Source organism: Heterodontus francisci, chromosome 33 (genome assembly GCF_036365525.1).
Source record: "Heterodontus francisci isolate sHetFra1 chromosome 33, sHetFra1.hap1, whole genome shotgun sequence".
Classification (NCBI taxonomy): Eukaryota; Metazoa; Chordata; class Chondrichthyes; order Heterodontiformes; family Heterodontidae; genus Heterodontus; species Heterodontus francisci.
Window position 1 is genome coordinate 12,470,199 of NC_090403.1, and position 1,153,433 is coordinate 13,623,631.

At 49.2% G+C, this 1,153,433-nt stretch overlaps 2 protein-coding genes and 1 long non-coding RNA gene across 7 annotated transcripts; 2 read left to right on the forward strand and 1 right to left on the reverse strand.

Annotated features, from left to right (window-relative positions):
* Window positions 1-4,887: 4,887 nt before the first annotated feature.
* Window positions 4,888-198,410, forward strand: kansl1b (KAT8 regulatory NSL complex subunit 1b). 2 transcript variants are annotated; one of them, XM_068013093.1, is made up of 15 exons: window positions 4,888-5,222; window positions 28,320-29,706; window positions 105,992-106,133; window positions 123,089-123,265; window positions 131,467-131,579; window positions 135,085-135,280; window positions 143,464-143,629; window positions 161,995-162,177; window positions 167,795-167,938; window positions 172,651-172,802; window positions 181,180-181,298; window positions 182,220-182,286; window positions 182,385-182,503; window positions 189,273-189,525; window positions 193,631-198,410. In XM_068013093.1, exons 2-15 carry the CDS (start codon window positions 28,394-28,396, stop codon window positions 193,850-193,852), a joined length of 3,366 nt encoding a protein of 1,121 aa, XP_067869194.1. In that variant the 5' UTR covers window positions 4,888-5,222; window positions 28,320-28,393; the 3' UTR covers window positions 193,853-198,410. The 2 variants fall into 2 exon arrangements, with proteins under 2 accessions (XP_067869194.1, XP_067869193.1); XM_068013092.1 differs by having other exon boundaries at window positions 4,889-5,222; window positions 181,177-181,298.
* A 4,127-nt stretch (window positions 198,411-202,537) lies between these two features.
* On the forward strand, window positions 202,538-244,687 carry LOC137348023 (uncharacterized). 2 transcript variants are annotated; one of them, XR_010969048.1, is made up of 3 exons: window positions 202,538-203,870; window positions 243,942-244,132; window positions 244,544-244,687. It is a non-coding gene; the product is annotated as an uncharacterized lncRNA (long non-coding RNA). The 2 variants fall into 2 exon arrangements; XR_010969049.1 differs by lacking the exon at window positions 202,538-203,870 and adding an exon at window positions 216,227-216,574.
* On the reverse strand, window positions 237,591-792,438 carry maptb (microtubule-associated protein tau b). 3 transcript variants are annotated; one of them, XM_068013094.1, is made up of 14 exons: window positions 792,322-792,438; window positions 760,055-760,312; window positions 748,743-748,811; window positions 725,524-725,583; window positions 703,615-704,370; window positions 682,710-682,777; window positions 682,359-682,535; window positions 678,527-678,668; window positions 452,790-453,064; window positions 424,924-425,016; window positions 244,572-244,653; window positions 243,991-244,103; window positions 238,261-238,405; window positions 237,591-237,678 (listed from the first exon to the last, which is right to left on the reverse strand). In XM_068013094.1, the coding sequence occupies exons 2-14, from the start codon at window positions 760,200-760,202 to the stop codon at window positions 237,674-237,676; spliced, it is 2,133 nt and encodes a 710-aa protein (XP_067869195.1). In that variant the 5' UTR covers window positions 760,203-760,312; window positions 792,322-792,438; the 3' UTR covers window positions 237,591-237,673. The 3 variants fall into 3 exon arrangements, with proteins under 3 accessions (XP_067869195.1, XP_067869196.1, XP_067869198.1); XM_068013095.1 differs by lacking the exon at window positions 725,524-725,583; XM_068013097.1 differs by lacking the exon at window positions 424,924-425,016.
* Between the last annotated feature and the right edge of the window lie 360,995 nt (window positions 792,439-1,153,433).

Consider the following 1,153,433-nt stretch of genomic DNA (forward strand, 5'->3'; position numbering starts at 1 on the left):
GGGGGGGGGGGGGGGACCTGGGAGAACAGAGTGCAACAAGTTCGGAGGGAGACAGGTTGGAGTGAGTGAGGGAAGCGGAGAAATTGAGATGGTCGATGTCTCATCGACAGTTCTCAATTAAAACATCAAGAGCGGGTAAGAGGCCAGAGGGAGGGGTCCAGGTGGAGGGAGAATGCTGGAGGCGGGTGATTGGGTCTGCTGGTCGGGGAAAGTCTCCTGGTCAAAGAAGTGAGCCCAGAGGCGAAGGCGATGGAAGAAGAGCTCAACGTCATGCTGAGCACGACGTTGAGCGTCAGAGGAGAAGGTCAGAGGGTATAGTGAATAAACGGCAAGGGGTCAGATCAGAAGGGATGGGGTCAGAGGGAAGAGAAGGGGAAGAAGGATCTGAAGGAGCATTAGTCCCCATCAGCTGCTGGAGCTTGCATCCCTTGTCACCTGAAAGGAAGAAAGATATTTTTTGTTAATGTGTCAGATAAGACGAAGGATGAAATGAAACTGTGGCGTGGAACAGCTTCAAGATAAGGTGAGGTGGTGCTTCTGGAGAGAGAGGTCGACTGTGTACATGTGGCAGTGCATGGCACGGAGTGTGGATCTCAGGATGCGGCGAGAGCAGCAGTCCGAGGAACATTGTATTTCTCGGAGATAGCTGTAATCCTGGGTGGATTCAAAACATGAAGGATGGAACTTCAGTTGGAATCCGCGTGGAATAAGTCGGAGCTGGAGACAGTCGCTGAGGAAGAAGATGTGGCTGTGAAACGAGTTTTGGTTGACACTTTATCAAACACCAGGAGGGAAATAGAAAGCGATGAAGGTGAACAAGGTAAAAGAGACAAACTAAAATCTTGTCAGAGAGAACAGCAAAATTTCTTTAAGGTAGGCATTCCTGGAAGAGAAGTGGCAGTGAATTAAACACTAAAATAAAAGCAAAATAATGCGAATGCTGGAAATCTGAAATAAAAACCAAGTGCAGGAAATAGCAGGTCCAGCAGCATCTATGGAGAGAACTAAATAGATAAATAAAGAAGCAGAGTTAACGTTTCAGGTTAGTGACCTTTCATCAGGTCAGACCAGACCTGCTGAGTATTTCCAGCACTTTCTGTTTTTATTTCAGATTTCCAGCATCTGCAGTATTTTGCTTTTATTTTCATGTCTGACAAACTTGATTTGAATTTTTTGAGGAGGTGACAGGTCGGGTTGATAAGGGCAGTGCAGCAGATATGGTCTATATGGATTTCAGCAAGGCTTTTGACAAGGTTCCAAATGGTAGGCAGGTCAAAAAAGTAAAAGCCCTTGGAATCCAAGGGAGAGTGCCAGTTCGATTCATTCCACATGATATCAAGAAACAACTGATGGCATTGGATACTGCAAAGGCTATGGGCCCTGACAACATGCTAGCAATAGCACTGAAGACCTGTGCTCCAGAACCTGTCGCGCCGCTAGCCAAGCTGTTCTAGTACAGCTACAACACTGCCATCTACCCGGCAATTTGGAAAATTGCCCAGGTATGTCCTGTACACACAAAGCAGGACAAATCCAACGCAGCCAATTACCGCCCCATCAGTCTACTCTCAATCATCGGTAAAGTGATGGAAGGTGTAGTCGATCGTGCCACCAAGCGGCACTTGCTTAGCAATAACCTGCTCATTGACACTCAGTTTGGGTCCACCAGGGGCACTCAGCTCCAGACCTCATTACAGCCTTGGTCAAAACATGGGCAAAAGAGCTGAACTAAAGAGGTGAGGTGAGGTGAGAGTGACTGCCGTTGACATCACGGCAGCATTTGAGTGAGTATGACATTAAGGAGCCCTGGCAAGACTGGAGTCAATGGGAATCAGGGGGAAAACACTCTGCTGGTTGGAGTCATACAAAGTAAGATGGTTGTGCTTGTTGCAGGTCATAGAGTCATAGAATTATACAGTACAGAAACAGTCCCTTCGGCCCATCGTGTCTGTGCCGGCCATCAAGCAGCTAACTATTCTAATCCCATTTTCCAGCACTTGGCCCGTAGCCTTGTATGCTATGGTGTTTCAAGTGCTCATCTAAATACTTCTTAAATGTTGTGAGGGTTCCTGCCTCTAACACCCCTTCAGGCAGTGTGTTCCAGATTCCAACCACCCTCTGGGTGAAAATTTTTTTTCCTCAAATTCCCTCTAAACCTCCTTCCTCTTACCTTAAATCTATGCCCCCTGGTTATTGACCCCTCAGCTAAGGGAAAAAGTCTCTTTCTATCGAACCTATCAGTGCCCCTCATAATTTTGTATACCTCAATCATGTCCCCACTCAGCCTTCTCTGTTCTAAGGAAAACAACCCTAGCCTTTTCAGTCTCTCTTCATAGCTGAAATGCTCCAGCCCAGGCAACATCCTGGTGAATCTCCTCTGCACCCTCTCCAGGGCAATCATGTCCTTCCTATAGTGTGGTACCCAGAACTGTACACAGTACTCCAGCTGTGGCCTAACTAGTGTTTTATACAGCTCCATCATAACCTTCCTGCTCTTATATTCTATGCCTCGGCTAATAAAGGCAAGTATCCCATATGCCTTCCTAACCACCTTATCTACCTGTGCTGTTGCCTTCAGTGATCTATGGACAAGTACACCAAGGTCCCTCTGTACTTCCTAGGGTCCTACCATCCATTGTATATTCTCTTGCCTTGTTAGTCCTCCCAAAATGCATCACCTCACACTTCTCAGGATTAAATTCCATTTGCCACAGCTCCGCCCATCTTACCAGCCCATCTATATCGTCCTGTAGTCTAAGGCTTTCCTTCTCACTATTTACGACACCACCAATTTTCGTGTCATCTGCGAACCTACTTATCATACCTCCTATATTCACTTCTAATTCATTAATGTACAGTACAAACAGCAAGGGTCCCAGCACCGATCCCTGTGGTACACCACTGGTCACAGGCTTTCACTCACAAAAACAACCCTTGACCATTACCCTCTGCCTCCTGTCACTAAGCCAATTTTGGATCCACTTTGCCAAATTGCCCTGGGTCCAATGGGCTCTTACCTTCTTAACCAGTCTCCCATGCGGGATCTTATCAAAAGCCTTACTGAAGTCCGTGTAGACTACATTAACTGCTTTACCCTCATCTACACATCTAGTCACCTGCTCGAAAAATTCAATCAAGTTAGTTAGACACGATCTCCCCCTGACAAAGCCGTGCTGACTACCCCTAATTAATTCCTGCCTCTCCAAGTGGAGATTAATCCTGTCCCTCAGAATTTTTTCCAATAGTTTCCCTACCACTGATGTTAGACTCACCGGCCTGCTCCAGGAAACTGAACTGGAGTAGCCATATAAATACTGTGGCTACAAGAGCAGATCAGAGACTGGGAATCCTGCGGCGAGTATCTCACCTCCTAATTCCCCAAAGCCTGACCACCATCTACAAGGCACAAGTCAGGAGTGTGATGGAATACTCTCCACTTGCCTGAATGGGTGCAGCTCCAACAACACTCAAGAAGCTCGACAAACCAGCCCGCTTGATTGACACCCCATCTACAAACATTCACTCCCTCCACCACTGACGCACAGTGGCAGCAGTGTGTACCATCTACAAGATGCACAGCAGCAACGCACTTCGGCTCCTTCGATAGTACCACCTTGAAGGACAAGGGCAGCAAGATGCATGGAACACTACCACCTGCAAATTTGCCTCCAAGCCCCACACTGCCCTGACGTGGAACTATATCGCTCTTCTTTCACTGTCGCTGGATCAAAATCCTGGCACTCCCATGTGGACTCAGGGCAATAAATGCTGGCTTAGCCAGTGATACCCTCATCACATGAATAAATAAAAAAAATGATTTGTAGAACTACACACCATGTACAGGAAGGTTTCACTCCCTCACTTGTGCCTTGTAGATGGTGGACAGGCTTTGGGGAATTGCTGCAGGATTCCCAGTCTCTGATCTGCTCTTGTAGCCACAGTATTTATATGGCTACTCCAGTTCAGTTTCTGGTCAATGGTATCCCCCAGGCTGTTGATAGTGGTGGATTCAGTCATCATAATGCTATTGAATATCAATGGAAAGTTAAATTCTCCCTTGTTGGAGATGGTCATTACCTGACACTTGTGTGGAACGAATGTTACTTGCCATTTATCAGGCCAAGCCTGTATATTGTCCAGGTCTTGTTGCATTTCTACACGGACTGCTTCAGTATCTGAGGAGTCACCAATGGTGCTGAACATTGCGCAATCATCAGTAAACATCCACACTTTTGACCTCACGATTGACGGAAGGTCCTTGATAAAGCAGCTGAATATGGTTGGGCCCAGGATACTATTCTGAGGAACTCCTGCAGTGATTTCCTGGAGCTGAGATGATTCAAGAATTAGACTTTGTTGATGGGCTGAAGGGCTTCCTTCTGTGTTGTAAATTTTCTATGATTAGCATGAAAAGCGATTGCGGTTACTTATCAACGAAATGGACTTTAGGTTCAAGATGAACTAATTCGAATAGAAACTTTATACAATGCACAACTCGCGTATACAATAACAGGCTCGGGGAGTGTGTTTGAAATGCTGGCGTTGTCATATGAGATGCATTTCCGTGTTCTGAACTGTTGCAATTTTGTTTCCTGCAAAGCGTGTCTAACCTGAATGGCGCCATTCGGCTGCTCAGCCAATGGTTGTACTGCGTCTCAGTGGGGGAGTGGGTGCGTTTGGGTAGGCGGAGCAGCACAGAGCCGGCTGGGAATTGTCGTCTTGAGGTGGGCCTGGAATGGAGTTGCGGCTGCGCAGTGCGGGTTGATGGCTGGCGAACTACAATCCCCAGCGTGCTCGGCGGTGAAGCAAGCTGCGCGCTGTGCCTGTGCGCCGGGCGCTGTGCTGCCCCGCTGCGGCCGGGCGGTGTCGGTGCAGCGCCGCCGCGGTTTTCGCTGCATTGTTATCGGGGGAAAGGCTGCACCCTGTCAGCCAGCAGCGCCAGGCCCAGCCGCCATCTTACTGCGCTGTTGTTGCACGGAAAAAGAAACGCCCCACCGAGCGGCGGGTGAAGGCCTCCAGCTGCCTTCTCTTCTCAACCTCTTGCTGACAGTCAAGTGGAGCACAGGGCGGAGCGGCCGCTGGAGAGCCGAGTCTGGGTTCCTGGAGAAAGATTTCTAGGGAGCGCCGCTCCGCCTTTCTCAGTGGGCCGGCGGGCGGGCGGTGTGTGAAGCGGTGGCTGCTTTAACTGAGGCCCGGCACTGGCTCGGGCTCCCTCACGTGCGGTGAGTGCTTTGTTTAATGCGCGGGCGGTCCGGGGCCGAGCTTCACGTGGCGGCCGCTTTGTGCGCGGGGATGGCGTGCCGGGACCTGTTCCCCTCCCCCCGCCCGCGGCCGGCCTCCCTCCCTCCCGCCCGCCATGGCGCAGTTGGTATAGATGCGACCGGGACCTGGCTGCAGCCCCGGGTGGCGGGCTCTGAAGCTTCTAGAAGCCGAGCCCCAGCCCGCGGCCGGCCGCTCATTGTTGCTGCAGCCAGTTACATCATGCAGCGGCCCGGGCACGTGATGGCCGCAGTACCCCCTGCCCTGTGCCCAACCCCGGCTCACAAGGTGCCATGTGCGAGCTGAGTCAGTGCTTGGGCTATTGGTGGTGGATAGGTGGGCATTGGGCCAGTGTAGTACGTGCCAGCTAGGTAGGAAGTGGGTGCCAGGGGGGTGGCTCCCGTCTAGGTGGAAGCAAACTTAGCTGTGTGCCAACTATGTGACTAAGGGCTGGTGGGTGCCGTTTACTGTCTGTGTATTTACTAATCTTCAGCGGTTACTCGTAAGCTGCACGGATCTGAAGGCCGTTTTTTTTAAAGTACTTTCTTAACATTGTTTTTGTTTTGTGGTTTCCTTCATTACTGTTTGCTGTTAACCCCAGGTGTGGGTTACTGCTGCCTGCATATCAATATGAGTTGCTACCCACAAGAGGAATTCCCCAGTACTGTGCGCCCACAGAATGTTTTGACCCCTTTTCCTGGTCAATAGATACTTTTACTAGAATGCAAACTGTATAAGACAACAAAGTTCAATGCTATACCAGCGTAGGATTTAAATGTAAACTACAACTTTAGCTAGGAAGCCCAGTACTGTGAACATATCAATTAGGAGCAGAAGTAGCCCATTCGGCCCCTTGAGCCTGCTCCACCATTCAATAAAATCATGGCTGATCTGTTTATGTCTAGAATTCCACACTTCCATCTACCCCCGATAACCATTGATTCCCTTGCCTAACGAGAATCTATCTACCTCCGCCTTAAAAATATTCAATGACCCCATCTCCACCACCTTCTAAGGCAGAGAGTTCCAAAGTCGCACAACCCTCCGAGAAAAAATTTGTCCTCATCTCTGTCCTAAAAGGGTGACCCCTAGTTCTGGACTCACCCACAAGAGGAAACATCCTTTCTACATCTACCTTGTCAAGACCGTTCAGGATCTTCTGAGCTTCAATCAAGTTTCCCCTCACTCTTATGAACTCCAGTGAAAACAAGTCCAGTCTGTCCAACCTTTCCTCAAAACTCATTCCAGGTATCAATCTCGTAAAATAAAAGCAAGATGCTGGAAGTCTGGAATAAAAACAGGAAATGCTGGAAATACTCAGCAGGTCTGGCAGCATCTGTGGAGAGAGAAGCAGAGTTAACGTTTCAGGTCAGTGACCCTTCATCAGTTCAGAACTGATGAAGGGTCACTGACCTGAACCATTAACTCCGCTATCTCCACAGATGCTGCCAGACCTGCTGAGTGAGTATTTCCAGCATTTCCTGTTTTTATATCAATCTAGTTAACCACCTCTGAACCGTCTCCAATGCATTTACATCCCTTCTTAAATAAGGAGACCAAAACTGCACACGCTATTCGAGAGATGGTCTCACCAATGCCATGTATAACTGAAGCATAACATCCTTACTTTTATTTTCAATTCCTCTGGTAATAAAGGATAACATTCCATTAGCCTTCTTTATTACTTGCTGTACCTGCGTACTAACTTGTTCCCTGAGCTCGGTAATTGTGACTGCTTGCAAAGCTACATCTCGTATTTTTGTTTTGGTGCTGTTCATGGGTGACTTCAGCTGACTATTGGTTGGGCGGGCCAAGTAGTTGACTTTATTTCATTATGTAGCATATTATCAGGTTGAAATGTCTTAGTTGTTTTTTGAAGTGCTGTATTGGTAGCTTACGTTCCTTGGATTGACTTATTTGTGTCATAGAAACTTGTTCATGATGTTCATCTCACCTGGTCGTAACCTTGTTCATCCAGCCTGCAGTTGTATTCTCTCTAAATGGACCTTTCAATGTAAAACATCACTTTATGCAGCCACTCAGCTTTTCTGATGTAGGTGGGGAGGAGCACGATCCTAATTCAAATTTGTTTCCTGATCACTAGTTGGTATAGTTTAGATTACCAGGGTTTCAAGGACATCTGCCAAGCCAGGTGATTATATGATAGTTTTACACAGAAGCCAAACAGGACTGTTTTTGTTGCCATCCAATTCGGTTTCTTCATATGTTTGCTGGTTAATACAGCCTAATGAACAAACAGTGTAGGTTAAGCAGTGGGGCTTTTTTAGTATTGTGTCTATATGCTTTTGGAAAAATTGTACAAGGCAGTAGACTTCATTGTCACATGGTATACTTGTTGCATTCAAATCATTCCTATTGCTAGTGACGAAAGCTCTTAACCAGTACCACTTCACCCTAGCGTTATGTAGTTTGAGTTATGACCTGGAATTCGCTGCCCACAAGGGTGGTGGAAGCGGAGATAATCAATAACTTCAAAAGAAAATTGGATGGCCACTTGAAGGAAATAAACTTGCAGGGCTACGGGTATCGACTGGGAAAGTGGGACTGACTGAATAAGTTTGTGGAGAGCCAGCATGGACTCAGTGGGCCAAATGGCCTCCTTCTGTGCCGTTAATGCCTCTGACTCTATGTAATACTTTTTTCTAGTTGAAAATTATGAAATCTCTTATTGTGATGTTACGACCAGGTGGAAAGAGATCTAGGGTTCCCTTTCAGCCTTCACCTGGTCTTAGCGTAATAGGGTTTAATTTTAAACAGTGTTTTTAGCCTCTTGGTGAATCTTTGTTCACCGCTTTCCAATTATAAGGCAAAGAGACAGGCTTTCATAGGTTTAAAGAAGAAAAGTTTGAAATTTATGAAACTTAAACTCTAATTCGGTTCACGCTTAGGGCGGCGCAGTGGTTAGCACTGCAGCCTCACAGCTCCAGTGACCCGGGTTCAATTCTGGGTACTGCCTGTGTGGAGTTTGCAACTTCTCCCTGTGTCTGCGTGGGTTTCCTCCGGGTGCTCCGGTTTCCTCCCACATAGCAAAGACTTGCAGGTTTTTAGGTAAATTGACCATTATAAATTGCCCCTAGTATAGGTAGGTGGTAGGGAAATATAGGGACAGGTGGGGATGTGGTAGGAATATGGAATTAGTGTAGGATTAGTATATGGGTGGTTGATGGTTTGCACAGACTCGGTGGGCCGAAGGGCCTGTTTCAGTGCTGTATCTCTAAATAAATAATAAAAAAATATAAATAATACATGACATGCCCATGCTAGCATGCACACGCGATACACACATGCAGATAGGGACAAAACAGAGCAGAAGAAGTAAAGTGGAAACGTTTGAGGCAATATCTGAAGAGTTTTTGTTACGTTCTTCGAGCTCACTGTCGAGTCCTTGATTGTAGGTAGATATTGCTTTTTGTTGGGCCCAGTATTCTAAAACCTTGTTCGCTGTAGGAGACTTTTCTCTCCTGGGGTTCATGTATCTTCAGTGGATTCAGAGGCTTGTGAGAGGGAGAGATCTTCTCAGTCCAGAAGCAAACAGTATTTCTGAGTTCAAACTGTTGGTACAATTCAGGTTGTCAAGCAGGTTAGGCATGTAACTAATTGGTCTGACCACATCTTGGATTGTATCACCTTAGCAGTCTCTGGAATAGAAAAAAAAGGAGCAGGAGTAGGCCATTTGGCCCTTTGAGCCTGCACCGCCATTCAATACGATCATGGCTGATCATCCAAACTCAGTACCCTGTTCCTGTTTTCTCCCCGTGCCCCTTGATCCCTTTAGCCCCAAGAACTATATCTAACTCTTCCTTGAATATATTTAATGATTTGGCCTCAACTGCTTTCTGTGGTAGAGAATTCCATAGGTGTTCCTCTTATACACAATACCTGGTGATCAAGGTCCAATTGTGGGTTGAATGTATCAGGGAATGGTCCTTTTGTCCTTCCAATCACTGTCTGTTAATATGCAAATCTATTTTCCAGCCATGGCTGATCTGTTTAACAAGTCCTTTCTTCATCCCAGTAACAGTTAAAAATCAATGTTCATGACAAAATTGATGTGCCTCATTCTTGGCAGGTGTTTTATGTCATACGAATGGTCCATACATTTCACAGTCCCACCATTGTACTTACTGAAACACTGATCAAGACACTTTGTAGTAAAAGATGTGAGAATGCTGGCATAGCAGCCTGGGACCAGGAACTTTTTGTTTCCCGTAATATTGGCAAATGTCTGCTCAACTATTATTTAGTGTTCTCATGTTTTAAATTTTTAAATGTTTATTCTTCCCATTTATTCCTTTTCAATATGAAGTTTGAATCAGTGTGATCAGGAGTCTTCACACTTGTTCTAGTGTCTTTGTGACGGGTTGAGCAAATGAGTTATTTATGGGTGACTTTTGTCTATTGAAAGCCTTTGACTGTTTTTCTTCTGACAACAATTGTAACGGTCTTGAAACTTGGAGTTTGCTTTGTGGTATGGTATAACTTTCATTGCTTGTCTGTAACGTCAAGTGGTTGCAGTCAGGCCATAGGTGTTATTCCTTTTGACCGCAATGTCTTCTGGACGGACAAGGAGAATATCAACCACAGTTGCTGCTATTGATTGCTATCCAGGGATTCTTGCTCCAAATCTTTGTATACTTTGATGCCCTTCATGCTTAAATAATTTGCTGACGCTTGCCATCAATGCTGTTAGAAGAAAAATGATTACTAGACTAAGGTTTTGATGGGATTTTGATGCTCGGGGAAAACCAGTACAAGGTATCTTCTTCAGGAGGGACAGCATTTGGCATGTCGTTCCTGGGCAGCAATTTGCTGCAGAAACTTGAAAGCTGCTTTGTAGATTCGACTGGGTGGATTGGATGAAGGGCAAATGAAGATTGAACTAGGGTCACCATCACAGCAGTTAAAAGTTCTGTTCCTTTGTTGGTTTTCTGCCAATAATGTCAGCAATGCATTCCTGAGTGCTGTAAGCAGTAGGTGCAGTCTGTGGGAACAGCATCTGCTAAGTGTCAATAGCCATCATTCGGTGGTTCTGATACCTGTCTTTCCCCAGCCTCTCCAGGCTTCAATGTGTCAAAGAGAAGTCATTGTTATTCACTTGTGTTGGCCTGTTGGCTGCTTCCAGGCAGGAACTGTGGTATTTGGTGAGCTATTGAAAGCACTTGGCAAGTGTAAGTTGCTCTATTCTGTATTGTTCCACCAGAGCTGATGATGTACTTCACCCCAGTAGCCAGTCTTGGTGTTAGAGTCTAGGCACTGAGTGTTGGCAGACTATTTGACTCTGGAGTTTATCACAGCCGAGTCTGGTCCCCTTTTCAATTATTCTGCACACTCTGGCAGAATGCACTCGGTAACTGCAGAGCAGGAACTCGGGGCTGAGCTTCATCTCTCCCTAGCACCGATCGGCAAACAAGCATGAACCCTGTGATCTAAATGGTTTAGTTCCACATTGAAATTCTGAGCCAGTTTGGAAGGATGACAGTCCGGGTTTTCACTTTGACTGCTTATCCATGCATGTACTGTCTATGGGTTATTGGACCAGGAATGCCCTGAATGATCAGAGAAAATATTTCATTAGTGAATTCTAGAAACAATCTTATTATTTTAGCATCCAGATGTTTGAGGTCGGTGGGGTGGTAGCGGTGGAGGAGGAGAATCGTATAAAGCAGAAGCCTGTTCGTGGTGTTACTAACAATGTTGTGATGGTGCTGTGGGACATTTACTGCAGCTCTTGCTTTGTGCACTTTACAGGACACCAGTGCACATTGATGACCTATGAGTATGTGGCATGCTGCTGTAAAGTAAAATGGTTTGGTGATGGTTATTTCAAATGAGAAGGTGCTTGAACTTAGAGATGCTGCAACAAGATAGTGGCCATTTATACTATACTCAACTGGTGACTTGGCTGCACTCTTGTTTAAATTTTAATATCGTTCTGTTGCATAACCAAGATGCTTTTGATCTATGCTTGCCAGTTGCACTGACCAGCCCAGCTAAGATCAGGAGTTCTCTCAGGGAGACTTTCAGCAGGGAGCTTGTTTCCCACCAGTAGCTGGGCTGCTGCTCAGCAACATAATTGTTCTACCTACCTCCCTGTGCCCATTCGACTGGAAAGCTCCCTGGAGCAGTATGGTTGAAAATGAGAAATTTGTGTGGAGCTGTTTTTCTAATCCTCACATACAAGTTTATAAGCATTTTGTTATGTTTACAGTGGGATTTGGGTACCAGAGAGAAATGGTAAGAAACCATTTGAAGTATTTTAAGTAAGTTTTGCTGGAATTATGTATTTTGGAGTTGTGTTTTTGATGCTGTCACAATGGGTTGTTGTGGGAGTCAGCTTTCTAAGCTTCAAAAACCTGAAATACAACATTGGAAAATTAGTACATCCTGTTTAGCATTAACATTGTGCTAGTAATCTGCAAAGTTTCCCTTTGTTAATTCAGAACTAGCTGGTGGTTCGGCAGGGAGTGAAAGCCTATAGCTGCGTGTTTTAGCATTTCAGCAATCTACAGTTGGCTGAGACTGGAGACTGAATTCACTGTAACATCATGTCCCAGGTTCATATCCACTGTTAGCTAACCTTACTGTCATTCGTCGATGTTCCTGGATTAAGGAGGGCAAAATGAAAGTGTTCCCACTGCTGAAGTCTATCCAGTGACCCCGGTTATGCAGTGCATCTGTGGACGTCAGGTGAGGATAAATTGGGATCAGCTGTGATGTCCCTTCCATGGCCAAATGGCGTGATGAATCTTGAGGTCTAAGCTTGCCCATGCAGAATGGCCATTTGGGAGATGCATTAGAGGGTAGCTGCTGCCAATGGAGTAAGATTCAGCGTCTTCAGGAAAGTTGGTAAAGTTTTGGGGAAATGTGAAATGAGTGCAGCTCATTCATGAAGGGGAACACAGTCTGTTAGTGGTGTCTCAAGCTGTATTTGGCACATTCCCCAGTATCGTCTTTCAGTATGGGAGGTGTCCCAGTCGACCCTGTGCCCACTCCTGGAGCATGGGAGGTGTCCCAGTCGACCCTGTGCCCACTCCTGGAGCATGGGAGGTGTCCCAGTCGACCCTGTGCCCACTCCTGGAGCATGGGAGGTGTCCCAGTCGACCCTGTGCCCACTCCTGGAGCATGGGAGGTGTCCCAGTCGACCCTGTGCCCACTCCTGGAGCATGGGAGGTGTCCCAGTCGACCCTGTGCCCACTCCTGGAGCATGGGAGGTGTCCCAGTCGACCCTGTGCCCAGTCCTGGAGCATGGGAGGTGTCCCAGTCGACCCTGTGCCCAGTCCTGGAGCATGGGAGGTGTCCCAGTCGACCCTGTGCCCAGTCCTGGAGCATGGGAGGTGTCCCAGTCGACCCTGTGCCCAGTCCTGGAGCATGGGAGGTGTCCCAGTCGACCCTGTGCCCAGTCCTGGAGCATGGGAGGTGTCCCAGTCGACCCTGTGCCCAGTCCTGGAGCATGGGAGGTGTCCCAGTCGACCCTGTGCCCAGTCCTGGAGCATGGGAGGTGTCCCAGCCGACCCTGTGCCCAGTCCTGGAGCATGGGAGGTGTCCCAGCCGACCCTGTGCCCAGTCCTGGAGCATGGGAGGTGTCCCAGCCGACCCTGTGCCCAGTCCTGGAGCATGGGAGGTGTCCCAGCCGACCCTGTGCCCAGTCCTGGAGCATGGGAGGTGTCCCAGCCGACCCTGTGCCCAGTCCTGGAGCATGGGAGGTGTCCCAGTCGACCCTGTGCCCAGTCCTGGAGCATGGGAGGTGTCCCAGTCGACCCTGTGCCCAGTCCTGGAGCATGGGAGGTGTCCCAGTCGACCCTGTGCCCAGTCCTGGAGCATGGGAGGTGTCCCAGTCGACCCTGTGCCCACCCACAAAGCATGGGAGGTGTCCCAGTCGACCCTGTGCCCACCCACAAAGCATGGGAGGTGTCCCAGTCGACCCTGTGCCCACCAACAAAGCATGGGAGGTGTCCCAGTCGACCCTGTGCCCACCCACAAAGCATGGGAGGTGTCCCAGTCGACCCTGTGCCCACCCACAAAGCATGGGAGGTGTCCCAGTCGACCCTGTGCCCACCCACAAAGCATGGGAGGTGTCCCAGTCGACCCTGTGCCCACCCACAAAGCATGGGAGGTGTCCCAGTCGACCCTGTGCCCACCCACAAAGCATGGGAGGTGTCCCAGTCGACCCTGTGCCCACCCACAGAGCATGGGAGGTGTCCCAGTCGACCCTGTGCCCACCCACAGAGCATGGGAGGTGTCCCAGTCGACCCTGTGCCCACCCACAGAGCATGGGAGGTGTCCCAGTCGACCCTGTGCCCACCCACAGAGCATGGGAGGTGTCCCAGTCGACCCTGTGCCCACCCACAAAGCATGGGAGGTGTCCCAGTCGACCCTGTGCCCACCCACAAAGCATGGGAGGTGTCCCAGTCGACCCTGTCCCCACCCACGGAGCATGGGAGGTGTCCCAGTCGAGCCCATCCCCATCCCTGGAGCATGACATCTCGCTGCCATTCTGGATGATATCGCTTATCACAAATCAGGAAATTACACTGAGCCTCTTCTGTTCTGATTGGTGCAGTCAATCAGCTGACCCATTTACCAGCAGTTCAACATCTTTTTCTATTCATTTGAAATTTTAAAAGAAAATAAATGAACCAGTTTAAAATGAGTGTTCATTACGGTTTTAGTGAAGGCAGAGTACACTTAGCCACCAGTTTACTCATTCTAAATGCAGTAAAAAAAGTCAGCCATAAACTATAATAAATATATAACGCCTGTAATGTAAAAAAAAAAATTGCAAGTTGTCTCACAGCGTTATAAGACAAAAGTTGACACCTGGGCAAAACTAAACTGCTTTTGTAATTTTATCTTTGTCAAACATTTGTGGCTTTGGAGTTGTGATTTTTATTGCCATTGACCGTTGAACTTTTCTATTGATAGCATAATAGTGGCGTTCTCTTCCAGCCAGCAGAATATCTTTAAAGTTCAGATGATATAGCACATTAAACCCCATAGTTTAGATTGAAAGTTTATTAAAATATTCTGCATGTGGGTGGTAGGATAATCCAACATTAGCACTCTTTAAAAATAGTTTTTACATAAGGAAGTTGCGACAGCTAGGTTTAAATTAAGCCACGCTATTAAAACTACTGTCTCTGGGAGCTGAACTTGGGTGTGTGTCTGGTGTACATGGCCTGAGAGCACAGCATGTTGTTGCATTAACATGTTTTTTGTCAGTGGCAAGATGTGCTAAATTCCTTGTATAATCTGAGAAAACCACTCATGGGAGGGCAAATATGAGCAGCAGCCACTATACTGTCAGCAAGATTCATGCACAACAGCTTGCATTTATGTAGCGCCTTTAATGTAGAGAAGAGTCTTGAGGTGCTTTGTAGAGCATAAGCTAAAAAGAGAAGCCAAAGGAGGAGATATTAGTAGAGATTGACCAATGAGGTAGGTTTTTCAGGAGTGTTTTAAGGAAGCTGAAGGGTGGTGGAGGCAGGAACCCTCCCAACATTTAATAAGTATCTAGATGAGCACTTCAAACGCCATAGCATACAAGGCTGTGGGCCAAGTGCTGGAAAATGGGATTAGAATAGATAAGTGCTTGATGGCTGGCATGGGCACGATGGGCCGAAGGGCCTGTTTCTGTGCTATATGACTTCATGATGCAAGGAGATTATGAAGTGTGTGTGGCTGAGGCGGCTGAAGACCAGTTCATCGGTGGTTGGATGAATGGAGGGATGTGTAAAAGGCAAGAGTCTAAGGAATGGAGAGTTCAGAGCTTTTTATTCATTTGTCGGATGTGAACGTTGCTGGTAAGGCCAGAATTTATTGCCCATCCCTAATTGCCCTTGAGAAGGTGGAAGTTCCAGGATTTTGACCCAGCGACCCTCATGGAACAGCGATTATAGTGCCAAGTCAGGATGGTGTGTGACTTGGGGAACTCTCAGTTGTATGTGTTCGCTGAGTTGTAGGACAGGAGAGATTACGGAATGCTGAAATCGGGAGGGTATGTGGCAAGGCCATGAAAAGATATAAAAACGAGGATGAGAATTTTAAATTTAAGGCTTTTGAGGACTGGAAGCCAATGCAGGTCAGCAATGGCAGCAATGAGGAATGAGCTGGACTTTGTGCACGATAGGCGATGGTAGCAAAGTTTTGAATTCGCTGATGTTTAGAGAGGGTGGAGGTTGGGGGCTGGCCAGGAGAGCATTGAAATGGACATGTCTGGATGCAGCAAAGGGAATGGTTGAGGGTTTCAGTAGAAGATGGATTAAGGCTAGGCTATGTTATGGAGATGAAAATTGGTGGTCTTGGTGAAGGCGAGTATATGGGGTCAGAAGATTAGCTGAGGGTCCAATCTCTTTGGCCTCCTTGTCTCGAGAGACAATGGGTAAGCGCCTGGAGGTGGTCAGTGGTTTGTGAAGCAGTGCCTGGAGTGGCTATAAAGGTCAATTCTAGAGTGACGGACTCTTCCACAGGTGCTGCAGATAAAATTGGTTGTCGGGGCTGTTACACAGTTGGCTCTCTCCTTGCGCTTCTGTCTTTTTTCCTGCCAACTGCTAAGTCTCTTCGACTCGCCACACTTTAGCCCCGCCTTTATGGTTGCCGGCCAGCTCTGGCGATCGCTGGCAACTGACTCCCATGACTTCTGATCAATGTCACAGGACTTCATGTCGTGTTTGCAGAAGTCTTTAAAGCAGAGACAAGGGCGGCCGGTGGGTCTGATACCAGTGACGAGCTCGCTGTACAATGTGTCCTTGGGAATCCTGCCATCTTCCTTGCGGCTCACATGGACAAGCCATCTCAGATGCCGCTGGCTCAGTAGGGTGTATATGCTGGGGATGTTGGCCGCCTCGAGGACTTCTGTGTTGGAGATACGGTCCTGCCACCTGATGCCAAGGATTCTCCGGAGGCAGCGAAGATGGAATGAATTGAGACGTCGCTCTTGGCTGATGTGCGTTGTCCAGGCCTCGCTGCCGTAGAGCAAGGTACTGAGGACACAGGCTTGATACACTTTTACTTTTGTGTTCTGTGACAGTACGCCATTTTCCCACACTCTCTTGGCCAGTCTGGGTGCGCTTGTTGAATTCTGCATTGAGAGACAGGTTACTGGTGATAGTTGAGCCTAGGTAGGTGAACTCTTGAACCACTTCCAGAGCATGGTCGCTGATATTTATGGATGGGGCATTTCTGACGTCCTGTCCCATGATCGTTTTCTTGAGGCTGATGGTTAGGCCAAATTTGGTGCAGGCAGCCGCAAACCTGTCGATGTGACTCTGCAGGCACTCTTCAGTGTGAGATGTTAATGCAGCATCGTCAGCAAAGAGGAGTTCCCTGATGAGGACTTTCCATACTTTGGCCTTTGCTCTTAGACGGGCAAGGTTGAACAACCTGCCACCTGATCTTGTGTGGAGGAAAATTCCTTCTTCTGAAGGCTTGAACGCATGTGAGAGCAGCAGGGAGAAGAAGATCCCGAACAGTGTAGGTGCGAGAACACAGCCCTGTTTCACGCCACTCAGGATAGGAAAGGGGTCTGATGAGGCGCCGCTATGCTGAATTGTGCCTTTCATATTGTCGTGGAATGAGGTGATGATACTTAGTAGCTTTGGTGGGCATCCAATCTTTTCTAGTAGTCTGAAGAGACCACGTCTGCTGGCGAGGTCAAAGGCTTTGGTGAAATCAATGAAAGCAACCTAGAGGGGCATCTGTTGTTCACGGCATTTCTCCTGTAGCTGGCGAAGGGAGAACAGCATGTCAATGGTGGATCTCTGCTCGAAAGCCACACTGTGCCTCAGGGTCCAATAAGGTGGTGAGATCTTGAAAGGTGTGGTTCAGCCTGAGAGGGTGCCTGGGGAAGGGGATAGAATCATTGGTGAGGATAAGGTGTTTGAGGTGGGGATGAAGACGATGGCTTATGTCTTGGCTTGATTTGTCCTGAGGAAATTGTGGTGCTCACAGTAAATTATAGAGAGTGAGAATAGCCACTTGAACTGTGAAAATAATCCAGCTGGATGCTAAATTTTGAACTGCACTCTTGAGTTGTGAAGAAAGCATTGTGAGCTGTATAACACTAGGCTGAATGCTAGTGGTTACAAGTCTGCCACTGGTGCTGGTAGAGTAATATCAAGTGGTCAATGAGTGCTACAAGGGTACTGATGCAGAAAAGTTTACTCTTTTCCTCCCACTGGTCTTTAAAGGTGCTGACAGAGTAAATAAGCATTGTCTCAACTTAGATGTGCTTTGTTCTAATCTGCGGACTTAGCCATGTCAGGAGCAGTGTAAGTAGATATCTTGATGATAGAGGATCTCCGTGGTCACTAGGAGTGCTAAATTGGGTTCGGTCAGTTGCTGCAGTACAGACTGTAAAAGAAAAACTTCAGATTATGAAGATTGTCGAAATTTAACTGTCCAGGAAATTTCTTACAATTGACAATTGCATGATTTATCAGTTTGCAATTTTCAGCTGCTCTTTTTTACTTAAGAACAAACTGTTTGCATTTTTGATTGGAATGGTGATCGCACAATTAAAATTAAACACCTCTCATATTTCTCACTCAACCATCCCCTTGTATACTTCTTCCTCTCCATCTTTAGACTTTGTCCAGTCCATCAGGCTGTGCCCCAAGTTTGTCACCTGGTTGAAAGTTGGACCACAAGTGGTTCGATGTTTTGAACTATTAGGCTCTGGCTCCCAGTACCAGCCATGTGTACACATCTGGGACAGGAAACAGAATAGGCATAAATGGGTCATTTTCTGGTTGGCAAGTTGTAACAAGTGGTGTGCTACAGGGATCAGTGCAGGGGCCTCAACCTGTTACAATTTATTTAAATGACTTCGATGAAGAGACCGAAGGTATGGTTGTGAAATTTGCTGATGACACAAAGACAGGTAGGAAAGTAACTTGTGAAGAGGACATAAGGAGGTTACAAAGGGATGTAGATAGGTTAAGTGAGTGGGCAAAGACTTGGCAGATGGAGTATAATGTGGGAAAATGTGAAATTGTTCACTTTGGCAGGAAGAATAGAAAAGAAGCATATTATCTAAATGGTGAGAAGATTGCAGAGCTCAGATGCAGAGGGATCTGGGTGTCCTAGTGTATGAATCGCAAAAGGTTAGTATGCAGGTACAGTATGTAATTAGGAAAGCTAATAGAATGTTATCGTTGATTGTGAGGGGAATTGAATACAAAATTAGTGAGGTTATGCTTCAGCACTAAAGGGCATTGGCAAGACCACATCTGGAGTACTGTGTACAGAACTGGTCTCCTTATTTAAGGAAGCATGTAAATGTGTTGGCGGCAGTACAGAGAAGGTTTGCTACACTTATACCTGGAATGGGTGGCCTGTCTTAGGAGGAAAGATTGGACAGGCTAGGCTTGTATCTGCTGGAATTTAGAAGAGTCGGAGGCGACTTGATTGAACATACAAGATCCTGAGGAGTCTTGACAGGGTGGATGTGGAAAGGATATTTCCCCTTGTGGGAGAATCTAGAACTAGGGGTCACTGTTTAAAAATAAAGGGTCGCCCATTTAAGACCGATGAGGAGAAATTTTTTCTCTGAGGGACTTGAGTCTTTGGAATTCTCTTCCTCAAAAGGCAGTGGAAGCAGAGACTTTGAACAATTTTAAGGCAGAGTTAGATAGATTCTTGATAAGCAAGTGGGTGGAACGTCACCGGGGGTAGGTGGAAATGTGGAGTAATCAGTTCAGCCATGAACTTACTGAATGGCTGAGCAGGCTCGAGGGGTCGAGTGGCCTTCTCCTGCTAATTTGTATGTTGGTATGTTCGTATTTTTGTCTGCTCCTTTTCTCTTTCTAGCCCCCGCCCCTTAAACAGGAAATGGACCTTCTGAAAAGAGCACTGAGCTGAAATAACTGCTGTCACTTCTCGATTTGGAAGGGGTGTGGACATTAGTCCGCATTTCCACTCCATCGCTCAGTTGTCATACTCCATGGTCAGACAGGTTGTCAGCACTCCTGTCAAGGTTTACAAGGGGAATAGTGGACATGTGGGTAAAATATTAGAAATATTACATAGGAAAGCAGCTCAGTGAAAGACACCAAGTTTACACATGCTTTTATTTTTTGGGACAGGGTGTTCTGGAGGCTATAAACAGGATGATTCTAAATAAAGACTGAATTTAGTGATTGTAAAATGCACTCCCTCCTTCAGAAGGTTGCCAACTCATGCCAAGGCATAGGTTCTTGGATGACTTTTGAATCATTGCCATATTTCAGGTATGACTTGAGACACTGTTGACAAGAAACATGATGCTGAGACCTCGCAGCTGAGTGCATTTCGATCCTCAGTCTGCATGCGTGTTCCAGTAGAGGTTGCTGTGTAGTGATTGAGCGTGCTAATCGTTTCTGATTCTCCCCTTCCCACTCGGACCTGGAGTCCTGTTTGATATCTATTAAGGGAAATGGATCGTAAAACACTAATGCTGTTGAGTGCCTGTGTATTGGGCTCTGCCACAGAGTAGAAGCACACTGGTTTGTGTCCTTAGTGATGCATGCGACAAATTCCTGGACTTGGAGCAAATGAAAATGCAATAGTTCCTCTACAGTGGTTTATAGGAACAGGAGTAGGACATTCATCCTTTCGAGCCTACTCAGTCATTCCATTACATCATGGCTAATTTGTACCTCAACTCTATTTAACCTTATTAGCTCTATGTCCCTTGATAAATTTGCCTGATAAGCGATAAAATATTTATCTTAGTCTTAAACCTCAAATTTCTTAGCTGCCACAATCTTTTTAGGTACAGAAATCCAGATTTCTGTTACCCTCTGTGTGGGGAAAAAAAAGTGCTTCCTGATTTCCCTCCCAAATGGCCTAGCTCTAATTTTGTGTCACCTCATTCTTGATTTCCCCCATCAGAGGAAATGGTTTCTTTGTATAAACCCTGTCCAATCCTTTTAATATTTTCAAGTTCTCGATCAGATCACCCCTCAATCATCTATAGTCAAGGGACCATAAGCCAAGTTTATGGAACCTGTTATAATTTAATCCTCTTAGCCCCTGTAATTCAGGTGAAACTGGGCTCAGCCTTCCATTATGCTCTCCTTTTGGTGTGATACCCGAAACTGAATGCACTACTCCCAGATGGGGTCTGACCAAGGCTCGATACAACTGACGCACAATTTCCTTCCCTTTGTATTCTAGCCCTCTTGAGGTAAAGGCCAGTTGATTGCTTTTTGTACCTGTTTACTATGTACTTGGACTCCCAAATCTCTTTGCTGCTCTGCAGTTCCTAGTCCATTTAGAAATACTCTGAATTGACTTGCTTGGCTCCAAAGTGAATGACCTTGCAGTTGCCCTCATTACTACTTTAAAGTCAGTGTGCTGTAGTTTTGCCCATTCACTTAGTCTTGCCCAGGCAAAGGAAACATTCCCATACCGGGAATCAAACCTGGAACACCTGGTTGAAAACCAGGAATCTGAACTGCTACACCATATGGGAACATTATTATTTGAGCAACATCATATGACTTGGGACACGAGGGAACAGTGATGGATTAAACAAACAAAAATCATTTTTCCCTCCGAGTCCAAATCTTCTTCTGAGCTTACCTTGGACTTGTTAATTTTATTTTTTTATTTAGAGATACAGCACTGAAACAGGCCCTTCGGCCCACCGAGTCTGTGCCGACCAAGAACCACCCATTTATACTAACCCTACAGTAATCCCATATTCCCTACCACCTACCTACACTAGGGGCAATTTGCAATGGCCAATTTACCTATCACCTGCAAGTCTTTGGCGGTGGGAGGAAACCAGAGCACCCGGCGAAAACCCACGCGGTCACAGGGAGAACTTGCAAACTCCGCACAGGCAGTACCCAGAATTGAACCCGGGTCCCTGGAGCTGTGAGGCTGCGGTGCTAACCACTGCGCCACTGTTAAGGGGAGAATTTAATAGATTTGTTCCAATTATGAAGGGTTTTGATGGAATAGACAGGACAAAACTGTTTGATCTGGCAGGAGAGTTGGAACTGAAGGACATTGCTTGAAGATAATTGACAAAAAAAATCCAGGGAGAGATGAGGAATGAGTTATGATAATCTGGAATGCTTTGCCTGATAGGGTGGTGGAAGCAGGTTGAGTTGGAACTTTCAAAAAGGAATGGGATATATACTTGAAAAGGAGTTATGTGTATGACCTTGGGGAAAGAACAAAGCTAGCTCTTTCAAAAGAGCTGGCATAGACAGTGGGTGAGTGGTGGCCTCCTGTGTTGTATGATTCTATGATGCAATTGTGTAAATAACTCTCAATCTCTTGCTTTCTTCGTTCCTCAGTCCGAATGGAATGAAACTAAATGCTGTGATTTCGAGTAACCAAGGCCCAAATCTTTAAATACCCTGTGCATCATTTTTCGAAGTCAGCTATTAAATTGGATTCAGCATATTTAATGTGCATGCTAATCAGTTCCCAACAGCACCATGTAATGGTACCAACCTGATTGGTGTTGATTGGAGAATCACGATGACAAATCAGAACAAAGATCTAGTTTCCATGTCTTGCAGTGTAATGAGTTGTGATTTGTCCTGCAGCTTCCTGACTGCTTAAGGGATAAGTATGCCCCTTGATATGGCACTGAGCCAATATATATCATAGGATCCCAAATTTGATCTCTCCTGAGCTCAATGAGATGTTCCTATTCAGTGTTAGTGGGAACACTGCAATGGGTTACTGTGTCTCTGGCTAGGGAGGCAGCAAAATTCAGACAGAGATCCTTCTGATAGCAGCCCTTTGATTCTTGGCCGAGAGTGAACACTGGATGAGTACAAGATTAGATTAGATTAGATTAGAGATACAGCACTGAAACAGGCCCTTCGGCCCACCGAGTCTGTGCCGAACATCAACCACCCATTTTATACTAATCCTACACTAATCCCATATTCCCAACAAACATCCCCACCTGTCCCTATATTTCCCTACCACCTACCTATACTAGTGACAATTTATAATGGCCAATTTACCTATCAACCTGCAAGTCTTTTGGCTTGTGGGAGGAAACCGGAGCACCCGGAGAAAACCCACGCAGACACAGGGAGAACTTGCAAACTCCACACAGGCAGTACCAGGAATCTGGGTTTATCTCTTGTTCCCTCTGCAGTTCAATAGCTTACTTGCTGTGTGGCCTTGTTTGCGAAGGGTATGCCAATATCTGTTGATGCTCTCAGGAGAGGGGACAATTGAGGGGTGTCTTGTAGTTTAGACATGTGGTTCGACACGTGGCATCATCGTTTGATCTGACTGTGTTAATAACGTGTACATGTTTTATGAAATCCTTTATTTTCCATGGCACCTTTTTATAGTTTTAAATGTGTAACTACAGTAATTTCTAATTGATTTTTGAAATAGAGGAAAAGAAAAATGATTGGTCTTGAGTATGTGGAATTTATTTTAGGCTGAGTGTGCTGACAACGCTACCACTTAGTGGTGCTGCAGTGGCACCCGCACAAATGCAGCCAGTGCCACTAAAATTTCATAGTCTGCGACGTCAGAGCTGCCAGGACTAAAGATGGCGCTGCTCAAATAATCACACGAAGGCAACCTAAACACATGGCAGGACACAATGGCTAGGGGGGAGAGAGCAAGCAGGCGGGGAGGGAGGGAGAGAGCGAGTGGGTGGGCCGGAGGGAGGGAGAGAGCGAGTGGGCGGGCAGGCTGGAGGGGGAGGGAGAGAGTGAGCGGGCGGGCTGGAACGTTGAGAGATAGCAGGCAGGCGGGCGGGCCCAGGGGTGAGAGCGAGCGGGCGGGCTGGGGGAGTAGGTGGAGGATGACGAGAGCGCACGCCCCTGCCACCACCAAGGTCTTCGGCTGCACTCTCCCCGCTTCCCCCACCCTCGCCCGCTTCCCCCTCCCCCGCTTCCCCCTCCCCGCGCTTTCACCCACCCCCGCTCTCTTCTCCCCCCCCCCCCATCCTTCCCCCGCGCTCTCCTTCCCCCGCTGCCCCCGCGCTCTCCTTCCCCCGCTGCCCCCGCGCTCTCCTTCCCCCGCTGCCCCCGCGCTCTCCTTCCCCCGCTGCCCCCGCGCTCTCCTTCCCCCGCTGCCCCCGCCCTCTCCTTCCCCCGCCGCCCCGCCCTCTCCTTCCCCCGCCGCCCCCGCCCTCTCCTTCCCCCGCCGCCCTCTCCTTCCCCCGCCGCCCTCTCCTTCCCCCGCCGCCCTCTCCTTCCCCTTCCCAAATGGGCGATTCCCTGCTCCAATTTAACCTACAATGGACCTTCGATCCCCAGGTATTGTGTGGCGAGGAGACATTCCAAGGTCTGCTAGGACAAGACAATCCACAAGGGCCAGGACTGATTAGGCCAGTTGGTCACATGACTAACTAGCTGTTGCAAGTTTTCTTTGAATTCACCATAAAGAGTTTGAACTCAGAAAGCTGGCGCCTGGACTGGCCTGATCTCATTCTCTCGGAGCTCCAAAACCCACTGAAGATACATGAACCCCAAGAGAGAAAAGTCTACATTTGACAAGGTCTATGAAGAATACTGGGCCCCAACGAAAAGCAAGGCTACCTACAATCAAGGACTGTACAGTGAGCTCGAAGCACAGTAACAAACCCCCTTCAGAGATTGCCTTAAACGTTTTCACTTTATTTTTCTCTTTTCTGGCCCTATTTGCATGCGTGTATCACGTGTGCATGCTAGTGTGGCCGCGTCGTGTATCTGTGGACGTGAACCAAATTAGAGTTTAAGTTTAATAAAATTTCACTGTTCTTCTTTAAACCTGAGAAAACCTGGTTTCTTTGCCTTATAATTGGAAAGCGGTGAACAAGGATTCACCAAGGAGGAGCTTAAATGTGATTTGGGCAAGTTGGGTGAGTGGGCAAATGCAGTATAATGTGCATAAATGTGAGGTTATTCATTTTGGTTGAAAAAACAGAAAGGCAGATTATTATCTGAATGGTGATAGGTTGGGAAAGGGGAAGGTGCAACAAGACCTGGGTGTCCTTGTACACCAATCACTGAAAGCAAGCATTCAGGTGCAGCAAGCAGTTAGGAAGGCGAATGGTATGTTGGCCTTCATTGCAAGAGGATTTGAATACAGGAGCAAGGATGTCTTACTGCAGTTATACAGCATCTTGGTGAGACCACATCTGGCGTATTATTGTGCACTTTTGGTCTCCTTATCTGAGGAAGGATGTTCTTGCCATGGAGGGAGTGCAAACAAGATATACTAGGCTGATTCCTGGGATGGCAGGATTAACATATGAGGAGAGATTGCGTCGACTAGTCCTATATTCACGAGAGTTTAGAAGAATGAGAGGGGATCTCATAGAAACCTATAAAATTCTAACAGGACTAGACAGGCTAGATGCGGGGTGGATGTTCCCGATGGCTGGGGAGTCGAGAACTAGGGGTCGCAGTCTCAGGATGCAGGGTATGCCATTTAGAACCGAGATGAGGAGAAATTTCTTCACTGAGAGGGTGGTGAACCTGTGGAATTCTCGACCGCAGAAGGCAGTGGAGACCAAGTCATTAAATATATTCAAAAAGGAGTTAGGTATATTTCTTAGTGCCGAAGGGATCAAGGGATATGGAGAGAAAGCGGGAACAGGATACTGAATTAGATGATCAGCCATGATCTTTTTTGAATGGCGGAGTGGGCTTGACAGGCCGAATGGCCTACTCCTGCTCCTATTTTCTATGTTTCTAAGTTTCTATTGGAATAAAGCAGAGCATTTAAAAATGGACTGCTGGAAACTCAAGGCAAAGCAGCAGAACAAGCTGTGGCTTTAACTGCAGTAAGAGTGCAACCCAGGAGGCTTACTACGGCAAGGCTAATAGGATTCCTGAAGCCACAGCTTGTTCTGCTGTGCTTTCTGTCAGGGTCTGTTTTTTTCCTGAGTGGGTGTACCCTGATCAACCTTACCAGTTTTCCCTTTAGTTTCTAGCTGTCTGCTTTTAAATGCCCTGCTTTATTACAACAGAAACAAAGAAAATAGGAGCAGGAGTAGGCCTTTGGACCTGCTCCGCCATTCAAAAAGGGTCATGGCTGATCATCTAATTCATTACCCTGTTCCCGTTTTCTCCCCATATCCCTTGATCCCTTTGGCATTAAGAAATATATCAGGGTTTTGTGTTCGAAGGGAAAGTAATCCCATACCCCTCGAGTGGGGCAAGCAAGCCCATAGTAATTCTCAGGGACACAGGGGCTACTAGATCCCTTTTACTGGAAAAAGGCCTGACCTTTCCCCCAGAGAGTGCAGTGCACGCCTGCACCTGTGCACCGGGTGCACCTGGAGTGCGACCTAGTTTCGGGACCAGTGACAGTAGGGATTGACCCCAGTTTCCCTGTGAACGTGGTTGACGACCTAGGTAATGATCTGGCAGGGGTGAAGGTGGTAGCCTCACCGCCCCCCCCACCAGTAGTGAAAGAAACACCGCAGGAGGTCAGAAAGACAGGGCTGTGGCAAGAGACAGACCCATGCAGTTGCCCTGAATGTGTAGTGGATCAGACCATCATCAAATCAGCTCCCCCAGAGGAGACTGCATTGGCACTGCAGGCAGGTGACCAGGTCTGTCTGTCTGAGACTTTCTTTGGAAAGCTAGGAGACCTAGGGAATGAATTAAATGGATTTTCCCTAGCTGAGGCTCAGCAGGCTGACACAGTATTGCAAGAGTTAGCATAGGCTACCCAGTCTGAAAGTGAAGCAGAGGGAGTCCCTGATTGCCACTATTTAAAGAATGGGGTACTAATGAGGAAACTGAGTTCTCCGCGCAGACCTGAGAGCAAGGAGTGGACAGTAGTTCACCAGCTCGTGGTGCTGCAGAGGTTCCGGAGAGAAATATTAAGAAGGGCCCATGAGACTGCAGTGCCTGTACATGCCGATATTCGAAAGAAGAAAGGCTGTATAAGACAGCAGTTTGACTGGCCAAAACTCCACAAAGATGTGATGGAGTACTGCAGGAGTTGGCACATGTGCCAGGTTGAGTGGAAACCCCAACCTACAGTGAAACCTACACTCCGAAGTCCTGTACTGGTGTTAAGAGGACCCTCCAGCAAGGGACTGGTGAACTGTAGGGGTCTCCTGCCGAGAACAAAAGGGGACAGGCAGACACGAGGCTGGCAAAAGGTTAGAGAGGGAATGGGAAAAAGTGATCGAGGGCAGGTTAAACGAAGTCTGGGAGGAATCACAGATGAAAACCTCTACTGTCTGGTCAGCCAACCCCGAAAAATGTGAAAAGTTAGATCCCACATCCTCCTACGTAAATGCAGACACAGAAGCACCCCACCAGAGATGCTAACAGCATTTACAGGAACCTGCAGAGACAAAGAAAGACTTCCTGGGGGGTGCGGGGGGGAGACACAGAAAAAGTGAGGATGATGCCTCACCTAGTCAATGTGTCACAGGGGAAAGCAGTAGAGTCTACACAAATACCTGTAGGCAGGAGTGTCCCAGAGAACAAAGGGGAGATTAATGAAGAATCCGCTCCCACAGACAGAAAAAAAAGAAAACCGAACCATCTCAAAGAACCTGTGCAGCCATGGAAATGGACAAACTGAAGAAAAACTTGTCCAAAGAACCACATGTTTATTCCGATGCCAAAAAAGGAGCAATTTTAATAAGTTGCAGTATTTATGAATGAATGAGAGAAATGCATGTTTTTTCTTTGTGTCTTATAATTTCTTCTCAAATTGCATTTCATTCCCCTGGGTGTGGAGGTGTCATGCAGTCCCCATCTGCCAAGAATGAGGTACATTAATTTCACCACATGGACAGTAAATTTCAATTTGTTGCTGGGAAGAGGAGAAGGCCTATTGCAAGGGCTGCCAGACTGGCTGCAAAGACGTTTTTGCATATTGACAGGCGGTACTTGAAAGGACAAAGGGGCTATTCCCTGCTCCAATTTAACCCACAATGGTCCTTTGATCACCAAGTCTTGTGTGTAGAGGAGACATTCCAAGGTCTGCTAGGCCAAGACAATCCACAAGGGCCAGGACTGATTAGGCCATTTGGTCAGGTTTTTTTGAACTCGTCACAGAGAATTTGAACTTGGAAAGCTGTTGGTGCCTGGGCTCTTCTGCCTGCTCCCATCTCATTCTCACGGAACTCCAAAGCCCACTAAAGACACATGAACCCCAAGAGAGAAAAGTCTCCTACATTGAACAAGGTTTAAGAAGAATACTGAGCCCAAACGAAAAGCAAGACTACTACAATCAACGACTGTACAGCGAGCTCGAAGCACAGTAACAAACCCCCTTCAGAGATTGCCTCAAACTTTTTCACTTTATTTTTCTGACTCTATTTGCATGTGTATATCGCGTGTGCATGCTCGTTTGGGCGCGCCATGTATCTGTAGGTGTTAACCGAATTAGAGTTTAATAAAATGTCACTGTTCTTTAAACCTGAGAAAACCTGGTGTACTGGTTTCTTTGCCTTATAATTGGAAAGCGGTGAACAAGGATTCACCAAAGAGGAGTTAAAAACACGGTGTGTTTAAAATTAAACCCTGTTACAGTAAGACCAGGTGAAAGCTGAAAGGGAACTCCTAGACCTCTCTCTCACCTGATTGTAATAGTGAAGGAATGGCGATTATAGTTCCAAGTCAGGATGGTGTATGGCTTGGAAGGGAAATTGCAAGGTGTTAGTGTTCCCATGTATCTGTTGCCCTTGTCCTTCTAGGTGGTAGGGGTTGTGGGTTTGGAAGGTGTTGTCGAAGAAACCTTGGTGCTTTGCTGCAGTGCATCTTGTAGATAGTACACACTGTGTGTCGATGATGAAGAAAGTGAATGTTGAAGATGGTGGATGGGGTCCCAATCAAACTGGCTGCTTTGTCCTGGAAGCCGTTGAGTTTCTTTTGTTATTGCAGCCGCACCCATCCAGGAAAGTGGAGAGTATTCCATCACATTCCTGACTTGTGCCTTATAGATGGTGGACAGGCATTGGGGAAACATTGAGTTACTCGCTGACCTGCTCTTGTTGTATTTATGTGGCTGGTTCAGTTTCTGGTCAATGGTAACCCCTAGGATGTTTGTGGGGGATTCAGTGATGTTAATTAATTGAGTGAGTTGTAAATTCTGCTTTGTTTTTATTTCAGGCTAGCAGCAGGAGGAGGGAGTGGAGCTGGCCTCTGTGGTTGGAGAGGCCAGTGTGTCTGCGTCTCAGCGCTGCATGGCTGCGATGGCGCCCGCTCTCACAGAAGCGGCAACTGAAGCTCACCATAGGTTCAAACTGGCAACGCCATCCTCCTCCCTCTGTCCATCAGGCACAACAGACACTGACAACAGCAACTCCCTTAACAACAATACCAAACGGAAAGCTTTTGCAGACAACCACGGTCTGGATTTTCGGAAGAGCTCCAGGAACGAAGATCGCTGCAAGTTGTTGTCACCGTACTGCTGCCTTGATGCAGCATCTCGTCAACCTCCTCCCCCAGAATCATTGAAACTACAGGGATCTTTCAGCAAGCACGCAGTTATTAAGTCTCATACCATCCTGTCCCATTCTTTATTGGATACTGGTGTGATTAGGGCAGAGCTGGTTGGTGGGCAGCCAGCCTTGGAATTTTCTCCAAGCCTTTTGAAAACGATGAGTACAAGTAGCAGCCAACCTTCACTGCCATCTCCCCCACAACCACCGGTCAATGGCTTGGCCAAGAAATCTGTCAATATACGCTCAGATTCTGATTTGAACAGTGCAGAGGCTGGGGGAAAGCCCACTTTCCCTGGGCTGCCTGGCGTTGGGTCCAATCAAGTAGAAGAATCTAGTAAATTGGTAACCAATAGTAATTTAACAAAAAGGGAAGTGACAGGAGTTGAAAGTAACCTGGAAGAACTGAGCACTATTGAAGATTTATCCAAATCAGAGGTCGCCAGGCACGCAGAGTTTGGAGAAAATGGTATTGTTAAAACTGCAGCTATGTCCTTAACCGAGGGCTCGGCTAGTGAAGTTTATGGTAGTACTGATGGGAGGAAGTCTACTGCCTTAAAAACGAACACCATTTGCATTCTGGATACTGAGGTCCACAGTAGGACACTGCTGGCTCAGACCAGGCAAAGTGAAATTGAAAGAAGGGCTTGCAGGCTTCGGAAACGATTAGAGGTTGTTCAGGCAAAGCAGGTGGAACGTCATGTCCAGCAGCAACTAGGAGGGTTTGTGGAGAAAACTACACACAGACTTCCACATTTGGATTGTCTGAAACGTCAGGATGGAACCCTGCAAAATCAGCAGTTGGTTTACACCTGCAAATCTGATTCTGCCTCACGGAAAGGGGGCGAAAGTGCTTCAGAAACATTGACAAATTTCTTCAAGAGCAGTTCAGTGTCTAAGGGGCTTGAAAAGTTTATTTCAAGCTCAGACTCAAAGCTACGATTCAGTGAGAATGCCTTTGATTCGGATGTGACAGAGAGCAGTTCTGGTGGGGACTCTGACATTGAAGAGGGAGCATTGACCAACACGGAACAGGAACGGTATCGTCTGCCAGTGTGAGTACAGCATTTTGACACGTGTCAGATCTTTGCAGGAGCCATGATGAAATTGCTTTTGAAATCTTGGTTTCCACTTGTCAGAATATTGGTGTCCTGTTCAACCACAAACTTTATCTTTGGTTACAGTTGTATAACTGGTGTAGTTCATAATGGTTTAATTTATAGTTGGGCGACAGTGATTAGCTTTACCTTCAGGAAAAACTAAAACAGTAGGGAAAAATGGGCAGCGTGGGGATATAAAGGATGGGAGCCAGTATAATCACTTAGAAACATAGAAAAAAGGAGCAAGATTAGGCCATTCGGCCCTTCGAGCCTGCTCCACCATGCATTATGATCATGGCTGATCATCCAACTCAGTAACCTGTTCTGGCTTTCCTCTCATATCCTTTGATCCCTTTCGCCCCAAGAGCTATATCTAACTCCTTGAAAACGTACAATGTTTTGGCCTCAACTGCTTTCTGTGGTAGCAAATTCCACAGGTTCACCACTCTCTGGATGAAGAAATTTCTCCTCGTCTCAGTCCTGAAAGGTTTACTTCATATTCTTAGACTATGACCCCTGGTTCTGGACTCCCCCACTATCTGGAACATCCTTCCTGCATCTACCCTGTCAAGTCCTGTTCGAATTGTATAGGTTTCTTTGAGATATCCCTCACTCTTCTGAACTCCAGCGAATATAATCCTAACCGACTCAATCTCTCCTCATACAAATAGTGGGGTTACATCAGCTGCCCTCCAATCTGTAGGAACTGTTCAAGAGTCTATAGAATCTTGGAAGATGACCATCAATGCATCCACTATCTCTAGGGCCACTTCCTTAAGTACTCTGGGAAGTAGATTATCAGGCTCTGGGGATTTATCGTCCTTCAATCCCATCAATTTCCCCAACACCACTTCTCAACGCATACTGATTTCCTTCAGTTCCTCTCTCTCACTAAACCCTGAGTTCCCCAACATTTCTGGTATGTTATTTGTGCCCTCCTTTGGGAAGACATAACCAAAGTATGCATTTAGTTGGTCGGCCATTTCTTTGTTCCCCATAATAAATTCCCCTGTTTCTGACAGGGACCTACATTTGTATTCACCAATCTTTCTCTTCACATACCTATAGAAACTTTTACAGTCAGTTTTTATGTTCCCCGCAAGCTTGCTCTCGTACTCTATTTTCCCCTTCTTAATCAATCCCTTGGTCCTCCTTTGCTGAATTCTAAACTGCTCCCAATCGTCAGGTCTGTTGTTTTTTCTGGCGAATTTATATGCCTCTTCCTTGGATCTAATGCTATCTCTAATTTTCCTTGTAAGCCATGGTTTGGCTACCTTTCCAGTTTTACTTTTGCAGGTTGGGTAACCTGGTTTAACACAAAATAATTGACATTGCATAAATTCCCAACGAGAAACATGCATAGTTTGATATCTAAAGATTTTCGGATTATATCGTAAAATGAGAGGATCTCCTCCACATGTGCCAGCTAACAAGCTGCTGGTTAGCCTGTAATGTACAAAAGCAACAAAAATGTTTATTTTTATAGCACCTTTAACATAATGAGTCATCAAGGCACTTCACAGAAGAGATAGAAATCAAAATTAGACATAAGATGATATAAGGACAGATGGCTAAAAGCTTGGTCGAAGAGGTATGTTTTAAGGAGTACCTTAAAAGAACAATGGCGTGGTTTTGGTAGGGAGTTCAGAGCTTGGGGCCCAGGTAGCTGAAGGCACAGCCGCTGATGATGGAGCGATTAAAATTAGGGATGCTGAAGAGGCCAGAAATAGATGAGCGCACAGATCTCGGAAGGTTGTGGGGCTGGAGGAGATTGCAGAGAGGGAGGAAAGGGGCCTTGGATTTGAAAACAACATAAAATGCTTCATGGTGTACTTTTATTGACTATGGGAGAGCAAAGGTGCAGGAATAAAGTGCCAAGAAATCCACCAACGAGAATTGTCTCAATCTTTGCATTCAGTCTCAGCATCAACAATTTGCTCTTGGTTGCACGGCAGATATGTTAACAAAATGTATGATGTATAATCTGAGGCAATTCAGAAATGTTGCTGTCTGAATAGGATTCCTCACTTGTCAGTTATTGTAAAAGTCATCCATAAAGTTATGAATGAAGATTATATTGGGTGGTGGAGGTGGGAAGAGAGGAAGGATAATTTTGCAAGTAGAAATTCAGTATTATAGAAATTGAGCAAAACATATATGCTTATATTAAAAAAAAGACTGGTTCTGCACGTTTTAAATACTTGCCAGTTCTTTCCATGAATGTGTTTGCTGTTCTTGCATAATTTGCAGAAGAGACAGAAATGGCACATCACAAGCAGTTTCCAGAATTAAACATCGCAAGGTTTTGGCTAATCATATGGGCTGGCAAATGGCTTAAATTCTGAAATCAAGAACCTTGTGTAAGAGTGCTGCACATTGGGAGAGCAAAGCATACTGACATGTCCAATATTTGTTAGTTGGTGTTCATTTGGATGTGTTTACATTTCCTGGAGCATTGAGGTGCCAAGACCCTGTTCAAATTTCAGTTTTTCTGGGAGGGTATGATAGGCACCCTGAATAATGGGTTAGTACTGTACCCACTTCCTGACAGCTGTGTTAGAAATCTTGTGTAGCTTGAAGAAAGGGTGGGGGGTACCCAATGTTTCCTTTGTAACTATATCAGGTGTTGCATTAAAATGTGGATTGTGTTGGGCAGTGCTGTGGCATTGAGCTAGCTGACCTCCTGTTGTGTTTCATATTGTAATGAGCCAAATGAGCAAAACCTGTAAAGCAACCATAATATATTGGATGCTGTTCATAATTTAATAATTGACCTAACTTTAATCCCAAGGAGGAAAAAAAAGGACTAGAGAAGTAAATCAGTTTGTTTTTAAAATGATGCTTGGCTAAATTGACCATTGTTGCAGTAAATGTCGAATTTAGCTCAGCTTGGGAATCGGCTGAGTATCTACCTCGGGTATTCTTTGTGCGACTTACTGCACTGCCAGCATTGGCTGTTTGTGTGAGTAGACCATTGGTGCTGCACCATTGTATTTATTCAGTCGGTCAATACATTTTTCCAGTGAATGATTCCCCGTGGTTAGAGGTAAAGTCTCTGTGAGGCGTTGACCAGGAATGTTCCAAGTTTGATCTTTAGCCTGTGGTGTTTTTGCTGCTGTCAGGATTAGACAAAAATAAATAAGTTGTGTTTAAATTGTGTTTTGGTGCATTTCCAAGTCCTTTATAATCATCGGAAGAGATAATCAAGCAGGGTTGCTGCTGTGAGTATTCCCCTATTGCAAGTGTTTCTAGGAGAATGCTGGATCAGCCTGCGACCTTCACGGTCAGCCTCTCGACACTCGCCATTGAGGCTTGTATGCCAATAATGTCCATTTTGGATGAAGCACTGCAAAGCTCCCAGTTCTCAACGATACTAAACAATGTCTTAAGAAGAATAGAGAAAAAAGTGGGAGAGAGGGAGGCAGATTTCGTTTTAGTGATTAGTTTGCATTTTGACAAGTAAGTAATCCGGGCCTCTAAAATATTTACAAGTGAAACTTCGTTTCATTTCCTTTTTGTAAAGGAGGCATGTCCCTGATAGCTTGAAATAATGTGTGCCAATGTTTTCTGCCCTGTCGTTATATTGTGCAGCAGTCCTGCTAATGACATAAAGTAAATAGAGTTCAGCCACCATGTGACAAGAGCCGTGATCCTGGGCAGCATTCAGCCATGAGGAAGGAAACAGATACATGTGAAATGTGATACATGAATAGGATGGGAATAAAGGGATATGGACCCGGAAGTGCAGAAGTTTTTAGTTTAGACAGGCATCAAGATCGGCGCAGGCTTGGAGGGCCGAATGGCCTGTTCCTGTGCTGTACTGTTCTTTGTTCTTTGAAATAATCTTATGACTCATTTTGATTGTCAAAATAGACCTGAAAAGGTGGGTATAGATTTTGTTAGAAAACAAGAGGAAAAAAACTAATGACTCATCTAATGCTACCCCTAGTGCAATGCTGAACAAACGATTGTGGGGGCTTGAAAATGGACAATACAAGACTGTGGGGACTACAAAATGGCTCTGCTCCATAGCATTAGTTGGGTGTAGTCATTTCAATTCTGTCACTTGACTAAACAACTTGTGCCTCAGTTATAGCTGATATTGACTCCAAATTGTTTTCGCATCCATTTGAGACTCTGTCCCAGAGGTTTGGTATAACCTTCATGATTTATGTTACGACCGAGGCCGGACGAGTGCACTGTTTATTCTAGTTTCACTTTTCCACGGGTCACAACAAATATTTAATTTTTTTTCCCACTTACTGATGCAGTCAATTGTAGACTCTATTTTTATTCGAGAATAAAACACACAAACCAGGTTTTTTTAAATAAACAACAAAATTATCAGTTTATTATAAAACAAGTCTTAACCAGTAATGAATCATAAATACACAGTTTGAAATATAAAAGTTCCCTTTTTACCTTAGCCCCTCATGCTCGTTCGCACACACACACGGACACACAAATACCCTGGTTAACCAGAAAAAGGAAGGGATTTTTGTTTTCAGGGCTCTATTACAGACAGAAAAAACACTTGGGCTGAATATTTGCTTGTTCCAAAACTGGCATACAGTCTGGCCTCCGAGTACACATAGACAGGTTACTGGGATCTTTTAGTACAGCTCTTTTCAGGCGGCGTTGATAATTAATTTTGCAGGTTTTTCAAAGACAGTGATGAGATGAATTGACACCGTGGACTTCTCAGGGTCTTTCAGAGAGGTGCTGGAAAGCTGAGCTGGGTTGTGGTCTTCTCTCCTTCCTTGGGAATTCTCTTCTCCCCTTGGAAGTTCTCTCCCTTTTTATACAGTTCAACCCCAACTCAAAACAATTCAAAATTGAAACTGACAACAGGGGGTCAACCTTTTGATCTCCCATCAATCTTGATCTGTCACTTCTTTGTAAGCAACTTCTCCAGGTGTCCAAAATTCTTTCTTATTTATTGAGCTGGAAGTCAGGTGGTTTTCCAGCAAGACTTGTTTTCCTCACAAGACCTCTCAGTGCCCTTTGTGAAAAAAAAACATTTCCAGGAACTGTTTTTCAAAGTCAAGTGGCCTTTGCATGACCCCCTTTGAAAACTCCAAAGTTGAACATTTCTTCAATCTTCCAAAAATAAATCCTCAAAAAATATACTTAACATAACACAGAGGCACTTAAGTAACATTTGTAGGTATCACAGAAAGGACCCCAAATAGTGTGAGCAGCAGTTTATTATTCTCCATTAGTTAAGGCACTTTGAAATGGCATGGTTGTTCAAGAGTAACTGTTGGGTGACACCAGCCGAACTTCAAAACCGATTAAAGCTGAAAGCCTGGATCTCTCTGGCTTTGTGTGACGTGACATAGTGATGTGCTGAACCGTGTAGATAGGAATGCGCCAGGGTTGATTGTTGATGTCTGCTGAGTTAGCCTGTTTGAGCCAAGGTAGTACATTTGGCTTGTCTTCCTTGGTTAGAGAGGTGAAAACTTGGCAGGGTTCCCCACACTAATAGTTATTCAGCATTTACTGACAGTATGCTGTTGGGGATATTAAAGGAGGACGGGATAAATCTCAGCTTATAAGCCTTCTTAAACAGTAACCTGTTAATACTCTTAGCCCAGGCTCAGTGGTGAAAATTGCCAACATGTTTACATTGCTAGAAAGCTGCTGCTGTCTGTCACCCAGGGAACCATATGCTTGAGCGATTGGTCACTGTTATCAGGAGAGATACAACAGGTGGTAAAATCTGAAAACAATGTCGATTTATCATCACTGGGTCAAAAACATGGAACTCCTGACCAAACAGCATTGTGGGAACACCTTCAACACATGGACTGCAGTGATTCCAGAAGGCCTACCACCTTCTCGAGAGCAGCTATGGATAGGCAATAAATGTTGGCCTTGCCAGTGACGCCCGCAACCCAAAAATGATTTTTTTCAAATTCACACTGCCTCTTGTGTGTCACTGCCGCTACTTAGAGTTTGTTGCACAGACATCTGTTTGTTCCATAGAGGTATGAATAGTGGCCAAATGGATGGAGTGGCAATAGGCACTATGGGCAGACCTTTTATGGCAATATGCGAGGTTTGCATTGTAATATGTTGTGCAGTGTGGGCTGATAAAGATATGTTTTGAAATTTTCGTCTGTGATCAGGTGAGGGTATTATTCCTTTTACAAAAGTGCCAAGTCCAAGCATGGGATTAGACTACCAGGCATAGTCGATGCAAAAGGATTAGGCTGAAGCATTGACAACTATCTTCTGCCAGAAGTGCTGAGTGGGTGATCATCTCGGCCTCCTCCTGAGGTCCCTGGCATTACAGATGCCAGTCTGCAGCTAATTTGATTCACTCCACGTGATATCAAGAAATGGCTGAAGGCACTAGATATAGCAAAGTCTATGGGTGCTGACAACATCCCAGCTGTAGTACTGAAGACTTGTGCACCTGAACTAGCTTCGCCCCTAACTGAGGTGTTCCAGTACAGTTAAAACACTGGCATCCACTTGATGATGTGGAAAATTGCCCATGTATGTTTTGTCCACAAAAGGCAGGAGAAAGCCAATCTGGCCAATCACTTTCCCATCAGTCTATTCTCACTCTGGAAGGTGTTGTTGACAATGCTATCAAGCGACACTTACACAGCAAACCACCTAATTTCTCAGTTTGGTTTCTGCCAGGTTTCCTGACCTCATTTCAGGCTTGGTCCAAAAATGCACAGAAGAGCTGAATTCAAGAGGTGAGGTGAGAGTGACTGCCTTTGACATTAAGACAGCATTTGTCTGAGTATGGCATCAAGGAGCCCTGGCAAAAGTCATTTGGAGTTGGGGGGGAAACTCTCCACTGGTTGGAGTCATACTGAGCACTAAGGAAGGTGGTTGTGGTTGTTGGAGGTCAAACATCTCAGCCCTGGGGCATCGCTGCAAGAGTTCCTCAGGATAGTGTCCTAGGCCCAACCATCTTAACCTGCTTCATCAATAACCTTCCCTCCATCATAAGGTCAGAAGTGGGGATATTTGTTGTTGATTGCACAGTGCTCAGTACCATTCGCGACTTCTCATCCTGAAGTCCTGGACAGCATCCAAGCTTGGGCGGATAAGTGGCAAATAACAATCGCAGAACACAAATGCCAGTTAATGACCATCTCCAACAGGGGAGAATCTACCATATCCCCATGACGTTCAATGGAATTACCATCGCTCAATCCCCCACTGACTCGGGAAGTGATCACTGTATATATGAGAGAAATAACATTCCTGTGATTTCAAACTCGCACTATGAATTGGTGGGATGTTAGTACATCCTGGGGGTTACCATTGACCAGAAGCTTTACTGGACCAGCCATAAAAATATTGTTGCTACATGAGCAGTTCAGAGGCTGGAAATTCTGTGGCAAGTAACTCACCTGACTCCCCAAGGCTTGTCCAGTATCTACAAGTCAGGAGTGTGATGGAATGCTCTTTACTTGCCTGGATGAGTGCAGCTCGCTCGACACCATCCAGGACTAAGCAACCTGCTTGATCGGCTTCCCATCCACCACCTTAATCATTCGCTCCCTCCACCACCAGCGCACAGTGGCAGCAGTGTGTACCATATACAAGAGGTATTGCAGCAATTCGTCAAGCCTCTTTAAACAGCACCTTCCAAACCTGCAACCTCCACCACCTAGGAGGACAAGGGCAGCAGATGCATGGAAACACCATCACCTGCATATTTCCCTCCAAGCCACGCACCATCCTGACTTGGAACTATATCGTTGTTCCTTTACTTGTCTCTGGGTCAAAATCCTGGAACTGCCTCCCTGACAGCACTGTGGGTATACCAGATGGACAGCAGCGGTTCAAGAAGTTGGATCACCACCACCTTCTTGAGATCAATTAGGGATGGCCGAAAAATGCTGGCTTTGCCAGCGACGCTCATGTCCTTTGAAAGAAAAAAAAAATCCCATTGAGACATCAACTAAGTGCTTCTTGTGGGTGTCTTCAGCTTTTTTGAAAGCTAGACTTTTTAAACTGCCAGAATGTTTAGGAGTTTAGAATGTAAAATCAGGGACTTAGGAAGTGATCACTGTGTATATATAGGAAAGATATTCTTGTGTTTTCATTCTGAATTGGTGGGATGTTGGTACGCAATCTTAATGTTGACCAGTCAGGTGAAGAATTGTGATTGAGTATGGCAAATGACAGCTTGGTAGTTCTCAGTACACTTAGAGCTGTATGCTGATTGCCTGTCTGAGGGATAATATTCAGTTCGCCATTTTTGTTCAGAGATGAGGTAAAGCCCCTGGGTTCAGATTAACATTGCATTCCGAATGCGAAACTGGGTGGTCAGTCTCGTGTTTGCTAGGAGGAGAAAGCAAGAACAGATTGAATCAAGTAATGACCTCTGGGTTTGGAGGATTCCATTCCTTTCCACACCATCGAATTACAATACTTAGGAACATAGGGCCCTTCGAGCCAGTTCTGCCATTCAGTGAAATCATCTGTGACCTAACTCCACATACTCATCTTTGCCTCTTATTCCTTGGGATAACAGAAATGTATCAAACTAAGACTTAAAATTTACCATTGATATAGCACCAATTGCTATTTGCGGATGAGAGTTTCAGACTTTGACCACTTGTCTCCTGAAAGGTCTGAATGTAATTTTTAGAATATGCCCCCGTAATCCCGGACTCACTCATCAGCGGAAATATTTCTTTCCCTCTGCCCTATCTGTTTCCCTTAATATCCTGTCAGGCACACCGGAAGTGCGATGATACAACAAATCACGGACTAGCTCTGAAGAGTTATGAAAAATGGACTTTGTCTTTAAAAAATGAATCTTTATTTTCAAAAGTGAACAATAGTCCATGATGGCCACCAAAGAAATAGGGGATTGGCCTTTTGTGTATTTAAGAAGTCTGACAAAGGACAAATCTTCTAAGCCAAAAGCTGTTAATGAAACCTATCCTAAAATTACTCTAGAATTTAATGTCATCTTCTGAAACAAAGGAAGTGTGAAGTAGCCACGTCCTGGGTCATTGTGCAATCACCATGGGGAAGAGAGGAGAATGTCTCCTACCAGGAGTTGAGTGGTGACATAGTTTTCGTTTTATTTTTAGAGATACAGCACTGAAACAGGCCCTTCGGCCCACCGAGTCTGTGCCGACCATCAACCACCCATTTATACTAATCCCATATTCCTACCACATCCCCACCTGTCCCTATATTTCCCTACCACCTACCTGTACTATGGGCAATTTATAATGGCCAATTTACCTATCAACCTGCAAGTCTTTGGCATGTGGGAGGAAACCGGAGCACCCGGAGGAAACCCACGCAGACACAGGGAGAACTTGCAAACTCAACACAGGCAGTACCCAGAATTGAACCTGGGTCGCTGGAGCTGTGAGGCTGCGGTGCTAACCACTGCGCCACTGTGCCGCCCTAGTTTTACTTCCTATTAAATAAGACAGCCGAGAGAGAGACTGACCCAGAAGGGAGGGAGAGAGAAAAGAGGGAATTACAGGCCTGTTAGCCTTCCATCAGTTGTTGGGGAAAAGCTAGGATCTATTCTAGAGCATGTGATAAATGGACACTCGGTGAATAATCTGATTGGGCAAAGTGAACGTAGATTTATGAATGGGAAATCAACGTTGACGAACCTGTTGGAGTTTTTTTTTAGGATGTTACTAACAATTGATAAAGGGGAGTCGGTGGACGTGGTATACTTGGATTTTCAGAAGGCTTTTGATGTCCCCCACAGGAGGTTGGTTAGCAAAATTAAAGCATATGGGATAGGAGTTAATATACTGGCACGGATTAAGGATTGGTTAACAGGCAGAAATCAGAGAGTAGGAATAAACGGGTCATTCTCACATTGGCAGATTGTGACTCGTGGGGTACCACAGGGATCAGTGCTTGGGCCCCAGCTGTTTTCAATATATGTCAATGATTTGGATGTGGGGACTAAATGCAGTATTTCCAAGTTCACAGATGAGACAAAACTAGGTAGGAATATATGTTGTCAGGAAGGTGCAAAGCGGCTTCAAGAGGATTTGGACAGACTTAGTGAGTGGGCAAGAACATGGCAGATGGAATATAATGTGGAAAAATGTGAGATTATCCACTTTGATAGGAAGAACAGATGTGCAGAGTATTAAATGGCTAGAGATTAGAAAGTGTAGATGTATAAAGGGACCTGGGTGTCCTTGTCAATAAGTCACTAAAAGCTAACTTGCAGGTGCAGCAAGCAATTAGGAATGCTAATAGTATGTTAGTCTTTATTGCAAGAGGATTTGAGTAGAGGAGTAGTGAAGTCTTGCTTCAATTGTATAGAACCTTGGTTAGATCACCCCTGGAGTACTGTGTGCAGTTTTGGTCCCCTTACCTTAGGAAGGATGTTATTGCCATAGAGGGAGTACAACGAAGGTTTACCAGACTTGTTCCTGGGATGGTGGGATTGTCCAATGAAGACAGATTGGGGAAACTGAGCCTGTATTCAGCAGAGTTTTGAAGAATTAGAGGTGATCTCATTGAAGCCTCCAAAATACCTAAAGGGATAGACAGGGTAGATGCAGCTAAGATGTTTCCCCTGGTTGGGGAATCTAGAACCAGGGTACACTATTTCAAAATAAGGGGCAAGCCACTTAAGACACAGATGAGGAGAAATTTCTTTACTCAGAGGGTTGTGAATCTTTGTAATTCTCCCCCAGAGGGCTGTGGAAGCTGAGTCATTGAGTATGTTTAAAGTAGAGATTGACAGATTTCCAAATACAAATGACATAAGGGGATATGAGGATAGTGTGGGAAAAAGGCATTGAAGTGGATGATCAGCCATGATCATATTAAATGGTGGGACAGGCTCAATGGGCTGAATGGCCTACTACTGGGGATTTTTTCACCCAGAGAGTGGCGAACCTGTGGAATTCTCTACCACAGAAAGCAGTTGAGGCCAAATCATTAAATATATTCAAGGAGGAGTTAGATATTGCTCTTGGGGCTAAAGGAATCAAGGGATACTGGGAGAAAGCGGGAACAGGGTACTGAGTTTGGACGATCAGCCATGATCATATTGAATGGCGGTGCAGGCTCGAAGGGCTGAATAGCCTACTCCTGCTCCTATTTTCTATGTTTCTATGCTCCTGTGTTCCTAGAAGGTGAAACTACTTGTACAAGCTTGAGTTTCAACCAAGCCAGGAAGCACAGTACCCTGCTGAAAAAATCTGACTTGTTCAGTATACAGCAGTGAGAGCTGGAAGTAACCCACCATCTTCAACAGAACCTTAAAGCAAGAGAGAAATCTGCAGTCATCTCAGGCCTGCATCCATCCAGAACTTGATTCTCAAGAGAAATCAACAGGTTTATCGTCTCGACTAAAAACCACCTTCCTCTTTCCCTGCTCTGTTGTTTCTTGTGTGTGTTTGAGGGAATGCATGAGTGGATATGATTGTGACAATTTCAGGATAAGGCATATTGATCAATAAACAACTGACTTTCTGTTTTTAAAACCTACAAGAAAACTTGTCACTGGCTGGTCATTTGAAAAATAAAACACCAAAGGGCTAAACTTTAATACACTTGCTGTGGTCAGGTGGGAGTTGAACAGTGGGAACCACCCACGTCACACCACGTGTCCGTAACAATCCTACACTTTGATCAAATCACTCCTAAACCTTCTAAATTCCATCGAGTTGTTTGAGGAAGTGACGAAGATGATTGATGAAGGAAGGGCAGTGGATGTTGTCTACATAGACTTCAGTAAAGCCTTTGACAAGATCCCTCATGGCAGACTGGTACAAAAGGTAAAGTCACACGGGATCAGAGGTGAGCTGGCAAGATGGATACGGAGACAGAGGGTGGCAGTGGAAGGGTGCTTTACTTAATGGAGGGATGTGAGTAATGGTGGTCTGCAGGAATCAGTGCTGGATTCTTTGCTGTTTGTAGTCTGTATAAATGATTTGGAAGAAAATGTAGCTGGTCTGATTAGTAAGTTTGCGGACAACACAAAGGTTGGTGGAGTTGTGGACAGTGATGAAGATTGTCCGAGGATACAGCAGGATATAGATCGGTTGGAGACTTGGGTGGAGAAATGGCAGATGGAGGGTAGAGAGTCTAGAGGGTATTAGCTGTGAGGAGAGGTTGGATAAAGTCGGATTGTTTTCACTGGAACGACGGAGGTGGAGGGGCGACATGATAGAGGTTTACAAAGTTCTGAGTGGCATGGACAGAGTGGATAGTCAGAAGCTTTTTCCCAGGGTGGAAGAGTCAATTACTAGGGGACATAGGTTTAAGGTGAAAGGGGCAAAGTTTAGAGGGGATGTGCGAGGCAAGTTTTTTACACAGAGGATGGTGAGTGCCTGGAACTTGCTGCCGGGGGAGGTGGTGGAAGCAGGTACGATAGCGACGTTTAAGAGGCATCTTGACAAATGCATGAATAGGATGGGAATAGAGGGATACGGACCCTGGAGGTGCAGAAGGTTTTAGTTTAGACATGGATTAAGATCGGTGCAGTCTTGGAGGGCCGAATGGCCTGTTCCTGTGCTGTACTGTTCTTTGTTCTGTGAGCAGTGTGGATGGAAGCAAAAAATTAGAAAAACATATTCAATTCAGTGAATGGGCAAAACTGGTTAATAGATTTCATTTTCGGCAAACAAGAAATGCTATGACCGAGCCAGTTCCGTATCCATCTTGCCAGCTCACCTCTGATCCCGTGTGACTTCACCTTTTGTACCAGTCTGCCATGAGGGATCTTGTCAAAGGCTTTACTGAAGTCCATGTAGACAGCATCCACTGCCCTCCTTCATCAATCATCTTCGTAACTTTCTCAAAAAACTAGATCAAGTTAGTGAGACACGACATCCCCTTCACAAAACCATGCTGCCTTTCGCTAATAAGTCCATTTGTTTCCAAATGGGAGTAAATCCTGTCCTGAAGAATTCTCTCCAATAATTTCCCTACCACTGACATAAGGCTCACCATACTATAATTTCCTGGATTATCCTTGCTACCCTTCTTAAACAAAGGAACAACATTGGCTATTCTCCAGTCCTCCGGGACCTCACCTCTAGCTAATGAGGATACAAAGATTTCTGTCAAGGCCCCAGCAATTTCCTCCCTTGCCTCCCTCAGTATTCTGAGGTCGATCCCATCAGGCCCTGGGGACTTATCTACCTTAATGTTTTTCAAGATGCCCAACACCACCTTGTTGATATCGACATGACCCAGACTATCTACACATTCTTCTCAAGACTCATCATCCACCAAGACCTTCTCTTTGGTGAAAACTGATATATAGTACTTCCTCTCTTTGTGTCACTGGCAAAATCGGATATGCAGCTTTCTATCCCATCGTCTAAGTCATTAATAAATGTGGTGAATAGTTGAGGCTCCAACACAGATCTTTGTGGAACACCAAGTCGTACCCTGCCATTTAGAGTACTTGCCCATTATCCTTACTTTCTGTCTCCTGCCACTCAACCAATATCCTAACCAGCTCAGTAATTTGCCTTCAATGCTATGGGCCTCAACTTTCGCTCACGGTCTCCTATGCGCGACTTTATCAGATGCCTTTTGGATGTCCATATAAATAACATCCATGGACCTTCCCTGTCCAATAGTTGTTCACCTCAAAAAAAAATGTACTCAGGTCATCAGGGTTGATGAGCCCTTTAGAAATGCATGCTGGCGCTCTCTGATCAGCTGAAAATGTTTCCGACAACAGATGGTATGTTAACTGGTCTTTAATTCCTTGGTTTTCCCCTCAGCTTTCTTAAGTAGAGTGACGTGCCCAGTTTCCCAGTTTAAAGGGACAGTTCCTGAATTGACAGAACTTTTATCTGATTAGATTATAATAAGGGCATCTGTAATGTTCTCATCTGCTTCCATTAAAGCCTTGGGTATTGTCACTCTTTAGTGCCATTATTTCCTTCATTACTGTTAATTTGCTTATGTTAATTTTGTAGAGTCTCTGTCCCTGATTCAGTAGTAATTTCCTTGGGATTTTTGGCATGTTGACTTACTTCTCTAGTGTAAATTCTAATGCCAAGTAATTTTTTAGTATATCTGCCATTTCCTTATTTTCATTCACATCACCACCATTATCAGTTTTCAAGGGGCCCACGTTGCTCCACACCTCCTTTTCACAATATAATTGTAAAAAGAGTTTGCATTGATTTTGATATCTGTACAAATTTCTTTTCATACTCCACTTTTGTCACTCTTCGTATCTGTTGCGTCACCCTTTGCTGTTCTTTGTGTCTCTCCCATGCGACAGGTTCTTTTTTTTTTGCGTTTTGTATGCTTTCTGTTTTAACTTTCTGTCCTCTCTTAACTCTTCAGTTGTCTGTGGCTGTTTTTTTTTGGCATGTGGAACTCTTGCTCCTTCGGGGTATAAACTGGTTCTGTATCAGTTTACTCAGGGCAGTCTCTTGTCTCATTGCATTGAAATCACCCTTACTGAAATCTGGAATCTTAGTAGCTGTTTTGCAGTTTTCCCTTTCAGACACCATTTTTGAACTTGATCTTATTCTGATTGCTATTAGATAAATGTTCACACACTTATGCTATTAACTAAATCTGGCTCAATGCTCAAAACTAGGGTTGCACTCCCTGGAACATAGAAGGGTTGAAGTTTAAGGGGTGACTTTATCAAAGTTTTCAAGATAGTAAGAGGAAAATGTAGGGTACATAGTGAGAAACTCTTTCTGCTGTTTGTTAAGTCTAGGACTAGGGGCATAGTCTGAAAATGAGAGCCAGACCTTTCAGTATTGAAATTAGGAAACATTTCTACAAACATAGGGTGGTAGAAGTTTGGAACACACTGCCGCAAATAATGTTTGATGCTAGATCAATGAATTTTAAATCTGAAATTCATAAGATTTTTGTTATCCAAAGGTATTAAGAGATATGGCACAAAGGTGCATGTATGGAGTTAGGATGCAGGTCAGCCATGATCTCATTGAATGGCAGAACAGCTTCCAGGCAAAATGGGCAATTTCTGTTACTGTGTTTCTCATCACTAAATCTCATGGGCCCTGCGCCCTCCTTGGTTCTAGGACATATTATTGCAGAAAAGTATCCCATACACACTCAGGAATTTCATTCCCTTTCTGATCTGAGCTAGTCTGCTTATCCCAATCAATATAAAAGTTTAAGAACCCCCATTAAACCACTCTGCCTTTGCTACATGCTTGCCTAATCTCTGCATTTATGCAATCTACCACTTGACAGCTGCTACCAGGAGGCCTATGCAGAACACCCACTACAGTCCTAAATCCCTTTCATTTGCTTAATTATACCCAGATGTGGCTCAGTTGGTAGACTCGGGCCTCTGTATCAGAAGCTTATGGGTTCAAGTTCCACTCCAGGTCTTGAGCAGAAAAGTTTGGGCTGGGACTCCAGTGCCAAACTAAGGGAGTACTGCAATGTTGGAGGTGCCATCTTTCAGGTGAGACGTTAAACCGAGGCCCTGTCTGCATGCTAAGGTGGACTTAAAAGATCCCTTGGCACGCTTTCAAGGAAGAGCCAGGGGATTTATCCTCGGTGTCCTGGCCAATATTTACATCATAGAGTCATAGACAGATACAGCACCGAGACAGGCCCTTCAGCACACCCAGTCTGCGCCAACCATCAACCACCCGTTTATACTAATCCTACGTTAATCCCATTATTCCCTCTCACATCCCCACCTTCCCTCAATTCTCCTACCTACACTAGGGGCAATTTTTACAATGGCCAATTTACCTATCAACTTGCAAGTCTTTGGCATGTGGGAGGAAACCCACGTGGTCACAGGGAGAACTTGCAAACTCCGCATAGGCAGTACCCAGAACCGAACCCGGGTCGCTGGAGCTGTGAGGCTGCGGTGCTAACCACTGCACCACTATGCCGCCCAAATATCCTTCAATCAACAGCACAAAAACACATTATTTGGTCATTATCACATTGCTGCTTGTGGGAGCTTGCTTGGTGCTGCATTTCCTACATTACAGCAATGGCAACAGTTCAAAAGTACTTGATTGGCTGTGATGTTCTTTGGGAATGCCCTGAGTTTGTGAAAGGCACTATATAGATGCAAATTTTTTTTTCATTAAAGTCTTCTCTGCCTGCTTACCTCTCGTTCTATCCTCTCATCATTGAAGTGATTTCATGTTTTAATCGCAAGGCTACTCTTCTCCCTTGACCATTTTCCCTATCTTGCCTGTCAAGCTTGTAACCTGGTATATTTAGTTCCCAATTGTGACCGTCTTGTAGCCGTGTCTCTAACAGCTCCCATGTCATACCCTCTCAGTTGAATTTGCACTTGCAATTCATTCAATTTGTTGCATGCATTTATACGGGTACTTTGCATCTGTCTTTACCAAGAAAGATGCTGCTGCTGAAGTCTTGGTGAAAGAGGAGGTTGCTGAGACACTAGATGTGCTAAAAATTGATAAACAGCAGTATTAGAAAGGCTGGTTGTACTCAAAGTTGATAAGTCACCAGGACCAGATGAGATGCATCCAAGGATATTGAGGGAAGTAACAGTGGGAATTGCGGAGGCACTGGCCATAATTTTTCAATCCTTGGAAACTGGTGCCAGACGACTGGAGAATTGCAAAAATGTTGCACCCTTTTCTGAACAAGGGTGTAAGGACAAGCCCAGCAATTACAGGCCTGTCTGTTTAACCTCTGGTGGGAAACCTTTTAAACAAGATAATTTGGGACAAAATTAATAGTCACCTGACAAGTGCAGATTAATTAAGGAAAGCCAGCACGGATTTGGAACGAGAAAATCGTATTTACCTTGCTTGACTTTGTTTGATGAGGTAACAGAGGGTTGATTAAGGTAATGCGGTTGATGTAGTGTACATGCCACATAACAGGCTTGTCAGCAAAGTCAGAGTTCATGGAGTAAACAGGATAGTAGCAGCTTGGATATGAAATTGGCTTAGTTGCTGTGAATGGTTGTTCAGACTGGAGGAAGGTATATCGTGGGATTTCCCAGGGGTTGGTGTTGGGACCCCTGGTTTTTTGCATATTAATGACCTAGACTTGGGTGTATAGGGCACAATGTCAAAATTTGCAGATTACACAAAACCTGGAAGTATTGTGAACTGGAGCATGGCTACCCGACCCGAACCCGATGGGACGCGATGACATGTGTCGGGGTCGGGTCGCTCTTCTGCGTGCAACATTCGGGCTCGGGTCGAGCACAGTGGCAGTGCTGCTTTTTGGTCAGGGAGGGAAAGGGAAGTAAGAGTAAGTGTCATTAATTTCCAGTAGTTGGGTCGGGTCGGGCCGGGCGTGGGGAAGAAACCAAGAGACTTTGGCCCGGTTTGGGCTAGATGTGGCCGGATTGGGTTTAAATTGTATACCCGAGCAGGCCTTTATTATGAACTGTGAGGAGTGTGATAAACTTCAAGAGGACATAGACTGGCTGGTGGAAAAGTGGCAGGTGAAATTTACTGCACAGAAGAGTGAAGTGATTCATTTTGGGAGGAAGAATGAGGGCACACAACATAAATTGAAGGGTACAATTCTAAAGAGAGTATAGGAACAAAGGGCCTTGGGAGTATATGTGCACAAATCATTGAAGGTTGCAGGACAGGTTGAGAAAGCGGTTAATGAAGCATATGTGATCCTGGGCTTTCAAAATAAGGGCATAGAGTCCTAACGCAAGGAAGTTAGGATAAACCTATATAAAACACTGCTTTGGCTTCAAGTGGAGTATTGTGTCCAGTTCTGGGCAGTATACTTGAGAAAGGATTTGAGACGGTGCAGAAAAGATTCATGAGAATTAAGCTCTTCGTCCCTGGAACCAGATACCTGGATAGATTGGACAAGCTGGCTGTGTTCTCCTTGGAGAAGAGAAGGTTGAGAGGAGATTTGATAGAGGTATTCAAAATCATCAAGAGTCTGGACAGAGTAGATAGGGAGAAACTGTTGCTATTGGCAGAAGGATCGAGAACCAGAGGACACCAATTTATGATTGGCAAAAGAAGCAGCAGTGACACGAGGCAAAACTTTTTATACGTAGCGAGTGGCTAGGATCTGGAATGCACTCCGATTGTCCTGGAGGCATGTTCAATTGAGGCCTTCAAAAGAGAGCGGGATGGGGGTGTTGGGAGTGAGCGGCCGAAGGGAGTAGGGGAGAGCAGTGGCGAGGTCTGGAGCTTGTTGCCAAGGGGGAAGAGTGGCTTGTGAGGCGAGAGCGAGTAGCTGCCTTGGGGAGAGCGAGTGGCGGGGATCATTTTCCCGCGCATGCGCCAATTGGTCCTGTCGAGGGCCGGGGCGGTAGACTGTGCGTGCGCAGCATCTCAGGAGACCATTTGCGCAGCTTGCAACGCTCTGATGACGTCGGCAGACTGCTGCGTTGTTAGGAGTCACTTTTTGGATGATGCAATGGGTTGGAGCTTAGCAGGGTTCAGGTTCAACTTAAGACCTTAAATATGTGTAGCAGTCCTACAGAGGACAAACAACATACATTTTCAGCATTTTAAATGGGGCATCTGAATTGCTCAGCAGTAATGGAGGTGTTTAGATCGACACTTCCGAAGTCATTGTGCTGAATCCCTGTTTTTGTTTGAGTTAGAAACTCTGGGTGTCGTCTTTGCTGTACTATGCTATAATATCCTGGTTACCTCCATGACCAGTGAATCACTACAGTTCTGTATGATGTCGCCAGGACAATGTGACATTCTAAGGTGCCCTCCGCAACTACGCAGAATTTCTTCTGATGTTGCTCAAAATGCTATATAATATTTTTGCACTCTCTTCCCTTCCCCCACCCACCATAACAATTGTGTGTCAGACGTGATCCTGTTTGAATTCAAATTCAGTTTAAGGCTGCGAGGAGCTTGGAGAATAGTGGCCAAAGTGCTTTGAGTAAATATTTGTTGCTAGCTGAGAGTTTTAAATAGCTACACCGGTCGGTCTTCACTGCGTTTTGTTTGTTGTCTTGCAAACGGAAGTTGTTTCTGTTAAGTACCCACATCCCTTTTTCCTGTTGTCTTTTTCTTGCCTACCAACCCAGTTTTATCTTTCCTTTGCAGCCTCACATTCTGCTGTAAATGCGCTGCTTGCATAAGGAATAAGTTGAATTGCAATTTAGATTTCTGCCTCCTTGATCTGTTGAGGTTGTGGTTTGGCGTAAATGAGAAAAATTAAATCACTTTTTGCCATTTTTAAGTAACACATCACGTGCTGTAAAATGGGATTAGAATAGTTTGGTGCTTGATGGCTGGCACAGACATAATGGGCTGAAGGGCCTGTTTCTGCGCTGTATAACTCTGACTCTATGAAGTGATTTCTGATTGATTTTGGCAAGTTGTGTGAATTCAAGCTGGTTTCAGTTAATGTGTTTCTTCATTTTCCAATAACGTACTGTCAAATTGGTTAAATTCTTTTTAATGTGGAATTTTTTTCTTTAACTTTATCAAGACTAAAATGGCAGTTCTAGAGATTTATGCTTATTTGGACATGGATTGTTACGCCAGTGTGTTTTGTTGAATGATAATTTTCTTTAATCCACTGACTGGAGATCTGTATTTATACTTTTTTCTAAAGACATTTTTAAAAGATGTTTAAAACAGTGTGACTGCTCGCAGCTTAAGATGATCAGCTAGTCTGCTACACTGTATCCTACATTACAAAGGCTTATGAGGAGAGAGACAAAATGTCTGCTCTGTCCCCAGCAAGAATAAAGACCCAGGAAGTTCAAAGGAACTACCTGTTCTCTTAGCAAGCAGAGAAATACTGCTGCTATGTTTGAATGACTGAGTGACTGTCATGACAAGCCCCTCCCCATCTGTGGTTTTAAGCTGGTGTTTTCCCTGCAGCAGAGGAGAAGCAACTGGACCCTGACACGTGCAGACCTGAATGTGTGTCGGACTCTCTCTCGCTCTCTTTTCTCTCTTTCTCCCCCCCCCCTCCCCAACGAACACATTATGCAATTGTGGACCCTCCAAGATTGCTACAGAGACCAGGGGAAGAGAGCCACCTAAAAGTCTGCTCCCAAGACAACCCTGAGCCAAGCGGGCCAGCCACAAAGTGCACTTCGACCAGGCAAGGACTTCAAGAATACAACTCCAGCTGAAGGACCACCGAATCATCCAACCTCAGACTGTGTATTTAACTTTTATTTATTCTGGACTATCAGTTTTACATGAAGTATAATAAACTTACCTCTTGTTTAAATTCCAGAAAACCTTCCTGATTAGTTCTTTGACGATCACATTAAAGTTAAAAGGTAAAACATTCACTAAGGTAGAAGTACAATCACTGTTTAAAAAGGAGTAAACCCTGTTTTGGTCAAATAAGAGGAAGAGCAAGAGGGGCGACAGTGACCCTGCCCCCCCCCCCTCACCTGGCCGTAACACACTTCAAACTGATGTATCACTTGACTGAAGCGCAGCTGGTGGAGTTTAAAACTAGTTTTGCAATTGCTGGTAGCAGCAGATGGACAGTTTGTAAAACCTTGGAACACTTGAAACTGGAATCTTATCAATTAAATGAATCTGCAATATTTTTAATTTGTTTCTGTTGTTGCCCCAGTCTTTCAAAATGTGATGGAATCTGATGGAATCAATGTGGCATTCTGCAGGTCAAAGATGGAGTAGCAATTAAAGCTTTATTCCAGCTTTTTCTTTCTATTTCTTCTGTTGAATTTTCTTCACTGCCCTCCTCAAAGTATTCATTTGTTACTGGGACACAGTTCCATGGACAAGGTTCAACCATTGATACCTGTCCACATAGCTAAAGTGTGCTGATCTGTGACCCTCATGCAGGTTACCATTGGCTTGTGCCACTCTTGGTCTCATCTTCCTCCAACTACTGTGCTTGACTACACTCTTATTTTCCAAGTTTGCTTCCCTGTTCGTTGTTTCTTTCACTGCAGGTGACAGGCTGTTTTTATGCGACACCACCACCATGTCTGATATCATTCCACATATTCCTGCAGGGTCACTCTACAGTGAATGGCCTTGGGATATCTAATTTATGCTCCCTCTTTTTTTTTTAATAAAGAAAAGAGTTCCTTTTGGTAAGGTCAGTGGCCGTATCCCTTGTTTTCCTTTCTCTTTTTGCCACCCACCCCCGTTGATCCGCTAATGTTACTGGGATTGAACCTGGGGCCTTTTTCATTAAGGCTTCATTGCATGTTACTTACTGATTTATCCATTGAACCCTCAAGAATGCCTCAACACTCGGCTGTAAATTGTTTCTGTATTGAATGGAATCATTCAACAATGGGTACTTATTTAACTTGCCTGATTTTTGAATCCAGGTTCATTTTATTTGGTGAGCGTGTGGAATAAACACTGAGCTGCTCAGTGTCATGGGCGAATGGCAGCTGCCTTTTCTCCATCACAGTGTAAGTGCTTTTGTGTGAAAACTCAAGTTGTTACAAGTAAATAGAAAATTTCTGCTGATAGGTTTAGATCTATTCACTGGGAATGTTCTTTTGGAGCTAATTTCTGCTACTAAGCTCCCTGTTTTTAATATGAGCTTGCTGCTGCAAATATCCAAGGCATTTTTATTTGACCTTTTCAGAAGCCATTTCCCTCTTATTACTGTTCTGGATATGAATCAGAAAAGGAGGGCAATCTAAAACTGATGTATATTGAACAGCTTTTAATTTTTGCACTTGGCACAAAGGGGAAGCAAAAGTGTTAATTTCTCCTCAGTTTCATATACAACTTTGTAACTCAGTAGTGAAAAGATCAATGTGGTGGGACACTTCCATAATTTCTCACCTTTTTCTAAGCACTTTTGAACTGAAAGCTGGGGCCCTCCTGATCCATGTAGTACAATTTTACATCATGATGTGCATTTTCTCTCCAGTTATTCAAGAGTGACTGTGGAGATTCAGAAAAGTACTTGCAACAGTGAACAGTATTTCTGACCAGTGTTGAGATGAAGTGTGATGGGTACATAAACTCAGTGGAGAAGGCTACTTCTGTAATTTGTTGTGTTCAAGCTTATAAGATAAACCCAGTGCGTAGTTACTAAAGTGTATTACTATGTATTAATGAGCATTTCACAAAATTAAGTCACTTCTACATCCTAGTAGCAGTCAAGGGTGTAGTGGACTGATGATTACTCATTTTGATTGGCTCGTAACCAACTATCCGTTGTCTATTTTGGGTGAGCCATACCTTGGTTAAGACTTGTTTTGATTTTCCTGTTGCAGGTGGCCTCCATGAGGAAGCTGGCTAAGGATGGATGATGTATTGATGTTGGAGTTTTTGTTCAGCTTTGAGATGTTGTTTACTAATGCAGTTTTCAAGCTGTGGATGACATTCATCAGCTGCACTTCAGATCATGGATTAATTTATTTCCCTTGGTTAGAATGGGCTCTGTTTTGTGATTTGAAATAAATGGAAGTATGTGCAAATGTTGAACTTAATCATTTTATTTCATATTTTAAAAGCTCATGGTGCATGTTTAATATAAGGTACTGGTTTCATTTTTAATTTTCTGCATTGGTTCTTTATTTTGGGTTCCTCATGTAATTTCTTGACTTCACAGTGTGCAGATTTTCTGACTTCCTCCACATGTGTAAATGCTTGGGATTTTTACTTTTTTCTGTGGTCAAGCAGTTGACCTTTGCCTCCTTTTGTTGCTGGCAGTAATAGATTTGATTTGAGGATTGATTTACACTTAAAATATGTGGGGGTGTATTAAAATTTGTGAACATAGAATCTAAGAATCTGTTGGAATGGAAAAACCATGAAAATATTACCTGGCAAATCCCAGTGTTGTATTCCATGACACTTGTACACACCTTATCAAATTTTTCTCCAAGTACTTAGATAACTCAACTTTGGTGACATCATCAGGCATCACTGTCTCCCCTACCAATCCATCCCACCCTCATGTAAAGCTGTTTAATCTGAAATGTCATTTCATCCTCACTCTTCTAACTTGGAGATTGTGTAGCTGTTTCATGGTCGTACTGAGCTTCAGTATCATTCATGTGAAAAGAACAAAGAACAGTACAGCACAGGAACAGGCCATTCGGCCCTCCAAGCCTGCGCCGATCTTGATGCCTGCCGAAACTAACACCTTCTGCACATCCAGGGCCCATATCCCTCTATTCCCTTCCTATTCGTATGTTTGTCAAGATGTCTTTTAAACGTCGCTATCGTATCTGCTTCCACCACCTCCCCTGGCAGCAAGTTCCAGGCACTCACCACCCTCTGTGTAAAAAAAACTTGGCTCGCGCATCCCCTCTAAACTTTGCCCCTCGCACCTTAAACCTATGTCCCCTAGTAACTGATTCTTACACCCTGGGAAAAAGCTTCTGACTATCCACTCTGTCCATGCCACTCAGAACTTTGTAAACCTCTATCATGTCGCCCCTCCACCTCCGTCGTTCCAGTGAAAACAATCTGAGTTTATCCAACCTATCCTCATAGCTAATGCCCTCCAGACCAGGCAACATCCTGGTAAACCTCCTCTGTACCCTCTCCAAAGCCTCCACGTCCTTCTGGTAGTGTGGCGACCAGAATTGCATGCAGTATTGTAAGTGTGGCCGAACTAAGGTTCTATACAGCTGCAACATGACTTGCCAATTTTTATACTCTATGCCCCGACCGATGAAGGCAAGCATGCCGTATGCCTTCTTGACTACCTTATCCACCTGCGTTGCCACTTTCAGTGACCTGTGGACCTATACACCCAGATTTGGGGCGGCACAGTGGCGCAGTGGTTAGCACCGCAGCCTCACAGCTCCAGCGACCCGGGTTCAATTCTGGGTACTGCCTGTGTGGAGTTTGCAAGTTCTCCCTGTGTCTGCGTGGGTTTCCTCCGGGTGCTCCGGTTTCCTCCCACATGCCAAAGACTTGCAGGTTGATAGGTTAATTGGCCATTATAAATTGCCCCTAGTATAGGTAGGTGGTAGGGAAATATAGGGACAGGTGGGGATGTGGTAGGAATATGGGATTAGTGTAGGATTAGTATAAATGGGTGGTTGATGGTCGGCACAGACTCGGTGGGCCGAAGGGCCTGTTTCAATGCTGTATCTCTAAACTAAACTAAATCTCTTTGCCTGTCAATACTCCTAAGGGTTCTGCCATTTACTGTATACCTCCCACCTGTATTAGACCTTCCAAAATGCATTACCTCACATTTGTCCGGATTAAACTCCATCTGCCATTTCTCCGCCCAAGTCTCCAACCGATCTATATCCTGCTGTATCCTCGGACAATCCTCATCATTATCCGCAATTCCACCAACCTTTGTGTCGTCCGCAAACTTACTAATCAGACCAGCTACATTTTCCTCCAAATCATTTATATATACTACAAACAGCAAAGGTCCCAGCACTGATCCCTGCGGAACACCACTGGTCACATCCCTCCATTCAGAAAAACACCCATCCACTGATACCCTCTGTCTTCTATGACCAAGCCAGTTCTGTATCCATCTTGCCAGCTCACCTCTGATCCCGTGTGACTTCACCTTTTGTACCAGTCTGCCATGCGGGACCTTGTCAAAGGCTTTACTAAAGTCCATACAGACAGCATCCACCGCCCTTCCCTCATCAATCATCTTCGTCACTTACTCAAAAAACTCAATCAAATTAGTAAGACACGACCTCCCCTTCACAAAACCATGCTTTCTCTCGCTAATAAGTTCGTTTGTTTCCAAATGGAAGTAAATCCTGTCCCGAAGAATCCTCTCTAATAGTTTCCCTACACTGACGTAAGGCTCACCGGCCTATAACTTCCTGGATTATCCTTACCACCCTTCTTAAACAAAGGAACAACATTGGCTATTCTCCAGTCCTCTCGGACCTCACCTGTAGCCAATGAGGATGCAAAGATTTCTGTCAAGGCCCCAGCAATTTCTTCCCTTGCCTCTCTCAGTATTCTCGGGTAGATCCCATCAGGCCCTGGGGACTTCTCTACCTTAATGCTTTGCAAGACACCCAACAAAAGATTTGTGAGGCCCATTCCATTTAATATGGTGTAACCATATGCATTATTGATCTAAGCCCCTAATCATGCCAACATTTTATTTAAGCTTTTATAGTCAATTTTTCCAGCTGTTATACTATTTAAATTTTCTGCTTGATGTCTTCTTGGCACCCAGCAATTTTTATAATGAGTAAATAAACACCTTGTTTTGGCTGGTATTCAGGATCTCTTCAGTTTTATAGCTTTTTGGGCACTGATACTGAGAGTTCTTTATTGCTGCAAGTAGTACCTTATTTAACCTGTATCTGTATACCTCAGTATGATAGCTAAACTGGATGTAGTAGAGCATAGATTCTAAAATTGAAGTATAATGGCTGAACCAGTTACATAATATTGATACTACTGTGTATCTTTTGATTGGCCTTTTTGACATGTCACTGGTTCATGTGACTTTTCTTCCACCTGCTCTTGTCTACCTATCCCCTCTCTACACCTTTTGCATGTCACTCTGACTCTTCTCCCACCCATGTATGTTGATAGTTGTTCAGCAACCTTGTGAATTTAGACACATTTTCAGTCTCATCTTAGAGCCTAGCTCAAACTAACTGACGGAAACAGAGAGGTTCAGAGTTTTGTTAGAATTATCAGAACAAACCAAAGGAAGCTTTTGCAGGCCAGCCAGATGACAGCTTTAAGTCTGAGCAGGCTACAGTGATGTGTTCCTGCCTGTCTGGAAGTTGATTGCATTTCCCAAGCAGTGTGCAATATGGTGGGAAATGCAGTGAATCACCATTACTGGTGTCACTGCAGCAGAACTGGAGGAGGGGGGGCTGGCTGTGCTAATTTTTATTTTGTTAACAAGTACATTTTAAAATGTTGGCATCCTGCAAAGTGATATGGATACTCAAATAAGCAAGACACTATTAACTGATCTTTTGATAACTACTGTGAAAGGGGAGTCATTGACATTCTGGGCATAGTACAGTGATATAGGGCTATGTCTCAATGTCGTTTTGGAAAGGTTTTCTTAGATTTTCCTGAAATCCCAGCTTTAATCAGTGTGGCTATTGTTTCCATTGAAGCCCATGGGATAAAGGGGGCAGTAGCAGCATGGATACAAAATTGGCTCAGAGATTGTCAAGGGTTGTGGTGGCTGGGATATAGCGTTTTTTCCCCAAGGTTCAGTACTAGAATCACTGCTGTGTCTGACATAGATTAATGACTTGGACTTGGGGTACAAGGCACAATTTCAAAATTTGCATTTGACACAAAACTTGGAAGAGAACTGTGATAGTAAAAGATTTCAAGAGGCCATAGATAGGCTGGTGAAATGGGCAGACACATGGCAGATGAAATTCAATGCAGAAAAGTGTGAGCTGATTTATTTTGGTAGGAAGAATGAGACAATGCATGTTAATTGTAAATGGGTAGCAAGCAGAGAGATACCTGGGCGTGTTTGTATACAATCTTTGAAGATGGCAGGACTGGTTAACAAAAGCAGTTCATTAAGCATACATGGTCCTCAGCTTTATAAGTAGAGGCATTGAGTACAGAAGCCAGGAAGCGATGCTGAAGCTATATAATACACTAGTTCAGCCACAGTTGGAGTATTGTGTCCAGTTCCGGGCACCACATTTTAGGAAGGGTGTGAAGGCTTTGGAGAGGGTACCGAAAAGATTGACTAGAACGGTTCCAGGGATGAGGGATTAATGTTACGTGGATAGACTGGAGAAGCTGGAGTTGTTTTCCTCAGACCAGAAGAGCCTGAGATGAGGTTTGATAGTTTAAAATTATGAAGGGTTTAGGTAGAGTAAATGAAGACACACTGTTGCCAGTGGCTGAAGGATCATTAACCAGAGAACACAGATTTAAGGTGAATGGCAAAAGAACGAGGAAGAGCTTTTTTATGCATGAGTGGTTAGGATCTGAAATCAGCTTCCTCATAGGGTGGTGGATACAGATTCAGCAGCTTTCATAAGGGAATTGGGTAAATATTTGAAAGAGAAAAAATTGCAGGGATATGGGCCAAGAGCAAGAGGAGCAGGACAAACTGGATTGCTCTTTGAGAAAGCCAGCACAGAAGCAATGGGCCAAATGTCTGCCTTTTGTGCTGAACTATTTTATGATCTTTGTTCTGTTCCTATGCAAAAGTAAAGTACCAAAGAGGCAAGATGTCAGTCACCAATATAGAGATTTAACTAGCTATAAAATAGAACCAAGATCACAATTCCTACCAGCCTGCTTGTCCAGGGCAGGCAAAAACAAATAGGAGGGGGTAGCATAAACATCTATTGGTGTCCAACTATGTGCGAGGCTGCATAGTTCATGAACATTATATAACTCAACATGTGATCCAGACTCTTGCGGAGGTTGGTTTAATTGTATCGAGATAACTAGCCCTGTTACATTATTCTGTGGATCATTTGAGATCATTTTAATCTGGTTCTCTTTGATAGTACTTTTTGTTTTCCTGGAACTTTATTCCCCTTTCTGCAATTATGCTTTTTAGTATTGCTGTGATAGGAGAGGTTAAAGCAGTAACATAAATGATGCAAGTTGCAGGATACAGTATAAGATGGTGTTGGCATTCATAAACTGACTAGACATTAACATTGATCCCAGTAGATTTATCCACAAACCAGTGGCTGTATATGATTGGAGAAGTGAATGCATAGCTACGGGAGGTGGGGTGGTGTCGGTGGATTCTCACAGATCTGCTGTGATGCAGGAGTTTTACAGACATGCCTCCAGTACACAACTCTATGTGGGTAGAATTATGTTTTGCTGTTTCATGATTTTGCTGCCTTACAGTTTCGACATTATTTCAGATTATATTGGAGTCTATTTTGTCTATCAAGTCAGTTGGTTACTTGAGTATTTGTTTCTATTTTTTTCTTGTTTGTTCATGGAAAGGTCGTGTTGGCAAGGCCAGTATTTATTGCCCATTCCTAATTGCCCTTGAGAAGATGGCAATGAGCTGCTTTCTTGAACTGCAGCTGTCCATGTGGTGTAACTACACCTACATGCTGTCAGGGGAGGAAGTTTTAGGATTTTTGCCCAGCAACAGTGAAGGAACGGTGATAATAGTTCCAAGTTAGCATGGTGTGTGACTTGGAAGGGAATTTGCAAGTGGTAGTGGTGTGCCCATGCATATGCTGCCGTTGTCCTAGGTGTTGGTGGTCACTGGTTTGGAGTGTGCTGTTGAAGGAGGCTTGGTGAGTTGCTGCAGAGCATCTTGTATATGGTACACACAACTACCACTGTGTGCTGGGGGTGGGGGGAGCGAATGGCAACCCATCCACCACCTTAAACGATCAGAAGGCGGCTTTGTCTTGGATGGTGTCGAGCTTCTTGAGTGTTGTTGGAGCAGCACTCATCTAGGCAAGTGAAGAATACATCACACTCCTGGCCAGTACCTTGTTCAGATTTGGTCATAATGGCTCAGCCTCTTGGGTAAAACTAGGCAGGTTACACTTGGTTAATGCCCCACTTTATGCAAAAATGTTACATGTCTCTTTCACTTTGCTAACAGACCACTTCATAAGCTGTCAAGTTTTGGGATTCTTTAATCATTTTTTCCATAGAAACAATTTGGAAAAATGTTTTTTGTAAGATAGTATAGCAAGTTTTAAAAAAAGGCTGGGATGATGTGTAGTTCAGATACTGGTAGCTAGATTTGATTTCCCAGTTGGTGGTGACTAAAAATTTGTTTGTCTGTCTGTCTTTCCAGTTATGTAATGAGGTATACCCATTGTATTAGAAAAGCTTTGGTCCCTTAATTTGGCTGTGCACAGGAAGATGCAAGATAAAACACAGGCTGGCAGAAGTTTTATGAAACTGAGTACTACATTGGCAGTCAGGTTTGTGAAAGAGAAATGATGGAGAGATAGATTGTCAAGTAAAAGGAAAGACGGACTTGCATTTCTGTAGCACCTTTCAGGACTTCCCAAAGCGCTTTACAGCCAATGAAATACTTTTTGAAGTATAGTCATTATTGTAATAAAGGAAATGTGGCAGCCAAATAGCAATGTGATCATGACCAGATAATATGTGAGTGAAGGATAAATTTTGGTCAGGACACTGGAAATCTTCCCATGCTCCTCCTCTTCATAAGAGTGCTGTGGGATCTTTGACGGCCACGTGAGAGCGCAGACGGAGCTCGGTTCATCTGAAAGACAGCACCTCTGACAGTGCAGCATTCCCTCATGTCACTTTGGTTTTTGTGCTCAAGTCTCTGGAGCGGGACTTGAACCCACAACTTTCTGACTCAGGCGAGAGTGCTCCCACTGAACTACAGCTGCCACTATAAGATGATGTTTTGATGCGGAGTAACATGGTATGTTCATCTTCTTAGTATTGTGTAAACACAAGTTGTACAGATTGGATTTGCTAATTTAATTGTAACTTCTTTATTTTCACTTGCTGTGAAACAGTTGGTAATGGTCTAAGTTAAAGAGTTTGATGCAGGATATCTGCTAAAAGTGTAAATATCTGGTTCAGGTTTGCAGTGGGGTACCATGGTTAGACCTCAGAGTTACACTAGCATACAAGTAGATATCGGCCAGTACGAGTCCATTCCCACCAAGATAAGAGACCTAGACTGCTTAAGTGAGCACCTGATGCCACTAAACTCTAGGGTATTTACAGAAGGTATAAACTTGTAACATAAGGATTACACCTAAAATATTAGCGCATCTTTGCACGTTACTGGCTGACTTGCTGTGTATTTCCAGCTGTGACAATTTTTGTCCAATTTTAGTTGATGCTATTCCTGTATAGTGCCAATTTAGTTTAGAGATACAGCACTGAAACAGGCCCTTCAGCCCACCGAGTCTGTGCCGACCATCAACTGCCCATTTATACTAATCCTACACTAATTCCATATTCCTACCACATCCCCACCCTGTCCCTATATTTCCTTACCACCTACCTATACTAGGGGCAATTTATAATGGCCAATTAACCTATCAACCTGCAAGTCTTTTGGCTGTGGGAGGAAACCGGAGCACCTGGAGGAAACCCACGCAGACACAGGGAGAACTTGCAAACTCCACACAGGCAGTACCCAGAATTGAACCCGGGTCGCTGGAGCTGTGAGGCTGCGGTGCTAACCACTGCGCCACTGTGCCGCCCTTTAAGATCTAGCTGCAGTTAAGTTCCGTGCACCAAGCTTACTTTGATAACCCAGTGATTTTTTTTACTTCATTTATGGGATGTGGCATGGCTGGCAAGGCCAGCACTTACTGCCGATCCCAAGTGTAGCTTGATAGGCCATTTCAGAGGGTGGTAAGAGTCAACCACATTGCTTTGGGGCTGGAGCCACATATAGGCCAGACAGGTTAAGGATAGCAGGTTTCCTTTGTTGTTGGCCAGTTGGCTTTTTACGACAGTATGGTAGTGGCATGATCACGATTACTGATACTCACTTTTTATTCTAAATTTATTTAATAACTGTTTATAAATTCCCAGCTGCCATGAAGGGAATTGAACTCATGTCTCTGGATCATTACTCCAAGCCTCTGGATTACTATTCCAATAACATAACCACGATATTACTATATCCACATTGTGTCAGAGGGGGCGTAATTGAATAAAATGGCAACTAAATAAATAAATTTGGAAATCCATTTGTGGATACCAAAGCAACAACTGTGAATTAATAAATAAAAGCTTTAAAGGTAGGGGAAAATGAAAAGGAGATTAAGTAGGAGAAAATTTTAACTTAAAATATGGAGTGGGACAGATTTCCCCAGGGACCTACACTGGAGCTTCAATTTTCCACCACATAGATTGATGATTTGAGTAAAGGAGTAGAGAGTTGTATATCCAAATTTGCAGATGAGATAAAGTTGGGAGGCATAGTAAATTGTATAGATGGGAGCAGAAAGTTCGAAAGGGATATAGATAGACAAAGTCATTAGACAAAACTTAACAGATGGAGTTCAATGTGGGAAATGTAAAATCGTTCACTTTGAATCTTGGGAAAGATATATTGGTCATGGAAGGGGTACAGTGCTGATTTTGGGGCTGGAGGAGGCTATAGAGATAAGATGAGGCGAGGCCATGAAGGACTTTGAACACAAGGATGAAAATGTTAAAAACGAGGTTCAAGGAGTTGAATGGTCTACTCCTGTTCCTATTTTGTAAGAATAGGCCACTAGGCCTCTAGCTGAGTTGGTGGAAATAAGCAGAACAGCAATTGAAATTTCTCTGAAGGCACATTGGAAGAGGTGACATGACAATTTGCGAGTGTAGGTTAGAATCATGCCTGGGATGAAACACGGAGCAAGGTAATGCCAATATGATGAATACCCTTCTAGCCATGGAGAGGATAAGAGCCACAAAATGGGGATGGCGGGAGCAGAGTCGGGAGTTGACATCCTGGCTTTTGAAGCAAATGCAGTGGTTAGCAGTGTGATAGGATTGTTCGCAAAGAGGAAAATGGTACAGACTCAGGGCAAGGTTGGGTGGGAAGGGTCAGCAGAGGTGTTGGTTGACTTCTCAGGCCCGGGACATAATCTTGTTCAGGTGGGAATTGCTTTGAGAACAACAATTGATAATGAGGTTTGTTTTTCAATATTTAATCGTAAATGTTGACATGTTGACATAAAACTTACAGGTAGCAAAAATTGTGGACAGGAAGTACAGGTATATAGTGATGTTGGAAAGTCGGTCAAATGCAAACTAACCTGATGGGCAGTGACCAAGTTTCCAGAACAAATAGAGAGAGAGATTTATTTACTTCAATGCATGGCCACCATTACTTTTTAATCTGACTGTCCGTTCTGAAAAATTCAAGCGTGCCACAGTAACTGACGGAGTATTTAAGTGACTGGATTTATTTCCTCCTTTTATCTACTTGAGTTAGATGGTAGGCGTTTTTTTATTTGTGTATATTTTGTGTGCCTGTTGTCAGGCTAGGCCCCCACCTGCCAAGAATGAGGCACATTAATTTTGTCATGAACAATGATTTTAAACTGTTCCTGGAGTTAAGAAAGGACTTGTTAAACAGACCAGCCTTGGCTGGAAAATACATTTGCAGTGTTTGAAAGGACAAAGCAGCCATTCCCTGACACATTCAACCCACAATGGACTTTTGATTACTGGACGTTGAAGGTGGGGGAGCTTGCATTGCAGGTTGACTGCTAAGCTGGCCGAATACACAAACCGACATGGTCAAACCTGCTAGTCACATGACTAACCTACTGGGCAACCTGAGTTTTTTGAATTTGTACAAAGAGTTTGGGCAGAAAGCTGTTTGCTGCTAGACTGAGAAGATCCATGATCTTACTCATGGAACTCCAAAACTCTCTGAAGACACATGTACCCCAAGAGAGAAAAGTCTCCTACAGCGAACAAGGTTTAAGAAGAATACTGGGCCCCAACGAAAAGCAAGATCTACCGACAATCAACGACTCTACTGTGAGTTTGAAGAACCGTAACAAAAATTCTTCAGATAATGCCTCAAACCTTTCCACTTTATTTTTCTCTTTTCTGTCTCTACTTGTATGTGTGTACCGTGTATGCTTGCTAGCGTGGGCCACGGTGTGTATCTGTAGGCGTTAACCGAATTAGAGTTTAAGTTTAATAAATTTCAACTTTTTTTCTTTAAACCTGAGAAAGCCAGTTTGTGCTAGTTTCTTCGCCTTATTATTGGAAAGCGGTGAACAAGGATTCCCCCAAGGGGGAGCTTAAAAAAAAATATGGTGTGTTTAAAATTAAACCCTATTGCAGGAAGACCAGGTGAAGGCTGAAAGGGACCCCTAGACCTCTTTCTCACCTGATCGTAAAACCTGTTAAAATTAAAATAGGCTATTTGATGGTGAAATGATTTTACATTGTACTGAGGAAACAGCCGTTTCTGCCAGTTATACTGTAATTAGTCATCTGATTCCTTTGGAAGCCTGGATAGTGTATGCCAGCAGATTATTCAACAATCAAAGCATCACCACCGAGGCTGACACTTTATAACCAACATCAAAACTTCCCACTGTTAGGGACAGGTGGGAAATGGTCTGGGTGACTTCCACTCTTCACCTCTGAACTGACGGCAGATTATTTTTTTAAAAAACAAAAAAGTGTTTTACTTGCTGAGTGTTTTAAAGGTCAAATAAACTGACAAAGGACAGGTTTGCTTGTAAGTTTAAGAAAGAAGGATAACTAATTAAAACAAGACTTGAAAATGTTAGCCACATCACTCACTCACTCAGGCACACACACAAGAAAAAGATTAGAGGGTAGCATGCATTTAAGTCCAACTGTTGTAGAAGGAGTTCACTTTGAAACCTTGGTTTTCCAGGCAGAATTTTTAACAGCGTTACAGGCCTGGTATTCTTAGTCTTGGTTCACTGAAGTATTGCACATTCCTTTGTTTAAGACTCCGTCAAAGTCAGTGGACAATTTTGTTAAAATTCCTCAGATGGGGAGTTTTCAAGGTAACCTTTGGAGTCTCTGTCTCTGGTTTAAAGGTATTACAGGCAGGGAATGCTGAGCAGGTCTGGCAGCATCTGTGGAGAGAGAAGCAGAGTTAGCGTTTCAGGTCAGTAACCCTTCGTTAGAAGGCTGCCAGACCTGCTCAGCATTTCTTGTTTTTGTTTCAGATTTTCAGCATCTGCAGTATTTTGTTTTTATCTAATCAGACTGCCGTCTGAAAATTTCTGTCGAGTCTGCATACTCAAATGTCTACACACCAATTGCCTGGTCTGGAGGGTATTAGCTATGAGGAGAGGTTGGATAAACTTGATTGTTTTCATTGGAACGACGGAGGTGGAGGGGCGACATGATAGAGGTTTACAAAGTTATGAGCGGCATGGACAGAGTGGATAGTCAGAAGCTTTTTCCCAGGGTGGAAGAGTCAGTTACTAGGGGACATAGGTTTAAGGTGCGAGGGGTAAAGTTTAGAGGGGATGTGCGAGGCAAGTTCTTTACACAGAGGGTGGTGAGTGCCTGGAACTTGCTGCCGGGGGAGGTGGTGGAAGCAGGTACGATAGCGATGTTTAAGAGGCATCTTGACAAATACATGAATAGGATGGGAATAGAGGGATACGGACCCCGGAATTGCAGAAGGTTTTAGTTTAGACAGGCATCAAGATCGGCGCAGGCTTGGAGGGCCGAATGGCCTGTTCCTGTGCTGTACTGTTCTTTGTTCAATTACTGTTTGTTGCTCATCAGTACTCCTTTTCAGCTCAGTGGGTAAAAAAAGCATCAGTTGGCGTGGCAAATAAGGGCAATCACATTTATTTATTCTGATGAAGGGTCACTGACCTGAAACGTTAAGTCTTAAAGTCTTATGTATGTTTCTCTTCTAAATTCAACTAAAAGCATAGAGCCACGTGCATGAATTGGGGCAGTGATGTACACTATCTCCATTTATGCCATACTCAAAAGGCTGGCTGATGTTAGGAAAGCAAAACTTGGCTGATCTCAGCAAAGCATCCTGACTTGTTATTGAATTCAGCAAATTTAAACAATGATATCGGAATTGAGTGGTTGCAAGTGGATGTTTGCATGTGCTGGCTGACGTATACAATGTGGGTGGGCAGAGGAATTATGATTACTGTTAAAATGATTACTGCTTTCTTCACTTGCTGTCCTGCTCACTCATTTTCTCTCTTCCATTCTCTTCCACCCACACCTCTGGGCATTATCATGTCTTACCACTTTATCTGATCAGGTGTGCACTAATTAAACTATGGACTGAGGAACTATTATGGAACTGTGATAAGTTGTATGTTTTTTTTGAAAGTTTTCATTAACGGATAGAAGGGATAACACTCGTTATAAAAGGCATTAATCATTTTGTAGAGTGAGTCAGTCGTGCCTCTGTCTAAAAGCGAAATGTCAGTAGGTGTGTCTCATCCAATTGATGTGGTTTGTTTCTAATTTACATTCAGCAGCCCCTCATTGTACCACAACCACTGGTAAAAAGTACATTTACAGCTGCGTCACGAATAAAAACAGCTATAATGCACAATGTAGTGCTTAGTGTGGTCCTTGGATGCTCGGAAGAGTGGGTCTAAAGTTTGGTAGTTTGAAGAAATGTGGGGTTTGAGTATTAAATGGTTTGAAATCCCCAGGAAAAAATTTTCATGTAAAAAATGAGAAAAATACCACAAAGTAAATGTAATGAATTTGTAAAAGATAACTTGCAATTACATAACACTTTTAACTAAACACTCCTGTGTAGTGCCTTGGGGCATTTATCAAATAAAAGTTCATACCGATCCGAGTGAGATGGGGGCAGGTAACTGAAAGCCTGGTCAGAGGCAGATTTTAAGAAGCATGTCAGGAGGAGAGAGAGTTTGGAGAGGCGGAGTGTTTAGGAAAGGAATTTCATAGCCTGGGGCCCAGGCAGCTGAAGGCACAGCCATCAGTGATGAAGTGATTAAAATTGAGAATGTTCAAGAGGCCAGAATTATATGAACGCAGTTACCATGAAGTAATGTAGAGATGGTGGTGGTTACAAAGATGGGGAAGGATGAGACCATGGAACTATTTGAAAATATGGATGAGAATTTTATATAATAACTAACAACAGAAACTGCTGGAAATACTCAGCAGGTCTGGCAGCAACTGTGGAGAGAGTTCTGATGAAAGGTCACAGACCTGAGACATTAACTCTGTTCCTCTCTCCACAGATGCTGCCTGACCTGCTGAGTATTTCTAGCACTTTCTGTTTTGATTTCAGATCTCCAGTATCTGCAGTATTTTGCTTATATTATGAGAATTTTATAATCTGGGCATTGCTAGACTGGAAGCCAATGTAGGTGTAAAGCCAATGTGCTTTGTTAAAAATGTTCTTTGGTCCACTGACTGGAGATCCGAATTTGTATTCCGACATTTAAAAAAAAAAGAATGACTGCTAGCAGCTTAGGATGGTCACCTAATTTGCAGCACTGTATCCGACATGCAAGGACTGTGAGGAGGGAGACTAAATGTCTGCTGATTGCCCAGCAAGAATCAAGACCCAGGAAGTTTAAAAGAACTGTTCTTTTAACAAGAAGAAAAAATACTGCTAACTGCTATGTTTGAATCATTGAGTGACTGCCATGTGACAAGCCCCTCCCCATCTGTGGTTTTAAGCTGGTGTTTTCTCTGCAGCAGAGAAGTCTGACACGTGCAGACCTGTGTGGGGGTATCTCTCTCTCTCTCTATTCCAGCTTGAAAGCTTGACTGACCATCTCTGCATGCTCCAGCTACAATCAAAAACCCCATTGGAGGAAATCATTTGCATCACCATCTCCAAGAGACCAACTGAACCAGTCTCTACCTCTTTCAAACTTAAAACCTCAGGACCACCGAATTCAGCTAGAAGCCAGATCCCACAGACTGTATACCTTTTAATGGATTCTAACTCAACCAATCTACCTTTCCCCATTCTGTAATATGTGTGTGTGTGATTGAAAGTTGGTGGGTTGTTATTTTTATTAGTTCGGTTTAGGTAAAATAAAGTTAACTTCTTTGTTAACTCAAGAAAACCTGTTCGATTACTTACTTGCTATGGTCATAACAAGAACCAATCAAACACCTACTGAATTGGCCAGTACATCCACTTTCAGAAAGAACTAAACCTGTTGTGGTCAAACAAGGAGAGGGAAACCCTTCGACCCCTCCTCATTTGACCGTAACAGTAGGTCCGTGAGATAAAATCAAAATACTGCAGATGCTGGAAATCTGAAGCAAAAACAAGAAATGCTGAAAAGTAGGTCAGTGAGCCATGGTTGGACGGGATTTAATGCAAATCAGAATACGGACAGCAGAGTTTGGGTGAGCTCAAATTTTCAGAGGCTTGTACCAATTTATTTTTAAAAAATTTTTTATTTAGAGGTACAGCACTGAAACAGGCCCTTCAGCCCACCGAGTCTGTGCCGACCATCAACCACCCATTTATACTATTCCTACACTAATCCCATTACCCTCTCACATCCCCACCTTCCCTCAATTCCCCTACCACCTACCTATACTAGGGGCAATTTATAATGGCCAATTTACCTATCAACCTGCAAGTCTTTGGCTGTGGGAGGAAACCGGAGCACCCGGCGAAAACCCGCGCGGTCACAGGGAGAACCTGCAAACTCCGCACAGGCAGTACCCAGTATCGAACCCGGGTCGCTGGAGCTGTGAGGCTGCGGTGCTAACCACTGCGCCACCCTCCAGAGACATGAGGCTGGCCAGGAGCGAATTGAAACAGTCGAGTCTCGAGGAAATAAAGGCATGAATGGGGGTTTTAGCAGCAGATGAGCTGAGGCCAAGAAGTAGACCTATGATATCTAAGTGGGAATATGTGGTCTTGGTGATGGAGTGCATATAAAATGAGTGAAAAAACAAAGGTAAAAGTCAGTCAGTCCGTCAGGTTTTTGAAGCAGAGCATTGTCAGGCAAGTCAGCTGGGAAACTGGCTGAGATATTCAAATAGAGGAGGGATTCGCTTTGAGGTTATTACGTTTAAGTCCAGTGAGGTAACGCATTGATCTGCGTTCATTATTTTATATTATTATGCAAAAACAAGTACAGATTGGACAAGTGGAATCCAGTTGTGACGAGCGGGATCCAGTTATAACTGTTGTACATGTTCATGTGCAGTGAAATAAAAGTTTATTGCACTCTGAAAGGGTGGTGGAGGCAGGTTCAATGTTAACCTTCAAAACTGAATTGGATATATACTTGAAAAGGTGAACTTTGCAGGGCTGTAAGCAAAGAGCAGAGAGTGGAACTAATTGAATAACTCTTTCCAAGTGCTGAAACGGGTACAGTGGGCTGAATGGCTTCCTTTTGTGCTGTAAGATTCCATGGCTGTTTGACTCATATCTATTGTCTCAGTAGGGGTTTATCCATTCTGACTTTGGAGAGCTAGAAGAAACAACATATGAATGATATGCAGGATCAGATCACAGATCACCTTTGTTATGCTACTGTGTATTCAGACTTCTGATGAAAGGTCATCAACCTGAAACGTTAACTCTGTTTCTCTCTCCACAGATGCTGCCAGACCTGCTATTTCCAGCATTTTCTGTTATTGTATATTCAGGTATTGGGCAAAATGGGCGCACCCCTTGACACAAGACAGCCAAGCTGCCTGTGTGAGCTACCTGCTGTGCTTTACTTGAGAGAATATCTAAGGTCAACACGCTACACTTTTGCAAAAGTAAAATACTACAGATGCTGGAAATCTGAAATAAAAACAGAAAATGCTGGAAATACTCCTCAGGTCTGGCGGCATCAGCGGAGAGAAACAGAGTTAATGTTTTAGGTTGATGACCTTTCATCAGAACTGAGAAAAGTTAGAATTGTAATAGGTTTTAAACCCTAAACTACTTGTAGAGTTGATTTAATGAACAGATGTGAGACTGCTTTAAAGGTGTTACTATATTGTTGGCTTATTTATATTGAATTGTGGGAGGTTAGCATCTCTGCCAGATTCCTGTGTTTACATTGCTAAATCTGACGCCCTTAAACTGATGGAAAATTGTACTATTTTGAGGTCTCCCATAATCCGAATGAAACCAGAATGAATATCAATGCACTGGCGCACTGTTCACGCCTCTTAAAAAAAAACTAATGTGGCCAATAGCTTGCATTTAGCCCTGCTGTTCCAAGTGGCACATGAATGTTTTCTCAATGACTAACCAGAGCTCCAAAGGCTTGTTTATGCTTCCTAAAGCAAAGCCTGCAAAAAATTACTTGGAAATATGGACAGTAAAGCTTTTGTAAAAAGGGATAACAGTTGGTATTGACATGCTAATATCCAAATGGCAGCTTTATAATTGCCTGGAACTGTGCTCTGTTTGAGTTCCTTTTATTTTATTATTGGTATATATTCTCCCAAACTAGCTTCAGTTGAGAATAAAACACCTGTCCTTTATTTTTGATATGGTTACCAAGAGCCACAACTAATGTTCCTTTGGTGCATCCAATCCATGTTCCATTAAAGTAAGGATGATCATGGGAGGAGGTGCACTAGCTTAGAAAGAAAATCACAAATTACATGTGAAGTATGTGTGAATTAAACCACTCGTCATCTATGGTTAACTTGGTGCTATAATAAAAAGAAGAAATGCTGAAATACTCAGCAGGTCTGGCAGCATCTGTGGAGAGAGAAGCAGAGTTGTCGTTGCTGGTCAGTGATCCTTCATCAGAACTGATCTGTTTCACAGATGCTGCCAGACCTGCTGAGTATTTCCAGCATTTCTTTTTATTTCAGATTTCCAGCATTTGCAGTATTTTGCTTTTATGTTAACTTGGTGCTGCAGCATTAATTTATCTGTATTACCCTTGTTGCACAGTTGGGCCCTTAAAGGCCAGTATCCTGACTTGTTCTTCACTCATTTTAAACAGAAATATTGTGGGGAAAGAAACTTGAAATTGGCAGAACAAGCCCAAAGAATGCTGGAGAGTACTGCTTGTTTGTAATTAATTTTTAAAAGGGGCTGCAGATGTGAGACTCAATTCCAGTAAGTCACCTTGCATCAAGTAGTGAGAATTTTCGTTTTGGAAAAAGATCTTGTTTGCTTTCTTTGTTACAATAAATTAGCTAAAATGTCACATTTACAAAATGTGTGCAGTTTTGGTCTCCTTATCTGAGGAAGGATGTTCTTGCTATCGAGGGAGTGCAGCGAAGGTTTACCAGACTGATGCTGGGATGGTGGGACTAACTGACATATGAGAGATTGAGTCAGTTAGGATTATATTCGCTGGAGTTCAGAAGAGTGAGGGGGATCTCATTGAAGCCTATAAAATTCTAACAGGACTTGACAGGGTAGGTGCAGGAAGGATGTTCCTGATGGTGGGGGAGTCCAGAACCAGGGGTCATAGTCTAAGGATACGGGGTAAACCTTTCAGGACTGAGACGAGGAGAAATGTCTTCACCCAGAGAGTGGTGCGCCTGTGGAATTCGCTACCGCAGAAAGCAGTTGAGGCCAAAACATTGTATGTTTTCAAGAAGGAGTTAGATATAACTCTTAGGGCGAAAGGGATAAAAGGGTATGGGGGGAAAGCGGGAACAGGTTACTGAGTTGGATGATTAGCCATGATCATAATGAATGGCGGAGCAGGCTCGAAGGGCCGAATGGCCTACTCCTAATTTCGATGTTTCTGTGAGTGTACAGGAAACTGAATACCAGGACCTGGCTCACAGATTCCAAGTGTAAAGATTATAAAACAGCCACAGAAATGTGAACTTGGTGTGAAACTAAATTGTTGTCTAATCCATTTGATTCAATAATATTGTAGAGCTTCACTTTTATATAAGTTTCTGATAGTTGCAACACAATCATTAACATTGTAATTGCTGAGCTATTGCAATATTTACTACCTGTACTGTGTGGTTTTGTCATCTACAGATTTAGTAACCTGAAAAAAGAGCCCTTACTAAAGAATAAGATGGAAAAAATTTGTAGAATTATGCATTGCCATAGTATACAGAAAAGTGTGTGAAGGAGGGAGGTACAAAGAATAGGTAGGGTTAAAAGAAATATGCCAAGATTGTTAAAGACTTCAGTGGCACAGGAAGAGAAAATGCCTAAGGTTAGCAGTGACTGTTCATGGACCCTGATATAAGTTTGAAATGGATCAAGATGGTTGTAAGTTTTGGGGAAATGGTTAGTGTTGTGTTTTGTTGGTGCTGTACTTATATTTAAATACAGTAAGAATTGTATGTTTACAGGAAGCTATGTTTTCTGACATTGACAATGGGATCATCCTGCACCTGGTTTTCACGCTTTCTGGCCCAAAGAACAAACAAAGAACAGTACAGCACAGGAACAGGCCATTCGGCCCTCCAAGCCTGCGCCGATCTTGATGCATGCGTACACTAACACCTTCTGCACTTCCGGGGCCCATATCCCTCTATTCCCTTCCTATTCATGTATTTGTCAAGATGTCTCTTAAACGTCGCTATCGTATATGCTTCCACCACCTCCCCTGGCAGCAAGTTCCAGGCACTCACCACCCTCTGTGTAAAAAAAAAACTTTCCTCGCACATCCCCTCTAAATTTTGCCCCTCGCACCTTAAACTTATGTCCCCTAGTAACTGATTCTTACACCCTGGGAAAAAGCTTCTGACTATCCACTCTGTCCATGCCACTCAGAACTTTGTAAACCTCTATCATGTCGCCCCTCCACCTCCGTCGTTCCAGTGAAAACAATCCGAGTTTATCCAACCTATCCTCATAGCTAATGCCCTCCAGACCAGGCAACATCCTGGTAAACCTCCTCTGTACCCTCTCCAAAGCCTCCACGTCCTTCTGGTAGTGTGGCGACCAGAATTGCACGCAGTATTGTAAGTGTGGCCTAACTAAGGTTCTGTACAGCTGCAACATGACTTGCCAATTTTTATACTCTATGCCCCGACCGATGAAGGCAAGCATGCCGTATGCCTTCTTGACTACCTTATCCAGCTGCGTTGCCACTTCCTGTGGACCTGTACGCCCAGATCTCTCTGCCTGTCAATACTCCTAAGGGTTCTGCCATTTACTGTATACCTCCCACCTGCATTAGACCTTCCAAAATGCATTACCTCACATTTGTCCGGATTAAACTCCATCTGCCATTTCTCCGCCCAAGTCTCCAACCGATCTATATCCTGCTGTATCCTCTGACAATCCTCATCATTATCCGCAAACTTACTAATCAGACCAGCTACATTTTCCTCCAAATCATTAATATATACTACAAACAGCAACGGTCCCAGCACTGATCCCTGCGGAACACCACTAGTCACATCCCTCCATTCAGGAAAAACACCCATCCACTGATACCCTCTGTCTTCTATGTCCGAGCCAGTTCTGTATCCATCTTGCCAGCTCACCCCTGATCCCGTGTGACTTCACCTTTTGTACCAGTCTGCTATGCGGGACCTTGTCAAAGGCTTTACTAAAGTCCATATAGATAACATCCATTGCCCTTCCTTCATCAATCATCTTTGTCACTTCCTCAAAAAACTCAATCAAATTAGTAAGACACGACCTCCCCTTCACAAAACCATGCTGTCTCTCGCTAATAAGTTTGTTTGTTTCCAATTGGGAGTAAATCCTGTTCCGAATAATCCTCTCTAATAGTTTCCCTACCACTGACGTAAGGCTCACCGGCCTATAATTTCCTGGATTATCCTTGCCACCCTTCTTAAACAAAGGCACAACATTGGCTATTCTCCAGTCCTCTGGGACCTCACCTGTCGCCAATGAGGATGCAAAGATTTCTGTCAAGGCCCCAGCAATTTCTTCCCTTGCCTCCCTCAGTATTCTAGGGTAGATCCCATCAGGCCCTGGGGACTTATCTACCTTAATGCTTTGCAAGACACCCAACACCACCTCCTTTTTGATACTGAGATGACTGAGACTATCTGCACTCCCTACCCTAGGCTCATCATCCACCAAGTCCTTCTGTTTGGTGAATACTGATGCAAAGTACTCATTTAGCACCTCGCCCATTTCCTCTGGCTCCACACTTAAATTCCCATCTCTGTCCCTGAGTGGGCCAACCCTTTCCCTGGTTACCCTCTTGCTCTTTATATATGTATAAAAAGCCTTGGGATTTTTCTTAATCCTGTTTGCCAATGACTTTTCATGACCCCTTTTAGCCCTCCTAACTCCTTGCTTAAGTTCTTTCCTACAGTCTTTATATTCCTCAAGTGCTTCTTCTATTCCTAGCCTTCCAGCCCTTACAAATGCTTCCTTTTTCTTTTTGACTAGGCTGTTATTTTTATTTTTCATATACTGGTGTTGTCCAAAATATTAAACACTAGCCATTTCTTGCTCATTGGGGATGCAGATGTGGCCAATTGTATTTCTAATGACTAAATAAAATGAGGCACCGTTGGGAATGTGATCTCAATACATATATTCGCACAGCAGCTGCTTGTGTATGTTGGTAGGGCTAGATAGTATTTGCTGTTGGACATGCTTGCCAGACGCTGAAACCTGTAACACGGTTGTGAGGTGGGGCCTTGTATTTCCTGCTGGGTGTCCCTGTGGCTGGCAAAGTAGCTGGTTGGTTGGGCACAGCTTTCACTTATCTATTACCACAGATTGGTGAGCTAGTCATGCTGCAGCTGGTTGTCACATCATTTTAAGTACCTGTCTTTTTTTTAATCTGGCTCATTGATTCAAAGCAAAAAAGGTCTGATTCAGTAACAATGTACTTGGGAAAAGGAAATTAAAACTGAAAACAGCTTGATACATTGCGGGTCTATCAGGGTGGATGCTGCTCATAAATCTGTCTTTTCAATTTCTGACCCACTAGTATTTTTTAATTCATTCATGGGATGTAGGTGTCGCTGGCTCGGCCAGCACTTATTGACCATCCCTAATTGGTGGTGAGCTGCAATCCATGTGGGGTAGGCACACCCACAGTCCTGTTAAGGAGTTCCAGGATTCTGACCTAGCGATGGTGAAGTAACGGAGATATAGTTCCATGTCAGGATGGTGTGTGGCTTGGAGGGGAACTTGCAGATGGTGGTGTTCCCCTGCATTTGCTGCCCTTGTCCTTCAACGTGGTTGAGGTCGCGGGTTTGGAAGGTGCTGTCTAAGCATCATCTTTACCAGTACTGCATTTTGTTCGAAATTTGGCGATTCATTGTGAAGTGTGGTGACTGTGTTGAGCTTTAATGCAGATCTGCAGGTGCAACTTTGTGGGCTTATACAATGTATGTATTGGAATATAAAATTTATAAACTTGGGTGGAAGTAACTGGAGGTAACCATGCCAGCAGTTGTTTGACAACCCTATTGCATCATGTTCTGTAATGCTTTAGGCACAGATTTCTTTGTGTTTTCTTAATTCAGATTTTAGATGGGGTGGGGTGGCAGCCTGTGTGTGGTATGTTGTAACCAACAGACAGTGACGTATTACCAGTGGAACCTGTATAAAATGCCCAGCACTCAGATGGTTGTTTTCTTCTTGTCGGTTGAGATTAAATGACTTCAGTATTGGGTTATTTATGTTTGGTTGTTGTCATTGGGCTTGTCTCATTTGTGTTGCAGAAATATGTATAGAGAGATTGTGTTGAATAACCTGCCTGCATGTTTGTTGAATTTCAAAATGGACTGCGATGGCTTTATTAAAATTTTAAGTCATTGACGTGAAAATCCTGTTTATATGTAAAAGAGAGACTTGGGCTTGAATTTTGCGTTGGGCTGGAGGCTCCGCCCACCCGCCCAAAAAGTCAAGGGCGAGCCCACCTCTGCTGGGCCTGGAAGCCACACTACGATTTTACTTGGCCCAGGCCCTTAATTGGCTTTGGGTGGGACTTCAGCTCCCTGAGGCAAGAAGCCCTGCCTCCAAGGTGGGCCAACAGCTCTTCAGTCTCAGCAGCGCCACTGGAAACAGTGGCCACTGCTGGGACTGCACCCTAGAAGAGCAAGGGGGATGAAGCTAGTGTGTGGGGCCTCGCCGGGGGCAATTGGTTGGGCCCCAGCAAGGCAAGGGGTCGGTTGGGGGAAGGGTGGAAATATTATGCAGTGGGGGGGCTTGGGTGTGTCAGAGCCCTCCGTAGGGCACAGGCTCTGAAGTGTGGTGGAACCCTGATAATGGAGTTTTCTCAGCCATACTGTGGATGTTGTGTTAGCCCTATCTTTGACAGCTGCTGTAAAGCCGCACCTGCAAAGCAGCAACTGACCAGAACATGGACAAAAGCAGAACAAAAGTTGCACTTTTTTACTTTTTTTGTGTTCATTTTTGGATTGATGTGACTTGGATACAGGTATGCTTGAATATGTATACTGTGTAAAAATATTTATAAGTTATTTGACAGGGCTCTCCATTGTGCATCTCTCTTCCCTTGCCCAGCCAGATGACCATTGAACCCTTAGCTGTAAATGTGCATCGTTCATTAGCTGGACAAGGGGTTCAAGTGGATGGATCGGAAACACACATTATCTCTAATTACTTTAATTCATACACGTTCTTTGTCTCACTTCCTCCATATGTGTGTGTGTGTGTCTCTCTCTCTCTCTCTGTCTCTCTCTCTCTCTCTCTCTCTCTCCACCTGCTCTTCCCCCCCCCCCCCCCCCCCCCCCCCCCCCCCCCAATCTCTGCCCTTTATCTTGGAATGCATTCAGTCTCCTCTGTCGCAGTTGCACTTTGGTGAAAATGAGTCCATCTCTGACTCGTAAGAAACAATTCAAGAATCAGCATCTGCTCACATTATATAGACCCATCCAAAAATTTGATTTCATTTGGCTATGGTTTTACAAGAGGTCAAATTCATTAACTGGCGATATTGCTTTTGTTGCTTTTTGGGTCGTCTTGTTGAAATCCCCTGACTTTCAGCTTTTTGTAGTTCATTACTGTCTGTCTCTCTCTGGTGCCAGGAATGAGTTATCATCTGTTAGATGATTTTGGAGCAAATTATTAATTACTGTGCTTGTGGCTTTTTAATTGCTGCTTTGGTTCCGCCGTGTTAAGATTGGACATGAATTACTTGACTCCTCTTGATGATTCCTGTCTGGCCAATGAGGTCGCCCTTCCTTTCAGTATTGATTGCTGGTTCTGGTCCCAGGGTTCCAGCCATACAGCTTGGTATGTAGTTAGGGTCAAAAATGAAAATGCTGGACCTAAACAATGGGTCAATCAATATCTAGAAGGAAAAAAGACAAGTCAATGTTTGGGCCAGTTTAGATAGAGGTTTACATCTGAACATTGTTTTACAGATGCTCAATTGCGACTGGAGTCAGTGTTGTGCATCTGCAAGGCAGAGGACTATGTGGATAGCATGTTTAGGGAGGTGGTTAGGAGCATGCAGGCAGACAGGGAATTGGTGACCGCCAGGCAGTCTAAGCGAACCAAGCAGGTACTGCAGGAGTCAGCTGATATGATCTCACTCGCTAATCGGTTTTCATATTAACATATGAATTAGGAGCAGGAGTAGGCCACTCGGCCCTTCCAGCCTGCTCCGCCATTCAATAAGTTCATGGCTGAACTGATTACTCCACATTTTTACCCACCCCCGATAACCTTCCACCCCCTTGCTTATCAAGAATCTATCTACCTCTGCCTTAAAAATATTCAAAGACTCTGCTTCCATCGCCTTTTGAGGATGAGAATTCCAAAGACTCACGACCCTCTGAGAAAAAATTTCTCATCTCTGTCTTAAATGGGCGACCATTATTTTTAAACAGTGACTCCTAGTTCTAGATTCTCCCACAAGGGGCAACATCCACATCCATCTTGTCAAGACCCCTCAAGATCTTTTATGTTTCAATCAAGTTACCTCTTACTCTTGTAAATTCCAGAGGATGCAAGTTCAACCTGTCCAATCTTTCCATGTAAGACAGCCCACCCATTCCAGGTATTAGTCTAGTAAACCTTCTCTGTACTGCCTCCAATGCATTTAAGTCCTTCCTTCAATAAGGAGACCAGACTGTACACAGTACTCCAAATGTGGTCTCACCAATATAATAAAAGCAAAATACTGCAGCTGCTGGAAATCTGAAACACAAACAAGAAATGCTGGCAATATTCAGCAGGTCTGGCAGCATCTTTGGAGAGGGAAGCAGAATTAACGTTTCAGGTCTCGCCAATACCCTGCATAGCTGAAGCATAACCTCCCTTCTTTTGCATTCATTTCCCCTCGCGATAAACGATAACATTCGATTAGCTTTCCTAATAACGTGCTGTACCTGCATACTAACCTTTTGCAATTCATACACTAGGACACCCAGGTCCCTCTGCATCTGAGCTCTGCAATCTTTCGCCATTTAGATAATATGCTTTTTTATTCTTGCTGCCAAAGAGGACCATTTCACATTTTCCCACATTATACTCCATTTGCCAGGTCTTTGCCCACTCACTTAACTTATCTAAGTCCCTTTGTAGTCCCCTTATGTCCTCTTCACAAGTTATTTTCCTACCTATCTTTGTGTCATCAGCAAATTTAGCAACCATAACTTATCTAAGTCATTTATATAAATTGTAAAAAGTTGAGGCCCCAGTGCAGATTCCTGTGGCACACCACTCATTACATCTTGCCAACTGGAAAATGACCCATTTATGCCTACTCTCTGTTCCCTGTTAGTTGGCCAATCTTCTATCCATGCTAATATGTTACTCACTACACCATGAACTTTTATTTTCTGCAGTAAGCTTTGATGTGGCGCCTTACCGATGCCTTCTGGAAATCTAAGTACAATACATCTCCCAGTTCCCCTTTTACTCACAGCACATGTGATTCCTTCAAAGAACTCCAATCAGTTGGTTAAACATGATTTCCCTTTCACAAAACCATGTTGACTCTGCCTGATTACCTTGAATTTTTCTAAATGCCCTGATATATCCATTTTGGATACTGGGGACGGTGATGGTTCCTCAGAGGAGTGCAGTCAGAGGCAAGTTTGTGGCACCACAGGTGGCTCAGCTGCACAGGAGGGGAGGAAGAAGAGTGGAAGAGCAGTAGTGATAGGGAATTTGTTCGTTAGGGGAACAGACGGGCATTTCTGCAGATTTTGGAGAGTTAAGAAGGAAATTAAAAAGCAGGATCTCAAAAGCAGTAATTTCAGGATTACTCCCAGTACCAAGTGCAAGTGAGCATAGGAGTAGGAGAACTGAGCGATTGAATAAGTGGCTGGAGAACTGGTGTAGGAGGGAGGGCATCAGATTTCTGAGGCATTGGGGCCAGTTTTGGGGTAGGTGGGACCTGTAAAAGATGGACGGCTTGTATCTTAGCAGGACTGGGACGAATATCCTTGCAGGGAGATTTGCTATCGTTCTTGCAGAGGGTTTAAACTAAATTGTCAGGGATGGAAACCGAAGAGGGAGCTCAGATTGGAGGGAAGCCAAACTGGTAACTTGTCTGGGGTGTGGGAGCCAGGAGCAAGTATCAGAGGAATACCAAGGTTCACACTGGGGGAGATAGTTAGCACTAGAGTCGCGAATGCTAAGTTATTAGGTGGGGTCAGATTAAGGGAGAAAGAGATGAAGTCTAAATCAGGGTTAATGTGCATGGATGTGAATGCACGGAGTGTGGTTAATAAGATTGGTGAGGTACAGGTGCAGATTGCCATGTGGAAATATGATGTGGCTGGAACAGAGACTTGGCTCAAAGAAAGGCAGGACTGGATGTTAAATATTCCTGGATGCAAGGTGTTCAGGGACAAAAGGAGCAGGGTTGGCAGTATTGATTAAGAAAAACATTGCTGGAGAAAAAGGATGTCCCAGAGGGGTCAATGACAGAATCAATTTGGCTAAAGCTAAGGAACAAAAATGGTGCGGTTACATTGTTTGATGTTGTCTATAGGCCACCAGCTAGGCGCAAGGATGTGGAACGACAAATTTGCAAGGAAATTGCAGAGAGGTGTAAAAATTATAGGGGAGCTATATTGGGGGACTTTAATTATCCAAACACAGAGTGGGGTAATAGTGCAAAGGGCAGTGAGGGGCAAGAGTTCCTAGAATGTGTTCAGGAAAATTTTCTACAACAGTATGTTGCTAGTCCAACGAGAAAGGAGGCACTGTTGGACCTGGTTCTTGGGAATGAGGTGGGCCAAGTGGATCAAGTGTCAGGAGGAGAGCATTTAGGGGATAGTGATTATTGTATCATCAGGTTTAGGCTGACTATGGAAAAGGACAAAGAGCAATCCAGGGTAAGAATAATTAACTGGGGGAAGGCCAACTTCAATGAGCTAAGAATAGAGCTGGAGCGACTAAATTGGAGTCAAAAGCTGGCAGGAAAACTGGTAGATGAACACCTTCAAAGAAGCGATAGTTCAGGCACAGTCAAGGTATGTTCGCTCGCAGGGAAAAGTAGAGCCATCAAATCCAGAGCTCCCTGGATGACAAAAGAGGTAGAGTTTAAGATAAAGAAGAAAAAGTGTGCTAATGACAGATGCCAGGTGGGAAATAATATTGAGAACCAGGCTGAATTTCGAAGGTACAGAGGGGAAGTGAAAAAGCAAATAGAAGCAAAGACAGAGCATTAAAAGAGACAGGCAGCTAACATTAAAGGAAATCCCAAAGTTTTCAATAGACATATCAGTCGTAAAAAGTTGGTAAAAGGAGGAGTGGGGACCGATTATGGACCTTTACACATGGAGGCAGAGGGCATAACGGAGGTATTAAACCAGTACTTTGCATCTGTCTTTACCAAGGTAGAAGATGCAACCCAGGCAATGTTGAAAGAGGAGGTACGTCAGACACTAGAAGTGTTTAAAATTGATGAAGAGGATGTATTAGATAGGCTGTCTGTACTGAAAGTGGGTAGAGCACCAGGACCAGATGAGATGCATCCAAGGATACTGAGGGAAGTAAGGGTGGAAATCGCAGAGGCACTGGCCATAATTTTCCAGTCTTCCTTAGACTTAGGGGTGGTGCCAGAGGACTAGAGAACTGCAAATGTTACACTCTTGTTCAAAAAAGCGTGTAAAGATAAGCCCAGCAACTACAGGCCCATCAGTTTAACTTCGGCGGTGAGAAAACTTCTAGAAGAAATAATTCAGGACAAAATCAATATTCACGTGGACAAATGTGAGTTAATTAAGGAAATCCAGTAAGGGAAAGTCATGTTTAACTAACTTGCTGGAATTTTTTGAGGAGGTCAGAGAGGTTTGATGAGGGCAATGCTGCTGATGTGGTGTACATAGACTTTCAAAAGGCATTTGATACAGTGCCACACAACAGACGTGAGCAAACTTGTAGCTCATGGAACAAAAGGAATGGTAGCAACACGGATGCGAAATTGTCTGAGTGACAGGAAACAGTAGTGGTTAATGGATGTTTTTCGGGCTGGAGGAAGGTTTGTAGTGGAGTTCCCCAGGGGTCAGTGTTGGGACCCTTGCTTTTCCTGATGTATATTAATTATGGACAGGGCACAGTTTCAAAGTTTGCAGATGATCCGAAACTTGGAAGCATTGTGAACTGAGGAGGATAGTGTAGAATCGCAGAAGGACAAGGGCAAGTTGGTGGAATGGGCAGACAGGTGGCAGATAAAGTTCAATGCAGAGAAATGTGAAGTGATTCATTTTGGGTGGAAGAACATGGAGAGACAAGATGGAATAAAGGGTATAATTCTCAAGGGGGTGCAGGAGCAGAGGGACCTCGGTGTATATGTGCATAAGTCATTGAAGGTGGCAGGACAGGTTGAGAGAGCGGTTAATAAAGCATACAGTATCCTGGGCTTTACTAATAGGGGCATAGAGTACAAGAGCAAGGAAGTTATGTTGAACTTATGTAAGACACTAGTTCAACCTCAGCTGGAGTATTGCATCCAATTCTGGGCGCCGAACTTCTGGAAAGATGTGAGGGCATTGGAGAGAGTACAAAAAAGATTCACGAGAATGGTTCCAGGGATGAGGAATTTCAATTATGAAGATAGTTTGGAGAAGCTGGGACAGTTTTCCTTGGAGAAGAAAAGGCTGAGAGGTGATTTGATAGAGATATTCAAAGTCATGAGCGGTCGTGACAGAGTAGATAGAGAGAAACTGTTCCCACTCATGAAAGGATCGAGAAAGAGAGGGCACAGATTTAAAGTATTTGGTAAGAGAAGCAAAAGTGACATGAGGAAAAATTTTGCACACAGCAAATCGATAAGGTCTGGAATGCGCTGCCTGATTGTAGTGGAGGTCGGTTCGATTGAAGCGTTCAAAAGGTAATTAGACAGTTGTATGACCAGGAAGAATGTGCATGGTTACAGGGAAAATGGAACTGAAGGAATTGCTCTTTCAGAGCCAATGCAGACACGATGGGCCAAATGGCCGCCTTCTGCACTGTAACAATTCTGTGATTCTGCTTCTCGGTTCGACTTACTTGCCAATACTATTCTGCTAGACAGAATATTTCAAGCATGGTTGGATGTTAGAATTCGGGATGATTTTCAGCAGTGGGCTCGAGATGCTGTAGTATTTGGTTGTCTACAGTGGTTAATAATTCAGTCACACTAGACTTGCCTCAGTGATTTCAACCTTGTAGCTTTGAAGCCACATCCTGTTCTTTTCCTGTCTGTTTACTGTCTGCGTATTTTCATGTTGCGTCGATGCTAATGCCTGTATTATTTTTGAGAAGAGGTGGTAATGATTTGTTTTATATTCTTTCATGAGATGTGTATGTCACTGTCAAGGCCAGCATTTGTTGGCCATCTTTAATTGCCCTGAACTGAGTGGCTTGCCAGGCCATTTCAGAGGACAGTTAAGAGTCAACCACATGACTGTGGGTCTGAACTCACATGTAGATCAGACTAGGTAAGGACGACAGATTTCCTTCCGTAAAGGGCATGAGTGAACCAGATGGGTTTTTACGACAATCAATGATAGTTTCATGGCAGTATTACTGAGATTAGCTTTTGATTTCAGCTTTTTATTAATTAATTGAATATTTTTATTAATTAATTGAATTTAAATTCCACCAGCTGCTATGGTGGGATTTGAGCCTGTGTCTCCGGGGCATCAGCCTGAGCCTCTGAGTAACATTACCACTACACCAACACCTCCCCTAAACTGTAGCTCTTGTTCGAGTGCAGGTTTAAGCCTTGACACCATCATCCCAAAGCTAGGCGGTCAGCTTTCGCAACTACACTGCTGACATCCAGCTCTCCTTCTACCTCTTCACTTCTCTTGGCTCCTCCTCTGCCTCTCTGCTGTCAGACAACTTGTTTCATATCCAGTCTTGGATGAGTAATAATGGAGCTAAACATTGGCTAGACGGAAATGATCATTGACCACTGCTGCAAACTCCCTACCTTCGGCACCAACTTTGTCCTCTTTCCTAGCCGCTGTTTTGGGCTAAACCAGGTTATTTGCGACTTTGACATATTATTCGACCCCTTACAGAGCAGATATAGGGTTGGAAACTCAATCACGAAAACCGCATACAGTTGCCTCTAATATTGTCGACCTCAACCAGAGCTCGTCTGCTGCTGAAACCCTCGTTTCTGCTTCAGACTTTTATCTCGATGCTCTGTTGGCTGGCCTTCCATCCTTCACCATCCATAAACCTCACATTGAACCCGTATCTTATCATACCATGTCGTGATCACAATCAGGCCTGGTCTTCCATGACTACATTAATTTCCAGGCTCCCATACCTCAAATTTAAAATTTTTATTCATGTGTTTGAATCATAGACTTACATTTCTGAAACCTCATCCAGCCCTACTGTCAGTGCCCCACACCCATCCCACCACCCCAAGCTCTCCATCTGGGACTTCAGTTGCTCTTGCATCGCTCGACCCTATGACCCACTGTTGATGGTCATGATTTCAACTGCTGAGGTTACAGTCTGAATTTTCTACCTGAGTTCCTCCATTTCTCTATCTCAAGATTTAAAAATTATGAAGGGCTTTGAATGAATATGTAGGGACTGTTTCCACCTGTAGGAAGGTTTATAATCAGTCACCGCAGATTAAAATTAATCTGCTTTAAAAAAAAAAGGGGGAGCTGAGAACTTTATTTTTAACCAAGAACAAGAAGCAGGGTCGATACTAACTTCCAAACGAGAATTGGATAAATACTTGAAAATAAAAAAATTGTAGGACAATGGGGGGCAAGAGCAAGAGGAGTGGGGCTAACTGGGTAGCTTTTTCAAAGAGCCAGCATAGGAATGATGGGCCAAATGGTGCCTCTTCTGCATGATTCTACAAACCTCCTGAAAACTACTTCTCCCTTCTCAGTATCTTCTCCCCACTTGTATCTGTGAAGCCTTGTCTCATTTTGCTCCATTAAATGCACACTATATTTTCCCCTCTACCACCTCTCTTTCCACAACTCCCACCTTCACTGTCGCTTCCCACCTGCACCCTCACCCCCTCTCTTTTCCTCCCTTGTCCCCCCTCCCCCGTTTCCTTTTACCTCGTGAAAATTGAGGAAACCCGGAACTATGTACTTGGAGAATTGAACCATTACCACTCTATGTTTGTGAAGGTTGTTGGAGGCTCCCTCTCTAACCTCATGGTTAAACTTCAAGTTGCTAAGAGCTTGCTGATTTTGTTCATACTATAATCAGGATATAGATGCTCTGATGGGTAGGAGTAGTTGTGTTTTTATATGAATAAATGTAATCAGATTCTTCAGTCTGTTCCATTTTTGCCGCTGTTTCATTGATCCAAAAGGCTTGGTGCTGCTCCCGTGTGTGACCAGCTAAACTGAGTATCCATTTCTCTTAAGAGTTTGGGAAAGCAGACCTAAACTGAACACTACACAGTATTGCTGGTAATATTATTGTCTTGGGCAAAAAAGTTTTAAAAAATGGAGTTGAAGGAATCCTTGACCAAAATTCTGTGCAAATTGCAGCGTGTGGTAAAATGCTGTCTCCCCCTCACTAAGTAATGCAGTAATTTTTCAAGTTTTTCTTATAAATACAGAAAGATGCATGAGAAACATCAAAAATAGGAGCAGGAGTAGGCCATTTGACCCTTCAAGCCTGCTCCGCCATTCATAATGATCATGGCTGATCATCCAACTCAGTAACCTGTTCCCGCTTTCTCTCCATATCCTTTGATCCCTTTCGCCCCAAAAGCTATATCTAACTCCTCCTTGAAAACATAGTGTTTTGGCCTCAACTGCTTTCTGTGGTAGCGAATTCCACAGGCTCACCACTCTCTGGGTGAAGAAATTTCACTTCATCTCAGTCCTGAAAGGTTTACTCCGTTTCCTTAAACTATGGCCCCTGGTTCTGGACTCCCCCACCATCGGGAACATCCTTCCTGCATCTACCCTGTCAAGTCCTGTTCGAATTGTATAGGTTTCTATGAGATCCCCCCCTCATTCTTCTGAACTCCAGCGAATATAATCCTAACCGACCCGATCTCTCCTCATACGTCAGTCCCGCCATATCAGGAATCAGTCCGATAAACCTTTGCTGCACTCCCTCTACAGCAAGAACATCCTTCCTCAGATAAGGAAACCAAAACTGCACACAATATTCCAGGTGTGGCCTCACCAAAGCCCTGTATAATTGCAGCAAGTCATCCCTGCTCCTGTACTCTAATCCTCATGCTATGAAGGCCAACATGACATTTGTCCTTTTTACCGCCTGTTGTACCTGCATGCTTACCTTCAGCAATTGGTCTCGTTGCATATTCCCCTCTCTCAGTTTATAGTCGTTCAGATAATCTGCCTTCCTGTTTTTGCTACCAAAGTGGATAACTTCACATTTATCCACATTATACTGCATCTGCCATGCATTAGCCCACTCTCTCAACTTGTCCAAATCACCCTGAAGCCTCTATGCATCCTCCTCACAACTCACCCTCCCACCCAGTTCTGTGTCATCTGCAAATTTGGAGATATTACATTTAGTTCCCTCATCTTTTCTTTTGGGCCTCCTTATCTCGAGAGACAATGGATACGCGCCTGGAGGTGGTCAGTGGTTTGTGAAGCAGCGCCTGGAGTGGCTATAAAGGCCAATTCTGGAGTGACAGGCTCTTCCACAGGTGCTGCAGAGAAATTTGTTTGTTGGGGCTGTTGCACAGTTGGCTCTCCCCTTGCGCCTCTGTCTTTTTTCCTGCCAACTACTAAGTCTCTTCGACTCGCCACAATTTAGCCCTGTCTTTATGGCTGCCCGCCAGCTCTGGCGAATGCTGGCAACTGACTCCCACGACTTGTGATCAATGTCACACGATTTCATGTCGCGTTTGCAGACGTCTTTATAACGGAGACATGGACGGCCGGTGGGTCTGATACCAGTGGCGAGCTCGCTGTACAATGTGTCTTTGGGGATCCTGCCATCTTCCATGCGTCTCACATGGCCAAGCCATCTCAAGCGCCGCTGACTCAGTAGTGTGTATAAGCTGGGGATGTTGGCCGCTTCAAGGACTTCTGTGTTGGAGATATAGTCCTGCCACCTGATGCCAAGTATTCTCCGAAGGCAGCGAAGATGGAATGAATTGAGACGTCGCTCTTGGCTGGCATACGTTGTCCAGGCCTCGCTGCCGTAGAGCAAGGTACTGAGGACACAGGCCTGATACACTCGGACTTTTGTGTTCCGTGTCAGTGCGCCATTTTCCCACACTCTCTTGGCCAGTCTGAACATAGCAGTGGAAGCCTTACCCATGCGCTTGTTGATTTCTGCATCTAGAGACAGGTTACTGGTGATAGTTGAGCCTAGGTAGGTGAACTCTTGAACCACTTCCAGAGCGTGGTCGCCAATATTGATGGATGGAGCATTTCTGACATCCTGCCCCATGATGTTCGTTTTCTTGAGGCTGATGGTTAGGCCAAATTCATTGCAGGCAGACGCAAACCTGTCGATGAGACTCTGCAGGCATTCTTCAGTGTGAGATGTTAAAGCAGCATCGTCAGCAAAGAGGAGTTCTCTGATGAGGACTTTCCGTACTTTGGACTTCGCTCTTAGACGGGCAAGGTTGAACAACCTGCCCCCTGATCTTGTGTGGAGGAAAATTCCTTCTTCAGAGGATTTGAACGCATGTGAAAGCAGCAGGGAGAAGAAAATCCCAAAAAGTGTGGGTGCGAGAACACAGCCCTGTTTCACACCACTCAGGATAGGAAAGGGCTCTCATCTACATCATTAATATATATTGTGAATAGCTGTGGTCCTAGCACCAATCCCTGCGGTACCCCACTAATCACTGTGTACCATTTGGAAAAAGTCCTGTTCATTCCTACTCTTTGTTTCCTGTCTGCCAACCAATTTTCTATCCATCGCAATACACTACCCCCAATCCCATGTGCTTTAATTTTACACACTAATCTCTAATGTGGGACTTTATCGAAAGCCTTCTGAAAGTCCAAATAAACCACATCCACTGGCTCCCCCTCATCAACTCTACTGGTTACATCCTCGAAGAATTCTAGTAGATTTGTCAAGCATGATTTCCCTTTCAAAGATCCATGCTGACTCTGTCCGATTCTACCACTGTTCTCCAAGTGCTCTGCTATAAAATCTTTGATGATGGACTCTAGAATTTTCCCCACTACCGACATCAGGCTGACTGGTCTATAATTCCGATGAAGGGTCACTGACCCGAAACGTTAACTCTGCTTCTCTTTCCACAGATGCTGCCAGACCTGCTGAGTGGTTCCAGCATTTCTTGTTTTTATTTCAGATTTCCAGCATCCGCAGTATTTTGCTTTTATTTATGGTCTATAATTCCTGTTTTCTCTGTACCTCCCTTTTTAAATACTGGGGTTACATTAGCTACCGTCCAATCTGTAGGAACTGTTCCAGAGTCTATAGAATCTTGGAAGATGATCCCCCGCCCCCCACAATCAATGCATCCACTATTTCTCGGGCCACTTCCCTAAGTACTCTGGGATGTAGATTATCAGGCCCTGGGGATTTATCGGCCTTCAATCCCATCAATTTCCCCAACACCATTTCTCTGCTGATACAGATTTCCTTCAGTTCCTCCCTCTCACTAAACCCTGTGTTCCCCAACATTTCTGGTCGGTTATTTGTGCCCTCTGTGAAGACAGAACCAAAGTTTGCATTTAGTTGGTCAGCTATTTCTTTGTTCCCCATAATAAATTCCCCATTGAGGGAGCATTGATGAGATGGAGTGCAGTAAGTTTTGCTGTATGTGTTGATTTCTACCCAATGTCTAGGTGAGTTTTGAAAACTCCTTTCTGCGACATGTGTAACATTGCATTCAGATAACAACCTGTAGTACTGAAAGCATACCTGTCTTGCAGTTGCCAGCCTACACTTGAGTTCAAGGATAAATTCAGTGAACTCGATCACTTTCAGTCGAAAAACACCTTCAATCCAACCTCTGCCGTGGATAACTATCAGGTGGCAGAGATTGCTGTCTCATTAGATTATTTATGGTAATGCCAAATCGTAAAAATTATCATGTTTGCAAAATACATTTGCTGATATCAGGTCTAAATTTAGAATTTAGTGCCACCACCACTCCTCCCCACCACCACCACCCGCCCCCCACACCCCATCTCCCCCCCCCACACCCCATCCCCCCCCCCAACCTCTTCCAGCAGCATAGGGAGCTGTAGTGTACAGTTGAACAACTGATTTATCATTCAACATGCCAGCACAAAGCTTCCACACATATTTACTTATGATTGTAGCTGTCGGACCTACCACAGAATTTGAAGCATTGGATAAAAATGTTGATGGCAGATGGCAATGGGTCCTCTAGTTACGAAGATGACTGTTAAAGGAAGCATGTGTTTGCGTCCAGCAGTCCATGGCAGTCTCAGGTGAGGTCAGTGCGATGGAGCTGCTGTCGGTTTGCTCCTTCATGGGATGCGAGTGTTACTAGCAAGGTCACATTTCTTGCCCATCCTTATTTGCCCTTCAGAAGGTGGCAGTGAGCTGCCTTCTTGAACTGCTGCAGTCCATGCCACGTAGGGAGGGAGTTTTCAGCATTTTGACCCAGCGATAATGAAAGAACAGAAATATATTTCCAAGTCCGGTTGCTGTGTGACTTAGAGGGGAACTTGCAGGTGGTGGTGTTCCTATCTTCCTGTTGAGGTGCCTGTTCTAGATGGTAGCGGTCGCGGGTTTGGAAGGTGCTGTCAAAGGAGGCTTGGCTGCAGTGCATCTTGTAGATGGTGCATTCTGTTGCCACTGTGTACGTGTGGTGGACGGAGTGAATGTTTAAGGTGGTGGATGGAATATGAATCAAGCAGTTGCTTTGACTTGGATGGTGGTGATCATTTTGAGTGTTGGAGCTGCACTCATCCATGCAAGTGGAGAGTAACGCTCCTCATTTCAGCTTGCAGATGGTGGGCTGGCTTTGGCGAGTCAGGAGGTGAATTACTCTGTGCAGAATTCCCAGTCTCTGACCTGCCCTTGTAGCCATTGTATTTATAAGGCTGGTCCTCTTGAGTTTCTGGTCAGTGGTAACCCTCAGGATGTTGATAGGAATTTAGAGATAGTAATGCCATTGAATGCCATGGGGAGATGGTTAGATTCTTTCTTTTTGGAGATGGTCATTGCTTGCCAGTCGTGTGGCATGAATGTTACTTGCCACCTATCAGTCCAAGCCTGAATGTTGTCCAGGTGTTGCTGCACGCAGGCACAGACTGCTTCAGTATCTGAGGAGCTGAATGCTATAATCATCAGCAAACATCCCCATTTCTGATATGATGAAGTGTTACAGTCAAGTGAGGGGTTGAAGGGCTTCCCTCTTTTCCCTCTCCTTGTTAGAATTAAACCTGTTGTGATCTTTCTTGAAGTGTATGTACTGATCAATTCAGTAGGTGTTTGATTACTTACTATGATCATAACGAGAACCAATCGGACAGGTTTTCTTGAGTTTAACAAAGAAAGAGGTTAACTTCATTGTACTTAAACCACAACTAATAAAATAATAAACAATGTGCCAACTTCCACTCACACACGCACACTAGAGGTTTACACACGCACACTAGAGGTTTACACACGCACACTAGAGGTTTACACACGCACACTAGAGGTTTACACACGCACACTAGAGGTTTACACACGCACACTAGAGGTTTACACACAAATAGGTTACAGAGTGGGAAAGGTAGATTGGTTGAGTTAGAGTCTATAAAAAAAGGTATACAGTCTGTGGAGTTTGGTGATTCGGCTGACTTCTAACTGAATTCAGTGGTCCTGAGGCTTTTAGTTTGAAGAGGTAGATGACTGGTTTGGTGAGTCTCTTGGAGATGACAATGCGGATGATTTCCTCTAATGGAGTTTCTGATTGTAGCGGGAGTATGCAAAGGTGGTCAGTCAACAGGCAGGATTTGAAAACATTCAAGTTGGAATGGAGAGAGAGGGGGAGGGACCCCCTCTTAGGGTCTGCTCATGTCAGAGTCCAGTTGCTTCTCTGCTGCAAAGAAAAAAACACCAGCTTAAAACCACAGATGGGGAGGGGCTTGTTGCATGACAGTGACTCAAACATCGCAGTTCGCAGTATTTCTCTGCTTGCTGAAAATAACAGGTAGTTCCTTTAAACTTCTTGGGTCTTGGTTCTTGCTGGGAAATTAGTATTGCACTGTCGGATACAGTGTTGCAAATTAGGCAGCCAACAAAATCATCCTTTTAGCTGGTCTTTTAAAAATGTCTTCTTTAAAAAATATATATAAATTCAGATCTCCAATCAGTGGATTAAAGAAAATTATCATTCAACAAAGCACATTGGCGTAACATGGAGGAAAGGTCATTGATAAAGCAGCTGAAGATGCTTGGGCCTAGAATACAATTCTAAGGAACTCATACAGCGATGTCCTGGGGCTGAGATGATTGGCCTCTAACAACCCTAAACATCTTCCTTTGTGCTAGGTATGACTCCAGACAATGGAGAGTTTTCCATTATTCCTATTGACTTCAATTTTACTTGGGCTTGTTGATGTCACACTCAGTCAAATGCTGTCTTGATGTCAAGGGCAGTCGTCACTCATCTTACTTTTTGAAATTCAGCTTTAAAGCCAATAATATAAAGCCTTGCCTGCCTGTGGGGCTGAGCAGAACATGTGTTATGTGTAGGGTCTACCAAATTTACGGTCAAATTTTACAAATTTCACCGTTCTGACATTTTAACAATTGTGAATGTCCCAATTGCACATATTTAAATAGTAAATTTCAGAGTGCCGCAACAAACCACGTAAATGATCTATTTAAAACAAAAAAAAGATAAATGAGGTTTCTGGTTTCAACTATGGTATATTCAACTATTGTAAAAAGCTGACTATAAACAAGTCACATTCTTTACTCACTGAAGTCAGTGGTTGAATGTGAGCATGGACCAACCTGCAACTGTCTCTTCCTTCGTTCCATGTTTAGACACCGCTCTCTCTGCGTCCACAGAGTTTGTGGGATTTATGAATGGGAAATTATGTTTGACAAACCTGTTGGAGTTTTTTGAGGATGTTACTAACAGAATTGATAAAGGGGAGTAAGTGGACGTGATATCTTTTGGATTTTCAGAAGGCTTTTGATAAAGTCCCCCGCAGGAGGTTGGTTAGCAAAATTAAAGCACATGGGATAGAAGGTAATATGCTGACATGGATTAAGGATTGGTTAACAGGCAGAAAGCAGAGAGTAGGAATAAACGGGCCATTCTCGTGTTGGCAGGCTGTGACTAGTGGGGTACCACAGGGATCAGTGCTTGGGCCCCAGCTGTCCACAATATATATCAATAATTTGGATGTGGGTACCAAATGTAGTATTTCCAAGTTCGCGGATGACACAAGACTAGGTAGGAATGTGTGTTGTGATGAAGGTGTAAAACGGCTTCAAGGGGATTTGGACAGACTTAGTGAGTGGGAAAGAACGTGGCAAATGGAATATAATGTGGAAAAATGTGAGGTTGTCCACTTTGGTAGGTGGAACAGATGTGCAGAGTATTTCTTAAATGGTAAGAGATTAGAAAGTTGTGGCGGCACAGTGGCGCAGTGGTTAGCACCGCAGCCTCACAGCTCCAGGGACCCGGGTTCGGTTCCTGGTACTGCCAGTGTGGAGTTTGCAAGTTCTCCCTGTGTCTGCGTGGGTTTTCTCCGGGTGCTCCGGTTTCCTCCTACAAGCCAAAAGACTTGCAGGTTGATAGGTAAATTGGCCATTATAAATTGTCACTAGTATAGGTAGGTGGTAGGGAAATACAGGAACAGGTGGGGATGTGGTAGGAATATGGAATTAGTGTAGGATTAGTATAAATGGGTGGTTGATGGTCGGCACAGACTCGGTGGGCCGAAGGGCCTGTTTCAGTGCTGTATCTCTGAAAAAAAAGTGTAGATGTACAAAGGGACCTGGGTATCCTTGTCAATAAGTCACAACGCTAACATCCAGGTGCAGCAAGCATTTAGGAAGGCTAATAGTATTTTGGCCTTTATCACAAGAGGATTTGCGTACACGAATAGTGAAGTCTTGCTTCAATTGTATAGAAGCTTGGTTAGACTGCACTTGGAGTACTGTGTGCAGTTTTGGTTCTTACCTTAGGAGGGATATTATTGCTATAGAGGGAGTGCAATGAAGATCCACCAGATCTGTTCCCGTGATGGCGGGACTGTCCTATGAAGAGAGATTGGGGAAACTGGGCCTGTTTTCTCTACAGTTTCGAAGAATGTGAGGTGAGCTCATTGAAACGTACAAAATACTTAAAGGGATAGACAGGGTCGATGTAGCTAAGACGTTACCCCTGATTGGAGAGTCTAGAACCAGGACGCACAATTACAAAACAAAGGGGTAACAACTTAGGGCGGAGATGAGAAATTTCTTTACTTGGGTTGTGAATCTTTGGAATTCTCCACTCCAGAGGGCTGAGGAAGTTTAGTCATTGAGTATGTTTAAAGCAGAGATTGACAGATTTCTAAATACAAATGACATCAGGAGATATGAGGATAGTGTGGGAATAAGGCATTGAAGTGAATGATCAGCCGTGATCATAGCAAATGGCGGGCCAGGCTCGATGGGTTGAGTGGCCTACTCCTGCTCCTATGTTCTTGATGTGTAGCAAAATCTTCACTACGTAGTCTTATCGTAGTTTATTTTCACTTGGCAAACAACCACTATTTTGCACGTTAGGTTAAATAAATACCCGCAGCTTTGAGTGATCAGATTTTCCCAACGGTATATTGGCAGCTGCAAAAGTATCCACCAGTTCCTTTGTAACCAGCTGACGATTTTCTGAGCTCTCTGTCGACTTGTTAAAAAGAGATGAAATTGTTTTTTTTTTTGCGTGTTCATTTTCCAGCAGTGTGGTGTCGAGTGCTCTCTTTCTGCTGCGATGGCTTGCGGGGTCTAAGTGGCGCTGAACCGTTGCCCCCCCCCATCTGTTTTCCAACAAAACATTGCAGCTTGTACAAAACAGTATACCACCATTGGCACGATGTATGTGCTGCAGTAATGGTAATGGCCATTTATGATTTGCTCATTCTGGCATTCTCACTTGTCTGCTGACACTTGAGACTGCTACTTGCAAACTGCACCAGAGGTCCTCCCTCATCTACCATTCAGTGAATTGAGCCTTGTGTCAATCAGTAAAACATGCAATATTCGTAAGATGGCCAGCAATCAGCAAGTTATAGAGTCATAGAGTTATACAGCACAGAAACAGGCCCTTCGGCCCACCGTGTCCACGCTGACCATCAAGCCTATATATTCTAATCCCATTTGCCAACTCTTGGCCCGTAGCCTTGAATGCTATGGCGTTTCAAGTGTTCATCTAAATACATCTTAAATGTTGTGAGGGTTCCTGCCTCTACCACCCCTTCAGGCAGTGTGTTCCAGATTCCAGCCACCCTCTGGGTGAAAAAAGTTTTCCTCTAAATCCCCTCTAAACCTCCTGCCTCACCTTAAATTTATGCCCCCTGGTTATTGACACCTCCGCTAAGGGAAAAAGTCTCTTCCTATCTACGTCCCTCATAATTTAGCATACCTCAATTAGGTCCCCCTTCAGCCTTCTCTGCTCTAAGGAAAACAACCCTAGCCTATCCAGTCTCTTCAAAGCTGAAATTCATTTTGTCAATCAGTAAAACGCACCACGTTTGCAAAATGACTGATTCATGGAGGACCTGAGATTTCACAGTCCGTGACACGTTTTCCATAGCCGTGAATTTGGTAGGCCACTAGCTACGTGAGAGACAGCTGGTATAGTACCTATATTGTGTTTCAGTCACCTTCAGCATTCTTCATTGGCATCAAGTTGGATTCAGCTGGCAAGCTCTAGCGGCTAAAAGGCTGCAGAGACTCCCATCGGGATTGTTGTAGGTGAGCGCACATTGTCTTTGTTCCTGAGCTATGGGTGTTACAATGGTTAGCACCAGCAGAGCAGATTCAGCTATCTCTTTGCTCTTTGGTAGGTGAGTGGGACAGTGACTGATATTGCTGACAGGAAGAGATCAGCTGAATTGTGAAGAAAAATGAATGCTGACAAGTTTGACACCTGTGCATTTCCCAATTCAGTGCGAGTATTTGTGGACAAAGGCAGTGCAGGTAGTTGAAATTCCGCTGTCAGTATGCTTCTGTATGGAATCAGAAGTGCATGTCTGTTATGGATGCTGTTTTGGGACTAAGGTCCTGCTAACCGTTTTAACTGAATTTCTGGTCCACCTGTTAGTGAAATTGATGGTCTAAAATTAGTCCAAATTGGACAAGGTGTCTCTTTAGTAACAATAACAGCTTATACTTATACAGCACCTTTAATGTAATAAACAACAAATGTAATAAAAGGTGCTTCACAGGAGCATTATAAAATAAAATGAGACAGGAGTCTCATGAAATATTAGGCCAAATGACCAGAAGCTTCGTCAAACAGCTGGGTATTAAGGAATGTCTTAAAGGAAGAAAGCAAGGTGGAGAGGTTTGTGGAGAGAAAATTGAAGGCATGGCCATCAATGGTGGAGTGATTAAAATCAGTGATCAAGAAGCCAGAATTAGAGAGGAGGATTGTGGGGCTGGAGGAGATTAGAGATAGGGAGGGACGAGGCCATGAAGGGATTTGAAAACAAGACATTGCTTTGCCGATGTCGGTCAGCGAACACGGGTATTGGGTGAACGGGTTTTGGTGCGAGTTTGGTCATGGGCCGCAGAGTTTTGGATGACTAAGTTTACGGAAGGTAGAATGTGAGACACCAGCCAGGAGTGCATTAAAATAGTCAAATATTTAGGTAACAAAGGCATGAATGAGCATTTCAGCAGAAAAAGAGCTGAGACAAGGGTGAAGTTACGTAGGTGGAAATAAGCAGTGATGCGAATATGAGGTTGGAAGTTCATCTTTGGGTCAAATATGACACCAAGGTTGCAAACAATCTGGTTTAGTCTCTGTGTGTTGTCAGGGAGAGGGGATGGTGTTGGTTGCTAGGGGACGGTGTTTGGAGTGGGGACCGGAAACAATGGTTTCAGTCTTCCCCATATTTAATTGGAGGAAATTTTTGCTCATCCAGTACTGGATGTTGGATAAGTAGTCTGATAATTTAGCAACAGTGGAGGAGTCAAGCGAAGTTGTGGTGAAGTAGAGCTGGGTGTCGTCAGGGTACATTTGAAACTAATGCTGCTTTTGGATGATACTGCTGAGGGGCAGCATATAGATGAGAAATAGGAGGGGGGATTGGCAAGGATAGATCTTTGAGGGACACCTGAGGTAACGGTGTGGGAACAGGAAGAGAAGCCTTGCAAGTTATAATTTTTGGCCACAATTCGATAGATGAGAATAGAACCAGGCGAGAGCAGTCCTACCCATCTGGGCGACAGTGGCGAGGCATTGCAGGATGATGTAGTCAACTGTATTAAGTAAAGGTAATCTCTGAATAGGTGCAATGATCCTGAGCTTTAATATCTGCTTTTTGAAGAAAGGGACCATTTTGGCTCGGGTCTCATCAACATGCACAGCTCAAGCTCGTGGGGATGCGGGTTGGTAGTGGGGATAATAACTGGATTGTGCCTCAGTTTTTCCCTGTTTGGTCTGTGGCTTATTCCTCCGAATTGAAGTTTTTAAATGATAAAAGGATTTAAGAGGGTAGATAAAAAATAAACTGTTTGCTCTCGTGAGGGCATCCAGAACAAGGGCACAATTTTGAAGTTAAATCTAGATGATTCAGGTGTGAAATCAGGAAGTATTTTTCCCTCAGGGTAGTGGAAATGTGGGGCACTCTCTCCCAAAAAGCCTGTGGATTGTGAGGGTCAAATGAAATTTAAGAGTACAATTGATAGATTTTTGTTACGTTAGTGTATCGGGGAACATAGAGCAAAAGCAAGATGCATACAGTTGTGGTGCAGTTCAGTCATGATTGAATGCATGACATGAGGCTGAAATGTCCTCTGTTCTTGTGGTCCTAAATAAGCAAAAGGATGTTGGCCGAGTTTGTCCCATCCCCATTTCAGATGGTGCAGTTCTTGTGGGCACTTGGCATGATCTGATATCTCACCCAGCTTGCCATTCTTAATATAAATTAGGGTAGCCTATATGTTACTAGGCATATTACAACAGAGCCCAGTTGATCCCTCACCTCCTGTCAGATAATTGCAGCAGAAATCACTCGATAGTCAAGTTTTGAGAAGCAGGCATTCTTGCTGATTTCCCTTTTCCCACCCACACCCTTCCCCATCAAAGCCCAAAGTTATTCAGCCCAATTCTAGCATCTGTAGCTGCCTCTAATCGCATGTTAACTCATTAAAGGCTGGGGATCAGACTTGATTTATGTAACTTAATGCTGCATCGGGCTGTATATTTCCCCCATAGGCATGAAGAAGTGGAGTTGATTTTGTGTGAGAACAGACCTTCATTTATTTTTGAAGGTGTAGTGATGTTGAGCTTAACAGTTTGATATCATGGAGTGCGTTGTAGAACGTGCCAACCAAACAACCGCAGTCAAGATAGAGGCCAGGCATTTGAGAAAGAAGGAAGCATTACAAGGTGAGCAGAAATATTGGCTTTGGCTCGAGTTGTATGGCTAAATGAGCAGAGTCTACTAAACCTGCACAAAATGGCAAGTTTTGTCACCATAAAAGTTTTATACTTCAGTTTTTGAATGCTGAGGGAGCTGGATGTTCCCTACTAATCTGCAGTTTGGGGGCAGGGAGAAGCAAAAGATGAAGCTGTGATGTTCAGGAGACTTTTGGAATGCATTTGAAAATAATTGTGCCCGAGGGAATCATTAATTTATTAAGGGCCTCTAGTGGTAGAAAGCACTACAGCAATATTTATAATCTGCAAGCTCTGAAATACACCCCTCTCTGGTTCAGTTTGAACACTATACTTAAGCATGTTTCGTTGACTAATGTGACAAAATTTGCCATTTGTCTTCCCAATTGCATAGCCAGTCTAAATCTTTTCGGTTTTCATTTGCTTCAGTCGCTGTTCCTCCCACTTTCCCTATTTAAGCCATAAAATTTGACAAGTTTACAGATTCATATAGATTAGAGGCATGGTTCTCAGCATTGAACCCTGATGTTTCTGCTCATCACCTGTCAATTGTCTAATGTTAGATCTGTTACAACTGTCTGTTCCCGACTTCTTGCCCTACATCTACCTTGGATTTCTGTGACCTTGAGTTTCTGACCAGTGAACACGCAAAGAACATTTATGCCTTTTTATATTGAATTTGTATGTGCATAGAATGCCTTTTGGTGCTTTTGAAGATGTTCACTGGTGGCAGCCAGAGTGCTTTTTGCTTTTTTCCCCCCAGTAAATTTTGATTTTGTAACTAATACATGACCGTTGCCATGTTAGTAGGCATCATTGGGGAGCAGAATAATCGATTTGATGGTCATTGAGGATGGTCTTTTGTTTCATTCACGGTGTAGAGCTTAGAGTGTAGCAGTATTGGGCATCCAAGCCTCAGCCTCACTACCTACCTCAGTAGCTTTTCTTCAAGCATTACAGCAAAGGTTCACCAAATGCAGCCACTGAAAACTGATAGTATTTTGAATGCCACCTTGGTTCAGTGATAGTGCACTCTTTTGAGGCCGAAGCCCCACTCCAAGACTTGAGTACAATAATCAAGGCTGACATTTCAGTGCCATAGTATCAGAGGTTCTGCCTTGCTGATGAGATACTAAATCAAGGGCAAGTCTGCCTTTTCAGGTGGATGTAAAAGATTCCATGGCATTCTTGGTGTCCTGCCAGACATTTATCTAGTAATAAGCATCATCTGTGTATGGAAAAGCAGAACATTGTGGATGCTGGAAATCTGAAACAAAAACAGAAAATTCTGGAAATATTCAGGTCAGGCAGCATCTGTGGAGAGAAGAAACCAAGCTAATGTTTCAGATTATGGCCGAATGGCCTCCTCCTTGCCTATGCCATAATGACTCTGATTATTGGTCATGTCCTTTCATCTGAACTTTGACTTTGGGATTGAAGTTTATTTTCAAAGCAAAATGGAGGGAGCTTTCTTTGGTATCTGACCAGAGAATGTTTCAGTGGACGTGTAGAAGGAGCTTTATTCTGTATCTATCCCATGCTGTACCTGGCTTGGAGTGTTTAATGGATCAGCTGCTGATCTTGTCTTTGGTCTATGGGAATAGAAGTGTTTTTACATTGTCCTGATGTCACTGGCTTCCCAAAGCACAGACGTCATGCCCCTAAGATCAGCAACCTAAAAATCCCATTAAAAACTGATCCTGCTGGACAATGTCTTATTTCCAACTACTTTACTTGGGGTTTGCAGCCGGCATTAAGACTTCTACCCTGGCAGCACCAGCAAGGATCTTGTATAGTGTAAAAATGGTGTGGGTATGCTTGAGATATGAGGTCTGAGGAAAGCCTTGCATTGCAAAATGCCATAAATGTTCACTGCTGAGATCATGATGCTCGTGCTTCATGATTTCAGGCTGTTTGACTCTTAGTAGCAGATCTGAGTTCGCTTGTGCTTGCCCAGAAGCGGTTTGAGATGAGAAATGATAAAGGCAAGAAGTCACTTGTGGAAGTGGCGTACAGGCTCCCTAACAGTAACCCCACAGGATGGGGTATAAAGGAACAAATAATGGGTGATTGTCAGAAAGGTATGACGATAATCATGGGGGATTTTAATCTGCATTTAAATTGGAAAAATCAGATGAGCAAAGGTAGCCTAGATGTGCTCATGGAATGTTTTTGGGATATTTTCTCAGAACAGCACGTTCTGGAGCCAAGCAGAGATCAGGCTATACTAGACCTGGTATTGTTCAGTGAGATGGGATGAATTAATGACCTCATAGTGAAGGCGCCCCTAGGCAGCGGTGATCATATGATTGAATTTTACATTCAGTTTGAGGACAAGAAGAGTGAGTCTAAGACTTGTATTTAATTTAAATAAGGGCAATTATGAGGGCCTGAAAGCAGAGCTAGCAAAAGTGAACTGGCAAAGTAGGTTAAGGAATAGGTCAATAGAGATGAAGTGGCAAACATTTAAGGGGATATTTCAGAATACATCGAATAGGTAGGTTCCAACCAGAAAGAAAAATTCCAACAGGAGGACCCACCAGCCGTGGTTAACCAAAAAAGTTAGAGAGTATCAAACATAAAGGAAAAGCATATAATTGCACAATGATGGGTGGCAGGTCAGAAGATTGGACAGAATATAAAAAGCAGCAAACAATGACTGAAAGATTAATAAGGGAAAAATTAAGTTATGAGAGAAAGCTGGCTAGAAATAAAGAAACAGATCGTAAGAGTTCCTATAGATATTTAAAAAAAGAAAAGTTAACCAAGTGAGCATTGGTCCTATAGAAAGTGAGCCTGGGGAATTAATGAGGGAAAATAAGGAGATGGCAGATGAATTGAACAGGCATTTTGCATCGGTCTTCGCCATAGAGGATACAAGTAACATCCCAGAAATAGCTGTAAATCAGGAAATGGAAGAGAGGGAGGAATTCAAGAAAATTACCATCACCAGGAAGTGGTACTGAACAAATTGTTGGAGCTGCAGGCTGCCAAGTGCCCGGGTCCTGATGGACTTCATCCTAGGATCTTAAAAGAAGTGGCTAGTGAGATAGTTGATGTGTTGGTTTTAATTTTCCAAAATTCCCTAGATTCGGGGAAGGTTCCATTCGATTGGAAAATAGTCAGTGTAACTCCTTTATTCAAAAAGGGAGGGAGACAGAAAGCAGGAAACTACAGGCCAGTTAGCTTAACATTTGTCATAGGGAAAATGTTCGAAGCTATTATTAAAGACATTATAGCAGGGCATTTAGAAAAATTCAAGGTAATCAGGCCGAATCAACATGGTTTTATTTATTTAGAGATACAGCTCTGAAGCAGGCCCTTCGGCCCACCGAGTCTGTGCTGACCATCAACCACCCATTTATACTAATCCTACATTAATCCCATTACCCTCTCACATCCCCACCTTCCCTCAATTCCCCTACCACCTACCTATACTAGGGAAAGGGAAATCATGTTTAACCAATTTATTGGAAAGGGAAATTTTGTGAAAGGGAAATCATGTTTAACCAATTTATAGGAGTTCTTTGAAGAAATAACGTGCTGTGGATAAAGGGGAGCCAGTGCATGTACCGCATTTAGATTTCCAGAAGGCATTTAATGAAGTGCCACATCAAAGACTATTGCGGAAAATAAAAGCTCATAGTGTAGGGGGTCAAATTTTGGCATGGATAGAAGATTGGCTAGCTAACAGGAAACCAAGAGTCGGCATAAATGGGCATTTTCTGGTTGGCAAGATGTAACAAGTGGTGTGCCACAGGGATCAGTGCTGGGGCCTCAATTTTTTACAATTTGTATAAATGACTTGGATGAAGGGACCGAAGGTGTGGTTGCTAAATTTGCTGATGACAGAAAGGTAGATAAGAAGAGTAAGTTGTGAAGAGGACATGAGGCTACAAAGGGATATAGATAGGTTAAGTGAGTGGGCAAAGATCTGGCAAATGGAGTATAATGTGGGAAAATGTGAAATTGTCTATTTTGGTAGGAAGAATAAAAAAGCATATCATCTAAATGGTGAGAGATTGCAGAGCTCTGAGATGCAGAGGGATCTGGGTGTCCTAGTTCATGAATCGCAAATGGTTAATATGCAGGTACAGCAAGTAATTAGGAAAGTTAATAGAATGTTATCGTTTATTGGGAAGGGAATTGAATACAAAAGTATTGAGGTTATGCTTCAACTGTACAGGGCATCGGTGAGACCACTTCTGGAGTACTGTGTACAGTATTGGTCTCCTTATTTAAGGAAGGATGTAAATGTGTTGGAAGCAGTTCAGAGAAGGTTTACTAGACTGATAACTGGAATTGGTGTGTTGTCATTAATTAATCCTGTGTTTTTTAACAGTACCAGTTAGAGTCATAGAGAGATACAGCACTGAAACAGGCCCTTCGGCCCACCTAGTCTGTGCAGACTAACAACCACCTGTTTATACTAACCCTACATTAATTCCATATTCCCTACCACATCCCACCATTCTCTTACCACCTACCTAACACTAGGAGAAGTTTACAATGGCCAATTTACCTATCAACCTGCAAGTCTTTGGCTGTGGGAGGAAACCGGAGCACCTGGTGGAAATCCACGCGGTCACGGAGAACTTGCAAACTCCGCAGAGGCAGTACCCAGAACCGAACCCGGGTCGCTGCGGTGCTAACCACTGCGCCACTGTGCCGCCCACTAGATCTAGTACAGCCTTCTCTCTGGCTCTAGAACGCGCTGCTCCAAGAAACTGTCCCAAAAACACTCTATAAGCTCATGGTCCAATCTATATGTAGATTAAAATTACCCATGATTATTGTAGTTTTCTCAAGCCCGCATTATTGCATCCTGTATACCCCATCCTACAGCGTGATTACTGTTAGAGGGCCTATAACCCATTCAAACAAGTGACTTTCATCTCTGCCCAAACTGGTTTTACATCTTGATCTCCAGAACTAAGAACATCTCTCTCGTGTACCAATGCCATCCTTAATTAACAGAGCTGCCTTTCCACCTTTTCCTAGCTTCCTGTCCTTCCTAAATGTCATGTCCCCTGAATATTCGGGTCCAAGTCTTTGTAATTTAAAAAAAAATATTCATTCATGGGATGTGGGCGTCGCTGGCTCGGCCAGCATTTATTGCCCATCCTTAATTGCCCTCGAGAAGGTGGTGGTGAGCTGCCTTCTTGAATCGCTGCAGTCCATGCGGAGTAGGTACACCCACACTGCTGTTCGGAAGGGAGTTCCAGGATTTTGACCCAGTGACAGTGAAGGAACGGCGATACAGTTCCAGGTCAGGATGGTGTGTGACTTGGAGGGGAACTTGCAGGTGGTGGTGCTCGCATGCATTTGCTGCCCTTGTCCTTCTAGTTGGTAGAGGTCGCGGGTTTGGAAGGTGCTGTCTAAGGAGCCTTGGTGCATTGCTGCAGTGCATCTTGTAGGTTGTATACACTGCTGCCACTGTGCGTCGGTGGTGGAGGGAGTGAATGGCACCCTATCCACAAACAATCAAGTGGGTTGCTTTGTCCTGGATGGTATCGAGCTTCTTGAGTATTGTTGGAGCTGCACCCATCCAGGCAAGTGGAGAATATTCCATCACACTCCTGACTTGTGCCATGATCTTGCAGCCGTGTCTCTGTAATGGCTATCAGATCATATATATTTATTACAATTTGCGCTGTCAGTTCATCTACTTTGTTACGAATGCTACATGCAATCAGATACAGAGCCTTTAGTTCTGTGTTTTTACTATTTTTGTAACTTCTGGTCCTATCTGCTGGTGCCCTCAGGGTTGTATACTCTGTCTCCTTTTTTGCTACCTTGCTCTCTTGCCTTGCCTTCTCTAGTTAATTTATCACATCATCTCAATGCTGATCCTCTGCCCTCACTATTTAGTTTTAAGCCCTCTCTACTGCCCTAATTATACGACTTGTCGGAACACTGGTCCCAGCATGGATCAGGTGAAGACTGTCCCAACGGAACAGCTCCCACTTTACCCAGTACTGGTGCCAGTGTCCCACGAATCGAAACCCATTTTTCCCATGCCAATCCTTGAGCCATGCATTTTAACTCCAATCTTCTTAACTTGTGCCAATTTTTTTGTGGCTCAGGTTGATCTGCTTTTTTTTATTTAGGCCCTAGCTGCTCATACTCCCTCAGCAGAACCTCTTTCCAAGTTCTAACTTTGCCTGTGGCACCTATGTGGACAATGACCACTGGATCCTCCCTCTCCTCTCCAGCCCGAAGCAGATGTCCCGAACCCTGGCACCGGGCAGGCAACACAGCTGCCTGGATTCTTGCTCTCGGCTGCAGAGAGCTGTGTTTATCCCCTGATTATGCCATTCTCTACTATCACTACATTCCTATTAACTTCCCCCATGTCAGTGGCTTCCTGTACCATGGTGCTACGGTCAGTTCATTCATCCACCCTGCAGCCCCCGCTTTCATCTACACAGGCTGCAAGAACCTCGAACCTGTTAGACAATTGCAAAGGCTGAGGCTCCTCCACTTCTACATTCTGGGTTCCCATATCTGCCTCACTCGCAGCCACACCCTCCTGTTCCTGACCATGGACCAGATCAAAAGAGCCCTATCCTAAGGGGGTGACTACCTCCTGGTACAAAGTGTCCAGGTAACCTTCCCCCTTCCTGATGTGTCGCAGTGTGTACAGTTTGGCCTCCAGCTCAAACTCTGAACCGACGTTCCTGCAGCAGTAGACACTTACTGCAGACATGTTTGCTCTGGATCACGCAGTGGCAACACATCACCTGCCCTGTTGTGCTTACTGTGTAATTTATTTTTTTTACTTAATTAACTTATAATTAATAAATCCTCTTATAATTAATAAAGCCTCTTGCACCATAAATACACCAAAAATTCATGGTGATGTTCACATCTACTTCATTAACCATGCAAGCTCATTGAAATAGTCAGCATTGTGTTTGTGTGAGCTAACTTGTCAGAGCAAGAATTGAACGGTACTTTATCGTACCGTGTATTTACACTTAGCTGAACCACTTAGAAAATGACTCTATCTGGAAAAGACGTTTAGTTCACAGAGACTGATACCAAGAGGGACCTTATTGAATTCAGAGAGTGAGCAATGCAGTGGTTCTTACACTGAGGGGTGCATGGCTTGACTGCATGGAAAATGGGAGACTCCCAACTCCTGATCTTCCAGATGTGGCAGCACAAATGCTGGAAAAATGAGCATGAGGGGAAAAGGGAGAGAAAGATGAAGGAACTGGAAGTGGGAGGAACAGGAATGGAGAGGTGGAGCAAGAGTACAGAGCATTGGAGGGGTTCTGGAGAAGAGGAGGCAGGGAGGGCCTAGGAGGGTGCTGGAAATGGGCTCGGGAAGGGATCTGGAAAGGTGGAGGGAGAGGGCCTGGGGTGGAGCAGGGAGAGGGATGCTGTACAGGAGCAGAGAGAATGACCGTGTAAGGTCTGCGTTCTGTATGATTTGGGTACAAAGACATTTTCTTGCAAGCTTGACGAGAGAATTTGACAAAGTGTAATGGTAGTTGGGAATGCTGTCATTAATGGATTCAGCGGACCTCATATACCAAAATGTTCAGTTCCTGCTTTCTTGGGATGGTAACGAATGATATCATAGATACCAGTACTTTATCTATCTATTTATCTGATTCTGTGCCATTAGCCCCAGGTTTATTAATTTATCTTTCTCACCCTAGCACACTCTTAATATATAATATTGAAATACAGTGAGCTGCTCTTGTGTTCAGGCTAGTTTTTATTTCACTTGTACAGGTTGGTCACACCTGATGATGGAATAGGCTTACTTCCTGTCCCTGTGCCATGTGATTAGGCTGCAAATGCTATTGGTATTTTTCTCATTGGCTGATTGTCACAGCTTGTTTATATAATCATAGAAATTGCTTGTATAGAAGTTGCCATTGCTAGCTCATCACCTGGAGTTGTGGACTCTTGATCCCTTTTCCGTGTGTATTTTACTATTCTTCCTATTCAAAAATGTAGCAAATTTCCTTGAAATTATAATATAGTTCCTGTTTCATCCAGGGTAAAACATTCCATGTTCTAATAACCCTCTGTGAAACTATTTTTCTACCCTTCTCTCTTTGTTACAAAATGAAGAAAAAGCAGCTTGTGTAGATTATGGCATAACTAGTAAGAAAGTTACTGATCCTGTGTAGTTGTATTTCAAGACAAAGGTGGCTAGAACTATGTCCTTTTGCCTTTAATCGCACCTACTTGACCCACTTCAAAAGTCAACTCCACATTGTGCCACATCTACCTGTTTGCGGAGTAGCTCCACTGTGCATAGTGCGCATGTTACAAGGTTGCATTTGCAACTTTGTAATTCTGATGGAGATTTATCACAGCAGCCTTTCTGGGGATGAGAATCGCAACAGTGTCATGGGTTTGAAAGCTTAACCTGTCTATGACCAGAACAAAATACTAGACAATTGGAAGCATTGTTGGTGTCATTGGTTTACTGTTGTCATCTGGGGGCAGGGATTGGAACTTTCTTGCAAGGGGCTCTGCTCTAGCACGAGAGCTGCATCACTATCTCATTTTCTATGTGTTGCTTTTGGAGACACAACTAGAATACTAAAGTGGTATAATAAGACTGAGGGGACTGAGCTGTTGAGCCGTCAACCTCTTGTAGAATTATCCAATAGTGAGAACTTACAGCCTTTGCAGATAGATACATGGTGTGGATTGGAAAGGATAGGTGAGTAGGTGTAAGTGGATGAAACTGAGTAATAGACTACATCTATCCAGAGTGTTTCCACTAATATTGCTGAGCTTGGAGAGATCAGACTTCATATATTCTTTTTTTGCAGTTAATGGTGGCAGACTGTCACTGTGACAGGAGCGTGTGGTTCACAATTGCAATTTAAGCTCCTGATTTATTGCAATATCTTTAGACCAGGGACACACACTAGGCTGACTCCTTCACTGATCTATTTGCCTACCTTAATTTCACAAATTTCAGCAATTTCAGAACTCGCTGCCTTTCTGAACACTTGCACGCAGTCGTGTCATTACCGGATTTGAGTGTCTCCATCTACCTCAGTCAGAAGGCTTTGAGCTGCACTTTGGACAAGATCCCTCCATGGGCTTGTCCTGACCAGAATTTCTCTTTTGAATGCAGCTTCTAAACAGTTGTCGTTTTCATGGATTTCCTGAGTTTGCTCCCTCAACCATTCTATTGGAGTAGTGGTGAGCAGAGGTCTGTTCCTTTCTTGGAGAAAGGACATATCTGAGAACAATTTGTCCAGGCTGCTGTCATGTCATATTCGCAAAGGCCTGGAAACTGATCACCTGCTTGTCTGCTGCTTTTTGCAAGTCAGTGACAAATGCTGAGGAAAGAGTGCTATCATTTAAAAATAATTTCCCTCTGTCAACTTATGTTTGTGTACAAGATGTGATATTTGGTTTGAAATTTTTTTACTGTTCTGACTGGTAAAGGGGACTGTTTTATGGTATTGTTAACCATTTTTGTTAAAGTTAGCAGTACATTACAAGGGAATCTCAATCAGCTACATAAATCTTCTGTTTGCATTTTGTTGTCCTGCCCTAGAGTTAATAGTATATTGTATATAATTCAGACTCTGACAGCTGATGGCCCCTTTATTTCAAAATCATTGATGATCAAACTGAAATTCCCAGTCTATAAGCTACCTCTCTTGCAATTGAGGGTTTTTGCAATAATCTGTGGAACAGACTGCTGTTCAGTGCAAGTGGATCATCTTCTGATAAAGAAGGAAATGGGGAGGGGATGAAGGGCCCAGGGTGCTAGATTTGAGAGTGCAACGAACAGAATGGGCTTCATTACTTTTCTGTGGAGTTGTTTTTCTATTTGCACCTTACAGTTTAGAGGTGCATGATAGTGTTCCAGGGTATAAGGTCTTACAAATGCAAGCTTTTGACATTCTTCTATCTGTGGAAACTTTTCAGCTTATCACATTGGTGTGGCTGAGATCCAAGAACTTGCTTTGTGAGGAATTGTCATAAATCAGTGCCACCCTCTCGGGGATGGGGAATAGTTGCTGGCCTTGCCAGCAACATTCATATCCCACGAATGAATTTTCAAAAAAGAATTGGGCTGAGTTTAAAATGTTTTACAGCGAAGAAGGAGAGGATCCTTTTTGTAGCTCTCTGAAAGAGCAGCCAACGTAATCCTATTCCCTTGTCCCTTCCCCAAACCCTTTTAAAATGTTGCCTTTTCCAATATTTGTCCATGTCCTATTTAAATGCTGTTAAGGATTCTGCTTTCACTACAGCTTCTAGTAAGACGTTGCACCTGCAAATAACTTTATCTGTAATCATATCTTGTGTGAGCCCCTCTCCCTTTGTTCTTGTGGTGAAATCTTAAATTGATGCTTTCCAATTGTCAATTCACCAACCAGTGGAAATAGCTTTTTTCCTACTTATCTTATCGTTACCCCTCATAGTTTTGAACAAATCTAATGATTCCCTCTTAACCTTAGCTGGTGTAATGAAAAGAGCCTCACTTTCTCTAGACTCTTCTCATAACTAAATCCTCTTGTCATTGGTGTGTCTCAATGCCATCAACAACCTTTTAAAGTCAGGACATAAAACTGGGCAGAATATTCGAACTGTGGCTTTTCCAGTGATTTGTCTAGCATAATACTCCATGCTCTGAACTTGGGTCCAAAATGCTATTCTTTTGCAGCTTCATCAGTTTGTTCTGTCACTCTTAAAGATTTATGTCTCTGCTCTTCTAGTCCTTTTAAAGTTATTCTGTTTAGTGTGCATGTCTCCTTTCCCTCCCAAAGTGTCTCTTCCACATTGAATTTCATCTGACCCCTGTTATCCAATCTATTAATTGTTCTGTCTTCCTGAAGTCACTTACTCTTTTTAGCCATGTTCCCTATTTTTGCCATCCACAAATTTTGATTATTTCCCCCATACCTCAGTCCAGATCATTTATAAATATATTGATAATCCAAGGAATCTCTAGTCACACTGTTGGTGGAACATTCCATTCAGGACAAGAGGGTGAACATAATTTGACAAAATTGGGTGTGTGTTTCCTGGATTGCGAATATTTGAAATTCAGTAAGGGTCGTGTTACTCTCTACTTAGCTGTGGGGTTTTTCCTGAATTCTTTATGTCTGCCTGATTTATACTTTGATGCATGAACATGACCGTTTGCTTGTTTTTCACTTGTAGGCGGAAGCGCTCGGAATGGCGGTGGGCAGTTGAACGGGCTGCTATTGTGAGTCGCTGGAACTGGCTGCAGGCTCATGTATCGGATTTAGAGTACCGCATCCGCCAACAGACAGACATTTACAGGCAAATCCGTGCCAATAAGGTCAGTGCAGCAGCAAGGAACTGCAAAGAGCTGATTACTTGTGTGTATGCAGAGCCTTTCATACCACATTCTTTTTGATAGTCTACAAATGTGTACAGATTGGAGTATCGAGAATTTTACATGTATATTTATAACATCCGTATACAGGAGAAATTTCTTGTTCAGTATGTTTCCAGGCCATCAACATCGGTAATACCTAGTGTTGAGGATGATTTTTCCATGTGGATGGGTGGAAGTGAGACGTCAGTGTTGGCTGTGGGTTCACAGATGGCTTATGAGCCCTAACTTAGCCTTGCAGGCCCTCCTGCAGTGAGTACATGTGTTATCAGCCAGTAGAGGCGGTGGCAGCTTGTTGGCTCAAGCAGCTGCCCTCTCTTTCCATCTCTCTTGCTGTTCTCTCTCAGTGCCTGCTCTTGTTGATTGCAAGGTCTTGACACCATTTTTGATGATGGGTCACCATTTTGGTTGTGATTGGTTCCCATATGTTTTTAATAGATCAGACTTTAATGGAGGCTTTGAGATTATCTTTGAAACGTTTGCTTTGGCCCCCATGTGAAGACGTTCCCTGGCATAGCTCTGAGTAGAGCACCTGTTTGGGCAGTCCTGAGTCGGGCATACCAACGACATGTCCCATCCATCTCGGCTGATGTGAGATTATCATGGCCTCTATACTTGGCATGTCTGTGTCTTGGAGGACGCTCATGTTTATTCTTTTGTCCTCTCACTTGATTCACAAGATCCTTCTAGGACAGCGTTGATGACGTTGCTCTAGGGCCTTGATGTGACTTCAGTGCCATAGAGAATCGTGGGGAGAACCACTGCCCAGTTGACTGAGTTTAGTGATTCGTCTGATATCACGATTCTCAAAACCTGGAGTACATAATTTACCGGTGGTATACCTCTTCATCAATGTCAGCTTGTTGGCTCAAGCAGCTGCCCTCTCTTTCCATCTCTCTTGCTGTTCTCTCAATGCCAACTGTGCAACAGCCCCAACAAACAAATTTCTCTGCAGCACCTGTGGAAGAGCATGTCACTCCAGAATTGGCCTTTATAGCCACTCCAGGCGCTGCTTCACAAACCACTGACCACCTCCAGGCGCGTATCCATTGTCTCTCGAGATAAGGAGGCCCAAAAGAAGAATGTCAGCTTCTAAGATATGGAAAGTGAGGGAAATTTTCCAACACTTCACCATGAATCTCAGTTGAAGCCATTGGATTTGATAAGTTTGGTGTCAGTTGGTAAAAAACTTTGCGAACTTTTCGCTTCCTGCTCGTAGCCTTTGGTGAATACGTCAACTATCCATTGTAGTTCTTCTTTAGAATGAGCACTAACTAGTGTCGTCAGCATAGTGTAGTTCTATTTCAGAAGCAGTTGTTGTCTTGGGTTTTGCCTTCAGCCTGTTGATCAAGTTTACCATTAGTGTGATAAGTTATTACCACATTTAGGGGAAGCCTGTCAGTAATAAGATTGTCTTTGAAATGTTTGCTTTGGCATTTGCGTTGCTGAAAGAAAGATTGAGAATAGTGTTGGTGCAATGCCACACCCCTGTTTGATGTCTCTTTTGCCAGGGAAGGGGTCTGTGGTGGAGCCATTGCATAGTACTGTTATTTGCATATTGTCATGTAGGAGAGGATAATATTTGAGAGCATACTGGGCATCCAAATCACTCAACACTTTACAAAGGGAAGTTCAATTCACTGAGTCAATGGCTTTTGTGAGATCGAAGGAAGCCATATACAAAAAGATGTTCTGCTTTCTGCACTTTTATTGAAATTGGAGTGCTGTGAAGATCATGTCAGTTGTTTCTCTGGCAGACTGGAACCGTACTGGGACTCTGGAAGGGCCTCTTCTGCAAATAGCGAGAGGTGAGTGAAAAGTAACCTAGCTAGGACTTGGCCAACAGTTGAGAGCAATGCAGTGCCCCTGTTGTTGCTGCAGTTTGACTTGTCTCCTTTCTTTAAGATTGTGATCATCATGGCATCTCTAAGGTCACTTGGAATTTCTTCATTCTGCCAGAGCTTCACAAATGGAGCATGTATTCGAGAGATTAGTATGCCTCCTTCATGTTTCAGTACTTCAGGGATATTGACAGGGCCAGAAGCTTTTTCTGTTTTTCATCTGTTAATCTGTTAATTGTGTATCAATTGTTTGATTATATGCAAGTGGAGGGTGTTAATTGGGGTCTCACTTGATCAGACACTTAATAAGACTGATGGAGGGTTTTGAGCGAGGAGCTACCTGTTTGTAATCCTTTTGCTCTCTCTGTACAATAAATGTGAAACTGAGTAAAGATAGGCTTCAGCATTATCCTTCCAGAACATGCTTTCTGGAGTTTAACATAGTAGCAGAGGACGGTTGCCAAAAGCTGAAGGTTGGAAACTAGGAATATTTTTTTTACGTGGAAAACTAAAATTTTGGAAAATATGGCAGAAAGCAAGTGTAACTTTTCAGGATATGATTACCCTCTGATGTTCTGAGTCTGAACCATATGACCAATGGAAGACTGAAGTGGATATGTGGACGAGGGTTACATCTCTACCAAAGAGGAAACAAGGTATGGCCTTGCTGTTGGCACTTCCAACCAAACGTAAAATGAGAAGTAAGGTGTTTTATGAACTGGATGTTCATCAGTTGGATACTGATGAAGGGTTTGATCTTCCGTTAGAATTCTTGGATGAAATTTACTAGAAAGATGACCTGTTGAATGTGTATGAGGCATGGTCAGACTTCGATAGATTTCAGAAAACAGATGGTTATTCAATGGAAGAATATATCATGGACTTGAACAGAATGAAAAGAAGTTTGGAGATCCCTGGTTCGGTGCTAGCTTTTAAATTGCTAGATTGTGCTAGGGTGTCACATATGGACAGGCTCCTGGTTTGAACTGGGGTTCGGTTCTTGTACAAAGACTCCCTGTTGGATTAAATGACTGCTGCCATAAAGAAATTCCTCGTGAAACAGTCATTTCCGGCAGCCCTGGTAGAAGAAACAGGGCATTCTGTGGTGACGCAAAGAATGGAGGACTCAATGTTTAATAGATTTCGAAATGGTCCAGATACTGGTAACAGGCATAAGTACAATGGAAGAGTTAAAGACAGGAGGAGTGATACTTTTCAGCGAGAAGTGTTTCTGAAACCTCCCAAAGAGGCAGTAAATGCAGAAGGAAAACTATGGAAACTGAACAAATGCATCTAAGGCCTTAATGATGTTTCCAGGGTGTTGTATTTCTCTCAGAGATCTGTTTTGTTGAAAATTGGTTGCGTTCAACTAAAAGTAGATCCTGCAATGTTTTATTGGTATCAGAAAGGGAAACTTTAAGACATCTTTATGATGCACGTTGATGATTATGGGGTGAGATTTATTAAGATTAGGGCAGAATTGAAGATTGGGAGTCAGGCTTGTGGGCCTTCAAATATATTGGTTTAGATATTAAGCAGACTAAGCCTGAAATAACTTTAAATCAGCAATTCTATTTAGAGAGCGTCATTCCCAGCCTGGTTAATTGTGTTAGGTCATCACAGAAAGATGATGTATCTAAAGCAGAGACTGAGTGTCATGCTAGGGCCACAAGTGCCAAGAATGAGGCACATTAATTTTGTCATGAATATTGATTTTAAACTGTTAGTGGAGTGAAGAAAGGACTTGTTAAACATTTCAGCTGTGGCTGGAAAATATATTTGCATATTAACAGACGGTGTTTGGCAGGACAAAGCAGCCATTCCCTGACATTCAACCCACAATGGACTTTTGATCACCAGATGTTGAAGGTGGGAGAGCTCGCATTCCAGGTTGACTGCTAAGATGGCCGAATACACAAATGGACGTGATGAAACCAGCTAGTCACATGACTAACCTGCTGGTCAACCTGAGTTTTTTGAATTTGTACTAAGTTTGGGCAGAAAGTCTATTTGCTCCTGAACTGAGATCATCTCTCCTGTTTGCTCCCATCTCTTTCTCACAAACCTCTGAATCCACTGAAGACGCACGAACCCCAAGAGAGAAAAGTCTCCTACAGCGAACAAGGTTTAACAAGAATGTTGGGCCCAAACAAAAAGCAAGATCTATCTGCAATCAAGGACTCTACAGTGAGTTTGAAGAACCTTAACAAAAACTCTTCAGATATTGCCTCAAACTTTTCCACTTTATTTTTCTTCTGTTCTTTTCTGTCTCTATTTGCATGTATGCATGCTAGCGTGGGTGCGTCGTGGATCCGTAGTCGTCAACCAAATTAGAGTTTAAGTTTAATAAATTTCAACTTTTCTTCTTTAAACCTGAGAAAGCCTGTATGTGCTGGTTTCTTTGCCTCATAATTGGAAAGCGGTGAACAAGGATTCACCAAGGGGGAGGTAAAAGCATGGTGTGTTTAAAATTAAACAATGTTAAGGAAAGACCAGGTGAAGGCTGAGAGACCTTTCTCACCTGGTTGTAACACTGAGTAATTGCAAAGCTTGATTACTCGTTTAAACTGGTTGTACACTCAGACTAGGCCTGATGCTAGTTTTGATGTGCTGGAGTTAAGCACAATGATGAATTATCTGAAAGTTGAGAATGTTTTAAGGGCAAATAAAACATTAAACATTTAAATCTGGAGAAATCTACTGAACTTCCCATCCTTAGGTGATCCAAAGAACATGAAGCTAATAAATTTTAGTCATGCTTTACATGCCAGTCTTGCTGATGGGTATTCGAGTGCAGCTGGTTTCAGAATGTTTGATAGGTGAAAATGGGAAATATTGTCTTTTAGCTTGGGAAGCGAAGAAAATAAAATGGTCATTAAAAGCACTTTAGCTGCGGAAACACTGGCTCTTGTGGAGGCAGTGAAATTCTGAACACGGGACATACTGAAGATAGGATACCCAAAGAATGTTAAGTGGATAGTCGTTCTTTGTGGGACAATGTACACTCTGCAAAAAGTGTGAGTGAGAAAAGACTACGTATTGACCTTGCTGGATTGAAACAAATACTGGAGAAAAAGAAATCGCCAAACTTAAATGGATAGAAGCACGTCATTAGCTATCCGATTATTTCACAAAAAGAAATACTAGTCCAAAGAGGTTGTTAGGGGTGCTAGAGGAGGGGCGTCTCACAATGTAATACTTTGTACCCAATGTGGAATTTATTTTGAAATGTTCTTTTGAGCATGTTATTAATTTGTACATAATATGAAATGTATTTTGAAATGTATGAGCATATTAATCCACATTGTATTATTAAAAGGGAATTTGTTAATTGTTTATCAGTTTGATTATATGCTGGTGGAGGGTGTTGCATGGGGTCGGTCTTGAGCATTTATAAGCAGACACTTACTGAGACTGGGTAAGAGTTTTGAGTGAGGAGCTACATGTTTGCAATGCTTTTACTCTGTACAATAAATGTGAAACTGAGTAAAGTTAGGTTCCAGCATTATCCTTCCATAACCAGTTTTCTGGAGTTGAACATCTGGTTGATGGCAGTTATCACTTTGTCAAGTGTTCATTGATTTTCTAGCTCACTTCTGATTGTATCTTGTGGGAGGTCATCCAGCAGGTGCGTGTCCGCTGTGGAGTTCTGATTGAGTAATTCTACATAGTTCTCTTTCCAGCGGGTGGTGTTACTGTCCGTGGCATCCTCAGAGTCTTGGTATCTTTGGATCTTACGGGTGTTGGTCTGTGTGTTGAGAGTCCATCGATCTCTCGGATCACCTTGAAAAAGGCTCGCATGTCATACATGTCAACAAGGAGTTGAATTTCCTTAGCCTTCTCTGCCCACCATTTGTTCTTCAATTTGCAGGTTCTTTGAATTCAGCTTTAGCAGTCTGGACGAACTTCTTTTGTGTGGAGTTTGGATCCGGTTGCCAGGTTTGGCATGGTATCTGCTGACAATTGATGAGTTTGTGTACTTTTCTGTTTTGCTCTCAGCAAACCAGTCTTAGTGTCTTTTAGTGGTGTGGCTGAGGGTTTCTTGGCATGTATGAGTGATGATGGATTTCAATGATTACCAGTCATCTTGAACATTGCTTGATGGGGTGACCATCCGTTCCTCTAGTTTTGGATTGAATTGTCTTGAAATCCCTTGAGCTTGATGTTTGACATGCCAGAAACATCGGACTTTCTCCGTACCTGTCATGCCTGTCTGTTCCTTTTGGAGGCCGCCTTCTTCTTTGGGCCTCCTTATCTCGAGAGACAATGGATACGCGCCTGGAGGTGGTCAGTGGTTTGTGAAGCAGCGCCTGGAGTGGCTATAAAGGCCAATTCTAGAGTGACAGGCTTTTCCACAGGTGCTGCAGAGAAATTTGTTTGTCGGGGCTGTTGCACAGTTGGCTCTCCCCTTTCGCCTCTGTCTTTTTTCCTGCCAACTACTTAGTCTCTTCGACTCACCACATTTTAGCCCCGTCTTTATGGCTGCCCGCCAGCTCTGGCGAACGCTGGCAACTGACTCCCACGACTTGTGATCAATGTCACAGGATTTCATGTCGCGTTTGCAGACGTCTTTATAGCGGAGACATGGACGGCCGGTGGGTCTGATAAAAGTGGCGAGCTCGCTGTACAATGTGTCTTTGGGGATCCTGCCATCTTCCATGCGGCTCACATGGCCAAGCCATCTCAAGCGCCGCTGACTCAGTAGTGTGTACAAGCTGGGGATGTTGGCCGCCTCGAGGACTTCTGTGTTGGAGATACGGTCCTGCCACCTGATGCCAAGTATTCTCCGGAGGCAGCGAAGATGGAATGAATTGAGACGTCGCTCTTGGCTGACATACGTTGTCCAGGCCTCGCTGCCATAGAGCAAGGTACTGAGGACACAGGCCTGATACACTCGGACTTTTGTGTTCCGTGTCAGTGCGCCATTTTCCCACACTCTCTTGGCCAGTCTGGACATAGCAATGGAAGCCTTTCCCATGCACTTGTTGATTTCTGCATCTAGAGACAGGTTACTAGTGATAGTTGAGCCTAGGTAGGTGAACTCTTGAACCACTTCCAGAGCGTGGTCGCCAATATTGATGGATGGAGCATTTCTGACATCCTGCCCCATGATGTTCGTTTTCTTGAGGCTGATGGTTAGGCCAAATTCATTGCAGGCAGCCGCAAACCTGTCGATGAGACTCTGCAGGCACTCTTCAGTGTGAGATGTTAAAGCAGCATCGTCAGCAAAGAGGAGTTCTCTGATGAGGACTTTCCGTACTTTGGACTTCGCTCTTAGACGGGCAAGGTTGAACAACCTGCCCCCTGATCTTGTGTGGAGGAAAATTCCTTCTTCAGCACCAATATTGAGCATGAGTCACTGGCCTGTCCAGCATTTGTTGGCTGTAACCATATCGTGTGTAATATACTTATCTTTTTGGTTCCCTGGTCCTGACTATCACATAGTCTGCTAAGTGCCAGTGCTTCGATCTTGGGATGTTGCCAGGGTGTCTTGAAACAGATTTTTTGGCGGAAAATATTATTAGTGACGACAAGATCATGTTCAGTGCACAGAGTATGGAGGCTTACACAGTTGGGATTGGGACCTTCCAACTCCAGGCTTTCCAGTCGTGTTGGGCCAAAGGGTGTGGTTGTCCCCCGCCCTGACATTGAAAATCACCAAGAAGTGTGATCTTTGACTGTGATGATACAGTTGCCAGAGTTGCATCTAGGTTTCAATAGAAGGTTTACTCCACTGCCAGCATTGGCTGTTTGTGCGAGTAGACCATTGATGCTGCACCATTGTATTTATTCAGTTGGTCAATAAATTTTTCCAGTGAATGATCCCCTGTGGTTAGAGGTAATGTCTCTGTGAGGCGTTGGCCAGGAATGTTCCAAGTTTGATCTTTGGTCTATGGTGTTTTTGCTGCTTTCAGGATTAAACAAAAATAAATAAGTTGTGTTTAAATTGTGTTTTGGTGCATTTCCAAGTCCTTTATAATCATCGGAAGAGATAATCAAGCAGGGTTGCTGCTGTGAGTATTCCCCTATTGCAAGTGTTTCTCGGAGAATGCTGGATCAGCCTGCGACCTTCACGGTCAGCCTCTAGACACTCGCGATTGAGGCTTGTATGCCAATAATGTCCATTTTGGATGAAGCACTGCAAAGCTCCCAGTTCTCAACGATACTAAACAATGTCTTAAGAATAGAGGAAATAGTGGGAGAGAGGGAGGCAGATCTCGTTTTAGTGATTACTTATTTGTCAAAATGCAAACTAATCAGTGCCTCTAAAATATTTACAAGTGAAACTTCGTTTCATTTCCTTTTTGTAAAGGAGGCATGTCCCTGATAGCTTGAAATAATGTGTGCCAATGTTTTCTGCCCTGTCGTTATATTGTGCAGCAGTCCTGCTAATGACATAAAGTAAATAGAGTTCAGCCACCATGTGACAAGAGCCGTGATCCTGGGCAGCATTCAGCCATGAGGAAGGAAACAGATACATGTGAAATGTGATACATGAATAGGATGGGAATAGAGGGATATGGACCCCGGAAGTGCAGAAGTTTTTAGTTTAGACAGGCATCAAGATCGGCGCAGGCTTGGAGGGCCGAATGGCCTGTTCCTGTGCTGTACTGTTCTTTGTTCTTTTGTTTCTTTCACTTCGTTCTCAAGAGTCCAAGCTGGGTGGATGAACACTGATAAGAGGGGCAGATTGATTGCTTTTGAGTTTAAGATTGAGTGTTATCAGATGCTCATCCCAACAGGAGGTTCGTGGAGTCTCTTCATGAGTTTGTTTTGATGGCATGAATTCTGCATTCTTCTCGTGATTTCCCTTTCCAGAAGAAACTATAGCCACTGCCATGTTCTTTGGTTTGTCCCTCATCTGCTCTACTGTCTTCCTAAGGGATACTATGTCAATGTCTAGGCATCTGAGGTCGCAGGCTACGATTGCTGTTCGTGTCTCAGGCCGTTCTGAGCTATCCGTGAATGCCTCAAGTATCAGGTCTCATCTTCACTCTGTCGTGCTTTTCTCTTACTTTCTTATTGACGTCTGGCTTAAGCTAACTAAACCTTGTCCTAGGAGCGTGTATATGAACAAACCTGTAAGGTGAACAACCTGTTGTAGATTGGGGATATTCTGTAAGATAGCAGAAAATTGTTTAGTAATAAATACTGCAGATGCTGGCAATCTGAAATAAAAACAAGGAATACTCCGGTCTGGCAGCATCTGTGGAGAGAGAAGCAGAGTTAATGTTTCAGGTCATTAACCTGTCATCAGAACTAATTATTATCGAAAATTGTTTAGCCTGTGTTGAAGAGAAACACTGAAATTCCTGCCTAGATTGTCACCGAGCAAAGACCTCTTCACAATTTGTATACTTCTTTCTGTCGCACCATTCAGGGATTATGGGGGGCAGACAGGAAAGTGGAGTTGAGACCACAACCAGGTCAGCCATGATCTTATTGAATGGCAGAGCAAGCTCAAAAGGCAGAATGCCTACTTCCAGTCCTAAGTCCTGTGTTCCTATGAGAGACCTGATATTCCAAGATCCTGTCTAGGAAACTTTTATTAGCCCCTTCCCTGACTGAGGTGAGCAGAGCTAATCCTGAAAAGGGGTGCTCAGACACAGCTGCAAACACCAAACCACCCTTCTGCCTCGATTAATAGTGGGTCGGTACATTGGTAACTGCCGCCTTTGTGTCAAGTTGTGACTAGAAGCTCCCAGATATCAAGATCCTGCCCGCTTCACCACTAGCTGATGGCCAAAGGGTTTGAAGAAATTTGCCATCTGTAGAAAGGCCCGTGCATGGTGTCTTTTAGGGTGGGAGGCCTGTTGCACAGCAGATCCCACACGGTCTTGACATGGCACTGTCTTGTTTCAGTGATCAGGCCAGCCTGTATAATTGAGGATGAGGTCCTGCTGCAACCTTTTGTCCGCCTTCACAGCCATCAGCTGATCCACTTGAAGGATTTTATGGTGGTGGAACTTATTGAATGGTTGCTCTCACTTGCAATGTCACAGAGTGCTGTAAAGTAGTTTTGTGCGGGTTTTGAATGATGTAAAGGCACCATCCTCTACTTCAACCTACCCTAAACAGTCTGCCACTGTGTTGCATGACTGCTTATTCATCAGGAGAGGTCCCACTTATTTTGCAGCTAGCCTCCATATTTGGAGGTTGTTCTGGCCATCCGCCACCCACCAATGTGGTTAGTAGCTACAGCTCACCCCAACTCCAGGTCAACAAGGAAGCAGTACTCAAACTAGTTCTGGGGAATTGAGTGGGCCAAGTAGAGCATGTTTCAGTGGGGGAGTATTTTGGGGGGGACTTTGATTATAAGATGATTAGTTTCAGAGTAATCATGGAAAAAGATAATGAACATTCAGGTATAAAGCTACTTAACTGGAGGAGGCTAATTCAGAGAGCTAAAATGGCATCTCTGCCAGGTGAATTGGAATCAAAGATTGGTATACAAAATGGTATTTGAACAATGGGAGTCCTTCAAAATGGAGATGGTTTGGGTACAGAGTAGACACATTATCACAAGGGAGAAAGGAAGGGCATCCAAATCTAGAGTTCCCTGGGTAACGAAAGATATAGAGATTAAAATGAAACAGTTAAAGGAGGCGAATGATAAATGGCAGGTTCATAAGTTCGGTAGAGAACCAAGTGAAATGCAAGGAGATTTTTTTTAATAAAAAAAGGAATAAACGGGGCAAAGAGAAATTGCGAATTGATTACTACTTAACTGAAAAAGAAACCCAAAAGACTTTATTCATGAACATATAAATAGAGGAATGTTCGCCGGAGGAAGGGTGGAGCCAATTATGGACCAAAAAAGAGATCGTCTTGAGGCAAAGGGCATGGCTGACCTGCTAAATGAATATTTTGCATCTTTCTTCACTGAAGAAGATACTAATGTCACAGTCAAGAAGGAGGTAGTAGAGATAGTTGATAGGTGAGACTTAAATGGTTGGCAGTCCTCAAAGTAGAAAGGCCACCGGGTCCAGATGAGGTGCATCATAGGTTTCTGAGGAAAGTAAGGTTGGAATTGCAGAGGCTCTGGCCCAGTCTCCCAATTATCAATAGATAGGAGGTGGTGCCAGAGGAGTGGAGGATTGCAAATGTTACACTCTGTTGAAAAAAGGGGAGAGGGATAAATCTGGCATCTGAAAGCCAGTCAGCCTAATGTCAGTGATGGGAAGCTTCTGGAGAAAATAATTGGGACAAAATTAAATGGCACTGGAAAAAGTATGGGTTAATCAGTGAAAGCCAGCACGAATTTGTTCAAGGGGAATTGTATTTGTTTAACTTGATTTGAGCTCTTTGAAGTAATGGAGAGGATTGATGAGGGTTGTGCAATTGATGTACATGCATATGGACTTTGAAGATGCGTTTATGATAAAGTACCATAATAATAGATTTGTTAGCAAAATTCAAGCCTATTGGATTAAAGGGACAGTGGCAATCTGGCTACAAAATTAGCTAACGGCCAGAAAGCAGAGAGTAGTGGTGAATAGTTATTTTTCAGAATGCAGGGAGGTGTACGGTGGTGTTCCCCACTGATCAGTGTTAAGACCACTGCTGTTTTTGATATTTTCATGACCTGGACTTGGGTATATGGGGCATAATTTCAAAGTTTCCAGATGCTGTGAAATTTGGAAACGTAGTAAATAATGAGGATAGTAACAGACTTGAGGACAAAGACAGATTAGTGCAAGGGGCATACACACGGCAGATGAATTTTAGTGCAGAGAACTATGAAATAATACATTTTGGTACAAAGAATGGGGAGAGGCAATATAAACTAAATGGTACAATTTTAAAGGGGTGCAGGAAAGAGACCTGGGGGAGAATGTACACAAATCTTTGAAAGTGGCAGAGCAAGTTGAGAAGGCTGTATTTTTTCAAAAATGTATACTGTACAGTTTCCTTGGTATTATAAATAGAGGCATAAGCACAAAAGCAAGAAAGTTTTGATAAAACTTTAGAAAACACTGATTTGTCCCCAACTGGAGTATCATGTCCAATTCTGGGCAGCACACTTTAAAAAGGCTGTCACGGCTTAAGAGAGGTTGCAGAAGAGATTTACCAGAATATTTCCAGGGATGAGGGACTTCAGTTATGTGGAAAACTGCAGAAGCTAGGTTTGTTCTCAGAGCAGAGAAGGTTGAGAGGATATTTAATAGATATACTCAAAATCATGAGTGGTTTTGATGGAGTAAATAAAGAGAACATATTTCCAGTGGCAGAAGGATCAGTAACCACAGGATACAGATTTAATGTAGTTGACTAAAGAACCAGAGGCAAAATTAGGGGGAAAACTGCACAGAGCAAGTTGCTGTGATCTGCAATGCACTGCCTGCAAGAGTGATGGGAGCAGCTTCAATTGCAAGGTTCAAAAGAGAATTGGCTAAATACTTGAAAGGAAAAATTGTGCTGAGCTGTGGGGAAAGAGCAGGGGTGTGAGATTAATTGGATTGCTCTTCTGTGCTGTATCATTCTATGATTCTATTTAACTGGCAGTATTACAGTGCTTTTTTTTTCCATTAGGATTTTAGAATATTGCAGTGGGCAGGTGAAGTAGTCCTGGTTACAGGCCTCACTGAGAGCACCTCAAATTGCTCCTCCAACTATGTTCAGAGTGTAGCACAAGAATGTATTATGCAAAATTACAGCATGCTACGCCAAGTCTTGCTGATCATATATACTTTAAACCTATTGACATAATTGACATTGTGTCCTTTGAAGGGACCAGTAATTTTCAACCTGCATACTAACAGCTGTTATCCAAGAACTGGTTCACTTATTTGGAAACTTTGTAGTGGAGTGACAAATGTTGATCCTGCAGTTTGGACTTCATTGTGCATCAGTAACCAGCATTAACAGCTGACAATCAAAAATTCTAATCCACATTGAATGAAATGATCTCTTTGAAGTGCACGGTACACGTTAAAAAGAATTCTTGAGTGATTTCAGGATAGAGAGTTCAACAACCTCTGATGATCTTATAAAAGTGAAGTGCAAACCTGGTGAAGTTAGAACATTGGACTACATGCATGCTGAGCAGTGGACGCAGCATGTGATGGACTGTGCTAAGCAATCTCACAACAAACGATCAGATCAAAGCTCTGCAGTCCTGTCACATCCAGTCGTGAATGGTGGACAATTAAACAACTAACCAGAGGAGGAGGACTCCACAAACGTCCCCATCATCAATGACGGTGGAGTCCAACACATCAGTACAAAAGTCAAGGATGAAGCATTTGCATCATCTTCAGCCAGAAGTGCCAAGTGCATGATCCATCTCGGCCTCCTCCTGAGGTCCCTAGCGTCACAGATGCCAGTCTTCAGCCAATTCAGTTCACTCCGTGTAATATCAAGAACTGAAGCTACAGATACAGCAAAGGCTATGCGCTCTTAACATCTGGATGCAGTACTGAAGACTTGTACTCCAGAACTAGTTGTGCTTCTCGCCAAGCTGTTCCAGTACAGCTACAGCACTGGTATCTACCTGACGATGTGGAAAAGTGCCCAGGTCTGTCCTAACCGCAAAGAGCAGGACCAATGGGAATTGCTGCAGGAGTTCCTCAGAGTAGTATCCTAGACCATCTTCAGCTGCTTCATCAATGATTTTCCCTCCAACATAAGGTCAGAAGTGGAGATGTTTGCTGTTGATTACACAGTATTCAGCACCATTCGCTACTCCTCTGATACTGAAGCAGTCTGTGCCTGCATGCAACAAGACGTGTAAAACCTTCAGGCTGGTAAGTAACATTCATGCCCCACAAGTGCCAGGCAATGACCAACTCCAAGAAGAGAGAATCCAACTATCTCTGTTTGACGCTCAACGGTTTTACCATTGCTGAATCACCCACCATCAACATCTTGATGTTTACGATTGACCAGAAACATAATTGGACTAGCCATATAAATACTGTATCTAGAAGAGCAGGTCGGAGACTAGGATTTATTCGGTGAATTACTTACTTCATAACTCCCCAAAGCTTGTCGACCATCTACAAGGCACAAGTCAGGAGTGCCTGGATGAGTGCAGCTTCGTCAACACTCAAGAAGCTTGACACCATCCAGGACAAAGCAGCCCGCTTGAGTGGCACCCCATCTACAACCTTAAACATCCACTCTCCACCACCGACGCACAGTGGCACCAGTGTGTACCATCTACAAGATGCATTGTAGTAACTCACCAGGGCTCCTTCGACAGCACTTTCCAAACCCACCTAGAAGGACAAGGGATGGGATGCATGGGAACACCACCACCTGCAAGTTCATCTCCAAGCCACACACCATCCTGACTTGAAATGATGTCAGCATTCCTTCACTGTTGCTGGGTCAAACACTGGGAACTCCTTCCCTAACAGCACTGTGGGTGTACCTGCGCCACAAGGACTGCAGTGGTTCTACAATGCAACTCATCACCTTCTGAAGGGCAGTTAAGGATGGGCAACAAATGCTGGCTTTGCCAGCGACTTTCAGATCCCATGAATAAAGTTTTAAAAAAGATAAGAATGGAGCCAGACGAGGGCCGTGCTACAGAGCTGGATGATGGCAGAGAGGATTTGGAGGAGGGAGGTGTGATGAACTGTCAAAGGCTGCAGACAGGTCAAGAAAGAAGAGGAAGGACAGATCACGTTTGTCACATTCACATAGGATGTCATTTGTGACTTTGATAAGAGCTGTTTTGCTAATGTGGCAAGGGCAGAAACCTGATTGGAGGGATTCAAACATGGAGATCCAAGAGAGATGGATAGGAGTTTGAGAGGCGGCAGAATGTTCAGAGTCTTTGGAGATTTATTTTATTTAGAGATACAGCACTGAAACAGACCCTTTGGCCCACCGAGTCCGTGCTGACCAACAACCACCCATTTATACTAATCCTACATTAATCCCATATTCCCTACCACATCCCCTCAATTCCCCTACCACCTACCTACACTAGGGGCGATTTACAATGACCAATTTACCTATCAACCTGCAAGTCTTTGGCTGTGGGAGGAAACCGGAGCACCCGACAGAAACCCACGCGGTCACAGGGAGAACTTGCAAACTCCGCACAGGCAGTACCCAGAATCGAACCTGGGTCGCTGGAGCTGTGAGGCTGCGGTGCTAACTACTTGTGCCACTGTGCCGCCCCAAAAGGGACATTGGCGATGGGCAGTAGTTTTCAAAGAATGATGGGTCAAGGAGTGCTTTTTTGAGGAGAGGGACGAGGACAGCAGATTTGAAGGAGAGAGGGAGAGAACCTGAGGCAAGTGAACCATTAACAAATCCCCTAGTATGGGAGCTAGGAAAGGAACTTGGGTGGCCAGCATTTTAGTGTGAATAGGGTCGAGGGAACAGGCAGTGGGTTTCCTGGACATAAGTTCGGAGAGAGCATGAGGGGAGATCGGAAAGAAACTAGAGAAAGATGCGAGTTCACTGCTTTGGTTGGGGGCGTGTGGGTGGTGCAAGGGATGGGGCACCTTCAAGAAAGTTAGGCCCAGTGGACTAGAGGAAGGGAGGGTTGCAGCAGATCAGAGGGTCTCAATTTTGGTGACCAAGAAATCCATGAGTTCCTCACACTTGACATTGGACGTGGCGGTGGCGAACACAGGAGAGCGGTATTTATGAAGATGGATTGCAGTAGTAGAGAAGAGACACCAGTGATTATATTTGCATTCCAGGCTGATTCTGGAATAGTGAGCAGTTTTGGCAAACGCGAGCAGGACCCAATAGTATTTTATGTGGTCCAGCCAGATCTGATGGTGAATGGCTAAAACATTTTTATGCCATGTCCATTCAAGTCTGCCTCCCTTAGACGTCAGGGAGCGAAGATGAGGGCCATACTTGGGGAATGAGCAGGTGACAGAGTCGTGGTTTTGTTTGGGACAAGGACATCAAAGATGGAGGTGAGGGCGTTGTTAAGCAAAACAGTAACTGCTGTAATATTGTTGTGAATGGAGAGCCAAAAGCTGGATACTTAAAACTGCAGTTGTAAGTGAATTGGGAGAGTGCTTTTTCCAGGGGCAGACAGTAGGAAGTGGAATTGGGGTGGTGAAACAGGATGTGGATAGAGAGCGATAAAAGGAAGTGAGATGGCATTATCTGTGGTTGATAATGTAGGCGGAGTGCGACTATGTGGGATGCCAAGGTCAGTGGGTTGGCTGTGTATATGGGTTGGGGGAATTAATGTGGAGAGTGTGATTAAGAGATCACAGGTGGGCAGTGAATTCAGGAGAATGAACATGATGAATCAAGATGAGAATTAAAGTCCCCCAGGGTGAAAAGTCACTCTGCCATGGCTGTAGTGTAGTGTAGCTCAGTGAGAAAATTCATACGGCACTTGGGTGGGCGTAGAGAGCCAGGATTTTATATGACAGGTGTGAGGGTGGAACAAGGTGAGTTGCTAAAAGGATTATGAATTTGTCATTAAACACTGGCTTGGAGATGCAAAAAGGGATCAAAAAGGCTAATGGATCTCTGGTTTCCTTGTAAAATGTGGCACAGTGGTATTTATGGACCATTGCTTATTCAGACGATTTCAAGTATCCTTTGCTTCTGTTGTGTTGATGGATCGTAATGTTGTATTATGTATGCCAAAATTAAAACATTCACAGAAAATGTGTATGTTTGGTTCTACACTGAGCAGTGAAATATCACTGGCACAAAGGTAATAAAACTTATGAATGTCCAACTTAACTGCTTTTTTTCTCTGGCTATTGTTCGAGCTTTTCCTTTGATATATGTGTGTACTTGAACCAATTGCTGAGATGTTGCTCGTCTATCATTTTTCTCTTTATCCTACTCCCCACCCTACTGTTGTTCAAATGTAGTTTCATGAAAATGGTAAATTAATGTCACAAGATGCATATTTGGCACAACGAAGTATATTTGCTTCTATGCAATTTTTCCTGTGAAGTATCGGTACCAGTATGTCATACAAACTTCGTGACAACACTGCTGTGCATGGAAAATGTTTTGAATGGTAAATGGATAACTTTAAATTTTAATAATTGGACTTGACATTGCACATCATCTTGAACAAATGCTTTACTGAATCTAAATACTTCTCCGTAGGGTTCAGTTGTGCTTGGAGATTCTCCGCTCCCAGAAGACTTGAACCGACTGCTAGTAAGCTCTCCAGATGGGACTGATTCTCCGTCTCTGACTGAACTGAAAGCGAATGGTGCTGGTGGCAAGCTTGAGATGTCAGTCTGCAGTCATCCTTCACTGCCCAAAATTGTGGGTAAACAGGTAGGATTTGAACACACTAATCCTAATTTTAAAATCTTCTGACAAGGCCATTGTGATGGTTCCTGTTCTCTGGATAATGCTGAGATCTCGAGCATGCATTGCTTTTGGACAGCCCAACTTGCTGTTGAATCTGTTAACAGTCTTTTGAATAGCTATTGCATTGGTGAGAAATAGAATATTGAAAGTGCCCCACCATGCCTGTGACTTATATGTTGCTATTCACTCCGTATAAAAAAGTGGGTTTTTTTGTTCAGCTCGGACTTTTGAATTTGATGCTTTTTTCCACTTTTTCAGCCAATATCTAGATTTTTATTTTGTAAAATACAAATTTGTGTGTTCCATTTTTGATGAACTTGAATGCAATCGCATTCTGAACTATTGCTCAACTTCCTCCCCCCCCTCCCCCCCCCACTTCAATATTTTGATCCTTTTAGATGTTCCATAACACTGCAAGCTTTCAGGATAATTGGGCAGCGCAGTGGTTAGCACCGCAGCCTCACCGCTCCAGCGACCCGGGTTCAGTTCTGGGTCCTGCCTGTGTGAAGTTTGAAAGTTCTCCCTGGGTTTCCGCCGAGTGCTCCGGTTTCCTCCCTCAGCCAAAAGACTTGGAGGTTGATAGGTAAATTGGCCATTGTAAATTGCCCCTAGTGTAGGTAGGTGGTAGGAGAATGGTGGGGATGTGGTAGGGAATATGGGGTTAATGTAGGATTAGTATAAAATGGGTGGTTGTTGGTCGGCACAGACTCGGTGGGCCGAAGGGCCTGTTTCAGTGCTGTATCTCTAAATAAAAAAAAAAGAAAAAATCTCAGTGCCTTAAATGGAAGCACCATCTTGGATATATGAAATGGCACACCTGTGTTGAAACCAAATGAAAATTCAAGACTTCTTCACTTCTTGTGACCAGGCAGAAATTTGTCTCTGATATGAATGTGTGTGCTGTGACCACCTCTTCAGAAACCTCATCACTGAAAGCTTTTGCAAGAGTTCACACATTCAAAATGTTAACTTGACAGAAAGACTTGCATTTATATAGCGCCTTTTACAACCACCAGCTATCTCAAAGCACTTTACAGCCAATGAAGTACTGTTTGAAATGTAGTCATTGTTGTAATGCAGAAATTTGTCATCTTTTGCAATTTTTATGCTAATTATTTTCTTTGGATTACATCATTGGTCTTCCCATAAGTAGCCCTCATGCCCCATATAATCTGCGCAAAATCTAGGTAATTGTTAGAGGCTCGGTGTTTGGAACAGAGAGCATGGAATATGTCACTCTCTGCATGCTTTACACTCTACAAGATCTAAACTAATGTGATTTTATTTAAATGTGAAGGAAATGAACAGTATAACTGTGACACAGGCATGGTAGTTAGCCTGAATACATAAAATACCAATCATTCACAGGATTTTTATTACAGTTTGGTACTTGAGGTGGAGATACCCCCTGCAAACATGCTCTTGTGAACTATTCATCTGCTTTCTTCCAGGCCACTGGAGCGCTGGCTTTGCGAGCGTTTCCGGAGCGCTGGCTTTGCGAGCGTTTCCGGAGCGCTGGCTTTGCGAGCGTTTCCGGAGCGCTGGCTTTGCGAGCGTTTCCGGAGCGCTGGCTTTGCGAGCGTTTCCGGAGCGCTGGCTTTGCGAGCGTTTCCGGAGCGCTGGCTTTGCGAGCGTTTCCGGAGCGCTGGCTTTGCGAGCGTTTCCGGAGCGCTGGCTTTGCGAGCGTTTCCGGAGCGCTGGCTTTGCGAGCGTTTCCGGAGCGCTGGCTTTGCGAGCGTTTCCGGAGCGCTGGCTTTGCGAGCGTTTCCGGAGCGCTGGCTTTGCGAGCGTTTCCGGAGCGCTGGCTTTGCGAGCGTTTCCGGAGCGCTGGCTTTGCGAGCGTTTCCGGAGCGCTGGCTTTGCGAGCGTTTCCGGAGCGCTGGCTTTGCGAGCGTTTCCGGAGCGCTGGCTTTGCGAGCGTTTCCGGAGCGCTGGCTTTGCGAGCGTTTCCGGAGCGCTGGCTTTGCGAGCGTTTCCGGAGCGCTGGCTTTGCGAGCGTTTCCGGAGCGCTGGCTTTGCGAGCGTTTCCGGAGCGCTGGCTTTGCGAGCGTTTCCGGAGCGCTGGCTTTGCGAGCGTTTCCGGAGCGCTGGCTTTGCGAGCGTTTCCGGAGCGCTGGCTTTGCGAGCGTTTCCGGAGCGCTGGCTTTGCGAGCGTTTCCGGAGCGCTGGCTTTGCGAGCGTTTCCGGAGCGCTGGCTTTGCGAGCGTTTCCGGAGCGCTGGCTTTGCGAGCGTTTCCGGAGCGCTGGCTTTGCGAGCGTTTCCGGAGCGCTGGCTTTGCGAGCGTTTCCGGAGCGCTGGCTTTGCGAGCGTTTCCGGAGCGCTGGCTTTGCGAGCGTTTCCGGAGCGCTGGCTTTGCGAGCGTTTCCGGAGCGCTGGCTTTGCGAGCGTTTCCGGAGCGCTGGCTTTGCGAGCGTATCCGGAGCGCTGGCTTTGCGAGCGTTTCCGGAGCGCTGGCTTTGCGAGCGTTTCCGGAGCGCTGGCTTTGCGAGCGTTTCCGGAGCGCTGGCTTTGCGAGCGTTTCATTTTTCATGGCATTCACCTGCCTATACTTTGTTTTTTCAGCTTTGCACACAGTCTGTCTCGTATGTATTTTATTTCTGTGATTTCCCCTCGTATGCCTTTTATTGTTTGATATCGCTTCTGACATTTGACCATCTCCTGCTTTCCACTTAAGAATTTTATTCATTTTCCTGTATGTGATTTCCACAACCGCCCCCCCCCCCACACCCCCGCACTTCCTCGTTCTCTTCCTTTTAAGTGCTATTCATCTGTAATATGTTTCAGCTTTGACTGAGTTTGCACAGTCGAAACACTAACTTGTTTGTTCTGTGCCTGACCTGCTCAGTATTTCAGATTGTTGGTCAATCTTAACTCATTACTTTTTGCTGTTGACTGAAAAACTGACTGGATGAAATTTCTCTTTGGAGGCTGGCCACTGATCTGTCAGTTGAAGGGGGCAACAGACAATCGAGGATCCTATCTGTTGTTCTGGTAGTTAGTGAAACCCATTAACTTTGGGTAGGCCTGATTATTTGAGCTGTGCTAAAATGGCTTGGGACTACAACAGATTGTACTTATATACTGCCTTTAATATAATAAAGCACCCCAAGGTGCTTCACAGGAGAGTTGTAAAACAAAATTGGGCACCAAACCCCATAAAAATATTGCTGCAGATAACCAAAAGATTGATCAAGAGCTAGGTTTTAAGGAGCCTCTTAAAGAGGAGAGGGGTTTGGGAGGGAATTCCAGAGCTTAGGACCTGAGCAATTGAAAGCACGGCCACCAATGAAGTCATTAAAAGCCAGGATGCTCAAGGCTAGAATTAGAGAGGCGCGGAGATCTCGGAAAGTTGTGCTGGAGAACGTTGCAGAGATAGGGATGGGTGAGTGCCTGGAGGGAATTGAAAATGAGGATGAACATTTTGAAATGGAGGCCTTGCTTAACCTGGAGCCATTGTAGGTCAGTGAGCACAGGGGTGATGGGTGGATGGGACTTGGTGTGAGTTGGGACAGGAACAGCAGGGTTTTGGATGACCAAGCTTACGGAGGGTAGAACATGGAAGACTGGCCAGAAGTGTGTTGGAATAGTCAAGTCTAGAAATAATGAAGGTCTGGATGAGGGTTTCAAAAGCAGATGAGCTGAGGCAGGGGCAGAGTTGGCGATGTTATGGAAGTGGGAACAGGTGGTAATAGTGATTGCGCAGATATGTGGTTGGAAGCTCATCTCTGGTTCAGATATGACACCAAGGCTGGAAACTGGTTCGTCTTCAGATAGTTGCCGGGGAGGCAGATGGAGTCAGTGGCTAGGGAACGGAGTTTGTGGAGGAGACCAAAGTCTTAGCAATATTTAGATGGAGGACAAAAGCAAAATACTCCTGAATGCTGAAAATCTGAAATAAAAACTGAAAATGCTGGAAATACTCAGGTCTGGCAGCATCTGTGCAGAGAGGAACAGAGTTAACATTTCAGGTCTGTGTCCTTTCTCCAGAGCCTGAAACATTAACTCTGTTTGTGACTCCACAGATGCTGCCAGACCTGCTGAGTCAGAGTCAATTACAGCAGGATGCCATTTGGCCCATCGAGTCCATGCCGGCTCTCCATGGAGCTATGCAGTCAGTCCCGTTTCCCTGGCTCGATCCCTGTAGCAACAAGTCTCCTCCACTCAGGTAGCCATCCAACTTCCTCTTGAAGTCATTGATAGTCTCTGCTTCCACTACCCTTGTGCACAACGAATTCAAGATCATTACCATCTGCTGCGTTAAAAAAAAAATGCTTCCTCAAATCCCCCCTGCATCTCTTGACCAGACATTTCAATCTATGTCCCCTAGTCCTTGTACCATCTGTAAATGGGAACAGCTTTTCCTTGTCTAACTTATCTAAGCCTGTCAATCTTGTACACTTAGATTAAATCTCCCCTCAATCTCCTTTTTCCTAAGGAGAACAAATCCAGCTTTTACAACTTAACTTTGCAACTAAAATCCTCCATCCCTGGAACCATTCTGGTAAATCTCCTTTGCACTCTCTCAAGGACACTAACACCCTCCTTCCTGAAGTGTGGTGACCAGAAGTCGACGCAGTACTCCAGTTGGGGCCTAACCAGAGCTTTATAGAGGTTCAGCATAACTTCCTTGCTTTTGTACTCAATGCCTCTATGAAGCCCAAGATCCCATATGCTTCACTAACCACTCTCTCAATATGTCCTGTCACCTTTGGTCTGTGCACATGCACCCCCAGGTCCCTCTGTTCCCGCACATTCTTTAGAATGGCCCCATTAAGTGTGTATTGCCTTTCCCTAGTCTTGCTGCCAAAATGTATCATCTCACACTTGTCAATATTAAATTCCATCTGTCACCTCTCTGCCCATTCTGCTAGCCTATCTGTGTCCTGTTGTAGGTGGTTCATATCATCCTCACTGTTTGCCGCACCTCCAAGTTTGGTGTCAGAAAATTTTGAGATTCTACTCCCATCCTCCAGTCTAAAAAGCAACCAGTTACTATGACTTGCTGTTTTCTGTCTTTAAGCCAATTTTTTTTTATCCAATTGGATACTGACCCTTCTATTCCATGAGCTTCAATTTTCTTAACCAGCCTTTTATGTGGTACCTTAAATGCTTTCTTAAAATCCACATAAACAACATCCACCACATTTCCTTCATCAACCTTCTCTGTTGCTTCATCAAAAAATTCAGTCCGATTAGTCAAGCATGATTTGCCTTTACAAATCCATGCTGATTATCCTTAATTAACTCAAGCCTCTCTGTGTCCATGGATATTTTTCCTGATAGTTTCTAAAATCCACCACTGAGTATTTCTAGTTTTCTGTTTAGATGAAGGAAATTTCTGCTTGTCCGGTATTGAATGTTGTAGTAGTCTGAAAATTTAGAGACATTGGAGGGGTCGAGAGAAATGGTGATGAGTTAGAGCTGGGTGGTGTTTGTGTACCTGTGAAAATGAATGCTGTGTTTTCGGATGATGTCGCCAAGAAGCAGCGTGTAAAGGAGCAAATAGGGGCCAAGGATAGATTCTTGGGGGGGGACCAGAGGTAATGGTGTAGAAACGGGAAGAGAATCCATTGCAGGTGTTACTCTGCCTATGATTCGATAAAAATGGAACGAGGCGACTGCAGTCCCACCCAGTTTGGCGACGGTGCAGAGGCATTGTAGGAGGATGGTATGTCCACCTTGTCAAAGGCTGAAGATAGGCTGAGATGGATGAGGAGGGTTTGTCATAGTCACCTAGGATGTCATTTGTTACGTTGCTAAGAGCCATTTTGGTACTGTAGTCGGGTGGAAACCTGATGGGAGGGATCTAAGCATAGTCTTTTGAGAAAGATGGCATGGATTTAGCAACACATTCAAGGACTTTGGAGAGGAAAGGAAGGTTGGAGATGGGGTGGTAGTTTGCAAGGATGGAAGGATCAAAAGTTCTTTCTTTTGAGGAGGGGGGTGATGACGCAGGGAAACGGTACTTGAGAGAACCGTGGCAGTATCAGCTAACGTGAGCAAGGAAGGAACTTGGGTGGTCAGTAGTTTAGTGGGAGCAGGAGATGGGCCTCTTGGACAAGATGAGTTTGCAAAGGGCATGAGGGGAGGTAGGAAAGAAACTAGAGAAAGAATGAAGTTCAGGTTTAGGGCAGGGCAGGAAGTCCTGCCAAGAGCTGCCAGCCATTCAGTGGGCCAGCAGCACCAAAAGAAGCAGTGGCCACTGCTGGGACTGCACCCAGCTTGAGGAACAACAATGGAGGAGGCCCCGGAATAGAGATAAGCGTGAGGGGCCTCGCCGGGTACAATCAGCTGGGCCCCATCGGGGTGGGGGGATGGCATGTGTTGCAGCTAGTCCCTCCGTGGGGCATGGTGCCTGATCAGGACGGACCCCCCAACCCGCAAGGAGCCCGCTAGGTTTTACTGGGATGCTTTCCGAGGTGCTGAGCTGCCTTACCAGCAACAGCAGAAGGAGGCCCTTAAGGGACAATTAATTGGCCGCTTAAGGGGAATTAATTGGCTTGGGGTGGGTGAGCCGTTGGTCACTGCCATTGCCGATCATAAAATTGCAGGGGTGCAGTAAGGCAATGAGAACGGCAGCCCCTGACTCCCATTCAATTTTACTCCCCAGTCTCCAGCCCGCTCCAGCCAGAGGCTTGAAATTCCAACCTTGGAGTTTGGCCTAAAGGCTGAAATCACTGAGTATGAGAAGTCACTCTGTGTAGGGAGGAAAGCAATAAAGATATCTCAGTGGGAAAATTGGCATGGCAGTACCTTTGCACACATGTCCAAATAAAAGAAGAAAAAAGCAAACTACAGCGGATGTTGAAAATCTGAAATAAAAATAGAAAATCCGGGAAATGTTCAAGTCAGGCAGCATCTGTGGAGAGATAGTTAGTGTTCCAGATCTATGACTAAATATAAGATCCTGAAACAAAGGCCTACGATTTTCTCAGGTACATTAAATGGATAGCTCATCTTTGAGATCAACAAGGAAGTTTGTCGTTAAAAGTGATGGCTGCAGTCATTTAACACCTTAGACTTCTTGTTCCTTTCCCCAACACTTGACATCATGTGAAGCTTATTGCAGCCAACCTGTCTGGTATCCGAGCTTGTGACTTTTTCTTTCAGAAATATCCTGTGCAACTGTGGACCTTTCATGCATTTTATCTCGTAATAGAGAATACAGGTTAAAAATTCAACAGCGACAAAACTCTTCTTTTCGTCACAGTTCTGTTTCCATCTCAAGCATGTAAACGACATGCAAATGTTCTATTTATTCAGCAAAGGAAATATATGCTTCTCAAATTCTCCTCTCTAAATATTTAGTAACAAAGGTGTAGAAAAATCTCTGCACTAGTGTTACTATTTCTCTGCAGGTGTGTGGTGGAGTCTTTTTGCTTTAATACTTTTCAGTTAGCTTGCTTAGGGATGATGTGGACTCCCTCCCATAATTTTCAGCTCTTCATCTTCAGAAAAATGGCTCCAGCACCTAGGCGAAGACTGAAATGTTTGGTGTCAATGTTTGTGGATGGATGCCCTTTGGAGTCCACAGGGAAGGTGGTGAAGAAAACCCATAAAATATCCTGATCCCACATCCCCCTCAAAATGGAAGTCTTGACAGCAGCTGTTCTGAAAATTTATTTTTAATAAATACTTTCCATTTAACCGCACAGAATAGAGAATACATCTGGCCGCTGCTACTCCATGCCAACCTGAAAAAAGATCATAGATGGGTAATATCATTTATTATCAGCAGAGGGGGAAGCAATGAACAGTGTTCAATGGAGAAGTACTCTAAACTAGACAAGCAGAAATACAATATGTTCCATGTTGGACAAAATAGTGTATGATATAAATGCACAATGAATAGTATGGAATTAGCACAGAGTCTTAGAAGGCAGTCTGGGAATAATAGTGGGATTGTTTCTGGCAAATTCTAGGTAATGGTGAGGAAATTAAAAAAGCTAACAAAATGCAGGTAATGCTGAGGTCCATCAAAACATGGTCAGCACTGTGAGATACTGTAAAAAGGCTATCCCAAGCATTGGAGAACAAAGTTCTTCATGCAAAAGGTGATCATTTTGATCTAAGATTTTACTGAATGAGTTAGAATTGTCAAGGGCACTGTGTACTTTTCTTCTTGTCTGCTGCACTATTTCTGATGTATATGCTTGTTTTCCAGGTTATTCCCCCTATTAACCCCATAGAAAATGTGACATCGTGTTCTGCATCAACAGAATCTATACTGACAAAGCCCTGCAGTCACCTTAGGCCTGTCAATGGCGTGGTCAACAGGTAATATATTGCTTTAGTGTTGAAACGTGGACTGTTCCAGGATGCATTTACGACTGTTACAGGCATAGACTTTGAACTTCTCATTAATTAAAGTGTATGATACATGACTCTAAAATGATGAAGGGAATCGTTACGGTTGATGTGAATGAATTATTTATCCTAAATTGTGATTGCAGGATGAGGGGACTTGCCAAACCTGAAGCAGTAATAAAAATGAGGCGAGAGTGTAGCGCATATGTGCAATCCACAAAAGGCCAGTAGCATTTTGGCTTTTATAAGTAGGAGCATAGAGTGCAAGAGTAAAGAAGTGATAAAAGTTTGAACAAAACATTGGTTAGGCCATGGTTAGAATACTATGTACAGTTTTAGCCACCCACTTGAAACAAATTGTCTCGGAGGCATCAATGGGCAATGACCAGGAATGGATATCCTGGCTCTGGATATCCTGCTTCACCTGTTGCATTACCAGTTGCATTTGGAGCTGTCATTTCAAAACACCACGGGAGGAGCCACTTGCTCAAAAGTGAAAGGTTAGCTTAGGGGTGTATGTTTTGTTCAAAGTACTCATTTATAGATGGGAAACAATGGGTGACACAACTTCAATACAGCCCTAGAGCTATCCAACATAGGCAAACCTGCCAAAAGGTGGAAGATTTGTTTCCCAGCAGTAGACATTTCTGAAATTGGTTTCAAACCATGCCCCAATCCATTTTCATCGGGTGGTTTCCCACTGGCCATGCAACTAGACCAGTGCAATAGCACAAGAGACCACACTTGATGGTTTCCATGCTGGTAACAAACTTTAATGGAGTCTCATTAGGTTACATAGAATATACATCACAGAAACAGGCCTTTCAGCCCAACAGGTCCATGCTGGTGATTATGCACCACAGGAGCCTCCTGCCACCCCTCTTCATTTAACCCTATCAGCATACACTTCTATTCCCTTCTCATATTTATGTAACTTCCCCTTCAATTCATAGAAGTGGGGTTTGCAGAATTCAGGAATGAAAATGTTAGCAATATTTCTGATCCTAGTTGTAGCTAACAAGCCTCTGAACACCTGCAAAGTCTTGCAATTTTTGCCCTTTGTTTTTGTTCAGTCAAGATAGAATTCTGCTTTATAGCATGGTGGAATTAGTCCATTGAACAAAATGTACTCCTGTTAGACTTTCATTCCTCTTTGTCACCTCATTTAAATCATTCATCCTAAGCTTCCCAAAGTAGCCTCAGTTCTGTGAAACCTGTAGTGGTAGTGATTAATGTGCATGGGTTGCTACAGCTTCAATGCACAAGTCTGAAGTGGGTGGAATGTTATTTGAGACGTGTTTTTTGACGAAAGACAAGCTGGATAAATGTTGTGCTGCTGTCCATTGGGTTGTGCACCACATCACTTCCCTGCTTATGAAAGGGAGAAACTGATCGTACAAACCTGAGCAAGATGTCGTCACAGAATCAAACAACTGAGAAGTGATGCCAGATCTGTGGTGTGCCTTTGTTTGTCTTTGACGAATGGCTGTGCAACTTGGCACATCAGTACAATGTATATGGAGATGCTAAGTTTAATGCAATAAGGCAAGAAAATATTGAAATTCTGCCCATCTCACCCATTTGGAAGAAAGTGATCTGGCTAGTTTCATGCTCCTACAGCAACCGAGTCAGCTGGATAAAATGGCATGTTTATTCTGTTGTTCGTTTTAATTTTAATTGTACTTTTTGCCAATGCACCATATCTTGGCCAAGTGAGTGTGATGACATGATCTAGGTCAATGCCGCTGTCACCTGCCGACAGGAGTGTTCAAGGGCACCATGTCCACACGTCACCTTGCATTGGAGAAGCAGCTGGCTGCCACCTGGACCCTCCCCTTAGGGTACCACTGAGACTGAGTACACACAGTGCAGGGGATTGTGGACATGAGTGCATGCTCCAGCACTTGGAACACTAGCATGGTGCACTGCCAGCATTATATCCAAGGTAATCCTGTTTGCTTAATGAGTTGGTCATTTTGGATTCCAACAAGGCTGTCAAACCAGTTACTTAACATGGCAGTTCTGATGATGGGTCACTGACCTGAAAGATTAACTCTGCTTCTCTCTCCACAGATGCTGCCAGACCTGCTGAGTATTTCCAGCATTTCTTGTTTTTACTTAACATATCCGTTGTGTTCTTCCTGTGTGAGTTTTCTGGCACGGACGGCTCAGATACCTGTATTTAACTGTGGTGTAGCTTTTGTGCTGAAGGAAACTTTCCTAATATGCAGCAGTCACTTTTTTGTCAAAGGTTAATAAACCATACGCTGCAGTATGTACTAAATGGAAATTACACCTGGAGTCACCACTTTACCGTAATCCATAGCTCTATCCCTGCTGTGTGATGTGATACCCAACAACAGGGCCCCACTGCAAATGGGTTATTGAAGGGACATCACATCTGAGCCCATTGGATGCTTCTGCAGTGCATTCTGGATGTTGTAGCCCATCCTGCCAAGATAGCCGATAATTAAACCCTAATTTATCGAAGTCTCAGTGTGCTGTACAGTCCTGCTTTTTGTCTGATGATACCATCCAGTGTTGTTAACACTGAAGTTAACTTTCCCGGGAGGCAGCTGGCTGCTATTTGGAGTCTCATTTTGAAAGCACCGCTGAGATTAGGCAGTGACTATGGAGGGACTTGCAGATGTGACTCTATTCCATTCCATGATGAAACCTGTTGGTAATCAGTATGGTGCACTGCTAGACTTACCATCCCAGAACGTAGCAACTGGGTCCCAGAATTGTACTTGGTTTTTCTCCTCGCAATCATTTTTATACATCTTTTGCCAGAAAAACCAGATTGAAACCTTGAGTTGTGCTGAAGTTCATTGATCTACAGGTAACTGTGTTGTCATCTTTTCCCTGATGATGTAGTTTTCTTCTAATGGAACAAGCTAAAAGAATAGCACTGTAACCAATGGGTCCGTCGCTCACGATTCTTTACAAATTATCACCCTTAATCATTCTCTGTGACTCGGGGCACTTGTGAAGGAAAAACTGGGAATGAAACTGATTTTTCTTAGAGAAAATACAATGGAGAGCTGACTGAATGCAGGTTTTAAAACATTGAGGGGGTGGATAATGTAGATGTAAGCAGACTGTTAACTGAGCTTGGATTTAAAACCGGCTCAGTTAGATCTGTAGTGCACTGGTGTGTACGTGGTCTGTGAAAGAAGAGAATTGGAAGCTCATCTGGTTCTTTTAACCTTGTGTAGTTTAAAAACTTTCCCTGTGGAAATAACCCTCACCCAACAGAGTCCTTTGTGCTCTTAATCTGCGTTGTGTTGTTGAGGAGGAAGATTTTTGTGGATTTCATGTGTGAATATGTTGTATATTTCTGATCAAGTTTCCCTCCGTTCATGACATGGGACATTTCTTAGGTGATGGCTGTCTATGTGTAAATTCAGCAGTTGAGCAAACTCTGCATTTTTAAAAACTGTTCATGCTCTCTGCACTCTGTTCCTTCTCGCAGTGTTCACAGTTTACTCCCTGACAACAGTTCCACCGACAGCTCAGATGCTGAGGAGCTACTAAATAAAAAACAAAGGTTGAATGTGCTGCCTGTACCTCCTGATAACACCTGTATCGCAGCTCGAGTTCGTCCAGTGTTGACCTGTAAAAAACGGAGACTCGTCAGACCCAACGCCATTCAGCCACTGAACCGGAAGGTGAGTGCAAAATATACTGTCATGAGTGAAAATATAACTTTTTAATGCAAGAAGTGTCAGGAATAAGGGTGATGAACTTAGAGCATGGATCAGTACTTGGAGCTACGATGTTGTGGCCATTACGGAGACTTGGATATCACAGGGGCAGGAATGGATGTTGGATGTTCCGGGGTTTAGATGTTTCAAAAGGAATAGGGAGGGAGGTAAAAGAGGTGGGGGAGTGGCATTGCTAATCAGGGATAGTATCACAGCTGCAGAAAGGGAGGTCGTCGAGGAGGGTTTGTCTACTGAGTCATTATGGGTGGAAGTCAGAAACAGGAAAGGAGCAGTCACTTTATTGGGAGTTTTCTATAGACCCCCCAATAGCAACAGAGACACGGAGGAACAGATTGGGAGGCAGATTTTGGAAAGGTGCAGAAGTAACAGGGTTGTTGTCATGAGGGACTTCAACTTGCCTAATATTGATTGGAACCTCCTTAGTGCAAATAGTTTGGATGGAGCAGTTTTTGTCAGCTGTGTCCAGTATGACTCAGTATGTAGATAGGCCGACTAAAGGGGAGGCTATGTTGGATTTGGTGCTTGGCAACGAACCAGGCCAGGTGGCAGATCTCTCGGTGGGAGAGCATTTCGGTGATAGTGATCACAACTCCCTGACCTTTACTATAGTCATGGAGAGGGACAGGAGCAGACGGGATGGGAAAATATTTAATTGGGGGAGGGGAAATTACAGTGCTATTAGGCAGGAACTGAGGAGCATAAATTGGGAACAGATGTTCTCAGGGAAATGCACGACAGAAATGTGGAGGTTGTTTAGGGAGCACTTGCTGCGACTGCTGGATAGGTTTGTCCCGATGAGGCAGGGAAGGGATGGTAGGGTGAAGGAACCTTGGATGACAAGAGATGTGGAACAGCTAGTCAAGAGGAAGAAGGAAGCTTACTTAAGGTTGAGGAAGCAAGGATCAGACAGGGCTCTCGAGGGTTACAAGGTAGCCAGGAAGGAACTGAAGAATGGACTTAGGAGCGCTAGAAGGGGACATGAAAAAGTCTTGGCGGGTAGGATTAAGGAAAATCCCAAGGCTTTCTACACTTATGTGAGGAACAAGAGGATGGCCAGAGTGAGGGTAGGGCCGATCAGGGATAGTGGAGGGAACTTATGCCTGGAATCGGAGGAGGTAGGGGAGGTCCTAAATGAGTACTTTGCTTCAGTATTCACTAGTGAGAGGGACCTGGTCGTTTGTGAGGACAGCGTGAAACAGGTTGATAAGAGGGAGGATGTGCTGGAAATTTTGAAAGACATGAGGACAGATAAGTCCCCGGGGCCAGACGGGATATACCCAAGGATATTACGGGAAGCGAGGGAAGAGATTGCCGCGCCTTTGGCGATGATCTTTGCGTCCTCACTGTCCACTGGAGTAGTACCAGATGATTGGAGGGTGGCAAATGTTATTCCCTTGTTCAAGAAAGGGAATAGGGATAACCCTGGGAATTATAGACCAGTTAGTCTTAAGTCGGTAGTGGGCAAATTATTGGAGAGGATTCTGAGAGACAGGATTTATGATTATTTGGAAAAGCATAGTTTGATTAGAGACAGTCAGCATGGCTTTGTGAGGGGCAGGTCATGCCTCACAAGCCTTATTGAATTCTTTGAAGATGTGACAAAACACGTTGATGAAGGAAGAGCAGTGGATGTGGTATATATGGATTTTAGCAAGGCGTTTGATAAGGTTCCCCATAGTAGGCTCATTCAGAAAGTAAGGAGGCATGGGATACAGGGAAAGTTGGCTGTCTGGATACAGAATTGGCTGGCCCATAGAAGACAGAGGGTGATAGTAGATGGAAAGTATTCAGCCTGGAGCTCGGTAACCAGTGGTGTTTCGCAGGGATCTGTTCTGGGACCTCTGCTCTTCGTGATTTTTATAAATGACTTGGATGAGGAAGTGGAAGGCAGGGTTAGCAAGTTTGCCGATGACACGAAGGTTGCTGGAGTTGTGGATAGTGTGGAAGGCTGTTGTAGGTGGCAACGGGACATTGACAGGATGCAGAGCTGGGCTGAGAAGTGGCAGATGGAGTTCAACCTGGAAAAGTGTGAAGTGATTCGTTTTGGAAGGTCGAATTTGAATGCAGAATACAGGCTTAAAGACAGGATTCTTGGTAGTGGGGAGGAACAGAGGGATCTTGGGGTCCATGTCCATAGATCCCTCAAAGTTGCCACCCAAGTTGATAGGGTTGTTAAGAAGGTGTATGGGGTGTTGGCTTTCATTAACAGGGGGATTGAGTTTAAGAGCCGCGAGGTTATGCTGCAGCTCTATAAAGCCCTGGTTAGACCACACTTGGAATATTGTGTTCAGTTCTGGTCGCCTCATTATCGGAAGGATGTGGAAGCTTTAGAGAGGGTGCAGAGGAGATTTACCAGGATGCTGCCTGGACTGGAGGGCATGTCTTATGAAGAAAGGTTGAGGGAGCTAGGGCTATTCTCATTGGAGCGAAGAAGGATGAGAGGTGACTTGATTGAGGGGTATAAGATGATGAGAGGCATAGATAGAGTGGATAGCCAGAGACTTTTTCCCAGGGTGGAAAGGGCTATCACCAGGGGGCATAATTTTAAGGTGATTGGAGGAAAGTTTCGGGGAGATGTCAGAGGTAGGTTCTTTACACAGAGAGTGGTGGGTGCGTGGAATGCACTGCCAGCGGTGGTAGTAGAAGCAGATACATTAGGGACATTTAAGCGACTCTTGGATAGGCACATGGATGATAGTAGAATGAAGGGTAGGTAGGTAGTTTGATCCTCGAGTAGGTTAAAGGTTCGGCACAACATCGTGGGCCGAAGGGCCTGTACTGTGCTGTACTGTTCTATGTTCATAACTCCATAATATTTCAGACTACAGGGTCTGATGAGAGAGTTGGAGCATAAATGTTTTGCCACTAGAAATAGTTGATGTGGAGAACTTTGAGGCAAACTGGATGAAGTAGAGCCAGATACAGGGCATTGAAATGAGTGCAAAGCAGTATAATTAGTTTTGGATTGCTGTAGAAAAGCATCAGTACAGACATAAGTGAACCATAAAGCCTCGTTCTAAGGTGAAAATCTCAAAAGCATAACTCAGGAGCATTGCGTGTTTTTTGAGGGCTTTTGCATGGGTTATTGGATTAAATTCTTAGACAAATAAGAAACTTAATGGTGTGCTTGATTAGTGATGCATGTCTGTGGGATTCTATACATCACAGCACTTTTTGTTCATATTAATCCACTCTGTGCCCTGGATTCTTGACAAATCAGTACCTGATCCAGGCATAGAAATCTGGGAACATTCCCATTGATTTTCCAATCATGAAGCAGCAAGAATCTTGCTTTATTTTGGAGTAATTTTGCACCCTCCTCTTTTCAAGGTACCTTTGGTACCTCATCACGGTGTAAGTTAAGAAAGCAGGTACTGGCTGGCACTTTAATCCTGGGGGCTTCAATTCGCCACTGCTGAGAATAATTGCACACTTTCCAGTAAACATGATTGGGTGGAAAACATTGGATGAATTTTTCACCCATGCCCCAGTTGGTGCAAGTTTCTCACCTTGTACTGAAATATGTCTGGAGTGGCTCTTGAGCTGGTCTGAACTCACAGCTCCTACTTTTTGCAATGGGACATCCAGGGCATTAACATAGCTTAGCTGGGAATGTGTTCCAATAGTCTCCCGTTAGTTCAAATTTGGTGTTCTTTAAAGTCTAAGATTTGAAGATAGCATTTTTGATACCTTCCTTCACCTGTAGGTACTTGGCTTCATAAAGTCATAGAAAGTTTAAGGCACAGAAAGAGGCCATTTGACCCATCGTCTCTGTGTTGGACGAAAAACGATCCACCTATTCTAATCCCACCTTCCAGTATTTGGTCCGTAGCCCTGCAGATTATGGCACTTGAGGTGCATATCCAGACTCCTCCTGATTGAGTTGAGGGTCTCTGCCTCAACTACCCTTTCAGGCAGTGAGTTCCAGACCCACACCACCCTCTGGGTGAAAAAGCTTTCCTTATCTCCCATTTAGTTTTTCTACCAATCACTTTAAATCTATGCCCCCTTGTCACTGACCCCTCTGCAAAGGTGAATAGACCCTTCACCTCCACTCTATCCAGGTCCCTCAAAATTTTGTACCTTTCAATCACATCTCCCCTCAGCCTTTTCTGTTCCAAGGAGAACAACCCCAGCCTATCCTTTCTTTCGTCATAGCTGCATTTTTCCAGTCCTGGCAACATCCTCGTAAGTCTCCTCTGTGCCCTGTAGTACAATTCCTTTCTGTAATGAGATGACCAGAACTGCACACAATACTCAAGTTGTGGCCTAACCAATGAGTTATACAGTTCCAACATAACCTCCCTGCTCTTATATTCTATACCTCAGTTACTAAAGGAAAGGATTCCATATGCCACCTTATTGACCTGTCCTGCTGCCTTCAGGAATCTGTGGACATTCACCCCAAGGTCCCTTATTTCCTCTACATTTCTCAGTATTTTCCCATTTATTGTGTATTCCTTTGCCTTGTTTGACCTCCCAAATACATCACGTCACACGTCTCTGGGTTGAATTCCATTTGCCACTTTTCTGCCCATCTGACCAGACCATCAACATCTTCCTGCAGCTTGCAGCTATCCTCCTCACAGTCTACCACACGACCAATCTTTGTGTCATCTGCAAACTTCTTGAACATTCCCTCTACATTTACACTCAAATCGTTAATATGTACCACAAAAAGCAGTGGACCCAGTACTGAGTCCTGCAGAACGCCACTGGAAACAGCCCTCCAGTCACTAAAATAGCCGTCAACAATTAACCTTTGTTTCCTGCTAGTGAGCCAATTTTGTTCACCTTGCTGCATTTCCCTGGATCCCATGGGTTTTCATTATTTTAACCAGTCTGCCATTTGGGAACTTGCCAAAAGCCGTGCTAAAATCCATGTAGACCACATCAACTGCACTACCCTCATCTATCTTCCTTGTTACTTCTTCAAAAAATTCGATCAAGTTGGTCAAACAAGATCTTCCCTTAACAAATCCATGCTGACTATCCTTGATTAACCTCTGCCTTTCTAAGTGACAATTTATCCTGTCTCTCAGAATAGATTCCAATAATTTGCCCACTACTGAAGTTAGACTGTCTGGCCTGTAATTATTCAGTCTATCCTTTGCTCCCTTTTTAAACATAGGTACAACGTTAGCAGTTCTCCAATCTTCCGACACCAGCCCTGTATCCAGTGAGGGCTGGAAAATGATCGTCAGACCCTCTGCTATTTCCTGTCTTGCTGCTTTTAACAGCCTAGGGTATATTTCATCTGGCCCTGGTGATTTATCAACTTTCAAGAATGCTAATCCCATTAATACTCTCACTATGTTTATCACATGCAATACTTCACACTCCTCCTCCTTAATCTCAATATCTGCACCGTCACCCTTTTCTGTGAAGACAGATGCAAAGTATTCATTCAGAACCATACCAACATCTTCCACCCCTACACATCGGTTACTTTTTTTGGTCTTTTATGGACCCTACTCTTTCCTTAGTTTATCCTCTTACTCTTAATGTATTGATAAAACATCTTTGGGTTCACCTTGATTTGGCTTGCCAATATTCTTTCATGTCCTCTCTTTGCTTTCCTAATTTCCTTTTTGATTTTGCCCCTCCACTTTCTATATTCCTCTCAGCTTTCTGTAGTATTGAGTTCTCGGTGTCGGACATATGCTTTCCTTTTCTGCCTTATCTTACCCAGTAAGCTCCTTGACATCCATGGGGCTCTAGATTTGGCCATCTCACCCTTCATGTATTTGAAAAAGAGATGATTTTGAGGTGACTTAGTTGAAGTTTTCAAGATTGAAGGTAATTAACAAACCCGAACTGAGGAAATTATTCTCCGGTGAAGGGTTCAAATTTCAATGAGCACAAGTTAAAAAGGAGGAAACTAGAACTAAGAGGGGAATTCATTGTGATCATTTCTTAGCCAAAGGACAGTTGAGTTGTGGCGCAAGTTGAAGTAAACAGTATAAATAGGGTCACGAGCCAGTTAAATGTATTTGTGGGGTCATTTCTGAAGTAAGAAGCGATTCAGGGGTTAGTTTGGGTTGGGGAATATAGTGAGCAGGTTGGGAGATGTAAGAAGCTGGTTGACTTGGGGGATATGGGATGGTAAGATGATGAATATTGGAGCGATTAGTTGGGGTTTGGAAAATAAGTTTTTTTTAAATTCATTCTCTGGATACGGGTACCACTGACCAGGCTGGCATTTATTGATTATTCTTAGTTGCACTTCAGAAGATGTGAGTAGGCTGTGTTCCTAAATCACCACAGTCCATGTGGTGAAGATGCTCCCATAATGCACTAAGGTAGAGAATTCCGTGGTTTTGATCCAGTGTCAATGAAAGAATGATACATGTTCAAGTCATTGGGTGGCTAGTAGGGATTGGAGGATACTGGGGTGGTTGGTTGAAGTTGGGAGGCATGAAGATTATTCGGTGGGATTGGGGATATTGTGGTGGATCGTGGAATTAGGAGACATCGGGTGCTAATTTGGGGTTAGGAGACAAAGAAGTAGAGCATGGCTACCGGACCCAAACCCAACGGGACCCGACGACATGTGTCAGGTTCAGGTTGGGTCGCATTTCTGGGTCAGGCATTCAGGGTCGGGTCGGACATGCTTTCTGTAAGTGGCTTCAATGTTAATGTACTTTTTGGACTTGAAAGGTTGTTTAGTTACAGTTTTTTAAAGCTTGTGCAGATAAGCAATAAAGTGAAAAACGGAAGCTAGGTTAACTGATGGTCGGGTCGTGCGCGAGAATAAATGAAAGGACTCAGGCCCGGTCGGGCTCGGGGTCGGATGTGGTTCTGTCGGGTTTCATTTGCAGACTCGAGCCGGCCTTTACAAAGAAGCGATTGGTTGGGGTCCAGAGTATGGGATCATCAGTTGGATATTCTAGAATGGTACCTGGGATGAGAGACTTCAGATATGTGCAGAGATTAAAGAAGCTGGGATTGTTTTCTTGAGCAGAGGTGGTTTCAGGGAGATTTAATGGAGTTCAAAATAGAGATTTTGATAAAATAAATAAGGAGAAACTGTTTCCAGCGGCAGTAGAGTTGGTAACCAGAGAACACAGATTTAAGATAATTGGTAAAAGAGCTGGGGGAGGTGAGACTTTTAGTACAATCAGTTGTGATGATTTAGAATGCATTATCTGAAAGAGCAGAATAAATGGTAAATACTTGAAATCAAGAACTTGGCAGGGTCATGGAAAAAGGACAGGATTGGAATTAATTGGATAGCTCTTTCAAAGATGCATGATAAGCTGAATGACCACCACCTCCTATGCTGTATGATTCTAGTATGTTCTGTAAGTTAGTTCCTGGATGTGAGCATGTCAGATATTCAGTTGGAGCAACAGATGATTTTAGATTTGGATGTTCAGATGTGTATTCTCTTCCTAACTGCTGTTGTGCATTTAGATTTGTTACTAAATCATTTTTGCATATTGTCCACAATCCTCTTCTACCTACATTCTTCTCTGCTTAATCCTTGCCATGGCCTCTGCTGTCTGGCCATTACTGTTAAAGGCTGCCCGGTAGGGACCTATTGACCTCCCTTCCCACCTCATCCTGCAAAGAGGCAATGAGTGAATAGCCAGGGTATGCACTGTGTGACTGCTTGATTCCCATCTGGCCAATTTGGACTTGACCTGGTTTTTAGAGTGGCTGCCCAAAACTGGTCTGGCACCAAAGTCTGGTTTTGTAGTATTGGTGAAGATCACCACTGATGCTGAAATGGGGTTAATTGGGATTTTTAATGAAATTTCAGTGCTAGCAAAATAAACAAAACTGAACTATGATTCCCCACTGTGCCCTGATCCATTAGGTTTTGGACATTTGATCAATATCAGGAACTTGACATGGTGAAAGCGAAGTGCTTTGCATCTGCACTGAAACCAGACCTCAAAGGTCACAGTTACATCTTCATTAGCAGCCAGGGAGATGTGGCTAGCTTCACCATTGAGGATTTTTTGTATTGCCCATAATAATTTGATATTGAATGCAAAAGCTGGGTTGCAGCCTTTGACCTATTAACTGCGCAAACAGTGTTTTGTATTCTTTTGTATGCTTTACATTGTACAGCATTTACTGCCGATCATTGATTTTTTTTTTCCTGTGCCTTTTTGCAGACCCAGCGTCCTCTTACAGTGCGATGTAACTGTGACGTCATAACTTCTTGTATAATGTGTGGCTCCAAGAATTCTGAGTCACTTGAGAATCGCTATGACATGCCCGTGTCAGAACGGCTAGCACTGTTAGATCCCTGTCTACACCCAGTCCTCTCATTCTCTGATGGTAAGTGTTCTCAAGGCTGCGACTCCACCTTTGTGATGGATGTACTGAAAGATTGAGGTACATTGCTGAAATAATGAGCTGGTCTGAGAATGATGTGATTTTACTGGCTTTCATGCATGAATTTTTTGGCTTAAAGAAAATTTGTATTGCACTTTGTATTTTTGTGAACGCGTGATGTGTTCCAGTTTATGATCTCCATTGCATAGTGTCTGTTCAAGATTGTGATTTAGTTACACAGTGTGTTCCTGTTTGTATTCTACTTCTACATCACGTTTCAGTTTCTATTCTAATTGCATGTCAGTTCCTGTTGATATTTGAGTTACATGGTGTGCACTCCAGGTTGTTAGCTAATACACTGTTTGTGTGTCAGTTACATGCTATGTGTCTCTGTGTATTCTATTTGCACGCCATGGGTTCCACTTTATGTTTTAGTTGCACTTTTCTATCAGTTACCTAACGCACATGTTCACTCGTGAGCTGTGGGTGTCACTAGCAAGGCTGGCATTTATTGCCCATCCCTAATTGTTCTTGAGGTGTGGTGGTGAGCTGCCTTCTTGAACCGCTGCAGTCCCTACGATGAAGGTATTCACACAGTACTGTTAGGGACGGAATTCCAGGATTTTGACACAGCAGTGATGAAGAAATGGCGATATATTTCCAGTGGTGCACAGTGGTGTTCCCCAAGCTTAAGTGCTGGGACCACTGCTTTTTTTGTGATACATAAATGACTTGAATCTTGGAATAGAGTAGAATCTCAAAATTTGCTAACCACACAAACTTGAAGGTGTGGCAAACAGTGAGGATGACATGAACAGCCTGCAAGAGGACATAGATCGGCTGGCAGAATGGGTAGACAGACGGCAGATGAAATTTAATACTGACAAGTGTGAGGTGATGCATTTGGCAGAAGGAATAGGGAGAGGCAGCATATACTTAATTGTAAACAATTCTGAAGTGTATGCATCGATCTTTGAAGGTGGCAGGACATATTGAGAGAGTGGTTCGTAAAGCATATGGGATCTTGGGCTTCATAAAAAGAGGCATTGAGTAAAAAAGCAGGGAAGTTATGCTGAACCTTTATAAAGCCCTGGTTAGGCCCCAACTAGTGTATTGCATCCAGTTCTGGTCACCACACTTCAGGAAGGAGGCCCTTGAGATGGTGGAGAGGAAATTTACCAGAATGGTTGCAGGGATGAGAGATTTTAGCTACAAGGTTAGGTTGGAAAAATTGGGGTGGTTTTCCGTAGAACAAAGGAGATTGAAGAGAGATTTAATAGAAGTGTACAGCATTATGTCAAGCTTAGATAAATTAGACATGGAAAACTGTTTCCATTAATCAGTGATATAAGGACTAGGAGACAGATTTAAGGCTTTGGGCAAGAGATGCAGGGAGAAATATGAGGAAGAACTTTTCTATGCAGCGGGTGGTAATGACCTGGAACTCGCTGCTCTCAACGGTGGTGGATGCGGAGAAAATCAATGACTTCAAAAGGAAATAGACTCACAGGGCTGCGGGGGAGAGGGACGGAATGGATAGCTCCGTGGAGAGCTGGCATGGAATCGATGGGCTGAATGGCCTCCTTCCGTGCCATATATTACTCTAAACCAGGATGATGTGTGACATGAAGGGGAACTTGGAGGTGGTGTTGTCCCCATGTGATTGCTGCCCTTGTTCTTCTAGATGATGGTGGTTTCTGGTTTGGGAGGTGCTGCCAGAGAAGCCGTGGCAATTTGCAGTAGTACATCTTGTAGAGGTACACACTGCAGCCATGGTGCGCCAGTGGTGGAGGGCATTAAGCTTCAGATGGTAGTGGATGGCCAATGAAGTGGGCTTCCTTCTCATAGAGGTTTTTGGGTTTTATTGGAGCTACACTCATCCAGGCAAATACAAAGAACTCCATCACACCCCTGACTTGTGCTTGACAGATGGTGAAAGGCTTTGGGGAGTCAAGAAGTGAATCACTTACCACAGAATACCCAGTCTCTGACCTGCTCTTGTAGCCACAGTATTTATGTGGCTGATCAAGTTAAGTTTGTGGTCATTTGTGACCCCAGGATGTTGATGGTGGGGAATTTGGTAATGGTAATGCTGTTAAATGTCATGGGGCAGTAGTTAGATTCTCTCTTGTTGGAAATGGTCTTTGCCTGGCACTTGGGTGGTGTGTATATTACTTGTCAAGCCTGAATGTTGTCCAGATCTTGTTGCATGTGGGCACGGACTGCATCATTATCTGAGGAGTTGGGAATGGAACTGTATACTGCAATCATCAGTGAGCAGCCCAAGTCCTGATTTTTTTTTATTAACTGAAAGGGGGGCCATTAATGGTCGTTGAGCTAAGGACACTGTCCTAATGAACTGCAGCAATGTCCTGTAACTAAGATAATTTGTGTCCAACAACCACAGCCATCTTCCTCAGTGCTAGGTATGGCTGCAGCCATTGTGAAGAGTTTCTCCTCTGATTCCCATTGACTTCAGTTTTGTTCGAGTACTTAATGCCACAGTCAATGAAATGCTGCCTTGATGTCAAGGGCAGTCACTCTCACCTCACCTCTGGAGTTCAGCTCTTTTGTCCATGTTTTGATCCGGAGGGGATAGATGTGGTGGAACCCAAACTGAGCTTTGTGTAAGTGCCGCTTGAAAGCACTGTCGAAAGCATGTTCCAACATTTTGCTGATGATTGAGAGTAGACTGATGGGGCAGTAATGGGTCAAGATTGGATTTGTCCTGCTTTTCTCTGGCTAGGGAATCTGGAACGCAGCGTCCAACACAGTCTCAAAATAAGGGCAGTACTGTATATTGTAGTTGTGGCCTAACCAGAGCTTTATAAAGGTTCAGCATAACCCCCCTGCTTTTGTACTCAGTTTCTCTAAGAAGCCCAAAATTCCATTTGCTTTATTAATTACTCTCAATTTGTCCTACCATCTTCAAAGATCTGTGCACATGAACTCCCAGGTCCCTCTGTCCCTATACACTCTTTAGAACTGTGTCCTTTAGTCTATATTGCTTCTTCCCATCCCTTTTCCTAAAATGCATCACCTCACACTTCTCTATAAATTCCATCTGCCATTTGTCTACCCATTCTACTCGCCTATGTATGCCACACATCCAAGTTTGGCATCATCAACAAAGTGTTGTGAGCAGTTCAGGGCAGCACATCGTAGGAAGGATATATTGTCCTTGGCGGGAGTGTAGTGTAGGTTTACCAGATTATACTTGGACTCCAAGGATTAGGAACATAGTGTTAATATTCCAGAAAGCCAGTTGGTGAAGGGGGGAACTGGAGCTCATCTTTACACACTTTAAGCATTTATTTATAAAATTGCACATTACAAGCATGCATCTCCTAACTCAACAACCACAATTTCAGTCTGTCTCTTTATACCCCTTTTGAACAAATTGGGAGGTTGTCAATAAAGAGGAACTAAGTGACTTTCTGAAAGGGGCACCACTAATACACTTTAACATGTGTATTTATAGGGGCACAAGTGAATCTCCAGTTAATGTCCACCACCTGCATACAATTAACACAGCACCAGGTGTAGGCCATTTAGCCCCTTGAGCCTGTTCCATCATTCAATGAGATCATGGCTGATCTGTGACCAAACTCCATATCTCTTCAATACCATTGGTTAACAAAAAACTATCAATCTGAGGTTTACTTTAACAATTGATCTTGCATCAGTTGCCATTTTTAAAAGAGTTCCAAACTTCTACCACACTGTGTAGAAGTGTTTGTAATTACACACCTGCAAGGTCCGGCTCTAATGTTTATTTTATCCCCCAGTCCTAGATTCCCCTACCAGCAGAAATATTTTTTCTCTACACTACTTGTTCTCCTTTAATAGCTTGAAAATTTTGATCAATCCCCCAAACCTGGCTGTTCTGAAGAAGGGTCACTGACCTGAAACGTTAACTCTGCTTCTCTCTCCATAGATGTTGCCTGACCTGCTGAGTATTTCCAGCATTTCTTGTTATTATATCCCCCAAACCTTCTAAATCAGTGTTGACCAACAAATTATTTACCAGCTACGATGACTAATGGGAATCCAGATGTGGCTAATTGAATTTCTGATTATTAAATAAACAGATCAGTAATAGACTATATGGTTGGGGATGTGATCTCTTATATTCGCATGGCGTATTTATGAGAGCTGTAATCTCTTGTACGTTTGGTAAAATGAAAGACCATGGAATTATTAATGATTGTAAATGCTTTGCTTGCTTGATTGCTGAATTGGTAGATATTTATTTCATAACTATATACAAGAAGTGCATTTATCAGTGTTGTGCACGTGTGTGTAAGGCCCTTTCTACTAAGCTTGGGGCTTGTGGATGAAACAGTGTTGCTGAAGCACTGGAACACTTCCTCTTCCTCAAAAGGCAGTGGAAGCAGAGTCTTTGAATATTTTTAAGGCAGAGGTACATAGATTCTTGATAAGCAAGGGGGTGAAAGGTTATTGGGGGTAGGCGGGAATGTGGGTTTGAGGTTACAATCAGATCAGCCATTATCTTCTTGAATGGCGGAGCAGGCTCGAGGGGCTTACTTCTGCTCCTAATTCGTATGAAGCCACACCTGTAGCTAGTCAGCAATTTGGACAAGACTGTCCAAATGCCAGGCAATAAAGCCCCAGTTTGAATAAATTCCGAATCTGGGACTAGGTGGCATAGTCTTAAAAGAAAAATAGAACCAGACCTTTCAGGAGTGAAATTGGGCAACACTTTTGCACACACAGTGGTAGAAGTTTGGAGCTCTCTTCTGCAATTGGCAATTGATGCTAGATCTGTTCATTTTAAATCTGTGATTGATAGACTTTTGTTATCCAGAGGGATGTGAGGCAAAGGAGTTCGGTGGCAGATCAGCCATAATCTCATTGAATGTCAGTACAGGCAAAAGAGGCAAATGGCCTATTCCTGTTCCTATGACAATCCAGCATCAGTCCAGGCACTGGACACAATAAAAGCACACTCAGCCCAGTTGACCCTGAAAAGCCCTGCTCACTAACATTTGAGGACTTGTGCCAAAATTGGAAGAGCTGTCACACAGACTGGTCAAGCAGCACCCTGATGTTGTCATACTCTCAGCATTATACCTTTCAGCCAAGGTTCCAGACTCCTCCAACACCATCCCGGGGTATATCCTGTCCCACCTGCCGTACGGACCCAACAGAGGTAGCATCACAGTGGTATATAGTCAGGAGGGTGGCCTTGGAAGTCGCCAAATTTGACTCTTGACCCCATGAGGTCTCATGGAATCAGGTCAAACACGGGCAAGGAAACCTCCAGATTACCACCTACCACCCTTCCTCAACTGATGAATCTGCACTCCTCCGTGTTGAACATGACTTGGAAGATGCACTGAGAGTAGCAAAGGCGCAGAATGTATTCTGGATGGGTGACTTCAACATATATCACCAACAGTGGCTTGGTAGCACCACTACTGACAAAGCTGGCCAAGTCCTAAAGAACGTAGCTGCCAGGCTGGGCCTGTGGCAGGTGGCGAGAACACCAACATGAGGGAAAACCTAATTGACCTCATCCTCACCAAACTGCCTGTTGGAGATGCATCTGTGCATGACAGTATTAGTAGAAATGACCACTGCACAGTCCTTGTGGAGATCAAGACCTGTTGTCATACCAAGGACACCTACCAACATATTGTCGCACTACCACCATGCTAAATGGAACAGATTTAGCAGCTCAAAACTGGGCATTCACGAGGTGCTGTGGGCCATCGGGAGCAGCAGAATTGTATTCTACCACCAACTAATTTGGCTGGGGATGGGCACCAGTATACAGAAGTAGAAAAGAGGACTAAGGTGTATAAAGGAGTGTGTGTGTTGGATAGTATTAGAGAAGGAAGTAGTACTACATTAAATCAGAGCAGACTAAGAAGGGCTATGAGGAATACTGAACTAGTAATCCAGAGGCCCAGACCATTCCCATGGGGACAAGGGTTCAGATTCCACCATTGGCAACTGATGGAATTTAAATTCAATTAATAAGTTCAATTAATTAATTTTAAAAATCTGGAATTGAAAGCTAGTCTCAGTAATGGTGCCATGAAACTATCATTGATTGTCATAAAAACCCATCTGGCTCACTAATGTCCTTTGGGGAAGGAAATCTGCCGTCCTTACCTGGTAGGCCACACCATGTGACTCCAGACCCACAGCAGTGTGGTTGACTCTTAACTGCCCTCTGAAATGGTCAAGCAAGCCACCCAGTTGTCAGCGGCAATTAGGGATGGACAACAAATGCTGGCCTTGCCAGCGACATCCACATCCCATGAAAGAATTAAAAAAAAAGTTAGACCACACCTGGAGTACTCAGTTCTGGGCACCACAAAGACAGGTTTAGAATGCATGTATGGGTGTGGTGAAGGCTGGTAAGCTGCAAGAGCAAATATCTGTGTGGGAATGTGATGCAGTGGCAATAATGGAACGTGGCTTAAACATGGTGAGGATTGGGTGCTTAATATGCAAGGATACAAAGTGTTCAGAAAAGATAGGGAAGGAAGAAAGGGAGGTGGGGTGATGGGACTGATTAGGGAATACATTATAGTGTTGGAAAAAGGGCCTTGGACAGAATCCATTTGATTAGAGCTGAGAAGCAAAAAGGGTATGATCACACTACTGGAGGTATTCTACAGGTCTCCAAATAGTGTGAGAGAGGGGAGCAAGTCTGCAGGGAAATCACAGAGATAGGCAAGAACTGTAACTGGTGATGTTGGGGGACTTCAAATACCCAAATATTGATTGGGATAACGTTAGAGTAAAGAGAAAGGTAGGGGAGGAATTTCTGAAATGTGTTTGGGAGCATTTCCTTAACCAGTATGTTCTCGGTCCAACTAGGAAGGAGGCATTGCTGGATCTGGTGCTGGGGAATGAGGTGGACCAAGTGTCATTGGGGAAACACTTAGGTAAGGGTGATGATTATTGTATCATAATGTTTAAATTAGTAATGGAGAAGGGCAAGGAACATTCGAAAGTAGAACTTGTAAATTGGATGAAGGCTAACTTCTGTGGGATAAGAGGGGATCTAGCCAGGGTAAAATTAAACCTAAGACTGACAGGAAAAACTGTAATGGAGCAATGGGTGATCTTTAAGGAGGAGATGTTTCGGGCATCGGCTAGGTACATTCCGACAATGATGAAAGGTAGGGGAACCAAAGCCAGGGCTCCTTGGATGACAAGGGAGATCAAGAATATGATGAAACCAAGAGGGTGTATGATGCATGATAGGTGAGTTCTTCAGGTGAGAACCAGGCCAAATACAGTAAGTGGAGTCTGGAAGTGAAGAGGAAAATATGACTGGCAGAGAGAGAATATGAAAATAGAATGGCAGTTAACATAAAAGGGAACCCAGAAATCTTCTATCACCATGTAAATAGTTAGTGGGTAGCAAGAGGCAGAGTGCAGCCTCTTCGGGACAAAGAGGGTGATATATACTTAAAGGCACAGGGCAAGGCTAGAATACTTGAGTACTTTGTTTTGGTGTTTACTAAGGAAGAGTATGCTGACACTGGTAGTAGTAATCGATGGGGGCGAAAATTGATAGGCAGGTTGTACTGGAAAGGCTGGCTATGTTTAGAGTGGATAAGTCACCTGTTCCGGATGGCTTGCATCCCAGTTAGCTAAGGGAATTGCGGGTGCAGATTATGGCTTGCCATAATCTTCCAATCTTCCCTAGATATGGGGGAGGTGCCAGAGGATTGGAGAGTGGCAAATATATCACACTGTTATTCAAGAAAAGATGTAAGGGCATGCCTTGCAACTTCAGGCTGGTCAGTTTAACATCAGTGTTGGATAAGGTTTTAGAACCAATAATCAGGGAAAAAATCAACAGGCACTTGGAGAGGTTTGAGTTAATTAAGGAGAACCTGCATGGATTTGCAAAAGGCAGGTCGTGCTTGACTAATCTAATTGAATTTTTGGATGAAATGACAGAAGGTTGATGAAGGGAATGCGGTGGATGTTGTTTATATAGATTTTAAGAAAGCATTTGATAAGGTACCACATAAAAGGCTGGTTAAGAAAATTGAAACTTATGGAATAGGAGGGTCAGTGTTCAGTTGGATAAAAAATTAGCTGAAGAACAGAGAACAGCAAGTCGTAGTAAATGGTTGTTTTTCAGTCTGGAGGATGGTAGACAGTGGTGTTCCCCAAGGGTCAGTACGCAGACCACTGCTTTTTTTGATATATCTATGATTTGGATATTGGCATACAGAGTAAAATTTGCCGATGATACCCAACTTGGCGGTGTGGCAAGCTGTGAGGATGATATTAAATGACTGCAACAGGACATAGATAGGCGAGCAGAATGGTAAGACAAGTGACAGATGGGATTTAATACTGAGAAGTGTGAGGTGATGGATTTTGGCAGAAGGGTTAGAGAGAGAGGCAATATAGCTTTAATGTACAGTTCTAAAAAAGTGTGCAGGGACAGAGGAACCTGGGAGTTCCTATGCGTAGAGCTTTGTCACAGAGAGAGGAGCAGCTGGGGTAGTGAAGGTTCAAAAAAAAAGCGTGCTAAGCCAGAGTCCGAGTCACAGAGAGAGAGGAGCAGAGGTTCACAGCAGGAGCGTAGCCGGGAAAATCGAAAAGTGACATCAGAGTGACGTCACATTCAACAGTGCGAGCCACCGGGATGAGTATACAGGTAAGCTTTTAAATTTGAAATCAAATATAGAGTAAGACTTGATCGATTTATTAGTATATAAACTAAAAACTAAAGCAGAATAAAAAACTAAAGACCAGTCGGAATTTTAAAAACAAATTAAAATCTAATTAAATAAAATAGAGATGCAGGGCCAGGCGATGTGTTGTACCTGCATGGTGTGGGAGCTGGTGGGTCACAGCGTCACAGCGTCCGAAGCTCAGACTCCAGCTCATCAACTCTGAGCCGGAATTCCTCGAGCAGCCAACACTTGCTACAGATGTGGTCACTCGGAATTTCAAATTCAGTTTGAGGGCGAGAAACTGGAGTCCCACACTAGCGTTCTGGAGTTAAACAAAGGTAATTACATAGGCATGAGGACAGATTTGGCCCTAGTAGACTGGGTAGGAAGACTAAAATGTAGGACAGTTGATGAGCAGTGGCAGATGTTTAAGGAGATATTCAATTCTTCCCAACTAAAATATATTCTAGAGAGGAAGAAAGATTCTAAGAGGGGGTAAAAACATCCATGGCTAAGCAAGGAAGTTAAGGATAACATAAAGACAAAAACTAAGGCATACCATATTGCAAAGGCCAGTGGCAGGCTGGAAGATTGGGAAACTTTTAAAGATCAACAAAGGGTAACTAAAAATGTGATAAAAAGAGCAAAGGTAAATTATGAAAGAATACTAGCACAAAATATAAAAACAGATAGCAAAAGCTTCTATCGGTACATAAAAGGTAAGAGAGTAGCTCAAGTGAATGTTGGTCCTTTGGAGGATGAGACTGGCGAGTTAATGGAGGGGAACACAGAAATGGCGGAGACACTAAATCAGTATTTTGCCTCAGTTTTCACGATGGAGGACATGAGTACCATCCCAATAGTAACAGGAAATGCAGAGGTTATAGAAAGGGAGGAACTTAGAAAAATCATCACTAGGGAAAAAGTACTGAGCAAACTATTGGGATTGAAGGCAGACAAGTTCCCAGTGCCTGATGGCCTACATCCTAGGGTCTTAAAGGAAGTGGCAGCGGTGGATCCATTAGTTATAATATTCCAAAATTCCCTGGATGCGGGAAAGGTTCCAGTGGATTGGGAAAAAAACTAATATAACGTCCTTATTCAAAAAGGGAGGGAGGCAGAAAGTAGGAAACTGCAGACCAGTTAGTTTAACATCTGTCGTTGGGAAGTTGTTAGAATCCATTATTAAGGAAGTAATAACAGGACATTTAGAAAGTCAAAATGCAATCCATCAGAGTCAGTATGGTTTTATGAAGGGTAAATCGTGTTTGACTAATTTGCTAGAGTTCTTCGAAGCTGTAACAAGCAAAGTGGATAATGGGGATCCTGTAGATGTAGTATATATGGACTTCCAGAAGGCATTTGATAAGGTGCCGCACAAAAGGTTAATACACAAGGTAAGATCACATGGGGTTGGGGCAATTTATTAACTTGGATGGAGGATTGGCTAACCAACAGAAAACAGAGAGTAGGGATAAATGGATCTTTTTCTCGTTGGCAAGATGTAACTAGTGGGGTGCCACAGGGTTCACTCCTTGGGCCCCAACTATTTACAATCTGTATTAATGACTTGGGTGCAGGGATAGAAGGTACTATAGCCAAATTTGCAGATGACACTAAAATAGGTGGGATAGTAAGTTGCAACAAAGAAAGAAGAAATTTACAAATTGATATGGATTATGATATGGTTAGGAATATGGGCCAAAATTTGGAAGATGGAGTTTAACGTGGATAAGTGTGAGGTTATCCATTTTGGTCGGAAGCATAGAAAGGCAAATTATTATCTAACTGGAGAGAAACTTCAGAATGCTTCAGTGCAGAGGGATCTGGGTGTCCTCGTACATGAATCGCAGGAAGCTAGAATGCAGGTACAGCAGGTAATAAGGAAGGCAAATGGAATTTTGGCATTTATTGCTAAAGGAATAGAGTATAAAAGTAGAGAAGTGTTGCTGCAACTGTACAAGGCATTAGTGAGACCGCACCTGGAGTATTGCGTACAGTTTTGGTCCGCTTACTTGAGGAGGGATGTAGTTGCATTGGAGGCAGTTCAGAGGATTGATTGATTCCAGGGATGAGGGGTTTGTCTTATGAAGAGCGATTGAGCAGTTTAGGCGTTTAATCCCTAGAGTTTAGAAGAATGAGAGGAGATCTAATTGAAGTATAAGATGATTAAGGGGATTGACAAAGTAGACGTAGAGAGGATGTTTCCTCATGTGGGGCAATCTGGAACGAGAGGTCATAGTTTTAGGATAAGGGGTAACAGATTAAAAACAGAGATGAGTAGAAATTACTTCTCTCAAAGGGTCGTGAGTCTGTGGAATTTACTACCCCAGAGTGCGGTGGATGCCACGACATTGAGTAAATTTGAGGAGGAGATGGACAGATTTTTAATTAGTAAATTTAATTACTTCCTTAATAATGGATTCTAACAATTTCCCAATGACAGATGTTAAACTAACTGGTCTGTAGTTTCCTACTTTCTACCTCCCTCCCTTTTTGAAGGGTTATGGAGAACGGGCAGGAAAATGGAGTTGAGGCTGAGATGAGATCAGCCGTGATCGTATTGAATGGCGGAGCAGGCTCGACGGGGGCTGAATTGCCTACTCCTGGTCCTAGTTCTTATGACCTTGAAAGTGGCAGGACATATTGAGAGAGCAGTTAGCAAAGCCTATGGAATCTTGGGCTATGCAATATAAAAGCAGGGAAGTTATGCTGGACCTTTATAAAGCTCTGGTTAGACCACAGCTAGTGTACTGTGTCCTGTTCTGGTTACCACACTTTAGGAAGGATGTGAGGGTCCATGAGAAGGTACAGAGGAGATTTACCAGAATGGTTCCAGGGATGAGGGATTTTATCTGCAAGATTAGGTTGGAGAGGTTGGGGTTGTTCTCCTTGGAGCAAATGAGTTTGAGGGGAGATGTGCTAGGTGTACAAGTTTATGACAGGTTTAGATAAGGTGGATAAAGAAAAGCTTTTCCCATTAGCTGATGGTACAAGGACTAAGGGACACAGATCGAAGGTTTTGGGAAAGAGTTGCAGCGGGGATGGGAGGAAGAACTTTTTTACGTAGCCTGTGGTAATGACCAGGAAATGGCTGCCTACGTGGGTGGTTGAAGGAAAAATGATCAATGATTTCAAAAGGAAACTGGATGGGCACTTGAAGGAAATAAACTTGCAGGGCTGTGATAATAGAGCAGGGGAAAGGGACTGGCTGGGTTGCTCTACAGAGAGCTGGCATGGACCTGATGGGCTGAATGGCTTCCTCCTGTGCCATAATGACTCTTGTGATTATGACTGTGACCATCATTGAATCCCCCACCATCAACATATCGGGGTCACCATTGAGAAGAAACCTAACTGGCCCAGCCATATAGATACAGTGGCTATAAGAGCAGCTCAGAGACTGGGTATTCTCTGAAAAGTTAGTCACCTCCTGACTCCCCAAAGTCTGTCCACCATCTGCAAGGCACAAGTCAGTGTGATGACATATTCCCCACTTGCCAGGATGAGTGCAGCTCCAACAACATTTAAACTTCACACCATCCAGGGCCAAGCACCATGCTTGATTAGCACCCCATCAACCATCTTAAACATTCATTCCCTCCACTGTGGCTGCAGTGCGTACCACCTACAAGCTGCACTGCAGCAACTCGCCAGGCCTCCTTCAAGAGTACCTTCCAAACACGCGACCTTTACCACCTAGGAGAAGGGCAGCAAGCTCATGGGAACAACACCACCTCCAAGTTACACACCATCTTAACTTCGAAATATGTTGTTGTTCCTTCATCGTCATTGGAACTCCCTGCCTGACAGCATTCTGGAAGGTGGCTCACCACCACTTTCTCAAGGGCAGTAATTGCTGTCATTGATAGCGACACTCACATCCCATGAATGAATCAGCTTCAGTGCATCTTTAACAGGCTTACTCTTGTGGTGATATGCCAATGATGGGTAAGTGCAAATTTTCCTTTTGCTGGTGAGGGCTTATTGAGATGCATGCTGTGGTCATTAAAATATGGTATGACATACCTTAAAGTAAGGTTTTGCTCCTTTTCAGAATTTCAGCTCCATAAGCAATTAGGATTTGTTGCAATGCACTGAGGTGGGTGGGTCAACTGATTTTCCCTCTTTGCACATGACTCCTGAGCCTTGCAAATCCAGGAACTGAGTTCTAATTGTGGTTTTTTGTTTATCCCTTTGTTTTATAAGAACGCTGGGATCATTGTCACAGATAAACCTTGTAATGAAGATTAATCAAAGGCCACCAAATAAATACTGCCCCATATTTGCAGAAGTACTAGATGCTTTAAATTGGCTTGTATCAACTGAAGCTTGCTCTTTTTACCTCCTGTTTGATCTGACTGACTGACTGTCTTTTTTTATCACTGTGTTCAGAACCAGAAGAGAGGAGACACTATTCCAATGGCTGTTGTTCTATCATGCACTTCCAAAACTACTGCCCATATCCTAACTTGGATTAAGTCCCTATCACCCATCACCACTGTGCTTGCTGACCTACACTCGATCTCCATCTAGCAACACCTCACATTTATTCTGATCCTTGTGTTCAGATCCATCCATGGCCTCACTCCTCCCCATCTCCAACATCCTACAGCCTTACAACCCTCTGAAAATTCCACTTTCCTCCAATTCTGTGTGTCCCTAATTTCCTTTGTCCCACCACTGGCGGCCATGCCTTAAGCTGTCTCAGCCCTTTGCTTCACAGTCTCTAGGCCTCTGTCTGTCCTCCTTTAAGACGTTCTTTAATACCTATCTCAAGATTTTTGTCATCTATTCTAATATTTTCTTATGTGACTCAGTATCGCATTTTGTCTGATAATGTTCCTGTGAAGTGTCTTCAGATGTTTTACTGTATTAAAGGTGCTATATAAATGCAATTTGTTGAGACATCCGAGCACAGTGGATGTGAGATATTTGACTGCCAGGTTAATAATTGCGTATGATTTGCATTCTACTGGAAAACAACATCTGAGCTTGACTCATGAATATTTTACCCATTTAGTGCCTTGGTGCCTTTTTTAAACTTGTTTGAATATGCTTTGCTTTAAACACCCAACTTTTGAAATTAACTTTAATTTCCAAATACTTTCTGTGGGAAAATGCTTTTTAGATATTTAAAAAAAACCTGAAGCAATGGCAACTCATGAGTTACGCACTTTCCTTTCCAACTGAATAATCAGGAGAATACTTGATCAATTGTTAGCATTATCTTGTTGAGAGTTCTGGTTTGTTTTGGAGCAGTGTTAGTTTCCATGGTTACAGCTGGTAGCCATAAAGTTCTGAAGTTTTGGGCAGGTAATTTGTAATTAATTCTGCATGGCATGATGTTATCACAGTGCAACTAACGGCATGTGTTATACATTGGTAGCTATCTGTATGGTGTTCACATAGTTTGTTTCATTAGTAGGCAAGTTACTGAGTTATGGTCAGCAGTATGAATGAAATCTGCAGTAAGGCTGTGTCAGATATACCTACTCCAAGTCACGTAAGCAATCAAAATGGTAGGCAGAGTTAAATTGAATGGATATTGAAATGATTGTAAAATGCTTCTAGTGGTTTTGCAACTAAACAATTCTGCTGCCATCAGCTGTGGATTGTCATATCTGTGAAGTATCAGAAATGTTCCAGTGTGATGTCATCACTCATTTGTCTTTAAAAATAGGATTTACATACCCAGTATAAGGGAGATAAGAGATCATTACTGCAAGGTGAGAATGTAGTTCTTTTGTTCCTCGGGTAATGAAAGCAGAACGAGAAATCAAAACCTGTGTTTGTAAAAAGGAAAGGCAGACGTGGTTCTCCTTTCAAAACATTAACCTGTCTTTCTCCATGCAGAACCTGCAGAACCTGGTGCATTCATTTATCTAGAACCCAATTACATTTCTGTAAAATGTTAATCAGATGGGTTGCATAATGAGTTAATTGCTACAGCTGGTCACAAGCATCTCAAACTGGTGAATATTATCCAAACCAGTGGGATTACATAAACAGGAACTGCTCTATTCAGCCTCTGTGGCAGTGTTGTGATGTCGTCTCTCACATTAGTGCTCTGCCTTCTGGCTGGAAAAGGATCTGTAGTTCTAAGGCTATATCAGAAACAAGCAGGGTGGACTGCTCTCCCTGACAGTCTTCAAATAATCATGTTCTGGTTTGAGTTTGTCATACGTCAATATGGCGCAGAAGGAGGCCATTTGGCCTATTCAGTCCATTGCTCTGTAGAGCAATCCAGTCAGTCCCGTTTCCCTGCACTATCCCCATAGCCCTGCAGGTTTATTTCCCTCAAATGCCCATCCAATTTCCTTTTGAAATCATTGGTAGTCTCTACTTCCACCGTCTTCATTGGCAGCGAGTTCCAGGCCATTAACACTCGCTACCTAAGAAAAGTTTAAAAGGAACAGTTGCTGCTGTTTACTTGCCTGCCCTATGAAAGCTGTGGCCAGAGGTTTCTGGAATGCCCATCCCAAAAACAGCAATGCACTGCAACCAACATTTCTGCAATAGTTTGAATGTGGACCTTTTTTGTATCACTCAGGCACACCACCTGGTGGCTGCACCATGCAACTGCAATGAGAGATCTGCATGCATTCTCCACTGGGAACAGGATAAGAGTATAAGAAATAGGAGCTGGAGTAGGCCGTTTGAGCCAACTGCACCATTCAACAAGATCGTAGTTGACCTACCTCAACTCCACCAAATGAGATAAGGGGATATGAGGATAGTGTGGGAAAAAGGCATTGAAGTGGATGATCAGCCATGATCATATTGAATGCGGGGCAGGCTCAATGGGCTGAATGGCTCACTGTTCGTATGTTCATCCCACGCTATTCTCAAATCCCTTAATTCCCAAAAGTCTTAACAATTTCTGTTTTGAGTATTTTCAACCATTGAGTATCGGCACTGCCTGAGGTACAGAATTCCAAAGATCCACAATTTTGAAATCTCAGTCCTAAATAGCAGACAATTATTCTGAGACTGTGGCCCTGAGTTCGAGATTTCCGAGCCAGGGGAAACATTTTCTCTGCATCTATCCTGTCAAGCCCCTTAAAAATATTGTATCTTCCAATGTAGGACAGTATTGCAAGGGAACAAATAGTTGGCTGTCTGGTTGGGATTTAAATACAATTCTGAAAGGTTTCTGAAATTCTTGCTCTAGTTTTGGATTGAGAACTTTGGGTAAGAGGCTTTCACTTGGCTGCTATCAGATATGCAAAAATATAGTGGGAAAATTTAATTACGCCTGCGTACTGTGTTTCATGTTTTTGTCCTAATGCTACCCATTAAATAACAGGACCAGGAGTAGGCCTTTAGGCACTGGAGCCTGTTCCACCATTCAAAAAAAATCATGGTTGATCTTCGACATCAACTCCACTTTATCGCCATTTCTCAATATCCCTCAGAGTCCAAAAATCTATCAAATCTCAGTCTTGAATCTTCTCACTGCATCCACAGCTCTGTGTTTCAGAATTCCAAAGCTTCACAAATCTGAGTGAAGAAATTTCTTATCGTCTTAGTCCTAAATGTCCTTAGCCTTATCCTGTGACTATAACCCCCTTGTTCTAGACTCGACAGGCAGGGAAAACAGCCTCTCAGCATCTACCCCTCTGTTAAGGCCTTTATGAATCTTATGTTTCAATGACATCACCTCTCGTACTACTAAACTCTGGAGAGATAGGCACATTGCTCTTAATCTCCCCTCATAGGACAGTCCTCTCATCCCAGCAATCAATCTAGTGAATCTTAATTGCACTGTCTGTAAAGCAAGTGTATCCTTCCTGAAGTACACTGTATTGTAGGTGTGGTCTCACCAAAGTTCTGTACAATTGCAGCAACGCTTCCTTACTCTTGTACTCCAATCCCCTTACAATAAAGGTGAACATATCATTTGCTCTTCCAATTACTCGTTGTGCCTGTGCGTTAATTTCTTGTGTTTCGTGTACAAGGACATCCAAATCCCACTGAACACCAGCATTTAATAGTTCCTCATTATTTAAAAAGTGTTATGTTTTCCTGTTTTTTTCGTACCAAAGTGAATATATGAACATCTCTCCACGTTATATTCCATCTGCCACCTTATTGCCCACTCAATTAAGTGTCAGGTGTGGCTCAGTTATTAGCACTCTCGCCTCGGGATCAAAGCTGACGTTCCAGTGCAGTACTGAGGGAGCGCTGCACTGTCAGAGGTGTCATCTTTCAGATGAAACGTTAAGCTGAGGCCCTGTCTGTCCTCTTAGGTCGATGTAAAAGATTCCATGGCACTTGGAGAAACTTGCAACCCTGTTTGTGAAGAAGACACTGAGACTGGGATGCTTTGGTGGAGACGGTTTATTGCTTGCCACGGAGCTTACTTCTTCACTCCGAACAACATCCAGCCAGTCCTGGCTGTTTATATATACATCTGAGTACAATTAACTAATAGTCACCCAACACCTGTTCATTCTATTACCTTCAACTACTAGATATTTAATATCCATTAACAGAACTTATTAGACACTAAGACACTATTTCAAAGAGGAGCAGGGGACTTTTTCTTGCTGACTTGGCCAATATTTATCTCTCAGTCAGCACACAAATAAAACGTTATTTGGTTGTCACATTACTGTTTGTGGGAACTTGCATTGTGCAAATTAGCTGCTGTGTTTCCTACATTACAACAGTGACTACACTTTAAAAGTACTTATATTGGTTGTAAACTGCTTTGAGATGTCCGGTGGTCATGAATACAAATCTTTTTTACTTAACCTATGTCCCTTTGCAGCCTCTTTGTGTCCTCTTCACAGCTTACATTTCCATCTGTCTTTGCATAATCAGAAAACTTGGATGCACATCATTGGGTCCTTTCATCTAAGTCATTAATATAGATTATAACTAGTTGAGCCCCAGCACTGATCTTTGAAGCGCAGTCTGCCAACTTGAAAATGACCCATTTATTTCTGCTTTGTTTTCAGTCCTTTAGCCAATCCTCTATCCATGCTAATATATATTATCCCCAACCCATGAAGATTTTATGTAACAGCCTTTCATGTGGTACCTTATTGAATGCCTTTTGAAAATCCAAATATATTACATCCACTGGTTCCCTTTTATTTATTGTGCTAGTTAGATGCTTGAAATGTTCCAATAGATTTGTCAAACCTGATTTCCCTTTTCATCAAACCATGCTGACTCTGCCTAATCATATTATGATTTTCTAAGTGCCCGGTTAGCAGTTTCTTAATAGATTCCAGCATTTTCCTGATAGCTGCTAACTGGCCTGTAGTTTCCTGTTTTCTCTTCTCCCTCCATTCAGCCTCTTAACCTACATAAAGACACCACAGCATCCAGTGAATCAGTCCCACTAATGTGTTTCTATCCTGGTTGTTAACAATAACCATTATTGTAAGCTATCACAGCTTGCTCTATTCTCTAGTAAGTTTAAAGGTGACGTACAGTTTAGACCCCCTCATGGGGCAGATAATGCATACATAAAAAATGCATTTTCCAATTGTGTGTTTGAAATTCTAGCCCTGACTACTTAGCTTTAGAGAGACAAACAGTCATTAGCAGGTTCTTCGCTCTGTTGGTAAGACAGCGTCACAAAAACTAGGGAGGTGATGGGTATTTCCAGTAAACTGTTGATACTGAGTATTGGAAGGATGTGTATGTATTTTTTTGTATCTCTTCCCTCAGACATTCCTCTGAACATGCACTTCCAGCCTGCACTGAAAGGTCATTGGCAAAATAAATCACTGGACAAGAATAAAGCCTCCAAAAAGGTCTCGTTAAAACATAAAGGCTTGTTAACGGCCAGCCTGTCAGATCCAACCCACAGAGCACGGCAGAAACTGGCCAACTCCATACTCAGCTCAGCCAGTAAGTATCGGGTTCGGTGTCGTGTGTGATTGCTTGAGGCATTTTTTCGTTCAGGGATATGAGCCTCGCTGGCAAGGCTAGTGTTTATTGCCCATCCCTATACAACTGAATTCTTGCTTGGCCGTTTTAGAGGGCAATTAGTGTCAACCACATTGCTATGGCTCTGGTGTCCTGTACAGGCTAGACTAGGTAAAGATAGAGGATTTCCTTCCCTAAATCACTTTAGTTAACCAGATGGGTTTTTATGACAATCTGCTGGTTTTAGTGGTCACCATAACTGATGCTAGCTTTTTTAAATTCCAGATTTATTTCACTGAATTTAATTCTATGGTGGGATTTGAACTCGTGTCGCTGGCTCATTGGTTCAGGCTTCTGGATTACCAGTCCAGTAACAAAACCACCATGCTACCGTAACCCCTATTTGTTGCTTCTTTCAGAAATGCAGCAAAGGTGCATTGGAGTAACAGACCAAACACTGATCTAAATATGAAGTACCAAGAGTTTCCTTGCAGCTCTAATACATGGAAGCAAAGGCTTTGCAACTGATCCCATCCCGTTGACCACTTTGCTATTGGAGAGGGTTTAAACTAACTTGGCAGGGGGATGGGAACCAGGAGGTAAGATTAGAGAGGAAAAATCAGGTGCACAACGAATTGGGAGCGACAAATAACACTGGAGTAAGCAACAATAAGGTCAGAGTAAGAGGGAATCAAATAAGTTCCTAAATTAGTTTTACGGTGTATTTATGTGAACACACGGAGTGTGGCACACAAAGTTGGTGAGCTGCAGGTGCATGGTGCCATGGTGATCATGGTTCAGAAGGGCAGGACTGGGTACTGAATATTCCTGGATATAAGAAAAGATAGCGAAGGAAAGAAAGAAGGGATGGCGGTATTGATTAAGGTGAATATTACAGTGCTGAAGAGAGAGAGAGAATATCCTGCAGGGGCCAAAGACAAAATGGGCCAGATCTAGTGCTCTTCCGGAAGGTGGGTTTCGTGGTGGTGGGGTACGGAGAATTGGAGCGGAACTGCCCGCCATGGAACCTGATGCTGGGATTCCTGGTTCCGGTCTTTCCGGGGGCGGGATAGGTGACAACGACCCCCTGCCCAGAGGCCAGTTGAGACCCTTAAGTGGCCTATTAAGGGCCTCTTCCCACCACCACTGGGATCTTGCCTGTGGCAGTGGGGGAGGGACCTCCACCATGCAGGGAGGACACCTTGTAAAACAGGGCATCCTCCCAGCGGGCTTGTTTTGGGTGGGGGGGGGGGCTCCTAATTTATGTAATTAGGACACCCCCCCCCCCCCCAAACTGCTTCACCTACCTGTGTTCCAGGATTCCACTGCTGGGCTTGGGTCCGAGGTCTCTGCAGTACTGGCAGTGTCCACCGTTCCTGGTGGTGCTGCTGATACTGCTGAGCTGCCAGTCCTGTGATTGGCTGGCAGCTCTTGGAGGCAGGATCCCCGTCCCTATAAGGTCTATAGGTCCCAACGTGGGAAAGATACAGAGGGACAAATTGGCAAGGGAATTAGAGAGTTGCAGAAACTATAGAGTGGTTATAATGAGGAACTTTAACTATCCTGATATAGACTGGAATAGTAATAGTGTAAAGGGCAGAGAGGGGATGGAGTTTCCGAAGTGTGTTCAGGAGAATTTTCTTGGTCAGTATATTTCCAACACAGTGAGGAGGCATTGCTGGCTCTGGTTCTGGGGACAGTGATCAGAGTATCATAGGGTTTAGGTTAACTATGGAAAAAGGCATAGGCAATCCAGAGTAAAAATAACTAATTGGGGGAGGGTCAATTTCAATGGGGTGAGAACAAATCTTGCCCAGGTAAATGGGAATTGAAGAATGGCAGGAAAAACTAACGGAACAATGAACTGCTGGGAGACAGTTAGGTACAGTTGAGGTACACTCTTATCAGGGGGAAGGATAGGACAAACAAAACCAGAGCTCCCTGGATGAAGACAGTGATAGAGAGTAAAATGAAACAAAAAAATCGGTGCCTATGACAAATGTCAGATTTCAAGTACAAGTAAGAAGCAGGCTGAACATAGAACGTTCAGAGGGGAAGTGGAAAAAGAAATGAGAAGCAACAAAAGAGTATGAGAAGAGACTGGCAGCTAACAGAAAAGGGAATCCAAAAGTCTTCTGTCAGCATATAAATAGTAAAAGAGTGGTAAAAAGGAATGGGGGGCCAATTACAGATCAAAAAGGCAGAGTGCATGGCTGAGGTACGAAATGAGTACGTTGCAACTGTCTTTACTCAGGAAGAAGATGCTGCCAAAGTCATAGTGAAGGAGAAGGTAGTTGTGACACTGAACTAAAAATTGATAAATGTTCGTATTAGAAAAGCTGGATGTACTTAAAGTCACTTGGGCTAGGTCAGATGCATTCGAGGATGCTGAGGGAAGTAAAGGTGGAAATTGCGAAGGCACTGGCCATAAATTTCCAATCCTGCTTCGATACGGGGTGGTCCCAGGTGACTGGAGAATTGCAAATATTATTAAATGTGATAAAATTATGGACCAAACAAATAGTTTGAGCCTGGAGTTAATGAGAAATGGCTGCTTCAGTTCCTGTTTCTTGTTTTTAACAAGTGATTTAACAAAAAGAGTCAGGAGGTGGATGTAAGTTTTGGGGGGATAGGAATCTTTGCAAGGAGTCAGAGGAGGGGGGAATCAAAGACAAGAACAAAAGACAGTAAGGGGAATAGGAAAAGTGATAGAGAGAAGTCAAGGGCCAGAATAAAACAAGGCCACAGTGAAAAATAGTGGCAAGGGGCCAAGTAATGTTAAAAAGACAAGCCTTAAGGCTTTGTGCCTTAACGCGCGGAGCATTTGCAATAAAGTGGATGAATTAATCACGCAAATAGATGTAAACGGGTATGATATAGTCGGGATTATGGAGACATGGCTGCAGGGTGACCAGGGATGGGAAATGAACATTCAGGAGTATTCAGTATTTAGGGAGGACAGACAAAAAGTAAAAGGCGGTGGAGTTACATTGCTGGTTAAAGAGTAAATTAACGCAATGGTGAGGAAAGATATTAGCTCTGACGATGTGGAATCTGTGTGGGTAGAGCTGAGAAACACAAAGGGACAAAAAACGTTAGTGGGGGTTGTATATAGACCCCCAAACTGTAGTGTTGGGAATGGCATTAAACAGGAAATTAGAGACGCATGTGTTAAAGGAACATCTGTAATTATGAGTGACTTTAATCTGCATATAGGTTGGGCCAATCAAATTAGTCACAATACCATAGAGGAGGAATTCATGGAGTGTATATGGGATGGTGTTCTGGACCAATATGTTGAGGAACCAACTAGAGAACAGGCCATCCGAGACTGGGTATTGTGTAATGAAAGAGGAATAATTGACCATCTAGTTGTGCGAGACCCCTTGAGGATGAGCGACCATAATATGATAGAATTCTTCATCAAGATGGGGAGTGACATAGTTGATTCTGAGACTAGGGTCTTGAATCTTAATAAAGGAAACTATGAAGGTATGAGGCGCGAGTTGGCTATGATGTATTGTGAAATGTTACTTAAAGGGATGACGGTGGATAGGCAATGGCAAACATTTAAAGAGTGCATGGATGAACTGCACCAATTGTTTATCCCTGTCTAGCGCAAAAGTAAACTGGGAAAGGTAGCCAAACCATGGCTTACAAGGGAAATTAGAGATAGCATTAGATCCAAGGAAGAGGCATATAAATTCGCTGGAAAGAACAACAGACCTGAGGATTGGGAGCAGTTTAGAATTCAGCAAAGGAGGACCAAGGGATTGATTAAGAAGGGGAAAATAGAATACGAGAGTAAGCTTGCAGGGAATATAAAAACTGACTGTAAAAGATTCTATAGGTATGTGAAGAGAAAAAGATTCGAAAAGTATGTGAAGAGAAAAAGATTAGTGAAGACAAATGTAGGTCCCTTAGGAAATCAGTATTAGTAGAGAAATGGTGTTGGGGAATTTGATGGGATTGAAGGCCGATAATTCCCCAGGGCCTGATGGTATGCATCCCAGAGTACTTCAGGAAGTGGCCCTAGAAATAGTGGATGCATTGGCGGTCATCTTCCAAGATTCTGTAGACTCTGGAACAGTTCCTACACACTGGAGGGTAGCTAATGTAACCCCACTATTTAAAAAGGGAGGTAGAGAGAAAACAAGGAAGTATAGGCCAGTCAGCCTGGTGTCAGTAGTGGGGAAAATTCCAGAGTCCATTATCAAAGATTTTATAGCAGAGCACTTGGAGAACAGTGGTAGAATCGGACAGAGTCAGCATGAATTTGCCAAAGGGAAATCATGCTTGACAAATCTACTAGAATTCTTCGAGGATGTAACTAGTAGAGTTGATGAGGGGGAGCCAGTGGATGTGGATTATTTGGACTTTCAGAAGGCTTTCGATGAAGTCCCACATAAGAGATTAGCGTGTAAAATTAAAGCGCATGGGATTGGGGGTAGTGTATTGCGATGGATAGAAAATTGGTTGGCGGACAGGAAACGACGATTAGGGATAAATGGGTCTTTTTCCGAATGGCAGGCAGTGACTAGTGGGGTACCGCAGGGATTGGTGTTAGGACCGCAGCTATTCACAATATATATTAATGATTTGGATAAGAGAACTAAATGTAATATCTCCAAATTTGCAGATGAGACAGAACTGGGTGGGAGGGTGAGTTGTGAGGAGGATGCAGAGAGGCTTCAGGGTGATTTAGACAAGTTGAGTGAGTGGGCAAATGCATGGCAGATGCCGTATAATGTGGATAAATGTGAGGTTATCCACTTTGGTAGCAAAAACAGGAAGGCAGATTATCTGAGTGGCTATAAACTGAGAGGGAGAAATATGCAACGAAACCTGGGTGTTCTCGTACACAGTCGCTGAAGGTAAGCATGCAGGTGCAACAGGCGATAAAGGCAAATGGTATGTTGGCCTTCATAGCGAGAGGATTTGAGTACGAGCAGGGATGTCTTGCTGCAATTATACAGGGCCTTGGTGAGGCCAAACCTGGAATATTGTGTGCAGTTTTGGTCTCCTTATCTGAGGAAGGATGCTCTTGCTATAGAGGGAGAGCAGCAAAGGTTTATCGGACTGATTCCTGGGATGGTGGGACTGACGTCTGAGGAGAGGTTGAGTCAGTTAGGATTATATTCGCTGGAGTTCAGAAGAGTGAGGGGGGATCTCATAGAAACCTGTATTATTCTAACAGGACTTGACAGGGTAGATGCAGGAAGGATGTTCCCGATTGTGGGGGAGTCCAGAACCAGGGGTCATATTCTAAGGATACGGGGTAAACCATTCAGGACTGAGATTAAGAGAAATGTCTTCACCCAGAGAGTGGTGAACCTGTGGAATTCACTACCACAGAAAGCAGTTGAGGCCAAAACATTGTATGTTTTCAAGAAAGAGTTAGATATAGCTCTTGGGTTTAAAGGGATCAAAGGATATGGGGCGAAAACGGGAACAGGTTACTGAGTTGGATGATCAGCCATGATCATAATGAATGGCGGAGCAGGCTTGAAGGGACGAATGGCCTACTCCTGCTCCTATTTTTTCTGAAACTGGTGCAAGTATTTGCATATTGAGTCAAAGTGCTTGTGCTTCATTGCAGAGTATACTCACAGTACGAATCGTACAGAAAAGCCATTTAAACAGCACTTTGATGATTTACTGTCTGTATCGAAGCTGGAGAGTACTCCTGTACAGGAAAAATTTCTGAACAAAAAGAGACAGCGAGAAGCAGAATTGACAGAAGGTAGGTCCTGGGTCTGCATCAATTGTAAATCGTTTAGAGGGGAGGGGAAACACGGGAGGTGCAAAGAGAGAAGTTAGTTTATGTGCGCAGTGTTTGTGATTTTAGCCACTGTTTCCTTTTGTGGAAATGGAGTCACTGAGGACCTGCACAGGACCACAACATCTAACACAGTTGTATCCTTACAAGAGTAAGTAACACTCAATCACTCACTGTAGCAGGGACTCTGCCATTTCCAGCTACAACCTGCTGTTTCCACTCAACTGGATGTTGGATTGTTTGATTGGTTACTTGCCAATCACATGACCCTGTTAATGTTCATACTAGACAGGTGTGTGCCCAGCACACTGCAAAACACCCACTGAATTTGTAGATTGGGACCTGTCGGGTATGTTCTGATGAGTTCCTCATGCTGGCATCAACTTACTAAAAGGCCCTGGTAACAACATTGCTTTTTAGCATATTTCTTTGCACGGCAGCGGTTCAATGAAGGCGGCTCACCACCACCTCGAGGGCAATTCGGGAGGGGCAGCAAATGCTGACCTTGCTGGTGAAACACATTCCACAAAAGAATAAAAATCTACACATTCTCAGCACTGTACTCATTTATTAGTGTTCTGAATCAAAGCTAAGGAATCATTGTGTGCCATGATTTCTTGGAAACTTTGTGCAAAACTGATTGAAGATTCATGTTTACATCCTGTAACTGCTGCTAATTTTCACAATTCACAGCTGAAGTCACACAGTTTCTAACTGAGACTGCAGACCTGGTGGTGTGTCTGTGTTCACTTAATGGGAGTAAATCAGCTTATATTCAGGGAGGAATGAGAGTCAGTCAGGTTTTGTGTTTCCTATCCGCTTTGCCGAAGAACATTGATCGCAAGCTCTGTAGGTTTGTAGAATTAGTGGAATGTGCTGACATACTTGGCTATTTTTCAGTGCATTTTCAAGGGCGAGGTTTGGCAGGACGATGTGCAAAGTTGTTTTTCCGTGTGTTCAATATAAAGTCCATTGGTATATTTGGGTCTCCAACCAAATTACTGAGGGATATGTGGCGATTCTGGTCAGTTGATGAGAAGTGCACACTCTGTTGGGGTATAGTTTACTGACCGATTTCGAGTACATTAGGTGCATACTGAAAAAGGCTGAAATTTAGGGACACCCAAGTGTCTGCAAGAATGCTGCTGGACTTTAGCCACCTAAAACCAATCATTCTATCAGCATCCAGCACTGATGTACTTAGTAGCGCTTGTCCAGCCAGTAAACTCTGAAGGCAGATGTACTTCAGCTCTTTTTGGTTGTGGCATCAAAAGTGCATGCTGTTGAGCCTCAGGCCCACATGTAAAGCTTAACTCTATTCCCATTAAATAGCTAATGCTGATTCACACCTTAGTGCTGTAGTTTAGGATTTATCCACCAATGAGGACAAGGTACATTCAAGCATAAAAGTACTTATCTGGAGGAAGGCTAACTTCAGCATAGTTGGAGTCAAAAATTGGCACACTAAACAGTAATTGAACAATGGGAGGCCTTCAAAGAGATGATGATTCACATAGAGATTAGACACATTCCCATGGCGGGGAAGGAAGGACATCCAAATCCTTGCGTGACTCACGATACAGCAGTCAAAATGAGACAAAAAAGGAGGCTTTTGACAATTATAATGTTCATAATACAGTAGAGACCCGGGATGAAAATAGAAAGTAGCGGAGATCTAAAAAGGGGAGTAAGATGGACTGGGAGAGAGCAGAAGAATAGATTAGCAGCTAACATAAAAGGGGACTTAAGTCTTTTACAGACACATGTAGTCAAAGGAGAGGTGAGTCTGAATAGAGACCAAAAAGGAGATATTGTTGAGGTCAAAGGAAGGCTCAAATAAAATAACTGAGTCCTTTGGATCTGTATTGACTAGAGACGAGGATGCTGTTAATGTAGCAGTTAAGGAGGAGGCAGTAGCGATATGAGGATTAAAAAAAAGATGTGTTAAAGTTTGGCAGACCTCCAAGTAAAAAGGTCACCTGGTCTGGATTTGATATATCTGAGGCTACTGAAGAAAGTAAGGGTGGAATTTGAGGTGGTTCTGGCACTGTCGTCCAGTCCTCTTTAGCAATAGGTGTAGTTTCAGAGAATTGAAGGATTGAAAATGTTACACCTTTGTTTAAAAAAAGAGTGAGGGAGAAACCTGGCAACTATGGGCAAACTTTGGGACAATAATGCGCCACAAAATTAATTGGCACTTGGAAAAGTATGGGCTAATAAATTAAAGCTAGTATGGATTTGTTAATGAAACGAGAGGGTTGTTGAGGTTAGTGTGCTGAATGTGTATCTGGACTTTCAAAAGGCGTTTGTAAGGTGCCACACAATAGACCTGCTAACAAAGGTAAAGCAATGGGATTAAAGGGACAGTGACACTGTGGATGCAATATTGGCTGAAGGACAGCAAGCAAAGAGTAGTGGTGAACGGTTGTTTTTCAGACTGGAGGGAAGTATTTAGTGGTGTTCCCCAGGGGTCAGGATTGGGACATTTGCCCTTTTTGTATATATTCTTGACTGGATATACAGGCCTTAATTTCAAAGTTTGAAGATGAGTAACAACTGTCATGCACACCCCCACCTGTCAAGAATGAGGCATATTGATTTTGTCATATGAACATTGATTTTAAACTGTTGCTGGAGTGAAGAAAGGACTTGTTTTAAAAAAAAATCACCAGACACTTGGCTGGATGGACATTTGCATGGTAACAGTGCTTGTGGAGACAAAGGACTATTTCCTGGTCCACTTAACCCACAATGGACTTTGATTACCAGACATTGAAGGTGTAAGGAAGCGTATTCCAGGCCCTGCTAAGATGATGCAATCCAGAGCCAGGATTGGTTAAACCAGCTGGTCACATGACTAACTTGCTGGTCCAGGTTTTTTTGAACTAGCCACAGGACAGTTTGAAACTGAAGCTGAAACAAGCAAGTCTCTCGCCTGGCTGTCTGTTTGTCTCTCGCTTTCTCTCAAGCCACCGGACCCATGGGAGATACGTAAACCTCAAAAAAGAAAAGACTCCAACCTCGAAACAAGTTGAAGCGTGCACAGGGCCCAAACGAATTGCAAGTCTGACCAGCAACCAAAGAATTCACAGCAAACTCAAAGGACAGTAAAATAGAAACCGATCGCCTCAAACTTTTCCCCTTTATTCTTTTCTACTTCTCTGTCTCTATCTGCGTGTGTGTTTATCGCGTATGCATGCTAGCGTGGTCTCGTCGCATATTTGTAGTCAGTAACCGGATTAGAGTTTAAGATGAATTAACTTCTACCTTTCTTGTTTAAAATCTAAGAAAACCTGTCTGAATTTATTTCTTTGCCTTACAATTGGAAAGCGATGAACAAGGATTCACTAAGAGGGAGCTAAAACACGGTGTTTTTAAAAATTAAACCCTGTTACGGTTAAACCAGGCAAAGGCTGACAGGAAACCCCTAGACCTTCTCACCTGGTCATAACACAACCCAGACACGTAAACTGTGAGGCAGATGGTAACAGACTGCAGTCAAACATGGGCGGACGCATGGCAGATTAAATTTAATGCAGAGAAGTGTGAAGTGATACATGCTAGTAGGAAGACTGAGAAGAGGCAATATAAACTAAACGGTGCAATTGTGAAGGGGTGCAGGAACAGAGACACAGGGTGCGTATATATACGTAAACCTTTGAAGATGGCAGGACATGTTGAGAAGGCTGTTTAAAAAATGTGTATGGGCTGCTTGACTTTATTAATTGAGAATAGAGTACAAAAGCAAAGAAGTTATACTAAAACTTTATAAAATCCAGGTTGGGCTCCAGATTGAGTATAGTGTGCAAATCTGGGCACCACGTTTTAGGAAGGAATGTCGAGGCCTTGGAGTGGATGCAGAAGAGGTTTACTGAAATGATACCAGGGATGCTGAACTTCAATTATATGGAAAGACTGGAGAAGCTGGGGTTGTTCTCTTCGAGCAGAGAAGGTTAAAAGGAGATTTTGATCAAGTAAACAAGGAGAAAACCTGTCTTGTGGCAGCAGGGTCAGTAATCAGCAGACACAGACTTAAGGTCATTGCAAAAGACCCAGAGGTGACATGAGGAAACATTTTTTTTTACATAGTGAGTTGTGACATGGAATGTACCATCTGACAGGGTGTTGGAAGCAGATTCAGCAATGACTTTCAAAGGAGAATTGGATAAGTACTTGAAAGGAAAAGATTTTCAGGACTTTTGGGAAAGCGCAGGGGATTGGGGTTAATTGGATAGCTGTACCAAAGAGCCAGCACAAAATGGACCAAATGACAGCCTTCTGTGCGAAATCATTCTATGAGGCAATAGTACTAAAAACTGCCCTTTCCAAACCTCCAGGCCACAAAATTCAAATGGAGAAAACCAGCAAGTAGGACATAGAGCAAATGGGACTGAGTTGGCAGGTCGTCATGGACTGGATTACCAGAGCTGTGGGTTGAGGGGGGAGTGGAGAGGACACAGTTTGACTATTACACTGGGTGAGAGTAATTTGGCCCCAGTGATGGGTCCTATTATTAATCCCGTACTAGATTGCTGTGTTTGAGGTGATACTGCCCACGAATCTGTTAATGCTATGGTGTCAGTGAATTGTTTCATGTATTAATCCCAGATTTGAAATAACCGGCATTTGCATTTAATCATGCCAGTTGTTCAAAACTTTTGTTCTTTATTTTGCAGCAAGACAGGCCCTGACAGACATGGGGAGTCCATACGGTTCTACGAGTAGCTCTCACACCTTAGTCCACAGCCCGCTGCTGCGGCAACTGTCCACATCATCAGAGAGCTCTGCACCAAGCACAACCAACACACAGAGTGTGGTGTCCACTCTGGTAAGGAGGGAATTTTATACAGAATAAATGGGAAACTGCAAGGCAATCAATTGCACAGTGCAGTTAGAAAGTGTGTCAGCAATTAGTTCATATTATATCAGGGAGTAAATTAGAAGACCAGGTATCTTTTTGGTGAAGTTTTGTGCTGAAGATGTGGGATGTCGGTGCTGGGAGCAAAACACTTGCCACTTCAATAATGGATGTGTTTTGGCGATCGTTTTATCTTTCAAACGCTGCAATCTCACAGGGTCTTGCTGGAATTGAATACAGGTGTAGGGACATTGTGCTAACCCAAGTTTCACTAATTTCCAGTTAAAATGCCTACTTTTTTTTTAAACTTGTTAGTATCTCACATCTTAACAATTTAATCTCCTGCACTTGTTCAGCTGCCTGATTACCAAACCCAGAGCCAACTGAGAGGTAGTACTTGCAACCCAAAGGTTCCCTTGTCTGGATTTGCTCCTCCTTGAAGGTGCTGACTCTTGCTGGGATATATTGTCATGATCCCCAGCAGCTTGTTCACTGTATCTTCTGTGTTTGATCTCAGTGATGGCCGACAAGCTATTCATCCACGGGCTGTGCTCAGTCCTGTGTCTCAGCATCCCCACGCACACAGATGCACTGTCCAGCAGAAATCACGGGATAGATATCAAGAAGACATTGAGTTTTGTTTTTCCTTCTCTTTCCGAGTCCAGGGTGCTGAGATCAACTTAGCTGGCACAGCTACTGACTAGCTAACTTAACAGAACAGGTATAGAATATGAGGGTTTCTGGGCTGCATAGATTATGTGAGTGCTGTCTTAACCCACTTGGGGAGGAGCCCCTACCTTTAATAATCTGCCACATGGGGCGTGTATTACAAAGCTATAAATGTAATCTTGGTGTTTAAAAAGATGGTTGTGGTTGTTGGAGGGCAATTATCTCAGCCCCACGGCATTGCTATATGAGTTCTTCAGAGCAGTGTCTCAGGCCCAACTATCTTCAGCTGCTTCATCAATGGCCTTCCCTCCAGTATAAGGTATTTGGAACTGTTTGCCCATGATTGTACAGTGTTTAGTTCCATTTGCAATTCCTTTTTTAAAAATTCATTCATGGGATGTGGGCGTAGAGAAGGTGAGCTGCCTTTTAAACCACTGCAGTCCTTGGGTGTAGGTGCACCCACAGTGGTGTTAGGGAGGGAGTTCCAGGATTTTGACCCAGCGATAGTGAAGGAATGGCAACATAATTTTAAGTCAGGATGGTGTGTGGCTTGGAGGGGCACTTGCAGGTGGTGGTGTTCTCATACATTTGCTGCCCTTGTCCTTCTAGGTTGTCGAGGTCGCATGTTTGGAAGGTGCTATTGAAGGGGTTTTGTTGAGTTGCTGCAGTGCATCTTGCAGATGGTACATACTGCTGCCACTGTGTGTCTGTGGTGAAGGGAGTGAATGTTAAAGGTGGTGGCTGGGGTGCCAATCAAGCGAGTTGCTTTGTCCTGGATGGTGTCGAGCTTCTTGAGTGTTATTGGCACTGCACACATCCAGGCAAGTGGAGAGTATTCCATCACACTCCTGACTTGTGCCTTGTAGCTGGTGGACAGGCATTGGGGGGGCGGGGGGTTCTGGAACTGAGTTATTCACTGCAGAATTCCCAGACTCTGACCTGTTCTTGTAGCCACAGTATTTAGGTGGCTGGTCCAGTTCAGTTTCTGGTCAATGGTAACGCCCAGGATGTTGATAGTGGGGGATTCAACAATGGTAATGCCATTGAACATCAAGGGGAGATGGTTAGATTCTCTCTTGTTGGAGACGGTCATTGCCTGGCAATTGTCCGGCGCGAATGTTACTTGCCACTTATCAGCCCAAGCCTGGATATTGTGATGGTCTTGCGGCATCCGAACATGGGCTGCTTGAGTATCTGAGGTGTTGAACATTGTGCAGTTATCAGCAAACATCCCCACTTCTGATCTTATGATGGAGGGAAGGTCATTGATGAAGCAGCTCAAGATGGTTGGACTGAGGGCATTACTCTGAGGAACCCCTGCAGTGATGTCCTGGGACTGAGATGATTGATCTCCAACAACCACAACCATCTTCCTTTGAGCTAGGTATGACTCCAACCAACAGAGAGTTTTCCCCCTGATTCCCATTGACTCCAGTTTTGTTCGGGTTCCTTGATGCCATACTCGGTCACATGGTGTCTTGATGTCGTGCTCAGTCAAATGGTGCCTCGATGTCAAGGGCAGTCGCTCTCACCTCAGCTCTGTTTGGACAAAGGCTGTAATGAGGTCAGGAGCTGAGTGGCCTTGGCAGACCCCAAACTGAGCATCATTGAGCAGGTTATTGCTGAGAAGTGATAGCACTGTTGACGACCCTTTCCATTCACTTTGCTGATGATCGAGAGTAGACTGATAGGGCGGTAATTGGGCGGTTGCATTTGTCTTGCTTTTTGTGTACAGAACATGTACAATTTTCCACATTGTTGATTAGATGCCAGTGTTGTAGCTGTACTGGAACAGCTTGGCTAGGGGCACAGCTAGTTCTGGAGCACAAGTCTAACAACATTGCCAGAATGTTGTTGGAGCCTGTCGCCTCTTCAGTGACCTCAGCCATTTCTTGATACCACGTGGAGTGAATCGGATTCGATATCCTCAGATAATGAAGCAGTCTCTGCCCACATGTAGCAAGACATGGACAAGATCTAGGCTTGGGCTAAGTGTCAAGTAATGTTAACACCTCTCAAATGCTAAGTAATGACATCTGCAACGAGAGTCTAACCACCTCCCTTGCTATTCAGTGGCATTACATTATCGAATTGCCCCACGATCAACATACTGCAGATCACCATTGACCAGCCATAGAAATACTGTGTCTACAAGAGCAGATCAGAGGCTGGATATATTATGGCGAGTATCTCACCTCCTGACTCCCCAAAGCCTTTTCATCATCTAAAAGGCACAAGTCAGGAGTGTGATGGAATACGCTTCACTGTGTTGGGTAACAGTGATCATCGTATCAAGGTTTAGGCTAGTAATGCAGAAAAGCAAGGAACGAAATAAGGTAGAACATCTAGATTGGAAGTGGGCTAATTTCAAAGTGATGAGGAGGGATCTAGCCAGGGTCAAATAGAACCAAAGGCTGACAGGAAAAGCTGTATTGGAACAATTATCTTGAAGGAAGAGATGCTTCAGGCACAGGCTAGGTACATTCCAACAAGGGCAAAAGATAAGGGAAACAGTGATCCTTGGATGATGAGGGAGATTATGATGAAACAAAAAAAAAGAGGGTATATGATGCATGTCAGGTGAATTCTTCAATTGAGAACCAGGCTATATACAATAAGTTGAGAGGGGAGGTGAAGAGGGAAATCAGACTGGCAAAGAGAGAACATGAGAATAGAATGGCAGTCGACATAAAAGGGAACCCAAAAATCTGCTACTGGCATGTAAATAATAAAGGGATAGTAAGAGGTGGAGTGGGGCCTCTTAAGGACAAAGAGGTTATTATATGCTTAGAGGCGCAGAGCAATGCTAATATACTTGATGAGTACTTTGTATCAGTGTTCACTAAGGAAGAGGAATCTGACAAAATATTGGCAGAAGTGGAGAGAATAGAGGCAATGGATAGGGTAAAAATTGAGAGGGGGAGGGACTAAAAAGGCTGGCTATGTTTAGGGTACATATGTCACCTGGTCCGGATGGCTTACATCCCAGGTTGCTGAAGAAAGTGGGGTGGAGATAGCGGAAGGGCTTGCTATAATCTTCCAATCTTTCCTGGATACCGGGGAAGGTGCCAGAGGATTGGAGAATGGCCAATGTGACATCCTTATTCAAGAAAGGGTGTAAGGACAGACCTAGCAACTACAGGGCAGTCCATTTAACATGAGTGATGGGTAAGGTTTTAGGAACAATAATCGGAAAAAAAATCAACAGACACTTGGAGAGGTTTGAGTTGAGGAGAGCGAGGATGGATTTGTAAAAGGGAGGTCATGCTTGACTAATCTGATTACATTTTTTTGATGAAGTAACAAGGTTGAAGAAGAGAATGCAGTGGATGTTGTTTATATGGATTTTAAGAAAGGTACCACATAAAGCGCAGTTTAACAAAATTGAGGCTTATAGAATAGGAGCGTCTGTGTCCAATTGGCTAAAAAATTGGCTAAAGGACAGAAAACAGCGAGTTTGTTTTTCATACTGGAGGATGGTAGACAGTGGTATTCACCAAAGATCAGTGCTCGGACCACTACTTTTTTTTTGCTATATATGAATGACTTGGATCTTGGAATACAGAGTAGAATTTCAAAATTTGCCAATGATACCAAACTTGAAGGTGTGGCAAACTATGTGGATGGTATGAGCCACCTGCAACAGGACATAGGCTAGCAGAATGGGCACACATGTGGCAGGTGGAATTTAATACTGACAAGTGTGAGGTGATGCATTTTGTCAAGAGTTAAGTTAATGGCGCAGTTCTAAAGAGTGTGCAGAAACAGAGGGACCTGGGAGTGTATGTGCATCCAACCTGGTAGGTGGCAGGACCTGTTGAGAGAGTGGTTAGTAAAGCATATGGGATCTTGGACTTGATAAATAAAGGCATTAAGTAGAAAAACACAGAAGTTAAGCTGAAATTTTATAAAGCTCTGATTAGGCCCCAACTGGAGCATTGAATTTTTTGAGCATGTGACCAGGTGTGTAGATGAGGGCAGTGCAGTTGATGTAGTTTACATGGATTTTAGCAAAGCCTTTGACAAGGTCCCACATGGGAGACTTATCAAGAAAGCAAATGCACATGGGATACAGGGAAACTTGATAAGGTGGATTCAAAATTGGCTTAGCTGTAGGAGACAGAGAGTGATGACAGACGGCTGTTTTAGTGACTGGAAGCCAGTGTCCAGTGGCGTACCACAGGGATCTGTGCTCGGTCCCCTATTGTTTGTCATTTATATAAACGACATAGATGACTATGTGGGAGGTAGGATCAGTAAGTTCGCAGATGACACAAAGGTTGGCCCAGTGGTTAACAGTGAGGTGGAGTGTCTTAGGTTACAGGAAGATAAAGACGGGATGGTCTAATGGGCAGAAAAGTGGCAGATGGAATTTAATGCTGAAAAGTGTGAGGTGATACACTTTGGAAGGAGTAATGTGACACGGAAGTATTCAATGAATGGCCTGACACTGGGAAGTTCCGAGGAACAAAGGGACCTTGGCGTGTTTGTCCATAGATCTCTGAAGGCAGGTTAATAGGGTGGTGAAAAAGGCATATGGGACACTTGCCTTTATCAATCGAGGCATAGATTACAAAAGCAGGGAGGTCATGTTGGAGTTGTACAGAACTTTGGTAAGGCCACAGCTGGAGTACTGTGTGCAATTCTGGTTGCCACATTATAGGAAGGATGTGATTACATTGGAGGGGGTGCAGAGGCGATTCACCAGGATGTTGTCTGGGATGGAACATTTAAGCTATGAAGAGAGGTTGGATAGGCTTGGGTTGTTTTCGCTGGAGCAGAGAAGAATGAGGGGTGACCTGATCGAGGTGTACAAGATTATGAGGGGCATGGACAGGGTGGATAGGGAGCAGCTGTTCCCCTTAGTTGAATGGTTAGTTACGAGGGGTCACAAGTTTAAGGTGAGGGGCTGGAGGTTTAAGGGGGATTTGAGGAAGAACTTTTTTGCCCAGAGGGTGGTGAAGGTCTGGAATGCCCTGCCTGGGAGGGTGGTAGAGGCGGGTTGCCTCACATCCTTTAAAAAGTACCTGGATGAGCACTTGGCACGTCATAACATTCAAGGCTATGGGCCAAGTGCAGGCATATGGGATTAGGTAGACAGGTCTGGTTTCTTTAATGCATCGGTGCAAACTCGATGGGCCGAAGGGCCTCTTCTGCACTGTATTATTCTGTGATTCTGGTCACCGCACTTTAGGAAGGTTGTGAGGGTTCAGCGGAGATTTACTGGAATGGTTCCAGGGAGGGTATTTTAGTTACGAGGTTAGGTTGGAAAACTGGGTTTGTTTTCTTAGAGCAAAGGAGATTGAGGGGAGATTTAATAGAGGTGTACAAGATTATGACCGGCTTAGATAAGTTAGGCAAGGAAAAACTGTTCCCATTAACTAATAGTGCAAGGACTAGGGGATGCAGTTTGAAGATTTTGGGCAAAAGATACAGGGGGAATATGAGAAGCACTTTTTTTACACAGCAGGTGGTAATGACCTGGAACTCGCTGCCCACAAGGGTGGTGGAAGTAGAGACAATAAATGATTTCAAAAGGAAATTGGTTGGGCACTTGAAGGAAATAAATTTGCAGGGCGACAGTGATTGAGCGGGAGAGTAGGACTGACTGGATTGCTCTGTGGAGAGCCGACATGGACACGATGGGCCGAATGGCTGCCTTCTGTGCCATAAATGATCAATGACTTGCCAGAATACATGTAAATCCAAGCACACTCAACAAGCTCGATATCACCCAGAACAAAGTAGCCTGCTTGATCGGCACCCCATCCAACACCTTAAACATTCACTCCAGTGGCAGCAGTGTGTACCGTCTACATGATGCCCTGCAGCTGCTCCCAAACTTGCGTTCTTCAAGGACAGCAGGTAGATGGGACCACCATCACTTCCCAATTCCTGTCCTGTCAGTGGGTCAGTATCCTGGAACTCCCTACCTAACAGCGGCACAGTGGCGCAGTGGTTAGCACCGCAGCCTCACAGCTCCAGGGACCCGAGTTCGATTCCGGGTACTGCCTGTGTGGAGTTTGCCAGTTCTCCCTGTGTTTGCGTGGGTTTCCTCCGGGTGCTCCGGTTTCCTCCCACAAGCCAAAAGACTTGCAGGTTGATAGGTAAATTGGCCATTATAAATTGTCACTAGTGTAGGTAGGTGGTAGGGAAATATAGGGACAGGTGGGGGATGTTGGGTGGGAATATGGGGTTAGTGTAGGATTAGTATAAATGGGTGGTTGATGTTCGGCACAGACTCGGTGGGCCGAAGGGCCTGTTTCAGTGCTGTATCTCGAATCTAATCTAAGCTGTGGGAGTCCTTTCACCATGTAGACCACAGCGATTTAAGAAGGCAGCTCACCATCACCTTAACAGGAAATGGGATGGGCAGTGCTCACTTCCCAAAAGTGGATTTGAAAAAAGGATATTCCTAAATTATGGGACCTGGGTTCAGATCCAACCTCAGCCTGCCAGCATTAAAGCCTGGCTTGGGTATAAAATTAAAACCCGACCCAGGCCTGACCCGACAACAGCCAACTTGAGCCTGAGTCCTTTAATTTTTTTTAATGCACGACCCTACCCAAAAATAACAAACATTTTTTAAACAGAGAAAGATCATAGACTAAAACAAAAACAATGCGAAACAAAACAGTATAGTCCGACCCAAGCCTGAATGCTGGATGCTGAATATAGACCTGAACCTGACAGGTGTTTGGGTCGGGTAGCCAGGCTTTAGCCAGCATCCTATATGAGGAGGGTTTTGGATTGTCAGTCCAGTTTTCACTGATCTCCAAGATCACTAGATACTATTGTGGGAAATTATGGATACAGTTCTCTGCTAATTTCCTTCTCTCTTCAAGGTGCTGACACAATGTCATGGTCTGATAGTTTGCAAAGTAGCAGTGGTGATGCTGTTCTGACACTGTTGCAATGAAGTAAAGGGAGTTTTGCCATGTGTATATAACTTGGCAGTGCTTGATGCTGATGGGGAGGAAGCAGTGAATAAGAGTGGAAAATTGTTACTATTGACCCAGCACTAACAACTCTCAATTTGGCAAAGCAGAAAAGTTAGTCTACCCTCTTTTTCACCCGCATCCTTCCTTCAGAAAAAGTCAGTCATTTTTCGCACAGAAGGAGGCCATTCAGCCCATCGAGTCCATGCCGGCTCTCCACGGAGCTATGCAGTCAGTCTCAATCCCCGTAGCTCTGCAAGTCTGTTTCTGTCAGGTGGCCATTCAACTTCCTCTTGAAGTCATTGATTGTCTCCGCTTCTACCATCCTTGTGGGCAGTGAGTTCCAGGTCATTACCACCCGCTGCATAAACAAGTGCTTCCTCATATTCCCCCTGCATCTTTTGCCCAAAACTTTCAATCTGTGTCCCCTAGTCTTTGTACCATTTGTTAATGGGAACAGGTTTTCCTTGTCTAACTTAGCTAAGCCTGTCATGATCTTGTACATTTCTCCTAAATCTCCCCTCAATCTCCTTTGTTCTATGGAGGGCACACCCAGTTTTTCCAGCCTAACCTTGTAACTAAAAATCCCCCATCCCTGGAAACATTTAATTAAAATTCAAACTTAAAATCTTAGTGAAACCCAATTTTAGAAGTGAATTCACTGTTGAATACCTGCATGGCTCAAGGCACCAAGGTACATTGACATGCCCTGTTTTGACTTTCTTTTCTTATAACAGCAGACAGCCAGGAGGAGAAGGGGAGAAAGTTCCTTTGACATAAATAATATCGTGATCCCAATGTCTGTTGCTGCAACGACTCGTGTTGAGAAGCTCCAGTATAAAGAAATCCTGACACCGAGGTACGCATTCATGATTTGTTCAAAGCCCTCAGATAATATGATTGATTCAGCAGATAGTGAGTTGGAGCGGGATTGGAGCAGGTAAGGCTGATTCACAGTTGGCATGTTGGAGTCAGCCTGCACAGGAGGGATTAGGTGGGGGAAATGTGAGGAAGACGAAGATAGGTTTAGAGTGTGTGCACACAACATAGTAGATAAAGTTGGTGTGCTGCTGACACAAATTGCCACATAGGCTTATATATGGGCAATAACTGAGACATGATTCTCTCAAGGGGAGGGTTAGGAACTTAATATTCATTATTACAAACTATTCAAAATAATATGAGACAAAATTAATTGCCACTCTAAGAAATATGGGTTAATAATGAGAGCCAGCATGAATATGTTAATGGCAAATCATGTCTGCCTAACATGATTGTGTTCTTTGAAATAAAAGGGTTGATGAGGTCCTCCTTTGTGAGGTTTCTTCGTGGTCTTGGTATCATGCAGACCTTGGTTCCTTCAAATTGGCGAATGGATGTGCAGGAACTGATGCTTGATGGGTGATTTTTTTTTGAGATTGTAGCATCTGTAATTTTGCAGAAGATTTTGATTTTAAAAAGTTTGATTGTTGTGATGTCATGCCAGAGTGAGGAGGGGTGGGTGTGCAGTGTTGAAGTGTGCAAATGTTGGCTGTGGCCTGAGTGCTGCTTCATGCTAGTAGTCCACTCGAAGATGGTTGTTGGCAAACTTAGTGCAGGAGTACCTGGGGTGGTGGTGTGATGGTGATATGTGTTGGTAGTGGGCTGTTGTTATCAGCAGTAATGCTGGTTGATGGTTATTCTGGTACTTCTGGTAAGCTCTGGGCAATTTCTAATTAAAAGGTAGAAACAGGAGCATCCAAGTTCTTGTCACAGTAATCGTTTTCTCTTCCCTCTCTAGTTGGCGTGTAGTGGATGTAAAAGCTGATTTAACGAATCACAGACTCAATGAAGAGGACCATGAGGAGGTGGTGCTTTACATCTATATTACAAAAAGAACTGTGCAGAATTCATTCAATTTGAACAGAACAGATTTAACAATGTAAACATGTTGCATCTGTTTTAGATGGAGGATTTTTCCGATGCAGTGTTTGGATCTCGACATGCAAAGTACGAGGAGTTTGAGCGTTTGCGGTGGACAACGTGGTCAGCCTCTCCAGTCAGCGCGCAGAGGCGCGGAAGCAGGTATTAATCAGGATCCAGCAAAGTTGCAGCATTATGCTTTGCTTGTTCTAATCTTTTGGATTATTATACGTAATCCTGTAGCTAGGAGCTGTCAGCCTTGGCTTGCCACAGTGCTCTTGAGTAACTCACCCCGAGAAGGCTATCTGTGAATGAGCACAGGATATTAGTGGGTAAGCATAGCCCCTGTTTCCTTCCCATCCCACGGTGGAGGATCCTGGTCTCTACTTGGCTCTCGACTGCGATTGGGAAGCTCCTCTGAGGAATTCTAGATCTAGACCTCGGTCCTCACTTGATGCTGCAGTGTAAATTTGGAGGTGGTGGAAAAAGTATGTAACCAAATATGTGAAATGAATAAAGAATATTGGATAATCATGGAACATTTTAACTGCCCCCTGATAAAATTAACAGCCACTTATACAAACATGGATGAACGAAGGAGAGCCAGCACAGATTTGTTGAGGGCAAATTGTGTTTGACTAAGTTGATTGAGTATTTTTGATGAGGGTGGATGAGGGCAGTGCATATATGAATGTATATGATTATGATGTATTTATGAATTTCCAAAAGGTGTTTGATGAAGTACCATGTATTGTGCTTGTTAGTAAAATTGAAACCCATGTAATAAAAGAGGCAATAGCAGAATGGATACAAAATTGGCTTATGGATAGAAAACAGAGTTGTGGTGACTGGCTGTTTTTTGGACTGGAGGGAGGGTCAGTACTCAGACCACTGCTGTTTTTAATATACATTAATGACTTGAACTTGGGGGTACAGGGTGCAATTTTAAATTTGCAGATAACACTAAACTTGGAAATGTAGTTAACACTGAGGAAGACAGTAATCGACATCAAGAAGATATAGGCTGGTGGAATGGGCAGACACATGGTAAATAAAATTCAACACAGAAGTGTGACGTGATGGATTTTGATAGAAAAAAGTAGGAGAGACAATACATGCTAATTGGTACATACGAATTAGGAGCAGGAGTAGGCCGCCCGGCCCCTTGAGCCTGCTCTGCCATTCAGTAAGATCATGGCTGTTCTGATTGTAACCTCAACTCCAAATTCCCACCTACCCCAATAACCTTTCAACCCCTTGCTTATCAAGAATCCATCCACCTCTGCCTTAAAAATGTTCAAAGAATCTGCTTCCACCACCTTTTGAGCAAGAGAGTTCCAAAGACTCACGACCCTCTGAGAGAAAAAATTTCTCCTCATCTGTCTTAAATGGACGACCCCTTATTTTTAAAGTGACCCCCTAGTTCTAGATTCTCCCACAAGAGAAAACATCCTTTCCACATCCACCCTGTCAAGACCCCTCAGAATCTTTTATGTTTCAATCAAGTCGCCTCTTACCCTTCTAAACTCCAGCGGATACAAGCCTAGTCTATCCAATCTTTCTTCATAAGACAATCCGCCCATTCCAGGTGTTAGTCTAGTAAACCTCTGAACTGCTTCCAATGCATTTACATCCTTAAATAAGGAGACCAATACTGTACACAATACTCCAGATGTGGTCTCACCAATGCCCTGTATAGCTGAAGCGCATAACCTCCCTACTTTTGTATTCAATTCCACTCGCAATAAATTACATTCTATTAGCTTTCCTAATTACGTGCAGTACCTGCATACTAACCTTTTGCAGTTCAAGCACTAGGCAAACCAGATCCCTTTGCATCTCAAAGCTCTGCAATCTCTCACCATTTAGATAATATGCTTTTTTTATTCTTCCTTCCAAAATGGACAATTTCATACTTTCCCACATTATACTGCATTTGCCAGATCTCTGCTCACTCACTTAACCTATCTTTATCCCTTTGTGGCCTCCTTATGTCCTCTTCATAACTTACTTTCCTACCTATTTTTGTGTCATCAAATTAAGCAACCATACCTTCAGTCCCTTCATCAAAGTCATTTATATACACTGCGCAGTGGTTAGCACCACAGCTCCAGCGACCCGGGTTTGGTTCTGGGTACTGCCTGTGTGGAGTTTGCAAGTTCTCCCTGTGACTGCGTGGGTTTCCGCCGGGTGCTCCGGTTTCCTCCCACAGCCAAAGAATTGCAGGTTGACAGGTAAATTGGCCATTGTAAATTGCCCCTAGTGTAGGTAGGTGGTAGGAGAATGGTGGGGATGTGGTAGGGAATATGGGATGAATTAATGTAGGATTAGTATAAATGGGTGGTTGTTGGTCGGCACAGACTCGGTGGGCCGAAGGGCCTATTTCAGTGCTGTATCTCTCTATGACTCTATATAACTTGTGAAAAATTGAGGCCCCAGCACTGATCCCTGTGGCACACCACTCATTACATCTTGCCAACCAGAAAATGACCCATTTATGCCTACTCTATTTACTGTTAACAAGCCAATCTTCTATCCATGGAAAAACTTGACCCCCGACACCATGAGCTTTTATTTTCCACAATAACCTTTGATGTGGCACCTTGTCAAATGCCTTCTGGAAATCTAAGTACGGTACATCCACCGGTTCCGCTTTATCCACAGCACATGTTACTACTTCAAAGAACTCCAATAATTTGGTTAAGCATGATTTCCCTTTCACAAAACCATGTTGACTCTGCCTGATAACAGTGAATTTTTCGAAATGCCTTGCTATAACATCTTTAGTAATTTTAGTTTTTTAGTTTTAGAGATACAGCACTGAAACAGGCCCTTCAGCCCACCGAGTCTGTGCCGACCATCAACCACCCACTTACACTAACCCTACACTAATTCCATATTCTTACCACATCACCACCTGTCCCTGTACTTCCCTACCACCTACCTATACTAGGGGCGATTTATAATGGCCAATTAACCTATCAACCTGCAAGTCTTTGGCATGTGGGAGGAAACCGGAGCACCCGGAGGAAACCCATGCAGACACAGGGAGAACTTGCAAACTCCACACAGGCAGTACCCAGAATTGAACCCGGGTCGCTGGAGCTGTGATGTTGCGATGCTAACTACTGTGCCGCCCCTAGCTTCTAACATTTTCCCTGTGACAGATGTTAAGCTAGCTGGCCTGTAGTTTCCTGCTTTCTGTCTTCCTCCCTTTCTGCATAAAGGAGTTACTTTGACTATGTTCCAATCGAATGGAACCTTCCCCGAATCTAGGGAATTTTGGAAAGTAAAAACCAACACATCAACTGTCTCACTTGACACTTCTTGGATGAAGTCCATCAGGACCTGGGGACTTGTCAGCCTGCAGCTCCAACAATTTACTCAGTACCACTTAGAAACACAGAAAATAAGAGCAAGAGCAGGCCATTCATTATGATCCTGGCTGATCATCCAACTCAGTAACCTGTTCCTGCTTTCCCCCCATATTCCTTGATCCCTTTCGCCCCAAGAACTATATCTAACTCATTCTTGAAAAGGTATGATATTTTGGCCTTAATTGCTTTCTGTGGAGGCGAATTCCACAGACTCACAACTCTCTGGGTGAAGAAATTTCTCCTCATCTCAGTCCTGAAAGGTTTACCCCGTATCCTTAGACTATGACCCCTGGTTCTGGACTTCCCCCACCATCGGAAACATCCTGCATCTACCCAGCCAAGTCCTGTTAGAATTGTATAGGTTTCTATGAGATCCCCCCTCACTCTTCTGAACTCCAGCGAATATAATCCTAACTGACTCAATCTCTCCACATACGTCAGTCCCGCCATCCCAGGAATCAGTCTGGTAAACCTTTGCTGCACTCCCTCTATAGCAAGAACATCCTTCCTCAGATAAGGAGACCAAAACTGCACACAATGTTCCAGGTGTGTCATAGAGTTATACAGCACAGAAACAGGCCCTTCGGCCCATCGTGTCTGTGCCGGCCATCAAGCACCTAACTATTCTAGTCCCATTTTCCAGCACTTGGCCCCTAGCCTTGTATGCTATGGCGTTTCAAGTGCCCATCTAAATAATTCTTAAATGTTGTGAGGGTTCCTGCCTCTACCACCACTTTAGGCAGTGTATTCCAGGTTCCACCCACCCTCTGGGTGAAAATTTTTTTCCTCAAATCCCCTCTAAACCTCCTATCCCTTACCTTAAATCTATGCCCCCTGGTTATTGACCCCTCCACTAAGGGAAAAAGTCTCTTCCTATCTAACCGATCAATGCCCCTCATAATTTTGTATACCTCCATTATGTCCCCCCTCATCCTTTTCTGTTCTACGGAAAACAACCCTCGCCTTTTCAGTCTCTCTTCATAGCTGAAATGCGCCAGCCCAGGCAATATCCTGGTGAATCTCCTCTGCACCCTCTCCAGTGCAATCACTTCCTTCCTATTGTGTGGTGCCCAGAACTGTGGCCTAACTAGCGTTTTATACAGCTTGCTGTGGCCTCACCAAGGCCCTGTATAGTTGCAACAAGACACCCCTGCTCCTGTACTCGAATCCTCTCGCTATGAAGGCCAACATACCATTTGCACCACTTCCCTGGTGATTGTAATTTTCTTGAGTTCCTCTCTCCCTTCCATTTCCTGATTTACAGCTATTTCTGGGATGTTACTTTTATCCTCTGTGGTGAAGACCGATGCAAAATATCTGTTCAATTCATCTGCCATCTCCTATTTTCCCTTATTAATTCCCCAGACTCACTTTCTGTAGAACCATTGCTCACTTTGTTAACTTTTCTTTTTTAAATTTCCATAGAAACTCTTACTATCTGTCTTTATGTTACTCACCAGCTTTCTCTCGTACTCTAATTTTTCCCTCCTTATTAATCTTTCAGTCATTCTTTGCTGCTTTTTATATTCTGTCCAATCTTTTGATCTGCCACCCATCATTGTGCAATTATATGCGTCTTTAAGTTTAATACTGTAACTTTTTTAGTTAACCACGGATGGTGAGCCCTCCCCTTGGAATTTTTCTTCCTCGTTGGAAAGTATCAGTTCTGTGCATTCTGAAATAACCCCTTAAATGTCTGCCACTGCATCTCTATTGACCTATCCCTTAACTGCTTTGCCTGTTCATTTTTACCAGCTATGCTTTCATGCCCTCATAATTGCCCCCCTTTAAGTTTAAAATACTGGTACAGTTTTGAAGGGGGTGCAAGAAGAGACCCATGGTGGTGTTTGTGCACAATCTTTGAAGGTGGCACAACAGGTTAATAACTCAGTTAATAATAAAACATGTAATCCTGGGCTTTATAAGCAGAGACAGACAACAAAAGCCAGCATGTTACTGTCAACCTATGTAAAACACTAACTGGAGTGTGTGTCCAATTCTCGGCACCACACTTAAGCAAGACTGTGAAGGCTTTGGAGAGGGTGCAGAAAATATTTACTAGAATGGTTCTCGGGATGAGGGGTTACGGTTATATGGGTAGACTGGAGAAGCTTGGGTTGTTCTTAGCAGAGAGGGTTAGGGGAAGGTGTTCAAAATCATGAAGGGTTTAGAAAGAGGAAATAAAGAGAAGCTGTTTTTAACAGTTGAGGCATCGATAACCAGAGGACACTGATTTAAGGCAAAAGAACCAGAGGCGATATGAGGGGAAAACTTTCTTACATAACGAGTGATTAGGATTTGCAGTGCACTACCTGATAAGGTGGTGGATGCCGATTCAATGGCAGCCTTCAAAAGGGAATTGGATAAATATTGTCAGGAGAAAATACTGTTGTGATGGGAGAAAAGAGCAAGGGAGTGGGACTAAGTGGCTTGCTATTGGAAAGAGCCGGCACTTGATGGGCCAAATGGCCGTCTGTGCTATGCCAGTCTTTGATATGTTTTTTTGTATCCTTGTTGTTCTTTGTCTTTCCCAGTCTGCCGGATCTCTACTATTCTCTGTTTTTGTATAAGCCTTTTTAGTTTCATATTATTTCACTTGTTGACCAAGGTTGTTTAGTTTTAGAAGTAAGACTTTTGTCTTCCAGTCTTGAATGCTACAAAATACCTGTCTGATTACTGCCTACTGTTCATCCATCGCTTTATCCACTCATAGTTCTGCCCAGTCTATTGTCAATTTCTGGCTCTCCCCTCCAGAATCAACCTTAACTAAAATTAAAGCTTAACTCCCCCTTCTCCCTCTCAAACCTAATTTCGAATTCAGTCATATTATGGAGATTGTTAGCTGGGTGTTCCCTTCTTTTTAGATTAGTGTTAATTCTGGTTCATTATTCATTACGAAATCTAGTATGTCTGGTTGTCTTGGTTCAAGAATGTATTCTTCCAAAAAAGTGTCATGTGTACACAACTTGGCTGCCTTTGGGACTCAAATTGTTCTGCTCCCCCAGCCTATGTGAATGCTGAAGGGTCCATTATAACGACTGTGTTTTTGCATTGCGTTTCTACTGTCTGATCACCCATATTGCCATCCTCTATTTTTAATATCCCATGTCAATATTGCAGCTACTCCTTTTTCCACTTTCCTTGTCCTTTCTAAGCACTTTATAGCCTGGAATATTTAGTCGTGCCCAGCTTATAGCCAGGTCTCAGTGATGGTCACTATGTCACACCTTTTCAGCTGAACTTATGCTTCTAATTCACTTGCTTTACTACTTGTGTTACATGCGTTAGTGTATGAAACTTTCAATTGGGCAATAGACCCTATGCCCTGATGTTGTTTTCAACACACACTTTAACTTATCTCTCTCTTTTTTTTAATGACTTCTGTTTTATTTTCAAGAAATTTTCTATATTTTTTCTGAACCTGAAGTATTTATATTAGTGTTGAAAGCATTGAATGTTTATTTCACACTCACTCCTCAGCTCTCTGTGTTAGGGATCTTTTTGTGCCCAAAGTGACGATGATGCGATGAGTTTTTTTATTTCTCAAACTGCAGATCTTACAAATCAACAGATGAACATTCCACTCCTCAGCTTGGTAACACAAACCCTTCGACCCCTCAGCCTGCCTCCCCTGACGTCAACTTTCACAGTCTTGGCGACTTACCTCTCACACCCTCGCCTTGCAGCCCTTCTGCACCTCCGGTCAGCCCAGACACACTTTATTCTTCTCTTTCTCGAGAGAGTGCTGGACGGGTTTCAAATGAGGATACGCGTTGTTCAACTCCAGATATTGGTCACGAAGAACAGGTGAGAATGAGCAGTCAAACCAGGAGTAAAATATTGCACTGTTTAGTAATCTGACATCAGGGTATTGGAGTTAATGGCAATAGTGCATGGCAGATTCCTTAATATCCCAAAGGTCACCAGGCCCTGTTGAAATGGGCATTGAGCCTCAGGACAGAAGGTGGTGCATATTAAATAAAAACAAGAAATGCTGGAACCACTCAGCAGGTCTGGCAGCATCTGTGAAAAGAGAAACAGAGTTAACGTTTCGGGTCAGTGACCCTTCATCGGAACCCTTCGGGTCACTGACCCGAAACGTTAACTCTGCTTCTCTTTTCACAGATGCTGCCAGACCTGCTGAGTGGTTCCAGCATTTCTTGTTTTTATTTCAGATTTCCAGCATCTGCAGTATTTTGCTTTTATATTATTGTGGTGCATATTAATGCTTGTTTAACAAGTTAAGCCAGGAAATTACAGGGCTCTTAAAGCAAGACGAGAGTCCATGATATGGGATTGGATTAGTGCCTTGGGCCATTCAAGGACTGTCGGCATTGATTGTGACAAACACATCATCCTTGCCTCATTTGCATTTTTGCAGAAATTACAATCCATGGACAAAAGGAATGCAGTGCATGTTGTACATGTGGATTTTCAAATGGCATTTGATTAGTCCCGTGTCAGACTTTTGAAACATTAGACATGTGATTCCCTGTATGGTCTGAGAGGTGAAAACAGTACGGGTACTTCAGATTGGTGGATGTGGAGTGGGTGGTGCCCTGGGGATCAGTTCTCGGGCTTCTTCACATTTCCCACGAGCTCAAGAGGAGTGAGTTTGAAATTTGCTGCTGATCCTAAATTAGAGGGCAGGGCAAACTGAAGAAGAATGCATCAGAGTGTAAGTTAGCAGAGTGGGCAGATAGGTACAGATGGTTATGGTTCCATGAATGTTGGCCAGGATACCAAGAGAAACACTTCCACTGCTCTTCGACTAATGCAATAGGATTTTTTATGCCCACCTGACAGGGCAGATAGGGCCTCGATTTAAAGTCTCATCTGAAAGATGGAGCCTTAAACAGTGCTGCAATCCCTTAGTACTGCACTGAAGTATCAGCCAAATTATGTGCTTGAATGTCTGGATTGGGACTTGAACCCACTACTTTCTAACTTGGGCGAGAGTGCTACTGCTGAGCCACAGGTGACCAAAGCCATAAAATGTTGAATTTGTACAAAATATTTGTTAGACCACAGTTAAAGTACTATGTGCAGTCCTGGGCAACTCATTATAGGGAGGGCATTCGAGCCATGAAAATGGGACAGTAAATATTGCTTAGAATGATAGGAATGAGACTTTATGGTTGTGAAGAAGCTCAAAAAGCTACTTCATTTAAAAATAAAAAAACTAGTAGACTAAAGAGGGTCTCAGTAGGCAGTGTCAAAATAATGAAAGTTGTTGAGTCAACTGAAAGGTTGTTCCATCTGGGCGGTGAATGGGTATTGAAGGGAAACAGGCTGAGGATTATCACGAAGAAAGGGGGTGGGGGGGGTGTGGAATTTAGGTGAAATGCAGGAAAGGATGTGATGGCAATGGAGAAGGTGCAGAAGAGATTCACTGATATCAGGGATCTGAGATGTTATTTCAGATTAGAGAAACGGGCTCTGTTCACAATGGCAAAGAATGTTAGGCGATCAGGGTGTTCAAGTAAATCAGGAAATTATTTCTGCTGGTTGGGAATCAGTAACTAAGTGCATAAATTTAAGATCACCAAAGTGAAGAGAGAAGTTAGGAATTTTTTTCCTGTTAGGAAATAGAATGGCATAAGACAAACAATGGTGGAAGCAGAATCCATAATGGGTTTAAAAGGAAAATGGAAAATCCTTGCAAGGGTATGGGAAAAAGGGGTGAAGTGGTGTGCTCTTTCAGAGAGCCAGCATGGGTGCCGTGGGCTGAATGGCTGATTCCTGTGCGCTAATATTCTGTTGGTAGCTGTCGTAAATTGAATTGTTATGACGAGAGAGCGTCATCTGTGTCTAGTCAGATAGAGGTGAGATGAGAGTGACTGCCCTTGATATCAAGGCAGCATTTGACTGAGTAAGTCATCAAGGAGCCTTCGCAAAACTGGAGTCAATGGGAATTGGGGGAAAACTCTCTACTGGTTGGAGTCATACGAGGCAGAAAGGAAGACGGTTGTGGTTGTTGGAGGTCAGTCATCTCAGTCACAGGACATCGCTTCTGGAGGTCGTCAGGGTAGTGTCCTCAGCCCAACCACCTTCAGCTGCTTCATCAATGACCTTCCTTCAATCATAAGATCAGAAGTGGGGATGTTCGCTGATGATTGCACAATGTTCAGAACCATTTGTGACTCCTCAGATACTCAAGCAGTCTGTGTCCAGATGCAGCAAGACCTGGACAACATCCAGGCTTGGGCTGATAAGTGGCAACTAACATTTGTGCCACACAAGTGCCAGGCAATTACCATTTCAAACTAGAGAGAATCTAACCATCTCCCCTTGATGTTCAATGTCATTACCATCGCTGAATCCCCCGCTATCAATATCCTGGGGGTTACCATTGACCAGAAACTGAACTGGAGGAGCCACCTAAATACTGTGGCTGCTAGAGCAGGTCAGAGGCTGGGAATTTTACGGCGAATAACCCATCTGCTGAGTCCCCAATGCCCATCCATCTTCTACAAGGCACAAGTCAGGAGTGTGCTGGAATACTCTCCACTTGCCTGGATGGGTGCAGTTCCAGCAACACTCAAAAGGCTCGACACCATCCAGGGCAAAACTTGATTGGCACCCCATCCACCACCTTCAACATTCACTCCCTCCATCTCCGACGCACAGTGGCAGCAGTGTGTACCATATACAAGATGCACTGCAGCAACTCACCAAGACTCCTTCGACAGCACCTTCCAAACCCATGACCTTTACCACCTAGAAGGACAAGGGCAGCAGATGCATGCAACCACCACCTGCTAGTTCCCCTCCAAGTCTCTCACCACCCTGACTTGGAACTATATTGCCATTCCTACACTGTCAAAATCCTGGAACTCCCTTCCTAATAGCACTGTGGGTGTACCTACACCAGATGGACTGCAGCAGTTCAAGAAGGCGGCTCACCACCATCTTCTCAAGGGCAATTCGGGATGGGCAATAAGTGCTGGCCTAGTCAGCGACGCCCACATCCCATGAACGAATAAATTTTTTAAAAGCAGCATGTTATTTCAACGCACTGACTCTGGATATGTGCCATGTTCTAGCAGTACAATGCACAGTGAGATTTTGAATGTAGTCTATTCCTTTCATCTATTTGACTAACCAAGACTGATCCTAATACTGATCATTGGGAGCAGGAAGGATCCCTAAGACCATCCAATCTCACTTCCTAGATAAGTAGAACTGAGCTGAGAAAAATGCAAGTCTCTTTCAGGAGAGCTTATACTTAGAGCTTCTGTTGGTCAGTTGTGATGGCATCATGCTCAGCATCACAGAGTGGTGTCCTCATTGCTGCTCTCATGACCATTTTGCTCAGTTTTCTGCTGAGATACCCACCACACCTCACAGAGGAGGACTCTTGGGCCTTCACATACTCTGCTCTCAATTTTGTTGCCTGTTGTTCAGCGAATCACCTAATCTCCCCATAGCTTTTCATTTCAGAAACTGAGCATCAGCATCAAACAGTGCCGGGGAGGTTCAATACGGGTTAAATATGGAGTAAAGCTCCCCATACACTGTTCCATCAAACACTCCAAAGGACAAGTACAGCACGAGTTAGATAGAGTAAAGCACCCTCTACACTGCCATTTTCAGTAGAGCACTCTCTCCTACATCTGTGTGCCATTTTTCCCTTTCTAACACTAGCCATTCTATGGTCTTTGAGTGAATTTTTCATTCCAAACTGAACTACGCCTGCACGAATTCTTGGTTTACGCATGGCTTTCATGCAAACAAATCTAAAGCCTTTGTACTTGCATATTTTACATAGGGTGCTTGAAGAAAGAGGAAAATTTTGTCCCATCAGTCCAGGCTGGGCAGACGTGAAAGGCCAGTGGTCTGTCTTGATGAGTATGCATAATGGCAGAATACCGTGTTGTGTCTGTAATAAGCATCTCTGCCTTTATTCTAGACTGTTCAACCATGGGAGAAGCGAACATTCCCACTGGTGTGTGATCCTGGGACTGAGCGTGAGAGTCGAGCTGAAACAAGCCACAGACAAACTCGAAACAGTCGCCGATCATCTGGAAGCTGCAGCAGAGGGAATAAGGAAGCAGAGAGTGGTGCACTGTCCTCCGTTCAGCAAGAGGACAAACAGAGACATTCTGTACTTCTGCGGCTCACACACAGATAAAGAAAATTTAGTGGCAACTACACTTTGTTCTCGACGTTTGATATTCAAACATCACCCAAACAAAATTCACAGTTTTTAGTGAATTTAGAGTCCATTTTAGATGGCTTTCTTAGATTAAACTTTCTGTCACTGGCCACAGTTATCACAATGAAGAGGTTAGTTTTGTTAAGTTAGATTCTAGGGTAAAAGCTGGATTGATCGATATTTCGAGTATTGGGCTATATCAATAGACCTGTACGCCAAGTTGCTAACTTCATTTGGTTGCGTGTGGTGATTATCGATCTCTTAAATCAACAGTGGAGCACGCAGGCAATAATGTTCAAAAGCAGTCCTGCTTCGTAACTGGTCTTGTTCATGTTTTGCCATCTTCTTGTCCAGGGTCGAGATGAGTAATTCTTCACTCTTAAGAAAACTGCATCACTTCCTGCTTTGAGCTTTGGAGTAAGCACCAACCAAAGTGCACCTTGGCCAGCAGCTCCACTTGGAGATTAAATTGATTCAAAGCCTATAACAGATTTGAATTTAATTTATTCTAGACTTGGTGAGTTGCTAAGTCTTGTGGTCATGAACACTTCCTGAGTTAACTGGGTTCAAAGGGGAAGCAGATTGCTGTGTAATCGTGAATACTTTGGAGGGTTGGATGTATCTGTACTCTGGCTGCTGCTTCCTACTCCTTACTGGTTTCTGCATTTTGCTTTGAATCTACTGAAGAGGGCAGCCTGGGACCAGATGTTAGGTTAAGTTAGCAACTTGGAAGGGGTTAAAGGACTTGTGCTCAGATCCCATTGAGGGAAAGGGTGTTGTGGCTGACTCGGGTGCCTGTGGGGACAGGGCTGACATGTCAATAAATGTACAGTTAGCATTCCATTTTCAGCATCAGTCAAATGACCTTCCTTTTTAAACAGCTCAGAACCTTTGTGGCTTCTTCACCTCCCTTGTGTCAAAGCAGGTGGCAGCTGTGCAGTCTTCTTGAGGGGAGCTGTGTGAATGTGGGGACAGATTTGGGTCTTGTGCTTATGTTCTCACTGCAGGTGGTGTACCATCAGAACATGGGCAAAACCATCAGCAACCAGGCATGCATGTTACAATTTAATTCAATCTGAATTGCTGGTAGCAAGTTGTACTGATTCGGCGATTCCTTGCTGAAATAATGAAAGATTTAATATTCTGCATACATAGCTCCATTCTGTTCAGACTTTCAGGCAGCTACTTGAGCACTTGATCAGGTTATTGAGGCACTACAGTACAGGAACACAGGGGGCTCCAGCAACTTTGTAAAACAGTTTGATTGCATTTCCATACAAAACTAGCACGACTTGGGCGATTGTTCAAAAAGTTAGATTTTAAAAGCTGATTTCAGAGTATCAGGGAAAGAGTAAAAGAGCATTGAAAATACACAGCAGGACAGACAGCACCTGAATGAGGAAAGGCAAGTTGTTTTGGATGAAGATCTGTCATAATAACTCTACCAAGACAATAACCTGCCTTTTTAATCTCCCGTGCCTTCATTATCAAGTGTCTTCGCCCACCCCCCAGCCTGCATACTGTCAATGTTGTGGGGTCAGCGATTGAATCTCCACTAACATCGCCAACTCTGTGGTGGAATTGTTGCAATACCGGGTGTCAGCATAAATAGAGGAAATGCAAGCCTTGCAGGATTATGCACTCTGATCATCTCCTTTTGAACTGTACCATTCCCCTTCTCCCTGGGTAAGGTTTATGAAGGTTGGAAGCACTCCAGTCTAGGTGCTATCTTACTTCAACATCCTTGTTTTCCATTTTCTGGCAAGAGAGATCTGTATTGAACACACCACCCATAGTGTGATAATGGGAAGCAAGAACAGCTGTTCACACAAAATATCGAATATAGATGGGCATCAACTTCAACCTAAAGTGAGACTTGGTACAGAGTGATTTTCACTTGCTTCTCTAGCCAGTCGTATGGCGGAAGGGTCCCGCCTGCCCCCACTCCATCTGCTGCTCATTGTTTGGTGTATTTTAAGTGTTACTTTGAAGAATCAGAACATTCTAAAAACCAGTAGTCAGCAAGTGGCATGCGGCAATAAAAGCCAAACTCAAAATATGTCATCTGAAGAGCAGATGTCCATGCTCCTGGCACAGAAATATTCTAATTGCGTAACCTGGCACAGAAATAGCTGCACCACTATATGGCAGCCCTCTGTGCTGTTTGATTGAGACAGGTCAGTATCACCTGTTTCCATGTTCTTCAAGCCAGAGGAAAGAAGGACAGAGGTTGGATAAGTGGTCTTCCCATGAGAGGGAGACAAGCACAGGGGATTGACCATCTGGAACTAGTTTTGTCCACAACCTGCTGGTTAGGTGCATTGAGTCAAGGGTGTTACATTTGTCTTGGGAGCGGAGAGAATGGAAAGAACTACACATCATGGAGTTAGTAATGGAAGAGCATGGTGTGTATGGTCTGAATGGGACAGTTCACTCTTAACATGATCTGAATCAGACCGTGTCATACAGCTTAACTCTGTGAGCTGCCTATACTCAGCACATCTATTCGGTTTGAGCCAACCTTCTGACCAGGGCCACAATGGTAGCAATAAAATTTTAAATGTGCATTTAACCAAGGTTCTATTACTTGTTGACGTTAGAAAAGATTGATGCAAGATGCAGGATTTATGTTGGGTGATAGAGGTTTTCAGAACTGCAGAGAAAAATCAGGGAAACCTGTTGAGTTTGCCAAAGAAAAGACTTTTACAAAACCATAATCAGAAATGGGTCTCATCAGGGCTGAGCAGTGGCATTCAAATAACACAACTACTGCTCAGTTTTCCAGAGAGTGCTAAAGTTGTTTAGTTGTAAACATTTTCCTGAATGTGGCTGTTGCTTGTGGCCTGACCAATGTCATGTGCAACTGAGTGATCAATAATCCTGGATACTTTACCTCTGTTCTGTTGCACTGCTGTGGAGATTTGAACAGAATGACTCTAGATCAGTATTAACCTATATTTAGGTTTCAACTAATGTTCCTGTTTTCTCAGTGCATAGCATTCTGTGAATGCAGAACATAGGAAACAAACAGTTTCGTACAAAGCATAGCAGATTCTTTCATTCACTTGAAAAAAACAAATGTGTATCTCCTCAACTGGTTAGAACATTGCCCCTTCAGGAAGCAGCCTGAAAGCATAAACCATACTGTTAGTTCTGTTGGTAGATTTGCCTTCAAACCTGGATCCCTATGACTTAAAACTGGGATTTGTAATGGAATCAGTGCAATCAGAAGCAGTTAGTAAATAATTCAGGTCATAGTCCGATCTCTTGGACCTTTTTGTGCTCGTGACACGGCTTAGCACAGCAGCTTGATGTGTCCAGCAATTAATTGCACCTCAAAACCAGCCTGGTCAGTGTTGGAGCCATCTTAGTTTCCATTAGGACAGTTCAAGTCTGTCTGTGTATCCAAAGTCCTGTCTCCACCATGCCAGTTGTTCATTGTCCCAGTGATGGTTCTCCCCATGTGTGGCTTGTCTCTCCAGTCAGTTGGTCAAGCTGACAATCCAAAGTACTTTTACGTTTTGCTTAAATGTTCACATTCATCAGCGTTCTAGTGCTTGACTTTGTTCAGCCAGCACCGCTTGTCACTTTCCCAGTCTTGAGGTAGTGTTGTTTTTCAATCATGTGGAGTTGTTTGCTCTTAAGATGCATATTCCAGGTTTTTTCTAAGCAGTCTGCTTTCAAGTACTCAGAGCAGCGGATAGGTTAATACCTCAGGCAGGTTTTGTTATGGTCTGTTCTGAAACATTGAGAGTACATGTTAGAAGCGGCCTGCTATTGAAAGAACATAGTCATTATGACACAAGGCGGCCATTCGGCCCATCGAGTCCATGCCTACAAAGTAGAAAAAGTTAAAATTTGTCTAGTGAAAAGGAAATATGTGTAAGGGCCCACCTGAATCTCCATTCCCACCCAAACTTGCAGTAATAAGAATATTGCTTATATTTGAACCTGTCTCTCGATGACTTACCATGTTGAGGCCTGGTTGCATGCCTGCTTTCACTCCCCTGTAGTAAAGGATGGCACAGTTCGTTGGAGCAACCCTTGGGTTAGATTTCACAAACAAGTGATACTTGATGTTTGTGCTGCAGACACGTTGGAGCCATCTCTGCTCTTACATCATCCCCTATCATTTTGAAAATTGTTTGAAATGTCCCTCAGTTGTACCTGTTCCTTCCCATGTGGTGTTGAAAGCTAGTTCATTGTTAGCTTTGTGCCTGTCTATATTTCCATCTCATTGAAAAGTGTAAAAAAAATCAATTTTTTTGATCTTTTATATACATTAAATGAAAATTGTAGCTGACTGCTTTGATTGTAGCACCCTTAGCCTTGTAAAAATGTTCTATTTTGTACATATTTTTTTTTTGAAAGCTGTGTATGGAGGTATGGGCTCTTGTTGTCCTTGCTGTATAGAAGGCTTTTCTTCATGCAGAGAAGCAGTACTTTATGACTTAATCAACCCTAATGTTAAGCACAAAGTGTGCTTATAAAAAGTTTAAAAATTTTAAAAATATTAAAAAAAATCAAGACTTTTTGGATTTGCTGGTGTATTCATTCTTCACGTGTGTAGACTTAGAGGTAGGCGTACATTAATGTAGTGCTTATCATGTTTCTTCAGAGTGTGTCTCATACAATTAATTATTTAGGAAGTGAGTTACTCTTATTTCCACATAGCATGATCCCACATTAGCAGCAATGACCAGCTAATCCTTTTTTGGTGGTGTTTGTTGAAGGAGCAATGTTGGCTGGGAGAATTGTGCTCTTATTGCAACAGTACTGTGGGATCTTTAGCATGCACTAAAATCACCAGAATAGGCAGAAGGGAACAGATGTTAACATCTCATCCAAAGTTTACTATCTCCAGTACTGTAGCAATTCTTTCAGTAAAATATGAGAGTGTCGGGCTAGATTGTGTTCTCAGGTTCTTGAGTGATTCAGAAGAGAGAGCATTAGCAACTGAGCAAGGGTATCCAGTCTCTTGTGAGAATGTGGGTAGTGCTGGCAAGTGCCTGGGGACTTTGCAACAAGTGGCTAACTCCCTGATACCTCAAAATCTATTCACAATCTACAACACTCAAATCAGTAGTGTGATGAAACATTCCTACTCACCTGGATGGGTGCAGCCCAGCTAGAGCATTTCACTTGTTCCCTAACCACTGTCACCAAGCTCAGTATCCACCCACACTACTGCATTGTGGCTACAGTATATACAAGAAAGGTACATTAACAACTCAAGGTTACTTTGATGGCAGCTCCTCCTCTGCTATCTCTACTATCAAGAAGGAAGTGAGTAGGAACACCGTCAACTCCAAGGGCTGGATTTTCATTATGGAGGCAGGAAAGAAGAACTGAGTCTGGTTTTTGATCTGAATCCTGCCTCCTCTGGGACACTGATTCAAATTGCAATTTTCAACTAGGAAACCCTTAATTGGTATGGAGGTGGGTTTCCTATCCTTTTCGAGCCAATGCGATTGAAAATGGCAGTGGGTCAGATCAACTGTGGGCTTGTAGATTTCAATTGCAGCCATCACTGAGGTTGCTAGTTGTCCTGAGGGAGGGAAGTGAGATGTCCCAGGAGAGCAGGAGGCCTGGACTAGGGGCAGGGCATAACCTCGTTTCATCGATGCCCACCTGGCTCTAACGCTGGAGGCCATGAGTGAGAGAAGGAAGGTCCTCTTCCTGGACGGTGGCAGGAGGAGGCCACCTCTTCCTGCAGCAGGGGCGCATCTCAGTTCAGTGTTATCCCCTCTCTCCCCACCCCTCCCCCCTCTTCCTTCCCCAATAAGCTGTCTCTTTCCAGAGCCTCACTGCCCTCAAGGTCCACACCTCTCTGGAGGGCCATGTTATCGAGAGCACAGCAGGCCACCATATGACGAGAGCCTTGCAGGAGGGTATAGGAGGTGTTTTGACGGTGCTTCTATATTTTTTTTTTGAGGACTCTTATTTTGGAATGATGGACATTGTTTGTTCGGGGAAATTGAAAAGGATTCCATGGATTTTATTCTTTCACTGGGGTCGTCGGAAGGTCTTCTGGACTTGGTTTGTAAACAATCCTTACTGTGAGTCACCTGTCTTCAGATAAATACCCAGCAGGGGCTTTATGACTAGGAGAAGATGTTTACGGAGAAGTGACAGGTCAAGATTTATAGGGGGTCAGGAGGCTTGACTCTGCTTTGGACAGTGTGTTGGGGTGTGAACTGTTTTGAAGGCAGTTGGCGAAAACCAGCCAAGAGAGCAGTCACCATCGGCACCCTCTTCCATCACTTTGAAAAGCCTGTCAGCTTTTCCATCTCTTTGAGAAGCCAGTGTAAGAAATGGAGAAATTGATGCTGCATTCCTCCTGAAAGGCCTGCCAGAAACCCCTATTGCCGCATTTCTTCTGGAAAGCCTGCCAAACTGATCTTCAGCGTCGCCTGAAAAGAACTGTTCTAGAAAGATGCCAGTGACAGTCATCTATGTGTATTTGGGACACCAAACCAAAAAGGGACAACTGACATCTTTCCATATATCTTTTTTCTTCAAGAATTAGCAAGTATTTGGTCAAAGTTTTTTTTGTCCTTTTTTTGCAACAGAACTCTAAAGAAAAGAATCTTTATTTTTCGGTTAACCGGTTTGTGTGTGTGTGAGGGGCTGAGGTAAAAAGGGAGCTTTCATATTTCAATCTGTGTTAATGCTTTGCTTCGTTACTGATTAAGTCTTATTTTGTAATAAACTGATAATTTTGTTGTTTATTAAAGAAACCTGGTTGGTGTATTTCATTCTGGGATAAAAAGAGAGTCTATGATTGACAGTATCAGTAACTGAGTAAACATTTAAATATATGTTGTGACCTGTGGAGAAGTGGAACTACAAAAATCAGTGCACTCATCCCACATCGGTCGTAAGAGAGGGCACCACCCAGCCGTTCCAGGGACTGGAATCGCATCTTCACAAACTCAATGGCCTGCTCAATGGTTGGCTTGCTCAACAGGTGGCATCTTGCATCTCTTGTCTGGGGCTTCTGCAGAGGGGTCAGTAGCCAGCTCTTAAAGGGATTTCCCTTGGAGCCAGCCATATTCTTTGGGGGATTGAGTAAAGGACTGAGGCAACCTGGACTGGCAGAGGATGAAGGAGTCATGGCAACTGCTAGGAAAGCAACCACACACATAGAGGAAGCTCTTGCTGTTGCGGACCAGTTGGATATTGAGGGAGTAGAAGCCCTTCCTATTGATGGATCTCACTGGCACTGGGTGCCTTGATGGCCATGTGGGCACATCGCAATGATGCCCTGCACGTGGGGGAATCCAGCGATGGAGGCTGAACCCAATGCCCTCTGTGCCAGCGCAGGTCTATCTGTGTCAAAGTGGATGTAGTCCCTGCGCTCCTGAAAAGGGCATCCGTGACCTGTCTGATGGCTGAATGAGATGCTGACTGCGAGATGCCACCTGGGTCCACAGTTGATCTCTGGAACAACCTGGTTGCATTGAAGTTCAGGGCAATTGAGACCTTGATGGCTACAGGTAGGGAACTGCCATGGGGACCGTGAGGCTTCAAGTCCTTGTGGATTAGAGCACACAGGACCTTGACTATCTGCCTGGATTGGTGCAGCCTCCTATGGCACTGGTGCTCTGTCATTTGCAGGTAGGTGACTCTTGGGCTGTGCACCCGATGTCTTGGATAGTGGCTTCCTCCCCTTGCAGCCCCCCTACTGGGCTGCTCTGGCCTCCTGCTGTCCAGGAGGTTGCATCTGCCGCAGCTCATCCTGGCTGCTCTGTCCACTGTCAGAGTAGCCTGTTCCCATCTGAACTCCCTTAGCTGGGCTTTGTACATTTACCCGGCAACTCCAGCTGCCCTTGTGATGCCAGTGGGCTCACGTCCTGCTCCTGTTTCCTGCCATTTGCCAATGAGAAATTTGACCTTCCAGCTGCAGCAATAGCCACATTGAGGCACATCTGAAGCAGCTGAATTTATTTGCTGTCGCTGCTTTATTTTAATTTGTGGGCGGCACAGAGGCGCAGTAGTTAGCACCGCAGCCTCACAGCTCCAGGGACCCGGATTCAATTCTGGGTACTGCCTGTGTGGAGTTTGCAAGTTCTCCCTGTGACCGCGTGGGTTTTCGCCGGGTACTCCGGTTTCCACCCACCGCCAAAGACTTTCAGGTGATAGGTAAATTGGCCATTGTAAATTGCCCCTAGTGTAGGTAGGTGGTAGGGAATATGGGATTACTATAGGGTTAGTATAAATGGGTGGTTCTTGGTTGGCACAGACTCGGTGGGCCGAAGGGCCTGTTTCAGTGCTGTATCTCTAAATAAATAATCAGCTCTTTCCATAGCCCTCCACACTGTTCACATCTTCACAGCCTTGTCATATTCCCCTGTGGCGTCTTCCCCATTCCCGGCCTTCAAAAATTGCTCATTGATACTGACATGCCTGTTAATGAGCTCTTTAATGAGCTCAACAGGTTCTTCGTTGGAAGCATGTGCCTGACCCGTTCCCTTGCAGCTGGCGTCCCTTTAAAAATGGCATCACCAAAGGCAGCGGGTCCCAGTGCTGACCTCCATGAATGCAATCTTCAAGTTGTGCCTGCCTCCGTATACTTGCACTCAGCGGGCTTTAAAAATCCAGCCCAAGTCTTACTATTCTGACTTGAACATGTATTACTATTTCTTTTCGTCTAGGTCAATATCCTGAAATTCCCTACCTAACACCATTGTAACAGTACTGCCACATGGACCGATACAGTTCAAGAAGGCGGCTCATCACTTATGGGCAACTATAGATAAATGCAAGACTTGCTAGCGTCACCTAGATCTCAAGAAGAGATAAGTAAAATTTATTGAACTGCTTCTGCTGAAATACCAATCTGTTTCATGAACTGAGTGACCTGACCTGTGAATTTTTGTTTTAATTTAGATTGCGAGTTATTGAGTTGTTACCTTTTCTTCTTTTCACTGCAATCTCCTTCAGATTGGAGACAACTTATTAATCTACACTATGTGGGCAGCCTAGGTTACTACTTTGTTGGCCCAACAAATGTGAGGTGTATTCTAGTTAACTGGGCCTTGAGTCACTGGCTGGGTTCCCAGCTTCACATCATATGTAAGAATTTAAACAGGTCTCAAGCAGTCAAATAGAAAGAGTATTGGATCCCAGCACACTTAATTGTCACTAGGCCCTAACAGAAAATTCAATAGCCACTTCAAATATTCCTAAGGTGTTAAGTTTTCTCCCAATTTTCCGTGAGTATGAGTGCACAACACTAGATTGGTGATAAATTGCTGTTATGATCCCCATGGAGACGAACAAATCAAAAGAACTGAATTTACTGAACGACCCCAATAAAAAAAACGAATGGACAAGATTTCACTTTTATAACTTTTAATTTAACAATCAAACAAAAATCAACATAAATTAAATATGAATTACCAGATAAATCATGCTCGATATTGTAAATTACATATTGACTATCAGATACAACAAAGATAGATCTCATGGATTTACTGGGCAGTCCACTCAGCATATATGGCATCAAGTTACAGTCACAGTTCTTCAAAACTCTGAAATTCCTCACGTAGCTCTTCAGTACCTGTCTTCCAGAATGCAGCACCAACTCCTAACTGGTAGCGTTCCCCTTTAATCCTGAACTTCACAGGTACAGTTTTTACCCAAAAAATGGCATACTTCCCCAGAACTTCACAGTTCTGCTCACAACAGGCTTGATGGCATGGATCCATCAGTATTCCCTTTATCCAAGCCCTTCAGTGACAACAAATCAACAGATGAACATTCCACTCCTCAGCTTGGTAACACAAACCCTTCGACCCCTCAACCTGCCTCCCCTGACGTCAGCTTTCACAGTCTTGGCGACTTACCTCTCACACCCTCGCCTTGCAGCCCTTCTGCACCTCCGGTCAGCCCAGACGCACTTTATTCTTCTCTTTCTCGAGAGAGTGCTGGATGGGTTTCAAATGAGGATACGCGCTGTTCAACCCCAGATATTGGTCACGAAGAACAGGTGAGAATGAGCAGTCAAACCAGGAGTAAAATATTGCACTGTTTAGTAATCTGACATCAAGGTATTGGAGTTAATGGCAATAGTGCATGGCAGATTCCTTAATATCCCAAAGGTCACCAGGCCCTGTTGAAATGGGCATTGAGCCTCAGGACAGAAGGTGGTGCATATTAAATAAAAACAAGAAATGCTGGAACCACTCAGCAGGTCTGGCAGCATCTGTGAAAAGAGAAGCAGAGTTAACATTTCGGGTCAGTGACCCTTCATCGGAACCCTTCGGGTCACTGACCCGAAACGTTAACTCTGCTTCTCTTTTCACAGATGCTGCCAGACCTGCTGAGTGGTTCCAGCATTTCTTGTTTTTATTTCAGATTTCCAGCATCTGCAGTATTTTGCTTTTATATTATTGTGGTGCATATTAATGCTTGTTTAACAAGTTAAGCCAGGAAATTACAGGGCTCTTAAAGCAAGACGAGAGTCCATGATATGGGATTGGATTAGTGCCTTGGGCCATTCAAGGGCTGTCGGCATTGATTGTGACGAACACATCATCCTTGCCTCATTTGCATTTTTGCAGAAAGTACAATCCATGGACAAAAGGAATGCAGTGCATGTTGTACATGTGGATTTTCAAATGGCATTTGATAAGTCCCGTGTCAGACTTTTGAAACATTAGACATGTGATTCCCTGTATGGTCTGAGAGGTGAAAACAGTACGGGTACTTCAGATTGGTGGATGTGGAGTGGGTGGTGCCCTGGGGATCAGTTCTCGGGCTTCTTTACATTTCCCACGAGCTCAAGAGGAGTGAGTTTGAAATTTGCTGCTGATCCTAAATTAGAGAGCAGGGCAAACTGAAGAAGAATGCATCAGAGTGTAAGTTAGCAGAGTGGGCAGATAGGTACAGATGCAGAAAAATGTGAAGTGCATTTTGGAAAACAGCATAGTGAAAGAAAATGTTAAGATTCTTAATGAGAGAGCAGAGAGATTGAGGATGGCAGACCGTTACAGGTGGGAGCACAGATTGGAAATGCCATTAAGATAAATAGGATCCTGGGGTACCATAATGGTATTGAAAAGAAAGATCGAGTTTGCGTTTTATATAGTGCTTTTCATGTAGCGAATTTCCAAACAGCAAGTCCCACCAATAGCAATGAGGTAGATGACCCAATAATTTATTGTGTTGTTGCTCTTTAGAGCTAATTGGACAGCTCTTTCAAAGAGCTGGCACAGACACGCTGGCCAAATGGCCTCTGAGTGCTTTATGGTTCCATGAATGTTGGCCAGGATACCAAGAGAAACACTTCCACTGCTCTTCGACTAATGCAATAGGATTTTTTATGCCCACCTGACAGGGCAGATAGGGCCTCGATTTAAAGTCTCATCTGAAAGATGGAGCCTTAAACAGTGCTGCAATCCCTTAGTACTGCACTGAAGTATCAGCCAAATTATGTGCTTGAATGTCTGGATTGGGACTTGAACCCACTACTTTCTAACTTGGGCGAGAGTGCTACTGCTGAGCCACAGGTGACCAAAGCCATAAAATGTTGAATTTGTACAAAATATTTGTTAGACCACAGTTAAAGTACTATGTGCAGTCCTGGGCAACTCATTATAGGGAGGGCATTAGAGCCATGAAAATGGGACAGTAAATATTGCTTAGAATGATAGGAATGAGACTTTATGGTTGTGAAGAAGCTCAAAAAGCTACTTCATTTAAAAATAAAAAAAACTAGTAGACTAAAGAGGGTCTCAGTAGGCAGTGTCAAAATAATGAAAGTTGTTGAGTCAACTGAAAGGTTGTTCCATCTGGGCGGTGAATGGGTATTGAAGGGAAACAGGCTGAGGATTATCACGAAGAAAGGGGGTGGGGGGGGCGGGGAATTTAGGTGAAATGCAGGAAAGGATGTGATGGCAATGGAGAAGGTGCAGAAGAGATTCACTGATATCAGGGATCTGAGATGTTATTTCAGATTAGAGAAATGGGCTCTGTTCACAATGGCAAAGAATGTTAGGCGATCAGGGTGTTCAAGTAAATCAGGAAATTATTTCTGCTGGTTGGGAATCAGTAACTAAGTGCATAAATTTAAGATCACCAAAGTGAAGAGAGAAGTTAGGAATTTTTTTCCTGTTAGGAAATAGAATGGCATAAGACAAACAATGGTGGAAGCAGAATCCATAATGGGTTTAAAAGGAAAATGGAAAATCCTTGCAAGGGTATGGGAAAAAGGGGTGAAGTGGTGTGCTCTTTCAGAGAGCCAGCATGCGTACCGTGGGCTGAATGGCTGATTTCTGTGCGCTAATATTCTGCTGGCAGCTGTCGTAAACTGAATTGTTATGACGAGAGAGCATCATCTGTGTTTAGTCAAATAGAGGTGAGATGAGAGTGACTGCCCTTGACATTAAGGTAGCATTTGACCGAGTATGGCATCAAGGAGCCCTAGCAAAACTAGAGGCAATGGGAATCGGGGGCAAAATCTCTACTGGTTGGAGTCATACGAGGCATAAAGGAAGATAGCTGTTGTTGGTTAATCATCTCAGTCCCAGGACATCACTGCAGGAGTTCTTCAGGGTAGTGTCCTCGACCCAACCATCTTCAGCTGTTTCATCAATGACCTTCCTTCAATCATAAGATCAGAAGTGGGGATGTTCGCTGATGATTCAACGATGTTCAAAACCATTGTTGACTCCTCAGATACTCAAGCAGCTCGTGTCCAGATGCAGCAGGACCTGGACAACATCCAGACTTGAGCTGATAAGTGGCAACTAACATTCGTGCCACACAAGTGCCAGGCAATTACCATTTCAAACTAGAGAGAATCTAACCATCTCCCCTTGATATTCAGTGGCATTAGTTTTAGAGATACAGCACTGAAACAGGCCCTTTGGCCCACCGAGTCTGTGCTGACCATCAACCACTCATTTATACTAATCCTACACTAATCCCATATTCCTACCACATCCCCACCTGTCCCTATATTTCCCTACCACCTACCTATACTAGTGGCAGTTTATAATGGCCAATTTACCTACCAACCTGCAAGTCTTTTGGTTTGTGGGAGGAAACCGGAGCACCCGGAGAAAACCCACACAGACACAGGGAGAATTTGCAAACTCCACACAGGCAGTACCCAGAATTGAATCCAGGTCGCTGGAGCTGTGAGGCTGCGGTGCTAACCACTGCGCCACTGTGCCGCCCCAATTACCAATGCTGAATCCCCCACTATCAATATCCTGGGGGTTACCATTGACCAGAAACTGAACTGGAGCAGCCATCTAAATACTGTGGCTGCTAGAGCAGGTCAGAGGCTAGGAATTCTGCAGCGAGTAACTCATCTGCTGACTCCCCAATGCTTGTCCATCATCTACAAGGCACAAGTCAGGAGTGTGGTGGAATACTCTCCACTTGCCTGGATAGGTGCAGTTCCAACAACACCCAAGAGGCTCGACACCATCCAGGACAAAGCAGCCCACTTGATTGGCACCCCATTAACCACCTTCAACATTCACTCCCTCCGTCGCCATTGCCCAGTGGCAGCAGTATGTACCATATACAAGATGCACTGCAGCAACTCACCAAGACTCCTTCGACAGTACCTTCCAAACCCATGACCTCTACCACCTAGAAGGACAAGGGCAGCAGATGCACAGGAACACCATCACCTGCAAGTTTCCCCTAGGTCACATACCATCCTGACTTGGAGCTATATCACCATTCCTACACTATCGCTGGGTCAAAATCCTGGAACTAGCACTTTGGTGTACCTACACCAGATGGACTGCAGCGGTTCAAGAAGGCAACTCACCACCACCTTCTCGAGGGCACTTCGGGATGGGCAATAAATGCTGGCAACGCCCACATCCCATGAACGAATAAATAAAAAAAAAAAGCCCTGTGCACTGTATGGCCAGATCTGGTTAATCAGTTCCTCAAAATAACAGAAATCTTTCCTTGATCCAGTCTTCACTTCGACCTGCCTTTAAGATGCACTTTCCTGCCATCTGACTTGGATGACTCTGAAAACCTTGTAATCTGATTTCAACCAGTTTATTTCCCCCCCAGAAACAGAATTTTTCGTTTAGATTTCTGTTTGGACAGTCTATTCCAAAGAAAGAAACAATCTTTGCAATCATTGTCAGTGCACCAAACCGAACATTTGGCAAACAACCTGTTCAGAGGACAGCTCACACATGCTCCCCAGGGTCCTGCAGACTGCAGATTCCCTGACATTGTGCATGAATTAAGTGGTGCTGCACAGCAAGCAAAATTGGAAAGATTTATTACACTGCTCAGTGAATCAACAATTAGAACTTTGACATGTATGCTAACAACGGCCTACTACTTTGGGAGAGGAGTTGATTTTGACCACAAGATGGTTTGAGGATTTAACTGATTAATCATCCTGAGAACGGGATTGTTATTTAAGCTCCCCAACATCGTGTGCTATTTATTCTTAGAGATTGTATTTGTGTCCCACAGAAATAGCATTCCAATACCTTGCTTTTTAAGGTGCCTTTCTCTCTAGTGAGCTTTAGACCTTACTATCGTTTATCTAGACATCGGGAAGAAAAAGGGTGCACTTCAAAACATAGGAGACATGAAGGTTTGCTTTTGAGTGTGACCAGTGATACTGAACCCCACAAAATTTCTAGGTGATTGTAATCTTGAAGTATTGTTCGGACTCCAAGTCCTATCACACTAAGGCAGTTTATTGCTATCTTTCCATCACTCACCCATGCCTTTAGCTCAGCCCTCCAGCAACCCCTGTATATGTCTGTCACTATAGACTCCACTGTTTCACTGGCCTCCCATCCTCCTCCCTCAAAATTGTCCAAAACTCTGCCGGTTTATTACTGCCCAAACTAAATCTCATTCAATGATCACCTCCCATTCTTACTGGCCTTTTTCCCACCATTAAAAATAAAATCCTCAATCTCATCCCCATTCTCAGCGAACTCATCCAGTCCTATTCACCACCTGAGTCTTCATCTGCAGCACGGTGGTGAAGGCAACTGTAACTCATGGAATTATCAAAATAGTGATGGAGATAACACTGACATTGGATTACTGTGTCAAATTAAGCAATTAGACAGTTGTATCTACAACATCCACCTGTAGCTGGAGAGAGCTGTTTCGCTCAGTCGGTTCTCAAAATGCAGGGCTAAAAGGTTTCAAGGGGTCCACCAACGATACTGGCAAAAATAATAATACTTTAGCCCTAATGGCAGCACCGATTTTCAAATAGGCACAGCCTCACAGTGCGCATGCAGTGTCGCTAGATCACTGGAAAGTGGACAGTGATTGGAAACCACAGTGAAAATACTTAATTGGAGGAAAGCCAATTTCAGTGGGGTGAGAATGGACCTGACCCAAGTAAATTGGAATCAAAGATTGTCAGGCAGAACTGGAATGGAACAATGGACTGCCTTTAAGAAGGAGATAATTTGGGTACAGTTGAGATATATTCCCACAAGGGGAAAAGATAGGGCAACTAAAGCCAGAGCTCCCTGGATGATTAAACAAAGAGTAAGATGAAGCAGAAAAAGGGGGCATATGACAGATGTCAGGTTGCTAATACGTGAGAACCAGGCTAAATATAGAAAGCTGTCATGCCAACGTATTTTGTTGAATGATTTTCTTTAATCCACTGACTGGAGACCTGAATTTATATTTTTAAAATAAATTTATAAAGGAACAGATAAAAGATGACTTTGCTAACAGCTGACGGTGGCCACCTAATTTGCAACACTGTAGCCTACATTGCAAGGCCTGTGAGGTGGAGGTGAAATGTCTGCTCATCCCAGCAAGAACCAAGACCCAGGAAGTTTAAGGAAACTGCCTGTTCTCTTCAGCAAGAAGAACTAACTACCATGCTTGAATCACTGGGTGACTGTCATGTGACAAGCCCCCACCCCCACCCCCCATCTGTGGTTATAAGCTGGTGTTTCTCTATAGCAGCAAGGAGAAGCATCTGTACTCTGATGTGCAGACCCATTGGGGGTCACTCTCTGTCTCTCTCCATTCCAGCTTGCAAGCTTCAAACCCTGCCTGCTGACTGACCACCTCTGCATACACTGGCTACAATCAGAAACCCCATTGGAGGAAATCATCTGCATCACTGTCTCCAAGCGGCCCATCAAATCAGTCATCTATCTCTTCAAACGAAACGCCTCAAGACCACTGAATTCAGCTAGAAGCCAACTGAATCACCAAACTCCACAGACTGTGCCCCTTTGTTCTATGGACTCTAACTTGACCAATCTACCCTTCCCCACTCTAACCAATTTGTGTGTGTGTGTGAGAACCTTTGGTGTGTGTGCGCGTGAGAGAATGTTGGCACATAATTTATTATTTTACTTAGCTCGGTTTAAGTACAATAAAGTTAACCTCTTTCTTTGTTAAACTTAAGAAAACCAGTCTGATTGTTTTTTGTTATGATTATAGCAAGTAAGTAATCAAGCACCTAAGCAGAATTTCTCACCCACAGCTGTTACAAAAATTTCTAAATTCACTTGTAACAGCCCTTCAAAACACTCCCACAGGGGATGCTGAGACCAAGTGGGCCCACATCAGAGACGCCATCTATGAGTCAGCTTTGACCACCTACGGCAAAAGTGCGAAGAGAAATGCAGACTGGTTTCAATCTCATAATGAAGAGCTGGAACCTGTCATAGCCGCTAAGCGCATTGCACTTTTGAACTACAAGAAAGCCCCCAGCGATTTAACATCCGCAGCACTTAAAGCAGCCAGAAGTACTGCACAAAGAACAGCTAGGCGTTGCGCAAACGACTACTGGCAACACCTATGCAGTCATATTCAGCTGGCCTCAGACACCGGAAACATCAGAGGAATGTATGATGGCATGAAGAGAGCTCTTGGGCCAACCATCAAGAAGATCACCCCCCTCAAATCTAAATCGGGGGACATAATCACTGACCAACGCAAACAGATGGACCGCTGGGTTGAGCACTACCTAGAACTGTACTCCAGGGAGAATGCTGTCACTGAGACTGCCCTCAATGCAGCCCAGCCTCTACCAGTCATGGATGAGCTGGACATACAGCCAACCAAATCGGAACTCAGTGATGCCATTGATTCCCTAGCCAGCGGAAAAGCCCCAGGGAAGGACAGCATTACCCCTGAAATAATCAAGAGTGCCAAGCCTGCTATACTCTCAGCACTACATGAACTGCTATGCCTGTGCTGGGACGAGGGAGCAGTACCCCAGGACATGCGCGATGCCAACATCATCACCCTCTATAAAAACAAAGGTGACCGCGGTGACTGCAACAACTACCGTGGAATCTCCCTGCTCAGCATAGTGGGGAAAGTCTTTGCTCGAGTCGCTCTGAACAGGCTCCAGAAGCTGGCCGAGCGCGTCTACCCTGAGGCACAGTGTGGCTTTCGTGCAGAGAGATCGACTATTGACATGCTGTTCTCCCTTCGTCAGATACAGGAGAAATGCCGTGAACAACAGATGCCCCTCTACATTGCTTTCATTGATCTCACCAAAGCCTTTGACCTCGTCAGCAGACGTGGTCTCTTCAGACTACTAGAAAAGATCGGATGTCCACCAAAGCTACTAAGTATCATCACCTCATTCCATGACAATATGAAAGGCACAATTCAACATGGTGGCTCCTCATCAGAGCCCTTTCCTATCCTGAGTGGTGTGAAACAGGGCTGTGTTCTCGCACCCACACTTTTTGGGATTTTCTTCTCCCTGCTGCTTTCACATGCGTTCAAATCCTCTGAAGAAGGAATTTTCCTCCACACAAGATCAGGGGGCAGGTTGTTCAACCTTGCCCGTCTAAGAGCGAAGTCCAAAGTACGGAAAGTCCTCATCAGAGAACTCCTCTTTGCTGACGATGCTGCTTTAACATCTCACACTGAAGAATGCCTGCAGAGTCTCATCGACAGGTTTGCGTCTGCCTGCAATGAATTTGGCCTAACCATCAGCCTCAAGAAAACGAACATCATGGGGCAGGATGTCAGAAATGCTCCATCCATCAATATTGGCGACCACGCTCTGGAAGTGGTTCAAGAGTTCACCTACCTAGGCTCAACTATCACCAGTAACCTGTCTCTAGATGCAGAAATCAACAAGCGCATGGGTAAGGCTTCCACTGCTATGTTCAGACTGGCCAAGAGAGTGTGGGAAAATGGCGCACTGACACGGAACACAAAAGTCCGAGTGTATCAGGCCTGTGTCCTCAGTACCTTGCTCTACGGCAGCGAGGCCTGGACAACGTATGCCAGCCAAGAGCGACGTCTCAATTCATTCCATCTTCGCTGCCTTCGGAGAATACTTGGCATCAGGTGGCAGGACTATATCTCCAACACAGAAGTCCTTGAAGCGGCCAACATCCCCAGCTTATACACACTACTGAGTCAGCGGCGCTTGAGATGGCTTGGCCATGTGAGCCGCATGGAAGATGGCAGGATCCCCAAAGACACATTGTACAGCGAGCTCGCCACTGGTATCAGACCCACCGGCCGTCCATGTCTCCGTTATAAAGACGTCTGCAAACGCGACATGAAATCGTGTGACATTGATCACAAGTCGTGGGAGTCAGTTGCCAGCATTCGCCAGAGCTGGCGGGCAGCCATAAAGACAGGGCTAAATTGTGGCGAGTCGAAGAGACTTAGTAGTTGGCAGGAAAAAAGACAGAGGCGCAAGGGGAGAGCCAACTGTGCAACAGCCCCAACAAACAAATTTCTCTGCAGCACCTGTGGAAGAGCCTGTCACTCCAGAATTGGCCTTTATAGCCACTCCAGGCGCTGCTTCTCAAACCACTGACCACCTCCAGGCGCGTATCCATTGTCTCTCGAGATAAGGAGGCCCAAAAGAATCAAGCACCTATTGAATTGGCCAGTACATCCACTTTAAAAAAGAATTAAATCTGTTGTGGTCAAACAAGGAGAGAGAAAAGGGGGAAGCCCTTTGACCCCTCCTGACTTGATCATAACAGAAATTCTGGGGGCTCACGTCTGGGATCAAATGCAAAGGCAAACGGGAAATTGGAAGCGGGAAACTGATGTGCAAGTGACAGCGGTGTGTACCATCTGCAAGATGCACTGCACCCAAGCAGCAAGGCTCTTTAGCTAGCACCTTCCAAACCCGCGACCTCTCCCACCTAGAAGGACAAGGGCAGCAGATACATGGGAACACCACCACCTGCAAGCTCCCGTCCAAGCCACACACCATCCTGACTTGGAACTATATCACCATTCCTTCACTGTCACTGGGTCAAAATCCTGGAACTCCCTTCCTAACAGCACTGTTGGTGTACCAACCCCACATGGACTGCAGCGGTTCAAGAAGGTGGCTCACCACCACTTCTCAAGAGCAGTTAGGGATGGCAATAAATGCTGGCCTAGCCAGTGATGCCCACATCTCATGAATGAATAATAAATAAAAACTTCAGGACTGGTTTTCTTGTGTTTTCAATGCTAGAGTACTAAAATGTCCACATTCGAGGCCTGTACCTTTCTAGACCAGAGTGAAGTAACTTGTGACAGGTTAAAAGCCCTATCTGTTGAAGAGTTGAGGAATGTAGCTGGGCAGTTAGAGATTACAATCCGTCCAAAAGCTAGAAAGCCCGAAATCCTAAAACATTTAGCCAACCATTTTTCACTTCAAACTGAAGACTCGAGTCAGGTTTAGAGTCAGAAACAGATAAAGTAGCATTAGCTAAGATACAGCTAGAACAGAGGAGACTAGAATTAGAATTCCAGGAAGAGGAGAGTATCAGGAAAGGGGGGAAAAGAAGCTTTCCGAATAGAAAAGGAGGAAAGGGAGTTAAGGCAGCTGGAACTACCTAGGGGAAGTCCCAATGCAACCAGTGAAGGCACCGCTAGTGAGGGAACTACCCCTAGCTCAGGACTGAGTGCTAAGCTCTTAAAGTTCTCCCAGTTCTGTTTCTGAGCTGGTACTGGAGGCGTACTGCCAAAAATTGCAAACTCGTCAAAAGCAGCCGGAACAAACTTACATCGAGTTTGAATTAAGCAACTCACTTTCGACTGATGGATGCGGGCACTTAAGTTTTATTTTATTTTTTCACGGGATGTGGACGTCACTGACCAGGCCAAAATTTATTGCCCATCCCTAATTGCCCTTGAGAAGGTGGTGGTGAGCTTCCTTCTTGAACCACTGCAGTCCATTTGGTGTAGGTACACCGACAGTGCTGTTAGGAAGGGAGTTCCAGGATTTTGACCCAGCGACAGTAAAGGAACAGCGATATAGTTCCAAATCATGATGGTGTGCGGCTTGGAGGGGAACTTGAGGTGGTGATGTTCCCATTCATCTGCCCTTGTCCTTCTAGATGGTAGAGGTCGCGGGTTTGGAAGGTGCTGTTGAAGGAGCCTTGGTGAGTTGCTGAAGACCATTTTGTAGATGGTAGACACTGCTGCCACTGTGTGTCGGTGCTGAAGGGAGTGAATGTTGAAGGTGGTGGATGGGGTGCCAGTCAAGTGGGCTCATTTGTCCTGGATGGTGTCGAGCCTCTTGAGTGTTGCTGGAACTGCACCCATCCAAGCAAGTGGAGAGTATACCACCACACTCCTAACTTGTAGATGGTGGACAGGCATTGGGGAGTCAGGAGTTGAGTTACTCGTTGCAGAATTCCCAACCTCTGGCCCAGAGTCATACTTAAGAATCCAGGGGCCACCCAATCCCTTCTGGGAAAAGGCATGACCTTTCCCCCAGAGAGTGCATTGAATGCTAGAGTGCTAGTAAACGGTATCGGGGAAAGTATATACCCATACCTTTATACCGGGTGCACCTGGAATGCGACCTTGTTTCAGGACCGGTGACCATGGGGATTGTCTCTCGTTTACCTGTGGACGGGGTCAGCCTGCTCCTGGGTAATGATCTGGTGGGGATGAAGGTGGTAGCTCCCCCATGCTTTTAGAGAGACCAAAAGGGGTCACGGAGACAGAGCAGTTGCAGGAGTAGGTCCCGGTATTTTTTCCTGACTGTGTGCTAACTCAGTCCAAGACCAAACAAGTTCTGTCAGAGGAGGCTGAACTGGCACTGCAGACAGATAACCCGACTGTCTGGTTATTTGAAACCTTCTTTGGGAAGTTAGAGAACTCAAAGGAAGTGTTCAGCAGGTCTTCCTTGGTCCAGGCTCAGAAAGCCGACCCAGGGTTAAAAAAGTTAGCACAGACTGCCCAAACTGAAGCTGCAGCAGAGGGAGTTCGAGTGTTACTATTTAAAGAATGAGGTGCTGATGAGGAAGTGGAGACCTCCTCACAGAACTGCAGACCAAGAGTGGACAGTGGTTCACCAGGTAGTGATGCCTCCGAGGTACTAAGGAACAAAGAACAGTACGCACAGGAACAGGCCATTCGGCCCTCCAAGCCTGCGCCGATCTTGATGCCTGTCTAAACTAAAACCTTCTGCACTTCCGGGGTCCGTATCCTTCTATTCACATCCTATTCATGTATTTGTCAAGGTGCCTCTTAAACGTCGCTATCGTACCTGCTTCCACCACCTCCCCCGGCAGCAAGTTTCAGGCACTCACCACCCTCTGTGTAAAAAAACTTGCCTCGCACATCCCCTCTAAACTATGTCCCTTAGTAACTGACTCTTCCACCCTGGGAAAAAGCTTCTGACTATCCACTCTGTCCGTGCCACTCATAACTTTGTAAACCTCTATCATGTCGCCCCTCCACCTCCGTCGTTCCAGTGAAAACAGTCCGAGTTTATCCAACCTCTCCTCATAGTTAATACCCTCCAGACCAGGCAACATCCTGGTAAACCTCTTCTGTACCCTCTCCAAAGCCTTCTGGTAGTGTGGCGACCAGAATTGTACACAATATTCCAAGTGTGGCCTAACTAAGGTTCTGTACAGCTGCAGCATGACTTGCCAATTTTTATACTCTATGCCCCGACCGATGAAGGCAAGCATGCCGTATGCCTTTTTGACTACCTTATCCACATGCGTTGCCACTATGAGTGATCTGTGGACCTGTACACCCAGATCTCTCTGACTGTCAATACTCCTAAGGGTTCTGCCATTTACTGTATACTTCCCACCTGCATTAGACCTTCCAAAATGCATTACCTCACATTTGTCCGGATTAAACACCATCTGCCATTTCTCCGCCCAAGTCTGCAAACGATCTATATCCTGCTGTATCCTCTAACAATCATCATCACTATCCGCAACTGATCCCTGCGGAACACCACTAGTCACATCCCTCCATTCAGAAAAGCACCCTTCCACTGCTACCCTCTGTCTTCTTTGACAGAGCCAGTTCTGTATCCATCTTGCCAGCTCACCTCTGATCCTGTGTGACTTCACCTTTTGTACCAGTCTGCCATGAGGGACCTTGTCAAGGGCTTTACTGAAGTCCATGTAGACAGCATCTGCTGCCCTTCCTTCATCAATCATCTTCATCACTTCCTCAAAAAACTCGATCAAGTTAGTGAGACACGACCTCCCCTTCACAAAACCGTGCTGCCTCTCGCTAATAAGTCTAATAATAATAACATCTAATAATACAGAAATCCGTGCCAATAAGGGTTCAGTTGTGCTTGGAGATTCTCCGCTCCCAGAAGACTTGAACCGACTGCTAGTAAGCTCTCCAGATGGGACTGATTCTCCGTCTCTGACTGAACTGAAAGCGAATGGTGCTGGTGGCCAGCTTGAGATGTCAGTCTGCAGTCATCCTTCACTGCCCAAAATTGTGGGTAAACAGGTAGGATTTGAACACACTAATCCTAATTTTAAAATCTTCTGACAAGGCCATTGTGATGGTTCCTGTTCTCTGGATAATGCTGAGATCTCGAGCATGCATTGCTTTTGGACAGCCCAACTTGCTGTTGAATCTGTTAACAGTCTTTTGAATAGCTATTGCATTGGTGAGAAATAGAATATTGAAAGTGCCCCACCATGCCTGTGACTTATATGTTGCTATTCACTCCGTATAAAAAAGTGGTTTTTTTTGTTCAGCTCGGACTTTTGAATTTGATGCTTTTTTCCACTTTTTCAGCCAATATCTAGATTTTTATTTTGTAAAATACAAATTTGTGTGTTCCATTTTTGATGAACTTGAATGCAATCGCATTCTGAACTATTGCTCAACTTTCTCCCCCCCCCCACTTCAATATTTTGATCCTTTTAGATGTTCCATAACACTGCAAGCTTTCAGGATAATTGGCAGCGCAGTGGTTAGCACCGCAGCCTCACCGCTCCAGCGACCCGGGTTCAGTTCTGGGTCCTGCCTGTGTGAAGTTTGCAAGTTCTCCCTGGGTTTCCGCCGAGTGCTCCGGTTTCCTCCCTCAGCCAAAAGACTTGCAGGTTGATAGGTAAATTGTCCATTGTAAATTGCCCCTAGTGTAGGTAGGTGGTAGGAGAATGGTGGGGATGTGGTAGGGAATATGGGGTTAATGTAGGATTAGTATAAAATGGGTGGTTGTTGGTCGGCACAGACTCGGTGGGCCGAAGGGCCTGTTTCAGTGCTGTATCTCTAAATAAAAAAAAAGGGAAATATTGAGAATAACCCACTAGATTCCAATGGCTGGACATGTCAGTATCAGAAAAACCCAAGCCTGCATCAGACAGCATTTTCACTGGCCACAACTCCACAAGGAGGTGGTGGAGTTCTTTAAGACTTGCCACATGTGCCAGGTTATGGGGAAGCCTCAAACTGCAATAAAGCCTGCACCCCTAATTCCCATACTGGCTTTTGGGGGACCATTCAACAGAGTGCTGGTGAATTGTGTGGGGCCCCTGACAAAAACAAAAGGGGCTGCCAGTACCTTCTCATTATTATGGATGTGCCTACTCGAGTTCCAGAGCCTATCCCTCTAAGAACTATTTCTGCCAAGGTAGTGGTGAGGGGCTAACTCAATTCTTCACCCGATATGGGCTGCCGGCTGAGATCAGTCAGATCAGGGCATGAATTTTATGTCCAGTATTTTCAAAAGGTCTTGGGTAATCTGGGCGTAACCCAGCTGAAGTCCTCAGCCTACCACCCACAGTCACAAGGGGCTTTGGAGTGGTACCACCAGACCCTAAAGACAGTGATCAGGGCATACTGCTATGAATACCCCCATGACTGGGACAAAGGGCTGGGATTTCTTCTGTTTGCTACTAGGGTCTCACACAATGAGTCCACTGGCTTTAGTCCCTTTGAATGAGTTTATAGACACGAGGCGAGAGGTCCTCTAAAACTAATCAAGGAGAGATTCTTAGGACACTGACGCATCTTCCCTGTAAGACGACATCACATGTTCTGAGAACGGCTCACAAGAGCCTGTGCACTGGCTCAGGAACACCTAAAAACCTCCCAGACGTCTATGGAAAAATGTGCCACGGCCAGAATATTTCAGCCCAGAGACCATGCGTTAGTGCTATTACTGATACAAGGAAAACCATTGAAAGCTAGTTTCAGTGGCCCGTATTGAGTAATAAAGAGAATTAGCCAGGTGAGTTATTTAATTGACACCCAGATCATAGGAAAAAGCAAAGGCTGTGCCACATCAATGTGCTAAAATGGTATTACAGCCGGGAAGGGGACTAACAAGCGCAAGTCTGTCGGTCAGTCAGGAAAGAGGAGAGCGAAAGGGACAGTGAGGATTCCCAAATCGAACCTTCTACCGTCCGGTTTTCTAACTGAAATGTTAGGGAAATTAGACAGCATACTCTCCTATTTAAACACAGGAGACCTAACAAGGCTGCTCACAGCGTTTAAAGGGATCTGCAGGGACAAACCAGGGTGCACAACCCTAACGCTACACGATGTTGATGTAGGAGAGACCCCTCCCATAAAATATATCCCTATTGCCTCGGTCCCAGGAAACTAACTCAGGTTCGGGAGGAAATTCAGGATATGCTGGAACACGAGCTGATTGAGCCCAGCTGGAGTTTCCCAGCTGTGCTGCTGCCCGAACACGATGGCTCAAAAAGTCTCTGCATTGATTACAGAAAGATTAATGCAGTGACCAGAGCTGATTCGATTCCCAATTCCCCACCTGGAAGACTATATAGATAGAGTAGGAAACACCAACTACATAACCAAAATCGACTTGTTAAAAGAGTACTGGCAGGTTCCCTTAACCACTAAAGAGATCTCTGATCTTGTCACCCCAGACGACTTATTCCAGTGCCAGTTAATATCGTTTGCATTAAGAAATGTCTCAGCCACCTTCCAAGGGCTGATGAACCAGGTAGTGGCTGGCCTGCCCAAATGTGTAGTGTAGCTGGATGATCTGTTCGCATACAGTGATACCTGGGGTAAACCACCTAGGCCAGTTAGGAGCCTTCTTCCAAAGGTTACAGTCAGCTGGCCAAGTGGGTAAGTCTTGCAAAGAGCAAGTTCGCTCAAGTAACCTACCTGGGGCATGTTGTGGGTCAAGGGCGGGTGCTGTCCAGAGAAACAACAGCCGGTACAGGCGCTGATAGATTTTCCCATCCCCACAATCAAATGGGAAATTATGCGATTTTTGGGGATGTGTGGATTTTAACACAAGTGCATCCCAAACTTCAGCACTGTAGCTGCCCCACTGACAGAATTATTACAGAAAGAAGCAAAGGTAGTGTGTTCAAGGAAGTTCCAAACAGCTTTCGAGAGGGAACGAACTGCTACTGGCAGCTCCAAACTTGAACAAACTGTTTAAAGTGGCAGTTGATAGTAGTCACCTAGGGGTAGGTGCTGTCCTGCTCTAAGATGATGAGTTAGGCATTGAGAGACCAGTTAGGTATTTCTCCAAAAAATTAAACAAGCATCAAAGGAGATACTGTACTATGGAGAAGGAAGGAAGTCCTGAGATTGTTGCTGGCTCTCAAACACTTTGAGGTACATGTCCAAAATGACTAGAGAGAAGACTGTAACTTATACTTAGCACAATCCTTTGACCTTTGTGGAGAAATTCAAAACCCAGAATACAAGGCTTTTCGATGGAGCCTGGTTCTGTAACCTTACCACCTAAAGATTATCTACATTGCAGGGAAAAACAATGTGAAAGCTAATGCTTTATCTATAGCCTAGCTCAGCACAGAATCATCCCAGATTTTTTAAAAAACTGAACCAGAGCCTCGCTATGATAGTGTGAGACTGATGAGTGAGTGAGGATGTGTGTTTTTAATTTGTGACCTCATAATGAAATACTCCTCATCACATTTCACTTCACTTCGTGTGGAGGTGTCATACCACCGTGCTTTGTTGAATGATAATTTTCTTCAATCCACTGACTGGAGACTTGAATTTATATTTTTTAAAGAAATTTAGAAAGGAACAGATGATTTTGCTAGCAGCTAATTTGCAACTTTGTGTTCTACATTGCAAGGCCTGTGAGGTGGAGACAAAATGTTTGCTTATCCCAGCAAGAGCCAAGACCCAGGAAGTTTAAGGGAACTGCCAGTTCTCTTTAGCAAGAAGAAATACACTGCTAACTACATGCTTGAATCACTGGGTGACTGTCATGTGACAAGCCCCCTGCCATCTGTGGTTTAGAAACATAGAAAATAGGAGCAGGAGTAGGCCCTTCGGGCCTGATCCGCCGTTCATTATGATCATGGCTGATCATCCAACTCAGTAACCTGCTCCCGCTTTCCCCCCAAATCCTTTGATCCCTTTCGCCCCAAGAGCTATATCTAACTCCTTCTTGAAAACATACTGTTTTGGCCTCAACTGCTTTCTGTGGTAGCAAATTCCACAGGCTCACCACTCTCTGGGTGAAGTAATTTCTTCTCGTCTCAGTTCATGAAAGATTTACCTCGTATCCTTAGACTATGACCCCTGGTTTTGGACTTCCCCCACCATCAGGAACATCCTTCCTGCATCTACCCTGTCAAGTCCTGTTAGAATAATACAGGTTTCTATGAGATTCCCCCTCACTCTTCTGAACTCCAGCGAATATAATCCAAACTGACTTAATCTCTCCTCGTACGTCAGTCCTGCCATCCCATGAATCAGTCTGGTAAACCTTCGCTGCACACAATATTCCAGGTGTGGCCTCACCAAGGCCCTGTTTAATTGCAGCAAGACATCCCTGCTCCTGTACTCGAATCCTCTCGCTATGAAGGCCAACATACCATTTGCCTTTTTTACTGCCTGTTGCACCTGCATGCTTACCTTCAGTGACTGGTGTACGAGAACACCCAGGTCTCGTTGCATATTCCCCTCTCTCAGTTTATAGCCATTCAGATAATCTGCCTTCCTGTTTTTGCTACCAAAGTAGATAACCTCACATTTATCCACATTATACTGCATCTGCCATGCATTTGCCCACTCACTTAACTTGTCCAAATCACCCTGAAACGCCTCTGCATCTTCCTCGCAACTCACCTTCCCACCCAATTTTGTGTCATCTGCAAATTTGGAGATATTACATTTAGTTCCCTCATCTAAATAATTAATATATATTGTGAATAGCTGGGGTCCTAGCACTGATCCCTGCAGTACCCCACTAGTCACTGCCTGCCATTCGGAAAAAGACCCATTTATTCCTACTCTTTGTTTCCTGTCTGCCAACCAATTTTCTATCCTTCGCCACACACTGCCCCCAATCCCATGCGCTTTAATTTTACACACTAATCTCTTATGTGGGACTTTGTCGAAAGCCTTCTGAAAGTCCAATTAAACCACATCCACTGGCTGTCCCTCATCAACTCTACTAGTTACATCCTCAAAGAATTCCAGTAGATTTGTCAAGCACGATTTCCCTTTCGGAAATCCATGCTGACTCTGTCCGATTCTACCACTGTTCTCCAAGTGCTCTGCTATAAATTCTTTGATAATGGACTCTGGAAATTTCCCCACTATCGACGTCAGGCTGACTGGTCTATAATTCCCTGTTTTCTCTCTACCTCCCTTTTTAAATAGCGGGGTTACATTAGCTACCCTCCAATCTGTAGGAACTGTTCCAGAGTCTATAGAATCTTGGGAGATGACCACCAATGCATCCACTATTTCTCGGGCCACTTCCTTAAGTACTCTGGAATGTAGATTATCAGGCCCTGGGGATTTATCGGTCTTCAATCCCATCAATTTCCCCAACACCATTTCTCTAGTAATACTGATTTCCTTCAGTTCCTCCCTCTCACTAAACCCTGTGTTCCCCAACATTTCTGGTATGATATTTGTGTCCTCCTTTGTGAAGACAGAACCAAAGTATGCATTTAGCTGGTCAGCCATTTCTTTGTTCCCCATAATAAATCCCCCTGTTTCTGACTGTAAGGGACCTACATTTGTGTACACCGATCTTTTTCTCTTCACATACCTATAGAAACTTTTACAGTCAGTTTTTATGTTCCCTGCAAGCTTACTCTCATACTCTATTTTCCCCTTCTTAATCAATCCCTTGGTCCTCCTTTGCTGAATTCTAAACTGCTCCCTATCCTCAGGTCTGTTGTTTTTTCTAGCGAATTTGTATGCCTCTTCCTTGGATCTAATGCTATCTCTAATTTCCCTTGTAAGCCATGGTTTGGCTACCTTTCCCGTTTTACTTTTGCGCCAGACAGGAGGAAACAATTGTTGCAGTTCATCCATGCGCTCTTTAAATGTTTGCCATTGTCTTTCCACCATCATCCCTTGAAGTAACATTTCCCAATACATCATAGCCACCTCGTGCCACATACCTTCATAGTTTCCTTTATTAAGATTCAAGACCCTAGTCTCAGAATCAACTATGTCACCCTCCATCTTGATGAAGAATTCTATCATATTATGGTCGCTCATCCTCAAGGGGTCTCGCACAACTAGATGGTCAATTATTCCTCTTTCATTACACAATACCCAGTCTCGGATGGCCTGTTCTCTAGTTGGTTCCTCAACATATTGGTCCAGAACACCATCCCATATACACTCCATGAATTCCTCCTCTATGGTATTGTGACTAATTTGATTGGCCCAACCTATATGCAGATTCAAGTCACCCGTTATTACAGATGTTCCTTTATCGCATGCGTCTCTAATTTCCTATTTAATGCCATTCGCAACATCACCACTACAGTTTGGGGGTCTGTATACAACCCTCACTAACGTTTTTTGCCCCTTAGTGTTTCTCAGCTCTACCCATACAGATTCCACATCGTCAGAGCTAATATCTTTCCTCACTATTGCGTTAATTTCCTCTTTAACCAGCAATGCAACTCCAACGCCTTTTACTTTTTACTTTTTAAGCCAGTGTTTCTCTGCAGCGGCAAGGAGAAGCATCTGGACTTTGATATTCAGACCCAAGTGGGGTATTTCTCTCTCTCTCTCTCTCTCTCTCTCTCCATCGCAGCTGGCAAGCTTCAAATACTACCTCCTGACTGACCACCTCTGCATACTTCGGCTAAAATCAGAAACCCCTTTGCAGGAAATCATCTGCATCACTGTCTCCTAGAGACCCACCAAATCAGTCATCTATCTCTTCAGATTAAAAGCCTCAGGACCACCGAATTCTGCTCGAAGCTAGCCGAATCACCAAACTCCACAGACTGTATACCTCTTTTTTTCGATGGACTCTAACTTGACCAATCTTCCCTTTCCCACTCTGTAACCTATTTGTGTGAACCTCTAGTGTGTGTGCGAGTGAAAGTTGGTACCTAGTTTGTTATTTTCTTTAGTGGTTTAAGTACAATAAAGTTAACTTCTTCCTTTGTTAAACGCAAGAAAACCTGTCCGATTGGTTCTTGTTATGATTAAAGCAAGTAAGTAATCAAATGCCTCCTGAATTGACCAGTACATCCACTTTAAAAATGAATTAAAGTAGTTGTGGTCAAACAAGGAGAGGGAGAAGAGGAAGCCCTTCGACCCCTCCTCACCTGAAGGTAACGAGGTTCAGAGGGGAAGTGAAAAAGGAAATAATGGGCAATGAGTGTGTATGAGAAAAGACTCGTAGTTAACGTAAAAGGGAATCCAAAAGTCTTCTATAGATATCTAAATAGTAAAAAAGGTAGTAAGAGGAGGGGATGGGCTGATTAGGGAGCAAAAAGGGGATGCATGGGGATGGAGGGAATGACTGAATGAGTTCTTTGCAACTGTATTTACCAAGAAAGAAGATTCTGTCAACAGTATAATGAAATAGGAGGTAATTGGGATACTGGATGTGCTAAAAAAAAAAAATGATAAACAGGAGGTATTAGAAAAGCTGTCTGTTGATCACCAGGACCGGATGTGATGCTGTTCAGAATGCTGAGGGAAGTAAGGGTGGAAATTGTGAAGACACTGGCCTTAATCTTCCAGTCCTCCTTAGGTATGGGGTGTTGTGCCAGAGGACTGGAGAATTGTAAATGTTACACCCTTGTTTGAACAAGAGTGCAAAGATTAATCCAGCAACTGCAAGCCAGTTAGTTTAACCTCAGTCGTGCGACAGCTTCCAGGACAAAATTTAACAATCACTTGGACAAGTGTGAATTAATTAAGGAAAGCCCTCATGAATTTGTTAAAGGCAAATTGTGTTTACCTAACTTGATCGAATTTTTTGATGAGATAACAGAGAGGGTTGATGAAGGGTAATGTCATTGATGTCGTGCACATGGACTTCCAAAAGGCATTTGATACAGTGCCAGAAAAATTGAAGCCCATGGACTAAAAGGGACAGTGGCAGCACGAATACAAAGTTGAGTGAGTGACAGGAAACAGAGAATAGTAGTGAACGGTTGTTTGTCGGAATGGAGGAAGTTATACAGTGTGGTTTTCTGGGTTCAGTATTAGGTCCACTGCTTTTCTTGATCTATATTTAATGACCTAAACGTGGGTGTGCATGGCACAATTTCAAAATTTGCAGATGACACAAAACCTGGAAGTATTGTGAACTGTGAGGAGGATACTGATAGACTTCAGAGGACATAGATAGGCTGGTGGAATGGGTGGACACATGGATGATGGAATTTAATGCAGAGAAGTATGAAGCGATTCATTCTGGTAGGAAGAATGAGGACAAGCAATATAAAATAAAGGGTATAATTCTAAAAGGGGTTACAAACCATCAAAGGTGGCAAGGCAGGTTGAGAAGGTGGTTAAAAAGGAATAAGGGACTCTGCACTTTATAAATAAAGGCATAGAGGACAAAAGCAGGGAGGTTAAGATGAAGCTTCATAAAACTCTGGTTTGGCCTCAACTGAGGTATTGGATGTGAAGGCTTCAGAGAGGCTACAAAATGATTTACCAGAATGATTGCATGAATGAGGAACTTCAGTTACGTGTCATAGAGTTATACAGCACAGAAACGGGTCCTTCGTCCATCGTGTCCATGTTAGCCATCAAGCACCTATCTATTCTAATCCCATTTTCCAGCACTTGGCCCGTAACCTTGTATGCTATGACGTTTCAAGTGCTCATTTAGATACTTCTTAAATGTTGTGAGGGTTCCTGCCTCGACCACCCCTTTAGGCAGTGTGTTCCAGATTCCAACCACCCACTGGCTGAAAAAGTTTTTCTTCAAATCCCCTCTAAACCTCCTGCCCCTTACCTTAAATCTATGCCCCCTGGTTATTGACACCTCCGCTAAGGGAAAAAGTTTCTTCCTATCTATGCCCCTCATAATTTTGTATACCTCTATCAGGTCTCCCCTCAGCCTTCTCTGCTCTAAGGAAAACAACCCTAGCCTATCCAGTCTCTCTTCATAGCTGAAATGCTCCAGCCCAGGCAATATCCTGGTGAATCTCCTCTGCACCCTCTCCAGTGCAATCACATCCTTCCTCTAGTGTGGCAACCAGAACTGTACCCAATACTCCAGCTGTGGCCTAACTAGCATTTTATACAACTCCATCATAACCTCCCTGCTGTTATATTCTATACCTCGGCTAATAAAGACAAGTATCCCATATGCCTTCCTAATCACCTTATCTACCTGTGCTGCTGCCTTCAGTGATCTTTGGACAAGTCCACCAACGTCCCTAGGGTCCTACCACCCATTGTGTATTCCCTTGCCTTGTTAGTCCTCCCAAAATGCATCACCTCACACTTCTCAGGATTAAATTCCATTTGCCACTAATGTGCCCATCTTACCAGCCCAGATTCTTGATAAGCAAGGGAGTGGAAGGTTATTGGGGGGAGGTGGAAATGTGGAGTAATCAGTTCAGCCATGATGTTGTTGCTATTACAGAGACTTGGTTGAGGGAAGGACAGGATTGGCAGCTAAATGCTACAGGATTTAGAAGCTTCAGGCGGGATAGAGGGGGATGTAAAAGGAGTGGGGGAGTTGCATTACTGGTTAAGGAGAATATCACAGCTGTACTGTGGGAGGACACCTCGGAGGGGTCATGCAGCGAGGCAATATGGGTGGAGCTCAGGAATAGGAAAGGTGCAGTCACGATGTTGGGGATTTACTACAGGCCTCCCAACAGCCAGCGGGAGGTAGGGGAGCAGATATGTAGACAGATTTTGGAAAGATATAAAGGTAACAGGGTTGTTGTGGTGGGTGATTTTAACTTCCCCCATATTGACTGGGACTCACTTAGTGCTAGGTGCTTCGATGGGGCAGAATTTGTAAGGAGCATTCAGGAGGGCTTCTTGAAACAATACGCAGATAGTCCAACTAGGGATGGGGCCGTACTGGACCTGGTATTGGGGAATGAGCCCGGCCAGGTGGTCGAAGTTTCAGTAGGGGAGCATTTCGGGAACAGTGACCATAATTCCATAAGTTTTAAGGTACTTGTGGATAAGGATAAGAGTAGTCCTCGGGTGAAGGTGCTAAATTGGGGGAAGGCTAATTATAACAATATTAGGCAGGAACTGAAGAATTTAGATTGGGGGTGGCTGTTTGAGGGTAAATCAACATCTGACATGTGGGAGTCTTTCAAACATCAGTTGATTAGAATCCAGGACCAGCATGTTCCTGTGAAGAATAAGGATAAGTTTGACAAGTTTCGGGAACCTTGGATAATGCGGGACATTGTGAGCCTCGTCAACAAGAAAAAGGAAGCATTCGTAAGGGCTGGAAGGCTAGGAACAGACGAATCCCTTGAGGAATATAAAGACAGTAGGAAGGAACTTAAGCAAAGAGTCAGGAGGGCTAAAAGGGGTTTGAGAAGTCATTGGCAAACAGGATTGAGGAGAATCCCAAGGCTTTTTATACGTATATAAAGAGCAAGAGGGTAACCAGGGAAAGGGTTGGCCCACTCAAGGACAGAGGAGAGAATCTATGTGTGGAGCCAGAGGAAATGGGCGAGGTACTGAATGAGTACTTTGCATCAGTATTCACCAAGGAGAAGGACTTGGTGGATGATGAGCATAGGGAAGGGAGTGTAGATAGTCTCAGTCATCTCATTATCAAAAAGGAGGAGGTGTTGGGTGTCTTGCAAAGCATTAAGGTAGATAAGTCCCCAGGGCCTGATGGGATCTACCCTAGAATACTGAGGGAGGCAAGGGAAGAAATTGCTGGGGCCTTGACAGAAATCTTTGCATCCTCATTGGCTACAGGTGAGGTCCCAGAGGACTGGAGAATAGCCAGTGTTGTTCCTTTGTTTAAGAAGGGTAGCAAGGATAATCCAGGAAATTATAGGCCGGTGAGCCTTACGTCAGTGGTAGGGAAATTATTAGAGAGGATTCTTCGGGACAGGATTTACTCCCATTTGGAAACAAATGGACTTATTAGCAAGAGGCAGCATGGTTTTGTGAAGGGGAGGTCGTGTCTCAATAATTTGATTGAGTTTTTTGAGGAAGTGACAAAGATGATTGATGAAGGAAGGGCAGTGGATGTTGTCTATATGGACTTCAGTAAAGCCTTTGACAAGGTCCCTCATGGTAGACTGGTACAAAAGGTGAAGTCACACGGGATCAGAGGTGAGCTGGCAAGATGGATACAGAACTGGCTCGGTCATAGAAGACAGAGGGTAACAGTGGAAGGGTGCTTTTCTGAATGGATGGATGAGACTAGTGGTGTTCCGCAGGGATCAGTGCCGGGACCTTTGCTGTTTGTAGTATATATAAATGATTTGGAGTAAAATGTAGCTGGTCTGATTAGTAAGTTTGCGGATGACACAAAGGTTGGTGGAGTTGTGGACAGTGATGAGGATTGTCAAGAGGATACAGCAGGATATAGATCGGTTGGAGACTTGGGCGGAGAAATGGCAGATGGAGTTTAATCCGGACAAATGTGAGGTAATGCATTTTGGAAGGTCTAATACAGGTGGGAAGTATACAGTAAATGGCAGAACCCTTAGGAGTATTGACAGGCAGAGAGATCTGGGCGTACAGGTCCACAGGTCACTGAAAGTGGCAACGCAGGTGGATAAGGTAGTCAAGAAGGCATACGGCATGCTTGCCTTCATCGGTCGGGGCATAGAGTATAAAAATTGGCAAGTCATGCTGCAGCTGTACAGAACTTTAGTTAGGCCACACTTAGAATATTGCGTGCAATTCTGGTCGCCGCACTACCAGAAGGACGTGGAGGCTTTGGAGAGGATACAGAAGAGGTTTACCAGGATGTTGCCTGGTCTGGAGGGCATTAGCTATGAGGAGAGGTTGGATAAACTCGGATTGTTTTCACTGGAACGACGGAGGTGGAGGGGCGACATGATAGAGGTTTACACAGTTATGAGCGGCATGGACAGAGTGGATAGTCAGAAGCTTTTTCCCAGGGTGGAAGAATCAGTTACTAGGGAACATAGGTTTCAGGTGAGAGGGGCAAAGTTTAGAGGGGATGTGCGAGGCAAGTTCTTTACACAGAGGGTGGTGAGTGCCTGGAACCTGTTGCCGGGGGAGGTGGTGGAAGCAGGAGGCACCTTGACAAATACATGAATAGGATGGGAATAGGGGGATACGGACCCCAGAAGTGCAGAAGGTTTTAGTTTAGGCAGGCATCAAGATCAGCGCAGGCTTGGAGGGCCGAATGGCCTGTTCCTGTGCTGTACTGTTCTTTGTTCTTTGAATGGCGGAGCAGGCTTGAAGGGCTGAGTGGCCTCATCCTGCTCCTAATTCATATGTTCGTATGTTGGATTATATTGACCCCAGCCTGGTCGGAGCTCTTCATATCATATCCATCCTGGACTGGACAAGTCATTCTGATGACCCTTATTGACTTGGTTTTAATTCGGCCTCTCAAGATCCCAGCCGCAGTGACATTGCTGGCATAGTAACCCCCAGAGCTCCTGACAGACCTGCTTTTGCAGAGCCTGCTAAGAGGAAGAGGAATTCCAGTAGACACTCTCTGTATCATTTTACCATTGTATAAAGTCCATTTGAAAGGAATGTAATCCCCAGTCAAAGCAGTTTGTCTTCTGGTACCGTGGCCATCCTATGCCCTTACCTGATGGCATGTGAAGTGTCAGCAAGTATATTGACAGGTGACATCAAATGATTTCTGTCTGTCACTTCCTTCTGCTGGGGGATGAAGTTTGGCAGGCCTCGATTTTATCCTGGATTTTTGGAAAGCTTTCTGGAAAATGTTAGCTGCTCAGGTGATCCCAGTGGGATTTGAGCAAATGTATATCCCCATCAGAATAGAAACTGGTTTTGCTATTCTTTATCTGGGTGACTGACTGTCACTCTCAGTGCACTCACTGATCAGGGACCAGCAAGGACAGTTTTCAGTTCCCTTTTTCTAAAACCACGCGTTGACTCTTTATTCCCTTTGACTCAAAGTTATAATTCTCCCAGTTAACCTTATCTCATACATTCTTTTAATTGAAAGGGATGTCACATGACACCAGATAGAAGGAATGACTTTTGCCATCTCAATAATTGATTCCTCTGCACACAAGACTTTAGATAAATCCATTTAGAGCTTAAAGCCTGACTCCTGACAGACTATACTGATTGATGCACCAAGAGCCATGAATACATCTGTTCAGATTTATTTTTCATATCATTTATTATGGGTAACAAAGGGCACCAAATACCAGTGTGGGTTCTCTGATTTATAAAAGTGTCAGATGTAGCTCAGTAGTAGCACCCTCACCTCTGAGTTAGAAGGTTGTGGGTTAAGTCCCACTCCAGAGACTTGAGCACATAATCTAGGCTGACACTTCAGTGCAGAACTGAGGGAATGTAGCACTGTTGGGGGTGCCATCTTTCTGATGAGATGTTAAATCTCTCAGATAGATGTACAAGATCCCAGGAAACTATTTGAAGAAGAGATGGGGATTTCCAGCCAATACTTAGCACTCAACTAACATCACGAAAACAAATTATCTGGTCATTCCTGTCTTAATGTTTGTGGGATCTTGCTCTAAGAAGATTGGCTGCCACATTTCCTACATAACAACAACAACTACACTTCGAAGATTGGCTGTAAAATGCTTTGGGATGTCCTGGGGTCATGAAAAGTACTAAAGAAAGTCATATCTGTTTTTTGAATATTTTGGAGCAGCGTATGGAGGCAGATGGTGAATGGGCTCCATCTGAATGTACTTCTGTTACATCCAACACAAATATCTCTGCTGACATCAGTGTGGATTCCTGCTGTCCGATCAACAAACAGCAGCAGCTTGAATTTATATAGCGTCTTTAACATAGTATAACGTCCCAAGGTGCTTTGCAGGAGTGTTCTCAAACAATATTTGACACTGAACCACATAAGCTTGTCAAAGAGGTATGTTTTAAAGGCCTAGCCACCAATGGTGGAGTGATTTAAAATTGGGGATGTTCAAGAGACTAGAATTGGAGGAGTGCAGAGATCTGAGGATTGTAAGCTGAACGAGATAACAGAAATAGGGAGGGGTTTGAAAACAAGGGTGCGAATTTTAAAATGGAGGCATTGCTGGACTGGAAACCAATGTAGGTCAACTAGCACAGGATTGGGCTTGGTGTGAGTTAGAATATGGACCACATATCCGCTCCACCACCAAGACCGCCTACTTCCACCTCCATAACATCACCCATCTCTGCCCTGTCTCAGCTCACCTACTGCTGAAACTCTCATTCATGCCTTTGTTACCTCTAGACTTGACTATTCCAACACATTGCTGACTGGTTTCCCAACTTCTATCCTCCAAAGACTTAAGTTCACTCAAAATTCATATCGGGATACTACTACATCATGATACGTTTCACAAAGGGACAAGAGACAGACAGGACTTGATACACAGACTTTATTTCCAAACTTTTACAGCAACGATTATTAATGTAAACCAGTGATTAAAACAGTTACAGCATTGAGCAATCACATACAAGAAGCAAAGCCACTGAACATTAGCAAAGATGCTGCCATCGGGATTAAATTACCGTGTCTCACATCTCAAAGAGCAAGCTTTAAGAAACAACGTGCATCTGCCACAAAACACATCTTCATGTCGGCACTAACCTGTTTGAGCCCAGAGAAACCTAGATTAGGAGGAGAAGGAAGGTTAATGGTTCAATGGCCTCTCCCTAACCCTGACTATTCCCAAGTTCTCAGCCCTTTCAGAGAAATGTGGACCCTGACAATTGCTACTGTACCAAGATGCAGATCAGCATCCAAACTGAGCACAGAAAGTCACCTTGATCCTGCTCTCAATCTGTAGAAAGCAAATCCATTCACTACTCTGGAGCGGAGCTGAGCTGATATCAATTACACTGGCTCAGATCACTGAGAGAGTTCCTGGATTACTTTGTCTCCTATCATATCAAGACAGTAGTTTTTGGTTGTAAAATGATCAACCAGTTGAGTCATTCCTTCAATCCCATCCATGTTCTGCTGCAGCAGCTGAACCTTGCCTGGTGTCAACAGCTGCAGCCCAGAGCTGAAGACCAATGGACCTTTTCTGAAACAGTTGGTCAACAAATACCCCATTGGCTCCTGGACACTGAGGCAATAGCTAATCAGGAGCTTCCAATTCACTGTTTAGTCATTTGTCCAGAAACAAATCAATAAACCTGTCATTTAGAGCAATTGACAAAACAAATTGAAGTAATATTGGCAAGTCATGGAATTGGTGATCAAACCCACCACTCCCTCTTCGCTGGTGTTATTTCGCTGGGATGCAGGGAAACTTCATTTACACTCACAACAGGGTTTCTGACGCAGCTCTGGTTAACTAATGCTGGCAAAGTGACTGCAATGAGTTTTCTGACCAGTAATTTAGGGTTCATGCAAAATTCAGAAAGAACATCCTGTGCCTCTCTGCTCCAGCTCTGAACCTCACTTGATGGGAGTGCAAATTGTAATTATCTCCCTTAGCAAAGAGTTCAGGCAACTACTGTCTATCATAGGCTCCTGTGATTGGGCCAGAGAATGACTGACTCGCTGTGACTGGGTCTGGGAATGACTGATCCCCTGTGACTGGGTCTGGGAATGACCGGCTGTCTGTGATTGAGCCAGAGAATGACCGACTCCCTGTGACTGGGTATGGGAATGACCGACTCCCTGTTCCTGGGTCTGGGAATGACCGACTCCCAGTGACTGGGTCTGGGATTGACCAATTTCAGGTTTAAAGGAGTTCATTTCAAACTGATTCAGAACTGGTTTGGATCTGGAGTAGGTTCCTGATTCTATGTGTGTGGACTGATTCTTTATAAACAGTCAGAGAGAAATTGCAGGGTCTGACAAACTTCTAGCTGTGTGCAGGCTTCCAATAATTCTGACTGCCCGTTCCATGGCTATTTCTGTTCATTCAGTACCAGCTAATTAGAAATACTGAATCACCACATTTCCAACTTCGATACTACACAAATATTTTTTTCACAAATATTAAGACAATCAAATGTAGTGAATGTAAGCAAAGCAATAGCACCCACTTGGGATAACGGAGAACCTCAAACTGACACGGTGGGGTGAGAGTTAGCACCAGTCCCGAACACCTACAGTAAGGAGTCACACAACCACATTACTCCTATTGACAGAGTAGGGTGAATGTGGAACTGGTTCTACATGGAGTGATTGAAATAGTTTGCAGTGGCCCATTTAATGGGAGGCTTGGTGCATACCTGAGGGAGTAGGGAATGGAGGGATATGGAGGCACAGTGGGAAGATATCAGTAGCGTAGGAGTAGCATAGACCAGTTGGGCCAAGCAGCCTGTTTCTGTCCTGTCGATCTATTTACCACCCTGTGACCATCTGGGTCAGACCCCCCCCCCCCCCACCTTTCTAATGACCCCCTCCATCTGCTCTGTTCTAAAGGATGTTCCCTCAGACTTCATACTCAGTTTAACAAAAGAAACTGCCAAAGCCCCTCTCCCTTTCGTGGGATAAGTGGTTCAGGTACCAGGTGTTTAACCCTAGGCTTGAGCTATACCAGGCTGACTCCTGTGTGCTCTCAGACACCAGGACAGCAGAATGTGAAGAAAGCCTTTCAGCAGCTCCCAGCGAACATGAATTACAGCCTCAGCTGAAATCCCAACTTCCACCAGCTGGTGCTTATACTAACCAGAGTGTTGCTGCTCGTTAGCTCAGTCATCTCTTCCCCTCAATCAAGTAAAAGTCCATTTGTACCAGTGTAAAAAACACAATCTGCTGTCTCTGGGGTTCAGCATAGCTGGCACAGGCAGCAATTGGGTTCCCATTAAATGGCATTGAGGACCAGTTAGTCTGGACTCAGGAGATTTGTCATCGAGATCCTCAATCATAGCCATCACAAGACTTTCCTCGTTCAAATCTTCCCAGAATGAGAAATCCCTCAGGAGCAACAGTGTGAAGATGCATAATGTCAACAGTTAGTGATGGCAACGAGATCAACGGTCAGTGAGGTTCACAGACAGCTGCTCACACTCAGCAGCTTCTGAACTACATGCAGGACTAGTGACATGCAGTTAACAGTCATATTAATCAAGTTATCTACCATTAACACTGAGTTCTGTTTATAACAGCTAAGAAAACACATTCTGAAACACCCTTCATTAAACAGGTACAATAACCTGTGCCTGTGGGGGCCATATCTTTACTGTAAGAACAAAGGTGATCAAGGCATCAGCCAAAGCTACAAAGTCATTATTAACACATAGTAAATAAAGCACTGGTATACACAGGGTCAGATTGAGGGTTAATAGGGAATGAAAACAGGGACTGGAATCTAATTGAGAGGTTCAAGTGTTATAATGAAATCATGACAACAAAATTCAAAAAGCCTGCAACTTTCACTGAACCATTAGCTACGCTGGCACCAAGTGAAAGTGTAAAGTGCCCTCAACCGAATGCAGTATTGTGAGGAAATCCATGTTAGCTGGGGATGAGGAAAGGAGATGCAGATGCGGTTTGTGTAAAGAATAAATTGATAAAGGGTGTTTTGTCTCCCCTCACTCTTACTTCAGGGTGAGATGGACCTCATTGCTGCAGCTGTTCCACTCTGCCAGTGATGCCATGATAGATCCTGGATTATGAAGGGCACCCACACCAGTGCACAAGTCCCTTCACCCGAGGCACACAATGTGCAGCAGAACTTAATCTCGAGACAAAATCCCAGGGAATTAACCGCACATTGTTTACAAGGTGTTTTTGATACATCCCCCTTGTTCAGATCTAGACCATCTTGATTCTCATCCACGTTGTCCAGAAAAAGAGTGAGATACAAAGTGAATTAAACTTCAGCATCTTCCAGCAGCCCAATTATACTGCAGCTCGGTTCTGGGCACATCAGTGGCTGACTCCAGGATTAATACTGACTCCTGAAACCCAGGCCTAGGAACATGCATCAAACAACACACCAGGCAAAACTGTTTATAGTTAGAGGTTCAGTTTCAGTGGGTGACAGCAATATACAAACCCTTTACTGCAGTGGGGTATACAGAGAGCCAAGTATACAGAGTCAGATATACAGAGAGCCAGTATACAGAGTCAGATATACAGAGCGCCAGTATACACAGTCAGGTATACAGAGCGCCAGTATACACAGTCAGGTATACACAGTGCCAGGTATACAAAGGTAGGTATACAGAGAGTCAGGTTTCCAGAGTGTCAGGTATACGGAGTGCCGGGTATACATAGACATAGAGAGAGCCAGTCCAGGAGCAGCCAGTCTTAACACCATGACTTTCAGTTGGAGCAATGGATCAGAGCGCAACAAAAGATTCAGATTTTGACCCTGATCAGTCGAGTTATACACGGCATCCATCTCACCGTCAACAGTGGACGGCCCGCAAATTGTTAAAACCAGGAGCGCACTGGAACTACACAGTTAGTCTGCTCTGCTCTCAGTCTGGAGGACTTTTCCTGAGGAAACCTGGCTAATATGGACTGACTTGTCAAACAGGAAACAGAAGCAGAGAGGGAGGGCTAAAGAGGGGAGGGCAGGAATACTGTACCAAGATGCAGATCAGCATCCAAACTGAGCACAGAAAGTCACCTTGATCCTGCTCTCAATCTGTAGAAAGCAAATCCATTCACTACTCTGGAATGGAGCTGAGCTGATCTCAATTACACTGCTCAGATCACTGAACAGACAAACATAAACTAAGCTTCGGGGTACAGTAACACACAGACCTGCCCTTGTGTGGGGAATGGGCTCCATACACAGATCCCTCCTAGTTTTCAGGTACAATAGATTATGGTGCATTGATGAATTGGGTCTGAGGTGCTGGTCCTGTTTAACAACAACTCTACTCGGTTAATAGCACAGGAAGAACCTTCAGATTCTACAGCACTTCATCAAGGACTCTAAAACGCAGCTAAAGGCCTGAGAGGAGGTCCTGAACAACCGTTCTCTCACTCTCAGAGAACAAAAATTCTGGAATGGTCTTCCAGTGCCCCTAGTGGGCCCATTTATCTATAGAAACCAGTTAAAGGCTGGGTCAAGTTTGACTGTGATGCCCCCATTGTTTAATAGCCAACATCAAGGATAATACAGTAGTGGCAGTGGAACCTGCTTGTGAATTGTATCTTTGCAAGAGAGGGAAGATAAAGTAAAATGGATAATTATTACCGCAATGAAGCAGGCTGGAAGAGGAGTGGATACCGGTGGGGGGCGGGTGTCACTGGGCCTGTCTGGGGGTTCACTTTGCCTGCCTGATTGGGGAGAGAGTCACCAGGGGCTTCTGGGTCTGTTTGAGATGGTCACTGGGCCTTCCTGGGGTCACTATGCCTCTGGGAAGGGGGGATGGAGAAGTGTCATTGAGCTTGTCTGAGGGGGTCACTGGACCTGTTTGAGAGGGGGAGAGTTCACTGGGTCTGTCTGGGGGGAGGTGTCACTGGGCTTGTCAGGGAGGGTGGGTGCCACTGGGCCTATCTTTGCTGAATTTGAGCAGTAACAACTCCCAGGTTCCCGTGGACAGGACAGTCTGGCATTCACTGCAGCCTCTTAGCTCCTTAAATTCACCAGATTCACTGAATGATACCGGGGCTAAAAGGGTTAAATTATGAGGATGGGTTGCATAGTCTAGGCTTGTAATGCCTTGAGTGTAGAAGATTAAGGACTGATCTAATTGAGGTGTGTCAGATGATTAAAGGTTTAAATAGTGTAGATAGGGAGAAACTATTTCCTCTATTGAGGGAGTCTAGAACAAGGGGCCATAACCTTAAAATTAGAGCTAGGCCATTCAGGGTGATGTCAGAAAGCACTTATTACAGAAAATACAAAATCCTAAATATTAGAGTGCAGTTTAAAAATAAACAGGAGTATGGGAACATCGAGAGGACATTCCTCACACCAAGTTGCAGAGTTTACAGGTCTCACAAGGGATCATTTTCCATCTTGGGACTTGTAATGGGAACTTGGGCCTTGTACAGTAAACCTTACAAATTCAGGTGCATTCTGCATCCAATTTTCCATTGGCACCCTGGGTGGACCAAAGAAAGGCAGAGAGTGACCTCTAGAGAGTCATGCAACCGAGAATGTAGGAACAGGAAGAGGCCATTCAGCCCCTTGTGCCTGATCTGTCATTCAGATAGATCATTGCTGATCTGTATTTTAACCCCGTCTACCCACCTTAGTTCCATATCCCTTAACACACTTGCCTGACAACAAATCTATCAATCTCAGTTTTGAAATGATTAATTGATCCTGAGCCCCAAAAACTTTTTTTTTGCGGGGCTGGGGGAGAGAGTTCTAGATTTACACTACTCTGTGTAAGAAGTGCTTCCTGACATCACCACTGAACAGCCCAGCTTTAATTTTAAGGTTATGCCCCTTGTTCTAGACTTCCCCGCCAGAGCAAATATTTTCTTTCGACCTATCCTTTCAACTCCTTTATTCATTTTAATCCCAATTAAATAACACCTTAATCTTCTACATTCAATGGAATACAAGCCTAATCTATACCACCTCTTCTCACAATGTAACCATTGTAGCCCCAATACCATTCTGGTGAATCTGCACAGCACCCCCCTCCAAGGACAGTACATCATTCCTGAGGTGTGGTGCCCAGAACTGAATGCAGTACTCCAGATGAGTTCTAGCCAGAGATTTATACAACTGAAACATAACTTCCACCCTTTTGTATTTCAGCCTCAAAAGGCTGATTCCATTAATTTTTGATTTTTTTTTTGTACCTGTCCATTAGTTCTCAGTGATTTCTGTACTTGGACCCTAACTCTATAAAGGGACAGACTACCTCTAGAGTCCTAGCCTTCTCACAAAGCCTAAAGGGTTGCAGATCAGGAGTTAACACATGGGACGTGCAAGGCCACACAAAAGACAACAAAGCACCACTGTCTGTAAAAGACCTGATATGTCGGTGTAGATAGACTGAATGCTTCAGAGGAAAGTACAAGGAGCAAGATAGAGAGGGCTCAGGATGGTCCGACACCAGTTCATGTTAGACACCTGCAAACTGCTGTGAAAGAAGGAGAGGCTTCAAAGCAACAGTCACAAACCCTGCTTGGCCAGGGAGGCCGAGACTTGGTCAGCGAGTGTAGCAAGCTGTGGAGACTCCACCATGTTGATGCTGCTGGTGGACGACACGTTGCTGAGTCGGCGGGGGGAGCCTTCGGTGGAAATGGTCGGAGATTTGTAGACAATTTCTGCTCCGTGATCTGTGCGAGATTTGGCCGTCTCGCGGAAAGTCAGCTTGTGAGATTCAATCTGGAGCGAGAAGGGTAATTGTGTTAGTTTAAGGCACAAAGGAGAGCAAGCACTCGGTACCGGAAATAGTAACACAACCCGAGAACTTACAACCCACTCCTCCCACCCAGGCCGGGCTCTCCCAAATACCCCCATCACAACTGGCTCCACACAATCCAACAACCCCCAACACAACATCCCCAGATTTGGCACCTCCCAAGCCACAGGCTTTGGCCTCCTCTGGCAGCACACCATCTCTGTTTCTTTTACTGGCACAGAGAACTGGTGCCTCTACTTGGCCCCATGTGTTGTTTCTGGAGGTCATGGGCCAAAGTCACTGGGATTTTGGGGTCTTTGAATGATTGTATGGTGCTTGGATGGTGTTTCTTCAAATATAGTACCTGGGTTTGACCTCACAGTTACCCGCCATGGATACTGCCCAAAGATGGAGTCAATACAAGGAAAATTCCACCCGGAATACCGCTGGCTATTACCGTGGATAACCAACAGGCTATTCCCAAAACTTAATGCAACTGATAGAATAACTTTGCATTAGAGTAACAGACACACTTCTAGATGAGAGGCTGGGATGGTTTCACTCACACATCTTGTCTGCCTGTGTTTCCCGGTTCGGGGTTGCGTGTGACTCACGGGATTCAGTAACACCTGAAACAGGCACTTGTACTGGTGTATCACTGACACCGTTCTGAACAGTTTCATTCACTGCTTCTTCTTTCCTGTTCTCTTTCTATAAATGAAATCAGGGTGGCACACAATGCATCATCATCATCATCCATAGAATAGAGGCCTTAAAAATTATTCAAAAATTAGCTTGTGAAATCAGACTCTACGATACAAGGAAAGAGGAAGAAGGGAAGCACTGGGAGGAGGTTTTTGGGGTTTCCTGGGAGTAAGGTCTATCTCCACTTCTGCCCTTCTCACACAGGAAGAGACATTCACAGCTCTTTGCAGCCACCCAGGTCTCACATCACTGGACAGAGAAACCAAAAAGGAATCAGATTTTGCTAGATCTGACAGTACCTAATAAGAAAACAAATGAACAAATGGGTTAATGTCCCAGGTAAAGACCCCTGGGTCTGAGGGAAGGTGTGTCCTGGGTCTAATAGAGGATCAGCTATCATATATTCTTCATATCGATAATATATTTCCAGCATTTGCCAGATTTTATTGGACTGGATAATATGCTGTCTCTTAATCGCAGCTTGCTGCAACTTTGGTAAACACCTCTATCAGATGGCACTGCCCTGACAGAGGTTGACAATGACCCCTGTATCAGAAAAGAGATTTAGCTGCTGCTGCAAAGGATGAGGGACTCAAGCTCTGAGGCTCATGGGGTGACGGGGCGCCCAGCAGTGCAGTGACTGGAATTTGGCATTTCAGTGCATGAGATCCCGTCCCTGATTATTGAGGATGTTCAGTGTCACAGTGGTAAAGAAGGGCCTTTGACTAGACCACTTCCACTGGCAGGCAGGCAGAGAGGGACTGTAGTGATGAGTAAAACCCTAACCTGGCAGAAAGGCCCCCTGACTACAGCTTCCAGGACAGTTGAGCAGCTGGTTTGAGTAAAGGCAACACCTGAAACACTTGATATTTCCCAGGTAATATACACTGCCCATGACAGTGGTGAGGATGTTTTTGTGGGGAGCTGACAGGACAGCCAGATCACTGTTAGAGCAGATATGAAATAGCAGGCAATTTGCTGCCTCCAGTACACACAGAATTCAACCAGTGGAAGGAGAGTGAGCAGTGATGGGATCTCAGTTAACCAGAGGGTGACTGGGGATTGAGGTTGATGTTTTATGCAGTGTCCGTTCAAAGTAGTTACCAGCAAGCCCCAAAACTTCTCCTGTGCTGCAGAGACTGAAAGGGAAGCACGAGCAAAGGGAGCAGATGGAAGTGGCAGATGATGCAGTGAATGAAACAAAGAGAAGGGAAAGTGCAGCAGAACACCACTCACCAGCAGTGGGGAGACCCCCACAAGCAAAAACATCAGCACAATCCCATTCCAAATGCAATCCCTTCACCCAGACAATCTCTATAATCTGCACCTTTCATGTATCCGACACCTGTCTCTGTATCCTGTCCCTGTTGCTGTATCCTGCATCTGTCCCTGTATCCTAAACCTGTCCCTGTATCCAATACTTGTCCCTGTATCCTAAACCTGTGTCTGTATCCAACACCTGTCCCTGTATCCTAAACCTGTGTCTGTATCCAACACCTGTCCCTTTATCCTAAACCTGTCCCTGTATCCAATACCTGTCCCTGTATCCTAAACCTGTCCCTGTATCCAACACCTGTCCCTGTATCCTAAACCTGTGTCTCTATCCAACACCTGTCCCTGTATCCAATACCTGTCCCTGTATCCCAAACCTGTCCCTGTACCCAACACCTGACCCTGTATCCTAAACCTGTCCCTGTACCCAACACCTATCTCTGTATCCTAAACCTGTCCCTGTATCCTAAACCTGACCCTGTATCCAACACCTATCTCTGTATCCTAAACCTGTCCCTGTATCCAGCATCTGTCGCTCTATCCTGTTCCTGTATCCAGCCCCTTCCCTGTAACCTACACCAGTCCATCTATCCAGCAACTGACATTCCATCCTGCATCTGTCATTATATCTGACAATTGTCCCTCTATGCCACATCTGTCCCTGTATCCTTGAACTGTCTCTGTTTACTGCATCTGCCAATGTACCTTGCACATGTCCCTATATTGAACATAAGAATTTATATTGGTCATCCTTTGCTGGGCTCTAAAATTGTCCCAATCGTCTGGCCTTCCACGAATCTTTGCAGAATTGTATGCCTTTTCTTTCAATTTGAAACCACTCTTAATTCCTTAGTTAGCCAGGGACAGTGCATCCTTCTCATAGAGTCTTTCTTTCTTAATGGAATATGTCTTTGTTGAGAGTTATGAAATATCTCCTTAAATGTCTGCCACTGCTTATCTATTGTCTTACCTTTTATCCTATTTTCCCAGTCTACTTTAGCCAACTCTGTCTTCTCTCTTTGTAATTGCCCTTATTTAAGTTTAAAACACTAGTTTCAGACCCGTTTGTCACCCTCAAACTGAATGTGAAATGCTGTCATGTTATGATCACTCTTCCCTAGAGAATCCTTTACTATGAGATCATTAATTAATCCTGTCTCATTACACATTACCAGATCTAAAATTGTCTGTTCCCAGGTTGATTCCAAAACATATTGTTCTAAGAAACTGTCCCGAATACACTCTATGAACTCATCCTCCAGGCTACCTTTGCCAATTTGATTTGTCCAATCCATATGAAGATTAAATTCGTGCATGATTATTGCAGTACCTTTCTTACAAGCCCCCGCCATTTCTTGATTTATACTCTGTCCTACTGTGTAGCTAATGTTAGGGGGCCTATAAACTAATCCCACCAGTGGCTTCTTTCCCTTGTTAATCCTTATCTCCACCCAAACTGATACTACATCTTGATCTTTTGAGCCAAGGTAATTTCTCATTACTGTACTAATCTCATCCTTTATTAACAGAGCTATCCCACCTCCTTTTCCTTTCTTTCTATCTTTTTGGAATGTCAAATACCCATGAATGGTCAGTTTTCAGCCTTGGTCACCTTGCACCCACGTCTCTGTAATGGCTATCATATCTGCTCATTTATTTGTATTTGTGCCATCAATTCACCTACCTTGTTATGAATATCACTTGCATTCAGATGAAGAGCATTTAATTCTGTCTTTTTACCATTTTCCCTACTCTGACCTTATTTGCTGTGCGCTCTTATGTTTGCACACTCCGTGCCTTCCTGCCACACTCTAGTCATCATTACTCATATCGCTACCCTGCACTATTGCCTAGTCCTTTCCCTTTAACTTTCTAAATTTGCCCTCACCGGAACCCTCCTCCCTACTATTTAGTTTAAATATCCTGCACCTATCCCTGTATCCTGCACTTGAATAACAATGTGTTGGAGACTGATTCAATCGTGGATTTCAAAATATTATTGGACAGTTAAAACCATAGAACCATAAAACAATTACAGCACAGCAGGAGGCCATTCAGCCCACTGTCTGAGCCGGCCAAAAAAAACTAGTCGCCTAATCTAATCCCACCTTCCAGCACCTAGTCCATAGCCTTGCAGGTTACAGCACTTGAGGTGCATGTCCAGGTACCTTTTAAAAGAATTGAGGGTTTCTGCCTCCATCATTCCTGGCAGTGAATTCCAGACACCCACCACCCTCTGGGTGAAAAAGTTTTTCCTCATGTCCCCTCTAATCCCTCTACCAATCACCTTAAATCTGTGTCCCCTGGTAACTGACTTCCCCACCAGGGAAAACAGGTCCTTTCTGTCTACTCTATCTAGGCCCTTCATAATTTTGTGCACCTCAATTAAGTCACCCCTCAGCCTCCTCTGTTCCAGGGAAAACAACCCTAGCCTATCCAATCTTTCCTCATAGCTGCAACTTTCAAGCCCTGGCAACATTCTTGTAAATCTCCTCTGTACTTTCTCCAGAGCAATTATGTCCTTTCTGTAATGTGGCGCCAGAACTGTACGCAATACTCCAGCTGTGGCCTAACCAGCGTTTTATACAGTTCCAGCATTACATCCCTGCTTTTGAATTCTATACCTCAGCCAATAAAGGAAAGCATTCTATATGCCTTCTTCACCACTCTATCTATCTGTCCTGTCACCATCAGGGACCTGTGGACATGCACTCCAAGGTCTCTCACTTCTTCTACCCCTCTCAATATCCTCCCGTTTATTGTGTATTCCCTCACTTTATTTGCCCTCCCCAAATGTATTACCTCACACTTCTCTGGATTGAATTCCATTTGCCACTTTCCCACCCACTCAACCAAACCATTGATATCATTCTGGAGTCTATGGCTATCCTCCTCACTATTAACCAAACGACCAATTTTTGTGTCATCAGCAAATTATCCAATCATGCCTCCCACATTTAAATCCAAATCATTGATATATACCACAAAGCAAGGGACCCAACACTGAGCCCTGCGGAACGTCACTGGAAACAGCTTTCCATTCACAAAAACATCCGTCGACAGCTACCCTTTGTTTTCTGTCCCTGAGACAATTCTGGATCCAACCTGTCACATTCCCCTGTATCCCGTGGGCTTTCATTTTGCTGACTAGTCTGCCATGCAGGACCTTGTCAAATGCCTTACTAAAATCAATGTAAACCATATCCACTGCACTACCCTCATCATTGCTCCCTGTCATTTCCTCAAAAAACTCAATCAAGTTAGTAAGACATGATCTTCCCCTAACAAATCCATGCTGACTATCCCTGATTAATCTGTGCCTTTCTAAGTGGCAGTTTATCCTGTCTCTCAGAATTAATTCTAGCAATTTACCCACCACCGAGGTCAGACTGACTGGCCTATAATTACCTGGCCTATCCCTCGCACCCTTTTTAAACAATGGTACAATGTTCGCAGACCTCCAATCATCTGGTAACTCGCCTGTATCTAGTGAGGATTTGAAGATCAGTGCATCTGCTATTTCTTTCCTGGTTTCCTTTAACAACCTGGGATGCAATCCATCCGGTCTTGGCGATTTATCCACTTTCAAGGATGTCAAACCCTCTAGTACTTCCTCTCTCATTATGCTAACTATATCTAATATTTCACACTCCTCCTCTTTAACTGCAATGTCTACTTCAACCCTCTCTTTTGTGAAGACAGAGACAAAAAGCTCATGAAGATCCCTGCCCACATCATCTGCATTCATACATAAGTTCCCTTGTACATCTCTGATAGGCCCCACCCTTTCCTTAGTTATCCTCTTGCTCTTGATCTTGTTATATGAAGAGAAACATTTGCAGGGCTATGGGGAAAGGACTAGCTGAGTTGCTCTTCCAGAGAGCTGGCATGGACACGATGGACCAAATTGCCTCTTTCTCTGCTGTAACTATTCTATGATTCAATGATTCTGTCCTTCTATCCTGCACCTGTCCATGTAACCTGCTCCAATAGATCCAGCAGCTCCACGAAAAGAAGAGCAGGGGAGTTCTCCCTGGTGTCTTGGCCAATATTTATTCCTCACCGATATCTCTAACACAGGTTGTCTTATCATTATTTCATTGCTGTTTGTGGGATCTTGGCGTACACACATTGACTGCTTTGTTTGCTATGTTACAACAATGACTACAGTTCAAAAATATTTCATTTGCTGTAAATCGTTTTGGAATGTTCTGAGGATGTGAAAGGCTCTAAATAAATGCAAGTTTTTTTTTCCTATTCTTATTTCTAGTCTGCAGTGTGTCTATGACTCACCATGATGGAGTCATTGAGCCTCTTACCTTCTTTGTGCCACCTCCTGGTGTGTGGCTGATGTTGTCCATCGAGCCAATCTTGGATTGGGCCTTTTCCTTAAAATCAACTTTCTGCGATTTGATCTCTATATTGCCACCACCTGAGAGGAAGAGATTGAGACATTGTGGGGTCAGTCTGAGCCGTTTTTAGTTTGAATGTCCTCCTTTCATTTTCAACAGTTATTTATTCCTCTTTCCTAGTGGGCCTCAGGCCTCATCACCAAGCTTGACCCAGAGTGCCCCCAATCTAATTCACTAAACATGACTGGTATACAATCTTTTCATGACTGCAGTCTCCCAGTCCCCTCTTTGCTGTATGGAGCCTGCATCTTGTAGATGGTACTGCTGCCATTGTGTGAGTGTGTTCTCTCCATAAGGTGTGGCTGTGCTCTCTTGCTTTCTCTCTAAAATGTGACTGTACTCTCTCCCAAAGATGTGGCTGTGCTCACTCTCTTTTTAAAATATGACTGGACACTCTATAAAATGTGACCATGCTCTCTCTCTAAGATGTGACTGTTTTCTCTTTCTCTCTGTCTCACAGATGTGACTGTGTTCACGCAGAGATTTACCTGGCCTGTGATGGATGTTGACCTTCGATCCACACTTTGATGATACGTGACTGAGGTCGATCTTCTTGTTCAAAATTTGTACCTGAATTTATTTAATAAAATTGAACAGATGATAATCAGAGGAACACTTTGAGTTTCTTTATCCCTTATAATGGCTCTGTGAGTGCCTTGAGAATCACACACTGAGACACAGGAAATCTAACACTGACACACGGGAAATCTCACACTGAGACACAGGGGAAATCTCACACTGAGACACAGCGGAAATCTCTCTCACTGAGACACGGGGGAAATGTCACACTGACACAGGGGAAATCTCTCACTGAGACACAGCGGAAATCTCACACTGAGACACAGCGGAAATCTCTCTCACTGAGACACGGGGGAAATGTCACACTGACACAGGGGAAATCTCTCACTGAGACACAGCGGAAATCTCACACTGAGACACAGCGGAAATCTCTCTCACTGAGACACGGGGGAAATGTCACACTGACACAGGGGAAATCTCTCACTGAGACACAGCGGAAATCTCTCTCACTGAGACACAGGGGAAATCTCACACTGAGGCACGGGGGAAATCCCACACTGAGACACGGGAAAACTCTCACTGAGACACGGCGGAAATCTCTCTCACTGACACACAGGGGAAATCTCACACTGAGGCACGGGGGAAATCCCACACTGAGACACGGGAAATCTCTCACTGAGACACGGCGGAAATCTCACACTGAGACACGGGAAATCTCACACTGAGAGACAGCGGAAATCTCACACTGAGACACGGGAAATCTCACACTGAGACACAGCGGAAATCTCACACTCAGACACAGCGGAAATCTCACACTGAGACACGGGAAATCTCACACTGAGACACAGCGGAAATCTCACACTGAGACACGGGAAATCTCACACTGAGACACAGCGGAAATCTCACACTGAGACACAGCGGAAATCTCACACTGAAACACGGGAAATCTCACACTGAGACACAGCGGAAATCTCACACTGAGACACAGCGAAAATCTCACACTGAGACACGGGAAATCTCACACTGAGACACGGGAAATCTCACACTGAGACACAGCGGAAATCTCACACTGAGCCACAGGAGAAGTCTCACACTGAGACACAGCGGAAATCTCACACTGAGACACAGCGGAAATCTCACACTGAGACACGGGAAATCTCACACTGAGACACGGGAAATCTCACACTGAGACACAGCGGAAATGTCACACAGACACAGGGGAAATCGCACACTGAGACACAGCGGAAATCTCTCTCACTGAGACACGGGAAATCTCACACTGAGACACGCGGGAAATGTCACACTGACACACGGGAAATCTCACACTGAGACACAGGGGAAATCTCACAATGAGACACGGGAAATCGCACACTGAGACACAGCGGAAATCTCTCTCACTGAGACACGGGGGAAATGTCACACTGACACAGGGGAAATCTCTCACTGAGACACAGCGGAAATCTCTCTCACTGAGACACAGGGGAAATCTCACACTGAGGCACGGGGGAAATTCCACACTGAGACACGGCGGAAATCTCACACTCAGACATGGGAAATCTCACACTGAGAAACGGGAAATCTCTCACTGAGACACATCGGAAATCTCACTGAGACACGGGAAATCTCACACTGAGAGACAGGGGAAATCTCTCACTGAGACACAGGGGAAATCTCACAATGGGACACGGGAAATCTCTCACTGAGACACAGGGGAAATTTCTCACTGAGACACAGGGGAAATCTCACACTGAGACACAGCGGAAATCTCACACTGAGACACAGCGGAAATCTCTCTCACTGAGACACGGGGGAAATGTCACACTGACACAGGGGAAATCTCTCACTGAGACACGGCGGAAATCTCTCTCACTGACACACAGGGGAAATCTCACACTGAGGCACGGGGGAAATCCCACACTGAGACACGGGAAATCTCTCACTGAGACACGGCGGAAATCTCACACTGAGACACGGGAAATCTCACACTGAGACACAGCGGAAATCTCACACTGAGACACGGGAAATCTCACACTGAGACACAGCGGAAATCTCACACTGAGACACGGGAAATCTCACACTGAGACACAGCGGAAATCTCACACTCAGACACAGCGGAAATCTCACACTGAGACACAGCGGAAATCTCACACTGAGACACAGCGGAAATCTCACACTGAGACACAGCGGAAATCTCACACTGAAACACGGGAAATCTCACACTGAGACACAGCGGAAATCTCACACTGAGACACAGCGAAAATCTCACACTGAGACACGGGAAATCTCACACTGAGACACGGGAAATCTCACACTGAGACACAGCGGAAATCTCACACTGAGCCACAGGAGAAGTCTCACACTGAGACACAGCGGAAATCTCACACTGAGACACAGCGGAAATCTCACACTGAGACACGGGAAATCTCACACTGAGACACGGGAAATCTCACACTGAGACACAGCGGAAATGTCACACAGACACAGGGGAAATCTCACACTGAGACACAGGGAAAATTTCTCACTGAGACACAGGGGAAATCTCACACTGAGACACAGAGGAAATCTCTCACTGAGACACGGGAAATCTCACACTGAGACACGCGGGAAATGTCACACTGACACACGGGAAATCTCACACTGAGACACAGGGGAAATCTCACAATGAGACACGGGAAATCGCACACTGAGACACAGCGGAAATCTCTCTCACTGAGACACGGGGGAAATGTCACACTGACACAGGGGAAATCTCTCACTGAGACACAGCGGAAATCTCTCTCACTGAGACACAGGGGAAATCTCACACTGAGGCACGGGGGAAATTCCACACTGAGACACGGCGGAAATCTCACACTCAGACATGGGAAATCTCACACTGAGAAACGGGAAATCTCTCACTGAGACACATCGGAAATCTCACTGAGACACGGGAAATCTCTCACTGAGACACAGGGGAAATTTCTCACTGAGACACAGGGGAAATCTCACACTGAGACACAGGGAAAATTTCTCACTGAGACACAGGGGAAATCTCACACTGAGACACAGAGGAAATCTCTCACTGAGACACGGGAAATCTCACACTGAGACACAGGGGAAATCTCTCACTGAGACACAGTAGAAATCTCACACTGAGACACAGCGGAAATCTCACAGTGAGATACAGCGGAAATCTTACACTGAGACACGGGAAATCATTCAGTGAGACACAGCGGAAATCTCACACTGAGACACAGCGGAAATCTTACAATGAGACACGGGAAAACTCACACTGAGACACAGCGGAAATCTCACACTGAGACACGGGAAATCTCTCACTGAGACACAGGGGAAATCTCACACTGAGACACAGGGGAAATCTCTCCCTGAGACACAGGGGAAATCTCTCACTGAGACACAGGGGAAATCTCTCACTGAGTAACAGGGGAAATCTCTCACTGAGACACAGGAGAAATCTCTCACTGAGACACAGCGGAAATCTCACACTGAGACACGGGAAATCTCTCACTGAGACACAGGAGAAATCTCACACTGAGACACAGCGGAAATCTCACACTGAGACACAGCGGAAATCTCACACTGAGACACAGGGGAAATCTCTCACTGAGATACAGCGGAAATCTCACTCTGAGACACAGGGGAAATCTGACACTGACACATGGGAAATCTCACACTGAGACACAGCGGAAATCTCTCTCACTGAGACACAGGGGAAATCTCTCTCACTGAGACACAGGGGAAATCTCTCACTGTGACAAAGGGGAAATCTCTAACAGAGACACAGGGGAATTCTCACAATGAGACACTGGGGAAATCTCACACTGAGACACAGCGGAAATCTCACAATGAGACACAGGGGAAATCTCACACTGAGACACAGGGGAAATCTCTCACTGAGACACAGCGGAAATCTCACGCTGAGACACAGCGGAAATCTCACACTGACACACGGGAAATCTCACACTAAGACACAGCGGAAATCTGTCTCACTGAGACACAGGGGAAATCTCATATTGAGACACAGCGGAAATCTCTCTCACTGAGACACAGGGGAAATCTCACACTTACGCACAGGGGAAATCTCACACAGAGACACGTGAAATCTCACACTGAGACACAGGGAAAATCTCACAATGAGACACAGGGGAAATCTCTCACTGAGACATAGGGGAAATCTCTCACTGAGACACGGGAAATCTCACACTGAGACACAGGGGAAATCTCTCACTGAGACACAGGGGAAACCTCTCACTAAGACACAGGGGAATTCTAACAATGAGACACAGGGGAAATCTCACACTGAGACACAGCGGAAATCTCATAATGAGACAAAGCGGAAATCTCACAGTGAGACACAGCGGAAATCTCACACTGAGACACGGGAACTCACTCAGTGAGACACAGCGGAAATCTCACACTGAGACACAGCGGAAATCTCACACTGAGACACGGGAACTCACTCAGTGAGACACAGCGGAAATCTCACACTGAGACACAGCGGAAATCTCACACTGAGACACGGGAACTCACTCAGTGAGACACAGCGGAAATCTCACACTGAGACACAGCGGAAATCTGACACTGAGACACGGGAAATCTCACACTGAGACACAGCGGAAATCTCACACTGAGACACAACGGAAATCTCAATCTGAGACACAGGGGAAATCTCTCACTGAGACACAGGGGAAATCTCACACTGAGACACGGGAAATCTCTCACTGAGACACAGGGGAAATCTCTCACTGAGACACAGGGGAAATCTCTCACTGAGTCACAGGGGAAATCTCACACTGAGACACAGGGGAAATCTCTCACTGAGACACAGGGGAAATCTCTCACTGAGACACAGCGGAAATCTCACACTGAGACAGAAAGGAAATCTCACACTGACACACGGGAAATCTCACACTGAGACACAGCGGAAATCTCTCTCACTGAGACACAGGGGAAATCTCACACTGAGACACAGCGGAAATCTCTCTCACTGAGACACAAGGGAAATCTCACACTGAGACACAGGCGAAATGTCTCTCACTGAGACACAGGGGAAATCTCACACAGAGAAACGGGAAATCTCACACTGAGACACGGGAAACCTCACACTGAGACACAAGGGAAATCGCTCACTGAGACACAGGGGAAATCTCACACTGAGACACAGGGGAAATCTCACACTGAGACACAGGGGAAATCTCACACAGAGACACGTGAAATCTCACACTGAGACACAGGGAAAATCTCACAATGAGACACAGGGGAAATCTCTCACTGAGACATAGGGGAAATCTCTCACTGAGACACGGGAAATCTCACACTGAGACACAGGGGAAATCTCTCACTGAGACACAGGGGAAACCTCTCACTGAGACACAGGGGAATTCTAACAATGAGACACAGGGGAAATCTCACACTGAGACACAGCGGAAATCTCATAATGAGACAAAGCGGAAATCTCACAGTGAGACACAGCGGAAATCTCACACTGAGACACAGCGGAAATCTCACACTGAGACACGGGAACTCACTCAGTGAGACACAGCGGAAATCTCACACTGAGACACAGCGGAAATCTCACACTGAGACACGGGAACTCACTCAGTGAGACACAGCGGAAATCTCACACTGAGACACAGCGGAAATCTGACACTGAGACACGGGAAATCTCACACTGAGACACAGCGGAAATCTCACACTGAGACACAACGGAAATCTCAATCTGAGACACAGGGGAAATCTCTCACTGAGACACAGGGGAAATCTCACACTGAGACACAGGGGAAATCTCTCACTGAGACACAGGGGAAATCTCTCACTGAGACACAGGGGAAATCTCTCACTGAGTCACAGGGGAAATCTCACACTGAGACACAGGGGAAATCTCTCACTGAGACACAGGGGAAATCTCTCACTGAGACACAGCGGAAATCTCACACTGAGACAGAGGGGAAATCTCACACTGACACACGGGAAATCTCACACTGAGACACAGCGGAAATCTCTCTCACTGAGACACAGGGGAAATCTCACACTGAGACACAGCGGAAATCTCTCTCACTGAGACACAAGGGAAATCTCACACTGAGACACAGGCGAAATGTCTCTCACTGAGACACAGGGGAAATCTCACACAGAGAAACGGGAAATCTCACACTGAGACACGGGAAACCTCACACTGAGACACAAGGGAAATCGCTCACTGAGACACAGGGGAAATCTCACACTGAGATACAGGGGAAATCTCACACTGAGACACAGGGGAAATCTCTCACTGAGACACAGGGGAAATCTCACACTGAGACACAGGGGAAATCTCTCACTGAGACAAAGGGGAAAACTCACACTGAGACACAGGGGAAATCTCACACTGAGACACGGGAAATCTCTCACTGAGACACAGGGAAAATCTCACACTGAGACACAGGGGAAATCTCTCACTGATACAAAGGGGAAAACTCACACTGAGACACAGGGGAAATCTCACACTGAGACACAGGGGAAATCTCTCACATGAGACACAGCGGAAATCTCACAGTGAGACACAGCGGAAATCTCACATTGAGACACAGCGGAAATCTCACACTGAGACACAGGGGAAATCACTCAGTGAGAAACAGCGGAAATCTCACACTGAGACACAGGAAATCTCACACTGAGACACGGCGGAAATCTCACACTGAGACACGGGAAATCTCTCACTGAGACACAGGGGAAATCTCACACTGAGACACAGGGGAAATCTCTCACTGAGACACAGGGGAAATCTCTCACTGAGACACAGCGGAAATCTCACACTGTGACACGGGAAATCTCACACTGAGACACAGGGGAAATCTCTCACTGAGACAAAGGGGAAAACTCACACTGAGACACAGGGGAAATCTCACACTGAGACACGGGAAATCTCTCACTGAGACACAGGGAAAATCTCACACTGAGACACAGGGGAAATCTCTCACTGATACAAAGGGGAAAACTCACACTGAGACACAGGGGAAATCTCACACTGAGACACAGGGGAAATCTCTCACTGAGACTCAGGGGAAATCTCTCACTGAGACACAGGGGAAATCTCTCACTGAGACACAGCGGAAATCTCACACTGAGACACAGCGGAAATCTCACACTGAGACACAGGGGAAATCTCTCACTGTGACAAAGGGGAAATCTCTAACTAAGACACAGGGGAAATCTCACACTGAGACACAGGGGAAATCTCACACTGAGACACGGGAAATCTCACACTGAGTCACAGGGGAAATCTCACACTGAGACACAGCGGAAATCTCACACTGAGACACAGGGGAAATCTCTCACTGTGACAAAGGGGAAATCTCACACTGAGACACGGGAAATCTCACACTGAGACACAGCGGAAATCTCACACTGAGACACGGGAAATCTCTCACTGTGACAAAGGGGAAATCTCTAACTAAGACACAGGGGAAATCTCACACTGAGACACAGGGGAAATCTCACACTGAGACACAGGAAATCTCTCACTGAGACAAAGGGGAAAGCCGACACTGAGACACGGGAAATCTCACACTGAGACACAGGTGAAATTTCTCACTGAGACACAGGGGAAATCTCACACTGAGACACAGGGGAAATCTCTCAATGAGACACGGGGAAATCTCACACTGAGACACAGGGGAAATCTCTCACTGAGACACAGCGGAAATCTCACACTGAGACACAGCGGAAATCACAAACTGAGACACAGGGGAAATCACTCAGTGAGACACAGCAGAAATCTCACACTGAGACACGGGAAATCTCACACTGAGACACAGCGGAAATCTCACACTGAGACACAGGGGAAATCTCACACTGAGACATGGGAAATCTCTCACTGAGACACAGGAAATCTCTCACTGAGACACAGGGGAAATCTCACACTGAGACACAGGGGAAATCTCTCACTGTGTCACAGGGGAAATCTCACACTGAGACAAAGGGGAAATCCGACACTGAGACACGGGAAATATCACACTGAGACACAGGGGAAATCACACACTGAGACACGGGAAATCTCACACTGAGAGACAGGGGAAATCTCTCACTGAGACACAGGGGAAATCTCTCACTGAGACAAAGGGGAAATCTCTCACTGAGGCACAGGGGAAATCTCTCAATGAGACACAGGGGAAATCTCTCACTGAGACACAGGGGAAATCTCACACTGAGACACAGGGGAAATCTCACACTGAGACACAGGGGATATTTTTCACTGAGACACAGGGGAAATCTCACACTGAGACACAGGGGAAATCTCACACTGAGACACAGGGGATATTTTTCACTGAGACACAGGGGAAATCTCACACTGAGACACAGGGGAAATCTCTCAATGAGACACAGGGGAAATCTCTCACTGAGACACAGGGGAAATCTCTCACTGAGACACAGGGGATATTTTTCACTGAGACACAGGGGAAATCTCACTCTGAGACACAGGGGAAATCTCTCACTGAGACACGGGAAATCTCACACACTGAGACACAGGGGATATTTTTCACTGAGACACAGGGGAAATCTCACACTGAGACACAGGGGAAATCTCTCACTGAGACACAGGGGAAATCTCTCACTGAGACACAGGGGATATTTTTCACTGAGACACAGGGGAAATCTCACTCTGAGACACAGGGGAAATCTCTCACTGAGACACAGGGGAAATCTCTCACTGAGACACAGGGGAAATCTCTCACTGAGGCACAGGGGAAATCTCTCACTGAGACACAGGGGAAATCTCTCACTGAGACACAGGGGAAATCTCACACTGAGACACAGGGGAAATCTCACACTGAGACACAGGGGATATTTTTCACTGAGACACAGCGGAAATCTCACACTGTGACACGGGAAATCTCACACTGAGACACAGGGGAAATCTCTCACTGAGACAAAGGGGAAAACTCACACTGAGACACAGGGGAAATCTCACACTGAGACACGGGAAATCTCTCACTGAGACACAGGGAAAATCTCACACTGAGACACAGGGGAAATCTCTCACTGATACAAAGGGGAAAACTCACACTGAGACACAGGGGAAATCTCACACTGAGACACAGGGGAAATCTCTCACTGAGACTCAGGGGAAATCTCTCACTGAGACACAGGGGAAATCTCTCACTGAGACACAGCGGAAATCTCACACTGAGACACAGCGGAAATCTCACACTGAGACACAGGGGAAATCTCTCACTGTGACAAAGGGGAAATCTCTAACTAAGACACAGGGGAAATCTCACACTGAGACACAGGGGAAATCTCACACTGAGACACGGGAAATCTCACACTGAGTCACAGGGGAAATCTCACACTGAGACACAGCGGAAATCTCACACTGAGACACAGGGGAAATCTCTCACTGTGACAAAGGGGAAATCTCACACTGAGACACGGGAAATCTCACACTGAGACACAGCGGAAATCTCACACTGAGACACGGGAAATCTCTCACTGTGACAAAGGGGAAATCTCTAACTAAGACACAGGGGAAATCTCACACTGAGACACAGGGGAAATCTCACACTGAGACACAGGAAATCTCTCACTGAGACAAAGGGGAAAGCCGACACTGAGACACGGGAAATCTCACACTGAGACACAGGTGAAATTTCTCACTGAGACACAGGGGAAATCTCACACTGAGACACAGGGGAAATCTCTCAATGAGACACGGGGAAATCTCACACTGAGACACAGGGGAAATCTCTCACTGAGACACAGCGGAAATCTCACACTGAGACACAGCGGAAATCACAAACTGAGACACAGGGGAAATCACTCAGTGAGACACAGCAGAAATCTCACACTGAGACACGGGAAATCTCACACTGAGACACAGCGGAAATCTCACACTGAGACACAGGGGAAATCTCACACTGAGACATGGGAAATCTCTCACTGAGACACAGGAAATCTCTCACTGAGACACAGGGGAAATCTCACACTGAGACACAGGGGAAATCTCTCACTGTGTCACAGGGGAAATCTCACACTGAGACAAAGGGGAAATCCGACACTGAGACACGGGAAATATCACACTGAGACACAGGGGAAATCACACACTGAGACACGGGAAATCTCACACTGAGAGACAGGGGAAATCTCTCACTGAGACACAGGGGAAATCTCTCACTGAGACAAAGGGGAAATCTCTCACTGAGGCACAGGGGAAATCTCTCAATGAGACACAGGGGAAATCTCTCACTGAGACACAGGGGAAATCTCACACTGAGACACAGGGGAAATCTCACACTGAGACACAGGGGATATTTTTCACTGAGACACAGGGGAAATCTCACACTGAGACACAGGGGAAATCTCACACTGAGACACAGGGGATATTTTTCACTGAGACACAGGGGAAATCTCACACTGAGACACAGGGGAAATCTCTCAATGAGACACAGGGGAAATCTCTCACTGAGACACAGGGGAAATCTCTCACTGAGACACAGGGGATATTTTTCACTGAGACACAGGGGAAATCTCACTCTGAGACACAGGGGAAATCTCTCACTGAGACACGGGAAATCTCACACACTGAGACACAGGGGATATTTTTCACTGAGACACAGGGGAAATCTCACACTGAGACACAGGGGAAATCTCTCACTGAGACACAGGGGAAATCTCTCACTGAGACACAGGGGATATTTTTCACTGAGACACAGGGGAAATCTCACTCTGAGACACAGGGGAAATCTCTCACTGAGACACAGGGGAAATCTCTCACTGAGACACAGGGGAAATCTCTCACTGAGGCACAGGGGAAATCTCTCACTGAGACACAGGGGAAATCTCTCACTGAGACACAGGGGAAATCTCACACTGAGACACAGGGGAAATCTCACACTGAGACACAGGGGATATTTTTCACTGAGACACAGGGGAAATCTCACACTGAGACACAGGGGAAATCTCTCACTGAGACACAGGGGAAATCTCACACTGAGACACAGGGGATATTTTTCACTGAGACACAGGGGAAATCTCACACTGAGACACAGGGGAAATCTCTCACTGAGACACAGGGGAAATCTCACACTGAGACACAGGGGATATTTTTCACTGAGACACAGGGGAAATCTCACTCTGAGACACAGGGGAAATCTCACACTGAGACACAGGGGAAATCTCTCACTGAGACACAGGGGAAATCTCTCACTGAGACACAGGGGAAATCTCACACTGAGACACAGGGGATATTTTTCACTGAGACACAGGAGAAATCTCTCACTGAGACACAGCGAAAATCTCACACTGAGACACAGCGGAAATCTCACACTGAGAGACAGGGGAAATCTCACACTGAGACACAGGGGAAATCTCTCACTGAGACACAGGGGAAATCTCTCACTGAGACACAGCGAAAATCTCACACTGAGACACAGGGGAAATCACTCAGTGAGACACAGCGGAAATCTCACACTGAGACACAGGGGAAATCACTCAGTGAGACACAGCGGAAATCTCACACTGAGACACAGGGGAAATCTCACACTGAGACACAGGGGAAAACTCACACTGAGACACAGGGGAAATCTCACACTGAGACACAGGGGAAATCTCTCACTGAGACACAGCGAAAATCTCACACTGAGACACAGGGGAAATCACTCAGTGAGACACAGCGGAAATCTCACACTGAGACACAGCGGAAATCTCACACTGAGACACGGGAAATCTCACACTGAGACACAGCGGAAATCTCACACTGAGACACAGGGGAAATCTCTCACTGAGACACAGGGGAAATATAACACTGAGACACAGGGGAAATATAACACTGAGACACAGGGGAAATATAACACTGAGACACAGGGGAAATCTCTCACTGAGACACAGGGGAAATATAACACTGAGACACAGGGGAAATATAACACTGAGACACAGGGGAAATATAACACTGAGACACAGGGGAAATCTCTCACACTGAGACACAGGGGAAATCTCACACTGAGACACGGGAAATCTCACACTGAGACACAGCGGAAATCTCACACTGAGACACAGGGGAAATCTCACACTGAGACAAGGCGGAAATCTCACACTGAGACACAGGGGAAATCTCACACTGAGACACGGGAAATCTCACACTGAGACACAGGGGAAATATAACACTGAGACACAGGGGAAATCTCTCACTGAGACACAGGGGAAATATAACACTGAGACACAGGGGAAATATAACACTGAGACACAGGGGAAATATAACACTGAGACACAGGGGAAATCTCTCACACTGAGACACAGGGGAAATCTCACACTGAGACACAGGGGAAATCTCTCACACTGAGACACGGGAAATCTCACACTGAGACACAGCGGAAATCTCACACTGAGACACAGGGGAAATCTCACACTGAGACACAGCGGAAATCTCACACTGAGACACAGGGGAAATCTCACACAGAGACACGGGAAATCTCACACTGAGACACAGCGGAAATCTCACACTGAGACACAGGGGAAATCTCACACTGAGACACAGCGGAAATCTCACACTGAGACACAGCGGAAATCTCACACTGAGACACAGGGGAAATCTCTCACTGAGACACAGCGGAAATCTCACACTGAGACACAGGGGAAATCTCTCACTGAGACACAGGGGAAATCTCACACTGAGACACAGCGGAAATCTCACACTGAGACACGGGAAATCTCACACTGAGACACAGCGGAAATCTCACACTGAGACACAGGGGAAATCTCTCACTGAGACACAGGGGAAATCTCACACTGAGACACAGCGGAAATCTCACACTGAGACACAGGGGAAATATCACACTGAGACACAGGGGAAATCTCTCACTGAGACACAGGGGAAATCTCTCACTGAGACACAGGGGAAATCTCACACTGAGACACGGGAAATCTCACACTGAGACACAGCGGAAATCTCACACTGAGACACAGGGGAAATCTCTCACTGAGACACAGGGGAAATCTCACACTGAGACACAGCGGATATCTCACACTGAGACACGGGAAATCTCACACTGAGACACAGCGGAAATCTCACACTGAGACACAGGGGAAATCTCTCACTGAGACACAGGGGAAATCTCTCACTGAGACACAGGGGAAATATCACACTGAGACACAGGGGAAATCTCTCACTGAGACACAGGGGAAATCTCTCACTGAGACACAGGGGAAATCTCTCACTGAGACACGGGGGAAATCTCACACTGAGACACAGGGGAAATCTCTCACTGAGACACAGGGGAAATCTCACACTGAGACACGGGAAATCTCACACTGAGACACAGGGGAAATCTCTCACTGAGACACAGGGGAAATATCACACTGAGACACAGGGGAAATCTCTCACTGAGACACAGGGGAAATCTCTCACTGAGACACAGGGGAAATCTCACACTGAGACATAGGGGAAATCTCTCACTGAGACACAGGGGAAATCTCACACTGAGACACGGGAAATCTCACACTGAGACACAGCGGAAATCTCACACTGAGACACAGGGGAAATCTCTCACTGAGACACAGGGGAAATCTCACACTGAGACACAGCGTAAATCTCACACTGAGACACGGGAAATCTCACACTGAGACACAGGGGAAATATAACACTGAGACACAGGGGAAATCTCTCACTGAGACACAGGGGAAATCTCTCACTGAGACACAGGGGAAATCTCTCACTGAGACACAGGGGAAATATAACACTGAGACACAGGGGAAATCTCTCACTGAGACACAGGGGAAATCTCTCACTGAGACACAGGGGAAATCTCTCACTGAGACACAGGGGAAATATAACACTGAGACACAGGGGAAATCTCTCACTGAGACACAGGGGAAATCTCTCACTGAGACACAGGGGAAATCTCACACTGAGACACAGGGGAAATCTCTCACTGAGACACAGGGGAAATCTCTCACTGAGACACAGGGGAAATATCACACTGAGACACAGGGGAAATCTCTCACTGAGACACAGGGGAAATCTCACACAGAGACACAGGGGAAATCTCTCACTGAGACACAGGGGAAATCTCACACTGAGACACAGGGGAAATATAACACTGAGACACAGGGGAAATCTCTCACTGAGACACAGGGGAAATCTCACACTGAGACACGGGAAATCTCACACTGAGACACAGCGGAAATCTCACACTGAGACACAGGGGAAATCTCACACTGAGACACAGGGGAAATATAACACTGAGACACAGGGGAAATCTCACACTGAGACACGGGAAATCTCACACTGAGACACAGCGGAAATCTCACACTGAGACACAGGGGAAATCTCACACTGAGACACAGCGGAAATTTCACACTGAGACACAGGGGAAATCTCTCACTGAGACACAGGGGAAATCTCACACTGAGACACAGCGGAAATCTCACACTGAGACACGGGAAATCTCACACTGAGACACAGCGGAAATCTCACACTGAGACACAGGGGAAATCTCTCACTGAGACACAGGGGAAATCTCACACTGAGACACAGCGGAAATCTCACACTGAGACACAGGGGAAATATCACACTGAGACACAGGGGAAATCTCTCACTGAGACACAGGGGAAATCTCTCACTGAGACACAGGGGAAATATCACACTGAGACACAGGGGAAATCTCTCACTGAGACACAGGGGAAATCTCACACTGAGACACGGGAAATCTCACACTGAGACACAGCGGAAATCTCACACTGAGACACAGGGGAAATCTCTCACTGAGACACAGGGGAAATCTCACACTGAGACACAGCGGATATCTCACACTGAGACACGGGAAATCTCACACTGAGACACAGCGGAAATCTCACACTGAGACACAGGGGAAATCTCTCACTGAGACACAGGGGAAATCTCTCACTGAGACACAGGGGAAATATCACACTGAGACACAGGGGAAATCTCTCACTGAGACACAGGGGAAATCTCTCACTGAGACACAGGGGAAATCTCACACTGAGACACGGGAAATCTCACACTGAGACACAGCGGAAATCTCACACTGAGACACAGGGGAAATCTCTCACTGAGACACAGGGGAAATATCACACTGAGACACAGGGGAAATCTCTCACTGAGACACAGGGGAAATCTCTCACTGAGACACAGGGGAAATCTCACACTGAGACAAAGGGGAAATCTCTCACTGAGACACAGGGGAAATCTCACACTGAGACACGGGAAATCTCACACTGAGACACAGCGGAAATCTCACACTGAGACACAGGGGAAATCTCTCACTGAGACACAGGGGAAATCTCACACTGAGACACAGCGTAAATCTCACACTGAGACACGGGAAATCTCACACTGAGACACAGCGGAAATCTCTCACTGAGACACAGGGGAAATATAACACTGAGACACAGGGGAAATCTCTCACTGAGACACAGGGGAAATCTCTCACTGAGACACAGGGGAAATCTCACACTGAGACACAGGGGAAATCTCTCACTGAGACACAGGGGAAATCTCACACTGAGACACAGGGGAAATCTCTCACTGAGAAACAGGGGAAATCTCACACTGAGACACAGGGGAAATCTCTCACTGAGACACAGGGGAAATCTGTCACTGAGACACAGGGGAAATATCACACTGAGACACAGGGGAAATCTCTCACTGAGACACAGGGGAAATCTCACACTGAGACACAGGGGAAATCTCTCACTGAGACACAGGGGAAATCTCACACTGAGACACAGGGGAAATCTCTCACTGAGAAACAGGGGAAATCTCACACTGAGACACAGGGGAAATCTCTCACTGAGACACAGGGGAAATCTCACACTGAGACACAGGGGAAATCTCTCACTGAGACACAGGGGAAATCTCACACTGAGACACAGGGGAAATCTCTCACTGAGACACAGGGGAAATATCACACTGAGACACAGGGGAAATCTCTCACTGAGACACAGGGGAAATATCACACTGAGACACAGGGGAAATCTCTCACTGAGACACAGGGGAAATCTCACACTGAGACACGGGGGAAATCTCACACTGAGACACAGGGGAAATCTCACACTGAGACACAGGGGAAATCTCTCACTGAGACACAGGGGAAATCTCACACTGAGACACAGGGGAAATCTCACACTGAGACACAGGGGAAATCTCACACTGAGACACAGGGGAAATCTCACACTGAGACACAGGGGAAATATCACACTGAGACACAGGGGGAAATCTCTCACTGAGACACAGGGGAAATATCACACTGAGACACAGGGGAAATCTCTCACTGGGACACAGGGGAAATCTCACACTGAGACACAGGGGAAATCTCACACTGAGACACAGGGGAAATCTCGCACTGAGACACAGGGGAAATCTCACACTGAGACACAGGGGAAATCTCTCACTGAGACACAGGGGAAATCTCACACTGAGACACAGGAGAAATCTCTCACAGAGACACAGGGGAAATATAACACTGAGACACAGGGGAAATCTCACACTGAGACACAGGGGAAATCTCTCACTGAGACACAGGGGAAATCTCTCACTGAGACACAGGGGAAATATAACACTGAGACACAGGGGAAATCTCTCAATGAGACACAGCGGAAATCTCACACTGAGACACAGGGGAAATATAACACTGAGACACAGGGGAAATCTCATACTGAGACACAGCGCAAATCTCACACTGAGACACAGGGGAAATATAACACTGAGACACAGGGGAAATCTCTCACTGAGACACAGCGAAAATCTCACACTGAGACACAGGGGAAATATAACACTGAGACACAGGGGAAATCACTCACTGAGACACAGCGGAAATCTCACACTGAGACACAGGGGAAATATAACACTGAGACACAGGGGAAATCTCTCACTGAGACACAGGGGAAATCTCAAACTGAGACACAGGGGAAATCACTCACTGAGACACAGCGGAAATCTCACACTGAGACACAGGGGAAATATAACACTGAGACACAGGGGAAATCTCACACTGAGACACAGGGGAAATCTCTCACTGAGACACAGGGGAAATCTCACACTGAGACACGGGAAATCTCACACTGAGACACAGCGGAAATCTCACACTGAGACACAGGGGAAATCTCTCACTGAGACACAGGGGAAATCTCACACTGAGACACAGCGGATATCTCACACTGAGACACAGGGGAAATCTCTCACTGAGACACAGGGGAAATCTCTCACTTGGACACAGGGGAAATCTCTCACTGAGACACAGGGGAAATATCACACTGAGACACAGGGGAAATCTCTCACTGAGACACAGGGGAAATCTCTCACTGAGACACAGGGGAAATCTCTCACTGAGACACAGCGGAAATCTCACACTGAGACACGGGAAATCTCACACTGAGACACAGCGGAAATCTCACACTGAGACACAGGGGAAATCTCTCACTGAGACACAGGGGAAATCTCTCACTGAGACACAGGGGAAATCTCACACTGAGACATAGGGGAAATCTCTCACTGAGACACAGGGGAAATCTCACACTGAGACACGGGAAATCTCACACTGAGACACAGCGGAAATCTCACACTGAGACACAGGGGAAATCTCTCACTGAGACACAGGGGAAATCTCACACTGAGACACAGCGTAAATCTCACACTGAGACACGGGAAATCTCACACTGAGACACAGCGGAAATCTCTCACTGAGACACAGGGGAAATATAACACTGAGACACAGGGGAAATCTCTCACTGAGACACAGGGGAAATATAACACTGAGACACAGGGGAAATCTCTCACTGAGACACAGGGGAAATCTCTCACTGAGACACAGGGGAAATCTCACACTGAGACACAGGGGAAATCTCTCACTGAGACACAGGGGAAATCTCTCACTGAGACACAGGGGAAATATCACACTGAGACACAGGGGAAATCTCTCACTGAGACACAGGGGAAATCTCACACTGAGACACAGGGGAAATCTCTCACTGAGACACAGGGGAAATCTCACACTGAGACACAGGGGAAATCTCTCACTGAGACACAGGGGAAATCTCACACTGAGACACAGGGGAAATCTCTCACTGAGACACAGGGGAAATCTCACACTGAGACACAGGGGAAATCTCTCACTGAGACACAGGGGAAATCTCACACTGAGACACAGGGGAAATCTCTCACTGAGACACAGGGGAAATATCACACTGAGACACAGGGGAAATCTCTCACCGAGACACAGGGGAAATATCACACTGAGACACAGGGGAAATCTCTCACTGAGACACAGGGGAAATCTCACACTGAGACACAGGGGAAATCTCTCACTGAGACACAGGGGAAATCTCACACTGAGACACAGGGGAAATCTCACACTGAGACACAGGGGAAATCTCACACTGAGACACAGGGGAAATCTCACACTGAGACACAGGGGAAATATCACACTGAGACACAGGGGAAATCTCTCACTGAGACACAGGGGAAATCTCACACTGAGACACAGGGGAAATCTCACACTGAGACACAGGGGAAATCTCACACTGAGACACAGGGGAAATATCACACTGAGACACAGGGGGAAATCTCTCACTGAGACACAGGGGAAATATCACACTGAGACACAGGGGAAATCTCTCACTGGGACACAGGGGAAATCTCACACTGAGACACAGGGGAAATCTCACACTGAGACACAGGGGAAATCTCTCACTGAGACACAGGGGAAATCTCACACTGAGACACAGGGGAAATCTCACACTGAGACACAGGAGAAATCTCTCACAGAGACACAGGGGAAATATAACACTGAGACACAGGGGAAATCTCACACTGAGACACAGGGGAAATCTCTCACTGAGACACAGGGGAAATCTCGCACTGAGACACAGGGGAAATATAACACTGAGACACAGGGGAAATCTCACACTGAGACACAGCGGAAATCTCACACTGAGACACAGGGGAAATATAACACTGAGACACAGGGGAAATCTCACACTGAGACACAGCGCAAATCTCACACTGAGACACAGGGGAAATATAACACTGAGACACAGGGGAAATCTCTCACTGAGACACAGCGAAAATCTCACACTGAGAAACAGGGGAAATCACTCACTGAGACACAGCGGAAATCTCACACTGAGACACAGGGGATATATAACACTGAGACACAGGGGAAATCTCTCACTGAGACACAGGGGAAATCTCAAACTGAGACACAGGGGAAATCACTCACTGAGACACAGCGGAAATCTCACACTGAGACACAGGGGAAATATAACACTGAGACACAGGGGAAATCTCACACTGAGACACAGGGGAAATCTCTCACTGAGACACAGGGGAAATCTCACACTGAGACACGGGAAATCTCACACTGAGACACAGCGGAAATCTCACACTGAGACACAGGGGAAATCTCTCACTGAGACACAGGGGAAATCTCACACTGAGACACAGCGGATATCTCACACTGAGACACGGGAAATCTCACACTGAGACACAGGGGAAATCTCTCACTTGGACACAGGGGAAATCTCTCACTGAGACACAGGGGAAATATCACACTGAGACACAGGGGAAATCTCTCACTGAGACACAGGGGAAATCTCTCACTGAGACACAGGGGAAATATCACACTGAGACACAGGGGAAATCTCTCACTGAGACACAGGGGAAATCTCTCACTGAGACACAGCGGAAATCTCACACTGAGACACGGGAAATCTCACACTGAGTCACAGCGGAAATCTCACACTGAGACACAGGGGAAATCTCTCACTGAGACACAGGGGAAATATCACACTGAGACACAGGGGAAATCTCTCACTGAGACACAGGGGAAATCTCTCACTGAGACACAGGGGAAATCTCACACTGAGACATAGGGGAAATCTCTCACTGAGACACAGGGGAAATCTCACACTGAGACACGGGAAATCTCACACTGAGACACAGCGGAAATCTCAGACTGAGACACAGGGGAAATCTCTCACTGAGACACAGGGGAAATCTCACACTGAGACACAGCGTAAATCTCACACTGAGACACGGGAAATCTCACACTGAGACACAGCGGAAATCTCTCACTGAGACACAGGGGAAATATAACACTGAGACACAGGGGAAATCTCTCACTGAGACACAGGGGAAATATAACACTGAGACACAGGGGAAATCTCTCACTGAGACACAGGGGAAATCTCTCACTGAGACACAGGGGAAATCTCACACTGAGACACAGGGGAAATCTCACACTGAGACACAGGGGAAATCTCTCACTGAGACACAGGGGAAATCTCACACTGAGACACAGGGGAAATATAACACTGAGACACAGGGGAAATCTCTCACTGAGACACAGGGGAAATATAACACTGAGACACAGGGGAAATCTCTCACTGAGACACAGGGGAAATCTCTCACTGAGACACAGGGGAAATCTCACACTGAGACACAGGGGAAATCTCTCACTGAGACACAGGGGAAATCTCACACTGAGACACAGGGGAAATCTCTCACTGAGACACAGGGGAAATCTCACACTGAGACACAGGGGAAATCTCTCACTGAGACACAGGGGAAATCTCACACTGAGACACAGGGGAAATCTCTCACTGAGACACAGGGGAAATCTCACACTGAGACACAGGGGAAATCTCTCACTGAGACACAGGGGAAATCTCACACTGAGACACAGGGGAAATCTCTCACTGAGACACAGGGGAAATATCACACTGAGACACAGGGGAAATCTCTCACCGAGACACAGGGGAAATATCACACTGAGACACAGGGGAAATCTCTCACTGAGACACAGGGGAAATCTCACACTGAGACACAGGGGAAATCTCTCACTGAGACACAGGGGAAATCTCACACTGAGACACAGGGGAAATCTCACACTGAGACACAGGGGAAATCTCACACTGAGACACAGGGGAAATCTCACACTGAGACACAGGGGAAATATCACACTGAGACACAGGGGGAAATCTCTCACTGAGACACAGGGGAAATATCACACTGAGACACAGGGGAAATCTCTCACTGAGACACAGGGGAAATCTCACACTGAGACACAGGGGAAATCTCTCACTGAGACACAGGGGAAATCTCACACTGAGACACAGGGGAAATCTCACACTGAGACACAGGGGAAATCTCTCACTGAGACACAGGGGAAATCTCACACTGAGACACAGGGGAAATATAACACTGAGACACAGGGGAAATCTCTCACAGAGACACAGGGGAAATATAACACTGAGACACAGGGGAAATCTCTCACTGAGACACAGGGGAAATCTCACACTGAGACACAGGGGAAATCTCTCACAGAGACACAGGGGAAATATAACACTGAGACACAGGGGAAATCTCACACTGAGACACAGGGGAAATCTCTCACTGAGACACAGGGGAAATATCACACTGAGACACAGCGCAAATCTCACACTGAGACACAGGGGAAATATCACACTGAGACACAGGGGAAATCTCTCACTGAGACACAGGGGAAATCTCACACTGAGACACAGGGGAAATCTCTCACTGAGACACAGGGGAAATCTCACACTGAGACACAGGGGAAATCTCACACTGAGACACAGGGGAAATCTCACACTGAGACACAGGGGAAATCTCACACTGAGACACAGGGGAAATATCACACTGAGACACAGGGGGAAATCTCTCACTGAGACACAGGGGAAATATCACACTGAGACACAGGGGAAATCTCTCACTGAGACACAGGGGAAATCTCACACTGAGACACAGGGGAAATCTCTCACTGAGACACAGGGGAAATCTCACACTGAGACACAGGGGAAATCTCACACTGAGACACAGGGGAAATCTCTCACTGAGACACAGGGGAAATCTCACACTGAGACACAGGGGAAATATAACACTGAGACACAGGGGAAATCTCTCACAGAGACACAGGGGAAATATAACACTGAGACACAGGGGAAATCTCTCACTGAGACACAGGGGAAATCTCACACTGAGACACAGGGGAAATCTCTCACAGAGACACAGGGGAAATATAACACTGAGACACAGGGGAAATCTCACACTGAGACACAGGGGAAATCTCTCACTGAGACACAGGGGAAATATCACACTGAGACACAGCGCAAATCTCACACTGAGACACAGGGGAAATATAACACTGAGACACAGGGGAAATCTCTCACTGAGACACAGCGAAAATCTCACACTGAGACACAGGGGAAATCACTCACTGAGACACAGGGGAAATATAACACTGAGACACAGGGGAAATCTCACACTGAGACACAGGGGAAATATAACACTGAGACACAGGGGAAATCTCTCACTGAGACACAGCGGAAATCTCACACTGAGACACAGGGGAAATATAACACTGAGACACAGGGGAAATCTCACACTGAGACACAGGGGAAATATAACACTGAGACACAGGGGAAATATCACACTGAGACACAGGGGAAATATAACACTGAGACACAGCGGAAATCTCACACTGAGACACAGGGGAAATATCACACTGAGACACAGCGCAAATCTCACACTGAGACACAGGGGAAATATAACACTGAGACACAGCGGAATTCTCACACTGAGACACAGGGGAAATATCACACTGAGACACAGCGCAAATCTCACACTGAGACACAGGGGAAATATAACACTGAGACACAGCGGAAATCTCACACTGAGACACAGGGGAAATATCACACTGAGACACAGCGGAAATCTCACACTGAGACACAGGGGAAATATCACACTGAGACACAGCGCAAATCTCACACTGAGACACAGGGGAAATATAACACTGAGACACAGGGGAAATCTCTCACTGAGACACAGCGAAAATCTCACACTGAGACACAGGGGAAATCTCAAACTGAGACACAGGGGAAATCACTCACTGAGACACAGGGGAAATATAACACTGAGACACAGGGGAAATCTCACACTGAGACACAGGGGAAATATAACACTGAGACACAGGGGAAATCTCTCACTGAGACACAGCGGAAATCTCACACTGAGACACAGGGGAAATCTCTCACTGAGACACAGGGGAAATCTCACACTGAGACACAGGGGAAATATAACACTGAGACACAGGGGAAATCTCTCACTGAGACACAGCGGAAATCTCACACTGAGACACAGGGGAAATATAACACTGAGACACAGGGGAAATCTCACACTGAGACACAGGGGAAATATAACACTGAGACACAGGGGAAATCTCACACTGAGACACAGGGGAAATATAACACTGAGACACAGCGGAAATCTCACACTGAGACACAGGGGAAATATCACACTGAGACACAGCGCAAATCTCACACTGAGACACAGGGGAAATATAACACTGAGACACAGCGGAAATCTCACACTGAGACACAGGGGAAATATCACACTGAGACACAGCGCAAATCTCACACTGAGACACAGGGGAAATATAACACTGAGACACAGGGGAAATCTCTCACTGAGACACAGCGAAAATCTCACACTGAGACACAGGGGAAATCTCAAACTGAGACACAGGGGAAATCACTCACTGAGACACAGGGGAAATATAACACTGAGACACAGGGGAAATCTCACACTGAGACACAGGGGAAATATAACACTGAGACACAGGGGAAATCTCTCACTGAGACACAGCGGAAATCTCACACTGAGACACAGGGGAAATCTCTCACTGAGACACAGGGGAAATCTCTCACTGAGACACAGGGGAAATCTCACACTGAGACACAGGGGAAATATAACACTGAGACACAGGGGAAATCTCTCACTGAGACACAGCGGAAATCTCACACTGAGACACAGGGGAAATATAACACTGAGACACAGGGGAAATCGCTCACTGAGACACAGCGGAAATCTCACACTGAGACACAGGGGAAATATAACACTGAGACACAGGGGAAATCTCTCACTGAGACACAGCGGAAATCTCACACTGAGACACAGGGGAAATATAACACTGAGACACAGGGGAAATCTCACACTGAGACACAGGGGAAATATAACACTGAGACACAGGGGAAATCTCTCACTGAGACACGGCGGAAATCTCTCACTGAGACACAGCGGAAATCTCTCACTGATACAAAGGGGAAAACTCACACTGAGACACAGGGGAAATCTCTCACTGAGACACATGGGAAATCTCTCACTGAGACACAGGGGAAATCTCACACTGAGACACAGGGGAAATCTCTCACTGAGACACAGGGGAAATCTCTCACTGAGACACATGGGAAATCTCTCACTGAGACACAGCGGAAATCTCACACTGAGACACAGGGGAAATCTCTCACTGAGACACATGGGAAATCTCTCACTGAGACACAGCGGAAATCTCTCACTGAGACACAGGGGAAAACTCACACTGAGACACAGCGGAAATCTCACACTGAGACACAGGGGAAATCTCTCACTGAGACACATGGGAAATCTCACACTGAGACACAGGGGAAATCTCTCACTGAGACACAGGGGAAATCTCACACTGAGACACAGGGGAAATCTCACACTGAGACACAGGGGAAATCTCTCACTGAGACACAGGGGAAATCTCACACTGAGACACAGGGGAAATCTCACACTGAGACACAGGGGAAATCTCTCACTGAGACACAGGGGAAATCTCACACTGAGACACAGGGGAAATATAACACTGAGACACAGGGGAAATCTCTCACAGAGACACAGGGGAAATATAACACTGAGACACAGGGGAAATCTCTCACTGAGACACAGGGGAAATCTCACACTGAGACACAGGGGAAATCTCTCACAGAGACACAGGGGAAATATAACACTGAGACACAGGGGAAATCTCACACTGAGACACAGGGGAAATCTCTCACTGAGACACAGGGGAAATATCACACTGAGACACAGCGCAAATCTCACACTGAGACACAGGGGAAATATAACACTGAGACACAGGGGAAATCTCTCACTGAGACACAGCGAAAATCTCACACTGAGACACAGGGGAAATCACTCACTGAGACACAGGGGAAATATAACACTGAGACACAGGGGAAATCTCACACTGAGACACAGGGGAAATATAACACTGAGACACAGGGGAAATCTCTCACTGAGACACAGCGGAAATCTCACACTGAGACACAGGGGAAATATAACACTGAGACACAGGGGAAATCTCACACTGAGACACAGGGGAAATATAACACTGAGACACAGGGGAAATATCACACTGAGACACAGGGGAAATATAACACTGAGACACAGCGGAAATCTCACACTGAGACACAGGGGAAATATCACACTGAGACACAGCGCAAATCTCACACTGAGACACAGGGGAAATATAACACTGAGACACAGCGGAAATCTCACACTGAGACACAGGGGAAATATCACACTGAGACACAGCGCAAATCTCACACTGAGACACAGGGGAAATATAACACTGAGACACAGCGGAAATCTCACACTGAGACACAGGGGAAATATCACACTGAGACACAGCGGAAATCTCACACTGAGACACAGGGGAAATATCACACTGAGACACAGCGCAAATCTCACACTGAGACACAGGGGAAATATAACACTGAGACACAGGGGAAATCTCTCACTGAGACACAGCGAAAATCTCACACTGAGACACAGGGGAAATCTCAAACTGAGACACAGGGGAAATCACTCACTGAGACACAGGGGAAATATAACACTGAGACACAGGGGAAATCTCACACTGAGACACAGGGGAAATATAACACTGAGACACAGGGGAAATCTCTCACTGAGACACAGCGGAAATCTCACACTGAGACACAGGGGAAATCTCTCACTGAGACACAGGGGAAATCTCACACTGAGACACAGGGGAAATATAACACTGAGACACAGGGGAAATCTCTCACTGAGACACAGCGGAAATCTCACACTGAGACACAGGGGAAATATAACACTGAGACACAGGGGAAATCTCACACTGAGACACAGGGGAAATATAACACTGAGACACAGGGGAAATCTCACACTGAGACACAGGGGAAATATAACACTGAGACACAGCGGAAATCTCACACTGAGACACAGGGGAAATATCACACTGAGACACAGCGCAAATCTCACACTGAGACACAGGGGAAATATAACACTGAGACACAGCGGAAATCTCACACTGAGACACAGGGGAAATATCACACTGAGACACAGCGCAAATCTCACACTGAGACACAGGGGAAATATAACACTGAGACACAGGGGAAATCTCTCACTGAGACACAGCGAAAATCTCACACTGAGACACAGGGGAAATCTCAAACTGAGACACAGGGGAAATCACTCACTGAGACACAGGGGAAATATAACACTGAGACACAGGGGAAATCTCACACTGAGACACAGGGGAAATATAACACTGAGACACAGGGGAAATCTCTCACTGAGACACAGCGGAAATCTCACACTGAGACACAGGGGAAATCTCTCACTGAGACACAGGGGAAATCTCACACTGAGACACAGGGGAAATATAACACTGAGACACAGGGGAAATCTCTCACTGAGACACAGCGGAAATCTCACACTGAGACACAGGGGAAATATAACACTGAGACACAGGGGAAATCTCACACTGAGACACAGGGGAAATATAACACTGAGACACAGGGGAAATCTCACACTGAGACACAGGGGAAATATAACACTGAGACACAGGGGAAATCTCTCACTGAGACACGGCGGAAATCTCTCACTGAGACACAGCGGAAATCTCTCACTGATACAAAGGGGAAAACTCACACTGAGACACAGGGGAAATCTCTCACTGAGACACATGGGAAATCTCTCACTGAGACACAGGGGAAATCTCACACTGAGACACAGGGGAAATCTCTCACTGAGACACAGGGGAAATCTCTCACTGAGACACATGGGAAATCTCTCACTGAGACACAGCGGAAATCTCACACTGAGACACAGGGGAAATCTCTCACTGAGACACATGGGAAATCTCTCACTGAGACACAGCGGAAATCTCTCACTGAGACACAGGGGAAAACTCACACTGAGACACAGCGGAAATCTCACACTGAGACACAGGGGAAATCTCTCACTGAGACACATGGGAAATCTCTCACTGAGACACAGGGGAAATCTCACACTGAGACACAGGGGAAATCTCTCACTGAGACACAGGGGAAATCTCTCACTGAGACACATGGGAAATCTCTCACTGAGACACAGCGGAAATCTCACACTGAGACACAGGGGAAATCTCTCACTGAGACACATGGGAAATCTCTCACTGAGACACAGCGGAAATCTCTCACTGAGACACAGGGGAAAACTCACACTGAGACACAGCGGAAATCTCACACTGAGACACAGGGGAAATCTCTCACTGAGACACGGGGGAAATCTCTCACTGAGACACGGGGGAAATCTCACACTGAGACACAGGGGAAATCTCTCACTGAGACACGGGGGAAATCTCACACTGAGACACAGCGCAAATCTCACACTGAGACACAGGGGAAATCTCTCACTGAGACACAGCGAAAATCTCACACTGAGACACAGGGGAAATATAACACTGAGACACAGGGGAAATCTCTCACTGAGACACGGGGGAAATCTCTCACTGAGACACAGGGGAAATATAACACTGAGAAACAGGGGAAATCTCTCACAGAGACACAGGGGAAATATAACACTGAGACACAGCGGAAATCTCTCACAGAGACACAGCGGAAATCTCACACTGAGACACAGGGGAAATATAACACTGAGACACAGGGGAAATCTCAAACTGAGACACAGGGGAAATCACTCACTGAGACACAGGGGAAATATAACACTGAGACACAGGGGAAATCTCTCACTGAGACACAGCGGAAATCACTCACTGAGACACAGGGGAAATATAACACTGAGACACAGGGGAAATCTCTCACTGAGACACAGCGGAAATCTCACACTGAGACACAGGGGAAATCTCTCACTGAGACACAGGGGAAATATAACACTGAGACACAGGGGAAATCTCTCACTGAGACACAGGGGAAATATAACACTGAGACACAGGGGAAATCTCTCACTGAGACACAGCGGAAATCTCACACTGAGACACAGCGGAAATCTCTCACTGAGACACAGGGGAAATCTCTCACTGAGACACAGGGGAAATATAACACTGAGACACAGCGGAAATCTCACACTGAGACACAGGGGAAATCTCACAATGAGACACAGGGGAAATATAACACTGAGACACAGGGGAAATCTCTCACTGAGACACAGGGGAAATCTCTCACTGAGACACAGGGGAAATCTCTCACTGAGACACAGCGGAAAACTCACACTGAGACCCAGGGGAAATCTCACACTGAGACACAGGGGAAATATAACACTGAGACACAGGGGAAATCTCTCACTGAGACACAGCGGAAATCTCACACTGAGACACAGGGGAAATCTCACACTGAGACACAGGGGAAATATAACACTGAGACACAGGGGAAATCTCTCACTGAGACACAGCGGAAATCTCTCACTGAGACACAGGGGAAATCTCACACTGAGACACAGCGGAAATCTCACACTGAGACACAGCGGAAATCTCTCACTGAGACACAGCGGAAATCTCACACTGAGACACAGGGGAAATCTCACACTGAGACACAGGGGAAATATAACACTGAGACACAGGGGAAATCTCACACTGAGACACAGGGGAAATATAACACTGAGACACAGGGGAAATCTCACACTGAGACACAGGGGAAATATAACACTGAGACACAGCGGAAATCTCACACTGAGACACAGGGGAAATCTCACACTGAGACACAGGGGAAATATAACACTGAGACACAGGGGAAATCTCACACTGAGACACAGGGGAAATATAACACTGAGACACAGCGGAAATCTCACACTGAGACACAGGGGAAATCTCACACTGAGACACAGGGGAAATATAACACTGAGACACAGGGGAAATCTCACACTGAGACACAGGGGAAATATAACACTGAGACACAGGGGAAATCTCTCACTGAGACACAGGGGAAATCACTCAGTGAGACACAGGGGAAATCACTCACTGAGACACAGGGGAAATCTCACACTGAGACACAGGGGAAATATAACACTGAGACACAGGGGAAATCTCACTCTGAGACACAGGGGAAATATAACACTGAGACACAGGGGAAATCTCACACTGAGACACAGGGGAAATATAACACTGAGACACAGGGGAAATCTCACACTGAGACACAGGGGAAATATAACACTGAGACACAGGGGAAATCTCACTCTGAGACACAGGGGAAATATAACACTGAGACACAGCGGAAATCTCACACTGAGACACAGGGGAAATCTCACACTGAGACACAGGGGAAATATAACACTGAGACACAGGGGAAATCTCACACTGAGACACAGGGGAAATATAACACTGAGACACAGCGGAAATCTCTCACTGAGACACAGGGGAAATCTCTCACTGAGACACAGGGGAAATATAACACTGAGACACAGCGGAAATCTCTCACTGAGACACAGGGGAAATCTCACACTGAGACACAGGGGAAATATAACACTGAGACACAGGGGAAATCTCACACTGAGACACAGGGGAAATATAACACTGAGACACAGCGGAAATCTCTCACTGAGACACAGGGGAAATCTCTCACTGAGACACAGCGGAAATCTCACACTGAGACACAGGGGAAATCTCTCACTGAGACACAGGGGAAATATAACACTGAGACACAGGGGAAATCACTCACTGAGACACAGGGGAAATCTCACACTGAGACACAGGGGAAATATAACACTGAGACACAGGGGAAATCTCACACTGAGACACAGGGGAAATATAACACTGAGACACAGGGGAAATCACTCACTGAGACACAGGGGAAATATAACACTGAGACACAGGGGAAATCTCACACTGAGACACAGGGGAAATCTCACAATGAGACACAGGGGAAATATAACACTGAGACACAGGGGAAATCTCACACTGAGACACAGGGGAAATCTCACAATGAGACACAGGGGAAATATAACACTGAGACACAGGGGAAATCTCACACTGAGACACAGGGGAAATATAACACTGAGACACAGGGGAAATCTCACACTGAGACACAGGGGAAATATAACACTGAGACACAGGGGAAATCTCACAATGAGACACAGGGGAAATATAACACTGAGACACAGGGGAAATCTCACACTGAGACACAGGGGAAATATAACACTGAGACACAGGGGAAATATCACAATGAGGCACAGGGGAAATATAACACTGAGACACAGGGGAAATCTCACACTGAGACACAGGGGAAATCTCACAATGAGACACAGGGGAAATATAACACTGAGACACAGGGGAAATCTCACAATGAGACACAGGGGAAATATAACACTGAGACACAGGGGAAATCTCACAATGAGACACAGGGGAAATCTCACACTGAGACACAGGGGAAATCTCACACTGAGACACAGGGGAAATCTCTCACTGAGACACAGGAAATCTCTCACTGAGACGCAGGGGAAATCTCACACTGAGACACAGGGGAAATCTCACACTGAGACACAGGGGAAATATAACACTGAGACACAGGGGAAATCTCACACTGAGACACAGGGGAAATCTCACAATGAGACACAGGGGAAATATAACACTGAGACACAGGGGAAATCTCACACTGAGACACAGGGGAAATCTCACAATGAGACACAGGGGAAATATAACACTGAGACACAGGGGAAATCTCACACTGAGACACAGGGGAAATATAACACTGAGACACAGGGGAAATCTCACACTGAGACACAGGGGAAATATAACACTGAGACACAGGGGAAATCTCACAATGAGACACAGGGGAAATATAACACTGAGACACAGGGGAAATCTCACACTGAGACACAGGGGAAATATAACACTGAGACACAGGGGAAATATCACAATGAGGCACAGGGGAAATATAACACTGAGACACAGGGGAAATCTCACACTGAGACACAGGGGAAATCTCACACTGAGACACAGGGGAAATATAACACTGAGACACAGGGGAAATCTCACAATGAGACACAGGGGAAATATAACACTGAGACACAGGGGAAATCTCACACTGAGACACAGGGGAAATCTCACACTGAGACACAGGGGAAATCTCACACTGAGACACAGGGGAAATCTCTCACTGAGACACAGGAAATCTCTCACTGAGACGCAGGGGAAATCTCACACTGAGACACAGGGGAAATCTCTCACTGAGACACAGGAAATCTCTCACTGAGACACAGGAAATCTCTCACTGAGACGCAGGGGAAATCTCACACTGAGACACAGGGGAAATCTCACACTGAGACACAGGGGAAATCTCACACTGATACAAAGGGGAAAACTCACACTGAGACACAGGGGAAATCTCACACTGAGACACAGCGGAAATCTCTCACTGAGACACAGGGGAAATCTCACACTGAGACACAGCGGAAATCTCTCACTGAGACACAGGGGAAATCTCACACTGAGACACAGGGGAAATCTCTCACTGATACAAAGGGGAAAACTCACACTGAGACACAGGGGAAATCTCTCACTGAGACACAGGAAATCTCTCACTGAGACGCAGGGGAAATCTCACACTGAGACACAGGGGAAATCTCACACTGAGACACAGGGGAAATCTCTCACTGATACAAAGGGGAAAACTCACACTGAGACACAGGGGAAATCTCACACTGAGACACAGCGGAAATCTCTCACTGAGACACAGGGGAAATCTCTCACTGAGACACAGGGGAAATCTCACACTGAGACACAGGGGAAATCTCTCACTGATACAAAGGGGAAATCTCACACTGAGACACAGCGGAAATCTCTCACTGAGACACAGGGGAAATCTCTCACTGAGACACAGCGGAAATCTCTCACTGAGACACAGGGGAAATCTCTCACTGAGACACGGGGGAAATCTCTCACAGAGACACAGGGGAAATCTCACACTGAGACACAGGGGAAATCTCTCACTGAGACACAGGGGAAATCTCTCACTGAGACACAGCGGAAATCTCTCACTGAGACACAGGGGAAATCTCTCACTGAGACACAGGGGAAATCTCTCACTGAGACACAGGGGAAATCTCTCACTGATACAAAGGGGAAAACTCACACTGAGACACAGGGGAAATCTCACACTGAGACACAGCGGAAATCTCTCACTGAGACACAGGGGAAATCTCTCACTGATACAAAGGGGAAAACTCACACTGAGACACAGGGGAAATCTCACACTGAGACACAGCGGAAATCTCTCACTGAGACACAGGGGAAATCTCTCACTGAGACACAGGGGAAATCTCTCACTGAGACACAGGGGAAATCTCTCACTGATACAAAGGGGAAAACTCACACTGAGACACAGGGGAAATCTCACACTGAGACACAGCGGAAATCTCTCACTGAGACACAGGGGAAATCTCTCACAGAGACACAGCGGAAATCTCTCACAGAGACACAGGGGAAATCTCTCACAGAGACACAGGGGAAATCTCTCACTGAGACACAGCGGAAATCTCTCACTGAGACACAGCGGAAATCTCTCACAGAGACACAGGGGAAATCTCTCACTGAGACACAGCGGAAATCTCTCACTGAGACACAGGGGAAATCTCACACTGAGACACAGGGGAAATCTCACACTGAGACACAGGGGAAATCTCTCACAGAGACACAGGGGAAATCTCACACTGAGACGCAGGGGAAATCTCACACTGAGACACAGGGGAAATCTCACACTGAGACGCAGGGGAAATCTCTCACTGAGACACATGGGAAATCTCTCACTGAGACACAGCGGAAATCTCACACTGAGACACAGGGGAAATCTCTCACTGAGACACAGGGGAAATCTCTCACAGAGACACAGGGGAAATCTCACACTGAGACACAGGGGAAATCTCACACTGAGACGCAGGGGAAATCTCTCACTGAGACACATGGGAAATCTCTCACTGAGACACAGCGGAAATCTCACACTGAGACACAGGGGAAATCTCTCACTGAGACACAGGGGAAATCTCTCACTGAGACACAGGGGAAATCTCTCACAGAGACACAGGGGAAATCTCACACTGAGACACAGCGGAAATCTCTCACTGAGACACAGGGGAAATCTCACACTGAGACAGGGGAAATCTCACACTGAGACACAGGGGAAATCTCTCACTGAGACACAGGGGAAATCTCACACTGAGACACGGGAAATCTCTCACTGAGACACAGGGGAAATCTCACACTGAGACACGGGAAATCTCTCACTGAGACACAGGGAAAATCTCACACTGAGACACAGCGGAAATCTCACACTGAGACACAGGGGAAATCTCTCACTGAGACACAGGGGAAATCTCACACTGAGACACAGGGGAAATCTCTCACTGAGACAAAGGGGAAAACTCACACTGAGACACAGGGGAAATCTCACACTGAGACACGGGAAATCTCTCACTGAGACACAGGGAAAATCTCACACTGAGACACAGGGGAAATCTCTCACTGATACAAAGGGGAAAACTCACACTGAGAAACAGGGGAAATCTCACACTGAGACACAGGGGAAATCTCTCACATGAGACACAGCGGAAATCTCACACTGAGACACAGCGGAAATCTCACATTGAGACACAGGGGAAATCACTCAGTGAGACACAGCGGAAATCTCACACTGAGTCACGGGAAATCTCACACTGAGACACGGCGGAAATCTCACACTGAGACACGGGAAATCTCACACTGAGACACAGGGGAAATCTCACACTGAGACACAGGGGAAATCTCTCACTGAGACACAGGGGAAATCTCTCACTGAGACACAGGGAAAATCTCTCACTGAGTAACAGGGGAAATCTCACACTGAGACACAGGGGAAATCTCTCACTGAGACACAGGGGAAATCTCACACTGAGACACAGGGGAAATCTCTCACTGAGACACAGGGGAAATCTCTCACTGAGACACAGGGAAAATCTCTCACTGAGTAACAGGGGAAATCTCACACTGAGACACAGGGGAAATCTCTCACTGAGACACAGAAGAAATCTCACACTGAGACACAGCGGAAATCTCACACTGAGACACAGGGGAAATCACTCAGTGAGACACAGCGGAAATCTCACACTGAGTCACGGGAAATCTCACACTGAGACACGGCGGAAATCTCACACTGAGACACGGGAAATCTCTCACTGAGACACAGGGGAAATCTCACACTGAGACACAGGGGAAATCTCTCACTGAGACACAGGGGAAATCTCTCACTGAGACACAGGGAAAATCTCTCACTGAGGCACAGGAGAAATCTCTCACTGAGACACAGCGGAAATCTCACACTGAGACACAGCGGAAATCTCACACTGAGACACAGGGGAAATCTCTCACTGAGACACAGCGGAAATCTCTCTCACTGAGAGACAGGGGAAATCTCATAGTGAGACACAGCGGAAATCTCTCTCACTGAGACACAGGGGAAATCTCTCACTGAGACACATGGGAAATCTCTCACTGATACAAAGGGGAAAACTCACACTGAGACACAGGGGAAATCTCACACTGAGACACAGCGGAAATCTCTCACTGAGACACAGGGGAAATCGCTCACTGAGACACAGCGGAAATCTCACACTGAGACACAGCGGAAATCTCACACTGAGACACGGGAAATCTCACACGGAGACACAACGGAAATCTCACACTGAGACTCAGGGGAAATTTCTCACTCTGACAAAGGGGAAATCTCTAACTGAGACACAGGGGAATTCTCACAATGAGACACAGGGGAAATCTCTCACTGAGACACGGGAAATCTTACACTGAGACACAGGGGAAATCTCTCACTGAGACACAGCGGAAATCTCACGCTGAGACACAGCGGAAATCTCACACTGAGACACAGCGGAAATCTCACACTGAGACACAGGGGAAATCACTCAGTGAGACACAGCGGAAATCTCACACTGAGACACAGCGTAAATCTCACCCTGAGACACGGGAAATCTCACACTGAGACATAGCGGAAATCTCACACTGAGACACGGGAAATCTCTCACTGAGACACAGGGGAAATCTCACACTGAGACACAGGGGAAATCTCTCACTGAGACACAGGGGAAATCTCACACTGAGACACAGGGGAAATCTCTCACTGAGACACAGGGGAAATCTCTCACTGAGACACAGGGAAAATCTCTCACTGAGTAACAGGGGAAATCTCACACTGAGACACAGGGGAAATCTCACACTGAGACACAGGGGAAATCTCTTACAGAGACACAGGGGAAATCTCTCACTGAGACACAGGGGAAATCTCACACTGAGACACAGGGGAAATCTCTCACAGAGACACAGGGGAAATCTCACACTGAGACACAGGCGAAATCTCTCACTGAGACACAGGGGAAATCTCTCACTGAGACACAGGGGAAATCTCTTACAGAGACACAGGGGAAATCTCTCACTGAGACACAGGGGAAATCTCACACTGAGACACAGGGGAAATCTCTCACTGAGACACAGGGGAAATCTCTCACAGAGACACAGGGGAAATCTCTCACAGAGACACAGGGGAAATCTCTCACTGAGACACAGCGGAAATCTCTCACAGAGACACAGGGGAAATCTCTCACTGAGACACAGCGGAAATCTCTCACTGAGACACAGGGGAAATCTCTCACTGAGACACATGGGAAATCTCTCACTGAGACACATGGGAAATCTCACACTGAGACACAGGGGAAATCTCACACTGAGACACAGGGGAAATCTCTCACTGATACAAAGGGGAAAACTCACACTGAGACACAGGGGAAATCTGACACTGAGACACAGCGGAAATCTCTCACTGAGACACAGGGGAAATCTCTCACAGAGACACAGGGGAAATCTCTCACAGAGGCACAGGGGAAATCTCACACTGAGACGCAGGGGAAATCTCTCACTGAGACACAGGGGAAATCTCTCACAGAGACACAGGGGAAATCTCTCACTGAGACACAGGGGAAATCTCTCACAGAGACACAGCAGAAATCTCACACTGAGACACAGCGTAAATCTCACCCTGAGACACGGGAAATCTCACACTGAGACATAGCGGAAATCTCACACTGAGACACAGGGGAAATCTCTCACTGAGACACAGGGGAAATCTCACACTGAGACACAGGGGAAATCTCTCACTGAGACACAGGGGAAATCTCACACTGAGACACAGGGGAAATCTCTCACTGAGACACAGGGGAAATCTCTCACTGAGACACAGGGAAAATCTCTCACTGAGTAACAGGGGAAATCTCACACTGAGACACAGGGGAAATCTCTCACTGAGACACAGAAGAAATCTCTCACTGAGACACAGCGGAAATCTCACACTGAGACACAGCGGAAATCTCTCACTGAGACACAGGGGAAATCTCTCACTGAGACACAGCGGAAATCTCACACTGAGACAGAGGGGAAATCTCACACTAACACATGGGAAATCTCACACTGAGACACAGCGGAAATCTCTCTCACTGAGAGACAGGGGAAATCTCACAGTGAGACACAGCGGAAATCTCTCTCACTGAGACACAGGGGAAATCTCTCACTGAGACACAGGGGAAATCTCTCACTGAGACACATGGGAAATCTCTCACTGAGACACAGCGGAAATCTCACACTGAGACACAGGGGAAATCTCTCACTGAGACACAGGGGAAATCTCACACTGAGACACAGGGGAAATCTCTCACTGAGACACAGGGGAAATCTCTTACAGAGACACAGGGGAAATCTCTCACTGAGACACAGGGGAAATCTCTTACAGAGACACAGGGGAAATCTCACACTGAGACACAGGGGAAATCTCTCACTGAGACACAGGGGAAATCTCTCACTGAGACACAGGGGAAATCTCTTACAGAGACACAGGGGAAATCTCTCACTGAGACACAGGGGAAATCTCACACTGAGACATAGGGGAAATCTCTCACAGAGACACAGGGGAAATCTCACACTGAGACACAGGGGAAATCTCTCACTGAGACACAGGGGAAATCTCTCACTGAGACACAGGGGAAATCTCTTACAGAGACACAGGGGAAATCTCTCACTGAGACACAGGGGAAATCTCACACTGAGACACAGGGGAAATCTCTCACTGAGACACAGGGGAAATCTCTCACAGAGACACAGGGGAAATCTCTCACAGAGACACAGGGGAAATCTCTCACTGAGACACAGCGGAAATCTCTCACAGAGACACAGGGGAAATCTCTCACTGAGACACAGCGGAAATCTCTCACTGAGACACAGGGGAAATCTCTCACTGAGACACATGGGAAATCTCTCACTGAGACACATGGGAAATCTCACACTGAGACACAGGGGAAATCTCACACTGAGACACAGGGGAAATCTCTCACTGATACAAAGGGGAAAACTCACACTGAGACTCAGGGGAAATCTCACACTGAGACACAGCGGAAATCTCTCACTGAGACACAGGGGAAATCTCTCACAGAGACACAGGGGAAATCTCTCACAGAGGCACAGGGGAAATCTCACACTGAGACGCAGGGGAAATCTCTCACTGAGACACAGGGGAAATCTCTCACAGAGACACAGGGGAAATCTCTCACAGAGACACAGGGGAAATCTCTCACTGAGACACAGCGCAAATCTCACACTGAGACACAGCGGAAATCTCTCACAGAGACACAGGGGAAATCTCTCACTGAGACACAGCGGAAATCTCTCACTGAGACACAGGGGAAATCTCTCACTGAGACACATGGGAAATCTCTCACTGAGACACATGGGAAATCTCACACTGAGACACAGGGGAAATCTCACACTGAGACACAGGGGAAATCTCTCACTGATACAAAGGGGAAAACTCACACTGAGACACAGGGGAAATCTCACACTGAGACACAGCGGAAATCTCTCACTGAGACACAGGGGAAATCTCTCACAGAGACACAGGGGAAATCTCTCACAGAGGCACAGGGGAAATCTCACACTGAGACGCAGGGGAAATCTCTCACTGAGACACAGGGGAAATCTCTCACAGAGACACAGGGGAAATCTCTCACAGAGACACAGGGGAAATCTCTCACTGAGACACAGCGGAAATCTCTCACAGAGACACAGGGGAAATCTCTCACTGAGACACAGCGGAAATCTCTCACTGAGACACATGGGAAATCTCTCACTGAGACACATGGGAAATCTCACACTGAGACACAGGGGAAATCTCTCACTGATACAAAGGGGAAAACTCACACTGAGACACAGGGGAAATCTCACACTGAGACACAGCGGAAATCTCTCACTGAGACACAGGGGAAAGCGCTCACTGAGACACAGCGGAAATCTCACACTGAGACAGAGCGGAAATCTCACACTGAGACTGGGGAAATCTCACACTGAGACACAGCGGAAATCTCACACTGAGACACAGGGGAAATCTCTCACTGAGACACAGGGGAAATCTCACACTGAGACACAGGGGAAATCTCTCACTGATACAAAGGGGAAAACTCACACTGAGACACAGGGGAAATCTCACACTGAGACACAGCGGAAATCTCTCACTGAGACACAGGGGAAATCTCTCACTGAGACACATGGGATATCTCTCACTGATACAAAGGGGAAAACTCACACTGAGACACAGGGGAAATCTCACACTGAGACACAGCGGAAATCTCTCACTGAGACACAGGGGAAATCGCTCACTGAGACACAGCGGAAATCTCACACTGAGACAGAGCGGAAATCTCACACTGAGACAGGGGAAATCTCACACTGAGACACAGCGGAAATCTCACACTGAGACACAGGGGAAATCTCTCACTGAGACACAGGGGAAATCTCACACTGAGACACAGGGGAAATCTCTCACTGAGACAAAGGGGAAAACTCTCACTGAGACACAGGGGAAATCTCACACTGAGACACGGGAAATCTCTCACTGAGACACAGGGAAAATCTCACACTGAGACACAGGGGAAATCTCTCACTGATACAAAGGGGAAAACTCACACTGAGACACAGGGGAAATCTCACACTGAGACACAGGGGAAATCTCTCACTGAGACACAGGGGAAATCTCACACTGAGACACAGGGGAAATCTCTCACTGAGACAAAGGGGAAAACTCACACTGAGACACAGGGGAAATCTCACACTGAGACACAGGGGAAATCTCTCACTGAGACACAGGGAAAATCTCACACTGAGACACAGGGGAAATCTCTCACTGATACAAAGGGGAAAACTCACACTGAGACACAGGGGAAATCTCACACTGAGACACAGGGGAAATCTCTCACATGAGACACAGCGGAAATCTCACACTGAGACACAGCGGAAATCTCACATTGAGACACAGGGGAAATCACTCAGTGAGACACAGCGGAAATCTCACACTGAGTCACGGGAAATCTCTCACTGAGACACAGGGGAAATCTCTCACTGAGACACAGGGGAAATCTCTTACAGAGACACAGGGGAAATCTCTCACTGAGACACAGGGGAAATCTCACACTGAGACACAGGGGAAATCTCTCACAGAGACACAGGGGAAATCTCTCACAGAGACACAGGGGAAATCTCACACTGAGACACCGGGGAAATCTCTCACTGAGACACGGGAAATCTCTCACTGAGACACAGGGGAAATCTCTCACTGAGACACAGGGGAAATCTCACACTGAGACACAGGGGAAATCTCTCACAGAGACACAGGGGAAATCTCTCACAGAGACACAGGGGAAATCTCACACTGAGACACAGGGGAAATCTCTCACTGAGACACGGGAAATCTCTCACTGAGACACAGGGGAAATCTCACACTGAGACACAGGGGAAATCTCTCACTGAGACACAGGGGAAATCTCTCACTGAGACACATGGGAAATCTCTCACAGAGACACAGGGGAAATCTCTCACAGAGACACAGGGGAAATCTCTCACTGAGACACAGCGGAAATCTCTCACAGAGACACAGGGGAAATCTCTCACTGAGACACAGGGGAAATCTCTCACTGAGACACAGCGGAAATCTCACACTGAGACACAGGGGAAATCTCTCACTGAGACACGGGAAATCTCTCACTGAGACACAGGGGAAATCTCTTACAGAGACACAGGGGAAATCTCTCACTGAGACACAGGGGAAATCTCACACTGAGACACAGGGGAAATCTCTCACAGAGACACAGGGGAAATCTCTCACAGAGACACAGGGGAAATCTCACACTGAGACACAGGGGAAATCTCTCACTGAGACACGGGAAATCTCTCACTGAGACACAGGGGAAATCTCACACTGAGACACAGGGGAAATCTCTCACTGAGACACAGGGGAAATCTCTCACAGAGACACAGGGGAAATCCCTCACAGAGACACAGGGGAAATCTCCACTGAGACACAGCGGAAATCTCTCACAGAGACACAGGGGAAATCTCTCACTGAGACACAGCGGAAATCTCTCACTGAGACACAGGGGAAATCTCTCACTGAGACACATGGGAAATCTCTCACTGTGACACATGGGAAATCTCACACTGAGACACAGGGGAAATCTCACACTGAGACACAGGGGAAATCTCTCACTGATACAAAGGGGAAAACTCACACTGAGACACAGGGGAAATCTCACACTGAGACACAGCGGAAATCTCTCACTGAGACACAGGGGAAATCTCTCACAGAGACACAGGGGAAATCTCTCACAGAGACACAGGGGAAATCTCACACTGAGACACAGGGGAAATCTCTCACTGAGACACAGGGGAAATCTCTCACAGAGACACAGGGGAAATCTCTCACAGAGACACAGCGGAAATCTCTCACAGAGACACAGGGGAAATCTCTCACTGAGACACAGCGGAAATCTCTCACTGAGACACAGGGGAAATCTCTCACTGAGACACATGGGAAATCTCTCACTGAGACACATGGGAAATCTCACACTGAGACACAGCGCAAATCTCTCACTGAGACACAGGGGAAAACTCTTACTGAGACACATGGGAAATCTCACACTGAGACACAGCGCAAATCTCTCACTGAGACACAGGGGAAAACTCTTACTGAGACACATGGGAAATCTCTCACTGAGACACATGGGAAATCTCACACTGAGACACAGGGGAAATCTCACACTGAGACACAGCGGAAATCTCTCACTGAGACACAGGGGAAATCTCTCACTGAGACACATGGGAAATCTCTCACTGAGACACATGGGAAATCTCACACTGAGACACAGCGCAAATCTCTCACTGAGACACAGGGGAAAACTCTTACTGAGACACATGGGAAATCTCTCACTGAGACACATGGGAAATCTCACACTGAGACACAGGGGAAATCTCACACTGAGACACAGGGGAAATCTCTCACTGATACAAAGGGGAAAACTCACACTGAGACACAGGGGAAATCTCACACTGAGACACAGCGGAAATCTCTTACTGAGACACAGGGGAAATCGCTCACTGAGACACAGCGGAAATCTCAAACTGAGACAGAGCGGAAATCTCACACTGAGACTGGGGAAATCTCACACTGAGACACAGCGGAAATCTCACACTGAGACACAGGGGAAATCTCTCACTGAGACACAGGGGAAATCTCACACTGAGACACAGGGGAAATCTCTCACTGATACAAAGGGGAAAACTCACACTGAGACACAGGGGAAATCTCACACTGAGACACAGCGGAAATCTCTTACTGAGACACAGGGGAAATCGCTCACTGAGACACAGCGGAAATCTCACACTGAGACTGGGGAAATCACACACTGAGACACAGCGGAAATCTCACACTGAGACACAGGGGAAATCTCTCACTGAGACACAGGGGAAATCTCACACTGAGACACAGGGGAAATCTCACACTGAGACACAGCGGAAATCTCTCACTGAGACACAGGGGAAATCTCTCACTGAGACACATGGGAAATCTCTCACTGATACAAAATGGAAAACTCACACTGAGACACAGGGGAAATCTCACACTGAGACACAGCGGAAATCTCTCACTGAGACACAGGGGAAATCGCTCACTGAGACACAGCGGAAATCTCACACTGAGACAGAGCGGAAATCTCACACTGAGGCAGGGGAAATCTCACACTGAGACACAGCGGAAATCTCACACTGAGACACAGGGGAAATCTCTCACTGAGACACAGGGGAAATCTCACACTGAGACACAGGGGAAATCTCTCACTGAGACAAAGGGGAAAACTCACACTGAGACACAGGGGAAATCTCACACTGAGACACGGGAAATCTCTCACTGAGACACAGGGAAAATCTCACACTGAGACACAGGGGAAATCTCTCACTGATACAAAGGGGAAAACTCACACTGAGACACAGGGGAAATCTCACACTGAGACACAGGGGAAATCTCTCACATGAGACACAGCGGAAATCTCACACTGAGACACAGCGGAAATCTCACATTGAGACACAGGGGAAATCACTCAGTGAGACACAGCGGAAATCTCACACTGAGTCACGGGAAATCTCACACTGAGACACGGCGGAAATCTCACACTGAGACACGGGAAATCTCTCACTGAGACACAGGGGAAATCTCACACTGAGACACAGGGGAAATCTCTCACTGAGACACAGGGGAAATCTCTCACTGAGACACAGGGAAAATCTCTCACTGAGTAACAGGGGAAATCTCACACTGAGACACAGGGGAAATCTCTCACTGAGACACAGGGGAAATCTCACACTGAGACACAGGGGAAATCTCTCACTGAGACACAGGGGAAATCTCACACTGAGACACAGGGGAAATCTCTCACTGAGACACAGGGAAAATCTCTCACTGAGTAACAGGGGAAATCTCACACTGAGACACAGGGGAAATCTCTCACTGAGACACAGAAGAAATCTCACACTGAGACACAGCGGAAATCTCACACTGAGACACAGGGGAAATCTCTCACTGAGACACAGGGGAAATCTCACACTGAGACACAGGGGAAATCTCTCACTGAGACACAGGGAAAATCTCTCACTGAGTAACAGGGGAAATCTCACACTGAGACACAGGGGAAATCTCTCACTGAGACACAGGGGAAATCTCACACTGAGACACAGTGGAAATCTCTCTCACTGAGAGACAGGGGAAATCTCACAGTGAGACACAGTGGAAATCTCTCTCACTGAGACACAGGGGAAATCTCTCACTGAGACACATGGGAAATCTCTCACTGATACAAAGGGGAAAACTCACACTGAGACACAGGGGAAATCTCACACTGAGACACAGCGGAAATCTCACACTGAGACACAGGGGAAATCTCTCACTGAGACACAGCGGAAATCTCTCTCACTGAGAGACAGGGGAAATCTCACAGTGAGACACAGCGGAAATCTCACACTGAGACACAGCGGAAATCTCACACTGAGACACAGGGGAAATCTCTCACTGAGACACAGCGGAAATCTCTCTCACTGAGAGACAGGGGAAATCTCACAGTGAGACACAGCGGAAATCTCTCTCACTGAGACACAGGGGAAATCTCTCACTGAGACACATGGGAAATCTCTCACTGATACAAAGGGGAAAACTCACACTGAGACACAGGGGAAATCTCACACTGAGACACAGCGGAAATCTCTCACTGAGACACAGGGGAAATCGCTCACTGAGACACAGCGGAAATCTCACACTGAGACACAGCGGAAATCTCACACTGAGACACGGGAAATCTCACACTGAGACACAGCGGAAATCTCACACTGAGACTCAGGGGAAATTTCTCACTCTGACAAAGGGGAAATCTCTAACTGAGACACAGGGGAATTCTCACAATGAGACACAGGGGAAATCTCTCACTGAGACACGGGAAATCTTACACTGAGACACAGGGGAAATCTCTCACTGAGACACAGCGGAAATCTCACGCTGAGACACAGCGGAAATCTCACACTGAGACACAGCGGAAATCTCACACTGAGACACAGGGGAAATCACTCAGTGAGACATAGCGGAAATCTCACACTGAGACACAGGGGAAATCTCTCACTGAGACACAGGGGAAATCTCACACTGAGACACAGGGGAAATCTCTCACTGAGACACAGGGGAAATCTCACACTGAGACACAGGGGAAATCTCTCACTGAGACACAGGGGAAATCTCTCACTGAGACACAGGGAAAATCTCTCACTGAGTAACAGGGGAAATCTCACACTGAGACACAGGGGAAATCTCTCACTGAGACACAGAAGAAATCTCTCACTGAGACACAGCGGAAATCTCACACTGAGACACAGCGGAAATCTCACACTGAGACACAGGGGAAATCTCTCACTGAGACACAGCGGAAATCTCACACTGAGACAGAGGGGAAATCTCACACTAACACATGGGAAATCTCACACTGAGACACAGCGGAAATCTCTCTCACTGAGAGACAGGGGAAATCTCACAGTGAGACACAGCGGAAATCTCTCTCACTGAGACACAGGGGAAATCTCTCACTGAGACACATGGGAAATCTCTCACTGATACAAAGGGGAAAACTCACACTGAGACACAGGGGAAATCTCACACTGAGACACAGCGGAAATCTCTCACTGAGACACAGGGGAAATCGCTCACTGAGACACAGCGGAAATCTCACACTGAGACACAGCGGAAATCTCACACTGAGACACGGGAAATCTCACACTGAGACACAGCGGAAATCTCACACTGAGACTCAGGGGAAATTTCTCACTCTGACAAAGGGGAAATCTCTAACTGAGACACAGGGGAATTCTCACAATGAGACACAGGGGAAATCTCACACTGAGACACAGCGGAAATCTCACAATGAGACACAGGGGAAATCTCTCACTGAGACACGGGAAATCTTACACTGAGACACAGGGGAAATCTCTCACTGAGACACAGCGGAAATCTCACGCTGAGACACAGCGGAAATCTCACACTGAGACACAGCGGAAATCTCACACTGAGACACAGGGGAAATCACTCAGTGAGACACAGCGGAAATCTCACACTGAGACACAGCGGAAATCTCACCCTGAGACACGGGAAATCTCACACTGAGACATAGCGGAAATCTCACACTGAGACACAGGGGAAATCTCTCACTGAGACACAGGGGAAATCTCACACTGAGACACAGGGGAAATCTCTCACTGAGACACGGGGGAAATCTCTCACTGAGACACAGGGGAAAGCTCTCACTGAGACACAGCGGAAATCTCACACTGAGACACAGCGGAAATCTCACACTGAGACACGGGGGAAATCTCACACTGAGACACAGGGGAAATCGCTCACTGAGACACAGCGGAAATCTCACACTGAGACACAGCGGAAATCTCACACTGAGACACGGGAAATCTCACACTGAGACACAGCGGAAATCTCACACTGAGACATAGGGGAAATCTCACACTGAGACACAGGGGAAATCTCTCACTGAGTAACAGGGGAAATCTCACACTGAGACACAGGGGAAATCTCTCACTGAGGCACAGGAGAAATCTCTCACTGAGACACAGCGGAAATCTCACACTGAGACACAGCGGAAATCTCACACTGAGACACAGGGGAAATCTCTCACTGAGACACAGCGGAAATCTCTCTCACTGAGAGACAGGGGAAATCTCACAGTGAGACACAGCGGAAATCTCTCTCACTGAGACACAGGGGAAATCTCTCACTGAGACACATGGGAAATCTCTCACTGATACAAAGGGGAAAACTCACACTGAGACACAGGGGAAATCTCACACTGAGACACAGCGGAAATCTCTCACTGAGACACAGGGGAAATCGCTCACTGAGACACAGCGGAAATCTCACACTGAGACACAGCGGAAATCTCACACTGAGACACGGGAAATCTCACACTGAGACACAGCGGAAATCTCACACTGAGACTCAGGGGAAATTTCTCACTCTGACAAAGGGGAAATCTCTAACTGAGACACAGGGGAATTCTCACAATGAGACACAGGGGAAATCTCTCACTGAGACACGGGAAATCTTACACTGAGACACAGGGGAAATCTCTCACTGAGACACAGCGGAAATCTCACGCTGAGACACAGCGGAAATCTCACACTGAGACACAGCGGAAATCTCACACTGAGACACAGCGTAAATCTCACCCTGAGACACGGGAAATCTCACACTGAGACATAGCGGAAATCTCACACAGAGACACAGGGGAAATCTCTCACTGAGACACAGGGGAAATCTCACACTGAGACACAGGGGAAATCTCTCACTGAGACACAGGGGAAATCTCACACTGAGACACAGGGGAAATCTCTCACTGAGACACAGGGGAAATCTCTCACTGAGACACAGGGAAAATCTCTCACTGAGTAACAGGGGAAATCTCACACTGAGACACAGGGGAAATCTCTCACTGAGACACAGAAGAAATCTCTCACTGAGACACAGCGGAAATCTCACACTGAGACACAGCGGAAATCTCACACTGAGACACAGGGGAAATCTCTCACTGAGACACAGCGGAAATCTCACACTGAGACAGAGGGGAAATCTCACACTAACACATGGGAAATCTCACACTGAGACACAGCGGAAATCTCTCTCACTGAGAGACAGGGGAAATCTCACAGTGAGACACAGCGGAAATCTCTCTCACTGAGACACAGGGGAAATCTCTCACTGAGACACAGCGGAAATCTCACACTGAGACTCAGGGGAAATTTCTCACTCTGACAAAGGGGAAATCTCTAACTGAGACACAGGGGAATTCTCACAATGAGACACAGGGGAAATCTCACACTGAGACACAGCGGAAATCTCACAATGAGACACAGGGGAAATCTCTCACTGAGACACGGTAAATCTTACACTGAGACACAGGGGAAATCTCTCACTGAGACACAGCGGAAATCTCACACTGAGACACAGCGGAAATCTCAAACTGAGACACAGCGGAAATCTCACACTGAGACACAGGGGAAATCACTCAGTGTGACACAGCGGAAATCTCACACTGAGACACAGCGGAAATCTCACCCTGAGACACGGGAAATCTCACACTGAGACATAGCGGAAATCTCACACTGAGACACAGGGGAAATCTCTCACTGAGACACAGGGGAAATCTCACACTGAGACACAGGGGAAATCTCTCACTGAGACACGGGGGAAATCTCTCACTGAGACACAGGGGAAAGCTCTCACTGAGACACAGCGGAAATCTCACACTGAGACACAGCGGAAATCTCACACTGAGACACGGGGGAAATCTCACACTGAGACACAGGGGAAATCGCTCACTGAGACACAGCGGAAATCTCACACTGAGACACAGCGGAAATCTCACACTGAGACACGGGAAATCTCACACTGAGCCACAGCGGAAATCTCACACTGAGACTCAGGGGAAATCTCTCACTCTGACAAAGGGGAAATCTCTAACTGAGACACAGGGGAATTCTCACAATGAGACACAGGGGAAATCTCACACTGAGACACAGCGGAAATCTCACAATGAGACACAGGGGAAATCTCTCACTGAGACACGGGGGAAATCTCTCACTGAGACACAGGGGAAATCTCTCACTGAGACACAGCGGAAATCTCACACTGAGACACAGCGGAAATCCCACCCTGAGACGCGGGAAATCTCACACTGAGACACAGCGGAAATCTCACACTGAGACACAGGGGAAATCTCTCACTAAGACACAGGGGAAATCTCTCACTGAGACACAGCGGAAATCTCACACTGAGACACGGGAAATCTCACACTGAGACACAGCGGAAATCTCACACTGAGACACAGGGGAAATCTCACACTGAGACACGGGAAATCTCACACTGAGTCACAGGGGAAATCTCACACTGAGACACAGCGGAAATCTCTCACTGAGACACAGGGGATATCTCTCACTGTGACAAAGGGGAAACCTCTAACTAAGACACAGGGGAAATCTCACACTGAGACACAGCGGAAATCTCACACTGAGACACAGGGGAAATCTCTCACTGTGACAAAGGGGAAATCTCTAACTAAGACACAGGGGAAATCTCACACTGAGACACAGGGGAAATCTCACACTGAGACACGGGAAATCTCACACTGAGTCACAGGGGAAATCTCACACTGAGACACAGCGGAAATCTCACACTGAGACACAGGGGAAATCTCTCACTGTGACAAAGGGGAAATCTCTAACTAAGACACAGGGGAAATCTCACACTGAGACACAGCGGAAATCTCACACTGAGACACAGGGGAAATCTCTCACTGTGACAAAGGGGAAATCTCTCACTGAGACACAGGGGAAATCTCTCACTGAGACACAGCGGAAATCTCACACTGAGACACGGGAAATCTCACACTGAGACACAGCGGAAATCTCACACTGAGACACAGGGGAAATCTCTCACTGTGACAAAGGGGAAATCTCTAACTAAGACACAGGGGAAATCTCACACTGAGACACTGGGGAAATCTCACACTGAGACACAGGAAATCTCTCACTGAGACAAATAGGAAATCCGACACTGAGACACAGGGGAAATCTCACACTGAGACACAGGGGAAATGTCACACTGAGACACGCGAAATCTCACACTGAGACACAGGTGAAATTTCTCACTGAGACACAGGGGAAATCTCACACTGAGACACAGGGGAAATCTCTCAATGAGACACAGGGGAAATCTCACACTGAGACACAGGGGAAATCTCTCACTGAGACACAGCGGAAATCTCACACTGAGACACAGCGGAAATCTCACACTGAGACACAGCGGAAATCTCAAACTGAGACACAGGGGAAATCACTCAGTGAGACACAGCAGAAATCTCACACTGAGACACGGGAAATCTCACACTGAGACACAGCGGAAATCTCACACTGAGACAAAGGGGAAATCTCTCACTGTGACAAAGGGAAATCTCTAACTAAGAGACAGGGGAAATCTCACACTGAGACACAGGGGAAATCTCACACTGAGACACGGGAAATCTCTCACTGAGACACAGGGGAAATCTCTCACTGAGACACGGGAAATCTCACACTGTGTCACAGGGGAAATCTCACACTGAGGCACAGGGGAAATCTCTCACTGTGACAAAGGGGAAATCTCTAACTGAGACAGAGGGGAAATCTGGCACTGGGACACAGGGGAAATCTCTCACTGAGACACAGGGGAAATCTCACACTGAGACACAGCGGAAATCTCACACTGAGACAGAGCGCAAATCTCAAACTGAGACACAGGGGAAATCACTCAGTGAGACACAGCGGAAATCTCACACTGAGACACAGTGGAAATCTCACACTGAGACACGGGAAATCTCACACTGAGACACAGCGGAAATCTCACACTGAGACACAGGGGAAATATAACACTGAGACACAGGGGAAATCTCTCACTGAGACACAGGGGAAATCTCTCTCACTGAGACACAGCGGAAATCTCTCACAGAGACACAGGGGAAATCTCTCACTGAGACACAGGGGAAATCTCTCACTGAGACACAGCGGAAATCTCTCACTGAGACACAGGGGAAATCTCTCACTGAGACACAGGGGAAATCTCTCACTGAGTAACAGGGGAAATCTCTCACAGAGACACAGGGGAAATCTCTCACTGAGGCACAGGGGAAATCTCTCACTGAGTAACAGGGGAAATCTCTCACTGAGACACAGCGGAAATCTCTCACTGAGACACAGGGGAAATCTCTCACTGAGACACAGGGGAAATCTCTCACTGAGACACAGCGGAAATCTCTCACTGAGACACAGGGGAAATCTCTCACTGAGACACAGCGGAAATCTCACACTGAGACACAGGGGAAATCTCACACTGAGACACAGGGGAAATATAACACTGAGACACAGGGGAAATCTCTCACTGAGACACAGGGGAAATCTCTCACTGAGGCACAGGGGAAATCTCTCACTGAGTAACAGGGGAAATCTCTCACAGAGACACAGGGGAAATCTCTCACTGAGACACAGGGGAAATCTCTCACTGAGACACAGCGGAAATCTCTCACTGAGACACAGGGGAAATCTCTCACTGAGACACAGGGGAAATCTCTCACTGAGACACAGCGGAAATCTCACACTGAGACACAGGGGAAATCTCACACTGAGACACAGGGGAAATCTCTCACTGAGACAAAGGGGAAAACTCACACTGACACACGGGAAATCTCTCACTGAGACACAGGGAAAATCTCTCACTGAGACAAAGGGGAAAACTCACACTGACACACGGGAAATCTCTCACTGAGACACAGGGAAAATCTCACACTGAGACACAGGGGAAATCTCTCACTGATACAAAGGGGAAAACTCACACTGAGACACAGGGGAAATCTCACACTGAGACACAGGGGAAATCTCTCACATGAGACACAGCGGAAATCTCACAGTGAGACACAGCGGAAATCTCACATTGAGACACAGCGGAAATCTCACACTGAGACACAGGGGAAATCACTCAGTGAGACACAGCGGAAATCTCACACTGAGTCACGGGAAATCTCACACTGAGACACGGCGGAAATCTCACACTGAGACACGGGAAATCTCTCACTGAGACACAGGGGAAATCTCACACTGAGACACAGGGGAAATCTCTCACTGAGACACAGGGGAAATCTCTCACTGAGACACAGGGAAAATCTCTCACTGAGTAACAGGGGAAATCTCACACTGAGACACAGGGGAAATCTCTCACTGAGACACAGGAGAAATCTCTCACTGAGACACAGCGGAAATCTCACACTGAGACACAGCGGAAATCTCACACTGAGACACAGGGGAAATCTCTCACTGAGACACAGCGGAAATCTCACACTGAGACAGAGGGGAAATCTCTCACTAACACATGGGAAATCTCACACTGAGACACAGCGGAAATCTCTCTCACTGCGAGACAGGGGAAATCTCACAGTGAGACACAGCGGAAATCTCTCTCACTGAGACACAGGGGAAATCTCTCACTGAGACACATGGGAAATCTCTCACTGATACAAAGGGGAAAACTCACACTGAGACACAGGGGAAATCTCACACTGAGACACAGCGGAAATCTCTCACTGAGACACAGGAGAAATCGCTCACTGAGACACAGCGGAAATCTCACACTGAGACACAGCGGAAATCTCACACTGAGACACGGGAAATCTCACACTGAGACACAGCGGAAATCTCACACTGAGACTCAGGTGAAATTTCTCACTCTGACAAAGGGGAAATCTCTAACTGAGACACAGGGGAATTCTCACAATGAGACACAGGGGAAATCTCACACTGAGACACAGCGGAAATCTCACAATGAGACACAGGGGAAATCTCTCACTGAGACACGGGAAATCTTACACTGAGACACAGGGGAAATCTCTCACTGAGACACAGCGGAAATCTCACGCTGAGACACAGCGGAAATCTCACACTGAGACACAGCGGAAATCTCACACTGAGACACAGGGGAAATCACTCAGTGAGACACAGCGGAAATCTCACACTGAGACACAGCGGAAATCTCACCCTGAGACACGGGAAATCTCACACTGAGACACAGCGGAAATCTCACAATGAGACACAGGGGAAATCTCTCACTGAGACACGGGAAATCTTACACTGAGACACAGGGGAAATCTCTCACTGAGACACAGCGGAAATCTCACGCTGAGACACAGCGGAAATCTCACACTGAGACACAGCGGAAATCTCACCCTGAGACACGGGAAATCTCACACTGAGACATAGCGGAAATCTCACACTGAGACACAGGGGAAATCTCTCACTGAGACACAGGGGAAATCTCACACTGAGACACAGGGGAAATCTCTCACTGAGACACAGGGGAAATCTCACACTGAGACACAGGGGAAATCTCTCACTGAGACACAGGGGAAATCTCTCACTGAGACACAGGGAAAATCGCTCACTGAGTAACAGGGGAAATCTCACACTGAGACACAGGGGAAATCTCTCACTGAGACACAGAAGAAATCTCTCACTGAGACACAGCGGAAATCTCACACTGAGACACAGCGGAAATCTCACACTGAGACACAGGGGAAATCTCTCACTGAGACACAGCGGAAATCTCACACTGAGACAGAGGGGAAATCTCACACTGAGACACAGGGGAAATATAACACTGAGACACAGGGGAAATCTCTCACTGAGACACAGGGGAAATCTCTCACTGAGACACAGGGGAAATCTCTCACTGAGTAACAGGGGAAATCTCTCACAGAGACACAGGGGAAATCTCTCACTGAGACACAGGGGAAATCTCTCACTGAGACACAGCGGAAATCTCACACTGAGACAGAGGGGAAATCTCACACTGAGACACAGCGCAAATCTCACACTGAGACACAGGGGAAATCTCTCACTGAGACACAGCGGAAATCTCTCACTGAGACAGAGGGGAAATCTCACACTGAGACACAGGGGAAATATAACACTGAGACACAGGGGAAATCTCTCACTGAGACACAGGGGAAATCTCTCACTGAAACACAGGGGAAATCTCACACTGAGTAACAGGGGAAATCTCTCACAGAGACACAGGGGAAATCTCTCACTGAGACACAGGGGAAATCTCTCACTGAGACACAGCGGAAATCTCTCACTGAGACACAGGGGAAATCTCTCACTGAGACACAGGGGAAATCTCTCACTGAGACACAGGGGAAATCTCTCACTGAGTAACAGGGGAAATCTCTCACAGAGACACAGGGGAAATCTCTCACTGAGACACAGGGGAAATCTCTCACTGAGACACAGCGGAAATCTCTCACTGAGACACAGGGGAAATCTCTCACTGAGACACAGGGGAAATCTCTCACTGAGTAACAGGGGAAATCTCTCACAGAGACACAGGGGAAATCTCTCACTGAGGCACAGGGGAAATCTCTCACTGAGTAACAGGGGAAATCTCTCACTGAGACACAGCGGAAATCTCTCACTGAGACACAGGGGAAATCTCTCACTGAGACACAGGGGAAATCTCTCACTGAGACACAGCAGAAATCTCACACTGAGACACAGGGGAAATCTCACACTGAGACACAGGGGAAATATAACACTGAGACACAGGGGAAATCTCTCACTGAGACACAGGGGAAATCTCTCACTGAGACACAGGGGAAATCTCTCACTGAGACACAGCGGAAATCTCTCACTGAGACACAGGGGAAATCTCTCACTGAGACACAGGGGAAATCTCTCACTGAGACACAGCGGAAATCTCACACTGATACACAGGGGAAATCTCTCACTGAGACAAAGGGGAAAACTCACACTGAGACACGGGAAATCTCTCACTGAGACACAGGGGAAATCTCTCACTGAGACACAGCGGAAATCTCTCACTGAGACACAGGGGAAATCTCTCACTGAGACACAGGGGAAATCTCTCACTGAGACACAGCGGAAATCTCACACTGATACACAGGGGAAATCTCACACTGAGACACAGGGGAAATCTCTCACTGAGACAAAGGGGAAAACTCACACTGAGACACGGGAAATCTCTCACTGAGACACAGGGAAAATCTCACACTGAGACACAGGGGAAATCTCTCACTGATACAAAGGGGAAAACTCACACTGTGACACAGGGGAAATCTCACACTGAGACACAGGGGAAATCTCTCACATGAGACACAGCGGAAATCTCACAGTGAGACACAGCGGAAATCTCACATTGAGACACAGCGGAAATCTCACACTGAGACACAGGGGAAATCACTCAGTGAGACACAGCGGAAATCTCACACTGAGTCACGGGAAATCTCACACTGAGACACAGCGGAAATCTCTCTCACTGCGAGACAGGGGAAATCTCACAGTGAGACACAGCGGAAATCTCTCTCACTGAGACACAGGGGAAATCTCACACTGAGACACATGGGAAATCTCTCACTGATACAAAGGGGAAAACTCACACTGAGACACAGGGGAAATCTCACACTGAGACACAGCGGAAATCTCTCACTGAGACACAGGGGAAATCGCTCACTGAGACACAGCGGAAATCTCACACTGAGACACAGCGGAAATCTCACACTGAGACACGGGAAATCTCACACAGAGACACAGCGGAAATCTCACACTGAGACTCAGGGGAAATTTCTCACTCTGACAAAGGGGAAATCTCTAACTGAGACACAGGGGAATTCTCACAATGAGACACAGGGGAAATCTCACACTGAGACACTGCGGAAATCTCACAATGAGACACAGGGGAAATCTCTCACTGAGACACGGGTAATCTTACACTGAGACACAGGGGAAATCTCTCACTGAGACACAGCGGAAATCTCACGCTGAGACACAGCGGAAATCTCACACTGAGACACAGCGGAAATCTCACACTGAGACACAGGGGAAATCACTCAGTGAGACACAGCGGAAATCTCACACTGAGACACAGCGGAAATCTCACCCTGAGACACGGGAAATCTCACACTGAGACACAGCGGAAATCTCACAATGAGACACAGGGGAAATCTCTCACTGAGACACGGGAAATCTTACACTGAGACACAGGGGAAATCTCTCACTGAGACACAGCGGAAATCTCACCCTGAGACACGGGAAATCTCACACTGAGACATAGCGGAAATCTCACACTGAGACACAGGGGAAATCTCTCACTGAGACACAGGGGAAATCTCACACTGAGACACAGGGGAAATCTCTCACTGAGACACAGGGGAAATCTCACACTGAGACACAGGGGAAATCTCTCACTGAGACACAGGGGAAATCTCTCACTGAGACACAGGGAAAATCTCTCACTGAGTAACAGGGGAAATCTCACACTGAGACACAGGGGAAATCTCTCACTGAGACACAGAAGAAATCTCTCACTGAGACACAGCGGAAATCTCACACTGAGACACAGCGGAAATCTCACACTGAGACACAGGGGAAATCTCTCACTGAGACACAGCGGAAATCTCACACTGAGACAGAGGGGAAATCTCACACTAACACATGGGAAATCTCACACTGAGACACAGCGGAAATCTCTCTCACTGAGAGACAGGGGAAATCTCACACTGAGACACATGGGAAATCTCTCACTGATACAAAGGGGAAAACTCACACTGAGACACAGGGGAAATCTCACACTGAGACACAGCGGAAATCTCTCACTGAGACACAGGGGAAATCGCTCACTGAGACACAGCGGAAATCTCACACTGAGACACAGCGGAAATCTCTCACTGAGACACAGGGGAAATCGCTCACTGAGACACAGCGGAAATCTCACACTGAGACACAGCGGAAATCTCTCACTGAGACACAGGGGAAATCGCTCACTGAGACACAGCGGAAATCTCACACTGAGACACAGCGGAAATCTCTCACTGAGACACAGGGGAAATCTCTCACTGAGACACAGCGGAAATCTCACACTGAGACACAGCGGAAATCTCTCTCACTGAGACACAGGGGAAATCTCTCACTGAGACACATGGGAAATCTCTCACTGATACAAAGGGGAAAACTCACACTGAGACACAGGGGAAATCTCACACTGAGACACAGCGGAAATCTCTCACTGAGACACAGGGGAAATCGCTCACTGAGACACAGCGGAAATCTCACACTGAGACACAGCGGAAATCTCACACTGAGACACGGGAAATCTCACACTGACACTCAGGGGAAATCTCACAATGAGACACAGGGGAAATCTCACAATGAGACACAGGGGAAATCTCACAATGAGACACAGGGGAAATCTCACAATGAGACACAGGGGAAATCTCACACTGAGACACAGCGGAAATCTCACAATGAGACACAGGGGAAATCTCTCACTGAGACACGGGAAATCTTACACTGAGACACAGGGGAAATCTCTCACTGAGACACAGCGGAAATCTCACGCTGAGACACAGCGGAAATCTCACACTGAGACACAGCAGAAATCTCACACTGAGACACAGGGGAAATCACTCAGTGAGACACAGCGGAAATCTCACACTGAGACACAGCGGAAATCTCACCCTGAGACACGGGAAATCTCACACTGAGACATAGCGGAAATCTCACACTGAGACACAGGGGAAATCTCTCACTGAGACACAGGGGAAATCTCACACTGAGACACAGGGGAAATCTCTCACTGAGACACGGGGGAAATCTCTCACTGAGACACAGGGGAAAGCTCTCACTGAGACACAGCGGAAATCTCACACTGAGACACAGGGGAAATCGCTCACTGAGACACAGCGGAAATCTCACACTGAGACACAGCGGAAATCTCACACTGAGACACGGGAAATCTCACACTGAGACACAGCGGAAATCTCACACTGAGACTCAGGGGAAATCTCTCACTCTGACAAAGGGGAAATCTCTAACTGAGACACAGGGGAATTCTCACAATGAGACACAGGGGAAATCTCTCACTGAGACACGGGAAATCTTACACTGAGACACAGGGGAAATCTCTCACTGAGACACAGCGGAAATCTCACGCTGAGACACAGCGGAAATCTCACACTGAGACACAGCGGAAATCTCACACTGAGACACAGGGGAAATCACTCAGTGAGACACAGCGGAAATCTCACACTGAGACACAGCGGAAATCTCACCCTGAGACACGGGAAATCTCACACTGAGACACAGCGGAAATCTCACAATGAGACACAGGGGAAATCTCTCACTGAGACACGGGAAATCTTACACTGAGACACAGGGGAAATCTCTCACTGAGACACAGCGGAAATCTCACGCTGAGACACAGCGGAAATCTCACACTGAGACACAGCGGAAATCTCACCCTGAGACACGGGAAATCTCACACTGAGACATAGCGGAAATCTCACACTGAGACACAGGGGAAATCTCTCACTGAGACACAGGGGAAATCTCACACTGAGACACAGGGGAAATCTCTCACTGAGACACAGGGGAAATCTCACACTGAGACAAAGGGGAAATCTCTCACTGAGACACAGGGGAAATCTCTCACTGAGACACAGGGAAAATCTCTCACTGAGTAACAGGGGAAATCTCACACTGAGACACAGGGGAAATCTCTCACTGAGACACAGAAGAAATCTCTCACTGAGACACAGCGGAAATCTCACACTGAGACACAGCGGAAATCTCACACTGAGACACAGGGGAAATCTCTCACTGAGACACAGCGGAAATCTCACACTGAGACAGAGGGGAAATCTCACACTAACACATGGGAAATCTCACACTGAGACACAGCGGAAATCTCTCTCACTGAGAGACAGGGGAAATCTCACACTGAGACACATGGGAAATCTCTCACTGATACAAAGGGGAAAACTCACACTGAGACACAGGGGAAATCTCTCACTGAGACACAGGGGAAATCGCTCACTGAGACACAGCGGAAATCTCACACTGAGACACAGCGGAAATCTCTCACTGAGACACAGGGGAAATCGCTCACTGAGACACAGCGGAAATCTCACACTGAGACACAGCGGAAATCTCTCACTGAGACACAGGGGAAATCGCTCACTGAGACACAGCGGAAATCTCACACTGAGACACAGCGGAAATCTCTCACTGAGACACAGGGGAAATCTCTCACTGAGACACAGCGGAAATCTCACACTGAGACACAGCGGAAATCTCTCTCACTGAGACACAGGGGAAATCTCTCACTGAGACACATGGGAAATCTCTCACTGATACAAAGGGGAAAACTCACACTGAGACACAGGGGAAATCTCACACTGAGACACAGCGGAAATCTCTCACTGAGACACAGGGGAAATCGCTCACTGAGACACAGCGGAAATCTCACACTGAGACACAGCGGAAATCTCACACTGCGACACGGGAAATCTCACACTGACACTCAGGGGAAATCTCACAATGAGACACAGGGGAAATCTCACACTGAGACACAGGGGAAATCTCACAATGAGACACAGGGGAAATCTCACAATGAGACACAGGGGAAATCTCACACTGAGACACAGCGGAAATCTCACAATGAGACACAGGGGAAATCTCTCACTGAGACACGGGAAATCTTACACTGAGACACAGGGGAAATCTCTCACTGAGACACAGCGGAAATCTCACGCTGAGACACAGCGGAAATCTCACACTGAGACACAGCGGAAATCTCACACTGAGACACAGGGGAAATCACTCAGTGAGACACAGCGGAAATCTCACACTGAGACACAGCGGAAATCTCACCCTGAGACACGGGAAATCTCACACTGAGACATAGCGGAAATCTCACACTGAGACACAGGGGAAATCTCTCACTGAGACACAGGGGAAATCTCACACTGAGACACAGGGGAAATCTCTCACTGAGACACGGGGGAAATCTCTCACTGAGACACAGGGGAAAGCTCTCACTGAGACACAGCGGAAATCTCACACTGAGACACAGGGGAAATCGCTCACTGAGACACAGCGGAAATCTCACACTGAGACACAGCGGAAATCTCACACTGAGACACGGGAAATCTCACACTGAGACACAGCGGAAATCTCACACTGAGACTCAGGGGAAATCTCTCACTCTGACAAAGGGGAAATCTCTAACTGAGACACAGGGGAATTCTCACAATGAGACACAGGGGAAATCTCACACTGAGACACAGCGGAAATCTCACACTGAGACACAGGGGAAATCTCTCACTGTGACAAAGGGGAAATCTCTAACTAAGACACAGGGGAAATCTCACACTGAGACACAGGGGAAATCTCACACTGAGACACGGGAAATCTCACACTGAGTCACAGGGGAAATCTCACACTGAGACACAGCGGAAATCTCACACTGAGACACAGGGGAAATCTCTCACTGTGACAAAGGGGAAATCTCACCCTGAGACACGGGAAATCTCACACTGAGACATAGCGGAAATCTCACACTGAGACACAGGGGAAATCTCTCACTGAGACACAGGGGAAATCTCACACTGAGACACAGGGGAAATCTCTCACTGAGACACAGGGGAAATCTCACACTGAGACACAGGGGAAATCTCTCACTGAGACACAGGGGAAATCTCTCACTGAGACACAGGGAAAATCTCTCACTGAGTAACAGGGGAAATCTCACACTGAGACACAGGGGAAATCTCTCACTGAGACACAGCGGAAATCTCTCACTGAGACACAGCGGAAATCTCACACTGAGACACAGCGGAAATCTCACACTGAGACACAGGGGAAATCTCTCACTGAGACACAGCGGAAATCTCACACTGAGACAGAGGGGAAATCTCACACTAACACATGGGAAATCTCACACTGAGACACAGCGGAAATCTCTCTCACTGAGAGACAGGGGAAATCTCACACTGAGACACATGGGAAATCTCTCACTGATACAAAGGGGAAAACTCACACTGAGACACAGGGGAAATCTCACACTGAGACACAGCGGAAATCTCTCACTGAGACACAAGGGAAATCGCTCACTGAGACACAGCGGAAATCTCACACTGAGACACAGCGGAAATCTCTCACTGAGACACAGGGGAAATCGCTCACTGAGACACAGCGGAAATCTCACACTGAGACACAGCGGAAATCTCTCACTGAGACACAGGGGAAATCGCTCACTGAGACACAGCGGAAATCTCACACTGAGACACAGCGGAAATCTCTCACTGAGACACAGGGGAAATCTCTCACTGAGACACAGCGGAAATCTCACACTGAGACACAGCGGAAATCTCTCTCACTGAGACACAGGGGAAATCTCTCACTGAGACACATGGGAAATCTCTCACTGATACAAAGGGGAAAACTCACACTGAGACACAGGGGAAATCTCACACTGAGACACAGCGGAAATCTCTCACTGAGACACAGGGGAAATCGCTCACTGAGACACAGCGGAAATCTCACACTGAGACACAGCGGAAATCTCACACTGAGACACGGGAAATCTCACACTGAGACACAGCGGAAATCTCACACTGAGACTCAGGGGAAATCTCACAATGAGACACAGGGGAAATCTCACAATGAGACACAGGGGAAATCTCACAATGAGACACAGGGGAAATCTCACACTGAGACACAGCGGAAATCTCACAATGAGACACAGGGGAAATCTCTCACTGAGACACGGGAAATCTTACACTGAGACACAGGGGAAATCTCTCACTGAGACACAGCGGAAATCTCACGCTGAGACACAGCGGAAATCTCACACTGAGACACAGCGGAAATCTCACACTGAGACACAGGGGAAATCACTCAGTGAGACACTGCGGAAATCTCACACTGAGACACAGCGGAAATCTCACCCTGAGACACGGGAAATCTCACACTGAGACATAGCGGAAATCTCACACTGAGACACAGGGGAAATCTCTCACTGAGACACAGGGGAAATCTCACACTGAGACACAGGGGAAATCTCTCACTGAGACACGGGGGAAATCTCTCACTGAGACACAGGGGAAAGCTCTCACTGAGACACAGCGGAAATCTCACACTGAGACACAGGGGAAATCGCTCACTGAGACACAGCGGAAATCTCACACTGAGACACAGCGGAAATCTCACACTGAGACACGGGAAATCTCACACTGAGACACAGCGGAAATCTCACACTGAGACTCAGGGGAAATCTCTCACTCTGACAAAGGGGAAATCTCTAACTGAGACACAGGGGAATTCTCACAATGAGACACAGGGGAAATCTCACACTGACACACAGCGGAAATCTCACACTGAGACACAGGGGAAATCTCTCACTGTGACAAAGGGGAAATCTCTAACTAAGACACTGGGGAAATCTCACACTGAGACACAGGGGAAATCTCACACTGAGACACGGGAAATCTCACACTGAGTCACAGGGGAAATCTCACACTGAGACACAGCGGAAATCTCACACTGAGACACAGGGGAAATCTCTCACTGTGACAAAGGGGAAATCTCTAACTGAGACACAGGGGAAATCTCACACTGAGACACAGCGGAAATCTCACACTGAGACACAGGGGAAATCTCTCACTGTGACAAAGGGGAAATCTCTCACTGAGACACAGGGGAAATCTCTCACTGAGACAAGGCGGAAATCTCACACTGAGACACGGGAAATCTCACACTGAGACACAGCGGAAATCTCACACTGAGACACGGGAAATCTCTCACTGTGACAAAGGGGAAATCTCTAACTAAGACACAGGGGAAATCTCACACTGAGACACAGGGGAAATCTCACACTGAGTCACAGGAAGTCTCTCACTGAGACAAAGGGGAAATCCGACACTGAGACACAGGGGAAATCTCACACTGAGACACAGGGGAAATGTCACACTGAGACACGGGAAATCTCACACTGAGACACAGGTGAAATTTCTCACTGAGACACAGGGGAAATCTCACACTGAGACACAGGGGAAATCTCTCAATGAGACACAGGGGAAATCTCACACTGAGACACAGGGGAAATCTCACACTGAGACACAGCAGAAATCTCACACTGAGACACAGCGGAAATCTCAAACTGAGACACAGGGGAAATCACTCAGTGAGACACAGCAGAAATCTCACACTGAGACACGGGAAATCTCACACTGAGACACAGCGGAAATCTCACACTGAGACAAAGGGGAAATCTCTCACTGTGACAAAGGGAAATCTCTAACTAAGACACAGGGGAAATCTCACACTGAGACACGGGAAATCTCTCACTGAGACACAGGGGAAATCTCTCACTGAGACACGGGAAATCTCACACTGTGTCACATGGGAAATCTCACACTGAGACACAGGGGAAATCTCTCACTGTGACAAAGGGGAAATCTCTAACTGAGACAGAGGGGAAATCTGGCACTGGGACACAGGGGAAATCTCTCACTGAGACACAGGGAAAATCTCTCACTGAGTAACAGGGGAAATCTCACACTGAGACACAGGGGAAATCTCTCACTGAGACACAGAAGAAATCTCTCACTGAGACACAGCGGAAATCTCACACTGAGACACAGCGGAAATCTCACACTGAGACACAGGGGAAATCTCTCACTGAGACACAGCGGAAATCTCACACTGAGACAGAGGGGAAATCTCACACTAACACATGGGAAATCTCACACTGAGACACAGCGGAAATCTCTCTCACTGAGAGACAGGGGAAATCTCACACTGAGACACATGGGAAATCTCTCACTGATACAAAGGGGAAAACTCACACTGAGACACAGGGGAAATCTCACACTGAGACACAGCGGAAATCTCTCACTGAGACACAGGGGAAATCGCTCACTGAGACACAGCGGAAATCTCACACTGAGACACAGCGGAAATCTCTCACTGAGACACAGGGGAAATCGCTCACTGAGACACAGCGGAAATCTCACACTGAGACACAGCGGAAATCTCTCACTGAGACACAGGGGAAATCGCTCACTGAGACACAGAGGAAATCTCACACTGAGACACAGCGGAAATCTCTCACTGAGACACAGGGGAAATCTCTCACTGAGACACAGCGGAAATCTCACACTGAGACACAGCGGAAATCTCTCTCACTGAGACACAGGGGAAATCTCTCACTGAGACACAGGGGAAATCTCTCACTGATACAAAGGGGAAAACTCACACTGAGACACAGGGGAAATCTCACACTGAGACACAGCGGAAATCTCTCACTGAGACACAGGGGAAATCGCTCACTGAGACACAGCGGAAATCTCACACTGAGACACAGCGGAAATCTCACACTGAGACACGGGAAATCTCACACTGAGACACAGCGGAAATCTCACACTGAGACTCAGGGGAAATCTCACAATGAGACACAGGGGAAATCTCACAATGAGACACAGGGGAAATCTCACAATGAGACACAGGGGAAATCTCACACTGAGACACAGCGGAAATCTCACAATGAGACACAGGGGAAATCTCTCACTGAGACACGGGAAATCTTACACTGAGACACAGGGGAAATCTCTCACTGAGACACAGCGGAAATCTCACGCTGAGACACAGCGGAAATCTCACACTGAGACACAGCGGAAATCTCACACTGAGACACAGGGGAAATCACTCAGTGAGACACAGCGGAAATCTCACACTGAGACACAGCGGAAATCTCACCCTGAGACACGGGAAATCTCACACTGAGACATAGCGGAAATCTCACACTGAGACACAGGGGAAATCTCTCACTGAGACACAGGGGAAATCTCACACTGAGACACAGGGGAAATCTCTCACTGAGACACGGGGGAAATCTCTCACTGAGACACAGGGGAAAGCTCTCACTGAGACACAGCGGAAATCTCACACTGAGACACAGGGGAAATCGCTCACTGAGACACAGCGGAAATCTCACACTGAGACACAGCGGAAATCTCACACTGAGACACGGGAAATCTCACACTGAGACACAGCGGAAATCTCACACTGAGACTCAGGGGAAATCTCTCACTCTGACAAAGGGGAAATCTCTAACTGAGACACAGGGGAATTCTCACAATGAGACACAGGGGAAATCTCACACTGAGACACAGCGGAAATCTCACACTGAGACACAGGGGAAATCTCTCACTGTGACAAAGGGGAAATCTCTAACTAAGACACAGGGGAAATCTCACACTGAGACACAGGGGAAATCTCACACTGAGACACGGGAAATCTCACACTGAGTCACAGGGGAAATCTCACACTGAGACACAGCGGAAATCTCACACTGAGACACAGGGGAAATCTCTCACTGTGACAAAGGGGAAATCTCTAACTAAGACACAGGGGAAATCTCACACTGAGACACAGCGGAAATCTCACACTGAGACACAGGGGAAATCTCTCACTGTGACAAAGGGGAAATCTCTCACTGAGACACAGGGGAAATCTCTCACTGAGACAAGGCGGAAATCTCACACTGAGACACGGGAAATCTCACACTGAGACACAGCGGAAATCTCACACTGAGACACAGGGGAAATCTCTCACTGTGACAAAGGGGAAATCTCTAACTAAGACACAGGGGAAATCTCACACTGAGACACAGGGGAAATCTCACACTGAGTCACAGGAAGTCTCTCACTGAGACAAAGGGGAAATCTCTCACTGAGACACAGGGGAAATCTCACACTGAGACACAGGGGAAATGTCACACTGAGACACGGGAAATCTCACACTGAGACACAGGTGAAATTTCTCACTGAGACACAGGGGAAATCTCACACTGAGACACAGGGGAAATCTCTCAATGAGACACAGGGGAAATCTCACACTGAGACACAGGGGAAATCTCACACTGAGACACAGCGGAAATCTCACACTGAGACACAGGGGAAATCTCTCACTGTGACAAAGGGGAAATCTCTAACTAAGACACAGGGGAAATCTCACACTGAGACACAGGGGAAATCTCACACTGAGTCACAGGAAGTCTCTCACTGAGACAAAGGGGAAATCCGACACTGAGACACAGGGGAAATCTCACACTGAGACACAGGGGAAATGTCACACTGAGACACGGGAAATCTCACACTGAGACACAGGTGAAATTTCTCACTGAGACACAGGGGAAATCTCACACTGAGACACAGGGGAAATCTCTCAATGAGACACAGGGGAAATCTCACACTGAGACACAGGGGAAATCTCACACTGAGACACAGCGGAAATCTCACACTGAGACACAGCGGAAATCTCAAACTGAGACACAGGGGAAATCACTCAGTGAGACACAGCAGAAATCTCACACTGAGACACGGGAAATCTCACACTGAGACACAGCGGAAATCTCACACTGAGACAAAGGGGAAATCTGTCACTGTGACAAAGGGAAATCTCTAACTAAGACACAGGGGAAATCTCACACTGAGACACAGGGGAAATCTCACACTGAGACACGGGAAATCTCTCACTGAGACACAGGGGAAATCTCTCACTGAGACACGGGAAATCTCACACTGTGTCACATGGGAAATCTCACACTGAGACACAGGGGAAATCTCTCACTGTGACAAAGGGGAAATCTCTAACTGAGACAGAGGGGAAATCTGGCACTGGGACACAGGGGAAATCTCTCACTGAGACACAGGGAAAATCTCTCACTGAGTAACAGGGGAAATCTCACACTGAGACACAGGGGAAATCTCTCACTGAGACACAGAAGAAATCTCTCACTGAGACACAGCGGAAATCTCACACTGAGACACAGCGGAAATCTCACACTGAGACACAGGGGAAATCTCTCACTGAGACACAGCGGAAATCTCACACTGAGACAGAGGGGAAATCTCACACTAACACATGGGAAATCTCACACTGAGACACAGCGGAAATCTCTCTCACTGAGAGACAGGGGAAATCTCACACTGAGACACATGGGAAATCTCTCACTGATACAAAGGGGAAAACTCACACTGAGACACAGGGGAAATCTCACACTGAGACACAGCGGAAATCTCTCACTGAGACACAGGGGAAATCGCTCACTGAGACACAGCGGAAATCTCACACTGAGACACAGCGGAAATCTCTCACTGAGACACAGGGGAAATCGCTCACTGAGACACAGCGGAAATCTCACACTGAGACACAGCGGAAATCTCTCACTGAGACACAGGGGAAATCGCTCACTGAGACACAGCGGAAATCTCACACTGAGACACAGCGGAAATCTCTCACTGAGACACAGGGGAAATCTCTCACTGAGACACAGCGGAAATCTCACACTGAGACACAGCGGAAATCTCTCTCACTGAGACACAGGGGAAATCTCTCACTGAGACACATGGGAAATCTCTCACTGATACAAAGGGGAAAACTCACACTGAGACACAGGGGAAATCTCACACTGAGACACAGCGGAAATCTCTCACTGAGACACAGGGGAAATCGCTCACTGAGACACAGCGGAAATCTCACACTGAGACACAGCGGAAATCTCACACTGAGACACGGGAAATCTCACACTGAGACACAGCGGAAATCTCACACTGAGACTCAGGGGAAATCTCACAATGAGACACAGGGGAAATCTCACAATGAGACACAGGGGAAATCTCACAATGAGACACAGGGGAAATCTCACAATGAGACACAGGGGAAATCTCACACTGAGACACAGCGGAAATCTCACAATGAGACACAGGGGAAATCTCTCACTGAGACACGGGAAATCTTACACTGAGACACAGGGGAAATCTCTCACTGAGACACAGCGGAAATCTCACGCTGAGACACAGCGGAAATCTCACACTGAGACACAGCGGAAATCTCACACTGAGACACAGGGGAAATCACTCAGTGAGACACAGCGGAAATCTCACACTGAGACACAGCGGAAATCTCACCCTGAGACACGGGAAATCTCACACTGAGACATAGCGGAAATCTCACACTGAGACACAGGGGAAATCTCTCACTGAGACACAGGGGAAATCTCACACTGAGACACAGGGGAAATCTCTCACTGAGACACGGGGGAAATCTCTCACTGAGACACAGGGGAAAGCTCTCACTGAGACACAGCGGAAATCTCACACTGAGACACAGGGGAAATCGCTCACTGAGACACAGCGGAAATCTCACACTGAGACACAGCGGAAATCTCACACTGAGACACGGGAAATCTCACACTGAGACACAGCGGAAATCTCACACTGAGACTCAGGGGAAATCTCTCACTCTGACAAAGGGGAAATCTCTAACTGAGACACAGGGGAATTCTCACAATGAGACACAGGGGAAATCTCACACTGAGACACAGCGGAAATCTCACACTGAGACACAGGGGAAATCTCTCACTGTGACAAAGGGGAAATCTCTAACTAAGACACAGGGGAAATCTCACACTGAGACACAGGGGAAATCTCACACTGAGACACGGGAAATCTCACACTGAGTCACAGGGGAAATCTCACACTGAGACACAGCGGAAATCTCACACTGAGACACAGGGGAAATCTCTCACTGTGACAAAGGGGAAATCTCTAACTAAGACACAGGGGAAATCTCACACTGAGACACAGCGGAAATCTCACACTGAGACACAGGGGAAATCTCTCACTGTGACAAAGGGGAAATCTCTCACTGAGACACAGGGGAAATCTCTCACTGAGACAAGGCGGAAATCTCACACTGAGACACGGGAAATCTCACACTGAGACACAGCGGAAATCTCACACTGAGACACAGGGGAAATCTCTCACTGTGACAAAGGGGAAATCTCTAACTAAGACACAGGGGAAATCTCACACTGAGACACAGGGGAAATCTCACACTGAGTCACAGGAAGTCTCTCACTGAGACAAAGGGGAAATCTCTCACTGAGACACAGGGGAAATCTCACACTGAGACACAGGGGAAATGTCACACTGAGACACGGGAAATCTCACACTGAGACACAGGTGAAATTTCTCACTGAGACACAGGGGAAATCTCACACTGAGACACAGGGGAAATCTCTCAATGAGACACAGGGGAAATCTCACACTGAGACACAGGGGAAATCTCACACTGAGACACAGCGGAAATCTCACACTGAGACACAGCGGAAATCTCAAACTGAGACACAGGGGAAATCACTCAGTGAGACACAGCAGAAATCTCACACTGAGACACGGGAAATCTCACACTGAGACACAGCGGAAATCTCACACTGAGACAAAGGGGAAATCTCTCACTGTGACAAAGGGAAATCTCTAACTAAGACACAGGGGAAATCTCACACTGAGACACAGGGGAAATCTCACACTGAGACACGGGAAATCTCTCACTGAGACACAGGGGAAATCTCTCACTGAGACACGGGAAATCTCACACTGTGTCACAGCGGAAATCTCACACTGAGACACAGGGGAAATCACTCAGTGAGACACAGCGGAAATCTCACACTGAGACACAGCGGAAATCTCACCCTGAGACACGGGAAATCTCACACTGAGACATAGCGGAAATCTCACACTGAGACACAGGGGAAATCTCTCACTGAGACACAGGGGAAATCTCACACTGAGACACAGGGGAAATCTCTCACTGAGACACGGGGGAAATCTCTCACTGAGACACAGGGGAAAGCTCTCACTGAGACACAGCGGAAATCTCACACTGAGACACAGGGGAAATCGCTCACTGAGACACAGCGGAAATCTCACACTGAGACACAGCGGAAATCTCACACTGAGACACGGGAAATCTCACACTGAGACACAGCGGAAATCTCACACTGAGACTCAGGGGAAATCTCTCACTCTGACAAAGGGGAAATCTCTAACTGAGACACAGGGGAATTCTCACAATGAGACACAGGGGAAATCTCACACTGAGACACAGCGGAAATCTCACACTGAGACACAGGGGAAATCTCTCACTGTGACAAAGGGGAAATCTCTAACTAAGACACAGGGGAAATCTCACACTGAGACACAGGGGAAATCTCACACTGAGACACGGGAAATCTCACACTGAGTCACAGGGGAAATCTCACACTGAGACACAGCGGAAATCTCACACTGAGACACAGGGGAAATCTCTCACTGTGACAAAGGGGAAATCTCTAACTAAGACACAGGGGAAATCTCACACTGAGACACAGCGGAAATCTCACACTGAGACACAGGGGAAATCTCTCACTGTGACAAAGGGGAAATCTCTCACTGAGACACAGGGGAAATCTCTCACTGAGACAAGGCGGAAATCTCACACTGAGACACGGGAAATCTCACACTGAGACACAGCGGAAATCTCACACTGAGACACAGGGGAAATCTCTCACTGTGACAAAGGGGAAATCTCTAAGTAAGACACAGGGGAAATCTCACACTGAGACACAGGGGAAATCTCACACTGAGTCACAGGAAGTCTCTCACTGAGACAAAGGGGAAATCTCTCACTGAGACACAGGGGAAATCTCACACTGAGACACAGGGGAAATGTCACACTGAGACACGGGAAATCTCACACTGAGACACAGGTGAAATTTCTCACTGAGACACAGGGGAAATCTCACACTGAGACACAGGGGAAATCTCTCAATGAGACACAGGGGAAATCTCACACTGAGACACAGGGGAAATCTCACACTGAGACACAGCGGAAATCTCACACTGAGACACAGCGGAAATCTCAAACTGAGACACAGGGGAAATCACTCAGTGAGACACAGCAGAAATCTCACACTGAGACACGGGAAATCTCACACTGAGACACTGCGGAAATCTCACACTGAGACAAAGGGGAAATCTCTCACTGTGACAAAGGGAAATCTCTAACTAAGACACAGGGGAAATCTCACACTGAGACACAGGGGAAATCTCACACTGAGACACGGGAAATCTCTCACTGAGACACAGGGGAAATCTCTCACTGAGACACGGGAAATCTCACACTGTGTCACAGGGGAAATCTCACACTGAGACACAGGGGAAATCTCTCACTGTGACAAAGGGGAAATCTCTAACTGAGACAGAGGGGAAATCTGGCAATGGGACACAGGGGAAATCTCTCACTGAGACACAGGGGAAATCTCTCACTGAGACACAGTGGAAATCTCACACTGAGACACAGGGGAAATCTCTAACTGAGACAGAGGGGAAATCTGGCACTGGGACACAGGGGAAATCTCTCACTGAGACACAGGGGAAATCTCACACTGAGACACAGGGGAAATCTCTCACTGAGACACAGGGGAAATATAACACTGAGACACAGGGGAAATATAACACTGAGACACAGGGGAAATCTCTCACTGAGGCACAGGGGAAAGCTCTCACTGAGACACAGCGGAAATCTCACACTGAGACACAGGGGAAATCGCTCACTGAGACACAGCGGAAATCTCACACTGAGACACAGCGGAAATCTCACACTGAGACACGGGAAATCTCACACTGAGACACAGCGGAAATCTCACACTGAGACTCAGGGGAAATCTCTCACTCTGACAAAGGGGAAATCTCTAACTGAGACACAGGGGAATTCTCACAATGAGACACAGGGGAAATCTCACACTGAGACAAAGCGGAAATCTCACACTGAGACACAGGGGAAATCTCTCACTGTGACAAAGGGGAAATCTCTAACTAAGACACAGGGGAAATCTCACACTGAGACACAGGGGAAATCTCACACTGAGACACGGGAAATCTCACACTGAGTCACAGGGGAAATCTCACACTGAGACACAGCGGAAATCTCACACTGAGACACAGGGGAAATCTCTCACTGTGACAAAGGGGAAATCTCTAACTAAGACACAGGGGAAATCTCACACTGAGACACAGCGGAAATCTCACACTGAGACACAGGGGAAATCTCTCACTGTGACAAAGGGGAAATCTCTCACTGAGACACAGGGGAAATCTCTCACTGAGACACAGCGGAAATCTCACACTGAGACACGGGAAATCTCACACTGAGACACAGCGGAAATCTCACACTGAGACACAGGGGAAATCTCTCACTGTGGCAAAGGGGAAATCTCTAACTAAGACACAGGGGAAATCTCACACTGAGACACAGGGGAAATCTCACACTGAGTCACAGGAAGTCTCTCACTGAGACACAGGTGAAATTTCTCACTGAGACACAGGGGAAATCTCACACTGAGACACAGGGGAAATCTCTCAATGAGACACAGGGGAAATCTCACACTGAGACACAGGGGAAATCTCACACTGAGACACAGCGGAAATCTCACACTGAGACACAGCGGAAATCTCAAACTGAGACACAGGGGAAATCACTCAGTGAGACACAGCAGAAATCTCACACTGAGACACGGGAAATCTCACACTGAGACACAGCGGAAATCTCACACTGAGACAAAGGGGAAATCTCTCACTGTGACAAAGGGAAATCTCTAACTAAGACACAGGGGAAATCTCACACTGAGACACAGGGGAAATCTCACACTGAGACACGGGAAATCTCTCACTGAGACACAGGGGAAATCTCTCACTGAGACACGGGAAATCTCACACTGTGTCACAGGGGAAATCTCACACTGAGACACAGGGGAAATCTCTCACTGTGACAAAGGGGAAATCTCTAACTGAGACAGAGGGGAAATCTGGCACTGGGACACAGGGGAAATCTCTCACTGAGACACAGGGGAAATCTCTCACTGAGACACAGTGGAAATCTCACACTGAGACACGGGAAATCTCACTCTGAGACACAGCGGAAATCTCACACTGAGACACAGGGGAAATCTCTCACTGAGACACAGGGGAAATATAACACTGAGACACAGGGGAAATATAACACCGAGACACAGGGGAAATCTCTCACTGAGACACAGGGGAAATCTCTCACTGAGGCACAGGGGAAATCTCTCACTGAGTAACAGGGGAAATCTCTCACAGAGACACAGGGGAAATCTCTCACTGAGACACAGGGGAAATCTCTCACTGAGACACAGCGGAAATCTCACACTGAGACACAGCGGAAATCTCACACTGAGACACAGGGGAAATCACTCAGTGAGACACAGCGGAAATCTCTCACTGAGACAGAGGGGAAATCTCACACTGACACATGGGAAATCTCACACTGAGACACAGCGGAAATCTCTCTCACTGAGACACAGGGGAAATCTCTCACTGAGACACATGGGAAATCTCACACTGAGACACAGCGGAAATCTCTCACTGAGACACAGGGGAAATCGCTCACTGAGACACAGCGGAAATCTCACACTGAGACAGAGCGGAAATCTCACACTGAGACAGGGGAAATCTCACACTGAGACACAGCGGAAATCTCACACTGAGACACAGCGGAAATCTCACACTGAGACTCAGGGGAAATTTCTCACTCTGACAAAGGGGAAATCTCTAACTGAGACACAGGGGAATTCTCACAATGAGACACAGGGGAAATCTCACAATGAGACACAGGGGAAATCTCTCACTGAGACACGGGAAATCTTACACTGAGACACAGGGGAAATCTCTCACTGAGACACAGCGGAAATCTCACGCTGAGACACAGCGGAAATCTCACACTGAGACACAGCAGAAATCTCACACTGAGACACAGGGGAAATCACTCAGTGAGACACAGCGGAAATCTCACACTGAGACACAGCGGAAATCTCACCCTGAGACACGGGAAATCTCACACTGAGACATAGCGGAAATCTCACACTGAGACACAGGGGAAATCTCTCACTGAGACACAGGGGAAATCTCACACTGAGACACAGGGGAAATCTCTCACTGAGACACGGGGGAAATCTCTCACTGAGACACAGGGGAAAGCTCTCACTGAGACACAGCGGAAATCTCACACTGAGACACAGGGGAAATCGCTCACTGAGACACAGCGGAAATCTCACACTGAGACACAGCGGAAATCTCACACTGAGACACGGGAAATCTCACACTGAGACACAGCGGAAATCTCACACTGAGACTCAGGGGAAATCTCTCACTCTGACAAAGGGGAAATCTCTAACTGAGACACAGGGGAATTCTCACAATGAGACACAGGGGAAATCTCACACTGAGACACAGCGGAAATCTCACAATGAGACACAGGGGAAATCTCTCACTGAGACACGGGGGAAATCTCTCACTGAGACACAGCGGAAATCTCACACTGAGACACAGCGCAAATCCCACCCTGAGACGCGGGAAATCTCACACTGAGACACAGCGGAAATCTCACACTGAGACACAGGGGAAATCTCTCCCTAAGACACAGGGGAAATCTCTCACTGAGACACAGGGGAAATCTCTCACTGAGACACAGCGGAAATCTCACACTGAGACACGGGAAATCAGACACTGAGACACAGCGGAAATCTCACACTGAGACACAGGGGAAATCTCACACTGAGACACGGGAAATCTCACACTGAGTCACAGGGGAAATCTCACACTGAGACACAGCGGAAATCTCTCACTGAGACACAGGGGAAATCTCTCACTGTGACAAAGGGGAAATCTCTAACTAAGCCACAGGGGAAATCTCACACTGAGACACAGCGGAAATCTCACACTGAGACACAGGGGAAATCTCTCACTGTGACAAAGGGGAAATCTCTAACTAAGACACAGGGGAAATCTCACACTGAGACCCAGGGGAAATCTCACACTGAGACACGGGAAATCTCACACTGAGTCACAGGGGAAATCTCACACTGAGACACAGCGGAAATCTCACACTGAGACACAGGGGAAATCTCTCACTGTGACAAAGGGGAAATCTCTAACTAAGACACAGGGGAAATCTCACACTGAGACACAGCGGAAATCTTACACTGAGACACAGGGGAAATCTCTCACTGTGACAAAGGGGAAATCTCTCACTGAGACACAGGGGAAATCTCTCACTGAGACACAGCGGAAATCTCACACTGAGACACGGGAAATCTCACACTGAGACACAGCGGAAATCTCACACTGAGACACAGGGGAAATCTCTAACTAAGACACAGGGGAAATCTCACACTGAGACACAGGGGAAATCTCACACTGAGACACAGGAAATCTCTCACTGAGACAAAGGGGAAATCCGACACTGAGACACAGGGGAAATCTCACACTGAGACACAGGGGAAATGTCACACTGAGACACGGGAAATCTCACACTGAGACACAGGTGAAATTTCTCACTGAGACACAGGGGAAATCTCACACTGAGACACAGGGGAAATCTCTCAATGAGACACAGGGGAAATCTCACACTGAGACACAGGGGAAATCTCTCACTGAGACACAGGGAAAATCTCACACTGAGACACAGGGGAAATCTCTCACTGATACAAAGGGGAAAACTCACACTGAGACACAGGGGAAATCTCACACTGAGACACAGGGGAAATCTCTCACATGAGACACAGCGGAAATCTCACACTGAGACACAGCGGAAATCTCACATTGAGACACAGGGGAAATCACTCAGTGAGACACAGCGGAAATCTCACACTGAGTCACGGGAAATCTCACACTGAGACACGGCGGAAATCTCACACTGAGACACGGGAAATCTCTCACTGAGACACAGGGGAAATCTCACACTGAGACACAGGGGAAATCTCTCACTGAGACACAGGGGAAATCTCTCACTGAGACACAGGGAAAATCTCTCACTGAGTAACAGGGGAAATCTCACACTGAGACACAGGGGAAATCTCTCACTGAGACACAGGGGAAATCTCACACTGAGACACAGGGGAAATCTCTCACTGAGACACAGGGGAAATCTCTCACTGAGACACAGGGAAAATCTCTCACTGAGTAACAGGGGAAATCTCACACTGAGACACAGGGGAAATCTCTCACTGAGACACAGAAGAAATCTCACACTGAGACACAGCGGAAATCTCACACTGAGACACAGGGGAAATCACTCAGTGAGACACAGCGGAAATCTCACACTGAGTCACGGGAAATCTCACACTGAGACACGGCGGAAATCTCACACTGAGACACGGGAAATCTCTCACTGAGACACAGGGGAAATCTCACACTGAGACACAGGGGAAATCTCTCACTGAGACACAGGGAAAATCTCTCACTGAGTAACAGGGGAAATCTCACACTGAGACACAGGGGAAATCTCTCACTGAGGCACAGGAGAAATCTCTCACTGAGACACAGCGGAAATCTCACACTGAGACACAGCGGAAATCTCACACTGAGACACAGGGGAAATCTCTCACTGAGACACAGCGGAAATCTCTCTCACTGAGAGACAGGGGAAATCTCACAGTGAGACACAGCGGAAATCTCTCTCACTGAGACACAGGGGAAATCTCTCACTGAGACACATGGGAAATCTCTCACTGATACAAAGGGGAAAACTCACACTGAGACACAGGGGAAATCTCACACTGAGACACAGCGGAAATCTCTCACTGAGACACAGGGGAAATCGCTCACTGAGACACAGCGGAAATCTCACACTGAGACACAGCGGAAATCTCACACTGAGACACGGGAAATCTCACACTGAGACACAGCGGAAATCTCACACTGAGACTCAGGGGAAATTTCTCACTCTGACAAAGGGGAAATCTCTAACTGAGACACAGGGGAATTCTCACAATGAGACACAGGGGAAATCTCTCACTGAGACACGGGAAATCTTACACTGAGACACAGGGGAAATCTCTCACTGAGACACAGCGGAAATCTCACGCTGAGACACAGCGGAAATCTCACACTGAGACACAGCGGAAATCTCACACTGAGACACAGGGGAAATCACTCAGTGAGACACAGCGGAAATCTCACACTGAGACACAGCGTAAATCTCACCCTGAGACACGGGAAATCTCACACTGAGACATAGCGGAAATCTCACACTGAGACACAGGGGAAATCTCTCACAGAGACACAGGGGAAATCTCACACTGAGACACAGGGGAAATCTCTCACTGAGACACAGGGGAAATCTCACACTGAGACACAGGGGAAATCTCTCACTGAGACACAGGGGAAATCTCTCACTGAGACACAGGGAAAATCTCTCACTGAGTAACAGGGGAAATCTCACAATGAGACACAGGGGAAATCTCTCACTGAGACACAGAAGAAATCTCTCACTGAGACACAGCGGAAATCTCACACTGAGACACAGGGGAAATCTCTCACTGAGACACAGCGGAAATCTCACACTGAGACAGAGGGGAAATCTCACACTAACACATGGGAAATCTCACACTGAGACACAGCGGAAATCTCTCTCACTGAGAGACAGGGGAAATCTCACAGTGAGACACAGCGGAAATCTCTCTCACTGAGACACAGGGGAAATCTCTCACTGAGACACATGGGAAATCTCTCACTGATACAAAGGGGAAAACTCACACTGAGACACAGGGGAAATCTCACACTGAGACACAGCGGAAATCTCTCACTGAGACACAGGGGAAATCGCTCACTGAGACACAGCGGAAATCTCACACTGAGACACAGCGGAAATCTCACACTGAGACACGGGAAATCTCACACTGAGACACAGCGGAAATCTCACACTGAGACTCAGGGGAAATTTCTCACTCTGACAAAGGGGAAATCTCTAACTGAGACACAGGGGAATTCTCACAATGAGACACAGGGGAAATCTCACACTGAGACACAGCGGAAATCTCACAATGAGACACAGGGGAAATCTCTCACTGAGACACTGGAAATCTTACACTGAGACACAGGGGAAATCTCTCACTGAGACACAGCGGAAATCTCACGCTGAGACACAGCGGAAATCTCACACTGAGACACAGCGGAAATCTCACACTGAGACACAGGGGAAATCACTCAGTGAGACACAGCGGAAATCTCACACTGAGACACAGCGGAAATCTCACCCTGAGACACGGGAAATCTCACACTGAGACATAGCGGAAATCTCACACTGAGACACAGGGGAAATCTCTCACTGAGACACAGGGGAAATCTCACACTGAGACACAGGGGAAATCTCTCACTGAGACACAACGGAAATCTCTCACTGAGACACAGGGGAAAGCTCTCACTGAGACACAGCGGAAATCTCACACTGAGACACAGCGGAAATCTCACACTGAGACACGGGGGAAATCTCACACTGAGACACAGGGGAAATCGCTCACTGAGACACAGCGGAAATCTCTCACTGAGACACAGCGGAAATCTCACACTGAGACACGGGAAATCTCACACTGAGCCACAGCGGAAATCTCACACTGAGACTCAGGGGAAATCTCTCACTCTGACAAAGGGGAAATCTCTAACTGAGACACAGGGGAATTCTCACAATGAGACACAGGGGAAATCTCACACTGAGACACAGCGGAAATCTCACAATGAGACACAGGGGAAATCTCTCACTGAGACACGGGGGAAATCTCTCACTGAGACACAGGGGAAATCTCTCACTGAGACACAGCGGAAATCTCACACTGAGACACAGCGGAAATCCCACCCTGAGACGCGGGAAATCTCACACTGAGACACAGCGGAAATCTCACACTGAGACACAGGGGAAATCTCTCACTAAGACACAGGGGAAATCTCTCACTGAGACACAGGGGAAATCTCTCACTGAGACACAGCGGAAATCTCACACTGAGACACGGGAAGTCTCACACTGAGACACAGCGGAAATCTCACACTGAGACACAGGGGAAATCTCACACTGAGACACGGGAAATCTCACACTGAGTCACAGGGGAAATCTCACACTGAGACACAGCGGAAATCTCTCACTGAGACACAGGGGATATCTCTCACTGTGACAAAGGGGAAATCTCTAACTAAGACACAGGGGAAATCTCACACTGAGACACAGCGGAAATCTCACACTGAGACACAGGGGAAATCTCTCACTGTGACAAAGGGGAAATCTCTAACTAAGACACAGGGGAAATCTCACACTGAGACACAGGGGAAATCTCACACTGAGACACGGGAAATCTCACACTGAGTCACAGGGGAAATCTCACACTGAGACACAGCGGAAATCTCACACTGAGACACAGGGGAAATCTCTCACTGTGACAAAGGGGAAATCTCTAACTAAGACACAGGGGAAATCTCACACTGAGACACAGCGGAAATCTCACACTGAGACACAGGGGAAATCTCTCACTGTGACAAAGGGGAAATCTCTCACTGAGACACAGGGGAAATCTCTCACTGAGACACAGCGGAAATCTCACACTGAGACACGGGAAATCTCACACTGAGACACAGCGGAAATCTCACACTGAGACACAGGGGAAATCTCTCACTGTGACAAAGGGGAAATCTCTAACTAAGACACAGGGGAAATCTCACACTGAGACACAGGGGAAATCTCACACTGAGACACAGGAAATCTCTCACTGAGACAAATAGGAAATCCGACACTGAGACACAGGGGAAATCTCATACTGAGACACAGGGGAAATGTCACACTGAGACACGGGAAATCTCACACTGAGACACAGGTGAAATTTCTCACTGAGACACAGGGGAAATCTCACACTGAGACACAGGGGAAATCTCACACTGAGACACAGGGGAAATCTCACACTGAGACACAGGGGAAATCTCTCACTGAGACACAGCGGAAATCTCACACTGAGACACAGCGGAAATCTCACACTGAGACACAGCGGAAATCTCAAACTGAGACACAGGGGAAATCACTCAGTGAGACACAGCAGAAATCTCACACTGAGACACGGGAAATCTCACACTGAGACACAGCGGAAATCTCACACTGAGACAAAGGGGAAATCTCTCACTGTGACAAAGGGAAATCTCTAACTAAGAGACAGGGGAAATCTCACACTGAGACACAGGGGAAATCTCACACTGAGACACGGGAAATCTCTCACTGAGTCACAGGGGAAATCTCTCACTGAGACACGGGAAATCTCACACTGTGTCACAGGGGAAATCTCACACTGAGACACAGGGGAAATCTCTCACTGTGACAAAGGGGAAATCTCTAACTGAGACAGAGGGGAAATCTGGCACTGGGACACAGGGGAAATCTCTCACTGAGACACAGGGGAAATCTCTCACTGAGACACAGGGGAAATCTGGCACTGGGACACAGGGGAAATCTCTCACTGAGACACAGGGGAAATCTCACACTGAGACACAGCGGAAATCTCTCTCACTGAGACACAGGGGAAATCTCACACTGAGACAGAGCGCAAATCTCAAACTGAGACACAGGGGAAATCACTCAGTGAGACACAGCGGAAATCTCACACTGAGACACAGTGGAAATCTCACACTGAGACACGGGAAATCTCACACTGAGACACAGCGGAAATCTCACACTGAGACACAGGGGAAATATAACACTGAGACACAGGGGAAATCTCTCACTGAGACACAGGGGAAATCTCTCACTGAGACACAGGGGAAATCTCTCACTGAGTAACAGGGGAAATCTCTCACAGAGACACAGGGGAAATCTCTCACTGAGACACAGGGGAAATCTCTCACTGAGACACAGCGGAAATCTCTCACTGAGACACAGGGGAAATCTCTCACTGAGACACAGGGGAAATCTCTCACTGAGTAACAGGGGAAATCTCTCACAGAGACACAGGGGAAATCTCTCACTGAGGCACAGGGGAAATCTCTCACTGAGTAACAGGGGAAATCTCTCACTGAGACACAGCGGAAATCTCTCACTGAGACACAGGTGAAATCTCTCACTGAGACACAGGGGAAATCTCTCACTGAGACACAGCGGAAATCTCACACTGAGACACAGGGGAAATATAACACTGAGACACAGGGGAAATCTCTCACTGAGACACAGGGGAAATCTCTCACTGAGGCACAGGGGAAATCTCTCACTGAGACACAGCGGAAATCTCTCACTGAGACACAGCGGAAATCTCACACTGAGACACGGGAAGTCTCACACTGAGACACAGCGGAAATCTCACACTGAGACACAGGGGAAATCTCACACTGAGACACGGGAAATCTCACACTGAGTCACAGGGGAAATCTCACACTGAGACACAGCGGAAATCTCTCACTGAGACACAGGGGATATCTCTCACTGTGACAAAGGGGAAATCTCTAACTAAGACACAGGGGAAATCTCACACTGAGACACAGCGGAAATCTCACACTGAGACACAGGGGAAATCTCTCACTGTGACAAAGGGGAAATCTCTAACTAAGACACAGGGGAAATCTCACACTGAGACACAGGGGAAATCTCACACTGAGACACGGGAAATCTCACACTGAGTCACAGGGGAAATCTCACACTGAGACACAGCGGAAATCTCACACTGAGACACAGGGGAAATCTCTCACTGTGACAAAGGGGAAATCTCTAACTAAGACACAGGGGAAATCTCACACTGAGACACAGCGGAAATCTCACACTGAGACACAGGGGAAATCTCTCACTGTGACAAAGGGGAAATCTCTCACTGAGACACAGGGGAAATCTCTCACTGAGACACAGCAGAAATCTCACACTGAGACACGGGAAATCTCACACTGAGACACAGCGGAAATCTCACACTGAGACACAGGGGAAATCTCTCACTGTGACAAAGGGGAAATCTCTAACTAAGACACAGGGGAAATCTCACACTGAGACACAGGGGAAATCTCACACTGAGACACAGGAAATCTCTCACTGAGACAAATAGGAAATCCGACACTGAGACACAGGGGAAATCTCATACTGAGACACAGGGGAAATGTCACACTGAGACACGGGAAATCTCACACTGAGACACAGGTGAAATTTCTCACTGAGACACAGGGGAAATCTCACACTGAGACACAGGGGAAATCTCACACTGAGACACAGGGGAAATCTCACACTGAGACACAGGGGAAATCTCTCACTGAGACACAGCGGAAATCTCACACTGAGACACAGCGGAAATCTCACACTGAGACACAGCGGAAATCTCAAACTGAGACACAGGGGAAATCACTCAGTGAGACACAGCAGAAATCTCACACTGAGACACGGGAAATCTCACACTGAGACACAGCGGAAATCTCACACTGAGACAAAGGGGAAATCTCTCACTGTGACAAAGGGAAATCTCTAACTAAGAGACAGGGGAAATCTCACACTGAGACACAGGGGAAATCTCACACTGAGACACGGGAAATCTCTCACTGAGTCACAGGGGAAATCTCTCACTGAGACACGGGAAATCTCACACTGTGTCACAGGGGAAATCTCACACTGAGACACAGGGGAAATCTCTCACTGTGACAAAGGGGAAATCTCTAACTGAGACAGAGGGGAAATCTGGCACTGGGACACAGGGGAAATCTCTCACTGAGACACAGGGGAAATCTCTCACTGAGACACAGGGGAAATCTGGCACTGGGACACAGGGGAAATCTCTCACTGAGACACAGGGGAAATCTCACACTGAGACACAGCGGAAATCTCACACTGAGACAGAGCGCAAATCTCAAACTGAGACACAGGGGAAATCACTCAGTGAGACACAGCGGAAATCTCACACTGAGACACAGTGGAAATCTCACACTGAGACACGGGAAATCTCACACTGAGACACAGCGGAAATCTCACACTGAGACACAGGGGAAATATAACACTGAGACACAGGGGAAATCTCTCACTGAGACACAGGGGAAATCTCTCACTGAGACACAGGGGAAATCTCTCACTGAGTAACAGGGGAAATCTCTCACAGAGACACAGGGGAAATCTCTCACTGAGACACAGGGGAAATCTCTCACTGAGACACAGCGGAAATCTCTCACTGAGACACAGGGGAAATCTCTCACTGAGACACAGGGGAAATCTCTCACTGAGTAACAGGGGAAATCTCTCACAGAGACACAGGGGAAATCTCTCACTGAGGCACAGGGGAAATCTCTCACTGAGTAACAGGGGAAATCTCTCACTGAGACACAGCGGAAATCTCTCACTGAGACACAGGTGAAATCTCTCACTGAGACACAGGGGAAATCTCTCACTGAGACACAGCGGAAATCTCACACTGAGACACAGGGGAAATCTCACACTGAGACACAGGGGAAATATAACACTGAGACACAGGGGAAATCTCTCACTGAGACACAGGGGAAATCTCTCACTGAGGCACAGGGGAAATCTCTCACTGAGACACAGCGGAAATCTCTCACTGAGACACAGGGGAAATCTCTCACTGAGACACAGCGGAAATCTCACACTGAGACACAGCGGAAATCTCACACTGAGACACAGGGGAAATCTCTCACTGAGACACAGCGGAAATCTCACACTGAGACAGAGGGGAAATCTCTCACTAACACATGGGAAATCTCACACTGAGACACAGCGGAAATCTCTCTCACTGCGAGACAGGGGAAATCTCACAGTGAGACACAGCGGAAATCTCTCTCACTGAGACACAGGGGAAATCTCTCACTGAGACACATGGGAAATCTCTCACTGATACAAAGGGGAAAACTCACACTGAGACACAGGGGAAATCTCACACTGAGACACAGCGGAAATCTCTCACTGAGACACAGGGGAAATCGCTCACTGAGACACAGCGGAAATCTCACACTGAGACACAGCGGAAATCTCACACTGAGACACGGGAAATCTCACACTGAGACACAGCGGAAATCTCACACTGAGACTCAGGGGAAATTTCTCACTCTGACAAAGGGGAAATCTCTAACTGAGACACAGGGGAATTCTCACAATGAGACACAGGGGAAATCTCACACTGAGACACAGCGGAAATCTCACAATGAGACACAGGGGAAATCTCTCACTGAGACACGGGAAATCTTACACTGAGACACAGGGGAAATCTCTCACTGAGACACAGCGGAAATCTCACGCTGAGACACAGCGGAAATCTCACACTGAGACACAGCGGAAATCTCACACTGAGACACAGGGGAAATCACTCAGTGAGACACAGCGGAAATCTCACACTGAGACACAGCGGAAATCTCACCCTGAGACACGGGAAATCTCACACTGAGACACAGCGGAAATCTCACAATGAGACACAGGGGAAATCTCTCACTGAGACACGGGAAATCTTACACTGAGACACAGGGGAAATCTCTCACTGAGACACAGCGGAAATCTCACGCTGAGACACAGCAGAAATCTCACACTGAGACACAGCGGAAATCTCACCCTGAGACACGGGAAATCTCACACTGAGACATAGCGGAAATCTCACACTGAGACACAGGGGAAATCTCTCACTGAGACACAGGGGAAATCTCACACTGAGACACAGGGGAAATCTCTCACTGAGACACAGGGGAAATCTCACACTGAGACACAGGGGAAATCTCTCACTGAGACACAGGGGAAATCTCTCACTGAGACACAGGGAAAATCGCTCACTGAGTAACAGGGGAAATCTCACACTGAGACACAGGGGAAATCTCTCACTGAGACACAGAAGAAATCTCTCACTGAGACACAGCGGAAATCTCACACTGAGACACAGCGGAAATCTCACACTGAGACACAGGGGAAATCTCTCACTGAGACACAGCGGAAATCTCACACTGAGACAGAGGGGAAATCTCACACTGAGACACAGGGGAAATATAACACTGAGACACAGGGGAAATCTCTCACTGAGACACAGGGGAAATCTCTCACTGAGACACAGGGGAAATCTCTCACTGAGTAACAGGGGAAATCTCTCACAGAGACACAGGGGAAATCTCTCACAGAGACACAGGGGAAATCTCTCACTGAGACACAGGGGAAATCTCTCACTGAGACACAGCGGAAATCTCACACTGAGACAGAGGGGAAATCTCACACTGAGACACAGCGGAAATCTCACACTGAGACAGAGGGGAAATCTCACACTGAGACACAGGGGAAATATAACACTGAGACACAGGGGAAATCTCTCACTGAGACACAGGGGAAATCTCTCACTGAAACACAGGGGAAATCTCACACTGAGTAACAGGGGAAATCTCTCACAGAGACACAGGGGAAATCTCTCACTGAGACACAGGGGAAATCTCTCACTGAGACACAGCGGAAATCTCTCACTGAGACACAGGGGAAATCTCTCACTGAGACACAGGGGAAATCTCTCACTGAGACACAGGGGAAATCTCTCACTGAGTAACAGGGGAAATCTCTCACTGAGACACAGCGGAAATCTCTCACTGAGACACAGGGGAAATCTCTCACTGAGACACAGCGGAAATCTCTCACTGAGACACAGGGGAAGTCTCTCACTGAGACACAGGGGAAATCTCTCACTGAGTAACAGGGGAAATCTCTCACAGAGACACAGGGGAAATCTCTCACTGAGGCACAGGGGAAATCTCTCACTGAGTAACAGGGGAAATCTCTCACTGAGACACAGCGGAAATCTCTCACTGAGACACAGGGGAAATCGCTCACTGAGACACAGGGGAAATCTCTCACTGAGACACAGCGGAAATCTCACACTGAGACACAGGGGAAATATAACACTGAGACACAGGGGAAATCTCTCACTGAGACACAGGGGAAATCTCTCACTGAGGCACAGGGGAAATCTCTCACTGAGACACAGCGGAAATCTCTCACTGAGACACAGGGGAAATCTCTCACTGAGACACAGGGGAAATCTCTCACTGAGACACAGCGGAAATCTCACACTGATACACAGGGGAAATCTCACACTGAGACACAGGGGAAATCTCTCACTGAGACAAAGGGGAAAACTCACACTGAGACACGGGAAATCTCTCACTGAGACACAGGGAAAATCTCACACTGAGACACAGGGGAAATCTCTCACTGATACAAAGGGGAAAACTCACACTGTGACACAGGGGAAATCTCACACTGAGACACAGCGGAAATCTCACAGTGAGACACAGCGGAAATCTCACATTGAGACACAGCGGAAATCTCACACTGAGACACAGGGGACATCACTCAGTGAGACACAGCGGAAATCTCACACTGAGTCACGGGAAATCTCACACTGAGACACGGCGGAAATCTCACACTGAGACACGGGAAATCTCTCACTGAGACACAGGGGAAATCTCACACTGAGACACAGGGGAAATCTCTCACTGAGACACAGGGGAAATCTCTCACTGAGACACAGGGAAAATCTCTCACTGAGTAACAGGGGAAATCTCACACTGAGACACAGGGGAAATCTCTCACTGAGACACAGGAGAAATCTCTCACTGAGACACAGCGGAAATCTCACACTGAGACACAGCGGAAATCTCACACTGAGACACAGGGGAAATCTCTCACTGAGACACAGCGGAAATCTCACACTGAGACAGAGGGGAAATCTCTCACTAACACATGGGAAATCTCACACTGAGACACAGCGGAAATCTCTCTCACTGCGAGACAGGGGAAATCTCACAGTGAGACACAGCGGAAATCTCTCTCACTGAGACACAGGGGAAATCTCTCACTTAGACACATGGGAAATCTCTCACTGATACAAAGGGGAAAACTCACACTGAGACACAGGGGAAATCTCACACTGAGACACAGCGGAAATCTCTCACTGAGACACAGGGGAAATCGCTCACTGAGACACAGCGGAAATCTCACACTGAGACACAGCGGAAATCTCACACTGAGACACGGGAAATCTCACACTGAGACACAGCGGAAATCTCACACTGAGACTCAGGGGAAATTTCTCACTCTGACAAAGGGGAAATCTCTAACTGAGACACAGGGGAATTCTCACAATGAGACACAGGGGAAATCTCACACTGAGACACAGCGGAAATCTCACAATGAGACACAGGGGAAATCTCTGACTGAGACACGGGAAATCTTACACTGAGACACAGGGGAAATCTCTCACTGAGACACAGCGGAAATCTCACGCTGAGACACAGCGGAAATCTCACACTGAGACACAGCGGAAATCTCACACTGAGACACAGGGGAAATCACTCAGTGAGACACAGCGGAAATCTCACACTGAGACACAGCGGAAATCTCACCCTGAGACACGGGAAATCTCACACTGAGACACAGCGGAAATCTCACAATGAGACTTAGGGGAAATCTCTCACTGAGACACGGGAAATCTTACACTGAGACACAGGGGAAATCTCTCACTGAGACACAGCGGAAATCTCACGCTGAGACACAGCGGAAATCTCACACTGAGACACAGCGGAAATCTCACCCTGAGACACGGGAAATCTCACACTGAGACATAGCGGAAATCTCACACTGAGACACAGGGGAAATCTCTCACTGAGACACAGGGGAAATCTCACACTGAGACACAGGGGAAATCTCTCACTGAGACACAGGGGAAATCTCACACTGAGACACAGGGGAAATCTCTCACTGAGACACAGGGGAAATCTCTCACTGAGACACAGGGAAAATCTCTCACTGAGTAACAGGGGAAATCTCACACTGAGACACAGGGGAAATCTCTCACTGAGACACAGAAGAAATCTCTCACTGAGACACAGCGGAAATCTCACACTGAGACACAGCGGAAATCTCACACTGAGACACAGGGGAAATCTCTCACTGAGACACAGCGGAAATCTCACACTGAGACAGAGGGGAAATCTCACACTAACACATGGGAAATCTCACACTGAGACACAGCGGAAATCTCTCTCACTGAGAGACAGGGGAAATCTCACACTGAGACACATGGGAAATCTCTCACTGATACAAAGGGGAAAACTCACACTGAGACACAGGGGAAATCTCACACTGAGACACAGCGGAAATCTCTCACTGAGACACAGGGGAAATCGCTCACTGAGACACAGCGGAAATCTCACACTGAGACACAGCGGAAATCTCACACTGAGACACGGGAAATCTCTCACTGAGACACAGGGGAAATCGCTCACTGAGACACAGCGGAAATCTCACACTGAGACACAGCGGAAATCTCTCACTGAGACACAGGGGAAATCGCTCACTGAGACACAGCGGAAATCTCACACTGAGACACAGCGGAAATCTCTCACTGAGACACAGGGGAAATCTCTCACTGAGACACAGCGGAAATCTCACACTGAGACACAGCGGAAATCTCTCTCACTGAGACACAGGGGAAATCTCTCACTGAGACACATGGGAAATCTCTCACTGATACAAAGGGGAAAACTCACACTGAGACACAGGGGAAATCTCACACTGAGACACAGCGGAAATCTCTCACTGAGACACAGGGGAAATCGCTCACTGAGACACAGCGGAAATCTCACACTGAGACACAGCGGAAATCTCACACAGAGACACGGGAAATCTCACACTGAGACACAGCGGAAATCTCACACTGAGACTCAGGGGAAATCTCACAATGAGACACAGGGGAAATCTCACAATGAGACACAGGGGAAATCTCACAATGAGACACAGGGGAAATCTCACAATGAGACACAGGGGAAATCTCACACTGAGACACAGCGGAAATCTCACAATGAGACACAGGGGAAATCTCTCACTGAGACACGGGAAATCTTACACTGAGACACAGGGGAAATCTCTCACTGAGACACAGCGGAAATCTCACGCTGAGACACAGCGGAAATCTCACACTGAGACACAGCGGAAATCTCACACTGAGACACAGGGGAAATCACTCAGTGAGACACAGCGGAAATCTCACACTGAGACACAGCGGAAATCTCACCCTGAGACACGGGAAATCTCACACTGAGACATAGCGGAAATCTCACACTGAGACACAGGGGAAATCTCTCACTGAGACACAGGGGAAATCTCACACTGAGACACAGGGGAAATCTCTCACTGAGACACGGGGGAAATCTCTCACTGAGACACAGGGGAAAGCTCTCACTGAGACACAGCGGAAATCTCACACTGAGACACAGGGGAAATCGCTCACTGAGACACAGCGGAAATCTCACACTGAGACACAGCGGAAATCTCACACTGAGACACGGGAAATCTCACACTGAGACACAGCGGAAATCTCACACTGAGACTCAGGGGAAATCTCTCACTCTGACAAAGGGGAAATCTCTAACTGAGACACAGGGGAATTCTCACAATGAGACACAGGGGAAATCTCACACTGAGACACAGCGGAAATCTCACACTGAGACACAGGGGAAATCTCTCACTGTGACAAAGGGGAAATCTCTAACTAAGACACAGGGGAAATCTCACACTGAGACACAGGGGAAATCTCACACTGAGACTCGGGAAATCTCACACTGAGTCACAGGGGAAATCTCACACTGAGACACAGCGGAAATCTCACACTGAGACACAGGGGAAATCTCTCACTGTGACAAAGGGGAAATCTCACCCTGAGACACGGGAAATCTCACACTGAGACATAGCGGAAATCTCACACTGAGACACAGGGGAAATCTCTCACTGAGACACAGGGGAAATCTCACACTGAGACACAGGGGAAATCTCTCACTGAGACACAGGGGAAGTCTCACACTGAGACACAGGGGAAATCTCTCACTGAGACACAGGGGAAATCTCTCACTGAGACACAGGGAAAATCTCTCACTGAGTAACAGGGGAAATCTCACACTGAGACACAGGGGAAATCTCTCACTGAGACACAGAAGAAATCTCTCACTGAGACACAGCGGAAATCTCACACTGAGACACAGCGGAAATCTCACACTGAGACACAGGGGAAATCTCTCACTGAGACACAGCGGAAATCTCACACTGAGACAGAGGGGAAATCTCACACTAACACATGGGAAATCTCACACTGAGACACAGCGGAAATCTCTCTCACTGAGAGACAGGGGAAATCTCACACTGAGACACATGGGAAATCTCTCACTGATACAAAGGGGAAAACTCACACTGAGACACAGGGGAAATCTCACACTGAGACACAGCGGAAATCTCTCACTGAGACACAGGGGAAATCGCTCACTGAGACACAGCGGAAATCTCACACTGAGACACAGCGGAAATCTCACACTGAGACACGGGAAATCTCTCACTGAGACACAGGGGAAATCGCTCACTGAGACACAGCGGAAATCTCACACTGAGACACAGCGGAAATCTCTCACTGAGACACAGGGGAAATCGCTCACTGAGACACAGCGGAAATCTCACACTGAGACACAGCGGAAATCTCTCACTGAGACACAGGGGAAATCTCTCACTGAGACACAGCGGAAATCTCACACTGAGACACAGCGGAAATCTCTCTCACTGAGACACAGGGGAAATCTCTCACTGAGACACATGGGAAATCTCTCACTGATACAAAGGGGAAAACTCACACTGAGACACAGGGGAAATCTCACACTGAGACACAGCGGAAATCTCTCACTGAGACACAGGGGAAATCGCTCACTGAGACACAGCGGAAATCTCACACTGAGACACAGCGGAAATCTCACACTGAGACACGGGAAATCTCACACTGAGACACAGCGGAAATCTCACACTGAGACTCAGGGGAAATCTCACAATGAGACACAGGGGAAATCTCACAATGAGACACAGGGGAAATCTCACAATGAGACACAGGGGAAATCTCACACTGAGACACAGCGGAAATCTCACAATGAGACACAGGGGAAATCTCTCACTGAGACACGGGAAATCTTACACTGAGACACAGGGGAAATCTCTCACTGAGACACAGCGGAAATCTCATGCTGAGACACAGCGGAAATCTCACACTGAGACACAGCGGAAATCTCACACTGAGACACAGGGGAAATCACTCAGTGAGACACAGCGGAAATCTCACACTGAGACACAGCGGAAATCTCACCCTGAGACACGGGAAATCTCACACTGAGACATAGCGGAAATCTCACACTGAGACACAGGGGAAATCTCTCACTGAGACACAGGGGAAATCTCACACTGAGACACAGGGGAAATCTCTCACTGAGACACGGGGGAAATCTCTCACTGAGACACAGGGGAAAGCTCTCACTGAGACACAGCGGAAATCTCACACTGAGACACAGGGGAAATCGCTCACTGAGACACAGCGGAAATCTCACACTGAGACACAGCGGAAATCTCACACTGAGACACGGGAAATCTCACACTGAGACACAGCGGAAATCTCACACTGAGACTCAGGGGAAATCTCTCACTCTGACAAAGGGGAAATCTCTAACTGAGACACAGGGGAATTCTCACAATGAGACACAGGGGAAATCTCACACTGAGACACAGCGGAAATCTCACACTGAGACACAGGGGAAATCTCTCACTGTGACAAAGGGGAAATCTCTAACTAAGACACAGGGGAAATCTCACACTGAGACACAGGGGAAATCTCACACTGAGACACGGGAAATCTCACACTGAGTCACAGGGGAAATCTCACACTGAGACACAGCGGAAATCTCACACTGAGACACAGGGGAAATCTCTCACTGTGACAAAGGGGAAATCTCACCCTGAGACACGGGAAATCTCACACTGAGACATAGCGGAAATCTCACACTGAGACACAGGGGAAATCTCTCACTGAGACACAGGGGAAATCTCACACTGAGACACAGGGGAAATCTCTCACTGAGACACAGGGGAAATCTCACACTGAGACACAGGGGAAATCTCTCACTGAGACACAGGGGAAATCTCTCACTGAGACACAGGGAAAATCTCTCACTGAGTAACAGGGGAAATCTCTCACTGAGACACAGGGGAAATCTCTCACTGAGACACAGAAGAAATCTCTCACTGAGACACAGCGGAAATCTCACACTGAGACACAGCGGAAATCTCACACTGAGACACAGGGGAAATCTCTCACTGAGACACAGCGGAAATCTCACACTGAGACAGAGGGGAAATCTCACACTAACACATGGGAAATCTCACACTGAGACACAGCGGAAATCTCTCTCACTGAGAGACAGGGGAAATCTCACACTGAGACACATGGGAAATCTCTCACTGATACAAAGGGGAAAACTCACACTGAGACACAGGGGAAATCTCACACTGAGACACAGCGGAAATCTCTCACTGAGACACAGGGGAAATCGCTCACTGAGACACAGCGGAAATCTCACACTGAGACACAGCGGAAATCTCTCACTGCGACACAGGGGAAATCGCTCACTGAGACACAGCGGAAATCTCACACTGAGACACAGCGGAAATCTCTCACTGAGACACAGGGGAAATCGCTCACTGAGACACAGCGGAAATCTCACACTGAGACACAGCGGAAATCTCTCACTGAGACACAGGGGAAATCTCTCACTGAGACACAGCGGAAATCTCACACTGAGACACAGCGGAAATCTCTCTCACTGAGACACAGGGGAAATCTCTCACTGAGACACATGGGAAATCTCTCACTGATACAAAGGGGAAAACTCACACTGAGACACAGGGGAAATCTCACACTGAGACACAGCGGAAATCTCTCACTGAGACACAGGGGAAATCGCTCACTGAGACACAGCGGAAATCTCACACTGAGACACAGCGGAAATCTCACACTGAGACACGGGAAATCTCACACTGAGACACAGCGGAAATCTCACACTGAGACTCAGGGGAAATCTCACAATGAGACACAGGGGAAATCTCACAATGAGACACAGGGGAAATCTCACAATGAGACACAGGGGAAATCTCACAATGAGACACAGGGGAAATCTCACACTGAGACACAGCGGAAATCTCACAATGAGACACAGGGGAAATCTCTCACTGAGACACGGGAAATCTTACACTGAGACACAGGGGAAATCTCTCACTGAGACACAGCGGAAATCTCACGCTGAGACACAGCGGAAATCTCACACTGAGACACAGCGGAAATCTCACACTGAGACACAGGGGAAATCACTCAGTGAGACACAGCGGAAATCTCACACTGAGACACAGCGGAAATCTCACCCTGAGACACGGGAAATCTCACACTGAGACATAGCGGAAATCTCACACTGAGACACAGGGGAAATCTCTCACTGAGACACAGGGGAAATCTCACACTGAGACACAGGGGAAATCTCTCACTGAGACACGGGGGAAATCTCTCACTGAGACACAGGGGAATGCTCTCACTGAGACACAGCGGAAATCTCACACTGAGACACAGGGGAAATCGCTCACTGAGACACAGCGGAAATCTCACACTGAGACACAGCGGAAATCTCACACTGAGACACGGGAAATCTCACACTGAGACACAGGGGAAATCTCTCACTGTGACAAAGGGGAAATCTCTAACTAAGACACAGGGGAAATCTCACACTGAGACACAGGGGAAATCTCACACTGAGACACGGGAAATCTCACACTGAGTCACAGGGGAAATCTCACACTGAGACACAGCGGAAATCTCACACTGAGACACAGGGGAAATCTCTCACTGTGACAAAGGGGAAATCTCTAACTAAGACACAGGGGAAATCTCACACTGAGACACAGCGGAAATCTCACACTGAGACACAGGGGAAATCTCTCACTGTGACAAAGGGGAAATCTCTCACTGAGACACAGGGGAAATCTCTCACTGAGACACAGCGGAAATCTCACACTGAGACACGGGAAATCTCACACTGAGACACAGCGGAAATCTCACACTGAGACACAGGGGAAATCTCTCACTGTGACAAAGGGGAAATCTCTAACTAAGACAGAGGGGAAATCTCACACTGAGACACAGGGGAAATCTCACACTGAGTCACAGGAAGTCTCTCACTGAGACAAAGGGGAAATCCGACACTGAGACACAGGGGAAATCGCTCACTGAGACACAGCGGAAATCTCACACTGAGACACAGCGGAAATCTCTCACTGAGACACAGGGGAAATCTCTCACTGAGACACAGCGGAAATCTCACACTGAGACACAGCGGAAATCTCTCTCACTGAGACACAGGGGAAATCTCTCACTGAGACACATGGGAAATCTCTCACTGATACAAAGGGGAAAACTCACACTGAGACACAGGGGAAATCTCACACTGAGACACAGCGGAAATCTCTCACTGAGACACAGGGGAAATCGCTCACTGAGACACAGCGGAAATCTCACACTGAGACACAGCGGAAATCTCACACTGAGACACGGGAAATCTCACACTGAGACACAGCGGAAATCTCACACTGAGACTCAGGGGAAATCTCACAATGAGACACAGGGGAAATCTCACAATGAGACACAGGGGAAATCTCACAATGAGACACAGGGGAAATCTCACAATGAGACACAGGGGAAATCTCACACTGAGACACAGCGGAAATCTCACAATGAGACACAGGGGAAATCTCTCACTGAGACACGGGAAATCTTACACTGAGACACAGGGGAAATCTCTCACTGAGACACAGCGGAAATCTCACGCTGAGACACAGCGGAAATCTCACACTGAGACACAGCGGAAATCTCACACTGAGACACAGGGGAAATCACTCAGTGAGACACAGCGGAAATCTCACACTGAGACACAGCGGAAATCTCACCCTGAGACACGGGAAATCTCACACTGAGACATAGCGGAAATCTCACACTGAGACACAGGGGAAATCTCTCACTGAGACACAGGGGAAATCTCACACTGAGACACAGGGGAAATCTCTCACTGAGACACGGGGGAAATCTCTCACTGAGACACAGGGGAATGCTCTCACTGAGACACAGCGGAAATCTCACACTGAGACACAGGGGAAATCGCTCACTGAGACACAGCGGAAATCTCACACTGAGACACAGCGGAAATCTCACACTGAGACACGGGAAATCTCACACTGAGACACAGGGGAAATCTCTCACTGTGACAAAGGGGAAATCTCTAACTAAGACACAGGGGAAATCTCACACTGAGACACAGGGGAAATCTCACACTGAGACACGGGAAATCTCACACTGAGTCACAGGGGAAATCTCACACTGAGACACAGCGGAAATCTCACACTGAGACACAGGGGAAATCTCTCACTGTGACAAAGGGGAAATCTCTAACTAAGACACAGGGGAAATCTCACACTGAGACACAGCGGAAATCTCACACTGAGACACAGGGGAAATCTCTCACTGTGACAAAGGGGAAATCTCTCACTGAGACACAGGGGAAATCTCTCACTGAGACACAGCGGAAATCTCACACTGAGACACGGGAAATCTCACACTGAGACACAGCGGAAATCTCACACTGAGACACAGGGGAAATCTCTCACTGTGACAAAGGGGAAATCTCTAACTAAGACAGAGGGGAAATCTCACACTGAGACACAGGGGAAATCTCACACTGAGTCACAGGAAGTCTCTCACTGAGACAAAGGGGAAATCCGACACTGAGACACAGGGGAAATCTCACACTGAGACACAGGGGAAATGTCACACTGAGACACGGGAAATCTCACACTGAGACACAGGTGAAATTTCTCACTGAGACACAGGGGAAATCTCACACTGAGACACAGGGGAAATCTCTCAATGAGACACAGGGGAAATCTCACACTGAGACACAGCGGAAATCTCACACTGAGACACAGCGGAAATCTCACACTGAGACACAGCGGAAATCTCAAACTGAGACACAGGGGAAATCACTCAGTGAGACACAGCAGAAATCTCACACTGAGACACGGGAAATCTCACACTGAGACACAGCGGAAATCTCACACTGAGACAAAGGGGAAATCTCTCACTGTGACAAAGGGAAATCTCTAACTAAGACACAGGGGAAATCTCACACTGAGACACAGGGGAAATCTCACACTGAGACACGGGAAATCTCTCACTGAGACACAGGGGAAATCTCTCACTGAGACACGGGAAATCTCACACTGTGTCACAGGGGAAATCTCACACTGAGACACAGGGGAAATCTCTCACTGTGACAAAGGGGAAATCTCTAACTGAGACAGAGGGGAAATCTCACACTGAGACACGGGAAATCTCACACTGAGACACAGCGGAAATCTCACACTGAGACACAGGGGAAATCTCTCACTGAGACACAGGGGAAATATAACACTGAGACACAGGGGAAATATAACACTGAGACACAGGGGAAATCTCTCACTGAGACACAGGGGAAATCTCTCACTGAGGCACAGGGGAAATCTCTCACTGAGTAACAGGGGAAATCTCTCACAGAGACACAGGGGAAATCTCTCACTGAGACACAGGGGAAATCTCTCACTGAGACACAGCGGAAATCTCACACTGAGACACAGCGGAAATCTCAAACTGAGACACAGGGGAAATCACTCAGTGAGACACAGCAGAAATCTCACACTGAGACACGGGAAATCTCACACTGAGACACAGGGGAAATCTCACACTGAGACAAAGGGGAAATCTCTCACTGTGACAAAGGGAAATCTCTCACTGAGACACAGGGGAAATCTCTCACTGAGACACGGGAAATCTCACACTGTGTCACAGGGGAAATCTCACACTGAGACACAGGGGAAATCTCTCACTGTGACAAAGGGGAAATCTCTCTCACTGAGACACAGGGGAAATCTCTCACTGAGACACATGGGAAATCTCTCACTGATACAAAGGGGAAAACTCACACTGAGACACAGGGGAAATCTCACACTGAGACACAGCGGAAATCTCTCACTGAGACACAGGGGAAATCGCTCACTGAGACACAGCGGAAATCTCACACTGAGACACAGCGGAAATCTCACACTGAGACACGGGAAATCTCACACTGAGACACAGCGGAAATCTCACACTGAGACTCAGGGGAAATCTCACAATGAGACACAGGGGAAATCTCACAATGAGACACAGGGGAAATCTCACAATGAGACACAGGGGAAATCTCACAATGAGACACAGGGGAAATCTCACACTGAGACACAGCGGAAATCTCACAATGAGACACAGGGGAAATCTCTCACTGAGACACGGGAAATCTTACACTGAGACACAGGGGAAATCTCTCACTGAGACACAGCGGAAATCTCACGCTGAGACACAGCGGAAATCTCACACTGAGACACAGCGGAAATCTCACACTGAGACACAGGGGAAATCACTCAGTGAGACACAGCGGAAATCTCACACTGAGACACAGCGGAAATCTCACCCTGAGACACGGGAAATCTCACACTGAGACATAGCGGAAATCTCACACTGAGACACAGGGGAAATCTCTCACTGAGACACAGGGGAAATCTCACACTGAGACACAGGGGAAATCTCTCACTGAGACACGGGGGAAATCTCTCACTGAGACACAGGGGAATGCTCTCACTGAGACACAGCGGAAATCTCACACTGAGACACAGGGGAAATCGCTCACTGAGACACAGCGGAAATCTCACACTGAGACACAGCGGAAATCTCACACTGAGACACGGGAAATCTCACACTGAGACACAGGGGAAATCTCTCACTGTGACAAAGGGGAAATCTCTAACTAAGACACAGGGGAAATCTCACACTGAGACACAGGGGAAATCTCACACTGAGACACGGGAAATCTCACACTGAGTCACAGGGGAAATCTCACACTGAGACACAGCGGAAATCTCACACTGAGACACAGGGGAAATCTCTCACTGTGACAAAGGGGAAATCTCTAACTAAGACACAGGGGAAATCTCACACTGAGACACAGCGGAAATCTCACACTGAGACACAGGGGAAATCTCTCACTGTGACAAAGGGGAAATCTCTCACTGAGACACAGGGGAAATCTCTCACTGAGACACAGCGGAAATCTCACACTGAGACACGGGAAATCTCACACTGAGACACAGCGGAAATCTCACACTGAGACACAGGGGAAATCTCTCACTGTGACAAAGGGGAAATCTCTAACTAAGACAGAGGGGAAATCTCACACTGAGACACAGGGGAAATCTCACACTGAGTCACAGGAAGTCTCTCACTGAGACAAAGGGGAAATCCGACACTGAGACACAGGGGAAATCTCACACTGAGACACAGGGGAAATGTCACACTGAGACACGGGAAATCTCACACTGAGACACAGGTGAAATTTCTCACTGAGACACAGGGGAAATCTCACACTGAGACACAGGGGAAATCTCTCAATGAGACACAGGGGAAATCTCACACTGAGACACAGCGGAAATCTCACACTGAGACACAGCGGAAATCTCAAACTGAGACACAGGGGAAATCACTCAGTGAGACACAGCAGAAATCTCACACTGAGACACGGGAAATCTCACACTGAGACACAGCGGAAATCTCACACTGAGACAAAGGGGAAATCTCTCACTGTGACAAAGGGAAATCTCTAACTAAGACACAGGGGAAATCTCACACTGAGACACAGGGGAAATCTCACACTGAGACACGGGAAATCTCTCACTGAGACACAGGGGAAATCTCTCACTGAGACACGGGAAATCTCACACTGTGTCACAGGGGAAATCTCACACTGAGACACAGGGGAAATCTCTCACTGTGACAAAGGGGAAATCTCTAACTGAGACAGAGGGGAAATCTGGCACTGGGACACAGGGGAAATCTCTCACTGAGACACAGGGGAAATCTCTCACTGAGACACAGTGGAAATCTCACACTGAGACACGGGAAATCTCACACTGAGACACAGCGGAAATCTCACACTGAGACACAGGGGAAATCTCTCACTGAGACACAGGGGAAATATAACACTGAGACACAGGGGAAATATAACACTGAGACACAGGGGAAATCTCTCACTGAGACACAGGGGAAATCTCTCACTGAGGCACAGGTGAAATCTCTCACTGAGTAACAGGGGAAATCTCTCACAGAGACACAGGGGAAATCTCTCACTGAGACACAGGGGAAATCTCTCACTGAGACACAGCGGAAATCTCACACTGAGACACAGCGGAAATCTCAAACTGAGACACAGGGGAAATCACTCAGTGAGACACAGCAGAAATCTCACACTGAGACACGGGAAATCTCACACTGAGACACAGGGGAAATCTCACACTGAGACAAAGGGGAAATCTCTCACTGTGACAAAGGGAAATCTCTCACTGAGACACAGGGGAAATCTCTCACTGAGACACGGGAAATCTCACACTGTGTCACAGGGGAAATCTCACACTGAGACACAGGGGAAATCTCTCACTGCGACAAAGGGGAAATCTCTAACTGAGACAGAGGGGAAATCTGGCACTGGGACACAGGGGAAATCTCTCACTGAGACACAGGGGAAATCTCTCACTGAGACACAGTGGAAATCTCACACTGAGACACGGGAAATCTCACACTGAGACACAGTGGAAATCTCACACTGAGACACAGGGGAAATCTCTCACTGAGACACAGGGGAAATATAACACTGAGACACAGGGGAAATATAACACTGAGACACAGGGGAAATCTCTCACTGAGACACAGGGGAAATCTCTCACTGAGGCACAGGGGAAAGCTCTCACTGAGACACAGCGGAAATCTCACACTGAGACACAGGGGAAATCACTCACTGAGACACAGCGGAAATCTCACACTGAGACACAGCGGAAATCTCACACTGAGACACGGGAAATCTCACACTGAGACACAGCGGAAATCTCACACTGAGACTCAGGGGAAATCTCTCACTCTGACAAAGGGGAAATCTCTAACTGAGACACAGGGGAATTCTCAAAATGAGACACAGGGGAAATCTCACACTGAGACACAGCGGAAATCTCACACTGAGACACAGGGGAAATCTCTCACTGTGACAAAGGGGAAATCTCTAACTAAGACACAGGGGAAATCTCACACTGAGACACAGGGGAAATCTCACACTGAGACACGGGAAATCTCACACTGAGTCACAGGGGAAATCTCACACTGAGACACAGCGGAAATCTAACACTGAGACACAGGGGAAATCTCTCACTGTGACAAAGGGGAAATCTCTAACTAAGACACAGGGGAAATCTCACACTGAGACACAGCGGAAATCTCACACTGAGACACAGGGGAAATCTCTCACTGTGACAAAGGGGAAATCTCTCACTGAGACACAGGGGAAATCTCTCACTGAGACACAGCGGAAATCTCACACTGAGACACGGGAAATCTCACACTGAGACACAGCGGAAATCTCACACTGAGACACAGGGGAAATCTCTCACTGTGACAAAGGGGAAATCTCTAACTAAGACACAGGGGAAATCTCACACTGAGACACAGGGGAAATCTCACACTGAGTCACAGGAAGTCTCTCACTGAGACAAAGGGGAAATCCGACACTGAGACACAGGGGAAATCTCACACTGAGACACAGGGGAAATGTCACACTGAGACACGGGAAATCTCACACTGAGACACAGGTGAAATTTCTCACTGAGACACAGGGGAAATCTCACACTGAGACACAGGGGAAATCTCTCAATGAGACACAGGGGAAATCTCACACTGAGACACAGGGGAAATCTCACACTGAGACACAGCGGAAATCTCACACTGAGACACAGCGGAAATCTCAAACTGAGACACAGGGGAAATCACTCAGTGAGACACAGCAGAAATCTCACACTGAGACACGGGAAATCTCACACTGAGACACAGCGGAAATCTCACACTGAGACAAAGGGGAAATCTCTCACTGTGACAAAGGGAAATCTCTAACTAAGACACAGGGGAAATCTCACACTGAGACACAGGGGAAATCTCACACTGAGACACGGGAAATCTCTCACTGAGACACAGGGGAAATCTCTCACTGAGACACGGGAAATCTCACACTGTGTCACAGGGGAAATCTCACACTGAGACACAGGGGAAATCTCTCACTGTGACAAAGGGGAAATCTCTAACTGAGACAGAGGGGAAATCTGGCACTGGGACACAGGGGAAATCTCTCACTGAGACACAGGGGAAATCTCTCACTGAGACACAGTGGAAATCTCACACTGAGACACGGGAAATCTCACACTGAGACACAGCGGAAATCTCACACTGAGACACAGGGGAAATCTCTCACTGAGACACAGGGGAAATATAACACTGAGACACAGGGGAAATATAACACTGAGACACAGGGGAAATCTCTCACTGAGACACAGGGGAAATCTCTCACTGAGGCACAGGGGAAATCTCTCACTGAGTAACAGGGGAAATCTCTCACAGAGACACAGGGGAAATCTCTCACTGAGACACAGGGGAAATCTCTCACTGAGACACAGCGGAAATCTCACACTGAGACACAGCGGAAATCTCACACTGAGACACAGGGGAAATCACTCAGTGAGACACAGCGGAAATCTCTCACTGAGAAAGAGGGGAAATCTCACACTGACACATGGGAAATCTCACACTGAGACACAGCGGAAATCTCTCTCACTGAGACACAGGGGAAATCTCTCACTGAGACACATGGGAAATCTCACACTGAGACACAGCGGAAATCTCTCACTGAGACACAGGGGAAATCGCTCACTGAGACACAGCGGAAATCTCACACTGAGACAGAGCGGAAATCTCACACTGAGACAGGGGAAATCTCACACTGAGACACAGCGGAAATCTCACACTGAGACACAGCGGAAATCTCACACTGAGACTCAGGGGAAATTTCTCACTCTGACAAAGGGGAAATCTCTAACTGAGACACAGGGGAATTCTCACAATGAGACACAGGGGAAATCTCACAATGAGACACAGGGGAAATCTCTCACTGAGACACGGGAAATCTTACAGTGAGACACAGGGGAAATCTCTCACTGAGACACAGCGGAAATCTCACGCTGAGACACAGCGGAAATCTCACACTGAGACACAGCGGAAATCTCACACTGAGACACAGGGGAAATCACTCAGTGAGACACAGCGGAAATCTCACACTGAGACACAGCGGAAATCTCACCCTGAGACACGGGAAATCTCACACTGAGACATAGCGGAAATCTCACACTGAGACACAGGGGAAATCTCTCACTGAGACACAGGGGAAATCTCACACTGAGACACAGGGGAAATCTCTCACTGAGACACGGGGGAAATCTCTCACTGAGACACAGGGGAAAGCTCTCACTGAGACACAGCGGAAATCTCACACTGAGACACAGGGGAAATCCCTCACTGAGACACAGCGGAAATCTCACACTGAGACACAGCGGAAATCTCACACTGAGACACGGGAAATCTCACACTGAGACACAGCGGAAATCTCACACTGAGACTCAGGGGAAATCTCTCACTCTGACAAAGGGGAAATCTCTAACTGAGACACAGGGGAATTCTCACAATGAGACAGGGGAAATCTCACACTGAGACACAGCGGAAATCTCACAATGAGACACAGGGGAAATCTCTCACTGAGACACGGGGGAAATCTCTCACTGAGACACAGGGGAAATCTCTCACTGAGACACAGCGGAAATCCCACCCTGAGACGCGGGAAATCTCACACTGAGACACAGCGGAAATCTCACACTGAGACGCGGGAAATCTCACACTGAGACACAGCGGAAATCTCACACTGAGACACAGGGGAAATCTCTCACTAAGACACAGGGGAAATCTCTCACTGAGACACAGGGGAAATCTCACACTGAGACACAGCGGAAATCTCACACTGAGACACAGGGGAAATCTCTCACTGTGACAAAGGGGAAATCTCTAACTAAGACACAGGGGAAATCTCACACTGAGACACAGGGGAAATCTCACACTGAGACACGGGAAATCTCACACTGAGTCACAGGGGAAATCTCACACTGAGACACAACGGAAATCTCACACTGAGACTCAGGGGAAATCTCTCACTGTGACAAAGGGGAAATCTCTCACTGTGACAAAGGGGAAATCTCTAACTAAGCCACAGGGGAAATCTCACACTGAGACACAGCGGAAATCTCACACTGAGACACGGGAAATCAGACACTGAGACACAGCGGAAATCTCACACTGAGACACAGGGGAAATCTCACACTGAGACACGGGAAATCTCACACTGAGTCACAGGGGAAATCTCACACTGAGACACAGCGGAAATCTCTCACTGAGACACAGGGGAAATCTCTCACTGTGACAAAGGGGAAATCTCTAACTAAGCCACAGGGGAAATCTCACACTGAGACACAGCGGAAATCTCACACTGAGACACAGGGGAAATCTCTCACTGTGACAAAGGGGAAATCTCTAACTAAGACACAGGGGAAATCTCACACTGAGACACAGGGGAAATCTCACACTGAGACACGGGAAATCTCACACTGAGTCACAGGGGAAATCTCACACTGAGACACAGCGGAAATCTCACACTGAGACTCAGGGGAAATCTCTCACTGTGACAAAGGGGAAATCTCTAACTAAGACACAGGGGAAATCTCACACTGAGACACAGCGGAAATCTCACACTGAGACACAGGGGAAATCTCTCACTGTGACAAAGGGGAAATCTCTCACTGAGACACAGGGGAAATCTCTCACTGAGACACAGCGGAAATCTCACACTGAGACACGGGAAATCTCACACTGAGACACAGCGGAAATCTCACACTGAGACACAGGGGAAATCTCTAACTAAGACACAGGGGAAATCTCACACTGAGACACAGGGGAAATCTCACACTGAGACACAGGAAATCTCTCACTGAGACAAAGGGGAAATCCGACACTGAGACACAGGGGAAATCTCACACTGAGACACAGGGGAAATGTCACACTGAGACACGGGAAATCTCACACTGAGACACAGGTGAAATTTCTCACTGAGACACAGGGGAAATCTCACACTGAGACACAGGGGAAATCTCTCAATGAGACACAGGGGAAATCTCACACTGAGACACAGGGGAAATCTCACACTGAGACACAGCGGAAATCTCACACTGAGACACAGCGGAAATCTCAAACTGAGACACAGGGGAAATCACTCAGTGAGACACAGCAGAAATCTCACACTGAGACACGGGAAATCTCACACTGAGACACAGCGGAAATCTCACACTGAGACAAAGGGGAAATCTCTCACTGTGACAAAGGGAAATCTCTAACTAAGACACAGGGGAAATCTCACACTGAGACACAGGGGAAATCTCACACTGAGACACGGGAAATCTCTCACTGAGACACAGGGGAAATCTCTCACTGAGACACGGGAAATCTCACACTGTGTCACAGGGGAAATCTCACACTGAGACACAGGGGAAATCTCTCACTGTGACAAAGGGGAAATCTCTAACTGAGACAGAGGGGAAATCTGGCACTGGGACACAGGGGAAATCTCTCACTGAGACACAGGGGAAATCTCTCACTGAGACACAGCGGAGATCTCACACTGAGACACAGCGGAAATCTCAAACTGAGACAGAGGGGAAATCACTCAGTGAGACACAGCGGAAATCTCAAACTGAGACACAGTGGAAATCTCACACTGAGACACGGGAAATCTCACACTGAGACACAGCGGAAATCTCACACTGAGACACAGAGGAAATCTCTCACTGAGACACAGGGGAAATATAACACTGAGACACAGGGGAAATCTCTCACTGAGACACAGGGGAAATCTCTCACTGAGACACAGGGGAAATCTCTCACTGAGGCACAGGGGAAATCTCTCACTGAGTAACAGGGGAAATCTCTCACAGAGACACAGGGGAAATCTCTCACTGAGACACAGGGGAAATCTCTCACTGAGACACAGCGGAAATCTCACACTGAGACACAGCGGAAATCTCACACTGAGACACAGGGGAAATCACTCAGTGAGACACAGCGGAAATCTCTCACTGAGACACAGGGGAAATCTCACACTGAGACAGAGCGGAAATCTCACACTGACACATGGGAAATCTCACACTGAGACACAGCGGAAATCTCTCTCACTGAGACACAGGGGAAATCTCTCACTGAGACACAGGGGAAATCTCTCACTGATACAAAGGGGAAAACTCACACTGAGACACAGGGGAAATCTCACACTGAGACACAGCGGAAATCTCTCACTGAGACACAGGGGAAATCGCTCACTGAGACACAGCGGAAATCTCACACTGAGACAGAGCGGAAATCGCACACTGAGACAGGGGAAATCTCACACTGAGACACAGCGGAAATCTCACACTGAGACACAGGGGAAATCTCTCACTCTGTAAAAGTGGAAATCTCTAACTGAGACACAGGGGAATTCTCACAATGAGACACAGGGGAAATCTCACACTGAGACACAGCGGAAATCTCACAATGAGACACAGTGGAAATCTCTCAGAGAGAAACGGGAAATCTCACACTGAGACACGGGAAACCTCACACTGAGACACAAGGGAAATCGCTCACTGAGACACAGGGGAAATCTCACACTGAGACACAGGGGAAATCTCTCACTGAGACAAAGGGGAAAACTCACACTGAGACACAGGGGAAATCTCACACTGAGACACGGGTAATCTCTCACTGAGACACAGGGAAAATCTCACACTGAGACACAGGGGAAATCTCTCACTGATATAAAGGGGAAAACTCACACTGAGACACAGGGGAAATCTCACACTGAGACACAGGGGAAATCTCTCACATGAGACACAGCGGAAATCTCACAGTGAGACACAGCGGAAATCTCACATTGAGACACAGGGGAAATCTCACACTGAGACACGGGAAATCTCACACTGAGACACGGCGGAAATCTCACACTGAGACACGGGAAATCTCTCACTGAGACACAGGGGAAATCTCACACTGAGACACAGGGGAAATCTCTCACTGAGACACAGGGGAAATCTCTCACTGAGACACAGGGAAAATCTCTCACTGAGTAACAGGGGAAATCTCACACTGAGACACAGGGGAAATCTCTCACTGAGACACAGGAGAAATCTCTCACTGAGACACAGCGGTAATCTCACACTGAGACACAGCGGAAATCTCACACTGAGACACAGGGGAAATCTCTCACTGAGACACAGCGGAAATCTCTCACTGAGACACAGCGGAAATCTCACACTGAGACACAGGGGAAATCTCTCACTGAGACACAGAAGAAATCTCTCACTGAGACACAGCGGAAATCTCACACTGAGACACAGCGGAAATCTCACACTGAGACACAGGGGAAATCTCTCACTGAGACACAGCGGAAATCTCACACTGAGACAGAGGGGAAATCTCACACTAACACATGGGAAATCTCACACTGAGACACAGCGGAAATCTCTCTCACTGAGAGACAGGGGAAATCTCACAGTGAGACACAGCGGAAATCTCTCTCACTGAGACACAGGGGAAATCTCTCACTGAGACACATGGGAAATCTCTCACTGATACAAAGGGGAAAACTCACACTGAGACACAGGGGAAATCTCACACTGAGACACAGCGGAAATCTCTCACTGAGACACAGGGGAAATCGCTCACTGAGACACAGCGGGAATCTCACACTGAGACACAGCGGAAATCTCACACTGAGACAAGGGAAATCTCACACTGAGACACAGGGGAAATCTCTCAGAGAGAAACGGGAAATCTCACACTGAGACACGGGAAACCTCACACTGAGACACAAGGGAAATCGCTCACTGAGACACAGGGGAAATCTCACACTGAGACACAGGGGAAATCTCACACTGAGACACAGGGGAAATCTCTCACTGAGACGCAGGGGAAATCTCTCACTGAGACACAGGGGAAATCTCTCACTGAGACACAGCGGAAATCTCACACTGAGACACAGCGGAAATCTCACACTGAGACACAGGGGAAATCACTCAGTGAGACACAGCGGAAATCTCTCACTGAGACACAGCGGAAATCTCACACTGACACATGGGAAATCTCACACTGAGACAGAGGGGAAATCTCACACTGACACATGGGAAATCTCACACTGAGACACAGCGGAAATCTCTCTCACTGAGACACAGGGGAAATCTCTCACTGAGACACAGGGGAAATCTCTCACTGATACAAAGGGGAAAACTCACACTGAGACACAGGGGAAATCTCACACTGAGACACAGCGGAAATCTCTCACTGAGACACAGGGGAAATCGCTCACTGAGACACAGCGGAAATCTCACACTGAGACAGAGGGGAAATCTCACACTGACACACGGGAAATCTCACACTGAGACACAGCGGAAATCTCTCAGAGAGAAACGGGAAATCTCACACTGAGACACGGGAAACCTCACACTGAGACACAAGGGAAATCGCTCACTGAGACACAGGGGAAATCTCACACTGAGACACAGGGGAAATCTCACACTGAGACACAGGGGAAATCTCTCACTGAGACAAAGGGGAAAACTCACACTGAGACACAGGGGAAATCTCACACTGAGACACGGGTAATCTCTCACTGAGACACAGGGAAAATCTCACACTGAGACACAGGGGAAATCTCTCACTGATATAAAGGGGAAAACTCACACTGAGACACAGGGGAAATCTCACACTGAGACACAGGGGAAATCTCTCACATGAGACACAGCGGAAATCTCACAGTGAGACACAGCGGAATTCTCACATTGAGACACAGGGGAAATCTCACACTGAGACACGGGAAATCTCACACTGAGACACGGCGGAAATCTCACACTGAGACACAGGGAATATCTCTCACTGTGACAAAGGGGAAATCTCTAACTGAGACACAGGGGAATTCTCACAATGAGACACAGGGGAAATCTCACACTGAGACACAGCGGAAATCTCACAATGAGACACAGTGGAAATCTCTCAGAGAGAAACGGGAAATCTCACACTGAGACACGGGAAACCTCACACTGAGACACAAGGGAAATCGCTCACTGAGACACAGGGGAAATCTCACACTGAGACACAGGGGAAATCTCACACTGAGACACAGGGGAAATCTCTCACTGAGACAAAGGGGAAAACTCACACTGAGACACAGGGGAAATCTCACACTGAGACACGGGTAATCTCTCACTGAGACACAGGGAAAATCTCACACTGAGACACAGGGGAAATCTCTCACTGATATAAAGGGGAAAACTCACACTGAGACACAGGGGAAATCTCACACTGAGACACAGGGGAAATCTCTCACATGAGACACAGCGGAAATCTCACAGTGAGACACAGCGGAAATCTCACATTGAGACACAGGGGAAATCTCACACTGAGACACGGGAAATCTCACACTGAGACACGGCGGAAATCTCACACTGAGACACGGGAAATCTCTCACTGAGACACAGGGGAAATCTCACACTGAGACACAGGGGAAATCTCTCACTGAGACACAGGGGAAATCTCTCACTGAGACACAGGGAAAATCTCTCACTGAGTAACAGGGGAAATCTCACACTGAGACACAGGGGAAATCTCTCACTGAGACACAGGAGAAATCTCTCACTGAGACACAGCGGTAATCTCACACTGAGACACAGCGGAAATCTCACACTGAGACACAGGGGAAATCTCTCACTGAGACACAGCGGAAATCTCACACTGAGACACAGGGGAAATCTCTCACTGAGACACAGAAGAAATCTCTCACTGAGACACAGCGGAAATCTCACACTGAGACACAGCGGAAATCTCACACTGAGACACAGGGGAAATCTCTCACTGAGACACAGCGGAAATCTCACACTGAGACAGAGGGGAAATCTCACACTAACACATGGGAAATCTCACACTGAGACACAGCGGAAATCTCTCTCACTGAGAGACAGGGGAAATCTCACAGTGAGACACAGCGGAAATCTCTCTCACTGAGACACAGGGGAAATCTCTCACTGAGACACATGGGAAATCTCTCACTGATACAAAGGGGAAAACTCACACTGAGACACAGGGGAAATCTCACACTGAGACACAGCGGAAATCTCTCACTGAGACACAGGGGAAATCGCTCACTGAGACACAGCGGGAATCTCACACTGAGACACAGCGGAAATCTCACACTGAGACAAGGGAAATCTCACACTGAGACACAGGGGAAATCTCTCAGAGAGAAACGGGAAATCTCACACTGAGACACGGGAAACCTCACACTGAGACACAAGGGAAATCGCTCACTGAGACACAGGGGAAATCTCACACTGAGACACAGGGGAAATCTCACACTGAGACACAGGGGAAATCTCTCACTGAGACGCAGGGGAAATCTCTCACTGAGACACGGGGAAATCTCTCACTGAGACACAGCGGAAATCTCACACTGAGACACAGCGGAAATCTCACACTGAGACACAGGGGAAATCACTCAGTGAGACACAGCGGAAATCTCTCACTGAGACACAGGGGAAATCTCACACTGAGACAGAGGGGAAATCTCACACTGACACATGGGAAATCTCACACTGAGACACAGCGGAAATCTCTCTCACTGAGACACAGGGGAAATCTCTCACTGAGACACAGGGGAAATCTCTCACTGATACAAAGGGGAAAACTCACACTGAGACACAGGGGAAATCTCACACTGAGACACAGCGGAAATCTCTCACTGAGACACAGGGGAAATCGCTCACTGAGACACAGCGGAAATCTCACAGTGAGACAGAGGGGAAATCTCACACTGACACACGGGAAATCACACACTGAGACACAGCGGAAATCTCTCAGAGAGAAACGGGAAATCTCACACTGAGACACGGGAAACCTCACACTGAGACACAAGGGAAATCGCTCACTGAGACACAGGGGAAATCTCACACTGAGACACAGGGGAAATCTCACACTGAGACACAGGGGAAATCTCTCACTGAGACAAAGGGGAAAACTCACACTGAGACACAGGGGAAATCTCACACTGAGACACGGGTAATCTCTCACTGAGACACAGGGAAAATCTCACACTGAGACACAGGGGAAATCTCTCACTGATATAAAGGGGAAAACTCACACTGAGACACAGGGGAAATCTCACACTGAGACACAGGGGAAATCTCTCACATGAGACACAGCGGAAATCTCACAGTGAGACACAGCGGAATTCTCACATTGAGACACAGGGGAAATCTCACACTGAGACACGGGAAATCTCACACTGAGACACGGCGGAAATCTCACACTGAGACACGGGAAATCTCTCACTGAGACACAGGGGAAATCTCACACTGAGACACAGGGGAAATCTCTCACTGAGACACAGGGGAAATCTCTCACTGAGACACAGGGAAAATCTCTCACTGAGTAACAGGGGAAATCTCACACTGAGACACAGGGGAAATCTCTCACTGAGACACAGGAGAAATCTCTCACTGAGACACAGCGGTAATCTCACACTGAGACACAGCGGGAATCTCACACTGAGACACAGGGGAAATCTCTCACTGAGACACAGCGGAAATCTCACACTGAGACACAGGGGAAATCTCTCACTGAGACACAGAAGAAATCTCTCACTGAGACACAGCGGAAATCTCACACTGAGACACAGCGGAAATCTCACACTGAGACACAGGGGAAATCTCTCACTGAGACACAGCGGAAATCTCACACTGAGACACAGCGGAAATCTCTCTCACTGAGAGACAGGGGAAATCTCACAGTGAGACACAGCGGAAATCTCTCTCACTGAGACACATGGGAAATCTCTCACTGATACAAAGGGGAAAACTCACACTGAGACACAGGGGAAATCTCACACTGAGACACAGCGGAAATCTCTCACTGAGACACAGGGGAAATCGCTCACTGAGACACAGCGGAAATCTCACACTGAGACACAGCGGAAATCTCACACTGAGACAAGGGAAATCTCACACTGAGACACAGGGGAAATCTCTCACAGAGAAACGGGAAATCTCACACTGAGACACGGGAAACCTCACACTGAGACACATGGGAAATCGCTCACTGAGACACAGGGGAAATCTCACACTGAGACACAGGGGAAATCTCACACTGAGACACAGGGGAAATCTCTCACTGAGACGCAGGGGAAATCTCACACTGAGACACAGGGGAAATCTCACACTGAGACACAGGGGAAATCTCTCACTGAGACAAAGGGGGAAACTCACACTGAGACACAGGGGAAATCTCACACTGAGACACGGGTAATCTCTCACTGAGACACAGGGAAAATCTCACACTGAGACACAGGGGAAATCTCTCACTGATATAAAGGGGAAAACTCACACTGAGACACAGGGGAAATCTCACACTGAGACACAGGGGAAATCTCTCACATGAGACACAGCGGAAATCTCACAGTGAGACACAGCGGAAATCTCACATTGAGACACAGGGGAAATCTCACACTGAGACACGGGAAATCTCACACTGAGACACGGCGGAAATCTCACACTGAGACACGGGAAATCTCTCACTGAGACACAGGGGAAATCTCACACTGAGACACAAGGGAAATCTCTCACTGAGACACAGGGGAAATCTCTCACTGAAACACAGGGAAAATCTCTCACTGAGTAACAGGGGAAATCTCACACTGAGACACAGGGGAAATCTCTCACTGAGACACAGGAGAAATCTCTCACTGAGACACAGCGGAAATCTCTCTCACTGAGACACAGCGGAAATCTCACACTGAGACACAGGGGAAATCTCTCACTGAGACACAGCGGAAATCTCACACTGAGACAGAGGGGAAATCTCACACTAACACATGGGAAATCTCACACTGAGACACAGCGGAAATCTCTCTCACTGAGAGACAAGGGAAATCTCACAGTGAGACACAGCGGAAATCTCTCTCACTGAGACACAGGGGAAATCTCTCACTGAGACACATGGGAAATCTCTCACTGATACAAAGGGGAAAACTCACACTGAGACACAGGGGAAATCTCACACTGAGACACAGCGGAAATCTCTCACTGAGACACAGGGGAAATCGCTCACTGAGACACAGCGGAAATCTCACACTGAGACACAGCGGAAATCTCACACTGAGACAGGGGAAATCTCACACTGAGACACAGCGGAAATCTCACACTGAGACTCAGGGGAAATCTCTCACTCTGACAAAGGGGAAATCTCTAACTGAGACACAGGAAAATTCTCACAATGAGACACAGGGGAAATCTCACACTGAGACACAGCGGAAATCTCACAATGAGACACAGGGGAAATCTCTCACTGAGACACGGGAAATCTTACACTGAGACACAGGGGAAATCTCTCACTGAGACACAGCGGAAATCTCACGCTGAGACACAGCGGAAATCTCACACTGAGACACAGCGGAAATCTCACACTGAGACACAGGGGAAATCACTCAGTGAGACACAGCGGAAATCTCACACTGAGACACAGCGGAAATCTCACCCTGAGACACGGGAAATCTCACACTGAGACACAGGGGAAATCTCACACTGAGACACAAGGGAAATCTCTCACTGAGACACATGGGAAATCTCACACTGAGACACAGGGGAAATCTCTCACTGAGACACGGGGGAAATCTCTCACTGAGACACAGGGGAAATCTCTCACTGAGACACAGCGGAAATCTCACACTGAGACACAGCGGAAATCCCACCCTGAGACGCGGGAAATCTCACACTGAGACACAGCGGAAATCTCACACTGAGACACAGGGGAAATCTCTCACTGAGGCACAGGGGAAATCTCTCACTGAGACACAGGGGAAATCTCTCACTGAGACACAGCGGAAATCTCACACTGAGACACGGGAAATCTCACACTGAGACACAGCGGAAATCTCACACTGAGACACAGGGGAAATCTCTCACTGTGACAAAGGGGAAATCTGTAACTAAGACACAGGGGAAATCTCACACTGAGACACAGGGGAAATCTCACACTGAGACACGGGAAATCTCACACTGAGTCACAGGGGAAATCTCACACTGAGACACAGCGGAAATCTCACACTGAGACACAGGGGAAATCTCTCACTGTGACAAAGGGGAAATCTCTAACTAAGACACAGGGGAAATCTCACACTGAGACACAGCGGAAATCTCACACTGAGACACAGGGGAAATCTCTCACTGTGACAAAGGGGAAATCTCTCACTGAGACACAGGGGAAATCTCTCACTGAGACACAGCGGAAATCTCACACTGAGACACGGGAAATCTCACACTGAGACACAGGGGAAATCTCACACTGAGAGACAGGGGAAATCTCTCACTGTGACAAAGGGGAAATCTCTAACTAAGACACAAGGGAAATCTCACACTGTGACAAAGGGGAAATCTCTAACTAAGACACAGGGGAAATCTCACACTGAGACACAGTGGAAATCTCTAACTAAGACACAGGGGAAATCTCACACTGAGACACAGGGGAAATCTCACACTGAGACACAGGAAATCTCTCACTGAGACAAAGGGGAAATCCGACACTGAGACACGGGAAATCTCACACTGAGACACAGGGGAAATGTCACACTGAGACACGGGAAATCTCACACTGAGACACAGGTGAAATTTCTCACTGAGACACAGGGGAAATCTCACACAGAGACACAGCGGAAATCTCACACTGAGACACAGCGGAAATCTCAAACTGAGACACAGGGGAAATCACTCAGTGAGACACAGCAGAAATCTCACACTGAGACACGGGAAATCTCACACTGAGACACCGCGGAAATCTCTCAATGAGACACAGGGGAAATCTCACACTGAGACACAGGGGAAATCTCACACTGAGACACGGGAAATCTCTCACTGAGACAAAGGGTAAATCCGACACTGAGACACGGGAAATCTCACACTGTGTCACAGGGGAAATCTCACACTGAGACAAAGGGGAAATCCGACACTGAGACACGGGAAATATCACACTGAGACACAGGGGAAATCACACACTGAGACACGGGAAATCTCACACTGAGAGACAGGGGAAATCTCTCACTGAGGCACAGGGGAAATCTCTCACTGAGACACAGGGGAAATCTCTCACTGAGACACAGGGGAAATCTCTCACTGAGACACAGGGGAAATCTCTCACTGAGTAACAGGGGAAATCTCTCACAGAGACACAGGGGAAATCTCTCACTGAGACACAGGGGAAATCTCACACTGAGACACAGGGGAAATCTCTCACTGAGACACAGCGGAAATCTCACACTGAGACACAGCGGAAATCTCACACTGAGACACAGGGGAAATCACTCAGTGAGACACAGCGGAAATCTCACACTGAGACACAGCGGAAATCTCACACTGAGACAGAGGGGAAATCTCACACTGAGACACATGGGAAATCTCTCACTGATACAAAGGGGAAAACTCACACTGAGACACAGGGGAAATCTCACACTGAGACACAGCGGAAATCTCTCACTGAGACACAGGGGAAATCTCACACTGAGACACAGCGGAAATCTCTCACTGAGACACGGGGGAAATCTCTCACTGAGACACAGGGGAAATCTCACACTGAGACAGGGGAAATCTCACACTGAGACACAGCGGAAATCTCACACTGAGACACAGGGGAAATCTCTCACTGAGACACAGGGGAAATCTCTCACTGAGACACAGGGGAAATCTCACACTGAGACACAGGGGAAATCTCACACTGAGACACAGCGGAAATCTCTCACTGAGACACAGGGGAAATCGCTCACTGAGACACAGCGGAAATCTCACACTGAGACAGAGCGGAAATGTCACACTGAGACAGGGGAAATCTCACACTGAGACACAGCGGAAATCTCACACTGAGACACAGGGGAAATCTCTCACTCTGTAAAAGGGGAAATCTCTAACTGAGACACAGGGGAACTCTCACAATGAGACACAGGGGAAATCTCACACTGAGACACAGCGGAAATCTCACAATGAGACACAGGGGAAATCTCTCACTGAGACACAGGGGAAATCTCTCACTGAGACACAGGTGAAATCTCACACTGAGACACAGGGGAAATCTCTCACTGAGACACAGCGGAAATCTCACGCTGAGACACAGCGGAAATCTCACACTGAGAGATAGGGGAAATCTCTCACTGAGGCACAGTGGAAATCTCTCACTGAGATACAGGGGAAATCTCTCACTGAGGCACAGGGGAAATCTCACACTGAGACACAGGTGAAATCTCACACTGAGACACAGGGGATATTTTTCACTGAGACAGAGGGGAAATCTGGCACTGGGACACAGGGGAAATCTCTCAGTGAGACACAGGGGAAATCTCACACTGAGACACAGGGGAAATCTCTCACTGAGACACAGCGAAAATCTCACACTGAGACACAGCGCAAGTCACAAACTGAGACACAGGGGAAATCACTCAGTGAGACACAGCGGAAATCTCACACTGAGACACAGCGGAAATCTCACACTGAGACACGGGAAATCTCACACTGAGACACAGCGGAAATCTCACACTGAGACACAGGGGAAATCTCACACTGAGACACAGCGGAAATCTCACACTGAGACACAGGGGAAATCTCTCACTGAGACACAGGGGAAATCTCTCACTGAGTAACAGGGGAAATCTCTCACAGAGACACAGGGGAAATCTCTCACTGAGACACAGGGGAAATCTCACACTGAGACACAGGGGAAATCTCTCACTGAGACACAGCGGAAATCTCACACTGAGACACAGCGGAAATCTCACACTGAGACAGAGGGGAAATCTCACACTGACACATGGGAAATCTCTCACTGAGACACAGGGGAAATCTCACACTGAGACACAGGGGAAATCTCTCACTGAGACACAGCGGAAATCTCACGCTGAGACACAGCGGAAATCTCACACTGAGACACAGCGGAAATCTCACACTGAGAATCAGGGGAAATCACTCAGTGAGACACAGCGGAAATCTCACACTGAGACACAGCGGAAATCTCACCCTGAGACACGGGAAATCTCACACTGAGACACAGGGGAAATCTCACACTGAGACACAGGGGAAATCTCACACTGAGACACAGGGGAAATCTCTCACTGAGACATAGCGGAAATCTCACACTGAGACACAGCGGTAATCTCACACTGAGACACGGGAAATCTCACACTGAGACACAGCGGAAATCTCACACTGAGACACAGGGGAAATCTCCCACTGAGACACAGGGGAAATATAACACTGAGACACAGGGGAAATCTCTCACTGAGACACAGGGGAAATCTCTCACTGAGACACAGGGGAAATCTCTCACTGAGTAACAGGGGAAATCACACACTGAGACACAGGGGAAATCTCTCACTGAGACACAGGAATAATCTCTCACTGAGACACAGCGGAAATCTCACACTGAGACACAGCGGAAATCTCACACTGAGACACAGGGGAAATCTCTCACTGAGACACAGCGGAAATCTCACTCTGACACAGGGGAAATCTCACACTGACACACGGGAAATCTCACACTGAGACACAGCGGAAATCTCTCTCACTGAGACACAGGGGAAATCTCACACTGAGACACAGCGGAAATCTCTCTCACTGAGACACAGGGGAAATCTCACACTGAGACACAGGGGAAATCTCTCTCACTGAGGCACAGGGGAAATCTCACAGTGAGACACATGGGAAATCTTTCACTGATACAAAGGGGAAATCTCGCACTGAGACACAGGGGAAATCTCACACTGAGACACAGCTGAAATCTCTCACTGAGACACAGGGGAAATCTCTCACTGAGACACAGCGGAAATCACACACTGAGACACGGGAAATCTCACACTGAGTCACAGCGGAAATCTCACACTGAGACACAGGGAATATCTCTCACTGAGACACAGCGGAAATCTCACCCTGAGACACAGCGGAAATGTCACACTGAGACACAGGGGAAATCTCACACTGAGACACAGCAGAAATCTCACACTGAGACACAGTGGAAATCTCACACTGAGACACAGGGGAAATTTCTCACTGAGACACAGGGGAAATCTCACACTGACACACAGGGGAAATCTCTCACTGAGACACAGGGGAAATCTCACACTGAGACACAGGGGAAATCTCTCACTGAGACACAGGGGAAATCTCACACTGAGACACAGGGGAAATCTCTCACTGAGACATAGCGGAAATCTCACACTGAGACACAGCGGTAATCTCACACTGAGACACGGGAAATCTCACACTGAGACACAGCGGAAATCTCACACTGAGACACAGGGGAAATCTCCCACTGAGACACAGGGGAAATATAACACTGAGACACAGGGGAAATCTCTCACTGAGACACAGGGGAAATCTCTCACTGAGACACAGGGGAAATCTCTCACTGAGTAACAGGGGAAATCACACACTGAGACACAGGGGAAATCTCTCACTGAGACACAGGAATAATCTCTCACTGAGACACAGCGGAAATCTCACACTGAGACACAGCGGAAATCTCACACTGAGACACAGGGGAAATCTCTCACTGAGACACAGCGGAAATCTCACTCTGACACAGGGGAAATCTCACACTGACACACGGGAAATCTCACACTGAGACACAGCGGAAATCTCTCTCACTGAGACACAGGGGAAATCTCACACTGAGACACAGCGGAAATCTCTCTCACTGAGACACAGGGGAAATCTCACACTGAGACACAGGGGAAATCTCTCTCACTGAGGCACAGGGGAAATCTCACAGTGAGACACATGGGAAATCTTTCACTGATACAAAGGGGAAATCTCGCACTGAGACACAGGGGAAATCTCACACTGAGACACAGCTGAAATCTCTCACTGAGACACAGGGGAAATCTCTCACTGAGACACAGCGGAAATCACACACTGAGACACGGGAAATCTCACACTGAGTCACAGCGGAAATCTCACACTGAGACACAGGGAATATCTCTCACTGAGACACAGCGGAAATCTCACCCTGAGACACAGCGGAAATGTCACACTGAGACACAGGGGAAATCTCACACTGAGACACAGCAGAAATCTCACACTGAGACACAGTGGAAATCTCACACTGAGACACAGGGGAAATTTCTCACTGAGACACAGGGGAAATCTCACACTGACACACAGGGGAAATCTCTCACTGAGACACAGGGGAAATCTCACACTGAGACACAGGGGAAATCTCTCACTGAGACACAGGGGAAATCTCACACTGAGACACAGGGGAAATCTCTCACTGAGACACAGCGGAAATCTCACACTGAGACACAGCGGAAATGTCACACTGAGACACAGGGGAAATCACTCAGTGAGACACAGCAGAAATCTCACACTGAGACACAGTGGAAATCTCACACTGAGACACAGGGGAAATCTCTCACTGAGACACAGGGGAAATCTCACACTGACACACAGGGGAAATCTCTCACTGAGACACAGGGGAAATCTCACACTGAGACACAGGGGAAATCTCTCACTGAGACACAGGGGAAATCTCACACTGAGACACAGCGGAAATCTCACACTGAGACACAGGGGAAATCTCTCACTGAGACACAGGGGAAATCTCACACTGAGACACAGCGGAAATCTCACACTGAGACACAGGGGAAATCTCTCACTGAGACACAGGGGAAATCTCACACTGAGACACAGCGGAAATCACACACTGAGACACAGGGGAAATCTCTCACTGAGACACAGGGGAAATCTCACACTGAGACACGGGAAATCTCACACTGAGACACAGCGGAAATCTCACACTGAGACACAGGGGAAATCTCTCACTGAGACACAGGGGAAATATAACACTGAGACACAGGGGAAATCTCTCACTGAGACACAGGGGAAATCTCTCACTGAGACACAGGGGAAATCTCTCACTGAGTAACAGGGGAAATCACACATTGAGACACAGCGGAAATCTCTCTCACTGAGACACAGGGGAAATCTCACACTGAGACACAGCGGAAATCTCTCTCACTGAGACACAGGGGAAATCTCACACTGAGACACAGGGGAAATCTCTCTCACTGAGACACAGGGGAAATCTCACACTGAGACACAGGGGAAATCTCTCACTGATACAAAGGGGAAAACTCGCACTGAGACACAGGGGAAATCTCACACTGAGACACAGCTGAAATCTCTCACTGAGACACAGGGGAAATCTCTCACTGAGACACAGCGGAAATCTCACACTGAGACACAGCGGAAATCACACACTGAGACACGGGAAATCTCACACTGAGTCACAGCGGAAATCTCACACTGAGACACAGGGAATATCTCTCACTGTGACAAAGGGGAAATCTCTAACTGAGACACAGGGGAATTCTCACAATGAGACACAGGGGAAATCTCACACTGAGTCACAGCGGAAATCTCACAATGAGACACAGGGGAAATCTCTCACAGAGACACAGGGGAAATCTCTCACTGAGACCCAGGGGAAATCTCACACTGAGACACAGGGGAAATCTCTCACTGAGACACAGCGAAAATCTCACACTGAGACACAGCGGAAATGTCACACTGAGACACAGGGGAAATCACTCAGTGAGACACAGCGGAAATCTCACACTGAGACACAGTGGAAATCTCACACTGAGACACAGGGGAAATCTCTCACTGAGACACAGGGGAAATCTCACACTGAGACACAGGGGAAATCTCTCACTGAGACACAGGGGAAATCTCACACTGAGACACAGGGGAAATCTCTCACTGAGACACAGGGGAAATCTCACACTGAGACACAGGGGAAATCTCTCACTGAGACACAGGGGAAATCTCACACTGAGACACAGGGGAAATCTCTCAATGAGACACAGGGAAAATTTCACACTGAGACACAGGGGAAATCTCTCACTGAGACACAGCGGAAATCTCACACTGAGACACAGCGGAAATCTCACACTGAGACACAGCGGAAATCTCAAACTGAGACACAGGGGAAATCACTCAGTGAGACACAGCGGAAATCTCACACTGAGACACAGCGGAAATGTCACACTGAGACACAGGGGAAATCACTCAGTGAGACACAGCAGAAATCTCACACTGAGACACAGTGGAAATCTCACACTGAGACACAGGGGAAATCTCTCACTGAGACACAGGGGAAATCTCACACTGACACACAGGGGAAATCTCTCACTGAGACACAGGGGAAATCTCACACTGAGACACAGGGGAAATCTCTCACTGAGACACAGGGGAAATCTCACACTGAGACACAGCGGAAATCTCACACTGAGACACAGGGGAAATCTCTCACTGAGACACAGGGGAAATCTCTCACTGAGACACAGCGGAAATCTCACACTGAGACACAGGGGAAATCTCTCACTGAGACACAGGGGAAATCTCACACTGAGACACAGCGGAAATCTCACACTGAGACACGGGAAATCTCACACTGAGACACAGCGGAAATCTCACACTGAGACACAGGGGAAATCTCTCACTGAGACACAGGGGAAATATAACACTGAGACACAGGGGAAATCTCTCACTGAGACACAGGGGAAATCTCTCACTGAGACACAGGGGAAATCTCTCACTGAGACACAGTGGAAATCTCTCTCACTGAGACACAGGGGAAATCTCACACTGAGACACAGCGGAAATCTCTCTCACTGAGACACAGGGGAAATCTCACACTGAGACACAGGGGAAATCTCTCTCACTGAGACACAGGGGAAATCTCACAGTGAGACACATGGGAAATCTTTCACTGATACAAAGGGGAAAACTCGCACTGAGACACAGGGGAAATCTCACACTGAGACACAGCTGAAATCTCTCACTGAGACACAGGGGAAATCTCTCACTGAGACACAGCGGAAATCTCACACTGAGACACAGCGGAAATCACACACTGAGACACGGGAAATCTCACACTGAGTCACAGCGGAAATCTCACACTGAGACACAGGGAATATCTCTCACTGTGACAAAGGGGAAATCTCTAACTGAGACACAGGGGAATTCTCACAATGAGACACAGGGGAAATCTCACACTGAGTCACAGCGGAAATCTCACAATGAGACACAGGGGAAATCTCTCACAGAGACACAGGGGAAATCTCTCACTGAGACCCAGGGGAAATCTCACACTGAGACACAGGGGAAATCTCTCACTGAGACACAGCGGAAATCTCACACTGAGACACAGCGGAAATGTCACACTGAGACACAGGGGAAATCACTCAGTGAGACACAGCGGAAATCTCACACTGAGACTCAGTGGAAATCTCACACTGAGACACAGGGGAAATCTCTCACTGAGACACAGGGGAAATCTCACACTGAGACACAGGGGAAATCTCTCACTGAGACACAGGGGAAATCTCACACTGAGACACAGGGGAAATCTCTCACTGAGACACAGGGGAAATCTCACACTGAGACACAGGGGAAATCTCTCACTGAGACACAGGGGAAATCTCACACTGAGACACAGGGGAAATCTCTCAATGAGACACAGGGAAAATTTCACACTGAGACACAGGGGAAATCTCTCACTGAGACACAGCGGAAATCTCACACTGAGACACAGCGGAAATCTCACACTGAGACACAGCGGAAATCTCAAACTGAGACACAGGGGAAATCACTCAGTGAGACACAGCGGAAATCTCACACTGAGACAAGGGAAATCTCACACTGAGACACGGGAAATCTCTCACTGAGACACAGGAAATCTCTCACTGAGACAAAGGGGAAATCCGACACTGAGACACGGGAAATCTCACACTGTTTCACAGGGGAAATCTCACACTGAGACAAAGGGGAAATCCGACACTGAGACACGGGCAATATCACACTGAGACACAGGGGAAATCACAGACTGAGACACGGGAAATCTCACACTGAGAGACAGGGGAAATCTCTCACTGAGGCACCGGGGAAATCTCTCACTGAGACACAGGGGAAATCTCTCACTGAGGCACAGGGGAAATCTCTCACTGAGACACAGGGGAAATCTCTCACTGAGACACAGCGGAAATCTCACACTGAGACACAGCGGAAATCTCACACTGAGACACAGCGGAAATCTCAAACTGAGACACAGGGGAAATCACTCAGTGAGACACAGCGGAAATCTCACACTGAGACAAGGGAAATCTCACACTGAGACACGGGAAATCTCTCACTGAGACACAGGAAATCTCTCACTGAGACAAAGGGGAAATCCGACACTGAGACACGGGAAATCTCACACTGTGTCACAGGGGAAATCTTACACTGAGACAAAGGGGAAATCCGACACTGAGACACGGGCAATATCACACTGAGACACAGGGGAAATCACACACTGAGACACGGGAAATCTCACACTGAGAGACAGGGGAAATCTCTCACTGAGGCACAGGGGAAATCTCTCACTGAGACACAGGGGAAATCTCTCACTGAGACACAGGGGAAATCTCTCACTGAGGCACAGGGGAAATCTCACACTGAGACACTGGGGAAATCTCACACTGAGACACAGGGGATATTTTTCACTGAGACAGAGGGGAAATCTGGCACTGGGACACAGGGGAAATCTCTCACTGAGACACAGGGGAAATCTCACACTGAGACACAGGGGAAATCTCTCACTGAGACACAGCGAAAATCTCACACTGAGACACAGCGGAAATCTCACACTGTGACACAGCGCAAATCTCAAACTGAGACACAGGGGAAATCACTCAGTGAGACACAGCGGAAATCTCACACTGAGACACAGCGGAAATCTCACACTGAGACAGAGGGGAAATCTCACACTGACACATGGGAAATCTCACACTGAGACACAGCGGAAATCTCTCTCACTGAGACACAGGGGAAATCACTCACTGAGACACATGGGAAATCTCTCACTGATACAAATGGGAAATCTCACACTGAGACACAGCGGAAATCTCTCACTGAGACACAGGGGAAATCGGTCACTGAGACACAGCGGAAATCTCACACTGAGACAGAGCGGAAATCTCACAATGAGACAGGGGAAATCTCACACTGAGACACAGCGGAAATCTCACCCTGAGACACGGGAAATCTCACACTGAGACACAGGGGAAATCTCACACTGAGACACAGGGGAAATCTCTCACTGAGACACAGGGAAATCTCTCACTGAGACACAGGGAAAATCTCTCACTGAGACACAGGGGAAATCTCACACTGAGATACAGGGGAAATCTCTCACTGAGACACAGCGGAAATCTCACACTGAGACACAGCGGAAATCTCACACTGAGACACAGCGGAAATCTCAAACTGAGACACAGGGGAAATCACTCAGTGAGACACAGTGGAAATCTCACACTGAGACACAGCGGAAATCTCACACTGAGACACGGGAAATCTCACACTGAGACACAGCGGAAATCTCACACTGAGACACAGGGGAAATCTCTCACTGAGACTCAGGGGAAATATAACACTGAGACACAGGGGAAATCTCTCACTGAGACACAGGGGAAATCTCTCACTGAGACACAGGGGAAATCTCTCACTGAGTAACAGGGGAAATCACACACTGAGACACAGCGGAAATCTCTCACTGAGACACAGGAAAAATCTCTCACTGAGACACAGCGGAAATCTCACACTGAGACACAGCGGAAATCTCACTCTGACACAGGGGAAATCTCACACTGACACACGGGAAATCTCACACTGAGACACAGCGGAAATCTCTTTCACTGAGACACAGCGCAAATCTCTCTCACTGAGACACAGGGGAAATCTCACACTGAGACACAGGGGAAATCTCTCTCACTGAGACACAGGGGAAATCTCACAGTGAGACACATGGGAAATCTTTCACTGATACAAAGGGGAAAACTCGCACTGAGACACAGGGGAAATCTCACACTGAGGCACAGCTGAAATCTCTCACTGAGACACAGGGGAAATCTCTCACTGAGACACAGCGGAAATCTCACACTGAGACACAGCGGAAATCACACACTGAGACACGGGAAATCTCACACTGAGTCACAGCGGAAATCTCACACTGAGACACAGGGAATATCTCTCACTGTGACAAAGCGGAAATCTCTAACTGAGACACAGGGGAATTCTCACAATGAGACACAGGGGAAATCTCACACTGAGACACAGCGGAAATCTCACAATGAGACACAGGGGAAATCTCTCACAGAGACACAGGGGAAATCTCTCACTGAGACCCAGGGGAAATCTCACACTGAGACACAGCGGAAATGTCACACTGAGACACAGGGGAAATCACTCAGTGAGACACAGCAGAAATCTCACACAGAGACACAGTGGAAATCTCACACTGAGACACAGGGGAAATCTCACACTGACACACAGGGGAAATCTCTCACTGAGACACAGGGGAAATCTCACACTGAGACACAGGGGAAATCTCTCACTGAGACACAGGGGAAATCTCACACTGAGACACAGGGGAAATCTCTCACTGAGACACAGGGGAAATCTCACACTGAGACACAGGGGAAATCTCTCAATGAGACACAGGGAAAATTTCACACTGAGACACAGGGGAAATCTCTCACTGAGACACAGCGGAAATCTCACACTGAGACACAGCGGAAATCACTCAGTGAGACACAGCGGAAATCTCACACTGAGACAAGGGAAATCTCACACTGAGACACGGGAAATCTCTCACTGAGACACAGGAAATCTCAAACTGAGACAAAGGGGAAATCCGACACTGAGACACGGGAAATCTCACACTGAGTCACAGCGGAAATCTCACACTGAGACACAGGGAATATCTCTCACTGTGACAAAGGGGAAATCTCTAACTGAGACACAGGGGAATTCTCACAATGAGACACAGGGGAAATCTCACACTGAGTCACAGCGGAAATCTCACAATGAGACACAGGGGAAATCTCTCACAGAGACACAGGGGAAATCTCTCACTGAGACCCAGGGGAAATCTCACACTGAGACACAGGGGAAATCTCTCACTGAGACACAGCGGAAATCTCACACTGAGACACAGCGGAAATGTCACACTGAGACACAGGGGAAATCACTCAGTGAGACACAGCGGAAATCTCACACTGAGACTCAGTGGAAATCTCACACTGAGACACAGGGGAAATCTCTCACTGAGACACAGGGGAAATCTCACACTGAGACACAGGGGAAATCTCTCACTGAGACACAGGGGAAATCTCACACTGAGACACAGGGGAAATCTCTCACTGAGACACAGGGGAAATCTCACACTGAGACACAGGGGAAATCTCTCACTGAGACACAGGGGAAATCTCACACTGAGACACAGGGGAAATCTCTCAATGAGACACAGGGAAAATTTCACACTGAGACACAGGGGAAATCTCTCACTGAGACACAGCGGAAATCTCACACTGAGACACAGCGGAAATCTCACACTGAGACACAGCGGAAATCTCAAACTGAGACACAGGGGAAATCACTCAGTGAGACACAGCGGAAATCTCACACTGAGACAAGGGAAATCTCACACTGAGACACGGGAAATCTCTCACTGAGACACAGGAAATCTCTCACTGAGACAAAGGGGAAATCCGACACTGAGACACGGGAAATCTCACACTGTTTCACAGGGGAAATCTCACACTGAGACAAAGGGGAAATCCGACACTGAGACACGGGCAATATCACACTGAGACACAGGGGAAATCACAGACTGAGACACGGGAAATCTCACACTGAGAGACAGGGGAAATCTCTCACTGAGGCACCGGGGAAATCTCTCACTGAGACACAGGGGAAATCTCTCACTGAGGCACAGGGGAAATCTCTCACTGAGACACAGGGGAAATCTCTCACTGAGACACAGCGGAAATCTCACACTGAGACACAGCGGAAATCTCACACTGAGACACAGCGGAAATCTCAAACTGAGACACAGGGGAAATCACTCAGTGAGACACAGCGGAAATCTCACACTGAGACAAGGGAAATCTCACACTGAGACACGGGAAATCTCTCACTGAGACACAGGAAATCTCTCACTGAGACAAAGGGGAAATCCGACACTGAGACACGGGAAATCTCACACTGTGTCACAGGGGAAATCTTACACTGAGACAAAGGGGAAATCCGACACTGAGACACGGGCAATATCACACTGAGACACAGGGGAAATCACACACTGAGACACGGGAAATCTCACACTGAGAGACAGGGGAAATCTCTCACTGAGGCACAGGGGAAATCTCTCACTGAGACACAGGGGAAATCTCTCACTGAGACACAGGGGAAATCTCTCACTGAGGCACAGGGGAAATCTCACACTGAGACACTGGGGAAATCTCACACTGAGACACAGGGGATATTTTTCACTGAGACAGAGGGGAAATCTGGCACTGGGACACAGGGGAAATCTCTCACTGAGACACAGGGGAAATCTCACACTGAGACACAGGGGAAATCTCTCACTGAGACACAGCGAAAATCTCACACTGAGACACAGCGGAAATCTCACACTGTGACACAGCGCAAATCTCAAACTGAGACACAGGGGAAATCACTCAGTGAGACACAGCGGAAATCTCACACTGAGACACAGCGGAAATCTCACACTGAGACAGAGGGGAAATCTCACACTGACACATGGGAAATCTCACACTGAGACACAGCGGAAATCTCTCTCACTGAGACACAGGGGAAATCACTCACTGAGACACATGGGAAATCTCTCACTGATACAAATGGGAAATCTCACACTGAGACACAGCGGAAATCTCTCACTGAGACACAGGGGAAATCGGTCACTGAGACACAGCGGAAATCTCACACTGAGACAGAGCGGAAATCTCACAATGAGACAGGGGAAATCTCACACTGAGACACAGCGGAAATCTCACCCTGAGACACGGGAAATCTCACACTGAGACACAGGGGAAATCTCACACTGAGACACAGGGGAAATCTCTCACTGAGACACAGGGAAATCTCTCACTGAGACACAGGGAAAATCTCTCACTGAGACACAGGGGAAATCTCACACTGAGATACAGGGGAAATCTCTCACTGAGACACAGCGGAAATCTCACACTGAGACACAGCGGAAATCTCACACTGAGACACAGCGGAAATCTCAAACTGAGACACAGGGGAAATCACTCAGTGAGACACAGTGGAAATCTCACACTGAGACACAGCGGAAATCTCACACTGAGACACGGGAAATCTCACACTGAGACACAGCGGAAATCTCACACTGAGACACAGGGGAAATCTCTCACTGAGACTCAGGGGAAATATAACACTGAGACACAGGGGAAATCTCTCACTGAGACACAGGGGAAATCTCTCACTGAGACACAGGGGAAATCTCTCACTGAGTAACAGGGGAAATCACACACTGAGACACAGCGGAAATCTCTCACTGAGACACAGGAAAAATCTCTCACTGAGACACAGCGGAAATCTCACACTGAGACACAGCGGAAATCTCACTCTGACACAGGGGAAATCTCACACTGACACACGGGAAATCTCACACTGAGACACAGCGGAAATCTCTTTCACTGAGACACAGCGCAAATCTCTCTCACTGAGACACAGGGGAAATCTCACACTGAGACACAGGGGAAATCTCTCTCACTGAGACACAGGGGAAATCTCACAGTGAGACACATGGGAAATCTTTCACTGATACAAAGGGGAAAACTCGCACTGAGACACAGGGGAAATCTCACACTGAGGCACAGCTGAAATCTCTCACTGAGACACAGGGGAAATCTCTCACTGAGACACAGCGGAAATCTCACACTGAGACACAGCGGAAATCACACACTGAGACACGGGAAATCTCACACTGAGTCACAGCGGAAATCTCACACTGAGACACAGGGAATATCTCTCACTGTGACAAAGGGGAAATCTCTAACTGAGACACAGGGGAATTCTCACAATGAGACACAGGGGAAATCTCACACTGAGACACAGCGGAAATCTCACAATGAGACACAGGGGAAATCTCTCACAGAGACACAGGGGAAATCTCTCACTGAGACCCAGGGGAAATCTCACACTGAGACACAGCGGAAATGTCACACTGAGACACAGGGGAAATCACTCAGTGAGACACAGCAGAAATCTCACACAGAGACACAGTGGAAATCTCACACTGAGACACAGGGGAAATCTCACACTGACACACAGGGGAAATCTCTCACTGAGACACAGGGGAAATCTCACACTGAGACACAGGGGAAATCTCTCACTGAGACACAGGGGAAATCTCACACTGAGACACAGGGGAAATCTCTCACTGAGACACAGGGGAAATCTCACACTGAGACACAGGGGAAATCTCTCAATGAGACACAGGGAAAATTTCACACTGAGACACAGGGGAAATCTCTCACTGAGACACAGCGGAAATCTCACACTGAGACACAGCGGAAATCACTCAGTGAGACACAGCGGAAATCTCACACTGAGACAAGGGAAATCTCACACTGAGACACGGGAAATCTCTCACTGAGACACAGGAAATCTCAAACTGAGACAAAGGGGAAATCCGACACTGAGACACGGGAAATCTCACACTGTGTCACAGGGGAAATCTCACACTGAGACAAAGGGGAAATCCGACACTGAGACACGGGAAATATCACACTGAGACACAGGGGAAATCACACACTGAGACAAGGGAAATCTCACACTGAGAGACAGGGGAAGTCTCTCACTGAGGCACAGGGGAAATCTCTCACTGAGACACAGGGGAAATCTCTCACTGAGACACAGGGGAAATCTCTCACTGAGACACAGGGGAAATCTCTCACTGAGGCACAGGGGAAATCTCTCACTGAGACACAGGGGAAATCTCTCACTGAGACACAGGGGAAATCTCTCACTGAGGCACAGGGGAAATCTCACACTGAGACACAGGGGAAATCTCTCACTGAGACACAGCGGAAATCTCACACTGAGAGACAGGGGAAATCTGGCACTGGGACACAGGGGAAATCTCACACTGAGACACAGGGGAAATCTCACACTGAGACACAGGGGAAATCTCACACTGAGACACAGGGGATATTTTTCACTGAGACAGAGGGGAAATCTGGCACTGGGACACAGGGGAAATCTCACACTGAGACACAGGGGAAATCTCACACTGAGACACAGGGGAAATCTCACACTGAGACACAGGGGATATTTTTCACTGAGACAGAGGGGAAATCTGGCACTGGGACACAGGGGAAATCTCACACTGAGACACAGCGGAAATCTCACACTGAGACACAGCGGAAATCTCACACTGAGACACAGGGGAAATATAACACTGAGACACAGGGGAAATCACTCACTGAGACACAGGGGAAATCTCACACTGAGACACAGGGGATATTTTTCACTGAGACAGAGGGGAAATCTGGCACTGGGACACAGGGGAAATCTCACACTGAGACAAGGGAAATCTCACACTGAGACACAGCGGAAATCTCACACTGAGACACAGGGGAAATATAACACTGAGACACAGGGGAAATCTCTCACTGAGACACAGGGGAAATCTCTCACTGAGTAACAGGGGAAATCTCTCACAGAGACACAGGGGAAATCTCTCACTGAGACACAGGGGAAATCTCACACTGAGACACAGGGGAAATCTCTCACTGAGACACAGCGGAAATCTCACACTGAGACACAGCGGAAATCTCACACTGAGACACAGGGGAAATCACTCACTGAGACACAGCGGAAATCTCACACTGAGACAGAGGGGAAATCTCACACTGACACATGGGAAATCTCACACTGAGACACAGGGGAAATCACTCACTGAGACACAGCGGAAATCTCACACTGACACATGGGAAATCTCTCACTGATACAAATGGGAAAACTCACACTGAGACATAGTGGAAATCTCACACTGAGACACAGCGGAAATCTCTCACTGAGACACAGGGGAAATCGCTCACTGAGACACAGCGGAAATCTCACACTGAGACAGAGCGGAAATCTCACACTGAGAAAGGGGAAATCTCACACTGAGACACAGCGGAAATCTCACACTGAGACACAGGGGAAATCTCTCACTCTGTAAAACGCGAAATCTCTAACTGAGACACAGGGGAATTCTCACAATGAGACACAGGGGAAATCTCACACTGAGACACAGCGGAAATCTCACAATGAGACACAGGGGAAATCTCTCACTGAGACACAGGGGAAATCTCTCACTGAGACACAGGGGAAATCTCACACTGAGACACAGGGGAAATCTCTCACTGAGACACAGCGGAAATCTCACGCTGAGACACAGCGGAAATCTCACACTGAGAAACAGCGGAAATCTCACACTGAGAATCAGGGGAAATCACTCAGTGAGACACAGCGGAAATCTCACACTGAGACACAGCGGAAATCTCACCCTGAGACACGGGAAATCTCACACTGAGACACAGGGGAAATGTCACACTGAGACACAGGGGAAATCTCTCACTGAGACACAGGGAAATCTCTCACTGAGACACAGGGGAAATCTCTCACTGAGACACAGGGGAAATCTCACACTGAGACACAGGGGAAATCTCTCCCTGAGACACAGCGGAAATCTCACACTGAGACACAGCGGAAATCTCACACTGAGACACAGCGGAAATCTCAAACTGAGACACAGGGGAAATCACTCAGTGAGACACAGTGGAAATCTCACACTGAGACACAGCGGAAATCTCACACTGAGACACGTGAAATCTCACACTGAGACACAGCGGAAATCTCACACTGAGACACAGGGGAAATCTCTCACTGAGACACAGGGGAAATATAACACTGAGACACAGGGGAAATCTCTCACTGAGATACAGGGGAAATCTCTCACTGAGACACAGGGGAAATCTCTCACTGAGTAACAGGGGAAATCTCACACTGAGACACAGCGGAAATCTCACACTGAGACACAGGGGAAATCTCTCACTGAGATACAGGAAAAATCTCTCACTGAGACACAGCGGAAATCTCACACTGAGACACAGCGGAAATCTCACACTGAGACACAGGGGAAATCTCTCACTGAGACACAGCGGAAATCTCACTCTGACACAGGGGAAATCTCACACTGACACACGGGAAATCTCACACTGAGACACAGCGGAAATCTCTCTCACTGAGACACAGGGGAAATCTCACACTGAGACACAGCGGAAATCTCTCTCACTGAGACACAGGGGAAATCTCACACTGAGACACAGGGGAAATCTCTCTCACTGAGACACAGGGGAAATCTCACAGTGAGACACATGGGAAATCTTTCACTGATACAAAGGGGAAAACTCGCACTGAGACACAGGGGAAATCTCACACTGAGACACAGCTGAAACCTCTCACTGAGACACAGGGGAAATCTCTCACTGAGACACAGCGGAAATCTCACACTGAGACACAGCGGAAATCACACACTGAGACACGAGAAATCTCACACTGAGTCACAGCGGAAATCTCACACTGAGACACAGGGAATATCTCTCACTGTGACAAAGGGGAAATCTCTAACTGAGACACAGGGGAATACTCACAATGAGACACAGGGGAAATCTCACACTGAGACACAGCGGAAATCTCACAATGAGACACAGGGGAAATCTCTCACAGTGACACAGGGGAAATCTCACACTGAGACACAGGGGAAATCTCTCACTGAGACACAGCGGAAATCTCACACTGAGACACAGGGGAAATCTCTCAATGAGACACAGGGAAAATCTCACACTGAGACACAGGGGAAATCACTCAGTGAGACACAGCAGAAATCTCACACTGAGACACAGTGGAAATCTCACACTGAGACACAGGGGAAATCTCTCACTGAGGCACAGGGGAAATCTCACACTGACACACAGGGGAAATCTCTCACTGAGACACAGGGGAAATCTCACACTGAGACACAGGGGAAATCTCTCACTGAGACACAGGGGAAATCTCACACTGAGACACAGGGGAAATCTCTCACTGAGACACAGGGGAAATCTCACACTGAGACACAGGGGAAATCTCTCAATGAGACACAGGGAAAATCTCACACTGAGACACAGGGGAAATCTCTCACTGAGACACAGCGGAAATCTCACACTGAGACACAGCGGAAATCTCACACTGAGACACAGCGGAAATCTCAAACTGAGACACAGGGGAAATCACTCAGTGAGACACAGCGGAAATCTCACACTGAGAAAAGGGAAATCTCACACTGAGACACAGCGGAAATCTCACACTGAGACATAGGGGAAATCGCTCACTGTGACAAAGGGGAAATCTCTAACTAAGACACAGGGGAAATCTCACACTGAGACAAAGGGGAAATCCGACACTGAGACACGGGAAATCTCACACTGTGTCACAGGGGAAATCTCACACTGAGACACAGGGGAAATCACACACTGAGACACGGGAAATCTCACACTGAGAGACAGGGGAAATCTCTCACTGAGGCACTGGGGAAATCTCACACTGAGACACAGGGGAAATCTCTCACTGAGACACAGAGGAAATCTCTCACTGAGACACAGCGGAAATCTCACACTGAGACACAGGGGAAATCTCTCACTGAGTAACAGGGGAAATCTCACACTGAGACACAGCGGAAATCTCAGACTGAGACACAGCGGAAATCTCAAACTGAGACACAGGGGAAATCACTCAGTGAGACACAGCGGAAATCTCACACTGAGACACGGGAAGTCTCACACTGAGACACAGCGGAAATCTCTCACTGAGACACAGGGGAAATCTCTCACTGTGACACAGGGGAAATTTAACACTGAGACACAGGGGAAATCTCTCACTGAGACACAGGGGAAATCTCTCACTGAGACACATGGGAAATCTCTCACTGAGTAACAGGGGAAATCACACACTGAGACACGGGGGAAATCTCTCACTGAGACACAGGAAAAATCTCTCACTGAGACACAGCGGAAATTTCACACTGAGACACAGCGGAAATCTCACACTGAGACACAGGGGAAATCTCTCACTGAGACACAGCGGAAATCTCACTCTGACACAGGGGAATTCTCACACTGACACATGGGAAATCTCACACTGAGACACAGCGGAAATCACTCTCACTGAGACACAGGGGAAATCTCACACTGAGACACAGCGGAAATCTCTCTCACTGAGACACAGGGGAAATCTCACACTGAGACACAGGGGAAATCTCTCTCACTGAGACACAGGGGAAATCTCACAGTGAGACACATGGGAAATCTTTCATTGATACAAAGGGGAAAACTCACACTAAGACACAGGGGAAATCTCACACTGAGACACAGGGGAAATCTCTCACTGAGACACAGGGGAAATCTCTCACTGAGACACAGCGGAAATCTCACACTGAGACACAGGAAATCTCACACTGAGTCACAGCGGAAATCTCACACTGAGACACAGGGGATATCTCTCACTGTGACAAAGGGGAAATCTCTAACTGAGACACAGGGGAATTCTCACAATGAGACACAGGGGTAATCTCACACAGAGACACAGCGGAAATGTCACAATGAGACACAGGGGAAATCTCTCACTGAGACACAGGGGGAATCTCTCACTGAGACACAGGGGAAATCTCACACTGAGACATAGGGGAAATCTCTCACTGAGACACAGGGGAAATCTCTCACTGAGACACAGGGGAAATCTCACACTGAGACACAGGGGAAATCTCACACTGAGACACAGCGGAAATCTCACACTGAGACACAACGGAAATCTCACACTGAGACACAGGGGAAATCACTCAGTGAGACACAGCGGAAATCTCACACTGAGACACAGCGGAAATCTCACACTGAGACACGGGAAATCTCACACAGAGACACAGCGGAAATCTCACACTGAGACACAGGGGAAATCTCTCACTGAGACACAGGGGAAATCTCACACTGAGACACAGGGGAAATCTCTCACTGAGCCACAGTAGAAATCTCTCACTGAGACACAGCGGAAATCTCTCACTGAGACACAGCGGAAATCTCACACTGAGACACAGGGGAAATCTCTCACTGAGACACAGGGGAAATCTCACACTGAGACACAGGGGAAATCTCTCACTGAGCCACAGTAGAAATCTCTCACTGAGACACAGCGGAAATCTCTCACTGAGACACAGCGGACATCTCACACTGAGACACAGCGGAAATCTCACACTGAGACACAGGGGAAATCTCTCACTGAGCCACAGTAGAAATCTCTCACTGAGACACAGCGGAAATCTCTCACTGAGACACAGCGGAAATCTCACACTGAGACACAGGGGAAATCTCACACTGACACACGGGAAATCTCACACTGAGAGACAGCGGAAATCTCTCTCACTGAGACACAGCGGAAATCTCTCTCACTGAGACACAGGGGAAATCTCACACTGAGACACAGGGGAAATGTCTCTCACTGAGACACAGGGGAAATCTCACACAGTGAAACGGGAAATCTCACACTGAGACACGGGAAATCACACACTGAGACACGGGGGAAATCTCTCACTGAGACACAGGAAAAATCTCTCACTGAGACACAGCGGAAATCTCACACTGAGACACAGCGGAAATCTCACACTGAGACACAGGGGAAATCTCTCACTGAGACACAGCGGAAATCTCACTCTGACACAGGGGAAATCTCACACTGACACATGGGAAATCTCACACTGAGACACAGCGGAAATCTCTCTCACTGAGACACAGGGGAAATCTCACACTGAGACACAGCGGAAATCTCTCTCACTGAGACACAGGGGAAATCTCACACTGAGACACAGGGGAAATCTCTCTCACTGAGACACAGGGGAAATCTCACAGTGAGACACATGGGAAATCTTTCACTGATACAAAGGGGAAAACTCACACTAAGACACAGGGGAAATCTCACACTGAGACACAGGGGAAATCTCTCACTGAGACACAGGGGAAATCTCTCACTGAGATACAGCGGAAATCTCACACTGAGACACAGGAAATCTCACACTGAGTCACAGCGGAAATCTCACACTGAGACACAGGGGATATCTCTCACTCTGACAAAGGGGAAATCTCTAACTGAGACACAGGGGAATTCTCACAATGAGACACAGGGGTAATCTCACACAGAGACACAGCGGAAATCTCACAATGAGACACAGGGGAAATCTCTCACTGAGACACAGGGGAAATCTCTCACTGAGACACAGGGGAAATCTCACACTTGAGACATAGGGGAAATCTCTCACTGAGACACAGGGGAAATCTCTCACTGAGACACAGGGGAAATCTCACACTGAGACACAGGGGAAATCTCACACTGAGACACAGCGGAAATCTCACACTGAGACACAACGGAAATCTCACACTGAGACACAGGGGAAATCACTCAGTGAGACACAGCGGAAATCTCACACTGAGACACGGGAAATCTCACACAGAGACACAGCGGAAATCTCACACTGAGACACAGGGGAAATCTCTCACTGAGACACAGGGGAAATCTCTCACTGAGCCACAGTAGAAATCTCTCACTGAGACACAGCGGAAATCTCTCACTGAGACACAGCGGAAATCTCACACTGAGACACAGGGGAAATCTCACACTGACACACAGCGGAAATCTCACACTGAGACACAGGGGAAATCTCTCACTGAGACACAGCGGAAATCTCACACTGAGACACAGGGGAAATCTCACACTGACACACGGGAAATCTCAAACTGAGAGACAGCGGAAATCTCTCTCACTGAGACACAGCGGAAATCTCTCTCACTGAGACACAGGGGAAATCTCACACTGAGACACAGGGGAAATGTCTCTCACTGAGACACAGGGGAAATCTCACACAGTGAAACGGGAAATCTCACACTGAGACACGGGAAATCTCACACTGAGACACAGTGGAAATCTCTCAGTGAGACAAAGGGGAAATCTCACACTGAGACACAGGGGAAATCTCACACTGAGACACAGCGGAAATCTCACACTGAAACACAGGGGAAATCTCACACTGAGACACAGCGGAAATCTCTCACTGAGACACAGCGGAAATCTCTCACTGAGACACAGGGGAAATCTCACACTGAGACACAGGGGAAATCTCTCACTGAGACAAAGGGGAAAACTCACACTGAGACACTGGGGAAATCTCACACTGAGACACAGGGGAAATCTCTCACTGAGACACAGGGGAAATCTCTCACACTGAGACACGGGGGAAATCTCTCACTGAGACACATTGGAAATCTCACACTGAGACACAGGGGAAATCTCTCACTGAGACACAGGGGAAATCTCACACTGAGACACAGGGGAAATCTCTCACTGAGACACAGCGGAAATCTCACACTGAGACACAGGGGAAATCTCACACTGAGACACAGGGGAAATCTCTCACTGAGACACAGGGGAAATCTCACACTGAGACACAGGGGAAATCTCTCACTGAGACAAAGGGGAAAACTCACACTGAGACACTGGGGAAATCTCACACTGAGACACAGGGGAAATCTCTCACTGAGACACAGGGGAAATCTCACACTGAGAGACAGGGGAAATCTCTCACTGAGACACAGAGGAAATCTCTCACTGAGACACAGGGGAAATCTCTCACTGAGACAAAGTGGAAAACTCACACTGAGACACAGGGGAAATCACACACTGAGACAAAGGGGAAATCTCTCACTGAGACACAGGGGAAATCTCTCACTGAGACACAGGGGAAATCTCTCACTGAGACACAGCGGAAATCTCACACTGAGACACGGGAAATCTCACACTGAGACACAGGGGAAATCTCTCACTGAGACACAGCGGAAATCTGACACTGAGACACAGCGGAAATCTCACACTGAGACACGGGAAATCTCACACTGAGACACAGCGGAAATCTCACACTGAGACACAGGGGAAATCTCTCACTGAGACACAGGGGAAATCTCACACTGAGACACAGGGGAAATCTCTCACTGAGACACAGGGGAAATCTCTCACTGAGACTCAGGGGAAATCTCTCACTGAGACACAGCAGAAATCTCACTCTGAGACACAGGGGAAATCTCACACTGACACACGGGAAATCTCACACTGAGACACAGCGGAAATCTCTCTCACTGAGACACAGGGGAAATCTCACACTGAGACACAGCGGAAATCTCTCTCACTGAGACACAGGGGAAATCTCACACTGAGAGACAGGGGAAATCTCTCACTGAGACACAGGGGAAATCTCACACTGAGACACAGGGGAAATCTCTCACTGAGACACAGGGGAAATCTCACACTGAGACACAGGGGAAATCTCTCACTGAGACACAGCGGAAATCTCACAATGAGACACAGGGGAAATCTCTCACTGAGACACAGGGGAAATCTCTCACTGAGACACAGGGGAAATCTCACACTGAGACATAGGGGAAATCTCTCACTGAGACACAGGGGAAATCTCTCACTGAGACACAGGGGAAATCTCACACTGAGACACAGGGGAAATCTCACACTGAGACACAGCGGAAATCTCACACTGAGACACAACGGAAATCTCACACTGAGACACAGCAGAAATCTCACACTGAGACACGGGAAATCTCACACAGAGACACAGCGGAAATCTCACACTGAGACACAGGGGAAATCTCTCACTGAGACACAGGGGAAATCTCACACTGAGACACAGGGGAAATCTCTCACTGAGACACAGTAGAAATCTCTCACTGAGACACAGCGGACATCTCACACTGAGACACAGCGGAAATCTCACACTGAGACACAGGGGAAATCTCACACTGACACACGGGAAATCTCACACTGAGAGACAGCGGAAATCTCTCTCACTGAGACACAGCGGAAATCTCTCTCACTGAGACACAGGGGAAATCTCACACTGAGACACAGGGGAAATGTCTCTCACTGAGACACAGGGGAAATCTCACACAGTGAAACGGGAAATCTCACACTGAGACACGGGAAATCTCATACTGAGACACAGTGGAAATCTCTCACTGAGACAAAGGGGAAATCTCACACTGAGACACAGGGGAAATCTCACACTGAGACACAGCGGAAATCTCACACTGAGACACAGGGGAAATCTCTCACTGAGACACAGCGGAAATCTCACACTGAAACACAGGGGAAATCTCACACTGAGACACAGCGGAAATCTCTCACTGAGACACAGGGGAAATCTCACACTGAGACACAGGGGAAATCTCTCACTGAGACAAAGGGGAAAACTCACACTGAGACACTTGGGAAATCTCACACTGAGACACAGGGGAAATCTCTCACTGAGGCACAGGGGAAATCTCACACTGAGACACAGGGGAAATCTCTCACTGAGACACAGGGGAAATCTCACACTGAGACACAGCGGAAATCTCTCACTGAGACACAGCGGAAATCTCACACTGAGACACAGGGGAAATCTCACACTGAGACACAGGGGAAATCTCTCACTGAGACACAGGGGAAATCTCACACTGAGACACAGGGGAAATCTCTCACTGAGACAAAGGGGAAAACTCACACTGAGACACTGGGGAAATCTCACACTGTGACACAGGGGAAATCTCTCACTGAGACACAGGGGAAATCTCACACTGAGAGACAGGGGAAATCTCTCACTGAGACACAGGGGAAATCTCTCACTGAGACACAGGGGAAATCTCTCACTGAGACAAAGTGGAAAACTCACACTGAGACACAGGGGAAATCACACACTGAGACAAAGGGGAAATCTGTCACTGAGACACAGGGGAAATCTCTCACTGAGACACAGGGGAAATCTCTCACTGAGACACAGCGGAAATCTCACACTGAGACACAGGGGAAATCTCTCACTGAGACACAGCGGAAATCTGACACTGAGACACAGCGGAAATCTCACACTGAGACACGGGAAATCTCACACTGAGACACAGCGGAAATCTCACACTGAGACACAGGGGAAATCTCTCACTGAGACACAGGGGAAATCTCTCACTGAGACACAGGGGAAATCTCTCACTGAGACACAGCAGAAATCTCACTCTGAGACACAGGGGAAATCTCACACTGACACACGGGAAATCTCACACTGAGACACAGCGGAAATCTCTCTCACTGAGACACAGGGGAAATCTCACACTGAGAGACAGGGGAAATCTCTCACTGAGACACAGGGGAAATCTCTCACTGAGACACAGCGGAAATCTCACACTGAGACACAGCGGAAATCTCTCTCATTGAGACACAGGGGAAATCTCACACTGAGACACAGGGGAAATTTCTCACTGAGACACAGGGGAAATCTCTCACTGAGACACAGGGGAAATCTCTCACTGAGACACAGTGGAAATCTCACACTGAGACACGGGAAATCTCACACTGAGACACAGGGGAAATCTCACACTGAGAGAGAGTGGAAATCTCACACTGAGACACAGGGGAAATCTCTCACTGAGACACAGGGAAAATCTCACACTGAGACACAGGGGAAATTTCTCACTGAGACACGGGAAAACTCACACTGAGACACAGGGGAAATTTCTCACTGAGACACAGGGGAAATCTCACACTGAGACACAGCGGAAATCTCACACTGAGACACGGGAAATCTCACACTGAGACACAGCGGAAATCTCACACTGAGACACAGGGGAAATCTCTCACTGAGACACAGGGGAAATCTCTCACTGAGTAACAGGGTAAATTTCACACTGAGACACAGGGGAAATCTCTCACTGAGACACAGGACAAATCTCTCACTGAGACACAGGGGAAATCTCACACTGAGACACAGCGGAAATCTCTCTCACTGAGACACAGGGGAAATCTCACACTGAGAGACAGGGGAAATCTCTCACTGAGACACAGGAGAAATCTCACACTGAGACAAAGCAAAAATCTCACACTGAGACACGGGAAATCTCACACTGAGACACAGGGGAAATTTCTCACTGAGGCACAGCGGAAATCTCACACTGAGAGACAGGGGAAATCTCACACTGAGACACAGCGGAAATCTCACACTGAGACACGGGAAATCTCACACTGAGACACAGGGGAAATCTCACACTGAGAGACAGGGGAAATCTCACACTGAGACACAGGGGAAATCTCTCACTGAGACACAGGGGAAATCTCTCACAGAGACACAGCGGAAATCTCACACTGAGACACGGGAAATCTCACACTGAGACACAGGGGAAATTTCTCACTGAGACACAGGGGAAATCTCACACTGAGACACGGGAAATCTCACACTGAGACACAGGGGAAATTTCTCACTGAGACACAGGGGAAATCTCACACTGAGACACAGGGGAAATCTCTCACTGAGACAGAGCGGAAATCTGACACTGAGACACAGCGGAAATCTCACACTGAGACACAGCGGAAATCTCACACTGACACACGGGAAATCTCACACTGAGACACAGCGGAAATCTCTCTCACTGAGACACAGGGGAAATCTCACACTGAGAGACAGGGGAAATCTCTCACTGAGACACGGGAAATCTCACACTGAGACACAGGGGAAATTTCTCACTGAGACACAGGGGAAATCTCACACTGAGACACAGGGGAAATATCTCACTGAGACACAGGGGAAATCTCTCACTGAGACACAGCAGAAATCTCACTCTGAGACACAGGGGAAATCTCACACTGACAAACGGGAAATCTCACACTGAGACACAGCGGAAATCTCTCTCACTGAGACACAGGGGAAATCTCACACTGAGAGACAGGGGAAATCTCTCACTGAGACACAGGGGAAATCTCTCACTGAGACACAGCGGAAATCTCACACTGCGACACAGCGGAAATCTCTCTCATTGAGACACAGGGGAAATCACACACTGAGACACAGGGGAAATTTCTCACTGAGACACAGGGGAAATCTCTCACTGAGACACAGGGGAAATCTATCACTGAGACACAGTGGAAATCTCACACTGAGACACGGGAAATCTCACACTGAGACACAGGGGAAATCTCACACTGAGAGAGAGTGGAAATCTCACACTGAGACACAGGGGAAATCTCTCACTGAGACACAGGGGAAATCTCACACTGAGACACAGGGGAAATTTCTCACTGAGACACGGGAAAACTCACACTGAGACACAGGGGAAATTTCTCACTGAGACACAGGGGAAATCTCACACTGAGACACAGGGGAAATCTCTCACTGAGACACAGCGGAAATCTGACACTTAGACACAGCGGAAATCTCACACTGAGACACAGCGGAAATCTCAAACTGAGACACAGGGGAAATCACTCAGTGAGACACAGCGGAAATCTCACACTGAGACACAGCGGAAATCTCACACTGAGACACGGGAAATCTCACACTGAGACACAGCGGAAATCTCACACTGAGACACAGGGGAAACCTCTCACTGAGACACAGGGGAAATCTCTCACTGAGTAACAGGGTAAATTTCACACTGAGACACAGGGGAAATCTCTCACTGAGACACAGGAGAAATCTCACACTGAGACACGGGAAATCTCACACTGAGACACAGCGGAAATCTCTCTCACTGAGACACAGGTGAAATCTCACACTGAGACACAGGGGAAATGTCTCTCACTTAGACACAGGGGAAATCTCACACAGTGAAACGGGAAATCTCACACTGAGACACGGGAAATCTCACACTGAGACACAGTGGAAATCTCTCACTGAGACACAGGGGAAATCTCACACTGAGACACAGGGGAAATCTCACACGGAGACACAGCGGAAATCTCACACTGAGACACAGGGGAAATCTCTCACTGAGACACAGCGGAAATCTCACACTGAAACACAGGGGAAATCTCACACTGAGACACAGCGGAAATCTCTCACTGAGACACAGGGGAAATCTCACACTGAGACACAGGGGAAATCTCTCACTGAGACAAAGGGGAAAACTCACACTGAGACACTGGGGAAATCTCACACTGAGACACAGGGGAAATCTCTCACTGAGACACAGGGGAAATCTCACACTGAGACACAGGAGAAATCTCTCACTGAGACACAGGGGAAATCTCACACTGAAACACAGGGGAAATCTCTCACTGAGACACAGCGGAAATCTCACACTGAGACACAGGGGAAATCTCACACTGAGACACAGGGGAAATCTCTCACTGAGACACAGGGGAAATCTCACACTGAGACACAGGGGAAATCTCTCACTGAGACAAAGGGGAAATCTCTCACTGAGACAAAGGGGAAAACTCACACTGAGACACTGGGGAAATCTCACACTGAGACACAGGGGAAATCTCTCACTGAGACACAGGGGAAATCTCACACTGAGACACAGGGGAAATCTCTCACTGAGACAAAGTGGAAAACTCACACTGAGACACAGGGGAAATCTCACACTGAGACAAAGGGGAAATCTCTCACTGAGACACAGGGGAAATCTCTCACTGAGACACAGGGGAAATCTCTCACTGAGACACAGCGGAAATCTCACACTGAGACACGGGAAATCTCACACTGAGACACAGGGGAAATTTCTCACTGAGACACAGGGGAAATCTCACACTGAGACATGGGAAATCTCACACTGAGACACAGAGGAAATTTCTCACTGAGACACAGGGGAAATCTCACACTGAGACACAGGGGAAATCTCTCACTGAGACACAGCGGAAATCTGACACTGAGACACAGCGGAAATCTCACACTGAGACACAGCGGAAATCTCAAAGAGAGACACAGGGGAAATCACTCAGTGAGACACAGCGGAAATCTCACACTGAGACACAGCGGAAATCTCACACTGAGACACGGGAAATCTCACACTGAGACACAGCGGAAATCTCACACTGAGACACAGGGGAAATCTCTCACTGAGACACAGGGGAAATTTCTCACTGAGACACAGCGGAAATCTCTCACTGAGACACAGCGGAAATCTCTCACTGAGACACAGCGGAAATCTCACACTGAGACACGGGGGAAATCTCACACTGAGTCACAGGGGAAATCTCTCACTGTGACACAGGGGAAATCTCTCACTGAGACACAGGGGAAATCTCTCACTGAGACACAGCGGAAATCTCTCACTGAGACACAGCGGAAATCTCACACTGAGACACAGGGGAAATTTCTCACTGAGACACAGCGGAAATCTCTCACTGAGACACAGCGGAAATCTCTCACTGAGACACAGCGGAAATCTCACACTGAGACATGGGAAATCTCACACTGAGACACAGGGGAAATCTCACACTGAGAGACAGGGGAAATCTCTCACTGAGACACAGGGGAAATCTCTCACTGAGACACAGCGGAAATCTCACACTGAGACAAGGGAAATCTCACACTGAGACACAGGGGAAATCTCACACTGAGAGACAGGGGAAATCTCACACTGAGACACAGGGGAAATCTCTCACTGAGACACAGGGGAAATCTCTCACTGAGACACAGCGGAAATCTCACACTGAGACACGGGAAATCTCACACTGAGAGACAGGGGAAATTTCTCACTGAGACACAGGGGAAATCTCACACTGAGACACGGGAAAACTCACACTGAGACACAGGGGAAATCTGACACTGAGACACAGGGGAAATCTCTCACTGAGACACAGCGGAAATCTGACACTGAGACACAGCGGAAATCTCACACTGAGACACAGCGGAAATCTCAAACTGAGACACAGGGGAAATCACTCAGTGAGACACAGCGGAAATCTCACACTGAGACACAGCGGAAATCTCACACTGAGTCACAGCGGAAATCTCACACTGAGACACAGCGGAAATCTCTCACTGTGACACAGGGGAAATCTCTCACTGTGACACAGGGGAAATCTCTCACTGAGACACAGGGGAAATCTCACACTGAGACACAGGGGAAATCTCACACTGAGAGACAGGGGAAATCTCTCACTGAGACACAGGGGAAATCTCTCACTGAGACACAGGGGAAATCTCACACTGAGACACAGGGGAAATTTCTCACTGAGACACAGCGGAAATCTCTCACTGAGACACAGCGGAAATCTCACACTGAGACACAGGGGAAATCTCACACTGAGAGACAGGGGAAATCTCTCACTGAGACACAGGGGAAATCTCTCACTGAGACACAGGGGAAATCTCTCACTGAGACACAGCGTAAATCTCACACTGAGACACGGGAAATCTCACACTGAGACACAGGGGAAATCTCACACTGAGAGACAGGGGAAATCTCACACTGAGACACAGGGGAAATCTCTCACTGAGACACAGGGGAAATCTCTCACTGAGAGACAGGGGAAATCTCACACTGAGACACGGGAAATCTCACACTGAGACACAGCGGAAATCTCACACTGAGACACAGGGGAAACCTCTCACTGAGACACAGGGGAAATCTCTCACTGAGTAACAGGGTAAATTTCACACTGAGACACAGGGGAAATCTCTCACTGAGACACAGGAGAAATCTCACACTGAGACACGGGAAATCTCACACTGAGACACAGCGGAAATCTCTCTCACTGAGACACAGGTGAAATCTCACACTGAGACACAGGGGAAATGTCTCTCACTTAGACACAGGGGAAATCTCACACAGTGAAACGGGAAATCTCACACTGAGACACGGGAAATCTCACACTGAGACACAGTGGAAATCTCTCACTGAGACACAGGGGAAATCTCACACTGAGACACAGGGGAAATCTCACACGGAGACACAGCGGAAATCTCACACTGAGACACAGGGGAAATCTCTCACTGAGACACAGCGGAAATCTCACACTGAAACACAGGGGAAATCTCACACTGAGACACAGCGGAAATCTCTCACTGAGACACAGGGGAAATCTCACACTGAGACACAGGGGAAATCTCTCACTGAGACAAAGGGGAAAACTCACACTGAGACACTGGGGAAATCTCACACTGAGACACAGGGGAAATCTCTCACTGAGACACAGGGGAAATCTCACACTGAGACACAGGAGAAATCTCTCACTGAGACACAGGGGAAATCTCACACTGAGACACAGGGGAAATCTCTCACTGAGACAAAGGGGAAATCTCTCACTGAGACACAGGGGAAATCTCTCACTGAGACACAGGGGAAATCTCACACTGAGACACAGGGGAAATCTCTCACTGAGACAAAGTGGAAAACTCACACTGAGACACAGGGGAAATCTCACACTGAGACAAAGGGGAAATCTCTCACTGAGACACAGGGGAAATCTCTCACTGAGACACAGGGGAAATCTCTCACTGAGACACAGCGGAAATCTCACACTGAGACACGGGAAATCTCACACTGAGACACAGGGGAAATTTCTCACTGAGACACAGGGGAAATCTCACACTGAGACATGGGAAATCTCACACTGAGACACAGAGGAAATTTCTCACTGAGACACAGGGGAAATCTCACACTGAGACACAGGGGAAATCTCTCACTGAGACACAGCGGAAATCTGACACTGAGACACAGCGGAAATCTCACACTGAGACACAGCGGAAATCTCAAACAGAGACACAGGGGAAATCACTCAGTGAGACACAGCGGAAATCTCACACTGAGACACAGCGGAAATCTCACACTGAGACACGGGAAATCTCACACTGAGACACAGCGGAAATCTCACACTGAGACACAGGGGAAATCTCTCACTGAGACACAGGGGAAATTTCTCACTGAGACACAGCGGAAATCTCTCACTGAGACACAGCGGAAATCTCTCACTGAGACACAGCGGAAATCTCACACTGAGACACGGGGGAAATCTCACACTGAGTCACAGGGGAAATCTCTCACTGTGACACAGGGGAAATCTCTCACTGAGACACAGGGGAAATCTCACACTGAGACACAGGGGAAATTTCTCACTGAGACACAGCGGAAATCTCTCACTGAGACACAGCGGAAATCTCTCACTGAGACACAGCGGAAATCTCACACTGAGACACGGGAAATCTCACACTGAGACACAGGGGAAATCTCACACTGAGAGACAGGGGAAATCTCTCACTGAGACACAGGGGAAATCTCTCACTGAGACACAGCGGAAATCTCACACTGAGACAAGGGAAATCTCACACTGAGACACAGGGGAAATCTCACACTGAGAGACAGGGGAAATCTCACACTGAGACACAGGGGAAATCTCTCACTGAGACACAGGGGAAATCTCTCACTGAGACACAGCGGAAATCTCACACTGAGACACGGGAAAACTCACACTGAGAGACAGGGGAAATTTCTCACTGAGACACAGGGGAAATCTCACACTGAGACACGGGAAAACTCACACTGAGACACAGGGGAAATCTGACACTGAGACACAGGGGAAATCTCTCACTGAGACACAGCGGAAATCTGACACTGAGACACAGCGGAAATCTCACACTGAGACACAGCGGAAATCTCAAACTGAGACACAGGGGAAATCACTCAGTGAGACACAGCGGAAATCTCACACTGAGACACAGGGAAATCTCACACTGAGACACAGCGGAAATCTCACACTGAGACACAGCGGAAATCTCTCACTGTGACACAGGGGAAATCTCTCACTGTGACACAGGGGAAATCTCTCACTGAGACACAGGGGAAATCTCACACTGAGACACAGGGGAAATCTCACACTGAGAGACAGGGGAAATCTCTCACTGAGACACAGGGGAAATCTCTCACTGAGACACAGGGGAAATCTCACACTGAGACACAGGGGAAATTTCTCACTGAGACACAGCGGAAATCTCTCACTGAGACACAGCGGAAATCTCACACTGAGACACAGGGGAAATCTCACACTGAGAGACAGGGGAAATCTCTCACTGAGACACAGGGGAAATCTCTCACTGAGACACAGGGGAAATCTCTCACTGAGACACAGCGGAAATCTCACACTGAGACACGGGAAATCTCACACTGAGACACAGGGGAAATCTCACACTGAGAGACAGGGGAAATCTCACACTGAGACACAGGGGAAATCTCTCACTGAGACACAGGGGAAATCACTCACTGAGACACAGCGGAAATCTCACACTGAGACACGGGAAATCTCACACTGAGACACAGGGGAAATTTCTCACTGAGACACAGGGGAAATCTCTCACTGAGACACGGGAAAACTCACACTGAGACACAGGGGAAATCTGACACTGAGACACAGCGGAAATCTCACACTGAGACACAGCGGAAATCTCAAACTGAGACACAGGGGAAATCGCTCACTGAGACACAGCGGAAATCTCACACTGAGACACAGCGGAAATCTCACACTGAGACACGGGAAATCTCACACTGAGACACAGCGGAAATCTCACACTGAGACTCAGGGGAAATCTCTCACTGAGACACAGTGGAAATCTCTCACTGAGTAACTGGGTAAATTTCACACTGAGACACAGGGGAAATCTCTCACTGAGACACAGGAGAAATCTCTCACTGAGACACAGGGGAAATCTCACACTGAGACACAGCGGAAATCTCTCTCACTGAGACACAGGGGAAATCTCACACTGAAACACAGGGGAAATTTCTCACTGAGACACAGGGGAAATCTCACACTGCGAGACAGGGGAAATCTCACACTGAGACACAGGGGAAATCTCTCACTGAGACCAGGGGAAATCTCACACTGAGACACAGCGGAAATCTCACTCTGAAACACAGGGGAAATTTCTCACTGAGACACAGGGGAAATCTCTCTCACTGAGACACGGGAAATCTCACACTGAGACACAGGGGAAATTTCTCACTGAGACACAGGGGAAATCTCACACTGAGACACAGGGGAAATCTCTCACTGAGACACAGGGGAATTCTCTCACTGAGACCCAGGGGAAATGTCTCACTGAGACACAGCGGAAATCTCACACTGAGACACGGGAAATCTCACACTGAGACACAGGGGAAATCTCACACTGAGAGACAGGGAAATCTCACACTGAGACACAGGGGAAATCTCTCACTGAGACACAGGGGAAATCTCTCACTGAGACACAGCGGAAATCTCACACTGAGACACGGGAAATCTCACTCTGAGACACAGGGGAAATCTCACACTGACACACAGGAAATCTCACACTGAGACACAGCGGAAATATCTCTTACTGAGACACAGGGGAAATCTCACACTGAGAGACAGGGGAAATCTCTCACTGAGACACAGGGGAAATCTCTCACTGAGACACAGCGGAAATCTCACACTGAGACACAGGGGAAATCTCTCACTGAGACACGGGGGAAATTTCTCACTGAGACACAGGGGAAATCTCACACTGAGAGACAGGGGAAATCTCTCACTGAGACACAGGGGCAATCTCTCACTGAGACACAGGGGAAATCTGTCACTGAGACACAGCGGAAATCTCACACTCAGACACGGGAAATCTCACACTGAGACACAGGGGAAATCTCACACTGAGAGACAGGGGAAATCTCACACTGAGACACAGGGGAAATCTCTCACTGAAACACAGGGGAAATCTCTCACTGAGACACAGCGGAAATCTCACACTGAGACACGGGAAATCTCACACTGAGACACAGGGGAAATTTCTCACTGAGACACAGGGGAAATCTCACACTGAGACACGGGAAAACTCACACTGAGACACAGGGGAAATTTCTCACTGAGACACAGGGGAAATCTCACACTGAGACACAGCGGAAATCTCTCACTGTGACACAGGGGAAATCTCTCACTGTGACACAGGGGAAATCTCTCACTGAGACACAGGGGAAATCTCACACTGAGACACAGGGGAAATCTCACACTGAGAGACAGGGGAAATCTCTCACTGAGACACAGGGGAAATCTCTCACTGAGACACAGGGGAAATCTCACACTGAGACACAGGGGAAATTTCTCACTGAGACACAGCGGAAATCTCTCACTGAGACACAGCGGAAATCTCACACTGAGACACAGGGGAAATCTCACACTGAGAGACAGGGGAAATCTCTCACAGAGACACAGGGGAAATCTCTCACTGAGACACAGGGGAAATCTCTCACTGAGACACAGCGGAAATCTCACACTGAGACACGGGAAATCTCACACTGAGACACAGGGGAAATCTCACACTGAGAGACAGGGGAAATCTCACACTGAGACACAGGGGAAATCTCTCACTGAGACACAGGGGAAATCTCTCACTGAGACACAGCGGAAATCTCACACTGAGACACGGGAAATCTCACACTGAGACACAGGGGAAATTTCTCACTGAGACACAGGGGAAATCTCTCACTGAGACACGGGAAAACTCACACTGAGACACAGGGGAAATCTGACACTGAGACACAGCGGAAATCTCACACTGAGACACAGCGGAAATCTCAAACTGAGACACAGGGGAAATCGCTCACTGAGACACAGCGGAAATCTCACACTGAGACACAGCGGAAATCTCACACTGAGACACGGGAAATCTCACACTGAGACACAGCGGAAATCTCACACTGAGACTCAGGGGAAATCTCTCACTGAGACACAGTGGAAATCTCTCACTGAGTAACTGGGTAAATTTCACACTGAGACACAGGGGAAATCTCTCACTGAGACACAGGAGAAATCTCTCACTGAGACACAGGGAAAATCTCACACTGAGACACAGCGGAAATCTCTCTCACTGAGACACAGGGGAAATCTCACACTGAGAGACAGGGGAAATCTCTCACTGAGACACAGGGGAAATCTCTCACTGAGACACAGGGGAAATCTCACACTGAAACACAGGGGAAATTTCTCACTGAGACACAGGGGAAATCTCACACTGCGAGACAGGGGAAATCTCACACTGAGACACAGGGGAAATCTCTCACTGAGACCAGGGGAAATCTCACACTGAGACACAGCGGAAATCTCACTCTGAAACACAGGGGAAATTTCTCACTGAGACACAGGGGAAATCTCTCTCACTGAGACACGGGAAATCTCACACTGAGACACAGGGGAAATTTCGCACTGAGACACAGGGGAAATCTCACACTGAGACACAGGGGAAATCTCTCACTGAGACACAGGGGAATTCTCTCACTGAGACCCAGGGGAAATCTCTCACTGAGACACAGCGGAAATCTCACACTGAGACACGGGAAATCTCACACTGAGACACAGGGGAAATCTCACACTGAGAGACAGGGAAATCTCACACTGAGACACAGGGGAAATCTCTCACTGAGACACAGGGGAAATCTCTCACTGAGACACAGCGGAAATCTCACACTGAGACACGGGAAATCTCACTCTGAGACACAGGGGAAATCTCACACTGACACACAGGAAATCTCACACTGAGACACAGCGGAAATATCTCTTACTGAGACACAGGGGAAATCTCACACTGAGAGACAGGGGAAATCTCTCACTGAGACACAGGGGAAATCTCTCACTGAGACACAGCGGAAATCTCACACTGAGACACAGGGGAAATCTCTCACTGAGACACGGGGGAAATTTCTCACTGAGACACAGGGGAAATCTCACACTGAGAGACAGGGGAAATCTCTCACTGAGACACAGGGGCAATCTCTCACTGAGACACAGGGGAAATCTGTCACTGAGACACAGCGGAAATCTCACACTCAGACACGGGAAATCTCACACTGAGACACAGGGGAAATCTCACACTGAGAGACAGGGGAAATCTCACACTGAGACACAGGGGAAATCTCTCACTGAAACACAGGGGAAATCTCTCACTGAGACACAGCGGAAATCTCACACTGAGACACGGGAAATCTCACACTGAGACACAGGGGAAATTTCTCACTGAGACACAGGGGAAATCTCACACTGAGACACGGGAAAACTCACACTGAGACACAGGGGAAATTTCTCACTGAGACACAGGGGAAATCTCTCACTGAGACACAGCGGAAATCTCTCACTGTGACACAGGGGAAATCTCTCACTGTGACACAGGGGAAATCTCTCACTGAGACACAGGGGAAATCTCACACTGAGACACAGGGGAAATCTCACACTGAGAGACAGGGGAAATCTCTCACTGAGACACAGGGGAAATCTCTCACTGAGACACAGGGGAAATCTCACACTGAGACACAGGGGAAATTTCTCACTGAGACACAGCGGAAATCTCTCACTGAGACACAGCGGAAATCTCACACTGAGACACAGGGGAAATCTCACACTGAGAGACAGGGGAAATCTCTCACAGAGACACAGGGGAAATCTCTCACTGAGACACAGGGGAAATCTCTCACTGAGACACAGCGGAAATCTCACACTGAGACACGGGAAATCTCACACTGAGACACAGGGGAAATCTCACACTGAGAGACAGGGGAAATCTCACACTGAGACACAGGGGAAATCTCTCACTGAGACACAGGGGAAATCTCTCACTGAGACACAGCGGAAATCTCACACTGAGACACGGGAAATCTCACACTGAGACACAGGGGAAATTTCTCACTGAGACACAGGGGAAATCTCACACTGAGACACGGGAAAACTCACACTGAGACACAGGGGAAATCTGACACTGAGACACAGCGGAAATCTCACACTGAGACACAGCGGAAATCTCAAACTGAGACACAGGGGAAATCGCTCACTGAGACACAGCGGAAATCTCACACTGAGACACGGGAAATCTCACACTGAGACACAGCGGAAATCTCACACTGAGACACAGGGGAAATCTCTCACTGAGACACAGTGGAAATCTCTCACTGAGTAACTGGGTAAATTTCACACTGAGACACAGGGGATATCTCTCACTGAGACACAGGAGAAATCTCTCACTGAGACACAGGGGAAATCTCACACTGAGACACAGCGGAAATCTCTCTCACTGAGACACAGGGGAAATCTCACACTGAGAGACAGGGGAAATCTCTCACCGAGACACAGGGGAAATCTCTCACTGAGACACAGCGGAAATCTCACACTGAAACACAGGGGAAATTTCTCACTGAGACACAGGGGAAATCTCACACTGCGAGACAGGGGAAATCTCACACTGAGACACAGGGGAAATCTCTCACTGAGACCCAGGGGAAATCTCACACTGAGACACAGCGGAAATCTCACACTGAAACACAGGGGAAATTTCTCACTGAGACACAGGGGAAATCTCTCTCACTGAGACACGGGAAATCTCACACTGAGACACAGGGGAAATTTCTCACTGAGACACAGGGGAAATCTCACACTGAGACAAAGGGGAAATCTCTCACTGAGACACAGGGGAAATCTCTCACTGAGACCCAGGGGAAATCTCTCACTGAGACACAGCGGAAATCTCACACTGAGACACGGGAAATCTCACACTGAGACACAGGGGAAATCTCACACTGAGAGACAGGGGAAATCTCACACTGAGACACAGGGGAAATCTCTCACTGAGACACAGGGGAAATCTCTCACTGAGACACAGCGGAAATCTCACACTGAGACACGGGAAATCTCACTCTGAGACACAGGGGAAATCTCACACTGACACACAGGAAATCTCACACTGAGACACAGCGGAAATATCTCTTACTGAGACACAGGGGAAATCTCACACTGAGAGACAGGGGAAATCTCTCACTGAGACACAGGGGAAATCTCTCACTGAGACACAGCGGAAATCTCACACTGTGACACGGGAAATCTCACACTGAGACACAGGGGAAATTTCTCACTGAGACACAGGGGAAATCTCACACTGAGAGACAGGGGAAATCTCTCATTGAGACACAGGGGCAATCTCTCACTGAGACACAGGGGAAATCTGTCACTGAGACACAGCGGAAATCTCACACTCAGACACGGGAAATCTCACACTGAGACACAGGGGAAATCTCACACTGAGAGACAGGGGAAATCTCACACTGAGACACAGGGGAAATCTCTCACTGAGACACAGGGGAAATCTCTCACTGAGACACAGCGGAAATCTCACACTGAGACACGGGAAATCTCACACTGAGACACAGGGGAAATTTCTCACTGAGACACAGGGGAAATCTCACACTGAGACACGGGAAAACTCACACTGAGACACAGGGGAAATTTCTCACTGAGACACAGGGGAAATCTCACACTGAGACACAGGGGAAATCTCTCACTGAGACACAGTGGAAATCTGACACTGAGACACAGCGGAAATCTCACACTGAGACACAGCGGAAATCTCAAACTGAGACACAGGGGAAATCACTCAGTGAGACACAGCGGAAATCTCACACTGAGACACAGCGGAAATCTCACACTGAGACACGGGAAATCTCACACTGAGACACAGCGGAAATCTCACACTGAGACACAGGGGAATTCTCTCACTGAGACACAGGGGAAATCTCTCACTGAGTAACAGGGTAAATTTCACACTGAGACACAGGGGAAATCTCTCACTGAGACACAGGAGAAATCTCTCACTGAGACACAGGGGAAATCTCACACTGAGACACAGCGGAAATCTCTCTCACTGAGACACAGGGGAAATCTCACACTGAGAGACAGGGGAAATCTCTCACTGAGACACAGGGGAAATCTCTCACTGAGACACAGCGGAAATCTCACACTGAGACACGGGAAATCTCACACTGAGACACAGGGGAAATTTCTCACAGAGACACAGGGGAAATCTCACACTGCGAGACAGGGGAAATCTCACACTGAGACACAGGGGAAATCTCTCACTGAGACACAGCGGAAATCTCACACTGAGACACAGGGGAAATCTCTCACTGAGAGACAGGGGAAATCTCACACTGAGACACAGGGGAAATCTCACACTGAGACACAGGGGAAATCTCACACTGAGAGACAGGGGAAATCTCACACTGAGACACAGGGGCAATCTCTCACTGAGACACAGGGGAAATCTCTCACTGAGACACAGCGGAAATCTCACACTGAGACACAGCGGAAATCTCAAACTGAGACACAGGGGAAATCACTCAGTGAGACACAGCGGAAATCTCACACTGAGACCCAGCGGAAATCTCACACTGAGACACGGGAAATCTCACACTGAGACACAGCGGAAATCTCACACTGAGACACAGGGGAAATCTCTCACTGAGACACAGGGGAAATCTCTCACTGAGTAACAGGGTAAATTTCACACTGAGACACAGGGGAAATCTCTCACTGAGACACAGGAGAAATCTCTCACTGAGACACAGGGGAAATCTCACACTGAGACACAGCGGAAATCTCTCTCACTGAGACACAGGGGAAATCTCACACTGAGAGACAGGGGAAATCTCTCACTGAGATACAGGGGCAATCTCTCACTGAGACACAGGGGAAATCTCTCACTGAGACACAGCGGAAATCTCACACTGAGACACGGGAAATCTCACACTGAGACACAGGGGAAATTTCTCACTGAGACACAGGGGAAATCTCACATTGAGGCACTGGGGAAATCTCACACTGAGACACAGGGGAAATCTCACACTGAGGCACAGGGGAAATCTCACACTGAGACACAGGGGAAATCTCTCACTGATACAAAGGGGAAATCTCTCTCACTGAGACACGGGGGAAATCTCTCTCACTGAGACACGGGGGAAATCTCTCACACTGAGACACGGGGGAAATCTCTCACTGAGACACAGGGGAAATCTCTCTCACTGAGACACAGGGGAAATCTCTCTCACTGAGACGCAGGGGAAATTTCACACTGAGACACAGGGGAAATCTCTCACTGAGACACAGGGGAAATCTCTCACTGAGACACAGCGGAAATCTCACACTGAGACACAGCGGAAATCTCAAACAGAGACACAGGGGAAATCACTCAGTGAGACACAGCGGAAATCTCACACTGAGACCCAGCGGAAATCTCACACTGAGACACGGGAAATCTCACACTGAGACACAGCGGAAATCTCACACTGAGACACAGGGGAAATCTCTCACTGAGACACAGGGGAAATCTCTCACTGAGTAACAGGGTAAATTTCACACTGAGACACAGGGGAAATCTCTCACTGAGACACAGGAGAAATCTCTCACTGAGACACAGGGGAAATCTCACACTGAGACACAGCGGAAATCTCTCTCACTGAGACACAGGGGAAATCTCACACTGAGAGACAGGGGAAATCTCTCACTGAGATACAGGGGCAATCTCACATTGAGGCACTGGGGAAATCTCACACTGAGACACAGGGGAAATCTCACACTGAGGCACAGGGGAAATCTCACACTGAGACACAGGGGAAATCTCTCACTGATACAAAGGGGAAATCTCTCTCACTGAGACACGGGGGAAATCTCTCTCACTGAGACACGGGGGAAATCTCTCACACTGAGACACGGGGGAAATCTCTCACTGAGACACAGGGGAAATCTCTCTCACTGAGACACAGGGGAAATCTCTCTCACTGAGACGCAGCGGAAATTTCACACTGAGACACAGGGGAAATCTCACACTGAGACACAGGGGAAATCTCTGACACTGAGACACGGGGGAAATCTCTCACACTGAGACACAGGGGAAATCTCACACTGAGGCACAGGGGAAATCTCTCACTGAGACACAGGGGAAATCTCACACTGAGACACAGGGGAAATCTCTCTCACTGAGACACAGGGGAAATCTCTCACACTGGGACACGGGGGAAATCTCTCACACTGAGACACAGGGGAAATCTCACACTGAGACACAGGGGAAATCTCTCTCACTGAGACAAAGGGGAAATCTCACACTGAGACACAGGGGAAATCTCTCTCACTGAGACGCAGGGGAAATCTCACACTGAGACACGGGAAATCTCACACTGAGGCACAGGAGAAATCTCACACTGTGAGACAGGGGAAATCTCACACTGAGACACAGGGGAAATCTCACACTGAGGCACAGGGGAAATCTCTCACACTGAGACACCGGGGAAATCTCTCACACTGGGACACGGGGGAAATCTCTCACACTGAGACACATGGGAAATCTCACACTGAGACACAGGGGAAATCTCACACTGAGACACAGGGGAAATCTCTCTCACTGAGACACAGGGGAAATCTCACACTGAGACACAGGGGAAATCTCACACTGAGACACAGGGGAAATCTCTCTCACTGAGACGCAGGGGAAATCTCACACTGAGACACAGGGGAAATCTCACACTGCGAGACAGGGGAAATCTCACACTGAGACACAGGGGAAATCTCACACTGAGGCACAGGGGAAATCTCACACTGAGGCACTGGGGAAATCTCACACTGAGACACAGGGGAAATCTCACACTGAGGCACAGGGGAAATCTCACACTGAGGCACTGGGGAAATCTCACACTGAGGCACAGGGGAAATCTCACACTGAGGCACAGGTGAAATCTCTCACTGAGACACAGGGGAAATCTCACACTGATGCACAGGGGAAATCTCACACTGATGCACAGGGGAAATCTCACACTGAGGCACAGGGGAAATCTCACACTGAGGCACTGGGGAAATCTCTCACTGAGACACAGGGGAAATCTCTCTCACTGAGACACAGGGGAAATCTCTCACACTGAGACACGGGGGAAATCTCTCACACTGGGACACGGGGGAAATCTCTCACACTGAGACATGGGAAATCTCACACTGAGACACAGGGGAAATCTCACACTGAGACACAGGGGAAATCTCTCTCACTGAGACACAGGGGAAATCTCACACTGAGACACAGGGGAAATCTCTCTCACTGAGACGCAGGGGAAATCTCACACTGAGACACGGGAAATCTCACACTGAGGCACAGGGGAAATCTCACACTGCGAGACAGGGGAAATCTCACACTGAGACACAGGAGAAATCTCACACTGAGGCACAGGGGAAATCTCACACTGAGGCACTGGGGAAATCTCACACTGAGGCACAGGGGAAATCTCACACTGAGACACAGGGGAAATCTCACACTGAGGCACAGGGGAAATCTCTCACTGAGACACAGGGGAAATCTCACACTGAGACACAGGGGAAATATCACACTGAGGCACAGGGGAAATCTCTCACTGAGACACAGGGGAAATCTCAAACTGAGACACAGGGGAAATATCACACTGAGGCACAGGGGAAATCTCACACTGAGGCACAGGGGAAATCTCACACTGAGGCACAGGGGAAATCTCTCACTGAGACACAGGGGAAATCTCACACTGAGACACAGGGGAAATATCACACTGAGGCACAGGGGAAATCTCACACTGAGACACAGGGGAAATCTCTCACTGATACAAAGGGGAAATCTCTCTCACTGAGACACAGGGGAAATCTCTCTCACTGAGACACAGGGGAAATCTCACACTGAGACACAGGGGAAATCTCACACTGAGACACAGGGGAAATCTCTCTCACTGAGACGCAGGGGAAATCTCACACTGAGACACGGGAAATCTCACACTGAGGCACAGGGGAAATCTCACACTGCGAGACAGGGGAAATCTCACACTGAGACACAAGGGAAATCTCACACTGAGGCACAGGGGAAATCTCACACTGAGGCACTGGGGAAATCTCACACTGAGACACAGGGGAAATCTCACACTGAGGCACAGGGGAAATCTCACACTGAGGCACAGGGGAAATCTCTCACTGAGACACAGGGGAAATCTCACACTGAGACACAGGGGAAATATCACACTGAGGCACAGGGGAAATCTCACACTGAGACACAGGGGAAATCTCTCACTGATACAAAGGGGAAATCTCTCTCACTGAGACACGGGGGAAATCTCTCACACTGAGACACGGGGGAAATCTCTCACTGAGACACAGGGGAAATCTCTCTCACTGAGACACAGGGGAAATCTCTCTCACTGAGACGCAGGGGAAATTTCACACTGAGACGCAGGGGAAATCTCACACTGAGACACAGGGGAAATCTCTGACACTGAGACATGGGGAAAGCTCTCACACTGAGACACGGGGGAGATCTCTCACACTGGGACACGGGGGAAATCTCTCACACTGAGACACAGGGGAAATCTCACACTGAGACACAGGGTAAATCTCTCTCACTGAGACACAGGGGAAATCTCACACTGAGACACAGGGGAAATCTCTCTCACTGAGGCACAGGGGAAATCGCACACTGAGGCACTGGGGAAATCTCACACTGAGGCACAGGGGAAATCTCACACTGAGACACAGGGGAAATCTCACACTGAGGCACAGGGGAAATCTCACACTGAGACACTGGGGAAATCTCACACTGAGACACAGGGGAAATATCACACTGAGGCACAGGGGAAATCTCACACTGAGACACAGGGGAAATCTCTCTCACTGAGACACGGGGGAAATCTCTTTCACTGAGACACGGGGGAAATCTCTCACTGAGACACAGGGGAAATCTCTCTCACTGAGACGCAGGGGAAATCTCACACTGAGACACGGGAAATCTCACACTGAGGCACAGGAGAAATCTCACACTGCGAGACAGGGGAAATCTCACACAGAGACACAGGGGAAATCTCACACTGAGGCACAGGAGAAATCTCTCACTGAGACACTGGGGAAATCTCACACTGAGACACAGGGGAAATATCACACTGAGGCACAGGGGAAATCTCACACTGAGACACAGGGGAAAACTCTCTCACTGAGACACAGGGGAAATCTCTCACACTGAGACACGGGGGAGATCTCTCACACTGGGACACGGGGGAAATCTCTCACACTGAGACACAGGGGAAATCTCACACTGAGACACAGGGGAAATCTCTCTCACTGAGACACAGGGGAAATCTCTCTCATGAGACGCAGGGGAAATCTCACACTGAGACATGGGAAATCTCACACTGAGGCAGAGGAGAAATCTCACACTGCGAGACAGGGGAAATCTCACACTGAGACACAGGGGAAATCTCACACTGAGGCACAGGGGAAATCGCACACTGAGGCACTGGGGAAATCTCACACTGAGGCACAGGGGAAATCTCACACTGAGACACAGGGGAAATCTCACACTGAGGCACAGGAGAAATCTCTCACTGAGACACAGGGGAAATATCACACTGAGGCACAGGGGAAATCTCACACTGAGACACAGGGGAAATCTCTCTCACTGAGACACGGGGGAAATCTCTTTCACTGAGACACGGGGGAAATCTCTCACTGAGACACAGGGGAAATCTCTCTCACTGAGACACGGGGGAAATCTCTCACACTGAGACACGGGGGAAATCTCTCACTGAGACACAGGGGAAATCTCTCTCACTGAAACACAGGGAAAATCTCTCTCACTGAGACACAGGGGAAATTTCACACTGAGACACAGGGGAAATCTCACACTGAGACACAGGGGAAATCTCTGACACTGAGACACGGGGGAAATCTCTCACACTGAGACACGGGGGAAATCTCACACTGAGACACGGGGGAAATCTCTCACTGAGACACAGGGGAAATCTCTCTCACTGAGACACGGGGGAAATCTCTCACACTGAGACACGGGGGAAATCTCTCACTGAGACACAGGTGAAATCTCTCTCACTGAGACACAGGGGAAATCTCTCTCAAAGAGACGCAGGGGAAATTTCACACTGAGACACAGGGGAAATCTCTGACACTGAGACACGGGGGAAATCTCTCACACTGAGACACAGGGGAAATCTCACACTGAGGCACTGGGGAAATCTCACACTGAGGCACAGGGGAAATCTCACACTGAGGCACAGGTGAAATCTCTCACTGAGACACAGGGGAAATCTCACACTGATGCACAGGGGAAATCTCACACTGAGGCACAGGGGAAATCTCACACTGAGGCACTGGGGAAATCTCTCACTGAGACACAGGGGAAATCTCTCTCACTGAGACACAGGGGAAATCTCTCACACTGAGACACGGGGGAAATCTCTCACACTGGGACACGGGGGAAATCTCTCACACTGAGACATGGGAAATCTCACACTGAGACACAGGGGAAATCTCACACTGAGACACAGGGGAAATCTCTCTCACTGAGACACAGGGGAAATCTCACATTGAGACACAGGGGAAATCTCTCTCACTGAGACGCAGGGGAAATCTCACACTGAGACACGGGAAATCTCACACTGAGGCACAGGGGAAATCTCACACTGCGAGACAGGGGAAATCTCACACTGAGACACAGGAGAAATTTCACACTGAGGCACAGGGGAAATCTCACACTGAGGCACTGGGGAAATCTCACACTGAGGCACAGGGGAAATCTCACACTGAGACACAGGGGAAATCTCACACTGAGGCACAGGGGAAATCTCTCACTGAGACACAGGGGAAATCTCACACTGAGACACAGGGGAAATATCACACTGAGGCACAGGGGAAATCTCTCACTGAGACACAGGGGAAATCTCAAACTGAGACACAGGGGAAATATCACACTGAGGCACAGGGGAAATCTCACACTGAGGCACAGGGGAAATCTCACACTGAGGCACAGGGGAAATCTCTCACTGAGACACAGGGGAAATCTCACACTGAGACACAGGGGAAATATCACACTGAGGCACAGGGGAAATCTCACACTGAGACACAGGGGAAATCTCTCACTGATACAAAGGGGAAATCTCTCTCACTGAGACACAGGGGAAATCTCTCTCACTGAGACACAGGGGAAATCTCACACTGAGACGCAGGGGAAATCTCACACTGAGACACAGGGGAAATCTCTGACACTGAGACATGGGGGAAAGCTCTCACACTGAGACACGGGGGAGATCTCTCACACTGGGACACGGGGGAAATCTCTCACACTGAGACACAGGGGAAATCTCACACTGAGACACAGGGGAAATCTCTCTCACTGAGACACAGGGGAAATCTCACACTGAGACACGGGGGAAATCTCTCTCACTGAGGCACAGGGGAAATCGCACACTGAGGCACTGGGGAAATCTCACACTGAGGCACAGGGGAAATCTCACACTGAGACACAGGGGAAATCTCACACTGAGACACAGGGGAAATCTCTCTCACTGAGACGCAGGGGAAATCTCACACTGAGACACGGGAAATCTCACACTGAGGCACAGGGGAAATCTCACACTGCGAGACAGGGGAAATCTCACACTGAGACACAAGGGAAATCTCACACTGAGGCACAGGGGAAATCTCACACTGAGGCACTGGGGAAATCTCACACTGAGACACAGGGGAAATCTCACACTGAGGCACAGGGGAAATCTCACACTGAGGCACAGGGGAAATCTCTCACTGAGACACAGGGGAAATCTCACACTGAGACACAGGGGAAATATCACACTGAGGCACAGGGGAAATCTCACACTGAGACACAGGGGAAATCTCTCACTGATACAAAGGGGAAATCTCTCTCACTGAGACACGGGGGAAATCTCTCACACTGAGACACGGGGGAAATCTCTCACTGAGACACAGGGGAAATCTCTCTCACTGAGACACAGGGGAAATCTCTCTCACTGAGACGCAGGGGAAATTTCACACTGAGACGCAGGGGAAATCTCACACTGAGACACAGGGGAAATCTCTGACACTGAGACATGGGGGAAAGCTCTCACACTGAGACACGGGGGAGATCTCTCACACTGGGACACGGGGGAAATCTCTCACACTGAGACACAGGGGAAATCTCACACTGAGACACAGGGGAAATCTCTCTCACTGAGACACAGGGGAAATCTCACACTGAGACACAGGGGAAATCTCTCTCACTGAGGCACAGGGGAAATCGCACACTGAGGCACTGGGGAAATCTCACACTGAGGCACAGGGGAAATCTCACACTGAGACACAGGGGAAATCTCACACTGAGGCACAGGGGAAATCTCACACTGAGGCACAGGAGAAATCTCTCACTGAGACACTGGGGAAATCTCACACTGAGACACAGGGGAAATATCACACTGAGGCACAGGGGAAATCTCACACTGAGACACAGGGGAAATCTCTCTCACTGAGACACGGGGGAAATCTCTTTCACTGAGACACGGGGGAAATCTCTCACTGAGACACAGGGGAAATCTCTCTCACTGAGACGCAGGGGAAATCTCACACTGAGACACGGGAAATCTCACACTGAGGCACAGGAGAAATCTCACACTGCGAGACAGGGGAAATCTCACACAGAGACACAGGGGAAATCTCACACTGAGGCACAGGAGAAATCTCTCACTGAGACACTGGGGAAATCTCACACTGAGACACAGGGGAAATATCACACTGAGGCACAGGGGAAATCTCACACTGAGACACAGGGGAAAACTCTCTCACTGAGACACAGGGGAAATCTCTCACACTGAGACACGGGGGAGATCTCTCACACTGGGACACGGGGGAAATCTCTCACACTGAGACACAGGGGAAATCTCACACTGAGACACAGGGGAAATCTCTCTCACTGAGACACAGGGGAAATCTCTCTCATGAGACGCAGGGGAAATCTCACACTGAGACATGGGAAATCTCACACTGAGGCAGAGGAGAAATCTCACACTGCGAGACAGGGGAAATCTCACACTGAGACACAGGGGAAATCTCACACTGAGGCACAGGGGAAATCGCACACTGAGGCACTGGGGAAATCTCACACTGAGGCACAGGGGAAATCTCACACTGAGACACAGGGGAAATCTCACACTGAGGCACAGGAGAAATCTCTCACTGAGACACAGGGGAAATATCACACTGAGGCACAGGGGAAATCTCACACTGAGACACAGGGGAAATCTCTCTCACTGAGACACGGGGGAAATCTCTTTCACTGAGACACGGGGGAAATCTCTCACTGAGACACAGGGGAAATCTCTCTCACTGAGACACGGGGGAAATCTCTCACACTGAGACACGGGGGAAATCTCTCACTGAGACACAGGGGAAATCTCTCTCACTGAAACACAGGGAAAATCTCTCTCACTGAGACACAGGGGAAATTTCACACTGAGACACAGGGGAAATCTCACACTGAGACACAGGGGAAATCTCTGACAATGAGACACGGGGGAAATCTCTCACACTGAGACACGGGGGAAATCTCACACTGAGACACGGGGGAAATCTCTCACTGAGACACAGGGGAAATCTCTCTCACTGAGACACGGGGGAAATCTCTCACACTGAGACACGGGGGAAATCTCTCACTGAGACACAGGTGAAATCTCTCTCACTGAGACACAGGGGAAATCTCTCTCAAAGAGACGCAGGGGAAATTTCACACTGAGACACAGGGGAAATCTCTGACACTGAGACACGGGGGAAATCTCTCACACTGAGACACAGGGGAAATCTCTCTCACTGAGACACAGGGGAAATCTCACACTGAGACACAGGGGAAATCTCTCACTGAGACACAGGGGAAATCTCACACTGAGACACAGGGGAAATCTCTCTCACTGAGACACAGGGGAAATCTCACACTGAGACACAGGGGAAATCTCTCACTGAGACACAGGGGAAATCTCACACTGAGACACGGGGGAAATCTCTCACTGAGACACAGGGGAAATCTCACACTGAGACAAGGGGAAATCTCTCACACTGAGACACGGGGGAAATCTCTCACTGAGACACAGGGGAAATCTCTCTCACTGAGACACAGGGGAAATCTCTCTCAAAGAGACGCAGGGGAAATTTCACACTGAGACACAGGGGAAATCTCTGACACTGAGACACGGGGGAAATCTCTCACACTGAGACACAGGGGAAATCTCTCTCACTGAGACACAGGGGAAATATCACACTGAGACACAGGGGAAATCTCTCACTGAGACACAGGGGAAATCTCACACTGAGACACAGGGGAAATCTCACACTGAGACACAGGGGAAATCTCTCACTGAGACACAGGGGAAATCTCACACTGAGACACGGGGGAAATCTCTCACTGAGACACAGGGGAAATCTCACACTGAGACAAGGGGAAATCTCTCTCACTGAGACGCAGGGGAAATCTCTCACACTGGGACACGGGGGAAATCTCTCACACTGAGACATGGGAAATCTCACACTGAGACACAGGGGAAATCTCACACTGAGACACAGGGGAAATCTCTCTCACTGAGACACAGGGGAAATCTCACACTGAGACACAGGGGAAATCTCTCTCACTGAGACGCAGGGGAAATCTCACACTGAGACACGGGAAATCTCACACTGAGGCACAGGGGAAATCTCACACTGCGAGACAGGGGAAATCTCACACTGAGACACAGGAGAAATCTCACACTGAGGCACAGGGGAAATCTCACACTGAGGCACTGGGGAAATCTCACACTGAGGCACAGGGGAAATCTCACACTGAGACACAGGGGAAATCTCACACTGAGGCACAGGGGAAATCTCTCACTGAGACACAGGGGAAATCTCACACTGAGACACAGGGGAAATATCACACTGAGGCACAGGGGAAATCTCTCACTGAGACACAGGGGAAATCTCAAACTGAGACACAGGGGAAATATCACACTGAGGCACAGGGGAAATCTCACACTGAGGAACAGGGGAAATCTCACACTGAGGCACAGGGGAAATCTCTCACTGAGACACAGGGGAAATCTCACACTGAGACACAGGGGAAATATCACACTGAGGCACAGGGGAAATCTCACACTGAGACACAGGGGAAATCTCTCACTGATACAAAGGGGAAATCTCTCTCACTGAGACACAGGGGAAATCTCACACTGAGACGCAGGGGAAATCTCACACTGAGACACAGGGGAAATCTCTGACACTGAGACATGGGGGAAAGCTCTCACACTGAGACACGGGGGAGATCTCTCACACTGGGACACGGGGGAAATCTCTCACACTGAGACACAGGGGAAATCTCACACTGAGACACAGGGGAAATCTCTCTCACTGAGACACAGGGGAAATCTCACACTGAGACACAGGGGAAATCTCTCTCACTGAGGCACAGGGGAAATCGCACACTGAGGCACTGGGGAAATCTCACACTGAGGCACAGGGGAAATCTCACACTGAGACACAGGGGAAATCTCACACTGAGACACAGGGGAAATCTCTCTCACTGAGACGCAGGGGAAATCTCACACTGAGACACGGGAAATCTCACACTGAGGCACAGGGGAAATCTCACACTGCGAGACAGGGGAAATCTCACACTGAGACACAAGGGAAATCTCACACTGAGGCACAGGGGAAATCTCACACTGAGGCACTGGGGAAATCTCACACTGAGACACAGGGGAAATCTCACACTGAGGCACAGGGGAAATCTCACACTGAGGCACAGGGGAAATCTCTCACTGAGACACAGGGGAAATCTCACACTGAGACACAGGGGAAATATCACACTGAGGCACAGGGGAAATCTCACACTGAGACACAGGGGAAATCTCTCACTGATACAAAGGGGAAATCTCTCTCACTGAGACACGGGGGAAATCTCTCACACTGAGACACGGGGGAAATCTCTCACTGAGACACAGGGGAAATCTCTCTCACTGAGACACAGGGGAAATCTCTCTCACTGAGACGCAGGGGAAATCTCACACTGAGACACAGGGGAAATCTCTGACACTGAGACATGGGGGAAAGCTCTCACACTGAGACACGGGGGAGATCTCTCACAATGGGACACGGGGGAAATCTCTCACACTGAGACACAGGGGAAATCTCACACTGAGACACAGGGGAAATCTCTCTCACTGAGACACAGGGGAAATCTCACACTGAGACACAGGGGAAATCTCTCTCACTGAGGCACAGGGGAAATCTCACACTGAGGCACAGGAGAAATCTCTCACTGAGACACTGGGGAAATCTCACACTGAGACACAGGGGAAATATCACACTGAGGCACAGGGGAAATCTCACACTGAGACACAGGGGAAATCTCTCTCACTGAGACACGGGGGAAATCTCTTTCACTGAGACACGGGGGAAATCTCTCACTGAGACACAGGGGAAATCTCTCTCACTGAGACGCAGGGGAAATCTCACACTGAGACACGGGAAATCTCACACTGAGGCACAGGAGAAATCTCACACTGCGAGACAGGGGAAATCTCACACAGAGACACAGGGGAAATCTCACACTGAGGCACAGGAGAAATCTCTCACTGAGACACTGGGGAAATCTCACACTGAGACACAGGGGAAATATCACACTGAGGCACAGGGGAAATCTCACACTGAGACACAGGGGAAAACTCTCTCACTGAGACACAGGGGAAATCTCTCACACTGAGACACGGGGGAGATCTCTCACACTGGGACACGGGGGAAATCTCTCACACTGAGACACAGGGGAAATCTCACACTGAGACACAGGGGAAATCTCTCTCACTGAGACACAGGGGAAATCTCTCTCATGAGACGCAGGGGAAATCTCACACTGAGACATGGGAAATCTCACACTGAGGCAGAGGAGAAATCTCACACTGCGAGACAGGGGAAATCTCACACTGAGACACAGGGGAAATCTCACACTGAGGCACAGGGGAAATCGCACACTGAGGCACTGGAGAAATCTCACACTGAGGCACAGGGGAAATCTCACACTGAGACACAGGGGAAATCTCACACTGAGGCACAGGAGAAATCTCTCACTGAGACACAGGGGAAATATCACACTGAGGCACAGGGGAAATCTCACACTGAGACACAGGGGAAATCTCTCTCACTGAGACACGGGGGAAATCTCTTTCACTGAGACACGGGGGAAATCTCTCACTGAGACACAGGGGAAATCTCTCTCACTGAGACACGGGGGAAATCTCTCACACTGAGACACGGGGGAAATCTCTCACTGAGACACAGGGGAAATCTCTCTCACTGAAACACAGGGAAAATCTCTCTCACTGAGACACAGGGGAAATTTCACACTGAGACACAGGGGAAATCTCACACTGAGACACAGGGGAAATCTCTGACAATGAGACACGGGGGAAATCTCTCACACTGAGACACGGGGGAAATCTCACACTGAGACACGGGGGAAATCTCTCACTGAGACACAGGGGAAATCTCTCTCACTGAGACACGGGGGAAATCTCTCACACTGAGACACGGGGGAAATCTCTCACTGAGACACAGGTGAAATCTCTCTCACTGAGACACAGGGGAAATCTCTCTCAAAGAGACGCAGGGGAAATTTCACACTGAGACACAGGGGAAATCTCTGACACTGAGACACGGGGGAAATCTCTCACACTGAGACACAGGGGAAATCTCTCTCACTGAGACACAGGGGAAATCTCACACTGAGACACAGGGGAAATCTCTCACTGAGACACAGGGGAAATCTCACACTGAGACACAGGGGAAATCTCTCTCACTGAGACACAGGGGAAATCTCACACTGAGACACAGGGGAAATCTCTCACTGAGACACAGGGGAAATCTCACACTGAGACACGGGGGAAATCTCTCACTGAGACACAGGGGAAATCTCACACTGAGACAAGGGGAAATCTCTCACACTGAGACACGGGGGAAATCTCTCACTGAGACACAGGGGAAATCTCTCTCACTGAGACACAGGGGAAATCTCTCTCAAAGAGACGCAGGGGAAATTTCACACTGAGACACAGGGGAAATCTCTGACACTGAGACACGGGGGAAATCTCTCACACTGAGACACAGGGGAAATCTCTCTCACTGAGACACAGGGGAAATATCACACTGAGACACAGGGGAAATCTCTCACTGAGACACAGGGGAAATCTCACACTGAGACACAGGGGAAATCTCACACTGAGACACAGGGGAAATCTCTCACTGAGACACAGGGGAAATCTCACACTGAGACACGGGGGAAATCTCTCACTGAGACACAGGGGAAATCTCACACTGAGACAAGGGGAAATCTCTCTCACTGAGACGCAGGGGAAATCTCACACTGAGACACAGGGGAAATCTCACACTGAGACACAGGGGAAATCTCACACTGCGACACAGGGGAAATCTCACACTGAGACACAGGGGAAATCTCACACTGAGGCACAGGGGAAATCTCACACTGAGGCACAGGAGAAATCTCACACTGAGACACGGGGGAAATCTCTCACACTGTGACACGGGGGAAATCTCTCACTGAGACACAGGGGAAATCTCACACTGAGACACAGGGGAAATCTCTCACACTGAGACACGGGGGAAATCTCTCACACTGAGACACGGGGGAAATCTCTCACTGAGGCACAGGGGAAATCTCACACTGAGGCACAGGAGAAATCTCTCACTGAGACACTGGGGAAATCTCACACTGAGGCACTGGGGAAATCTCACACTGAGACACAGGGGAAATCTCACACTGAGGCACAGGGGAAATCTCACACTGAGGCACAGGAGAAATCTCTCACTGAGACACTGGGGAAATCTCACACTGAGACACAGGGGAAATCTCACACTGAGGCACAGGAGAAATCTCACACTGAGACACGGGGGAAATCTCTCACACTGAGACACGGGGGAAATCTCTCACTGAGACACAGGGGAAATCTCACACTGAGACACAGGGGAAATTTCTCTCACTGAGACACGGGGGAAATCTCTTTCACTGAGACACGGGGGAAATCTCTCACTGAGACACAGGGGAAATCTCTCACACTGAGACACGGGGGAAATCTCTCACTGAGACACAGGGGAATTCTCTCTCACTGAGACACAGGGGAAATCTCTCTCAATGAGACGCAGGGGAAATTTCACACTGAGACACAGGGGAAATCTCACACTGAGACACAGGGGAAATCTCTGACACTGAGACACGGGGGAAATCTCTCACACTGAGACACAGGGGAAATCTCACACTGAGACACAGGGGAAATCTCTCTCACTGAGACACAGGGGAAATCTCTCACACTGAGACACGGGGGAAATCTCTCACACTGGGACACGGGGGAAATCTCTCACACTGAGACACAGGGGAAATCTCACACTGAGGCACAGGGGAAATCTCACACTGAGACACAGGGGAAATCTCTCTCAAAGAGACGCAGGGGAAATTTCACACTGAGACACAGGGGAAATCTCTGACACTGAGACACGGGGGAAATCTCTCACACTGAGACACAGGGGAAATCTCACACTGAGACACAGGGGAAATCTCTCACTGAGACACAGGGGAAATCTCACACTGAGACACAGGGGAAATCTCTCTCACTGAGACACAGGGGAAATCTCACACTGAGACACAGGGGAAATCTCTCACTGAGACACAGGGGAAATCTCACACTGAGACACGGGGGAAATCTCTCACACTGAGACACAGGGGAAATCTCACACTGAGACACAGGGGAAATCTCTCTCACTGAGGCACAGGGGAAATCGCACACTGAGGCACTGGGGAAATCTCACACTGAGGCACAGGGGAAATCTCACACTGAGACACAGGGGAAATCTCACACTGAGGCACAGGGGAAATCTCACACTGAGGCACAGGAGAAATCTCTCACTGAGACACTGGGGAAATCTCACACTGAGACACAGGGGAAATATCACACTGAGGCACAGGGGAAATCTCACACTGAGACACAGGGGAAATCTCACACTGAGGCACAGGGGAAATCTCACACTGAGGCACAGGGGAAATCTCACACTGAGGCACAGAGGAAATCTCACACTGAGGCACAGGAGAAATCTCTCACTGAGACACTGGGGAAATCTCACACTGAGGCACTGGGGAAATCTCACACTGAGACACAGGGGAAATCTCTCTCAATGAGACGCAGGGGAAATTTCACACTGAGACACAGGGGAAATCTCACACTGAGACACAGGGGAAATCTCTGACACTGAGACACGGGGGAAATTTCTCACACTGAGACACAGGGGAAATCTCACACTGAGGCACAGGGGAAATCTCACACTGAGACACAGGGGAAATCTCTCTCACTGAGACACAGGGGAAATCTCTCACACTGAGACACGGGGGAAATCTCTCACACTGGGACACGGGGGAAATCTCTCACACTGAGACACAGGGGAAATCTCACACTGAGACACAGGGGAAATCTCACACTGAGACACAGGGGAAATCTCTCTCAAAGAGACGCAGGGGAAATTTCACACTGAGACACAGGGGAAATCTCTGACACTGAGACACGGGGGAAATCTCTCACACTGAGACACAGGGGAAATCTCACACTGAGACACAGGGGAAATCTCTCACTGAGACACAGGGGAAATCTCACACTGAGACACAGGGGAAATCTCTCTCACTGAGACACAGGGGAAATCTCACACTGAGACACAGGGGAAATCTCTCACTGAGACACAGGGGAAATCTCACACTGAGACACGGGGGAAATCTCTCACTGAGACACAGGGGAAATCTCACACTGAGACAAGGGGAAATCTCTCTCACTGAGACGCAGGGGAAATCTCACACTGAGACACAGGGGAAATCTCACACTGAGACACAGGGGAAATCTCACACTGCGAGACAGGGGAAATCTCACAATGAGACACAGGGGAAATCTCACACTGCGAGACAGGGGAAATCTCACACTGAGACACAGGGGAAATCTCACACTGAGACACAGGGGAAATCTCACACTGCGAGACAGGGGAAATCTCACACTGAGACACAGGGGAAATCTCACACTGCGAAACAGGGGAAATCTCACACTGAGACACAGGTGAAATCTCTCACTGAGACACAGGGGAAATCTCACACTGAGACACAGGGGAAATCTCTCTCACTGAGACACAGGGGAAATCTCACACTGAGACACAGGGGAAATCTCTCACTGAGACACAGGGGAAATCACACACTGAGACACGGGGGAAATCTCTCACTGAGACACAGGGGAAATCTCACACTGAGACAAGGGGAAATCTCTCTCACTGAGACGCAGGGGAAATCTCACACTGAGACACAGGGGAAATCTCACACTGAGACACAGGGGAAATCTCACACTGCGAGACAGGGGAAATCTCACACTGAGACACAGGGGAAATCTCACACTGAGGCACAGGGGAAATCTCACACTGAGGCACAGGGGAAATCTCACACTGAGGCACAGGAGAAATCTCTCACTGAGACACTGGGGAAATCTCACACTGAGGCACTGGGGAAATCTCACACTGAGACACAGGGGAAATCTCACACTGAGGCACAGGGGAAATCTCACACTGAGGCACAGGAGAAATCTCTCACTGAGACACTGGGGAAATCTCACACTGAGACACAGGGGAAATCTCACACTGAGGCACAGGAGAAATCTCACACTGAGACACGGGGGAAATCTCTCACACTGAGACACGGGGGAAATCTCTCACTGAGACACAGGGGAAATCTCACACTGAGACACAGGGGAAATTTCTCTCACTGAGACACGGGGGAAATCTCTTTCACTGAGACACGGGGGAAATCTCTCACTGAGACACAGGGGAAATCTCTCACACTGAGACACGGGGGAAATCTCTCACTGAGACACAGGGGAATTCTCTCTCACTGAGACACAGGGGAAATCTCTCTCAATGAGACGCAGGGGAAATTTCACACTGAGACACAGGGGAAATCTCACACTGAGACACAGGGGAAATCTCTGACACTGAGACACGGGGGAAATCTCTCACACTGAGACACAGGGGAAATCTCACACTGAGGCACAGGGGAAATCTCACACTGAGACACAGGGGAAATCTCACACTGAGACACAGGGGAAATCTCTCTCACTGAGACACAGGGGAAATCTCTCACACTGAGACACGGGGGAAATCTCTCACACTGGGACACGGGGGAAATCTCTCACACTGAGACACAGGGGAAATCTCACACTGAGACACAGGGGAAATCTCACACTGAGACACAGGGGAAATCTCTCTCACTGAGACACAGGGGAAATCTCACACTGAGACACAGGGGAAATCTCTCACTGAGACACAGGGGAAATCTCACACTGAGAAACAGGGGAAATCTCTCTCACTGAGACGCAGCGGAAATTTCACACTGAGACACTGGGGAAATCTCTCTCACTGAGACACAGGGGAAATCTCACACTGAGACACAGGGGAAATCTCTCACTGAGACACAGCGGAAATCTCACACTGAGACACAGGGGAAATCTCTCTCACTGAGACACAGAGGAAATCTCTCACACTGAGACACGGGGGAAATCTCTCACTGAGACACAGGGGAAATCTCTCTCACTGAGACACGGGGGAAATCTCTCACACTGAGACATGGGGGAAATCTCTCACTGAGACACAGGGGAAATCTCACACTGAGACACAGGGGAAATCTCTCTCACTGAGACGCAGGGGAAATCTCACACTGAGACACGGGAAATCTCACACTGAGGCACAGGGGAAATCTCACACTGCGAGACAGGGGAAATCTCTCCCTGAGACACAGGGGAAATCTCACACTGAGGCACAGGGGAAATCTCACACTGAGGCACTGGGGAAATCTCACACTGAGGCACAGGGGAAATCTCACACTGAGGCACAGGGGAAATCTCACACTTAGACACAGGGGAAATCTCACACTGAGGCACAGGGGAAATCTCACACTTAGACACAGGGGAAATATCACACTGATGCACAGGGGAAATCTCACACTGAGACACAGGGGAAATCTCTCTCACTGAGACACGGGGGAAATCTCTCTCACTGAGACACGGGGGAAATCTCTCACTGAGACACAACGGAAATCTCTCTCACTGAGACACGGGGGAAATCTCTCACACTGAGACACGGGGGAAATCTCTCACTGAGACACAGGGGAAATCTCTCTCACTGAGACACAGGGGAAATCTCTCTCAATGAGACGCAGGGGAAATTTCACACTGAGACACAGGGGAAATCTCACACTGAGACACAGGGGAAATCTCTGACACTGAGACACGGGGGAAATCTCTCACACTGAGACACAGGGGAAATCTCACACTGAGGCACAGGGGAAATCTCACACTGAGACACAGGGTAAATCTCTCTCACTGAGACACAGGGGAAATCTCTCACACTGAGACACGGGGGAAATCTCTAACACTGGGACACGGGGGAAATCTCTCACACTGAGACACAGGGGAAATCTCACACTGAGACACAGGGGAAATCTCACACTGAGACACAGGGGAAATCTCTCTCACTGAGACACAGGGGAAATCTCACACTGAGACACAGGGGAAATCTCACACTGAGACACAGGGGAAATCTCTCTCACTGAGATGCAGGGGAAATCTCACACTGAGACACGGGAAATCTCACACTGAGGCACAGGGGAAATCTCACACTGCGAGACAGGGGAAATCTCACACTGAGACACAGGGGAAATCTCACACTGAGGCACAGGGGAAATCTCACACTGAGGCACTGGGGAAATCTCACACTGAGGCACAGGGGAAATCTCACACTGAGACACAGGGGAAATCTCACACTGAGGCACAGGGGAAATCTCTCACTGAGACACAGGGGAAATCTCACACTGAGACACAGGGGAAATATCACACTGAGGCACAGGGGAAATCTCACACTGAGGCACAGGGGAAATCTCACACTGAGGCACAGGGGAAATCTCTCACTGAGACACAGGGGAAATCTCTCACTGATACAAAGGGGAAATCTCTCTCACTGAGACACGGGGGAAATCTCTCTCACTGAGACACGGGGGAAATCTCTCACTGAGACATAGGGGAAATCTCTCTCACTGAGACACGGGGGAAATCTCTCACACTGAGACACGGGGGAAATCTCTCACTGAGACACAGGGGAAATCTCTCTCACTGAGACGCAGGGGAAATTTCACACTGAGACACAGGGGAAATCTCACACTGAGACACAGGGGAAAACTCTGACACTGAGACACAGGGGAAATCTCTCACACTGAGACACAGGGGAAATCTCACACTGAGACACAGGGGAAATCTCTCTCACTGAGACACAGGGGAAATCTCTCACACTGAGACACGGAGGAGATCTCTCACACTGGGACACGGGGGAAATCTCTCACACTGAGACACAGGGGAAATCTCACACTGAGACACAGGGGAAATCTCTCTCACTGAGACACAGGGGAAATCTCACACTGAGACACAGGGGAAATCTCTCTCACTGAGACACAGGGGAAATCTCACACTGAGACACAGGGGAAATCTCACACTGAGACACAGGGGAAATCTCTCTCACTGAGACACAGGGGAAATCTCTCACACTGAGACACGGAGGAGATCTCTCACACTGGGACACGGGGGAAATCTCTCACACTGAGACACAGGGGAAATCTCACACTGAGACACAGGGGAAATCTCTCTCACTGAGACACAGGGGAAATCTCACACTGAGACACAGGGGAAATCTCACACTGAGACACAGGGGAAATCTCTCTCACTGAGACGCAGGGGAAATCTCACACTGAGACACGGGAAATCTCACACTGAGGCACAGGAGAAATCTCACACTGCGAGACAGGGGAAATCTCACACTGAGACACAGGGGAAATCTCACACTGAGGCACAGGGGAAATCTCACACTGAGGCACTGGGGAAATCTCACACTGAGGCACAGGGGAAATCTCACACTGAGACACAGAGGAAATCTCACACTGAGGCACAGGGGAAATCTCACACTGAGGCACAGGAGAAATCTCTCACTGAGACACTGGGGAAATCTCACATTGAGACACAGGGGAAATATCACACTGAGCACAGGGGAAATCTCACACTGAGACACAGGGGAAATCTCTCTCACTGAGACACGGGGGAAATCTCTTTCACTGAGACACGGGGGAAATCTCTCACTGAGACACAGGGGAAATCTCTCTCACTGAGACACGGGGGAAAACTCTCACACTGAGACACGGGGGAAATCTCTCACTGAGACACAGGGGAAATCTCTCTCACTGAGACACAGGGGAAATCTCTCTCAATGAGACGCAGGGGAAATTTCACACTGAGACACAGGGGAAATCTCACACTGAGACACAGGGGAAATCTGTGACACTGAGACACGGGGGAAATCTCTCACTGAGACACAGGGGAAATCTCTCTCACTGAGACACGGGGGAAATCTCTCACACTGAGACATGGGGGAAATCTCTCACTGAGACACAGGGGAAATCTCACACTGAGACACAGGGGAAATCTCTCTCACTGAGACGCAGGGGAAATCTCACACTGAGACACGGGAAATCTCACACTGAGGCACAGGGGAAATCTCACACTGCGAGACAGGGGAAATCTCTCCCTGAGACACAGGGGAAATCTCACACTGAGGCACAGGGGAAATCTCACACTGAGGCACTGGGGAAATCTCACACTGAGGCACAGGGGAAATCTCACACTGAGGCACAGGGGAAATCTCACACTTAGACACAGGGGAAATCTCACACTGAGGCACAGGGGAAATCTCACACTTAGACACAGGGGAAATATCACACTGATGCACAGGGGAAATCTCACACTGAGACACAGGGGAAATCTCTCTCACTGAGACACGGGGGAAATCTCTCTCACTGAGACACGGGGGAAATCTCTCACTGAGACACAACGGAAATCTCTCTCACTGAGACACGGGGGAAATCTCTCACACTGAGACACGGGGGAAATCTCTCACTGAGACACAGGGGAAATCTCTCTCACTGAGACACAGGGGAAATCTCTCTCAATGAGACGCAGGGGAAATTTCACACTGAGACACAGGGGAAATCTCACACTGAGACACAGGGGAAATCTCTGACACTGAGACACGGGGGAAATCTCTCACACTGAGACACAGGGGAAATCTCACACTGAGGCACAGGGGAAATCTCACACTGAGACACAGGGTAAATCTCTCTCACTGAGACACAGGGGAAATCTCTCACACTGAGACACGGGGGAAATCTCTAACACTGGGACACGGGGGAAATCTCTCACACTGAGACACAGGGGAAATCTCACACTGAGACACAGGGGAAATCTCACACTGAGACACAGGGGAAATCTCTCTCACTGAGACACAGGGGAAATCTCACACTGAGACACAGGGGAAATCTCACACTGAGACACAGGGGAAATCTCTCTCACTGAGATGCAGGGGAAATCTCACACTGAGACACGGGAAATCTCACACTGAGGCACAGGGGAAATCTCACACTGCGAGACAGGGGAAATCTCACACTGAGACACAGGGGAAATCTCACACTGAGGCACAGGGGAAATCTCACACTGAGGCACTGGGGAAATCTCACACTGAGGCACAGGGGAAATCTCACACTGAGACACAGGGGAAATCTCACACTGAGGCACAGGGGAAATCTCTCACTGAGACACAGGGGAAATCTCACACTGAGACACAGGGGAAATATCACACTGAGGCACAGGGGAAATCTCACACTGAGGCACAGGGGAAATCTCACACTGAGGCACAGGGGAAATCTCTCACTGAGACACAGGGGAAATCTCTCACTGATACAAAGGGGAAATCTCTCTCACTGAGACACGGGGGAAATCTCTCTCACTGAGACACGGGGGAAATCTCTCACTGAGACATAGGGGAAATCTCTCTCACTGAGACACGGGGGAAATCTCTCACACTGAGACACGGGGGAAATCTCTCACTGAGACACAGGGGAAATCTCTCTCACTGAGACGCAGGGGAAATTTCACACTGAGACACAGGGGAAATCTCACACTGAGACACAGGGGAAAACTCTGACACTGAGACACAGGGGAAATCTCTCACACTGAGACACAGGGGAAATCTCACACTGAGACACAGGGGAAATCTCTCTCACTGAGACACAGGGGAAATCTCTCACACTGAGACACGGAGGAGATCTCTCACACTGGGACACGGGGGAAATCTCTCACACTGAGACACAGGGGAAATCTCACACTGAGACACAGGGGAAATCTCTCTCACTGAGACACAGGGGAAATCTCACACTGAGACACAGGGGAAATCTCTCTCACTGAGACACAGGGGAAATCTCACACTGAGACACAGGGGAAATCTCACACTGAGACACAGGGGAAATCTCTCTCACTGAGACACAGGGGAAATCTCTCACACTGAGACACGGAGGAGATCTCTCACACTGGGACACGGGGGAAATCTCTCACACTGAGACACAGGGGAAATCTCACACTGAGACACAGGGGAAATCTCTCTCACTGAGACACAGGGGAAATCTCACACTGAGACACAGGGGAAATCTCACACTGAGACACAGGGGAAATCTCTCTCACTGAGACGCAGGGGAAATCTCACACTGAGACACGGGAAATCTCACACTGAGGCACAGGAGAAATCTCACACTGCGAGACAGGGGAAATCTCACACTGAGACACAGGGGAAATCTCACACTGAGGCACAGGGGAAATCTCACACTGAGGCACTGGGGAAATCTCACACTGAGGCACAGGGGAAATCTCACACTGAGACACAGAGGAAATCTCACACTGAGGCACAGGGGAAATCTCACACTGAGGCACAGGAGAAATCTCTCACTGAGACACTGGGGAAATCTCACACTGAGACACAGGGGAAATATCACACTGAGCACAGGGGAAATCTCACACTGAGACACAGGGGAAATCTCTCTCACTGAGACACGGGGGAAATCTCTTTCACTGAGACACGGGGGAAATCTCTCACTGAGACACAGGGGAAATCTCTCTCACTGAGACACGGGGGAAAACTCTCACACTGAGACACGGGGGAAATCTCTCACTGAGACACAGGGGAAATCTCTCTCACTGAGACACAGGGGAAATCTCTCTCAATGAGACGCAGGGGAAATTTCACACTGAGACACAGGGGAAATCTCACACTGAGACACAGGGGAAATCTGTGACACTGAGACACGGGGGAAATCTCTCACACTGAGACACAGGGGAAATCTCACACTGAGGCACAGGGGAAATCTCACACTGAGACACAGGGAAAATCTCACACTGAGACACAGGGGAAATCTCTCTCACTGAGACACAGGGGAAATCTCTCACACTGAGACACGGGGGAAATCTCTCTCACTGGGACACGGGGGAAATCTCTCACACTGAGACACAGGGGAAATCTCACACTGAGACACAGGGGAAATCTCACACTGAGACACAGGGGAAATCTCTCTCACTGAGACACAGGGGAAATCTCACACTGAGACACAGGGGAAATCTCACACTGAGAAACAGGGGAAATCTCTCTCACTGAGACGCAGCGGAAATTTCACACTGAGACACAGGGGAAATCTCACACTGAGACACAGGGGAAATCTCACACTGAGACACAGGGGAAATCTCTCACTGAGACACAACGGAAATCTCACACTGAGACACAGGGGAAATCTCTCTCACTGAGACACAGGGGAAATCTCTCACACTGAGACACGGGGGAAATCTCTCACTGAGACACAGGGGAAATCTCTCTCACTGAGACACGGGGGAAATCTCTCACACTGAGACACGGGGGAAATCTCTCACTGAGACACAGGGGAAATCTCACACTGAGACACAGGGAAAATCTCTCTCACTGAGACGCAGGGGAAATCTCACACTGAGACACGGGAAATCTCACACTGAGGCACAGGGGAAATCTCACACTGCGAGACAGGGGAAATCTCACACTGAGACACAGGGGAAATCTCACACTGAGGCACAGGGGAAATCTCACACTGAGGCACTGGGGAAATCTCACACTGAGGCACAGGGGAAATCTCACACTTAGACACAGGGGAAATCTCTCTCACTGAGACACAGGGGAAATCTCTCTCAATGAGACACAGGGGAAATCTCTCACTGAGACACAGGGGAAATCTCACACTGAGACAAAGGGGAAATCTCACACTGAGACACAGGGGAAATCTCTAACACTGGGACACGGGGGAAATCTCTCACACTGAGACACAGGGGAAATCTCACACTGAGACACAGGGGAAATCTCACACTGAGACACAGGGGAAATCTCTCTCACTGAGACACAGGGGAAATCTCACACTGAGACACAGGGGAAATCTCACACTGAGACACAGGGGAAATATCTCTCACTGAGACGCAGGGGAAATCTCACACTGAGACACGGGAAATCTCACACTGAGGCACAGGGGAAATCTCACACTGCGAGACAGGGGAAATCTCACACTGAGACACAGGGGAAATCTCACACTGAGGCACAGGGGAAATCTCACACTGAGGCACTGGGGAAATCTCACACTGAGGCACAGGGGAAATCTCACTCTGAGACACAGGGGAAATCTCACACTGAGGCACAGGGGAAATCTCTCACTGAGATACAGGGGAAATCTCGCACTGAGACACAGGGGAAATATCACACTGAGGCACAGGGGAAATCTCACACTGAGGCACAGGGGAAATATCACACTGAGGCACAGGGGAAATCTCACACTGAGACACAGGGGAAATCTCTCACTGATACAAAGGGGAAATCTCTCTCACTGAGACACGGGGGAAATCTCTCTCACTGAGACACGGGGGAAATCTCTCACTGAGACACAGGGGAAATCTCTCTCACTGAGACACGGGGGAAATCTCTCACTGAGACACAGGGGAAATCTCTCTCACTGAGACACAGGGGAAATCTCTCTCACTGAGACACAGGGGAAATTTCACACTGAGACACAGGGGAAATCTCACACTGAGACACAGAGGAAATCTCTGACACTGAGACACGGGGGAAATCTCTCACACTGAGACACAGGGGAAATCTCACACTGAGGCACAGGGGAAATCTCTCACTGAGACACAGGGGAAATCTCACACTGAGACACAGGGGAAATCTCTCTCACTGAGACACAGGGGAAATCTCTCACACTGAGACACGGAGGAGATCTCTCACACTGGGACACGGGGGAAATCTCTCACACTGAGACACAGGGGAAATCTCACACTGAGACACAGGGGAAATCTCTCTCACTGAGACACAGGGGAAATCTCACACTGAGACACAGGGGAAATCTCACACTGAGACACAGGGGAAATCTCTCTCACTGAGACGCAGGGGAAATCTCACACTGAGACACGGGAAATCTCACACTGAGGCACAGGAGAAATCTCACACTGCGAGACAGGGGAAATCTCACACTGAGACACAGGGGAAATCTCACACTGAGGCACAGGGGAAATCTCACACTGAGGCACTGGGGAAATCTCACACTGAGGCACAGGGGAAATCTCACACTGAGACACAGGGGAAATCTCACACTGAGGCACAGGGGAAATCTCACACTGAGGCACAGGAGAAATCTCTCACTGAGACACTGGGGAAATCTCACACTGAGACACAGGGGAAATATCACACTGAGGCACAGGGGAAATCTCACACTGAGACACAGGGGAAATCTCTCTCACTGAGACACGGGGGAAATCTCTCACTGAGACACAGGGGAAATCTCTCTCACTGAGACACGGGGGAAATCTCTCACACTGAGACACGGGGGAAATCTCTCACTGAGACACAGGGGAAATCTCTCTCACTGAGACACAGGGGAAATCTCTCTCAATGAGACGCAGGGGAAATTTCACACTGAGACACAGGGGAAATCTCACACTGAGACACAGGGGAAATCTCTGACACTGAGACACAGGGGAAGTCTCTCACACTGAGACACAGGGGAAATCTCACACTGAGGCACAGGGGAAATCTCACACTGAGACACAGGGGAAATCTCACACTGAGACACAGGGGAAATCTCTCTCACTGAGACACAGGGGAAATCTCTCACACTGAGACACGGGGGAAATCTCTCACACTGGGACACGGGGGAAATCTCTCACACTGAGACACAGGGGAAATCTCACACTGAGACACAGGGGAAATCTCTCTCACTGAGACACAGGGGAAATCTCACACTGAGACACAGGGGAAATCTCACACTGAGGCACAGGGGAAATCTCACACTGAGAAACAGGGGAAATCTCTCTCACTGAGACGCAGCGGAAATTTCACACTGAGACACAGGGGAAATCTCACACTGAGACACAGGGGAAATCACTCACTGAGACACAACGGAAATCTCACACTGAGACACAGGGGAAATCTCTCTCACTGAGACACAGGGGAAATCTCTCACACTGAGACACGGGGGAAATCTCTCACTGAGACACAGGGGAAATCTCTCTCACTGAGACACGGGGGAAATCTCTCACACTGAGACACGGGGGAAATCTCTCACTGAGACACAGGGGAAATCTCACACTGAGACACAGGGGAAATCTCTCTCACTGAGACGCAGGGGAAATCTCACACTGAGACACGGGAAATCTCACACTGAGGCACAGGGGAAATCTCACACTGCGAGACAGGGGAAATCTCACACTGAGACACAGGGGAAATCTCACACTGAGGCACAGGGGAAATCTCACACTGAGGCACTGGGGAAATCTCACACTGAGGCACAGGGGAAATCTCACACTGAGGCACAGGGGAAATCTCACACTTAGACACAGGGGAAATCTCACACTGAGACACAGGGGAAATCTCACACTGCGAGACAGGGGAAATCTCACACTGAGACACAGGGGAAATCTCACACTGAGGCACAGGGGAAATCTCACACTGAGACACAGGGGAAATCTCACACTGAGGCACAGGGGAAATCTCACACTGAGGCACAGGGGAAATCTCTCACTGAGACACTGGGGAAATCTCACACTGAGACACAGGGGAAATATCACACTGAGGCACAGGGGAAATCTCACACTGAGACAAAGGGGAAATCTCTCTCACTGAGACACGGGGGAAATCTCTCTCACTGAGACACGGGGGAAATCTCTCACACTGAGACACGGGGGAAATCTCTCACTGAGACACAGGGGAAATCTCTCTCACTGAGACACAGGGGAAATCTCTCTCAACGAGACACAGGGGAAATCTCTCACTGAGACACAGGGGAAATCTCTCACTGAGACACAGGGAAAATCTCACACTGAGGCACAGGGGAAATCTCACACTGAGACACAGGGGAAATCTCACACTGAGACACAGGGGAAATCTCACACTGAGGCACAGGGGAAATCTCTCACTGAGACACAGGGAAAATCTCACACTGAGGCACAGGGGAAATCTCACACTGAGACACAGGGGAAATCTCACACTGAGACACGGGGGAAATCTCTCTCACTGAGACACGGGGGAAATCTCTCTCACTGAGACACGGGGGAAATCTCTCTCACTGAGACACGGGGGAAATCTCTCACTGAGATACAGGGGAAATCTCTCTCACTGAGACACGGGGGAAATCTCTCACTGAGACACAGGGGAAATCTCTCTCACTGAGACACGGGGGAAATCTCTCACTGAGACACAGGGGAAATCTCTCTCACTGAGTCACTGAGACCAGTGTTGCCAACTCAGCATGGGTCCTATTTCTTTAACTTACATTGCCTCCTCCTGGGACATGCCTGATCTTGTCCTTGGACCCGCACTTAGATTGCACTGTGCTATAATCTTCCTTCTTGTGTGTGATTTGTACCTGCAGCAATTTGTTCAGAGAAAGTGTTAAAGGAATCCCAAACAAGGGACACTGTCTTACAGATCAACCTGTTTGACAATGAAAGGTGCATTGCAGTACTAGCCTGGTGAGGGTGACATATGCATAACCTACACACACAGTCAGTGCTCTATGGAGGATGACGGGTCCAGCTTTTGGGCACTGTCATATTTTCTGCTGGTAATAGTCTAGTGCGAATATCAATTGATTGGATGTACAGACACTCCTTGTCTCTCACTTTGCCCGTGTTGCTCTGTGGACCATCCTGCAACTGCATCCTGACACCTACCGGTAGGTGAGTCGGGATGGAGGGGAAACCCCTCCACTGGATTGGTCCCCACCCTGATTGTGGCTTTTCATGAATGCAGACTCTCAGTCCACTCTTTGCAGTACAGAGCCTCTCCAATAGCCCCCACACCTTTCCAATGAGTTGGAGGCCTCCGCACACAGTGGGGGGGGGGGGGGGGGGGCGGGGGGTGGGGCACTCCACAGGTGGCAAAATGGTGGCGTGGCTGCAAATTGGCCGTGATCGAGGCCCTAACGGTTTTAACTGGCTTCCTGCCTTCGGAGGAGATAGCCTGTCTACCACCCAGCCCGAGGAAACTTTCCCGCCGGCAGGAATGCACCGGGGTGCCATTTCGACGCAGCTTCCCCCTATTTTCCCAGCCCCCCTCCTCTAAGCCCGTCACCACACAACCAGGAAAATTCAGCCGTATGCCTCTGTTTATAAAGCCCAAGTTCTGGTATATCTTTAAATCACTTTCTCATTCTGCCTTGCCACGTTTAACAATTTGTGCACATATACTCCCAGGTCTCTCTGTTCCTGCATCGCTTTCGAATTGTACCCTTTATGTTATATTGCCTTTCCTCGTTCTTCTGATCAAAATGTATCACTTCACACTTCTCTGCATTAAATTTCATCTGCCACGTGTCTGCCCATTCCACCAGCCTATGTCCACTTGAAGTCTATCACTATCCCTCTTACAGTTCACAATACTTCCAACCTTTGTTTCATCTGTAAATTTTGAACTTGTGCCCTGCACACCAAAGTCTCGGTCACTAATATGTACCAAGAAAAGTGATGATCCTAATACCGATCCCTGGGAAAACCCACCATATAGCTTCCTCCAGTCTGAGAAACAACTGTTCATCATTATTCTCCGTTTCCTGTCACTTAGCCAGCTTTGTTTCCATGCTGCCACTGTCCCTTTTATTCTGTGGGCTTCAACTTTGCTGACAAGCCTGTTCTGTGGCACTTTCTCAATTGCCTTTTGGAAGTCCACATACATCACATCAATTGCATTACCCTCATCAACCCTCTCTGTTACCTGATCAAAAAACTCAATCAAGTTAGTTAAACATGATTTGCCTTTAAAAAAAATCCATGCTGGCTTTCCTTAATTAATCCACACTTGTCCAAGTGACTGTTAATCTTTCTCTGGATTATCGTTTCAAAAAGCTTTCCCACCACCAAGATTAAACCTGTAGTTGCTGGGTTTATCCTTACCCCCTTTTTGAATAAGGGTGTAATATTTACAATTCTCCAGTCCCCTAGCACCATCCCAGTATCTAAGAAGGATTGGAGGATTATGGCCAGTGCTTCTACAATTTCCACCCTTACTTCCCTCAGTATCCTCAGATGCATCCCATCTGGTCCTGGTGGTTTATCAACTTCAAGAGCAGCCTTTCTAATATCTCCTCTTTATCAATTTTTAGGCCATCCAGTGTCTCAATTATCTGCTTTTTCACTACAACTTTGGGAGCATCTTGCTCCTTGGTAAAATCAGTTGTAAAATACTCTTTTAGCACCAATCTCTTTCCATTCAACTCACCCCTCACAGTGCTGCCCCTGCGGACTCTGCCGGGGATCAGCTCTCACTGCCCCTCTCCACATCTCCCTCCAGAATGTCTGTTCACTTGTGAACAAGGCCCTTGCCATCCATGAGCTTATTGTGGATGACTGCATCAACATCATGGCCTTAGCATCATGGAGATCCTGTTTGACAAATTTATTAGAGTTTTTGAGGATGTAACTAGTAGGGTAGATAAAGGGAACCAGTAGACGTAGTATACCCGGATTTTCAAAAGGCATTCGATAAGGTGCCACATAAAAAATTAATAGGCAAGATAAGGCTCATGGTGTTGGGGATAATAGCATGGATAAAGGATTGGTTAACAGACAGGAAAGAGAGAATGGGCATAAATGGGGCATTTTCAAGTTGGCAGGCAGTGAATAGTGGGATGTCACATGGATTAGTGCTGGAGCCTCAGCTATTTACAAAGAACAAAGAACAAAGAATAGTACAGCACAGGAACAGGCCATTCGGCCCTCCAAGCCTGCGCCGATCTTTGATGCCTGTCTAAACTAAAACCTTCTGCACTTCCGGGGACCGTATCCCTCTATTCCCTTCCTATTCATGTATTTGTCAAGATGCCTCTTAAACGTCATTTTCGTACCTGCTTCCACCACCTCCCCCGGCAGCAAGTTCCAGGCACTCACCACCCTCTGTGTAAAGAACTTGCCTTGCACATCCCCTCTCAACTTTGCCCCTCTCACCTTAAACCTATGTCCCTAGTAACTGACTCTTCCACCCTGGGAAAAAGTTTCTGACTATCCACTCTGTCCATGCCGCTCATAACTTTGTAAACCTCTATCATGTCGCCCCTCCACCTCCGTCGTTCCAGTGAAAACAATCCGAGTTTATCCAACCTCTCCTCATAGCTAATGCCCTCCAGACCAGGCAACATCCTGGTAAAACTCTTCTGTACCCTCTCCAAAGCCTCCACATCCTGGTAGTGTGGCGACCAGAATTGCACGCAATATTCTAAGTGTGGCCTAACTAAAGTTCTGTACAGCTGCAGTTTGACTTGCCAATTTTTATACTCTATGCCCCGACCGATGAAGGCAGCAAGCATGCCGTATGCCTTCTTGACTACCTTATCCAGCTGCGTTGCCACTTTCAGTGACCTGTGGACCTGTACGCCCAGATCTCTCTGCCTGTCAATACTCCTAATGGTTCTGCCATTTACTGTATACTTCCCACCTGCATTAGATCTTCCAAAATGCATTACCTCACATTTGTCCGGATTAAACTCCATCTGCCATTTCTCCGCCCAAGTCTCCAACCGATCTATATCCTGCTGTATCCTCTGACAATCCTCATCACTATCCGCAACTCCACCAACCTTTGTGTCGTCCGCAAACTTACTAATCAGACCAGCTACATTTTCCTCCAAATCATTTATATATACTACAAACAGCAAAGGTCCCAGCACTGAACCCTGCGGAACACCACTAGTCACATCCCTCCATTCAGAAAAGCACCCTTCCACTGCTACCCTCTGTCTTCTATGACTGAGCCAGTTCTGTATCCATCTTGCCAGCTCCCCTCTGATCCCATGTGACTTCACCTTTTGTACCAGTCTGCCATGAGGGACCTTGTTAAAGGCTTTAATGAAGTCCCTATAGATAACATCCACTGCCCTTCCTTCATCAATCATCTTTGTCACTTCCTCAAAAAACTCGATCAAGTTAGAGACACATGACCTCCCCTTCACAAAACCATGCTGCCTCTCGCTAATAAGTTTGTTTGTTTCCAAATGGGAGTAAATCCTGTCCCGAAGAATCCTCTCTAATAATTTCCCTACCACTGACGTAAGGCTCACCGGCCTATAATTTCCTGGATTATCCTTGCTACCCTTCTTAAACAAAGGAACAACATTGGCTATTCTCCAGTCCTCTGGGACCTCACCTGTAGCCAATGAGGATACAAAGATTTCTGTCAAGGCCCCAGCAATTTACACTTTATATTAATGACTTGGATGAAGAGACAGAGAATAATGTATCTAAGTTTGCTGATGATACAAAGCTCGGTGGAAAGGTTAGCTGTGCGGAGGGAATAGAGAGGATGCAAAGAGGTATGGACAGGCTAGGTGAGTGGGCAATAAGATGTCAAGTGGAGTATAATGTAGAAAGTGTGAAGTTGTTTACTTTGGTCATAAAAATAGAAGAGCAGAATATTTTTTAAAAGGTGCGAAACTGATAAGTGTTGATGTCCAGAGAGACTTGGGGGCACTCGTACAAGAAACACACTAAGTTAACATGCAGGTGCAACAGGCTATTGGGAAGGGAAATGGCATGTTGGCCTTGATTGCAAGGGAATTGGAGTACAGGAATAAAGAAGTCTTACTAAAAATTGAGACTGCAACTGGAATACTGTGTGCAGTTTTGGTCTCCACATTTTAAAAAGGATATACTTGCACTGGAGGCAGTGCAGCGAAAATTTAATAAATTGGTCCCAGGGATGAGGGAGTTGTCCTATGATGACAGGCTGAGTAAATTGGGCCGATATTCTCTGGAGTTTAGAAGAATGAGAGGTGATCTAATTGAGACATACAAGATTCTGAAAGGGCTCGATAGGGTAGAAGCTGAGAGATTGTTCCCACTGGTCGGGGAATCTAGAACATGGGGACACAGTCTCAGAATAAGGGGTCAATCATTCAGGACTGAGATGAGGAGAAATTACTTCACTCAAAGGTTGTGAATCTTTGGAATTCTCTATCCCAGAGGGTTGTGGATGCTCCATCATTGAATACATTTAAGGCTGGGATAGATAGACTTTTGGTCTCGCAGGGAATCAAGAAATATGGGGAGTGGGCAGGAAAGTGGAATTGAAGCCCAAGATCAGCCATGATCGTATTGAATGGCGGAGCAGACTTGATGGGCCACAGGGTCCTATTCTTTGTGTTCTTAACGGAAAGCTTACTGAAGGGTGATGGCAATTTCTCCCCTAGCTGAAGCCTCACCATCTGCCTGTACCGTCCACCACTTGCCTCACCCAGACTGTCGCAGTGATGGGTCTGGTGCTTATCACTAAATCACACCGTGAAGTCCCTCTACTTCACTGGAATCTTCTCCTCCTTTGAGTGTCTCACCTTGTTCCATCTCTCACTCCTCTCATTTAAAATCCTCATTCTCTACTGCCTGTCCAAACACCATCAATGTTTTCTCACTGAGATATCTTCACTGCTTTCCTCCCTCAGCCTCTGCATGGAGAGAGTTCTCATTCTCTTGATTTCAACCTGCATCTAAATTCATCATGCTTTCCCTCCGCTGAGTTCAACAATAACATATTGTATTTATATAGCACCTTTAATGTAATAAAATGTCTCAAGGCATTTCCCAGGAGAGCTATAAAGCAGAATTTGACCCCGAGCCACATAAGGAGATATTAGGGTAGATGACCAAAAGATTGGTCAATAGGTAGATTTTAAGGAGTGTTTTAAAGGAGGAAAGAGAGGAAGAAAGGTGAAGAGATTAGGGAGGGGATTCCAGAGCTTAGGGAGGGGCGAGGCCATGGAGGGATTTGAAAACAAGGATGAGAATTTCAAAATTAAGATGTTGCTTGTCAAGGAGCCAATGTAGGTCAGCGAGCACAGGGGTGTTGGTTGAAAGGGACTTGGTGCGAGTTAAGACATGGGCAGCAGAGTTTTAGATGACCTCAAGTTTACAGAAGGTAGAATGTGGAAGGCCAGCCAGGTTCGAATCGTCAAATTGAAAGGTAACAAAGGTATGGACGAGAGTTTCAGCAACAGGTGAGCTGAGGCAGGGGAGGAATCAGGCAATTTTACAGAGGTGGAAATAGGCAGTCTTAGTGGCTAGGTGGTTGGAAGCTTATTACAGGGTCAAGTATGAGGCCAAGGTTGTGAACAGATGGGTTCAGCCTCAGACAGTTGCCAGGGCGAGGGATGGAGTCAGTAGCTAGGACACGGAGTTTGTAATGAGTACTGCAGGCAATGGCTTTGGTCTTCCCAATATTTAATAGGAGGAAATTTCTGCTCATTCAGCCCAGGATGTGGGATAAGCAGTCTGATAATTTAGCAACAGTGGAGGAGTCGAGGGAGGTGGTGGTGAGATAGAGTTGAGTGTCATCAGCGTAGATATGAAAACTAACACTGTGTTTTCAGACGATGTCACCGCGGCGCAGCATGTGGATTAGAAATAAGAAGGGGGGGCCAAGGATAGATCCTTGGAGGACACCAGAGGTAATGGTGCAGGAGCAGGAAGCAAAGCCATTGCAAGTGATTCTCTGGCAACGATTAGATAGGGGAGGGGGTGGGGGCGGGGAGGGGTGGGGGTGGCGGGGAGGGAGGTGAGGGGGAGGGGTTGGGGCGGTGGCGGGGGGGAGGTACCTCTTCATTGTCAGATCAGGTGGTTAATTTGCTCAGACCTCTGATCATTCAATGCTCAAAATAGGCCCCTGGGATCTAGGAAGTAAATATAACCCCTCCCTCCGACACTAACCCCTCCCTCCGACACTAACCCCTCCCTCCGACACTAACCCCTCCCTCCGACACTAACACCTGCCTCCAACACTATTCCCTCCCTCCGACACGAACACCTCTCTCCGACACTATCCCCTCCCTCCGACACGAAGACCTGCCTCCAACACTATCCCCTCCCTCCGACACTAACCCCTCCCTCCGACACTAACCCCTCCCTCCGACACGAAGACCTGCCTCCAACACTATCCCCTCCCTCCGACACTATCCCCTCCCTCCGACACTAACCCCTCCCTCCAACACTATCCCCTCCCTCCGACACTAACCCCTCCATCCGACACTTACACCTCCCTCCGACACTAACCCCTCCCTCCAACACTAACACCTCCCTCCAACACTATCCCCTCCCTCCGACACTAACCCCTCCCTCCAACACTATCCAATCCCTCCAACACTATCCCCTCCCTCCAATACTAACCCCTCCCTCCAACACTATCCCCTCCCTCCAAAACTAACCCCTCCCTCCAACACTAACCCCTGCCTCCAACACTAACCCCTCCCTCCAACACTATCCCCTCCCTCCAACACTAACCCCTCCCTCCGACACTATCCCCTCCCTCTGACACTAACCCCTCCCTCAAACACTAACACCTCCCTCCGACACTAAGCCCTCCCTCCGACACGAACACCTCCCTCCGACACGAACACCTCCCTCAAACACAATCCCCTCCCTCCGACACTAACCCCTCCCTCCAACACTATCCCCTCCCTCCAACACTATCCCCTCCCTCCAACACTAACCCCTCCCTCAGACACTAACCCCTGCCTCCAACACTAACACCTCCCTCAGACACTATCCCCTCCCTCCGACATTAACCCCTCCCTCCAACACTATCCAATCCCTCCAACACTATCCCCTCTCTCCAACACTAACCACTCCCTCCGACACTATCCCCTCCCTCCAACACTAACCCCTCCCTCCAACACTAACCCCTCCCTCAACACTATCACCTCCCTCCAACACTAACCCCTCCCTCCAACACTATCCCCACCCTCGGACACTAACACCTCCCTCCGACACTAACCCCTCCCTCCAACACGATCCCCTCCCTCCAACACTTTCCCCTCCCACCAACACTAACACCTCCCTCCGACACTAACCCCTCCCTCCAACACTATCCCCACCCTCGGACACTAACACCTCCCTCCGACACTAAACCCTCCCTCCAACACTATCCCCTCCCTCCAACACTATCCCCTCGCTAAAACACTAACCCCTCCCTCCAACACTATCCCCTCCCTCCAACACTAACCCCTCCCTCCAACACTAACCCCTCCCTCCACCACGAACCCCTCCCTCCAACACTATCCCCTCCCTCCAACACTAACCCCTCCCTCCGACACTATACCCTCCCTCCGACACTAACCCCTCCCTCCAACACTAACACCTCCCTCCGACACTAACGCCTCCCTCCGACACTAACCCCTCCCTCCAACACTATCCCCTCCCTCCTACACTTTCCCCTCCCTCCAACTCTAACCCCACCCTCCAACACTAACACCTCCCTCCGAGACTAACACCTCATTCAAACACTATCCCCTCCCTCCGACACTAAACCCTCCCTCCAACACTAACCCCTCCCTCCAACACTAACACCTCCCTCCGATACTAACCCCTCCCTCCGAAACTAACCCCTCCCTCCAACACTATCCCCTCCCTCCAACACTAACCCCTCCCTCCAACACTAACCCCTCCCTCCAAAACTAACCACTCCCTCCAACACGAACCCTCCTCCCTCCAACAGTAACCCCTCCCTCCAACACTAACACCTCCCTCCAACACGATCCCCTCCCTCCGACACGAAGCCCTCCCTCCGACACTAACCCCTCCCTCCAACACTATCCCCTCCCTCCAACACTAACCCCACCCTCCAACAATATCCCCTCCCTCCAACACTAAACCCTCCCTCCAACACTAACCCCTCCCTCCAACACTATCCCCTCCCTCCAACACTAAACCCTCCCTCCAACACTATCCCCTCCCTCCGACACTAACCCCTCCCTCCAACACTATCCCCTCCCTCCAACACTTTCCCCTCCCTCCAACACTAACCCCTCCCTCCAACACTAACACCTCCCTCTGACACTAACCCCTCCCTCCAACACTATCCCCTCCTTCCGACACAAACCCCTCCCTCCGAGACTAACCCCTCCCTCCAACACTAACACCTCCCTCCGACACTAACACCTCCCTCCAAAACTATCCCCTCCCTCCAACACTAACCACTCCCTCCAACACTAACCCTCCTCCCTCCAACCTTAACCCCTCCCTCCAACACTAACCCCTCCCTCCGACACTCACACCTCCCTCCGACACTAACCCCTCCCGCCGACACTAATCCCTCCCTCCAACACTAACCCTCCTCCCTCCAACACGAACCCCTCCCTCCAACACTAACCCCTCCCTCCGACACTAACACCTCCCTTCAGCACGAACCCCTCCCTCCGACACTAACACCTCCCTCCAATACTGACCCCCCCCTCGGACACTAACTCCTCCCTCCAACACTATCCCCTCCTTCCAACACTATCCCCTCCCTACAGCACTAACCCCTCCCTCCGACACTATCACCTCCCTCCAGCACGAACCCCTCCCTCCGACACTAACACCTCCCTCCAATACTGACCCCCCCCTCGGACACGAACCCCTCACTCCGACACTAACCCCACCCTCCAACACTAACACCTCTCTCCGACACTAACACCTTCCTCCAACACGATCCCCTCCCTCCGACACTAACCCCTCCCTCCAACACTAACCCTCCTCCCTCCAGCAATAACACCTCCCTCCAACACTAACCACTCCCTCCGACACTAACACATCACTCCAACGCTAACCCCTCCCTCGGACACTAACACCTCCCTCCAAAACTATCCCCTCCCTCTGACACTAACCCCTCCCTCCAACACTTTCCCCTCCCTCCAACACTATCCCCTCCCTCCAACACTAACCCCTCCCTCCGACACTAACCCCTCCCGCTGACACAAACACCTCCCTCCAACACTAACCCCTCCCTCCGACACTATCCCCTCCCTCTGACACAAATGCCTCCCTCCAACACTAACACCTCCCTCCGACACTAACACCTCCCTCCGACACTAACCTCTCACTCCAACACTATCCCCTCCCTCCAACACTAACACCTCCCTCCAACACTAACCCTCCTCCCTCCAACACTAACCCCTCCATCTGACACTAACCTCTCACTCCAACACTATCCCCTCCCTCCAACACTAACACCTCCCTCCGACACTAACCCTCCTCCCTCCAACACTAACCCCTCCCGCCAACAGTAACCCCTCCCGCTGACACAAACACCTCCCTCCAACACTATCCCCTCCCTCCAACACTAACCCCTTCCTCCGACACTAACCCCTCCCGCTGACACAAACACCTCCCTCCAACACTAACCCCTCCCTCCGACACTATCCCCTCCCTCTGACACAAATGCCTCCCTCCAACACTAACACCTCCCTCCGACACTAACACCTCCCTCCGACACTAACCTCTCACTCCAACACTATCCCCTCCCTCCAACACTAACACCTCCCTCCAACACTAACCCTCCTCCCTCCAACACTAACCCCTCCATCTGACACTAACCTCTTACTCCACTATCCCCTCCCTCCAACACTAACACCTCCCTCCGACACTAACCCTCCTCCCTCCAACACTAACACCTCCCTCCGACACTAATCCTCCTCCCTCGACACTAACCCCTCCCTCCAACACTAACCCCTCCCTCCAACACTAACCCTCCTGCCTCCAACACTAACCCCTCCCTCCAACACTATCCCCTCCCTCCAAAACTAACCCCTCCCTCCAACACTAACCCCTGCCTCCAACACTAACCCCTCCCTCCAACACTATCCCCTCCCTCCAACACTAACCCCTCCCTCCGACACTATCCCCTCCCTCTGACACTAACCCATCCCTCAAACACTAACACCTCCCTCCGACACTAAGCCCTCCCTCCGACACGAACACCTCCCTCCGACACGAACACCTCCCTCAAACACAATCCCCTCCCTCCGACACTAACCCCTCCCTCCAACACTATCCCCTCCCTCCAACACTATCCCCTCCCTCCAACACTAACCCCTCCCTCAGACACTAACCCCTGCCTCCAACACTAACACCTCCCTCAGACACTATCCCCTCCCTCCGACACTAACCCCTCCCTCCAACACTATCCAATCCCTCCAACACTATCCCCTCTCTCCAACACTAACCACTCCCTCCGACACTATCCCCTCCCTCCAACACTAACCCCTCCCTCCAACAATAACCCCTCCCTCAACACTATCACCTCCCTCCAACACTAACCCCTCCCTCCAACACTATCCCCACCCTCGGACACTAACACCTCCCTCCGACACTAACCCCTCCCTCCAACACGATCCCCTCCCTCCAACACTTTCCCCTCCCACCAACACTAACACCTCCCTCCGACACTAACCCCTCCCTCCAACACTATCCCCACCCTCGGACACTAACACCTCCCTCCGACACTAAACCCTCCCTCCAACACTATCCCCTCCCTCCAACACTATCCCCTCGCTAAAACACTAACCCCTCCCTCCAACACTATCCCCTCCCTCCAACACTAACCCCTCCCTCCAACACTAACCCCTCCCTCCACCACGAACCCCTCCCTCCAACACTATCCCCTCCCTCCAACACTAACCCCTCCCTCCGACACTATACCCTCCCTCCGACACTAACCCCTCCCTCCAACACTAACACCTCCCTCCGACACTAACGCCTCCCTCCGACACTAACCCCTCCCTCCAACACTATCCCCTCCCTCCTACACTTTCCCCTCCCTCCAACTCTAACCCCTCCCTCCAACACTATCCCCTCCCTCCTACACTTTCCCCTCCCTCCAACTCTAACCCCACCCTCCAACATTAACACCTCCCTCCGAGACTAACACCTCATTCAAACACTATCCCCTCCCTCCGACACTAAACCCTCCCTCCAACACTAACCCCTCCCTCCAACACTAACACCTCCCTCCGATACTAACCCCTCCCTCCGAAACTAACCCCTCCCTCCAACACTATCCCCTCCCTCCAACACTAACCCCTCCCTCCAACACTAACCCCTCCCTCCAAAACTAACCACTCCCTCCAACACGAACCCTCCTCCCTCCAACAGTAACCCCTCCCTCCAACACTAACACCTCCCTCCAACACGATCCCCTCCCTCCGACACGAAGCCCTCCCTCCGACACTAACACCTCCCTCCAACACTATCCCCTCCCTCCAACACTAACCCCACCCTCCAACAATATCCCCTCCCTCCAACACTAAACCCTCCCTCCAACACTAACCCCTCCCTCCAACACTATCCCCTCCCTCCAACACTAAACCCTCCCTCCAACACTATCCCCTCCCTCCGACACTAACCCCTCCCTCCAACACTATCCCCTCCCTCCAACACTTTCCCCTCCCTCCAACACTAACCCCTCCCTCCAACACTAACACCTCCCTCTGACACTAACCCCTCCCTCCAACACTATCCCCTCCTTCCGACACAAACCCCTCCCTCCGACACTAACCCCTCCCTCCAACACTAACACCTCCCTCCGACACTAACACCTCCCTCCAAAACTATCCCCTCCCTCCAACACTAACCACTCCCTCCAACACTAACCCTCCTCCCTCCAACCTTAACCCCTCCCTCCAACACTAACCCCTCCCTCCGACACTCACACCTCCCTCCGACACTAACCCCTCCCGCCGACACTAATCCCTCCCTCCAACACTAACCCTCCTCCCTCCAACACGAACCCCTCCCTCCAACACTAACCCCTCCCTCCGACACTAACACCTCCCTTCAGCACGAACCCCTCCCTCCGACACTAACACCTCCCTCCAATACTGACCCCCCCCTCGGACACTAACTCCTCCCTCCAACACTATCCCCTCCTTCCAACACTATCCCCTCCCTACAGCACTAACCCCTCCCTCCGACACTATCACCTCCCTCCAGCACGAACCCCTCCCTCCGACACTAACACCTCCCTCCAATACTGACCCCCCCCTCGGACACGAACCCCTCACTCCGACACTAACCCCACCCTCCAACACTAACACCTCTCTCCGACACTAACACCTTCCTCCAACACTATCCCCTCCCTCCGACACTAACCCCTCCCTCCAACACTAACCCTCCTCCCTCCAGCAATAACACCTCCCTCCAACACTAACCACTCCCTCCGACACTAACACATCACTCCAACGCTAACCCCTCCCTCGGACACTAACACCTCCCTCCAAAACTATCCCCTCCCTCTGACACTAACCCCTCCCTCCAACACTTTCCCCTCCCTCCAACACTATCCCCTCCCTCCAACACTAACCCCTCCCGCCAACAGTAACCCCTCCCGCTGACACAAACACCTCCCTCCAACACTATCCCCTCCCTCCAACACTAACCCCTCCCTCCGACACTAACCCCTCCCGCTGACACAAACACCTCCCTCCAACACTAACCCCTCCCTCCGACACTATCCCCTCCCTCTGACACAAATGCCTCCCTCCAACACTAACACCTCCCTCCGACACTAACACCTCCCTCCGACACTAACCTCTCACTCCAACACTATCCCCTCCCTCCAACACTAACACCTCCCTCCAACACTAACCCTCCTCCCTCCAACACTAACCCCTCCATCTGACACTAACCTCTCACTCCAACACTATCCCCTCCCTCCAACACTAACACCTCCCTCCGACACTAACCCTCCTCCCTCCAACACTAACCCCTCCCGCCAACAGTAACCCCTCCCGCTGACACAAACACCTCCCTCCAACACTATCCCCTCCCTCCAACACTAACCCCTTCCTCCGACACTAACCCCTCCCGCTGACACAAACACCTCCCTCCAACACTAACCCCTCCCTCCGACACTATCCCCTCCCTCTGACACAAATGCCTCCCTCCAACACTAACACCTCCCTCCGACACTAACACCTCCCTCCGACACTAACCTCTCACTCCAACACTATCCCCTCCCTCCAACACTAACACCTCCCTCCAACACTAACCCTCCTCCCTCCAACACTAACCCCTCCATCTGACACTAACCTCTCACTCCACTATCCCCTCCCTCCAACACTAACACCTCCCTCCGACACTAACCCTCCTCCCTCCAACACTAACACCTCCCTCCGACACTAATCCTCCACCCTCGACACTAACCCCTCCCTCCAACACTAACCCCTCCCTCCAACACTAACCCTCCTGCCTCCAACACTAACTCCTCCCTCCGACACTAACCTCTCCCTCCAGCACTAACCCCTCCCTCCAACACTAACACCTCCCTCCAACACTAACACCTCCCTCTGACACTAACCCCTCCCTCTGACACAAACACCTCCATCCAACACTAACCCCTCCCTCCGCACTAACCCCTCCCTCCAACACTAACCCCTCCCTCCAAAACTAACCACTCCCTCCAACACGAGCCCTCCTCCCTCCAACAGTAACCCCTCCATCCAACACTAAACCGTCCCTCCAACACTAACACCTCCCTCCAACACGATCCCCTCCCTCCGACACTAACCCCTCCCTCCAACACTATTCCCTCCCTCCAACACTATCCCCTCCCTCCAACACTAACCCCTCCCTCCAACACTAACCCCTCCCTCCGACACTAACCCCTCCCTCCAATACTAACACCACCCTCCAAAACTAACCCCTCCTCCCTCCACCACTAACCGTTCCCTCCAACACTAACCCCTCCCTCGGACACTAACCCCTCCCTCCGACACTATCCCCTTCCTCCAACACTAACCCCTCCCTCCGACACTAACTCCTCTCTACAACACTAACCCCTCCCTCCAACACTAACACCTCCCTCCAACACTGACCCTCCTCCCTCCAACACTAACCCCTCCCTCCGACACTAACCCCTCCCTCCAACACTATCACTCCTCCCTCCGACAATAACTCCTCCCTCCAACACTAACACTCCTCCCTCCAACACTAACCCCTCTATCCGACACTAACCCCTCCCTCCTACACTATCCCCTCCCTCCAACACTAACCCCTCCCTCCAACACTAACCCACGACCCTCCAACACTATCCCCTCCCTCCAACACTATCGCCTCCCTCCAACACTAACACCTCCCTCCGACACTAACCCTCCTCCCTCCAACACTAACCCCTCCCTCGAGACTAACCCCTCCCTCCAACACTAACCCTCCTCCCTCCAACACTAACCCCTCCCTCCAACACTAACCCTCCGCCCTCCAGCTCTAACCCCTCCCTCCGACACTAACCCCTCCCTCCGACACTATCCCCGCCCTCCAAGACTAACTCCTCCCTCCGACACTAACCCCTCCCTGGTCACTAGCCCTTCCCTCCGACACTAACCCTCCTCCCTCCAACACTAACCCCTCCCTCCGACACTAACCCCACCCTCCAACACTATGCCCTCCCTCCAACACTATCCCCTCCCTCCAACACTAACACCTCCCTCCGACACTAACCCTCCTCCCTCCGGCACTAACCCCTCCCTCCAACACTAACCCCTCCCTCCAACCCTAACCCTCCTCCCTCCAACACTATCCCCTCCCTCCAACACTAACTCCTCCCTCCAACACTAACACCTCCCTCCAACACTAACTCTCTTCCCTCCAACACTATCCCCTCCCTCCAACACTAACCCTCCTCCCTCCAACACTAACACCTCCCTCCAACACTAACTGCTTCCTCCGACACTAACCCCTGCCTCCAACACTAACACCTCCCTCCAACACTAACCCTCCTCCCTCCAACACTATCCCCTCCCTCCAACACTAACCCTCCTCCCTCCAACACTAACACCTCCCTCCAACACTAACCCCTACCTCCGACACTATCCCCTCCCTCCGACACTAACCCCTCCCTCCAACACTAACACCTCCCTCCGACACTAACCCCTCCCTCCGACACTAACCCCTCCCTCCAACACTATCCCCTCCCTCCTACACTTTCCCCTCCCTCCAAATCTAACCCCTCCCTCCAACACTAACACCTCCCTCCGACACTAACCCTTCACTCCGACACTAACCCCTCCCTCCAACACTATCCCCTCCCTCCTACACTTTCCCCTCCCTCCAAATCTAACCCCTCCCTCCAACACTAACCCCTCCCTCCAACACAAACCCCTCCCTCCAACACTATCCCCTCCTTCCGACACTAACCCCTCCCTCCGACACTAACCCCTCCCTCCAACACTAACACCTCCCTCCGACACTAACACCTCCCTCCGACACTCTCACCTCCCTCCAAAACTATCCCCTCCCTCCAACACTAACCCCTCCCTCCAACACTAACCCTCCACCCTCCAACACTATCCCCTCCCTCCAACACTATCGCCTCCCTCCAACACTAACACCTCCCTCCGACACTAACCCTCCTCCCTCCAACACTAACCCCTCCCTCGACACTAACCCCTCCCTCCAACACTAACCCTCCTCCCTCTAACAGTAACCCCTCCCTCCAACACTAGCCCCTCCCTCCGACACTCACACCTCCCTCCGACACTAACACCTCCCTCCAGCACGAACCCCACCCTCCGACACTAACACCTCCCTCCAATACTGACCCCTCACTCGGACACTAACTCCTCCCTCCAACACTATCCCCTCCTTCCAACACTATCCCCTCCCTACAGCACTAACCCCTCCCTCCAACACTAACCCCTCCCTCCGACACTAACCCCTCACTCCGACACTAACCCCACACTCCAACACTAACACCTCTCTCCAACACTAACACCTCCCTCCAACACAATCCACTCCCTCCGACACTAACCCCTCCCTCCAACACTAACCCTCCTCCCTCCAACAATAACCCCTCCCTCCAACACTAACCCATCCCTCCAACACTAACACCTCCCTCCAACACGATCCCCTCCCTCCGACACTAACCCCTCCCTCCAACACTATTCCCTCCCTCCAACACTATCCCCTCCCTCCAACACTAACCCCTCCCTCCAACACTAACCCCTCCCTCCGACACTAACCCCTCCCTCCAATACTAACACCTCCCTCCAAAACTAACCCCTCCTCCCTCCACCACTAACCCCTCCCTCCAACACTAACCCCTCCCTCTGACACTAACCCCTCCCTCCGACACTATCCCCTTTCTCCAAAACTAACCCCTACCTCCGACACTAACTCCTCTCTCGAACACTAACCCCTCCCTCCAACACTGACCCTCCTCCCTCCAACACTAACCCCTCCCTCCGACACTAACCCCTCCCTCCAACACTAACCCACCTCCCTCCAACACTAACCCCTCCCTCCGACACTGACCCCTCCCTCCAACACTATCCCCTTCCTCCAACATAACCCCTCCCTCCAACACTATCGCTCCTCCCTCCGACAATAACCCCTCCCTCCAACACTAACACTCCTCCCTCCAACACTAACCCCTCTATCCGACACTCACCCCTCCCTCCTACACTATCCCCTCCCTCCAACACTAACCCCTCCTGCCAACACTAACCCTCCACCCTCCAACACTAACCCCTCCCTCCAACACTATCGCCTCCCTCCAACACTCACACCTCCCTCCGACACTAACCCTCCTCCTTCCAACACTAACCCCTCCCTCGACACTAACCCCTCACTCCAACACTAACTCTCCTCCCTCCAACACTAACCCCTCCCTCGACACTAACCCCTCCCTCCAACACTAACCCTCCTCCCTCCAACACTAACACCTCCCTCCAACACTAACCCTCCTCCCTCCGACACTAACCCCTCCCTCCGACACTAACCCCACCCTCCAACACTATGCCCTCCCTCCAAAACTATCCCCTCCCTCCGACACTAACACCTCCCTCCGACACTAACCCTCCTCCCTCTGGCACTAACCCCTCCCTCCAACACTAACCCCTCCCTCCAACACTAACCCCTACCTCCAACACTAACTCTCCTCCCTCCAACACTATCCCCTCCCTCCAACACTAACTCCTCCCTCCAACACTAACACCTCCCTCCAACAGTAACTCTCTTCCCTCCAACACTATCCCCTCCCTCCAACACTAACCCTCCTCCCTCTAACACTAACACCTCCCTCCAACACTAACACCTCCCTCCAACACTAACCCTCCTCCCTCCAACACTAACCCCTCCATCTGACACTAACCTCTCACTCCAACACTATCCCCTCCCTCCAACACTAACACCTCCCTCCGACACTAACCCTCCTCCCTCCAACACTAACACCTCCCTCCAACACTAACCCCTCCCTCCGCACTAACCCCTCCCTCCAACACTAACCCCTCCCTCCAAAACTAACCACTCCCTCCAACACGAACCCTCCTCCCTCCAACACTAACACCTCCCTCCAACACTAACCCCTCCCTCCGCACTAACCCCTCCCTCCAACGCTAACCCCTCTCTCCGACACTAACCCCTCCCTCCAACACTATCCCCTTCCTCCAACATAACCCCTCCCTCCAACAGTATCCCTCCTCCCTCCGACAATAACCCCTCCCTCCAACACTAACACTCCTCCCTCCAACACTAACCCCTCTATCCGACACTAACCCCTCCCTCCTACACTATCCCCTCCCTCCAACACTAACCCCTCCCTCCAACACTAACCCTCCACCACTATCCCCTCCCTCCAACACTATCGCCTCCCTCCAACACTAACACCTCCCCCCGACACTAACCCTCCTCCCTCCAACACTAACCCCTCCCTCGACACTAACCCCTCCCTCCAACACTAACCCTCCTCCCTCCAACACTAACCCCTCCCTCCAACACTCACCCCTCCCTCCAACACTAACCCTCCGCCCTCCAACTCTAACCCCTCCCTCCGACACTAACCCCTCCCTCCAACACTAACACCTCCCTCCAACACTAACCCTCCTCCCTCCGACACTAACCCCTCCCTCGTCACTAACCCTTCCCTCCGACACTAACCCTCCTCCCTCCAACACTAACCCCTCCCTCCGACACTAACCCCACCCTCCAACACTATGCCCTCCCTCCAACACTATCCCCTCCCTCCAACACTAACACCTCCCTCCGACACTAACCCTCCTCCCTCCGGCACTAACCCCTCCCTCCAACACTAACCCCTCCCTCCAACACTAACCCCACCCTCCAACACTAACCCTCCTCCCTCCAACACTATGCCCTCCCTCCAACACTAACTCCTCCCTCCAACACTAACACCTCCCTCCAACACTAACTCTCTTCCCTCCAACACTATCCCCTCCCTCCAACACTAACCCTCCTCCCTCTAACACTAACACCTCCCTCCAACACTAACACCTCCCTCCAACACTAACCCTCCTCCCTCCAACACTAACCCCTCCATCTGACACTAACCTCTCACTCCAACACTATCCCCTCCCTCCAACGCTAACACCTCCCTCCGACACTAACCCTCCTCCCTCCAACACTAACACCTCCCTCCGACACTAACCCTCCTCCCTCAACACTAACCCCTCCCTCCAACACGAACCCCTCCCTCCAACACTAACCCTCCTGCCTCCAACACTAACTCCTCCCTCCGACACTAACCTCTCCCTCCGACACTAACCCCTCCCTCCAACACTAACACCTCCCTCCAACACTAACACCTCCCTCCGACACTAACCCCTCCCTCTGACACAAACACCTCCCTCCAACACTAACCCCTCCCTCCGCAATAACCCCTCCCTCCAACACTAACCCCTCCCTCCAAAACTAACCACCCCCTCCAACACGAACCCTCCTCCCTCCAACAGTAACCCCTCCATCCAACACTAACCCATCCCTCCAACACTAACACCTCCCTCCAACACGATCCCCTCCCTCCGACACTAACCCCTCCCTCCAACACTATTCCCTCCCTCCAACACTATCCCCTCCCTCCAACACTAACCCCTCCCTCCAACACTAACCCCTCCCTCCGACACTAACCCCTCCCTCCAATACTAACACCTCCCTCCAAAACTAACCCCTCCTCCCTCCACCACTAACCCCTCCCTCCAACACTAACCCCTCCCTCCGACACTAACCCTTCCCTCCGACACTATCCCCTTCCTCCAACACTAACCCCTCCCTCCGACACTAACTCCTCTCTCCAACACTAACCTCTCCCTCCAACACTAACACCTCCCTCCAACACTGACCCTCCTCCCTCCAACACTAACCCCTCCCTCCGACACTAACCCCTCCCTCCAACACTAACCCTCCTCCCTCCAACACTAACCCCTCCCTCCGACACTAACCCCTCCCTCCAACACTATCCCCTTCCTCCAACATAACCCCTCCCTCCAACACGATCCCTCCTCCCTCCCACAATAACCCCTCCCTCCAACACTAACACTCCTCCCTCCAACACTAACCCCTCTATCCGACACTAACCCCTCCCTCCTACACTATCCCCTCCCTCCAACACTAACCCCTCCCTCCAACACTAACCCTCCACCCTCCAACACTATCCCCTCCCTCCAACACTATCGCCTCCCTCCAACACTAACACCTCCCTCCGACACTAACCCTCCTCCCTCCAACACTAACCCCTCCCTCGACACTAACCCCTCCCTCCAACACTAACCCTCCTCCCTCCAACAGTAACCCCTCCCTCCAACACTCACCCCTCCCTCCAACACTAACCCTCCGCCCTCCAACTCTAACCCCTCCCTCCGACACTAACCACTCCCTTCAACACTAACCCCTCCCTCCAACACGATCCCTCCTCCCTCCGACAATAACCCCTCCCTCCAACACTAACACTCCTCCCTCCAACACTAACCCCTCTATCCGACACTAACCCCTCCCTCCTACACTATCCCCTCCCTCCAACACTAACCCCTCCCTCCAACACTAACCCTCCACCCTCCAACACTATCCCCTCCCTCCAACACTATCGCCTCCCTCCAACACTAACACCTCCCTCCGACACTAACCCTCCTCCCTCCAACACTAACCCCTCCCTCGACACTAACCCCTCCCTCCAACACTAACCCTCCTCCCTCCAACACTATCCCCGCCCTCCAAGACTAACTCCTCCCTCCGACACTAACCCCTCCCTCGTCACTAACCCTTCCCTCCGACACTAACCCTCCTCCCTCCAACACTAACCCCTCCCTCCGACACTAACCCCACCCTCCAACACTATGCCCTCCCTCCAACACTATCCCCTCCCTCCAACACTAACACCTCCCTCCGACACTAACCCTCCTCCCTCCGGCACTAACCCCTCCCTCCGACACTATCCCCGCCCTCCAAGACTAACTCCTCCCTCCGACACTAACCCCTCCCTCGTCACTAAACCTTCCCTCCGACACTAACCCTCCTCGCTCCAACACTAACCCCTCCCTCCGACACTAACCCCACCCTCCAACACTATGCCCTCCCTCCAACACTATCCCCTCCCTCCAACACTAACACCTGCCTCTGACACTAACCCTCCTCCCTCCGGCACTAACCCCTCCCTCCAACACTAACACCTCCCTCCAACACTAACCCTCCTCCCTCCAACACTATCCCATCCCTCCAACACTAACTCCTCCCTCCAACACTAACACCTCCCTCCAACACTAACTCTCTTCCCTCCAACACTAACCCCTCCTGCCAACACTAACCCTCCACCCTCCAACACTAACCCCTCTATCCGACACTAACCCCTCCCTCCTACACTATCCCCTCCCTCCAACACTAACCCCTCCCTCCAACACTAACCCTCCACCACTATCCCCTCCCTCCAACACTATCGCCTCCCTCCAACACTAACACCTCCCCCCGACACTAACCCTCCTCCCTCCAACACTAACCCCTCCCTCGACACTAACCCCTCCCTCCAACACTAACCCTCCTCCCTCCAACACTAACCCCTCCCTCCAACACTCACCCCTCCCTCCAACACTAACCCTCCGCCCTCCAACTCTAACCCCTCCCTCCGACACTAACCCCTCCCTCCAACACTAACACCTCCCTCCAACACTAACCCTCCTCCCTCCGACACTAACCCCTCCCTCGTCACTAACCCTTCCCTCCGACACTAACCCTCCTCCCTCCAACACTAACCCCTCCCTCCGACACTAACCCCACCCTCCAACACTATGCCCTCCCTCCAACACTATCCCCTCCCTCCAACACTAACACCTCCCTCCGACACTAACCCTCCTCCCTCCGGCACTAACCCCTCCCTCCAACACTAACCCCTCCCTCCAACACTAACCCCTACCTCCAACACTAACCCTCCTCCCTCCAACACTATGCCCTCCCTCCAACACTAACTCCTCCCTCCAACACTAACACCTCCCTCCAACACTAACTCTCTTCCCTCCAACACTATCCCCTCCCTCCAACACTAACCCTCCTCCCTCTAACACTAACACCTCCCTCCAACACTAACACCTCCCTCCAACACTAACCCTCCTCCCTCCAACACTAACCCCTCCATCTGACACTAACCTCTCACTCCAACACTATCCCCTCCCTCCAACGCTAACACCTCCCTCCGACACTAACCCTCCTCCCTCCAACACTAACACCTCCCTCCGACACTAACCCTCCTCCCTCAACACTAACCCCTCCCTCCAACACTAACCCCTCCCTCCAACACTAACCCTCCTGCCTCCAACACTAACTCCTCCCTCCGACACTAACCTCTCCCTCCGACACTAACCCCTCCCTCCAACACTAACACCTCCCTCCAACACTAACACCTCCCTCCGACACTAACCCCTCCCTCTGACACAAACACCTCCCTCCAACACTAACCCCTCCCTCCGCACTAACCCCTCCCTCCAACACTAACCCCTCCCTCCAAAACTAACCACCCCCTCCAACACGAACCCTCCTCCCTCCAACAGTAACCCCTCCATCCAACACTAACCCATCCCTCCAACACTAACACCTCCCTCCAACACGATCCCCTCCCTCCGACACTAACCCCTCCCTCCAACACTATTCCCTCCCTCCAACACTATCCCCTCCCTCCAACACTAACCCCTCCCTCCAACACTAACCCCTCCCTCCGACACTAACCCCTCCCTCCAATACTAACACCTCCCTCCAAAACTAACCCCTCCTCCCTCCACCACTAACCCCTCCCTCCAACACTAACCCCTCCCTCCGACACTAACCCTTCCCTCCGACACTATCCCCTTCCTCCAACACTAACCCCTCCCTCCGACACTAACTCCTCTCTCCAACACTAACCTCTCCCTCCAACACTAACACCTCCCTCCAACACTGACCCTCCTCCCTCCAACACTAACCCCTCCCTCCGACACTAACCCCTCCCTCCAACACTAACCCTCCTCCCTCCAACACTAACCCCTCCCTCCGACACTAACCCCTCCCTCCAACACTATCCCCTTCCTCCAACATAACCCCTCCCTCCAACACGATCCCTCCTCCCTCCCACAATAACCCCTCCCTCCAACACCAACACTCCTCCCTCCAACACTAACCCCTCTATCCGACACTAACCCCTCCCTCCTACACTATCCCCTCCCTCCAACACTAACCCCTCCCTCCAACACTAACCCTCCACCCTCCAACACTATCCCCTCCCTCCAACACTATCGCCTCCCTCCAACACTAACACCTCCCTCCGACACTAACCCTCCTCCCTCCAACACTAACCCCTCCCTCGACACTAACCCCTCCCTCCAACACTAACCCTCCTCCCTCCAACAGTAACCCCTCCCTCCAACACTCACCCCTCCCTCCAACACTAACCCTCCGCCCTCCAACTCTAACCCCTCCCTCCGACACTAACCACTCCCTTCAACACTAACCCCTCCCTCCAACACGATCCCTCCTCCCTCCGACAATAACCCCTCCCTCCAACACTAACACTCCTCCCTCCAACACTAACCCCTCTATCCGACACTAACCCCTCCCTCCTACACTATCCCCTCCCTCCAACACTAACCCCTCCCTCCAACACTAACCCTCCACCCTCCAACACTATCCCCTCCCTCCAACACTATCGCCTCCCTCCAACACTAACACCTCCCTCCGACACTAACCCTCCTCCCTCCAACACTAACCCCTCCCTCGACACTAACCCCTCCCTCCAACACTAACCCTCCTCCCTCCAACACTATCCCCGCCCTCCAAGACTAACTCCTCCCTCCGACACTAACCCCTCCCTCGTCACTAACCCTTCCCTCCGACACTAACCCTCCTCCCTCCAACACTAACCCCTCCCTCCGACACTAACCCCACCCTCCAACACTATGCCCTCCCTCCAACACTATCCCCTCCCTCCAACACTAACACCTCCCTCCGACACTAACCCTCCTCCCTCCGGCACTAACCCCTCCCTCCGACACTATCCCCGCCCTCCAAGACTAACTCCTCCCTCCGACACTAACCCCTCCCTCGTCACTAAACCTTCCCTCCGACACTAACCCTCCTCGCTCCAACACTAACCCCTCCCTCCGACACTAACCCCACCCTCCAACACTATGCCCTCCCTCCAACACTATCCCCTCCCTCCAACACTAACACCTGCCTCTGACACTAACCCTCCTCCCTCCGGCACTAACCCCTCCCTCCAACACTAACACCTCCCTCCAACACTAACCCTCCTCCCTCCAACACTATCCCATCCCTCCAACACTAACTCCTCCCTCCAACACTAACACCTCCCTCCAACACTAACTCTCTTCCCTCCAACACTATCCCCTCCCTCCAACACTAACCCTCCTCCCTCGAACACTAACACCTCCCTCCAACACTAATCCCTCCCTCCGACACTAACCCCTCCCTCCAACACTAACCCATCCCTCCGACACTATCCCCTCCTTCCGACACTATCCCCTCCCTCCAACACTAACCCTCCTCCCTCCAACACTATCCCCTCCCTCCAACACTAACCCTCCTTCCTCCAACACTCACACCTCCCTCCAACACTAACCCCTCCCTCCGACACTAACCCCTCCCTCCAACATTAACCCCTCCCTCCAACACTAACACATCCCTCCAAAACTAACCCCTCCTCCCTCCAACACTAACCGCTCCCTCCAACACTAACCCCTCCCTCAGACACTAACCCGTCCCTCCGACACTAACACCTTCCTCCGACACTAACCCTCCTCCCTCCGGCACTAACCTCTCCCTTCGACACGAACCCCTCCCTCCAACACTAACCCTCCTCCCTCCAACACTAACCCCTCCCTCCGACACTAACCCCTCCCTCCAACACTATCCCCTTCCTCCAACATAACCCCTCCCTCCAACACTAACCCCTCCCTCCAACACTAACACCTCCCTCCAAATCTAACCCCTCCTCCCTCCGACACTAACCCGTCCCTCCGACACTAACACCTTCCTCTGACACTAACCCTCCTCCCTCCGACAATAACCGCTCCCTCCAACACTAACACTCCTCCCTCCAACACTAACCCCTCTATCCGACACTAACCCCTCCCTCCTACACTATCCCCTCCCTCCAACACTAACCCCTCCCTCCATCACTAACCCTCCACCCTCCAACACTATCCCCTGCCTCCAACACTATCGCCTCCCTCCAACACTAACACCTCCCTCCGACACGAACCCTCCTCCCTCCAACACAAACCCCTCCCTCGACACTAACCCCTCCCTCCAACACTAACCCTCCTCCCTCCAACACTAACCCCTCCCTCCAACACTCACCCCTCCCTCCAACACTAACCCTCCGCCCTCCAACTCTAACCCCTCCCTCCGACACTAACCCCTCCCTCCAACACTAACACCTCCCTCCAACACTAACCCTCCTCCCTCCGACACTAACCCCTCCCTCCGACACTATCCCCGCCCTCCAAGACTAACTCCTCCCTCCGACACAAACCCCACCCTCCAACACTATGCCCTCCCTCCAACACTATCCCCTCCCTCCAACACTAACACCTCCCTCCGACACTAACCCTCCTCCCTCCGGCACTAACCCCTCCCTCCAACATTAACCCCTCCCTCCAACACTAACCCTCCTCCCTCCAACACTATCCCCTCCCTCCAACACTAACTCCTCCCTCCAACACTAACACCTCCCTCCGACACTAACCCCTCCCTCCGACACTATCCCCTCCCTCCAACACTAACCCTCCTCCCTCCAACACTATCCCCTCCCTCCAACACTAACCCTCCTCCCTCCAACACTCACACCTCCCTCCAACACTAACCCCTCCCTCCGACACTAACCCCTCCCTCCAACACTAACCCCTCCCTCCAACACTAACACCTCCCTCCAAAACTAACCCCTCCTCCCTCCAACACTAACCGCTCCCTCCAACACTAACCCCTCCCTCCGACACTAACCCGTTCCTCCGACACTAACACCTTCCTCCGACACTAACCCTCCTCCCTCCGGCACTAACCTCTCCCTCCGACACGAACCCCTCCCTCGACACTAACCCCTCACTCCAACACTAATACTCCTCCCTCCAACACTAACCCTCCCTCCAACACTAACCCTCCTCCCTCCGGCACTAACCCCTCCCTCTGACATTAACCCCTCCCTCGACACAAACCCCTCCCTCCAACACTAACCCTCCTCCCTCCAACACTAACCCTCCTCCCTCCAACACTAACCCCCCCTCCAACAGTAACAGCTCCCTCCAAAACTAATCCTTCCTCCCTCCAACGCTAACCCCTCCTCCCTCTAACACTAATCCCTCCATCTCTAATCCCTCCTCCCTCCATCTCTAACCCCTCCCTCCGACACTAACCCCTCCCTCCGACACTAACCCCTCCCTCCGACACTAGCCCTCCTCCCTCCGGCACTAACCTCTTCCTCCGACACGAACCCCTCCCTCGACACTAACCCCTCCCTCCAACACTAATACTCCTCCCTCCAACACTAACCCCTCCCTCCAACACTAACCCTCCTCCCTCCGGCACTAACCCCTCCCTCCGACACTAACCCCTCCCTCGACACTAACCCCTCCCTCCAACACTAACCCTCCTCCCTCCAACACTAACCCCTCCCTCCAACACTAACAGCTCCCTCCAAAACTAATCCCTCCTCCCTCCAACACTAACCCCTCCTCCCTCTAACACTAATCCCTCCATCTCTAATCCCTCCGCCCTCCATCTCTAACCCCTCCCTCCAACACTAACCCTCCTCCTTCCAACACTAACCCTCCTCCCTCCAACACTAACCCTCCTCCCTCCAACACTAACCCCTCCCTCCAACACTAATCCCTCCATCTCTAACCCCTCCTCCCTCCATCTCTAACCCCTCCATCTCCAACACTAACCCCTCCCTCCAACACTAAACCCTCCATCTCTAACCCCTCCTCCCTCCATCTCTAACCCCCTCCCTCCAACACTAACCCTTCCTCCCTCCAACACTAATCCCTCCATCTCTAACCCCTCCTCCCTCCATCTCTAACCCCTCCTCCATCTCTCCATCTCTAACCCCTCCCTCCAACACTAACCCCCACTTCAACATTAACCCCTCCTCCATCCATCTCTCACCCCTCCTGCTTCCATCTCTCCATCTCTAACCCCCTCCCTCCATCTCTTCATCTTTCCATCTCCAACCTTCTCCCTCCATCTCTAACTCCTCAGCCATATGGTCTATTCCTGCTCCTATTCCTTATGTTCACATGTTAGTCCATTTTTTTCCATCCATCTCTAACCCCTTATCTTGTTTCTCTCTCCATCCCTAACCTCTTGTTCTATTTCTCTCCCCCTCTCTCTAACCTCTTGACCTGTTTCTTTCTCTCCATCTCTAACCCTCATACTGTTCCTTTCTGTCCCTTTCTAACCCCTCCTTTCCCTCCATCTCGAGCCCTTTGCCCCATTACTCTCCCTCCATTATTCAGCACATTGTCGATACATAGTATTTACAGCACAGAGTGAGGCCATTCAGCCCACTGGGTGTTTGTGCTCCACATGGGCCTCCTCCCCTTCTTTGCCTAATCCCATCAACATATCCTATTCTTTTCTTCCTTGTGTATTTATCTAGCTTCGACATAAATGCATCTATATTATTCACCTCAACTACTTGGAGTAATGAGTTCCAAATTCTGACCGGTCTCTCCTGAATTCCCTATTGGATTTATTACTGACTGTATTATATTGATGGCCTCTAGTTCTGGTTTCATTTGCAAGAGGAAAATTCTTCTCTACATCTACCCTATCAACTCAATAATAATGTTAAAGACCTCCGTCTTCTCTTGCCCAGAGAAATGAACCCCAGCCTGTTGAAATTTTCCTGATGGGTTTAGCCTCTCAGTTCTGGAATTGTTCAGAATAATCCGTGTGTGATTTAACCATGGTTCTGTATGAGTTTAACACAGCTTCTCTGCTTTTCAATTCTATCCCTATCGAAATGACCTCCAGGACATGTTTACTTCTGAATTCCCGATTGGTTTGGTCTGATGCTTCTCTCCGTCTCTCTCTGCCCTGAGCAGCAGCCCTATAGATTATGAAAGTTGAGAGTATGGACAATTACCTTGCCCCCACCAGGGGAATGTTTAATGTTGTCTGTTGATCCGATCTTTGATTTGACGCTCTTCAGATCTGGCATGGGCACGGCGACAGCAGCAGTCCGTGTCTTGGAAGCTGCCGGTGATTTCGGAGGAGTGCGCACAATAGCCACTTTCTTTACTTCTTTGGTTGCTCCTGCAGGCTGCTGGGAAGGTGTGCGGGAGCGGCTGCTGGGTGTCCCGGGAGTGCCTGGGCTGCTGCACCCACTACCACTGGCTCCTGGTTTAACTGCTGAATCTCCTGAGAACCAAGACAGAAAAAATACATTGGAACAAAATAATAAAAATGATTCTTTTCAGTTGCTATTTTCCCCACATCTGAAGATGCTGCAGTTTTGGCAGCAGTTTCACAGACGCTGGCACTCACTGGGGTACAGTTACAGGCGCTGGCACTCACTGGAGTACAGTTACAGATGCTGGCACTCACTGGAGTACAGTTACAGATGCTGGCACTCACTGGAGTACAGTTACAGACACTGACACTCACTCGAGTACATTATAGACACTGGCACTCACTGGAGTACAGTTACAGATGCTGGCACTCACTGGAGTACAGTTACAGATGCTGGCACTCACTGGAGTACAGTTACAGACACTGACACTCACTCGAGTACATTATAGACACTGGCACTCACTGGGGTACAGTTACAGATGCTGGCACACACTGGAGTACAGTTATAGACACTGCCACTCACTGGAGTACAGTTACAGACACTGCTACTCACTGGAGTACATTATAAACACAGGCACTCACTGGGGCACAGTTACAGATGATGGCACACACTGGGGTACAGTTACAGACGCTGGAACTCAGTGGAGTACAGTTACAGAAACTGGCACTCACTGGAGTACAGTTACAAACTCTGCCACTCACTGGGATACAGTTACAGACACTGGCACTCACTGGAGGACAGTAATAGACACTGCCACTAACTGGAGTTCATAACAGACACTGGCACTCACTGGGGTACAGTTACAGATGCTGGCACTCACTGGAGTACAGTTATAGACGCTGGCACACAGTGGAGTACAGTTACAGACACTGGCACTCACTGGAGTACAGTTACAGACACTGCCACTCACTGGAGTACAGTTACAGATGCTGCATTCACTGGAGTACAGTTACAGACACTGCCACTCACTGGAGTACAGTTACAGACACTGCCACTCACTGGGGTACAGTTAGAGACACTGCCACTCACTGGAGTACAGTTACAGATGCTGGCAATCACTGGAGTACAGTTACAGCCGCTGGCACTCAGTGGAATTCAGTTATAGACACTGGCACTCACTGGAGTACAGTTACAGACACTGCCACTCACTGCAGTACAGTTACAGACACTGGCACTCATTGGGGTACAGTTACAGACACTGGCACTCAGTGGAGTACAGTTACAGACGCTGGCACTCAGTGGAGTACAGTTACAGACACTGGCACTCAATGGAGTACAGTTACAGATGGTGGCACTCAGTGGAGTTCAGTTACAGACACTGGCACTCACTGGAGTACAGTTACAGACACTGGCAATCAGTGGAGTACAGTTACACACACTGCCACTCACAGGGGTACAGTTACAGACACTGGCACTCAGTAGAGTACAGTTACAGACGCTGGCATTCACTGGAGTACTGTTACAGGCACTGGCATTCACTGGAGTACAGAAACAGATGCTGCCACTCACTGGAGTACAGTTACAGACGCTGGCACTCACTGGAGTACAGTTACAGACGCTGGCACTCTGTGGAGTACAGTTACAGACACCGGCACTCACTGGAGTACAGTTACAGATGAATGGCACTCAGTGGAGTACAGTTACAGACACTGGCACTCACTGGGGTACAGTTACAGCTGCTGGCCCTCACTGGAGTACAGATACAGACGCTGGCACTCTGTGGAGTGCAGTTACAGACACCGGTACTCACTGGGGTACAGTTACAGACACCGGCACTCACTGGGGTACAGTTACAGACGCTGGCACTCAGTGGGGTACAGTTACAGACGCTGGCACTCAGTGGAGTAAAGTTACAGACACTAGCACTCACTGGGGTACAGTTACAGACACTGGCACTCACTAGAGTACAGTTAGAGACACTGCCACTCACTGGAGTACAGTTACAGATGAATGGCACCCAGTGGAGTACAGTTACAGACACTGGCACTCGCTGGGGTACAGTTACAGACGCTGGCACCCAGTGGAGTACAGTTACAGACACTGGCAGTCACTGGTGTACATTAACAGACATTGCCAGTCACTGGAGTACATTCACAGCTACTGGCACTCACTGGAGTACAGTTACCAACACTGCCACTCACTGGAGTACAGATACAGACACTGCCACTCAGAGGGGTACAGTTACAGATGCTGGCACTCAGTGGAATACAGTTACAGACACTGGCATTCAGTGGAGTACAGATACAGACACTGCGACTCACTGGGGTACAGATACAGACACTGCCACTCACTGAAGTACAGTTACAGACACTGGCACTCATTGCGTTACAGTTACAGATACCGCCACTCACTGGAGTACAGTTACAGACACTGGAACTCAGTGGAGTACAGTTACAGATGCAGGCACTCAGTGGAGTACAGTTAGAGACACTGCCACTCACTGGGGTACAGTAACAGATACTGCCACTCACTGGAGTACAGTTACAGACACTGGAACTCAGTGGAGTACAGTCACAGATACTGGCACTCAGTGGAGTACAGTTATAGATGCTGCCACTCACTGGAGTACAGTTACAGACACTGGCACTCACTGGAGTACAGTTACAGATGCTGCCAATCACTGGAGTACAGTAACAGACACTGGCACACACTGGAGTACAGATACAGACACTGACACTCACTGGGGTACAGATTACAGATGCTGCCACTCACTGGTGTATAGTTAAAGACACTGGCACTCACTGGAGTACAGATACAGATGCTGACACTCACTGGAGTACAGTTTTAGACACTGGCACTCACTGGAGTACAGATACAGATGCTGCCACTCACTGGAGTACAGTTTCAGACACGGCCACGCACTGGAGTGCAGTTACAGACACCGGCACTCACTGGGGTACAGTTACAGACACTGGCACTCATTGAAGTACAGATACAAATGCTGCCAATCACTGGAGTACAGTTACAGAGACTGCCACTCACTGGAGTGCAGTTACAGACACCGGCAATCACTGGGGTACAGTTACAGACGCTGGCACTCAGTGGAGTACAGTTACAGACACTGGCACTCATTGGAGAACAGTTACAGATGCTGGCAATCACTGGAGTACAGTTACAGATGCTGGCACTCACTGGGGTACAGTTACAGACGCTGGCACTCAGTGGATTACAGTAACTGACGCTGGCACCCAGTGGAGTACAGATACAGACACTGGCCCTCACTGGGTTACAGTTACAGACACTGCCACTCACTGGAGTACAGTTACAGATGCTGGCACTCGGTGGAGTACAGTTACAGACGGTGGATCTCACTGGGGTACAGTAACAGACACTGCCACTCACTGGAGTACAGTTACAGATGCTGGCACTCACTGGGGTACAGTTGCAGACGCTGGCACTCAGTGGAGTACAGTTACAGACACTGGCACTCACTGGGTTACAGTTACAGACACTGTCACTCTCTGGAGTACAGTTACAGATGCTGGCACTCGGTGGAGTACAGTTACAGACGCTGGATCTCACTGGAGTACAGTTAAAGACACTGCCACTCATTGGAGTACAGTTACAGATGCTGGAACTCAGTGGAGTACAGTTACAGAATCTGGAACTCAGTGGAGTACAGTTACAGACACTGGCACTCACTGGGGTACAGTTACAGACGCTGGCACTCAGTGGAGTACAGTTACAGACACTGGCACTCACTGGGGTACAGTTACAGACACTGCCACTCACTGGAGTACAGTTACAGACACTGCCACTCAGTGGAGTACAGTTACAGACACTGGCAAGCACTGGGGTACAGATACAGACGCTGGCACTCAGTGGAATACAGTAACAGACGCTGGCACCCAGTGGAGTACAGTTGCAGACATTGGCACTCACTGGGGTACAGTTACAGACACTGCAAGTCACTGGAGTACAGTTAAAGATACTGGCATTCACTGGAGTACAGTCACAAACAATGCCTCTCACTGCAGTACAGTTACAGACGCTGGCACTCAGTGGCGTACAGTTACAGACACTGCCACTCACTGGAGAACAGTTACAGACACTGCCATTCACTGGAGTACAGTTACAGATGAATGGCATTCAGTGGAGTACAGTTACAGACACTGGCACTCACTGGGGTACAGTTACAGACGCTGGCACTCAGTGGAGTATAGTAACAGATGCTGGCACCCAGTGGAGTACAGTTACAGACACTGGCACTCACTGGGGTACATTTACAGACACTGCCAGTCACTGGAGTACAGTTACAGATACTGGCACTCACTGGAGTACAGTTACAGACACTGCCACTCACTGGAGTACAGATACAGATACTGCCACTCACTGGGGTACAGATACAGACACTGACATTCACTGGGGTACAGTTACCGACACTGGCACTCATTGCGGTACAGTTACAGATCCTGCCACTCACTGGAGTGCATTTACAGATGCTGGCACTCAGTGGAGTACAGTTAGAGACACTGGAACTCAGTGGAGTACAGTTACAGACGCTGGCACTCTGTGTAGTACAGTTACAGACTCTGGCACTCAGTGGAGTACAGATACAGACACCGCGAGTCACTGGGGTACAGATACAGACACTGCCATTCACTGGGCTACAGTTACAGATGCTGTCACTCAGTGGAGTACAGTTGCAGACACTGCCACTCATTGGGGTACAGTTACAGACACTGCCACTCACTGGAGTACAGATACAGAAAATGCCACGCACTGGAGTACAGTTACAGACACTGGCACTCAATGAAGTACAGTTGCAGACACTGGAACTCAGTGAAGTACAGTTACAGATGCTGCCACTCACTGGAGTACAGTTACAGGCACTGGCACTTATTGGAGTACAGTTACAGAGACTGGCACTCACTGGAGTACAGTTACAGATGCTGCCACTCACTGGAGTACAGTTACAGTCACTGGCAATCACTGGAGTACAGATACAGACACTGAACCTCACTGGGGTCCAGATGACAGATACTGACACTCACCGAAGTACAGTTACAGACACTGGCACTCAATGGAGTACAATTACAGAGACTGGCACTCACTGGAGTACAGTTACAGATGCTGCCACTCACTGGAGTACAGATACAGTCACTGGCACTCACTGGAGTACAGATGCAGACACTGACACTCACTGGGGTACAGATTACAGATACTGCCACGCACTGGAGTATAGTTAAAGACACTGACACTCACTGGAGTACAGTTACAGATGCTGCCAATCACTGGAGTACAGTAACAGACACTGGCACACACTGGAGTACAGATACAGACACTGACACTCACTGGGGTACAGATTACAGATGCTGCCACTCACTGGTGTATAGTTAAAGACACTGGCACTCACTGGAGTACAGATACAGATGCTGACACTCACTGGAGTACAGTTTTAGACACTGGCACTCACTGGAGTACAGATACAGATGCTGCCACTCACTGGAGTACAGTTTCAGACACGGCCACGCACTGGAGTGCAGTTACAGACACCGGCACTCACTGGGGTACAGTTACAGACACTGGCACTCATTGAAGTACAGATACAAATGCTGCCAATCACTGGAGTACAGTTACAGAGACTGCCACTCACTGGAGTGCAGTTACAGACACCGGCAATCACTGGGGTACAGTTACAGACGCTGGCACTCAGTGGAGTACAGTTACAGACACTGGCACTCATTGGAGAACAGTTACAGATGCTGGCAATCACTGGAGTACAGTTACAGATGCTGGCACTCACTGGGGTACAGTTACAGACGCTGGCACTCAGTGGATTACAGTAACTGACGCTGGCACCCAGTGGAGTACAGATACAGACACTGGCCCTCACTGGGTTACAGTTACAGACACTGCCACTCACTGGAGTACAGTTACAGATGCTGGCACTCGGTGGAGTACAGTTACAGACGGTGGATCTCACTGGGGTACAGTAACAGACACTGCCACTCACTGGAGTACAGTTACAGATGCTGGCACTCACTGGGGTACAGTTGCAGACGCTGGCACTCAGTGGAGTACAGTTACAGACACTGGCACTCACTGGGTTACAGTTACAGACACTGTCACTCTCTGGAGTACAGTTACAGATGCTGGCACTCGGTGGAGTACAGTTACAGACGCTGGATCTCACTGGAGTACAGTTAAAGACACTGCCACTCATTGGAGTACAGTTACAGATGCTGGAACTCAGTGGAGTACAGTTACAGAATCTGGAACTCAGTGGAGTACAGTTACAGACACTGGCACTCACTGGGGTACAGTTACAGACGCTGGCACTCAGTGGAGTACAGTTACAGACACTGGCACTCACTGGGGTACAGTTACAGACACTGCCACTCACTGGAGTACAGTTACAGACACTGCCACTCAGTGGAGTACAGTTACAGACACTGGCAAGCACTGGGGTACAGATACAGACGCTGGCACTCAGTGGAATACAGTAACAGACGCTGGCACCCAGTGGAGTACAGTTGCAGACATTGGCACTCACTGGGGTACAGTTACAGACACTGCAAGTCACTGGAGTACAGTTAAAGATACTGGCATTCACTGGAGTACAGTCACAAACAATGCCTCTCACTGCAGTACAGTTACAGACGCTGGCACTCAGTGGCGTACAGTTACAGACACTGCCACTCACTGGAGAACAGTTACAGACACTGCCATTCACTGGAGTACAGTTACAGATGAATGGCATTCAGTGGAGTACAGTTACAGACACTGGCACTCACTGGGGTACAGTTACAGACGCTGGCACTCAGTGGAGTATAGTAACAGATGCTGGCACCCAGTGGAGTACAGTTACAGACACTGGCACTCACTGGGGTACATTTACAGACACTGCCAGTCACTGGAGTACAGTTACAGATACTGGCACTCACTGGAGTACAGTTACAGATACTGCCACTCACTGGGGTACAGATACAGACACTGACATTCACTGGGGTACAGTTACCGACACTGGCACTCATTGCGGTACAGTTACAGATCCTGCCACTCACTGGAGTGCATTTACAGATGCTGGCACTCAGTGGAGTACAGTTAGAGACACTGGAACTCAGTGGAGTACAGTTACAGACGCTGGCACTCTGTGTAGTACAGTTACAGACTCTGGCACTCAGTGGAGTACAGATACAGACACCGCGAGTCACTGGGGTACAGATACAGACACTGCCATTCACTGGGCTACAGTTACAGATGCTGTCACTCAGTGGAGTACAGTTGCAGACACTGCCACTCATTGGGGTACAGTTACAGACACTGCCACTCACTGGAGTACAGATACAGAAAATGCCACGCACTGGAGTACAGTTACAGACACTGGCACTCAATGAAGTACAGTTGCAGACACTGGAACTCAGTGAAGTACAGTTACAGATGCTGCCACTCACTGGAGTACAGTTACAGGCACTGGCACTTATTGGAGTACAGTTACAGAGACTGGCACTCACTGGAGTACAGTTACAGATGCTGCCACTCACTGGAGTACAGTTACAGTCACTGGCAATCACTGGAGTACAGATACAGACACTGAACCTCACTGGGGTCCAGATGACAGATACTGACACTCACCGAAGTACAGTTACAGACACTGGCACTCAATGGAGTACAATTACAGAGACTGGCACTCACTGGAGTACAGTTACAGATGCTGCCACTCACTGGAGTACAGATACAGTCACTGGCACTCACTGGAGTACAGATGCAGACACTGACACTCACTGGGGTACAGATTACAGATACTGCCACGCACTGGAGTATAGTTAAAGACACTGACACTCACTGGAGCAGAGATACAGATGCTGCCACTCACTGGAGTACAGTTTCAGACACTGGCACTCACCTGAGTACAGTTACAGACACTGGCACTCACTGGAGTACAGATACAAATGCTGCCAATCACTGGAGTAAATTTTCAGATGCTGCCACTCACTGTAGCACCGTTACAGACACTGGCACTCACTGGGGTACAGTTACAGATGCTGCCACTCAGTGGAATACAGTTACAGTCACTTCCACTCACTGGAGTACAGTTAAAGACACTGCCACTCGCTGGAGTACAGTTACAGACACTGGAACTCAGTGGAGTACAGTTACAGACACTGCCACTCACTGGGGCACAGTTACAGACACTGCCACTCACTGGAGTACAGTTACAGATGCTGGCACTCGGTGGAGTACAGTTACAGACACTGGCACTCACTCGGGTACAGTTACAGACGCTGGCCCTCAGTGGAGTACATTAACTGACGCTGGCACCCAGTGGAGTACAGTTGCAGACACTGGCACTCACTGGGGTACAGTTACAGATGCCTGAACTCACTGGAGTACAGTTACAGACTCTGGAACTTAGTGGAGTACAAAGAAAGACACTGCGACTCACTGGGGTACAGAGACAGACACTGCCATTCACTGGGGTACAGTTACAGATGCTGGTACTCGGTGGAGTACAGTTGCAGACACTGCCACTCACTGGGGTACAGTTACAGACACTGCCACTCACTGGAGTACAGTTACAGATGAATGGCACTCAGTGGAGTACAGTTACAGACACTGGCACTCACTGGGGTACAGTTACAGATGCTGGCCCTCAGTGGAGTACAGTAACTGACGCTGGCACACAGTGTAGTACAGTTACAAACACTGGCACTCACTGTGGTAAAGTTACAGACACTGCCAGTCACTGGAGTACAGTTACAGATGCTGGAACTCAGTGGAGTACAGTTACAGACTCTGGAACGTAGTGGAGTACAAAGACAGACACTGCGACTCACTGGGGTACACAGACAGACACTGCGACTCACTGGGGTACAGTTACAGATGCTGGTACTCAGTGGAGTACAGATACAGACACGTCCGCTCACTGGAGTACAGTTACAGATACTGCCACTCACTGGAGTACAGTTACAGAGGCTGGCACACAGTGGAGTACAGTTACAGACACTGGCACTCAGTGGAGTACAGTTGCAGACACTGCCACTCACTGGAGTACATTTACAGATGCTGGCACTCACTGGGGTACAGTTACAGACTCTGGAACTTAGTGGAGTACAGTTACAGACGCTGGCACTTAGTGGAGTAAAGATACAGACACCGCGACTCACTGGGGTACAGATACAGACACTGCCACTCACTGGGCTGCAGTTACAGATGCTGTCACTCAGTGGAGTACAGTTGCAGACACTGCCACTCACTGGGGTACAGTTACAGACACTGCCACTCATTGGAGTACAGATACAGACAATGCCATGCACTGGAATACAGTTACAGACACTGGCACTCATTGGAGTAAAGTTACAGATGCTGGCACTCAGTGGAGTACAGTTACAGACACTGGCACTCACTGGGTTACAGTTACAGACACTGTCACTCTCTGGAGTACAGTTACAGATGCTGGCACTCGGTGGAGTACAGTTACAGACGCTGGATCTCACTGGAGTACAGTTAAAGACACTGCCACTCATTGGAGTACAGTTACAGATGCTGGAACTCAGTGGAGTACAGTTACAGAATCTGGAACTCAGTGGAGTACAGTTACAGACACTGGCACTCACTGGGGTACAGTTACAGACGCTGGCACTCAGTGGAGTACAGTTACAGACACTGGCACTCACTGGGGTACAGTTACAGACACTGCCACTCACTGGAGTACAGTTACAGACACTGCCACTCAGTGGAGTACAGTTACAGACACTGGCAAGCACTGGGGTACAGATACAGACGCTGGCACTCAGTGGAATACAGTAACAGACGCTGGCACCCAGTGGAGTACAGTTGCAGACATTGGCACTCACTGGGGTACAGTTACAGACACTGCAAGTCACTGGAGTACAGTTAAAGATACTGGCATTCACTGGAGTACAGTCACAAACAATGCCTCTCACTGCAGTACAGTTACAGACGCTGGCACTCAGTGGAGTACAGTTACAGACACTGCCACTCACTGGAGAACAGTTACAGACACTGCCATTCACTGGAGTACAGTTACAGATGAATGGCATTCAGTGGAGTACAGTTACAGACACTGGCACTCACTGGGGTACAGTTACAGACGCTGGCACTCAGTGGAGTATAGTAACAGATGCTGGCACCCAGTGGAGTACAGTTACAGACACTGGCACTCACTGGGGTACATTTACAGACACTGCCAGTCACTGGAGTACAGTTACAGATACTGGCACTCACTGGAGTACAGTTACAGACACTGCCACTCACTGGAGTACAGATACAGATACTGCCACTCACTGGGGTACAGATACAGACACTGACATTCACTGGGGTACAGTTACCGACACTGGCACTCATTGCGGTACAGTTACAGATCCTGCCACTCACTGGAGTGCATTTACAGATGCTGGCACTCAGTGGAGTACAGTTAGAGACACTGGAACTCAGTGGAGTACAGTTACAGACGCTGGCACTCTGTGTAGTACAGTTACAGACTCTGGCACTCAGTGGAGTACAGATACAGACACCGCGAGTCACTGGGGTACAGATACAGACACTGCCATTCACTGGGCTACAGTTACAGATGCTGTCACTCAGTGGAGTACAGTTGCAGACACTGCCACTCATTGGGGTACAGTTACAGACACTGCCACTCACTGGAGTACAGATACAGAAAATGCCACGCACTGGAGTACAGTTACAGACTCTGGCACTCATTGGGGTACAGTTACAGATACTGCCACTCACTGGAGTACAGTTACAGACACTGGCACTCAATGAAGTACAGTTGCAGACACTGGAACTCAGTGAAGTACAGTTACAGATGCTGCCACTCACTGGAGTACAGTTACAGGCACTGGCACTTATTGGAGTACAGTTACAGAGACTGGCACTCACTGGAGTACAGTTACAGATGCTGCCACTCACTGGAGTACAGTTACAGTCACTGGCAATCACTGGAGTACAGATACAGACACTGAACCTCACTGGGGTCCAGATGACAGATACTGACACTCACCGAAGTACAGTTACAGACACTGGCACTCAATGGAGTACAATTACAGAGACTGGCACTCACTGGAGTACAGTTACAGATGCTGCCACTCACTGGAGTACAGATACAGTCACTGGCACTCACTGGAGTACAGATGCAGACACTGACACTCACTGGGGTACAGATTACAGATACTGCCACGCACTGGAGTATAGTTAAAGACACTGACACTCACTGGAGCAGAGATACAGATGCTGCCACTCACTGGAGTACAGTTTCAGACACTGGCACTCACCTGAGTACAGTTACAGACACTGGCACTCACTGGAGTACAGATACAAATGCTGCCAATCACTGGAGTAAATTTTCAGATGCTGCCACTCACTGTAGCACCGTTACAGACACTGGCACTCACTGGGGTACAGTTACAGATGCTGCCACTCAGTGGAATACAGTTACAGTCACTGCCACTCGCTGGAGTACAGTTACAGACACTGGAACTCAGTGGAGTACAGTTACAGACACTGCCACTCACTGGGGCACAGTTACAGACACTGCCACTCACTGGAGTACAGTTACAGATGCTGGCACTCGGTGGAGTACAGTTACAGACACTGGCACTCACTCGGGTACAGTTACAGACGCTGGCCCTCAGTGGAGTACATTAACTGACGCTGGCACCCAGTGGAGTACAGTTGCAGACACTGGCACTCACTGGGGTACAGTTACAGATGCCTGAACTCACTGGAGTACAGTTACAGACTCTGGAACTTAGTGGAGTACAAAGAAAGACACTGCGACTCACTGGGGTACAGAGACAGACACTGCCATTCACTGGGGTACAGTTACAGATGCTGGTACTCGGTGGAGTACAGTTGCAGACACTGCCACTCACTGGGGTACAGTTACAGACACTGCCACTCACTGGAGTACAGTTACAGATGAATGGCACTCAGTGGAGTACAGTTACAGACACTGCCACTCACTGGAGTACAGTTACAGATGAATGGCACTCAGTGGAGTACAGTTACAGACACTGCCAGTCACTGGAGTACAGTTACAGATGCTGGAACTCAGTGGAGTACAGTTACAGACTCTGGAACGTAGTGGAGTACAAAGACAGACACTGCGACTCACTGGGGTACACAGACAGACACTGCGACTCACTGGGGTACAGTTACAGATGCTGGTACTCAGTGGAGTACAGATACAGACACGTCCGCTCACTGGAGTACAGTTACAGACACTGGCACTCACTGGGGTACAGTTACAGATACTGCCACTCACTGGAGTACAGTTACAGAGGCTGGCACACAGTGGAGTACAGTTACAGACACTGGCACTCAGTGGAGTACAGTTGCAGACACTGCCACTCACTGGAGTACATTTACAGATGCTGGCACTCACTGGGGTACAGTTACAGACTCTGGAACTTAGTGGAGTACAGTGACAGACACTGCCACTCACTGGAGTACAGTTTCAGACACTGGAACTCAGTGGAGTACAGTTACAGACGCTGGCACTTAGTGGAGTAAAGATACAGACACCGCGACTCACTGGGGTACAGATACAGACACTGCCACTCACTGGGCTGCAGTTACAGATGCTGTCACTCAGTGGAGTACAGTTGCAGACACTGCCACTCACTGGGGTACAGTTACAGACACTGCCACTCATTGGAGTACAGATACAGACAATGCCATGCACTGGAATACAGTTACAGACACTGGCACTCATTGGAGTAAAGTTACAGATGCTGGCACTCAGTGGAGTACAGTTACAGACACTGGCACTCACTGGGGTACAGTTACAGACACTGGCACTCAGTGGAGTACAGTTACAGTTGCTGCCACTCACAGGAGTAGAGTGACAGAGACTGGCACTCACTGGAGTACAGTTAAAGATGCTGCCACTCACTGGTGTACATTGACAGTCACTGGCACTCACTGGAGTACAGATACAGACACTGACACTCACTGGGGTACTGATTACAGATGCTGCCACTCACTGGAATATGGTTAAAGACACTGACACTCACTGGAGTAGAGATACAGATGCTGCCACTCACTGGAGTACAGTTTCAGACACTGGCAATCACTGGGGTACCGTTACAGACGCTGGCACTCAGTGGAGTAAAGTTACCGACGCTGCCACTCACTGGAGTACAGTTACAGACACTGGCACTCACTGGGGTACAGTTACAGATGCTGGCACTCGGTGGAGTACAGATACAGACACTGCCATTCACTGGGCTACAGTTACAGATGCTGTCACTCAGTGGAGTACAGTTACAGACACTGCCACTCACTGGAGTACAGATACAGACAATGCCACGCACTGGAGTACAGTTACAGACTCTGGCACTCATTGGGGTACAGTTACAGATACTGCCACACACTGGAGTACAGTTAAAGACACTGCCACTCGCTGGAGTACAGTTACAGACACTGGAACTCAGTGGAGTACAGTTACAGACACTGCCACTCACTGGGGCACAGTTACAGACACTGCCACTCACTGGAGTACAGTTACAGATGCTGGCACTCGGTGGAGTACAGTTACAGACACTGGCACTCACTGGGGTACAGTTACAGACGCTGGCCGTCAGTGGAGTACAGGTACAGACTCTGGAACTTAGTGGAGTACAAAGACAGACACTGCGACTCACTGGGGTACAGAGACAGACACTGCCATTCACTGGGGTACAGTTACAGATGCTGGCACTCGGTGGAGTACAGTTGCAGACACTGGCACTCACTGGGGTACAGTTACAGACACTGGCCCTCACTGGGGTACAGTTACAGATGCTGGACCTCAGTGGAGTACAGTAACTGACGCTGGCACCCAGTGGAGTACAGTTACAGACACTGGCACTCACTGTGGTACAGTTACAGACACTGCCAGTCACTGGAGTACAGTTACAGATGCTGGAACTCAGTGGAGTACAGTTACAGACTCTGGAACTTCGTGGAGTACAAAGACAGACACTGCGACTCACTGGGGTACAGAGACAGACACTGCCATTCACTGGGGTACAGTTACAGATGCTGGTACTCAGTGGAGTACAGTTGCAGACACTGCCACTCACTGGGGAACAGTTACAGACACGGCCATTTATTGGAGTACAGATACAGACACGGCCACTCACTGGAGTACAGTTACAGACACTGGCACTCACTGGGGTACAGTTACAGATACTGCCACTCACTGGAGTACAGTTACAGATGCTGGCACACAGTGGAGTACAGTTACAGACACTGGCACTCAGTGGAGTACAGTTGCAGACACTGCCACTCACTGGAGTACATTTACAGATTCTAGCACTCAGTGGAGTACAGTTAGAGACATTGGCACTCACTGGAGTACAGTGACAGACACTGCCACTCACTGGAGTACAGTTACAGACACTGGAAGTCAGTGGAGTACTGTTACAGACGCTGGCTCTCACTGGGGTACAGTTACAGTCACTGCCACTCACTGGAGTGCAGTTAAAGACACTGCCACTCACTGGAGTACAGTTACAGACACTGGAATGCAGTGGAGTACAGTTACAGACGCTGGCACTCTGTGGAGTACAGTTACAGACTCTGGCACTCAGTGGAGTACAGATACAGACACTGCCATTCACTGGGCTACAGTTACAGATGCTGTCACTCAGTGGAGTACAGTTGCAGACACTGCCACTCATTGGGGTACAGTTACAGACACTGCCACTCACTGGAGTACAGATACAGACAATGCCACGCACTGGAGTACAGTTACAGACTCTGGCACTCATTGGGGTACAGTTACAGATACTGCCACTCACTGGAGTACAGTTACAGACACTGGCACTCAATGAAGTACAGTTACAGACACTGGCACTCAGTGGAGTACAGTTACAGATGCTGCCACTCACTGGAGTACAGTTACAGACACTGGCACTCATTGGAGTACAGTTACAGAGACTGGCACTCACTGGAGTACAGTTACAGTCACTGGCAATCACTCGAGTACAGAGACAGACACTGAAACTCACTGGGGTCCAGATGACAGATACTGACACTCACTGGAGTACAGTTACAGACACTGGCACTCAATGGAGTACAATTACAGAGACTGGCACTCACTGGAGTACAGTTATAGATGCTGCCACTCACTGGAGTACAGTTACAGTCACTGGCACTCACTGGAGTACAGATGCAGACACTGACACTCACCGGGGTACAGATTACAGATGCTGCCACGCACTGGAGTATAATTAAAGACACTGACTCTCACTGGAGCAGAGATACAGATGCTGCCACTCACTGGAGTACAATTTCAGACACTGGCACTCACTTGAGTACATTTACAGACACTGGCACTCACTGGAGTACAGATACAAATGCTGCCAATCACTGGAGTAAAGTTTCAGATGCTGCCACTCACTGTAGTACAGTTACAGACACTGGCACTCACTGGGGTACAGTTACAGATGCTGCCACTCAGTGGAATACAGTTACAGTCACTTCCACTCACTGGAGTACAGTTAAAGACACTGCCACTCGCTGGAGTACAGTTACAGACACTGGAACTCAGTGGAGTACAGTTACAGGCACTGCCACTCACTGGGGCACAGTTACAGACACTGCCACTCACTGGAGTACAGTTACAGATGCTGGCACTCAGAGGAGTACAGTTACAGACACTGGCACTCACTGGTGTACAGTTACAGACGCTGGCCCTCAGTGGAGTACAGTAACTGACGCTGGCACCCAGTGGAGTACAGTTACAGACACTGGCACTCACTGGGGTACATTTACAGATGCTGGAACTCAGTGGAGTACAGTTAAAGACTCTGGAACTTAGTGGAGTACAAAGACAGACACTGCGACTCACTGGGGTACACAAACAGACACTGCGACTCACTGGGGTACAGTTACAGATGCTGGTACTCAGTGGAGTACAGTTACAGACACTGCCACTCACTGGAGTACAGTTACAGATGAATGGCACTCAGTGGAGTACAGTTACAGACACTGGCACTCACTGGGGTACAGTTACAGATGCTGGTACTCAGCGGAGTACAGTTGCAGACACTGCCACTCACTGTGGTACAGTTACAGACACTGCCACTCATTGGAGTACAGATACAGACAGGGCCACTCACTGGAGTACAGTTACAGACACTGGCACTCACTGGGGTACAGTTACAGATACTGCCACTCACTGGAGTACAGTTACAGATGCTGGCACACAGTGGAGTACAGTTACAGACACTGGCACTCAGTGGAGTACAGTTGCAGATGAATGGCACTCAGTGGAGTACAGTTACAGACACTGGCACTCACTGTGATACAGTTACAGACACTGCCAGTCACTGGAGTACCGTTACAGATGCTGGAACTCAGTGGAGTACAGTTACAGACTCTGGAACTTCGTGGAGTACAAAGACAGACACTGCGACTCACTGGGGTACACAGACAGACACTGTCATTCACTGGGGTACAGTTACAGATGCTGGTACTCAGTGGAGTACAGTTGCAGACACTGCCACTCACTGGGGTACAGTTACAGACACGGCCACTCATTGGAGTACAGATACAGACAAGGCCACTCACTGGAGTACAGTTACAGACACTGGCACTCACTGGGGTACAGTTACAGATACTGCCACTCACTGGAGTACAGTTACAGATGCTGGCACACAGTGGAGTACAGTTACAGACACTGGCACTCAGTGGAGTACAGTTGCAGACACTGCCACTCACTGGAGTACATTTACAGATGCTGGCACTCGGTGGAGTACAGTTGGAGACACTGGCACTCACTGGAGTACAGTGACAGACACTGCCATTCACTGGAGTACCGTTACAGACAGTGGAACTCAGTGGAGTACAGTTACAGACGCTGGCACTCTGTGTAGTACAGGTACAGACTCTGGCACTTAGTGGAGTAAAGATGCAGACACCGTGACTCACTGGAGTACAGTTACAGATGCTGGTACTCAGTGGAGTACAGTTGCAGACACTGCCACTCACTGGGGTACAGTTACAGACACTGCCACTCATTGGAATACAGATACAGACAATGCCATGCACTGGAATACAGTTACAGACACTGGCACTCATTGGAGTATAGTTACAGATGCTGGCACTCAGTGGAGTACAGTTACAGACACTGGCACTCACTGGGGTACAGTTACAGACACTGGCACTCAGTGGAGTACAGTTACAGTTGCTGCCACTCACTGGAGTAGAGTTACAGAGACTGGCACTCACTGGAGTACAATTAAAGATGCTGCCACTCACTGGTGTACATTTACAGTCACTGGCACTCACTGGAGTACAGATACAGACACTGACACTCACTGGGGTACTGATTACAGATGCTGCCACTCAATGGAATATGGTTAAAGACACTGACACTCACTGGAGTAGTGATACAGATGCTGCCACTCACTGGAGTACAGTTTCAGACACTGGCAATCACTGAGGTACAGTTACAGACGCTGGCACTCAGTGGAGTAAAGTTACCGACGCTGCCACTCACTGGAGTACAGTTACAGACACTGGCACTCACTGGGGTACAGTTACAGATGCTGGCACTCTGTGGAGTACAGTTACAGACGCTGGCACACAGTGGAGTAGAGTTACAGAGACTGGCACTCACTGGGGTACAGTTACAGTCACTGCCACTCACTGGAGTGCAGTTAAAGACACTGGAACTGAGTGGAGTACAGTTACAGACGCTGGCACTCTGTGGAGTACAGTTACAGACTCTGGCACTCAGTGGAGTACAGATACAGACACTGCCATTCACTGGGCTACAGTTACAGATGCTGTCACTCAGTGGAGTACAGTTGCAGACACTGCCACTCATTGGGGTACAGTTACAGACACTGCCACTCACTGGAGTACAGATACAGACAATGCCACGCACTGGAGTACAGTTACAGACTCTGGCACTCATTGGGGTACAGTTACAGATACTGCCACTCACTGGAGTACAGTTGCAGACACTGGCACTCAATGAAGTACAGTTACAGACACTGGCACTCAGTGGAGTACAGTTACAGATGCTGCCACTCACTGGAGTACAGTTACAGAGACTGGCACTCACTGGAGTACAGTTACAGATGCTGCCACTCACTGGAGTACAGTTACAGTCACTGGCAATCACTGGAGTACAGATACAGACACTGAAACTCACTGGGGTCCAGATGACAGATACTGACACTCACTGGAGTACAGTTACAGTCACTGGCACTCAATGGAGTACCATTACAGAGACTGGCACTCACTGGAGTACAGATGCAGATACTGACACTCACCAGGGTACAGATTACAGATGCTGCCACTCACTGGAGTACAGTTTCAGACACTGGCACTCACTTGAGTACAGTTACAGACACTGGCACTCACTGGAGTACAGATACAAATGCTGCCTATCACTGGAGTAAAGTTTCAGATGCTGCCACTCACTGTAGTACAGTTACAGACACTGGCACTCACTGGGGTACAGTTACAGATGCTGCCACTCAGTGGAATACAGTTACAGTCACTGCCACACACTGGAGTACAGTTAAAGACACTGCCACTCGCTGGAGTACAGTTACAGTCACTGGCAATCACTGGAGTACAGAGACAGACACTGAAACTCACTGGGGTCCAGATGACAGATACTGACACTCACTGGAGTACAGTTACAGACACTGGCACTCAATGGAGTACAATTACAGACACTGCCACTCACTGGAGTACAGTTACAGATGCTGGCACTCGGTGGAGTACAGTTACAGACACTGGCACTCAGTGGAGTACAGTTACAGACACTGCCACTCACTGGGGCACAGTTACAGACACTGCCACTCACTGGAGTACAGTTACAGATGCTGGCACTCGGTGGAGTACAGTTACAGACACTGGCACTCACTGGGGTACAGTTACAGACGCTGACCCTCAGTGGAGTACAGTAACTGATGCTGGCACCCAGTGGAGTACAGTTACAGACACTGGCACTCACTGGGATACAGTTACAGATACTGCCAGTCACTGGAGTACAGTTACAGATATTGGAACTCAGTGGAGTACAGTTACAGACTCTGGAACTTAGTGGAGTACAAAGACAGACACTGCGACTCACTGGGGTACAGAGACAGACACTGCCATTCACTGGGGTACAGTTACAGATGCTGGCACTCGGTGGAGTACAGTTGCAGACACTGCCACTCACTGGAGTACAGTTACAGACACTGGCATTCACTGGGGTGCAGTTACAGATGCTGGCCCTCAGTGGAGTACAATAACTGACGCTGGCACCCAGTGGAGTACAGTTACAGACACTGGCACTCACTGTAGTACAGTTACAGACACAGCCAGTCACTGGAGTACAGTTACAGATGCTGGAACTCAGTGGAGTACAGTTACAGACTCTGGAACTTAGTGGAGTACAAAGACAGACACTGCGACTCACTGGGGTACAGAGACAGACACTGCCATTCACTGGGGTACAGTTACAGATGCTGGCACTCGGTGGAGTACAGTTACAGATACTGCCACTCACTGGAGTACAGTTACAGACACTGGCACTCAATGAAGTACAGTTACAGACACTGGCACTCAGTGGAGTACAGTTACAGATGCTGCCACTCACTGGAGTACAGTTACAGACACTGGCACTCATTGGAGTACAGTTACAGAGACTGGCACTCACTGGAGTACAGTTACAGACACTGCCACTCACTGGAGTACAGTTACAGTCACTGGCAATCACTGGAGTACAGAGACAGACACTGAAACTCACTGGGGTCCAGATGACAGATACAGACACTCACTGGAGTACAGTTACAGACACTGGCACTCAATGGAGTACAATTACAGAGACTGGCACTCACTGGAGTACAGTTATAGATGCTGCCACTCACTGGAGTACAGTTACAGTCACTGGCACTCACTGGAGTACAGATGCAGACACTGACACTCACCGGGGTACAGATTACAGATGCTGCCACGCACTGGAGTATAATTAAAGACACTGACTCTCACTGGAGCAGAGATACAGATGCTGCCACTCACTGGAGTACAGTTACAGACTCTGGCACTCATTGGGGTACAGTTACAGATACTGCCACTCACTGGAGTACAGTTACCGACACTGGCACTCACTGTAGTACAGTTACAGACACTGGCACTCAGTGGAGTACAGTTACAGATGCTGCCACTCACTGGAGTACAGTTACAGACACTGGCACTCATTGGAGTACAGTTACAGAGACTGGCACTCACTGGAGTACAGTTACAGACACTGGCACTCACTGGAGTACAGTTACAGTCACTGGCAATCACTGGAGTACAGAGACCGACACTGAAACTCACTGGGGTCCAGATGACAGATACAGATACTCACTGGAGTACAGTTACAGACACTGGCACTCAATGGAGTACAATTACAGAGACTGGCACTCACTGGAGTACAGTTATAGATGCTGCCACTCACTGGAGTACAGTTACAGTCACTGGCACTCACTGGAGTACAGATGCAGACACTGACACTCACCGGGGTACAGATTACAGATGCTGCCACACACTGGAGTATAATTAAAGACACTGACTCTCACTGGAGCAGAGATACAGATGCTGCCACTCACTGGAGTACAATTTCAGACACTGGCACTCACTTGAGTACATTTACAGACACTGGCACTCACTGGAGTAAAGTTTCAGATGCTGCCACTCACTGTAGTACAGTTACAGACACTGGCACTCACTGGGGTACAGTTACAGATGCGGCCACTCAGTGGAATACAGTTACAGTCACTTCCACTCACTGGAGTACAGTTAAAGACACTGCCACTCGCTGGAGTACAGTTACAGACACTGGAACTCAGTGGAGTACAGTTACAGGCACTGCCACTCACTGGGGCACAGTTACAGACACTGCCACTCATTGGAGTACAGTTACAGATGCTGGCACTCGGTGGAGTACAGTTACAGACACTGGCACTCACTGGTGTACAGTTACAGACGCTGGCCCTCAGTGGAGTACAGTAACTGACGCTGGCACCCAGTGGAGTACAGTTACAGACACTGGCACTCACTGGGGTACATTTACAGATGCTGGAACTCAGTGGAGTACAGTTACAGACTCTGGAACTTAGTGGAGTACAAAGACAGACACTGCGACTCACTGGGGTACACAGACAGACACTGCGACTCACTGGGGTACAGTTACAGATGCTGGTAGTCAGTGGAGTACAGTTGCAGACACTGCCACTCACTGGGGTACAGTTACAGACACTGCCACTCACTGGAGTACAGTTACAGATGAATGCCACTCACTGGAGTACAGTTACAGACACTGGCACTCACTGGGGTACAGTTACAGATGCTGGTACTCAGCGGAGTACAGTTGCAGACACTACCACTCACTGTGGTACAGTTACAGACACTGCCACTCATTGGAGTACAGATACAGACAGGGCCACTCACTGGAGTACGGTTACAGACACTGGCACTCACTGGGGTACAGTTACAGATACTGCCACTCACTGGAGTACAGTTACAGATGCTGGCACACAGTGGAGTACAGTTACAGACACTGGCACTCAGTGGAGTACAGTTGCAGATGAATGGCACTCAGTGGAGTACAGTTACAGACACTGGCACTCACTGTGATACAGTTACAGACACTGCCAGTCACTGGAGTACAGTTACAGATGCTGGAACTCAGTGGAGTACAGTTACAGACTCTGGAATTTAGTGGAGTACAAAGACAGACACTGCGACTCACTGGGGTACACAGACAGACACTGTCATTCACTGGGGTACAGTTACAGATGCTGGTACTCAGTGGAGTACAGTTGCAGACACTGCCACTCACTGGGGTACAGTTACAGACACGGCCACTCATTGGAGTACAGATACAGACAAGGCCACTCACTGGAGTACAGTTACAGACACTGGCACTCACTGGGGTACAGTTACAGATACTGCCACTCACTGGAGTACAGTTACAGATGCTGGCACACAGTGGAGTGCAGTTACAGACACTGGCACTCAGTGGAGTACAGTTGCAGACACTGCCACTCACTGGAGTACATTTACAGATGCTGGCACTCGGTGGAGTACAGTTGGAGACACTGGCACTCACTGGAGTACAGTGACAGACACTGCCATTCACTGGAGTACCGTTACAGACAGTGGAACTCAGTGGAGTACAGTTACAGACGCTGGCACTCTGTGTAGTACAGGTACAGACTCTGGCACTTAGTGGAGTAAAGATGCAGACACCGTGACTCACTGGGGTACAGTTACAGATGCTGGTACTCAGTGGAGTACAGTTGCAGACACTGCCACTCACTGGGGTACAGTTACAGACACTGCCACTCATTGGAATACAGATACAGACAATGCCATGCACTGGAATACAGTTACAGACACTGGCACTCATTGGAGTATAGTTACAGATGCTGGCACTCAGTGGAGTACAGTTACAGACACTGGCACTCACTGGGGTACAGTTACAGACACTGGCACTCAGTGGAGTACAGTTACAGTTGCTGCCACTCACTGGAGTAGAGTTACAGAGACTGGCACTCACTGGAGTACAATTAAAGATGCTGCCACTCACTGGTGTACATTTACAGTCACTGGCACTCACTGGAGTACAGATACAGACACTGACACTCACTGGGGTACTGATTACAGGTGCTGCCACTCAATGGAATATGGTTAAAGACACTGACACTCACTGGAGTAGTGATACAGATGCTGCCACTCACTGGAGTACAGTTTCAGACACTGGCAATCACTGAGGTACAGTTACAGACGCTGGCACTCAGTGGAGTAAAGTTACCGACGCTGCCACTCACTGGAGTACAGTTACAGACACTGGCACTCACTGGGGTACAGTTACAGATGCTGGCACTCTGTGGAGTACAGTTACAGACGCTGGCACACAGTGGAGTAGAGTTACAGAGACTGGCACTCACTGGGGTACAGTTACAGTCACTGCCACTCACTGGAGTGCAGTTAAAGACACTGGAACTGAGTGGAGTACAGTTACAGACGCTGGCACTCTGTGGAGTACAGTTACAGACTCTGGCACTCAGTGGAGTACAGATACAGACACTGCCATTCACTGGGCTACAGTTACAGATGCTGTCACTCAGTGGAGTACAGTTGCAGACACTGCCACTCATTGGGGTACAGTTACAGACACTGCCACTCACTGGAGTACAGATACAGACAATGCCACGCACTGGAGTACAGTTACAGACTCTGGCACTCATTGGGGTACAGTTACAGATACTGCCACTCACTGGAGTACAGTTACAGACACTGGCACTCAATGAAGTACAGTTACAGACACTGGCACTCAGTGGAGTACAGTTACAGATGCTGCCACTCACTGGAGTACAGTTACAGAGACTGGCACTCACTGGAGTACAGTTACAGATGCTGCCACTCACTGGAGTACAGTTACAGTCACTGGCAATCACTGGAGTACAGATACAGACACGGAAACTCACTGGGGTCCAGATGACAGATACTGACACTCACTGGAGTACAGTTACAGTCACTGGCACTCAATGGAGTACAATTACAGAGACTGGCACTCACTGGAGCACAGATGCAGACACTGACACTCACCGGGGTACAGATTACAGATGCTGCCACTCACTGGAGTACAGTTTCAGACACTGGCACTCACTTGAGTACAGTTACAGACACTGGCACTCACTGGGGTACAGATACAAATGCTGCCAATCACTGGAGTAAAGTTTCAGATGCTGCCACTCACTGTAGTACAGTTACAGACACTGGCACTCACTGGGGTACAGTTACAGATGCTGCCACTCAGTGGAATACAGTTACAGTCACTGCCACACACTGGAGTACAGTTAAAGACACTGCCACTCGCTGGAGTACACTTACAGACACTGGAACTCAGTGGAGTACAGTTACAGACACTGCCACTCACTGGGGCACAGTTACAGACACTGCCACTCACTGGAGTACAGTTACAGATGCTGGCACTCGGTGGAGTACAGTTACAGACACTGGCACTCACTGGGGTACAGTTACAGACGCTGACCCTCAGTGGAGTACAGTAACTGATGCTGGCACCCAGTGGAGTACAGTTACAGACACTGGCACTCACTGGGATACAGTTACAGATACTGCCAGTCACTGGAGTACAGTTACAGATACTGGAACTCAGTGGAGTACAGTTACAGACTCTGGAACTTAGTGGAGTACAAAGACAGACACTGCGACTCACTGGGGTACAGAGACAGACACTGCCATTCACTGGGGTACAGTTACAGATGCTGGCACTCGGTGGAGTACAGTTGCAGACACTGCCACTCACTGGGGTACAGTTACAGACACTGGCATTCACTGGGGTGCAGTTACAGATGCTGGCCCTCAGTGGAGTACAGTAACTGACGCTGGCACCCAGTGGAGTACAGTTACAGACACTGGCACTCACTGTAGTACAGTTACAGACACTGCCAGTCACTGGAGTACAGTTACAGATGCTGGAACTCAGTGGAGTACAGTTACAGACTCTGGAACTTAGTGGAGTACAAAGACAGACACTGCGACTCACTGGGGTACAGAGACAGACACTGCCATTCACTGGGGTACAGTTACAGATGCTGGCACTCGGTGGAGTACAGTTGCAGACACTGCCACTCACTGGGGTACAGTTACAGACACTGGCATTCACTGGGGTACAGTTACAGATGCTGGCCCTCAGTGGAGTACAGTAACTGACGCTGGCACCCAGTGGAGTACAGTTACAGACACTGGCACTCACTGTGGTACAGTTACAGACACTGCCAGTCACTGGAGTACAGTTACAGATGCTGGAACTCAGTGGAGTACAGTTACAGACTCTGGAACTTAGTGGAGTACAAAGACAGACACTGCGACTCACTGGGGTACAGAGACAGACAATGCCATTCACTGGGGTACAGTTACAGATGCTGGTACTCAGTGGAGTACAGTTGCAGACACTGCCACTCACTGGGGTACAGTTCCAGACACGGCCATTTATTGGAGTACAGCTACAGACACGGCCACTCACTGGAGTACAGTTACAGACACTGGCACTCACTGGGGTACAGTTACAGATACTGCCACTCACTGGAGTACAGTTACAGATGCTGGCACTCAGTGGAGTACAGTTGCAGACACTGCCACTCACTGGAGTACATTTACAGATGCTGGCACTCAGTGGAGTACAGTTAGAGACACTGGCACTCACTGGAGTACAGTGACAGACACTGCCACTCACTGGAGTACAGTTACAGACACTGGAACTCAGTGGAGTACAGTTACAGACGCTGGCTCTCACTGGGGTACAGTTACAGTCACTGCCACTCACTGGAGTGCAGTTAAAGACACTGCCACTCACTGGAGTACAGTTACAGACTCTGGCACTCATTGGGGTACAGTTACAGATGCTGGCACTCGGTGGAGTACAGTTACAGAAACTGGCACTCAGTGGAGTACAGTTACAGACACTGCCACTCACTGGGGCACAGTTACAGACACTGCCACTCACTGGAGTACAGTTACAGATGCTGGCACTCGGTGGAGTACAGTTACAGACACTGGCACTCACTGGGGTACAGTTACAGACGCTGGCCCTCAGTGGAGTACAGTAACTGATGCTGGCACCCAGTGGAGTACAGTTACAGACACTGGCACTCACTGGGGTACAGTTACAGATACTGCCAGTCACTGGAGTACAGTTACAGATACTGGAACTCAGTGGAGTACAGTTACAGACTCTGGAACTTAGTGGAGTACAAAGACAGACACTGCGACTCACTGGGGTACATAGACAGACACTGCCATTCACTGGGGTACAGTTACAGATGCAGGCACTCGGTGGAGTACAGTTGCAGACACTGCCACTCACTGGGGTACAGTTACAGACACTGGCATTCACTGGGGTACAGTTACAGATGCTGGCCCTCAGTGGAGTACAGTAACTGACGCTGGCACCCAGTGGAGTACAGTTACAGACACTGGCACTCACTGTGGTACAGTTACAGACACTGCCAGTCACTGGAGTACAGTTACAGATGCTGGAACTCAGTGGAGTACAGTTACAGACTCTGGAACTTAGTGGAGTACAAAGACAGACACTGCGACTCACTGGGGTACAGAGACAGACACTGCCATTCACTGGGGTACAGTTACAGATGCTGGCACTCGGTGGAGTACAGTTGCAGACACTGCCACTCACTGGGGTACAGTTACAGACACTGGCATTCACTGGGGTACAGTTACAGATGCTGGCCCTCAGTGGAGTACAGTAACTGACGCTGGCACCCAGTGGAGTACAGTTACAGACACTGACACTCACTGTGGTACAGTTACAGACACTGCCAGTCACTGGAGTACAGTTACAGATGCTGGAACTCAGTGGAGTACAGTTACAGACTCTGGAACTTAGTGGAGTACAAAGACAGACACTGCGACTCACTGGGGTACAGAGACAGACACTGCCATTCACTGGGGTACAGTTACAGATGCTGGCACTCGGTGGAGTACAGTTGCAGACACTGCCACTCACTGGGGTACAGTTACAGACACTGGCATTCACTGGGGTACAGTTACAGATGCTGGCCCTCAGTGGAGTACAGTAACTGACGCTGGCACCCAGTGGAGTACAGTTACAGACACTGGCACTCACTGTGGTACAGTTACAGACACTGCCAGTCACTGGAGTACAGTTACAGATGCTGGAACTCAGTGGAGTACAGTTACAGACTCTGGAACTTAGTGGAGTACAAAGACAGACACTGCGACTCACTGGGGTACAGAGACAGACACTGCCATTCACTGGGGTACAGTTACAGATGCTGGTACTCAGTGGACTACAGTTGCAGACACTGCCACTCACTGGGGTACAGTTACAGACACGGCCATTTATTGGAGTATAGCTACAGACACGGCCACTCACTGGAGTACAGTTGCAGACACTGCCACTCACTGGGGTACAGTTACAGACACGGCCACTCATTGGAGTACAGATACAGACACGGCCACTCACTGGAGTTCAGCTACAGACACTGGCACTCACTGGGGTACAGTTATAGACGCTGGACCTCAGTGGAGTACAGTAACTGACGCTGGCACCCAGTGGAGTACAGTTACAGACACTGGCACTCACTGTGGTACATTTACAGATGCTGGAACTCAGTGGAGTACAAAGACAGACACTGCGACTCACTGGGGTACACAGACAGACACTGCCATTCACTGGGGTACAGTTACAGATGCTGGCACTCAGTGGAGTACAGTTGCAGACACTGCCACTCACTGGGGTACAGTTACAGACACTGCCACTCATTGGAATACAGATACAGACAATGCCATGCACTGGGGTACAGTTACAGATGCTGGCACTTAGTGGAGTACAGTTACAGACACTGTCACTCACTGGAGTACAGTTACAGATGAATGGCACTCAGTGGAGTACAGTTACAGACACTGGCACTCACTGGGGTACAGTTACAGATGCTGGCACTCACTGGGGTACAGTTACAGATGCTGGCCCTCAGTGGAGTACAGTAGCTGATGCTGGCACCCAGTGGAGTACAGGTACAGACACTGGCACTCACTGTGGTACAGTTACAGACACTGCCAGTCACTGGAGTACAGTTACAGATGCTGGAACTCAGTGGAGTACAGTTACAGACTCTGGAACTTAGTGGAGTACAAAGACAGACACTGCGACTCACTGGGGTACAGAGACAGACACTGCCATTCACTGGGGTACAGTTACAGATGCTGGCACTTAGTGGAGTACAGTTACAGACACTGTCACTCACTGGAGTACAGTTACAGATGAATGGCACTCAGTGGAGTACAGTTACAGACACTGGCACTCACTGGGGTACAGTTACAGATGCTGGCACTCACTGGGGTACAGTTACAGATGCTGGCCCTCAGTGGAGTACAGTAGCTGATGCTGGCACCCAGTGGAGTACAGGTACAGACACTGGCACTCACTGTGGTACAGTTACAGACACTGCCAGTCACTGGAGTACAGTTACAGATGCTGGAACTCAGTGGAGTACAGTTACAGACTCTGGAACCTCGTGGAGTACAAAGACAGACACTGCGACTCACTGGGGTACACAGACAGACACTGTCATTCACTGGGGTACAGTTACAGATGCTGGTACTCAATGGAGTACAGTTGCAGACACTGCCACTCACTGGGGTAAAGTTACAGACACGGCCACTCATTGGAGTACAGATACAGACACGGCCACTTACTGGAGTACAGTTACAGACACTGGCACTCACTGGGGTACAGTTACAGATACTGCCACTCACTGGAGTACAATTACAGATGCTGGCACTCAGTGGAGTACAGTTGCAGACACTGCCACTCACTGGAGTACATTTACAGATGCTGGCACTCAGTGGAGTACAGTTAGAGACACTGGCACTCACTGGAGTACAGTGACAGACACTGCCACTCACTGGAGTACAGTTACAGACACTGCCACTCACTGGAGTACAGTTACAGTCACTGGCAATCACTGGAGTACAGATACAGACACTGAAACACACTGGGGTCCAGATGACAGATACTGACACTCACTGGAGTACAGTTACAGACACTGGCAAACAATGGAGTACAATTACAGAGACTGGCGCTCACTGGAGTACAGTTACAGATGCTGCCACTCACTGGAGTACAGTTACAGTCACTGGCACTCACTGGAGTACAGATGCAGACACTGACACTCACCGGGGTACAGATTACAGATGCTGGCACGCACTGGAGTATAATTAAAGACACTGACTCTCACTGGAGCAGAGATACAGATGCTGCCACTCACTGGAGTACAGTTACAGACGCTGCCACTCACTTGAGTACAGTTACAGACACTGGCACTCACTGGGGTACAGTTACAGCTGCTGCCACTCAGTGGAATACAGTTACAGTCACTTCCACTCACTGGAGTACAGTTAAAGACACTGCCACTCGCTGGAGTACAGTTACAGACACTGGAACTCAGTGGAGTACAGTTACAGGCACTGCCACTCACTGGGGCACAGTTACAGACACTGCCACTCACTGGAGTACAGTTACAGATGCTGGCACTCGGTGGAGTACAGTTACAGACACTGGCACTCACTGGGGTACAGTTACAGACGCTGGCCCTCAGTGGAGTACAGTAACTAACACTGGCACCCAGTGGAGTACAGTTACAGACACTGGCACTCACTGGGGTACAGTTACAGATGCTGGAACTCAGTGGAGTACAGTTACAGACTCTGGAACTTAGTGGAGTACAAAGACAGACATTGCGACTCACTGGGGTACACAGACAGACACTGCCATTCACTGGGGTACAGTTACAGATGCTGGTACTCAGTGGAGTACAGTTGCAGACACTGCCACTCACTGGGGTACAGTTACAGACACGGCCACTCATTGGAGTACAGATACAGACACGGCCACTCACTGGAGTACAGCTACAGACACTGGCACTCACTGGGGTACAGTTATAGACGCTGGCCCTCAGTGGAGTACAGTAACTGACGCTGGCACCCAGTGGAGTACAGTTACAGACACTGGCACTCACTGTGGTACATTTACAGATGCTGGAACTCAGTGGAGTACAAAGACAGACACTGCGACTCACTGGGGTACACAGACAGACACTGCCATTCACTGGGGTACAGTTACAGATGACGGCACTCAGTGGAGTACAGTTGCAGACACTGCCACTCACTGGGGTACAGTTACAGACACTGCCAGTCACTGGAGTACAGTTACAGATGCTGGAACTCAGTGGAGTACAGTTACAGACTCTGGAACCTCGTGGAGTACAAAGACAGACACTGCGACTCACTGGGGTACACAGACAGACACTGTCATTCACTGGGGTACAGTTACAGATGCTGGTACTCAATGGAGTACAGTTGCAGACACTGCCACTCACTGGGGTAAAGTTACAGACACGGCCACTCATTGGAGTACAGATACAGACACGGCCACTTACTGGAGTACAGTTACAGACACTGGCACTCACTGGGGTACAGTTACAGATACTGCCACTCACTGGAGTACAATTACAGATGCTGGCACTCAGTGGAGTACAGTTGCAGACACTGCCACTCACTGGAGTACATTTACAGATGCTGGCACTCAGTGGAGTACAGTTAGAGACACTGGCACTCACTGGAGTACAGTGACAGACACTGCCACTCACTGGAGTACAGTTACAGACAGTGGAACTCAGTGGAGTACAGTTACAGACGCTGGCACTCTGTGTAGTACAGGTACAGACTCTGGCACTTAGTCGAGTAAATATACAGACACCGCGACTCACTGGGGTACAGATACAGATGCTGTCACTCAGTGGAGTACAGTTGCAGACACTGCCACTCACTGGGGTACAGTTACAGACACTGCCACTCATTGGAGTACAGATGCAGACAATGCCATGCACTGGAATACAGTTACAGACACTGGCACTCATTGGAGTAAAGTTACAGATGCTGGCACTCAGTGGAGTACAGTTACAGACACTGGCACTCACTGGGGTACAGTTACAGACACTGGCACTCAGTGGAGTACAGTTACAGTTGCTGCCACTCACTGGAGTAAAGTTACAGAGACTAGCACTCACTGGAATACAATTAAAGATGCTGCCACTCACTGGTGTACATTTACAGTCACTGGCACTCACTGGAGTACAGATACAGACACTGACACTCACTGGGGTACTGATTACAGATGCTGCCACTCAATGGAATATGGTTAAAGAGACTGACACTCACTGGAGTAGTGATACAGATGCTGCCACTCACTGGAGTACAGTTTCAGACACTGGCAATCACTGAGGTACAGTTACAGATGCTGGCACTCAGTGGAGTAAAGTTACCGACGCTGCCACTCAATGGAGTTCAGTTACCGACACTGGCACTCACTGGGGTACAGTTACAGATGCTGGCACTCTGTGGAGTACAGTTACAGACGCTGGCACACAGTGGAGTAGAGTTACAGAGACTGGCACTCACTGGGGTACAGTTACAGTCACTGCCACTCACTGGAGTGCAGTTAAAGACACTGCCACTCACTGGAATACAGTTACAGACACTGGAACTCAGTGGAGTACAGTTACAGACGCTGGCACTCTGTGGAGTACAGTTACAGACTCTGGCACTCAGTGGAGTACAGATACAGACACTGCCATTCACTGGGCTACAGTTACAGATGCTGTCACTCAGTGGAGTACAGTTGCAGACACTGCCACTCATTGGGGTACAGTTACAGACACTGCCACTCACTGGAGTACAGATACAGACAATGCCACGCACTGGAGTACAGTTACAGACTCTGGCACTCATTGGGGTACAGTTACAGATACTGCCACTCACTGGAGTCCAGTTACAGACACTGGCACTCAATGAAGTACAGTTACAGAGACTGGCACTCAGTGGAGTGCAGTTACAGATGCTGCCACTCACTGGAGTACAGTTACAGAGACTGGCACTCACTGGAGTACAGTTACAGATTCTGCCACTCACTGGAGTACAGTTACAGTCACTGGCAATCACTGGAGTACAGATACAGACACTGAAACTCACTGGGGTCCAGATGACAGATACTGACACTCACTGGAGTACAGTTACAGACACTGGCACTCAATGGAGTACAATTACAGAGACTGGCACTCACTGGAGTACAGTTACAGATGCTGCCACTCACTGGAGTACAGTTACAGTCACTGGCACTCACTGGAGTTCAGATGCAGACACTGACACTTACCGGGGTACAGATTACAGATGCTGCCGCGCACTGGAGTATAGTTAAAGACACTGACACTCACTGGAGCAGAGATACAGATGCTGCCACTCACTGGAGTACAGTTTCAGACTCTGGCACTCACTTGAGTACAGTTACAGACACTGGCACTCACTGGAGTACAGATACAAATGCTGCCAATCACTGGAGTAAAGTTTCAGATGCTGCCACTCACTGTAGTACAGTTACAGACACTGGCACTCACTGGGGTACAGTTACAGATGCTGCCACTCAGTGGAATACAGTTACAGTCACTGCGACACACTGGAGTACAGTTAAAGACACTGCCACTCGCTGGAGTACAGTTACAGACACTGGAACTCAGTGGAGTACAGTCACAGACACTGCCACTCACTGGGGCACAGTTACAGACACTGCCACTCACTGGAGTACAGTTACAGATGCTGGCATTCGGTGGAGTACAGTTACAGACACTGGAACTCAGTGGAGTACAGTTACAGACGCTGGCACTCTGTGGAGTACAGTAACTGATGCTGGCACCCAGTGGAGTACAGTTACAGACACTGGCACTCACTGGGGTACAGTTACAGATACTGCCACTCACTGGGATACAGTTACAGATGCTGGCACTCAGGGGAGTACAGTTACAGACACTGGCACTCACTGGAGTACAGTTACAGATGATGCAACTCACTGGAGTACAGTTACAGAGACTGGCACTCACTGGAGTACAGTTACAGATGCTGGCACTCAGTGGAGTACAGTTGCAGACACTGGCACTCACTGGAGTACAGTTACAGAGACTGGCACTCACTGGAGTACAGTTACAGATGCTGGCACTCAGTGGAGTACAGTTCCAGACACTGGCACTCACTGGAGTACAGTTACAGAGACTGGCACTCACTGGAGTACAGTTACTGATGCTGGCACTCAGTGGAGTACAGTTACAGATGATGCCACTCACTGGAGTACAGATACAGACACTGCCACTCAGAGGGGTACAATTACAGACAACGCCACCCACTGGGGTACAGTTACAGATGCTGGCACTTAGTGGAGTACAGATGCAGACACTGCCACTCACTGGAGTACAGTTGCAGACACTGGCACTCATTGCGGTACAGTTACAGATACTGCCACTCACTGGGGTACAGTTCCAGATGCTTGCACTCAGTGGAGTACAGTTACAGTCACTGCCACTCACTGGAGTACAGTTACAGACACTGCCACTCACTGGGGTACAGGTACAGATGCTGGCACTCGGTGGAGAACAGTAACTGAAGCTTGCACCCAGTGGAGTACAGTTACAGACACTGCCGCTCACTGGGGTACAGTTACAGATGCTGGCACCCGGTGGAGTACAGTAACTGACGCTGGCACACAGTGGAGTACAGTTACAGATGCTGCCACTCACTGGGGTACAGTTACAGATGCTAGCACTCAGTGGAGTACAGTTACAGACGCTGGCACTCAGTGCAATACAGTTACAGACACTGGCACTCACTGGGGTACAGTTACAGACTCTGCCACTCACTGGAGTACATTTACAGACGCTGGCACTCACTGGAGTACAGTTACACACGCTGGCACTCAGTGGAGTACAGTTACAGACACTGGCACTCCGGGGAGTACAGTTACAGATGATGCAACTCACTGGAGTACTGTTACAGAGACTGGCACTCACTGGAGTCCAGTTACAGACACTGGCACTCACTGGAGTACAGTAACAGACACTGGCACTCACTGGAGTACAGATACAAATGCTGCCAATCTCTGGAGTACAGTTACAGATACTGCCACTCACTGGAGTGCAGTTCCAGACACCGGCACTCACTGGGGTACAGTTCCACAGACACTGACTCTCACTGGGATACAGTTCCACAGACACTGACTCTCACTGGTGTACAGTTCCACAGACACTGACTCTCACTGGTGTACAGTTCCACAGACACTGACTCTCACTGGTGTACAGTTCCACAGACACTGACTCTCACTGGGATACAGTTCTTCAGACACTGACTCTCACTGGGATACAGTTCTTCAGACACTGACCCTCACAGGGATACAGTTCTTCAGACACTGACTCTCACTGGTGTACAGTTCCACAGACACTGACCCTCACTGGTGTGCAGTTCCATAGACACTGACTCTCACTGGGGTACAGTCCTTCAGACACTGACTCTCACTGGGATACAGTTCTTCAGACACTGACTCTCACTGGGATAGAGTTCTTCAGACACTGACTCTCACTGGGATAAGGTTCCACAGACACTGACTCACTGGGATACAGTTCCACACACACTGACTCTCACTGGGGTACATTTCCACACACACTGATTCTCACTGGGAGAGAGTTCCACAGACACTGACTCTCACTGGGATACAGTTCCACAGACACTCACTCACTGGGATACAGTTCCACACACACTGACTCTCACTGGGGTACAGTTCCACACACACTGACTCTCACTGGGATACAGTTCCACAGACACTCATTCACTGGGGTACAGTTCCACAGACACTCATTCACTGGGGTACAGTTACACAGACACTGACTCTCACTGGGAGGTTGTTTTCATTGGAGAGAAGGAGGAGGAGAGGTGACTTAATGGAGACATATAAGATAATCAGAGGGTTTGATAGGGTGGATAGTGAGAGTCTTTTTCCTCGGATGGTGATGGCAAACACGAGGGGACATAGCTTTAAGTTGAGGGGTGATAGATATAGGACAGATGTCAGAGGTAGTTTCTTTACTCAGAGAGTAGTAGGGGCGTGGAACGCCCTGCCTGCAACAGTAGTAGACTCGCCAACTTTCAGGGCATTCAAGTGGTCATTGGATAGACATATGGATGAAAATGGAATAGTGTAGGTCAGATGGTTTCACAGGTCGGCGCAACATCGAGGGCCGAAGGGCCTGTACTGCGCTGTAATGTTCTAATTCAAATTCTAATTCTAATTCTAATTCTCTCTGGAATACAGTTCCACAGACACTGACTCACTGAGATACAGTTGCACAGACACTGGCTCTCACTGGGATACAGTTCCACAGACACTGACTCACTGAGATACAGTTGCACAGACACTGGCTCTCACTGGGATACAGTTCCACAGACACTGACTCACTGAGATACAGTTGCACAGACACTGACTCTCACTGGGACACAGTTCCACAGACACTGACTCTCACTGGGATATAGTTCCACAGATGCTGATTCTCACGGGGGTACAGTTTCACAAACTCTGTCTCGCACTGGGGTACAGTTCCACAAACAGTGAGTCTCACTGGGATTCAGGTCGACACACACTGACTCTCACAGGGGTACAGTTCCACAGACACTGACTCTCATTGGGACACAGTTCCACAGACACTGACACTCATTGGGGTACAGTTCCCCAAAAACTGACTCTCACTGGGATACAGTTCGACACACACTGACTCTCAATGGGGTACAGTTCCACAAACAATGACTCTCACTGGGGTACAGTTCAAAAGACACTGACTCTCACTGGTATACAGTTTCACAGACACTGACTCTCACTGGGACACAGTTCCACACACACTGATTCTCACTGGGGTACAGTTCAAAAGACACTGACTCTCACTGGTATACAGTTTCACAGACACTGACTCTCACTGGGATACAGTTTAACAAACAATGACTCTCACTGGGGGAGAGTTCCACAAACACTGGCTCTCACTGGGATACAGTTTCACAGACACTGAATCTCACTGGGATTCAGTTCCACAAACACTGGCTCTCACTGGGATGCAGTTCCACAGAAACTGACACTAACTGGGATACAGTTGCACAGGCACTGACTCATTCGGATGCAGTTCTACAGACACTGACTATCACAGGGGTACAGTTCCGCAGACACTGACTATCACTGGGATACAGTTCCACAGACACTGACTCACTGGGATACAGTTCCACAGACACTGACTCTCACTGGGATACAGTTCCACAGACACTGACTCATTGGGATACAGTTCCACAGAAACTGACTCTCACTGGGATATACTTCCACAGTCAGTGATTCATTGGGATACAGTTCCACAGACGCTGACTCTCACTGGGGTATAGTTCCACAGACACTGACTCACTGGGATACAGTTCCACAGACTCTGACTCTCACTGGGAAACAGTTCCACACACACTGATTCTCACTGGGATACAATTCCAAGCACACTGACTATAACTGGGATACAGTTCCAAACACAGTGATTCTCACTGGGGTACAGTTCAAAAGACATTGACTCTCACTGGGATACAGTTTCGCAGACACTGACTCTCACTGGGATACAGTTTCACAGACACTGACACTCACTGGGGTACAGTTCCACAAACACTGGCTCTCACTGGGATGCAGTTTCACAGACATGAACTCTCACTGGGATACAGTTCCTCAAAAACTGGCTCAAACTGGGATACAGTTCCACAGACACTGACTCATTGGGATACAGTTCCACAGAAACTGACTCTCACTGGGATACAGTTCCACAGACGCTGACTCATTGGGATGCAGTTCAAGAGACACTGACTCTCACTGGGTTACATTTCCACAGACAATCACTCATTGGGACAGAGTTCCACAGACACTGACTCTCACTGGGGTACAGTTCCACAGACACTGACTCTCACTGGGGTACAGTTCCACAGACACTGACCCACAGGGATACAGTTCCACAGACACTGACTCTCACTGGGATACAGTTCGACAGACACTGAGTCTCACTGGGATACAGTTCCACAGACAATGACTCTCACTGGGGTACAGCTCCACAGACACTGACTCTCACTGGGATACAGTTCCACAGACAATGAATCTCATTAGGATACAGTTCCACAGACACTGACTCTCACTGGGGTACAGTTCCACAGACACTGACTCTCACTGGGTACAGTTCCACAGACACTGACTCTCACTGGGATACAGTTCAACAGGAACTGACTCTCACTGGGGGACAGTTCCACAGACATAGACTCTCACTGGAATTAGGTTCCACAGACACTGACACTCACTGGGATACAGTTCCACAGACAGTGATTCATTGGGATACAGTTCCACAGACACTGACTCTCACTGGGGTATAGTTCAACAGACACTGACTCACTGCGATACAGTTCCACCGACTCTGAGTCTCACTGGGTTACAGTTCCACAGACACTGACTCTCACTGGGGTAAAGCTCCACAGACACGGACTCTCACTGGGGTACAGTTCCACAGACACTGACTCATTGGGATACAGTTCCACAGAAACTGACTCTCACTGGGATACAGTTCCACAGACACTGACTCTCACTGGGTACAGTTCCACAGACACTGACTCTCACTGGTGTACAGTTCCACAGACACTGACTCTCACTGGTGTACAGTTCCACAGACACTGACTCTCACTGGTGTACAGTTCCACAGACACTGACTCTCACTGGGATACAGTTCTTCAGACACTGACTCTCACTGGGATACAGTTCTTCAGACACTGACCCTCACAGGGATACAGTTCTTCAGACACTGACTCTCACTGGTGTACAGTTCCACAGACACTGACCCTCACTGGTGTGCAGTTCCATAGACACTGACTCTCACTGGGGTACAGTCCTTCAGACACTGACTCTCACTGGGATACAGTTCTTCAGACACTGACTCTCACTGGGATAGAGTTCTTCAGACACTGACTCTCACTGGGATAAGGTTCCACAGACACTGACTCACTGGGATACAGTTCCACACACACTGACTCTCACTGGGGTACATTTCCACACACACTGATTCTCACTGGGAGAGAGTTCCACAGACACTGACTCTCACTGGGATACAGTTCCACAGACACTCACTCACTGGGATACAGTTCCACACACACTGACTCTCACTGGGGTACAGTTCCACACACACTGACTCTCACTGGGATACAGTTCCACAGACACTCATTCACTGGGGTACAGTTCCACAGACACTCATTCACTGGGGTACAGTTACACAGACACTGACTCTCACTGGGAGGTTGTTTTCATTGGAGAGAAGGAGGAGGAGAGGTGACTTAATGGAGACATATAAGATAATCAGAGGGTTTGATAGGGTGGATAGTGAGAGTCTTTTTCCTCGGATGGTGATGGCAAACACGAGGGGACATAGCTTTAAGTTGAGGGGTGATAGATATAGGACAGATGTCAGAGGTAGTTTCTTTACTCAGAGAGTAGTAGGGGCGTGGAACGCCCTGCCTGCAACAGTAGTAGACTCGCCAACTTTCAGGGCATTCAAGTGGTCATTGGATAGACATATGGATGAAAATGGAATAGTGTAGGTCAGATGGTTTCACAGGTCGGCGCAACATCGAGGGCCGAAGGGCCTGTACTGCGCTGTAATGTTCTAATTCAAATTCTAATTCTAATTCTAATTCTCTCTGGAATACAGTTCCACAGACACTGACTCACTGAGATACAGTTGCACAGACACTGGCTCTCACTGGGATACAGTTCCACAGACACTGACTCACTGAGATACAGTTGCACAGACACTGGCTCTCACTGGGATACAGTTCCACAGACACTGACTCACTGAGATACAGTTGCACAGACACTGACTCTCACTGGGACACAGTTCCACAGACACTGACTCTCACTGGGATATAGTTCCACAGATGCTGATTCTCACGGGGGTACAGTTTCACAAACTCTGTCTCGCACTGGGGTACAGTTCCACAAACAGTGAGTCTCACTGGGATTCAGGTCGACACACACTGACTCTCACAGGGGTACAGTTCCACAGACACTGACTCTCATTGGGACACAGTTCCACAGACACTGACACTCATTGGGGTACAGTTCCCCAAAAACTGACTCTCACTGGGATACAGTTCGACACACACTGACTCTCAATGGGGTACAGTTCCACAAACAATGACTCTCACTGGGGTACAGTTCAAAAGACACTGACTCTCACTGGTATACAGTTTCACAGACACTGACTCTCACTGGGACACAGTTCCACACACACTGATTCTCACTGGGGTACAGTTCAAAAGACACTGACTCTCACTGGTATACAGTTTCACAGACACTGACTCTCACTGGGATACAGTTTAACAAACAATGACTCTCACTGGGGGAGAGTTCCACAAACACTGGCTCTCACTGGGATACAGTTTCACAGACACTGAATCTCACTGGGATTCAGTTCCACAAACACTGGCTCTCACTGGGATGCAGTTCCACAGAAACTGACACTAACTGGGATACAGTTGCACAGGCACTGACTCATTCGGATGCAGTTCTACAGACACTGACTATCACAGGGGTACAGTTCCGCAGACACTGTCTATCACTGGGATACAGTTCCACAGACACTGACTCACTGGGATACAGTTCCACAGACACTGACTCTCACTGGGATACAGTTCCACAGACACTGACTCATTGGGATACAGTTCCACAGAAACTGACTCTCACTGGGATATACTTCCACAGTCAGTGATTCATTGGGATACAGTTCCACAGACGCTGACTCTCACTGGGGTATAGTTCCACAGACACTGACTCACTGGGATACAGTTCCACAGACTCTGACTCTCACTGGGAAACAGTTCCACACACACTGATTCTCACTGGGATACAATTCCAAGCACACTGACTATAACTGGGATACAGTTCCAAACACAGTGATTCTCACTGGGGTACAGTTCAAAAGACATTGACTCTCACTGGGATACAGTTTCGCAGACACTGACTCTCACTGGGATACAGTTTCACAGACACTGACACTCACTGGGGTACAGTTCCACAAACACTGGCTCTCACTGGGATGCAGTTTCACAGACATGAACTCTCACTGGGATACAGTTCCTCAAAAACTGGCTCAAACTGGGATACAGTTCCACAGACACTGACTCATTGGGATACAGTTCCACAGAAACTGACTCTCACTGGGATACAGTTCCACAGACGCTGACTCATTGGGATGCAGTTCAAGAGACACTGACTCTCACTGGGTTACATTTCCACAGACAATCACTCATTGGGACAGAGTTCCACAGACACTGACTCTCACTGGGGTACAGTTCCACAGACACTGACTCTCACTGGGGTACAGTTCCACAGACACTGACCCACAGGGATACAGTTCCACAGACACTGACTCTCACTGGGATACAGTTCGACAGACACTGAGTCTCACTGGGATACAGTTCCACAGACAATGACTCTCACTGGGGTACAGCTCCACAGACACTGACTCTCACTGGGATACAGTTCCACAGACAATGAATCTCATTAGGATACAGTTCCACAGACACTGACTCTCACTGGGGTACAGTTCCACAGACACTGACTCTCACTGGGTACAGTTCCACAGACACTGACTCTCACTGGGATACAGTTCAACAGGAACTGACTCTCACTGGGGGACAGTTCCACAGACATAGACTCTCACTGGAATTAGGTTCCACAGACACTGACACTCACTGGGATACAGTTCCACAGACAGTGATTCATTGGGATACAGTTCCACAGACACTGACTCTCACTGGGGTATAGTTCAACAGACACTGACTCACTGCGATACAGTTCCACCGACTCTGAGTCTCACTGGGTTACAGTTCCACAGACACTGACTCTCACTGGGGTAAAGCTCCACAGACACGGACTCTCACTGGGGTACAGTTCCACAGACACTGACTCATTGGGATACAGTTCCACAGAAACTGACTCTCACTGGGATACAGTTCCACAGACACTGACTCTCACTGGGTACAGTTCCACAGACACTGACTCTCACTGGGTACAGTTCCACAGACACTGACTCTCACTGGGGGACAGTTCCACAGACACTGACTCATTGGGATACAGTTCCACAGAAACTGACTCTCACTGGGATACAGTTCCACAGACACTGACTCTCACTGGGTACAGTTCCACAGACACTGACTCTCACTGGGTACAGTTCCACAGACACTGACTCTCACTGGGGGACAGTTCCACAGGCACTGACTCTCACTGGGATACAGTTCCACAGACACTGACTCTCACTGGGATACAGTTCCACAGGAACTGACTCTCACTGGGGGACAGTTCCACAGACATAGACTCTCACTGGAATTAGGTTCCACAGACACTGACACTCACTGGGATACAGTTCCACAGACAGTGATTCATTGGGATACAGTTCCACAGACACTGACTCTCACTGGGATACAGTTCCACAGACACTGACTCACTGTGATACAGTTCCACCGACTCTGAGTCTCACTGGGTTACAGTTCCACAGACACTGACTCTCACTGGGGTAAAGCTCCACAGACACGGACTCTCACTGGGATACAGTTTTACAGACACTGACTCTCACTGGGGTACAGTTCCACAGACACTGACTCATTGGGATACAGTTCCACAGAAACTGACTCTCACTGGGATACAGTTCCACAGACACTGCCTCTTTGGGACACAGTTCCACAGACACTGACTCTCACTGGGATATACTTCCACAGTCAGTGATTCGTTGGGATACAGTTCCACAGACGCTGACTCTCACTGGGGTATAGTTCCACAGACACTGACCCTCACTGGTGTGCAGTTCTTCAGACACTGACTCTCACTGGTGTACAGTTCCACAGACACTGACCCTCACTGGTGTGCAGTTCCATAGACACTGACTCTCACTGGGGTACAGTCCTTCAGACACTGACTCTCACTGGGATACAGTTCTTCAGACACTGACTCTCACTGGGATAGAGTTCTTCAGACACTGACTCTCACTGGGATAAGGTTCCACAGACACTGACTCACTGGGATACAGTTCCACACACACTGACTCTCACTGGGGTACATTTCCACACACACTGATTCTCACTGGGAGAGAGTTCCACAGACACTGACTCTCACTGGGATACAGTTCCACAGACACTCACTCACTGGGATACAGTTCCACACACACTGACTCTCACTGGGGTACAGTTCCACACACACTGACTCTCACTGGGATACAGTTCCACAGACACTCATTCACTGGGGTACAGTTCCACAGACACTCATTCACTGGGGTACAGTTACACAGACACTGACTCTCACTGGGAGGTTGTTTTCATTGGAGAGAAGGAGGAGGAGAGGTGACTTAATGGAGACATATAAGATAATCAGAGGGTTTGATAGGGTGGATAGTGAGAGTCTTTTTCCTCGGATGGTGATGGCAAACACGAGGGGACATAGCTTTAAGTTGAGGGGTGATAGATATAGGACAGATGTCAGAGGTAGTTTCTTTACTCAGAGAGTAGTAGGGGCGTGGAACGCCCTGCCTGCAACAGTAGTAGACTCGCCAACTTTCAGGGCATTCAAGTGGTCATTGGATAGACATATGGATGAAAATGGAATAGTGTAGGTCAGATGGTTTCACAGGTCGGCGCAACATCGAGGGCCGAAGGGCCTGTACTGCGCTGTAATGTTCTAATTCAAATTCTAATTCTAATTCTAATTCTCTCTGGAATACAGTTCCACAGACACTGACTCACTGAGATACAGTTGCACAGACACTGGCTCTCACTGGGATACAGTTCCACAGACACTGACTCACTGAGATACAGTTGCACAGACACTGGCTCTCACTGGGATACAGTTCCACAGACACTGACTCACTGAGATACAGTTGCACAGACACTGACTCTCACTGGGACACAGTTCCACAGACACTGACTCTCACTGGGATATAGTTCCACAGATGCTGATTCTCACGGGGGTACAGTTTCACAAACTCTGTCTCGCACTGGGGTACAGTTCCACAAACAGTGAGTCTCACTGGGATTCAGGTCGACACACACTGACTCTCACAGGGGTACAGTTCCACAGACACTGACTCTCATTGGGACACAGTTCCACAGACACTGACACTCATTGGGGTACAGTTCCCCAAAAACTGACTCTCACTGGGATACAGTTCGACACACACTGACTCTCAATGGGGTACAGTTCCACAAACAATGACTCTCACTGGGGTACAGTTCAAAAGACACTGACTCTCACTGGTATACAGTTTCACAGACACTGACTCTCACTGGGACACAGTTCCACACACACTGATTCTCACTGGGGTACAGTTCAAAAGACACTGACTCTCACTGGTATACAGTTTCACAGACACTGACTCTCACTGGGATACAGTTTAACAAACAATGACTCTCACTGGGGGAGAGTTCCACAAACACTGGCTCTCACTGGGATACAGTTTCACAGACACTGAATCTCACTGGGATTCAGTTCCACAAACACTGGCTCTCACTGGGATGCAGTTCCACAGAAACTGACACTAACTGGGATACAGTTGCACAGGCACTGACTCATTCGGATGCAGTTCTACAGACACTGACTATCACAGGGGTACAGTTCCGCAGACACTGACTATCACTGGGATACAGTTCCACAGACACTGACTCACTGGGATACAGTTCCACAGACACTGACTCTCACTGGGATACAGTTCCACAGACACTGACTCATTGGGATACAGTTCCACAGAAACTGACTCTCACTGGGATATACTTCCACAGTCAGTGATTCATTGGGATACAGTTCCACAGACGCTGACTCTCACTGGGGTATAGTTCCACAGACACTGACTCACTGGGATACAGTTCCACAGACTCTGACTCTCACTGGGAAACAGTTCCACACACACTGATTCTCACTGGGATACAATTCCAAGCACACTGACTATAACTGGGATACAGTTCCAAACACAGTGATTCTCACTGGGGTACAGTTCAAAAGACATTGACTCTCACTGGGATACAGTTTCGCAGACACTGACTCTCACTGGGATACAGTTTCACAGACACTGACACTCACTGGGGTACAGTTCCACAAACACTGGCTCTCACTGGGATGCAGTTTCACAGACATGAACTCTCACTGGGATACAGTTCCTCAAAAACTGGCTCAAACTGGGATACAGTTCCACAGACACTGACTCATTGGGATACAGTTCCACAGAAACTGACTCTCACTGGGATACAGTTCCACAGACGCTGACTCATTGGGATGCAGTTCAAGAGACACTGACTCTCACTGGGTTACATTTCCACAGACAATCACTCATTGGGACAGAGTTCCACAGACACTGACTCTCACTGGGGTACAGTTCCACAGACACTGACTCTCACTGGGGTACAGTTCCACAGACACTGACCCACAGGGATACAGTTCCACAGACACTGACTCTCACTGGGATACAGTTCGACAGACACTGAGTCTCACTGGGATACAGTTCCACAGACAATGACTCTCACTGGGGTACAGCTCCACAGACACTGACTCTCACTGGGATACAGTTCCACAGACAATGAATCTCATTAGGATACAGTTCCACAGACACTGACTCTCACTGGGGTACAGTTCCACAGACACTGACTCTCACTGGGTACAGTTCCACAGACACTGACTCTCACTGGGATACAGTTCAACAGGAACTGACTCTCACTGGGGGACAGTTCCACAGACATAGACTCTCACTGGAATTAGGTTCCACAGACACTGACACTCACTGGGATACAGTTCCACAGACAGTGATTCATTGGGATACAGTTCCACAGACACTGACTCTCACTGGGGAATAGTTCAACAGACACTGACTCACTGCGATACAGTTCCACCGACTCTGAGTCTCACTGGGTTACAGTTCCACAGACACTGACTCTCACTGGGGTAAAGCTCCACAGACACGGACTCTCACTGGGGTACAGTTCCACAGACACTGACTCATTGGGATACAGTTCCACAGAAACTGACTCTCACTGGGATACAGTTCCACAGACACTGACTCTCACTGGGTACAGTTCCACAGACACTGACTCTCACTGGGTACAGTTCCACAGACACTGACTCTCACTGGGGGACAGTTCCACAGACACTGACTCATTGGGATACAGTTCCACAGAAACTGACTCTCACTGGGATACAGTTCCACAGACACTGACTCTCACTGGGTACAGTTCCACAGACACTGACTCTCACTGGGTACAGTTCCACAGACACTGACTCTCACTGGGGGACAGTTCCACAGGCACTGACTCTCACTGGGATACAGTTCCACAGACACTGACTCTCACTGGGATACAGTTCCACAGGAACTGACTCTCACTGGGGGACAGTTCCACAGACATAGACTCTCACTGGAATTAGGTTCCACAGACACTGACACTCACTGGGATACAGTTCCACAGACAGTGATTCATTGGGATACAGTTCCACAGACACTGACTCTCACTGGGATACAGTTCCACAGACACTGACTCACTGTGATACAGTTCCACCGACTCTGAGTCTCACTGGGTTACAGTTCCACAGACACTGACTCTCACTGGGGTAAAGCTCCACAGACACGGACTCTCACTGGGATACAGTTTTACAGACACTGACTCTCACTGGGGTACAGTTCCACAGACACTGACTCATTGGGATACAGTTCCACAGAAACTGACTCTCACTGGGATACAGTTCCACAGACACTGCCTCTTTGGGACACAGTTCCACAGACACTGACTCTCACTGGGATATACTTCCACAGTCAGTGATTCGTTGGGATACAGTTCCACAGACGCTGACTCTCACTGGGGTATAGTTCCACAGACACTGACTCACTGGGATACAGTTCCACAGACTCTGACTCTCACTGGGAAACAGTTCCACACACACTGATTCTCACTGGGATACAATTCCAAGCACACTGACTATAACTGGGATACAGTTCCAAACACAGTGATTCTCACTGGGGTACAGTTCAAAAGACATTGACTCTCACTGGGATACAGTTTCACAGACACTGACTCTCACTGGGATACAGTTTCACAGACACTGACACTCACTGGGGTACAGTTCCACAAACACTGGCTCTCACTGGGATGCAGTTTCACAGACATGAACTCTCAATGGGATACAGTTCCTCAAAAACTGGATCAAACTGGGATACAGTTCCACAGACACTGACTCATTGGGACACAGTTCCACAGAAACTGACTCTCACTGGGATACAGTTCCACAGACACTGATTCATTGGGATGCAGTTCAAGAGACACTGACTCTCACTGGGTTACATTTCCACAGACAATCACTCATTGGGACAGAGTTCCACAGACACTGACTATCACTGGGGTACAGTTCCACAGACACTGACCCACAGGGATACAGTTCCACTGACACTGACTCTCACTGGGATACAGTTCGACAGACACTGACACTCACTGAGGTACAGCTCCACAGACACTGAGTCTCACTGGGATACAGTTCCACAGACAATGACTCTCACTAGGGTACAGCTCCACAGACACTGACTCTCATTGGGATACAGTTCCACAGACAATGACTCTCATTAGGACACAGTTCCACAGACACTGACTCTCACTGGGTAAAGTTCCACAGACACTGACTCTCACTGGGGGACAGTTCCACAGGCACTGACTCTCACTGGGATACAGTTCCACAGACACTGCTTCTCACTGGGATACAGTTCCACAGGCACTGACTCTCACTGGGGTACAGTTCCACAGACAGTGATTCATTGGGATACAGTTCCACAGACACTGACTCTCACTGGGGTATAGTTCAACAGACACTGACTCACTGCGATACAGTTCCACCGACTCTGAGTCTCACTGGTTTACAGTTCCACAGACACTGACTCTCACTGGGGTACAGCTCCACAGACACGGACTCTCACTGGGATACAGTTTTACAGACACTGACTCTCACTGGGGTACAGCTCCACAGACACTGAGTCTCACTGGGTAAAGTTACACAGACACTGACTAACACTGGGGTACATCTCCACAGACACTGAGTCTCACTGGGTACAGTTCCACAGACACTGACTCACTGGGATACAGTTCCACGGACACTGACTCTCAGTGAGATACAGTTCCACAGACACTGACTCTCACTGGGGTACAGTTCCACAGACACTGACTCTCATTAGGATACAGTTTCACAGACACTGACTCTCACTGGGATACGGTTCCACAGACACTGACTAACACTGGGGTACATCTCCACAGACACTGAGTCTCACTGGGTACAGCTCCACAGACACTGACTCTCACTGGGATACAGTTCCACAGACAATGAATCTCATTAGGATACAGTTCCACAGACACTGACTCTCACTGGGGTACAGTTCCACAGACACTGACTCTCACTGGGTACAGTTCCACAGACACTGACTCTCACTGGGATACAGTTCAACAGGAACTGACTCTCACTGGGGGACAGTTCCACAGACATAGACTCTCACTGGAATTAGGTTCCACAGACACTGACACTCACTGGGATACAGTTCCACAGACAGTGATTCATTGGGATACAGTTCCACAGACACTGACTCTCACTGGGGTATAGTTCAACAGACACTGACTCACTGCGATACAGTTCCACCGACTCTGAGTCTCACTGGGGTACAGTTCCACAGACACTGACTCTCACTGGGGTAAAGCTCCACAGACACGGACTCTCACTGGGGTACAGTTCCACAGACACTGACTCATTGGGATACAGTTCCACAGAAACTGACTCTCACTGGGATACAGTTCCACAGACACTGACTCTCACTGGGTACAGTTCCACAGACACTGACTCTCACTGGGTACAGTTCCACAGACACTGACTCTCACTGGGGGACAGTTCCACAGACACTGACTCATTGGGATACAGTTCCACAGAAACTGACTCTCACTGGGATACAGTTCCACAGACACTGACTCTCACTGGGTACAGTTCCACAGACACTTACTCTCACTGGGTACAGTTCCACAGACACTGACTCTCACTGGGGGACAGTTCCACAGGCACTGACTCTCAATGGGATACAGTTCCACAGACACTGACTCTCACTGGGATACAGTTCCACAGGAACTGACTCTCACTGGGGGACAGTTCCACAGACATAGACTCTCACTGGAATTAGGTTCCACAGACACTGACACTCACTGGGATACAGTTCCACAGACAGTGATTCATTGGGATACAGTTCCACAGACACTGACTCTCACTGGGGTATAGTTCAACAGACACTGACTCACTGCGATACAGTTCCACCGACTCTGAGTCTCACTGGGTTACAGTTCCACAGACACTGACTCTCACTGGGGTAAAGCTCCACAGACACGGACTCTCACTGGGATACAGTTTTACAGACACTGACTCTCACTGGGCTACAGTTCCACAGACACTGACTCATTGGGATACAGTTCCACAGAAACTGACTCTCACTGGGATACAGTTCCACAGACACTGCCTCTTTGGGACACAGTTCCACAGACACTGACTCTCACTGGGATATACTTCCACAGTCAGTGATTCGTTGGGATACAGTTCCACAGACGCTGACTCTCACTGGGGTATAGTTCCACAGACACTGACTCACTGGGATACAGTTCCACAGACTCTGACTCTCACTGGGAAACAGTTCCACACACACTGATTCTCACTGGGATACAATTCCAAGCACACTGACTATAACTGGGATACAGTTCCAAACACAGTGATTCTCACTGGGGTACAGTTCAAAAGACATTGACTCTCACTGGGATACAGTTTCACAGACACTGACTCTCACTGGGATACAGTTTCACAGACACTGACACTCACTGGGGTACAGTTCCACAAACACTGGCTCTCACTGGGATGCAGTTTCACAGACATGAACTCTCAATGGGATACAGTTCCTCAAAAACTGGATCAAACTGGGATACAGTTCCACAGACACTGACTCATTGGGACACAGTTCCACAGAAACTGACTCTCACTGGGATACAGTTCCACAGACACTGATTCATTGGGATGCAGTTCAAGAGACACTGACTCTCACTGGGTTACATTTCCACAGACAATCACTCATTGGGACAGAGTTCCACAGACACTGACTATCACTGGGGTACAGTTCCACAGACACTGACCCACAGGGATACAGTTCCACTGACACTGACTCTCACTGGGATACAGTTCGACAGACACTGACACTCACTGAGGTACAGCTCCACAGACACTGAGTCTCACTGGGATACAGTTCCACAGACAATGACTCTCACTAGGGTACAGCTCCACAGACACTGACTCTCATTGGGATACAGTTCCACAGACAATGACTCTCATTAGGACACAGTTCCACAGACACTGACTCTCACTGGGTAAAGTTCCACAGACACTGACTCTCACTGGGGGACAGTTCCACAGGCACTGACTCTCACTGGGATACAGTTCCACAGACACTGACTCTCACTGGGATACAGTTCCACAGGCACTGACTCTCACTGGGGTACAGTTCCACAGACAGTGATTCATTGGGATACAGTTCCACAGACACTGACTCTCACTGGGGTATAGTTCAACAGACACTGACTCACTGCGATACAGTTCCACCGACTCTGAGTCTCACTGGTTTACAGTTCCACAGACACTGACTCTCACTGGGGTACAGCTCCACAGACACGGACTCTCACTGGGATACAGTTTTACAGACACTGACTCTCACTGGGGTACAGCTCCACAGACACTGAGTCTCACTGGGTAAAGTTACACAGACACTGACTAACACTGGGGTACATCTCCACAGACACTGAGTCTCACTGGGTACAGTTCCACAGACACTGACTCACTGGGATACAGTTCCACGGACACTGACTCTCAGTGAGATACAGTTCCACAGACACTGACTCTCACTGGGGTACAGTTCCACAGACACTGACTCTCATTAGGATACAGTTTCACAGACACTGACTCTCACTGGGATACGGTTCCACAGACACTGACTAACACTGGGGTACATCTCCACAGACACTGAGTCTCACTGGGTACAGTTCCACAGACACTGACTCACTGGGATACAGTTCGACGGACACTGACTCTCAGTGGGGTACAGTTCCACAGACACTGATTCTCAGTGGGATACAGTTCCACAGACACTGACTCTCACTGGGGTACAGTTCCACAGACACTGACTCTCATTAGGATACAGTTTCACAGACACTGACTCTCACTGGGATACGGTTCCACAGACACTGACTCTCACTGGGGTACAGTTCCACAGACACTGACTCTCATTAGGATACAGTTCTACAGACACTGACTCTCACTGGGGTACAGTTCCACAGACACTGACTCTCACTGGGGTACAGCTCCACAGACACTGAGTCTCACTGGGTACAGTTCCACAGACACTGACTCACACTGGGGTACAGCTCCACAGACACTGAGTCTCACTGGGTACAGTTCCACAGACACTGACTCACTGGGATACAGTTCCACAGACACTGACTCTCAGTGGGATACAGTTCTACAGACACTGACTCTCACTGGGGTACAGTTCCACAGACACTGACTCTCATTGGGATACGGTTCCACAGACAGTGACTCTCACTGGGGTACAGTTCCACAGACACTGACTCTCACTGGGGTAAAGTTTCACAGACAGTGACTCTCATTAGGATACAGTTTCACAGACACTGACTCTCACTGGGATACGGTTCCACAGACACTGACTCTCACTGGGATACAGTTCCACAGACACTGACTCTCACTGCGGGACAGTTCCACAAACACTGACTCTCACTGGGGTACAGTTCCACAGACACTGACTCATTGGGATACAGTTCCACAGAAACTGACTCTCACTGGGATACAGTTCCACAGACACTGCCTCTTTGGGACACAGTTCCACAGACACTGACTCTCACTGGGATATACTTCCACAGTCAGTGATTCGTTGGGATACAGTTCCACAGACGCTGACTCTCACTGGGGTATAGTTCCACAGACACTGACTCACTGGGATACAGTTCCACAGACTCTGACTCTCACTGGGAAACAGTTCCACACACACTGATTCTCACTGGGATACAATTCCAAGCACACTGACTATAACTGGGATACAGTTCCAAACACAGTGATTCTCACTGGGGTACAGTTCAAAAGACATTGACTCTCACTGGGATACAGTTTCACAGACACTGACTCTCACTGGGATACAGTTTCACAGACACTGACACTCACTGGGGTACAGTTCCACAAACACTGGCTCTCACTGGGATGCAGTTTCACAGACATGAACTCTCAATGGGATACAGTTCCTCAAAAACTGGATCAAACTGGGATACAGTTCCACAGACACTGACTCATTGGGACACAGTTCCACAGAAACTGACTCTCACTGGGATACAGTTCCACAGACACTGATTCATTGGGATGCAGTTCAAGAGACACTGACTCTCACTGGGTTACATTTCCACAGACAATCACTCATTGGGACAGAGTTCCACAGACACTGACTATCACTGGGGTACAGTTCCACAGACACTGACCCACAGGGATACAGTTCCACTGACACTGACTCTCACTGGGATACAGTTCGACAGACACTGACACTCACTGAGGTACAGCTCCACAGACACTGAGTCTCACTGGGATACAGTTCCACAGACAATGACTCTCACTAGGGTACAGCTCCACAGACACTGACTCTCATTGGGATACAGTTCCACAGACAATGACTCTCATTAGGACACAGTTCCACAGACACTGACTCTCACTGGGTAAAGTTCCACAGACACTGACTCTCACTGGGGGACAGTTCCACAGGCACTGACTCTCACTGGGATACAGTTCCACAGACACTGACTCTCACTGGGATACAGTTCCACAGGCACTGACTCTCACTGGGGTACAGTTCCACAGACAGTGATTCATTGGGATACAGTTCCACAGACACTGACTCTCACTGGGGTATAGTTCAACAGACACTGACTCACTGCGATACAGTTCCACCGACTCTGAGTCTCACTGGTTTACAGTTCCACAGACACTGACTCTCACTGGGGTACAGCTCCACAGACACGGACTCTCACTGGGATACAGTTTTACAGACACTGACTCTCACTGGGGTACAGCTCCACAGACACTGAGTCTCACTGGGTAAAGTTACACAGACACTGACTAACACTGGGGTACATCTCCACAGACACTGAGTCTCACTGGGTACAGTTCCACAGACACTGACTCACTGGGATACAGTTCCACGGACACTGACTCTCAGTGAGATACAGTTCCACAGACACTGACTCTCACTGGGGTACAGTTCCACAGACACTGACTCTCATTAGGATACAGTTTCACAGACACTGACTCTCACTGGGATACGGTTCCACAGACACTGACTAACACTGGGGTACATCTCCACAGACACTGAGTCTCACTGGGTACAGTTCCACAGACACTGACTCACTGGGATACAGTTCGACGGACACTGACTCTCAGTGGGGTACAGTTCCACAGACACTGATTCTCAGTGGGATACAGTTCCACAGACACTGACTCTCACTGGGGTACAGTTCCACAGACACTGACTCTCATTAGGATACAGTTTCACAGACACTGACTCTCACTGGGATACGGTTCCACAGACACTGACTCTCACTGGGGTACAGTTCCACAGACACTGACTCTCATTAGGATACAGTTCTACAGACACTGACTCTCACTGGGGTACAGTTCCACAGACACTGACTCTCACTGGGGTACAGCTCCACAGACACTGAGTCTCACTGGGTACAGTTCCACAGACACTGACTCACACTGGGGTACAGCTCCACAGACACTGAGTCTCACTGGGTACAGTTCCACAGACACTGACTCACTGGGATACAGTTCCACAGACACTGACTCTCAGTGGGATACAGTTCTACAGACACTGACTCTCACTGGGGTACAGTTCCACAGACACTGACTCTCATTGGGATACGGTTCCACAGACAGTGACTCTCACTGGGGTACAGTTCCACAGACACTGACTCTCACTGGGGTAAAGTTTCACAGACAGTGACTCTCATTAGGATACAGTTTCACAGACACTGACTCTCACTGGGATACGGTTCCACAGACACTGACTCTCACTGGGATACAGTTCCACAGACACTGACTCTCACTGCGGGACAGTTCCACAAACACTGGCTCTCACTGGGATGCAGTTTCACAGACACAAACTCTCACTGGGATACAGTTCCTCGAAAACTGGCTCTCACTGGGATACAGTTCCACAGACACTGACTCATAGGGATACAGTTCCACCGAAACTGACTCTCACTGGGATACAGTTCCACAGACACTGACTCACACTGGGTATAGTTCCACAGACACTGACTCATTAGGATACAGTTCTACAGACACTGCGTCTCACTGGGGTACAGTTCCACAGACACTGACTCTCATTAGGATACAGTTCCGCAGACACAGACTCTCACTGGGATACAGTTCGACAGACACTGACACTCACTGAGGTACAGTTCCACAGACACTGACCCACAGGGATACAGTTCCACTGACACTGACTCTCACTGGGATACAGTTCGACAGACACTGACACTCACTGAGGTACAGCTCCACAGACACTGAGTCTCACTGGGATACAGTTCCACAGACAATGACTCTCACTAGGGTACAGCTCCACAGACACTGACTCTCATTGGGATACAGTTCCACAGACAATGACTCTCATTAGGACACAGTTCCACAGACACTGACTCTCACTGGGTAAAGTTCCACAGACACTGACTCTCACTGGGGGACAGTTCCACAGGCACTGACTCTCACTGGGATACAGTTCCACAGACACTGACTCTCACTGGGATACAGTTCCACAGGCACTGACTCTCACTGGGGTACAGTTCCACAGACAGTGATTCATTGGGATACAGTTCCACAGACACTGACTCTCACTGGGGTATAGTTCAACAGACACTGACTCACTGCAATACAGTTCCACCGACTCTGAGTCTCACTGGTTTACAGTTCCACAGACACTGACTCTCACTGGGGTACAGCTCCACAGACACGGACTCTCACTGGGATACAGTTTTACAGACACTGACTCTCACTGGGGTACAGCTCCACAGACACTGAGTCTCACTGGGTAAAGTTACACAGACACTGACTAACACTGGGGTACATCTCCACAGACACTGAGTCTCACTGGGTACAGTTCCACAGACACTGACTCACTGGGATACAGTTCCACGGACACTGACTCTCAGTGAGATACAGTTCCACAGACACTGACTCTCACTGGGGTACAGTTCCACAGACACTGACTCTCATTAGGATACAGTTTCACAGACACTGACTCTCACTGGGATACGGTTCCACAGACACTGACTAACACTGGGGTACATCTCCACAGACACTGAGTCTCACTGGGTACAGTTCCACAGACACTGACTCACTGGGATACAGTTCGACTGACACTGACTCTCAGTGGGGTACAGTTCCACAGACACTGATTCTCAGTGGGATACAGTTCCACAGACACTGACTCTCACTGGGGTACAGTTCCACAGACACTGACTCTCATTAGGATACAGTTTCACAGACACTGACTCTCACTGGGATACGGTTCCACAGACACTGACTCTCACTGGGGTACAGTTCCACAGACACTGACTCTCATTAGGATACAGTTCTACAGACACTGACTCTCACTGGGGTACAGTTCCACAGACACTGACTCTCACTGGGGTACAGCTCCACAGACACTGAGTCTCACTGGGTACAGTTCCACAGACACTGACTCACACTGGGGTACAGCTCCACAGACACTGAGTCTCACTGGGTACAGTTCCACAGACACTGACTCACTGGGATACAGTTCCACAGACACTGACTCTCAGTGGGATACAGTTCTACAGACACTGACTCTCACTGGGGTACAGTTCCACAGACACTGACTCTCATTGGGATACGGTTCCACAGACAGTGACTCTCACTGGGGTACAGTTCCACAGACACTGACTCTCACTGGGGTAAAGTTTCACAGACAGTGACTCTCATTAGGATACAGTTTCACAGACACTGACTCTCACTGGGATACGGTTCCACAGACACTGACTCTCACTGGGATACAGTTCCACAGACACTGACTCTCACTGCGGGACAGTTCCACAAACACTGGCTCTCACTGGGATGCAGTTTCACAGACACAAACTCTCACTGGGATACAGTTCCTCGAAAACTGGCTCTCACTGGGATACAGTTCCACAGGCACTGACTCTCACTGGGATACAGTTCCACAGACACTGACTCTCACTGGGGGACAGTTCCACAGGCACTGATTCTCACTGGGGCACAGTTCCACAGACATAGACTCTCACTGGAATTAGGTTCCACAGACACTGACACTCACTGGGATACAGTTCCACAGACACTGACTCTCACTGGGGTACAGTTCAACAGACACTGACTCTCACTGGGGTACAGCTCCACAGACACTGACTCTCACTGGGATACAGTTCCACAGACACTGACTCTCACTGGGGTACAGTTCCACAGACACTGACTCTCACTGGGATACAGTTTTACAGACACTGACTCTCACTGGGGTACAGCTCCACAGACACTGAGTCTCACTGGGTACAGTTCCACAGACACTGACTCACACTGGGGTACAGCTCCACAGACACTGAGTCTCACTGGGTACAGTTCCACAGACACTGACTCACTGGGATACAGTTCCACGGACACTGACTCTCAGTGGGGTACAGTTCCACAGACACTGACTCTCACTGGGGTACAGCTCCACAGACACTGACTCTCACTGGGATACAGTTCCACAGACACTGACTCTCACTGGGGTACAGTTCCACAGAAACTGACTCTCACTGGGATACAGTTTTACAGACACTGACTCTCACTGGGGTACAGCTCCACAGACAATGAGTCTCACTGGGTACAGTTCCACAGACACTGACTCACACTGGGGTACAGCTCCACAGACACTGAGTCTCACTGGGTACAGTTCCACAGACACTGACTCACTGGGATACAGTTCCACAGACACTGACTCTCAGTGGGATACGGTTCCACAGACACTGACTCTCACTGGGGTACAGTTCCACAGACACTGACTCTCACTGGGGTACAGTTCCACAGACACTGACTCTCATTAGGATACAGTTTCACAGACACTGACTCTCACTGGGATACGGTTCCACAGACACTGACTCTCACTGGGATACAGTTCCACAGACACTGACTCTCACTGCGGGACAGTTCCACAAACACTGGCTCTCACTGGGATGCAGTTTCACAGACACAAACTCTCACTGGGATACAGTTCCTCGAAAACTGGCTCTCACTGGGATACAGTTCCACAGACACTGACTCATAGGGATACAGTTCCACCGAAACTGACTCTCACTGGGATACAGTTCCACAGACACTGACTCACACTGGGTATAGTTCCACAGACACTGACTCATTAGGATACAGTTCTACAGACACTGCGTCTCACTGGGGTACAGTTCCACAGACACTGACTCTCATTAGGATACAGTTCTACAGACACTGCGTCTCACTGGGGTACAGTTCCACAGACACTGACTCTCACTGGGATACAGTTCCGCAGACACAGACTCACTGGGGTACAGTTCCACAGACACTGACTCTCACTGGGATACAGTTTCGCAGACACTGACTCTCACTGGGTACAATTCCACTGACACCGAATCACTGGGATAGAGTTCCACAGACACTGACTCTCACTGGGATACAGTTTCGCAGACACTGACTCTGGCTGGGTTACAGTTCCACAGACACTGACTCTCACTGGGTAGAGTTCCACAGACACTGACTCTCACTGGGGTACAGCTCCACAGACACTGACTCTGACTGGGATACAGTTCCACAGACAATGACTCTCACTGGGTACAGTTCCACAGGCACTTACTCTCACTGGGTATAGTTCCACAGACACTGAGTCATTGGGATACAGTTCCACAGACACTGACTCACTGGGATACAGTTCCACAGACAATGACTCTCACTGGGATACAGTTCCACAGACACTGACTCATTGGGAAACAGTTCCACAGACTCTGTCTCTCAGTGGGATACAGTTCCATAGACACTGACTCTCACTGGGGTACAGTTCCACACACACTGACTCTCAGTTGGATACAGTTCCACAGACACTGACTCTCACTGGGGTACAGTTTCACACACACTGACTCTCTCTGGGGTACAGTTCCACAGGCACTGACTCTCACTGGGATACAGTTCCCCAGGCACTGACTCTCACTGGGATATAGTTCCACAGACACAGACTCACTGCGGTACTGTTCCACTGACACTGACTCTCACTGGGCTGCAGTTCAACAGACACAGACTCACTGGGATACAGTTCCACAGACACTGCTTCATTGGGATACAGTTCCACAGAAACGGACTCTCACTGGGATACAGTTCCACAGACACTGCCTCTTTGGTACACAGTTCCACAGACACTGACTCTCACTGGGATATACTTCCACAGTCAGTGATTCATTGGGATACAGTTCCACAGACGCTGACTCTCACTGGGGTATAGTTCCACAGACACTGACTCACTGGGATACAGTTCCACAGACTCTCACTGGGAAACAGTTCCACACACACTGATTCTCACTGTGATACAATTTCAAGCACACTGACTATAACTGGGATACAGTTCCAAACACAGTGATTCTCACTGGGGTACAGTTCAAAAGACATTGACTCTCACTGGGATACAGTTTCACAGACACTGACTCTCACTGGGATACAGTTTCACAGACACTGACTCTCACTGGGGTACAGTTCCACAAACACTGGCTCTCACTGGGATGCAGTTTCACAGACATGAACTCTCACTGGGATACAGTTCCTCGAAAACTGGCTCTCACTGGGATACAGTTGCACAGACACTGACTCATTGCGATACAGTTCCACAGAAACTGACTCTCACTGGGATACAGTTCCACAGACACTGACTCATTGGGATGCAGTTCTACAGACACTGACTATCACTGGGATACAGTTCCACAGACACTGACTCATTGGAATGCAGTTCAAGAGACACTGACTCTCACTGGGGTACAGTTCCACAGACACTGACCCACAGGGATACAGTTCCACAGACACTGACTCTCACTGGGATACAGTTCGACAGACACTGAATCTCACTGGGATACAGTTCCACAGACACTGACTCTCACTAGGGTACAGCTCCACAGACACTGACTCTCATTAGGATACAGTTCTACAGACACTGACTCACACTGGGGTACAGTTCCACAGACACTGACTCTCATTAGGATACAGTTCTACAGACACTGACTCTCACTGGCGTCCAGTTCCACAGACACTGAATCTCACTGGGTACAGTTCCACAGACACTGACTCTCACTGGGGGACAGTTCCACAGGCACTGACTCTCACTGGGATACAGTTCCACAGACACTGACTCTCACTGAGGGACAGTTCCACAGGCACTTACTCTCACTGGGTATAGTTCCACAGACACTGAGTCATTGGGATACAGTTCCACAGACACTGACTCTCAGTGGGATACAGTTCCACAGACACTGACTCATTGGGAAACAGTTCCACAGACTCTGACTCTCAGTGGGATACAGTTCCACAGACACTGACTCTCACTGGGGTACAGTTCCACAGACACTGACTCTCACTGGGGTACAGTTCCACAGACACTGACTCTCACTGGGATACAGTTTTACAGACACTGACTCTCACTGGGGTACAGCTCCACAGACACTGAGTCTCACTGGGTACAGTTCCACAGACACTGACTCACACTGGGGTACAGCTCCACAGACACTGAGTCTCACTGGGTACAGTTCCACAGACACTGACTCACTGGGATACAGTTCCACGGACACTGACTCTCAGTGGGGTACAGTTCCACAGACACTGACTCTCACTGGGGTACAGCTCCACAGACACTGACTCTCACTGGGATACAGTTCCACAGACACTGACTCTCACTGGGGTTCAGTTCCACAGAAAGTGACTCTCACTGGGATACAGTTTTACAGACACTGACTCTCACTGGGGTACAGCTCCACAGACACTGAGTCTCACTGGGTACAGTTCCAAAGACACTGACTCACACTGGGGTACAGCTCCACAGACACTGAGTCTCACTGGGTACAGTTCCACAGACACTGACTCACTGGGGTACAGTTCCACAGACACTGACTCTCATTAGGATACAGTTTCACAGACACTGACTCTCACTGGGATACGGTTCCACAGACACTGACTCTCACTGGGATACAGTTCCACAGACACTGACTCTCACTGCGGGACAGTTCCACAAACACTGGCTCTCACTGGGATGCAGTTTCACAGACACAAACTCTCACTGAGATACAGTTCCTCGAAAACTGGCTCTCACTGGGATACAGTTCCATAGACACTGACTCATAGGGATACAGTTCCACCGAAACTGACTCTCACTGGGATACAGTTCCACAGACACTGACTCACACTGGGTATAGTTCCACAGACACTGACTCATTAGGATACAGTTATACAGACACTGCGTCTCACTGGGGTACAGTTCCACAGACACTGACTCTCATTAGGATACAGTTCTACAGACACTGCGTCTCACTGGGGTACAGTTCCACAGACACTGACTCTCACTGGGATACAGTTCCGCAGACACAGACTCACTGGGGTACAGTTCCACAGACACTGACTCTCACTGGGATACAGTTTCGCAGACACTGACTCTCACTGGGTACAATTCCACTGACACCGAATCACTGGGATAGAGTTCCACAGACACTGACTCTCACTGGGATACAGTTTCGCAGACACTGACTCTGGCTGGGTTACAGTTCCACAGACACTGACTCTCACTGGGTACAGTTCCACAGACACTGACTCTCACTGGGGTACAGCTCCACAGACACTGACTCTGACTGGGATACAGTTCCACAGACAATGACTCTCACTGGGTACAGTTCCACAGGCACTTACTCTCACTGGGTATAGTTCCACAGACACTGAGTCATTGGGATACAGTTCCACAGACACTGACTCACTGGGATACAGTTCCACAGACAATGACTCTCACTGGGATACAGTTCCACAGACACTGACTCATTGGGAAACAGTTCCACAGACTCTGACTCTCAGTGGGATACAGTTCCATAGACACTGACTCTCACTGGGGTACAGTTCCACACACACTGACTCTCAGTTGGATACAGTTCCATAGACACTGACTCTTACTGGGATACAGTTCCACACACACTGACTCTCAGTGGGATACAGTTCCACAGACACTGACTGTCACTGGGGTACAGTTTCACACACACTGACTCTCTCTGGGGTACAGTTCCACAGGCACTGACTCTCACTGGGATACAGTTCCCCAGGCACTGACTCTCACTGGGATATAGTTCCACAGACACAGACTCACTGCGGTACTGTTCCACTGACACTGACTCTCACTGGGCTGCAGTTCAACAGACACAGTCTCACTGGGATACAGTTCCACAGACACTGCTTCATTGGGATACAGTTCCACAGAAACTGACTCTCACTGGGATACAGTTCCACAGACACTGCCTCTTTGGGACACAGTTCCACAGACACTGACTCTCACTGGGATATACTTCCACAGTCAGTGATTCATTGGGATACAGTTCCACAGACGCTGACTCTCACTGGGGTATAGTTCCACAGACACTGACTCACTGGGATACAGTTCCACAGACTCTGACTCTCACTGGGAAACAGTTCCACACACACTGATTCTCACTGTGATACAATTCCAAGCACACTGACTATAACTGGGATACAGTTCCAAACACAGTGATTCTCACTGGGGTACAGTTCAAAAGACATTGACTCTCACTGGGATACAGTTTCACAGACACTGACTCTCACTGGGATACAGTTTCACAGACACTGACTCTCACTGGGGTACAGTTCCACAAACACTGGCTCTCACTGGGATGTAGTTTCACAGACATGAACTCTCACTGGGATACAGTTCCTCGAAAACTGGCTCTCACTGGGATACAGTTCCACAGACACTGACTCATTGCGATACAGTTCCACAGAAACTGACTCTCACTGGGATACAGTTCCACAGACACTGACTCATTGGGATGCAGTTCTACAGACACTGACTATCACTGGGATACAGTTCCACAGACACTGACTCATTGGAATGCAGTTCAAGAGACACTGACTCTCACTGGGTTACATTTCCACAGACAATGACTCATTGGGATAGAGTTCCACAGACACTGACTCTCACTGGGGTACAGTTCCACAGACACTGACCCACAGGGATACAGTTCCACAGACACTGACTCTCACTGGGATACAGTTCGACAGACACTGAATCTCACTGGGATACAGTTCCACAGACACTGACTCTCACTAGGGTACAGCTCCACAGACACTGACTCTCATTAGGATACAGTTCTACAGACACTGACTCACACTGGGGTACAGTTCCACAGCCACTGACTCTCATTGGGAAACAGTTCCACAGACTCTGACTCTCAGTGGGATACAGTTCCACAGACACTGACTCTCACTGGGGTACAGTTCCAAACACACTGACTCTCAGTTGGATACAGTTCCATAGACACTGACTCTTACTGGCGTACAGTTCCACACACACTGACTCTCAGTGGGATACAGTTCCACAGACACTGACTCTCACTGGGGTACAGTTTCACACACACTGACTCTCACTGGGATACAGTTCCCCAGGCACTGACTCTCACTGGGATACAGTTCCACAGACACTGACTCTCACTGCGGGACGGTTCCACAAACACTGGCTCTCACTGGGATGCAGTTTCACAGACTAAAACTCTCACTGGGATACAGTTCCTCGAAAACTGGCTCTCACTGGGATACAGTTCCACAGACACTGACTCATAGGGATACAGTTCCACCGAAACTGACCCTCACTGGGATACACTTCCACAGACACTGACTCACACTGGGTATAGTTCCACAGACACTGACTCATTAGGATACAGTTCTACAGACACTGCGTCTCACTGGGGTACAGTTCCACAGACACTGACTCTCATTAGGATACAGTTCTACAGACACTGCGTCTCACTGGGGTACAGTTCCACAGACACTGACTCTCACTGGGTACAGTTCCACAGACACTGACTCTCACTGGGGTACAGCTCCACAGACACTGACTCTGACTGGGATACAGTTCCACAGACAATGACTCTCACTGGGTACAGTTCCACAGGCACTTACTCTCACTGGGTATAGTTCCACAGACACTGAGTCATTGGGATACAGTTCCACAGACACTGACTCACTGGGATACAGTTCCACAGACAATGACTCTCACTGGGATACAGTTCCACAGACACTGACTCATTGGGAAACAGTTCCACAGACTCTGACTCTCAGTGGGATACAGTTCCATAGACACTGACTCTCACTGGGGTACAGTTCCACACACACTGACTCTCAGTTGGATACAGTTCCATAGATACTGACTCTTACTGGGATACAGTTCCACACACACTGACTCTCAGTGGGATACAGTTCCACAGACACTGACTGTCACTGGGGTACAGTTTCACACACACTGACTCTCTCTGGGGTACAGTTCCACAGGCACTGACTCTCACTGGGATACAGTTCCCCAGGCACTGACTCTCACTGGGATATAGTTCCACAGACACAGACTCACTGCGGTACTGTTCCACTGACACTGACTCTCACTGGGCTGCAGTTCAACAGACACAGTCTCACTGGGATACAGTTCCACAGACACTGCTTCATTGGGATACAGTTCCACAGAAACTGACTCTCACTGGGATACAGTTCCACAGACACTGCCTCTTTGGGACACAGTTCCACAGACACTGACTCTCACTGGGATATACTTCCACAGTCAGTGATTCATTGGGATACAGTTCCACAGACGCTGACTCTCACTGGGGTATAGTTCCACAGACACTGACTCACTGGGATACAGTTCCACAGACTCTGACTCTCACTGGGAAACAGTTCCACACACACTGATTCTCACTGTGATACAATTCCAAGCACACTGACTATAACTGGGATACAGTTCCAAACACAGTGATTCTCACTGGGGTACAGTTCAAAAGACATTGACTCTCACTGGGATACAGTTTCACAGACACTGACTCTCACTGGGATACAGTTTCACAGACACTGACTCTCACTGGGGTACAGTTCCACAAACACTGGCTCTCACTGGGATGCAGTTTCACAGACATGAACTCTCACTGGGATACAGTTCCTCGAAAACTGGCTCTCACTGGGATACAGTTCCACAGACACTGACTCATTGCGATACAGTTCCACAGAAACTGACTCTCACTGGGATACAGTTCCACAGACACTGACTCATTGGGATGCAGTTCTACAGACACTGACTATCACTGGGATACAGTTCCACAGACACTGACTCATTGGAATGCAGTTCAAGAGACACTGACTCTCACTGGGTTACATTTCCACAGACAATGACTCATTGGGATAGAGTTCCACAGACACTGACTCTCACTGGGGTACAGTTCCACAGACACTGACCCACAGGGATACAGTTCCACAGACACTGACTCTCACTGGGATACAGTTCGACAGACACTGAATCTCACTGGGATACAGTTCCACAGACACTGACTCTCACTAGGGTACAGCTCCACAGACACTGACTCTCATTAGGATACAGTTCTACAGACACTGACTCACACTGGGGTACAGTTCCACAGACACTGACTCTCATTAGGATACAGTTCTACAGACACTGACTCTCACTGGCGTCCAGTTCCACAGACACTGAATCTCACTGGGTACAGTTCCACAGACACTGACTCTCACTGGGGGACAGTTCCACAGGCACTGACTCTCACTGGGATACAGTTCCACAGACACTGACTCTCACTGAGGGACAGTTCCACAGGCACTTACTCTCACTGGGTATAGTTCCACAGACACTGAGTCATTGGGATACAGTTCCACAGACACTGACTCTCAGTGGGATACAGTTCCACAGACAATGACTCTCACTGGGATACAGTTCCACAGACACTGACTCATTGGGAAACAGTTCCACAGACTCTGACTCTCAGTGGGATACAGTTCCACAGACACTGACTCTCACTGGGGTACAGTTCCAAACACACTGACTCTCAGTTGGATACAGTTCCATAGACACTGACTCTTACTGGGGTACAGTTCCACACACACTGACTCTCAGTGGGATACAGTTCCACAGACACTGACTCTCACTGGGGTACAGTTTCACACACACTGACTCTCACTGGGATACAGTTCCCCAGGCACTGACTCTCACTGGGATACAGTTCCACAGACACTGACTCTCACTGCGGGACAGTTCCACAAACACTGGCTCTCACTGGGATGCAGTTTCACAGACACAAACTCTCACTGGGATACAGTTCCTCGAAAACTGGCTCTCACTGGGATACAGTTCCACAGACACTGACTCATAGGGATACAGTTCCACCGAAACTGACCCTCACTGGGATACAGTTCCACAGACACTGACTCACACTGGGTATAGTTCCACAGACACTGACTCATTAGGATACAGTTCTACAGACACTGCGTCTCACTGGGGTACAGTTCCACAGACACTGACTCTCATTAGGATACAGTTCTACAGACACTGACTCTCACTGGCGTCCAGTTCCACAGACACTGAATCTCACTGGGTACAGTTCCACAGACACTGACTCTCACTGGGGGACAGTTCCACAGGCACTGACTCTCACTGGGATACAGTTCCACAGACACTGACTCTCACTGAGGGACAGTTCCACAGGCACTTACTCTCACTGGGTATAGTTCCACAGACACTGAGTCATTGGGATACAGTTCCACAGACACTGACTCTCACTGGGATACAGTTCCACAGACAATGACTCTCACTGGGATACAGTTCCACAGACACTGACTCATTGGGAAACAGTTCCACAGACTCTGACTCTCAGTGGGATACAGTTCCACAGACACTGACTCTCACTGGGGTACAGTTCCAAACACACTGACTCTCAGTTGGATACAGTTCCATAGACACTGACTCTTACTGGGGTACAGTTCCACACACACTGACTCTCAGTGGGATACAGTTCCACAGACACTGACTCTCACTGGGGTACAGTTTCACACACACTGACTCTCACTGGGATACAGTTCCCCAGGCACTGACTCTCACTGGGATACAGTTCCACAGACACTGACTCTCACTGCGGGACAGTTCCACAAACACTGGCTCTCACTGGGATGCAGTTTCACAGACACAAACTCTCACTGGGATACAGTTCCTCGAAAACTGGCTCTCACTGGGATACAGTTCCACAGACACTGACTCATAGGGATACAGTTCCACCGAAACTGACCCTCACTGGGATACAGTTCCACAGACACTGACTCACACTGGGTATAGTTCCACAGACACTGACTCATTAGGATACAGTTCTACAGACACTGCGTCTCACTGGGGTACAGTTCCACAGACACTGACTCTCATTAGGATACAGTTCTACAGACACTGCGTCTCACTGGGGTACAGTTCCACAGACACTGACTCTCACTGGGATACAGTTCCGCAGACACAGACTCACTGGGGTACAGTTCCACAGACACTGACTCTCACTGGGATACAGTTTCGCAGACACTGACTCTCACTGGGTACAATTCCACTGACACCGACTCACTGGGATAGAGTTCCACAGACACTGACTCTCACTGGGATACAGTTTCGCAGACACTGACTCTGGCTGGGTTACAGTTCCACAGACACTGACTCTCACTGGGTACAGTTCCACAGACACTGAATCTCACTGGGGTACAGCTCCACAGACACTGACTCTGACTGGGATACAGTTCCACAGACAATGACTCTCACTGGGTACAGTTCCACAGGCTATTACTCACACTGGGTATAGTTCCACAGACACTGAGTCATTGGGATACAGTTCCACAGACACTGACTCACTGGGATACAGTTCCACAGACAATGACTCTCACTGGGATACAGTTCCACAGACACTGACTCATTGGGAAACAGTTCCACAGACTCTGACTCTCAGTGGGATACAGTTCCATAGACACTGACTCTCACTGGGGTACAGTTCCACACACACTGACTCTCAGTTGGATACAGTTCCATAGACACTGACTCTTACTGGGGTACAGTTCCACACACACTGACTCTCAGTGGGATACAGTTCCACAGACACTGACTCTCACTGGGGTACAGTTTCACACACACTGACTCTCTCTGGGGTACAGTTCCACAGGCACTGACTCTCACTGGGATACAGTTCCCCAGGCACTGACTCTCACTGGGATATAGTTCCACAGACACAGACTCACTGCGGTACTGTTCCACTGACACTGACTCTCACTGGGCTGCAGTTCAACAGACACAGTCTCACTGGGATACAGTTCCACAGACACTGCTTCATTGGGATACAGTTCCACAGAAACTGACTCTCACTGGGATACAGTTCCACAGACACTGCCTCTTTGGGACACAGTTCCACAGGCACTGACTCTCACTGGGATACAGTTCCCCAGGCACTGACTCTCACTGGGACATAGTTCCACAGACACAGACTCACTGCGGTACTGTTCCACTGACACTGACTCTCACTGGGCTGCAGTTCAACAGACACAGTCTCACTGGGATACAGTTCCACAGACACTGCTTCATTGGGATACAGTTCCACAGAAACTGACTCTCACTGGGATACAGTTCCACAGACACTGCCTCCTTGGGACACAGTTCCACAGACACTGACTCTCACTGGGATATACTTCCACAGTCAGTGATTCATTGGGATACAGTTCCACAGACGCTGACTCTCACTGGGGTATAGTTCCACAGACACTGACTCACTGGGATACAGTTCCACAGACTCTGACTCTCACTGGGAAACAGTTCACACACACTGATTCTCACTGTGATACAATTCCAAGCACACTGACTATAACTGGGATACAGTTCCAAACACAGTGATTCTCAATGGGGTACAGTTCAAAAGACATTGACTCTCACTGGGATACAGTTTCACAGACACTGACTCTCACTGGGATACATTTTCACAGACACTGACTCTCACTGGGGTACAGTTCCACAAACACTGGCTCTCACTGGGATGCAGTTTCACAGACATGAACTCTCACTGGGATACAGTTCCTCGAAAACTGGCTCTCACTGGGATACAGTTCCACAGACACTGACTCATTGCGATACAGTTCCACAGAAACTGACTCTCACTGGGATACAGTTCCACAGACACTGACTCATTGGGATGCAGTTCTACAGACACTGACTATCACTGGGATACAGTTCCACAGACACTGACTCATTGGAATGCAGTTCAAGAGACACTGACTCTCACTGGGTTACATTTCCACAGACAATGACTCATTGGGATAGAGTTCCACAGACACTGACTCTCACTGGGGTACAGTTCCACAGACACTGACCCACAGGGATACAGTTCCACAGACACTGACTCTCACTGGGATACAGTTCGACAGACACTGAATCTCACTGGGATACAGTTCCACAGACACTGACTCTCACTAGGGTACAGCTCCACAGACACTGACTCTCATTAGGATACAGTTCTACAGACACTGACTCACACTGGGGTACAGTTCCACAGATACTGACTCTCATTTGGATACAGTTCTACAGACACTGACTCTCACTGGCGTCCAGTTCCACAGACACTGAATCTCACTGGGTACAGTTCCACAGATACTGACTCTCACTGGGGGACAGTTCCACAGGCACTGACTCTCACTGGGATACAGTTCCACAGACACTGACTCTCACTGAGGGACAGTTCCACAGGCACTTAATCTCACTGGGTATAGTTCCACAGACACTGAGTCATTGGGATACAGTTCCACAGACACTGACTCTCAGTGGGATACAGTTCCACAGACAATGACTCTCACTGGGATACAGTTCCACAGACACTGACGCATTGGGAAACAGTTCCACAGACTCTGACTCTCAGTGGGATACAGTTCCACAGACACTGACTCTCACTGGGGTACAGTTCCACACACACTGACTCTCAGTTGGATACAGTTCCATAGACACTGACTCTTACTGGGGTACAGTTCCACACACACTGACTCTCAGTGGGATACAGTTCCACAGACACTGACTCTCACTGGGGTACAGTTTCACACACACTGCCTCTCACTGGGGTACAGTTCCACAGGCACTGACTCTCACTGGGATACAGTTCCCCAGGCACTGACTCTCACTGGGATACAGTTCCACAGACACTGACTCTCACTGCGGGACAGTTCCACAAACACTGGCTCTCACTGGGATGCAGTTTCACAGACACAAACTCTCACTGGGATACAGTTCCTCGAAAACTGGCTCTCACTGGGATACAGTTCCACAGACACTGACTCATAGGGATACAGTTCCACCGAAACTGACCCTCACTGGGATACAGTTCCACAGACACTGACTCACTCTTGGTATAGTTCCACAGACACTGACTCATTAGGATACAGTTCTACAGACACTGCGTCTCACTGGGGTACAGTTCCACAGACACTGACTCTCATTAGGATACAGTTCTACAGACACTGCGTCTCACTGGGGTACAGTTCCACAGACACTGACTCTCACTGGGATACAGTTCCGCAGACACAGACTCACTGGGGTACAGTTCCACAGACACTGACTCTCACTGGGATACAGTTTCGCAGACACTGACTCTCACTGGGTACAATTCCACTGACACCGACTCACTGGGATAGAGTTCCACAGACACTGACTCTCACTGGGATACAGTTTCGCAGACACTGACTCTGGCTGGGTTACAGTTCCACAGACACTGACTCTCACTGGGTACAGTTCCACAGACACTGACTCTCACTGGGGTACAGCTCCACAGACACTGACTCTGACTGGGATACAGTTCCACAGACAATGACTCTCACTGGGTACAGTTCCACAGGCACTGACTCTCACTGGGTATAGTTCCACAGACACTTAGTCATTGGGATACAGTTCCACAGACACTGACTCACTGGGATACAGTTCCACAGACAATGACTCTCACTGGGATACAGTTCCACAGACACTGACTCATTGGGAAACAGTTCCACAGACTCTGACTCTCAGTGGGATACAGTTCCATAGACACTGACTCTCACTGGGGTACAGTTCCACACACACTGACTCTCAGTTGGATACAGTTCCATAGACACTGACTCTTACTGGGGTACAGTTCCACACACACTGACTCTCAGTGGGATACAGTTCCACAGACACTGACTCTCACTGGGGTACAGTTTCACACACACTGACTCTCTCTGGGGTACAGTTCCACAGGCACTGACTCTCACTGGGATACAGTTCCCCAGGCACTGACTCTCACTGGGATATAGTTCCACAGACACAGACTCACTGCGGTACTGTTCCACTGACACTGACTCTCACTGGGCTGCAGTTCAACAGACACAGTCTCACTGGGATACAGTTCCACAGACACTGCTTCATTGGGATACAGTTCCACAGAAACTGACTCTCACTGGGATACAGTTCCACAGACACTGCCTCTTTGGGACACAGTTCCACAGACACTGACTCTCACTGGGATATACTTCCACAGTCAGTGATTCATTGGGATACAGTTCCACAGACGCTGACTCTCACTGGGGTATAGTTCCACAGACACTGACTCACTGGGATACAGTTCCACAGACTCTGACTCTCACTGGGAAACAGTTCCACACACACTGATTCTCACTGTGATACAATTCCAAGCACACTGACTATAACTGGGATACAGTTCCAAACACAGTGATTCTCACTGGGGTACAGTTCAAAAGACATTGACTCTCACTGGGATACAGTTTCACAGACACTGACTCTCACTGGGATACAGTTTCACAGACACTGACTCTCACTGGGGTACAGTTCCACAAACACTGGCTCTCACTGGGATGCAGTTTCACAGACATGAACTCTCACTGGGATACAGTTCCTCGAAAACTGGCTCTCACTGGGATACAGTTCCAGAGACACTGACTCATTGCGATACAGTTCCACAGAAACTGACTCTCACTGGGATACAGTTCCACAGACACTGACTCATTGGGATGCAGTTCTACAGACACTGACTATCACTGGGATACAGTTCCACAGACACTGACTCATTGGAATGCAGTTCAAGAGACACTGACTCTCACTGGGTTACATTTCCACAGACAATGACTCATTGGGATAGAGTTCCACAGACACTGACTCTCACTGGGGTACAGTTCCACAGACACTGACCCACAGGGATACAGTTCCACAGACACTGACTCTCACTGGGATACAGTTCGACAGACACTGAATCTCACTGGGATACAGTTCCACAGACACTCACTCTCACTAGGGTACAGCTCCACAGACACTGACTCTCATTAGGATACAGTTCTGCAGACACTGACTCACACTGGGGTACAGTTCCACAGACACTGACTCTCATTAGGATACAGTTCTACAGACACTGACTCTCACTGGCATCCAGTTCCACAGACACTGAATCTCACTGGGTACAGTTCCACAGACACTGACTCTCACTGGGGGACAGTTCCACAGGCACAGACTCTCACTGGGATACAGTTCCACAGACACTGACTCTCACTGAGGGACAGTTCCACAGGCACTTACTCTCACTGGGTATAGTTCCACAGACACTGAGTCATTGGGATACAGTTCCACAGACACTGACTCTCAGTGGGATACAGTTCCACAGACAATGACTCTCACTGGGATACAGTTCCACAGACACTGACTCATTGGGAAACAGTTCCACAGACTCTGACTCTCAGTGGGATACAGTTCCACAGACACTGACTCTCACTGGGGTACAGTTCCAAACACACTGACTCTCAGTTGGATACAGTTCCATAGACACTGACCCTTACTGGGGTACAGTTCCACACACACTGACTCTCAGTGGGATACAGTTCCACAGACACTGACTCTCACTGGGGTACAGTTTCACACACACTGACTCTCACTGGGATACAGTTCCCCAGGCACTGACTCTCACTGGGATACAGTTCCACAGACACTGACTCTCACTGCGGGACAGTTCCACAAACACTGGCTCTCACTGGGATGCAGTTTCACAGACACAAACTCTCACTGGGATACAGTTCCTCGAAAACTGGCTCTCACTGGGATACAGTTCCACAGACACTGACTCATAGGGATACAGTTCCACCGAAACTGACCCTCACTGGGATACAGTTCCACAGACACTGACTCACACTGGGTATAGTTCCACAGACACTGACTCATTAGGATACAGTTCTACAGACACTGCGTCTCACTGGGGTACAGTTCCACAGACACTGACTCTCATTAGGATACAGTTCTACAGACACTGCGTCTCACTGGGGTACAGTTCCACAGACACTGACTCTCACTGGGATACAGTTCCGCAGACACAGACTCACTGGGGTACAGTTCCACAGACACTGACTCTCACTGGGATACAGTTTCGCAGACACTGACTCTCACTGGGTACAATTCCACTGACACCGACTCACTGGGATAGAGTTCCACAGACACTGACTCTCACTGGGATACAGTTTCGCAGACACTGACTCTGGCTGGGTTACAGTTCCACAGACACTGACTCTCACTGGGTACAGTTCCACAGACACTGACTCTCACTGGGGTACAGCTCCACAGACACTGACTCTGACTGGGATACAGTTCCACAGACAATGAATCTCACTGGGTACAGTTCCACAGGCACTTACTCTCACTGGGTATAGTTCCACAGACACTGAGTCATTGGGATACAGTTCCACAGATACTGACTCACTGGGATACAGTTCCACAGACAATGACTCTCACTGGGATACAGTTCCACAGACACTGACTCATTGGGAAACAGTTCCACAGACTCTGACTCTCAGTGGGATACAGTTCCATAGACACTGACTCTCACTGGGGTACAGTTCCACACACACTGACTCTCAGTTGGATACAGTTCCACAGACACTGACTCTTACTGGGGTACAGTTCCACACACACTGACTCTCAGTGGGATACAGTTCCACAGACACTGACTCTCACTGGGGTACAGTTTCACACACACTGACTCTCTCTGGGGTACAGTTCCACAGGCACTGACTCTCACTGGGATACAGTTCCCCAGGCACTGACTCTCACTGGGATACAGTTCCACAAACACTGGCACTCACTGGGATATAGTTCCACAGACACAGATTCACTGCGGTACTGTTCCACTGACACTGACTCTCACTGGGCTGCAGTTCAACAGACACAGTCTCACTGGGATACAGTTCCACAGACACTGCTTCATTGGGATACAGTTCCACAGAAACTGACTCTCACTGGGATACAGTTCCACAGACACTGCCTCTTTGGGACACAGTTCCACAGACACTGACTCTCACTGGGATATACTTCCACAGTCAGTGATTCATTGGGATACAGTTCCACAGACGCTGACTCTCACTGGGGTATAGTTCCACAGACACTGACTCACTGGGATACAGTTCCACAGACTCTGACTCTCACTGGGAAACAGTTCCACACACACTGATTCTCACTGTGATACAATTCCAAGCACACTGACTATAACTGGGATACAGTTCCAAACACAGTGATTCTCACTGGGGTACAGTTCAAAAGACATTGACTCTCACTGGGATACAGTTTCACAGACACTGACTCTCACTGGGATACAGTTTCACAGACACTGACTCTCACTGGGGTACAGTTCCACAAACACTGGCTCTCACTGGGATGCAGTTTCACAGACATGAACTCTCACTGGGATACAGTTCCTCGAAAACTGGCTCTCACTGGGATACAGTTCCACAGACACTGACTCATTGCGATACAGTTCCACAGAAACTGACTCTCACTGGGATACAGTTCCACAGACACTGACTCATTGGGATGCAGTTCTACAGACACTGACTATCACTGGGATACAGTTCCACAGACACTGACTCATTGGAATGCAGTTCAAGAGACACTGACTCTCACTGGGTTACATTTCCACAGACAATGACTCATTGGGATAGAGTTCCACAGACACTGACTCTCACTGGGGTACAGTTCCACAGACACTGACCCACAGGGATACAGTTCCACAGACACTGACTCTCACTGGGATACAGTTCGACAGACACTGAATCTCACTGGGATACAGTTCCACAGACACTGACTCTCACTAGGGTACAGCTCCACAGACACTGACTCTCATTAGGATACAGTTCTACAGACACTGACTCACACTGGGGTACAGTTCCACAGACACTGACTCTCATTAGGATACAGTTCTACAGACACTGACTCTCACTGGCGTCCAGTTCCACAGACACTGAATCTCACTGGGTACAGTTCCACAGACACTGACTCTCACTGGGGGACAGTTCCACAGGCACTGACTCTCACTGGGATACAGTTCTACAGACACTGACTCTCACTGAGGGACAGTTCCACAGGCACTTACTCTCACTGGGTATAGTTCCACAGACACTGAGTCATTGGGATACAGTTCCACAGACACTGACTCTCACTGGGATACAGTTCCACAGACACTGACTCATTGGGAAACAGTTCCACAGACTCTGACTCTCAGTGGGATACAGTTCCACAGACACTGACTCTCACTGGGGTACAGTTCCACACACACTGACTCTCAGTTGGATACAGTTCCATAGACACTGACCCTTACTGGGGTACAGTTCCACACACACTGACTCTCAGTGGGATACAGTTCCACAGACACTGACTCTCACTGGGGTACAGTTTCACACACACTGACTCTCACTGGGATACAGTTCCCCAGGCACTGACTCTCACTGGGATACTGTTCCACAGACACTGACTCTCACTGCGGGACAGTTCCACAAACACTGGCTCTCACTGGGATGCAGTTTCACAGACACAAACTCTCACTGGGATACAGTTCCTCGAAAACTGGCTCTCACTGGGATACAGTTCCACAGACACTGACTCATAGGGATACAGTTCCACCGAAACTGACCCTCACTGGGATACAGTTCCACAGACACTGACTCACACTGGGTATAGTTCCACAGACACTGACTCATTAGGATACAGTTCTACAGACACTGCGTCTCACTGGGGTACAGTTCCACAGACACTGACTCTCATTAGGATACAGTTCTACAGACACTGCGTCTCACTGGGGTACAGTTCCACAGACACTGACTCTCACTGGGATACAGTTCCGCAGACACAGACTCACTGGGGTACAGTTCCACAGACACTGACTCTCACTGGGATACAGTTTCGCAGACACTGACTCTCACTGGGTACAATTCCACTGACACCGACTCACTGGGATAGAGTTCCACAGACACTGACTCTCACTGGGATACAGTTTCGCAGACACTGACTCTGGCTGGGTTACAGTTCCACAGACACTGACTCTCACTGGGTACAGTTCCACAGACACTGACTCTCACTGGGGTACAGCTCCACAGACACTGACTCTGACTGGGATACAGTTCCACAGACAATGACTCTCACTGGGTACAGTTCCACAGGCACTTACTCTCACTGGGTATAGTTCCACAGACACTGAGTCATTGGGATACAGTTCCACAGATACTGACTCACTGGGATACAGTTCCACAGACAATGACTCTCACTGGGATACAGTTCCACAGACACTGACTCATTGGGAAACAGTTCCACAGACTCTGACTCTCAGTGGGATACAGTTCCATAGACACTGACTCTCACTGGGGTACAGTTCCACACACACTGACTCTCAGTTGGATACAGTTCCACAGACACTGACTCTTACTGGGGTACAGTTCCACACACACTGACTCTCAGTGGGATACAGTTCCACAGACACTGACTCTCACTGGGGTACAGTTTCACACACACTGACTCTCTCTGGGGTACAGTTCCACAGGCACTGACTCTCACTGGGATACAGTTCCCCAGGCACTGACTCTCACTGGGATATAGTTCCACAGACACAGATTCACTGCGGTACTGTTCCACTGACACTGACTCTCACTGGGCTGCAGTTCAACAGACACAGTCTCACTGGGATACAGTTCCACAGACACTGCTTCATTGGGATACAGTTCCACAGAAACTGACTCTCACTGGGATACAGTTCCACAGACACTGCCTCTTTGGGACACAGTTCCACAGACACTGACTCTCACTGGGATATACTTCCACAGTCAGTGATTCATTGGGATACAGTTCCACAGACGCTGACTCTCACTGGGGTATAGTTCCACAGACACTGACTCACTGGGATACAGTTCCACAGACTCTGACTCTCACTGGGAAACAGTTCCACACACACTGATTCTCACTGTGATACAATTCCAAGCACACTGACTATAACTGGGATACAGTTCCAAACACAGTGATTCTCACTGGGGTACAGTTCAAAAGACATTGACTCTCACTGGGATACAGTTTCACAGACACTGACTCTCACTGGGATACAGTTTCACAGACACTGACTCTCACTGGGGTACAGTTCCACAAACACTGGCTCTCACTGGGATGCAGTTTCACAGACATGAACTCTCACTGGGATACAGTTCCTCGAAAACTGGCTCTCACTGGGATACAGTTCCACAGACACTGACTCATTGCGATACAGTTCCACAGAAACTGACTCTCACTGGGATACAGTTCCACAGACACTGACTCATTGGGATGCAGTTCTACAGACACTGACTATCACTGGGATACAGTTCCACAGACACTGACTCATTGGAATGCAGTTCAAGAGACACTGACTCTCACTGGGTTACATTTCCACAGACAATGACTCATTGGGATAGAGTTCCACAGACACTGACTCTCACTGGGGTACAGTTCCACAGACACTGACCCACAGGGATACAGTTCCACAGACACTGACTCTCACTGGGATACAGTTCGACAGACACTGAATCTCACTGGGATACAGTTCCACAGACACTGACTCTCACTAGGGTACAGCTCCACAGACACTGACTCTCATTAGGATACAGTTCTACAGACACTGACTCACACTGGGGTACAGTTCCACAGACACTGACTCTCATTAGGATACAGTTCTACAGACACTGACTCTCACTGGCGTCCAGTTCCACAGACACTGAATCTCACTGGGTACAGTTCCACAGACACTGACTCTCACTGGGGGACAGTTCCACAGGCACTGACTCTCACTGGGATACAGTTCCACAGACACTGACTCTCACTGAGGGACAGTTCCACAGGCACTTACTCTCACTGGGTATAGTTCCACAGACACTGAGTCATTGGGATACAGTTCCACAGACACTGACTCTCAGTGGGATACAGTTCCACAGACAATGACTCTCACTGGGATACAGTTCCACAGACACTGACTCATTGGGAAACAGTTCCACAGACTCTGACTCTCAGTGGGATACAGTTCCACAGACACTGACTCTCACTGGGGTACAGTTCCACACACACTGACTCTCAGTTGGATACAGTTCCATAGACACTGACCCTTACTGGGGTACAGTTCCACACACACTGACTCTCAGTGGGATACAGTTCCACAGACACTGACTCTCACTGGGGTACAGTTTCACACACACTGACTCTCACTGGGATACAGTTCCCCAGGCACTGACTCTCACTGGGATACAGTTCCACAGACACTGACTCTCACTGCGGGACAGTTCCACAAACACTGGCTCTCACTGGGATGCAGTTTCACAGACACAAACTCTCACTGGGATACAGTTCCTCGAAAACTGGCTCTCACTGGGATACAGTTCCACAGACACTGACTCATAGGGATACAGTTCCACCGAAACTGACCCTCACTGGGATACAGTTCCACAGACACTGACTCACACTGGGTATAGTTCCACAGACACTGACTCATTAGGATACAGTTCTACAGACACTGCGTCTCACTGGGGTACAGTTCCACAGACACTGACTCTCATTAGGATACAGTTCTACAGACACTGCGTCTCACTGGGGTACAGTTCCACAGACACTGACTCTCACTGGGATACAGTTCCGCAGACACAGACTCACTGGGGTACAGTTCCACAGACACTGACTCTCACTGGGATACAGTTTCGCAGACACTGACTCTCACTGGGTACAATTCCACTGACACCGACTCACTGGGATAGAGTTCCACAGACACTGACTCTCACTGGGATACAGTTTCGCAGACACTGACTCTGGCTGGGTTACAGTTCCACAGACACTGACTCTCACTGGGTACAGTTCCACAGACACTGACTCTCACTGGGGTACAGCTCCACAGACACTGACTCTGACTGGGATACAGTTCCACAGACAATGACTCTCACTGGGTACAGTTCCACAGGCACTTACTCTCACTGGGTATAGTTCCACAGACACTGAGTCATTGGGATACAGTTCCACAGATACTGACTCACTGGGATACAGTTCCACAGACAATGACTCTCACTGGGATACAGTTCCACAGACACTGACTCATTGGGAAACAGTTCCACAGACTCTGACTCTCAGTGGGATACAGTTCCATAGACACTGACTCTCACTGGGGTACAGTTCCACACACACTGACTCTCAGTTGGATACAGTTCCATAGACACTGACTCTTACTGGGGTACAGTTCCACACACACTGACTCTCAGTGGGATACAGTTCCACAGACACTGACTCTCACTGGGGTACAGTTTCACACACACTGACTCTCTCTGGGGTACAGTTCCACAGGCACTGACTCTCACTGGGATACAGTTCCCCAGGCACTGACTCTCACTGGGATATAGTTCCACAGACACAGATTCACTGCGGTACTGTTCCACTGACACTGACTCTCACTGGGCTGCAGTTCAACAGACACAGTCTCACTGGGATACAGTTCCACAGACACTGCTTCATTGGGATACAGTTCCACAGAAACTGACTCTCACTGGGATACAGTTCCACAGACACTGCCTCTTTGGGACACAGTTCCACAGACACTGACTCTCACTGGGATATACTTCCACAGTCAGTGATTCATTGGGATACAGTTCCACAGACGCTGACTCTCACTGGGGTATAGTTCCACAGACACTGACTCACTGGGATACAGTTCCACAGACTCTGACTCTCACTGGGAAACAGTTCCACACACACTGATTCTCACTGTGATACAATTCCAAGCACACTGACTATAACTGGGATACAGTTCCAAACACAGTGATTCTCACTGGGGTACAGTTCAAAAGACATTGACTCTCACTGGGATACAGTTTCACAGACACTGACTCTCACTGGGATACAGTTTCACAGACACTGACTCTCACTGGGGTACAGTTCCACAAACACTGGCTCTCACTGGGATGCAGTTTCACAGACATGAACTCTCACTGGGATACAGTTCCTCGAAAACTGGCTCTCACTGAGATACAGTTCCACAGACACTGACTCATTGCGATACAGTTCCACAGAAACTGACTCTCACTGGGATACAGTTCCACAGACACTGACTCATTGGGATGCAGTTCTACAGACACTGACTATCACTGGGATACAGTTCCACAGACACTGACTCATTGGAATGCAGTTCAAGAGACACTGACTCTCACTGGGTTACATTTCCACAGACAATGACTCATTGGGATAGAGTTCCACAGACACTGACTCTCACTGGGGTACAGTTCCACAGACACTGACCCACAGGGATACAGTTCCACAGACACTGACTCTCACTGGGATACAGTTCGACAGACACTGAATCTCACTGGGATACAGTTCCACAGACACTGACTCTCACTAGGGTACAGCTCCACAGACACTGACTCTCATTAGGATACAGTTCTACAGACACTGACTCACACTGGGGTACAGTTCCACAGACACTGACTCTCATTAGGATACAGTTCTACAGACACTGACTCTCACTGGCGTCCAGTTCCACAGACACTGAATCTCACTGGGTACAGTTCCACAGACACTGACTCTCACTGGGGGACAGTTCCACAGGCACTGACTCTCACTGGGATACAGTTCCACAGACACTGACTCTCACTGAGGGACAGTTCCACAGGCACTTACTCTCACTGGGTATAGTTCCACAGACACTGAGTCATTGGGATACAGTTCCACAGACACTGACTCTCAGTGGGATACAGTTCCACAGACAATGACTCTCACTGGGATACAGTTCCACAGACACTGACTCATTGGGAAACAGTTCCACAGACTCTGACTCTCAGTGGCATACAGTTCCACAGACACTGACTCTCACTGGGGTACAGTTCCACACACACTGACTCTCAGTTGGATACAGTTCCATAGACACTGACTCTTACTGGGGTACAGTTCCACACACACTGACTCTCAGTGGGATACAGTTCCACAGACACTGACTCTCACTGGGGTACAGTTTCACACACACTGCCTCTCACTGGGGTACAGTTCCACAGGCACTGACTCTCACTGGGATACAGTTCCCCAGGCACTGACTCTCACTGGGATACAGTTCCACAGACACTGACTCTCACTGCGGGACAGTTCCACAAACACTGGCTCTCACTGGGATGCAGTTTCACAGACACAAACTCTCACTGGGATACAGTTCCTCGAAAACTGGCTCTCACTGGGATACAGTTCCACAGACACTGACTCATAGGGATACAGTTCCACCGAAACTGACCCTCACTGGGATACAGTTCCACAGACACTGACTCACACTTGGTATAGTTCCACAGACACTGACTCATTAGGATACAGTTCTACAGACACTGCGTCTCACTGGGGTACAGTTCCACAGACACTGACTCTCATTAGGATACAGTTCTACAGACACTGCGTCTCACTGGGGTACAGTTCCACAGACACTGACTCTCACTGGGATACAGTTCCGCAGACACAGACTCACTGGGGTACAGTTCCACAGACACTGACTCTCACTGGGGTACAGCTCCACAGACACTGACTCTGACTGGGATACAGTTCCACAGACAATGACTCTCACTGGGTACAGTTCCACAGGCACTTACTCTCACTGGGTATAGTTCCACAGACACTGAGTCATTGGGATACAGTTCCACAGACACTGACTCACTGGGATACAGTTCCACAGACAATGACTCTCACTGGGATACAGTTCCACAGACACTGACTCATTGGGAAACAGTTCCACAGACTCTGACTCTCAGTGGGCTACAGTTCCATAGACACTGACTCTCACTGGGGTACAGTTCCACACACACTGACTCTCAGTTGGATACAGTTCCATAGACACTGACTCTTACTGGGGTACAGTTCCACACACACTGACTCTCAGTGGGATACAGTTCCACAGACACTGACTCTCACTGGGGTACAGTTTCACACACACTGACTCTCTCTGGGGTACAGTTCCACAGGCACTGACTCTCACTGGGATACAGTTCCCCAGGCACTGACTCTCACTGGGATATAGTTCCACAGACACAGACTCACTGCGGTACTGTTCCACTGACACTGACTTTCACTGGGCTGCAGTTCAACAGACACAGTCTCACTGGGATACAGTTCCACAGACACTGCTTCATTGGGATACAGTTCCACAGAAACTGACTCTCACTGGGATACAGTTCCACAGACACTGCCTCTTTGGGACACAGTTCCACAGACACTGACTCTCACTGGGATATACTTCCACAGTCAGTGATTCATTGGGATACAGTTCCACAGACGCTGACTCTCACTGGGGTATAGTTCCACAGACACTGACTCACTGGGATACAGTTCCACAGACTCTGACTCTCACTGGGAAACAGTTCCACACACACTGATTCTCACTGTGATACAATTCCAAGCACACTGACTATAACTGGGATACAGTTCCAAACACAGTGATTCTCACTGGGGTACAGTTCAAAAGACATTGACTCTCACTGGGATACAGTTTCACAGACACTGACTCTCACTGGGATACAGTTTCACAGACACTGACTCTCACTGGGGTACAGTTCCACAAACACTGGCTCTCACTGGGATGCAGTTTCACAGACATGAACTCTCACTGGGATACAGTTCCTCGAAAACTGGCTCTCACTGGGATACAGTTCCACAGACACTGATTCATTGCGATACAGTTCCACAGAAACTGACTCTCACTGGGATACAGTTCCACAGACACTGACTCATTGGGATGCAGTTCTACAGACACTGACTATCACTGGGATACAGTTCCACAGACACTGACTCATTGGAATGCAGTTCAAGAGACACTGACTCTCACTGGGTTACATTTCCACAGACAATGACTCATTGGGATAGAGTTCCACAGACACTGACTCTCACTGGGGTACAGTTCCACAGACACTGACCCACAGGGATACAGTTCCACAGACACTGACTCTCACTGGGATACAGTTCCACAGACACTGACTCATTGCGATACAGTTCCACAGAAACTGACTCTCACTGGGATACAGTTCCACAGACACTGACTCATTGGGATGCAGTTCTACAGACACTGACTATCACTGGGATACAGTTCCACAGACACTGTCTCATTGGAATGCAGTTCAAGAGACACTGACTCTCACTGGGTTACATTTCCACAGACAATGACTCATTGGGATAGAGTTCCACAGACACTGACTCTCACTGGGGTACAGTTCCACAGACACTGACCCACAGGGATACAGTTCCACAGACACTGACTCTCACTGGGATACAGTTCGACAGACACTGAATCTCACTGGGATACAGTTCCACAGACACTGACTCTCACTAGGGTACAGCTCCACAGACACTGACTCTCATTAGGATACAGTTCTACAGACACTGACTCACACTGGGGTACATTTCCACAGACACTGACTCTCATTAGGATACAGTTCTACAGACACTGACTCTCACTGGCGTCCAGTTCCACAGACACTGAATCTCACTGGGTACAGTTCCACAGACACTGACTCTCACTGGGGGACAGTTCCACAGGCACTGACTCTCACTGGGATACAGTTCCACAGACACTGACTCTCACTGAGGGACAGTTCCACAGGCACTTACTCTCACTGGGTATAGTTCCACAGACACTGAGTCATTGGGATACAGTTCCACAGACACTGACTCTCAGTGGGATACAGTTCCACAGACAATGACTCTCACTGGGATACAGTTCCACAGACACTGACTCATTGGGAAACAGTTCCACAGACTCTGATTCTCAGTGGGATACAGTTCCACAGACACTGACTCTCACTGGGGTACAGTTCCACACACACTGACTCTCAGTTGGATACAGTTCCATAGACACTGACTCTTACTGGGGTACAGTTCCACACACACTGACTCTCAGTGGGATACAGTTCCACAGACACTGACTCTCACTGGGGTACAGTTTCACACACACTGCCTCTCACTGGGGTACAGTTCCACAGGCACTGACTCTCACTGGGATACAGTTCCCCAGGCACTGACTCTCACTGGGATACAGTTCCACAGACACTGACTCTCACTGCGGGACAGTTCCACAAACACTGGCTCTCACTGGGATGCAGTTTCACAGACACAAACTCTCACTGGGATACAGTTCCTCGAAAACTGGCTCTCACTGGGATACAGTTCCACAGACACTGACTCATAGGGATACAGTTCCACCGAAACTGACCCTCACTGGGATACAGTTCCACAGACACTGACTCACTCTTGGTATAGTTCCACAGACACTGACTCATTAGGATACAGTTCTACAGACACTGCGTCTCACTGGGGTACAGTTCCACAGACACTGACTCTCATTAGGATACAGTTCTACAGACACTGCGTCTCACTGGGGTACAGTTCCACAGACACTGACTCTCACTGGGATACAGTTCCGCAGACACAGACTCACTGGGGTACAGTTCCACAGACACTGACTCTCACTGGGGTACAGCTCCACAGACACTGACTCTGACTGGGATACAGTTCCACAGACAATGACTCTCACTGGGTACAGTTCCACAGGCACTTACTCTCACTGGGTATAGTTCCACAGACACTGAGTCATTGGGATACAGTTCCACAGACACTGACTCACTGGGATACAGTTCCACAGACAATGACTCTCACTGGGATACAGTTCCACAGACACTGACTCATTGGGAAACAGTTCCACAGACTCTGACTCTCAGTGGGATACAGTTCCATAGACACTGACTCTCACTGGGGTACAGTTCCACACACACTGACTCTCAGTTGGATACAGTTCCATAGACACTGACTCTTACTGGGGTACAGTTCCACACACACTGACTCTCAGTGGGATACAGTTCCACAGACACTGACTCTCACTGGGGTACAGTTTCACACACACTGACTCTCTCTGGGGTACAGTTCCACAGGCACTGACTCTCACTGGGATACAGTTCCCCAGGCACTGACTCTCACTGGGATATAGTTCCACAGACACAGACTCACTGCGGTACTGTTCCACTGACACTGACTCTCACTGGGCTGCAGTTCAACAGACACAGTCTCACTGGGATACAGTTCCACAGACACTGCTTCATTGGGATACAGTTCCACAGAAACTGACTCTCACTGGGATACAGTTCCACAGACACTGCCTCTTTGGGACACAGTTCCACAGACACTGACTCTCACTGGGATATACTTCCACAGTCAGTGATTCATTGGGATACAGTTCCACAGACGCTGACTCTCACTGGGGTATAGTTCCACAGACACTGACTCACTGGGATACAGTTCCACAGACTCTGACTCTCACTGGGAAACAGTTCCACACACACTGATTCTCACTGTGATACAATTCCAAGCACACTGACTATAACTGGGATACAGTTCCAAACACAGTGATTCTCACTGGGGTACAGTTCAAAAGACATTGACTCTCACTGGGATACAGTTTCACAGACACTGACTCTCACTGGGATACAGTTTCACAGACACTGACTCTCACTGGGGTACAGTTCCACAAACACTGGCTCTCACTGGGATGCAGTTTCACAGACATGAACTCTCACTGGGATACAGTTCCTCGAAAACTGGCTCTCACTGGGATACAGTTCCACAGACACTGACTCATTGCGATACAGTTCCACAGAAACTGACTCTCACTGGGATACAGTTCCACAGACACTGACTCATTGGGATGCAGTTCTACAGACACTGACTATCACTGGGATACAGTTCCACAGACACTGACTCATTGGAATGCAGTTCAAGAGACACTGACTCTCACTGGGTTACATTTCCACAGACAATGACTCATTGGGATAGAGTTCCACAGACACTGACTCTCACTGGGGTACAGTTCCACAGACACTGACCCACAGGGATACAGTTCCACAGACACTGACTCTCACTGGGATACAGTTCGACAGACACTGAATCTCACTGGGATACAGTTCCACAGACACTGACTCTCACTAGGGTACAGCTCCACAGACACTGACTCTCATTAGGATACAGTTCTACAGACACTGACTCACACTGGGGTACAGTTCCACAGACACTGACTCTCATTAGGATACAGTTCTACAGACACTGACTCTCACTGGCGTCCAGTTCCACAGACATTGAATCTCACTGGGTACAGTTCCACAGACACTGACTCTCACTGGGGGACAGTTCCACAGGCACTGACTCTCACTGGGATACAGTTCCACAGACACTGACTCTCACTGAGGGACAGTTCCACAGGCACTTACTCTCACTGGGTATAGTTCCACAGACACTGAGTCATTGGGATACAGTTCCACAGACACTGACTCTCAGTGGGATACAGTTCCACAGACAATGACTCTCACTGGGATACAGTTCCACAGACACTGACTCATTGGGAAACAGTTCCACAGACTCTGACTCTCAGTGGGATACAGTTCCACAGACACTGACTCTCACTGGGGTACAGTTCCAAACACACTGACTCTCAGTTGGATACAGTTCCATAGACACTGACTCTTACTGGGGTACAGTTCCACACACACTGACTCTCAGTGGGATACAGTTCCACAGACACTGACTCTCACTGGGGTACAGTTTCACACACACTGACTCTCACTGGGATACAGTTCCCCAGGCACTGACTCTCACTGGGATACAGTTCCACAGACACTGACTCTCACTGCGGGACAGTTCCACAAACACTGGCTCTCACTGGGATGCAGTTTCACAGACACAAACTCTCACTGGGATACAGTTCCTCGAAAACTGGCTCTCACTGGGATACAGTTCCACAGACACTGACTCATAGGGATACAGTTCCACCGAAACTGACCCTCACTGGGATACAGTTCCACAGACACTGACTCACACTGGGTATAGTTCCACAGACACTGACTCATTAGGATACAGTTCTACAGACACTGCGTCTCACTGGGGTACAGTTCCACAGACACTGACTCTCATTAGGATACAGTTCTACAGACACTGCGTCTCACTGGGGTACAGTTGCACAGACACTGACTCTCACTGGGATACAGTTCCGCAGACACAGACTCACTGGGGTACAGTTCCACAGACACTGACTCTCACTGGGATACAGTTTCGCAGACACTGACTCTCACTGGGTACAATTCCACTGACACCGACTCACTGGGATAGAGTTCCACAGACACTGACTCTCACTGGGATACAGTTTCGCAGACACTGACTCTGGCTGGGTTACAGTTCCACAGACACTGACTCTCACTGGGTACAGTTCCACAGACACTGACTCTCACTGGGGTACAGCTCCACAGACACTGACTCTGACTGGGATACAGTTCCACAGACAATGACTCTCACTGGGTACAGTTCCACAGGCACTTACTCTCACTGGGTATAGTTCCACAGACACTGAGTCATTGGGATACAGTTCCACAGACACTGACTCACTGGGATACAGTTCCACAGACAATGACTCTCACTGGGATACAGTTCCACAGACACTGACTCATTGGGAAACAGTTCCACAGACTCTGACTCTCAGTGGGATACAGTTCCATAGACACTGACTCTCACTGGGGTACAGTTCCACACACACTGACTCTCAGTTGGATACAGTTCCATAGACACTGACTCTTACTGGGGTACAGTTCCACACACACTGACTCTCAGTGGGATACAGTTCCACAGACACTGACTCTCACTGGGGTACAGTTTCACACACACTGACTCTCTCTGGGGTACAGTTCCACAGGCACTGACTCTCACTGGGATACAGTTCCCCAGGCACTGACTCTCACTGGGATATAGTTCCACAGACACAGACTCACTGCGGTACTGTTCCACTGACACTGACTCTCACTGGGCTGCAGTTCAACAGACACAGTCTCACTGGGATACAGTTCCACAGAAACTGACTCTCACTGGGATACAGTTCCACAGACACTGCCTCCTTGGGACACAGTTCCACAGACACTGACTCTCACTGGTATATACTTCCACAGTCAGTGATTCATTGGGATACAGTTCCACAGACGCTGACTCTCACTGGGGTATAGTTCCACAGACACTGACTCACTGGGATACAGTTCCACAGACTCTGACTCTCACTGGGAAACAGTTCGACACACACTGATTCTCACTGTGATACAATTCCAAGCACACTGACTATAACTGGGATACAGTTCCAAACACAGTGATTCTCACTGGGGTACAGTTCAAAAGACATTGACTCTCACTGGGATACAGTTTCACAGACACTGACTCTCACTGGGATACAGTTTCACAGACACTGACTCTCACTGGGGTACAGTTTCACAGACATGAACTCTCACTGGGATACAGTTCCTCGAAAACTGGCTCTCACTGGGATACAGTTCCACAGACACTGACTCATTGCGACACAGTTCCACAGAAACTGACTCTCACTGGGATACAGTTCCACAGACAATGACTCATTGGGATGAAGTTCTACAGACACTGACTATCACTGGGATACAGTTCCACAGAAACTGACTCTCACTGGGATACAGTTCCACAGACAATGACTCATTGGGATGAAGTTCTACAGACACTGACTATCACTGGGATACAGTTCCACAGGCACTGACTCTCACTGGGATACAGTTCCCCAGGCACTGACTCTCACTGGGATACAGTTCCACAGACACTGACTCTCACTGCGGGACAGTTCCACAAACACTGGCTCTCACTGGGATGCAGTTTCACAGACACAAACTCTCACTGGGATACAGTTCCTCGAAAACTGGCTCTCACTGGGATACAGTTCCACAGACACTGACTCATAGGGATACAGTTCCACCGAAACTGACTCTCACTGGGATACAATTCCACAGACACTGACTCACACTGGGTATAGTTCCACAGACACTGACTCATTAGGATACAGTTCTACAGACACTGCGTCTCACTGGGGTACAGTTCCACAGACACTGACTCTCACTGGGATACAGTTCCGCAGACACAGACTCACTGGGGTACAGTTCCACAGACACTGACTCTCACTGGGATACAGTTTCGCAGACACTGACTCTCACTGGGTACAATTCCACTGACACCGACTCACTGGGATAGAGTTCCACAGACACTGACTCTCACTGGGATACAGTTTCGCAGACACTGACTCTGGCTGGGTTACAGTTCCACAGACACTGACTCTCACTGGGTACAGTTCCACAGTCACTGACTCTCACTGGGGTACAGCTCCACAGACACTGACTCTGACTGGGATACAGTTCCACAGACAATGACTCTCACTGGGTACAGTTCCACAGGCACTTACTCTCACTGGGTATAGTTCCACAGACACTGAGTCATTGGGATACAGTTCCACAGACACTGACTCACTGGGATACAGTTCCACAGACAATGACTCTCACTGGGATACAGTTCCACAGACACTGACTCATTGGGAAACAGTTCCACAGACTCTGACTCTCAGTGGGATACAGTTCCATAGACACTGACTCTCACTGGGGTACAGTTCCACACACACTGACTCTCAGTTGGATACAGTTCCATAGACACTGACTCTTACTGGGGTACAGTTCCACACACACTGACTCTCAGTGGGATACAGTTCCACAGACACTGACTCTCACTGGGGTACAGTTTCACACACACTGACTCTCTCTGGGGTACAGTTCCACAGGCACTGACTCTCACTGGGATACAGTTCCCCAGGCACTGACTCTCACTGGGATATAGTTCCACAGACACAGACTCACTGCGGTACTGTTCCACTGACACTGACTCTCACTGGGCTGCAGTTCAACAGACACAGTCTCACTGGGATACAGTTCCACAGACACTGCTTCATTGGGATACAGTTCCACAGAAACTGACTCTCACTGGGATACAGTTCCACAGACACTGCCTCTTTGGGACACAGTTCCACAGACACTGACTCTCACTGGGATATACTTCCACAGTCAGTGATTCATTGGGATACAGTTCCACAGACGCTGACTCTCACTGGGGTATAGTTCCACAGACACTGACTCACTGGGATACAGTTCCACAGACTCTGACTCTCACTGGGAAACAGTTCCACACACACTGATTCTCACTGTGATACAATTCCAAGCACACTGACTATAACTGGGATACAGTTCCAAACACAGTGATTCTCACTGGGGTACAGTTCAAAAGACATTGACTCTCACTGGGATACAGTTTCACAGACACTGACTCTCACTGGGATACAGTTTCACAGACACTGACTCTCACTGGGGTACAGTTCCACAAACACTGGCTCTCACTGGGATACAGTTCCACAGACAATGACTCATTGGGATGAAGTTCTACAGACACTGACTATCAATGGGATACAGTTCCACAGAAACTGACTCTCACTGGGATACAGTTCCACAGACAATGACTCATTGGGATGAAGTTCTACAGACACTGACTATCACTGGGATACAGTTCCACAGGCACTGACTCTCACTGGGATACAGTTCCCCAGGCACTGACTCTCACTGGGATACAGTTCCACAGACACTGACTCTCACTGCGGGACAGTTCCACAAACACTGGCTCTCACTGGGATGCAGTTTCACAGACACAAACTCTCACTGGGATACAGTTCCTCGAAAACTGGCTCTCACTGGGATACAGTTCCACAGACACTGACTCATAGGGATACAGTTCCACCGAAACTGACTCTCACTGGGATACAATTCCACAGACACTGACTCACACTGGGTATAGTTCCACAGACACTGACTCATTAGGATACAGTTCTACAGACACTGCGTCTCACTGGGGTACAGTTCCACAGACACTGACTCTCATTAGGATACAGTTCTACAGACACTGCGTCTCACTGGGGTACAGTTCCACAGACACTGACTCTCACTGGGATACAGTTCCGCAGACACAGACTCACTGGGGTACAGTTCCACAGACACTGACTCTCACTGGGATACAGTTTCGCAGACACTGACTCTCACTGGGTACAATTCCACTGACACCGACTCACTGGGATAGAGTTCCACAGACACTGACTCTCACTGGGATACAGTTTCGCAGACACTGACTCTGGCTGGGTTACAGTTCCACAGACACTGACTCTCACTGGGTACAGTTCCACAGTCACTGACTCTCACTGGGGTACAGCTCCACAGACACTGACTCTGACTGGGATACAGTTCCACAGACAATGACTCTCACTGGGTACAGTTCCACAGGCACTTACTCTCACTGGGTATAGTTCCACAGACACTGAGTCATTGGGATACAGTTCCACAGACACTGACTCACTGGGATACAGTTCCACAGACAATGACTCTCACTGGGATACAGTTCCACAGACACTGACTCATTGGGAAACAGTTCCACAGACTCTGACTCTCAGTGGGATACAGTTCCATAGACACTGACTCTCACTGGGGTACAGTTCCACACACACTGACTCTCAGTTGGATACAGTTCCATAGACACTGACTCTTACTGGGGTACAGTTCCACACACACTGACTCTCAGTGGGATACAGTTCCACAGACACTGACTCTCACTGGGGTACAGTTTCACACACACTGACTCTCTCTGGGGTACAGTTCCACAGGCACTGACTCTCACTGGGATACAGTTCCCCAGGCACTGACTCTCACTGGGATATAGTTCCACAGACACAGACTCACTGCGGTACTGTTCCACTGACACTGACTCTCACTGGGCTGCAGTTCAACAGACACAGTCTCACTGGGATACAGTTCCACAGACACTGCTTCATTGGGATACAGTTCCACAGAAACTGACTCTCACTGGGATACAGTTCCACAGACACTGCCTCTTTGGGACACAGTTCCACAGACACTGACTCTCACTGGGATATACTTCCACAGTCAGTGATTCATTGGGATACAGTTCCACAGACGCTGACTCTCACTGGGGTATAGTTCCACAGACACTGACTCACTGGGATACAGTTCCACAGACTCTGACTCTCACTGGGAAACAGTTCCACACACACTGATTCTCACTGTGATACAATTCCAAGCACACTGACTATAACTGGGATACAGTTCCAAACACAGTGATTCTCACTGGGGTACAGTTCAAAAGACATTGACTCTCACTGGGATACAGTTTCACAGACACTGACTCTCACTGGGATACAGTTTCACAGACACTGACTCTCACTGGGATACAGTTCCACAGACACTGACTCATTGGAATGCAGTTCAAGAGACACTGAATCTCACTGGGTTACATTTCCACAGACAATGACTCATTGGGATAGAGTTCCACAGACACTGACTGTCACTGGGGTACAGTTCCACAGACACTGACCCACAGGGATACAGTTCCACAGACACTGACACTCACTGGGATACAGTTCGACAGACACTGAATCTCACTGGGATACAGTTCCACAGACACTGACTCTCACTAGGGTACAGCTCCACAGACACTGACTCTCATTAGGATACAGTTCTACAGACACTGACTCACACTGGGGTACAGTTCCACAGACACTGACTCTCATTAGGATACAGTTCTACAGACACTGACTCTCACTGGCGTCCAGTTCCACAGACACTGAATCTCACTGGGTACAGTTCCACAGACACTGACTCTCACTGGGGGACAGTTCCACAGGCACTGACTCTCACTGGGATACAGTTCCACAGACACTGACTCTCACTGCGGGACAATTCCACAGGCACTTACTCTCACTGGGTATAGTTCCACAGACACTGAGTCATTGGGATACAGTTCCACAGACACTGACTCTCAGTGGGATACAGTTCCACAGACAATGACTCTCACTGGGATACAGTTCCACAGACACTGACTCATTGGGAAACAGTTCCACAGACTCTGACTCTCAGTGGGATACAGTTCCACAGACACTGACTCTCACTGGGGTACAGTTCCACACACACTGACTCTCAGTTGGATACAGTTCCATAGACACTGACTCTTACTGGGGTAAAGTTCCACACACACTGACTCTCAGTGGGATACAGTTCCACAGACACTGACTCTCACTGGGGTACAGTTTCACACACACTGACTCTCACTGGGGTACAGTTCCACAGGCACTGACTCTCACTGGGATACAGTTCCCCAGGCACTGACTCTCACTGGGATATAGTTCCACAGACACAGACTCACTGCGGTACTGTTCCACTGACACTGACTCTCACTGGGCTGCAGTTCAACAGACACAGTCTCACTGGGATACAGTTCCACAGACACTGCTTCATTGGGATACAGTTCCACAGAAACTGACTCTCACTGGGATACAGTTCCACAGACACTGCCTCTTTGGGACACTGTTCCACAGACACTGACTCTCACTGGGATATACTTCCACAGTCAGTGATTCATTGGGATACAGTTCCACAGACGCTGACTCTCACTGGGGTATAGTTCCACAGACACTGACTCACTGGGATACAGTTCCACAGACTCTGACTCTCACTGGGAAACAGTTCCACACACACTGATTCTCACTGTGATACAATTCCAAGCACACTGACTATAACTGGGATACAGTTCCAAACACAGTGATTCTCACTGGGGTACAGTTCAAAGGACATTGACTCTCACTGGGATACAGTTTCACAGACACTGACTATCACTGGGATACAGTTTCACAGACACTGACGCTCACTGGGGTACAGTTCCACAAACACTGGCTCTCACTGGGATGCAGTTTCACAGACATGAACTCTCACTGGGATACAGTTCCTCGAAAACTGGCTCTCACTGGGATACAGTTCCACAGACACTGACTCATTGGGATACAGTTCCACAGAAACTGACTCTCACTGGGATACAGTTCCACAGACACTGACTCATTGGGATGCAGTTCTACAGACACTGACTCTCACTGGGTTACATTTCCACAGACAATGACTCATTGGGATAGAGTTCCACAGACACTGACTCTCACTGGGGTACAGTTCCACAGACACTGACCCACAGGGATACAGTTCCACAGACACTGACTCTCACTGGGATACAGTTCGACAGACACTGAATCTCACTGGGATACAGTTCCACAGACACTGACTCTCACTAGGGTACAGCTCCACAGACACTGACTCTCATTAGGATACAGTTCTACAGACACTGACTCACACTGGGGTACAGTTCCACAGACACTGACTCTCATTAGGATACAGTTCTACAGACACTGACTCTCACTGGGGTACAGTTCCACAGACACTGAATCTCACTGGGTACCGTTCCACAGACACTGACTCTCACTGGGGGACAGTTCCACAGGCACTGACTCTCACTGGGGTACAGTTCCACAGCCATAGACTCTCACTGGAATTGGGTTCCACAGACACTGACTCTCACTGGGATACAGTTCCACAGACACTGCCTCTTTGGGTCACAGTTCCACAGACACTGACTCTCACTGGGATATACTTCCACAGTCAGTGATTCATTGGGATACAGTTCCACAGACGCTGACTCTCACTGGGAAACAGTTCCACACACACTGATTCTCACTGTGATATAATTCCAAGCACACTGACTACAACTGGGATACAGTTCCAAACACAGTGATTCTCACTGGGGTACAGTTCAAAAGACATTGACTCTCACTGGGATACAGTTTCACAGACACTGACTCTCACTGGGATACAGTTTCACAGACACTGACTCTCACTGGGGTACAGTTCCACAAACACTGGCTCTCACTGGGATGCAGTTTCACAGACATGAACTCTCACTGGGATACAGTTCCTCGAAAACTGGCTCTCACTGGGATACAGTTCCACAGACACTGACTCATTGGGATACAGTTCCACAGAAACTGACTCTCACTGGGATACAGTTCCACAGACACTGACTCATTGGGATGCAGTTCTACAGACACTGACTCTCACTGGGTTACATTTCCACAGACAATGACTCATTGGGATAGAGTTCCACAGACACTGACTCTCACTGGGGTACAGTTCCACAGACACTGACCCACAGGGATACAGTTCCACAGACACTGACTCTCACTGGGATACAGTTCGACAGACACTGAATCTCACTGGGATACAGTTCCACAGACACTGACTCTCACTAGGGTACAGCTCCACAGACACTGACTCTCATTAGGATACAGTTCTACAGACACTGACTCACACTGGGGTACAGTTCCACAGACACTGACTCTCATTAGGATACAGTTCTACAGACACTGACTCTCACTGGGGTACAGTTCCACAGACACTGAATCTCACTGGGTACCGTTCCACAGACACTGACTCTCACTGGGGGACAGTTCCACAGGCACTGACTCTCACTGGGATACAGTTCCACAGACACTGACTCTCACTGCGGGACAGTTCCACAGGCACTGACTCTCACTGGGGTACAGTTCCACAGCCATAGACTCTCACTGGAATTGGGTTCCACAGACACTGACTCTCACTGGGATACAGTTCCACAGACACTGCCTCTTTGGGTCACAGTTCCACAGACACTGACTCTCACTGGGATATACTTCCACAGTCAGTGATTCATTGGGATACAGTTCCACAGACGCTGACTCTCACTGGGAAACAGTTCCACACACACTGATTCTCACTGTGATACAATTCCAAGCACACTGACTACAACTGGGATACAGTTCCAAACACAGTGATTCTCACTGGGGTACAGTTCAAAAGACATTGACTCTCACTGGGATACAGTTTCACAGACACTGACTCTCACTGGGATACAGTTTCACAGACACTGACTCTCACTGGGGTACAGTTCCACAAACACTGGCTCTCACTGAGATGCAAATTCACAGACACTGACTCATTGGGATACAGTTCCACAGAAACTGACTCTCACTGGGATACAGTTCCACAGACACTGACTCACATTAGGATACAGTTCTACAGACACTGAGTCTCACTGGGGTACAGTTCCACAGACACAGACTCACTGGGGTACAGTTCCACAGACACTGACTCTCACTGGGATACAGTTCCTCGAAAACTGGCTCTCACTGGGATACAGTTCCACAGACACTGACTCATTGGGATACAGTTCCACAGAAACTGACTCTCACTGGGATACAGTTCAACAGACACTGACTCATTGGGATGCAGTTCTACAGACACTGACTATCACTGGGATACAGTTCCACAGACACTGACTCATTGGAATACAGTTCAAGAGACACTGACCCTCACTGGGTTACATTTCCACAGACAATGACTCATTGGGATAGAGTTCCACAGACACTGACTCTCACTGGGGTACAGTTCCACAGACACTGACCCACAGGGATACAGTTCCACAGACACTGGCTCTCACTGGGATGCAGTTTCACAGACACAAACTCTCACTGGAATACAGTTCCTCGAAAACTGGCTCTCACTGGGATACAGTTCCACAGACACTGACTCATAGGGATACAGTTCCACCGAAACTGACTCTCACTGGGATACAGTTCCACAGACACTGACTCACACTGGGTATAGTTCCACAGGCACTGACAAATTAGGATACAGTTCTACAGACACTGACTCTCACTGGGGTACAGTTCCACAGACACTGACTCTCATTAGGATACAGTTCTACAGACACTGAGTCTCACTGGGGTACAGTTCCACAGACACAGACTCACTGGGGTACAGTTCCACAGACACTGACTCTCACTGGGATACAGTTCCTCGAAAACTGGCTCTCACTGGGATACAGTTCCACAGACACTGACTCATAGGGATACAGTTCCACCGAAACTGACTCTCACTGGGATACAGTTCCACAGACACTGACTCACACTGGGTATAGTTCCACAGGCACTGACAAATTAGGATACAGTTCTACAGACACTGACTCTCACTGGGGTACAGTTCCACAGACACTGACTCTCATTAGGATACAGTTCTACATACACTGAGTCTCACTGGGGTACAGTTCCACAGACGCAGACTCACTGGGGTACAGTTCCACAGACACTGACTCTCACTGGGATACAGTTTCGCAGACACTGATTCTCACTGGGTACAATTCCACTGACACTGACTCACTGGGATAGAGTTCCACAGACACTGACTCTCACTGGGATACAGTTTCACAGACACTGACTCTGGCTGGGTTACAGTTCCACAGACACTGACTCTCACTGGGTACAGTTCCACAGACACTGACTCTCACTGGGGTACAGCTCCACAGGCACTGACTCTGACTGGGATACAGTTCCACAGACAATGACTCTCACTGGGTGCAGTTCCACAGGCACTTACTCTCACTGGGTATAGTTCCACAGACACTGAGTCATTGGGATACAGTTCCACAGACACTGACTCTCAGTGGGATACAGTTCCACAGACAATGACTCTCACTGGGTACAATTCCACAGACACTGAGTCATTGGGATAGATTTCCACAGACACTGACTCTCACTGGGATACAGTTTCACAGACAATGACTCTCACTGGGTTACAGTTCCACAGACACTGACTCTCACTGGGTACAGTTCCACAGACACTGACTCTCACTGGGGTACAGCTCCACAGGCACTGACTCTCACTGGGATACAGTTCCACAGACAATGACTCTCACTGGGTGCAGTTCCACAGGCACTTACTCTCACTGGGTATAGTTCCACAGACACTGAGTCATTGGGATACAGTTCCACAGACACTGACTCTCAGTGGGATACAGTTCCACAGACAATGACTCTCACTGGGATACAGTTCCACAGACACTGACTCATTGGGAAACATTTCCACAGACTCTGACTCGCAGTGGGATACAGTTCCACAGACACTGACTCTCACTGGGGTACTGTTCCACACACACTGACTCTCAGTTGGATACAGTTCCACAGACACTGACTCTTACTGGGGTACAGTTTCACACACACTGACTCTCAGTGGGATACAGTTCCAAAGACACTGACTCTCAGTGGGATACAGTTCCACAGACACTGACTCTCACTGGGGTACTGTTCCACACACACTGACTCTCAGTTGGATACAGTTCCACAGACACTGACTCTTACTGGGGTACAGTTCCACACACACTGACTCTCAGTGGGATACAGTTCCAAAGACACTGACTCTCACTGGGGTACAGTTCCACAAACACTGGCTCTCACTGGGATGCAGTTTCACAGATATGAACTCTCACTGGGATACAGTTCCTCGAAAACTGGCTCTCACTGGGATACAGTTCCACAGACACTGACTCATTGGGATACAGTTCCACAGAAACTGACTCTCACTGGGATACAGTTCCACAGACACTGACTCATTGGGATGCAGTTCTACAGACACTGACTCTCACTGGGTTACATTTCCACAGACAATGACTCATTGGGATAGAGTTCCACAGACACTGACTCTCACTGGGGTACAGTTCCACAGACACTGACCCACAGGGATACAGTTCCACAGACACTGACTCTCACTGGGATACACTTCGACAGACACTGAATCTCACTGGGATACAGTTCCACAGACACTGACTCTCACTAGGGTACAGCTCCACAGACACTGACTCTCATTAGGATACAGTTCTACAGACACTGACTCACACTGGGGTACAGTTCCACAGACACTGACTCTCATTAGGATACAGTTCTACAGACACTGACTCTCACTGGGGTACAGTTCCACAGACACTGAATCTCACTGGGTACCGTTCCACAGACACTGACTCTCACTGGGGGACAGTTCCACAGGCACTGACTCTCACTGGGATACAGTTCCACAGACACTGACTCTCACTGCGGGACAGTTCCACAGGCACTGACTCTCACTGGGGTACAGTTCCACAGCCATAGACTCTCACTGGAATTGGGTTCCACAGACACTGACTCTCACTGGGATACAGTTCCACAGACACTGCCTCTTTGGGTCACAGTTCCACAGACACTGACTCTCACTGGGATATACTTCCACAGTCAGTGATTCATTGGGATACAGTTCCACAGACGCTGACTCTCACTGGGAAACAGTTCCACACACACTGATTCTCACTGTGATACAATTCCAAGCACACTGACTACAACTGGGATACAGTTCCAAACACAGTGATACTCACTGGGGTACAGTTCAAAAGACATTGACTCTCACTGGGATACAGTTTCACAGACACTGACTCTCACTGGGATACAGTTTCACAGACACTGACTCTCACTGGGGTACAGTTCCACAAACACTGGCTCTCACTGGGATGCAGTTTCACAGACATGAACTCTCACTGGGATACAGTTCCTCGAAAACTGGCTCTCACTGGGATACAGTTCCACAGACACTGACTCATTGGGATACAGTTCCACAGAAACTGACTCTCACTGGGATACAGTTCCACAGACACTGACTCATTGGGATGCAGTTCTACAGACACTGACTCTCACTGGGTTACATTTCCACAGACAATGACTCATTGGGATAGAGTTCCACAGACACTGACTCTCACTGGGGTACAGTTCCACAGACACTGACCCACAGGGATACAGTTCCACAGACACTGACTCTCACTGGGATACAGTTCGACAGACACTGAATCTCACTGGGATACAGTTCCACAGACACTGACTCTCACTAGGGTACAGCTCCACAGACACTGACTCTCATTAGGATACAGTTCTACAGACACTGACTCACACTGGGGTACAGTTCCACAGACACTGACTCTCATTAGGATACAGTTCTACAGACACTGACTCTCACTGGGGTACAGTTCCACAGACACTGAATCTCACTGGGTACCGTTCCACAGACACTGACTCTCACTGGGGGACAGTTCCACAGGCACTGACTCTCACTGGGATACAGTTCCACAGACACTGACTCTCACTGCGGGACAGTTCCACAGGCACTGACTCTCACTGGGGTACAGTTCCACAGCCATAGACTCTCACTGGAATTGGGTTCCACAGACACTGACTCTCACTGGGATACAGTTCCACAGACACTGCCTCTTTGGGTCACAGTTCCACAGACACTGACTCTCACTGGGATATACTTCCACAGTCAGTGATTCATTGGGATACAGTTCCACAGACGCTGACTCTCACTGGGAAACAGTTCCACACACACTGATTCTCACTGTGATACAATTCCAAGCACACTGACTACAACTGGGATACAGTTCCAAACACAGTGATTCTCACTGGGGTACAGTTCAAAAGACATTGACTCTCACTGGGATACAGTTTCACAGACACTGACTCTCACTGGGATACAGTTTCACAGACACTGACTCTCACTGGGGTACAGTTCCACAAACACTGGCTCTCTTTGGGATGCATATTCACAGACATGAACTCTCACTGGGATACAGTTCCTCGAAAACTGGCTCTCACTGGGATACAGTTCCACAGACACTGACTCATTGGGATACAGTTCCACAGAAACTGACTCTCATTGGGATACAGTTCCACAGACACTGACTCATTGGGATGCAGTTCTACAGACACTGACTATCACTGGGATACAGTTCCACAGACACTGACTCATTGGAATACAGTTCAAGAGACACTGACCCTCACTGGGTTACATTTCCACAGACAATGACTCATTGGGATAGAGTTCCACAGACACTGACTCTCACTGGGGTACAGTTCCACAGACACTGACCCACAGGGATACAGTTCCACAGACACTGGCTCTCACTGGGATGCAGTTTCACAGACACAAACTCTCACTGGAATACAGTTCCTCGAAAACTGGCTCTCACTGGGATACAGTTCCACAGACACTGACTCATAGGGATACAGTTCCACCGAAACTGACTCTCACTGGGATACAGTTCCACAGACACTGACTCACACTGGGTATAGTTCCACAGGCACTGACAAATTAGGATACAGTTCTACAGACACTGACTCTCACTGGGGTACAGTTCCACAGACACTGACTCTCATTAGGATACAGTTCTACAGACACTGAGTCTCACTGGGGTACAGTTCCACAGACGCAGACTCACTGGGGTACAGTTCCACAGACACTGACTCTCACTGGGATACAGTTCCTCGAAAACTGGCTCTCACGGGGATACAGTTCCACAGACACTGACTCATAGGGATACAGTTCCACCGAAACTGACTCTCACTGGGATACAGTTCCACAGACACTGACTCACACTGGGTATAGTTCCACAGGCTCTGACAAATTAGGATACAGTTCTACAGACACTGACTCTCACTGGGGTACAGTTCCACAGACACTGACTCTCATTAGGATACAGTTCTACATACACTGAGTCTCACTGGGGTACAGTTCCACAGACGCAGACTCACTGGGGTACAGTTCCACAGACACTGACTCTCACTGGGATACAGTTTCGCAGACACTGATTCTCACTGGGTACAATTCCACTGACACTGACTCACTGGGATAGAGTTCCACAGACACTGACTCTCACTGGGATACAGTTTCACAGACACTGACTCTCACTGGGGTACAGCTCCACAGGCACTGACTCTCACTGGGATACAGTTCCACAGACAATGACTCTCACTGGGTGCAGTTCCACAGGCACTTACTCTCACTGGGTATAGTTCCACAGACACTGAGTCATTGGGATACAGTTCCACAGACACTGACTCTCAGTGGGATACAGTTCCACAGACAATGACTCTCACTGGGTACAATTCCACAGACACTGAGTCATTGGGATAGATTTCCACAGACACTGACTCTCACTGGGATACAGTTTCACAGACAATGACTCTCACTGGGTTACAGTTCCACAGACACTGACTCTCACTGGGTACAGTTCCACAGACACTGACTCTCACTGGGGTACAGCTCCACAGGCACTGACTCTCACTGGGATACAGTTCCACAGACAATGACTCTCACTGGGTACAGTTCCACAGGCACTTACTCTCACTGGGTATAGTTCCACAGACACTGAGTCATTGGGATACAGTTCCACAGACACTGACTCTCAGTGGGATACAGTTCCACAGACAATGACTCTCACTGGGATACAGTTCCACAGACACTGACTCATTGGGAAACATTTCCACAGACTCTGACTCGCAGTGGGATACAGTTCCACAGACACTGACTCTCACTGGGGTACTGTTCCACACACACTGACTCTCAGTTGGATACAGTTCCACAGACACTGACTCTTACTGGGGTACAGTTTCACACACACTGACTCTCAGTGGGATACAGTTCCAAAGACACTGACTCGCAGTGGGATACAGTTCCACAGACACTGACTCTCACTGGGGTACTGTTCCACACACACTGACTCTCAGTTGGATACAGTTCCACAGACACTGACTCTTACTGGGGTACAGTTTCACACACACTGACTCTCAGTGGGATACAGTTCCAAAGACACTGACTCTCAGTGGGATACAGTTCCACAGACACTGACTCTCACTGGGGTACTGTTCCACACACACTGACTCTCAGTTGGATACAGTTCCACAGACACTGACTCTTACTGGGGTACAGTTCCACACACACTGACTCTCAGTGGGATACAGTTCCAAAGACACTGACTCTCACTGGGGTACAGTTTCACACACACTGACTCTCACTGGGCTACAGTTCCACAGGCACTGACTCTCACTGGGATTTAGTACCACAGGCACTGACTCTCACTGGGATATAGTTCCACAGACACAGACTCACTGCGGTACTGTTCCACTGACACTGACTCTCACTGGGCTGCAGTTCAACAGACACAGTCCCACTGGGATACAGTTCCACAGACACTGCTTCATTGGGATACAGTTCCACAGAAACTGACTCTCACTGGGATACAGTTCCACAGACACTGCCTCTTTGGGACACAGTTCCACAGACACTGACTCTCACTGGGATATACTTCCACAGTCAGTGATTCATTGGGATACAGTTCCACAGACGCTGACTCTCACTGGGGTATAGTTCCACAGACACTGACTCACTGGGATACAGTTCCACAGACTCTGACTCTCACTGGGAAACAGTTCCACACACACTGATTCTCACTGGGATACAATTCCAAGCACACTGACTATAACTGGGATACAGTTCCAAACACAGTGATTCTCACTGGGGTACAGTTCAAAAGACATTGACTCTCACTGGGATACAGGTTCGCAGACACTGACACTCACTGGGATACAGTTTCACAGACACTGACTCTCACTCGGGTACAGTTCCACAAACACTGGCTCTCACTGTGATGCAGTTTCACAGACATGAACTCTCACTGGGATACAGTTCCTCGAAAACTGGCTCTCACTGGGATACAGATACACAGACACTGACTCACTGAGATACAGTTCCACAGAAACTGACTATCACTGGGTTACATTTCCACAAACAATGACTCATTGGGATAGAGTTCCACAGACACTGACGCTCACTGGGGTACAGTTCCACAGACACTGACTCTCACTGGGGTACAGTTCCACAGACACTGACCCACAGGGATACAGTTCCACAGACACTGACTCTCACTGGGATACAGTTCGACAGACACTGACTCTCACTGTGATACAGTTCCACAGACACTTACTCTCACTAGGGTACAGCTCCACAGACACTGACTCTCACTGGGATACAGTTCCACAGACAATGACTCTCATTAGGATACAGTTCCACAGACACTGACTCTCATTAGGATACAGTTCTACAGACACTGACTCACACTGGGGTACAGTTCCACAGACACTGACACTCATTGGGATACAGTTCCACAGAAACTGACTCTCACTGGGATACAGTTCCACAGACACTGACTCATTGGGATGCAGTTCTACAGACACTGACTATCACTGGGATACAGTTCCACAGACACTGACTCACACTGGGTATAGTTCCACAGGCACTGACAAATTAGGATACAGTTCTACAGACACTGACTCTCACTGGGGTACAGTTCCACAGACACTGACTCTCATTAGGATACAGTTCTACAGACACTGAGTCTCACTGGGGTACAGTTCCACAGACGCAGACTCACTGGGGTACAGTTCCACAGACACTGACTCTCACTGGGATACAGTTCCTCGAAAACTGGCTCTCACGGGGATACAGTTCCACAGACACTGACTCATAGGGATACAGTTCCACCGAAACTGACTCTCACTGGGATACAGTTCCACAGACACTGACTCACACTGGGTATAGTTCCACAGGCTCTGACAAATTAGGATACAGTTCTACAGACACTGACTCTCACTGGGGTACAGTTCCACAGACACTGACTCTCATTAGGATACAGTTCTACATACACTGAGTCTCACTGGGGTACAGTTCCACAGACGCAGACTCACTGGGGTACAGTTCCACAGACACTGACTCTCACTGGGATACAGTTTCGCAGACACTGATTCTCACTGGGTACAATTCCACTGACACTGACTCACTGGGATAGAGTTCCACAGACACTGACTCTCACTGGGATACAGTTTCACAGACACTGACTCTCACTGGGGTACAGCTCCACAGGCACTGACTCTCACTGGGATACAGTTCCACAGACAATGACTCTCACTGGGTGCAGTTCCACAGGCACTTACTCTCACTGGGTATAGTTCCACAGACACTGAGTCATTGGGATACAGTTCCACAGACACTGACTCTCAGTGGGATACAGTTCCACAGACAATGACTCTCACTGGGTACAATTCCACAGACACTGAGTCATTGGGATAGATTTCCACAGACACTGACTCTCACTGGGATACAGTTTCACAGACAATGACTCTCACTGGGTTACAGTTCCACAGACACTGACTCTCACTGGGTACAGTTCCACAGACACTGACTCTCACTGGGGTACAGCTCCACAGGCACTGACTCTCACTGGGATACAGTTCCACAGACAATGACTCTCACTGGGTACAGTTCCACAGGCACTTACTCTCACTGGGTATAGTTCCACAGACACTGAGTCATTGGGATACAGTTCCACAGACACTGACTCTCAGTGGGATACAGTTCCACAGACAATGACTCTCACTGGGATACAGTTCCACAGACACTGACTCATTGGGAAACATTTCCACAGACTCTGACTCGCAGTGGGATACAGTTCCACAGACACTGACTCTCACTGGGGTACTGTTCCACACACACTGACTCTCAGTTGGATACAGTTCCACAGACACTGACTCTTACTGGGGTACAGTTTCACACACACTGACTCTCAGTGGGATACAGTTCCAAAGACACTGACTCGCAGTGGGATACAGTTCCACAGACACTGACTCTCACTGGGGTACTGTTCCACACACACTGACTCTCAGTTGGATACAGTTCCACAGACACTGACTCTTACTGGGGTACAGTTTCACACACACTGACTCTCAGTGGGATACAGTTCCAAAGACACTGACTCTCAGTGGGATACAGTTCCACAGACACTGACTCTCACTGGGGTACTGTTCCACACACACTGACTCTCAGTTGGATACAGTTCCACAGACACTGACTCTTACTGGGGTACAGTTCCACACACACTGACTCTCAGTGGGATACAGTTCCAAAGACACTGACTCTCACTGGGGTACAGTTTCACACACACTGACTCTCACTGGGCTACAGTTCCACAGGCACTGACTCTCACTGGGATTTAGTACCACAGGCACTGACTCTCACTGGGATATAGTTCCACAGACACAGACTCACTGCGGTACTGTTCCACTGACACTGACTCTCACTGGGCTGCAGTTCAACAGACACAGTCCCACTGGGATACAGTTCCACAGACACTGCTTCATTGGGATACAGTTCCACAGAAACTGACTCTCACTGGGATACAGTTCCACAGACACTGCCTCTTTGGGACACAGTTCCACAGACACTGACTCTCACTGGGATATACTTCCACAGTCAGTGATTCATTGGGATACAGTTCCACAGACGCTGACTCTCACTGGGGTATAGTTCCACAGACACTGACTCACTGGGATACAGTTCCACAGACTCTGACTCTCACTGGGAAACAGTTCCACACACACTGATTCTCACTGGGATACAATTCCAAGCACACTGACTATAACTGGGATACAGTTCCAAACACAGTGATTCTCACTGGGGTACAGTTCAAAAGACATTGACTCTCACTGGGATACAGGTTCGCAGACACTGACACTCACTGGGATACAGTTTCACAGACACTGACTCTCACTCGGGTACAGTTCCACAAACACTGGCTCTCACTGTGATGCAGTTTCACAGACATGAACTCTCACTGGGATACAGTTCCTCGAAAACTGGCTCTCACTGGGATACAGATACACAGACACTGACTCACTGAGATACAGTTCCACAGAAACTGACTATCACTGGGTTACATTTCCACAAACAATGACTCATTGGGATAGAGTTCCACAGACACTGACGCTCACTGGGGTACAGTTCCACAGACACTGACTCTCACTGGGGTACAGTTCCACAGACACTGACCCACAGGGATACAGTTCCACAGACACTGACTCTCACTGGGATACAGTTCGACAGACACTGACTCTCACTGTGATACAGTTCCACAGACACTTACTCTCACTAGGGTACAGCTCCACAGACACTGACTCTCACTGGGATACAGTTCCACAGACAATGACTCTCATTAGGATACAGTTCCACAGACACTGACTCTCATTAGGATACAGTTCTACAGACACTGACTCACACTGGGGTACAGTTCCACAGACACTGACACTCATTGGGATACAGTTCCACAGAAACTGACTCTCACTGGGATACAGTTCCACAGACACTGACTCATTGGGATGCAGTTCTACAGACACTGACTATCACTGGGATACAGTTCCACAGACACTGACTCATTGGAATACAGTTCAAGAGACACTGACCCTCACTGGGTTACATTTCCACAGACAATGACTCATTGGGATAGAGTTCCACAGACACTGACTCTCACTGGGGTACAGTTCCACAGACACTGACCCACAGGGATACAGTTCCACAGACACTGGCTCTCACTGGGATGCAGTTTCACAGACACAAACTCTCACTGGAATACAGTTCCTCGAAAACTGGCTCTCACTGGGATACAGTTCCACAGACACTGACTCATAGGGATACAGTTCCACCGAAACTGACTCTCACTGGGATACAGTTCCACAGACACTGACTCACACTGGGTATAGTTCCACAGGCACTGACAAATTAGGATACAGTTCTACAGACACTGACTCTCACTGGGGTACAGTTCCACAGACACTGACTCTCATTAGGATACAGTTCTACAGACACTGAGTCTCACTGGGGTACAGTTCCACAGACACAGACTCACTGGGGTACAGTTCCACAGACACTGACTCTCACTGGGATACAGTTCCTCGAAAACTGGCTCTCACTGGGATACAGTTCCACAGACACTGACTCATAGGGATACAGTTCCACCGAAACTGACTCTCACTGGGATACAGTTCCACAGACACTGACTCACACTGGGTATAGTTCCACAGGCACTGACAAATTAGGATACAGTTCTACAGACACTGACTCTCACTGGGGTACAGTTCCACAGACACTGACTCTCATTAGGATACAGTTCTACATACACTGAGTCTCACTGAGGTACAGTTCCACAGACGCAGACTCACTGGGGTACAGTTCCACAGACACTGACTCTCACTGGGATACAGTTTCGCAGACACTGATTCTCACTGGGTACAATTCCACTGACACTGACTCACTGGGATAGAGTTCCACAGACACTGACTCTCACTGGGATACAGTTTCACAGACACTGACTCTGGCTGGGTTACAGTTCCACAGACACTGACTCTCACTGCGTACAGTTCCACAGACACTGACTCTCACTGGGGTACAGCTCCACAGGCACTGACTCTCACTGGGATACAGTTCCACAGACAATGACTCTCACTGGGTGCAGTTCCACAGGCACTTACTCTCACTGGGTATAGTTCCACAGACACTGAGTCATTGGGATACAGTTCCACAGACACTGACTCTCAGTGGGATACAGTTCCACAGACAATGACTCTCACTGGGTACAATTCCACAGACACTGAGTCATTGGGATAGATTTCCACAGACACTGACTCTCACTGGGATACAGTTTCACAGACAATGACTCTCACTGGGTTACAGTTCCACAGACACTGACTCTCACTGGGTACAGTTCCACAGACACTGACTCTCACTGGGGTACAGCTCCACAGGCACTGACTCTCACTGGGATACAGTTCCACAGACAATGACTCTCACTGGGTGCAGTTCCACAGGCACTGACTCTCACTGGGTATAGTTCCACAGACACTGAGTCATTGGGATACAGTTCCACAGACACTGACTCTCAGTGGGATACAGTTCCACAGACAATGACTCTCACTGGGATACAGTTCCACAGACACTGACTCATTGGGAAACATTTCCACAGACTCTGACTCGCAGTGGGATACAGTTCCACAGACACTGACTCTCACTGGGGTACTGTTCCACACACACTGACTCTCAGTTGGATACAGTTCCACAGACACTGACTCTTACTGGGGTACAGTTTCACACACACTGACTCTCAGTGGGATACAGTTCCAAAGACACTGACTCTCAGTGGGATACAGTTCCACAGACACTGACTCTCACTGGGGTACTGTTCCACACACACTGACTCTCAGTTGGATACAGTTCCACAGACACTGACTCTTACTGGGGTACAGTTCCACACACACTGACTCTCAGTGGGATACAGTTCCAAAGACACTGACTCTCACTGGGGTACTGATCCACACACACTGACTCTCAGTTGGATACAGTTCCACAGACACTGACTCTTACTGGGGTACAGTTCCACACACACTGACTCTCAGTGGGATACAGTTCCAAAGACACTGACTCTCACTGGGGTACAGTTTCACACACACTGACTCTCACTGGGCTACAGTTCCACAGGCACTGACTCTCACTGGGATATAGTTCCACAGGCACTGACTCTCACTGGGATATAGTTCCACAGACACAGACTCACTGCGGTAATGTTCCACTGACACTGACTCTCACTGGGCTACAGTTCAACAGACACAGTCCCACTGGGATACAGTTCCACAGACACTGCTTCATTGGGATACAGTTCCACAGAAACTGACTCTCACTGGGATACAGTTCCACAGACACTGCCTCTTTGGGACACAGTTCCACAGACACTGACTCTCACTGGGATATACTTCCACAGTCAGTGATTCATTGGGATACAGTTCCACAGACGCTGACTCTCACTGGGGTATAGTTCCACAGACACTGACTCACTGGGATACAGTTCCACAGACTCTGACTCTCACTGGGAAACAGTTCCACACACACTGATTCTCACTGGGATACAATTCCAAGCACACTGACTATAACTGGGATACAGTTCCAAACACAGTGATTCTCACTGGGGTACAGTTCAAAAGACATTGACTCTCACTGGGATACAGTTTCACAGACACTGACACTCACTGGGATACAGTTTCACAGACACTGACTCTCACTCGGGTACAGTTCCACAAACACTGGCTCTCACTGTGATGCAGTTTCACAGACATGAACTCTCACTGGGATACAGTTCCTCGAAAACTGGCTCTCACTGGGATACAGATACACAGACACTGACTCACTGAGATACAGTTCCACAGAAACTGACTATCACTGGGTTACATTTCCACAAACAATGACTCATTGGGATAGAGTTCCACAGACACTGACTCTCACTGGGGTACAGTTCCACAGACACTGACTCTCACTGGGGTACAGTTCCACAGACACTGACCCACAGGGATACAGTTCCACAGACACTGACTCTCACTGGGATACAGTTCCACAGACACTGACGCTCACTGGGGTACAGTTCCACAGACACTGACTCTCACTGGGGTACAGTTCCACAGACACTGACCCACAGGGATACAGTTCCACAGGCACTGACTCTCACTGGGATACAGTTCGACAGACACTGACTCTCACTGTGATACAGTTCCACAGACACTTACTCTCACTAGGGTACAGCTCCACAGACACTGACTCTCACTGGGATACAGTTCCACAGACAATGACTCTCATTAGGATACAGTTCCACAGACACTGACTCTCATTAGGATACAGTTCTACAGACACTGACTCACACTGGGGTACAGTTCCACAGACACTGACACTCATTAGGATACAGTTCTACAGACACCGGCTCTCACTGGGGGACAGTTCCACAGACACTGACTTTCACTGGGATACACTTCCATGGACACTAACTCTCACTGGGGGACAGTTACACAAACACTGGTTCTCATTGGGATACAGTTCCACAAACACTGGTTCTCAGTGCGATACCTTTTCACATACACTGACTCTCGCTGGGATACAGTTCCACAAAACTGGCTCTCACTGGGATACCATTTCACAGACACTGACTCTCACTGGGATACCGTTCCACAGACACTTAATCTCACTGGAATACAGGTCGAGACACACTGAATCTCACTGGGATACAGTTTCACCGACACTGACTCTCACTGGGATACAGTTCCATAAACACTGGCTCTCACTGGGATACAGTATCACAGACACTGTCTCTCACTGGGATACAATCTCACAGACACTGACTCTCACTGGGATACAGTTCCACAACCACTGGCTCTCACTGTGGTACAGTTCGACAGACACTGACTCTCACTGGGGTATATTTCCATAGACACTGGCTCTCACTGGGATACCGTTACACTGACACTGAGTCTCACTGGGATACAGTTCCACAGAAACAGTCTCTCACTGGGATACAGTTCCACAAACACTGGCTCTCACTGGGATACAGTTCCACAGACACTGAATCTCACTGGGATACTGTTCCACAGACACTGACTCACACAGGGGTACAATTTCACAGACACTGACTCTCACTGGGATACAGTTCCACAAACACTGGCTCTCACTGGGACATAGTTCGACAGACACTGACTCTCACTGGGGTATATTTCCACAGACACTGACTCTCACTGGTATACAGTTCCAGAACTACTGGCTCACACTAAGAAACAGTTAGATACACACTGACTCTCACTGGCATACCATTTCACAGACACTGACTCTCACTGGGATACAGTTCCACAAACACTGGCTCTCACAGGGACACTGTTCCACAAACACTGGCTCTCACTCGCAGACAGTTCCACAGAAACAGATTCTCACTGGGATACAGTTCCACACATACTGACTCTCACGTTGATAAAGTTCCACGAACACTGGCTCTCACTGGGATACCGCTCCACAGACACTTACTCTCACTGGGATACATTTCCACAAAACTGGCTCTCACTGGGATACCATTTCACAGACACCGACTCTCACTGGCATACCGTTACACAGACACTGACTCTCACTGGGATACAGTTCCACAGAAAATGACTCTCACTGGGATACAGTTCCACAAACACTGGCTCTCACTGGGATACAGTTCCACAGACACTGACACTCACTGGGATACTGTTCCACAGACACTGACTCACACAGGGGTACAGTTCCACAAACACTGGTTCTCATTGGGATACAGTTCCACAAACACTGGTTTCCATTGCAAAGTTTTTCACAGGCACTGACACTCACTGGGATACATTTACACAAAACTGGCTCTCACTGGGATACCATTTCACAGACACTGACTCTCACTGGGATACCGTTCCACAGACACTTATTCTCACAGGGATACAGTTACTCAAACACTGACTCTCACTGGGATACATTTCCACATACAATGACTCTCACTGGGATACCGTTCCACAGACACTTAATCTCACAGTGATACAGTTACACAAACACTGACTCTCACTGGGAAACAGTTCGAGACACTGAATCGCGCTGGGATACAGTTTCTCCGACACTGACTCTCACTGGGATACAGTTGCACAAACACTGGCTCTCACTGGGATACCGTTACACAGACACTGAGTCTCACTGGGATACAGTTCCGCAGAAACAGACTCTCACTGGGATACAGTTCCACAAACACTGGCTCTCACTGGGATACATTTCCACAGACACTGAATCTCACTGGGATACTGTTCCACAGACACTGGCTCTCACTGGGACAGAGTTCGACAGACACTGACTCTCACTGGGGTATATTTCCACAAACACTGGCTCTCACTGGGACAGAGTTCGACAGACACTGACTCTCACTGGGGTATATTTCCACAGACACTGACTCTCACTGGTATACAGTTCCAGAACTACTGGCTCACACTAAGAAACAGTTATATACACACTGACTCTCACTGGCATACCATTTCACAGACACTGACTCTCACTGGGATACAGTTCCACAAACACTGGCTCTCACAGCGACACTGTTCCACAAACACTGGCTCTCACTCGCAGACAGTTCCACAGAAACAGATTCTCACTGGGATACAGTTCCACACATACTGACTCTCACTTTGATAAAGTTCCACGAACACTGGCTCTCACTGGGATGCAGTTCCACAGACACAGACTCTCACTGGGATACAGTTCCGCAGACACAGACACTCACTGGAATGCAGTTCAACACACACTGACTCTCACTGGGAAACATTTCCACAAACACTGGCTCTCACTGGGATACCATTTCACAGACACTGACTCTCACTGGCATACCGTTACACAGACACTGACTCTCACTGGGATACAGTTCCACAGAAAATGACTCTCACTGGGATACAGTTCCACAAACACTGGCTCTCACTGGGATACAGTTCCACAGACACTGACTCTCACTGGGATACTGTTCCACAGACACTGACTCACACAGGGGTACAGTTCCACAAACACTGCTTCTCATTGGGATACAGTTCCACAAACACTGGTTCCCATTGCAAACTTTTTCACAGACACTGACTCTCACTGGGATACATTTCCACAAAACTGGCTCTCACTGGGATACCATTCCACAGACACTGACTCTCACTGGGATATCATTCCACAGACACTTATTCTCACAGGGATACAGTTACTCAAACACTGACTCTCACTGGGATACAGTTCCACAGACACTTAATCTGACAGTGATACAGTTACACAAACACTGACTCTCACTGGGATACAGTTCGAGACACTGAATCGCACTGGGATACAGTTTCTCCGACACTGACTCTCACTGGGATACAGTTGCACAAACACTGGCTCTCACTGGGATACCGTTACACAGACACTGAGTCTCACTGGGATACAGTTCCACAAACACTGCCTCTCACTGGGATACAGTTCCACAGAAAATGACTGTCACTGGGATACATTTCCACAAACACTGGCTCTCACTGGGATACAGTTCCACAGACACTGACTCTCACTGGGATTCTGTTCCACAGACAGTGACTCACAAAGGGGTACAGTTCCACAAACACTGGTTCTCATTGGGATACAGTTCCACAAACACTGGTTTCCATTGCAAACTTTTTCACAGACACTGACTCTCACTGGGATACATTTCCACAAAACTGGCTCTCACTGGGATACCATTTCACAGACACTGACTCTCACTGGGATACAGTTCCACAGACAATGACTCTCACTGGGATACCGTTCCACAGACACTTAATCTCACAGTGATACAGTTACACAAACACTGACTCTCACTGGGATACAGTTCGAGACACTGAATCGCACTGGGATACAGTTTCTCCGACACTGACTCTCACTGGGATACAGTTGCACAAACACTGGCTCTCACTGGGATACTGTTCCACAGACACTGACTCACACAGGGGTACAATTTCACAGACACTGACTCTCACTGGGGTACAGTTCCACAAACACTGGCTCTCACTGGGACATAGTTCGACAGACACTGACTCTCACTGGGGTATATTTCCACAGACACTGACTCTCACTGGTATACAGTTCCAGAACTACTGGCTCACACTAAGAAACAGTTAGATACACACTGACTCTCACTGGCATACCATTTCACAGACACTGACTCTCACTGGGATGCAGTTCCACAAACACTGGCTCTCACAGGGACACTGTTCCACAAACAGTGGCTCTCACTCACAGACAGTTCCACAGAAACAGATTCTCACTGGGATACAGTTCCACACATACTGACTCTCACTTTGATAAAGTTCCACGAACACTGGCTCTCACTGGGATGCAGTTCCACAGACACAGACTCTCACTGGGATACAGTTCCGCAGACACAGACACTCACTGGAATGCAGTTCAACACACACTGACTCTCACTGGGAAACATTTCCACAAACACTGGCTCTCACTGGGATACCATTTCACAGACACTGACTCTCACTGGCATACCGTTACACAGACACTGACTCTCACTGGGATACAGTTCCACAGAAAATGACTCTCACTGGGATACAGTTCCACAAACACTGGCTCTCACTGGGATACAGTTCCACAGACACTGACTCTCACTGGGATACTGTTCCACAGACACTGACTCACACAGGGGTACAGTTCCACAAACACTGCTTCTCATTGGGATACAGTTCCACAAACACTGGTTCCCATTGCAAACTTTTTCACAGACACTGACTCTCACTGGGATACATTTCCACAAAACTGGCTCTCACTGGGATACCATTCCACAGACACTGACTCTCACTGGGATATCATTCCACAGACACTTATTCTCACAGGGATACAGTTACTCAAACACTGACTCTCACTGGGATACAGTTCCACAGACACTTAATCTGACAGTGATACAGTTACACAAACACTGACTCTCACTGGGATACAGTTCGAGACACTGAATCGCACTGGGATACAGTTTCTCCGACACTGACTCTCACTGGGATACAGTTGCACAAACACTGGCTCTCACTGGGATACCGTTACACAGACACTGAGTCTCACTGGGATACAGTTCCACAAACACTGCCTCTCACTGGGATACAGTTCCACAGAAAATGACTGTCACTGGGATACATTTCCACAAACACTGGCTCTCACTGGGATACAGTTCCACAGACACTGACTCTCACTGGGATTCTGTTCCACAGACAGTGACTCACACAGGGGTACAGTTCCACAAACACTGGTTCTCATTGGGATACAGTTCCACAAACACTGGTTTCCATTGCAAACTTTTTCACAGACACTGACTCTCACTGGGATACATTTCCACAAAACTGGCTCTCACTGGGATACCATTTCACAGACACTGACTCTCACTGGGATACAGTTCCACAGACAATGACTCTCACTGGGATACCGTTCCACAGACACTTAATCTCACAGTGATACAGTTACACAAACACTGACTCTCACTGGGATACAGTTCGAGACACTGAATCGCACTGGGATACAGTTTCTCCGACACTGACTCTCACTGGGATACAGTTGCACAAACACTGGCTCTCACTGGGATACTGTTCCACAGACACTGACTCACACAGGGGTACAATTTCACAGACACTGACTCTCACTGGGGTACAGTTCCACAAACACTGGCTCTCACTGGGACATAGCTCGACAGACACTGACTCTCACTGGGGTATATTTCCACAGACACTGACTCTCACTGGTGTACAGTTCCAGAACTACTGGCTCACACTAAGAAACAGTTAGATACACACTGACTCTCACTGGCATACCATTTCACAGACACTGACTCTCACTGGGATGCAGTTCCACAAACACTGGCTCTCACAGGGACACTGTTCCACAAACAGTGGCTCTCACTCACAGACAGTTCCACAGAAACAGATTCTCACTGGGATACAGTTCCACACATACTGACTCTCACTTTGATAAAGTTCCACGAACACTGGCTCTCACTGGGATACCGTTCCACAGACACTTACTCTCACTGGGATACATTTCCACAAAACTGGCTCTCACTGGGATACCATTTCACAGACACTGACTCTCACTGGCATACTGTTACACAGACACTGACTCTCACTGGGATACAGTTACACAGAAAATGACTCTCACTGGGATACAGTTCCACAAACACTGGCTCTCACTGGGATACAGTTCCACAGACACTGACTCTCACTGGGATACTGTTCCAGAACTACTGGCTCACACTAAGAAACAGTTAGATACACACTGACTCTCACTGGCATACCATTTCACAGACACTGACTCTCACTGGGATACAGTTCCACAAACACTGGCTCTCACAGGGACACTGTTCCACAAACACTGGCTCTCACTCGCAGACAGTTCCACAGAAACAGATTCTCACTGGGATACAGTTCCACACATACTGACTCTCACTTTGATAAAGTTCCACGAACACTGGCTCTCACTGGGATTCAGTTCCACAGACACAGACTCTCACTGGGATACAGTTCCACAGACACTGACACTCACTGGAATGCAGTTCAACACACACTGACTCTCACTGGGAAACAGTTCCACAAACACAGGCTCTCACTGGGATACCATTTCACAGACACTGACTCTCACTGGCATACCGTTACACAGACACTGACTCTCACTGGGATACAGTTCCACAGAAAATGACTCTCACTGGGATACAGTTCCACAAACACTAGCTCTCACTGGGATACAGTTCCACAGACACTGACTCTCACTGGGATACTGTTCCACAGACACTGACTCACACAGGGGTACTGTTCCACAGACACTGAATCTCACTGGGATACTGTTCCACAGACACTGACTCACACAGGGGTACAATTTCACAGACACTGACTCTCACTGGGATACAATTCCACAAACACTGGCTCTCACTGGGACATAGTTCGACAGACACTGACTCTCACTGGGGTATATTTCCACAGACACTGACTCTCACTGGGATACAGTTCCACAAACACTGGCTCTCACAGGGACACTTTTCCACAAACACTGGCTCTCACTCGCAGACAGTTCCACAGAAACAGATTCTCACTGGGATACAGTTCCACACATACTGACTCTCACTTTGATAAAGTTCCACGAACACTGGCTCTCACTGGGATACCGTTCCACAGACACTTACTCTCACTGGGATACATTTCCACAAAACTGGCTCTCACTGGGATACCATTTCACAGACACTGACTCTCACTGGCATATCGTTACACAGACACTGACTCTCACTGGGATACAGTTCCACAGAAAATGACTCTCACTGGGATACAGTTCCACAAACACTGGCTCTCACTGGGATACAGTTCCACAGACACTGACTCTCACAGGGGTACAATTTCACAGACACTGACTCTCACTGGGGTACAGTTCCACAAACACTGGCTCTCACTGGGACATAGCTCGACAGACAATGACTCTCACTGGGTTATATTTCCACAGACACTGACTCTCACTGGTATACAGTTCCAGAACTACTGGCTCACACTAAGAAACAGTTAGATACACACTGACTCTCACTGGCATACCATTTCACAGACACTGACTCTCACTGGGATGCAGTTCCACAAACACTGGCTCTCACAGGGACACTGTTCCACAAACAGTGGCTCTCACTCACAGACAGTTCCACAGAAACAGATTCTCACTGGGATACAGTTCCACACATACTGACTCTCACTTTGATAAAGTTCCACGAACACTGGCTCTCACTGGGATTCAGTTCCACAGACACAGACTCTCACTGGGATACAGTTCCACAGACACTGACACTCACTGGAATGCAGTTCAACACACACTGACTCTCACTGGGAAACAGTTCCACAAACACAGGCTCTCACTGGGATACCATTTCACAGACACTGACTCTCACTGGCATACCGTTACACAGACACTGACTCTCACTGGGATACAGTTCCACAGAAAATGACTCTCACTGGGATACAGTTCCACAAACACTAGCTCTCACTGGGATACAGTTCCACAGACACTGACTCTCACTGGGATACTGTTCCACAGACACTGACTCACACAGGGGTACAATTTCACAGACACTGACTCTCACTGGGATACAATTCCACAAACACTGGCTCTCACTGGGACATAGTTCGACAGACACTGACTCTCACTGGGGTATATTTCCACAGACACTGACTCTCACTGGTATACAGTTCCAGAACTACTGGCTCACACTAAGAAACAGTTAGATACACACTGACTCTCACTGGCATACCATTTCACAGACACTGACTCTCACTGGGATACAGTTCCACAAACACTGGCTCTCACAGGGACACTTTTCCACAAACACTGGCTCTCACTCGCAGACAGTTCCACAGAAACAGATTCTCACTGGGATACAGTTCCACACATACTGACTCTCACTTTGATAAAGTTCCACGAACACTGGCTCTCACTGGGATACCGTTCCACAGACACTTACTCTCACTGGGATACATTTCCACAAAACTGGCTCTCACTGGGATACCATTTCACAGACACTGACTCTCACTGGCATATCGTTACACAGACACTGACTCTCACTGGGATACAGTTCCACAGAAAATGACTCTCACTGGGATACAGTTCCACAAACACTGGCTCTCACTGGGATACAGTTCCACAGACACTGACTCTCACAGGGGTACAATTTCACAGACACTGACTCTCACTGGGGTACAGTTCCACAAACACTGGCTCTCACTGGGACATAGCTCGACAGACACTGACTCTCACTGGGGTATATTTCCACAGACACTGACTCTCACTGGTATACAGTTCCAGAACTACTGGCTCACACTAAGAAACAGTTAGATACACACTGACTCTCACTGGCATACCATTTCACAGACACTGACTCTCACTGGGATGCAGTTCCACAAACACTGGCTCTCACAGGGACACTGTTCCACAAACATTGGCTCTCACTCACAGACAGTTCCACAGAAACAGATTCTCACTGGGATACAGTTCCACACATACTGACTCTCACTTTGATAAAGTTCCACGAACACTGGCTCTCACTGGGATACCGTTCCACAGACACTTACTCTCACTGGGATACATTTCCACAAAACTGGCTCTCACTGGGATACCATTTCACAGACACTGACTCTCACTGGCATACCGTTACACAGACACTGACTCTCACTGGGATACAGTTCCACAGAAAATGACTCTCACTGGGATACAGTTCCACAAACACTGGCTCTCACTGGGATACAGTTCCACAGACACTGACTCTCACTGGGATACTGTTCCAGAACTACTGGCTCACACTAAGAAACAGTTAGATACACACTGACTCTCACTGGCATACCATTTCACAGACACTGACTCTCAATGGGATACAGTTCCACAAACACTGGCTCTCACAGGGACACTGTTCCACAAACACTGGCTCTCTCTCGCAGACAGTTCCACAGAAACAGATTCTCACTGGGATACAGTTCCACACATACTGACTCTCACTTTGATAAATTTCCACGAACACTGGCTCTCACTGGGATTCAGTTCCACAGACACAGACTCTCACTGGGATACAGTTCCACAGACACAGACACTCACTGGAATGCAGTTCAACACACACTGACTCTCACTGGGAAACAGCTCCACAAACACAGGCTCTCACTGGGATACCATTTCACAGACACTGACTCTCACTGGCATACCGTTACACAGACACTGACTCTCACTGGGATACAGTTCCACAGAAAATGACTCTCACTGGGATACAGTTCCACAAACACTGGCTCTCACTGGGATACAGTTCCACAGACACTGACTCTCACTGGGATACTGTTCCACAGACACTGACTCACACAGGGGTACTGTTCCACAGACACTGAATCTCACTGGGATACTGTTCCACAGACACTGACTCACACAGGGGTACAATTTCACAGACACTGACTCTCACTGGGATACAGTTCCACAAACACTGGCTCTCACTGGGACATAGTTCGACAGACACTGACTCTCACTGGGGTATATTTCCACAGACACTGACTCTCACTGGTATACAGTTCCAGAACTACTGGCTCACACTAAGAAACAGTTAGATACACACTGACTCTCACTGGCATACCATTTCACAGACACTGACTCTCACTGGGATACAGTTCCACAAACACTGGCTCTCACAGGGACACTGTTCCACAAACACTGGCTCTCACTCGCAGACAGTTCCACAGAAACAGATTCTCACTGGGATACAGTTCCACACATACTGACTCTCACTTTGATAAAGTTCCACGAACACTGGCTCTCACTGGGATACCGTTCCACAGACACTTACTCTCACTGGGATACATTTCCACAAAACTGGCTCTCACTGGGATACCATTTCACAGACACTGACTCTCACTGGCATATGGTTACACAGACACTGACTCTCACTGGGATACAGTTCCACAGAAAATGACTCTCACTGGGATACAGTTCCACAAACACTGGCTCTCACTGGGATACAGTTCCACAGACACTGACTCTCACTGGGATACTGTTCCAGAACTACTGGATCACACTAAGAAACAGTTAGATACACACTGACTCTCACTGGCATACCATTTCACAGACACTGACTCTCACTGGGATACAGTTCCACAAACACTGGCTCTCACAGGGACACTGTTCCACAAACACTGGCTCTCACTCGCAGACATTTCCACAGAAACAGATTCTCACTGGGATACAGTTCCACACATACTGACACTCACTTTGATAAAGTTCCACGAACACTGGCTCTCACTGGGATTCAGTTCCACAGACACAGACTCTCACTGGGATACAGTTCCACAGACACTGACACTCACTGGAATGCAGTTCAACACACACTGACTCTCACTGGGAAACAGTTCCACAAACACAGGCTCTCACTGGGATACCATTTCACAGACACTGACTCTCACTGGCATACCGTTACACAGACACTGACTCTCACTGGGATACAGTTCCACAGAAAATGACTCTCACTGGGATACAGTTCCACAAACACTGGCTCTCACTGGGATACAGTTCCACAGACACTGACTCTCACTGGGATACTGTTCCACAGACACTGACTCACACAGGGGTACTGTTCCACAGACACTGAATCTCACTGGGATACTGTTCCACAGACACTGACTCACACAGGGGTACAATTTCACAGACACTGACTCTCACTGGGATACAGTTCCACAAACACTGGCTCTCACTGGGACATAGTTCGACAGACACTGACTCTCACTGGGGTATATTTCCACAGACACTGACTCTCACTGGTATACAGTTCCAGAACTACTGGCTCACACTAAGAAACAGTTAGATACACACTGACTCTCACTGGCATACCATTTCACAGACACTGACTCTCACTGGGATACAGTTCCACAAACACTGGCTCTCACAGGGACACTGTTCCACAAACACTGGCTCTCACTCGCAGACAGTTCCACAGAAACAGATTCTCACTGGGATACAGTTCCACACATACTGACTCTCACTTTGATAAAGTTCCACGAACACTGGCTCTCACTGGGATACCGTTCCACAGACACTTACTCTCACTGGGATACATTTCCACAAAACTGGCTCTCACTGGGATACCATTTCACAGACACTGACTCTCACTGGCATATCGTTACACAGACACTGACTCTCACTGGGATACAGTTCCACAGAAAATGACTCTCACTGGGATACAGTTCCACAAACACTGGCTCTCACTGGGATACAGTTCCACAGACACTGACTCTCACTGGGATACTGTTCCAGAACTACTGGATCACACTAAGAAACAGTTAGATACACACTGACTCTCACTGGCATACCATTTCACAGACACTGACTCTCACTGGGATACAGTTCCACAATCACTGGCTCTCACAGGGACACTGTTCCACAAACACTGGCTCTCACTCGCAGACATTTCCACAGAAACAGATTCTCACTGGGATACAGTTCCACACATACTGACACTCACTTTGATAAAGTTCCACGAACACTGGCTCTCACTGGGATTCAGTTCCACAGACACAGACTCTCACTGGGATACAGTTCCACAGACACTGACACTCACTGGAATGCAGTTCAACACACACTGACTCTCACTGGGAAACAGTTCCACAAACACTGGCTCTCACTGGGATACCATTTCACAGACACTGACTCTCACTGGCATACCGTTACACAGACACTGACTCTCACTGGGATACAGTTACACAGAAAATGACTCTCACTGGGATACAGTTCCACAAACACTGGCTCTCACTGGGATACAGTTCCACAGACACTGACTCTCACTGGGATACTGTTCCACAGACACTGACTCACACAGGGGTACAGTTCCACAGACACTGAATCTCACTGGGATACTGTTCCACAGACACTTAGTCTCACAGTGATACAGTTACACAAACACTGACTCTCACTGGGATACAGTTCGAGACACTGAATCGCGCTGGGATACAGTTTCTCCGACACTGACTCTCACTGGGATACAGTTGCACAAACACTGGCTCTCACTGGGATACCGTTACACAGACACTGAGTCTCACTGGGATACAGTTCCACAGACACAGACACTCACTGGAATGCAGTTCAACACACACTGACTCTCACTGGGAAACAGTTCCACAAACACTGGCTCTCACTGGGATACCATTTCACAGACACTGACTCTCACTGGCATACCGTTACACAGACACTGACTCTCACTGGGATACAGTTACACAGAAAATGACTCTCACTGGGATACAGTTCCACAAACACTGGCTCTCACTGGGATACAGTTCCACAGACACTGACTCTCACTGGGATACTGTTCCACAGACACTGACTCACACAGGGGTACAGTTCCACAGACACTGAATCTCACTGGGATACTGTTCCACAGACACTGACTCACACAGGGGTACAATTTCACAGACACTGACTCTCACTGGGATACCGTTCCACAGACCCTTATTCTCACAGGGATACAGTTACTCAAACACTGACTCTCACTGGGATACAGTTCCACAGACAATGACTCTCACTGGGATACCGTTCCACAGACACTTAATCTCACAGTGATACAGTTACACAAACACTGACTCTCACTGGGATACAGTTCGAGACACTGAATCGCACTGGGATACAGTTTCTCCGACACTGACTCTCACTGGGATACAGTTGCACAAACACTGGCTCCCACTGGGATACCGTTACACAGACACTGAGTCTCACTGGGATACAGTTCCGCAGAAACAGACTCTCACTGGGATACAGTTCCACAAACACTGGCTCTCACTGGGATACAGTTCCACAGACTCTGAATATCACTGGGATACTGTTCCACAGACACTGACTCACACAGGGGTACAATTTCACAGACACTGACTCTCACTGGGATACAGTTCCACAAACACTGGCTCTCACTGGGACATAGTTCGACAGACACTGACTCTCACTGGGGTATATTTCCACAGACACTGACTCTCACTGGGATACAGTTCCAGAACTACTGGCTCACACTAAGAAACAGTTAGATACACACTGACTCTCACTGGCATACCATTTCACAGACACTGACTCTCACTAGGATACAGTTCCACAAACACTGGCTCTCACAGGGACACTGTTCCACAAACACTGGCTCTCACTCGCAGACAGTTCCACAGAAACAGATTCTCACTGCGATACAGTTCCACACATGCTGACTCTCACGTTGATAAAGTTCCACGAACACTGGCTCTCACTGGGATACCGTTCCACAGACACTTACTCTCACTGGGATACATTTCCACAAAACTGGCTCTCACTGGGATACCATTTCACAGACACTGACTCTCACTGGCATATCGTTACACAGACACTGACTCTCACTGGGATACAGTTCCACAGAAAATGACTCTCACTGGGATACAGTTCCACAAACACTGGCTCTCACTGGGATACAGTTCCACAGACACTGACTCTCACTGGGATTCTGTTCCACAGACACTGACTCACACAGGGGTACAGTTCCACAACACTGGTTCTCATTGGCATACAGTTCCACAAACACTGGTTCCCATTGCAAACATTTTTTCACAGACACTGACTCTCACTGGGATACATTTCCACAAAACTGGCTCTCACTGGGATACCATTTCACAGACACAGACTCTCACTGGGATACCGTTCCACAGACACTTATTCTCACAGGGATACAGTTACTCAAACACTGACTCTCACTGGGATACAGTTCCACGGACAATGACTCTCACTGGGATACCGTTCCACAGACACTTAATCTCACAGTGATACAGTTACACAAACACTGACTCTCACTGGGATACAGTTCGAGACACTGAATCGCGCTGGGATACAGTTTCTCCGACACTGACTCTCACTGGGATACAGTTGCACAAACACTGGCTCTCACTGGGATACCGTTCCACAGACACTTGAGTCTCACTGGGATACAGTTCCGCAGAAACAGGCTCTCACTGGGATACAGTTCCACAAACACTGGCTCTCACTGGGATACAGTTCCACAGACACTGAATCTTACTGGGATACTGTTCCACAGACACTGACTCACACAGGGGTACAATTTCACAGACACTGACTCTCACTGGGATACAGTTCCACAAACACTGGCTCTCACTGGGACATAGTTCGACAGACACTGACTCTCACTGGGGTATATTTCCACAGACACTGACTCTCACTGGGATACAGTTCCAGAACTACTGGCTCACACGAAGAAACAGTTAGATACACACTGACTCTCACTGGCATACCATTTCACAGACACTGACTCTCACTGGGATACAGTTCCACAAACACTGGCTCTCACTGGGATACAGTTCCACAGACACTGAATCTTACTGGGATACTGTTCCACAGACACTGACTCACACAGGGGTACAATTTCACAGACACTGACTCTCACTGGGATACAGTTCCACAAACACTGGCTCTCACTGGAACATAGTTCGACAGACACTGACTCTCACTGGGGTATATTTCCACAGACACTGACTCTCACTGGGATACAGTTCCAGAACTACTGGCTCACACTAAGAAACAGTTAGATACACACTGACTCTCACTGGCATACCATTTCACAGACACTGACTCTCACTGGGATACAGTTCCACAAACACTGGCTCTCACAGGGACACTGTTCCACAAACACTGGCTCTCACTCGCAGACAGTTCCACAGAAACAGATTCTCACTGGGATACAGTTCCACACATACTGACTTTCAGTTTGATAAAGTTCCACGAACACTGGCTCTCAATGGGATGCAGTTCCACAGACACAGACTCTCACTGGGATACAGTTCCACAGACACAGACACTCACTGGAATGCAGTTCAACACACACTGACTCTCACTGGGAAACAGTTCCACAAACACTGGCTCTCACTGGGATACCATTTCACAGACACTGACTCTCACTGGCATACCGTTACACAGACACTGACTCTCACTGGGATACTGTTCCACAGACACTGACTCACACAGGGGTACAGTTCCACAAACACTGGTTCTCATTGGGATACAGTTCCACAAACACTGGTTCCCATTGCAAACTTTTTCACAGACACTGACTCTCACTGGGATACATTTCCACAAAACTGGCTCTCACTGGGATACCATTTCACAGACACTGACACTCACTGGGATACCGTTCCACAGACACTTATTCTCACAGGGATACAGTTACTCAAACACTGACTCTCACTGGGATACAGTTCCACAGACAATGACTCTCACTGGGATACCGTTCCACAGACACTTAATCTCACAGTGATACAGTTACACAAACACTGACTCTCACTGGGATACAGTTCGAGACACTGAATCGCGCTGGGATACAGTTTCTCCGACACTGACTCTCACTGGGATACAGTTCCACAAACACTGGCTCTCACTGGGATACCGTTACACAGACACTGAGTCTCACTGGGATACTGTTCCACAGACACTGACTCACACAGGGGTACAGTTCCACAAACACTGGTTCTCATTGGGATACAGTTCCACAAACACTGGTTCCCATTGCAAACTTTTTCACAGACACTGACTCTCACTGGGATACATTTCCACAAAACTGGCTCTCACTGGGATACCATTTCACAGACACTGACTCTCACTGGGATACCGTTCCACAGACACTTATTCTCACAGGGATACAGTTACTCAAACACTGACTCTCACTGGGATACAGTTCCACAGACAATGACTCTCACTGGGATACCGTTCCACAGACACTTAATCTCACAGTGATACAGTTACACAAACACTGACTCTCACTGGGATACAGTTCGAGACACTGAATCGCGCTGGGATACAGTTTCTCCGACACTGACTCTCACTGGGATACCGTTACACAGACACTGAGTCTCACTGGGATACAGTTCCGCAGAAACAGACTCTCACTGGGATACAGTTCCACAGACACTGAATCTCACTGGGATACTGTTCCACAGACACTGACTCACACAGGGGTACAATTTCACAGACACTGACTCTCACTGGGATACAGTTCCACAAACACTGGCTCTCACTGGGACATAGTTCGACAGACACTGACTCTCACTGGGGTATATTTCCACAGACACTGACTCTCACTGGGATACAGTTCCAGAACTACTGGCTCACACTAAGAAACAGTTAGATACACACTGACTCTCACTGGCATACCATTTCACAGACACTGACTCTCAATGGGATACAGTTCCACAAACACTGGCTCTCACAGGGACACTGTTCCACAAACACTGGCTCTCACTCGCAGACAGTTCCACAGAAACAGATTCTCACTGGGATACAGTTCCACACATACTGACTCTCACTTTGATAAAGTTCCACGAACACTGGCTCTCACTGGGATGCAGTCCCACAGACACAGATTCTCAGTGGGATACAGTTCCACAGATACTGACTCTCACTTTGATAAAGTTCCACAAACACTGGCTCTCACTGGGATACCATTTCACAGACACTGACTCTCACTGGCATACCGTGACACAGACACTGACTCTCACTGGGATACAGTTCCACAGAAAATGACTCTCACTGGGATACAGTTCCACAAACACTGGCTCTCACTGGGATACAGTTCCACAGACACTGACTCTCACTGGGATACTGTTCCACAGACACTGACTCACACAGGGGTACAGTTCCACAAACACTGGTTCCCATTGCAAACTTTTTCACAGACACTGACTCTCACTGGGATACATTTCCACAAAACTGGCTCTCACTGGGATACCATTTCACAGACACTGACTCTCACTGGGATACCGTTCCACAGACACTTATTCTCACAGGGATACAGTTACTCAAACACTGACTCTCACTAGCATACATTTCCATAAAACTGGCTCTCACTGGGATACCATTTCACAGACACTGACTCTCACTGGGATACAGTTCCGCAGAAACAGACTCTCACTGGGATACAGTTCCACAAACACTGGCTCTCACTGGGATACAGTTCCACAGACACTGGCTCTCACTGGGACATAGTTCGACAGACACTGACTCTCACTGGGGTATATTTCCACAGACACTGACTCTCACTGGTATACAGTTCCAGAACTACTGGCTCACACTAAGAAACAGTTAGATACACACTGACTCTCACTGGCATACCATTTCACAGACACTGACTCTCACTGGGATACAGTTCCACAAACACTGGCTCTCACAGGGACACTGTTCCACAAACACTGGCTCTCACATGCAGACAGTTCCACAGAAACAGATTCTCACTGGGATACAGTTCCACACATACTGACTCTCACTTTGATAAAGTTCCACGAACACTGGCTCTCACTGGGATACCGTTCCACAGACACTGACTCTCACTGGGAAACATTTCCACAAAACTGGCTCTCACTGGGATACCATTTCACAGACACTGACTCTCACTGGCATACCGTTACACAGACACTGACTCTCACTGTTATACAGTTCCACAGAAAATGACTCTCACTGGGATACAGTTCCACAAACACTGGCTCTCACTGGGACATAGTTCGACAGACACTGACTCTCACTGGGGTATATTTCCACAGACACTGACTCTCACTGGGATACAGTTCCAGAACTACTGGCTCACACTAAGAAACAGTTAGATACACACTGACTCTCACTGGCATACCATTTCACAGACACTGACTCTCACTGGGATACAGTTCCACAAACACTGGCTCTCACAGGGACACTGTTCCACAAACACTGGCTCTCACTCGCAGACAGTTCCACAGAAACAGATTCTCACTGGGATACAGTTCCACACATACTGACTTTCAGTTTGATAAAGTTCCACGAACACTGGCTCTCAATGGGATGCAGTTCCACAGACACAGACTCTCACTGGGATACAGTTCCACAGACACAGACACTCACTGGAATGCAGTTCAACACACACTGACTCTCACTGGGAAACAGTTCCACAAACACTGGCTCTCACTGGGATACCATTTCACAGACACTGACTCTCACTGGCATACCGTTACACAGACACTGACTCTCACTGGGATACTGTTCCACAGACACTGACTCACACAGGGGTACAGTTCCACAAACACTGGTTCTCATTGGGATACAGTTCCACAAACACTGGTTCCCATTGCAAACTTTTTCACAGACACTGACTCTCACTGGGATACATTTCCACAAAACTGGCTCTCACTGGGATACCATTTCACAGACACTGACACTCACTGGGATACCGTTCCACAGACACTTATTCTCACAGGGATACAGTTACTCAAACACTGACTCTCACTGGGATACAGTTCCACAGACAATGACTCTCACTGGGATACCGTTCCACAGACACTTAATCTCACAGTGATACAGTTACACAAACACTGACTCTCACTGGGATACAGTTCGAGACACTGAATCGCGCTGGGATACAGTTTCTCCGACACTGACTCTCACTGGGATACAGTTCCACAAACACTGGCTCTCACTGGGATACCGTTACACAGACACTGAGTCTCACTGGGATACTGTTCCACAGACACTGACTCACACAGGGGTACAGTTCCACAAACACTGGTTCTCATTGGGATACAGTTCCACAAACACTGGTTCCCATTGCAAACTTTTTCACAGACACTGACTCTCACTGGGATACATTTCCACAAAACTGGCTCTCACTGGGATACCATTTCACAGACACTGACTCTCACTGGGATACCGTTCCACAGACACTTATTCTCACAGGGATACAGTTACTCAAACACTGACTCTCACTGGGATACAGTTCCACAGACAATGACTCTCACTGGGATACCGTTCCACAGACACTTAATCTCACAGTGATACAGTTACACAAACACTGACTCTCACTGGGATACAGTTCGAGACACTGAATCGCGCTGGGATACAGTTTCTCCGACACTGACTCTCACTGGGATACCGTTACACAGACACTGAGTCTCACTGGGATACAGTTCCGCAGAAACAGACTCTCACTGGGATACAGTTCCACAGACACTGAATCTCACTGGGATACTGTTCCACAGACACTGACTCACACAGGGGTACAATTTCACAGACACTGACTCTCACTGGGATACAGTTCCACAAACACTGGCTCTCACTGGGACATAGTTCGACAGACACTGACTCTCACTGGGGTATATTTCCACAGACACTGACTCTCACTGGGATACAGTTCCAGAACTACTGGCTCACACTAAGAAACAGTTAGATACACACTGACTCTCACTGGCATACCATTTCACAGACACTGACTCTCAATGGGATACAGTTCCACAAACACTGGCTCTCACAGGGACACTGTTCCACAAACACTGGCTCTCACTCGCAGACAGTTCCACAGAAACAGATTCTCACTGGGATACAGTTCCACACATACTGACTCTCACTTTGATAAAGTTCCACGAACACTGGCTCTCACTGGGATGCAGTCCCACAGACACAGATTCTCAGTGGGATACAGTTCCACAGATACTGACTCTCACTTTGATAAAGTTCCACAAACACTGGCTCTCACTGGGATACCATTTCACAGACACTGACTCTCACTGGCATACCGTGACACAGACACTGACTCTCACTGGGATACAGTTCCACAGAAAATGACTCTCACTGGGATACAGTTCCACAAACACCGGCTCTCACTGGGATACAGTTCCACAGACACTGACTCTCACTGGGATACTGTTCCACAGACACTGACTCACACAGGGGTACAGTTCCACAAACACTGGTTCCCATTGCAAACTTTTTCACAGACACTGACTCTCACTGGGATACATTTCCACAAAACTGGCTCTCACTGGGATACCATTTCACAGACACTGACTCTCACTGGGATACCGTTCCACAGACACTTATTCTCACAGGGATACAGTTACTCAAACACTGACTCTCACTAGCATACATTTCCATAAAACTGGCTCTCACTGGGATACCATTTCACAGACACTGACTCTCACTGGGATACAGTTCCGCAGAAACAGACTCTCACTGGGATACAGTTCCACAAACACTGGCTCTCACTGGGATACAGTTCCACAGACACTGGCTCTCACTGGGACATAGTTCGACAGACACTGACTCTCACTGGGGTATATTTCCACAGACACTGACTCTCACTGGTATACAGTTCCAGAACTACTGGCTCACACTAAGAAACAGTTAGATACACACTGACTCTCACTGGCATACCATTTCACAGACACTGACTCTCACTGGGATACAGTTCCACAAACACTGGCTCTCACAGGGACACTGTTCCACAAACACTGGCTCTCACATGCAGACAGTTCCACAGAAACAGATTCTCACTGGGATACAGTTCCACACATACTGACTCTCACTTTGATAAAGTTCCACGAACACTGGCTCTCACTGGGATACCGTTCCACAGACACTGACTCTCACTGGGAAACATTTCCACAAAACTGGCTCTCACTGGGATACCATTTCACAGACACTGACTCTCACTGGCATACCGTTACACAGACACTGACTCTCACTGTTATACAGTTCCACAGAAAATGACTCTCACTGGGATACAGTTCCACAAACACTGGCTCTCACTGGGATACAGTTCCACAGACACTGACTCTCACTGGGATACTTTTCCACAGACACTGACTCACACAGGAGTACTGTTCCACAAACACTGGTTCTCTTTGGGATACAGTTCCACAAACACTGGTTCCCATTGCAAACTTTTTCACAGACACTGACTCTCACTGGGATACATTTCCACAAAACTGGCTCTCACTGGGATACCATTTCACAGACACTGACTCTCACTGGGATACCGTTCCACAGACACTTATTCTCACAGGGATACAGTTACTCAAACACTGACTCTCACTGGGATACAGTTCCACAGACAATGACTCTCACTGGGATACAGTTCCACAGACACTGACTCTCACTGGGATACAGTTGCACAAACACTGGCTCTCACTGGGATACAGTTCCACAGACACTGAATCTCACTGGGATACAGTTCCACAAACACTGACTCTCACTGGGACATCGTTCGACAGACACTGACTCTCACTGGGGTATATTTCCACAGACACTGGCTCTCACTGGTGCACAGTTCCAGAACTACTGGCTCGCTCTAAGAAACAGTTAGATACACACTGACTCTCACTGGCATACCATTTCACAGACACTGACTCTCACTGGGATACATTTCCACAAAACTGGCTCTCACTGGGATACCATTTCACAGACACTGACTCTCACTGGGATACCGTTCCACAAACACTGACTCTCACTGGGACATCGTTCGACAGACACTGACTCTCACTGGGTATATTTCCACAGACACTGGCTCTCACTGGTGCACAGTTCCAGAACTACTGGCCCGCACTAAGAAACAGTTAGATACACACTGACTCTCACTGGCATACCATTTCACAGACACTGACTCTCACTGGGGTACAGTTCCACAAACACTGACTCTCACTGGGAGACAGTTCCACAAACACTGGCTCTCACTGGGATACCATTTCACAGACACTGACTCTCACTGGGGTACAGTTCCACAAACACTGACTCTCACTGGGAGACAGTTCCACAAACACTGACTCTCACTGGGATACAGTTCCATAGACACAGACTCTCACTGGGATACGGTTCCACAAACACTGACACTTACTGGGATACAGTTGCAAAGACAACGACTCTCACTGGGATACAGTTCCACAGACACTGATTCTCATTGGGATACAATTCCACAAACAGCAACTCTCACTGGGATACAGTTCCTTAAACACTGACTATAACTGGGATACCGTTCCACACACAGTTATTCTCACTGGGGTACAGTTCAAAAGACACTGACTCACACTGAGATACAGTTCCATAAACACTGGCTCTCACTGGGATACAGTTTCACAGACACTGACTCTCACTGGGATACAGTTTCACAGAAACTGACTCTGACAGGTATCAGTTCCACAGACACTGACACTCACTGGGATACAGTTCCACAAACACTGGCTCTCACTGGGATACATTTTCACAAAAACTGGCTCTCACTGGGATGCAGTTCCACAGACACAGACTCTCACTGGGATACAGTTCCACAGACACAGACACTCACTGGAATGCAGTGCAACACACACTGACTCTCACTGGGAAACAGTTCCACAAACACTGGCTCTCACTGGGATACCATTTCACAGACACTGACTCTCACTGGCATACCGTTACACAGACACTGACTCTCAATGGGATACAGTTCGAGACACTGAATCGCACTGGGATACAGTTTCACCGACACTGACTCTCACTGGGATACCGTTACACAGACACTGACTCTCACTGGGATACAGTTCCGCAGAAATAGACTCTCACTGGGATACCGTTCCACAAACACTGGCTCTCACTGGGATACAGTTCCACAGACACTGAATCTCACTGGGATACTGTTCCACAGACACTGACTCACACAGGGGTACAGTTCCACAAACACTGGTTCTCATTGGGATACAGTTCCACAAACACTGGTTCCCACTGCAAACTTTTTCACAGACACTGACTCTCACTGGGATACATTTCCACAAAACTGGCTCTCACTGGGATACCATTTCACAGACACTGACTCTCACTGGGATACCGTTCCACAGACAATGACTCTCACTGGGATACCGTTCCACAGACAATGACTCTCCCTGGGATACAGTTGCGCAAACACTGACTCTCACTGGGACATCGTTCGACAGACACTGGCTCTCTCTGGGGTATATTTCCACAGACACTGGCTCTCACTGGTGTACAGTTCCAGAACTACTGGCTCGCACTAAGAAACAGTTAGATACACACTGACTCTCACTGGCATACCATTTCACAGACACTGACTCTCACTGGGGTACAGTTCCACAAACACTGGCTCTCACTGGGATACAGTTCCACAGACACAGACTCTCACTGGGATACAGTTCCACAGACACTTAATCTCACAGGGATACAGTTACACAAACAATGACTCTCACTGGTATCCAGTTCCACAAACACTGACTCTCACTGGAATACATTTCGAGACACACTGAATCTCACTGGGATACAGTTTCACTGACACTGACTCTCACTGGGATACAGTTCCATAAACACTGGCTCTCACTGGGATACAGTATCACAGACACTGACTCTCACTGGGATACAGTCTCACAGACACTGACTCTCACTGGGATACAGTTCCACAAACACTGGCTCTCACTGGGGTACAGTTCCACAAACACTGACTCTCACTGGGACATAGTTCGACAGACACTGACTCTCACTGGGGTATATTTCCACAGACACTGACTCTCACTGGTATACAGTTCCAGAACTACTGGCTCACAAGAAGAAACAGTTAGATACACACTGACTCTCACTGGCACACCATTTCACAGACACTGACTCTCACTGGGATTCAGTTCCACAAACACTGACACTTACTGGGATACAGTTGCAAAGACAATGACTCTCACTGGGATACAGTTCCACAGACACTGATCCTCACTGGGATACAATTCCACAAACAGCAACACTCACTGGGATACAGTTCCATAAACACTGACTATAACTGGGATACAGTTCCACACACAGTTGTTCTCACTGGGGTACAGTTCAAAAGACACTACTCTCACTGAGATACAGTTCCATAAACACTGGCTCTCACTGGAATACAGTTTCACAGACACTGACTCTCACTGGGAAACAGTTTCACAGAAACTGACTCTGACAGGTATCAGTTCCACAGACACTGACACTCACTGGGATACAGTTCCACAAACACTGGCTCTCACTAGGATACAGTTCCACAGACACTGACTCTCACAGGGACACTGTTGAACAAACACTGGCTCTCACTCACAGACAGTTCCACAGACACAGATTCTCACTGGAATACAGTTCCACACATACTGACTCTCACTTTGATAAAGTTCCACGAACACTGGCTCTCACTGGGATGCAGTTCCACAGACACAGACTCTCACTGGGATACAGTTCCACAGACACAGACACTCACTGGAATGCAGTGCAACACACACTGACTCTCACTGGGAAACAGTTCCATAAACACTGGCTCTCACTGGGATACCATTTCACAGACACTGACTCTCACTGGCATACCGTTACACAGACACTGACTCTCAATGGGATACCGTTCCACAAACACTGACTCTCACTGGGATACAGTTCGAGACACTGAATCGCACTGGGATACAGTTTCACCGACACTGACTCTCACTGGGATACAGTTGCACAAACACTGGCTCTCACTGGGATACCGTTACACAGACACTGACTCTCACTGGGATACAGTTCCGCAGAAACAGACTCTCACTGGGATACAGTACCACAAACACTGGCTCTCACTGGGATACAGTTCCACAGACACTGAATCTCACTGGGATACTGTTCCACAGACACTGACTCATACAGGGGTACAGTTCCACAAACACTGGTTCTCATTGGGATACAGTTCCACAAAAACTGGCTCCCACTGCAAACTTTTTCACAGACACTGACTCTCACTGGGATACATTTCCACAAAACTGGCTCTCACTGGGATACCATTTCACAGACACTGACTCTCACTGGGATACCGTTCCACAGACAATGACTCTCACTGGGATACAGTTCCACAGACAATGACTCTCCCTGGGATACAGTTGCGCAAACACTGACTCTCACTGGGACATCGTTCGACAGACACTGGCTCTCTCTGGGGTATATTTCCACAGACACTGGCTCTCACTGGTGTACAGTTCCAGAACTACTGGCTCGCACTAAGAAACAGTTAGATACACACTGACTCTCACTGGCATACCATTTCACAGACACTGACTCTCACTGGGGTACAGTTCCACAAACACTGGCTCTCACTGGGATACAGTTCCACAGACACAGACTCTCACTGGGATACAGTTCCACAGACACTTAATCTCACAGGGATACAGTTACACAAACAATGACTCTCACTGGTATCCAGTTCCACAAACACTGACTCTCACTGGAATACATTTCGAGACACACTGAATCTCACTGGGATACAGTTTCACCGACACTGACTCTCACTGGGATACAGTTGCACAAACACTGGCTCTCACTGGGATACCGTTACACAGACACTGACTCTCACTGGGATACAGTTCCGCAGAAACAGACTCTCACTGGGATACAGTTCCGCAGAAACAGACTCTCACTGGGATACAGTTCCACAAACACTGGCTCTCACTGGGATACAGTTCCACAGACACTGAATCTCACTGGGATACTGTTCCATAAACACTGGCTCTCACTGGAATACAGTTTCACAGACACTGACTCTCACTGGGATACAGTTTCACAGAAACTGACTCTGACAGGTATCAGTTCCACAGACACTGACACTCACTGGGATACAGTTCCACAAACACTGGCTCTCACTGGGGTACAGTTCAAAAGACACTACTCTCACTGAGATACAGTTCCATAAACACTGGCTAACACTGGAATACAGTTTCACAGACACTGACTCTCACTGGGGTACAGTTCCACAAACACTGGTTCTCATTGGGATACAGTTCCACAAACACTGGTTCTCACTGCGATACCTTTTCACATACACTGACTCTCACTGGGATACAGTTCCACAAAACTGGCTCTCACTGGGATACCATTTCACAGACACTGACTCTCACTGGGATACCGTTCCACAGACACTTAATCTCACAGGGATACAGTTACACAAACAATGACTCTCACTGGTATCCAGTTCCACAAACACTGACTCTCACTGGAATACAGTTCGAGACACACTGAATCTCACTGGGATACAGTTTCACCGACACTGACTCTCACTGGTAGACAGTTCCAGAACAACTGGCTCACACTAAGAAACAGTTAGATACACACTGACTCTCACTGGCATACCATTTCACAGACACTGACTCTCACTGGGATACAGTTCCACAAACACTGGCTCTCACTGGGATACAGTTCCACAGACACTGACTCTCACAGGGACACTGTTCCACAAACACTTAATCTCACAGTGATACATTTACACAAACACTGACTCTCACTGGGATACAGTTCGAGACACTGAATCGCACTGGGATACAGTTTCACCGACACTGACTCTCACTGGGATACAGTTGCACAAACACTGGATCTCACTGGGATACCGTTACACAGACACTGACTCTCACTGGGATACAGTTCCGCAGAAACAGACTCTCAATGGGATACAGTTCCACAGACACTGACTCACACAGGGGTACAGTTCCACAAACACTGGTTCTCATTGGGATACAGTTCCACAAACACTGGTTCCCACTGCAAACTTTTTCACAGACACTGACTCTCACTGGGATACATTTCCACAAAACTGGCTCTCACTGGGATACCATTTCACAGACACTGACTCTCACTGGGATACCGTTCCACAGACAATGACTCTCACTGGGACACAGTTCCACAGACAATGACTCTCACTGGGATACAGTTGCACAAACACTGACTCTCACTGGGACATCATTCGACAGACACTGGCTCTCACTGGGGTATATTTCCACAGACACTGGCTCTCACTGGTGTACAGTTCCAGAACTACTGGCTCGCACTAAAAAACAGTTAGATACACACTGACTCTCGCTGGCATACCATTTCACAGACACTGACTCTCACTGGGATACAGTTCCACAAACACTGGCTCTCACTGGGATACAGTTCCACAGACACTGACTCTCACAGGGACACTGTTCCACAAACACTGGCTCTCACTCGCAGACAGTTCCACAGACACAGATTCTCACTGGTATACAGTTCCACACATACTGACTCTCACTTTGATAAAGTTCCACGAAAACTGGCTCTCACTGGGATGCAGTTCCACAGACACAGACTCTCACTGGGATACAGTTCCACAGACACAGACACTCACTGGAATGCAGTTCAACACACACTGACTCTCACTGGGAAACAGTTCCACAAACACTGGCTCTCACTGGGATACCATTTCACAGACACTGACTCTCACTGGCATACCGTTACACAGACACTGACTCTCACTGGGATACAGTTCCACAGAAAATGACTCTCGCTGGGATACAGTTCCACAAACACTGGCTCTCACTGGGATACAGTTCCACAGACACTGACTCTCACTGGGATACTGTTCCACAGACACTGACTCACACAGGGGTACAGTTCCACAGACACTGACTCTCACTGGGACACATTTGCATAAAACTGGCTCTCTCTGGGATACCATTTCACAGACACTGACTCTCATTGGGATACCATTCCACAGACACTTAATCTCACAGTGATACAGTTACACAAAGACTGACTCTCACTGGGATACAGTTCGAGACACTGAGTCGCACTGGGATACAGTTTCACCGACACTGACTCTCACTGGGATACAGTTGCACAAACACTGGATCTCACTGGGATACCGTTACACAGACACTGACTCTCACTGGGATACAGTTCCGCAGAAACAGACTCTCACTGGGATACAGTTCCACAGACACTGAATCTCACTGGGATACTGTTCCACAGACACTGACTCACACAGGGGTACAGTTCCACAAACACTGGTTCTCATTGGGATACAGTTCCACAAACACTGGTTCCCACTGCAAACTTTTTCACAGACACTGATTCTCACTGGGATACATTGCCACAAAACTGGCTCTCACTGGGATACCATTTCACAGACACTGACTCTCACTGGGATACCGTTCCACAGACAATGACTCTCACTGGGACACAGTTCCACAAACACTGGCTCTCACTCGCAGACAGTTCCACAGACACAGATTCTCACTGGGATACAGTTCCACACATACTGACTCTCACTTTGATAAAGTTCCACGAACACTGGCTCCCACTGGGATGCAGTTCCACAGACACAGACTCTCACTGGGATACAGTTCCACAGAGACAGACACTCACTGGAATGCAGTTCAACACACACTGACTCTCACTGGGAAACAGTTCCACAAACACTGGCTCTCACTGGGATACCATTTCACAGACACTGACTCTCACTGGCATACCGTTACACAGACACTGACTCTCACTGGGATACAGTTCCACAGAAAATGACTCTCACTGGGATACAGTTCCACAAACACTGGCACTCACTGGGATACAGTTCCACAGACACTGACTCTCACTGGGATACTGTTCCACAGACACTGACTCACACAGGGGTACAGTTCCACAGACACTGACTCTCACTGGGACACATTTGCATAAAACTGGCTCTCTCTGGGATACCATTTCACAGACACTGACTCTCATTGGGATACCATTCCACAGACACTTAATCTCACAGTGATACATTTACACAAACACTGACTCTCACTGGGATACAGTTCGAGACACTGAATCGCACTGGGATACAGTTTCACCGACACTGACTCTCACTGGGATACAGTTGCACAAACACTGGATCTCACTGGGATACCGTTACACAGACACTGACTCTCACTGGGATACAGTTCCGCAGAAACAGACTCTCACTGGGATACAGTTCCACAGACACTGAATCTCACTGGGATACTGTTCCACAGACACTGACTCACACAGGGGTACAGTTCCACAAACACTGGTTCTCATTGGGATACAGTTCCACAAACACTGGTTCCCACTGCAAACTTTTTCACAGACACTGACTCTCACTGGGATACATTTCCACAAAACTGGCTCTCACTGGGATACCATTCCACAGACACTGACTCTCACTGGGATACCGTTCCACAGACAATGACTCTCACTGGGACACAGTTCCACAGACAATGACTCTCACTGGGATACAGTTGCACAAACACTGACTCTCACTGGGACATCATTCGACAGACACTGGCTCTCACTGGGGTATATTTCCACAGACACTGGCTCTCACTGGTGTACAGTTCCAGAACTACTGGCTCGCACTAAGAAACAGTTAGATACACACTGACTCTCACTGGCATACCATTTCACAGACACTGACTCTCACTGGGATACAGTTCCACAAACACTGGCTCTCACTGGGGTACAGTTCCACAGACACTGACTCTCACAGGGACACTGTTCCACAAACACTGGCTCTCACTCGCAGACAGTTCCACAGACACAGATTCTCACTGGGATACAGTTCCACACATACTGACTCTCACTTTGATAAAGTTCCACGAACACTGGCTCTCACTGGGATGCAGTTCCACAGACACAGACTCTCACTGGGATACAGTTCCACAGACACAGACACTCACTGGAATGCAGTTCAACACACACTGACTCTCACTGGGAAACAGTTCCACAAACACTGGCTCTCACTGGGATACCATTTCACAGACACTGACTCTCACTGGCATACCGTTACACAGACACTGACTCTCACTGGGATACAGTTCCACAGAAAATGACTCTCGCTGGGATACAGTTCCACAAACACTGGCTCTCACTGGGATACAGTTCCACAGACACTGACTCACACAGGGGTACAGTTCCACAGACACTGACTCTCACTGGGACACATTTGCATAAAACTGGCTCTCTCTGGGATACCATTTCACAGACACTGACTCTCATTGGGATACCATTCCACAGACACTTAATCTCACAGTGATACAGTTACACAAACACTGACTCTCACTGGGATACAGTTCGAGACACTGAGTCGCACTGGGATACAGTTTCACCGACACTGACTCTCACTGGGATACAGTTGCACAAACACTGGATCTCACTGGGATACCGTTACACAGACACTGACTCTCACTGGGATACAGTTCCGCAGAAACAGACTCTCACTGGGATACAGTTCCACAGACACTGAATCTCACTGGGATACTGTTCCACAGACACTGACTCACACAGGGGTACAGTTCCACAAACACTGGTTCTCATTGGGATACAGTTCCACAAACACTGGTTCCCACTGCAAACTTTTTCACAGACACTGATTCTCACTGGGATACATTGCCACAAAACTGGCTCTCACTGGGATACCATTTCACAGACACTGACTCTCACTGGGATACCGTTCCACAGACAATGACTCTCACTGGGACACAGTTCCACAAACACTGGCTCTCACTCGCAGACAGTTCCACAGACACAGATTCTCACTGGGATACAGTTCCACACATACTGACTCTCACTTTGATAAAGTTCCACGAACACTGGCTCCCACTGGGATGCAGTTCCACAGACACAGACTCTCACTGGGATACAGTTCCACAGAGACAGACACTCACTGGAATGCAGTTCAACACACACTGACTCTCACTGGGAAACAGTTCCACAAACACTGGCTCTCACTGGGATACCATTTCACAGACACTGACTCTCACTGGCATACCGTTACACAGACACTGACTCTCACTGGGATACAGTTCCACAGAAAATGACTCTCACTGGGATACAGTTCCACAAACACTGGCACTCACTGGGATACAGTTCCACAGACACTGACTCTCACTGGGATACTGTTCCACAGACACTGACTCACACAGGGGTACAGTTCCACAGACACTGACTCTCACTGGGACACATTTGCATAAAACTGGCTCTCTCTGGGATACCATTTCACAGACACTGACTCTCATTGGGATACCATTCCACAGACACTTAATCTCACAGTGATACATTTACACAAACACTGACTCTCACTGGGATACAGTTCGAGACACTGAATCGCACTGGGATACAGTTTCACCGACACTGACTCTCACTGGGATACAGTTGCACAAACACTGGATCTCACTGGGATACCGTTACACAGACACTGACTCTCACTGGGATACAGTTCCGCAGAAACAGACTCTCACTGGGATACAGTTCAACAGACACTGAATCTCACTGGGATACTGTTCCACAGACACTGACTCACACAGGGGTACAGTTCCACAAACACTGGTTCTCATTGGGATACAGTTCCACAAACACTGGTTCCCACTGCAAACTTTTTCACAGACACTGACTCTCACTGGGATACATTTCCACAAAACTGGCTCTCACTGGGATACCATTCCACAGACACTGACTCTCACTGGGATACCGTTCCACAGACAATGACTCTCACTGGGACACAGTTCCACAGACAATGACTCTCACTGGGATACAGTTGCACAAACACTGACTCTCACTGGGACATCATTCGACAGACACTGGCTCTCACTGGGGTATATTTCCACAGACACTGGCTCTCACTGGTGTACAGTTCCAGAACTACTGGCTCGCACTAAGAAACAGTTAGATACACACTGACTCTCACTGGCATACCATTTCACAGACACTGACTCTCACTGGGATACAGTTCCACAAACACTGGCTCTCACTGGGGTACAGTTCCACAGACACTGACTCTCACAGGGACACTGTTCCACAAACACTGGCTCTCACTCGCAGACAGTTCCACAGACACAGATTCTCACTGGGATACAGTTCCACACATACTGACTCTCACTTTGATAAAGTTCCACGAACACTGGCTCTCACTGGGATGCAGTTCCACAGACACAGACTCTCACTGGGATACAGTTCCACAGACACAGACACTCACTGGAATGCAGTTCAACACACACTGACTCTCACTGGGAAACAGTTCCACAAACACTGGCTCTCACTGGGATACCATTTCACAGACACTGACTCTCACTGGCATACCGTTACACAGACACTGACTCTCACTGGGATACAGTTCCACAGAAAATGACTCTCGCTGGGATACAGTTCCACAAACACTGGCTCTCACTGGGATACAGTTCCACAGACACTGACTCACACAGGGGTACAGTTCCACAGACACTGACTCTCACTGGGACACATTTGCATAAAACTGGCTCTCTCTGGGATACCATTTCACAGACACTGACTCTCATTGGGATACCATTCCACAGACACTTAATCTCACAGTGATACAGTTACACAAACACTGACTCTCACTGGGATACAGTTCGAGACACTGAGTCGCACTGGGATACAGTTTCACCGACACTGACTCTCACTGGGATACAGTTGCACAAACACTGGATCTCACTGGGATACCGTTACACAGACACTGACTCTCACTGGGATACAGTTCCGCAGAAACAGAATCTCACTGGGATACAGTTCCACAGACACTGAATCTCACTGGGATACTGTTCCACAGACACTGACTCACACAGGGGTACAGTTCCACAAACACTGGTTCTCATTGGGATACAGTTCCACAAACACTGGTTCCCACTGCAAACGTTTTCACAGGCACTGATTCTCACTGGGATACATTGCACAAAACTGGCTCTCACTGGGATACCATTTCACAGACACTGACTCTCACTGGGATACCGTTCCACAGACAATGACTCTCACTGGGACACAGTTCCACAGACAATGACTCTCACTGGGATACAGTTGCACAAACACTGACTCTCACTGGGACATCGTTCGACAGACACTGGCTCTCACTGGGGTATATTTCCACAGACAGTGGCTCTCACTGGTGTACAGTTCCAGAACTACTGGCTCGCACTAAGAAACAGTTAGATACACACTGACTCTCACTGGCATACCATTTCACAGACACTGACTCTCACTGGGGTACAGTTCCACAAACACTGGCTCTCACTGGGATACAGTTCCACAGACACAGACTCTCACTGGGATACAGTTCCACAGACAATTAATCACACAGGGATACAGTTACACAAACAATGACTCTCACTGGTATCCAGTTCCACAAACACTGACTCTCTCTGGAATACATTTCGAGACACAGTGACTCTCACTGGGATACAGTTCCATAAACACTGGCTTTCACTGGGATACAGTATCACAAACACTGGCTCTCACTGGGATACCATTTCACAGACACTGACTCTCACTGCCATACCGTTACACAGACACTGACTCTCACTGGGATACAGTTCCACAGAAAATGACTCTCGCTGGGATACAGTTCCACAAACACTGGCTCTCACTGGGATACAGTTCCACAGACACTGACTCTCACTGGGATACTGTTCCACAGACACTGACTCACACAGGGGTACAGTTCCACAGACACTGACTCTCACTGGGACACATTTGCATAAAACTGGCTCTCTCTGGGATACCATTTCACAGACACTGACTCTCATTGGGATACCATTCCACAGACACTTAATCTCACAGTGATACAGTTACACAAAGACTGACTCTCACTGGGATACAGTTCGAGACACTGAGTCGCACTGGGATACAGTTTCACCGACACTGACTCTCACTGGGATACAGTTGCACAAACACTGGATCTCACTGGGATACCGTTACACAGACACTGACTCTCACTGGGATACAGTTCCGCAGAAACAGACTCTCACTGGGATACAGTTCCACAGACACTGAATCTCACTGGGATACTGTTCCACAGACACTGACTCACACAGGGGTACAGTTCCACAAACACTGGTTCTCATTGGGATACAGTTCCACAAACACTGGTTCCCACTGCAAACTTTTTCACAGACACTGATTCTCACTGGGATACATTGCCACAAAACTGGCTCTCACTGGGATACCATTTCACAGACACTGACTCTCACTGGGATACCGTTCCACAGACAATGACTCTCACTGGGACACAGTTCCACAAACACTGGCTCTCACTCGCAGACAGTTCCACAGACACAGATTCTCACTGGGATACAGTTCCACACATACTGACTCTCACTTTGATAAAGTTCCACGAACACTGGCTCCCACTGGGATGCAGTTCCACAGACACAGACTCTCACTGGGATACAGTTCCACAGAGACAGACACTCACTGGAATGCAGTTCAACACACACTGACTCTCACTGGGAAACAGTTCCACAAACACTGGCTCTCACTGGGATACCATTTCACAGACACTGACTCTCACTGGCATACCGTTACACAGACACTGACTCTCACTGGGATACAGTTCCACAGAAAATGGCTCTCACTGGGATACAGTTCCACAGACACTGACTCTCACTGGGATACTGTTCCACAGACACTGACTCACACAGGGGTACAGTTCCACAGACACTGACTCTCACTGGGACACATTTGCATAAAACTGGCTCTCTCTGGGATACCATTTCACAGACACTGACTCACATTGGGATACCATTCCACAGACACTTAATCTCACAGTGATACATTTACACAAACACTGACTCTCACTGGGATACAGTTCGAGACACTGAATCGCACTGGGATACAGTTTCACCGACACTGACTCTCACTGGGATACAGTTGCACAAACACTGGATCTCACTGGGATACCGTTACACAGACACTGACTCTCACTGGGATACAGTTCCGCAGAAACAGACTCTCACTGGGATACAGTTCCACAGACACTGAATCTCACTGGGATACTGTTCCACAGACACTGACTCACACAGGGGTACAGTTCCACAAACACTGGTTCTCATTGGGATACAGTTCCACAAACACTGGTTCCCACTGCAAACTTTTTCACAGACACTGACTCTCACTGGGATACATTTCCACAAAACTGGCTCTCACTGGGATACCATTTCACAGACACTGACTCTCACTGGGATACCGTTCCACAGACAATGACTCTCACTGGGACACAGTTCCACAGACAATGACTCTCACTGGGATACAGTTGCACAAACACTGACTCTCACTGGGACATCATTCGACAGACACTGGCTCTCACTGGGGTATATTTCCACAGACACTGGCTCTCACTGGTGTACAGTTCCAGAACTACTGGCTCGCACTAAGAAACAGTTAGATACACACTGACTCTCACTGGCATACCATTTCACAGACACTGACTCTCACTGGGATACAGTTCCACAAACACTGGCTCTCACTGGGATACAGTTCCACAGACACTGACTCTCACAGGGACACTGTTCCACAAACACTGGCTCTCACTCGCAGACAGTTCCACAGACACAGATTCTCACTGGGATACAGTTCCACACATACTGACTCTCACTTTGATAAAGTTCCACGAACACTGGCTCTCACTGGGATGCAGTTCCACAGACACAGACTCTCACTGGGATACAGTTCCACAGACACAGACACTCACTGGAATGCAGTTCAACAAACACTGACTCTCACTGGGAAACAGTTCCACAAACACTGGCTCTCACTGGGATACCATTTCACAGACACTGACTCTCACTGGCATACCGTTACACAGACACTGACTCTCACTGGGATACAGTTCCACAGAAAATGACTCTCGCTGGGATACAGTTCCACAAACACTGGCTCTCACTGGGATACAGTTCCACAGACACTGACTCACACAGGGGTACAGTTCCACAGACACTGACTCTCACTGGGACACATTTGCATAAAACTGGCTCTCTCTGGGATACCATTTCACAGACACTGACTCTCATTGGGATACCATTCCACAGACACTTAATCTCACAGTGATACAGTTACACAAACACTGACTCTCACTGGGATACAGTTCGAGACACTGAGTCGCACTGGGATACAGTTTCACCGACACTGACTCTCACTGTGATACAGTTGCACAAACACTGGATCTCACTGGGATACCGTTACACAGACACTGACTCTCACTGGGATACAGTTCCGCAGAAACAGACTCTCACTGGGATACAGTTCCACAGACACTGAATCTCACTGGGATACTGTTCCACAGACACTGACTCACACAGGGGTACAGTTCCACAAACACTGGTTCTCATTGGGATACAGTTCCACAAACACTGGTTCCCACTGCAAACTTTTTCACAGACACTGATTCTCACTGGGATACATTGCCACAAAACTGGCTCTCACTGGGATACCATTTCACAGACACTGACTCTCACTGGGATACCGTTCCACAGACAATGACTCTCACTGGGACACAGTTCCACAGACAATGACTCTCACTGGGATACAGTTGCACAAACACTGACTCTCACTGGGACATCGTTCGACAGACACTGGCTCTCACTGGGGTATATTTCCACAGACACTGGCTCTCACTGGTGTACAGTTCCAGAACTACTGGCTCGCACTAAGAAACAGTTAGATACACACTGACTCTCACTGGCATACCATTTCACAGACACTGACTCTCACTGGGGTACAGTTCCACAAACACTGGCTCTCACTGGGATACAGTTCCACAGACACAGACTCTCACTGGGATACAGTTCCACAGACAATTAATCTCACAGGGATACAGTTACACAAACAATGACTCTCACTGGTATCCAGTTCCACAAACACTGACGCTCACTGGAATACATTTCGAGACACAGTGACTCTCACTGGGATACAGTTCCATAAACACTGGCTTTCACTGGGATACAGTATCACAGACACTGACTCTCACTGGGATACAGTCTCACAGACACTGACTCTCACTGGGATACAGTTCCACAAACACTGGCTTCACTGGGGTACAGTTCCACAAACACTGACTCTCACTGGGACATAGTTCGACAGACACTGACTCTCACTGGGGTATATTTCCACAGACACTGACTCTCACTGGTATACAGTTCCAGAACTACTGGCTCACACTAAGAAACAGTTAGATACACACTGACTCTCACTGGCATACCATTTCACAGACACTGACTCTCACTGGGATACAGTTCCACAAACACTGGCTCTCACAGGGACACTGTTCCACAAACACTGGCTCTCACTCGCAGACAGTTCCACAGACACAGATTCTCACTGGGATACAGTTCCACACATGCTGACTCTCACTTTGATAAAGTTCCACGAACACTGGCTCTCACTGAGATGCAGTTCCACAGACACAGACACTCACTGGAATGCAGTTCAACACACACTGACTCTCACTGGGAAACAGTTCCACAAACACTGGCTCTCACTGGGATACCATTTCACAGACACTGACTCTCACTGGCTTACCGTTACACAGACACTGACTCTCACTTGGATACAGTTCCACAGAAAATGACTCTCACTGGGATACAGTTGCACAAACACTGGCTCTCACTGGGATACAGTTCCACAGACACTGACTCTCACTGGGATACTGTTCCACAGACACTGACTCACACAGGGTTACAGTTCCACAAACACTGGTTCTCATTGGGATACACTTCCACAAACACTGGTTCCCATTGCAATCTTTTTCACAGACACTGACTCTCACTGGGATACATTTCCACAAAACTGGCTCTCACTGGGATACCATTTCACAGACACTGACTCTCACTGGGATACATTTGCACAAAACAGGCTCTCTCTGGGATACCGTTCCACAGACACTTAATCTCACAGTGATACAGTTACACAAACACTGACTCTTACCGGGATACAGTTTGAGACACTGAATCGCACTGGGATACAGTTTCACCGACACTGACTTTCACTGGGATACAGTTGCACAAACACTGGCTCTCACTGGGATACCGTTACACAGACACTGACTCTCACTGGGATACAGTTCCACAAACACTGGCTCTCACTGGGATACAGTTCCACAGACACTGAATCTCACTGGGATACTGTTCCACAGACACTGACTCACACATGGGTACAGTTCCACAAACACTGGTTCTCATTGGGATACAGTTCCACAAACACTGGTTCCCACTGCAAACCTTTTCACAGACACTGACTCTCACTGGGGTACAGTTCCACAAACACTGGCTCTCACTGGGATACAGTTCCACAGACACAGACTCTCACTGGGATACAGTTCCACAGACACTTAATCTCACAGGGATACAGTTACACAAACAATGACTCTCACTGGTATCCAGTTCCACAAACACTGACTCTCACTGGAATACATTTCGAGACACACTGAATCTCACTGGGATACAGTTTCACCGACACTGACTCTCACTGGGATACAGTTCCATAACCACTGGCTCTCACTGGGATACAGTATCACAGACACTGACTCTCACTGGGATACTGTCTCACAGACACTGACTCTCACTGGGATACAGTTCCACAAACACTGGCTCTCACTGGGGTACAGTTCCACAAACACTGACTCTCACTGGGACATAGTTCGACAGACACTGACTCTCACTGGGGTATATTTCCACAGACACTGACTCTCACTGGTATACAGTTCCAGAACTACTGGCTCACACTAAGAAACAGTTAGATACACACTGACTCTCACTGGCATACCATTTCACAGACACTGACTCTCACTGGGATACAGTTCCACAAACACTGGCTCTCACTGGGATACAGTTCCACAGACACTGACTCTCACAGGGACACTGTTCCGCAAACACTGGCTCTCACATGCAGACAGTTCCACAGACACAGATTCTCACTGGGATACAGTTCCACACATACTGACTCTCACTTTGATAAAGTTCCACGAACACTGGCTCTCACTGAGATTCAGTTCCACAGACACAGACTCTCACTGGGATACAGTTCCACAGACACAGACACTCACTGGATTGCAGTTCAACACACACTGACTCTCACTGGGAAACAGTTCCACAAACACTGGCTCTCACTGGGATACCATTTCACAGACACTGACTCTCACTGGCATACCGTTACACAGACACTGACTCTCACAGGGATACAGTTCGACAGAAAATGACTCTCACTGGGATACAGTTCCACAAACACTGGCTCTCACTGGGATACAGTTCCACAGACACTGACTCTCACTGGGATACTGTTCCACAGACACTGACTCACACAGGGGTCCAGTTCCACAAACACTGGTTCTCATTGGGATACAGTTCCACAAACACTGGTTCCCACTGCAAACTTTTTCACAGACACTGACTCTCACTGGGATACATTTCCACAAAACTGGCTCTCACTGGGATACCATTTCACAGACACTGACACTCACTGGGATACCGTTCCACAGACACTTAATCTCACAGTGATACAGTTACACAAACACTGACTCTCACTGGAATACAGTTCGAGACACTGAATCGCACTGGGATACAGTTTCACCGACACTGACTCTCACTGGGATACAGTTTCACAGACACTAACTCTCACTGGGATAGAGTCTCACAGACAGTAACTCTCAGTGGGATACAGTTGCACAAACACTGGCTCTCACTGGGATACCGTTACACAGACACTGACTCTCACTGGGATACAATTCCGCTGAAACAGACTCTCACTGGGAAACAGTTCCACAAACACTGGCTCTCACTGGGATACAGTTCCACAGACACAGACTCTCACTGGGATACAGTTCCACAGACACTGACTCTCCTTGGGGTACAGTTCCACAAACACTGGTTCTCATTGGGACACAGTTCCACAAACACTGGTTCTCACTGCGATACTTTTTCACAGATACTGACCCTTACTGGGATACATTTCCACAAAACTGGCTCTCACTGGGATACCATTTCACAGACACTGACTCTCACTGGGATACCGTTCCACAGACAATGACTCTCACTGGGATACAGTTCCACAGACACTTAATCTCACTGGGATACAGTTTCACCGACACTGACTCTCACTGGGATACAGTTCCATAAACACTGGCTCTCACTGGGATACAGTTTCACAGACACTAACTCTCACTGGGATACAGTCTCACAGACACTGACTCTCACTGGGATACAGTTGCACAAACACTGACTCTCACTGGGACATCGTTCGACAGACACTGACTCTCACTGGGGTATATTTCCACAGACACTGGCTCTCACTGGTGTACAGTTCCAGAACTACTGGCTCGCACTAAGAAACAGTTAGATACACACTGACTCTCACTGGCATACCATTTCACAGACACTGACTCTCACTGGAGTACAGTTCCACAAACACTGGCATTCACTGGGATACAGTTTCACAGACACTGACTCTCACTGGGATACTGTTCCTCAAACACTGGCTCTCACTGGGATACAGTATCACAGACACAGACACTCACTGGAATGCAGTTCAACACACACTGACTCTCACTGGGATACAGTTCCACAAACACTGGCTCTCACTGGGATACCATTTCACAGACACTGACTCTCACTGGGATACCGTTCCACAGACACTTATTCTCACAGAGATACAGTTACTCAAACACTGACTCTCACTGGGATACAGTTCCACAGACAATGACTCTCACTGGGATACAGTTCCACAGACACTGACTCACACAGGGGTACAGTTCCACAAAAAGTGGTTCTCTTTGGGATACAGTTCCACAAACACTGGTTCTCACTGCGATACTTTTTCACAAACACTGACTCTCACTGGCATACATTTCCATAAAACTGGCTCTCACTGGGATACCATTTCACAGACACTGAATCTCACTGGGATACCGTTCCACAGACACTTAATCTCACAGTGATACAGTTACACAAACACTGACTCTCACTGGGATACAGTTCGAGACACTGAATCGCACTGGGATACAGTTTCACCGACACTGACTCTCACTGGGATACAGTTGCACAAACACTGGATCTCACTGGGATACCGTTACACAGACACTGACTCTCACTGGGATACAGTTCCGCAGAAACAGACTCTCACTGGGATACAGTTCCACAGACACTGAATCTCACTGGGATACTGTTCCACAGACACTGACTCACACAGGGGTACAGTTCCACAAACACTGGTTCTCATTGGGATACAGTTCCACAAACACTGGTTCCCACTGCAAACTTTTTCACAGACACTGACTCTCACTGGGATACATTTCCACAAAACTGGCTCTCACTGGGATACCATTTCACAGACACTGACTCTCACTGGGATACCGTTCCACAGACAATGACTCTCACTGGGACACAGTTCCACAGACAATGACTCTCACTGGGATACAGTTGCACAAACACTGACTCTCACTGGGAGATCGTTCGACAGACACTGGCTCTCACTGGGGTATATTTCCACAGACACTGGCTCTCACTGGTGTACGGTTCCAGAACTACTGGCTCGCACGAAGAAACAGTTAGATACACACTGACTCTCACTGGCATACCATTTCACAGACACTGACTCTCACTGGGGTACAGTTCCACAAACACTGGCTCTCACTGGGATACAGTTCCACAGACACAAACTCTCACTGGGATACAGTTCCACAGACACTTAATCTCACAGGGATACAGTTACACAAACAATGACTCTCACTGGTATCCAGTTCCACAAACACTGACTCTCACTGGAATACATTTCGAGACACAGTGACTCTCACTGGGATACAGTTCCATAAACACTGGCTTTCACTGGGATACAGTATCACAGCCACTGACTCTCACTGGGATACAGTCTCACAGACACTGACTCTCACTGGGATACAGTTCCACAAACACTGGCTTCACTGGGGTACAGTTCCACAAACACTGACTCTCACTGGGACATAGTTCGACAGACACTGACTCTCACTGGCATACCGTTACACAGACACTGACTCTCACAGGGATACAGTTCGACAGAAAATGACTCTCACTGGGATACAGTTCCACAAACACTGACTCTCACTGGGATACAGTTCCACAGACACTGACTCTCACTGGGATACTGTTCCACAGACACTGACTCACACAGGCGTACAGTTCCACAAACACTGGTTCTCATTGGGATACAGTTCCACAAACACTGGTTCCCACTGCAAACTTTTTCACAGACACTGACTCTCACTGGGATACATTTCCACAAAACTGGCTCTCACTGGGATACCATTTCACAGACACTGACACTCACTGGGATACCGTTCCACAGACACTTAATCTCACAGTGATACAGTTACACAAACACTGACTCTCACTGGGATACAGTTCCACAAACACTGACTCTCACTGGAATACAGTTCGAGACACTGAATCGCACTGGGATACAGTTTCACCGACACTGACTCTCACTGGGATACAGTTTCACAGACACTAACTCTCACTGGGATAGAGTCTCACAGACAGTAACTCTCAGTGGGATACAGTTGCACAAACACTGGCTCTCACTGGGATACCGTTACACAGACACTGACTCTCACTGGGATACAATTCCGCTGAAACAGACTCTCACTGGGAAACAGTTCCACAAACACTGGCTCTCACTGGGATACAGTTCCACAGACACAGACTCTCACTGGGATACAGTTCCACAGACACTGACTCTCCTTGGGGTACAGTTCCACAAACACTGGTTCTCATTGGGACACAGTTCCACAAACACTGGTTCTCACTGCGATACTTTTTCACAGATACTGACCCTTACTGGGATACATTTCCACAAAACTGGCTCTCACTGGGATACCATTTCACAGACACTGACTCTCACTGGGATACCGTTCCACAGACAATGACTCTCACTGGGATACAGTTCCACAGACACTTAATCTCACTGGGATACAGTTTCACCGACACTGACTCTCACTGGGATACAGTTCCATAAACACTGGCTCTCACTGGGATACAGTTTCACAGACACTAACTCTCACTGGGATACAGTCTCACAGACACTGACTCTCACTGGGATACAGTTGCACAAACACTGACTCTCACTGGGACATCGTTCGACAGACACTGACTCTCACTGGGGTATATTTCCACAGACACTGGCTCTCACTGGTGTACAGTTCCAGAACTACTGGCTCGCACTAAGAAACAGTTAGATACACACTGACTCTCACTGGCATACCATTTCACAGACACTGACTCTCACTGGAGTACAGTTCCACAAACACTGGCATTCACTGGGATACAGTTTCACAGACACTGACTCTCACTGGGATACTGTTCCTCAAACACTGGCTCTCACTGGGATACAGTATCACAGACACAGACACTCACTGGAATGCAGTTCAACACACACTGACTCTCACTGGGATACAGTTCCACAAACACTGGCTCTCACTGGGATACCATTTCACAGACACTGACTCTCACTGGGATACCGTTCCACAGACACTTATTCTCACAGAGATACAGTTACTCAAACACTGACTCTCACTGGGATACAGTTCCACAGACAATGACTCTCACTGGGATACAGTTCCACAGACACTGACTCACACAGGGGTACAGTTCCACAAAAAGTGGTTCTCTTTGGGATACAGTTCCACAAACACTGGTTCTCACTGCGATACTTTTTCACAAACACTGACTCTCACTGGCATACATTTCCATAAAACTGGCTCTCACTGGGATACCATTTCACAGACACTGAATCTCACTGGGATACCGTTCCACAGACACTTAATCTCACAGTGATACAGTTACACAAACACTGACTCTCACTGGGATACAGTTCGAGACACTGAATCGCACTGGGATACAGTTTCACCGACACTGACTCTCACTGGGATACAGTTGCACAAACACTGGATCTCACTGGGATACCGTTACACAGACACTGACTCTCACTGGGATACAGTTCCGCAGAAACAGACTCTCACTGGGATACAGTTCCACAGACACTGAATCTCACTGGGATACTGTTCCACAGACACTGACTCACACAGGGGTACAGTTCCACAAACACTGGTTCTCATTGGGATACAGTTCCACAAACACTGGTTCCCACTGCAAACTTTTTCACAGACACTGACTCTCACTGGGATACATTTCCACAAAACTGGCTCTCACTGGGATACCATTTCACAGACACTGACTCTCACTGGGATACCGTTCCACAGACAATGACTCTCACTGGGACACAGTTCCACAGACAATGACTCTCACTGGGATACAGTTGCACAAACACTGACTCTCACTGGGAGATCGTTCGACAGACACTGGCTCTCACTGGGGTATATTTCCACAGACACTGGCTCTCACTGGTGTACAGTTCCAGAACTACTGGCTCGCACGAAGAAACAGTTAGATACACACTGACTCTCACTGGCATACCATTTCACAGACACTGACTCTCACTGGGGTACAGTTCCACAAACACTGGCTCTCACTGGGATACAGTTCCACAGACACAAACTCTCACTGGGATACAGTTCCACAGACACTTAATCTCACAGGGATACAGTTACACAAACAATGACTCTCACTGGTATCCAGTTCCACAAACACTGACTCTCGCTGGAATACATTTCGAGACACAGTGACTCTCACTGGGATACAGTTCCATAAACACTGGCTTTCACTGGGATACAGTATCACAGCCACTGACTCTCACTGGGATACAGTCTCACAGACACTGACTCTCACTGGGATACAGTTCCACAAACACTGGCTTCACTGGGGTACAGTTCCACAAACACTGACTCTCACTGGGACATAGTTCGACAGACACTGACTCTCACTGGGGTATATTTCCACAGACACTGACTCTCACTGGTATACAGTTCCAGAACTACTGGCTCACAATAAGAAACAGTTAGATACACACTGACTCTCACTGGCACACCATTTCACAGACACTGACTCTCACTGGGATACAGTTCCACAAACACTGGCTCTCACTGGGATACAGTTCCACAGACACTGACTCTCACAGGGACACTGTTCCACAAACACTGGCTCTCACTTGCAGACAGTTCCACAGACACAGATTCTCACTGGGATACCGTATCACACATACAGACTCTCACTTTGATAAAGTTCCACGAACACTGGCTCGCACTGAGATGCAGTTCCACAGACACAGACTCTCACTGGGATACAGTTCCACAGACACAGACACTCACTGGAATGCAGTTCAACACACACTGACTCTCACTGGGATACCATTTCACAGACACTGACTCTCACTGGCATACCGTTACACAGACACTGAATCTCACTGGGATACAGTTACACAGAAAATGACTCTCACTGGGATACAGTTCCACAAACACTGACTCTCACTGGAATACAGTTCGAGACACTGAATCGCACTGGGATACAGTTTCACCGACACTGACTCTCACTGGGATACAGTTTCACAGACACTAACTCTCACTGGGATAGAGTCTCACAGACAGTAACTCTCAGTGGGATACAGTTGCACAAACACTGGCTCTCACTGGGATACCGTTACACAGACACTGACTCTCACTGGGATACAATTCCGCTGAAACAGACTCTCACTGGGAAACAGTTCCACAAACACTGGCTCTCACTGGGATACAGTTCCACAGACACAGACTCTCACTGGGATACAGTTCCACAGACACTGACTCTCCTTGGGGTACAGTTCCACAAACACTGGTTCTCATTGGGACACAGTTTCACAAACACTGGTTCTCACTGCGATACTTTTTCACAGATACTGACCCTTACTGGGATACATTTCCACAAAACTGGCTCTCACTGGGATACCATTTCACAGACACTGACTCTCACTGGGATACCGTTCCACAGACAATGACTCTCACTGGGATACAGTTCCACAGACACTTAATCTCACTGGGATACAGTTTCACCGACACTGACTCTCACTGGGATACAGTTCCATAAACACTGGCTCTCACTGGGATACAGTTTCACAGACACTAACTCTCACTGGGATACAGTCTCACAGACACTGACTCTCACTGGGATACAGTTGCACAAACACTGACTCTCACTGGGACATCGTTCGACAGACACTGACTCTCACTGGGGTATATTTCCACAGACACTGGCTCTCACTGGTGTACAGTTCCAGAACTACTGGCTCGCACTAAGAAACAGTTAGATACACACTGACTCTCACTGGCATACCATTTCACAGACACTGACTCTCACTGGAGTACAGTTCCACAAACACTGGCATTCACTGGGATACAGTTTCACAGACACTGACTCTCACTGGGATACTGTTCCTCAAACACTGGCTCTCATTGGGATACAGTATCACAGACACAGACACTCACTGGAATGCAGTTCAACACACACTGACTCTCACTGGGATACAGTTCCACAAACACTGGCTCTCACTGGGATACCATTTCACAGACACTGACTCTCACTGGGATACCGTTCCACAGACACTTATTCTCACAGAGATACAGTTACTCAAACACTGACTCTCACTGGGATACAGTTCCACAGACAATGACTCTCACTGGGATACAGTTCCACAGACACTGACTCACACAGGGGTACAGTTCCACAAAAAGTGGTTCTCTTTGCGATACAGTTCCACAAACACTGGTTCTCACTGCGATACTTTTTCACAAACACTGACTCTCACTGGCATACATTTCCATAAAACTGGCTCTCACTGGGATACCATTTCACAGACACTGAATCTCACTGGGATACCGTTCCACAGACACTTAATCTCACAGTGATACAGTTACACAAACACTGACTCTCACTGGGATACAGTTCGAGACACTGAATCGCACTGGGATACAGTTTCACCGACACTGACTCTCACTGGGATACAGTTGCACAAACACTGGATCTCACTGGGATACCGTTACACAGACACTGACTCTCACTGGGATACAGTTCCGCAGAAACAGACTCTCACTGGGATACAGTTCCACAGACACTGAATCTCACTGGGATACTGTTCCACAGACACTGACTCACACAGGGGTACAGTTCCACAAACACTGGTTCTCATTGGGATACAGTTCCACAAACACTGGTTCCCACTGCAAACTTTTTCACAGACACTGACTCTCACTGGGATACATTTCCACAAAACTGGCTCTCACTGGGATACCATTTCACAGACACTGACTCTCACTGGGATACCGTTCCACAGACAATGACTCTCACTGGGACACAGTTCCACAGACAATGACTCTCACTGGGATACAGTTGCACAAACACTGACTCTCACTGGGAGATCGTTCGACAGACACTGGCTCTCACTGGGGTATATTTCCACAGACACTGGCTCTCACTGGTGTACAGTTCCAGAACTACTGGCTCGCACGAAGAAACAGTTAGATACACACTGACTCTCACTGGCATACCATTTCACAGACACTGACTCTCACTGGGGTACAGTTCCACAAACACTGGCTCTCACTGGGATACAGTTCCACAGACACAAACTCTCACTGGGATACAGTTCCACAGACACTTAATCTCACAGGGATACAGTTACACAAACAATGACTCTCACTGGTATCCAGTTCCACAAACACTGACTCTCACTGGAATACATTTCGAGACACAGTGACTCTCACTGGGATACAGTTCCATAAACACTGGCTTTCACTGGGATACAGTATCACAGCCACTGACTCTCACTGGGATACAGTCTCACAGACACTGAATCTCACTGGGATACAGTTACACAGAAAATGACTCTCACTGGGATACAGTTCCACAAACACTGGCTCTCACTGGGACATAGTTCGACAGACACTGACTCTCACTGGGGTATATTTCCACAGACACTGACTCTCACTGGTATACAGTTCCAGAACTACTGGCTCACACTAAGAAACAGTTAGATACACACTGACTCTCACTGGCATACCATTTCACAGACACTGACTCTCACTGGGATACAGTTCCACAAACACTGGCTCTCACTGGGATACAGTTCCACAGACACTGACTCTCACAGGGACACTGTTCCGCAAACACTGGCTCTCACATGCAGACAGTTCCACAGACACAGATTCTCACTGGGATACAGTTCCACACATACTGACTCTCACTTTGATAAAGTTCCACGAACACTGGCTCTCACTGAGATTCAGTTCCACAGACACAGACTCTCACTGGGATACAGTTCCACAGACACAGACACTCACTGGAATGCAGTTCAACACACACTGACTCTCACTGGGAAACAGTTCCACAAACACTGGCTCTCACTGGGATACCATTTCACAGACACTGACTCTCACTGGCATACCGTTACACAGACACTGACTCTCACATGGATACAGTTCCACAGAAAATAACTCTCACTGGGATACAGTTCCACAAACACTGGCTCTCACTGGGATACAGTTCCACAGACACTGACTCTCACTGGGATACTGTTCCACAGACACTGACTCACACAGGCGTACAGTTCCACAAACACTGGTTCTCATTGGGATACAGTTCCACAAACACTGGTTCCCACTGCAAACTTTTTCACAGACACTGACTCTCACTGGGATACATTTCCACAAAACTGGCTCTCACTGGGATACCATTTCACAGACACTGACACTCACTGGGATACCGTTCCACAGACACTTAATCTCACAGTGATACAGTTACACAAACACTGACTCTCACTGGGATACAGTTCCACAAACACTGACTCTCACTGGAATACAGTTCGAGACACTGAATCGCACTGGGATACAGTTTCACCGACACTGACTCTCACTGGGATACAGTTTCACAGACACTAACTCTCACTGGGATAGAGTCTCACAGACAGTAACTCTCAGTGGGATACAGTTGCACAAACACTGGCTCTCACTGGGATACCGTTACACAGACACTGACTCTCACTGGGATACAATTCCGCTGAAACAGACTCTCACTGGGAAACAGTTCCACAAACACTGGCTCTCACTGGGATACAGTTCCACAGACACAGACTCTCACTGGGATACAGTTCCACAGACACTGACTCTCCTTGGGGTACAGTTCCACAAACACTGGTTCTCATTGGGACACAGTTCCACAAACACTGGTTCTCACTGCGATACTTTTTCACAGATACTGACCCTTACTGGGATACATTTCCACAAAACTGGCTCTCACTGGGATACCATTTCACAGACACTGACTCTCACTGGGATACCGTTCCACAGACACTTAATCTCACAGGGATACAGTTCCACAAACACTGACTCTCACTGGAATACAGTTCGAGACACAGTTAATCTCACTGGGATACAGTTTCACCGACACTGACTCTCACTGGGATACAGTTCCATAAACACTGGCTCTCACTGGGATACAGTTTCACAGACACTAACTCTCACTGGGATACAGTCTCACAGACACTGACTCTCACTGGGATACAGTTGCACAAACACTGACTCTCACTGGGACATCGTTCGACAGACACTGACTCTCACTGGGGTATATTTCCACAGACACTGGCTCTCACTGGTGTACAGTTCCAGAACTACTGGCTCGCACTAAGAAACAGTTAGATACACACTGACTCTCACTGGCATACCATTTCACAGACACTGACTCTCACTGGAGTACAGTTCCACAGACACTGGCATTCACTGGGATACAGTTTCACAGACACTGACTCTCACTGGGATACTGTTCCTCAAACACTGGCTCTCACTGGGATACAGTATCACAGACACAGACACTCACTGGAATGCAGTTCAACACACACTGACTCTCACTGGGATACAGTTCCACAAACACTGGCTCTCACTGGGATACAATTTCACAGACACTGACTCTCACTGGGATACCGTTCCACAGACACTTATTCTCACAGGGATACAGTTACTCAAACACTGACTCTCACTGGGATACAGTTCCACAGACAATGACTCTCACTGGGATACAGTTCCACAGACACTGACTCACACAGGGGTACAGTTCCACAAAAAGTGGTTCTCTTTGGGATACAGTTCCACAAACACTGGTTCTCACTGCGATACTTTTTCACAGACACTGACTCTCACTGGCATACATTTCCATAAAACTGGCTCTCACTGGGATACCATTTCACAGACACTGAATCTCACTGGGATACCGTTCCACAGACACTTAATCTCACAATGATACAGATACACAAACACTGACTCTCACTTGGATACAGTTCCACAAACACTGACTCTCACTGGAATACAGTTTGAGACACTGAATCGCACTGGGATACAGTTTCACCGACACTGACTCTCACTGGTATACAGTTCCATAAACACTGGCTCTCACTGGGATACAGTCTCACAGACAGTAACTCTCACTGGGATACAGTTGCACAAACACTGACTCTCATTGGGATACAGTTTTACAGACACTGACTCTCACTGGGATACAGTTTCACAGACACTGACTCTCACTGGGATAAAGTTCCACTGACACTGACTCTCACTGTGATACAGTTCCACACACACTGACTCTCACGGGGGTCCAGTTTCAAAAACTCTGTCTCGCACTGGGGTACAGTTCCACAAATAGTCACTCTCACTGGGATACAGTTCCACAAACACTGACTCTCACTGGGATACAGTTCGACACACACTCACTCTCACTGGGGTACAATTCCACAGTCACAGACTCTTTCTGGGGTACAGTTACACACACCTGCATCCGTGACTCTTCTGACGCCCTACGTCATTTTGACAATTTCCAGTTTCCTGGCCCTAACCGTCTCCTCTTCACTTTAGATGTCCAATCTCTCTGCACCTCTATCCTCCACCAGGAAGGTTTGTGGGTCTCCACTTCTTCCTTGAACAGAGGCCTAACCAGTCCCCATCCACCACCACCAACCTCCTCCGCCTGGTTGAACCTGCTCTCAGCATGAACAACTTCTCCTTCAACTCCACTCACATCCTTCAATTAAAAGGTGTTGCTATGGGTACCCGCATGGGTCTTAGTTATGCCTATCTTTTTGTGGGATATGTGGAACATTCCTTGTTCCTGTCCTACTCAGGCCTCCTCTCCCAACTCTTTTTCCGGTATGTTGATGACTGTATCCCGCCCCTTCACCTCTGTCCTGAGATTGCTGCAGTGTTCCAGTGAACATCAACGCAAGCTCGAGGAACAGCATCTCATTTACCGATTAGGCACACTACAGCCTGCCGGACTGAACATTGAGTTCAATAATTTCAGAGCATGACGGGCCCCCCGTTTTTATTTTTTGTTATATTTTTTCCGTTTTCTTTTTATTTTATTTTGGTTTGTTTCATCATCCATTTTTTTTACCACGTGCCTGCCCACTGTTTTATTTCATGTTTGTGCTTTTGTCCAGGGCTGTTCATTTTTCTGTCAATTAACACCCTCTCTGCACTAACGCTTTGTTTTTCACCACACCATTAACACACCCTTTGCCATTGCCAAATGACCTTCTGGTCAGTTATTCTCTGTGACCCTCTGTCCTATCAACACCTTCCTATCTGTTGTCTCTTGCCCCGCCCCCGCTTTATTTGCTTAAAATCTATTACATTTCGAACCTTTACCAGTTCTGATGAAAGGTCACTAACCTGAAACATGAACTCTGCTCGTCTCTCCACAGACGCTGCCAGACCTGCTGAGTATTTCCAGCACTTTTTTGTTTTTTTTAAAGCAGGAAACTATAGGCCAGTTAGCTTAACATCTGTCTTCGGGAAAATGTTAGAAGCTATTATAAAGACGTTCTAGCAGGGCATTTAGAAAATGTAAGGTGATCAGGCAGAGTCAACATGATTTTGTGAAAGGGAAATCATGTTTAACCAATTTATTGTAGTTCTTTCAGGGAGTTATATGTGCTGTGGATAAAGGGGAACAAATGGATGTACTGTACTTAGATTTCCAGAAGGCATTTGATAAGGTGCCACATCAAAGGTTACTGCAGAAAATGAAAGCTCATGATGTAGGGGGTAACATATTGGCATGGATAGAAGATTGGTTAGCTGACAGAAAACAGAGTAGGCATAAATGGGTTATTTTTGGTTGGCAAGATGTAACGAGTGGTGTTCCACAGGGATCAGTGCTGTGGTCTTAACCTTTACAATTTATATAAATGATTTGGATGAAGGGACCGAAGGTATGGTTTGCTAAATTTGCTGATGACACAAAGATAGGTTGGCAAGTAAGTTGTGAAGAGGACATAAGGAGGCTACAAAGGAATATAGATAGGTTAAGTGAGTGGGCAAAGACCTGGCAAATGGAGTATAATGTGGGAAAGTGGGAAATTGTCCACTTTGGCAGGAAGAATAAAAAAGAAGCATATTATCTAAATGGTGAGAGATTGCAGAGCTCTGAGATGCAGAGGGATCTGGGTGTCCTAGTGCATGAATTGCAAAAGGTTAGTGAGCAGGTTCAATGCACCCCCCTGCTCTCATGCTCACATCTCTGTCCTGGGATTGCTGCAGTGTTTCAGTGAACATCAACGCAAGCTCGAGGAACAGCATCTCATTTACCGATTAGGCACACTACAGCCTGCCGGACTGAACATTGAGTTCAATAATTTCAGAGAATGACCGGCCCCCTCCCCCTTTTTTATTTTTAGTTATTTTTTTCTTTTTTCTTTTATCTTGGTTTGTTTCATCATTCATTTCCGGAAGAGTAGCGGACCTGCGGGAAGAACACGGAGCGAGGAGCGGATAAATAGAGCCCAAGGATCGCGGCCTACAGCCCTTACCTTCCGGGAGAGCAGTGGAGAGGAGTCAAGGCGCGCTGGAGATTGAAAACAAAGTGAGCAGTGACATCACAGGAAAGCTGCAAGGTGATTGGTTGATAAGTAACTGCTGTTAGGCAATAACTCTAAATAGCTGGGTTAGTACACCACTGTTAGAGTGTGCGTGCGAATAACTTAATAATAATGAACAAGTGAGTAGCTGATTTTTTTTGAGTAAGGTTTATTTTAACTAGTGAACTGCATTGATTTTTAGTAGGATTTATCGGCACTGGTAAGGTTTTATTAATAATTCTAAGGTGTTGTGGTATTGGTAAGGTTTTGTTTTAGCAGTAGCAAACGGTCAACTAATAAATGAAGGAATGACAGGGTTGCTTCAACCTCGAGAGTGCACCTCCTGTGCTATGTGGGAGCTTCAGGATGCTTCTGTATCCTGGAGAACCATTTGTGCAGCAAGTGTCATCAATTGAAGCAGCTTGAGCTCCGGGTTTTGGAGCTTGAGTGGCAGTTGGCGACACTGTGGTGCATTCATGAGGATAAGAGATATGTGGATAGCACGTTTATAGATAATTATCACCCCACAGCTTAAGAGGATGCAGGGAGAGAGGGAATAGATGACCACCAGGCAGTCAAAAAGAATCAGGCAGGTATTGCAGGAGACCCCTGAGTGCATCTCACTCTCCAGCAGGTATTCAGTTCTGAATTACTGAGGAAAGTGATGCTTCACATGGGGAGTGCAGCCAGAGCCAAGTTCATGGCACCACAGGTGGCTCAGCTGCACAATGGGGTACAGGGAAGACTGGAAGAGCCATAGTGATAGGTGATTCAATAGTCAGGGGAATAGACAGGCATTTCTGTGGCCGCAGACATAAATCCAGGCTGGTGTGTTGTTTCCCTACTGCCGGGGTCAAGGATGTCACTGAGCAGCTGCAGAGCATCCTGAAGAGGGAGGGTGAACAGCCAGCAGTCATGGTCCACATCGGAACCAATGACATTGCAGAAAGAGGGATGTGGTCCTGCAGTCAGAATTTAGGAAGCTGGGTAAGAAATTATCAAGCAGGACCTCAAAAGAAGTAATCTTCGGATTACTCCCAGTGCCACGTGCAAGTGAGTATAGAAATAGAAGGATAAGACAGATAAATGTGTGGCTGGAAAGATGGTGCAGGAAGGAGGGCTTCATATTCCTGGGACATTGGGACCGGCTCTGTGGGAGATGAGACCTGTGCAGGCTGGACGGGTTGCATCTGAACAGAGCCGGGACTAAGATCCTTGTGGGACGATTTGTTAATGTTGTTGAGGAGGGTTTAAACTAGTTTGACGGGGGATGGGGACCTGAGGGTATACTCATCTGGGACAAAATCAGAAATTAAAATGGAAGGCAGAAAATTAGTGGATGAGTCTGGAAGACAGAGGAAACGAGGATTAGAAAATTAAAAAAAGAGTTTGGCAGTGCTCAAGGGTATCTATTTCAATGCAAGGAGTATAGCAAATAAAGCAGATGAGCTGAGGGCACAGATAGACACGTGGCAGTATGATATCAAAGCTATTACAGAAACATGGCTTAAGGAGGGACAGGAATGGCAGCTTAATGTTCCTGGTTACAGGGTTTTCAGACGTGGTAGGGAGGGGGATAAGAAAGGAGGGGGAGTGGCAATTTTAGTCAAGGAAACTATTACAGCTGCGAGGAGGGATGATGTTGGAAGGTTCATCGAATGAGGCCATATGGATTGAGCTAAGGAACAAAAAAGGGGCAATCACACTGCTGGAAGTGTACTATAAACCCCCAAACAGTGGGAAATAGAAGAGCAGATATATAGGCAAATCTCTGAGAAGTGCAAAAACAATAGGGCAGTAATAGGGGATTTTAATTACTCCAATATTAACTGGGATAGTTTTACTGTGAAAGGAATTGAGGGAACAGAATTCTTGAGCTGCATTCAGGAGAACTTTTTTGCCCAGTATGCAGCAAGTCCAACAAGAGAGGGTGCAGGAGTATAAAAAGTAGAGGGGTGAAATCAGAAAGGAAATTGGGAAAGCAAAGAGAGGGCATGAAAGAATATTGCCAATCAAAATCAAGGTGAACCCAAAGATGTTTTATCAATACATTAAGAGTAAGAGGATAACTAAGGAGAGAGTTCCCTTTGGCCTCCTTGTCTCGAGAGACAATGGGTAAGCGCCTGGAGGTGGTCAGTGGTTTGTGGAGCTGCGCCTGGAGTGGCTATAAAGGCCAATTCTAGAGTGACAGGCTCTTCCACAGGCGCTGCAGATAAAGTTGGTTGTCGGGGCTGTTACACAGTTGGCTCTCTCCTTGCACTTCTGTCTCTTTTCCTGCCAACTGCCAAATCTCTTCGACTCGCCAATCTTTAGCCCCGCCTTTATGGCTAACCACCAGCTCTGGCGATCGCTGGCAACTGACTCCCATGACTTGTGATCAATGTCACAGGACTTCATGTCGCGTTTGTAGACGTCTTTAAAGCGGAGACATGGACGGCTGGTGGGTCTGATACCAGTGACGAGCTCGCTGTACAATGCGTCCTTGGGGATCCTGCCATCTTCCATGCGGCTCACATGGCCAAGCCATCTCAAGCGCCGCTGTCTCAGTAGGGTGTATATGCTGGGGATGTTGGCCGCCTCAAGAACATCTGCATTGGAGATATGGTCCTGCCACCTGATGCCAAGGATTCTCCGGAGGCAGCAAAGATGGAATGAGTTGAGACATCGCTCTTGGCTGACATATGTTATCCAGGCCTCGTTGCCGTAGAGCAAGGTACTGAGGACACAGGCTTGAAACACTCGAACTTTTGTGTTCCATGTCAGTGTGCCATTTTCCCACACTGTCTTGGCCAGTCTGGACATAGCAGCGGACGCCTTTCCCCTGCGCTTGTTGATTTCTGCATTGAGAGACAGGTTACTGGTGATAGTTGAGCCTAGGTAGGTGAACCCTTGAACCACTTCCAGAGCGTGGTCGCCGATATTGATGGATGGAGCATTTCTGACGTCCTGTCCCATGATGTTCGCTTTCTTAAGGCTGATGGTTAGGCCAAATTCGTTGCAGGCAGCCGCAATCCTGTCGATGAGACTCTGCAGGCACTCTTCAGTGTGAGATGTTAATGCAGCATCGTCAGCAAAGAGGAGTTCCCTGATGAGGACTTTCCATACTTTGGTCTTCGCTCTAAGACGGGCAAGGTTGAACAACCTGCCCCCTGATCTTGTGTGGAGGAAAATTCCTTCTTCCGAAAACTTGAACGCATGTGAGAGCAGCAGGGAGAAGAAGATCCCAAACAGAGGAGTAAGGAGAGAGTAGGGTCCATAAAAGATCAAAAAGGTAACCTATGTGTAGGAGCGGAGGATATTGGTATGGTTCTTAATGAATATTTTGCGTCTATCTTCACAAAAGAGGGTGACGATGCAGATATTACAGTTCAGGAGGAAGAGTGTGAAATATTGCATGTGATAAACGGAGGAAGAGAGGAAGTATTAATGGGATTAGCATTCTTGAAAGTTGATAAATCACCAGGGCCAGATGAAATCACCAGGCTGTTAAAAGAAGCAAGGCAGGAAATAGCAGAGGGTCTGACCATCATTTTTCAGTCCTCACTGGCTGGTGTCGGAGGATTGGAGAATTGCTAATGTTGTACCTCTGTTTAAAAAGAGAGAAAAGGATAGACTGAATAATTACAGGCCAGACAGTCTAACCTCAGTAGTGGGAAAATTATTGGAATGTATTCTGAGAGACAGGATAAATTGTCACTTAGAAAGGCAGAGGTTAATCAAGGATAGTCAGCATGGATTTGTTAAGGGAAGATCTTGTTTGACCAACTTGATCGAATTTTTTGAAGAAATAACAAGGAAGATAGATGAGGGTAGTGCAGTCGATGTGGGACAGGATTTACTCCCATTTGGGAACAAATGGACTTATTAGTGAGAGGCAGCATGGTTTTGTGAAGGGGAGGTCGTGTCTCACTAACTTGATTGAGTTTTTTGAGGAAGTGACGAAGATGATTGATGAAGGAAGGGCAGTGGATGTTATCTATAGGGACTTCATTAAAGCCTTTGACAAGGTCCCTCATGGCAGACTGGTACAAAAGGTGAAGTCACACGGGATCAGAGGTGAGCTGGCAAGATGGATACAGACCTGGCCAGGTCATAGAAGACGGAGGGTAGCAGTGGAAGGGTGCTTTTCTGAATGGAGGGCTGTGACTAGTGGTCTTCCATAGGGAGCAGTGCCGGGACCATTGTTGTTTGTCGTATATATAAATGATTTCGAGGAAAATGTAGCTGGTCTGATTAGTAAGCTTGCGGACGACACAAAGGTTGGTGGAGTTGCGGACAGTGATGAGGATTGTCAGAGGATACAGCAGGATATAGATCGGTTGGAGACTTGGGCAGAGAAATGGCAGATGGAGTTTAATGCGGACAAATGTGAGGTAATGCATTTTGGAAGGTCTAATACAGGTGGGAAGTATACAGTAAATGGCAGAACCCTTAGGAGTATTGACAGGCAGAGAGATCTGGGCGTACAGGTCCACAGGTCACTGAAAGTGACAACGCAGGTGGATAAGGTAGTCAAGAAGGCATACGGCATGCTTGCCTTCATCGATTGGGGCATAGAGTATAAAAATAGGCAAGTCATGCTGCAGTTGTACAGAACCTTAGTTAGGCCACACTTAGAATATTGCGTGCAATTCTGGTCGCCACACTACCAGAAGGACGTGGAGGCTTTGGAGAGGGTACAGAAGAGGTTTACCAGGATGTTGCCTGGTCTGGAGGGTATTAGCTATGAGGAGAAGTTGGATAAACTCGGATTGTTTTCACTGGAACGACGGAGGTGGAGGGGCGACCTGAAAGAGGTTTACAAAGTTATAAGCGGCATGGACAGGGTGGAAGAGTCAGTTACTAGGGGACATAGGTTTAAGATGTGAGGGGCAAAGTTTAGAGGCAAGTTCTTTACACAGAGGGTGATGAGTGCCTGGAACTTGCTGCCGGGGGAGGTGGTGGAAGCAGGTACGATTGCGATGTTTAAAAGGCATCTTGACAAATACAAGAATAGGATGGGAATAGAGGGATACGGACCCCGGGAGTGCAGAAGGTTTTAGTTTAGACAGGCATCAAGATCAGCGCAGGCTTGGAAGGCTGAATGGCCTGTTTCTGTGCTGTACTTTATCCATGTTCTTTACATGGATTTTAGCAAGGCTTTTGACAAGGTCTCACATGGCAGACTGGTTTAAAAAAAAAATTCCTGTGAGATCCAGGGAAATTCAGCAAGGTGGATACAAAATTGGCTCACTGGCAGGAAACAAAGGGTAATTGTTTTAATAAAAGCAAAATACTGTGGATGCTGGAAATCTGAAATAAAAACAAGAAATGCTGGAAATACTCAGCAGGTCTGGCAGCATCTGTGGAGAGAGAAGCAGAGTTAACATCACCCTTCTTCAGAACTAGCAGATATCACAAATGTGAAAGGTTTTAAGCAAGTAAAGCAGGGGTGGGGCACGATATAACAAAGGAGAAGGTGTAGATAGGACAAGGTCACAGAATAGCTGACCAGAAGGTCATGGAGCAAAGGCAAACAATATGTTAATGTTGTGCTGAAAGACAAAGCATTAGTACAGATATGGTGTGAATGGACGAGAAAACTGAACAGCCACAAGCACAAACATGAAAAAAACAGTGGTTAGGCAACCAGAACAAACTAAGATAAAATAAAATAAACACAAAAAAAAGAAAAAAGAAAAAATAAAAGAAAAACGGGGAGCCTATCATGTTCTGAAATTATTGAACTCAATGTTCAGTCTGGCAGGCTGTAGTGTGCCTAATCGGTAAATGAGATGCTGTTCCTTGAGCTTGTGTTGATGTTCACTGGAACACTGCAGCAATCCCAGGACAGAGATGTGGGCATGAGAGCAGGGGGGTGGGGGGGGGGGGGGGGGGTGGTGGTGGCGGTGTTGAAATGGCAAGCAATCGGAAGCTCAGGGTCATGCTTTTGGACTGAGCAGAGCTGTTCTGCAAAGCGGTCACCTCAGCTATACAGGGCATTGGTCAGACCACATCTGGAGTACTGTGTACAGTATTGGTCTCCTTATTTACGGAAGAATGTATTGGATGGATTGGAAACAGTTCAGAAAAGGTTTACTAGACTAATACCTGGATTGGGCAGTTTACTTATGAGGAAAGGTTGGACAGGCTAGGCTTGTATCCACTGGAGTTTAGAAGAGTAAGAGGCGACTTGATTAAAACATGTAAGATCCTGAAGGGTCTTAACAGGGTGGATGTGGAAAGGATGTTTCCCCTTGTGGGAGAATCTAAAATTAGGGGTCACTGTTTAAAAATAAGGGGTCACCCATTTCGGACAGAGATGAGGAAGTTTTTTTTCTCTCAGAGGGTTGTGAGTCTTTGGAATTCTCTTCCTCAAAAGGCAGTGGAAGCAGAGCCTTTGAATATTTTTAAGGCAGAGGTAGATAGATTCTTGATAAGCAGGGTTATCGGGGGTAGGCGGGAATGTGGAGTAGTTTACAATCAGGTCCGTCATGATCTTATTGAATGGTGGAGCAGGCTCGAGGGGCCGAGTGGCCTACTCTTGCTCCTAGTTTGTATGATTGTATGTTCGTATATACCACAGGCTACGTCACCACCTTTGGAAAGGAGGGAAAGAAATTAGTAATGAAAAGAGCTGAAACAATGACACAGGTGATGTGGAATCTGATTTCAGGGACAGAGAGTGACCAGGGAGAGATAAGGTCCAGGGGCAGAGTGTGTCAAAGGCAGAGAGTGTTCAAGGACAAAGCGTCCAAGGAGAGAGTGACCAGGGACAGAATGACAAAGGATAGGGAATGACCTGGGGCAGAGAGTGACGAAGGACACAGAGTGACCATGATCCAAGAATGACCAACGACAAAGAGGAACGCCAGACAGTGAGTGATAAGGGATAGACAGTGATCATAAACAGAGAGAGTCTGTGGACTGAGTGACCACGGACTGAGAGTGACCACGGACAGAGTAACCAGGGAAGGAGAGTGACCAGGGACTGAGGAAGAGAGTGACCAGGGTCTGTGATAATGCTTGGTAACCCCAGATATCCAGCATGTGCAGTGTCCCAATCCAGGAAAAATGTTACATTTGAGCTAATTATTCTTTTTAAATGTTTAAATGCTTTTGTTGAAAGTTGACATTTCCACACCGTGCAATCAATACTACAGGTTTGGCTAGTGGGCTTTAAATCCTTTGATATTAGTGCTGTCGCTGATCAGAATACTCAGTCTGAGTACAGACTGGGGCAAAAAGGCCGGGGCACCTGAAAACTATTTGCCCCAGTGATCCACTGATCATTGGGCCTCGGCGACAGTGAACCCACAAATCACAAACATGCCAGGGTGCACTCGAGACAGGGGCTAAGCAGGGCCACATGAATGATACAAAGAGATCATATTCTGGAGTAGGATGGGCAAACGTTTCCAGTTCACTGCACAGGAGCATGAATATATCGAGAGAGAGGTGACTGCAGGGGTCAGCGTACAAATCTTAAAGCAGATAATGACACTGGGGGTTGGAAAGAAACTGCGAGCTGTGAGTCATCGACAGACACAGACAAACCTGTCTCACCTTTTCCCGACTTCCTCTGCTCCATTTTCGCTGCTCAGACAAAGAAATCAAGATGTTAGGAAAAGAGTTGCAGTATTGACTGAGCGGAAAGTCTGAGGGGATAAAACCGAAGGAACAGACTGAGGGATAAGACTGAGGGAAAAGACTGAGGAAATAAACTGAGGGAAAAGACTGAGGGAAAAGACTGAGGGATCAGACTGAGGGAACAGACTGAGGAAATAAACTGAGGGAAAAGACTGAGGGAAAAGACTGAGGGATCAGACTGAGGAAACAGACTGAGGAAATAAACTGAGGGAAAAGACTGAGGGATCACACTGAGGGATCAGACTGAGGGAACAGACTGAGGGATCAGACTGAGGAAACAGACTGAGGAAATAAACTGAGGGAAAAGACTGAGGGATCAGACTGAGGGATCAGACTGAGGGAAAAGACTGAGGAAACAGAGAGAGGAAACAGACTGAGGGAGCAGACTGATTGATCAGACTGAGGGAACAGAATGAGGGAACAGACTGAGGGAAAAGACTGAGGGAAAAGACTGAGGGAACAGACTGAGGGATCAGACTGAGGGAAAAGACTAAGGAAACAGAGAGAGGAAACAGACTGAGGGAGCAGACTGAGGGATCAGACTGAGGGAACAGACTGAGGGAACAGACTGAGGGAAAAGACTGAGGGATCAGACTGAGGGATCAGACTGAGGAAACAGAGAGAGGAAACAGACTGAGGGATCAGACTGAGGGAACAGACTGAGGAAACAAACTGAGGGAAAAGACTGAGGGAAAAAACTGAGGAAACAAACTGAGGGAAAAGACTGAGGGAAAAGACTGAGGGATCAGACTGAGGGATCAGACTGAGGGAACAGAGAGAGGAAACAGACTGAGGGATCAGACTGAGGGAACAGACTGAGGAAACAAACTGAGGGAAAAGACTGAGGGAAAAGACTGAGGGATCAGACTGAGGGATCAGACTGAGGGAACAGACTGAGGGATCAGACTGAGGGATCAGACTGAGGGAAAAGACTGAGGAAACAGAGAGAGGAAACAGACTGAGGGAGCAGACTGAGGGATCAGACTGAGGGAACAGACTGAGGGAACAGACTGAGGGAAAAGACTGAGGGAAAAGACTGAGGGATCAGACTGAGGGAAAAGACTGAGGAAACAGAGAGAGGAAACAGACTGAGGGAAAAGACTGAGGGAAAAGACTGAGGGATCAGACTGAGGGATCAGACTGAGGAAACAGAGAGAGGAAACAGACTGAGGGATCAGACTGAGGGAACAGACTGAGGAAACAAACTGAGGGAAAAGACTGAGGGAAAAGACTGAGGGATCAGACTGAGGGATCAGACTGAGGGAAAAGACTGAGGGAACAGAGAGAGGAAATAGACTGAGGGAACAGACTGAGGGGAACAGACAGAGGGGAATAGACTGAGGGTACAGACTGAGGGATCAGACTGAGGGATCAGACTGAGGAAACAGAGAGAGGAAACAGACTGAGGGATCAGACTGAGGGAACAGACTGAGGAAACAAACTGAGGGAAAAGACTGAGGGATCAGACTGAGGGATCAGACTGAGGGAACAGACTGAGGGAAAAGACTGAGGGAAAAGACTGAGGGATCAGACTGAGGAATCAGACTGAGGGAAAAGACTGAGGAAACAGAGAGAGGAAATGGACTGAGGGAACAGACTGAGGGGAACAGACAGAGGGGAATAGACTGAGGGTACAGACTGAGGGATCAGACTGAGGGAACAGAGTGAGGGGACAGTCTGAGGGGAATAGACTGAGGGTACAGACTGAGGGATCAGACTGAGGGATCAGGTTGAGAAAGCAGAGAGGAAACAGACTGAGGGAATAGACAGAGGGGAACAGACTGAGGGAACAGACTGAGGGGAACAGACTGATGGATCAGACTGAAGGGTTCAGACTAAAGGGAACAGACTGAGGGAACAGACTGAGGGGAACAGACTGAGGGGAACAGACTGAGGGTCAGGCTGAGGGGAACAGACTGAGGGAACAGACTGAGGGGAACAGACTGAGGGAACAGACTCTGGGGAACAGATTGAGGGTCAGGCTGATGGAACAGACTGAGGGAACAGACTGAGGGAACAGACTCTGGGAAACAGACTGAGGGTCAGGTTGAGGGGAACAGTCTGAGGGAACAGACTGAGGGGAAAAGACTGAGGGAGCAGACTGATTGATCAGACTGAGGGAACAGAATGAGGGAACAGACTGAGGGAAAAGACTGAGGGAAAAGACTGAGGGAACAGACTGAGGGATCAGACTGAGGGAAAAGACTGAGGAAACAGAGAGAGGAAACAGACTGAGGGAGCAGACTGAGGGATCAGACTGAGGGAACAGACTGAGGGAACAGACTGAGGGAAAAGACTGAGGGATCAGACTGAGGGATCAGACTGAGGAAACAGAGAGAGGAAACAGACTGAGGGATCAGACTGAGGGAACAGACTGAGGAAACAAACTGAGGGAAAAGACTGAGGGAAAAAACTGAGGAAACAAACTGAGGGAAAAGACTGAGGGAAAAGACTGAGGGATCAGACTGAGGGATCAGACTGAGGGAACAGAGAGAGGAAACAGACTGAGGGATCAGACTGAGGGAACAGACTGAGGAAACAAACTGAGGGAAAAGACTGAGGGAAAAGACTGAGGGATCAGACTGAGGGATCAGACTGAGGGAACAGACTGAGGGATCAGACTGAGGGATCAGACTGAGGGAAAAGACTGAGGAAACAGAGAGAGGAAACAGACTGAGGGAGCAGACTGAGGGATCAGACTGAGGGAACAGACTGAGGGAACAGACTGAGGGAAAAGACTGAGGGAAAAGACTGAGGGATCAGACTGAGGGAAAAGACTGAGGAAACAGAGAGAGGAAACAGACTGAGGGAAAAGACTGAGGGAAAAGACTGAGGGATCAGACTGAGGGATCAGACTGAGGAAACAGACTGAGGAAACAAACTGAGGGAAAAGACTGAGGGAAAAGACTGAGGGATCAGACTGAGGGATCAGACTGAGGGAACAGACTGAGGGAAAAGACTGAGGGAAAAGACTGAGGGATCAGACTGAGGGATCAGACTGAGGGAAAAGACTGAGGGAACAGAGAGAGGAAATAGACTGAGGGAACAGACTGAGGGGAACAGACAGAGGGGAATAGACTGAGGGTACAGACTGAGGGATCAGACTGAGGGATCAGACTGAGGAAACAGAGAGAGGAAACAGACTGAGGGATCAGACTGAGGGAACAGACTGAGGAAACAAACTGAGGGAAAAGACTGAGGGATCAGACTGAGGGATCAGACTGAGGGAACAGACTGAGGGAAAAGACTGAGGGAAAAGACTGAGGGATCAGACTGAGGGATCAGACTGAGGGAAAAGACTGAGGAAACAGAGAGAGGAAATGGACTGAGGGAACAGACTGAGGGGAACAGACAGAGGGGAATAGACTGAGGGTACAGACTGAGGGATCAGACTGAGGGAACAGAGTGAGGGGACAGTCTGAGGGGAATAGACTGAGGGTACAGACTGAGGGATCAGACTGAGGGATCAGGTTGACAAAGCAGAGAGGAAACAGACTGAGGGAATAGACAGAGGGGAACAGACTGAGGGAACAGACTGAGGGGAACAGACTGATGGATCAGACTGAAGGGTTCAGACTAAAGGGAACAGACTGAGGGAAAAGACTGAGGGGAACAGACTGAGGGGAACAGACTGAGGGTCAGGCTGAGGGGAACAGACTGAGGGAACAGACTGAGGGGAACAGATTGAGGGTCAGGCTGATGGAACAGACTGAGGGAACAGACTGAGGGAACAGACTCTGGGAAACAGACTGAGGGTCAGGTTGAGGGGAACAGTCTGAGGGAACAGACTGAGGGGAAAAGACTGAGGGAACAGTCAGAAGGATCAGACTGAGGGAACAGACTGAGGGGTCAGGCTGAGGGAACAGTTTGAGGGATCAGACTGAGGGCTCAGACTGAGGGGAGAGCCTGAGGGGAACAGACTGAGGGATCAGACTGAGGGGATCAGACTGAGGGAACAGACTGAGGAGTGCAGACTGAGGAGTACAGACTAAGGTGAAGAGTCTGAGGGAACAGACTAAGGGAAACAGAGTCGGAGCTCAGACTGAGGGTTCAGTCAGAGGGGAACAGACTGAGGGATCCGACTGATAGTTCAGTCAGAGGGGAACAGACTGAGGGGACAGACTGAGAGTTCAGACAGAGGGGAACAGACTGAGGGAACAGACTGAGGGATCAGACTGAAGGAAAAGACTGAGGGGAACAGACGGATGGAACAGACTCTGGGAAACAGACTGACGGTCAGGCTCAGGGGAACATTCTGAGGGAACGGACTGATGGGGAACAGACTGAGGGGTTCAGACTGAGGGAACAGACTGAGGGAACAGACTAAGGGAACAGACTGAGGGAACAGACCGGGGGAACAGACTGAGGGATCAGACTGAGGGCTCAGACTGAGGCAACTGACTGAGGGATCAGACTGAGGGATCAGACTGAGGGCTCAGACTGAGGCAACTGACTGAGGGATCAGACTGAGGGATCAGACTGAGGGAACAGACTGAGGGATCAGACTGAGGGAACAGACTGAGGGAACAGACTGAAGGATCAGACTGAGGGGAGAGACTGAGGGATCAGACTGAGGGAACAGACTGAGGGGACAGACTGAGGGAAAAAACTGAGGGAAAAAACTGAGGGATCAGACTGAGGGATCAGACTGAGGGAACAGACTGAGGGAACAGACTGTGGGCTCAGACTGAGGGAACAGACTGAGGGATCAGACTGAGGGAGCAGACTGAGGGGAGAGACTGAGGGAACAGACTGAGGGGATAAAACTGAGGGAACAGACTGAGGGTTGAGTCCAAGTGGAACAGACTGAGGGAACAGACTGAGGGAACAGACTGAGGGATCAGACTGAGGGAGCAGACTGAGGGGAGAGACTGAGGGATCAGACTGAGGGAACAGACTGAGGGAACAGACTGAGGGATCAGACTGAGGGAACAGATTGAGGGAACAGACTGAGGGATCAGACTGAGGGATCAGACTGAGGGAACAGACTGAGGGGACAGACTGAGGGAACAGACTGAGGGAACAGACTGAGGGATCAGACTGAGGGAGCAGACTGAGGGGAGAGACTGAGGGAACAGACTGAGGGAACAGACTGAGGGAACAGACTGTGGGAACAGATTGAGGGAACAGACTGAGGGATCAGACTGAGGGATCAGACTGAGGGATCAGACTGAGGGAACAGACTGAGGGGACAGACTGAGGGAACAGACTGAGGGGACAGACTGAGGGAACAGACTGTGGGAACAGACTGAGGGAACAGATTGAGGGAACAGACTGAGGGATCAGACTGAGGGATCAGACTGAGGGAACAGACTGAGGGGACAGACTGAGGGAACAGACTGAGGGATCAGACTGAGGGAACAGACTGAGGGGACCAGACTGAGGGGACCAGACTGAGGGAACAGGCTGAGGGGTCAGTCTGAGGGAACAGACTGAGGGATTATTCTGAGGGTTTTAGACTGAGGGGACAGAGTGAGGGATCAGACTGAGGGAACAGAATGAGGGAACAGCCTGAGGGAACAGACTGAGGGAAGAGACTGAGGGGAGAGACTGAGGGATCAGACTGAGGGAACAGACTGAGGGAGCAGACTGAGGGAGCAGACTGAGGGGAGAGACTGAGGGATCAGACTGAGGGAACAGACTGAGGGAACAGACTGAGGGAACAGACTGAGGGAACAGACCGAGGGCTCAGACTGAGGGAACAGACTGAGGGATCAGACTGAGGGAACAGAATGAGGGAACAGACTGAGGGAACAGTCTGAGGGGACAGAATGAGGGAACAGACTGAGGGGACAGACTGAGGGAACAGACTGTGGGAACAGACTGAGGGAACAGACTGAGGGGAGAGACTGAGGGATCAGACTGAGGGAACAGACTGAGGGATCAGACTGAGGGAGCAGACTGAGGGGAGAGACTGAGGGATCAGACTGAGGGAACAGACTGAGGGGACAGACTGAGGGAACAGACTGAGGGATCAGACTGAGGGAACAGACTGAGGGATCAGACTGAGGGAGCAGACTGAGGGGAGAGACTGAGGGATCAGACTGAGGGAACAGACTGAGGGGACAGACTGAGGGAACAGACTGAGGGATCAGACTGAGGGAACAGACTGAGGGATCAGTCTGAGGGAACAGACTGAGGGAACAGACTGAGGGATCAGACTGAGGGATCAGACTGAGGGAACAGACTGAGGGGATAAAACTGAGGGAAAAAACTGAAGGATCAGACTGAGGGAAAAGACTGAGGGAACAGACTGAGGGGATAAAACTGAGGCGAAAAAACTGAGGGATCAGACTGAGGGAACAGACTGAGGGAACAGACTGAGGAATCAGACTGAGGAACACACTGAGGGGACAGACCGAGGGATCAGACTGAGGGAATAGACTGAGGGAACAGACTGATGGGACAAACTGAGGGAACTGACTGAGGGATCAGACTGAGGGAACAGACTGAGGGGTTAAAACTGAGGGAACAAAGTGAGCGATCAGATTGAGGGAACAGAATGAGGGAACAGCCTGAAGGAATAGACTGAGGGGACAGACTGAGGGATTAGACTGAGGGAACAGACTGAGGGAACAGACTGAGGGAACAGACTGCGGGGACAGACTGAGGGATCAGGCTGAGGGAACTGACTGAGGGATCAGGCTGAGGGATCAGACTGAGGGAACAGTCAGAAGGATCAGACTGAGGGGACAGACTGAGGGATCAGACTGAGGGAGCAGACTGAGGGAACAGACTGAGGGGATAAAGCTGAGGGAACGGACTGAGGGATCAGACTGAGGGGAGAGACTGAGGGATCAGACTGAGGGATCAGACTGAGGGAACACACTGAGGGGATAAAACTGAGGGAAAAAACTGAGGGATCAGACTGAGGGGACAGACTGAGGGATCAGACTGAGGGATCAGACTGAGGGAACAGACTGAGGGGACAGACCGAGGGAACAGACTGAGGGGTCAGTCAGAGGGATCAGACTGAGGGGATAAAACTGAGGGAACAGACTGAGGGATCAGACTGAGGGAACAGAATGAGGGAACAGACTGAGGGATCAGACTGAGGTAACAAACTGAGGGGACAGACTTCGCGGACAGACTGAGGGGACCAGACTGAGGGAACAGGCTGAGGGGTCAGTCTGAGGGAACAGACTGAGGGATTATTCTGAGGGTTTTAGACTGAGGGGACAGACTGAGGGAATAGACTGAGGGATCAGACTGAGGGAATAGACTGAGGGATCAGACTGAGGGATCAGACTGAGGGAATAGACTGAGGGATCAGACTGAGGGAGCAGACTGAGGGGAGAGACTGAGGGATCAGACTGAGGGAACATACTGAGGGGACAGACTGAGGGAACAGACTGAGGGATCAGACTGAGGGAACAGACTGAGGGAACAGACTGAGGGATCAGACGGAGGGATCAGACTGAGGGAACAGACTGAGGGAACAGACTGAGGGGATAAAACTGAGGGAAAAAACTGAGGGATCAGACTGTGGGAACAGACTGAGGGAACAGACTGAGGGAACAGACTGAGGGGAGAGACTGAGGGAACAGACTGAGGGAACAGACTGAGGGAACAGACTGAGGGATCAGACTGAGGGAGCAGACTGAGGGGAGAGACTGAGGGATCAGACTGAGGGAACATACTGAGGGGACAGACTGAGGGAACAGACAGAGGGGATAAAACTGAGGGAAAAAACTGAGGGATCAGATTGTGGGAACAGACTGAGGGAACAGACTGAGGGAACAGACTGAGGGGAGAGACTGAGGGAACAGACTGAGGGAACACACTGAGGGGAGAGACTGAGGGAACAGACTGAGGGAACAGACTGAGGGATCAGACTGAGGGGAGAGACTGAGGGATCAGACTGAGGGAACAGACTGAGGGGACAGACTGAGGGAACAGACTGAGGGATCAGACTGAGGGAACAGACTGAGGGAACAGACTGAGGGATCAGACTGAGGGAACAGACTGAGGGAACAGACTGAGGGATCAGACTGAGGGGAGAGACTGAGGGATCAGACTGAGGGAACAGACTGAGGGGACAGACTGAGGGAACAGACTGAGGGATCAGACTGAGGGAACAGACTGAGGGAACAGACTGAGGGATCAGACTGAGGGAACAGACTGAGGGAACAGACTGAGGGAACAGACTGAGGGATCAGACAGAGGGGAGAGAATGAGGGATCAGACTGAGGGAACAGACTGAGGGAACTGACTTAGGGATCAGACTGAGGGAATAGATTGAGGGAACAGGCTGAGGGATCAGACTGAGGGATCAGACTGAGGGAAGAGACTGAGGGAACAGACTGAGGGAACAGACTGAGGGAACAGACTGAGGGATCAGACTGAGGGATCAGACTGAGGGAGCAGACAGAGGGGAGAGAATGAGGGATCAGACTGAGTGAACAGACTGAGGGAACAGACTCAGGGATCAGACTGAGGGAACAGATTGAGGGAACAGACTGAGGGATGAGACTGAGGGAAGAGACTGAGGGAACAGACTGAGGGATCAGACTGAGGGAACAGACTGTGGGCTCAGACTGAGCGAACAGACTGAGGGATCAGACTGAGGGAACAGACTGAGGGAACAGACTGAGGGGATAAAACTGAGGGAAAAAACTGAGGGATCAGACTGAGGGAACAGACTGAGGGGAACAGACTGAGGGAACAGACTGAGGGATCAGACTGAAGGAACAGACTGAGGGAACACACTGAGGGGATAAAACTGAGGGAAAAAACTGAGGGATCAGACTGAGGGAACACACTGAGGGAACAGACTGAGGGAACAGACTGAGGGATCAGACGGAGGGATCAGACTGAGGGAACAGACTGAGGGAACAGACTGAGGGGATAAAACTGAGGGAAAAAACTGAGGGATCAGACTGTGGGAACAGACTGAGGGAACAGACTGAGGGAACAGACTGAGGGGAGAGACTGAGGGAACAGACTGAGGGATCAGACTGAGGGAACAGAATGAGGGAACAGACTGAGGGAACAGTCTGAGGGGACAGAATGAGGGAACAGACTGAGGGGACAGACTGAGGGAACAGACTGTGGGAACAGACTGAGGGAACAGACTGAGGGGAGAGACTGAGGGATCAGACTGAGGGAACAGACTGAGGGATCAGACTGAGGGAGCAGACTGAGGGGAGAGACTGAGGGATCAGACTGAGGGAACAGACTGAGGGGACAGACTGAGGGAACAGACTGAGGGATCAGACTGAGGGAACAGACTGAGGGATCAGACTGAGGGAGCAGACTGAGGGGAGAGACTGAGGGATCAGACTGAGGGAACAGACTGAGGGGACAGACTGAGGGAACAGACTGAGGGATCAGACTGAGGGAACAGACTGAGGGATCAGTCTGAGGGAACAGACTGAGGGAACAGACTGAGGGATCAGACTGAGGGATCAGACTGAGGGAACAGACTGAGGGGATAAAACTGAGGGAAAAAACTGAAGGATCAGACTGAGGGAAAAGACTGAGGGAACAGACTGAGGGGATAAAACTGAGGCGAAAAAACTGAGGGATCAGACTGAGGGAACAGACTGAGGGAACAGACTGAGGAATCAGACTGAGGAACACACTGAGGGGACAGACCGAGGGATCAGACTGAGGGAATAGACTGAGGGAACAGACTGATGGGACAAACTGAGGGAACTGACTGAGGGATCAGACTGAGGGAACAGACTGAGGGGTTAAAACTGAGGGAACAAAGTGAGCGATCAGATTGAGGGAACAGAATGAGGGAACAGCCTGAAGGAATAGACTGAGGGGACAGACTGAGGGATTAGACTGAGGGAACAGACTGAGGGAACAGACTGAGGGAACAGACTGCGGGGACAGACTGAGGGATCAGGCTGAGGGAACTGACTGAGGGATCAGGCTGAGGGATCAGACTGAGGGAACAGTCAGAAGGATCAGACTGAGGGGACAGACTGAGGGATCAGACTGAGGGAGCAGACTGAGGGAACAGACTGAGGGGATAAAGCTGAGGGAACGGACTGAGGGATCAGACTGAGGGGAGAGACTGAGGGATCAGACTGAGGGATCAGACTGAGGGAACACACTGAGGGGATAAAACTGAGGGAAAAAACTGAGGGATCAGACTGAGGGGACAGACTGAGGGATCAGACTGAGGGATCAGACTGAGGGAACAGACTGAGGGGACAGACCGAGGGAACAGACTGAGGGGTCAGTCAGAGGGATCAGACTGAGGGGATAAAACTGAGGGAACAGACTGAGGGATCAGACTGAGGGAACAGAATGAGGGAACAGACTGAGGGATCAGACTGAGGTAACAAACTGAGGGGACAGACTTCGCGGACAGACTGAGGGGACCAGACTGAGGGAACAGGCTGAGGGGTCAGTCTGAGGGAACAGACTGAGGGATTATTCTGAGGGTTTTAGACTGAGGGGACAGACTGAGGGAATAGACTGAGGGATCAGACTGAGGGAATAGACTGAGGGATCAGACTGAGGGATCAGACTGAGGGAATAGACTGAGGGATCAGACTGAGGGAGCAGACTGAGGGGAGAGACTGAGGGATCAGACTGAGGGAACATACTGAGGGGACAGACTGAGGGAACAGACTGAGGGATCAGACTGAGGGAACAGACTGAGGGAACAGACTGAGGGATCAGACGGAGGGATCAGACTGAGGGAACAGACTGAGGGAACAGACTGAGGGGATAAAACTGAGGGAAAAAACTGAGGGATCAGACTGTGGGAACAGACTGAGGGAACAGACTGAGGGAACAGACTGAGGGGAGAGACTGAGGGAACAGACTGAGGGAACAGACTGAGGGAACAGACTGAGGGATCAGACTGAGGGAGCAGACTGAGGGGAGAGACTGAGGGATCAGACTGAGGGAACATACTGAGGGGACAGACTGAGGGAACAGACAGAGGGGATAAAACTGAGGGAAAAAACTGAGGGATCAGATTGTGGGAACAGACTGAGGGAACAGACTGAGGGAACAGACTGAGGGGAGAGACTGAGGGAACAGACTGAGGGAACACACTGAGGGGAGAGACTGAGGGAACAGACTGAGGGAACAGACTGAGGGATCAGACTGAGGGGAGAGACTGAGGGATCAGACTGAGGGAACAGACTGAGGGGACAGACTGAGGGAACAGACTGAGGGATCAGACTGAGGGAACAGACTGAGGGAACAGACTGAGGGATCAGACTGAGGGAACAGACTGAGGGAACAGACTGAGGGATCAGACTGAGGGGAGAGACTGAGGGATCAGACTGAGGGAACAGACTGAGGGGACAGACTGAGGGAACAGACTGAGGGATCAGACTGAGGGAACAGACTGAGGGAACAGACTGAGGGATCAGACTGAGGGAACAGACTGAGGGAACAGACTGAGGGAACAGACTGAGGGATCAGACAGAGGGGAGAGAATGAGGGATCAGACTGAGGGAACAGACTGAGGGAACTGACTTAGGGATCAGACTGAGGGAATAGATTGAGGGAACAGGCTGAGGGATCAGACTGAGGGATCAGACTGAGGGAAGAGACTGAGGGAACAGACTGAGGGAACAGACTGAGGGAACAGACTGAGGGATCAGACTGAGGGATCAGACTGAGGGAGCAGACAGAGGGGAGAGAATGAGGGATCAGACTGAGTGAACAGACTGAGGGAACAGACTCAGGGATCAGACTGAGGGAACAGATTGAGGGAACAGACTGAGGGATGAGACTGAGGGAAGAGACTGAGGGAACAGACTGAGGGATCAGACTGAGGGAACAGACTGTGGGCTCAGACTGAGCGAACAGACTGAGGGATCAGACTGAGGGAACAGACTGAGGGAACAGACTGAGGGGATAAAACTGAGGGAAAAAACTGAGGGATCAGACTGAGGGAACAGACTGAGGGGAACAGACTGAGGGAACAGACTGAGGGATCAGACTGAAGGAACAGACTGAGGGAACACACTGAGGGGATAAAACTGAGGGAAAAAACTGAGGGATCAGACTGAGGGAACACACTGAGGGAACAGACTGAGGGAACAGACTGAGGGATCAGACGGAGGGATCAGACTGAGGGAACAGACTGAGGGAACAGACTGAGGGGATAAAACTGAGGGAAAAAACTGAGGGATCAGACTGTGGGAACAGACTGAGGGAACAGACTGAGGGAACAGACTGAGGGGAGAGACTGAGGGAACAGACTGAGGGATCAGACTGAGGGAACAGACTGAGGGAACAGACTGAGGGAACAGACTGAGGGATCAGACTGAGGGAACAGACTGAGGGGAGAGACTGAGGGATCAGACTGAGGGAACAGACTGAGGGAACAGACTGAGGGATCAGACTGAGGGAACAGACTGAGGGATCAGACTGAGGGAACAGACTGAGGGAACAGACTGAGGGATCAGACTGAGGGATCAGACTGAGGGAACAGACTGAGGGAACAGACTGAGGGAACAGACTGTGGGAACAGACTGAGGGGAGAGACTGAGGGAACAGACTGAGGGATCAGACTGAGGGAACAGACTGAGGGGAGAGACTGAGGGAACAGACTGAGGGATCAGACTGAGGGAACAGACTGAGGGATCAGACTGAGGGAACAGACTGTGGGAACAGACTGAGGGGAGAGACTGAGGGAACAGACTGAGGGATCAGACTGAGGGAACAGACTGAGGGGAGAGACTGAGGGAACAGACTGAGGGATCAGACTGAGGGAACAGACTGAGGGAACAGACTGAGGGATCAGACTGAGGGAACAGACTGAGGGGAGAGACTGAGGGAACAGACTGAGGGATCAGACTGAGGGAACAGACTGAGGGAACAGACTGAGGGATCAGACTGAGGGAACAGACTGAGGGGAGAGACTGAGGGAACAGACTGAGGGATCAGACTGAGGGAACAGACTGAGGGGAGAGACTGAGGGAACAGACTGAGGGATCAGACTGAGGGAACAGACTGAGGGAACAGACTGAGGGAACAGACTGTGGGGAGAGACTGAGGGAACAGACTGAGGGATCAGACTGAGGGAACAGACTGAGGGAACAGACTGAGGGAACAGACTGTGGGAACAGACTGAGGGGAGAGACTGAGGGAACAGACTGAGGGAACAGACTGTGGGAACAGACTGAGGGGAGAGACTGAGGGAACAGACTGAGGGATCAGACTGAGGGAACAGACTGAGGGGAGAGACTGAGGGAACAGACTGAGGGAACAGACTGAGGGAACAGACTGTGGGAACAGACTGAGGGGAGAGACTGAGGGAACAGACTGAGGGAACAGACTGAGGGATCAGACTGAGGGAACAGACTGAGGGGAGAGACTGAGGGAACAGACTGAGGGAACAGACTGAGGGATCAGACTGAGGGAACAGACTGAGGGAACAGACTGAGGGGAGAGACTGAGGGAACAGACTGAGGGAACAGACTGAGGGATCAGACTGAGGGAACAGACTGAGGGAACAGACTGAGGGAACAGACTGAGGGAACAGACTGAGGGGAGAGACTGAGGGAACAGACTGAGGGAACAGACTGAGGGATCAGACTGAGGGAACAGACTGAGGGGAGAGACTGAGGGAACAGACTGAGGGATCAGACTGAGGGAACAGACTGAGGGAACAGACTGAGGGGAGAGACTGAGGGAACAGACTGAGGGGAGAGACTGAGGGAACAGACTGAGGGATCAGACTGAGGGAACAGACTGAGGGAACAGACTGAGGGGAGAGACTGAGGGAACAGACTGAGGGATCAGACTGAGGGAACAGACTGAGGGGAGAGACTGAGGGAACAGACTGAGGGAACAGACTGAGGGGATAAAACTGAGGGAAAAAACTGAGGGATCAGACTGTGGGAACAGACTGAGGGATCAGACTGAGGGAACAGACTGAGGGGAGAGACTGAGGGAACAGACTGAGGGATCAGACTGAGGGAACAGACTGAGGGAACAGACTGAGGGAACAGACTGAGGGGATAAAACTGAGGGAAAAAACTGAGGGATCAGACTGTGGGAACAGACTGAGGGAACAGACTGAGGGAACAGACTGAGGGATCAGACTGAGGGATCAGACTGAGGGGAGAGACTGAGGGATCAGACTGAGGGATCAGACTGAAGGAACAGACTGAGGGGAACAGACTGAGGGGACAGACTGAGGGAACAGACTGAGGGGACAGACTGAGGGAACAGACTGAGGGAACAGACTGAGGGATCAGACTGAGGGAACAGACTGAGGGGACCAGACTGAGGGGACAGACTGAGGGAACAGACTGAGGGGACAGACTGAGGGAACAGACTGAGGGAACAGACTGAGGGATCAGACTGAGGGAACAGATTGAGGGAACAGACTGAGGGGACCAGACTGAGGGGACCAGACTGAGGGAACAGGCTGAGGGGTCAGTCTGAGGGAACTGACTGAGGGATTATTCTGAGGGTTTTAGACTGAGGGGACAGACTCAGGGATCAGTCTGAGGGTTCAGTCAGAGGGGAACAGACTGAGGGAACAGACTGAGGGAAAAGACTGAGGGGATAAAACTGAGGGAACAGACTGAGGGATCAGACTGAGGGAACAGACTGAGGGAACAGACTGAGGGATCAGACTGAGGGCTCAGACTGAGGCAACTGACTGAGGGATCAGACTGAGGGATCAGACTGAGGGATCAGACTGAGGGGAGAGACTGAGGGATCAGACTGAAGGAACATACTGAGGGAACAGACTGAGGGAACAGACTGAGGGGACAGACTGAGGGAAAAAACTGAGGGATCAGACTGAGGGAACAGACTGAGGAAACACACTGAGGGGATAATACTGAGGGAAAAAACTGAGGGATCAGACTGAGGGATCAGACTGAGGGAACAGACTGAGGGAACAGACTGTGGGCTCAGACTGAGGGAACAGACTGAGGGGATAAAACTGAGGGAACAGACTGAGGGTTGAGTCCAAGTGGAACAGACTGAGGGAACAGACTGAGGGAACAGACTGAGGGATCAGACTGAGGGAGCAGACTGAGGGGAGAGACCGAGGGATCAGACTGAGGGAACAGACTGAGGGAACAGACTGAGGGATCAGACTGAGGGAACAGATTGAGGGAACAGACTGAGGGATCAGACTGAGGGATCAGACTGAGGGAACAGACTGAGGGGACAGACTGAGGGAACAGACTGAGGGAACAGACTGAGGGATCAGACTGAGGGAGCAGACTGAGGGGAGAGACTGAGGGAACAGACTGAGGGAACAGATTGAGGGAACAGACTGAGGGATCAGACTGAGGGATCAGACTGAGGGAACAGACTGAGGGGACAGACTGAGGGAACAGACTGAGGGAACAGACTGAGGGATCAGACTGAGGGGACCAGACTGAGGGGACCAGACTGAGGGAACAGGCTGAGGGGTCAGTCTGAGGGAACAGACTGAGGGATTATTCTGAGGGTTTTAGACTGAGGGATCAGACTGAGGGGAACAGACTAAAGGAACAGACTCAGGGATCAGTCTGAGGGATCAGACATCGGGAACAAACTAAGGGAACAGGCTGAGGGGACAGACTTCGGGGACAGACTGAGGGGACCAGACTGAGGGAAAAGACTGAGGGGATAAAACTGAGGGAACAGACTGAGGGATCAGACTGAGGGAACAGACTGAGGGAACAGACTGAGGGAAAAGACTGAGGGGATAAAACTGAGAGAACAGACTGAGGGATCAGACTGAGGGATCAGACTGAGGGATCAGACAGAGGGAACAGACTGAGGGATCAGACTGAGGGGAGAGACTGAGGGATCAGACTGAAGGAACAGACTGAGGGAACAGACTGAGGGATCAGACTGAGGGGAGAGACTGAGGGATCAGACTGAGGGATCAGACTGAGGGAACAGACTGAGGGAACAGACTGAGGGCTCAGACTGAGGGAACAGGCTGAGGGATCAGACTGAGGGATCAGACTGAGGGAACAGACTGAGGGAACAGACTGAGGGCTCAGACTGAGGGAACAGGCTGAGGGATCAGACTGAGGGGAGAGACTGAGGGATCAGACTGAGGGATCAGACTGAGGGAACAGACTGAGGGGATAAAACTGAGGGAAAAAACTGAGGGATCAGACTGTGGGAACACACTGAGGGAACAGACTGAGGGAACAGACTGAGGGGAGAGACTGAGGGAAAAGACTGAGGGATCAGACTGAGGGATCAGACTGAGGGATCAGACAGAGGGAACAGACTGAGGGATCAGACTGAGGGGAGAGACTGAGGGATCAGACTGAGGGAACAGGCTGAGGGTTCAGTCAGAGGGAACAGAATGAGGGAACAAACTGAGGGGACAGACTTCGGGGACAGACTGAGGGGACCAGACTGAGGGAAAAGACTGAGGGGATAAAACTGAGGGAACAGACTGAGGGATCAGACTGAGGGAACAGACTGAGGGAACAGACTGAGGGAAAAGACTGAGGGGATAAAACTGAGGGAACAGACTGAGGGATCAGACTGAGGGATCAGACAGAGGGAACAGACTGAGGGATCAGACTGAGGGGAGAGACTGAGGGATCAGACTGAAGGAACAGACTGAGGGAACAGACTGAGGGATCAGACTGAGGGGAGAGACTGAGGGATCAGACTGAGGGATCAGACTGAGGGAACAGACTGAGGGAACAGACTGAGGGCTCAGACTGAGGGAACAGGCTGAGGGATCAGACTGAGGGATCAGACTGAGGGAACAGACTGAGGGAACATACTGAGGGCTCAGACTGAGGGAACAGGCTGAGGGATCAGACTGAGGGATCAGACTGAGGGAACAGACTGAGGGATCAGACTGAGGGGAGAGACTGAGGGATCAGACTGAGGGATCAGACTGAGGGAACAGACTGAGGGGATAAAACTGAGGGAAAAAACTGAGGGATCAGACTGTGGGAACACACTGAGGGAACAGACTGAGGGAACAGACTGAGGGGAGAGACTGAGGGATCAGACTGAGGGAACAGACTGAGGGATCAGACTGAGGGAACAGTTTGAGGGAACAGACTGAGGGATCAGCCTGAGGGATCAGTCTGAGGGAACTGACTGAGGGAACAGACTGAGGGATCAGACTGAGGGAACAGACTGAGGGAACAGACTGTGGGGTCAGACTGAGGGAACAGACTGAGGGATCAAACTGAGGGATCAGACTGAGGGAACAGACTGAGGGATCAGACTGAGGGGAGAGACTGAGGGATCAGACTCAGGGATCAGACTGTGGGAACAGACTGAAGGAACAGACTGTGGGGTCAGACTGAGGGAACAGACTGAGGGATCAAACTGAGGGATCAGTCTGAGGGAACTGACTGAGGGAACAGACTGAGGGATCAGACTGAGGGAACAGACTGAGGGAACAGACTGTGGGGTCAGACTGAGGGAACAGACTGAGGGATCAAACTGAGGGATCAGACTGAGGGAACAGACTGAGGGAACAGACTGAGGGGATAAAACTGAGGGAAAAAACTGAGGGATCAGACTGAGGGAACACACTGAGGGGATAAAACTGAGGGAAAAAAATGAGGGATCAGACTGAGGGATCAGACTGAGGGAACAGGCTGAGGGAACAGACAGTGGGCTCAGACTGAGGGAACAGACTGAGGGATCAGACTGAGGGATCAGACTGAGGGAACAGACTGAGCGGATAAAACTGAGGGATCAGACTGAGGGATCAGACTGAGGGAACAGACTGAGGGAACAGACTGTGGGCTCAGACTGAGGGAACAGACTGAGGGAACAGACTGAGGGATCAGACTGAGGGAGCAGAGTGAGGGGAGAGACTGAGGGATCAGACTGAGGGATCAGACTGAGGACACAGACTGAGGGATCAGACTGAGGGAACAGATTGAGGGAACAGACTGAGGGATCAGACTGAGGGATCAGACTGAGGGAACAGACTGAGGGGACAGACTGAGGGAACAGACTGAGGGATCAGACTGAGGGAACAGACTGAGGGAACACACTGAGGGGATAAAACTGAGGGAAAAAACTGAGGGATCAGACTGAGGGATCAGACTGAGGGAACAGACTGAGGGAACAGACAGTGGGCTCAGACTGAGGGAACAGACTGAGGGATCAGACTGAGGGATCAGACTGAGGGAACAGACTGAGGGGATAAAACTGAGGGATCAGACTGAGGGATCAGACTGAGGGAACAGACTGAGGGAACAGACTGTGGGCTCAGACTGAGGGAACAGACTGAGGGAACAGACTGAGGGATCAGACTGAGGGAGCAGAGTGAGGGGAGAGACTGAGGGATCAGACTGAGGGATCAGACTGAGGGAACAGACTGAGGGATCAGACTGAGGGAACAGATTGAGGGAACAGACTGAGGGATCAGACTGAGGGATCAGACTGAGGGAACAGACTGAGGGGACAGACTGAGGGAACAGACTGAGGGATCAGACTGAGTGAACAGACTGAGGGGACCAGACTGAGGGGACCAGACTGTGGGAACAGGCTGAGGGGTCAGTCTGAGGGAACAGACTGAGGGATTATTCTGAGGGTTTTAGACTGAGGGGACAGAGTGAGGGATCAGACTGAGGGAACAGAATGAGGGAACAGCCTGAGGGAACAGACTGAGGGAACAGACTGAGGCGAGAGACTGAGGGATCAGACTGAGGGAACAGACTGAGGGATCAGACTGAAGGAACAGACTGAGGGAACAGACTGAGGGAACAGACTGAGGGAACAGACTGAGGGATCAGACTGAAGGAACAGACTGAGGGAACTGACTGAGGGAACAGACTGAGGGAACAGACTGAGGGATCAGACTGAAGGAACAGACTGAGGGAACAGACTGAAGGAACAGACTGAGGGAACAGACTGAGGGAACAGACTGAGGGAACAGACCGAGGGCTCAGACTGAGGGAACAGACTGAGGGATCAGACTGAGGGAACAGACTGAGGGATCAGACTGAGGGAACAGAATGAGGGAACAGACTGAGGGAACAGTCTGAGGGGACAGAATGAGGGAACAGACTGAAGGAACAGACTGAGGGAACAGACTGAGGGAACAGACTGAGGGAACAGACCGAGGGCTCAGACTGAGGGAACAGACTGAGGGATCAGACTGAGGGAACAGACTGAGGGAACAGACTGAGGGAACAGACTGAAGGAACAGACTGAGGGAACAGACTGAGGGAACAGACTGAGGGAACAGACTGAGGGATAAGACTGAGGGAGCAGACTGAGGGGAGAGACTGAGGGATCAGACTGAGGGAACAGACTGAGGGATCAGACTGAGGGAACAGACTGTGGGAACAGACTGAGGGAACAGACTGAGGGAACAGACTGAGGGATCAGACTGAGGGAACAGACTGAGGGATCAGACTGAGGGAACAGAATGAGGGAACAGACTGAGGGAACAGTCTGAGGGGACAGAATGAGGGAACAGACTGAAGGAACAGACTGAGGGAACAGACTGAGGGAACAGACTGAGGGAACAGACCGAGGGCTCAGACTGAGGGAACAGACTGAGGGATCAGACTGAGGGAACAGACTGAGGGAACAGACTGAGGGAACAGACTGAAGGAACAGACTGAGGGAACAGACTGAGGGAACAGACTGAGAGAACAGACTGAAGGAACAGACTGAGGGAACAGACTGAGGGAACAGACTGAGGGAACAGACCGAGGGCTCAGACTGAGGGAACAGACTGAGGGATCAGACTGAGGGAACAGACTGAGGGATCAGACTGAGGGAACAGAATGAGGGAACAGACTGAGGGAACAGACTGAGGGATCAGACTGAGGGAACAGACTGAGGGATCAGACTGAGGGAACAGACTGAGGGAACAGACTGAGGGATCAGACTGAGGGAACAGACTGAGGGATCAGACTGAGGGAACAGACTGAGGGAACAGACTGAAGGAACAGACTGAGGGAACAGACTGAGGGAACAGACTGAGGGAACAGACCGAGGGCTCAGACTGAGGGATCAGACTGAGGGAACAGAATGAGGGAACAGACTGAGGGAACAGTCTGAGGGGACAGAATGAGGGAACAGACTGAGGGGACAGACTGAGGGAACAGACTGTGGGAACAGACTGAGGGAACAGATTGAGGGGAGAGACTGAGGGATCAGACTGAGGGAACAGAATGAGGGAACAGACTGAAGGAACAGTCTGAGGGGACAGAATGAGGGAACAGACTGAGGGGACAGACTGAGGGAACAGACTGTGGGAACAGACTGAGGGAACAGATTGAGGGGAGAGACTGAGGGATCAGACTGAGGGAACAGAATGAGGGAACAGACTGAGGGAACAGTCTGAGGGGACAGAATGAGGGAACAGACTGAGGGGACAGACTGAGGGAACAGACTGTGGGAACAGACTGAGGGAACAGACTGAGGGGACAGACTGAGGGAACAGACTGTGGGAACAGACTGAGGGAACAGATTGAGGGGAGAGACTGAGGGAACAGAATGAGGGAACAGACTGAGGGAACAGACTGAGGGAACAGACTGAGGGATAAGACTGAGGGAGCAGACTGAGGGGAGAGACTGAGGGATCAGACTGAGGGAACAGACTGAGGGATAAGACTGAGGGAGCAGACTGAGGGGAGAGACTGAGGGATCAGACTGAGGGAACAGACTGAGGGGACAGACTGAGGGAACAGACTGAGGGATCAGACTGAGGGAACAGACTGAGGGATCAGTCTGAGGGAACAGACTGAGGGAACAGACTGAGGGATCAGACTGAGGGATCAGACTGAGGGAACAGACTGAGGGGATAAAACTGAGGGAAAAAACTGAAGGATCAGACTGAGGGAACAGACTGAGGGAACAGACTGAGGGGATAAAACTGAGGAGAAAAAACTGAGGGATCAGACTGAGGGAACAGACTGAGGGAACAGACTGAGGAATCAGACTGAGGAACACACTGAGGGGACAGACCGAGGGATCAGACTGAGGGAATAGACTGAGGGAACAGACTGATGGGACAAACTGAGGGAACTGACTGAGGGATCAGACTGAGGGAACAGACTGAGGGGTTAAAACTGAGGTAACAAAGTGAGCGATCAGATTGAGGGAACAGAATGAGGGAACAGCCTGAAGGAATAGACTGAGGGGACAGACTGAGGGATTAGACTGAGGGAACAGACTGAGGGAACAGACTGAGGGAACAGCCTGCGGGACAGACTGAGGGATCAGGCTGAGGGAACTGACTGAGGGATCAGACTGAGGGATCAGACTGAGGGAACAGTCAGAAGGATCAGACTGAGGGGACAGACTGAGGGATCAGACTGAGGGAGCAGACTGAGGGAACAGACTGAGGGGATAAAACTGAGGGAACGGACTGAGGGATCAGACTGAGGGGAGAGACTGAGGGATCAGACTGAGGGAACAGACTGAGGGGACAGACTGAGGGGATAAAACTGAGGGATCAGACTGAGGGAACAGACTGAGGGATCAGTCTGAGGGAACAGACTGAGGGAACAGACTGAGGGATCAGACTGAGGGATCAGACTGAGGGAACAGACTGAGGGGATAAAACTGAGGGAAAAAACTGAAGGATCAGACTGAGGGAACAGACTGAGGGAACAGACTGAGGGGATAAAACTGAGGAGAAAAAACTGAGGGATCAGACTGAGGGAACAGACTGAGGGAACAGACTGAGGAATCAGACTGAGGAACACACTGAGGGGACAGACCGAGGGATCAGACTGAGGGAATAGACTGAGGGAACAGACTGATGGGACAAACTGAGGGAACTGACTGAGGGATCAGACTGAGGGAACAGACTGAGGGGTTAAAACTGAGGTAACAAAGTGAGCGATCAGATTGAGGGAACAGAATGAGGGAACAGCCTGAAGGAATAGACTGAGGGGACAGACTGAGGGATTAGACTGAGGGAACAGACTGAGGGAACAGACTGAGGGAACAGACAGCGGGACAGACTGAGGGATCAGGCTGAGGGAACTGACTGAGGGATCAGACTGAGGGATCAGACTGAGGGAACAGTCAGAAGGATCAGACTGAGGGGACAGACTGAGGGATCAGACTGAGGGAGCAGACTGAGGGAACAGACTGAGGGGATAAAACTGAGGGAACGGACTGAGGGATCAGACTGAGGGAACAGACTGAGGGGACAGACTGAGGGGATAAAACTGAGGGAAAAAACAGAGGGATCAGACTGAGGGAACAGACTGAGGGGAGAGACTGAGGGATCAGACTGAGGGAACAGAATGAGGGAACAGACTGAGGGTTCAGTCAGAGTGGAACAGACTGAGGGAACAGACTGAGGGATCAGACTGAGGGAACAGACTGAGGGAACAGACTGAGGGATCAGACTGAGGGATCAGACTGAGGGGAGAGACTGAGGGATCAGACTGAGGGAACAGACTGAGGGGAGAGACTGAGGGATCAGACTGAGGGAACAGACTGAGGGATAAAACTGAGTGATCAGATTGAGGGAACAGACTGAGGGAGAGACTCTGGGGAACAGACTGAGGGTCAGGTTCAGGGGAACATTCTGAGGGAACAGACTGAGGGGAACAGACTGAGGAGTTCAGACTGAGGGATCAGTCAGAAGGATCAGACTGAGGGAACAGACTGAGGGGTCAGCCTGAGGGAACAGACTGAGGGATCAGGCTGTGGGTTTTAGACTGAGGGGGCAGACTGAGTGATCTGACTGAGGGAACAGACTGAGTGTTCTGTCAGAGTGGAACAGACTGAGGGAACAGACTGAGGGATCAGACTGAGGGTACAGAATGAGGGAACAGACTGAGGGCAAAGTCTGAGGGGACAGAATGAGGGAACAGACTGACGGAAAAGACTGAGGGGAGAGACTGAGGGATCAGACTGAGGGAACAGACTGAGGGATCAGACTGAGGGAACAGAATGAGGGAACAGACTGAGGGATCAGACTGAGGGAACAGACTGAGGGGACAGACTGAGGGAACAGACTGAGGGATCAGACTGAGGGAACAGACTGAGGGATCAGTCTGAGGGAACAGACTGAGGGAACAGACTGAGGGATCAGACTGAGGGAACAGACTGAGGGATCAGACTGAGGGAGCAGACTGAGGGGAGAGACTGAGGGATCAGACTGAGGGAACAGACTGAGGGGACAGACTGAGGGAACAGACTGAGGGATCAGACTGAGGGAACAGACTGAGGGATCAGTCTGAGGGAACAGACTGAGGGAACAGACTGAGGGATCAGACTGAGGGATCAGACTGAGGGAACAGACTGAGGGATCAGACTGAGGGAACAGACTGAGGGATCAGACTGAGGGAACAGAATGAGGGAACAGACTGAGGGAACAGTCTGAGGGGACAGAATGAGGGAACAGACTGAGGGGACAGACTGAGGGAACAGACTGTGGGAACAGACTGAGGGAACAGACTGAGGGGAGAGACTGAGGGATCAGACTGAGGGAACAGACTGAGGGATCAGACTGAGGGAACAGACTGAGGGAACAGACTGAGGGAACAGACTGAGGGAACAGACTGAGGGATCAGACTGAGGGAACAGACTGAGGGATCAGACTGAGGGAACAGAATGAGGGAACAGACTGAGGGAACAGTCTGAGGGAACAGACTGTGGGAACAGACTGAGGGAACAGACTGAGGGGAGAGACTGAGGGATCAGACTGAGGGATCAGACTGAGGGAACAGAATGAGGGAACAGACTGAGGGAACAGACTGAGGGATCAGACTGAGGGAACAGACTGAGGGATCAGACTGAGGGAGCAGACTGAGGGGAGAGACTGAGGGATCAGACTGAGGGAACAGACTGAGGGGACAGACTGAGGGCATAAAACTGAGGGAAAAAACTGAAGGATCAGACTGAGGGAACAGACTGAGGGAACAGACTGAGGGGATAAAACTGAGGGGAAAAAACTGAGGGATCAGACTGAGGGAACAGACTGAGGAATCAGACTGAGGAACACACTGAGGGGACAGACCGAGGGATCAGACTGAGGGAATAGACTGAGGGAGCAGACTGATGGGACAAACTGAGGGAACTGACTGAGGGATCAGACTGAGGGAACAGACTGAGGGGTTAAAACTGAGTGAACAAACTGAGCGATCAGATTGAGGGAACAGAATGAGGGAACAGCCTGAAGGAATAGACTGAGGGGACAGACTGAGGGATTAGACTGAGGGAACAGACTGAGGGAACAGACTGAGGGAACAGACTGCGGAACAGACTGAGGGATCAGGCTGAGGGAACTGACTGAGGGATCAGACTGAGGGATCAGACTGAGGGAACAGTCAGAAGGATCAGACTGAGGGGACAGACTGAGGGATCAGACTGAGGGAGCAGACTGAGGGAACAGACTGAGGGGATAAAACTGAGGGAACGGACTAAGGGATCAGATTGAGGGGTGAGACTGAGGGATCAGACTGAGGGAACAGACTGAGGGGACAGACTGAGGGATCAGACTGAGGGATCAGACTGAGCGAACAGACTGAGGGGATAAAACTGAGGGAAAAAACAGAGGGATCAGACTGAGGGAACAGACTGAGGGAACAGACTGAGGGGAGAGACTGACGGATCAGACTGAGGGAACAGACTGAGGGTTCAGTCAGAGTGGAACAGACTGAGGGATCAGACTGAGGGAACAGACTGAGGGAACAGACTGAGGGATCAGACTGAGGGATCAGACTGAGGGGAGAGACTGAGGGATCAGACTGAGGGAACAGACTGAGGGATAAAACTGAGTGATCAGATTGAGGGAACAGACTGAGGGACAGACTCTGGGGAACAGACTGAGGGTCAGGTTCAGGGGAACATTCTGAGGGAACAGACTGAGGGGAACAGACTGAGGAGTTCAGACTGAGGGATCAGTCAGAAGGATCAGACTGAGGGAACAGACTGAGGGGTCAGTCTGAGGGAACAGACTGAGGGATCAGGCTGAGGGTTTTAGACTGAGGGGGCAGACTGAGTGATCTGACTGAGGGAACAGACTGAGTGTTCTGTCAGAGTGGAACAGACTGAGGGAACAGACTGAGGGATCAGACTGAGGGTACAGAATGAGGGAACAGACTGAGGGCAAAGTCTGAGGGGACAGAATGAGGGAACAGACTGACGGAAAAGACTGAGGGGACAGACTGAGGGATCAGACTGAGGGAACAGACTGAGGGGAGAGACTGAGGGATCAGACTGAGGGAACAGACTGAGGGATCAGACTGAGGGAACAGAATGAGGGAACAGACTGAGGGAAAAGTCTGAGGGGACAGAATGAGGGAACAGACTGAGGGGACAGACTGAGGGGACAGACTGAGGGATCAGACTGAGGGAACAGACTGAGGGATCAGACTGTGGGAACAGACTGAGGGAACAGACTGAGGGAACAGACTGAGGGGAGAGACTGAGGGATCAGACTGAGGGAACAGACTGAGGGAACAGACTGAGGGATCAGACTGAGGGATCAGACTGAGGGGAGAGAGTGAGGGATCAGACTGAGGAACAGACTGAGGGGACAGACTGAGAGAACAGACTGATGGATCAGACTGAGGGAACAGACTGAGGAATCAGACTGAGGGATCAGACTGAGAGGACAGACTGAGGGGACAGACTGAGGGAACAGACTGAGGGGATAAAACTGAGGGAATAAACAGAGGGATGAGACTGAGGGAACAGCCTGAGGGAACAGACTGAGGGGAGAGACTGAGGGATCAGACTGAGGGAACAGACTGAGGGAACAGACTGAGGGTTAAGTCAGAGTGGAACAGACTGAGGGAACAGACTGAGGGATCAGACTGAGGGAACAGACTGAGGGATCACACTGAGGGATCAGACTGAGGGATCAGACTGAGGGAACAGACTGAGGGATCAGACTGAGGGGAGAGACTGAGGGATCAGACTGAGGGAACAGACTGAGGGGACAGACTGAGGGATCAGACTGAGGGATCAGACTGAGGGAACAGACTGAGGGGATAAAACTGAGGGAAAAAACTGAGGGATCAGACTGAGGGAACAGACAGAGGGAACACACTGAAGCGATAAAACTGAGGGAAAAAACTGAGGGATCAGACTGAGGGAACAGACTGAGGGAACAGACTGAGGGATCAGACTGAGGGAACAGACTGAGGGGACAGACCGAGGGATCAGACTGAGGGAACAGACTGAGGGAACAGACTGAGGGGACAGACTGAGGGAACTGACTGAGGGATCGGACTGAGGGAACAGTCTGAGGGGACAGACTGAGGGATCAGACTGAGGGATCAGACTGAGGGAACAGACTGAGGGGATAAAACTGAGGGAAAAAACAGAGGGATCAGACTGAGGGAACAGACTGAGGGGAGAGACTGAGGGATCAGACTGAGGGAACAGACTGAGGGAACAGACTGAGGGTTCAGTCAGAGTGGAACAGACTGAGGGAACAGACTGAGGGATCAGACTGAGGGAACAGACTGAGGGAACAGACTGAGTGATCAGATTGAGGGAACAGACTGAGGGACAGACTGGGGAACAGACTGAGGGATCAGACTGAGGGATTAGACTGAAGGATCAGACTGGGGAACAGACTGAGTGGACAGGCTGAAGAAAAAGACTGAGGGGAACAGACGGAGGGAACAGACTCTGGGGAACAGACTGAGGGATCAGACTGTGGGAACAGACTGAGGGATCAGGCTGAGGGTTTTAGACTGAGGGGACAGACTGAGTGATCTGACTGAGGGAACAGACTGAGGGAACAGACTGAGTGTTCTGTCAGAGTGGAACAGACTGAGGGAACAGACTGAGGGATCAGACTGAGGGAACAGAATGAGGGAACAGACTGAGGGAAAAGTCTGAGGGGACAGAATGAGGGAACAGACTGAGGGGACAGACTGAGGGAACAGACTGAGGGAACAGACTGAGGGGAGAGACTGAGGGATCAGACTGAGGGAACAGACTGAGGGGTCAGACTGAGGGAACAGAATGAGGGAACAGACTGAGGGAAAAGTCTGAGGGGACAGAATGAGGGAACACACTGAGGGGACAGACTGAGGGGACAGACTGAGGGATCAGACTGAGGGAACAGACTGAGGGATCAGACTGTGGGAACAGACTGAGGGAACAGACTGAGGGAACAGACTGAGGGGAGAGACTGAGGGATCAGACTGAGGGAACAGACTGAGGGTTCAGTCAAGGTGGAACAGACTGAGGGAACAAACTGAGGGATCAGACTGAGGGAACAGACTGATGGAACAGACTGAGGGATCAGACTGAGGGATCAGACTGAGGGGAGAGAGTGAGGGATCAGACTGAGGAACAGACTGAGGGGACAGACTGAGAGAACAGACTGAGGGATCAGACTGAGGGAACAGACTGAGGAATCAGACTGAGGGATCAGACTGAGGAAACAGACTGAGGGGACAGACTGAGGGATCAGACTGAGGGATCAGACTGAGGGAACAGACTGAGGGGATAGAACTGAGGGAATAAACAGAGGGATGAGACTGAGGGAACAGACTGAGGGAACAGACTGAGGGGAGAGACTGAGGGATCAGACTGAGGGAACGACTGAGGGAACAGACTGAGGGTTCAGTCAGAGTGGAACAGACTGAGGGAACAGACTGAGGGAACAGACTGAGGGAACAGACTGAGGGATCAGACTGAGTGGAGAGACTGAGGGATCAGAATGAGGGGACAGACTGAGGGAAAAGACTGAGGGATCAGACTGAGGGAACAGACTGAGGGATCACACTGAGGGATCAGACTGAGGGATCAGACTGAGGGAACAGACTGAGGGGAGAGACTGAGGGATCAGACTGAGGGAACAGAATGAGGGAACAGACTGAGGGTTCAGTCAGAGTGGAACAGACTGAGGGAACAGACTGAGGGATCAGACTGAGGGAACAGACTGAGGGAACAGACTGAGGGATCAGACTGAGGGATCAGACTGAGGGGAGAGACTGAGGGATCAGACTGAGGGAACAGACTGAGGGGAGAGACTGAGGGATCAGACTGAGGGAACAGACTGAGGGATAAAACTGAGTGATCAGATTGAGGGAACAGACTGAGGGAGAGACTCTGGGGAACAGACTGAGGGTCAGGTTCAGGGGAACATTCTGAGGGAACAGACTGAGGGGAACAGACTGAGGAGTTCAGACTGAGGGATCAGTCAGAAGGATCAGACTGAGGGAACAGACTGAGGGGTCAGCCTGAGGGAACAGACTGAGGGATCAGGCTGTGGGTTTTAGACTGAGGGGGCAGACTGAGTGTTCTGTCAGAGTGGAACAGACTGAGGGAACAGACTGAGGGATCAGACTGTGGGTTTTAGACTGAGGGAACAGACTGAGTGTTCTGTCAGAGTGGAACAGACTGAGGGAATAGACTGAGGGATCAGACTGAGGGTACAGAATGAGGGAACAGACTGAGGGCAAAGTCTGAGGGGACAGAATGAGGGAACAGACTGACGGAAAAGACTGAGGGGAGAGACTGAGGGATCAGACTGAGGGAACAGACTGAGGGATCAGACTGAGGGAACAGAATGAGGGAACAGACTGAGGGATCAGACTGAGGGAACAGACTGAGGGGACAGACTGAGGGAACAGACTGAGGGATCAGACTGAGGGAACAGACTGAGGGATCAGTCTGAGGGAACAGACTGAGGGAACAGACTGAGGGATCAGACTGAGGGAACAGACTGAGGGATCAGACTGAGGGAGCAGACTGAGGGGAGAGACTGAGGGATCAGACTGAGGGAACAGACTGAGGGGACAGACTGAGGGAACAGACTGAGGGATCAGACTGAGGGAACAGACTGAGGGATCAGTCTGAGGGAACAGACTGAGGGAACAGACTGAGGGATCAGACTGAGGGATCAGACTGAAGGAACAGACTGAGGGAACAGACTGAGGGATCAGACTGAGGGAACAGACTGAGGGAACAGCCCGAGGGCTCAGACTGAGGGAACAGACTGAGGGATCAGACTGAGGGAACAGACTGAGGGATCAGACTGAGGGAACAGTCTGAGGGGACAGACTGAGGGAACAGACTGTGGGAACAGACTGAGGGAACAGACTGAGGGGAGAGACTGAGGGATCAGACTGAGGGAACAGACTGAGGGTACAGACTGAGGGAACAGACTGAGGGATCAGACTGAGGGAACAGACTGAGGGATCAGACTGAGGGAGCAGACTGAGGGGAGAGACTGAGGGATCAGACTGAGGGAGCAGACTGAGGGGAGAGACTGAGGGATCAGACTGAGGGAACAGACTGAGGGGAGAGACTGAGGGATCAGACTGAGGGAACAGACTGAGGGGAGAGACTGAGGGATCAGACTGAGGGAACAGACTGAGGGGAGAGACTGAGGGATCAGACTGAGGGGAGAGACTGTGGGAACAGACTGAGGGAACAGACTGAGGGGAGAGACTGAGGGATCAGACTGAGGGAGCAGACTGAGGGGAGAGACTGAGGGATCAGACTGAGGGAACAGACTGAGGGGAGAGACTGAGGGATCAGACTGAGGGAACAGACTGAGGGGAGAGACTGAGGGATCAGACTGAGGGAACAGACTGAGGGAACAGACTGTGGGATCAGACTGAGGGAACAGATTGAGGGAACAGACTGAGGGAACAGACTGAGGGGAGAGACTGAGGGATCAGACTGAGGGAACAGACTGAGGGGAGAGACTGAGGGATCAGACTGAGGGAACAGACTGAGGGGAGAGACTGAGGGATCAGACTGAGGGAACAGACTGAGGGGAGAGACTGAGGGATCAGACTGAGGGAACAGACTGAGGGAACAGACTGAGGGGAGAGACTGAGGGATCAGACTGAGGGAACAGACTGAGGGGAGAGACTGAGGGATCAGACTGAGGGAGCAGACTGAGGGGAGAGACTGAGGGATCAGACTGAGGGAACAGACTGAGGGGAGAGACTGAGGGATCAGACTGAGGGGAGAGACTGAGGGAACAGACTGAGGGATCAGATTGAGGGAACAGACTGAGGGGAGAGACTGTGGGAACAGACTGAGGGAACAGACTGAGGGGAGAGACTGAGGGAACAGACTGAGGGGAGAGACTGAGGGATCAGATTGAGGGAACAGACTGAGGGGAGAGACTGAGGGAACAGACTGAGGGATCAGACTGAGGGAACAGACTGAGGGGAGAGACTGAGGGATCAGACTGAGGGAACAGACTGAGGGGAGAGACTGAGGGGAGAGACTGAGGGATCAGACTGAGGGAACAGACTGAGGGGAGAGACTGAGGGATCAGACTGAGGGAACAGACTGAGGGGAGAGACTGAGGGAACAGACTGAGGGGAGAGACTGAGGGATCAGATTGAGGGAACAGACTGAGGGGAGAGACTGAGGGAACAGACTGAGGGATCAGACTGAGGGAGCAGACTGAGGGGAGAGACTGAGGGATCAGACTGAGGGAACAGACTGAGGGGAGAGACTGAGGGAACAGACTGAGGGGAGAGACTGAGGGATCAGACTGAGGGAACAGACTGAGGGGAGAGACTGAGGGATCAGACTGAGGGAACAGACTGAGGGGAGAGACTGAGGGATCAGACTGAGGGAACAGACTGAGGGGAGAGACTGAGGGATCAGACTGAGGGAACAGACTGAGGGAACAGACTGAGGGGAGAGACTGAGGGATCAGACTGAGGGAACAGACTGAGGGGAGAGACTGAGGGATCAGACTGAGGGAGCAGACTGAGGGGAGAGACTGAGGGATCAGACTGAGGGAACAGACTGAGGGGAGAGACTGAGGGATCAGACTGAGGGGAGAGACTGAGGGAACAGACTGAGGGATCAGATTGAGGGAACAGACTGAGGGGAGAGACTGTGGGAACAGACTGAGGGAACAGACTGAGGGGAGAGACTGAGGGAACAGACTGAGGGGAGAGACTGAGGGATCAGATTGAGGGAACAGACTGAGGGGAGAGACTGAGGGAACAGACTGAGGGATCAGACTGAGGGAACAGACTGAGGGGAGAGACTGAGGGATCAGACTGAGGGAACAGACTGAGGGGAGAGACTGAGGGGAGAGACTGAGGGATCAGACTGAGGGAACAGACTGAGGGGAGAGACTGAGGGATCAGACTGAGGGAACAGACTGAGGGGAGAGACTGAGGGAACAGACTGAGGGGAGAGACTGAGGGATCAGATTGAGGGAACAGACTGAGGGGAGAGACTGAGGGAACAGACTGAGGGATCAGACTGAGGGAGCAGACTGAGGGGAGAGACTGAGGGATCAGACTGAGGGAACAGACTGAGGGGAGAGACTGAGGGAACAGACTGAGGGGAGAGACTGAGGGATCAGACTGAGGGGAGAGACTGAGGGAACAGACTGAGGGGAGAGACTGAGGGATCAGACTGAGGGGAGAGACTGAGGGAACAGACTGAGGGATCAGATTGAGGGAACAGACTGAGGGGAGAGACTGAGGGATCAGACTGAGGGAGCAGACTGAGGGAGCAGACTGAGGGGAGAGACTGAGGGATCAGACTGAGGGAACAGACTGAGGGGACAGACTGAGGGAACAGACTGAGGGGACAGACTGAGGGCATAAAACTGAGGGAAAAAACTGAAGGATCAGACTGAGGGAACAGACTGAGGGGACAGACTGAGGGAACAGACTGAGGGATCAGACTGAGGGAACAGACTGAGGGATCAGACTGAGGGAGCAGACTGAGGGGAGAGACTGAGGGATCAGACTGAGGGAACAGACTGAGGGGACAGACTGAGGGCATAAAACTGAGGGAAAAAACTGAAGGATCAGACTGAGGGAACAGACTGAGGGGACAGACTGAGGGCATAAAACTGAGGGAAAAAACTGAGGGATCAGACTGAGGGAACAGACTGAGGAATCAGACTGAGGAACACACTGAGGGGACAGACCGAGGGATCAGACTGAGGGAATAGACTGAGGGAGCAGACTGATGGGACAAACTGAGGGAACTGACTGAGGGATCAGACTGAGGGAACAGACTGAGGGGTTAAAACTGAGTGAACAAACTGAGCGATCAGATTGAGGGAACAGAATGAGGGAACAGCCTGAAGGAATAGACTGAGGGGACAGACTGAGGGATTAGACTGAGGGAACAGACTGAGGGAACAGACTGAGGGAACAGACTGCGGAACAGACTGAGGGATCAGGCTGAGGGAACTGACTGAGGGATCAGACTGAGGGATCAGACTGAGGGAACAGTCAGAAGGATCAGACTGAGGGGACAGACTGAGGGATCAGACTGAGGGAGCAGACTGAGGGAACAGACTGAGGGGATAAAACTGAGGGAACGGACTAAGGGATCAGATTGAGGGGTGAGACTGAGGGATCAGACTGAGGGAACAGACTGAGGGGACAGACTGAGGGATCAGACTGAGGGATCAGACTGAGCGAACAGACTGAGGGGATAAAACTGAGGGAAAAAACAGAGGGAACAGACTGAGGGAACAGACTGAGGGAACAGACTGAGGGGAGAGACTGACGGATCAGACTGAGGGAACAGACTGAGGGAACAGACTGAGGGTTCAGTCAGAGTGGAACAGACTGAGGGATCAGACTGCGGGAACAGACTGAGGGAACAGACTGAGGGATCAGACTGAGGGATCAGACTGAGGGGAGAGACTGAGGGATCAGACTGAGGGAACAGACTGAGGGATAAAACTGAGTGATCAGATTGAGGGAACAGACTGAGGGACAGACTCTGGGGAACAGACTGAGGGTCAGGTTCAGGGGAACATTCTGAGGGAACAGACTGAGGGGAACAGACTGAGGAGTTCAGACTGAGGGATCAGTCAGAAGGATCAGACTGAGGGAACAGACTGAGGGGTCAGTCTGAGGGAACAGACTGAGGGATCAGGCTGAGGGTTTTAGACTGAGGGGGCAGACTGAGTGATCTGACTGAGGGAACAGACTGAGTGTTCTGTCAGAGTGGAACAGACTGAGGGAACAGACTGAGGGATCAGACTGAGGGTACAGAATGAGGGAACAGACTGAGGGCAAAGTCTGAGGGGACAGAATGAGGGAACAGACTGACGGAAAAGACTGAGGGGACAGACTGAGGGATCAGACTGAGGGAACAGACTGAGGGGAGAGACTGAGGGATCAGACTGAGGGAACAGACTGAGGGATCAGACTGAGGGAACAGAATGAGGGAACAGACTGAGGGAAAAGTCTGAGGGGACAGAATGAGGGAACAGACTGAGGGGACAGACTGAGGGGACAGACTGAGGGATCAGACTGAGGGAACAGACTGAGGGATCAGACTGTGGGAACAGACTGAGGGAACAGACTGAGGGTTCAGTCAGAGTGGAACAGACTGAGGGAAGAGACTGAGGGATCAGACTGAGGGAACAGACTGAGGGAACAGACTGAGGGGTCAGACTGAGGGATCAGACTGAGGGGAGAGAGTGAGGGATCAGACTGAGGAACAGACTGAGGGGACAGACTGAGAGAACAGACTGATGGATCAGACTGAGGGAACAGACTGAGGAATCAGACTGAGGGATCAGACTGAGAGGACAGACTGAGGGGACAGACTGAGGGATCAGACTGAGGGATCAGACTGAGGGAACAGACTGAGGGGATAAAACTGAGGGAATAAACAGAGGGATGAGAGTGAGGGAACAGCCTGAGGGAACAGACTGAGGGGAGAGACTGAGGGATCAGACTGAGGGAACAGACTGAGGGAACAGACTGAGGGTTCAGTCAGAGTGGAACAGACTGAGGGAACAGACTGAGGGATCAGACTGAGGGAACAGACTGAGGGATCACACTGAGGGATCAGACTGAGGGATCAGACTGAGGGAACAGACTGAGGGATCAGACTGAGGGGAGAGACTGAGGGATCAGACTGAGGGAACAGACTGAGGGGACAGACTGAGGGATCAGACTGAGGGATCAGACTGAGGGAACAGACTGAGGGGATAAAACTGAGGGAAAAAACTGAGGGATCAGACTGAGGGAACAGACAGAGGGAACACACTGAAGCGATAAAACTGAGGGAAAAAACTGAGGGATCAGACTGAGGGAACAGACTGAGGGAACAGACTGAGGGATCAGACTGAGGGAACAGACTGAGGGGACAGACCGAGGGATCTGACTGAGGGAACAGACTGAGGGAACAGACTGAGGGGACAGACTGAGGGAACTGACTGAGGGATCGGACTGAGGGAACAGACTGAGGGGACAGACTGAGGGATCAGACTGAGGGATCAGACTGAGGGAACAGACTGAGGGGATAAAACTGAGGGAAAAAACAGAGGGATCAGACTGAGGGAACAGACTGAGGGGAGAGACTGAGGGATCAGACTGAGGGAACAGACTGAGGGAACAGACTGAGGGTTCAGTCAGAGTGGAACAGACTGAGGGAACAGACTGAGGGATCAGACTGAGGGAACAGACTGAGGGAACAGACTGAGTGATCAGATTGAGGGAACAGACTGAGGGACAGACTGGGGAACAGACTGAGGGATCAGACTGAGGGATTAGACTGAAGGATCAGACTGGGGAACAGACTGAGTGGACAGGCTGAAGAAAAAGACTGAGGGGAACAGACGGAGGGAACAGACTCTGGGGAACAGACTGAGGGATCAGACTGTGGGAACAGACTGAGGGATCAGGCTGAGGGTTTTAGACTGAGGGGACAGACTGAGTGATCTGACTGAGGGAACAGACTGAGGGAACAGACTGAGTGTTCTGTCAGAGTGGAACAGACTGAGGGAACAGACTGAGGGATCAGACTGAGGGAACAGAATGAGGGAACAGACTGAGGGAAAAGTCTGAGGGGACAGAATGAGGGAACAGACTGAGGGGACAGACTGAGGGAACAGACTGAGGGAACAGACTGAGGGAACAGACTGAGGGGAGAGACTGAGGGATCAGACTGAGGGAACAGACTGAGGGGTCAGACTGAGGGAACAGAATGAGGGAACAGACTGAGGGAAAAGTCTGAGGGGACAGAATGAGGGAACACACTGAGGGGACAGACTGAGGGGACAGACTGAGGGATCAGACTGAGGGAACAGACTGAGGGATCAGACTGTGGGAACAGACTGAGGGAACAGACTGAGGGAACAGACTGAGGGGAGAGACTGAGGGATCAGACTGAGGGAACAGACTGAGGGTTCAGTCAAGGTGGAACAGACTGAGGGAACAAACTGAGGGATCAGACTGAGGGAACAGACTGAGGGAACAGACTGAGGGATCAGACTGAGGGATCAGACTGAGGGGAGAGAGTGAGGGATCAGACTGAGGAACAGACTGAGGGGACAGACTGAGAGAACAGACTGAGGGATCAGACTGAGGGAACAGACTGAGGAATCAGACTGAGGGATCAGACTGAGGAAACAGACTGAGGGGACAGACTGAGGGATCAGACTGAGGGATCAGACTGAGGGAACAGACTGAGGGGATAGAACTGAGGGAATAAACAGAGGGATGAGACTGAGGGAACAGACTGAGGGAACAGACTGAGGGGAGAGACTGAGGGATCAGACTGAGGGAACGACTGAGGGAACAGACTGAGGGTTCAGTCAGAGTGGAACAGACTGAGGGAACAGACTGAGGGAACAGACTGAGGGATCAGACTGAGTGGAGAGACTGAGGGATCAGAATGAGGGGACAGACTGAGGGAAAAGACTGAGGGATCAGACTGAGGGAACAGACTGAGGGATCATACTGAGGGATCAGACTGAGGGATCAGACTGAGGGAACAGACTGAGGGATCAGACTGAGGGGAGAGACTGAGGGATCAGACTGAGGGAACAGACTGAGGGGACAGACTGAGGGATCAGACTGAGGGATCAGACTGAGGGAACAGACTGAGGGGATAAAACTGAGGGAAAAAACTGAGGGATCAGACTGAGGGAACAGACAGAGGGAACACACTGAGGGGATAAAACTGAGGGAAAAAACTGAGGGATCAGACTGAGGGAACAGACTGAGGGAACAGACTGAGGGATCAGACTGAGGGAACAGACTGAGGGGACAGACCGAGGGATCAGACTGAGGGGACAGACTGAGGGAACTGACTGAGGGATCGGACTGAGGGAACAGACTGAGGGGTTAAAACTGAGGGAACAAACTGAGCGATCAGATTGAGGGAACAGAATGAGGGAACAGCCTGAAGGAATAGACTGAGGGGACAGACTGAGGGATTAGACTGAGGGAACAGACTGAGGGAACGGACTGAGGGAACAGACTGCGGGGACAGACTGAGGGATCAGGCTGAGGGAACTGACTGAGGGATCAGACTGAGGGAACAGTCAGAAGGATCAGACTGAGGGGACAGACTGAGGGATCAGACTGAGGGAGCAGACTGAGGGATCAGACTGAGGGGATAAAACTGAGGGGACAGACTGAGGGAACAGGCTGAGGGGTCAGTCTGAGGGAACAGACTGTGGGATCAGACTGAGGGAACAGACTGAGGGAACAGACTGAGGGAACAGTCAGAGGGGAACAGACTGAGGGAACAGACTGAGGGATCAGACTGAGGGAACAGACTGAGGAATCAGACTGAGGGATGAGACTGAGGGAACAGACTGAGGGGACAGACTGAGGGATCAGACTGAGGGAACAGACTGAGGGATCAGACTGAGGGAACAGAATGAGGGAACAGACAGAGGGAACAGACTTAGGGAACAGTGAGAAGGTACAGACTGAGGAATCAGACTGAGGGATCAGACTGAGGGAACAGACTGAGGGGACAGACTGAGGGATCAGACTGAGGGAACAGACTGAGGGATCAGACTGAGGGAACAGAATGAGGGAACAGAATGAGGGAACAGACTTAGGGAACAGTGAGAAGGATCAGACTGAGGGAGCAGATTGAGGGAACAAACTGAGGGGAACAGACTGAGGGAAACAGAACGAGGGATCACACTGAGGGCAACAGACTGAGGGACCAGATTGAGGGCAACAGACTGAGGGATCAGACTGAGGGGACAGACTGAGGGGATAAAACTGAGGGAACAGACTGAGACTATCATACTGAGGGAACAGAATGAGGGAACAGACTGAGGGAACAGACTGAGGGAAGAGTCAGAAGGATCGGACAGAGGCGACAGACTTCGGGATCAGACTGAGGGCACAGACTGAGGGGAAAGACTGAGGGAAAAGTCTGAGGGGATAAAACTGAGGGAACAGACTGAGGGATCAGACTGAGGGAACAGAATGAGGGAACAGACTGAGGGAATAGACTGAGGGAACAGTTAGAAGGATCAGACTGAGGGGACAGACTTAGGGATCAGACTGACTGAGCAGATTGAGGGAACAGACTGAGGGTTCAGTCAGACGGGAACAGACTGAGGGAACAGACTGAGGGAACGGGCTGAGGTCTCAGACTGAGGGGAACTGACTGAGGGATCACACTGAGAGGGACAGACTGAGGGGATAAAACTGAGGGAACAGACTGAGGCTATCATACTGAGGGAACAGAATGAGGGAACAGACTGAGGGAACAGACTGAGGGAAGAGTCAGAAGGATCGGACTGAGGGGACAGACTTCGGGATCAGACTGAGGGCACAGACTGAGGGGAAAGACTGAGGGAAAAGTCTGAGGGGATAAAACTGAGGGAACAGACTGAGGGATCAGGCTGAGGGGAACAGACTGAGGGATAACACTGAGGGGATCAGACTGAGAGGAATAGACTGAGGAATCAGACTGAGGGATCAGACTGAGGGAACAAACTGAGGGAACAGACTGAGGGAACAGTCAGAGGGGAACAGACTGAGGGAACAGACTGAGGGAACAGACTGAGGGAAAAGGCTGAGGGGATTAAACTGAGGGGACAGACTGAGGGATCAGATTGAGGGATCAGACTGAGGGAACAAACTGAGGGAACAGACTGAGGGAACAGTCAGAGGGGAACAGACTGAGGGAACAGACTGAGGGAACAGACTGAGGGAAAAGGCTGAGGGGATTAAACTGAGGGAACAGACTGAGGGATCATACTGAGGGAACAGACTGAGGAATCAGACTGAGTGATCAGACTGAGGGAACAGACTGAGGGGACAGACTGAGTGATCAGACTGAGGGAACAGACTGAGGGATCAGACTGAGGGAACAGAATGAGGGAACAGACAGAGGGAACAGACTTAGGGAACAGTGAGAAGGATCAGACTGAGGAGACAGACTTAGGGATCAGACTGAGGGAGCAGATTGAGGGATCAGACTGTGGGATCAGACTGAGGGAACAAACTGAGGGGAACAGAACGAGGGATCAGATTGAGGGCAACAGACTGAGGGATCAGACTGAGGGGACAGACTGAGGGATCAGACTGAGGGGACAGACTTAGGGATCAGACTGAGGGGAAAGACTGAGGGAAAAGACTGAGGGGATAAAACTGAGGGAACAGACTGAGGGAACAGACTGAGGGAACAGACTGAGGGAACAGTCAGAAGGATCAGACTGAGGAAACAGACTTAGGGATCAGACTGACGGAGCAGATTGAGGGAACAGACTGAGGTCTCAGACTGAGGGGAACTGACTGAGGGATCACACTGACGGGAGAGACTGAGGGGAACGGACTGAGGGATAACACTGAGGGGTCAGACTGAGAGGAACAGACTGAGGGATCAGACTGAGGGGCGAGACTGAGGACAACAGACTGAGGGATCAGACTGAGGGAACAAACTGAGGGGAACAGAGCGAGGGATCAGACTGAGCGGTTCAGACCGAGGGGAACAGACTGAGGCGTACACACTGAGGGAACAGACAGAGGGAACAGACTGAGGGGAACAGACCGAGGGATCAGACTGAGCGGTTCAGACAGAGGGATCAGACTGAGAGGAACAGACTGAGGGATCAGACTGAGGGATCAAACTGAGGGGACAGACTTAGGGGACAGACTGAGGGGACCAGACTGAGGGATCAGACTGAGGGAACAAACTGAGGGGACAGACTTAGGGGACAGACTGAGGGGAACAGACTGACTGATCAGTGTGAGGGGACAGATTGAGGGGAACAGACTGAGGGAACAAACTGAGGGATCGGACTGAGGATTCAGACAGAGGGGAATAGACTGAAGGATCAGACTGAGCGAACAGACTGAGGGTTCAGGCTGAGGGTTTTAGACTGAGGGGACAGACTGAGGGATCAGACTGAGGGGAACAGACTAAAGGAACAGACAGAGGGATCAAACTGAGGGAACAAACTGAGGGGACAGACTGAGGGAACAGACTGAGGGAACAGACTGAGGGTCAGGCTGAGGGGAACAGTCTGAGGGAACAGACTGAGGGGAACAGACTGAGGGATCAGACTGAGGGAACAAACTGAGGGTCAGGCTGAGGGGAACAGACTGAAGGACAGACTGAGGGGAACAGACTGAGGGGACAGATTGAGGGATCAGAATGAGTGGACAGACTGAGGGGACAGACTTAGGGGACAGACTGAGGGGAACAGACTGAGGGATCAGTGTGAGGGGACAGATTGAGGGGAACAGACTGAGGGAACAGACTGAGGGATCGGACTGAGGAGTCAGACAGAGGGGAATAGACTGAGGGAACAGACTGAGGGATCAGACTGAGAAGAACAGACTAAAGGAACAGACTGAGGGAACAAACTGAGGGGTCAGACTGAGGGAACAGACTGAGGGAACAGACTGAGGGGACAGACTGAGGGAACAGACTGAGGGAACAGACTGAGGGTCAGGCTGAGGGGAACAGTCTGAGGGAACAGACTGAGGGGAACAGACTGAGGGATCAGACTGAGCGAACAAACTGAGGGATCAGACTGAGGGAACAAACTGAGGGGTCAGACTGATGGATCAGACTGAGGGGAACGGACTGAGGGGACAGATTGACGGATCAGAATGAGGGGACAGACTGAGGGATCAGACTGAGCGAACAAACTGAGGGTCAGGCTGAGGGGAACAGACTGAGGGATCAGACTGAGGGAACAAACTGAGGGGACAGACTGAGGGAACAGACTGACGGAACAGGCTGAGGGTCAGGCTGAGGGGAACAGTCTGAGGGAACAGATTGAGGGGAAAAGACTGAGGGATCAGACTGAGGGAACAAACTGAGGGATCAGACTGAGGGATCAGACTGAGGGGAACAGACTCAGGGAACAGACTGAGGGAACAGAATGAGGGTCAGGCTGAGGGGACAGATTGAGGGATCAGAATGAGGGGACAGACTGAGGGATCAGACTGAGGGAACAAACTGAGGTATTAGACTGAGGGAACAAACTGAGGGGACAGACTTAGGGGACAGACTGAGGGATCAGACTGAGGGATCGGACTGAGGATTCAGACAGAGGGGAATAGACTGAGGGAACAGACTGAGGGATCAAACTGTGGGATCAGACTGAGGGATCAGACTGAGGGGAACAGACTCAGGGATCAGACTGAGGGATCAGACTGAGGGGAACAAACTGAGGGTCAGGCTGATGGATCAGACTGAGGGGAACAGACTGAGGGGACAGATTGAGGGATCAGAATGAGGGGACAGACTGAGGGATCAGACTGAGGGAACAAACTGAGGGGAGAGACTCAGGGAACAGACTGAGGGAACAGACTGAGGGGAACAGACTGAGGGATCAGACTGAGGGAACAAACTGAGGGAAACAGAACGAAGGATCACACTGAGGGCAACAGACTGAGGGATCCGACTGAGGGGACAGACTGACGGATCAGACTGAGGGATTAGACTGAGGGAACAGACTGAGGGGACAGACTGAGGGGAACAGACTGAGGGATTAGACTGAGGGAACAAACTGAGGGGACAGACTTTGAGGACAGACTGAGGGATCAGATTGAGGGCAACAAACTGAGGGATCAGACCTTGGGATCAAACTGTGGGATCAGACTGTGGGATCAGACTGAGGGAACAGACTGAGGGGAACAGACTGAGGGGAACAGACTGAGGGGACAGATTGAGGTAAACTGACTGAGGGATTAGACTGAGGGAACAAACTGAGGGGACAGACTTAGGGGACAGACTGAGGGGAACAGACTGAGGGATCAGTGTGAGGGGACAGATTGAGGGGAACAGACTGAGGGAACAGACTCAGGGATCAAACTGAGGATTCAGACAGAGGGGAATAGACTGAGGGATCAGACTGAGGGATCAGACTGAGGGATCAGACTGAGGGGAGCAGGCTGAGGGGAACAGACTCAGGGATCAGACTGAGGGATCAGACTGAGGGAACAGACTGAGGGATTAGACTGAGGGAACAAACTGAGGGGACAGACTTAGAGGACAGACTGAGGGATCAGATTGAGGGCAACAAACTGAGGGATCAGACCTTGGGATCAAACTGTGGGATCAGACTGTGGGATCAGACTGAGGGAACAGACTGAGGGGAACAGACTGAGGGGAACAGACTGAGGGGACAGATTGAGGTAAACTGACTGAGGGATTAGACTGAGGGAACAAACTGAGGGGACAGACTTAGGGGATAGACTGAGGGGAACAGACTGAGGGATCAGTGTGAGGGGACAGATTGAGGGGAACAGACTGAGGGAACAGACTCAGGGATCAGACTGAGGATTCAGAAAGAGGGGAATAGACTGAGGGAACAGACTGAGGGATCAGACTGAGGGATCAAACTGTGGGATCGGACTGAGGGATCAGACTGAGGGGAGCAGGCTGAGGGGAACAGACTCAGGGATCAGACTGAGGGATCAGACTGAGGGAACTGACTGAGGGGAACAGACTAAAGGAACAGACTGAGGGATCAAACTGTGGGATCAGACTGAGGGATCAGACTGAGGGGAACAGACTCAGGGATCAGACTGAGGGATCAGACTGAGGGAACAGACTGAGGGGAACAGACTGAGGCATCAGACTGAGCGAACAAACTGAGGGTCAGGCTGAGGGGAACAGACTGACGGATCAGACTGAGGGAACAAACTGAGGGATCAGACTGAAGGATCAGACTGAGGGGAACAGACTGAGGGGACAGATTGAGGGATCAGAATGAGGGGAACAGACTCAGGGATCAGACTGAGGGATCAGACTGAGGGAACAGACTGAGGGGAACAGACTGAGGCATCAGACTGAGCGAACAAACTGAGGGTCAGGCTGAGGGGAACAGACTGACGGATCAGACTGAGGGAACAAACTGAGGGATCAGACTGAAGGATCAGACTGAGGGGAACAGACTGAGGGGACAGATTGAGGGATCAGAATGAGTGGACAGACTGAGGGGACAGACTTAGGGGACAGACTGAGGGGACCAGACTGAGGTATTAGACTGAGGGAACAAACTGAGGGGACAGACTTAGGGGACAGACTGAGGGGAACAGACTGAGGTATTAGACTGAGGGAACAAACTGAGGGGACAGACTTAGGGGACAGACTGAGGAGGAACAGACTGAGGTATTAGACTGAGGGAACAAACTGAGGGGAACAGACTGAGGGATCAGTGTGAGTGGACAGATTGAGGGGAACAGACTGAGGGATCAGTGTGAGGGGACAGATTGAGCGGAACAGACTGAGGGAACAGACTGAGGGATCGGACTGAGGATTCAGACAGAGGGGAACAGACTGAGGGAACAGACTGAGGGATCAGACTGAGGGTTTTAGACTGAGGGGACAGACTGAGGGATCAGAATGAGAGGAACAGACTAAAGGAACAGACTGAGGGATCAAACTGTGGGATCAGACTGAGGGATCAGACTGAGGGGAACAGACTCAGGGATCAGACTGAGGGATCAGACTGAGGGAACAAACTGAGGGTCAGACTGAGGGGAACAGACTGAGGGATCAGACTGAGGGAACAAACTGAGGGGTCAGACTGAGGGAACAGACTGAGGGGACAGACTGAGGGAACAGACTGAGGGAACAGACTGAGGGAACAAACTGAGGGGTCAGACTGATGGATCAGACTGAAGGGAACAGACTGAGGGGACAGATTGAGGGATCAGAATGAGGGAACAGACTGAGGGGAACAGACTGAGGGATCAGACTGAGGGAACAAACTGAGGGGACAGACTGATGGATCAGAATGTGGGATCAGACTGAGACAACAAACTGAGGGGTACAGACTGAGGGGACAGTTTGAGGGATCAGAATGAGGGCCAGACTGAGGGATCAGACTGAGGGAACAAACTGAGGGGACAGACTGATGGATCAGACGGAGGGGAACAGACTGAGGGGACAGACTGAGGGATCAGACTGTGGGATCAGACTGAGGGAAAAAACTGAGGGGAACAGACTGAGGGAACAGACTGAGGGAAACAGATCGAAGGATCAGACTGAGGGATTAGACTGAGGGAACAGACTGAGGGGACAGACTGAGGGGAACAGACTGAGGAATTAGACTGAGGGAACAAACTGAGGGGACAGACTTAGGGGACAGACTGAGGGATCAGTGTGAGGGGACAGATTGAGGGGAACAGACTGAGGGAACAGACTGAGGGATCGGACTGAGGATTCAGACAGAGGGGAATAGACTGAGGGAACAGACTGAGGGTTCAGGCTGAGGGAACAGACTGAGGGGAACAGACTGAGGCATCAGACTGAGCAAACAAACTGAGGGTCAGGCTGAGGGGAACAGACTGAGGGATCAGACTGAGGGAACAAACTGAGGGATCAGACTGTGGGATCAGACTGAGGGAACAGACTGAGGGGATCAGACTGTGGGATCAGACTGAGGGAACAGACTGAGGGGAACAGACTGAGGGATTAGACTGAGGGAACAAACTGAGGGGACAGACTGAGGGAACAGACTGACGGAACAGACTGAGTGTCAGGCTGAGGGGAACAGTCTGAGGGAACAGACTGAGGGGAACAGACTGAGGGATCAGACTGAGGGAACAAACTGAGGCTCAGGCTGAGGGGAACAGACTGAGGGATCAGACTGAGGGAACAAACTGAGGGGACAGATTGAGGGATCAGAATGAGGGGACAGACTGAGGGGAGAGACTCAGGGAACAGACTGAGGGAACAGACTGAGGGGAACAGACTGCGGGATCAGACTGAGGGAACAAACTGAGGGATTAGACTGAGGGAACAAACTGAGGGGACAGACTGAGGGAACAGACTGACGGAACTGACTGAGGGTCAGGCTGAGGGGAACAGTCTGAGGGAACAGATTGAGGGGAACAGACTGAGGGATCAGACTGAGGGAACAAACTGAGGGATCAGACTGAGGGATCAGACTGAGGGGAACAGACTCAGGGAACAGACTGAGGGAACAGAATGAGGGTCAGGCTGAGGGGACAGATTGAGGGATCAGAATGAGGGGACAGACTGAGGGATCAGACTGAGGGAACAAACTGAGGGGACAGACTTAGGGGACAGACTGAGGGGACCAGACTGAGGTATTAGACTGAGGGAACAAACTGAGGGGACAGACTTAGGGGACAGACTGAGGGAACAGACTGAGGGATCGGACTGAGGATTCAGACAGAGGGGAATAGACTGAGGGAACAGACTGAGGGATCAAACTGTGGGATCAGACTGAGGGATCAGACTGAGGGGAACAGACTCAGGGATCAGACTGAGGGATCAGACTGAGGGAACAAACTGAGGGGACTGACTGAGGGAACAGACTGAGGGAACAGACTGAGGGTCAGGCTGAGGGGAACAGTCTGAGGGAACAGACTGAGGGGAACAGACTGAGGGGTCAGACTGATGGTTCAGACTGAGGGGAACAGACTGAGGGGACAGTTTGAGGGATCAGACTGAGGGAACAAACTGAGGGGAGAGACTCAGGGAACAGACTGAGGGAACAGACTGAGGGGACAGACTGAGGGATCAGAATGTGGGATCAGACTGAGGGAACAAACTGAGGGGAACAGACTGAGGGAACAGACTGAGGGAAACAGAACGAAGGATCACACTGAGGGCAACAGACTGAGGGATCAGATTGAGGGCAACAGACTGAGGGATCAGACTGAGGGGACTGACTGACGGATCAGACTGAGGGATTAGACTGAGGGAACAGACTGAGGGGACAGACTGAGGGGAACAGACTGAGGGATTAGACTGAGGGAACAAACTGAGGGGACAGACTTAGAGGACAGACTGAGGGATCAGACCTTGGGATCAAACTGTGGGATCAGACTGTGGGATCAGACTGAGGGAACAGACTGAGGGGAACAGACTGAGGGGAACAGACTGAGGGGACAGATTGAGGTAAACTGACTGAGGGATTAGACTGAGGGAACAAACTGAGGGGACAGACTTAGGGGATAGACTGAGGGGAACAGACTGAGGGATCAGTGTGAGGGGACAGATTGAGGGGAACAGACTGAGGGAACAGACTCAGGGATTAGACTGAGGATTCAGACAGAGGGGAATAGACTGAGGGAACAGACTGAGGGATCAGACTGAGGGATCAAACTGTGGGATCAGACTGAGGGATCAGACTGAGGGGAACAGGCTGAGGGGAACAGACTCAGGGATCAGACTGAGGGAACTGACTGAGGGGAACAGACTAAAGGAACAGACTGAGGGATCAAACTGTGGGATCAGACTGAGGGATCAGACTGAGGGGAACAGACTCAGGGATCAGACTGAGGGACCAGACTGAGGGAACAGACTGAGGGGAACAGACTGAGGCATCAGACTGAGCGAACAAACTGAGGGTCAGGCTGAGGGGAACAGACTGACGGATCAGACTGAGGGAACAAACTGAGGGATCAGACTGTGGGATCAGACTGTGGGACCAGACTGAGGGAACAGACTGAGGGGAACAGACTGAGGGATTAGACTGAGGGAACAAACTGAGGGGACAGACTGAGGGAACAGACTGACGGAACAGACTGAGGGTCAGGCTGAGGGGAACAGTCTGAGGGAACAGACTTAGGGGAACAGACTTAGGGATCAGACTGAGGGAACAAACTGAGGCTCAGGCCGAGGGGAACAGACTGAGGGATCAGACTGAGGGAACAAACTGAGGGGACAGACTGATGGATCAGACTGAGGGGAACAGACTGAGGGGAACAGACTCAGGGATCAGACTGAGGGATCAGACTGAGGGAACAAACTGAGGGGACAGACTGAGGGAACAGACTGAGGGAACAGACTGAGGGTCAGGCTGAGGGGAACAGTCTGAGGGTACAGACTGAGGGGAACAGACTGAGGGATCAGACTGAGGGAACAAACTGAGGGTCAGGCTGAGGGGAACAGACTGAGGGATCAGACTGAGGGAACAAACTGAGGGGTCAGACTGATGGATCAGACTGAGGGGAACAGACTGAGGGGACAGATTGAGGGATCAGAATGAGGGGACAGACTGAGGGATCAGACTGAGGGAACAAACTGAGGGGACAGACTTAGGGGACAGACTGAGGGGACCAGACTGAGGTATTAGACTGAGGGAACAAACTGAGGGGACAGACTTAGGGGACAGACTGAGGGGAACAGACTGAGGGATCAGTGTGAGGGGACAGATTGAGTGGAACAGACTGAGGGAACAGACTGAGGGATCGGACTGAGGATTCAGACAGAGGGGAATAGACTGAGGGAACAGACTGAGGGATCAGACTGAGCGAACAGACTGAGGGTTCAGGCTGAGGGTTTTAGACTGAGAGGGACAGACTGAGGGATCAGACTGAGAGGAACAAACTGAGGGTCAGGCTGAGGGGAACAGACTGAGGGATCAGACTGAGGGAACAAACTGAGGGGTCAGACTGATGGATCAGACTGAGGGTCAGGCTGAGGGGAACAGTCTGAGGGTACAGACTGAGGGGAACAGACTGAGGGATCAGACTGAGGGAACAAACTGAGGGTCAGGCTGAGGGGAACAGACTGAGGGATCAGACTGAGGGAACAAACTGAGGGGTCAGACTGATGGATCAGACTGAGGGGAACAGACTGAGGGGACAGATTGAGGGATCAGAATGAGGGGACAGACTGAGGGATCAGACTGAGGGAACAAACTGAGGGGTCAGACTGATGGATCAGACTGAGGGGAACAGACTGAGGGGACAGATTGAGGGATCAGAATGAGGGGACAGACTGAGGGATCAGACTGAGGGAACAAACTGAGGGGACAGACTTAGGGGACAGACTGAGGGGACCAGACTGAGGTATTAGACTGAGGGAACAAACTGAGGGGACAGACTTAGGGGACAGACTGAGGGGAACAGACTGAGGGATCAGTGTGAGGGGACAGATTGAGGGGAACAGACTGAGGGAACAGACTGAGGGATCGGACTGAGGATTCAGACAGAGGGGAATAGACTGAGGGAACAGACTGAGGGATCAGACTGAGCGAACAGACTGAGGGTTCAGGCTGAGGGTTTTAGACTGAGGGGACAGACTGAGGGATCAGACTGAGAGGAACAGACTAAAGGAACAGACTGAGGGATCAAACTGTGGGATCAGACTGAGGGGAACAGACTAAAGGAACAAACTGAGGGGACAGACTGAGGGAACAGACTGAGGGAACAGACTGAGGGTCAGGCTGAGGGGAACAGTCTGAGGGAACAGACTGAGGGGAACAGACTGAGGGATCAGACTGAGGGAACAAACTGAGGGTTCAGACTGAGGGAACAGACTGAGGGAACAGACTGAGGGTCAGGCTGAGGGGAACAGACTCAGGGATCAGACTGAGGGATCAGACTGAGGGAACAAACTGAGGGGACAGACTGAGGGAACAGACTGAGGGAACAGACTGAGGGTCAGGCTGAGGGGAACAGTCTGAGGGAACAGACTGAGGGGAACAGACTGAGGGATCAGACTGAGGGAACAAACTGAGGGGTCAGACTGATGGATCAGACTGAGGGGAACAGACTGAGGGGACAGATTGAGGGATCAGAATGAGGGGACAGACTGAGGGATCAGACTGAGGGAACAAACTGAGGGGAGAGACTGAGGGAACAGACTGAGGGAACAGACTGAGGGGAACAGACTGAGGGATCAGACTGAGGGAACAAACTGAGGGGTCAGACTGATGGATCAGACTGAGGGGAACAGACTGAGGGGACAGATTGAGGGATCAGAATGAGGGGACAGACTGAGGGATCAGACTGAGGGAACAAACTGAGGGGAGAGACTGAGGGAACAGACTGAGGGAACAGACTGAGGGGAACAGACTGAGGGATCAGACTGAGGGAACAAACTGAGGGGACAGACTGATGGATCAGACAGAGGGGAACAGACTGAGGGGACAGACTGATGGATCAGACTGAGGGATCAGATTGAGGGCAACAGACTGAGGGATCAGACTGAGGGGACAGACTGACGGATCAGACTGAGGGATTAGACTGAGGGAACAGACTGAGGGGACAGACTGAGGGGAACAGACTGAGGGATTAGACTGAGGGAACAAACTGAGGGGACAGACTTAGAGGACAGACTGAGGGATCAGATTGAGGGCAACAGACTGAGGGATCAGACCTTGGGATCAAACTGTGGGATCAGACTGTGGGATCAGACTGAGGGAACAGACTGAGGGGAACAGACTGAGGGGACAGATTGAGGTAAACTGACTGAGGGATTAGACTGAGGGAACAAACTGAGGGGACAGACGTAGGGGATAGACTGAGGGGAACAGACTGAGGGATCAGTGTGAGGGGACAGATTGAGGGGAACAGACTGAGGGAACAGACTCAGGGATCAGACTGAGGATTCAGACAGAGGGGAATAGACTGAGGGAACAGACTGAGGGATCAGACTGAGGGATCAAACTGTGGGATCAGACTGAGGGATCAGACTGAGGGGAACAGGCTGAGGGGAACAGACTCAGGGATCAGACTGAGGGATCAGACTGAGGGAACAGACTGAGGGATCAGATTGAGCGAACAAACTGAGGGTCAGGCTGAGGGGAACAGACTGACGGATCAGACTGAGGGAACAAACTGAGGGATCAGACTGTGGGATCAGACTGTGGGATCAGACTGAGGGAACAGACTGAGGGATCAGACTGTGGGATCAGACTGTGGGATCAGACTGAGGGAACAGACTGAGGGGAACAGACTGAGGGATTAGACTGAGGGAACAAACTGAGGGGACAGACTGAGGGAACAGACTGAGGGATCAGACTGTGGGATCAGACTGTGGTATCAGACTGAGGGAACAGACTGAGGGGAACAGACTGAGGGATTAGACTGAGGGAACAAACTGAGGGGACAGACTGAGGGTCAGGCTGAGGGGAACATTCTGAGGGAACAGACTGAGGGGAACAGACTGAGGGATCAGACTGAGGGAACAAACTGAGGCTCAGGCCGAGGGGAACAGACTGAGGGATCAGACTGAGGGAACAAACTGAGGGGACAGACTGATGGATCAGACTGAGGGGAACAGACTGAGGGGAACAGACTCAGGGATCAGACTGAGGGATCAGACTGAGGGAACAAACTGAGGGGACAGACTGAGGGAACAGACTGAGGGAACAGACTGAGGGTCAGGCTGAGGGGAACAGTCTGAGGGTACAGACTGAGGGGAACAGACTGAGGGATCAGACTGAGGGAACAAACTGAGGGTCAGGCTGAGGGGAACAGACTGATGGATCAGACTGAGGGGAACAGACTGAGGGGACAGAATGAGGGATCAGAATGAGGGGACAGACTGAGGGATCAGACTGAGGGAACTGACTGAGGGGAACAGACTAAAGGAACAGACTGAGGGATCAAACTGTGGGATCAGACTGAGGGATCAGACTGAGGGGAACAGACTCAGGGATCAGACTGAGGGATCAGACTGAGGGAACAGACTGAGGGGAACAGACTGAGGCATCAGATTGAGCGAACAAACTGAGGGTCAGGCTGAGGGGAACAGACTGACGGATCAGACTGAGGGAACAAACTGAGGGATCAGACTGTGGGATCAGACTGTGGGATCAGACTGAGGGAACAGACTGAGGGATCAGACTGTGGGATCAGACTGTGGGATCAGACTGAGGGAACAGACTGAGGGGAACAGACTGAGGGATTAGACTGAGGGAACAAACTGAGGGGACAGACTGAGGGAACAGACTGAGGGATCAGACTGTGGGATCAGACTGTGGGATCAGACTGAGGGAACAGACTGAGGGGAACAGACTGAGGGATTAGACTGAGGGAACAAACTGAGGGGACAGACTGAGGGAACAGACTGACGGAACAGACTGAGGGTCAGGCTGAGGGGAACATTCTGAGGGAACAGACTGAGGGGAACAGACTGAGGGATCAGACTGAGGGAACAAACTGAGGCTCAGGCCGAGGGGAACAGACTGAGGGATCAGACTGAGGGAACAAACTGAGGGGACAGACTGATGGATCAGACTGAGGGGAACAGACTGAGGGGAACAGACTCAGGGATCAGACTGAGGGATCAGACTGAGGGAACAAACTGAGGGGACAGACTGAGGGAACAGACTGAGGGAACAGACTGAGGGTCAGGCTGAGGGGAACAGTCTGAGGGTACAGACTGAGGGGAACAGACTGAGGGATCAGACTGAGGGAACAAACTGAGGGTCAGGCTGAGGGGAACAGTCTGAGGGTACAGACTGAGGGGAACAGACTGAGGGATCAGACTGAGGGAACAAACTGAGGGGTCAGACTGATGGATCAGACTGAGGGGAACAGACTGAGGGGACAGAATGAGGGATCAGAATGAGGGGACAGACTGAGGGATCAGACTGAGGGAACAAACTGAGGGGACAGACTTAGGGGACAGACTGAGGGGACCAGACTGAGGTATTAGACTGAGGGAACAGTGTGAGGGGACAGATTGAGGGGAACAGACTGAGGGAACAGACTGAGGGATCGGACTGAGGATTCAGACAGAGGGGAATAGACTGAGGGAACAGACTGAGGGATCAGACTGAGCGAACAGACTGAGGGTTCAGGCTGAGGGTTTTAGACTGAGGGGACAGACTGAGGGATCAGACTGAGAGGAACAGACCAAAGGAACAGACTGAGGGATCAAACTGTGGGATCAGATTCAGGGATCAGACTGAGGGGAACAGACTGAGGGATCAGACTGAGGGATCAGACTGTGGGATCAGACTGAGGGAACAGACTGAGGGGAACAGACTGAGGGATTAGACTGAGGGAACAAACTGAGGGGAACAGTCTGAGGGAACAGACTGAGGGGAACAGACTGAGGGATCAGACTGAGGGAACAAACTGAGGGGACAGACTTAGGGGATAGACTGAGGGGAACAGACTGAGGGATCAGTGTGAGGGGACAGATTGAGGGGAACAGACTCAGGGATCAGACTGAGGGATCAGACTGAGGGGAACAGACTCAGGGATCAGACTGAGGGATCAGACTGAGGGAACTGACTGAGGGGAACAGACTAAAGGAACAGACTGAGGGATCAAACTGTGGGATCAGACTCAGGGATCAGACTGAGGATTCAGACAGAGGGGAACAGTCTGAGGGAACAGACTGATGGGAACAGACTGAGGGATCAGACTGAGGGAACAAACTGAGGGGACAGACTGATGGATCAGACTGAGGGGAACAGACTGAGGGGACAGATTGAGGGATCAGAATGAGGGGACAGACTGAGGGATCAGACTGAGGGAACAAACTGAGGGGAGAGACTCAGGGAACAGACTGAGGGAACAGACTGAGGGGAACAGACTGAGGGATCAGACTGAGGGAACAAACTGAGGGGACAGACTGAGGGAAATGACTGACGGAACAGACTGAGGGACAGGCTGAGGGGAACAGTCTGAGGGAACAGATTGAGGGGAACTGACTGAGGGATCAGACTGAGGGAACAAACTGAGGCTCAGGCTGAGGGGAACAGACTGAGGGATCAGACTGAGGGAACAAACTGAGGGGACAGACTGATGGATCAGACTGAGGGGAACAGACTGAGGGGACAGATTGAGGGATCAGAATGAGGGGACAGACTGAGGGATCAGACTGAGGGAACTAACTGAGGGGACAGACTGATGGATCAGACTGAGGGGAACAGACTGAGGGAACAGACTGAGGGAAACAGAACGAAGGATCACACTGAGGGCAACAGACTGAGGGATCAGATTGAGGGCAACAGACTGAGGGGATAAAACTGAGGGAATAAACAGAGGGATCAGACTGAGGGAACAGACTGAGGGAACAGACTGAGGGTTCAGTCAGAGTGGAACAGACTGAGGGAACAGACTGAGGGATCAGACTGAGGGGACAGATTGAGGTAAACTGACTGAGGGATTAGATTGAGGGAACAAATTGAGGGGACAGACTTAGGGGATAGACTGAGGGGAACAGACTGAGGGATCAGTGTGAGGGGACAGATTGAGGGGAACAGACTGAGGGAACAGACTCAGGGATCAGACTGAGGATTCAGACAGAGGGGAATAGACTGAGGGAACAGACTGAGGGATCAGACTGAGGGGAATAGACTGAGGGAACAGACTGAGGGATCAGACTGAGGGGAACAGACTAAAGGGACAGACTGAGGGATCAAACTGTGGGATCAGACTGAGGGATCAGACTGAGGGGAACAGACTCAGGGATAAGTCTGAGGGATCAGACTGAGGGAACAGACTGAGGGGAGCAGACTGAGACATCAGACTGAGCGAACAAACTGAGGGTCAGGCTGAGGGGAACAGACTGAGGGATCAGACTGAGGGAACAGACTGAGGGGAACAGACTGAGGGATTAGACTGAGGGAAAAAACTGAGGGGACAGACTGAGGGATCAGAATGAGGGGACAGACTGAGGGATCAGACTGAGGGAACAAACTGAGGGGAGAGACTCAGGGAACAGACTGAGGGAACAGACTGAGGGGAACAGACTGAGGGATCAGACTGAGGGAACAAACTGAGGGGACAGACTAATGGATCAGACTGAGGGGAACAGACTGAGGGGACAGACTGAGGGATCAGACTGTGGGATCAGACTGAGGGAACAAACTGAGGGGAACAGACTGAGGGAACAAACTGAGGGCAACAGACTGAGGGATCAGATTGAGGGGACAGACTGAAGGATCAGACTGAGGGGACAGATTGAGGTAAACTGACTGAGGGATTAGACTGAGGGAACAAACTGAGGGGACAGACTTAGGGGATAGACTGAGGGGAACAGACTGAGGGATCAGTGTGAGGGGACAGATTGAGGGGAACAGACTGAGGGAACAGACTCAGGGATCAGACTGAGGATTTAGACAGAGGGGAATAGACTGAGGGAACAGACTGAGGGATCAGACTGGGTAACAGACTAAAGGAACAGACTGAGGGGACAGACTGATGGATCAGACTGAGGGGTACAGACTGAGGGGACAGATTGAGGGATCAGACTGAGGGAACAAACTGAGGGGAGAGACTCAGGGAACAGACTGAGGGAACAGACTGAGGGGAACAGACTGAGGGATCAGACTGAGGGAACAAACTGAGGGGACAGACTGATGGATCAGACGGAGGGGAACAGACTGAGGGGACAGACTGAGGGATCAGAATGTGGGGACAGACTGAGGGATCAGACTGTGGGAACAGACTGAGGGAACAGACTGAGGGCAACAGACTGAGGGATCAGATTGAGGGCAACAGACTGAGGGATCAGAGTGAGGGGACAGACTGACTGATCAGACTGAGGGATTAGACTGAGGGAACAGACTGAAGGATCAGACTGAGGGGACAGATTGAGGTAAACAGACTGAGGGATTGGACTGAGGGAACAAACTGAGGGGACGGACTTAGGGGACAGACTGAGGGGAACAGACTGAGGGATCAGTATGAGGGGACAGATTGAGGGGAACAGACTGAGGGAACAGACTGAGGGAACAAACTGAGGGGACAGACTTAGGGGACAGACTGAGGGATCAGATTGAGGGAAACAGACTGAGGGATCAGACCTTGGGATCAGACTGTGGGATCAGACTGAGGGTACAGACTGAGGGGAACAGACTGAGGGATCAGACCTTGGGATCAGACTGTGGGATCAGACTGAGGGAACAAACTGAGGGGACAGACTTCGGGGACAGACTGAGGGGACCAGACTGAAGGATCAGACTGAGGGGACAGATTGAGGTAAACAGACTGAGGGATTAGACTGAGGGAACAGACTGAGGGGACAGACTTAGGGGACAGACTTAGGGGACAGAGTGAGGGGAACAGACTGAGGGGACAGACTTAGGGGACAGACTGAGGGGAACAGACTGAGGGATCAGATTGAGGGTACAGATTGAGGGGAACAGACTGAGGGGACAGACTTAGGGGACAGACTGAGGGATCAGATTGAGGGGACAGACTGAGGGGAACAGACTGAAGGAACAGAGTTAGGGATTAGACTCAGAGTTCGGACTCAGGTGAACTGACTGAGGAAACCGACTGAGGGGAACAGTCTGAGGGAACAGGCTGAGGGATCAGCTAGGGAGGAACATAAATCTTGCTGCACAATGGCCTGCCTGGCAACAAGAAGACAGTGGAGCGGCAATTTATTTTAAAACTATGGAGCAAATGTTTGTAAAAGATAATTTACCGATTCCTCACATCAGTCTCCAAAGTGGTTCCGGTAATCAGTATTTTAATTTTTGCCTTTTTTCTCTTTCAATTCTCCTCTCCCGTCACATTTGCTGATCTCATTAGTTGTCCCTGTGCTGTCTCTCTGTGTCCAGTGGGATTTCATTACTGTAGCCACCATGGGAGAATAACTGATTGATTGCAGATGTCATTGTGGCCCCTGCTCAGTAAACAGTTCAGGACTGGCCTTGCACAAAGCAAGCTCACTAACACTGAGTCTCAGTGCTCTCACCCACTGCTATCTCCAGCACAGTGTGAGCACTCCCTCCCTCTCTAGCCCAGGATCTGATCAGGGTCTGGAACATGGTCGATCCAGCCAGAGCCCTCTCCATCAAGAATGGCTGTATTTCTTCAGGAAATGTTGTTCAGGAACTCGCACCTCCATCAATGTGGGTTCAGGTGGTTGGCAGAGGAGTAGGCACTGGTTGCCAAGGTGATCAGAGTCAGGGATTGGATGGTGGAGGAGCAGGCTGAATGTTGACGCAGCAGCTGGCACGATGTGTGCTCTCGGGGAGCTTGCGGACAAAGCCATTGAGAATGTTGAAAATATGGTACTCGGCCCTGACCGCACTGGGGGTGTTGAGGTGGGTCAGGTGTGTGGAGCACTCCCATCCAAGCTGACCCCTGTTCGGCTGGGATTTCTCATCAGTGCAGGGCCCTGAAACCTCCCTCGGGGGTCTTGGCCTCACAACCCGAGCCATCTCTTGGAAATCCCATCCATGCCATTCTACTCTGTGTGGAGGGGTTTCCTGTACAGGCTGTTCTTGTACACCCTCCACGTCCTTGCCTTCGTTGGCTGTTTAGGGACCCCGTGGCACTCCGTCCTGCCATCTGGAGGAGGTGGGTCCTCCAGTGGGAGGCTCTCTACTCAGGAGTCCTCCCTTTGTCCATTGGGAATTTGGTATGGAGGGTGTTGCACATGGCGGCGCTATGCAATAGACTGTTAAGTTGATTCACAGAATCTCGGGCCGCCTGTAATTTCTGCGGCCTGGAGGAGCCCATGTTTCACCTCCATGTAGGATGTGAGAGATTGCAGCCCCTGATTGACTGTCTGAGGGGCGGTACCTTCATTTTCGGTGTGGAGGGGAGTGGGCAGATTGGTAGAACCACCTGGTGGGATTGCTCCTGGGCCTGGTCAAGGTGGCCATCAACAGGTCCAGGCAGCGGGCGGCCAAAGGGGTTATTCAGCCCGACTGCCTGTCTCTCTACTGTGGCTACATTCTTGCCCGGGTGCCCCAGGAGAGAAACACGCAGTGTCCGCCAGTACACTTGAGGCCTTCAGTGACTGGTGGGCTCTGTGGGGATTGGGCAGCTTCATTGGTAATCAGAAACAGATTTTAATTTGAAATGTTAGGTTTCCTTCACATTTTCTGATTAAATTAGCTTCCTAGTCGTTCCTTTTTTAATTGATAAAACCTTTGATTGGTTAATATAAAACAGGTGGCAATACGAAACCATAGCAACACTGAATCCCAGCCTGTGGCCCGGTCTGATAGATCAGTCTGTTGGCTCAGAGTCCTGAGATACTGGGATTAATTCCACTGCAGCTGAGAAGTCTCAGAGGAGATTTGATGAAGGTTTTTAAATGATGAAGGGTTTTAATAGAGTGAATAGGGAAGAACCATTTCCTCCAGTGGGGAGTCAGAGATGAGGGGTCCCCAACGATCACTCAGAGTATGGAGAGAGATCAGCACCCATTTTGTGGAGTGTTGTTGCAGCATGGAATGCTTTTCCCCAGGGAATGGTCGGATCAGAGATCACATACTTCTTTGAAGGGAAGAGTAGATAAACATTTGAAATAGAGGAAGGTAGAGGCCTGGGAGGAGAGATAGGGCAGTGGGATTAGTTTTGGAGTGCTTTGATCAAGAGCTGTGTTCGGGGTGATGGGCTGAATGGCCCCCTCCTGTAGGCTATCACAGTTCAAGGGTGCTTTGCATGATTCCTTACGAGATCCGGATGTGACTGGAACAGTGACATTGGCAGGAATGGTCAGGGATTTGGGGATGATCGTCCAAGGTTGGGGCTTTAGTCTCGTGCTGGCAATGAGTGCCGGAGTCTCACACAGCAGAATGTTTGTTTGCTTCATTCCTCAGACTGGGCTAAGTTCATTGATTCAGCGCTAGTTGGGCTGCTGGAATTGCCTGTAGTGTTGTTAGGCCAGAGTTACTGCTCCTGATCACTGCCACAAGACTGCTGGGAACATGTGTGCTTATTGTGTACAAACAGGGCTCGCTGTGATACACAGTCCAGCGCGTCCCTTCCAATGTCCGACTCCCATCCAGTTCCTGGGCCTCATCCAGTGCCCAGCCCCCAATAACACCCAGCTTCCATCCAGTGCATGGCCCTCATGTAGAGCATGGTTGACACTGTCTCGGATTGTGTCGGAGGAACAGTCACCTGGGTGATGCTGCCTGATATTTGTGGAAGTGATGTCCCATCATTCAGCAGTGCCAGAATGGGAAAGTACTATCAAGTACCTGGATGAAGAGGTCTCTGTAAACATGGACACAACAGTGACATCAGACCTGACTTGTTATGGCCCCCTCCTGGATTCCCAAAGTTTCGGGTTTTAGTGATGTGCAGAGTGAACCCAATAATCTACTGATGAGGAACCTTGAGTGAGATGATTGCCTGGTCTGGGGGTCAGTGCGATTGAACAGCAATCCTGAGCACACAACATGGATTTAAAATGAGAGAAACTGACTGTTGAGTCTGCCTTAAACACCCACAACTAATCTATACAGGGCAAGATCTACCAGCTGATCCAGTCTGGGTTAAGGGGCTGGACAGTCGAGACAGGACAGGGGTAACTACTGAGTATAAAGTCCTGCCTGGACGAGCACAGCATCAACAATCCATACAGTTCAGGTTCAACAACCAGTTGCTCTGCCTTTGGGGTCAATTTGCAAGAAATTGTTGGGGTGGAATTTGTATACAAGAAACTGCAGCTTCATGCATCATCGGCTGCTTTTATCAGGTCAAGGGAGGCCGAGACCTTTTTAAGAGAAAGACAAAGGGATCATTTGACTTTTTGTGATAACGAATCACAGCCTGCTTTGCATCTCTCACCATTTTTTATTTCCGTTGGAGAAAGATGTCAAATGGATGTGTTTGTTATCAGTGTTTTATAATATCAAAGATAAAATCTACCCCAAAGACTCCAGACTAAACAAAACTCCACTTCGAAAGGAAACAGTTGAACATCCAGTCAGAGTGTGAATGAACAGTGTCTGACTCACTGTGCCCAGTCCCAGAGTGTGTTCACTCACTCCAGTCCCACCCTCATGTTCCCCCTCCCCTTTCCTCCCTCATCCTCCACTCCTCACACTTACCTGTTGCCCTTTTGACATCAGGAGAGTGAGGGGTTCCCTTCTGACTGGGTGCAGACTTGGGTGGGGTCTTTGCACCGATGCTTCCTGGCATTCTGAGGCCAGATGGTGCTGGTGATCCTGAAGTCTTCCTCGTTTCTGGCACCTGAATGGAATCACTGGGCCGTTAGTTTGAATGTTTACTCGAGTCTGACAGTGCCAAACACTCCATAACTATTTACACAAAATCCATTTCCCTTCTTTATACTCCCCAGCCCTAACTTCCTGGCCTTGACAATGATGAGGGCCAAGTTTAGTGATGGCTCTGCCTGTCTGGGGCTTTACACCAGCTAAGTTAGATGGACCGAACGGCCTTTTTCCACTGCAGGTCACACCACCAACGGCAGTGTTTTTATGTTGTGAGTTAACCCTGCTCCTCACAGGAGAGATGGTGGTTAGTGGTAATATCACTGGACTAGTAATCCAGCAACCCAAGTTAATATGGTGGGAAAATTGATTCAAATCCCACCATGGTAGTTGGTGGAATTTAAATTCAATTAATTAATAAAAAAATTCAAGTAATTAAAAAAAAATCTGGAACTGAAACCTAGGGCTGGATTATATCTTAGGCAGATGGGACTTTTACGTCAGTGGTGAACCCGCTTCCACCTAGCCTGGGGATCCGTCCCAGATTGTACAGGTCCCCAAGCTTCAATTGTGAAGATAAGTTGGGCATGCCTCACCAGGGGGATCGGTCGTGCTCTGGTGAGGCTAGGGTGGTCGTTTGGGGTGGGCGGGGGTGGGTTGGGAGTGGGGTGAGGGGGGGGGTGCGGCCTCAATCAGGCACCCTGGGCCCGACTGCCATGGCACCACCCCCCCCCAACCCCTCGGCGCGCGGAAAGGCTGGCAGCTATTGCTGGGCAGCCTTTCATGTCCCCAGCGCGCCCTCTTGCCACGGGTAAAATACCTGTGGAGGCGGGCAAGGGCCCTTAAGTGGCCGTTAAGTGGCCACTTATGGGCCTTGATTGGCCTCGGGCAGGTGGGTGGATCCCCTCTGTAAAGTTGGCAGGATAGAGGAAGGCTTCCCAAAGCCTCCCGCTCAATTTTACGATGCCACTATCTTCCCCTACGGCACCATCCGACCTGCTAAGGCAGCGTAAAATTCAGCCCCTAGGCTCAGTAATGGTTCCTATGAAACTATCATCGATTGTCATAAAAACGCATCTGGTTCACTAATGCCCTTTCGGGAAGGAAATCTGCTGTCCTTACCCAGCCTGGTCTACATGTGACTCCAGACCCACAGCAATGTGGTTGACTCTTAACTGCCCTCTGAATTCAGTAGTCAAGTGTAATTAGGAATGGGCAACAAATGCTGTCCTTGCCAGTGATGCCTACATCCCATGAAATTAAAAAAAAGTGACTGTGTAGAGAAAGGCTGAGCAGGAGACAGTGTTACTGCCAGTCCAGTCTTGACCTTGCCATGGCTGGAATCCATCTTTCAACGAGATTTTTAATGTGACTCAACCTAGATTTATTGATAATGAGAGCAGCAGTAAGGAGGTGCAACCAGGGACAATTACAGCTGGGCATGAGCAGCATCTTCCTCCACATGCTTTATTAGAAAGCAAATCGCAGAGACATATTTCAGTGCAGGGTGAGGGGCAGGTCACTGTTTGGAGAACAGAGCTGAGTTCCAGTATGTCCTGATATCGAGAATCATCCAGGGCATGGGACCAATCTCAGTCACATCATTGACTGAAATAGAAGGAATACAGAAGGTGCATTGATTGGAGCCCTGGCATAGTGAGGTGCCTGCTGGAGGCGTGGCACTAGGAAATGTGGGAACTGAGCCAAAGATGTGGGATGAGGGAATGATGGGGGCTTGGCTGATGGAGGGTTTAATGGGGAGTGATGGGGTTGGGGAGAGTGATGAGGGGTTTGATGGAGGGTGATTAGGGAAGATGAGGGGGCTCAGGGGTTGAGGTGATGGGGTGTGAAGAGACGGGTAGGGGAGGGCCAATGGGAGAGTAATGGGGATTTGATGGTGGGTGATGGGAGTTGGGATATGGGTGTTTGATGGGTGGGGGAATGGGGGATGATGGGGGCTGGGCTGAGATGGGAGGGTCGGGATGGGGAGTGATGGGAGGCTGGTATGGGGGGGGGTGATGGAAGGGTCAGGGATGGGGAAATGGGAGGGTGATAGGGGGCTGGGATAGAGATGATGGGGGGGGCCGGAAGGGGGTGGGGCAGCGATGGAAGGGTGGGGGAGGGGGAATGGGAGGGTGTTGGGGGGCCCGGATGGGGGGTGATGGAAGGGCTGGGAGGCGGGTGAGGGGGATTGGGGAGGGGAATGGGAGGGTGATGGGTTGTGATGGGGTGATGGCAGGGCCGGGGCTGGGATGGGGGGTGATGGAAGATGGGGAGGGGGTATGGGAGGATGATGGAATCTGGGATAGGGGTTGACGGAAGGGTGGGGGAGCAGGAATAGGAGGATGATTAGGGGTTTGATGGGCAGTGGAATGATGGATGGAAGGTGATGGGGAGTGATGGAGGGGTGGAGGTGTGGGATGGGGGTGTTCCTTGGGGTGTTTGATGGGAGATTGGGGAGGGCTGATGGGAGTTTTGGCAGAGGAATGGGGGGATGGAGGAGTGATGGGGATAAGGATGTGGGATGGGGGCATTGATGGAGGATGATGGGTAATGGGGATTGGGGGATGGGTGATGGGTAATGGGGATTAGGGGATGTATGATGGGGATTGGGGGATGGGTGATGGGGATTTGGAGATGGGTAATGGGAATTGGGGGATGGGTGATGGGGATTGGGGGATGGGTAATGGGGATTGGGGGATGTATGATGGGGATTGGGGGATGGGTGATGGGGATTTGGAGATGGGTAATGGGGATTGGGGGATGTATGATGGGGATTAGGGGATGGGTGATGGGGATTTGGAGATGGGTAATGGGAATTGGGGGATGGGTGATGGGGATTAGGGGATGTATGATGGGGATTGGGGGATGGGTGATGGGGATTTGGAGATGGGTAATGGGAATTGGGGGATGGGTGATGGGGATTGGGGGATGGGTAATGGGGATTGGGGGATGGGTGATGGGGATTGGGGGATGGGTGATGGGTAATGGGGATTGGGATGTATGATGGGGATTGGGGGATGGGTGATGGGGATTTGGAGATGGGTAATGGGAATTGGGGGATGGGTGATGGGGATTGGGGGATGGGTAATGGGGATTGGGGGATGGGTGATGGGGATTGGGGGATGGGTGATGGGTAATGGGGATTGGGATGTGTGATGGGGATTGGGGGATGGGTGATGGGGAGTTTGATGGGAGATGGGGGAGGGGTGATGTGGGTTTTGGCAGAGGAATGGGGGGGATGGAGGAGTGATGGGGTGTTATGGGGATGAGGATGTTGATGGAGGATGATGGGTAATGGGGGATTGGGGGAGGGTGATGGGGGTTGGGGGATGGGTGATGTGGGGGTTGACGGGAGATGGGGGGGGTGATGGGGTTTGATGGGCAGGGGAATTGGGGCATGGAGGGGTGAAGGGCTTGATGGGGGAATGGGGGGGTTGATGTGTTGGGGATGGGGTGGTCGGGATGGCAGGGTGTGATGGGTAGATGTGATCCATGAAAGAGTTGTCACTGAATAGAGTGGGATTCTCGGTCATCACTGAGCCAATAGCTGACTTGGTAAAATGGGAGCCTTGAAACACTTCTATCTGTTCCAGAGAATGAATATAAATGAATTGAACATGAAGCAGTTAAGCTGGGCTATTGACATTTGTGTTTGGTTATCAGATTGCTGCAGTTGAGAGAACTCCTCTAAAGATGTGATCCTTACCTTTGCTCTGTGCTCTTTAGCTCCTGTACCATCTTGGCCTGTAGCAGACTGAGGTCTTTTGGGGGTGGAGACAAAGCTGGAAGATTTGTTGCTACGGGCAGCTGTAATAGGCCTCTTAGGAATAGTAGAGGCCTGAGGTCTAGCTTTTGATGTTTTTGCAGATGTAGGTGTGGAGCTCTTTACAGGAAAATAAAATTCAAAATGACAACACAAAATATGAATTCCATAAACCAAATAAAATTATGGTGAAATAACTTTAAATAGTAAAACAAGAAATGAAAAGTTTGGATGCCAGTGGGTTGATGGAGTGGCCTGAATGCTAAGCAGCTTGCTTAGTAGCGTGACTCTCACCTTGGTCTTGCTTTCGGGGCAGGCTGCCTTGGATTTGACTTCTTCTTCACCTGCAACAGGCAGTTGAGCTAAAAACAGAGAACAAAACAAAATGGGTTCTGTCCAATTTCAAATGGGAGATTAAAAAAGATCTGACTTAAGGTGGGTGCTGTGAGGCAAAGGCAGAAAGTAGCAGGAACTCCCATGAAGGAACACTTCCTTCCCACAAAGCCCACAAACTGTATCCGGCCCCACTGAATCCAAAACACTTAGTTTAAGATGCTGAGGCCTGGCTGTGACTTGCAGAAATCAGAAGTGAATACCCACCTGACCCATCTGATTGGGAAATATTTTAACACAGACTTTTATCAAAGTGGCTGGCTTAGTGCTTCACAAGCTATTCATTCGGAGGATTTCAGCATTTCATTCCACAAAATGGGGCACCAAATTCCCAAAGGAATTTTAACTAACTGGGACCAATGAATTAGCCTCCTTGTTCAGATATGGATCATAATAACCTTCAAATTTAGTTTCTAATCTCTCAGATAGATCAAATGGAGGTCAAACATCATTGTGAGGGAGCAAGGGGGAAATGAGAGGAAATCAGCTTTGGTACATTCATGTTATTACTGAAAAGGCATTTTAAATTTTTAATTGGGGTTAGCAGAAACCCAGGTGCAGGTCACATTATAGCTCCTGTGTACATTGTAGCTCTGTGTATATTGTGGTCCCTGTGTACATTGCAGCTACTGTGTATATTGTAGTCCCTGAATATATTGTAGTCCCTGTGTATATTGTAGTTTGTGTGCATATTGTAGCTCCTGTGTATATTGAAGCTCCTGTGTATATTATAACCCCTGTGTACATTGTAGTCCCTGTGCATATTGTAGCTCCTGTGTAAGTGGTAGTCCCTACGTATATTGAAGTCCCTGTGTATCTTGTAGTTCGTGTGCATATTGTAGCTCCTGTGCATATTATATTCCCTGTATATATTGTAGTCCCTGTCTATATTGTACTACCAGTGTATATTGCAGATCCTGTGTATATTGCAGATCCTGAGTATATTGTAGTCTCTGTGTATATTGTAGCCCCGGTATATATTGTAGTCCCTGTGTATATTGTAGTTCGTGTGTATATTGCGGCTCCTGTGCATATAGTAGTCCCTGTTTATATTGTAGTCCCTGTGTATATTGTAGCTTCTGTGCATTTGTATCTCCTGTCTATATTGTAGCTCCTGTCCACATTATAGTCCCTGTGTATATTGTAGTCCATGATTATATTGTAGCTCCTGTGTATATTGTAGTCCCTGTGTAAATTGTAATTCCTGTGTATATTGTAATTCCTGTGTATATTGTAGTTCCTGTGTATATTGTAGCTTCTGTGTATATTTTAGCTTCTGTGTATATTGTAGTACCTGTGTATATTATAGTCCCTGTGTATATTGTAGCTCCGTGTATACTGTAGCTCCATGTATATTGTAGCTTTATTTATATTGTAGTCCCTTTGTATATTGTAGCTCCTGTGTAAATTGTAGTCCCTGTGTATATTGTAGTCCCTCTGTATATTGTATTCCTGTGTATATTTTAGCTCCTGTGTATATTGTTGTGCCTGTGTATATTGTGGTCCCTGTGTATATTGGAGCTCTGTGTATATTGTAGTTCCTGTGTATATTGCAGTCCCTGTGTATATTGTAGTTCCTGTGTATATTGTAGTCCCTGTGCATATTGTAGTCACTGTGTATATTGTAGTTCCTGTGCATATTGTAGCTCCTGTGACTATTGAGGTTGCTGTGACTATTGTACTCCCTGTGTATATTATAGTTCCTGTGTATATTGTAGTCCCTGTGCATATTGTAGTCACTGTGTATATTGTAGTTCCTGTGCATATTGTAGCTCCTGTGACTATTGAGGTTGCTGTGACTATTGTACTCCCTGTGTATATTATAGTTCCTGTGTATATTGTAGCTCCTGTGCCTATTGTAGTTCCTGTGTATATTCCAGTCCCGGTGTATATTGTAGTTCCTGTGTATATTGTAGCTCCTGTGTATATTGTAGTGCCTGTGTATATTGTAGTCGCTATGTATATTGTAGCTCTGTGTATATTGTAGCTCTCTTTATATTGTAGACCCTGTGTATATTGTAGCTCTGTGTATATTGTAGCTACTGTGTAAATTGTAGTCTCTGTGTTAATTGTAGCACTGTGAATATTGTAGTCCCTGTGTATATTGTAGCTCTGTGTATATTGTAGTGCCTGTGTATATTGTAGTACCTGTGTATATTGTCAATCCTGTGTATATTGTAGTTCCTCTGTATATTGTAGTTCCTGTGTATATTGTAGTCCCTGTGTATATTATAGTCCTTGTGTATTTTGTAGTCCCTGTGCATATTGCAGGCCCTGTGTATATTGTAGCTCCTGTGTATATAGTAGTTCCTGTACATATTGCAGCTCCTGTGTTTATTATCGTCCCTGTGTATATTGTAGCTTCTGTGTATATTGTAGCTCTCTTTCTATTGTAGTTCCTGTGTAAATTGTCGTTCCTGTATATATTGTAGCTCCTGTGACTGTCGTAGTTCCTGTGACTATTGTAACTCCTGTGTATATTGTAGCTCTGTGTATATTGTAATACCTGTGTAATTTGTAGTCCCTGTGTATATTGTAGTTCCTGTGTATATTGTAGCTGCTGTGTATATTATAGTCCATGTGTATATTGTAGTTCCTGTGCATCTTATGGTCCCTGTGTAATTTGTAGTTCCTGTGTATTTGTAGTTCCTGTGTATATTGTAGCTCCTGTGTATATTATAGTCCCTATGTAAAGTGTAGGCCCTGTGTATATTGTAGTTCCTGTGCATATTATAGTCCCTCTGTATATTGTAGTCCCTGTGTATATTGTAGTTCCTGTGTATATTGTAGCTGCTGTGTATATTATAGTCCATGTGTATATTGTAGTTCCTGTGCATCTTATGGTCCCTGTGTAATTTGTAGTTCCTGTGTATTTGTAGTTCCAGTGTATATTGTAGCTCCTGTGTATATTATAGTCCCTATGTAAAGTGTAGGCCCTGTGTATATTGTAGTTCCTGTGCATATTATAGTCCCTCTGTATATTGTACTCCCTGTGTATATTGTAGCTCCTGTCTATATTATAGTCCCTGTGTAAATTGCACTCCCTGTGTATATTGTAGCTCCTGTATATATTGTAGTCCCTATGTATACTGTGCTCCCTGCCTATATTGTAGTTCTGTGTTTATCGTAGTCCCTGTGTATATTGTTCCTACTTTGTATATTGCAGTCACTGTGTATATTGCAGCTCCTATGTATATTGTGGCTCTGTGTATATTGTAGTCCCTGTGTATAGTGTCCTTCCTGTGTATATTTTATCTCCTGTGCATATTGTAGTCCCTGCGCATATTGTAGTTCCGGTGTACATTGTAGTTCCTGTGTATATTGTAGTTCCTGTGTATACTGTAGTCCCTGTGTATATTGTAGCTCCTGTGTATACTGTAATCCTGGTGTATATTTCAGCTCTGTGTATATTGTAATCCCTGTGCATATTGTACTCCCTGTGTATATTGTAGCTCCTGTATATATTATAGTCCCTGTGTAAATTGTAGTCCCTCTGTATATTGTACTCCCTGTGTATATTGTAGCTCCTGTATATATTGTAGTCCCTATGTATACTGTGCTCCCTGTGTATATTGTAGCTCTGTGTATATTGTAGTCCCTGTGTTGTTGTAGTCCCTGTGTACATCGTAGCTCCTGTGGATACTGTAATCCTGGTGTATATTTCAGCTCTGTGTATATTGTAATCCCTGTGCATATTGTAGTCCCTTTGTATATTGTAGTTCCTGTGTTTATTGTTGCTCCAGTGACTGTTGTAGTTCCTGTGATTATTGTAGCTCCTGTGTATATTGTAGCTCTGTGTATATTGTAATTCCTGTGTATATTGTTGTCCCTGTATATATTGTAGTCCCTGTGTATATTGTAGTTCCTGTGCATTTTGTAGCACCATTGTATATTGGAGCTCTGTTTATATTGTAGTCCCTGTGTATATTGTTGTTCATGTGCATAATATAGCTCCTGTGCATATTGTAGTTGCTGTGTACATTGTAGCTCCCGTTTATATTATAATCCCTGTGTATATTATTGTCCCTGTGTAAATTTTAGTCCTTGTGTATATTGTAGCTCCTGTGTATAAGCTAGTTTGTGTTCATATTGTAGCTCCTGTGCATATTATAGTCCCTGTGTATATTGTAGTCCCTGTGTGTATTGTAGTCCCTGTATATATTGTAGTTCCTGTGACTATTGTAGCTTCTGTGTATATTGTAGCTACGGGTATATTCTAGTCCCTGTGTATATTGTAGTCCCTGTGTATACTATCGTCCCTGTGTATATTGTAGCTCTGTGTATATTCTAGTCCCTGTGTATATTGTAGTCCCTGTGTGTATTATATCACAGAATCACAGAATAATACAGTGCAGAAGAGCCCTTCGGCCCATCGAGTCTGCACCGATGCATTAAAAACACCTGACCTGTCTACTTCATCCCATTTGCCAGCACTTGGCCCATAGCCTTGAATGTTGTGACATGCCAAGTGCTCATCCAGGTACTTTTTAATGGATGTGAGGCAACCTGCATCTACCACTCTCCCAGGCAGGGCATTCCAGACCGTCACCACCCTCTAGGTAAAAAGTTCTTCCTCAAGTCCCCCTTAAACCTCCCGCCCCTCACCTTAAACTTGTGACCCCTCGTAACTGACCCTTCAACTAAGGGGAACAGCTGCTCCCTATCCACCCTGTCCATGCCCCTCATAATCTTGTACACCTCGATCAGGTCACCCCTCAGTCTTCTCTGCTCCAGTGAAAACAACCCAAGCCTATCCAACCTCTCTTCATAGCTTAAATGTTCCATCCCAGGCAACATCCTGGTGAATCGCCTCTGCACCATCTCAAATGCAATCACATCCTTCCTATAATGTGGTGACCAGAATTGCACACAGTACTCCAGCTGTGGCCTTACCAAAGTTCTATACAACTCCAACATGACCTCCCTGCTTTTGTAATCTATGCCTCGATTGATAAAGGCAAGTGTCCCATATGCCTTTTTCACCACCCTATTAACCTGCCCTTCTGCCTTCAGAGATCTATGGACAAACACGCCAAGGTCCCTTTGTTCCTCGGAACTTCACAGTGTCAGGCCATTCGTTGAATACTTCCGTGTCACAGTACTCCTTCCAAAGTGTATTTTCAGCGTTAAATTCCATCTGCCACTTTTCCGCCCAGTTCACCATCCCGTCTATATCTTCCTGTAACCCAAGACACTCCACCTCACTGTTAACCACTCGGCCAATCTTTGTGTCATCCGCGAACTTACTGATTCTACCCCCCACATAGTCATCTATGTCGTTTGTATAAATGACAAACAATAGGGGACCCAGCACAGATCCCTGTGGTACGCCACTGGACACTGGCTTCCAGTCACTAAAACAGCCGTCTGTCATCACTCTCTGTCTCCTACAGCGAAGCCAATTTTGAATCCACCTTATCAAGTTACCTTGTATCCCATGTGCATTTGCTTTCTTGATAAGTCTCCCATGTGGGACCTTGTCAAAGGCTTTGCTAAAATCCATGTAAACTACATCAACTGCACTACCCTCATCTACACACCTGGTCACATGCTCAAAAAATTCAATCAAACTTGTTAGGCATGACCTCCCTCTGACAAAGCCATGCTGACTATTCCGAATCAAATTTTGCCTCTCCAAGTGGAGATAGATTCTCTCCCTCAGAATTTTCTCCAATAGTTTCCCTACCACTGACGTGAGACTCACTGGTCTGTAGTTCCCTGGCTTATCTCTACAAACTTTCTGAAATAGTGGGACCACATTAGCTGTTCCCCAGTCCTCTGGCACCTCCCCTGTGGCCAGAGAGGAATTAAAAATTAGGGTCAGAGCCCCTGCAATCTCCACCCTCGCCTCCCACAGCATCCTGGGACACAAATCGTCTGGACCTGGACGATCCAATACCTTGTCGCTCCCTATGACAATTTGCTCAAGAACCTCACAGTCTCTCTCTCTTTAAGTTCCATATCTACATCCTCTTTCTCTTGGGTGAAGACAGATGTGAAGTATTCATTCAACACCCTACCAACGTCCTCTGGCTCCACCCACAGATTTCCCCCTTGGTCCCTAATGGATCCTACTCTTTCCCTGGTTATCCTCTTCCCATTGAGATACATATAGAATATCTTGGGATTTTTCCTACTTTTACCAGCCAGAGCTTTCTCATATCCCCTATTTGCTCTCCTAATTGCTTTCTTGAGCTCCATCCTGCACTTTCTGTATTCCACTAATGCTTCCATTGATTTGCTCTTCTTGTATTTGCTAAAAGCCTCTCTTTTCCTTCTCATCGTACCCTGAATGCTTCTGGTCATCCATGGTTCTCTGGGCTTGTTGCTCCTACTTATTACCCTAGACGGAACATGTTGGGCCTGTACCCTCCACATTTCCTTTTTAAATGCCCCCCACTGCTCTTCTGTAGATTTCCCAACAAGTAACTCTTTCCAGTCTACCTTGGCCAGATCCTGCCTTATTTTACTAAAATTCGCTCTCCCCCAATCCAAAACCTTTTTTTGCAACTTGTCTATTTCTTTCTCCATAACAAGCTTAAATTGTACCATGTTGTGGTCACTATCACCAAAATGCACTCCCACCAACACATCAACCACCTGTCCGGCTTCATTCCTCAGAATTAGGTCCAGCACTGCACCCTCCCTTGTTGGATCCTCTACATATTGAGCTAAAATGTTCTCCTGTATATATTTTAAGAACTCCACTCCGTCTAAGCCCTTAACACGATGACTATCCCAATTAATGTTGGGAAAGTTGAAATCACCTAATATAATTACCCTATTATTTTTACACACCTCTGCAAATTGCGCACGTATTTGCTCCTCAATTTCCCGCTGATTATCTGGGGGTCTATAATAAACACCTAGCAATGTGGCTGTCCCTTTTTTATTCCTAAACTCTACCCATAAAGCTTCATTTGATGCCTCCTCCAAGATATCATTTCTCCTTACTGCAGTAACTGACTCCTTAACTAATATTGCATACCCTTCCTCTTTTACCCCCTCCTCTGTCTCGCCTGAAGATTCTATATCCCGGGATATTGAGCTGCCAATCCTGCCCCTCCCTCAACCATGTCTCCGTGATGGCTACTATATCACAATTCCACGTGTCAATCCTTGCCCTTAACTCTTCGTTTTAACTGCAATACTCCTGGCATTAAAGTAGAGGCCTTCCATCCTGGTCTTACTCCCTTGAAACTTACTTCCACTGTATTCCCTTTGACTTGTTTGCTTTCCTGTGTTTAGCTGTGTCCCTATTCTGCTAGGAGTCTGCGTCCCCTCCCCCTGCCAAATTAGTTTAAACTCCTCCCAACAGCACTAGCAAACCCACCAGCAAGGATGTTAGTCCCCCTCTGGTTCAGATGTAGACCGTCCCGCTGAACCAGAGGGAGACTTATAGTTCTTGTGTAAATTATAGCTCTGTGTATATTGTAGTCCCCATGTCTATTGTAGTCCTTGTTTATGTTGTGGCTCCTGTGTATATTGTAACTCAATTTACAGTGTACTCCCTGTGTATATTGCAGACCCTGTTTATATTGTAACTCCTGAGTATATTGTAGTTCCTGTGCACATTGTAGCTGCTGTGTATATCGTAGTCCCTCGTTATATTGTTGCTCCTGTGTATGAAGTAGCTTCAGTGCATTTTGTAGCTCCTGTGTATATTGTAGTCCCTGTGCATATTGTAGTCCCTGTGTATATTGCAGTCATGTGTATATTGTAGTCCCTGTGTATATTGTAGTCCCTGTGCATATTGTAGTCCCTGTGTATATTGTAGTCCCTGTGTATATTGCAGTCATGTGTATATTGTAGTCCCTGTGCATATTGTAGTTCCTGTGTATATTGTAGTCCCTGTGCATATTGTAGTCCCTGTGTATATTGCAGTCATGTGTATATTGTAGTCCCTGTGCATATTGTAGTTCCTGTGTATATTGTAGTCCCTGTGCATATTGTAGTCCCTGTGTATATTGCAGTCATGTGTATATTGTAGTCCCTGTGCATATTGTAGTTCCTGTGCATATTGTAGTTCCTGTGCATATTGTAGTTCCTGAGCATATTGTAGTTCCTGTGACTGTTGTAATTCCTGTGTCTATTGTAGCTCCTGTGTATATTGTAGTCCCTGTGTATATTGTAGTCCCTGTGTATATTGTAGTCCCTGTGTATATTGCAGTCATGTGTATATTGTAGTCCCTGTGCATATTGTAGTTCCTGAGCATATTGTAGTTCCTGTGACTGTTGTAATTCCTGTGTCTATTGTAGCTCCTGTGTATATTGTAGTCCCTGTGTATATTGTAGTCCCTGTGTATATTGTAGTTCCTGTGTATACTGTAGCTCCTGTGTATATTGTAGCTCTCTTTTATGTTGTAGTCCCTGTCTATATTGTAGTTACTGTGTATATTGTAGACCTGTGTATATTGTAGTTCCTGTGTATATAGTAGTCCCTGGCTATATTCTTGCTCCTGTGTATATTGTAGTTCCAGTGCACATTGTAGCTCCTGTGTATATTATAGTCCCTGTGTAAATTGTAGTCCCTGTGTATATTGTAGTTCCTGTGTATATTATAGTCACTGTGTATATTGTAGTCCCTGTTTATATTGTAGTTCGTGTGCATATTTTTGCTCCTGTGCATATTGTAATCCCTGAATATATTGTAGTCCCTGTGTATATTGTAGTCCCTGTGTATATTGTAGCTCCTGTGTATATTGTAGCTCCTGTACATATTGTAGCTCCTGTGTATATTCTAGCTCTATGTATATTGTAGTCCCTGTGCATATTATAGTCCCTGTGTAAATTGTAGACCCTGTGTATATAGTAGTTTCTGTGTATATTCTGATTTGTGTTGATATTGTGCCTCCTGTGCATATTGTTGTCCCTGTATATATTGTAGTCCCTGTGTATATGATGTAGTTCTTGATTGTAGCTCTGTATATATTGTAGTCCCTATGTATATTGTAGTTCTTGTGTATATTGTAGCTCTGTATATATTGTAGTCCCTGTGTATATTGTAGTTCTTGTGTATATTGTAGCTCTGTGTATATTGTAGTCCCCATGTATATTCTAGTTCCTGTGTATATTGTAGCTCTGTGTATATTGTAGTCCCCATGTATATTCTAGTTCCTGTGTATATTGCAGCTCTGTGTATATTGTAGTTCCTGTGTATACTGTAGCTCCTGTGTATATTGTAGCTCTCTTTATATTGTAGTCCCTGTCTATATTGTAGTTACTGTGTATATTGTAGCTCCTGTGACTGTTGTAGTTCCTGTGACTATTGTAACTCCTGTGTATATTGTAGCTCTGTGTATATTGTAATACCTGTGTAATTTGTAGTCCCTGTGTATATTGTAGTTCCTGTGTATATTGTAGCTCCTGTGTATATTATAGTCCCTATGTAAAGTGTAGGCCCTGTGTATATTGTAGTTCCTGTGCATATTATAGTCCCTCTGTATATTGTACTCCCTGTGTATATGGTAGCTCCTGTCTATATTATAGTCCCTGTGTAAATTGCACTCCCTGTGTATATTGTAGCTCCTGTATATATTGTAGTCCCTATGTATACTGTGCTCCCTGCCTATATTGTAGTTCTGTGTTTATCGTAGTCCCTGTGTATATTGTTCCTCCTTTGTATATTGCAGTCACTGTGTATATTGCAGCTCCTATGTATATTGTGGCTCTGTGTATATTGTAGTCCCTGTGTATAGTGTCCTTCCTGTGTATATTTTATCTCCTGTGCATATTGTAGTCCCTGCGCATATTGTAGTTCCGGTGTACATTGTAGTTCCTGTGTATATTGTAGTTCCTGTGTATACTGTAGTCCCTGTGTATATTGTAGCTCCTGTGTATACTGTAATCCTGGTGTATATTTCAGCTCTGTGTATATTGTAATCCCTGTGCATATTGTACTCCCTGTGTATATTGTAGCTCCTGTATATATTATAGTCCCTGTGTAAATTGTAGTCCCTCTGTATATTGTACTCCCTGTGTATATTGTAGCTCCTGTATATATTGTAGTCCCTATGTATACTGTGCTCCCTGTGTATATTGTAGCTCTGTGTATATTGTAGTCCCTGTGTTGTTGTAGTCCCTGTGTACATCGTAGCTCCTGTGGATACTGTAATCCTGGTGTATATTTCAGCTCTGTGTATATTGTAATCCCTGTGCATATTGTAGTCCCTTTGTATATTGTAGTTCCTGTGTTTATTGTTGCTCCAGTGACTGTTGTAGTTCCTGTGATTATTGTAGCTCCTGTGTATATTGTAACTCTGTGTATATTGTAATTCCTGTGTATATTGTTGTCCCTGTATATATTGTAGTCCCTGTGTATATTGTAGTTCCTGTGCATTTTGTAGCACCATTGTATATTGGAGCTCTGTTTATATTGTAGTCCCTGTGTATATTGTTGTTCATGTGCATAATATAGCTCCTGTGCATAATGTAGTTGCTGTGTACATTGTAGCTCCCGTTTATATTATAATCCCTGTGTATATTATTGTCCCTGTGTAAATTTTAGTCCTTGTGTATATTGTAGCTCCTGTGTATAAGCTAGTTTGTGTTCATATTGTAGCTCCTGTGCATATTATAGTCCCTGTGTATATTGTAGTCCCTGTGTGTATTGTAGTCCCTGTATATATTGTAGTTCCTGTGACTATTGTAGCTTCTGTGTATATTGTAGCTACGGGTATATTCTAGTCCCTGTGTATATTGTAGTCCCTGTGTATACTATCGTCCCTGTGTATATTGTAGCTCTGTGTATATTCTAGTCCCTGTGTATATTGTAGTCCCTGTGTGTATTATATCACAGAATCACAGAATAATACAGTGCAGAAGAGCCCTTCGGCCCATCGAGTCTGCACCGATGCATTAAAAACACCTGACCTGTCTACTTCATCCCATTTGCCAGCACTTGGCCCATAGCCTTGAATGTTGTGACATGCCAAGTGCTCATCCAGGTACTTTTTAATGGATGTGAGGCAACCTGCATCTACCACTCTCCCAGGCAGGGCATTCCAGACCGTCACCACCCTCTAGGTAAAAAGTTCTTCCTCAAGTCCCCCTTAAACCTCCCGCCCCTCACCTTAAACTTGTGACCCCTCGTAACTGACCCTTCAACTAAGGGGAACAGCTGCTCCCTATCCACCCTGTCCATGCCCCTCATAATCTTGTACACCTCGATCAGGTCACCCCTCAGTCTTCTCTGCTCCAGTGAAAACAACCCAAGCCTATCCAACCTCTCTTCATAGCTTAAATGTTCCATCCCAGGCAACATCCTGGTGAATCGCCTCTGCACCATCTCAAATGCAATCACATCCTTCCTATAATGTGGTGACCAGAATTGCACACAGTACTCCAGCTGTGGCCTTACCAAAGTTCTATACAACTCCAACATGACCTCCCTGCTTTTGTAATCTATGCCTCGATTGATAAAGGCAAGTGTCCCATATGCCTTTTTCACCACCCTATTAACCTGCCCTTCTGCCTTCAGAGATCTATGGACAAACACGCCAAGGTCCCTTTGTTCCTCGGAACTTCACAGTGTCAGGCCATTCGTTGAATACTTCCGTGTCACAGTACTCCTTCCAAAGTGTATTTTCAGCGTTAAATTCCATCTGCCACTTTTCCGCCCAGTTCACCATCCCGTCTATATCTTCCTGTAACCCAAGACACTCCACCTCACTGTTAACCACTCGGCCAATCTTTGTGTCATCCGCGAACTTACTGATTCTACCCCCCACATAGTCATCTATGTCGTTTGTATAAATGACAAACAATAGGGGACCCAGCACAGATCCCTGTGGTACGCCACTGGACACTGGCTTCCAGTCACTAAAACAGCCGTCTGTCATCACTCTCTGTCTCCTACAGCGAAGCCAATTTTGAATCCACCTTATCAAGTTACCTTGTATCCCATGTGCATTTGCTTTCTTGATAAGTCTCCCATGTGGGACCTTGTCAAAGGCTTTGCTAAAATCCATGTAAACTACATCAACTGCACTACCCTCATCTACACACCTGGTCACATGCTCAAAAAATTCAATCAAACTTGTTAGGCATGACCTCCCTCTGACAAAGCCATGCTGACTATTCCGAATCAAATTTTGCCTCTCCAAGTGGAGATAGATTCTCTCCCTCAGAATTTTCTCCAATAGTTTCCCTACCACTGACGTGAGACTCACTGGTCTGTAGTTCCCTGGCTTATCTCTACAAACTTTCTGAAATAGTGGGACCACATTAGCTGTTCCCCAGTCCTCTGGCACCTCCCCTGTGGCCAGAGAGGAATTAAAAATTAGGGTCAGAGCCCCTGCAATCTCCACCCTCGCCTCCCACAGCATCCTGGGACACAAATCGTCTGGACCTGGACGATCCAATACCTTGTCGCTCCCTATGACAATTTGCTCAAGAACCTCACAGTCTCTCTCTCTTTAAGTTCCATATCTACATCCTCTTTCTCTTGGGTGAAGACAGATGTGAAGTATTCATTCAACACCCTACCAACGTCCTCTGGCTCCACCCACAGATTTCCCCCTTGGTCCCTAATGGATCCTACTCTTTCCCTGGTTATCCTCTTCCCATTGAGATACATATAGAATATCTTGGGATTTTTCCTACTTTTACCAGCCAGAGCTTTCTCATATCCCCTATTTGCTCTCCTAATTGCTTTCTTGAGCTCCATCCTGCACTTTCTGTATTCCACTAATGCTTCCATTGATTTGCTCTTCTTGTATTTGCTAAAAGCCTCTCTTTTCCTTCTCATCGTACCCTGAATGCTTCTGGTCATCCATGGTTCTCTGGGCTTGTTGCTCCTACTTATTACCCTAGACGGAACATGTTGGGCCTGTACCCTCCACATTTCCTTTTTGAATGCCCCCCACTGCTCTTCTGTAGATTTCCCAACAAGTAACTCTTTCCAGTCTACCTTGGCCAGATCCTGCCTTATTTTACTAAAATTCGCTCTCCCCCAATCCAAAACCTTTTTTTGCAACTTGTCTATTTCTTTCTCCATAACAAGCTTAAATTGTACCATGTTGTGGTCACTATCACCAAAATGCACTCCCACCAACACATCAACCACCTGTCCGGCTTCATTCCTCAGAATTAGGTCCAGCACTGCACCCTCCCTTGTTGGATCCTCTACATATTGAGCTAAAATGTTCTCCTGTATATATTTTAAGAACTCCACTCCGTCTAAGCCCTTAACACGATGACTATCCCAATTAATGTTGGGAAAGTTGAAATCACCTAATATAATTACCCTATTATTTTTACACACCTCTGCAAATTGCGCACGTATTTGCTCCTCAATTTCCCGCTGATTATCTGGGGGTCTATAATAAACACCTAGCAATGTGGCTGTCCCTTTTTTATTCCTAAACTCTACCCATAAAGCTTCATTTGATGCCTCCTCCAAGATATCATTTCTCCTTACTGCAGTAACTGACTCCTTAACTAATATTGCATACCCTTCCTCTTTTACCCCCTCCTCTGTCTCGCCTGAAGATTCTATGTCCCGGGATATTGAGCTGCCAATCCTGCCCCTCCCTCAACCATGTCTCCGTGATGGCTACTATATCACAATTCCACGTGTCAATCCTTGCCCTTAACTCTTCGTTTTAACTGCAATACTCCTGGCATTAAAGTAGAGGCCTTCCATCCTGGTCTTACTCCCTTGAAACTTACTTCCACTGTATTCCCTTTGACTTGTTTGCTTTCCTGTGTTTAGCTGTGTCCCTATTCTGCTAGGAGTCTGCGTCCCCTCCCCCTGCCAAATTAGTTTAAACTCCTCCCAACAGCACTAGCAAACCCACCAGCAAGGATGTTAGTCCCCCTCTGGTTCAGATGTAGACCGTCCCGCTGAACCAGAGGGAGACTTATAGTTCTTGTGTAAATTATAGCTCTGTGTATATTGTAGTCCCCATGTCTATTGTAGTCCTTGTTTATGTTGTGGCTCCTGTGTATATTGTAACTCAATTTACAGTGTACTCCCTGTGTATATTGCAGACCCTGTTTATATTGTAACTCCTGAGTATATTGTAGTTCCTGTGCACATTGTAGCTGCTGTGTATATCGTAGTCCCTCGTTATATTGTTGCTCCTGTGTATGAAGTAGCTTCAGTGCATTTTGTAGCTCCTGTGTATATTGTAGTCCCTGTGCATATTGTAGTCCCTGTGTATATTGCAGTCATGTGTATATTGTAGTCCCTGTGTATATTGTAGTCCCTGTGCATATTGTAGTCCCTGTGTATATTGTAGTCCCTGTGTATATTGCAGTCATGTGTATATTGTAGTCCCTGTGCATATTGTAGTTCCTGTGTATATTGTAGTCCCTGTGCATATTGTAGTCCCTGTGTATATTGCAGTCATGTGTATATTGTAGTCCCTGTGCATATTGTAGTTCCTGTGTATATTGTAGTCCCTGTGTATATTGTAGTCCCTGTGCATATTGTAGTTCCTGTGACTGTTGTAATTCCTGTGTCTATTGTAGCTCCTGTGTATATTGTAGTCCCTGTGTATATTGTAGTCCCTGTGCATATTGTAGTTCCTGTGTATACTGTAGCTCCTGTGTATATTGTAGCTCTCTTTTATGTTGTAGTCCCTGTCTATATTGTAGTTACTGTGTATATTGTAGACCTGTGTATATTGTAGTTCCTGTGTATATAGTAGTCCCTGGCTATATTCTTGCTCCTGTGTATATTGTAGTTCCAGTGCACATTGTAGCTCCTGTGTATATTATAGTCCCTGTGTAAATTGTAGTCCCTGTGTATATTGTAGTTCCTGTGTATATTATAGTCACTGTGTATATTGTAGTCCCTGTTTATATTGTAGTTCGTGTGCATATTTTTGCTCCTGTGCATATTGTAATCCCTGAATATATTGTAGTCCCTGTGTATATTGTAGTCCCTGTGTATATTGTAGCTCCTGTGTATATTGTAGCTCCTGTACATATTGTAGCTCCTGTGTATATTCTAGCTCTATGTATATTGTAGTCCCTGTGCATATTATAGTCCCTGTGTAAATTGTAGACCCTGTGTATATAGTAGTTTCTGTGTATATTCTGATTTGTGTTGATATTGTGCCTCCTGTGCATATTGTTGTCCCTGTATATATTGTAGTCCCTGTGTATATGATGTAGTTCTTGATTGTAGCTCTGTATATATTGTAGTCCCTATGTATATTGTAGTTCTTGTGTATATTGTAGCTCTGTATATATTGTAGTCCCTGTGTATATTGTAGTTCTTGTGTATATTGTAGCTCTGTGTATATTGTAGTCCCCATGTATATTCTAGTTCCTGTGTATATTGTAGCTCTGTGTATATTGTAGTCCCCATGTATATTCTAGTTCCTGTGTATATTGCAGCTCTGTGTATATTGTAGTTCCTGTGTATACTGTAGCTCCTGTGTATATTGTAGCTCTCTTTATATTGTAGTCCCTGTCTATATTGTAGTTACTGTGTATATTGTAGACCTGTGTATATTGCAGTCCCTGTGTATATTGTAGTTCCTGTGTATTTATAGTCCCTGTGAATATTGTAGTCCCTGTGTAAATTGTAGTCCCTGTGTATATTGTAGTTCCTGTGTATTTATAGTCCCTGTGAATATTGTAGTCCCTGTGTAAATTGTAGTTCGTGTGCATATTGTAATCCCTGAATATATTGCAGTCTCCTGTGTATATTATAGCCCCTGTGTATATTGTAGCTCCTGTACATATTGTAGCTCCTGTGTATATTGTAGCTCTATGTATATTGTAGTCCCTGTGTATATTATCGTCCCTGTGTAAATTGTAGACCCTGTGTATATTGCAGTTTCTGTGTATATTCTGATTTGTGTTGATATTGTACCTCCTGTGCAAATTGTTGTCCCTGTATATATTGTAGTCCATGTACATATTGTAGTTCTTGTGTACATTGTAGCTCTGTATATATTGTTGCTCCTGTGTATATTGTAGTTCCAGTGCACATTGTAGCTCCTGTGTATATTATAGTCCCTGTGTAAATTGTAGTCCCTGTGTACATTGTAGTTCCTGTGTATATTATAGTCCCTGTGTATATTGTAGTCCCTGTGTACATTGTAGTTCCTGTGTATATTATAGTCCCTGTGTATATTGTAGTTCCTGTGTATATTATAGTCCCTGTGTATATTGTAGTCCCTGTGTACATTGTAGTTCCTGTGTATATTATAGTCCCTGTGTATATTGTAGTTCCTGTGTATATTATAGTCCCTGTGTAAATTGTAGTCCCTGTGTACATTGTAGTTCCTGTGTATATTATAGTCCCTGTGTATATTGTAGTCCCTGTTTATATTGTAGTTCGTGTGCATATTTTTGCTCCTGTGCATATTGTAATCCCTGAATATATTGTAGCTCCTGAGTATATTGTAGCTCTATGTATATTGTAGTCCCTGTGCATATTTTGGTCCCTGTGTAAATTGTAGACCCCATGTATATTGTAGATTCTGTATATATTCTGATTTGTGTTGATATTGTACCTCCCCTGCATATTGTTGCCCCTGTGTATATAATGTAGTTCTTGATTGTAGCTCTGTATATATTGTAGTCCCTGTGTATATTGTAGCTCTGTGTATATTGTAGCTCCTGTGTATATTGTAGTTCCTGTGTATATTCTAGTCCCTGTGTAAATTGTAGTCACTGTGTATATTGTAGTTCCTGTGTATATTCTAGTCCCTGTGTAAATTGTAGTCACTGTGTATATTGTAGTTCCTGTGTATATTCTAGTCCCTGTGTAAATTGTAGTCACTGTGTATATTGAAGTTATTATGTACATCGTAGTTACTGTATAATTTGTAGTCCCGGTGCATATTGTAGCTCCTGTGTATATTCTACTTTGTGTTCATATTGTAGCTCCTGTGTATATTGTAGTCCCTGTGTATATTGCAGTCCCTGTGTATATTGTAGTTACTTTGCACATTGTAGTTTGTGTGCATATTGTAGCCCCTGGCTATATTGTTGCTCCTGTGTATATTGTAGTTCCAGTGCACATTGTAGCTCCTGTGTATATTATAGTCCCTGTGTATATTATAGTCCCTGTTTATATTGTAGTTCATGTGCATATTTGTGCTCCTGTGCATATTGTAATCCCTGAATATATTGTAGTCCCTGTGTATATTCTGTTGATATTGTACCTCCTGTGCATATTGTAGCTCCTGTGTATATTATAGTCCCTGTGTATATTGTAGCTCTATGTATATTATACTTCCTGTGCATATTGTAGCTCCTGCGTATATTGTAGCTCTGTGTATATTGTACTCCCTGTGTATATTGTTGTTCGTGTGCGTAATGTAGTTCCTGTGCATATTGTAGTTCTTGTGTATATTGTAGCCCCTTTGTATATTGTAGTCCCTGTGTATGTTATAGTTCCTGTGCATATTGTAGCTCCTGTGTATATTGTAGCTCTGTGTATATCGTAGTCCCTGTGTATATTGTTGTTCGTGTGCGTAATGTAGCTCCTGTGCATATTGTAGTTCCTGTGTATATTGTAGCTTCTGTGACTGTTACAGTTCCTGTGACTATTGGAGCTCCTCTATATATTGTAGCTCTGTGTAAATTGTAGTCCCTGTGTATATTGTAGTCCCTGTGTATATTGTAGCTCCTGTGTATATTGTAGTCCCTGTGTATATTGTAGTTCCTGTGTATATTGTAGCTTCTGTGACTGTTACAGTTCCTGTGACTACTGGAGCTCCTCTATATATTGTAGCTCTGTGTATATTGTAGCTCGGTGTATATTGTAGCTCTGTGTATCTTCCAAAGTTCTCTCTGTTCTTGAACCATTGGTAAAATTTAGGTCATACCTGACAAACCTGATTGAATTTTTTAAAGTAGTGGACAGGGGGATGTCTATGGATGTTATTTACATGGAACTCCAAAAGGCATTTGATAAAGTCCCTGATAAGAGACGGTTGCTAAAGTTGAAGTTCATGGAATTGAAGAGAAATAATTGAGCTGGTTAGGATATTGGTTGAGTGGCAGGAGGGAGAGATTAGGAATAATGAGCAGGTACTCTATTTGGCAGGATGTGACTAGTGGTTTCCCACATGGATTTTTTTTGGCGCCTCAGCTATTCATCATATTTATTAACAACTTAGATGCTGGGATAGAAAGCCACTGATCGAAATTTGCCGATGGCACAAAGATAGGCCACATTGTGAGCAGTGTGGATGGAAGTGTCAAAGTACAAAGAGATATTTATAGATCAAGTGACTGGGTAAAACTGTGGCAAATGGATTTCAATGTAGGCAAATGTTAGCTTACCCACTTTGGACCTTAAAAGGATAGAACAGGGTATATTTTAAATAGCGAAAAGCTAGAAACAGTGGGGGTCCAAAGAGACTTGGGGGTCCAGGTACATTGATCATTAAAATGTCATGAACAAGTCCAGAAAATAATCAAAAAGGCTAATAGAATGCTGGCCTTTATATCCAGAGGACTAGAATACAAGGGGAGAGAAGTCATGCTTCAGCAAATCAAAACCCTGTTAGACCACAGCTGGAGACTGAGCAGTTCTGGGCACCACACCTTACGAAGGATATATTGGCCTTGGAGGGAGTGCAATGTAGATTTACCAGACTGTTACTGGACTTCAAGGGTTAAATTACAAGGAGAAATTACACAAATCAGGGTTGTATTCCTTGGAATTTAGAAGGGTAGCAGGTGATTTGATCAAAGTATTCCATATATTGAGAGGGACAGATAGGGAGAAAGGATTTCCGCTGGCTGGGGAGTCTCGGACTCAGGGGACTCAAAAGAGGAGATCCAGACGTGTCAGGAGTGAAGTTTAGAATCATTCTACACACAAAGGGTGGTAGAATTTGGAACTCTCTTCCGCAAATGGCGATTGATGCTAGATCAATTTTTAATTTTAAATCTAAGATTGATAGATTATTGTTAACATAAGAACATAGGAACAGGAGTAGGCCATTCAGCCCATCAAGTCTGCCCCACCATTCAATATGATCATGGCTGATCATCCACTTCAATGCCTTTTTTCTACACTATCCTCAATTCCCCTTATGTCATTTGAATGGCAGGTATTAAGGGATACGGGGCAAAGATGAGAATATGGAATTAGGTCACAGATCAGACATAGGCCAGAATGTTATGCCCCCCCAAAGAGCGGGAAGGTGGTTGGAGGCCCTTCCTGACCCACTCCTGCCTCTGCTGCCACTTCCGCAGGGTGACGGTGGCTAAAAATGGCCCGCCCGCCCCAGACCAATCAAGGCCCTTAAGTGGTCACTGTTCTATATTCCTATATTGCTGCCCTGTGTATATTTTTATATTGATAGTCATGGCCTAGGATGGATGGGAATTTACATGAGAAGTGAGAGTGGTGATATAGGAAAGGCAGCACTGTACTGTAGCAGAGAGGAATTGGCACCAAGCATTTGTAACATGTCAGGACAGCTGAGGTGACAGTGTAGAATGAAAGCTGACTGACTGGCAGTTTATCATGCAGTCGGAAGGGATTTTTGGGTATAAGGCATATGGGTCTTGGGAAGAATAAAGGGTCTACAGAGAAGCAGAGAAACAGCCGTGATTTGGGGAGAAAGGATGAATGTATTTTGAGCTAGCGCTCGTACCCACACTTGGCATTCAGTACCAGTACACGACATGCCCGCAGTGAGGGCATGGGGCACACCCCAATCGATCAATCAATATGATTAGAACACAGAGTCTGCTGCCCAGCTCCTGCACTGTCTTACACCATGGGCTGTTTTGTTGGACACAGAGCAGAGTTAACTTGTTCTCTGATAGGTGTGTGTCTGCATTCACATTTTATGGAGCTGAGTGACTCCTCCCCGTATTAACTTACTGACTGACCAGCTGTTGCTTATACTGGCTGCAGCATGTGGCTGTTTTTTTTAGTGTGCTGCTGGAATCTCTACAGCATAAACCAGATGCCAATCATTCAGAAGGATATTTATTCTGTGCCTCCACGTGGAGATGATCATTTGTTAGTCAGGATTTCAACCAACTCATCATCAGTTAACAGCATAACTCAAGCCTTGACACAGCCTCTGCAGCTCCCCTCCCACAACCTGCTAGTGTTGGCCCAGTCTCCCCTATCACCCCCTGTCCTGCTCCAATCCCCCTACACTGCTCCTACCCCCTTATCCTACCCTGCCCATACCCTATTACTCTCTCCCTAATCAGGCCCTCCCTGGGGAAAGGTGCTCAGCTTCCCATTTCCTTCTGCAGTGACCAGCCAATACTGAAAGCTATTGTCAGTCACAACATCTTTACTGTCTCTGTGCTTTTGAGTCTCGGAGTCCCTGATTCAGTGAGGTGATTCCTCCTGAATCATTAACAAAGATACTCTCGAAATGGTGGGCACTGTCCTGAACCTCAGCTTCCGTCACATTCCTATGACTGGCAACAACACCCATGCTCTCAATATTCTGCTCCCCTTTCTTCCTGCTGCCAGAATTTTATTCCCTCTCTGGGTGACTGAGGTAATCACAGTTCTTTGCAAATGCAATGGATATAAAGCTGCTGCTGTAGAATATAACCCAAAGTACAAGATGTGTTCTTGGGTGTCACTGTGAGAAGGAGGCACAGAAAGAACAGGTGAAGGACACGGGATGTGACAGTCACACATGCAATGATGCATCATGCAGCAGAAGATCTGTGCGAAGAAGCAATCGGAGTTTGAAGCCAAGAGCGAGAGTGCGAGGCAGCAGTTCCGGTTTGGGGAGCTCCAGGCGGCAAGAAGAAGGAACAAGAGGCAGAGGGACATGTCGAGAGAGAGAGAGAGAGAGACAGCAACAGAGGGAAGGGGCTGACAGGACATGAAGGAGGGACAAACCTTTTGCTGTTGACACAGGCAGATCTTCTTCACGCTCACTTCTGTGGATTCCCGGTGTTTGCAATTGGACAGCGCGCATTGCTCCATCCTGAGTGGCTGGCTGTGGCTGATGGTTTTCAAGCTCTACAATCCGATTCGCTGCTCCACACTCATCAGCTGCAGGCTGGACTTCCTCAGCCAACTCTCTGAACTCAGCATCGCCCAGACCTTGCACACACTTGTCTTCAGTTGGCTTTGGGTGTGCAGTAGCATCCATGTCAGCCTCAGCCTCTTGAACATTCCCTTCTGTCAGGGCCACTTCTGTTGATTCCCCTGCATCATCACCAGTAACTAGGTCCAATGCTTCAATAACCTTGGGAGGAAGGCCTCCCATTTCCAGTTCTATGCTCTCAGTCAGCTCCAGGTCTATGGACTGCTCTGAGGCCCCTGGAACTACGTGACCTGTATCAAGAAGTTCTTGTTCAACACTAATTTGTCTCTCTTCAAATCCAAAGTTTGATGCTTTCAGCCCAGACATATCCACAGCTACTTTTAATTCCTTGGGACTGTCCAAAGTGAGCAGTGCCTCCTCGGTAACTGAAGGGGTCATAGCCACGACCTCCTCAGTGCATACAATGCTCAGGGGTATTAGCGGTTCCTGAAGGATTGGACTGGTTTGCTCATTTGGGCCGATTTCAGCCCCCATCCTCTCGATAATGCTCTGCTGCCTGTAGCTCTGCTGAACTCCGACAAAGGCCAGAGTTTGCTCCTCTCCTTCTGTTGTTAGGGAAGTAAATGCCGCAATTCAGCAAAGAGAACTATCCGGTGAAATTCTGACACAGGGAAAGAAAAGCAGCTACAGGGCAATGTCAACAGAACACTGAGGCCATGAAGACATTTCATGTTGGCAACAGCTCTGAGGAAACCAGGCATTAAAAAACAACAGCCTCATCTCAAAATAAAAAAAACAGTGTGATTGGCTGTGCAATGAGCTGCCTCTTCATCACTCCATCCAGCTCCTTCCCTACTCTTCCCGGCTGTGCATCCTCTTCCCATTGGGAGGGCTAGGAGAACATGCCAGAAACTCTAAACAACAATTGAGCATCTTCCTGGAAGATCAAGGCAGCCCACACAGTGTTCCTGCTACACTTTGAGGTTATAGGCGGGGGTTAGCGGCAGCTCGCAGGCCCTTACCCATCAGCCTTTGGAATCATTGGTCCAGCAGCAGACAAGACACATAGAATCAATGGAGTCAATGGATAAACAAAAGTGCACACAATAAACACACTGAATCCTGAGAACAAATAATACATTTAGTGAGTTAGTGCTTGGCAAACAATTGTGTTCGCAGACATTGTTGCTCCCTGCGGATACACCAACTCCACAGAAACAATTCCCCCCAGACACTGCTTCCCTCCAGACACTGCTCCCCCCAGACACTGCTCCACCCAGACACTGCTCCCCCCCAGACACTGCTCCCCCCAGACACTGCTTCCCTCCAGACACTGCTCCCCCCAGACACTGCTCCACCCAGACACTGCTCCCCCCCAGACACTGCTCCCCCCAGACACTGCTCCCCCCCAGACACTGCTCCCCCCAGACACTGCTCCCCCCAAACACTGCTATCCCCAAGACACTGCTCCCCCCCAGGCACTGCTCCCCCCAGACACTGCTCCCCCCAGACACTGCACCCACCCCCAGACACTCCTTCCCCCCAGCCACTGCTCCCCCCAGACACTACACCCACCCCCAGACACCGCTCCACCCAGCCACTGCTGACCCCAAGACACTGCCCCCCCCAGGCACTGCTCTCCCCAGGCACTGCTCCCCCCAGGCACTGCTCCCACCCCCAGACACTGCTCCCCCCAGGCACTGCTCCCCCCAGACACTGCTCCCCCCAGACACTGCTGACCCCAAGACACTGCACCCCCCAGGCACTGCTCCCCCCAGACACTGCTCCCCCCCAGACACTGCTTCCCCCAGACACTCCTTCCCCCAGACACTGCTGTGCCCGGACACCATTTTCCCAGACACCATTTTCCTGGACGCTGCTCCCCCATAGAGATGATGAGTTGTCAGGATGTGTGTGAGTGGCAGGCTGTATGTTTCGGAGTAACATTGACATTATGAAGATGGTTCGAATGAAGAAAGCTGCAGCCCATTCACGAGGATGCTGCAGGAAATTTACCCACAAATAGAAGGGATGATTTGTACACAGTCCTGACCTTTAATGAAAGTGCCCACACACTGCCTGAACGTCAATCATCTTTGGATCACACTTTGGGAATTCCCTTTAATTGAGGAGGTTGATCAGGACTATATCCGCTGACTGTGGGCTGTTTATTCTGAATGACTGTTGCTTCTTTAGTAAACTGGCTCAGGCCTTATGGAGGTGACTGTTCATTGAAGCTGAGAGTGAGCGAGCCTGTGTGATTAATGTGCATTAAAATTCCCTTTTCACCTCAACCCTGCAGACACTCCTAAGGCTGATATTTCCTTCAGATTGACCTGATTGTTTTAAATATATGCTGGCCTCTGCAGGAATATCTGTCCAGCATTGGCTGATGATTCAACCTGGCTAAAGTCCACTCTATCCGCACCCACAATGTGATTCGTGAGGCCTTGGCTGCTCGGTGGGCCTTCCATGAAGCCTCAGTGTTTTGTAACCTAGACCCAGCACACTATCTCTGATACAAGGATTCAGAAATTTTCCACATTTTCACGTTTGCACCAGAAAAACGTGCATTTCAGTTTTGACCCCCTCCCAACCAAACCTCCTCCCCACCACCGCCCCCCCCCAACCGTCCCCAACTGTCCGTGATGCTCTCACGTGGAGAATAAGTAACCATCTCTCTGAGTGAGATGCACTGGAATAAAAGACAGTTTCAAACCAAAGTGATGAATTCGCACTTTAAGGTCTTGAATTTCCAAATGTAGCAATGCCAACAATGCAATAAGTTATTATTACACAGTATTTACAGGAATTAAAACGGTGCTGAGTTTATTTTGGAAGCTGACTCTCGGACTGTGTAACATGATAAATGACAGGACCACCTGCACCTTTCTCCAGATGAGTGACATGGAGGTCACAATGTGATCTCAGTTGAATCCAGCCCCAGAGTGGTTACATTTTATTTAATTGATTTCTCGCTCCCTCTCTGTCTCTCTCTCCCCCTCTCCACACTGTCTCCTCTCTGTCTCTCTCTCCCCCTCTCCACACTGTCTCCTCTCGGAGTCTCTCTCCCCCTCTCCACACTGTCTCCTCTCTGTCTCTCTCTCCCCCTCTCCACACTGTCTCCTCGCTGTCTCTCTCTCCCCCTCTCCACACTGTCTCCTCTCTGTCTCTCTCTCCCCCTCTCCACACTGTCTCCTCTCTTTCTACTCTCTCCCCCTCTCCACACTGTCTCCTCGCTGTCTCTCTCTCCCCCTCTCCACAATGTCTCCTCTCTTTCTACTCTCTCCCCCTCTCCACACTGTCTCCTCTCTGTCTCTCTCTCCCCCTCTCCACAATGTCTCCTCTCTTTCTACTCTCTCCCCCTCTCCACACTGTCTCCTCTCTGTCTCTCTCTCCCCCTCTCCACAATGTCTCCTCTCTTTCTACTCTCTCCCCCTCTCCACACTGTCTCCTCTCTGTCTCTCTCTCCCCCTCTCCACAATGTCTCCTCTCTTTCTACTCTCTCCCCCTCTCCACACTGTCTCCTCTCTGTCTCTCTCTCCCCCTCTCCACACAGTCTCCTCTCTTTCTACTCTCTCCCCCTCTCCACACTGTCTCCTCTCGGTCTCTCTCTCCCCCTCTCCACACTGTCTCCTCTCTGTCTCTCTCTCCCCCTCTCCACACTGTCTCCTCTCTGTCTCTCTCTCCCCCTCTCCACACTGTCTCCTCTCTGTCTCTCTCTCCCCCTCTCCACACTGTCTCCTCTCTGTCTCTCTCTCCCCCTCTCCACATTGTCTCCTCTCTTTCTACTCTCTCCCCCTCTCCACACTGTCTCCTCTCTGTCTCTCTCTCCCCCTCTCCACACTGTCTCCTCTCGGTCTCTCTCTCCCCCTCTCCACACTGTCTCCTCTCTGTCTCTCTCTCCCCCTCTCCACACTGTCTCCTCTCGGAGTCTCTCTCCCCCTCTCCACACTGTCTCCTCTCTGTCTCTCTCTCCCCCTCTCCACACTGTCTCCTCGCTGTCTCTCTCTCCCCCTCTCCACACTGTCTCCTCTCTGTCTCTCTCTCCCCCTCTCCACACTGTCTCCTCTCTTTCTACTCTCTCCCCCTCTCCACACTGTCTCCTCGCTGTCTCTCTCTCCCCCTCTCCACAATGTCTCCTCTCTTTCTACTCTCTCCCCCTCTCCACACTGTCTCCTCTCTGTCTCTCTCTCCCCCTCTCCACAATGTCTCCTCTCTTTCTACTCTCTCCCCCTCTCCACACTGTCTCCTCTCTGTCTCTCTCTCCCCCTCTCCACAATGTCTCCTCTCTTTCTACTCTCTCCCCCTCTCCACACTGTCTCCTCTCTGTCTCTCTCTCCCCCTCTCCACAATGTCTCCTCTCTTTCTACTCTCTCCCCCTCTCCACACTGTCTCCTCTCTGTCTCTCTCTCCCCCTCTCCACACAGTCTCCTCTCTTTCTACTCTCTCCCCCTCTCCACACTGTCTCCTCTCGGTCTCTCTCTCCCCCTCTCCACACTGTCTCCTCTCTGTCTCTCTCTCCCCCTCTCCACACTGTCTCCTCTCTGTCTCTCTCTCCCCCTCTCCACACTGTCTCCTCTCTGTCTCTCTCTCCCCCTTGCCACACTGTCTCCTCTCTGTCTCTCTCTCCCCCTCTCCACACTGTCTCCTCTCTGTCTCTCTCTCCCCCTCTCCACACTGTCTCCTCTCTGTCTCTCTCTCCCCCTCTCCACAATGTCTCCTCTCTTTCTACTCTCTCCCCCTCTCCACACTGTCTCCTCTCTTTCTACTCTCTCCCTCTGCCTCTCATGATCATTCTCTACGAATGTGGGTCAATTAAGAAAGCCAGTGTGGATTTGTTAAGGAAAAATCATGTTTAACTAACTTGTTGGAGCTTTTTGAAGGGGTAACCGAGAGGGTTGATGAGGACAATGCGGTTGATATGGTGTATATGGAGTTCCAAAAGGCATTTGATACAGTGCCACACAACAGACGTGTGAGCAAAGTTATAGCTCATGGAATAAAAGGGACAGTAGCAACATGGATACAGAATTGGCTGAGTGTCAGGTAACAAACAGTAGTGGTTAATGGATGTTATTCGGGCTGGAGGAAGGTTTGTAGTGGAGTTCCCCAGGGATCAGTGTTGGGATCCTTGCTTTACCTGATATATATTAATGACCTAGACCTTGGTGTACAGGGCACAATTTCAAAATTTGCAAGTGATACAAAACTTGGAAGCATTGTGAACTGTGAGGAGGATAGTGTAGAACTTCTAAAGGACATAGACAAGTTGGTGGAATGGGCAGACAGGTGGCAAATGAAGTTCAATGCAGAGAAATGTGAAATGATTCATTTGGTATGAAGAACATGGAGAGACAATATAGAATAAAGGGTACAATTCTAAAGGGGATGCAGGAGCAGAGGGTCCTGGGTGTATATGTGCATTAATCATTGAAGGTGGCAGGACAGGTTGAGAGCACGATCAATAAAGCATTCCGTATCCTAGGCTTTGTTAATAGGGGCAAGGAGGTTATGTTGAATTTGTATAAGACACTAGTTCGGCCTCAGCTGGAGTATTGCGTCTGGTTCTGGGTGCAGCATTTAAGGAAAGCTGCAAACACATTGGAGAGAGTGCAAAAAAGATTGATGAGAATGGTTCCAGGGATGAGGAACTTCATTTACAAAGACAGATTGCAGAAGTTGGGACTGTTTTCCTTGGAGAAGAGAAGGCTGACAAGTGATTTGATGGACGTATTCAAAATCATGAGTGGTCTGGAAAGAGTAAAAAGGGAGAAACTGTTCCCACTCGTGAAAGGATCAAGAACTAGAGGGCACAGATTTAAGGTAATTGGCAAAAGAAGCAATGGTGACATGATGAAAAACATTTTTATGCAGCAAGTGGTTAGTATCTGGAATGCACAGCCAGAGAGCACATGCCAAAGACTTGCAGGTTGATAGGTTAATTGGCCATTATAAATTGCCCCTAGTATAGGTAGGTGGTAGGGAAATATATAGCGACCGGTATGGATGTTATTGGAATATGGGATTCGTGTAGGATTAGTATAAATGGGTGGTTGATGGTCGGCACAGACTCGGTGGGCCGAAGGGCCTGTTTCAGTGCTGTATCTGTAAACTAAATTAAACTAAAAAGAGTGTGGTGAGACAGGTTCAATCAAGGCTTTCAAAAGGGAGTTAGATAGTTACCTGACAGGAAAGAATGTGCAGGGTTACAGGGAGAAGGCAGGGGAATGACACCACATGAATTGCTCACTCAAGAGAGCTAGTGCAGGCACAATGGCCCAAATGGCCTCCTTCTGTTCTGTAACAACTGTGATGTCTCTATCTGTATCTGTTTCTCTCTCCCTCTACCTTTTTCCTCTCTCCTCTTTCATCCCTCTCTCCTCGTTGTTTCATCCTGTCACTTTTGTCTTTCTCCCTCTTCCACTCTCCTCTCTTCTTCCTCTCCGTGTCTGTCCTAATTTTTGTTCTGTCTGCTTAGCGCTCTTTCTCTCTCTCTCTCTCTTTCTCTCTCTATCACCCCGGTCCTCCTTCCTTAATGTTTAACAGGAGCACTGGGTTAAGACTTGGTTTTATCGAGTCCTGGGCCCATCAATGTCCTTATGTGGAGTGAGCTTCATATACTTTGGTTAAAGGTTCCTCACTCAGAACATTAAATTGTGCATGCTGCTCATGTCCAGAGGGTTTGTGATCTGTCTCATTCTCTGATAATAAATTTGGCTCCTAAAAGTTCTCCAGTGCTGCTGGCTGTGGTGAGAAGGTGGGTGGGGGAGAGGAGATAGCACAAACATAAAACAATATCACAGGCCTGCTGCACAGCCTGCTCACTGGGCCAACTTTCCTTCGCTTTGGGTTGGGAAGCGCATGCTTCCTAAGAGCAAACCTAACGAAAAATGGCTGAGGAAATGCCTTGGAAATTCCACGGATCTGCCAGGGGTGAGGAGCCCTTGTTTCTCAGGACGGTGTTACATGGAAACAAGGTTGGTGCCCTAACATGCCCTATCTAATTTTTTTAATTCATGCTTGGGATGTGGGCATCCCTGGCAAAGCCAGCATTTGTTGCCCATCCCTAATTGCTCTTGAGAAGGTGGTGGTGAGCTGCCTTCTTGAACCGCTGCAGTCCATGTGGGGTAGGTACACCCACAGTGCTGTTCGGGAGGGAGTTCCAGCATTTGGACCCAATGACAGTGAAAAAACGGTGATATAGTTCTAAGTCAGAATGGTATGTGACTTGGAGGGGAACGTGCAGGCGGTGGTGTTCCCATTCGCCTGCGGCCCTTGTCCTTTTGGGTGGTAGAGGTCGTGGGTTTGGAAGGTGCTGTCGAAGGAGATTTGTCAAGTTGCTGCAGTACTTCTCGTAGTTGGTACACACTGCTGCTACTTTGTGCTAGTGGTGGAGGGAGTGAATGTTTAAGGTGGTGGATAGGTTGGCGATCGTGGGCTGTTTTGTCTGGAGCTTCTTGAGTGTTTTAGGAGCTGCACTCATCCAAGCAAGTGGACAGTATTCCATCACACTCCTGACTTTTGCCTTGTAGATAATGGACAGGATTTGGGGAGACAGGAGGTGAGTTACCCGTCCCACAATTCTCAGCCTCTGACCTGATCTTGTAGCCACAGCATTTATATGGCTGGTGCAGTTAAGTTTCTTGTCAATAACTAGTGGTGTTCCACAGGGATCAGTGCTGGGACCTTTGCTGTTTGTAGTATATATAAATGATTTGGAGGAAAACGTAGCTGGTCTGATTAGTAAGTTTGCAGACGACACAAAGGTTGGTGGAGTTGCGGATAGTGTTGAGGATTGTCAAAGGATACAGCAGGATATAGATCGGTTGGAGACTTGGGCGGAGAAATGGCAGATGGAGTTTATTCCGGACAAATGTGAGGTAATGCATTTTGGAAGGTCTAATACAGGTGGGAAGTATACAGTAAATGGCAGAACCCTTAGGAGTATTGACAGGCAGAGAGATCTGGGTGTACAGGTCCACAGATCACTGAAAGTGGCAATGCAGGTGGATAAGGTAGTCAAGAAGGCATACGGCATGCTTGCCTTCATCGGTCGGGGCACAGAGTATAAAAATTGGCAAGTCATGCTGCAGCTGTACAGAACCTTAGTTAGGCCACACTTGGAATATTGCAGACAATTCTGGTCGCCACACTACCAGAAGGATGTGGAGGCTTTGGAGAGGGTACAGAAGAGGTTTAACAGCATGTCATAGAGAGATACAGCACTGAAACAGGCCCTTCGGCCCACCGGGTCTGTGCCGACAATCAACCACCCATTTATACTAATCCTACATTAATCCCATATTCCCTACCACATCCCCATCTTCCCTCAATTCTCCTACCACCTACCTACACTGGGGGCAATTTACAATGGCCAATTTACCTATCAACCTGCACGTCTTTGGCTGTGGGAGGAAACCGGAGCACCCAGTGGAAACCCACACAGTCACAGGGTGAACTTGCAAACTCCGCACGGGCAGTACCCAGAACGGAATCTGGATTGCTGGAGTTGTGAGGCTGCGGTGCTAACCACTGCGCCATCCATGTTGCCTGGTCTGGAGGGCATTAGCTATGAGGAGAGGTTGGATAAACTCAGATTGTTTTCACTGGAACGACGGAGGTGGAGGGGCGACATGATAGAGGTTTACAAAGTTATGAGTTGCATGGACAGAGTGGATAGTCAGAATCTTTTTCCCAGGGTGGAAGAGTCAGTTACTAGGGGATATAGGTTTAAGGTGCGAGGGGCAAAGTTTAGAGGGGATGTGCGAGGCAAGTTCTTTACACAGAGGGTGGTTAGTGCCTGGAACCTGCTGCCGGGGGAGGTGGTGGAAGCAGGTATGATAGCGACGTTTAAGAGGCATCTTGACAAATACATGAATAGGATGGGAATAGAGGGATACGGACCCCGGAAGTGCAGAAGGTTTTAGTTTAGACAGGCATCAAGATCGGCGCAGGCTTGGAGGGCCGAATGGCCTGTTCCTGTGCTTTGTTCTTTGTTCTTTGTTCTTTGATAATGCACAAGATTTTGATGGTGGGGGTTTCAGCGATAGTAATGCCATTGAATGTCAAGGGAAGATTGTTAGATTCTCTATTGTTGTATATGGTCATTGCCTGGCACTTGTGTGGCACCAAGTTACCTGCCACTTATCAGCCCAAGCCTGAATGTTGTCCACGTCTTGCTGCATGCAGGCACTGACTGCTTCAGTATCTGAGGAGTTGCGAATTGTACTAAATACTGTGCAATCATCCCCACTCTGACCTTATGTTCAACGGAAGGTCACTGATGAAGTAGCTGAAAATGGTTGGGCCTACCCTGAGGAACTCCTGCAGTGCTGCCCTTGGGCTGAGATGATTGGCCTTCAAGAACCACAACCATCTTCCTTTGTGCTAGGTATGACTCCAACCAGTGGAGAGTTTACCCCTGATTCCCAGTGACTTCAATTTTACCAGGGCTCCTTGATAGCACTGTCAGTCAAACACTACCTTGATGACAAGGGCAGTCACTCTCACCTCACCTCTGGTCTCAGCTTGGTGGTGGCCCAAATATGGGGTGGGGTTGCCAACTCTGGTTGAACGCAATCCTGGAGATTTCATCACAAGACCTCTCACCCCCAAAGGCCCAGAGAATCAAACAGCTTTTTTGCTCTTTTTCAATATTTCTATAATTAATATATTAAAGAGTTCAAAGAAAATGAAAAATAACACATTTTCTCTAATGCCCCTATGAACCTTCTCCCAGATTTGCCTGCTGCAGTGTATAGGAGATTAATCTTCAATTCCTGCAGTCCCCGGGAGAATACTGGAGGGTTAGTAACAATAATATAGAGGGTAATGATAAATGAGCCTTACTCTGCTCGGGACCAGGTATAACCTTTGTGCCTAGATAAACTAGGAGGTGGATGCCTTCTGGTCTGTAGCAATCGTTAAGCTTCTAACACTGGTTAGGCCTGTTACTCCAGTTCGGCCGATAGTTCCAAATAGGCCTGCAGTACTGGTTTGATCTGCAGTATTGGTTAGGCTTGGAGTATGAGTTAGTTAGTACTAGAAGTAATGGTTGGCTTTCTTCCCTCACTTTGAGGCACATGCTCACATTGGAAGAATGTTGGACTGAGTGTGACAACCTAAAGCTGGAAATATAGGCAGGTCAGGTGGAAGCCAGTTCAGGTGTGCTCCACATTACTTGTGGCCAAGCTGGGTGTGGCATCTTTGTAACAGGAGCACCCAAAAACTGGTCACCATTCTGCAAGGTGTCTACTTTCAAGAGGACCATCAGCATAAAACACTCTCACAAATAATCTGAAGTGGTATATATTTAGAGATGAGGCTATTTTTTTAGAATGACGGAATTGTGCAATTGATACACATAGCAGCTTCGAGCAGTATAATTCACTCTTAACACAACTTCAGAGATCGGGCTCTTCAGATCTCAGATTTCGGTTACCGGAGAGCTACGCTAACTGCATGCTGGGATGGCGAGCTGACTGGAGGCTGAATTTAATAATGTCAACCTCAGCATCCAGAAAGTGCAGGCCAATAACGACAGTTAGTAACAGGGCTGAGGCTAGTCAGTTACTGTTAGGAACAGGGCTGAGGCTAGTCAGTTACAGTTAGTAACAGGACTGAGGCCAGTCAGTTACTGTTAGTAACAGGACTGAGGCCAGTCAGTTACAGTTAGTAACAGGGCTCAGGCTAGTCAGTTACTGTTAGTAACAGGACTGAGGCTAGTCAGTTACTGTTAGTAACAGGACTGAGGCCAGTCAGTTACAGTTAGTAACAGGACTGAGGCCAGTCAGTTACAGTTAGTAACAGGGCTCAGGCTAGTCAGTTACTGTTAGTAACAGGACTGAGGCCAGTCAGTTACAGTTAGTAAGAGGACTGAGGCCAGTCAGTTACTGTTAGTAACAGGACTGAGGCCAGTCAGTTACAGTTAGTAACAGGACTGAGGCCAGTCAGTTACAGTTAGTAACAGGGCTGAGGCTAGTCAGTTACTGTTAGTAACAGGACTGAGGCTAGTCAGTTACTGTTAGTAACAGGACTGAGGCCAGTCAGTTACAGTTAGTAACAGGACTGAGGCCAGTCAGTTACAGTTAGTAACAGGGCTCAGGCTAGTCAGTTACTGTTAGTAACAGGACTGAGGCCAGTCAGTTACAGTTAGTAACAGGGCTGAGGCTAGTCAGTTACTGTTAGTAACAGGACTGAGGCCAGTCAGTTACAGTTAGTAACAGGACTGAGGCCAGTCAGTTACTGTTAGTAACAGGACTGAGGCCAGTCAGTTACAGTTAGTAACAGGACTGAGGCCAGTCAGTTACAGTTAGTAACAGGGCTGAGGCTAGTCAGTTACTGTTAGTAACAGGACTGAGGCCAGTCAGTTACAGTTAGTAAGAGGACTGAGGCCAGTCAGTTACTGTTAGTAACAGGACTGAGGCCAGTCAGTTACAGTTAGTAACAGGACTGAGGCCAGTCAGTTACAGTTAGTAACAGGGCTGAGGCTAGTCAGTTACTGTTAGTAACAGGACTGAGGCTAGTCAGTTACTGTTAGTAACAGGACTGAGGCCAGTCAGTTACAGTTAGTAACAGGACTGAGGCCAGTCAGTTACAGTTAGTAACAGGGCTCAGGCTAGTCAGTTACTGTTAGTAACAGGACTGAGGCCAGTCAGTTACAGTTAGTAACAGGGCTGAGGCTAGTCAGTTACTGTTAGTAACAGGACTGAGGCCAGTCAGTTACAGTTAGTAACAGGACTGAGGCCAGTCAGTTACAGTTAGTAACAGGACTGAGGCCAGTCAGTTACAGTTAGTAACAGGGCTTAGGCTAGTCAGTTACTGTTAGTAACAGGGCTGAGGCCAGTCAGTTACTGTTAGTAACAGGGCTCAGGCTAGTCAGTTACTGTTAGTAACAGGGCTCAGGCTAGTCAGTTACAGTTAGTAACAGGGCTCAGGCTAGTCAGTTACTGTTAGTAACAGGGCTGAGGCCAGTCAGTTACAGTTAGTAACAGGGCTCAGGCTAGTCAGTTACTGTTAGTAACAGGGCTCAGGCTAGTCAGTTACAGTTAGTAACAGGGCTCAGGCTAGTCAGTTACTGTTAGTAACAGGGCTGAGGCCAGTCAGTTACTGTTAGTAACAGGACTGAGGCTAGTCAGTTACAGTTAGTAACAGGGCTCAGGTTAGTCAGTTACAGTTAGTAACAGGACTGAGGCCAGTCAGTTACAGTTAGTAACAGGGCTCAGGCTAGTCAGTTACAGTTAGTAACAGGGCTGAGGCCAGTCAGTTACAGTTAGTAACAGGGCTCAGGCTAGTCAGTTACTGTTAGTAACAGGGCTCAGGCTAGTCAGTTACTGTTCGTAACAGGGCTGAGGCTAGTCAGTTACTGTTAGTAACAGGGCTCAGGCTAGTCAGTTACAGTTAGTAACAGGGCTCAGGCTAGTCAGTTACTGTTAGTAACAGGGCTCAGGCTAGTCAGTTACTGTTCGTAACAGGGCTGAGGCTAGTCAGTTACTGTTAGTAACAGGGCTCAGGCTAGTCAGTTACAGTTAGTAACAGGGCTGAGGCTAGTCAGTTACTGTTAGTAACAGGGCTCAGGCTAGTCAGTTACTGTTCGTAACAGGGCTGAGGCTAGTCAGTTACTGTTAGTAACAGGGCTCAGGCTAGTCAGTTACAGTTAGTAACAGGGCTCAGGCTAGTCAGTTACTGTTAGTAACAGGGCTCAGGCTAGTCAGTTACAGTTAGTAACAGGGCTGAGGCTAGTCAGTTACAGTTAGTAACAGGGCTGAGGCTAGTCAGTTACTGTTAGTAACAGGACTGAGGCCAGTCAGTTACAGTTAGTAACAGGGCTCAGGCGAGTCAGTTACTGTTAGTAACAGGGCTGAGGCTAGTCAGTTACTGTTAGTAACAGGGCAGAGGCCAGTCAGTTACTGTTAGTAACAGGGCTCAGGCTAGTTAGTTACTGCTAGTAACAGGGCTGAGACTAGTCAGTTACAGTTAGTAACAGGGCTCAGGCTAGTCAGTTACTGTTAGTAACAGGGCTGAGGCCAGTCAGTTACTGTTAGTAACAGGACTGAGGCCAGTCAGTTACAGTTAGTAACAGGGCTGAGGCTAGTCAGTTACTGTTCGTAATAGGGCTGAGGCCAGTCAGTTACTGTTAGTAACAGGGCTCAGGCTAGTCAGTTACAGTTCGTAACAGGGCTGAGGCCAGTCAGTTACTGTTAGTAACAGGGCTCAGGCTAGTCAGTTACTGTCAGTAAAAGGGCTGAGGCTAGTCAGTTACTGTTAGTAACAGGGCTGAGGCCAGTCAGTTACAGTTAGTAACAGGGCTGAGGCTAGTCAGTTACAGTTAGTAACAGGGCTGAGGCTAGTCAGTTACTGTTAGTAACAGGGCTCAGGCTAGTCAGTTACTGTTAGTAACAGGGCTGAGGCCAGTCAGTTACAGTTAGTAACAGGGCTGAGGCTAGTCAGTTACTGTTAGTAACAGGGCTCAGGCTAGTCAGTTACTGTTAGTAACAGGGCTGAGGCCAGTCAGTTACAGTTAGTAACAGGGCTCAGGCTAGTCAGTTACTGTTAGTAACAGGGCTGAGGCCAGTCAGTTACTGTTAGTAACAGGGCTGAGGCTTGTCAGTTACAGTTAGTAACAGGGCTCAGGCAAGTCAGTTACTGTTAGTAACAGGGCTGAAGCTAGTCAGTTACAGTTCGTAACAGGGCTGAGGCCAGTCAGTTACTGTTAGTAACAGGGCTCAGGCTAGTCAGTTACAGTTAGTAACAGGGCTCAGGCGGGTCAGTTACTGTTAGTAACAGGGCTGAGGCTAGTCAGTTACTGTTAGTAACAGGGCTGAGGCCAGTCAGTTACAGATAGTAACAGGGCTGAGGCTAGTCAGTTACTGTTAGTAACAGGGCTCAGGCTAGTCAGTTACTGTTAGTAACAGGGCTGAGGCCAGTCAGTTACAGTTAGTAACAGGGCTGAGGCTAGTCAGTTACTGTTAGTAACAGGGCTCAGGCTAGTCAGTTACTGTTAGTAACAGGGCTGAGGCCAGTCAGTTACAGTTAGTAACAGGGCTGAGGCTAGTCAGTTACTGTTAGTAACAGGGCTCAGGCTAGTCAGTTACTGTTAGTAACAGGGCTGAGGCCAGTCAGTTACAGTTAGTAACAGGGCTGAGGCTAGTCAGTTACAGTTAGTAACAGGGCTCAGGCTAGTCAGTTACTGTTAGTAACAGGGCTGAAGCTAGTCAGTTACAGTTAGTAACAGGGCTCAGGCTAGTCAGTTACTGTTAGTAACAGGACTGAGGCTGGTCAGTTACTGTTAGTAACAGGGCTGAGGCTAGTCAGTTACTGTTAGTAACAGGGCACAGGCTAGTCAGTTACTGTTAGTAACAGGGCTGAAGCTAGTCAGTTACAGTTAGTAACAGGGTTCAGGCTAGTCAGTTACTGTTAGTAACAGGACTGAGGCTAGTCAGTTACTGTTAGTAACAGGGCTGAGGCCAGTCAGTTACTGTTAGTAACAGGGCTCAGGCTAGTCAGTTACTGTTAGTAACAGGGCTGAGGCCAGTCAGTTACAGTTAGTAACAGGGCTCAGGCTAGTCAGTTACTGTTAGTAACAGGACTAAGGCTAGTCAGTTACTGTTAGTAACAAGGCTGAGGCTAGTCAGTTACAGTTAGCAACAGGGCTGAGGCTAGTCAGTGACTGTTAGTAACAGGACTGAGGCTAGTCAGTTACTGTTAGTAACAGGGCTCAGGCTAGTCAGTTACTGTTAGTAACAGGACTGAGGCTAGTCAGTTACTGTTAGTAACAGGGCTCAGGCTAGTCAGTTACTGTTAGTAACAGGACTGAGGCTAGCCAGTTACTGTTAGTAACAGGGCTCAGGCTAGACAATTGCTGTTAGTAACAGGACTGAAGCTAGTCAGTTACTGTTAGTAACAGGGCTGAGGCTAGTCAGTTACTGTTAGTAACAGGGCTGAGGCCAGTCAGTTACTGTTAGTAACAGGGCACAGGCTAGTCCGTTACTGTTAGTAACAGGGCTCAGGCTAGTCAGTTACTGTTAGTAACAGGGCTGAGGCCACTCAGTTACAGTTAGTAACAGGGCTCAGGCTAGTCAGTTACTGTTAGTAACAGGACTAAGGCTAGTCAGTTACTGTTAGTAACAAGGCTGAGGCTAGTCAGTTACTGTTCGTAACAGGACTGAGGCTAGTCAGTTACTGTTAGTAGCAGGACTGAGGCTGGTCAGTTACTGTTAGTAACAGGGCTCAGGCTAGTCAGTTACAGTTAGTAACAGGGCTGAGGCTAGTCAGTTACTGTTCGTAACAGGACTGAGGCTAGTCAGTTACTGTTAGTAACAGGACTGAGGCCAGTCAGTTACAGTTAGTAACAGGGCTCAGGCGAGTCAGTTACTGTTAGTAACAGGGCTGAGGCTAGTCAGTTACTGTTAGTAACAGGGCAGAGGCCAGTCAGTTACTGTTAGTAACAGGGCTCAGGCTAGTTAGTTACTGCTAGTAACAGGGCTGAGACTAGTCAGTTACAGTTAGTAACAGGGCTCAGGCTAGTCAGTTACTGTTAGTAACAGGGCTGAGGCCAGTCAGTTACTGTTAGTAACAGGACTGAGGCCAGTCAGTTACAGTTAGTAACAGGGCTGAGGCTAGTCAGTTACTGTTCGTAATAGGGCTGAGGCCAGTCAGTTACTGTTAGTAACAGGGCTCAGGCTAGTCAGTTACAGTTCGTAACAGGGCTGAGGCCAGTCAGTTACTGTTAGTAACAGGGCTCAGGCTAGTCAGTTACTGTCAGTAAAAGGGCTGAGGCTAGTCAGTTACTGTTAGTAACAGGGCTGAGGCCAGTCAGTTACAGTTAGTAACAGGGCTGAGGCTAGTCAGTTACAGTTAGTAACAGGGCTGAGGCTAGTCAGTTACTGTTAGTAACAGGGCTCAGGCTAGTCAGTTACTGTTAGTAACAGGGCTGAGGCCAGTCAGTTACAGTTAGTAACAGGGCTGAGGCTAGTCAGTTACTGTTAGTAACAGGGCTCAGGCTAGTCAGTTACTGTTAGTAACAGGGCTGAGGCCAGTCAGTTACAGTTAGTAACAGGGCTCAGGCTAGTCAGTTACTGTTAGTAACAGGGCTGAGGCCAGTCAGTTACTGTTAGTAACAGGGCTGAGGCTTGTCAGTTACAGTTAGTAACAGGGCTCAGGCAAGTCAGTTACTGTTAGTAACAGGGCTGAAGCTAGTCAGTTACAGTTCGTAACAGGGCTGAGGCCAGTCAGTTACTGTTAGTAACAGGGCTCAGGCTAGTCAGTTACAGTTAGTAACAGGGCTCAGGCGGGTCAGTTACTGTTAGTAACAGGGCTGAGGCTAGTCAGTTACTGTTAGTAACAGGGCTGAGGCCAGTCAGTTACAGATAGTAACAGGGCTGAGGCTAGTCAGTTACTGTTAGTAACAGGGCTCAGGCTAGTCAGTTACTGTTAGTAACAGGGCTGAGGCCAGTCAGTTACAGTTAGTAACAGGGCTGAGGCTAGTCAGTTACTGTTAGTAACAGGGCTCAGGCTAGTCAGTTACTGTTAGTAACAGGGCTGAGGCCAGTCAGTTACAGTTAGTAACAGGGCTGAGGCTAGTCAGTTACTGTTAGTAACAGGGCTCAGGCTAGTCAGTTACTGTTAGTAACAGGGCTGAGGCCAGTCAGTTACAGTTAGTAACAGGGCTGAGGCTAGTCAGTTACAGTTAGTAACAGGGCTCAGGCTAGTCAGTTACTGTTAGTAACAGGGCTGAAGCTAGTCAGTTACAGTTAGTAACAGGGCTCAGGCTAGTCAGTTACTGTTAGTAACAGGACTGAGGCTGGTCAGTTACTGTTAGTAACAGGGCTGAGGCTAGTCAGTTACTGTTAGTAACAGGGCACAGGCTAGTCAGTTACTGTTAGTAACAGGGCTGAAGCTAGTCAGTTACAGTTAGTAACAGGGTTCAGGCTAGTCAGTTACTGTTAGTAACAGGACTGAGGCTAGTCAGTTACTGTTAGTAACAGGGCTGAGGCCAGTCAGTTACTGTTAGTAACAGGGCTCAGGCTAGTCAGTTACTGTTAGTAACAGGGCTGAGGCCAGTCAGTTACAGTTAGTAACAGGGCTCAGGCTAGTCAGTTACTGTTAGTAACAGGACTAAGGCTAGTCAGTTACTGTTAGTAACAAGGCTGAGGCTAGTCAGTTACAGTTAGCAACAGGGCTGAGGCTAGTCAGTGACTGTTAGTAACAGGACTGAGGCTAGTCAGTTACTGTTAGTAACAGGGCTCAGGCTAGTCAGTTACTGTTAGTAACAGGACTGAGGCTAGTCAGTTACTGTTAGTAACAGGGCTCAGGCTAGTCAGTTACTGTTAGTAACAGGACTGAGGCTAGCCAGTTACTGTTAGTAACAGGGCTCAGGCTAGACAATTGCTGTTAGTAACAGGACTGAAGCTAGTCAGTTACTGTTAGTAACAGGGCTGAGGCTAGTCAGTTACTGTTAGTAACAGGGCTGAGGCCAGTCAGTTACTGTTAGTAACAGGGCACAGGCTAGTCCGTTACTGTTAGTAACAGGGCTCAGGCTAGTCAGTTACTGTTAGTAACAGGGCTGAGGCCACTCAGTTACAGTTAGTAACAGGGCTCAGGCTAGTCAGTTACTGTTAGTAACAGGACTAAGGCTAGTCAGTTACTGTTAGTAACAAGGCTGAGGCTAGTCAGTTACTGTTCGTAACAGGACTGAGGCTAGTCAGTTACTGTTAGTAGCAGGACTGAGGCTGGTCAGTTACTGTTAGTAACAGGGCTCAGGCTAGTCAGTTACAGTTAGTAACAGGGCTGAGGCTAGTCAGTTACTGTTCGTAACAGGACTGAGGCTAGTCAGTTACTGTTAGTAACAAGGTTGAGGCTAGACAGTTACTGTTAGTAACAGGGCTGAGGCTAGTCAGTTACTGTTAGTAACAGGGCTGAGGCTAGTCAGTTACTGTTAGTAACAGGGCTGAGGCTTGTCAACTACAGTTAGTAACAGGGCTCAGGCTAGTCAGTTACAGTTAGTAACAGGGCTGAGGCTAGTCAGTTACAGTTAGTAACAGGGCTGAGGCTTGTCAGTTACTGTTCGTAACAGGGCTGAGGCTAATCAGCTACAGTTGGTAACAGGGCTCAGGCTAGTCAGTTACTGTTAGTAACAGGGCTGAGGCTAGTCAGTTACTGTTAGTAACAGGGCTGAGGCTCGTCAGTTACTGTTAGTAACAGGGCTGAGGCTAGTCAGTTACTGTTAGTAACAGGGCTGAGGCTAGTCAGTTACTGTTAGTAACAGGGCTGAGGCTTGTCAGTTACTGTTAGTAACAGGACTGAGGCTAGTCAGTTACTGTTAGTAACAGGGCTGAGGTGTGTCAGTTACTGTTAGTAACAGGGCTGAGGCTGGTCAGTTACTGTTAGTAACAGGACTGAGGCTAGTCAGTTACTGTTAGTCACAGGGCTGAGGCTAGTCAGTTACTGTTAGTAACAGGGCTGAGGCTAGTCAGTTACTGTTAGTAACAGGGCTGAGGCTAGTCAGTTACTGTTAGTAACAGGGCTGAGGCTCGTCAGTTACTGTTAGTAACAGGGCTGAGGCTGGTCAGTTACTGTTAGTAACAGGACTGAGGCTAGTCAGTTACTGTTAGTAACAGGGCTGAGGCGTGTCAGTTACTGTTAGTAACAGGGCTGAGGCTGGTCAGTTACTGTTAGTAACAGGACTGAGGCTAGTCAGTTACTGTTAGTAACAGGGCTGAGGCGTGTCAGTTACTGTTAGTAACAGGGCTGAGGCTGGTCAGTTACTGTTGGTAACAGGACTGAGGCTAGTCAGTTACTGTTAGTCACAGGGCTGAGGCTAGTCAGTTACTGTTAGTAACAGGGCTGAGGCTAGTCAGTTACTGTTAGTAACAGGGCTGAGGCTGGTCAGTTACTGTTAGTAACAGGGCTGAGGCGTGTCAGTTACTGTTAGTAACAGGGCTGAGGCTGGTCAGTTACTGTTAGTAACAGGACTGAGGCTAGTCAGTTACTGTTAGTCACAGGGCTGAGGCTAGTCAGTTACTGTTAGTAACAGGGCTGAGGCTAGTCAGTTACTGTTAGTAACAGGGCTGAGGCTTGTCAGTTACTGTTAGTAACAGGGCTGTGGCTTGTCAGTTACATTCGACCATTTCAGTTCTAATTGTAGTTTATGAAACTGTTATTCCAACAGACATTTACAGACATAGAACCCCAACTCTGATTGGTCATAGTCCTGGATGTATCATCACATGACTTCCTCCCTGCAACTGTTCCGCCCACCATCAAAATTCCACCATTGGTCACCAACACATCCATCCTTGTAGTTTGTCCCATTCCACAGCGAATTGGAAAGCAAAAAGTCTCATATTAAATGATTGGATGGTTCCTTCCTGCCAGTTGAAGAGCTGTTTACTTTCGTTTCAATATTTTCATCACTAATAAAGTGAAGAGTTCAAAGAAAATGAAAAAAAAGACAAGATTTTGTTTAATGCCCCTATTATTGTTCCCTGGGTTTGCCCGCAGCAGTGTCCAGAAGATTAACCTTTAATTCCTTGAGACTCCAGGCCAATCCTGGAGGGTTGGTACCTAACTATCAGATCCACTTTCAAAAGAATGGGAATTGCAGCTTCAGATATTGTTACATTTTGAGGGTGTTCCGATTTTGAGATGTTCAGTCATAATCCAACAGATAGTAGCTTCAGCCAAGTGCATACACCAATTGTCTGAACCTGTGCTTCCTTTCATTCTGAGCAGGATTAATACTGCAACAACACATCATCAGTGGGGTAAAACTAACTTGTCTCACAACAGTCGAATACCAGCACACATTCTCTATTGTTACGTTAAGGGGGGAAGGCACTGGATACTGCAAAGGCTATGGGCCGTGACAACATTCCGGCAATAGTACTGAAGAATTGTGCTCCAGAACTAACTGCACCCCTAGCCAAGCTGTTCCAGTACAGCTACAACATTGGCATCTACCCGGCAATGTGGAAAATTACCCAGGTTTGTCCTGTACACAAAAGGTAGGACAAATCCAAACTGACCAATTACCGCCCCATCAGTCTACTCTCGATCATCAGCAAAGTGATGGAAGGGGTCGTCGACAGTGCTATCAAGCAGCACTTGCTCAGCAATAACCTGCTCATTGACGCTCAGTTTGGGTTCCGTCAGGGCCACTCAGGTCCTGACATCATTACAGACTTGGTGCAAACATGGACAAAAGAGCTGAACTCCAGAGGTGAGGTGAGAGTGACTGCCCTTGACATCAAGGCAGCATTTGACTGAGTATGGCATCAAGGAGCCCTAGCAAAACTGGAGTCAATGGGAATCGGAGGAAAACTCTCTACTGGTTGGAGTCATACCTAGCACAAAGGAAGATAGTTGTAGTTGTTGGAAGTCAATCATCTCAGTTCCAGGACATCACAGCAGGAGTTCTTCAGGGTAGTGTCCTAGGCCCAACCATCTTCAGCTGCTTCATCAATGATCTCTCCATCATAAGGTCAGAAGTGGGGATGTTCACTGATGATTGCACAATGTTCAGACACTGAAGCAGCCCCTGTCCATATGCAGCAAGATCTGGACAACATCCAGGCTTGGGCTGATAAGTGGCAAGTTACATTCGTGCCACACAAATGCCAGGCAATGACCATCTCAAACAAGAGTGAATCTAACCATCTCTCCTTGACATTCAATGGCATTATGATCACTGAAACCCCCACTATCAACACCCTGGGGGCTTACCATTGACCAGAAACTGAACTGGAGTAGCCATATAAATACTATGGTTACAAGAGCAGGTCAGAGGCTAGGATAATAAACTCAAAATACTGCAAATGCTGGAAATCTGAACTAGAAACAGAAAGTGCTGGGATTATTCAGCAGGTAAGGCAGCATCTGTGGAGAGAGAAGCAAAGTTAATGTTTCAGGTCTGTGACCTTTTTGATCAGAGGCTGGGAATGCTGCGGCGAGTAACTCACCTCCTGTCTCCCCATCTACAAGGCACAAGTCAGGAGTGTGATGGAATACGCTCCACTTGCCTGGATGGGTGCAGCTCCAACAACACTCAAGAAGTTCGACACCATCCAGGACAAAGCAACACGCTTGACTGGCACCCCATCCACTACCTTCAACATTCACTCCCTCCAACACCGATGCACAGTGGCAGCAGTGTGTACCATCTATAAGATGCACTGCAGCAACTCACCAAGATTCCTTCAACAGCACCTTCCAAACCCACAACCTCTACCACCTAGAAGGACAAGGATAGCAGATGCATGGGAACACCACCACCTGCAAGTTCTCCTCCAAGACACGTACCATCCTGACTTGGAACTATATCATCATTACTTTACTGTCGCTGGGTCAAAATCCTGGAATTCCATTCCTGACAGCACTGTGGGTGTACCTACACCACATGGACTGCAGCGGTTCAAGAAGGCAGCTCACCACCACCTTCTCAAGGGCAATTAGAGATGGGCAATAAATGCTGGCCTGGCCAGTGACGCCCACATCCCCCGAATGAATAAAAAAAAGACATACAGCTCACCGTATTTGACTTTAACGGAGGGGTGCATAATGAGCACCCAAACAACTCACACCCATTTTATCCAATGGAAGTTGAATTTTACCCTCATTCTTCGATCAGTGTAACAGTATCAGTCAGCTGGTACTGTCTTTCTATCACTGAACTTCTGGCTTATTAGATGTCTGGGCATTGACAGCAGACAATGGGAAGTATCCTTACATTTGCAGGCAGAGCATGAGAGTGTTCTTACCTGCTGTGACCTCTTGTGAAGTCAGATCCAAGGGTGCTGCAGTAAGACCGGCCGGATCCACTAATTTTCAAATGTAGGAACAATTCCAAACAGCCACATATAGAAATAATTCAGAGAATGGAACATCAATGAGTAAGTGAAGAATGACACAACAATTAAGATACACTGAAAGAAAAATGCAGAGGGGACACAGAAATATAGAGGGGACACACAGGAATATTAATGGGACACAAAGGGAGATTGAGAGGTCACAAAGGAATATAGGGGGGACACACAGAGACGTAGAGTGGACACACAGGAATATAGGGGAACACAGAGGAATATAGAGGGGACATACAGGAATTTAGAGGGGATACACAGAGAGATAGAGAGGACACAGAGGAATATAGAGGGGACATGCAGGAATATAGAGGGGACATGCAGGAATATAGAGGGGACATACTGGGAGATTGAGTGGAGACACACTGAAATATAGAGGGGAGACACAGGGAGATTGACGGGACACACAGGGAGATACAGGGGACATACAGGAATATAGATGGAACACACAGGGAGATTGAGTGGAGACACAGGAATATAGAGGGGACACACAGGGAGATAGAGAGGACACAGAGGAATATAAAGGGGACACACAGGAATATAGAGGGGACACACAGGAATATAGAGGGGACATGCAGGAATATAGCGGGGCAACACATGGAGAAAGAGAGGACACACATGAATACAGAGGGGATACACTGGGAGATAGAGGGGACACACAGGAATATAGAGGAGACACACTGGGAGATAAAGAGGACAGACAGGAAAATAGAGAGGACACACAGGGAGAAAGAGAGAGCACACAGGAATACAGAGGGAACAGACGGGGAGAAAGAGTGGACACACAGGAAGATAGAGGGGACACATAGGAATATAGAAGGAGCACTCAGGAATATTTCCTATGTTCTGAATGTGAGAAGAGCTTTAAAAGTAAAAGGGATCTGTTGATACATCAACGTGTTCACCCTGCGGAGAGGCCTTTCAAGTGCTGCGTGTTGTGTGGGAAGGGATTCGCTCAGTCATCCACCCTGTTGATACACCAGCGTGTTCACACAGGTGAGAGGCCATTCACCTGCTCCATGTGTGGGAAGGGAATCACTCAGGAATATAGAGGGAACACACAGGAAGATTGAGAGGACACACAGGGAGATTGTGGAGACACACAGGAATATAGAGAGGACACACAGTGAGATTGATGGGACACACAGGAATATAGAGAGGACACACAAGAATATAGAGGGGACACAAAGGGAGATTGAGGGGACATGCAGGAATATAGAGGGGACACACAGGAAGATTGAGAGGACAAACAAGAATATAGAGAGGACACACAGGAATATAGAGGGGACACACAGGAATATAGAGGGGACACACAGGAATACAGAGGGGACACACAGGAATACAGAGGGGACACACAGGGGGATTGAGGGGGCAAACAAGAATATAGAGAGGACACACAGGAATATAGAGGGGACACACAGGAATACAGAGGGGACACACAGGGGGATTGAGGGGACAAACAAGAATATAGAGAGGACACACAGGAATATAGAGGGGACACACAGGAATACAGAGGGGACACACAGGAATACAGAGGGGACACACAGGAATATAGAGGGGACACACAGGAATACAGAGGGGACACACAGGAATATAGAGGGGACACACAGGAATACAGAGGGGACACACAGGAATATAGAGGGGACACACAGGAGATAGTTGAGACACACTGGAATATAGAGGGGACACACAGAAAGAAAGAGAGGTCACACAGGAATTCAGAGGAGACACACAGTGAGATAGAGGGGACACAAAGGAATATAGAGGGGACACACAGAGAGCTTGAGATGACACATAGGAAAATAGAGGGAACACGCGAAAATATAGAGGTGACACACAGGGAGATTGAGTGGACATACAGGAATATAGAGGAGAGACACAGGGAGAAAGAGAGGACACACAGGTAGATTGAGGGGCCACACAGGAAAATAGAGGGGACACACAGGGAGATTGAATGGACACACAGGAATATAGAGGGGACACACAGGAACATAGAGGAGACACACAGGAATGTAGAGAAGATACAAAGGGAGATTGAGGGGACAGACAGGAGCACAGAAGGGACACACAGAAATATAGAGGGGACACACAGGGAGATTGAGGGGACACAGGAATATAGAGGGGACACACAGGGAGATTGAGGGGAAACACAGGAATCTAGAGGGGACACACAGGGAGATTGAGTGGAGAAAATAGAAATATAGAAGGGCCACCAGGAATCTAGAGGGGACACACAGGGAGATTGAGTGGAGACATAGAAATATAGAAGGGACACCAGGAATATAGAGGGGAAACACAGGGAGATTAAGTGGAGACACAGGTATATATAGGGGACACACAGGAATATAGAGGGGACACGCAGGGAGATTGAGGGGACACACAGGAATATAGAAGGGACACACAGGAAGATTGAGTGGAGACACAGGAATATAGAGGGGGACACACATCAATATAGAGGGGACATACAGGAATATAGATGGGACAGACAGGGAGTTTGAGGGGACACAATGGAATATAGAGGGGACAGATAGGAATATAGAGGGGACACACAGTGAGATAGAGAGGACATATAGGAAAACAGAGGGGACACGCAGGAATATAGAGGGGACACACAGGGAGTAAGATGGGGCACACAGGAATACAGAGGGGACACACAGTGAGATAGAGGGAACACACAGGTATAGAGAGGCAACACACAGAGAGATAGAGAGGACACATAGGAAAATAGAGGGGACACGCGGGAATATAGAGGGGACACACAGAGTGAAAGAGAGATCACACAGGAATATAGAGGGGACACACAGGAATACAGAGGGGACACACAGGAATACAGAGGGGACACACAGGAGATAGTTGAGACACACTGGAATATAGAGGGGACACACAGGTGTCTAGAGGGGACACACAGGGAGAAAGTGAGGACAGACAGTAATATAGAGTGGACACACAGAGAGAAGAGAGGATGCACAGGGAGATAGATGGGACACTCAGGAATATAGAGGAGACACACTGGGAGATAGAGAGGACATACAGGAATATAGAGGAGAAACACAGGGATATAGAGGGGACACAGAGGAATACAGAGGGGACACACAGAAATATAGTGGAGACACACAGGAATACAAAGGGGACACACAGGAATATAGAGGGGACACATCAGTATATCGAGGGGACACAGGCATATACAGGGGACACACGGAAATATAGAGGAGACACACTGGAATATAGAAATGACACAAAGGGAGATTGAGAGTACACACGGAAATATCGAGGAGACACACAGGGAGAAAGAGGGAACACACAGGGAGATTGAAGGGCCACACAGGAATATAGAGGGGACACACAGGAATATAGAGGAGACACACAGGGAGAAAGAGGGAACACACAGGGAGATTGAGGGGCCACATAGGAATATAGAGGGGATACACAGGAATATAGAGGGGACAAACAGGGAGATTGAGTGGAGACACAGGAATATAGAGGGGACACACAGGGAGATTGAGAGGACATATGGGAATAGAGAGGGGACAAACAGGGAGAAAGAGGGGACACACAGGAATATAGAGGAGACATACAGGAATATCGAGGGGACACACAGGAATATAAGTGGGACACACAGGAATATAAGTGGGACACACAGGGAGATTGAGTGGACACACAGGAATATCGAGGGGACGCACAGGGAGATTGATGGGACACATAATCTAACCCATATAGCACAGCGATAATGCCACACAACACAATGGACAGGATCCTCAATGTGAAGGCGGGACTTTGTCTCCACCAGAACTGTGTGGTGGTCACTCCTACCAATACAGTCATGGACAGAAGCATCTGTGGCAGGCAGATTGGTGAGGAAAATCTGAATATAAATATTTTAAATGAATGGGAAAAAATGGCCAATGCAGTATAATGCGGGAAAATATGAGTTTGTCCCCTTTGGCAGGAAGAATAGAAACTCAGAATATTATTTAGATGGAGAGTGATGCAGAAATCTGTGGCACAGAGGAACCTGAGTGTCCTGTTACATGCTAGCTTGCAGTTACAGCAATGATTGGGAAGGCAAATGGAATGTTGGCCTCATAATGCAAAGGGAATGGAGTATAAAAGTAGGGAAGTGTTACTTTAGCTGTCCAGGGTCTTAGTGAGTGCACATCTGGAGTAGAGTGTAGAGTTTTACCTGAGAAAGGATATAATTTCATTGGAAGTGGTTCAGAGAAGGTTCGCTCGACTGATTCCTGGGATGAAGGGTTTGTCTTATGAGGATGGGTCGAGAAGGTTAGGCCCATATCCAGTGGAGTTTAGAAAACTGTGAGGTGATCGTATTGAAACATGTACCATTCAGAGGGGGCTTCACAAGGTAGATGCTAAGAGGATGTTTCTCTCGGGGGTATCTAGAACTAGGGACACAGTTTAAAAATAAGGGGCCTTCCATTTAAGATGGAGGTGAGGAGGAATTTCTTCTCTCACCAGGTTGTTAGACTTTGGAATTCTCTTCCCCAGAGAACAGTGGAGGTTGGGTCATTGAATATATTCAAGGTTGAGTTAGACAGATTTTTGATCAAGAGAGTCAAGGGTGATGGGGGGCAGACAGGAAAGTGGAGTTGAGGCCACAATCAGATCAGCCATAATATTATTGAATGACGAAGGGGCCGAGTGCCCTATTCCTGCTTCTATTTCTTATAGAAACGTAGAAAATAGGAGCAGGAGTAGGCCATTTGGTCCTTCGGGCCTACTCCGCCATTCAAAAAAGATCATGGCTGATCGTCTAATTCAGTACTCTGTTCCCGCTTTCTCCCCATATCCCTTGATCCCTTTGGCATTAAGGAATATATCTATCTCCTTTTTGAATATATTTAATGACTTGGCCTCCACTGGCTTCTGCAGTAGAGAATTCCACAGGTTCACCACCCTCTGAGTGAAGAAATTTCTCCTCATCACTGTTCTAAATCGGTTGGAGACTTGGGTGGAGAAATGGCAGATGGAGTTTAATCCAGACAAATGTGAGGTAATGCATTTTGGAAGGTCTAATGCAGGTGGGAGGTATACAGTAAATGGCAGAACCTTTAGGAGTATTGACATGCAGAGAGATCTGGGCGTACAGGTCCACAGGTCACTGAAAGTGGCAACGCAGGTGGATAAGGTAGTCAAGAAGGCAGACGGCATGCTCGACTTCATCGGTTGGGGCATTGAGTATAAAAATTGGCAAGTCATGCTGCAGCTGTACAGAACTTTAGTTAGGCCACACTTAGAATATTGCGTGCAATTCTGGTCGCCACACTACCAGAAGGACGTGGAGGCTTTGGAGCGGGTACAGAGGAGGTTTACCAGGATGTTGTCTGGTCTGGAGGGTATTAGCTATGAGGAGAGGTTGGATAAACTCGGATTGTTTTCACTGGAACGACGGAGGTGGAGGGGCGACATGATAGAGGTTTACAAAGTTCTGAGTGGCATGGACAGAGTGGATAGTCAGAAGCTTTTTCCCAGGGTGGAAGAGTCAGTTACTAGGGGACATAGGTTTAAGGTGCGAGGGGCAAAGTTTAGAGGGGATGTGCGAGGCAGGTTTTTTACACAGAGGGTGGTGAGTGCCTGGAACTTGCTGCCAGGGGAGGTGGTGGAAGCAGATACGAAAGCGACGTTTAAGAGACATCTTGACAAATACATGAATAGGAAGGGAATAGAGGGATATGGGCCCCGGAAGTGCAGAAGGTGTTAGTTTAGGCAGGCATCAAGATCGGCGCAGGCTTGAAGGGCCGAATGGCCTGTTCCTGTGCTGTACTGTTCTTTGTTCTTCTTTTTGTTCTAAATGGCATACCCCATATCCTGAGACTATGACCCCTGGTTCTCGACTCCACAGATATCGGGAACATCCTCCCTGCATCTAGCCTGTCTAGTCCTGTTAGAATTTTATAGATTTCTATGAGATTCCCTCTCATTCTTCTAAATTCTGGTGAATATAGGCCTAGTCGACCCAATCTCTCTTCATCCATCAATCCTGCCATCCCAGGAATCAGCCTAGTAAATCGTTGCATTCCCTGCATGGCAAGAACATCCTTCCTCAGATAAGGAGACCAAAAATGCACAGAAAATATGTTCCTATTTTCTTATGTTTCTGCCACTATGCCAATTTTGGATCCAATTTTTCACTCTCCCTTGGATTCCATGGGCTTTTACTTTTTTGACCAGTCTGCCATGTGAGACCTTGTCAAAAGTCTTGCTAAAATCCAGGTTGACCACATCAACTGCACTGCCTGCATCAACCCTACTTGTCACTGCCTCAAAAAATTCAGTCAAGTTAGTCAGACTTCCTTTCCTTAACAAATCCATGCTGACTTTCCTAGATTAATCTATGCCACTGTAAATGAAGGTTTAGACTGTCCCTTAGAATTGATTCCAATAATTTGTGCACAACCAAAGTTAAGCTACCTGGCCTAAAATTACTTGGATTGTCCCTTCCTCCCTTTTTAAACAATGGTACAACTTTGGCAATCCTCCAATCCTCTGGCACCACTCCTGTAGTAGGGAGGATTGAAAATGATGATCAGAGCCTCTGCAATTTCCTCCCTTGCTCCTTTTATCAACCTGGGATATATTTCATCCAGGCCTGGTGATTTATCTATTTTCAAAGATGTCAAACCCTTTAATACTTCCTGTCTTACACTTTATCCCATCCAATATTTCACACTCTTCCTCCTTAACTACAAAGTCATCATTGTCCCTTCTTTGTGAAGACAGTGGCAAAGTAATCATTAAGAACCTTACCCACATCTTCCATCTCCACACATAGGTTATCTTTTTGGTCCCTAGTTGGCCCTACTCTTTCCTTCTTTATCCTCTTGGTCTTTATGTACTTAAAAACATCTTGGATTGTCCTTGATTTTACTTGCTGGTATTTTTTCATGCCCTCTCTTTTCTTTCCTAATTTCCCTTTTAATTTCACCCCTACACTTTCAGTATTCTTCTAGGCTTTCTGCAGTAGTAAGCTCTCTGTGTCTGACATAAGCTTCCCTTTTTTGCTTTATCTTACCGTCTATGCTCCTTGTCATCCGGGGGCTCTAGATTTGGCTGCCCCACACTTTTTCTTCTTCTATCAATATATCCTGACACCTTCAAAGATCTATGCACATAAACCTTCAGATCCCTCTGTCCCTGGTTCCTCAAAGAACTCAAATAAATTTGTCAAACATGATTTCCTTTTAATAAAACTGTATTGACTCTGCTTGCTTGTACTATGATTTTTTAAATGTCCTGCTACTACTTCCTTACTAATGGAATCCAGCATTTTCCCAATGACAGGTGTTAGGCTAATTGGTCTATAGTTTCCTGCTTTCTGTTGTCCCACCACTTCTTGAGTAGAGGTGATACATTTACGGTTCTCCAATCAGTTGGGACCTTTCCCGATTTAGGGAATTTTGGAAGATTGCACCCAATGCATCCACTATCTCTGCAGCCACTTCTTTTAAGACTCTAGGATGTAGGTCATCAGGTCCAGGGGACTTGTCTGTCTTTAGTTCCATTAGCTTTCCCTATCCATTTTTTCTAGTGATAGTGATTGTTTTAAATTCTTCCCTCCCTTTTGCCCCCTGATTTTCTATTATTATTAGGATGCTTGCAGCGTCCTTCACTGTGATGACAGATACAAAATATTTGGTCAAATTCTCTACCATTTCCTTGTTTCCCAATTTTATTTCCCCAGTCTCATCGTCTAAGGGACCAACGTTTACTTTAGCTACTCTCTTCCTTTTTATCTACTTGTAAAAGCTCTTACTGCCTGTTTTTATGTTTCATGCTAGTTTACTCTCATTCTAATTTCTCCCTCTTTTTTTGTCATCCTTTGCTGGTTTCTAAGATTTTCCCAATCTACCACTAATCTTCACAGCATTGTACACCTTTACTATCAATTTGATATCATCCTTAACTTCCTTAGTTAGCCACAGATGGTTCACACATCTAAGAGAGTTTTTCTTTCACAATATGAATATATCTTTGTTGAGTGTTATGAAATATCTCTTTAAATGTCTGCCACTGCTTATGTACCATCTTACCTTTTAACTTATTTTCCCAGTCTACTTTACCCAGCTCTGTCTTCATACCTTTGTAATTGCCTTTATTTAAGTTTAAGACACTAGTTTCAGACCAACATTTCTCACCCTCAAACTGAATGTGAAATTCTATAGTGTTTGATCACTCTTCCCTAGAGGATGCTTTACTCTGAGATCATTAATTAATCTGTCTCATTACACATTATCAGGTCTAAATTAGACTTTTCCCTGATTCTTTCCACACGTATTGTTCTAAGAAACTGTCCTGAATGCGCTCTATGAACTCGTCCTCAAGGCTACCTTTGCCAATTTGATTTGTCCAATCAATATGAAGATTAAAATCACCAGGATTATTGCAGTATCTTTTTTACAAGTCCCCATCATTTCATGATTTATACTCGGTCCTACAGTGTGACTAATTTTAGGGGACCTATAAACTACTCTCAGCAATGACTTCTTTCCCTTGTTATTTCTTATCTCCATTCAAACTGATTCTACATCTTGATCTTCCGAGCCAGGATAATTTCTCACTACTGTACTGATCTCGCCCTTTATTAACAGAGCTACCACACCTCATTTCCCTTTCTTCCTATCCTTTCAAAATGTCAAATACCCTTGGATATTCAGTTCCTAGCCTTGGCCACCTTGCAACCACGTCTCTATAATGACTATCAGATCATATCTATTTGTTTCTATTTGTGCTATCAATTCATCTATCTTGTTATAAATACTGTGTGCATTCAGATAAGGAGCCTTTAATTCTGTGTTTTTACCATTTTCCCCTATTCTGACCCTATTTGCTGGTGCACTCTTATGTTTGTACACTCTGTCCCTTCCTGCCACACTCTGGTTATCATTACCCAAATCACTACCCTGCACTATTGACTTGTCCTTTCTTTTTAATTTCCTAACTTTCCCCTCACCTGAGCCCTCCCCTACACTACTTAGTTTAAAGCTCTCTCTACAGCCCTAGTATGCGATTTGCCAGGACACTGGTCCCAGCGTGGTTCAGGTGTTGCCCGTTCCAACGGAACAGCTCCCTCTTTCCCTAGCACTATTGCCGGTGCCACATGAATTGAAGCAAAGGGTAACGGAGGCTGGTATCTGTGTGGTTCCGCAGGGCTCAATACTTGATCCCTTGCTTTTTGTAGTTTATATGAATGATTTACACTCAAATGTAGGGGCATGATAAAGAAGTTTGCAGATGATACTATAATTGGCTGTGTGGTTGACAGTGAGGAGGAAAGCTTTAGACTGCAGGAACGTTTAGATGGTCTGGTCATTTGGACAGAAAAGTGGAAAATAGAATTCAATCTGGAGAAGTGTGGGATAATGCATTTTGGGAGGTGCAACAAGGCAAGGAAATACACAAAAAATGGGAAGATAATGAGTAGTGTGGAACAGAGGGGCCTCCACAGACCCTCCATGGTAGTAGGCCAGGTCGATAAGGTGGTTAAGAAGGCATATGGCATGCTTTCCTTTATTAGCCGAGGTATAGAATATAAGAACAGAGACGTTATGCTAGAACTGTATACAACATGAGTTAGACCACAGCTAGAGTACTGTGTACAGTTCTGGTCACCACATTACAGGAAAGATGTGATTGCACTGGAGAGGGTGCAGGAGATTTACAAAGATGTTGCCAGGACTGGAAAATTTTAGCTCTGCGGAAAGATTGGATAGGTGGGGCTATTTTCCTTGGAACAAAGGAGGCTGTGGGGTGACTTATTTGAGGTGTATAAAATTATGAGGGGCCTAGATAGAGTAAATAGGAAGCTATTTACCTCAGCAGAGGGGTCAAAAACCAGAGGGCATAGATTTAAAGTGATTGATAGAAGGATTAGAGGGGAGATGAAGAAACATTTTTCACCCAGAGGGTGGCAGGGACCTGGATCTTGCTGCCTGAAAGGGTGGAAGAGGCAGAAACTGTCACACATTTAAAAAGTACTTGATGTCTACTTGAAGAGCCGTGACCTGCAGAGCTACAGACCTTGTGCAGGAAGGTGGGATTAGAATGGGTAGTTCTTTGTCGACCAGCACAGACATGATGGGCTGAATGGCCTCCTTCTGTGTTGTAAATTTTCCATGATTCTGTGATTCCTACTTAGCAAAGCATATGCGATCTTGGGCTTCATAAATAGAGGTATTGAATATAAAAGCAGGGAAGTTGCACTGAAATAAAAACAAGAAATGCTGGAAATACTCAGCAGGTCTGGCAGCAGCTGTGAAGAGAGAAGCAGAGTTAATGTTTCAGGTCAGTGACCCTTCATCAGAACTGGCAAATATTAGAAATGTAGAAGGTTTTAAGTAAATAAAGCAGGGGTGGGGCAAGTGATAACAAAAGAGAAGGTGTTGAGTGGACAAGGTCACAGAGAATAACTGACCAGAAGGCCATGGAGCAAAGGCAAATGGTATGTTAATGGTGTGCTGAAAGACAAAGCGTTAGTACAGAGAGGGTGTCAATTGACAGAAAAATGAACAGCTTGGCCCCCAAGCACAAACATGAAAAAAAACATTGGGTAGGCACAGTAGAAACAAACTAAACAAACTAAAATAAAATAAGCAAATAAAAAATAAAAAATAACTAAACATAAAAATAAAAAGGTGGCTCGTCATGCTCTGAAATTATTGAACTCAATGTTCAGTCCGGCAGGCTGTAGTGTGCCTAATCGGTAAATGAGATGCTGTTCCTCGAGCTTGCGTTGATGTTCACTGGAACACTGCAGCAATCCCAGGACAGAGATGTGAGCATGAGAGCAGGGGGGAGTGTTGAAATGACCAGCAACTGGAAGCTGGGGGTCCTGCTTGCGGACTGTGCGGAGGTGTTCCGCAAAGTGGTCACTCAGTCTGCATTTGGTCTCCCCAATGTAGAGGAGACGACATTGTGAGCAGCGACTACAGTATACTACATTGAAAGAAATACAAGTAAATCGCTGCTTCACCTGAAAGGAGTGTTTGGGGCCTGGGATAGTGAGGAGAGAGGAGGTAAATGGGCAGGTATTACACCTCCTGCGATTGCAGGGGAAGGTGCCATGGGAAGGGGACGAGGTGGTGGGGGTAATGGAGGAGTGGACCAGGGTGTCGCGGAGGGAATGATCCCTTCGGAATGCTGACAGGGGAGGGGAGGGGAAGATGAGTTTGGTAGTGGCATCATGCTGGATGTGGCGGAAGTGGCGGAGGATGATCCTTTGGATGTGGAGGCTGATGGAGTGGAAAGTGAGGACAAAGGGAACCCTGTCGCAGTTCTGGGAGGGAGGGGAGGGGTTACAACTGAACCTTTATAAAGCTCTAGTTAGGCCACAATTAGAGTATTGCATCCAGTTCTATTCACCACACTTTAGGAAGGATGTGAGGCTCTTTGAGAGGGTACAAAGGACATTTACCAGAATGGTTCCAATGATGATGAATTTTAGCTACAAGGTTAGGTTGGGGAAGCTGGGGAGGTTCTCCTTGCAGCAAAGAGATTGAAGGGATATTTGATAGAGGTGTCTAAGATTATGATGGGCTTAGACAAGGTAGGCAAAGAAAAGCTGTGCCGATTAGCTGATGGTACAAGGACTAGGGGACACAGATTTATTGCTTTAGGCAAGAGATGCAGGGGGGGTATGAGGAAAACCCTTTTTAAACAGCGAGTGATAATGACCTGGAGCTCGCTGCCTATGAGGGTGGCAGAGATAGAACATAGAACATAGAACATTACAGCGCAGTACAGACCCTTCAGCCCTCGATGTTGCGCCGACCTGTGAAACCATCTGACCTACACTATTCCATTTTCATCCATATGTCTATCCAATGACCACTTAAATGCCCTTAAAGTTGGCGAGTCCACTACTGTTGCAGGCAGGGCGTTCCACGCCCCTACTACTCTCTGTGTAAAGAAACTACCTCTGACATCTGTCCTATATCTATCACCCCTCAACTTAAAGCTATGTCCCCTCGTGTTTGCCATCACCATCCGAGGAAAAAGGCTCTCACTATCCACCCTGTCCAACCCTCTGATTATCTTATATGTCTCTATTAAGTCACCTCTTCTCCTCCTTCTCTCTAACGAAAACAACCTCAAGTCCCTCAGCCTTTCCTCGTAAGACCTTCCCTCCATACCAGGCAACATCCTAGTAAATCTCCTCTGCACCTTTTCCAAAGCTTCCACATCCTTCCTATAATGCGGTGACCAGAACTGCACGCAATACTCCAGGTGCGGCCGCACCAGAGTTCTGTACAGCTGCAGCATGACCTCGTGGCTCCTAAACTCGATCCCCCTACTAATAAAAGCTAACACACCATATGCCTTCTTAACAGCTCTATTAACCTGGGTGGCAACTTTCAGGGATTTATGTACCTGGACACCAAGATCTCTCTGCTCATCTACACTACCAAGAATCTTCCCATTAGCCCAGTATTCTGCAATCCTGTTACTCCTTCCGAAGTGAATCACCTCACACTTTTCCGCATTAAACTCCATTTGCCATCTCTCAGCCCAGCTCTGCAGCCTATCTATGTCCCTCTGTAACCTACAACATCCTTCGGCACTATCCACAACTCCACCGACCTTCGTGTCATCCGCAAATTTACTAACCCACCCTTCTACACCCTCATCCAGGTCATTTAAAAAAATGACAAACAGCAGTGGCCCCAAAACAGATCCTTGCGGTACACCACTCGAAACTATACTCCAGGATGAACATTTACCATCAACCACCACCCTCTGTCTTCTTTCAGCTAGCCAATTTCTGATCCAAAGCACTAATGCACCTTCAATCCCATACTTCTGTATTTTCTGCAATAGCCTACCGTGGGGAACTTTATCAAACGCCTTACTGAAATCCATATAGACCACATCCACGGCTTTACCCTCATCCACCTGTTTGGTCACCTTGTCAAAAAACTCAATAAGGTTTGTGAGGCACGACCTTCCCTTCACAAAACCGTGCTGACTATCTCTAATGAACTTATTCTTTTAAAGATGATTATAAATCCTATCTCTTATAACCTTTTCCAACATTTTACCAACAACCGAAGTAAGGCTCACAGGTCTATAATTACCAGAGCTGTCTCTACTCCCCTTCTTGAACAAGGGGACAACATTTGCTATCCTCCAGTCTTCCGGCACTATTCCTCTCGACAATAACGACATAAAAATCAAGGACAAAGGCTCTGCAATCTCCTCCCTGGCTTCCCAGAGAATCCTAGGATAAATCCCATCTGGCCCAGGGGACTTATCTATTTTCACACTTTCCAAAATTGCTAACACCTCCTCCTTGTGAACCTCAATCCCATCTAGCCTAGTAGTCTGTATCTCAGTATTCTCCTCGACAACATTTTCTTTCTCCACTGTAAATACTGACGAAAAATATTCATTTAACACTTCCCCTATCTCCTCCGATTCCACACACAACTTCCCACTACTATCCTTGATTGGCCCTAACCTCTCTCTAGTCATTCTTTTATTCCTGATATACCTATAGAAAGCCTTAGGGTTTTCTTTGATCCTATCCGCCAATGACTTTTCGTGTCCTCTCCTTGCTCTTATCTCTCCCTTTAGATCCTTCCTGGCTAGCTTGTAACTCTCAAGCGCCCTAACTGAGCCTTCACGTCTCATCCTAACATAAGCCTTCTTCTTCCTCTTGACAAGCTCTTCAATTTCTTTAGTAAACCACGGCTCCCTCGCTCGACAACTTCCTCCCTGCCTGACTGGTACATACTTATCAAGGACACGCAGTAGCTGCTCCTTGAATAAGCTCCACATTTCGATTGTGCCCATCCCCTTCAGTTTCCTTCCCCATCCTGCGCATCCTAAATCTTGCCTAATCGCATCATAATTTCCTTTCCCCCAGCTATAATTCTTGCCCTGCTGTATATGCCTGTCCCTGCCCATCGCTAAGGTAAACCTAACAGAATTGTGATCACTATCACCAAAGTGCTCACCAACCTCTAAATCTAACACCTGGCCGGGTTCATTACCCAGTACCAAATCCAATGTGGCATCGCCCCTGGTTGGCCTGTCTACATACTGTGTCAGAAAACCCTCCTGCACACACTGGACAAAAACTGACCCATCTAAAGTACTCGAACTATAGTATTTCCAGTCAATATTTGGAAAGTTAAAGTCCCCCATAACAACTACCCTGTTACTCTCGCTCCTGTCGAGAATCATCTTTGCTATCCTTTCCTCTACATCTCTGGAACTATTTGGAGGTCTATAGAAAACTCCCAACAGGGTGACCTCTCCTCTCCTGTTTCTAACCTCGGCCCAGACTACCTCAGTAGACGAGTCCTCAAACGTCCTTTCTGCCGCTGTAATACTCTCCTTGATTAACAATGCCACACCCCCCCCTCTTTTACCTTCTTCTCTGTTCTTAGTGAAACATCTAAATCCCGGAACCCGCAACATCCATTCCTGTCCCTGCTCTACCCATGTCTCTGAAATGGCCACAACATCGAGATCCCAGGTACCAACCCATGCTGCAAGCTCACCCACCTTATTCCGGATGCTCTTGGCGTTGAAGTAGACACATTTTAAACCAAGCTCTTGCTTGCCAGTGCCCTCTTGTGTCCTTATAACCTTATCTCTGCCCTCACTACTCTCAACATCCTGTACACTGGAACTACAATTTAGGTTCCCATCCCCCTGCTGAATTAGTTTAAACCCCCCCGAAGAGCACTAGCAAATCTCCCCCCCAGGATATTGGTACCCCTCTGGTTCAGGTGAAGACCATCCTGTTTGTAGAGGTCCCACCTACCCCAGAAAGAGCCCCAATTATCCAGGAAACCAAAACCCTCCCTCCTACACCATCCCTGCAGCCACGTGTTCAACTCCTCTCTCTCCCTATTCCTCACTTCACTAGCACGTGGCACGGGCAACAACCCAGAGATAACAACTCTGTTTGTTCTCGCTCTAAGCTTCCACCCTAGCTCCCTGAATTTCTGCCTTAAATCCCCATCTGTCTTCCTACCTATGTCGTTGGTGCCTATGTGTACCACGACTTGGGGCTGCTCCCCCTCCCCCTTGAGGATCCCAAAAACACGATCCGAGACATCACGTACCCTGGCACCTGGGAGGCAACACACCAACCGTGAGTCTCTCTCGTTCCCACAAAACCTCCTATCTGTTCCCCTAACTATGGAGTCCCCAATGACTAATGCTCTGCTCCTCTTACCCCTTCCCTTCTGAGCAACAGGGACAGACTCTGTGCCAGAGACCTGCACCCCATTGCTTACCCCTGGTAAGTCGTCTCCCCCAACAGTATCCAAAACGGTATACCTGTTGTTGAGGGAAACGGCCACAGGGGATCCCTGCACTGCCTGCTGGTTCCCTCTCCTTCCCCTGACGGTAACCCATCTACCTTCTTCTTTTACCTGAGGTGTGACTGCCTCCCGATAACTCCTCTCAATAATCCCCTCCGCCTCCCGAATGATCCGAAGTTCCTCCAGCTCCAGCTCCAGTTCCCTAACGCGGTCCTCGAGGAGCTGGAGCTGGGTGCACTTCCCGCAGATGCAGTCAGCAGGGCCACCCTTGGCGACCCTTACCTCCCACATTCTGCAGGAGGAGCATTCAACTGCCTTAACCTCCATTCCCTCTATTCTAAATTCCCAAGTTTTTAACCAATCACACGATAAAACAAGAAGAGAAATAGAAAAAGCCTTACCTTACCTACACACAACCGAGTCCTTTTTTTTGGTAAGAGGAGGAGGGCGGGTGGGAGACACTACAAGAGTAGTGTCTCGGGTTCAGATGGTGAATGAGTTCAAAAGGAAATTGGATGGGCACTTGAAAGAATGAAATTTTCAGGGCTAAGGGAATAGAGTGGGGGAATGGGACTGATTGGATTGCTCTACAGAGAGGTGACGTGGACTCAATGATCTGAAATGCCTCCTTGTGTGTCGTAATGAACCTATCAGTCTATGACTCGTTATTGTGACAATTCTAGGATGGGCAGAAAAAGCTGCTGACAAGTTTAAATATTGGTTGAATGTTCAGGTTGATGACTCAATGCCCCACGACCCTATGACTTTATTCCCGAGAACCAGATCCAGCAATGTCTCCTTCCTCGTTGAGCCGGAAGCATACTAATCAAGAAAATTCTCCTGAATACACATCACAGACTGTTACCCCTCTCTGCCCTTTACACGGCACTATAGCTTTTGCTCCTCTCTGTAGTTCCCCTGCAAGTTTACTCCTGTATGTCTTACCCACTTTCTCCTGTGCCCTAATGACTCTATAACAGTGGGTTATGGAGAAGGGACACACTGGGGAGCAGCGAGATATATAGAGTAGTCACACTGGGAAACAGAGGGACATAAACAGAGCACAATGGGGAAGAGTGGAATTTAGGAAGGGGCACGCTGGGAACATTGGGATATATTGAGGAGACACACTGGGAAACAGTGGGCTACGTAGGGCACCACAGTGGCGCAGCCTCACAGCTCCAGCGACCCGGGTTCAATTCTGGGTACTGACTGTGAGGAGTTTGTAAGTTCTCCCTGTGACTGCGTGGGTTTTCGCCGGGTGCTCCGGTTTTCCCCACAGCCAAAGACTTGCAGGTTGATAGGTAAATTGGCCATTATAAATTGCCCCTAGTATAGGTAGGTGGTAGGGGAATTGTAGGGATGTGGTAGGAATATGGGATTAATGTAGGATTAGTATAAATGGGTGGTTGATGGTCGAAGGGCCTGTTTCAGTGCTGTATCTCTAAATAAAATTAAAATAAATAAATATAGGCCTCACTCTGGGGAACTGTGGGATATAGAGGTGACACATTGGGGAAGAGTAGTTTATTGTGGGGAAACAGTGGGATATACCACTCTATGAAACAGTGGAATATTGAGGGACCTCATTGTGGAAGAGTAGGATATGGAGAGAACACACTGGGGAACGGAGAGATATACAGCTTACACAACTGGGGAACAGTGGAACATAGAGGGGCCAACTGGAGAGCAGTGGGATATACAGGGGACAATATTGGGAACAGTGGGATATAGAAAGGACACACGAGGGAACTGTGTGCTATATTGAGGGGGAACACTGGGCAACATTTTTTTGTTTCTATAGTTCTTAGGGCTAAAGGGATCAAGGGATATGGGGAGAAAGCGGGAACAGGGTACTGAGTTTGGATGATCAGCCATGATCGTATTGAATGGCGGTGCAGGCCCGAAGGGCCGAATGGCCTACTCCTGCTCCTATTTGTCTATGTTTCTAATATTGGGATATAGAGGAGACACAGTGGGAGCAGAGGGATATAGAAAGGATATAGTGGACCACTGGATAGAGAGGGGGCATACTGGGGAATAAGGGACTGTGGAGGGGGCACACAGGAGAACTGTGAGATATACTGGGGACAAACTGGGAACAGTGGGTTATAGAGGGGCTACCGTGGGGAACACGTGTGAGATAGAAGGGCACATATAGAGGGGGCACACTGGGAAATGTGGGATATATAGAGGCAACACTGGTAAAGAATGGGATATACAGTGGACACATTGGGGAACAGTGGGTATATGGAGGAGACACACTGGGGATCTGTAGGACATAGAGGAGACATTTTGGGTTAAGTGGGATATAGAGGTGACACACAGGGAAGGAGTGGGATATAAAGAGGACAGACTTTGGAAGAGTGGGTTGTAGAGGGGACACACTGGTGAACAGCAGCATAGAGAGGGGACACACAGGGTAAGAATGGAATATAGTTGGGACACACTAGTGAACAGAGAGACTTAAAGATAACATACTGGGGAACAGAGGGAAAAGAGGGAACACACTGGGAAATAATGGGATAGATGGGATATATTGGGAAACAGTGGGATATTGAGGTGACAAACTGGGCAAGAGTGGGATATAGAGGCAACATACTCAGGAACAGTGGGGTATAGCGAAGGCATACTGGGGAATGGTGGGATATAGAGGGACACACTGGGGAACTATAGGGTATATGGAGGAGAAATACCAGGGAACAGTGGGATATACAGAAGGGACACACTGGCGAACAGCAAGATATGGACAGGAAACCTGCTGGGGAACATTGAGATATAGATAGAGCACACAGGGGAATTGTGGGACATAGAGTGGACACACTGGCAAACAGTTGGATAGAGAAGGGACACACTGTGGAGCAGGAGCAAATAGAAAGGACACACTGGGAACAGTAATATTTAGAGGAAACACCATGGAGGACAGCATTTTATATAGGTGGCACACTGGAGAACAGTGGGAAAAAGAAGGGACACATCAGACAGTTGTGAGATACAGAGTCATAGAGAGATACAGCACTGAAACAGGCCCTTCGGCCCACCAAGTCTGTGCTGACCATCAACCACCATTTATACTAATCCTACATTAATCCCATATTCCCTACCACATCCCCACCTTCCCTTAATTCTCCTACCTACACCAGGGGCAATTTACAATGGCCAATTTACCTATCAACCTGCAAGTCTTTGGCTGTGAGATGAAACCAGAGCACCCGGCAGAAACCCACACGGTCACAGGGAGAACTTACAAACTCTACACAGGCAGTACCCAGAAATGAACCCGGGTCACTGGTGCCGTGAGGCTGCAGTGCTAACCACTGCACCACTGTGCCACCCTGTAGCGAAAACACACTGGGGACCAGTGGGATATAGAGGGGAGACATTGGGGAACTGTGCGGCATAGAACTGACTCACTGAGGAACAGTGGTTTAGAAAGAATGAACACACTAGGAACTGTGAGTAATAAAGAGGACACAATGAAGAGTAAAACGTGGCAAGGGATTCAGTGGGAACAGTGGGATTTTTTTTTATTCATTTGTGTGATGTGGGCGTCGCTGGCTAGGCTGTATCTGTTGCCATCCCTAATTGCCCTTGAACTGAGTAGCTTGCTAGGCCATTTCAGAGGGTAGTTAAGAGTCAACCACATCACTGTGGCTCTGGAGTCACATGTAGGCCAGAACAGGTAAGGACAGCAGATTTCCTTCCCTAAAGGACATTAGTGAACCAGATGGGTTTTTACAACAATCAACAATAGTTTCATGGTCATCATTAGACTAGCCTTTTAATTTATACTGGGAAACAGTGGGATATAGATGCACCATTCTGTGGAATAGTGGGAGAGAGACGACACACTCGTGAGCAGTGGGGTTCAGTGGAATATAGAGAGGACACATGAGGAAAACATAACATAAAAAATAGTAGCAGGAGTAGGCCATTCAGCCCCTTGAGCTTGCTCCACCATTCAATAAGATCACGGCTGATCTGATCTTGGCCTCAACTCCACTTTCCTGCCTACTCCCTCCCCGCCCCCCACTGCCCTCCCACCCCTTATAGCCATTGACTTCCTTGTAGATCAAAAATCTGTCTAACTTAGCCTTGAATATATTCAGTGATCCAGCCTCCACTGCTTTCTGTGGTAGAGAATTCCGAAGACTAACGACCCCCGAGAGAAGAAATTTCTCCTCATTTCTGTTTTAAATGGGAGCCCCCTTATTCTGAAACTGTGCTCCCTAGATTACGCCATGAAGGGAACATCTTCTCAGCATCTACACTGTCAAGTCCCCTCAGAATTTTATATGTTTCAATAAGATCATCTCTCATTCTTCTGAACTCCAATGAGTACAGGGCCAACCTGCTCAACCTTTCCTCATAAGACAACCCCTTCAAGCCAGGAACTGAGCTTGTGAACCTTCTCTGAACTGCTTCCAATGCAAGTATATCTCTCCTTGAATAAGGAGACCAGAACTATATACATTACTCTAGGTGTGGTCTCACCAATGCCCTGTATCGTTGCAGCAAGACTTTTATATTCCATACCTCTTGCAATAAAGGTCAACATTCCATTTGCCTTCCTAATTACTTGCTGTACCTGCATGCTAACTTTTGTGATTCATGAGGAAACATGAGGACACATGAGGAAGAGGACACCCAGATCCCTCTGTACTGCAGCATTCTGCAGTCTCTCTCCATTTAAATAATATTCTGATTTTATATTCTTCCTACCAAAGTGAATAACCTCACATTTTCCCACATTATACTCCATCTGCCAAATTTTTGCCCGCTCACTTAACCTATCTATATCCCTTTTCAGACTCTTTGTGTCCTCCTCATAACTTGCTTCCCTCCTATCTTTGTATAGTCACCAGATTTATCTCTGATACACTCATCACCCAAGTCATTCATATAGATTGTAAATAGTTGAGGCCCCAGCACTGATCCCTGTGGCACCCCACTCATTGCAGTTTGCCAACTTGAAAATGACCCAGTTATCCCAACTCTTTCTTTCCTGTTAGTTAGCCAATCCTCCGTCCATGCTAATATATTACCCCCAACACCTTTTATGTGGTACCTTATCGAATGCCTTTGGAAATCCAAATACACTACGTCTACCGGTTCTCCTTTATCCACCTTGCTTGTTACATCCTCATAGAACTCTAATAAATTTGTCAAATATGATTTCCCTTTCAGAAAACCACGTTGACTCTGCTCGATTGCGATATGATTTTCTAAATTGTCCTGCTATTACTTCCTTAATAAGGCATTCTACCATTTTCCCAACGACAGATGTTAGGCTAACTGGCCTATAGTTTCTTGCTTTCTGTCTCCATACTTTCTTGAATAGGGCAGCTTTCCAATCTGCTGGGACCTTTCCAGAATTTAGGGAATTTTGGAAGATTACAGCCAATGCATCCACTATCTCTGCAGCCACTTCTTTTAAGACCCTAGAATTCAGGTCATCAGGTCCAGGGGACTTGACAGCCTTTAGTCCCATTACTTTTACTTAGTCCTAATACTTTTTCTGTAATGATAATGTTTATTTTAAGTTCGTCCCTCCCTTTTGCTCCAGGTTTCTCTACTATTATTGGGTTGCTTTTAGTGTCTTCTACCATGAACAGAGATACAAAATATTTGGTCAAAGTCTTTGCCGTTTACTTGTTTCCCATTATTAATTCCCCAGTCTCATCCTCTAAGGGACCAACATTTACTTTAGCTACTCTCTTCCTTTTTATATATTTGTAGAAGCTCTTACTATCTGTTTTTATATTTCTTGCTAGTTTACTCTCATATTCTAAGTTCTCCCTCTACTGTTTTTAGTCATCCTTTGCTGGTTTCTAAAATGTTCCCAACCTTCACAGAATTTTATGCCTTTTCTTTCAATTTGATACTCTCCTTAACTTCCTTAGTTAGCCACGGGTGATTCTTCTTGTCGAGCTTTTCTTTTTCAATGGAATGTATTTTTGTTGAGAGTTATATAATATGTCCTTAAATGTCTGCCACCGCATAGCTACCATCTTACCTTTTAACATATTTGCCTAGTCCACTTTAGCCAACTCTGTCTTCATACCTTTGTAATTGCCTTTATCTAAGTTTAAGACACTAGTTTCAAGCCAAAGTTTCTCACCTTCAAACTGAATGTGAAATTCTATCATGTTAACAGTGGGCTATATAGAGTGATCTCACGGAGTAACAGTTTGGTATATGAATGTGATGCACTGTGGAACAGTGAATGTAGAGTGGTCCCAGTAGGGAACATTGGAATATAGGAAGGGCCACACTGGGGTACAGTTTAGTATATGGATGAGGCACACTGGGGTACAGTGGGATATACCTTGGAGACACTTATAGATACAATGGGATATCTAGATGGGACACACTGGGCAACAAGTGAGATGTACATGGACATACAGGGAACTGTACAGCATAGAGAGGACATACTGGGTAACAGTAGGATATAGAGGGGACCTAGTCGGGGACAATTCTCTATATACAGGAAACATATTGGGGAACAGTGGAATATCGGAAGGGACACATTGGGGAAGAGTGGATTATGGAGGTGACACACTGGGGAACAGTGGGAAAAAGAATAGCATACTCAGGAACAAAGGAATATAAAGGGGATACATGGGACAGCAATAAGATATACAGGGAACACACTAGAACCAGTGGGATATTGAGGGGACCCAATGTGGAACAGTGGGATCTGGAGGGAACTGTGCAATATATTGAGTGTACCTACTGGGCAACATTGGGGTACAGAGTGGGCACAATTGTTTGCAGTGGGATTAGGGAAGGACACATTGGGGAACAGTGGGATATCATTGGGAATGTCCAGGGCACAGTGGGAAATAGAGGAGACACACTGTGGAACAGAGGGACATGGGGGAACACATTGGGGAACTGTGGGGTATATGGATGAAACACACTGGGAATGGGGAGTGGAATCTAATGAGGAATAGTGAATTATAGAGAAGGGACACAGTGGGGAACAGCAAGATGTAGAGGGGAGGCACTGAAAAACAGTGGGATATACAATGGGGCCCATTGGGGAGTAGTTGGATAATAGAGGGATATAAAGGGGGCAAAGTATATCAGACTTTTCTCCTGGGGAGCATTGAATTTCTATTAATGCCAAATTGTTGGAATTTGGATCGGATATCGGAACTGATCTTGTTAATATTGAAACCATATCAGCGTTAATATTCGGAAGAATCAGAGGTACTTCAGTGCTGATATTGGGGAGTATCAGACCAAATCAATGTTGACAGCAATGAGTACTGGACCAATATCAATGCTGATATTGAAGTGTGTTAGTGTAAACCTGGGGAGTATTGGACCTGTTTTTGAGTTGATTTTGGTTGGGATATATCATTGATGCTGGTAATGAGGTAGGTAAACAGACTTGTTTTGGTGTGGGTACTGGTGATAATTATTCTTGCTTGAGTGATGGTATTGTGTTAATTTTTCTTGTATTGGTATCCTTATGCTAATGCCGGTCCCAGGTTTTTCCAGAAGCAAAATACTGCAGATGCTGGAAATCTGAAAAAAAACCAGAAAATGCTGGAAATACTCAGCAGGTCTGGCAGCATCTGTGGAGAGAGAAACAGAGTTAATATTTCAGGTCAGTGACTTTTCATCAGAACTGAAACAGATTCTGATGAAGGGTAAACAACCTAAAACGTTAACTCTATTTCTCTCTCCACAGATGCTGCCAGATCTGCTGAGTATTTCCAGCATTTTCTGTTTTTGTTCCATGTCTTTCCAGGCTTTACAGCATTGCTAACCACATTTTAGGAGGAACTTGTTGCTATCAGACAGAGTTGGGGCAACACCTACCCTCTGAAGATGGTGTACTCTTCACATCAGAAGCATCTGAAACAGGTTCATCTGAGACAGGTGAAAAATCTGAAAGAAGATAAGTGTAGAACACAGGTTACATTGTTTTGGAAGCATCTGACCCTCTAACTGCCCATGCGAGCAGAATATCATAGAAAATACCTTACTTAATTTAACACCCTTCTCACTGAGTTTTGAGAACCCAAAACAGCTCTTTCAGGTTAAACTCACTACAGCAGAAATCCAGATCAGCACAACTAACTCTACAGCCTTAATCCAGATCATTAAAATTAACTTTACAGCACTAATCCAGATCAGTACAATTAACCCTAAAACACTAATCCGGATCAGTACAATTAACTTTACAGCACTAATCCGGATCATTAAAATTAACTTTACAGCACTAATCCAGATCAGTACAATTAACCCTAAAACACTAATCTGGATCAGTGCAATTAACCCTAAAACACTAATCCAGATCAGTACAATTAACACTTCAGCACTAATCCGGGTTGGCATCCTTCCATCTATGAAAGATGAGGACATGCAGCAAACAATCCATTCAGGAGGGGTGTCTTCTCTTGGTGCACCTTTGTTGATGGCTGTGAAGGCCAATCCTTGAGAGACAGGTTCTGTCACAAGTGCTACAGGTGAAGCTGCCAAGTGACGTTGTGAGTTGTTGTTTTTGACTTTAGTGCTTGTTGCCAAGCTGCTGTAGCAAATGGGCATTGTGGTAGTACCTACCAGTCCACAGGACATGTAACCTTTTCCTTCTTTCGCCAGCTAGTGACTCCCATGTCATGGTTGCAAGCATCCTTGAAACAAAACTTTAGGCACCCTATTGGTCGTCTGGCCTTGGCTACCTCACCATACAGAAGGTCCTTGGGTATGCAACCATCTTCCATCTGCAGATGTGTCCGATCCACCGAAGCCGCCTCTGTTTGATTAGTGTCAACAAACCTGGGAGCTCTGCCTTTGAGAGGACTGCTGCATTTGTGATTTTGTCCTGCCAGGATATATCCATAATGTGCTGCAGACAGAGAAGATGGAAATTATTGAGCTTTTTTCCCTGGTAGCTGTATGTTGCCCATGTTTCACAGCCATACATCAAGGTGCTGAGAACACAGGCCTTATAAACCATCAGCTTGGTCCTAAGGGTCAGTTTGGTGTTATCCCATTAGTGTGAGCAGTAATCCAGGTGACACAAGAGTTTCTTCAAAAAAACCCACTTCTGCCATAACAGATTATTTGCATGCCCTGATGACCTGGCTACAAAAGCCGCATATAGGGAGGCTGCAGCACTCTGCAAACGGACTGCTAGTGGTCAGCGCTTGCTGAGAGGATACAAACATATGCAAATATGGGAGATATGAGATCCTTTGATGAAGCCTTAAGGTCTGCTCCTGGACCTTCCCACCAGGTGCAGGAATCACTAAAATCTTCGAATGGTACAACCCTGCTCATAGATAAAGAGTCCATCTTGCGGCGATGGCCAGAACACTTGAGAGCATATTTGGTGACCAGCGGATGGTGCGACATCCATTACAAAGATTTCCCAGAGGGAAGTGAAGTCTGAGCTGGATAAGCCACCAACCTGTGAAGAGATCAAGACCGCTACCGCACAATTAAAATCATTCACAGCCCCCTGGAATGGGTGGGATTCTAACCGAGATCTATAAACAGGGAGGAGATGTGATCCTTGATAGGCTTACAGATATATTTACAGCATGCTGGGAGAAAGGGACAGTGCCTCAGGAGCTTTGAGATTGTCCACAAAAACAAGGGAGAGAAGTCTGGCTGTTCAAACTACAGAGGCATCATCTTACCCTCCATTGCAGAACAAATCTTGGCCAGAGTGCTTCTACATAGACTTGTTCCCGAAAATAGCTGAAGAAAGCCTCCCTTAGAGTCATAGCAAATCAGATCCAATAGGGGAACTACAGACATAAATCTTGTTCTGAGATAGATCCAGGAAAAGTGTAGAGAACAAGACATGGGCCTGTAAGTTACTTTTGTGGATCTCACCAAGGCGTTTGATACAGTCAGCTGGGATAGACTTTGGAAGATACTATCTAGATTGGGGTGCCATCCAAGTTTCCTCATCATTCTCCATCAAACCTCATGAAGGACAGAAAGGTCAGGTCAAGCAGAATGAAACCCTCTCAGACATCTTCAATATCACCAATGTGTTAAGCAGTGTTCTGGCACTGACCCTTTTCTCAATTTTCTTCAGTATGATGCTTCAAGAGCCAAAGATAAGCTTGACTGAGGGCATATACATCCACCTCTGAGCAGACGCCAACTACTGGCACAAACCAAAACCACAGAAGAGATTATTGTGGATCTTCTGTTCGCTGCTGATTGTGCCCTTCTGGCACACACAAAGGAGATAATGCAGCTCATTGTAAACTGTTCCTCTGAGGCAGGAAATGTCTTTGTTCTCTCCATTAGCCTAAAGAAAACAGAAGTGCTGTACCAACAACAGCCCCGAGGAAATTACAACGCACCATGATCAGCAGTGACAGTAGAAGAGTTTACCTATCTAGTTAACATTATCTCAAGTGATGCCATTGTCAACAAGGACATAGACAATCGGCTGTCCAAGTCCAACAGCTCTTGAAGCATGACTGACGAAACTATTCACTCTGCACCTCCACTAAAATTCAACTACACAGAGCAGTTGTCATCACCACCCTCTTGTATTGGTCAGAAACATGGGTTCTGCACAGAAAACAAATGTGACTGCTGCAGTGCTTCTATCAAGGCTGCCTTTGATCCATCATGAACATCAGATGGCAGGACTACATCACAAACAATGAAATCCTCAACACAGCAAGTCTGCTCAGCATTGAATGCATTCTCTCACAATGCCAATTGCGTTGGGCAGGACATGTGTCCCACATGGAGCATTTCAGAATGCCAAAAACAGTGCTTTTTAGTGAACTATACTGCAGTAAGCAAGATCGAGGTGCACCTTGCAAATGTCTCAAAGACCAGCTGAAAATACAGCCCTTTCCAGCTGACATTGATCAACTGGTGCGGGAGCAGGAGGCTGCCGACAGAGACTGATGGTGCACAACAGCCAAGTAACATTCACACCACACAAATGCCAGGCAATGACCATCTCCAACAAGAGAGAATCTAACCATCTCCCCTTGACATTCAGTGGCATTGCCATCGCTGAATTCCCCACTGTCAACATCCTAGGGGCTACCATTGATCAGAAACTGAACTGAAGTAGCCATATAAATACCATGGCGACAAGACAGGTCAGAGGCTAGGAATCCTGTGGCGAGTAACTCACCTTCTGACTCCCAAAGCCTGTCCACCATCTACAAGGCACAATTCAGGAGTGTGATGGAATACTCTCCACTTGCCTGGATGGCTGCAGCTCCAACAACACTCAAGAAGCTTGACACCATCCAGGACAAAGCAGCCCGCTTGCTTTGCACCCCATCCACAAACATTCACTCCATCCACCACCGACGCACAGTGGCAGCAGTGTGTACCATCTACAAGATGCACTGCAGCAACGCACCAAGACTCCTTAGACAGCACCTTCCAAACCCGCGACCTCTACCAAGTAGAAGGACAAGGGCAGCAAATCCATGGGAACACCACCACCTGCAAGTTCCCCTCCAAGCCAGACACCATCCTGACTTGGAACGATATCACCGTTCCTTCACTGTCGCTGGGTCAAAATCCTGGAACTCCTTTCCTACCTCACATGGACTGCAGCGGTTCAAAGAACAAAGAACAAAGAACAGTACAGCACAGGAACAGGCCATTCGGCCCTCCAAGCCTGCCCGATCTTGATGCCTATCTAAACTAAAACGTTCTGCACTTCTGGGGACCGTATCCCTCTATTCCCATCCTATTCATGTATTTGTCAAGATGCCTCTTAAACGTCGCTATCGTACCTGCTTCCACCACCTTCCCTGGCAGCAAGTTCCAGGCACTCACCACCCTCTGTGTAAAGAACTTGCCTCGCACATCCCCTCTAAACTTTGCCCCTCGCACCTTAAACCTATGTCCCCTAGTAACTAACTGTTCCACCTGGGAAAAAGCTTCTGACTATCCACTCTGTCCATGCTGCTTATAACTTTGTAAACCTCTATCATGTCGCCCCTCCACCTCCATCGTTCCAGTGAAAACAATCCAAGTTTATCCAACCTCTCCTCATAGCTAATGCCCTCTAGACCAGGAAACATCCGGGTAAACCTCTTCTGTACCCTCTCCAAAGCCTCCACGTCCTTCTGGTAGTGTGGTGACCAGAATTGTACGCAATATTCTAAGTGTGGCCTAACTAAAGTTCTGTACAGCTGCAGCATGACTTGCCAATTTTTATACTCTATGCCCTGACTGATGAAGGCAAGCATGCCGTATGCCTTCTTGACTACCTTATCCACCTGCGTTGCCACTTTCAGTGACCTGTGGACCTGTACACCCAGATCTCTCTGCCTGTCAATACTCCTAAGGGTTCTGCCATTTACTGTATACTTCCCATCCGTTCAAGAAGGAGCTCACCCCCACCTTCTCAAGGGCAATTAGGGATGGGCAATAAATGCTGGCCTAGCTAGTGACTCCCATATCCCATGAATGAAGAAAAAACAGGAACATATCCCACACGTTTTGAATAAACAAACACAAGGCTAATGAGAAAAGGTGAAGACAACGGAAAGTGTTTCCCTATACAGAGCTCCTCCAAACCAGGAGTTCTTGTGCTCGAACTGCTCAAGAGCCTGCAGGTCAAGAATTGGCCTCATCAGTCACAAACAATGAGACCAACTACCACAGAGACAAGCCTTCCCACGATCTTTGCCTGCAAAAAATCTGCAATCATCATTACGAATCCAGATCACTACAATTAACTCTAAAACACTAACACAGGTGAGGTGAGGTGAGGTGAGGTCAAAATGACTGCCTTTGACATCAAGGCAGCTTTTGACTGAATGTTTAGCATCAAGGAGCCCTAGCAAAACTGAAGTCACTGCGTATCAAGGAGAAAACTTTCCACTCGTTGGAGTCATACCTAGCATAAAGGAAGATTATTGTGTTTTTGGAGGTCGATTATCTCAGCCCCAGGACATCACTGCAGGAGTTTCCTCAGCGTAGTGTCGTAGGCCAAACCATCTTCAGCTGCTTCATCAATTACCTTCCCTCCATCAAAAGGTCAGAAGTGGGAATGTTGGCTGATGATTGCAGTGTTAAGTAGAATTTGCAACTCCTCAGATACTGAAACAGTCTGTGCACACATGTAGCAAGACTTGGACAACATTCAGGCTTGGACTTATAAGTGGCAAGTAACATTTATGGAACACAAGCATCAGACAATGACCATCTTTGACAAGAGAGAATCGAACCATCTCCCCTTGACATTCAACAACATTACCATCACTGAATCCCCCACCATCAACGTGCTGGGGGTTACAAATGGCCAGAAACTGACTTGCACCAGCCATTTAAATATTGTGGCTACAAGCGCAGGACAGAGGCTGGGAATTCCGTGGCAAGCAACTCACCTCCTGACTTCCCAAAGCACAAGTCAGGAGTGTGATGGAATACTTTCCACTTGCCTGGATGAATGCAGCTCCAATGACACTCAAGAAGCTCAACACCATCCAGGACAAAGCAGCCTTCTTGATTGGCATCCCATCCACCACCTTAAGCATTCAGTCTCTCCACCACTGATGCACAGTGGCAGCAGTGTATACCTTACACAAGATGCACTGCAACAACTTACCAAGGCTCCTTCACAGCACCTTCCAAATCTGTGATCTCTACACCTAGAAGGACAAAGGCAGCAGATGCACGGGAACACCACCACCTGCAAGTTCCCCTCCAAGTCACACACCATCCTGACTTGGAACTATATCGCCGTTCCTTCACTGTCACTGGGTCAAAATCCTGGAACTCCCTCTCTAACAGCACTGTGGGTGTACATACCCCACATGGACTGCAGCGGTTCAAGAAGGTGACTCATTGCCACCTTCTCAAGGGCAATTAGGGATGAGCAACAAAAACTGGCCGAGACAGTGATGCCCACATCCATGAACAAATTTAAAAATCAAGTTCAAGGAACTCAGCAGCAATAATCCAAATCAGGTCATGGACCTGGCAATTGGAACTACAATTTTCAAAATTTGCCATTGATACCAAATTTAGGGAAATAATTAATACTGAGAAGGACTGCGGCAAATTGCAAGACAACACTAATAAATTTGCAGAATGGTCATGTAATTGGCCGATGAATTTCAGTACAGCTAAGTGTGTGGTGGTGCAGTTTGGCAGGAAGAATAAGGAAACCACATATTCTTCAGAAAGTATGAGTCTAAATGGGGTAGCATAATAAAGTAAAAATAGTGACACAGGTTAATGAGGCCACAAAAAGCAAACAAAGTTTCTTTCTAAAGCATTCAAATGGAAAATGAGAGAAGCTGTGTTCAACTCATATTGGACCTTGGTTAGACCACACTTGCAGTACTGTGAACAGTTACATAGAAACAGAAAATAGGAGCAGGAGTAGGCCATTTGGCCCTTCGAGCCTGCTCCGCCATTCATTATGAATATGGCTGATCATCCAACTCAGTAACCTGTTCCCGCTTTCCCCCAATACCCTTTGATCCCTTTAGACCCAAGAGCTATATCTAACTCCTTTTTGAAAACATACAATGTTCCAACCTCAACTGCTTTCTGTGGTGGTGAATTCCACAGGCTCACCACTCTCTGGGTGAAGAAATTTCTCCTCAACTCAGTCCTGAAAGGTTTACCCCGTATCCTTCGACTATGACCCCTGGTTCTGGACTCCCCCACCATCGGGAACATCCTTCCTGCATCTACCCTGTCAAGTCCTGTGAGAATTTTATAGGTTTCTATGAGATCCCCCCTCACTCTTCTGAACTCCAGCGAATATAATCTTAACTGACTCAATCTCTGCTCATACGTCAGTTCCGCCATCCCAGGAATCAGTCTGGTAAACTTTCATTACACTCCCTCGATAGCAAGAACATCCTTCCTCAGATAAGGAGACCAAAACTGAACACAATATTCCAGGTGTGGCCTCACCAAGGCCCTGTATAATTGCAGCAAGACATGTACCTGTACTCCTGTACTCGAATCCTCTTGTTATGAAGGCCAACATACCATTTGCCTTTTATACCGCCTGTTGCACCTGCATGCTTACCTTCAGTGACTGGTGTATGGGAACACCCAGGTCTCGCTGCATGTTCCCCTCTCTCAGTTTATAGCCGTTCAGATAATAATCTGCCTTCCTGTTTTTGTTACCAAAGTGGATAACTTCACATTTATCCACATTATACTGCATCTGCCATGCATTTGCCCACTCACTCAATTTGTTCAAATCACCCCGAAGCCTCTCTGCATCCTCCTCACAACTCACCCTCCCACCTAGTTTTGTGTCATCTGCAAATTTGGAGATATTACATTTAGTTCCCTCATCTAATTCATTAATATATATTGTGAATAGCTGGGGTCCTAGCACCGATCCCTGCGGTACCCCATTAGTCACAGCCTGCCATTCGGAAAAAGACCCGTTTATTCCTACTCTTTGTTTCCTGTCTGCCAACCAATTTTCTATCCATTGCAATACATTACCCCCAATCCCACGCGCTTTAATTTTACACGCTAATCTCTTAGGTGGGACTTTGTCAAAAGCCTTCTGAAAGTCCAAATAAACCACATCCACTGGCTCCCCCTCATCAACTCTACTAGTTACATCCTCGAAGAATTCTAGTAGATTTGTCAAGCATGATTTCCCTTTCATAAATCCATGCTGACTCTGTCCGATTCTACCACTGTTCTCCAAGTGCTCTGCTATAAAATCTTTGATGATGGACTCTAGAATTTTCCCCACTACCGACGTCAGGCTGACTGGTCGATAATTCCTTGCTTTCTCGCTACCTCCCTTTTTAAATAGTGGGGTTACATTAGCTACCCTCCAATCTGTAGGAATTGTTCCAGAGAGTATAGAATCTTGGAAGATGACCACCAATGCATCCACTATTTCTAGGGCCACTTCCTCAAGTACTCTGGGATGTAGATTATCAGGCCCTGGGGATTTATCGGCCTTCAATCCCATCAATTTCCCCAACACCATTTCTCTAGTAATACTGATTTCCTTCAGTTCTTCCCTCTCACTAAGCCCTGTGTTCCCCAACATTTCTGGTATGATATTTGTGTCCTCCTTTGTGAAGACAGAACCAAAGTATGCATTTAGTTGGTCAGCCATTTCTTTGTTCCCCATAATAAATTCCCCTGTCTTCACCAATCTTTTTGTCTTCACATACCTACAGAAACTTTTACAGTCAGTTTTTATGTTCCCTGCAAGCTTGCTCTCATACTCTATTTTCCCCTTCTTAATCAATCCCTTGGTCCTCCTTTGCTGAATTCTAAACTGCTCCCAATTCTCAGGTCTGTTGTTTTTTCTCACAATTTTGTATGCCTCTTCCTTGGACCTAATGCTATTTCTAATTTCCCTTGTCAGCCATGGTTTGGCTACCTTTCCCGTTTTACTTTTGCGCCAGATAGGAATAAACAATTGTTGCAGTTCATCCATGCGCTCTTTGAATGTTTGCCATTGCCTATCCACCGTCATCCCTTTAAGTAACGTTTCCCAATCCGTCATGGCCAACTCGTGCCTCATACCTTCGTAGTTTCCTTTACTAAGATTCAGGACCCATGTCTCAGAATCAACTACGTCACTCTCCATCTTGATGAAGAATTCTATCTTATTATGGTCGCTCATCCCCAATGGGTCTTGCACCACTAGATTGTCAATTATTCCTTTCTCATTACACAATACCCAGTCTAGGATGGCCTGTTCTCTAGTTGGTTCCTCAATGTATTGGTCCAGAAAACCATCCCGTATATACTCCATGAATTCCTCCAATTTGCCCAATCTATATGCAGATTAAATTCACCCATAATTACAGATGTTCCTTTATTGCATGCATCTCTAATTTCCTGTTTAATGCCATTCCCAACATCACCACTACAGTTTGGGGGTCGATATACAACCCCCACTAACGTTTTTTGCCCCTTAGTGTTTCTCAGCTCTACCCATACAGATTCCACATCGTCAGAGCTAATATCCTTCCTCACTATTGCATTAATTTACTCTTTAACCAGCAATGTAACTCCACCACCTTTTACTTTTTGTCTGTCCTTCCTAAATACTGAATACTCCTGAATGTTCATTTCCCATCCCTGGTCACCCTGCAGCCATGTCTCCATAATCTTGACTATATCATACCCGTTTACATCTATTTGCACGATTAATTCATCCACTTTATTGTGAATGCTCCGTGCGTTAAGGCACAAAGCCTTAAGGCTTGTCTTTTTAACACGACTTGTCCCCTTCCCACTATTTTTCACTGTGGCCCTGTATGATTTTGGCCCTTGATTTCTCTGCCTATCACTTTTCTTATTCCCCTTACTGTCTTTTGTTCTTGTCCTTGATCCCCTCTCCTCTGACTCCTTGCAAAGGTTTCCATCCCCCCGCCATTTTAGTTTAAACCCTCCCCGACCACTCTAGCATCAGTCTCTAATAAATCCAATATGGAATTGAGTAGAAACATTTTTAGCCAGAGAATGGTGAGACTATGGAACATGCCACCATATGGAGTAGTTGAGGTGAATAGCAGAGATGTATTTAAGGAGAAACTGGATCGACATGAGGGGAAAAGGAATAGACGGATATGTTGATAGAGGTAGGATGCATTAGATGAAGAGGGGTGGGAGGAGGTTCATGTGAAGCATGGAACAGTTGGGCTGAATGGACTGTTTCTGGGATTTACATTCTGTGAAATGCTATGTAAATCTACAGCACTAATCCAGAGCAGTATAACTAATGCAATAATCCAGAACTGTGAATTGGTTGAGGGCACCTTGTTCACTCCCAATGGGTGAATATAACACAACTGAGTGAGTACACACATAATGGGGGAATATAACAGCCCACCCTTGTGGGTAGGAACATACTATTGTGTGAATATAACCCTGCTGATGGGTGACCACACAAGCGATGGAGAAGATAAATCACTGTGAGGTGGGTATATTCCCAATGTGTGAATGTATCTCTGGATAGGTCAGTACAGTCCCAATGGCAGCATAGATCTCCAGATGGATAAGCACACTTCTGTTGGGTGAATACATTCCCCTCTGACGGGTGAGTGCATTCCCAATGGGTGAACATAATCTCCCTGATGTGTGTGCTGAATATAATCCCCCAATAGATGAGTACACCCTAATGCGTGTATATAAGCCCCATGACATTTGAATGTACTTCCAATGAGTGAATATAAATTGCTGATGGGTGAGTATAACACCGATGGGTGAATACATTCCTGATGGGAAAGTATTACATAGAATCTACAGCAAAGAAACAGGCCACTCGGCCCAACAGGTCTATGCTGGTATTTCTGCTCCACACAATCTTATAAGTCAGTGGTGGTAATTATGACTTTGTGCGATAGTACCAGACAGCTGTAAATGAATCGACAGCCCGTTTAGGGCTCTTCATAAATTTCAATGGAAATAATAATGGGGGGAGATGTTAAATAGACTTCCAACTTGCTGTCACACGTTTTACACTGCCACACATAAAGCCAAACTCTACTCCGGTGATCTCAGGTAAGAAATGCACACAACTGGCATGAAAAAGCCAAAGTGTGAGACAGAGGAGGTGACTTGTGCCAGTGGCGCCTGTGGGAGAGAGGGCAGCCTCACTAAAGATAGTCTGTCAGACAGAAAGAGCTAAGGTCTGACTTTGTGGACAGGTGCCTGAGATTGTCTGTAACACACAGTTATCGTGAACCTTTTCTCTGTTACCCTAACCGTTATTTGTAAGCTGGGGCGGGGCACAATGGCCGCACAGAGCTGAGCCACAGAATCACCTTCAGGTTTAATGCGATGTGGGGGTGTCACACAATGGAGCAGGAAACCGGGCAGGACCTTTCTGGATTGGATTCTCCCCAAATAATCCAAGCTTTACAAACCAGAGAGTAGGTCACGAAGGGTTACACACATTAGTTCCATGCAAAGTGGTTCCGTATGTTTGAGAATGGTTTAACAGGATTAATCTTCAGGAGAAGGATTTCAAAGCTACAACTAATTGCACATGAAAGATCATGCTGAGAAATTACAGAAAACTGCAGCCCTGGCGTACATGCCAGTGTTTGCGAGAATATTCCATCACTGGCTGCAGCAACGCCCTGAGCCATCTGTGCTAACCCTGCTGTTTCTACCCATCTGAAACACCCATTTTAGAACAAAGCTCCTTTTTCTTCACTGACCTTTTGTCGCTTGGTTTCCTGCCCCAAACTGTGTTGCTGCGGTTACCCCGACTCCGTTTTCTTTCACCTCTGGGAGACCCGGTGCTGTCTTATTGTCCCTGTCTTGATCCACACACGGACTGTGGTCTCCTCTAACCACCGTCTCCATCTCTGCTGCAGCCTGATAGGGTTCTCCTGACGAGTCCTGCAGGGGCTTGCGATCAGCCTCTGTTACACTGCACTGGTACTGATGCTCAGCTAGTCCCACACAGATTCAGCCTGAAAGAAAGGGGGGAGGGGAGAAGGATCAGCTACACGTCTATATTCATGATTAGTGAAGAACTGCACAGGATTTCTTTGCGACTAACGACGGATCTCCTTTAAAATCACTGCAGCATAAATTCCAATACACGGCATTCCCCATTATACGGAGCTCTCCAGCCCCATTTCCATCTGCTACATTGTCAGCTTGCCAACAAAATCCAGCCCTGTAATATTCACAGTGCTGCAGAGAGGCACAGAGCCTTGCTGCACTTTCCAGAAAGATCTAATGCTCACTGCTATAAGTTGCTAAAAATTCACATCTCCATCCTACGCCTTTCTTAAAGGGATGTTTTATACTGATGGCAAGGCCACCATCGTATAACCACAAGGATCATCTCCAGGGTTGTTCATTCTGTACTACTTAAAACCACTACAGGGCACATTCACCACTGGACCTCAATGTTCCAATTTCATGATTGACCTGTGAAGACAAAAACTGTCCTGATGCAGCAGTGACAGTGTACGCAGTTCAAGTCCCTGAGCTGGGTTTCAACCCTTCCTTCCAGAGTAAACTTTACAAACGCACCAATATGCTGCTTTCTCTATCCCTCTCCCTGGCAACAGTCTGCAATTTAGCCCATCTGCTCGCAACCTGGTGTCACATTTGACCCCGAGATGAGCTTCTGACCTCATATTCATGTCATCACTAAGACTGCCTATTTCCACCTCTGTAACTTCGCCCGACTTTGCTCCTGTCTCAGCTCATCTGCTGCTGAAACCCTCATTCATGCCTTCGTTATTTCCAGACTTGACTATTCCAATGCACTCCTGGCTGGTCTCACACATTCTACTCTCCATAAACTTGAGATCATTCAAAACTCTGCTACCCAGGTCCCGTTCCCCTATCACCCCTGTGCTTGATGATCTACATTGGCTCCTGGTCAAGCAACATCTCGATTTTAAAATTCTCATCCTTGTTTTCAAATCCCTCCATGTTCTCCCCCCTCCCTAACTCTGTCATCTTCTCCAGCCCCACGACCTTCCGAGATCTCTCTGCTCCTCTAATTCCGGCCTCTAGAGCATCCCTGATTTTAATTGCTCCACCATTGGTGGCTGTGCCTTCCGTTGCCTCAGTCCTAAGCTCTGCTACACCCTCCCTACACCTCTCAGCCTCTCTACCTCACTTTCCTCCTTTAAGACACTCCTTAAAACCTTTGACCAAGCTGTTGGTCATCTGACCTAATGTCTCCTTTTGTGGCTCGGTGTTATATTTTGTTTTATAATGCTTCTTATAAAGCACCTTGGGACATTTTATCACATTAAAGGAGCTATATAAATATAGGTTGTTGTTGTTTTGCTTTTGCCTACTTCTGAGCATATCGCCTTGTGTGGTCCTGAGCTCCACAGACCAGGAGAGTACCGTCTGGTGTGGTCCTGAGCCTCACAGACCGGGAAAACACCGTCTGGTGTGGTCCTGAGCCTCACAGACCGGGAAAACACCGTCTGGTGTGGTCCTGAGCCTCACAGACCGGGAGAGCACCGTCCGGTGTGGGCCTGGGCCACACAGACCGGGAGAGCACCGTCCGGTGTGGTCCTGGGCCACACAGACCGGGAGAGCACCGTCCGGTGTGGGCCTGGGTCCCACAGACCGGGAGAGCACCGTACGGTGTGGTCCTGAGCCCCACAGACCGGGAGAGCACCGTCCGGTGTGGTCCTGAGTCCCACAGACCAGGAGAGCACCGTCCGGTGTGGTCCTGAGTCCCACAGACCAGGAGAGCACTGTCCGGTGTGGTCCTGAGCCCCACAGACCAGGAGAGCACAGTCCAGTGTGGTCCTGAGTCCCACAGACCAGGAGAGCACCGTCCGGTGTGGTCCTGAGTCCCACAGACCAGGAAAGCACCGTCCGGTGTGGTCCTGAGTCCCACAGACCAGGAGAGCACTGTCCGGTGTGGTCCTGAGTCCCACAGACCAGGAGAGCACTGTCCGGTGTGGTCCTGAGCCCCACAGACCAGGAGAGCACAGTCCAGTGTGGTCCTGAGTCCCACAGACCAGGAGAGCACCGTCCGGTGTGGTCCTGAGCCCCACAGACCAGGAGAGCACAGTCCAGTGTGGTCCTGAGTCCCACAGACCAGGAGAGTACCGTCCGGTGTGGTCCTGAGTCCCACAGACCAGGAGAGCACAGTCCAGTGTGGTCCTGAGCCCCACAGACCAGGAGAGTACCGTCCGGTGTGGTCCTGAGTCCCACAGACCAGGAGAGTACCTTTCAGCATTGGGCTGAGTAGGAGGGCGCTGAATTGCTCTCAGCTCTCCACTGTTAGCTGACCTTGATTGGAGAGGGAAACATCAGCCAGGGTTTCTGCTGTGAGAAGATGGAAAGCACAGCACTGAATAGACCAACTGAAGTGAGGCAGAGTAGAGATGTTGATACTGGTTGAGGCGAGGTGGGGATGTTCAGCTGGCCTTCACTCTCATGCAATTTGGGCAAATATTGTGGAATGGTACTGGGCAGGGACCATTCTCAGGTACACTTCCAAGACAATTGCCAGGTAAATTATGCAGACACTGACTCTCACTGGGATACAGTTCCACACACACTGACTCTCACTGGGGAACAGTTCCACACACACTGACTCTCACTGGGGAACCGTTCCACACACACTGACTCTCACTGGGGAACAGTTCCACACACACTGACTCTCACTGGGGAACAGTTCCACACACACTGACTCTCACTGGGGAACCGTTCCACACACACTGACTCTCACTGGGATACAGTTCCACACACACTGACTCTCACTGGGTGACAGTTGCACAGACACTGACTCTCACTGGGGAACCGTTCCACACACACTGACTCTCACTGGGGAACAGTTCCACACACACTGACTCTCACTGGGGAACAGTTCCACACACACTGACTCTCACTGGGTGACAGTTCCACAGACACTGACTCTCACTGGGGTACAGTTCCACAGACACTGACTCTCACTGGGATACAATTCCACACACACTGACTCTCACTGGGGAACAGTTCCACACACACTGACTCTCACTGGGGTACAGTTCCACAGACACTGACTCTCACTGGGATACAGTTCCACAGACACTGACTCTCACTGGGGTACAGTTCCACAGACACTGACTCTCACTGGGATACAGTTCCACACACACTGACTCTCACTGGGGTACAGTTCCACAGACACTGACTCTCACTGGGGTACAGTTCCACAGACACTGACTCTCACTGGGATACAATTCCACACACACTGACTCTCACTGGGGAACAGTTCCACACACACTGACTCTCACTGGGGTACAGTTCCACAGACACTGACTCTCACTGGGATACAGTTCCACACACACTGACTCTCACTGGGTGACAGTTCCACAGACACTGACTCTCACTGGGGTACAGTTCCACAGACACTGACTCTCACTGGGATACAATTCCACACACACTGACTCTCACTGGGGAACAGTTCCACACACACTGACTCTCACTGGGGTACAGTTCCACAGACACTGACTCTCACTGGGATACAGTTCCACACACACTGACTCTCACTGGGGTACAGTTCCACACACACTGACTCTCACTGGGTGACAGTTCCACACACACTGACTCTCACTGGGGTACAGTTCCACAAACACAGACTCTCACTGGGGAACAGTTCCACACACACTGACTCTCACTGGGGAACAGTTCCACACACACTGACTCTCACTGGGGTACAGTTCCGCACACACTGACTCTCACTGGGGAACAGTTCCACACACACTAACTCTCACTGGGGTACAGTTCCACAGACATTGACTCTCACTGGGATACAGTTCCACAGACACTGACTCTCACTGGGGTACAGTTCCACAGACATTGACTCTCACTGGGGTACAGTTCCACACACACTGATTCTCACTGGGATACAGTTCCACAGACACTGACTCTCACTGGGGTACAGTTCCACAGACACTGACTCTCACTGGGGTACAGTTCCACACACACTGACTCTCACTGGGGTACAGTTTCACAGACATTGACTCTCACTGGGGTACAGTTCCACACACACTGATTCTCACTGGGATATAGTTCCGCAGACACTGACTCTCACTGGGGTACAGTTTCACAGACAGTGATTCTCACTGGGATGCTGTTCTATGGGTGCTGTTCTCCCTCTGATACTCAACTGCGTGGTATTCTCCCTTGTGAACCCCTGTCAGAGCAGATGCCCAAGGCCAATGTTGTTGCCTCAGCACATGCCAGTTAATTGAGAGCAGAGCGAGGCTGGTGGGGCTTCTTTAAATACAGTCTCTGGTGCCTGTTCCTTTACTGCGCTGGTGTGAAATTCTGCATTTCTCATGCTGCTGTCCAGTGGCTCTTTCCCAAACAATTGTGGTTTTTGTGTTCAGGTAGCTACAAATTAAGGGCAGTTTACATGATGAACGGGCACACACTTGGACTGTCCACATAACTGCACGATGGATTGGGACAGAGGGATGTTTCATTCCGTCAGTCTGGCCTGATGCCATCCACTCTAAATGTGCTGTCCCACTGTCCTACCCACTTCTACATTCCATTTAAAAAAACACTACTCACAGCGCACGATAAGGCTGAGCTTCAGGCAAGAACTGGAATCATTGTGGGCACCGAGCTATCAGGCGGAGCAGCAGAGAAGGCCGTGGCTATCAGTCTGTGAGACGCCACCAGCCAAAGAGGGTGTGTTCAGTGCTGAGCAGTGCCAAGCATTAGATAAGTGTCTATTATGGGCAGGGTTAGATTACACGGAAACAGGCAGGAGCTGCAGTTGGGTTCGATTGCAGGAACAGAGCTGACAGGAGTCTGACATGTTGCTCTAATTAATGCAGCAAGCAGAGAGACTGGCTAAGGTTCAGCTTCCCAAGCAAAAAGAGAGAAATAAAATAGCTACATTCTTCTGCTGAATGGATCAGACTGCCTGCAGCTCACAGCATGCATTCAGTGAACCAGCAGTTCCATGCTGACACCCTGACAATTGCTCAGCTCGATGGTTCTGGAAGCTGTTGGATAAATAATCTCCAGGAGGGAGGTTGGTGCTCCTGGTTTGTTTAACATGCCGAGCACAGCGAGACTGGAGGATCCTCCAAACTGAGTCCTGCCACACATTGAAAGTACACAGCTCCTGCAGACGGGGATAAGTTAATGACAGCTAACAACAGGCATTCAAATTACTGACGTTACCAGTCCAAGATGTATGTTCCGAGGCCGAGCGCTCGCAGGACATACTCCAGGCCGTTAACTGGAATCTTGTCCACTGGTGGCCTGCTGAAGTTTGCTGGGTCAGTATGACGGTCCTTCACTAGATAGGGCCAAAGGGTCACTGCAGAAAACATTGGCATCCCACACTGAATGCCCCATGTGGTTCCCCCTTCAATCCTGGGTGTGGGGGCTGATCCGGAAAACTGTCGGGAAACAACGGGCTCATGTATTGGGTGCAAGCTTCAGATCGGTGCAGTTTTTCTGACTCACACCTGCACCAGTTTTATCCTGGGCCCTACATCGACACCCCGCCTTCCAAGGGGTCAGTGGAAACTCAGCACCCTAAAAGACCAAGGAAGATTTCTCAAATCATGCTGATATATTGCATACCAGGGCCCAGTCTTTCACTGAAGTTTTCTGCAGAAGCCAACATTCACTGCTCTCCATATATACATTGTTATACCCAGTAACACAATTGGAGTGTAAGACAGGGTGTGTTATTTTTTATTCGTTCATGGGGGTGATAGTTTCTCGGGGGAATGCAGCAAGAGCCAAGTCTGTGGCACCACGGGTGGCTCAGCTGCACAGGAGTGAAGGAAAAGGAGTGGGAGAACTATAGTGATGGGAGATTCTATCGTAAGGGGTACAGATAGGTGTTTCTGTGATCACAAACATGACTCCAGGATGGTATGTTGCCTCCCTGATGCGAGGGTCAAAGATTTCACGGAGCGCTGGGGGTCAGAGGTCATGATACACACTGGTACCAATGACATAGGTAGAAAGATGGATGAGGTCCTGCAACAAGAATTTAGGGAGCTAGGGAGCAGATTAAAAAGCAGGACCTCAAAGGCTGTAATCTCTGGATTACTCCCGGTGCTACCTGCTCGTGCGTATAGGAATAGAAGGAAAGAGCAGATGAATGTGTGGTTGAGGAGATGGTGCAGGAGGGAGGGCTTTAGTTTCCTGGATCACTGGGTCTGTTTCTGGCGAAGGTGGGACCTGTACAGGTTGAACGGGTTGCACCTGAACCTGAACGGGACCAACATCCTTGCTGGGAGGTTTGCCAGTGCTGTTGGGGGGAGGGGTTAAACTAATTTGGCAGGGGGTTGAGATACAGAGTGGAGGTACAGTAGGGGGTGATGCACAGTCAAATATAGAAGAGAAACTGAGTCAGTCTGGAAGGCAGAGTAAATATAGACCTGTTAAAGCACAAGCGAATAATGCAAGGCTAGATGCATCTATTTTAAGGCAAAGAGTCTTACTAGTCTTCTTCTTTGGCCTCCTTGTCTCGAGAGACAATGGGTAAGCACCTAGAGGTGGTCAGTGGTTTGTGAAGCAGCATCTGGAGTGGCTAAAAAGGCCAATTCTAGAGTGACAGACTCTTCCACAGGTGCTGCAGATAAGATTGGATGTCGGGGCTGTTACACAGTTGGCTCTCTCCTTGCACTTCTGTCTTTTTTCCTGCCAACAGCTAAGTTTCTTCGACTCACCACTCTTTAGCCCCGCCTTTATGGCTGTCCACCAGCTCTGGCGATCACTGGCAACTGACTCCCACGACTTGTGATCAATGTCACAGGACTTCATGTCGCGTTTGCAGACGTCTTTAAAGTGGAGACATGGACAGCCGGTGGGTCTGATACCAGTGGCGAGCTCGCTGTACAATGTGTCCTTGGGGATCCTGCCACCTTCCATGTGGCTCACATGGCCAAGCCATCTCAAGCGCCGCTGGCTCAGTAGAGTATATGCTGGGGATGTTGGCCGCCTCGAGGACTTCTGTGTTGGAGATACGGTCCTGCAACCTGATGCCAAGGATTCTCCGGAGGCAGCGTAGATGGAATGAATTGAGACGTTGCTCTTGGCTGACATACGTTGTCCAGGCCTCGCTGCCGTACAGCAAGGTATTGAGGACACAAGCTTAATACACTTGGACTTTTGTGTTCCGTATCAGTGCGCCATTTTCCCACATTCTCTTGGCCTGTCTGGACATAGCAGCGGACACCTTTCCCATGTGCTTGTTGATTTCTGCATCGAGAGACAGGTTGGTGGTGATAGTTGAGCCGAGGTAGGTGAACTCTTGAACCACTTCCAGAGCGTGGTCGCCGATATTGATGGATGGAGCATTTCTGAGGTCCTGTCCCATTATGTTCGTTTTCTTGAGGCTGATGGTTAGGCCAAATTCATTGCAGGCAGCCGCAATCCTGTCGATGAGTCTCTGCAGACACTCTTCAGTGTGAGATGTTAATGCAGCATCATCAGCAAAGAGGAGTTCCCTGATGAGGACCTTCCGTACTTTGGTCTTCGCTCTAAGACGGGCAAGGTTGAACAACCTGCCACCTGATCTTGTGTGGAGGAAAATTCCTTCCTTTGAAGACTTGTGACAGCAGCAGGGAGAAGAAGATCCTAAACAGTGTAGGTACGAGAACACAGCCCTGTTTCATGCCACTCAGGATAGGAAAGGGATCTGATGAGGCGCCGCTATGCTTAATTGTGCCTTTCATATTGTCATGGAATGTCCATTCCCTGGTGCGCAGTAAAGTTAGACTCAAACCGAAGAAGCTACTTCACTCCAAGCAGAAGGGCCCCCCAAGCAACAACACTAACAGAATTTCTTATCCACAGCTGTTACATAAGTTTCTAAATTCACTTGAAAAAGCCCTTCAAAACACTCCTACAGGGGATGCAGAGCCCAAGTGGGCCCACATCAGAGACGCCATCTATGACTCAGCAATGATCACCTATGGCAAACGTGTGAAGCGGAATGCAGACTGGTTTCAATCTCACTTTGAAGAGCTGGAACCTGTCATAGCCGCTAAGCTGCTGAACTACAAGAAAGCCCCCAGTGAGTTAACATCCGTAGCGCTTAAAGCAGCCAGAAGCACTGCACAAAGAACAGCCAGGCGCTGTGCAAACGACTACTGGCAACACCTATGCAGTCATATTCAGCTGGCCTCCGACACCGGAAACATCAGAGGAATGTATGATGGCATTAAGAGAGATTTTGGGCCAACCATCAAGAAGATTGCCCCCCTCAAGTCTAAATCAGGGGACATGATCACTGACCAATGCAAACAAATGGACTGCTGGTTGGAGCTCTACCTAGAACTGTACACCAGGGAAAATGCTGTCGCTGATGCCTCCCTCAATGCAGCCCAGTCTCTGCCAGTCATTGATGAGCTGGACGAACAGCCAACAAAATCGGAACTCAGTGATGCCATTGATTCCCTAGTCAGTGGAAAAGCCCCTGGGAAGGACGGCATTACCCCTGAAATAATCAAGAGTGCCAAGCCTGCTATACTCTCAAAACTCCATGAAATGCTTTGCCTGTGCTGGGATAAGGGAGCAGTACCACAGGACATGCGCGATGCCAATATCATCACCCTCTATAAGAACAAAGGTGACCGCGGTGACTGCAACAACTACCCTGGAATCTCCCTGCTCAGCATAGTGGGGAAAGTCTTCGCTCGAGTCAATCATCTGAGCTCCAAGACATCATTGCAGGAGTTCCTCAGGGTAGTGTCCTAGGCTCAACCATCTTCAGCTGCTTCATCAATGACCGTCCTTCAATCATAAGGTCAGAAGTGGGGGTGTTCGCTGATGATTGCACAATGTTCAGCACCATTCGTGACTCCTCAGATACTGAAGCAGTCTGTGTAGAAATGCAGCAAGACCTGGACAATATCCAGGATTGGGCTGATAAGTGGCAAGTAACATTCGTGCCACACAAGTGCCAGGCAATGACCATGTCCAACAAGAGAGAACCTAACCATCTCCCCTTGACATTCAACGGCATTACCATCGCTGAATTCCCCACTATCTACATCCTAGGGGCTACCATTGACCAGAAACTGAACTGGATTAGCCATATAAATATCATGGATACAAGAGCAGGTCAGAGGCTAGGAATCCTGAGGCGAGTAACTCACCTCCTGATTCCCCAAAGCCTGTCCACCATCTACAAGGCACAAGTCAGGAGTGCGATGGAATACTCTCCACTTGCCTGGATGGGTGCAGCTCCAACAACACTCAAGAAGCTCGACACCATCCAGGAGAAAGCAGCCCACTTGATTGGCACCCCACCTACAAACATTCACTCTCTCCACCACCGACACACAGTGGCAGCAGTGTGTACCATCTACATGATGCACTGCAGCAATGCACCAAGGCTCCTTAGACAGCACCTTCCAAACCCATGACCTCTACCACCTTGAAGGACAAGGGCAGCAAATACATGGGAACATCACCACCTGCAAGTTCCCCTCCAAGTCACACACCACCCTGACTTGGAACTATATCGCCGTTCCTTCACTGTCGCTGGGTCAAAATCCTGGAACTCCCTTCCTAACAGCACTGCATGTATACCTACCCCAAATGGACTGCAGCGGTTCAAGAAGGCAGCTCACCACCACCTTCTCAAGGGCAATTAGGGATGGCCAATAAATGCTGGCCTGGCCAGTGATGTCTACATCCCATGAATGAATAAAAAAAAAAATTACATGGTGGCAGCTGTGGTGAAAAGACAAGATCCAAGATTGAAAACCACAGAAAAACAGATTTAAAAACTACCTACAGCTAAAAGAGAGAAGGTTAAAAGAAATAAAAGGGAAATACTGCAGATGCTGGAAATTTGAAACAAAAACAAAAAGTGCTAGAAATACTCAGCAGGTCTGGTAGTATCTGTGAGAGATAAGCAAAGATAATGTTTCAGGTCTGTAACCTTTCATCAGAAGTTAAAAGAAACACTGGCCCAAACAATGTAAAGAAAAATAAACTCACCTCAAGCTGTCGAAGACAGAACTGAATGACAGGCTGCAAATCAGTCACTGCGATCAGGTGAGTGAGAATCTCCATTGAACAAAAAAAAGTTTTGAGATGCTTCCAAAGTTGATAATTTTTAAAGGCTCAGTTAAAAAAAAGGAAAACCCAATCCCTATCCCTATCTCAAGCTGATCGATTGTTTTGAAAAGCTCCCCCAGGGTGATCAGGTCCACAGCTCACAGCTAGAGCTATAAATAGAAACGCTACAGAGCCTTCACTCACTTAGCCGTTTAAAAGAACTCATAAAACCACTCAAGCATGAAGAATTGCCTCTTGAACGGCTGTATAAACAAACCCTAGTTAAAAAAAACACTTGAAATGCCTATTGTACAATTGTATAAACAAACAGACTAGAGTGCTGGAAGCTAGATAAACCGACAAGCTGCCCTTGTCAATCAAACCAGCCAATCCAAAGAACAGAGAATTTTTTAAAGGAAAGCAGTACAGAGTTACAGAAGCAAGTTCTCAAAGCAAGGTTAAAGCAAAAGAATGGCAGGAATATGGACACCAATTTTCACAGCATGAGCTGGAAAGCCTTGGCTGCCCTATCCAAGTTCAAACTGTTCCAACAGAGAACACAATTGTGCTTTACAGACCAAGTCATTATAGAAGCAGAAAAACAGGCTGTAAAGATAATGATAGTGATTGGAAATGAGGGATTGCACAGAATAAATGCCTCAGGCATATCTGAAGAGGACCAGAAAGATTTTGAAAAGATATAGAAAGTGCTGGAAGATCAGCTCAGATTAAGAGTGAATTTTCAAATTCACCACCTAGAGTTGATGTCCTACAGGTAACAGCCACAGGAATCAATAAACCAGCTTGTCAGTGAAGCTGTAGAAAGGGAACAAATGTGATTTCTCAGAAGCTGAGCTGTCAGACTGAATAATGGAGCTAATGATTATGGCAACGCCCTCTGAAGCATTCCAGAAAGAACTCTTGGGGTAAAAGAAAGGTCACAGCATTGATGCACTGCTGGAATATGGCAGGAAATACAAAGCCATTGCAGCTGGACAACAGCACCAGCAAGCACTAGGAGCAGCCAACAGTATCGGCACCATAACCAGGTCAAAAAGAGCAAGCAAGCTGTGTGATAAGTGCGGACTGTCCTGCCCTACATTTCAGCACCTGTGAAAGGTGTGCGGTGCAGAAGGACATTGGGCCTGCCTATGCAGGAGTTCTGGCTCGCAAGACGCAGCCAGAAGCCATGGTAGGACATGAGCCAACAGAAGACAGGCACAGCAACAGGGCAACAGCAGCAACGAAAGTGCCAGAGACCTGCATAATTGTAAGTGGATACATGAATTCCACAGCAAAACAGACCTGAGACAAGACCCAGAGAGAAGTAATTTTCAGCCAGAAGATGAGCAAGTATTCCACATTGTGAATCTGACACATCATGTTAGTGAAGTCCAACAATTGGAAACTTTCACCACAATTAACATTGTGTGTCCAAAGAAAGCTGGAAAACATACACTCAAGGTCAAGATTAACACTGGCACTAGTGCAAATATCCTACCAGTCCGAATCCTCAAAGATATGCACCAGAGTCATTGGAAGTCTACGATACAACCGAAAATTGCCAAGTTATCTGCATATAATGGGTCACCCATCCTGTGCAGTGGCACATTAACAAGGTAATGCAATGCAGCTCTGGCAAATTGGCATGGAAACCACAAACATTCTACTGAGTAGACACAAGCATGGCTTGAGACTGAGCTTCCACTGCAGCAGCCAGACGTTGAGTGGCTTCTGACTGTGCTGCAAGCACAAGATGAAGCCAACAATATTGGCATGATAACCAGGTCAAAAAGAGCAAACAAGCTGTGTGGTAAGTGTGGTTGGTTCCACTAACCGTGAAACTGTCCTGCATTTCAAGAGCTATGTGGTGCAAAAGGACACTAGGCCAGCCTATGCAAGAAATCTGGCTCCAAAGTCGCTGCCAGAAATCACAGTAGGACACAAACAAACAGACGACAGGTGCAGCAACAGGGCAACAGCAGCAAGGAAAATGCCAGAAACCTGCGTAAATGCAAGCTGATACATAAAATCCACAGTGAAACAGACCTGACACAAGACGCAGAGGGAAGCAATTCTCAGCTAGAAGACGAACAGGCATTTCACATTGTGAACCTGACACATCATGCTGGCAAGCACACACTCAGGGTTAAGATTGACACCCGCGCTAGTGCAAATATCCTACCAGTCTGAATCCTGAAGGATATGTACCAGAGTTTTTGAAATCAATGATACAACCGACAACTGCAAAACTATCTGCTGACAATCGGTCACCCATCCCTTGCAGTGGCACGCTAACAATGAAATGCAGCTACAGAAAGTCGGCATGGAAATTACAAATATTTTACCTGGTAGAGACGAGTGGACCAGCAGTGGCAGGACTACCAGTGTGTAAGGACCTCAACATCATAACCATCCACGAGGTCACCAAGGTACCCATTACAGCAGAAAAGACCAAGTGTTCCCACATTGAGTCAGTCCATGACCTACAACAAATGTACCCGGACAGGTTCGACGCCATAGGAGATTTCAAAGGCGATGTAGTACTGCACCTCAGAGAGGATGCAATTCCGTCATTGGACCCTCTCAGAAAGTGCAGCGTGAGCATACAAGAAAAGCTTAAGTGTGAGTTAGATTACATGGAACGTAATGGCATCATCCATCGTGTGCATCATCACACAGACTGGTGCAGCTCAATTACATGTATGTTAAAGAAGGATGGAGCAATCAGTATGTCTAGATCCGAGGTGTCTAAACCGCATCCCAAAGAGATGCCCCCATAAGATTCCAACATTAGAGGAATTGAATCCCAAGTTCACAGGAGATAAATTCTTCTCCAGGTTGGATGCTAAACATGGATATTGGTCAGTACACCTAGCTAAGGAATCTCAGGAAGTCACCGCCTTCAGGACACCATTTGGAAGGTATTGCTTCCAGCGACTACCCTTCAAAGAACAAAGAACAAAGAAAATTACAGCACAGGAACAGGCCCTTCGGCCCTCCAAGCCTGCGCCGATCCAGATCCTCTATCTAAACATGTCGCCTATTTTCTAAGGGTCTGTATCTCTTTGCTTCCTGCCCATTCATGTATCTGTCTAGATACATCTTAAAAGACGCTATCGTGCCCGCGTCTACCACCTCCGCTGGCAACGCGTTCCAGGCACCCACCACCCTCTGCGTAAAGAACTTTCCACGCATATCCCCCCCTAAACTTTACCCCTCTCACTTTCAACTCGTGACCCCTAGTAATTGAATCCCCCACTCTGGGAAAAAGCTTCTTGCTATCCACCCTGTCGATACCTCTCATGATTTTGTACACCTCAATCAGGTCCACCCTCAACCTCCGTCTTTCAAATGAAAATAATCCTAATCTGCTCAACCTCTCTTCATAGCTAGCGCCCTCCATACTAGGCAACATCCTGGTGAACCTCCTCTGCACCCTCTCCAAAGCATCTACATCCTTTTGGTAATGTGGCGACCAGAACTGCACGCTGTATTCCAAATGTGGCCGAACCAAAGTCTTATACAACTGTAACATGACCTGCCAACTCTTGTACTCAATACCCCGTCCGATGAAGGAAAGCATGCCGTATGCCTTCTTGACCACTCTATTGACCTGCGTTACCACCTTCAGGGAACAATGGACCTGAACACCCAAATCTCTCTGTACATCAATTTTCCCCAGGACTTTTCCATTTACTGTATAATTCACTCTTGAATTGGATCTTCCAAAATGCATCACCTCGCATTTGCCCTGATTGAACTCCATCTGCCATTTTTCTGCCCAACTCTCCAATCTATTTATATTCTGCTGTATTCTCTGACAGTCCCCTTCACTATCTGCTACTCCACCAATCTTAGTGTCGTCTGCAAACTTGCTAATCAGACCACCTATACTTTCCTCCAAATCATTTATGTATATCACAAACAACAGTGGTCCCAGCACGGATCCCTGTGGAACACCACTGGTCACACCTCTCCATTTTGAGAAACGCCCTTCCACTGCTACTCTCTGTCTCCTGTTGCCCAGCCAGTTCTTTATCCATCTAGCTAGTATACCCTGGACCCCATGCGACTTCACTTTCTCCATCAGCCTACCATGTGGAACCTTATCAAACGCCTTACTGAAGTCCATGTATATGACATCTACAGCCCTTCCCTCATCAATCAACTTTGTCACTTCCTCAAAGAATTCTATTAAGTTGGTAAGACATGACCTTCCCTGCACAAAACCATGTTGCCTATCACTGATAAGCCCATTTTCTTCCAAATGGGAATAGATCCTATCCCTCAGTATCTTCTCCAGCAGCTTCCCTACCACTGACGTCAGGCTCACCGGTCTATAATTACCTGGATTTTCCCTGCTACCCTTCTTAAACAAGGGGACAACATTAGCAATTCTCCAGTCCTCCGGGACTTCACCCGTGTTTAAGGATGCTGCAAAGATATCTGTCAAGGCCCCAGCTATTTCCTCTCTCGCTTCCCTCAGTAACCTGGGATAGATCCCATCCGGACCTGGGGACTTGTCCACCTTAATGCCTTTTAGAATACCCAACACTTCCTTCCTCCTTATGCCGACTTGACCTAGAGTAATCAAACATCTGTCCCTAACCTCAACATCCGTCATGTCCCTCTCCTCGGTGAATACCGATGCAAAGTACTCATTTAGAATCTCACCCATTTTCTCTGACTCCACGCATAACTTTCCTCCTTTGTCCTTGAGTGGGCCAATCCTTTCTCTAGTTACCCTCTTGCTCCTTATATATGAATAAAAGGCTTTGGGATTTTCCTTAACCCTGTTTGCTAAAGATATTTCATGACCCCTTTTAGCCCTCTTAATTCCTCGTTTCAGATTGGTCCTACATTCCCGATATTCTTTCAAAGCTTCGTCTTTCTTCAGCCTCCTAGACCTTATGTACCTTTTTCCTCTTAGCTAGTCTCACAATTTCACCTGTCATCCATGGTTCCCTAATCTTGCCATTTCTATCCCTCATTTTCACAGGAACATGTCTCTCCTGCACGCTAATCAACCTCTCTTTAAAAGCCTCCCACATATCAAATGTGGATTTACCTTCAAACAGCTGCTCCCAGTCTACATTCCCCAGCTCCTGCCGAATTTTGGTATAGTTGGCCTTCCCCCAATTTAGCACTCTTCCTTTGGGACCACTCTCGTCTTTGTCCATGAGTATTCTAAAACTTACGGAATTGTGATCACTATTCCCAAAGTAGTCCCCTACTGAAACTTCAACCGCCTGGCCGGGCTCATTCCCCAACACCAGGTCCAGTATGGCCCCTTCCCGAGTTGGACTATTTACATACTGCTCTAGAAAACCCTCCTGGATGCTCCTTACAAATTCTGCTCCATCTGGACCTCTAACACTAAGTGAATCCCAGTCAATGTTGGGAAAATTAAAATCTCCTATCACCACCACCCTGTTGCTCCTACATCTTTCCATAATCTGTTTACATATTTGTACCTCTATCTCACGCTCGCTGTTGGGAGGCCTGTAGTACAGCCCCAACATTGTTACCGCACCCTTCCTATTTCTGAGTTCTGCCCATATTGCCTCACTGCTCGAGTCCTCCATAGTGCCCTCCTTCAGCACAGCTGTGATATCCTCTTTGACCAGTAATGTAACTCCTCCACCCCTTTTACCTCCCTCACTATCCCGCCGGAAGCATCGATATCCTGGGATATTTAGTTGCCAATCATGCCCTTCGGCTTATCTGTCAGTCAAGATCTGTTTCAGCAACATGTGGCCAGAATTATAGAAAACGTGCCTGGGTGTATATGCATTGCCGTTGATATTGCAATAATGGGCAAAACCACAGAAAAACATGATTGAAATCGTCACTCACTGATGGCAGTAGCTCATCACGAAGGGCTTGTTTTTAACAGCAAGAAGTGCCAGGTGAATGTAAGTCAGATCAATTTCTTTGGCTTCATCTATTCAGATTGTGGAATCCATCCTGACCCAGGCAAAGTCGAAGATGTAAAGCATATGCCTAATCCACAAGACAGGAAAGATCTCCAGAGATGTCTTGGATTTTTCAAATTCTTAGCACCATATATTCGAAATTATCTGACAAAGCATCATCACTGAGAGAGCGTTTAAAGAATGACGTACCATATCTATGGCAGGAGGACCATATGTTAGAGTCTCTCAAACAAGCATTGTCAGCAGAAACCTGTACCCTGCAGTACTATGATCCAAGGAAGAAGAGAGCCCTGGAAGTCAACGCCTCACAGAAAGGGCTAGGAGCGTGCATCCTGCAGTTGCATTCGGGTCCAAATGTTTATCCTCAGCACAGTCCAATTACTCAAACATAGAGCGTGAAACACTGGTTCTGGTGTTTGGGATCACAAGATTCCACACTTACCTGTGGAAACCGACCACAAACCACTGGAGATGATCTGGCGCAAACCATTGACAAGGGCACCACCCCAACTACAGCAGCTCTTAGTGAAGGTACAGGAGTACAACTTTGACGTCTGCTGCAAACCAGGTACCAAAATGGTCACCTCAGATATGCTGAGCAGATTGCCAAACCTAAGCAAGAATGAAGAAGTTCCACTGGATCTACAAGTGGACAGCATGGACATCGAGGTGGAGGATGTACTCAAAATTGATTTATTGCATTTTGGTCAGCACAAATGTGATCAACTACAATCAGAAACAGCCCATGACCCACAACTGAAGGCACTTCCAGTGTCCAGGGCAAACACGTGTGCAGGAAATGCCTCCAGCTGCAGCTACTCGAAATCCGCATTTCGGATCTGGAGCAGCAGCTGGGGACACTGTGCAGCATCGGTGAGGCTGAAATCATCGTGGATAGCACGTACAGGGAGGTGGTCAGACCACAGGTAAAGACTGCTCAGGCAGAAAGGGAATGGGTGACTGCCAGGCAGAGTAGAAGAACTAGGCAGGTAGTGCAGGAGACCTCTGGGTCCATCTCCCTCTCTAACAGATTTTTCACTTTGGATACTGTTGGGGGAGATAGCTTCTCAGCGGAATGCAGCAAGAGCCAAGTCTGTGGCACATTGGATGGCTCAGCTGCACAGGAGGGGAGGAAAAGGAGTGGGAGAGCTATAGTGATAGGGGATTCTATCGTAAGGGGTACAGATAGGTGTTTCTGTGGCTGCAAACATGACTCCAGGATGGTATGTTGCCTCCCTGGTGCTCGGGTCACGGAGCGACTGCAGAACATTCTGAAGGGGAAGGGTGAACAGTCAGAGGTCGTGGTTCATATTGGTACCAATGACATAGGTAGAAAGAGGGATGAGGTCCTGCAACAAGAATTTAGGGAACTAGGTAGCAGATTAAAAAGCAAGACCTCAAAGGTTGTAATCTCTGGATTACTCCTGGTGCCACATGCTAGTGAGGATTGGAATAGGAGGATAGAGCAGATGAATGTGTGGCTGAAGACATGGTGCAGGAGGGAGGGCTTTAGTTTCCTGAATCACTGGGTCTGTTCATGGCGAAGGTGGGACCTGTACAAGTTGGATGGGTTGCACCTGAACCTGAACGGGACCAACATCCTTGCTGGGAGGTTTGTTCGTGCTGTTGGGGGTGGCGGGGGGGTGGTTTAAACTAATTTGGCAGGGGGATGGGATACAGAGTGGAAGTACAGTAGGGGGTGATGCACAGTCAAATATAGAAGAGAAACTAAGTCAGTCTAGAAGGCAGAGCAAATAGAGACCTGTTAAGGCACAAGCGAATAATGCAAGGCTGGATTGCATCTATTTTAAAGCAAGGAGTCTTACAAATAAGGCAGATGAATTGAGTGTGTTGATTAACACATGGGAATATCTTATTATTGCGATCACAGAGACCATGGTTGAGGGAAGGGCAGGACTGGCAGCTCAGTATTTCAGGATATAGAATCTTCAGGCATGACGGGGGGGTGGGTGTGCTGTAAAAGAGGAGGCGGCATTGCACTATTGATCAAGAGTCAATTACTGTAGTAAGGAGGGACGATATCTTAGATGGTTCCTCAAATGAGGCCATATCAGTAGAACTTAAAAACAAAAAGTGGGCAATCGCTTGGCTGGGAGTGTACTACAGGCCACCAAACAGTCAGCGAGAGACAGAGGAGCAGATATGTAGGCAAATGTCAGAGGTGTAAAAATAATAGGGTAATAATAGTAGGGGATTTCAACTTCCCCAATATCAACTGGGATCGTCTTAGTGTAAAAGGCTTAAAGGGGGCAGAATTCTTCAAGTGTATTCAGGAGAGCTTTTTGAGCCAGTAGGTAGAAAGTCCTCTGAATCTGCCATAAGCCTCCTTTTTTTTCCTCTTTGTAAAAGAGGAGGGGCAGTACTGGACCTAATCCTTGGGAATGAAGCTGGACAAGTGGTAGAAGTGTCAGTGGAGGAGCATTTCGGGGATAGTGACCATAACTCTGTAAGATTTAAGGTAGTTATGGAAAGGGACACAGATGGACCGGAAATAAAGGTACTGAATTGGGGGAAGGCCGATTTCAATATGATAAAACAGGATCTGGCCAAAGTGGACTGGCAGCAGCTACTTGTAGGAAAGTCTACATCAGACCAGTGGCAGTCATTCAAAAAGGAAATAATGAGAGTTCAGGGCCAACATGTTCATGTAAAGGTGAAGAGTAGGTCCAACAAGTCCAGGGAACCCTGGATGTCAAGGGATATAGAGGATTGGATAAGGAAAAAAAAGGAGGCTTATGGCAGATTCAGAGCGCTGAAAACAACGGAGGCCCTAAAGGAGTATAGAAAGTGTAGGGAGTACTTTAAAAAGTAATTAGGAGAGCAAAGAGGGGGCATGAAAAAACACTGGCCAGCAAGATAAAGGAAAATCCTAAGGCGTTTTATAAGTATATTAAGGGCATGAGGATAACCAGGGAAAGGGTAGGGCCCATTAGGGAGCAAAGTGGCAATCTGTGTGTGCGAAGCCGGAGGACATAGGTGTGGTTTTAAATAATTACTTTTCATCTGTGTTCATTATGAAGAAGGACGATGTAGGTGTAGAAATCAGGGAGGGGGATTGTGATATACTCAAACAAATTAGCATTGAAGGAGAGGAGTTTTTAGCGGTTTTAGCGGGCTTAAAAGTGGATAAATCCCTCTGCCCAGATGAGATGTATCCCAGGCTGTTAAGTGAGGCAAGGGAGGAGATAGCAGGGGCTCTGACACAAATTTTCAAATCCTCTCTGGCCACAGGAGAGGTGCCAGAGGACTGGAGGACAGGGGATAGCAGGGATGAACCAGGCAATTACAGGCTGGTGAGTCTAACATCAGTGGTAGGGAAACTATTGGAAAAAATTCTGAGGGACAGGATTAATCTCCACTTGGAGAGGCAACGATTAATCAGGGATAGTCAGCATGGCTTTGTCAGGGGGAGATCATGTCTAATAAACTTGATTGAATTTTTTGAGGAGGTGACTAGATGTGTAGATGAGGGTAAAGCAGTTGATGTAGTCTACATGAACTTCAGTAAGGCTTTTGAAAAGGTCCCGCATGGGAGATTGGTTTAAAAGGTAAGAGCCCATGGAAACCAGGGCAATTTGGCCAATTGGATCCAAAATTGGCTTAGTGGCAGAAGGCAGAGGGTGATGGTCGAGGGATGTTTTTGTGATTGGAAGCCTGTAACCAATGGTGTACCACAGGGATCGGTGTTGGGACCCTTGCTGTTTGTGGTGCATTTAGACGTGAATATAGGAGGTTTGATCAGTAAGTTGACACGAAAATTGGCAGTGTCATAAATAGTGAGGAGGAAAGCCTTAGATTACAGGATGATATAGATGAGCTGGTAAGATGGGCGGAGCAGTGGCAAATGGAATTTAATCCTGAGAAGTGTGAGGTGATGCATTTTGGGAGGACTATCAAGGCAAGGGAATATACAATGGGTGGTAGGACCCTAGGAAGTACAGAGGGTCAGAGGGACCTTGGTGTACTTGTCCATAGATCACTGAAGGCAGCAGCACAGGTAGATAAGGTGGTTAGGAAGGCATATGGGATACTTGCCTTTATTAGCTGAGGCATAGAATATAAGAGCAGGGAGGTTATGATGGCGCTGTATAAAGCACTAGTTAGGCCACAGCTGGCGTACTGTGGACAGTTCTGGGCACCACACTATAGGAAGGATGTGATTGCACTGGAGAGGGTGCAGAGGAGATTCACCAGGATGTTGCCTGGGCTGGAGCATTTCAGCTATGAAGAGAGACTGGATAGGCTAGGGTTGTTTTCCTTCGAGCAGAGAAGGCTGAGGAGGGACCTGATTGAGGTATACAAAATTATGAGGGGCATTGATAGGGTAGATAGGAAGAAACTTTTTCCCTTAGCAGAGGTGTCAATAACCAGGGGGCTTAGATTTAAGGTAAAGGAGAAGGAGGTTTAGAGGGGATTTGAGGAAAAACCTTTTCACCCAGAGGGTGGTTGGAATCTGGAACACACTGCCTGAAGAGGTGGTAGAGGCAGGAACCCTCACAACGTTTAAGAAGTATTTCGATGAGCACTTGAAACACCATAGCATACAGGGCTACGGGCCAAGTGCTGGAAAATGGGATTAGAATAGATAGGTGCTTGATGGCCAACACAGACACGATGAGCCGAAGGGCCTGTTTCTGTGCTGTATAACTCTATGACTCTATGACTGTGGAGAGCCATCATCGAAGGCTGGCCTGACATGATAAAAGAGGTGCCAGAAACCCTCAGATGCTTTTGGCCTTATAGAGAGGAACTCGGTATCTCGAGAGGCATCACCTTCAAGGGAAAACATGTGATTGTGCCCAAAGCTCTCCAACAGGACATCTTGTCACAACTTCACCAAGACCATATGGGCATAGAGCGAACTAGACGACTGGCATGAGACACTGTTTATTGACCAGGGATCAATGGTGACATCGAAAGGTTAGTGAGGGTGTGTGAGGCATGCCAGAGCCACCAGCCACAACAACGTAAAGAACCTCTATACCCTCAAGAGATTCCGTCAGTCCCTTGGTCCGAAATTGCCACTGATCCATTTTCCGTTAATGGAGAAAACTTTATCTTAGTCACTGATTATTTCTCCAAACTTCCAATTGTCAGACAGGTTAAAGACACTTTAAGTGCAGTCGTCGCAGACACACTGAGTGTCACATTCAGTCTATTCGGTGCACCTGAAGAAATCATTTCTGACAATGGGCCACAGTATACAGCAGACTTTTCAGGGATACGTGCGTCAAATGGGGTGTAAACCATGTGACGTCCTCACCATATTACCCCAGATCTAATGGTCTTGCCGAGCGAATGGTTCGCACAGTCAAAGCATTTATCCTGAAGTGTAGGACAACGAGACAAGATTTTCGTGTTGCCATGCTCCACCTCAGAGCTCCACCTATGGATATGGGCTTACCGTCACCAGCAAAGATCATGATTGGCAGACAAGTGGGAACAATTCTGCCAAGCCATCATCTATCCAAATTCTCTGAGATGCAGGAGACACTGCTCGCGAAACAGGGGAGAATGAAGATGGTGCATGACCGACATGCAGGGCAGAACTACCTCAGCTACACACAGGACATAAGGTCAGGGTCATACACCCCACAATGAGAACATGGTTACCCACAAAGGTATCCAAAGTATGCAGTGAGCCTAGGTCCGACGAGATTACAACAACTAATGGAGCAATGTTGAGGAGGAACTGAAGCCAACTAAGAGAAGTGTGCAATACTCCAACTGCGCACAGCGGACTCAAAAGAACATTCCATTGATGAAGGTGTGATGGAACAACACATTATGTATCCAGTGTACTCAGCTGTTTCTTGATATCATGTGGAGTGAATCGAATTGGCTGAAGACTGGAATTTGGGGACCTCAGGAGGAAGCCGCGATGTATCATCCACTTGGTACTCTGGCTAAAGATGGCTGAAAATACTTCATCCTTGTCTTTTGCACTCACTTGCTGGACTCCCCCATCATTGAGGATGGGGATGTTCATGGAGCCTCCTCCTCCTGTTAGTTGTTTAATTGTTCAAAACCATTCACAACTGGATGTGGCAGGACAGCAGAGCTTTGATCTGTTCCTTTGGTTATGGAATTGCTGAGCTATGTCTATCACATGCTGCTTCCATTCTTTAGCAAGCATATATTCCCATGTTGTAACTTCACCAGGTTGGCACCTCATCTTTAGGTATGCCTGATGCTGTTCCTGGAATGCTCTCCTACACTTCTCATTGAACTAGGGTTGGTCCCCTGGCTTGATGGTAATAGGGTGAGGGATATGCTGGGCCATGATGGTGGTGGAATACAATTCTGCTGCTGCTGATGGGCCACAGCACCTCATAGATGCTCAGTTTTCAGCTGTTGGATCTCTTCTGAATCTATCCCATTTAGCACAGTGGTAGTGCCACACAACACAATGGAGGCTGACCCAGTGTGAAGACAGGATTTCATCTGTGCAAGGACTGTATGTCAGTCACTTTTACAAATACTGTCATGGACAGATGCATCTGCAACAGGTGGATTGGTGAGGAATTTTACCTTAGGCGGACGGGAGTTCTCCACCGACGTAAAAGTTGGTGATGAACCCACCGTCTTACTGAAGCAGGCCGGCAGCTCTTAGTCCAAGCAGTGCCACTGGAAGTGGTGGCCACTGCTGGGACTGGAGCCCAGCCGATCAAGAAGGATGCCATGGAGCCAGGATACACGGTAGGTTTTGGATGCCTCACCAGGGTGATCGGTCATGCCCCAGTGAGACAAGGGTGGCGATGAGGGAGATGAGGGAGATAGAGATGATGAAACAAAAAAGAGGATGTATGATGCACGTCAGGTGAACACATCAGATGAGAACCAGGCCATATACAATAAGTTGAGAAGGGAAGTGAAGAGAAAAATAAGACTGGCAAAGAGAGAATATGAAAATAGAATGGCAGTCAACATAAAAGGGAACCCAAAGATCTTCTACCAGCATGGAAATAGTAAGCAAGTAGTAAGAGGAGTGGGGTCTATTAGGGACAGGGAGCGTAATAATGCTTACAGGCACAGGGCAAGGCTAATATACTTAATGAGTACCTTGTATCAGTGTTCATGAAGGAAATGGAAGCTGACAAAATATCAGTAGAAGCGGAGAGAGGAGAGGCAATGGATAGTTAAGATCGAGAGGAAGGAGGTACTAAAAAGACTGGCTGTGCTGAGGGTAGGTAAGTCACCTGGTCCAGATGACTTGCATCTCAGGTTGCTAAAGGAAGTGAGGATGGAGATAGCGGAAAGGCTTTCCATAATCTTCCAAACTTCCCTGTAAATGGATGGAAATGCCAAAGGATTGGACAGTGGCAAATGTAACACCCTTATTCAAGAAAGGTGTAACGACAGTCCTAGCAAATACAGGTCCGTTAGTTTAACATCAGTGTTGATAAGGTTTTAGAAACTATATTCAGGGAAAATATCAACGGACACTTAAAGAGGTTTGAATTAATTAAGGATAGCCAGCATGGATTTGTAAAAGGCAGATTGATCATGCTTGACAAAACTAATTGAATTTTTTGATGAAGTAACAGAGAAGGTTGATGATGCAGTGAATGTTGTTTATATGGATTTTAAGAAAGAATTTGATAAGGTACCACATAAAAGCCTGGTTAAGAAAATTGAAGCTCATGGAATAGGAGGGTCAGTGTCCAATTAGATAAAAAGAATTGGCTTATGGGCAGAAAACAGCGAATTGTGGTAAATGGTTGCTTTTCAGACTGGAGGATGGTCCCAAGGGTCAATGCTGGGACCACTGCTTTTTTGGATATATATATATGGCTTGTATCTTGGAATACAGAGTAGAATCTCAAGATTTGCTGGCGACAGCAAACATGGAGGCACGGCAAACATTGAGGATGATGTGAACCACCGCCCAAACAGGACATAAATAGGCTAGAGGTGGCAGATGGAATTTAATAGTGACAAATGTGAGGTGATGTATTTTGGTAGATGGAATAGGGACAGGCAATATATACTTAATGGCACAGTTCTAAAGAGGGTACAGGAATATGGGATCTGGGGAATTCATAATTAGAGGCATTGAGTACAAAAGCAGGGAAGTTATGCTGAACCTTTATAAAGCCCTGGTTAGGCCCCAAATGAAGTACTGTGTCTAGTTCTGGTCACCACACTTTAGGAAGGGTGTGAGGGTCCTTGAGAGGGTGCAGAGGAGATTTACCAGAATTGTTCCAGGGATGGAGGATTTTAGTTACAAGGTTAGGTTGGAAAAGCTGGGTTTGTTAGGAGATTGAGGGGAGATTTGAGAGAAGTTAACAAGATTATGACAGGCTTAGATAAGTTAGACAAGGAAAAGCTGTTCCCATTAACTAATGGACACAGACTGAAAGTTTTGGGAATGAGATGCAGGGGGAATATGAGGAAGCACGTTTTATGCAGTGGGTGGTAATGACCTGGAACTCGCTGCCCAGAAAGGTGGTGGAAGCGGAGACGATCAATGACTTCAAAAGGAAGTTGGATGGCCAGCTGAGAGAAATAGACTTGCAGGGCTATGGGGATCGAGCCAGGGAATGGGTCTGACAGCATAGCTCTGTGGAGAGCTGGCATGGACTCGATGGGCCGAATGTCCTCCTTCTGTGCCGTAAATGACTCTATGACTCTCTGATCCTCACATCCTTTCTAGTGCGGTGACGGAATCGGCATGCAATACTTTAGTTGTGGCCTAACCAGAACTTCATACAGGTTTGGCATAACTTCCCTGCTTTTGTATTCAATACGTCTATTTATGAAGCCCAAGATCCCACATAAGGTTTGCAAACTCTCTCAGTGTGTCCTGCCACCTTACAAAATCTATGCGTATAAACCTCCAGGTCCCTTTGTAACAGTACACTCTTTAAAAATGTATCATTTAGTCTATATTGCCTCTCCCTGTCCTTTCTGCCAAAATGCATCACCTCACACTTCTCTGTATTGAATTCCATCTGCCACTTGCCTTATTATTCTGATAGCCTATCTATGTCATGTTGCAGTCGATAGGTATCATCTTCACTGTTTGCCACACCTCCAAGTTTGGTATCATCGGCAAATTTTGAAATTATATTCTGTATTCCAATATCCAAGCCATTTACATATCTCAAAAAAAGCGGTGGTCCCAGCACTGAACCTTAAGGAACACCACTGTTTACCATCCTCCAGTCTGGAAAAACAACCATTTATCACAACTTGCTGTTTTCTGTCCTTAAGCCAATTTTTTTATCCAGGCTGACACTGACCCTCCTATTCTATAAGCCTCACTTTTGTTAAACAGCCATTTATGTGGCACTTTGGTCAAATACTTTCTTAAAATCCATATAAACAACATCCATTGCTTTCCCTTCATCAACCTTTTCTATTAATTCATCAAAAACTTCAATTAGTTTAGTCAAGCAGAATCTCCCTTTACAAATCCATGCTGGCTCTCCATAATTAACTCAAACCTCTCCAAGTGCCTGTTGATTTTTTTCCCTGATTATTGTTTCTAAAACCTTCTCCACCAATGATGTTAAACTACCTGGCCTGCAGTTAATAGGAATGTCCTTACACATTTTCTTGAATAAGGGTGTCACATTTGATACTCTCCAATCATCTGGCACTTCCCCCATATCTAGGGAAGTTTGGAAGATTATGGCAAGCCCTTCCATTATCTCCACTCCCACTTCCTTTAGCATCCTGGGATGCAAGCCATGCGGACCAGGTGATTTATCCACTCTCAACATAGCCAGCCTTTGCAGTACATCCTGCCTATCAATTTTCACCCCATCCATTACCTCCAACATCTCTGCCTCTACCTATATTTTGCAGCATTCTCTGCCTTAGGAAACACCAACACAAAGTGCTGATTAAGTATTCTAGCCTTGCCCTGTGCCTCTAAGCATATCTCACCCCCTTTGACCCTTGGTCACACCCGCCTCTTGCTACCCTACTTGTTACATGCCAGTCAAAGATTTTTGGGTTCCCTGGCTTTCTACTGTCATATTCTCTCTTTGCCAGTCTTATTTTCCTCTTCACTACCCCTTTCAACCTATTGTATTTGACCTGGTTTTTGCTTGAAGAATTCACCTATCATGCATCATACACGCTTTTTTTTTGTTTCATCATATTCTCTATCTCCCTCATCAACCAACGAGCCCTTTTCTTGGTTCCTCTTTCACCCTTGTTGGCATGTACCTGAAGCATCTCTTTCTTAAAGATGACCCATTGCTCTGATACAGCCCTTCCTGTCAGTCTTCGTTCCATTCTACCTTGGCTAGATCCCTTCTCATTGCATTGAAATTAGCTCTCTTCTAGGCATTCTACCTTATTTTGTTCCTTGCTTTTCTGCTTTACTAGTCTAAACCTTATGATACGATGATCACTCTTTCTGAAGTGCTCTCCACAGACACTTGGTCCACTTGGTCCATCTCCTTTCCCAGCACCAGATCTAGCCACACCTCTTTTCTAGATGGGCTGAGAACATACTGATTAAGGAAGTTCTCCTGAACACATTGGTGCTCCTCTCTTGTATTATCTCCTGGTTCCCACACCCCTGCTAAGTTAGTTTAAACCCTCCGCAATCGCACAAGAAAATCGTCCCACAGCTCTGTTCAGGTGCAACCTGTCTGGTCTGTACAGGTCCCACCTTCTCCAGAACTGGTCCCAGTGCCCCAGGAATCTAAAGCCCTAAAGATGTGAGGAAGAATTTTTTTACACAGTGAGTGGTAATGACCTGGAACTCACTGCCTGCGAGCGTGTGTGGTGGAAGCAGAAACAATGAATGATTTTGAAAGGAAATCGGATGGGCCCTTGAGGGAAGTAAACTTGCAGGGCTAAGGGGATAGAACTGGTGAATGGGACTGATTGGATTTCTCTACATGGACTCAATGGGCCAAATGGCCTCCTTATATGCTGTAATGACTCTATGTCTCTGTATTGTGACAATTGTGGAGGTGCAGGAAAAGCTACTGGCAAGTTTAAATATGGGTTGAATGTTCAGGATGATGGCCAAGAAGTGAGGCCCATGGACTGGCAGAATGGGGTGAAAGAATGGAGGGTTAGAAAGAACAGTGCAAGTACTGATAGTGGATCTGGAAGTGACTCTTGCATCAAGAAATATTCACATAGCGGAGAAAGAACCTCTAATAGTGCAAGAGAGAGATCTCGCTGTAGTGGTACCTACAAACATAAATGTGCAAACCAAGGCCACAGCTTGAATAGATTAGACAATGAAATAAAGGCCACAGAACAGTCTTGGGACAGAACGAGAAGCAAAAGTCCTCATGATTGTCAGGTTTTGGTGGCTGGCAATAAACTTGGGATAAACTAAGAGAGGCAAAAACAAAGAGAATTGGATAGTTGGAGAGTGCATGGAGTTTACTCTGAGGTACCAGATGAGGGGCAACCAGCTTTGTCACATAAGTGGATTTGTACAGAAAAATTTCTTGAAGATCACAGAATTACACAATCAGAGAATCATTACAGTGCAGAAGGAGGCCATTCGGCCCATCGTGTCTGCACTGGCTCTCTGATAGAGCAATTCCCTCAGTTCCATTCCCTCGCCTTCTCCCCATAACCCTGCACATTCTTCCTTTTCATATAACTGTCTAATTCCCTTTTGAATGCTTTAATTGAAGCTGCCTCCACCACGCTCTCAGGCAGCGCACTCCAGACCTTAACCACTCACTGCGTAAAAAAGTTTTTCCTCATGTTACTTTTGTTTCTCTTACCAAATACTTTAAATCTGTGCCCTCTCGTTCTCGATCCTTTCACGAGTGGAAACAGTTTCCCTCTATCTACTCTGTCCAGACCGCTTGTGATTTTGAAAGAGGTGGTGGCGTAGTGGTATTTTCACTGGACTTGTAACCCAGAGACCCAGGGTATTGCTCTGGGGACATGGGTTCAAATCCCACCATACCAGAAGGTGGAATTTGAATTCAATTAATAAATCTGGAATTAAAAAGCTAGTCTAATGATGGCCATGAAACCATTGTCGATTGTTGTAAAAACTCATCTGTCATAGAGAGATACAGCACTGAAACAGGCTGACCAACAACCACCCATTTATACTAATCGGACATTCCCTACCATGACCCCACCATTCTCCTACCACCTACCTACACTAGGGGCAATTTACCTATCAACCTGCAAGTCTTTGGCCGTGGGAGGAAACCAGAGCATCCAGTGGAAACCCACACGGTCACAGAGCGAACTTGTAAACTCCAAACAGGCACTCCCCAGAACCGAACGCGGGTCACTGGAGCTGTGAAGCTGTGGTGCTAATCACTACACCACTGTGCCGCCCTACTTGTTCACTAGTGCCCTTTAGGGAAGAAAATCTGCTGGTCTACATGTGATTCCAGACCCACAACAATGTGGTTAACTCTTACATGCCCTCTGAAATGGCCTAGCAAGCCACTCAGTTGTATCTAACTGCTACAAAGTCAATAAAGAGTGAAACCGGATGGACCACCCAGCAACGACCTACGCACCGGAAACGACAACAGCAAACCCAGCCCTGTCGACCCTGCGAAGTCCTCCTTACTAACATCTGGGGGCTTGTGCCAAAGTTGGGAGAGCTGTCCCACAGACTAGTCAATCAACATACTCACAGTATCATATCTTACAGATAATGTCCCAGACACTGCCTTCACAAACCCGGGTATGTCCTATCCCATGGGGCAGGACAGACCCAGCAGAGGTGGCAGCACAGTGGTATACAGTCGGGAGTTGACCTGGGAGTCCTCAACATCGACTCCAGACCCCATGAAGTCTCATGGCATCAGGTCAAACATGGATAAGGAAACCTCCTGCTGATTACCACCTACCGTCCTCCCTCAGCTGATGAGTCAGTACTACTCCATGTTGAACACCACTTGGAGGAAGCACTGAGGGTGGCAAGGGTGCAAAATGTACTCTGGGTGGGGGAAAGCAATGTCCATCACCAAGAGTGGCTCAGTAGCACCACGACTGACCAAGTCCTAAAGGACATAGCTGCTAGACTGGGTCTGTGGCAGGTGGTGAAAGAACCAACCAGAGGGAAAAACATACTTGACCTCATCCTCACCAATCTGCCTGCCAGAGATGCAGCTGTCCTTAGCAATATTAGTAGGAATGACCACCGTACAGTCTTTGTGGAGATGAAGTCTCGCATTCACATTGCGGATACCCACCATTATATGAAGGACATATCTGCCAGGTGGCGAATGAATTAACAAGAGCGAAAAACCTACTTGACCTTGTCCCCACCAATCTACCTGTTACAGATGTATCTGTCCAATGACAGCACTGGTAACGGTGACCACTGCACAATCCTCATGGAGGCAAAGTCCTGTCTTTACATTGAGGATACTCCCCATCGTGTTGTGTGGCACTACAACCATGCTAAATGGGATAGATTCAGAACAGATCTAGCAATGCAAAACTGGGCATCCATGAGGCGCTGTGGACCATCAGCAGCAGCAGAATTGTACTCAACCACAATCTGTAACCTCATGGCTTGGCATATCCCCCACTCTACCATTACTATCAAGTGGGGAGACCAACCCTGGTTTAATGAAGAGTGCAGGAGGGCCTGCCAGGAGCAGCACCAGGCATACCTCAAAATGAGGTGTCAGCCTGGTGAAACTACAACCCAGGTCTACTTGCGTGCCAAACTGCGTAAGCAGCATGCAATAGACAGAGCTCAGCAATCCCATAACCAACGGATCAGATCTAAGCTCTGCAGTCCTGCCACATCCAGCTGTGAATGGTGGTGGACAATTAAACAACTAACTGGAGGAGGTGGCTCCACAAATATCTCCATCCTCAATGATGGGGGAGCCCAGCACATCAGTGCGAAAGACAAGGCTGAAGCATTTGCAACAATCGTCAGCCAGAAGTGCCGAGTTGATGATCTATCTCGGCTCCCTCCTGAAATCCCCAGCATCACAGATGCCAGTCTTCAGCCAATTCGATTCACTCCACGTGATATCAAGAAACGACTGAAGGCACTGGATACTGCAAAGACTATGGGCCCTGACAACGTTCTGGCAATAGTACTGAAGACCTGTGCTCCAGAACTTGCCGCACCCCTAGCCAAGCTGTTCCAGTAAACAAAAAGCAAGACTAGTCCAACCCAGCCAATTACCGCCCCATCAGTCTACTCTCAATCATCAGTAAAGTGATGGAAGGTGTCATCGACAATGCTATCAAGCGGCACTTGCTTAGCAATAACCTGTTCAGTGACGCTCAGTTTGGGTTCTGCCAGGGCCACTCATCTCCTGACCTCATTACAGCCTTGATTCAAACATGGACAAAAGAGCTGAACTGAAGAGGTGAGGTGAGAGTTGACTGCCCTTGACATCAAGACAACATTTGACAGAGTATGGCATCAAGGAGCCCTAGCAAAACTGGAGTCAATGTGAATCAGGAGGAAAACTCTCCGCTGGTTGGAGTCATACCTAGTGTAAAGGAAGATTGTTGTGGTTGTTGGAGATCAATCATCTGAGCTCCAGGAGATCACTGCAAGAGTTCCTCAGAGAAGTGTCCTAGGCCCAACCATCTTCAGCTGCTTCATCAATAACCTTCCTTCAATCATAAGGTCAGAAGTGGGGATGTTTGCTGATGATTGTACAATGGTCAGCACCATTTGCGACTCCTCAGATACTGAAGCAGTCTGTGTAGAAATGCAGCAAGACCTGGACAATATCCAGGCTTGGGCCGTTAAGTGGCAAGTAACATTCGCACCATACAAGTGCCAGGCAATGACCATCTCCAACAAGAGAGAATCTAACCATCTTCCCTTGACATTCAATGGCATTATGATCGCTGAATCCCCCACGATCAACATCCTGGGGGTTACTATTGACCGGAAATGGAACTGGACCTGCCACATAATTACCATGGCTACAGGAGCAGGTCAGAGGCTGGGAATTCTGCGGCGAGTAATTCACCTCCTGACTCCCCAAACCTGTCCACCATCTACAAGGCACAAGTCAGGAGTGTGATGGAATACTCTCCACTTGCCTGGATGGGTGCAGCTCCAACAACACTCAAGAAGCTCGACACCATCCAGGACAAAGCAACCGGCTTGATTGGCACTCCATGAACAAACATTCGCTCCCTCCACACCAACGCACAATGGCAGCAGTGTGTACCATCTACAAGATGCACTGCATCAACGCACCAAGGCTCTTTAGACAGCACCTTCCAAACCCATGACCTCTACCACCTAGATGCAGCTGATGCATGGGAACATCACCACCTGCCAGTTCCCCTCCAAGCCACACATTATCCTGACTTGGAAATCTATCGCCGTTCCTTCATTGTCACTGGGTCAAAATCCTGCAACTCCCTTCCTAACAGCACTGTGGGTGTACCTACACCATATGGACTGCAGCAGTTCAAGAAGGCAGCTCACCACCACCTTCTCAAGGGCAATTACGGATGGGCAATAAATGCTGGCCTGGCCAGTGACGCCCACATCCCATGAAACAAATAAAAAAAGACTGAAACTGTGGTGGTTGGGTTAGGAGATGCATGTTTTGTAATGCGTGTCTGTGTAAATAAAGAGCTTATAAAAGTCACCACCAGGCTCTTGGGAGTATAACAGACCAAGTAATTATGGCAGATTGCCTTCCCTAAAATTGAATCAGATGGGTTTTTATCGACAATCTAGGAGTTTTATGGTTACTAAGACTAGCTTTTTATTCCAGATTTAAGTTGTTCAGCTGTTCTGGTGGAACTTGAATTCTGTCTTCAGAGAATTAGTCCAGATCTTGGGACTGATAGTCCAACAACATAACCACGATGCTACCATAAACTTACAGAGAAGACTGTACCGAGTGGAGACTTAGATCCGCACTCTACCACACTTCTTCCAAATAGAGGATTCAAATATAACAAAGATCTTTGAACATGAAGTGTTATTTTTCTCTTTTGAACAAAGAAATTACAAAATTAAATCCCCCCCCCCCCCAATGCCTTGCATTAGAACTTATTCAGCTGTCATTATTTAACAAGATTGTTCCTACCTTGCAACAGCGACCACTCAATATTCTGACCGTCAAGTCTTTGCAAATAGATTCTGTCAACTCAGAGTCAATGTGTGGCAGATAAAGGCTTCGAAAGAGGCAGGGAGCTGCCTCACTCACTGGGTCCAAACCAACAGGATACACAGCCAGTTATCACTCCCTGCCCTGCTGTCACATGGCCTGCTTATCACTGGCCACCAGCACATTCGATCCTCAGAAAACCGTCAATAATTCCAGCATTTTATCTGAACAGTGCAAACTGCAACAGGCCTTGCATGCCTGTCGACTTAGTCTTCAAGGCAAAAACTACTTCAGAGAGAATTGTTTGTGGGGATTTTCACCCTCCTTATCAGGCCTGCTGCGTATTTCAAAAGAATAAGAGAAGATTAGCAAAAATGAAAGTTCACGGAATTGGAGATAGTCTTTTGACTTGGTTGGGAAATTGGTTGGCAGGTTGGAGACAAAGAGTGGGGATTAAGGATAGGCAATCTGACTGGCAGGATGTGACAAGTGGGGATACCCAGAATCTAGATGTTCATCATATAGATCAATGACTTGGATGAAGGAATAGACAGTTGTATATCCAAGTTTACAGACAGCACTCAATTAGGACAGACAGTAAATAATGCAGATGGAAGTAGGAAATCACAAAGGAACATAGACAGATTAAGTGAATAGGCATAATTATGGCAGATGGAGTCAATGTGAACAAGAGTATGATCATCTTTGGAGCCAAGAAAGGTAAATTCTAAAGCATTTTCTAAATGGTGAGAAACTAGGAATTGTAGAGGAGTAAATAGATTTGGGAGACTTTTAAAGCAAGTGGGCAGATACAACAAGCAATTGAAAAGGGTAATGGAATGTTGATGTTCATCTCAAGGGGCCTGGAAACCCTGTGCTTGCTGATCTACATTCAGTAAGTGGTCTGACAATGCCTCAAATCCAAAATTCTTATCCAATTTCTGTAACCTCTTCTAGCTTGCCAGCCCTCAGAGGTGTGGCTCAGCTTGTAGCCCTCTTGTCTCTAAGTTAAAAGGCTGTGGGTTCAAGTCCCGCCCCAACGCTTGAGCCTTAAAATCAATGGTGACAGTGCAGTAGTGAGGAAATGCAACACTGTTGGAGGTGTGTTTTTCAGATGAGATGTCAAACTGAGACTGCGTCTGTTTTCACTGGTGGATATAAAAGATCCATTGGTGCCATTTTGAGTAAGGGAGTTCTCCCTGGTGTTATGGCTAATATTTACCCCTCAATCTACATCACAAAAATAGATGATCTGATCGTTATCACATTGCCATTTGAGGGACCTTGCTGTGTACAAAATGGCTCCACTTCAAAAGTACACTGAATGGGATAAAAATTGATTGAGGAAGTGTTAGAAAGGCTGACTGTACTTAAAATTGATAAGTCACCAGGATCAGATCAGATGCCTCTGAGGATACTGAAGGAAGTAAGGGTGGAAATTGCAAAGACACTGATCATAATTTTCCAATCCTCCTTAGATACATGAGTGGTGCCAGAGGACTGGAGAATTGCAAATGTTACACCCTTGTTCAAAAAAGGATGCAAGGACAAACCCAGCAACTACAGGCCAGTCAGTTTAACCTCAGTGGTGGGAAGGCTTTTAGAAACAATAATCTGGGACAAAATTAACTGTCACTTGGACAAATGTAGATTAATTAAGGAAAACCAGCATGGATTTGTTAAAGGTAAATCGTGTTTAACCAATTTGATTGAGTTTCTTGATGAAATAACAGAGAGGGTTGATGAGGGTAATGCAGTTGATGTGGTTTACATGGACTTCCAAAAGTAGTTTGATAAGGTGCTATATAACAGGGTTGCCATAAAAGTTAGAGCCCATGCAATATCAGGAACAGTGGAAGCATGGATACAAAGTTGGCTGAGTAACAGGAAATAGAGAATAGTGGTGAATGGTTGTTTTTCAGACTGGAGGAAGATTCCCAGGGGTCAGTATTAGGACAACTATTTTTCCTAATCTATATTAATGACCTAGACTTGGGTGTACAGGGCACAGTTCCAAAATTTGCAGAAGACACAAAACTTCAAAGTACTGTCAACTGTGAGGAGGACAGTGATAGACTTCAAGAAGACATAGATAGGCTGGTGGAATGGTCGGACACGGTGGCAGATGAAATTTAAAGTAGAGAAGTGTGAAGTGATACCTTTTGGTAGGAAGAATGAGGAGAGGCAATATAAAATAAAGGGTGCAATTCTAAAGGGATTGCAGGAGCAGAGTTACCTTGGGGTATATGAGCACAAATCATTGAAAGTGGCAGGGCAGGTTGAGAAAGCTGTTGATAAGGCATAGGGGATCCTGGGCTTTAGGAATAGAGGCATAGAGTACAAAAGCAAGGAAGTTATGGTGACCCTTTATAAACACTAGCTCAGCCTTAACTGGAGTATTGTGTTCAATTCTGGGCACCACACTTTAGGAAGGATGTGAAGAGAGAGGTGCAGAAAAGATTTATGAGTATGGTTCTGTGGATGAGAGAGTTCAGTTATGTGGATAGATTGGCAAAGCTGGGTTTGTTTTCCTTAGAGAAGGTTGAAAGGAGATTTGATATAGAGGTGTTCAAAATCATGAGGGGTCTGGACAGAGTAGACAGAGAGAAACTGTTCCCATTGGCAGAAGGGTCGAGAACCAGAGGACACTGATTTAAGGTGATTGTCAAAAGAACCAGAAGCAACATGAAGAAAAGCTTTTTACACAGTGAGTGGTTCGGATCTGGGCTGCACTGCCTGAGAGTGTGGTGGCGATAGATTCAATCATGGTTTTCTAAAGGGTATTGGATAATTATCTGAAGAGAAAAAATTTGCAAGGCTACAGGGAAAACACAGGAGAGTGGGATTAGTTGAATTGCTCTTACAGAGAGCTGGCATGGACACGACGGGACGAATGGCCTCTTTCTGTGCTGTTACCATTCTATGCTTCTATGATACTTCGTTGGTTGCAAAGTGCTTTGGACCGTTATGTTGTTGTGAAAGGCACTATATAAATGCAACCCTTTCATTAGATCTCTGTGATCCTCCAGTTCTGGCCTCTTGTGGGCGGCACAGTGGCGCAGTGGTTAGCACCGCAGCCTCACAGCTCCAGGGACCCGGGTTCGATTCCGGGTACTGCCTGTGTGGAGTTTGCAAGTTCTCCCTGTGTCTGCGTGGGTTTTCTCCGGGTGCTCCGGTTTCCTCCCACAAGCCAAAAGACTTGCAGGTTGATAGGTAAATTGGCCATTATAAATTGTCACTAGTATAGGTAGGTGGTAGGGAAATATAGGGACAGGTGGGGATGTTTGGTAGGAATATGGGATTAGTGTAGGATTAGTATAAATGGGTGGTTGATTATCGGCACAGACTCGGTGGGCCGAAGGGCCTGTTTCAGTGCTGTATCTCTAATCTAATCTAATCTAATCTTTCCTGATTTCCATCAGCCCACCACTGGTGGCTGTGCCTTTGGCTGTCTGCAGTCTAAGTGTTGGAATTCCCTTCCTCCTCCTTCTTAAAACTTTCCTTTTTCACTAAGTTTTTTGTCACCTGCTCTAATATCTGGTTATGTGACTCGATGTCGAATTTTTGTTTGATAATATTATGTGGCACATTGGGACATTTTTCTATTTTAAAGGCACTACATAAATGCAAGTTATTGTTCTTGTTGCTGTATATAAAGGGGAGGAAGTTAGGCTTCAGTTATACAGAGCTTGGTACGACTCCACCTGGAGTATTGTGTTCAGTCCTGGGCACCTCACATCAGGAAGGATATATTGACCTTCGAGGGTGTGTCTTGGGGATTGACTAGAACGGTACCAGTATTAAATTATGACAACAGGTTCCATATACTTGTCTTGTATTTCACTGAGTATAGAAGATTGAGGGGTGATCTAATTGATCATATTAATTTTAAGATTATGCTCCCTTGTTCTTGATTCTCCCACCCGAGACAAGGTTTCAGGCCATGGAGTACAAAAGACTTTGAACAGGCCTGAGTGACTCAAGGTCCTCATCCTGAGACCTAGGCCTATGGTGGGCCTGTGAGTCACAGCAGGGGATAGCGGGCTGAGGTGTCCATCTGAGTGAGACAGGTGATGGAGCATTTCTCTCAAGGCCACTGCCTTTAGCAAAGAACCTCCCATTTTTTGCCCTTCCCTCTCCAACAACTCAGTACGAGTCCAAATGTGTTGGAGGCTGAAATCAAGTCCTAGGATATCAGCAGTGGGGTATACTGCTACACCAGCCCATGTATCTCAAAAACTTGTACTTAAATTTACATCACCCAACAATCCATCAGATTTACAGCAGAATACAGCACCCTGCAGGATACATATTCCAGCCACAGTCAGTGCAACACATCACTGCAACAATTTCTGATATACCTCACTCCCTCACTGTAAACACGTTCTGATAGACCTCACTATGCTCAATGCACACTGCACCCCTCCATGTAACACTCTGATATACTCCATACCCCTCAATGTAATGCACTTTAATATACTCCACACCCTTCACTCTACATCCTGCTCACCTCTCACTGCAAGATTTTCTAATATAACCCACACTCCTCATGGTAAAATACTCTCATATACCCCAAAATTCCTCACTGTCACATTCTGCAATATATCCCACACCTCTCACTACAACACATTGTTATAGCCCACTCCTTCACAGTAACTCTCTTTGACATACGCTACAACCCCACTGAAACACTATTTGATATACCCTTCATCCCTCAATGTACCACTTTGTGAAAATCCCCTTAACCCCACTGTAACTCTCTGATATACCCCACCCCCTCACTGTAACTGTCCATTCAGCAGCATTATGTTTTACTCACATTCACGATTAAGAATGTACATTTGGCTGCAATAATTAAAAATTGTACTAAATTAACAAAAAGTACAACAAACTTGATGTCATTTTAATTGGATTATTTAGTACAGCACTCAGGCAGGTTTTCTCTGGTCTATTTCGGGTCTGGAGTCACATGTTTATCACAGACCTTTAGAAAGAGTTACAGCTATTTCCAGCATCTTGGACTTGAACAGAGCAGTAATCACAGCAGTGCCCAGAAACACACATTGTCCCCGGCCTCTCCTACACACACTGTCCCCGGCCTCTCCTACACACACTGTCCCCGGCCTCTCCGACACACATTGTCCCCGGCCTCTCCTACACACACTGTCCCCGGCCTCTCCGACACACATTGTCCCCGGCCTCTCCTACACACACTGTCCCCGGCCTCTCCGACACACATTGTCCCCGGCCTCTCCTACACACACTGTCCCCGGCCTCTCCGACACACATTCTCCCCGGCCTGTCCTACACACACTGTCCCCGGCCTCTCCTACACACATTGTCCCCGGCCTCTCCTACACACACTGTCCCCGGCCTCTCCGACACACACTGTCCCCGGCCTCTCCGACACACACAGTCCCCGGCCTCTCCTTCACACAATGTCCCCGGCCTCTCCTGCACACACTGTTCCCCGCCTCTCTGACACATATTGTCCCCGGCCTCTCCTACACACATTGTCCCCGGCCTCTCCTACACACACTGTCCCCGGCCTCTCCTGCTCACGTTGTACCCGGCCTCTCTGACACACACTGTCCCCGGCCTCTCCGACACACACTGTCCCAGGCCTCTCCTGCACACACTGTCACCGGCCTCTCCGACACACACTGTCCTTGCTCTCTCCAACACACACTGTCCCCGGTCGCTCCTACACACACTGTCCCAGGCCTCTCCTACACACAATGTCCCCGGCCTCTGCTACACACACTGTCCCCAGCCTCTCCTGCACACACTGTCCCCGGCCTCTCCTGCACACACTGTACCCGGCCTCGCCTGCACACACTGTCCCCGGCCTCTCCGACACACACTGTCCCCGGCCTCTCCTACACACACAGTCCCCGGCATCTCCTGCACACACTGTCCCCGGCCTCTCCTGCACACACTGTCCCCGGCCTCTCCTGCACACACTGTCACCGGCCTCTCCGACACACACTCTCACCGGCCTCTCCTACACACACAGTCCCCGGCATCTCCGACACACACAGTCCCCGGCCTCTCCTACACACACAGTCCCCGGCATCTGCTGCACACACTGTCCCCGGCCTCTCCTGCACACACTGTCCCCGGCCTCTCCTGCACACACTGTCCCCGGCCTCTCCTGCACACACTGTCCCCGGGCTCTCCGACACACACTGTCCCCGGCCTCTCCTACACACACAGTCCCCGGCCTCTCCTACACACACAGTCCCCGGCCTCTCCTACACACACAGTCCCCGGCCTCTCCGACACACACAGTCCCCGGCCTCACCTACACACACTGTCCCCGGCCTCTCTGACACAAACTGTCCCTGGCTTCTCATACACACACAGTCCCCGGCCTCTCCTACACACACAGTCCCCGGCCTCTCCTACACACACAGTCCCCGGCCTCACCTACACACACTGTCCCCGGCCTCTCTGACACAAACTGTCCCTGGCTTCTCCTGCACACACAGTCCCCGGCCTCTCCTACACACCCAGTCCCCGGCCTCACCTACACACACTGTCCCCGGCCTCTCTGACACAAACTGTCCCTGGCTTCTACTGCACACACAGTCCCCGGCCTCTCCTACACACACAGTCCCCGGCCTCTCCGACACACACTGTCCCCGGCCTCACCTACACACACTGTCCCCGGCCTCTCCGACACACACTGTCCCCGGCCTCTCCTACACACACTGTCCCCGGCCTCTCCTACACACACAGTCCCCGGCCTCTCCTACACACACAGTCCCCGGCCTCTCCGACACACACTGTCCCCGGCCTCTCCTACACACACAGTCCCCGGCCTCTCCGACACACACTGTCCCCGGCCTCTCCGACACACACTGTCCCCGGCCTCTCCTACACACACTGTCCCCGGCCTCTCCTACACACACAGTCCCCGGCCTCTCCGACACACACTGTCCCCGGCCTCTCCTACACACACTGTCCCCGGCCTCTCCTACACACACAGTCCCCGGCCTCTCCTACACACACAGTCCCCGGCCTCTACGACACACACAGTCCCCGGCCTCACCTACACACACTGTCCCCGGCCTCTCTGACACAAACTGTCCCTGGCTTCTCCTGCACACACAGTCCCCGGCCTCTCCTACACACACAGTCCCCGGCCTCACCTACACACACTGTCCCCGGCCTCTCTGACACAAACTGTCCCTGGCTTCTCCTGCACACACAGTCCCCGGCCTCTCCTACACACACAGTCCCCGGCCTCTCCGACACACACTGTCCCCGGCCTCACCTACACACACTGTCCCCGGCCTCTCCGACACACACTGTCCCCAGCCTCTCCGACACACACTGTCCCCGGTCGCTCCTACACACACTGTCCCCGGTCTCTCCTACACACACTCTCCCCGGCCTCTCCGACACACACTGTCCCCGGCCTCTCTGACACACATTGGCCCCGGCCTCTCCGACAGACACTGTCCTTGCTCTCTCTTACACACACAGGCCCCGGCCTCTCCTACACACATTGTCCCAGGACTCTCCTACACACACAGTCCCCGGCCTCTCTGACACACATTGTTCCTGGCCTCTGTTACACATACTGTCCCCGGCCTCTCCTACATACACTGTCCCGGCCTCTTCAACACACACTGTCCCCGGCCTCTCCGACATACACTGTCCCTGGCCTCTCCCACATACACTGTCCCCGGTCTCTCCTACACACACTGTCCCCGTCCTCTCCTACACACACTGACCCCGGCCTCTCCGGCACACAATGTCCCCGGCCTCTGCTACACACACTGTCCCCAGCCTCTCCTGCACACACTGACCTTGCTCACTACTACACACACAGTCCCCGGCCTCTACTACACACATTGTCCCCGGCCTCTCCTACACACACAGTCCCCGGACGCTCTGACACACATTGTCCCCGGCCTCTGCTACACACACAGTCCCCGGCCTCTCCTACACACATTATCCCCGGCCTCTCCTACACACACTGTCCATGCTCTCTCCTACACACACAGTCCCCGGCCTCTCCTCCACACATTGTCCCCGGCCTCTTCTGCACACACTGTCCCCGGCCTCTTTGACACACATTGTCCCCGGCCTCTCCTACACACACTGTCCCCGGCCTCTCCTACACACACAGTCCTTGCTCTGTCCGACACACACTGTCCCTGGCCTCTCCTACACACACTGTCCCCGGCCTCTCCTACACACACTGTCCTTGCTCTCTCCTACACACACTGTCCCCGGCCTCTCCTACACACACTGTCCTATCTCTCCTACACATACTGTCCCCGGCCTCTCCTACACACACTGTCCCCGGCCTCTCTGACACACATAGTCCCTGGTCTCTCCTGCACCCACTGTCCCTGGCCTCTCCGACACACACAGTCCCCGGCCTCTCCGACACACATTGTCCCTGGCATCTCCGACACACAATGTCCCCGGCCTCTCCGACACGCACTGCCCCCGGCCACTCCGACACACATTGTCCCCGGCCTCTCCTACACACACAGTCCCCGGCCTCTCCTACACACTGTCCCCGGCCTCTCTGACACACATTGTCCCCGGCCTCTCCTACACACACTGTCCCCGGCGTCTCCGACACACACTGTCCCCGGCCTCTCTGATACACACTGTCCCTGGCCACTCCTACAGAAACAAACCCCGGCCTCTCTGACACACTGTCCCCGGCCTCCTACACACACTGTCCCCGGCCTCTCCGACATACACTGTCCCTGGCCTCTCCTACACACACTGTCCCCGGCCTCTCCTACACACACTGTCCCCGGCCTCTCCTATACACACAGTCGCCGGGCTCTCCTACACACACTGTCCCCGGCCTCTCCTACACACACTGTCCCCGGCCTCTCCTACACACACTGTCCCCGGCCTCTGCTACACACACTGTCCCCGGCCTCTCCGACACATACTGTCCCCGGCCTCTCTTACACTCACTGTACCCGGTATCTCCTACACACACTGTCCCCGGCCTCTCCTACACACACTGTCCCCGGCCTCTCCTACACACACTGTCCCCGGCCTCTCCTACACACACAGTCGCCGGGCTCTCCTACACACACTGTCCCCGGCCTCTCCTACACACACTGTCCCCGGCCTCTCCTGCACACGTTGTACCCGGCCTCTCTGACACACACTGTCCCCGGCCTCTCCTACACACACTGTCCCCGGCCTCTGCTACACACACTGTCCCCGGCCTCTCCTACACACACTGTCCCCGGCCTCTGCTACACACACTGTCCCCGGCCTCTCCTACACACACTGTCCCCGGCCTCTCCTACACACACTGTCCCCGGCCTCTCCTACACACACTGTCCCCGGCCTCTGCTACACACACTGTCCCCGGCCTCTCCGACACACACTGTCCCCGGCCTCTCCTACACTCACTGTCCATGCTCTCTCCTACACACACAGTCCCCCGCCTCTCCTACACACATTGTCCCCGGCCTCTCCTACACACACTGTCCCCGGCCTCTCCTACACACATTGTCCCCGGCCTCTCCTACACACACTGTCCCCGGCCTCTCTGACACACACTGTCCCCGGCCTCTCTGACACATATTGTCCCCGGCCTCTCCTACACACACTGTCCCCGGCCTCTATGACACACACTGTCCCCGGCCTCTCCTGATCACGTTGTACCCGGCCTCTCTGACATACACTGTCCCCGGCCTCTCCGACACACACTGTCCCAGGCCTCTCCGACACACACTGTCCTTGCTCTCTCCAACACACACTGTCCCCGGTCTCTCCTACACACACAGTCCCCGGCCTCTCCTACACACACTGACCCCGGCCTCTCCGACACACAATGTCCCCGGCCTCTGCTACACACACTGTCCCCAGCCTCTCCTGCACACACTGACCTTGCTCTCTACTACACACACAGTCCCCGGCCTCTACTACACACATTGTCCCCGGCCTCTTCTACACACACAGTCCCCGGACGCTCTGACACACATTGTCCCCGGCCTCTGCTACACACACAGTCCCCGGCCTCTCCTACACACATTATCCCCGGCCTCTCCTACACACACTGTCCATGCTCTCTCCTACACACACAGTCCCCGGCCTCTCCTCCACACACTGTCCCCGGCCTCTTTGACACACATTGTCCCCGGCCTCTCCTACACACTCTGTCCCCGGCCTCTCCGACACACACTGTCCTTGCTCTCACCTACACACACTGTCCCCGGCCTCTCCTACACACACTGTCCTTGCTCTCTCCTACACAGACTGTCCCCGGCCTCTCCTACACACACTGTCCCCGGCCTCTCCTACACACATTGTCCCCGGCCTCTCCTACACACACTGTCCCCGGCCTCTCTGACACACACTGTCCCCGGCCTCTCCGACACACACAGTCCCCGGCCTCTCCTTCACACAATGTCCCCGGCCTCTCCTGCACACACTGTACCCTGCCTCTCTGACACATATTGTCCCCGGCCTCTCCTACACACATTGTCCCCGGCCTCTCCTACACACACTGTCCCTGGCCTCTTCTGCTCACGTTGTACCCGGCCTCTCCGACACACACTGTCCCCGGCCTCTCCGACACACACTGTCCTTGCTCTCTCCTACACACACTGTCCCCGGCCTCTCTGACACACATAGTTCCTGGTCTCTCCTGCACCCACTGTCCCTGGCCTCTCCGACACACACAGTCCCCGGCCTCTCCGACACACATTGTCCCCGGCATCTCCGACACACAATGTCCCCGGCCTCTCCGACACGCACTGTCCCCGGCCACTCCGACACACATTGTCCCCGGCCTCTCCTACACACACAGTCCCCGGCCTCTCCTACACACTGTCCCCGGCCTCTCCTACACACACTGTCCCCGGCCTCTCCGACACACACTGTCCCCGGCCTCTCCTACACACACTGTCCCCGGCCTCTCTGACACACACTGTCCCCGGCCTCTCCTACACACACTGTCCCCGGCCTCTGCTACACACACTGTCCCCGGCCTCTCCGACACATACTGTCCCCGGCCTCTCCTACACACACTGTCCATGCTCTCTCCTACACACACAGTCCCCCGCCTCTCCTACACACATTGTCCCCGGCCTCTCCTACACACACTGTCCCCGGCCTCTCCTACACACACTGTCCCCGGCCTCTCCTACACACACTGTCCCCGGACTCTCCTACACACACAGTCGCCGGGCTCTCCTACACACACTGTCCCCGGCCTCTCCTACACACACTGTCCCCGGCCTCTCCTACACACACTGTCCCCGGCCTCTGCTACACTCACTGTCCCCGGCCTCTCCGACACACACTGTCCCCGGCCTCTCCCACACACACTGTCCCCGGCCTCTCCTACACACACTGTCCCCGGCCTCTCCTACACACACAGTCGCCGGGCTCTCCTACACACACTGTCCCCGGCCTCTCCTACACACACTGTCCCCGGCCTCTCCTACACACACTGTCCCCGGCCTCTCCTACACACACAGTCGCCGGGCTCTCCTACACACACTGTCCCCGGCCTCTCCTACACACACTATCCCCGGCCTCTCTGACACACACTGTCCCCGGCCTCTCCTACACACACTGTCCCCGGCCTCTGCTACACACACTGTCCCCGGCCTCTCCGACACACACTGTCCCCGGCCTCTCCTACACACATTGTCCCCGGCCTCTCCTACACACACTGTCCCCGGCCTCTCCTACACACATTGTCCCCGGCCTCTCCTACACACACTGTCCCCGGCCTCTCTGACACACACTGTCCCCGGCCTCTCCGACACACACAGTCCCCGGCCTCTCCTTCACACAATGTCCCCGGCCTCTCCTGCACACACTGTACCCTGCCTCTCTGACACATATTGTCCCCGGCCTCTCCTACACACATTGTCCCCGGCCTCTCCAACACACACTGTCCCCGGCCTCTCCTGCTCACGTTGTACCCGGCCTCTCTGACACACACTGTCCCCGGCCTCTCCGACACACACTGTCCCCGGCCTCTCCTGCACACACTGTCCCCGGCCTCTCCGACACACAATGTCCCCGGTCTCTCCTACACACACTGTCCCCGGCCTCTCCTACACACACTGACCCCGGCCTCTCCGACACACAATGTCCCCGGCCTCTGCTACACACACTGTCCCCAGCCTCTCCTGCACACACTGACCTTGCTCTCTACTACACACACAGTCCCCGGCCTCTACTACACACATTGTCCCCGGCCTCTTCTACACACACAGTCCCCGGACGCTCTAACACACATTGTCCCCGGCCTCTGCTACACACACAGTCCCCGGCCTCTCCTACACACATTATCCCCGGCCACTCCTACACACACTGTCCATGCTCTCTCCTACACATACTGTCCCCGGCCTCTCCTACACACACTGTCCCCGGCCTCTCTGACACACATAGTCCCTGGTCTCTCCTGCACCCACTGTCCCTGGCCTCTCCGACACACACAGTCCCCGGCCTCTCCGACACACATTGTCCCCGGCATCTCCGACACACAATGTCCCCGGCCTCTCCGACACGCACTGTCCCCGGCCACTCCGACACACATTGTCCCCGGCCTCTCCTACACACACAGTCCCCGGCCTCTCCTACACACTGTCCCCGGCCTCTCCTCCACACACTGTCCCTGGCCTCTTTGACACACATTGTCCCCGGCCTCTCCTACACACACTGTCCCCGGCCTCTCCTACACACACAGTCCTTGCTCTGTCCGACACACACTGTCCCTGGCCTCTCCTACACACACTGTCCCCGGCCTCTCCGACACACACTGTCCTTGCTCTCACCTACACACACTGTCCCCGGCCTCTCCTACACACACTGTCCTTGCTCTCTCCTACACATACTGTCCCCGGCCTCTCCTACACACACTGTCCCCGGCCTCTCCTACACACATTGTCCCCGGCCTCTCCTACACACACTGTCCCCGGCCTCTCTGACACACACTGTCCCCGGCCTCTCCGACACACACAGTCCCCGGCCTCTCCTTCACACAATGTCCCCGGCCTCTCCTACACACACTGACCCCGGCCTCTCCGACACACAATGTCCCCGGCCTCTGCTACACACACTGTCCCCAGCCTCTCCTGCACACACTGACCTTGCTCTCTACTACACACACAGTCCCCGGCCTCTCCGACACACACTGTCCCTGGCCTCTCCTACACACACTGTCCCCGGCCTCTCCGACACACACTGTCCTTGCTCTCACCTACACACACTGTCCCCGGCCTCTCCTACACACACTGTCCTTGCTCTCTCCTACACATACTGTCCCCGGCCTCTCCTACACACACTGTCCCCGGCCTCTCCTACACACATTGTCCCCGGCCTCTCCTACACACACTGTCCCCGGCCTCTCTGACACACACTGTCCCCGGCCTCTCCGACACACACAGTCCCCGGCCTCTCCTTCACACAATGTCCCCGGCCTCTCCTACACACACTGACCCCGGCCTCTCCGACACACAATGTCCCCGGCCTCTGCTACACACACTGTCCCCAGCCTCTCCTGCACACACTGACCTTGCTCTCTACTACACACACAGTCCCCGGCCTCTCCGACACACACTGTCCCAGGCCTCTCCTGCACACACTGTCCCCGGCCTCTCCAACACACACTGTCCCCGGTCTCTGCTACACACACTGTCCCCGGCCTCTCCTGCTCACGTTGTACCCGGCCTCTCTGACACACATTGTCCCCGGCCTCTCTGACACACACTGTCCCAGGCCTCTCCTGCACACACTGTCCCCGGCCTCTCCGACACACACTGTCCTTGCTCTCTCCAACACACACTGTCCCCGGTCTCTCCTACACACACTGTCCCCGGCCTCTCCTACACACACTGACCCCGGCGTCTCCGACACACAATGTCCCCGGCCTCTGCTACACACACTGTCCCCAGCCTCTCCTGCACACACTGACCTTGCTCTCTACTACACACACAGTCCCCGGCCTCTACTGCACACATTGTCCCCGGCCTCTTCTACACACACAGTCCCCGGACGCTCTGACACACATTGTCCCCGGCCTCTGCTACACACACTGTCCATGCTCTCTCCTACACACACAGTCCCCGGCCTCACCTCCACACACTGTCCCCGGCCTCTTTGACACACATTGTCCCTGGCCTCTCCTACACACACTGTCCCCGGCCTCTCCTACACACACAGTCCTTGCTCTGTCCGACACACTGTCCCTGGCCTCTCCTACACACACTGTTCCCGGCCTCTCCGACACACACTGTCCTTGCTCTCACCTACACACACTGTCCCCGGCCTCTCCTACACACACTGTCCTTGCTCTCTCCTACACATACTGTCCCCGGCCTCTCCTACACACACTGTCCCCGGCCTCTCTGACACACATAGTCCCTGGTCTCTCCTGCACCCACTGTCCCTGGCCTCTCCGACACACACAGTCCCCGGCCTCTCCGACACACATTGTCCCCGGCATCTCCGACACACAATGTCCCCGGCCTCTCCGACACGCACTGTCCCCGGCCACTCCGACACACATTGTCCCCGGCCTCTCCTACACACACAGTCCCCGGCCTCTCCTACACACTGTCCCCGGCCTCTCTGACACACATTGTCCCCGGCCTCTCCTACACACACTGTCCCCGGCCTCTCCGACACACACTGTCCCCGGCCTCTCTGAGACACACTGTCCCTGGCCACTCCGACAGACACAAACCCCGGCCTCTCTGACACACTGTCCCCGGCCTCCTACACACACTGTCCCCGGCATCTCCTACATACACTGTCCCCGGCCTCTCCGACATACACTGTCCCTGGCCTCTCCTACACACACTGTCCCCGGTATCTCCTACACACACTGTCCCCGACCTCTCCAACAAACACTGTCCCCGGCCTCTCCTACACACACTGTCCCCGGCCTCTCCTACACACACAGTCGCCGGGCTCTCCTACACACACTGTCCCCGGCCTCTCCTGCACACGTTGTACCCGGCCTCTCTGACACACACTGTCCCCGGCCTCTCCTACACACACTGTCCCCGGCCTCTCCTACACACACAGTCGCCGGGCTCTCCTACACACACTGTCCCCGGCCTCTCCTGCACACGTTGTACCCGGCCTCTCCTACACACACTGTCCCCGGCCTCTGCTACACACACTGTCCCCGGCCTCTCCGACACACACTGTCCCCGGCCTCTCCCACACACACTGTCCATGCTCTCTCCTACACACACAGTCCCCCGCCTCTCCTACACACATTGTCCCCGGCCTCTCCTACACACACTGTCCCCGGCCTCTCCTACACACATTGTCCCCGGCCTCTCCTACACACACTGTCCCCGGCCTCTCTGACACACACTGTCCCCGGCCTCTCCGACACACACAGTCCCCGGCCTCTCCTTCACACACTGTACCCTGCCTCTCTGACACATATTGTCCCCGGCCTCTCCTACACACATTGTCCCCGGCCTCTCCTACACACACTGTCCCCGGCCTCTCCTGCTCACGTTGTACCCGGCCTCTCTGACACACACTGTCCCCGGCCTCTCCGACACACACAGTCCCCGGCCTCTCCTACACACACTATCCCCGGCCTCTTGGACACACATTGTTCCCGGACTCTGCTACACACACTGTCCCCGGCATCTCCTACACACACTGTCCCCGGCCTCTCCGACACACACTGTCCCCGGCCTCTCCTACACACACAGTCCTTGCTCTGTACGACACACACTGTCCGCGGCCTCTCCTACACACACAGTCCCCGGACTCTCTGACACACATTGTCCCCGGCCTCTGCTACACACTCAGTCCCCGGCCTCTCCTACACACATTGTTCCCGGCCTCTCCTACACACACTGTCCATGCTCTCTCCTACACACACTGTCCCCGACCTCTCCGACACACATTGTCCCCTGCCTCCCCTACACACACTGTCCCCGGCCTCTTTGACGCACATTGTCCCCGGCCTCTCCTATACACACTGTCCCCGGCATCTCCGACACACACTGTCCCCGGCCTCTCCGACACACACTGTCCCCGGCCTCTCCTACACACACAGTCCTTGCTCTGTCCGACACACACTCTCCCCGGCCTCACCTACACACACTGTTCCACGGCCTCTCCTACACACATTGTCCTTGCTCTCTCCCACACACACTGTCCCCGGCCTCTCCTACACACACTGTCCTTGCTCTCTCCTACACACACTGTCCCCAGCCTCTCCTACACACACTGTCCCCGGCCTCTCCAACACACACTGTCCCCGGTCTCTCCGACACACACTGTCTCCGGACTCTCCGACACACACTGTCCCCGGCCTCTCCTACACACACTGTCCCTGGCCTCTCCTATACGCTCTGTCCCCAGAGTCTCCTACACACGCTGTCCCCGGCCTCTCCTACACACACAGTCCCCGGCCTCTCCTACACACATTGTCCCCGGCCTCTCCTACAAACACTGTCCATGCTCTCTCCTACACAAACAGTCCCCGGCCTCTCCTACACACATTGTCCCCGGCATCTCCTACACACACTGTCCCCGGCCTCTCCGACACACACTGTCCCCGGCCTCTCCTACACACACTGTTCCCCGCCTCTGCTACACACACTGTCCCCGGCCTCTCCGACACACACTGACCCCGGCCTCTTCTACACACAATGTCCCCGGCCTGTCCGACACACACTGTTCCCCGCCTCTCCTACATTCACTGTCCCCCGCCTCTCCTACATTCACTGTCCCCGGCCTCTCCTACACACACTGGCCTGGCTCTGTCCTCCACACACTGTCCCCGGCCTCTCCGACACACACTGTCCTTGCTCTCTCCTACACAGACTGTTCCGGCCTCTCCTACACACTGTCCCCGGCCTCTCCTGCACACACTGTCCCTGCTCTCTCCGACACACACTGTCCCCAGCCTCTCCAACACACACTGTCCCCGGCCTCTCCATACACATTGTCCCCAGCGTCTCCTACACACACTGTCCCCGGCCTCTCCAACACACACTGTCCTTGCATCTCTCCTACACACACTGTCACCGGCCTCTCTGACACACATTGTCCGCGGCCTCTCCTACACACTCTGTCACCGGCCTCTCCTACACACACAGTCCCCGGCCTCTCCGACACACATTGTCCCCGGCCTCTCCGACACACACTGTCCCCGGCCTCTGCGACACACACTGTCCCCGGCCACTCCTGCACACACTGTCCCCGGCCTCTCCTATACAAACTGTCCCCGGCCTCTCAGACACACACTGTCCCCGGCCTTTCCTGCACACACTGTCCCCGGCCTCTCCTATACACACTGTCCCCGGCCTCTCCGACGCACACTGTCCCAGGCCTCTCCTACACACACTGTCTCCGGCCTCTCCTGCACACACAGTCCCCGGACTCTCCTACACACACTGTCCCCGGCCTCTCCGACACACACTGTCCCCGGCCTCTCCTACACACACTGTCCCCGGCCTCTGCTACACACACTGTCCCCGGCCTCTCCTACACACACTGTCCCCGGCCTCTGCTACACACACTGTCCCCGGCCTTTCCTACACACATTGTCCCCGGCCTCTCCTACACACACAGTCCCCAGCCTCTCCTGCACACACTGTCCTTGCTCTCTCCTACACACACAGTCCCCGGCCTCTCCTACACACACTGTCCCCGGCCTCTCCTACACACAGTCCTTGCTCTGTCCGACACACACTGTCCCTGGCCTCTCCTACACACACTGTTCCCGGCCTCTCCGACACACACTGTCCTTGCTCTCACCTACACACACTGTCCCCGGCCTCTCCTACACACACTGTCCTTGGTCTCTCCTACACATACTGTCCCCGGCCTCTCCTACACACACTGTCCCCGGCCTCTCAGACACACATAGTCCCTGGTCTCTCCTGCACCCACTGTCCCTGGCCTCTCCGACACACACAGTCCCCGGCCTCTCCGACACACATTGTCCCCGGCATCTCCGACACACAATGTCCCCGGCCTCTCCGACACGCACTGTCCCCGGCCACTCCGACACACATTGTCCCCGGCCTCTCCTACACACACAGTCCCCGGCCTCTCCTACACACTGTCCCCGGCCTCTCTGACACACATTGTCCCCGGCCTCTCCTACACACACTGTCCCCGGCCTCTCCGACACACACTGTCCCCGGCCTCTCTGAGACACACTGTCCCTGGCCACTCCGACAGACACAAACCCCGGCCTCTCTGACACACTGTCCCCGGCCTCCTACACACACTGTCCCCGGCCTCTCCTACATACACTGTCCCCGGCCTCTCCGACATACACTGTCCCTGGCCTCTCCTACACACACTTTCCCACGTATCTCCTACACACACTGTCCCCGACCTCTCCTACACACACTGTCCCCGGCCTCTCCTACACACACTGTCCCCGGCCTCTCCTACACACACAGTCGCCGGGCTCTCCTACACACACTGTCCCCGGCCTCTCCTACACACACTGTCCCCGGCCTCTCCTGCACACGTTGTACCCGGCCTCTCTGACACACACTGTCCCCGGCCTCTCCTACACACACTGTCCCCGGCCTCTGCTACACACACTGTCCCCGGCCTCTCCGACACACACTGTCCCCGGCCTCTCCTACACACACTGTCCATGCACTCTCCTACACACACAGTCCCCCGCCTCTCCTACACACATTGTCCCCGGCCTCTCCTACACACACTGTCCCCGGCCTCTCTGACACACACTGTCCCCGGCCTCTCCGACACACACAGTCCCCGGCCTCTCCTTCACACAATGTCCCCGGCCTCTCCTGCACACACTGTACCCTGCCTCTCTGACACATATTGTCCCCGGCCTCTCCTACAAACATTGTCCCCGGCCTGTCCTACACACACTGTCCGCGGCCTCTCCTGCACACACGGTCCATGCTCTCTCCTACACACACAGTCCCCGGCCTCTCCTACACACACTATCCCCGGCCTCTTTGACACACATTGTTCCCGGACTCTGCTACACACACTGTCCCCGGCATCTCCTACACACACTGTCCCCGGCCTCTCCGACACACACTGTCCCCGGCCTCTCCTACACACACAGTCCTTGCTCTGTACGACACACACTGTCCGCGGCCTCTCCTACACACACAGTCCCCGGACTCTCTGACACACATTGTCCCCGGCCTCTGCTACACACTCAGTCCCCGGCCTCTCCTACACACATTGTCCCCGGCCTCTCCTACACACACTGTCCATGCTCTCTCCTACACACACTGTCCCCGGCCTCTCCGACACACATTGTCCCCGGCCTCCCCTACACACACTGTCCCCGGCCTCTTTGACGCACATTGTCCCGGGCTTCTCCTATACACACTGTCCCCGGCATCTCCGACACACACTGTCCCCGGCCTCTCCGACACACACTGTCCCCGGCCTCTCCTACACACACAGTCCTTGCTCTGTCCGACACACACTCTCCCCGGCCTCACCTACACACACTGTTCCACGGCCTCTCCTACACACATTGTCCTTGCTCTCTCCCACACACACTGTCCCCGGCCTCTCCTACACACACTGTCCTTGCTCTCTCCTACACACACTGTCCCCAGCCTCTCCTACACACACTGTCCCCGGCCTCTCCAACACACACTGTCCCCGGTCTCTCCGACACACACTGTCTCCGGACTCTCCGACACACACTGTCCCCGGCCTCTCCTACACACACTGTCCCTGGCCTCTCCGATACGCTCTGTCCCCAGAGTCTCCTACACACGTTGTCCCCGGCCTCTCCTACACACACAGTCCCCGGCCTCTCCTACACACATTGTCCCCGGCCTCTCCTACAAACACTGTCCATGCTCTCTCCTACACAAACAGTCCCCGGCCTCTCCTACACACATTGTCCCAGGCATCTCCTACACACACTGTCCCCGGCCTCTCCGACACACACTGTCCCCGGCCTCTCCTACACACACTGTTCCCGGCCTCTGCTACACACACTGTCCCCGGCCTCTCCGACACACACTGACCCCGGCCTCTCCTACACACACTGTCCCCGGCCTGTCCGACACACACTGTTCCCCGCCTCTCCTACATTCACTGTCCCCCGCCTCTCCTACATTCACTGTCCCCGGCCTCTCCTACACACACTGGCCTGGCTCTGTCCTCCACACACTGTCCCCGGCCTCTCCGACACACACTGTCCTTGCTGTCTCCTACACAGACTGTTCCGGCCTCTCCTACACACTGTCCCCGGCCTCTCCTGCACACACTGTCCCTGCTCTCTCCGACACACACTGTCCCCAGCCTCTCCAACACACACTGTCCCCGGCCTCTCCATATACATTGTCCCCAGCGTCTCCTACACACACTGTCCCCGGCCTCTCCAACACACATTGTCCTTGCATCTCTCCTACACACACTGTCACCGGCCTCTCTGACACACATTGTACGCGGCCTCTCCTACACACTCTGTCACCGGCCTCTCCTACACACACAGTCCCCGGCCTCTCCGACACACATTGTCCCCGGCCTCTCCGACACACACTGTCCCCGGCCTCTGCGACACACACTGTCCCCGGCCACTCCTGCACACACTGTCCCCGGCCTCTCCTATACAAACTGTCCCCAGCCTCTCAGACACACACTGTCCCCGGCCTTTCCTGCACACACTGTCCCCGGCCTCTCCTATACACACTGTCCCCGGCCTCTCCGACGCACACTGTCCCAGGCCTCTCCTACACACACTGTCTCCGGCCTCTCCTGCACACACAGTCCCCGGACTCTCCTACACACACTGTCCCCGGCCTCTCCGACACACACTGTCCCCGGCCTCTCCTACACACACTGTCCCCGGCCTCTGCTACACACACTGTCCCCGGCCTCTCCTACACACACTGTCCCCGGCCTCTGCTACACACACTGTCCCCGGCCTTTCCTACACACATTGTCCCCGGCCTCTCCTACACACACAGTCCCCAGCCTCTCCTGCACACACTGTCCTTGCTCTCTCCTACACACACAGTCCCCGGTCTCTCCTACACACATTGTCCCCGGTGTCTCCTACACACACAGTCCCCGGACTCTCTGACACCCATTGTCCCCGGCCTCTCCTACACACACTGTCCCCGGCCTCTTTGAAACACATTGTCCCTGGCCTCTGCTACACACACTGTCCCCGGCATCTCCTACACACACTGTCCCCGGCCTCTCCGACACACACTGTCCCCGGCCTCTCCTACACACACAGTCCTTGCTCTGTCCGAAACACACTGTCCCCGGCCTCTCCTACACACACATTCCCCGGACTCTCTGACACACATTGTCCCCGGCCTCTGCTACACACTCAGTCCCCGGCCTCTCCTACACACATTGTCCCCGGTGTCTCCTACACACACAGTCCCCGGACTCTCTGACACACATTGTCCCCGGCCTCTACTACACACACAGTCCCCGGCCTCTACTACACACATTGTCCCCGGCCTCTTCTACACACACTGTCTCCGGACTCTCCTACACACGCTGTCCCCGGCCTCTCCTACACACACTGTCCCCGGCCTCTCCTACACACATTGTCCCCGGCCTCTCCTACAAACACAGTCCATGCTCTCTCCTACACACACAGTCCCCGGCCTCTCCTACACACATTGTCCCCGGCATCTCCTACACACACTGTCCCCGGCCTCTCCGACACACACTGTCCCCGGCCTCTCCTACACACACTGTTCCCGGCCTCTGCTACACACACTGTCCCCGGCCTCTCCGACACACACTGACCCCGGCCTCTCCTACACACACTGTCCCCGGCCTGTCCGACACACACTGTTCCCCGCCTCTCCTACATTCACTGTCCCCCGCCTCTCCTACATTCACTGTCCCCGGCCTCTCCTACACACACTGGCCTGGCTCTGTCCTCCACACACTGTCCCCGGCCTCTCCGACACACACTGTCCTTGTTCTCTCGTACACAGACTGTTCCGGCCTCTCCTACACACTGTCCCCGGCCTCTCCTGCACACACTGTCCCTGCTCTCTCCGACACACACTGTCCCCGGCCTCTCCAACACACACTGTCCCCGGCCTCTCCATACACATTGTCCCCAGCGTCTCCTACACACACTGTCCCCGGCCTCTCCAACACACACTGTCCTTGCATCTCTCCTACACACACTGTCACCGGCCTCTCTGACACACATTGTCCGCGGCCTCTCCTACACACTCTGTCACCGGCCTCTCCTACACACACAGTCCCCGGCCTCTCCGACACACACTGTCCCCGGCCTCTCCGACACACACTGTCCCCGGCCACTCCTGCACACACTGTCCCCGGCCTCTCCTATACAAACTGTCCCCGGCCTCTCCGACGCACACTGTCCCAGGCCTCTCCTACACACACTGTCTCCGGCCTCTCCTGCACACACAGTCCCCGGACTCTCCTACACACACTGTCCCCGGCCTCTCCGACACACACTGTCCCCGGCCTCTCCTACACACACTGTCCCCGGCCTCTGCTACACACACTGTCCCCGGCCTCTCCTACACACACTGTCCCCGGCCTCTGCTACACACACTGTCCCCGGCCTTTCCTGCACACATTGTCCCCGGCCTCTCCTACACACACAGTCCCCGGCCTCTCTGACACACATTGTCCCCGGCCTCTGCTACACACACTGTCCCCAGCCTCTCCTGCACACACTGTCCTTGCTCTCTCCTACACACACAGTCCCCGGCCTCTCCTACACACATTGTCCCCGGTGTCTCCTACACACACAGTCCCCGGACTCTCTGACACCCATTGTCCCCGGCCTCTCCTACACACACTGTCCCCGGCCTCTTTGAAACACATTGTTCCTGGCCTCTGCTACACACACTGTCCCCGGCATCTCCTACACACACTGTCCCCGGCCTCTCCGACACACACTGTCCCCGGCCTCTCCTACACACACAGTCCTTGCTCTGTCCGAAACACACTGTCCCCGGCCTCTCCTACACAGACATTCCCCGGACTCTCTGACACACATTGTCCCCGGCCTCTGCAACACACTCAGTCCCCGGCCTCTCCTACACACATTGTCCCCGGCCTCTCCTACACACACTGTCCATGCTCTCTCCTGCACACACAGTCCCCGGCCTCTCCGACACACATTGTCCCCGGCCTCTCCGACACACACTGTCCCCGGCCTCTTTGACGCACATTGTCCCCGGCCTCTCCTACACACACTGTCCCCGGCATCTCCTACACACACTGTCCCCGGCCTCTCCGACACACACTGTCCCCGGCCTCTCCTACACACACAGTCCTTGCTCTGTCCTACACACACTCTCCCCGGCATCTCCGACACACACTGTTCCCCGGCCTCTCCTACACACACTGTCCTTGCTCTCTCCTACACACACTGTCCCCGGCCTCTCCAACACACAATGTCCTTGCTCTCTCCTACACACACTGTCCCCGGCCTCACCTGCACACAATGTCCCCGGCCTCTCCGACACACACTGTCCTTGCTCTCACCTGCACACACTGTCCCCGGCCTCTCCTACACACACTGTCCTTGCTCTCTCCTACACATACTGTCCCCGGCCTCTCCTACACATACTGTCCCCAGCCTCTCCTACACACACTGTCCCCGGCCTCTCCGACACACACAGTCCCCGGCCTCTCCTTCACACAATGTCCCCGGCCTCTCCTGCACACACTGTACCCTGCCTCTCTGACACATATTGTCCCCGGCCTCTCCTACACACATTGTCCCCGGCCTCTCCTACACACACTGTCCCCGGCCTCTCCTGCTCACGTTGTACCCGGCCTCTCTGACACACACTGTCCCCGGCCTCTCCGACACACACTGTCCCAGGCCTCTCCTGCACACACTGTCCCCGGCCTCTCCGACACACACTGTCCTTGCTCTCTCCAACACACACTGTCCCCGGTCTCTGCTACACACACTGTCCCCGGCCTCTCCTACACACACTGACCCCGGCCTCTCCGACACACAATGTCCCCGGCCTCTGCTACACACACTGTCCCCAGCCTCTCCTGCACACACTGACCTTGCTCTCTACTACACACACAGTCCCCGGCCTCTACTACACACATTGTCCCCGGCCTCTTCTACACACACAGTCCCCGGACGCTCTGACACTCATTGTCCCCGGCCTCTGCTACACACACAGTCCCCGGCCTCTCCTACACACATTGTCCTTGCTCTCTTCCACACACACTGTCCCCGGCCTCTCCTACACACACTGTCCTTGCTCTCTCCTACACACACTGTGCCCAGCCTCTCCTACACACACTGTCCCCGGCCTCTCCAACACACACTGTCCCCGGTCTCTCCGACACACACTGTCTCCGGCCTCTCCAACACACACTGTCCCTGGCCTCTCCTATACGCTCTGTCCCCAGAGTCTCCTACACACGCTGTCCCCGGCCTCTCCTACACACACAGTCCCCGGCCTCTCCTACACACATTGTCCCCGGCCTCTCCTGCAAACACTGTCCATGCTCTCTCCTACACACACAGTCCCCGGCCTCTCCGACACACATTGTCCCCGGCATCTCCTACACACACTGTCCCCGGCCTCTCCGACACACACTGTCCCCGGCCTCTCCTACACACACTGTTCCCGGCCTCTGCTACACACACTGTCCCCGGCCTCTCCGACACACACTGACCCCGGCCTCTCCTACACACACTGTCCCCGGCCTGTCCGACACACACTGTTCCCCGCCTCTCCTACATTCACTGTCCCCCGCCTCTCCTACATTCACTGTCCCCGGCCTCTCCTACACACACTGGCCTGGCTCTGTCCTCCACACACTGTCCCCGGCCTCTCCAACACACACTGTCCTTGTTCTCTCCTACACAGACTGTTCCGGCCTCTCCTACACACTGTCCCCGGCCTCTCCTGCACACACTGTCCCTGCTCTCTCCGACACACACTGTCCCCGGCCTCTCCAACACACACTGTCCCCGGCCTCTCCATACACATTGTCCCCAGCGTCTCCTACACACACTGTCCCCGGCCTCTCCAACACACACTGTCCTTGCATCTCTCCTACACACACTGTCACCGGCCTCTCTGACACACATTGTCCGCGGCCTCTCCTACACACTCTGTCACCGGCCTCTCCTACACACACAGTCCCCGGCCTCTCCGACACACATTGTCCCCGGCCTCTCCGACACACACTGTCCCCGGCCTCTGCGACACACACTGTCCCCGGCCACTCCTGCACACACTGTCCCCGGCCTCTCCTATACAAACTGTCCCCGGCCTCTCAGATACACACTGTCCCCGGCCTTTCCTGCACACACTGTCCCCGGCCTCTCCTATACACACTGTCCCCGGCCTCTCCGACGCACACTGTCCCAGGCCTCTCCTACACACACTGTCCCCGGCCTCTCCTACACACACTGTCCCCGGCCTCTGCTACACACACTGTCCCCGGCCTTTGCTACACACATTGTCCCCGGCCTCTCCTACACACACAGTCCCCGGCCTCTCTGACACACATTGTCCCCGGCCTCTGCTACACACACTGTCCCCAGCCTCTCCTGCACACACTGTCCTTGCTCTCTCCTACACACACAGTCCCCGGCCTCTCCTACACACATTGTCCCCGGTGTCTCCTACACACACAGTCCCCGGACTCTCTGACACCCATTGTCCCCGGCCTCTCCGACACACACTGTCCCCGGCCTCTTTGAAACACATTGTTCCTGGCCTCTGCTACACACACTGTCCCCGGCATCTCCTACACACACTGTCCCCGGCCTCTCCGACAAACACTGTCCCCGGCCTCTCCGACACACACTGTCCCCGGCCTCTCCTACACACACAGTCCTTGCTCTGTCCGAAACACACTGTCCCCGGCCTCTCCTACACACACATTCCCCGGACTCTGACACACATTGTCCCCGGCCTCTGCTACACACTCAGTCCCTGGCCTCTCCTACACACATTGTCCCCGGCCTCTCCTACACACACTGTCCATGCTCTCTCCTACACACACAGTCCCCGGCCTCTCCGACACACATTGTCCCCGGCCTCTCCGACACACACTGTCCCCGGCCTCTTTGACGCACATTGTCCCCGGCCTCTCCTACACACACTGTCCCCGGCCTCTCCGACACACACTGTCCCCGGCCTCTCCTACACACACAGTCCTTGCTCTGTCCGACACACACTCTCCCCGGCATCTCCGACACACACTGTTCCCCGGCCTCTCCTACACACACTGTCCTTGCTCTCTCCTACACACACTGTCCCCGGCCTCTCCAACACACACTGTCCTTGCTCTCTCCTACACAAACTGTCCCCGGCCTCACCTGCACACAATGTCCCCGGCCTCTCCGACACACACTGTCCCCGGTCTCTACTACACACACTGTCCCCGGACTCTCCGACACACACTGTCCCCGGCCTCTCCTACACGCTCTGTCCCCAGAGTCTCCTACACACGCTGTCCCCGGCCTCTCCTGCACACTGTCCCCGGCCTCTCCTACACACACTGTCCCTGCTCTCTCCTGCACACATTGTGCCCGGCCTCTCCAACACACACTGTCCCAGGCCTCTCCTACACACACTGTCCCCGGCCTCTCCAACACACACTGTCCCCGGCATCTCCTACACACACTGTCCCCGGCCTCTCCGACACACACTGTCCCCGGCCTCTCCTACACACACAGTCCTTGCTCTGTCCGACACACACTCTCCCCGGCATCTCCGACACACACTGTTCCCCGGCCTCTCCTACACACACTGTCCTTGCTCTCTCCTACACACACTGTCCCCAGCCTCTCCAACACACACAGTCCCCGGCCTCTCTGACACACATTGTCCCCGGCCCCTGTTACACACACAGTCCCCGGCCTCTCCTACACACATTGTCCCCGGCCTCTCCTACACACACAGTCCCCGGCCTCTCTGACACACATTGTCCCCGGCCTCTGCTACACACACTGTCCCCAGCCTCTCCTGCACACACTATCCTTGCTCTCTCCGACACACACTGTCCCCAGCCTCTCCCGCACACACTGTCCTTGCTCTCTCCTACACACACTGTCCCTGGCCTCTCCTACATGCACTGTCCCCAGAGTCTCCTACACACGCTGTCCCCGGCATCTCCTACACACACAGTCCCCGGACTCTCTGACACACATTGTCCCCGGCCTCTCCTACACACACTGTCCCCGGCCTCTCCTACACACACAGTCCCCGGACTCTCTGACACACATTGTCCCCGGCCTCTGCTACACACTCAGTCCCCGGCCTCTCCTACACACATTGTCCCCGGCCTCTCCTACACACACTGTCCCCGGCCTCTCCTGCTCACGTTGTACCCGGCCTCTCTGACACACACTGTCCCCGGCCTCTCCGACACACACTGTCCCAGGCCTCTCCTGCACACACTGTCCCCGGCCTCTCCGACACACACTGTCCTTGCTCTCTCCAACACACACTGTCCCCGGTCTCTGCTACACACACTGTCCCCGGCCTCTCCTACACACACTGACCCCGGCCTCTCCGACACACAATGTCCCCGGCCTCTGCTACACACACTGTCCCCAGCCTCTCCTGCACACACTGACCTTGCTCTCTACTACACACACAGTCCCCGGCCTCTACTACACACATTGTCCCCGGCCTCTTCTACACACACAGTCCCCGGACGCTCTGACACTCATTGTCCCCGGCCTCTGCTACACACACAGTCCCCGGCCTCTCCTACACACATTGTCCTTGCTCTCTTCCACACACACTGTCCCCGGCCTCTCCTACACACACTGTCCTTGCTCTCTCCTACACACACTGTGCCCAGCCTCTCCTACACACACTGTCCCCGGCCTCTCCAACACACACTGTCCCCGGTCTCTCCGACACACACTGTCTCCGGCCTCTCCAACACACACTGTCCCTGGCCTCTCCTATACGCTCTGTCCCCAGAGTCTCCTACACACGCTGTCCCCGGCCTCTCCTACACACACAGTCCCCGGCCTCTCCTACACACATTGTCCCCGGCCTCTCCTGCAAACACTGTCCATGCTCTCTCCTACACACACAGTCCCCGGCCTCTCCGACACACATTGTCCCCGGCATCTCCTACACACACTGTCCCCGGCCTCTCCGACACACACTGTCCCCGGCCTCTCCTACACACACTGTTCCCGGCCTCTGCTACACACACTGTCCCCGGCCTCTCCGACACACACTGACCCCGGCCTCTCCTACACACACTGTCCCCGGCCTGTCCGACACACACTGTTCCCCGCCTCTCCTACATTCACTGTCCCCCGCCTCTCCTACATTCACTGTCCCCGGCCTCTCCTACACACACTGGCCTGGCTCTGTCCTCCACACACTGTCCCCGGCCTCTCCAACACACACTGTCCTTGTTCTCTCCTACACAGACTGTTCCGGCCTCTCCTACACACTGTCCCCGGCCTCTCCTGCACACACTGTCCCTGCTCTCTCCGACACACACTGTCCCCGGCCTCTCCAACACACACTGTCCCCGGCCTCTCCATACACATTGTCCCCAGCGTCTCCTACACACACTGTCCCCGGCCTCTCCAACACACACTGTCCTTGCATCTCTCCTACACACACTGTCACCGGCCTCTCTGACACACATTGTCCGCGGCCTCTCCTACACACTCTGTCACCGGCCTCTCCTACACACACAGTCCCCGGCCTCTCCGACACACATTGTCCCCGGCCTCTCCGACACACACTGTCCCCGGCCTCTGCGACACACACTGTCCCCGGCCACTCCTGCACACACTGTCCCCGGCCTCTCCTATACAAACTGTCCCCGGCCTCTCAGATACACACTGTCCCCGGCCTTTCCTGCACACACTGTCCCCGGCCTCTCCTATACACACTGTCCCCGGCCTCTCCGACGCACACTGTCCCAGGCCTCTCCTACACACACTGTCTCCGGCATCTCCTGCACACACAGTCCCCGGACTCTCCTACACACACTGTCCCCGGCCTCTCCGACACACACTGTCCCCGGCCTCTCCTACACACACTGTCCCCGGCCTCTGCTACACACACTGTCCCCGGCCTCTCCTACACACACTGTCCCCGGCCTCTGCTACACACACTGTCCCCGGCCTTTGCTACACACATTGTCCCCGGCCTCTCCTACACACACAGTCCCCGGCCTCTCTGACACACATTGTCCCCGGCCTCTGCTACACACACTGTCCCCAGCCTCTCCTGCACACACTGTCCTTGCTCTCTCCTACACACACAGTCCCCGGCCTCTCCTACACACATTGTCCCCGGTGTCTCCTACACACACAGTCCCCGGACTCTCTGACACCCATTGTCCCCGGCCTCTCCGACACACACTGTCCCCGGCCTCTTTGAAACACATTGTTCCTGGCCTCTGCTACACACACTGTCCCCGGCATCTCCTACACACACTGTCCCCGGCCTCTCCGACAAACACTGTCCCCGGCCTCTCCGACACACACTGTCCCCGGCCTCTCCTACACACACAGTCCTTGCTCTGTCCGAAACACACTGTCCCCGGCCTCTCCTACACACACATTCCCCGGACTCTGACACACATTGTCCCCGGCCTCTGCTACACACTCAGTCCCCGGCCTCTCCTACACACATTGTCCCCGGCCTCTCCTACACACACTGTCCATGCTCTCTCCTACACAGACAGTCCCCGGCCTCTCCGACACACATTGTCCCCGGCCTCTCCGACACACACTGTCCCCGGCCTCTTTGACGCACATTGTCCCCGGCCTCTCCTACACACACTGTCCCCGGCCTCTCCGACACACACTGTCCCCGGCCTCTCCTACACACACAGTCCTTGCTCTGTCCGACACACACTCTCCCCGGCATCTCCGACACACACTGTTCCCCGGCCTCTCCTACACACACTGTCCTTGCTCTCTCCTACACACACTGTCCCCGGCCTCTCCAACACACACTGTCCTTGCTCTCTCCTACACAAACTGTCCCCGGCCTCACCTGCACACAATGTCCCCGGCCTCTCCGACACACACTGTCCCCGGTCTCTACTACACACACTGTCCCCGGACTCTCCGACACACACTGTCCCCGGCCTCTCCTACACGCTCTGTCCCCAGAGTCTCCTACACACGCTGTCCCCGGCCTCTCCTGCACACTGTCCCCGGCCTCTCCTACACACACTGTCCCTGCTCTCTCCTGCACACATTGTCCCCGGCCTCTCCAACACACACTGTCCCAGGCCTCTCCTACACACACTGTCCCCGGCCTCTCCAACACACACTGTCCCCGGCATCTCCTACACACACTGTCCCCGGCCTCTCCGACACACACTGTCCCCGGCCTCTCCTACACACACAGTCCTTGCTCTGTCCGACACACACTCTCCCCGGCATCTCCGACACACACTGTTCCCCGGCCTCTCCTACACACACTGTCCTTGCTCTCTCCTACACACACTGTCCCCAGCCTCTCCAACACACACAGTCCCCGGCCTCTCTGACACACATTGTCCCCGGCCCCTGTTACACACACAGTCCCCGGCCTCTCCTACACACATTGTCCCCGGCCTCTCCTACACACACAGTCCCCGGCCTCTCCGACAAACACTGTCCCCGGCCTCTCCGACACACACTGTCCCCGGCCTCTCCTACACACACAGTCCTTGCTCTGTCCGAAACACACTGTCCCCGGCCTCTCCTACACACACATTCCCCGGACTCTGACACACATTGTCCCCGGCCTCTGCTACACACTCAGTCCCCGGCCTCTCCTACACACATTGTCCCCGGCCTCTCCTACACACACTGTCCATGCTCTCTCCTACACAGACAGTCCCCGGCCTCTCCGACACACATTGTCCCCGGCCTCTCCGACACACACTGTCCCCGGCCTCTTTGACGCACATTGTCCCCGGCCTCTCCTACACACACTGTCCCCGGCCTCTCCGACACACACTGTCCCCGGCCTCTCCTACACACACAGTCCTTGCTCTGTCCGACACACACTCTCCCCGGCATCTCCGACACACACTGTTCCCCGGCCTCTCCTACACACACTGTCCTTGCTCTCTCCTACACACACTGTCCCCGGCCTCTCCAACACACACTGTCCTTGCTCTCTCCTACACAAACTGTCCCCGGCCTCACCTGCACACAATGTCCCCGGCCTCTCCGACACACACTGTCCCCGGTCTCTACTACACACACTGTCCCCGGACTCTCCGACACACACTGTCCCCGGCCTCTCCTACACGCTCTGTCCCCAGAGTCTCCTACACACGCTGTCCCCGGCCTCTCCTGCACACTGTCCCCGGCCTCTCCTACACACACTGTCCCTGCTCTCTCCTGCACACATTGTGCCCGGCCTCTCCAACACACACTGTCCCAGGCCTCTCCTACACACACTGTCCCCGGCCTCTCCAACACACACTGTCCCCGGCATCTCCTACACACACTGTCCCCGGCCTCTCCGACACACACTGTCCCCGGCCTCTCCTACACACACAGTCCTTGCTCTGTCCGACACACACTCTCCCCGGCATCTCCGACACACACTGTTCCCCGGCCTCTCCTACACACACTGTCCTTGCTCTCTCCTACACACACTGTCCCCAGCCTCTCCAACACACACAGTCCCCGGCCTCTCTGACACACATTGTCCCCGGCCCCTGTTACACACACAGTCCCCGGCCTCTCCTACACACATTGTCCCCGGCCTCTCCTACACACACAGTCCCCGGCCTCTCTGACACACATTGTCCCCGGCCTCTGCTACACACACTGTCCCCAGCCTCTCCTGCACACACTATCCTTGCTCTCTCCGACACACACTGTCCCCAGCCTCTCCCGCACACACTGTCCTTGCTCTCTCCTACACACACTGTCCCTGGCCTCTCCTACATGCACTGTCCCCAGAGTCTCCTACACACGCTGTCCCCGGCATCTCCTACACACACAGTCCCCGGACTCTCTGACACACATTGTCCCCGGCCTCTCCTACACACACTGTCCCCGGCCTCTCCTACACACACAGTCCCCGGACTCTCTGACACACATTGTCCCCGGCCTCTGCTACACACTCAGTCCCCGGCCTCTCCTACACACATTGTCCCCGGCCTCTCCTACACACACTGTCCCCGGCCTCTCCTGCTCACGTTGTACCCGGCCTCTCTGACACACACTGTCCCCGGCCTCTCCGACACACACTGTCCCAGGCCTCTCCTGCACACACTGTCCCCGGCCTCTCCGACACACACTGTCCTTGCTCTCTCCAACACACACTGTCCCCGGTCTCTGCTACACACACTGTCCCCGGCCTCTCCTACACACACTGACCCCGGCCTCTCCGACACACAATGTCCCCGGCCTCTGCTACACACACTGTCCCCAGCCTCTCCTGCACACACTGACCTTGCTCTCTACTACACACACAGTCCCCGGCCTCTACTACACACATTGTCCCCGGCCTCTTCTACACACACAGTCCCCGGACGCTCTGACACTCATTGTCCCCGGCCTCTGCTACACACACAGTCCCCGGCCTCTCCTACACACATTGTCCTTGCTCTCTTCCACACACACTGTCCCCGGCCTCTCCTACACACACTGTCCTTGCTCTCTCCTACACACACTGTGCCCAGCCTCTCCTACACACACTGTCCCCGGCCTCTCCAACACACACTGTCCCCGGTCTCTCCGACACACACTGTCTCCGGCCTCTCCAACACACACTGTCCCTGGCCTCTCCTATACGCTCTGTCCCCAGAGTCTCCTACACACGCTGTCCCCGGCCTCTCCTACACACACAGTCCCCGGCCTCTCCTACACACATTGTCCCCGGCCTCTCCTGCAAACACTGTCCATGCTCTCTCCTACACACACAGTCCCCGGCCTCTCCGACACACATTGTCCCCGGCATCTCCTACACACACTGTCCCCGGCCTCTCCGACACACACTGTCCCCGGCCTCTCCTACACACACTGTTCCCGGCCTCTGCTACACACACTGTCCCCGGCCTCTCCGACACACACTGACCCCGGCCTCTCCTACACACACTGTCCCCGGCCTGTCCGACACACACTGTTCCCCGCCTCTCCTACATTCACTGTCCCCCGCCTCTCCTACATTCACTGTCCCCGGCCTCTCCTACACACACTGGCCTGGCTCTGTCCTCCACACACTGTCCCCGGCCTCTCCAACACACACTGTCCTTGTTCTCTCCTACACAGACTGTTCCGGCCTCTCCTACACACTGTCCCCGGCCTCTCCTGCACACACTGTCCCTGCTCTCTCCGACACACACTGTCCCCGGCCTCTCCAACACACACTGTCCCCGGCCTCTCCATACACATTGTCCCCAGCGTCTCCTACACACACTGTCCCCGGCCTCTCCAACACACACTGTCCTTGCATCTCTCCTACACACACTGTCACCGGCCTCTCTGACACACATTGTCCGCGGCCTCTCCTACACACTCTGTCACCGGCCTCTCCTACACACACAGTCCCCGGCCTCTCCGACACACATTGTCCCCGGCCTCTCCGACACACACTGTCCCCGGCCTCTGCGACACACACTGTCCCCGGCCACTCCTGCACACACTGTCCCCGGCCTCTCCTATACAAACTGTCCCCGGCCTCTCAGATACACACTGTCCCCGGCCTTTCCTGCACACACTGTCCCCGGCCTCTCCTATACACACTGTCCCCGGCCTCTCCGACGCACACTGTCCCAGGCCTCTCCTACACACACTGTCTCCGGCATCTCCTGCACACACAGTCCCCGGACTCTCCTACACACACTGTCCCCGGCCTCTCCGACACACACTGTCCCCGGCCTCTCCTACACACACTGTCCCCGGCCTCTGCTACACACACTGTCCCCGGCCTCTCCTACACACACTGTCCCCGGCCTCTGCTACACACACTGTCCCCGGCCTTTGCTACACACATTGTCCCCGGCCTCTCCTACACACACAGTCCCCGGCCTCTCTGACACACATTGTCCCCGGCCTCTGCTACACACACTGTCCCCAGCCTCTCCTGCACACACTGTCCTTGCTCTCTCCTACACACACAGTCCCCGGCCTCTCCTACACACATTGTCCCCGGTGTCTCCTACACACACAGTCCCCGGACTCTCTGACACCCATTGTCCCCGGCCTCTCCGACACACACTGTCCCCGGCCTCTTTGAAACACATTGTTCCTGGCCTCTGCTACACACACTGTCCCCGGCATCTCCTACACACACTGTCCCCGGCCTCTCCGACAAACACTGTCCCCGGCCTCTCCGACACACACTGTCCCCGGCCTCTCCTACACACACAGTCCTTGCTCTGTCCGAAACACACTGTCCCCGGCCTCTCCTACACACACATTCCCCGGACTCTGACACACATTGTCCCCGGCCTCTGCTACACACTCAGTCCCCGGCCTCTCCTACACACATTGTCCCCGGCCTCTCCTACACACACTGTCCATGCTCTCTCCTACACAGACAGTCCCCGGCCTCTCCGACACACATTGTCCCCGGCCTCTCCGACACACACTGTCCCCGGCCTCTTTGACGCACATTGTCCCCGGCCTCTCCTACACACACTGTCCCCGGCCTCTCCGACACACACTGTCCCCGGCCTCTCCTACACACACAGTCCTTGCTCTGTCCGACACACACTCTCCCCGGCATCTCCGACACACACTGTTCCCCGGCCTCTCCTACACACACTGTCCTTGCTCTCTCCTACACACACTGTCCCCGGCCTCTCCAACACACACTGTCCTTGCTCTCTCCTACACAAACTGTCCCCGGCCTCACCTGCACACAATGTCCCCGGCCTCTCCGACACACACTGTCCCCGGTCTCTACTACACACACTGTCCCCGGACTCTCCGACACACACTGTCCCCGGCCTCTCCTACACGCTCTGTCCCCAGAGTCTCCTACACACGCTGTCCCCGGCCTCTCCTGCACACTGTCCCCGGCCTCTCCTACACACACTGTCCCTGCTCTCTCCTGCACACATTGTCCCCGGCCTCTCCAACACACACTGTCCCAGGCCTCTCCTACACACACTGTCCCCGGCCTCTCCAACACACACTGTCCCCGGCATCTCCTACACACACTGTCCCCGGCCTCTCCGACACACACTGTCCCCGGCCTCTCCTACACACACAGTCCTTGCTCTGTCCGACACACACTCTCCCCGGCATCTCCGACACACACTGTTCCCCGGCCTCTCCTACACACACTGTCCTTGCTCTCTCCTACACACACTGTCCCCAGCCTCTCCAACACACACAGTCCCCGGCCTCTCTGACACACATTGTCCCCGGCCCCTGTTACACACACAGTCCCCGGCCTCTCCTACACACATTGTCCCCGGCCTCTCCTACACACACAGTCCCCGGCCTCTCTGACACACATTGTCCCCGGCCTCTGCTACACACACTGTCCCCAGCCTCTCCTGCACACACTGACCTTGCTCTCTACTACACACACAGTCCCCGGCCTCTACTACACACATTGTCCCCGGCCTCTTCTACACACACAGTCCCCGGACGCTCTGACACTCATTGTCCCCGGCCTCTGCTACACACACAGTCCCCGGCCTCTCCTACACACATTGTCCTTGCTCTCTTCCACACACACTGTCCCCGGCCTCTCCTACACACACTGTCCTTGCTCTCTCCTACACACACTGTGCCCAGCCTCTCCTACACACACTGTCCCCGGCCTCTCCAACACACACTGTCCCCGGTCTCTCCGACACACACTGTCTCCGGCCTCTCCAACACACACTGTCCCTGGCCTCTCCTATACGCTCTGTCCCCAGAATCTCCTACACACGCTGTCCCCGGCCTCTCCTACACACACAGTCCCCGGCCTCTCCTACACACATTGTCCCCGGCCTCTCCTGCAAACACTGTCCATGCTCTCTCCTACACACACAGTCCCCGGCCTCTCCGACACACATTGTCCCCGGCATCTCCTACACACACTGTCCCCGGCCTCTCCGACACACACTGTCCCCGGCCTCTCCTACACACACTGTTCCCGGCCTCTGCTACACACACTGTCCCCGGCCTCTCCGACACACACTGACCCCGGCCTCTCCTACACACACTGTCCCCGGCCTGTCCGACACACACTGTTCCCCGCCTCTCCTACATTCACTGTCCCCCGCCTCTCCTACATTCACTGTCCCCGGCCTCTCCTACACACACTGGCCTGGCTCTGTCCTCCACACACTGTCCCCGGCCTCTCCAACACACACTGTCCTTGTTCTCTCCTACACAGACTGTTCCGGCCTCTCCTACACACTGTCCCCGGCCTCTCCTGCACACACTGTCCCTGCTCTCTCCGACACACACTGTCCCCGGCCTCTCCAACACACACTGTCCCCGGCCTCTCCATACACATTGTCCCCAGCGTCTCCTACACACACTGTCCCCGGCCTCTCCAACACACACTGTCCTTGCATCTCTCCTACACACACTGTCACCGGCCTCTCTGACACACATTGTCCGCGGCCTCTCCTACACACTCTGTCACCGGCCTCTCCTACACACACAGTCCCCGGCCTCTCCGACACACATTGTCCCCGGCCTCTCCGACACACACTGTCCCCGGCCTCTGCGACACACACTGTCCCCGGCCACTCCTGCACACACTGTCCCCGGCCTCTCCTATACAAACTGTCCCCGGCCTCTCAGATACACACTGTCCCCGGCCTTTCCTGCACACACTGTCCCCGGCCTCTCCTATACACACTGTCCCCGGCCTCTCCGACGCACACTGTCCCAGGCCTCTCCTACACACACTGTCTCCGGCATCTCCTGCACACACAGTCCCCGGACTCTCCTACACACACTGTCCCCGGCCTCTCCGACACACACTGTCCCCGGCCTCTCCTACACACACTGTCCCCGGCCTCTGCTACACACACTGTCCCCGGCCTCTCCTACACACACTGTCCCCGGCCTCTGCTACACACACTGTCCCCGGCCTTTGCTACACACATTGTCCCCGGCCTCTCCTACACACACAGTCCCCGGCCTCTCTGACACACATTGTCCCCGGCCTCTGCTACACACACTGTCCCCAGCCTCTCCTGCACACACTGTCCTTGCTCTCTCCTACACACACAGTCCCCGGCCTCTCCTACACACATTGTCCCCGGTGTCTCCTACACACACAGTCCCCGGACTCTCTGACACCCATTGTCCCCGGCCTCTCCGACACACACTGTCCCCGGCCTCTTTGAAACACATTGTTCCTGGCCTCTGCTACACACACTGTCCCCGGCATCTCCTACACACACTGTCCCCGGCCTCTCCGACAAACACTGTCCCCGGCCTCTCCGACACACACTGTCCCCGGCCTCTCCTACACACACAGTCCTTGCTCTGTCCGAAACACACTGTCCCCGGCCTCTCCTACACACACATTCCCCGGACTCTGACACACATTGTCCCCGGCCTCTGCTACACACTCAGTCCCCGGCCTCTCCTACACACATTGTCCCCGGCCTCTCCTACACACACTGTCCATGCTCTCTCCTACACAGACAGTCCCCGGCCTCTCCGACACACATTGTCCCCGGCCTCTCCGACACACACTGTCCCCGGCCTCTTTGACGCACATTGTCCCCGGCCTCTCCTACACACACTGTCCCCGGCCTCTCCGACACACACTGTCCCCGGCCTCTCCTACACACACAGTCCTTGCTCTGTCCGACACACACTCTCCCCGGCATCTCCGACACACACTGTTCCCCGGCCTCTCCTACACACACTGTCCTTGCTCTCTCCTACACACACTGTCCCCGGCCTCTCCAACACACACTGTCCTTGCTCTCTCCTACACAAACTGTCCCCGGCCTCACCTGCACACAATGTCCCCGGCCTCTCCGACACACACTGTCCCCGGTCTCTACTACACACACTGTCCCCGGACTCTCCGACACACACTGTCCCCGGCCTCTCCTACACGCTCTGTCCCCAGAGTCTCCTACACACGCTGTCCCCGGCCTCTCCTGCACACTGTCCCCGGCCTCTCCTACACACACTGTCCCTGCTCTCTCCTGCACACATTGTCCCCGGCCTCTCCAACACACACTGTCCCAGGCCTCTCCTACACACACTGTCCCCGGCCTCTCCAACACACACTGTCCCCGGCATCTCCTACACACACTGTCCCCGGCCTCTCCGACACACACTGTCCCCGGCCTCTCCTACACACACAGTCCTTGCTCTGTCCGACACACACTCTCCCCGGCATCTCCGACACACACTGTTCCCCGGCCTCTCCTACACACACTGTCCTTGCTCTCTCCTACACACACTGTCCCCAGCCTCTCCAACACACACAGTCCCCGGCCTCTCTGACACACATTGTCCCCGGCCCCTGTTACACACACAGTCCCCGGCCTCTCCTACACACATTGTCCCCGGCCTCTCCTACACACACAGTCCCCGGCCTCTCTGACACACATTGTCCCCGGCCTCTGCTACACACACTGTCCCCAGCCTCTCCTGCACACACTATCCTTGCTCTCTCCGACACACACTGTCCCCAGCCTCTCCCGCACACACTGTCCTTGCTCTCTCCTACACACACTGTCCCTGGCCTCTCCTACATGCACTGTCCCCAGAGTCTCCTACACACGCTGTCCCCGGCATCTCCTACACACACAGTCCCCGGACTCTCTGACACACATTGTCCCCGGCCTCTCCTACACACACTGTCCCCGGCCTCTCCTACACACACAGTCCCCGGACTCTCTGACACACATTGTCCCCGGCCTCTGCTACACACTCAGTCCCCGGCCTCTCCTACACACATTGTCCCCGGCCTCTCCTACACACACTGTCCATGCTCTCTCCTACACACACTGTCCCCGACCTCTCCGACACACATTGTCCCCGGCCTCTCCAACACAAACTGTCCCCGGCCTCTTCGACGCACATTGTCCCCGGCCTCTCCTACACACACTGTCCCCGGCATCTCCTACACACACTGTCCCCGGCCTCTCTGACACACACTGTCCCCGGCCTCTCCGACACACACAGTCCTTGCTCTGTCCGACACACATTGTCCTTGCTCTCTCCCACACACACTGTCCCTGGCCTCTCCTACACACACTGTCCTTGCTCTCTCCTACACACACTGTCCCCGGCCTGTCGGACACACATTGTCCCCGGCCTCTCCTGCACACAATGTCCCTGGCCTCTCCAACACACACTGTCCCCGGTCTCTCCGACACACACTGTCTCCAGACTCTCCGACACACACTGTCCCCGGCCTCTCCTACACACACTGTCCCTGGCCTCTCCTATACGCTCTGTCCCCAGAGTCTCCTACACACATTGTCCCCGGCCTCTCCTACACACACTGTCCATGCTCTCCCCTACACACACTGTCCCCGACCTCTCCGACACACATTGTCCCCGGCCTCTCCTACACACACTGTCCCCGGCATCTCCTACACACACTGTCCCCGGCCTCTCCGACACACGCTGTCCCCGGCCTCTCCTACACACACAGTCCTTGCTCTGTCCGACACACACTCTCCCCGGCCTCTCCTACACACACTGTTCCACGGCCTCTCCTACACACATTGTCCTTGCTCTCTCCCTCACACACTGTCCCCGGCCTCTCCTACACACACTGTCCCCGGCCCCTCCTACAGACACAGTCGCCGGGCTCTCCTACACACACTGTCCCCGGCCTCTCTGACACACACTGTCCCCGGCCTCTCCTACACACACTGTCCCCGGCCTCTGCTACACACACTGTCCCCGGCCTCTCCGACACACACTGTCCCCGGCCTCTCCTACACACACTGTCCATGCTCTCTCCTACACACACAGTCCCCCGCCTCTCCTACACACACTGTCCCCGGCCTCTCCTACACAAATTGTCCCCGGCCTCTCCTACACACACTGTCCCCGGCCTCTCTGACACACACTGTCCCGGCCTCTCCGACACACACAGTCCCCGGCCTCTTCTTCACACAATGTCCCCGGCCTCTCCTGCACACACTGTACCCTGCCTCTCTGACACATATTGTCCCCGGCCTCTCCTACACAGATTGTCCCCGGCCGCTCCTACACACACTGTCCCCGGCCTCTCCTGCTCACATTGTACCCGGCCTCTCTGACACACACTGTCCCCGGCCTCTCCGACACACACTGTCCCCGGCCTCTCCTGCACGCACTGTCCCCGGCCTCTCCGACACACACTGTCCTTGCTCTCTCCAACACACACTGTCCCCGGTCTCTCCTACACACACTGACCCCGGCCTCTCCGACACACTGTCCCCGGCCTCCTACACACACTGTCCCCGGCCTCTCCTACATACACTGTCCCCGGCCTCTCCGACATACACTGTCCCTGGCCTCTCCTACACACACTGTCCCCGGTATCTCCTGCACACACTGTCCCCGGCCTCTCCTACACACACTGTCCCCGGCCTCTCCTACACTCACTGTCCCCGGCCTCTCCTACACACACAGTCGCCGGGCTCTCCTACACACACTGTCCCCGGCCTCTCCTACACACACTGTCCCCGGCCTCTCCTGCACACGTTGTACCCGGCCTCTCTGACACACACTGTCCCCGGCCTCTCCTACACACACTGTCCCCGGCCTCTCCTGCACACACTGTCCCCGGCCTCTCCGACACACACTGTCCCCGGCCTCTCCTACACACACAGTCCCCCGCCTCTCCTACACACATTGTCCCCGGCCTCTCCTACACACACTGTCCCCGGCCTCTCCTACACACACTGTCCCCGGCCTCTCTGACACACACTGTCCCCGGCCTCTCCGACACACACAGTCCCCGGCCTCTCCTTCACATAATGTCCCCGGCCTCTCCTGCACACACTGTACCCTGCCTCTCTGACACATATTGTCCCCGGCCTCTCCTACACACATTATCCCCGGCCTCTCCTACACACACTGTCCCCGGCCTCTCCTGCTCACGTTGTACCCGGCCTCTCTGACACACACTGTCCCCCGCCTCTCCGACACACACTGTCCCCGGCCTCTCCTACACACACGGTCCATGCTCTCTCCTACACACACTATCCCCGGCCTCTTTGACACACATTGTTCCCGGACTCTGCTACACACACTGTCCCCGGCATCTCCTACACACACTGTCCCCGGCCTCTCCGACACACACTGTCCCCGGCCTCTCCTACACACACAGTCCTTGCTCTGTACGACACACACTGTCCGCGGCCTCTCCTACACACACAGTCCCCGCACTCTCTGACACACATTGTCCCCGGCCTCTGCTACACACTCAGTCCCCGGCCTCTCCTACACACATTGTCCCCGGCCTCTCCTACACACACTGTCCATGCTCTCTCCGACACACACTGTCCCCGACCTCTCCGACACACATTGTCCCCGGCCTCTCCTACACACACTGTCCCCGGCCTCTTTGACGCACATTGTCCCCGGACTCTCCTATACACACTGTCCCCGGCATCTCCGACACACACTGTCCCCGGCCTCTCCGACACACACTGTCCCCGGCCTCTCCTACACACACAGTCCTTGCTCTGTCCGACACACACTGTCCTTGCTCTCACCTACACACACTGTCCCCGGCCTCTCCTACACACACTGTCCTTGCTCTCTCCTACACATACTGTCCCCGGCCTCTCCTACACACACTGTCCCCGGCCTCTCTGACACACATAGTCCCTGGTCTCTCCTGCACCCACTGTCCCTGGCCTCTCCGACACACACAGTCCCCGGCCTCTCCGACACACATTGTCCCCGGCATCTCCGACACACAATGTCCCCGGCCTCTCCGACACGCACTGTCCCCGCCCACTCCGACACACATTGTCCCCGGCCTCTCCTACACACACAGTCCCCGGCCTCTCCTACACACTGTCCCCGGCCTCTCTGACACACATTGTCCCCGGCCTCTCCTACACACACTGTCCCCGGCCTCTCCGACACACACTGTCCCCGGCCTCTCTGAGACACACTGTCCCTGGCCACTCCTACAGACACAATCCCCGGCCTCTCTGACACACTGTCCCCGGCCTCCTACACACACTGTCCCCGGCCTCTCCTACATACACTTTCCCCGGCCTCTCCGACATACACTGTCCCTGGCCTCTCCTACACACACTGTCCCCGGTATCTCCTACACACACTATCCCTGGCCTCTCCTACACACACTGTCCCCGGCCTCTCCTACACACACTGTCCCCGGCCTCTCCTACACACACTGTCCCCGGCCTCTCCTACACACACAGTCGCCGGGCTCTCCTACACACACTGTCCCCGGCCTCTCCTACACACACTGTCCCCGGCCTCTCCTACACACACAGTCGCCGGGCTCTCCTACACACACTGTCCCCGGCCTCTCTGACACACACTGTCCCCGTCCTCTCCTACACACACTGTCCCCGGCCTCTCCTACACACACTGTCCCCGGCCTCTCCTACACACACTGTCCCCGGCCTCTCCTACACACACAGTCGCCGGGCTCTCCTACACACACTGTCCCCGGCCTCTCCTGCACACGTTGTACCCGGCCTCTCTGACACACACTGTCCCCGTCCTCTCCTACACACACTGTCCCCGGCCTCTGCTACACACACTGTCCCCGGCCTCTCCGACACACACTGTCCATGCGCTCTCCTACACACACAGTCCCCCGCCTCTCCTACACACATTGTCCCCGGCCTCTCCTACACACACTGTCCCCGGCCTCTCCTACACACATTGTCCCCGGCCTCTCCTAAACACACTGTCCCCGGCATCTCTGACACACACTGTCCCCGGCCTCTCCGACACACACAGTCCCCGGCCTCTCCTTCACACAATGTCCCCGGCCTCTCCTGCACACACTGTACCCTGCCTCTCTGACACATATTGTCCCCGGCCTCTCCTACACACATTGTCCCCGGCCTCTCCTACACACACTGTCCCCGGCCTCTCTGACACACACTGTCCCCGGCCTCTCCGACACACACTGTCCCCGGCCTCTCCTGCACAGACGGTCCATGCTCTCTCCTACACACACAGTCCCCGGCCTCTCCTACACACATTGTCCCCGGCCTCTCCTACACACACTATCCCCGGCCTCTTTGACACACATTGTTCCCGGACTCTGCTACACACACTGTCCCTGGCATCTCCAACACACACTGTCCCCTGCCTCTCCGACACACACTGTCCCCGGCCTCTCCTACACACACAGTCCTTGCTCTGTACGACACACACTGTCCGCGGCCTCTCCTACACACACAGTCCCCGGACTCTCTGACACACATTGTCCCCGGCCTCTGCTACACACTCAGTCCCCGGCCTCTCCTACACACATTGTCCCCGGCCTCTCCTACACACACTGTCCATGCTCTCTCCTACACACACTGTCCCCGAGCTCTCCGACACACATTGTCCCCGGCCTCTCCTACACACACTGTCCCCGGCCTCTTTGACGCACATTGTTCCCGGCCTCTCCTATACACACTGTCCCCGGCATCTCCGACACACACTGTCCCCGGCCTCTCCGACACACACTGTTCCCGGCCTCTCCTACACACACAGTCCTTGCTCTGTCCGACACACACTCTCCCCGGCCTCACCTACACACACTGTTCCACGGCCTCTCCTACACACATTGTCCTTGCTCTCTCCCACACACACTGTCCCCGGCCTCTCCTACACACACTGTCCTTGCTCTCTCCTACACACACTGTCCCCAGCCTCTCCTACACACACTGTCCCCGGCCTCTCCAACACACACTGTCCCCGGTCTCTCCGACACACACTGTCTCCGGACTCTCCGACACACACTGTCCCCGGCCTCTCCTACACACACTGTCCCTGGCCTCTCCTATACGCTCTGTCCCCAGAGTCTCCTACACACGCTGTCCCCGGCCTCTCCGACACACACAGTCCCCGGCCTCTCCTACACACATTGTCCCCGGCCTCTCCTACAAACACTGTCCATGCTCTCTCCTACACACACAGTCCCCGGCCTCTCCTACACACATTGTCCCCGACATCTCCGACACACACTGTCCCCGGCCTCTCCGACACACACTGTCCCCGGCCTCTCCTATACGCTCTGTCCCCAGAGTCTCCTACACACGCTGTCCCCGGCCTCTCCGACACACACAGTCCCCGGCCTCTCCTACACACATTGTCCCCGGCCTCTCCTACACACACTGTCCATGCTCTCTCCGACACACACTGTCCCCGACCTCTCCGACACACATTGTCCCCGGCCTCTCCTACACACACTGTCCCCGGCCTCTTTGACGCACATTGTCCCCGGACTCTCCTATACACACTGTCCCCGGCATCTCCGACACACACTGTCCCCGGCCTCTCCGACACACACTGTCCCCGGCCTCTCCTACACACACAGTCCTTGCTCTGTCCGACACACACTGTCCTTGCTCTCACCTACACACACTGTCCCCGGCCTCTCCTACACACACTGTCCTTGCTCTCTCCTACACATACTGTCCCCGGCCTCTCCTACACACACTGTCCCCGGCCTCTCTGACACACATAGTCCCTGGTCTCTCCTGCACCCACTGTCCCTGGCCTCTCCGACACACACAGTCCCCGGCCTCTCCGACACACATTGTCCCCGGCATCTCCGACACACAATGTCCCCGGCCTCTCCGACACGCACTGTCCCCGCCCACTCCGACACACATTGTCCCCGGCCTCTCCTACACACACAGTCCCCGGCCTCTCCGACACACATTGTCCCCGGCATCTCCGACACACAATGTCCCCGGCCTCTCCGACACGCACTGTCCCCGGCCTCTCCTACACACACAGTCCCCGGCCTCTCCTACACACTGTCCCCGGCCTCTCTGACACACATTGTCCCCGGCCTCTCCTACACACACTGTCCCCGGCCTCTCCGACACACACTGTCCCCGGCCTCTCTGATACACACTGTCCCTGGCCACTCCTACAGACACAATCCCCGGCCTCTCTGACACACTGTCCCCGGCCTCCTACACACACTGTCCCCGGCCTCTCCTACATACACTGTCCCCGGCCTCTCCTACACACACTGTCCCCGGTATCTCCTACACACACTGTCCCCGGCCTCTCCTACACACACTGTCCCCGGCCTCTCCTACACACACTGTCCCCGGCCTCTCCTACACACACAGTCGCCGGGCTCTCCTACACACACTGTCCCCGGCCTCTCCTGCACACGTTGTACCCGGCCTCTCTGACACACACTGTCCCCGTCCTCTCCTACACACACTGTCCCCGGCCTCTGCTACACACACTGACCCCGGCCTTTCCGACACACACTGTCCCCGGCCTCTCCGACACACACAGTCCCCGGCCTCTCCTTCACACAATGTCCCCGGCCTCTCCTGCACACACTGTACCCTGCCTCTCTGACACATATTGTCCCCGGCCTCTCCTACACACATTGTCCCCGGCCTCTCCTACACACACTGTCCCCGGCCTCTCCTGCTCACGTTGTACCCGGCCTCTCTGACACACACTGTCCCCGGCCTCTCCGACACACACTGTCCCCGGCCTCTCCGACACACATTGTCCCCGGCCTCTCCTACACACACTATCCCCGGCCTCTTTGACACACATTGTTCCCGGACTCTGCTACACACACTGTCCCCGGCATCTCCTACACACACTGTCCCCTGCCTCTCCGACACACACTGTCCCCGGCCTCTCCTACACACACAGTCCTTGCTCTGTACGACACACATTGTCCCCGGCCTCTGCTACACACTCAGTCCCCGGCCTCTCCTACACACATTGTCCCCGGCCTCTCCTACACACACTGTCCATGCTCTCTCCTACACACACTGTCCCCGAGCTCTCCTACACACACTGTCCCCGGCCTCTTTGACGCACATTGTTCCCGGCCTCTCCTATACACACTGTCCCCGGCCTCTCCTACACACACTGTCCCCGGCCTCTCCTACACACACAGTCCTTGCTCTGTCCGACACACACTCTCCCCGGCCTCACCTACACACACTGTTCCACGGCCTCTCCTACACACATTGTCCTTGCTCTCTCCCACACACACTGTCCCCGGCCTCTCCTACACACACTGTCCTTGCTCTCTCCTACACACACTGTCCCCAGCCTCTCCTACACACACTGTCCCCGGCCTCTCCAACACACACTGTCCCCGGTCTCTCCGACACACACTGTCTCCGGACTCTCCGACACACACTGTCCCCGGCCTCTCCTACACACACTGTCCCTGGCCTCTCCTATACGCTCTGTCCCCAGAGTCTCCTACACACGCTGTCCCCGGCCTCTCCGACACACACAGTCCCCGGCCTCTCCTACACACATTGTCCCCGGCCTCTCCTACAAACACTGTCCATGCTCTCTCCTACACACACAGTCCCCGGCCTCTCCTACACACATTGTCCCCGACATCTCCGACACACACTGTCCCCGTCCTCTCCTACACACACTGTCCCCGGCCTCTGCTACACACACTGACCCCGGCCTCTCCGACACACACTGTCCCCGGCCTCTCCGACACACACAGTCCCCGGCCTCTCCTTCACACAATGTCCCCGGCCTCTCCTGCACACACTGTACCCTGCCTCTCTGACACATATTGTCCCCGGCCTCTCCTACACACATTGTCCCCGGCCTCTCCTACACACACTGTCCCCGGCCTCTCCTGCTCACGTTGTACCCGGCCTCTCTGACACACACTGTCCCCGGCCTCTCCGACACACACTGTCCCCGGCCTCTCCGACACACATTGTCCCCGGCCTCTCCTACACACACTATCCCCGGCCTCTTTGACACACATTGTTCCCGGACTCTGCTACACACACTGTCCCCGGCATCTCCTACACACACTGTCCCCTGCCTCTCCGACACACACTGTCCCCGGCCTCTCCTACACACACAGTCCTTGCTCTGTACGACACACATTGTCCCCGGCCTCTGCTACACACTCAGTCCCCGGCCTCTCCTACACACATTGTCCCCGGCCTCTCCTACACACACTGTCCATGCTCTCTCCTACACACACTGTCCCCGAGCTCTCCTACACACACTGTCCCCGGCCTCTTTGACGCACATTGTTCCCGGCCTCTCCTATACACACTGTCCCCGGCCTCTCCTACACACACTGTCCCCGGCCTCTCCTACACACACAGTCCTTGCTCTGTCCGACACACACTCTCCCCGGCCTCACCTACACACACTGTTCCACGGCCTCTCCTACACACATTGTCCTTGCTCTCTCCCACACACACTGTCCCCGGCCTCTCCTACACACACTGTCCTTGCTCTCTCCTACACACACTGTCCCCAGCCTCTCCTACACACACTGTCCCCGGCCTCTCCAACACACACTGTCCCCGGTCTCTCCGACACACACTGTCTCCGGAATCTCCGACACACACTGTCCCCGGCCTCCCCTACACACACTGTCCCTGGCCTCTCCTATACGCTCTGTCCCCAGAGTCTCCTACACACGCTGTCCCCGGCCTCTCCGACACACACAGTCCCCGGCCTCTCCTACACACATTGTCCCCGGCCTCTCCTACAAACACTGTCCATGCTCTCTCCTACACACACAGTCCCCGGCCTCTCCTACACACATTGTCCCCGACATCTCCGACACACACTGTCCCCGGCCTCTCCGACACACACTGTCCCCGGCCTCTCCTACACACACTGTTCCCGGCCTCTGCTACACACACTGTCCCCGGCCTCTCCGACACACACTGACCCCGGCCTCTCCTACACACACTGTCCCCGGCCTGTCCGACACACACTGTCCCCCGCCTCTCCTACATTCACTGTCCCCGGCCTCTCCTACACACACTGGCCTGGCTCTGTCCTCCACACACTGTCCCCGGCCTCTCCGACACACACTGTCCCCGGCCTCTCCTACACACACTGTCCTTGCTCTCTCCTACACAGACTGTTCCGGCCTCTCCTACACACTGTCCCCGGCCTCTCCTGCACACACTGTCCCTGCTCTCTCCGACACACACTGTCCCCGGCCTCTCCAACACACACTGTCCCCGGCCTCTCCATACACATTGTCCCCAGCGTCTCCTACACACACTGTCCCCGGCCTCTCCAACACACACTGTCCTTGCATCTCTCCTACACACACTGTCACCGGCCTCTCTGACACACATTGTCCGCGGCCTCTCCTACACACTCTGTCACCGGCCTTTCCTACACACACAGTCCCCGGCCTCTCCGACACACATTGTCCCCGACCTCTCCGACACACACTGTCCCCGGCCTCTGCGACACACACTGTCCCTGGCCACTCCTGCACACACTGTCCCCGGCCTCTCCTATACAAACTGTCCCCGGCCTCTCAGACACACACTGTCCCCGGCCTTTCCTGCACACACTGTCCCCGACCTCTCCTATACACACTGTCCCCGGCCTCTCCGACGCACACTGTCCCAGGCCTCTCCTACACACACTGTCTCCGGCCTCTCCTGCACACACAGTCCCCGGAATCTCCTACACACACTGTCCCCGGCCTCTCCGACACACACTGTCCCCGGCCTCTCCTACTCACACTGTCCCCGGCCTCTGATACACACACTGTCCCCGGCCTCTCCTACACACACTGTCCCCGGCCTCTGCTACACACACTGTCCCCGGCCTTTCCTACACACATTGTCCCCGGCCTCTCCTACACACACAGTCCCCGGCCTCTCTGACACACATTGTCCCCGGCCTCTGCTACACACACTGTCCCCAGCCTCTCCTGCACACACAGTCCCCGGCCTCTCCTACACACATTGTCCCCGGTGTCTCCTACACACACAGTCCCCGGACTCTCTGACACCCATTGTCCCCGGCCTCTCCTACACACACTGTCCCCGGCCTCTTTGAAACACATTGTTCCTGGCCTCTGCTACACACACTGTCCCCGGCATCTCCTACACACACTGTCCCCGGCCTCTCCGACACACACTGTCCCCGGCCTCTCCTACACACACAGTCCTTGCTCTGTCCGAAACACACTGTCCCCGGCCTCTCCTACACACACATTCCCCGGACTCTCTGACACACATTGTCCCCGGCCTCTGCTACACACTCAGTCCCCGGCCTCTCCTACACACATTGTCCCCGGCCTCTCCTACACACACTGTCCATGCTCTCTCCTGCACACACAGTCCCCGGCCTCTCCGACACACATTGTCCCCGGCCTCTCCTACACACACTGTCCCCGGCCTCTTTGACGCACATTGTCCCCGGCCTCTCCTACACACACTGTCCCCGGCATCTCCTACACACACTGTCCCCGGCCTCTCCGACACACACTGTCCCCGGCCTCTCCTACACACACTGTCCTTGCTCTGTCCGACACACACTCTCCCCGGCATCTCCGACACGCACTGTTCCCCGGCCTCTCCTACACACACTGTCCTTGCTCTCTCCTACACACACTGTCCCCGGCCTCTCCAACACACACTGTCCTTGCTCTCTCCTGCACACACTGTCCCCGGCCTTACCTGCACACAATGTCCCCGGCCTCTCCGACACACACTGTGCCCGGTCTCTACTACACACACTGTCCCCGGACTCTCCGACACACACTGTCCCCGGCATCCCCTGCACACTGTTCCCGGCCTCTCCTACACACACTGTCCCTGCTCTCTCCTGCACACACTGTCCCCGGCCTCTCCAACACACACTGTCCCAGGCCTCTCCTACACACACTGTCCCCGGCCTCTCCAACACACACTGTCCCCGGCATCTCCTACACACACTGTCCCCGGCCTCTCCGACACACACTGTCCCCGGCCTCTCCTACACACACAGTCCTTCCTCTGTCCGACACACACTCTCCCCGGCATCTCCGACACACACTGTTCCCCGGCCTCTCCTACACACACTGTCCTTGCTCTCTCCTACACACACTGTCCCCGGCCTCTCCAACACACACTGTCCTTGCTCTCTCCTACACACATTGTCCCCGGCCTCTCCTACACACACCTTCCCTGGACTCTCCGACACACACTGTCCCCGGCCTCTCCTACACACACTGTCCCCGGCCTCTCCTACACACACTGTCCCCGGCATCTCCTACACATACTGTCCCCGGCCTCTCCTACACACACTGTCCCCGGCCTCTCTGACACACATTGGCCCCGGCCTCTCCTACACACACAGTCCTTGCTCTGTACGACACACATTGTCCCCGGCCTCTGCTACACACTCAGTCCCCGGCCTCTCCTACACACATTGTCCCCGGCCTCTCCTACACACACTGTCCATGCTCTCTCCTACACACACTGTCCCCGAGCTCTCCTACACACACTGTCCCCGGCCTCTTTGACGCACATTGTTCCCGGCCTCTCCTATACACACTGTCCCCGGCCTCTCCTACACACACTGTCCCCGGCCTCTCCTACACACACAGTCCTTGCTCTGTCCGACACACACTCTCCCCGGCCTCACCTACACACACTGTTCCACGGCCTCTCCTACACACATTGTCCTTGCTCTCTCCCACACACACTGTCCCCGGCCTCTCCTACACACACTGTCCTTGCTCTCTCCTACACACACTGTCCCCAGCCTCTCCTACACACACTGTCCCCGGCCTCTCCAACACACACTGTCCCCGGTCTCTCCGACACACACTGTCTCCGGACTCTCCGACACACACTGTCCCCGGCCTCTCCTACACACACTGTCCCTGGCCTCTCCTATACGCTCTGTCCCCAGAGTCTCCTACACACGCTGTCCCCGGCCTCTCCGACACACACAGTCCCCGGCCTCTCCTACACACATTGTCCCCGGCCTCTCCTACAAACACTGTCCATGCTCTCTCCTACACACACAGTCCCCGGCCTCTCCTACACACATTGTCCCCGACATCTCCGACACACACTGTCCCCGTCCTCTCCTACACACACTGTCCCCGGCCTCTGCTACACACACTGACCCCGGCCTCTCCGACACACACTGTCCCCGGCCTCTCCGACACACACTGTCCCAGGCCTCTCCTACACACACTGTCCCCGGCCTCTCCAACACACACTGTCCCCGGCATCTCCTACACACACTGTCCCCGGCCTCTCCGACACACACTGTCCCCGGCCTCTCCTACACACACAGTCCTTCCTCTGTCCGACACACACTCTCCCCGGCATCTCCGACACACACTGTTCCCCGGCCTCTCCTACACACACTGTCCTTGCTCTCTCCTACACACACTGTCCCCGGCCTCTCCAACACACACTGTCCTTGCTCTCTCCTACACACATTGTCCCCGGCCTCTCCTACACACACCTTCCCTGGACTCTCCGACACACACTGTCCCCGGCCTCTCCTACACACACTGTCCCCGGCCTCTCCTACACACACTGTCCCCGGCATCTCCTACACATACTGTCCCCGGCCTCTCCTACACACACTGTCCCCGGCCTCTCTGACACACATTGACCCCGGCCTCTCCTACACACACAGTCCTTGCTCTGTACGACACACATTGTCCCCGGCCTCTGCTACACACTCAGTCCCCGGCCTCTCCTACACACATTGTCCCCGGCCTCTCCTACACACACTGTCCATGCTCTCTCCTACACACACTGTCCCCGAGCTCTCCTACACACACTGTCCCCGGCCTCTTTGACGCACATTGTTCCCGGCCTCTCCTATACACACTGTCCCCAGCCTCTCCTACACACACTGTCCCCGGCCTCTCCTACACACACAGTCCTTGCTCTGTCCGACACACACTCTCCCCGGCCTCACCTACACACACTGTTCCACGGCCTCTCCTACACACATTGGCCCCGGCCTCTCCTACAAACACTGTCCCCGGCCTCTCCGACACAGACTGTATCTGCTCTCTCCTACACACACAGTCCCCGGCCTCTCCTACACACATTGTCCCCTGCCACTCCTACACACACAGTCCCCGGCCTCTCTGACACACATTGTCCCCGGCCCCTGTTACACACACAGTCCCCGGCCTCTCCTACACACATTGTCCCCGGCCTCTCCTACACACACAGTCCCCGGCCTCTCTGACACACATTGTCCCCGGCCTCTGCTACACACACTGTCCCCAGCCTCTCCTGCACACACTGTCCTTGCTCTCTCCTACACACACTGTCCCCGGCCTCTCCTACACACACATTCCCCGGACTCTCTGACACACATTGTCCCCGGCCTCTGCTACACACTCAGTCCCCGGCCTCTCCTACACACATTGTCCCCGGCCTCTCCTACACACACTGTCCATGCTCTCTCCTGCACACACAGTCCCCGGCCTCTCCGACACACATTGTCCCCGGCCTCTCCTACACACACTGTCCCCGGCCTCTTTGACGCACATTGACCCCGGCCTCTCCTACACACACTGTCCCCGGCATCTCCTACACACACTGTCCCCGGCCTCTCCGACACACACTGTCCCCGGCCTCTCCTACACACACTGTCCTTGCTCTGTCCGACACACACTCTCCCCGGCATCTCCGACACGCACTGTTCCCCGGCCTCTCCTACACACACTGTCCTTGCTCTCTCCTACACACACTGTCCCCGGCCTCTCCAACACACACTGTCCTTGCTCTCTCCTGCACACACTGTCCCCGGCCTTACCTGCACACAATGTCCCCGGCCTCTCCGACACACACTGTGCCCGGTCTCTACTACACACACTGTCCCCGGACTCTCCGACACACACTGTCCCCGGCATCCCCTGCACACTGTTCCCGGCCTCTCCTACACACACTGTCCCTGCTCTCTCCTGCACACACTGTCCCCGGCCTCTCCAACACACACTGTCCCAGGCCTCTCCTACACACACTGTCCCCGGCCTCTCCAACACACACTGTCCCCGGCATCTCCTACACACACTGTCCCCGGCCTCTCCGACACACACTGTCCCCGGCCTCTCCTACACACACAGTCCTTCCTCTGTCCGACACACACTCTCCCCGGCATCTCCGACACACACTGTTCCCCGGCCTCTCCTACACACACTGTCCTTGCTCTCTCCTACACACACTGTCCCCGGCCTCTCCAACACACACTGTCCTTGCTCTCTCCTACACACATTGTCCCCGGCCTCTCCTACACACACCTTCCCTGGACTCTCCGACACACACTGTCCCCGGCCTCTCCTACACACACTGTCCCCGGCCTCTCCTACACACACTGTCCCCGGCATCTCCTACACATACTGTCCCCGGCCTCTCCTACACACACTGTCCCCGGCCTCTCTGACACACATTGGCCCCGGCCTCTCCTACACACACAGTCCTTGCTCTGTACGACACACATTGTCCCCGGCCTCTGCTACACACTCAGTCCCCGGCCTCTCCTACACACATTGTCCCCGGCCTCTCCTACACACACTGTCCATGCTCTCTCCTACACACACTGTCCCCGAGCTCTCCTACACACACTGTCCCCGGCCTCTTTGACGCACATTGTTCCCGGCCTCTCCTATACACACTGTCCCCGGCCTCTCCTACACACACTGTCCCCGGCCTCTCCTACACACACAGTCCTTGCTCTGTCCGACACACACTCTCCCCGGCCTCACCTACACACACTGTTCCACGGCCTCTCCTACACACATTGTCCTTGCTCTCTCCCACACACACTGTCCCCGGCCTCTCCTACACACACTGTCCTTGCTCTCTCCTACACACACTGTCCCCAGCCTCTCCTACACACACTGTCCCCGGCCTCTCCAACACACACTGTCCCCGGTCTCTCCGACACACACTGTCTCCGGACTCTCCGACACACACTGTCCCCGGCCTCTCCTACACACACTGTCCCTGGCCTCTCCTATACGCTCTGTCCCCAGAGTCTCCTACACACGCTGTCCCCGGCCTCTCCGACACACACAGTCCCCGGCCTCTCCTACACACATTGTCCCCGGCCTCTCCTACAAACACTGTCCATGCTCTCTCCTACACACACAGTCCCCGGCCTCTCCTACACACATTGTCCCCGACATCTCCGACACACACTGTCCCCGTCCTCTCCTACACACACTGTCCCCGGCCTCTGCTACACACACTGACCCCGGCCTCTCCTACACACACTGTCCCCGGCCTCTCCGACACACACTGTCCCAGGCCTCTCCTACACACACTGTCCCCGGCCTCTCCAACACACACTGTCCCCGGCATCTCCTACACACACTGTCCCCGGCCTCTCCGACACACACTGTCCCCGGCCTCTCCTACACACACAGTCCTTCCTCTGTCCGACACACACTCTCCCCGGCATCTCCGACACACACTGTTCCCCGGCCTCTCCTACACACACTGTCCTTGCTCTCTCCTACACACACTGTCCCCGGCCTCTCCAACACACACTGTCCTTGCTCTCTCCTACACACATTGTCCCCGGCCTCTCCTACACACACCTTCCCTGGACTCTCCGACACACACTGTCCCCGGCCTCTCCTACACACACTGTCCCCGGCCTCTCCTACACACACTGTCCCCGGCATCTCCTACACATACTGTCCCCGGCCTCTCCTACACACACTGTCCCCGGCCTCTCTGACACACATTGACCCCGGCCTCTCCTACACACACAGTCCTTGCTCTGTACGACACACATTGTCCCCGGCCTCTGCTACACACTCAGTCCCCGGCCTCTCCTACACACATTGTCCCCGGCCTCTCCTACACACACTGTCCATGCTCTCTCCTACACACACTGTCCCCGAGCTCTCCTACACACACTGTCCCCGGCCTCTTTGACGCACATTGTTCCCGGCCTCTCCTATACACACTGTCCCCAGCCTCTCCTACACACACTGTCCCCGGCCTCTCCTACACACACAGTCCTTGCTCTGTCCGACACACACTCTCCCCGGCCTCACCTACACACACTGTTCCACGGCCTCTCCTACACACATTGGCCCCGGCCTCTCCTACAAACACTGTCCCCGGCCTCTCCGACACAGACTGTATCTGCTCTCTCCTACACACACAGTCCCCGGCCTCTCCTACACACATTGTCCCCTGCCACTCCTACACACACAGTCCCCGGCCTCTCTGACACACATTGTCCCCGGCCCCTGTTACACACACAGTCCCCGGCCTCTCCTACACACATTGTCCCCGGCCTCTCCTACACACACAGTCCCCGGCCTCTCTGACACACATTGTCCCCGGCCTCTGCTACACACACTGTCCCCAGCCTCTCCTGCACACACTGTCCTTGCTCTCTCCTACACACACTGTCCCCAGCCTCTCCTGCACACACTGTCCTTGCTCTCTCCTGCACACACTGTCCCTGGCCTCTCCTACACGCACTGTCCCCAGAGTCTCCTACACACGCTGTCCCCGGCCTCTCCTACACAAACAGTCCCCGGACTCTCTGACACACATTGTCCCCGGCCTCTCCTACACACACTGTCCCAGGCCTCTCCTACACACACAGTCCCCGGACTCTCTGACACACATTGTCCCCGGCCTCTGCTACACACTCAGTCCCCGGCCTCTCCTACACACATTGTCCCCGGCCTCTCCTACACACACTGTCCATGCTCTCTCCTACACACACTGTCCCCGACCTCTCCGACACACATTGTCACCGGCCTCTCCTACAAACACTGTCCCCGGCCTCTCCGACACAGACTGTATCTGCTCTCTCCTACACACACAGTCCCCGGCCTCTCCTACACACATTGTCCCCTGCCACTCCTACACACACAGTCCCCGGCCTCTCTGACACACATTGTCCCCGGCCCCTGTTACACACACAGTCCCCGGCCTCTCCTACACACATTGTCCCCGGCCTCTCCTACACACACAGTCCCCGGCCTCTCTGACACACATTGTCCCCGGCCTCTGCTACACACACTGTCCCCAGCCTCTCCTGCACACACTGTCCTTGCTCTCTCCTACACACACTGTCCCCAGCCTCTCCTGCACACACTGTCCTTGCTCTCTCCTGCACACACTGTCCCTGGCCTCTCCTACACGCACTGTCCCCAGAGTCTCCTACACACGCTGTCCCCGGCCTCTCCTACACAAACAGTCCCCGGACTCTCTGACACACATTGTCCCCGGCCTCTCCTACACACACTGTCCCAGGCCTCTCCTACACACACAGTCCCCGGACTCTCTGACACACATTGTCCCCGGCCTCTGCTACACACTCAGTCCCCGGCCTCTCCTACACACATTGTCCCCGGCCTCTCCTACACACACTGTCCATGCTCTCTCCTACACACACTGTCCCCGACCTCTCCGACACACATTGTCACCGGCCTCTCCAACACACACTGTCCCCGGCCTCTTTGACGCACATTGTCCCCGGCCTCTCCTACACACATTGTCCCCGGCCTCTCCGACACACACTGTCCCCGGCCTCTCCTACACACACAGTCCTTTCTCTGTCCGACACACACTCTCCCCGGCCTCACCTGCACACACTGTTCCACGGCCTCTCCTACACACATTGTCCTTGCTCTCTCCCACACACACTGTCCCTGGCCTCTCCTACACACACTGTCCTTGCTCTCTCCTACACACACTGTCCCCAGCCTCTCCTACACACACTGTCCCCGGCCTCTCCAACACACACTGTCCTTGCTCTCTCCTACACACACTGTCCCCGGCCTCTCGGACACACATTGTCCCCGGCCTCTCCTGCACACAATGTCCCCGGCCCCTCCAACACACACTGTCCCCGGTCTCTCCGACACACACTGTCTCCGGACTCTCCGACACACACTGTCCCCGGCCTCTCCTACACACACTGTCCCTGGCCTCTCCTATACGCTCTGTCCCCAGAGTCTCCTACACACATTGTCCCCGGCCTCTCCTACACACACTGTCCATGCTCTCTCCGACACACACTGTCCCCGAGCTCTCCGAAACACATTGTCCCCGGCCTCTCCTACACACACTGTCCCCGGCATCTCCTACACACACTGTCCCCGGCCTCTCCGACACACACTGTCCCCGGCCTCTCCTACACACACAGTCCTTGCTCTGTCCGACACACACTCTCCCCTGCCTCTCCTACACACACTGTTCCACGGCCTCTCCTACACACATTGTCCTTGCTCTCTCCCACACACACTGTCCCTGGCCTCTCCTACACACACTGTCCTTGCTCTCTCCTACACACACTGTCCCCAGCCTCTCCTACACACACTGTCCCCGGCCTCTCCAACACACACTGTCCTTGCTCTCTCCTACACACACTGTCCCCGGCCTCTCGGACACACATTGGCCCCGGCCTCTCCTGCACACAATGTCCCCGGCCTCTCCAACACACACTGTCCCTGGCCTCTCCTACACACACTGTCCCTGGCCTCTCCTATTCGCTCTGTCCCCAGAGTCTCCTACACATGCTGTCCCCGGCCTCTCCTGCACACACAGTCCCCGGCCTCTCCTACACACATTGTCTCCGGCCTCTCCTACAAACACTGTCCATGCTCTCTCCTACACACACAGTCCCCGGCCTCTCCTACACACATTGTCCCCGGCATCTCCTACACACACTGTCCCCGGCCTCTCCGACACACACTGTCCCCAGCCTCTCCTACACGCACTGTTCCCGGCCTCTGCTACACACACTGTCCTCGGCCTCTCCGACACACACTGACCCCGGCCTCTCCTACACACACTGTCCCCGGCCTGTCCGACACACACTGTCCCCCGCCTCTCCTACATTCACTTTCCCCGGCCTCTCCTACACACACTGGCCTGGCTCTCTCCTCCACACACTGTCCCCGGCCTCTCCGACACACACTGTCCCCGGCCTCTCCTCCACACACTGTCCTTGTTCTCTCCTACACAGACTGTTCCGGCCTCTCCTACACACTGTCCCCGGCCTCTCCGACACACTGTCCCTGCTCTCTCCGACACACACTGTCCCCGGCCTCTCCAACACACACTGTCCCCGGCCTCTCCATACACATTGTTCCCAGCGTCTCCTACACACACTGTCCCCGGCCTCTCCAACACACACTGTCCTTGCATCTCTCCTACACACACTGTCACCGGCCTCTCTGACACACATTGTCCGCGGCCTCTCCTACACACTCTGTCACCGGCCTCTCCTACACACACAGTCCCCGGCCTCTCCGACACACATTGTCCCCGGCCTCTCCGACACACACTGTCCCCGGCCTCTGCGACACACACTGTCCCCGGCCACTCCTGCACACACTGTCCCCGGCCTCTCCTATACAAACTGTCCCGGCCTCTCTGACAAACACTGTCTCCGGCCTCTCCTGCACACACTGTCCCCGGCCTCTCCTATACACACTGTCCCCGGCCTCTCCGACACACACTGTCCCAGGCCTCTCCTACACACACTGTCCCCGGCCTCTCCTGCACACACAGTCCCCGGACTCTCCTACACACACTGTCCCCGGCCTCTCCGACACACACTGTCCCCAGCCTCTCCTGCACACACTGTCCTAGCTCTCTCCTGCACACACAGTCCCCGGCCTCTCCTGCACACATTGTCCCCGGTGTCTCCTACACACACAGTCCCCGGACTCTCTGACACCCATTGTCCCCGGCCTCTCCTACACACACTGTCCCCGGCCTCTTTGAAACACATTGTTCCCGGCCTCTGCTACACACACTGTCCCCGGCATCTCCTACACACACTGTCCCCGGCCTCTCCGACACACACTGTCCCCAGCCTCTCCTACACACACAGTCCTTGCTCTGTCCGAAACACACTGTCCCCGGCCTCTCCTACACACACATTCCCCGGACTCTCTGACACACATTGTCCCCGGCCTCTGCTACACACTCAGTCCCCGGCCTCTCCTACACACATTGTCCCCGGCCTCTCCTACACACACTGTCCATGCTCTCTCCTACACAGACAGTCCCCGGCCTCTCCGACACACATTGTCCCCGGCCTCTCCTACACACACTGTCCCCGGCCTCTTTGACTCACATTGTCCCCGGCCTCTCCTACACACACTGTCCCCGGCATCTCCTACACACACTGTCCCCGGCCTCTCCGACACACACTGTTCCCCGGTCTCTCCTACACACACTGTGCTTGCTCTCTCCTACACACACTGTCCCCGGCCTCTCCAACACACACTGTCCTTGCTCTCTCCTACACACACTGTCCCCGGCCTCTCCTGCACACAATGTCCCCGGCCTCTCCGACACACACTGTCCCCGGTCTGTACTACACACACTGTCCCCGGACTCTCCGACACACACTGTCCCCGGCCTCTCCTACACACACTGTCCCTGGCCTCTCCTACACGCTCTGTCCCCAGAGTCTCCTACACACGCTGTCCCCGGCCTCTCCTACACACTGTCCCCGGTCTCTCCTACACACACTGTCCTTGCTCTCTCCTACACACGCAGTCCCCGGCCTCTCCTACACACATTGTCCCCGGTGTCTCCTACACACACAGTCCCCGGACTCTCTGACACCCATTGTCCCCGGCCTCTCCTACACACACTGTCCCCGGCCTCTTTGAAACACATTGTTCCCGGCCTCTGCTACACACACTGTCCCCGGCATCTCCTACACACACTGTCCCCGGCCTCTCCGACACACACTATCCCCAGCCTCTCCTACACACACAGTCCTTGCTCTGTCCGAAACACACTGTCCCCGGCCTCTCCTACACACACATTCCCCGGACTCTCTGACACACATTGTCCCCAGCCTCTGCTACACACTCAGTCCCCGGCCTCTCCTACACACATTGTCCCCGGCCTCTCCTACACACACTGTCCATGCTCTCTCCTACACACACAGTCCCCGGCCTCTCCGACACACATTGTCCCCGGCCTCTCCTACACACACTGTCCCCGGCATCTCCTACACACACTGTCCCCGGCCTCTCCGACACACACTGTTCCCCGGTCTCTCCTACACACACTGTCCTTGCTCTCTCCTACAGACACTGTCCCCGGCCTCTCCAACACACACTGTCCTTGCTCTCTCCTACACACACTGTCCCCGGCCTCTCCTGCACACAATGTCCCCGGCCTCTCCGACACACACTGTCCCCGGTCTCTACTACACACACTGTCCCCGGACTCTCCGACACACACTGTCCCCGGCCTCTCCTACAAACACTGTCCCTGGCCTCTCCTACACGCTCTGTCCCCAGAGTCTCCTACACACGCTGTCCCCGGCCTCTCCTACACACTGTCCCCGGCCTCTCCTACACACACTGTCCCTGCTCTCTCCTACACACACTGTCCCTGGTCTCTCCAACACACACTGTCCCTGGCCTCTCCATACACATTGTCCCCAGCGTCTCCTACACACATTGTCCCCGGCCTCTCCTACACACACAGTCCTTGCTCTGTCCGACACACACTCTCCCCGGCATCTCCGACACACACTGTTCCCCGGCCTCTTCTGCACACACTGTCCCCGGCCTCTCCTATACACACTGTCCCCGGCCACTCCGACAAACACTGTCCCCGGCCTCTCCTACATACACTGTCCCCGGCCTCTCCTGCACACACAGTCCCCGTACTCTCCTACACACACTGTCCCCGGCCTCTCCGACACACACTGTCCCCGGCCTCTCCTACACACACTGTCCCCGGCCTCTGCTACACACACTGTCCCCGGCCTCTCCTACACACACTGTCCCCGGCCTCTGCTACACACACTGTCCCCGGCCTTTCCTACACACATTGTCCCCGGCCTCTCCTACACACACTGTCCCCGGCCTCTTTGACATTCATTGTCCCCGGCCTATGCTACACACACTGTCCCCGGCCTTTCCTACACACATTGTCCCCGGCCTCTCCTACACACACTGTCCCCGGCCTCTCCGACACACACTGTCCCCGGCCTCTCCAACATACACTGTCCCCGGCCTGTCTGACACACATTATCCCCGGCCTCTCCTTCACCCACTGTCCCCGGCCTCTCCGACACTCACTGTCCTTGCTCTCTCCTGCACACACTTTGTCCCCGGCCTCTCCTACACACAATGTCCCCGGCCTCTCCTGCACACACTGTACCCTGCCTCTCTGACACACATTGTCCCCGGCCTCTCCTACAGACATTGTCCACGGCCTCTCCTGCACACGTTGTACCCGGCCTCTCTGACACACACTGTCCCCGGCCGCTCCGACACACACTGTGCCCGGCCTCTCTGACAAACACTGTCCCCGGCCTCTCCAACACACACTGTCCGCGGCCTCTCCTACACACACTGTCCTTGCTCTCTCCTAGACACACTGTTCCGGCCTCTCCTACACACACTGTCCCCGGCCTCTCCTGCACACGCTGTCCCCGGCCTCTCCTACACACATTGTCCCCGGCCTCTGCTACAAACACTGTCCCCGGCCTCTCCTACACACACGGTCCCCGGCCTCTCCTACACACACTGTCCACGGCCTCTCCGACACACTCTGTCCCCGGCCTCTCCTGCACACACTGTCCCCGGCCTCTCCGACACACACTGTCCCCGGCCTCTCCTACACACACTGTCCCCGGCCTCTCTGACACACACTGTCCCCGGCCTCTCCGACACACATTGTCCCCGGCCTCTCCTACACACACTGTTCCCGGCCTCTGCTACACACACTGTCCCCGGCCTCTCCGACACACACTGACCCCGGCCTCTCCTACACACACTGTCCCCGGCCTGTCCGACACACACTGTCCCCCGCCTCTCCTACATTCACTGTCCCCGGCCTCTCCTACACACACTGGCCTGGCTCTCTCCTCCACACACTGTCCCCGGCCTCTCCGACACACACTGTTCCACGGCCTCTCCTACACACATTGTCCTTGCTCTCTCCCACACACACTGTCCTTGCTCTCTCCTACACACACTGTCCCCAGCCTCTCCTACACACACTGTCCCCGGCCTCTCCAACACACACTGTCCTTGCTCTCTCCTACACACACTGTCCCCGGCCTCTCGGACACACATTGTCCCCGGCCTCTCCTGTACACAATGTCCCCGGCCTCTCCAACACACACTGTCCCCGGTCTCTCCGACACACACTGTCTCCAGACTCTCCGACACACACTGTCCCCGGCCTCTCCTACACACACTGTCCCTGGCCTCTCCTATACGCTCTGTCCCCAGAGTCTCCTACACACATTGTCCCCGGCCTCTCCTACACACACTGTCCATGCTCTCTCCTACACACACTGTCCCCGACCTCTCCGACACACATTGTCCCCGGCCTCTCCTACAAACACTGTCCCCGCCCTTTTGACGCACATTGTCCCCGGCCTCTCCTACACACACTGTCCCCGGCATCACCTACACACACTGTCCCCGGCCTCTCCGACACACACTGTCCCCGGCCTCTCCTACACACACAGTCCTTGCTCTGTCCGACACACACTCTCCCCGGCCTCTCCTACACACACTGTTCCCCGGCCTCTCCTACACACACTGTCCTTGCTCTCTCCTACACACACTGTCCCCGGCCTCTCCAACACACACTGTCCTTGCTCTCTCCTACACACATTGTCCCCGGCCTCTCCTACACACACCTTCCCTGGACTCTCCGACACACACTGTCCCCGGCCTCTCCTACACACACTGTCCCCGGACTCTCCTACACACACTGTCCCCGGCATCTCCTACACACACTGTCCCCGGCCTCTCCTACACACACTGTCCCCGGCCTCTCTGACACACATTGGCCCCGGCCTCTCCGACACACACTGTCCCCGGCCTCTCCTACACACACTGTCCCCGGCCTCTCTGACACACATTGGCCCCGGCCTCTCCTACAAACACTGTCCCCGGCCTCTCCGACACAGACTGTATCTGCTCTCTCCTACACACACAGTCCCCGGCCTCTCCTACACACATTGTCCCCTGCCACTCCTACACACACAGTCCCCGGCCTCTCTGACACACATTGTCCCCGGCCCCTGTTACACACACAGTCCCCGGCCTCTCCTACACACATTGTCCCCGGCCTCTCCTACACACACAGTCCCCGGCCTCTCTGACACACATTGTCCCCGGCCTCTGCTACACACACTGTCCCCAGCCTCTCCTGCACACACTGTCCTTGCTCTCTCCAACACACACTGTCCCCAGCCTCTCCTGCACACACTGTCCTTGCTCTCTCCTGCACACACTGTCCCTGGCCTCTCCTACACGCACTGTCCCCAGAGTCTCCTACACACGCTGTCCCCGGCCTCTCCTACACAAACAGTCCCCGGACTCTCTGACACACATTGTCCCCGGCCTCTCCTACACACACTGTCCCAGGCCTCTCCTACACACACAGTCCCCGGACTCTCTGACACACATTGTCCCCGGCCTCTGCTACACACTCAGTCCCCGGCCTCTCCTACACACATTGTCCCCGGCCTCTCCTACACACACTGTCCATGCTCTCTCCTACACACACTGTCCCCGACCTCTCCGACACACATTGTCACCGGCCTCTCCAACACACACTGTCCCCGGCCTCTCCTACACACACAGTCCTTGCTCTGTCCGACACACACTCTCCCCGGCCTCACCTACACACACTGTTCCACGGCCTCTCCTACACACATTGTCCTTGCTCTCTCCCACACACACTGTCCCTGGCCTCTCCTACACACACTGTCCTAGCTCTCTCCTACACACACTGTCCCCGGCCTCTCCAACACACACTGTCCTTGCTCTCTCCTACACACACTGTCCCCGGCCTCTCGGACACACATTGTCCCCGGCCTCTCCTGCACACAATGTCCCCGGCCTCTCCAACACACACTGTCCCCGGTCTCTCTGACACACACTGTCTCCGGACTCTCCGACACACACTGTCCCCGGCCTCTCCTACACACACTGTCCCTGGCCTCTCCTATACGCTCTGTCCCCAGAGTCTCCTACACACATTGTCCCCGGCCTCTCCTACACACACTGTCCATGCTCTCTCCGACACACACTGTCCCCGAGCTCTCCGACACACATTGTCCCCGGCCTCTCCGACAAACACTGTCCCCGCCCTTTTGACGCACATTGTCCCCGGCCTCTCCTACACACACTGTCCCCGGCATCTCCTACACACACTGTCCCCGGCCTCTCCGACACACACTGTCCCCGGCCTCTCCTACACACACAGTCCTTGCTCTGTCCGACACACACTCTCCCCGGCCTCTCCTACACACACTGTTCCACGGCCTCTCCTACACACATTGTCCTTGCTCTCTCCCACACACACTGTCCCTGGCCTCTCCTACACACACTGTCCTTGCTCTCTCCTACACACACTGTCCCCGGCCTCTCGGACACACATTGGCCCCGGCCTCTCCTGCACACAATGTCCCCGGCCTCTCCTATACGCTCTGTCCCCAGAGTCTCCTACACACATTGTCCCCGGCCTCTCCTACACACACTGTCCATGCTCTCTCCGACACACACTGTCCCCGAGCTCTCCGACACACATTGTCCCCGGCCTCTCCGACAAACACTGTCCCCGCCCTTTTGACGCACATTGTCCCCAGCCTCTCCTACACACACTGTCCCCGGCCTCTCCAACACACACTGTCCTTGCTCTCTCCTACACACACTGTCCCCGGCCTCTCGGACAGACATTGGCCCCGGCCTCTCCTGCACACAATGTCCCCGGCCTCTCCAACACACACTGTCCCTGGCCTCTCCTACACACACTGTCCCTGGCCTCTCCTATTCGCTCTGTCCCCAGAGTCTCCTACACACGCTGTCCCCGGCCTCTCCTACACACACAGTCCCCGGCCTCTCCTACACACATTGTCTCCGGCCTCTCCTACAAACACTGTCCATGCTCTCTCCTACACACACAGTCCCCGGCCTCTCCTACACACATTGTCCCCGACATCTCCGACACACACTGTCCCCGGCATCTCCTACACACACTGTCCCCGGCCTCTCCTACACACTCTCCCCGGCCTCTCTGACACACATTGGCCCCGGCCTCTCCGACACACACTGTCCCCGGCCTCTCCTACACACACTGTCCCCGGCCTCTCTGACACACATTGGCCCCGGCCTCTCCTACAAACACTGTCCCCGGCCTCTCCGACACAGACTGTATCTGCTCTCTCCTACACACACAGTCCCCGGCCTCTCCTACACACATTGTCCCCTGCCACTCCTACACACACAGTCCCCGGCCTCTCTGACACACATTGTCCCCGGCCCCTGTTACACACACAGTCCCCGGCCTCTCCTACACACATTGTCCCCGGCCTCTCCTGCACACACAGTCCCCGGCCTCTCTGACACACATTGTCCCCGGCCTCTGCTACACACACTGTCCCCAGCCTCTCCTGCACACACTGTCCTTGCTCTCTCCTACACACACTGTCCCCAGCCTCTCCTGCACACACTGTCCTTGCTCTCTCCTGCACACACTGTCCCTGGCCTCTCCTACACGCACTGTCCCCAGAGTCTCCTACACACGCTGTCCCCGGCCTCTCCTACACAAACAGTCCCCGGACTCTCTGACACACATTGTCCCCGGCCTCTCCTAGACACACTGTCCCAGGCCTCTCCTACACACACAGTCCCCGGACTCTCTGACACACATTGTCCCCGGCCTCTGCTACACACTCAGTCCCCGGCCTCTCCTACACACATTGTCCCCGGCCTCTCCTACACACACTGTCCATGCTCTCTCCTACACACACTGTCCCCGACCTCTCCGACACACATTGTCACCGGCCTCTCCAACACACACTGTCCCCGGCCTCTTTGACGCACATTGTCCCCGGCCTCTCCTACACACATTGTCCCCGGCCTCTCCGACACACACTGTCCCCGGCCTCTCCTACACACACAGTCCTTGCTCTGTCCGACACACACTCTCCCCGGCCTCACCTACACACACTGTTCCACGGCCTCTCCTACACACATTGTCCTTGCTCTCTCCCACACACACTGTCCCTGGCCTCTCCTACACACACTGTCCTTGCTCTCTCCTACACACACTGTCCCCAGCCTCTCCTACACACACTGTCCCCGGCCTCTCCAACACACACTGTCCTTCTCTCTCCTACACACACTGTCCCCGGCCTCTCGGACACACATTGTCCCCGGCCTCTCCTGCACACAATGTCCCCGGCCTCTCCAACACACACTGTCCCGGTCTCTCTGACACACACTGTCTCCGGACTCTCCGACACACACTGTCCCCGGCCTCTCCTACACACACTGTCCCTGGCCTCTCCTATACGCTCTGTCCCCAGAGTCTCCTACACACATTGTCCCCGGCCTCTCCTACACACACTGTCCATGCTCTCTCCGACACACACTGTCCCCGAGCTCTCAGACACACATTGTCCCCGGCCTCTCCGACAAACACTGTCCCCGCCCTTTTGACGCACATTGTCCCCGGCCTCTCCTACACACACTGTCCCCGGCATCTCCTACACACACTGTCCCCGGCCTCTCCGACACACACTGTCCCCGGCCTCTCCTACACACACAGTCCTTGCTCTGTCCGACACACACTCTCCCCGGCCTCTCCCACACACACTGTCCCTGGCCTCTCCTACACACACTGTCCTTGCTCTCTCCTACACACACTGTCCCCAGCCTCTCCTACACACACTGTCCCCGGCCTCTCCAACACACACTGTCCTTGCTCTCTCCTACACACACTGTCCCCGGCCTCTCGGACACACATTGGCCCCGGCCTCTCCTGCACACAATGTCCCCGGCCTCTCCAACACACACTGTCCCTGGCCTCTCCTACACACACTGTCCCTGGCCTCTCCTATTCGCTCTGTCCCCAGAGTCTCCTACACACGCTGTCCCCGGCCTCTCCTACACACACAGTCCCCGGCCTCTCCTACACACATTGTCTCCGGCCTCTCCTACAAACACTGTCCATGCTCTCTCCTACACACACAGTCCCCGGCCTCTCCTACACACATTGTCCCCGGCATCTCCTACACACACTGTCCCCGGCCTCTCCGACACACACTGTCCCCAGCCTCTCCTACACGCACTTTTCCCGGCCTCTGCTACACACACTGTCCTCGGCCTCTCCGACACACACTGACCCCGGCCTCTCCTACACACACTGTCCCCGGCCTGTCCGACACACACTGTCCCCCGCCTCTCCTACATTCACTTTCCCCGGCCTCTCCTACACACACTGGCCTGGCTCTCTCCTCCACACACTGTCCCCGGCCTCTCCGACACACACTGTCCCCGGCCTCTCCTCCACACACTGTCCTTGTTCTCTCCTACACAGACTGTTCCGGCCTCTCCTACACACTGTCCCCGGCCTCTCCGACACACTGTCCCTGCTCTCTCCGACACACACTGTCCCCGGCCTCTCCAACACACACTGTCCCCGGCCTCTCCATACACATTGTCCCCAGCGTCTCCTACACACACTGTCCCCGGCCTCTCCAACACACACTGTCCTTGCATCTCTCCTACACACACTGTCACCGGCCTCTCTGACACACATTGTCCGCGGCCTCTCCTACACACTCTGTCACCGGCCTCTCCTACACACACAGTCCCCGGCCTCTCCGACACACATTGTCCCCGGCCTCTCCGACACACACTGTCCCCGGCCTCTGCGACACACACTGTCCCCGGCCACTCCTGCACACACTGTCCCCGGCCTCTCCTATACACACTGTCCCCGGCCTCTCCGACACACACTGTCCCAGGCCTCTCCTACACACACTGTCCCCGGCCTCTCCTGCACACACAGTCCCCGGACTCTCCTACACACACTGTCCCCGGCCTATCCGACACACACTGTCCCCAGCCTCTCCTACACACACATTCCTTGCTCTGTCCAATACAAACTGTCCCGGCCTCTCTGACACACACTGTCCCCGGCCTCTCCTGCACACACTGTCCCCGGCCTCTCCTATACACACTGTCCCCGGCCTCTCCGACACACACTGTCCCAGGCCTCTCCTACACACACTGTCCCCGGCCTCTCCTGCACACACAGTCCCCGGACTCTCCTATACACACTGTCCCCGGCCTCTCCGACACACACTGTCCCAGGCCTCTCCTACACACACTGTCCCCGGCCTCTGCTACACACACTGTCCCCGGCCTTTCCTACACACATTGTCCCCGGCCTCTCCTACACACACTGTCCCCGGCCTCTCTGACACACATTGTCCCCGGCCTCTGCTACACACACTGTCCCCAGCCTCTCCTGCACACACTGTCCTTGCTCTCTCCTACACACACAGTCCCCAGCCTCTCCTGCACACACTGTCCTTGCTCTCTCCTACACACACAGTCCCCGGCCTCTCCTACACACATTGTCCCCGGTGTCTCCTACACACACAGTCCCCGGACTCTCTGACACCCATTGTCCCCGGCCTCTCCTACACACACTGTCCCCGGCCTCTTTGAAACACATTGTTCCCGGCCTCTGCTACACACACTGTCCCCGGCATCTCCTACACACACTGTCCCCGGCCTCTCCGACACACACTGTCCCCAGCCTCTCCATCACACACAGTCCTTGCTCTGTCCGAAACACACTGTCCCCGGCCTCTCCTACACACACATTCCCCGGACTCTCTGACACACATTGTCCCCGGCCTCTGCTACACACTCAGTCCCCGGCCTCTCCTACACACATTGTCCCCGGCCTCCCCTACACACACTGTCCATGCTCTCTCCTACACACACAGTCCCCGGCCTCTCCGACACACATTGTCCCCGGCCTCTCCTACACACACTGTCCCCGGCCTCTTTGACTCACATTGTCCCCGGCCTCTCCTACACACACTGTCCCCGGCATCTCCTACACACACTGTCCCCGGCCTCTCCGACACACACTGTTCCCCGGTCTCTCCTACACACACTGTGCTTGCTCTCTCCTACACACACTGTCCCCGGCCTCTCCAACACACACTGTCCTTGCTCTCTACTACACACACTGTCCCCGGCCTCTCCTGCACACAATGTCCCCGGCCTCTCCGAAACACACTGTCCCCGGTCTGTACTACACACACTGTCCCCGGACTCTCCGACACACACTGTCCCCGGCCTCTCCTACACACACTGTCCCTAACCTCTCCTACACGCTCTGTCCCCAGAGTCTCCTACACACGCTGTCCCCGGCCTCTCCTACACACTGTCCCCGGTCTCTCCTACACACACTGTCCTTGCTCTCTCCTACACACACAGTCCCCGGCCTCTCCTACACACATTGTCCCCGGTGTCTCCTACACACACTGTCCCCGGACTCTCTGACACCCATTGTCCCCGGCATCTCCTACACACACTGTCCCCGGCCTCTCCGACACACACTGTCCCCAGCCTCTCCTACACACACAGTCCTTGCTCTGTCCGAAACACACTGTCCCCGGCCTCTCCTACACACACATTCCCCGGACTCTCTGACACACATTGTCCCCGGCCTCTGCTACACACTCAGTCCCCGGCCTCTCCTACACACATTGTCCCCGGCCTCTCCTACACACACTGTCCATGCTCTCTCCTACACACACAGTCCCCGGCCTCTCCGACACACATTGTCCCCGGCCTCTCCTACACACACTGTACCCGGCATCTCCTACACACACTGTCCCCGGCCTCTCCGACACACACTGTTCCCCGGTCTCTCCTACACACACTGTCCTTGCTCTCTCCTACAGACACTGTCCCCGGCCTCTCCAACACACACTGTCCTTGCTCTCTCCTACACACACTGTCCCCGGCCTCTCCTGCACACAATGTCCCCGGCCTCTCCGACACACACTGTCCCCGGTCTCTACTACGCACACTGTCCCCGGACTCTCCGACACACACTGTCCCCGGCCTCTCCTACACACACTGTCCCTGGCCTCTCCTACACGCTCTGTCCCCAGAGTCTCCTACACACGCTGTCCCCGGCCTCTCCTACACACTGTCCCCGGCCTCTCCTACACACACTGTCCCTGCTCTCTCCTACACACACTGTCCCTGGTCTCTCCAACACACACTGTCCCAGGCCTCTCCATACACATTGTCCCCAGCGTCTCCTACACACACTGTCCCCGGCCTCTCCTACACACACAGTCCTTGCTCTGTCCGACACACACTCTCCCCGGCATCTCCGACACACACTGTTCCCCGGCCTCTCCTGCACACACTGTCCCCGGCCTCTCCTATACACACTGTCCCCGGCCACTCCGACAAACACTGTCCCCGGCCTCTCCTACACACACTGTCCCCGGCCTCTCCTGCACACACAGTCCCCGTACTCTCCTACACACACTGTCCCCGGCCTCTCCGACACACACTGTCCCCGGCCTCTCCTACACACACTGTCCCCGGCCTCTGCTACACACACTGTCCCCGGCCTCTCCTACACACACTGTCCCCGGCCTCTGCTACACACACTGTCCCCGGCCTTTCCTACACACATTGTCCCCGGCCTCTCCTACACACACTGTCCCCGGCCTCTTTGACATTCATTGTCCCCGGCCTATGCTACACACACTGTCCCCGGCCTTTCCTACACACACTGTCCCCGGCCTCTCCTACACACACTGTTCCCGGCCTCTGCTACACACACTGTCCCCGGCCTCTCCGACACACACTGACCCCGGCCTCTCCTACACACACTGTCCCCGGCCTGTCCGACACACACTGTCCCCCGCCTCTCCTACATTCACTGTCCCCGGCCTCTCCTACACACACTGGCCTGGCTCTCTCCTCCACGCACTGTCCCCGGCCTCTCCGACACACACTGTTCCACGGCCTCTCCTACACACATTGTCCTTGCTCTCTCCCACACACACTGTCCCTGGCCTCTCCTACACACACTGTCCTTGCTCTCTCCTACACACACTGTCCCCAGCCTCTCCTACACACACTGTCCCCGGCCTCTCCAACACACACTGTCCTTGCTCTCTCCTACACACACTGTCCCCGTCCTCTCGGACACACATTGTCCCCGGCCTCTCCTGTACACAATGTCCCCGGCCTCTCCAACACACACTGTCCCCGGTCTCTCCGACACACACTGTCTGCAGACTCTCCGACACACACTGTCCCCGGCCTCTCCTACACACACTGTCCCTGGCCTCTCCTATACGCTCTGTCCCCAGAGTCTCCTACACACATTGTCCCCGGCCTCTCCTACACACACTGTCCATGCTCTCTCCTACACACACTGTCCCCGACCTCTCCGACACACATTGTCCCCGGCCTCTCCTACAAACACTGTCCCCGCCCTTTTGACGCACATTGTCCCCGGCCTCTCCTACACACACTGTCCCCGGCATCTCCTACACACACTGTCCCCGGCCTCTCCGACACACACTGTCCCCGGCCTCTCCTACACACACAGTCCTTGCTCTGTCCGACACACACTCTCCCCGGCCTCTCCTACACACACTGTTCCACGGCCTCTCCTACACACATTGTCCTTGCTCTCTCCCACACACACTGTCCCTGGCCTCTCCTGCACACACTGTCCTTGCTCTCTCCTACACACACTGTCCCCAGCCTCTCCTACACACACTGTCCCCGGCCTCTCCAACACACACTGTCCTTGCTCTCTCCTACACACACTGTCCCCGGCCTCTCGGACACACATTGTCCCCGGCCTCTCCTGCACACAATGTCCCCGGCCTCTCCAACACACACTGTCCCCGGTCTCTCCGACACACACTGTCTCCGGACTCTCCGACACACACTGTCCCCGGCCTCTCCTACACACACTGTCCCTGGCCTCTCCTATTCGCTCTGTCCCCAGAGTCTCCTACACACGCTGTCCCCGGCCTCTCCTACACACACAGTCCCCGGCCTCTCCTACACACATTGTCTCCGGCCTCTCCTACAAACACTGTCCATGCTCTCTCCTACACACACAGTCCCCGGCCTCTCCTACACACATTGTCCCTGGCATCTCCTACACACACTGTCCCCGGCCTCTCCAACACACACTGTCCCCAGCCTCTCCGACACACACTGACCCCGGCCTCTCCTACACACACTGTCCCCGGCCTGTCCGACACACACTGTCCCCCGCCTCTCCTACAGTCACTTTCCCCGGCCTCTCCTACACACACTGGCCTGGCTCTCTCCTCCACACACTGTCCCTGGCCTCTCCGACACACACTGTCCCCGGCCTCTCCAACACACACTGTCCCCGGCCTCTCCATACACATTGTCCCCAGCGTCTCCTACACACACTGTCCCCGGCCTCTCCAACACACACTGTCCTTGCATCTCTCCTACACACACTGTCACCGGCCTCTCTGACACACATTGTCCGCGGCCTCTCCTACACACTCTGTCACCGGACTCTCCTACACACACAGTCCCCGGCCTCTCCGACACACATTGTCCCCGGCCTCTCCGACACACACTGTCCCCGGCCTCTGCGACACACACTGTACCCGGCCACTCCTGCACACACTGTCCCCGGCCTCTCCTATACAAACTGTCCCCGGCCTCTCTGACACACACTGTCCCCGGCCTCTCTGACACACACTGTCCCCGGCCTCTCCTGCACACGTTGTACCCGCCTCTCTGACACACACTGTCCCCGGCCTCTCCGACACACACTGTCCCCGGCCGCTCCGACACCCACTGTCCCCGGCCTCTCTGACACACACTGTCCCCGGCCTCTCCAACACACACTGTCCCCGGCCTCTCCTACACACACTGTCCCCGGCCTCTCCTGCACACGCTGTCCCCGGCCTCTCCTACACACATTGTCCCCGGCCTCTCCTACACACACTGTCCCCGGCCTCTCCTACACACACGGTCCCCGGCCTCTCCGACACACTGTCCCCGGCCTCTCCTACACACACTGTCCACGGCCTCTCCGACACACTCTGTCCCCGGCCTCTCCTACACACACTGTCCCCGGCCGCACCGACACACACTGTCCCCGGCCTCTCCTACACACACTGTCCCCGGCCTCTCTGACACACACTGTCCCCGGCCGCTCCTACACCCACTATCCCCGGCCTCTCCTGCACACGCTGTCCCCGGCCTCTCCTACACACATTGTCACCGGCCTCTCCGACACACACTGTCCCCGGCCACTCCTATACACACTGTCACCGGCCTCTCCTACACACACAGTCCCCGGCCTCTCCGACACACATTGTCCCCGGCCTCTCCTACACACACTGTCCCCGGCCTCTTTGACGCACATTGTCCCCGGCCTCTCCTACACACACTGTCCCCGGCCTCTCCGACACACACTGTCCCCGGCCTCTCCTACACACACAGTCCTTGCTCTGTCCGACACACACTCTCCCCGGCCTCTCCGACACACACTGTTCCCCGGCCTCTCCTACACACACTGTCCCCGGCCTCTCATACAAACATTGTCCCCGGCCTCTCCGACACACATTGTCCCCGGCCTCTGCGACACACAGAGTCCCCGGCCTCTCCTGCACACAATGTCGCCAGCCTCTCAGACACACATTGTCCCCGGCCTCTCCTACACACACTGTCCCCGGCCTCTCCGACACACACTATCCTTGCTCTCTCCTACACACACTGTCCCCGGCCTCTCCTACACGCATTGTCCCCGGCCTCTCCTACACACACTGTCCTTGCTGTCTCCTACACACACTGTCCCCGGCCTCTCCGACACACACTGTCCCCGGCCTCTCCTGCACACACTGTCCCCGGCCTCTCCGACACACACTGTCCCCGGCCTCTCCTACACACACTGTCCCCGGCCTCTCCGGCACACACTGACCCCGGCCTCTCCTACACACACTGTCCCCGGCCTCTCTGACACACATTGTCCCCGGCCTCTCCCACACACATTGTCCCCGGCCTCTCCTGCACACACTGTCCCCGGCCTCTCCTACACACATTGTCCCCGGCCTCTCCTACGCACACTGTCCCCGGCCTCTCTGACACACATTGTCCCCGGCCACTGCCTCACACAGAGTCCCCGGCCTCTCCTGCACACAATGTCGCCAGCCTCTCTGACACACATTGCCCCCGGCCTCTCCTACACACATTGTCCCCGGCCTCTCCTACACACACAGTCCCCGGCCTCTCCTACACACATTGTCCCCGGCCTCTCCTACACACACTGTCCGCGGCCTCTCTGACACATATTGTCCCCGGCCTCTGCTACACACACAGTCCCCAGCCTCTCCTACGCACACTGTCCCCAGCCTCTCTGACACACACTGTCCCCGGCCTCTCCGACACACATTGTCCCCGGCCTCTCCTGCACACACTGTCCCCGGCCTCTTAGCCACACATTGTCCCCGGCCTCTGCTACACACACTTTCCCCAGCCTCTGCTACACACACTGTTCCCGGCCTCTCCTACACACACTGTCCCCGGCCTCTCCTACACACACTATCCCCGGCCTCTCCTACACACACTGTCCCCGGCCTCTCCTACACACATTGTCCCCGGCCTCTCCTACACACACTGTCCCCGGCCTCTCCGACATACACTGTCCCCGGCCTCTCCTACACACACTATCCCTGTCCTCTCCTACACACACTGTCCCCGGCCTCTCCTACATTCACTGTCCCCGGCCTCTCCGACACACACTGTCCCCGGCCTCTGCGACACACACTGTACCCGGCCACTCCTGCACACACTGTCCCCGGCCTCTCCTATACAAACTGTCCCCGGCCTCTCTGACACACACTGTCCCCGGCCTCTCTGACACACACTGTCCCCGGCCTCTCCTGCACACGTTGTACCCGCCTCTCTGACACACACTGTCCCCGGCCTCTCCGACACACACTGTCCCCGGCCGCTCCGACACCCACTGTCCCCGGCCTCTCTGACACACACTGTCCCCGGCCTCTCCAACACACACTGTCCCCGGCCTCTCCTACACACACTGTCCCCGGCCTCTCCTGCACACGCTGTCCCCGGCCTCTCCTACACACATTGTCCCCGGCCTCTCCTACACACACTGTCCCCGGCCTCTCCTACACACACGGTCCCCGGCCTCTCCGACACACTGTCCCCGGCCTCTCCTACACACACTGTCCACGGCCTCTCCGACACACTCTGTCCCCGGCCTCTCCTACACACACTGTCCCCGGCCGCACCGACACACACTGTCCCCGGCCTCTCCTACACACACTGTCCCCGGCCTCTCTGACACACACTGTCCCCGGCCGCTCCTACACCCACTATCCCCGGCCTCTCCTGCACACGCTGTCCCCGGCCTCTCCTACACACATTGTCACCGGCCTCTCCGACACACACTGTCCCCGGCCACTCCTATACACACTGTCACCGGCCTCTCCTACACACACAGTCCCCGGCCTCTCCGACACACATTGTCCCCGGCCTCTCCTACACACACTGTCCCCGGCCTCTTTGACGCACATTGTCCCCGGCCTCTCCTACACACACTGTCCCCGGCCTCTCCGACACACACTGTCCCCGGCCTCTCCTACACACACAGTCCTTGCTCTGTCCGACACACACTCTCCCCGGCCTCTCCGACACACACTGTTCCCCGGCCTCTCCTACACACACTGTCCCCGGCCTCTCATACAAACATTGTCCCCGGCCTCTCCGACACACATTGTCCCCGGCCTCTGCGACACACAGAGTCCCCGGCCTCTCCTGCACACAATGTCGCCAGCCTCTCAGACACACATTGTCCCCGGCCTCTCCTACACACACTGTCCCCGGCCTCTCCGACACACACTATCCTTGCTCTCTCCTACACACACTGTCCCCGGCCTCTCCTACACGCATTGTCCCCGGCCTCTCCTACACACACTGTCCTTGCTGTCTCCTACACACACTGTCCCCGGCCTCTCCGACACACACTGTCCCCGGCCTCTCCTGCACACACTGTCCCCGGCCTCTCCGACACACACTGTCCCCGGCCTCTCCTACACACACTGTCCCCGGCCTCTCCGGCACACACTGACCCCGGCCTCTCCTACACACACTGTCCCCGGCCTCTCTGACACACATTGTCCCCGGCCTCTCCCACACACATTGTCCCCGGCCTCTCCTGCACACACTGTCCCCGGCCTCTCCTACACACATTGTCCCCGGCCTCTCCTACGCACACTGTCCCCGGCCTCTCTGACACACATTGTCCCCGGCCACTGCCTCACACAGAGTCCCCGGCCTCTCCTGCACACAATGTCGCCAGCCTCTCTGACACACATTGCCCCCGGCCTCTCCTACACACATTGTCCCCGGCCTCTCCTACACACACAGTCCCCGGCCTCTCTGACACACATTGTCCCCGGCCTCTCCTACACACACTGTCCGCGGCCTCTCTGACACATATTGTCCCCGGCCTCTGCTACACACACAGTCCCCAGCCTCTCCTACGCACACTGTCCCCAGCCTCTCTGACACACACTGTCCCCGGCCTCTCCGACACACATTGTCCCCGGCCTCTCCTGCACACACTGTCCCCGGCCTCTTAGCCACACATTGTCCCCGGCCTCTGCTACACACACTTTCCCCAGCCTCTGCTACACACACTGTTCCCGGCCTCTCCTACACACACTGTCCCCGGCCTCTCCTACACACACTATCCCCGGCCTCTCCTACACACACTGTCCCCGGCCTCTCCTACACACATTGTCCCCGGCCTCTCCTACACACACTGTCCCCGGCCTCTCCGACATACACTGTCCCCGGCCTCTCCTACACACACTATCCCTGTCCTCTCCTACACACACTGTCCCCGGCCTCTCCTACACACATTGTCCCCGGCCTCTCCTACACACACTGTCCCCGGCCTCTCCTACACACACTGTCCCCGGCCTCTCCTACACACACTGTCCACAGACTTTCCGACACACACTGTCCCCGGGCGCTCCAATACACACTGTCCCTGGCCTCTCCAACACACATTGTCCCCGGCCTCTCCGACACACACTGTCCCCGGCATCTCCGACAAACATTGTCCCCGGCCTCTCCTACACACACTGTCCCCGGCCTCTCCGACACATGCTGTCCTTGCTCTCTCCTACACACACAGTCCCCGGCTTCTCCTACACACACTGTCCTTGCTCTCTCCCACACACACAGTCCCTGGCCTCTCCTACACGCACTGTCCCCGGCCTCTCTGACACACATTGTCCCCGGCCTCTGCTACGCACACTGTCCCCGGCCTCTCCTACACACACTGTCCCCGGCCTCTACCACACACATTGTCCCCGGCCTCTCTGAAACACATTGTCCCCGGCCTCTCCTACACACACCGTCCCCGGCCTCTCCTACACACACTGTCCTTGCTCTCTCCTACACACACTGTCCCCGGCCTCACCTACACACAGAGTCCCCGGCCTCTACGACACACACTGTCCCCGGCCTCTCCTACACACACTGTCCTTGCTCTCTCCTCCACACACTGTCCCCGGCCTCTCCTACACACACCGTCCCCGGCCTCTCCTACACACACTGTCCCCGGCCTCTCCTACACACACTGTCCCCGGCCTCTCCTACACACACTGTCCACAGCCTTTCCGACACACACTGTCCCCGGGCGCTCCAACACACACTGTCCCTGGCCTCTCCAACACACATTGTCCCCGGCCTCTCCGACACACACTGTCCCCGGCATCTCCGACAAACATTGTCCCCGGCCTCTCCTACACACACTGTCCCCGGCCTCTCCGACACATGCTGTCCTTGCTCTCTCCTACACACACAGTCCCCGGCTTCTCCTACACACACTGTCCTTGCTCTCTCTCACACACACAGTCCCTGGCCTCTCCTACACGCACTGTCCCCGGCCTCTCTGACACACATTGTCCCCTGCCTCTCCTGCACACACTGTCCCCGGCCTCTCCTCCACACACTGTCCCCGGCCTCTCTAACACACACTGTCCCCGGCCTCTCCGACACACACTGACACCGGCCTCTCCTACACAAACTGTCCCCGGCGTCTCCTACAAACACTGTCCCCGGCCTCTCTGACACACATTGTCCCCGGCCTCTCCTACACACATTGTCCTCTGCCTCTCCTGCACACACTGTCCCCGGCCTCTCCTACACACATTGTCCCCGGCCTCTCCTATGCACACTGTCCCCTGCCTCAATGACACACATTGTCCCCGGCCTCTCCTACACGCATTGTCCCCGGCCTCTCCTACACGCAATGTCCGCAGCCTCTCTGACACACATTGTCCCCGTCCTCTCCTACACAAACTGTCCCCGGCCTCTCCTACACACACTGTCCTTCCTCCCTCCTGCACACACAGTCCCCGGCCTCTCCTAAACACATTGTCCCCGGCCTCTCCTACACACAATGTCCCCGGCCTCTCCTACACACATTGTCCCCGGTCTGTCCTAAACACACTGTCCCCGGCCTCTCTGACACACATTGTCCCCGGCCACTGCTACACACACAGACCCCGGCCTCTCCTACACACACTGTCCCCAGCCTCTCTGACACACACTGTCCCCGGCCTCTCCTACACACATTGTCCCCGGCCTCTCTTACACTCACTGTCCCCGGCCTCTCTGACACACACTGTCCCCTGCCTCTGCTACGCACACTGTCCCCGGCCTCTCCTACACACACTGTCCCCGGCCTCTGCCACACACATTGTCCCCGGCCTCTCTGAAACACATTGTCCCCGGCCTCTCCTACACACACCGTCCCCGGCCTCTCCTACACACACTGTCCTTGCTCTCTCCTACACACACTGTCCCCGGCCTCACCTACACACAGAGTCCCCGGCCTCTACGACACACACTGTCCCCGGCCTCTCCTACACACACTGTCCTTGCTCTCTCCTCCACACACTGTCCCCGGCCTCTCCTACACACACCGTCCCCGGCCTCTCCTACACACATTGTCCCCGGCCTCTCCGACACGCACTGACCCCGGCCTCTCCTACACACACTGTCCCCGGCCTCTCCGACACACACTGTTCCCCGCCTCTCTGACACAGATTGTCCCCGGCCTCTGCTACACACAGAGTCCCCGGCCTATCCTGCACACAATGTCGCCAGCCTCTCTGACACACATTGTCCCCGGCCTCTCCTACACACACTGTCCCCGGCCTCTCCTACACACACTGTCCTTGCTCTCGCCTACAAACACTGTCCCCGGCCTCTCCTACTCGCATTGTCCCCGGCCTCTCCTACACACATTGTCCCCGGCCTCTCCTATGCACACTGTCCCCTGCCTCTCTGACACACATTGTCCCCGGCCTCTCCTACACACATTGTCCCCGGCCTCTCCTACACACACTGTCCCCGGCCTCTCCTACGCACACTGTCCCCGGCCTCTCTGACACAGATTGTCCCCGGCCTCTGCTACACACAGAGTCCCCGGCCTATCCTGCACACAATGTCGCCAGCCTCTCTGACACACATTGTCCCCGGCCTCTCCTACACACACTGTCCCCGGCCTCTCCTACACACACTGTCCTTGCTCTCGCCTACAAACACTGTCCCCGGCCTCTCCTGCACACACTGTCCCCGGCCTCTCCTACACACATTGTCCCCGGCCTCTCCTATGCACACTGTCCCCTGCCTCAATGACACACATTGTCCCCGGCCTCTCCTACACGCATTGTCCCCGGCCTCTCCTACACGCAATGTCCGCAGCCTCTCTGACACACATTGTCCCCGTCCTCTCCTACACAAACTGTCCCCGGCCTCTCCTACACACACTGTCCTTCCTCCCTCCTGCACACACAGTCCCCGGCCTCGACTAAACACATTGTCCCCGGCCTCTCCTACACACAATGTCCCCGGCCTCTCCTACACACATTGTCCCCGGCCTCTCCTACACACACTGTCCCCGGCCTCTCTGACACACATTGTCCCCGGCCACTGCTACACACACAGTCCCCGGCCTCTCCTACACACACTGTCCCCAGCCTCTCTGACACACACTGTCCCCGGCCTCTCCTACACACATTGTCCCCGGCCTCTCTTACACTCACTGTCCCCGGCCTCTCTGACACACACTGTCCAATGCCTCTGCTACGCACACTGTCCCCGGCCTCTCCTACACACAATGTCCCCGGCCTCTCCTACACACATTGTCCCCGGCCTCTCCTACACACACTGTCCCCGGCCTCTCTGACACACATTGTCCCCGGCCACTGCTACACACACAGTCCCCGGCCTCTCCTACACACACTGTCCCCGGCCTCTCCTACACACATTGTCCCCGGCCTCTCTTACACTCACTGTCCCCGGCCTCTCTGACACACACTATCCCCGGCCTCTGCTACGCACACTGTCCCCGGCCTCTCCTACACACACTGTCCCCGGCCTCTGCCACACACATTGTCCCCGGCCTCTCTGAAACACATTGTCCCCGGCCTCTCCTACACACACCGTCCCCGGCCTCTCCTACACACACTGTCCTTGCTCTCTCCTACACACACTGTCCCCGGCCTCTCCTACACACAGAGTCCCCGGCCTCTACGACACACACTGTCCCCGGCCTCTCCTACACACACTGTCCTTGCTCTCTCCTCCACACACTGTCCCCGGCCTCTCCTACACACACCGTCCCCGGCCTCTCCTACACACACTGTCCCCGGCCTCTCCTACACACACTGTCCCCGGCCTCTCCTACACACACTGTCCACAGCCTTTCCGACACACACTGTCCCCGGGCGCTCCAACACACACTGTCCCTGGCCTCTCCAACACACATTGTCCCCGGCCTCTCCGACACACACTGTCCCCGGCATCTCCGACAAACATTGTCCCCGGCCTCTCCTACACACACTGTCCCCGGCCTCTCCGACACATGCTGTCCTTGCTCTCTCCTACACACACAGTCCCCGGCTTCTCCTACACACACTGTCCTTGCTCTCTCCCACACACACAGTCCCTGGCCTCTCCTACACGCACTGTCCCCGGCCTCTCTGACACACATTGTCCCCTGCCTCTCCTGCACACACTGTCCCCGGCCTCTCCTCCACACACTGTCCCCGGCCTCTCTTACACACACTGTCCCCGGCCTCTCCGACACACACTGACCCCGGCCTCTCCTACACACACTGTCCCCGGCGTCTCCTACAAACACTGTCCCCGGCCTCTCTGACACACATTGTCCCCGGCCTCTCCTACACACATTGTCCTCTGCCTCTCCTGCACACACTGTCCCCGGCCTCTCCTACACACATTGTCCCCGGCCTCTCCTATGCACACTGTCCCCTGCCTCAATGACACACATTGTCCCCGGCCTCTCCTACACGCATTGTCCCCGGCCTCTCCTACACGCAATGTCCGCAGCCTCTCTGACACACATTCTCCCCGTCCTCTCCTACACAAACTGTCCCCGGCCTCTCCTACACACACTGTCCTTCCTCCCTCCTGCACACACAGTCCCCGGCCTCTCCTAAACACATTGTCCCCGGCCTCTCCTACACACAATGTCCCCGGCCTCTCCTACACACATTGTCCCCGGCCTCTCCTACACACACTGTCCCCGGCCTCTCTGACACACATTGTCCCCGGCCACTGCTACACACACAGTCCCCGGCCTCTCCTACACACACTGTCCCCAGCCTCTCTGACACACACTGTCCCCGGCCTCTCCTACACACATTGTCCCCGGCCTCTCTTACACTCACTGTCCCCGGCCTCTCTGACACACACTGTCCCCTGCCTCTGCTACGCACACTGTCCCCGGCCTCTCCTACACACACTGTCCCCGGCCTCTGCCACACACATTGTCCCCGGCCTCTCTGAAACACATTGTCCCCGGCCTCTCCTACACACACCGTCCCCGGCCTCTCCTACACACACTGTCCTTGCTCTCTCCTACACACACTGTCCCCGGCCTCACCTACACACAGAGTCCCCGGCCTCTACGACACACACTGTCCCCGGCCTCTCCTACACACACTGTCCTTGCTCTCTCCTCCACACACTGTCCCCGGCCTCTCCTACACACACCGTCCCCGGCCTCTCCTACACACATTGTCCCCGGCCTCTCCGACACACACTGACCCCGGCCTCTCCTACACACACTGTCCCCGGCCTCTCCTACGCACACTGTCCCCGGCCTCTCCTACACACACCGTCCCCGGCCTCTCCTACACACATTGTCCCCGGCCTCTCCGACACACACTGACCCCGGCCTCTCCTACACACACTGTCCCCGGCCTCTCCTATGCACACTGTCCCCTGCCTCAATGACACACATTGTCCCCGGCCTCTCCTACACGCATTGTCCCCGGCCTCTCCTACACGCAATGTCCGCAGCCTCTCTGACACACATTGTCCCCGTCCTCTCCTACACAAACTGTCCCCGGCCTCTCCTACACACACTGTCCTTCCTCCCTCCTGCACACACAGTCCCCGGCCTCTCCTAAACACATTGTCCCCGGCCTCTCCTACACACAATGTCCCCGGCCTCTCCTACACACATTGTCCCCGGCCTCTCCTACACACACTGTCCCCGGCCTTTCTGACACACATTGTCCCCGGCCACTGCTACACACACAGTCCCCGGCCTCTCCTACACACACTGTCCCCAGCCTCTCTGACACACACTGTCCCCGGCCTCTCCTACACACATTGTCCCCGTCCTCTCCTACACAAACTGTCCCCGGCCTCTCCTACACACACTGTCCCCGGCCTCTCCTACACACACAGTCCCCGGCCTCTCCTACACACATTGTCCCCGGCCTCTCCTACACACAATGTCCCCGGCCTCTCCTACACACATTGTCCCCGGCCTCTCCTACACACACTGTCCCCGGCCTCTCTGACACACATTGTCCCCGGCCACTGCTACACACACAGTCCCCGGCCTCTCCTACACACACTGTCCCCAGCCTCTCTGACACACACTGTCCCCGGCCTCTCTGACACACACTGTCCCCTGCCTCTGCTACGCACACTGTCCCCGGCCTCTCCTACACACACTGTCCCCGGCCTCTGCCACACACATTGTCCCCGGCCTCTCTGAAACACATTGTCCCCGGCCTCTCCTACACACACCGTCCCCGGCCTCTCCTACACACACTGTCCTTGCTCTCTCCTACACACACTGTCCCCGGCCTCACCTACACACAGAGTCCCCGGCCTCTACGACACACACTGTCCCCGGCCTCTCCTACACACACTGTCCTTGCTCTCTCCTCCACACACTGTCCCCGGCCTCTCCTACACACACCGTCCCCGGCCTCTCCTACACACATTGTCCCCGGCCTCTCCGACACACACTGACCCCGGCCTCTCCTACACACACTGTCCCCGGCCTCTCCGACACACACTGTTCCCCGCCTCTCTGACACACATTGTCCCCGGCCTCTCCTACACACATTGTCCCCGGCCTCTCCTACACACACTGTCCCCGGCCTCTCCTACGCACACTGTCCCCGGCCTCTCTGACACAGATTGTCCCCGGCCTCTGCTACACACAGAGTCCCCGGCCTATCCTGCACACAATGTCACCAGCCTCTCTGACACACATTGTCCCCGGCCTCTCCTACACACACTGTCCCCGGCCTCTCCTACACACACTGTCCTTGCTCTCGCCTACAAACACTGTCCCCGGCCTCTCCTACTCGCATTGTCCCCGGCCTCTCCTACACACATTGTCCCCGGCCTCTCCTATGCACACTGTCCCCTGCCTCTCTGACACACATTGTCCCCGGCCTCTCCTACACACATTGTCCCCGGCCTCTCCTACACACACTGTCCCCGGCCTCTCCTACGCACACTGTCCCCGGCCTCTCTGACACAGATTGTCCCCGGCCTCTGCGACACACAGAGTCCCCGGCCTATCCTGCACACAATGTCGCCAGCCTCTCTGACACACATTGTCCCCGGCCTCTCCTACACACACTGTCCCCGGCCTCTCCTACACACACTGTCCTTGCTCTCGCCTACAAACACTGTCCCCGGCCTCTCCTGCACACACTGTCCCCGGCCTCTCCTACACACATTGTCCCCGGCCTCTCCTATGCACACTGTCCCCTGCCTCAATGACACACATTGTCCCCGGCCTCTCCTACACGCATTGTCCCCGGCCTCTCCTACACGCAATGTCCGCAGCCTCTCTGACACACATTGTCCCCGTCCTCTCCTACACAAACTGTCCCCGGCCTCTCCTACACACACTGTCCTTCCTCCCTCCTGCACACACAGTCCCCGGCCTCTCCTAAACACATTGTCCCCGGCCTCTCCTACACACAATGTCCCCGGCCTCTCCGACACACATTGTCCCCGGCCTCTCCTACACACACTGTCCCCGGCCTCTCTGACACACATTGTCCCCGGCCACTGCTACACACACAGTCCTCGGCCTCTCCTACACACACTGTCCCCAGCCTCTCTGACACACACTGTCCCCGGCCTCTCCTACACACATTGTCCCCGGCCTCTCTTACACTCACTGTCCCCGGCCTCTCTGACACACACTGTCCCCTGCCTCTGCTACGCACACTGTCCCCGGCCTCTCCTACACACACTGTCCCCGGCCTCTGCCACACACATTGTCCCCGGCATCTCTGAAACACATTGTCCCCGGCCTCTCCTACACACACCGTCCCCGGCCTCTCCTACACACACTGTCCTTGCTCTCTCCTACACACACTGTCCCCGGCCTCTCCTACACACACTGTCCCCGGCCTCTCCTACACACACTGTCCTTGCTCTCTCCTCCACACACTGTCCCCGGCCTCTCCTACACACACCGTCCCCGGCCTCTCCTACACACATTGTCCCCGGCCTCTCCGACACACACTGACCCCGGCCTCTCCTACACACACTGTCCCCGGCCTCTCCGACACACACTGTTCCCCGCCTCTCTGACACACATTGTCCCCGGCCTCTCCTACACACATTGTCCCCGGCCTCTCCTACACACACTGTCCCCGGCCTCTCCTACACACACTGTCCCCGGCCTCTGCCACACACATTGTCCCCGGCCTCTCTGAAACACATTGTCCCCGGCCTCTCCTACACACACCGTCCCCGGCCTCTCCTACACACACTGTCCTTGCTCTCTCCTACACACACTGTCCCCGGCCTCACCTACACACAGAGTCCCCGGCCTCTACGACACACACTGTCCCCGGCCTCTCCTACACACACTGTCCTTGCTCTCTCCTCCACACACTGTCCCCGGCCTCTCCTACACACACCGTCCCCGGCCTCTCCTACACACATTGTCCCCGGCCTCTCCGACACACACTGACCCCGGCCTCTCCTACACACACTGTCCCCGGCCTCTCCTACGCACACTGTCCCCGGCCTCTCCTACACACACCGTCCCCGGCCTCTCCTACACACATTGTCCCCGGCCTCTCCGACACACACTGACCCCGGCCTCTCCTACACACACTGTCCCCGGCCTCTCCTATGCACACTGTCCCCTGCCTCAATGACACACATTGTCCCCGGCCTCTCCTACACGCATTGTCCCCGGCCTCTCCTACACGCAATGTCCGCAGCCTCTCTGACACACATTGTCCCCGTCCTCTCCTACACAAACTGTCCCCGGCCTCTCCTACACACACTGTCCTTCCTCCCTCCTGCACACACAGTCCCCGGCCTCTCCTAAACACATTGTCCCCGGCCTCTCCTACACACAATGTCCCCGGCCTCTCCTACACACATTGTCCCCGGCCTCTCCTACACACACTGTCCCCGGCCTTTCTGACACACATTGTCCCCGGCCACTGCTACACACACAGTCCCCGGCCTCTCCTACACACACTGTCCCCAGCCTCTCTGACACACACTGTCCCCGGCCTCTCCTACACACATTGTCCCCGTCCTCTCCTACACAAACTGTCCCCGGCCTCTCCTACACACACTGTCCCCGGCCTCTCCTACACACACAGTCCCCGGCCTCTCCTACACACATTGTCCCCGGCCTCTCCTACACACAATGTCCCCGGCCTCTCCTACACACATTGTCCCCGGCCTCTCCTACACACACTGTCCCCGGCCTCTCTGACACACATTGTCCCCGGCCACTGCTACACACACAGTCCCCGGCCTCTCCTACACACACTGTCCCCAGCCTCTCTGACACACACTGTCCCCGGCCTCTCTGACACACACTGTCCCCTGCCTCTGCTACGCACACTGTCCCCGGCCTCTCCTACACACACTGTCCCCGGCCTCTGCCACACACATTGTCCCCGGCCTCTCTGAAACACATTGTCCCCGGCCTCTCCTACACACACCGTCCCCGGCCTCTCCTACACACACTGTCCTTGCTCTCTCCTACACACACTGTCCCCGGCCTCACCTACACACAGAGTCCCCGGCCTCTACGACACACACTGTCCCCGGCCTCTCCTACACACACTGTCCTTGCTCTCTCCTCCACACACTGTCCCCGGCCTCTCCTACACACACCGTCCCCGGCCTCTCCTACACACATTGTCCCCGGCCTCTCCGACACACACTGACCCCGGCCTCTCCTACACACACTGTCCCCGGCCTCTCCGACACACACTGTTCCCCGCCTCTCTGACACACATTGTCCCCGGCCTCTCCTACACACATTGTCCCCGGCCTCTCCTACACACACTGTCCCCGGCCTCTCCTACGCACACTGTCCCCGGCCTCTCTGACACAGATTGTCCCCGGCCTCTGCTACACACAGAGTCCCCGGCCTATCCTGCACACAATGTCACCAGCCTCTCTGACACACATTGTCCCCGGCCTCTCCTACACACACTGTCCCCGGCCTCTCCTACACACACTGTCCTTGCTCTCGCCTACAAACACTGTCCCCGGCCTCTCCTACTCGCATTGTCCCCGGCCTCTCCTACACACATTGTCCCCGGCCTCTCCTATGCACACTGTCCCCTGCCTCTCTGACACACATTGTCCCCGGCCTCTCCTACACACATTGTCCCCGGCCTCTCCTACACACACTGTCCCCGGCCTCTCCTACGCACACTGTCCCCGGCCTCTCTGACACAGATTGTCCCCGGCCTCTGCGACACACAGAGTCCCCGGCCTATCCTGCACACAATGTCGCCAGCCTCTCTGACACACATTGTCCCCGGCCTCTCCTACACACACTGTCCCCGGCCTCTCCTACACACACTGTCCTTGCTCTCGCCTACAAACACTGTCCCCGGCCTCTCCTGCACACACTGTCCCCGGCCTCTCCTACACACATTGTCCCCGGCCTCTCCTATGCACACTGTCCCCTGCCTCAATGACACACATTGTCCCCGGCCTCTCCTACACGCATTGTCCCCGGCCTCTCCTACACGCAATGTCCGCAGCCTCTCTGACACACATTGTCCCCGTCCTCTCCTACACAAACTGTCCCCGGCCTCTCCTACACACACTGTCCTTCCTCCCTCCTGCACACACAGTCCCCGGCCTCTCCTAAACACATTGTCCCCGGCCTCTCCTACACACAATGTCCCCGGCCTCTCCGACACACATTGTCCCCGGCCTCTCCTACACACACTGTCCCCGGCCTCTCTGACACACATTGTCCCCGGCCACTGCTACACACACAGTCCTCGGCCTCTCCTACACACACTGTCCCCAGCCTCTCTGACACACACTGTCCCCGGCCTCTCCTACACACATTGTCCCCGGCCTCTCTTACACTCACTGTCCCCGGCCTCTCTGACACACACTGTCCCCTGCCTCTGCTACGCACACTGTCCCCGGCCTCTCCTACACACACTGTCCCCGGCCTCTGCCACACACATTGTCCCCGGCATCTCTGAAACACATTGTCCCCGGCCTCTCCTACACACACCGTCCCCGGCCTCTCCTACACACACTGTCCTTGCTCTCTCCTACACACACTGTCCCCGGCCTCTCCTACACACACTGTCCCCGGCCTCTCCTACACACACTGTCCTTGCTCTCTCCTCCACACACTGTCCCCGGCCTCTCCTACACACACCGTCCCCGGCCTCTCCTACACACATTGTCCCCGGCCTCTCCGACACACACTGACCCCGGCCTCTCCTACACACACTGTCCCCGGCCTCTCCGACACACACTGTTCCCCGCCTCTCTGACACACATTGTCCCCGGCCTCTCCTACACACATTGTCCCCGGCCTCTCCTACACACACTGTCCCCGGCCTCTCCTACACACACTGTCCCCGGCCTCTGCCACACACATTGTCCCCGGCCTCTCTGAAACACATTGTCCCCGGCCTCTCCTACACACACCGTCCCCGGCCTCTCCTACACACACTGTCCTTGCTCTCTCCTACACACACTGTCCCCGGCCTCACCTACACACAGAGTCCCCGGCCTCTACGACACACACTGTCCCCGGCCTCTCCTACACACACTGTCCTTGCTCTCTCCTCCACACACTGTCCCCGGCCTCTCCTACACACACCGTCCCCGGCCTCTCCTACACACACTGTCCCCGGCCTCTCCTACACACACTGTCCCCGGCCTCTCCTACACACACTGTCCACAGCCTTTCCAACACACACTGTCCCCGGGCGCTCCAACACACACTGTCCCTGGCCTCTCCAACACACATTGTCCCCGGCCTCTCCGACACACACTGTCCCCGGCATCTCCGACAAACATTGTCCCCGGCCTCTCCTACACACACTGTCCCCGGCCTCTCCGACACATGCTGTCCTTGCTCTCTCCTACACACACAGTCCCCGGCTTCTCCTACACACACTGTCCTTGCTCTCTCCCACACACACAGTCCCTGGCCTCTCCTACACGCACTGTCCCCGGCCTCTCTGACACACATTGTCCCCTGCCTCTCCTGCACACACTGTCCCCGGCCTCTCCTCCACACACTGTCCCCGGCCTCTCTAACACACACTGTCCCCGGCCTCTCCGACACACACTGACCCCGGCCTCTCCTACACACACTGTCCCCGGCGTCTCCTACAAACACTGTCCCCGGCCTCTCTGACACACATTGTCCCCGGCCTCTCCTACACACATTGTCCCCGGCCTCTCCTATGCACACTGTCCCCAGCCTCTCTGACACACACTGTCCCCGGCCTCTCCTACACACATTGTCCCCGGCCTCTCTTACACTCACTGTCCCCGGCCTCTCTGACACACACTGTCCCCTGCCTCTGCTACGCACACTGTCCCCGGCCTCTCCTACACACACTGTCCCCGGCCTCTGCCACACACATTGTCCCCGGCCGCTCTGAAACACATTGTCCCCGGCCTCTCCTACACACACCGTCCCCGGCCTCTCCTACACACACTGTCCTTGCTCTCTCCTACACACACTGTCCCCGGCCTCACCTACACACAGAGTCCCCGGCCTCTACGACACACACTGTCCCCGGCCTCTCCTACACACACTGTCCTTGCTCTCTCCTCCACACACTGTCCCCGGCCTCTCCTACACACACCGTCCCCGGCCTCTCCTACACACATTGTCCCCGGCCTCTCCGACACACACTGACCCCGGCCTCTCCTACACACACTGTCCCCGGCCTCTCCGACACACACTGTTCCCCGCCTCTCTGACACACATTGTCCCCGGCCTCTCCTACACACATTGTCCCCGGCCTCTCCTACACACACTGTCCCCGGCCTATCCTGCACACAATGTCGCCAGCCTCTCTGACACACATTGTCCCCGGGCTCTCCTACACACACTGTCCCCGGCCTCTCCTACACACACTGTCCTTGCTCTCGCCAACAAACACTGTCCCCGGCCTCTCCTACTCGCATTGTCCCCGGCCTCTCCTACACACATTGTCCCCGGCCTCTCCTATGCACACTGTCCCCTGCCTCTCTGACACACATTGTCCCCGGCCTCTCCTACACACATTGTCCCCGGCCTCTCCTACACACACTCTCCCCGGCCTCTCCTACGCACACTCTCCCCGGCCTCTCTGACACAGATTGTCCCCGGCCTCTGCTACACACAGAGTCCCCGGCCTATCCTGCACACAATGTCGCCAGCCTCTCTGACACACATTGTCCCCGGCCTCTCCTACACACACTGTCCCCGGCCTCTCCTACACACACTGTCCTTGCTCTCGCCTACAAACACTGTCCCCGGCCTCTCCTGCACACACTGTCCCCGGCCTCTCCTACACACATTGTCCCCGGCCTCTCCTATGCACACTGTCCCCTGCCTCAATGACACACATTGTCCCCGGCCTCTCCTACACGCATTGTCCCCGGCCTCTCCTACACGCAATGTCCGCAGCCTCTCTGACACACATTGTCCCCGTCCTCTCCTACACAAACTGTCCCCGGCCTCTCCTACACACACTGTCCTTCCTCCCTCCTGCACACACAGTCCCCGGCCTCTCCTAAACACATTGTCCCCGGCCTCTCCTACACACAATGTCCCCGGCCTCTCCGACACACATTGTCCCCGGCCTCTCCTACACACACTGTCCCCGGCCTCTCTGACACACATTGTCCCCGGCCACTGCTACACACACAGTCCCCGGCCTCTCCTACACACACTGTCCCCAGCCTCTCTGACACACACTGTCCCCGGCCTCTCCTACACACATTGTCCCTGGCCTCTCTTACACTCACTGTCCCCGGCCTCTCTGACACACACTGTCCCCTGCCTCTGCTACGCACACTGTCCCCGGCCTCTCCTACACACACTGTCCCCGGCCTCTGCCACACACATTGTCCCCGGCCTCTCTGAAACACATTGTCCCCGGCCTCTCCTACACACACCGTCCCCGGCCTCTCCTACACACACTGTCCTTGCTCTCTCCTCCACACACTGTCCCCGGCCTCTCCTACACACACCGTCCCCGGCCTCTCCTACACACATTGTCCCCGGCCTCTCCGACACACACTGACCCCGGCCTCTCCTACACACACTGTCCCCGGCCTCTCCGACACACACTGTTCCCCGCCTCTCTGACACACATTGTCCCCGGCCTCTCCTACACACATTGTCCCCGGCCTCTCCTACACACACTGTCCCCGGCCTCTCCTACGCACACTGTCCCCGGCCTCTCTGACACAGATTGTCCCCGGCCTCTGCTACACACAGAGTCCCCGGCCTATCCTGCACACAATGTCGCCAGCCTCTCTGACACACATTGTCCCCGGCCTCTCCTACACACACTGTCCCCGGCCTCTCCTACACACACTGTCCTTGCTCTCGCCTACAAACACTGTCCCCGGCCTCTCCTACTCGCATTGTCCCCGGCCTCTCCTACACACACTGTCCTTGCTCTCTCCGACACACACTGTCCCCGGCCTCTCCTACACACACTGTCCCCAGCCTCTCCTAAACACACTGTCCCCGGCCTCTCCGACACACACTGTCCCCGGCCTCTCCTACACACACTGTCCCCGGCCTCTCCGGCACACACTGTCCCCGGCCTCTCCTACACAGACTGTCCCCGGCCTCTCTGACACACATTGTCCCCAGCCTCTCGTACACACATTGTCCCCGGCCTCTCCTACACACACTGTCCCCGGCCTCTCCTACACACATTGTCCCCGGCCTCTCCTACGCACACTGTCCCCGGCCTCTCTGACACACATTGTCCCCGGCCTCTGCTACACACAGAGTCCCCGGCCTCTCCTGCACACAATGTCGCCAGCCTCTCTGACACACATTGTCCCCGGCCTCTCCTACACACATTGTCCCCGGCCTCTCCTACACACACTGTCCCCGGCCTCTCCTACACACATTGTCCCCGGCCTCTCCTACACACACTGTCCACGGCCTCTCTGACACATATTGTCCCCGGCCTCTGCTACACACACAGTGCCCGGCATCTCCGACAAACACTGACCCCGGCCTCTCCTACACACACAGTCCCCGGCTTCTCCTGCACACACTGTCCTTGCTCTCTCCCACACACACAGTCCCTGGCCTCTCCTACACGCACTGTCCCCGGCCTCTCTGACACACATTGTCCCCGGCGTCTCCTGCACACACTGTCCCCGGCCTCTCCTCCACACACTGTCCCCGGCCTCTCCTCCACACACTGTCCCCGGCCTCTCCTACACACACTGTCCCCGGCCTCTCCTACAAACACTGTCCCCGGCCTCTCTGACACACATTGTCCCCGGCCTCTCCTACATACATTGTCCTCTGCCTCTCCTGCACACACTGTCCCCGGCCTCTCCTACACACATTGTCCCCGGCCTCTCCTATGCACACTACCCCGGCCTCACTGACACACATTGTCCCCGGCCTCTCCTACACGCATTGTCCCCGGCCTCTCCTACACACAATGTCCGCAGCCTCTCTGACACACATTGTCCCCGTCCTCTCCTACACAAACTGTCCCCGGCCTCTCCTACACAGACTGTCCTTCCTCTCTCCTGCACACACAGTCCCCGACCTCTCCTAAACACATTGTCCCCGGCCTCTCCTACACACACTGTCCCCGGCCTCTCCTACACACATTGTCCCCGGCCTCTCCTACACACACTGTCCCCCGCCTCTCTGACACACATTGTCCCCGGCCTCTGCTACACACACAGTCCCCGGCCTCTCCTACACACACTGTCCCCAGCCTCTCTGACACACACTGTCCCCGGCCTCTCCTACACACATTGTCCCCGGCCTCTCTTACACTCACTGTCCCCGGCCTCTCTGACACACACTGTCCCCGGCCTCTGCTACGCACACTGTCCCCGGCCTCTCCTACACACACTGTCCCCGGCCTCTGCCACACACATTGTCCCCGGCCTCTCTGAAACACATTGTCCCCGGCCTCTCCTACACACCCCGTCCCCGGCCTCTCCTACACACACTGTCCTTGCTCTCTCCTACACACACTGTCCCCGGCCTCTCCTACACACAGAGTCCCCGGCCTCTACTACACACACTGTCCCAGGCCTCTCCTACACACACTGTCCTTGCTCTCTCCTCCACACACTGTCCCCGGCCTCTCCTACACGCATTGTCCCCGGCCTCTCCTACACACACTGTCCTTGCTCTCTCCTACACACACTGTCCCCGGCCTCTCCTACACACACTGTCCCCGGCCTCTCCGACACACACCGTCCCCGGCCTCTCCTACACACACTGTCCCCGGCCTCTCCTACACACACTGTCCCCGGCCTCTCCGACACACACTGTTCCCCGCCTCTCTGACACACATTGTCCCCGGCCTCTCCTACACACATTGTCCCCGGCCTCTCCTACACACACTGTCCCCGGCCTCTCCTACACACACTGTCCCCGGCCTCTCCTACACACACTGTCCTTGCTCTCGCCTACACACACTGTCCCCGGCCTCTCCTACTCACATTGTCCCCGGCCTCTCCTACACACATTGTCCCCGGCCTCTCCTACACACACTGTCCCCGGCCTCTCCTACACACACTGTCCCCGGCCTCTCCTACACACACTGTCCTTGCTCTCGCCTACACACACTGTCCCCGGCCTCTCCTACTCGCATTGTCCCCGGCCTCTCCTACACACACTGTCCTTGCTCTCTCCTACACACACTGTCCCCGGCCTCTCCTACACACACTGTCCCCAGCCTCTCCTCCACACACTGTCCCCGGCCTCTCCGACACACACTGTCCCCGGCCGCTCCTACACACACTGTCCCCGGCCTCTCCGGCACACACTGACCCCGGCCTCTCCTACACAGACTGTCCCCGGCCTCTCTGACACACATTGTCCCCAGCCTCTCGTACACACATTGTCCCCGGCCTCTCCTACACACACTGTCCCCGGCCTCTCCTACTCACATTGTCCCCGGCCTCTCCTACGCACACTGTCCCCGGCCTCTCTGACACACATTGTCCCCGGCCTCTGCTACACACAGAGTCCCCGGCCTCTCCTGCACACAATGCCGCCAGCCTCTCTGACACACATTGTCCCAGGCCTCTCCTACACACTTTGTCCCCGGCCTCTCCTACACACACTGTCCCCGGCCTCTCCTCCACACATTGTCCCCGGCCTCTCCTACACACACTGTCCACGGCCTCTCTGACACATATTGTCCCCGGCCTCTGCTACACACACAGTGCCCGGCCTCTCCTACACACACTGTCCCCAGCCTCTCTGACACACACTGTCCCCGGCCTCTCCTACACACATTGTCCCCGGCCTCTTCTGCACACACTGTCCCCGGCCTCTCAGCCACACATTGTCCCTGGCCTCTGCTACACACACTTTCCCCAGCCTCTGCTACACACCGTTCCCGGCCTCTCCTACACCCACTGTCCTTGCTCTCTCCTACACACACTGTCCCCGGCCTCTCCTACAAACACTGTCCCGGGCCTCTCCGACACACACTGTCCCCGGCCTCTCCAACACACACCGTCCCCGGCCGCTCCTACACACACTGTCCCCGGCCTCTCCGACACACACTGACCCCGGCCTTTCCTACACACACTGTCCCCGGCCTCTCCGACACACACTGTTCCCCGCCTCTCTGACACTCATTGTCCCCGGCCTCACCTACACACATTGTCCCCGGCCTCTCCTACACACACTGTCCCCGGCCTCTCCTACACACATTGTCCCCGGCCTCTCCTACGCACACTGTCCCCGGCCTCTCTGACACACATTGTCCCCGGCCTCTGCTACACACAGAGTCCCCGGCCTATCCTGCACACAATGTCGCCAGCCTCTCTGACACACATTGTCCCTGGCCTCTCCTCCACACACTGACCCCGGCCTCTCCTACACGCATTGTCCCCGGCCTCTCCTACACACACTGTCCTTGCTCTCTCCTACACACACTGTCCCCGGCCTCTCCTACACACACTGTCCCCGGCCTCTCCGACACACACTGTCCCCGGCCTCTCCTACACACACCGTCCCCGGCCTCTCCTACACACACTGTCCCCGGCCTCTCCTACACACACTGTCCCCGGCCTCTCCGACACACACTGTTCCCCGACTCTCTGACACACATTGTCCCCGGCCTCTCCTACACACATTGTCCCCGGCCTCTACTACGCACACTGTCCCCGGCCTCTCTGACACACATTGTCCCCGGCCTCTCCTACGCACACTGTCCCCGGCCTCTCCTACACACACTGTCCTTGCTCTCTCCTACACACACTGTCCCCGGCCTCTCCTACACACACTGTCCCGGGCCTCTCCAACACACACTGTCCCCGGCCTCTCCTACACATACTGTCCTTGCTCTCTCCTACACACACTGTCCCCGGCCTCTCCGACACACACTGTCCCCGGCCTCTCCAACACACACCGTCCCCGGCCGCTCCTACACACACTGTCCCAGGCCTCTCCGACACACACTGACCCCGGCCTCTCCTACACACACTGTCCCCGGCCTCTCCGACACACACTGTTCCCCGCCTCTCTGACACTCATTGTCCCCGGCCTCTCCTACACACATTGTCCCCGGCCTCTCCTACACACACTGTCCCCGGCCTCTCCTACACACATTGTCCCCGGCCTCTCCTACGCACACTGTCCCCGGCCTCTCTGACACACATTGTCCCCGGCCTCTGCTACACACAGAGACCCCGGCCTATCCTGCACACAATGTCGCCAGCCTCTCTGACACACATTGTCCCTGGCCTCTCCTACACACACTGTCCCCGGCCTCTCCTACACACTCTGTCCTTGCTCTCGCCTACACACACTGTCCCCGGCCTCTCCTACACGCATTGTCCCCGGCCTCTCCTACACACACTGTCCTTGCTCTCTCCTACACACACTGTCCCCGGCCTCTCCTACACACACTGTCCCCGGCCTCTCCTACACACACTGTCCCCGGCCTCTCCGACACACAGTGTCCCCGGCCTCTCCGACACACACTGTCCCCGGCCTCTCCGGCACACACTGACCCCGGCCTCTCCTACACACACTGTCCCAGGCCTCTCTGACACACATTGTCCCCAGCCTCTCGTACACACATTGTCCCCGGCCTCTCCTACAAACACTGTCTCCGGCCTCTCCTACACACATTGTCCCCGGCCTCTCCTACGCACACTGTCCCCGGCCTCTCTGACACACATTGTCCCCGGCCTCTGCTACACACAGAGTCCCCGGCCTCTCCTGCACACAATGTCGCCAGCCTCTCTGACACACATTGTCCCCGGCCTCTCCTACACACATTGTCCCCGGCCTCTCCTACACACACTGTCCCCGGCCTCTCCTACACACATTGTCCCCGGCCTCTCCGACACACACTGTCACCGGCCTCTCCGGCACACACTGACCCCGGCCTCTCCTACACAGACTGTCCCCGGCCTCTCTGACACACATTGTCCCCAGCCTCTCGTACACACATTGTCCCCGGCCTCTCCTACACTCACTGTCCCCGGCCTCTCCTACACACATTGTCCCCGGCCTCTCCTACGCACAATGTCCCCGGCCTCTCTGACACACATTGTCCCCGGACTCTGCAACACACAGAGTCCCCGGCCTCTCCTACACAGACTGTCCCTAGCCTCTCTGACACACATTGTCCCCGGCATCTCCTACACACATTGTCCCCGGCCTCTCCTACACACATTGTCCCCGGCCTCTCCTACACACATTGTCCCCGGCATCTCCTACACACATTGTCCCCGGCCTCTCCTACACACATTGTCCCCGGCCTCTCCTACACACACTGTCCCCGGCCTCTCCTACACACACTGTCCACAGCCTTTCCGACACACACTGTCCCCGGGCGCTCCAACACACATTGTCCCCGGCCTCTCCTGCACACACTGTCTCCGGCCTCTCCTACACACATTGTCCCCGGCCTCTCCTACACAGACTGTCCCCAGCCTCTCAGACACACATTGTCCCCGGCATCTCCTACACACATTGTCCCCGGCCTCTCCTACACACATTGTCCCCGGCCTCTCCTACACACACAGTCCCCGGCCTCTCCTGCACACACTGTCCTTGCTCTCTCCTGCACACACTGTCCCCGGCCTCTCCTACAAACACTGTCCCGGGCCTCTCTGACACACATTGTCCCCGGACTCTGCTACACACAGAGTCCCCGGCCTCTCCTGCACACAATGTCGCTAGCCTCTCTGGCACACATTGTCCCCGGCATCTCCTACACACATTGTCCCCGGCCTCTCCTACACACATTGTCCCCGGCCTCTCCTACACACACTGTCCCCGGCCTCTCCTACACACACTGTCCACAGCCTTTCCGACACACACTGTCCCCGGGCGCTCCAACACACACTGTCCCCGGCCTCTCCAACACACATTGTGCCTGGCCTCTCTGACACACATTGTCCCCGGCCTTTCCTACACACACTATCCCCGGCCTCTCCTACACACACTGTCCCCGGCCTCTCCTACACACACTGTCCTTGCTCTCTCCTGCACACACTGTCCCCGGCCTCTCCTACAAACACTGTCCCGGGCCTCTCCTACACACTCCGTCCCCGGCCGCTCCTACACACACTGTCCCCGGCCTCTCCGACACACACTGACCCCGGCCTCTCCTACACACACTGTCCCCGGCCTCTCCGACACACACTGTTCCCCGCCTCTCTGACACTCATTGTCCCCGGCCTCTCCTACACACATTGTCCCCGGCCTCTCCTACACACACTGTCCCCGGCCTCTCCTACGCACATTGTCCCCGGCCTCTCCTACGCACACTGTCCCCGGCCTCTCTGACACACATTGTCCCCGGCCTCTGCTACACACAGAGTCCCCGGCCTATCCTGCACACAATGTCGCCAGCCTCTCTGACACACATTGTCCCTGGCCTCTCCTACACACACTGTCCCCGGCCTCTCCTACACACTATGTCCTTGCTCTCGCCTACACACACTGTCCCCGGCCTCTCCTACACGCATTGTCCCCGGCCTCTCCTACACACACTGTCCTTGCTCTCTCCTACACACACTGTCCCCGGCCTCTCCTACACACACTGACCCCGGCCTCTCCGACACACAGTGTCCCCGGCCTCTCCTACACACACTGTCCCCGGCCTCTCCGGCACACACTGACCCCGGCCTCTCCTACACACACTGTCCCCGGACTCTCTGACACACATTGTCCCCAGCCTCTCGTACACACATTGTCCCCGGCCTCTCCTACACACACTGTCTCCGGCCTCTCCTACACACATTGTCCCCGGCCTCTCCGGCACACACTGACCCCGGCCTCTCCTACACACACTGTCCCCGGCCTCTCTGACACACATTGTCCCCAGCCTCTCGTACACACACTGTCCCCGGCCTCTCTGACACACATTGTCCCCAGCCTCTCGTACACACATTGTCCCCGGCCTCTCCTACACACATTGTCCCCGGCCTCTCCTACACACACTGTCTCCGGCCTCTCCTACACACATTGTCCCCGGCCTCTCCTACGCACACTGTCCCCGGCCTCTCTGACACACATTGTCCCCGGCCACTGATACACACAGAGTCCCCGGCCTCTCCTGCACACAGTGTCCCCGGCCTCTCTGACACACATTGTCCCCGGCCTCTCCTACACACATTGTCCCCGGCCTCTCCTACACACACTGTCCCCGGCCTCTCCTACACACATTTTCCATGGCCTCTCCTACACACACTGTCCCCGGCCTTTCCGGCACACACTGACCCCGGCCTCTAATACACAGACTGTCCCCGGCCTCTCTGACACACATTGTCCCCAGCCTCTCGTACACACATTGTCCCCGGCCTCTCCTACACACACTGTCCTTGCTCTCTCCCACACACACAGTCCCTGGCCTCTCCTACGCGCACTGTCCCCGGCCTCTCTGACACACATTGTCCCCGGCCTCTCCTGCACACACTGTCCCCGGCCTCTCCTCCACACACTGTCCCCGGCCTCTCCTACACACACTATCCCCGGCCTCTCCTACACACACTGTCCCCGGCCTCTCCGACACACACTGACCCCGGCCTCTCCTACACACACTGTCCCCGGCCTCTCCTACAAACACTGTCCCCGGCCTCTCTGACACACATTGTCCCCGGCCTCTCCCACACACATTGTCCTCGGCCTCTCCTGCACACACTGTCCCCGGCCTCTCCTACACACATTGTCCCCGGCCTCTCCTATGCACACTGTCCCCGGCCTCACTGACACACATTGTCCCCGGCCTCTCCGACACGCATTGTCCCCGGCCTCTCCTACACACGATGTCCGCAGCCTCTCTGACACACATTGTCCCCGTCCTCTCCTACACAAACTGTCCCCGGCCTCTCCTACAGACACTGTCCTTCCTCTCTCCTGCACACACAGTCCCCGGCCTCTCCTACACACATTGTCCCCGGCATCTCCTACACACATTGTCCCCGGCCTCTCCTACACACATTGTCCCCGGCCTCTCCTACACACATTGTCCCCGGCATCTCCTACACACATTGTCCCCGGCCTCTCCTACACACACTGTCCCCGGCCTCTCCGGCACACACTGACCCCGGCCTCTCCTGCACACACTGTCCCCGGCCTCTCTGACACACATTGTCCCCAGCCTCTCGTACACACATTGTCCCCGGCCTCTCCTACACACACTGTCTCCGGCCTCTCCTACACACATTGTCCCCGGCCTCTCCGGCACACACTGACCCCGGCCTCTCCTACACACACTGTCCCCGGCCTCTCTGACACACATTGTCCCCAGCCTCTCGTACACACACTGTCCCCGGCCTCTCTGACACACATTGTCCCCAGAATCTCGTACACACATTGTCCCCGGCCTCTCCTACACACATTGTCCCCGGCCTCTCCTACACACACTGTCTCCGGCCTCTCCTACACACATTGTCCCCGGCCTCTCCTACGCACACTGTCCCCGGCCTCTCTGACACACATTGTCCCCGGCCACTGCTACACACAGAGTCCCCGGCCTCTCCTGCACACAGTGTCCCCGGCCTCTCTGACACACATTGTCCCCGGCCTCTCCTACACACATTGTCCCCGGCCTCTCCTACACACACTGTCCCCGGCCTCTCCTACACACATTGTCCATGGCCTCTCCTACACACACTGTCCCCGGCCTCACCGGCACACACTGACCCCGGCCTCTAATACACAGACTGTCCCCGGCCTCTCTGACACACATTGTCCCCAGCCTCTCGTACACACATTGTCCCCGGCCTCTCCTACAAACACTGTCCTTGCTCGCTCCCACACACACAGTCCCTGGCCTCTCCTACGCGCACTGTCCCCGGCCTCTCTGACACACATTGTCCCCGGCCTCTCCTGCACACACTGTCCCCGGCCTCTCCTCCACACACTGTCCCCGGCCTCTCCTACACACACTATCCCCGGCCTCTCCTACACACACTGTCCCCGGCCTCTCCGACACACACTGACCCCGGCCTCTCCTACACACACTGTCCCCGGCCTCTCCTACAAACACTGTCCCCGGCCTCTCTGACACACATTGTCCCCGGCCTCTCCTACACACACTGTCCCCGGCCTCTCCTACACACATTGTCCCCGGCCTCTCCTATGCACACTGTCCCCGGCCTCACTGACACACATTGTCCCCGGCCTCTCCGACACGCATTGTCCCCGGCCTCTCCTACACACGATGTCCGCAGCCTCTCTGACACACATTGTCCCCGTCCTCTCCTACACAAACTGTCCCCGGCCTCTCCTACAGACACTGTCCTTCCTCTCTCCTGCACACACAGTCCCCGGCCTCTCCTACACACATTGTCCCCGGCATCTCCTACACACATTGTCCCCGGCCTCTCCTACACACATTGTCCCCGGCCTCTCCTACACACATTGTCCCCGGCATCTCCTACACACATTGTCCCCGGCCTCTCCTACACACATTGTCCCCGGCCTCTCCTACACACACTGTCCCCGGCCTCTCCTACACACACTGTCCACAGCCTTTCCGACACACACTGTCCCCGGGCGCTCCAACACACATTGTCCCCGGCCTCTCCTGCACACACTGTCTCCGGCCTCTCCTACACACATTGTCCCCGGCCTCTCCTACACAGACTGTCCCCAGCCTCTCAGACACACATTGTCCCCGGCATCTCCTACACACATTGTCCCCGGCCTCTCCTACACACATTGTCCCCGGCCTCTCCTACACACACAGTCCCCGGCCTCTCCTACACACACTGTCCTTGCTCTCTCCTGCACACACTGTCCCCGGCCTCTCCTACAAACACTGTCCCGGGCCTCTCTGACACACATTGTCCCCGGACTCTGCTACACACAGAGTCCCCGGCCTCTCCTGCACACAATGTCGCTAGCCTCTCTGACACACATTGTCCCCGGCATCTCCTACACACATTGTCCCCGGCCTCTCCTACACACATTGTCCCCGGCCTCTCCTACACACACTGTCCCCGGCCTCTCCTACACACACTGTCCACAGCCTTTCCGACACACACTGTCCCCGGGCGCTCCAACACACACTGTCCCCGGCCTCTCCAACACACATTGTGCCTGGCCTCTCTGACACACATTGTCCCCGGCCTCTCCTACACACACTATCCCCGGCCTCTCCTACACACACTGTCCCCGGCCTCTCCTACACACACTGTCCTTGCTCTCTCCTGCACACACTGTCCCCGGCCTCTCCTACAAACACTGTCCCGGGCCTCTCCTACACACACCGTCCCCGGCCGCTCCTACACACACTGTCCCCGGCCTCTCCGACACACACTGACCCCGGCCTCTCCTACACACACTGTCCCCGGCCTCTCCGACACACACTGTTCCCCGCCTCTCTGACACTCATTGTCCCCGGCCTCTCCTACACACATTGTCCCCGGCCTCTCCTACACACACTGTCCCCGGCCTCTCCTACGCACATTGTCCCCGGCCTCTCCTACGCACACTGTCCCCGGCCTCTCTGACACACATTGTCCCCGGCCTCTGCTACACACAGAGTCCCCGGCCTATCCTGCACACAATGTCGCCAGCCTCTCTGACACACATTGTCCCTGGCCTCTCCTACACACACTGTCCCCGGCCTCTCCTACACACTATGTCCTTGCTCTCGCCTACACACACTGTCCCCGGCCTCTCCTACACGTATTGTCCCCGGCCTCTCCTACACACACTGTCCTTGCTCTCTCCTACACACACTGTCCCCGGCCTCTCCTACACACACTGTCCCCGGCCTCTCCGACACACAGTGTCCCCGGCCTCTCCTACACACACTGTCCCCGGCCTCTCCGGCACACACTGACCCCGGCCTCTCCTACACACACTGTCCCCGGCCTCTCTGACACACATTGTCCCCAGCCTCTCGTACACACATTGTCCCCGGCCTCTCCTACACACACTGTCTCCGGCCTCTCCTACACACATTGTCCCCGGCCTCTCCGGCACACACTGTCCCCGGCCTCTCCTACACACACTGTCCACGGCCTCTCTGACACACATTGTCCCCAGCCTCTCGTACACACACTGTCCCCGGCCTCTCTGACACACATTGTCCCCAGCCTCTCGTACACACATTGTCCCCGGCCTCTCCTACACACATTGTCCCCGGCCTCTCCTACACACACTGTCTCCGGCCTCTCCTACACACATTGTCCCCGGCCTCTCCTACGCACACTGTCCCCGGCCTCTCTGACACACATTGTCCCCGGCCACTGCTACACACAGAGTCCCCGGCCTCTCCTGCACACAGTGTCCCCGGCCTCTCTGACACACATTGTCCCCGGCCTCTCCTACACACATTGTCCCCGGCCTCTCCTACACACACTGTCCCCGGCCTCTCCTACACACATTGTCCATGGCCTCTCCTACACACACTGTCCCCGGCCTCACCGGCACACACTGACCCCGGCCTCTAATACACAGACTGTCCCCGGCCTCTCTGACACACATTGTCCCCAGCCTCTCGTACACACATTGTCCCCGGCCTCTCCTACACACACTGTCCTTGCTCTCTCCCACACACACAGTCCCTGGCCTCTCCTACGCGCACTGTCCCCGGCCTCTCTGACACACATTGTCCCCGGCCTCTCCTGCACACACTGTCCCCGGCCTCTCCTCCACACACTGTCCCCGGCCTCTCCTACACACACTATCCCCGGCCTCTCCTACACACACTGTCCCCGGCCTCTCCGACACACACTGACCCCGGCCTCTCCTACACACACTGTCCCCGGCCTCTCCTACAAACACTGTCCCCGGCATCTCTGACACACATTGTCCCCGGCCTCTCCTACACACATTGTCCTCGGCCTCTCCTGCACACACTGTCCCCGGCCTCTCCTACACACATTGTCCCCGGCCTCTCCTATGCACACTGTCCCCGGCCTCACTGACACACATTGTCCCCGGCCTCTCCGACACGCATTGCCCCAGGCCTCTCCTACACACGATGTCCGCAGCCTCTCTGACACACATTGTCCCCGTCCTCTCCTACACAAACTGTCCCCGGCCTCTCCTACAGACACTGTCCTTCCTCTCTCCTGCACACACAGTCCCCGGCCTCTCCTACACACATTGTCCCCGGCCTCTACTACACACACAGTCCCCGGCCTCTCCTACACACACTGTCCCCAGCCTCTCTGACACACACTGTCCCCAGCCTCTCCTACACACATTGTCCCCGGCCTCTCTTACACTCACTGTCCCCGGCCTCTCTGACACACACTGTCCCCGGCCTCTGCTACGCACACTGTCCCCGGCCTCTGCTACACACACTGTCCCCGGCCTCTGCCACACAGATTGTCCCCGGCCTCTCTGAAACACATTGTCCCCGGCCTCTCCTACACACACCGTCCCCGGCCTCTCCTACACACACAGTCATTGCTCTCTCCTACACACACTGTCCCCGGCCTCTCCTACACACCGTGTCCCCGGCCTCTACTACACACACTGTCCCCGGCCTCTCCTACACACACTGTCCTTGCTCTCTCCTCCACACACTGTCCCCGGCCTCTCTTACACGCATTGTCCCCGGCCTCTCCTACACACACTGTCCTTGCTCACTCCGACACACACTGTCCCCGGCCTCTCCTACACACACTGTCCCCGGCCTCTCCAACACACACTGTCCCCGGCCTCTCCTACACACACCGTCCCCGGCCTCTCCTACACACACTGTCCCCGCCTCTCTGACACACATTGTCCCCGGACTCTCCTACACACATTGTCCCCGGCCTCTCCTACACACACTGTCCCCGGCCTCTCCTACACACATTGTCCCCGGCCTCTCCTACGCACACTGTCCCGGGCCTCTCTGACACACATTGTCCCCAGCCTCTCGTACACACATTGTCCCCTGCCTCTCCTACACACACTGTCCTTGCTCTCTCCCACACACACAGTCCCTGGCCTCTCCTACACGCACTGTCCCCGGCCTCTCTGACACACATTGTCCCCGGCCTCTCCTGCACACACTGTCCCCGGCCTCTCCTCCACACACTGTCCCCGGCCTCTCCTAGACACACTATCCCCGGCCTCTCCTACACACACTGTCCCCGGCCTCTCCGACACACACTGACCCCGGCCTCTCCTACACACACTGTCCCCGGCCTCTCCTACAAACACTGTCCCCGGCCACTCTGACAAACATTGTCCCCGGCCTCTCCTACACACATTGTCCTCGGCCTCTCCTGCACACACTGTCCCCGGCCTCTCCTACACACATTGTCCCCGGCCTCTCCTATGCACACTGTCCCCGGCCTCACTGACACACATTGTCCCCGGCCTCTCCTACACGCATTGTCCCCGTCCTCTCCTACACACGATGTCCGCAGCCTCTCTGACACACATTGTCCCCGTCCTCTCCTACACAAACTGTCCCCGGCCTCTCCTACAGACACTGTCCTTCCTCTCTCCTGCACACACAGTCCCCGGCCTCTCCTACACACATTGTCCCCGGCCTCTCCTACACACACTGTCCCCGGCCTCTCCTACACACACAGTCCCCGGCCTCTCCTACACACACTGTCCCCTGCCTCTCTGACACACACTGTCCCCAGCCTCTCCTACACACATTGTCCCCGGCCTCTCTTACACTCACTGTCCCCGGCCTCTCTGACACACACTGTCCCCGGCCTCTGCTACGCACACTGTCCCCGGCCTCTCCTACACACACTGTCCCCGGCCTCTGCCACACACATTGTCCCCGGCCTCTCTGAAACACATTGTCCCCGGCCTCTCCTACACACACCGTCCCCGGCCTCTCCTACACACACAGTCATTGCTCTCTCCTACACACACTGTCCCCGGCCTCTCCTACACACAGTGTCCCCGGCCTCTACTACACACACTGTCCCCGGCCTCTCCTACACACACTGTCCTTGCTCTCTCCTCCACACACTGTCCCCGGCCTCTCTTACACGCATTGTCCCCGGCCTCTCCTACACACACTGTCCTTGCTCACTCCTACACACACTGTCCCCGGCCTCTCCTACACACACTGTCCCCGGCCTCTCCAACACACACTGTCCCCGGCCTCTCCTACACACACCGTCCCCGGCCTCTCCTACACACACTGTCCCCGGCCTCTCCGACACACACTGACCCCGGCCTCTCCTACACACACTGTCCCCGGCCTCTCCGACACACTCTGTTCCCCGCCTCTCTGACACACATTGTCCCCGGCCTCTCCTACACACATTGTCCCCGGCCTCTCCTACACACACTGTCCCCGGCCTCTCCTATACACATTGTCCCCGGCCTCTCCTACGCACACTGTCCCCGGCCTCTCTGACACACATTGTCCCCGGCCTCTGCTACACACAGAGTCCCCGGCATATCCTGCACACAATGTCGCCAGCCTCTCTGACACACATTGTCCCCGGCCTCTCCTACACACACTGTCCCCGGCCTCTCCGACACACACTGTCCTTGCTCTCGCCTACACACACTGTCCCCGGCCTCTCCTACACGCATTGTCCCTGGCCTCTCCTACACACTGTCCTTGCTCTCTCCTACACACATTGTCCCTGGCCTCTCCTACACACTGTCCTTGCTCTCTCCTACACACACTGTCCCCGGCCTCTCCTACACACACTGTCCCCGGCCTCTCCTACACACACTGTCTCCGGCCTCTCCGGCATACACTGACCCCGGCCTCTCCTACACACACTGTCTCCGGCCTCTCCTACACACATTGTCCCCGGCCTCTCCTACGCACACTGTCCCCTGCCTCTCTGACACACATTGTCCCTGGACTCTGCTACACACAGAGTCACGGCCTCTTCTACACAGACTGTCCCCAGCCTCTCTGACACACATTGTCCCCGGCATCTCCTACACACATTGTCCCCGGCCTCTCCTACACACATTGTCCCCGGCCTCTCCTACACACACTGTCCCCGGCCTCTCCTACACACATTGTCCCCGGCCTCTCCTGCACACACTGTCCCCGGCCTCTCCTACAAACACTGTCCCGGGCCTCTCTGACACACATTGACCCCGGACTCTGCTACACACAGAGTCCCCGGCCACTCCTGCACACAATGTCGCTAGCCTCCCTGACACACATTGTCCCCGGCATCTCCTACACACATTGTCCCCGGCCTCTCCTACACACATTGTCCCCGTCCTCTCCTACACAAACTGTCCCCGGCCTCTCCTACAGACACTGTCCTTCCTCTCTCCTGCACACACAGTCCCCGGCCTCTCCTACACACATTGTCCCCGGCCTCTCCTACACACACTGTCCCCGGCCTCTCCTACACACACAGTCCCCGGCCTCTCCTACACACACTGTCCCCAGCCTCTCTGACACACACTGTCCCCAGCCTCTCCTACACACATTGTCCCCGGCCTCTCTTACACTCACTGTCCCCGGCCTCTCTGACACACACTACCCCGGCCTCTGCTACGCACACTGTCCCCGGCCTCTCCTACACACACTGTCCCCGGCCTCTGCCACACACATTGTCCCCGGCCTCTCTGAAACACATTGTCCCCGGCCTCTCCTACACACACCGTCCCCGGCCTCTCCTACACACACAGTCATTGCTCTCTCCTACACACACTGTCCCCGGCCTCTCCTACACACAGTGTCCCCGGCCTCTACTACACACACTGTCCCCGGCCTCTCCTACACACACTGTCCTTGCTCTCTCCTCCACACACTGTCCCCGGCCTCTCTTACACGCATTGTCCCCGGCCTCTCCTACACACACTGTCCTTGCTCACTCCTACACACACTGTCCCCGGCCTCTCCTACACACACTGTCCCCGGCCTCTCCAACACACACTGTCCCCGGCCTCTCCTACACACACCGTCCCCGGCCTCTCCTACACACACTGTCCCCGGCCTCTCCGACACACACTGACCCCGGCCTCTCCTACACACACTGTCCCCGGCCTCTCCGACACACTCTGTTCCCCGCCTCTCTGACACACATTGTCCCCGGCCTCTCCTACACACATTGTCCCCGGCCTCTCCTACACACACTGTCCCCGGCCTCTCCTATACACATTGTCCCCGGCCTCTCCTACGCACACTGTCCACGGCCTCTCTGACACACATTGTCCCCGGCCTCTGCGACACACAGAGTCCCCGGCATATCCTGCACACAATGTCGCCAGCCTCTCTGACACACATTGTCCCCGGCCTCTCCTACACACACTGTCCCCGGCCTCTCCTACACACACTGTCCTTGCTCTCGCCTACACACACTGTCCCCGGCCTCTCCTACATGCATTGTCCCTGGCCTCTCCTACACACTGTCCTTGCTCTCTCCTACACACATTGTCCCTGGCCTCTCCTACACACTGTCCTTGCTCTCTCCTACACACACTGTCCCCGGCCTCTCCTACACACACTGTCCCCGGCCTCTCCTACACACACTGTCTCCGGCCTCTCCGGCATACACTGACCCCGGCCTCTCCTACACACACTGTCTCCGGCCTCTCCTACACACATTGTCCCCGGCCTCTCCTACGCACACTGTCCCCTGCCTCTCTGACACACATTGTCCCCGGACTCTGCTACACACAGAGTCCCCGGCCTCTCCTACACAGACTGTCCCCAGCCTCTCTGACACACATTGTCCCCGGCATCTCCTACACACATTGTCCCCGGCCTCTCCTACACACATTGTCCCCGGCCTCTCCTACACACACTGTCCCCGGCCTCTCCTACACGCATTGTCCCCGGCCTCTCCTGCACACACTGTCCCCGGCCTCTCCTACAAACACTGTCCCGGGCCTCTCTGACACACATTGTCCCCGGACTCTGCTACACACAGAGTCCCCGGCCACTCCTGCACACAATGTCGCTAGCCTCTCTGACACACATTGTCCCCGGCATCTCCTACACACATTGTCCCCGGCCTCTCCTACACACATTGTCCCCGGCCTCTCCTACACACACTGTCCACAGCCTTTCCGACACACACTGTCCCCGGGCGCTCCAACACACACTGTCCCCGGCCTCTCCAACACACATTGTGCCTGGCCTCTCTGACACACATTGTCCCCGGCCTCTCCTACACACACTGTCCCCGGCCTCTCCTACACACACTGTCCTTGCTCTCTCCTGCACACACTGTCCCCGGCCTCTCCTACAAACACTGTCCCGGGCCTCTCCGACACACACTGTCCCCGGCCTCTCCTACACACACTGTCCCCGGCCTCTCCGACACACACTGACCCCGGCCTCTCCTACACACACTGTCCCCGGCCTCTCCGACACACACTGTTCCCCGCCTCTCTGACACTCATTGTCCCCGGCCTCTCCTACACACATTGTCCCCGGCCTCTCCTACACACACTGTCCCCGGCCTCTCCTACACACATTGTCCCCGGCCTCTCCTACGCACACTGTCCCCGGCCTCTCTGACACACATTGTCCCCGGCCTCTGCTACACACAGAGTCCCCGGCCTATCCTGCACACAATGTCGCCAGCCTCTCTGACACACATTGTCCCTGGCCTCTCCTACGCACACTGTCCCCGGCCTCTCCTACACACTATGTCCTTGCTCTCGCCTGCACACACTGTCCCCGGCCTCTCTTACACGCATTGTCCCCGGCCTCTCCTACACACACTGTCCTTGCTCTCTCCTACACACACTGTCCCCGGCCTCTCCGACACACAGTGTCCCCGGCCTCTCCTACACACACTGTCCCCGGCCTCTCCGACAAACAGTGTCCCCGGCCTCTCCTACACACACTGTCCCCGGACTCTCCGGCACACACTGACCCCGGCCTCTCCTACACACACTGTCCCCGGCCTCTCTGACAAACATTGTCCCCAGCCTCTCGTACACACATTGTCCCCGGCCTCTCCTACACACACTGTCTCCGGCCTCTCCTACACACATTGTCCCCGGCCTCTCCTACGCACAATGTCCCCGGCCTCTCTGACACACATTGTCCCCGGCCTCTGCTACACACAGAGTCCCCGGCCTCTCCTGCACACAATGTCGCCAGCCTCTCTGACACACATTGTCCCCGGCCTCTCCTACACACATTGTCCCCGGCCTCTCCTACACACACTGTCCCCGGCCTCTCCTACACACATTGTCCCCGGCCTCTCCTACACACACTGTCACCGGCCTCTCCGGCACACACTGACCCCGGCATCTCCTACACAGACTGTCCCCGGCCTCTATGACACACATTGTCCCCAGCCTCTCGTACACACATTGCCCCCGGCCTCTCCTACACACACTGTCCCCGGCCTCTCCTACACACATTGTCCCCGGCCTCTCCTACGCACACTGTCCCCGGCCTCTCTGACACACATTGTCCCCTTGCATCTCCTACACACATTGTCCCCGGCCTCTCCTACACACATTGTCCGCGGCATCTCCTACACACATTGTCCCCGGCCTCTCCTACACACATTGTCCCCGGACTCTCCTACACACACTGTCCCCGGCCTCTCCTACACACACTGTCCACAGCCTTTCCGACACACACTGTCCCCGGGCGCTCCAACACACATTGTCCCCGGCCTCTCCTACACACACTGTCTCCGGCCTCTCCTACACACATTGTCCCCGGCCTCTCCTACGCACACTGTCCCCGGCCTCTCTGACACACATTGTCCCCGGACTCTGCTACACACAGAGTCCCCGGCCTCTCCTACACAGACTGTCCCCAGCCTCTCTGACACACATTGTCCCCGGCATCTCCTACACACATTGTCCCCGGCCTCTCCTACACACATTGTCCCCGGCCTCTCCTACACACACTGTCCCCGGCCTCTCCTACACACACTGTCCTTGCTCTCTCCTGCACACACTGTCCCCGGCCTCTCCTACAAACACTGTCCCGGGCCTCTCTGACACACATTGTCCCCGGACTCTGCTACACACAGAGTCCCCGGCCTCTCCTGCACACAATGTCGCTAGCCTCTCTGACACACATTGTCCCCGGCATCTCCTACACACATTGTCCCCGGCCTCTCCTACACACATTGTCCCCGGCCTCTCCTACACACACTGTCCCCGGCCTCTCCTACACACACTGTCCACAGCCTTTCCGACACACACTGTCCCCGGGCGCTCCAACACACACTGTCCCCGGCCTCTCCAACACACATTGTGCCTGGCCTCTCTGACACACATTGTCCCCGGCCTCTCCTACACAAACTATCCCCGGCCTCTCCTACACACACTGTCCCCGGCCTCTCTGACACACATTGTCCCCAGCCTCTCGTACACACATTGTCCCCGGCCTCTCCTACACACACTGTCTCCGGCCTCTCCTACACACATTGTCCCCGGCCTCTCCTACGCACACTGTCCCCGGCCTCTCTGACACACATTGTCCCCGGCCTCTGCTACACACAGAGTCACCGGCCTCTCCTGCACACAATGTCGCCAGCCTCTCTGACACACATTGTCCCCGGCCTCTCCTACACACATTGTCCCCGGCCTCTCCTACACACACTGTCCCCGGCCTCTCCTACACACATTGTCCCCGGCCTCTCCTACACACACTGTCCCCGGCCTCTCCGGCACACACTGACCCCGGCCTCTCCTACACAGACTGTCCCCGGCCTCTCTGACACACATTGTCCCCAGCCTCTCGTAGACACATTGTCCCCGGCCTCTCCTACACACACTGTCCTTGCTCTCTCCCACACACACAGTCCCTGGCCTCTCCTACACGCACTGTCCCCGGCCTCTCTGACACACATTGTCCCCGGCCTCTCCTGCACACACTGTCCCCGGCCTCTCCTCCACATACTGTCCCCGGCCTCTCCTACACACACTATCCCCGGCCTCTCCTACACACACTGTCCCCGGCCTCTCCGACACACACTGACCCCGGCCTCTCCTACACACACTGTCCCCGGCCTCTCCTACAAACACTGTCCCCGGCCTCTCTGACACACATTGTCCCCGGCCTCTCCTACACACATTGTCCCCGGCCTCTCCTACACAGACTGTCCCCAGCCTCTCTGACACACATTGTCCCCGGCATCTCCTACACACATTGTCCCCGGCCTCACTGACACACATTGTCCCCGGCCTCTCCTACACACACTGTCCCCGGCCTCTCCTACACACACTGTCCTTGCTCTCTCCTGCACACACTGTCCCCGGCCTCTCCTACAAACACTGTCCCGGGCCTCTCTGACACACATTGTCCCCGGACTCTGCTACACACAGAGTCCCCGGCCTCTCCTGCACACAATGTCGCTAGCCTCTCTGACACACATTGTCCCCGGCATCTCCTACACACATTGTCCCCGGCCTCTCCGACACACATTGTCCCCGGCCTCTCCTACACACACTGTCCCCGGCCTCTCCTACACACACTGTCCACAGCCTTTCCGACACACACTGTCCCCGGGCGCTCCAACACACACTGTCCCCGGCCTCTCCAACACACATTGTGCCTGGCCTCTCTGACACACATTGTCCCCGGCCTCTCCTACACAAACTATCCCCGGCCTCTCCTACACACACTGTCCCCGGCCTCTCTGACACACATTGTCCCCAGCCTCTCGTACACACATTGTCCCCGGCCTCTCCTACACACACTGTCTCCGGCCTCTCCTACACACATTGTCCCCGGCCTCTCCTACACACACTGTCCCCGGCCTCTCCTACACACATTGTCCCCGGCCTCTCCTACACACACTGTCCCCGGCCTCTCCGGCACACACTGACCCCGGCCTCTCCTACACAGACTGTCCCCGGCCTCTCTGACACACATTGTCCCCAGCCTCTCGTACACACATTGTCCCCGGCCTCTCCTACACACACTGTCCTTGCTCTCTCCCACACACACAGTCCCTGGCCTCTCCTACACGCACTGTACCCGGCCTCTCTGACACACATTGTCCCCGGCCTCTCCTGCACACACTGTCCCCGGCCTCTCCTCCACACACTATCCCCGGCCTCTCCTACACACACTATCCCCGGCCTCTCCTACACACACTGTCCCCGGCCTCTCCGACACACACTGACCCCGGCCTCTCCTACACACACTGTCCCCGGCCTCTCCTACAAACACTGTCCCCGGCCTCTCTGACACACATTGTCCCCGGCCTCTCCTACACACATTGTCCTCGGCCTCTCCTACCCACATTGTCCCCGGCCTCTCCTACACACACTGTCCCCGGCCTCTCTTACACACATTGTCCCCGGCCTCTCCTACACACACTGTCCCCGGCCTCTCTGACACACATTGTCCCCGGCCTCTGCTACACACACAGTCCCCGGCCTCTCCTACACACACTGTCCCCAGCCTCTCTGACACACACTGTCCCCGACCTCTCCTACACACATTGTCCCCGGCCTCTCTTACACTCACTGTCCCCGGCCTCTCTGACACACACTGTCCCCGGGCTCTGCTACGCACACTGTCCCCGGCCTCTCCTACACACACTGTCCCCGGCCTCTGCCACACACATTGTCCCCGGCCTCTCTGAAACACATTGTCCCCGGCCTCTCCGACACACACCGTCCCCGGCCTCTCCTACACACACTGTCCTTGCTCTCTCCTACACACACTGTTCCCGGCCTCTCCTACACACAGTGTCCCCGGCCTCTACTACACACACTGTCCCCGGCCTCTCCTACACACACTGTCCTTGCTCTCTCCTCCACACACTGTCCCCGGCCTCTCCTACACGCATTGTCCCCGGCCTCTCCTACACACACTGTCCTTGCTCTCTCCCACACACACTGTCCCCGGCCTCTCCTACACACACTGTCCCCGGCCTCTCCGAAACACACTGTCCCCGGCCTCTCCTACACACACCGTCCCCGGCTTCTCCTACACACACTGTCCCCGGCCTCTCAGACACACACTGACCCCGGCCTCTCCTCCACACACTGTCCCCAGCCTCTCCGACACACACTGTTCCCCGCCTCTCTGACACACATTTTCCCCGGCCTCTCCTACACACATTGTCCCCGGCCTCTCCTACACACACTGTCCCCGGCCTCTCCTACACACATTGTCCCCGGCCTCTCCTACGCACTCTGTCCCCGGCATCTCTGACACACATTGTCCCCGGCCTCTGCTACACACAGAGTCCCCGGCCTATCCTGCACACAATGTCGCCAGCCTCTCTGACACACATTGTCCCCGGCCTCTCCTACACACACTGTCCCCGGCCTCTCCTACACACACTGTCCTTGCTCTCGCCTACACACACTGTCCCCGGCCTCTCCTACACGCATTGTCCCCGGCCTCTCCTACACACACTGTCCTTGCTCTCTCCTACACACATTGTCCCCGGCCTCTCCTACACACACTGTCCCCAGCCTCTCCTAGACACACTGTCCCCGGCCTCTCCGACACACACTGTCCCCGGCCTCTCCTACACACACTGTCCCCGGTCTCTCCGGCACACACTGACCCCGGCCTCTCCTACACAGACTGTCCCCGGCCTCTCTGACACACATTGTCCCCGGCCTCTCCTACACACATTGTCCCCGGCCTCTCCTACACACACTGTCCCCGGCCTCTCCTACACACATTGTCCCCGGCCTCTCCTACACACACTGTCCCCGGCCTCTCTGACACATATTGTCCCCGGCCTCTGCTACACACACAGTGCCCGGCCTCTCCTACATACACTGTCCCCAGCCTCTCTGACACACACTGTCCCCGGCCTCTCCTACACACATTTTCCCCGGCCTCTTCTGCACACACTGTCCCCGGCCTCTCAGCCACACATTGTCCCCGGCCTCTGCTACACACACTTTCCCCGGCCTCTGCTACACACATTGTGCCTGGCCTCTCTGACACACATTGTCCCCGGCCTCTCCTACACACACTATCCCCGGCCTCTCCTACCCACACTGTCCCCGGCCTCTCCTACACACACTGTCCTTGCTCTGTCCTACACACACTGTCCCCGGCCCCTCCTACAAACACTGTCCCGGGCCTCTCCTACACACACCGTCCCCGGCCGCTCCTACACACACTGTCCCCGGCCTCTCCGACACACACTGACCCCGGCCTCTCCTACACACACTGTCCCCGGCCTCTCCGACACACACTGACCCCGGCCTCTCCTACACACACTGTCCCCGGCCTCTCCGACACACACTGTTCCCCGCCTCTCTGACACTCATTGTCCCCGGCCTCTCCTACACACATTGTCCCCGGCCTCTCCTACACACACTGTCCCCGGCCTCTCCTACACACACTGTCCCCGGCCTCTCCTACCCACACTGTCCCCGGCCTCTCCTACACACACTGTCCTTGCTCTCTCCTACACACACTGTCCCCGGCCTCTCCTACACACACTGTCCTTGCTCTCTCCTACACACACTGTCCCCGGTCTCTCCTACACACACAGTCCCCGGCCTCTCCTACACACATTCTCCCCGGCCTCTCCTACACACACTGTCCTTGCTCTCTCCTACACACACTGTCCCCGGCCTCTGCTACACACACTGTCCCCGGCCTCCTCTGCACAAACTGTCCCTGGTTTTTCAAACAACATCGGAACACAAGGAATAAGAATTTGATTTGGTCAGACAGTCCCCCAAGCCTGCTCCACCGTTCATTCAGATCATTGACGTCTTCTCCCTCAGTTACATCGATCGACCCCAGTCTTGAATATACTCAATTATGGAGCTTCCACAACTCTCTGGGTTAGAGAATTCTAAAGATTTACAATCCTTTGAGTGAAGAAGTTTCTCCTCATCTCAGTCCTAAATGGCCGACCACTGATTCTGAGATTGTGTCCTCGTGTTCTAGATTCCCGAGCTGGGGAGACATTTTCTCACAATCTACCCTGTCAATCCCCATAACAATTGCAATTAGATCATCTCTCATTCTTCTAAAGTCCAGGGAATATAGGCCCAGTCTACTCAATCTTTCCACAGAGGACAAATCCTTATACCAGGGATCGGTCTTGTGAACATTCGTTGCATCCATCGAGGGCAACTATATCCTACCTTAGGTAGGGAGAAGAAAACGTTACACAGTACTCCAGGTCTGGCCTTACCAAGGCCCTATATAATTGCAGTAAGGCTCTTGGCCGTGAATTCAGCTCTGTCGTGCTGCTGGTGCTGGTGCTACGAAAGACCTGAACTCAAAAATTGTTGGTCAGTATGCTTCCAGTATGGCCCACTTGGTGTGTCCTGGCTGTGTGCAGAATGAGTGGATAGTGATGTCAAACAGCCTCTAACGCTGATTTTGAGCACAATCTGCCATTTTGGACTGTACAGATCCAGTTAACGCCCTCTCTTAATCACTCCCAACTGAATAAGTGTTCAGTTGCACGAGGACACCCACCGACCAGTGTTATTTAAAGGGTTAACCATTCAACTTCCAGCTGAGGAGCTTTTGACTTTCTTTTGCAGGTGCAGTGTCAGTGACAGTATTGTGTTCTGTGTTATTGGAGGGATTTTGCACATTTCTTGGATTTTCAAGGGAGTGGTGCTGGATATTGACAAGGAGCTCAGAGGGGTTGTTTGGCCTGTCAGGAGAAAGAGTGCGTTAGTAATGGAGACTATAGTTACAGACCCATTGGGCTGCAGTGTGACTTGGAAACACAGCAAAGACTGCAGGAGGGGAAGCTTTGCACAGAGGGAGGATGAGGGAGTGCTCAATAGAAGGTGCTACCCACCAAGGCTCTTTAAGGAGCACTTCTTATAGACCTCTACCTCAGCCAGGAGCAGTGTCTGAGGCACCTGCATTCCACCAAGGAGATGGTCATTGAACTGTGCCACCTTCTACATCTTGACCTGCAGCTGTAGAGCAGGGTGAGGACAGCGCTGTCAATGGCCGTCAAGGTTACTGTTGCCCTAAATTTCTACGTCAGGCGGTCCTTCCAGATGGGAGCTGGTGACAGTAGCAACATCTCACAGTTTGCTGTCCATTATTACATCAAGGATGTGACAGAGAGGTGGCAACATTCCCAGTGGTGCAGGCTGCAACTGACTGCGTGGACATGGCACTGCAGTCCCCACATGTTAATGAGGAGATGTTCCATCACCACAAAGGCCATCACTCCATTTATAAGTGCAGCCATGCCCAGAGATCCTTTCAGTGGATGTTTGCCGTCCTGGCACAGCCACAACGCATTCATCCTGCACCATTCAGGCGTGCCCACCATCTTTGATCCGCCAAGAAGAACCAGATGCTGGCTGCTGAGTGACTGGGATATCCACTCTACACCTGGTTCATGACTGCCCTTTGCCATCGGCCCATGTGAGGACACTGCGCCTATATGCAGCCATCAGGACCGTCATGGAGCAAACCTCGACCGTTCTGAAGTGATGGTTCCACTGCCTGTACCGCTCGGGGGAACCCTCCAGTATTCACTAGAGCATGTCTCCAGGCTCATGTTGGTTTGCTGCATAGACTATAACATTGCTATCATGCAGGAGTAGAAAAAGGAGGAAGAAGAGAAGGAGAAGAAAGAGGAGTTGGAAGGGGAGGAAGATAAGAAGGAAGAGAGGAGACATCCGGGATCTCTTCGCTGTGGACGAGCTGTCCATGAGCACATACTCAGGGCTAGATTTTATGCTCTCCCCCACGGCGAGTTTGAAGGCTGGGAGAGCATTTAATTGGGTGGGATGATGGCGGTGCTGACCCCTCCATCCTCCCGTCTCCATCTCAATTAAGTCCATTATGGGAAGGCCCTTGGACGGCCTACCCCCTGCCACGAATTGTAGCCCTTAAGTGGGAAATTAATGCCCAATTAAGGGCCTCTTCTCACTGCCCCCCGTATTAGCCCAGCCATGCGGGGAGCACAGCAAGCAAACCCATGCACGCGTTGCTTGCTGAATCCTGGGATGGTCCCTTGCTGCCAGATCAAGGCACCCGGCATTGGCAAGTGGTGGAGGGGGGCCTGCTGAGAGCCAACCCTCTGCCCTTGCTGCTGATCCCCTACAACCCATTCCCCTGCAACCATCACTGCCCCCACCAACCTGCAAAACCCCTCCCACTCTCAGTTATCTGTAACCTGGGTCCCTCAACAATCCTAGGCCTTGGATGGGTGCATTACTGGCAGCAGCCACCACCTTCACAGCGGCACAGCTCAGTAAAAGAGCCACCGGACTCTGATTGGCCAGGAGCTCTCAGCAGGTGGAACTTCCATCCCTGGGGTCCTTAATCCTGGGAAAGGCCTGCTGCTGCCCAGTTAAGTGCCTGATTGGCACATAATGCAGCAAGCCTTCCTGAAAAGAGGCGACGTGGGGCTCTAACTGGCTCTTCAGTCAGTGGCCGAGACCCTCATAGCCTCCATTAAATGCTGCCCGCAGAGTCCAGTTTCCCTGAGATGCCGGCCGCACGTCACTGCACCTCCTCATGTTTCAATCCATCTGCTACGGACTATCGCAGCGTCCGTCCTCTTAGTCAAAATCCTGAAATAAAAGCCATCAACAAAAAACATTCCATAACAGCAGGTTTTTGCACCCCTGCAATCCTAGTAATCTGCTGCAGCATTGATTGCTGGACTGACGTGTGAGCCTGCAAGCCCCTTTGTGCACTGGTATCCTCAGCCATGATGGCAGCAGTCTGAGCCTGCATGGGATCAAGCAGCAATCTCATGACCTCAGTCTGAGATTCCACTGCAGCTGAAGATATTGAGCAGCTTCTGCTTGTGCTGCAATGGAAGCTGAGACATCGGCCACCAGCTGCTGCATTACAGGTCAGTCCACAAGTGCTGTCATGGAGTTGGCCATTACTTCCATGCTGGAAAGGATGGCTTCCAAGCTGTACGTTCTTTAGAAAATAGGCGACATGTTTAGATAGAGGATCTGGATTGGCGCAGGCTTGGAGGGCCGAAGGGCCTGTTCCTGTGCTGTAATTTTCTTTGTTCTTTGTTCTTTGAAGCCCTGTGCCAAATAGGATTCGATCTCCACCATGCTCCCTGCCATTGACAACAGGCTCTGTGGCAGGCCTGTCAATGCACCAAGCATCTCAGTGTGCATTCCCATCAGTGTACTCCTGTATCTCACCACACTGAAGGCCTCACCTGAGTCCTGTGCAGCAGAAATCGTCTGCGACCTCGCCCTCTGGGAGCTGGCACATGAGTTATCATGAGTTATTCCGGCAATAGTACTGAAGACCTGTGCTCCAGAACTTACCGCGCCCATAGTCAAGCATAGATACAACACTGGCATCTACCCGGCAATGTGGAAAATTGCCCAGGGGTATGACCTGTACACAAGAGCAGCAGATGCATGGGAACATCACCTCCTGCAAGTTCCCGTCCAAGTCACACACCATCCTGACTTGGAACTATATCGCCGTTCCTTCACTGTCGCTGGGTCAAAATCCTTGAACTCCTTTCCTAACAGCACTGTGGGTGTACCTACCTCACATGGACTGCAGCGGTTCAAGAAGGCAGCTCACCACCACCTTCTAAAGAGCAATTAGGGATGGGCAATAAATGCTGGCATAGCCAGTGACGCCCACATCCCATGAATGAATTTTAAAAATATATATATCCTTTCCCCCAGCCTGGCTGAAGGCCACTTGTGCCAGTGACTCACCACATACTGATCTCGACTCTCTACTGCCTCTTAAAACCTACATTGTGCCAGTATCTGAGGCGGTCACTGTCCGATATTGTCAGTGAGCTGTCAGTATTAAATGAGGATAGTAGACTTTGGGTCAAAGTAACAGGAGTTTATTTACAGGGGTCTTATCTCTAAGGTATCTACATTAACACTGAGCAACTCGAGGGTCAGACTTGTGACATCACATTCTGTGATGATGCCAAAGGTCTATATACATAATCTACCTAGCAACAGCTTACATACATTATACTACATCTTCCCAAAGTCTCTGACTTCATTCATCAAGTTTGTTACACTGTAGGGTTCTCATGACTCTACCACAGCGTGTTCTTCTTTCACTTCTAGGGTGCATTGAGTCTTTCAGTTGTTCTTCCTCACTTTCTTGTTGGTGAATGGAACTATTGGATGACTCAGGTTCTCTGTTTGCATTGTCATCTGGGTGATCTGTTGTTAGTTGTGTCACTGGTTCATCAGCTCTCCCTGCTACCTGATTTTCTTGATTTTTCCCCATCAGTTTTTTCAGAGATGTCAGGACCAGAAATCTTCTATTTATCCATCCCTGTTATGTCTGGACTATGTATGATCGAGGATATGGAGATTTCTCCATCACTTCCCCATATTGACCATGATTTTTAATCCAAACCAAATCTCCAAGTAGTCGGTCTGTTTGATTTTTTTGCTCAGTAACATCTATCATGATTCTCCATTTGGATTGACCGCTCTTTCTCTTCTCTCACTCTGCCCCTTTCCCGGTCTTCTGCACTGAATCATGGCTGAAGGGTTCTTTGGACTGTGGGTAGTTGTGTCCTTAACCTCCTACCCATTAGCAACTCAGTTGGGGGAAAGGAAATTATGATGCGATTAGGCAAGATTTAGGATGCGTAGGATGGGGAAGGAAACTGAAGGGGATGGGCACAATCGAAATGTGGAGCTTATTCAAGGAGCAGCTACTGCGTGTCCTTGATAAGTATGTACCAGTCAGGCAGGGAGGAAGTTGTCGAGCGAGGGAGCCGTGGTTTACTAAAGAAGTTGAAGCGCTTGTCAAGAGGAAGAAGAAGGCTTATGTTAGGATGAGACGTGAAGGCTCAGTTAGGGCGCTTGAGAGTTACAAGCTAGCCAGGAAGAATCTAAAGGGAGAGCTAAGAAGAGCGGGGAGACGACACGAGAAGTCATTGGTGGATAGGATCAAGGAAAACCCTAAGGCTTTCTATAGGTATATCAGGAATAAAAGAATGACTAGAGTTAGATTAGGGCCAATCAAGGATAGTAGTGGGAAGTTGTGTGTGGAATAAGAGGAGATAGGGGAAGCGTTAAATGAATATTTTTCGTCAGTATTTACAGTAGAGAAAGAAAATGTTGTCGAGGAGAATACTGAGATTCAAGCTACTCGGCTAGATGGGATTGAGGTTCACAAGGAGGAGGTGTTATCAATTTTGGAAAGTGTGAAAATAGATAAGTCCCCTGGGCCAGATGGGATTTATCCTCGGATTCTCTGGGAAGCTAGGGAGGAGGTTGCAGAGCCTTTGTCCTTGATCTTTATGTCGTCATTGTCAACAGGAATAGTGCCGGAAGACTGGAGGATAGCAAATGTTGTCCCCTTGTTCAAGTAGGGGAGTAGAGACAGCCCTGGTAATTATAGACCTGTGAGCCTTACTTCGGTTGTGGGTAAAATGCTGGAAAAGGTTAGAAGAGACAGGATTTATAATCATCTTGAAAAGAATAATTTCATTATCGATAGTCAGCACGGTTTTGTGACGGGTAGGTCGTGCCTCACAAACCTTATTGAGTTTTTCGAGAAGGTGACCAAACAGGTGGATGAGGGTAAAGCAGTGGATGTGGTGTATATGGATTTCAGTAAGACATTTGATAAGGTTCCCCATGGTAGGCTATTGTAGAAAATACGGAAGTATGGGGTTGAAGGTGATTTAGAGCTTTGGATCAGAAATTGGCTAGCTGAAAGAAGACAGAGGGTGGTGGTTGATGGCAAATGTTCATCCTGGAGTTTAGTTACTAAACTAAACTTAGTTTAGTTACCGCAAGGATCTGTTTTGGGGCCACTGCTGTTTGTCATTTTTATAAATGACCTGGAAGAGGGTGTAGAAGGGTGGGTTAGTAAATTTGCGGATGACACTAAGGTCGGTGGAGTTGTGGATAGTGCCGAAGGATGTTGTAGGGTACAAAGGGACATAGATAGGCTGCAGAGCTGGGCTGAGAGATGGCAAATGGAGTTTAATGCGGAAAAGTGCGAGGTGATTCACTTTGGAAGGAGTAACAGGAATGCAGAGTACTGGGCTAATGGGAAGATTCTTGGTAGTGTAGATGAACAGAGAGATCTTGGTGTCCAGGTGCATAAATCCCTGAAGGTTGTTACCCAGGTTAATAGGGCTGTTAAGAAGGCATATGGTGTGTTAGCTTTTATTAGTAGGGGGATCGAGTTTTGGAGCCACGAGGTCATGCTGCAGCTGTACAAAACTCTGGTGAGACCGCACCTGGAGTATTGCGTGCAGTTCTGGTCACCGCATTATAGGAAGGATGTGGAAGCTATGGAAAGGGTGCAGAGGAGATTTACTAGGATGTTGCCTGGTATGGAGGGAAGGTCTTACGAGGAAAGGCTGAGGGACTTGAGGTTGTTTTCATTGGAGAGAAGGAGGAGGAGAGGTGACTTAATAGAGACGTATAAGATAATCAGAGGGTTGGATAGGGTGGATAGTGAGAGTCTTTTTCCACAGATGGTGATGGCAAACACGAGGGGACATAGCTTTAAGTTGAGGGGTGATAGATATAGGACAGATGTCAGAGGTAGTTTCTTTACTCAGAGAGTAGTAGGGGCGTGGAACGCCCTGCCTACAACAGTAGTAGACTCGCCAACTTTAAGGGCATTTAAGTGGTCATTGGATAGATATATGGATGAAAATGGAATAGTGTAGGTCAGATGGTTTCACAGGTCGGCGCAACATCGAGGGCCGAAGGGCCTGTACTGCGCTGTAATGTTCTAATATTTCTAATATATTTGCTGGAGTTCAGAAGAGTGAGGGGGGATCTCATAGAAACCTATAAAATTCTCACAGGACTTGACAGGGTAGATGCAGGAAGGATATTCCCGATGGTGGGGGAGTCCAGAACCAGGGGTCATAGTCTAAGGATAAGGGGTAAACCATTCAAGACTGAGATGAGGAGAAATTTCTTTACCCAGAGAGTGGTGAGCCTGTGGAATTCGCCACCAGAGAAAGCAGTTGAGGCCAAAACATTGTATGTTTTCAAAAAGGAGTTAGATATAGCTCTTGGGTCGAAAGGGATCAAAGGGTATGGGGCAAAAGCCGGAAGATGCTACTGAGTTGGATGATCAGCCATGATCATAATTAATGGCGGAGCAGGCTCGAAGGGCCGAATGGCCTACTCCTGCTCCTATTTTCTATGTGTCTAGGTTTCTATGAATGAGACATCACCCACTTCAGCTTTAGCAATTGATGCTCTCAATAATGCGTCAGCTGTCATTTGATGCTTCCCTGGGACATACTCATTTGTTGTGTCATATCTGATTAGTCGTAGTCAAAATCTCTATACCCTTGAGGGTAATTTTGCTAACTCCTTTGAATTGAGAAACGTCCCTAGTGGCTTGTGTTCAGTTTCGATCTTGACCTTGACCTTGACCTCCAGTATGTAGTCCAAAAAATGTTCGCGTGCCCATGTTGCTGCTGGCGCTTCCTATTCAATCACTGTGTATCTTCGTTTGGTCTCAGACAGCAAACAAGAGGCAAAGTACACCAGCCTGTGTCGTCAATCTTTTTGAACCTGGAACAGGACTGCACCTAATCCTGTTGACAATGTGTCTTCTGCAATAATGGCCGCTAGTTCCGGATCATAATGTGCCAAAACCTTTGATGAAGTCAACATTTCTCTGTCTCTCTCTGAATCTCTCTGGCTGTCTTCCCAGCATCAGATATTGTTGTTCTTCAGCAGTTGTCTTAAAGGCTGGTGAATAGTTGCTAGATTTGGTCGTGTAAGGGGTGGAGACTTGCCCCGGTCCCCAAAAACGCCTCGAGAGTCGGATGTCTTGTCTAAACGAGCGATCTTTATTCCGAGCATGCAAGGAGAAGTCCTACTCTCACGAATGATTGTAGGGATTCTACTAGTACAATGTTTGAGCAGTCAATTTATACAGTTACAGGAGGTTTACTTGACAAGCTGTTTCTTTAATTACATCATCTTCCCATCTTACTCTCTTCCCTGATCTCATCTTTCCTTGATCATATTATTCACCTCGCCAACCTCTTGATTAGGTTATTCATGTGGCTTTTCTCAAGTTTCAGGGGCCTAATTTTTATGCCAAGTATCCCATGATTCCCATAGGCCAGCCTCCCCTCACAGTCGGAATTCCCCTACCTGGTTAACCATACCCATGAATTACTGTAAATCTGTTATATTCCTTGGCTCTGGGAAATATTTTATTGCCTTCACTTTCTGTGGATCTGTTGTGATTCCAGAACCATCGATTATGTGGCCAAGAAACCTCACTGTCGACTGTGAAAATATGCACTTGTTATTTAATGTGAGCCCTGCCTCTTGTAATCTATGTAATTCCACTCTTATCCTTGTGTCGTGTTCTTCTTCATTTGCTCCATGAATCAGATCATCATCCATGTGGCAGATGATTCCCTCCAGGCCTTCTAGGATTGTTGACATCATCCACTGGAATATCTCTGGTACAGATGCAATACTGAATGACAATTTGTAGAAGCAGCATCTGCCAAAGGGTGTAATAAAGGTAGTTAATAATTTAGACTCCTAAATTATCTGGCAACTGCCAGAACCTGCTATTTGCGTCCAACTTTGTGAATATGAAATTAAAAGTAAAATACTGTGGATGCTGGAAATCTGAAATAAAAACCAGAAACGCTGGAAATACTCAGCAGGTCTGGCAGCATCTGTGGAAAGAGAAGCAGAGTTAATGTTTCAGGTCAGTGACCCTTCTTCAAAACTGGTGAATATGGAGCTTCTTCCTAATTTGATAAGATTGTCGTCAACTGAGGCCATAGGGTGAATCTCTCTCTCTATTGCTTTATTGAGTTGGGTAAGGTTCGCACAAATCCTAATAGACCTGTTTGGTTTCCTTACTGGAACCATCCCAGAGCACCACCCTGTAGGTATAGTCACTGCAGAGATAACTCCTTGGTTTAGCATGGCACCAATTTTCTTCTTCACCTTTTCTAGGAGCGGGTGTAGGACCTTTCTTGATGTGAACAAACACACCGGTTCTGCCTCTTTGTTGACAGCATTATGATACTCTGCTTTTAATTTACCTAAACCTTTGAATAATTGGGGGAATTGAGCTCTAAAATCACTGAGCTGTTTCTCCTGTCCCTTAATCTCTTCCACCCTCATAGCAGCTGGAAGTCTAAACAGGGATTTTTGCTGATTAATGAACAGGCTTGGTTCCTTATAACATATAGCATTTCTGGAATTGTGTTATTTCTGTGTGTTAAGGTTGTCTATATTTCTCCTACAACCTTTAATTGAATCCCTCCCAGCCCGTATAATTTCTTATTGGTTTTCCTAAGCCTTTCCTTCCTCAGACAAGGTCAAATAGGATAGAAACTGCTGCTCCTGTATCTAACTTGAAATTGATTTTATTTTCCTCCGCTAAGATTTCTGCTTCATAGAAATCTTCGTTTTTCTCTTGCACTTTCCTAAGGAGTATTGATCATTTGTTTCATAGAATCATAGAAAGTTTAAGGCACAGAAAGAGGCCACTTGGCCCATCGTGTCTGTGCCGGCCAAAAAACGATCCACCTATTCTAATCCCACCTTCCAGCACTTGGTCCGTAGCCCTGCACATTACGGCACTTGAGGTGTATATCCAGACTCCTTCTGAATGAGTTGAGGGTTTCTGCCTCAACTACCCTTTCAGGCAGCGAGTTCCAGACCCCCAGCAACCTCTGGGTGGAAAGATTTTTCCTCATCTCCCCTCTAATCTTTCTACTAATCACTTTAACTCTATGGCCCCTCGTCAGTGACCTCTCTGCTAAGGTGAATAGACCCTTCGCCTCCACTCTATCCAGGCCCCTCACAATTTTGTACATTTCAATAAGATCTCCCCTCAGCCTTCTCTGTTCCAAGGAGAACAACCCCAGCCTATCCAATCTTTCCTCATAGCTGCATTTTTCCAGTCCTGGCAACATCCTCGTAAATCTCCTCTGTACCCTCTCTAGTGCAATTACATCCTTTCTGTAATGAGGTGACCAGAACTGCACACAGTACTCAAGTTTCTCTTCTATTCCATCTAATTTTTTGCGAGGCTGCAGTGTTTGTTTCCTGCTGCAACAGACCTGATGAAAGTGCCCCCTTCTCTTACACCAGAAACATTCATCTTCCCAGGCTGGGCAATTTTCCCGCCGGTGCCAATCCCAGCCACACCGACTGCAATTGAATGTGCTACCTGTAGGAGTCTTTCCCACCTCTAGGGCTTTCTGGTGCCATTATTCTCTGTCTTCTCTATGGGCTCAACTGATACTAGAATTTGTCAGGTTAGGCTCCCTCGATGCCCCCGAGCTAGTAGCCGATTAAATTTTCAGACCTCTGCCTACCTGCTAAACAGATTGGCCTTTTTCAAAGCCAAAACCTCTTTCAACTGAAGCTGGTCTGGCAGCGATTTGTCCATAACCCCAATTACTTTTCTGTCCTGAATCAGTTCCTCTCGCAGACTCCCACAGTCACAATCTTCAGCTACTTTATATAGATCATTAATAAATGAATCGATACTTTTTGGTGCGGTTGTTGAACATCTCCCTTTCCATGATAACATTTTTTCTGATTTGAAAGTATCCCTGTAATGCTTTTAATAATTCGCCAAGTGGGGTTTCCTGTTTCATCGATCCCCAGAGTAGCTAAAATGTCGTCTGCACTCTCTCCCATGACATAAAGTAAAACATTGACCCGTTGCCTGTCCGGTCGTGCCATCAAACACAACACAGAATAGTACCTGCCGAATCTTCGAATCCATCCTGGCCACACTTTGGCCACTGCCACCAGGTACTATACTGTCAGCGTGCTGTTAGTATTAAATGAGGATAGATTGACTTTGGGTCAAAGTAACAGGAGTTTATTTACAGGGGTCTTATCTCTAAGGTATCTACATGAACACTGAGCAATACGAGGTTCAGACTCGTGACATCACATCCTGTGATGATGCTCAAGGTATAAATCCATAATCTACTCAACAACAGCCTATGTACATTATATGAAATTTGCTGTGAGTGTCAGATCAACTGACGATGCTTCTTCATTAACTTCTTCTTAACTTCCCCCATATTGACTGGGACTCACTTAGTGCTAGGGGCTTGGATGGGGCAGAATTTGTAAGGAGCATCCAGGAGGGCTTCTTGAAACAATACGTAGATAGTCCAACTAGGGATGGGACCGTACTGGACCTGGTATTGGGGAATGAGCCCGGCCAGGTGGTCGAAGTTTCAGTAGGGGAGCATTTCGGGAACAGTGACCATAATTCCGTAAGTTTTAAGGTACTTGTGGATAAGGATAAGAGTAGTCCTCGGGTAAAGGTGCTAAATTGGGGGAAGGCTAATTATAACAATATTAGGCAGGAACTGAAGAATTTCAATTGGGGGCGGTTGTTTGAGGGTAAATCAACATCTGACATGTGGGAGTCTTTCAAACGTCAATTGACTATAATCCAGGACCAGCATGTTCCTGTGAGGAAAATTGGATAAGTTTGGCAAGTTTCAGGAACCTTGGATAACGAGGGATATTGTGAGCCTAGGCAAAAAGAAAAAGGAAGCATTCATAAGGGCTGGAAGGGGAAGGCTGGGAACAGACGAAGCCCATGAGGAATATAAAGAAAGTAGGAAGGAACTTAAGCAAGGAGTCAGGAGGGCTAAAAGGGGTCATGAAAAGTCACTGGCAAACAGGATTAAGGAAAATCCCAAGGCTTTTTATACGTATATAAAGAGCAAGAGGGTAACCAGGGAAAGGGTTGGTCCACTCAAGGACAGAGGAGGGAATCTATGTGTGGAGCCAGAGGAAATGGGCGAGGTACTGAATGAGTACTTTGCATCAATATTCACCAAAGAGAAGGACTTGGTGGATGATGAGTCTAAGGAAGGGAGTGTAGATAGTCTGGGTCATGTCATTATCAAAAAGGAGGAGGTGTTGGGTGTCTTGCAAAGCATTAAGGTAGATAAGTCCCCAGGGCCTGATGGGATCTACCCCAGAATACTGAGGGAGGCAAGGGAAGAAATTGCTGGGGCCTTGACAGAAATCGTTGTATCCTCATTGGCTACAGGTGAGGTCCCAGAGAACTGGAGAATAGCCAATGTTGTTCCTTTGTTTCAGAATGGGAGCAAGGATAATTCAGGAAATCATAGGCCGGTGAACCTTATGTCAGTGATAGGGAAATTACGAGAGAGGATTCTTCGGGACAGGATTTACTCCCATTTGGAAACAAATGAACTTATTAGCGAGAGGCAGCATGGTTTTGTGAAGGGGAGGTTGTGTCTCACTAACATGATTGAGTTTTTTGAGGAAGTGACGAAGATGATTGATGAAGGAAGGGCAGTGGATGTTGTCTGTATGGACTTCAGTAAAGCCTTTGACAAGGTCCCTCATGGCAGACTGGTACAAAAGGTGAAGTCACACGGGATCAGAGGTGAGTTGGCAAGATGGATACAGAACTGGCTCGCTAATGGAAGACAGAGGGTAGCAGTGGAAGGGTGCTTTTCTGAATGGAGGGCTGTGACGAGTGGTGTTCCGCAGGGATCAGTGCTGGGACCTTTGCTGTTTGTAGTATATATAAATGATTTGGAGGAAAATGTAGCTGGTCTGATTAGTAAGTTTGCGGACGACACAAAGGTTGGTGGAGTTGTGGATAGTGATGAGGATTGTCAGAGGATACAGCAGGATATAGATCGGTTGGAGACTTGGGCGGAGAAATGGCAGATGGAGTTTAATCCGGACAAATGTGAGGTAATGTATTTTGGAAGGTCTAATACAGGTGGGAGGTATACAGTAAATGGCAGAACCCTTAGGAGTATTGACAGGCAGAGAGATCTGGGCGTACAGGTCCACAGGTCACTGAAAGTGGCAACGCAGGTGGATAAGGTAGTCAAGAAGGCATACGGCATGCTTGCTTTCATCGGTCGGGGCATAGAGTATAAAAATTGGCAAGTCATGCTGCAGCTGTACAGAACTTTAGTTAGGCCACACTTAGAATATTGCATGCAATTCTAGTCGCCACACTACCAGAAGGAGTAGACTATTTTTTAATAGTCCTTTTGTACTTCTGTTTTATAAATGCATTTGTTCACTAGCCATTTATATTTCCTTTGTTCCTTACCTTGGTCCAGCCTTTACTTCCAACTCCTTTATTTTTCTTCAGATTGATGTAATTTTCACCATGCTCCTCCCCTCCCTATCAACAGCCCTATTTATCCTTTCCATGAGGACACTGGTCCCAGCCTGGTTCAGGCAGAGCCCATCCTAATGGTGCAGTTCCTTCCAGTCCCAGCACTGGTGTCAGTGTCCCATGAAATGGAACCTCTCCTTCCCATATCAGTTTGTAGCCACACATTCATCTTCTTGAAATAAAAACAGTGAATATTAGAAATACTCAGCGGTCTGGCAGCATCTGCGGAGAGAGAAACAGAGTTAATATTTCATGTTGATGATCTTGCATCAGAACTCGTAAAAGTTAGAGATGTAATGGGTTTAAAAGCAAGTACGAGGTAGGGAAAGGGGAGAGGAGAGGAGAGGGAAGAACAAAGGGGGAGGTCTGTGATAGGGTGGAGGGCAGGAGAGTTTAAATGAATAATGGGATGATGGTGCAAGGCAAAAGGGAGTGGTAATGGGACAAGTAAAGAAACAAAAGGTCACCTTCTTGATCTGCCTATCCCTATGTAAATTAACCTGTGGCATGGGAAGTCATTTCAAGATTACTACCTGTGAGGTCTTGTTTTTAATTTGGTTCCTAATTTCCGATATTCTCTCAGCAGGGCCTCCTCCCTTTGTTTCCTATGTTATTGATCTCAAAGTGGACCACAACAATTGAATCTCCCCCCTCTCTTTGCAAATTCCTCTCCAATTGCTCTGAGATATCCTGTACCCTTTCACTAGGTAGGCGACACACTCTGCTGTACTCTCAGGCACTATCTATGCTCCATTTGTCAACTCCTCTTTAATGATAACCTTTCTATTCTGCTCTTTCCCTCTACCCACCTCCCCCTCCACTCCCCTCCCCCACTGTCTTGGACTGCCTCCTGCTGCACAGTGCCATGGATAGAATTCTGGCTCTCTACCCTGCAGCTGCATCCTTATTCTCACAGGCAGCAAGTACATTGTTTCTGTTGGACAGGAACAGTGTCTGCGGAACCTACACATTCAACTCACCTCATTCCCCTTATCCCCTAGCAGTCACGCTCTCCCCTTCCTGCATCTGTGCTTCTCTCTGAGGTGCGACTGCTCTTAGGAGAAAACTATCCAGAAATTCCTGCCTCTTCCTTATGTTTTGGAGTGTCTCTAACTCACATTCCAGATCAAAGACTCTGAGCTAGAGTATCTCAAGCCAGAAACATTACTGTAAAGATGAGAAACTGGGACAGCCTCGCTATGAACAAACCGCTAAATATCACATTCCTGACACAGGGGTGATAGAGAGTTGTGGGTTGATGGAGAGCTGGGTACTGATGGACAGGCAGAGTCATGCAGAGTCAGGGGTTGATGGACATTTGGGGTGATGCAGAGCTGGGTGCAGAAGAGTTAGAGAGGATGGAGAATTTGAGTGTGATGGAAAGTTTGTTGAGGTACAGAGCTGGAAAAAAAAGATTTTAGGGGAGTGGGAGCTGGGAGTGATGAGGAGAAGACACTGATGCAGTCCAGGATAGTGAATTTAAATGGTTGTGATGGAGAATTGGGATGATGGAGAGTTGGGGAAAATGGAGATTTGTGGAGTTATGGAGAGGGACCGATAGAGCGATGGGGTGATGGACAGCTGGGAAGATGGAGTGATGAAGTGATGGTGAGTTGGGGTGATGCAGATTTCAATGTAATGGAGAAACGTTAGTGATGGGAGCTGGGACTGATGGAGAGTTGGGGGTGAGGGAGAAGTGGGTTGATGGAAAGTTGGATGATGGAGAGTTGGGTGGATGAGGATATGGCAGACGGGGAGGTGGTTGTGGTGGAAGGTTTGGGGAGGTGGAGCTGGAGGCAATAGTAAGTTAGGAGTTATGGGGAGCTGGGATGATGGAGAGTTAGTGGTGGTGGAGGTTTCGGGGTGATGAAGAGTTTGGAGGATGGGCAGTTGGGGAACATATAGCTGGTGTTGATGGAAAATTGGGTGATCAAGGGCTGGGGATGATGGGGAGTTGAGGATGAATTTTCCCTAAGGGTGAGGTGAGTTGGGTTGATAGGAGCTGGGGTAAGGAACGCTTGGTTGATGGAGAGATTGTGTATTTGAAAGTTGCAGGGTGATTGTGCATTGAGGGTGGCGGACAGTTGTGGCTGATGGAGAATTGGGAGTGATGGAGAGGTTGGCGGGGGGGGGGGTGGTGGTGGTTGCTGAGCTGGGTGGGATGGGGAGCTTACAGTGATGGAGATTTTATGGCGAGTTGGATGATGGAGAGATTGTGGTAATGAAGAGCTGAGTGTGATGGAGAGTTCAGGAGAGATGCAGAGTTCGCTTGAGATGAAGAGTTCCTCATCCTGGTACCATCCTGGTGAACCTCCTCTGTGCTCTATCTAATGTCTTTATATCTTTCCTGAAGTGTCCTCTAGGGAAGGAAATCTGCTGTCCTTACCTGGTCTGGCCTACATGTGACTCCAGACCCACTGAAATGCCCTCTGAAATGGCCTAGCAAGCGACTCAGTTCAAGGGCAATTAAGGATGGGCAATAACTGCTGGCCTAGCCAGTGACACCCACATCACACAAATGAATTAAAAAAACAGAATTGTCCACAATACTCCAGCTGAGGCCTAACCAGTTTATAAAGTTCCAGCACAATCTCTTTGCTTTTATATTCTTTTTCTCTATTTATAACCCACGTAAACCATATGTTTTTTTTAACCACCTTATTAAATTACCCTGCCATCTTTGCAGATTTGTGAATAAGGACACCAGGTTCACTCTGCTCATCAACACTATCAAAATTGTGTCATTTATAGTATCCTTGTCTTTCCATCTTAGTCCTCCCATAATGCATCACTTCACACGTCTCCACATTGAACTCCATGTGTCATTGCTTCTGCCCATTTTATCATCCTATTTCATCTTGAAAACTTTAACTATCCTCCTCTTGATCTACTACTTTGGCAAGTTTTGTATCATCTGAAAACTTTTTAATGTTGCTCCCTACACCCAAGTCGAGGTTATTTATAAAAATTGAAAGGCGTAAAGAGCCCAAAACTGACCCTTGGGGAACATTTCGGTCTGGAATGCCCTGCCTGGGAGGGTGGTAGAGGCGGGTTGCCTCACATCCTTTAAGAAGTACCTGGATGAGCACTTGACACGTCATAACATTCAAGGCTATGGGCCAAGTGCAGGCAAATGGGATTAGGTAGACAGGTCTGGTGTTTTAATGCATCAGTGCAGACTCGATGGGCCGAAGGGCCTCTTCTGCACTGTATTATTCTGTGATTCTATGAACATCACTGCAAACCACCTCTCAGTCCGAAAAACATTCATCAACCACCATCCTTTTCTTCATGCAACTGAACCAATTTTGTATCCATATCACCACTTTCCCCATATTTCCATGGGTTTCCGTCTTCTGAATAAGCCTCATGTGTGGCACTTTATCCAATGCCTTCTGAACGTTCATATGTACAACATCTACTGCACTACCTTGATCAAGCTCTTTTGTTAGCTTATCAAAGAATCAGTCAAGTTTCCTTAATTAACCCATGCCTTTCCAAATGAAAGTTTATTTTGACCCTGATATTGGTTTCCAATAATTTTCCCATCACTGATGCTAGGTGAACTAGCCTGTAGTTTACTGATTTATCTCTCTCCACTTTCTTGAACAGTGGCATAACATTAGAAACCCTCCAGTCTTCTGGCACTATTCATATATCTAACGAGGATTGGAAGATTGTGATCAACACCTCTGCTACTTCGACCTCAGCTTCCATCAACATCCTAGGATGCATTCCATCTGGACCAGGTGACTTACCAACTTTTAGTAATGCTCATTTTTTAAACACATCTTCTCTATCTATTATTATCCTGTCCATAACTTCCCTTTCCTCTTCTAGTGCCAACTTCACTTCATCTGCAAAGTACTGATATAATATAAAAATAGAAAATGATGAAAATACTCAGCAGGTCTGGCAACATCTGTCGAGACAGAAACAGAATTAAAGTTTCAAATTTGTGACCTTTCATCAGAACCCCTGAGTATTTCCAGAATTTTCTGCTTTTCTTTCAGATTTCCAGTATTTACAGTATTTTGCTTTTGCCATGTCCTCCACCTCTATGTGAAGATTTCCCTTTCGGGTCCTTATTAGACCCAACTGAACAAAGAACAAAGAACAAAGAACAGTACAGCACAGGAACAGGCCATGAGGCCCTCCAAGCCTGCGCCGATCTTGATGCCTGCCTAAACTAAAACCTTCTGCACTTCTGGGGACCGTACCCCTCTATTCCCATCCTATTCATGTATTTGTCAAGATGCCTCTTAAACGTCGCTATCATACCTGCTTCCACCACCTCCCCTGGCAGCAAGTTCCAGGCACTCACCACCCTCTGTGTAAAGGACTTGCCTCGCACATCCCCTCTAAACTTTGCCCCTCGCACCTTAAATCTATGTCCCCCAGTAACTGACTCTTCCACCCTGGGAAAAAGCTTCTGACTATCCACTCTGTCCATGCCGCTCATAACTTTGTAAACCTCTATCATGCCGCCCCTTCACCTCCGTCGTTCCAGTGAAAACAATCCGAGTTTATCCAACCTCTCCTCATAGCTAATGCCCTCTAGACCAGGCAACATCCTGGTAAACCTCTTCTGTACCCTCTCCAAAGCCTCCACGTCCTTCTGATAGTGTGGCGACCAGAATTGCACGCAATATTCTAAGTGTAGCCTAACTAAACTTCTGTACAGCTGCAGCATGACTTACCAATTTTTATACTCTCTGCCCCGACCTATGAGGGCAAGCATGTCGTATGCCTTCTTGACTACCTTATCCACCTGCGTTGCCACTTTCAGTGACCTGTGGACCTGTACGCCCAGATCTCTCTGCCTGTCAACTGAGGCCAGATCTGTGACCTTATGAAATGGGGTACCTGACGTCACAGCCCAGCTCGGACTGCATTACTTGTGACAGTCAAGGTCACCTAGCACTTAATTTTTATGCTACTGGAACAAGGAGAGCAGTGGAGAGGAGTCCAGGTGCGCCGGAGTAAACAAAGTGAATAGTGACATAGAACCATAGAAGAATTACAGCACCGAAGGGGGCCATTCAGCCTGCTGTGTACGTGCCAAGAAAACTAGCCGCCCAATCTAATCCCACTTCCTGCACCTAGTCCATAGCCTTGCAGGTGACAGCACTTCAGGTGCATGTCCAGGTACCTTTTAAAAGAATTGAGGGTTTCTGCCTCTACCACCATTCCTGGCAGTGAATTCCAAACACCCACCACCCCCTGGGTGAAAAAGTTTTTCCTCATGTCCCTTCTAATCCTTCTACCAATCACTTTAAATCTGTGCCCCCTGGTAATTGACCTCTCCACTAGGGGAAACAGGTCCTTCCTGTCTACTCTATCTAGGCCCCTCATAATTTTGTACACCTCTATTAAGTCTCCCCTCAGCCTCCTCTGTTATAAGGAAAACAACCCGAGGCTATCCAATGTTTCCTGATAGCTGCAACTTTCGAGTCCTGGCAACAGGGGCGGCACAGTGGCGCAGTGGTTAGCACCGCAGCCTCACAGCTCCAGTGACCCGGGTTCAATTCTGGGTACTGCCTGTGTGGAGTTTGCATGTTCTCCCTGTGACCGCGTGGGTTTCCGCCGGGTGCTCCGGTTTCCTTCCACCGCCAAAGACTTGCAGGTTGATAGGTTAATTGGCCATTATAGATTGCCCCTAGTATAGGTAGGTGGTAGGGAAATATATAGGGATAGGTGGGGATGTGGTAGGAATATGGAATTAGTGTAGGATTAGTATAAATGGGTGGTTGATGTTCGGCACAGACTCGGTGGGCCGAAGGGCCTGTTTCAGTGCTGTATCTCTAATCTAATCTAATCAATACTCCAACTGTGGCCGAACCAGTGTTTTATACAGTTCCAGAATTACATCCCTGCTTTTGTATTCTATACCTCGGCCAATAAAGGAAAGCATTCCATATGCCGCCTTCACCACTCTATCCACCTGTCCTGCCACCTTCAGGGACCTGTGGACATGCACTCCAAGGTCTCTCACTTCTTCTACCCCTCTCAATATCCTTCTATTTATTGTATATTCCCTCGCTTTATTCTCCCTCCCCAAATGCATTATCTAACACTTATTTGAATTGAATTCCATTTGCCGCTTTACCACCCACTCAACCAAAACATTAATATCATTCTGGAGTCCACGGCTTTCCTCCTCACTATCAACTACACAGCCAATTTTTGTGACATCAGCAAATTTCCCAATTATGCCTCCCACATTTAAGTCCAAATCATTAATATATACCACAAACAGCAAGGGACCCAACACTGAGCCCTGTCGAACGCCACTGGAAACAGCTTTCCATTCACAAAAACATCCATCGACTACTACCCTTTGTTTCCTGTCTCTGAGGAAATTTTGGATCCAACCTGCTACATTCCCCTGTATCACATGGGCTTTCATTTTACTGACCAGTCTGCCATGTGGGACCATGTCAAATGCCTTACTAAAATCCATGTAGACCACATCCACTGCACTCTCCTTATCATTTCTTCTTGTTACTTGTTATTTCTTCCTCAGAAATCTCAATTAAGTTAGAAAGACGTGACCTTCCCCTAACAAATCCATGCTGACTATCCCTGATTAATCCATGCCTTTTTAAGTGGCAGTTTATCCTGTCCCTCAGAAGAGATTTACCCACCACCAAGGTCAGACTGACCAGCCTATAATTATTTGGCCTATCCCTCACACCCATTTTAAACAATGGTACAACGTTCGCAGACTTCCAATCGTCTGGTACCTCTCCTGTATCTAGTAAGGCTTTGAAGATGATCCTCAGCGCATCTGCTATTTCCTGTGGAGAGAGAAGCACAGTTAACATTTCAGGTCAGTAACTCTGCTTCTCTCTCCACAGATGCTGCCAGACCTGCTGAGTATTTCCAGCATTTTTTGTTTTTATTTCAGATTTCCAGCACCTGCAGTATTTTGCTTTTATTATCCACTATTTCCTCCCCGGCTTCCTTTAACAACCTGTGATACATTCCATCCGGCCCTGGTACTTTATCCACTTTCAAGGATGTCTGACCCTCTAGTACTTCCTCTCTCATTATGTTTATTGTATCTAATACTTCACACTCCTCCTCTTTTACTGCAATGTCTACATCAACTCTCTCCTTTGTGAAGACAGAGACAAAAAACTCATTAAGAACCCTGCCCACATCTTCTGCATCCAAGCATAACTTCCCTTGTACATCTCTGATAGGGCCTACCCTTTCCTTAGTTATCCTCTTGCTCTTAATGTACTGATAAAACATCTTTGGGTTTTCCTTGATTTTACCTGCCAATAATTTTGCATGTCCTCACTTTGCTTTTCTAATTTCCTTTTTTACTTCATCCCTGCACTTTTTATGCTCTTCTAGGCTTTCTAAAGTATTACGATTTTTGTAATTGTCAGAAGCTTTCTTTTTCTGCTTTAACTTACCCTGGAAGCTTCTAGATAACCAGGGGGCTCTGCATATCACAGAAAAGCTGCAAGGTGATTGGTTGGTGAGTAGCTGCTGTTCGGGAGTCTCAGTATATCGCTGGGTTAGTACACTATTGTTAGGGTGCGTCTGTAAATAGCTGGGTTAGTACACTACTGTTAGGGTGCGTCTGTAAATAGCTGGGTTAGTACACTATTGTTAGGGTGCGTCTGTAAATAGCTGGGTTAGTACACTACTGTTAGGGTGCGTCTGTAAATAGCTGGGTTAGTACACTACTGTTAGGGTGCGTCTGTAAATAGCTGGGTTAGTACACTACTGTTAGAGTGCGTCTGTAAATAGCTGGGTTAGTACACTACTGTTAGGGTGCGTCTGTAAATAGCTGGGTTAGTACACTACTGTTAGAGTGCGTCTGTAAATAGCTGGGTTAGTACACTACTGTTAGAGTGCGTCTGTAAATAGCTGGGTTAGTACACTATTGTTAGGGTGCATCTGTAAATAGCTGGGTTAGTACACTACTGTTAGAGTGCGTCTGTAAATAGCTGGGTTAGTACACTATTGTTAGGGTGCATCTGTAAATAGCTGGGTTAGTACACTACTGTTAGAGTGCGTCTGTAAATAGCTGGGTTAGTACACTACTGTTAGAGTGCGTCTGTAAATAGCTGGGTTAGTACACTACTGTTAGAGTGCGTCTGTAAATAGCTGGGTTAGTACACTACTGTTAGAGTGCGTCTGTAAATAGCTGGGTTAGTACACTACTGTTAGAGTGCGTCTGTAAATAGCTGGGTTAGTACACTACTGTTAGAGTGCGTCTGTAAATAGCTGGGTTAGTACACTACTGTTAGAGTGCGTCTGTAAATAGCTGGGTTAGTACACTACTGTTAGGGTGCGTCTGTAAATAGCTGGGTTAGTACACTACTGTTAGGGTGCGTCTGTAAATAGCTGGGTTAGTACACTATTGTTAGGGTGCATCTGTAAATAGCTGGGTTAGTACACTACTGTTAGAGTGCGTCTGTAAATAGCTGGGTTAGTACACTACTGTTAGAGTGCGTCTGTAAATAGCTGGGTTAGTACACTACTGTTAGGGTGCGTCTGTAAATAGCTGGGTTAGTACACTATTGTTAGGGTGCATCTGTAAATAGCTGGGTTAGTACACTACTGTTAGAGTGCATCTGTAAATAGCTGGGTTAGTACACTACTGTTAGAGTGCGTCTGTAAATAGCTGGGTTAGTACACTACTGTTAGGGTGCGTCTGTAAATAGCTGGGTTAGTACACTATTGTTAGGGTGCGTCTGTAAATAGCTGGGTTAGTACACTACTGTTAGGGTGCGTCTGTAAATAGCTGGGTTAGTACACTACGGTTGGGGTGCGTCTATAAATTGCTGGGTTATAGCGTCTCAACAACTGGCAGACTTAAAAAGAGTAAAAAATTAAGTATTAATAATAAAGAACAAGTGAGTAGCGGGTGAGTATTTCTTTTGAGTAAGGTTTATTCTAACTAGTGAACTGTATTGATTTTTAGTAGGATTTATCAATACTAGTAAGGTTTTATTAATAATTCTAAGGTGTTGTAGTATTGGTAAGGTTTTTTAGCAGTAGCAAAGGGTCAACTAATAAATAAAGGAATGGTAGGGGAGCCCTGCAGTATGGTCTGATGTGCTCTGCACAATCCAGCACTGCAGAGGGGGGAGACCTTTCATGACAATGAGATGCCTGAGCAACACTCCCCCACCGAGGAGGAGGATGCAGAGGTGGGAGAGGAGCTCGTAGCACTGGATGCTGAAACCCTTGCACTGGAGGCCAGGCAGATTGAGCGACATGCCAAGGAGGCAAGAGACAACCTCATAATCACCGCTTTCAGCCTCCCTGATGCCCACTCACAGAGAAACCAATAAAGACTCACCTCGATGTCTGCAGACTGTCGCTTCCTTTCCATTTGTGTCCCCTGAATTGTGACCAGCTGCAAACCACACTAGTGCCCATGGGAGAACATATGTTAATGAAGGCTATAGTTACATTGGCAATGCACTGAGGGGGAAGGGAGAAGTCAGCAGCTCACAATTAATGCATAATTAAGGTATAACTGGAGGAGGTGACTCCACAAATATCCCCATCCTCAATGATGGGGGAGCCCAGCACATCAGTGCGAAAGATAAGGCTGAAGCATTTGCAACAATCTTCAGCCACAAGTGCCGAGTGGACGATTCATCTCGGCCTCCACCTGAAGTCCCCAGCATCACAGATGCCAGACTTCAGCCAATTCGAATCAATCCGCGTGATATCAACAAATGACTGAAGGCACTGGATCCTGCAAAGGCTATGGGCCCTGACAATATTCCAGCAATAGTGCTGAAGACCTGTGCTCCAGAACTTGCCGCGCCCATAGCCAAGCTGTTCCAGCACAGCTACAACACTGACATCTACCCGGCAATGGGGAAAATTGCCCAGGTATGTCCTGTACACAAAAAGCAGGACAAGTCCAACCTGGCCAATTACCGCCCCATCAGCCTACTCTCAATCATCAGTAAAGTGATGGAAGGTGTCATCAACAGTGCCATCAAACAGCACTTGCTAAGCAATAACCTGCTCAGTGATGCTCAGTTTGGGTTCCGACAGGGACACTCAGCTCCTGACCTCATTACAGCCTTGGTTCAAATATGGACAAAAGTGCTGAACTCAAGAGGTGAGGTGAGAGTGACTGCCCTTGACATCAAGGCAGCATTTGACTGAGTATGGCATCAAGGAGCCCTAGCAAATCTGAAGTCAATGGGAATCAGGGGGAAAACCCTCCGCTGGTTGGAGTCATACCTAGCACAAAGGAAGATGGTTGTGGTTGTTGGAGGTCAATCATCTGAGCTCCAGGACATCACTGCAGGTGTACCTCAGGGTAGTGTCCTAGGCCCAACCATCTTCAGCTGCTTCATCAATAACCTTCCTTCAATCATAAGGTCAGAAGTGGGGATGTTCGCAGATGATTGCACAATGTTCAGCACCATTCGTGACTCCTCAGATACTGAAGCAGTCCGTGTAGAAATGCAGCAAGACCTGGACAATAGCCAGGCTTGAGCTGAAAAGTGGCAAGTAATATTCGGCCACACAAGTGCCAGGCAATGACCATCTCCAACAAGAGAGAATCTAACCATCTCCCCATGACATTCAATGGCATTACCATCGCTAAATCCCCCACTATCAACATCCTAGGGGCTACCATTGACCAGAAACTGAACTGGAGTAGCCACATAAATACCATGGCTACAAGAGCAGGTCAGAGACTAGGAATCCTGCGGTGAGTAACTCACCTCCTGACTCCCTAAAGCCTGTCCACCATCTACAAGGCACATCAGAAGTGTGATGGAATACTCTCCACTTGCCTGGATGGGTGCAGCTCCAACAACACTCAAGAAGCTTGATACCATCCATGACAAAGCAGCTCGCTTGATTGGCACCCCATCTACAAACATTCACTCCCTCCACCACCGACGCACAGTGGCAGCAGTGTGTACCATCTACAAGATGCACTGCAGCAATGCACCAAGACTCCTTAAACAGCACCTTCCAAACCCGCGACCTCTACCAACTAGAAGGACAAGGGCAGCAAATGCATGGGAACACCACCACCTGCAAGTTCCCCTCCAAGTCACACACCATCCTGACTTGGAACTATATCGCTGTTCCTTCACTGTTGCTGGGTCAAAATCCTGGAACTCCCTTCCTAACAGCACTGTGGGTGTACCTACCTCACATGGACTGCAGCGATTCAACATCACCACGTTTCTAAGGGCAATTAGGGATGGGAAATAAATGCTGGCCTAGCCCATGAATGAATTAAAAAATTGAATAATGGCTGTTAGACAATGATCATTCATTACTTGAACAAAAGAACTTTATATTAATCATTAAATGTCAGATGGCAGACACCCATGAATCCCCAAGTGCAGCTACGTGGTTTTTTTAATATGTTTGGCAGTGCCATTGTGTTGCCTCCTTATCCATGTCCTGCTTCCTCCTGTGAAGCCACATGAAATCCCTAAAAAGGAGAGAGATAAGGAGTAATCACTTTGGCAGAATGATGGAGGTCGTTGACCCTCTTACGGCACATGACCGGCGGGTGACCCCACAGCTGCTGCCCTCCTCAGCGATCTCCGTCCAGACTTGCTTGGTCAGGCCATTGCTGCAGAAGAGGACATCCCACCTTTCCCTTGCAACCTGGAGGAGAATCTTGAAGGAAGCATCATTAAACTGTGAAGCCTCCCAGTGTCTTTATTCTGCCATGGTTGCTGCAGGCTCAGCTACAGGTTGGCTATCAAGTAGCAGAATGGGTCCTGGGGCAGCAAATGGCACATAGCAAGGCACTCTTTTAAACCAGGCAGGACTGAATGCAGAGCAAGCAGGCCTTTAGATATGGTGCCAGGACCTGCTCCGGGGTAACCTGATGCCAAATTTGGCATCTCGCCTCCTGCCCCTGCCATGAGAACAATGAGGAACGGCACCCATTTCCAGGCCCTGCCCTCACTAAATTCAGCCCCCTGAGAGTGTGGGTGAGGAAGATTCAATTGTGATTTTCAAAAGGGAATTGGATAAGTACTTGAAAGGAAAAAATTACAGGGCTACAGGCAAAGCGTGGGGAGCGGGATTAGCTGGATTGCTCCTGCATACAGCTGGCACAGATTTAATGGACCGAATGACCTCCTTCTGTGCTGCAACCATTCTATGATTTTATTCCATTAATTGAATACCTATACCAGAGATCCACGACAGGTATGATGGGCCAAATGACCTCCTTCTGTAGTGTATCATTCTAATATACAAATCACCCAGAGGCCAGTTTGTATCTAATCTGCATTGTGCTAACCAAAGCCCATGCTGATAGCGGGAGCCATCCTGACCTCTGCAAAGGGCAAAGCACCAGATATTAGCATAATCTTGGAATGCATGGCCATTAGCAATGGAGAAAGGAGGTCTCTTAGCTACTTGGTGACAAAATTAGATATCACACTGCCACAGGGCATACAGCACTCACCCATGTTGACTTGATGTCAGCAGCCACTGAAATATGATGATCTGCACGTCAATGACTTACAACCCTCTCACCTTGTCAGTTCTAATTCATATCATTCAGGTCCCACAGATCCTTCACACATCGCACAGGAGCTGGTGCTGGAGAAGGACGGACTCCACACGGGAGGTCACTTACTCTGAGGAAGCATCGTCACATGACTCATGTACCCTCCAGATACACACACCTCCAGGACAGGTAGTTGGGCTGTCACACATCACAAGAGAGCAGGGTGCTGAAGACAAGAACAGCAGTGGAGACTCCCTGTCAGAGGGCGCAGGACACTCCAAGCTCTGTTCAGCTGGTCACAGATGCTGTGCCGTGGTGGTCATTGATGAAGGAAATAATTCTGGAGAAGCAGCAGGAAATGTATGAGATTCTGTCAGCTTTTCTAGGTGGACATACGAACATACAAATTAGGGGCAGATGTAGGCCATTTGGCCCCTCTAGCCTGCTCTGCCATTCAACAAAATCATGGCTGATCTGTTTGTGTCTTGAATTCCACACTCCCATCTGTGCATGGTTGGAGAGAGATTGGAGAAGTCCGTCTCTACTATGAGTGCCATGTCTCAGACCTTTGCACTGAGGTCCTCCTCCGTGGAAAGAGTGGATGGAGCATGTATGCTGTATGGAGCATCAGATATGGCAGGCAACTGAGTGCATGCTGGTCCTCACCAATGGCTTGCACACTCACTTTGCCAGTTTAAATAGGATGGAAGAAAGCTTCAGCTTGGCCATTCAGAGCCTCTCTGAAGTGCAACAAAATGTTCTTCTGCTCTTGCCTAGCAGGGAGGTGGGGTTGAGCCATGAGAGGGAAGATGGAGGAAAGGAACATGAAAGTGGGGAATCTGCTCAAGATGCTCCCACTCCCCCTCAGTCAGAGCCCCACATGCTGCCCCCTGTCCCGATGACTGAGGCTACCCCTGCACAGGTGCAAGTGTGGCAGTTTTTGATGAGGCCCTCACGGGCTCCAAAAGCCAGAGGACCTTGGTCACAAACATCTCAGCTGCCAGAGCAGGGCAAAAAGCAACCTGCCTCTAGGCAAAGGGATTGCACCACATGCATGTGATAGGAAACAGAAGAGAAAGAATTTAAAGTCCACAAGGGAAATTAAAAATAGATTTGGTGGTTGGATTGGATTCCAGAATAAATGAAACTCAAATACACTGTCTGTGAAGTGAATGATTTGATAGTCTTCCGGCTGAAGCTGTATTCTTGAAGTCCTCAACTGGTCAAAGTGTACTTTGTGGTTGGCCCGCTTGGCTCAGGGTTTTCTTAGAGGCAGACTCTCTTCCCCAGTTTCTGGATGTAGCAATCTGTAGGCTTGGAGGCATTCACCGACACAGATGGTTTTTACTGCTTGTCCCTTTGTCCAGGGGAAAAAAACAGCTTCCCCTGAGATGGACAGACAGTCACATGACTGCTTCAGGTTTTCTGAAACCTTCGAATGAAATTCAAGGTTATGAATTGGCTCCACAGGCCCCAGGATGCCAATTTACACTTGAAGGGGGTTTGCTCTTTCAAAGACAAGGTTAGGATTGCCTTGACCGCCATGCTAATGAAGCAATTTTAGGTAATTCAATCACTTAGAACAAGCCATTTTTCTGGGTCCATGCTGTTCAAACCTCTGGCTCTGGGTGGATCTTTTTGAATATGGGCATTTCAGTTATGAAGACAGACTGGATAGGCTGGGATTGTTTTCCTTGGAGCGGAGAAGGCTGAGGGGGGACCTGATTGTGGTATACAAAATTATGAGGGGCATTGATAGGATAGATGGAAGAAACTTTTTCCCTTAGTGGAGAGGTCAATAACTAGGGGGAATAGATTTAAGGTAAGGGGCAGGAGTTTTAGAAGGGAGTTGATGAGGAATCTTTTCTCCCAGAGGATGGTTGGAATCTGGAATACACTGCCTGAAGATGTGGTAGAGGCAGGAACACTCACAACATTCAAGAAGTATTTAGATGAGCACTTGAAATGCCATAACATACAAGGCTACGGGTCAAGTGCGGGGAAACGGGATTAGTTAAGACGTGTGCTTGATAGTTGGCGCAGACACGTTGGGCTGAAGGGCCTGTTTCTGTGCTGTAAAACTCTATGACTATGATTAATATGAAAAGGTGTTTTGGATGCAAATTTCTGTGGTCATCTAGGCTGCCAGTTTTTAAAAAAGTTAACTACAGAGGTTTTCCCATTAAAAGTCCAATGTAAGTTTCTAACCAATTAATTAATATTTCTCATTTGGCATATAGGGTTTTCCTGACAACCGTAAACTTTATTTCAAGTCTCAATCATCCGGTCATCTTCATTGTTGCCTCTTGCCTACTAAGTCACCATTAGCCTTGAGGTAAATGGTATGGTGAGGGTAGATGATGTCACTGAGATGGAAGGATTGTTGACTGTGGGATTGCTTTGTGTTGGAGGAGTGCCCAATACATTCCGCATTGGTGTTCCACAGCTTCGAGTTATTGAATTGTGCCTATTTGAGTTCATTCCAGTGCATCACTGGCAGCTAGGTGAGTTGCTGCAGGGACCTTGGCCACATCAGGTTCCTCCTCATCTTCCAGCTCCTCCTGTGGCTCCTTCCCTTTCTCCTTCTCCTCTTCATCCTCCTGCAGCTCCAGTCCTCTTTGCAGCACCATGCACAGCAGATCACCCTTGCTGGTGTACACTGAAGGCTGCCCACAGATCTGTCCAGGCACTGGAATCACATCTTCAGCATCCCAATCGCTCTCAATGACCACTCTTGTGCTCATGTGGTTTCTGTCGTACCCTGTCCGTAAACCTGAGGTCATCCAAAACTCTGCTGCCCATGTCTTAACTTGCACCATACCCCATTCACCTATCACTCCTGTTCTCAATGACTTACATTGACTCCTGGTCAAGAAATGTCTTGATTTTAAAATTCTCATCCTTGTTTTCAAATTGGTCTATGGCCTCGCCCCTCCCTATCTCTGCAATCTCCTCCAGCCCCACACCCCTCTGAGATATCTGCACTCTTCTAATTACGGTTTCTTGAATATCCTCAATTTCAATCACTCCACCATTAGTGACCATGCCTTCAGTTGCCTAGATCCTGAGCTCTGGAATACCCTCCCTAAACCTTTCCACATCTCTACCTCACCTTCCTCCTTTAAGCCACTCCTTAAAATCTACCTCTTTGACAAAACTTTTGGTCATCTGACCTAATATCTCCTTATGTGGCTCAGTGTCATATTTTGTTTTATAATGGGCAGCACAGTGACGCAGTGGTTAGCACCGCAGCCTCACAGCTCCAGGGACCTGGGTTTGATTCTGGGTACTGCCTGTGCGGAGTTTGCAAGTTTTCCCTGTGACCGCGTGGATTTCCGTTGGGTGCTCTGGTTTCCTCCCATAGCCAAAGACTTGCAGGTGATAGGTAAATTGGCCGTTGTAAATTGCCCCGAGTATAGGTAGGTGGTAGGGAATATGGGGTTACTGCAGGGTTAGTATAAATGGGTGTTGTTGGTTGGCACAGACTCGGTGGGCCGAAGGGCCTGTTTCAGTGCTGTATCTCTAAAATAAAATAAAAATAAAAAATGTTCCTCTGAAGCACCTTGGGGTGTTTTATTACATTAAAGTTGGATGATCAGCCATGATCATAATGAATGGTGGAGCAGACTTGAAGGGCCAAATGGTCTATTCCTGCTCCTAGTTTCTATGTTTCTAGGTACTATATAAATACAAATTGTTGTTGTCTGTGGTAGGGCTTCTCATTGGTGCCATCATCTTTAGAGGGTAGCTCTTGTCTCCAAAGAGCCGTCCACTGGCTCTGATTGAAGTTGCGATGATTTGTGGTAGACTTGACTGGATCAGGATGAACACATCATGGCAGCTCCCTGGGTATCTTGCACAGACATGCATGATAATTGTCCCGTGGTTATATGTCAGCTGAACATTAATGGGATGGAATCATTTTGAATTGATGGATCCTCTTGGTTGAGCTAAGGGCGTCTTGATTGCCACATAGATGTAATCTATAACTCCCTGGACCTGTGGGAATCCAGTGGGAATCTCGTTCTGATTCGATTCATCAGTGACGAAATGGCTGGAAGTAGCGGTCTTGACAAACATGGCATCTGTCACCTGGGAGATGCACTTGTGAGCAGCAGATTGTGAAATCCTGCAGATGTCACCAGCAGATCCTTGGAAGGAGTTGGAAGCAGAGGAATTAAGAGCCCTTGTGACCTTGATGACCACTGGCAATGTGTGCCTACCTGGTCCATTTGGAAAGAGGTCTTGTTTCAGCAATGACCTGCCACAAAAGCCAGAGCCAGCTGAGGCACTGCTGCTTAGACGTGTTGAGAAACTCAACCTCTGTCTGTATACTCTGGGTTGGCAATATCGTCTCCTGTGAGATGGAGATCTATCTTCATCCCCTGTGTCCTGTGGAGTGACAGGTGGCTGAGGAGATGCTGCTGCTCCTGCTTGTGTTGCTCCTTCTGCTGATAGTATTGCTGGTGCTGCTTGTCTTCTTCCTTATCACAGGTCAAAGGTACAGCTGCAAAAGCAGCTCCAATGCTGCAATGAAGGCTGACAGCTGACAACTGCACATCAATGTCAAAAAACTCCAAAAAATCCTAAAAACTCCTAGAAAATCGCCTCTAAAGCTGTGGAAGCACACTCTCAGAACAGGTCTTGTGGGCAATAGTTCTTTCACTTGGCCAAAGAAGCTGCTGTCATAGCTACATAGTTAAAGGCTTTCCAGCCTGTCAGTTACTCAGCCCTGCCAATGCCTGCTGTGTTTTCAACTTGCTGATTCTGGTGAGTTTCAGACAGCCCAGAAATTCCATGTGCTGGCAGTTCAAGCCAGAATTGAGGATTAAAGCTGCAGTCAATTGGCTTTTAAATCTCCGATCTGCCTGTTCCACAAAGGTTTCAGCGTGATTAGAAACGTGCCTAGTTAAATGCGGAAGTCGTCAGTTTCTTGCTGGGTTCCAACATAGATAGGTTAAGTGGATGTGTAAGGAGGTGGCAGATGGAGTATAATGTGGGGGAAATGTGAGGTATTCACATATGCATACACTTTTGTAGGAAGAATAGAAAAACTGAATATTTTTTAAATGGTAAGAAATTATTATATTCAGGAATATTTGGGTGTCCGAGTACAAGGAACACAGAAAGTTAACATGCAGGTCCAGCAAGTAATTTGGAAGGCAAATGTTGGCCTTTATTACAAGGGGTTTAGAGTAAAAGAGTAAGGAAGGTTTGCTACAATTCTACAGGGTTTTGGTGAGAGTGCACTTGGAGCGTTATGTACAGTTCTGGTCTTCTTATCTCAGGAAGGATATACTTGCCTTAGAAGGGGTGCAACGAAGGTTCACTAGATTGATTGCTGGGATGAGAGGGTTGCCCATTGAGGAGAGATTGAGTAGACTAGGGCAATATTCCTTAGAATTTAGAAGCAAGAGGGGTGATCCCATTGAAACATATAACTACTGAGGAGGGCTTGACAGGGTAGAAACTGAGGTCGTTTTTGCCTGACTGGGAAATTTACAACAGGGACAGTAGTCTCAGGATAAAGGGATAGTGATTTCAGACTGACATAAGGAGGATTGTGACTCTTTGAATATTTGTACTCCAGAAGACTGTGGATTGAATATATTCACAGCTGAGAATGATAGATTTGTGAATTCTAATGGAATTAAAGAATATGGGGATCTGGCAGGAACGTGGAGTTGAGGTCGAGGATCAGCCATGATCGTTTTAAAATTGTAAGGGAGGTCTGAGAGACTGTATGACTTCCACTTGGTCTTATTCTCATGTTATTATAATCTAAATGTTGTGATAATGATCAAACTCCTGTGATAATGATCGATCCCCCGGGATAATGATCGATCCCCCGGGATAATGATCAATTCCCTCTGTTAATGATCCATGCTCTGTGATAAGCAGCGATTCTCTGTGATAATGATCGATTTCCTGTGTTAATCATCAATTCCTTGTGATAATGATCGGTTCTCTGTGTTAATGATTATCCTCCTGTGTTAATGATCAATCCCCTGAGATAATGATGAATCTCCTGTGATAACTCTTTGCATGTGGAATGGTCTCTTTACTGGTGGGGAGTTTTGCAGGGGGCAATTTCTGGGAGGGGAGTCTTTTTGAGGGGGTAGTGAGTAGGGGAGAATTGCGAGTAGGTGTGTGGGGGAGGGTCATGTTGGGGAGGGGAGTTTGGCAAGGTAATTGGGGGAGCGGTGTGTAGGGCAGGGAAGTTTGTGGGAGGGGAGTGCGGAGGAGGGGAGTGCGGAGGAGGGGAGTGTGGAGGAGGGGAGTGTGAGGGAGGGGAGTGTGGAGGAGGAGGAGGGGAGTGTGAGGGTGTGGATTAGGGGCAGAGTTTAAGTATGGGCGGGTGTGCCAGACTGCTACTTGCATTTAATTTGAGTCACTAAGCGAGTTGATACATTGACCGCTGGATTCTGTTTGTGTTGTCAGTGTCTTTGCTGGTTTTCCGTAGACACTCGGAGACTAATCTCTCAAGCGTGTGCTCCTTGGGGGAGCTTTGCTAGCTTGGAGCCGACATCAGGTGGGAGCCATTTGTGGAAGGCAGGCCCACCATTTCCTGGTACGTCCTCCTAACAGGTGTGACTCCTCAGCAATAATAGCATCTGGAGACTGGAATATTCCAGAATCATGGGCTCTCGTTAAGATTTGATCCTAAAGGCTTTCTTAATATTAAACCAGTCAGCAAAACATTGCAAATTCATCTCCTTGGAAACAGGCTCACATACTGATCTGTAACCATGGAAACAGGATCACATACTGATTAGTCTCCTTGGAAACGGGTTCCAACAGGGATGTGTTCAACATTGTCGCCAAGATTCCAATAAACTGATAAAGAAACGGAAGCAACATAAATGTGTGAGCAGTGCAGGAAGGATCAGGATTCAGATCCAGACCTGGATCAGGCTGAGCTGATGACTGCCTCAGTCAAATATCCTGTTGTTACGACCGAGGTGGGAGGAGTGCACTGTTAATTCAGTCCCACTTCTCCACGGGTCACAACATATCAATAAATTTTCCCATCTACCGAAAAACAGCCAATTACATACTCTGTCCCCAGAATAAAGCACACCACCCAGGTTTCTTTAATCAACAACAAAATTAACTATTTATTATAAAAACAAGTCTTAACCAATAATGAGATAACTCTATATATGAAAAGCTCCTTATTTCCCTTGCCCCCATGCACACACACATACATTCAAAAAAACGGTTATCCGGGGAAAAAGGAGTTTTGGTTCACGGCTGTTCCATAGGAATAGAAGGAATAATAAAATAACTTAGTATGCCACGTTCTGGTAGGAAGTTCTTCAGTTTGGTGACGTGTCCCAGAGTCGAATAGTCAGATGCCAGGGTGGAAGAATCAGTTACTAGGGGACATAGGTTTAAGGTGCGAGGGGCAAAGTTTAGAGGGGATGTGCGAGGCAAGTTTTCTACACAGAGGGTGGTGAGTGCCTGGAACTTGCTACCGGGGGAGGTGGTGGAAGCAGGTATGATAGAGACGTTTAAGAGGCATCTTGACAAATACATGAATAGGAAGGGAATAGAGGGATACGGTCCCCGGAAGTGCAGAAGGTTTAATTTGGACAGGCATCAAGATCGGCGCAGGCTTGGAGGGCCGAATGACCTGTTCCTGTGCTGTACTGTTCTTTGTTCTTTGTTCTTTGACAAAAGGTTAATCGTCTGCCCAAATCAGAGTTCTATATACTGTCCTGTAACTAGTCTAGGAGTATTAAGGGAACAGCATAGAGGGAGCTTCACTCTGCATCTAATGCTTTTTTTAGGTGGCCTTTCTACCCCAGGCCCCTTTCATATATTTTCATTGAGGGGGCCTTTATTGCCCAGGCCCCCTTTAATGTACATTTGTTTTAAAATAAATTTATTAAAAACAGATAAATAAAACAAAACTCAAATTTAAACAGCATTTTCTGCATCGATGATGTCCTCCAGCCCCTGCGATGCCCACCGGTTGCAGAAGGCCTCAAGCGAACTGGCGGACACCGCATGCTCCTTCTCCAGGGCGCGAACGTAACCTCGGAAGAAGGGCAGGCAATCAGGGCGGATGGATCCCCCAACGGCCCGCAGCCTGGACCTGTGAATTGCCACCTTGGCCAGGCCCAGGAGCAGACCGACGAGGAGATCTTCTTCCCAACTCACCTGCCTCCGCACCGGGTGCCCAAAGATCATGGGGCTGAAGTGCAATCAAAACCTGAGGAGCAGCCCCTTCAAATACTCAATACGCAACCTCACACACTCCATATACAAATAGAACACGGACCCGTCCAGGCTGCAGAAATTGCAGGCGGCCTGGGAGTCCATGAACCTACTTAAAAGTCTATTGTACGGGAATGCCTTGTGCAGCACAGTCCACCCCAGGTCTCCGATGTAAAAGGGGAAGAGTCCCGCGTAGACGGGGTTTCGTCTCAGCGCCAGATGGCAACAAGGACCGCCACGGCATGTCTGAGCGGTAGGCAAGGGCGAGGAAGTGGAGAGTGTGCAGGAGCATCCCATAAGGAAACCCCTCCACACAGTGTGGAATGACACAGAAGGCATTTCCAAGAGAAGACTTGGGTTGCATGGGACAGGCTCCTGAGGAGGGTTTCGGGGCCTGGGTCCAATGAACAATTCTGGCCGAGCAGGGGTCAGCTTGGCCGGGAGCGCCCACACTCCCGAGTCCCCTCGTCACCCGCAGTGAGGAGCGTACCGGGGTCTTTGGCTAATCTTCTGCCCATCGATCCATCCCCAGAGCCGGCCGCCCAGACAGCCGAGGCACTCTCCTCTGCCGGTGGGGGAGCACCCTGACTGGAGGCAACCATGTTCCTGATTCTGAATAGATCCTGGTAAAATACATGCAGCTTCCTCAGAGAGGCATGTCTATCGTTCTCCGCCTGAAGCTGCGTGTTGTCTTGAAGGCAGTGACACTGGCGGAAAAAATACATCACCAGTGCACAACACTGAGAGGACGCTCGATGTACAGGTATCTCTGCAGCATCTGATGGCAGATAGTCGCAGCCTGGGTGCGGACAGACACCAGCCTCTGGCCGCCCTCCTCGATTGGGAGACTCAAGACTGCAGCAAAGACCCGGTCTTTCTTCTTGTCCCAGAAGAAATTGACAAGCTTCTTCTGGATCTTGGTGGCAATTGCAGGGGGCGGGGCCAAAGTGACCAACTGGTACCACAGCATCGAGGCCACCAGTTGGTTTATGACCAGCACTCGGCCCTTGTCGGAGCAGTACTGTCCAGCTCCCCAGCCAAGTGGTGATTTTTGCCTCCACCTCCTGCCAGTTTGCCGGCCAGGCTTCTTCAGCAGGGCTAAGGTGCACTCTCAGATAGTGGAGATGCGTGGTGCTCCGTGCAAAAGGTGTTAACTCCTTTGGCAGGGAGTCCATCCATCACTGACCCACAAGGAGCCCGGAAAATTTCTCCCAATTGATCCTCACGGAGGACACGGCAGAAAAGGTCTGCTGGCACTCGCATTCTCCTCAAGTCAACGGGATCTCTGACTGTGAGGAGCACGTCATCGGCATAAGCCGAGAGGATGACCCGCCTGGCCGGACGGTGCAGAGCCAGGCCCGTCAACCTCTTGCAAAGCAGGCACAGGAATGGTTCCACGCAGATGGTACATAATTGGCCAGACAGGGGGCATCCCTGACTCATTCTTCTCCAAAAGTGAAGGGCACTGTCAAGGACCTGTTAACTTTGACCAGACACTCTGCAGCGGCATACAGAAGTCGGACCTTGGCCACAAAATGAGTCCAAATGCGTGCAGAGTCCCGAAAAGGCACTCTGTCGAATATCTTCTCCTGATCGAGGGAGAGAAAGGTGACCGACAGACCAGTCCTCTGGGAAAGATGGATCAGGTCCCGGACTAGGTGGATGTTGTCCTGGATGGACTGGCCTGGGACTGCATAGGACTGGTCAGGGTGGATCATGTGGGCCAGCACGAAGCCCAGGCGGGTAAACATAGCCCGGGCAAAGATCTTATAATCTATGCTGAGGAGGGAGACCGGACACTAGTTCTTAAGTAAGTGGAGATCGCTCCTCTTGGGCAGGAGGATGATGACCGCCCTGCGCCACGAGAGGGGCATCTCCCCAGTCACAAGGCTTTCCCTCAGGACGTTACAGAATGCCCTGAAGAACTCCACAGTCAGCCTGTCCAGCCCCGGGTATTTGCCCCTCTTGAGCTGGTGGAGGGCACCAGTCAGCTCCGCCAACATGATCGGAGCCTCCAATCCTTTGGCGCCCTCTGGGCTGACCTTCAGCAGGTCCTCCCACAAAATGCCTCACATAAATGCCTCAGGACTCTACAAGCTGCAGGTTCCTCAGCGTGCCCTTCTTCCCTTTGTAGGCCTGCCACAGGGCCGGGTCCGCAATGGGCTGACTGAGATAGGACTCTAAGTCGAGCACCTCCATCTCCAAGCGTCCAATCTTGGCTTCCCACCTCTTTGTTGACCCCTTCACGTACTCGTGACAGAAGGCATGGATGTGAGTCTTGCCCACATCCCACCATAACCTCAAGGAAGCCCCCCTGCTTTCTTCTCCAGTCAGCCAGAATCATCAGAAAGAGTCCCGGAATCGCTAGTCCTCCAGCAGCTGGTTGTTAAAGTGCCAGTAAGGGGACCCTGCCCACGTGTGGAGCGGAGTGAACTCTGCCCACATTAGGCGGTGGTCCGAGCACGGCACCAGCTACATGGAGGCCGCCGAGACATGGGAGACGTACGCATGCGAAATGTAGAGGCAGTCGATTCAGGATCCTCCTCCTCCAGTGAAGGCGCTGGAGTCGGGATGGTGATTCCGCCAGACGTCCACCACGTCGAGGGAGCTGATCAGTTCCCTCAACTTCTCCACCAACGCTTGGCAGCGCTGGGGACCGGAGGGATCCCTCACCTCGCGAGGGATAGTTAAAATCCCCCCAAGGATGATGCGTTCACTGCTATTGATAGAGCTCAAGAGAACGGACACTTCTTCAAAGAAGTGCGCTTGCAACGCGCCGGGCCTGGGTGCGTACACGTTCACAAAGCGGCATGCTACCCAGGCGAACAGCAAGGTGGAGCAAGAGGCCCAGCACAAGATCCTTGACCCCCTATTCGCCGGCTGAAAGGTCAGGGCCAACAAGATAGCCACCCCACTGGAAATAGGGGTGAGGTGATTCAAGTAGACCCCCACCCTGTCACTCTAGGGGCCAGTTGGCTTCATCTCCCGGAACGGTTTGTGTTTCTTGCAGAAAGCTCACCGCATATCTCCCTTCCCTGAGGACTGAGAGATTGTGAAATCTGCGGTGAGGTTCCCTGCTGCCACTGATGTTGAGGCTGGTTATGGTTATCTTCATGTCAAAAGTACTTAGAAACCAGTCACCAACACCTTATTGTGAGGAGGGAGCGGAAGTGCACCTCGCCATCCACTCCCCCAACAACCCATTGAGGAACGCTTTAAACCAACACCTCTCAACCAATTTCATGCCCGCGTCCTTTCCCACCATCTTGAGAGCGGCATTGACAGACTGGATGATCAGCACCAAACTCAAGACGTTCCCAGTGTGCAGAATGGAAATCAGCACCAAAGCAAATACGGGGGCCCGCTACAGGTTCTGGCAGCCCCACTCTGAGTCTTTCAGCCTCTTCTCCCTCCTCCAAAGAGTCAAAACAAAGAGTCTTTCCAGTGCTCTAATACTCACCTCGTTATCCCCTCGCGGCTCTGCAGTCTCCACGCTCTCCCCTCGCCATTTGCAGTCGCACCACTCTCCCCTTACCGCTTTGCGGTCTCCACGCTCACCCCTCGCAGCAGTGCAATCTCCCCACTCTCCCCTCGCGGCTTTGCAGTCTCCCCGCTCTCCCCTGGCGGCTTTGCAGTCTCCCCGCTCTCCCCTCGCACATAGCAGTCTCCCCGCTCTCCCTTCGCGGCTTTGCAGTTGCCCCTCTCTCCCCTCGCCGCTCTGCAGTCTCCCAGCTCTCCCCTCGCCGCTTTGCAGTCTCCCCGCTCTCCCCTCGTGGCTTTGCAGTCGCCCCGCTCTCCCCTCCCCACTTTGCAGTCACCCCGCTCTCCCCTCGCGGCTTTGCAGTCGCCACGCTCTCCCCTTGCCGCTGTGCAGTCTCCCTGCTCTCCCCTTGCCGTTCTGCAGTCTCCACGCTCTCCCCTCATGGCTCTGCAGTCTCTACACTCTCCCCTCGCCGTTCTGCAGTCTCCCCGCTATCCCCTCGCAGCTCTGCAGTCTCCACGCTCTCCCCTCGCCATTCTGCAGTCTTCATGCTCTCCTCTCGCTGCTCTGCAGTCTTCCCGCTCTCCCCTTACCGCTCTGCAGTCTCCCCGCTCTCCCTTCGCACCTCTGCAGTCTCCCCGCTCTCCTCCTGCCGCTCTGCAGTCCACCCCGCTCTCCCCTCGCATCTCTCCTCGCCGCTGTGCAGTCTTCATGCTCTCCCCTTGCCGCTTTGCAGTCGCTCCACTCTCCCCTCACGGCTTTACAGTCGCCCCGCTCTCCCCTCGCTACTTTGCAGTCTCCCCGCTCTCCCCTCGCTGCAGTGCAATCTCTCTGCTCTCCCTTCGGGGCTTTGCAGTTGCCCCTCTCTCCCCTCACCGCTCTGCAGTCTCCCAGCTCTCCCCTCACCGCTTTGCAGTCTCCCCGCTCTCCCCTCAACGCTTTGCGGTCTCCCCGCTCACCCCTCACGGCTTTGCAGTCTCCCCGCTCTCCCCTCGCGGCTTTGCAGTCTCCCCGCTCTCCCCTCGCTACTTTGCAGTCTCCCCGCTCTCCCCTCGCTACTTTGCAGTCTACCCGCTCTCCCCTCGCAGCAGTGCAGTCTTCCTGGTCTCCCTTCGTGGCTTTGCAGTTGCCCCTCTCTCCCCTCGCCGCTCTGCAGTCTCCCAGCTCTCCCCTCGCCATTCTGCAGTCTGCACGCTCTCCCCTCGCAGCTCTGCAGTCTTCATGCTCTCCTCTCGCCGCTCAGCAGTCTCCCCGCTCACCCCTCGCAGCTCTGCAGTCTCCCCGCTCTCCCTTCGCGCCTCTGCAGTCTCCCCGCTCTCCCCTGCTGCTCTGCAGTCTCCCCGCTCTCCCCTTGCAGCACTGCCATTTTCATGCTCTCCCCCCGCAGCTTTGCAGTCTCCCTACTCTCCTCTCGCTGCTTTGCCGTCTCCACATTCTCCCCTCACCGCTTTGCAGTCTCCCGGCTCTCCCCTCACTGCTGTGCAGACTCCACACTCTCCTCTCTCCACTCTGCAGTCTCCACATTCTCCTCCCTCCCTTCTGCAATCTCCACACTCTCCTCCCTCCATTCTGTAGTCTGCACACTCTCCCCTCTCCACTCTGCACTCTCCACACTCTCCGCCCTCCATTCTGTAGTCTCCACACTCTCCACTTTGCACTCTCCAGACTCTCTTCCCTCAATTCTGCAGTCTCCACACTCTCCCCTCTCCACTCTGCAGTCTCTACACTCTCCTCTCTCCACTCTGCATTCTCCACATTCTCCCCTCTCCACTCTGCAGTCTCCATACTCTCCCCGCTCCACACTGCAGTCTCCACACTCCCCCCCCCCACCCTCTCTGCACTCTCCCCCCTCCAGTCTGCAGTCTCCACACTCTCCTCCCTCAATTCGGTAGTCTCCACACTCTCCTCTCTCCACTCTGCAGTCTCCACACTCACCCCTCTCCACTCTGCAATCTCCACACTCTCCGCTCTCCACCCTGCACTCTTCACACTCTCCTCTCTATACTCTGCATTCTCCACACTCTCCCCTCTTCACTCTGCAGTCTCCACACTCTCCCCTGTCCACTCTTCAGTCTCCACACTCTCCCCTCTCCACTCTGCAGTCTCCACACTCTCCCCTCTCCACTCTGCAGTCTCCACACTCTCCTCCCTCAATTCGGTAGTCTCCACACTCTCCTCTCTCCACTCTGCAGTCTCGACAGTCTCCCCTCTCCACTCTGCAGTCGCCACACAGTCCCCTCTCCACCCTGCACTCTTCACATTCTCCTCTCTGTACTCTGCAGTCTCCACACTCTCCTCTCTCCACTCTGCAGTCTCCACACTCTCCCCTTTCCACTCTGCAGTATCCACACTCGCCCCTCTCCACTCTGCAGTCTCCACACTCTCCCCTCTCCACTCTGCAGTCTCCACACTCTCCCTCTCAACTCTGCAGTCTCCACAATCTCCCCTCTCCACTCTGCAGTCTCTACACTCTCCTCGCTCCACTCTGCACTCTTCACAGTCTCCTCTCTCCACTCTGCAGTCTCCACACTCTCCCCTCTCTAGTCTGTACTCTCCACACTCTCCCCTCTCCACTCAGCAGTCTCCACACTCTCCTCTCTCCACTCTGCAGTCTCCACACTCTCCTCTCTCCACTCTGCCGTCTCCACACTCTCCCCACACCGCTTTGCAGTCTCCCCGCTCTCCCATCGCACCTTTGCAGTCTCTACGCTCTCCCCTCGTGGCTCTGCAGTTGCCCCGCTCTCCCCTTACCGCTGTGCAGACTCCACACTCTCCTCTCTCCACTCTGCTATCTCCACACACTCCTCCCTCTATTCTGCAGTCTCCACACTCTCCTCTCTCCTCTCTGCAGTCTCCACACTCTCCTCCCTCCACTCTGCAGTCTCCACACTCTCCTCCCTCCATTCTGTGGACTCCACACTCTCCCCTCTCCACTCTGCACTCTCCACACTCTCCTCTCTCCACTCTGCAGTCTCCACACTCTCCTCCCTCCACTCTGCAGTCTCCACAATCTCCTCCCTCAATTCTGCAGTCACCGCACTCTCTTCCCTCAATTCTGTAGTCTCCATTCTCTCCTCTCTCCACTCTGCATTCTCCACACTCTCCCCTCTCCTCTATGCAGTCTCCACACTCTCCCCTCTCCACTCTGCAGTCCCCACACACTCCTCCCTCTATTCTGCATTCTCCACACTCTCCCCGCTCCACCCTGCACTCTTCACACTCTCCTCTCTGTACTCTGCAGTCTCCACACTCTCCCCGCTCCACTCTGCAGTCTCCACACTCCTCTCCCTCCACTCTGCACTCTTCACAATCTCCCCTCTCCACTCTGCAGTCTCCACACTCTCCTCCCTCAATTCTGTAGTCTCCACACTCTCCTCTCTCCACTCTGCAGTCTCCACACTCTCCCCTCTCCACTCTGCAGTCTCCACACACTCCTCCCTCTATTCTGCAGTCTCTGCACTCTCCCCTCTCCACTCTGCAGTCTCCACACTCTCCCCTGTCCACTCTTCAGTCTCCACACTCTCCCCTCTCCACTCTGCAGTCTCCACACTCTCCCCTCTCCACTCTGCACTCTTCACACTCTCCTCTCTATACTCTGCATTCTCCACACTCTCCCCTGTCCACTCTTCAGTCTCCACACTCTCCCCTCTCCACTCCGCAGTCTCCACACTCTCCCCTCTCCACTCTGCAGTCTCCACACTCTCCCCTCTCCACTCTGCATTCTCCACACTCTCCCCTCTCCACTCTGCAGTCTCCACACTCTCCCCTCTCCACTCTGCAGTCTCCACACTCTCCCTCTCAACTCTGCAGTCTCCACAATCTCCCCTCTCCACTCTGCAGTCTCTACACTCTCCTCGCTCCACTCTGCACTCTTCACAGTCTCCTCTCTCCACTCTGCAGTCTCCACACTCTCCCCTCTCTAGTCTGTACTCTCCACACTCTCCCCTCTCCACTCAGCAGTCTCCACACTCTCCTCTCTCCACTCTGCAGTCTCCACACTCTCCTCTCTCCACTCTGCCGTCTCCACACTCTCCCCACACCGCTTTGCAGTCTCCCCGCTCTCCCATCGCACCTTTGCAGTCTCTACGCTCTCCCCTCGTGGCTCTGCAGTTGCCCCGCTCTCCCCTTACCGCTGTGCAGACTCCACACTCTCCTCTCTCCACTCTGCTATCTCCACACACTCCTCCCTCTATTCTGCAGTCTCCACACTCTCCTCTCTCCTCTCTGCAGTCTCCACACTCTCCTCCCTCCACTCTGCAGTCTCCACACTCTCCTCCCTCCATTCTGTGGACTCCACACTCTCCCCTCTCCACTCTGCACTCTCCACACTCTCCTCTCTCCACTCTGCAGTCTCCACACTCTCCTCCCTCCACTCTGCAGTCTCCACAATCTCCTCCCTCAATTCTGCAGTCACCGCACTCTCTTCCCTCAATTCTGTAGTCTCCATTCTCTCCTCTCTCCACTCTGCATTCTCCACACTCTCCCCTCTCCTCTATGCAGTCTCCACACTCTCCCCTCTCCACTCTGCAGTCCCCACACACTCCTCCCTCTATTCTGCATTCTCCACACTCTCCCCGCTCCACCCTGCACTCTTCACACTCTCCTCTCTGTACTCTGCAGTCTCCACACTCTCCCCGCTCCACTCTGCAGTCTCCACACTCCTCTCCCTCCACTCTGCACTCTTCACAATCTCCCCTCTCCACTCTGCAGTCTCCACACTCTCCTCCCTCAATTCTGTAGTCTCCACACTCTCCTCTCTCCACTCTGCAGTCTCCACACTCTCCCCTCTCCACTCTGCAGTCTCCACACACTCCTCCCTCTATTCTGCAGTCTCTGCACTCTCCCCTCTCCACTCTGCAGTCTCCACACTCTCCCCTGTCCACTCTTCAGTCTCCACACTCTCCCCTCTCCACTCTGCAGTCTCCACACTCTCCCCTCTCCACTCTGCACTCTTCACACTCTCCTCTCTATACTCTGCATTCTCCACACTCTCCCCTGTCCACTCTTCAGTCTCCACACTCTCCCCTCTCCACTCCGCAGTCTCCACACTCTCCCCTCTCCACTCTGCAGTCTCCACACTCTCCCCTCTCCACTCTGCATTCTCCACACTCTCCCCTCTCCACTCTGCAGTCTCCACACTCTCCCCGCTCCACACTGCAGTCTCCACACTCCCCCCCTCTCTCTGCACTCTCCCCTCTCCAGTCTGCAGTCTCCACACTCTCCTCTCTCCACTCTGCAGTCTCCACACTCTCCTCCCTCCACTCTGCAGTCTCCACAATCTCCTCCCTCAATTCTGCAGTCACCGCACTCTCTTCCCTCAATTCTGTAGTCTCCATTTTCTCCTCTCTCCACTCTGCATTCTCCACACTCTCCCCTCTCCTCTATGCAGTCTCCACACTCTCCCCTCTCCACTCTGTAGTCTCCACACTCTCCCCTCTCCACTCTGCAGTCTCCACACTCTCCCCTCTCCACTCTGCAGTCTCTACACTCTCCTCTCTCCACTCTGCATTCTCCACACTCTCCCCTCTCCACTCTGCAGTCTTCACACTCTCCCCTCTCCACCCTGCACTCTTCACACTCTCCTCTCTGTACTCTGCAGTCTCCACATTCTCCCCTCTCCACTCTGCAGTCTCCATACTCTCCCCGCTCCACACTGCAGTCTCCACACTCCCCCCCCCCACCACCCTCTCTGCACTCTCCCCTCTCCAGTCTGCAGTCTCCACACTCTCCTCCCTCAATTCGGTAGTCTCCACACTCTCCTCTCTCCACTCTGCAGTCTCCACACTCTCCCCTCTCCACTCTGCAATCTCCACACTCTCCGCTCTCCACCCTGCACTCTTCACACTCTCCTCTCTATACCCTGCATTCTCCACACACTCCCCTCTTCACTCTGCAGTCTCCACACTCTCCCCTGTCCACTCTTCAGTCTCCACACTCTCCCCTCTCCACTCTGCAGTCTCCACACTCTCCCCTCTCCACTCTGCAGTCTCCACACTCTCCTCCCTCAATTCGGTAGTCTCCACACTCTCCTCTCTCCACTCTGCAGTCTCGACAGTCTCCCCTCTCCACTCTGCAGTCGCCACACAGTCCCCTCTCCACCCTGCACTCTTCACATTCTCCTCTCTGTACTCTGCAGTCTCCACACTCTCCCCTCTCCACTCTGCAGTCTCCACACTCTCCCTTCTCATTCTTCAGTATCCACACTCGCCCCTCTCCACTCTGCAGTCTCCACACTCTCCCCTCTCCACTCTGCAGTCTCCACACTCTCCCTCTCAACTCTGCAGTCTCCACAATCTCCCCTCTCCACTCTGCAGTCTCTACACTCTCCTCTCTCCACTCTGCACTCTTCACAGTCTCCTCTCTCCACTCTGCAGTCTCCACACTCTCCCCTCTCTAGTCTGCACTCTCCACACTCTCCCCTCTCCATTCTGTGGACTCCACACTCTCCCCTCTCCACTCTGCACTCTCCACACTCTCCTCTCTCCACTCTGCAGTCTCCACACTCTCCTCCCTCCACACTGCAGTCTCCACACTCTCCTCCCTCCATTCTGTGGACTCCACACTCTCCCCTCTCCACTCTGCACTCTCCACACTCTCCTCTCTCCACTCTGCAGTCTCCACACTCTCCTCCCTCCACTCTGCAGTCTCCACAATCTCCTCCCTCAATTCTGCAGTCACCGCACTCTCTTCCCTCAATTCTGTAGTCTCCATTCTCTCCTCTCTCCACTCTGCATTCTCCACACTCTCCCCTCTCCTCTATGCAGTCTCCACACTCTCCCCTCACCACTCTGCAGTCCCCACACACTCCTCCCTCTATTCTGCATTCTCCACACTCTCCCCGCTCCACCCTGCACTCTTCACACTCTCCTCTCTGTACTCTGCAGTCTCCACACTCTCCCCGCTCCAATCTGCAGTCTCCACACTCCTCTCCCTCCACTCTGCACTCTTCACAATCTCCCCTCTCCACTCTGCAGTCTCCACACTCTCCTCCCTCAATTCTGTAGTCTCCACACTCTCCTCTCTCCACTCTGCAGTCTCCACACTCTCCCGTCTCCACCCTGCAGTCTCCACACTCTCCCCTGTCCACTCTGCAGTCTCCACAATCTCCCCTGTCCACTCTGCAGTCTCCAGACTCTCCCCTCTCCACTCTGCAGTCTCCACACACTCCTCCCTCTATTCTGCAGTCTCCGCACTCTCCCCTCTCCACTCTGCAGTCTCCACACTCTCCCCTCTCCACTCTGCAGTCTCCACACTCTCCCCTCTCCACTCTGCACTCTTCACACTCTCCTCTCTATATTCTGCATTCTCCACACTCTCCCCTCTTCACTCTGCAGTCTCCACACTCTCCCCTGTCCACTCTTCAGTCTCCACACTCTCCCCTCTCCACTCTGCAGTCTCCACACTCTCCCCTCTCCACTCTGCAGTCCCCACACACTCCTCCCTCTATTCTGCATTCTCCACACTCTCCCCGCTCCACCCTGCACTCTTCACACTCTCCTCTCTGTACTCTGCAGTCTCCACACTCTCCCCGCTCCAATCTGCAGTCTCCACACTCCTCTCCCTCCACTCTGCACTCTTCACAATCTCCCCTCTCCACTCTGCAGTCTCGACAATCTCCCCTGTCCACTCTGCAGTCTCCACACACTCCTCCCTCTATTCTGCAGTCTCCGCACTCTCCCCTCTCCACTCTGCAGTCTCCACACTCTCCCCTCTCCACTCTGCAGTCTCCACACACTCCTCCCTCTATTCTGCAGTCTCCGCACTCTCCCCTCTCCACTCTGCAGTCTCCACACTCTCCCCTCTCCACTCTGCACTCTCAACACACTCCTCCCTCTATTCTGCCATCTCCGCACTCTCCACTCTCCACTCTGCATTCTCCACACTCTCCCCTCTCCACTCTGCAGTCTCCACACTCTGCCCGCTCCAATCTGCAGTCTCCACACTCCTCTCCCTCCACTCTGCACTCTTCACAATCTCCCCTCTCCACTCTGCAGTCTCCACACTCTCCTCCCTCAATTCTGTAGTCTCCACACTCTCCTCTCTCCACTCTGCAGTCTCCACACTCTCCCCTGTCCACTCTGCAGTCTCCACAATCTCCCCTGTCCACTCTGCAGTCTCCACACTCTCCCCTCTCCACTCTGCAGTCTCCACACTCTCCCCTCTCCACTCTGCAGTCTCCACACTCTCCCCTCTCCACCCTGCACTCTTCACACTCTCCTCTCTGTACTCTGCAGTCTCCACATTCTCCCCTCTCCACTCTGCAGTCTCCATACTCTCCCCGCTCCACACTGCAGTCTCCACACTCCCCCCCCCCACCCTCTCTGCACTCTCCCCTCTCCAGTCTGCAGTCTCCACACTCTCCTCTCTCCACTCTGCAGTCTCCACACTCTCCTCCCTCCACTCTGCAGTCTCCACAATCTCCTCCCTGAATTCTGCAGTCACCGGACTCTCTTCCCTCAATTCTGTAGTCTCCATTTTCTCCTCTCTCCACTCTGCATTCTCCACACTCTCCCCTCTCCTCTATGCAGTCTCCACACTCTCCCCTCTCCACTCTGCAGTCTCCACACTCTCCCCTCTCCACTCTGCAGTCTCCACACTCTCCCCTCTCCACTCTGCAGTCTCTACACTCTCCTCTCTCCACTCTGCATTCTCCACACTCTCCCCTCTCCACTCTGCAGTCTCCACACTCTCCCCTCTCCACCCTGCACTCTTCACACTCTCCTCTCTGTACTCTGCAGTCTCCACATTCTCCCCTCTCCACTCTGCAGTCTCCAGACTCTCCCCTCTCCACTCTGCAGTCTCCAGACTCTCCCCTCTCCACTCTGCAGTCTCCAGACACTCCTCCCTCTATTCTGCAGTCTCCGCACTCTCCCCTCTCCACTCTGCAGTCTCCACACTCTCCCCTCTCCACTCTGCAGTCTCCACACTCTCCCCTCTCCACTCTGCACTCTTCACACTCTCCTCTCTATACTCTGCATTCTCCACACTCTCCCCTCTTCACTCTGAAGTCTCCACACTCTCCCCTGTCCACTCTTCAGTCTCCACACTCTCCCCTCTCCACTCTGCAGTCTCCACACTCTCCCCTCTCCACTCTGCAGTCTCCACACTCTCCCCTCTCCACTCTGCAGTCCCCACACACTCCTCCCTCTATTCTGCATTCTCCACACTCTCCCCGCTCCACCCTGCACTCTTCACACTCTCCTCTCTGTACTCTGCAGTCTCCACACTCTCCCCGCTCCAATCTGCAGTCTCCACACTCCTCTCCCTCCACTCTGCACTCTTCACAATCTCCCCTCTCCACTCTGCAGTCTCCACAATCTCCCCTGTCCACTCTGCAGTCTCCACACACTCCTCCCTCTATTCTGCAGTCGCCGCACTCTCCCCTCTCCACTCTGCAGTCTCCACACTCTCCCCTCTCCACTCTGCAGTCTCCACACACTCCTCCCTCTATTCTGCAGTCTCCGCACTCTCCCCTCTCCACTCTGCAGTCTCCACACTCTCCCTTCTCCACTCTGCACTCTCCACACACTCCTCCCTCTATTCTGCCATCTCCGCACTCTCCACTCTCCACTCTGCATTCTCCACACTCTCCCCTCTCCACTCTGCAGTCTCCACACTCTGCCCGCTCAAATCTGCAGTCTCCACACTCCTCTCCCTCCACTCTGCACTCTTCACAATCTCCCCTCTCCACTCTGCAGTCTCCACACTCTCCTCCCTCAATTCTGTAGTCTCCACACTCTCCTCTCTCCACTCTGCAGTCTCCACACTCTCCCCTGTCCACTCTGCAGTCTCCACAATCTCCCCTGTCCACTCTGCAGTCTCCACACTCTCCCCTCTCCACTCTGCAGTCTCCACACACTCCTCCCTCTATTCTGCAGTCTCCGCACTCTCCCCTCTCCACTCTGCAGTCTCCACACTCTCCCCTGTCCACTCTGCAGTCTCCACACTCTCCCCTCTCCACTCTGCAGTCTTAACACTCTCCTCTCTGTACTCTGCAGTCTCCACACTCTCCCCGCTCCACTCTGCAGTCTCCACACTCTCCTCCCTCATTTCTGTAGTCACCACACTCTCCTCTCTCCACTCTGCAGTCTCCGCACTCTCCTCCCTCAATTCTGTAGTCTCCACACTCTCCTCTCTCCACTCTGCATTCTCCACACTCTCCCCTCTCCACTCTGCCATCTCCACACTCTCCGCTCTCCACCCTGCACTCTTCACACTCTCCTCTCTATACTCTGCATTCTCCACACTCTCCCCTCTTCACTATGCAGTCTCCACACTCTCCCCTGTCCACTCTTCAGTCTCCACACTCTCCCCTCTCCACTCTGCACTCTCCACACACTCCTCCCTCTATTCTGAAGTCTCCGCACTCTTCTCCCTCAATTCTGTTGTCTCCACACTCTCCCCTCTCCACTCTGCAGTCTCCACACACTCCTCCTTCTATTCTTTAGAATTAGAATTAGAACATTACAGTGCAGTAACCGCCCTTCGGCCCTCGATGTTGCGCCGACCTGTGAAACCATCTGACCTACACTATTCCATTTTCATCCATATGTCTATCCAATGACCACTTAAATGCCCTTAAAGTTGGCGAGTCTACTACTGTTGCAGGCAGGGCGTTCCACGCCCCTACTACTCTCTGAGTAAAGAAACTACCTCTGACATCTGTCCTATATCTATCACCCCTCAACTTAAAGCTATGTCCCCTCGTGTTTGCCATCACCATCCGAGGAAAAAGACTCTCACTATCCACCCTATCTAACCCTCTGATTATCTTATATGTCTCTATTAAGTCACCTCTCCTCCTCCTTCTCTCCAACGAAAACAACCTCAAGTCCCTCAGCCTTCCCTCGAAAGACCTTCCCTCCATACCAGGTAACATCCTAGTAAATCTCCTCTGCACCCTTTCCATAGCTTCCACATCCTTCCTATAATGCGGTGACCAGAACTGCACGCAATACTCCAGGTGCAGTCTCACCAGAGTTTTGTACAGTTGCAGCATGACCTCGTGGCTCCGAAACTCGATCCCCCTACTAATAAAAGCTAACACACCATATGCCTTCTTAACAGCCCTATTAACCTGGGTGGCAACTTTCAGGGATTTATGTACCTGGACACCAAGATCTCTCTGTTCATCTACACTACCAAGAATCTTCCCATTAGCCCAGTACTCTGCATTCCTGTTACTCCTTCCAAAGTGAATCACCTCGCACTTTTCCGCATTAAACTCCATTTGCCATCTCTCAGCCCAGCTCTGCAGCCTATCTATGTCCCTCTGAACCCTACAATATCCTTCGGCACTATCCACAACTCCACCGACCTTCATGTCATCCGCAAATTTACTAACCCACCCTTCTACACCCTCTTCCAGGTCATTTATAAAAATGACAAACAGCTGTGGCCCCAAAACAGATCCTTGCGGTACACCACTAGTAACTAAACTCCAGGATGAACATTTGCCATCAACCACCACCCTCTGTCTTCTTTCAGCTAGCCAATTTCTGATCCAAAGCTCTAAATCACCTTCAACCCCATACTTCCGTATTTTCTGCAATAGCCTACCATGGGGAACCTTATCAAACGCCTTACTGAAATCCATATACACCACATCCACTGCTTTACCCTCATCCACCTGTTTGGTCACCTTCTCAAAAAACTCAATAAGGTTTGTGAGGCACGACCTACCCTTCACAAAACCGTGCTGACTATCGATAATGAAATTATTCTTTTCAAGATGATTATAAATCCTGTCTCTTATAACCTTTTCCAACATTTTACCCACAACCGAAGTAAGGCTCACAGGTCTATAATTACCAGGGCTGTCTCTACTCCCCTTCTTGAACAAGGGGACAACATTTGCTATCCTCCAGTCTTCTGGCACTATTCCTGTCGACAATGACGACATAAAGATCAAGGACAAAGGATCTGCAATCTCCTCCCTGGCTTCCCAGAGAATCCGAGGATAAATCCCATCTGGCCCAGGGGACTTATCTATTTTCACACTTTCCAAAATTGCTAACACCTCCTCCTTGTGAACCTTAATCCCATCTAGCCTAGTAGCCTGAATCTCAGTATTCTCCTCGACAACATTTTCTTTCTCTACTGTAAATACTGACGCAAAATATTCATTTAACACTTCCCCTACCTCCTCTGATTCCACACACAACTTCCCACTACTCTCCTTGATTGGCCCTAATCTTACTCTAGTCATTCTTTTATTCCTGATATACCTATAGAAAGCCTTGGGGTTTTCCCTGATCCTATCCGCCAATGACTTCTTATGTCCTCTCCTTGCTCTTCTTCGCTCTCCCTTTAGATCCTTCCTGGCTAGCTTGTAACTCTCAAGCGCCCTAACTGAGCCTTCACGTCTCATCCTAACATAAGCCTTCTTCTTTCTCTTGACAAGTGCTTCAACTTCTTTCGTAAACCACGGCTCCCTCGCTCGCCAACTTCCTCCCTGCCTGACAGGTACATACTTATCAAGGACACGCAGTAGCTGCTCCTTGAATAAGCTCCACATTTTGATTGTTCCCATCCCCTGCAGTTTCCTTCCCCATCCTACGCATCCTAAATCTTGCCTAATCGCATCATAATTTCCTTTCCCCCAGCTATAATTTTTACCCTGCGGTATATACCTGTCCCTGCCCATCGCTAAGGTAAACCTAACCGAATTGTGATCACTATCACCAAAGTGCTCACCTGCATCTAAATCTAACACCTGGCCGGCTTCATTACCCAGTACCAAATCCAATGTGGCATCGCCCCTGGTTGGCCTGTCTACATACTGTGTCAGAAAACCCTCCTGCACACACTGGACAAAAACTGACCCATCTAAAGTACTCGAACTATAGTATTTCCAGTCGATATTTGGAAAGTTAAAGTCCCCCATAACAACTACCCTGTTACTCTCGCCCCTGTCGAGAATCATCTTCGCTATCCTTTCCTCTACATCTCTAGAACTATTTGGAGGTCTATTAAAGACTCCCAACAGGGTGACCTCACCTCTCCTGTTTCTAATCTCAGCCCATACTATCTCAGGAGACGAGTCCTCAAACGTCCTTTCTGTTGCTGTAATACTCTCCTTGATTAACAATGCCACACCCCCCCCCCACCTTTTACCATCTTCTCTGTTCTTACTGAAACATCTAAATCCCGGAACCTGCAACATCCATTCCTGCCCCTGCTCTACCCATGTCTCCGAAATGGCCACTACATCGAGATCCCAGGTACCAACCCATGCTGCAAGCTCACCCACCTTATTCCGGATGCTCCTGGCGTTGAAGTAGACACACTTTAAACCAAGTTCTTGCTTGCCAGTGCCCTCTTGCGTCCTTGTAACCTTATCCATGACCTCACTACTCTCAACATCCTGTACACTGGAACTACATTTTAGGTTCCCATTCCCCTGCTGAATTAGTTTAAACCCCCCCGAAGAGCACTAGCAAATCACCCCCCCAGGATATTGGTACCCCTCTGGTTCAGGTGAAGACCATCCTGTTTGTAGAGGTCCCACCGACCCCAGAAAGAGCCCCAATTATCCAGGAAACCAAAACCCTCCCTCCTGCACAATCCCTGCAGCCACGTGTTCAACTCCTCTCTCTCCCTATTCCTCGCTTCGCAATCACGTGGCACGGGCAACAACCCAGAGATAACAACTCTGTTATTCTGCAGTCTCCACACTCTGCCCTCTCCACCCTGCACTCTTCACACTCTCCTCTCTGTACTCTGCAGTCTCCACACTCTCCCCTCTCCACTCTGCAGTGTCCACACTCTCCCCACTCCACTCTGCAGTCTCCACACTCCCCCCCCCCCCACTCCACTCTGCACTGTTCACACTCTCCCCTCTCCACTCTGCAGTCTCCACACTCTCCTCCCTCATTTCTCCAGTCTCCACACTCTCCTCTCTCCACTCTGCAGTCTCCACACTCTCCCCTCTCAACTCTGCAGTCTTAACACTCTCCCCTCTCCACTCTGCAGTCTCCACTCACTCCTCCCTCTATTCTGCAGTCTCCGCACTCTCCTCCCTCAATTCTGTCGTCTCCACACTCTCCTCTCTCCACTCTGCTGTCTCCACACTCTCCCCTCACCGCTTTGCAGTCTCCCCGCTCTCCCATCGCACCTTTGCAGTCTCGACGCTCTCCCCTCGCGGCTCTGCAGTTGCCCCGCTCTCCCCTCACCGCTGTGCAGACTCCACACTCTCCTCTCTCCTCTCTGCAGTCTCCACACTCTCCTCCCTCCACTCTGCAGTCTCCACACTCTCCTCTCTCCACTCTGCATGCTCCACACTCTCCTCCCTCTACTCTGCAGTCTCCACACTCTCCTCCCTCAATTCAGTAGTCTCCACACTCTCCCCGCTCCACTCTGCAGTCTCCACACTCCCCCCCCCCCTCCACTCTGCACTCTTCACACTCTCCCCTCTCCACTCTGCAGTCTCCACACTCTCCTCCCTCAATTCTGTAGTCTCCACACTCTCCTCTCTCCACTCTGCAGTCTCCACAATCTCCCATCTCCACCCTGCAGTCTCCACACTCTCCCCTGACAACTCTACAGTCTCCACAATCTCCCCTCTCCACCCTGCAGTCTCCACACTCTCCCCTGTCCACTCTACAGTCTCCACACTCTCCCCTCTCCACTCTGCAGTCTCCACACTCTCCTCCCTCAATTCTGTCGTCTCCACACTCTCCTCTCTCCACTCTGCATGCTCCACACTCTCCTCCCTCTACTCTGCAGTCTCCACACTCTCCTCTCTCCACTCTGCATGCTCCACACTCTCCTCCCTCTACTCTGCAGTCTCCACACTCTCCCCGCTCCACTCTGCAGTCTCCACACTCCCCCCCCCCCTCCACTCTGCACTCTTCACACTCTCCCCTCTCCACTCTGCAGTCTCCACACTCTCCTCCCTCAATTCTGTAGTCTCCACACTCTCCTCTCTCCACTCTGCAGTCTCCACAATCTCCCATCTCCACCCTGCAGTCTCCACACTCTCCCCTGACAACTCTACAGTCTCCACAATCTCCCCTCTCCACCCTGCAGTCTCCACACTCTCCCCTGTCCACTCTACAGTCTCCACACTCTCCCCTCTCCACTCTGCAGTCTCCACACTCTCCTCCCTCAATTCTGTCGTCTCCACACTCTCCTCTCTCCACTCTGCAGTCTCCACAATCTCCCCTCTCCACTCTGCAGTCTCCACACTCTCCTCCCTCAATTCTGTAGTCTCCACACTCTCCTCTCTCCACTCTGCAGTCTCCACAATCTCCCCTCTCCACCCTGCAGTCTCTACACTCTCCCCTCTCCACTCTGCAGTCTCCACACACTCTTCCCTCTATTCTGCAGTCACCGCACTCTCCTCCCTCAATTCTGTAAACTCCACACTCTCCTCTCTCCACTCTGCATTCTCCACACTCTCCCCTCTCCACTCTGCAGTCTCCACACTCTCCCCTCTCCACTCTGCCGTCTCCACACTCTCCCCTCTCCACTCTGCAGTCTCCACACACTCTTCCCTCTATTCTGCAGTCACCGCACTCTCCTCCCTCAATTCTGTAAACTCCACACTCTCCTCTCTCCACCCTGCACTCTTCACACTCTCCTCTCTGTACTCTGCAGTCTCCACACTCTCCCCTCTCCACTCTGCAGTCTCCACACTCTCCCCGCTCCACTCTGCAGTCTACACACTCCCCCCCCCCGCACTCTGCACTCTTCACACTCTCCCCTCTCCACTCTGCAGAATCCACACTCTCCCCTCTCCACTCTGCAGTCTCCACACTCTCCCCTCTCCACTCTGCAGTCTCCACACTCTCCTCTCTGTACTCTGCAGTCTCCACAATCTCCCCTCTCCACTCTGCCATCTCCACACTCTCCCCGCTCCTCTCTGCAGTCTCCACACTCCCCCCCCCTTCCACTCTGCACTCTTCACACTCTCCCCTCTCCACTCTGCAGTCTCCACACACTCCTGTCTCTATTCTGCAGTCTCTGCACTCTCCTCCCTCAATTCTGTAGTCTCCACACTCTCCCCTCTGCACCCTGCACTCTTCACACTCTCCTCTCTATGCTCTGCAGTCTCCACACTCTCCCCTCTCCACTCTGTAGTCTCCACTGTCTCCCCGCTCCACTCTGCAGTCTCCACACACCCTCCCCCCCGCACTCTGCATCTCTTCACACTCTCCCCTCTCCATTCTGCAGTCTCCTCACTCTCCTCTCTCCACTCTGCAGTCTCCACACTCTCCTCTCTCCACTCTGCACTCTGCATTCTCCTCTCTCCACTCTGCGTTCTCTACACTCTCCCCTCTCCACTCTGCAGTCTCCACACTCTCCTCCCTCATTTCTCCAGTCTCCACACTCTCCTCTCTCCACTCTCCAGTCTCCACACTCTCCCCTCTCAACTCTGCTGTCTTCACACTCTCCCCTCTCCACTCTGCAGTCTCCACTCACTCCTCCCTCTATTCTGCAGTCTCCGCACTCTCCTCCCTCAATTCTGTAGACTCCACACTCTCCTCTCTCCACTCTGCTGTCTCCACACTCTCCCCTCACCGCTTTGCAGTCTCCCTGCTCTCCCATCGCACCTTCGCAGTCTCTACGCTCTCCCCTCGCGGCTCTGCAGTTGCCCCGCTCTCCCCTCACCGCTGTGCAGACTCCACACTCTCCTCTCTCCTCTCTGCAGTCTCCACACTCTCCTCCCTCCACTCTGCAGTCTCCACACTCTCCTCTCTCCTCTCTGCAGTCTCCACACTCTCCTCCCTCCACTCTGCAGTCTCCACACTCTCCTCCCTCCACTCTGCAGACTCCACATTCTCCACCCTCAATTCTGTACTTTCCACACTCTCCTCTCTCCACTCTGCATGCTCCACACTCTCCTCCCTCTACTCTGCAGTCTCCACACTCTCCTCCCTCAATTCAGTAGTCTCCACACTCTCCTTTCTCCACTCTGCAGTCTCCACACTCTCCCTGCTCCACTCTGCAGTCTCCAAACTCTCCCCGCTCCACTCTGCAGTCTCCACACTCCCCCCCCCACTCTGCACTCTTCACACTCTCCCCTCTCCACTCTGCAGTCTCCACACTCTCCTCCCTCAATTCTGTAGTCTCCACACTCTCCTCTCTCCACTCTGCAGTCTCCACACTCTCCCCTGTCCACTCGACAGTCTCCACACTCTCCCCTCTCCACTCTGCAGTCTCCACACTCTCCCCGCTCCTCTCTGCAGTCTCCACACTCCCCCCCCCCCTTCCACTCTGCAGTCTTCACACACTCCCCTCTCCACTCTGCAGTCTCCACACACTCCTGCCTCAATTCTGTAGTCTCCACACTCTCCCCGCTCCTCTCTGCAGTCTCCACACACTCCTGCCTCTATTCTGCAGTCTCCGCACTCTCCTCCCTCAATTCTGTAGTCTCCACACTCTCCCCTCTCCACCCTGCACTCTGCATTCTCCTCTCTCCACTCTGCAGTCTCTACACTCTCCCCTCTCCACTCTGCAGTCTCCACACTCTCCCCTCTCCACTCTGCAGTCTCCACACTCTCCTCCCTCAATTCTGTAGTCTCCACACTCTCCTCTCTCCACTCTGCAGTCTCCACAATCTCCCCTCTCCACCCTGCAGTCTCCACACTCTCCCCTCTCCACTCTGCAGTCTCCACACACTCTTCCCTCTATTCTGCAGTCACCGCACTCTCCTCCCTCAATTCTGTAAACTCCACACTCTCCTCTCTCCACTCTGCATTCTCCACACTCTCCCCTCTCCACTCTGCAGTCTCCACACTCTCCCCTCTCCACTCTGCCGTCTCCACACACTCCTCCCTCTATTCTGCAATCTCCACATTCTTCCCTCTCCACCCTGCACTCTTCACACTCTCCTCTCTGTACTCTGCAGTCTCCACACTCTCCCCTCTCCACTCTGCAGTCTCCACACTCTCCCCGCTCCACTCTGCAGTCTACACACTCCCCCCCCCCACTCTGCACTCTTCACACTCTCCCCTCTCCACTCTGCAGTATCCACACTCTCCCCTCTCCACTCTGCAGTCTCCACACTCTCCCCTCTCCACTCTGCAGTCTCCACACTCTCCTCTCTCCACTCTGCACTCTGCATTCTCCTCTCTCCACTCTGCGTTCTCTACACTCTCCCCTCTCCACTCTGCAGTCTCCACACTCTCCTCCCTCATTTCTCCAGTCTCCACACTCTCCTCTCTCCACTCTGCAGTCTCCACACTCTCCCCTCTCAACTCTGCAGTCTTCACACTCTCCCCTCTCCACTCTGCAGTCTCCACTCACTCCTCCCTCTATTCTGCAGTCTCCGCACTCTCCTCCCTCAATTCTGTAGTCTCCACACTCTCCTCTCTCCACTCTGCTGTCTCCACACTCTCCCCTCACCGCTTTGCAGTCTCCCCGATCTCCCATCGCCCCTTCGCAGTCTCTACGCTCTCCCCTCGCGGCTCTGCAGTTGCCCCGCTCTCCCCTCACCGCTGAGCAGACTCCACACTCTCCTCTCTCCTCTCTGCAGTCTCCACACTCTCCTCCCTCCACTCTGCAGTCTCCACACTCTCCTCTCTCCTCTCTGCAGTCTCCACACTCTCCTCCCTCCACTCTGCAGTCTCCACACTCTCCTCCCTCCACTCTGCAGACTCCACATTCTCCTCCCTCAATTCTGTAGTTTCCACACTCTCCTCTCTCCACTCTGCATGCTCCACACTCTCCTCCCTCTACTCTGCAGTCTCCACACTCTCCTCCCTCAATTCAGTAGTCTCCACACTCTCCTTTCTCCACTCTGCAGTCTCCACACTCTCCCCGCTCCACTCTGCAGTCTCCACACTCTCCCCGCTCCACTCTGCAGTCTCCACACTCCCCCCCGCCACTCTGCACTCTTCACACTCTCCCCTCTCCACTCTGCAGTCTCCACACTCTCCTCCCTCAATTCTGTAGTCTCCACACTCTCCCGTCTCCACTCTGCAGTCTCCACACACTCCTCCCTCTATTCTGCAGTCCCCGCACTCTCCTCCCTCAATTCTGTAGTCTCCACACTCTCCTCTCTCCACTCTGCATTCTCCACACTCTCCCCTCTCCACTCTGCAGTCTCCACACTCTCCCCTCTCCACTCTGCCGTCTCCACACACTCCTCCCTCTATTCTGCAATCTCCACATTCTTCCCTCTCCACCCTGCACTCTTCACACTCTCCTCTCTGCACTCTGCAGTCTCCACACTCTCCCCTCTCCACTCTGCAGTCTCCACACTCTCCCCGCTCCTCTCTGCAGTCTCCACACTCCCCCCCCCTTCCACTCTGCACTCTTCACACACTCCCCTCTCCACTCTGCAGTCTCCACACACTCCTGCCTCAATTCTGTAGTCTCCACACTCTCCCCGCTCCTCTCTGCAGTCTCCACACACTCCTGCCTCTATTCTGCAGTCTCCGCACTCTCCTCCCTCAATTCTGTAGTCTCCACACTCTCCCCTCTCCACCCTGCACTCTGCATTCTCCTCTCTCCACTCTGCAGTCTCTACACTCTCCCCTCTCCACTCTGCAGTCTCCACACTCTCCCCTCTCCACTCTGCAGTCTCCACACTCTCCTCCCTCAATTCTGTAGTCTCCACACTCTCCTCTCTCCACTCTGCAGTCTCCACAATCTCCCCTCTCCACGCTGCAGTCTCCACATTCTCCCCTCTCCACTCTGCAGTCTCCACACACTCTTCCCTCTATTCTGCAGTCACCGCACTCTCCTCCCTCAATTCTGTAAACTCCACACTCTCCTCTCTCCACTCTGCAATGTCCACACTCTCCCCTCTCCACTCTGCAGTCTCCACACTCTCCCCTCTCCACTCTGCCATCTCCACACACTCCTCCCTCTATTCTGCAATCTCCACATTCTTCCCTCTCCACCCTGCACTCTTCACACTCTCCTCTCTGTACTCTGCAGTCTCCACACTCTCCCCTCTCCACTCTGCAGTCTCCACACTCTCCCCGCTCCACTCTGCAGTCTACACACTCCCCCCCCCACTCTGCACTCTTCACACTCTCCCCTCTCCACTCTGCAGTATCCACACTCTCCCCTCTCCACTCTGCAGTCTCCACACTCTCCCCTCTCCACTCTGCAGTCTCCACACTCTCCTCTCTGTACTCTGCAGTCTCCACAATCTCCCCTCTCCACTCTGCAGTCTCCACACTCTCCCCGCTCCTCTCTGCAGTCTCCACACTCCCCCCCCCTTCCACTCTGCACTCTTCACACTCTCCCCTCTCCGCTCTGCAGTCTCCACACACTCCTGTCTCTATTCTGCAGTCTCTGCACTCTCCTCCCTCAATTCTGTAGTCTCCACACTCTCCCCTCTCCACCCTGCACTCTTCACACTCTCCTCTCTATGCTCTGCAGTCTCCACACTCTCCCCTCTCCACTCTGTAGTCTCCACAGTCTCCCCGCTCCACTCTGCAGTCTCCACACTACCCCCCCCCCCGCACTCTGCATCTCTTCACACTCTCACCTCTCCATTCTGCAGTCTCCTCACTCTCCTCTCTCCACTCTGCAGTCTCCACACTCTCCTCTCTCCACTCTGCACTCTGCATTCTCCTCTCTCCACTCTGCGTTCTCTACACTCTCCCCTCTCCACTCTGCAGTCTCCACACTCTCCTCCCTCATTTCTCCAGTCTCCACACTCTCCTCTCTCCACTCTGCAGTCTCCACACTCTCCCCTCTCAACTCTGCAGTCTTCACACTCTCCCCTCTCCACTCTGCAGTCTCCACTCACTCCTCCCTCTATTCTGCAGTCTCCGCACTCTCCTCCCTCAATTCTGTAGTCTCCACACTCTCCTCTCTCCACTCTGCTGTCTCCACACTCTCCCCTCACCGCTTTGCAGTCTCCCCGCTCTCCCATCGCACCTTCGCAGTCTCTACGCTCTCCCCTCGCGGCTCTGCAGTTGCCCCGCTCTCCCCTCACCGCTGTGCAGACTCCACACTCTCCTCTCTCCTCTCTGCAGTCTCCACACTCTCCTCCCTCCACTCTGCAGTCTCCACACTCTCCTCTCTCCTCTCTGCAGTCTCCACACTCTCCTCCCTCCACTCTGCAGTCTCCACACTCTCCTCCCTCCACTCTGCAGACTCCACATTCTCCTCCCTCAATTCTGTAGTTTCCACACTCTCCTCTCTCCACTCTGCATGCTCCACACTCTCCTCCCTCTACTCTGCAGTCTCCACACTCTCCTCCCTCAATTCAGTAGTCTCCACACTCTCCTTTCTCCACTCTGCAGTCTCCACACTCTCCCCGCTCCACTCTGCAGTCTCCACACTCTCCTCTCTCCACTCTGCAGTCTCCACACTCTCCCCTCTCCACTCTGCAGTCTCCACACTCTCTTCTCTCTACTTTGCATTCTCCACACTTTCCTCTCTCCACACTGCACTCTTCACAGTCACCCCTCTCCACCCTGCAGTCTCCACACTCTCCTCTCTCTACTTTGCAGTCTCCACACTTTCCTCTCTCCACTCTGCACTCTCCGCACTCTCCTCTCTCCACTCTGCAGTCTCCACACTCTCCTCTCTCCACTCTGCAGTCTCCACACTCACCTCTCTCCACTTTGCAGTCTCCACACTCTCCTCTCTCTACTTTGCAGTCTCCACACTTTCCTCTCTCCACTCTGCACTCTCCACACTCTCCTCTCTCCACTCTGCAGTCTCCACACTCTCCTCTCTCCACTCTGCAGTCTCCACACTCACCTCTCTCCACTTTGCAGTCTCCACACTTTCCTCTCTCCACTCTGCACTCTCCACACTCACCTCTCTCCACTCTGCACTCTCCACACTCTCCCTTCTCCACACTCCTCTCTCCACTCCAGTTGCTGTTGCCGCAGCACAGGTGCAGTTGCTCATCATGTTTGCAAATAGGAAGTGCTGCACAAACTGCCCAGCCAATGCCGTGCTGTACCTGCCCTGGGAGTGGTTGGTGCAGACAGTGTAGAGGGACCTTTACTCTGTATCTAACCCCGTTTATTTTTCTTTTTTCTTTCCTGACTTCTATTTTTTCTTGGTGGCCTTTATTCTCCAGGCCCCCTTTATATACATTTTAATATAACTTTATGAAAAACAGATAAATAAAACAAAAACTCAAATTAAAATGCCATTCTTGGCATTGATGATGCACTCCAGATCCTGCAGTGCCCACCGGTCGCGGAAGACCTCAAGCGAACCGGTGGGCACAGCATGCTGCTTCTCCAGGGACAATCGGGCATGCACATTTCCTCGGAAGAGGGTCAGGCAATCAGGGCGAACGGATCCCCCGAGGGCCCGCAGCCTGGACCTGTGAATTGCCACCTTGGCCAGGCCCAGGAGCAGATCCTCCTCCTGACTCGTCCCCGTCCGCACCGGGTGCCCAACGATCAGGGGTTGAAGTGCAGCCAGAACTTGTGGAGCAGCCCCTTTAAATACTCAAACTGGGGCTGCAGCCTCGCACATTCCATATATACATAGAACATGGAGTCGTCCAGGCCGCAGAAATTACAGTCGGCCTGGGGGTCCGTGAACCTGCTTAAAAGACTATTGCACGGGACTGCCCTGTGCAACACCCTCCACCCCAGGTCCCCGATGTAAAGGGGGAGGCCTTCTGCGTAGAGAGACCTCCACCTGGGTTTCCCCTCGCCGCCAGATGGCAATGCGGACTGCCAGGGCATGTCCGGGTGGCTGACAAGGGCGAAGAATTGGAGAGTGTGCAGGAGCATCCCATACAGGAAACCCCTCCGTGTGATGTGGAATGGTATGGAGGGCATTTCCGAGAGGCGGCTCAGGTTGTGTGGGGACAGCTCCCATTGAGGGTTTCGGGGCCTGCGTCCGATGAGCAATTCCGGCTGAGCAGGGGTCTGATCGGCCGGGAGCACTCCACATTCCCAAGCCCCCTCGTCACTCGCAGTGAGGGGCTTGCCGGTGGCTTCAGCTCCTCCTCTGCCTGTCGGTCCGCCCCTGGAGTCAGCCGCCCGGACAGCCAAGGATCTCTCCTCCATCAGCAGGGGAGCGCCCTGAATGCAGGCGACCACGTTCCAGACTCTGAATAGATCCCGGTAAAAGGCAGGCAACTCCCTCAGAGAGGCGCGGCTAATGTTATCCACCAGGAGCTGCGTGTCTTCTTGAAGGAGTGCCCCGGCGGAATAAATACGTCACCAGCACACACCATCTGGGAGGACACTGGATGTACAAGTATCTCTGCAGCGTCCTAAGGCGGAGTCGCAGCCTGAGTGCGGACGCACACCAGCGACTGGCTGCACTCCTCAATCAGGAGACTCAGGACCGTGGCAGAGACACAGTGTTTCCTCTTGCCCCAGCAGAAATCGACCAGCTTCTTCTGGATCTTGGTGGCAAATGCAGGGGTTGGGGCCAAAGTGACCAACCGGAACCACAGCATGGAGGCCACCAGTTGGTTTATGACCAGCATTCGGCCCCTGTAGGAAAGCACTCGGAGCAGTCCTGTCCAGCGCCCCAGCCGAGTGGTGACTTTCACCTCCAACTCCTGCCAGTTTGCCGGCCAGGCTTCCTCAGCGGGGCTATGGTGCACTCTCAGATAGAGGCGATGCATGGTGCTCCACGCAAAAGCTGTTAACTCCTCCGACAGGGAGTCTACCCGTCACTGACCTACCAGAAGTCCGGAACATTTCTCCCAATCGATCCTCATAGAGGACGCAGCAGAAAAGGTCTGCTGGCAGTCGCACATCCTCCGCAAGACAATGGGATCTGTGACCGCAAGGAGCATGTCATCGGCAATAGCCAAGGGGACAACCCGCATTACCAGCCCACACAGAGCCAGACCCGTCAACCTCCTGCGAAGCAGGCACAGGAATGGCTCCACACAGGTGGGAGATAATTGGCCGGACATAGGGCATTCCTAATGCACTCCTCTCCCAAAGCAAAGGTGCGACGTCAAGGACCCGTTAATTTTGACCAGTCTCCACACTCTCCTCCCTCCACTCTGTAGTCTCCACACTCTACTCTCTCCACTCTGCACTCTCCTCTCTCCACTCTTCAGTCTCCACACTCTCCTCTCTCCACCCTGCAGTCTCCACACTCTCCTCTCTCCACTCTGCACTCTCCTCTCTCCACTCTGCAGTCTCCACACTCTCCTCTCTCCACTCTGCACTCTGCACTCTCCTCTCTCCACTCTGTACTCTCCACACTCTCCTCTCTCTACTCTGCAGTCTCCACACTCTCCTCTCTCCACTCTGCACTCTGCACTCTCCTCTCTCCACTCTGTACTCTCCACACTCTCCTCTTTCCACTCTGTACTCTCCACACTCTCCTCTCTCCACTCTGTACTCTCCACACTCTCCTCTCTCCACTCTGCAGTCTCCACACTCTCCTCTCTCCACTCTGCAGTCTCCACACTCTACTCTCTCCACTCTGCACTCTCCTCTCTCCACTCTTCAGTCTCCACACTCTCCTCTCTCCACCCTGCAGTCTCCACACTCTCCTCTCTCCACTCTGCACTCTCCTCTCTCCACTCTGCACTCTGCACTCTCCTCTCTCCACTCTGTACTCTCCACATTCTCCTCTTTCCACTCTGTACTCTCCACACTCTCCTCTCTCCACTCTGTACTCTCCACACTCTCCTCTCTCCACTCTGCAGTCTCCACACTCTCCTCTCTCCACTCTGCACTCTGCACTCTCCTCTCTCCACTCTGTACTCTCCACACTCTCCTCTCTCCACTCTGTACTCTCCACACTCTCCTCTCTCCACTCTTCAGTCTCCACACTCTCCTCTCTCCACTCTGCACTCTCCTCTCTCCACTCTGCACTCTCCTCTCTCCACTCTGTACTCTCCACACTCTCCTCTCGCCACGCCAGTTACTGTTGCAGCAGCACAGATGCATCTGCTCCCCCTGATTGCACACAGGAAGTGCTCCACAAACTGCCCAGCCAATCCCATGCTATACCTGTCCTGGGAATGTTCGAGGGGACAGTGTAGATGGAGCTTTATTCTGCAGCCTTGTGGATTGTTAAGCATTTTGAAATGATGCCCTGAGTGATGTTATCAGAAAGATAATGTCATGATGGCTCTTTGTGTGTATGGGCTTTGAGTATTAGATACTATATGGAACTTGGAATAGAAACTGAAAGGAACACTTTTTGCTGTGGGAAGTCTCCAGACCTAGGGGTTTGTTGTAATACCAGAGAGCCCATGTAGCAGCAGTAAAAAGGAGCTGCCATTAAAAGCTTGTTAAATCTTTGTTAAAGTTAAATCTGTGACCTCAAGTGTGATTCTTTCAGCCTGAGGTATGACAGACATCGCTGCCAGTCTCCGTATACTTACATTTAGACAAATCATAAACTGTAACAACCATGTGTTTTAACATCAATCCATACAATTGTAAAACTGCCATTTCAATATTTCCTGAAAGAATTTCTGCTGACATAATATCATTAAGACTAGAGCTATCACTTTGAGAGGGCTGAGGTTGAGTAATGGAACTGGTGGTTGAAGCTGCCAGCGTTGCACTGATGGGCTGCTCTCTGCACACAGTTCTCTCCCACAGTGAACCAGATAACAAGACAAACAGAACATGCTTCAAATGCACAGTGGGTCAATCATTGTCTGAAAGCGAAAAGACAGTCTGCTGATTTAGGGTGTGATGAGGAATGGGTGTGAGTCATGTTATATTGTGTTTTTGTAAACCATACTAGTTAAGCAAAAAGCTCTCAGAGTCCCTGGTTTAACAGACACTGGTGATAAGTGCATGTGCTGGACAGGTTAGACCTTTGTGAAGAAACAGATTTTGTTGTGCTGCCACCATCAGGACATTATTATCAGGCAGTTTGACCCCCTTCCCACCCCCTCCCACCCCCACACACAAACACACACTCTGCTCCTACAGCAAACCATGCACACAGCCAGTCGCCAACAACTCAATCTCATCGAAATATCAGATAGAGGCAGGCTGGTTAGATCTGCTGCCAGAAACTGTTACTGATCAATTCAGAATACTGACACACAGCCTCCGCTCGCTGGGGAACTCAGCTTATTCCTAGATTTGTGAAATCTGAGCCCTCACTGTGTTTGGAATCACACAGAATCTCAGTATTTTTGATTCTAAGTGTGAAGGGGAGATAGGGTGCAGGAGGGATGTTATTTTATTGTTCGTCCAGAAACAGAGTGTTGTGTAGGGGCAGAAAACTTGGATTGGGGAGCAGGGTGGGGAGAAACAATGGGACGGAGGGTTCAGACACAGGAATGGATGCAACCTAAGAACAGGAGGAGGCTATTCAGCCCCTCAAACCTGTTCCATCATTCCCATCATTGCTAATTTGTATCTTAACTCCATTTACCCACCTTGGTTCTGTTATTCTTCATTCCCAGCCTAATGAAAATCTATCAATCTCAGTTTTGACATTTTTAGTTAACCCCCAGCTTCAACAGCTTTTTGGAAGACAGAGTTCCAGATTTCGACAACCATTTGTGTGAAAAAGTGCTACCTGACATCACCCTGAATGGCCTCGTTCTAATTTTAAGATTATGCCTCCTTGTTCTGGACTGTCCCACCAGAGAAAATAATTTCTCCCTATCTATCCTATCCTATCAATCCTTTAATCATCTGTCAGGCAAACCCCACCCCCCCCCCCCCCCCACCTGCCAAGACTGAGGCATACATTATTTCGCCACATGAACATTAAAACTTAAAAGTACAAGCCCTGACTGGAAGGACATTTGCATAGCACTAGCAGTGTTGGAACAATGGGGACCCAGTAGTTGTTTCCCCAATACACAGAAGTGGTCAGACCAGTTTTAGTCACATGACTAACTGGCTGTTGCACAGAATTTGAACTTCCAACAAAGGATTTCGAAGTCAGACAAAGCCGTGTGCTCACGGAGTAAAGATCTCTCCTGGAACTGAAGCAAGAATTACAGCCTCTCCTGTCTGCCTGCTTCCATCTCCTTCCCATGGAACTGAATCTTGTGAAAACACGTGAAACTCAAAGAAAGGTTTCCCACGTGATCAAGATTTTAAGAAGACTTCTGGGCCCCAATGAAATACAAGACCATATCTTCAATCAAAGACTACAGTGAGCTCGAGAAACAGTAAAAAGATATTGCCTCAAATCATTCTTTTCTTCTGTTCTTTTCTGTTCTTATTTGCATGTGTGTGTCACGTGTGCATGCTAGTTTGGGTGCATTGTATATCCGTAGGTGTTAACCGTATTAGAGTTCAAGTTTAAGATTTAATAAATTTCATCTTTCTTCTTTAAACCAACGAAAGTCTGTTTGTGCTCACTTCTTTGCCTTATAATTGGAAAGTTGTGAACAAAGATTCAAATAGGGGGAGCTCAAAACACAGTGTGTTTAAAAATAAACCCTGTTACAATAAGACCAGGTGAAGATAGTAACAGACCCCTAGACACCTTTCGCACCTGGTTGTAACATCTTAAACACCTCAACTCAATCACTCCTTAATCTTCTATATTCAAAAAGATTACAAACCTAGTTTATTTAGGGGAGAGGTATGGAATGGGGGGGAGGGGGTGGGTGGGACCAATGAATGGGGTCGAGGGGTGATGTCAGATGATTTCACCATGGAGCAACATGTGGATGAGAAATAGGGGCCAAGGATAAATCCTGGGGGACACCAAAGGTAACAGTGCAGGAGCAGGAAGAGAAGCCATTGCAAGTGATTCTCTGGTTACGATTCGATGGATAAAAATGGAACCAGATGAGAGCAGTCCCACCCAGCTGGACAACAGTGGAGAGGTTTTGGAGGAGGATGGTGTGGTCAACCATGTCAAAGGTTACAGACGAGTTGGGAAGAGGAGGAGGGAAAGTTTACCTTTTTCATGGCCACATAGGATGTCATTTGTGAATTTGTTAAGAGCTGTTTTGGTACTGTGGCAGGGGTGGAAACCTGACTGGGAATTTAAACATGGAGTTCCAGGAAAGATGGGAATGGATTTGGGAGGTGACAACACGTTCAAGGGCTTTGGAGAGGAAAGGGAGATTGGAGATGGGTGGTAGTTTGCAACGATGGAGGGGTTAAAGGTTATTTTTTGAGGAGGGGTTGACACACCCCTGAAAGTACAACCAGACAACGGATCTAGGGGTAGACTGTTGGGCACATCCATTTGGGGTACAATGCCTGCATGTGAATGATGAGACCTCAGGCCTCATTCCAAAGTAGCCGGCATGGTGGGAACAGCCAGTCAGAAAAAGCAAACCAATAGTGGGGCACTGAGTAAGTGTAAACTGTGAAAGGTGGGGGAGGGGAGGCAAGAGCGAGAAATTGGAAGTCACTTATTTCGATCGTTATTATTACTCAAGAGGACACAATGGTATCTACCCTGAGCCCATGTTTGCTTTGTGACACAGCATCCTTGATACTTCTGGCATTAGGATAAGTTTTGGTTGATAAGGAATTGTAGCCTATGTATGGAAACTGATGATTGCATTGAGCAAGTGGAAAGTACCCTGAATTGTAACAAAAGCCTTGTTAAATCATCACACTGCGCAGAGAAGGAAAGATAAATAAAGGTCATACACTCCACTGTGGGCAATTCTCAGCAATAAACACTAAACAGCACAAGGTGCAGCTGTAACCAGTCTTAAATAACATTCTGATAGTGTGTACCGTGTATTGGAGGTACATGTACACATTGGAAGTATGTGGATACTCAGCTGCTATAGCAGAACATTAAACAGCCTGTCAGGTACAACAGCGAAGGGAGGGTAATCTGGTTCTGACTCTGAAAGAGAGAAGACTCAGTAAGTCATAAAAGAAACTATGGGTTGTTTGAGTTTACTAAGCTGAGTGATTTAGCGAAAATGGACTGGAAACAGCTACTTGAAGGTAAATCAGGGTCAGAGCAGTGGGAGGCATTCAAAGGGGAGATTCAAGGGGTTCAGAGAAAATATGTTCCCACAAAGAAAAAGGGTGGGACGGCCAAATCTAGAGCCCCATGGATGTCAAGGAGCTTACAGGGTAAGATAAGGCAGAAAAAGAAAGCTTATGTCCAACAACGAGAACTGAATACTACAGAAAGCTGACAGGAGTATTGAAAGTGGAGGGGTGAAATCAAACCAAGAAATTAGGAAAGTTAAGAGAGGGCATGAAAGAATATTGGCAAGCAACCCAAAGATGCTTTATGAATACATTAAGAGTAAGAGGATAACTAAGGAAAGTGTAGGGCCCATAAAAGCCCAAAAAGGTAACCTCTGTGTAGGACGGAAGATGTTGGTATGGTTCTTAATGAATATTTTGCATCTTCACAATAGAGGGGGACGATGCAGATATTGTAGTTTAGGAAGAGGGGTGTGACGTATTGGATATGATAAACATAGGGAGAGAGGAATTATTAATGGGATAAGCATCCTTGAAAGTTGATAAATCACCAGGGCCAGATGAAATGTACCCCAGGCTGTTAAAAGAAGCAAGAGAGGAAATAGGGGAAGGTCTGACCATTATTTACCATTCCTCACTGATTACAGCTGTGGTGCCGGAGGACTGCTAACATTGTACCTCTGCTTAAAAAGGGAGCGAGGGATAGACCAAATAATTAATCTAATCTCAGAAACATAATAAATCAAAATACTGCAGATGCTGGAAATCTGAGATAAAACCAAAAAAGTGCTGGAAACACTCAACAGGTCAAGCAGCATCTGTGGAGAGAGAAGTAAAGTTAACGTTTCAGGTCACTGACCTTTCATCAGAACTGGTAAAGGTTAAAAATGTAAGAGGTTTTAAGCAAATAAAGTGAGGGTGGGGCAAAAGAGAACAAATGGGAAGGTGTTGATAGGACAGAGGGTCACAGAGAATAACTGACAAGGAAGTGATAGGGCAAAGGCAAAGACAGTGTGTGTTAATTGTGTGGTGAAAGACAAAGCGTTAGTGCAGAGAGGGTGTTAAATGACAGAATAATGAAAGCCCTGGTTAAAAGCACAAACATGAAAAAAAAAGAAAAAAAAACAGTTGGCAGGCACATGGTTAAAAAAAAGTGTAATGATGAAATAAATGAAAATAAAATGAAATACAAATAAAAAATACAAAGTAAAACTAAATAAACGGGGGCCTGTCATGCTCTGAAATTATTGAACTCAATGTTCAGTCCAGCAGGCTGTAGTGTGCCTCATCGGTAAATGAGATGCTGTTCCTCGAGCTTGCGTTGATGTTCACTGGAACACTGCAGCAATCCCAGGACAGAGATGTGAGCATGAGAGCAGAGGGGAGTGTTGAAATGGCAAGCAACAGGAAACTCGGTGTCATGTTTTCGGACTGAGCGGAGGTGTTCCTCAAAGCGGTCACCCAATCTGCGTGGTCTCCCCAATGTACAGGACACCGCATTGTGAGCAGCGAATATAGTATACTATATTGAAAGGAGTACATGTAAATCGCTGCTTCACCTGAAAGGAGTGTTTGGGGCCTTGGATAGTGAGGAGAGAGGAGGAAAATGGGCAGGTATTACACCTCCTGCGATTGCAGGGGAAGGTGCCGTAGAAAGGGGATGAGGTTAATTAAGTCTAACCTCAGTAGTGGGCAAATTATTGGAATCAATTCTGAGAGACAGGATAAACTGTCACTTAGAAAGGCAAAGATTAATCAAGGATAGTCAGCATGGATTTGTTAAGGGAAGATCTTGTCTCACCAACTTGATCGAATTTTTTGAAGAAGTGGTCAAGTGGGCAGAAAAGTAGCAAATGGAATTCAGCCTGGAGAAGTGTGAGGTGATGCATTTGGGGAGGTCAAACAGGGCAAAGGAATACACGATTAATGGGAGAATACTGAGATGTGTAGAGGAAGTGAGGGATCTTGGGGTGAATGTCTACAGATACATGAAGGTAGCAGGACAGTCGCAAAGGTGGTTAAGAAGGCAAATGGAATGCTTTCCTGTCTTAGCTGAGGTATAGAATACAAGAACAGGGAGGTTATGCTGAAACTATATAACTCATTGGTTAGGCCACAGCTTGAGTACTGTGTGCAGTTCTGATCACCCTATTACAGAAAGGATGTAATTGCACCAGAGAGGGTAAATAGGAGATTTATGGGGATGTTGCCAGGACTGGAAAAATGCAGCTATGAGCAAAGATTGGATAGGCTGGGGCTGTTCTCCTTGGAACAGAGGAGGTTGCAGGGAGATATGATTGACATGTACAAAATTCTTAGGGGCCTGGATAGAGTGGATGTGAAGGGCCTATTTACCTTAGCAGAGAGGTCAGTGACAAGGAGGCATAGATTTAAAGTGATTGGTAGAAAGATTAGAGGGGAGATGAGGAAAGTCTTTTTCACCCAGAGGGTGGTGGGGGTCTGGAACTCTATCAGAAAGGGAAGTAGAGGCAGAAACCCTCAACTCATTTAAAAGGTGTCTGGATATGCACCTCAAGTGCCGTAACCTTCGGGGCTACCGACCAAATGCTAGAAGGTGGGATTAGATTGGATGGCTCGTTTGTGAGCTGGTGCAGACATGCTGGGCCAAGTGGCCTCTTTCTGTGCCTTAAACTTTCTATGATTCTATGATAAATAGTAGAATAAAATATGAAAGCCAAGAGATCATTCTGGAACTTTGTAAGTCACTGGTTAGGCCTCAGCTGAAGTGTTGTGGACAATTCTGCACCCCACACTTGGGAATGATGCAAAGATATTAGAAAGTGCACAGAGGAGGTTTACATGGATGTAATCAGGAATGATGGACTTCAGTTATGAAGAGAGGTTGGAAAAGTTCGGAATGTTCTCCTTCAAAGAGAAAAACTTAAGAGGTGACCGAATAGAGGTTTCCAAGATGATGAGAGGTTTTGATAGATTGGGCAGAGAAAAATGATTCCCTCGAATGAGTGGGTCAATAACCCAAATATATAGAGTCATAGAGTTATACAGCACAGAAACAGGCCCTTCGGCCCATTGTGTCCGTGCCAGCCATCAAGCACCAATCTATTCTAATCCCATTTTCCAGCACTTGGACTGTAGCCTTGTATGCTGTGGCGTTTCAAGTGCTCATCAAAATACTTTTTAAATGTTGTGAGGGTTTCTGCCTCTACCACCCCTTCTGGGTGAAATTTTTTTTCCTCAAATCCCCTCTAAACCTCCTGCCCCTTACCTTAAATCTAAGCCCCCTCCTCTAAGGGAAAAAGTTTCTTCCAATCTACTTTATCTATGCCCCTCATCATTTTGCATACCTCAATCAGGTCCCCCCTCAGCCTTCTCTGCTCCAAGGAAAACAACCTTAGCCTATCCAGTCTCTCTTTATAGCTGAAATGCTCCAGCCCAGGCAACATCCTGGTGAATCTCCTCTGCACCCTCTCCAGTGCAATCACATCCTTCCATAGTGTGGTGCCCAGAATGTGGCCTAACTAGCATTTTATACAGCTCCATCATAACCTCCCTGCTCTTATATTCTATGCCTTGGCTAATAAAGGCAAGTATCCCATATGCCTTTCTAACCACCTTATCTACCTGTGCTGCTACCTTCAGTGATCTATGGACAAGTACACCAAGGTCCTTCTGACCCTCTGTACTTCCTAGGATCCTACCATCCGTTGTATATTCCCTTGCCTTGTTAGTCCTCCCAAAATGCCTCACCTCACACTTCTCAGGATTAAATTCCATTTGCCATTCTCCGCCCATCTTACCAGCCCATCTATATCGTCCTGTAATCTAAGGCTTTCCTCCTCACTATTTAGGTCATCACCAATTTTCGTGTTATCTGAAAACTTACTGATCATACCGCCTATATTCACGTCTAAATCATTAATGCACACTACAAACAGTAAGGGTCCCAGCACCGATCCCTGTGGTACCCCACTGGTCACAGGCTTCCATTCGCAAAAACAACCCTCGACCAATACCCTCTGCCTCCTTCCGCTAAGCCAATTTTGGATCTAATTTGCCAAATTACCGTGGATCCCATGGACTCTTACCTTCTTAATCAATCCCCAGTGTCCCTTTCCCTCCCTTTTTATATTCTTTCATGGGATGTGGGCGTCGCTGGATAGGCCAGCATTTATTGCCCATCCCTAATTGCTCTTGAGAAGATGGTAGTGAGCTGCCTTTAGATTAGAGATACAGCACTGAAACAGGCCCTTCGGCCCACCGAGTCTGTGCCGAACATCAAACACCCATTTATACTAATCCTACACTAATCCCATATTCCTACCAAATATCCCCACCTGTCCCTATATTTCCCTACCACCTACCTATGCTAGTGACAATTTATAATGGCCAATTTACCTATTAATCTGCAAGTCTTTTGGCTTGTGGGAGGAAACCGGAGCACCCGGAGAAAACCCACGCAGACACAGGGAGAACTTGCAAACTCCACACAGGCAGTACCCAGAATCGAACCCGGGTCCCTGGAGCTGTGAGGCTGCGGTGCTAACCACTGCGCCACTGTGCCTTCTTGAACCACTGCAGTGCTTGCGGTATAGTAACACCCACAGTGCTGTTCGGAAGGGAGTTCCAGGATTTTGACCCAGCGACAGTGAAGGAACGGCGATATAGTTCCAAGTCAGGATGGTGTGTGACTTGGAGGGGAACTTGCAGGTGGTGGTGTTCCCATGCATCTGCTGTCCTTGTCCTTCGAGGTGGTAGAGGCCATGGGTTTGGAAGGTGCTGTCGAAGAAGCCTTGGTGCGTTGCTGCAGTGCATCTTGTAGATGGTACACACTGCTGCCACTGTGCGTCAGTGGTGGAGGAGTGAATGTTGAAGGTGGTGGATGGGGTGCCAATCAAGTGGGCTGCTTTGTCCTGCATTGTGCCGAGCTTCTTGAGTGTTGTTGGAGCTGCACTCATCCAGGCAAGTATTCCATCACACTCCTGACTTGTGCCTTGTAGATGGTCGACAGGCTTTGGGGAGTCAGGAGGTGAGTTACTCGCTGCAGGATTCCTAGCCTCTGAGCTGCTCTTGTAGCTACGGCATTTATATTTATTTATTTAGAGATACAGCACTGAAACAGGCCCTTCGGCCCACCGAGTCTGTGCCGACCAACAACCACCCATTTATACTAACCCTACAGTAATCCCACATTCCCTACCACCTACCTACACTAGGGACAATTTACATTGGCCAATTTACCTATCACCTGCAAGTCTTTGGCTGTGGGAGGAAACCGGAGCACCCGACGAAAACCCACGCGGTCACAGGGAGAACTTGCAAACTCCACACAGGCAGCACCCAGAATTGAACCCGGGTCCCTGGAGCTGTGAGGCTGCGGTGCTAACCACTGCACCTCTGTGCTGCCCATGGCTACTCCAGTTCAGTTTCTGGTCAATGGTAGCCCCTAGGATGTTGATAGTGGGGGATTCAGCAATCGTAATGCCATTGAATGTCCAGGGGAGGTGGTTGGATTCTCTCTTGTTGGAGATGGTCATTGTCTGGCAATTGTGTGGCGCATATGTTCCTTGCCACTTATCAGCCCAAGCCTGGATATTGTCCAGGTCTTGTTGCATATGGACATGAACTGCTTCAGTATCTGAGGAGTTGCAAATGGTGCTGAACATCATACAGTCACCAGCGAACATCCCGACTTCTGACCTTATCTTGGAGGGAAGGTCATTGATGAAGCAGCTGAAGATGGTTGGGCCTAGGAAACTGCCCTGAGGAACTCCTGCAATGATGTCCTGGGGCTGAGATGATTGACCTCTAACAACCACAACCATCTTCCTTTGTGCTCGGTATGACTCTAACCAGTGGAGAGTTTTCACCCTGATTCCCATTGCCTTCAATTTGGAGAGGGCTCGTTGATGCCACACTGAGGTGACGGATATGCCAGGCCGCAAGGTTACAGATTGTGGTTGAGTACAATTCTGCTGCTGATGGCCCACAGTGCCTCATGGATGCCCAGTTTTGAGCTGTTAGATCTGTTCTGAATCTATCCCATTTCACACGATGTTAGTGACATACAACACGATGAAAGCTCTACTCAGTGTGAAGATGGATCTTCACCCCCACAAGTACTGTGTGGTAGTCACTCCTAACAATACTGTCAAGGACAGATGCATCTATGACAAGTATTCCCTCACCATCTGTTGCAGGCCCAGTCTGGTAGATATGTTGTTTAGGATTCGGCCAGCTTCCCACCTAGGGATTCTTTCAAGAGATGGTCAACATGGAGGAGTACTGATTCATCAGCTGAGGAGGGTGGTAGGTGGTTATCAGCAGGAGATTTCCTTTGCCTGTGTTTGACCTGTTGTCATGAGACTTCATGGTGTCCAGAAGCAATGTTGAGGACTCCCAGGGGCACTCTCTCCTGACTGTATACCACAGTGCTGCCACCTCAGGTGGGTCTGTCCTGCTGGTGAACAGGACATACTCATGGATAGCAATGGAGGAGTCTGGGACATTGGCTGGAAGGTACAATTCCGTTAGTATGACTACATCAGGCTGTTGCTTCATTATTCTGTGGAACAGTTCTAATTTTAGCATAAGTCCCCAGATGCTAGTGAAGAGGACTTTGAAGGGTCGACTGGACAGGGTGTGAATTTGGCATTTCTGGTCCCTAGGCCGATGCTGTAGTTTCATGATTATTTTTAATGATTCCAGCATTCTATTCCAGATTTATTAACTAATTAAATTTAAATTCTCCCAGCTGTTGTGGTGGGATTTGAACTCATGTCTTTGGAGCATTAGTCTAAGCCTTTGGATTACTAGTCCAGTAACATTACCACTATGCTATCGTCCCATTAGTGGGGAATGGGGGCCAAGTGGAACACCACTTGGAAGACGTACTGAGGATGGCAAGGGCACAGAATGTACTCTGGGTGGGGAACTTCAATGTCCATGACCAAGAGTGGTTCGGTAGTACCACTACTGACCGAGCTGGCCGAGTCCTAAAGGACATAGCTGCTAGAATGGGTCTGCAGCAGGTGGTGAGGGAACCAACAAGAAGGAAAAACCTAAATGACCTCGTCTTAACCAATCTATCTGTCACAGATGCATCTGTCCATGATAGTATTGTTGGACCACATTGTGTTTTGTGGCACTACCACTGTGCTAAATGGGATAGATTTCAAACAGATCTAGCAACTCAAACCATTACCATCAAGCCAGGGGATCAATCCTGGTTCCTGATTCATGCAGGCTGGCATGACAGGCATACCTAAAAATTAGGTGTCAACTCGGTGAAGCCACAACCTTCATGCCAAACAGCAGAAGGAGCATGTGATAGACAGAGCTAAGCGGTCCCACAACCGACATATCAGACCTAAACTCTGCAGTCCTGCCACAACCAGACATGAATGGTGGTGAACAGTTGAACAACTAACTGGAGGAGGAGGTTCCACAAATATCCCCATTCTCAATGATGGGGGAGCCAGGCACATCAGTGCGAAAGATTAAAAAAACTCACCAAGGCTCCTTCGACAGCACCTTCCAAACCCGCAACCTCTACCACCTAGAAGGACAAGGGCAGCAGATGCATAGGAACACCACCACCTGCAAGTTCCCCTCCGAGTCACACACCATCCTGACTTGGAACTATATCGCCGTTCCTTCACTGTCACTGGGTCAAAATCCTGCAACTCCCTTCTTAACAGCACTGTGGGTCTACCTACCCCACATGGACTGCAGCGGTTCAAGAAGGCAGCTCACCACCACCTTCTCAAAGTCAATTAGGGATGCTTAATAGATGCTGGCCTAGCCAGCAACATTCACATCCCAAGAACAAATTTAAAAAAAATTCCCCATCCCTTGACTCTAGAGCACTCCCTCCTGATTCCCCCTCTCCATAACTTCCAAGACCTTCACTGACTCCAGATTGTTTCTGGCACATCAGGTGGCTCTTCTTGTGAAATGTGAAGTGGCTGGTGTGGTTGTATAATCGGCAGCTTCAATGTGTAAGGGGATGGTAGTCGTGTTTAAGAGGCCACTGTGGTTTGTGAGAAGGCTGCTATCTGTGTAAGCAGCTGGAGCGGGCATGATGGAAGTGTGTAAGAGGCAGGTGTGAATATGTAAAAAGCTGGTGTGAGTGTGCAGGAAGCTGGCACAGGGAAGTGTTTTGTGTGTGAAAGTGTGTGCATACCTTTTACAAATGATTCAGCCATTGGCCATTGGGTGTTCGCTGGGATCTCTGTCCCGTGAGCTGATTGTTGAACCTAAGAGTACAACCGATATCTGCAGCAAGTAAACCAGCCACGGACTCACAGAATAAGGTGGTTTGTTCAAAGGTCCTGCAGCCAATAACTCAGTCACATTGCATGAATATTGAAAATTATAATTGCAGCCTCAGGATTCTCTGACTTGACTGCTGTACAGATTCTAAAGGTTTTAAAAAATGAAATGTGCATCTTAACAAACCTTGCTTTATTCGTCCCCTGTCATGGTCGGCTGATCTTGCTGAATGAGACTTTTGTTTGAAACAGCTCCCTGTTCTCTTGGCTGATGTGTGTGGTGTTGGAGTGTTGTGGTGTGTTTTCCTTCATTGTTGAGCAGGATCTTCTCAATACAAGGCCCTGATTCCCATTTCAGCTCTTTGTTATATTACCAGCCTAATGAAGGACGGTTGAGAGGTGGGAATGGCAGAGAGCAGCTGAGTGATTGAGTGTTGGGGTAACTGTGCTGTGTACTACCTGAAACATTCTAAGGACCCTGCACCCTGATGGTGAGAATGTTGCAAGATTCAGAAATGATCCAACATTCTCCGAGTGCTAATCACCTTAAATTGGTGCCCTCTGGTTCTTGACCTTTCCCCCACTCTGGCACACCCCAACTCATGATTGTGAACACCTAGATCAAATCGCTTCTCAACCTTCTCTTCTGTAAGGAAAACTGGTCCAGTTTCTCCAATCTATCCATGTAGCTGAAGTCCTTCATCCTTGGAACCATTCTCATGAATGTTTTCTGCACCCTCTCTAAAGCCTTCATATCCTTCCTAAAGTGTGGTGCCCAGAATTGGACACAGTATTTTAGTTCAGGCCAAACCAATGTTCTATAAAGTTTTACCATAACTTCCTTGCTTTTGTACTCTATGCCTCTGTTCATATAGCCCAGGATTCCATATGCCTTTTTAACGGCTTTCGGAAGTACACCTACCACCTACAATGATTTGTCCATACACACCACCAGGTCACTCGGTTCCTGCACCCAGTTTAGAATTGTACCCTTTATTTTATAATGCCTGTCCTCATTCTTCCTACCAAAATATTTCACTTAACACTTCTCTGCAGTAAACTTCATCTGCCATGTGTCTGCCAATCCCATCAGCCTGTCTACGTCCTCTTGAAGTCTATCACTATCCCCATCACAGTTCACAATAATTCTAACTTTTGTGACATTTGCAAATTTTGAAATTGTGCTCTGTACATCCAAGTCTAGGTCATTAATATAGATGAAGAAAAGCACTGGTCCTAATACCAACCCTGGGGAAATCCACTGTATATCTTCCTCCAGTCCAAAAAACATCCATTTACCACTACTGTCTGGTTCCTGTCACTCAGCCAATTTTGTATCCATATCAGCCATTGCTGCTCAGAGCGAATTCACAGAGCGGTTTAAACAGAGTAGTTTAGTTTAAGTTTAGAGATACAGCACTGAAACAGGCCCTTCAGCCCACCGAGTCTGTGCCGACCATCAACCACCCATTTATACTAATCCTACACTAATTCCATATTCCTACCACATCCCCACCTGTCCCTATATTTCCCTACCACCTACCTATACTAGGGGTAATTTATAATGGCCAATTTACCTATCAACCTGCAAGTCTTTGGCATGTGGGAGGAAACCGGAGCACCCGGAGAAAACCCACACAGACACAGGGAGAACTTGCAAACTCCACACAGGCAGTACCCAGAATTGAACCCGGGTCGCTGGAGCTGTGAGGCTTCGGTGCTAACCACTGCACCACTGTGCCGCCCAGAGTGCATCACAAACAGAGTGTAGAGGATGGGAATCTGTTGAGAGTGGAAATTCTCAGATAAGTAGTCATTGAGAAGATCTCAAACTGAAATTTAGGTTAATATTTTGAATTTAATTGGGAACTTTATGATCTGTAAAATGAACTACAAGTTAGTCAATAGAAACTGCCAGTCATAGGCAGTTAACTGTCAATCAGCTGTAAGTGATTGCTTGAGTAGGGGCTAATTACTGTGAGCAGTAATTAGAAAGTTCAAGAGAAAAGCTGGCCCAAACAGTAGAAAGAATAAGTAAACTTCCCTCAGCTGTCGAAGACAGAGTACAGAACGACAGGCTGCAAGTAAATCCCTGCGATCGGGTGAGTCATTGTGCTGATGGTCGAGTGATACAGGTTTAACAAAAAAGCTTTGAAGTCCTTAAAAAGTGATTTTTTTCATCAAAGGTTCCATAAAAGAACAGGGAAGACCCAACTCCTTTCCCAGGCTGATCGAAGTCAGTGCCATTACAGGAGGCATCCAATTGCAAAAAGTGCAGGAAAACCCAATCACTACAGAGTCTCCCTTCACGTGCCCACAGTTTTAAAAAAAACTCATCAAACCACTTGAGTGTGAACAACAGCTTCCATTCACGAAGCCACAGTTTAAAAACCCATTAAACTACTCGAGCGTGAAGAACATTAACAAACTTTTTTTTAAAAAGCAATTGAACTGCTTATTGAACAGCTGTGTAAACAGACAAGTTTAAGTGCTGGAAGCAAGATAAACAGAGAACTCCCTATTCAACAGATGTGTAAACAAACATTCTAAGTGATGCAAGCAAGGTAAACAGGGAGCACTCCCAAACACTTGCTCCTCTCAATCCAAGCAGCTAGTCTACATAAAAGGGAATTTCTTAAAGGGGAAACAATGCAGAGTCATAAAACAAGGCTTAAAGCAAGTTTAAGCAAAAGAACAGCAGGAAGATGGATACAAAATTTCCCAGCATGAACTGGAAGTCCATTGCTAGCCTATCTGAGATCAAACCTTTCAAACAAAGAATGCAGTTATGCTTCAGAGACCAAATAATAGTAGAACAAGAAAAACAGGCTGTAAAAATACTGATGGCTGTTGGAATTGAGGGATTACTCAGAATCAATACCTCTGGCTTATCTGATGAAGACCAGAAAGATCCTGCAAAGATATGGAAAGTGCTAGAAGATCAGCTCCAATTATGAGTGAATTTTAGAATTTACCACCTGGAATTGATGTCCTACAGGCAACAGCCACAGTAATCAATAGACCAGTCCACCAGTAGATGCTGTAGTAAGAGCAACAAATGCAACTCCTCAGAAGCTGAGCTGTCGGACCGAATAATCGAGTGATTGTATCAAGTGTTTCAGCAGGACCCCTTGGGGACAAAGAAAGGTCACTGCATTGATGCGCTGCTAGAAGATGGCAGGAAATATGAAGTCATTGCAGCTGGATAATAGCACCTGTAAGCACAAGGTGCAACCAACAGTATCAGCACGATAGACAGGTCGCAAAGAGCAAGCAAGCTATGTGGTTGGTCCCACTCACCGAGAAGTTGTCCTGCATTTCAAGACCTGTGCAAGGCATGTGGTGTGAAAGGTCACTGAGCCCACCCGTGCAAGAAATCTGCCTCCAAAGATGCAGCCAGAAGTCACAGTAGAACGCAAGCAAACAGAAAACAAGATAACAGCAGCAAGGAGAGCTCCAGAGAACTACATAAACATAAGGCCAGACAGGAAGTCCACAGCAAAACAGGCCTGAGACAAGACTCAAATGAAACAATTCTCAGTCAGAAGACAAACAGGTGTTTCACATTGTGACCCCGACACATCTCGTTGATGAAGTCAAACAACTGGAAGCTTTTGTAACCATTAACATCAGGTGCCCAAAGAAAACTGGCAAACACACACTCGGGGTTAAGATTGACACCGAAGCTAGTGCAAATCCTGAAGAATATGTACTGGAGTCGTTGGAAAGCAATGATACAACCGACAACTGCAAAGTTATCTGCATACAATGGGTCACTCATCCCTTGCAGTGGCAAACTAACAATGCAATGCAGCTATGGCAAGACGGCATGGAAAGTACAAATATTCCAGCTGGTAGACACCAGTGGACCAGCAGTGGCAGGACTGTCAGCGTGTAAGGACCTCAACATTGTGGCAATCCACGAGGTTACCAAGGTACCCATTACAGTAGAGGAGACCAAGTGTTCCCGCATTGAGTCAGTCCACAACCTACAACAAATGTACCCAGACAGGTTCAACGTCAAAGGAGATTTCAAAGGCGATGTAGTACTGCACCTCAGAGAGGATGCAACTCCATCAATTGACCCTCCCAGAAAAGACAGTGTGCACATACAAGAAAAGCTTAAGTGCAAGTTAGATGTCATGGAACACAATGGCACCATCCATCGTGTGCATCATCACACAGACTGGTGCAGCTCAATTATGCATAGACTGAAGAAGGATGGAGCAATCAGGGTATGTCCAGATCCAAGGTGTCTAAACCTCTCCCTAAAGAGATACCCCCACAAGATTCCAACATTAGAGGAGTTTAATCCCAAGTTCACAGGAGCCAAATTCTTCTCCAAGTTGGAATCTAATTAGCATGCTAAATTGGTCAGTACACCTAGAGAAGGAATCTCAGGAAGTTACCGCCTTCAGGAGACCATTTGGAAGATATTGCTTCCAGCAACTACCCTTCGGCTTCTCTGTCAGTCAAGATCTGTTTCAGCAACATGTGGACAGAATTATAGAAAACGTGCCTGGGTGTATATGCATTGCCGATGATATTGCAGTAATGGGCAAAACCACAGAAAAACATGATTGAAATCGTCACTCACTGATGGCAGTAGCTCGTCACGAAGGGCTTGTTTTTAACAGCAAGAAGTGCCAGGTGAATGTAAGTCAGATCAATTTCTTTGGCTCCATCTAGTCCGGTTGTGGAATCCGTCCTGACCCAGGCAAAGTCGAAGATGTAAAGCATATGCCTAATCCACAAGACAAGGAAAATCTCCAGAGATGTCTTGGATTTTCAACTTCTTAGCACCATACATTCCAAATGTTTCTGACAAAGCATCATCACTGAGAGAGCTCCTGAAGAAAGACGTACCATATCTATGGCAGGAGGACCATCAGTATATGTTAGAGTCTCTCAAACAAGCATTGTCAGCAGAAACCTGTACCCTGCAGTACTATGATCCAAGGAAGAAGAGAGCCCTGCAAGTCGACGCCTCACAGAAAGGGCTAGGAACGTACATCCTGCAGGATGGCAAACCGATTACATTCAGATCCAAAGGTTTATCCTCAGCACAATCCAATTACTCAAACATAGAGCGTGAAACACTTGCTCTGGTATTTGGGATCACAAGGTTCCACACCTCCCTGCTCGCTAAGCAGTTCACTGTGGAAACCGACCACAAACCACTGGAGATGATCTGGTGCAAACCATTGACAAGCACACCACCCCAACGACAGTGACTTTTAGTGAAAGTACAGACTTTGATGTCTGCTACAAACCGGGTACCAAAATGATCACCTTAGATACGCTGAGCAGATTGCCAAACCCGAGCAAGAATGACAAAATCCCACTGGATCTACGAGTAGACAGCATGGACAGGTGGAATGTGCTCAAAATCAATTTATTGCATTTTGGTCAGCACAAGTATGACCAATTACAATCAGAAACAGCAAATAACCTACAACTGAAGGCACTGAGGAGAGTCATCATAGAATGTTGGCCTGATACAGTAAAAGAGGTGCCAGAAACCCTCAGATGCTTTTGGCCTTATAGAGACGATCTTGGTATCTGGAGAGGCGTAATCTTCAAAGGAAAACAAGTGATTGTGCCCAAAGCTCTCCGACAGGACATCTTGTTACAACTTCACCAAGACCATATGGGAATAGAGCGAACTAGACGACTGGCACGAGACACTGTTTATTGGCCAGGGATCAATGGTGACATCGAAAGGTTAGTGAGGGTGTGTGAGGCATGCCAGAGCCACCAGCCACAACGACGCAAAGAACCTCTACACCCTCATGAGATTCCATCAGTCCCTTGGTCCAAAACCGCCACTGGCAGCAGCTATAAATAAAGCTATAAATAAGGAGCGGGACTCGAAGCCCTTACTTACCTGAAGAGTGGAGAAGCAGTCGGTGGACCTGGGAGAAAGTCGGAAGCGGAGCGGGAGCTATAAATAAAGAACAAGGCTCAAGGCCCTTACCTGGGAGAGGGGAAAGGCAGTCTGTGGCTGTGTCTGCGTCAGCCGTTGGAGTTCGGCGTGCACTCAGTGAATAAATCTAACAGTGACATCATGGGAAATCTGTAAGCTGATTGGTTGGTGGGTAACAGCTGTTAGTGCCTGTTAATAGCTTAAAAATCAGAGAAATTTTTTTATTTTTTTAAACCCTCAACTAGCTACCTTATAAGTGGCTGCCAGACAGATAAGATTGTTAAGGCTGGTCATGCAGGAGTCCCCGGAGGGCATCCCACTTTCTAACCGGTATTCAGTGCTGAGTATGTTTCAAAGAAGAACAAAGAACAGTACAGCACAGGAACAGGCCATTCGGCCCTCCAAGACTGCACCGATCTTGATGCCTGTCTGAACTAAAACCTTCTGCACTTCCGGGGTCCATATTCCTCTATTCCCATCCTATTCATGTATTTGTCAAGATGCCTCTTAAACATTGCTAACGTCCCTGCTTCCACCACCTCCCCCAGCTGCAAGTTCCAGGCACTCACCACCCTCTGTGTAAAAAGCTTGCCTCGCACATCCCCTCTAAACTTTGCCCCTCGCACCTGAAACCTATGTCCCCTAGTAACTGACTCTTCCACCCTGGGAAAAAGCTTCTGACTATCCACTCTGTCCATGCCGCTCATAACTTTGTAAACCTCTATCATGTCGCCCCTCCACTTCCGTCGTTCCAGTGAAAACAATCCGAGTTTATCCAACCTCTCCTCATAGCTAATGCCCTCCAGACCAGGCAACATCCTGGTAAACCTCTTCTGTACCCTCTCCAAAGCCTCCACATCCTCCTGGTAGTGTGGCGACCGGAATTGTACGCAATATTCTAAGTGTGGCCTAACTAAGGTTCTGTACAACTGCAGCATAACTTGCCAATTTTTATACTCTATGCCCCGACCGATGAAGGCAAGCATACCATATGCCTTCTTGACTACCTTATCCACCTGCGTTGCCACTTTCAGTGACCTGTGGACCTGTACGCCCAGATCTCTCTGCCTGTCAACACTCCTAAGGGTTCTGCCATTTACTGTATACTTCCCACCTGTATTAGACCTTCCAAAATGTATTACCTCACATTTGTCCGGATTAAACTCCATCTGCCATTTCTCCGCCCAAGTCTCCAACCGATCTATATCCTGCTGTATCCTCTGACAATCCTCATCACTATCCGCAACTCCACCAACCTTTGTGTTGTCCGCAAACTTACTAATCAGACAAGCTACATTTTCCTCCAAATCATTTATATATACTACAAACAGCAAAGGTCCCAGCACTGATCCCTATGGAACACCATTAGTCACAGCCCTCCATTCAGAAAAGCACCCTTCCACTGCTACCCTCTGTCTTCTGTAACCGAGCCAGTTCTGTATCCATCTTGCCAGCTCACCTCTGATCCTTGTGGGTGAGTCCAGAACTAGGGCCCACTGTTTTAAAATTAGTGATTGCCCTTTTAGGATAGAGATGAGGAGAATTTCTTTCTCTAAGAGGGTTGTGCGACTTTGAAACTCTCTGCCAGAGAAGGTGGTGCAGGCGGGGTCATTGAATATTTTTAAGGCGGAGGTACATAGATTCTTGTTAGGCAAAGAAATCAAAAATTATGGGGAATAGATGGGACTGTGGAATTCAAGACACAAACAGATCATCCATGATCTTATTGAATGGCAGAGCAGGCTAGAGGGGCCGAATGGCCTGCATCTGCTCCTAATCCGTATGTTTGTAGCACTGATAGTTGAGACGTTTACTCTGGAGAGTGCAGCGAGAGTCATGACCAAAGCACTATGGGTGGCTCAGCTGTGCACCCTCCGAATTGGACTCTATGTGGCTGTATGTCCTTAAATATGGAGGCCAAAACTGTATACAGTATTCCAGCTGTGCTCTCACCAAAGCCCTGTACAATTGCAGCAAGACTTTCTAAGCCTGATACTCCAACCCCCTTGCAATAAAGGCCAACATTCTATTTGCCTTCTTAATTACTTGTTGCACCTGCATGCTAATTTTCTGAGATTCATGTACAAGGACCCCAAATCCATTTGAACACCAACATATCCTAGTCTCTCACCTTTCAAAAAAATTCTGTTTTTCCATTCTTCCTACCAAAGTGGATAATTTCACACTTTCCCATATTGTACGCCATCTGTCATCTCCTTCCCCAACACTTTGCAATCTCTTTACATCCTCCTCACAGCCTATTTTTCCACCTAACTTTGTATTATCAGCAAACTTGGATATATTACACTTGGTCCCTTCATCTAAATCATAGATTATAAATAGCTGAGCCCCAAGCACTGTGTGATCCTGCACCAGTTACACCCTGCTATCCTGAAAATGACCCATTTATTCGTACTCTCTGTCTTCTGTCCTTTAAACAATCCTCAGTCCATGTAAATATATTACCCCAATCCCATGAGCCCTAACCTTGTGTAACAAACTCTTCTGTGGCACCTTATTGAATGCCATCTGAAAATCCAAATATACTACATCTACTGGCTCCCCCTTATCTACCTTTCTGGTTATACCCTCAAAAAACTCTTAAGAAATTTGTCAAGCACACCCTTTCATAAAACCATATCGACTCTGCCTAATTGTATTGTAATTTGTATTATAACAAGTGCCCTGTTACCCCATCTCTATTAATAGGTTCTAACATATTTCTTACTACTGATATCAGATTAATTGGCCTATATCTCCCTGTCTTCTCTCTTCCTCCTTTCTTGAATAGCAGTGTAACATTTGCTACCTTCCAATCCATGGGGATTTTTCTAGAATCCAGGTACTTCTGAAAGATCAAAACCAGTGCACAGAAGCTTTTATTTCTCAAGAAGATGTATATTCATTGAGAATAATTAGTTTTTTCTTGAAATGTTTGCCATTGCTTATCTACCAGCATACCTTTTAATCTAATTTGCAATCATACCATTGATAACTTGCCCCTCATACCTCCATAATTGGTTTTATTTAAAATTAAGAGCCTAGTTTCAGAATTAACAACATCAGCCTCAAACTTAAGATAAAATTCTGTCATGCTATGATCACTCTCTTCCCCAGAGGAACCTTAATAGACTCATAGAGTAACTACGGCCACTCGGCCCATCATGACCATGCTGGTTCACTGGAGAGCAATCCAGTCAGTCCCATTCCCCAACTCTACATCCGTAGCCCTGCACGTTTCTTCTTCTTTGGCCTCCTTATCTCGAGAGACAATGGGTAAGCGCCTGGAGGTGGTCAGTGGTTTGTGGAGCAGCGCCTGGAGTGGCTATACAGGCCAATTCTAGAGTGACAGACTCTTCCACAGGTGCTGCAGATAAAATTGGTTGTCGGGGCTGTTACACAGTTGGCTCTCCCCTTGCGCTTCTATCTTTTTTCCTGCCAACTGCGAAGTCTCTTCGACTCGCCACACTTTAGCCCAGCCTTCATGGCTGCCCGCCAGCTCTGGCAATCGTTGGCAACTGACTCCCACGACTTGTGGTCAATGTCACAGGACTTCATGTCGTGTTTGCAGATGTCTTTAAAGCGGAGACATGGACGGCCGGTGATACCAGTGACGAGCTCGCTGTACAATGCGTCCTTGGGGATCCTGCCATCTTCCATGCGGCTCACATGGCCAAGCCATCTCAAATGCCGCTGACTCAGTAGGGTGTATGAGCTGGGGATGTTGGCCGCCTCAAGGACTTCTGTGTTGGAGATACGGTCCTGCCACCTGATGCCAAGGATTCTCCAGAGGCAGCGAAGATGGAATGAATTGAGACGTCGCTCTTGGCTGACATATGTTGTCCAGGCCTCGCTGTCGTACAGCAAGATACTGAGGACACAGGCTTGATACATGCGGACTTTTGTGTTCCGTGTCAGTGCGCCATTTTCCCACACTCTCTTGGCCAGTCTGGACATAGCAGTGGAAGCCTTTCCCATGCGCTTGTTGATTTCTGCATCGAGAGACAGGTTACTGTTGATAGTTGAGCCTCGGTAGGTGAACTCTTGAACCACTTCCAGAGCGTGGTCGCCAATATTGATGGATGGAACATTACTGACGTCCTGTCCCATGATGTTCGTTTTCTTGAGGCTGATGGTTAGGCCAAATTCATTGCAGGCAGCCGCAAACCTGTCGATGAGATTCTGCAGACACTCTTCAGTGTTTATTTCCCTCAAATGCCCATCCAATTTCCTTTTGAAATCATTCATCGTCTCTACTTCCACCACCCTTGTGGGCAGTGAGTTCCAGGTCATTACCACTCGCTGCATAAAAAAGTTGTTCCTCATACAATATCCAGGCTTGGGCTGATAAGTGGCAAGTAACATTCGCGCCACACAAGTGCCAGGCAATGACCATCTCCCACAAGAGAGTATCTAACCATCTCCCCTTGACATTCAATGGCATTACCACTGCTGAATCCCCACTATCAACATCCTAGGGGCTACCATTGACCAGAAACTGAACTGGAGTAGCCATATAAATAGCGTGGCTACAAGAGCAGGTCAGAGGCTAGGAATCCTGCGGCGAGTAACTCACCTCCTGACTCCCCAAAGCCTGTCCACCATCTACAAGGCACAAGTCAGGAGTGTGATGGAATACTCTCCACTTGCCTGGATGGGTGCAGCTCCAACAACACTCAAGAAGCCCGCTTGATTGGCACCCCATCTACAAACATTCACTCCCTCCACCACCGACGCACAGTGGCAGCAGTGTGTATCATCTACAAGATGCACTGCAGCAATGCACCAAGGCTCCTTAGACAGCACCTTCCAAACCCACTGTTGGCCAGGGGCTGCAAGAAATACAGAATCTGTTACAAACTGCTGGATTGTTTGTGAACTATAGTAACCTGAGCTCAGACACTGGCCTGTGCTGGTAAAATCCAGTTTGAACTAATTAATTTATGTGACAAGAGAAAGGAGAGATCACAGGACAAGAGCCTGATTTGGACACAGTGTGATACCGGGGTCTTTGGGCCTGGGCCAATTAGGAGAAGATACGAACGAGGTGTGCAGGCTTAAACCAACGGGAAAGAGACAGCTCAGTTTTGGAGAGATAAGAAAGAGAATAAGAATAGAGAATCTCGGGCATAGAGCCAGCGAAAAACTCCGGAGACCAACCATCGTGGAAGTGGAAGACCCTGCGTGAGCAACGCGGCGACGAAGTAAAAGAGAGAGAGAACGGAACGCCTGGCCAGCGTCAGCTCTCCCCTTTTTCGGGTATTATCTTTTGTTTTCAGTGACTAGGTCAGGGAAAGGTCAGAGGAACATAGTGGGTGTGCTTATCGATTCTAGCTAGCTTTGTTATTAACTGTATAACCCAGTTTGAGTTGCATGCTTTTGTTTAACCAAGTGTATAAGCCTTATTCTTACATTGTACAACATGAATAAAGTAAATTGATAGTTAAAGAAAGGACTGAGTTTCCTCTTCTTTGTACTAAGCCATTAACTGTAGCCGGTGGATTAGGTGGAGGGTGGCTCTCCTGTAACCCGATATCCCAAACACCCAGGCTGAGCCTGAATTAAGAGGACTTAGTCCCACGTGACGGCCAGGATCAAGTGGTTGAAGGGAATAAAGGGGCCAAGGGGGAGTTGACTCCGCGCCACAGCTTAAACCGCGACGTCTACCAACTAGAAGGACAAGGGCAGCAAATACATGAGAACAGCACCACCTGCAAGTTCCCCTCCAAGTCACACACCATCCTGACTTGGAACTATATCACCATTCCTTCAGTGCCACTGGGTCAAAATCCTGGAACTCCCTTCCTAACAGCACTGTGGGTGTACCTACCCCAAATGGACTGCAGCGGTTCAGGAAGGCAGCTCACCACCACCTTCTCAAGGGCAGTTAGGGATGGGCAATAAATGCTGGCCTGGCCAGCGATGCCCACATCCCATGAATGAATAAAAATAAATAAAAAAAATTCCCCCTGCATCTCTTGCCCAAAACCTTAAATCTGTGTCCCCTAGTCCTTGTACCATCAGAAATGCAATTTTTAGAGTTACTTACGGCATAGAAAGAGACCATTCTGCCCAGTGAAGCCATGCCACCCTCCGCCAATCCATTCAGTCTCACTCCCCCTCTCGATCCCCGTAGCCCTGTAAATTTATTTCCTTCAATTGCCCATTCAATTTCCTTTTGAAATTATTATCTCCACTTCCACCACCCTCATGGGCAGCGAATTTCAGGTCATTACACTCGATGCTTAAAAAGTTCTTCCTCACATCCCACCTTCATCTCTTGTCCAAAACCTTCAATCTGTGTCCTTGTACCATCAGTTAATGGTAACAGTTTTTCCTAACTTTTCGAAACCCGTCATAATCTTGTACACCTCTATCAAATCTCCCCTCAATCTCCTTTGCTCCAAGGAGAACAACCCCAACTTCTACAAGCTAACCTTGTAACTAAAATCCCCCATCCCTGGAACCATTCTGGTAAATCTCCTCTGCACCTTCTCAAGGACACTCACATCCTTCCTAAAGTGTGGTAACCAGAACTGGACACAATACTCTAGTTGTGGCCTAACCAGAGTTTTATAAAGCTTCAGCATAATCTCCCTGCATTTGTACTCAATACATCTATTTAAGAGGCCCAAGATCCCATTTGCTTTGCTAATTACTCTCCCACTATAAGATTACTAATTGAATATTAAAGCTAAAATAGTCTTGTCCTAGTTGGTTTCTGTCCAATGAAATCCTCCCAACTCTCTAAATTCCACTTGTAGATGGGTCTTTTAAATAGACAAGGTGAAATTCTGCTGTTAGGGTTTACATCACTCCCGCTCAATCGCAGTGTAGACATGAAACCCAGAAGTTGAATGATAATGAGCTTGGCCTGTTGAAATCAGACATGCAGATGAGACATACAGTCTTTCATGTTTTTCACCTGCTATCCCACCACCCAGCCCCCCAATACCGGCTTCTACTCTTTGAAAGTAGTGAAGAGTTTTGCTCCAGAACTAGCCATGCCCCTAGCCAAGCTGTTCCAGTACAGCCACAACACTGGCATCTACCCGGCGATGTGGAAAATTGCCCAAGTATGTCCTGTACACAAAAGGCAGAACAAATCCAACTCAGCCAATTACTGCCCTATCAGTCTACTCTCGATCATCAGCAAAATGATGGAAGGGGTCAACGACAGTGCCATCAAGCAGCACTTGCTCAGCAATAACCTGCTCACTGACACTCAGTTTAGTTTCCACCAGGGCTACTCAGCTCCTGACCTCATTACAGCCTTTGTCCAAACATGGACAAAAGAGCTGAACTTCAGAGGTGAGAGTGACTGCCCTTGACATCAAGGCAGCATTTGACCGAGTTTGGCATCAAGGAGCCCTAGCAAAACGGGAGTCAATGGGAATCAGGGGGACAATTCTCCGCTCGTTGGAGTCATACCTAGCACAAAGGAAGTTGGTTGTTGGAGGCCAATCATCTCAGTCCCAGGACATTGCTGCAGGAGTTCCTCAGGGTAGTGTCCGAGCGCCAACCATCTTCAGCTGCTTCCTCAATGACCTGCCCTCCATCGTAAGGTCAGAAGTGGGGATGCTCGCTGATGATTGCACAATGTTCAGCTCCATTCGTGACTCCTTGGATACTAAGGCAGCCCATGTCCAGATGCAGCAAGACCTGGACGACATTTAGGCTTGGGCTGATAAGTGGCAAGTAACATTTGCGTCACACAAGTGCCAGGCAATGACCATCTCAACCAAGAGAGTATCTAATCATCTCCCTTGACATTCAGCAGCATTATCATCACTGAATCCCTCATCATCAATTTCCTAAAGGTTACCTTTGACAAGAAACTGGACCAGTCACAGAAATATTGTAACTAAAAGAGCAGGTCAGAGGCTGGGAATTCTGTGGTGAGTAACTCACCTCCTGACTCCCCAAAGCCTGTCCACCATCTCCAGGGCATAAGTCAGGAGTGTGATGGAATACTCTGCACTTGCCTGGATGAGTGTGTCTCCAACAATACTCAAGAAGCTTGACACCATCTATGACAAAGCAACCCGCTTGATTGGCACCTCATCTACGAACATTCACTCCCTCCACCACTGACGTACAGTGGCAGCAGTGTGTACCATCTACAAGATGCACTGCAGCAACTCACCAAAGATCCTTTGACTACAATTACCAAACCCACAGCCTCTACCACTGCAAAGGACAGGGTAGCAGATACAGGGGAGCATCACCATCTGCAAGTTCCCCTCCAAGTCACACTCCATCCTGTCTTGGAACTATATTGCCGTTCCTTCTCTGTCGCTGGGTCAAAATCCCTTCTTAACAGCACTGTGGGTGTACCCGCACCACATGGACTGCAGTGGTGCAGTGGCTAGCACCGCAGCCTCACAGCTCCAGCGACCTGGGTTTGGTTCTGGGTACTGCCTATGCAGAGTTTGCAAGTTCTCCCTGTGACCGTGTGGGTTTCCTCCGGGTGTTCCAGTTTCCTCCCACATGCCAAAGACGTGCAGGTTGATAGATAAATTGGCCATTGTAATAATTGCCCCTAGTGTAGGTAGGTGGTAGGAGAATTAAGGAAAGAAAAAGTGGGGATGTGAGAGGGAAAATGGGATTAATGTAGGATTAGTATAAATGGGTGGTTGATGGTTGGCGTGGACTCGTTGGGCCGAAGGGACTGTTTCGGTGCTGTATCTCTTTATGACAGCTCACCACCACCTTTTCAGGGGCAATAAATGCCGACATTTCCAGCGATGCTCACATCCCAAGCATGAATTAAAAAAGGCTGTTTGTTTGTGTTGGTCACTGTGACTGTGTGTGTGTATCACTGGGCTGAATTTTTGGCACCCACCGGGGCGGGAATGAAGGAGGGCGCACGACCAAAATACCAGCGCCAGGTGGTGTGCCAGTTTCCCGAAGCCGTTCCTGGCACTGGCGAGTTTCACCAGGTCAGGAGGAGGGTGGCCCCGAGATCCCACCTGATTCATTAAGAAGTCCAATTAATTAAAAGAGCTCATTGAGAGCTCGTTAAGGGACATTTTGTGTTTTTCACAGGGACAAACGCGTTGTCAAGGGCCAACCAGCTGAATGGAGGTGGACACTCTGTGGGAAGCCAGTCATGGCTACCCCATGGAATTAGCTGGACCCCATGAAATGGTGAATGGCACTAAGGGGGACTCGGCCATTGGAAAACAGATGCCAGTGGCTGAGCACAGGGAGAGTGGGCAGTAAGGGCTCAGGCAGTACCGCTGGTCGTCACCCTTCTAACATTGCAGAGGCATAAGAGGAGGGGGCAAGGCTGTCAAACACAATTGGGGGAACACCTGAGCACAGCCAAGCATCTGGCTGTCCTAAAACATTTGAAGTTCTTCATAATATCATTTCTTCAAAGCTGAACTTCCAGCACTCAAATGGCAGCTGCAGTAATGGCTTCCATGGTCTGTTTAAATCAGGCCCACACTTGAGCAGTCCCACCTCTGACTCCAGGCCAATGACTGTTTCCCCCCTCAGGGGTGGGTTCAGGACCCAGAAAAGGTCCTGACTTCCGTTTCCACCCCTAGTGATATTCCTGCACACTGTGTCTGTGTCTGTCACTATGTTTGTCTCTGTGTTTGTCACTGAGTGTGAGTGTCCTGATACACTTCGGAGGTTGAGTGAATAAACTGTGCTGTGACACAGTTAGGGGCCCGATCAGGGTCTGAGCTAGCACCACATGTCAGTAGATGTTCATCAGGTGCTGAAACAGGCCTTACCAGAGCCTGCTGCTTGACTGTTTTATTGGCATTGGATTGAAATAATATACTGAGACAGGCATCAATGTGAGGTGATTAGTTTGTAAAATGGGGCCTATAGAGCCTACATTGATGAAGAACCAGCCTCATTTGGCTTGTTGGAAAGAAGCATAATGTCCCTTTTATGCTTTTATCTCAGGGACTGTCTCTGCATCAGAAGTAAAGACTCTTGATGGGCAAAGAGGGGGCAGAATTCCAGGGGTGGGCATTGCCCCCAACTCGTGTTTGAATAAGGCTGCATGGGATCTTTCCTGGATCTGCATGATCCACTAAAATACAAGAACTTGCAATTATATAGCCTCCTTCGCATCCTCACTGTTAATTGTAAATCAATTGGATGTTAATTATATTCAGGTGTTTGGTATTAATTGGGGCCTCGCTTGTGCTAATATATATAGGAGCAGACTGAAAGAGGGGTTGTTGGTTGGAGGTGTACAATGTGTGTTTCTGTAAAGACTGGGCTCCTGTGTTCTATCGGACGCTGCTTGGCTATCTGAGTTTGAACATGGTAGCAGATAGTGGTTGCCTAAAGGTGGAGGTTGGAAACAACAATATTTATTTTTTGATAAGTTACAAATAAAATTAAAATCCTAGTGGTGAGGGGGGAAAATGACAGAAAGCAGGTTTAAATTGTTAGGGTATGATTACACTCTGATATTCTCAGAGTCTGAACCATATGACCAGTGGAAGAATGAGGTTGATATGTGCATACGGGTTCGAGTCCTACTGAAGAGGAAACAAGGAGGGGGGGCAGGAGTTTTACATTCTCCTGTAGTGAGTTTGGAGGTGGGAAGAACATTTAATTGGGCAGGATAGTAGCAGGTAGGGACCCCACCACCTTTCCACCTCCAGCCCAATTAAGACTGTGGTGGGAAGGCCCATGCAGTGACCAATTGAAGCCCTTAAGTGGGAAATTAATAGCCTCATCCTGCCTCCATTGATATCAGCCCAGTGGCAGGTGGGCCTGTCACCAGGCGGGAAGCATACCAAGTGAACCTGTGCAGGTTGCTTGTTGGCTCCAAGGTGAATGGGATGGATGGGGGGGTTCCTTGTTCAATGCCTGATTGAGGAACCCAGCATCGGGAAGAGGGGTCCTGCTGAGAGCCAACACACTGCCCTTGCTGCTGACTGTTATATACCAATGTGGTTGATTCTTACATGCCCTCTGAAATGGCCTAGCAAGCCATTCAGTTGTATCTAACCGCTACAAAGTCAATAAATAGGAATGAAACCGGACGGACCACCCAGCATTGACCTAGGCACCGGAAATGACAGCGGCAAACCCAGCCCTGTCGACCCTGCAAAATCCTTCTTACTAACATCTGGGGGCTTGTGCCAAAGTTGGGAGAGCTGTCCCACTGACTAGTCAAGCAACAGCCTGACATAGTCATACTCACGGGATCATACCTGACCGATAATGTCCCAGACTGCCATCACCATCCCTGGGTATGTCCTGTCCCACTGGCAGGACAGACCCAGCAGAGGTGGTGACACAGTGGTATTCAGTAGGGAGGGAGTTGCTCTGGGAGCCCTCAACATTGACTCTGGACCCCATAAAGTCTCATGGCATCAGGTCAAACATGGGAAAGGTAACCTCTTGCTGATTACCACCTACCGCCCTCCCTTAGCTGATGAGTCAGTACTCCTCCACGTTGAACACCACTTGGAGGAAGCAGAGGGTGACAAGGGCACAGAATGTACTCTGGGTGGGGGACTTCAATGTCCATCACCAAGAGTGGCTCGGTAACACCACTACTGACCGAACTGGCTGAGTCCGAAAGGACATACCTGCTAGACTGGGTATGCGGCAGGTGGTGAGGGAAAAACATACTTGACCTCGTCCTCACCAATCTGCCTGCTGCACATGCATCTGTCCATGACTGTATTGGTAAGAGTGACCACCGCACAGTCCTTGTGGAGACGAAGTCCCGCCTTCACAGTGAGTATACCCTCCTTCGTGTTGTGTGGCACTATCACCAAGCTAAATGGGATAGATTTTGAACAGATCTAACAATGCAAAACTGGGCATTCATGAGGCGCTGTGGGCCATCAGCAGCAGCAGAATTGTACTCAACCATAATCTGTAACCTAATGGCCCAGCATATCCCCCACTCTGCATTACCATCAAGCCAAGAGGCCAATCCTGGTTCAATGAAGAGTGCAGGAGGGCATGCCAGGAGCAGCACCAGGCATACCTCAAAATGAGGTGTCAACCTGGTGAAGCAACAACACAGGAATATCTGTGTGCCAAACTGCGTAAGCAGCTCATGATAGACAGAGCTAAGCGATACCATAATCAACGGATCAGATCTAAGCTCTGCAGTCCTGCCACATCCAGTCGTGAATGGTGGTGGACAATTAAACAACTAACTGGAGGAGGTGGTGGCACCACAAATATCCCCATCCTCAATGATGGGGGAGCCCAGCACATCAGTGCGAAAGATAAGGCTGAAGCATATGCAACAATTTTCAGCCAGAAGTGCCGAGTAGATGATCTATCTCGGCCTTCTCCTGAAATCCCCAGCATCACAGATGCCAGACTTCAGCCAATTCGATTCACTCCGCGTGATATCAAGAAACGCTTGAAGACACTGGATACTGCAAAGGCTATGGGCCCTGACAATATTCCGGCAATAGTACTGAAGACCTGTGCTCCAGAACTTGCTGTGTCCCTAGCCAAGCTGTTCCAGTACAACACTGGCATCTAGCCGGCAATGTGGAAAATTGCCCAGGTATGTCTTGTACACTAAAAGCAAGACAAGTCCAACCCAGCCAATTACCGCCCCATCAGCCTACTTTCAATCATCAGTAAAGGTGTCATCAACAGTGCCATCAAGCAGCACTTGATTAGCAATAACCTGCTCAGTGATGCTTAGTTTGGGTTCCGCCAGGGCCACTCAGCTCCTGACCTCATTACAACCTTGGTTCAAACATGGACAAAAGAGCTGAACTCGAGAAGTGAGGTGAGAGTAACTGCCCTGGACATCAAGGCAGCATTTGACCGAGTATGGCATCAAGGAGCCCGAGCAAAACTGAAGTCAATGGGAATCAGGGGGAAAACTCTCCGCTGGTTGAAGTCATACCCAGCACAAAGGAAGATGGTTGTGGTTGTTGGAGGTCAATCATCTCAGTTCCAGGACATCACTGCAGGAGTTCCTCAGGGTAGTGTCCTAGGCCCAACCATCTTCAGCTGCTTCATCAATGACCTTCCTTCACTCAATAGGTCAGAAGTGGGGATGTTCGCTGATGATCACACAATGTTCAGCACCATTCATGGCTCCTCAGATACTGAAGCAGTCCGTGTAGAAATGCAGCAAGACCTGGACAATATCCAGGCTTGGGGTGATAAGTGGCAAGTAACATTCGCGCCACACAAGTGCCAGGCAATGACCATCTCCAACAAGAGAGTATCCAGTTCTGAAGAAGGGTCACTGACCTGAAACGTTAACTCTGCTTCTCTCTCCACAGATGCTACCAGACCTGCTGAGTATTTCCAGACATATGTGGAATTTGCTAGAGAGAAGGAAATGGTATTTGATGGGTGCTATAAATTGATGAAAGTTGCACGAGACTTAGAGAGCCTCAGGGAAGTGATTCTGATGGAAGAATTCAAAAACAATGGATGGAATTTTATGCCACCCAGCAAGCCAGACTGCCCGCCCAGGCCAATCAAGGCCCTTAAGTAGCCACATAACGGGTATTTTACCCCGGCAAGCGGGCTTCCGGTAGACGCAAAAGTCTGCCCTGTGATACCTGGCGGCTCTCAGCGCACCGGGGTGGGGGGAAGAGCACTGACAATCGGGCACAGGGTGCCTGATTGAGGGCCGCACCCACTTTCCCAACCACCCCTAGGACCCGAGATGCCCTCCCTTCCCCCAAACGACCACCCTTGCCTCAATGGTTTGCGACCAATTCCCCCGGCGAGGCAAACCCAACTCACCTACAGTCGTGGCTTCATGTCCTCAGCTGGGCTGCAGTCCCAGCAGTGGCCACCGCTCCTGGTGGTGCTCCTGGGACTAAGAGTTGCCAGCCCGATGATTGGCCGGCAGCTCAATGAGGCGGGACCTCCTCCCTCAAGCGGGTGGAAGTCCCGCCTCTGAACATTCAAAGCCCAGCAACCCATAGAATGTGGGTCGGATCCCTGGGCTGGGCAGATGCGGGTTCACCATCGACTTTTATGTTGGTGGCCAGCTCCCGTCCACCCGGCGTAAAATCCAGCCCAGTGTCCCTTCAGGAAGAACAATTGACTTGCCACCTGGAAGATCATAAAGTTCATAAAATAATGGAAGCCGCAGTAGTGGCAGATGATTACGAATCGATGCACAAGAGCAATAGTCACAGGCCCCAATTTGGAAACTTGCAGAGAAATTGGAGAGATAGAAAGTTTAATAATGAGAAGAGATTTGGTTCTATTGAGAAAAATGGCAAAGATAAAGACACAGAAACTCCTCAGTTTCATAAAAGAGAAATTCCAGAGGACAAGTTTGGTTCGAGGGCACCAACATGTTATTTTTGTCATTAAAAAGGACATGTGAAGGCTGAGTGTTGGAAGTGGAAAAACAAGCCCATTGTATGTGTACAGTCAAATAGTGTCCCCCAGGAAATACTGTCCTCGTGGGTAACGTTCACAACAAGCAGGTAGTTGAGGTACAGGGTACAGGGGTGGCACAGTCACTGATACTGGTAGGTGACAGGAATTTCTGCCTCGGTAGTTTACTGAATGCAAAGTTGTTAACTCAGGGTACTGATGGAAATTATTTACCCATTTCCTTATATAGGGTTGTTTAAAATGTTACCATCGACGTCGTTCCTAGTTTGCCTATTGAAGATGTGGATTTTTTGCGAGGAAATGACTTCATTGGGGATAAGGTATTGGTGTCTCCAGTGGTTTCAGGGAAGCCAACGGAGGCTACGGAAACTGAGGTTTTGCAGGAAGAATTTCCCGTAATATTTCCGGATTGTGTTGTGACCTGGTCCCAGGCTCATTGAGTTAAACTAGATGAAATGCTGTGGAGGACAATTCGGGTGTTTCATTGGCTGAAACTTTTTTCAAGGATTTGGATGGAGATGTTGGTGTTAAAGGCTCCAAGGCTAAAAACAGGGAATTGTTTAGCAGATCTTCCTTGGTTGAGGCACAACAGGCAGACCCTGATTTGAGGAGCTTGCCTTGAGGCTGAAAGGATCACTGAGTGTTATTATGTCAAGAATGAGATTTTGAGAATTGCCCATGGGATTCCAGTCGCAGGTCATTTCAGTATTCAGAAGACTCAGGCTAGGGTCCTGGTGCATTTTTACAGGCCGAAGTTGCATAAGGATGTGGATAACTTTGAGAAGACCTGTCACATACGTCAGATGATTGGAAAGCCACAGCCTTCGATTAAGCCAGCCCATTAATACCAATACCTTTATTTGATGAACTATTTAGTAGGGTTCTTGTGGATTGTGCTGGATTAAAGGCTGGATTTTGTGCTGGAGGCGATGTTCCCGGCACCAGACCAAAAAAAGGCAGGGGACTTTACAGGGACGAGGATCCCACCTCCAAGAGCTGTCAGCCAATCAGAGGGCCAGCAGTTCAGCAGTATCAGCAGTGCCACTGGAAGCAGTGGCCACTGCTGGTACTGTAGAGGCCTCAGATCCAGGACCAGTGGTGGAATCCCGGAACAGAGGTAGGTGAGGCGGGGATGGGAGTGGTGGTCGTTCAGTCCAGGGGAAGGGGGGGGTCTAGGAGGGTAAAGTTATTCCCATTGGGGTGCTCCGTGGGCCACAGATTGCCCATGAAGGAGAGGCCTCCCCTCCTTCCCCCCCCCCCCCGCCCCAAAGCCCACAGGAAGGGCATTTCGTTTTACAAGGCAGCCTCCCCTTGCTAGCGGTGGCGGCAAGTGGCCCATAATTGGCCCTGAATAGGCCACTTAAGGGCCTCAATTGGCTTCTGGCGGGAAGGCTGTCATCCGCCTATCTCTGTCCCGGGAAGATCGCTGGGCAATGGGGGTGCGACGGGCCCTCTGCCCCGTCGCCCCTTGCCAAACATCGCAATTTTCCGTGCCCACCCCTCCACCCCCATCTCCAACTGCGCTTTGGGGGGCCCTAAAATCCGGCAAAGTCAAGTCATTAGTATCTCCTGACCATCATGGATTAGTCCACTCGATTTCCAGAGGCAGCACCATTAGGGAAAATCACAGCGAACGTTGTGATTGAGGAGTTGATCCAGTTTTTCCACTAGGTGTGGGTTACGAAAAGAAATTCAGTCTGACCAGGGGTCAGATTTCATGCCAGGTGTATTTCAGGAGCTCATGTGTAATTTAGGAGTGAAGCAGCTCTAGTCGTCTGCTTATCACCCACAGTCCCAAGATGCTTTGGAGGGTTACACCAAACCCTAACGATTATGATTAGGGCTTATTGTTTTGATTATCCCCAGGATTGGGGGAAAGAGATAACATTTTTCTTATTCACAACTAGGGACAAACCAAATGAGTCTACTGGCTTCAGTCCATTCAAATTGGTCCATGGGCGTGAGGTTAGGGGGTTCCCTTACACTCATTAAGGAGAGATTTTTGGCACAGGAGGAGGAAACTACCTTCTTAGATTATGTGCCAAAGTTCCAAGAAAGGCTTTTATAAGCTTGTGTGATGGCCAGAGAGCATCTCAAAGTTTAAGCAGATAGATCAGCTCAGGCATGTAGTTTTCAACCTGGGGATAAGGTGCTAGTCTTGTTACCTTTGCCTGGCGAACCCTTGAAAGCTAGGTTTAGTGAACCCTACTGTATCAAAAAGAAACTCAGTGATGCGAACTATATAGTTTGTACCCCAGGTAGATGAAAGAGTCAAAGGATGTGTCATGTGAATACGCTGAAGAGGTCCTATGACCGTGAGTATAGTCAGCCAGTAGGTGCAGCATGAGTGGTAGAGAATGTAGATGGTGATGTTGGTGCACGTGATGAACCAGGTAATGAGACTGAGAGCTCTCAGATTGAGCCTCCTGTGGTGAAGCTAGTGAACACAGAGGTGTTGGAGGGTCTGGATGAAGTTCTACAACATCTACTTGCACAACAGAAGAAAGACATAGCTGACTGATTGAGAGAATATAAGCCTGTATGCATAGATAAGCTAGGTCGTACTTCTCTGGCGCTTCATGATGTTGATGTAGGGAAAGCTAAACTAATTAAACAAGACCACACAGATTCAGTCCCAGCAAATTGGACAAAGTCAGGGAGGAGGGTTCAATACATTTTTGTTCGTTCATGAGATGTGGGCATCGCTGGCAAGGCCAGCATTTATTGCCCATCCCTAATTGACCTTGCGAAAGTGGTGGTGAGCTGCCTTCTTGAACCGCTGCAGTCCTTGGGGTGTAGGTACACCCACAGTGCTGTTAGGGAGGGAGTTCCAGGATTTTAACCCAGTGACAGTGAATGAACGGCGATATTGTTCCAAGTCAGGATGGTGTGTGACTTGGAGAGAAACTTGCAGGTTGTGGTGTTCCCATCCCATGGAGTTTGCAAGTTCTCCCTGTGTCTGCGTGGGTTTCCTCCGGGTGCTCCGGTTTCCTCCCACATGCCAAAGACTTGCAGGTTGATAGGTTAATTGGCCATTATAAATTGCCACTAGTGTAGGTAGGTGGTAGGGAAATATAGGGACAGGTGGGGATGTGCTAAGAATATGGAAGTAGTGTAGGATTAGTATAAATGGGTGGTTGATGGTCGGCACAGACTCGGTGGGCCGAAGGGCCTGTTTCAGTGCTGTATCACTAAACTCACTAAACTATCTGCTGCCCTTGTCCTTCTAGTTGGTAGAGGTCGTGGGTTTGGAAGGTGCTGTCTAAGGAGCCTTGGTGAGGTGCTGCAGTGCATCTTGTAGATGGTACACACTGCTGCCACTGTGCGTCGGTGGTGGAGAGTGTGAATGTTGAAGGTGGTGAACAGGCAAACTACTTTCTTCTAGATGGTGTCGAGCTTCCTGAGTGTTGTTGGAGCTGCACCCATCCAGGCAAGTGGAGAGTATTCCATCACACTCCTGACTTGTGCCTTGTAGATGGTGGACAGGTTTGGGGAGTCAGGAGGTGAATTACTCGCCGCAGAATTCCCAGCCTCTGACCTGCTCCTGTAGCCATGGTACTTATGTGGCAGGTCCAGTTCCATTTCTGGTCAATAGTAACCCCCAGGATGTTGATAGTGTGGGATTCCGCAATCGTAATGCCATTGAATGTCAAGGGGAGATGGTTAGATTCTCTCTTGTTGGAGATGGTCATTGCCTGGCACTTGAGTGGTGTGAATGTTACTTGCCACTTATCAGCCCAAGCCTGGATGGTGTCCGGGTCTTGCTGCATCTGGACACGGGCTGCTTTAGTATCTGAGGAGTTGCGAATGGTGCTGAACATTGTGCAATCACCAGCAAACACCCCCACACCTTATGATTGAAGGAAGGTCATTGATGAAGCAGCTGAAGATGGTTGAGCCTCGGACACTACCCTGAGGAACTCCTGCAGTGATGTCCTGGAGCTCAGATGTTTGACCTGCAACAACCACAACCATCTTTCTTTGTGCTAGGTATGACTCCAACTAGTGGAGAGTTTCCCCCTTGATTCCCATTGTCTGCAGTTTTACGAGGGCTCCTTGATGCCATACTCGGTCAAATGCTGCCTTGATGTCAAGGGCAGTCACTCTCACCTCACACTGGAGTTCAGCTTTTTTTTTGTCCATGTTTGGACAAAGACTGTAATGAGATCAGAAGCTGAGTGGCCCTGGCGGAACCCAAACTGCTCACCACTGAGCAGTTTATTGCTGAGCAAGTGCCACTTGATGGCACTGTCAATGATCATCACTTTATTGATGATCGAGAGTTGACTGATAGCGTGGTAACTGGCCGGTTGGATTTGTCCTGCTTTTTGTGTACAGGACATACCTGGGCAATTTTCCACATTGCCGGGTAGATGCCGGTGTTGTAGCTGTACTGGCACAGCTAGTTCTGGAGCAGAAGTTGGCGGAATGGGCAGACAGGTGGCAGATGAAGTTCAGTGCAGAGAAATGTGAAGTGATTCATTTTGGGTGGAAGAACATGGAGAGACAATATAGAATAAAGGGTACAATTCTAAAGGGGGTGCAGGAGCAGAGGGACCTCAGTGTATATGTGCATAAGTCATTGAAGGTGGCAGGACAGGTTGAGAGTGCAGTTAATAAAGCATACAGTATCCTGGGCTTTATTAATAGGGGCATAGAGTACAAGAGCAAGGAAGTTATGTTGAACTTGTATAAGACACTAGTTCAGCCTCAGCTGGAGTATTGCATCCAATTCTGGGCGCCACACTTGAGGAAAGACATGGGGGCATTGGAAAGAGTACGGAAAAGATTCACGAGAATGATTCCAGGGATGAGGAATTTCAGTTATGAAGATAGATTAGAGAAGTTAGGACTGTTTTCCTTGGAGAAGAGAAGGCTGAGAGGTGATTTGACAGAGGTATTCAAAATCATGAGGGGTCTGGATAGAGTAGATAGAGAGAAACTATTTCCACTCATGAAAGGATCGAGAACGAGAGGGCACGGATTTAAAATATTTGGTAAGAGAAGCAAAAGTGACATGAGGAAAACTTTTTCACGCAGCAAGTGGTTAAGGTCTGGAATATGCTGCCTGAGAACGTGGTGGAGGCAGATTCAATTGAACCATTCAAAAGGGAATTAGACAGTTATATGAAAAGGAAGAATGTGCAGGGTTATGGAGAAGGCAGAGTAATGGAACTGAGGGAGTTGCTCTATCAGAGAGCCAGTGCAGACACGATGGGCCGAATGGCCTCCTTCTGCACTGTAATGATTCTGTGATGTCTTCAGTGCTATTGATAGAATGTTGTCAGGGCCCATAGCCTTTGCAGTATCCAGTACCATCAGTCGTTTCTTGATATCACGGATTGGCTGAAGACTGACATCTGTGATGCATGGAATCTCAGGAGGGGGCTGAGATGGATCATCCACTCAGCACTTCTGGTTGAAGATAGCTGCAAATGCTTCAGCCTTGTCTTTTGCACTGACGTGCTGGGCTCCCCCATCATTGGGGATGGGGATATCTGTGGAGCTTTCTCCAGTTAGTTGTTTAATTGTCCACCACCATTCACGACTGGATGTGACAGGACTGCAGAGATTAGATCTGACACATTGGCTGTGGGATCATTTAGCTCTGTCTATTGCATGCTGCTTCCGCAGTTTGGCATGCAAGTAGTCCTGGGTTGTAGCTTCACCAGGCTGACACCTCATTTTGAGGTATGCCTGGTGCTGCTCCTGGCATGCCCTCCTGCGCTCTTCATTGAACCAGGGTTGGTCCCTGGCTTAATGGTAATGGTAGAGTGGGGGATATGCCAGGCCATGAGGTTACAGATTGTGGTTGAGTACAATTCTGCTGCTGCTGATGGCCCACAGCGCCTCATGGATGCCCAGTTTTGAGTTGCTAGATCTGTTTGAAATCTATCCCATTTAGCACGGTGATAGTGCCACACAACATGATGGTGGGTATTCTCAATGTGAAGACAAGACTTTGTCTCCACAAGAAGTGTGTGGTGGTCACTCCAACCAATACTGTCATATACAGATGCATCTGCGGTAGGCAGATTGGTGAGGATGAGTTCAAGAAGGTTATACCCCTTTGTTGATTCCCTCACCACCTGCTGCATACCCAGTCTAGCCACTATGTGCTTTAGGACTCGACCAGCTTGGTCAGTAGTGGTGCTGCCGAGCCACTGTTGGTGATGGACATTGAAGTCTCCCACCCAGAGGACATTCTGCACCCTTGCCACCCTCAGTGCTTCAGAGTACTGAATCATCAGTGGGTGGGTGGTAATCAGCGGGAAGCTTCCTTGCCCATGTTTGACCTGATGCCATGAGACTTCATGGGGTCCAAAGTGAAAGGGCAACTCCCTCCTCCTGACTCTATACCACTGTGCTGCCACCGCGCATGGATCTGTCCTGCCAGTGGGACAGGGCATATCCAGGGATGGTGATGTTAGGGACATTGTCTGTGAAGTATAATCCTGTGAGTATGACTATGTCAGGCTGCTGTTTGACTGGTGCATGGGACAGCTCTCCCAACTTTGGCATAAATCCCCTGATGTTAGTAAGGAGGACTTAGTAGGCTTGACAGGGCTGAGTTTGCCATTATCATTTCCAGTGCCTTGGTCGATGCCGGGTGGTTTGTCCAGTTTCATTCCTTTTATTAGGCTTTGTAGCATTTAGATACAACTGAGTGCCTTGCTGGGCCATTTCAGAGGGCATTTGAGAGTCAACCACATTGTTATGGGTCTGGAGTCACATGTAGGCCAGGCCAGGTACAAACAGTACATCCCCTTCCCTAAAGGGCATTAGTGAACCAGATGGGTTTTTACAACAATGATCACCATTAGATTAGCTTTTAATTCCAGAATTATTAGATTTCACCGTATGCTGTGGATGGTATTCGAACCCATGTCCCTAGAGCATTAGCCTAGGCCTCACACTAGTTCAGTGATATTACCATTTCGCCACTGCCTCCCCATTGACTAATGTGTTGAATAATGATATAATTAAACCCAGTCAAAGTATTTGGAGTTATCTGTCATTCTGGAACCAAAACGAGACATCTCTCAAAGATTCTGCATTGATTACGGAAAGGTTAATGTGACTCCTATCCGATCCCAAGGCTTGAGGATTGTAGTTACCAACACTGATTTGCTTAAGGGATATTGGCAAGTCCCCTTGACTGACCAAGCCAACGAAGTTGTTTCTTTTGTGACACCAGATGGTCTGTTCCAATGTAAAGTTATACCATTTGCCGGATTGGCTAATTATTTTTGTACATTAATGACCTTTCGGTGTACAGTGACACTAGGAGTGATCACGTCAGACATTTGAGAGCTCTATTTGACAGGCTGGCCAAGACTATCTTTATCATAAATCTGGCAAAGAGTGGGTTTGCCAAGACCAAGGTCACTTATTTAGGACATATTGTGGGTCAGGGCCATGTCTACCGCGAGAGGCGAAGTTTCAGGCGATAATAGATGTCTTGTACCCAAGACAAAGAAAGAAATGTTACGATTTCAGGGTATTTGTACATTCTACAGGAAATATGTCCCTAATTTCAGCGCAGTAGTCACCCCATTGACAATTTTTTAAAAGAAAAATGTGCAGTTCAAATGGTCAGTCATGCCAAATGGCATTTGAGAAGTCAAAGGCCTTTTTGATAAAGGAGCTGTTCTTGCAGCCTCAGATTTTAGTAAGCCATTCAAAGTGGCTATCGATGCCAGTGATGTAGGGGGGGAGCGGTGCTGCTCCAAAATGATGATGCTGGTATGGAACAGCCCATTAGCTACTTCTCTAGGAAACTTACTAATCATCAAAGAAAGTACTTGACTATTGAGAAAGAGGCTTTAAGTCTTGTACTGGCTGTACAACAGTTTTGGTAGATGTAACTAATAGTCAGGAGGAAATACTAGTTTATATAGTCCACAACTCACTTGTGTTTCTATAAAAATTCAGAACAAAGAAACTCAGGCTGTTTTTCTGGAGTTTGATGTTACAGCCATTTACACTAGAAATTGTGCATATTGCAGGGAAAAGCAATGTAATTGCTGATGCTCTATCCAAAGTATAAAGAAGGGGTGTAAGATAGAAGGAAAGCTGTGAGTTATGTTACTTTTATGATGTTTGAATCCTGCCAATTCTAATTGTCACACTTACTTGGTTTAGTTATTGGTTAAGCCCTTACGATTTTGTAAATATATATGTAATTGTGGAATATGAAAATGTTACCTCTACAGCGTATAAGTTATCTCTTAAAATGTTGATGATTTTAAGAAATTTCTGTATTTCTGAAGTGTTTAAAGAAAACTTTACTACAGTAAAGCTTTCTTTTCCCCAAAGGGGGGAAATGCGATGGAATATTTTCTAGAGTTTCGAACAATTAGAGGTGATCTCATTGAAACCTACAAAATACTTAAACGGTTAGACAGGGTTGATGCAGCCAAGATGTTTCCCCTGGTTGGGGAGTCTAGAACCAGGGGACACAATGTCAAAATAAGGGGGAAGCCACTTAAGACAGAGATGAGGAGAAATTTCTTTACTCAGAGGGTTGTGAATCTTTGGAATTCTCCCCCAGAGGGCTGTGGAAGCTGAGTTATTGAGTATGTTTAAAGTAGAGATTGACAGATTTCCAAATACAAATGACATAAGGGGATATGAGGATAGTGTCGGGGAAAAAGGCATTGAAGTGGATGATCAGCCATGATCATATTGAATGGCGGGGCAGGCTCGATGGGCTGAATGGCCTACTCCTGTTCCTATGTCCGCAGTTTGCAAGACCAGTGGACGAGCGTGTGCAAGCTGTTGTCTGAACAGATGACTTGTTGAATGTGCTGTTAGGTGCACTGATTCTAGTTTCAAAACTTGTTTTTTGAGACAGTCCCTAACTAACAGTGAAACTAAAAACTTCAGGGTTCTGGGGAGACAGAACTGGTTGGAACCAGATAAAACAGCCTCCGAGCAATCCAAGCTAAGTTCACAAGATTGCAGTGTATGGGCAAGCTGAAGAGAGTGGAAGCTGAATCCAGGAGCTGGACATGGGTAAATACGAGTTGCTGCAGCTTTTTTGCTTATTTAAGGTTATACCGATGGATCCACACCATCAAGACTGTCGTGAGCAGAGCTGAGGTGGTTGTGGAGTAGTGCACCGATTTTGGTGAAGACCGTACCCGTGGAGTTCGGGTTGAAGGGGAACTGCTGTTGGATGAGAATCAGTGGCTGCATCTTGAAAGAAAGGAGCTGGAGATCCACCTGAGTAAGTTCAGAGCTTTAAAGAACTTTGCGGCTATAATTGATGCTGAGTGGAATGCACAGTAGATCCGTGAGATCGATCTTTGTTGTATCCGATATTTAATGTGTAATTTGTAATAGATACATATTGATCATGATTTGTATGTTAATTCATTTTTAATTTATGTTGATTTTGGTTTGATTGTTCGACTAAAAGTTATAAAAGTGAAATCTTGTCTGTTTTTCTATTGGGGTCATTCAGTAAATCCGGTTCTTTGGTCTTGTTGATCTCCACAGGGATCATAAAAATCTGTCAAGCCCCTTCAGAATCTTGTATGTTTCAATGAGATCACCTCTTATTCTTCTAAACTCCGGGAGTATAGGCTCAATTTAATCAGTCTCTTGTCAGTGAACAGCCATCTCATCTCAGGAACCAATCTAATGAACATTCACTGTACCTCCTCCAAGGCAAGTATATCGTTCCTTAGATATGGAGACCAGAACTGCAAACACTACACCAGGTACAGTCTCATTAAAGCCCCATACAATTGTAGCAAGACTTCTTTCTTCCTGTACTCCAATCCCCTTGCAATATCACAGAATCACAGAATTGTTACAGCACAGAAGGAGGCCATTCAGCCCATCGTGTCTGCATCAGCTATCCGAGTGACCAATTCATTTAGTGCCATTCCCCCGCCTTCTCCCCTTAACCCTGTACATTCTTTCTTTTCAGGTAAATATCTAATGCCCTTTTAAATGCTTTGATTGAACCTGCCTCCACTGCACTCTCTGGCAGTGAATTCCAGATCCTAACCACTCGCTGCTTGAAAAGCTTTTTCTCATGTCGCCTTTGCTTCTTTTGCCAATTACCTTAAATCTGTGCCCTCTCTTGATCCTTTGATGAGCGAGAACAGTTTCTCTCTATCTACTCTGTCCGGACCCCTCATTATTTTGAATACCTCTATCAAATCTCCTCTCAGCCTTCTCTTCTCCAAGGAAAATAGTCCCAACTTCTCCAATCTATCTTTGTAAATGTAGTTGCCCATCCCTGGAACAATTCTCATGAATCTATTCTGCACTCTCTCCAATGCCTTCACGTCTTTCCTTAAATGTGGTGCCCAGAACTGGACGCAATACACATGCTGAAGCTGAAATAGTTGGGGCCTTAACAGATATCTTTGCAACATCCTTAAACACGGGTGAGGTCCCGGAGGACTGGAGAATTGCTAATGTTGTCCCCTTGTTTAAGAAGGGTAGCAGGGATAATCCAGGTAATTATAGACCGGTGAGCCTGACGTCAGTGGTAGGGAAGCTGCTGGAGAAGATACTGAGGGATAGGATCTATTCCCATTTGGAAGAAAATGGGCTCATCAGTGATAGGCAACATGGTTTTGTGCAGGGAAGGTCATGTCTAACCAACTTAATAGAATTCTTTGAGGAAGTGACAAAGTTGATTGATGAGGGAAGGGCTGTAGATGTCATATACATGGACTTCAGTAAGGCGTTTGATAAGGTTCCCCATGGTAGGTTGATGGAGAAAGTGAAGGCGCATGGGGTCCAAGGTGTACTAGCTAGATGGATAAAGAACTGGCTGGGCAACAGGAGACAGAGAGTAGCAGTGGAAGGGAGTTTCTCAAAATGGAGCAGTGTGACCAGTGGTGTTCCACAGGGATCCGTGCTGGGACCACTGTTGTTTGTGATATACATAAATGATTTGGAGGAAAGTATAGGTGGTCTGATTAGCAAGTTTGCAGACGACACTAAGATTGGTGGAGTAGCAGATACTGAAGGGGACTGTCAGAGAATACAGCAGAATATAGATAGACTGGAGAGTTGGGCAGAGAAATGGCAGATGGAGTTCAATCAGGGCAAATGCGAGGTGATGCATTTTGGAAGATCCAATTCAAGAGTGAACTATACAGTAAACGGAAAAGTCCTGGGGAAAATTGATGTACAGAGAGATTTGGGTGTTCAGGTCCATTGTTCCCTGAAGGTGGCAACGCAGGTCAATAGAGTGGTCAAGAAGGCATACGGCATGCTTTCCTTCATCGGACGGGGTATTGAGTACAAGAGTTGGCAGGTCATGTTACAGTTGTATAGGACTTTGGTTCAGCCACATTTGGAATACTGCGTGCAGTTCTGGTCGCCACATTACCAAAAGGATGTGGATGCTTTGGAGAGGGTGCAGAGGAGATTCACCAGGATGTTGCCTGGTATGGAGGGCGCTAGCTATGAAGAGAGGTTGAGTAGATTAGGATTATTTTCATTAGAAAGACGGAGGTTGAGGGGGGACCTGATTGAGGTGTACAAAATCATGAGAGGTATAGACAGGGTGGATAGCAAGAAGCTTTTTCCCAGAGTGGGGGATTCAATTACAAGGGGACACGAGTTCAAAGTGAAAGGGGAAAAGTTTAGGGGGGATATGCGTGGAAATTTCTTTACGCAGAGGGTGGTGGGTGCATGGAACGCTTTGCCAGCGGAGGTGGTAGACGCGGGCACGATAGCGTCTTTTAAGATGTATCTAGACAGATACATGAATGGGCAGGAAGTAAAGAGATACAGACCCTTAGAAAATAGGCGACAGGTTTAGATAGAGGATTTGGATCGGCGTAGGCTTGGAGGGCCGAAGGGCCTGTTCCTGTGCTGTAATTTTCTTTGTTCTTTGTTCTTCTTTGTTCTTAGTGTCTTATACAAGTTCAACATAACCTCCTTGCTCTTGTACTCTATTCCCCTATTAATAAAGCCTAGGATACTGTATGCTTTATTGACTGCTCTCTCAATCTGTCCTGCCACCTTCAATAATGTTGCACATATACACCCAGGACCCTCTATTCCTGTACCTGCTTTAGAATTGTACCCTTTATGTTATATTGTCTCTCCATGTTCTTCATACCAAAATGAATCACTTCACATTTCTCCGCATTGAACTTCATCTGCCATTTGTTCGCCCATTCCACCAGTTTGTCCAGATCCTTTTGAAGTTCTACACTATCCTCCTCAAAGTTCACAATGCTTCCAAGTTTCGTATCAACTGCAAATTTTGAAATTGTGCCCTGTACACCAAGGTCTATATAATATAGAAACCTATAAAATTCTAACAGGACTTGACAGGGTAGATGCAGGAAGGATGTTCCCGATGGTGGGGGAGTCCAGAACCAGGGGTCATAGTCTAAGGATACGGGGTAAACCTTTCAGGACTGAGATGAGGAGAAATGTTTTCACCTAGAGAGTGGTGAGCCTATGGAATTCGCTACCACAGAAAGCAGTTGAGGCCAAAATGTTTTCAAAAAGGAGTTAGATATAGCTCTTGGGGCGAAAGGGATTAGAAAGCGGGAACAGGTTACTGAGTTAGATGATCAGCCATGATCATAATGAATGGCGGAGCAGGCTCAAAGGCCCAAATGGCCTAGTCCTGCTCCTATTTTCTATGTTTCTATGTTTCCTGTCACTCAGCCAATTTTGTATCCATGTCGCTACTGTCCCTTTTATTCCATGAGCTATAACTTTGCTCACATGTCTGTTGTGTGGCACTGTATCAAATGCCTTTTGGAAGTTTGCCATTGACAAAGGCCAACATGTCATTTGCCTTCCTCATTGTATACTGTATCTGCATGCTAACCTTTTGTGTTCCTTGTATGAGTGCATCCAAGTCCCTTTGAACATCAACATTTACAAGTTTCATGCTGTTTAAAAAATATTCTGCTTTTCTATTCTTACTACCAAAGTGAATAACTCACACTTCCCCACATTATACTCCATCTGCCTCCTAGTTGCCCATTCACTCAACCTATATCTCCTTGCAGCCTCTTTGTGTCACTCTCACAGCTTACATTCACACCTATCTTTGTATCATCAGCAAACTTTGATACATTACTCTCAGTCTCTTTGTTGTCAATAATATAGATTGTAAATAGCTGAGACCCAAGCACTGATCCTTGCGGCTCTCCATTAGTTACAGCCTGCCAACTTGAAAATACCCTGTTAACCCCTATTCTCTGCTTCCTGTCTGTTTACCAATCCTCCATCCATGCTAATATATTACCCCCAACTCCATGAGCCCTTATCTTGTGTAATATTAGGCTTTTGTGTGGCACCTTATTGAATACCTTTTGGAAATCCAAGTACACACATTTATTGAGACCCCCTTAACTACCCAACTGGTTACATCCTCAAAAGTTTTAAAACATTTGTCAAACACAATTTCCCTTTTGTAAAACCATGTTGACTCTGTCTGGTCATATGATGATTTTCTAAGTACATTGTTAAGACTTCTTTAATAACAGATTCCAGCATTTACCCCATCACTGATGGCAGGCTAACTGGTCTGTAGTTCCCTGTTTTCTTTCTCCCTCCTTTCTTGAATAATAGCGTTAAATTTGCTAACTTCCAATCCACGAATACCATTCTGCAATCTAGGGAATTTTGGAAAATCATAACCAGTGCATCCACTATTGCTGTAGCTATCTCTTCTAGAACCCAGATCCTGGAAATATCTCAAATTTTAGTCCTCAAGTTTCTCCAATTTTTTTTCTCTGCTGATATTAATTTCTATAGTTCCTCACTCTTGTTGCCCTTTGTTACCCTTTATCTCTGGTATGTAATTTGTGTCTTCTACGGTGAAGACTGACACAAAATATAAAATATTCCAGTTGCTTGCCATTTCAAACTCCCCCCTGCTCTCATGCTCACATCTCTGACCTGGGATTGCTGCAGTGTTCCAGTGAACATCAACGCAAGCTCGAGGAACAGCATCTCATTTACCGATTAGACACACTACAGCCTGCCGGACTGAACACTGAGTTCAATAATTTCAGAGCATGACGGGCCCTCCATTTTACTTTTATTTTTAGTTATTTTTTCTTTTTTCTTTTTTATATTTTTTTGTGTTTATTTTATTTTATCTTAGTTTGTTCAGTTTGCCTACCCACTGTTTTTTTCATGTTTGTATTTGTGGCTGTTCAGTTTTCAGTCCGTTAACACTGTATCTGTTCTAACGCTTTGTCTTTCAACACACCATTAACATATTGTTTGCCTTTGCTCCATGACCTTCTGGTCAGTTATTCTCTGTGACCTTGTCCTTTGTTATCTTTTGCCCCACCCCTGCTTTATTTGCTTAAAACCTTTCACAATTCTAACATCTGCTAGTTCTGAAGAAGGGTCACTGACCTGAAATGTTAACTCTGCTTCTCTCTCCACAGATGCTGCCAGACCTGCTGAGTATTTCCAGCATTTCTTGTTTTTATTTCAGATTTCCAGCATCCGCAGTATTTTGCTTTTATGACACGAAATATTTGTTCAACCTCCCCACCATTTTCTCCCTGCCATGATACTTTCTCTTGTCTCTGCCTATGAGGGACCAATGTTTACTTTAGCTACACTCCTCCCTTTTATATTCTTGGAAAAGCTCTTACAATCTGCTTTCATATTCCTGGATAGTTTACCCTCATATCCTATTTTTGTGACCAAATGAACCAAACTCACATAAGTCTAACTTGCAATTTCCTGTCCCAGTGTTATACAGTGATAGACCTGTACCCACCAGTACTGTATCCCAGTGTGATACAGTGATAGACCTGTACCCACCAGTACTGTATCCCAGTGTTATACAGTGATAGACCTGTACCCACCAGTACTGTATCCCAGTGTTATACAGTGATAGACCTGTACCCACCAGTACTGTATCCCAGTGTTATACAGTGATAGACCTGTACCCACCAGTACTGTATCCCAGTGTTATACAGTGATAGACCTGTACCCACCAGTACTGTATCCCAGTGTTATACAGTGATAGACCTGTACCCACCAGTACTGTCTCCCAGTGTTATACAGTGATAGACCTGTACCCACCAGTACTGTACCCCAGTGTTATACAGTGATAGACCTGTACCCACCAGTACTGTATCCCAGTGTTATACAGTGATAGACCTGTACCCACCAGTACTGTATCCCAGTGTTATACAGTGATAGACCTGTACCCACCAGTACTGTATCCCAGTGTTATACAGTGATAGACCTGTACCCACCAGTACTGTATCCCAGTGTTATACAGTGATAGACCTGTACCCACCAGTACTGTATCCCAGTGTTATACAGTGATAGACCTGTACCCACCAGTACTGTATCCCAGTGTTATACAGTGATAGACCTGTACCCACCAGTACTGTATCCCAGTGTTATACAGTGATAGACCTGTACCCACCAGTACTGTATCCCAGTGTTATACAGTGATAGACCTGTACCCACCAGTACTGTATCCCAGTGTTATACAGTGATAGACCTGTACCCACCAGTACTGCATCCCAGTGTTATACAGTGATAGACCTGTACCCACCAGTACTGTATCCCAGTGTTATACAGTGATAGACCTGTACCCACCAGTACTGCATCCCAGTGTTATACAGTGATAGACCTGTACCCACCAGTACTGCATCCCAGTGTTATACAGTGATAGACCTGTACCCACCAGTACTGTATCCCAGTGTTATACAGTGATAGACCTGTACCCACCAGTACTGTATCCCAGTGTTATACAGTGATAGACCTGTACCCACCAGTACTGCATCCCAGTGTTATACAGTCATAGACCTGTACCCACCAGTACTGCATCCCAGTGTTATACAGTGATAGACCTGTACCCACCAGTACTGCATCCCAGTGTTATACAGTGATAGACCTGTACCCACCAGTACTGTATCCCAGTGTTATACAGTGATAGACCTGTACCCACCAGTACTGCATCCCAGTGTTATACAGTCATAGACCTGTACCCACCAGTACTGTATCCCAGTGTTATACAGTGATAGACCTGTACCCACAAGTACTGCATCCCAGTGTTATACAGTGATAGACCTGTACCCACCAGTACTGTATCCCAGTGTTATACAGTGATAGACCTGTACCCACCAGTACTGTATCCCAGTGTTATACAGTGATAGACCTGTACCCACCAGTACTGTATCCCAGTGTGATACAGTGATAGACCTGTACCCACCAGTACTGTATCCCAGTGTTATACAGTGATAGACCTGTACCCACCAGTACTGCATCCCAGTGTTATACAGTGATAGGCCTGTACCCACCAGTACTGCATCCCAGTGTTATACAGTGATAGACCTGTACCCACCAGTACTGTATCCCAGTGTTATACAGTGATAGACCTGTACCCACCAGTACTGTATCCCAGTGTTATACAGTGATAGACCTGTACCCACCAGTACTGTATCCCAGTGTTATACAGTGATAGACCTGTACCCACCAGTACTGCATCCCAGTGTTATACAGTGATAGACCTGTACCCACCAGTACTGTATCCCAGTGTTATACAGTGATAGACCTGTACCCACCAGTACTTCATCCCAGTGTTATACAGTGATAGACCTGTACCCACCAGTACTGTCTCCCAGTGTTATACAGTGATAGACCTGTACCCACCAGTACTGTACCCCAGTGTTATACAGTGATAGACCTGTACCCACCAGTACTGTACCCCAGTGTTATACAGTGATAGACCTGTACCCACCAGTACTGTATCCCAGTGTTATACAGTGACAGACCTGATAAAAAAAAACTTACTTAATTGCTTCCCACACTGAGCCCAACAGCTGTGCATTAACATGCACCAGACTATTCAGGTTTGGTGATTTGCAAATTGAAAATCACCTTCTGGCCCTCCCTGGCCCATTAACAAGCTCCTCAAGGAGCTGAACAGGCCCTTCATTGGAGGGGGGTGGGTTCCCAGCTACCCCCCAACCCTGCCCTTGCTTTGAAAATACCAGTGCATGCGGGAGGCATCAGGATACTGACACGCCATCCAGAAACGCTATTTTCAAAGCAACCCACCAGTATAACACTGGGGTACAGTACTGGTGGGTACAGGTCTGCCCCCATGGGTGATTGCCTGGAAATTTCATAGTTTCTGAAGCAAACTTCTTTCTACTGTTGTGGGGTGGTTGCTGTCAGAATCCGAGTCTATCCAGACTCAGAGGGATCACTCCCCGTACCCTTTAATATCCCACCCTGTCTGATCCCTCTCTCCTTCTCTCTCCCCGTACCCTTTAATATCCCACCCTGTCTGATCCCTCTCTCCTTCTCTCTCTCCGTACCCTTTAATATCCCACCCTGTCTGATCCCTCTCTCCTTCTCTCTCTCCGTACCCTTTAATATCCCACCCTGTCTGATCCCTCTCTCCTTCTCTCTCCCCGTACCCTTTAATATCCCACCCTGTCTGATCCCTCTCTCCTTCTCTCTCTCCGTACCCTTTAATATCCCACCCTGTCTGATCCCTCTCTCCTGCTCTCTCCCCGTACCCTTTAATATCCCACCCTGTCTGATCCCTCTCTCCTTCTCTCTCCCCGTACCCTTTAATATCCCACCCTGTCTGATCCCTCTCTCCTTCTCTCTCTCCGTACCCTTTAATATCCCACCCTGTCTGATCCCTCTCTCCTTCTCTCTCTCCGTACCCTTTAATATCCCACCCTGTCTGATCCCTCTCTCCTTCTCTCTCTCCGTACCCTTTAATATCCCACCCTGTCTGATCCCTCTCTCCTTCTCTCTCCCCGTACCCTTTAATATCCCACCCTGTCTGATCCCTCTCTCCTTCTCTCTCCCCGTACCCTTTAATATCCCACCCTGTCTGATCCCTCTCTCCTTCTCTCTCCCCGTACCCTTTAATATCCCACCCTGTCTGATCCCTCTCTCCTTCTCTCTCCCCGTACCCTTTCATAACCCACCCTGTCTGATCCCTCTCTCCTTCTCTCTCTCCATACCCTTTAATATCCCACCCTGTCTGATCCCTCTCTCCTTCTCTCTCTCCGTACCCTTTAATATCCCACCCTGTCTGATCCCTCTCTCCTTCTCTCTCTCCATACCCTTTAATATCCCACCCTGTCTGATCCCTCTCTCCTTCTCTCTCTCCATACCCTTTAATATCCCACCCTGTCTGATCCCTCTCTCCTTCTCTCTCTCCGTACCCTTTAATATCCCACCCTGTCTGATCCCTCTCTCCTTCTCTCTCTCCGTACCCTTTAATATCCCACCCTGTCTGATCCCTCTCTCCTTCTCTCTCTCCATACCCTTTAATATAGTAGAGAGAAGGGGAGTTGATATTTAATTAACTTTTTATTGAAATAACGGGTGATGTTCCCTTTAAAATCTGAAATCATCTGTTAGGGCTTGAAGCCCTTTGAAAATGGCAGCGTTGCTCGGGCGGAGCAGCCGCCCCCTCTACGTCATCGGGGCGGAGCGCCCCCCCCCCCCTCTATCTCATCGGGCGGAGCGCACCCCCCCCCCCCCAATGTCATCGGGGCGGCCGCTCTGCGCCCCCCCCCCCATTTAAATGAGCCCTTGCGCGGGGGCTCAGTGATGGCCGTTGCGCACATGCAGGCCGGTGAGATCAGAACGCGCCACCACAATTTGCAGCGCATTCATAAAATTCAGCCCTGGGGAGTCAAGGATTGTGCCTCATCTTCAGCATAGACCCACCCTTCACCTTCCCAGTCAGCTGGTACCCAGTGCATGCTAGACATGAGCGGGACCCGCACCCACCTGTCGTCCCTTCCTGTGGGGACTGTGGACACACACCAGTGGCATTGCCTGTAGAGGCCTGTTTGGAATATGGACTAGCAAGAGACAACTAAGGTCATACTGTGAGTGGACGCCAAGGGCTTATGCAACTCCTGGCTTCCCGCTTTGCCAACCGAGGGGTGTTGGTGGTGCTAGTTGTTTGTCACTGACATATATGGGGCAGCGCAGAGTGCACATCACCTCCTGGTAACGTCACATGGCAGTGCCCTGTACTGCAGTTGTTAGCAGGAAATTCAGCACACCAAACAGCAGCAACATGCATTTATATAGCACCTTTAAAGTAGGAAAATCTCCAAAATGCTTCACAAGAGCATTGTCTGGTAACATTTAACACATAGCCACATAAGGAGATACTAGGACAGGCGACCAAAAACTTGATCAAGGAAGTTAATTTGAAGGAGCATCTTAAAGGAGAAGCAGTTGAAGAGGTTTATTGAGGGAATTAACAAGGGAACTTAGGATCTTGGCAACTGTAGGTCCAGCCTACAATGGTGGAGTGATTAAAATCAGGGATGCTCAAGAGGCCAGAATTAGAGGAGCGCTGATATCTAGGAGGGTTGTAGGACTGGAGGAGATTAAAGAGATAGGGAGGGGTGAGGCTATGGAGGGGTTTGAATACAGCCTGTAAGCAGACCCAGTGCTGCAGTCTTTGTAATGGATCAAGTCAGGTCTACAGGGCCTGCATGAATCACAGCTTCCCCAGACATAGGTCACAAACTTAGAAGAGTAAGAGGCGACTTGATTGAAACATATCAGATCCTGAGGGGTCTTGACAGGGTGGATGTGGAAAGGATATTTCCTCTTGTGGGAGAATCTAGAACTAGGGGTCACTGTTTAAAAATAAAGCGTTGCCCATTTAAGTGAGAGATGAGGAGACATTTTTTCTCTGAGGGTCTTCTTTGGAATTCTCTTCCTCAAAAGGTGTTGGAAGCAGAGACTTTGAATATTTTAAAGGCAGAGGTAGATAGATTCTTGATAAGCAAGAGGGTGAAAGGTTAGCAGGGGTGGGTGGAATTGTGGAATAATTAGTTTAGCCATGAATTCATTGAATGGTGGAGCAGGCTTGAAGGGCTGAGTGGCCTACTGCTCCTAATTCATATGTTCGTATGTTCGTACAATAGAAGCTGTGACAGGAGACAGGCACTGGAAATGAGGCTGCCCAAGACTGGCAAGGCCTCCTCCCACAACTGCCATTGACAGCCAGTCATCTACTTATCAGGAAGGAGTAAAGAGAAAGGAACAGGTGAAACAAGACTAAACTACCAAACAAAGGCACTGAGTGACGATCTTCATCCACCCTAAGGATTTATCGATCGAACAGGAGCTAGCTGAGAAGCAACTCAAAGAACAGCAGCTGTTTAAAAATACAGGCTCAAAGAGGATGTCCTGGGGTTGAGGGACAGCTGTCACCCTAATAACTGAAAAACCATCTGGGACCTCAACTGGCAAACATTGGTCATTATCATATTACTGTTTGTGGGATCCGACTGCCCCTTTCCCTACATTACAACAGTGATTATGATTCAAAAGCACTTCATTGGTTTTGGAACGTCCTGAGGTCATGAAAGGCACATAGAAATGCAATTTTTAGAGTTACTTACGGCATAGAAAGAGGCCATTCTGCCCAGTGAAGCCATGCCACCCTCCGGGGACAAATCCATTCAGTCTCACTACCCCCTCTCGATCCCCGTAGCCCTGTAAATTTATTTCCTTCAATTGCCCATTCAATTTGCTTTTGAAATGATTATCTCCACTTCCACCACCCTCATGGGCAGCGAGTTTCAGGTCATTACACTCGATGCTTAAAAAGTTCTTCCTCACATCCCACCTTCATCTCTTGTCCAAAACCTTCAATCTGTGTCCTTGTACCATCAGTTAATGGGAACAGTTTTTCCTTGTCTAACCTTTCTAAACCTGTCATAATCCTGTACATCTCTATCAAATCTCCCCTCAATCTCTTTTGCTCCAAGGAGAACAATCCCAGCTTCTCCAACCTAACCTTGTAACTAAAATCCTCCATCTCTGGAACCATTCTGGTAAATCTCCTCTGCACCCTCTCAAGGACCCTCACATCCTTCCTGAAGTGTGATGACCAGAACGGGACACAATACTCCAGTTGTGGCCTAACCAGAGCTTTATAAAGGTTCAGCATAACTTCCTTGTTTTTGTACTCAATGCCTCTATTTATGAGCCCAAATCCCATCTGTTTTACTAACCACTCTCCCAATATGTCCTGCCCCTTCAAAGATCAATGTACATGCACCCCAGGTCCCTCTGTTCCTGCACACTCTTCAGAATTGTGGCATTAAGTCGATATTGCCTCCTTATCCCTTTTGTCAAAATGCGTCACATCACACTTGTCTGTATTAAATTCCATCTGCCACATGTTTGCCCATTCTGCTAGCCTCTCTATGTCATGTTGCAGTTAGTTTGTATCATCCTCGCTGTTTGTCACATCTCCAAGTTTGCTATCATTGGCAAATTTTGAAATTCTACTTTGTATTCCATTGTCCAAGTATTCTCCAACATCCCTTCTCACTGTCCAAAGCCACGAACAATCCTTCCATTTCATGTGTGCCCATCATTCTGCCATTCACACCTCCTCTAATCACATCTTTTGCTTCTTTTTTGTCCCATTACCACTCCCTTTGGCCTTGCAAGACTAACTCTTTTGCCATTTAATCTCCCCTGTCTTATGCCCTATCACGGACCTTCCCTTTTGTTCATTTTCCACTCTCTCCCCTTTAATTTGCTTAAAACCTATTACATTTCTAACTTTTCCCAGTTCCAATGAAAGGTTACAAGCCTGAAACATTAACTTTGTTTCTCTCTTCACCGATACCGCCTGACCTGCTGAGTGTTTCCAACATTTCTTGGTTAGCCTACACTTGCAGCACTGTGAACATTCTGCTCTCCATATTATAGACAGGACTTTGAGGCACTGGCGAAGACGCAACAAAGATTTACTAGAACGTACTAGAACTGAGAGGATACACCTATCAGGAAAGATTAAACAGGTTGGGAATCTATTCTCTAGAGAAGAAAAGACTGAGATGTGACCCAGTAGAGGTTGTTAAGATTATGAAAGAGTCTGATAGGTTGACACAGAGAAGATGTTTCCATATTGGTGAGACCAGAACTACAGGCTAAAGGCCTGCTACCCAACCCGAACCCGACAGGACCCGACGACATGATTGAGGTATACAAGATTATGAGGGGCATTGATAGGGTTGATAGGAAGAAATTTTTTCCCTTAGTGGAGGGTCAAGAACCAGGGGGCATAGATTTAAGGTAAGGGGCAGGAGGTTTAGGGGGGATTTGAAGAAATAATTTTTTCACCCAGAGGTTGGTTGGAATCTGGAACGCACTGCCTGAAGATGTGGTGGAGACGACCCAGGTCCGGCATTTAACTCGGGTCGGGCCAGGTCGGACATGCCCTATCACAGGTAAGTGGCTCCAATGTTAATTTAATTTTTGGACGAGAAAGGTGGTTTTGTTACAGTTATTTTAAGCTTGTGCAGATCAGCAACAAAGTGAAAAATGGAAGGTAGGTTAACTGATGTTCGGGTCGGGCGCGGGAAAAAATGAAAGGACTCGAGCCGGGTTGGGCTCAGGTCGGATGTGGTTCTGTCAGGTTCGGGTCATAGAGTTATACAGCACAGAAACAGGCCCTTCAGCCCATCATGTCTGTGCCGGCCATCCAGCACCCAACTATTCTAATCCCATATTCCTGCACTTGGCCCATAGCCTTGTATGCTATGGCGCTTCAAGTACACATCTAAATACTTCTTAAATGTTGAGAGGGTTCCTGCCTCCACCACATCTTCAGGCAGTGTGTTCCAGATTCGAACCAACCTCTGGGTGAAAAAATGTTTCTTCAAATCCCCCCTAAACCTCCTGCCCCTTACCTTAAATCTATGCACCCTGGTTCTTGACCCTCCGCTAAGGGAAAAATTTTCTTCCTATCTAACCTATCAATGCCCCTCATAATTTTGTACACCTCAATCATGTCCCCCTCAGCCTTCTCTGCTCCAAGGAACACAGTGGCGGCACAGTGGCTCAGTGGTTAGCACCGCAGCCTCACAGCTCCAGCGACCCGGGTTCAATTCTGGGTACTGCCTGTGTGGAGTTTGCAAGTTCTCCCTGTGTCTGCGTGGGTTTCCTCCAGGTGCTCCGGTTTCCTTCCACATGCCAAAGACTTGCAGGTTGATAGGTAAATTGGCCATTATAAATTGTCCCTAGTATAGGTTATTGATAGGGAAGTATAGGGATAGGTGGGGATGTGGTAGGAATATGGAATTACTGTAGGATTAGTATAAATGGGTGGTTGATGGTCGGCACAGACTCGGTGGGCCGAAGGGCCTGTTTCAGTGCTGTATCTCGAAATCAAATCTAAATCAAAACCCCAGACTTTTCATTCTCTCTTCATAGCTGAAATGCTGCAGCCCAGGCAACATCCTGGTGAATCTCCTCTGCACCCTCTCCAGTGCAATCACATCCTTCCTATAGTGTGGTGACCAGAACTGTACACAGTACTCCAGCTGTGGCCTAACTAGCATTTTATATAGCTCTATCATAACCTCCCTGCTCTTATATTCTATGCCTTGGCTAATATCCCATATGTCTTCCTAGCCACCTTGTCTACCTGTGCTGCTGCCTTCAGTATTTTTTTTATTCATTCATGGGATGTGGGCGTCACTGGCCAAGCCAGCATTTATTGCCCATCCCTAATTGCCCTTGAGAAGGTGGTGGTGAGCTGCTTTCTTGAACTGCTGCAGTCCATGTGAGGTAGGTAGACCCACAGTGCTGTTAGGAAGGGAGTTCCAGGATTTTGACCCAGGAACAGTGAAGGAACGGCGATATAGTTCCAAGTCAGGTTGGTGTGTGACTTGCACGGGATCTTGCAGGTGGTGATGTTCCCATGCATCTGCTGCTCTTGTCCTTCTAGTTGGTAGAGGTCGCGGGTTTGGAAGGTGCTGTCTAAGGACATTGGTGCGTTACTGCAGTGCATCTTGTAGATGGTACACACTGCTGCCACTGTGCGTCGGAGGTGGAGGGAGTGAATGTTTGTGGATGGTGTGTCAACCAAGCAGGCTGCTTTGTTCTGGATGGTGTCGAGCTTCTTGAGTGTTGTTGGAGCTGCACCCATCCAGGCAAGTGGAAAATATTCCATCACACTCCTGACTTGTGCCTTGTAGATGGTGGACAGGCTTTGGGGAGTCAGGAGGTGAGTTACTCGCCGCAGGATTCCTGACCTCTGACCTGCTCTTGTAGCCACGGTATTTATATGGATACTCCAGTTCAGTTTCAGGTCAAAGGTAGCCCCTAGGATGTTGATAATGGGGGATTCAGCGATTGTAATGCCAATGAATGTCAAGGGGAGATGGTTAGGTTCTCTCTTGTTGGAGATGGTCATTGCCTGGCAATTGTGTGGCACGAATGTTACTTGCCACTTATCAGCCCAAACCTGGATATTGTCCAGGTCTTGCTGCATTTCTACACGGACTGCTTCAGTATCTGAGGAGTTGCGAATGGTGTAGAACATTGTGCAATCATCAGCGAACATCCCCACTTCTGACCTTATGATTGAAGGAAGGTTATTGATGAAACAGCTGAAGATGGTTAGGCCTAGGACACTACCCTGAGGAACTCCTGCAGTGATGTCCTGGAGCTCAGATGATTGACCTCCAACAACCACAACCATCTTCCTTCGCACTAGGTATGACTCTAACCAGCAGACAGTTTCCCCCCTGATTCCCATTGACTCCAGTTTTGCTAGGGCTCCTTGATGCCATCCTCGGTCAAATGCTGCCTTGATGTCAAGGGCAGTCACTCTCACCTCACCTCTCGAGTTCAGCTCTTTTGTCCATGTTTGAACCAAGGCCGTAATGAGGTCAGGGGCTGAGTGGCCCTGGCGGAACCCAAACTGAGCGTCACTGAGCAGATTATTGCTTAGCAAGTGCCGCTTGATGGCACTGTTGATGACACCTTCCATCACTTTACTGATGATTGAGAGTAGATTGATGGGGGGGTAATTGACCGGGTTGGACTTCTCCTGCTTTTTGTGTACAGGACATACCTGGGCAATTTTCCACATTGCCGGGTAAATGCCAGTGTTGTAGCTGTACTGGAACAGCTTGGCTAGGGGTGCGGCAAGTTCTGGAGCACAGGTCTTCAGTACTATTGCCGGAATATTGTCATGGCCCATAGCCTGTGCAGTATCCAGTGCCTTCAGTCGTTTCTTGATATCACGCAGAGTGAATCGAATTGGCTGAAGTCTGGCATCTGTAATGCTGGGGATTTCAGGAGGGAGCCGAGATGGATCATCAACTCGGCACTTCTGGCTGAAGATTGTTGCAAATGCTTTTGCTTTATCTTTTGCACTGATGTGCTGGTCTCCCCCATCATTGAGGATGGGGATATTTGTGGAGCCACCTCCTCCAATTAGTTGTTTAATTGTCCACCACCATTCATGACTGGATGTGGCAGGACTGCAGAGCTTGGATCTGATCCGTTGGTTATGGGATCGCTTAGCTCTGTCTGCTAATGCAGTTTGGCATGCAAGTAGTCCTGTGTTGTTGCTTCACCAGGTTAACACCTCATTTTGAGGTGTGCCTGGTGCTGCTCCTGGCATGCTCTCCTGCACTCTTCATTGAACCAGGGTTGGTCTCCTGGCTTGATGGTAATGGTAGAGTGGGGGATATGCCGGGCCATGAGGTTACAGATTGTGGTTGAGTACAATTCTGCTGCTGCTGATGGCCCACAGCGCCTCATGGATGCCCAGTTTTGCATTGCTAGATCTGTTCAAAATCTATCCCATTTAACACGGTGATAGTGCCACACAACATGATGGAGGGTATCCTCAATGTGAAGGCGGGAATTCGTCTCCACAAGGACTGTGCGGTGGTCACTCCTATCAATACAGTCATGGACAGAAGCATCTGCGGCAGGCAGATTGGTGAGGACGAGGTCGAGTATGTTCTTCCCTCGTTTTGGTTCCCCCACCACCTGCCGCAGACCCAGTCTAGCAGCCATGTCCTTTAGGACTCGGCCAGCTCGGTCAGTAGTGGTGCTACCGAGCCACTCTTTGTGATGGACATTGAAGTCCCCCACCCAGAGTACATTTTGTACCCTTGCCACCCTCAGTGCTTCCTCCAACTGGTGTTCAACATGGAGGAGTACTGACTCATCAGCTGAGGGAGGGCAGTAGGTGGTAATCAGTAGGAGGTTACCATGCCCATGTTTGACCTGATGCCATGAAACCTCATAGGGTCCAGAGTCGATGTTGAGTCCTCCCAGGGCAACTCCCTCCCTACTGTAGACCACTGTGCTGCCACCTCTGGTGGGTCTGTCCTGCCGTTGAGACAGGACATACCCGGGGATGGTGATGGCTGTGTCTGGGGCATTGTCCGTAAGGTATGATTCCGTGAGTATGACTATGTCAGGCTGTTTGCTTGACTAGTCTGTGGGACAGCTCTCCCAACTTTGGCACAAGCCCCCAGATGATATTAGTGAGGACTTTGCAGGGTCGACAGGGCTGGGTTTGCTGTTGTCGTTTCTGGTGCCTAGGTCGATGCCGGGTGGTCCGTCCGGTTTCATTCCTTTTTATTGACTTCGTAGCAGTTAGGTACAACTGAGTGGCTTCCTAGGCCATTTCAGAGGGCATGTAAGAGTTAAGCACATTGCTGTGGGTCTGGAGTCACATGTAGGCCAGACCAGGTAAGGACAGCAGATTTCCTTCCCTTAAGGATATTAGTGAACCAGATGGGTTTTTACAACAATCGACAATGGTTTCATGGCCATCATTGGACTAGCTTTTAATTCCAGATTTATTAATTAAATTCAAATTCTACCTTCTGCTGTAGTGGGAGTCGAACCCATGTCTCCAGATCAATACCCTGGGTCTTTGGGTTACTTGTCCAGTGATAATACCACTACGCCACCACCTCCCCAGTGATCTATGGACAAGTACACCAAGGTCCCTCTGACCTTCTGTACTTCCTAGGGTCTTACCATCCATTGTATATTCCCTTGCCTTGTTAGTTCTCCCAAAATGCATCAGCTCACACTTCTCAGGATTAAATTCCATTTGCCACTGCTCCACCCATCTTACCAGCCCATCTATATTGTCCTGTTATCTAAGGATTTCCTCCTCACTATTTACAACACCACCAATTTTCGTGTCATCTGCGAATTTACTGATCATACCTCCTATATTCAAGTCGAAATCATTAATGTACAGTACAAACAGCAAGGGTCCCAGCACTGATCCCTGTGATACACCACTGGTCACAGGCTTCCAATTGCAAAAACAACCCTCGACCATCACCCTCTGCCTCCTGCCACTAAACCAATTTTGGACCCAATTTGCCAAATTTCCCTGAATCCCATGGCTCTTACCTTCTTAACCAATCTCCCATGCGGGACCTTATCAAAAGCCTTACTGAAGCCCATGTAGGCTACATCAACTGCTTTACCCTCATCTGCACACCAAGTCACCTCTTCGAAAAATTCAATCAAGTTAGTTAGACACGATCTCCCCCTGACAAAGCCATGCTGACTATCCCTGATTAATCGCTGCCTCTCCAAGTGGAGATTAATCCTGTCCCTCAGAATTTTTTCCAATATTTTCCCAATTTATTTTTTGCAGACCCGAGCAGGCCTTTACTACAGGCCATAAATAGTGCCTGAGGAGATATCCTTTCTTGACTCATGCAATTTTTAACATAGAAGCTATTTAACTCTGGGATGGCATCCCACCTGACACCAGTGGTCATTTACCTCCCACCCTCTCACACAAACTGTACCCCATCCAACCCCCACCCTTTCACACACACTTGGCTGGATTTTGTACTCCTGTCGCTGGGAGCAGAGGCGGTCGCAGGACATGGCAGCCAACCCCTACGAGACCTGCACCGCCACGCCACCGCGATTGCGCGGTGGATGGCCACTTTACACATTGACAGCGACAGCCACTCACCCACACCCCCCCCCCCAATCACGTGGCAGGGACGGCCTCAATGACGCTGTTCACGATGTCACCTGTTGAAGGAGCAGGTGCTGGTGCCATTTTTAAAGGCTGCTAGCTCTGCAAACAGCACGCCATAATGCACCATAATTCACCCCTCCCCCCACCCACCATACCCAACAGAGTGCAGAGTTCACCCCTTCCCCACCTCAGTGGTGCCAGCTTACCCTAGATGGGAACTGAAGGCGGGTGAGTGCTGCTCATCACACTGAAGATTGGGAACTGAAGGTAAGATCGCTGCGGTTTACATTTTAATTTTTTAATTCATGCAAAGATGTCATTTGTGTATGCTAACTCAGGTCCTGTCGCAGAGGGGCTGCCACGGAGCTTCCCCGCCCCCAGGAGGATCGATCCTGACAATCCCGGTGTTGGGTTCTGTGGTGGCTGCTGCCACTCCGGTTTTCTGACCCCCGCCCCCGGAACCCAACAAAATCCAGCCCATTGAACCCCATCCAACTCCCCACCCTCTCACACTCATGCTGTCCCCCATCCAACTCCCACATGAGGGAGCACTGCAGTGTCAAAGCAGCAGTACTGAGGGAGCACAGCACTCTTTGAGGTACAATTTTCAGATGAAATGTTAAACCGAGGCACTGTCTGTTGTTTTAGGTTAACTTAAAAGATCCCATAGCGTGACTGCTTAGAGGAGGAGTTATCCCAAGTGTCTCGGCCAATAGTTATCCCTAAATCAACATCACTGGAACAAATTATCTGCTTATTTTCTCATTGCTGTTTGAAGAAGCTTGCTGTGTAAAACTGGCTGCCGCATGTCCTCCATTAAAACAGTGATTACAATACAAAAATACTTCATTGGCAGTAAAGTCATTTGGAATGTTTTGAGGATGTGAAAGTAGCTATATCAATGCAAGTATTTTTTCAATATGGTTTTTATTATCCATTTGTAATTTATTCGTTCTCCGTTTCATTTTTGCTGTGTCTGAAGCTCTTCAGCTAACTATTCCACACACAGCCTGAGTCTCCCTCCCCACCCCCTGTCTTGCTGGCCCCCTGCAATGCCCCAGTGCTGCATCTGCCCACAGACCTCAGGTAAGATTTTTTAAACAATAAAAACTGAAAGTGCTGGCAATACTCACCAGCTCTGCACGCAAACATGGAGAGAGAAACAGAGCTAACACTTCAGGTCAGTGATGTTGCATCAGAACTGGATAACAGGTTTTAAGCGAGTACAGAGGCAGGGAAGGGGGAAGGGAGGAAAGAACAAAAGGGAAGGTCTGTGAAGCCAGGAGAGATTAAATGACAAAAGAGATAATGGTGCAAGGCAAAAGGAGATGGTAATGGGACAAGTAAAGAATTAAATGACAGGTCTGGAGGAGGTGTAAATGGCAACAGCACAATCATTACCAACAGCTGTCATCTAAAACAAAAAACAAACGAAAGAAAATAATGGGAGGAAAGGTTATGATCTGAAATTGCTGAGCTGATTGTTGAGTCCAGGAGGATATAAAGTGCCTAATCGAAAGATGAGGTGCTGTTCCTCGAGATTGTGTTGAGTTTTATTGGAACAGTGTAGGAGACTGAGGACAGAGAGGGCAGAGTGGGAGTGAGGTGGAGGATTAAAATAACAGGCAACTGGAAGCTCGGGGTCATGCGTGCAAGATTTTTTGAGCCCCATAATCATTCAGACTTCCAACAGATGGCACCAAATACACAGTCTACACAAGCCCATGATTGCTAGCAATTCCTGAGAGGTCATGTAATGGATCCAGCCTGCTCCGCAATTGAATTAGATCATTGCTGGCCTGTACCACATCTACATACCAGCCCTAACTCATTATCTCGTAATACCCTTACCTAAAAAAAACTATTCCAATTAACACAGTTAGGTGCCGGGGCAAATTTAAGGCATCTTCAAACTACAGTATTTATTGTGTCACCTAACTTAGAGTTCTCAGCAAATGTTGACATATGGCTGGGTACAGATCAGTGCTGGGGACACCATCATGCCAATTTGAGAATATACCCATTAATCCTACTCTCTGTATCCGATATCACAATGAATTTCCTATCCAAACCAAAAGGTTGCCTCCAATTCATGCAATCTTGACAGTCAGTGTCTGTGGAACTGTATCCCAGTGAGAGTCAGTGTCTGCGGAACTGTACCCCAGTGAGAGTCAGTGTCTGCGGAACTGTACCCCAGTGAGAGTCAGTGTCTGCGGAACTGTACCCCAGTGAGAGTCAGTGTTTGTGGAACTGTATCCCAGTGAGAGTCAGTGTCTGTGGAACTGTATCCCAGTGAGTCAGTGACTGTCGAACTGTATCCCAGTGAGTCAGTGTCTGTGGAACAATATCCCAGTGAGAGTCAGTGTCTGTGGAACTGTATCCCAGTGAGTCAGTGTTTGTGGAACTGTATCCCAATGAGAGTCAGTGTCTGCGGAACGATATCCCAGTGAGTCAGTGTTTGTGGAACTGTATCCCAGTGAGAGTCAGTGTCTGCGGAACGATATCCCAGTGAGAGTCAGTGTCTGTGGAACTATATCCCAGTGAGTCAGTGTCTGTGGAACTGTATCCCAGTGAGAGTCAGTGTCTGTGGAACAATATCCCAGTGAGAGTCAGTGTCTGTGGAACTGTATCCCAGTGAGAGTCAGTGTCTGCGGAACTATATCCCAGTGAGAGTCAGTGTCTGTGGAACTGTATCCCAGTGAGTCAGTGTCTGTGGAACTGTATCCCAGTGAGAGTCAGTGTCTGTGGAACTGTATCCCAGTGAGTCAGTGACTGTGGAACTGTATCCCAGTGAGAGTCAGTGTCTGTGGAACTGTATCCCAGTGAGTCAGTGACTGTGGAACTGTATCCCAGTGAGAGTCAGTGTCTGCGGAACTGTATCCCAGTGAGTCAGTGACAGTGGAACTGTATCCCAGTGAGTCAGTGTCTGCGGAACTGTATCCCAGTGAGTCAGTGACTGTGGAACTGTATCCCAGTGAGTCAGTGTCTGTGGAACTGTATCCCAGTGAGTCAGTGTCTGCGGAACTGTATCCCAGTGAGAGTCAGTGTCTGTGGAACTGTATCCCAGTGAGTCAGTGACTGTGGAACTGTATCCCAGTGAGAGTCAGTATCTGTGGAACTGTATCCCAGTGAGTCAGTGACTGTGGAACTGTATCCCAGTGAGTCAGTGTCTGCGGAACTGTATCCCAGTGAGTCAGTGTCTGCGGAACTGTATCCCAGTGAGTCAGTGACTGTGGAACTGTATCCCAGTGAGTCAGTGTCTGTGGAACTGTATCCCAGTGAGTCAGTGTCTGCGGAACTGTATCCCAGTGAGAGTCAGTGTCTGCGGAACTGTATCCCAGTGAGTCAGTGTCTGTGGAACTATATCCCAGTGTGTCAGTGTCTGTGGAACTGTATCCCAATGAGAGTCTGTGTCTGTGGAACTGTATCCCAGTGAGTCAGTGTCTGTGGAACTGTATCCCAGTGAGTCAGCGTCGGTGGAACTGTATCTCAGTGAGAGTCAGTGTCTGTGGAACTGTATCCCAATGAGACTCAGTGTCTGCGGAACTGTATCCCAATGAGAGTCAGTGTCTGCGGAACTGTATCCCAGTGAGTCAGTGTCTGCGGAACTGTATTCCAGTGAGAGTCAGTATCTGTGGCACTTTACCCCAGTGAGAGTCAGTGTCTGTGGAACTGTATCCTAGTGAGTCTGTGTCTGTGGAACTGTATCTCAGTGAGAGTCAGTGTCTGTGGAACGGTATCCCAATGAGACTCAGTGTCTGCGGAACTGTATCCCAATGAGAGTCAGTGTCTGCGGAACTGTATCCCAGTGAGTCAGTGTCTGCGGAACTGTATTCCAGTGAGAGTCAGTGTCTGTGGAACTGTATCCCAGTGAGTCAGTGTCTGTGGAACAATATCCCAGTGAGAGTCAGTGTCTGTGGAACTGTATCCCAGTGAGTCAGTGTTTGTGGAACTGGATCCCAGTGAGAGTCAGTGTCTGCGGAACGATATCCCAGTGAGAGTCAATGTCTGTGGAACTGTATCCCAGTGAGTCAGTGTCTGTGGAACTGTATCCCAGTGAGTCAGTGTCTGTGGAACTGTATCCCAGTGAGAGTCAGTGTCTGTGGAACTATATCCCAGTGAGAGTCAGTGTCTGCGGAACTAGATCCCCGTGAGAGTCAGTGTCTGTGGAACTGTATCCCAGTGAGTCAGTGTCTGTGGAACTGTATCCCAGTGAGAGTCAGTGTCTGTGGAACTGTATCCCAGTGAGTCAGTGACTGTGGAACTGTATCCCAGTGAGAGTCAGTGTCTGTGGAACTGTATCCCAGTGAGTCAGTGACTGTGGAACTGTATCCCAGTGAGTCAGTGTCTGCGGAACTGTATCCCAGTGAGTCAGTGACAGTGGAACTGTATCCCAGTGAGTCAGTGTCTGCGGAACTGTATCCCAGTGAGTCAGTGACTGTGGAACTGTATCCCAGTGAGAGTCAGTGTCTGTGGAACTGTATCCCAGTGAGTCAGTGACTGTGGAACTGTATCCCAATGAGTCAGTGTCTGCGGAACTGTATCCCAGTGAGTCAGTGTCTGCGGAACTGCATCCCAGTGAGTCAGTGACTGTGGAACTGTATCCCAGTGAGTCAGTGTCTGTGGAACTGTATCCCAGTGAGTCAGTGTCTGCGGAAATCTATCCCAGTGAGAGTCAGTGTGTGTGGAACTGTATCCCAGTGAGTCAGTGTCTGCGGAACTGTATCCCAGTGAGAGTCAGTGTCTGCGGAATTGTATCCCAGTGAGTCAGTGTCTGTGGAACTATATCCCAGTGAGTCAGTGTCTGTGGAACTGTATCCCAATGAGAGTCTGTGTCTGTGGAACTATATCCCAGTGAGTAAGTATCTGTGGAACTGTATCCCAGTGAGAGTCAGTATCTGGGGCACTTTAACCCAGTGAGAGTCAGTGTCTGTGGAACTGTATCCCAGTGAGTCTGTGTCTGTGGAACTGTATCCCAGTGAGTCAGTGTCTGTGGAACTGTATCCCAATGAGAGTCAGTGTCTGCGGAACTGTATCCCAGTGAGTCAGTGTCTGCGGAACTGTTTCCCAGTGAGAGCCAGTGTTTGTGGAACTGTATCCCAGTGAGAGTCAGTGTCTCTGGAACTGTACCCCAGTGAGAGTCAGTGTGTGTGGAACTGTATCCCAATGAGAGTCAGTGTCTGTGGAACTGTATCCCAGTGAGTCAGTGTCTGCAGAACTGTATCCCAGTGAGAGCCAGTGTTTGTGGAACTGTATCCCAGTGAGAGTCAGTGTCTGCGGAACTGTATCCCAGTGAGAGTCAGTGTGCGGAACTGTACCCCAGTGAGAGTCAGTGTGTGTGGAACTGTATCCCAATGAGACTCAGTGTCTCCGGAACTGTATCCCAATGAGAGTCAGTGTCTGTGGAACTGTATCCCAGTGAGAGTCAGTGTCTGTGGAACTGCATCCCAGTGAGTCAGTGTCTGTGGAACTGTATCCCAATGAGAGTCAGTGTCTGTGGAACTGTATCCCAGTGAGTCAGTGTCTGTGGAACTGTATCCCAGTGAGTCAGTGTCTGCGGAACTGTATCCCAGTGAGAGTCAGTGTTTGTGGAAATGTATCCCAGTGAGAGTCAGTGTCTGTGGAACTGTACCCCAGTGAGAGTCAGTGTGTGTGGAACTGTATCCCAATGAGAGTCAGTGTCTGTGGAACTGTATCCCAGTGAGAGTCAGTGTCTGTGGAACTGTATCCCAGTGAGTCAGTGTCTGCGGAACTGTATCCCAGTGAGAGCCAGTGTTTGTGGAACTGTATCCCAGTGAGAGTCAGTGTCTGCGGAACTGTACCCCAGTGAGAGTCAGTGTATGTAGAACTGTATCCCAGTGAGTCAGTGTCTGCGGAACTGTATCCCAGTGAGAGCCAGTGTTTGTGGAACTGTATCCCAGTGAGAGTCAGTGTCTGCAGAACTGTACCCCAGTGAGAGTCAGTGTGTGTAGAACTGTATCCCAGTGAGTCAGTGTCTGCGGAACTGTATCCCAGTGAGAGCCAGTGTTTGTGGAACTGTATCCCAGTGAGAGTCAGTGTCTGTGGAACGATATCCCAGTGAGAGTCAGTGTCTGTGGAACTGTATCCCAGTGAGTCAGTGTTTGTGGAACTGTATCCCAGTGAGAGTCAGTGTCTGTGGAACTGTATCCCAGTGAGAGTCAGTGTCTGTGGAACTGTATCCCAGTGAGAGTCAGTGTCTGCGGAACTGTACCCCAGTGAGAGTCAGTGTGTGTAGAACTGTATCCCAGTGAGTCAGTGTCTGCGGAACTGTATCCCAGTGAGAGCCAGTGTTTGTGGAACTGTATCCCAGTGAGAGTCAGTGTCTGTGGAACGATATCCCAGTGAGAGTCAGTGTCTGTGGAACTGTATCCCAGTGAGTCAGTGTTTGTGGAACTGTATCCCAGTGAGAGTCAGTGTCTGTGGAACTGTATCCCAGTGAGTCAGTATCTGTGGAACTGTATCCCAGTGAGAGTCAGTGTCTGCGGAACTGTATCCCAGTGAGAGTCAGTGTCTGTGGAACTATATCCCAGTGAGGGTCAGTGTCTGCGGAACTGTATCCCAGTGAGAGCCAGTGTTTGTGGAACTGTATCCCAGTGAGAGTCAGTGTCTGCGGAACTGTACCCCAGTGAGAGTCAGTGTGTGTGGAACTGTATGCCAATGAGAGTCAGTGTCTGTGGAACTGTATCCCAGTGAGAGTCAGTGTCTGTGGAACTGTATCCCAGTGAGTCAGTGTCTGCGGAACTGTATCCCAGTGAGAGCCAGTGTTTGTGGAACTGTATCTCAGTGAGAGTCAGTGTCTGCGGAACTGTACCCCAGTGAGAGTCAGTGTGTGTAGAACTGTATCCCAGTGAGTCAGTGTCTGCGGAACTGTATCCCAGTGAGAGCCAGTGTTTGTGGAACTGTATCCAGTGAGAGTCAGTGTCTGTGGAACGATATCCCAGTGAGAGTCAGTGTCTGTGGAACTGAATCCCAGTGAGTCAGTGTTTGTGGAACTCTATCCCAGTGAGAGTCAGTGTCTGTGGAACTGAATCCCAGTGAGTCAGTGTTTGTGGAACTGTATCCCAGTGAGAGTCACTGTCTGCCGAACGATATCCCAGTGAGAGTCAGTGTCTGTGGAACTGTATCCCAGTGAGTCAGTGTCTGTGGAACTGTATCCCAGTGAGAGTCAGTGTCTGCGGAACTGTATCCCAGTGAGAGTCAGTGTCTGTGGAACTATATCCCAGTGAGAGTCAGTGTCTGCGGAACGAAATCCCAGTGAGAGTCAGTGTCTGTGGAACTGTATCCCAGTACGTCAGTGTCTGTGGAACTGTATCCCAGTGAGTCAGTGTAAGCGGAACTGTATCCCAGTGAGTCAGTGTCTGTGGAACTGTATCCCAGAGAGAGTCAGTGTCTGTGGAACTGTATCCCAGTGAGTCAGTGACTGTGGAACTGTATCCCAGTGAGTCAGCGACTGTGGAACTGTATCCCAGTGAGATTCAGTGTCTGTGGAACTGTATCCCAGTGAGTCAGTGACTGTGGAACTGTATCCCAGTGAGTCAGTGTAAGCGGAACTGTATCCCAGTGAGTCAGTGTCTGTGGAACTGTATCCCAGTGAGTCAGTGTCTGCGGAACTGTATCCCAGTGAGTCAGTGACTGTAGAACTGTATCCCAGTGAGTCAGTGTCTGTGGAACTGTATCCCAATGAGTCAGTGTCTGCGGAACTGTATCCCAGAGAGAGTCAGTGTCTGTGGAACTGCATCCCAGTGAGTCAGTGACTGTGGAACTGTATCCCAGTGAGAGTCAGTGTCTGTGGAACAGTATCCCAGTGAGTCAGTGACTGTGGAACTGTATCCCAGTGAGTCAGTGTCTGCGGAACTGTATCCCAGTGAGTCAGTGTCTGCGGAACTGTATCCCAGTGAGTCAGTGACTGTGGAACTGTATCCCAGTGAGTCAGTGTCTGTGGGACTGTATCCCAGTGAGTCAGTGTCTGCTGAACAGTATCCCAGTGAGAGTCAGTGTGTGTGGAACTGTATCCCAGTGAGTCAGTGACTGTGGCACTGTATCCCAGTGAGTCAGTGTCTGCGGAACTGTATCCCAGTGAGTCAGTGTCTGTGGAACTGTATCCCAGAGAGAGTCAGTGTCTGTGGAACTGTATCCCAGTGAGTCAGTGACTGTGGAACTGTATCCCAGTGAGAGTCAGTGTCTGTGGAACTGTATCCCAGTGAGTCAGTGACTGTGGAACTGAATCCCAGTGAGTCAGTGTCTGCGGAACTGTATCCCAGTGAGTCAGTGTCTGCGGAACTGTATCCCAGTGAGTCAGTGACTGTGGAACTGAATCCCAGTGAGTCAGTGTCTGTGGGACTGTATCCCAGTGAGTCAGTGTCTGCTGAACAGTTTCCCAGTGAGAGTCAGTGTGTGTGGAACTGTATCCCAGTGAGTCAGTGACTGTGGAACTGTATCCCAGTGAGAGTCAGTGTCTGTGGAACTGTATCCCTGTGAGTCAGTGACTGTGGAACTGTATCCCAGTGAGTCAGTGTCTGCGGAACTGTATCCCAGTGAGAGTCAGTGTCTGCGGAACTGTATCCCAGTAAGTCAGTGACTGTGGAACTGTATCCCAGTGAGTCAGTGTCTGCGGAACTGTATCCCTGTGAGTCAGTGACTGTGGAACTGTATCCCAGTGAGTCAGTGACTGTGGAACTGTATCCCAGTGAGTCAGTATCTGCGGAACTGTATCCCAGTGAGTCAGTGACTCTGGAACTGTATCCCAGTGAGTCAGTGTCTGCGGAACTGTATCCCAGTGAGTCAGTGTCTGTGGAACTGTATCCCAGTGAGAGTCAGTGTCTGTGGAACTGTATCCCAGTGAGTCAGTGTCTGTGGAACTGCATCCCAGTAAGAGTCAGTGTCTGTGGAACTATATCCCAGTGAGTCAGTTTCTGTGGAACTGTATCCCAGTGAGAGTCAGTGTCTGTGGAACTGTATCCCAGTGAGTCAGTGACTGTGGAACTGTATCCCAGTGAGTCAGTGTCTGCGGAACTGTATCCCAGTGAGTCAGTGACAGTGGAACTGTATCCCAGTGAGTCAGTGTCTGCGGAACTGTATCCCAGTGAGTCAGTGACTGTGGAACTGTATCCCAGTGAGAGTCAGTGTCTGTGGAACTGTATCCCAGTGAGTCAGTGACTGTGGAACTGTATCCCAATGAGTCAGTGTCTGCGGAACTGTATCCCAGTGAGTCAGTTTCTGCGGAACTGTATCCCAGTGAGTCAGTGACTGTGGAACTGTATCCCAGTGAGTCAGTGTCTGTGGAACTGTATCCCAGTGAGTCAGTGTCTGCGGAAATATATCCCAGTGAGAGTCAGTGTGTGTGGAACTGTATCCCAGTGAGTCAGTGTCTGTGGAACTGTATCCCAATGAGAGTCTGTGTCTGTGGAACTATATCCCAGTGAGTCAGTGTCTGTGGAACTGTATCCCAATGAGAGTCTGTGTCTGTGGAACTATATCCCAGTGAGTCCGTGTCTGTGGAACTGTATCCCAGTGAGAGTCAGTATCTGGGGCACTTTACCCCAGTGAGAGTCAGTGTCTGCGGAACTGTATCCCAATGAGAGTCAGTGTCTGTGGAACTGTATCCCAATGAGAGTCAGTGTCTGTGGAACTGTATCCCAGTGAGTCTGTGTCTGTGGAACTGTGTCCCAGTGAGAGTCAGTGTCTGTGGAACTGTATCCCAATGAGACTCAGTGTCTGCAGAACTGTATCGCAATGAGAGTCAGTGTCTGTGGAACTGTATCCCAGTGAGAGTCAGTGTCTGTGGAACTGTATCCCAGTTAGTCAGTGTCTGTGGAACTGTATCCCAATGAGAGTCAGTGTCTGCGGAACTGTATCCCAGTGAGTCGGTGTCTGCGGAACTGTATCCCAGTGAGAGCCAGTGTTTGTGGAACTGTATCCCAGTGAGAGTAAGTGTCTGCGGAACTGTACCCCAGTGAGAGTCAGTGTGTGTGGAACTGTATCCCAGAGAGAGTCAGTGTCTGCGGATCTGTACCCCAGTGAGAGTCAGTGTGTGTGGAACTGTATCCCAGTGAGAGTCAGTGTCTCTGGAACTGTATGCCAGTGAGTCAGTGTCTGTGGAACTGTATCCCAATGAGAGTCTGTGTCTGTGGAACTGTATCCCAGTGAGTCAGTGTCTGCAGAACTGTATCCCAGTGAGAGCCAGTGTTTGTGGGACTGTATCCCAGTGAGAGTCAGTGTCTGCGGAACTGTATCCCAGTGAGAGTCAGTGTCTGCGGAACTGTACCCCAGTGAGAGTCAGTGTGTGTGGAACTGTATCCCAATGAGACTCCGTGTCTGCGGAACTGTATCCCAATGAGAGTCAGTGTCTGTGGAACTGTATCCCATTGAGAGTCAGTGTCTGTGGAACTGCATCCCAGTGAGTCAGTGTCTGTGGAACTGTATTTCAATGAGAGTCAGTGTCTGTGGAACTGTATCCCAGTGAGTCAGTGTCTGTGGAACTGTATCCCAGTGAGTCAGTGTCTGCGGAACTGTATCCCAGTGAGAGTCAGTGTTTGTGGAAATGTATCACAGTGAGAGTCAGTGTCTGCGGAACTGTACCCCAGTGAGAGTCAGTGTGTGTAGAACTGTATCCCAGTGAGTCAGTGTCTGCGGAACTGTATCCCAGTGAGAGCCAGTGTTTGTGGAACTGCATCCCAGTGAGAGTCAGTGTCTGTGGAACTGTATCCCAGTGAGAGTCAGTGTCTGTGGAACTGTATCCCAGTGAGTCAGTGTCTGTGGAACTGTATCCCAGTGAGAGTCAGTGTCTGTGGATCTGTATCCCAGTGAGAGTCAGTGTCTGTGGAACTGTATCCCAGTGAGTCAGTGACTGTGGAACTGTATCCCAGTGAGTCAGTGTCTGCGGAACTGTATCCCAGTGAGTCAGTGACAGTGGAACTGTATCCCAGTGAGTCAGTGTCCGCGGAACTGTATCCCAGTGAGTCAGTGACTGTGGAACTGTATCCCAGTGAGAGTCAGTGTCTGTGGAACTCTATCCCAGTGAGTCAGTGACTGTGGAACTGTATCCCAATGAGTCAGTGTCTGCGGAACTGTATCCCAGTGAGTCAGTGTCTGCGGAACTGTATCCCAGTGAGTCAGTGACTGTGGAACTGTATCCCAGTGAGTCAGTGTCTGTGGAACTGTATCCCAGTGAGTCAGTGTCTGCGGAAATATATCCCAGTGAGAGTCAGTGTGTGTGGAACTGTATCCCTGTGAGTCAGTGTCTGCGGAACTGTATCCCAGTGAGAGTCAGTGTCTGCGGAATTGTATCCCAGTGAGTCAGTGTCTGTGGAACTATATCCCAGTGAGTCAGTGTCTGTGGAACTGTATCCCAATGAGAGTCTGTGTCTGTGGAACTATATCCCAGTGAGTCAGTGTCTGTGGAACTGTATCCCAGTGAGAGTCAGTGTCTGTGGAACTGTATCCCAGTGAGTCAGTGTCTGTGGAACTGTATCCCAATGAGAGTCAGTGTCTGCGGAACTGTATCCCAGTGAGTCAGTGTGTGCAGAACTGTATCCCAGTGAGAGCCAGTGTTTGTGGAACTGTATCCCAGTGAGAGTCAGTGTCTGCGGAACTGTACCCCAGTGAGAGTCAGTGTGTGTGGAACTGTATCCCAGTGAGAGTCAGTGTCTGCGGATCTGTACCCCAGTGAGAGTCAGTGTGTGTGGAACTGTATCCCAGTGAGAGTCAGTGTCTCTGGAACTGTATGCCAGTGAGTCAGTGTCTGTGGAACTGTATCCCAGTGAGTCTGTGTCTGTGGAACTGTATCCCAGTGAGAGTCAGTGTCTGTGGAACTGTATCCCAGTGAGTCAGTGTCTGTGGAACTGTATCCCAGTGAGTCAGTGTCTGCGGAACTGTATCCCAGTGAGAGTCAGTGTTTGTGGAAATGTATCCCAGTGAGAGTCAGTGTCGGCGGAACTGTACCCCAGTGAGAGTCAGTGTGTGTGGAACTGTATCCCAATGAGAGTCAGTGTCTGTGGAACTGTATCCCAGTGAGTCAGTGTCTGCGGAACTGTATCCCAGTGAGAGCCAGTGTTTGTGGAACTGTATCCCAGTGAGAGTCAGTGTCTGCGGAACTGTACCCCAGTGAGAGTCAGTGTGTGTAGAACTGTATCCCAGTGAGTCAGTGTCTGCGGAACTGTATCCCAGTGAGAGCCAGTGTTTGTGGAACTGTATCCCAGTGAGAGTCAGTGTCTGTGGAACTGTATCCCAGTGAGAGTCAGTGTCTGTGGAACTGTATCCCAGTGAGTCAGTGTCTGTGGAACTGTATCCCAGTGAGAGTCAGTGTCTGTGGAACTATATCCCAGTGAGTCAGTGTCTGTGGATCTGTATCCCAGTGAGAGTCAGTGTCTGTGGCACTGTATCCCAGTGAGTCAGTGACTGTGGAACTGTATCCCAGTGAGTCAGTGTCTGCGGAACTGTATCCCAGTGAGTCAGTGACAGTGGAACTGTATCCCAGTGAGTCAGTGTCCGCGGAACTGTATCCCAGTGAGTCAGTGACTGTGGAACTGTATCCCAGTGAGAGTCAGTGTCTGTGGAACTGTATCCCAGTGAGGCAGTGACTGTGGAACTGTATCCCAATGAGTCAGTGTCTGCAGAACTGTATCCCAGTGAGTCAGTGTCTGCGGAACTGTATCCCAGTGAGTCAGTGACTGTGGAACTGTATCCCAGTGAGAGTCAGTGTCTGTGGAACTGATTCCCAGTGAGTCAGTGTCTGCGGAAATATATCCCAGTGAGAGTCAGTGTGTGTGGAACTGTATCCCAGTGAGTCAGTGTCTGCGGAACTGTATCCCAGTGAGAGTCAGTGTCTGCGGAATTGTATCCCAGTGAGTCAGTGTCTCTGGAACTATATCCCAGTGAGTCAGTGTCTGTGGAACTGTATCCCAATAAGAGTCTGTGTCTGTGGAACTATATCCCAGTGAGTCAGTGTCTGTGGAAGTGTATCCCAGTGAGAGTCAGTATCTGGGGCACTTTACCCCAGTGAGAGTCAGTGTCTGTGGAACTGTATCCCAGTGAGTCTGTGTCTGTGGAACTGTATCTCAGTGAGAGTCAGTGTCTGCGGAACTGTATCCCAATGAGAGTCAGTGTCTGTGGAACTGTATCCCAGTGAGAGTCAGTGTCTGTGGAACTGTATCCCAGTGAGAGTCAGTGTCTGTGGAACTGTATCCCAATGAGAGTCAGTGTCTGCGGAACTGTATCCCAGTGAGTCAGTGTCTGCGGAACTGTATCCCAGTGAGAGCCAGTGTTTGTGGAACTGTATCCCAGTGAGAGTCAGTGTCTGCGGAACTGTACCCCAGTGAGAGTCAGTGTGTGTGGAACTGTATCCCAGTGAGAGTCAGTGTCTGCGGATCTGTACCCCAGTGAGAGTCAGTGTGTGTGGAACTGTATCCCAGTGAGAGTCAGTGTCTCTGGAACTGTATGCCAGTGAGTCAGTGTCTGTGGAACTGTATCCCAATGAGAGTCAGTGTCTGTGGAACTGTATCCCAGTGAGTCAGTGTCTGCAGAACTGTATCCCAGTGAGAGCCAGTGTTTGTGGAACTGTATCCCAGTGAGAGTCAGTGTCTGCGGAACTGTATCCCAGTGAGAGTCAGTGTCTGCGGAACTGTACCCCAGTGAGAGTCAGTGTGTGTGGAACTGTATCCCAATGAGACTCAGTGTCTGCGGAACTGTATCCCAATGAGAGTCAGTGTCTGTGGAACTGTATCCCAGTGAGAGTCAGTGTCTGTGGAACTGCATCCCAGTGAGTCAGTGTCTGTGGAACTGTATCCCAATGAGAGTCAGTGTCTGTGGAACTGTATCCCAGTGAGTCAGTGTCTGTGGAACTGTATCCCAGTGAGTCAGTGTCTGCGGAACTGTATCCCAGTGAGAGTCAGTGTTTGTGGAAATGTATCCCAGTGAGAGTCAGTGTCTGCGGAACTGTACCCCAGTGAGAGTCAGTGTGTGTGGAACTGTATCCCAATGAGAGTCAGTGTCTGTGGAACTGTATCCCAGTGAGTCAGTGTCTGCGGAACTGTATCCCAGTGAGAGTCAGTGTCTCTGGAACTGTATGCCAGTGAGTCAGTGTCTGTGGAACTTTATCCCAATGAGAGTCAGTGTCTGTGGAACTGTATCCCAGTGAGTCAGTGTCTGCAGAACTGTATCCCAGTGAGAGCCAGTGTTTGTGGAACTGTATCCCAGTGAGAGTCAGTGTCTGCGGAACTGTATCCCAGTGAGAGTCAGTGTCTGCGGAACTGTACCCCAGTGAGAGTCAGTGTGTGTGGAACTGTATCCCAATGAGACTCAGTGTCTGCGGAACTGTATCCCAATGAGAGTCAGTGTCTGTGGAACTGTATCCCAGTGAGAGTCAGTGTCTGTGGAACTGCATCCCAGTGAGTCAGTGTCTGTGGAACTGTATCCCAATGAGAGTCAGTGTCTGTGGAACTGTATCCCAGTGAGTCAGTGTCTGTGGAACTGTATCCCAGTGAGTCAGTGTCTGCGGAACTGTATCCCAGTGAGAGTCAGTTTTTGTGGAAATGTATCCCAGTGAGAGTCAGTGTCTGCGGAACTGTACCCCAGTGAGAGTCAGTGTGTGTGGAACTGTATCCCAATGAGAGTCAGTGTCTGTGGAACTGTATCCCAGTGAGTCAGTGTCTGCGGAACTGTATCCCAGTGAGAGCCAGTGTTTGTGGAACTGTATCCCAGTGAGAGTCAGTGTCTGCGGAACTGTACCCCAGTGAGAGTCAGTGTGTGTAGAACTGTATCCCAGTGAGTCAGTGTCTGCGGAACTGTATCCCAGTGAGAGCCAGTGTTTGTGGAACTGTATCCCAGTGAGAGTCAGTGCCTGTGGAACTGTATCCCAGTGAGAGTCAGTGTCTGCGGAATTGTATCCCAGTGAGTCAGTGTCTCTGGAACTATATCCCAGTGAGTCAGTGTCTGTGGAACTGTATCCCAATAAGAGTCTGTGTCTGTGGAACTATATCCCAGTCAGTCAGTGTCTGTGGAAGTGTATCCCAGTGAGAGTCAGTATCTGGGGCACTTTACCCCAGTGAGAGTCAGTGTCTGTGGAACTGTATCCCAGTGAGTCTGTGTCTGTGGAACTGTATCTCAGTGAGAGTCAGTGTCTGCGGAACTGTATCCAAATGAGAGTCAGTGTCTGTGGAACTGTATCCCAGTGAGAGTCAGTGTCTGTGGAACTGTATCCCAGTGAGTCAGTGTCTGTGGAACTGTATCCCAATGAGAGTCAGTGTCTGCGGAACTGTATCCCAGTGAGTCAGTGTCTGCGGAACTGTATCCCAGTGAGAGCCAGTGTTTGTGGAACTGTATCCCAGTGAGAGTCAGTGTCTGCGGAACTGTACCCCAGTGAGAGTCAGTGTGTGTGGAACTGTATCCCAGTGAGAGTCAGTGTCTGCGGATCTGTACCCCAGTGAGAGTCAGTGTGTGTGGAACTGTATCCCAGTGAGAGTCAGTGTCTCTGGAACTGTATGCCAGTGAGTCAGTGTCTGTGGAACTGTATCCCAGTGAGAGTCAGTGTCTGCGGAACTGTACCCCAGTGAGAGTCAGTGTGTGTGGAACTGTATCCCAATGAGACTCAGTGTCTGCGGAACTGTATCCCAATGAGTGTCAGTGTCTGTGGAACTGTATCCCAGTGAGAGTCAGTGTCTGTGGAACTGCATCCCAGTGAGTCAGTGTCTGTGGAACTGTATCCCAATGAGAGTCAGTGTCTGTGGAACTGTATCCCAGTGAGTCAGTGTCTGTGGAACTGTATCCCAGTGAGTCAGTGTCTGCGGAACTGTATCCCAGTGAGAGTCAGTGTTTGTGGAAATGTATCCCAGTGAGAGTCAGTGTCTGTGGAACTGTATCCCAGTGAGTCAGTGTCTGCGGAACTGTATCCCAGTGAGAGTCAGTGTCTCTGGAACTGTATGCCAGTGAGTCAGTGTCTGTGGAACTTTATCCCAATGAGAGTCAGTGTCTGTGGAACTGTATCCCAGTGAGTCAGTGTCTGCAGAACTGTATCCCAGTGAGAGCCAGTGTTTGTGGAACTGTATCCCAGTGAGAGTCAGTGTCTGCGGAATTGTATCCCAGTGAGTCAGTGTCTCTGGAACTATATCCCAGTGAGTCAGTGTCTGTGGAACTGTATCCCAATAAGAGTCTGTGTCTGTGGAACTATATCCCAGTCAGTCAGTGTCTGTGGAAGTGTATCCCAGTGAGAGTCAGTATCTGGGGCACTTTACCCCAGTGAGAGTCAGTGTCTGTGGAACTGTATCCCAGTGAGTCTGTGTCTGTGGAACTGTATCTCAGTGAGAGTCAGTGTCTGCGGAACTGTATCCAAATGAGAGTCAGTGTCTGTGGAACTGTATCCCAGTGAGAGTCAGTGTCTGTGGAACTGTATCCCAGTGAGTCAGTGTCTGTGGAACTGTATCCCAATGAGAGTCAGTGTCTGCGGAACTGTATCCCAGTGAGTCAGTGTCTGCGGAACTGTATCCCAGTGAGAGCCAGTGTTTGTGGAACTGTATCCCAGTGAGAGTCAGTGTCTGCGGAACTGTACCCCAGTGAGAGTCAGTGTGTGTGGAACTGTATCCCAGTGAGAGTCAGTGTCTGCGGATCTGTACCCCAGTGAGAGTCAGTGTGTGTGGAACTGTATCCCAGTGAGAGTCAGTGTCTCTGGAACTGTATGCCAGTGAGTCAGTGTCTGTGGAACTGTATCCCAGTGAGAGTCAGTGTCTGCGGAACTGTACCCCAGTGAGAGTCAGTGTGTGTGGAACTGTATCCCAATGAGACTCAGTGTCTGCGGAACTGTATCCCAATGAGTGTCAGTGTCTGTGGAACTGTATCCCAGTGAGAGTCAGTGTCTGTGGAACTGCATCCCAGTGAGTCAGTGTCTGTGGAACTGTATCCCAATGAGAGTCAGTGTCTGTGGAACTGTATCCCAGTGAGTCAGTGTCTGTGGAACTGTATCCCAGTGAGTCAGTGTCTGCGGAACTGTATCCCAGTGAGAGTCAGTGTTTGTGGAAATGTATCCCAGTGAGAGTCAGTGTCTGTGGAACTGTATCCCAGTGAGTCAGTGTCTGCGGAACTGTATCCCAGTGAGAGTCAGTGTCTCTGGAACTGTATGCCAGTGAGTCAGTGTCTGTGGAACTTTATCCCAATGAGAGTCAGTGTCTGTGGAACTGTATCCCAGTGAGTCAGTGTCTGCAGAACTGTATCCCAGTGAGAGCCAGTGTTTGTGGAACTGTATCCCAGTGAGAGTCAGTGTCTGCGGAACTGTATCCCAGTGAGAGTCAGTGTCTGCGGAACTGTACCCCAGTGAGAGTCAGTGTGTGTGGAACTGTATCCCAATGAGACTCAGTGTCTGCGGAACTGTATCCCAATGAGAGTCAGTGTCTGTGGAACTGTATCCCAGTGAGAGTCAGTGTCTGTGGAACTGCATCCCAGTGAGTCAGTGTCTGTGGAACTGTATCCCAATGAGAGTCAGTGTCTGTGGAACTGTATCCCAGTGAGTCAGTGTCTGTGGAACTGTATCCCAGTGAGTCAGTGTCTGCGGAACTGTATCCCAGTGAGAGTCAGTGTTTGTGGAAATGTATCCCAGTGAGAGTCAGTGTCTGCGGAACTGTACCCCAGTGAGAGTCAGTGTGTGTGGAACTGTATCCCAATGAGAGTCAGTGTCTGTGGAACTGTATCCCAGTGAGTCAGTGTCTGCGGAACTGTATCCCAGTGAGAGCCAGTGTTTGTGGAACTGTATCCCAGTGAGAGTCAGTGTCTGCGGAACTGTACCCCAGTGAGAGTCAGTGTGTGTAGAACTGTATCCCAGTGAGTCAGTGTCTGCGGAACTGTATCCCAGTGAGAGCCAGTGTTTGTGGAACTGTATCCCAGTGAGAGTCAGTGTCTGTGGAACTGTATCCCAGTGAGAGTCAGTGTCTGCGGAATTGTATCCCAGTGAGTCAGTGTCTCTGGAACTATATCCCAGTGAGTCAGTGTCTGTGGAACTGTATCCCAATAAGAGTCTGTGTCTGTGGAACTATATCCCAGTGAGTCAGTGTCTGTGGAAGTGTATCCCAGTGAGAGTCAGTATCTGGGGCACTTTACCCCAGTGAGAGTCAGTGTCTGTGGAACTGTATCCCAGTGAGTCTGTGTCTGTGGAACTGTATCTCAGTGAGAGTCAGTGTCTGCGGAACTGTATCCCAATGAGAGTCAGTGTCTGTGGAACTGTATCCCAGTGAGAGTCAGTGTCTGTGGAACTGTATCCCAGTGAGTCAGTGTCTGTGGAACTGTATCCCAATGAGAGTCAGTGTCTGCGGAACTGTATCCCAGTGAGTCAGTGTCTGCGGAACTGTATCCCAGTGAGAGCCAGTGTTTGTGGAACTGTATCCCAGTGAGAGTCAGTGTCTGCGGAACTGTACCCCAGTGAGAGTCAGTGTGTGTGGAACTGTATCCCAGTGAGAGTCAGTGTCTGCGGATCTGTACCCCAGTGAGAGTCAGTGTGTGTGGAACTGTATCCCAGTGAGAGTCAGTGTCTCTGGAACTGTATGCCAGTGAGTCAGTGTCTGTGGAACTGTATCCCAGTGAGAGTCAGTGTCTGCGGAACTGTACCCCAGTGAGAGTCAGTGTGTGTGGAACTGTATCCCAATGAGACTCAGTGTCTGCGGAACTGTATCCCAATGAGTGTCAGTGTCTGTGGAACTGTATCCCAGTGAGAGTCAGTGTCTGTGGAACTGCATCCCAGTGAGTCAGTGTCTGTGGAACTGTATCCCAATGAGAGTCAGTGTCTGTGGAACTGTATCCCAGTGAGTCAGTGTCTGTGGAACTGTATCCCAGTGAGAGTCAGTGTTTGTGGAAATGTATCCCAGTGAGAGTCAGTGTCTGCGGAACTGTACCCCAGTGAGAGTCAGTGTGTGTGGAACTGTATCCCAATGAGAGTCAGTGTCTGTGGAACTGTATCCCAGTGAGTCAGTGTCTGCGGAACTGTATCCCAGTGAGAGTCAGTGTCTCTGGAACTGTATGCCAGTGAGTCAGTGTCTGTGGAACTTTATCCCAATGAGAGTCAGTGTCTGTGGAACTGTATCCCAGTGAGTCAGTGTCTGCAGAACTGTATCCCAGTGAGAGCCAGTGTTTGTGGAACTGTATCCCAGTGAGAGTCAGTGTCTGCGGAACTGTATCCCAGTGAGAGTCAGTGTCTGCGGAACTGTACCCCAGTGAGAGTCAGTGTGTGTGGAACTGTATCCCAATGAGACTCAGTGTCTGCGGAACTGTATCCCAATGAGAGTCAGTGTCTGTGGAACTGTATCCCAGTGAGAGTCAGTGTCTGTGGAACTGCATCCCAGTGAGTCAGTGTCTGTGGAACTGTATCCCAATGAGAGTCAGTGTCTGTGGAACTGTATCCCAGTGAGTCAGTGTCTGTGGAACTGTATCCCAGTGAGTCAGTGTCTGCGGAACTGTATCCCAGTGAGAGTCAGTGTTTGTGGAAATGTATCCCAGTGAGAGTCAGTGTCTGCGGAACTGTACCCCAGTGAGAGTCAGTGTGTGTGGAACTGTATCCCAATGAGAGTCAGTGTCTGTGGAACTGTATCCCAGTGAGTCAGTGTCTGCGGAACTGTATCCCAGTGAGAGCCAGTGTTTGTGGAACTGTATCCCAGTGAGAGTCAGTGTCTGCGGAACTGTACCCCAGTGAGAGTCAGTGTGTGTAGAACTGTATCCCAGTGAGTCAGTGTCTGCGGAACTGTATCCCAGTGAGAGCCAGTGTTTGTGGAACTGTATCCCAGTGAGAGTCAGTGTCTGTGGAACTGTATCCCAGTGAGAGTCAGTGTCTGTGGAACTGTATCCCAGTGAGTCAGTGTCTGTGGAACTGTATCCCAGTGAGAGTCAGTGTCTGTGGAACTATATCCCAGTGAGTCAGTGTCTGTGGATCTGTATCCCAGTGAGAGTCAGTGTCTGTGGAACTGTATCCCAGTGAGTCAGTGAATGTGGAACTGTATCCCAGTGAGTCAGTGACAGTGGAACTGTATCCCAGTGAGTCAGTGTCCGCGGAACTGTATCCCAGTGAGTCAGTGACTGTGGAACTGTATCCCAGTGAGAGTCAGTGTCTGTGGAACTGTATCCCAGTGAGTCAGTGACTGTGGAACTGTATCCCAATGAGGCAGTGTCTGCGGAACTGTATCCCAGTGAGTCAGTGTCTGCGGAACTGTATCCCAGTGAGTCAGTGACTGTGAAACTGTATCCCAGTGAGTCAGTGACTGTGGAACTGTATCCCAGTGAGTCAGTGTCTGTGGAACTGGATCCCAGTGAGTCAGTGTCTGCGGAAATATATCCCAGTGAGAGTCAGTGTGTGTGGAACTGTATCCCAGTGAGTCAGTGTCTGCGGAACTGTATCCCAGTGAGAGTCAGTGTCTGCGGAATTGTATCCCAGTGAGTCAGTGTCTGTGGAACTATATCCCAGTGAGTCAGTGTCTGTGGAACTGTATCCCAATGAGAGTCTGTGTCTGTGGAACTATATCCCAGTGAGTCTGTGTCTGTGGAACTGTATCCCAGTGAGAGTCAGTATCTGGGGCACTTTACCCCATTGAGAGTCAGTGTCAGTGGAACTGTATCCCAGTGAGTCTGTGTCTGTGGAACTGTATCCCAGTGAGAGTCAGTGTCTGTGGAACTGTATCCCAATGAGACTCAGTGTCTGCGGAACTGTATCCCAATGAGAGTCAGTGTCTGTGGAACTGTATCCCAGTGAGTCAGTGTCTGTGGAACTGTATCCCAATGAGAGTCAGTGTCTGCGGAACTGTATCCCAGTGAGTCAGTGTCTGCGGAACTGTATCCCAGTGAGAGCCAGTGTTTGTGGAACTGTATCCCAGTGAGAGTCAGTGTCTGCGGAACTGTACCCCACTGAGAGTCAGTGTGTGTGGAACTGTATCCCAGTGAGAGTCAGTGTCTGCGGATCTGTACCCCAGTGAGAGTCAGTGTGTGTGGAACTGTATCCCAGTGAGAGTCAGTGTGTGTGGAACTGTATCCCAATGAGACTCAGTGTCTGCGGAACTGTATCCCAATGAGAGTCAGTGTCTGTGGAACTGTATCCCAGTGAGAGTCAGTGTCTGTGGAACTGCATCCCAGTGAGTCAGTGTCTGTGGAACTGTATCCCAATGAGAGTCAGTGTCTGTGGAACTGTATCCCAGTGAGTCAGTGTCTGTGGAACTGTATCCCAGTGAGTCAGTGTCTGCGGAACTGTATCCCAGTGAGAGTCAGTGTTTGTGGAAATGTATCCCAGTGAGAGTCAGTGTCTGCGGAACTGTACCCCAGTGAGAGTCAGTGTGTGTGGAACTGTATCCCAATGAGAGTCAGTGTCTGTGGAACTGTATCCCAGTGAGTCAGTGTCTGCGGAACTGTATCCCAGTGAGAGTCAGTGTCTCTGGAACTGTATGCCAGTGAGTCAGTGTCTGTGGAACTTTATCCCAATGAGAGTCAGTGTCTGTGGAACTGTATCCCAGTGAGTCAGTGTCTGCAGAACTGTATCCCAGTGAGAGCCAGTGTTTGTGGAACTGTATCCCAGTGAGAGTCAGTGTCTGCGGAACTGTATCCCAGTGAGAGTCAGTGTCTGCGGAACTGTACCCCAGTGAGAGTCAGTGTGTGTGGAACTGTATCCCAATGAGACTCAGTGTCTGCGGAACTGTATCCCAATGAGAGTCAGTGTCTGTGGAACTGTATCCCAGTGAGAGTCAGTGTCTGTGGAACTGCATCCCAGTGAGTCAGTGTCTGTGGAACTGTATCCCAATGAGAGTCAGTGTCTGTGGAACTGTATCCCAGTGAGTCAGTGTCTGTGGAACTGTATCCCAGTGAGTCAGTGTCTGCGGAACTGTATCCCAGTGAGAGTCAGTGTTTGTGGAAATGTATCCCAGTGAGAGTCAGTGTCTGCGGAACTGTACCCCAGTGAGAGTCAGTGTGTGTGGAACTGTATCCCAATGAGAGTCAGTGTCTGTGGAACTGTATCCCAGTGAGTCAGTGTCTGCGGAACTGTATCCCAGTGAGAGCCAGTGTTTGTGGAACTGTATCCCAGTGAGAGTCAGTGTCTGCGGAACTGTACCCCAGTGAGAGTCAGTGTGTGTAGAACTGTATCCCAGTGAGTCAGTGTCTGCGGAACTGTATCCCAGTGAGAGCCAGTGTTTGTGGAACTGTATCCCAGTGAGAGTCAGTGTCTGTGGAACTGTATCCCAGTGAGAGTCAGTGTCTGCGGAATTGTATCCCAGTGAGTCAGTGTCTCTGGAACTATATCCCAGTGAGTCAGTGTCTGTGGAACTGTATCCCAATAAGAGTCTGTGTCTGTGGAACTATATCCCAGTGAGTCAGTGTCTGTGGAAGTGTATCCCAGTGAGAGTCAGTATCTGGGGCACTTTACCCCAGTGAGAGTCAGTGTCTGTGGAACTGTATCCCAGTGAGTCTGTGTCTGTGGAACTGTGTCTCAGTGAGAGTCAGTGTCTGCGGAACTGTATCCCAATGAGAGTCAGTGTCTGTGGAACTGTATCCCAATGAGAGTCAGTGTCTGCGGAACTGTATCCCAGTGAGTCAGTGTCTGCGGAACTGTATCCCAGTGAGAGCCAGTGTTTGTGGAACTGTATCCCAGTGAGAGTCAGTGTCTGCGGAACTGTACCCCAGTGAGAGTCAGTGTGTGTGGAACTGTATCCCAGTGAGAGTCAGTGTCTGCGGATCTGTACCCCAGTGAGAGTCAGTGTGTGTGGAACTGTATCCCAGTGAGAGTCAGTGTCTCTGGAACTGTATGCCAGTGAGTCAGTGTCTGTGGAACTGTATCCCAGTGAGAGTCAGTGTCTGCGGAACTGTACCCCAGTGAGAGTCAGTGTGTGTGGAACTGTATCCCAATGAGACTCAGTGTCTGCGGAACTGTATCCCAATGAGAGTCAGTGTCTGTGGAACTGTATCCCAGTGAGAGTCAGTGTCTGTGGAACTGCATCCCAGTGAGTCAGTGTCTGTGGAACTGTATCCCAATGAGAGTCAGTGTCTGTGGAACTGTATCCCAGTGAGTCAGTGTCTGTGGAACTGTATCCCAGTGAGTCAGTGTCTGCGGAACTGTATCCCAGTGAGAGTCAGTGTTTGTGGAAATGTATCCCAGTGAGAGTCAGTGTCTGCGGAACTGTACCCCAGTGAGAGTCAGTGTGTGTGGAACTGTATCCCAATGAGAGTCAGTGTCTGTGGAACTGTATCCCAGTGAGTCAGTGTCTGCGGAACTGTATCCCAGTGAGAGTCAGTGTCTCTGGAACTGTATGCCAGTGAGTCAGTGTCTGTGGAACTTTATCCCAATGAGAGTCAGTGTCTGTGGAACTGTATCCCAGTGAGTCAGTGTCTGCAGAACTGTATCCCAGTGAGAGCCAGTGTTTGTGGAACTGTATCCCAGTGAGAGTCAGTGTCTGCGGAACTGTATCCCAGTGAGAGTCAGTGTCTGCGGAACTGTACCCCAGTGAGAGTCAGTGTGTGTGGAACTGTATCCCAATGAGACTCAGTGTCTGCGGAACTGTATCCCAATGAGAGTCAGTGTCTGTGGAACTGTATCCCAGTGAGAGTCAGTGTCTGTGGAACTGCATCCCAGTGAGTCAGTGTCTGTGGAACTGTATCCCAATGAGAGTCAGTGTCTGTGGAACTGTATCCCAGTGAGTCAGTGTCTGTGGAACTGTATCCCAGTGAGTCAGTGTCTGCGGAACTGTATCCCAGTGAGAGTCAGTGTTTGTGGAAATGTATCCCAGTGAGAGTCAGTGTCTGCGGAACTGTACCCCAGTGAGAGTCAGTGTGTGTGGAACTGTATCCCAATGAGAGTCAGTGTCTGTGGAACTGTATCCCAGTGAGTCAGTGTCTGCGGAACTGTATCCCAGTGAGAGCCAGTGTTTGTGGAACTGTATCCCAGTGAGAGTCAGTGTCTGCGGAACTGTACCCCAGTGAGAGTCAGTGTGTGTAGAACTGTATCCCAGTGAGTCAGTGTCTGCGGAACTGTATCCCAGTGAGAGCCAGTGTTTGTGGAACTGTATCCCAGTGAGAGTCAGTGTCTGTGGAACTGTATCCCAGTGAGAGTCAGTGTCTGCGGAACTGTATCCCAGTGAGAGTCAGTGTTTGTGGAAATGTATCCCAGTGAGAGTCAGTGTCTGCGGAAATGTACCCCAGTGAGAGTCAGTGTGTGTGGAACTGTATCCCAATGAGAGTCAGTGTCTGTGGAACTGTATCCCAGTGAGTCAGTGTCTGCGGAACTGTATCCCAGTGAGAGCCAGTGTTTGTGGAACTGTATCCCAGTGAGAGTCAGTGTCTGCGGAACTGTATCCCAGTGAGAGTCAGTGTCTGCGGAACTGTACCCCAGTGAGAGTCAGTGTGTGTGGAACTGTATCCCAATGAGACTCAGTGTCTGCGGAACTGTATCCCAATGAGAGTCAGTGTCTGTGGAACTGTATCCCAGTGAGAGTCAGTGTCTGTGGAACTGCATCCCAGTGAGTCAGTGTCTGTGGAACTGTATCCCAATGAGAGTCAGTGTCTGTGGAACTGTATCCCAGTGAGTCAGTGTCTGTGGAACTGTATCCCAGTGAGTCAGTGTCTGCGGAACTGTATCCCAGTGAGAGTCAGTGTTTGTGGAAATGTATCCCAGTGAGAGTCAGTGTCTGCGGAACTGTACCCCTGTGAGAGTCAGTGTGTGTGGAACTGTATCCCAATGAGAGTCAGTGTCTGTGGAACTGTATCCCAGTGAGTCAGTGTCTGCGGAACTGTATCCCAGTGAGAGCCAGTGTTTGTGGAACTGTATCCCAGTGAGAGTCAGTGTCTGCGGAACTGTACCCCAGTGAGAGTCAGTGTGTGTAGAACTGTATCCCAGTGAGTCAGTGTCTGCGGAACTGTATCCCAGTGAGAGCCAGTGTTTGTGGAACTGTATCCCAGTGAGAGTCAGTGTCTGTGGAACTGTATCCCAGTGAGAGTCAGTGTCTGCGGAACTGTATCCCAGTGAGAGTCAGTGTTTGTGGAAATGTATCCCAGTGAGAGTCAGTGTCTGCGGAAATGTACCCCAGTGAGAGTCAGTGTGTGTGGAACTGTATCCCAATGAGTGTCAGTGTCTGTGGAACTGTATCCCAGTGAGTCAGTGTCTGCGGAACTGTATCCCAGTGAGAGCCAGTGTTTGTGGAACTGTATCCCAGTGAGAGTCAGTGTCTGCGGAACTGTACCCCAGTGAGAGTCAGTGTGTGTAGAACTGTATCCCAGTGAGTCAGTGTCTGCGGAACTGTATCCCAGTGAGAGCCAGTGTTTGTGGAACTGTATCCCAGTGAGAGTCAGTGTCTGTGGAACTGTATCCCAGTGAGAGTCAGTGTCTGCGGAATTGTATCCCAGTGAGTCAGTGTCTCTGGAACTATATCCCAGTGAGTCAGTATCTGTGGAACTGTATCCCAATAAGAGTCTGTGTCTGTGGAACTATATCCCAGTGAGTCAGTGTCTGTGGAAGTGTATCCCAGTGAGAGTCAGTATCTGGGGCACTTTACCCCAGTGAGAGTCAGTGTCTGTGGAACTGTATCCCAGTGAGTCTGTGTCTGTGGAACTGTATCTCAGTGAGAGTCAGTGTCTGCGGAACTGTATCCCAATGAGAGTCAGTGTCTGTGGAACTGTATCCCAGTGAGTGTCAGTGTCTGTGGAACTGTATCCCAGTGAGTCAGTGTCTGTGGAACTGTATCCCAATGAGAGTCAGTGTCTGCGGAACTGTATCCCAGTGAGTCAGTGTCTGCGGAACTGTATCCCAGTGAGAGCCAGTGTTTGTGGAACTGTATCCCAGTGAGAGTCAGTGTCTGCGGAACTGTACCCCAGTGAGAGTCAGTGTGTGTGGAACTGTATCCCAGTGAGAGTCAGTGTCTGCGGATCTGTACCCCAGTGAGAGTCAGTGTGTGTGGAACTGTATCCCAGTGAGAGTCAGTGTCTCTGGAACTGTATGCCAGTGAGTCAGTGTCTGTGGAACTGTATCCCAGTGAGAGTCAGTGTCTGCGGAACTGTACCCCAGTGAGAGTCAGTGTGTGTGGAACTGTATCCCAATGAGACTCAGTGTCTGCGGAACTGTATCCCAATGAGAGTCAGTGTCTGTGGAACTGTATCCCAGTGAGAGTCAGTGTCTGTGGAACTGCATCCCAGTGAGTCAGTGTCTGTGGAACTGTATCCCAATGAGAGTCAGTGTCTGTGGAACTGTATCCCAGTGAGTCAGTGTCTGTGGAACTGTATCCCAGTGAGTCAGTGTCTGCGGAACTGTATCCCAGTGAGAGTCAGTGTTTGTGGAAATGTATCCCAGTGAGAGTCAGTGTCTGCGGAACTGTACCCCAGTGAGAGTCAGTGTGTGTGGAACTGTATCCCAATGAGAGTCAGTGTCTGTGGAACTGTATCCCAGTGAGTCAGTGTCTGCGGAACTGTATCCCAGTGAGAGTCAGTGTCTCTGGAACTGTATGCCAGTGAGTCAGTGTCTGTGGAACTTTATCCCAATGAGAGTCAGTGTCTGTGGAACTGTATCCCAGTGAGTCAGTGTCTGCAGAACTGTATCCCAGTGAGAGCCAGTGTTTGTGGAACTGTATCCCAGTGAGAGTCAGTGTCTGCGGAACTGTATCCCAGTGAGAGTCAGTGTCTGCGGAACTGTACCCCAGTGAGAGTCAGTGTGTGTGGAACTGTATCCCAATGAGACTCAGTGTCTGTGGAACTGTATCCCAGTGAGTCAGTGTCTGTGGAACTGTATCCCAGTGAGTCAGTGTCTGCGGAACTGTATCCCAGTGAGAGTCAGTGTTTGTGGAAATGTATCCCAGTGAGAGTCAGTGTCTGCGGAACTGTACCCCAGTGAGTGTCAGTGTGTGTGGAACTGTATCCCAATGAGAGTCAGTGTCTGTGGAACTGTATCCCAGTGAGTCAGTGTCTGCGGAACTGTATCCCAGTGAGAGCCAGTGTTTGTGGAACTGTATCCCAGTGAGAGTCAGTGTCTGCGGAACTGTACCCCAGTGAGAGTCAGTGTGTGTAGAACTGTATCCCAGTGAGTCAGTGTCTGCGGAACTGTATCCCAGTGAGAGCCAGTGTTTGTGGAACTGTATCCCAGTGAGAGTCAGTGTCTGTGGAACTGTATCCCAGTGAGAGTCAGTGTCTGTGGAACTGTATCCCAGTGAGTCAGTGTCTGTGGAACTGTATCCCAGTGAGAGTCAGTGTCTGTGGAACTATATCCCAGTGAGTCAGTGTCTGTGGATCTGTATCCCAGTGAGAGTCAGTGTCTGTGGAACTGTATCCCAGTGAGTCAGTGAATGTGGAACTGTATCCCAGTGAGTCAGTGACAGTGGAACTGTATCCCAGTGAGTCAGTGTCCGCGGAACTGTATCCCAGTGAGTCAGTGACTGTGGAACTGTATCCCAGTGAGAGTCAGTGTCTGTGGAACTGTATCCCAGTGAGTCAGTGACTGTGGAACTGTATCCCAATGAGGCAGTGTCTGCGGAACTGTATCCCAGTGAGTCAGTGTCTGCGGAACTGTATCCCAGTGAGTCAGTGACTGTGGAACTGTATCCCAGTGAGTCAGTGACTGTGGAACTGTATCCCAGTGAGTCAGTGTCTGTGGAACTGTATCCCAGTGAGTCAGTGTCTGCGGAAATATATCCCAGTGAGAGTCAGTGTGTGTGGAACTGTATCCCAGTGAGTCAGTGTCTGCGGAACTGTATCCCAGTGAGAGTCAGTGTCTGCGGAATTGTATCCCAGTGAGTCAGTGTCTGTGGAACTATATCCCAGTGAGTCAGTGTCTGTGGAACTGTATCCCAATGAGAGTCTGTGTCTGTGGAACTATATCCCAGTGAGTCTGTGTCTGTGGAACTGTATCCCAGTGAGAGTCAGTATCTGGGGCACTTTACCCCATTGAGAGTCAGTGTCTGTGGAACTGTATCCCAGTGAGTCTGTGTCTGTGGAACTGTATCCCAGTGAGAGTCAGTGTCTGTGGAACTGTATCCCAATGAGACTCAGTGTCTGCGGAACTGTATCCCAATGAGAGTCAGTGTCTGTGGAACTGTATCCCAGTGAGTCAGTGTCTGTGGAACTGTATCCCAATGAGAGTCAGTGTCTGCGGAACTGTATCCCAGTGAGTCAGTGTCTGCGGAACTGTATCCCAGTGAGAGCCAGTGTTTGTGGAACTGTATCCCAGTGAGAGTCAGTGTCTGCGGAACTGTACCCCAGTGAGAGTCAGTGTGTGTGGAACTGTATCCCAGTGAGAGTCAGTGTCTGCGGATCTGTACCCCAGTGAGAGTCAGTGTGTGTGGAACTGTATCCCAGTGAGAGTCAGTGTCTCTGGAACTGTATGCCAGTGAGTCAGTGTCTGTGGAACTGTATCCCAGTGAGTCTGTGTCTGTGGAACTGTATCCCAGTGAGAGCCAGTGTTTGTGGAACTGTATCCCAGTGAGAGTCAGTGTCTGTGGAACTGTATCCCAGTGAGAGTCAGTGTCTGTGGAACTGTATCCCAGTGAGTCAGTGTCTGTGGAACTGTATCCCAGTGAGTCAGTGTCTGTGGAAATGTATCCCAGTGAGAGTCAGTGTCTGTGGAACTATATCCCAGTGAGTCAGTGTCTGTGGATCTGTATCCCAGTGAGAGTCAGTGTCTGTGGCACTGTATCCCAGTGAGTCAGTGACTGTGGAACTGTATCCCAGTGAGTCAGTGTCTGCGGAACTGTATCCCAGTGAGTCAGTGACAGTGGAACTGTATCCCAGTGAGTCAGTGTCCGCGGAACTGTATCCCAGTGTGTCAGTGACTGTGGAACTGTATCCCAGTGAGAGTCAGTGTCTGTGGAACTGTATCCCAGTGAGTCAGTGACTGTGGAACAGTATCCCAATGAGTCAGTGTCTGCGGAACTGTATCCCAGTGAGTCAGTGTCTGCGGAACTGTATCCCAGTGAGTCAGTGACTGTGGAACTGTATCCCAGTGAGAGTCAGTGTCTGTGGAACTGTATCCCAGTGAGTCAGTGTCTGCGGAAATATATCCCAGTGAGAGTCAGTGTGTGTGGAACTGTATCCCAGTGAGAGTCAGTGTCTGCGGAATTGTATCCCAGTGAGTCAGTGTCTCTGGAACTATATCCCAGTGAGTCAGTGTCTGTGGAACTGTATCCCAATAAGAGTCTGTGTCTGTGGAACTATATCCCAGTGAGTCAGTGTCTGTGGAAGTGCATCCCAGTGAGAGTCAGTATCTGGGGCACTTTACCCCAGTGAGAGTCAGTGTCTGTGGAACTGTATCCCAGTGAGTCTGTGTCTGTGGAACTGTATCCCAGTGAGAGTCAGTGTCTGCGGAACTGTATCCCAATGAGAGTCAGTGTCTGTGGAACTGTATCCCAGTGAGAGTCAGTGTCTGTGGAACTGTATCCCAGTGAGTCAGTGTCTGTGGAACTGTATCCCAATGAGAGTCAGTGTCTGCGGAACTGTATCCCAGTGAGTCAGTGTCTGCGGAACTGTATCCCAGTGAGAGCCAGTGTTTGTGGAACTGTATCCCAGTGAGAGTCAGTGTCTGCGGAACTGTACCCCAGTGAGAGTCAATGTGTGTGGAACTGTATCCCAGTGAGAGTCAGTTTCTGCGGATCTGTACCCCAGTCAGAGTCAGTGTGTGTGGAACTGTATCCCAGTGAGAGTCAGTGTCTCTGGAACTGTATGCCAGTGAGTCAGTGTCTGTGGAACTGTATCCCAATGAGAGTCAGTGTCTGTGGAACTGTATCCCAGTGAGTCAGTGTCTGCAGAACTGTATCCCAGTGAGAGCCAGTGTTTGTGGAACTGTATCCCAGTGAGAGTCAATGTGTGTGGAACTGTATCCCAGTGAGAGTCAGTTTCTGCGGATCTGTACCCCAGTCAGAGTCAGTGTGTGTGGAACTGTATCCCAGTGAGAGTCAGTGTCTCTGGAACTGTATGCCAGTGAGTCAGTGTCTGTGGAACTGTATCCCAATGAGAGTCAGTGTCTGTGGAACTGTATCCCAGTGAGTCAGTGTCTGCAGAACTGTATCCCAGTGAGAGCCAGTGTTTGTGGAACTGTATCCCAGTGAGAGTCAGTGTCTGCGGAACTGTATCCCAGTGAGAGTCAGTGTCTGCGGAACTGTACCCCAGTGAGAGTCAGTGTGTGTGGAACTGTATCCCAATGAGACTCAGTGTCTGCGGAACTGTATCCCAATGAGAGTCAGTGTCTGTGGAACTGTATCCCAGTGAGAGTCAGTGTCTGTGGAACTGCATCCCAGTGAGTCAGTGTCTGTGGTACTGTATCCCAATGAGAGTCAGTGTCTGTGGAACTGTATCCCAGTGAGTCAGTGTCTGTGGAACTGTATCCCAGTGAGTCAGTGTCTGTGGAACTGTATCCCAGTGAGTCAGTGTCTGCGGAACTGTATCCCAGTGAGAGTCAGTGTTTGTGGAAATGTATCCCAGTGAGAGTCAGTGTCTGCGGAACTGTACCCCAGTGAGAGTCAGTGTGTGTGGAACTGTATCCCAATGAGAGTCAGTGTCTGTGGAACTGTATCCCAGTGAGTCAGTGTCTGCGGAACTGTATCCCAGTGAGAGTCAGTGTCTCTGGAACTGTATGCCAGTGAGTCAGTGTCTGTGGAACTGTATCCCAATGAGAGTCAGTGTCTGTGGAACTGTATCCCAGTGAGTCAGTGTCTGCAGAACTGTATCCCAGTGAGAGCCAGTGTTTGTGGAACTGTATCCCAGTGAGAGTCAGTGTCTGCGGAACTGTATCCCAGTGAGAGTCAGTGTCTGCGGAACTGTACCCCAGTGAGAGTCAGTGTGTGTGGAACTGTATCCCAAAGAGACTCAGTGTCTGCGGAACTGTATCCCAATGAGAGTCAGTGTCTGTGGAACTGAATCCCAGTGAGAGTCAGTGTCTGTGGAACTGCATCCCAGTGAGTCGGTGTCTGTGGAACTGTATCCCAGTGAGTCAGTGTCTGCGGAACTGTATCCCAGTGAGAGTCAGTGTTTGTGGAAATGTATCCCAGTGAGAGTCAGTGTCTGCGGAACTGTACCCCAGTGAGAGTCAGTGTGTGTGGAACTGTATCCCAATGAGAGTCAGTGTCTATGGAACTGTATCCCAGTGAGTCAGTGTCTGCGGAACTGTATCCCAGTGAGAGCCAGTGTTTGTGGAACTGTATCCCAGTGAGAGTCAGTGTCTGCGGAACTGTACCCCAGTGAGAGTCAGTGTGTGTAGAACTGTATCCCAGTGAGTCAGTGTCTGCGGAACTGTATCCCAGTGAGAGCCAGTGTTTGTGGAACTGTATCCCAGTGAGAGTCAGTGTCTGTGGAACTGTATCCCAGTGAGAGTCAGTGTCTGTGGAACTGTATCCCAGTGAGTCAGTGTCTGTGGAACTGTATCCCAGTGAGAGTCAGTGTCTGTGGAACTATATCCCAGTGAGTCAGTGTCTGTGGATCTGTATCCCAGTGAGAGTCAGTGTCTGTGGAACTGTATCCCAGTGAGTCAGTGACTGTGGAACTGTATCCCAGTGAGTCAGTGACAGTGGAACTGTATCCCAGTGAGTCAGTGTCCGCGGAACTGTATCCCAGTGAGTCAGTGACTGTGGAACTGTATCCCAGTGAGAGTCAGTGTCTGTGGAACTGTATCCCAGTGAGTCAGTGACTGTGGAACTGTATCCCAATGAGGCAGTGTCTGCGGAACTGTATCCCAGTGAGTCAGTGTCTGCGGAACTGTATCCCAGTGAGTCAGTGACTGTGGAACTGTATCCCAGTGAGTCAGTGACTGTGGAACTGTATCCCAGTGAGTCAGTGTCTGTGGAACTGTATCCCAGTGAGTCAGTGTCTGCGGAAATATATCCCAGTGAGAGTCAGTGTGTGTGGAACTGTATCCCAGTGAGTCAGTGTCTGCGGAAGTGTATCCCAGTGAGAGTCAGTGTCTGCGGAATTGTATCCCAGTGAGTCAGTGTCTGTGGAAATATATCCCAGTGAGTCAGTGTCTGTGGAACTGTATCCCAATGAGAGTCTGTGTCTGTGGAACTATATCCCAGTGAGTCTGTGTCTGTGGAACTGTATCCCAGTGAGAGTCAGTATCTGGGGCACTTTACCCCATTGAGAGTCAGTGTCTGTGGAACTGTATCCCAGTGTGTCTGTGTCTGTGGAACTGTATCCCAGTGAGAGTCAGTGTCTGTGGAACTGTATCCCAATGAGACTCAGTGTCTGCGGAACTGTATCCCAATGAGAGTCAGTGTCTGTGGAACTGTATCCCAGTGAGTCAGTGTCTGTGGAACTGTATCCCAATGAGAGTCAGTGTCTGCGGAACTGTATCCCAGTGAGTCAGTGTCTGCGGAACTGTATCCCAGTGAGAGCCAGTGTTTGTGGAACTGTATCCCAGTGAGAGTCAGTGTCTGCGGAACTGTACCCCAGTGAGAGTCAGTGTGTGTGGAACTGTATCCCAGTGAGAGTCAGTGTCTGCGGATCTGTACCCCAGTGAGAGTCAATGTGTGTGGAACTGTATCCCAGTGAGAGTCAGTGTCTCTGGAACTGTATGCCAGTGAGTCAGTGTCTGTGGAACTGTATCCCAGTGAGTCTGTGTCTGTGGAACTGTATCCCAGTGAGATTCAATGTCTGTGGAACTGTATCCCAGTGAGTCAGTGTCTGTGGAACTGTATGCCAGTGAGTCAGTGTCTGTGGAACTGTATCCCAATGAGAGTCAGTGTCTGTGGAACTGTATCCCAGTGAGTCAGTGTCTGCAGAACTGTATCCGAGTGAGAGCCAGTGTTTGTGGAACTGTATCCCAGTGAGAGTCAGTGTCTGCGGAACTGTATCCCAGTGAGAGTCAGTGTCTGCGGAACTGTACCCCAGTGAGAGTCAGTGTGTGTGGAACTGTATCCCAATGAGACTCAGTGTCTGCGGAACTGTATCACAATGAGAGTCAGTGTCTGTGGAACTGTATCCCAGTGAGAGTCAGTGTCTGTGGAACTGCATCCCAGTGAGAGTCAGTGTCTGTGGAACTGTATCCCAATGAGAGTCAGTGTCTGTGGAACTGTATCCCAGTGAGTCAGTGTCTGTGGAACTGTATCCCAGTGAGTCAGTGTCTGCGGAACTGTATCCCAGTGAGAGTCAGTGTTTGTGGAAATGTATCCCAGTGAGAGTCAGTGTCTGCGGAACTGTACCCCAGTGAGAGTCAGTGTGTGTGGAACTGTATCCCAATGAGAGTCAGAGTCTGTGGAATGTATCCCAGTGAGAGTCAGTGTCTGTGGAACTGTATCCCAGTGAGTCAGTGTCTGCGGAACTGTATCCCAGTGAGAGCCAGTGTTTGTGGAACTGTATCCCAGTGAGAGTCAGTGTCTGCGGAACTGTACCCCAGTGAGAGTCACTGTGTGTAGAACTGTATCCCAGTGAGTCAGTGTCTGCGGAACTGTATCCCAGTGAGAGCCAGTGTTTGTGGAACTGTATCCCAGTGAGAGTCAGTGTCTGTGGAACTGTATCCCAGTGAGAGTCAGTGTCTGTGGAACTGTATCCCAGTGAGTCAGTGTCTGTGGAACTGTATCCCAGTGAGAGTCAGTGTCTGTGGAACTATATCCCAGTGAGTCAGTGTCTGTGGATCTGTGTCCCAGTGAGAGTCAGTGTCTGTGGAACTGTATCCCTGTGAGTCAGTGTCTGCGGAACTGCATCCCAGTGAGTCAGTGACAGTGGAACTGTATCCCAGTGAGTCAGTGTCCGCGGAACTGTATCCCAGTGAGTCAGTGTCTGTGGAACTGTATCCCAGTGAGAGTCAGTGTCTGTGGAACTGTATCCCAGTGAGTCAGTGACTGTGGAATTGTATCCCAATGAGTCAGTGTCTGCGGAACTGTATCCCAGTGAGTCAGTGTCTGCGGAAATATATCCCAGTGAGAGTCAGTGTGTGTGGAACTGTATCCCAGTGAGTCAGTGTCTGCGGAACTGTATCCCAGTGAGAGTCAGTGTCTGCGGAATTGTATCCCAGTGAGTCAGTGTCTGTGGAACTATACCCCAGTGAGTCAGTGTCTGTGGAACTGTATCCCAATGAGAGTCTGTGTCTGTGGAACTATATCCCAGTGAGTCAGTGTCTGTGGAACTGTATCCCAGTGAGAGTCAGTGTCTGTGGAACTGTATCCCAGTGAGTCAGTGTCTGTGGAACTGTATCCCAGTGAGAGTCAGTGTCTGTGGAACTATATCCCAGTGAGTCAGTGTCTGTGGATCTGTGTCCCAGTGAGAGTCAGTGTCTGTGGAACTGTATCCCTGTGAGTCAGTGTCTGCGGAACTGCATCCCAGTGAGTCAGTGACAGTGGAACTGTATCCCAGTGAGTCAGTGTCCGCGGAACTGTATCCCAGTGAGTCAGTGTCTGTGGAACTGTATCCCAGTGAGAGTCAGTGTCTGTGGAACTGTATCCCAGTGAGTCAGTGACTGTGGAATTGTATCCCAATGAGTCAGTGTCTGCGGAACTGTATCCCAGTGAGTCAGTGTCTGCGGAAATATATCCCAGTGAGAGTCAGTGTGTGTGGAACTGTATCCCAGTGAGTCAGTGTCTGCGGAACTGTATCCCAGTGAGTCAGTGACTGTGGAACTGTATCCCAGTGAGTCAGTGACTGTGGAACTGTATCCCAGTGAGTCAGTGTCTGTGGAACTGTATCCCAGTGAGTCAGTGTCTGCGGAAATATATCCCAGTGAGAGTCAGTGTGTGTGGAACTGTATCCCAGTGAGTCAGTGTCTGCGGAAGTGTATCCCAGTGAGAGTCAGTGTCTGCGGAATTGTATCCCAGTGAGTCAGTGTCTGTGGAAATATATCCCAGTGAGTCAGTGTCTGTGGAACTGTATCCCAATGAGAGTCTGTGTCTGTGGAACTATATCCCAGTGAGTCTGTGTCTGTGGAACTGTATCCCAGTGAGAGTCAGTATCTGGGGCACTTTACCCCATTGAGAGTCAGTGTCTGTGGAACTGTATCCCAGTGTGTCTGTGTCTGTGGAACTGTATCCCAGTGAGAGTCAGTGTCTGTGGAACTGTATCCCAATGAGACTCAGTGTCTGCGGAACTGTATCCCAATGAGAGTCAGTGTCTGTGGAACTGTATCCCAGTGAGTCAGTGTCTGTGGAACTGTATCCCAATGAGAGTCAGTGTCTGCGGAACTGTATCCCAGTGAGTCAGTGTCTGCGGAACTGTATCCCAGTGAGAGCCAGTGTTTGTGGAACTGTATCCCAGTGAGAGTCAGTGTCTGCGGAACTGTACCCCAGTGAGAGTCAGTGTGTGTGGAACTGTATCCCAGTGAGAGTCAGTGTCTGCGGATCTGTACCCCAGTGAGAGTCAATGTGTGTGGAACTGTATCCCAGTGAGAGTCAGTGTCTCTGGAACTGTATGCCAGTGAGTCAGTGTCTGTGGAACTGTATCCCAGTGAGTCTGTGTCTGTGGAACTGTATCCCAGTGAGATTCAATGTCTGTGGAACTGTATCCCAGTGAGTCAGTGTCTGTGGAACTGTATGCCAGTGAGTCAGTGTCTGTGGAACTGTATCCCAATGAGAGTCAGTGTCTGTGGAACTGTATCCCAGTGAGTCAGTGTCTGCAGAACTGTATCCGAGTGAGAGCCAGTGTTTGTGGAACTGTATCCCAGTGAGAGTCAGTGTCTGCGGAACTGTATCCCAGTGAGAGTCAGTGTCTGCGGAACTGTACCCCAGTGAGAGTCAGTGTGTGTGGAACTGTATCCCAATGAGACTCAGTGTCTGCGGAACTGTATCACAATGAGAGTCAGTGTCTGTGGAACTGTATCCCAGTGAGAGTCAGTGTCTGTGGAACTGCATCCCAGTGAGTCAGTGTCTGTGGAACTGTATCCCAATGAGAGTCAGTGTCTGTGGAACTGTATCCCAGTGAGTCAGTGTCTGTGGAACTGTATCCCAGTGAGTCAGTGTCTGCGGAACTGTATCCCAGTGAGAGTCAGTGTTTGTGGAAATGTATCCCAGTGAGAGTCAGTGTCTGCGGAACTGTACCCCAGTGAGAGTCAGTGTGTGTGGAACTGTATCCCAATGAGAGTCAGAGTCTGTGGAATGTATCCCAGTGAGAGTCAGTGTCTGTGGAACTGTATCCCAGTGAGTCAGTGTCTGCGGAACTGTATCCCAGTGAGAGCCAGTGTTTGTGGAACTGTATCCCAGTGAGAGTCAGTGTCTGCGGAACTGTACCCCAGTGAGAGTCAGTGTGTGTAGAACTGTATCCCAGTGAGTCAGTGTCTGCGGAACTGTATCCCAGTGAGAGCCAGTGTTTGTGGAACTGTATCCCAGTGAGAGTCAGTGTCTGTGGAACTGTATCCCAGTGAGAGTCAGTGTCTGTGGAACTGTATCCCAGTGAGTCAGTGTCTGTGGAACTGTATCCCAGTGAGAGTCAGTGTCTGTGGAACTATATCCCAGTGAGTCAGTGTCTGTGGATCTGTGTCCCAGTGAGAGTCAGTGTCTGTGGAACTGTATCCCTGTGAGTCAGTGTCTGCGGAACTGCATCCCAGTGAGTCAGTGACAGTGGAACTGTATCCCAGTGAGTCAGTGTCCGCGGAACTGTATCCCAGTGAGTCAGTGTCTGTGGAACTGTATCCCAGTGAGAGTCAGTGTCTGTGGAACTGTATCCCAGTGAGTCAGTGACTGTGGAATTGTATCCCAATGAGTCAGTGTCTGCGGAACTGTATCCCAGTGAGTCAGTGTCTGCGGAAATATATCCCAGTGAGAGTCAGTGTGTGTGGAACTGTATCCCAGTGAGTCAGTGTCTGCGGAACTGTATCCCAGTGAGAGTCAGTGTCTGCGGAATTGTATCCCAGTGAGTCAGTGTCTGTGGAACTATACCCCAGTGAGTCAGTGTCTGTGGAACTGTATCCCAATGAGAGTCTGTGTCTGTGGAACTATATCCCAGTGAGTCAGTGTCTGTGGAACTGTATCGCAGTGAGAGTCAGTATCTGGGGCACTTTACCCCAGTGAGAGTCAGTGTCTCTGGAACTGTATCCCAGTGAGTCTGTGTCTGTGGAACTGTATCCCAGTGAGAGTCAGTGTCTGTGGAACTGTATCCCAATGAGACTCAGTGTCTGCGGAACTGTATCCCAATGAGTCAGTGTCTGCGGAACTGTATCCCAGTGAGAGCCAGTGTTTGTGGAACTGTATCCCAGTGAGAGTCAGTGTCTGCGGAACTGTACCCCAGTGAGAGTCAGTGTGTGTAGCACTGTATCCCAGTGAGTCAGTGTCTGCGGAACTGTATCCCAGTGAGAGCCAGTGTTTGTGGAACTGTATCCCATTGTGAGTCAGTGTCTGTGGAACTGTATCCCAGTGAGAGTCAGTGTCTGTGGAACTGTATCCCTGTGAGTCAGTGTCTGCGGAACTGTATCCCAGTGAGTCAGTGACAGTGGAACTGTATCCCAGTGAGTCAGTGTCCGCGGAACTGTATCCCAGTGAGTCAGTGACTGTGGAACTGTATCCCAGTGAGAGTCAGTGTCTGTGGAACTGTATCCCAGTGAGTCAGTGACTGTGGAATTGTATCCCAATGAGTCAGTGTCTGCGGAACTGTATCCCAGTGAGTCAGTGTCTGCGGAAATATATCCCAGTGAGAGTCAGTGTGTGTGGAACTGTATCCAAGTGAGTCAGTGTCCGCGGAACTGTATCCCAGTGAGAGTCAGTGTCTGCGGAATTGTATCCCAGTGAGTCAGTGTCTGTGGAACTATACCCCAGTGAGTCAGTGTCTGTGGAACTGTATCCCAATGAGAGTCTGTGTCTGTGGAACTATATCCCAGTGAGTCAGTGTCTGTGGAACTGTATCCCAGTGAGAGTCAGTATCTGGGGCACTTTACCCCAGTGAGAGTCAGTGTCTCTGGAACTGTATCCCAGTGAGTCTGTGTCTGTGGAACTGTATCCCAGTGAGAGTCAGTGTGTGTGGAACTGTATCCCAATGAGACTCAGTGTCTGCGGAACTGTATCCCAATGAGAGTCAGTGTCTGTGGAACTGTATCCCAGTGAGAGTCAGTGTCTGTGGAACTGTATCCCAGTGAGTCAGTGTCTGCGGAAATATATCCCAGTGAGAGTCAGTGTGTGTGGAACTGTATCCCAGTGAGTCAGTGTCTGCGGAAGTGTATCCCAGTGAGAGTCAGTGTCTGCGGAATTGTATCCCAGTGAGTCAGTGTCTGTGGAACTATATCCCAGTGAGTCAGTGTCTGTGGAACTGTATCCCAATGAGAGTCTGTGTCTGTGGAACTATATCCCAGTGAGTCTGTGTCTGTGGAACTGTATCCCAGTGAGAGTCAGTATCTGGGGCACTTTACCCCATTGAGAGTCAGTGTCTGTGGAACTGTATCCCAGTGTGTCTGTGTCTGTGGAACTGTATCCCAGTGAGAGTCAGTGTCTGTGGAACTGTATCCCAATGAGACTCAGTGTCTGCGGAACTGTATCCCAATGAGAGTCAGTGTCTGTGGAACTGTATCCCAGTGAGTCAGTGTCTGTGGAACTGTATCCCAATGAGAGTCAGTGTCTGCGGAACTGTATCCCAGTGAGTCAGTGTCTGCGGAACTGTATCCCAGTGAGAGCCAGTGTTTGTGGAACTGTATCCCAGTGAGAGTCAGTGTCTGCGGAACTGTACCCCAGTGAGAGTCAGTGTGTGTGGAACTGTATCCCAGTGAGAGTCAGTGTCTGCGGATCTGTACCCCAGTGAGAGTCAATGTGTGTGGAACTGTATCCCAGTGAGAGTCAGTGTCTCTGGAACTGTATGCCAGTGAGTCAGTGTCTGTGGAACTGTATCCCAGTGAGTCTGTGTCTGTGGAACTGTATCCCAGTGAGATTCAATGTCTGTGGAACTGTATCCCAGTGAGTCAGTGTCTGTGGAACTGTATGCCAGTGAGTCAGTGTCTGTGGAACTGTATCCCAATGAGAGTCAGTGTCTGTGGAACTGTATCCCAGTGAGTCAGTGTCTGCAGAACTGTATCCCAGTGAGAGCCAGTGTTTGTGGAACTGTATCCCAGTGAGAGTCAGTGTCTGCGGAACTGTATCCCAGTGAGAGTCAGTGTCTGCGGAACTGTACCCCAGTGAGAGTCAGTGTGTGTGGAACTGTATCCCAATGAGACTCAGTGTCTGCGGAACTGTATCCCAATGAGAGTCAGTGTCTGTGGAACTGTATCCCAGTGAGAGTCAGTGTCTGTGGAACTGCATCCCAGTGAGTCAGTGTCTGTGGAACTGTATCCCAATGAGAGTCAGTGTCTGTGGAACTGTATCCCAGTGAGTCAGTGTCTGTGGAACTGTATCCCAGTGAGTCAGTGTCTGCGGAACTGTATCCCAGTGAGAGTCAGTGTTTGTGGAAATGTATCCCAGTGAGAGTCAGTGTCTGTGGAACTGTACCCCAGTGAGAGTCAGTGTGTGTGGAACTGTATCCCAATGAGAGTCAGAGTCTGTGGAATGTATCCCAGTGAGAGTCAGTGTCTGTGGAACTGTATCCCAGTGAGTCAGTGTCTGCGGAACTGTATCCCAGTGAGAGCCAGTGTTTGTGGAACTGTATCCCAGTGAGAGTCAGTGTCTGCGGAACTGTACCCCAGTGAGAGTCAGTGTGTGTAGAACTGTATCCCAGTGAGTCAGTGTCTGCGGAACTGTATCCCAGTGAGAGCCAGTGTTTGTGGAACTGTATCCCAGTGAGAGTCAGTGTCTGTGGAACTGTATCCCAGTGAGAGTCAGTGTCTGTGGAACTGTATCCCAGTGAGTCAGTGTCTGTGGAACTGTATCCCAGTGAGAGTCAGTGTCTGTGGAACTATATCCCAGTGAGTCAGTGTCTGTGGATCTGTGTCCCAGTGAGAGTCAGTGTCTGTGGAACTGTATCCCTGTGAGTGAGTGTCTGCGGAACTGCATCCCAGTGAGTCAGTGACAGTGGAACTGTATCCCAGTGAGTCAGTGTCCGCGGAACTGTATCCCAGTGAGTCAGTGTCTGTGGAACTGTATCCCAGTGAGAGTCAGTGTCTGTGGAACTGTATCCCAGTGAGTCAGTGACTGTGGAACTATACCCCAGTGAGTCAGTGTCTGTGGAACTGTATCCCAATGAGAGTCTGTGTCTGTGGAACTATATCCCAGTGAGTCAGTGTCTGTGGAACTGTATCCCAGTGAGAGTCAGTATCTGGGGCACTTTACCCCAGTGAGAGTCAGTGTCTCTGGAACTGTATCCCAGTGAGTCTGTGTCTGTGGAACTGTATCCCAGTGAGAGTCAGTGTCTGTGGAACTGTATCCCAATGAGACTCAGTGTCTGCGGAACTGTATCCCAATGAGTCAGTGTCTGCGGAACTGTATCCCAGTGAGAGCCAGTGTTTGTGGAACTGTATCCCAGTGAGAGTCAGTGTCTGCGGAACTGTACCCCAGTGAGAGTCAGTGTGTGTAGCACTGTATCCCAGTGAGTCAGTGTCTGCGGAACTGTATCCCAGTGAGAGCCAGTGTTTGTGGAACTGTATCCCAGTGTGAGTCAGTGTCTGTGGAACTGTATCCCAGTGAGAGTCAGTGTCTGTGGAACTGTATCCCAGTGAGTCAGTGTCTGTGGAACTGTATCCCAGTGAGAGTCAGTGTCTGTGGAACTATATCCCAGTGAGTCAGTGTCTGTGGATCTGTGTCCCAGTGAGAGTCAGTGTCTGTGGAACTGTATCCCTGTGAGTCAGTGTCTGCGGAACTGTATCCCAGTGAGTCAGTGACAGTGGAACTGTATCCCAGTGAGTCAGTGTCCGCGGAACTGTATCCCAGTGAGTCAGTGACTGTGGAACTGTATCCCAGTGAGAGTCAGTGTCTGTGGAACTGTATCCCAGTGAGTCAGTGACTGTGGAATTGTATCCCAATGAGTCAGTGTCTGCGGAACTGTATCCCAGTGAGTCAGTGTCTGCGGAAATATATCCCAGTGAGAGTCAGTTTGTGTGGAACTGTATCCCAGTGAGTCAGTGTCCGCGGAACTGTATCCCAGTGAGAGTCAGTGTCTGCGGAATTGTATCCCAGTGAGTCAGTGTCTGTGGAACTATACCCCAGTGAGTCAGTGTCTGTGGAACTGTATCCCAATGAGAGTCTGTGTCTGTGGAACTATATCCCAGTGAGTCAGTGTCTGTGGAACTGTATCCCAGTGAGAGTCAGTATCTGGGGCACTTTACCCCAGTGAGAGTCAGTGTCTCTGGAACTGTATCCCAGTGAGTCTGTGTCTGTGGAACTGTATCCCAGTGAGAGTCAGTGTCTGTGGAACTGTATCCCAATGAGACTCAGTGTCTGCGGAACTGTATCCCAATGAGAGTCAGTGTCTGTGGAACTGTATCCCAGTGAGTCAGTGTCTGTGGAACTGTATCCCAATGAGAGTCAGTGTCTGCGGAACTGTATCCCAGTGAGTCAGTGTCTGCGGAACTGTATCCCAGTGAGAGCCAGTGTTTGTGGAACTGTATCCCAGTGAGAGTCAGTGTCTGCGGAACTGTACCCCAGTGAGAGTCAGTGTGTGTGGAACTGTATCCCAATGAGACTCAGTGTCTACGGAACTGTATCCCAATGAGAGTCAGTGTCTGTCGAACTGTATCCCAGTGAGAGTCAGTGTCTGTGGAACTGTATCCCAATGAGACTCAGTGTCTGCGGAACTGTATCCCAATGAGAGTCAGTGTCTGTGGAACTGTATCCCAGTGAGTCAGTGTCTGTGGAACTGTATCCCAATGAGAGTCAGTGTCTGCGGAACTGTATCCCAGTGAGTCAGTGTCTGCGGAACTGTATCCCAGTGAGAGCCAGTGTTTGTGGAACTGTATCCCAGTGAGAGTCAGTGTCTGCGGAACTGTACCCCAGTGAGAGTCAGTGTGTGTGGAACTGTATCCCAATGAGACTCAGTGTCTACGGAACTGTATCCCAATGAGAGTCAGTGTCTGTCGAACTGTATCCCAGTGAGAGTCAGTGTCTGTGGAACTGTATCCCAGTGAGCCAGTGTCTGCGGAACTGAATCCCAGAGAGAGTCAGTGTCTGTGGAACTGTATCTCAGTGAGTCAGTGTCTGTGGCACTGTATCCCAGTGAGTCAGTGACTGTGGAACTGTATCCCAGTGAGTCAGTGTCTGCGGAACTGTATCCCAGTGAGTCAGTGACAGTGGAACTGTATCCCAGTGAGTCAGTGTCCGCGGAACTGTATCCCAGTGAGTCAGTGACTGTGGAACTGTATCCCAGTGAGAGTCAGTGTCTGTGGAACTGTATCCCAGTGAGTCAGTGACTGTGGAACTGTATCCCAGTGAGTCAGTGTCTGCGGAACTGTTTCCCAGTGAGTGAGTGACTGTGGAACTGTATCCCAGTGAGAGTCAGTGTCTGTGGAACTGTATCCCAGTGAGTCAGTGTCTGCGGAAATATATCCCAGTGAGAGTCAGTGTGTGTGGAACTGTATCCCAGTGAGTCAGTGTCTGCGGAACTGTATCCCAGTGAGAGTCAGTGTCTGCGGAATTGTATCCCAGTGAGTCAGTGTCTCTGGAACTATATCCCAGTGAGTCAGTGTCTGTGGAACTGTATCCCAATAAGAGTCTGTGTCTGTGGAACTATATTCCAGTGAGTCAGTGTCTGTGGAAGTGCATCCCAGTGAGAGTCAGTATCTGGGGCACTTTACCCCAGTGAGAGTCAGTGTCTGTGGAACTGTATCCCAGTGAGTCTGTGTCTGTGGAACTGTATCCCAGTGAGAGTCAGTGTCTGCGGAACTGTATCCCAATGAGAGTCAGTGTCTGTGGAACTGTATCCCAGTGAGAGTCAGTGTCTGTGGAACTGTATCCCAGTGAGTCAGTGTCTGTGGAACTGTATCCCAATGAGAGTCAGTGTCTGCGGAACTGTATCCCAGTGAGTCAGTGTCTGCGGAACTGTATCCCAGTGAGAGCCAGTGTTTGTGGAACTGTATCCCAGTGAGAGTCAGTGTCTGCGGAACTGTACCCCAGTGAGAGTCAGTGTGTGTGTAACTGTATCCCAGTGAGAGTCAGTGTCTGCGGATCTGTACCCCAGTGAGAGTCAGTGTGTGTGGAACTGTATCCTAGTGAGAGTCAGTGTCTCTGGAACTGTATGCCGGTGAGTCAGTGTCTGTGGAACTGTATCCCAATGAGAGTCAGTGTCTGTGGAACTGTATCCCAGTTAGAGTCAGTGTGTGTAGAACTGTATCCCAGTGAGTCAGTGTCTGCGGAACTGTATCCCAGTGAGAGTCAGTGTCTGCGGAACTGTTTCCCAGTGAGTGAGTGACTGTGGAACTGTATCCCAGTGAGAGTCAGTGTCTGTGGAACTGTATCCCAGTGAGTCAGTGTCTGCGGAAATATATCCCAGTGAGAGTCAGTGTGTGTGGAACTGTATCCCAGTGAGTCAGTGTCTGCGGAACTGTATCCCAGTGAGAGTCAGTGTCTGCGGAATTGTATCCCAGTGAGTCAGTGTCTCTGGAACTATATCCCAGTGAGTCAGTGTCTGTGGAACTGTATCCCGATAAGAGTCTGTGTCTGTGGAACTATATCCCAGTGAGTCAGTGTCTGTGGAAGTGCATCCCAGTGAGAGTCAGTATCTGGGGCACTTTACCCCAGTGAGAGTCAGTGTCTGTGGAACTGTATCCCAGTGAGTCTGTGTCTGTGGAACTGTATCCCAGTGAGAGTCAGTGTCTGCGGAACTGTATCCCAATGAGAGTCAGTGTCTGTGGAACTGTATCCCAGTGAGAGTCAGTGTCTGTGGAACTGTATCCCAGTGAGTCAGTGTCTGTGGAACTGTATCCCAATGAGAGTCAGTGTCTGCGGAACTGTATCCCAGTGAGTCAGTGTCTGCGGAACTGTATCCCAGTGAGAGCCAGTGTTTGTGGAACTGTATCCCAGTGAGAGTCAGTGTCTGCGGAACTGTACCCCAGTGAGAGTCAGTGTGTGTGGAACTGTATCCCAGTGAGAGTCAGTGTCTGCGGATCTGTACCCCAGTGAGAGTCAGTGTGTGTGGAACTGTATCCCAGTGAGAGTCAGTGTCTCTGGAACTGTATGCCGGTGAGTCAGTGTCTGTGGAACTGTATCCCAATGAGAGTCAGTGTCTGTGGAACTGTATCCCAGTGAGTCAGTGTCTGCAGAACTGTCTCCCAGTGAGAGCCAGTGTTTGTGGAACTGTATCCCAGTGAGAGTCAGTGTCTGCGGAACTGTATCCCAGTGAGAGCCAGTGTTTGTGGAACTGTATCCCAGTGAGAGTCAGTGTCTGCGGAACTGTACCCCAGTGAGAGTCAGTGTGTGTGGAACTGTATCCCAATGAGAGTCAGTGTCTGTGGAACTGTATCCCAGTGAGAGTCAGTGTCTGTGGAACTGCATCCCAGTGAGTCAGTGTCTGTGGAACTGTATCCCAATGAGAGTCAGTGTCTGTGGAACTGTATCCCAGTGAGTCAGTGTCTGTGGAACTGTATCCCAGTGAGTCAGTGTCTGCGGAACTGTATCCCAGTGAGAGTCAGTGTTTGTGGAAATGTATCCCAGTGAGAGTCAGTGTCTGCGGAACTGTACCCCAGTGAGAGTCAGTGTGTGTGGAACTGTATCCCAATGAGAGTCAGTGTCTGTGGAACTGTATCCCAGTGAGTCAGTGTCTGCGGAACTGTATCCCAGTGAGAGTCAGTGTCTCTGGAACTGTATGCCAGTGAGTCAGTGTCTGTGGAACTGTATCCCAATGAGAGTCAGTGTCTGTGGAACTTTATCCCAGTGAGTCAGTGTCTGCAGAACTGTATCCCAGTGAGAGCCAGTGTTTGTGGAACTGTATCCCAGTGAGAGTCAGTGTCTGCGGAACTGTATCCCAGTGAGAGTCAGTGTCTGCGGAACTGTACCCCAGTGAGAGTCAGTGTGTGTGGAACTGTATCCCAATGAGACTCAGTGTCTGCGGAACTGTATCCCAATGAGAGTCAGTGTCTGTGGAACTGAATCCCAGTGAGAGTCAGTGTCTGTGGAACTGCATCCCAGTGAGTCGGTGTCTGTGGAACTGTATCCCAGTGAGTCAGTGTCTGCGGAACTGTATCCCAGTGAGAGTCAGTGTTTGTGGAAATGTATCCCAGTGAGAGTCAGTGTCTGCGGAACTGTACCCCAGTGAGAGTCAGTGTGTGTGGAACTGTATCCCAATGAGAGTCAGTGTCTGTGGAACTGTATCCCAGTGAGTCAGTGTCTGCGGAACTGTATCCCAGTGAGAGCCAGTGTTTGTGGAACTGTATCCCAGTGAGAGTCAGTGTCTGCGGAACTGTACCCCAGTGAGAGTCAGTGTGTGTAGAACTGTATCCCAGTGAGTCAGTGTCTGCGGAACTGTATCCCAGTGAGAGCCAGTGTTTGTGGAACTGTATCCCATTGAGAGCCAGTGTCTGTGGAACTGTATCCCAGTGAGAGTCAGTGTCTGTGGAACTGTATCCCAGTGAGTCAGTGTCTGTGGAACTGTATCCCAGTGAGAGTCAGTGTCTGTGGAACTATATCCCAGTGAGTCAGTGTCTGTGGATCTGTATCCCAGTGAGAGTCAGTGTCTGTGGAACTGTATCCCAGTGAGTCAGTGACTGTGGAACTGTATCCCAGTGAGTCAGTGACAGTGGAACTGTATCCCAGTGAGTCAGTGTCCGCGGAACTGTATCCCAGTGAGTCAGTGACTGTGGAACTGTATCCCAGTGAGAGTCAGTGTCTGTGGAACTGTATCCCAGTGAGTCAGTGACTGTGGAACTTTATCCCAATGAGGCAGTGTCTGCGGAACTGTATCCCAGTGAGTCAGTGTCTGCGGAACTGTATCCCAGTGAGTCAGTGACTGTGGAACTGTATCCCAGTGAGTCAGTGACTGTGGAACTGTATCCCAGTGAGTCAGTGTCTGTGGAATTGTATCCCAGTGAGTCAGTGTCTGTGGAAATATATCCCAGTGAGAGTCAGTGTGTGTGGAACTGTATCCCAGTGAGTCAGTGTCTGCGGAAGTGTATCCCAGTGAGAGTCAGTGTCTGCGGAATTGTATCCCAGTGAGTCAGTGTCTGTGGAACTATATCCCAGTGAGTCAGTGTCTGTGGAACTGTATCCCAATGAGAGTCTGTGTCTGTGGAACTATATCCCAGTGAGTCTGTGTCTGTGGAACTGTATCCCAGTGAGAGTCAGTATCTGGGGCACTTTACCCCATTGAGAGTCAGTGTCTGTGGAACTGTATCCCAGTGAGTCTGTGTCTGTGGAACTGTATCCCAGTGAGAGTCAGTGTCTGTGGAACTGTATCCCAATGAGACTCAGTGTCTGCGGAACTGTATCCCAATGAGAGTCAGTGTCTGTGGAACTGTATCCCAGTGAGTCAGTGTCTGTGGAACTGTATCCCAATGAGAGTCAGTGTCTGCGGAACTGTATCCCAGTGAGTCAGTGTCTGCGGAACTGTATCCCAGTGAGAGCCAGTGTTTGTGGAACTGTATCCCAGTGAGAGTCAGTGTCTGCGGAACTGTACCCCAGTGAGAGTCAGTGTGTGTGGAACTGTATCCCAGTGAGAGTCAGTGTCTGCGGATCTGTACCCCAGTGAGAGTCAGTGTGTGTGGAACTGTATCCCAGTGAGAGTCAGTGTCTCTGGAACTGTATGCCAGTGAGTCAGTGTCTGTGGAACTGTATCCCAGTGAGTCTGTGTCTGTGGAACTGTATCCCAGTGAGATTCAATGTCTGTGGAACTGTATCCCAGTGAGTCAGTGTCTGTGGAACTGTATGCCAGTGAGTCAGTGTCTGTGGAACTGTATCCCAATGAGAGTCAGTGTCTGTGGAACTGTATCCCAGTGAGTCAGTGTCTGCAGAACTGTATCCCAGTGAGAGCCAGTGTTTGTGGAACTGTATCCCAGTGAGAGTCAGTGTCTGCGGAACTGTATCCCAGTGAGAGTCAGTGTCTGCGGAACTGTACCCCAGTGAGAGTCAGTGTGTGTGGAACTGTATCCCAATGAGACTCAGTGTCTGCGGAACTGTATCCCAATGAGAGTCAGTGTCTGTGGAACTGTATCCCAGTGAGAGTCAGTGTCTGTGGAACTGCATCCCAGTGAGTCAGTGTCTGTGGAACTGTATCCCAATGAGAGTCAGTGTCTGTGGAACTGTATCCCAGTGAGTCAGTGTCTGTGGAACTGTATCCCAGTGAGTCAGTGTCTGCGGAACTGTATCCCAGTGAGAGTCAGTGTTTGTGGAAATGTATCCCAGTGAGAGTCAGTGTCTGCGGAACTGTACCCCAGTGAGAGTCAGTGTGTGTGGAACTGTATCCCAATGAGAGTCAGAGTCTGTGGAATGTATCCCAGTGAGAGTCAGTGTCTGTGGAACTGTATCCCAGTGAGTCAGTGTCTGCGGAACTGTATCCCAGTGAGAGCCAGTGTTTGTGGAACTGTATCCCAGTGAGAGTCAGTGTCTGCGGAACTGTACCCCAGTGAGAGTCAGTGTGTGTAGAACTGTATCCCAGTGAGTCAGTGTCTGCGGAACTGTATCCCAGTGAGAGCCAGTGTTTGTGGAACTGTATCCCAGTGAGAGTCAGTGTCTGTGGAACTGTATCCCAGTGAGAGTCAGTGTCTGTGGAACTGTATCCCAGTGAGTCAGTGTCTGTGGAACTGTATCCCAGTGAGAGTCAGTGTCTGTGGAACTATATCCCAGTGAGTCAGTGTCTGTGGATCTGTGTCCCAGTGAGAGTCAGTGTCTGTGGAACTGTATCCCTGTGAGTCAGTGTCTGCGGAACTGTATCCCAGTGAGTCAGTGACAGTGGAACTGTATCCCAGTGAGTCAGTGTCCGCGGAACTGTATCCCAGTGAGTCAGTGACTGTGGAATTGTATCCCAATGAGTCAGTGTCTGCGGAACTGTATCCCAGTGAGTCAGTGTCTGCGGAAATATATCCCAGTGAGAGTCAGTGTGTGTGGAACTGTATCCCAGTGAGTCAGTGTCTGCGGAACTGTATCCCAGTGAGAGTCAGTGTCTGCGGAATTGTATCCCAGTGAGTCAGTGTCTGTGGAACTATACCCCAGTGAGTCAGTGTCTGTGGAACTGTATCCCAATGAGAGTCTGTGTCTGTGGAACTATATCCCAGTGAGTCAGTGTCTGTGGAACTGTATCCCAGTGAGAGTCAGTATCTGGGGCACTTTACCCCAGTGAGAGTCAGTGTCTCTGGAACTGTATCCCAGTGAGTCTGTGTCTGTGGAACTGTATCCCAGTGAGAGTCAGTGTCTGTGGAACTGTATCCCAATGAGACTCAGTGTCTGCGGAACTGTATCCCAATGAGAGTCAGTGTCTGTGGAACTGTATCCCAGTGAGTCAGTGTCTGTGGAACTGTATCCCAATGAGAGTCAGTGTCTGCGGAACTGTATCCCAGTGAGTCAGTGTCTGCGGAACTGTATCCCAGTGAGAGCCAGTGTTTGTGGAACTGTATCCCAGTGAGAGTCAGTGTCTGCGGAACTGTACCCCAGTGAGAGTCAGTGTGTGTGGACCTGTATCCCAGTGAGAGTCAGTGTCTGCGGATCTGTACCCCAGTGAGAGTCAGTGTGTGTGGAACTGTATCCCAGTGAGAGTCAGTGTCTCTGGAACTGTATGCCAGTGAGTCAGTGTCTGTGGAACTGTATCCCAATGAGAGTCAGTGTCTGTGGAACTGTATCCCAGTGAGTCAGTGTCTGCAGAACTGTATCCCAGTGAGAGCCAGTGTTTGTGGAACTGTATCCCAGTGAGACTCAGTGTCTGCGGAACTGTATCCCAGTGAGAGTCAGTGTCTGCGGAACTGTACCCCAGTGAGAGTCAGTGTGTGTGGAACTGTATCCCAATGAGACTCAGTGTCTGTGGAACTGTATCCCAATGAGAGTCAGTGTCTGTGGAACTGTATCCCAGTGAGAGTCAGTGTCTGTGGAACTGCATCCCAATGAGAGTCAGTGTCTGTGGAACTGTATCCCAGTGAGTCAGTGTCTGTGGAACTGTATCCCAGTGAGTCAGTGTCTGCGGAACTGTATCCCAGTGAGAGTCAGTGTTTGTGGAAATGTATCCCAGTGAGAGTCAGTGTCTGCGGAACTGTACCCCAGTGAGAGTCAGTGTGTGTGGAACTGTATCCCAATGAGAGTCAGTGTCTGCGGAACTGTACCCCAGTTAGAGTCAGTGTGTGTAGAACTGTATCCCAGTGAGTCAGTGTCTGCGGAACTGTATCCCAGTGAGAGTCAGTGTCTGTGGAACTGTATCCCAATGAGACTCAGTGTCTGCGGAACTGTATCCCAATGAGAGTCAGTGTCTGTGGAACTGTATCCCAGTGAGTCAGTGTCTGTGGAACTGTATCCCAATGAGAGTCGGTGTCTGCGGAACTGTATCCCAGTGAGTCAGTGTCTGCGGAACTGTATCCCAGTGAGAGCCAGTGTTTGTGGAACTGTATCCCAGTGAGAGTCAGTGTCTGCGGAACTGTACCCCAGTGAGAGTCAGTGTGTGTGGAACTGTATCCCAGTGAGAGTCAGTGTCTGCGGATCTGTACCCCAGTGAGAGTCAGTGTCTCTGGAACTGTATGCCAGTGAGTCAGTGTCTCTGGAACTGTATCCCAATGAGAGTCAGTGTCTGTGGAACTGTATCCCAGTGAGTCAGTGTCTGCAGAACTGTATCCCAGTGAGAGCCAGTGTTTGTGGAACTGTATCCCAGTGAGACTCAGTGTCTGCGGAACTGTATCCCGGTGAGAGTCAGTGTCTGCGGAACTGTACCCCAGTGAGAGTCAGTGTGTGTGGAACTGTATCCCAATGAGACTCAGTGTCTGTGGAACTGTATCCCAATGAGAGTCAGTGTCTGTGGAACTGTATCCCAGTGAGAGTCAGTGTGTGTGGAACTGTATCCCAATGAGAGTCAGTGTCTGCGGAACTGTACCCCAGTGAGAGTCAGTGTGTGTAGAACTGTATCCCAGTGAGTCAGTGTCTGCGGAACTGTATCCCAGTGATAGCCAGTGTTTGTGGAACTGTATCCCAGTGAGAGTCAGTGTCTGTGGAACGATATCCCAGTGAGAGTCAGTGTCTGTGGAACTGTATCCCAGTGAGTCAGTGTTTGTGGAACTGTATCCCAGTGAGAGTCAGTTTCTGTGGAACTGTATCCCAGTGAGTCAGTGTCTGTGGAACTGTATCGCAGTGAGAGTCAGTGTCTGTGGAACTGTATCCCAGTGAGAGTCAGTGTCTGCGGAACTGTATCCCAGTGAGAGTCAGTGTCTGTGGAACTATATCCCAGTGAGAGTCAGTGTCTGCGGAACTGTATCCCAGTGAGAGCCAGTGTTTGTGGAACTGTATCCCAGTGAGAGTCAGTGTCTGTGGAACTGTACCCCAGTGAGAGTCAGTGTGTGTGGAACTGTATCCCAATGAGAGTCAGTGTCTGTGGAACTGTATCCCAGTAAGAGTCAGTGTATGTGGAACTGTATCCCAGTGAGTCAGTGTCTGCGGAACTGTATCCCAGTGAGAGCCAGTGTTTGTGGAACTGTATCTCAGTGAGAGTCAGTGTCTGCGGAACTGTACCCCAGTGAGAGTCAGTGTGTGTAGAACTGTATCCCAGTGAGTCAGTGTCTGCGGAACTGTATCCCAGTGAGAGCCAGTGTTTGTGGAACTGTATCCAGTGAGTGTCAGTGTCTGTGGAACGATATCCCAGTGAGAGTCAGTGTCTGTGGAACTGTATCCCAGTGAGTCAGTGTTTGTGGAACTGTATCCCAGTGAGAGTCAGTGTCTGCGGAACGATATCCCAGTGAGAGTCAGTGTCTGTGGAACTGTATCCCAGTGAGTCAGTGTTTGTGGAACTGTATCCCAGTGAGAGTCAGTGTCTGCGGAACGATATCCCAGTGAGAGCCAATGTTTGTGGAACTGTATCCCAGTGAGACTCAGTGTCTGCGGAACTGTATCCCAGTGAGAGTCAGTGTCTGTGGAACTGTACCCCAGTGAGTGTCAGTGTGTGTGGAACTGTATCCCAATGAGACTCAGTGTCTGCGGAACTGTATCCCAATGAGAGTCAGTGTCTGCAGAACTGTATCCCAGTGAGAGCCAGTGTTTGTGGAACTGTATCCCAGTGAGACTCAGTGTCTGCGGAACTGTATCCCAGTGAGAGTCAGTGTCTGCGGAACTGTACCCCAGTGAGAGTCAGTGTGTGTGGAACTGTATCCCAATGAGACTCAGTGTCTGCGGAACTGTATCCCAATGAGAGTCAGTGTCTGTGGAACTGTATCCCAGTGAGAGTCAGTGTCTGTGGAACTGCATCCCAGTGAGTCAGTGTCTGTGGAACTGTATCCCAATGAGAGTCAGTGTCTGTGGAACTGTATCCCAGTGAGTCAGTGTCTGTGGAACTGTATCCCAGTGAGTCAGTGTCTGCGGAACTGTATCCCAGTGAGAGTCAGTGTTTGTGGAAATGTATCCCAGTGAGAGTCAGTGTCTGCGGAACTGTACCCCAGTGAGAGTCAGTGTGTGTGGAACTGTATCCCAATGAGAGTCAGCGTCTGTGGAACTGTATCCCAGTGAGAGTCAGTGTCTGTGGAACTGTATCCCAGTGAGTCAGTGTCTGCGGAACTGTATCCCAGTGAGAGCCAGTGTTTGTGGAACTGCATCCCAGTGAGAGTCAGTGTCTGCGGAACTGTACCCCAGTGAGAGTCAGTGTGTGTAGAACTGTATCCCAGTGAGTCAGTGTCTGCGGAACTGTATCCCAGTGATAGCCAGTGTTTGTGGAACTGTATCCCAGTGAGAGTCAGTGTCTGTGGAACGATATCCCAGTGAGAGTCAGTGTCTGTGGAACTGTATCCCAGTGAGTCAGTGTTTGTGGAACTGTATCCCAGTGAGAGTCAGTGTCTGTGGAACTGTATCCCAGTGAGAGTCAGTGTCTGGGGAACTATATCCCAGTGAGAGTCAGTGTCTGCGGAACTGTATCCCAGTGAGAGCCAGAGTTTGTGGAACTGTATCCCAGTGAGAGTCAGTGTCTGCGGAACTGTACCCCAGTGAGAGTGTGTGTGTGGAACTGTATCCCAATGAGAGTCAGTGTCTGTGGAACTGTATCCCAGTGAGAGTCAGTGTCTGTGGAACTGTATCCCAGTGAGTCAGTGTCTGCGGAACTGTATCCCAGTGAGAGCCAGTGTTTGTGGAACTGTATCTCAGTGAGAGTCAGTGTCTGCGGAACTGTACCCCAGTGAGAGTCAGTGTGTGTAGAACTGTATCCCAGTGAGTCAGTGTCTGCGGAACTGTATCCCAGTGAGAGCCAGTGTTTGTGGAACTGTATCCAGTGAGAGTCAGTGTCTGTGGAACGATATCCCAGTGAGAGTCAGTGTCTGTGGAACTGTATCCCAGTGAGTCAGTGTTTGTGGAACTGTATCCCAGTGAGAGTCAGTGTCTGCGGAACGATATCCCAGTGAGAGTCAGTGTCTGTGGAACTGTATCCCAGTGAGTCAGTGTTTGTGGAACTGTATCCCAGTGAGAGTCAGTGTCTGCGGAACGATATCCCAGTGAGAGTCAGTGTCTGTGGAACTGTATCCCAGTGAGTCAGTGTCTGTGGAACTGTATCCCAGTGAGAGTCAGTGTCTGCTGAACTGTATCCCAGTGAGAGTCAGTGTCTGTGGAACTATATCCCAGTGAGAGTCAGTGTCTGCGGAACGAAATCCCAGTGAGAGTCAGTGTCTCTGGAACTGTATCCCAGTGAGAGTCAGTGTCTGTGGAACTGTATCCCAGTGAGAGTCAGTGTCTGTGTAACTGTATCCCAGTGAGAGCCAGTGTTTGTGGAACTGTATCCCAGTGAGACTCAGTGTCTGCGGAACTGTATCCCAGTGAGAGTCAGTGTCTGCGGGACTGTACCCCAGTGAGAGTCAGTGTGTGTGGAACTGTGTCCCAATGAGACTCAGTGTCTGCGGAACTGTATCCCAATGAGAGTCAGTGTCTGTGGAACTGCATCCCAGTGAGAGTCAGTGTCTGTGGAACTGCATCCCAGTGAGTCAGTGTCTGTGGAACTGTATCCCAATGAGAGTCAGTGTCTGTGGAACTGTATCCCAGTGAGTCAGTGTCTGTGGAACTGTATCCCAGTGAGTCAGTGTCTGCGGAACTGTATCCCAGTGAGAGTCAGTGTTTGTGGAACTGTATCCCAGTGAGAGTCAGTGTCTGCGGAACGATATCCCAGTGAGAGTCAGTGTCTGTGGAACTGTATCCCAGTGAGTCAGTGTTTGTGGAACTGTATCCCAGTGAGAGTCAGTGTCTGCGGAACGATATCCCAGTGAGAGCCAATGTTTGTGGAACTGTATCCCAGTGAGACTCAGTGTCTGCGGAACTGTATCCCAGTGAGAGTCAGTGTCTGTGGAACTGTACCCCAGTGAGAGTCAGTGTGTGTGGAACTGTATCCCAATGAGACTCAGTGTCTGCGGAACTGTATCCCAATTAGAGTCAGTGTCTGCAGAACTGTATCCCAGTGAGAGCCAGTGTTTGTGGAACTGTATCCCAGTGAGACTCAGTGTCTGCGGAACTGTATCCCAGTGAGAGTCAGTGTCTGCGGAACTGTACCCCAGTGAGAGTCAGTGTGTGTGGAACTGTATCCCAATGAGACTCAGTGTCTGCGGAACTGTATCACAATGAGAGTCAGTGTGTGTGGAACTGTATCCCAGTGAGAGTCAGTGTCTGTGGAACTGCATCCCAGTGAGTCAGTGTCTGTGGAACTGTATCCCAATGAGAGTCAGTGTCTGTGGAACTGTATCCCAGTGAGTCAGTGTCTGTGGAACTGTATCCCAGTGAGTCAGTGTCTGCGGAACTGTATCCCAGTGAGAGTCAGTGTTTGTGGAAATGTATCCCAGTGAGAGTCAGTGTCTGCGGAACTGTACCCCAGTGAGAGTCAGTGTGTGTGGAACTGTATCCCAATGAGAGACAGCGTCTGTGGAACTGTATCCCAGTGAGAGTCAGTGTCTGTGGAACTGTATCCCAGTGAGTCAGTGTCTGCGGAACTGTATCCCAGTGAGAGCCAGTGTTTGTGGAACTGCATCCCAGTGAGAGTCAGTGTCTGCGGAACTGTACCCCAGTGAGAGTCAGTGTGTGTAGAACTGTATCCCAGTGAGTCAGTGTCTGCGGAACTGTATCCCAGTGATAGCCAGTGTTTGTGGAACTGTATCCCAGTGAGAGTCAGTGTCTGTGGAACGATATCCCAGTGAGAGTCAGTGTCTGTGGAACTGTATCCCAGTGAGTCAGTGTTTGTGGAACTGTATCCCAGTGAGAGTCAGTGTCTGTGGAACTGTATCCCAGTGAGTCAGTGTCTGTGGAACTGTATCCCAGTGAGAGTCAGTGTCTGCGGAACTGTATCCCAGTGAGAGTCAGTGTCTGGGGAACTATATCCCAGTGAGAGTCAGTGTCTGCGGAACTGTATCCCAGTGAGAGCCAGAGTTTGTGGAACTGTATCCCAGTGAGAGTCAGTGTCTGCGGAACTGTACCCCAGTGAGAGTGTGTGTGTGGAACTGTATCCCAATGAGAGTCAGTGTCTGTGGAACTGTATCCCAGTGAGAGTCAGTGTCTGTGGAACTGTATCCCAGTGAGTCAGTGTCTGCGGAACTGTATCCCAGTGAGAGCCAGTGTTTGTGGAACTGTATCTCAGTGAGAGTCAGTGTCTGCGGAACTGTACCCCAGTGAGAGTCAGTGTGTGTAGAACTGTATCCCAGTGAGTCAGTGTCTGCGGAACTGTATCCCAGTGAGAGCCAGTGTTTGTGGAACTGTATCCAGTGAGAGTCAGTGTCTGTGGAACGATATCCCAGTGAGAGTCAGTGTCTGTGGAACTGTATCCCAGTGAGTCAGTGTTTGTGGAACTGTATCCCAGTGAGTCAGTGTTTGTGGAACTGTATCCCAGTGAGAGTCAGTGTCTGCGGAACGATATCCCAGTGAGAGTCAGTGTCTGTGGAACTGTATCCCAGTGAGTCAGTGTCTGTGGAACTGTATCCCAGTGAGAGTCAGTGTCTGCTGAAATGTATCCCAGTGAGAGTCAGTGTCTGTGGAACTATATCCCAGTGAGAGTCAGTGTCTGCGGAACGAAATCCCAGTGAGAGTCAGTGTCTCTGGAACTGTATCCCAGTGAGAGTCAGTGTCTGTGGAACTGTATCCCAGTGAGAGTCAGTGTCTGTGGAACTGTATCCCAGTGAGAGCCAGTGTTTGTGGAACTGTATCCCAGTGAGACTCAGTGTCTGCGGAACTGTATCCCAGTGAGAGTCAGTGTCTGCGGGACTGTACCCCAGTGAGAGTCAGTGTGTGTGGAACTGTGTCCCAATGAGACTCAGTGTCTGCGGAACTGTATCCCAATGAGAGTCAGTGTCTGTGGAACTGTATCCCAGTGAGAGTCAGTGTCTGTGGAACTGCATCCCAGTGAGTCAGTGTCTGTGGAACTGTATCCCAATGAGAGTCAGTGTCTGTGGAACTGTATCCCAGTGAGTCAGTGTCTGTGGAACTGTATCCCAGTGAGTCAGTGTCTGCGGAACTGTATCCCAGTGAGAGTCAGTGTTTGTGGAAATGTATCCCAGTGAGAGTCAGTGTCTGCAGAACTGTACCCCAGTGAGAGTCAGTGTGTGTGGAACTGTATCCCAATGAGAGTCAGTGTCTGTGGAACTGTATCCCAGTGAGAGTCAGTGTCTGTGGAACTGTATCCCAGTGAGTCAGTGTCTGCGGAACTGTATCCCAGTGAGAGTCTGTGTCTGTGGAACTGTATCCCAGTGAGAGTCAGTGTCTGTGGAACTGTATCCCAATGAGACTCAGTGTCTGCGGAACTGTATCCCAATGAGAGTCAGTGTCTGTGGAACTGTATCCCAGTGAGAGTCTGTGTCTGTGGAACTGTATCCCAGTGAGTCAGTGTCTGTGGAACTGTATCCCAATGAGAGTCAGTGTCTGCGGAACTGTATCCCAGTGAGAGCCAGTGTTTGTGGAACTGTATCCCAGTGAGAGTAAGTGTCTGCGGAACTGTACCCCAATGAGAGTCAGTGTGTGTGGAACTGTATCCCAGTGAGAGTCAGTGTCTGTGGATCTGTACCCCAGTGAGAGTCAGTGTGTGTGGAACTGTATCCCAGTGAGAGTCAGTGTCTCTGGAACTGTATGCCAGTGAGTCAGTGTCTGTGGAACTGTATCCCAATGAGAGTCAGTGTCTGTGGAACTGTATCCCAGTGAGTCAGTGTCTGCAGAACTGTATCCCAGTGAGAGCCAGTGTTTGTGGAACTGTATCCCAGTGAGAGGCAGTGTCTGCGGAACTGTATCCCAGTGAGAGTCAGTGTCTGTGGAACTGTACCCCAGTGAGAGTCAGTGTGTGTGGAACTGTATCCCAATGAGACTCAGTGTCTGCGGAACTGTATCCCAATGAGAGTCAGTGTCTGTGGAACTGTATCCGAGTGAGAGTCAGTGTCTGTGGAACTGCATCCCAGTGAGTCAGTGTCTGTGGAACTGTATCCCAATGAGAGTCAGTGTCTGTGGAACTGTATCCCAGTGAGTCAGTGTCTGTGGAACTGTATCCCAGTGAGTCAGTGTCTGCGGAACTGTATCCCAGTGAGAGTCAGTGTTTGTGGAAATGTATCCCAGTGAGAGTCAGTGTCTGCGGAACTGTACCCCAGTGAGAGTCAGTGTGTGTGGAACTGTATCCCAATGAGAGTCAGTGTCTGTGGAACTGTATCCCAGTGAGAGTCAGTGTCTGTGGAACTGTATCCCAGTGAGTCAGTGTCTGCGGAACTGTATCCCAGTGAGAGCCAGTGTTTGTGGAACTGTATCCCAGTGAGAGTCAGTGTCTGCGGAACTGTATCCCAGTGAGTCTGTGTCTGTGGAACTGTATCCCAGTGAGATTCAATGTCTGTGGAACTGTATCCCAGTGAGTCAGTGTCTGTGGAACTGTATGCCAGTGAGTCAGTGTCTGTGGAACTGTATCCCAATGAGAGTCAGTGTCTGTGGAACTGTATCCCAGTGAGTCAGTGTCTGCAGAACTGTATCCCAGTGAGAGCCAGTGTTTGTGGAACTGTATCCCAGTGAGAGTCAGTGTCTGCGGAACTGTATCCCAGTGAGAGTCAGTGTCTGCGGAACTGTACCCCAGTGAGAGTCAGTGTGTGTGGAACTGTATCCCAATGAGACTCAGTGTCTGCGGAACTGTATCCCAATGAGAGTCAGTGTCTGTGGAACTGTATCCCAGTGAGAGTCAGTGTCTGTGGAACTGCATCCCAGTGAGTCAGTGTCTGTGGAACTGTATCCCAATGAGAGTCAGTGTCTGTGGAACTGTATCCCAGTGAGTCAGTGTCTGTGGAACTGTATCCCAGTGAGTCAGTGTCTGCGGAACTGTATCCCAGTGAGAGTCAGTGTTTGTGGAAATGTATCCCAGTGAGAGTCAGTGTCTGCGGAACTGTACCCCAGTGAGAGTCAGTGTGTGTGGAACTGTATCCCAATGAGAGTCAGAGTCTGTGGAATGTATCCCAGTGAGAGTCAGTGTCTGTGGAACTGTATCCCAGTGAGTCAGTGTCTGCGGAACTGTATCCCAGTGAGAGCCAGTGTTTGTGGAACTGTATCCCAGTGAGAGTCAGTGTCTGCGGAACTGTACCCCAGTGAGAGTCAGTGTGTGTAGAACTGTATCCCAGTGAGTCAGTGTCTGCGGAACTGTATCCCAGTGAGAGCCAGTGTTTGTGGAACTGTATCCCAGTGAGAGTCAGTGTCTGTGGAACTGTATCCCAGTGAGAGTCAGTGTCTGTGGAACTGTATCCCAGTGAGTCAGTGTCTGTGGAACTGTATCCCAGTGAGAGTCAGTGTCTGTGGAACTATATCCCAGTGAGTCATTGTCTGTGGATCTGTGTCCCAGTGAGAGTCAGTGTCTGTGGAACTGTATCCCTGTGAGTCAGTGTCTGCGGAACTGTATCCCAGTGAGTCAGTGACAGTGGAACTGTATCCCAGTGAGTCAGTGTCCGCGGAACTGTATCCCAGTGAGTCAGTGACTGTGGAACTGTATCCCAGTGAGAGTCATTGTCTGTGGAACTGTATCCCAGTGAGTCAGTGACTGTGGAATTGTATCCCAATGAGTCAGTGTCTGCGGAACTGTATCCCAGTGAGTCAGTGTCTGCGGAAATATATCTCAGTGAGAGTCAGTGTGTGTGGAACTGTATCCCAGTGAGTCAGTGTCTGCGGAACTGTATCCCAGTGAGAGTCAGTGCCTGTGGAATTGTATCCCAGTGAGTCAGTGTCTGTGGAACTATACCCCAGTGAGTCAGTGTCTGTGGAACTGTATCCCAATGAGAGTCTGTGTCTGTGGAACTATATCCCAGTGAGTCAGTGTCTGTGGAACTGTATCCCAGTGAGAGTCAGTATCTGGGGCACTTTACCCCAGTGAGAGTCAGTGTCTCTGGAACTGTATCCCAGTGAGTCTGTGTCTGTGGAACTGTATCCCAGTGAGAGTCAGTGTCTGTGGAACTGTATCCCAATGAGACTCAGTGTCTGCGGAACTGTATCCCAATGAGAGTCAGTGTCTGTGGAACTGTATCCCAGTGAGTCAGTGTCTGTGGAACTGTATCCCAATGAGAGTCAGTGTCTGCGGAACTGTATCCCAGTGAGTCAGTGTCTGCGGAACTGTATCCCAGTGAGAGCCAGTGTTTGTGGAACTGTATCCCAGTGAGAGTCAGTGTCTGCGGAACTGTACCCCAGTGAGAGTCAGTGTGTGTGGACCTGTATCCCAGTGAGAGTCAGTGTCTGCGGATCTGTACCCCAGTGAGAGTCAGTGTGTGTGGAACTGTATCCCAGTGAGAGTCAGTGTCTCTGGAACTGTATGCCAGTGAGTCAGTGTCTGTGGAACTGTATCCCAATGAGAGTCAGTGTCTGTGGAACTGTATCCCAGTGAGTCAGTGCCTGCAGAACTGTATCCCAGTGAGAGCCAGTGTTTGTGGAACTGTATCCCAGTGAGACTCAGTGTCTGCGGAACTGTATCCCAGTGAGAGTCAGTGTCTGCGGAACTGTACCCCAGTGAGAGTCAGTGTGTGTGGAACTGTATCCCAATGAGACTCAGTGTCTGTGGAACTGTATCCCAATGAGAGTCAGTGTCTGTGGAACTGTATCCCAGTGAGAGTCAGTGTCTGTGGAACTGCATCCCAATGAGAGTCAGTGTCTGTGGAACTGTATCCCAGTGAGTCAGTGTCTGTGGAACTGTATCCCAGTGAGTCAGTGTCTGCGGAACTGTATCCCAGTGAGAGTCAGTGTTTGTGGAAATGTATCCCAGTGAGAGTCAGTGTCTGCGGAACTGTACCCCAGTGAGAGTCAGTGTGTGTGGAACTGTATCCCAATGAGAGTCAGTGTCTGCGGAACTGTACCCCAGTTAGAGTCAGTGTGTGTAGAACTGTATCCCAGTGAGTCAGTGTCTGCGGAACTGTATCCCAGTGAGAGTCAGTGTCTGTGGAACTGTATCCCAATGAGACTCAGTGTCTGCGGAACTGTATCCCAATGAGAGTCAGTGTCTGTGGAACTGTATCCCAGTGAGTCAGTGTCTGTGGAACTGTATCCCAATGAGAGTCAGTGTCTGCGGAACTGTATCCCAGTGAGTCAGTGTCTGCGGAACTGTATCCCAGTGAGAGCCAGTGTTTGTGGAACTGTATCCCAGTGAGAGTCAGTGTCTGCGGAACTGTACCCCAGTGAGAGTCAGTGTGTGTGGAACTGTATCCCAGTGAGAGTCAGTGTCTGCGGATCTGTACCCCAGTGAGAGTCAGTGTCTCTGGAACTGTATGCCAGTGAGTCAGTGTCTCTGGAACTGTATCCCAATGAGAGTCAGTGTCTGTGGAACTGTATCCCAGTGAGTCAGTGTCTGCAGAACTGTATCCCAGTGAGAGCCAGTGTTTGTGGAACTGTATCCCAGTGAGACTCAGTGTCTGCGGAACTGTATCCCGGTGAGAGTCAGTGTCTGCGGAACTGTACCCCAGTGAGAGTCAGTGTGTGTGGAACTGTATCCCAATGAGACTCAGTGTCTGTGGAACTGTATCCCAATGAGAGTCAGTGTCTGTGGAACTGTATCCCAGTGAGAGTCAGTGTCTGTGGAACTGCATCCCAATGAGAGTCAGTGTCTGTGGAACTGTATCCCAGTGAGTCAGTGTCTGTGGAACTGTATCCCAGTGAGTCAGTGTCTGCGTAACTGTATCCCAGTGAGAGTCAGTGTTTGTGGAAATGTATCCCAGTGAGAGTCAGTGTCTGCGGAACTGTACCCCAGTGAGAGTCAGTGTGTGTGGAACTGTATCCCAATGAGAGTCAGTGTCTGCGGAACTGTACCCCAGTGAGAGTCAGTGTGTGTAGAACTGTATCCCAGTGAGTCAGTGTCTGCGGAACTGTATCCCAGTGATAGCCAGTGTTTGTGGAACTGTATCCCAGTGAGAGTCAGTGTCTGTGGAACGATATCCCAGTGAGAGTCAGTGTCTGTGGAACTGTATCCCAGTGAGTCAGTGTTTGTGGAACTGTATCCCAGTGAGAGTCAGTGTCTGTGGAACTGTATCCCAGTGAGTCAGTGTCTGTGGAACTGTATCCCAGTGAGAGTCAGTGTCTGTGGAACTGTATCCCAGTGAGAGTCAGTGTCTGCGGAACTGTATCCCAGTGAGAGTCAGTGTCTGTGGAACTATATCCCAGTGAGAGTCAGTGTCTGCGGAACTGTATCCCAGTGAGAGCCAGTGTTTGTGGAACTGTATCCCAGTGAGAGTCAGTGTCTGTGGAACTGTACCCCAGTGAGAGTCAGTGTGTGTGGAACTGTATCCCAATGAGAGTCAGTGTCTGTGGAACTGTATCCCAGTGAGAGTCAGTGTCTGTGGAACTGTATCCCAGTGAGTCAGTGTCTGCGGAACTGTATCCCAGTGAGAGCCAGTGTTTGTGGAACTGTATCTCAGTGAGAGTCAGTGTCTGCGGAACTGTACCCCAGTGAGAGTTAGTGTGTGTAGAACTGTATCCCAGTGAGTCAGTGTCTGCGGAACTGTATCCCAGTGAGAGCCAGTGTTTGTGGAACTGTATCCAGGGAGTGTCAGTGTCTGTGGAACGATATCCCAGTGAGAGTCAGTGTCTGTGGAACTGTATCCCAGTGAGTCAGTGTTTGTGGAACTGTATCCCAGTGAGAGTCAGTGTCTGCGGAACGATATCCCAGTGAGAGTCAGTGTCTGTGGAACTGTATCCCAGTGAGTCAGTGTTTGTGGAACTGTATCCCAGTGAGAGTCAGTGTCTGCGGAACGATATCCCAGTGAGAGCCAATGTTTGTGGAACTGTATCCCAGTGAGACTCAGTGTCTGCGGAACTGTATCCCAGTGAGAGTCAGTGTCTGTGGAACTGTACCCCAGTGAGAGTCAGTGTGTGTGGAACTGTATCCCAATGAGACTCAGTGTCTGCGGAACTGTATCCCAATGAGAGTCAGTGTCTGCAGAACTGTATCCCAGTGAGAGCCAGTGTTTGTGGAACTGTATCCCAGTGAGACTCAGTGTCTGCGGAACTGTATCCCAGTGAGAGTCAGTGTCTGCGGAACTGTATCCCAATGAGACTCAGTGTCTGCGGAACTGTATCCCAATGAGAGTCAGTGTCTGTGGAACTGTATCCCAGTGAGTCAGTGTCTGTGGAACTGTATCCCAATGAGAGTCAGTGTCTGCGGAACTGTATCCCAGTGAGTCAGTGTCTGCGGAACTGTATCCCAGTGAGAGCCAGTGTTTGTGGAACTGTATCCCAGTGAGAGTCAGTGTCTGCGGAACTGTACCCCAGTGAGAGTCAGTGTGTGTGGACCTGTATCCCAGTGAGAGTCAGTGTCTGCGGATCTGTACCCCAGTGAGAGTCAGTGTGTGTGGAACTGTATCCCAGTGAGAGTCAGTGTCTCTGGAACTGTATGCCAGTGAGTCAGTGTCTGTGGAACTGTATCCCAATGAGAGTCAGTGTCTGTGGAACTGTATCCCAGTGAGTCAGTGTCTGCAGAACTGTATCCCAGTGAGAGCCAGTGTTTGTGGAACTGTATCCCAGTGAGACTCAGTGTCTGCGGAACTGTATCCCAGTGAGAGTCAGTGTCTGCGGAACTGTACCCCAGTGAGAGTCAGTGTGTGTGGAACTGTATCCCAATGAGACTCAGTGTCTGTGGAACTGTATCCCAATGAGAGTCAGTGTCTGTGGAACTGTATCCCAGTGAGAGTCAGTGTCTGTGGAACTGCATCCCAATGAGAGTCAGTGTCTGTGGAACTGTATCCCAGTGAGTCAGTGTCTGTGGAACTGTATCCCAGTGAGTCAGTGTCTGCGGAACTGTATCCCAGTGAGAGTCAGTGTTTGTGGAAATGTATCCCAGTGAGAGTCAGTGTCTGCGGAACTGTACCCCAGTGAGAGTCAGTGTGTGTGGAACTGTATCCCAATGAGAGTCAGTGTCTGCGGAACTGTACCCCAGTTAGAGTCAGTGTCTGTAGAACTGTATCCCAGTGAGTCAGTGTCTGCGGAACTGTATCCCAGTGAGAGTCAGTGTCTGTGGAACTGTATCCCAATGAGACTCAGTGTCTGCGGAACTGTATCCCAATGAGAGTCAGTGTCTGTGGAACTGTATCCCAGTGAGTCAGTGTCTGTGGAACTGTATCCCAATGAGAGTCAGTGTCTGCGGAACTGTATCCCAGTGAGTCAGTGTCTGCGGAACTGTATCCCAGTGAGAGCCAGTGTTTGTGGAACTGTATCCCAGTGAGAGTCAGTGTCTGCGGAACTGTACCCCAGTGAGAGTCAGTGTGTGTGGAACTGTATCCCAGTGAGAGTCAGTGTCTGCGGATCTGTACCCCAGTGAGAGTCAGTGTGTGTGGAACTGTATCCCAATGAGACTCAGTGTCTGTGGAACTGTATCCCAATGAGAGTCAGTGTCTGTGGAACTGTATCCCAGTGAGTCAGTGTCTGCAGAACTGTATCCCAGTGAGAGCCAGTGTTTGTGGAACTGTATCCCAGTGAGACTCAGTGTCTGCGGAACTGTATCCCGGTGAGAGTCAGTGTCTGCGGAACTGTACCCCAGTGAGAGTCAGTGTGTGTGGAACTGTATCCCAATGAGACTCAGTGTCTGTGGAACTGTATCCCAATGAGAGTCAGTGTCTGTGGAACTGTATCCCAGTGAGAGTCAGTGTCTGTGGAACTGCATCCCAATGAGAGTCAGTGTCTGTGGAACTGTATCCCAGTGAGTCAGTGTCTGTGGAACTGTATCCCAGTGAGTCAGTGTCTGCGTAACTGTATCCCAGTGAGAGTCAGTGTTTGTGGAAATGTATCCCAGTGAGAGTCAGTGTCTGCGGAACTGTACCCCAGTGAGAGTCAGTGTGTGTGGAACTGTATCCCAATGAGAGTCAGTGTCTGCGGAACTGTACCCCAGTGAGAGTCAGTGTGTGTAGAACTGTATCCCAGTGAGTCAGTGTCTGCGGAACTGTATCCCAGTGATAGCCAGTGTTTGTGGAACTGTATCCCAGTGAGAGTCAGTGTCTGTGGAACGATATCCCAGTGAGAGTCAGTGTCTGTGGAACTGTATCCCAGTGAGTCAGTGTTTGTGGAACTGTATCCCAGTGAGAGTCAGTGTCTGTGGAACTGTATCCCAGTGAGTCAGTGTCTGTGGAACTGTATCCCAGTGAGAGTCAGTGTCTGTGGAACTGTATCCCAGTGAGAGTCAGTGTCTGCGGAACTGTATCCCAGTGAGAGTCAGTGTCTGTGGAACTATATCCCAGTGAGAGTCAGTGTCTGCGGAACTGTATCCCAGTGAGAGCCAGTGTTTGTGGAACTGTATCCCAGTGAGAGTCAGTGTCTGTGGAACTGTACCCCAGTGAGAGTCAGTGTGTGTGGAACTGTATCCCAATGAGAGTCAGTGTCTGTGGAACTGTATCCCAGTGAGAGTCAGTGTCTGTGGAACTGTATCCCAGTGAGTCAGTGTCTGCGGAACTGTATCCCAGTGAGAGCCAGTGTTTGTGGAACTGTATCTCAGTGAGAGTCAGTGTCTGCGGAACTGTACCCCAGAGAGAGTCAGTGTGTGTAGAACTGTATCCCAGTGAGTCAGTGTCTGCGGAACTGTATCCCAGTGAGAGCCAGTGTTTGTGGAACTGTATCCAGTGAGTGTCAGTGTCTGTGGAACGATATCCCAGTGAGAGTCAGTGTCTGTGGAACTGTATCCCAGTGAGTCAGTGTTTGTGGAACTGTATCCCAGTGAGAGTCAGTGTCTGCGGAACGATATCCCAGTGAGAGTCAGTGTCTGTGGAACTGTATCCCAGTGAGTCAGTGTTTGTGGAACTGTATCCCAGTGAGAGTCAGTGTCTGCGGAACGATATCCCAGTGAGAGCCAATGTTTGTGGAACTGTATCCCAGTGAGACTCAGTGTCTGCGGAACTGTATCCCAGTGAGAGTCAGTGTCTGTGGAACTGTACCCCAGTGAGAGTCAGTGTGTGTGGAACTGTATCCCAATGAGACTCAGTGTCTGCGGAACTGTATCCCAATGAGAGTCAGTGTCTGCAGAACTGTTTCCCTGTGAGAGCCAGTGTTTGTGGAACTGTATCCCAGTGAGACTCAGTGTCTGCGGAACTGTATCCCAGTGAGAGTCAGTATCTGCGGAACTGTACCCCAGTGAGAGTCAGTGTGTGTGGAACTGTATCCCAATGAGACTCAGTGTCTGCGGAACTGTATCCCAATGAGAGTCAGTGTCTGTGGAACTGTATCCCAGTGAGAGTCAGTGTCTGTGGAACTGCATCCCAGTGAGTCAGTGTCTGTGGAACTGTATCCCAATGAGAGTCAGTGTCTGTGGAACTGTATCCCAGTGAGTCAGTGTCTGTGGAACTGTATCCCAGTGAGTCAGTGTCTGCGGAACTGTATCCCAGTGAGAGTCAGTGTTTGTGGAAATGTATCCCAGTGAGAGTCAGTGTCTGCGGAACTGTACCCCAGTGAGAGTCAGTGTGTGTGGAACTGTATCCCAATGAGAGTCAGCGTCTGTGGAACTGTATCCCAGTGAGAGTCAGTGTCTGTGGAACTGTATCCCAGTGAGTCAGTGTCTGCGGAACTGTATCCCAGTGAGAGCCAGTGTTTGTGGAACTGCATCCCAGTGAGAGTCAGTGTCTGCGGAACTGTACCCCAGTGAGAGTCAGTGTGTGTAGAACTGTATCCCAGTGAGTCAGTGTCTGCGGAACTGTATCCCAGTGATAGCCAGTGTTTGTGGAACTGTATCCCAGTGAGAGTCAGTGTCTGTGGAACGATATCCCAGTGAGAGTCAGTGTCTGTGGAACTGTATCCCAGTGAGTCAGTGTTTGTGGAACTGTATCCCAGTGAGAGTCAGTGTCTGTGGAACTGTATCCCAGTGAGAGTCAGTGTCTGGGGAACTATATCCCAGTGAGAGTCAGTGTCTGCGGAACTGTATCCCAGTGAGAGCCAGAGTTTGTGGAACTGTATCCCAGTGAGAGTCAGTGTCTGCGGAACTGTACCCCAGTGAGAGTGTGTGTGTGGAACTGTATCCCAATGAGAGTCAGTGTCTGTGGAACTGTATCCCAGTGAGAGTCAGTGTCTGTGGAACTGTATCCCAGTGAGTCAGTGTCTGCGGAACTGTATCCCAGTGAGAGCCAGTGTTTGTGGAACTGTATCTCAGTGAGAGTCAGTGTCTGCGGAACTGTACCCCAGTGAGAGTCAGTGTGTGTAGAACTGTATCCCAGTGAGTCAGTGTCTGCGGAACTGTATCCCAGTGAGAGCCAGTGTTTGTGGAACTGTATCCAGTGAGAGTCAGTGTCTGTGGAACGATATCCCAGTGAGAGTCAGTGTCTGTGGAACTGTATCCCAGTGAGTCAGTGTTTGTGGAACTGTATCCCAGTGAGAGTCAGTGTCTGCGGAACGATATCCCAGTGAGAGTCAGTGTCTGTGGAACTGTATCCCAGTGAGTCAGTGTTTGTGGAACTGTATCCCAGTGAGAGTCAGTGTCTGCGGAACGATATCCCAGTGAGAGTCAGTGTCTGTGGAACTGTATCCCAGTGAGTCAGTGTCTGTGGAACTGTATCCCAGTGAGAGTCAGTGTCTGCTGAACTGTATCCCAGTGAGAGTCAGTGTCTGTGGAACTATATCCCAGTGAGAGTCAGTGTCTGCGGAACGAAATCCCAGTGAGAGTCAGTGTCTCTGGAACTGTATCCCAGTGAGAGTCAGTGTCTGTGGAACTGTATCCCAGTGAGAGTCAGTGTCTGTGTAACTGTATCCCAGTGAGAGCCAGTGTTTGTGGAACTGTATCCCAGTGAGACTCAGTGTCTGCGGAACTGTATCCCAGTGAGAGTCAGTGTCTGCGGGACTGTACCCCAGTGAGAGTCAGTGTGTGTGGAACTGTGTCCCAATGAGACTCAGTGTCTGCGGAACTGTATCCCAATGAGAGTCAGTGTCTGTGGAACTGCATCCCAGTGAGAGTCAGTGTCTGTGGAACTGCATCCCAGTGAGTCAGTGTCTGTGGAACTGTATCCCAATGAGAGTCAGTGTCTGTGGAACTGTATCCCAGTGAGTCAGTGTCTGTGGAACTGTATCCCAGTGAGTCAGTGTCTGTGGAACTGTATCCCAGTGAGAGTCAGTGTTTGTGGAACTGTATCCCAGTGAGAGTCAGTGTCTGCGGAACGATATCCCAGTGAGAGTCAGTGTCTGTGGAACTGTATCCCAGTGAGTCAGTGTTTGTGGAACTGTATCCCAGTGAGAGTCAGTGTCTGCGGAACGATATCCCAGTGAGAGCCAATGTTTGTGGAACTGTATCCCAGTGAGACTCAGTGTCTGCGGAACTGTATCCCAGTGAGAGTCAGTGTCTGTGGAACTGTACCCCAGTGAGAGTCAGTGTGTGTGGAACTGTATCCCAATGAGACTCAGTGTCTGCGGAACTGTATCCCAATGAGAGTCAGTGTCTGCAGAACTGTATCCCAGTGAGAGCCAGTGTTTGTGGAACTGTATCCCAGTGAGACTCAGTGTCTGCGGAACTGTATCCCAGTGAGAGTCAGTGTCTGCGGAACTGTACCCCAGTGAGAGTCAGTGTGTGTGGAACTGTATCCCAATGAGACTCAGTGTCTGCGGAACTGTATCACAATGAGAGTCAGTGTGTGTGGAACTGTATCCCAGTGAGAGTCAGTGTCTGTGGAACTGCATCCCAGTGAGTCAGTGTCTGTGGAACTGTATCCCAATGAGAGTCAGTGTCTGTGGAACTGTATCCCAGTGAGTCAGTGTCTGTGGAACTGTATCCCAGTGAGTCAGTGTCTGCGGAACTGTATCCCAGTGAGAGTCAGTGTTTGTGGAAATGTATCCCAGTGAGAGTCAGTGTCTGCGGAACTGTACCCCAGTGAGAGTCAGTGTGTGTGGAACTGTATCCCAATGAGAGACAGCGTCTGTGGAACTGTATCCCAGTGAGAGTCAGTGTCTGTGGAACTGTATCCCAGTGAGTCAGTGTCTGCGGAACTGTATCCCAGTGAGAGCCAGTGTTTGTGGAACTGCATCCCAGTGAGAGTCAGTGTCTGCGGAACTGTACCCCAGTGAGAGTCAGTGTGTGTAGAACTGTATCCCAGTGAGTCAGTGTCTGCGGAACTGTATCCCAGTGATAGCCAGTGTTTGTGGAACTGTATCCCAGTGAGAGTCAGTGTCTGTGGAACGATATCCCAGTGAGAGTCAGTGTCTGTGGAACTGTATCCCAGTGAGTCAGTGTTTGTGGAACTGTATCCCAGTGAGAGTCAGTGTCTGTGGAACTGTATCGCAGTGAGTCAGTGTCTGTGGAACTGTATCCCAGTGAGAGTCAGTGTCTGCGGAACTGTATCCCAGTGAGAGTCAGTGTCTGGGGAACTATATCCCAGTGAGAGTCAGTGTCTGCGGAACTGTATCCCAGTGAGAGCCAGAGTTTGTGGAACTGTATCCCAGTGAGAGTCAGTGTCTGCGGAACTGTACCCCAGTGAGAGTGTGTGTGTGGAACTGTATCCCAATGAGAGTCAGTGTCTGTGGAACTGTATCCCAGTGAGAGTCAGTGTCTGTGGAACTGTATCCCAGTGAGTCAGTGTCTGCGGAACTGTATCCCAGTGAGAGCCAGTGTTTGTGGAACTGTATCTCAGTGAGAGTCAGTGTCTGCGGAACTGTACCCCAGTGAGAGTCAGTGTGTGTAGAACTGTATCCCAGTGAGTCAGTGTCTGCGGAACTGTATCCCAGTGAGAGCCAGTGTTTGTGGAACTGTATCCAGTGAGAGTCAGTGTCTGTGGAACGATATCCCAGTGAGAGTCAGTGTCTGTGGAACTGTATCCCAGTGAGTCAGTGTTTGTGGAACTGTATCCCAGTGAGTCAGTGTTAGTGGAACTGTATCCCAGTGAGAGTCAGTGTCTGCGGAACGATATCCCAGTGAGAGTCAGTGTCTGTGGAACTGTATCCCAGTGAGTCAGTGTTTGTGGAACGATATCCCAGTGAGAGTCAGTGTCTGCGGAACGATATCCCAGTGAGAGTCAGTGTCTGTGGAACTGTATCCCAGTGAGTCAGTGTCTGTGGAACTGTATCCCAGTGAGAGTCAGTGTCTGCTGAACTGTATCCCAGTGAGAGTCAGTGTCTGTGGAACTATATCCCAGTGAGAGTCAGTGTCTGCGGAACGAAATCCCAGTGAGAGTCAGTGTCTCTGGAACTGTATCCCAGTGAGAGTCAGTGTCTGTGGAACTGTATCCCAGTGAGAGTCAGTGTCTGTGGAACTGTATCCCAGTGAGAGCCAGTGTTTGTGGAACTGTATCCCAGTGAGACTCAGTGTCTGCGGAACTGTATCCCAGTGAGAGTCAGTGTCTGCGGGACTGTACCCCAGTGAGAGTCAGTGTGTGTGGAACTGTGTCCCAATGAGACTCAGTGTCTGCGGAACTGTATCCCAATGAGAGTCAGTGTCTGTGGAACTGTATCCCAGTGAGAGTCAGTGTCTGTGGAACTGCATCCCAGTGAGTCAGTGTCTGTGGAACTGTATCCCAATGAGAGTCAGTGTCTGTGGAACTGTATCCCAGTGAGTCAGTGTCTGTGGAACTGTATCCCAGTGAGTCAGTGTCTGCGGAACTGTATCCCAGTGAGAGTCAGTGTTTGTGGAAATGTATCCCAGTGAGAGTCAGTGTCTGCAGAACTGTACCCCAGTGAGAGTCAGTGTGTGTGGAACTGTATCCCAATGAGAGTCAGTGTCTGTGGAACTGTATCCCAGTGAGAGTCAGTGTCTGTGGAACTGTATCCCAGTGAGTCAGTGTCTGCGGAACTGTATCCCAGTGAGAGTCTGTGTCTGTGGAACTGTATCCCAGTGAGAGTCAGTGTCTGTGGAACTGTATCCCAATGAGACTCAGTGTCTGCGGAACTGTATCCCAATGAGAGTCAGTGTCTGTGGAACTGTATCCCAGTGAGAGTCTGTGTCTGTGGAACTGTATCCCAGTGAGTCAGTGTCTGTGGAACTGTATCCCAATGAGAGTCAGTGTCTGCGGAACTGTATCCCAGTGAGAGCCAGTGTTTGTGGAACTGTATCCCAGTGAGAGTCAGTGTCTGCGGAACTGTACCCCAATGAGAGTCAGTGTGTGTGGAACTGTATCCCAGTGAGAGTCAGTGTCTGCGGATCTGTACCCCAGTGAGAGTCAGTGTGTGTGGAACTGTATCCCAGTGAGAGTCAGTGTCTCTGGAACTGTATGCCAGTGAGTCAGTGTCTGTGGAACTGTATCCCAATGAGAGTCAGTGTCTGTGGAACTGTATCCCAGTGAGTCAGTGTCTGCAGAACTGTATCCCAGTGAGAGCCAGTGTTTGTGGAACTGTATCCCAGTGAGAGGCAGTGTCTGCGGAACTGTATCCCAGTGAGAGTCAGTGTCTGTGGAACTGTACCCCAGTGAGAGTCAGTGTGTGTGGAACTGTATCCCAATGAGACTCAGTGTCTGCGGAACTGTATCCCAATGAGAGTCAGTGTCTGTGGAACTGTATCCGAGTGAGAGTCAGTGTCTGTGGAACTGCATCCCAGTGAGTCAGTGTCTGTGGAACTGTATCCCAATGAGAGTCAGTGTCTGTGGAACTGTATCCCAGTGAGTCAGTGTCTGTGGAACTGTATCCCAGTGAGTCAGTGTCTGCGGAACTGTATCCCAGTGAGAGTCAGTGTTTGTGGAAATGTATCCCAGTGAGAGTCAGTGTCTGCGGAACTGTACCCCAGTGAGAGTCAGTGTGTGTGGAACTGTATCCCAATGAGAGTCAGTGTCTGTGGAACTGTATCCCAGTGAGAGTCAGTGTCTGTGGAACTGTATCCCAGTGAGTCAGTGTCTGCGGAACTGTATCCCAGTGAGAGCCAGTGTTTGTGGAACTGTATCCCAGTGAGAGTCAGTGTCTGCGGAACTGTACCCCAGTGAGAGTCAGTGTGTGTAGAACTGTTTCCCAGTGAGTCAGTGTCTGCGGAACTGTATCCCAGTGAGAGCCAGTGTTTGTGGAACTGTATCCCAGTGAGAGTCAGTGTCTGTGGAACTGTATCCCAGTGAGAGTCAGTGTCTGTGGAACTGTATCCCAGTGAGTCAGTGTCTGTGGAACTTATCCCAGTGAGAGTCAGTGTCTGTGGAACTATATCCCAGTGAGTCAGTGTCTGTGGATCTGTATCCCAGTGAGAGTCAGTGTCTGTGGAACTGTATCCGAGGGAGTCAGTGACTGTGGAACTGTATCCCTGTGAGTCAGTGTCTGCGGAACTGTATCCCAGTGAGTCAGTGACAGTGGAACTGTATCCCAGTGAGTCAGTGTCCGCGGAACTGTATCCCAGTGAGTCAGTGACTGTGGAACTGTATCCCAGTGAGAGTCAGTGTCTGTGGAACTGTATCCCAGTGAGTCAGTGTTTGTGGAACTGTATCCCAGTGAGAGTCAGTGTCTGTGGAACTGTATCCCAGTGAGTCAGTGTCTGTGGAACTGTATCCCAGTGAGAGTCAGTGTCTGCGGAACTGTATCCCAGTGAGAGTCAGTGTCTGGGGAACTATATCCCAGTGAGAGTCAGTGTCTGCGGAACTGTATCCCAGTGAGAGTCAGTGTCTGCGGAACTGTATCCCAGTGAGAGTCAGTGTCTGGGGAACTATATCCCAGTGAGAGTCAGTGTCTGCGGAACTGTATCCCAGTGAGAGCCAGAGTTTGTGGAACTGTATCCCAGTGAGAGTCAGTGTCTGCGGAACTGTACCCCAGTGAGAGTGTGTGTGTGGAACTGTATCCCAATGAGAGTCAGTGTCTGTGGAACTGTATCCCAGTGAGAGTCAGTGTCTGTGGAACTGTATCCCAGTGAGTCAGTGTCTGAGGAACTGTATCCCAGTGAGAGCCAGTGTTTGTGGAACTGTATCTCAGTGAGAGTCAGTGTCTGCGGAACTGTACCCCAGTGAGAGTCAATGTGTGTAGAACTGTATCCCAGTGAGTCAGTGTCTGCGGAACTGTATCCCAGTGAGAGCCAGTGTTTGTGGAACTGTATCCAGTGAGAGTCAGTGTCTGTGGAACGATATCCCAGTGAGAGTCAGTGTCTGTGGAACTGTATCCCAGTGAGTCAGTGTTTGTGGAACTGTATCCCAGTGAGTCAGTGTTTGTGGAACTGTATCCCAGTGAGAGTCAGTGTCTGCGGAACGATATCCCATTGAGAGTCAGTGTCTGTGGAACTGTATCCCAGTGAGTCAGTGTTTGTGGAACTATATCCCAGTGAGAGTCAGTGTCTGCGGAACGATAACCCAGTGAGAGTCAGTGTCTGTGGAACTGTATCCCAGTGAGTCAGTGTCTGTGGAACTGTATCCCAGTGAGAGTCAGTGTCTGCTGAACTGTATCCCAGTGAGAGTCAGTGTCTGTGGAACTATATCCCAGTGAGAGTCAGTGTCTGCGGAACGAAATCCCAGTGAGAGTCAGTGTCTCTGGAACTGTATCCCAGTGAGAGTCAGTGTCTGTGGAACTGTATCCCAGTGAGAGTCAGTGTCTGTGGAACTGTATCCCAGTGAGAGTCAGTGTCTGTGGAACTGCATCCCAGTGAGTCAGTGTCTGTGGAACTGTATCCCAATGAGAGTCAGTGTCTGTGGAACTGTATCCCAGTGAGTCAGTGTCTGTGGAACTGTATCCCAGTGAGTCAGTGTCTGCGGAAATGTATCCCAGTGAGAGTCAGTGTTTGTGGAAATGTATCCCAGTGAGAGTCAGTGTCTGCAGAACTGTACCCCAGTGAGAGTCAGTGTGTGTGGAACTGTATCCCAATGAGAGTCAGTGTCTGTGGAACTGTATCCCAGTGAGAGTCAGTGTCTGTGGAACTGTATCCCAGTGAGTCAGTGTCTGCGGAACTGTATCCCAGTGAGAGTCTGTGTCTGTGGAACTGTATCCCAGTGAGAGTCAGTGTCTGTGGAACTGTATCCCAATGAGACTCAGTGTCTGCGGAACTGTATCCCAATGAGAGTCAGTGTCTGTGGAACTGTATCCCAGTGAGAGTCTGTGTCTGTGGAACTGTATCCCTGTGAGTCAGTGTCTGTGGAACTGTATCCCAATGAGAGTCAGTGTCTGCGGAACTGTATCCCAGTGAGTCAGTGTCTGCGGAACTGTATCCCAGTGAGAGCCAGTGTTTGTGGAACTGTATCCCAGTGAGAGTCAGTGTCTGCGGAACTGTACCCCAATGAGAGTCAGTGTGTGTGGAACCGTATCCCAGTGAGAGTCAGTGTCTGCGGATCTGTACCCCAGTGAGAGTCAGTGTGTGTGGAACTGTATCCCAGTGAGAGTCAGTGTCTCTGGAACTGTATGCCAGTGAGTCAGTGTCTGTGGAACTGTATCCCAATGAGAGTCAGTGTCTGTGGAACTGTATCCCAGTGAGTCAGTGTCTGCAGAACTGTATCCCAGTGAGAGCCAGTGTTTGTGGAACTGTATCGCAGTGAGAGGCAGTGTCTGCGGAACTGTATCCCAGTGAGAGTCAGTGTCTGCGGAACTGTACCCCAGTGAGAGTCAGTGTGTGTGGAACTGTATCCCAATGAGACTCAGTGTCTGCGGAACTGTATCCCAATGAGAGTCAGTGTCTGTGGAACTGTATCCGAGTGAGAGTCAGTGTCTGTGGAACTGCATCCCAGTGAGTCAGTGTCTGTGGAACTGTATCCCAATGAGAGTCAGTGTCTGTGGAACTGTATCCCAGTGAGTCAGTGTCTGTGGAACTGTATCCCAGTGAGTCAGTGTCTGCGGAACTGTATCCCAGTGAGAGTCAGTGTTTGTGGAAATGTATCCCAGTGAGAGTCAGTGTCTGCGGAACTGTACCCCAGTGAGAGTCAGTGTGTGTGGAACTGTATCCCAATGAGTGTCAGTGTCTGTGGAACTGTATCCCAGTGAGAGTCAGTGTCTGTGGAACTGTATCCCAGTGAGTCAGTGTCTGCGGAACTGTATCCCAGTGAGAGCCAGTGTTTGTGGAACTGTATCCCAGTGAGAGTCAGTGTCTGCGGAACTGTACCCCAGTGAGAGTCAGTGTGTGTAGAACTGTATCCCAGTGAGTCAGTGTCTGCGGAACTGTATCCCAGTGAGAGCCAGTGTTTGTGGAACTGTATCCCAGTGAGAGTCAGTGTCTGTGGAACTGTATCCCAGTGAGAGTCAGTGTCTGTGGAACTGTATCCCAGTGAGTCAGTGTCTGTGGAACTTATCCCAGTGAGAGTCAGTGTCTGTGGAACTATATCCCAGTGAGTCAGTGTCTGTGGATCTGTATCCCAGTGAGAGTCAGTGTCTGTGGAACTGTATCCAGGGAGTCAGTGACTGTGGAACTGTATCCCTGTGAGTCAGTGTCTGCGGAACTGTATCCCAGTGAGTCAGTGACAGTGGAACTGTATCCCAGTGAGTCAGTGTCCGCGGAACTGTATCCCAGTGAGTCAGTGACTGTGGAACTGTATCCCAGTGAGAGTCAGTGTCTGTGGAACTGTATCCCAGTGAGTCAGTGTTTGTGGAACTGTATCCCAGTGAGAGTCAGTGTCTGTGGAACTGTATCCCAGTGAGTCAGTGTCTGTGGAACTGTATCCCAGTGAGAGTCAGTGTCTGCGGAACTGTATCCCAGTGAGAGTCAGTGTCTGGGGAACTATATCCCAGTGAGAGTCAGTGTCTGCGGAACTGTATCCCAGTGAGAGCCAGAGTTTGTGGAACTGTATCCCAGTGAGAGTCAGTGTCTGCGGAACTGTACCCCAGTGAGAGTGTGTGTGTGGAACTGTATCCCAATGAGAGTCAGTGTCTGTGGAACTGTATCCCAGTGAGAGTCAGTGTCTGTGGAACTGTATCCCAGTGAGTCAGTGTCTGCGGAACTGTATCCCAGTGAGAGCCAGTGTTTGTGGAACTGTATCTCAGTGAGAGTCAGTGTCTGCGGAACTGTACCCCAGTGAGAGTCAGTGTGTGTAGAACTGTATCCCAGTGAGTCAGTGTCTGCGGAACTGTATCCCAGTGAGAGCCAGTGTTTGTGGAACTGTATCCAGTGAGAGTCAGTGTCTGTGGAACGATATCCCAGTGAGAGTCAGTGTCTGTGGAACTGTATCCCAGTGAGTCAGTGTTTGTGGAACTGTATCCCAGTGAGAGTCAGTGTTTGTGGAACTATATCCCAGTGAGAGTCAGTGTCTGCGGAACGATATCCCAGTGAGAGTCAGTGTCTGTGGAACTGTATCCCAGTGAGTCAGTGTTTGTGGAACGATATCCCAGTGAGAGTCAGTGTCTGCGGAACGATATCCCAGTGAGAGTCAGTGTCTGTGGAACTGTATCCCAGTGAGTCAGTGTCTGTGGAACTGTATCCCAGTGAGAGTCAGTGTCTGCTGAACTGTATCCCAGTGAGAGTCAGTGTCTGTGGAACTGTATCCCAGTGAGTCAGTGTTTGTGGAACTGTATCCCAGTGAGAGTCAGTGTTTGTGGAACTGTATCCCAGTGAGAGTCAGTGTCTGCGGAACGATATCCCAGTGAGAGTCAGTGTCTGTGGAACTGTATCCCAGTGAGTCAGTGTTTGTGGAACGATATCCCAGTGAGAGTCAGTGTCTGCGGAACGATATCCCAGTGAGAGTCAGTGTCTGTGGAACTGTATCCCAGTGAGTCAGTGTCTGTGGAACTGTATCCCAGTGAGAGTCAGTGTCTGCTGAACTGTATCCCAGTGAGAGTCAGTGTCTGTGGAACTATATCCCAGTGAGAGTCAGTGTCTGCGGAACGAAATCCCAGTGAGAGTCAGTGTCTCTGGAACTTTATCCCAGTGAGAGTCAGTGTCTGTGGAACTGTATCCCAGTGAGAGTCAGTGTCTGTGGAACTGTATCCCAGTGAGAGCCAGTGTTTGTGGAACTGTATCCCAGTGAGACTCAGTGTCTGCGGAACTGTATCCCAGTGAGAGTCAGTGTCTGCGGGACTGTACCCCAGTGAGAGTCAGTGTGTGTGGAACTGTGTCCCAATGAGACTCAGTGTCTGCGGAACTGTATCCCAATGAGAGTCAGTGTCTGTGGAACTGTATCCCAGTGAGAGTCAGTGTCTGTGGAACTGCATCCCAGTGAGTCAGTGTCTTTGGAACTGTATCCCAATGAGAGTCAGTGTCTGTGGAACTGTCTCCCAGTGAGTCAGTGTCTGTGGAACTGTCTCCCAGTGAGTCAGTGTCTGTGGAACTGTATCCCAGTGAGTCAGTGTCTGCGGAACTGTATCCCAGTGAGAGTCAGTGTTTGTGGAAATGTATCCCAGTGAGAGTCAGTGTCTGCAGAACTGTACCCCAGTGAGAGTCAGTGTGTGTGGAACTGTATCCCAATGAGAGTCAGTGTCTGTGGAACTGTATCCCAGTGAGAGTCAGTGTCTGTGGAACTGTATCCCAGTGAGTCAGTGTCTGCGGAACTGTATCCCAGTGAGAGACTGTGTCTGTGGAACTGTATCCCAGTGAGAGTCAGTGTCTGTGGAACTGTATCCCAATGAGACTCAGTGTCTGCGGAACTGTATCCCAATGAGAGTCAGTGTCTGTGAAACTGTATCCCAGTGAGAGTCTGTGTCTGTGGAACTGTATCCCAGTGAGTCAGTGTCTGTGGAACTGTATCCCAATGAGAGTCAGTGTCTGCGGAACTGTATCCCAGTGAGTCAGTGTCTGCGGAACTGTATCCCAGTGAGAGCCAGTGTTTGTGGAACTGTATCCCAGTGAGAGTCAGTGTCTGCGGAACTGTACCCCAATGAGAGTCAGTGTGTGTGGAACTGTATCCCAGTGAGAGTCAGTGTCTGCGGATCTGTACCCCAGTGAGAGTCAGTGTGAGTGGAACTGTATCCCAGTGAGAGTCAGTGTCTCTGGAACTGTATGCCAGTGAGTCAGTGTCTGTGGAACTGTATCCCAATGAGAGTCAGTGTCTGTGGAACTGTATCCCAGTGAGTCAGTGTCTGCAGAACTGTATCCCAGTGAGAGCCAGTGTTTGTGGAACTGTATCCCAGTGAGAGGCAGTGTCTGCGGAACTGTATCCCAGTGAGAGTCAGTGTCTGCGGAACTGTACCCCAGTGAGAGTCAGTGTGTGTGGAACTGTATCCCAATGAGACTCAGTGTCTGCGGAACTGTATCCCAATGAGAGTCAGTGTCTGTGGAACTGTATCCCAGTGAGAGTCAGTGTCTGTGGAACTGCATCCCAATGAGAGTCAGTGTCTGTGGAACTGTATCCCAGTGAGTCAGTGTCTGTGGAACTGTATCCCAGTGAGTCAGTGTCTGTGGAACTGTATCCCAATGAGAGTCAGTGTCTGTGGAACTGTATCCCAGTGAGTCAGTGTCTGTGGAACTGTATCCCAGTGAGTCAGTGTCTGCGGAACTGTATCCCAGTGAGAGTCAGTGTTTGTGGAAATGTATCCCAGTGAGAGTCAGTGTCTGCGGAACTGTACCCCAGTGAGAGTCAGTGTGTGTGGAACTGTATCCCAATGAGTGTCAGTGTCTGTGGAACTGTATCCCAGTGAGAGTCAGTGTCTGTGGAACTGTATCCCAGTGAGTCAGTGTCTGCGGAACTGTATCCCAGTGAGAGCCAGTGTTTGTGGAACTGTATCCCAGTGAGAGTCAGTGTCTGCGGAACTGTACCCCAGTGAGAGTCAGTGTGTGTAGAACTGTATCCCAGTGAGTCAGTGTCTGCGGAACTGTATCCCAGTGAGAGCCAGTGTTTGTGGAACTGTATCCCAGTGAGAGTCAGTGTCTGTGGAACTGTATCCCAGTGAGAGTCAGTGTCTGTGGAACTGTATCCCAGTGAGTCAGTGTCTGTGGAACTTATCCCAGTGAGAGTCAGTGTCTGTGGAACTATATCCCAGTGAGTCAGTGTCTGTGGATCTGTATCCCAGTGAGAGTCAGTGTCTGTGGAACTGTATCCAGGGAGTCAGTGACTGTGGAACTGTATCCCTGTGAGTCAGTGTCTGCGGAACTGTATCCCAGTGAGTCAGTGACAGTGGAACTGTATCCCAGTGAGTCAGTGTCCGCGGAACTGTATCCCAGTGAGTCAGTGACTGTGGAACTGTATCCCAGTGAGAGTCAGTGTCTGTGGAACTGTATCCCAGTGAGTCAGTGTTTGTGGAACTGTATCCCAGTGAGAGTCAGTGTCTGTGGAACTGTATCCCAGTGAGTCAGTGTCTGTGGAACTGTATCCCAGTGAGAGTCAGTGTCTGCGGAACTGTATCCCAGTGAGAGTCAGTGTCTGGGGAACTATATCCCAGTGAGAGTCAGTGTCTGCGGAACTGTATCCCAGTGAGAGCCAGAGTTTGTGGAACTGTATCCCAGTGAGAGTCAGTGTCTGCGGAACTGTACCCCAGTGAGAGTGTGTGTGTGGAACTGTATCCCAATGAGAGTCAGTGTCTGTGGAACTGTATCCCAGTGAGAGTCAGTGTCTGTGGAACTGTATCCCAGTGAGTCAGTGTCTGCGGAACTGTATCCCAGTGAGAGCCAGTGTTTGTGGAACTGTATCTCAGTGAGAGTCAGTGTCTGCGGAACTGTACCCCAGTGAGAGTCAGTGTGTGTAGAACTGTATCCCAGTGAGTCAGTGTCTGCGGAACTGTATCCCAGTGAGAGCCAGTGTTTGTGGAACTGTATCCAGTGAGAGTCAGTGTCTGTGGAACGATATCCCAGTGAGAGTCAGTGTCTGTGGAACTGTATCCCAGTGAGTCAGTGTTTGTGGAACTGTATCCCAGTGAGAGTCAGTGTTTGTGGAACTATATCCCAGTGAGAGTCAGTGTCTGCGGAACGATATCCCAGTGAGAGTCAGTGTCTGTGGAACTGTATCCCAGTGAGTCAGTGTTTGTGGAACGATATCCCAGTGAGAGTCAGTGTCTGCGGAACGATATCCCAGTGAGAGTCAGTGTCTGTGGAACTGTATCCCAGTGAGTCAGTGTCTGTGGAACTGTATCCCAGTGAGAGTCAGTGTCTGCTGAACTGTATCCCAGTGAGAGTCAGTGTCTGTGGAACTGTATCCCAGTGAGTCAGTGTTTGTGGAACTGTATCCCAGTGAGAGTCAGTGTTTGTGGAACTGTATCCCAGTGAGAGTCAGTGTCTGCGGAACGATATCCCAGTGAGAGTCAGTGTCTGTGGAACTGTATCCCAGTGAGTCAGTGTTTGTGGAACGATATCCCAGTGAGAGTCAGTGTCTGCGGAACGATATCCCAGTGAGAGTCAGTGTCTGTGGAACTGTATCCCAGTGAGTCAGTGTCTGTGGAACTGTATCCCAGTGAGAGTCAGTGTCTGCTGAACTGTATCCCAGTGAGAGTCAGTGTCTGTGGAACTATATCCCAGTGAGAGTCAGTGTCTGCGGAACGAAATCCCAGTGAGAGTCAGTGTCTCTGGAACTTTATCCCAGTGAGAGTCAGTGTCTGTGGAACTGTATCCCAGTGAGAGTCAGTGTCTGTGGAACTGTATCCCAGTGAGAGCCAGTGTTTGTGGAACTGTATCCCAGTGAGACTCAGTGTCTGCGGAACTGTATCCCAGTGAGAGTCAGTGTCTGCGGGACTGTACCCCAGTGAGAGTCAGTGTGTGTGGAACTGTGTCCCAATGAGACTCAGTGTCTGCGGAACTGTATCCCAATGAGAGTCAGTGTCTGTGGAACTGTATCCCAGTGAGAGTCAGTGTCTGTGGAACTGCATCCCAGTGAGTCAGTGTCTTTGGAACTGTATCCCAATGAGAGTCAGTGTCTGTGGAACTGTCTCCCAGTGAGTCAGTGTCTGTGGAACTGTCTCCCAGTGAGTCAGTGTCTGTGGAACTGTATCCCAGTGAGTCAGTGTCTGCGGAACTGTATCCCAGTGAGAGTCAGTGTTTGTGGAAATGTATCCCAGTGAGAGTCAGTGTCTGCAGAACTGTACCCCAGTGAGAGTCAGTGTGTGTGGAACTGTATCCCAATGAGAGTCAGTGTCTGTGGAACTGTATCCCAGTGAGAGTCAGTGTCTGTGGAACTGTATCCCAGTGAGTCAGTGTCTGCGGAACTGTATCCCAGTGAGAGACTGTGTCTGTGGAACTGTATCCCAGTGAGAGTCAGTGTCTGTGGAACTGTATCCCAATGAGACTCAGTGTCTGCGGAACTGTATCCCAATGAGAGTCAGTGTCTGTGAAACTGTATCCCAGTGAGAGTCTGTGTCTGTGGAACTGTATCCCAGTGAGTCAGTGTCTGTGGAACTGTATCCCAATGAGAGTCAGTGTCTGCGGAACTGTATCCCAGTGAGTCAGTGTCTGCGGAACTGTATCCCAGTGAGAGCCAGTGTTTGTGGAACTGTATCCCAGTGAGAGTCAGTGTCTGCGGAACTGTACCCCAATGAGAGTCAGTGTGTGTGGAACTGTATCCCAGTGAGAGTCAGTGTCTGCGGATCTGTACCCCAGTGAGAGTCAGTGTGAGTGGAACTGTATCCCAGTGAGAGTCAGTGTCTCTGGAACTGTATGCCAGTGAGTCAGTGTCTGTGGAACTGTATCCCAATGAGAGTCAGTGTCTGTGGAACTGTATCCCAGTGAGTCAGTGTCTGCAGAACTGTATCCCAGTGAGAGCCAGTGTTTGTGGAACTGTATCCCAGTGAGAGGCAGTGTCTGCGGAACTGTATCCCAGTGAGAGTCAGTGTCTGCGGAACTGTACCCCAGTGAGAGTCAGTGTGTGTGGAACTGTATCCCAATGAGACTCAGTGTCTGCGGAACTGTATCCCAATGAGAGTCAGTGTCTGTGGAACTGTATCCGAGTGAGAGTCAGTGTCTGTGGAACTGCATCCCAGTGAGTCAGTGTCTGTGGAACTGTATCCCAATGAGAGTCAGTGTCTGTGGAACTGTATCCCAGTGAGTCAGTGTCTGTGGAACTGTATCCCAGTGAGTCAGTGTCTGCGGAACTGTATCCCAGTGAGAGTCAGTGTTTGTGGAAATGTATCCCAGTGAGAGTCAGTGTCTGCGGAACTGTACCCCAGTGAGAGTCAGTGTGTGTGGAACTGTATCCCAATGAGAGTCAGTGTCTGTGGAACTGTATCCCAGTGAGAGTCAGTGTCTGTGGAACTGTATCCCAGTGAGTCAGTGTCTGTGGAACTGTATCCCAGTGAGTGCCAGTGTTTGTGGAACTGTATCCCAGTGAGAGTCAGTGTCTGCGGAACTGTACCCCAGTGAGAGTCAGTGTGTGTAGAACTGTATCCCAGTGAGTCAGTGTCTGCGGAACTGTATCCCAGTGAGAGCCAGTGTTTGTGGAACTGTATCCCAGTGAGAGTCAGTGTCTGTGGAACTGTATCCCAGTGAGAGTCAGTGTCTGTGGAACTGTATCCCAGTGAGTCAGTGTCTGTGGAACTTATCCCAGTGAGAGTCAGTGTCTGTGGAACTATATCCCAGTGAGTCAGTGTCTGTGGATCTGTATCCCAGTGAGAGTCAGTGTCTGTGGAACTGTATCCCAGGGAGTCAGTGACTGTGGAACTGTATCCCTGTGAGTCAGTGTCTGCGGAACTGTATCCCAGTGAGTCAGTGACAGTGGAACTGTATCCCAGTGAGTCAGTGACTGTGGAACTGTATCCCAGTGAGAGTCAGTGTCTGTGGAACTGTATCCCAGTGAGTCAGTGACTGTGGAACTGTATCCCAATGAGTCAGTGTCTGCGGAACTGTATCCCAGTGAGTCAGTGTCTGCGGAAATATATCCCAGTGAGAGTCAGTGTGTGTGGAACTGTATCCCAGTGAGTCAGTGTCTGCAGAACTGTATCCCAGTGAGAGTCAGTGTCTGCGGAATTGTATCCCAGTGAGTCATTGTCTGTGGAACTATATCCCAGTGAGTCAGTGTCTGTGGAACTGTATCCCAATGAGAGTCTGTGTCTGTGGAACTATATCCCAGTGAGTCAGTGTCTGTGGAACTGTATCCCAGTGAGAGTCAGTATCTGGGGCACTTTACCCCAGTGAGAGTCAGTGTCTGTGGAACTGTATCCCAGTGAGTCTGTGTCTGTGGAACTGTATCCCAGTGAGAGTCAGTGTCTGTGGAACTGTATCCCAATGAGACTCAGTGTCTGCGGAACTGTATCCCAATGAGAGTCAGTGTCTGTGGAACTGTATCCCAGTGAGTCAGTGTCTGTGGAACTGTATCCCAATGAGAGTCAGTGTCTGCGGAACTGTATCCCAGTGAGTCAGTGTCTGCGGAACTGTATCCCAGTGAGAGCCAGTGTTTGTGGAACTGTATCCCAGTGAGAGTCAGTGTCTGCGGAACTGTACCCCAGTGAGAGTCAGTGTGTGTGGAACTGTATCCCAGTGAGAGTCAGTGTCTGCTGATCTGTACCCCAGTGAGAGTCAGTGTGTGTGGAACTGTATCCCAGTGAGAGTCAGTGTCTCTGGAACTGTATGCCAGTGAGTCAGTGTCTGTGGAACTGTATCCCAATGAGAGTCAGTGTCTGTGGAACTGTATCCCAGTGAGTCAGTGTCTGCAGAACTGTATCCCAGTGAGAGCCAGTGTTTGTGGAACTGTATCCCAGTGAGACTCAGTGTCTGCGGTACTGTATCCCAGTGAGAGTCAGTGTCTGCGGAACTGTATCCCAGTGAGAGTCAGTGTCTGTGGAACTGTATCCCAGTGAGAGTCAGTGTCTGCGGAACTGTACCCCAGTGAGAGTCAGTGTGTGTAGAACTGTATCCCAGTGAGTCAGTGTCTGCGGAACTGTATCCCAGTGAGAGCCAGTGTTTGTGGAACTGTATCCCAGTGAGAGTCAGTGTCTGTGGAACTGTATCCCAGTGAGAGTCAGTGTCTGTGGAACTGTATCCCAGTGAGTCAGTGTCTGTGGAACTGTATCCCAGTGAGAGTCAGTGTCTGTGGAACTATATCCCAGTGAGTCAGTGTCTGTGGATCTGTATCCCAGTGAGAGTCAGTGTCTGTGGAACTGTAACCCAGGGAGTCAGTGACTGTGGAACTGTATCCCTGTGAGTCAGTGTCTGCGGAACTGTATCCCAGTGAGTCAGTGACAGTGGAACTGTATCCCAGTGAGTCAGTGTCCGCGGAACTGTATCCCAGTGAGTCAGTGACTGTGGAACTGTATCCCAGTGAGAGTCAGTGTCTGTGGAACTGTATCCCAGTGAGTCAGTGACTGTGGAACTGTATCCCAATGAGTCAGTGTCTGCGGAACTGTATCCCAGTGAGTCAGTGTCTGCGGAAATATATCCCAGTTAGAGTCAGTGTGTGCGGAACTGTATCCCAGTGAGAGTCAGTGTCTGCGGAATTGTATCCCAGTGAGTCAGTGTCTGTAGAACTATATCCCAGTGAGTCAGTGTCTGTGGAACTGTATCCCAATGAGTGTCTGTGTCTGTGGAACTATATCCCAGTGAGTCAGTGTCTGTGGAACTGTATCCCAGTGAGAGTCAGTATCTGGGGCACTTTACCCCAGTGAGAGTCAGTGTCTGTGGAACTGTATCCCAGTGAGTCTGTGTCTGTGGAACTGTATCCCAGTGAGAGTCAGTGTCTGTGGAACTGTATCCCAATGAGACTCAGTGTCTGCGGAACTGTATCCCAATGAGAGTCAGTGTCTGTGGAACTGTATCCCAGTGAGTCAGTGTCTGTGGAACTGTATCCCAATGAGAGTCAGTGTCTGCGGAACTGTATCCCAGTGAGTCAGTGTCTGCGGAACTGTATCCCAGTGAGAGCCAGTGTTTGTGGAACTGTATCCCAGTGAGAGTCAGTGTCTGCGGAACTGTACCCCAGTGAGAGTCAGTGTGTGTGGAACTGTATCCCAGTGAGAGTCAGTGTCTGCTGATCTGTACCCCAGTGAGAGTCAGTGTGTGTGGAACTGTATCCCAGTGAGAGTCAGTGTCTCTGGAACTGTATGCCAGTGAGTCAGTGTCTGTGGAACTGTATCCCAATGAGAGTCAGTGTCTGTGGAACTGTATCCCAGTGGGTCAGTGTCTGCAGAACTGTATCCCAGTGAGAGCCAGTGTTTGTGGAACTGTATCCCAGTGAGACTCAGTGTCTGCGGTACTGTATCCCAGTGAGAGTCAGTGTCTGCGGAACTGTACCCCAGTGAGAGTCAGTGTGTGTGGAACTGTATCCCAATGAGTCTCAGTGTCTACGGAACTGTATCCCAATGAGAGTCAGTGTCTGTGGAACTGTATCCCAGTGAGAGTCAGTGTCTGTGGAACTGCATCCCAGTGAGTCAGTGTCTGTGGAACTGCATCCCAATGAGAGTCAGTGTCTGTGGAACTGTATCCCAGTGAGTCAGTGTCTGTGGAACTGTATCCCAGTGAGTAAGTGTCTGTGGAACTGTATCCCAGTGAGAGTCAGTGTCTGTGGAACTGTATCCCAGTGAGTCAGTGTCTGTGGAACTGTATCCCAGTGAGAGTCAGTGTCTGCGGAACTGTATCCCAGTGAGAGTCAGTGTCTGTGGAACTATATCCCAGTGAGAGTCAGTGTCTGCGGAACTGTATCCCAGTGAGAGCCAGTGTTTGTGGAACTGTATCCCAGTGAGAGTCAGTGTCTGCGGAACTGTACCCCAGTGAGAGTCAGTGTGTGTGGAACTGTATCCCAATGAGAGTCAGTGTCTGTGGAACTGTATCCCAGTGAGAGTCAGTGTCTGTGGAACTGTATCCCAGTGAGTCAGTGTCTGCGGAACTGTATCCCAGTGAGAGCCAGTGTTTGTGGAACTGTATCTCAGTGAGAGTCAGTGCCTGCGGAACTGTACCCCAGTGAGAGTCAGTGTGTGTAGAACTGTATCCCAGTGAGTCAGTGTCTGCGGAACTGTATCCCAGTGAGAGCCAGTGTTTGTGGAACTGTATCCAGTGAGAGTCAGTGTCTGTGGAACGATATCCCAGTGAGAGTCAGTGTCTGTGGAACTGTATCCCAGTGAGTCAGTGTTTGTGGAACTGTATCCCAGTGAGAGTCAGTGTCTGCGGAACGATATCCCAGTGAGAGTCAGTGTCTGTGGAACTGTATCCCAGTGAGTCAGTGTTTGTGGAACTGTATCCCAGTGAGAGTCAGTGTCTGCGGAACGATATCCCAGTGAGAGCCAGTGTTTGTGGAACTATATCCCAGTGAGACTCAGTGTCTGCGGAACTGTATCCCAGTGAGAGTCAGTGTCTGTGGAACTGTACCCCAGTGAGAGTCAGTGTGTGTGGAACTGTATCCAAATGAGACTCAGTGTCTGCAGAACTGTATCCCAATGAGAGTCAGTGTCTGCAGAACTGTATCCCAGTGAGAGCCAGTGTTTGTGGAACTGTATCCCAGTGAGACTCAGTGTCTGCGGAACTGTATCCCAGTGAGAGTCAGTGTCTGCGGAACTGTACCCCAGTGAGAGTCAGTGTGTGTGGAACTGTATCCCAATGAGACTCAGTGTCTGCGGAACTGTATCCCAATGAGAGTCAGTGTTTGTGGAACTGTATCCCAGTGAGAGTCAGTGTCTGTGGAACTGCATCCCAGTGAGTCAGTGTCTGTGGAACTGTATCCCAATGAGAGTCAGTGTCTGTGGAACTGTATCCCAGTGAGTCAGTGTCTGTGGAACTGTATCCCAGTGAGTCAGTGTCTGCGGAACTGTATCCCAGTGAGAGTCAGTGTTTGTGGAAATGTATCCCAGTGAGAGTCAGTGTCTGCGGAACTGTACCCCAGTGAGAGTCAGTGTGTGTGGAACTGTATCCCAGTGAGACTCAGTGTTTGTGGAACTGTATCCCAGTGAGAGTCAGTGTCTGTGGAACTGTATCCCAGTGAGAGTCAGTGTCTGCGGAACTGTACCCCAGTGAGAGTCAGTGTGTGTAGAACTGTATCCCAGTGAGTCAGTGTCTGCGGAACTGTATCCCAGTGATAGCCAGTGTTTGTGGAACTGTATCCCAGTGAGAGTCAGTGTCTGTGGAACGATATCCCAGTGAGAGTCAGTGTCTGTGGAACTGTATCCCAGTGAGTCAGTGTTTGTGGAACTGTACCCCAGTGAGAGTCAGTGTGTGTGGAACTGTATCCCAATGAGAGTCAGTGTCTGTGGAACTGTATCCCAGTGAGAGTCAGTGTATGTGGAACTGTATCCCAGTGACTCAGTGTCTGCGGAACTGTATCCCAGTGAGAGCCAGTGTTTGTGGAACTGTATCCCAGTGAGAGTCAGTGTCTGCGGAACTGTACCCCAGTGAGAGTCAGTGTGTGTAGAACTGTATCCCAGTGAGTCAGTGTCTGCGGAACTGTATCCCAGTGATAGCCAGTGTTTGTGGAACTGTATCCCAGTGAGAGTCAGTGTCTGTGGAACGATATCCCAGTGAGAGTCAGTGTCTGTGGAACTGTATCCCAGTGAGTCAGTGTTTGTGGAACTGTATCCCAGTGAGTCAGTGTCTGCGGAACTGTATCCCAGTGAGAGCCAGTGTTTGTGGAACTGTATCCCAGTGAGAGTCAGTGTCTGCGGAACTGTACCCCAGTGAGAGTCAGTGTGTGTAGAACTGTATCCCAGTGAGTCAGTGTCTGCGGAACTGTATCCCAGTGATAGCCAGTGTTTGTGGAACTGTATCCCAGTGAGAGTCAGTGTCTGTGGAACTGTATCCCAGTGAGAGTCAGTGTCTGTGGAACTGTATCCCAGTGAGTCAGTGTTTGTGGAACTGTATCCCAGTGAGAGTCAGTGTCTGTGGAACTGTATCCCAGTGAGTCAGTGTTTGTGGAACTCTATCCCAGTGAGAGTCAGTGTCTGCGGAACGATATCCCAGTGAGAGTCAGTGTCTGTGGAACTGTATCCCAGTGAGTCAGTGTCTGTGGAACTGTATCCCAGTGAGAGTCAGTGTCTGCTGAACTGTATCCCAGTGAGAGTCAGTGTCTGTGGAACTATATCCCAGTGAGAGTCAGTGTCTGCGGAACGAAATCCCAGTGAGAGTCAGTGTCTGTGGAACTGTATCCCAGTGAGAGTCAGTGTCTGTGGAACTGTATCCCAGTGAGAGTCAGTGTCTGTGGAACTGTATCCCAGTGAGAGCCAGTGTTTGTGGAAAGGTATCCCAGTGAGACTCAGTGTCTGCGGAACTGTATCCCAGTGAGAGTCAGTGTCTGCGGGACTGTACCCCAGTGAGAGTCAGTGTGTGTGGAACTGTATCCCAATGAGACTCAGTGTCTGCGGAACTGTATCCCAATGAGAGTCAGTGTCTGTGGAACTGTATCCCAGTGAGAGTCAGTGTCTGTGGAACTGCATCCCAGTGAGTCAGTGTCTGTGCAACTGTATCCCAATGAGAGTCAGTGTCTGTGGAACTGTATCCCAGTGAGTCAGTGTCTGTGGAACTGTATCCCAGTGAGTCAGTGTCTGCGGAACTGTATCCCAGTGAGAGTCAGTGTTTGTGGAAATGTATTCCAGTGAGAGTCAGTGTCTGCGGAACTGTACCCCAGTGAGAGTCATTGTGTGTGGAACTGTATCCCAATGAGAGTCAGTGTCTGTGGAACTGTATCCCAGTGAGAGTCAGTGTCTGTGGAACTGTATCCCAGTGAGTCAGTGTCTGCGGAACTGTATCCCAGTGAGAGCCAGTGTTTGTGGAACTGTATCCCAGTGAGAGTCAGTGTCTGCGGAACTGTACCCCAGTGAGAGTCAGTGTCTGTGGAACGATATCCCAGTGAGAGTGTGTGTGTGGAACTGTATCCCAGTGAGAGTCAGTGTCTGCGGAACTGTATCCCAGTGAGAGTCAGTGTCTGGGGAACTATATCCCAGTGAGAGTCAGTGTCTGCGGAACTGTATCCCAGTGAGAGCCAGTGTTTGTGGAACTGTATCCCAGTGAGAGTCAGTGTCTGCGGAACTGTACCCCAGTGAGAGTGTGTGTGTGGAACTGTATCCCAATGAGAGTCAGTGTCTGTGGAACTGTATCCCAGTGAGAGTCAGTGTCTGTGGAAATGTATCCCAGTGAGTCAGTGTCTGCGGAACTGTATCCCAGTGAGAGCCAGTGTTTGTGGAACTGTATCTCAGTGAGAGTCAGTGTCTGCGGAACTGTACCCCAGTGAGAGTCAGTGTGTGTAGAACTGTATCCCAGTGAGTCAGTGTCTGCGGAACTGTATCCCAGTGAGAGCCAGTGTTTGTGGAACTGTATCCAGTGAGAGTCAGTGTCTGTGGAACGATATCCCAGTGAGAGTCAGTGTCTGTGGAACTGTATCCCAGTGAGTCAGTGTTTGTGGAACTGTATCCCAGTGAGAGTCAGTGTCTGCGGAACGATATCCCAGTGAGAGTCAGTGTCTGTGGAACTGTATCCCAGTGAGTCAGTGTTTGTGGAACTCTATCCCAGTGAGAGTCAGTGTCTGCGGAACGATATCCCAGTGAGAGTCAGTGTCTGTGGAACTGTATCCCAGTGAGTCAGTGTCTGTGGAACTGTATCCCAGTGAGAGTCAGTGTCTGCTGAACTGTATCCCAGTGAGAGTCAGTGTCTGTGGAACTATATCCCAGTGAGAGTCAGTGTCTGCGGAACGAAATCCCAGTGAGAGTCAGTGTCTGTGGAACTGTATCCCAGTGAGAGTCAGTGTCTGTGGAACTGTATCCCAGTGAGAGTCAGTGTCTGTGGAACTGTATCCCAGTGAGAGCCAGTGTTTGTGGAACTGTATCCCAGTGAGACTCAGTGTCTGCGGAACTGTATCCCAGTGAGAGTCAGTGTCTGCGGGACTGTACCCCAGTGAGAGTCAGTGTGTGTGGAACTGTATCCCAATGAGACTCAGTGTCTGCGGAACTGTATCCCAATGAGAGTCAGTGTCTGTGGAACTGTATCCCAGTGAGGGTCAGTGTCTGTGGAACTGCATCCCAGTGAGTCAGTGTCTGTGCAACTGTATCCCAATGAGAGTCAGTGTCTGTGGAACTGTATCCCAGTGAGTCAGTGTCTGTGGAACTGTATCCCAGTGAGTCAGTGTCTGCGGAACTGTATCCCAGTGAGAGTCAGTGTTTGTGGAAATGTATTCCAGTGAGAGTCAGTGTCTGCGGAACTGTACCCCAGTGAGAGTCAGTGTGTGTGGAACTGTATCCCAATGAGAGTCAGTGTCTGTGGAACTGTATCCCAGTGAGAGTCAGTGTCTGTGGAACTGTATCCCAGTGAGTCAGTGTCTGCGGAACTGTATCCCAGTGAGAGCCAGTGTTTCTGGAACTGTATCCCAGTGAGAGTCAGTGTCTGCGGAACTGTACCCCAGTGAGAGTCAGTGTGTGTAGAACTGTATCCCAGTGAGTCAGTGTCTGCGGAACTGTATCCCAGTGAGAGTCAGTGTCTGCTGAACTGTATCCCAGTGAGAGTCAGTGTCTGTGGAACTATATCCCAGTGAGAGTCAGTGTCAGCGGAACGAAATCCCAGTGAGAGTCAGTGTCTGTGGAACTGTATCCCAGTGAGAGTCAGTGTCTGTGGAACTGTATCCCAGTGAGAGTCAGTGTCTGTGGAACTGTATCCCAGTGAGAGCCAGTGTTTGTGGAACTGTATCCCAGTGAGACTCAGTGTCTGCGGAACTGTATCCCAGTGAGAGTCAGTGTCTGCGGGACTGTACCCCAGTGAGAGTCAGTGTGTGTGGAACTGTATCCCAATGAGACTCAGTGTCTGCGGAACTGTATCCCAATGAGAGTCAGTGTCTGTGGAACTGTATCCCAGTGAGTCAGTGTCTGTGGAACTGTATCCCAGTGAGAGTCAGTGTCTGCGGAACTGTATCCCAGTGAGAGTCAGTGTCTGGGGAACTATATCCCAGTGAGAGTCAGTGTCTGCGGAACTGTATCCCAGTGAGAGCCAGTGTTTGTGGAACTGTATCCCAGTGAGTCAGTGTTTGTGGAACTGTATCCCAGTGAGAGTCAGTGTCTGCGGAACTGTATCCCAGTGAGAGCCAGTGTTTGTGGAACTGTATCCCAGTGAGAGTCAGTGTCTGTGGAACGATATCCCAGTGAGAGTGTGTGTGTGGAACTGTATCCCAATGAGAGTCAGTGTCTGTGGAACTGTATCCCAGTGAGAGTCAGTGTCTGTGGAACTGTATCCCAGTGAGTCAGTGTCTGCGGAACTGTATCCCAGTGAGAGCCAGTGTTTGTGGAACTGTATCTCAGTGAGAGTCAGTGTCTGCGGAACTGTACCCCAGTGAGAGAAAGTGTGTGTAGAACTGTATCCCAGTGAGTCAGTGTCTGTGGAACGATATCCCAGTGAGAGTCAGTGTCTGTGGAACTGTATCCCAGTGAGTCAGTGTTTGTGGAACTGTATCCCAGTGAGAGTCAGTGTCTGCGGAACGATATCCCAGTGAGAGTCAGTGTCTGTGGAACTGCATCCCAGTGAGTCAGTGTTTGTGGAACTCTATCCCAGTGAGAGTCAGTGTCTGCGGAACGATATCCCAAAGAGAGTCAGTGTCTGTGGAACTGTATCCCAGTGAGTCAGTGTTTGTGGAACTGTATCCCAGTGAGAGTCAGTTTCTGCTGAACTGTATCCCAGTGAGAGTCAGTGTCTGTGGAACTATATCCCAGTGAGAGTCAGTGTCTGCGGAACGAAATCCCAGTGAGAGTCAGTGTCTGTGGAACTGTATCCCAGTGAGAGTCAGTGTCTGCTGAACTGTATCCCAGTGAGAGTCAGTGTCTGTGGAACTATATCCCAGTGAGAGTCAGTGTCTGCGGAACGAAATCCCAGTGAGAGTCAGTGTCTGTGGAACTGTATCCCAGTGAGAGTCAGTGTCTGTGGAACTGTATCCCAGTGAGAGTCAGTGTCTGTGGAACAGTATCCCAGTGAGAGCCAGTGTTTGTGGAACTGTATCCCAGTGAGACTCAGTGTCTGCGGATCTGTATCCCAGTGAGAGTCAGTGCCTGCGGGACTGTACCCCAGTGAGAGTCAGTGTGTGTGGAACTGTATCCCAATGAGACTCAGTGTCTGCGGAACTGTATCCCAATGAGAGTCAGTGTCTGTGGAACTGTATCCCAGTGAGTCAGTGTCTGTGGAACTGTATCCCAGTGAGAGTCAGTGTCTGCGGAACTGTATCCCAGTGAGAGTCAGTGTCTGGGGAACTATATCCCAGTGAGAGTCAGTGTCTGCGGAACTGTATCCCAGTGAGAGCCAGTGTTTGTGGAACTGTATCCCAGTGAGAGTCAGTGTCTGGGGAACTATATCCCAGTGAGAGTCAGTGTCTGCGGAACTGTATCCCAGTGAGAGCCAGTGTTTGTGGAACTGTATCCCAGTGAGAGTCAGTGTCTGTGGAACTGTATCCCAGTGAGAGTCAGTGTCTGTGGAACTGTATCCCAGTGAGTCAGTGTCTGCGGAACTGTATCCCAGTGAGAGCCAGTGTTTGTGGAACTGTATCTCAGTGAGAGTCAGTGTCTGCAGAACAGTACCCCAGTGAGAGTCAGTGTGTGTAGAACTGTATCCCAGTGAGAGTCAGTGTCTGCGGAACTGTATCCCAGTGAGAGCCAGTGTTTGTGGAACTGTATCCAGTGAGAGTCAGTGTCTGTGGAACGATATCCCAGTGAGAGTCAGTGTCTGTGGAACTGTATCCCAGTGAGTCAGTGTTTGTGGAACTGTATCCCAGTGAGAGTCAGTGTCTGCGGAACGATATCCCAGTGAGAGTCAGTGTCTGTGGAACTGTATCCCAGTGAGTCAGTGTTTGTGGAACTCTATCCCAGTGAGAGTCAGTGTCTGCGGAACGATATCCCAGTGAGAGTCAGTGTCTGTGGAACTGTATCCCAGTGAGTCAGTGTCTGTGGAACTGTATCCCAGTGAGAGTCAGTGTCTGCTGAACTGTATCCCAGTGAGAGTCAGTGTCTGTGGAACTATATCCCAGTGAGAGTCAGTGTCTGCGGAACGAAATCCCAGTGAGAGTCAGTGTCTGTGGAACTGTATCCCAGTGAGAGTCAGTGTCTGTGGAACTGTATCCCAGCGAGAGTCAGTGTCTGTGGAACTGTATCCCAGTGAGAGCCAGTGTTTGTGGAACTGTATCCCAGTGAGACTCAGTGTCTGCGGAACTGTATCCCAGTGAGAGTCAGTGTCTGCGGGACTGTACCCCAGTGAGAGTCAGTGTGTGTGGAACTGTATCCCAATGAGACTCAGTGTCTGCGGAACTGTATCCCAATGAGAGTCAGTGTCTGTGGAACTGTATCCCAGTGAGAGTCAGTGTCTGTGGAACTGCATCCCAGTGAGTCAGTGTCTGTGCAACTGTATCCCAATGAGAGTCAGTGTCTGTGGAACTGTATCCCAGTGAGTCAGTGTCTGTGGAACTGTATCCCAGTGAGTCAGTGTCTGCGGAACTGTATCCCAGTGAGAGTCAGTGTTTGTGGAAATGTATTCCAATGAGAGTCAGTGTCTGCGGAACTGTACCCCAGTGAGAGTCAGTGTGTGTGGAACTGTATCGCAATGAGAGTCAGTGTCTGTGGAACTGTATCCCAGTGAGAGTCAGTGTCTGTGGAACTGTATCCCAGTGAGTCAGTGTCTGTGGAACTGTATCCCAGTGAGAGCCAGTGTTTGTGGAACTGTATCCCAGTGAGAGTCAGTGTCTGCGGAACTGTACCCCAGTGAGAGTCAGTGTGTGTAGAACTGTATCCCAGTGAGTCAGTGTCTGCGGAACTGTATCCCAGTGATAGCCAGTGTTTGTGGAACTGTATCCCAGTGAGAGTCAGTGTCTGTGGAACGATATCCCAGTGAGAGTCAGTGTCTGTGGAACTGTATCCCAGTGAGTCAGTGTTTGTGGAACTGTATCCCAGTGAGAGTCAGTGTCTGTGGAACTGTATCCCAGTGAGTCAGTGTCTGTGGAACTGTATCCCAGTGAGAGTCAGTGTCTGCGGAACTGTATCCCAGTGAGAGTCAGTGTCTGTGGAACTATATCCCAGTGAGAGTCAGTGTCTGCGGAACTGTATCCCAGTGAGAGTCAGTGTCTGTGGAACTGTATCCCAATGAGAGTCAGTGTCTGTGGAACTGTATCCCAGTGAGTCAGTGTTTGTGGAACTGTATCCCAGTGAGAGTCAGTGTCTGTGGAACTGTATCCCAGTGAGTCAGTGTCTGTGGAACTGTATCCCAGTGAGAGTCAGTGTCTGCGGAACTGTATCCCAGTGAGAGCCAGTGTTTGTGGAACTGTATCCCAGTGAGAGTCAGTGTCTGCGGAACTGTACCCCAGTGAAAGTGTGTGTGTGGAACTGTATCCCAATGAGAGTCAGTGTCTGTGGAACTGTATCCCAGTGAGTCAGTGTTTGTGGAACTGTATCCCAGTGAGAGTCAGTGTCTGTGGAACTGTATCCCAGTGAGTCAGTGTCTGGGGAACTATATCCCAGTGAGAGTCAGTGTCTGCGGAACTGTATCCCAGTGAGAGCCAGTGTTTGTGGAACTGTATCCCAGTGAGAGTCAGTGTCTGCGGAACTGTACCCCAGTGAGAGTGTGTGTGTGGAACTGTATCCCAATGAGAGTCAGTGTCTGTGGAACTGTATCCCAGTGAGTCAGTGTCTGCGGAACTGTATCCCAGTGAGAGCCAGTGTTTGTGGAACTGTATCTCAGTGAGAGTCAGTGTCTGCGGAACTGTACCCCAGTGAGAGTCAGTGTGTGTAGAACTGTATCCCAGTGAGTCAGTGTCTGCGGAACTGTATCCCAGTGAGAGCCAGTGTTTGTGGAACTGTATCCAGTGAGAGTCAGTGTCTGTGGAACGATATCCCAGTGAGAGTCAGTGTCTGTGGAACTGTATCCCAGTGAGTCAGTGTTTGTGGAACTGTATCCCAGTGAGAGTCAGTGTCTGCGGAACGATATCCCAGTGAGAGTCAGTGTCTGTGGAACTGTATCCCAGTGAGTCAGTGTCTGTGGAACTGTATCCCAGTGAGAGTCAGTGTCTGCTGAACTGTATCCCAGTGAGAGTCAGTGTCTGTGGAACTATATCCCAGTGAGAGTCAGTGTCTGCGGAACGAAATCCCAGTGAGAGTCAGTGTCTGTGGAACTGTATCCCAGTGAGAGTCAGTGTCTGTGGAACTGTATCCCAGTGAGAGTCAGTGTCTGTGGAACTGTATCCCAGTGAGAGCCAGTGTTTGTGGAACTGTATCCCAGTGAGACTCAGTGTCTGCGGAACTGTATCCCAGTGAGAGTCAGTGTCTTCGGGACTGTACCCCAGTGAGAGTCAGTGTGTGTGGAACTGTATCCCAATGAGACTCAGTGTCTGCGGAACTGTATCCCAATGAGAGTCAGTGTCTGTGGAACTGTATCCCAGTGAGAGTCAGTGTCTGTGGAACTGCATCCCAGTGAGTCAGTGTCTGTGCAACTGTATCCCAATGAGAGTCAGTGTCTGTGGAACTGTATCCCAGTGAGTCAGTGTCTGTGGAACTGTATCCCAGTGAGTCAGTGTCTGCGGAACTGTATCCCAGTGAGAGTCAGTGTTTGTGGAAATGTATTCCAGTGAGAGTCAGTGTCTGCGGAACTGTACCCCAGTGAGAGTCAGTGTGTGTGGAACTGTATCCCAATGAGAGTCAGTGTCTGTGGAACTGTATCACAGTGAGAGTCAGTGTCTGTGGAACTGTATCCCAGTGAGTCAGTGTCTGCGGAACTGTATCCCAGTGAGAGCCAGTGTTTGTGGAACTGTATCCCAGTGAGAGTCAGTGTCTGTGGAACTGTACCCCAGTGAGAGTCAGTGTGTGTAGAACTGTATCCCAGTGAGTCAGTGTCTGCGGAACTGTATCCCAGTGATAGCCAGTGTTTGTGGAACTGTATCCCAGTGAGAGTCAGTGTCTGTGGAACGATATCCCAGTGAGAGTCAGTGTCTGTGGAACTGTATCCCAGTGAGTCAGTGTTTGTGGAACTGTATCCCAGTGAGAGTCAGTGTCTGTGGAACTGTATCCCAGTGAGTCAGTGTCTGTGGAACTGTATCCCAGTGAGAGTCAGTGTCTGCGGAACTGTATCCCAGTGAGAGTCAGTGTCTGTGGAACTATATCCCAGTGAGAGTCAGTGTCTGCGGAACTGTATCCCAGTGAGAGCCAGTGTTTGTGGAACTGTATCCCAGTGAGAGTCAGTGTCTGCGGAACTGTACCCCAGTGAGAGTCAGTGTGTGTGGAACTGTATCCCAGTGAGAGTCAGTGTCTGTGGAACTGTATCCCAGTGAGTCAGTGTCTGTGGAACTGTATCCCAGTGAGAGTCAGTGTCTGCTGAACTGTATCCCAGTGAGAGTCAGTGTCTGTGGAACTATATCCCAGTGAGAGTCAGTGTCTGCGGAACGAAATCCCAGTGAGAGTCAGTGTCTGTGGAACTGTATCCCAGTGAGAGTCAGTGTCTGTGGAACTGTATCCCAGTGAGAGTCAGTGTCTGTGGAACTGTATCCCAGTGAGAGCCAGTGTTTGTGGAACTGTATCCCAGTGAGACTCAGTGTCTGCGGAACTGTATCCCAGTGAGAGTCAGTGTCTGCGGGACTGTACCCCAGTGAGAGTCAGTGTGTGTGGAACTGTATCCCAATGAGACTCAGTGTCTGCGGAACTGTATCCCAATGAGAGTCAGTGTCTGTGGAACTGTATCCCAGTGAGAGTCAGTGTCTGTGGAACTGCATCCCAGTGAGTCAGTGTCTGTGCAACTGTATCCCAATGAGAGTCAGTGTCTGTGGAACTGTATCCCAGTGAGTCAGTGTCTGTGGAACTGTATCCCAGTGAGTCAGTGTCTGCGGAACTGTATCCCAGTGAGAGTCAGTGTTTGTGGAAATGTATTCCAGTGAGAGTCAGTGTCTGCGGAACTGTACCCCAGTGAGAGTCAGTGTGTGTGGAACTGTATCCCAATGAGAGTCAGTGTCTGTGGAACTGTATCCCAGTGAGAGTCAGTGTCTGTGGAACTGTATCCCAGTGAGAGTCAGTGTCTGTGGAACTGTATCCCAGTGAGTCAGTGTCTGCGGAACTGTATCCCAGTGAGAGCCAGTGTTTGTGGAACTGTATCCCAGTGAGAGTCAGTGTCTGCGGAACTGTACCCCAGTGAGAGTCAGTGTGTGTAGAACTGTATCCCAGTGAGTCAGTGTCTGCGGAACTGTATCCCAGTGATAGCCAGTGTTTGTGGAACTGTATCCCAGTGAGAGTCAGTGTCTGTGGAACGATATCCCAGTGAGAGTCAGTGTCTGTGGAACTGTACCCCAGTGAGTCAGTGTTTGTGGAACTGTATCCCAGTGAGAGTCAGTGTCTGTGGAACTGTATCCCAGTGAGTCAGTGTCTGTGGAACTGTATCCCAGTGAGAGTCAGTGTCTGCGGAACTGTATCCCAGTGAGAGTCAGTGTCTGTGGAACTATATCCCAGTGAGAGTCAGTGTCTGCGGAACTGTATCCCAGTGAGAGCCAGTGTTTGTGGAACTGTATCCCAGTGACAGTCAGTGTCTGCGGAACTGTACCCCAGTGAGAGTCAGTGTGTGTGGAACTGTATCCCAATGAGAGTCAGTGTCTGTGGAACTGTATCCCAGTGAGAGTCAGTGTCTGTGGAACTGTATCCCAGTGAGTCAGTGTCTGCGGAACTGTATCCCAGTGATAGCCAGTGTTTGTGGAACTGTATTTCAGTGAGACTCAGTGTCTGCGGAACTGTACCCCAGTGAGTCAGTGTCTGTGGAACTGTATCCCAGTGAGAGCCAGTGTGTGTAGAACTGTATCCCAGTGAGTCAGTGTCTGCGGAACTATATCCCAGTGAGAGCCAGTGTGTGTGGAACTGTATCCCAATGAGACTCAGTGTCTGCGGAACTGTATCCCAGTGAGTCAGTGTCTGTGGAACTGTATCCCAGTGAGTCAGTGTCTGCGGAACTGTATCCCAGTGAGAGTCAGTGTTTGTGGAAATGTATCCCAGTGAGAGTCAGTGTCTGCGGAACTGTACCCCAGTGAGAGTCAGTGTGTGTGGAACTGTATCCCAGTAAGTCAGTGTCTGTTGAACTGTATCCCAGTGAGAGTCAGTGTCTGTGGAACTGTATCCCAGTGAGTCAGTGTCTGCGGAACTGTATCCCAGTGAGAGCCAGTGTTTGTGGAACTGTATCCCAGTGAGAGTCAGTGTCTGCGGAACTGTACCCCAGTGAGAGTCAGTGTGTGTAGAACTGTATCCCAGTGAGTCAGTGTCTGCGGAACTGTATCCCAGTGATAGCCAGTGTTTGTGGAACTGTATCCCAGTGAGAGTCAGTGTCTGTGGAACGATATCCCAGTGAGAGTCAGTGTCTGTGGAACTGTATCCCAGTGAGTCAGTGTTTGTGGAACTGTATCCCAGTGAGAGTCAGTGTGTGTAGAACTGTATCCCAGTGAGTCAGTGTCTGCGGAACTGTATCCCAGTGATAGCCAGTGTTTGTGGAACTGTATCCCAGTGAGAGTCAGTGTCTGTGGAACGATATCCCAGTGAGAGTCAGTGTCTGTGGAACTGTACCCCAGTGAGTCAGTGTTTGTGGAACTGTATCCCAGTGAGAGTCAGTGTCTGTGGAACTGTATCCCAGTGAGTCAGTGTCTGTGGAACTGTATCCCAGTGAGAGTCAGTGTCTGCGGAACTGTATCCCAGTGAGAGTCAGTGTCTGTGGAACTATATCCCAGTGAGAGTCAGTGTCTGCGGAACTGTATCCCAGTGAGAGCCAGTGTTTGTGGAACTGTATCCCAGTGACAGTCAGTGTCTGCGGAACTGTACCCCAGTGAGAGTCAGTGTGTGTGGAACTGTATCCCAATGAGAGTCAGTGTCTGTGGAACTGTATCCCAGTGAGAGTCAGTGTCTGTGGAACTGTATCCCAGTGAGTCAGTGTCTGCGGAACTGTATCCCAGTGATAGCCAGTGTTTGTGGAACTGTATTTCAGTGAGACTCAGTGTCTGCGGAACTGTACCCCAGTGAGAGTCAGTGTGTGTAGAACTGTATCCCAGTGAGTCAGTGTCTGCGGAACTATATCCCAGTGAGAGCCAGTGTGTGTGGAACTGTATCCCAATGAGACTCAGTGTCTGCGGAACTGTATCCCAGTGAGTCAGTGTCTGTGGAACTGTATCCCAGTGAGTCAGTGTCTGCGGAACTGTATCCCAGTGAGAGTCAGTGTTTGTGGAAATGTATCCCAGTGAGAGTCAGTGTCTGCGGAACTGTACCCCAGTGAGAGTCAGTGTGTGTGGAACTGTATCCCAGTAAGTCAGTGTCTGTTGAACTGTATCCCAGTGAGAGTCAGTGTCTGTGGAACTGTATCCCAGTGAGTCAGTGTCTGCGGAACTGTATCCCAGTGAGAGCCAGTGTTTGTGGAACTGTATCCCAGTGAGAGTCAGTGTCTGCGGAACTGTACCCCAGTGAGAGTCAGTGTGTGTAGAACTGTATCCCAGTGAGTCAGTGTCTGCGGAACTGTATCCCAGTGATAGCCAGTGTTTGTGGAACTGTATCCCAGTGAGAGTCAGTGTCTGTGGAACGATATCCCAGTGAGAGTCAGTGTCTGTGGAACTGTATCCCAGTGAGTCAGTGTTTGTGGAACTGTATCCCAGTGAGAGTCAGTGTCTGTGGAACTGTATCCCAGTGAGTCAGTGTCTGTGGAACTGTATCCCAGTGAGAGTCAGTGTCTGCGGAACTGTATCCCAGTGAGAGTCAGTGTCTGGGGAACTATATCCCAGTGAGAGTCAGTGTCTGCGGAACTGTATCCCAGTGAGAGCCAGTGTTTGTGGAACTGTATCCCAGTGAGAGTCAGTGTCTGCGGAACTGTACCCCAGTGAGAGTGTGTGTGTGGAACTGTATCCCAATGAGAGTCAGTGTCTGTGGAACTGTATCCCAGTGAGAGTCAGTGTCTGTGGAACTGTATCCCAGTGAGTCAGTGTCTGCGGAACTGTATCCCAGTGAGAGCCAGTGTTTGTGGAACTGTATCTCAGTGAGAGTCAGTGTCTGCAGAACTGTACCCCAGTGAGAGTCAGTGTGTGTAGAACTGTATCCCAGTGAGTCAGTGTCTGCGGAACTGTATCCCAGTGAGAGCCAGTGTTTGTGGAACTGTATCCAGTGAGAGTCAGTGTCTGTGGAACGATATCCCAGTGAGAGTCAGTGTCTGTGGAACTGTATCCCAGTGAGTCAGTGTTTGTGGAACTGTATCCCAGTGAGAGTCAGTGTCTGCCAAACGATATCCCAGTGAGAGTCAGTGTCTGTGGAACTGTATCCCAGTGAGTCAGTGTTTGTGGAACTGTATCCCAGTGAGAGTCAGTGTCTGCGGAACGATATCCCAGTGAGAGTCAGTGTCTGTGGAACTGTATCCCAGTGAGTCAGTGTCTGTGGAACTGTATCCCAGTGAGAGTCAGTGTCTGCTGAACTGTATCCCAGTGAGAGTCAGTGTCTGTGGAACTATATCCCAGTGAGAGTCAGTGTCTGCGGAACGAAATCCCAGTGAGAGTCAGTGTCTGTGGAACTGTATCCCAGTGAGAGTCAGTGTCTGTGGAACTGTATCCCAGTGAGAGTCAGTGTCTGTGGAACTGTATCCCAGTGAGAGCCAGTGTTTGTGGAACTGTATCCCAGTGAGACTCAGTGTCTGCGGAACTGTATCCCAGTGAGAGTCAGTGTCTGTGGAACTGTATCCCAGTGAGTCAGTGTTTGTGGAACTGTATCCCAGTGAGAGTCAGTGTCTGCGGAACGATATCCCAGTGAGAGTCAGTGTCTGTGGAACTGTATCCCAGTGAGTCAGTGTCTGTGGAACTGTATCCCAGTGAGAGTCAGTGTCTGCTGAACTGTATCCCAGTGAGAGTCAGTGTCTGTGGAACTATATCCCAGTGAGAGTCAGTGTCTGCGGTACAAAATCCCAGTGAGTGTCAGTGTCTGTGGAACTGTATCCCAGTGAGAGTCAGTGTCTGTGGAACTGTATCCCAGTGAGAGTCAGTGTCTGTGGAACTGTATCCCAGTGAGAGCCAGTGTTTGTGGAACTGTATCCCAGTGAGACTCAGTGTCTGCGGAACTGTATCCCAGTGAGAGTCAATGTCTGCGGGACTGTACCCCAGTGAGAGTCAGTGTGTGTGGAACTGTATCCCAATGAGACTCAGTGTCTGCGGAACTGTATCCCAATGAGAGTCAGTGTCTGTGGAACTGTATCCCAGTGAGAGTCAGTGTCTGTGGAACTGCATCCCAGTGAGTCAGTGTCTGTGCAACTGTTTCCCAATGAGAGTCAGTGTCTGTGGAACTGTATCCCAGTGAGTCAGTGACTGTGGAACTGTATCCCAGTGAGTCAGTGTCTGCGGAACTGTATCCCAGTGAGAGTCAGTGTCTGTGGAACGATATCCCAGTGAGAGTCAGTGTCTGTGGAACTGTATCCCAGTGAGTCAGTGTTTGTGGAACTGTATCCCAGTGAGAGTCAGTGTCTGTGGAACTGTATCCCAGTGAGTCAGTGTCTGTGGAACTGTATCCCAGTGAGAGTCAGTGTCTGCGGAACTGTATCCCAGTGAGAGTCAGTGTCTGTGGAACTATATCCCAGTGAGAGTCAGTGTCTGCGGAACTGTATCCCAGTGAGAGCCAGTGTTTGTGGAACTGTATCCCAGTGAGTGTCAGTGTCTGCGGAACTGTACCCCAGTGAGAGTCAGTGTGTGTGGAACTGTATCCCAGTGAGAGTCAGTGTCTGTGGAACTGTATCCCAGTGAGTCAGTGTCTGCGGAGCTGTATACCAGTGAGAGCCAGTGTTTGTGGAACTGTATTTCAGTGAGACTCAGTGTCTGCGGAACTGTACCCCAGTGAGAGTCAGTGTGTGTAGAACTGTATCCCAGTGAGTCAGTGTCTGCGGAACTATATCCCAGTGAGAGCCAGTGTGTGTGGAACTTTATCCCAATGAGACTCAGTGTCTGCGGAACTGTATCCCAGTGAGTCAGTGTCTGTGGAACTGTATCCCAGTGAGTAAGTGTCAGCGGAACTGTATCCCAGTGAGAATCAGTGTTTGTGGAAATGTATCCCAGTGAGAGTCAGTGTCTGCGGAACTGTACCCCAGTGAGAGTCAGTGTGTGTGGAACTGTATCCCAATGAGAGTCAGTGTCTGTGGAACTGTATCCCAGTGAGAGTCAGTGTCTGTGGAACTGTATCCCAGTGAGTCAGTGTCTGCGGAACTGTATCCCAGTGAGAGCCAGTGTTTGTGGAACTGTATCCCAGTGAGAGTCAGTGTCTGCGGAACTGTACCCCAGTGAGAGTCAGTGTGTGTAGAACTGTATCCCAGTGAGTCAGTGTCTGCGGAACTGTATCCCAGTGATAGCCAGTGTTTGTGGAACTGTATCCCAGTGAGAGTCAGTGTCTGTGGAACGATATCCCAGTGAGAGTCAGTGTCTGTGGAACTGTATCCCAGTGAGTCAGTGTTTGTGGAACTGTATCCCAGTGAGAGTCAGTGTCTGTGGAACTGTATCCCAGTGAGTCAGTGTCTGTGGAACTGTATCCCAGTGAGAGTCAGTGTCTGCGGAACTGTATCCCAGTGAGAGTCAGTGTCTGGGGAACTATATCCCAGTGAGAGTCAGTGTCTGCGGAACTGTATCCCAGTGAGAGCCAGTGTTTGTGGAACTGTATCCCAGTGAGAGTCAGTGTCTGCGGAACTGTACCCCAGTGAGAGTGTGTGTGTGGAACTGTATCCCAATGAGAGTCAGTGTCTGTGGAACTGTATCCCAGTGAGAGTCAGTGTCTGTGGAACTGTATCCCAGTGAGTCAGTGTCTGCGGAACTGTATCCCAGTGAGAGCCAGTGTTTGTGGAACTGTATCTCAGTGAGAGTCAGTGTCTGCAGAACTGTACCCCAGTGAGAGTCAGTGTGTGTAGAACTGTATCCCAGTGAGTCAGTGTCTGCGGAACTGCATCCCAGTGAGAGCCAGTGTTTGTGGAACTGTATCCAGTGAGAGTCAGTGTCTGTGGAACGATATCCCAGTGAGAGTCAGTGTCTGTGGAACTGTATCCCAGTGAGTCAGTGTTTGTGGAACTGTATCCCAGTGAGAGTCAGTGTCTGCGGAACGATATCCCAGTGAGAGTCAGTGTCTGTGGAACTGTATCCCAGTGAGTCAGTGTTTGTGGAACTGTATCCCAGTGAGAGTCAGTGTCTGCGGAACGATATCCCAGTGAGAGTCAGTGTCTGTGGAACTGTATCCCAGTGAGTCAGTGTCTGTGGAACTGTATCCCAGTGAGAGTCAGTGTCTGCTGAACTGTATCCCAGTGAGAGTCAGTGTCTGTGGAACTGTATCCCAGTGAGAGTCAGTGTCTGCGGAACGAAATCCCAGTGAGAGTCAGTGTCTGTGGAACTGTATCCCAGTGAGAGTCAGTGTCTGTGGAACTGTATCCCAGTGAGAGCCAGTGTTTGTGGAACTGTATCCCAGTGAGACTCAGTGTCTGCGGAACTGTATCCCAGTGAGAGTCAGTGTCTGCGGGACTGTACCCCAGTGAGAGTCAGTGTGTGTGAAACTGTATCCCAATGAGACTCAATGTCTGCGGAACTGTATCCCAATGAGAGTCAGTGTCTGTGGAACTGTATCCCAGTGAGAGTCAGTGTCTGTGGAACTGCATCCCAGTGAGTGAGTGTCTGTGGAACTGTATCCCAATGAGAGTCAGTGTCTGTGGAACTGTATCCCAGTGAGTCAGTGTCTGTGGAACTGTATCCCAGTGAGTCAGTGTCTGCGGAACTGTATCCCAGTGAGAGTCAGTATGTGTGGAACTGTATCCCAATGAGAGTCAGTGTCTGTGGAACTGTATCCCAGTGAGAGTCAGTGTCTGTGGAACTGTATCCCAGTGAGTCAGTGTCTGCGGAACTGTATCCCAGTGAGAGCCAGTGTTTGTGGAACTGTATCCCAGTGAGAGTCAGTGTCTGCGGAACTGTACCCCAGTGAGAGTCAGTGTGTGTAGAACTGTATCCCAGTGAGTCAGTGTCTGCGGAACTGTATCCCAGTGATAGCCAGTGTTTCTGGAACTGTATCCCAGTGAGAGTCAGTGTCTGTGGAACGATATCCCAGTGAGAGTCAGTGTCTGTGGAACTGTATCCCAGTGAGTCAGTGTTTGTGGAACTGTATCCCAGTGAGAGTCAGTGTCTGTGGAACTGTATCCCAGTGAGAGTCAGTGTCTGTGGAACTGTATCCCAGTGAGAGTCAGTGTCTGCGGAACTGTATCCCAGTGAGAGTCAGTGTCTGTGGAACTATATCCCAATGAGAGTCAGTGTCTGCGGAACTGTATCCCAGTGAGAGCCAGTGTTTGTGGAACTGTATCCCAGTGAGAGTCAGTGTCTGCGGAACTGTACCCCAGTGAGAGTCAGTGTGTGTGGAACTGTATCCCAATGAGAGTCAGTGTCTGCGGAACTGTACCCCAGTGAGAGTCAGTGTGTGTGGAACTGTATCCCAGTGAGTCAGTGTCTGCGGAACTGTATCCCAGTGAGAGCCAGTGTTTGTGGAACTGTATCCAGTGAGAGTCAGTGTCGGTGGAACGATATCCCAGTGAGAGTCAGTGTCTGTGGAACTGTATCCCAGTGAGTCAGTGTTTGTGGAACTGTATCCCAGTGAGAGTCAGTGTCTGCGGAACGATATCCCAGTGAGAGTCAGTGTCTGTGGAACTGTATCCCAGTGAGTCAGTGTTTGTGGAACTGTATCCCAGTGAGAGTCAGTGTCTGCGGAACGATATCCCAGTGAGAGTCAGTGTCTGTGGAACTGTCTCCCAGTGAGTCAGTGTCTGTGGAACTGTATCCCAGTGAGAGTCAGTGTCTGTGGAACTATATCCCAGTGAGAGTCAGTGTCTGCGGAACGAAATCCCAGTGAGAGTCAGTGTCTGTGGAACTGTATCCCAGTGAGTCAGTGTCTGTGGAACTGTATCCCAGTGAGAGTCAGTGTCTGTGGAACTGTATCCCAGTGAGTCAGTGACTGTGGAACTGTATCCCAGTGAGAGTCAGTGTCTGTGGAACTGTATCCCAGTGAGTCAGTGTCTGTGGAACTGTATCCCAGTGAGAGTCAGTGTCTGCTGAACTGTATCCCAGTGAGAGTCAGTGTCTGTGGAACTGTATCCCAGTGAGAGTCAGTGTCTGCGGAACGAAATCCCAGTGAGAGTCAGTGTCTGTGGAACTGTATCCCAGTGAGAGTCAGTGTCTGTGGAACTGTATCCCAGTGAGAGCCAGTGTTTGTGGAACTGTATCCCAGTGAGACTCAGTGTCTGCGGAACTGTATCCCAGTGAGAGTCAGTGTCTGCGGGACTGTACCCCAGTGAGAGTCAGTGTGTGTGAAACTGTATCCCAATGAGACTCAATGTCTGCGGAACTGTATCCCAATGAGAGTCAGTGTCTGTGGAACTGTATCCCAGTGAGAGTCAGTGTCTGTGGAACTGCATCCCAGTGAGTGAGTGTCTGTGGAACTGTATCCCAATGAGAGTCAGTGTCTGTGGAACTGTATCCCAGTGAGTCAGTGTCTGTGGAACTGTATCCCAGTGAGTCAGTGTCTGCGGAACTGTATCCCAGTGAGAGTCAGTGTTTGTGGAAATGTATCCCAGTGAGAGTCAGTGTCTGCGGAACTGTACCCCAGTGAGAGTCAGTATGTGTGGAACTGTATCCCAATGAGAGTCAGTGTCTGTGGAACTGTATCCCAGTGAGAGTCAGTGTCTGTGGAACTGTATCCCAGTGAGTCAGTGTCTGCGGAACTGTATCCCAGTGAGAGCCAGTGTTTGTGGAACTGTATCCCAGTGAGAGTCAGTGTCTGCGGAACTGTACCCCAGTGAGAGTCAGTGTGTGTAGAACTGTATCCCAGTGAGTCAGTGTCTGCGGAACTGTATCCCAGTGATAGCCAGTGTTTGTGGAACTGTATCCCAGTGAGAGTCAGTGTCTGTGGAACGATATCCCAGTGAGAGTCAGTGTCTGTGGAACTGTATCCCAGTGAGTCAGTGTTTGTGGAACTGTATCCCAGTGAGAGTCAGTGTCTGTGGAACTGTATCCCAGTGAGAGTCAGTGTCTGTGGAACTGTATCCCAGTGAGAGTCAGTGTCTGCGGAACTGTATCCCAGTGAGAGTCAGTGTCTGTGGAACTATATCCCAATGAGAGTCAGTGTCTGCGGAACTGTATCCCAGTGAGAGCCAGTGTTTGTGGAACTGTATCCCAGTGAGAGTCAGTGTCTGCGGAACTGTACCCCAGTGAGAGTCAGTGTGTGTGGAACTGTATCCCAATGAGAGTCAGTGTCTGCGGAACTGTACCCCAGTGAGAGTCAGTGTGTGTGGAACTGTATCCCAGTGAGTCAGTGTCTGCGGAACTGTATCCCAGTGAGAGCCAGTGTTTGTGGAACTGTATCCAGTGAGAGTCAGTGTCGGTGGAACGATATCCCAGTGAGAGTCAGTGTCTGTGGAACTGTATCCCAGTGAGTCAGTGTTTGTGGAACTGTATCCCAGTGAGAGTCAGTGTCTGCGGAACGATATCCCAGTGAGAGTCAGTGTCTGTGGAACTGTATCCCAGTGAGTCAGTGTTTGTGGAACTGTATCCCAGTGAGAGTCAGTGTCTGCGGAACGATATCCCAGTGAGAGTCAGTGTCTGTGGAACTGTCTCCCAGTGAGTCAGTGTCTGTGGAACTGTATCCCAGTGAGAGTCAGTGTCTGCGGAACTGTATCCCAGTGAGAGTCAGTGTCTGCGGAACTATATCCCAGTGAGAGTCAGTGTCTGCGGAACGAAATCCCAGTGAGAGTCAGTGTCTGTGGAACTGTATCCCAGTGAGTCAGTGTCTGTGGAACTGTATCCCAGTGAGAGTCAGTGTCTGTGGAACTGTATCCCAGTGAGTCAGTGACTGTGGAACTGTATCCCAGTGAGAGTCAGTGTCTGTGGAACTGTATCCCAGTGAGTCAGTGACTGTGGAACTGTATCCCAGTGAGTCAGTGTCTGCGGAACTGTATCCCAGTGAGTCAGTGTCTGTGGAACTGTATTCCAGTGAGTCAGTGTCTGCGGAACTGTATCCCAGTGAGTCAGTGACTGCAGAACTGTATCCCAGTGAGTCAGTGTCTGCGGAACTGTATCCCAGTGAGTCAGTGTCTGCGGAACTGTATCCCAGTGAGTCAGTGACTGTGGAACTGTATCCCAGTGAGTCAGTGTCTGTGGGACTGTATCCCAGTGAGTCAGTGTCTGCTGAACAGTATCCCAGAGAGAGTCAGTGTCTGTGGAACTGTATCCCAGTGAGTCAGTGCCTGTGGAACTGTATCCCAGTGAGTCAGTGTCTGTGGAACTGTATCCCAGTGAGTCAGTGACTGTGGAACTGTATCCCAGTGAGAGTCAGTGTCTGTGGAACTGTATCCCAGTGAGTCAGTGACTGTGGAACTGTATCCCAGTGAGTCAGTGTCTGTGGAACTGTATCCCAGTGAGTCAGTGACTGTGGAACTGTATCCCAGTGAGAGTCAGTGTCTGTGGAACTGTATCCCAGTGAGTCAGTGACTGTGGAACTGTATCCCAGTGAGTCAGTGTCTGTGGAACTGTATCCCAGTGAGTCAGTGTCTGCGGAACTGTATCCCAGTGAGAGTCAGTGTCTGTGGAACTGTATCCCAGTGAGTCAGTGACTGTGGAACTGTATCCCAGTGAGTCAGTGTCTGTGGAACTGTATCCCAGTGAGAGTCAGTGTCTGTGGAACTGTATCCCAGTGAGTCAGTGACTGTGGAACTGTATCCCAGTGAGTCAGTGACTGTGGAACTGTATCCCAGTGAGTCAGTGTCTGTGGGACTGTATCCCAGTGAGTCAGTGTCTGCTGAACAGTTTCCCAGTGAGAGTCAGTGTGTGTGGAACTGTATCCCAGTTAGTCAGTGACTGTGGAACTGTATCCCAGTGAGAGTCAGTGTCTGTCGAACTGTATCCCAGTGAGTCAGTGACTGCGGAACTGTATCCCAGTGAGTCAGTGTCTGTGGAACTGTATCCCAGTGAGTCAGTGTCTGCGGAACTGTATCCCAGTGAGTCAGTGACTGTGGAACTGTATCCCAGTGAGTCAGTGTCTGTGGGACTGTATCCCAGTGAGTCAGTGTCTGCTGAACAGTATCCCAGAGAGAGTCAGTGTCTGTGGAACTGTATCCCAGTGAGTCAGTGCCTGTGGAACTGTATCCCAGTGAGTCAGTGTCTGTGGAACTGTATCCCAGTGAGTCAGTGACTGTGGAACTGTATCCCAGTGAGAGTCAGTGTCTGTGGAACTGTATCCCAGTGAGTCAGTGACTGTGGAACTGTATCCCAGTGAGTCAGTGTCTGCGGAACTGTATCCCAGTGAGTCAGTGTCTGCGGAACTGTATCCCAGTGAGTCAGTGACTGTGGAACTGTATCCCAGTGAGTCAGTGTCTGTGGGACTGTATCCCAGTGAGTCAGTGTCTGCTGAACAGTTTCCCAGTGAGAGTCAGTGTGTGTGGAACCGTATCCCAGTTAGTCAATGACTGTGGAACTGTATCCCAGTGAGAGTCAGTGTCTGTCGAACTGTATCCCAGTGAGTCAGTGACTGCGGAACTGTATCCCAGTGAGTCAGTGTCTGCGGAACTGTATCCCAGTGAGTCAGTGTCTGCGGAACTGTATCCCAGTGAGTCAGTGACTGTGGAACTGTATCCCAGTGAGTCAGTGTCTGCGGAACTGTATCCCTGTGAGTCAGTGACTGTGGAACTGTATCCCAGTGAGTCAGTGACTGTGGAACTGTATCCCAGTGAGTCAGTATCTGCGGAACTGTATCCCAGTGAGTCAGTGACTGTGGAACTGTATCCCAGTGAGTCAGTGACTGTGGAACTGTATCCCAGTGAGTCAGTATCTGCGGAACTGTATCCCAGTGAGTCAGTGACTGTGGAACTGTATCCCAGTGAGTCAGTGTCTGCGGAACTGTATCCCAGTGAGTCAGTGTCTGTGGAACTGTATCCCAGTGAGACTCAGTGTCTGTGGAACTGTATCCCAGTGAGTCAGTGACTGTGGAACTGTATCCCAGTGAGAGTCAGTGTCTGTGGAACTGTATCCCAGTGAGTCAGTGACTGTGGAACTGTATCCCAGTGAGTCAGTGTCTGCGGAACTGTATCCCAGTGAGTCAGTGTCTGTGGAACTGTATCCCAGTGAGTCAGTGTCTGCGGAACTGTATCCCAGTGAGAGTCAGTGTCTGTGGAACTGTATCCCAGTGAGTCAGTGACTGTGGAACTGTATCCCAGTGAGTCAGTGTCTGCGGAACTGTATCCCAGTGAGTCAGTGTCTGTGGATCTGTATCCCAGTGAGTCAGTGTCTGCGGAACTGTATCCCAGTGAGTCAGTGTCTGCGGAACTGTATCCCAGTGAGTCAGTGACTGTAGAACTGTATCCCAGTGAGTCAGTGCCTGTGGAACTGTATCCCAGTGAGTCAGTGTCTGCGGAACTGTATCCCAGAGAGAGTCAGTGTCTGTGGAACTGTATCCCAGTGAGTCAGTGACTGTGGAACTGTATCCCAGTGAGTCAGTGACTGTGGAACTGTATCCCAGTGAGAGTCAGTGTCTGTGGAACTGTATCCCAGTGAGTCAGTGACTGTGGAACTGTATCCCAGTGAGTCAGTGTCTGCGGAACTGTATCCCAGTGAGTCAGTGTCTGCGGAACTGTATCCCAGTGAGTCAGTGACTGTGGAACTGTATCCCAGTGAGTCAGTGTCTGTGGGACTGTATCCCAGTGAGTCAGTGTCTGCTGAACAGTTTCCCAGTGAGAGTCAGTGTGTGTGGAACCGTATCCCAGTTAGTCAATGACTGTGGAACTGTATCCCAGTGAGAGTCAGTGTCTGTCGAACTGTATCCCAGTGAGTCAGTGACTGCGGAACTGTATCCCAGTGAGTCAGTGTCTGCGGAACTGTATCCCAGTGAGTCAGTGTCTGCGGAACTGTATCCCAGTGAGTCAGTGACTGTGGAACTGTATCCCAGTGAGTCAGTGTCTGCGGAACTGTATCCCTGTGAGTCAGTGACTGTGGAACTGTATCCCAGTGAGTCAGTGACTGTGGAACTGTATCCCAGTGAGTCAGTATCTGCGGAACTGTATCCCAGTGAGTCAGTGACTGTGGAACTGTATCCCAGTGAGTCAGTGACTGTGGAACTGTATCCCAGTGAGTCAGTATCTGCGGAACTGTATCCCAGTGAGTCAGTGACTGTGGAACTGTATCCCAGTGAGTCAGTGTCTGCGGAACTGTATCCCAGTGAGTCAGTGTCTGTGGAACTGTATCCCAGTGAGACTCAGTGTCTGTGGAACTGTATCCCAGTGAGTCAGTGACTGTGGAACTGTATCCCAGTGAGAGTCAGTGTCTGTGGAACTGTATCCCAGTGAGTCAGTGACTGTGGAACTGTATCCCAGTGAGTCAGTGTCTGCGGAACTGTATCCCAGTGAGTCAGTGTCTGTGGAACTGTATCCCAGTGAGTCAGTGTCTGCGGAACTGTATCCCAGTGAGAGTCAGTGTCTGTGGAACTGTATCCCAGTGAGTCAGTGCCTGTGGAACTGTATCCCAGTGAGTCAGTGTCTGCGGAACTGTATCCCAGAGAGAGTCAGTGTCTGTGGAACTGTATCCCAGTGAGTCAGTGACTGTGGAACTGTATCCCAGTGAGAGTCAGTGTCTGTGGAACTGTATCCCAGTGAGTCAGTGACTGTGGAACTGTATCCCAGAGAGTCAGTGTCTGCGGAACTGCAACCCAGTGAGTCAGTGTCTGCGGAACTGTATCCCAGTGAGTCAGTGACTGTGGAACTGTATCCCAGTGAGTCAGTGTCTGTGGGACTGTATCCCAGTGAGTCAGTGTCTGCTGAACAGTTTCCCAGTGAGAGTCAGTGTGTGTGGAACTGTATCCCAGTGAGTCAGTGACTGTGGAACTGTATCCCAGTGAGAGTCAGTGTCTGTCGAACTGTATCCCAGTGAGTCAGTGACTGTGGAACTGTATCCCAGTGAGTCAGTGTCTGCGGAACTGTATCCCAGTGAGTCAGTGTCTGTGGAACTGTATCCCAGTGAGTCAGTGTCTGTGGAACTGTATCCCAGTGAGTCAGTGTCTGCGGAACTGTATCCCAGTGAGTCAGTGACTGCAGAACTGTATCCCAGTGAGTCAGTGTCTTTGGAACTGTATCCCAGTGAGTCAGTGTCTGCGGAACTGTATCCCAGTGAGTCAGTGACTGTGGAACTGTATCCCAGTGAGTCAGTGTCTGTGGGACTGTATCCCAGTGAGTCAGTGTCTGCGGAACTGTATCCCAGAGAGAGTCAGTGTCTGTGGAACTGTATCCCAGTGCGTCAGTGACTGTGGAACTGTATCCCAGTGAGAGTCAGTGTCTGTGGAACTGTATCCCAGTGAGTCAGTGACTGTGGAACTGTATCCCAGTGAGTCAGTGTCTGCGGAACTGTATCCCAGTGAGTCAGTGTCTGCGGAACTGTATCCCAGTGAGTCAGTGACTGTGGAACTGTATCCCAGTGAGTCAGTGTCTGCTGAACAGTTTCCCAGTGAGAGTCAGTGTGTGTGGAACTGTATCCCAGTTAGTCAGTGACTGTGGAACTGTATCCCAGTGAGAGTCAGTGTCTGTCGAACTGTATCCCAGTGAGTCAGTGACTGTGGAACTGTATCCCAGTGAGTCATTGTCTGCGGAACTGTATCCCAGTGAGTCAGTGTCTGCGGAACTGTATCCCAGTGAGTCAGTGACTGTGGAACTGTATCCCAGTGAGTCAGTGTCTGCGGAACTGTATCCCTGTGAGTCAGTGACTGCGGAACTGTATCCCAGTGAGTCAGTGACTGTGGAACTGTATCCCAGTGAGTCAGTATCTGCGGATGTGTATCCCAGTGAGTCAGTGACTGTGGAACTGTATCCCAGTGAGTCAGTGACTGTGGAACTGTATCCCAGTGAGTCAGTATCTGCGGAACTGTATCCCAGTGAGTCAGTGACTGTGGAACTGTATCCCAGTGAGTCAGTGTCTGCGGAACTGTATCCCAGTGAGTCAGTGTCTGTGGAACTGTATCCCAGTGAGACTCAGTGTCTGTGGAACTGTATCCCAGTGAGACTCAGTATCTGTGGAACTGTATCCCAGTGAGAGTCAGTGACTGTGGAACGTAATCCCAGTGAGAGTCAGTGTCTGTGGAACTGTATCCCAGTGAGTCAGTGACTGTGGAACTGTATCCCAGTGAGTCAGTGACTGTGGAACTGTATCCCAGTGATTCAGTGTCTGCGGAACTGTATCCCAGTGAGTCAGTGTCTGTGGAACAGTATCCCAGTGAGTCAGTGTCTGCGGAACTGTATCCCAGAGAGAGTCAGTGACTGCAGAACTGTATCCCAGTGAGTCACTGTCTGTGGAACTTTATCCCAGTGAGTCAGTGTCTGCGGAACTGTATCCCAGAGAGAGTCAGTGTCTGTGGAACTGTATCCCAGTGAGAGTCAGTGTCTGTGGAACTGTATCCCAGTGAGTCAGTGACTGTGGAACTGTATCCCAGTGAGTCAGTGTCTGCGGAACTGTATCCCAGTGAGTCAGTGTCTGTGGAACTGTATCCCAGTGAGTCAGTGTCTGCGGAACTGTATCCCAGTGAGTCAGTGACTGCAGAACTGTATCCCAGTGAGTCAGTGTCTGTGGAACTGTATCCCAGTGAGTCAGTGTCTGCGGAACTGTATCCCAGTGAGTCAGTGACTGTGGAACTGTATCCCAGTGAGTCAGTGTCTGTGGGACTGTATCCCAGTGAGTCAGTGTCTGCTGAACAGTATCCCAGTGAGAGTCAGTGTGTGTGGAACTGTATCCCAGTGAGTCAGTGACTGTGGAACTGTATCCCAGTGAGTCAGTGTCTGCGGAACTGTATCCCAGTGAGTCAGTGTCTGTGGAACTGTATCCCAGTGAGTCAGTGTCTGCGGAACTGTATCCCAGTGAGTCAGTGACTGTAGAACTGTATCCCAGTGAGTCAATGCCTGTGGAACTGTATCCCAGTGAGTCAGTGTCTGCGGAACTGTATCCCAGAGAGAGTCAGTGTCTGTGGAACTGTATCCCAGTGAGTCAGTGACTGTGGAACTGTATCCCAGTGAGAGTCAGTGTCTGTGGAACTGTATCCCAGTGAGTCAGTGACTGTGGAACTGTATCCCAGTGAGTCAGTGCCTGCGGAACTGTATCCCAGTGAGTCAGTGTCTGCGGAACTGTATCCCAGTGAGTCAGTGACTGTGGAACTGTATCCCAGTGAGTCAGTGTCTGTGGGACTGTATCCCAGTGAGTCAGTGTCTGCTGAACAGTTTCCCAGTGTGAGTCAGTGTGTGTGGAACTGTATCCCAGTTAGTCAGTGACTGTGGAACTGTATCCCAGTGAGAGTCAGTGTCTGTCGAACTGTATCCCAGTGAGTCAGTGACTGTGGAACTGTATCCCAGTGAGTCAGTGTCTGCGGAACTGTATCCCAGTGAGTCAGTGTCTGCGGAACTGTATCCCAGTGAGTCAGTGACTGTGGAACTGTATCCCAGTGAGTCAGTGTCTGCGGAACTGTATCCCTGTGAGTCAGTGATTGCGGAACTGTATCCCAGTGAGTCAGTGACTGTGAAACTGTATCCCAGTGAGTCAGTATCTGCGGATCTGTATCCCAGTGAGTCAGTGACTGTGGAACTGTATCCCAGTGAGTCAGTGACTGTGGAACTGTATCCCAGTGAGTCAGTATCTGCGGAACTGTATCCCAGTGAGTCAGTGACTGTGGAACTGTATCCCAGTGAGTCAGTGTCTGCGGAACTGTATCCCAGTGAGTCAGTGTCTGTGGAACTGTATCCCAGTGAGACTCAGTGTCTGTGGAACTGTATCCCAGTGAGTCAGTGACTGTGGAACTGTATCCCAGTGAGAGTCAGTGTCTGTGGAACTGTATCCCAGTGAGTCAGTGACTGTGGAACTGTATCCCAGTGAGTCAGTGTCTGCGGAACAGTATCCCAGTGAGTCAGTGTCTGTGGAACTGTATCCCAATGAGTCAGTGTCTGCGGAACTGTATCCCAGTGAGTCAGTGACTGCAGAACTGTATCCCAGTGAGTCAGTGTCTGTGGAACTGTATCCCAGTGAGTCAGTGTCTGCGGAACTGTATCCCAGAGAGAGTCAGTGTCTGTGGAACTGTATCCCAGTGAGTCAGTGACTGTGGAACTGTATCCCAGTGAGAGTCAGTGTCTGTGGAACTGTATCCCGGTGAGTCAGTGACTGTGGAACTGTATCCCAGTGAGTCAGTATCTGCGGAACTGTATCCCAGTGAGTCAGTGTCTGCGGAACTGTATCCCAGTGAGTTAGTGACTTTGGAACTGTATCCCAGTGAGTCAGTGTCTGTGGGACTGTATCCCAGTGAGTCAGTGTCTGCTGAACAGTATCCCAGTGAGAGTCAGTGTGTGTGGAACTGTATCCCAGTGAGTCAGTGACTGTGGAACTGTATCCCAGTGAGTCAGTGTCTGCGGAACTGTATCCCAGTGAGTCAGTGTCTGTGGAACTGTATCCCAGTGAGTCAGTGTCTGCGGAACTGTATCCCAGTGAGTCAGTGACTGTAGAACTGTATCCCAGTGAGTCAGTGCCTGTGGAACTGTATCCCAGTGAGTCAGTGTCTGCGGAACTGTATCCCAGAGAGAGTCAGTGTCTGTGGAACTGTACCCCAGTGAGTCAGTGACTGTGGAACTGTATCCCAGTGAGAGTCAGTGTCTGTGGAACTGTATCCCAGTGAGTCAGTGACTCTGGAACTGTATCCCAGTGAGTCAGTGTCAGCTGAACAGTTTCCCATGAGAGTCAGTGTGTGTGGAACTGTATCCCAGTTAGTCAGTGACTGTGGAACTGTATCCCAGTGAGAGTCAGTGTCTGTCGAACTGTATCCCAGTGAGTCAGTGACTGCGGAACTGTATCCCAGTGAGTCAGTGTCTGCGGAACTGTATCCCAGTGAGTCAGTGTCTGCGGAACTGTATCCCAGTGAGTCAGTGACTGTGGAACTGTATCCCAGTGAGTCAGTGTCTGCGGAACTGTATCCCTGTGAGTCAGTGACTGTGGAACTGTATCCCAGTGAGTCAGTGACTGTGGAACTGTATCCCAGTGAGTCAGTATCTGCGGAACTGTATCCCAGTGAGTCAGTGACTGTGGAACTGTATCCCAGTGAGTCAGTGACTGTGGAACTGTATCCCAGTGAGTCAGTATCTGCGGAACTGTATCCCAGTGAGTCAGTGACTGTGGAACTGTATCCCAGTGAGTCAGTGTCTGCGGAACTGTATCCCAGTGAGTCAGTGTCTGTGGAACTGTATCCCAGTGAGACTCAGTGTCTGTGGAACTGTATCCCAGTGAGTCAGTGACTGTGGAACTGTATCCCAGTGAGAGTCAGTGTCTGTGGAACTGTATCCCAGTGATTCAGTGACTGTGGAACTGTATCCCAGTGAGTCAGTGTCTGCGGAACTGTATCCCAGTGAGTCAGTGTCTGTGGAACTGTATCCCAGTGAGTCAGTGCCTGCGGAACTGTATCCCAGTGAGAGTCAGTGTCTGTGGAACTGTATCCCAGTGAGTCAGTGACTGTGGAACTGTATCCCAGTGAGTCAGTGTCTGCGGAACTGTATCCCAGTGAGTCAGTGTCTGTGGAACTGTATCCCAGTGAGTCAGTGTCTGCGGAACTGTATCCCAGTGAGTCAGTGACTGCTGAACTGTATCCCAGTGAGTCAGTGTCTGTGGAACTGTATCCCAGTGAGTCAGTGTCTGCGGAACTGTATCCCAGTGAGTCAGTGACTGTGGAACTGTATCCCAGTGAGTCAGTGTCTGTGGGACTGGATCCCAGTGAGTCAGTGTCTGCTGAACAGTATCCCAGTGAGAGTCAGTGTGTGTGGAACTGTATCCCAGTGAGTCAGTGACTGTGGAACTGTATCCCAGTGAGTCAGTGTCTGCGGAACTGTATCCCAGTGAGTCAGTGTCTGTGGAACTGTATCCCAGTGAGTCAGTGTCTGCGGAACTGTATTCCAGTGAGTCAGTGACTGTAGAACTGTATCCCAGTGAGTCAGTGCCTGTGGAACTGTATCCCAGTGAGTCAGTGTCTGCGGAACTGTATCCCAGTGAGTCAGTGACTGTCGAACTGTATCCCAGTGAGTCAGTGACTGTGGAACTGTATCCCAGTGAGTCAGTATCTGCGGAACTGTATCCCAGTGAGTCAGTGACTGTGGAACTGTATCCCAGTGAGTCAGTGACTGTGGAACTGTATCCCAGTGAGTCAGTATCTGCGGAACTGTATCCCAGTGAGTCAGTGACTGTGGAACTGTATCCCATTGAGTCAGTGTCTGCGGAACTGTATCCCAGTGAGTCAGTGTCTGTGGAACTGTATCCCAGTGAGACTCAGTGTCTGTGGAACTGTATCCCAGTGAGTCAGTGACTGTGGAACTGTATCCCAGTGAGAGTCAGTGTCTGTGGAACTGTATCCCAGTGAGTCAGTGACTGTGGAACTGTATCCCAGTGAGTCAGTGTCTGCGGAACTGTATCCCAGTGAGTCAGTGTCTGTGGAACTGTATCCCAGTGAGTCAGTGTCTGCGGAACTGTATCCCAGTGAGAGTCAGTGTCTGTGGAACTGTATCCCAGTGAGTCAGCGACTGTGGAACTGTGTCCCAGTGAGTCAGTGTCTGCGGAACTGTATCCCAGTGAGTCAGTGTCTGTGGAACTGTATCCCAGTGAGTCAGTGTCTGCGGAACTGTATCCCAGTGAGTCAGTGACTGCTGAACTGTATCCCAGTGAGTCAGTGTCTGTGGAACTGTATCCCAGTGAGTCAGTGTCTGCGGAACTGTATCCCAGTGAGTCAGTGACTGTGGAACTGTATCCCAGTGAGTCAGTGTCTGTGGGACTGTATCCCAGTGAGTCAGTGTCTGCTGAACAGTATCCCAGTGAGAGTCAGTGTGTGTGGAACTGTATCCCAGTGAGTCAGTGACTGTGGAACTGTATCCCAGTGAGTCAGTGTCTGCGGAATTGTATCCCAGTGAGTCAGTGTCTGTGGAACTGTATCCCAGTGAGTCAGTGTCTGCGGAACTGTATTCCAGTGAGTCAGTGACTGTAGAACTGTATCCCAGTGAGTCAGTGCCTGTGGAACTGTATCCCAGTGAGTCAGTGTCTGCGGAACTGTATCCCAGTGAGTCAGTGACTGTCGAACTGTATCCCAGTGAGTCAGTGACTGTGGAACTGTATCCCAGTGAGTCAGTGTCTGCGGAACTGTATCCCAGTGAGTCAGTGTCTGCGGAACTGTATCCCAGTGAGTCAGTGAGTGTGGAACTGTATCCCAGTGAGTCAGTGTCTGCGGAACTGTATCCCTGTGAGTCAGTGACTGTGGAACTGTATCCCAGTGAGTCAGTGACTGTGGAACTGTATCCCAGTGAGTCAGTATCTGCGGATCTGTATCCCAGTGAGTCAGTGACTGTGGAACTGTATCCCAGTGAGTCAGTGACTGTGGAACTGTATCCCAGTGAGTCAGTATCTGCGGAACTGTATCCCAGTGAGTCAGTGACTGTGGAACTGTATCCCAGTGAGTCAGTGTCTGCGGAACTGTATCCCAGTGAGTCAGTGTCTGTGGAACTGTATCCCAGTGAGACTCAGTGTCTGTGGAACTGTATCCCAGTGAGTCAGTGACTGTGGAACTGTATCCCAGTGAGAGTCAGTGTCTGTGGAACTGTATCCCAGTGAGTCAGTGACTGTGGAACTGTATCCCAGTGAGTCAGTGTCTGCGGAACTGTATCCCAGTGAGTCAGTGTCTGCGGAACTGTATCCCAGTGAGTCAGTGACTGCAGAACTGTATCCCAGTGAGTCAGTGTCTGTGGAACTGTATCCCAGTGAGTCAGTGTCTGCGGAACTGTATCCCAGAGAGAGTCAGTGTCTGTGGAACTGTATCCCAGTGAGTCAGTGTCTGCGGAACTGTATCCCAGAGAGAGTCAGTATCTGCGGAACTGTATCCCAGTGAGTCAGTGACTGTGGAACTGTATCCCAGTGAGTCAGTGTCTGTGGGACTGTATCCCAGTGAGTCAGTGACTGTGGAACTGTATCCCAGTGAGTCAGTGTGTGTGGAATGTATCCCAGTGAGTCAGTGACTGTGGAACTGTATCCCAGTGAGTCAGTGTCTGCGGAACTGTATCCCAGTGAGTCAGTGTCTGTGGAACTGTATCCCAGTGAGTCAGTGTCTGCGGAACTGTATCCCAGTGAGTCAGTGACTGTAGAACTGTATCCCAGTGAGTCAGTGCCTGTGGAACTGTATCCCAGTGAGTCAGTGTCTGCGGAACTGTATCCCAGAGAGAGTCAGTGTCTGTGGAACTGCATCCCAGTGAGTCAGTGACTGTGGAACTGTATCCCAGTGAGAGTCAGTGTCTGTGGAACTGTATCCCAGTGAGTCAGTGACTGTGGAACTGTATCCCAGTGAGTCAGTGCCTGCGGAACTGTATCCCAGTGAGTCAGTGTCTGCGGAACTGTATCCCAGTGAGTCAGTGACTGTGGAACTGTATCCCAGTGAGTCAGTGTCTGTGGGACTGTATCCCAGTGAGTCAGTGTCTGCTGAACAGTATCCCAGTGAGAGTCAGTGTGTGTGGAACTGTATCCCAGTGAGTCAGTGACAGTGGAACTGTATCCCAGTGAGTCAGTGTCTGCGGAACTGTATCCCAGTGAGTCAGTGTCTGTGGAACTGTATCCCAGTGAGTCAGTGTCTGCGGAACTGTATTCCAGTGAGTCAGTGACTGTAGAACTGTATCCCAGTGAGTCAGTGCCTGTGGAACTGTATCCCAGTGAGTCAGTGTCTGCGGAACTGTATCCCAGTGAGTCAGTGACTGTCGAACTGTATCCCAGTGAGTCAGTGACTGTGGAACTGTATCCCAGTGAGTCAGTATCTGCGGAACTGTATCCCAGTGAGTCAGTGACTGTGGAACTGTATCCCAGTGAGTCAGTGACTGTGGAACTGTATCCCAGTGAGTCAGTATCTGCGGAACTGTATCCCAGTGAGTCAGTGACTGTGGAACTGTATCCCAGTGAGTCAGTGTCTGCGGAACTGTATCCCAGTGAGTCAGTGTCTGTGGAACTGTATCCCAGTGAGACTCAGTGTCTGTGGAACTGTATCCCAGTGAGTCAGTGACTGTGGAACTGTATCCCAGTGAGAGTCAGTGTCTGTGGAACTGTATCCCAGTGAGTCAGTGACTGTGGAACTGTATCCCAGTGAGTCAGTGTCTGCGGAACTGTATCCCAGTGAGTCAGTGTCTGTGGAACTGTATCCCAGTGAGTCAGTGTCTGCGGAACTGTATCCCAGTGAGAGTCAGTGTCTGTGGAACTGTATCCCAGTGAGTCAGTGACTGTGGAACTGTATCCCAGTGAGTCAGTGTCTGCGGAACTGTATCCCAGTGAGTCAGTGTCTGTGGAACTGTATCCCAGTGAGTCAGTGTCTGCGGAACTGTATCCCAGTGAGTCAGTGACTGCTGAACTGTATCCCAGTGAGTCAGTGTCTGTGGAACTGTATCCCAGTGAGTCAGTGTCTGCGGAACTGTATCCCAGTGAGTCAGTGACTGTGGAACTGTATCCCAGTGAGTCAGTGTCTGTGGGACTGTATCCCAGTGAGTCAGTGTCTGCTGAACAGTATCCCAGTGAGAGTCAGTGTGTGTGGAACTGTATCCCAGTGAGTCAGTGACTGTGGAACTGTATCCCAGTGAGTCAGTGTCTGCGGAACTGTATCCCAGTGAGTCAGTGTCTGTGGAACTGTATCCCAGTGAGTCAGTGTCTGCGGAACTGTATTCCAGTGAGTCAGTGACTGTAGAACTGTATCCCAGTGAGTCAGTGCCTGTGGAACTGTATCCCAGTGAGTCAGTGTCTGCGGAACTGTATCCCAGTGAGTCAGTGACTGTCGAACTGTATCCCAGTGAGTCAGTGACTGTGGAACTGTATCCCAGTGAGTCAGTGTCTGCGGAACTGTATCCCAGTGAGTCAGTGTCTGCGGAACTGTATCCCAGTGAGTCAGTGAGTGTGGAACTGTATCCCAGTGACTCAGTGTCTGCGGAACTGTATCCCAGTGAGAGTCAGTGTCTGTGGAACTGTATCCCAGTGAGTCAGTGACTGTGGAACTGTATCCCAGTGAGAGTCAGTGTCTGTGGAACTGTATCCCAGTGAGTCAGTGACTGTGGAACTGTATCCCAGTGAGTCAGTGTCTGCGGAACTGTATCCCAGTGAGTCAGTGTCTGCGGAACTGTATCCCAGTGAGTCAGTGACTGCAGAACTGTATCCCAGTGAGTCAGTGTCTGTGGAACTGTATCCCAGTGAGTCAGTGTCTGCGGAACTGTATCCCAGAGAGAGTCAGTGTCTGTGGAACTGTATCCCAGTGAGTCAGTGTCTGCGGAACTGTATCCCAGAGAGAGTCAGTATCTGCGGAACTGTATCCCAGTGAGTCAGTGACTGTGGAACTGTATCCCAGTGAGTCAGTGTCTGTGGGACTGTATCCCAGTGAATCAGTGACTGTGGAACTGTATCCCAGTGAGTCAGTGTGTGTGGAACTGTATCCCAGTGAGTCAGTGACTGTGGAACTGTATCCCAGTGAGTCAGTGTCTGTGGAACTGTATCCCAGTGAGTCAGTGTCTGTGGAACTGTATCCCAGTGAGTCAGTGTCTGCGGAACTGTATCCCAGTGAGTCAGTGACTGTAGAACTGTATCCCAGTGAGTCAGTGCCTGTGGAACTGTATCCCAGTGAGTCAGTGTCTGCGGAACTGTATCCCAGAGAGAGTCAGTGTCTGTGGAACTGTATCCCAGTGAGTCAGTGACTGTGGAACTGTATCCCAGTGAGAGTCAGTGTCTGTGGAACTGTATCCCAGTGATTCAGTGACTGTGGAACTGTATCCCAGTGAGTCAGTGCCTGCGGAACTGTATCCCAGTGAGTCAGTGTCTGCGGAACTGTATCCCAGTGAGTCAGTGACTGTGGAACTGTATCCCAGTGAGTCAGTGTCTGTGGGACTGTATCCCAGTGAGTCAGTGTCTGCTGAACAGTTTCACAGTGAGAGTCAGTGTGTGTGGAACTGTATCCCAGTGAGTCAGTGACTGTGGAACTGTATCCCAGTGAGAGTCAGTGTCTGTCGAACTGTATCCCAGTGAGTCAGTGTCTGCGGAACTGCATCCCAGTGAGTCAGTGTCTGCGGAACTGCATCCCAGTGAGTCAGTGTCTGCGGAACTGTATCCCAGTGAGTCAGTGACTGTGGAACTGTATCCCAGTGAGTCAGTGTCTGCGGAACTGTATCCCTGTGAGTCAGTGACTGTGGAACTGTATCCCATTGAGTCAGTGACTGTGGAACTGTATCCCAGTGAGTCAGTATCTGCGGAACTGTATCCCAGTGAGTCAGTGACTGTGGAAATGTATCCCAGTGAGTCAGTGACTGTGGAACTGTATCCCAGTGAGTCAGTGACTGTGGAACTGTATCCCAGTGAGTCAGTGTCTGTGGAACTGTATCCCAGTGAGAGTCAGTGTCTGTGGAACTATTTCCCAGTGAGTCAGTGTCTGTGGAACTGTATCCCAGTGAGTCAGTGTCTGCGGAACTGTATCCCAGTGAGAGTCAGTGTCTGCGGAACTGCATCACAGTGAGTCAATGTCTGTGGAACTATATCCCAGTGAGTCAGTGTCTGTGGAACTGTATCCCAATGAGAGTCTGTGTCTGTGGAACTGTATCCCAGTGAGTCAGCGTCTGCGGAACTGTATCCCAATGAGAGTCTGTGAGTGTAAAACTGTATCCCAGTGAGAGTCATTGTCTGATGCACTTTAACCCAGTGAGAGTCAGTGTATGTGGAACTGTATCCCAGTGAGTCTGTGTCTGCGGAACTGTACCCCAGTGAGAGTCAGTGTCTGTGGAACTGTATCCCAGTGAGAGTCAGTGTCTGTGGAACTGTATCCCAGTGGGTCAGTGTCTGTGGAACTGTATCCCAATGAGAGTCAGTGTCTGTCGAACTGTATCCCAGTGAGTCAGTGTCTGCGGAACTGTATCCCAGTGTGAGCCAGTGTTTGTGGAACTGTATCCCAGTGAGAGTCAGTGTGTGCGGAACTGTACCCCAGTGAGAGTCAGTGTGTGTGGAACTGTATCCCAATGAGACTCAGTGTCTGCGGAACTGTATCCCAATGAGAGTCAGTGTCTGTGGAACTGTATCCCATTGAGAGTCAGTGTCTGTGGAACTGTATCCCAGTGAGTCAGTGTCTGTGGAACTGTATCCCAGTGAGAGTCAGTGTCTGTGGAACTGTATCCCGGTGAGTCAGTGACTGTGGAACTGTATCCCAGTGAGTCAGTATCTGCGGAACTGTATCCCAGTGAGTCAGTGTCTGCGGAACTGTATCCCAGTGAGTCAGTGACTGTGGAACTGTATCCCAGTGAGTCAGTGTCTGTGGGACTGTATCCCAGTGAGTCAGTGTCTGCTGAACAGTATCCCGGTGAGAGTCAGTGTGTGTGGAACTGTATCCCAGTGAGTCAGTGACTGTGGAACTGTATCCCAGTGAGTCAGTGTCTGCGGAACTGTATCCCAGTGAGTCAGCGTCTGTGGAACTGTATCCCAGTGAGTCAGTGTCTGCGGAACTGTATCCCAGTGAGTCAGTGACTGTAGAACTGTATCCCAGTGAGTCAGTGCCTGTGGAACTGTATCCCAGTGAGTCAGTGTCTGCGGAACTGTATCCCAGTGAGTCAGTGTCTGCGGAACTGTATCCCAGTGAGTCAGTGAGTGTGGAACTGTATCCCAGTGAGTCAGTGTCTGCGGAACTGTATCCCTGTGAGTCAGTGACTGTGGAACTGTATCCCAGTGAGTCAGTGACTGTGGAACTGTATCCCAGTGAGTCAGTATCTGCGGATCTGTATCCCAGTGAGTCAGTGACTGTGGAACTGTATCCCAGTGAGTCAGTGACTGTGGAACTGTATCCCAGTGAGTCAGTATCTGCGGAACTGTATCCCAGTGAGTCAGTGACTGTGGAACTGTATCCCAGTGAGTCAGTGTCTGCGGAACTGTATCCCAGTGAGTCAGTGTCTGTGGAACTGTATCCCAGTGAGACTCAGTGTCTGTGGAACTGTATCCCAGTGAGTCAGTGACTGTGGAACTGTATCCCAGTGAGAGTCAGTGTCTGTGGAACTGTATCCCAGTGAGTCAGTGACTGTGGAACTGTATCCCAGTGAGTCAGTGTCTGCGGAACTGTATCCCAGTGAGTCAGTGTCTGCGGAACTGTATCCCAGTGAGGCAGTGACTGCAGAACTGTATCCCAGTGAGTCAGTGTCTGTGGAACTGTATCCCAGTGAGTCAGTGTCTGCGGAACTGTATCCCAGAGAGAGTCAGTGTCTGTGGAACTGTATCCCAGTGAGTCAGTTTCTGCGGAACTGTATCCCAGAGAGAGTCAGTATCTGCGGAACTGTATCCCAGTGAGTCAGTGACTGTGGAACTGTATCCCAGTGAGTCAGTGTCTGTGGGACTGTATCCCAGTGAGTCAGTGACTGTGGAACTGTATCCCAGTGAGTCAGTGTGTGTGGAACTGTATCCCAGTGAGTCAGTGACTGTGGAACTGTATCCCAGTGAGTCAGTGTCTGCGGAACTGTATCCCAGTGAGTCAGTGTCTGTGGAACTGTATCCCAGTGAGTCAGTGTCTGCGGAACTGTATCCCAGTGAGTCAGTGACTGTAGAACTGTATCCCAGTGAGTCAGTGCCTGTGGAACTGTATCCCAGTGAGTCAGTGTCTGCGGAACTGTATCCCAGAGAGAGTCAGTGTCTGTGGAACTGTATCCCAGTGAGTCAGTGACTGTGGAACTGTATCCCAGTGAGAGTCAGTGTCTGTGGAACTGTATCCCAGTGAGTCAGTGACTGTGGAACTGTATCCCAGTGAGTCAGTGCCTGCGGAACTGTATCCCAGTGAGTCAGTGTCTGCGGAACTGTATCCCAGTGAGTCAGTGACTGTGGAACTGTATCCCAGTGAGTCAGTGTCTGTGGGACTGTATCCCAGTGAGTCAGTGTCTGCTGAACAGTTTCCCAGTGAGAGTCAGAGTGTGTGGAACTGTATCCCAGTGAGTCAGTGACTGTGGAACTGTATCCCAGTGAGAGTCAGTGTCTGTCGAACTGTATCCCAGTGAGTCAGTGTCTGCGGAATTGCATCCCAGTGAGTCAGTGTCTGCGGAACTGTATCCCAGTGAGTCAGTGACTGTGGAACTGTATCCCAGTGAGTCAGTGTCTGCGGAACTGTATCCCTGTGAGTCAGTGACTGTGGAACTGTATCCCATTGAGTCAGTGACTGTGGAACTGTATCCCAGTGAGTCAGTGACTGTGGAACTGTATCCCAGTGAGTCAGTGTCTGTGGAACTGTATCCCAGTGAGAGTCAGTGTCTGTGGAACTATATCCCAGTGAGTCAGTGTCTGTGGAACTGCATCCCAGTGAGTCAGTGTCTGCGGAATTGCATCCCAGTGAGTCAGTGTCTGCGGAACTGTATCCCAGTGAGTCAGTGACTGTGGAACTGTATCCCAGTGAGTCAGTGTCTGCGGAACTGTATCCCTGTGAGTCAGTGACTGTGGAACTGTATCCCATTGAGTCAGTGACTGTGGAACTGTATCCCAGTGAGTCAGTGACTGTGGAACTGTATCCCAGTGAGTCAGTGTCTGTGGAACTGTATCCCAGTGAGAGTCAGTGTCTGTGGAACTATATCCCAGTGAGTCAGTGTCTGTGGAACTGTATCCCAGTGAGTCAGTGTCTGCGGAACTGTATCCCAGTGAGAGTCAGTGTCTGCGGAACTGCATCCCAGTGAGTCAGTGTCTGTGGAACTATATCCCAGTGAGTCAGTGTCTGTGGAACTGTATCCCAATGAGAGTCTGTGTCTGTGGAACTGTATCCCAGTGAGTCAGCGTCTGCGGAACTGTATCCCAATGAGAGTCTGTGAGTGTGGAACTGTATCCCAGTGAGAGTCATTGTCTGAGGCACTTTAACCCAGTGAGAGTCAGTGTATGTGGAACTGTATCCCAGTGAGTCTGTGTCTGCGGAACTGTACCCCAGTGAGAGTCAGTGTCTGTGGAACTGTATCCCAGTGAGAGTCAGTGTCTGTGGAACTGTATCCCAGTGGGTCAGTGTCTGTGGAACTGTATCCCAATGAGAGTCAGTGTCTGTGGAACTGTATCCCAGTGAGTCAGTGTCTGCGGAACTGTATCCCAGTGTGAGCCAGTGTTTGTGGAACTGTATCCCAGTGAGAGTCAGTGTGTGCGGAACTGTACCCCAGTGAGAGTCAGTGTGTGTGGAACTGTATCCCAATGAGACTCAGTGTCTGCGGAACTGTATCCCAATGAGAGTCAGTGTCTGTGGAACTGTATCCCATTGAGAGTCAGTGTCTGTGGAACTGTATCCCAGTGAGTCAGTGTCTGTGGAACTGTATCCCAGTGAGAGTCAGTGTCTGTGGAACTGTATCCCGGTGAGTCAGTGACTGTGGAACTGTATCCCAGTGAGTCAGTATCTGCGGAACTGTATCCCAGTGAGTCAGTGTCTGCGGAACTGTATCCCAGTGAGTCAGTGACTGTGGAACTGTATCCTAGTGAGTCAGTGTCTGTGGGACTGTATCCCAGTGAGTCAGTGTCTGCTGAACAGTATCCCGGTGAGAGTCAGTGTGTGTGGAACTGTATCCCAGTGAGTCAGTGACTGTGGAACTGTATCCCAGTGAGTCAGTGTCTGCGGAACTGTATCCCAGTGAGTCAGTGTCTGTGGAACTGTATCCCAGTGAGTCAGTGTCTGCGGAACTGTATCCCAGTGAGTCAGTGACTGTAGAACTGTATCCCAGTGAGTCAGTGCCTGTGGAACTGTATCCCAGTGAGTCAGTGTCTGCGGAACTGTATCCCAGAGAGAGTCAGTGTCTGTGGAACTGTATCCCAGTGAGTCAGTGACTGTGGAACTGTATCCCAGTGAGAGTCAGTGTCTGTGGAACTGTATCCCTGTGAGTCAGTGACTGTGGAACTGTATCCCAGTGAGTCAGTGTCTGCGGAACTGTATCCCAGTGAGTCAGTGTCTGCGGAACTGTATCCCAGTGAGTCAGTAACTGTGGAACTGTGTCCCAGTGAGTCAGTGTCTGTGGGACTGTATCCCAGTGAGTCAGTGTCTGCTGAACAGTATCCCATTGAGTCAGTGTGTGTG

Bases quoted from the DNA above. Each gene is read 5' to 3' on its own strand.
- kansl1b (XM_068013092.1), top strand. From the start codon at position 28,394: ATGGCTGCGATGGCGCCCGCTCTCACAGAAGCGGCAACTGAAGCTCAC. The intron at 181,299-182,219 runs GTACGCATTCAT...TTCCCTCTCTAG, and splicing joins AAAGAAATCCTGACACCGAG to TTGGCGTGTAGTGGATGTAA. The intron at 182,287-182,384 runs GTGGTGCTTTAC...CATCTGTTTTAG, and splicing joins ATGAAGAGGACCATGAGGAG to ATGGAGGATTTTTCCGATGC.
- maptb (XM_068013094.1), bottom strand. From the start codon at position 760,202: ATGGAGACGGTGGTTAGAGGAGACCACAGTCCGTGTGTGGATCAAGAC. The intron at 748,812-760,054 runs GTCAGTGAAGAA...ATCTTCTTTCAG, and splicing joins AGGAAACCAAGCGACAAAAG to ATTTTTCACCTGTCTCAGAT. The intron at 682,536-682,709 runs GTGAGAGTCACG...TTTCCTGTAAAG, and splicing joins GCCCCGAAAGCAAGACCAAG to AGCTCCACACCTACATCTGC.